This window comes from Schistocerca americana, chromosome X (assembly GCF_021461395.2).
Source record: "Schistocerca americana isolate TAMUIC-IGC-003095 chromosome X, iqSchAmer2.1, whole genome shotgun sequence".
In the NCBI taxonomy this organism is placed as follows: Eukaryota; Metazoa; Arthropoda; class Insecta; order Orthoptera; family Acrididae; genus Schistocerca; species Schistocerca americana.
Window position 1 is genome coordinate 817,712,613 of NC_060130.1, and position 1,153,433 is coordinate 818,866,045.

General features: G+C 41.8%; 3 protein-coding genes across 15 annotated transcripts; all 3 read right to left on the bottom strand.

The window, feature by feature from the left end:
- Nucleotides 1–77,253: 77,253 nt before the first annotated feature.
- LOC124555503 (bestrophin-2-like) lies at nucleotides 77,254–751,294 on the bottom strand. 12 transcript variants are annotated; one of them, XM_047129429.1, is made up of 12 exons: nucleotides 751,193–751,294; nucleotides 539,202–539,385; nucleotides 375,971–376,105; nucleotides 304,484–304,650; nucleotides 294,313–294,470; nucleotides 294,093–294,170; nucleotides 266,248–266,400; nucleotides 255,175–255,255; nucleotides 212,395–212,546; nucleotides 179,568–179,726; nucleotides 122,114–122,269; nucleotides 77,254–79,374 (listed from the first exon to the last, which is right to left on the bottom strand). In XM_047129429.1, exons 2-12 carry the CDS (start codon nucleotides 539,378–539,380, stop codon nucleotides 77,850–77,852), a joined length of 2,943 nt encoding a protein of 980 aa, XP_046985385.1. In that variant the 5' UTR covers nucleotides 539,381–539,385; nucleotides 751,193–751,294; the 3' UTR covers nucleotides 77,254–77,849. The 12 variants fall into 12 exon arrangements, with proteins under 12 accessions (XP_046985385.1, XP_046985386.1, XP_046985388.1 ...); XM_047129430.1 differs by having other exon boundaries at nucleotides 539,202–539,418; nucleotides 751,193–751,292; XM_047129435.1 differs by having other exon boundaries at nucleotides 79,246–79,374; nucleotides 179,578–179,726.
- A 163,941-nt stretch (nucleotides 751,295–915,235) lies between these two features.
- On the bottom strand, nucleotides 915,236–947,293 carry LOC124554860 (ras-related protein rab7). 2 transcript variants are annotated; one of them, XM_047128528.1, is made up of 5 exons: nucleotides 946,931–947,293; nucleotides 944,102–944,293; nucleotides 933,534–933,752; nucleotides 919,856–920,081; nucleotides 915,236–916,892 (listed from the first exon to the last, which is right to left on the bottom strand). In XM_047128528.1, exons 2-4 carry the CDS (start codon nucleotides 944,279–944,281, stop codon nucleotides 919,860–919,862), a joined length of 621 nt encoding a protein of 206 aa, XP_046984484.1. In that variant the 5' UTR covers nucleotides 944,282–944,293; nucleotides 946,931–947,293; the 3' UTR covers nucleotides 915,236–916,892; nucleotides 919,856–919,859. The 2 variants fall into 2 exon arrangements, with proteins under 2 accessions (XP_046984484.1, XP_046984483.1); XM_047128527.1 differs by having other exon boundaries at nucleotides 915,236–916,895; nucleotides 946,931–947,291.
- Nucleotides 947,294–1,024,714: 77,421 nt separating this feature from the next.
- On the bottom strand, nucleotides 1,024,715–1,032,731 carry LOC124556336 (probable glucan 1,3-beta-glucosidase D). Its single transcript, XM_047130306.1, has 3 exons — nucleotides 1,032,462–1,032,731; nucleotides 1,031,848–1,032,299; nucleotides 1,024,715–1,025,129 (listed from the first exon to the last, which is right to left on the bottom strand). Exons 1-3 carry the CDS (start codon nucleotides 1,032,729–1,032,731, stop codon nucleotides 1,024,715–1,024,717), a joined length of 1,137 nt encoding a protein of 378 aa, XP_046986262.1.
- Nucleotides 1,032,732–1,153,433: the final 120,702 nt, after the last annotated feature.

The window sequence follows — 1,153,433 nt, forward strand, 5'->3', positions numbered from 1 at the left end:
GATTTTCTTTTCTACTTGTGTCCTGATCCCTGTGATGTAATTATTTTCTGTACAGCTAATTGTGTGGCTTTCATATTTGTGAGAATTGAGTGGTTAATTTGTCTGTGTGTTTTTTGTTCTTTTTTTTAGACTGGTAATTAGCATGCATTATAATCTGACTTGGACGTGATGGACCCATCAAGATAACTGTTTACATTCCCTCATGAACACTGCCTTCTTGCTTCACTAATACTAACCCTACAGAATGTTTGTATGTGGTCCATTGCTGATGCGGTGACAATGTAGGAAAGTGTGGGAATGCAATAACTGCAGCGTTGATTCAAAAGATTAATTTTCCTTTATGTAGTATTTATTGAGAGACCATTAATATTTCTTTTCATTATATATATGGCCTAAATTCTTAGCGGAGACATAAATCATCCATTGCAGATATTATGTATGTTGTAAATGTTTGTGAACCTGATACGTTCAACTATTTGACTGAAATATGATAGACGTAATGGATTCTCAGCAGATTGGGTTGGGGGGAAAAAAGTGCAGAACATTTGAAATTCTTCATTTGTAATGAGATAAGTATCTTAAGGGTTTTATGCCATTTCAATGGTTCATAATTAAGAGTTTTGTAACTCTGCTGGTGAAAAATATATTTCAGAACTGATAGGTCCTATAGTCAAGCTCAAATTGGGAAGGGGAAGAACTTTTCCTCACTTGTTCCTTATAGGTGGCTCCTAGGTTGAATCAGCTTCTGTCTAAGTGAATACAGAGGTTAAAAAATAATCAATCTTGTACTTTATCTTCCTTGTTAAATGTTTCATCATTCTGTAAAGAATCAAAGTCTGTCAACACTTGCCTCATAATGCAAGGAAGACATTAGTAAGGGAATATCTTTACTATGGACACAGTATAGTGATGGGATAAAATTAGCTAAGTTTCCCACAGAAAAGAGTCAGAGGGTAAATTATTTAAATGTGATCATCTAATTTTGACAGACAGGAAGATGTCAATGTCACTAACAGTAACTTGAAGGTTCTTGCAGAACATTCTCAGAAGTATTTTACAAAATGATTTTTATGCATATTACTTAGAAGTGAAATTCTTATTTTGATCATGCTGAATACTAAAAAAACTATATTTTTGTTATGATATATTATTCTTCATTTTATCTTAAGATTTGCGCACTAGTTTTTATACTGCGTTGTTTTCCATGTTTATGTTAAGAATTAACATGAAAATATTTTTATGTGAATATATATGTATTGTAATTTTATTCAAAGAAATGTTGTTATATGCATTAACAGATGGTAAAATTGAAATGTCTGCTCATTTTGCCCCTTGTTGTGTTCATTTCTATGTTACTAATATATTGGGAAAAAAAGTGTGAACCAGTTTGCGGACATATCATTCAATTGTTCATATTGAAATGTTCGCCATTGACTCAGTGGTGTAGACAAGATATCAAGCAATGTTGGACTTGAATGGGGTGTAAGCAGAATATGAAATGTTTAAATGTTATGAATGGACACTTACTAGCATGAGTGTACACTTACCATTTACTTAAAGTCTATGTGTGATACTGTTGTGAGATATTTATAAAAGTATTCAGTGATTAATTTAGAAAACATCAATTTGTTTTTGTGCCTGAAGAAACATTTGAGTGTTCATAAACTTTCATTCAATTGTAAAACTTCCATATTTAACATTATATATATATATATTATTTTTCAGTATAATATGCATGTGATTATTGTGGCAATGCTAGTGTTTCATCTGTTGCAGTCATTGTATTAGTAAAAGAAACATAGAATAGTGGTCATATTGTGAAGGGCATTTGCATTGTGAGACATATGAATGTTTTTTTTTAATTGTGCCTTAATGAGGGTACAGAAATTGACACCAGTGCCTTATTAAAAAAAAATCTATGCAATATATTTTATATTCAACAATGTGGTCTGATAGTAACCCACTGCATCAAAACTGTACCATGTAGTTAAAGAAAAACTAATAATTTCTTTATAGACTAACAAATTTAATTTTCTTACATCACAATACCCATGTTAAATATTTTACAGTTGTACTCTTTTTAGCCTTCTTTGCATAGTCATATCCATGAGTAAACCAACCTTGCTTTTAATTTTGTGGTAGTTTAGTTCAAGAAAGCATATTTTCTGCACTATTGGACCATTTTGTGGCAATTTGGTAAAGTATGTAATTGTTAAATGAGTAATATCCATAGCAGCTGAGAAGCAGCTTAAACACAGAAATGATTTTGTCATCGGAGAGTTACCGTGAGTTGATGTCCTTGACACTAGTAGTACTGTGCTAGCTGTAAACATCCATCTTTATTATTTCTAACACACTTAGTGTCACACCAGTAATGAGGCATTTTGAGAAAAAATCTAAAAATTGTGTGCAAACTTTTAATGTGTTCTAATTTTGTCACAGTCACAAAAGTTAATAAAGCTATATTTTGTCCTATAGATTGTGTAAACTGATCAATAAGAAGTTACTCACAAGGGTTTGAATACAGAGTATAATAAATAAATAAAACATTACTAACCATTGCTAAATTCTGTTAGCTAGGAATTGACACTTGAATTTTAGAGGATGAGAATATTTAGGCATTTGTACTCAACCAAGAAACTTGCCTGGCAGCAGTTAATGAAAATGTATATTGAATTTAGAGAGTAGAATTTAGAAAAAAAAAAGAGATTAGGTTTTTATTTTTGTGTGTAGTTCCTCCTGTTGCCAACTACAGTCTTCCATGCCTCTTTTGTCAGTTCTTCGTTAGTGTTGAGAAGGTTTTATGTCTTGTCAATTCGTATACCATGTGGAATAATTTTTTATTTTTGTCAAGAGATGGAACATTATGAATGAAAATAAGAAAATGGCATCCCGAGTGAAATGTGTACATATATGGACAGCTGTGTTTATAAGCTTATTATGAACTTCCTAGACTGAATAATCGTTTCACAGCACAGTTGTATTGGTATATATGTATATATATATGTAATATTCTGGATAATTTTCTCAGTTGTATGGCTACATGTGTAGATGATAATAGACAGTAGCACATGCTTTTGTATGTGTGATAGCTGTTTGGTTTATGAAGAAACTGCTGACAACAAATTTTTTTAAATTTTTTTAAAAAAAAATTTTAAATTTTTTTTTTAAATTTTGTTAATGCATGCACTTTTCAGTTAGCAGGACATATAGTGCATACTCAGTAACAAGTCTCCAACGTATTGAGAAATGGAGACAGCAAAATTTTAATTTCTATAACATTCCAAAAATGCATCAGAAATAATTATGGATTAGAGTGTGGTCTACACTGTTTAAGTTGGCACTATATAATATTTAACTATATCATTTTACACCTTTCACTGCTATCGGTATGGAATACAAGTTATGCTGCCTTCCAGTAAAACTATATTATCACATAACTAGCTTTGTTTTTTCTTTCTATTTTGTGGCCAAAAGTCTTACAATGCTGTAATTATTCCACAAGTCAGATTTATGTGTATAATATTTACCAGCTGAAATGTCATTTCAGAATGCTGCTATTCTGAAATATAACACTGTTACTGCTAAAAGTTTGATATAATAAAATTTTATGACACACTTAAAATATTCTGTGTTAATAACCTCTCGGACTCATTGTGCATACCTGCTCAGTTCTGTCTAATGAAAATTCTTCCAATTTCTTCCTAAATTTCGATTAATTTTCCTCTTTCAGTCATAAGTCATATGTATCATATTGATCAGTATTAACTCATTTCATTATTTCATTAATCATACTGTACTTATCAATGCAGTTTGAAATGTAAGAACACTGAATAAAAAATTAGTTACCTCCAAGATATGTCATGCTAATATCATGTAACACCACACTAGGTTTGATAATGGTCTCAATTTGGCGAGCAAGAAAATTTCTCCAGGTATGCTACGAGGTGCGACAATAGAGTAATGAAACTGACTTTCTTTGCAAAATATGGCAACCCTGCAGGCTCTAGGCCCAATATCTTTGACCTTGGTCTCTAAGCTGCTTCTAGTCCAAGCGGCACATCTATGCAACCGCTCAGTTGTGAGTTGTGCTGTAATACGTTAACACGTGCTTGTGTCACTCGTCACGGAAATGGAACCGCATAATATTGTGCAACAGTATGCCATTTCTTTTTGCGTTAAATTGGGTGAAAACACGATGACAACTTACGGTAAGCTCCAGAAGGCTTTTGGAGAGAAGGTGATGTCAAGAGCTCAAGGTTTTCATTGGCATAAAATGTTTAGTGAAGGCAGAACAAATGTTGAAGATGAAGACCGTAGTCGACAACCATCAACCTCACAGATGGATGTCAACTTGGCCAGGGTGCGTGAACTCGTATGATCTGATCAAAGATTATCCATGAAGATGATTGCAGAAGAACTGAACATCAATTGAGAAATGGTTCTTCTAATAATAACTGAAGATCTTGGTATGAGAAAGATTTGTGCAAAAATGGTCCCCAAAAATCTCACACCACAACAGCGAGAAACACGGAAAAATGTGGCAGCTGATCTGTTAGATCAATCCAGAATCGTTGAGCCGTGCTATCACTGGTGATGAAAGTTTTTTTTTCAGTATGATCCAGAGACAAAACACCAAAGTTCGCAATGGTGCTCAAAGGGATCACCCAGACCAAAAAAAGCTCGCATGTCAAGTCAAAAGTGAAATGCATGCTTGTGTGCTGCTTTGATTTTAAGGGAATTGTTCATAAAGAGTGGGTGCCTCCTGGACAAACAGTTAACCAATATTACTACAAAGAAATTTTAGAAAGACTTCGTAAAAGAGTTCTTCGTGTCTGTGCCAACATTGCTGATTATTGGATTCTGCATCACAATAATGCGCCATCCCATACTGCTCTGCCAGTACAGCAATTTTTAACCTCAAAACAAATTTCACCAGATATCGCTCCATGTGACGTCAAGAGTCAAAACAGTGGTCAAGGGACATCATTTTCAAACAACATATGATGTCTAAAAAGCTGTGACGATGGTCTTTGAGGATATTACAGAAGATGAGTTCCAGAAATGTTACCATCAATGGCAGAAGTGCTGGAAAAAGTGTGTGCAATGAGAAGGGAATTACTTTGAAGGAGATAACACTAAACTTGACTAAAACGGTAAGCAACATTATTTTTTTTTTTTTTTTTTTTTTTTTTTTTTTTTTGCCCCCACATCAATCTCATTACTTTATTGCCGCACCCCATATATCAAACTGCAACCACTCGTTGGATCCCATAGTGTTACAAAACTGCAGGGTGTTGATTGCTTTGTTTCATCCACTATTATAAATAGTCCCAGATATTTTCCGTCTAATTAAGATCAGGTGATTTAGTGGGCCAGTTGAGGTGCAATATTTTTTAGCATTTTGGCACCATCTGTCTTCAAGTGGCATCATGTCATACTTCCTCAAACTCCTCAAGAAAACACCACCACTCAGATTACAGACACTTTTTTTCCAAAACAGAGGCAGGCAGTCATTTGAGCACTTGTATCATGTTCAGTGGATATGCCCCAATCTTGAGGAAGCCTGACTGTGGATTTCTCTCCTTGTTTTCCATGCTCTCCATCAATTTCTTAAAGAATCAGTGGTCATCCTTTGGTATTGATAAGCAGCGACTGTCGCTTAGTTTCTTTTCAGTGTCACAAAACTTTAGCAATAACATTTGACGGAGTGGAAAAATGCTACATCCAGGGGTTGGAGCAGATGTGTGGCATTGGGATGTTGTTTTTGTATCCAGTCTGAAGACTGGTTTGATGAAGCTCTCCATGCTTGTCTGTCCTGTACAAACCTTGTTATCTCTTCATAACTACTGCAACATACACCCATATGAACCTGCTTGCTTTATTCATGTCTCAGTCTCCCCAACGATTTTTCTCCTCCACACTTCCCTCCATTAGTAGGCTGGCAATGCCTTTATGCCCCAGGATGTGTCCTATCAAACAATGGCCTCTTTTAGTCCATTTGTGACACAAATTTCATTTTTCCCAATTTGATTCAGCACCTCCTCAATATTTAATCAATTTACCCAATCAATCGTCAGCATTCATCTGTAGCATCCTAAGAGCTTCCTTTCTCTTCTTGTTTGGACTGTTAATTGTCCATGTTTCACTTCTGTAAGGTTACATTCCAAACAAATACCTTAAATTTATATTTGATGTTAAAAACCTCCTCATTTTCAGAAATGCTTTTCTTACTATTGCCAATGTGCATTTTATATCCTTCGTATTTTGGCCATCGTCAGTTACTTCGCTGCTCAAATAGCAAAACATGCCTACTACCATTAGTGTCTAATTTCCCAATTTTAATCTGATAAGTCTGTTGACCCTAATTCTGATGTTAATTTTGTAATGTCTATTCAACACATTAGTCATTCCATTCAACTGCATTTCTAAGTCCTTTGCTGATTGAGAGAGAGTTACAATGTCATTGGCAAACCTCATGCTTTTTATTTATTGTCCCTGAAATTTAATTACTTTGTAAACGCAAAGCCATTCAATCTAATGTTGAGCTTAAATGAACCCCTATCAGAATTTTGTCCCCCCTTGTTTCTTCAACAGTGAGAAGCAAAGTGAAATGAACCCGTCTTCAAAATACTAGTGGTTGAACCATCTGGATTTTGAGGGAGTATATTTTGTGCCTTCTGGCCCACCCTGAGTCCATATAGACAAGAGCTTTCATGCCTTGTAATTTGCATACAGATGTGTCAGATTATTGAATCATAATAGATGTAGAGGCCTTTGTTGCAGTGTGTATTTGCTCCAGTTATTTTGTCTCTCTTTAAGTCACTATCTTTTTTTTCTCTGGGTCATCCACAAGACTTGTTTCATTGTAATGCCATATACTGTATGTATGAATGCTCTCTGCTATTTTCATGAGATGGTCAAACAACATAGTCATTACTTCTTTATCTGTCGCAGCTCTGGAATAGTTTGTTTCTGGCAGTAGGGTTGAGACAATTCACTCTTAGGCTGATTTAAAAATTATTCTGCCCAGTCACATTCAGCAAAATTGTCCCAAAAACATGGTGCACACATACAACAGTTGTCCAATTATGCCTTAGCAACAAACCTCAGGTCAAACACACTTATGAGGAGTCTGTATGGCAGTGTTTATCAACCTTTTTGAATATGTGACCCCTTTCCAAGTAAAAATATTCTGGCGATCCCCAGAACCATAATAAAAGTATGATAAATGTACCAGATCTGAACGTGAGCAAATTTGTAAGGTGGTTTCAAAACACCTTGTCACTTCTGCATGACATTTATACCATAGCAGATGATCATCATGAAACATACCTTACCAGCCATGCTGTGACTGCTTTCTCCTGCGACCACGACCCCTGAGCAAGGCTTTGTGACCGCCAGGGGGTCGCAACCCACAGGTGGAAAAACACTGCTGTATGGGATACAAGAATTGCAGAGGCTGTAGGACATGTTTCTTCTGTATCACTGAACACTTCCTGCCCACCTACTGTCTTTGACACTCTCCCATTAAGTTTCAGCCATACAGTGTTTGCATGGGTGCCATACCAGTGAAACGGAGAGAAAGGGACTATTATATACACGATTGGTACACAAGTAGTCCTATGATTTGAAAAATTCGACAAACCTGTTGCCTGTTTCTCAAAGAGTGATTTGTTTGAACTTCACGGCATTCGCAGGATTCTCGTGGTGGTGGTGGTGATATACATATCTGTATCAGCAAGTACCCAATCTTGTACGTTGGTAGCTATAATAGCCAGAATTCAGAAAAGAAAACAGGTGTCCCTTTAAATGGTGTCAGTATGTGACGTTGTCACTACAAAATGAAGGAAGAAAGATTAGGATTTAATGTCCCATTAGCAAGATCATTATCGATGGAGTGTAAGCTTGGAATGGTCAAGGATGAGAAAGGAAATCAGCCCCGCCCTTTTAAAGGAACCATCTCAACATTTGCCTGCAGCAGTTTAGAAGAATCACAGAAAACCTGAATCTGGATAGCCAGACATAGAATTGAACTGTCAACCTCCCAAATGTGAATCCACTGTGCCACCTGGCTTGATCCACCCCACAAAATATTGAGTTTATGGAAACATTTCGGAATGTTTGATAAATGTGAACATCAGCTGATTTAGGAGTAAGTTCACAATGAATTACAGTCTGTGAAAACTTACACAGTTGCCTTCAGCAGTTTATGAAGTGAGCTACATGGTGAAAAGTTTGCAATGTGCAACAAAAAACCCCACCAGGTTGACAATTCGTACACATCTGAGTAGCAGCCATGTCCCATAGATTACCAAGTTTCAAGCGAATTTTTGTAGTGCACTAATAACTCTGTTCAAGAGTGCTGACCTCTGAGCTAATTCGAAGAAAGTGTTCGATGAGGGGAAGCAAAAACATGATTTTGACAGTGCAGTGCCACTAGTCACAAAGTAGTACTCATTTATGCTTGCCCTGGCTTCAATTGCTGATACTGCCAGGGATTTTTCCTTGGTGGGAGGACTGGGATGAAGTGCACTCAGCCTCATGATGCCAGTTGGTGAGCTACTTGACCGAGTAGCAGCAGGTCCATATCACAAAAACTGACAATGGCTGGAAGAATAGCGTGCCGAGCCCACACTTCTTCATACTTTATCTTATGATACCATTTGCACAGGATAAGACTGCATTTGTTTGGTACTGATGCTCCCTCCAGAGTCTGTGAACAGAGTTCACGTTTTAAGTAGATTAGAATATAATGGTGTAACAGGAAATGCTGTAAAACGATTCATATTGTATTCTGACACGATACAAAGGATGTCAGTAGGAAAGAGTCATGCTATCAATCATCATCCAGCTTTAAATTAATTACATGTAGTGCGCCACAAGGTTCCATTGTATGGCCCTTATTTTTTCTTATGTATATTGATGATTTTTCATTAACATTACTAAATGTCAAGTTTCTTTTGTTCATTGATGATACAAACATTGCAATAAATAACAAACAAAATATAGTTATTTTTTCTTATGTATATTGATGATTTTTCATTAACATTACTAAATGTCAAGTTTCTTTTGTTCATTGATGATACAAACATTGCAATAAATAACAAACAAAATATAGTTTCAGAAAAATCAACTAGTAAAATTTCCATGGCCATTAATAAATGGTTCTTAACCAATTCATTGTCACATAACTTTGAAAAAACACTATATACAATTCCAGACTTGTAAGAGCCCCCCTTCCTCCCCCTCAAACAGTATATCTTCAGAATCTGATGACAAGCAGAGAGAAGATATTGACAGTGTTAAATTGTTAGGTTTGCAACTTAATAATAAATTCGATTGGGAAGAGCACATTATAGCACTGCTGAAGCTCTTAAATAAATCATTATTTGTAGTGGAGATGCTGTCAGACATAGAAGATTGAAAAATAAAAAGCTACTTTACTTCACTTACTTTAATTCCATAATGTCATATGCGACAATTTTTTAGGGTAATTCCATCGAGCCAATCTAAAATTTTCCATTTCCAAAACTATGTAACACGAATTATTTGTGGTGTGAATGCAAGAGCATTGTGCAGAGACCCATTCACAGAACTTGGAATACTAACTACTGCTTCCTAATATACACGGTCCAGTCACATTAATGTGACAACTGCCTATGTTCAACATCAATGTGCAGTAACCATTCACAGACAGCACTAGCAGTAAAGGGTATATAAAGTATGTTAGGGGACATGGAAAACAATGCAGCTGTTGTCATAATGCGAAAATGGAGCAATTTATATGACTTCCTAAAGGTCAGGTAACTGACTTTTGGGACAAGGGTGGAAGCATTTCTGAAGTGGTTAACTCTGTAAACTGTTCACTTGCAGCCATGGTTAAAATATACAATGCATGACAAAATGGCACTATCCGAAACGTGCACCAAGAGAACTGTGATGCACCATATACCATAGATGACAGGTATGAACAACGGCTGTGGAGATATGCAGGGGTGAATAGATGTGCAACTTTTGAGCAACTGACCGCCCAGATGAACCAAAGGGCTACCAGCCATGTCTCCTCAGTGACCATTAAGTGAAAATTGCTGCATATGGCTGCCCACTGCAGGTGCCTGGCTGATGCACCATACTGATTATTATTCGCCATCGATGCAAGCTGGAATTTGCACTCCATTACCACAACTGGACATCCACTGAGTGGAAACACATGGTCTTTTAGGGTGAATCGCACTTTATGCTCCATTGGACAGATGTCTGGAGGTATGTATGGCATCAAATGTCTGAAAGCAAACACCTTCAACAATCGGAAGGCTCAAGGATGGAAGAGGAAGCATTATGATCTGAATGCTTTTGTGGCATTCCCTCGATGAACTCATTACTCAGGAAGACATAATGTTTCAACACATGTACGCATCTATCCTTACAGATTATGTCCACCCCTGTTTATTATTCCTCGGCACGATGTCATCTATCATCAGGACAATGCAACATGTCGCACAGCTTGCAGTGTACATGTGTGGTTTGATGAATACGAGTATGAGTTTACCATACTCTGCCAGCCATCAAACTCCCTGTATCTAAACTCGACTGCGAATCTGTGAGATCACCTTGATAATGCTGTTCATGCCATGCATTGAAAAGCGAGAAAGCTGGCCATGGCCCTGGAGTCCATGTGGCTCCATATTCCTGTTGGTACCTTCCAGAACCTCTCTGACACTCCTCTTGCACATCTGGCAGCGGTCTGTGCTGTGAAAGGTGGTTATTCAGGCTTATGGCAGGTGGTCACAGTAATGTGACTGGAGAGTGTATTTATTCATTAATGAAATAACACAGAAGTCAGTAGCATAACTAACACCTCATTATGTTGCTAAGGACTTTGAGATTGCAGCAGTTCAAATGAACTTAAATTGCAACTGTGTACCATTTCTGATTGAGAAACTCTGAAGCATTCTACGAAGACAAAAAGTAAGTGCAATGAATTGTGATATAATAATTTGTGGTGATATGAACATTGACATCCTCATTGAAAATAGATAAAAGCACACATTATTATACTTAGTAAAAGCATATAATCAGGAAACAACAGTAGATGTCCCAACTAGTCACACAAACTCATCTAAAGTCTTAGACCAAATAATGATTAAAAAGGATGACTATACTGTCTCAGTACCCACAGTCCAGTGGAGACAAGCCCATAATACTCAGAATGGATAGTAAAGAAACAAAGTCATAAAATATGAAAAATGAGGTGAATATTGTTCAGTGAGGCTAACATAAATCACTTTAATGAATTATTGAGTAACTAACATTAGTCTCATTTGTATCAGACTGTAAATAAGTTCAGTTTATTTTTAGATACTATAGTAATATGTTTTGAATCTGCCTTATCTTTAAGCACAGTATCATCAATATGAGGAATGCAAATAACTGGATTATCAAAGCAATTATATCACATGCCAGTAAAAAAGGATACTGCATGAAACATGTAAGGAAAGAACTCTTCCAACAGGTACACCGAGATACTAAGAAAAATACATTAAGAAAAGTTATTAAATGAGTTAAAAGAATGAACAGTAATAATTATATCTGTAATGCAACAAATAAAGTAAATGCTATGCGAGAACTCATCAGGAAGGAAAAAAGAAATAATGAAAAAAGTGGTAATATTGTTTTGTCACATAATGGTGATATAAGCAGCGACTATATCCAACAATCAAGTTACTAGAATAGTAGAAGATATGATACAGTGAACCAGAAATGAATCTCAGTCCTACAAAAATTCAAAGTTTATTGTTTTGAAGAGGGAATGTCGATATCGAACCTTACATGTCAGTTGTGCAGTGAGCTGGCTTCACTGCCACACCCATGTGCTTTGCTCAGGAAAGAGGCTAGGTGACATTATGGTGATGGGAACTGATAAAATACATGCTTGCCATAAGTGTATTTATTCTGCAGAAGTGAGTAAATGACAAAAATGAAATCTAATGACCCTGTCCGTTAACTGGTGGTCATGATAATGGTGTCTGCATAATAGTTCCACTCAAACAATGATCCTTGTGGGTATACACTTCTCAGTGATGGGCATATTGTCTAACCGTGTGAATGCAGGAGAACAATGGATGCATGCCTGGAACAAAGGTAACTTTCTTCAGAATCCATAGGCTGTCACATATTTCATGACAAAATGAAAATAAATGGAGATCACCAAATAAATTTTCGTGTGCAGTGGTGGGGAACTCACGTTGAGCTGGTCCGTAGCTTGGATAATCAGACTCCAGAATACATGCCTGCATGGTACTGTAGTCCTTGCTCCCATGTGTGCCACAACATTGCCAGAATTTTGGCATAACAGTAAATCTACTCGTCAGTGGATGCTGGGTGTCACATGTTTTCTGCTGACAGTAACAGTCATTCTGCAGTATCGCTAACACACAGATCCCTCCTTGGTGAGCAGAGCTCAGGAGCTGCAAGAAAGCACAGGCTTCTAGCCTTTGGCTGGCTTGTGTGACAGATTTTTGGGTTTTAAGTGCTTCATATTGACTTAGTGTGATGGTGGTGCTCTGGTCACTGGGGATTGGACAATGGCACATGACGTCAGCATGCGGGGCTGGGCAGGTTCACAGTGGACGTATCCCCATGCAGCTGACTAATTTGAGCAGCAGCAGGCAGCACTGGCGGTGAACTCTTCCCTTATAACATGTGGCTGGCCTTAACGGTGAGAGTCATGTGAAATGATGTCCTCTTGAAGGACACTGATGCACTGATAGTTAAAACAAAATAATGTGATAATGCATTCATGAGGTGGCTTGTTCGAAATGACACAGAATAACATAGATGTTCCAGCATTCATGAGTTGCACTGTTTAGAGTTCACTGACACACAGTCACAGAAACACAGTGCAGGATTCAATCCAGCCTTGATGCTTTGACACAGCAAATGCAGAGAGACTACTCAAAGTGTCTATACTTGCGGGAGCATGGTGCCATTGCAACATGAATGCGGATTTTGGAACTGTGATGGACAAGCCTGGCTGCACTGAGGTCAATGTCCAGAGCTTGATGGGAAAGCGAACACAAAAAGTGACAGAGAAGTTGATCCGGCCTCGACATCCGATGTGGTGGAGGCTCCTGGACACAAATCCTAGTCCAGGAGCTGCTATGGAGAAGCAGCTGGTTATACAGTAGTTGGTGTCTGTAGCTCAATTGGAGACAATTTGCTGGTGAAATGGCCTGCTGGAGACAGGATCTCCACAGCAGGTGCCAGCTAAGATGCTACATTGTAATCCATTCAGTGGCTGGGACATGGGTGGGCTGTATCATGCAGCAGGACAGTGTTATGAAGGAACACGGGTGTCTGAGGACGACGCAGTGGCCAGCACATGTGATGTAGTCTGCTGGTGGCTGTGGTGGGGTTCGCCCAGGTGCCTGTGCTGGGCATAGTCTGCATGGCTGTGCCAGCTGGCTGGATGAGATGGGATGGGGCTGAGATGCATGTGGTGCTGCAAGGACAGTTTGTGGGATGCGGCATCACTGGTGGCCGTGGGTGTGCACTCTGTCTGACTGGAGGTGGAGGAAGTGTCATCTGTTGACAGGTATTCTGCTGGTTTGAAGAAATGGATGGGGACTAGAGCACTTAAGACATAAGCCAGCTTGATTCAGTTGAATGGCACCTTGGTCAGCTTGCTGTTGTACTCAGTGTCAAGTGTTCTCTCTCCACAGCTGATGACATAGTGTGGCCCGAAATAGAGTGGCCAAAGTGGTGGCTGTACCATGTCGGTATGTTATATGACACACATACAGTGCTGTATGAACATTTTTCCTGTGCCATGCCATGTTGGTGCATGTGTTCGGATTCTGCCCACTTGTGTGCAGATGTTCTGCCAGTGGTGGGGCTGAGGCATCATGAGGCAGTTAGCCTTCAGCCACCGAGCAGTGTTTCAGCATTGCGCAAGTAGCAGCAAGTGGCTTATTTAGCGTTCATATAAGTGTAGCAGTAAAGCTGAAAATTTGTTTGAGTGTTCTTAGCGCAATTGTTTAGTTAAATCCGTCAAATCATTGTGTAGTTTAGTAATTATCAGGGGCATATTTGCATTTTAATATCTGTGACGTGTAAAGTTACGTAATCGTCTGTCATTTGTTTATTTCTTTCATATAGTTCAAAAAATGGTTCAAATGGCTCTGAGCACTATGGAACTTAACTTCTGAGGTCATCAGTCCCCTAGAACTTAGAACTACTTAAACCTAACTAACCTAAGGACATCACACACATCCATGCCCAAGGCAGGATTCGAACCTGCGACCGTAGCGGTCACGCGGTTCCAGACTGTAGTGCCTGGAACCGCACGGCCACTCCGGCCGGCTTTTCAAATAGTCCTTGTATGTTACCGACAGTACAGTTAGCCTTCTGGCGCTGAGCAGTGTGTCAGCAATGCACAAGTAGCAGCATTACTGCATTTACTTAGGCAGTCTCGTATTTTAATAACCATTTAAATTTTGTGTCGAATTGTTTGGGCTCTCTGAAGATTAGTTCAGACGTTCTTTGCACAACAGTATTTAGCATGGATAGGGACTGACTGCGACTGCTGTGTTTGGATGTGGTCTGAGTTGGCATCCCTTTGCTCCCATCTTCAGGCAGTGTTGGCTTCGGCCACACAGCTTGAGGCTGTTGCCAATGGGCATCACTGTGGGGGTCCGGACGGGGGTATGTTGGGGATGGCCAGCTCGTCCCACGCATCCCCTGATCGGACTACGGCTGTGGCTGCCCAGGATACTGCCCACATTGAGGTTGACCCCTCACCCGTGGTAGAGTGGGAGGTCGTCTCAAGGTGTGGCACGGGGCGAAAGACATTCTGGAGGGCTGAACGGAAGGCCTCTCCAGTTTGTCTGACAAGCCGGTTCCAGGCTCTGTCTCCGGCTGATACTGATCTTCGGCTGGACATGGCTGCTTGTCCTGTTCCAGAGGTTTCCCTCAGTCTGCAAGATCCGGGCGATCGCAGAGGGTGGGCTTACTGGTAGTTGGGAGCTCCAACGTCAGGCGCTGCAAGGGAGGGGAAGAAAACCAATGTGCACTCCGTGTGCATACCGGGGGGAGTCATTCCAAACGTGGATAGGCTCCTTCCAGTTGCCATGAAGGGTACAGGGTGCACCCATCTGCAGGTGGTCGCTCATGTCGGCACCAATGATATGTGTCGCTATGGATTGGACGAAATCCTCTCTGGCTTCCGGCGGCTATCTGATTTGGTGAAGACTGCCAGTCTCACTAGCGGGATGAAAGCAGAGCTCACCATCTGCAGCATCGTTGACAGGACTGACTGTGGACCTTTGGTACAGAGCCGAGTGGAGGGTCTGAATCAGAGGCTGAGACAGTACTGCGACCGTGTGGGCTGCAGATTCCTCGACTTGCGCCATAGGGTGCTGGGGTTTTGGGTTCCACTCGATAGGTCAGGAGTCCACTACACACAGTACGCAGCTACACGGGTAGCTGGGGCTGTGTACCATGGACTGGGTAGTTTTTTTTTTAGGTTGTAGTAGTTTATCCTGCAGTGAAATAGAAGTGGATAGTTCCTGTGAATTATTATGGGTGGTGGTTATACTCAACAAACGAGCTGGGTTAATAATTGGCTCCTTTTACCGACCTCCCGACTCAGCAGCATTAGTGGCAGAACAACTGAGAGAAAATCTGGAATACATTTCACATCAATTTCTTCAGCATGGTATAGTCTTAGGTGGAGATTTCAATTTACCAGATATAGACTGGGACACTCAGATGTTTAGGATGGGTGGTAGGGACAGAGGATCGAGTGACATTATACTGAGTGCACTATCCGAAAATTACCTCGAGCAATTGAACAGAGAACCGACTCGTGGAGATAACATCTTGGACCTACTGATAACAAACAGACCTGAACTTTTCGACTCTGTAAGCGCAGAACAGGGAATCAGTGATCTATCATAAGGCAGTTGCAGCATCTCTGAATATGGAAGCAAATAGAAATATAAAAAAACAAGGAAGGTTTATCTGTTTAGCAAGAGTAATAGGTGGCAGATTTCAGACTACCTAACAGATCAAAAAGAAAATTTCTGTTCTGACCCTGACAATGTTGAGTATTTATGGAAAAAGTTCAGGGCAATCGTAAAATCCGTTTTAGACATGTACATGCCGAGTAAAACTGTAAAACTGTGATGGACAGGAAAAACCCACCGTGGTTCAACAACAAAGTTAGGAAATTACTGCGAAAGCAAAGAGAGCTTCAGTGCAAATTTAAACGCAGCCACAACCTCTCAGACAAACAGAAGCTAAACTATGTCAAAGTTAGCGTAAGGAGGGCTATGCGTGAAGCGTTCAGTGAATTCGAAAGTAAAATTCTATGTACCGACTTGACAGAAAATGCTAGGAAGTTCTCGCCCTACGTTAAATCAGTAAGTGGATCGAAACAGCATATCCAGACACTCTGGGATGATAATGGCATTGAAACAGAGGATGACATGCATAAAGCTGAAATACTAAACACCTTTTTCCAAAGCTGTTTCACAGAGGAAGACCGCACTCCAGTTCTTTCTCTAAATTCTTGTACGAACGGAAAAATAGCTGACATCGAAATAAGTGTCCAAGAAATAGAAAAGAACTGAAATCACTCAACAGAGGAAAGTCCACTGGACCTGACGGGATACCAATTCAATTCTACACAGAGTACGCGAAAGAACTTGCCCCCCTTCTAACAGCCGTGTACCGCAAGTGTCTAGAGGAACGGAAGGTTCCAAATGATTGGAAAAGAGCACAGATAGTTCCAGTTTTCAAGAAGGGTCGTCGAGCAGATGCGCAAAACTATAGGCCTATATCTCTGACATCGATCTGTTGCAGAATTTTAGAACATGTTTTTTGCTCACGTATCATGTCATATCTGGAAACCCAGAATCTACTCTGTAGGAATCAACATGGATTCCGGAAACAGCGATCGTGTGAGACCCAACTCGCTTTATTTGTTAATGAGACCCAGAAAATATTAGATACAGGCTACCAGGTAGATGCCATTTTTCTTGACTTCCGGAAGGTGTTCGATACAGTTCCGCACTGTCGCCTGATAAACAAAATAAGAGCCTATGGAATATCAGACCAGCTGTGTGGCTGGATTGAAGAGATTTTAGCAAACAGAACACAGAATGTTGTTCTCAATGGAGAGACGTCTACAGATGTTAAAGTAACCTCTAGCGTGCCACAGGGGAGTGTTATGGGACCATTGCTTTTCACAATATATATAAATGACCTAGTAGATAGTGTCGGAAGTTGCATGTGGCTTTTCGCGGATGATGCTCTATACAGAGAAGTTGCAGCATTAAAAAATTGCAGCGAAATGCAGGAAGATCTGCAGCGGATAGGCACTTGGTGCAGGGAGTGGCAACTGACCCTTAACATAGACAAATGTAATGTATTGCGAATACACAGAAAGAAGGATCCTTTATTGTATGATTATATGATAGCGGAACAAACACTAGTAGCAGTTACTTCTGTAAAATATCTGGGAGTATGCGTACAGAACGATTTGAAGTGGAATGATCATATAAAATTAATTGTTGGTAAGGCAGGTGCCAGGTTGAGATTCATTGGGAGAGTCCTTAGGAAATGTAGTCCATTAACAAAGGAGGTGGCTTACAAAACACTCGTTCAACCTATAATTGAGTATTGCTCATCATTGTGGGACCCGTAGCAGGTCGGGTTGACGGAGGAGGTACAGAAGATCCAAAGAAGAGTGGCGCGTTTCGTCACAGGGTTATTTGGTAAGCGTGATAGCGTTACAGAGATGTTTAGCAAACTCAAGTGGCAGACTCTGCAAGAGAGACACTCTGCATCTCGGTGTAGCTTGCTGTTCAGGTTTCAAGAAGGTGCATTTCTGGATGAGGTATCGAATATATTGCTTCCCCCTACTTATACCTCCCGAGGAGATCACGAATGTAAAATTAGAGATATTCGAGCGCGCACGGAGCCTTTCCGGCAGTTGTTTTTCCCATGAACCGTACGCGACTGGAACAGGAAAGGGAGGTAATGACAGTGGCATGTAAAGTGCCCTCCACCACACACCGTTGGGTGGCTTGCGGAGTATAAAAATGTAGATGTACTTCCTCCATGAAACTGCGAGGGATGGTGAATGGTTGTCCATAGAACAGATTAGCAGGCAAGATACTGATCTCTTCTTTTGGTGTTATCTGGAAGCTGAATGCTTCCTTCCAGGCGTTGTTGTGGCAAGTTTGGGAGGATTTCAGTGTTTGGTGGAGCTGCTCAACCATGCCATTAAACGCTGGGTTCTAGCTAGTAGTTCTGTGCAACTGCATGCCACACAGTTAGGTGATATGTGTGAAGAGCACACACTCAAACTGGCAGCTGTGTTCTGTTGTGATGTGGCTGGAGCAGTTAAAGCACACCACCCAGGTGTCAATGAGGCAGTGGCGATCCTCTTGGTGGTGATGTTCAGTATGGGCATTGCCTCTGACCTGAAAGTGAAGTGTTCTACCATCATCAACAAGCAATACTTGACATAAGGTGGGGGAAGCGGACCCACGATGTCCATATGACATCAATCCTGGCCAGATGAAACGAGTAGCCATGAGCGACACAATGTGACATTCTGTGTATGTAGTCATAAGCACTGTGCAAGAATTTCTCTGGAAGCGATGATCTGTGTGTGCCCATTGAAATGCCACACAAAATCTTGCAAACAGGACCGGGAATGGGCATTATGTCGAGTAGTAGGCCACCAGAAGTGTCGTGGCAGAGGCTGTCCAATTGTTCGTCACTTTTCTGACCCTGGGCTACATCCTCAAAATTCACAGGAGGAAAGGTAATAGCGCAAGTGTGTGACAAGCAGTCGATATAGTACATATTTTATGGATTATAAGACGCACTTTCTTCTTACAAAAATTGTCTCCAAAATTCAGGTGCATCTTATACTCAAAATTAACATAAAAATGTTCATTGTTTGATTTAAAATTCCTGCCAGTCCTAAAAACGGCAGTATATTCGATGCCGGAGGCAACATTGGATTCAACTGGCAGCAGTAGTGCACCAATGCGACGAACATGGATTAACAAGCTTGCTAACATGATTGCCTCCCACCACGCCATCACAGACCCAGACACTGTCTAGCCTATGGTGCATCATTGCGGTCTATGGTACCAGTGAACTTGCATTGAAAGTGATTTGCAGTATCAGTAAGAGCACAATATTTTTGTTAGTAGCCAGTTTCGTAATGGAAAAAAGTAACGGGTATTCTATGATGCTGGCTATAAATTGAAGGTAATGGCACATGCAGAAGAACATGGAAACAGTGCAACTAAGCGACATTTTGGCTTTCCACCAATGGAAAAAAACCATTCGCATTAGTGGGTTAGTAAACAAGAACTGGAAAAAAATGCGCAACACTAAATGTGCAAATGGAGAACAGAATGCAAAATAGCTTCAAAGGCACTGTCAAAATGGCATTGGGATTAATACAAAAATGATTCAAGTACACACTCATAAGCTAGCACTACAGTGTAACTTAACAGACTTTAAGGATGGAACTGGTTGGTGCAATAGGTCTACGAAGTGTGAACTAAAATTAAAATTTCTCAGAACAGCCAGAAGACTATAAAGAGAAAATAGTATCTTTCGATTGCTTTATTATTCAACATGGAAAGAAAATAAGTGTGAAAGTAACCAAATAGCGAATACGGACGAAACTCCTCTGACATTTGCTGTGCCGAGTAACAGAACTTTTACCATGAAAGGTGCTAAAACTGTAACTATAAAAACAAGTGGTCATGAAAAAATGCATTACACTGTTGTCCTTTCATGTTGTGCTGACTTTATTAAATTTAATCCAATGATCATTTTCAAGTGCAAAACAATGACAAAACCTTCTGAAATAGCTCCAGGTGTTATTCATATGCATGACAAGGGTTGGCGAGTTGAGGCTGGTATGAAATTATGGAATAACAGAGAGTGGGAGAGAAGGAAAGGTGCTTTGTTGAAGAACGGTTCTATTCTTGTGCTAGATCAGTTTAGCAGTCATTAGAAAAATTCTGTGAAAGAGAAACTGAGATAGGGGAATACAGAACTTGCTGTTATTCTGGGAGGACTTACTTCACAAGTGCAACACCTCTTGATATCTCGATAAATAAACCATTTAATGTGTATATGAGAGAGGGATGGCACAAATGGATGATGGATGAAACCCAACATAAATTCATGCTGAAGGGAGGTTTAAAACGACCTACAATCAAACAGGTGTGTCAGTGGATAAAACAGTTGGGCTCTAGAGTGAGAAAGGACATTATTGTTAAATCTTTCAAGAAGTGTGACAAAAGCAGTGCTCTTGATGGCTGTGAAGACTATCTTATATATGAAGAGGACAATGATGATCACAAAGAGGAAGAAGAAGAAACCAATTCATGGGTTTAATCCTGAAGTAAGTGATCTGCCTTCACTGTCCTGCTATCTTCAAAGTTTTTGTCAAATTGATCTGTTGGGAATTTGCAATATCGGCTAGCAGCTTTTAGTGGCTGAGGAAACCCACATTCAAAATTAGCTCATTGACTTCAGCCACAGTGAAGGTCCGCAGGAACGTGCAGCGTAGTTTGAGGTCCAGATTTTGGTGATATGTGCCGTATGTTTTACGGTAGAATTGTTCACATCCATAAGACATCAGCCTGGGACATCAGCCTTGCTCATGGGGATAGTGAGACATCAGAACCAATGTCAACAAGGTATTTGACACTGCCAGCCCATTCTTCCACGAAGATGTGCTTTGAAACAGCACCACAGTGTGGTGCATCTAGGCCCAGTTGCAAGCGTGATACCAGTAAAATGCAGTCGGCTGCTGTTCTGACAGTGGTAGGGAACTGTTAGAATGGCTGGCGTTGCATTGCTGGTCATGCAAGCCCGGTCGCCTGTAGCTGGATCAGCTTCTACTAAGGTGCCTCCTACTACCTGTCAATGTGTGTCCAACGAATTGAGCTGGTGCTGAGTGCTGCCCCCTGGGTGGCCAGATTGTGGACTAGGTGATGTATATCAGCGTCCTCAGTGGGAGATGCAGAAGGCGTGTACTGCCAAGGAGTGAAGGCTGCTGGGGCTGGGGCTTTGCAGGCTGTCACAGCTGCAGTATTGGGCATCGTCACCAGCATGCCATGCACTCAATCAGCCCACTTCACAGTGGTATCCAGTTGCATTTCTGTCTATACTGTAATAACAGCTTGTCCTTGGACTGGAAGGGTGTGCACCCAGATTATGCACAGCAGTGAGTCTGGGACTGTGTCGGACTGTGCCACGTTCCACAGATGGTGCAGGAGCTGAGATGGACACCTGTCACTGCAATCCTGTTGGCACAGCAACTGATAGACCCATTGTTCCTGTGATGATTAAATGCCCTGGATTAATTCCTCCTCCAGTAACTTGTGCAATGACTTCAATGGTGAGGTGGTGACTATGTCCCTCACTTTGGCAGCGTACTTCTGATCGAGATGACAAACAATATGTATGAATTTGGCAAGGTCACAGTTGATGTTATTGCTAAGGAAAACTTTTCAGATTTCCTGAACTGCTTGAATGGGTCATAGAATCAAAAGGGAGGTAGCTCAATCAGCACCCAACCCATGCTTTTCTCACTGCTCCTGCTATAGTAGTATGTATCAGTATGGCAGCACTCTGCGCATGTAAGGTTTCTTGAACTTTCTCTGGGTGGGAAGGTTTGTGCGTGTGGGGCAGACCTGCACCTCTCTCTCCGGCCTCTGATTGTACACTAGCAGCACTTCTAATGTCTTTTGGAGCTCTGCCAAGGTCGATATCTTGCTTTAGACCAAAGTTCTCACAGCAAGGGGAAAACCCAAAAATAATAAAACACAGCAAGAGAGAACACTAAAAAGTTCGCAAGTGAGGCATACACAAGAAACAAGACAAAACTGCTCATACCAAAAATTTGATGATTTGTCCACTTGCAATCCCATATCACACATCAATGAATGTTTATCACCACATGTTACAGTCCAATAATGTCGAGGTCACCAGTGAAGTAGGAACATGTAGGTATCGCCTATTGCATGTCAGTCGTGAACTGGGCTGGCTTTATGTCACACCCATGCACTATGCTCAGGCTACAATGATGGTAAGAAATGAAGTGCATGTTTTTGCTATACGTGTATTTATTCTGCACAAATAAGTAAATGAGCAAATGAAAAAACGAAATCTGATTGCCCTATCCATTAGGCCTACCTGGCGATTATGGTGCTGGTGATTGTACAGTAGTTCCACCCGAACATTGATCCTGGAGTGTATACGCAAGCACATTCCCTGATCACCTGACCACACGAAAACAATGGACATGTGTCCGAAACAAAGTAAACCTTTCTCGCGACCCATAGGCACCATGTACTTCGCAGATGTGAAGAAACGATATGCAAAACGAGCCGAAAGTGCCAAATAAACTTCCGGGCATGTCGATGGGGACTGGCGCGAATTGTGCCCTCCGCCACACACCGCTTGGTGGCTAGCGGAGTATATATGTAGATGTAGATGTAGAGGTGTATGCAAGCTCCTGACCTCTACCGGGATGAGCTATTAATTACACTGTAGTAAGCAATTGCCATATAGTGGCAGAAAGACAGACGAATTACCAGTTCAGGGGTAGCAACTGCAGCATGGTGTCAACCGGCGGCCGAACTTGAAGCCAGTAAATTTTTTTAATGTAAATATAGTATGAGCAAATAATTGTATTAACGTCTGAATATTGTGAAAGACTATCTATACTGTTATGAAATTAACTATGTGGAAAAGTGTTTTTGGGAAGATTGGCTTTAAGCAACATTAGTACATCATAAGGGGAACCCAGTCATTCAAAGTACATTTGTCGTTGTCGCACATATTTTAGCGCAAAGACAACACTTACAGTATGGACACAGTAATGAGAACAGTGATGAGAACAATGTTGCTAGTAGGTGAAATTTAGTGAGCAAGTACCGATGTACCTCGGGCAACATGATTGTTATTGCTACTAGTAACGACTCAGAAAGGCTGTGTTTCGTCGAAAGATAATGTTGGGTTCATTCTCAATTAACGGTGTGGTTTCCACGCTATTATGCAACATGGACAACACATGTTGTAAGCTTTGCTTTTTTGTGATCAACTGCTTGTGATTACGGCAAGTAATACACTGAAGAGTCAAAGAAACTGGTACACCTTCCTAACATCGTGTAGGGCCCATGCGAGCATGCTGAAGTGCCGCAAATTGACGTGGCATAGACTCGACTAATGTCTGAAGTAGAGCTGGAGGAAATTGACACCATGAATCCTGAAGGGCTCTCCATAAATCTGTAAGAGTACAAGGGGTGGAGCTCTCTTCTAAACAACATGTCGCATGGCATCCCAGATATGCTCAATAATGTTTTGTGACTAGTGGAAGTGTTTAAACTAAGAAGAGTGTTCCTGGAGCCACTCTGTAGCAATTCTGGACATGTGGGGTATCGCATTGTCCTGCTAGAATTGCCCAAGTCGGTCGGAATGCACAATGGATATGAATGGATGCAGGTGATCAGACAGGATGCTTACATACATGTTACCTGTCAGAGTCGTATTTAAACTTATCAGGAGTCACATATCACTCCAACTGCACATGCTCCACCCCATTACAGAGCCTCCACAAACTTGAACGGTTCCCTGCTGACATTTAAAGTCCATGGATTCATGAGGTTGTCTCCATACCCATACACATCCATCCGCTCGATACAATTTGAAATGAGACTCGTCCGACCAGGCAACATGCTTCCAGTCTTCAACAGTCCAATGCTGGTGTTGATGGGCCCAGGTGAGGCTTAAAGCTTTGTGTTGTGCCATCATCAAGGGTATGTGAGTGGGCCTTCAGCTCTGAAAGCCCATATCAATGATGTTTCATTGGATGGTTTGCACGCTGACACTTGTTGATGGCTCAGCACTGAAATCTGCAGCAATCTGCAGAATGGTTGCAGTTCTGTCACGTTGAATGATTCTCTTCAGTCCATTGGTACCATTCTTGCAGGATCTTTTTCTGGCTGCAGCAATGTCAGAGATTTGATGTTTCACCAGATTCCTGACATTCTCAGTACAATTGTGAAATGGTTGTACGGGAAAATCCCCACTTCATCACTACCTTCGGAGATCAAGAATCAAGAATTTTATTCACCATAGATCTTTTACAATGACATTGGTTTCGTCATACAGGATGTACTAGTACATACAGAATAATAAAATAAACAAGTGTCAGTACATTATAGAATACATTTCAAGCATGGCAGTGTATCAAATTTCACCAGGATAGCTTCTAAAAGTTAATGCAATAAGCTGTACTATAATCTAATATAATATACTATTGTATTGTTTATTGTATACACTATGTAATTACACACAACACACAATAATATGTTTAACTACAGACAACTTTTAAATGCTAATATCCTCCTCAGGCATCTCAAAGAATTCTTTAATGTCATAGAATGTATCATCTGACAGCCAGCTGTACCACTTAATTAAAAAAAAAAATTATCAATAGACTGAACATGAATTGGTAGTTACTTGAACATTTTGAGTGGGTTAACTTTGTGGGAATTTCCTGTTCTTGCTAATCTGTGGCGTGGTATGCCTAAATTACCCTTAGTCCTGGTGTTGTGTTAATGTATTTCCCCTCTGGCAATGAATTCTGAAATATTATTTTTAATATAGAGTACAGACACATAGAAGTATAAATTTATAATTGTGAGTATTCTGAGTCTGAAAAAAAGAGGACAACAGTGCTCCCAATGACCTCTTTTACATATTATGCATAAGACTTTTTTTTTTTTTTTTTTTGTAATTTCAAGACGTTCTTGATGTGAGGGGAGTGCCCCCATATAACCAGACCATTTGAAATATGTGACTGGAATAACCCAAAGTATGTCACCCTATGGTACTCTAAGCTCACTACCTCCCTTAGTTTCAAGATAAGGTATGCCACCTGAGCTATTTTTTCACATAAGTGATTGACATGTTCCTCCCAATAGAGTTTAGAGTCAATGTGAATACAGAAGAGTTTTATCGACTTATTGCCTACTTCATTTGATGTTCCCATTAAAAGTTGTTGGGCTTTATCACGATTGCACAGGAGCTTATTGGCTGCAAACCAGTCCAGGGCCTTATCAAGTGTTTCTTTTGTTAGTTTATTCAGATCTGAAATGTTCTAATGTGTGGTAAGTAGTGATGTATCGTCAGCATAACACACAACGGGGTGGGCTATGTTTTTAGATAAATCATTGATAGCTACAATGAAGAAGAAGGATCAAAGGATAGACCCTTGTGGTACACCTGTCCTAATTTCCATTACACAAGAATTTTTCATTTCTTACAGAAACGATTTGTTTTCGGTTACTTAAATAAGAATTTATCATAGCTAAAGTGCTCCCTCTCACTCCATAAAATTCTAGTTTCCCCTAGTAGTACATCAACAGGAATGCAATCGAGGGCTTTGCTTAGGTCACATAATACCAGTGACACTATATTATTGTTTTCAAAAGGTGTTAAGGCTTGGTCAATGATTTCCAAGATGACCCCTGTTGTGTTTTTCCCTTTGCAAAAACCAAACTGATTGCTATATAGGATATTTTGTTTTTCAAAGAAGCTACTTACTTGTGTGTGTATCAGCGCCTGAAATATCTTTGAGAATATTGGAACACTGGAGACTGGTATGTAGCTTTGGGTAAGATGTTTGTCCCCTTTTTTAAAAACTGGGACAACTTTTGATACCTTAAGTACATCTGGAAAAACTCCAAATTCTACACATTTATTAAAAATAAAAGCTAATGGTTTGGCGATTGAGTGTATTGTCTTTTTAATTATGTTATTTGATAACCAATAACAGTCCATACTTTTAGAACCTGAAGATTTGGATACAGATTTTATAACATCAGCAGGTGTGACTGCTCTCCATTGAAATACCAGGTTAACAGGCAGTGGTGTTCCAACGAGGTCCATTGCAGATGAATTTGTTGCTTTAATACTGTTACTTATTTCTTTAACTGAGTTTAAAAAGTATTGATTTAATTCCTCATGTTCAAGCAGAGCTGATTCTGTACATTTTGGTGTATTCTTTTGTTTTATTATTTACCATGCTGCCTTGCATTTATTGGGAGCCTTTTCTATATAGTTTTCCACTGCTTGCTTTTTTGCCAGAAGAAATTTAGCTTTGCAGTACTTTTTGCATTTCAGATATGACCTATGAATGTTCACGTACTGTTCTGCTCCTTGGTTAATGGCTTGCTTATGTATCTGGTACAGCATATGCATGTTTCCTCTAATTTCTGCTAGCTCTTCTGTAAACCAGTTTAGCCTTTTCTTTTTCATTTCACTTGGATATCTATTTTTTTTTACTGTTGAACAAGAATGCCATAAATCTGGGTACTTTTTAAAGAAGCTATCAAAGGTATTTTCAGCTTCCTTTTCCAGATTGACAATTATATGTAAAATCCCAATCTGCACTTCCTAATCTGTCAACAAATATACTTACGTATTGTTCCTTTTGTCCTTGTACCATTACTACTTTAGGTTCTTCCGTTTTAACTGGCTGCCTCTTACCGAGTGTAAGGAGTATTGGCTCATGATCTGCAAGTCCACTTCCTGCAAGTCTGACTGTAAAATCTTCCCTATGGAAATTCACAACAATATGGTCTATGCAGGCATTCTTACATGTGGCACAGTTATTTGTACAATAGAGGTCTAATGACCTCAGCATATTCAAAAATGTCCTAGCAACTGGCCTCTGTGTGTTTACTATTTCTATGTTGAAATCACCACATATAGCAATTCTTGTTTCACTCTTCAATATCTTTTAATCTATTAATTCACATTTTTGAATAAACAAATTTAAATCACCATCTGGCAACCTATATAGACTAACTAACACTATATTTTCATTCATTGGTTTTACAGAACTAAACTCCCCATCTAGTTCAGTGGAGTACATAGATACATCAATTCTGGAAAACTTTATTCCTTCTTTGACAAAAATTCCAGCACCACCATTCTTTCTCTGTTTTCTACATATCATGTCTCCCACAACATACCCTTGGGGAAAAAACATATTTACTTGTTCCTGGGTTAACCAGTGCTCAGATACACATATAACATCTACATGCTCAGTGTTACATAAATGTTCTAATTCTAAAATCTTACTTCTAATACATTGGATGTTAACTTGTAGAAAAGTAAGTAGTTTGTCTGTATTCCTCTGAGAGCAATTTGAGTCTATACTTGAAGTTGCAGATTCAGTTAATGTCTTTAATCTGTGTTATGATTGTCACATACCTGTTCATCCACTTGATTACTCACTTTGTTAACTGCTTTCTTCTGTGAAACCACTGCTGATCCCACCAGAAATCCTGATCCCTTGGTTGTGGTTTCTTTCTTCAGGTTGACTTCCATATTCCATCTGTTGGTATACTCACTCCTTGAGCTTGAGTTGGTATTCTTCTTTTTGCAAGTACTTCTGTCTTATTATAGGGTGTCTTCTTTCCTGCCACATCATTTGCTGCTTCTTCTAACTTTTGCACTGATCTCTTGGGTGAATTTATTTCTTGGGTAATTGTCCTCTCCACACAGACAGAATTCACTTTTAAGGATTCTGCTGTTATTTGTGCTGGAGTTGTGTCAGTAACAATTCTCACTGATTCTTTATCTGAGACTGCAGTATCCTTCCATTTAAGTTCTATTGCTGTTTTGTACACTTCCCTGTTTGTTTCCACTGATTCATAAATCCTTGTGGCAATTAGTTCTTTACCAGTTGCATTTAGGTGCTGCCCATGTGCTGTATATAGCTCCTTGTTACTAGGAGTATTAACAAAATAAGCCTTTCACTAATTTTTTTTTTAGTTTTCTGTTTGCGCATTGAATTTCTTGGTTTACACAAGACCATTCAGGCAGGTCATGCCTGTGTAGTACACCAACTACAATCACCTTTGTATTTGTATTTTGTAATGCTGACAAGGCTTTATGTAGTGAACGAATTGCCAAGTTGGTCTCGTTCTTTGCTACGCCATTAGCCCCTGCCTAAATAACTGCAAAATCTTCATTTGTCAGTTTATGCAGGCCATTGCATTTTTTAAATATTACACTAGTGGGGGCACCTGGTTTCACCTTCCCTTCAATATCATATTTATTTGAAGCTAAGTTTAAAATGTTTTTAGATTGCTTTCCTTTTTGAACTTCATTCTGTGTTGTGGTATGCACGCAGTGTTGTGAATCATGTTCTATGTAGGATGCCTCAAATCTATTGTTTTTACACATTTCTTTCTTGGATGATTTTCGCTTCTGTAGTTCGTTTGTTAGTACATGTATAATTGTTTTCGAATACTTAAGTTTCTTTCTTGCTATTGTGCGTTCATTCTTTAACTTTTCGCACACACACGTTTTAACAGGTCTGGTGCTGCGGCCCATCGCTCGTGCCCCGACTATAACATGATAACATCACATTCAAACTCACTTAAATCTTGATAACCTGCCATTGTAGCAGCAGTAACCTAACTTAGTATCTGTGCCAGACACTTGTTGTCTTACATAGACGTTGCCGATTGCAGCATCGTATTCTGCCTGTTTATATATCTCTGTTTTTGAATATGCATCCCTATACCAGTTTCTTTGGTGCTTTAGTGCATGTGTGAACCCAAACTACATAGTACAGCTTTGGAAGAGTGTAGCAGTCTACAGTGAGGCACACAGTAATGCTCACAGAAGTAGCAACAGACTTATGTACTACTTTTAGTTGTGTTTGTGAAAGTGGCAGATGTATCTGAGACGCCATTACATACAGGATAATTAGGCAAAGGATTATTTACAATTGTGCAGCCATGTTTTCTCCAGTTTTCGTATTATTTGTATTAATAAATAATAATTTGTTTCTGAAAGATGAATTAACATCGTCTTGTCATTTCATACAAACTGTGTCTATACTGTTCCTGTGTCATAAGATGTACTACTGTGTATCCAATTTACAGTGCTACTAATGTCTGTCCATGGAATGGAAGAAAGCATGCAATGTTAAACAAGTCAATGCCATAAATTCTGACTAATAAATCTAGCTCTGTCAACATGATCATCTACAACCAGACGGTCTCGCGAGGTGCGGTATACACAACGGCATATCGAAAAATAAACAATACTGATTAATGCCGCATGTCTGGTTCCTGAAGCTCTGTCAACATCTAATGGAGACCATTGTCAAACTGTCAATACTTGACCTCATACTGTATGTATTGACAATACTGACAATATTCTGAGGTCCATCAATACTGATCATAGAATGAAGGCTTACACGGCAGGTGTTGTCTTAACTTAACATTTCTGGGCTGAGGTGCCGTGGTCCGTACATAAGACTCTCCCCTGACGTTTCGCCTTCGACTGCGGAAGGCATCCCCCGAGGACAATCGGCGAACTGCAATGAGAGCAAAAAAAATAGAGATGGGGCCCCTCCACGCCCGCACCAACGTGGTGACCAAACCAAAAGTTCTACTGTCACCTCCGTAAACATGTTAGTTATCTAGTAGGTGGATCACAGGAAGCTGGGCTGTGATGTTGTCCGTGCGTCTGGGTAAGGCTACGCATTAACACGGTCCATCAGGTGATAGATAGTGGACGAAACGAGAGTGAGGGTAGCGATTTGAAGAGCAGAGGGAAAAAAGTGCCATGGCTCGTGCCGTGGGAAGAAAACCTCTGCGACAGTGGGATGGGTAGTAAGAGCAGTAGTGGCTTACTAGCTGCGATAGCTCATGCAAGGTTGGATTTGTTAGTATAGGTATCATGCATCATTACCGTGACAAGCGATGGCGATGTGTCCCAGTTGCTGCAGCTGCTACATTCCTGGAACAATCAAGATCGTCATACAGTAGTGGGAGATCGGCCATAGATCATGTCACTGTGTGGGGGATGTGTGGAGCTTGTTTGCATGCAGTGTACGGTACGGCTTCCCTGTGTGGTGCCAGTTATTCAGCTGGATATCCAGTAAATGCGTCTGATTAACAGGGGTTCGCCTGTGCCGTTATGTTTGCGTATGCTTGGCCATAGATGTTATGTCCTTGCAAGTATGTCTTTTGGTCTTTTATGTTTCCATCTATGGTTGTGGTCGTAGTTCCCCAGATTCAGAATAAACGGGTTCTGCGAATGTCTGGAGTTTCTGTATAGTCTTGTGGTGAGTTTGTGGATTACCTCCGTGAGAGTCTCAAGTCGGTATTCCCGGTGAAGGTCCGCGATGCGTGTGTATCGTGGAGCATTGCTTATGATTTTGAGTACTTTGTTTTGTATGAGCTGCAGACGGCGCAGGCATGTAGGCGCAGCGTATCCCCAGACAGGAGCTGCGTACGTCATCAGGGGTCGGATAAGTGTCATGTACATGGACCTCGACACCCTTCTGTTCAGTGTGCTACGCCTGTTGAGCATAGGATAGAGCTGTTTGAGCCTCGCGCTAGCTCAGTTGGTCATGTGTTGTATGTGGTCCCCCCAGAGTAATTTCCGGTCCAGCCAGACACCGAGGTATTTGACTTTCTCGCGGAAACATATTGGACGTGCATGTAGATTTATTGGTCTGCAGTATCGGTGTTTGCGCAGTTGCTTCGGTCTTCTAGTGAACAGAACGGCTTCGCACTTGTCGACGTTCACTCTAACACGCCATTTCTCCAACCAAGGCTCGGTCACTCTGAGTGCAGTCTGTAGGCGTGACGTAATGTTTGATGGTTTCCAATCTTGCGCAAGGATGGCGGTGTCATCCGCGTAGATTGCCATCATTGTGTTGTGTGTGGTTGGGAGATCGTTTATGTAGAGGTTAAACAGTAGGGACCCTAGGATGCTTCCCTGGGGTACTCCCGCGTGTATACTGTGTCGTGTTGATTGTTTTCCCTGTACGTCAGTGTTGAAGCTCCTGTCTGTGAGGTATGAGTGTATTAGACGCAGCAGCCCGTCGGGGAATCCCGCGTCGCTGAGTTTGCGGATGAGGCCGTTGTGCCATAGACGGTCGAAAGCCTTTTCGATGTCCAGGAACACTGCCCCTGTAGCTTTGTTTATGTTGAAGCCATGTGTTATATGTTCAACGACCCGTAGGAGTTGTTGTGTTGTGGAGTGGTGATTCCTGAAGCCGAATTGCTCCGGTCTCAGGATGTCATTTGTTACGCAGTGCCTAGTGATGCGTTTGAGAATCACCTTCTCAACAACCTTACTGAGCGAGCTCAGAAGGCTGATGGGTCGGTAATTTTGTGGGAGGCTGTGGTCTTTCCCCGGCTTCCTGAACATCAGGACCTTGGCCGTCTTCCAAAAGGCGGGCAAGTGTTGGTGTTTTAGTATGGCATTCGTTATGTGTGTTAGGTACTCAGTTGCTTTATCCGTGAACTCCTGGAGGACACGGTTTTGAATGCCATCATGACCAGGGGCTTTCCTAGCAGCGGAATGCATTATAGCCCAGGAGACTTCGGCTGTGCTAGCATGTCGAATGTCGTCGCGCGATGGTTGGGCTAGAATGAGTGTAACCTCTTGGTCAGTAGCAAGTGTGAATGCTGGATCTGATGGTCTCAAAGGTACCAGCGGTTTACGTACCTTGGGTAAACCATAGAGTCTGGGCGATTAAGCTTCTGATTTAAAGAGCTGCTTCTTGTCGACTGAAGAGCGGAAGGACGCTTTCACCAATTGATTGGTCATTTTTAAAATCCTCGATGTCAGATCCTTCTGAAGTTGTTTGTAATTGTTGGGATACAAAACGTCCATGATTTTTTCATAATAATCTTTACTCTTCAATACGACAGTAGCGTTGCCTTTATCTACCGAAAGCACGATAATGTTCTCATCTGCGTTGATGTCCCTCAGTGTCTTCCTTTGTGCCCGTGATAGATTACTATTAGGTGGCTTACAAGTGCGCAAGATTCTAGCTGTTTCCATTCTTATAATATCAGCGGACTGCTGCGACAGCTGACAGATACCTGCCTCAACATTAGCCACAATATCTTTTGTTGGAACCCTTCGGGGCGTCACTGCAAAATTTCCACCCTTAGCAAGTACTGAAACTTCATCTACAGTCAAGACTTTGTCTGACAGGTTTATAACTGTCCGAGAATTATCCTCTCTTGTGCCTCTTGACGTGATCTTTAGTAAGCTATCGAACTTCCTCTTTTGTCTAACCACCAATATTTCTGCACTTACTTCCATAGTTCTAAATGTAAGGTTGTCAACCTTATTCCAATCGTCACACTGCATGGTATTAATAATGAGAATATGAAGTTGAAATAGCTTACTATTGGTTTCCGCCAGCGTTCACCGCGTCTGGTGAATCGCCTCTCGTAACATTGCTGATTCCATACGGCTGTAAATTCGATGAGCGTGTGCTGAGCGGAACGTCCTCTTCACTTGCAGAAATTTCGGAACATTTGATGTGTCCCTGCAGCGTAACAGGAAAGTGAGCGAACACAGTTGTTGCGCCTTCTTCTTACGTATGCTCTCGAAGCGTCGAACCGCTGCTGACATATCCTCCCCGTAGAGGCGTTTGATCATAGAATGAAGGTTTTCATGGCAGGTGTTGTCATCACTTAACATTTCCGAGCTGAGGTGGCGTGGTCGGTGCATAAGACTCTCGCCAGACGTTTCGCCTTCGACTGCGGAAGGCATCCTCCAAGGACAATCAGCGAACTGCAACGAGAGCACTAGTGAGCGCCGTATATGCGTGGATGTACAGAGAGGCCATTGAGATTGCCAAACACTGCATTAATTTTAGTAAAAAAGATGAAGGCATTAAGCTGGATAAGATATGGATGTCAACATTGCAGCAACAGCGTGCCAATCGATTAGTTTCAATTGAGAAAGTTGGCAATATCAGAGATCATAGCACAGCTGACGTCACGTGATTGACAGCAGCGCCCTCTGAATGGCCTATATATACGGCGCTCACTAGTGCTCTCGTTGCAGTTCGCCGATTGTCCTCGGAGGATGCCTTCCGCAGTCGAAGGCGAAACGTCAGGGAAGAGTCTTATGCACGGACCACGGCATCTCAGCCCGGAAATGTTAAGTGATGTCCATCAATACTGTTCGTCAATGTTTCTGGTCTTGACTATACGTCAACACGCGCCCTAATACAGCCAAAATATTGACAGTTTGACAATATTATTGAACTTATGAGTGTCCCTTAAGCGGTATGTTTGCAGTTTCCGTACAAAGAGCACAGCTGGATGGTGGGGAAAATGTGCACTGAGACGAGAGGGGGCGGCCAGAGTGCCAAAGCGCCGCCCGGCTGCCTAGTTTCCGGTCGGCCCTGATTTTACAGAATAGTACCATAACAACAGACATTGCAACAAAACTTTTTGCATGTATTTTTGATTTTATTAGTAGTGGATGCAGTAGAGTCTATCAGTACGAATCGGCAGCCAAAGAGAAAAATCTATTTGCTGACTATAAAGATAATTCCCAAAGGAAAAGAATTCGCAGCGTGCATATCACTTTCTTTGAAGAATGGCCAAAAAAACTTTTCTGTCTGTAATCAACACAAAGGGTGTTCAGTTAAAACTAATCAATTCTGACCAGTTGAGAAAAAGCTGCAAAGAATTTGCAGAATTTTATCACGAAGACATTAACGCTAATGAGCCCATGACAGAATGTTTTCATTTAAGGCAGTATTCGAAAAATATTCTAAATGAATCTACGGAATTGAGTATTTCAGTCTTACAGTCTCTAATAAAGGCGGATAAAATAGAAGAAAATTTCCTGAACACAGAATTTCCTAGCAGAATAATTCTTTGTCTGATAGTAACCAAATCAATGGAGAGCATTCATTTTCACGATTAAAGAGAATAAAAAAAGAATTATGAACAGCTATGTTACAGGAAATACTTACTAGTTTGTCAGTCATGTGCATAGAAACAGTTGGACTTTGAGGACACAACAGAAGATTTTACACTTCAGAAATCTCAAAAGAAACCATTAACTCCTATGTAAGCCCAATTCGCAAAACAATAATCACTTGCATTTGATTTGCATAATGTGAACTGTAATAACCAGTAAAGTTGATAAACAAATGTACATTCTGATGTGTTCATCAAAATTAACTATTTTTTGTTGCAGTCTCCCATACTGTGTGTGTCAGTCATGTGCATACAAAGTGACATTTCACAAAAACTGGGTGTTCAGGAATAACTGAAGATTTTGCATTTCAGAAATCTTTAGAGAAACCATGAATTTGATTGTAGCTCATGTTTGCAGAATTAATCACTTGTAGTTGACTTTTATAATGCATACCAAAAAAGTCGCTAAACAAATGTACACCATTCTGAGGTTTTAATTATTTTTTTAGGTCCCTATACCTTGTGTGCGCAGTGGCCTCATACTCTGTGTGCCCAGGGTCTCCTGCATGGCTTAAGACAGCCCCGATTGCTGTTGACTGGAATCAGCAAGATCACTTTATTTGGCATCTTCACTAATTTCCTGCCACTCTCCACCAGTTTCTTGTATAAGGTCATTGGCATGGCCATTACTTCTAAACCACTGTCCAGGCACTTCCTGGTCTGTATCCCTTCCGCAGATACTTTTATGAGGGGACACCAGTTCTCTGCTGTATGAGGCATCATGGGGTTATCACAGTACTGGTCAATATAACCCTGTGGTTGTGATCTCCAGTATCAAACGCTACATATGTGATTCTCCCTGCTGGATGAAGCACTCTCTGGGAAACCACATTGTCCCTGGTCACACCTTTTATGTATATTGTATACCTCCACCTTGGGCAAAGCCTGTGTTGGTGTACTTGTTTTGTTTCTGCAGTGCACCAAGTTTTGTAATGTTCAAACTCGATCTTTCACTTCATTCATGAAGTCGACTCCATTCACAATATGCACCTCACATTTTGCCATTGTGGCCCATCAGTGCTCAAAGGAAACACTTGTGGCCTCATCTTTTGCGGCATATGCTCATCAGTTGATTTTATAGTCTCACCCAATTCTTCTTGTACCATGTCAAACAATCTCGAAATCTCAACAAATTGCTCCTTCAACTGTGCCCCGATGAATGAATGGTGCACATGGCCTGGTAAGTGTGAACGCAGAAAACTTCATCACTCCTTGTCCACCATGTTATCATCGAGCACAACATAACATGTGACAAATCATGAGCTGTCATAATTGTGCTGCATACTGCCCTCAGTAAATATTAGTGTTTGCAGTTGCCTGTGCGCAGGGATCCAAAATCTACCCAGGTGCATATTTCATACAGGAATCTTCATATATGCGACTTTCACTGACGGTAACATGATAGCAGGCAGCCTGCTACAGGTCTAGTATCATCACATTACATTTGACCAACCCTTTCCCACATTCCCACATAGATATGTATCTAAGCTTCTTAGGTACGCCTTTGGGGGAATAATCTGATTCTGGTCTAGCCTGGGCAATGTTATACTGATCCCCTGCATTGAGATCATTTCGCCAGCCGGAGTGGCCGAGCGGTTCTAGGCGCCACAGTGTGGAACCGCGCGACCGCTACGGTCGCAGGTACGAATCCTGCCTCGGGCATGGATGTGTCTGATGTCCTTAGGTTAGTTAGGTTTAAGTAGTTCTAAGTTCTAGGGGATGATGACCTCAGAAGTTGAGTCCCATAGTGCTCAGAGCCATTTGAACCATTTTTTTGAGATCATTTCAAGTGAACATGTTGGTGAGATTTGTGTCTCAGGGCTGTTTTCTTGTGGCATTGCTGAAACTTCATGTTCATCTACTGGTATCCTTTATCACGAGTTTTCATGTTATTATTAATTCCCATTAAACGTGAGTGAGTGACTCCTTTTCATGGTCAAAGTGGCTGACAATCTCTACTATTTTCAAGTGGTGGTGACTGTCCCACCTCACCCAGTCTACTTCTGCCCATAATTCTGCAGCTTCTGCCTCTAAATAATGCCTCGATTTTGCGAACTGTTCATCTATTTTGCAGTTATACTGCCTTAACTCAGGTTCCTTTCTTGAAGACACAGTGTGGCTTTTCTGCCTCATTTTTGGGAGTAAGCCAGTCAGGCTCTCAGCTGTCACCTATTTACATCTCCACAACGGAAATTTATATATTTAGCTTTCACTATGTTTTCTTAGTACTTTATGTCCTAATTTGAATGCTTGTTTTTCTGTTTAAGAGGTTTCATCCCGTTCAAAAATGATTCAAATGGCTCTGAGCACTATGGGACTTAACATCTATGGTCATCAGTCCCCTAGAACTTAGAACTACTTAAACATAACTAACCTAAGGACACCACACAACACCCAGTCATCACGAGGCAGAGGAAATCCCTGACCCCGGGAACTCGGGTGCGGGAAGCGAGAACACTACTTCACGACCACGAGCTGCGGACTTTCATCCCGTGTTTTTAGCTGTAAGTGTAAATTTAAGAAGTCTGCAACACAGTTTTCACTTCTTCTGAGCAGATAGCTACACAGCTCATTAAGGTATTTGTGTCCCTAGGTGACATGTCAGGACAGTAGCAAGTTGCATAACTAGGTTTATGTCTGCTTTTAAAGTCTACTTCCTCAGTTAGTCTTGCTGAGATGGGTAGGATGTGTGCATACTGTCTGCAGATGCAGGAGTAGCTGGCGACAGTGTGTGAACAGCTGAATGTGTTTTTGGCTGCGGTCAGTCGTCTTCAGGCTGCTGCCTCGAAGTGTATCGGTGGTGAAGAATCTGGAACGTTACATGTGGCACTTCAGGTGTCACTTGTTTTGCCCACAGTCTCTGCTGCCGAGGCACCACCAAGTGTACCTTGTGTAGTGCATCCGTCCTCACAGGAGGATGAGTGGTGGATGGTAACGTGTTCGCATCATTCAAGACAGAGAGCTAATTCGGATGCTGTCTGTCTGGCCTTGACTATTTGCCTTGTGAGTGAACAGATGGCTATTCCTTCAGCAGGGCCTGAGCAGGTAAATATGGACAGGAGCTCCAACATTTGGTGCATTGCGGAGCCCCTTAGTAAGATAACATTCAAGGCTGGAATGAAAGCTAATGTGCACTTGGTGTGTCTGGTTTGCCATGGGAGGGGGGGGGGGGGGGGGGAGGAGAGTGGGGAAGGGGCCTCATCCGAGATGTGGAGGCAGTTATTGAGCATGCAGGGTGCACTCATCTGCAAGTTGTGCCTCACGTCGGCACCAAGGTCACATGGGTTCTGAGTCTATCCTCAGAGTTCATACAGGTGGATAGCAGAGGAGGTGAAGGCTGCTGACCTCGTGTGTAGGGGGCTAACTGAGTTTGCAATTCGCAACATTGTTCTGAGAGTTGTTGGGGATCTTTGATTTCGAATGGAGTGGAGAGTCTCAACCAAATTCTTCATTGAATCTGTGATGCTCTTGGCTGCAGATGTCCAGACCTTCGTTATCGAGTGGGGAATTATAGGACTTTCCTTAATAGGTCAGGGGTGCATTACAGAAAGGAAGCAGCTACTCAGGTAGCAGAGTACTTGTGGAGGATACATTTCTTTTTTCTAGTCTAGGCGATATTTTGAGGTACTCTGATTAACACTCATCATTTGACATGCGTTCAGAGCAAGGATACTTCAACTGCCAAAATTCTATCAGTAAAATGTCAAAATATTGATAACGAAGTTCCCAAATTTACTGCCCTCTAGGAAAGTTCTCACACTCAAATTATTCTTGGGACTGAGGGCTAGCTGAAACCAAAAGCTTCGTGATATTTAACGAGTCATGGGATGTGTATTGGAAAAACAGATTAAACACCACAGGAGGGGCAGTGTTTATTGCAGTTGACAAAAAAAGTCTCTATTGAGGTCGAAATTGAATGTGACAGTAAAGTTACCTCGTCACGTATAACAGGTTTAGATGAAACCAAGTTATTTGTTGAATGTTTTTACCAGCCACCCGATAGTGCTGTGACGGTTCTAGTCATTCAAATAAAGTCTATGGTCAGTAGTGCGTAAATATTCAGAACATGCAATACTAGTTGGAGTTGAGTTTAACCTATTAAGTATGGACTGGGATGTCTATGGATTAATTGTGGAGGGTACTGACGGTCTTGTAAAGTACTTTTGAACACGTTTTTCAAAAACTGTCTTAAGCAGCTCCTTCAGTAGCCCACATGCAATGGAAATATCTTAGACTTTGCAGCTATGAACAGCCTGGACCCTATTGACGGCGTCAGTGTAGGGATGGGTATTGGTGGGCATGATGTAATCATAGCAACTATAGTTACGAAAGTTAATAAATCATCCCAGAAACCTTGGAGACTGTTTCTGCTAGAAAGAGAAGAAAAGCAGTTGTTAGCGTCTCAATTAGATAATGAACTAACATTATTTAGTTCCTGTATGATGGAGACAGAGGAATTACTGACAAAGTGTAAAAAGACTGTAAATCGTGCTCTGGATACGTGTACGCCTAGTAAGTGGACAGAAAAGACCCACCATGGTCTAACAACGAAAATTGAAAAATGCTGAGGAAGCAAAGGTTGCTACATTCTCCCTGCAAAGGGAACACACACATGACGACAGGCAAAGGTTAGTAGAGATTCGTTTGTCTGTGAAAAGATCTATGTGTGAAGCATACAACGACTACCACTGTCATACCTTAGCAAAATATCTGGCTGAGAACCCGAGAATACTTTGGTCCTATATAAAATCGCTAAGCAGGTTTAAGACTTACATCCAGTCACTCGTTGACCAGTCTGGTGTGATAGTAGAGGGTAGCAAAATTAAAGCCAAAGATTTAAATTTCGGCTTTAAGAAATCGTTCACGTTGGAGATTCATACAAAACCTGACCACCGCACAGAGTCCCGTGTGGACGACATAGTAATAAGCATCTCTGGCATAGAGAAACAACTGAAACAGTTGAAAGCAAATAAATCGGCAGATTCGGATGGAATCCCGATTCGGTTTTGCGAGTACTCTATGGGATTGACCCCTTAGTTAGCTTACATTTATTGCAAATCTCTCGCCCAGTGCAAGGTCCCTAGCTGTTGGAAAAAATCATAGGGGACTCTTGTATACAAAAAGGGTAAATGAACAGATCACCAAAATTACAGACCAGTAACCCTTACATCAGTTTGCTACCATATATTATGAGTCTGAATATAATAAATTTCCCAGAGACCGAAAAGTTTATGTCTAATAATCAAGAGGGTTTGGAAAGCACCACTTGGATGAAAACTCAGCTTGCCCTTTTCTCACATGATTCATACAGAAATGACAGTAGACAAGGGATAGAGACATGCACTTCTACAGATGGTCGTAGTACCGCGTACATAAGGTATAAAAGACCAGTGAATTAGAGGAGCAGTCATTTGTACTTAGGTGATCCATGGAAAAGGTTTCCGATGTGATTATGGCCGCACTACTTGAATTAACAGGCTTTGAACATGGAAAGGCAGATGGAGCTGGACGCATGGGACATTCCACTTCGGAAAACTTTAAGGAAGTGAACATTCCGATACCCACAATGTCAAGAGTGTGCCAAGGATACAAAATTTCAATCATTATCTCTCACCATGGACAATGCAGTGATCGACGGCCTTTACGTTATGAGCGAGAGCTGTGGCGTTTGTGTAGAGTTGTCAGTGCCAACAGACAAACAACATTTTGTGAAATAACAGCAGAAATCAGTATGGTACATACAACGAATGTATCCGTTAGAACAGTGCAGCAAAATTTGGCGTTCATTTCCTGTGGTAGCTAGTGATCGCTGCTAGTGCCTTTGAAACAGCTGGACATTGCCTGTGGCTCCTCTTCTGGGCTCATGATCATATTGGTTGGACCCTAGACGACTGAAAAACCGTGGCCTGGTCAGATAGGCCCCAATATCAATTGAAAAGACCTGATAGCAGGGTTTGAGTGTGCTGCAAACCCCACGAAGCCTTAGACCCTGGTTATCAACAAGGCATTGTGCAAGCTGGTGGTGGCTTCATAATGGGGTGGGCTGTGTTTTCATGGAATGGACTGGGTCCTCTGGTCCAGCTGAGCTGATCATTGACCGGAAATGGTTATATTCGGCTACCTGGAGACCATTTGCAGTCATTCATGGACTGCATGTTCCCAAACAAGGATGAAGTTTTCATGGATAACAATGTCCCATGTTACCAGGCCATTATTGTTTGCAATTGGTTTGAAGAACGTTCTGGACAGTTCCCATAAATGGTTTGGTCACACAGATTGCCTGCCATGAGTCCCATCAAACATTTATGTGACATAACTGAGAGGCCAGTTCGTGCACAAAATCTTGCACAGGTAACACCTTTACAATTATGGACGGCTATAGAGGCAGCATGGCTCAATATTTCTGCAGAGAACTCCCAAAGACTTGTTGAGTCCACATCATGTCGTGTTGCTGCACTATGCTGGGCATGCTAGTGCGACTTGTTCTTGAGGATTGCTCAAGTATTTGGGATCCGCTACAGGTCGGATTAAAGGAAGACACTGAAGCAATCCTCAAGTGGGCTGCTGAATATGTAGCAAGTAGGTTTGGACAACATGCTAGTTTTATGGAGATGCTTCAGGAACTCAAATGGGAATCCCTGGAGGGAAGGCGACACTTTTTCCTAGGAACACTATTGAGAAAATTTAGAGAATAATGATTTGAAACTGACTACAGGATGATTCCACTGTTGTCCACATGCAGTACAGTAGCTTGCGGAGTATGTATGTAGATGTAGTGGCGTGGACTGGGCTCTTTTTTTTTTTTTTTTTTTTTTTTTTTTTTTTTTTTTTTTTTTTTTTTTATTACCAGAGCTCCAAGAGCTAATAGAAAGCACTACTGCTGAAATCGTTTTAGGCACTGAAAGCTGGCTAAAGCCGGAGATAAACTCAGACGAAAATTTGCAAAAAATTTGATCTGACAATGTTCCGAAAGGATGGGCTAAACACAGTTGGTGGTGGCGTGTTTGTTGCTGTTAGAAGTAGTTTATCTTGTCATGAAATTGAAGCAGATAGTTCCTGAGACTTAGTATGGGCAAAAGTCATTCTTGGCAACATAAATAAAATAAAAATTGGATGTTTTCACCGACCTCCCAGTTCAGATGATACAATTTCTGAAATGTTCAAAGAAGGCTTGAGTTTAATTTCAAACATGTACCCGACTCATACAATTATAGTTAATGGTGACTATAATTTACCCTCGATATGTTGGCGAAAAGACATATTTAAATCCTGAGGTACACATAAAACATCATCCTAAATTATGTTAAATGCATTCTATGAAAATTATTTCGAGCAGTTAGTTCATGAGCTCACGCGAATAGTAAATGATTGTGAAAACAACACTTGACCTCTTAACAACAAATAATCCTGAGCTAATAACGAGAATCAAAACGGATACAGGGATTAGTGAACGCAAAGTTATCGTAGCGAGATTGAATATTGTAAACCCCAAATCCTCCAAAAATAAACGAAAAATGTACCTATTCAAAAAAGCAGATAAAAATTCACTTGACGCCTTCCTGAGAGACAATCTCCACTCTTTCCAAATTAACAATGTAAGTGTAAACCAGATGTGCCTTGAATTCAAAGAAATAGTATCAGCAGCAAAAAGTGGTTCAAATGGCTCTAAGCACTATGGGACTTAACATCTGAGGTCATCAGACCCCTAGACTTAGATCTACTTAAACCTAAGTAACCTAAGGACATCACACATATCCATGCCCGAGGCAGGATTCGAACCCGCAGCCGTAGCAGCCACACTGTTCTGGACTGAAGCACCTAGAACCGCTCGGCCACAGCGGCCGGCAGTATCGGCAGCAGATAAGAGACTGATACCAAATAAATTAAGGGGACATGCCCCTGAACAGGCTGCATTTTTAGCATTATCTTCACCCTCATAGTGCAACTGATCTATAAATGAGAGATAGCTCAAAATTATTACATGCAATATGGGTCATTAGTCAAAGCATTTCCCAAAAAATCATTGAGATATTTATTATATTTCGCTACTGACAACAATATTTATAATAGTATAAAAAACGGAACGCTATTTCACTGCGCTACCATTTTCTTTGGAACCACTGACTGCACAGCTTGCAAAAAGAGTCAGAGTACAGACAACATTCACATAAGTGTTTTCTGCCTACAGTTTCCTTCCCTGATGCTCATCTGTGAAAAAGAGAAGTAATTTATTTTACTACAACAAAAATATTTAAAAATGTAGCTCAAATATCACCGACATCATCATTATCATGTTATAAATTTTTCAGGAAATAGTTGGCAAGGGAGGCAGAGGAGGTCATTCTAAATATCTGTACCAATTTTTGTTAGTTAACTTCAGTCATTTAGGAGAAAAGTGTACCTGAATGACAAAAATTCAAGTTTTTGGTAAATCGCGAAAGAAGATATATAGATTTATTAACTTACCACTATGCTCGTTCCAGATATATAGATTTATTAACTAACCACTACGCTCATTCCAGCTGCACACTCCAGTTGTTCTCCTGTTTCCTTATCCTCCTTACTCTTTCTCTTAATTCTTTTCTTTATTCGTGACTCCTTGGTAGCAGCTTCGTCAGCTGTCTCTGCTTCAGTTAGCTGCCACTTATCAATAGCAGATAGAGTTGAAGCCATATTTCTTCTCGTCCGGATGTTCAATTTCTTCATGACATTGATCCTTGAAATTGCACCATCATTTAATGTTATTACTGCATCCATTACACCAATCTTCAGCTCTGTCAGCCCAACAAATACAGTTTTGGGTATTCTCTCCCATATACAGCTGTTGAAGCTTTCATTTGCATTCTGAGAGAGACCATGCGCCGGAGCTCTTTGAATGACGAAGGTCTGGGTAGGTTTAGTATTGTTTGTACTTTTTCAGGGGGCGGTGAAATGCCGTCGGCAGAGACCCAAAAACCAAGAAAACTGACGGCGGGTTGATGTAGTTGGAATTTGTCCTGGTTGGTCTCGATGCCTGATGCCACGAGAGTGTTCATAACAGTTTGCACATGTCGAATGTTGTCCTCGATGGAGGAGCTGAACACAAGAATGTCATCAAGATATGCAAAGCAGAATTTTAGCTCGAATAGCACTTCGTTGATGAAGTGTTGCCAGGTCTGGATTGCGTTTTTCAGAACGAAGGGCATCAATTGAAACTGAAATAACCCGATTGGGGTGGTGATTGCTGTCTTCTCGATGTCTTCAGGAGCCATGGGGATCTGGTGGTAGGCCCGTTTGCAATCAATGACAGAGAACGTGGTCACACCTGCGAGGGAACTGGTAAAGTCGGCAATGTTGGCTATGGGGTAGGTGTCCATAATTGTTTGTGCATTTAGTGAACAGTAGTCTCCGCCCATGCACCAGGACCGTCTTTCTTGGGTGTCGTATGAATGAGCGTAGACCAGCTACTGGCAGAGGGTTCAATGATGCTGGAGCTTAGAAGTTCAGAAATCTGCTTTTTAAGGTCAGAGAGGTGCCCGGGTCAAAGTCGACGTGGTTTACTGGAGATCGGGGGCCTGGTGTGAGGTGACGCTTGTGAACCGTGCTGTTGGTGACGACGGAAATGTTGCTGGCGGCACGGGAAGTGGTATGTTTACAATGTGTGACAGGCGGGGCAGGTGAGTCGTGGTCGTGGTGTTTGGAGCCACTCGGCGGATCCAACGGCAGCCGAGGCGGCGAAGTGTCCCAGGAGTCAACGTGACAAGATGGCCGCCGTCCCGAAGCAGTGGCACCGTGGTCGGGTGAGCTCGGTAGAGCTCGTGAAACGTTAATGAGTCCATTGTCCGAGGGCGCGGCCTGTGGCAGCACGGTCGCGGGCGAAACGCTTGGCGCGAGTGCTCCGTTTGTGTTGTCAGTAGCGGTGGCCGAGGTTCGGTGCCCACAGCAGGTTCAGTTGCAGGAGGGGGGGTGACCGCGGGAAGAGCCAGTGACGTCCCAGTTGCTTGTTTACTGCTTCCCGGGGTGAGCAGAACAGTCGGCACACTACGGCCCCGGCCGCGTCTGGCTGCAGGGCGTTGAGTCTGAACGCGAGACTTGTCAGGTAGGCGGTGGCTGGCGAAATGGAGCAGTGATGCATCTTGTAGCTTGTCAGCAATCGTCATTCTTTGCTCGACAGGTTCAGGAGGCCTTTGAGCCAGAGCAAAGCGGATGTGAGGAGATAGTTTATCTGACCAGATGGCGAGGAGAGGTGAGTCAGAGAATAGATCGACACTGACGAGGGCACGTAGCCATCTCCAGAGCTGGGAAGGTTTGTCGTTGCCTAGTTGCTCAACGTGGAGCACTTGCCGTACTGCTGCCTCAGTTGAGCGTGCAAGCCGACGTAGAACTGTCTCTTTGGTAGAGTGTACCGGGTAGATGAGTTCTGGGCATCGACCAGGTCAGCAATCAAGACCTCCTGGTCGTGCAGGTGGGTGATGAGGCACAGAAACCTGGTTGACTCATCGAGTTTGTAATGGTCGAACACTTCATCCACAATTTTGAACCAGGTTATTGCTCTGTCGGAATTAAACGGCGACAGGGTCGGTAAGCATTGTAGAATGTTCAGAAGAACAGGCTGAGTTGAGTTCTTCATGGCACTGCCTGAATCGAGCTGTTGTTGCTGTAGTATTTCAGGAGAGTGTGCCTCCAGGGGATGTGGCAATGACAGATGTTCAGGTGGTAGCATGAAGGTGACACGTTGTGATTGAGTGCGATCCGTAGCGACGCAGAAGGCCGACGCGGGTGAGACACCATAATGTGTCGAGAATGGTAGCAGAAGCTCGACTGGAGCTGGCGCGTGGGCGACAGGTGAGAAAAAGTTCAAAGTTTTAGTCCACAGAAAGCTTGACGTTTGATCAGACCCAGGGCCACCTGTGTTGCAGGGAGGCTGCGGAGGTGTGGGCTATCCAGAAGCACAGTGTGGGAAATCGGCATAATCGTTGAGTGAGAGGCATCGTGTTGCAGTCCTGGCAGGTGTACATTGCTCGCAACATGATGCATGTCAATCACAAAATCCGGCATTAGGCGTTGGGCCAAAGTCATTGTTCGAATGTTGTGCTGATGTAATACACGCGAAAATAACCGACGCGGAGGCCGCGGACACAGTAAAACGGCGAAAACGGAAGACCTTACAACTCGGGGTCACCGGTGAGGAGGAAGTTCGAGTTGGTTACACCAAACAACACTCCCATTTTACAGTAGTTCATTTATTCACCTCTTTACACAAGCAAGGATTACAAAGAACTGGATGGGGGAACTGTACAAAGATAATGTTTAGCCTAGTTCAAAGATGATACTCAGATTGATACCGGTGTCGGCCTCATTGGCGCCACACACCCATTTTTTTCATTGGCGTCAAACTTAGTTCAGCTCAGTTCGAGTCATCATGAAAATATTATGCCATTGGGATGTCTATAGAGTATTTTAATTTTCACTTTGCCCAGTCCTTCTTTTATCTTGACAATGGTCTATTTTGCAAGTAGCATTTTATCTGGACTTGACCTTTGTTAACTGTCATACAATTACACAGGATCTGTTTTTGAGATTTATTTTGCCCTACCAGATTAATATAGGTTTTCATCACCTTCACATATTGTTTGCTTTGTCCTTTTACGTCCATCGGTTAACTACATTTTCTTTATTCCAGACTTCCATTATCAGAATGACATTCCCTGAATTCCGCCACATTTTAACTTAACTACCGACTTCTTGGATTGATAAACATTTTTATTACAATTGGATAGAGAATGTTGGGTCGTCTCCTGATAGTCACTTGAACTAATTTATAAAATAAACATGACTCCATAATTTTATTATTAATTCTCATGTAGACTTCAACTACATTTTGCTGTAGTTTATACACAGATGTATCCTTGAAAATATGGTTCTATTGCCATGAAACTAGCTGGATTATAAACAAATATTTTCATACAGCTGAAGTGGTGGTTCTCATCATGATATATTGTATTATACGTAATTATTGAAAATGTGTGCTACCATATATATTTAATTTTTAATCGCGTATATCATATCAATGTATCATCAAGATCTTAAATATAAACATTTTGCTAAATAAAGTATTGTGTGCTCAGTTTCTCAAATGTCAGTTGTTGCAGATATGCAGCATACCCAATTATACCTCATCCTTGACCTTATATGCTCTATTACACTTCATTACTGGTTAAAAAATGTTTTTGATTTTCTTTATTCCTTCATTCAGGTAGCAACCGGTCGTAAGTGCAAAGTGGAAAGAATAGAAATATCTTATATCACAGTGCTCTCAATACCACAGTTAGTATGCCACATAACTTGCTTTAAAGAGATAAAGTGATTATAAGATGTAAGATCTACTGCACCACAATGTGAATAATTTTCCTTGTGACACACAAAGGGTGAATGGGAAAGTGTGCTTAGTTTCTCAATAGTAAAGGAAAAGTTTAACAACTTCATACAGATTTTGCAACATTAATTTGCTGGTCGCTTTCCAAAAGAAGCAAAATCCATCACTCAGATAAAGTAATGTGCCTGGATCTCAAAGAGAACTAAAATTTCTTTATGAAAGATTACTACACAAATTCAGTGACATGATGGTAGAGAACAGTGAAATATTTACCTCTTATTACAGAAAATACAAATACCTTCACAATAAATTAATTATCTGGTATTGTAATTATGTACATGATTTTTCATTTTCAGCTGTAGTGGATTATTTACAATAAACTTCATGAGGGAATAAATACACTGTGGATCAATAGTCAGAATGCCTAACTCCTTAAACAGAGGTGTACAAGGTGATTGTGGGTGAGCTCCACATATTATTTTTACAGCATGTTTTTGAGCAATAAAGACTTCCTGTCTCAAAGATTAGTTACCCGGAAAATTATTCCAAATATCAACTTACTGATCTATCTCTCCCTAAGATTTGTAATGATTCTAATAGTAAATGTGACTTAACTAAGTTGTTTTTGCTTCTCTGGTTTAAATTCTCATTAATATGGACTTCTAAAAATTTTGAAGTTTCTTCCCCATTTATTATTTTGTGGTGTAATACCCCTTTCACTTCTTTATTAGATCACAACCAACCAAAAGTAGGCATATTTCTCGATCAATCAATAGTATTCATCATGATAAATTATACATTGCTTCTTAACAAACTTGAACAATATGCATTTTGAAGTATTGCTCACAATTTGTTGAAGTGAGTTGTAGCAGTCATCTTGTCGAAATCAGTAACTCTAAATGAGCCACATCTTACAGGTCAAATACTATCAGCACAAACATCATCGGAGAGTTGTATTCATGTATTTTGATAATGTTGTATCTTGACACTGTCTGTCCAGCTGTGGCTGGTGAACGACATAGAATTGGTAATAAAGTAATAATAATAAAGGTAATATGGTGTCCTCCTGTGCTCTGTGTTTGGCCTGGGCCTCTTTACATAGTTCTTTAATGACCTTCCAAAAAAATGTTCAAATGTGTGTGAAATCTTATGGGACTTAACTGCTAAGGTCATCAGTCCCTAAGCTTACACACTACTTAAATTATCCTAAGGACAAACACACACACCCATGCCCGAGGGCGGACTCGAACCTCCACTGGGACCAGCCGCACAGTCCATGACTGCAGCGCCTTAGACCGCTTAGCTAATCCCGCGCAGCAATGACCATCCAGAAAACATGCCAAAAACTGGTTAATTTTTGTATGCAGATGACACAAATGTATTAATAAGAAGTGCTGACCATGCACTGCAACAAATAGTCCAGGCAGAAAGTTCACTGATAAATACACATAAAACAATCAACAAGATCTTCCACACATGATAAAATGTCACTCCCCCAGATCAGTGAAACATTAAGCTGGAAATTGCATACAGACATATTTCAGAAAAGCTTAGCAAAATCAGTTTTTTACTGTGATCAGTAACAGATACAATCAGAACTTACACAAAGAAGCTGGTGGAGCACATGATATTTCAGTTTCTTATGAATTATAGTGTGATTTTATGGGTAAAAAGACCCGCATCACATCCCATTCTTAAATTATGAGAAGCAGGCAATGAGAATAATGTCATTTGAAAGAAATATGAATATTGTATGCCACTCTCCAAACAGTTAAAAATCCTGCTCCAAGCAAGCCTACACATAGTTATGTTGACATGTGGAGTCTCAGCACAATAACCTCAATCAATAGCCTCTATGACACCGGAAACAAAAGCAACTTACAGATCAACCCACACAATAAAAAATTAAATGACAATAGCGTAAAATGCATGGGAATCGAACTATGTAAATGTCTTCAGCAAACCTCAAATCAGTCAAATCAAGAACAGAAATGAAAGTCAAATTGAAAGAACTATTACATCATTGCTACTAGCCTGTTATGAAATTTCTGTAAATGAAGTTCTAATGCTTTAATCACCTGCTGGCCTGTATGTAACTATTAAGGGTATGTGTATTTTAAATCCAGATGAGTCAGTATGTTCTCACTCTCAGTTATTGGATTCTGTTATTCTGTAATGTTTGTTTATTCTGTGGATAGCAATGTATGTTAACTTCTGTTGTTCTATGAATGACTTATCCCATATCAACCACACAATTATGTACATTAGTGAGCTACAGGATGAATAAAGAATCAGTCAGTCAGGTACGCAGTATTAGGATCAAAGCTATATATTATTAATATGGATATAGTTGCTTTCTAGCTCCATTCTGGCTCTTCTGAAATTTCTAACATTGTCTTTAGCATGTACCACTTGTGTTACTATTTAGTTGGTTTAGCAGATTAAAGTGTTTATCAAAACAGCATCCCAACATGGCAGTGATGTGGAGTAATAGGCCCTTTAATGATACACTTACTAACTAGGTTGGGTGCAACAGAAAAATGCCTTAAAAATTGGCCCCTGTTGTTGGTCCAGTCACATCAGCCACAGCAAACATTGATATTGAATAGAAACTGTCCTCAAATTCCAAAGCCGAAGTTTCCTTACTAGCCTTTTGAAAGGTGAATTGTTCACCACTATGAAGACAGGCACCTTGATATTCCTTTGGTATATGCTCTCTGATCGTGGAATTACACTATTTTCAGGTCCTGTGTCAATTAAGAATAATCAGTTAGTCTTCTTGTCTGTGGCAAAAAGTCTTGCAGAACCAGTGGCATCAGTCACCATTGCATTCAGTTTGTACTCTTAATTGCTGTGAATGATTCTGATGAGTATGTGTGCCTACTGACACTCACTGATTATGTTTGAGTGAGTGTAGGGCCTTGCACACTGCTTTTTTCACTGTCCCAAAACGTTTGTGATACCAGTACTATTTTGTTACCAATTAGCAGCATTCTCCTCCTGTCTGGTCAGTCTCCACTTCAGTTGTGGAACCTCATTGGCTAAGTGCTCAATAGATGGCTCTGTTGCTGTGAGCTGCTTCATGCATGACTCAATGCACCCCACAACATTAATGCTTGACTAGGAGCCTCCATCCATAACCTCCTTTATGGCTACACATAGACCTGTAAAAGGTGACAGAACTACTTTCACATGTTTTGGGAGACTTTTCATCCAAAATATTTTTAAAGATGTGTCTGCCAGAAGTTTGATACCCATCAGCATGTGTAGTGACCAAAGGCTCTGAGATGGGGTTTCACGTGAATACGTCTCACTGTCAATGATTTTCTAGAGGCACGATTCTGGTGTTAACACAAACCACTGGAGGACAGCCTCTTTTAACACTATATAAGACTGCTGGTGCAAAATTTCATCTAACTGTTCAAACACATTTAAGTCCAATTGAGAAATGATTAAAGTAAATTTCTCGAGTCCAACACAAGACAATGTAACCTAAAGAAGGCCCCAACTTGATTAAATCACAACTGTGCTCTTGTAAGGTAAAAGGGAGGCAACTTTATGTTGAAAATCCTGTTGATGTTGCCAAAGGCAGAGGTGGCAGAAACAGCAGCTAGTGGAGAAACAATGTTGCTGACTGTAGGCATGGAGGAGACTTCCGTCTTCATGGCAGTGTGTGTGATGGATTCCATAGTGTTACTCTGAAGATGCCGAAAAGTTAAGCACTGTTCAAAAATGAAATCATCATTTTGGGGACTTTATCACATCCACCCTGAAACATAAACTAGTTGATAATACAGCACTTTATTAGCAGTCTAAAACAGCATTCTTCAGAGCCCAAATCATGGGACATCAACAAACTCACAAGGAACCAAGGAACCTCCAGAACATTCACAAAGATGCATCATTTTAACCTTAGTCATCCCTGATTTAGCTCCCGGCACTTGACTCAATTAATAACTTGGGTCAACCATAAGATTATAAATTTAATGAAATTGTTATATACGGTCTATAGGTATAAATTCTCATACATCAGAAAAACAATATTATTATGATAACATTTTGGCATTCTTAAAAGTGTATCATGGTATTCAGTGTCAGGGTTTGTAACACGTCTTCTTATGTTATTAGGTCTATGTTTTGCTGTTGTTATTGTTAGAAAAATCTTTGTTCAGTCAGTCGTTGAAATTTTGAAATAAAAGTTATTGTGGATGTCGCATAATAAATATTGATTGATTGATTGATTTCTTTATTAATCCATGTAACAATTTACATTGTGTGGATTTCATCATCAAAATCATATACAATACAATATACCTACAATTTATACACATAAAATTAGTATTTACAGACATTTTTGAGGTATCTTACATTAGTTATATATCCTTATGTAATTTTCTTATAGTACTGTACAATTCTGGATTTCATATTATAATTATTTCCTCATGTATTACAATGCAGGCTACTTTAATTACACTACATGTTTTAATTCAGATAGTCCGTTTCCATACATTTTGAGTGCAATCATCCCCCGTGGCCTGGATAAAAAGAATTACAGGTAAATGCATTTATTCATCTTAGAATGTAAATGTGCGGACTTCAAAATTAAATGAAAAGAAAGACTGCATGTTCTGAATGTCATGGTAAATATTTTGAAATTGATGGTAGCGGCTACGAAAGGAAAAAGATGAACACATTCACGTACCTCTATTGTTGAGCAGTGTCGCCATGAAGATCGTTGTCTCCATATAAAGTGTCTGCATAAAATTAAAATAATAGTAATAATTTTACAGAATTTAAGGAGCTGGGACCCATGGTATCACAAAAGACGAATTCGCTCTGCTTCAAAATCACTTTCATTATTTAACCCAATATTATCAGTAAGAAATGGCACAATACGTCTTAACACTAGGACAAGATAACAGCGAAAGGTAACTTATTCTAAAAGTAATAAACAACGAGCATAAAGCTTCGTTTGCTCAGCAAATGCTTTACGCATTAATCTCTGGTAGTTGAACTAGTGTCTATACATTCATAAAACATTTTTTTTATATAATTCCTTTACAGGTTGCATGTAAAGTGAACACTCGTTGCTTGCTTAACCCTTGAGTGGGCCACCGATTTTCATAACATGAGTGGGTGTGCAGCTTCTTTCGTTCACATGTAGAGAATAGCTGGCTAAATGTTACCAAGTGTGGAAAAAAATCACAGTTCAATCTTAGTGTAATAAAACAATGTGCTAAATCACTGTTTAATTAAACAATAATAAAATAAATTTTTGTATCAATCTGTTGCCAGGTTCAATTGTTATCCCACATTAATGACCCACTGGGAGCTTAAAGAGCACTGTTGCATTGGATCCCAACAAAATGCTTATTTGATTACTAATTATCTCATTGACCTCTGCGTCAGTGCGGGATTCTCCTGCTAGCTCTGAATGTGAGGAATTTTCTTTTTTTATTACCATTTGTTACCATAGCTAAATCATTCTCCAATCAATACTGGACAGACTGTATCAGTGTTACAAGATTAAGATTACACAAGCATTATGATATAGGGAAAAATTAGCATAAGTATGCATAATAATACAGAACAAATTTGCATAAGTATAGCATAACACTGGACATATAGAGCAAGAACTTTTTAACAAGTGCAGACTACCTTGTAGCTAGGGCAAGACAGACATGAGCAATCTTCTTAGATATTAATAAACTGTTTCACATGTATTTAGCACTACATTATTTTATCACTACCAGTTTTTTGGTACTAAAAGCCATATCTTCAGGTGAACATATAACTAAAACATTAAAGCTAAAGAGCTCAGAACTTTGTTCCGAACATTCATTGCCTGTCAGAACAAAACACTACTAAAAGGTGGCATGTCATGGAATAAGACAGCTGTATTTAAATACAATATGGTGGATGGTTCTACTTCTCTGGTTTAAATGTAACAGGAAACAGGGTATGTGACCGTGTGCTGTGTCTTACTGTTGGCTATCAGTTTCATATGGCGGTGCATTGTTTAGGTAGCCCAATTTGCTGTTTCATTGTCAAAGAGCTATTTAAACTGTACAGTGGTTTTTGGTGTAGATTTTGTGAAATCTTTCCTTGAAATTTAACTGAGTCCAAGGTCTGCATTTTAGTATTTAATGGTTGAACACTGCAATAGCTACTGTTGGAAAACTGTCACTTGTCATGGAGAGAGGCTTTACAGTTCCTGCACTTTTTAGGTATCCTTTGCCACTGAGGCTACATACCAATATTTGATTTTTTTCTTCACTTATTTTCATTTTGTTTATAACAAACCATTCCTCTGTAGCATCAAACAGAGCATCTACCTCTTCTTGAGCTTTGCTTTTGGGTGCAATGTTGTATCATCTGTGAATTGCAAGAACTGTTCATGAGAGCTTAAATCATTTACACTAGGAATAGGAGGGGGCCCATTACTGGTCCCTGAGACATGCCATATTCCAACTTCCATTGACATGATAGTGCTGCTTGAACTGACACAGTCTGCCTACTTCCATTGACGTGATAGTGCTGCCTGAACTGACACTATCTGCCTACTGTTTTCAAAATAAGACTTGAGGGTTGCCAGAACAGTGCCTCCAACTCCTCATGTATTGAGTATGTTCTTCCTTTGTAGCAAAACAAACCATCTACATCTTTTTGAGCCTATCTGGCATCAATACCTTTTACATACAGAGTTGTGTCATTGTGGATTGCAAGTACTGTGTGTGAGAGCTTAAATCATTTGCATACAATATGAACAGGAGGGGCCCATTACCAATCCCTGAGGCATGCCATATTCCAACTTCCATTGACATGATAGTGCTCCTTCAACTAATTCAATCTGCCTTCTGTTTTCACCATACCGGTAAGATTTGAGGGTTACCAGAACTGTGACTCCAATCTGTACTTATTGTGGGTATTTAGGAGTACCCTATGAGGACCTTACTGAGGTCACAAATTGTCAGTACTACAGATTCTTTTTCCTCAAAACTCTGCCTTATCCTAGTAAATAGATCTAGTGCTGCTGCTGTGGATTTGCCTTTCCAGAAACCACGCTGTGCATCTGTGAAGATTTCATCAATTTCAATGTAATTTTATATTTGCTCTTTCACTTAGAGAAGACTGGAATGATTGAGATTGGTCTGAAGCCTACTACCATGTCTGGGCCACATTTTTACAAGATTCTGCTGTCCATGCAAGATTCAGAAAGACTGGAAATATGCTAGGAGTGAAACACGTATTAATTACCATAGTTACTGGTTTAGCAGTTTCATAGATAATTTTCTTGAGGGCATTGGTAGATAACACAACAGAAGGTTTATAAGATTTTGAAGTCTTTATTATTTCATTTTTTTGTAATTCCCTCCAGTTCATCATGGTGCATCTTTTGTCATTTATTACAGCAGCTGCAGGGTCTATTTTGAGGTCTGGGATTGTACTTATAGTGTTTTCCACAATGCTAATGAAACAACTACTGAAGTCATTTGAATCACACAAGCTTAAGGGAGAGCTGGTTTTCCTCCTGTGTTCATTTCATTTCATTTATTATCAAGTTATACAATATGATACTGGGCAAGTCATTGTGATTTACAATACACATGTTTAAATTATACAAGAATATTTACATTTATTTAGGATTAATAATATCACAGCTGAAAATTCATCTTTCATACATAATACTTAACACAAGTAATTCAATCAGGTTTTTTTTAAGTAAAACTTTTGATTAACATTTCATTCATTCTGTTTTTAATGTTTGGTAACAAATCTTTATGTTTCAAGATATTAATCTATTTTTAGTGTTGTGTATGTGTGTTGAATGTGTATGTCCTGCTTTCTCCTTGTGTTATACAGATGGAGACTCTGGTTAGTTGATAGAAGACTGTTGCTATTTTCTAAGATTTTCCTAACAAATACTATTACTTGTAAGATATATGTACATGGTAGTGGAAGGATGTGAAGTTTCTTAAATAAGGTCTTGCATGAGCTTCTTGAGACAGCATTTTCTACGGCTCTTACAATTCTCTTTTGGCATATAAAACAACTTTTGCTGGCAAATGCATTTCCCCAAAATATTATACCATAACACAGTAAAGATTCTGCTGGGTGAAGTATACATATTTTAGTGTCTCTTTTGATGTGCAACCAGAAAGAATTTTGAGAGTGTAACAAATGATATTCAATGTATTTGTAAGAAATTTTGTAGAGCTTACATCTTCAAGGGTTCTGGTAAACCACTCTATGTCTGGTGTTAGTGGACATTTATTTTGCACTGTGTGTAAGCGCATTGTAACTGTTTTACTATGTTTATTACTAAATTGCTTCCAGAAAACCAGTCTGTAATGTGGATGGTGCCCTTTTTAATCTCATGCAATAATTCTTCTCTGGCCCTTCCTTTTATTATCACATTTGTGGCATTTGCGAATTTTATGTAATTATGGCGTGGACTGTTCAGTTCCAAGTCATTTACAAAGAGTAGAAACAGTATTGGTCCTAGAATGGAACCTTGTGGTACACCGTACTTAATGCTCTGTTGTTTTTCTGAGCAGTAGAACTTTATCTTGATCCCTTCTTGAATAGGAAGCTCAACTACTTGCTGTCTATTTTGGAGCTATGATTTTATCTATCCATAGTTTCTTGTATGAAGGTGTAAAACTGTATAATAAACTGCCACAGAAAATGAAGAAACAGATAACATGTACTGCTTTAGGAAAAATCTTAAATTGTATTTGCAGGAACACTGTTTTTACCCAATATGCGAATTCCTTAGTAAAAATGATTGTAAATAACTTTTGTTTCACAATGTTTAACTATATGTAATGTTTTGAGAAGGAGCAAAAAATATTGTAAATAACTTATATCTCACAATGTTTAACTACATATAAAAACTGTATAAATATTTGAATGTACACAAACGGACAACATCCACCCATTTTACAATGTCTATGGATGGATAAATAAATAAATAAATAGATGAGTAGGCTGGGCCCCTAATACCTACAGATTCAAGTTCCTCAAGCAAGACGTTGTGACTGATGACATCGAATGTTTTAGAGACGTCTATAAATATGGCTGAGATATGCTCTTTGCTGTCTATTGCATTTAAGACTTCACTTAGGAATGCAAAAATAACAGACCCAGTAGATTTAGATTTTCAGAATCCATGTTATTTGTTTGAGAAGTAATTATTTTTTTCTATGAAACTGATTAGTCTTATGTAACAGATTTTTTCAATTATTTTGGAAAAAACAGATATTTGTGAAACAGTCCTGTAGGTTGATACTTCTGTTTTTATTCCTTTCTTAAAAAGAGGTTTTACTTTTGCTGTCTTCATTTTTCTGGGAAGACCCCTTCTGAATAAAGAACAGTTACAGACGTCAACAAATGGCCTGGCTATGATTGGAGCACATTTCTTCAAGAATGTAGTCAGGGATATTTTCAGTCTAACAGAGAATTTGGGTTTCAGTTCTTTGATTATAGCAGGCATTTCCTTTTCATTGGTGGGGTATAGAAAAATAGATTTATTATTTATAGGACATCTGGACTGATTTCTGGGAGTGCACTGTAAATTCTGATTTATAAGACTTTCATCTATCTGTGTAAAGTAGGGATTAAATTTATATGCAATTTTTCAGGTTCAGTTATCACAGCTGAATTCTCTGTTAGGCAGTTAATATTATGGAAATCTGTCTGTTCTGCTGCAGTTTACTTCGTTACAATATTCCATATGGCCTTCATCCTACTGGTTGAATATTTTTTATGTATGTGATTGAATATGATGCTCCTTTAATGAACCTATCATTACTTTTCTTTTTGGCTTCTTCCACAATCTTTCTATAATTTGTTGTTGATTGTAAATATCTGTTGTAAAACATTTTCTTTGCACTGGGGGGATTTGTTTCTGTTTTGTAGTCATCATGTAATAGCAGTAGCATACATTTTATTTTTTTCAGTTCATCAGTGCATTATATTTTTTTCTTTCACACTGTGGTTGTGTTGTGACGTGCTCACAGGGCATTTTTTGGTCTCCTGTGGATAGTTGTAGTGAAATATGGCTTTGATGATCTGGAGAAACTGTTTAAATGCATCAGTCACTGCCATTTGCTGCAATCCAGTCTGTCAGTTTAGTGCAGATACTGCTGTCTGAAAAGCATTTAATGTTTCCTTATTTAGGACCATTTTTGTGACTATTTAATTAGAATGCCGGCTAATAGCGTGTTTACTTTTATCCTTTTTTGTGTATAATTTCATTGTAAATTTTTTCTCTCCTGGCTTGTTTATTTTATATTACTGCTGCTCACTTGGACATATGACAACACAACATAACAGAGTGTTGGCTGAAACAATAATGAAGGAATAGGTATGGACTTGCCTTTGTAGAACAAGTTAAACAATCCAAGACAATATTATTTGTGGTTGGCAAACTTTATACACAGTCATGCCTGCTTGAGGGTTAAGTTCTATTATTGATTTCTAACTATAACATACTGTGTTTATTTTGGTTACACTAAAACTCAATATATTTTTTTGTAATTTAGATTCAGTTTTTTATTGCTAAACAATGTATGTAGTTGGCTTGGAGAATTTTCAGCTTCATTCAGATTCTTCTCCTTGATTAACATATTTATATCTGCAAATAGGATGGATTTCTTGTGAAATCCTCAGTAAGGTAAGAAAAGTAGCAACTCCAGAACACTTCCTTGTGTATGTTGTATTGCATCTTCTTCATGTCTGGGAGGTATTTCATCTGATACTCCTACTTTCTAGTGCCCTGTGATGTTCGCCTACTTTATTTCCTCCTTGATTGTCCTCGGTGTCGACGTACTGCATTGCTATACTGGCAGAAGAATGGAGGGTAGAAGTTCAGCACTGACTACTTTAAATGATGTAGCCAACAGGTGCACATTTGCATTTCACAGTTATTTAGTTTCACTGTTTACAATCCCCCAATATAAAACAGTTATATGGCCAGTTAACTATTGGCAAATTTTTATAAGAATCATTAATAGTTTGCAGACATATGATAGCACTGAGACGGGTGTTACGATTAATCAAGGAAAACCCCCAGTTGGGAAATGGGTCCAAAATTAGTTGGTTACTGTCGAGTTGCAATTTACAATTTCTTTATTGATTACTTCAACCATTAAAAGTCATTTCTTTACCACTTGACCAGGAAAAGATCCAAAAAAAGGTAGCAGGCATGAGTGCCTTTTCAAAACAATTTACTTTACAGTTAACAGCCAAGCCATTTACTTAAAACTGGCTTTGATGAAACATTTGATAACAAATCAAAATTTTCCAAGTAATGAAATTAAAAACTTTACTTTACCGTTAATAGCCAAGCCATTTTACTTAAAACAGACTTTGATAAAGCATTTAATAACAAAATTAAAACTTTCCAAGTAATGAAACAAAAACACCAATTTGCATACAATTTCGCTACCGAACATGTAGGGAGCCACTTCTTTTAAATTTTGGCACAACAAGATATTAAATTACAAGGGCTCGCTAACAGGGAGGCAGAACTAGCATTTTCAAAGGATGCCAAGTAGATTAAAACAATCAGAGTAAAGATACAGTCATTCACCTTTTACAATAACTAACAATTTTAAAGCCACTTAATTTTAGAAAACCCACCAATGAAAGGCAAACTTAACCTTTTTAAACAGTGGCCAAAAACAATCAGAGTAAAATACAACCATTTAACATTTTACAATAACAAACAACTTTAATACCATGTCCTGCCACAAAAATGTCCTAGGATAGAAATAATTAACCGAACAGGTGTAAGGGCAGCCACAATTGTCTCCCAAAGGATGCTCAGGCTAGAAGCGGACTAACGGGCCCACAACGCCTCACATTCAGCAATCACATTGACCTCACGTGAGGCCAGGGGAGGAGGAGGAATCAAATCAGGAACCATAATCCCTGCCCAAAAATGCACTTCCTCCCAGACAGAAGTCAAAAGATCACTATCTATAATTGCACCATCAACAGGGACAGGAAATCCAAACGCAGGAGGCCACAAGGCAGAAAATATAATCTAAAACAATAATACCTGCCCAAAAATACACTTCCTACTGAGCAGTACTAATAAGAAGCGAAAAAGATCACTGTCTATAAATACACCAGCAACAGGGACAGGAAACCCAAATGCAGGAGGCCACAAGGCAGAAAAGATGCTGGTTTCACAAACCAAAATTCTTCAATTAACATCTAAACCTCTAACCAACTTAACTTGCAGTTTATCAGAGAAGCAGCAGGTGAACTCCGATGCAAAGGTTCCTCACACCCGACCATGTCCACATCGCCAGTGTACCCAACTGGGCACAGTCACGCAGCCACGCGCTCTGTCACCAGAGCCCTCGTCTTCTCTGCACCCATGGTGGTGAAATAAGACTCCTCAGGTTAGGCGAATTACTAGTCCATCATTCCCACCTCCGGATGGACAATTTAAAGACACCCGTTGCTGCTCCCACCAAGTAGTCACTCAGAACCACAGCCATGGCCCCTGGGTGTTCACAGCAAGTGCTTACAGCCTTGTCCCGTTAACTCATCGCACACGTCTTGCGCCGTCAGGATAGACCACGCGGCTTCTTGGAACAACAGCCAACTCTCCACCACCACGCCATGCCATGGTCTTATCGTACGATATTCTCTAATTCCCGATTTTAAAAACCGACCGACCGACTCGTCACTGCTAGGCAACCAACCGGCCATCCCCCCCAAAGATCTTATTATCTTACATAAGACTAACAGGAAGCAACAGCTTGAAGATCGATAAGACCAGACACACCGCCAGAGGGGAATCTCAACAGAATCATACCCAGCATAACGATAAATATGAAATAATCAATTAATGATGGAATGGAAGGACTCGGAACAATCTTAACAGCGCGATATATGTTGAGAGCCAACACACGGCTCAAGCATACTGCTACAGTAGTTTGCTGTTGAATGTCTATGAGCAGCAAAAACCTAACCACCCAGTTCTCAGTTCTTGCAGAATAATATGGTATGTATTGAACAGACACTGTAATTGTTTTATGGCCTATATGTATTGCACTTTAAGTTGATGCATTGTTATTGATCTAACCAATATAGGTTCCTCGTCTGAAACTCGGCCATGGACTGACTGTCTCGGGACCAAAAATTGGGCCTTTATATATCATCACAACAATAGGTACTGAAACTACACATTCTATAATGTTCAATTTACATAAATTATAATTAAAACGATACTCAGTAAATTAAATGAATACATAACAAAATTGATTCTTTTTAACAATTTCTTCTACCATGAGGGTTAAGCCGAATTCATTGTTTAAATAATGAAATGAACAGATATATACTTATACAAACAATACTTTTGACAAAACTGGTAATTACTTTGGAATGAATTAAGAGCTGGCTTTGCTAAAATGTTTTTGAATAGAGCCAAATAAATACTTTAAGAATCATAGTTATTCTTTTCCAAATATTTATCATAGTTATACAAATGAAACTTTTGACAAAACTGGTAATTACTATGGAATTAATTAAGAGCTGGCTTTGCTAAAATGTTTTTGAATAGAGCCAAATAAATACTTTAAGAATTGTAGTTATTCTTTTCCAAATGTTTATCATTGTTATACAAATGAAACTTTTGACAAAACTGGTAATTAGTATGGAATTAATTAAGAGCTGCCTTTGCTGAAATGTTTCCGAATACAGCCAAATAAATACTTTAAGAATTGTAGTTATTCTTTTTCCAAATGTTTATCATTATGACAGAATTTATATTTGTTTATAAGTCAACAATAGAATTTAAGCTACAAAACAATTACTGCTTTCACCCTATAACAAAAGGTATTAAATAGGAATAGTCAAAATAAATTAGGAAATTGATGACATACACAGAACTAAGCACAAAATTAGATCTGGTTTTATATTCTTTAAAACTGAATGCCAACCTTTCTCTTTTATGAAAATGTAGATTATACTTACATATGTTAATGATAATTAGTCAAAAATGAAAAAATGAATTTAAGGAGGCAGATAGCAAAACAAGAGGGGATGTAACATGATCCCCTTTTGCTTCGTCACAACCTGTCTCTGAAATAAGATTTAATCAGTTGGTATGCATGACTTCTAGAACCACTTAACTGTAGCTTTTCCATAGAAATCTCACAAATTATTAAATCAAAAGCTGTTTACAGGTCACAGAATGCCCAAATTGTTGTCTCTTCCCAGTTAAGTGCTTTTAGTACATACCAACAAGTTCTTGTGGATTTATTTTTTTTAATCCATGTTGACTTCTAGATGTTATGCTGTGAGCTGTAAAAAACTGTATTTGTTTTGTGTACACTATATATTCAAAGACTTTCACTATCACTGATAAAATTCTCATTGGTCTGTGGTTTTCAGATTCATTTTGATTAGCGTTTTGAATAGTAACAATATCCCTGCAATTTTTAGACTAGCAGGAAACATTCCTTCTGTCATGGATTTGTTAGTCTTGTTGATCAATGGCTTAGCCATAAAGGTAGATGCCAGTTTATTTAATGTATGATAAATACCACATATGTCTCAGATTTTAGTATTTTGCAACCTATTTATTATGCTATTTACTTCTGCCTCATTATTTAGAAATATATAAGTGGAATTTATTAGTGAGCATCTTTTCTCTTTTGAACAATTTATTGCAAGATATAGAAAGACAAACACCATCTAAATTACTTTTTTATTTTATTGGATAATTAGTTATGAGCATAATGTTCATCATACTCACTCAGATCCATTAATTACTAAAAAGGAAAGAAAAGGAGTATAATATGACAAAGAAGTGTGTTAGGACAGTTACTGTTTACAATGTGTATAAATGATGTAGTAGAAAGCATCAGAACCTCTTTAAGACCTTTTGTAGATGATGCAGTTTTCTATAAGAAAGTAACAATACCAGAAGAAAGTATCAGTTTGCAGAATGACCTACAAAGGATTGATGAATGGTACAGACTTTGGAAGTTGACGCTGAATGTAAATAAATGTAACATATTGTGCATACATATGGAAAAGTCCACTACTGCACCATCTTGCTATTGATGACAAATTGTGGGAAAGTATTCAGGAGTAACTATCCAGAGGAACATTAAGTGAAATGACCACATAAAACAAATAGAAGGAAAAGTAGATGCCAAACAGAGAGTCAAAGGAAGAATCTTAAGGAGATGTAACTCATTCATGAAGGAAGGCATTTGTTTGAACAGTTCATTTGTATTGTTCATTGTCTAGAATCCTTATCAGATAGGAATGATAGAAGAGATACACAAGGTCCAACAAAGGATGGCACATTTTGTCACTGGATGGTTTGGCCAGTGCAAGAGAGGTTTGCTATTGAAATTATGAACAAGCACTTTCCAGGAAGATTTGGACAACATACTACTTCCTCTCACAAAGCCAGTTAGTTAGTTTCATGTTCCATGAGTCGTTTTGCGTGATGAATCACAGTGATGTAGAATGAGTCACTTTACATTCATATTGCAAATCGATTTGCATATATGGTTACATCCTGTACATTGCTAAGCTTTTTTTCCAAATAGAGAAAGATGTACAGATGTTTTGAGTTAGTAAGTCTTACCTACCACCTTTTATGCATCACAATACTGGAAATTCTTTTACAGAATAGGAGGAGTTGTCAAGGAGAAACTATCTCAATTTGTTTTCAAATTTTACTTAACCATCTGTCATACATTTTACATCACTGGTTAAATGTTCAAACACTTTTGTTGCAGCACTGTGCACACCATTTTGTGCTGAAGACAACATCAATGTGGAGTAATCAACGTCATTTTTCCCTCTGACATTGTAATTATGTACATCATTGTTCCTTTCGAACTGTGGTGAATTATTTACAACAAATGATATGAATCAATAAATATACTGTGAAGCAGTAGTCAGAACGCCCAACTCCAAAAAGCAGCTGTCTGCAAGACAATCATGGGTGACCACCACATATACTCCTTACAACATGTTTTTGCACAAGGAAGACTTTTCTTAAAGATGATTTATACTAGAACATTATTCCGTATGACACTATTGAATCAAAACAGGCAAAATACATCAGCTTACTGATTTGTCTTTCCTCAAGATCTGCAATGATTCTAAGTGCAAATGTGACAGAACTAAGTTATTTTAGGAATTCCAAAACATGCTTATTCCAATTTAAATTCTCATCTATACAGACACCAAAGAATTTTGAAGTTTCCACCCTATTTATTATTTCCATATCATATGCTACACCTATCAGTGGTATAGTACCCCCAGCCATGCAGAACTGAATATGTTGTCTTGTTTTAAAATTGAGGGTGAGACCATTTACAGAAAACCAGTCAATGATACTTTTAAGAACTATGTTGACCATTTCTCCTGTTTCTGTTTGTATGCTCAGACTGATTACAATATATGTGTCATCTGCAAGAAGAACTGCTTCTGCTTGTTGTATATTGTATTGTATATCATTTACATATGTGGTGCCTAGAAGCCAAGGGGTCCAAATGACTTTTTTGTCAGAATGGAGTTAAGTGCAGAAATGGATAGTAAAAAATCATATCTGTTGACTGGAAAAGAGATCCAAGCTCATATCTTGACAGGTGCTGCTACCTAGCATGGTTCCCCTAAATCAACTCAGGATAGTAGTTAGTCATTTGGAGTGCTAGGGGTCCAAGTTGTCATTTGGATCCCTGCATCACCAAGATAAAGGAGCAAATTGTTTTGTTGTTGATAGGTAATGCGCATTAGTCTCACACGTTTTTAGTCAAATTTATGAGTGTTATTGAAATTTAACAGTTGTTTTTAAAGTGCATTTTGGTGTTTACATTAAAACTATGATTTTTCATTGTTTTGAACCAGTTCATTGTTTTTTAAACTGAAAGAGAATTGTTTAAAACATCAAAAGTTAAAAGTTCATTGCAATATGAGTGACAAATGTGAAGATTCATCTGAGTCAGGTTAGTAACCTTTCTAGATATTTGTTTTTTTTGCTGACTAAAAAATATTTAAAAAACTCTTCTGTTAATATAGTTTGAATTTCTTAGATGCTGCTTTGTTTGGAGATGGACATGACAGGATGCAGATCCCAATTTTGTTACCAGAAGTGATGATGAAACTACAAGTGAAAGCGATGAAAGTGGTACCCCGATACTGAGAGGTTAATATTGCTTTATAGGCCTTTGGTATGAAAAATTCACAACAAAAACATGTTTTACTTTACCAGCATGTTTTGCTTTATTCATATTCCTATTCTAACCTAATGTAACTCCCTGCCTAACTTAAACCAGACTGCTTACTCTAAATGTAACTCACTTTTCTATCCTTCTATTTTCCTTTTTAGTTGGACTACCAGAAGATGAATAGGCTGGGGGTATTATCAAGGATTTACCGGACAATGCAATAGCACCACCAATGCAGCCTGGAAAAAAATGAGTTTGGAGAGCGTGACTCTGGAAGTGAGAAAAAATTAAGAAGTTATGAAACTCCGACAAGTCTTATCGTGACCACAAATCGAAATATCGTGCATCTAAGGAGTTCTGTGAGTACAACTATAAGTGTCATTTTAAGTACAATGAAAATATTCCACAAGAAAAAAGCAAAGTCATATTTGAAGCATATTGGAACCAAGCCGATTGGGAACTACAAATGGACTACATACACAATGCTGTAGAATTGAAGCCTATAGAAGGATGAAAAGAATTAGCTGTAAGTAGAAAAGACATGCTATTTACATATGAGGTGTAGAGCACCATAAATATCAATATTTGTTCAGTGTATAAGTGTGCTATCTTTGAGGAGAGGGCTTTAGGGAGGGTGTTGGCCACTAAAGGCAGTTAGCCTCCGGACTGGTATCTGTGTAGAAGCAAAGTGCTAATAAATCTGTATCTGAGAGAATTCTAGTTGTTTACCTACAACTATATCCTATTCCCTCACTGGTGACCCTGTTTTTTGTGTAATATGCATCCGAGTTACCACCCGAAGGTTATTTACATGCCTACCATGTCGGGTTTCTTCGCGATCGCGAGGGCCGTTGTTCAGCTTCAGACAATGGCCTTTCAGCACTCACCGTCGCCCGAATTTCAGCAACATCTCTCCAGCACTCCTGCCATCGTAGTGGACATGCCGCAAGACTCTTCGGAATCCTTCAGCCTGAACATGCAGTGGAATTCATCAAGTGCCGCCAGTTTCTTCCAACCGCCAACGGTCGCGGACTCTGGCTTTGCCAGCCTAGACTTTTCCACGTGTTCTCCACAGAGTGTTGTTCAGAACATTCCTACTTCTGTGTTGAACACACAATTCAATACAGTTCATGGCATCAAGCGAAGTTTTGCTACTTTGGAAAATCCAGTAGTAAATTCAAACTCAAATCAGTTCCCGCCACGTGTGTAGCCTTCCGCGCCGGCTAGTCAGCAGGTGCTCAATGCTCGTCAAACAGCAAATATCACAACGCGTGTGCATCCTAGTGGACATGTGTGGGATCCTTGTGTTGCTTCTAATCAAGTCAACAATTCTGTGCTGGACAGTAACTACCCAGACATCTACAACCAGCCCCACCACTCACGGTCGAGTGAATACAGTGTGCATAACGGACATTCACCGGTGTACTTAAGTACTTGTGGCTTCTCTCTGAGCTACCACATCAATGAGAATGAACATTGTGACTACGATCCTCACACTGTTCGAGCATCCGTCGCTTCTCAGCCGCCCCCCTGCGTCAAGTGAATTTCGCGATACCCGCATTACAGGACGCCAATAATTCAGACTCGCTATCTTCTGCATGCTCTACTTCCGTCCGAAGAAATAGGTGCACCTCTGCAGTGACTGCAGTGCCGAATCTACCAGACTTCAAACCCACTCACCTGGAGTTCTGGTTTAACCTGGTTTAGCAAACATTCAATGTCTGTGCTTTGGACAACGACGCACGCTTTGCCTGCCTCATGAACCATCTTCACACCACTTCGATTTAATTTATGATCTAGTCAAAGCACCCCCCCCCCCCCCCAGGAGGGAAGTATGCTGTGGCGAAACAGCCCATACTGGAGTGCGTCTCGAACACCAGGAAAGAAAAGGTGCGACAGCTCATCTACGAAGAGCATCTCGGCGACAGGTCTCTCTTCCAGCTGTGGCGGTGCATCCTTCTTCTCGTCGATGAGCAAGTTATGCCTGATGACACACTCACAGAAATCTGGACAGAAAAGCTGCCTTTGCCTGTCCAGACTGCAATCTCTGCGTATGAAGATAGGCCAGTAAATGAATTTTTATATGCCACCGACAGAACATACTCCCCCAGGCAACGTGAGCTGCGTGCACTGCATTCTGGACGTTACTGCACTAAGAAGCTTTCTGACACCACACCCTTGTCTGGTGCTGCTAATAACAAGTTTGTTGAACTAGCCGCCCTGCCTGCACCTTCAACTCCCCGCAACGACAGTGCATCGGCCCCTGTGGAAGACTCTGGGCACATACTCCATCACCTAGCAACTACCAACAGGAGCACAGGCCTGCCCAACCTTACTGTTTCTTCCACACAAGATTCGGGGAGCAAGCTCGCAAATGCCAGTCACCGTGTTCTTACCCAAACTCCAACCACAGGTAGGCTGCAGTGCCACATCCTGCGATGTAAACAATGGGTACCATCCAACGTTGCATTCCATTTCAGACAACAGCAGTAAGTGTGGTCGAGTCTATGTTCACGATTTACAATCAGGTGTACGTTTTCTGGTAGACACTGGCGCAGACATCTCTTTGCTGCTGGTTTGCTTAGCAACCGATAAAGTGCAACCACACAAAACAGTACTTCGTGCTGTGAACTTGTCTACCCTACAGTGTTCGGGTTCTACTCTGTATACAGTGAAACTTTCGCCCTAGTGCAAGCTGGAGTGGACGTTTTTAGTGTCAACAATTGAAGAACCTATTCTCGGAATTGATTTCCTCAAGCACTATCAGTTGTCACTAGATTTTTTGCAAAATACTGTGTTTTACACCCCACTAAACAAACATATTCCTTTCGCTCCGCCGAGTGACAGTTCGGCTAACACCAAACATGTGTGCTGTGCTAAGAAGTGTTTAAACCTATCCTTAGAGCTGCAATCTTGGACAAACAAGTGGCTAGTGGAGTGTGCCAAGTCTTTGAAGTTGCAGATGGAACGTATGGAAATGCTGCTGCATCTCCGCAACATACACCATGAGTTGGCCTCCACACAACAACGCCTCGTAACACTACAAGCAGACGACTCGTTGGCTACAGACAAGGTCAGTCCATGCCAATCTGGTGTTTCCATGCCCACACACGTTAATGACAATGTTGTGAACTCTGTAAACTGTGTCAGCACCCCGTCTTGCAATGACAGTGTGTGCCCAAGTGCTCATGTTCCTCGCGTTCCGAAAGGACAATTAACTTCCCAAGCTCGTGGCAATGAACTACGGCCATCTGCTGTTTGGCCACGCCCACTCGTGGCTACAGCGCTCGTAGCGGCACGGCCCGCTACCAAGAATCAGTATACCAACCTCGCCCATGTTAACATGCGTGTTACCTTTCGAAGCGTACGAGAGGTTGGCACACATGTACTTCCGTGCCCTCAGCACCACAGCTTTGCCCATCTGCCACTGCCTGCTCCGCTTCACGGACATCTGACTATGATGCCATGCCACGTATTAAAGTAGTCACTAATGGCACAGTTCAATGGTTGCGTTTAACCAATGGGCCGCCCATATGGCAACGCCCATGCTGCCTCAAGTCAGAATTTATGAAAATTGCAAAAGAACAATTAGATTATATATTACAAAAGGGAATAATTGAACCTTCTTCTGGTTGCTGGGCTAGTCCTATCCTGTTTGACCAAAAGAAAGATGGTACTTGGCGTATGGTCAGAGACTATAGACATTTAAATGCCCGCACCATCATTGATAAATACCTGGTCGCACACATTGCGGACTTCAATCATGTGCTCGCAGGTGCATAGTACTTCTCTGTTTTGGACTGTAAGCACGCATTTCATCAGATTCCTATGGCTCCAGAGGATATTGAAAAGACTGCCGTAACCACTCCCTTTGAGCTGTTTCAATACAAATTTATGCCATTTGGGTTGAAAAACGCCCCCCAAACGTGGCTGCGTTTCATCAATCAAACATTATCCCATCTAGACTTTTGTTTCATATACATGGACAACATATTGGTTTTTGCTTCTACTTTGGATCAGAGTGAGGAGAGTGTTCAAGTCATGACAGATATTTTAGCAGCCGCTGGTATTGAACTGAACAATAAAAAGACTCAATTGCACCAGTCATCCATCACATTCCTAAGTTATGTTGTGTCATCGGATGTTCTAACACCACCGCAGGACAAGATCAAGCCTGTTCTTGAGATGCCACACCCCCAGACCTATAGGGAATTACGCAGGTTCATCAGAACAGTTAATTATTACCATAAACATTCGCCAGCCGCTTCTGCGGTGCAGGCTCCTCTCACAGATGCTCTCGCTGGCCCACAAACTTCTGACACCCGCCAAGTCCCATGGACACCAGACATGGACAAGGCATTTAACGAACTCAAACAGCTGTTGGCCTTCGCTGCCACTATTGCTCACCCATGCACAGACACCAAAATGTTTATCACTACTGACGCTAGTGATAATGCTGTCGGCGAAGTACTGAGTCAGACATACAATGATGTTATGACCCCCTGCAGTTTTTCTCAAAAAAGCTAAACAACGTGCAGAAGAAGTACTCAGCATTCGACAGAGAATTACTTGCAGTTTACGAGGCCATAAGACACTTCAGAACTGCTGTTGAGGGACAAGATTTCTATGTGCTCACTGATCACAAGCTGTTGGTTCCTGCCATAAAAAATCCTGCGGCTGATCCACCCCCACAATGCTTTCATCACATTGATTACATCTTGCAATTTACAAATGATACTCGCTACATCCTAGGAGTGGACAATGTGGGTGCTGATTTTCTCTCGTGTGTTGGTGCTGTCACAACCTTAATTGACTTAACAGACCTACCTCGGTTGCAATCGGCAGACCCCCATACCATGCAGTTAATTCCGGACCACAGCTCCTCTCTCCAACTGGTACGCTCTACTTTCCCTGGCATATCTGACTTAGTTTGGTGTGATGAATCGACTGGTACATTGCGGCCATTCATTCCTATCCCCCTTCAATGCCAGGTCTTTGACAAATTACACACATTAGCACACCCCGGTGTCAAAGCTTCCAACCATCTGGTATCTGAACGGTTTATCTGGAGAGACATGCGCCGCGACTGTCAGTCTTGGGCCAGGGCATGTGTGTTGTGTCAACAGAACAAAGTTTTGAGGCACACTTCCCCACCTTTTGGCTGTTTGGCCCAACCGCCAGGCTGGTTTCACCATGTTCATGTGGACCTCGTAGGCCCTTTGCCCCCCTCCGAGGGTTTCCGTTACTTGTTTACAGCTATTGACAGGATGACTCAGTGGGCTGAGGCTGTGCCTATTCTGAACATTACCTCTGAGACAGTAAGTCGAGCATTCTTAGATTCGTGGATCTCTAGATTTGACTCACCTGTTTACCTCACCACTGACCAGGGACGACAATTCGAGTCTTCAGTTTTCTCCGACTTATGTAAAATGTGTGGTATTGTCAAAATTCATACTTCCGCATACCACCCACAAAGCAGTGGGCTTGTTGAGCAATGGCATCACACCTTAAAGTCTGCCTTGCATTGCCATGACTCACTATGGACAGAAGCACTGCCCTTCATGCTTCTTGGCCTTCCTGCGACTTTCAAGGAAGACCTCAAGGGTTCCGTAGCCGAGTTTGCGTATGGCCAACCTCGGGTTTTGCCTGGAGAATTAGTCACTCCCACCCCACTTCCATGGCCCTCTGAACTCCTTTCACTTCTTGAGCGAGTGCTCTTGCACTGCAGCAAAATTCAGCCGCCACCTCCGGCTACTAATACACCTCCGCACATGTACGTACCGCACACGCTAGACTCTTGTGAGTACGTGTTTCTCAGAGATGACTCAATCAAAGCCCCACTTCAGTCGCCCTACACAGGTCCTTACAAGGTCGTCAAACGCTCCAAGAATAGCATGGATCTTCTCATAAAAGACTCTGTAACCACGATCTCCCTCAACCGAGTGAAACCAGCTTTCATTGAGCCTCAGGTAAGCCTCCCTGATTCTGCCCCTATTTCTCCCACTCCTGCTTCGAGCGGCCATCCATCTTCTCATACCATACATTTGGGTATTGATTCTCCACAACTTGCTTCTCTGCCGAGCACGGGTCCTTCTCCGCGTTCATCTAATTCGAGTGGCCAATCTTTTCGAGGTTTCATTCCTCATAGCCCTTGCAATCGAACTGCCAACCACTCGGATTCTACCATTGTGTTACCATCTTCATGCGACAGCTCTTTGTCACGCCGTTCAATCCATGCTGGCTCCTCGTCGCCTTCAGTCATGCTCCCTCGTCCGTCAGCTGATCGCCCGAGGTTGTCGCCTGCGCAGTCCAGTGGTCCTGCCACCCCCCCCTTCGCAGATGCTTCCCCCTGCCATGGCTTTCCCACACCTCCCTGCCTCCCTACCATTGCTCGTACAGGTGCCACCCAAGAATTCACAACACATGTACACCCTGATGACATACATAAATTATCTGTTGTCGTAGATGGCGATACGGTGTGTGTGGTACTCACGTGTGATGATGTTGAGGAAGGAAGTGCAGAAACTCGTGCAGTGAACCGCTTTGAATTGAGCACAAGTGCTGCGTATGGCAATTTATGTGCCTTTGTTAGGCCTTCTGGCAAGGTGATTCTCCGCCTGCCTGCTGACGAAGTGCTACACCTTCACTCCAGGACGGGACGTCGTCTTCAGCCACCGGCGTCGCTTGCTGACTTCGCCGTCGACGTACTGGGTTTCACCCCCTGGTCTCCTACCAGTCGACCGCTTCCGCCTGATGTGGAAGAACTGTATGTTACCTTCCTAACTTCTCACCCTCCCATTCACAGGGAGGTACTCCATACTATGCGGGGGGGGGGGGGGGGGGCGAGGGGGGGGGGCTATGTGGTGTAGAGAACCATAAATACCGATATTTGTTCAGTGTATAAGTGTGCTATCTTTGAGGAGAGGACTTTGGGGAAGATGTTGGCCGCTAACGGCAGTTAGTCTCCAGACTGGTATCTGTGTAGAAGCGAAGTGCTAATAAATCTGTATCTGAGAGAGTTCTTGTTGTTTACCTACAACTATATGCTATTTCATCACATACAACCGTAATGGCAACAGAGTTTGCAGAGATTTTTTTGAGAACCCTTGATGTATCAAACAAAAAAGTAAGAAATATTATTCTAAAAAAGAAAGAAAACCCATCAGGTGTGGCTCTGCGAGACAAAAGAGGTAAAATTGAACCTGCAAACAAAATTTCAGCAGAAAGAGTGGCAGTTATTGAAGAACACATTAGTAGCTTCTCTAAGTAACAACTGTCAACAAAATATTCCTTAATTCAGACATGAACCTAACAATTATGTACAAGCTGTACAAAGAGTCACGTGAGGAAAGAGGAATCATGCCTGAGAAAGAAAGCTTCTATGGAAAATTTTCAACACAAAGTTTAATTTGGGTTTTCACAGGCCTCAGACAGATATCTGTGTCACTTGTGATAGGTTCCAAATAAAAATGTTGCATGGCACAGAAGAAGAAAAAAAGTTGGCAACGAAACAAAAAGAATTGCACTTAAGAAAGGCTGAAGCTATAAAAGAATTAAAAGGAAATAGCACCAAAAACAAGGCAAAAGATACAGCATCAATCTGTTTTGACCTTCGAAGAATGATGTCAATGGCTGCAGTTAAAAACTCCAAAGCGTATTATATGTGACAACTGTGACCATATAACTTAAATGTCCATAATCTCAAAGACAGTGCTGGAAACATGTACATGTGGCATGAGCGTCGAGCCAACAGGGGGTGTCAGGAAATATTGAGTTTCCTTCTACAACACATTAAGACCCTACCTAGCTACATCAAACACACTGAGATATTTGCTGACAATTGTAGAGGCTAGAACAAGAGCCACTTGATCTATAAATTTTGGTTGTATGTAGTAAGAAACACAATCATTGAGACAGTCACTCAGCATTGCTTTGTACAAGGCCACTTGTACAATGAATGTGACCGAGACTTTGGGCACATAGAGATCAAAAATAAAAATAAAAAGAAAAGAAAACAACAGAGACCTGTACGTTCTGGATGACTGGGTGAACCTAGTAGTATCAGCAAACGGAAGTTTATTGTAACTAAAATGTAACTTTGTTGATATTGATGCCCTGAACAATTTTTTCCCCGAAAAGGTAAAAGACACCAGAATAATGCAATTTCTTAAATTTAAGAAGAGTACTCCAGGCATGCTACACTACACTACAAGTATTCAGCAGGATACCTAGAGCCATACAGTCAACATAGCCTGAAACAAAACGCCACTGGAAGACTACCTGCAAAGCTCCCAACTCCACAACCAACAACAACAAAGCCTACATTAAAATCACAAAAAGTAAAAGACCTGATTGAGCTGCTCCAGTGTGTACCACCCATCAATCATCCCTTTCATTTGGAGTTAAAAAATGTAGCTACTCAGCCTCAAGCCTAAGCAGCAAATCAGTGTGATGAAAAGGCAGAACAAAGTGATAGAGATGAAGAAGATGAAGGTCTGGACAATGTTCATGGAAATGAAGAGGATGAATGAAAATGAAAATTATTATTTTGTTCTGCCTTTTAGATTGTATGTTTCTTGACTGAACTTTATTTTTTTGTAATACCAATTTTTAATTCTTAAAAATAAAAATAAGTGATTTTCTACTTTCAAAATAATTTCATTATTGACCTACAGTCAGAAGGCAAGGGGTTCAAGTGCAGGTGCACGAGAGATCCAAGTGCAGCGTGCAAAACATGGTGAACTTTCAGTATACAAAAATATGTTTATATATAATTAAAATAATGTTTTAATATGCTTCTGTGATGGACTATATCCTTGAGAAACATGATAATGTAAACAAAACTACCTAACTCCTAACATGACCTACTGGAATTTTTCTGAACTTTAACTTCAGTCTCAGAAACGGACATACGGCTGGGAGAGCGGTATACTAACTGTGGTGTCACCGCCAGACACCTCACTTGCTAGGTGGTAGCTTTTAAATCGGCCGCAGTCCGGTAGTATATGATGGACCCGCATGTCGCCACTGTCAGTAATTGCAGACCGAGCGCCGCCACACGGCAGGTCTAGAGAGACTTACTAGCACTCGCCCCAGTTGTACGGATGACTTAGCTAGCGATGCAACACTGACGAAGCCTCGTTTATTTGCAGGGAAGATAGTTAGAATAGCCTTCAGCTAAGTCAATGGCTACGACCTAGCAAGGCGCCATAGCAATTGATAGTTATCGTATGAAGCATGTCTCATCAAGAACGATGTATACAAATGATGGATTAAAGTTAAGTATTCCAGAAGCTACGCACTTTTCTTTATAGCATTCATTATGTATCCTGTTTCAGACCTCACGCCTTCCTGCGTGAGCTTATAGCGTGCATTTCGGCCTTCTCTAGCTGTATAACACTAACTACATTCCCCTCCATATGCACATCCAGTGATGACTATGGGCTGAGGATGACACAGTGGCCGGTTGGTACCATTGGGCCTTCATAGCCTGTTCAGGAGGAGCTTTAGTTTACTTTTTCAACATATTGCTATGATTTTTCTCTTGAATTCTTTGTTCCTGTGCTTTCTACAATATTTAAAAAATAACTATTAAGTAAATTTGTTTCCTCTACATCTCATAAAATGCCGATGATGAGAAAATGTGAGAAATTAGAGTTAATACGTGGACTTACTGACAATCATTCTTCCCATGTGCCATTTGTGAATGGAACAGGGAAGGGGGGATCAGTTAGTGGTGCCAGAAGTATCCTCTACCACACACCATTAGTGGATTGTAGCGTATGATGTGGATGTAGATGTAGATAGAATTTATAATTTATAACTTTATAGCTTACGATTTACATAGCATTAGTTGCAAGAGGTGAGAAGGTACTTGTAAGATTTTTATAAACATTTATGCAGTAATTATTAAATGAATATGCTACTGCTTCTGAAATACTTTGTAGAACATGTTTCCATATGATTTCTTTGGGATTATTGTTTTTACTATTTACCTGTCCTGTTTCTGAATTTGTGGTCTGACTCAATGTTTTAATCTTGTTTCCTGATTTGCTAATGGCATTTTCAATAGCCAGTTTCTTTGTTCATTTTATTACTTTCCCGTAGATTCTCTCTCTCTATTTTTTTTCTTCTTTTTTTGTATTCCCAGTAGTACTATTTGAAACTTAAGTAGTCTATTTAAGTTTACTGAGTCTTTTTATTCAATATAATGTTAAAAGATTTTATTTAAAGTTACTTATATTATTCTCATTCAGTTGTTGATACTTAATAGTGAGGTTCCCTGGTTTTGCTTTATGGATATTTTTGTTCTTTGAGATCAGACAGATTATTTTCATCTACTTTTACTCTGTTATGTACATTTGTATAATATAATCTATAGATAAAGCACAATTAACAGTGCCTATAATGTGGGCATTGACTGTATTAAGTAAGTTGTGGAAAATTAGTAGTGATTGACCTTCATCTTTCAGTTTTGATTTCATATGGCAGTTAATATTAAAACAGCTACACAGAATTATTATTTTTTGTTTACCACCATATCTGCTCACCTCACTCTCTCAGTAATTATACTCTACTAATATCAGGTAATTGATAAATATTGATGTTTATAAATCATGTACTGTTTATTACTGTATCTGTGGATCCAAATTTAAAGTATTCATCAGTACTTAATTTTACTAGATCAACTCAATTCTTTACCATACTTGTTAACCATTTTTGCAGAGATATATATAGTTATCACCATATCTGTAAACTGACCCACAAAAGTATGATGCTAGTATATAGTTCCATAAATTACTAAGAGAGACTTTCTGTTCCTGAAGCCAATGTTTTGCAAAACATGGAGCTATTGGCCTGTCCTTTATTGTTGGATATTTTTGATGCATGGCCGTCGGTTTATTTCTAGTAGTGCCACAGGTAGTTACCTAAAACAAGGCTCTCGGCTTTTTATTTTCAATGGGAATAAGTTCCTTGTGACGTGGTTATTGTATTTAATTATGTCTGTCATTTGTAAGTTGTCACTTAAACCTGTGTGAATTAAATCTATGCTGTTGCTATTTTACAATGTGTTTAGCATCTTCATCCTAAAAAGATTGTTAACACCATTTAAATGTAAAATTTGTGACCAGTACAGTTTACATCTGTCACACTAATTTTACTGAAATGCTTACATATTTTCTCTAACTGAGCATTTGCTGCATTAATTTCTGTGTTTATCCATGTGGCAGGTCATAACAGTGTGGAATATTGAATAACAGAATGTTTGTGTGTTGACTTAATCAAACACTTATTCAATTCCCAGTAGGCTGTGATAATTTTGTTCTTGCAGACATCATTTACTCTGCCAAAATGCTCATTAAAACCATTCAAAGATAACTTATTGATTTCTGACAGATTTATGTTTTCCAAGTTCACCAGATGATGCTTTTACTTTATTTTCTTACTAAAACAGCGTGCTTTAACAATAAGTTCAATAGCTAAAATTCTTCAGCTGCTAGGTAGATACTAACTTGGTTAAACAGCCAAATATTGTATGAACATAGATGTAAATCTGTCCCTCATTACACTTAGCCTTTAAATTTGGAATATTGTATGCAGTATATGAAATGCCTCATAAACATTAGGCAGGCTGTGAACTACTCAAAATTATTGAAATTGAAAAAAATGTAAATGTCTATAAGATAAAATATACTCAACATTTAACGTTCAAAATATTTTTCTTTTTCTGATGTCTACAGCTGATTTACATTTTTTCCCCCCAGATCACTATTTATTTTTCACACACTATATGCAACAAAAAGTATATTACTCTCATGTAGAAGCCTGTTGTGTGGCTATATCTGCAGATTTATATTTTAGTTATGGTAAATCAATTTAAGTCATTAACAGCTGAAAATCACCTACAAATTTCCTGAATTTGATTATTTTTCTTTTCCATACTGTGGAATTCTGTCATTGCCACATTAGGAATAATGATGATTATTGTAGAGATATATACTGATCAGCCAGAACATTATGACCGCTGACCTACTATCAATATAAACCTATCCAGGTGACAGCAGCATCACCTGGCAAGGAATGACTGCTAATTAGACACATGCATGGTGCAAGTAGTATCAGTGAGCGTGCTGTCCATGTGTGGATACGAAAGATGCGTGATCTATCTGAGTTTTACTGAGGGCAGAGTGTCATGGCCCGGAGTCTCAGCACAAGCATTTCAGAAACTGCATGACTTGTCAGGTCTTCGAAGAGCATTGTGGTGAATGTCTTTAACATGTCGCGATACTAAGGTGAAACCTTGTCCAAATGTCATAGGGTTGTGTGGTCACCCCTCATTACAGATGTTGGACATTGTAGGTTGGGCAGACTGGTAAAACAAGACAGGTGACAAATTGTGGTGGAACAAACATCACATTTTAATGCTGGGCAGAGTAAAAGTGTGTCTGAATGCACAGTGCACTGCACACTCCTAACGATGAGCCTCCGCAGCCGACAACCCATGCATGTGGCAATGTTAACACTATAAAATTAGGAACTATGACTGAAGTGGGCACATGACTGTTGGCACTGGATATTGGTGCAGTGGCAGAGTCTTGCATGGTCTGATGAATCCCAGTACCTTCTTCATCATGCCAATGGAAGGGTGTGAATCTGTCACCTTCCAAGGGAACGGCACCTTGACACTTGTAGTGCAGGATGAGAAAAGCTATGGCGGCTCCATTATGCTCTGGAGAACATTGACATGGGTATCCATGGGTCCAGTGGAGCTTCTGCAAGGCACCATGATGGCCAAGGAGTATCGCATACTGGTTGTAGACCAGGTACACTCATTCATGACCATCACGTTTCCCAACAGTAGGAGCATTTTTCAACAAGATAATGCAACATATCACAAGGCCATGAATCTGATGGAGTGGTAAGGTGAAAACAGTGGTGAGTTCCAATTGATGTGCTAGCATCTCAGCTTGCCAGATCTGAACCTGTTCGAACACATCTGGGATATGATTGAACGTAGCATCAGAATTCATGGCCCTCTTCCCTGAAATTTATGGGAATTAGGTGACTTGTATGTGCAGATGTGGTGCCAATCCCTCCAGTGACCTACCAAGGCCTCACTGCTTTGATGCCATGATGTGTTGCTGTTGTTATCCATGGCAAAGATGGACATACTGGCTGTTTGGTAGACAGTCATAATGTTCTAGTTGATCAGTGTGTGCATACCTGGAAATCTTTCAGACATAGCAATTGTGTAATAGTATTTTTTGTAACATGCATAAATCAGATAATCACTCTTAAAATAGCTTAACAATCACACATAGTTCAAATACTGTCGAATAACAAACAGTTATTTTAAAAATTAGAAGGAATGGCATTAAATGATGCCATACTTTTTTTGTATCTTGATTAACTTTAAAAAAGAGAGAGAGGTATACAAGAGATAAACTGGTAGCATTTTCATTTTGATAGGGTGAACATACTTTCTGGAGAGTAAAGTAGACACATAAATGCAAACTTCATTTCCTTGTGATAAAAGTGTTCTGTAATGTTTCTTTCAATACATGAAAATTATTGTGAAGGAAATCACATAACAGTAAATCCATACTACTGAAAATACTTTTATTTGCAACTGATTGTAAATACCAATTCACAATTCTGCATGGTATGCAACTGGAACATTCCTAGACCACACACACACACACACACACACATATATATATATATATATATATATATATATATATATATATATATATATATATACACACACACACACACACACACACACACACACACACACACACACTGGAAAGAGAAGTCCTTTTTCCACAAATTGAGGAATTTCATTTTGTAGTCTACTTCAATTTCTATTGCCTACCTGTTACAGTTTGCAATAGATATGGTGTTAATTTGCATTAGCTCATTGGCAATGTACCATAAAAATACCAGTTACAACAATGTAAGAATACATTCTCTGAGATGGTGTTATATGTCTAATTAGTAAAATTTTATTGTTGTGTACCCAATCAAACTTAAGAGATTCTGGAAGTAATATGCTATAAAATATCATGTTTGTGTGCCAGGTAAATATTTAAATTACATTTACTATCACAAAGCACAAAAATGTTCACAGAGGAAATTAGCACAGAAAGATTATCCAACGTACAATTTCTTCAACATGTTATCAGTCTTGATCTCTTTTGCTTGTCCTGCCCAAACAGTTTGGACAAGTAGAATGTACAAGTAGTAGACCTCCCAAAACTACAGGATGTAACTTACAATGACTGCTGTAAACATTGAATGGATGTCTGAGAGTCTTGAAGTAAAAAGCCATGTACAAAGTGTACATAAGTAAAAAAATATTTTAACATTATTTAATCATTGTTATGTATCTCCTGGAATCTCCTCATGTGACTTATCAATAACCACTTCTTCCAAGGAAATGTTTGTTGCTTCTCTTCCCAAGAAGCTGCTCGTATATTGTGGTAGAGAACTCTGACTAGATTTGAAATCTTTTAATAGAACTGACCAGTCAGCTGATCTCCAGGATTCTGAATCTTCAGAAACTACAAATGAAGAAGCTGCACTATCTCTTCTACTGACACTACAGTCTTTAGCAGCTGGCCTGATATCACAATCAGATTCAGACACACTTTTATGGAGGCAAGATTCACTATTATTATGTCCTACTGTGGGGCATTTTATCTCATTACTGTGGAGTTGCAACAAAGATGAAAACAAAAAATGACAACTTTGACTTTCTGGAGCTGAAGTAGTTCCAGTTTCGACAGAAGATTTTATTTTATCATTCTCTCTGATATCTGAAAATAATTCACTATTTCTTGAATACAATGTAACATCTGGCAAACTGTAACACTTTCTGTTCACTAGAAATGATTTTCCATTTCTATACTTTCCTTCAAAATCTGAAATTCTCCGAAGGAAACCTGAACAAAATACATGATTCTGATTAGCGGTAGTGTCTATATTTTTACATTCTGAAATGTCATGAGTTGTTTTGATAATACTTGGAACACCCATACATTTAGTGACAGAGTTTCTAATAGAAGATTGCCCTATCTCTTTTATTTCATTTGGCAGTAACTGAAACCCTTGATCATCTTGGCTTGCAATACATTTGGTTGTCACTAATAGATTTGGTGTACTTTTTGTCATTTTTCTGAAATAATTATCCCCACTGCCTTGAAGTAAATTAAATCCTCTTAGCTCATTTGATGAATGAATAAGTTTCCTTTGGCAAAATGTACAATGTTTGCAATGTTTGCAGACCAAATCAAAGCTGGAATCCATCTTTGATTCACTATCTTGACAACTGCTCGAGTAACTATATATTTCAGAGATGTTAGGAACTGTATCCACAGTTCTTCTTCTGGGATTAGATCCTGTTTTTGATCCATCTTTATCTAGCATAGGTTTCCAACGAACACCTTTCTTTTTTGAACCTTCTGAAGAACTTTGTCTTCTTACTGGAATTAATCTTGGACAGCTTTTGATTTTTGGGAGGTGACTTGGAGCCAACTTTTTGCTGAAAATTATGTCACCTATTCCTTCAAAATTAGAAGGGATGGAAGAGTGAAAGTTTTTCTTGGTAGTAGAGCAATGTTCTAATGAAGACTCTGATGCCTGTGACCATAACCTTTGAGATTCAGTTGCAGTGTACTTATTGATGTTGTCAGTTGTTACAACATTTGCAGCACTCGCCATGCATGTGCTACATTCCTCTGATGGTTCCTGATAGTGAAGACTGATGTCAGAGTGTCCCAGAGTTGATGAACTTGGCCAAGACAGCAGTGCTGCAGATGAACTGTGTATTGGCTTGGCAGATTGGCCACTGCTTGAAGTTTGGTGGTGTTTGGTGATGCCCAACGGACTAAAACTGCTGCTACCTCTGGAAAAGACAAAGTTGCAGATCAGTTTATGGCATTCCTTTTAGTGATAAAAAAGTTACAGTGGAGTTAGAATACCTATATAATTTTATGGAGGACAGTGGGAACATCTTAAGAGGTATGTAATACCTCTTTAAGCCACTGAATAATTAACATGCTGAATGTACGTACAAAATAATTAAAAAAGTGACAGTTTCCTTTAATGTAAGTGACATCAATAAAGAGGATTCAAAGTCCAAATTTTGTTTATAGTTGAGTATTTTGCTGAAGGAGAAATTACTGTCTGAATGCATCTGCACAAACTCTAATTTCTCTTATCTTGTCTTCATGGTGTTCACTTGAAATGAATATTGGTGACAGTAGAATAACTCTGCACTCAGTAATAAATGTCTGTTTTCTAAATTCTGTCAACAGTGTTTCACAAAAACATCATCGTCTCCCTCCAGGAATAGCCATTTGAGTCCATGAGGCATTTCCATAATACCCAAGGGTTGATTAAACCTACTGTTGACAAATCTAGCAGCACATGTCTTCCTTTAATCTGACCTGGTGATGGTCTCAAAACCTCAAGCAGTACTCAAGAATGGGTAATGGGTTGCACCAGTGTTCTATACAAGGTCTCCTGTATACATCCACTAAACATTCTTAAAATCTCCCAGTAAACTGAAGCTGATCATTTGCATTTCCTTGCATGCTCATTCCATTTCATATTGCATTGCAACATTATGCTGAGATGTTTAATCAATGCAACTGTGTCAAGCAGCACACCACTAATACTGTCTTTGAACATTATAGAGTTGTTTTTCCCACTCACATTAATTTACATTTTTCTACATTTAGTGCAAGCAGGTATTCATCACACCAAATATAAATTCTATCTAAATCATCCTGTACCTCCTGCTGTCAGTCAGTGACAATAATTTCCCATATACTGCAAAGTCATCAGAAAACAGTCCAGATTACAGCTCTCTGCATCCATCAGCTTATTTATGTACATGGAATGTTATAGACAACCACTTCCCAGATGTACTCATAATGATACCCATGTTGTCATTTAGACAAGGCTGGACACTACCAAGCACATAAAAAAAAGAAAAAAAAAGGCAAGCGACTAGAAAACACTGAGCTACTCATTGACACTAGTTCACTACACACTGGCAGACAAGCAGATGGGAGTATAGATGCTTATGTTACTATACACAAAACCACATGACTGTGGTGCCGCAGTCAATGCTGAGCAACAATACAGAAACTGCAAGCTACAAAGAATGAAAACAATAATAACAAATGAGCCCTGCTGTATTTTATACAAGGATTTGTGCTAAAAAACTTGTAAAATAATATGAACACAAACTACTAGAAAACACAGAGCCTCTCACTGTCACTAGTTCATTGTTCACTGGCAGATAAGCAACTGTACTCCATGTGATCTTAGAAAACTCATGTGCAGCACATTTTTAAATTTTAATGATGTGATAAGAATGCCCACATAAAAGCAAGCCATAGTAAATTTTGTGAGTACAGAAGTCTAAAATCTGCCACTCACAAGCAATCACTGCTCACTACATCTCTTAATTTTCACATGAGGTATTATAACTGAAATATCTCTTTAGAGATGTGGTTGCCATGTTCCTCTCAATGGAATTTGAGCTTTATCAGAATAAAGATTTTGTTTCTGCAAACAGAGATTCCTTAGCAACTTACACAGGAAATGTTATGTTTTTTCTGGACTATATAATAGAAATGAAGAAATAATTATGTTGTTGATACAGAGCTAAAATGTGTCATCAGTGTAACGTATCACAGAATAAGTTAAGATACTGCTACACATTATCCCAGATGAAGAATTATCTACAAACACAGAAGTAATATTATTGCCCATGTTAATGACTCAGAAAGTAATGAGAAAGTTCTGGCTAGCTGTGCGGTCTAACACACTGCTTCCTGAGCAGGAAAGCATGCTGGTCCCTGGCACAAATCCCCCTGGGGGATTTGTGTTGAGGTCTGGTGTGCTGGCCAGCCTGTGGATGGTTTTTAAGGCAGTTTTCCAGCTGCCTCGGTGAATGTGGGCGGGTTCTCCTTATTCCACCTCAGTTACCTGTGTCGGTGAATGCTGCACAAACACTGTCTCCACATATGTGTACGCTGTCATTACTCTACCACAGAAACATTTGGGGTTACACTCGAGTGGTATGAGACTTTCCCGTGGGAAGGGAAGAGGGGGGAGGGGGGCGGTGGTGGGGTGGTTGGACAAAGCCTCTCCATTGTTTCTAGGTTCCCGGTTTCAATACACAATACACACACACACACACAATGAGAAAGTTTAATAAAAAAATTGTATCAATATACAGATATAACTTGACCAAATATGAGAGTAACAACTACATCTTAATGGAGATTACTGTAAACTTGCACACTTTAGAAAGTTCAAAATGCAGTACCATTGAACTATATGGCTGATGGATCACAACTAATCTCTGCTATGTCACGCAACTACCTAAGAATGATACAGTTTAGAGATATGAAATGCAATGAACACATAAGTCTAGTTGTTGAAAACAACTGACAGGTTTTAACTGGCAGGATATTGAGATACGAGAGTTAGAAGTGAAAAGAGGGTGCTTGCAGAATGTATTCGTGACTTATACTAGAACACTGATCCTGTTTGTGAGGTACATATCATGTCATGCAGACATTTTATATTTAATTTTTTATTTATATTTATTTTTATGTGTGGTCATCAAATGGCGTCTTTTGCAAATGTCATGTTGTTACAAAGGTGTAGTACATACCATACTTATGTACAAAGGTTTAATAGATATTTAACTACAAATGTTAATACATAATGTATATACCTTAGATTTTTTCCAGTGAATACATACATTTATTTCTAATAAAAGTTTTTAATTTTGTTTTAAATGAATTCCTAGTAAATACTTTTATTGATTGTGGCAACTTTTTGTATCACATTGAGTCACTGATATATGAACTACGTCTGTTACTTTTATTATTTCTTGGGTTGTGGTTATGTACATCACAGCATTTAGGTGTGTCACCCTGATGGCTTAAAAAAAGCATAGTGAGATATTCATTTTTGATAAGGCCATCAAGACAGGTTTCCCTGTATCCCAGACCATGTTGCAGCCTAACAGCTCCCTGTTGTGGCACTAGTACTCTGTTTGAGTGCACATTACTGACACACTCCTGTATCTCTATCCCATAACTTAAATATGAGAAAATTTTTCTATAGTATACTGTTTTATTACATACAACTTTGGACAGTTAGAAAATCATATACAATGTGCTGCTTATTTTTCTGCTTACATAGTTAACATGGTTTTCCCACTGAAGAGTGTCATTCAGGTGCAGACCAGAACATTTACAGTCTTCGTTGTTTCTGTACAACACAAATATCTCCTACATACCTATGGTATGAGTTGCCTGATTTGAACTCCAGTAACTTTGATTTTGTGGTATTTACTTTTATGCCTTCATTAGTAAACTATTTAGACACTTCAGATATTCCATGTGTTGAAAAATATGTTGTACGCTTCTCGTTGTCACCATAAAACAGGAGAGAGGTGTGCGGATCTGCATCTAGAATTATAGTGCTAGCTGGGGACATAAAACATTTGTTAAAAATGTTACAAAAAATTTTTGGCCTTTTCTGTTAAAGACATCATCTTCACTGTTGACTGCAGAAGACTATTTATTTCACTTCACTATTGCAATTTTGGGCTTCCGGTCATCATCAAGTGGAACTCCAAAATATTTTGCATCAGCACATGTTAGACTTTCAAAATCTTGCAACATGTAGGCTAAACATGTCATCATCAGAGCTAAGCCTTTTCACTATAGGAATACAGTAACATGAAACAAGCGCAAAGCTCTGAACATTGTGAAAGGATCTAAATGTATCAAAACTGTTACCAATATTAACATCCTTAAAACAAATCACTATGAATCGATTTTTAAGCACATTATTCAGATGTGAGTTTGCGTGGGGTAGGTGTGGAGCAGGGGCTGGTGGAGACTGTGGCCAGGAGGATTATGGGATCAAACAATATGTTGCTATAACACTTCACATCTATGGAAGTCAAAGAAACTGATGTTGAAGGATTGAAACGGCAAAGTTTTGAAGCAGTCATTGAAATTGAGCATGTTTTGCCCTTGTTGGTGAAGTATATTCTTGGCAACAATTAGGCAATGGCATTTCACTGGTGTGGACAGCTGGTTGCTGTCATCCTTACGTAAAATGCTTATGCACATTAAAACGAAGCTCGTGTATGATATGATTGCTTTTACAGTCTGTAGCCACAATGAGTTCACTGGTTCTACATTCATATTGTGTGTTCCTGCAACATCATCCTCAAAGACATTAATCATACATTCAAAAACACTCCCTCCTGCTCCCCACTACATTTCTCCCCCAACTTACCCCAAACAATTCATCTCAAAGCTGGAAACATTCTCATTCTTGTTTATGTGCCTTTCAATGACACTACATCTCAGTTATACAGTGAGTTGTTACCTTTCCTTTAAATGCCAGCAGAAAAGTGTATAAGTCCTGAAATGAATTAGACAAACAGAATCATGTAGGAATGTGTTTAAAGAATTTAAAACCCTAACACATCCATGAACAAAAGAATATTTTTTAAAAAGCTGCATCAGGAGCTACCACCACCAAACAATAACATGCCTAAAAGTAGAACAAGTAACCCAGATGATCCCTACAAGAGAGACACATAGAGGGCTGAAGAATATCGATAGATTTTTCATTTAATATTGGGTCTTGAAACTTTGTAAGCAGACTTTCATGTGATAACTGGAGTATACCTTCAAGGGTCAGCTAATTCAAATTTTTTAACATTTCCATGATGAGCTTCTGTGAGCTAAACAAACTTTTAACCACCTTCTTTGTACATGTTCAGTATACCCTCATAATCCTGTTTCATATGGGTCCCACATACTTGAACAGTTTCTAAGCTGGTATGTGCAAGCGATTTTTAAGCAGTCTTCTTTGTATGCTGACTACATGTTCCTAGTACTCTGCCCCGTGAACCAAACTCTGTCACCTACCGTTCCTATGATTGACTCCATGTGATCATTGTGTTTCATATCCCTACAAATTGTAACACCCAGGTATTTATATGTGTCAACTGAGTCAAATTGTGGCTTAATAATCTTATAGGTGATAATATATTATTCCATATAGTGAAGTACACATTTTTAAATTTATAAATATTCAAAACAATTTGACAGTCTTTGCACCACTTTGAAATCTTATGAAGACATGATTGACCATTGATGCTGCTTTCTTCAGATGTTACTTGGTGTAGGTAAGTGCATCATCTGCAAAACATCTGAGGTTACTAATATGAATTATTTAGGAACAAAGGAGATGACTCACAGAAGTGCTGCATTGTTGATAGGTACGCAGTCATAAGGTACTGAGCTTTGCTAGCTATCGAAATGAAATTCCTTTATCAAGCTTGTACACACACACACACACACACACACACACACACACACACACACACACACACACACACACACACACACACATTGGGGGGATGGGGGGGTGGGGGGGGGGGGTGGAGTGAAGGATGTGCTGTAATGATACCTCTGATCTGCGCAGCTCAGAAAAGCTGGTGGTGGGTGGATGTGTTGAGGATCCAGATGGCACAGGTTGTAAAGGAGCCATCGAAATCTCATGTGTTGTGATCTGCTGCATGTTGTATCACTGGGTGGTCCACCTTCATTTTGGCAACAGTATGGCAGTGGCCATTCATTCTAGTTGATAGCTGGTTGGTTGTCAAATCAATGTAAAATGCTGTGCAGTGGTTGCAGGCAGAGATGGTATATAACATGGCTGCTTTCAAAGGTGGCCTGGCCTCTGATGATGTAGGATAAGCCTGTGACAGGAACGGAGTAGATGGTGCTGGGTGGGTGGGTTGGGCAGGTCTTGAATCTTGGTCCCCTGTGGCAGGGGACTGGCAGTGGGAGGCCGCTATTAATACTATATGTGAGTTAATTAACGTACAAAATGACAAAAGGAGTCCAAATACATCCTTGGGTACCACTAAAGTTGCCTGCTAATGATTCCCCCCTTGACCAATTAGGAATTAGAGGTATATCCAATGAGTCATGTGGCCACAAACAAGTGGTTGAAGTGCAATATACTGTCCATAACAAAATCAGCTACTACTATTCAGGATATGAAAAAGTGAAATATGGCATCCCTCAAGGATTGGTATTACGACCCATTCTGTTTCTCCTCCAATTTGCAGATGATATAAGCTTCCTTATTAGTGGGAAAACAGAAGAAGAACTCTCCTATCCAAACAATGAACAGCGTAGAACAGTGGTTCGGCTATAAAAAGCTAATTATAAACAAAGAAAAGACAGCACTGAACTTCTACAATCTAAAAGGAAGGCACCACCCAAACATACAAATAGAACTAAGAGACAGAGTTCTTGGAGGTGTTGACAGCACAAAATTTCTGGGACTCTGGCTCCAGAACAACACATAATGGGAGGTTCATACTGAAAATCTGCAAAGAAAACTAAGCAAAACCTACTACATGATAAGGATCTTAAAATGTTGCTGCAGCAAAGCCAGCCTGTTAAATGTATACTATTCCTATGTGCATTCTGTAATTAAATATGGCATAATATTCTGGGGCAATGCAACAACAAACATTAAACTTTTCAGGGTGCAAAAGAGAATATTAAGAATTATTGAAGGGTAAACAATAGGAAATCATGCAGACCCATATTGAAAAAGACATCAATTCTTCCTTGCATTTTTACCAGGTTTCATAAAACAATATATTGATAGACACTCAGATATCTTATTAAAAATTAAGATATATATGCATACAATACAAGACAAAAATCTGATCTTCATGCGAAACAGGTGAGAACATCATTTAATCAAAAAGGCACTCTACATATTGGGATAAAAATTTAGAATAATCTGCCTAACCATATTAAACCAGTAAGTAAACTCAGTAGCTTTAAGGCTGAACTAAAGGCATATTTAATTGATCATTACTTTTACAGTCTGACAGAGTACCTAGAAACCAAACAACAGAAATAAATATGCATTATGAATATTCTACTTCGCATGTTGTTTCTAATGTTTGTTGTATATGTGATTCTTTGCTAAACTACTCAAGTATCTAGTACTTAGGGATGCAATACAAATTGTATTTTATTTTGTAAAGAGTTAACCATGTCCAATATCCTTGTATATTTTTATACATGTAGGATTAGAAGTACTAAATAAATAAATAAAGCATCCTCCCTATGAAAAGATACTCAATACAGTCACAAATTTCGTTTGATACCCAAATGATCATACTTTCACCAATAAGTGTTCGTGTGTTACCAGCTCAGCTGCTTTATGGAACAAGAAATTCTGCATCTACTTGCATGCATTGATTGATGACTTTCAAGTCAGTATATGAACCTGCACAAGAATTAAGATCAGAAAGAAGATTTACAGTGACATATATGTGTCATTTTTATTAGTTAGTTTTATGTTCCATAGTTTATTTCCACAATGTCTATCAAAAATACATGGAAGAAATTGGTCTGTGGGTTACAGATTCATGACTTCCTTGTGTGCATGGTTTTCTTTTAGGCACACAAGGAATTTTGAATAGTATAGTAGCTCAAATTTAACAAAAATTAACATATTAATATTTGTAACTACCTGTGTTACAAGTGAAACACAAATTTTACAATAAAGTAAACATATTTTGCTACTATATACCTTCTTCACATTATAATGCAATCGAGCCAATAATATTATAAGAAATGTATTATACCAGTGGGTATGGATATGTTCAATTTGATAAGAATAATTTCAATATATTGGAGTGCCAAAGAAACTGGTATAGGCATGTGTATTCAAATACAGAGATATGTGAAGAGGAAGAATATGGCTCTGCAGTCGGCAACACCTATTTAAGACAGGTGTCTGGCACAGTTGTTAGATCAGTTACTGCTGCTACAATGGCAGGTTATCACGATTTAAGTTAGTTTGAATGTGATGTTATAGTCAGTACACTAGTGATGGGACACAGCATCTCTGAGGTAGATTTTCCCGTATGACCATTTCACGAGTGTACTGTGAATGTCAGGAATCTGGTAAAACATCAAATCTCCAACATCACTGCGGCCAGTAAAAGACCCTGCAAGAATGGGACAAATGACAACCAAAGAGAATCATTCAATGTGACAGAAGTGCAATCCTTCTGAAAATTGCTGCAGATTTCAATGCTGGGCCGTCAATAAGTGTCAGTGTGCAAACCATTCAAAGAAACATTATCAATATGGGGTTTCAGAGCCAAAGGACCACATGTGTACCCTTGATGACTGCATGACACAAAGCTTTATGCCTTGCCTAGGCCAATAAACATTGACATTGGACTGTGGATGATTGGAAACATATTGCCTAGTCAGACAAGTCTTGTTTCAAATTATATCAAGCGGATGGACATGTACGGGTATGGAGACAACCCCACGAATCCATGGACCCTGCATGTCAGCAGGGGACTCTTCAAGCTGGTGGAGGCTCTGTAATGGTGTGGGGCACGTACAGTTGGAGTGATATGGACCCCTGATATGTCTAGATATGACTCTGACAGGTGACATGTGACATGTGACATGTAAGTAAGCATCCAGTCTGATCACCTGCATCCATTCATGTCCATTGTGCATTCTGATGGACTTGGGCAATTCCAACAGGACAGTGCGACAGCCCACACATTCAGAATTACTATAGAGTGGCTCCAGGAACACTCTTCTGAGTTTAAACACTTCTGCTGGCCACCAAACTCCCCAGACATGAAGATTATTGAGCATATCTGGGATGCCTTGCAATGTACTTGCATCCAATGTAAACTGGTTGAAATGCCAACAAATGACAGTCATAAATAGGTTCACCACAAGGCTTCTAACATGATAACTTACACACAAATGCAAGTGTTACACTGTGCACCAATTAACACTGTACTCCACCTTCTCCTACTCAAACATTCAGAGCCTTTTACCTTATTCATTAATTCCTGTTCATATCTACATCTACCTATATACTCTGCAAGCCACTGTATGGTGCATGGCAGAGAGTACACTGTAATGCTACTAGTAATTCCTTTCCAGTTACAATCACAAATAGATCAAAGAAAAAAAACTCTTATAAGTCTCCGTACAAGCTTTAATTTCTCTTATCTTATCTTTGTGGTCCCTATGCAAATGGTACAACGGCAGCAGTAGAGTCATTCTGCAGTCAGTTCAAATGCAGATTATTTAAATGTTCTCAATAGCATTTATCAAAAAGAATGTCACTTTCCTTCCAGGGATTCCCATTTGACTTTCCAAAGAATCTCTATAACACTAGCATGTTATTCAAATGAACTGGTGACAAATCAAGCAGCCTGCCTCTGAATTGCTTTGATGTCTTCCACTGATCTGACCTGGTGCAGGTCCCAAACACTTGAACAGTACTCAAAAATGGCTCAAAATAGAGTCCTATATGTGGTCTCCTTTACAGATGAATCACATTTTCCTAAAATTCTCCCTATGAGCCATTATTACAAATCATCATCTCTACTTGTTATAACCTTTAATCACCAATAATTGCGTGGATATTCAAACATACTCACTTAGAAACAATAGCTGGTTACATGATAACAACTCAGTATCTCTTATTCGACTGCCATGCCATGACATGTGGCCGGCGCCGTTCGTAGCTAGGTGGCGCTCCCGCGCTCAGCCGAGTTGCGGAGCGCCTCTATCGCCATTTGCGCATACTGTCGTGGCGGCACTGTTAAATGTCATGGCACTGTCACAACACTTTTCCCCCCTTGAAAAAAACACTCACTTCCTTGGAGACATGGACAGTGCGGAGACATCCATGGCCTCTCGTGAGGCCCCGAGAAGATCCCGCGGAGAGACACGAGAGTATGGTCGAATATGTCCAGGACGGAAGCTCATGCGTGGAACGTGCCTCCTGGATGAGATGGTGGGTGAAAGCTTCGGAGCAGCATCCATAGGTGTCGTGGACCTGGGGGTGTGCTCCAGCGAGATGGGTCCCGGAGAAGGGGGCGTCGCGACTGGGGCCGGTTCCGGCATACTCGGAAGCGGTAGCGACGTCGGCTGCATCAACACATACGGTAGATCGTCAGCAGCAACAGGACTGGCTTCACGGGCTGGTGGAGGCAAAGGAAGGGGCTGTGGCACCAGCATGGCCACCACTCGTGGGCGCATCTGGTTGTAATGGCAAACAACCATGCCGCCGTCCGTACGTATTTCACAAAGCCGGTAGCCGCGAAAAGCCTTGACCACCCCTGGAATCCATTTAGGGCGAGATCCATACCCTCGTGTCCACACGTCGGCGCCCACCGAGTATTTTCCCACACTAGGGGACACAGCACAAGGCCTGACAGGGTGAAGCAGGTGCAGTAGAGTGCGCGGTTGGAGGCCATGCAAGAGTTCAGCAGGGCTGCGATCACCCAGAGGCGTGAAGCTATAAGAACTCAGAAATTGCAGCAGAGCATCATCTGTGGAAAAATCACTAAGGAATTTTTTCATCTGGCTTTTTAAAGTGCAGACAAGGTGCTCGACCTCCCCATTCGATTGTGGATGGAAGGGCGGTGCTGTAACATGATGAATCCCTCGTCCAGTACAAAAATCATGGAAGGCCTGCGAAGAGAACTGAGGGCCATTGTCCATGATGATCGTGGATGGAAGACCTTCTAGCGCAAAGATTTTGGACAAAGCCAGCGTCGTCGCCACAGTGGTCGGCGACGGACATCGAACAACAAACGGAAACTTTGAGAATGCGTCAATCAACAGTAGCCAATAAGTACTAAGGAAGGGGCCGGCAAAGTCAGCGTGCACCCGTTCCCATGGCTGTGCCGGATCAGGCCACGGAGAGGGCATTGTACGAGGTGCAGCCAGTTGTTGAGCACACTGACCACACACAGCAACCATGTGGGCAATGTCCGAATCAATAACGGGCCAATAAACATGCCTGCGGGCCAGGGACTTAGTCCGAGAAATACCCCAATGGCCTTCATGCAACAGTTTGAGAACATCTTTGTGAAGAGGGGCTGGCACCATGACCCGTGGAGATGCACCATCCATGGCCAAAAGAACAACACCATCACAAACAGACAAAGGCGCAAGGCATGGTAGTTGTGAAGGGGATCCAATGCCTGGCCCTTGGTCCTGTCCGGCCAACCCCATTGAACAAAACCAATCACCTGACGCAGGACCGGGTCCCGCACAGTAGCCAACGTGACCTGTGAACCTGTAAGTGTAAAACCCTTGACCGCATGACGTTCTTCCTCATCAATGTGGAAACAGAGTAGTTCATCACGATCGAAAACCGGGTCGGGGCCCATCGGCAATCGCGACAATGCGTCAGCATTGGGATGCTGGGCCATCGGGCGATAGTGAATCTCATAGTGAAAATGAGACAAGTATAAGGCCCAACGTTGCAGGCGGTGAGCTGCCTTATCCGGAAGCGATGCCGATGGGCTGAACAGAGAGACCAGCGGCTTGTGGGCGGTGATGAGGTGAAACTTAGAACCATACAAAAAAACGCTGAACTTTTTTAGAGCATAAATGATAGCGAGCGCCCCCTTTTTGATTTGGGAGTAATGCTGTTGCCCATCATTGAGGGTCTTGGAAGCATAGTCAATGGGTCGTTCCGACCCATCCTCATACCGATGGGTGAGAACAGCCCCTAGGCCATACTGTGACGCGTCAGTCGCCAGAACCAAGTGCTGACCCGGATGGAATGTGGCAAGACAAGGCACCGACTGCAAATGAGCCTTCAGGTGGACAAAAGCCTGCTCACACTCGTCGGACCAACAGAAAGGGACGTTTTTGCATAACAGCTGATGCAGAGGATGAGCTACCGCTGCCGCGGATGGAATGAATTTGTGATAATAAGCAATCTTGCCTAGAAATGCCTGAAGTTCTTTGACCATAGATGGCCGGGGTAGAGCGTTAATGGCCGCAACGTGCTGATGTATAGGACGTATACCCTCAGGGGACAAGTGGAAACCAAGATACACAATGGAGGGTTGGAAGAACTGTGACTTGTCCAGATTGAACCTCAACCCAGCCGAATGCAAAACCTGAAACAGTGAACGCAAATTGTGAAGGTGCTCCTCAGTGGAGGCCCCCGTGACAACAATGTCATCCAGATAGTTTATGCAGCCAGGAACGGAAGCCGTGAGCTGTTCCAAAAACCGCTGAAAAATGGCCAGCGCGCTAGCGATGCCAAATGGTAACCGCTGGTACTGATACAACCCACAAGGATGTTGATGACGAGAAATTCCTTGGAAGAAGCATCCAACGGCAACTGATGTTACGCCTCCGATAATTCAAGTTTGGAAAAGAACTGGCCCCCATCGAGCTTGGTAAATAACTCCTCAGGACGGGGAAGAGGATAAGTGTCAATGAGGCTCTGAGCATTGACGGTGGCTTTAAAATCACCATGCAATCGCAGACTCTCATTTGGTTTAGAAACCACCACGATTGGCCATGCCCATTCGCTGGAGCTAACAGGAAGGAGAATCCCTGAAGCTGTTAACCTGTCTATCACAACCTTGACAGGTGCATGCAACGCCACCAGAATAGGGTGTGCCCAGAAAAACTTTGGGTGAGCTGTAGGTTTAAGAGTAATGTGGGCTTTAAAATCCTTGGCATGACCCAGACCAGCAGAGAACACGGACGAAAATTCAGAACACAATCCATCCAGCTGTTGATACGGAATATCCTCAGATATGAGGTGCACATCATCATCAATGGAGAACCCGAACAACTGGAAAGCATCATAACCGAACAGGTTTTCAGTGCCCGCATGATCCACCACATAAAACGTGAGGGGCCTAACAACAGACTTGTAGGCAGTGGAAGCATCAAACTGGCCAATGATAGGAAATTTCTGTTTATTATAAGTTCTCAGATTTCGTGTAACTGGAGACAAGGGAGGGGAGCCCAACTCCAAATACGTGTGAGAATTAATGAGAGTTACTGCAGAGCCAGTGTCCACTTGCATGCGAATGTCTTTATCCAGAACACGAACAGTAACAAACAACTTATTTGTTTGAGAAAGCACACAGTTAACATCCATGTCCGATGCCTCGTCCTCGTTGACAGGAACATTAGGGGACTGACACGCAAAAGCAATGTGGCCTTTTTTCCTACATGAATTACACGTGGTCCAACGTTTTGGACACGTGGCCCTGTCATGCTGTACGAAAAAACGTGGACAAGAAGGAAGTGCGGGACGAACCTGCTTCTGTGGTTGCTGTTTTCGCTGCTAGCGTTGTGGCCCAACGTGATGTTGTTTACGTGAGTGAACTGCCGCCACATCTTCGTTCTCCTGTGAAACAGGCAAATTGTCCGTGTCAAAAGTTGACTGTACAGTGCCTACATCACACCACTCGTCTATTTGCGCGCCAGCAGCGTGAGACACTTCAAAGGATTGAGCGATGATTAGAACTTCCGACAACGATGGGTTTGGCAGTAGTAGGGCACATTGCCGAACTTCTTTATCAGGAGCAAGCCATAGAATAGCATCCCTAACCATTGAATCAGCATAAGACTCATGATGAGTGTCAACGACGAACTGACATTTCCTACTCAGACCGTGTAGTCCCGCCGCCCAAGCCCGGTAAGATTGATGGCGCTGTTTACGACACCGATAGAACGCCACACAGGTGGCAATGACATGGGTGTTTTTTCGGTAATAGTTAGACAATAAGTCACACATTTCTTGGAAGGACAGAGAGGCAGGTTCCCGCAGAGGGGCTAACTGAGATAGCAGCTGAGAGATCCATGGGGAAATCCAAGATAGAAATAACGACTTACACATAGGAGCGTCGACAGCGCCAAAGGCCAAGAAGTGTTGCCGCAAACACTTCTCATAATCCTCCCAGTCTTCAGCGGCCTCGTCGTAAGGAGGGAATGGAGGCGGAGAAGAGGAAGACAGACGATGAGTAAGCGACATCGACAACGCCTGAATAGCAGCCGTCACCTGTGTTTGTTGTGCCTGAATAGCAGCCGTCAGCTGTGTTTGTTGTTCAATGAGCGCTTGCATAAGCTGTTCCATGTCTGCCCCGTCACAAACACACAAATCCACAACGCAGTGAAAATATGCCATCCTCGTCGCCAAAAAGTGTTATAACCTTTAATCACCAATAATTGTTTGGATATTCAAACACACTCACTTAGAAACAATAACTGGTTACATGATAACAACTCAGTATCTCTTATTCGACTGCCATGTTGTGACATGCGGCTGGCGCCGTTCGTAGCTAGGTGGCACTCCCGCGCTCAGCCGAGTTGTGGAGCGCCTCTATCGCCATTTGCGCGTACTGTTGTGGCGGCACTGTTAAATGTCGTGGCACTGTCACAACACTACTACAACCTTTACATGCTTCCAGAATGAAATTTTCACTCTGCAGCGGAGTGTGTGCTGATTTGAAACTTCCTGGCAGATTGAAACTGTGTGCTGGACCCAGACTCTTACTCAGAATCTGTGTCTTTCGCAGGCAAGTGCTCTACCATCTGAGCTACCCAAGCACGGCTCATGACCCGTCCTCACAACATTACTTCTGCCAGTACCTCATCTCCTCTCGGTCTGGCACACAGTTTTAATCTGCCAGGAAGTTTCTTACATGCTCGTTCCATTTCATATCGCTTTTCAATATCACACTGAAATATTTAATTGACGAGACTGTGTCAAGCAGTAGTAACATTGTATTGAAACATTACTGTTTTATTTTTCCTACTCATCAGCATTAACTTACATTTTTTTACATTTAGAACTGGCTGCCAATTATCACACAAACTAGAAATTTTGTATAAGTCTTCTTTTATCCTCCTAGAGTCACCAATGATGACATCTTCTGAAAAACCACAGCATAATCAGCAAACAGTCACAGGTTGCTGCTTACCCTGTTGGCCAGAACATTAATGTATAAACAAAATAACAGTGGTGCTACCACACTTCCCTTGGGCTATAGAAGTTGTTGATAATATTTGATATGTTATACAGAAATGAACATACAGTGCTTTCCTGAAATTAATAGCGATTCCATTTGGAGAGAAAAATTTATTAATTCTTTGATAATAATTTCTTCTATTACTGCCTGTCTAACTGGATTAATTATTCTGTAGGTTAACTCTCCTTGATGTATGTTAAATGGGCAACATTTACATAATTTGTGAGGTGATTCTACATGTGAAAATCAATCAAAAAATTGCTACAAACATGTGTCCAATTTTCGATCATTACAGAACTGGAGTAGGTTGAAGACTATTTATATCCATGAATGAATATGAAGTCAAGTGTGAATATTACTTATCAAAATGCAGTGTAGGCACTGTGGTGGACAGAGTAATGATTGGACAGGTGACTGATCCATGCTACAAAAGGTATGGGGGTTTTCCAACATACAGTAGCACTATGGCATTGCACTGAGCAACAGCTACAAATGTACCCAGCGTGCAGTCATCGGTGGGACCTTTGAAAAGTTGTGACTCTGTGTGCATGTGGTGCTTGAGTGTTATTTAATTGAGCAAGTCCACTGTGTCCATGAACAACAACATGCCACATATGTTGACCCATGCAGAGTACGCAGACATTGTACTTGTGTATGGGTGTTGTAGTGGCAGTGCTCATTTGGCTGTGACAGAATGCCAGGCACATTTCCCTGTTTGACAAATCCCATGGTGCCATTGTATTTCCCATGGTTTCCAAGACATTACCATCCAGTCAATTCAGGAAAGGGAAGACATTATTGCAGTGGTACAATGGACTCCCACCAGCATTACATGGTGCATTAGCTGTCAGCTCGATATTCCACAAATGCAAGTGTGGTGCATATTACATTCTGAGAGCTTTTACCCATTTGTTGTGCAGACCATGTAACATCTGCACCCAGCTGACTCAGTAATCCTACAACAATTTTGTAAATGGTTGGTTGTGCACAGAGGCATCATGCAATACACTTTATTTACAGATTAGTATTTACTGATATGACTAATTCCATAAAACTGAGGCTTTTTTTAAAGAGTGTTATGATCTGTAGTATTAGATGGTTTGGAGAGATTACAGAAAATATCAGCTAGTGATATCTCTTTATTTAAGGCTTGTAATATTTATGAGTAAACATATAGTTGGCAATCTCTGTCCTGGAAGGAAAATTGTGAGGTACAAAGTAAATTATTGCTACTTTAGTTGTAACCATGAGTACATTATATTTTCCAATACTTTAGAAAAAAAAAGAAATTATTTAGATTTTTCTTCTCATCTTTCTCATATAGAACTTTAACAACTGGATATTTTAATGTGTCTAGAAAAATTCCCTGTGCTAGCGATACATTCCTTCTTCCTTTCATAAAATGTTTTAATCTCTTTACTTGTCCATAATTTATTTATTTTAATGGATGATATGTGTGTGTGTGTGTGTGTGTGTGTGTGTGTGTGTGTGTGTGTGTGTGTGTGTGTCTGTTGTCTATTTTTGATGGCCTTACGGGCTGAAAGCTTTATCTGTGACAGTCTTTTTGTTGTGCTTATCTATGACTCAGCACCTTCACTATATGGTGAGTAGCAACTCCCTTTTTCATAATATTATTTATTTTAATGGAAATTATGGACAATTTTTGAGACAATTGACTCTCAAATATTATTGCAAATGTGTTCTAAATACATTGAGTTTCACATGATTAAATTCTCAAAACTATACAGTGCTACCAGGTGGCTATAATCGAAGTGAAGCTACACATTGAGGTCCAGCATGGTTTGTAATTACCATATGGCAGCAAAACTTGTAGATATTCTAATGCATTAATGAGAAACTGATTTATGCTAGAAAGAAATTGGTTCCAATTTTGACCAACAGGTGCAAATCCAGCACTGTAAATGCACAAGACATATAGAAATATTTCCACATGTAATGGATTAGGAATGGGATGCAGTCAGAAAAGGTCCAAGTGAAAAGACATAATGTTGATTTTATTATTAACCATTGCTTATGCAATTTATTCAATATGAGCACTAGAGGCATTGACAAGGCACTGCATCCATAAAACATCATTATCAACAGTTGCTTGCAGTAGTTCTGGTGAAATCTGAGCAATGTGTTCCTGTACACTGGCGTTCAGATAAGGTAGAGACACAACATGCCCCTGGTGAACACATTCTTTTAGATATCTCCAGAGTCAAAAGACACATGGGTTCATATAAGGTGACCTTGCAGGTGATCTTACTTCTGAAGCAATATGTTTGCAGTAGGTTATTTAAAGCAGATCTTTCACTGGGCCAGCAAAATGAGTGTTACACCACTTTGCATTAAAACAGTGCTTTACACACAGTTGCTCTCTTCCAGAGCAGGGATCACAGGCTGTACAGTGAGGTCTTAATAACATGCAGACATGTGTATGGTACACCTGACAGACCCTCTGGGTGGATTCTCTTCACAGAAGAATGAACTGGGAATAAAGGTGCTTGTGAATCCACTCCACACAGTCACATACAGTGAGTACAAGGGTCTTTGTGCACAACATACATTTTAACAGTGCCCGAAATTGGCAGTTCTGTGTATTCACTGCATCCTGTAGTGTCACTAGCAGCAGATGGTCCTTCTTCTTGATAACCATACTGTTCACTCACTTTATGGCTTATTAATTGACACTGTGGATGTCATACCATCATACAAACAGTATACAATGCCAAATTTGCACCTCGTGGCAACAACTGGAATTAATTTTTTTTCCAGCGTAAATTAGTTCTGTATCAACACATTAACATATCTATCAAGTTTCACTGCCATAAAATAATTACAGCCCATGCTGGACTTCCATGAGTAGCTGCACTTTAATTAAATCTCAAATATATTTTTAGTTTATTTTAGTTATCCAGGATGGTCTGATAGTCCATTAATAATGGGGAAAAACTTTTTTGGACTAAATAATACCCATGAAAAAAATATCACTCAGCACCCTGCTATCTTACAGTAAAAGAGTTAGAAAATTCACTACTAAAATCAGATTTAACAATTAAATAACATTTCTATCTTCTTTTTAGTCAGAATCTTTTAAGAAATCTACATTCCTGTGTTACAGCCAGGTTAACAATCAATCTAAATTTATCATAAATTGCTGAGAGCTGCTTCATTGGGTCCTACAGGCTATTAAATTTATCAGAAATATTCTGCAATATAAATTCACAGCAACATGCTTCTATTTTCTGATGACTGTGAAAACTCATTTTTTTCTATACTCTTGGCTTTTTGTTCAACTTTTACATATGTGCCAAATTCTAGAATGTTGATGCAGACAGTTTGGTGGGATGAAAAAGTGTAGTAACTTGTAAGTATATTCAATTATTATTGTCAGTTTGTCCATCTGAATTTCACTGCAATTACCAAGCAAGGTGGCACAGTGGTTAGACACTGGACTCGCATTTGGGAGGATGACGGTTCAATCCTGCATCCAGCCATCCTGATTTAGGTTTTCCGTGATTTCCCTAAATCACTCCAGTCAAATGCCAGGATCGTTCCTTTGAAAGGGCATGGCCGACCCCCTTCCCCTTCCTTGCCTAAACCAATCAGACTGATGACCTCACTGTCTGGTCTCCTTCCCCAAACAACCCCAACCCTCACTGCAATTAAAGAGCAGTTTTCACCAGATGCATTTTGATTTCATTCATAAAGTATCTTTTGTTGTCACAGGTGTTTCTGCCTATTTGCATTGAATTGCACCCATAGGAGTAAGGGAAATTCTGAGCGGGGTTTGGTTGTGGTGGTGGGTCATGGCAAAGGAGAAGGACATCCACAGCTTAGACAAATAGCGTCAAAAGTCAAATCATTTTACTAGCACCCATGTGACTGCACTCATAGTGTGGTGTCAGTGACTATACGCCTCCACAACATGTGGTGAGGACAGCATGCAGTAGCAATTAACTGACACACACTGTACTGCGATGTTGGCACCCAGGAATGCTGACTCTAGCAACTTATGCAGCAGTGTGTGCCCAATTAGTGTGACACAGCCACTCATGGATGGAGCCAGAAGTGCTGAAGACTGCTGGGTTACTTGCAGGAAATACCAGCCTCCGGGGGTGGATCTTACCTCTGTGAGTGACAGTGCATGGCATTTAGGTGCTTGCATCAGCATGGAAAGGTATGCAGCTGTACCAGTCGGTGTCATTCTGCTGCCCTACAAGGCAGGAGTATGGCCACTGTGGAAGTGGGCCAGGAGGAAGCTCATTAGTGGAGAACTACCAAGTCCAAGAAGGAGGACCTTACAGAAGCAAGTGGCATGGTGGTGGAGGCCCAAGCTTGTGGCAGCTGTGTGCTGTCCCGTATTACTCAGTCACCTAGCATAGTCCGTTAATCCCAAAAGTTTTTGCTGGGCTGCTGATCACTCTGCTAAAATTAGTTGTTATTCATAATGGCTCATGGTCCACCTGATGCTCCAACGTGCTGTTTTCAGCTGCTTGTGGGACTACACATCTGTGGTCTTGTGATGTGGATTGTCTTGGTTCATCCTGCAAGAGCTCTGTCTTATTGCTGCATTCCAACCTTGTGGTACTTGGCCTAGTTATGTTTGTGACATATAAACAGCCTCATTGCTGCAACCAGTATGCCAACACTTCAGCACCCATCAGCTGCCTTCAGTAGCTGTGTCTGAAATGTTAGTACCCACAGTAGCATCCAAAAAATAGTGGTGATGCTACATTACCCCCACCTCTGGATGACTTGGCCCCTGGGTCTCTACCCTAGCTAGGCAGCTTGAACCACAAGGTTCAGAGACTGTGAATTACAGTTTTTAGCTCTCTGGTTCTGATGTTCACCTGATTCTTCCCTTCCAAATAGTAAGTTAAATTTTGCACTCACACATCAACAGACACACAACAGACACACACGAAATTTTTGCAATACAACTCACTACAGCTAGACATGTCTCCATGGAATCTCTCCGTGAGTCCCTTAACATATCTCGCATCTCTCAAGGGCCTCATTCCTCTCTCTTCAGTGTTTTACACATCTTATAGAGTAGTCACATCTCTCAAGGGCCTCATTCCTCTCTCTTCAGTGTTTTACACATCTTATATAGTAGGAAATATAATTTTTATCATTACTCACACTTACATACACAACAATTATTCTTTACTTTGCACTTACAAACTGCAAAAGGACCTGAAATTTCTTCCTGTGTTAATAAATTATCCTTGAAAAAATCACCTTTAACAGTGCATGATCTGACTTCACTAATCTACATCTACATCTACATCTACATCTACATCTACATCCATACTCTGCAAGCCACCTGACGGTGTGTGGCGGAGGGTACCTTGAGTACCTCTATCAGTTCTCCCTTCTAATCCAGTCTCGTATTGTTCGTGGAAAGAAAGATTGTTGGTATGCCTCTGTGTGGGCTCTAATCTCTCTGATTTTATCCTCATGGTCTCTTTGCAAGATATACGTAGGAGGGAGCAATATACTGCTTGACTCCTCAGTGACGGTATTTTCTCGAAACTTCAACAAAAGCCCGTACCGTACTACTGAGCGTCTCTCCTGCAGAGTCTTCCACTGGAGTTTATCTATCATCTCTGTAATGCTTTCATGGTTACTAAATGATCCTGTAACAAAGCATGCTGCTCTTCATTGGATCTTCTCTATCTCTTCTATCAACCCTATCTGGTACGGATCTCACACCTGTGAGCAATATTCAAGCAGTGGGCGAGCAAGTGTACTGCAACCTACTTCCTTTGTTTTCAGACTGCATTTCCTTAGGATTCTTCCAATGAATCTCAGTCTGGCATCTGCTTTACCGGCGATTAATTTTGTATGGTCATTCCATTTTTAATCACTCCTAATGCCTACTCCCAGATAATTTATGGAATTAACTGCTTCCAGTAGCTGACCTGTTATCTTGTAGCTAAATGATAAAGGATCTTTCTTTCTATATATTTGCAGCACATTACACTTGTCTACACTGAGATTCAATTGCCATTCCCTGCACCATGCGTCAATTCGCTGCAAATCCTCCTGCATTTCAGTACAATTTTCCATTGTTACAAACTCTCGATATACTACAGCATCATCCGCAAAAAGCCTCAGTGAACTTCCAATGTTATCGAAAAGGTCATTTATATATATAGTGAATAGCAATGGTCCTACAACACTCCCCTGCAGCACACCTGAAATTACTCTTACTTCAGAGGTGTCCGCCGCTCGTGGTCTCGCGGTTGCGTTCTCGCTTCCCGAGCACGGGGTCCCGGGTTCGATTCCCGGCGGGGTCAGGAATTTTCACCTGCCTCGAGATGACTGGGTGTTTGTGTTGTCCTCATCATTTCATCATCATCCAGGAAAGTGGCGAAATTGGGCTGAGCAAAGCTTGGGAAATTGTACGGGCGCTGATAACCGCGCCGTTGAGCGCCCTACAAACCAAACATCATCATCATCATCATCATCATCTTACTTCAGAAGATTTCTCTCCATTGAGAATGACATGCTGCTTTAAGTTTTCTAGGAACTCTTCAATCCAATCTCACAATTGGTCTGATAGTCCATATGCTCTCACTTTGTTCATTAAACGACTTTGGGGAACTGTATCAAATGCCTTGCAGAAGTCAAGAAACACGGCATCTACTTGGGAACCCATATCTATGGCCCTCTGAATCTCGTGGACGAATTACGTGAGCTGGGTTTCACACGATCGTCTTTTTCGAAACCCATGTTGATTCCTACAGAGCAGATTTCTAGTCTCCAGAAAAGTCATTATACTCGAACATAATACGTGTTCCAAAATTCTACAACTGATCGACTTTAGAGATATAGGTCTATAGTTCTGCACATCTGTTTGACGTCCCTTCTTGAAAACAGGGATGACCTGTGCCCTTTTCCAATCTTTTGGAATGCTACGTTCTTCTAGAGACCTATGGTACACCACTGAAAGAAGGGGGGCAAGTTCCTTCACGTACTCTGTGTAAAATCAAACTGGTATCCCATCAGGTCTACCGGCCTTTCCTCTTTTGAGTGATTTTAATTGTTTTTCTATCCCTCTGTCATCTATTTCGATATCTACCATTTTGTCATCTGTGCAACAATCTAGAGAAGGAACTACAGTGCAGTCTTCCTCTGTGAAACAGCTTTGGAAAAAGACATTTAGTATTTCGGCCTTTAGTCTGTCATCCTCTGTTTCAGTACCATTTTGGTTACAGAGTGTCTGGACATCTTGTTTTGATCCACCTACCGCTTTGACATAAGACCAAAATTTCTTAGGATTTTCTGCCAAATCAGTACATAGAACTTTACTTTCGAATTCACTGAATGCCTCTCGCATAGCCCTCCTCACACTACATTTCGCTTCGTGTAGTTTTTGTCTGTCTGCAAGGCTTTGGCTATGTTTATGTTTGCTTCCATAGCAGTTTTCTAACTTGGTTGTTGTACCATGGTGGCTCTCTTTCATCTCTTACAACCTTGCCTGGCACATACTCATACAATGCATATTGTACGATGGTTTTGAATTTTGTCCACTGCTTCTCAACATTATCTGTACTTGAGATAAAACTTTTGTGTTGAGCCATCAGGTACTCTGAAATCTGCTTTTTGTCACTTTTGCTAAACAGAAAAATCTTCCTACCTTTTTTTACTATTTCTATTTATGGCTGAAATTTCTGATGCTGTAACTGCTTTATGAGCTCTGATTCCCTGTTCTGTGTTAACTGTTTCAAATAGTTTGGGTCTGTTTGTCACCAGAAGGTCTAATATGTTATCGCCATGAGTCAGTTCTCTGTTTAACTGCTCAAGGTAGTTTTCAGATAATGCACTTTAAAAAATTTCACTGGATTCTTTGTCCCTGCCACCCATTATAAACGTTTGAGTCTCCCAATCTATATCTGGTAAATTAAAATCTCCATCCAAAACTATAACATGGTCAGGAAATCTACTCAAATTATTTTCCAAATTTTCCTTCAGGTGTTCTGCCACAACAGCTGCTGAGCCAGGGGGCCTATAGAGACATCCAGTTACCATGTTTGAGCCTGCTTTAACCGTGAACTTCACCCAAATTATTTCACATTTCGGATCTCCACCAATTTCCTTTGATACTATTGCACTTTTTAACACTATTAACACGCCTCCCCCTTCACTGTCCTACCTGTCTCTGCGATACACATTCCAATCTGAGTTTAGAATTTCATTACTGTTTCCATCTGGTTTCAGCCAACTTTCCGTCCCTAGTACTATGTGGGCATTGTGACCATTTATTAATGAGAACAGTTCTGAGACCTTTCTACAGATGCTCCTGCAGTTTACTATTAGCACATTAATATTGTCATTCCCTGGCCTTTTTCCCTGACTTTTCCACTATTTCCCTAAGGGGCTGCATCACCCACTTAACATTAGAGCTCCCAATCACTAATAAACCCCTCCCCATGTGTGCCTGCTCGGATCTTGCTGAAGGAGTGGCCACATGTCCAATCACAGGCAGAGCGAGTGATGTCACATGGCCAGCCTCCACATTGACCCTCTGCCTCATGCAACGGGAATGCCGCTGAACCCATCACTCCCCTTGGGGATAGGGTGGCCCAACCACACCCAGTACCTCAGTACCTGCAAAGATGTCTCGACAGCAGGGACTGTGGGTGAATCATGTGACATCTGGGGTGTACCATGTGATGCACCAGACTCCCCACTGCCGCTACACTCTGAGGCAGCAGCCTGAAGATGGCTGACCATGGCCATCAGCACGTTCAGTTGTTCGTGAACAGTGGTCAGCTCCTCCTGCATCTGTACACCACAGTCACACATCCTATCCATCCTAAGAAATCAACAATTTACTGTAGAGAGTTAAGTAATCAACTTTTAACTAGATTGGTAATTCACTAAAGGCAGCTGATAGCTGACTAAACTGTGGATACTAGACACTATTACTAGTACTCGAAAAATTAAAGCTTCCTAAAAGCAAAAACATGTGGAAAACGAAGTGACAAGTAAGAAAAACAAAGTTAATACTTAAATTTACGTAGCTTGCTGCACAGGAGACGTGAAGCAGACGGCAGTTACAATGACACTGGCAATACTGGCACTACAGCTGACTAAAGGGACTCTCTCTGACTGTATTCAAAACAAACACGAAATCTATGGAACACTATTAGTAGCACTCAAAAATTAAAGCTTCCTAAAAGCTAAAACACATGGAAAAAGAAGTGACAAGTAAGAAAAACACAGTTAATACTTAAATTTACATAGCTTGCTGCAGAGGAGATGTGAAGCAGATGGCAGTTATGACGACACTCTTGTGCTCAGCATCTCTTTGGTCTATCCAGCAATTTTTCAACCTGTTATTTTGAAACACCATTCAGAACTTTGTTCCTATGGCAGCAGTTCTCCTTCTGCTTTTCCAGAAAACATACTCCCAAATCTATCATAACACATGAACCACATATGGTACTACCACTCGCAATACATTGACAGGTGGTCCCAATTAACTCCACCACTGTAGTGCTAAACACGAACTGAATTCCTCTCTAAATGCTCATTTTCCTGGTACCCCCACTCCCCCAAAGCAACTTCCTGGTGCCTAGTCGCACTATATCATACAAATTAAGCCTTAGCAGTTTTGTTCATAGTGTAATTGGCTTTTCCCTTAAGATGGATGAACCTTGTGACTGTACTTCACTGGTGACAGTTTCCTCTAACTTGAATTTTGTTCCTTCAGGTTCCATCATGCATTGCCTGAGGCTAATTTTGGCATGGTGTTTGGGCAGAACACTTACTTTCAGATTTGCCTCTATCCTTCACCTACTTTATGATCATTCCACGCATCAGACTGCAGCTGCATTGTAAACATGTCACAGCACATGTTGGCAGCTTCCTCTACAAGGCTGTGACCTAGTGCTCATACTACTGTAACATTCTGAACCTCAGGCAAACACTCTTCAAAAGATACCACCCTGTCAGTCTGGTCATTAACTTCTCTCTTTCTACATTCACTCTGCTTTTGAGGAAATGTGTCTGTACTATTTCTTCCAAAACATTTATACCACAATTATCAATGTCAACAGCTTCCTGTGAATTCCTATAGTACCTATAATGACATCATCATCTGCAGTCTCACTCAGGACAACACAAAAATTGGTGTCATGTGTATCTCCCTGTATATCTGCCCAGGCTCCATGGCCTCTAAACAACACACATTTTCACCCAGTGGGGTAGGTACTATGCACATGAATCACCCATGTTGCTATCCACAATCTATTCACTTTGATACACTCACTTCATATGGCTCTATAGTTGCTTCAGACTCCACAATTCCACATGATATTGGAAATGATACTACTACATTATTCTCCTTACAGCCAACAATCTTAGTGCCTTGTGCACTGAGCTAACTCAGCACAATGTCATTTCCTTCTTCATTCATTATCTTTATCTTCCCATTCATGAGATTGTCCCACCAGTTATTAAATTCTGGACTATTCCTTACAGGGTTGACAGGTTTAACTACACTGGTGATAGTTGGACATGTTGTGGGAGCATGTAAACTAGACACTGTCTTGTTTCTATCCCTTTTGACTCTCTTTTTTGCCCTCTGGTCTGCCTCCTCCCTTTTTAATTTTTTCTTTCCTTATCTCCTTCTTCCTTTCTTCAAATCTCCTCCACAAATTTTCCTCATACTCAGGAGAATTGTGAAAAGCTGTTTCCTTCTCCATAGCCTGAAGTGCTTCCTGTTTCTTAGAAAATTTTACATTGTCCACTCATAGCTCTTATTTACTTCATCTCTTACAAATTTTCAATACATCCCCTGTGGTAGTCCCCCTGAGGCACTGAACACCCCAACCCTGCTGGTACTGACCATGACATGTCTACCCTTAATCAATTGCACAAGCTTCACCTTCTGAATTGCTGTACATGGTTAACATCTTACACAGGGTTTCCCAGGAGGAATGTTCACCATACAGAGGTATGTCAGGAATGCTCAACTGAAGCAAAAAACTTTGGACATATGCCCTATTTTGTATGGTTTTCCGTGATAGAATGCATTTGATGTACTTTTGTTTTTGGGCTAATGGAATACACATACGTGTTTACCCACCCAAACTCTTTGACATTTTATTCTATCAATGTCCCATGAACTTGTGTATGGCAAACATTACGTGCAGAAAATTTATATCCATTTCACATACACCATGTCCACAATTTTTACATTGGCAAAAATGAGACATGACTTTAATTTTGTCACTGGTTAAATGACAGTCATCATTTGCTTCCATTAATAATACTCACTGATGAAGCCATATTTACACAGAACAGAATCAACAACACACATAATAACAAAATCCAATTGCCACAGTGGAAACCAATTTCCACGTTCATTTTTTGACTGGTGAGACATGGTTGGTGACATGTTGATAAGGCCTGTCATTTTAGAAGAGACAATAACAGGACAGAATTACAAGAATTTTTTTGAAAATTTGTATGTTGAACACCTTGAGGACATTCATTTGGCCATGTGGACTGCAATGTACTTCTCGCAAGATGGAGCCCCTACAAATTTTACCAGACATCTGATGAACATCTCAACCACACCTAACCTAATTGCTGCATTGGTCAATATAGCACAAGTATCAGACCACCAAGATCACCAGTTCTTACTCCATTAGATTTTGGTCTGTAGTGTACAAATGAAAGATGAATATGTGAGACAAACTGCTTGGACACATCATGGATGCTGCTGCCCTCATTAAGGAACATGCAGAGGCACTCAGACAAGAAACACAATATGTTCTCCCAAAAGGGCACAACTACATTGAAGCTAACAGTGGGATGTTAAAAAATTATTGTGAACTGTATAACAGATGTAATGTGACATGTACAATAATGCTTACAGGTGAATGTTTTAAAATACATATTTTTCAGTTGATACTTCATAAAAGAAATGTTGTAATGTTTATTAACTGTTTTACATGTATATGAGTGAAAATCTGGCAATGTATAGAATAACATGGAAAATATATAACAATGTACAGTCGTGGACAAAACGAGCGAGACCCCTCGCCTTTTCGTTATGCTGATCCGCACAGCTTTAAAGTCTGCTACACAGCATAACAGGCAAGGTGATGAAGTGCTACCAACATCCTATGCACAGGAGTGAAATTGAGAAATTATCCAAACTTTGTCAGACTATTTTCAATCATATCTAAGACTATATTAATGCTGATTAGTGTGTTAAACACAATACGTAATTATGAGATATAAATGAAAGAAGAAATGCTAATTAGTATGAACAGTACTAATAAAAATGAATTTCAGCTCATTGAGATAACATAACTGTTTTAGTAAGACAAAGTACCCCAGATCATTATGAATTAGCAAAATATTATGCGCATTCAGCCGCGAAACGGTCTGTGTCAACGTTCAGACCAGTCATACTGGATTACCGTTGAGTAAATTTTCTTTACATAAACAGCCATATCTTTAAATTGAATTCACATAGAAGCTCACTTTTTTACAGCATCAAGGGACCGTATATTGCAGGAAGTGCCATACATATCCGCTTATTATGTCTACCTGTACTCGAGGTAAATGGGTTTTAAGGGTTGGGTAGACAGACAGACAGTCAAGAAAGTGAGACTAGTAAGGTTCCATTTTTCTGATTTAGGTGACTAAATCCTAACAATGAAAATAGCTATGACAGTTACTGAAGATAAAGGCCGCATAAATAATAATTCCCACTACTCTTTATTCGAAATGTTGCAGTCAATACATCAGCATATTAATCGTAGCTACCCTTTCGATCCAAATCATGTTTACAGGAAAGCAAATAAAATCCATTTGCCTATACATGTGGTAATTCAGATCCTAGTATTAATGCCACCACATTTTAGAAGTGCGAGCATTCCCATAGCTTAAGGAACACTTCGGCTAATGAACATTTCCTGGGTGTCGCGAGTCTAATGGAGAATTCGAAACATTATAGAATACATTTTGCAGCTAAGTCGCCGTTTATTTCCTGGGGTGGTGCATAATTATCCTACTAAATTGACTCGCTAATAACAGTATTTTGTATTTCGATAAGCATCCCAAATGATTGTCACATAAGCGGTGACATAAAGGTAGAAAATTCAAGGTTTTATGTCCAGAAAGCTCTATGCGACAGAAACTGCAGATCATTTTGCAAATTTCCTTGCAAAATTGCCAGCTTATTCATGTCTGGGGTAATAATAGAGGGCTATTTGCCTGGGTTGTCTGTTAGGTGTTTGCTACTGCAAGGGAGGTCTGGTTTGTTTTCAGTTCTAATCTCGATGGAGGCAGATAGACTATAAATAAAGCAATTTTAAGAAATTCTCGCACCCCAAATACGTTTTTTGCTACCTTTATTCTGTACTGGCGCCCTGTGGATGTCAATATGAAACTCTTGTAGAATCAAATACTTGTCACTGCCTACATTTCCACTTCTGTCAATAATGGAATTAACTTCAGTGTGGCACTGAATGATTTTTAACTGAATTTAGTTTTGAATTTTCACACATTGCTAATTTTGCACACTTTCATGGTAGGTCAGCAACGGTAATCCAGTATCACTGGTCTGAACGTTGACACAGACCGTTTCGTGGCTGAAAGCACATAATTTTTTGCTAATTCGTAATGATCTGGGGTACTTTGTCTTACTAAAACAGTTCTGTTATCTAGATAAGCTGAAATTCATTTTTATTAGTACAGTTCATACTAATTAGCATTTATTCTTTCATTTATATCTTATAATTACGTATTATGTTTAACACACTAATCAGCATTAATATAGTCTTAGACATGACTGAAAACAGTCTGACAAAGTTCGGATAGTTTTTAAATTTCACGTTTGTGCATAGTATGTTGGTAGCACTTCGTCACCTTGCCTGTTATGCTGTGTAGCAGACTTTAAAGCTGTGTGGATCAGCATAACGAAAAGGCACGGGGTCTTGCTCATTTTGTCCATGACTGTACATTAAATGTGTTCTATATTGTAAATCATTTGGAATAAGGCATATGTCTATATGAAGGTTATAGGTTATTTGCTCCAAATAATCATCCCTGTTATATCCCTGAATGTTGACTATTCCTTCTGGGACACCCTGTATACTCCTAGACAATGAGTCACAACCTTTGCTTGTAGTAACACATACTCAACCACAAATAGCAGTTGTAGGCATTGTCAATCCTACTTCTGACACCAAGTGAAGTGGATCCTGCAGTGTAGGGAAACTCGTGTGGCAGATTGGTTCATGATGGTGGGTCACAGCGAGGGAGTAGGCTGTTGGCACCTTAGATGATAGGTGTCAGAGGCAAAACATTTTATTAACACTCACGTGACTACACTTATAGCATTTCAGTGGAAGTGGTGGACACACTCCCTAACAGCACATGGTGAGGATGGAGCACAATTGCAGTGAGCTGACAGCCACTGGGTGGTGATGTTGGTGCCCAGTAATGCTGACTCCAGTAGCTTATGTAGTGGTGTGCACCCCAATGCCAGCAGCTCTGAGGACTGTCAGGTTGCTCACAGGGGATGCCAGCCATGGTGGTGGAATTTTACCTGTGAGTGGTGGCACTGGTGCCTAGGCTCCTGCACCTGAATGAAAATGTGGGTGGCTGCACCACTCTGATCATATTCTCCTGCCCTCCAGAGCAGGAGTCTGGCCACTGTGAGAGTGGGACAGGGAGCATTCAATTGGTGGAGAAGTATCAAGTTCGAGAAGATGGACTCGGCACTAGCAGATGGTGTGGTGGTGCAGGCCAGAGGTCACGGCAGCCGTACACTGTCTTATATTGCTCAGTCACTTTGCACAGTCCTCTTGACCCCACAGGCACTGCTAAATTGCTGAGACCTTTGCTAAAATGAATGGTTATTTATACTTGTTCACTGTGCACTAGTTGTGCTAATGAGCTGTATCCATTTGCATTCAGAAAAAACAAACATAAATGGCTTGGCTCATCCTGCAAGAGCTCTGTCTTACCACTGCATTGCAATATTGCAGTGTCTGGCCTACTCCACCCCATGATATGTAAACGTACCTCTTGTTGCAACTGGCATGCTGATACCTTAGCAGCTGCTGGTTGCTTTTGACTGCTGCAGCTGAACTGCTAGTTTCCACAGTAATACTCAAACAACAGTGGTGGCCCTTCTGAAGTCCACTGTTTTTCCCATTGCTGATAGTGGAGGTCAAAATCACAAACAACCTGGTTAAAAATTCACTTTTCGCAATTTTGTCGCATTTTTGGACACCCTTTTTTATGCTGTATTCGTGTTTTTTCCACTTCATCCCACTTTTGTAAACTTCACAGCAGAAACAGTACTTTATTTTCACAGTCTCCATGTTTTACAAACTGATTGTAATCCATAAATTTTATCTGTATCTCTTTAAAAACTGAAAAATGCTTGTCAAGTGTTCAGTTTTATTTTCAGTCATGTTGTTGATTTGTATTCATTATTACTTGCATATAATTAAATATGATAGTTACTTCAATTATGCTGCATATTGAAAAAAAATTAATAAACCAGCACCACTTATTTGGTGACATAGGTAATACATGAATACAAATATACAAATCTTCCTAGGCAAGTTGGTGCAGTGAAAAGTTATGTGTAATATTATATGTACAAATTGTTATGGTAATGGGAATTTCAGAATGAAAATATTAAACAACAATCGGGTTAGGCAACCACTCACCTGCACTCATCTGTATTGGAGAAATGTGTGGAACATAGGTGCATGTAACAGGACAGAAAATTTTGCTTCCTTTACAGTCATCATTCTTTATCCTATATATATATATATATATATATATATATATATATATATATATATATATATATATATATATAGGGAGAAGAATGATAACTGTAAAGGAAGCAAAATTTTCTGTCCTGTTACATGCACCTATGTTCCACACATTTCTCCATTACAGGTGAGTGTGTGTGTGTGTGTGTGTGTGTAAAAAAAAAATAATAATATATATATATATATATATATATATATATATAAATAGAGGGAAACATTCCACGCGGGAAAAATATATTTAAAAACATAGATGATGTGACTTACCATACGAAAGTGCTGGCAGGTCGATAGAAACACAAACAAACACATACATACACACAAAATTCTAGCTTTTGCAACCAATGGTTGCTTCATCAGGAAAGAGGGAAGGAGAGGGAAAGACGAAAGGATGTGGGTTTTAAGGGAGAGGGTAAGGAGTCATTCCAATCCCGGGAGCAGAAAGACTTACCTTAGGGGGAAAAAAGGACAGGTATACACTCGCACACACACACATATCCATCCGCACATACACAGACACAAGCAGACATTTGTAAAGGCAAAGAGTTTGGGCAGAGATGTCAGTCGAGGCGGAAGTACAGAGGCAAAGATGTTGTTGAAAGACAGGTGAGGTATGAGCGGCGGCAACTTGAAATTAGCGGAGGTTGAGGCCTGGCGGATAACGAGAAGAGAGGATATACTGAAGGGCAAGTTCCCATCTCCGGAGTTCTGACAGGTTGGTGTTAGTGGGAAGTATCCAGATAACCCGGACGATGTAACACTGTGCCAAGATGTGCTGGCCGTGCACCAAGGCATGTTTAGCCACAGGGTGATCCTCATTACCAACAAACACTGTCTGCCTGTGTCCATTCATGCGAATGGACAGTTTGTTGCTGGTCATTCCCACATAGAAAGCTTCACAGTGTAGGCAGGTCAGTTGGTAAATTACGTGGGTGCTTTCACACGTGGCTCTGCCTTTGATCGTGTACACCTTCCGGGTTACAGGACTGGAGTAGGTGGTGGTGGGAGGGTGCATTGGACAGGTTTTACACTGGGGGCGGTTACAAGGGTAGGAGCCAGAGGGTAAGGAAGGTGGTTTGGGGATTCCATAGGGATGAACTAAGAGGTTACGAAGGTTAGGTGGACGCCGGAAAGACACCCTTGGTGGAGTGGGGAGGATTTCATGAAGGATGGATCTCATTTCAGGGCAGGATTTGAGGAAGTAGTATCCCTGCTGGAGAGCCACATTCAGTGTCTGATCCAGTCCCAGAAAGTATCCTGTCACAATTTGGGCACTTTTGTGGTTTTTCTGTGGGAGGTTCTGGGTTTGAGGGGACAAGGAAGTGGCTCTGGTTATTTGCTTCTGTACCAGGTCGGGAGGGTAGTTGCGGGATGTGAAATCTGTTTTCAGGTTGTTGGTATAATGGTTTAGGGATTCCGGACTGGAGCAGATTCGTTTGCCACGAAGACCTAGGCTGTAGGGAAGGGACCGTTTGATGTGGAATGGGTGGCAGCTGTCGTAATGGAGATACTGTTGCTTGTTGGTGGGTTTGATGTGGACGCACGTGTGAAGCTGGCCATTGGTGTAATGGTTTAGGGATTCCGGACTGGAGCATATTCGTTTGCCACGAAGACCTCTTAGTTCATCCCTATGGAATCCCCAAACCACCTTCCTTACCCTCTGGCTCCTACCCTTGTAACCGCCCCCAGTGTAAAACCTGTCCAATGCACCCTCCCACCACCACCTACTCCAGTCCTGTAACCCAGAAGGTGTACACAATCAAAGGCAGAGCCACATGTGAAAGCACCCATGTGTTTTACCAACTGACCTGCCTACACTGTGAAGCTTTCTATGTGGGAATGACCAGCAACAAACTGTCCATTCGCATGAATGGACACAGGCAGACAGTGTTTGTTGGTAATGAGGATCACCCTGTGGCTAAACATGCCTTGGTGCACGGCCAGCACATCTTGGCACAGTGTTACACCGTCCGGGTTATCTGGATACTTCCCACTAACACCAACCTGTCAGAACTCAGGAGATGGGAACTTGCCCTTCAGTATATCCTCTCTTCTCGTTATCTGCCAGGCCTCGACCTCCACTAATTTCAAGTTGCCGCTGCTCATACCTCACCTGTCTTTCAACAATGTCTTTGCCTCTGTACTTCCGTCTCGACTGACATCTCTGCTCAAACTCTTTGCCTTTACAAATGTCTGATTGTGTCTGTGTATGTGTGGATGGATATGTGTGTGTGTGCGAGTGCCCCCAGGTTGTTGGTGTAATGGTTTAGGGATTCCGGACTGGAGCAGATTCGTTTGCCACGAAGACCTAGGCTGTCCTTTTTTCCCCCTAAGGTAAGTCTTTCCGCTCCCAGGATTGGAATGACTCCTTACCCTCTCCCTTCAAACCCACATCCTTTCGTCTTTCCCTCTCCTTCCCTCTTTCTTGATGAAGCAACCATTGGTTGCGAAAGCTAGAATTTTGTGTGTATGTATGTGTTTGTTTGTGTTTCTATCAACCTGCCAGTGCTTTCGTATGGTAAGTCACATCATCTTTGTTTTTAAATATATACAGACACATTCGTATAAACAGCTTAATGCATCTGCTCTCACCTGCAGCAACACTGACATTTGTGAGTGGTTGCATAGGCTGACAGAAAATACAATTTCACCCCAGTTAGATGAAATGGCAAACTTGTTTAAATCACTTGACCTATATAAAGAAACGTTTTGTTTGCTGTTCTGTAGGTAAGACTTAAACCACTGATATGCTGTTCCATTTATACCATAGAATTGTAATTTCTGTAACATAATGTCATGGTTCACACAATGAAATGCTTTGGAGAAGTCACAGAAAATTCCTATTGGTGACATTTTACTATTTAAAGACTCTATTATGTAGGCAGTGAAATTGTATATTGCTGCCTCAGTGGAACAGCATTTTTGAAATTCGAACTGTGATTTACTAAGTATCCTATTACTGTTGAGATGGATAACCACTCTTGAGTACATTATTTTCTTGAAGATTTTTGAGAATGCTGTAAGCAAGGATACTGGCCAATAATTATTGACATCTGTAGTGTCCCCCTTTTTGTAGAGAGAGGAAAAATACCTTGAGTTAGTGATGCATTACATATGTGATTCAGAACATCAGCTGTAATTGCTCCACATTGTTTTAATATCTTATTAGAGATGTCATCTACTCCACTAGAACATTTATTTTTCAAAGATTTAATAATTTTACCTATTTCACAAGAAGTTGTAATTTGACTAAAATTTTTCAAAACTAGCTCTTCCATGTACTGCCTGGCTTTTTCTTTTGAAATATTTATTCTCACCAATTTTTTCTCCTACACTTAAGAAATGGTTGTTAAATACATTAGCCACTTGTGTACTGCTGGTTAGGATGGTGTCATTCTCTTTAGTAGTAATACTACCTACCCCAATGGTTATTTTTCCTGTCTCCCTTCAAACAACATTCCATATTGATTTTATTTTATTGCTGGAGTTGTTAATTTCTTCTCTAATATACATATTTCTTGATTTCCTTACAAATTTTCTCAGTGTGTTACAATAATTTTTATAGTGTAAAACTACTTCTGGATCTTTACTAGTTCTTGCTGTCTCATACAGTTTTCTTTTTCTTTCTGAAGGCACATTAATACCTGTAGTAATCCAAGGTTTCTTTGAAAAGTGTGTGGTGTTACATTTAGTAATTTTCTTTGAGAAACAATGTTCAAAAAGGGATATAAATTTATCAAGAAATATGTTGCATTTATCATTAGCATTTGGCTCATTATATACTGGGTGTTCAAAAAGTCAGTATAAATTTGAAAACTTAATAAACCACAGAATGATGTAGCTAGAGAGGTAAAAATTGACACACATGCTTGGAAGTATATGGGGTTTTATTAGAAGAAAAAAATAAAATAAAAAAAAATAAAGTTCACAAAACGTCTGACAGATGGTGCTGGACAGCAAAACGTCAGTGACTATGCATGACAATCGTGTATAAAAGGAGGTGTAATGAGAGAGAGAATCAGATGCACCAGCAGTTGCAGCATGATGACGTTACCTGAAAAGGCGCTTTTAGTGAAGCTGTATTATCAGAATGGGGAATGTGCTAGTTCAGCGTTACAATCCTATCACCATAGGAATGGGATTCAAATGGGTAAAGGTCCGTTGACCGTGGCGAGAATGATTTCGAAGTTCGAAGCCACGGGTTGTTTAGATGATAGACCCCGTAGTGGCCGACCGAGCACAAGGCGTAATGCTGCTGAGACAGTTCAGGAAGAAATGGAGACTGTAGTGGGTTCGTCTATGCACGGGGAAGTCAGTGCTCATGCAGTCGCACGTCGCACCGGCATTCCATACACTACTGTTTGGTTGGCACTTAGGCGTACCCTCCAATGCTATCCGTACAAAATCCATCAGCATCGTGAACTGTCACCTGGTGATTTTGTGAAGTGGAGGGCATTTGCGGTGTGGGCGTTTCAAAAGATGGCGGAAGATGACGATTGGTTGAGTAACGTGTTGTGGACCGACGAAGCTCATTTCATGCTCCGAGGGTCTGTCAATGCCCACAACTGCAGAATTTGGGCTACTGAAAATCCTACAACTGTCGTGGAAACTCCACTGCGTGACGAGAAAGTCATGGTATGGGTTGGATTTACCACATCTACCATTATTGGGCCTTTTTTCTTAGAGGAAATGCGTGATTCTGGTTCTGTAGCTGCTACCGTGATGGGTGAGAGGTATGCCGATATGTTACAGAATCGCATCATCCCCAGCCTGACTGATAAACACCTGCTGGAATGTACAATGTTTATGCAGGATGGAGCTCCACCCCTTATTGCTAGATGCGTGAAAGATCTCTTGTGCACATGGTTTGGTGATGATCGTGTGCTCAGCTGCCACTTTCATCATGCTTGGCCTCCCAGGTCCCCAGACCTCAGTCTGTGCGATTACTGGCTTTGGGGTTACCTGAAGTTGCAAGTGTATCGTGATTGACCGACATCTCTAGGGATGCTGAAAGACAACATCCAATGCCAATGCCTCACCATAACTCCGGACATGCTTTACAGAACTGTTCACAACATTATTCCTCGACTACAGCTATTGTTGAGGAATGGTGGTGGACATATTGAGCATTTCATGTAAAGAACATCACCTTTGCTTTGTCTTACTTTGTTATGCTAATTATTGCTATTCTGATCATATGAAGCGCCATCTGTCAGCCATTTTGTGAACTCTTCCCCCCCCCCCTCCCCCCCTCATATAACCCCATGTCATTCCAAGCATGTGTGTCAATATGTAGCTATCTACATCATTCTGTGATTTATTCAGTTTTCAAATTTATACTGACTTTTTGATCACCTGGTACATCTCCTCAATTAACATTTCTTAAACTTCCTCTGAAGTGCTCTATAGATACCGGGTTGAGCAACCTCACACTTTTACTTAATGGTTTCTGAACTGTACACCCTGTTAGGTGTTGTAAGTTAATCAGTTGTGCTTCATGGCCTGACAATCCATTTACCACAGGGAAAGCATGGGTTTGTTTTACATCCTCTTTCTGTACAAATACATTATCTATTACAATGCTACTGTCTTGAGCTATTCATGTGGGGAAATTGACCACTGATTCTATGTTATATGTTGTTAATAGCACTTGTAGTTCACTTTTCCTATCAGAATTTCTTAGAAAGTTTACACTGAAATCACCACAGATTAATAACTTTTTCTTTTTGTCTGACAGAAAGCATAATAGGGAGTCAAACTTTTTTATGAATAGCTCCGAGTCTCCTAATGGAGACCTGTACACTGTTGCTAATATCAATACTACATTGTCTATCTAAAGATCACATGCACAAACCTCAAAGTGCCGATCAACACAAAATTTGCTTACTTCTACAGTTTTGTATTTATACCCTTGTTTTATGAAAATGGCAACTCCTCTTATATCCATCCTAGATCTACAAGTATAAGATGTTAAATTATACCTATTTATACTGACACTATCCATCCACACAGTTACATGGTGTTCAGACAGACAAAGTATATCAATCTCATTTTTATTTTTGAGATCGTCTAAATGCACTAATATCTCATCTACTTTACTTTTTATTCCCCTGATATTTTGATGAAATAAGTTGACACTGCCCTTAGCTTTGTCCCTATTTACTGTACACGAAATTTCTTTTATTCTATTTATCTTGATTGTTGTCTGTCTGGACTTTGGATTTATCCTAAAAACCTGTCTGCCTGGACTCATTAACCACTGGGATCACCCCTTGTGTGACTGACTGTGACCTTTCTTACAGTTTCTGCTGATAGAGAAGCTAATTTATTTTTCCCCTTCCTATTTAGGTGCAGGCCATGTGTAGTGTGTCCCCACCTACCAATAGCATTAACTGGAACAAAACGTATGGAGCATCCTGTTCAGCTCAGTGTTAAAATGCATTACAGCAGTGTTTACCCAGGGCTGATCATGATGCAGAAAGACCTCCACAAACCCCCGTAAGAAGACTGACTCTGGCTGGCCATATGGTGCTACTGAGAGGGAAGATTGTCACATTCATCATATTGCTGTTGTGCATTATACTGCATCTGCAGCAGCAATTTGAGCACCAGTTGGCAACACAGTGATACAATGAACTGTTCCAGATTGGTTACTTCGAGGTCAGCTCTGAGCCAGGCACCTTGTAGCATGCATTCCACTGACACCAAACCACTGCCGTTTGTGACTTCAGCATTGTCAAGCGAGAGTTCATGGGAGGGTGGAGTGGAGACCTGTTGTATTTTCTAATTAAAGCCCATTCTGCCTCAGTGTCAGTGATGGCCATGTATTGGTTAGAAGGAGGCTAGCTGAGCGCCTCCAACCAACCTGACTGTGACCTAGACACACTGGACTTACACCTGGAGTTATGGTCTGGGATACAGTTTTGTATGACGGCAGGAGCACTCTCATGGTTATTCCACACATGCTGACTGCAAATTTATATGGCAGTCTGGTAATCTGACATGTTATGCTGCCATTCATGAACAACATTCCAGAGGGTTTTCCCAACAGGATAACGCTCACCCACATGCCACTGTTGCAACTCAGTATGCTCTATAGAGTGCTGACATGTTGCCTTGGCCTGCTTGATCACCAAATCTGTCCCCAATAAAACACATATGAGATATCACTGGATGAAATCTCCAGCATCATGCAGGACCAGCATTTACTGTCCTTGTACTGACTGACCAAGTGTAACATGTATGGAACTCCATCCCACAAATTGATATCTGGCACCTATATGACACAATACAAGCACATTTGCATGCTTGCATTCAACATTCTGGTGGTTGCACTGGCTAATGATGTACCAGCATTTCAGATTTGCAATTACTTTTCTCGTGCTTACATTAACTTGTGAACTTGCAATGTTAATCACTTAAATATGTTACCTAGACAAGTGTTTTCCAGAAAACACATTACACTACATTAATTATTTCTTTGTGCTGGGGTTTTTCCTATCAGTTGATTCAAGGGTTCTGGAGGAATTCTTTCAGATTACAAAAGTGGTGCTTAAGTTAATATCCTTTCAAGGCTGCTTTGAATTTTATTAGGTCCATCATTATCTTGATTTCTTTTGCCAGTTCACTGTAGATAATTTTGGCATCATGTAATGCTTTTTTTTGGCAAAGACACACTTTTACTTGGTGCATGTGAGATTTTGTTTTTGATCTTGTGTTATGATAACATATCTTTCTCACAGAAGAGGAAGAATTCTCATCCTTTTAAAGAGCCCTGTGCAGGGTTTGATATTTTTGATTACTGTTATGATTCTCACTATCTTTTTTGGATCCTAAAGAGTTTTAGGCAGGATGATGAATTATATGTAAATTGAAGAGGATCACTGCTATCAGCTGCAGCAGGACATTACACGGAATCAGCAGTGATGAGTGAAAATGGGTACCAGACAGGGATTTGACCAGGGATATCCTGCTTATGAAGCAGGTGTGTTAATGACTGTGCCATCTGGGACACAGTGTTATCGCATCAAGTTCAAAAGAACAGTCGCCACACATTCCCATAATTGATACGCCTAGTTGGGTAATGGATCAAACTTCTTCAGTGCAGATGCAGAAATACGTCTGATCTCCCATGGGAATCTCAGAGTAGTGAACAAGAGAAGAATGGACAGGAACTATGAATAGGTGGCATTTGATGGGAATGTGGATTAGCTTTGAGGCATGTTGCGATAGTCCATGCAGTTGCAATAACGCTGTGTCCGGATGGCCAGATGTTAATGCACCTGTCTAGTAAGCAGGAGGTCTCTGGTTCAAATCCCAGTCCAGTACACATTTTCACTCACCAATGCTGATTCTGCAAAATGTCCCACTGCAGTTGTCAGCTGTGATCCACTTCAATTTACACATAATGTTTCACAACTGTGGATTCTGCATGGTGTCTGCTCTTTTGGACATGTCCAAACAGATGCCATGCAGTCCTATAATTGATACATGCATCTGGGCAATAGATCCACCTTCGTCAGTGTGGATGCACAAATATATCTGACCTCCTGTGGGAATCTCAGAGTAGTGAACAGGAGTAAAATGGACAGGGACTGCAGATAGGTGTCACTCGGTGGGAATCTGGGTCAGCCATGAGGTAGTCTGCACAGTTGCAATAATGCTGTGTCCTGGGTGACAAAGTATTTAACACATACATACATACATACACATAGGTTAACCCTTGTTCCACAAATCATGAATACAACATTTCGTAATGATGTGCAATGTGTCACTTTAATATAAGTTTTCTCCTGCAACTGCAGGAGAGCTTCTGTAATGTTTGGAAGTTAGGAGACGAGGTACTGGCAGATGTAAAGCTGTGAGGACAGGACATCAATTGTGCTCAGGTAGCTCAGTTGGTAGAGCACTTGCCCATGAAAGACAATGGTCCCCAGTTCGAGTCTTGGTCCGGCACACAGTTTTAAACTGCCAGGTAGTTTCAGCATAGCTATTGTAAAACTGCTGCTATTCAGTCTCACAGTATGTTGTGCAAGAAAAAAATGTAATTCATACTTTTAACTGATGAAATAAGCTGTAAATGTACAATATTTAATCAAATTTGTAATTATTAACTGTATACAGGGTGGTGCTCAAAATGTGTTACCAATTGTTTCTTTCACAATTTACGACGCACATTAGATATACCGCTGGGATCTCTACAGTAGTACCAGCAGAGCTTGGAAAAACAAATGAGTTATGAAATGATGTGTAATTCATGATGCTGCTGCTAGGAGACTAGTAAGCAGCAATGGCTGACAATGGAAGACTGACAACACAGCAACGATCGGCAATTGTGTTACTTTTTCATGAAGCGAAAAGCCTTGTTGTGACCCAGAGGCCTTTTCGACAACAGTTTAACACACGATGGGTCCCTTGCAAGAAGACCATCCACAGGTTGTATGATAAATTTGTACAGGAAGGAACAGTATTGGAAGCGAAGCGACCTCGGCCTAAGCCTGTTTGTTTGTCAGAGAACATTGAAGCGGTACGAGTTGCTGTACAGAGAAGTCCCAGGAAATGGTGTAGAAAGGCAGCAGTGCAACTGGGAATATCCAGATGCTCTGTTCAACGCATTCTTATAAGTTACCTCCGTATGTACCCATACAAGATGACCTGTGCACAGAAGCTCACTGAAGAACACAAGCAGCAGAGACTACTGTTTGCTCAGTGGGCAGAGGATAGGGAAGAAACTCTCAACAACATTTGGTTTTCAGACGAGGTGCATTTTCATTTAGACAGTGTGGTTAACAAACAAAATGTGCGCTTTTGGGCCGCTGAAAACCCACAAGTGCTTCATGAACAACAACATCATGCTCCGAGGATTACAGCGTGGGCAGCAATTTCCAGTCACGTACTTATTGGACACTTTTTCTTTGAAGAAACTGTGAACAGTGAGCGTTATTTGAGCATGTTTTGTAATAGCTTCATTCCACAGCTTCTTGCTACTGCCTTGCCCTCCAACATGCAGTGGTTCATGCAAGATGGAGCAAGGCCACATACTGCAAACACTGTGTTGGAGTTTTTACATGAGCATTTTGACATGCGGATCATTTCACTCAGGTTTCCAGGTCACTTCAATGACAGACAAAATTGGCCCCCGAATAGTCCAGACCTCAATCCATGTGACTTTTTTCTTTGAGGGTACCTAAAGGAAAAAAATTTCCCGAAACGTCCACGTGATTTAATGGAGCTCAGAAGACTTATTCTTCAAGCTTGCAGTGAAATTATGGAAGACATGTGCCGTAGGGTAATCACTAACTTCAGTGTTCATTTAAAGGAAGTTAGGAAATGAAATGATGGACATATATTGAGCATGTGCTGAGTGAGAACAAATCTCCATGGATGGCTCTTCATTGTAGTATATGTTCCATTCGGATTGTATTGACAATAAAGTTTATATTCAAAAACAAAATGGTAACACATTTCATGTGCCACCCTGTAGATTCAATTTGACATAAAAACCTATATGACATACATTCAATGGTTGTAAAATAAACAGCAAAAAAGGTTTTCTGCTCAATGTCTTTTGTATAATATATGTACTGGAAACGAAATTTATGTGTACAAATAAATAAATTAATTAATAGCACATTGCACTTAATCCTTTAAATACACTCTATGCCATCTTAGGTTGTCTTGGAACAAGATCCACAGAAATTTTGTACTGGATATACTTTTAATGTCTGTGCCTCACAACTGAATGTTTACGTCCTCTTCACTATTCTCTTGATGTTTTGGAGATACAATGTTACTGTTTTATTTATATTTATTAGCTTCTTAGGGGTGAGCAAGTTTACAATACTACGAAGTGTTTCTGATAGTGTTTTCTGAAACATTTCTGCCAGTGTACCAATGATTAAGGTGATTGTGTTACCTCTGAATCAAATAGTCTTGTACAGAGTTTGTAAAATGTTAGATCACTTACATAAATTAAAAATAGACTGTTCCCCAGTGCTAATCTTTTTGGAACACCATACTTACCCTCTCTGTAATCCAAATAGCAACTGGTTAATTTATTATTTCCATGAAACTGTATTTCTACTATTTCTTTGTGGCTAGTAAGATATGATCTCAGGAAGTCATTAGGAGCACTCCTGATGCTGTCACTATCACATTTCTGCAGCAGTAGGTTATGGTCTATAATATCAAAGACCTTGGATAGGGCAAGGCTTGTACTATCAAGTTTTTGGATTACTTTGTGAAGAAATTCGAATATTACATTTTCTGTATAAACAGACACTACACTGGGCTGTGAATAAAATGTTGCATTTCTCTACAAAAGCTAACGCTCTCTTTTGGATTTGTTTTCAAGTAAATAGGATTCAAACATTTCTCACAATTGACAAGCATAAATAAAGACACTGGGATCTCCAAAAATTAGAAAATACATTATAAATTATCAGTCAGTTCTTCTGACATTTACCTGACTACTACAGTTATTATTTCATAAAATTTGCTCTCAGTTTCAAAAGGACACTAAGATACTCAAACATCACTTTCGGTGCCTGCTACAGAACCTTTCTTCAGCTCATAGCAAAGCATGCTATTTGATGACATGCTTAGTATTACAATATATATGAAAGATGATAAACATATTTTCAAAATATTTTTCCTTAAAAAGTGCATTGTAAAATTTAACTAATATATCCACAATTGATGAGAAGCAATCATATTTGTGTTTCATCTTCACAACTATTGCTTCAGAAGCATATATCAAAGCTAAACACTCAGTAGTATTATTAAGTGTTCACATTCATTGTCGAAACAGTACAGTGTTACTTATTACTACATTATTAAGAGAATTATTTGACTGCATTGGTGAAGCAAATTATTACCTCACTGTCTGTGCAGCTCCTTTTGATGAACTGTTTGTGACGTTTTTGAGTGCTGAGATATCAGTCTCCAAATGTTTACCAGGTGAGTTGTCACCCTCATGTTCAACAACATTTTCAGGCAATTTAAGATTCCCTTTCGAAGTCTGGCCAGGCAACCTGAAATAATAATGAATATTTAAATCTAGTTTAACGAAAGAAACTGCTAAGCACCTCTTGTCATGTTCTGCATAAACCAAAAAAGATAGTTACCTGCACAATTAGATTTGAAAGCATATATTATGTTGACATGAACTTATTCTTTAAAGTATATAATATTTACATTATGTAAAATTGTTAGCTGTATCACTATAAAAGCAAACATGCCTCATTTTAAAAGCAATAACACACAAATGATGATATAATCAAGCAGGTATTTGGTAAATAGGGTGCTTGCATGGAATTAAAGGATTGTTTCCACAACTGCTAAATTATTCTGTTTATCTATAATAATAAGTTTGATGCAATTATGTCAGTGACTAAAATTACTGAAGATAAAAACTGTAGATTTCTATACTCCATATTTCACTAACATATGGGATAATCACAACTTAAAGATAAATGATTAGTTTTACAGAACTGTACATGAACTCTGACTCTGATTATTCAGTATGATCAGCAGCTCCCATTTGCTACAATCAGGGACTGTAAATATTGTGGCAGGGAGTCAAAGGAAACCTGAATGTCCCCGCCACATGGCTTGTATGCATAGCCACAAGGCATTAACAGTATTTGCTGGAGGTTCTTGTTGACCAAGCTAGCAACCATCTGTATCACAGGTGTATTCGATAGGTGACAACAAGGAAAACATACAGATTAAAGACAGAGATTCAGCAATTATTCCTCGTAAAATGCTTCCACGTTCCTTGGCACATGTGTCTACTGAAATATGGTACTGGGAGTTGCCTCAAGGAGGGACTGTACCATAGGCTCTAACATTTACCTAATGCAGAGACTACTTGCTATTCACATTATCCTCTTTACAGAGTGTTACAAAATGATACTGACAAATTTTGAGGGCTTGTAGAAAGTGTCATGAGAAGAAAATTTAGGGCAACAGGTGGAACATCTCACTATAGACCAGTGTTGTATGTTATTCAGTGATCACAACTGGTTGCCACAGTAACCAGTGCAGAAGATAGAGCTAGCTGCTATGTAGACAAGCCTTGTCTCCTATGAATGCAATGCTCTAATTTCTTGGTGGATGATGGTTTCAGACACAGGTTTCCACCCACAGTTTATTTTTCTCCTGGAATCCTTTAAAATTTCCAACGTTTACTGGTATATACAGGATGAAAGAGAAAGAAACAAATGGTGCAAAAATAACAGGGGCTAGCTTTTGCCTATGCAGCAGCTATCACTATCTACTCTGCTGGGGTTTGCTGCAATCAGTTGCTTTCAATAAATAATGGCACGGTTTTAAAGAAGTCAGTGCTTTTATTTAATTTTAAAGAAAGGAAATGTGAATGCAAAGAAAAGAGTACGAAACACAAGAGTATTCACTGTGGTAGACAACAGAAAACATATTGCAAGGAGGGGGCATAACTATTTATTCTGCTGTTACAAGAAATGAAATGGAATTAGAAAATGTGTTCAAAATGTCTGCTTCCAGCTTTGTTGCATGTCTGACATCTGCATACCAATGCCTGATGGCCTTACTCAAATACACTGGGTATGGTGTGAACATCTTCACATGTTGCATGTATCCTTGCAATTAAGTTTTCCACTGGATCCACTGAGGTTTCATACACCACATTCTTCAGATGACATCATGAGAAAGCATTCAGCAGGTTGAGGTCAGGTGACCATGGTGGCCAAGTTATAGGGCCACCTCGACCAATCCAGCAGTCTTCAAATGTATGTCTGATCTGAGCAGCTAGACTGAAGTGTGTGGATGCTCTATCATGCTGGAACCACATATGTTGCTAGACTGCGTGCATTCTTATGATTTTTTCAGTTTTTTAATATTTGACACTAGCCTATCATAGAACCCAACACAATTCTTACACTTAATACACATATAACAAAAATTCACATTAATTTGATTATATATGTAATTATTATCATTCAGATACAGATTTTTGGGTAGTCTGTGTTTAGCTTGGTACTTCTGAAGGTTGCTTGATTGCACAATTGAGAGTGTTGTTGACATACTTAATTTCCAATTCTGATGTTGTATGCATGTTTGGAAACTTCACTGCAGTGATAATTTGTTGAATCATACACTATATACCCTAGCTTTTTTAACATATTTTTCTTCAAGAATTGTAATGAGTTCACCAGTGAAAAAGAAATGCTACAAGTAACAGCAGTACAGGGAAGTCTACTTACAGAAACAGGAAGATACTTTCACATGGGTTATACCTGGTTTAACTTCCAATAAACATGCTTTTTGTACATTGTGCATGAAAGAATTCAGCATTTTGCATGATGGGCAGTCTGATCTCAAGCAACATGCCCAGTACAAAGGACACCAGTTAGAGGAGAAAACAAGTAGTAAAACCAAGAAGGTGTCTAAATATTTTGTGAACAGTAAGAAATATGAAGCCAAAGTTGTCACAGCCTGTGAATTAGAACTTTTTTATCACACAGTCAAACATGACTTATGGGAGTTTGAATTGCAGCAATAAATTTATGTCATGTATATCTGCAGATTCAGAAACAGGTGTAAAACTTTCCTGTGGGAATACAAAGGCAGAAATGTTAGTGAAAAACATATTAGCACCTGATTTTGTTAATATTCTAAAATCTCCTGAAAGTAGTAACTATTTCTCAGTAGCAACAAATGCTTCCAATTGAGGCAACAAAAAAATATCCCCAATTTGTACAAGCTACTTTGAATCATTTGTAAGCATACAGAACAAACTGTTGATATTGAGTGAATAGCCTGATGAACCTTCAAACACAGTGGCAAAGTTAATTGTTGTTAGTTTGGGAACCATTCATTAAATATCAACAATTTAACATCATGTAGTGCCGCTAATGCTGATGTAGGTTCTTGCAGCAAACAATCTGTATATCAATTGATACTTTCTAAGAATCCCAACCTGCAGAAAGATAGTTGTTCAAACCACATTGCTCATAATGTAATGAAGCATGCCATGGAAGACCTGGAAATGGATGAAGATTTTGTTAATATTTTAAAATCTCCTGAAAGTAGTAACTATTTCTCAGTAGAAACAAATGCTTCCAATTGAGGCAACAAAAAGATGTTCCCACTTTGCACATGTCTCTGTGTCAGCTAAAAGGTGTGAGCAACTGAAATCATTTTTGAATTTATGGATTTTGAGTGGTCTGAGAGAGTAAGGCATGTGCCCACAAGATGGCTCTCCTTAACTCCTGTAATTAAGAGATTGATTGAGTATTGGCCAGCTATAAACAGTATTGATGCCTGTCAAAACATTTTGCATTAGTATTTTTAGCTAATGACACAGAGGAAGGAATTTTTCCTGAGATATATTTGCATTCTGAGTCAAATATACAAGATCAAATGCAATCAGTATCAAAATGCCTGAAAAAAAGGGAGCTAAGTGTTATTGAATCACATAACTCCCTGTGCATGATCTATAAGAAGATCACACAAAAAAAAGAGTGATAAATTCTATGAGAGTAAAACCAAGAAATAAATGAGAAGGATTTCCTCCACATCTCTTAATAAGATTTTGCATGAACCTGATTGTTTCTATGACACATTGTTGCAATATCTTGAAACCTATTATGACCTCTCAGCTAATAATAAGTATGCAAAGTTGAAACCTCTTTCTTTGAATGGAGAAATACAAAATTGTGACTTTGAACTTGCAATGGAAATACTCATTCTACAAGTTAAAGTCAACCTGGATCAGCTATATGAAGAATTTTGTGAGGTGAAAGATAACATTACTGACTGTATCACTAAGGATGGTGATGTTGCATATAAGTGGGTGAAATTCCTCTCACTAGTGCTTCAACACAAAGTGATAAATATCACTCAGCTCATATGCATTATCTTAGCGTACTAGGTTTAAGTACATTTGTGCAATGAGTGTTTTGGATGATGAAGAACAAGTGGAAAGTTGTTCACAAGAACTCATAAAATCAGAGCTTCAAATTTGAATAAATTTTGATATGTCTCACAAAGACTTGTTTGATCTACTACAGAATGAAAGTAAATTCCTAGATAAAATTAAATCAGATACAAAATACCACAATGTTATGAAGCAATAGGGTTCAAGATGTAAATGTGAGTGATTTTTTAAATCAAAAATGGTACTTAATAAAAATATGAGTGCGTGAGTCATTAAAAAATATTTTCATGAAAAATCTTCCTTTCTTTGTGAAGAAAGTGGTAAGCCTAATGTCAATGGAGTGCATGTGACATCTCCAGTTATTCCAACAGCACTTCTCCAATGAAAACTGCTTAGCTATCGCCTATGTGTCAGAGAGTAAGTGTTTAAACTCCTTTGAAACCACCTACTTCATCCAGATGCTGATGAATAACTGCAAAACTAGAGTGTTGTGGCTGATGCAGATTTTGATTTCTTTGCCCAAAGACACATAAAGATATGTGCCCACTTCCTCTTGCCTCACCATATACAAAATGCATATCACACTGCGCAGACCTAGTGAAGTTCTCTATGATGCAGCACAACTGCATGAGGCAAACTAGGAATGAGCACTGTGTTTCTACCACCTATATTTGTCTTTCCTCTCTGCTGCCACTGCTGTCAGGGAGTCTCTACAGTGTTATTGTGACAGGTGTGGACATGTTCAATGCCATCTAATGTTCAGAATGTTGTCAGATCTATTGCAAGATGTTTCATCTGCTGTCTCTCAGTGTACAACATCATGTTTTCGGCCAAATGTGTCCTAGTGGCAGGTGCCAGAACCTATAACTTTCATGCTCTTTATCAGCACTGGATGAAGTTTCCAGACATGGCTTCCTATCCTCAATTTGTCCCTCAAGATACGCTTTACAACCCCATGAAGTTTGTTGATATCATTTTGTAATGTGCCGTATGTAGGAGTGTCTACATCTCACGTTTTATACAGTGATGTCCCAACCATCATATTTGGAATTTATGCATTGTCATTCAGCAGTTCAAGCTGTCAGAGTGTGGTCACCATAGCAGCGCCTCACACACATGAAGTCAGACTGTAGGACAGATTGCATCCTGTAACATCTGCATTTTGCCATTCAACCCACCAGTGACGATGTACACATGCCCACTGCAGTTTGAAAGATTTGTAACTTCTGGAGAAGCAAAGCAAATGTAATGGCACATTTACTAGTTCTCTACCCTGTAGCAGACAGCAATGGAACCTCAATACAGATAGAACCACAAGTTGACAGTCTTGTTTGTAGGCAGGTCCACAACCTTGATACAGTTTTTGCAAGACAACGTTGTCCACTGTAGGCTGTAAAATTTTTCTGCTATTGGCCAATTTTGACCGTGAAGTCATTATCAAACATATACACAGGCTATGTGCCATGTAATTTAATCTATCAGTCCACATGTGGAACCACACATTAACATTAGCATGGTCTGTATCAAACAGGAATGAAAAGATTGTTCAGCATGTCGAAGAACAACATACAATACAGTTTAGAGATGAACTTGACATCCATTCACTGAAGAACCACATTTTAACATAGGTAAATCCTATCTTATACACTCATTACATCCATAAGCAGACTGCTTACGGATGTAATGAGTGTATATGTTGACTGCTTATGAATGTAATAGGTGTGTAAGCTAAGGTTAATATGTGATTTTTTTTTTTTATTATTTTTTTTTTTCCCCAATGAATGGATGTCAAATTCATCCCTAAGCAGTAGTGTACTTGGTTCTTTCACATATTTTACAGTCTATCTGTTCATATTCAATATAGATCGTGTCAATGTTGGTGTGTGGTTCCACATCTGTATGACAGATTAATTTACATTAACTTCCTTAGGCACATTGCACAGACATACTATGTATGTGTTTGATAATGACTTCACTGTCAAAATTGGCCAATAGCAGCAAATAAATGAAAAATTGTACAGCCTACAATGAACAATGTTTCTTTTGAAGAAGAACCACAAGTGCTGGAGTGTATCTAGCCGATACCATGGATTAATCTGTATGTTCTGCTGCTGTCAACTGAAGAAGATAGCGGTCATCTCATGCTATGATAAAATTGCATTGCCAAGTACCAGTCTTTGTTAGCTATGACCCTCTTCTATCCATTGGTTCCACACAAGCTTCACTGTCATAGGAGCAGGTCCTGTACAATCCAAAATTTCATGACATTTACTAGAGCAAAATCAATCTATCCTGCTGAGATGCTGACAAGAAATACTGATACTTTCTTTCATGTTTCCACTTCATTTGACAGTGCTTCACCACCTGAGTTTGGTATAAAACTGACTTTGTTTATGATAGATGATATTGTGTGACTTATGGCATATCTCTGTGCTCTTAATCTTTCTGCTAGACTGTTATACGCATTCTCCAAGGTTGGGTGGATTTAGGTCAGTCTTTCTAGGTGTTGCAGTTTTTACAGATGTTAGCGTACCAAGGTCCTGAAAGCTTTAAGGAAATGATAAAATTTTGACACATGAGTCTTACTGTTGAAGGCTAAACTGTTGAAGGCTAATAGCTTACCTATATCCTTTGTGATGTATGAAGATATATTCTTGAACTTCATAAGAATATCATTAGCAAGAAGATTCTACAACATTAATACATCACAGACAAAATCAAACACTGGGAAAACCAGGATGGAATGTAACAATATTATGAAAAGGGTAGTTGCTACTCCCCCATGTAATGGAGATGCTGAGTCACAGGTAGGCACAACCAAAAGAAAGACTGTCAGAAAGTGAGCTTTCAGTCAACAAGGCCTTTGTCAGAAATGGAGAACATACACATGCACATGCTCATGCAGTCTCTAAGTCTGACCCCAATGGCCAGAGACTGTGGTCGTGTGTGTGTGAGTTGCATTTTGTGTAAGTGTGTGTATGTTATCTGATTCTGACAAAGGCCCCTTTGTGTGAAAGCTCACTTTCTGACAGTCTTCCTTTTTGTTGTGCCTATCTTTCTTTTGTTGTACCTAACTGCCACTCAGCATCTCTGCTATATGGTGAGTAGCCACTATCCTTATCATACTATTGTTAATATGGCACAGACATTTACAATAATAAAAAATCTTCAGTATCTTTGTCCTTGTTAATCAAACTATATCAGCTATATGTGAGATACAAGTATTTTTAGATACTTGAATTATGAAACATCATATCAACATTGTATATGGTGTGAGAATATGATGAAATTTAAAACAGGCTTCTGAAAACAAAGAAATATTTATTATAAATTTTAATAGTCTACATCAAAATAAAGTGCAATAGAAACTAGATAACCAGGTTTGGCTGACCAACAACCATCTTCAGTTCTAGGAAACAAACAGGAAACAGCCTCTCAATGTGGTAACGATAAAGAAAAACCTCCAAAAGATTTTTAAAACATTATATTTTCAGAAACATTGTAATATTAAATAAAATAAAATAACATACCATACTTTCACTGTAATTGGTACCTTAGATGCCAAACAGTGTTAGCCAGTACAAAATTAATACTATGAGTTGTTGTTGTTGTTGTTGTGGTCTTCAGTCCTGAGACTGGTTTGATGCAGCTCTCCATGCTACTGTATCCTGTGCAAGCTTCTTCATCTCCCAGTAACTTCTGCAACCTACATCTTTCTGAATCTGCTTAGTGTATTCATCTCTTGGTCTCCCTCTACGATTTTTACCCTCCACGCTGCCCTCCAAAACTAAACTGGTGACCCCTTGATGCCTCAGAACATGTCCTACCAAGCGATCCCTTCTTCTAGTCAAGTTGTGCCACAAACTTCTCTTCTCCCCAATCCTATTCAATACCTCCTCATTAGTTATGTGATCTACCCATCTAATCTTCAGCATCCTTCTGTAGCACAACATTTCAAAAGCTTCTATTCTCTTCTTGTCCAAACTATTTATCGTCCATGTTTCACTTCCATACATGGCTACACTCCATACAAATACTTTCAGAAACGACTTCCTGACACTTAAATCTATACGCGATGTTAACAAATTTCTCTTCTTCAGAAATGCTTTCCTTGCCATTGCCAGTCTACATTTTATACCCTCTCTACTTCGACCATCATCAGTTATTTTGCTCCCCCAAATAGCAAAACTCCTTTACTACTTTAAGTGTCTCCTTTCCTAATCTAATTTCCTCAGCACCACCCGACTTAATTCGACTACATTCCATTATCCTCGTTTTGCTTTTGTTGATGTTCATCTTATATCCTCCTTTCAGGACACTATCCATTCCGTTCAGCTGCTCTTCCAAGTCCTTTGCTGTCTCTGACAGAATTACAATGTCATCGACGAACCTCAAAGTTTTTATTTCTTCTCCATGGATTTTAGTACCTACTCCGAACTTTTCTTTTGTTTCCTTCACTGCTTGCTCAATATACAGATTGAATAACATTGGAGAGAGGCTACAACCCTGTCTCACCCCTTTCCCAACCACTGCTTCCCTTTCATGTCCCTTGACTCTTATAACTGCCACCTGGTTTCTGTACAAATTGTAAATAGCCTTTCACTCCCTGTATTTTACCCCTACCACCTTCAGAATTTGAAAGAGAGTATTCCAGTCAACATTGTCAAAAGCTTTCTCTAAGTCTACAAATGCTAGAAACATAGGTTTGCCTTTTCTTAATCTCTCTTCTAAGATAAGTCATAGGGTCAGTATTGCCTCACGTGTTCCAATATTTCTACGGAATCCAAACTGATCTTCCCCGAGGTTGGCTTCTACTAGTTTTTCCATTCGTCTGTAAAGAATTCGCGTTAGTATTTTGCAGCCGTGACTTATTAAACTGATAGTTCGGTAATTTTTGCATCTGTCAACACCTGCTTTCTTTGGGATTGGAATTACTATATTCCTCTTGAAGTCTGAGGGTATTTCGCCTGTCTCATAAATCTTGCTTACCAGATGGTAGAGTTTTGTCAGGACTGGCTCTCCCAAGGCTGTCAGTAGTTCTAATGGAATGTTGTCTACTCCCGGGGCCTTGTTTCAACTTAGGTTTTTCAGTGCTTTGTCAAACTCTTCACGCAATATCATATCTCCCCCTTCATCTTCATCTACATCCTCTTCCATTTCCATAACATTGTCCTCAAGTACATTGCCCTTGTATAGACCCTCTATATACTCCTTCCACCTTTCTACTTTCCCTTCTTTGCTTAGAACTGGGTTTCCATCTGAGCTCTTGATATTCATGCAAGTGGTTCTCCTTTCTCCAAAGGTCTCTTTAATTTTCCTGTAGGCAGTATCTATCTTACCCCTCATGAGATAAGTCTCTACATCCTTACATTTGTCCTCTAGCCATCCCTGCTTAGCCATTTTGCACTTCCTGTCGATCTCATTTTTCAGACGTTTGTATTCCTTTTTGCCTGCTTCATTTACTGCATTTTTATATTTTCTCCTTTCATCAATTAAGTTCAATATTTCTTCTGTTACCCAAGGATTTCTAGCAGCCCTCGTCTTTTTACCTACTTTATCCTCTGCTGCCTTCAGTGTTTCATCCCTCAAAGCTACCCATTATTCTTCTACTGTATTTCTTTCCCCCATTCGTGTCAGTTGATCCCTTATGCTTTCCATGAAACTCTGTACAACTTCTGGTTTAGTCAGTTTATCCAGGTCCAATCTCCTTAAACTCCCACCTTTTTTCAGTTTCTTCAGTTTTAATCTACAGTTCATAACCAATAGATTATGGTCAGAGTCCACATCTGCCCCTGGAAATGTCTTACAATTTAAAACCTGGTTCCTAAATCTCTGTCTTACCATTATATAATCTATCTGAAACCTGTCAGTATCTCCAGGTTTCTTCCATGTATACAACCTTCTTTTATGATTCTTGAACCAAGTGTTAGCTATGATTAAGTTGTGCTCTGTGCGAAATTCTACCAGGTGGCTTCCTCTTTCATTTCTTCCCCCCAGTCCATGTTCACCTACTACGTTTCCTTCTCTCCCTTTTCCTATTACCGAATTCCAGCCACCCATGACTATTAAATTTTCGTCTCCCTTCACTATCTGAATAATTTCTTTTATCTCATCATACATTTCTTCAATTTCTTCATCATCTGCAGAGCTAGTTGGCATATAAACTTGTACTACTGTAGTAAGCGTGGGCTTCATATCTATCTTGGCCACAATAATGCGTTCACTATGCTGTTTGTAGTAGCTTACCCGCACTCTTATTTTTTAATTCATTATTAAACCTACTCCTGCATTACCCCTATTTGATTTTGTATTTATAACCCTGTATTCACCTGATCAAAAGTCTTGTTCCTCCTGCCACTGAACTTCACTAATTCCCACTATATCTAACTTCAACCTATCCATTTCCCTTTTTAAATTTTCTAACCTACCTGCCCGATTAAGGGATCTGACATTCCACGCTCCGATCCGTAGAAAGCCTGTTTTCTTTCTCCTGATAACGATGTTCCCTTGAGTAGTCCCCACCCGGAGATCCAAATGGGGGACTATTTTACCTCCGGAATATTTTACCCAAGAGGACGCCATCATCATTTAACCATACAGTAAAGCTGCATGCTATGAGTAACTTGCTAAATTTTCAAAATATTACCAGAGCATGTCTGGTAGTGTACAGAAATGGAATATGACTGATTGCTGCATGTGTTTGCCCACCACCATCATGATTTGCCAGCTACAGTCAACAGGTTGTGCACAAGGATATACATTTATAAATTTAAGAACCAAACAGAAAGAACTATCATCATGAAAACACTTTAAAAGTAATGGGCCTAATTAAAAAATTGTACATAAAATACTTAAAAGCTGTGTCAGGACTATATTGGGACAGGCATGAGTTTCAGCTCAGATGGCAACCACCTACAATATATAAAAGGCAAGAGCATATCACAGGGTAATACCAAGAAATATGATAATTATATCTTAAATAAATGAAAACAAATAATGGCAGTGCTTCATATAATATGGGAATTGGTATCAGTTTCCAGAGGTCAACCACCATACCTGCTCAACAACATCCTTCAAGAATGCTTAGCAAAGCTGATGTCATAACATGAGTGCAGCAAACGGGGAAGACAGCAACTCTGCATTGGCAGTTTTCCATCTAGAACACATCCAAAAATTGGATTTTCCTACCCATTGCTACATTAATAACATTAAAAACACAATGCTTCCATTATTTAAAGTATTTAAAATCACTGGAGAAGACTGAAATTTTTACAAAAAGGAAGTGTCTCCCTACCTATCCTGAAAGAGGCACACAGGCTCAGTCAGAACTATTGTTTTAATATTGCACAACACAGGTTCAGTCAGAACTATTGTTTTAATATTGCAAGTGCAAGTATGTTCTGCTATCCTACCAACATAGAGAGTACTCACCCTGGTGAGTTCTTTAGAAAATATGGACTGCTCTGAATTGACATATAATATTCTTCAGCTACTAAAAGGTGCAAAATTTAGCTGCCCTACACAGGTCAACAGGGTGTATAGATATAGTTAACTATACTATACTGTTAAAGTGAATTAACTTTATCAAATCTGGCTGTAACTACCAAATGAAGAAAAATCCTTGCATTAAAACGGGTTTTTTTTTTTTTTTTTTTATACACACATTTGCTTCAAAGTCTGTTCTAATATACAGTTCCAGAAATGAAAGAATGAAAACAAACACACATATATGTGGTGTTCGTCCTTTTGGACATGTCTGAAAGAACACACACCCCTTTGATCCTAGAGGCAGGATGAATCAAGACACACAAAGGAATTAATGGCATTATTTGCTAGTGGGCATTGATTTAAATCAATGGGGAAATTTGAAATTTTGTAATGGACTGGGGTTTGGACCCAGGTCTCCTGTTTACTAGGCAGATGTGCTGACCATTACATCATCCAGACACAGTGGCCATCAACTGCATGGCCTAAATTAGAATGCCTCCTGTGAGAGCCAAATTCACAACTTACCACACACTACTGATGTAGTGCCATTTTCCCATGATCCTCATTACTCATGGCATTTTGTCTATTTCCATAAGAATTTGAGTGTGGTATGCCTCTGTGTGTGGTGTGCATCTGTACTGAAGTGATCATTGGCCATCCTCACCTTAATTATATATGTGGTGTCTGTTCTTTTGGACATGTCCAGAAGAACAGACACCACATACATAATTAGGTGAGGACGGCCAATGATCACTTCAGTTAGATGCACACAATGCTCAAACTCTTATGGGAATTGGAAAAATGTGGAAAGTAATGAGGATAATGGGCAAGGGACACTACATAAGCTGTGTGTACATAAGCTGAGAATATGGGTCTGACAGGAGGCATGCTAGAGTAGTCCGTGCACTTGCAATGGTCACTGTGACTGGATGGTGCAGTAGTCAGAATGTCTGCCTAATAAGCATGACAAGCAGGTTCAAATATGGTCCAGCACAAATTTTCAACTTTCCCCATTGATTTAAAGCAGTGACCACTGGTAGCTAATATAATTAATTCCTTTGTGTCTTGATTAATAATAGCTGCAGGATCAAAATGTTGTCTGACAGCCAACGATCACTTCAGTGCAGATGCACAACATTCTCGAACTCTTATGGGAATTGGCAAACTGCTGCAAGTAATGAGTATAATGTGCAAGGGGCACTAAATCAGTAGTATGTGGATAAGATGAGAATTTGGGTCTCATAGGAGGTTTGCGAGAGTAATCTGTGCAGCTATGATGATCGGAGAACCGGATTTGAATCCTGATCTGGCATAAGATTTCAGATTTCCTCATTGGTTTAAATCAGTGTCTACTGGCAGCCAGTGCATGTAATTCCTTTGTGTCTTGAAAATAAACATTGTTTTCAATGAGCCTTTCTCACTTACAATACTCTCCCTCTCTCTATCAGCCAGTTTAAGGTTTTTAACTCAGACCTGGTATGGAAACAACTGTTCATCAGTTAGTAAATGGTTTGTCAAAGACATATGGTATTCAACAGTATCAAATGCTCACTCAAATATTTTACAGATCACCTTCGGATTTCAAAAATTCCTGGTTATAACTGCACATTGCACCATACGGAATTACAATGGTGAGCCATAATATTCGGACCACCTGCTTAATAGGTTGTTTGTCCATCTTTGGAACAAAATACATCACTGATTCTGTGCATACGTGTTGATGGGGTCTGATAGCAATCCAGATGGATTCCATAGGAATTTGGTCATCGAGATATCACCATGAATTCACTATAATGTTCCCCAAACCAATGTAGCATGGTTCTGACTCTGAGACAAGAACAATTATACTGCTGAAAGATGACATCATCGGGGAAGGCATCAAGCATGAAGGGGTGTAGATGGTTTGCAGCTACCAGTGTGTGTTCAATTACTACCACAGGTCCCATGCAGGTGGAGGAGAATCTCTCCCATAGCATAATCTCTCCCATAGCATAATATTGCTCTCATCAGCCTTTGACTGTAGTGCACTGAAAGTTTCAAGCCACTGTTTACCTCAATGATGGCATTTGTGGAGATGACAATTACCCGAGTGTAGCAAAAATTCACCCGAAGAGCTGACATGTTTCCAGTGATCTATGGTCAAATCCCGATGGTTCATGCCAACTGCAGTCATAACTGATGGTGCTGTTGGGTCAGCATGTGAACACATTGGGGTGGTCTGCTGTGGATCTCCATGTTAAACAATGTATGATGAATGGTGTGCTCCAAAACTATTGCACGTGCACCAACATTGTGCACTTTCAACAGAGATGCCACAGTTCACCATCTATCCTACTTTACAGTGCAGAAAGCCTCCAAAGCCCATCTTTGTTAACAGTAATGGATGTCCAACCACTTAGTGCCTCATGGCAGTTTCACTGTCCTTCTACCAGTTTCTGTAGATTCTCATGACAATAGCAGATGAAAATTCAACCAGCTCCATGGTTTTCAATATACTCATTCATAGGCTCTGTATAATAATATTCTGCCCTTTGTCAAAGTTGCTTATCTCAGTGGATTTCCCCAATTGCAGTCCATATCTTTGCTAGTGCGGTCCCTGTCTGTGTCTGCTCTACTTACATACTTTTGTTACCACATCACGTGCCCAAAGTGCCACCAGGCGGCATCAAACATTGAAGTGGGCAGTGGTCATAATGTTTTGCTTGTCAGTGTATACCTTGAATAAGAAATGCACAAATCTCTCAAAAAATTCAAAATTTTCATTGGCATCATGCATGAATGATCATGTACGTTTACCAAAAAATCAAATTCTCTGCCAAATCACTATTACTCCATTCTAATGAAAATCCATAGAACTCTGGGCTATAAGACATCTCATCACAAGAGCTGACCACAGACTCCTGACTCATGCCTAAAATTCCTCTCCCAGTACCACACTGTGCAAAATATCATTTATCTAATGGGATGCATAACAAAGTAGTCAACAATAACAATAATGGAAATCCCTGGATCTAGCAATATATAAAATAATGGAAAGGCAACCACTCACATAGAGCTGATCAATGGATGGAGTCCAGTAACACATAACAGAAAACAGCATTCACACTAGTTTTGAACCACTAGCTCTTTTTCCATCAATAGTTCACATATTGACACAGACAGCCACACAGACATCAAATGCACACTGGCCAAGACAAGACTAGTCATTGATACTCAATTATTAAAAGCAGTTGCCTGTGATGATGGAGTTGGGGAGGTCACAGGGAAGGGTTCAAGGAGGTGGTGGTCAAAAAGATGTAGGTCTTTGGACAGATGACTTAATGGTAGGACATCAAGGCAAAAAAGTATGGAGGATGAAACAAGAGATGTACGAAGACTGGGGCACTCAGGGGAGGAGGAGTGAAAGAGGATAGAAAGGTGAAGATGAAGAGGGAGAAAGGGAGGGGACAGAGAAAGGAGATGGGTTGAAAAGAGGGATAGGGGTGAGAGGTGATGGAGAGGGAAGAGTGGAAAAGAGAGAATGCCCACATGGGGAGGGGAGAGAAAGAATTGTGGGGGAGGGCAGTGCATGATCTTGTTGGAGAAGTAGTGGTATGAATGGGAGATAGAAGGACAAAGCCAGGTGAGGCAGAGGGAACATGTTAGTGAAGGTTAGGCCAGGGGATTGCAAGAGTGCAGGATGTGTTGGAGAGACAAATCCCATTTGCGTAGTTCAACACATGTTTCTCTGAATTACATGGATACGAATTGTCTCTCCAATACATCCTGCACCCTTGCCATCCCCCTGCCCTAAACCTGCCTTCAACGTGTTCTTGTTGCCTCACCTTGCCACCCCTTCTCTCTTCTGTCCATACTACCCCTTCTCCAACCAGATCATGCACTAACTTCTCCCACCACTTTTCCTCTTCCACCCCTTCCCCATGCGGGGGTCATTCTTCTTCCTCTCCCTCCTTCCATCCCTCCCTCCCTCTCTCCCCCTCTCCCCCCACTCTCTCTCTCTCTCTCTCTCTCTCTCTCTCTCTCTCTCTCTCTCACTCTCTCTCTCTCTCCCCCTCACCTCCACCGATTTTTTGGTCTCTCTCTCTTCTCTGTTCCCTCTCATTCTCTCTCTTCATCTTCACCTCTCTATCCTCTTTCACTCCTGCCCAACATCTCTTGTTGGACCCTCTGTACTTTTTTCATTTTGTTGTGGGGCACCAAAGTCATTTGTCCAAAGACCTGCATCCTTCACTGGCCCCTACCCACCACCATCAACTCAGGCAACAACTTTCAATAATCAAGTGCCAATAATTAGTCTTGCCTTGGCCATGGGAGTGTGCATTGGCTGTCTGTGTGGCTGTATGTGTAAAAGCATGTATTACTGCTGGAAAAACAGCTAGTGCTCAAAAGCTAGTGTGAATGCTGTTTTCTGGTATATTTTTCTGTGCTCCATGTATAGATTCACTATAGGTCAGTGGTGCTTTCCCTCATTTTACAGAAAGAAGTCAATCACCTTCATATTTCGGTCACTTAATACGGTACTCTCCCTCTTTGGATCACTCCGCATTCAGATATCACTTTACATGAAATTACAAAATAATACATCAACAAAATGCAAATATACACAGTTTAACTCCATCCTTCATCAACTGATGGACTGAAGTAAGTTTTACTTCTCAAAACTCCCAATACTGGCTGCTTTACAGCTATCATTGTCCCCCATGTATGTTACTCACATCAAGGCTCGACAATGTGATTTACATGCTCACACATACTTAGCTATTCACAGTTTCAGTCAATAATTTTTTTCATATATGTCATATTCATTCACTTATTCATTCAGATAATATTTTCCAGGAACAGTCAGGTGTTGTTTACTCCACAATTTAAAAACGAAACAGTAGTTGACATTATTCAGTTTTTTTTCTACAAAAAAACATATGAACATGTCAGGAAGTTATTTCTCAAGAAAAGTCATAAATACAGTGTTTAAGCTGTCTGTAAAAATGAACTGCTGAGTTGCAGACAGGAACAATGAGACACTGTTACACATTATAGGTTCCAGCCAAAGTCTTCTTCAGCACAGTAAAGAAAACACACATAGATTCACACAAGCAAGTACACCTCATGAATGCTTGGCTGCTACCACACGCAGCTCTGACCAGTTGGAGCTGTCAGTGGTACTGGTCAAGTGTTCATGAGGTGTGCTTGCTCTTGTGAATCTTGTTCAAGGAAATAAATCATGTTAAGATTATTTATTTCTGACTAACTAACAGTTTCATTACATACTTGAACACCAACATATAAAAGATAGAGAAGAAAAAAATAATCTTAACAGGTTATGGGCACAGACTACATATGACAAGCCATGAAGTGTTTATTTTCACTCACCCGTGAATTTATAACAAATAACCTTAACAAATCATAACTGTGTTTCCTCTCCTCTGTTATGGTGGTGCCTGGTTCTGTGTTGTGAATTTCTTTGTTCCTAAGAGTTTCTTTTGTTTTTCATGTTTTTGTTTGAAGTTTTCATGTTGCTAGTAGCCATCTTTGAGATATTAAATGAAGATCAGTATTACTAAAAGTGTTGTGTTCTTGCTATAAAATTATATCCTAAGTTCATCCACAACAAGTTATGGTCCCATGTTTGAACACTTCAGGCTCTGAGAATTATAGTATTTGTTCATGAGACTATTTTTCTGTTTGCTAGGATTTCGTGAGACTGCAAAACTTTTGGAATGACAGACACAGTGCTTCAGTTGAGTGATGATATTAGTCGTACAAACATTTGCAAACTGTCAAGTGAAGATCAGTGGGAAACATGGAATTGGCAGATTCAACTTTGTTTAAAGGAAGGTTCTCTTTATTTGATTATAGATGGTACACATATGTCCATCATTATTGGAAGGAGAAGAACCATCCAACGCACATCAGCTCAGGCTACGGGACAATGCTTGGGCAGCTTGTATCATTGGAATGGCACTTGATGAGGAACCTGCTATTCATGTAAGAAAGAAGACTGATGTAAAAGAAATTTGGGATACCCATATGTCAGTATATGAACAACCTTCATTGCAGCGACTATATACATTGTACGATTGTTTCTTTGAAATGACAAAAGATGATTTCACATCTATAACAAAAAACACATCGCTACTTGCAAACATTTTCCATGAATTGTGCAGTGACCTGAACAAAATTAATCCAAATGCAACTTTGCACCTTTTGCTGCTCCACCATCATATTTTCAAAACATTAGGACCAAAATATCAGTTTTACAGGTCAACCTAGTATCATGTTCCTAAAGCTGAGCAAATGACACAGCTTCCAATGGAGAATTTGCGTTCAATTGAGAATTCGCGAGCTACACAGGCAGCTGCTGCTTTCTACACAAAATCGAAAACAGAAGAAATTTGCAACAGAGGGGAGTAAGTCAAAGAAGAAAGAAAGTCATATGTGTCTGCATTGGAAGAAAGCTGGACTTATTACCGCAAACTGCCAAAAGCACATGGCTGCAAAAGAAGCAAAAATGACAGCTAACAACAATAATAATTCGAGTTCCAGTCTAAAAGTGAGCAACAAACCAAATAAATTTCTAGCCACTAGCTTGTTGTCTCATGTTAATTTTGATAGTCCAGATCCTTGGATTTCGGACTCTGGCACGACACATCATATTTCACCAAATAAATGGCATTTCGCTACATTTGAAATGTTTCCAACTCCAACATGTGTGTGCAGACAGCTGGCAAAGAAGTTATTTTTGTACATGGGACTGGCAGTATTGATATTGAAATATTGATAAACAAAAGGTGGACACCTGCTTTGCTTGAAAAGGACTGGTATGTACCTGATGTCAGACACTAACTTTTCTCTGTCCGTCAAGCTACACAACGTGGATATAATGTGACTTATGATAATAAAGGTGTTGTCATTTGGCAACATAGTGAAATAGTCGCAACAGGAAGACTATTTAGCTCAGTATACATTATGAACCTGTGTGTTTGTCCTCCCAGAATCACAAGTAATGATTAATTTAGCAACTTCAGAAGAACAACTACAGTGTTGGCATGAGAGGAGAGGAAAAACCTGAAGAAGACAAGGCAAATGTGTGGGGTTTCTGACACTTGCTGGACCACCAACAGCCAAGATAGCAAGAATATTAAAGAAGCACGAAATAACGACCACCTTTCACGCACAGAAAAAAGTCAAAGATATACTTGGCTCAACCAAAGACCAACTGGGGTTGCTGACGCCGGGCACTTACAGCATTGAGTGTGAATGTGGGATGGAATATATTGAGCAGACACAACAATGTATCTCCAAGTGCTGTACTGAACACATCAAGAACGTATGACTAGAACAGTCAAACAAGTCCGTGGTAGCAGAACATAGCATTATTGAGGGACACACAGACGAATTCGAAAAAACGAAAAAGCTGCACAGCGCCAATGGTTTCTGGGACTTGATCTTCAAAGAGGCAGTGGTGATATGTCTGCACAACAATTTAGTAAACAAGGATAGCAGTTTGAAGCTCAGTGCAACGTCGAAACCCACAATTGAAAAAATACATCAGGAACGCTCCGATCTTAAGGCAGCAGCATCCGCAGACAGATTGGATAGCCACCGAGTCTCGACACTGGTCCACCACTCCCCCCCCCTCCCTCCCAACTACTGACACGGTAGCCCCTTCCAGAGGAACATGATTGGCCAGCCTACAGTAGCGGACGGCAGCCAAGCAGCTATATAGATATGCAGAACACTGCATCCTGACACTTCGCCAGAAGGTGTTAGGTACAAAACTCATTGAAATGTTGCAACAAGACAACACCAGCACTCGACTGATTACTCAAGAAGAATTCATCAGTGGAATACACCAAGAAAGACTGCAGTCGCAAATATCACACCTCTACGAGGAGGATGTCCAGGGTAACTACAAGATGCTGCAGAATCTACAAATCAAGAAGAGAAAGCTGCTCAGCAGACTAGCCTTCTTGCTGGGGTGTTGGGATGAGGAAGTGATGCTGCAGTTTACAAACTTGTGGCATCCTGTCAACACGGTGAGGACAAAATGCATATTATGACGGGCTGGTTCAGCCTTAGTACAGGAACACATACATGTTACCAGAATGGAACTCGACAAGAATGCCAAGACTTTGCTCACTCACCACCTGTACCTAGCTTCCACTCTCCCATCACACACCTGGAAATGGCTGGACAGGAACTGGTATGCCAGCAGTGAGCTCCAAAAGAAGAAAGCCACTAACAAACAGTGCCAGAAGCTCCTCAGACTTCCGGGCAGATGTCAACAGGAGGAGAAAGCCAGCAATATTCTACATCTAAATCTTCATCCATAATCTACAAGCCACCTGATGGTGTGTGGCGGAGGGTTCTTTGAGTACCTCTATCGGTTCTCCCTTCTATTCCAGTCTTGTATTGTTCGTGGAAAGAAAGATTGTCAGTATGCCTCTGTGTGGGCTCTAATCTCTCTGATTTTATCCTCATGGTCTCTTCGTGAGATATACGTAGAAGGGAGCAATATACTGCTTCACTCCTCAGTGAAGATAAGTTCTCGAAACTTCAACAAAAGCCAGTACTGAGCTATAGAGCGTCTCTCCTGCAGAGTCTTCCACTGAAGTTTATCTATCATTTCCACAACACTTTCGCGATTACTAAATGATCCTGTAATGAAGCATGCTGCTCTCCGTTGGATCTTCTCTATCTCTTCTATCAACCCTATCTGGTCCGCATCCCACACTGGTGAGCAATATTCAAGCAGTGGGTGAACAAGTGTACTGTAACCTACTTCCTTTGTTTTTGGATTGCATTTCCTTAGGATTCTTCCAATGAATCTCAGTCTGGCATCTGCTTTCACTGACGATCAACTTTATATGATCATTCCATTTTAAATCACTCCTAATGCCTACACCCAGATAATTTATGGAATTAACTGCTTCCAGTTGCTGACCTGCTATATTGTAGCTAAATGATAAAGGATCTTTCTTTCTATGTATTCACAGCACATTACACTTGTCTACATTGAGATTCAATTGCCATTCCCTGCACCATGCGCCAATTTATTGCAGATCCTCCTGAATTTCAGTACAATTTTCCATTGTTACAACCTCACATTACACTACAGCATCATCTGTAAAAAGCCTCAGTGAACTTCCAATTATATCCACAAGGTCATTTACATATATTGCGAATAGCAACGGTCCTACTACCCTGCGGCACACCTGAAATCACTCTTAAGACCATCATCAACCTGACATTTGGTGAACCAACAATCTCCATGCTGTCAAAAGGCCTGAACTATGCTCCGACTCCAAGAACGTTCCCAAAACATGACATCATCTGCAGCGTCGAGCAAGCCATAATTGGACTCCCACTGAGAGCAGCCGAGGAAGTGAGGAGGGAGACCAGCAAGCAAGAATGCCAAAGAACAACATTACGGCAGAAGAGCGCAAGGCACTGTTGAACCTTCGCGATGACAGGGGTATAGTGGTCTTAGCATCATACAAAGGGAATGCAACAGTCCTACTGAAGTCAGAAGATTAATGGCAGAAGATCAACACCTTACTACAAGATCCAGCATACAAAGAAGTGGGGAAAGACGCAACTGCTTCTGTTACACGTAAGACCATCGATCTTCTCAATAGCTCAGGACTTAACAGAAACACCATCAGGAAGCTTTACCCGAAGGCACCGGCTCCACTGTGACCGAATGGCCTCCTGAAGATCCATAAGGAGAATGTCCCACTACATCCTATATCGAACACCATAAATTCTCTGATGTATAGTGTAGTGAAGCACCTAGCACAGCTGTTAAAACCACTCATGGGTCACTGCCCTTACCATGTCAAGAACTCAACCAAATTTGTTAAGGTACTCCAAGGGTTATGCCTGGATGAGAAGGATCTACCAGTCAGCTTTGATGTCACTTCTCTTTTCACCTGGGTGCCACTGGATGATTCCTTAGCCCTACTTGAAGATCACTTCAATGAGGACACACTCAGACTCTTTTGTTTTGTGTTAACCACAATGTACTTCAAATTTGGTGGGAAATTCTATGAACAAAATGTTCAAACGTGTGTGAAATCTTATGGGACTTAACTGCTAAGGTCATCAGTCCCTAATAGAGATGGGTAGTTCGCGAACAAACAGGTGCAATGGAACGGTTCACCAAGATGAACAAAAGGACCAAGGAACATATTCCAAGGAACGATCGATTCATAGTTCACTTTGGTTGCAGCGGTCTACTTATAGTTCCCGGAAATGAAGAACGATCGGTCCATAGTTCACTAGTTCACTGCGGTCGCAGCGGTCACTTCGGCAGTTCTCGTTCCAGCCTTGATCGCATGCTCGTCTCAGTCTCGGTCTCCCTTGGCTGCACTCGTCATTCTTCACATGACCACTTGTCTCAGTTCCACTGCTGACTCCTCCTAGTTAGTTCAGTATCCAGTTGTTCATTTCGTTCACTGCGCTTGCCTATTTCAGATGTGTACCAAACTGTTCATGCACTTGGTTCTGGCTATTTAGCGCCCACGACCAGTAATCAAAAAGTATTTTATAGTTACATAAATTACATATAAATTATGTTGTATGTAATAGGTATGTCTTTTCAGGTAACAAAAGGGCATATCAGCTCACTTCATTATATCGATGAACAGCAGAAGACATACTAATAACAAGGCAAGTTTTTTTTCGTTATTCGTATATTATTTGGTTTCATCAACTTGATATAGCAGCTAACTTTCAATAATTTTCTTAATTTTTAGTGTAATAAAATTCATATAAAACGATTTTCGTGTATCTTTCATATACAAAACATTACATTTAGGAAGGCTCTAATTATTTTTAAGTTTGGTTGTTTCCCATTTGCATTACCTGCTAGTTTAGTCTCTTTGAAAAAAAAAAGAAAAGAAAAAAGGGTTGTGGGTCATTTTGGCTCAGTAGGAAAAGCGGTGCCCCTTTATTTGAAAAGACATAGATTGTCATAAAATTGTATTTACTTATTATCTCAAAAACATTTGTTCAGAAGAAGCTTTCAAACCAAAAACTTTATTACTGTGAACTTTATTATTATTATTATTATTGCTGCATTAACTTTAATAATGCAACATAAAAACCTAATTTTTACTAAGTGTGTGATGCAAGTATGAGAAAACCACATTTCATTTTACATTCCATAAAGTCTACTTCACCTACGAACTCAGAGACAATGTGAAGTACATATAGGGTGTAAACGATTATTGTTTACAACGTAGCATAGCTATGTAGTGGAAGTTGAAATGAAGAATTTTATACAAGACGCTTGTGGTCTATAAAGTTGGGAAACAGCCACCAACAGGTTTACAAGACTACATGAGCTATAGCTCATGTGTATCACATGGGATTTTCATGTTCTCTTCCCCAGCTCTCTACACATCAGCATCGATTGTTCCGCAATTGTTGCTTGCATTAGCTTGTTATTTCTTCACTGTCTAATTATTACATGTTTGTCTGTTTGTTGTATCTGTTTGTAACGGGCAACACATTATCCATAATTGGCGAGTAGTCTGTACTCGATGCCGGTTTTCCGTGCGCCACCCTATATTATTTCCCTGCAATCAGCCACACAAGGCTACAGTTGGCTAAATGAGAGGTTCTACGGAATCACTGAAATTTCTTCTAAAAGTGTGTGAGAATTCTGTAATGCATAAAAACTCTGTATTCCAGGGGGGGGGGGGGGGGGGCAAGTGCCCCCTCCTGGTGCCCTCCATCCTTCAGTCACCCACACTACTAGTTTTCAGTTTTTCATAAGAACCATGTACCGAGCGTAAAAGAACAGTGAACGAGTAAAAATGAATGGTTCCCAAAAAAGTATGATCAGCAGTGAACTAGTTACCAAGGATGAATGAGTTTGCCCACCTCTAGTCCCTAAGCTTACACACTACTTAACCTAAATTATCCTAAGGACAAACACATACACCCATGCCCGAGGGAGGGCTCGAACCTCTGCCGGGACCAGTCACACAGTCCATGACTGCAGCACCTTAGACCGCTCGGCTAATCCTGCGCGGCTTTCTATGAACAAACAAATGGTGTTGCCATGCGTTCCCCCCTGGCCACAGGTATTGCCAACTTGTACAAGGAGCACTTTGAAGACGTGGGACTGAACATCACCCACCATAAACCAAAGGTGTTCTACCAATACCTAGACGACACTGTTGTAGTGTGGCCCCATTGCAAGGAAAAACTACAGGAGTCCCTACGCCATCTCAATGGCATACATTACGTATAAGAGAATGGCTGCTTTCCTTTCTTGGATCTTTCAACCACGAAAAATCTGGATGATACATTGGGACACTCGGTCTACAGGAAGAAGACACACATGGACTTATATCTCAATGCTTGGAGCTGCCACCATCCAGCACAATGTAACTCAGTACTGAACACCTTAGTGCAAATAGGCAGGTTGATCTGTGACAGCAAGAGTTTGCCGCATGAGTTAGCACATCTGCGGGAATCCTTCTGTAAGAATGGCTACACCGAGACACAAATAAGACATGCCTTGCATGCAGACAAGAGGTGGGAGGAGAAACCAGAAGAAGACAAAGCAAAACATGTGGCATTTCTGCCGTTTTATGGACCACAAACAGCCAAGAGTGCAAGAATATTAAATTAGCATGAAATAACAACCATATTTCATGCACCGAAAAAAGTCAAAGATATACTTGGGGTTGTAGACACAGGGCATTTACAGTACTGAGTGCGAATGTGGGACAGAATATACTGGGCAGACACAATGATATATCTCCCGGCACTGTACTGAACACTTCAGGAATGTACGACTAGGACAGACAAACAAGTTCGCAGTAGCAGAAGACAGCATTATCGAGGGACACACCTTTGAATTCGAAAAAACAAAGAAGCTGTGCAGTGCCAATGGTTTCTGGGACTCAATCTTCAAAGAGGCACTGGGGATACGTCTGCACAACAATTTAGTAAACAGGGATAGCAGTTTGCAGTTCGGTGCAGCATGGAATCCCACAATTGACAAAATACGTCAGGAACACTCCGATCTGAAGGCAGTGGCGTCTGCAGACAGATTGGATAGCCACCAGGTCTTGATGCTGGTCCGAGAAGAATTCATCACCATGAGAGACTCGGTCATCAAGATAAACATCAGGTACAAGATGTGCTCTCTCATTTCAGTATATCAGTTAAGTCCCATGATAGGACATCATTTTGTGATGGATGTGTTCTTGGGAAATCCCACTGAAAATCATTTAGCCATCGCAGAGATTGTCCACAAACTGTCGGTGAGTTGGTCAATGCAGACATTAATGGACCCATGTCTATTGACTCTATAAATGGTTTTCATTACTACGTGATTTTCAAAGATGATTTTTCTTGTTTTGTTTAGATATATTTCATGGGAAGTAAATCTGAAGTGACTAACAATTTGAAAATATTTTTGAAGGAGTATGATGCTATTGGTCATAAGGTAAAAGTATTTCAGACTTACGGTGGAGGAGAGTTTAATTGTAACGTGGTAGTTGCTGTCCTACAAGACCGTGGTGCTGAGTTTCGTCTTACGTGTCCAGACAGTCCTGAGCAAAATGGTGTTGCTGAACAAGCAAATCAACATATAGTTGAATTAACCCTCTCAATGTTAACGTCTAGCAAGTTACCTAAATCATTTTGGGCTCATGTAAGTGACAGCCGCTTTTCTACTCAGTCGTACTGGAAAGTCAAGTACTGATGGTAAAACACCTTTCTAATTGTGGACAGGCAAAGTTTTTTAACAGTTTGAACTACACTCCTGGAAATGGAAAAAAGAACACATTGACACCGGTGTGTCAGACCCACCATACTTGCTCCGGACACTGCGAGAGGGCTGTACAAGCAATGATCACACGCACGGCACAGCGGACACATCAGGAACCGCGGTGTTGGCTGTCGAATGGCGCTAGCTGCGCAGCATTTGTGCACCGCCACCGTCAGTGTCAGCCAGTTTGCCGTGGCATACGGAGCTCCATCGCAGTCTTTAACACTGGTAGCATGCTGCCACAGCGTGGACGTGAACCGTATGTGCAGTTGACGGACTTTGAGCGAGGGCGTATAGTGGGCATGCGGGAGGCCGGGTGGACGTACCGCCGAATTGCTCAACACGTGGGGCGTGAGGTCTCCACAGTACATCGATGTTGTCGCCAGTGGTCGGCGGAAGGTGCACGTGCCCGTCGACCTGGGACCGGACCGCAGCGACGCACGGATTCACGCCAAGACCGTAGGATCCTACGCAGTGCCGTAGGGGACCGCACCGCCACTTCCCAGCAAATTAGGGACACTGTTGCTCCTGGGGTATCGGCGAGGACCATTCGCAACCGTCTCCATGAAGCTGGGCTACGGTCCCGCACACCATTAGGCTGTCTTCCGCTCACGCCCCAACATCTTGCAGCCCGCCTCCAGTGGTGTCGCGACAGGCGTGAATGGAGGGACGAATGGAGACGTGTCGTCTTCAGCGATGAGAGTCGCTTCTGCCTTGGTGCCAATGATGGTCGTATGTGTGTTTGGCGCCGTGCAGGTGAGCGCCACAATCAGGACTGCATACGACCGAGGCACGCAGGGCCAACACCCGGCATCATGCTGTGGGGAGCGATCTCCTACACTGGCCGTACACCGCTGGTGATCGTCGAGGGGACACTGAATAGTGCACGGTACATCCAAACCATCATCGAACCCATCGTTCTACCATTCCTAGACCGGCAAGGGAACTTGCTGTTCCAACAGGACAATGCACGTCCGGATGTATCCCGTGCCACCCAACGTGCTCTAGAAGGTGTAAGTCAACTACCCTGGCCAGCAAGATCTCCGGATCTGTCCCCCATTGAGCATGTTTGGGACTGGATGAAGCATCGTCTCACGCGGTCTGCAAGTCCAGCACGAACGCTGGTCCAACTGAGGCGCCAGGTGGAAATGGCATGGCAAGCCGTTCCACAGGACTACATTCAGCATCTCTACGATCGTCTCCATGGGAGAATAGCAGCCTGCATTGCTGCGAAAGGTGGCTATACACTGTACTAGTGCCGACATTGTGCATGCTCTGTTGCCTGTGTCTATGTGCCTGTGGTTCTGTCAGTGTGATCAGGTGATGTATCTGGCCCCAGGAATGTGTCAATAAAGTTTCCCCTTCCTGGGACAATGAATTCACGGTGTTCTTATTTCAATTTCCAGGAGTGTATATACAAAGTTTTGGATCAAAATGCTATGTTCATTTGCCAAAGAAATTTCGTTCTATGTTTGATGAAAAGGCTATACCTGATCATTTCATTGGCTGCGTGAATGACAAAGATGGTTACTAAGTGTGGATTCCATCAAAAGATCGTTTGATGAAATCAAGCAATGTTGATTTTCAACCAGAAAAGCTATGTATGACTGGAAATTTGATTGAATTGGAATTTAATTCCGTACCTGAAGAAACAGAAGAGAAAAGTGAATCTACTGTTGATCAGATTGAAACTAGTGACCAAGAATATTTGAATGAGTTACCAAATCAACATCCAGTTCGTGAAATACATCCCCCCAGGAAAATTTGGTGACTACGACTTAGGATACCACCCTCATCGCTCTCAAGAAGCAAATGCATTAGTTTGCCTCACAAAAGCAATCTATGAAGAGCTTGCACCAACAAACTTCAATGAAACTATGGAAGGTAGTAATTCCCGTGAATGGTTTAATGCAATGAAAGAAGAAATGAAATCATTTGAAGAAAATTATACTTGGGACTTGGTAGAACTGCGTAAAGGAAAACGTGTTGTCAATGATCGATGGGTGATTCTTATTAAATATACACCTGATGGATCAATTGATCGATACCATGCTTGCTTGGTTGTGCACAGTACATTTCAATTGCCAGACTGGATCATGATGAAACGTTTAGTCTAGTTGCTCATTATGATGCTATTCGTGCTGTAATAGCGATTGCAGCTGAAGAAAATTTGAAACTTGCTCAGTTTGACGTTAGAACTGCATTTGTATATGGTGACTAGGATACAGAAATATACTTGGCTCAACCAGAAGGTTTTGATGATGGGTCAGGTTGTGTTTGTCGACTCAAGAAATCATTGTGTGGACTTAATCACATCGTTGCTGGAATAATAAGTTTCATTCATTGATCACAAAAAATGGCTTTATTAGTTCAACAGGAGATATTTGCATTTACATTTGACAAAGCAAAACAGAAAAAATTGCTGATTGCTATTTATGCCGATGATGGACTTATCATAGGAACAACTGAAAGTGCGGTGAATTCATTTTTAGACATGTTAAAGTCTGAATCCAAAATAACAGTGGGATCCTTAGACTCATTTTTAGGTATGCAAATAGAGCAATGAGACTCTGGCTTGTTTATTTCACAGTGAGCAATGCACAGAAATTCTACATCATTTTAACATGGCTGATTCAAAACCATTAAAAACTCCATGTGATAATGAACAATTAGACACTGAATATGGCAATGTTCTTGACAACAACGTTCCTTATTGTTCAGCTGTGGGATCATTAATGTACATGGCATGCTTGATTCATCCAGATCGTGCTTATGCTGTTTCAAAAGTTTCTTGATCTATGGCTAAACCCAATTCTTCTGATTGGAACGCTGTAAAATGTATTTTCGGATGTCTTTGTGGTTCTTCAGACTTAGGTCTCTTCTGTACTTCATATTGCGGTAAACTTTGTGCCTGTGCTGATGCTGACTTTGCTGGCAACACTAAAACAAGACGATCAACAAATGGTTTTGTTTCAATGATTGGTGATACGGCTGTATCGTGGACATCTCAACTGCAGAAATCAGTTGCACTATCCACCACTGAAGTGAAATTCATTGCTGCAAGTGAAGGAGCCAAGGAGTTAGTATGGCTCAGCAGACTACTGTTGGAGATCAGTGGGAAAAGAAACATTGACAATGGAAGTACCATTAAATTAGTGAAAAACACAGAGTTCCACAAACGTTCTAAGCACATACAAGTATGGTATTACTTTGTGCATGAACTCTATCAATATGGAGATATCAATGTAGAATATGTGTGTTCTGAAAATCAACTTGGTGACATGTTTACAAAGCCATTAAAATCAAACACATTTAAAGCAATGTGTACCAAGATAGCACTCTGTAACGAATGTGTTTTGGCCACTTATTAATTTTTTAAAGTTGTTCAGTGAACCACAGTTTGATTTGGAAAGCTATTATGTGTACCAGTCTTTTTGTTGTTCCTGTCTGCAACTCAATGGGTCATCTTTGCAGTGAGTAGCAATCTATCCTTGTTGATATTCCAACCTAGAGTCTCAAATGTTTCACAGCAATGTATGTAATATTTGCTCACTGTTCAGAGCATGCATGTAGTTTGAAGAGCTGGCTGATTCACATGAAAACATATGTTACTCTCAGTGTGAGAAAGTAATTTCTGGGGTCATGATGCATTGTGTGTGGCTAGAAAGCTTCTATCATATTCCCTATGGCTGATGTAAATTGCTACAACTCAGGCATATTTGATGATATACTTTGTAGTAGAATCTTTGTGTTTTTAATCTTATTAATATGCCAGTAGATGGAAAAATCCAAGTTGTGGGTGTGTTCTACATGTAAGACTGTCAACAAAGAGTTGCCACATTCATCATGAGCTGCTGCACTCAAACTGTAACATTGACTTTGCATGCAAGAAGCTGGTGCCAGAGTACAGTGGTTGACTTCTGGTAACTGATATCAGTTTTAGTATATGTTGCACATGTTGCTAGGTGCAATCTGATCTTTGATCATTAATAAGAATTTTTGCAGCTTAGTTCACATGCTGAAATATTTTTATTTTATCAATGACTAGTTTTGACAAAGTATAGCTGTCATCTTCAGACCTTCTGCAAATAATATTACTGTGCACAAATTGCACAACCATAACAAGAGCACACTCCATTTATAAAGCAAAGGTGTCATGTTGGCTTGTCAAATACATAAAATAGGGTAAATAAAAAGTCAATAGTGGCAACAGTGTGCCCTGGTGTGGAGGCAAGTTGATCCATGAAGCCATAATAGGTGCAGCCCATCAGGAAAGAAAGCATTTATTTGTTTTCATTCATTTAAAGTGTAGCAACTTTATTTCTTGATATTACCGTGTGTAATGCAAGTGCCTTTTATACCTTTTATGTAACTATCATCTGAAAATCGAAGTTTGTGTAATTTTTATATTTATATTGGGATTATGATTTTTCTGTACAATTTTGTTGACTCTATAACTTCATAAGTGTTACAATGATACTTCTTCCTGTTGGGTTTATAAATTTGTTGATGTATGTCTTTATGTACAGCCTATTGACCATAACTGGCAAAACATGATGGTGGTGGGATGTACATGCTGCAATCATTCTTCTTCTGGTTCTGTACACCATCAGAAATGGTGTGGTTGCATTCTGAATGTTTTAACAAGCTACTCATAGTAACAATTTTCTGATGGTTAACACTGTTTGATGTCTCAGACACCAATTACTGTGAAGATATGGTACATTGTTTTATTGTATTTAATGTTTCAATATTTCTTAAAATTTAATATTTTAAAAACTTTTTCAAGTTTGTACTTATTGTTATCAAACTGAAACACTATTTTTATTTTTGTTTCCTAGATGTGAAGGTCAACTGAAACCAGTTACTTAGTTACTACTGGGTTGTACTGCAATCAAGGCTACTAAAATATGCTGTGAGGCAAAAGATTATTGTTTCCTAGCTAATAGCATGTTGGTCCATCTTTGGGATGTAATACAGCAGTAATTCTGCATGACATGGATTCAAAAAGTCCTTGATAAGTTTCTAGAGGTATGTAGAACCAAATGTCCATGCATGGTACACAATTTATCTACTATATTTGGGCCACATGTTTGTGGACACAGAGCTGACACCAAAAAACATCTACATCTACACCATACTCCACAAGCCACCTAACAGTGTGTGTTGGAGGGTACTTCTGGTACCAGTAGCTACTCCCCCTTCCCTGTTCCACTCACAAACAGCATGTAGGAAGAATGACTGTCAGTAAAGCCTCTGTTAGAGCTCTAATGTCTCAATTTTTGTACAATCATGTTTATTTTGTGAGATGTTTGTGGGAGGAAATACTATGTCATCTGACACTTCCTGGAAGGTGCTCTCTTGAAATTTTAATAATAAACCTCTGTGTGATTTACAAAACCTCTCTTGTAATGTCTGCCACTGGAGTATGTTGAGCACTTCTGTAACACTCTCACACATACAAATAATCCTGTGATGAAACATGGTGCTCTTCATTGGATTTTATCTATCTCTTCTATCAGCCATATCTTGTAAGTATCCCAGATTTATAAACAATACTCAAAAATCTGTCAAACAAGTGCCTTTTAAGCCACTTCCTCCCTGGATGAGATATACTCCCTTAAGATTATTCCTATGAATCTCAGTCTGGCATGTGTTTTTCCTACTATTTGTTTTATATGGTCATTGCACTTAAGGTCACTCTGGATAGTTACTCCTAAACATTTTATGGTAGATACTGTTTCCAGAAATTTGTCATCAATAGTATAGTTGTACAGTAGTGGATTTCTTTTCCATTTTATGTGTAATATGTCACATTTATTTTTATTTATGGTCAACTGCCAGAGCTTGCTCCATTCAACAATCCTCTGTATGTCATTCTGCGAGGTAACTGTCTTCTGGCATTGCTACTTTCTTTAGACAAACACATTATCTGTGAACAGTATTGAACAGCTTCTGATGCTTTCTGCTAGACCATTTACACACACGGTAAACACACAACAGTCCTATCACACTTCTTGGGGTGTAACTGAAGTTACCTTTACTTTGGTTGATTTTGTTCCATTAAGAGCAATGTGTTGAGTTACATTTGCAAGGAAGTCTTGAATCCAGACACAGTCCTTGTCTGATACTTGGTAAGCTCATTTTTTTTCCACTAAATGGCAGTGCAGGACGTTGTCAAATGCCTTCCCAAAGTCGGGGAACGTAGCGTCAACCTGAGCATTATTGTCTGCAAGTCTATGGATCTCATGGAGATACAGAGTTAGCTGAGTTTTGCAAAATCTCTGTATGCAGAATCCATGTTTATTTTTATAGAAGAGATTTTTGGTCTCCAAAAACGTCATAATTCTTGGCATGAAACATGTTCCATAATTAACCAACTGAATGACAACAATATAGGTCTGTAATTATGAGCATCTGTCCTATGACCCTTCTTGAAAATGGGAATGACCTGCATCTTTTTGCGCTCACTAGATACCATTTGTTGCTCCAATGATCTACAATAAACTTCTGCTAGAAGGGGAGTAAGTTCTTTCGCATAATATTTGTAGAATCTTAAGGGTACCTCATTGGGTCCAGATGCCTTTTCACTACTAAATGATTTTAGATGCTTTTCTATTCCATGATATCACAGTATCCACCATTGTGATATTCATACAATGATTGAAATGAGAGACCATGTTATGATCTCCCACACTGAAACAATTTCAGGAGACTGAATTCAGTATTTCAGTCTTCTCTCTGTTATCTTCTGTTTTGGTGCCAGTTGGTCACTGAGTGAAAGAACAGAGGATTTCAAACTGTTTTCTGATTTTATGTAAGACCAAAACCTCTTAGAGTTTTCATTCAGATTGATGGACAAAGTTTTATTTTAAAATTCATTGAATGCTTCTCTCTTTGCTCTTCTTATGCTCATTTTCTCAGTTTTTGCTTGTCAGCTAGGTTTTGACTTATCTTTATTCTGTAATGAAGCTCTCTTAGTTTACATAGCAGTTTTATAACACAGCTATTAAGCCATGGAAGTTCTTTTTTACCCTTTAAGATCTTGCTCGGAACATACTTACCTAAGACATATTGAACATTGCTTGTGAATTGTTTCCATTTGGACTCCACATCTTCACCCTCAGCACCAAATATTTGATGTTGGCTACTCAGATACTCTGTTGTTTGTATCCTGCCACTCTTGCTAAGCAAAATTATTTTCCTACCTCTCCCAACTATCCTTATAAAAGCCATAGTCATAGTTGCTGTCGCAGCCATATGATCACTGATACCTTCCTCTTAATTAACTGATTCAATAACTTGCTAGGAGGTCTAAAATTTTACTTTCATAAGTTGTTTCTTCAATTATATGCTCACAGTAATTTTTGGGCAAGACATTAAGAATAATTTCAGATGAATCCCTGCTTCTGGCACTAGTTTTGATAGTATGACTCTCCCAACCTGGCAAGCTGAAGTCACCCCTTATGACAAAGGCATGATTAGGAAAATTACTAACAATATTCTGCAACTTCTTTGTGAAGCACTCTACCACTACAGCTCCTGACTTAGCAGTCCAATTATCATTTTTGACTCACCTTTGATGCTTATCTTCACTCAGATTAATTCACACTTGGAATCCATGATAACCTCATTAGATATTATTGGATTCTTTCCTATGATAAATATGCTGCCACCATTGGTGACTAATTCATGACAGAGATACCAGTCTGAACTTGCTATTCACAATTTTGTGACTATTCACTACAAGTTTCAACTAACTTTCTGTTCCTAATACTATCTGGGCATTATAAATTTCAAGAAGTGATACTAATTCTGGAATCTTTCCTTGGATGCTCCAGCAGTTTACTAATACTATATTAATCATATATATATCCAATCTGTGAGGATGAAAATTCTGTGATAACGCTGTGGCTGATGTAACTTCAATTTTGGCAAGCAATTCATCTCTGATCCCAAGGGGAGATTTTTGGTGTGTTATACTAGTACCTAGTTCTTGCCTGTAGTGCATGTCTGACTTACTGAGGGGAACTGTGTAATTCTGCACCCAATAGTAGAGGTCACGAAATTCACATCTGATGCCATCGCAGAGTTGTCTGAGCCTCTGGTTTAGATCTTCCTCTTTGCTCCAGAGTAAATGACCATGATAAACCCTGGGTATGATGCTACAAATAGTCAACTTAGCCTGCACCCCACATGTGTTGCTAGTTGCCTTGACCAAATCAGCCATCTACCAAACTAAATTGAGAATAGCCTCAGAACCCAAGCTGCAGTCATTGTTGGTGCTGACATGTGCCATTAATTGAAGCTTGTGCACTTGATAGCCACTGGCAGAGCTTCTGCCATGTCACAGGTGAGATGCCATGGCTAAACATACCAAGTGCACACTGGCAGTCTACTGCACCCTGTGCGCTATTTCTCTGTGGAGCTCCATTACCCACCTAATGTTGGAGCTCCCAATGACTAGCTTACCCACCTTCTGCCCTTGTCTAGACTAGGCACAAAAATCGCTGATGGCCCAATGGGAGAGGCATCTGATGCTGGCACAGAAGTAATATCAACATGTAGCATCTTGTACCTATTACTAAGGTGTAAGGAGCCAGCTGTCAGTCCATTCCTTCTTTTTCTTTCCACCTAGTGACATGTGAACCCACCACCGTCCATCAATCACTCTCAAGTGAAGATGAAGTGTTCAAATTTTGTGTATCAGAAGAGACAGAGACAACCAGGTCATCAAGGGATTCCAATAGCACCAAGGCTGTTGCATGTCTCATCACTGATGCCCTGCAGCTTTGAGCAGCAGCCAGCCTCTAGCTAGTTATGGACAGCAGCAAATTCTCCCTGTATCCACTCACAACAAGAACAGTCCTTAACTATATCATACAAGGTAAAATAAAACTGAATGAGGTTTCAAAAATACAAAAAAAGCAGTGAGGAGTAACTCAGGAAGTACAAATAGCCACCAACAAGAGAGAAAATTTACCCAACAGCGGCGCTACTTAGGTTGGAACATATGCAAAATCTAAACGAGGTGAATAAATAAACTACACCATAAGATCACAACATCTGTTGCTTCTTAACACAGAAATAAAACTACCTACTGGAAGTAGATGGATCAACAGTTACTTTCTAATAGAAACTCTGCTTACACAAAAGCTACTGCAGGAAGTAACTATGCTGATTCGAAAGCACAGGTTTAAGCTATAGGCTGTGTACTAACATGAGATTTAAGTCTGGAGTGATAATGTGGCTCTTTAGGCTGCAGTCACCTCACACAGATGTGCTCTTTATTTATGCAAAAGAAAATGTTTAGAGTAAGTTAGTAAACTCTATACTACACAGTAGAATGCACACAATCAACTTCTTTGTGGAAATAAATCACAAACACAAAGTAAACTAAATTATTGTTTATCAGACAAACTGGTACAGCTCAGGCACATTGTCTCTGCCCCACAACTGCAGCTATACTGAGTGTACAAATACTGTATCCAGTGGTCATGAGATTTAAACAGAGTCATGTGATGTGGCACTTCAAGATGTGGTCATCTCACACAGCTACATACTAAAATTTATGCAAAAGAAAAAACTTAGACTATGTTAGTAATCACTAGTCTACACAGTTAAAAAAAATGCATAGAATTCACTTCCTCGTGGTAATACATGAGAAACACAAACTAAGCTAAATTAGTATTTATCAGACATACTGGCACAGCTCAGGCACATTGCTTCTGCTCTGCAACTGTGGCTACACCATAACATACCAGATGTGTTCCATCAGGTTCAGATCAGGCAAATTTTAAATGTCAAGACATAAATGTGCATTCAGTACATTAGATAGCTTCCTACAAGTATCTGTGATGCTTAGTAGCATCTGTACCTGGTCCCTGTTTTCATATATAAATCCAAGGTCTATGATTTGTATCCAATACAAATAATATTGAATATAATAAAGAATAGGGATACGTCAAAAAGGACAAATAAGAAATGAGTACCAAATTAGTACATCTGTTAAGTACCTATCATCATTAACTATTATCACCTATTAATTACTATTGCATCATCATTCAAAGTACACAGGTATTGTTTTTATACTTGATTTGATTCTTTGTCATATATTAGTCAAGGAGTTATATAATTGTCTGATAAACTGATGGCTATTTATCATTTATTGTTTAGTATTTCTGCAATAATGTAGAAATACCACTGTCTGACATCTTTCTTCAACAGTGCTGGAAAACTGTACCACTATTTACGTTCTATATGTTCTTAGTATTGTTTTTGTCTTGGCACAGTTTTGAAAAATGTTTTTTGCACTATGTTGCACTGTACAGAGCAATGCTGATGTTATACTAAATAGTATTAATCAATGGCAGCTGCAGTTGTTGAGGGCCTTCCTTGCTTCATTTCTTGCCGTAAAGTTTTGAGTGAGGGGAGATAAGTAGCAGCAACTGACAAATTTGGTTTTAGATCAAACTGACTTCGATGGTTTGGCTGTAAAAGTGTCAGTGATGGTGAAATGTTAACAATATAGAACTTAGGTTTCAGTTAATAAAGAAAATATTGAGTAGCTTAATTATAAATAATGATTCTGATGATCAAAATTTTGCATAAAAAAGAATTATGTAGTGTATCTCAGTGGCTCAGCAGTAAAGTGTCAGACTGTGTATTCACAGGACTTTGGTTCAACCATGCATTGGTAATAAGATTTTTAACCATTATGTCCATCTTCTCTCATCTCTGGCAATGATTATTAATGTAAAAAATGCTGAGTTGCACTGTGGTTCGTAACCACATTAAACTGTATGTCCCCTCATAACTGATTAGGAAAGTCAGTTCAAAGGTCAGAGGAAGTCAAAGCCATACAATGAAGCCAAATGCATACCATTTTTAATAGGACCATGCCTAATAAATCACTGTGGTGTTCAAACAAATCTTTTGGTAGATGACAGCTGTACTTTATAGTAGACAATGTTGAGATAATTTAACATATAATTTAATATATCCTAGCAACAATTCATACCCATTTCACTCTAAAATGTACTCCTACGAGCTGTGGTTTATGCATTGTGATGTAGTGGTTAGCATGACTGGCTGGTATGCTGTAGGCTGCCAATTTGAGACCGAACACTAGAAATTACTGGTTATTTAGCATTTATCATTTCTGGGAGGCTCTCAAAATATTGTATGTTTGTAATGTTCATATAATCTGGAATATCCGATGTTAGTATAAAGAGCAGCATTGTGGAATATTGGATGCTTGTATAAATTGCAGCATCCCCAGTCAGTAGATCAGTTCTCTTCTGGCTCCACATTGACATTCATAATAAATGTGCTTTCAGTGCTGAATGCTCTGTTTCATTCATGACCATTCCCAAAGAGCTAACATGTGCTCAGTGGAACATCTTTGAGCTGAGTTAGAACATTACTTCACGTCGGATCCCAGCATCCAACATTATTTTCTCTTAGCCTCTTGAGGAAGAATGGGATGACATTCCTCCAGAGACATTTACACATCTCACTGAAAGTGTTTCCGTCAGAGTTCAAGCTATCAAAAAGGCAAAGGGTGAACAGACCCAAAACTAATATCCACTCACAGGTGTCTGGATACTTATGATCTGGTAGTGTATGATGATGCAACTATTACTAAAACAATGATCCCTCAAACTATGAGTAAGAGCTTCAAGTAAAGCTAGAAGGAGGGACTCCAATACATTACTGAACATGTTAAGGGAATTAAAAATAAGCAAGTGTTATGAAAATAGTCTAAAAGGATTATGACAGAAAAATACACACAATAGGAAAGAATATCAATAACATAGGTAAATTCAAAACGTCTAATGCATTTATTTGTGTTTAGATGAATATTACATTTCAGTCAGCTCATTAACGGTGTTGTCTTATAATTTTCATATTTCATTCACTGAAATCACACCTAGATGTGGTATAAGATAATCAATTCTCCAGAACTTCATCCAGGATATGTGTAATGATATTATAATATAGGGCTACTATTTTTCATACGTAAAATTTTTCATATGCAAAATTTTATCATCCGCCCAGTACTCTCCACTGGAAATATTCACATAGAGCCCACATTTGAGGTATATATAAATTGGAAAATGAATCAGATTCAGTGGTCCTCCATGTATTCAGCAACATAAGTTGTTTTTTGATTCCATAGTCATTTATCTCTACATTTGTCGAAATTGTGTCCTTGCAGTGATCAAAATGAGGTACTGTAGAATGCTCTGCTTTAGTGAAACAACTTAAAAATTGCCATTTCCTGCACCATGCGCCAATTTATTGCAGATCCTCCTGAATTTCAGTACAATTTTCCATTGTTGCAACCTCTCATTATACTACAGCATCATCTGTAAAAAGCCTCAGTGAACTTCCAATTATATCCACAAGGTCATTTACGTATATTGTGAATAGCAACGGTCCTACTCCCCTGCGGCACACCTGAAATCACTCTTAAGACCGTCATCAACCTGACATTGGGTGAGCCAACAATCTCCATGCTGTCAAAAGGCCTGAACTATGCTCCGACTCCAAGAACGTTCCCAAAACATGACATCATCTGCAGCGTCGAGCAAGCCATAATTGGACTCCCACTGAGAGCAGCTGAGGAAGTGAGGAGGGAGACCAGCAAGCAAGAATGCCAAAGAACAACATTACGGCAGAAGAGCGCAAGGCACTGTTGAACCTTCGCGATGACAGGGGTATAGTGGTCTTAGCATCATACAAAGGGAATGCAACAGTCCTACTGAAGTCAGAAGATTAATGGCAGAAGATCAACACCTTACTACAAGATCCAGCATACAAAGAAGTGGGGAAAGACACAACTGCTTCTGTTACACGTAAGACCATCGATCTTCTCAATAGCTCAGGACTTAACAGAAACACCATCAGGAAGCTTTACCCGAAGGCACCGGCTCCACTGTGACCGTATGGCCTCCTGAAGATCCATAAGGAGAATGTCCCACTACATCCTATATCGAACACCATAAATTCTCTGATGTATAGTGTAGTGAAGCACCTAGCACAGCTGTTAAAACCACTCATGGGTCACTGCCCTTACCATGTCAAGAACTCAACCAAATTTGTTAAGGTACTCCAAGGGTTATGCCTGGATGAGAAGGATCTACCAGTCAGCTTTGATGTCACTTCTCTTTTCACCTGGGTGCCACTGGATGATTCCTTAGCCCAACTTGAAGATCACTTCAATGAGGACACACTCAGACTCTTTTGTTTTGTGTTAACCACAACGTACTTCAAATGTGGTGGGAAATTCTATGAACAAAATGTTCAAACGTGTGTGAAATCTTATGGGACTTAACTGCTAAGGTCATCAGTACCTAATAGAGATGGGTAGTTTGCGAACAAACAGGTGCAATGGAACGGTTCACCAAGATGAACGAAAGGACCAAGGAACATATTCCAAGGAACGATCGGTTCATAGTTCACTTCGGTTGCGGCGGTCTACTTATAGTTCCTGGGAATGAAGAACGATCAGTTCATAGTTCACTAGTTCACTGCGGTCGCAGCGGTCACTTCGGCAGTTCTCGTTCCATCCTTGGTCACATGCTCGGCTCAGTCTCGGTCACCCTCGGCTGCACTCGTCATTCTTCACATGACCACTTGTCTCAGTTCCACTGCCGACTCCTCCTAGTTAGTTCAGTATCCAGTTGTTCATTTCGTTCACTGCGCTTGCCTATTTCAGATGTGTACCAAACTGTTCATGAACTTGGTTCTGGCTATTTAGCGCCCACGACTAGAAATCAAAAAGTATTTTATAGTTACATAAATTACATATAAATTATGTTGTATGTAATAGGTATGTCTTTTCAGGTAACAAAAGGGCATATCAGCTCACTTCATTATATCGATGAACAGCAGAAGACATACTAATAACAAGGCAAGTTTTTTTCGTTATTCGTATATTTTTTGGTTTCATCAACTAGATTTAGCAGCTAACTTTCAATAATTTTCTTAATTTTTAGTGTAATAAAATTCATATAAAACGATTTTCGTGTATCTTTCATATACAAAACATTACATTTAGGAAGGCTCTAATTATTTTTAAGTTTGGTTGTTTCCTATTTGCATTACCTGGTAGTTTAGTTTCTTTGCAAAAAAAAAAAAAGAAAAGAAAAAAGGGTTGTGGGTCATTTTGGCTCAGTAGGAAAAGTGGTGCCTCTTTATTTGAAAAGACACAGATTGTCATGAAATTGTATTTACTTATTATCTCAAAAACATTTGTTCAGAAGAAGCTTTCAAACCAAAAACTTTATTACTGCGAACTTTATTATTATTATTATTATTGCTGCATTAACTTTAATAATGCAACATAAAAACCTAATTTTTACTAAGTGTGTGATGCAAGTATGAGAAAACCACATTTTATTTTACATTCCATAAAGTCTACTTCACCTACGAACTCAGAGACAATGTGAAGTACATATAGGGTGTAAACGATTATTGTTTACAACGTAGCATAGCTATGTAGTGGAAGTTGAAATGAAGAATTTTATACAAGACGCTTGTGGTCTATAAAGTTGGGAAACAGCCACCAACAGGTTTACAAGACTACATGAGCTATAGCTCATGTGTATCACATGGGATTTTCATGTTCTCTTCCCCAGCTCTCTACACATCAGCATCGATTGTTCCGCAATTGTTGCTTGCATTAGCTTGTTATTTCTTCACTGTCTAATTATTACATGTTTGTCTGTTTGTTGTATCTGTTTGTAACGGGCAACACATTATCCATAATTGGCGAGTAGTCTGTACTCGATGCCGGTTTTCCGTGCGCCACCCTATATTATTTCCCTGCAATCAGCCACACAAGGCTACAGTTGGCTAAATGAGAGGTTCTACGGAATCACTGAAATTTCTTCTAAAAGTGTGTGAGAATTCTGTAATGCATAAAAACTCTGTATTCCAGGGGGGGGGGGGGGGGGGGGCAAGTGCCCCCTCCTGGTGCCCTCCATCCTTCAGTCACCCACACTACTAGTTTTCAGTTTTTCATAAGAACCATATACCGAGCGTAAAAGAACAGTGAACGAGTAAAAATGAATGGTTCCCAAAAAAGTATGATCAGCAGTGAACTAGTTACCAAGGATGAATGAGTTTGCCCACCTCTAGTCCCTAAGCTTACACACTACTTAACCTAAATTATCCTAAGGACAAACACATACACCCATGCCCGAGGGAGGGCTCAAACCTCTGCCGGGACCAGTCACACAGTCCATGACTGCAGCACCTTAGACCGCTCGGCTAATCCTGCGCGGCTTTCTATGAACAAACAAATGGTGTTGCCATGCGTTCCCCCCTGGCCACAGGTATTGCCAACTTGTACAAGGAGCACTTTGAAGACGTGGGACTGAACACCACCAACCATAAACCAAAGGTGTTCTACCAATACCTAGACGACACTGTTGTAGTGTGGCCCCATCGTAAGGAAAAACTACAGGAGTTCCTATGCCATCTCAATGGCATACTTTAGGTATAAGAGAATGGCTGCTATCCTTTCTTGGATCTTTCAACCAAGAAAAATCTGGACGATACTTTGGGACACTCGGTCTACAGGAAGAAGACACACACGGACTTATATCTCAATGCTTGGAGCTGCCACCATCCAGCACAATGTAACTCAGTACTGAACACCTTAGTGCAAATAGGCAGGTTGATCTGTAACAGCAAGAGTTTGCCGCATGAGTTAGCACATCTGCGGGAATCCTTCTGTAAGAATGGCTACACCGAGACACAAATAAGACATGCCTTGCATGCAGACAAGAGGTGGGAGGAGAAATCAGAAGAAGACAAAGCAAAACGTGTGGCGTTTCTGCCGTTTTCTGGACCGCCAACAGCCAAGAGTGCAAGAATAATAAATTAACATGAAATAACGACTATCTTTCATGCACCGAAAAAAGTCAAAGATATACTTGGCTCAACCAAAGACCAACTGGGGTTGCAGACACAGGGCATTTACAGTACTGAGTGCGAATGTGGGACAGAATATCCTGGGCAGACACAATGATATATCTCCCAGCACTGTACTGAACACTTCAGGAACATACGACTAGGACAGACAAACAAGTTTGCAGTAGCAGAAGATAGCATTATTGAGGGACACACCTTCGAGTTCGAAAAAACAAAGAAGCTGTGCAGTGCCAACGGTTTCTGGGACTCAATCTTCAAAGAGGCACTGGGGATACGTCTGCACAACAATTTAGTAAACAGGGATAGCAGCTTGCAGTTCAGTGCAGCATGGAATCCCACAATTGACAAAATACGTCAGGAACACTCTGATCTGAAGGCAGTGGCGTCTGCAGACAGATTGGATAGCCACCAGGTCTTGATGCTGGTCCGAGAAGAATTCATCACCATGAGAGACTCGGTCATCAAGATAAACATCAGGTACAAGATGTGCTCTCTCGTTTCAGTAAAATCAGTGAGTGCCATGATAGGACATCATTTTGTGATGGATGTGTTCTTGGGAAATCCCACTGAAAATCATTTAGCCATCGCAGAGATTGTCCACAAACTGTCAGTGAGTTGATCAACGCAGACATTAATGGACCCATGTCTATTGACTCTATAAATGGTTTTCATTACTACGTGATTTTCAAAGATGATTTTTCTTGTTTTGTTTAGATATATTTCATGGGAAGTAAATCTGAAGTGACTAACAATTTGAAAATATTTTTGAAGGAGTATGATGCTATTGGTCATAAGGTAAAAGTATTTCAGACTTACGGTGGAGGAGAGTTTAATTGTAACGTGGTAGCTGCTGTCCTACAAGACCATGGTGCTGAGTTTCGTCTTACGTGTCCAGACACTCCTGAGCAAAATGGTGTTGCTGAACAAGCAAATCAACATATAGTTGAATTAACCCTCTCAATGTTAACTTCTAGCAAGTTACCTAAACCATTTTGGGCTTATGTAAGTGACAGCCGCTTTGCTACTCAGTCGTACTGGAAAGTCAAGTACTGATGGTAAAACACCTTTCTAATTGTGGACAGGCAAAGTTTTTTAACAGTTTGAACTACACTCCTGGAAATGGAAAAAAGAACACATTGACACCGGTGTGTCAGACCCACCATACTTGCTCCGGACACTGCGAGAGGGCTGTACAAGCAATGATCACACGCACGGCACAGCGGACACATCAGGAACCGCGGTGTTGGCTATCGAATGGCGCTAGCTGCGCAGCATTTGTGCACCGCCACCGTCAGTGTCAGCCAGTTTGCCGTGGCATACGGAGCTCCATCGCAGTCTTTAACACTGGTAGCATGCTGCCACAGCGTGGACGTGAACCGTATGTGCAGTTGACGGACTTTGAGCGAGGGCGTATAGTGGGCATGCGGGAGGCCGGGTGGACGTACCGCCGAATTGCTCAACACGTGGGGCGTGAGGTCTCCACAGTACATCGATGTTGTCGCCAGTGGTCGGCGGAAGGTGCACGTGCCCGTCGACCTGGGACCGGACCGCAGCGACGCACGGATTCACGCCAAGACCGTAGGATCCTACGCAGTGCCGTAGGGGACCGCACCGCCACTTCCCAGCAAATTAGGGACACTGTTGCTCCTGGGGTATCGGCGAGGACCATTCGCAACCGTCTCCATGAAGCTGGGCTACGGTCCCGCACACCATTAGGCTGTCTTCCGCTCACGCCCCAACATCTTGCAGCCCGCCTCCAGTGGTGTCGCGACAGGCGTGAATGGAGGGACGAATGGAGACGTGTCGTCTTCAGCGATGAGAGTCGCTTCTGCCTTGGTGCCAATGATGGTCGTATGTGTGTTTGGCGCCGTGCAGGTGAGCGCCACAATCAGGACTGCATACGACCGAGGCACGCAGGGCCAACACCCGGCATCATGCTGTGGGGAGCGATCTCCTACACTGGCCGTACACCGCTGGTGATCGTCGAGGGGACACTGAATAGTGCACGGTACATCCAAACCATCATCGAACCCATCGTTCTACCATTCCTAGACCGGCAAGGGAACTTGCTGTTCCAACAGGACAATGCACGTCCGGATGTATCCCGTGCCACCCAACGTGCTCTAGAAGGTGTAAGTCAACTACCCTGGCCAGCAAGATCTCCGGATCTGTCCCCCATTGAGCATGTTTGGGACTGGATGAAGCATCGTCTCACGCGGTCTGCAAGTCCAGCACGAACGCTGGTCCAACTGAGGCGCCAGGTGGAAATGGCATGGCAAGCCGTTCCACAGGACTACATTCAGCATCTCTACGATCGTCTCCATGGGAGAATAGCAGCCTGCATTGCTGCGAAAGGTGGCTATACACTGTACTAGTGCCGACATTGTGCATGCTCTGTTGCCTGTGTCTATGTGCCTGTGGTTCTGTCAGTGTGATCAGGTGATGTATCTGGCCCCAGGAATGTGTCAATAAAGTTTCCCCTTCCTGGGACAATGAATTCACGGTGTTCTTATTTCAATTTCCAGGAGTGTATATACAAAGTTTTGGATCAAAATGCTATGTTCATTTGCCAAAGAAATTTCGTTCTATGTTTGATGAAAAGGCTATACCTGATCATTTCATTGGCTGCGTGAATGACAAAGATGGTTACTAAGTGTGGATTCCATCAAAAGATCGTTTGATGAAATCAAGCAATGTTGATTTTCAACCAGAAAAGCTATGTATGACTGGAAATTTGATTGAATTGGAATTTAATTCCGTACCTGAAGAAACAGAAGAGAAAAGTGAATCTACTGTTGATCAGATTGAAACTAGTGACCAAGAATATTTGAATGAGTTACCAAATCAACATCCAGTTCGTGAAATACGTCCCCCCAGGAAAATTTGGTGACTACGACTTAGGATACCACCCTCATCGCTCTCAAGAAGCAAATGCATTAGTTTGCCTCACAAAAGCAATCTATGAAGAGCTTGCACCAACAAACTTCAATGAAACTATGGAAGGTAGTAATTCCCGTGAATGGTTTAATGCAATGAAAGAAGAAATGAAATCATTTGAAGAAAATTATACTTGGGACTTGGTAGAACTGCGTAAAGGAAAACGTGTTGTCAATGATCGATGGGTGATTCTTATTAAATATACACCTGATGGATCAATTGATCGATACCATGCTTGCTTGGTTGTGCACAGTACATTTCAATTGCCAGACTGGATCATGATGAAACGTTTAGTCTAGTTGCTCATTATGATGCTATTCGTGCTGTAATAGCGATTGCAGCTGAAGAAAATTTGAAACTTGCTCAGTTTGACGTTAGAACTGCATTTGTATATGGTGACTAGGATACAGAAATATACTTGGCTCAACCAGAAGGTTTTGATGATGGGTCAGGTTGTGTTTGTCGACTCAAGAAATCATTGTGTGGACTTAATCACATCGTTGCTGGAATAATAAGTTTCATTCATTGATCACAAAAAATGGCTTTATTAGTTCAACAGGAGATATTTGCATTTACATTTGACAAAGCAAAACAGAAAAAATTGCTGATTGCTATTTATGCCGATGATGGACTTATCATAGGAACAACTGAAAGTGCGGTGAATTCATTTTTAGACATGTTAAAGTCTGAATCCAAAATAACAGTGGGATCCTTAGACTCATTTTTAGGTATGCAAATAGAGCAATGAGACTCTGGCTTGTTTATTTCACAGTGAGCAATGCACAGAAATTCTACATCATTTTAACATGGCTGATTCAAAACCATTAAAAACTCCATGTGATAATGAACAATTAGACACTGAATATGGCAATGTTCTTGACAACAACGTTCCTTATTGTTCAGCTGTGGGATCATTAATGTACATGGCATGCTTGATTCATCCAGATCGTGCTTATGCTGTTTCAAAAGTTTCTTGATCTATGGCTAAACCCAATTCTTCTGATTGGAACGCTGTAAAATGTATTTTCGGATGTCTTTGTGGTTCTTCAGACTTAGGTCTCTTCTGTACTTCATATTGCGGTAAACTTTGTGCCTGTGCTGATGCTGACTTTGCTGGCAACACTAAAACAAGACGATCAACAAATGGTTTTGTTTCAATGATTGGTGATACGGCTGTATCGTGGACATCTCAACTGCAGAAATCAGTTGCACTATCCACCACTGAAGTGAAATTCATTGCTGCAAGTGAAGGAGCCAAGGAGTTAGTATGGCTCAGCAGACTACTGTTGGAGATCAGTGGGAAAAGAAACATTGACAATGGAAGTATCATTAAATTAGTGAAAAACACAGAGTTCCACAAACGTTCTAAGCACATACAAGTATGGTATTACTTTGTGCATGAACTCTATCAATATGGAGATATCAATGTAGAATATGTGTGTTCTGAAAATCAACTTGGTGACATGTTTACAAAGCCATTAAAATCAAACACATTTAAAGCAATGTGTACCAAGATAGCACTCTGTAACGAATGTGTTTTGGCCACTTATTAATTTTTTAAAGTTGTTCAGTGAACCACAGTTTGATTTGGAAAGCTATTATGTGTACCAGTCTTTTTGTTGTTCCTGTCTGCAACTCAATGGGTCATCTTTGCAGTGAGTAGCAATCTATCCTTGTTGATATTCCAACCTAGAGTCTCAAATGTTTCACAGCAATGTATGTAATATTTGCTCACTGTTCAGAGCATGCATGTAGTTTGAAGAGCTGGCTGATTCACATGAAAACATATGTTACTCTCAGTGTGAGAAAGTAATTTCTGGGGTCATGATGCATTGTGTGTGGCTAGAAAGCTTCTATCATATTCCCTATGGCTGATGTAAATTGCTACAACTCAGGCATATTTGATGATATACTTTGTAGTAGAATCTTTGTGTTTTTAATCTTATTAACATGCCAGTAGATAGAAAAATCCAAGTTGTGGGTGTGTTCTACATGTAAGACTGTCAACAAAGAGTTGCCACATTCATCATGAGCTGCTGCACTCAAAGTGTAACATTGACTTTGCATGCAAGAAGCTGGTGCCAGAGTACAGTGGTTGACTTCTGGTAACTGATATCGGTTTTAGTATATGTTGCACATGTTGCTAGGTGCAATCTGATCTTTGATCATTAATAAGAATTTTTGCAGCTAAGTTCACATGCTGAAATATTTTTATTTTATCAATGACTAGTTTTGACAAAGTATAGCTGTCATCTTCAGACCTTCTGCAAATAATATTACTGTGCACAAATTGCACAACCATAACAAGAGCACACTCCATTTATAAAGCAAAGGTGTCATGTTGGCTTGTCAAATACATAAAATAGGGTAAATAAAAAGTCAATAGTGGCAACAGTGTGCCCTGGTGTGGAGGCAAGTTGATCCATGAAGCCATAATAGGTGCAGCCCATCAGGAAAGAAAGCATTTATTTGTTTTCATTCATTTAAAGTGTAGCAACTTTATTTCTTGATATTACCGTGTGTAATGCAAGTGCCTTTTATACCTTTTATGTAACTATCATCTGAAAATCGAAGTTTGTGTAATTTTTATATTTATATTGGGATTATGATTTTTCTGTACAATTTTGTTGACTCTATAACTTCATAAGTGTTACAATGATACTTCTTCCTGTTGGGTTTATAAATTTGTTGATGTATGTCTTTATGTACAGCCTATTGACCATAACTGGCAAAACATGATGGTGGTGGGATGTACATGCTGCAATCATTCTTCTTCTGGTTCTGTACACCATCAGAAATGGTGTGGTTGCATTCTGAATGTTTTAACAAGCTACTCATAGTAACAATTTTCTGATGGTTAACACTGTTTGATGTCTCAGACACCAATTACTGTGAAGATATGGTACATTGTTTTATTGTATTTAATGTTTCAATATTTCTTAAAATTTAATATTTTAAAAACTTTTTCAAGTTTGTACTTATTGTTATCAAACTGAAACACTATTTTTATTTTTGTTTCCTAGATGTGAAGGTCAACTGAAACCAGTTACTTAGTTACTACTGGGTTGTACTGCAATCAAGGCTACTAAAATATGCTGTGAGGCAAAAGATTATTGTTTCCTAGCTAATAGCATGTTGGTCCATCTTTGGGATGTAATACAGCAGTAATTCTGCATGACATGGATTCAAAAAGTCCTTGATAAGTTTCTAGAGGTATGTAGAACCAAATGTCCATGCATGGTACACAATTTATCTACTATATTTGGGCCACATGTTTGTGGACACAGAGCTGACACCAAAAAACATCTACATCTACACCATACTCCACAAGCCACCTAACAGTGTGTGTTGGAGGGTACTTCTGGTACCAGTAGCTACTCCCCCTTCCCTGTTCCACTCACAAACAGCATGTAGGAAGAATGACTGTCAGTAAAGCCTCTGTTAGAGCTCTAATGTCTCAATTTTTGTACAATCATGTTTATTTTGTGAGATGTTTGTGGGAGGAAATACTATGTCATCTGACACTTCCTGGAAGGTGCTCTCTTGAAATTTTAATAATAAACCTCTGTGTGATTTACAAAACCTCTCTTGTAATGTCTGCCACTGGAGTATGTTGAGCACTTCTGTAACACTCTCACACATACAAATAATCCTGTGATGAAACATGGTGCTCTTCATTGGATTTTATCTATCTCTTCTATCAGTCATATCTTGTAAGCATCCCAGATTGATAAACAATATTCAAAAATCTGTCAAACAAGTGCCTTTTAAGCCACTTCCTCCCTGGATGAGATATACTCCCTTAAGATTATTCCTATGAATCTCAGTCTGGCATGTGTTTTTCCTACTATTTGTTTTATATGGTCATTGCACTTAAGGTCACTCTGGGTAGTTACTCCTAAACATTTTATGGTAGATATTGTTTCCAGAAATTTGTCATCAATAGTATAGTTGTACAGTAGTGGATTTCTTTTCCTTTTTATGTGTAATATGTTACATTTATTTTTATTTATGGTCAACTGCCAGAGCTTGCACCATTCAACAATCCTCTGCATGTCATTCTGCGAGGTAACTATCTTCTGGCATTTCTACTTTCTTCAGACAACGACATTATCTGTGAACAGTATTGAACAGCTTCTGATGCTTTCTGCTACACCATTTACACACACGGTAAACACACAACAGTCCTATCACACTTCTTGGGGTGTAACTGAAATTACCTTTACTTTGGTTGATTTTGTTCCATTAAGAGCAATGTGTTGAGTTACATTTGCAAGGAAGTCTTGAATCCAGACACAGTCCTTGTCTGATACTTGGTAAGCTCATATTTTTTCCACTAAATGGCAGTGCAGGACGTGGTCAAATGCCTTCCCAAAGTCGGGGAAGGTAGCGTTAACCTGAGCATTATTGTCTGCAAGTCTATGGATCTCATGGAGATACAGAGTTAGCTGAGTTTTGCAAAATCTCTGTATGCAGAATCCATGTTTATTTTTATAGAAGAGATTTTTGGTCTCCAAAAACGTCATAATTCTTGGCATAAAACATGTTCCATAATTAACCAACTGAATGACAACAATATAGGTCTGTAATTATGAGCATCTGTCCTATGACCCTTCTTGAAAATGGGAATGACCTGCATCTTTTTGCGCTCACTAGATACCATTTGTTGCTCCAATGATCTACAATAAACTTCTGCTAGAAGGGGAGTAAGTTCTTTCGCATAATATTTGTAGAATCTTAAGGGTACCTCATTGGGTCCAGATGCCTTTTCACTACTAAATGATTTTAGATGCTTTTCTATTCCATGATATCACAGTATCCACCATTGTGATATTCATACAATGATTGAAATGAGAGACCATGTTATGATCTCCCACACTGAAACAATTTCAGGAGACTGAATTCAGTATTTCAGTCTTCTCTCTGTTATCTTCTGTTTTGGTGCCAGTTGGTCACTGAGTGAAAGAACAGAGGATTTCAAACTGTTTTCTGATTTTATGTAAGACCAAAACCTCTTAGAGTTTTCATTCAGATTGATGGACAAAGTTTTATTTTAAAATTCATTGAATGCTTCTCTCTTTGCTCTTCTTATGCTCATTTTCTCAGTTTTTGCTTGTCAGCTAGGTTTTGACTTATCTTTATTCTGTAATGAAGCTCTCTTAGTTTACATAGCAGTTTTATAACACAGCTATTAAGCCATGGAAGTTCTTTTTTACCCTTTAAGATCTTGCTCGGAACATACTTACCTAAGACATATTGAACATTGCTTGTGAATTGTTTCCATTTGGACTCCACATCTTCACCCTCAGCACCAAATATTTGATGTTGGCTACTCAGATACTCTGTTGTTTGTATCCTGCCACTCTTGCTAAGCAAAATTATTTTCCTACCTCTCCCAACTATCCTTATAAAAGCCATAGTCATAGTTGCTGTCGCAGCCATTTGATCACTGATACCTTCCTCTTAATTAACTGATTCAATAACTTGCTAGGAGGTCTAAAATTTTACTTTCATAAGTTGTTTCTTCAATTATATGCTCACAGTAATTTTTGGGCAAGACATTAAGAATAATTTCAGATGAATCCCTGCTTCTGGCACTAGTTTTGATAGTATGACTCTCCCAACCTGGCAAGCTGAAGTCACCTCTTATGACAAAGGCATGATTAGGAAAATTACTAACAATATTCTGCAACTTCTTTGTGAAGCACTCTACCACTACAGCTCCTGACTTAGCAGTCCAATTATCATTTTTGACTCACCTTTGATGCTTATCTTCACTCAGATTAATTCACACTTGGAATCCATGATAACCTCATTAGATATTATTGGATTCTTTCCTATGATAAATATGCTGCCACCATTGGTGACTAATTCATGACAGAGATACCAGTCTGAACTTGCTATTCACAATTTTGTGACTATTCACTACAAGTTTCAACTAACTTTCTGTTCCTAATACTATCTGGGCATTATAAATTTCAAGAAGTGATACTAATTCTGGAATCTTTCCTTGGATGCTCCAGCAGTTTACTAATACTATATTAATCATATATATATCCAATCTGTGAGGATGAAAATTCTGTGATAACGCTGTGGCTGATGTAACTTCAATTTTGGCAAGCAATTCATCTCTGATCCCAAGGGGAGATTTTTGGTGTGTTATACTAGTACCTAGTTCTTGCCTGTAGTGCATGTCTGACTTACTGAGGGGAACTGTGTAATTCTGCACCCAATAGTAGAGGTCACGAAATTCACATCTGATGCCATCGCAGAGTTGTCTGAGCCTCTGGTTTAGATCTTCCTCTTTGCTCCAGAGTAAATGACCATGATAAACCCTGGGTATGATGCTACAAATAGTCAACTTAGCCTGCACCCCACATGTGTTGCTAGTTGCCTTGACCAAATCAGCCATCTACCAAACTAAATTGAGAATAGCCTCAGAACCCAAGCTGCAGTCATTGTTGGTGCTGACATGTGCCATTAATTGAAGCTTGTGCACTTGATAGCCACTGGCAGAGCTTCTGCCATGTCACAGGTGAGATGCCATGGCTAAACATACCAAGTGCACACTGGCAGTCTACTGCACCCTGTGCGCTATTTCTCTGTGGAGCTCCATTACCCACCTAATGTTGGAGCTCCCAATGACTAGCTTACCCACCTTCTGCCCTTGTCTAGACTAGGCACAAAAATCACTGATGGCCCAATGGGAGAGGCATCTGATGCTGGCACAGAAGTAATATCAACATGTAGCATCTTGTACCTATTACTAAGGTGTAAGGAGCCAGCTGTCAGTCCATTCCTTCTTTTTCTTTCCACCTAGTGACATGTGAACCCACCACTGTCCATCAATCACTCTCAAGTGAAGATGAAGTGTTCAAATTTTGTGTATCAGAAGAGACAGAGACAACCAGGTCATCAAGGGATTCCAATAGCACCAAGGCTGTTGCATGTCTCATCACTGATGCCCTGCAGCTTTGAGCAGCAGCCAGCCTCTAGCTGGTTATGGACAGCAGCAAATTCTCCCTGTATCCACTCACAACAAGAACAGTCCTTAACTATATCATACAAGGTAAAATAAAACTGAATGAGGTTTCAAAAATACAAAAAAAGCAGTGAGGAGTAACTCAGGAAGTACAAATAGCCACCAACAAGAGAGAAAATTTACCCAACAGCGGCGCTACTTAGGTTGGAACATATGCAAAATCTAAACGAGGTGAATAAATAAACTACACCATAAGATCACAACATCTGTTGGTTCTTAACACAGAAATAAAACTACCTACTGGAAGTAGATGGATCAACAGTTACTTTCTAATAGAAACTCTGCTTACACAAAAGCTACTGCAGGAAGTAACTATGCTGATTCGAAAGCACAAGTTTAAGCTATAGGCTGTGTACTAACATGAGATTTAAGTCTGGAGTGATAATGTGGCTCTTTAGGCTGCAGTCACCTCACACAGATGTGCTCTTTATTTATGCAAAAGAAAATGTTTAGAGTAAGTTAGTAAACTCTATACTACACAGTAGAATGCACACAATCAACTTCTTTGTGGAAATAAATCACAAACACAAAGTAAACTAAATTATTGTTTATCAGACAAACTGGTACAGCTCAGGCACATTGTCTCTGCCCCACAACTGCAGCTATACTGAGTGTACAGATACTGTATCCAGTGGTCATGAGATTTAAACAGAGTCATGTGATGTGGCACTTCAAGATGTGGTCATCTCACACAGCTACATACTAAAATTTATGCAAAAGAAAAAACTTAGACTATGTTAGTAATCACTAGTCTACACAGTTAAAAAAAATGCATAGAATTCACTTCCTCGTGGTAATACATGAGAAACACAAACTAAGCTAAATTAGTATTTATCAGACATACTGGCACAGCTCAGGCACATTGCTTCTGCTCTGCAACTGTGGCTACACCATAACATACCAGATGTGTTCCATCAGGTTCAGATCAGGCAAATTTTAAATGTCAAGACATAAATGTGCATTCAGTATATTAGATAGCTTCCTACAAGTATCTGTGATGCTTAGTAGCATCTGTACCTGGTCCCTGTTTTCATATATAAATCCAAGGTCTATGATTTGTATCCAATACAAATAATATTGAATATAATAAAGAATAGGGATACGTCAAAAAGGACAAATAAGAAATGAGTACCAAATTAGTACATCTGTTAAGTACCTATCATCATTAACTATTATCACCTATTAATTACTATTGCATCATCATTCAAAGTACACAGGTATTGTTTTTATACTTGATTTGATTCTTTGTCATATATTAGTCAAGGAGTTATATAATTGTCTGATAAACTGATGGCTATTTATCATTTATTGTTTAGTATTTCTGCAATAATGTAGAAATACCGCTGTCTGACATCTTTCTTCAACAGTGCTGGAAAACTGTACCACTATTTACGTTCTATATGTTCTTAGTATTGTTTTTGTCTTGGCACAGTTTTGAAAAATGTTTTTTGCACTATGTTGCACTGTACAGAGCAATGCTGATGTTATACTAAACAGTATTAATCAATGGCAGCTGCAGTTGTTGAGGGCCTTCCTTGCTTCATTTCTTGCCGTAAAGTTTTGAGTGAGGGGAGATAAGTAGCAGCAACTGACAAATTTGGTTTTAGATCAAACTGACTTCGATGGTTTGGCCGTAAAAGTGTCAGTGATGGTGAAATGTTAACAATATAAAACTTAGATTTCAGTTAATAAAGAAAATATTGAGTAGCTTAATTATAAATAATGATTCTGATGATCAAAATTTTACATAAAAAAGAATTATGTAGTGTATCTCAGTGGCTCAGCAGTAAAGTGTCAGACTGTGTATTCACAGGACTTTGGTTCAACCATGCATTGGTAATAAGATTTTTAACCATTATGTCCATCTTCTCTCATCTCTGGCAATGATTATTAATGTAAAAAATGCTGAGTTGCACTGTGGTTCATAACCACATTAAACTGTATGTCCCCTCATAACTGATTAGGAAAGTCAGTTCAAAGGTCAGAGGAAGTCAAAGCCATACAATGAAGCCAAATGCGTACCATTTTTAATAGGACCATGCCTAATAAATCACTGTGGTGTTCAAACAAATCTTTTGCTAGAATAGAATTCTCCCCAATTCTATTCAATACCTCCTCATTAGTTATGTGATCTACCCATCTAATCTTCAGCATTCTTCTGTAGCACGACATTTTGAAAGCTTCTATTCTCTTCTTGTCTAAACTATTTATCATCCACGTTTCACTTCCATACATGGCTACACTCCACACAAATACTTTCAGAAATGACTTCCTGACACTTAAATGTATACTCGATGTTAACAAATTTCTCTTGTTTAGAAATGCTTTCCTCGCCATTGCCAGTCTACATTTTATATCCTCTCTACTTCGACCATCATCAGTTATTTTGCTCCTCAAATAGCAAAACACCCTAATCTAATTCCCTCAGCATCACCCGGGTTAACTCTACTACATTCCATTATCCTCGTTTTGCTTTTGTTGATGTTCATCTTATATCCTCCTTCCAAGACACTGTCCATTCCATTCAACTGTTCTATATACTCCTTCCACCTTTCTGCTTTCCCTTCTTTGCTTAGAACTGGATTTCCATCTGAGCTCTTGTTATTCATACAAGTGGTTCTCCTTTCTCCAAAGGTCTCTTTAATTTTCCTGTAGGCAGTATCTATCTTAGCCCTAGTTAGATAAGCCTCTACATCCTTACATTTGTCCTCTAGCCATGCCTGCTTAGCCATTTTGCACTTCTTGTCGATTTCATTTTTGAGACGTTTGTATTCCTTTTTGCCTGCTTCATTTACTGCATTTTTATATTTTCTCCTTTCATCAATTAAGTTCAATATTTCTTCTGTTACCCAAGGATTTCTAGCAGCCCTCGTCTTTTTACCTACTTTATCCTCTGCTGCCTTCAGTGTTTCATCCCTCAAAGCTACCCATTATTCTTCTACTGTATTTCTTTCCCCCATTCGTGTCAGTTGATCCATTATGCTCTCCCTGAAACTCTGTACAACTTCTGGTTTAGTCAGTTTATCCAGGTCCAATCTCCTTAAATTCCCACCTTTTTGCAGTTTCTTCAGTTTTAATCTACAGTTCATAACCAATAAATTGTGGTCAGAGTCCACATCTGCCTCTGGAAGTGTCTTACAATTTAAAACCTGGTTCCTAAATCTCTGTCTTACCATTATATAATCTATCAGAAACCTGTCAGTATCTTCAGGCTTCTTCCATGTATACAACCTTCTTTCATGATTCTTGAACCAAGTTTTAGCTACGATTAAGTTATGCTCTGTACAAAATTGTACCAGGTGGCTTCCTCTTTCATTTCTTACCCCCAATCCATATTCACCTACTACGTTTTCTTCTCTTCCTTTTCCTACTGTCAAATTCCAGTCACCCATGACTATTAAATTTTCGTCTCCCTTCACTATCTGAATAATTTCTTTTATGTCATCATACATTTCTTCAATTTCTTCATCATCTGCAGAGCTAGTTGGCATATAAACTTGTACCACTGTAGTAGGTGTGGGCTTCATGTCTATCTTGGCCACTATAATGCATTCACTATGCTGTTTGTGGTAGCTTACCCGCACTCTTACTTTTTTATTCATTATTAAACCTACTCCTGCATTACCTCTATTTGGTTTTGTATTTATAACCCTGTATTCACCTGACCAAAAGTCTTGTTCCTCCTGCCACCAAACTTCGCTAACTCCCACTATATCTAACTTTAACCTATCCATTTCCCTTTTTAAATTTTCTAACTTACCTGCCTGATTAAGGGATCTGACATTCCACACTCCAATCCGTAGAACGCCAGTTTTCTTTCTCCTGGTAACGACGTCCTCTTGAGTAGTCCCCGCCCGGAGATCCAAATGGAAGACTATTTTACCTCCGGAATATTTTACCCAAGAGGACGCCATCATCATTTAACCATACAGTAAGCTGCATGCCCTTGGGAAAAATTACAGCTGTAGTTTCCCCTTGCTTTCAGCCGTTCGCAGTACCAGCACAGCAAGGCCGTTTTGGTTAGTGTTACAAGGCCAGATCAGTCAGTCATCCAGACTGTTGCCCCTGCAACTACTGAAAAGGCTGCTGCCTCTCTTCAGGAACCACACGTTTGTCTGGCCTCTCAACAGATACCCCTCCGTTGTGGTTGCACCTATTGCACCTACGGTACGGCTATCTATATTGCTGAGGCACGCAAGCCTCCCCACCAACAGCAAGGTCTATGGTTCATGGGAGGGGGGGGGGGGGGGTAATCTTAGGAACTAAAAAAATACTGTTTTAGCAAAAAAAGATTTTGCATGGAATTCACTGAATACTTCTTCATAACTGTTTCATGCTTATTAGTGCTTTTTTCAGATTTTATTTCTTACCAGTTCTTTTGCTTTGTTAAATCTGTACTGAAATTCTCTTTGAATTTGTAGTAAGTTCCAAACTTTGCTTCCCCTTCCAAACTTCACTACTGCAACATGGATGATTATTACCATCCATTTGTATATTGCATTGTACAAAACCATCTAATGTATGGTGTAAGATACATTATCTGAGTAATTAAACAGAACTGATGAGAGGATTATTTAGGAAAGAATTCTATGAGGAATATTTTTTACGTAAGGTCCAGTTGTGAATGAGAATGACAATGATGCATATTCACCACAGTGCATTGTGTGTTTGCTACACACTATCTGCAGCTATCATCTTCCTGTGTGCTGAGCTGTTGAAATTTATAATGTTTAAGTAAACTAAGTCACCCTCTGAATGTGAGATAGTTTTGCAATTTGATTCTTGAGTACAAGAATATCTGGTGTGCCATACTGTAGCAGTGTTGCCTACAAGCAACGTTGCCTGCTGTCATGCACTGTGATGCTGCTCCATGACAATGCAGGACCACATGTTGCTGCTCAAACATAAGGTCAAATCACATAGTTTGGAGGGGAGTAATTGGATCATCCACCTTACAGGCCAAATCTTGCACCAGAAATTGTCACTTGTTTTGATACTTAAAGGGGTTCCTTGCTGTTCAACAGTTCAAAATGACAAAGGAGTGAAGACTGCAGCCACAAACTGGGTTTCTTCACAGGTGGCAGATTTCTCTGATGTCACAATTCAAAAACTTATTGAGCAGTGTGACAAATGTTTGAACAGCTATGGAAATTATGTAGAAAGTTAGATAAATATGTCATTAGGTTAGGATTAGTTCTGTAAGGCAACAGGAACAAACAGAGAATGGTTATTAACTGTAAAGGGGACTCAGTTATAGAAAAATGCTCAAGAGTGAGGAATTGTTGTGCAGCCATATGTCTACCTCAAATATTCATATGGAACCTAGTGTGGGGAGAAGTTATGTCTGGTAGAGTCAGGATATGAAATGTTATTACCAGTTTAGACTTTTGTGGTAAAATATTGTCTTTTCAGAGCAGATATGTGTGATTTTCATGACAGTATTTTTGTTTTAGTATTAGCAAACCAACTGTTGTGCCTCTTCAAAGTTAAGTAATCTAGCACAAATGTGAATTATTATTCATTGGAAACAGTATATTAGACTGACAAGCTATTAATCATCTGGAGGAATTGCTGGTCAAAGAAACAGATTGGTGAGATTTATTTATGTAGGAAAATAATGTGTTGTTTCCATTGAAGCTGTAGGGTTTTATTTTGATATGACTTTCAGACCTTCATGTCTTGGAATGGCCATCCTGATACTTTTTCTTTCCTGAAATTGTGAAGGATATTGGAAAAGGCCATTTGGAGATTAAACAGACAGTGTAAGAATTGTATGTTTCAGAAGCAGTGGTCGGATCTTAGAAATCTCAGTGTTGTTGCAGCTTACCTATCTGTAAAAGATGACATTTGCCATGAATTCTCATTTTGTGTACCTGTCGATGAGTTTGGTGAGTGTTCCCCTTGCTCCTAAATTATTTAGCTACATTCTACCAGAACTTTCCTTAATATACATTCACCACTACTATAAAGAATTTCTGAGAAGTAATAGCTATAATAATAATAATAATAATAATAATAATAATAATAATAATAATAAAATGATTAACTTACAGACTCAATTTTATAATGGTTACAAATAAGATTCACACTAGCAATCCACAATATATAACAGATTTTCTAATGATTTATAAAAAAGTAATATCCATGCAGCTGGATTATGGAAGGAGAGTGGGGAAAACAGGATGGGAAAGGCTGCGGAAATCTTACCGCCAGATACCTGCTGCTGGTGATGTGGTTGGTGTATTTAATCCACTCGCACTGGATGATGTGTGCAGATTTTGAAGAGAGGCTCTTGTTATAGATGCACGATCTTCATCTTCTTCAATTATTTCAGGTAGGAACATCATATGTTTCTCCTCTGGCACCCTTTGAACATAGCATCACAAGAAAATTAGCAGGGTATATTAATTGCCAAAATTATCACAATAATTTATAAAATGAGACTTAAAATATGGTATTCAAAAGAATAATTATGTAGTGTTGCAGAATAGGCTATCATGTTAATAAATTTTCAGATGAAGATGGATTTCATTAGATTAAATAAAATGGTAACATACTTCCTGTGCAGTTATGAGGATATGTACTGAAGATATTATATGGAAAGAAATGGATTAAGTGCTACAGAATGGCATGACTTTGGCTTGGAGGAGGAGGAGGAGATTAGTGTTTAACGTCCCGTCGACAACGAGATCATTAGAGACGGAGCGCAAGCTCGGGTAAGGGAAGGATGGGGAAGGAAATCGACCGTGCCCTTTCAAAGGAACCATCCCAGCACTTGCCTGCAGTGATTTAGGGAAATCACAGAAAACCTAAATCAGGATGGCCGGAGACGGGATTGAACCGTCGTCCTCCCGAATGCGAGTCCAGTGTGCTAACCACTGCGCCACCTCGCTCGGTTTTGGCTTGGACATAGCAGACTTATTCTGCTTAGCCATTGTTTGTTCCAGTTGTCAGATCCATTTTGTTAAAGTACACGTCAATCAAAATTTAAAGAGCAATTATTTTTCCTTATCATAAACGGATGTAAGGAAACAAAAACAATTGTTCATTTCTAGAGGCACTGTTCAAAAATGTTATTTTTCATTTCTGAAAGGAGTTCCATTAATCTAGTCAGAAATGAATTGCTAGAATATGACGTGATTCATATTTACAAGTTAGAATTACAATGATCTAACTGAAATGATGTGAAGTGGAAACTTATGAGTAGTTATGACAATATTTACCTTATTTAAACATCAAAATATTGTAATTATGAAATGTATTTTATGTTTCATTTGCTCACACTACTTATGAGAAGTAGGAGCAGCGAATAAGTCAACCTCTCTGATGTTCAATGAATACAGATTGTTGGAATGTGGCTTCTATATCCCAGTGTAGGCCTACAAAGACAGCTAACGTGTAAAGTTCTTTAGGGCAACAGCACCTAGTGTCATGACAATGACCATAGTTAATGGTAACACCCGATCAAAGAGGATAATGACATACAAAATTAGCTATAAATAACCAGGATGATCAAACCTTGCAAAGGATTGTCTTAAACAGAGAAACACACATAAACAAAAAGTTTAGTAAATCACAGACTATATTTTACATCTACATCTACATGATCACTCTGCAATTCACACTTAAATACCTGGCACAGGAATCATGGAACAACTTTCAAATGATTTCTTGAATGTTCTATCCTCAAATAGGATGTGGGAAAAATGAAAAGCTAAATATTTCCACATGGCTCTGATTTCATTTATTTTATTGTGACAGTCATTCCTCCCTATGCAGTTGGAAATGAAAAACCATTTTGGTATTTAGAGCAGAAAGGCAATGATTGAAATTTCAATTTTCCAATGTCATCTCCCAATCTTGTCTCACAAAGATCCCATATCATACAGCAGATAATGATGGACAAGTATAGCGTAGGCAATCTCTTTAACAGACCTGTTGAATCTTGCAAATATTCTTCTAATAAAACACAGTCTTTCGTTTGCATCCATCACAACATTTTCTATGTGTTGTTTCCAGTTTAAGTTGTTCCTAATTGTAATGATTAAGTATTTAGTTGACTATAAACCCTTTAAATTTGTGTTATGCCTTGTGTAGCAGAAATTTGGTGGAATTTTTAGTACCTACTTACATGAGATCCTCACAATTTTTAGTACTTTAGGGCCAACTGGCAGTTTTTACACGATGCAGTTATCTTGTCTAAATCATTTTTCAATTTGTTTTGACTTTATGATGACTTTATAAGATGGTAAACAACAGCATTATTGCCTCCTAAGCCATTTATATACCCCTGTTCCATGTACTGTAATTATGAATATTTGCACGAACATCTTTATTAACTTTGTGATCCTCTATACTATCCATTATAAATATAGTTGTCAAACACAGTGATCACATTTAATAAATTATAATTTATGAAGTAATTTGTAGAAGTTTGACATTCACTTATTGCAGCAATTATTTTAATGGCTCTCTCCTGAAGCATGACTCTGTGCAGCTTGTCAAATGATAACTTGGTAATGATACCATTTGTGTGATCTGAGGCTGAAATATAAAACAATTTTTTTTCTAAGACAGTATGCTTAGTCTATGTGAACAATTAATAGCTTATATGTTTTCAACACATCTTTCTCAGAAGATATTAACAGAAAGATAATGAAGAAACATTATTTGGTTGTTGAAATATTATTTCAAAATTGAAATTTCCAATTTGTGTGTAACAAGACAGCAGGATCCTGACTGGTAGCATTTTCAAAGACAGCGCTCAGACTGAAAAAAATAATATTTACTTATTGTTAATCTACTGTCTAATCATTATGCACAACTAAACAAATTAACAGTGTTCATACAAAACAGTGAGACTTCTTGTTGAGTCTGAGATACCTTATTTCAAGAATAAGTTAAAATTAATGAAATGGGATGAGGTATGCATGAAAAAAGATGTTCATGTGAAATACAATATAATTCATAATGAATTTATGTCAATATTTGACAGTAACTTTTCCAGAACATGTACTGAAAGAAAACCATGAATAACAAAAAGGAATTAAAATATAATGTAAAAGGAAAAATAGGAATGTACATAAAACTAAAACAAATAAAGATCATGTAATATGTGAAATTCACAAAAAACTCTTTTTTATTCTAAGGAAAGTTACTAAAAGAGTCACAAATATGCACATATGAAGGACTGAACAATAATGATAAAATAATTAAATCAATGTGAGATGTGTGATAGCGCCACTGGCCAGTGCACAAGAGACTATCACAATTACACTGAATGACAATTTTGTGACTAATGATTCAGAAGTTTCAAGTATTTTACTAATCACTTTCTATGTTTAGCCTTAATGGCAGGACCAAGTAATTCATTTGAAGAAGCAAAGGAATACACTTTGAAAATTTATTCCACAAAACTTTAAGAAATTAGAAGTATCACCAACATCCTGCACTCAAAATATTAGAATGATAAAAGTTCTCAAAAAAAGTTATGATAATTATGGTGTTGATGTTATTTCAACCAGAATTATGAAGAGTTGTTCTTAATTAATAAATCAGGTCTTTAGTAATATATGGCATGAATCACTTGCAGAGGGAATTTCTCCAGAGACATTGAAATGTTTCCATGTTAAGCCTCTTTATAAGAAAGGCAATACAAAAGATCTAAATAATTATCACTCATTTTCATTTCTGATATCTTTTTTACAAAACTTTCAAGGAAGTAAGCCACCTGTACTGATACTTGAACATAGAGCACACATGAATATAAACTGTTGACTTAATGTGTTACAGCTCAAATTTAAGGAGAGCTGCTTATCAGTTGAGGAAGGCATTACACACATTTACTCACCAAATATTACAAGCCTTAAACAACAAATGTCACCAGGTGGTATTTTTGTGATCTGGACCAAGACACTCTCTCAGAAAACCTCAAGTTTTATGAGGTTGATAGTTTTACAGAAAACTGATTTGATTTATATTCAACTAAAATAATCTGCAACAATATGCTGAACAATTCAAACAATGCTGGGAGCAGAGAATATTTTAGTGGCTGGGAAGAATACATGTAGGGAATCACTAAAGGCTTAGTTTTGTGTTAACTTTTATTTAAAGCTGAGTTATTAATTTTCAGATGACAAAAGCATTATAATTAATTATACTGGAGAGAAAGTAACACCAGAATTTGTTAACAATGTTTTTCAAACAATTAGTAAGTCGTTCTCTCAAAATCTATACTAGATTAATTTTGAAAAAAAGGTCACAATATATCCAATTCTATACAACAAACACAATGACACTACAAATTAATATTCCACATGAACAGGAGTCAGTTGATAAGGAGCAATGTTCAAAAATTTGGAAGCACATTTAAGTGAATACCTGAACTGGAGGAAACATATTACTGGGCTGCTCAAACAAGTAAGTTCGGCAACTTTTGCTCTTTATGTAACTGCTAGTTTAGGAAACATAAATCAACACATCTTGCATATTTCCACTCATTAATGTCTTATAATTTTATGGTGTAATGTATCTCTCAGAAGTAATGTATTGATTGTATTACTCAAAAAGAATTTATTGGTTGCACAAAAGTTTGTGGTGACAATATTATAGGGTGTTCACACACAATCTTCTTGTAGGCACATTTTCAAGGCTCTAGTAATTTGAACCTCTCATTCATAATATGTATTTTCACAAGTGAAATTTATCATAAATAATCCATCACAATTTGAGAAGAATAATGAGGTCAACAGTTAGAGAACTAGAATGAAAAAATGGCAGTTATTATTCATTACTGAAGCTGTCAGTGGCTCACATTTGGATATGCAGATATTAATGTCTGTTTATTTATTTACACGTCTAGTTCCATAGGACCAAATTGAGGAGCAAATCTCCAAGGTCATGGAACATGTCAATACATGAAGTTACGACGTAAAAGTAATAACTGATGAAAAATAAAATGTTTATGGCCCCAAAAAACGTCAAGCCATTAGTTTAAGTAAACGCAATCAACAATATAACATAAGAACCAGCTTGGTTTTTCAAGGAACTTCTCAACAGAATAGGAGTGACCCATGAGGAAACTCTTCAGTTTCAATTTGAAAGCACATGGATTACTGCTAAGATTTTTGAATTCTTGTCATAGCTTATTAAAAATGGATGCAACAGTATACTGCACAACTTTCTGTACAAGAGTTAAGGAAGTCCTCCGAAATGCAGGTTGGGATTCTGCTGAGTAGTAATTGAGTGAAAGCTGCTAATTTTTGGGAATAAGCTGAAATTGTTAGCAAGAAACAACAGTTAACAGTATATATATTGAGGGCCCAATGTCAAAATACCCAGACTAGTGAACAGGGATTGACAAAAGGTTTGCAAACTTACACCATTTATTGCCTGAAATGTCCATTTCTGAGCCAAATATATCCTTTTAGAATGGGATGAGTTACTCCAAAATATAATACCATACAACATAATTGAATGAAAATAAGCAAAGTAGACTAATTTTTACGTTGAACGATCACTTATTTCAGATACTGTTCATATGGTAAAAATGGCACCATAAAGACTTTGAACAAGATCTTGAATGTAGGCTTTCCACGACAGTATACCATCTATCTGAACAACCTAGAAATTTGAACTGTACAGTTTCACTAATCATACACTCATTCTGTGAAATTAAAATGTCAGGTTTTGTTCAATTGTGTGTTACAAACTGCAAAAACTGAATCTTACTGTGATTTAGTGTTTGTTTTCTACAAGATATGAACTTATGTCATGAACTGTACTATTTGAAACTGAACCAGTGTGGTACACAACATCCTTTACCACCAAGCTAGTATCATCAGCAAACAGAAATATTTTAGAATTACTGGTAATATTACACTGATCCCTGGGGCGCCCCTCACTTGACTGTACCCCACTCAGACCCCACATCACAGCCATTCTCAACATTGTGAATAATGATCTTTTGCTGTCTGTTGCTAAAGTAAGGGGTGAACTAATTGTGAGCTACTCACTGTATTCTGTAATGGTCCAACTTCTGGAGCAATATTTCATGATCAACGCAATCAAGCACCTTAGTGGGATTCCCTGTGAAATCTGACAAACAATTTTCTGTTCCTGATGTTATTACTATCCTTTGCTTTCACTCTGTTAAATATTATTTGATCTATTTTTAAGCACTGCTGTTAATTTTGTATCTTTCCAATTTATGGAATAGAAGGGCATGACTTACACAGTCAAAACCTCTGTAAGGTCACAGAAAATGCTTGTGAATTTTTTAACTTGTAAAACATAAGCAAATTTTCTCAACAAATTTGTTTATAGCATGTATTGTACTCTTGGCTTTCTTGAAGCCAAATTCAATGTGAGATGGCAACCTATTTCGGGTCTTTCTCCTCATGTTTACTCAATTTGTTTACTGAATTTGCATATGAGGTTCTCTTGCTTCATGTATTTTATGATTTGGTTTTTATTTGTGGACTTTTCACCTGTATGTGCCAGATTACATGAGCAGTCAGGGGATTGCATGTAACAATGTAGGTAACCTACCCCTATGTACCTAATCTAACATTTCATTTCTGTAGTAGCTTCTCCCTTAAATGAATCTGGCCCCAACCCATGCAATTCTTTTCTGCTTGGGTGAAAACAGGTGAAACTTTTGCATTCCTTGGAAGAGCTTCCAGTCACTCAGACTGCAGGTCTCACACCAGCTGACCAAATGGGCTTTTCAGTGAGCCTTTGAGGTATTATCCTCTTGGTTCAGCTTCTGCAGACAAAAAGTGAGAGAATGGAAGACTGGTGTCCTGTAGAGTAGAACAGGAAACCATTAGTGTAAAGGGGTGAGAACTTTGCTTGTTAGTAAACTTTGGGTGGAGTCCTCAGCTCTCCGCTTGCCATTATCCTTCTGTGTGTGGTCTTCAGACAAATTTCTGTAACAAAATATATAGTCACTGCAAATTTCCAAATTTTGCCCTAGCCATGGGAGTGCTGTGTGAAGCCTAACAAAATTTCCAGAATATCTGACAAACAAGTCTGGATGGAGGAATGATGCAACACTCTGTTCCTTTTCTCACATATACGTATCTCATTAATGGCTACATCTTTAATTTTATAGTGAGAGCTAGTGCACAGAATTATAGAACACTCATTGGAAGAGCACTTATGCTCTTTCTGGGATGGATAGAAAAGACTATGCTAGGTGCCATTCTTAGTCTTAAGGAAAGCTATGAAAATGGAGATTGGCATTTGTATTCTAGTTTGAGCTTCTACTAGGTGATTTTTCTCTGGCCTCTATGCTCATATGTGTTTTTCTTGACTTCAATATCCTACCAGGTCTTTGAAGTTTCACTTTGGGACTTACTCACATCTGCTTCCAGTAATCAGGAGGATGATGAGATCCACAATTTGCAGTCACTTCACATTGGCTCAGCCCAGCAACAATTCAGTACACAAAGACTTACCTAGAGCCTCCTTGATGGCAGTCACAGTAAGACTGCATTTGCAATGTGCACTCTCTACTTCAGAAATCAGAAAAGAGGACGTCATTCCTGGTTTCTGCTTTCAATCTTCCTATCTTAATCTATGTGCTTCATGCACTGGTATGAAAGTTTTTCTGCAATCTAGTTCTTGCTTCAAATGGATCTTTTCTGTCAACACTCATGTTTTTTGTTTCATTATTGAGTTAATTCATTGGAGCTCTCCTGCCTGATGAAGTTTCTTTCTGATTCTTTCTTTATTCACTGATCTGTTGTGTTCTCTTTTGGGTTCACACTCCTTTCTTTGTGTAGTTACATAGTTTTGCAATCATGGTTGAAAATTTAATTGATGTCCTTCATATGTCTGGGCATCACCTCAATTATAGTGACCCTAAAAGCCATTCATTTTCGTATTTCTATTATGATTATTTAAATTCGTTCTCAAATTGTTTTATAACCCCAATGTTTATGTGTCCCAAGTAATTTCACACACTGTTTGTACAAACATTATTTTACCAATTCAAATTCTGCCATTCAGCAAGCATTAAAGTAAATTATCCATCTATGCACAGGTCCTTCAACCATAAGCAATAGGCAGGACCCCTGATGCGTTCAGAACTTATTGAATGTATGAAGTGTCTGTTCCCTTGGACATGTCGAAAAACACACACACGCACACACACACACACACACACACACACACACACACACACACACACGCACAGAGAGAGAGAGAGAGAGAGAGAGAGAGAGAGAGAGAGAGAGTAAATGTACCTTCAAGTGTGAAATCCCAAAGAGAGTGCAGCTTGTGTTCCTGACAGTTGACTAAGCTGATCAGCTGACCAATGACATAGTTGCGTTCAGAGTGGTATCAGAAACACCTCACAGAAGTTGTGTGAAGAAATCTGGTGTTTCTGAAGAGAAACAGGTAAGAATCACTTTTCAGATTTCTTGATGTAGTTCTGGTACTCTGTTGCATAAGTTATACACGGAATACACAAGCAATAATCTTTAGTTCTTGATTGCATTTTGAAAGGCTGGCTTGCAATCTACCATACAGCATCCAGATGTTTTGCAAATGTGTGTGCAACAATTTGTTGACTTCTCTTGGAATCATTGTTTCTGTACAAAAGTTCGCACATATAATGTTCCCAAAGAGTGCATGCATTCTCACTAGGATTGAATGGTTGGCTGATTTGGGGGAGGGGGAACAAACAGAGAGTTCATCATACCCATCAGATTAGGGGAGGATAGAGAAGGAAGTGGGTCATGCCCTTTCAAAGGAGCCATCCTCGCATTTGCTTGAAGTGATCTAGGAACTCATGGAAATCCTAAATCAGGATGGCCGGACGTGGGTTTGAACCATCCTCCTCTTGAATCCGAGTGCAGTGTGCTAATGACTGTTCCACCTCATTCAGTTTCTCTTTAGGGCACAACTGCAGATTTGTACCTCTTGAGTGTACTGTTGAGTCTGATGGATAGGTTTTGTTTCTGAATGACTTCAAATTAAGTTCAAAAATTGGACACAAAGCCCAAATAAACTGAAGGCCTTCTCAGCGAGGCTAGACAATGAATTGAAAATGGAGAAAACAAAGAAAGGTTGCCACTGCTCTTGGTCAAAGGTTCTGCCTTAAGGAAAAGACTAAAAGCTGTGAGGTGAGAACATAGATTTTGGCATTTCCAGAAGACTGGATCCAGTTCATTAAGTGTGGAAGATGGTGGCACAAAGAGTTTTCTTCATTTGAGGGTGCTATTGCATTCATTTGTGAACTTTTGCTAAATGGGTACTCTTTGAGTACGTTTTGCATACTCTTAAGTGCAGGTGAACGAAAGAATGTGCATTTCCTGTTTTTTGTATTTTTGAAAATTTTAATAAAAGTATTACCTCTTTGCTGCTGTAGTTTTCTGAGTATGTAAATTTTGTGTTAATAAATATAAACCTAAAATGATTTTGTTTTCCTATTGATAATAACCCAGATATTTACGGTTATTCCTTAACTGTGCATTCTTAGGTATGGTTCCCGCAAGTGTTATGGTCTTCAGTTCAAAGACTGGTTTGTTGTAGGTCACCATGCTACTCTATCCTGTGCAAACCTCTTCATCTCCAAGTAATTACTGCAACCTTCATCCTTCTGAATCTGCTTAGTGTATTTACCTCTTGGTTTCCCTCTATGATTTTCACTGTACATGCTCCCCCAATACTAAACTGGTGCACCACATTTCAAAATCTTCTAGTATCTTCTTGTCTAAACTGTTAATATATTCAAGGCCAATGATCTCTTCAGTGCAGATGCACACCAAACTGGAACACTTATAGGAACTGACAAACTGCCATGAGTAACGAGTATAATGAGCAAGGTGCACTACATTAGTAGTTTATGTATAAGTTGAGAATTTGGGTATGACAGGAGGCATGCTAGGGTAGTCCATGGAGTTGCAGTGACCACCGTGTCAAGAGCACTTAGTCATCAGAGCATATGCCTAGTAAGCATAAGACCCAGGTGCGAATCCTGGTACAGCACAAATTTTCAATTTTCCCCATTGATTTCAGTCAATGCCTACTTGCAGCCAATGTCTATAATTCCTTTGTATCTTATCAAATAATGTTTTCTAAGGTGTGTGGAGGCTCATTTTTCAAGTTGCGTATTAGTGCCATGAGGCTAATGTATCATTTTGTAAGATCTGGGGTGACAGATTCAGCATCAAGCTAATCTGCATACCCACAGAGCAAAGGTACTGGGAGATGAAGAAACTTGCACAGGATAGAGTAGCATGGAGAGCTGCATCAAACCAGTCTCAGGACTGAAGACCACAAGAACAACAACATAACTAAGCTAATCATTTGATTAGAATACAGGAGACATGTAAAAATATGGTTTATACAATTTCACTGATATAAAACTATGGTTAATAAGATGATTTGAACATTAATGTTTAATGAAAAGATAACTTCAAATATTTACATAATAAGACAATTAATAAACTACATGCTGCTCAAATATTCAGTTCATCGTTCATGTATTCTTCAACTGTGTAGTAGCATCACTGAAGTAGTGTATTGTGCAGCTTTCTTTTCAGTGAATAGACACTCATGCTCATAAATTAAGGATAATGCTGATACATGGCGAAACAACGCTCTTGTGGGTGGTTTGTAGGTTTAAATCGCCTTGGGGTATGACAATGCAGTGCATCTGACCTGTGGTCATCGCACAGTGTTGCTGGCAGCAGTCCACATACGCAGAGGTGTGTTGGTGCATGTCAGATTACGGTACAGTGAGTAAGTGTGCAGACGTTTTCAGATGTGCTAATGGTGACTGTGTGTTGAAAATGGCTCAAAGAACACATATTGATTACGTTATGATGAGTAGAATACTAGGGTGACTGGAGGCTGGTCAAACACAGCAGGTTGTAGCACAGGCCCTCCGTGTGCCACAAAGTGTGATCTCAAGATTATGGCAACAATTCCAGCAGACAGGAAACATGTCCAGGTGCTACATTATGGTATGTCCACAGTGTACAACACCACAAGACGACTGATATCTCACCATCAGTGCCCACAGATGGCTACGGAGTACTGCAGGTAGCCTTGCTTGGGACCTTACTGCATCCACTGGAACAGTTGTCTCCAGACTCAGAGTCTACAGATGACTGAACAGACATGGATTATTCATCTGGAGACCTGCAAGTTGCATTCCACTGTCCAATGACCTCTGGTCACAGGAGAGGCTGTAAAGCCTGGGGTCAAGAACACAGTACATGGTCATTGGAACAGTGGTCCCAGGTTATGTTCATGGACGAGTCCAGGTATAGTTTGAACAGTGATTCTCGCCGGGTTTTCACTTGGCGTGAACCAGGAACCAGATACCAACCCCTTAATGTCATTGAAAGGAACCTGTTTGCAGGTCGTGGTTTGATGGTGTGGGGTGGGATTATGATTGGTGCACATACACCCCTGCATGTCTTTGACAGAGGAACTGTAACAGGTCAGGTGTATTGGGACGTCATTTTGCGCCAGTATGTCCCCCTTTTCAGGGGTGCAGTTGGTCCCAACTTCCTCCTGATGGATGATAACGCACGGCCCCACCAAGCTGCCATCATGGAGCAGTACCTTGAAACAGGATATATCAGGTGAATGGAGTAGCCTGCCTGTTCTCCGGAGCTAAACCCCATCGAGCACGTCTGGGATGCACTTGGTTGACGTATTGCTGCACATCTTCAAACCCCTGCGACACTTTAGGAGCTCCGACAGGTACTTGTGCAAGAATGGGAGGCTATACCCCAGCAGCTGCTCGACCACCTGATCCAGAGTATGCCAACCAGTTGTGTGGCCTGTGTACATGTGCATGGTCACCGTATGCCATATTGACGTCAGGGTACGTGCACAGGAAACAGGGGCATTTTGTAGCACATGCGTTTTGGGATGGTTTTCTCAGCTTATCACCAATACTGTGGACTTACAGATCTATGTCGTGCATGTTCCCTATGTGCCTATGCTATTAGTGCCATGTTGTGTGGCACCACATTCTGCAATTACCCTTAAGATATGAGCATGCATGTAGGTTCGTACTCAGAATGTTCTGTCGTAAATTTTCAGTCCCATATACTGGAAAGTTTGAGCATATAATTTTAAATCATGAGCAGGCAGCATAAACCTTCCTTTATTTACTGTATTTTAAGTGTGATCAAAGCAGTCCTCCTAGCATAATTCTAAATTGTTGTGTAAAAAAATTATAATATACATATGTAGGGAGGGCACTGTTAATAATTTCAGATTTTTAAATAATGGGTGACATTATTTTCTTGGATGTACAGTACACATCTTTCTAATAATTCTTTTCTGTAATTTCAGTATGCATATTAACTTGCTCGAATTTTCCCAAAAATGATACCATATCTTATAACTGACTGGAAGTTGCTATGGTATGCAATTGTCCTTGTGTCCATATCAATGGCATTAGCTAATATTTGCATTGCAAATGCAAAGCTACATAGTTTGTTTAATAGATATTCAACATGTGTATTTCAATTTAAATTCTTGTCTAGATTGAATCCTAAAAGTTTCACAGAATGCACTTCTTCTAGATTTTGATTTCTGTGATTTATTTTAATTTCCTGGGATGTTGGCTGTTTTGTTCTGAACTGGACCACATGGGTTTTTGGGGTGTTTAGGGTTAATCCACTGATATGAAGCCAAGTTTCTAAATGATCTATTGCATTGATGATGGTAATAGGAATAGTTTCTGGCTCCTGTTCTTCAAATAATACAGTCATGTCAACGGCAAATAAGACTGATGGGGCATTTATATTGATTTATAGGTCATTAATGTAGAATAGAAACAAAATAGGTCCTAGAATAGAACCTTGAGGGACACATTGTATTACTGCCTTTCATTTGGAAAAGTAATTTGCTGCATTTATAGCGACAAGCACTCTTTGTTTCCTATTGCATAGATATAAAGTAAGCCACTGTAAAGCAGTACCCCTAATTCTGTACTTGGCAAGTTTGTGGATAAGAAGTGCATGATTTACTGAGTCAAAAGCATTTGTGAGATCACAAAAATACTCTTATATCTTTCAATAAAATTTTGAATCTGGATGGCAGCAGCTTTTTTGAATACTTTTGAGAGGACTGGGAGAAGAGATATTGGATGATAATTTCGCATATCCTCTGTTGGCCCTTTTTTGAACAGTGGCTTTACTTCTGCATACTTTAGCACCTCTGGGAAACCTACATGTTTAAAAGACTGGTTTATTATTAAAGATAGGTGGTGTCCTATTATTTTATTTTTGATCTTTTGTGGGTATCCCATCTAAACATGAAGAATTTTTGTTTTTCAATGTTGATATAATGTTTTCTACCTCTGTCGCTGACACCGCTTTAAATTTTGTGAAACATTTTGACATTTGACCAAGTCCAAAGGGATGTACTTTGTTGTCATAATCTGCAACACTGACATCTGTTTTGGTACATTAATGAAGGATTAATTGAAGTATTCTGAAATTTGAGCTGGATTCACAATAGCCTTATCTTCAATCTTGATTTTATAGATTTCATGACTAGATGCTTTAATACCTAATTCAGATTTCACAACTGACCACACTGTCTTTTATTTATTCTCATGTCTTAAAATTAAACTATTATTTGCCATTTCCTTTGCTGCCTTGACAACTTTCTTAAATGTAATTTTGTATCGTCTAACATATTCAACAAAGTCGGTATTTTTATTATATCATAGTTCATTTGTAGCTGCTTTTTCTTAGCGCTGGAGATTTTTATACCTTTGGTGATCCATTTCAATTTTTTGTTGCTTTATTAAAACAAGTTTTAGGTGGAAACATTTGATTGAAATCATTTAAAAAACTATTTAAGACTGCTTCAAAATTTGCAGTTTTTGAAGTACTTTTGTCGAAGTGCCATTCTGTCTCAATCACCCTGTCCTGAAATGAGATCATGTTTTCCTGATTTAAGTTTAATTTTACATAGACATTTTTACACAGAACTCCATTACTTGATCTCGCCAACTCAGTGAATGGCGTTGAATGATCAGAAATCTTTTAATCTAAAAAAAAATTATGTACATCGTCAAAAACATAATTCATTAAAATATTGTCAGTACATGTTGCTGACTGAACATTTTCCCTCATCCATTCTGAAAAATTCAGTTTGAAACTATTTTTTATTAAGTCAGTGAATTTTGATGCATCACCATTTTCACTCAACACATTGATATTGAAATCAGCAGCAATTACAGTTTTCTTTACTTATGTGTTCTAGCAAAAACTGAAATTTACATTGGAAATGCTCAGTTGTGACTGTCTCTGGGATTCTGTAAATTGAGATTATAACAACATTTAGGTTCCTTAATTCGACACAGCAATCTTCAAAAATACACTCTTCATTTATACAGTTAAAGTCACTTCTTACATGGTAATCTAAATGTGAATGAATAAATATGCATGAACCTCCACATAACTTACTTTTCCTACAAAAGGTGGTAGCTACCTTAAAGTTTCCAATTCTACTTAAGATTTTTATTGTACCTTCTCTAAGCCAGTGTTCATTTAAACAAATTACTTGAACATTTTTAAACTCAGACAAAAAATTTCAAGCTTGTCTATTTTAGATCTTTTGTCACCAGAGTAGTAAGCATTTAATCTATTTACATTAGAGTGCATGATATGTGCACACTCAATTCTATTTATAATTTTAAGTTTACTATTGGTTGGAAGTCGTTTAGGTTCTTTAACATCCCCATCAGCACCTTTTAGTTACCCTTGTTTCTTATGATATGACAAGTATCAGCAAGCATTTTGCTAAGTGTTAAGATGTAAGTCATCTTTCCCCACACACTTATTACTCAAGAAATTATTGGGATCTATAAATACAGCTCCTAACCTTGCAATGCTCTTTGCTACAAGAATTTATTCTTGCTATGTACATTTTGCTCACTGACCTTCTGTATATTTTGCTGCTTATTACAATCCTATAAGATTTGTAGAGGTGTCTTGACATTCAGATCATGTTTCTTGTCTCAATGACAATTTCTTCCTCACTGCTGCTTCAAAGGGAATTCGACCCCACATGTAGGAAAACAGCTTTATAGATCTGGCTGGATTTGTCTCTTGAAGTTTCTTCTGAGCTTGATAAGTTATTCAGATATTTCTTCATTTGCTGAAACTTGATTCCTGGATGAACATCAATTTTTATGTCTGACACTTTGATGTTTTTCAGCATACTATAACCAGTAATGAGGAACTCTTCTTTGGGAGGATTCATTTCACTACTGTGCTGTTTCTGTACTCTTTCACTGTATGTATGTCACTTTTGTCCATTTATATTTATTCCCTGTTTTAAAGTCTTCAGTTTGTTCCAAATGTGTTTCACATTCTTTTGAGGATTGTGGAAGTGTATCACTCCACCCATTTTTGCAACTTTGTCTATTATTAATATTTCGCTCATTTCGTTGTGTATGCTCCACAGCCTGCACTGCCACATTAAGAAAGGCTGCGACAGTGGCTGGTGTGATGATAGTTGGTGATGCTCCAGATGTCATTTCACTATCTGTGTCGATACTATTCTCAGTTACAAATGAGCCCATTACCTAACTCCAGGTATGTGATCCGGCTGCGTGATCATGCAGGGCTGACTGAACAGTGTTCACATCTTATCAGGTGTTACTTATTTGGAGTCATTGAGATACTGTATGGAACCTAGTATGTCGTGCAAACATGGAATCAATCGGTTCAGGAAAGCCAGTCATGGGATCCCGCCTAATGAAACCAGCAGTATTGTGGTACAATAAACCATAGTCTCAATAGGTCCCAGTCCTGCCAATGTTGAATTTTGATGTGCCAGATACAATTCTCAAAGCATTACACAGTCTTTGCACCCACAAACAACATTCTAATACAATTTCTGAATGAGAATCCCAGTACACAATTTCATTTCTACTTATGATGTAGACGATGATACTGCTATCTACTTTGTGTGTTGAACTGAAATGCTAACAATTTACATATCTGAGAATCTAGAACTCTTTACAGCAGTTTAATTTGTTGCAGCCATTGTAAATGTGTTAACAGCCATCAGTGTAGATTTAGAAAAAAAGGTTCTTGTAATCGTGACTGGAATACACTTTTCGGAATATGCAGAACATCAGGAATAAAATACGAGGATGGAATGGTTGTCAACAATTTGTATAGAGACCACACTGTCTATTACTACTACGCTATTGACAAATTGTAATTGAGAAGGGAGTATAGCCCAGTATACTATTCAGTCTGTCCATTGATCAAGCAGTGAAAGAAATAAGGAAGCAATCTTGGAAGGAAACTGAAGGGAGATGAAATAAGACATTATGTTTGCTGATGACATTTTCATTCTGTCACACTCAGTAAAAACCTCAGATCACTTTAATGGAATAAAGGTTATAACATTAACATAAATAAATGTATGAAATAAGGGTAAAATAAAGTGTAGTCAAATTAACACAGGTGTCACTGAGCATAACTGGATTAGGAAATCAGATGATAAAATTATTAGATGGGTTTTGCTATTTGGGTGGCAGAATAATTGATGATGAATAAAGTAAAGATGATCTGAAATGTAGACTGGCAGTAGTAAGAAAAGCATTCTTCAAAAAGCCAAATATGTTACCATTAAATATAAATTTAATTCTGAGTAAGTCCTTAATGAGGGTATTTTTTATAGCAAGGGCATATGAATATAATGATCTAGTAGAAAGTCTCAGAAAGCCCTTAAGACTGTTTACAGATAATGCAGTTGCCTATACAAAAAGTAGCAACACCAGACAACAGTAATGATTTGCAGAATGACCTGCAAAGGTTTGATAAATGGTGCAGACCCTGAGCATAAATAAATGTAACATATTACTCTTACCACAGGCACCAACTCCATGGGGCTTGATGGGGCTCGAGCCCCTCTCAAAAATTTGTTTGGGGGGGGGGGGGGGGGGGGGATGGGGGGAGGGTGGAGTGACCCAGTAATTTAAGAAAATTATTGGTTGTATTATCCTTTGTAAAATCATCACAAAATTATGTTGGAATTTTTTATTTTCCTTGTTTAATGATAGTCACCTTTTAAAATACATTATGTAATGAGTTAAAACAAATACTTATAATGGTAGTAAGTAGGTTAACTGAAAATGAGTGGTGCGAATCATGATAGCGTTACTGTGCTGTGGGCACACTTAGAATTTGTCCCAGTGTGCGAGCCTTTGGGTAAAGTTTGGTGCCAGCGGGCCAGCGCTGCAGCCACAGTGACATCAAAAGGACTGGGGCAGAAGTGCCTGGAGCCTTCCACCTCACATTGTCTTGACACTTTCAGACATTACGATGCTGCGGCTAATATAAAGCCCACCCTGCTGCTGCAGTCATTCAGTGTGGATAGATTCGTTCAGTGCATGCTGCAGACATGTTTAGTGTTCTGACTTTAGTGTCTAGTGGACTATTTTATATGACTATATTTTATTTGTTTACTTTAGTCTCTTAATGTATTGTGAATTGAGTTTGCAATGGATAAATTTATTACCAAAAAGGTGTGCTTGGAATTTGATGATACTGCAAGTCAACCTCCAACAATTATTGTGTCATCAATTGCTTCGTTGTCTTCAGATGAGAACCATTCACAGCCGAAACCTGGACAATCCGGTAGGGGAAGATCATTTCAGAAGTCTTGGTTGATCAAATATACATGGCTAGAATATGAAGCCACTACCGAAAAAGTTTTTTGCAAAACCTGCAAAGAGGCAGATGCTAGAAATCTATTACAACTTTCTAAATGGAAAAAGGCTTTGGAAAAATTGTATCTTCATCAAAATACATTTATGCATAAAGAAAGTATTCTGAAACTAAATTCTATCACTAACTGAAGTGTGGCCTCCCAATTGAATGAACAATTAGATAGTGATATGAAGAAAGGCCGTTTAGCTCGATACAATTTTTACTACCTTGCAATTTCTATGCCCAAAAGGACTAGCAATTAGAGGGCACAAAGATGTAACCTCAATTTTTTTTTCAACTGTTGGAACTCCAAAAGAATGACATATTTGAGTTTAAAGATTGGTAAGGGCATTCGGGGTATAAGCGGATGTCCCATGATATTCAAAACAGTATCATTTATCTACTAGGAAAGTCTGTGTTGAGAAAGGTATTGGCTTCAATCAAGAAGACTGAACATTTTTCTATTATGGTTGATGATACAAGAGATTCTTTGATTCACGAACAAGTGTCATTTTGTATTCGTCCTGTCGATGATTCCTTTATCATCAACAAAGACTTTATTGGCTTCTACAAGATCCCCAACACTGAATCACAAACTCTGTTTAGTATTTTCAAAGAAGTTTTTGCTCATCTTGATTTGTCAATGGATAACTTAAGAGGACAGTGCTATGATGGTGCCTCAAATATGAGAGGTAAGTTCAAAGGACTAAAAAAGTTTGTTTTGGATATACAACCAAAAGGACATCATGTGCACTGCACTGCTAACAGTTAAGACTTGGCAGTTGTAGACAGTCTTCGCCATCTTACATCTATGAGGGATATTATGGCTTTAGCCAAGGATGTAATAAACACTGTAAGGGAATCCAACAAAAGGATGGGACTTTTCAGAAGCATATGCTGTGAGAGCGCCAACGACCAAGCTGATCTATGACCCCTTTGCCTGATTTGATGGACTATGTGAGCTTCTAGTATATTGAGAATATTGAAAAACTTTGAAGAACTTCTTGAGTTTTTTGAAACATTTTCTGCAGAGGACAAAACAGAGGCAGGTTACAAAAGTGCAGGCTACCTTGAGTCAATGTTACAATTCAAGACTTGTTTTTTTTATGTCTTTATTGCCATGCAATGAACCCAGTAGCGAATGTCAATGAAAAAACTCAATGCCCTCATCTAAGTGTTGCTGACCTGGAAGAAATACTCGTATGAGGGCTTGATTTGCATATTGAATGGAAGGCATGATAGTTTCGAACACTTTTGGGAATTGTGTTTAAAAGAAAAACTTTCACAAGTTGGTGATCCTTCACTTCCTCAGAATTGAAGTATACCAAGGAAGTATGAAAACAATGAAGCCAGCTCACCACACACTTTCAAAACCCCTAAGGAATATTACAAAGATATTCACATTGAAGTTTGTGAAATGGTGCAATCTTGCATTACTGAGCGGTTAGCTTCAACTGGACTCACACAGGTCATTGCAGTTGAACAAGAGTGCTTGCTTTTAGTAAACAGAGGTGAAACAAATTTGGAAAAATCAACTGAGTTTTTCAAAAATGACCTAGACATTGAGGGACTGCACTTACACTTAAATATGTTACCCGATATTGCTAATAAAAAACAACTGGTCTTAAAAAATATGTGTGATGTAAGAAAGTGCATTACACAAGAGCCTGCAGTTGGAGAAATGTTATGTGAAGTAGTGAAGTGCATTAAGCTTCTCCACGTAGTTCCAATCATGACAGCAACAGCAGAATGGTCAATTAGTGACCTTAGACATCTGAAGTCGTATCTCTGATCAACAATGGGACAGAAGCAATTGAACAACTTGGCTGTTCTTCATGCCCACCAAGATGTTTTGGATGAATTGGATATCTGACCAGTCATCAACGACTTCATATTCAGTTATCCAGTCAGACGGTCAACAATTGCACCTTTCTAAAGACACTAGCCCTAATAATCGCATTTAGAGCAATATTAAAAACCTTTATAAAATAGAGAATTGAATACTTACATAACATTAAATTTTCAGTTTTTAAATATTAATACTAGTTTAGTATTGTTTGCACAAGGTGACAGTGCTAATTACACTCCTGGAAATGGAAAAAAGAACACATTGACACCGGTGTGTCAGACCCACCATACTTGCTCCGGACACTGCGAGAGGGCTGTACAAGCAATGATCACACGCACGGCACAGCGGACACACCAGGAACCGCGGTGTTGGCCGTCGAATGGCGCTAGCTGCGCAGCATTTGTGCACCGCCGCCGTCAGTGTCAGCCAGTTTGCCGTGGCATACGGAGCTCCATCGCAGTCTTTAACACTGGTAGCATGCCACGACAGCGTGGACGTGAACCGTATGTGCAGTTGACGGACTTTGAGCGAGGGCGTATAGTGGGCATGCGGGAGGCCGGGTGGACGTACCGCCGAATTGCTCAACACGTGGGGCGTGAGATCTCCACAGTACATCGATGTTGTCGCCAGTGGTCGGCGGAAGGTGCACGTGCCCGTCGACCTGGGACCGGACCGCAGCGACGCACGGATGCACGCCAAGACCGTAGGATCCTACGCAGTGCCGTAGGGGACCGCACCGCCACTTCCCAGCAAATTAGGGACACTGTGGCTCTTGGGGTATCGGCGAGGACCATTCGCAACCGTCTCCATGAAGCTGGGCTACGGTCCCGCACACCGTTAGGCCGTCTTCCGCTCACGCCCCAACATCGTGCAGCCCGCCTCCAGTGGTGTCGCGACAGGCGTGAATGGAGGGACGAATGGAGACGTGTCGTCTTCAGCGATGAGAGTCGCTTCTGCCTTGGTGCCAATGATGGTCGTATGCGTGTTTGGCGCCGTGCAGGTGAGCGCCACAATCAGGACTGCATACGACCGAGGCACACAGGGCCAACACCCGGCATCATGGTGTGGGGAGCGATCTCCTACACTGGCCGTACACCACTGGTGATCGTCGAGGGGACACTGAATAGGGCACGGTACATCCAAACCGTCATCGAACCCATCGTTCTACCATTCCTAGACCGGCAAGGGAACTTGCTGTTCCAACAGGACAATGCACGTCCGCATGTATCCCGTGCCACCTAACGTGCTCTAGAAGGTGTAAGTCAACTACCCTGGCCAGCAAGATCTCCGGATCTGTCCCCCATTGAGCATGTTTGGGACTGGATGAAGCATCGTCTCACGCGGTCTGCACGTCCAGCACGAACGCTGGTCCAACTGAGGCGCCAGGTGGAAATGGCATGGCAAGCCGTTCCACAGGACTACATCCAGCATCTCTACGATCGTCTCCATGGGAGAATAGCAGCCTGCATTGCTGCGAAAGGTGGATATACACTGTACTAGTGCCGACATTGTGCATGCTCTGTTGCCTGTGTCTATGTGCCTGTGGTTCTGTCAGTGTGATCATGTGATGTATCTGACCCCAGGAATGTGTCAATAAAGTCTCCCCTTCCTGGGACAATGAATTCACGGTGTTCTTATTTCAATTTGCAGGAGTGTATTTTGAACTAGACCATCACTGTGCCTAGTTTCATGAACAAGTTAATTTCCTCTTATTGTACAGTAATGGGGGATAATATGGCCATACAGCAGCTTTGCTGGCAATGAAAATATCAGCTATGGAAAAAAAATGGATGGGATGTGAAAAGCAAAAAGAAAAGTCAATATATTTATAGACTCATCTTTCCCTGATAAAGAGAAGGCAGCATTCAGCAGTATCAGATGGTTTAAATTACTTGGTTACATAATTGCATATAATTACTGTACATGACTTTGCACTTAAGTAAATAATGTAGGTTGTGCTTGTAATGAGTCCTTGGATCATTGAAATAGAAGTTATGTGAAAATGAGAACTTCCAAGTAGTTCGTAATTTAAATTTAAACCACACAGCAGAAATTATATGTTGCGCTGGTATACTTCAATCAAAACATTTCATAGTAGAATTAAGTTATAAAGATGTTTAGAACATCTGCAAAGTAAGTCATTATTTTATTATGAAGACACCATTCAATTTCGATCTTTGTAGTGCCAGACAGGTATCTGTATGTCTCATATTTCGAGCAAAGACATCATTAAATGAAGGGAAAGGGGTGAAGCTGTGCCAAAAATGGAGTTATTCCTAATTATGTGATCTGATAGCATGTCATAAATTAGTACTGATTTTAATTTTCTGTGCTTAAGAATAAAATTATGTATTAAATGCAGAGTGAAACTAGTGTAATGCAAAATGGACATGAAAGTACTTGTTTTGTGTTCATAGTTCTGTTGCATAGTGTTTTGTTTTTTTAATTGCAACGAATTATAAAATTATGTGGTGATAAATGTTTGCAAAATTATATAATGTATTTAGGTTTAAGTATTTAAATCTTACAAAATTGTAAACAAATTGTGGCCATGTTTAGGAATTATTTTGATTAATGTTGTGTCTTGTGACCTGACTCAGGACTGGGGATTTGAGTGGGAGAATTAGGTCTTTTGTCCATTGTCCATTGTTGTGGTAAGTTTGGAGCAGCAAAGTGCTGAGGGTGTAAGCATGGACACCAGTGTATACGAATAAACTATGAAGGAACAAAGTGAAAGTGTGTAGGTGAGAGGCAATAAACCATGTGTTCAAACTGCACTGATTATTATTTATCCAGACCTGGATTTATTTGTGAACTTAAAAATGCATGGCCACAAAGTTAGAAGTGTTTCTTTTTTAAATATATAAGTTTCAATCTGAACCTGTATGGTGTACCTCATTTTCACAAGGTTGTGGTATAGACAATTGTGTATTCAGTTCACTACTGTTCAAAGGCTAGCCAATATATGACTCAGTATTAGGGGTGCAAATGCAACCATTCACTACCAACCCCCTCAGCAGATGAGCCACGTGTAAAAAATAGGCAGTGAATGAGCCCAAGTACAGTTGCTTTATAACATTCTGGACCGCATGTCAGATACTATTATAATGAATCAGATCATGTATTGGACAGTACAGTACTGTTTGGAGTGTACCAGGTACTACATTGACACTTTGCATGCTCAAATATTGGAAACAGCATCTGTAGATGAAGGATTACACACTGGAATACTATCTTAGATATGTATACTCATATACAATGTCAACCTCTGCTCATATAATTTTATAATGTCCTGTTTATATTGGTAAAGAAAATAAATTTTTCTGATGAAAGATAATTACCACTGTGTTTGTGATACATATGCCTTCTTCTTCTTCTTTTCATTATCATTCACCCCACCATTGATGGACTCTACTCCGATCAAATCTTGGCAAATATATTTCATGTTAGTTCACAGCCAGATACACTTCCCAGTCATCAGTTACGTAAGGGAGGATTTGATTCACATCTGGCTCCCAGAATATTTCCCCAAATCCATCTCCATCCTCACCCCCCATGACTCCCCATATAGCCACCTTTAGCATACTTCCAAAAATCCATAAAACCATCACTTCTGGACACCCCAGTGTAGATGTTTACAGTGTTCCCACTGAAAGAATCTCCACTCTTGTTGAAGAACACCTCCAACCACCTGCTCATTGCCTAACTGCTCATGTTAAAGATACAAACCACTTTCTTCATCAACAGTTGATCATTCCACCCCATTATATTCAGGATCCCTACTTGTAACTGTTGATGTGACCTTCTAATAAACCAATATCCCTGATGTCCATGAAATTGCTGCTATTGAACACTAACTTTTATAATGTCCTTCTGGCTCCAAACTGCAACCTCATCTGTTAATAATATAATACATAGAGACTGTGAAAAGAAAGAAGATCATATAATAGACTGCAAAACTTCGGAAGACTTGAGCACAACAAATAATGCTTTTACTGTATATATACTTGCCGACAGTTTCGGAAAAAGACTGGCAGAAACCCTATATAACTCAGGATGCAGTGTTACTCGCGTAATAAAACCTGATGCTCCACTGAAAAAGATCATCAATAACTGTGAAAATCTGAGTATCAAGATAAAGAAAAATGATTGTGTTCTAATCCTAGGGGGCGGAGTAGACGTCTGCTGCAATGATGTATTATCAGCAAGACGAGCACTAAGAGAGACGCTCGAAAAGCTCAAAAATGCACATGTGATGGTAACCAGCATTCCATATGATTTTTTAAAGAAATCTTGTGTTAACAAAGAAATAAAAAAAACTAACAGACTGAGTCCCAAAATAACAAAGTGCTACCCAAATTCAACATTTGTCCAGCTAGATTTCAGAAAACAACATTTCATAAACAGTGGAGATCTCCTAAATAGAGCAGGACAACTGTATGTCTGTGCTCAAATTATGAAAACAATAAATAATCTCAATGATCAACACAAACTGACTGGTATCCTCACCATAGCAGTAACTGAGCAAATGGAAATTTGCAAGGAAACATCTAAGATGAGTGAGATACCTAACATACCAGTACCAGTATCTGAAGGAGTGGTAGAATATGGGGTACCAGCAGATGTGTCAGGAACATCTAGCAGAGTTGAAGAGGAAACAATTTCTTCAGATGAGAAAGCCTACGAACCTAGTGTAAACTCATGTGCACCTGAAACCTCCAAGGATCAAGTTGTCAGCACATTCGACACACTTAATGCCTCATGCTCACCTGTAACTAGGACTGCAACCACACCAACAGCCAAGAACCATTCTAAACTCATCAGCTGCTCTGCAGACATCTCAAAGGAAGAGCCTCAAGATAAGAAGAGCTGCTGTGCATAGTGACTATTTTTTATGGGATCTTCACAATTCGAAGAAGAAAAGGCAGAATCTTTACAGTGTCAGCAACAAGAAAGTACAAAGGTAAATAGTGCAGCAAATCCACTACATGAAACTTTAACAGTTGTATACCAAAATGTGCAGGGACTAGAAAGTAAATTAGCTGAAATAGAAGTTCTATTAACTGACTATCTAAAAGACATTAACATACTATGCATAAGTGAGCACTGGGTAAAAGAAATGCAAGCGTCTAGCATAATTATTCCAAATTTTGAAATGATTAGCAAATTTTGTAGAATCAGCCATAAAGGGGGTGGGACATGTATTTATGTTAGGACAGGGGTAGAATCAAAAGAACTTAACCCTTGAGGGATACTGAATGAACTTAAACATAATGTAATTATTCTTGGTGATTTTAATGTTAACTTTAAGAATGATTGTAGTAAACAACAGCAACTGTGCAATCTGTTTTTGTGTCATAATATGATGGCAACTGTAAATGAAGTTACCAGATGTGGAAATATGTCTGAAATTATAATAGATCAAGTATTTATAAACAAGGACAAGTGTGAATATAACACTAAAGTAATTGACCATGGTTTCTCGGATCACAAGGGTATAAAATTGAGTTTCAATGTCACACCTTACAAGGACCCTGTTATCAATAACAATTACAGAGAAAGGAGATTTATAAATGATGACAGCATAAGAATTTTTAATTACATTCTGGAAAATAACAACTGGGGTAGTGAATCAAGAGGTGATGTCAACACAAAGTTTGACTCATTCCTTGAAAGCTACAAACACTGCTTCGATGTTGCCTTTCCTATAAAAAGAGTCAAAACTAAACATAAAACCAAAACATGGGTTACACAGGGGATTAGAAAGTCATCAGACACTCTCAGAAAGTTAAATAAATCAGCCAGGAAGAATGTAGCACTGAAACCACATGTGAAATGTTATAGAAGCCTGTACAAGAAAGTAATAATTGCAGCTAAGAAGCTTGATAATGATTCATATATTGAGAAAGGTAACAACAAAATGAAGTCAACTTGGGAGATAATAAATAAAAATATTGGTGGACACAAAAGAAAAGATAACAGCTTTATCATTAAAAGTGGGGGTAAAACTGTTAAGGACCGACTTCAGATTGCCAACATACTTAACAAACATTTCAGAAATATAGCCATAAATTTAATTAAAACTAAATGCAATTCCAATAGCAAGGTAAAAATCCCCATGAATAACATGACAATGTTCCTTTATCCAGTAACTGAATCAGAGGTACTAAATGCTATAAATAAGTTAAAAAATAAAAGTCATGTGGGTGTGATGAGATTCCTGAGAAAGTCATTAAGCAAAGTGGAAGAAAAATAGCCTCACATCTCACTGAAATTATAAATGAATCTTTTAAGACAGGGGTGTTTCCATCAAAAATAAAATGTCAACTATAAAGCCACTTTACAAGAATGGTGATAAACATGATGTTAGTAACTTTAGGCCTTTATCAATGCCATCAGGTTTCTCAAAAATAATAGAAAGGATAATGTATCATAGACTATACAAATTTCTTATTACGAATAGAATATTGGTTAATGCGCAAAATGGTTTCCGTAAAGATAAATCAACTGAAACAGCTATCTTCAATTTTTTGCAACTTGTTCTAAATTCCATAAATAGAAAGGAATTAAATTGTGGATTGTTTTTAGACTTATCAAAGGCCTTTGATGTCATCGACCATAAGTTACTGCTTAGGAAGTTATATGCCTATGGGATACGTGGAGTTGCCTACAAATGGTTTGAATCATATCTGTCAGACAGGTATCAGAGGGTGGAGATAAGCCATGCAGATAGGACATATTCATCAAGATTCGAGAGAGTTTTGTACGTAGTACCCCAGGGATCTGTATTAGGGCAATTACTGTTTTTAATATTTATCAATGACCTACCAAGTCAACTATCTGAAGTAGAAGCAGTACTGTTTGCTGACAATACAAGTTTGCTTGTTAAAGCAAATAGTGAAGCTGACTTACAGGAAAAAGTCACATTAGCAACAGATGAACCAGACAGATGGTTTAATGAAAACAGACTCATTGTGAATGGTTTAATGAAAACAGACTCATTGTGAATGCCAAAAAAAAAAAAAAGAAAAAAAAAGAAGAAAAACGTGGATCAACTTCAGACATATTACAAATAAAATAAAAGCTAACCTTACAGTAGAACTGGGTAAGTGTAAGATTGAACAAGCATCATACACTAAATTCTTGGGAGTATGGTTTGATGAACACTTAAGATGGGAAAAGCATGTAATATCATTGAACAAAAAATTAAGTCAAACATGTTATATACTTAGAATGCTTAAAAGCTCATGTAATATTAAAACAGTGTTATGTGTTTATTTCTCATTCATGCACAGTTTATTAAGATATGGTGTACAGTTTTGGGGGAACAACAGTCTAACAAAACATTCATTTAGACTACAAAAGAAGGCAGTCAGAATAATAAAAGGTATAGGATATAGAGACTCTTGTAGGCATGTTTTCAAAGAGTTAAAAATCATGACACTACTATCCTTATACATATATGAAAGCATATGTTTCTTAAAAGAACACGAGGAATTTTCTACATTAAACAGAGAATTTTACAACTACAAAACGGGGAATAGGAATGATTTCCACAGAGGAATTCATAAAACAGCTATGTATCACAAAAGTGTACTATACCAACCCAAAATCCTCTACGGTGCTCTCCCCAAAGAACTAAAAATAATACCAAAACTGTGCATATTTAAAAGAGAATTAAGAAAGATGCAAAGTGGGGTGTGATCCTGAAAAAGTAGAAAATGAGTGTGTGATCTTAATAGGTGGCTCAAACAACGTTGCCTGCAACGAAGGGAATGATGTCATACAGTCGCTCAGGAAGAAAATATCGGCGCTTCATCAGTATAAGGTATTTGTTGTGAACATTCCAGAGAGACATGACTTAATTCCACAGTCCTGTGTAAATGAGGCTATCTCACAAACGAACTCTAAGTTAGCAAAGTTGTGTAAGCGTTTTAAAAATACTTGTGTTGAAGATATAAGCAGTTTTGGACGAGAATTATTTACAAGACATGGTATGCACCTGAACAGATCAGGAAAAAAAGCATTAGGTACCCTTTTAAAAACAAAAATATTGGAAGAAGTCCACAAATGTACCCCAAAGTTGGAACCAATGGCACTTAAATGGCTCCAGCCATCAAGTCAGACTTGGCTTCAAACTCAAATGTTTCAGGAAATTGTTAGTAATGAACATACTGTGTCTGTAGCTACAGATAATTTTTTAGGCAAAAGTTTACATCTGTCTCTAATTCCAAAGAAATGACGATTTTTCACCAAAATGTGGGAGGACTTGGTAATAAAGTAAATGACATTACTGTTCTGTTAGAGGAACCACAAGGAATAAAAGATACCGATGTATTATGTTTTAGTGAACATCATGTGAAAGATATTGAAAGGTTACAGCTAAGTGGTTACTGTCAGGCAGTGCATTACTCTAGAACCATCATGGAAAAAGGTGGAGTGGTAATTTATTTAAAAAACAACATATCTTACAATGCATTAGATTTAAAGAGCCATTGTATAGAGCAACAAATTGAAGTATGTGGTGTTGAGATTACTGTAAATGACTTCACGGCTGTAGTGTTAGCACTGTATAGATCTCCCTCAGGGAATTTGAATGTATTTCTTAAGCACTTAGATTCTTTATTATCCATACTGTACTCAAAGTCCAAGGACTTGATAATTACTGGTGACTTTAATGTTGATTTCCTAAATGAGAGCAATAGTAAAGCTGATTTAGTACATTTAATGGAGTCTTATAATCTGATGGCAATAGTAGATTTCCCAACCAGGGTTACTGTTAACAGTAAAAGTCTGATAGATAATATATTTATAGATAAGTCTAAATGCAATGAGATCACTGTGCAGCCAATCCTTGGCCTTTCTGATCATGGTGGTCAATTTCTTAGGCTCAATTACATCAGTGTGTGCAACAGTTCCGAGCATTCTTGGAAATCTTTTAGGATAATAAATGAACAGGGCCTTAAAAAATTCAATGATAGCCTAAAAGAGATAGATTGGAGCCCACTTTATAGGGAAACAGATGTAAACAAAAAGTACAATTCATATTTAAATGAATTCATGTCTGTATTTGAGTCCATCTTTCCCAAAAAAGTAGTTAGAAATAGTCATATAGGCAATGCCAAGAAGTCTTGGATCACTACAGGGATAATAACATCTTGTAGAACAAAGAGGATGTTATACAGTTCTCTCAGGACTTGTAATGATTCAAAGAAATGACAACACTACAAACTTTACTGTAGCATTCTCAAGAAGGTTATAAATAAATCTAAAAGTATGTGCATAAAATCAGAAATTGAAAGCTCAGAAAATAAAATTAAAACTATATGGAATGTAATAAAGAGGGAAACTGGCAAGACAACAGGGAACATGTCTCAGGTAGAGATTAAAACAGGGGACAGTATCATAAAGAAACCTGAGTTGGTTGCAGAAATATTTAATAACCACTTTTTGAGAGCAACAGAGAAGACAGGCTGTAATGGTTCTATGGAAGAATCATTGTCCCTCCTACAGAAAGCTATTAGCAACAGAATCCCACAGTTATCCTTACCTCCAGTTACTGTAAGCGAAGTCATAAGAGTAATTAGATCATTAAAAAATAAAAATTCTGCTGGTGTGGACAATATTTCTAGTAAAATACTGAAACACTGTTATAAATTTGTTAGTCCCGTCTTATGCAACATATACAATGCATCCCTACAAGATGGGATTGTCCCTGACAGACTTAAGTTGGCTGTAGTGATTCCTCTCTTTAAAAAAGGTGATAGAAGCATTGTTACAAACTATCACCCAATATCCCTATTAACTACCTTCTCGAAAATTCTAGAAAAACTCATGCACAGGAGGATTGTAGACCATCTCAACTTCCACAGTATCTTAAGCAAAAATCAGTTTGGTTTTCGTGCCGGTCTTTGTACTGAACAGGCAATATTCTCTTTCAGCAACCAAGTTTTGGAAGCCATTAACAAAAAAATGTCTCCAGTGGGTATTTTTTGTGATCTTACGAAAGCCTTTGACTGTGTAAAACACCAAATTCTTTGGAAAAAGGCAGAATACTATGGTTTAGGTGGTACTGTTGGCTTGTGACTACAATCATATCTACAGGATCGGAAGCAGACTGTAATGCTAAATGGCTCTTCTGGAGAACCTGCCTCGTCTGAATGGGGCACGATAACATGTGGTGTGCCTCAAGGCTCCGTTTTGGGCCCACTGCTTTTTCTCATCTTTATTAATGATCTTCCTCTTTGTTCTGAGACAAACAGCAAATTTACCCTGTTTGCCGATCATACCACAATTCTAATTGACGATTTGATTGATAATGATCTTGAACAAACTACAAATACTGTTTTTAAGGACATCTTAAATTGGTTCTCCTCAAATGGTCTCTCACTCAATGCAGATAAAACTCATTATATGAGGTTCCATACATCACAAAGTAATCCCAATGAAATTAACATAAAATGTAGAGATCAACCAATACAGAAAGTTGAAGATACAAAATTCCTGGGTGCTTACATAGACAGTAAATGTAATTGGTCAGTTCACATTCTTCATCTATGTAAAAAACTTAGCCCGGCAACATTTGCATTACGGGTAATTTCTTCAGTGGCTGTAGTTGACACTATTAAGGTTGCCTACTTTGGCTACTTCCACTCATTGATGTCATATGCTATCATATTCTGGGGGAACCAACCACTTGCAAAAAAAGTTTTCACCATCCAAAAAAAAGCAATCAGAATAATGTGTGGGGTCCATCAAAGACACTCTTGCAGGCACTTGTTTCGGAAGATTGGTATCCTAACAACTGCCTCACAGTATATTTTTTCCTTGCTGACCTTTGTGTGCAAAAATTATTCCATCTACCAAGACAACAGTAAATTCCATGGTTATAACACCAGAAACAAAGACAATCTACGTTTCGAAGTGAAACGTCTCACTCTGGTACAAAAAGGAGTTTACTACTCCAGCATTAAGGTGTTCAATGCTCTACCACTACATATCAAATGTGTTCATACAGAACTGCCAAAATTTAAACAAGTTCTCAAAGATTACCTGACAGAGAAATCTTATTATACTGTGGATGAATATCTGAAAGAAAATGTATACCATCACTAAACTTATTGTGTCTAGAAGTAGTTCAATTGATTCTATTGTGCATTTGGGCATTAGCACACTTTTTGTAACAACAGATTGGCTGTACATGTATTTACCCTTGTAGGCCTAATATCTGATTTAACTTTGTGCTCTTATCTTTAACCTTTATTTGAAACTCCTTTTCCTGTTAAATGGTTGTTATGTTATCTAGCTGACATTGTATCTGTTACTGTATTTATAGTATGTCTTACTTAAAATATGTACAATTTGCCATTGAATTGCCCTTGTATTTATTGTAAGTTTAAATTGAAACCTGTACAATTTGACACGTTCCATATCCTTGTGATTGACTCACTAACTGGATCTACGGAACAAGAAATAAATAAATAAATAACTAATAAATGAGCAATAGTTTTTACAGTATTGAACAGTTTATGAATTATTGACAATAAAAGTGCAGTTAATATTTCCCTGACATGATAAACATGTGTAATTGCTCACATTTAAATACTTGCTGTTTCTATGAAATTGTGAAACAGTGTTAATGTAATCTTTGATGTGAGAATCACTAGCTTTTTTTTTGTATGTTGTTATCCTACTTGTATATTTTTATGTTAATGGTCTTATAGTTCTATTAAAATTGTAATGTCTAAGTGACAAGTAAATTCGATTATAAATTTTCATGTATGTGTATTTTAAATTGTAATGTTTATTGACAAGTGCTATGTCATTTTGATGATGTACTACAAGGACACTAATAAATTGAATTGAATTGAATTGAATTCCTCATACATTGAACCAATTTCATCCTCACGTATAACTACATCTCTTTTGAGAGGGAGATATACAAACAAATCTGCAACACTGTCATGGGCATTCATAGCTCCTTCCTATGCCCATCTTTTCTAAATTATTTATGTTTTACCAGAACTTTCCATACCATATTAACTTAGGGAGTAAATCAGTCTAAAAGACACTCAGAGTATATTGCACTGGCTTATTCTTGGTAGTGTAAAACATCAGAATATCGAAGAAACAATGTGGATCTGAAGGCCTGATAGCTATGAAGCACCTTCAGGATGATCTCAATCTAAGCTGGGTGGCCTCATCATTATCCCCCTCCCTTTTTTCCCCTTTTTCCTTCCACAACCAGAGATGTAAATTAGTCACAGAAGGCAACAGCAAATCCAGTTTAGACAATCTGTAAATTAACATTGTAGCATTCTTGTTTTCCAAATATTTTCAATGGGCATAAAAAATTATATAGATGATGTTTTCATAAAGCATTACTATATTCAATATGGGATGGAAAAAAGATGATTTGGATTTAACATCCCATTGGTGGAGAGGTCCATATGGGCACACAAGATGAGATTTGACAAGGATGGCTTTGTTGATCATGTTGTTTTCAATGGTATTATCCTAGCATTCACCTTGGGCAACTTAGGGGGGGAAGAAATTAAATCTTTATTTGGTTGAATCAATCTATGGTGTTGCTCAATATCTTATCAAGAGGCTTCTCATGCATTGCTCAGGTTTTATATATATCTCTTAAAATTGTCATTTTATGTATACAATGTATACAATTACATTAACAGACTTTCGCATAAGATATGAAACATTTATTTCATCAGTAATTTCATATTAAGATTATTCATTAAGTTTTGGGTGAATTAAAGTACTACTGTTGTTGTATAATAAAAATTTAATTTGTTGTTTAACTTATACTTGGCACAGTTATTAATTAAAATGAGTTTTCTTGATTTTTGAATACAGTGGTGGGCCTTTGAGAGAAGAAAGTCGAGTTGCCCAACTGTGTTTACAGCCTGTTAAGTAAATGAACTTAATTGTTATTGGAATTAAGCCATAATTGGTTAGGAAACAATCTATTTTTCATTACTCCAATTCCAAAATTTACGTAGTCTCTGAGGAAAGGGGTTTGTGTTACATATTTCCAAAACTTGCTTCAGATGTTGTAATCATTGCTTTGCTGTTTGCACAGCTCTTCATTAGCAGTTAAAGTAGCAGTGGTATCACTGATACAGTCTGAAACTTGTAACTGTCAAATAATAAGCATACAGTACTTTTAATCACTAAATGACAAATGACTACATTGAAAACTACCATACCATGTATTTGAAACATTACTCAACAAATATCATAAACAACAGGAGTTAAGCTGAAAAAAGTATGAATATTACAAACTGAGTGAGTAGCAAAGTATTAATTTATGGTAATGTATTGATTTACTATTACATAACTAATAAATGCTAAAAGATAATTTCAACTTAAGTATGAAAATGTTACATCCTTGACACATTTCATTCTAAAATTTTAACAGTATTATCTATGCCATTACTGCTATTTTACTTACTGCATGTTGTGAACAGATCCACGATATGTCTTTTTCTTGTATGCTACAGAAGCCTCGGTGTAAGGCAGTATCAAGTCCACCTGATCAAAATACATATCTTTCACTAGTGGTGGAGATTTAGCCATTAATGTGTCCACTCCAAGATATGAAACCTGTGGACAATGTGTAGAGCTGAACACAGACACTGCAAAAAGAAGATTCTCATTTACAATAATACAATGAATGAATTGCTTCCTTCAGTATGTATTTAAAATATGCATTCATATTTTTAAGTTTGTACACACACTGAAGACTAAACATACGGTCAGTACTGAAAGCTTCATTTCAAATTCATAATTAGATTTTTGCAAAGGAAAAAAAATGTTGTGCTGTCTCTAAAACATTTATTTCTAGAAGTAACACCTAGTAATTTCCAAGCATTCTGTTTTTGTAACCATATTTTGAAACTGGAAGTGCTAACTGTGGAATGTACATTCAGTGACTGAACTGACACAGAACTGATCTTTCCATTTGAAGATGGTATCCAGCAACTTCCAGTGCCATGAATTTAATGTAGTTCTATCGAATAACTGTCCATGGATGCATAAATATTTTGACAGGAAAGTCACTACACTTATTGTCTTGTGTCTGCAGTATATGATAGAGAAATAACATAATGATTTAGTTATAATTTGGCACAGTGGATAGGCCTTGAAAAACTGAACACAGATCAGTCGAGAAAACAGGAAGGAGTTGTGTGGAACTATGAAAAAATAAGCAAAATATACAAACTGAGTAGTTCATGGGCAACATAGGCAACATCAAGGTTGATGAGGGCACAGGAGTGCCGTGGTCCCGTGGTTAGCGTGAGCAGCTGCGGAGCGAGAAGTCCTTGGTTCAAGTCTTCCCTCCAGAAAAAAAGTTTAAATTTTTATTTTCATACAATTGTCAGAGTTCAGGCACTCACACATAATCAATTTCACTCTCAAAAATTCCAGGACATGTTCAGATTTGCTTGGACATATGCAGGATTTGACAGTCTACACACAGAAAAATTTGAAAATGTTAAAAACATATGTTTTGACAGAGCACAGAGAAAACTGTGCAACTGTGAAACTGCTGCATTCATTTGTTGCAGTTTATGTGGCACACTCTTATGTTTTCATCACTTTTTTGGGAGTGATTATCACATCCACAAGAAAACGTAAATCGGGCAAGGTAGAAGAATCTTTTTCCCATTCGCCAAGTGTGCAAGTTAGGTGGGTCGACAACATATTCCTGTCATGTGTCGCACATGCTGTCACCAGTTTCATATAGAATATATTAGACATGTTTTCCTGGATCAAATGTTTTCGGTTCCCATTGGAGAGGCATGTCCTTTCATCTACTAATCGCACAGTTTTTTGGTGCGGTCGCGAAACACAGACACTAAACTTATTACAGTGAACAGAGATGTCAATGAACGAACGGACAGATCATAACTTTGCAAAAATGAAGAAAGTAAACTTTTCAATCGAGGGTAGACTTGAACCCAGGACCTCTCGCTCCACAGCTGCTCACGCTATCCACGGCACCAAGGTGCTCCTGTGCCCTCATCAACCTTTATGTTGCCTATGAACTACTCAGTTTGTATATTTTGCTTATTTTTTCATAGTTCCACACAACTTCTTCCTGGTTTCTCGACTGATCTGTGTTCAGTTTTTCAAGGCCTATCCACTGTGCCAAATTATAACTAAATCTGAGGGGGGTGCCATGGGGAGGTTCCCTTGTTAGTTGGATAGCCAAATGATCAAGTAGTGTTATTAACTGTTAATAAAATTTTACTTGATATAATTTCACTGTCCTTGTTGGTGACTTGAACTAATATAAAACTCTTGACTTTTCATCTGGTTAAGATCACTGAAGTAATGTGACATTTTGATGCGTGTCACTCCCATCATGCTCTGGTGAGGTATTGAAACAGTGACTTGGTCATTTTTATACAGGTGAGGTGGTGGGATGGTCCACCCCACTTTTATGCCACAGTGTGGGTGGAAGTAGGGATGAAACTGCACTTGAGTCCCAGTGTGGTCAGTTTGGCTCCATCCCATCTGAATGCCTCTAGCTGGCAGTGAGCATGGGCTTATTGTATGCCTTTGAATACCATCAGAAAATATCCATGCTGCTGCTAGATCCAGCATGCAAGGAAGTCATCAAGGTTGTGAAATTAGCTGTAATAAAGAAGAGTACTGCTCTTATGAGGAGCTCAGACTTGTCACCAGAAATGATGAAACAACTACAACCGAAAGTGCCAGCACCTCCTCGCTTATAGGGGCTTCCAAAATTACATAAGGAAGAAGTGCCCTATGCACAATGGTAAACACCATCATATAGAATGGCTAAATATTTGGCAGAATTACTGAAGTCCTTAGTAAACACTGTGTCCATTATGTGGAGAACTTATATGAGATAACAAAATTGTTGAAACATGTCCAACATGACTAAGGCCACCTCTGCTGGAGAGTTATAATCTAATGTCACTATTCAGCTAAATGACTCTTAGAGACCTTCTGGAATTCCTGGAGCAACAGTTTGAGCCACAAATGGTTAGACATTTTCAATGCACTCTGACGACCACGTAAGATCATTGCAATGGAATTTCTTACAAGCGAGTGGATACTGTGGCTTCAGGTCCCCCATAGAACCAAAAATAGTCAATATATGTTTATGCACAATTTTCAGAAAATTTCTATTGCTACTGCAGATCTCAAACCTAACTGTTTTTATAGATGAATATATGACATCATCACAGTGTAGCCACATTGTAAGGAAGCCCCTGATAAATTTCTTGGACACACAAACTTGAATTGTGAGGATATAAAATTTGTCATAAAAGTATGGAAAGATTGGTTTCCTCCATTCCTTGATATTGTCTATGAAAGAAGCTAGATGGTTCATTAAGTGACTCTGAATAGAGGAATCTGACATAAGCAGATCTGTATTTGTGTGATCTTAGGATCTCCTTGTGGGCCACAGATTGTACTGTTCTTGGGTGTGATTTTAGTTGGCTGAGCACTGGTTGCAAGTTCTGTGGCCACTGTCTACATTGATTAGCCCATCAGCCACTCATATTTTGACAGCCACCTTCAGAACACAGTCATAAAATGATAAGAACTGTCTTAACACTTATGTTTCTACATATTTCGTTGAGTTCCCTGTAGCCATGTTATGTACTACAGGTGCAGATTTTGTTGGATACTTAATTTCACTGTGTTTTCTGTGTTCCTTGCATCTTTCTTCAGCTGTCTGCACAGACTGGTCAAAGAATGCCTTGCCGCATTTACATAGAATATGGTAAACACCCAAATTACAGAGCCCCATGTCATATTTCACTGTACCTAATTGGCACATTTTCTGGAGGTGGATGGAAAATGCATTTGACATTATGTCAATTCTACCAAGTTTGTTCAATAATTCACCATCGTATGGCAGATATGCAATTGTCTTATCCTCCTCATTGTGTTTTATTTGCTGGTCACATAACTTCTGCCTGAAGTCTTGTGCTACGTGCATTTCATTTCAACACATCTTTAATGTGGTTGAGTTTCCTTCATAGGCTTTATTCATTGAATACTGCATGGGCCCTGTGTACTAGTGTATGTAGCACACCCTCATGCTTTGAAGGATGATAGCAGCTGGCAGTGTGGGGATACAAACCAATGTAGATGGTTTTCCCTTTAAACACTGTTGAAATAACCATTTCAGACAGCAAGATGGAGTTACCACAACTGTCCAAAATCGATCCATACTTGCAGCCCGCACCACCGATGGTGCTGCAAGTGGCCACTATGAGATTAATGCCAGGCAATCATTGTATTACATAGTGGGATCCTGTGGATGAGCCTGATATAAGTGGGGGCTCTGCCGAGGAACAGCAGTTCTCTTTGGTGCTCTGTGTGATCTGCATATTATGCTGGCTGCCTTGTAATAACAATTACCAGCTCAGACCTGGAATGCTCTTAGACTGTTTGATTCTGTACATCTGGTTAACTGTTTGTCTATCCAGTAAATATGGAATAAAGAGTGTTAGTAAGTGTAAAAATAAACAACTGTGTCCCAAAGTGCTGTCTGTTTTGTGCTTGACTAAGATGTCCAAAAAGAGGAGTTCAACATTCTCTCCCATCTCTAAGATAAATTTAATTCTGAGGTGCAGAGAACTCAGATGTTGAAGAACCGCCTGAAGTTTTTCACTTCCACGTGGCCACCCCACAAATGTGTGATCAATATATCTGAAAGAGGGCGTAGGTTTCAATACAGCTGCTGGCAACACAATCCATTTGTTCATAATAGTCACTATTCAAGAGAAAGAATGTTGTCAGGACAAATTTGAAGAGATTAGTCACTGTCAGGTTGAATTTCTCCCTGATCAACTTGAGGGAACAAAGGCGTAGTTCTGGTGCTGAAATTTATTGACATAGGGGCTTAATACTGCCATTTTGATTTTTTTGTATTTCTAGCTGGGACATAGGTGTGCCCATGTTGCTCACAATTGGACATAGAGGAATATCTTGTTTGTGAATCTTTGCTATGCTGTTGATATTTCATGGTGCTACGTCTCATTGTTGAAGCTTTTGATGATTTCCCTCTGTTGGTCATGTCTCCCTTCAGTTTTCTGTATGTTGGATCCTCAAGTGGGTTGTACATTTTGTGGTTGTACACTGACAGGGGAAGTAGTATAGTGGCATTTCTTTAGTCAGTGCCCCACAAAGAATCAGGTAAGAGTAGAGAATCTATCTCTAAGTGGACTATGAGAACTTGTTAGATGTTTTGTCCAGTCACTGATGTTTGTTCTGGGTCCTTTCCATTACTATTACCAAACTAGATCATCTTGTGATCTGGTCAATAGCCATGGATTTTACATGATGGGCAATCCTCATGAGTGTTGGTATTGTACTACAGTCATGGTATCTCACTGAGAAGGTGAGAGAGCTGAGTAGATACCCTTTTGTGTCGCAAAACTTATCCAACTTATCCAACATAGAGGAATCAGATGTGTGCTATTAAGGATTCCCAGTGAATGAATTGTACTGTTCTTGGCCATCCAGCTGGGTGCAGTTGTCTTCATAATACAATATTTTGACTTCCTACCTTGCTGTGTTCTCCATGTCATATGTGTAGAATGAGTGTCATCACTACCTGCAGCCACCTTTATACTGGGATTGCTCCACAGCCCTTCCCCCACTACCCAGTCACATACTGCGTCAGGTGGGGTGGTGGGCGGGAGTGGATCACCCAAATCTGAGTGTGAAGCACAGTCTGTCAGTGAATGCGCAAGTGGCTCTCAGCTGATGCTGTCATTTTAGTTGGCCAAGTGCAGTGTCCTAAGCTTTAGTTGTGGTGTAGCCACTGTCTCTGTTGATCGGCAAATCAACCACTCATATTTCAACAACCTTCTTCAGAACAAAATCACAAAATGATGAGGTCAATCTTAAAACCCACATTTCTTCAATACTTAATTGAGTTCACAGTAGCCATGCATTGTTTTGCAACCACAGATTTTGTTAGTTGCTTAAATTCGTTGTGTCTTCTGTGTTTCTTGCATCAGAATATGTGGTTGCAAAACGTTGCATGGTTTAAGGGGACTTCATGAAGTATGAAGAAAGGAAGTGTTAAGACAAACCTTGTCATTTTGGGACTGTGTTCTAAAGGGGGCTATCGAAATACAAGTGGCAGATGGGCTGATAAATAGCGACAGTGGCTGCAGCCTAAGCAAAGATTGGTACCTAGTGCTCAGCCAACTAAAATCACTTCTGCATCCAGTGGGGGCTACAAAAATAATGGGGGATCAGGATTCAGACCCAGATTTCAGCAATTCCATCTTCCCACCACTCTACCCAATGCAGTGTGTGAGCGGCTATTGGGCTATTGGGGGAAGGGGTGGGGAGCAATTACCATATAAAGGAGGCAGGATGTAGCAAAGACCCTCATTCTACAGGCATCACCTGAAGAAGACAGCAAGGTATGATGTCAAAATATCACACTATAAAGACAGTTGCACCCGGCCTGACAACTGAGAACAGCACAAAATAGTTGATCTGCTCATAAAGCTTAAGATCACACATCAGATTCTACTATGGAGAGGAGATTTAGCAGAGAAGTGTCTTCTCAGCTCTCTCACTCTCCTAATGAGTTGCTGTCCTATAGGACAATACCAACATTTGTGAGGATCACCTATCAAATAAAAACTGTGTGCTGCTCATTGGATCACAAGAACAGCTTGTCTGGCAGTAGTATGGGGAAAGATCTGATATATATGTAGGTAACTGGACCTAACATCTAAGGAATTATTCACACTCCACTTAGAGATGGCTTTTCTACTGTTGCATAATTCTTTGGAGTGCATTGATGCTGTCTTTGGGGCTCAGGCGGGCAGATTTTGATGCAGTGCTGCTTCCAAACAAGCCTTCAAGTTTGAATGCCTGACCAAAGGAGAGTAACAGCCCCAACAAGAGCAGAAATGGACCACAATAAACCTCATATGGAAATAGATTGATAACATAGCAAAATCAGCTCCGGAAAAGGGACTCAACTTCGCACCAACACTGGCCACTATACTAGTTACTTATTTCATCACTGCTATATAACAAGTAATTTCCACCCTCCACAGTGAGATGTCAGGAAACATATGCATTCACTAGAACCATTCCACTGGTTATGAATATCATGAAAGAGGAAAGAACTAGGGAATGATCCTGAAATAGTTATTCTATCAGCAGGTGAAGGAAATGCCACTGTACTAATTCTCCTGTCAGAGTACAACCACAAAATGGAGAGCCTACTGGATAATCCAGCATACAGAAAGGTGAAGGGGGACCCAACCAACAGATTATAGGTGAAGAACATTGAGCTTCTACAGCAGTCCCTTCTGGAGGTAATTGTCAGGAAGCTTTGACCACGAGCTACAGCACCATCAAGGCTGAACAAGAAGTTCCTCTACATCCAATTATGAGCAACATAGATGCACCTACAGACCAGTTGGAAAACACATCTAATGGCAGTGTTAAGCCCCTATGTCAGTAAATGTCTGCACCACATCAGGAACTCCTCAGTAAATTTCATTCAACAGTTACAAGAACTATGCCTTTATGGCCAGGACCTTGTGGTGAGCTTTTATGTGGTCTCCCTCATCACCAGAGCATGACTTGCTGATTCCCTCAAGTTACTCAAGCAGATTCAACCCAAGAAAAACTAATCTTTCTCTTCAATGGTGACTATGATGAACAAATGGATGGCACCACCTTGGGGAGCCCTCTGTCACCAATTCTGACAAGCTTTTTTTTATGGAAGATTCCAAATAGTAAGCTCTGAAAATAGCTGCATGGAAACTATTCAGATATGTTGATGACTCATTTTTGGTGTGGCCACACGGGAGTGAAAAACTGCAAGAGTTTCTCAAACACCTGACCTCTTTGCACCTCAGTATTAAATTCACCATGCAGGTGGAAGAGAATGTCGAACTCCCCTTTTTTCTCTCTGGCCATCATAGTTAAGCACAAAATGGACAGTGCTGTGGGACACAGTGTGTACAGGAAAATCACCTACACTGATTTGTAGCTCCATGCTGCCAGCTGCCATCATACTTTACTGCCAGAGGGTTTGCTGTGTAGACTGGTACATGGGGCCCATGCAGTATTGGATGAAGAAAGCCTACCAAGGGACCCAGCACTCAGCCAACTAAAATCACAGGGTTGCTTGAGTGCCACTTTCATGTGCAACAGGGCTACAAAAGCACTGAGGGACTGAGGTTCTTGACCAGCTTTCAGCTATCACATCCTTCCACCCATCCACCTCATGCAGTGTGAAATGAGTAGTGGGTTAGGGAGTGGAGAACAATCACTATTTTAAGGTGGCAGTATGCAGTGAAGATGCTCATTCTACAGATATCACTTGAAGAAGACACCAAGGTATTCCATCAAAATATTGTGTTACAAAGATGACTGCACCTGTCTGGACACCCAAGACAGTACAAAAAGATCTGTATTAACACACATCTAGTTACTGCCACCCAATCCAATATGGCGTGGCCTTGAGAACTATTATTCAAAGGGATAGGGCATAAATGTCCACAAAAAAATTCCAGAAAATTGTAACACTTGAGGGAGGTGTTATGAAAAAATGACTACAATGATACACAGATTACAAATTTCCAACAAACTGTAACACTTGAGGGAGATGTTATGAAGGAATGACTACAATGATACACAGATTATGAAGGCAATGTAAACAGCATGCAGGGTTGAAATAATACAGGAACACAGAAGGAAACTGGTGTTTCTGCTATGTGTAGGACTTCTGACAGTCAAGACTGGAATTATTTTGAAGAAATATAACATTAAAAAGATTTTCTAAGCACTGCAAGAGATTGGAGATTGAGTTGGCTTGGTGAAGGAGCAAGTGGGACTGTGCACAACATAGAACACTATTCAGTGTAAATGATGGCTGCAGTATATCAGGTAGACACAACACTGTACTCTACAGCATTTCTCAAAGCACATCACGTATATATGCTTCATGCAGCAAGCAAATTTGAAGGTGGTGGGGGACAGTTTGGAAGATAATTGTAGGTTGATTATGATCTGGGTACAGTGCTGTGCAAGATCAGAGGATTTTGGGACAGTATAATAGAGGAAATCATCAAAATTGAGACTAATTGTGGCCTCAGCCAGATATGGGGACTACTAATGGACTTCTGGTTACAACATGGTATTGGTCACAACATGCTTCAAGCACTCATAGCTGAGAGACATCCAGATAGCATGTGACCTGAAGCTTGACTAACTATGCCAGGACTTGAATGTGGTCCTTCCACACATCCATCTCCCCTGCGGCACTACCAGAGGGGAGGCCAGCCCACAGCATGGCTTATTGAAAAGGACAAACATGTTACTTCATCACTGTACCAGAAGTTGATGGGACTGACACCCACTCAAATGTCATGCCATTCTTATGAACTCCTTCACCTGGAAACCCAAGAACTTTTTATTGGTAAAATATTACTAACTGCTTGCAATGTATAGAATTCCTGTAGCTCTTACTATAGAAAAAATGCTTCATTATCTTTCTTGATAATAGAGGATAGTTATTACATCACACTTATTTGTATAATATGAATTAACAATACATCTCAAATAGCAGAAATTGCATTTAACTTCATTAAGAAAAAACAAAATAATGTACAGGAAGTTCTCGTTGAGAATTATGAATTATTCAAGAACAAAGGAGATGTCTCATCAAAAGGCAGAAGTGCCACATCATCAGTAGATACACAAACGAAAGATACAGAGCTTAGGTAGCTTTTGGAATGCACTTCCTTTTTCAAGCTTGTAGGAAAAAAAAATGCACACCACAAACACATTCACTCATATGCACAAACCTGTATCCCTACAGTGTGGTCAGTCAACCGCTAGATCTTTACTGGCCCACAGTGAGTGTACTGGGGTGAGGTGGGGATGTGGGGTGGGTAAGGGATGGTGACTGTTGAGAGGGAGGGGGAAGGGGGGTGAGGAGGAACATCTAGTGGCTTGTGGGAGAGTGGGGTGTCCACTGTGAGCTAGCTAGGGATGCAGGTAGAGGGATCAGGTGGCAGACAGCTGGGCACATGATTTCATAGACTAAGGTATGAGATAAAAGCACACAGCTAGTTACACAGCTCAGAAAAGCTGGTGGTGGTGGGCAGGGTCCAGATGAAATATGTTGTGAAGCAGCAATTGAAATCTCGAATGTTGTGCTCTGCTGCATGTTGTGCCACTGGCTGGTCCACTTGTTTTTGGAAACAGTTTGGCAGTGAAGATTCATTGTAGTTAACACCTGGCTGGTTGTCATACCAATGTACAACACAGTGCAGTGGTTGCAGCAGAGCTGGTATATAACATGGCTGCTTTCAGAGGTGGCCCAGCATCTGATGAGGCAGGATAAGTCTGTGATGGGACTGGAGTAGGTTGTGGTGGTGGTGTTTGGGTGGATTGGGCAGGTCTTGCATCTGGGGCTTCCTCAGGGGTACAATACCTGTGGCAGGGAATTTGAGGAGGGGTGGGGGTTCATGGAATAGGAATGGACTAGGATGCTGTGGAGGTTGGGTGGACAGCAGAACACCACTTAGGGAGGGGTTGGATATATCTTGGGCAGGATATCCCCCATTCTGGGGACACGGTGATAGGTAATCAAAGCCCTGATGAAGGACGTGTTGCCTGGGGTGATACTGGGTGACAAGAGGAAGGCACTTCTTTGTGTTTGGTTCTTGGGATGGGGATGAATGTGAAGATTGTGTTTGTGTGCATGTATGTGTGTGTGTGTGTGTGTGTGTGTGTGTGTGTGTGTGTGTGTGTGTGTGTGTGTGTGCGTGCGTGCACGGGCATACATGTGTGTGAGTGTGCGGGAGAGGATATGGCATGGGATATCTGTTTCTGAATTATGTCTGGAGGATATTGCCTGTCTGCAAAGGCCTTTGTGAAGCTGCAGCATATTGGGTGATGGAGTTCTCATCACTGAAGATGCATCTCCCATGGTTGGCCAGGATGTATGGGGGAGATTATTTGTTGTGAAAAGGGTGGTAGCTGTCAAAGTGCAGGTAATGTTGATGATTGGTGGGTTTGAGGTGGACCGAGATGTGGATGGAGCCATCTGAGAGGAGGAAACCAATGTCTGGAAAGGTTGCATGGTGGGTAGAGAAGGACCAAGTGAAGTGGATGGGACAGAAGGTGTTGAGGTTGTGGAGGAATGAGGATAAGGTGTCCTGACCCTGGGTCAAAATTATAAAGATGCCATTGATAAACATGAATCAAACCAGGGATTTGGGGTTTTGGGAAGATATGAATGTTCACTCTAGGTGGCCCATGAAGACGTTGACATGGGAGGATGCCATGGGGGTCACATAGCTGTGCCATGAATTTGTATACCTTCACTTTGAATGTGAAGTAGTTATGGGATAGGATGTAGTTCGTTAGGTGTATGAGGAATGAAGTGGTGGGTCTGGGATGTGCAAGGCATTGGGAGAGGTTGTGTTCAATCACTGAAGGCAACGGGCATGAGGGATATTGGTGTATAGGAAGGCCACATCAGCAGTGATGAAGTGGTGGGGATGGTGGAGAGCCGGGGCAGTTGGTGGTTGTTATCTTTAATGTGGGAAGCTAGGTTTTGGACAGTTGGTTGTAGACATTGATCACATGTTATATCACTGCTCAGTGTTTTACATTGGTATGACAACCAACCCACCGTCAACTAGAATGAATGCCCACCACCAAATTGTTTCCATCATGCAGCAGAGCACAACATGTGAGATTTCAATTGCTGATTCACAATCCGTGCCATCTGGAGCATCTCCACCACCTGCTTTTCTGAGCTGTATAACTACCTGTGCTTTTATCTAATGCCCTAGTCTATGAAATCATGTGCCCAGCAATCTGCCAACTGCCCCCCTCTACCTGCATCCATAGAGGACTCCCCACTCTCCCATAGGCCTCTAGATTCATCACTTCCACCTCGTCCCTGCTTCCCAGTGGTCTCCATCCCTCACCCCACCCCATCCCACACCTCCACGTCACCCTAGTGCACTCACCATGGGCCAGGAACGAGCTGGCAGTTAACTAAGCACAATGTAGGGAGACAGATGTGTGCATGTGAGTGTGTGTGTGTGTGTGTGTGTGTGTGTGTGTGTGTGTGTGTGTGTGTTTGCGTTTGTGTGCATGTTTTTGCTACAAGCTTGAAAAAGGAAGCGCATTCCAAAAGCTAGCCAGGCTCTGTACCATCTGTTTGTGCGCCTATTGGCGACGCAGCACTTCTGCTTTTTGGTGAGTCATCTCCTTCATTTGTGTATAATAAGGAAAGACAAGGATATTTTTAGACTAGAATACAATGAATTACTAAAAGTATAAGGCAATTTCTCATCCTTATTACGCTAAAGAGAACAAATATACTCACAATTTACTTGTCCTATTTTATACCTACAACCGTCATAATGAAATTTAAACATAAAAAACCATAGTCAAAAATTGTTAGTCACAATGCTTTAGACATTGAACTTTTCCTAAATATTGAACTGTATTCTATTGGTATTCTGAGTCTTACCGAACACTGTTGCAGACAGTTCAGATTGTTTCATGTGCAGCTCAAGGCTACACATTAACAAATAATTCATGTAGAAATAGTTATAAAAATGCAAAAAATGCAAAAAAATGCATATCAAACAAATATATACATATTTTTTGTATAAAATAGAGCATTACAGACACCAGAAACGTTGAAAAAGTCTATTTTTTGCATTTTATTTCCTGCTTCCCACTTTTGTGAAGTATTAGTTGTAGATACTTTTTAACTGATTTTTTTTTTTTTATACATCAGGATTTTCTCAGTTGTTCTGTTTCAGATCTTTAATTTCAATGTCAATCTCGTCTTCTTAGTATATGAATAAAAATATGTTTTCTTAAAATTGTCTAGATTTGTTTTCTAACTTGAACATTTTGTTGGATGTTTTCTTAAGTCAGTCATATGAAGATATAATTTCAGATGATTAGGATAATCCACAATCATTTTAATAACATAAAAATATGTACTTACTTTGCACTAATGAAATCATGTTTGCTTTTCAGTGTCAGTGTAATCTTTGTACATATATATCTAGCAAAAATAGCTTTCATTCATTATGGATATAATAAATTTACATCCCACGTGAAATTTAGTTCTTGGGGAACGCAATGCCTCCAAATTAGTCAACTCATTTACATAACTAAATAATATTTTTGGAATCCCTGCCTTCCACCACCATGAATAAATTTATGTTGATGACAATGAAAAAGAGGATTAAAATATAGTTTTATGCAAAAAGGGAGTAATACAAAATAGTTATACATGAGAGAGTCATTGTGCAAGTTGTATCACATTTATATCTAAAGGTTTCATGACATTTATTCACAGTGGAATTGGTAAGATGATCTGATGAGCAGCCAAAATGAGTGTAATAATCATCAAAATGGGAGACTTGAAGGGTATGCTGGACAGTCTACTGGAGTGATACCTCCAACCAGTGTTCAGCAATCAAAACTTAGATTAAAATGAATCCAGCACAACTTTCAAAGCATTAACAATAATCAGAATTACTTGAATACCACTGCATGGATTGATAACCCTAATATTTTAGTTGTAAGTGAACACTGGTATAAAAATGAACTAATCAGTATATGTTACCCACTCTCCATGATCTTTTATTCTGTTTTGAGCAGAAGAGAGAAAGATGGTGATGGGCTATCAATCTTTGATGCAAGAGGTAGTAACTATAATATAATAGATGTAAGTACTTTCTGCATAGGGGGTATAACAGAAACAGCAGCAGTTAAATACAAGTGGGAGAAGGGGAACTTAAAGTAATTATTAAAAGTCTATACAGACTTCTTTGGTAGCATAGATATTTTCTTTGAAATTATTAATGACCTGCTTGTTGATCTAGACAGTAAACACATCTATACAAGTGGCAGGAGATACAAACATTGACAGGCTGTCTACTGACTCCAACTTGAAAAAACTGACGTTAATGGATTCCTGACACATGAGCTCACTAGTGAGGACAATAACAGCAAACCATGCATTGACAACATTATTAATAACATGTCTCACTTTACGTCAACACATCAATTCTCAATCTTGGCATTTCTGAACACAATGCTGCTCAGGTACTGACAGAAGCTGAGAATCACCATGTCAACAGCAAAACGAAAAAAAAGTCACAAGAAGAACCACTCATGATAAAAATGTGAAGATCTCAACAGTATGCTGAAAAGATTACAATGGTATGAAAATAGCTGCATTACTTTCTGTGAATTTGCATCAGACTTTTATTATTGCTTCAAAGCCTTATGCCCAGAAATGACCTTTCCAGTAAATGACTGCCAAAAATACAAAAAAGTAATAGGATAAATCATTAAGTGAAAACATCCAATGTGCAATTCTAAAGGATGGCAATAATGTTAGACTGAAGCTACAATTGAAGAACTATTATAATTATTAAAAAGATCTACAGTTAGAAACTAGAAGTAAATATGTAGCCATGATGGTAAGAAACTTTATCAGCAGTGGCATAGCTGCTAGGAAAGTTATAAGAAGCTTTAGGGATTGTAAGGACAAATCAATCAGTGATCTTACCATCAACTATAAATGAAGTATCATCAAATTCCAATATCAAATTGCAAATGTTTTTAACGAGTAATTCTGTTGTGAGAGAAAACCTATCAATGAGCACTACAGTAATCCCCAGTACGGATATAAGGGCATTCCAGTTAACCACAGTGTGGACTTGGCTCCAGCTAACAGAAGTAGATAAAATACATAATAAGGCCACTAACAAAGTCCTGGATTTTCTGTTGCTTATTAATATCACAAAAAGATTCAAAATCAGCAGGCTATGATGGGTTGTCTATCAGAAAATTAAAAAGGTGCATAGACAACCTGGCTGATGCCATGGTCACAATAGTAAATGATGTAATTGCATCAGGCGTATTTTTTTCCAATCAGAAGTGTTCCTGTGATTGGAAAATAGTGCAAGTTACTCCGATTTTCAAGAAGCGCAGTTAAACAAATGCAAAAAACTATACGTCTTTACTCTGGCATAGGATTGTTGTAGAATTTATAACGTATTATATGCTTGTGTATTATGATGTTTCTGGAGGCCAAAAATTTCATCTGTATGAATCAATATAGGATCAAAAAACAACGATAATCTGCAACTCAGCTCATTCTGTTCATCCATAGGAGCCAGAAGACAGTAGATACAGGCACCCAGGTAGATGCTGCATTCCTTAGCTTTTGGCAGATGTTTAATGTAGTTCAATACTGCTGCATAGTGAATGAAATATGTATATATGGAACATCAGACCAACTATATGACTCGATTGAAGAGTTTCTATAAAACAGAACACAGTCTGTCACTCTGAACGAAGTCTTTAGATATAAAAATAGCATCAGGTATGTTCAAAGGGAGTGTTATAGATGATTACTTATCACAACATACATAGACACACACACAGTATATATAAATGGCCTAGTAGATAACATAGGAAGTTCCACGAGGCTTCTTGTGGATGATGCTGTAGTATACGGAGAAGTCACAATACAAAATTGTACTGAAATACAAGAAGACCTGCCAAGGATCATCTCTTGGTCCACAGAGCGGCAGTTATCTCTCAACATAAATAAATGTAACATATTGTTGAACAGAATGACAGAAAGACCCTTTACTGTATGATTACACAACTGCAGAATGGTAATGGAAGCAGTTACTTCCATAAAATATCTGCAAGTGATATGTAATTCATTAGCAAAGGAAGTAGCTAATAAAACACTTGTTGGATTAGTACTTGAACATTGCTCATCAGTCCGGGATCTGCACCAGCTGGAACTGATAGAGGCCATAGAGACAATTCAAAGAAGAGCAGCACCCTAAATTATAGGATCATTTGGTAAGCATGAAATTATCATGGAGATGCTCAGTCAACTCCAATGACAGATACTGCAAGGGGGCATTCTGCATCATGGTATAGTCTACTACTAAAATTCCAAGGCTGCATATTCATAGAAGAGCCAACAACATATTTCTTGCCCATGTATATATTTCACAAAAATCGCATGAAAATAAAATCAGAGAAATCTGAGTGCACACAGAGGCTTACTGGCATTGTTCTCCCCCTGAACCATTTGTGACTGGAACAGTAAAAGGGGAAGTGAAGTAGTATACAAAGTACCCTCCAGCACACACCATAAGGTGGCTTGTTAAGTAAGAGTGTAGATGTAGTAGGTAGTTTCTAAAACAATCTAAAAATGGCACAAGGGAATAAATAAAAAATAAAAAATTATCAAACCATTTCAATCTTACCAGTACCGCATCTTCTAAGGTAATTGAGAAATTTATTTACACCAGACTGATGACATTTCTGAGTCAACACAATCTAACATCTGATAATCAGAACATAAATTGAAAAAAGACAACTTCAGTATCTGCAAAACTGTTAATGCATGAAATAATAACTGCCATAGAGAATAAGAGGTCTGTTACTGGGGTGTTCCTTGATTTTTTTGGACCTTACACCATCTTGTAAAATCTACATCTATGTTATTTCTGTATCTAGTTTCATGCATTACTGGGGTGTTCCTTGATTTTTTTGGACCTTACACCATCTTGTAAAATCTACATCTATGTTATTTCTGTATCTAGTTTCATGCAAATGGACATCTGTTCTGCAAGATAGTGTTTGTATTTGATTTTTTGTAGAGAAGACATGTTTTAATGTGAAGGGAAGGTACAGTCAAGATGCTGAGGTCTTTAAAATGCTTTCTACATGATTCTTGGTTTGTAATGCCTGTAATTGCTCTTATGGGTTTCTTCTGCCACATGAACACTGTCTGAGCACCATGAGAGTTTCCCCATAGTTTTATTGCATACTGGAGTTGACACTGAAAGAAGGCAAAGTAAGAAGTTAAAAGTTGTTGTTTGCTAACTAATTTTTTTTAAATTTCTTTAACAAGAAGACTACTCTTGATAGTTTGGTACATAACTGTTCGGTATGGCAGTTCCAAGTCAGTGTAGGGTCCAGGTGGATCCCAAGAAGACTTACAGAGTCATATTCATTTAATTTTTCGTTAAGCTTGTGCAGGTAGAAAAACATAGTCTCTGTTTCGCTATTCTTTAGGATTAGCATGTTGCCGTGGAGCCATATCACAGCCTTTTCAAAACTAGCTTTTGTTTTTTGTTTCACCTCCTCCAATTTGTGGCCCACAGTAATCAGGGTAGTGTCATCGGCTTACATTATTGGCTTGTCACGCAAGAAAGTAGGGAAGTTATTCATGTATATTAAGAAAAGGAATGGCCCTAGCATTGAGCCTTGTGGCACACCTCTAACTACTGGCAGGTCATTTGATTGACAGTTACTTACCATGACAACTTGAGTTCTGTTAGTCAAATATGATCCAATCAGTGTCAGTTCATTATCCTTGATACCATAGCACTCCAGCTTATTTATGAGTATTTCATCTGACACAGTATCAAATGCTTTACTCAGATCTAGTAGTAAGACACACGCATAGGAATTGTTTTCAAAGCCATTAAGAATGTCTGTTACAAGAGGTTCTACTACATTTACTGTAGACAAACCTGGCCTAAATCTAAAGAGTGATGAGGAGATAAGATTATGATCATCAAAAGAGTTGCAAAGTTGTAATTTAATATAACATTCTATTACCTTTGATACTCTAGGTATGAGATATATTGGGCGATAACTTTCAGGTTTGTTTTTTCCCCTTTTTTATAAATAGGGACAACAATAGTGACGTCATATATCAGCAACAGGAAACAATTTGTGTTGCTGAAAACAAACAGTTGGTAATTCAAATCCAAAGTTAGTGATATCAAACACAGAGTGCCTCAAGGTACCATGTTGGGATCCCTTCTTGCCTTAATTTATGTTAATGACAGAAAGTACTGTTTTTCTAAATTTCAAGAAAAAAAATTTTTCGCATGTGATACAACAACTGTGTGCAAAAACAAAGCTAATGACAGTCTGGAGGTGCCACACACTAGTATTACCATGAAACGGACAAATATTTCAATGAATGCTGTCAAAATGTTAGCGCATCAAAGCCTCCAGTAATGGAATTTAACACCAGGAAACAGGTAGAATTTAGTATGAAATTATCCATAGGAAATGATGTTGTAAAAAAAGGAATCATTATCCAGGACAACCTCAAATGGCACATGAATATAGGTTCCTTAGCCTTCACGCTGTCTAAAAAAATTGTTATCATCATGATTAACAAATACTGTGAAGATATCTCAACTATGCAGTAGAAGTATGGAGTTCAATAACACAGAATACCCTAACCACATTACTAACACTTCAGAAAAAGCTGTCAGAATTATTTGGGGTGCAAACACAGATAATTATGTCAGAATCTGTTTCCAAAATTAAGTGTGCTTACAATGATAGGTATATACTTATTAAAGTGGATTTAGTGCAACACCCCAGATTAGCATGTCTCCTGTCACTGTTGAAGAAATGAAGAAGATAATAAGGACCATGAAAAACAAAAACTCAACTGGTATTGATGGTAAGTAACCAATTATTGTCCTATTTCACTCTTAACTTGTTTCTCCAAGATTCTCAAGAAACTTGTACACAGAAGGATTCTTGAACATATTAGTAAATACAATATTCTCAATAAAAGTCAATTCGTTTCCAGAAAAACATCTCAACAGAAGATGCAATATATTCTTTCACCAATGCAATTCTTGAATCAATCAATAATAAAATGTCTCCAACTGGAATTTTTGGTGACCTTTCTAAGGCGTTTGGTTGAGTGGACCATGAGATTTTTCTGAGAAAGGCAGAATTTTATGGCTTAACTGGAGAAGCAGGGATGTGGCTTGCCTCCAATTTAAAGGATCGGAAACAGAAAGTCATGGTAAACGACATTAATGGGGAATTAGTGTCCTCTTTTTGGGGCACAATAAACTGTGGAGTCCCACAGGGCTCTATTCTGGGTCCTCTACTTTTCCTTATTTTCATACTTGACCTTCCAATGTGTACAAGGGCTAAGGTAAAATTTACTTTATTTGCCGATGACACGATGATTCTGGTAGACAATTCAACAAATACTAATCTTGAGATCACTGTAAATGCAATTTTTCAGGAGACCTTTAACTGGTTTACCTCTAATGGACTATCGCTAAATTTTGTAAAAACTCAATTGATTCAATTCCATATAAGCCAAAATATTGAAGGTGAGATTAATGTTAAATACAATGATGGGTATTTAGCAAGAATGGAGTCAACAAAGTTCCTGGATCTACTTGTTAATAGCAATCTAAACTGGTCCTTACACATTTCTTACCTATATAAAAAACTAAGCTCAGCAATTTACGCTATTCATGCAATTGCTTCCTTCAGTGACTTTAATACTTTGAAGCTGCATATTTTGGTTATTTTCATGCCCTGATGGCCTATGGAATTATATTCTGGGGAAACCAGCAAAAAGCAAACAAAATCCTCATAGCCCAGAAAAGAGTCATTAGGATTCTGTGTGGTGTCAATTACAGACATTCCTGCAGGAAACTCACAACAGTATCTCAGTACATTTTCTCTCTCATGTGTTTCTTGTGTAAAAACCACTCCCTTTTTCAAATGAACAGCATGTATTATAACTACGACACTAAAGTAAAAAATGATCTACATCTTGAACAAAAGAATCTAAGTATGGTACAAAAAGGAGTACACTACTCTTGCATAAAAATATTTAATGCTCTCCCTCAGGCAATAAAAATGTCAGTTACTGATCAACCTACTTTTAAAGATCAACTTAAACAATATCTTCTCAGTAAAACCATTTTCTCACTGGACGAATTTATGTATGAGAATATGTGAATTGATTTTGATCTATTGTAAGTCTGTTCAATGTAATTTGTGACTTTTTACAAAAAACATTATAACTACGACACTAAAGTAAAAAATGATCTACATCTTGAACAAAAGAATCTAAGTATGGTACAAAAAGGAGTACACTACTCTTGCATAAAAATATTTAATACACAAGAAACACATGAGAGAGAAAATGTACTGAGATACTGTTGTGAGTTTCCTGCAGGAATGTCTGTAATTGACACCACACAGAATCCTAATGACTCTTTTCTGGGCTATGAGGATTTTGTTTGCTTTTTGCTGGTTTCCCCAGAATATAATTCCATAGGCCATCAGGGCATGAAAATAACCAAAATATGCAGCTTCAAAGTATTAAAGTCACTGAAGGAAGCAATTGCATGAATAGCGTAAATTGCTGAGCTTAGTTTTTTATATAGGTAAGAAATGTGTAAGGACCAGTTTAGATTGCTATTAACAAGTAGATCCAGGAACTTTGTTGACTCCATTCTTGCTAAATACCCATCATTGTATTTAACATTAATCTCACCTTCAATATTTTGGCTTATATGGAATTGAATCAATTGAGTTTTTACAAAATTTAGCGAATGAAATAAATAAATAAAATAAAATAAAATAATCTGCATAATGTCATGAAACTGCTTTATTTCTAGGAGTGGTATCTTATTATTCAATATTGAATAATAATAATAATAATTATTATTATTATATGAATTATCCCCCTACAAGGTTATATTTAGGTACTAACAAATGATCAACACTGGCATCTCAAACACCTTAACTTTGCTATGCAAGTGAGGGCTATTCTGCCAGTTCTTCTTGTGGTCATGGTTTCCTTGTGGCATATGTCTAAAGAAATAGTTTTAAAATGTCACAAATGGATACAAATGCGGACAGCAAACTTTGCCAAAGTTAATCCTCTAGACAGGTCAAGAAAGTGAACTGACCAATTTAGGTTATCATTAATGTGCAATCCTATGAATTTTGAAGGTTTTACTCTCAAAATTTCTTTTATCTCCAAGATTTATATTCAAATATTCCTGCATTTTTGGTATTGAGTGTCACTGAATAAACTGTGTCTTGTTGACAGTGAACCAGTCTAGAATCTATCTAAAAGTAGCAGTAATAGGAACTGGTTGTTGTTTTGTCATTGCTGTGGTGTTCTCTAAACTGAAGTTGGCTATCTTCATTATTATAATGATAATATTGTCAGCAAGTAGAATAAAACATGAACTTGTTTGTCCTGGTACCACAGCCACAGTAAATGTTTTCCAAATTAGAGTAATATGTTTTTTGGGTTGTAATCAATGGAAAGTAATTTACAAAAATCAGAAATAGGGAAAGGCAAAGCACATAACTCTGCAGATTCTAGGAGCTGGTTAACAATTGTAAATATAGTATATTTAGTTGAAATCTCTTTTTTGAGTCCTAACTGACTTTTGTTAACCCACTGATACTGACATGAAAGATGAGGCAGCCATGCTTTGGGTGCTGCATTGTTGCACCACTCACCATGAACTAGACATTATTTACTACCTCTTGTTTTCAAGATTCCAGCAAGGGCCAGGCTGGAATATTTTTCTTATTGCATAGATACTTCTTCCGACTGGCGTGCGACAGGTGTGCAACAGGGATCAATATTGGGTCTGCTCTTCTGTGTATGACTGAACTGCCATTATAGGCTATCTACAGGAAGCAGAAGTTGTTCTCTTTGCTCATGATGGAAGCATTATAACCAAGCCTAATGGAGAAGCTTCAGTACTTAAATGTGTAAATAATGCACAATACTCCATGTGAAATTCTGTCCTGCAGGAGACATGACAACACTATCTGAAGTAATGCATGAGGGTAAATCAATAAATAAAATAGAAAATTATAACTTAATAGGTTTCTGTAAGGATAAGAACATGAACTGGACACAGTATGTTGCAGAATTACTCAAAATCAAAGCTCTGTGTCTTTTGCATTAGACAATATCAGATTTGGGAGAGGAAACTGTCAAAAATTTGACTTACTTTTCGTATTTTTGTTCACTAATATGTTATGGCGTCATATTCTGTGATAAACTATCATCAAGAAAGAAAGTGTTTGTTGCAGAGAAGTATTTAATAAGGATAATATAGGGGGTCCAGTCTACAAACTCTTGCAGACTGCTCTTTGAGCAGTTGGCTGTACTGCCAACTGTCTCACAGTGCATTCATTCCCTTAGGGTATTTGTTGCCAAAAATAAATCACAGTTTGGAAACAATAGTACAATTCATAAATATAAGGAAAAATGAGTTACACTGCACACCACATTATATTCTTATCTGATCTGGGCTTACTCTATCCTTCAATAACACATAGTGTGGCACAGAAAGGAGTGAGGTACTCAGCCTTAAATCAGTGATACAGTACCCAGTGACAAAAAAACTAACTCCAAGCAAAAACTGATATCATATTCGCTTGAAAACTCCTACTTCATACACTCCTGGAAATGGAAAAAAGAACACATTGACACCGGTGTGTCAGACCCACCATACTTGCTCCGGACACTGCGAGAGGGCTGTACAAGCAATGATCACACGCACGGCACAGCGGACACACCAGGAACCGCGGTGTTGGCCGTCGAATGGCGCTAGCTGCACAGCATTTGTGCACCGCCGCCGTCAGTGTCAGCCAGTTTGCCGTGGCATACGGAGCTCCATTGCAGTCTTTAACACTGGTAGCATGCCGCGACAGCGTGGACGTGAACCGTATGTGCAGTTGACGGACTTTGAGTGAGGGCGTATAGTGGGCATGCGGGTGGCCGGGTGGACGTACCGCCGAATTGCTCAACACGTGGGGCGTGAGGTCTCCACAGTACATCGATGTTGTCGCCAGTGGTCGGCGGAAGGTGCACGTGCCCGTCAACCTGGGACCGGACCGCAGCGATGCACGGATGCACGCCAAGACCGTAGGATCCTACGCAGTGCCGTAGGGGACCGCACCGCCACTTCCCAGCAAATTAGGGACACTGTTGCTCCTGGGGTATCGGCGAAGACCATTCGCAACCGTCTCCATGAAGCTGGGCTACGGTCCCGCACACCGTTAGGCCGTCTTCCGCTCACGCCCCAACATCGTGCAGCCCGCCTCCAGTGGTGTCGCGACAGGCGTGAATGGAGGGATGAATGGAGACGTGTCGTCTTCAGCGATGAGAGTCGCTTCTGCCTTGGTGCCAATGATGGTCGTATGCGTGTTTGGCGCCGTGCAGGTGAGCGCCACAATCAGGACTGCATACGACCGAGGCACACAGGGCCAACACCCGGCATCATGGTGTGGGGAGCGATCTCCTACACTGGCCGTACACCACTGGTGATCGTCGAGGGGACACTGAATAGTGCACGGTACATCCAAACCGTCATCGAACCCATCGTTCTACCATTCCAAGACCGGCAAGGGAACTTGCTGTTCCAACAGGACAATGCACGTCTGCATGTATCCCGTGCCACCCAACGTGCTCTAGAAGGTGTAAGTCAACTACCCTGGCCAGCAAGATCTCCAGATCTGTCCCCCATTGAGCATGTTTGGGACTGGATGAAGCGTCGTCTAACGCGGTCTGCACGTCCAGCACGAACGCTGGTCCAACTGAGGCGCCAGGTGGAAATGGCATGGCAAGCCATTCCACAGGACTACATCCAGCATCTCTACGATCGTCTCCATGGGAGAATAGCAGCCTGCATTGCTGCGAAAGGTGGATATACACTGTACTAGTGCCGACATTGTGCATGCTCTGTTGCCTGTGTCTATGTGCCTGTGGTTCTGTCAGTGTGATCATGTGATGTATCTGACCCCAGGAATGTGTCAATAAAGTTTCCCCTTCCTGGGACAATGAATTCATTGTGTTCTTATTTCAATTTCCAGGAGTGTAGAAGAACTTCTGAATGTGTAATAGTATAATAGACCAGATGTGGCTTAAATTCAAAGAAATAGTGTCAAAGGCATTTGAGAGATACATATCAGATAAATTAATGAGAGATGGTACTGATCCCCCATTGTACACAAAACATGTCAGATCACTGTTGCAGAAGGAACGAAAAATGCATGCCAAATTTAAAAGAATACAAAACCTCCAAGGTTGGTGATTTTTTGCTAAAGCTAAAACATAGTGTGGACTTCAATATAAGATGTTTTTAATCACTTCCACAATGAAACTCTGTCCTGAAATCTGACAGAAAATCCAGAGAGATCCTAGTTGTGTGTAAAGTACAGATATGATCAATACACTCACTGCACAATACTGATGACAATATTACTGATGATAGCACCTTCACCAAATAAGACAAAGTAAATGTTCTAGAATTCTAAGGAAGTTCAGCTGCCAACATAAGTAAACCTAGAAGTAGATATCCTCATTGTGGTGAAGCAACTTAAATCAATTAATAAAGGCAAGGCCTTCTGTCCAGAGTGAGTACCAGTCAGATTCCTTTCAGAGTGTGCTGGTACAATAGCTCCATACTTAGCAATCACTTATGTCCATTCACTCAACAGAAGATCCATATGTTAAGACTGGAAATTTGCACAGGTCACACCAGTACTCAAGAAAGGAAATATGAGTAATTTGTTGAATTACTTACCCATATCACTAATGTTGATTTACCATAAGATTTTTGAACATATATATTATGATTATGATACATGCAAATAAGTAAATGAAACCATTTGAGGTGTAATATTTTCATGATTTCTCATAATGCAATACTTAACAAAGTTATTTACCACTGATAACTTGTTAGCAGATCATTTTGAAGTGCAGAAATGCCATTTCATTCTTAAGAATAATATTTATTTGAAACACAAGCTGTTGAATGTACAAGAAAGAAAAAAAATGTGGTGAGAAGCCATTGATAGTGACAATATTGGAACGACAGGTAAACTGTGAACAATGCATTGAAATAGCAGCAAATGACAAAATCTGGTGAGAGACCACTAGTAATGCTGCTATTAAAGTGCTACAAAAGTCAACCCCAGCTCAGTGATAAACAAGCATGAGTCTCAAAAGCAGTTGAGCACACCATGCACATGTGAGGCACAAACAGCTCCAGACACAACCCTACCAAGGCTAATTATCCTAACTGTTGCATCCTCCCCTTGCTAGAATTACTACTCCTGCATGAATCCAGTCATTCATACTTTTCTTTTTCTGCAAACTCATAATGAGGATACACTCACACAGTACTAGAGAATAAAGACATATTTCAGAGACTTACTAAATGCGCATAATCACAGGACTTATGATACACGTACTTCAGACATTACACTACTAACACCACTAACTTCAAGTATTGGAAAAGACTCCATTCACTTACTGGCATTAATTCCACATACATTACTTGCTGTTAATGCCACTGCCAACTGAGTGGTCCCAGCAGCATCCCTCCAGTGTGGCCTTACTCTCTCTTCTGTTCTGTGATTTTGTGTGATGAACATTGCATGTTATTGGGCTCATCCTGGGCTGATATTCTTCTGTTAATGTTCCCATGTGGCTGTGTAACTCTGGTTCTCTATCACTGCCTTTATACTTCTTGTGTATTTGGTAGTCACAATAAAGAACTGTAGACACTACAGTTTTTGACAATGCGGTTGTATCAGTCTGCACATGTTCTGTGAGTACAATGGATTTGGCACTGGTTCAGTTGTTGCAACAACAGTAGCAGCAGCTTACTCAGCAGCAACAGCAATTTGAACACCAAAAACAGAAGTTTGAACAATGACAATGGCAGTTTGAACAATGACAGTACCAGTTACACTTGCTTCGTCAGTTGGTTACAGCATCACAAGATACCACAGTCCGTCAGCTACTGTCCTCTGCATGCCCACCCACTCCGCTGGCATTTAAACCATTCCAAGAGGTTAAAGAAGATTGGGACTCATGTGTGTGATGTCTGCAGTAGGGCTTCACAGCATTTCACATAGAGGACCCATCTTTACAAAATTCTTTTTTCTTGTCTTGAACTGAGGCTGCAATTTTTCATATTCTTTGGCACTTTGCTGTTCACAGGATCGAGCAGCATTGTTATTTTCTGCAATTTGTGGGTTCCTCAGCATTTGTTATCTAAAGTAAATCCACATTGTGCCTTTCCATATGGAGTTTCATCAGAGACAAAAGAAACCAGGACAGTCCTATCAAGCATGGGTAGTTGACCTCTGGACTTTAAGTAAGAAGTGCAGATTTATATGGTCAGACAAGATGGCTACCTAGTGATGCCTTCCTCTTTAACTAGCTTGAAAATAAGTAATTTGTGAGAGAAAAAAGTGAACATTCAGTTTAAGAAATGTAAAAGTGTTTTCATTACTACCAGCGCAGTTTCAATGGCAATGGAGTTTGCATCTTTTGTGTAATGAAATGGTGCAGCCAGCTGCAAAAGGAAGAACATAAAAAATTTGTTTTTTTGTTTTTTAATTACTGTAAACAGCTTGTGAAATTTCTTCAGCTTCTAATATTTACATCACAAATGAAAAGTGTGGACAAACATATTAATGAAAATGAAGATGCATGCAGATGCACCACAGTCAAGATATGTGAAGTGCAGTAATAGCGGGACGAGAAAACAATTTTAGCATTACACTTCAAATCTAATCCATACTACATGTCACATGAGAAAATATGGTCAGGATTGAGGTCATTACAACAGGATACATAAAAGACTGCTTTTGGGGGAATGAAACTGAAAATGAGAATATAAATTGAATAAAGGAAGAAATATTATATCTGAAATCTTTAATTACCAGCCTGAGTAGTGACTTGAAAGTTTTGGAAGAATATTTTTGTCATATGAACTATTATAGGCACTGCCAGGGTCCTGTAAAATACAAAACAACACCATATTAGAAAATGAGGAGTTCCATGGCAAGTATGCCAGTCTGAAACAGACAGAACATCTGCTTGGAAGAAACGATGAAATTTGATTTTCAGACAGCATTCAATCTATGAAGGCGTACTGAAACTCAAATGCGTGAATTTTCTTAGACAATATGAAAAAAGCTTCTACGCAAAAAAGGACATAATTTTACTAACAAGGGAACCTCCCCATCGCACCCTCCTCAGATTTAATTATAAGTTGGCACAGTGGATAGGCCTTGATAAACTGAATACAGATCAATCGAGAAAACAGGAAGAAGTTATGTGGAACGATGAAAAAATAAGCAAAATATACAAACTGAGTAGTCCATGCGCAACATATGCAACATCAAGGAGAATGTGAGCTCAGGAGCACCGTGGTCCTGTGGTTAGCGTGAGCAGATGCGGAACGAGAGGTCCTTGGTTCAAGTCCTCCTTCGAGTAAAAGCTTTGATTTTTTATTTACAGTTTATGTCACAAACTCTTATGTTTTCGTCACTTTTTTGGGAGTGATTATCACATCCACAAGAAAACCTAAATCGGGCAAGGTAGAAGAATCTTTTTACCCATTCGCCAAGTGTACAAGTTAGGTGGGTCGACAACATATTCCTGTCATGTGAAGCACGTGCCGTCACCTGTGTCATATAGAATATATCAGACGTGTTTTCCTGTGGAGGAATCGGTTGACCTATGACATTGCGATCAAATGTTTTCAGTTCCCATGGAAGAGGCACGTCCTTTTGTCTACTAATCGCACGGTTTTGCAGTGCGGTCACAAAACACAGACACTAAACTTATTACAGTGAACAGAAACGTCAATGAATGAACGGACAGATCATAACTTTGCGAAAATAAAGAAAGTAAACTTTTCACTCTAGGGAAGATATGAACCAAGGACCTCTCGGTCCACAGCTGCTCACGCTAACCACGGGACCACGGCGCTCCTATGCTTAGATTATCCTTGATGTTGCCTATCTTGTGCATGGACTACTCAGTTTGTATATTTTGCTTATTTTTTCATAGTTCCACACAACTTCTTCCTGTTTTCTTGATTGATCTGAGTTCAGTTTTTCAAGGCCTATCCACTGTGCCAACTTATAACTAAATCTGAGGGGGGTGCGATGGGGAGGTTCCCTTGTAAGTGACAGCCATGGTACTGGTAGGAAGTGCATAAGGCTTCTGAATAACATTCTACAAAATAATTAGACTATAACTTCATTTCTAAAACCATGTACACATTATTTCAAAATTACGGTATATGTTAATTAAAAGACCAAATATCACAGAAAGAATGACAGTGTAGTGGTGATTTCTGGAACAAACAACAGCTACAATGAAGGGAAATCGCACCTATTTTGTAAACCTATTAATGAAGTAATACAAAACACAGTTCAGGTGAAATTAATATTCTGTACAATCCCACACAGATGTGACATTCCAAGCAAACACCACTCTATTTATAAATTAAACAGCCAAATAATAATAATAATAATAGGGTAAACCAACCACTACCAGAATTTCCAGTAGCGACATCCAGCATGAAATTAACCTTGCAGCTACGGAAGAATATAGGTCCATTTAATATAACTGCTTGGGCTGTTCCATTCCCTCCAAGAATATAGGTCCATTTAATATAACTGCTTGGGCTGTTCCATTCCCTCCAAGTTTATCATTACTAACTTTTCTACATGAGTGTGTATACAAAGTAAATGGCATATTACTATACACATAACTAGGTCTACTTTGCGTCTTTGGGTCGATATCACAATGTCAGGTCTTGTAGGCGATAACATCTCAATCGGCGGAAGATTCAAGTCCAGCAAGGGAGGCATTTTCACAATGAACAATGTGGAGAAAAATTTCGTTTTAACCTTCTACTTATGATTCTAGATAACATCAGATGACATGCACTTTTGATAAGCCAATTCATCTGTCTTCGAAGTTTTGAGGATTACCTTACCGAAGAGTATATAATAATTAAGTAGAAGTGTTAAAGTGTGAGCCATGATTTGTTGACTGATAATGAAGTTTTGTCTGTTTCAGAAGAAGAAAGGTCAGTTATTTCTATATTTGCAATTTTTATGTAAATGAACGTCAATCATTTGATGAAAGAAGACCCTAGAACTGATGGAAAAAGTCAGATCAACAGTGACCAGATAATATCAACAATGATGGACTGGATGATTTGAAAGGGGACATTACAGCTATGATGAAGGATATCAGAAAAGATATATACAAACTATCAGTGAATTATTATTATTACTATTATTATTAGTATTTTTAACTTGTGTGATAGCTAGGAAAATGTATAGAGATGAGGGTAGTGGTGTAGATGTGAAAGCTATAGGACCCAGCTGAGTCATGTTAGCATCAAGTGAAAGTGTAGAAAGCAAAGAAACAGTCAATATGCAAAGATATTGTTGTTGTTGTGGTCTTCAGTCCAGAGACTGGTTTGATGCAGCTCTCCATGCTACTCTATCCTGTGCAAGCTTCTTCATCTCCCAGTACCTACTGCAACTTACATCGTACTGAATCAGTTTAGTGTATTCACCTCTTGGTCTCCCTCTACAATATTTACACTCTGCACTGCCCTCCAATACTAAATTGGTGATCCCTTGATGCCTTTAGAATATGACCTACCAAGCGATCCCTTCTTCTAGTCAAGTTGTGCCACAAATTTCTCTTCTCCCCAATTCTATTCAATACCTCCTCATCAGTTATGTGATCTACTCATCTAATCTTCAGCATTCTTCTGCAGTACAACATTTTGAAAGCTTCTATTCTCTTTTTGTCTAAACTATTTACTGTCCACATTTCACATCCATACAAAAACTTTCAGAAAAGACTTCCTGACACTTAAATCTGTACTCAATGTTAACAAATTTCTCTTCTTCGGAAACGCTTTCCTTGCCATTGCCAGTCTAGATATTATGCAGTTGATTTTGGAAACACTGAATAGAAATAAAAACAGACAACAATAGCAAATTTAGTGCAGTCAATGATCACTTAATGGGAATACAAACTGAAAACAATGATAAAATGGACAGGGTACAATACCAAATAGACCAACCTAGTAATCAGGTTTCGGAGCTAAAAAATGGGTTGTCAGATGGATTAAAAAGTGTTAATGAAAAAGTTGATGTCTTAGTAAATAAATTTATTGCTTTGGAAAATGAGTTAGTTGCACAATCTTCACAACAGGAGAAGCATGTTAACTATGCCAAAGTTCAACAGAAGGCTGTAGAGGAAAAAAATGGAACAAAACTTTAGTAGATTAGATCAAAAAATTTTAAATGTTGAATGCTATTTAATTCAAAAGTTCTAGATCAAAAAATTTCAGTAGTGCAAGAAAACTGTATTCACAAAATTCATTATTCAAACAATGGTATTGTATGTTTCAACATTCCAATGAAAAGTTTTCCTTCAGACAATTTACATCGAGTGGTTTTTCTACACCACTGTAGAGATAGTTTTGTGTCAGGCATGAGTGCTGACTAAAAGATTAAATTTGTTAAAAGATGTATTGAAGGCGAAGCTCTGTCTTGGGTAAATCTATATTTAAGTCAGTGGAACACATATCAAAGTTTTGAAAAAAGTTTTTTTAATACATTTTGGTCAGAAGCTGAATAAGGGAGAATTAAAAGTGAATTTTTGAATGGGCCAAATTATAGGGATAGGGACAGTACTCTGAAAGAGTTCTGTAAGAATCAGCTTAAGAAATTAACTCATCTTGACAAACCATTTGATGAAACGATTCTGATTGATGTACTCAAAAGGAGATTACCAGAGAGATTGCAGTGCGATTTAGTAGACGGACCTGACAAATGCCTTGAATAACTTTTACGATATGTTGCCAGGCTAGACAGAGCAGTAGAAAGAAACATGTACCATAACAATCAATATTATAGAAATCACAGTGGTAACAACTACAGAAACAGAGATAATGGTAATTTTTATTAGGGTCAGAATAACAATAGAGACAGAAATTTTGAACGTCAGCAGAATAGCAATAATGGTAATAACCATGGGCAATTTAATAAAAGAAATAATCATAGAGGTGGCCATTCAGGAAACAGCGGCCGCCTCAATGAAGGTCCACAATTTTGGGGTGAGGAAACACAACAAGTACAGGACCCCAATATACACTTGCGTTTAGACAATAATGACAGTATTAATAATGTAGCACAGGTACCTGAAGTTGATCAGAAGGAACATCAGATTTCCCAATTATGTTTTGATCAAAAGTTTTGGAATATTATGTTTAATTATAATGATGTAGAAACTAACCACAAACCAGAATGTGAGTGTAATGAAAATTTTGATGTAATGTGTACTAATGATTTCTTCTCTTGGTCAGAAAACAGTGTTATTGATGTGTGGAAAACAGGTGATAACTGTATTGGATCTGAATTAGGTGGTATTTTTGATGTAGATTTGAATGAGAGCTTTGAAATGACAGGTTGGTAAGTCTGAGACTGGTGGCTTATTGCAAATGATTGTGGGTGAGCTATGTGACTTTGATGGTGATGAGACTTGTGTTGTTAATGATGTTACTGATGAAGTAATTTTGGAAGATTATGATAATGATGATGGTGCTAATGATGATGAGTATCAGGTATTTGTGGAGCTTGATAGTAATGAAGTTACAGAGTTATTTGTGAATACAGGTAAGGTAAGTGATATACGTAATGATGTAAGTGAGAGTCATGGAATATCAAAGCAGTTTTTTCATTTAATGTCATGCAGAGTAATGATCCAAACAGTAAAGGTGAGTAATCTGTAAGCCTAGGGAATAAAGCTGAAAACTTTTTGAAATTTATTTGGAACCAAATTGATGATAATGTAGATAAATGTGCATTCTGGAGTAAGTTAGCAGAAGTTAGTCAAAATTTGTATCCATATTGGTGGAATGAAGTGAAAGATGATCTAAGTATAAAATATAGTTTTGACAGTAATATATTTTGTGTTCCTTCTATAATAAATAATATTAGTTGTGCTATGGAATGCATTCAATCTATTCAATTTTTACCTGAAAACACGTGTAACCAAAGTAATGCAATGCTGAAATTGAAAATGATCTTTTACATGAAGTGTATAATAACAGAGATGATGATTTAGATTTTGTATGTCCTTACATTAAGAATAAGATTAATCAGTGGGGAGGGGACTGTTTGACTGATACAGGTAGAGTGATTTGTGCTATATCTGAAAAATTTAGAAGCAAGATTAAGTATTGTAAGAATTTTGTGGAAATGCCTGTCGTATGTGTAAAGATAAGAGGAGCTACAGGTAAGCAAAGGCAATTGCATTCTTAGAAAAAATAAAATTATTTCTTCTGTTCATTATGGTTTACAAGAAAATAAAACCACAGCTGATGCAATATATGAATTTCTTGACATTACTCTACACCTCGTTGACAAGAAATGCCCAGCTATAGGTTTCTTTATTGAACTCACTAAAGGTTTCGACATGGTAAATCTCAACACACTTTCGGCAAAAATTGGATTCTTTCAGGGAAAGGGGAACCTCCCATAGCTGGCTCAGCAAATACATCGAAGACCAACCATGGTATGTTCATATAAATAAAGTCAATCAGTCAAGAATTCTAAATGGTGTGGACTCATCTACACAAGACATAACAAATGGAAAATCCAGGAATAAATGTAGCAATATTATAAGAACGAAAGTTGCTACTCACCTTGTAACAGATATGCTAAGTCGCAGATAAGGCACAACAAAATACTCTCACAGTTAAAGCTTTCTCCCATTAAGGCCTTCGTCAACAATACACACACACACACACACACACACACACACACACACACACACACACACACACACACATTTGCATGTAACTCATGAAAATGCAATATACACACACAACTGCAGTCTCAGGCAACTGAAACCACACTGTGAGCAACAGCACCAGTGCATTGATGGAAGTAGGGACCAGGTGGGGTAAGGAAGAGGCTGGGGCAGGGAGGGGGAGGGATAGTATGGTGGGGGTGGTGGGCAGTGAAGTGCTGCAGGGTAGACAGAGTGCAGGGGAGAGGTTGGGAGCCACAAGCGCAAGTCAGAAAGGCTGGTGTTGGTAGGATGGATCTGTATGGCACAGGCTGTGCAGCAGTCGCTGAAATGAAGGGTAGCATGTTTGGTAGCATGTTCAGCGACAATGTGGTCCACTTTTCTCTTGACCACAGTTTGACAGTAGCCATTCATGCTGACAAACAGCTTATTGGTTGTCATGCCTGCACAGAATGCAGCACAGCAGTTGCAGCTTAGCTTGTAGATCGCATGACTGGTTTCACAGGCAGCCCTGCCTTTGAAGGGATAGGTGATGTTAGTGACCGCACTGGAGTAGGTGATGGTGGGAGGATGTGTGGGACATGTCTTTCATCTAGGCCTATTACAGGGGACTGAGTCCTGAGGTAAGGGATTGGGAGCAGGGGTTGTGTAATGATGGACAAGTATATTGTGTAGGTTCAGTGGACAATGGAATACAGCTGTGGGAGGAGTGGGTAGGATGGTGGTCAGGACATTTCTCATTTCAGGTAATTGAAACCCTAGCTGAGAATGTAATTCGATTGCTCCGGTCCTGGGTGGTACTGAGTTATGAGGGGAATAATCGTCTGTGGCTGCGGCTGGACGGTGGGACTTTTGGAGGTGGTGGAAGACCAGAAAGATAAGGTATGGGAGATTTGTTTTTGTATAAGGTTTGGAGGATAATTATGGTCAGCAAAGGCTTCAGTGAGACACTCAGTATATTTTGAGAGGGACTGCTCATCACTGCAGATGCGATGACCGTGGGTGGCTAGGCTGTACAGAAGGGATTTCTTGGCATGGAATGGGTGGCAGCTGTCAAAGTGGAGGTATTGCTAGTGGTTAATAGGTTTGATATGGATGAGGGTACTGATGTAACCATCTTTGAGGTGGAGATCAACATTTAGGAAGGTGGCTTGTTGGATTGAGTAGGACCAAGTGAAGCAGATGGGGGAGAAGTTGTTGAGGTTCTGGAGGAATATGGATAGGGTGTCCTCACCTTCAATACAGATAGCAAAGATGTCATTAATGAATCTGAACCAAGTGAGGAGTATACAATTCTGCATTTTTAGGAAGCATTCTTCTAGATGGCCCATGAATAGGTTGGCATAGAATGGTGCCATGCGGGTGCCCATAGCAGTACCCTGGATTTGTTTGTAGATAGTGCCTTGAAAGCAGAAGTAATGGTGGGTGCAGATATAGTTGGTCATGGTGAATAGGAAGGAGGTTGTTGGTTTGGAATCCATTGGGCATTGGGAAAGGTAGTGTTCAATAGTGGTAAGGCCATGGGTATTAGGAATGTTAGTGTACAGGGAGTTGGCGTCAATAATGACGAGCAGGGCATCATGTGGTAAAAGGACAGGAACTGTGGAGAGACAGTGGAGGAAATGGTTGCTATCTTTTATATAGGAGGATAGTTTCTGGGTAATAGGTTGAAGGTGTTGGTCTGTGAGAGCATAGATTCTCTCAGTGCGGGCACAGTAACTGGCCACAATGGGGCATCCTGGGTGGTTAGATTTATGGACTTTAGGAAGCATGTAGAAGGTAGGAGGTGAATAGAGAGATGGACTCCAGGGAGAGGTTCTGGGATGGGACTAAGGATTTGAGTAGTGACTGGAGATCCTGCTGGATTACTGGAATGGGGTCACTGTGTCAAGGTTTGTAGGTGGAAGTATCTGACAGCTGGTGGAGTCTTTCTGCCATGTAATCCTAGCAGTTTAAAACAGCAGTGGTGGAGTCTTTGTCTGCAGGTAGGATTACAAGGTAAGGATCAGTTTTTAGATGGCAGACTGCAGTTCTTTCTGCGGATGTAAGGTTACTTTGTATGTTGAGGGGCGTGGGGAATGATGGTGAGGCAACGTTCGAGGTTAAGAAATTCCGGAAAGTAAACAGTGGGTGGTTTTGATGGCAGTGGGGGTGGATCATAGTTGGATGGAGGAGTGAAATGAGGTAGGCAAGTTGTAAAATTGGTCTTTGGTTGAGTCTGAAAGGCAGGGTTGATGGCGAAAAAGTGTTTCCACTGTCAGGACCAGGAGAATGAGATAAGGACTTTAATAAGTCCTGCATGATTAAATTTGGGAGTGGGAAAAAAGGTGAGGCCTTTGGAAAGGACTGATGTTTCTGTGGGGATAAGGCTTCTGGCAGAAAGGATCATGACTGTATTGTAGGGTCATTTAGGTTCTGGATTCTGTGTGGTGGTGAGAGGGAGTTTTGGAGGGTGGGGTAAATGTAGTAGATCTGTGAGACAGGGTTTGTCAGCTATGAAGGGATGGGGATGAGGGGGAGGTTTGGAGGTTGTTGAAGAGGTAGTGGGCAGTGGTACTCCAAGGTGGGAATAGGAAGTGGGCAGGGTGGAGAGCTTTCTGAGTTGATGCTGTGCATGTTCCTGCTGGGCAAAGGTTTCAATGTGTGTTATGGGTTCCAGGAATTTGGGATTGCATAGCAGGAGAATTTTGTGGATGGAGAGAAGGTACTGCAAAGATCAACTGAATTACATTATCCACCAGGGTGCCAATTAGCTCTCATTGTGCTCTGCAATGAGAAATATCCTGCCCACTATCTTACCCCCCCACAATGGTATTCTACCGTCAACTGAACTTACACAATATACTTGTCCATCCTTACACAGCCCCTACTCCCAATCCCTCACCTCCTTGCTCATGCCCCTGTAATAGTCCTAGATGCAAGACCTGTCCCATACATCCTCCCACCACCACCTACTCCAGTTTGGTCACTAACATCACCTAGCACACCAAAGGCAGGGCTACCTGTGAAATCAGTCATGTGATATACATGCTAAGCTGCAAACACTGTGCTGCATTCTGTGTAGGCATGACAACCAACAAGCTGTCTGTCTGCAGGAATGGCCATCGACAGACTGTGGCCAAGAAACAAGGGGAACTTACCCTGCAATATATCCTACATTGGTGTAGCCCTCCTGGCCTCAACCTATGTTAGTCACTGTCCTCCCCCATCCAGCCCCTTCCCTGTTCCAATTCCAGCACTACACAGCCGCCATTCCACCACCACACCCAGTCTTTTTAATTCTCTCCTTTTCCGCTACTTCCCCTCCCCCCTTCCCTCCCCACCTCTTCCCAGCACTCTGTCTAACCTGTAGCACTTCACTATCCACCAACCCCACCATACAATCCCTCCCCATGCCTGCCCCCCCCCCCCCCTCCTCACCCCTACCCATCTGCCACTCCAATTATGTACTGGTGCTGCTGCTCACAGTGTGGTGTCAGTTGCCTGAGAGTGCAGTTGTGTGTGTGAGTTGCATTTGTGTGAGTGTGTGTGTATGTGTGTCCATTGTTGACGAAGCCCTTAATGGCCAAAAGCTTCAATTGTGAGAGTCCTTTTGTTGTGCCTATCTGTAACTCAGCATCTCCTATATGTGTTGAGTAGCAGCTAACCTTCAGGTACAGCCTTCAGCAATCTCATTTGCCTCTCTAGTTAAACCTGAACCAGCACGCTTTCTGGTGCACCCAGTGACTCCTCAAGATGAATCCCTCCTAAATTCAGGCAATAATTTTAGGACAAAACACCTATAACTTCCTTCAGTCTGGACAATGAGATTTTATGCTAAAGAGGATAGCATATTGGAACTGAATGATATTTTAACCTTGGACATAGCAGTGCAATTCAAGTAAAACTGGAGAAAATATTTAGTTGGTATTTGATATGAATGCCTATTCTGCAAGCCAGAGATCTCTCTTCAGTTACCTCTTTCCAAAAGTAAAAAGAAAAAAAAAGCATTTTGCCTGAAGTATAGAGAATAATAGGTAGATAGATTTACTCAGATATAGATTTACTCAGGTGTGGTTAAGCGCCATCAGTTTATCTGCATAATCACAAGATTGTTTTCATACTAGTTCTGGTCAAAAACATTACTCAAACAAAATTCTGAACTCTTCTGGTCTCTTAATAAGGCCAAATGTAAATAATCTCTACAACCAGTCAAAAAATTGAGAAATATTTCCTGAAAATATTTCTGAAGTCTGGAGATACCAAATTGCTAAATTTGGGAGAGGAGCAAGACAAGTTGTTGTATGTGTCATAAATTATTCAATGGGTGGAACAACTAACATTCTTGGCTGAGGTAGGGGGTATAGTGCGGTGTGGACATAGGAGCGGAAAGGTTGTGGGACACACACACACACACACATACACACACACACACACACACACACACACACACAAAAAGAGAGAGGGAATAGGGTGGGAAATAACATAAGTGTATGAAACATTTAAGTGGCTGCAGCAAAGTAACTGGCACCTACACAGGAAGTTAAGAGCACTGCAAGAAGACCATTAGGAAAAACACTGTGAAAACTGTATAACAGGATGAAGTAAAACTCTACTCAGGATCAACCTGCTACCCAATTGCAGAGCATGCTGCTCAGCATAATTTGGTGAAATTCAGTGGCTTCACAACTTGTGCTACTTGGATGTTTACCTTACCTCAACACCACATTATTTCAATTGTACATTCGAGAACTGTTCCTGAAACATATCATTTGTTAACACAATCTCCTTTGCCTGAATCTCTGCTGATTTTCATCCCCTGTTTGTCCATATCCCTCTTCTGGTCCCACTCTACTCATCACTCTCACACCAACTTCCTAATCAGCAGATGGTCTGTTTCATGATTTCCCCCATACTGTTTTCTCTGTGTTTCTCCTAGCAGTCCTCTGCCTTTGATCTCCCTAACTCTGATCTGAATGGTTGAAAAAATTACTGAGTTTATGTGAGTTTATGTACACACACACACACACACACACACACACACACACACACACACATATATATATATATATATATATATATATATATATATATATATATATATACACTCCTGGAAATTGAAATAAGAACACCGTGAATTCATTGTCCCAGGAAGGGGAAACTTTATTGACACATTCCTGGGGTCAGATACATCACATGATCACACTGACAGAACCACAGGCACATAGACACAGGCAACAGAGCATGCACAATGTCGGCACTAGTACAGTGTATATCCACCCTTCGCAGCAATGCAGGCTGCTATTCTCCCATGGAGATGATCGTAGAGATGCTGGATGTAGTTCTGTGGAACGGCTTGCCATGCCATTTCCACCTGGCGCCTCAGTTGGACCAGCGTTCGTGCTGGACGTGCAGACCGCGTGAGACGACGCTTCATCCAGTCCCAAACATGCTCAATGGGGGACAGATCCGGAGATCTTGCTGGCCAGGGTAGTTGACTTACACCTTCTAGAGCACGTTGGGTGGCACGGGATACATGTGGACGTGCATTGTCCTGTTGGAACAGCAAGTTCCCTTGCCGGTCTAGGAATGGTAGAACGATGGGTTCGATGACGGTTTGGATGTACCATGCACTATTCAGTGTCCCCTCGACGATCACAAGTGGTGTACGGCCAGTGTAGGAGATCGCTCCCCACACCATGATGCCGGGTGTTGGCCCTGTGTGCCTCGGTCGTATGCAGTCCTGATTGTGGCGCTCACCTGCACGGCGCCAAACACGCATACGACCATCATTGGCACCAAGGCAGAAGCGACTCTCATCGCTGAAGACGACATGTCTCCATTCGTCCCTCTATTCACGCCTGTCGCGACACCACTGGAGGCGGGCTGCACGATGTTGGGGCGTGAGCGGAAGACGGCCTAATGGTGTGCGGGATCGTAGCCCAGCTTCATGGAGACGGTTGCGAATGGTCATCGCCGATACCCCAGGAGCAACAGTGTCCCTAATTTGCTGGGAAGTGGTGGTGCGGTCCCCTACGGCACTGCGTAGGATCCTACGGTCTTGGCGTGCATCCGTGCGTCGCTGCGGTCCGGTCCCAGGTCGACGGGCACGTGCACCTTCCGCCGACCACTCTCGACAACATCGATGTACTGTGGAGACCTCACGCCCCACGTGTTGAGCAATTCGGCGGTACGTCCACCCGGCCTCCCGCATGCCCACTATACGCCCTCGCTCAAAGTCCGTCAACTGCACATACGGTTCACGTCCATGCTGTCGCGGCATGCTACCAGTGTTAAAGACTGTGATGGAGCTCTGTATGCCACGGCAAACTGGCTGACACTGACGGCGGCGATGCACAAATGCTGCGCAGCTAACGCCATTCGACGGCCAACACCGCGGTTCCTGGTGTGTCCGCTGTGCCGTGCGTGTGATCATTGCTTGTACAGCCCTCTCGCAGTGTCCGGAGCAAGTATGGTGGGTCTGACACACCAGTGTCAATGTGTTCTTTTTTCCATTTCCAGGAGTGTGTGTGTGTGTGTATATTTATATGAGATATGGATATAATAGAGGGAAACATTCCACGTGGGAAAAATATATCTAAAAACAAAGATGATGTGACTTACCAAACAAAAGCGCTGGCAGGTTGATAGACACACAAACTGTGTCTATCGACCTGCCAGTGCTTTCGTTTGGTAAATCACATCATCTTTGTTTATATATATGAGGTTTCTGTAAATGAACCGTTTCTGATATTCATATTTGCTTTAGTTTGTGCACCAAGATGTGAAAATTTAAAAAAAGCTCTTGTACTATACATGAAGTGTTCACAGGTTGTCAGCTGAGTAGTGTCATCATATTGTAGCAACGTTTCGATGGAATGCGTCTCCATCATCTTCACCTGAAGATGATGGAGACGCATTCCATCGAAACGTTGCCACGAGATGACGATGCTACTTGGCTGACAACCCATGAAGACTTCATATATGAAATTCACCAAGAAAGCCTGCACTAACATATAACCCTTGCACTATACCTCATCACTTGAGCTTTATATTGTTGCCTCATAGTGAATATCATACGCCTATGACTTTAAATTGTCATTGAATAGAAGCAGATGAAATGAAAATGTTACCTTATATGATGTGTCTAACTTAAAGTTTAGTCTATGTTTCTAATAAAATCTACTTTTGAAGTATCTCATGCCTGCAACTTGAACATTCATCAAGTGTCTGCATGCTTCTTTTGTTTACATTACAAATTATGTTGCTAATGGCTGGGACAGTGTAACAACATAAAACATACGCATTCAGTACATTAAAATGAATTAGCTTTCAAAACATTATTTTAGTGGTATCACAACTATGTGTGACTCATTTTAGTGTATCATATGAACTTGCTATTGGCTCACTAACACACTGAGCTTAGGCTGGTTGTCTCTGAAGTTTTTTTTCCATTTTTGACACTTCATTTAATAAAGCACTGGGTTCAACAATCATTTCTTAAATATGGCATCCACAAGAAACACAGAAATGCGAAGATATACAGAATTTGGGATTGTCCTCTGATATATTCATTCATGTGTGAACAATAGCTGACAAAATCACCAAATTTTGTTAGTTTGATGAACTTTACAGAGATGAATAGGAACGTGCTTTTACCACTGACTCCAGTGTTTTCGTTTATTTTTCATTGCTTGATGAAAAAGTAGAAAAATTTTTAAAAAATCTCTAGTCCAACAAAAAAGTGTGAACTAGTCTAGCAATAAAAAAAGCAGTATATACACTAGTGAGCAGAAACATTAAGCCCACCTGTGTAAAGGCTTGTTTGCCTGTTGGTTGGATGGTTGATTTGAGGAAGGGGACCAAACACGGAGGCCATCAGTTCCATTGGATTAGGGAAGGAGGGGGAAGGAAGTCAGCCATGTACTTTCAAAGGAACCATCCTGGCATTTGCCTGAAGCAATTTAGGGAAATCATGGAAAACCTAAATCAGAATGGCCAGATGTGGATCTGAACCATCATGCTCCTAAATGCGAGTCCAGTGTGCTAACCACTGCACAACCTCACATGGTTTGTTTATGTATCTTCGGAATGAAATACATCACTGATTCTGCATATCAGGGATCCAACAATTTGTTGTTAGGTTTTTGGAGGTATGTGACATTAGATGGCTATGCACAGATCATGCAATTCACATAAATAATGAACAACTGATGCATGTATGTGGTGATGGTGCCCGATAACAACACTGATAGGGTCTGTAGGATTTACATCAGGCAAATTTGGTCACCAAGACATCAATGTGAGCTCACTATAATGCTCCTCAAACCACTGCAGCAAAGTTATGGCTCGAAGGCACGGAAAACAACATCTGGGAAGGCATCAAGCATGAAGGTATTTAGGTGGTTCACAGCTGTCAGTATGTCTTCAGTTACTACCACAGGTGCCATGAAAGTGCAGGAGAATGTCTCCCATAGCATAATACTGCTCTCACCAGCCTGTGTCTGTCATGAGCTGCATGTTTCAAGCTGCTGTTCATCTTGATGACGGCATTTGTGGAGATGACCATTGACCTAGTATAGCAAAAATGTGAGTCACCGAAAAGGCTGACGCATTTCCACTGATTGATGGTCAAATTTCAATTGTCCCATGTCCATTGCAATCATAATTGATGATGTTGTTGGGTCAACATGTGAACAATTCGGGTTGGTCTGCTGTGGAGCTCCATATTCAACAATCTACAATAACTACGTGCTCTGAAAATCCAGCATTGTGCTCTTTGAGCAGAGATGCCACAGATCATCATCTATCCTACTTTACAGAGCAGACAAGCCTCTGAACTGCATGTTCTGTGAAGAGCTGTGAACATCCAACCATTTAGTACCTAGTGGTAGTTTCACTGTCCTTCTACCTCTTTCTGTAGATATTCACAATGTAGCACTTAAACGCTCTACCAGCTTCACTGTTTTTGAGATACTCATTCACAGGGTTTGCATAATAATAATCTGCCCCTTGTCAAAGTCACATATCTCAATGGATTTCCCCATTTGTAGCCCATATCTTAGCTAGGGTAACCCCTGTCCATGTCTGCTCCACTTACATACTTTTGCTACAGCTTAATATGCCTGTTATACCACCAGATGGCATCCATTGTCACAGTGGGCAGTGGTCATAATTTGTTGGCTGATCTGTGTAAAAGGGCAAATGAAAAGAGTACTGGAAACTGGGTATATTATTTTTATTTACTACAGCTCCATAAATAGAGGTACGTGAAGGTCTTTTTAAAAAAGTGAGAAAAGGAAGATTAGTATTTAAACATAAATGAAATGAAATATGAAGTAGTAAGAATCATTTATAATGTTACAATAACAGAAAACCTACCATAGAATAAATAATGGCAAAAAATAACAAGAGGCCAGATTTAATAAGATCAGGAAGCTTTTAGTCCACAAAGGAACAGCATGTGTATAGAGTTTAACATTTAATAAGTTTTATCATATGACCAAAGTTAGGCATATCAATAGTGTTCTGGTATTGTTAATACTTGTTTGTTTTATTTACACATGTTGTGACCAGTTAAAAATTCAGTACAAGAAGTGGGCGATAATAGTATCTACAAGAAAGTTGTATTAACAGGCAAGAACTGACAAGTGGATGCTGTCACATACTAGTTTCCAGGCAAAATCATACCTGGAATTATTGGAACAGTTGTTGATGTAAGCCTTTAGCATGTTATATGATAGTGGAATATGAGGAAAATAAAACTAAAATGATGTACTTTGCAACGGGAAGAAACATAGTTGTATATGACTACAATATCAACAAGTCACAATTGGAATCAGTTAACTCACACAATAGATGGGAGTAACAGTCCGTAGGTACACTGAATGGAATGATCACATAGCTAAAGCAGATGGCAGACTGTGGTTCATTGGTAGGACACTGAGGAAATGCAGTCTATCTACAAAGGAGATTACTTGCAATGCCAATGTTGCTAGAATATTGCTTAAGTGTGTGGGACCTATATCATACAGGACTAAAACAGTGTATTGAAAGTATATGAAGAAGGGCAGCACATTGTGGTCACAGGTTTGTTAGGCTCATGGGAGAGTGTTATGGAGATGCTGTAAAATCTAAACTGGTGTACACTTTAAGAGATATGTGAACAATTCTGTGAAAGCCAACTTACAAACTTTCAAAAAACAGCTCAGGTGAGGGAGCTAGGAATATACAACAAACACCTTTGTAGCCCTTCCATAGGAATCTTGAAGACAAAATTAGACTAATAGCAGAGAGCACTAAGGTCTTAAGGCAATCATTCTTCTCAAGCTCCATATGCTAATGGAATGGGAAGTGGCATGCTAAATGTCTCAGTAGTAAGTACCCACCGCCATGCATTTAAGAGTGGTTTGTAGAGTATAGGTGTAGATGAAGTGTGACAATATTCAGATAGCATTTGATAAATACATGGTATTTCATGACTTTTTTATCAGATGCCATTTATTGATAGATGCTTCCATGAGTAAAAAAGAAAAATTGTAGACACTATCATTTGTTTTATCAAGGTTCTGCACAGATATTGCATCTCATAAAAACAAAAATTAGTAACCAACACAGTTATGACAGTGCCAAATGAAAGACAAATACCAAGACACTTTATAATTAGAAATGCGTAGTTTTGGTACTAGAGAGAAATAAGATGCACAGTACCTTTGTGTGTCGATCAATAAGCCAATTTAATTCAAAATCTTCATCATCATCACCAAAGGGATTTATCAGCTGCTCTGCAACCTAGAATTGGTCAATTTACAAAAGTTGATAGCTAATCATATATAATGACAATTATTATTGTGTATAAGAAAATTTTGGAGAATTAAGTGGTGAAAAAGATAGATAGATAGATAGATAGATAGGTAGATTTGAAGTGGTGCAAGGATGACTGGTAGCATCTTAGAGCACTGTACTTGGATTACCTAAAGTTATGAATACTGTAAGAAGGTACTCCATGATGACACACAGGGTTTACGCTCATGGTAAAATTTCTGAACAGAACAGTGCAAGCAGACATTGTCACCTTTGGAAGCCCTCTGTCTGCTGTAACATCCAACTATTTTAACATATAATTAGCTGTGCCCAGCTTGCATTGCAATGCCTCTTTCTCTTTCTAAGTATATACACACATACAAAGCAGAGACAATTACAGTGTAAAAAATATATGAAAGACAATGACTGTTGTGCTTGAAATTAAATTTAAAAAAGTTTTTGCAAGTGCTTTGGGATATACAATATTTTTGGTTTTCCTGTTTTCTGAAAAAAACAAATAAATGTGTGGCTGACCCATCTGTGAGGATTCATACAGGGTTAGATTAGGTTCATATAAAAGATTACTCTCTAGCATCTTACTCATGCAGAACTAGACTGACAGAAAAAAACTGCAACACCAAAAAATAATTGATGTAGTGTAATCAAATTTTGAGAATACATTTGCCTATGTAATGTATTTAAGTGATTAAAATTGAGGAATTGTGGTTAACATAAGCGTGAAACTAATGCAAATGTGAAATACTGGTATATTAATAATCAGTGTAACTGCCAGAATGTTGTACGCATTTTGGTGTAGAGGTGCTGGATGTCAGTTTGTGGAATGGAGTTCCATGACTGTTGCACTTGATTGGTCAATATAGGGGCAGTCATCATTTGATGATATCCAATATGTACTCGATTGGAGACAGATCTGGGGATTGAGCAGGCCAAAGCAAAAAGTCAACACTCTGTAGAGCACATTGGGTTATGACAGCGGTATGTGGGAAAGCGAGATCCTGTTGGAAAACACCCCCTGGAATGCTGTTCACGGATGGCAGCACAACAGGTTGAATCACCAGACTGATGTGTAAATTTGCAGACAGGATGTGTGGGGTAACCATAAAAGTGCTCCTGCTGTCATACAAAATTACACTCCAGACCATAACTCAAGGTTTAGGTCCAGTATGCCTAGCACACAAACAGATTGGTTGCAGGGTCTCAACTGGGCTCCTTATAACCAACACACAGCCATCACTGGCACCAAGGCAGAACCAGCGTTCATTGGAAAACCCAACAGACCTCCCCCCTGCCCTCCAATGAGCTCTTACTTGACATCACTGAAGTCATAAATGGCAGTGGCTTAGTGTCAGTGGAACACATGGCCTTGAAGTAACCACTTTATAACAGTTCTTTGTGTCACTGTGGTACCAACTGCTGCTCAAATTGCTGCTGCAGAAGAAGTATGATGTGCCAGAGCCATATACCAAACATGATGGTCTTCTCTCTTGGTAGTGTGTGTGGTCATCCAGAGCCTGGTCTTTTTGTGACCGTAGATTTTCATGACCACCACTGCCAGCATCCATGCACAGTGGCTACATTTCTGTTAAGTCTCTCTGGAATATCACAGAAGGAACATCCAGCTTCTTGTAGCCATATTTTACAGACTTATTCAAACTCAGTGAGGTGCTGATAATGATATCTTTGTTATCTTAAAGACGCTATTGTCTACCATTGACTCACCATATCCAGTCTCAAAGGTAACTCTTATGCGACTGGTGCAAAATTTGAACAGACAACATCTTTCAGACGTAGAAACACACCTACCAACTTTCATTTATGTCACACAACTCCTTCTTGGTGTTTCAGTTTTTTGTCAGTGTAAGATGGGAAATGGAGGAGTTGTTACATATCTCAAGGAAAAAAATATTCAAATAAGTATAATTTGTAGTGATCTGCACACAGCAATGTGTGCTTGTGTAGTAATACTGGAAAATGGTTCACTTTTAATTGTAACTGATAAAGATCAGCACAGGGAAATTTTCAGCTGTTTATTAGGAATCTGGATTCCTTACTATACTATCTGTTACACATCAGCAAGCAGTTAATAGTCTGTGGTGACTTCAGTGTAGATTTTTTAAAAGCATTCTGATAGGGAAAATGAACAGGAAATCCTGTTTGGATCCCACAATTTGATTTCAGTAATTATCTTTCCAACATGGCTGGATAAAAACAATAGGAACCTAACTGGTAATGTTTTTTTTGGTGAAGCTCAAAGCAAGAAAATAACTGTTCACCCAGTAACAAATGAGTTCTCTGATTGTGATGCACAGCTAGTTAGGATAGATAACATAGGGCCTTACAGTATGGATACTCCTCAGTGGAAATCAATTAGAATAATTAATGACCACAAGACAGATGTTTTTAAGGATAATTTACAGGAGATGATCTGGGATGAAATTTATAAAGAGCCAAATGCTGGAATAAAATTTAACCTACTCCACAATAAATTCATATCACTATTTGCAAACAGCTTTCTGCATAAGCTAATCAGAAAGGACATTAAACAGCCATGTAAAAAACCAATGGGTCATTAGAGGGATTAAAGTATCTTGTGAAAAGAAAAGGGAAATATGTATTTGTTGGCCAGAACAAATAAAGATCCTACAGAAACCACACACTATAGAAGCTACTCAAAATTATGGAGAAAAGTTATTAAAAATCAAAGAACATGCACACAATGTCAGAAATCAGTAACTCTGACAACAAACTTAGGGCTATATAGAATATAGTGAAATGAGAGACATGACAGTGAGCCACAGAAGAGGATACCATCACTGTTGAAATGAATGGAAGGCCTATAAACAATCTATTCAATGATTACTTCTTAAATATGGTAGAAAGTATACGGACAAACATATGAAGAGAAAAATCATAACAGTATGTTGAAAAAGTAACTCTCATAAAATTCAGTCATGTGAGTGTATCACCAACTTCTCCTTTTGAAATTAAGAAAGTCATATATTCTCTCAAAAATAAAAGCTCATCTGGTTTTGATGGTGTTTCCAATAAAGTAATAAAGATTTGTTCCCATATAATAAGGCCTGCCTTATTTGAAATACATAATATGTCACTAACTCAAGGCATTTTTCCAGAGAAACTGAAACATGCCATTGTCAAACAAACCCCTACTTAAGAAAGGTGATAGGAGATATACCAATAACTACTGACCTGTTTCACTGCTGATATTATTTTCTAAAATATTTGAGAAGGTGGTGTATTCTACAACAGTATTTCAATATAGTAACAGTAATATTCTCAGCAAATGATAGTTTGGGTTTCAGAAGAGTTGCTCTACTCAGAATGTCATTTGCATGTTCAGTTACCAAATTTTACAAGCATTAAATAATAAACCAGTGCTTGTTGGAATTTTCTGTGGGGTTGATGGTACAGTCAACCAATGGATAATGTAATATCTAACCAAACTTTTGCAGGAAGTTTTACTTAGTAATTCAGTTATTGTAGTCTGGGGACATTATACTGACTGGGGAAACTTCACAATGTGGTTTTCCAAGGCTCAATCTTAGGTCCACTCTGGTTTCTCACGTATGTAAACAATCATCCATCTAATACAATATAATCAGAATTAGTTCTTCCTGTACGTTACACTAGTATTCTAATCAATCCAAGCAAACATACAGCAACAGAAGAAATGGGAAACAATATTCTTAAGAGTATCAAAGATTTGTTTTTGGCAAACTGCCTCACCCTTAATTTTAAAAAGACACAACGTATCAGTTCTGAAAATCTAGGTACTACACCAATTGCAAGTGTAACACATGGTGAGAAAATAATAAATAGGGTAGAAACTTCAAATTTTTTGGTGTCCATATTGATGAGAATTTAAACTGTAAAAACACATTTTGGAACTCTTGAAACAACTTAGTTCAAACACATTAGTCCTTAGAATCACTGCAAATCTTGGGGAGAGACAAATCAGAAAGTTGACATATTTTACATATTTTCGTTCAATAATGTCATATTGAATAATGTTCTGGGGTAACTCATCTTTAAGAAAGAGTCATCATTACTCAAAAATGTGCTGTAAGAATAATATGTGGTGTTCACCCATGATCATCTTGGAGACGTATGTTTAATGAATTGGGCATTCTGACCACTGCTTCACAGCATATTTATTCCCACATGTTCAAAAGGAACAATGACATACATAAATGCAATATCAAAAGGAAAAATTGCTAAAAAAACTGAAAAAGTTTCTCCATGAGTACTTCTTATATTCTCTAGAAGAATTTCTATTATTGCAATGTGTGAAAGGTGGTGGGTACAAAATACTAACTTGCTTCTGAATATTTAATTTTTTTTAAAATCTTATAAATGTTCAGCATGTAGCCATATTTAAAAATCAATTTGTAATGTGAATATAAAATGACTCATTCCACACAATTGATCTGTGGAACATGAAATCAACTAACTAACTAACTGACTGACTGACTATGTGGAAAGGCATATATTTTCCAGATTTAATCCACACACTTGATGCAATTTGCCTGAAGCTTCATCTGATGCGCATATGTTGCATGTATTTCATGTATATTTAACATATTTCACACATGTTTATACACATATTTCATCCATATCTCTAGCAAATTTTGTCCTGTGGTGTAATTTAAATCCTGAGGAAATTTGTGAGTCTACCAGTAACTGATTGTTGTTTCGAGAAAGTGACTTTCACTGGCAATGTTCTGATTCTCTGCTCCACTGTTTTACACTGTGCTACTTTAGGGAGGATGTTAAATTTGTCTATGGTATTGAGCCATGTGGCATGACTGTTGCTTCTGAAACATGCTGGCAACATTATTGGATTGCTGCAATGCTCATTCTCAAGGTGTGGTCTATGCACTAAGCAGTTCAAATAAGAGACAGGCTGTGTTTAGTAATTTTATAGTATTCCAGACAATTAACTGCCAAAATGAAATAACAACAATTTTTTTGGACGTTTCTACATGTCTCATCCACACCCAAATCCTAATATTAGTAAGGGTATCTTATTATCACATTATTTTTATGCAAATAATGAGTCATGTATATGCCAAATCTGGTTGAAATTGCTTCATATGTTCCTGAGTTATGCTTTCATGCCATCCCTTTTCGCCACAAAACCTCAGCTATAGGGGTGCTAGGGTGGTCATGCTGTCACAGTAAATATTTCCAGATAGCTAGTGATATATGTGCCAATTTTTGGTAGAAATTCCTTCAGGCCTTATAGAGATATGTCAATGTGTCACTGTATTTGCACCCCACTCCTACCCCCAACTCTAGGGGTGAAATGTCTGTGTAATTGCCACCAATAATTCTAGTGACCCCAAAAACTATGGACTTGACACTAATATTGGTCATTATCGAATATTTTTACATGTCATGTCTTCTCACCCCCTCAACAAAAGGATATTATGAGCAAAAAAATTTTATACAAATAGCCATGCATACACAAAATTTGATTGAAACTGTTCCAGATGTTCCTGAGTTAAGTTTCTATGTTACCCCTTTCCATCCCCATCCCTACAGTTGGTATGTGGTTTTACCTTCTCGGAAACTTTTGCAGGCATGTGTGCAACAACTAACCAAAGTTTCATCTCAGTCAGATGAATGGTGTAGTAATGCATAGAACATGAACAAATAAATATTCATTTTTACATATTAGCATCTGAAGTGAAAGCACTACAGTCAGAAGTCTTAAAACCCTCCTTCTGGCAGTGCATGGTTAATACAATTGTACTGTGTCCTTATGATATACAAACATTACTTGTTTCATGAGCATCTAAATTCACTCCATTCAAAAATTCATTTTATGGTGCAGGCAGAAAAACATGGCACATTACCCATCATGGACATTTTGGTAGGAAGGAAAGCTGCTGGAACATATTGTGTATTGTAAACCAGCTCAAAATATCTATATTTTGAAGCTTAGAGTTATAACTAGCTTTCATGGCATGTTGGTACAATGTACACTTATTTCAGATAACACATGTTGTTTCCAATCTTGACAACCTGTTGCGTGAGCTTTAGCATCTGTGGTTGATTTTCCAATAGAACTGGTACTCAGAGAAACAATTTCATCTTGTATTTTGGCCAAGTCTAGTCTGGTTCTGGAAAAGTTATAAAGAAATGGGGGAATCCTTTATTGTCACCATAGCCGGCTGTCATTCTTGATGAATAGGAAGAATACTCAACATACACAACATTATCTGTCTTTTTCCACCTACAAAAACTGAGGATTTTCCTGGAATCTCTCATAGGAAATCTTGGCTTTGAGAATGAAACAAGCACTGCCAGACATTAAATTTATGACACCCTGAAGATGATATATAACAAATGTCAAATTAACACAATGTATACTGTATGCTTGGAAATGCAAATAATTGGCATTCCAGGGTAATTGTGCAAAGTAGGTAGGTGTAACCCCAGCTACATTCTGTATATAAAGAAAGATTACACTGTGGATTTCTCATTCAGAAATCATATTCGAATGTCAATGATCATGTTATGTCTTGTACGAGATGGAGAAAGGTCTCCCCACACATCTGAGAATTTGACAGTGGTAAGACTGTGGACTATTAGTAGTACAGTTTATTGTTCCACAATACTGCTGTTCCCGTCTGTCAGGATCTCATGACTGTTATGTGAATATGTAATTGACAGATTTGGGAGACCCACCTTGGGACTCATTGCCACGTCAGATATCAGATGAAAAATGCCCAAGAGGATGGAGATATTGTGTAGTCAAAAGTGTGAGATTGTGTACAGCCTAATTGTGCCTCAAGTTAGGAAATGGTTTCATTTGCCTCAAAACAAGTATTCACATGGGCAGTCCATACGCTGACATCTGGAATCCCACAGACTGTCAGTACATTGACTGTCACAGCCGTTTCCCTCAAAGCAGTGACAGAGTGAGGCCCATTGACAGTGGCGCACCCACAGACCACACTGGATGTAGGAAATGCTACCGTGTCACCTTTTCAGAAGGTGAGTTCCAGTTCCAAGTATACAATCTTGCCTGATGTATCCACATGTGGAGGCTCCAAGGAGAACACACGTTGCTGTACTGCAGCTGTCACCATCATACAGACCTAGTTTTATAGTGATGCGGTCACATTTGGTGCATGTAGCCAGTAAACTGGACATCAGATACTACACTTCTTATGTGTTAAGGCTGACAGCTGACAACTGACAGCTGTGCCACGTCTTTGAGGTCTCCATGTCATTATGTTTCAACAAGTTAACCTGATGTGCCTATGCTGTTCTGACCTAACTCCAACACAATGGGTGTTTGTTGCCCCAACCAGGATGTTATCCAGATCACTCCCTCACTGAAAACGTCTGCTCATGGGCTGCCGAGACACTTGTGTGCCACCAGCCAATATAGTTATGGGGTCTTGCATAGAGCTGAATCAGTATGAAATGATGTATACATATATGTCATCCAAGGTCCGGTTCACTCTGTGACCAGTCAGGTTAACGCCATCATTGCTACCCAGGTAGTTATTCTGTGTAGAAAATTTTACCCTCCATATACCCTCAAATTGACTACATATTTGATCCTGTATTCTTCCTACTATGCTGTATAGGCACAATAAGTAAAACTTCATTATTTGCTATTCTTTCTGATATTGGAATTTTAATGGCTGGCAGTGTACAATATTCTGTGGCAGTGTGGCAAGACATCTCACACACAGTAAAAGACTGTTGCAATAAGCTACCCTTCATATGCATAAAAGGCATGTGGTCCAGATGGCAAAGATCGAGGAACTTCTTCTTCTCCTGATGTATGGGGTCAATGTTCATTATTGCTATCTCTTGCATATTTGGTCTGACATTTCTGGCTGCCATACACTGATGTATCTCTTCTCTTGCTATCTGGAGAAAGTGAGAAGTGAGGTCATGACAGTTCTACAACTTCCAAAGGGACCACATTTAGAATTCAATTGTACTTCTTTAATCTGATTCTTTTTCTATCATGTGTCCTCAATGTGCTGGAATTGCTTGACAAACTTTTTGTTGTTGTGTCATTCTTTACCAGAAGAGCTTGGTACAAGTGGTCTGTGTGTCCTTTTATCAGATGTGAGACTTTTGTCAGCTTCTGTCATATTCAGATTTACTATGTCGCAAAGGACCAAAACATCCTCTTTGTACAAGTGCATCATTTCACCATGACAATGAGTGCTGTTCTTCAGTGCTTCCTCTGCTAAACACATGTGATATTTGTTGTCACCAAATGTTTTGTTTAATATGTCCTCAAATTTTTTCCAGGTTTTGAGTTTCTCTTCACTGTTTTTGAACCACTGCTGGGCTGCACCATCTGAGTAAAAGTACACATTTGACAAACACATATTTTCAGCCATTTTGTTGGGCCATGACCAGCATTTCACATAAACACCAATGGATGCCTAATGTGCAGTTGACTTACTACTTGTTTGAAATATATTCGTCTGCCGAGTATATGGACTGTGGAAATAATGAAGTGCTTGTATTCCTGTTCCTGTCCATGCCTAATTGGAGCCATAGTGTATAATCTTAATTTCCATCAAAGAGAAAGGTTGGTTCTCAGTTTTAAAGAATATAACACCAGATCTAATTTTGCAATTAGTTTTATGTATGTAATTGATTTTCTAATTTATTTTAACTTGTCCTAGTTAGTATCTTTTGTTATAGGGTGAAATCAGTAATTGTTTCATAAGTTAAATTCTGTCGTTGACTTATAAAGAAATATAAATTCTGTAGTAATTTGGAGGAACAACTAATAGTATTCTTAAAGGATTTATTTGGCTCTATTTGAAAACATGTTAGCAAAGCCATCCTTAGTTAATTCAAAAGTAATTAACAGTTTTGTCAACAGTATTGTTTGCATAATGATATCTGTTAATTTCATCATGTAAACAAATAATTCAGCCTAACCCTTGCAGTAGAAGAAACTGTTAAAAAGAAGGAATTTTTTGATGTATTCCTTTAATTTAATGAGTTAAGTGTTAATTGTAATTTTTGTAAATTAAACATCACACAATGTGTAGTCTCAGTGCCTATTATTGTGCTGATATATAAGGGGCCGATTTTTGGTCTTGAGACAGTCAGTCCATGGACGATTTTCAGACAAGGAACCTGTGCTGGTTAGAACAACAACAGTGCATCAACTTAACCATGAAATAAGTGTGATAAAATAATGGCAGCCTCTGTTAAATTTATTTGAAAGATTGTGAACTGTGTGGTTAGGTTGTTCCTGCTCATAGATAGTCAACAGAAAAGTATTGTAGCAATATGTCGATGTCTGCCTGCTAACTATTAATGAGTTAAACAATAGTGCACTGGCCATATGGCTGTGTATTATTGGGGAAGGGGGGGGGGGGGGGGGTGTGAACAGTGAAAGTAAAGAACTGTTAAACACTAATGTGCACCTGTCGGCTACATCATTTAAAGTAGTCAGTGTTGATCTTCCACACCCCCCCCCCCCCCCCCCCCCCCACATTTTTCAGCCAGTGTAGCAATGTGGTATGTCAATATTGAGGACAATCAATGAAGAAATAAAACAGGCAAAAATCACAATCACCTCTGCTGAAATTTCTGCACAACATTTTACATAGGTATAACCACCACCCAGCTGTCCACACAAATGAATAGCCACTGCCAAACTGTGGTCAAGAAGAAACTTGACCATCCAGCAGCAGAACATGTTGCTGAGTAGAACATGGTATATTTCAATGGCTACTTCAATATCTGTACCATTTGTTTACTTCCCCACAACACTAGCTCTTCTGAACTATGTAGACAAGAGTTGTTCTTGTATCACATCCTTCATTCATTTAATCCTTCTGGTCACAATCTCTGCTGGGTCCCAGCACAACACCAACATCAAACCTGCTCAGGGTCCCTAACTTCATTCACATCCTGCATCAACACCCTCTTTCCCAAAACAGAAATGAAACTGAGGATGAGCTTAACATAACTTCAGACCACGTAATAAATGAAGTGAAATGATTAAGCTACATTAGAAGCCAAATAATGCATGGCAGATGAAGCAAGGAGGACAAATACACAAACTAGCTCAGGACAAGAAAGTGCTTTTGCCAAAATAAGTTCACTAGTATCAAACAAGGATCTTAATTTGAGAAAGAAATTTCTGAAAATGTATATCTTGAGAACAGAATGGCATATAACAGCATCACAGACTGTAGGAAGGTGGGAAGATAAGAGAACTGAAGTATGTTACAGAACGCACAAAATGTTACAGAATGATGCTAAAAATTAATTGCTGTGACAAGGTAAGAAATGATGTGGTTCTCCATTAAATTGTTAGAGGCTGGGTTATGCAGAAAATATACGAAGGGACAAGGTGATAGGACATGCGTTGAAACATCAGGGAATAATTTTTACAGTACCCAAGAGAGCAGTAGAGAGCCAAAATTGCAGAGAAATCCAGAGATTGCAAAATGTGCAGCAATCAGCTGCAAAAGCAGTCTGTGGTAATGATTTATTTAATAAGTTTAGCATGAGAAGAAAGCAGGAAATCAAAATTTTATATATCATTGTTCATGAAGATCGGATTTTATGATGAGCAGGCAAATGTATTCTCAAGGTCCAAATGGAGATGTAATACACATTTCATTTTGACCACATATGTGATAGTCACCAATGAGATAATGAACATCCACAATTAACATGCATTTCTGTAATAATAATAATAATAATAATAATAATAATAAAAGCTAATGTAGTTCAGCACACTTGTAATTTTTCTTATCTCTGTACTGGTAAAACCTACAGACTGCATCATTAGCTCATGCTGAAGATAATTTATTTTTTTAAATTCCAGTGTTTCAGTTTTTTCCAATTGTGAAAAATTTATGAATGTTCTTTTAAATAAAACTTTACAGTAACATAACAAAATTCTAAATCTGAAGTATCATACATCACCTTTAACAGACCCATGAAGAAGAAAAACTGTAGTATGGTGAACACTGGAATATAAATGTCAATTTCCATTTGTAAGGGCTTCTTTGCATCACCAACATATTGCCTCCCAACCAAGGCCGCAAGGAAAAATGAATATGTGGCAATAGTGACAACCTGACACATAAATAATAAAATAACAATTAATAGGATTCTTTAATGCCTTGTCCACATCATGCATTTTATGTTCTACAAACATGTCATGTCAGAGCTGGAAGGAACAGCAATTAATTAAATTTCATTTTCTTGGGAAATATAAAATATTAACTTAGAGATTAAACACACATGAAAAAAATGAATTCATTAATGATAGTTCATAAAATCAAAGAAAGGCCGTTACTCCACTTCATTCAAAGTCTGCTTTGCCCAAAGACAACTGCTATTTGCATACAATTATGCAAGAACTATTGAAATGATATATATATAGAAATGATAAATGTTGCATTTTATTGAGGCTAATAATAAAGATCAGTTTCAGATGAACTGCAGCTTACACATTTACCATACACATTATAAAAATATTTTTCATGTAAGCTTTGAATCTTTATCTAGTATACACTACAGAGTTCTATAAATTGGTACATGGAACTATAACAGTAAGCAGATACAAAGCAGGAAATTACAGATATATTCAGATGCAATAAAAATTAAAAACACATTCTTAGCTGGTCCTCCTCCAAATTACTTGTATTCAATGATTTAAGATTCTTGTTAATAAAATGACAAGTAAAAATGTTGATCATACATAGGCCTCTGTTCTAATAGCATGTAGACAACTAATGGTGTAGTAAAATAAATATAAAGTTAATAGTAGATTATAAACCATTATCTATTTAATCCAATTTAAAAGGCAGCAGTTTTTTTAAAGTACTGATTTTTCCTGCCCCATTTACTGTTTTAATTTCAGCTTGTGTAAGGCCTAATGGTACATAGTACCTCAGTGATAGTTAATTGTTACTACTGTGCACATAATTAGTTTGACTCTTGCTTCATTTTATTAATGTACACCTTGACACATTCCACATCCATGAAGGTTCCCTTTTGTGAGGGTATCTGAAGAAAATGATGAATGAGTCAGTATTGATAATTTTGGAAACAGTTAGGCACAACAAGTGCTGTATTATTGTAAGAGGAACAGAGGTGAGCAAGTGTGTTGAGGCTTAACACAGTTCACTTCTACCAGCATCGTGCCATCATAATGTGCCCATGCTTAATATGCAAAGGATTGCACCATAGTCTAAGAGTGACATTAAAAATTAATATAACTTTTCCAAAATTTCTCAGTGTATGCTTAAGTATATTAATGCTAACATTGTAAAGTCTCAGAATGATCAAATGAATATGTTAGGCAAAATATATAGTCTTAGGTAAAAAAAGTGGTGCTGAATAATAGAACTAAAAAGCTAAAAACTGATCAGTATATGCAAAAGAATGTCACAATTAAATGTTACAAGTCTCAACTGGATCAGAGCAATATTTTATTGGAATTTTTATGAAAAATTGAAGCTACTAAATATTAGACTCATATAGCTGAAAATTTGTGTGTAGCCTCACGTTCATGTAATAACATTAAATATGTGACACCAATAAGCTACCTCTATCAGTTTTCATGTTATCTACCAAAAAACCAAATTTGGAATGAAACTACATTTATTCATGGTAGATTAAGTAACCTATGTATTTCTAATAGAAAGTTTTAATTTCAGTACTTGATTACATTCATGCAATAATACAGCTGCACCAAGTTTCAAGACTGTACTGTATATAACAATGACTACAAGGAATCTTAATGTGGCAATTTAGAGGTCAAGTTCTACTGTCTGTCCCATTCTAAAAATTCTATCCTGAAAGTTTAAAAGCAGTTGAGTTAAAAATTTTTCACGAACTAAAGCAACTCAACTCTATCTTTATAAAAAATTAAGAAGATTGTAAATTGTTAATTTATAGATCTATTAATTAATACATAATCAAGAAAGGTGCCATTTAGATACTGCTACCTGAACTTAGGGTGGTTGATAGCATATATTCCATTTGGCAGTCCACTGTGCCCCTGTATAAATACAACCAGAGAGGCACCACATCAGTGAAAAGACAATGAAGGCCCTAAACCTAGACGAGGTCATCTATCCACTATTCAGTAGCAAAAATATGAAAATAAAAATGAAGAAAATCCTCTACAAAACAGCTGTGCTGCCCACCATGACCTATGAATGTTCATGATAGGCAGCTGCATACCATACAAGAAGATATGAACTACAGGTGGTGCAGAACAAAGTGGTCAATTGGAAATGGACATACTTGATTACAATCAGGATACTAACAACAAAAATGTTCCACAACATAGATAATGTAAGAGACAGCTGCCAGCATCTAACAGAAGTAGGCACCCAAAAACCTAAAACTCATCATGAACAGAAAGTCTCTCCCTCCATTACTGAAGAACCATCACAATAATAGACATGAAAACTTAGGACAATTTTACCCATTATTCCTCAGTCTAAAGCAAAAACCCACAACTGAAACTAGGACAAAATAAATGCACCACAATGACACTGGATATATCACACATTCGATTAGGCAATAAACATTTTGTTAGAGTACAAAAATTGTCAGGAAAGTTCCGGAGCAGCAGCCAGACTACTCAGATATGTCTCACCTATAGAAACAAAACTAAACCAGCACTACCACCACCGAGTTAAATGCCCAGCATTGGAGACAACCTAGTTATGACGACAGCCACTGCAAAAAGAAGACCACTTAAGAAAGGTGCAACAAAACAAAGCCTTCTCACAATGCACAGTATCCCACCAAGGATGGCGGATTGCCGAACACTACAACATAGAATCCTGACCCCCAAAGTTTAAAGTAAATAAATGGTACCACCACAGGACCACCTAACCAGAAAGTGGGAAGAGACACCGTACACCAAGATATCAATCTGTTTGTGTCAGTTAAATGCCTGTGTGAACAGTGCCTCAGATGACATCAGAGCTGGGCAGACTTGAATGCATTTTCGGTAAAAGTAGGAAGTGATCTTGCAAGGCCACATACCATCCTGGACCAATTAGACTTCATGGAAGTAACTGTTAGTGTGCTACCCATCATGTTGACAAAACCAGTTTCCAATTTTAAGGTGAGCAGTTAACTTCTGGTGATTAGAAGTCAGGGTGATGGACTATTTTATTTGGAACTTCCAATAGAGATCGCCTCTGAGCCATTAATAGTATTGTTTCAGATAAAGATATTATTATTATTATTATTATTATTATTATTATTATTATTAAGGATACTATTATACGTTGTGGATGTGAACTTTTACAGAATATATCAGTTAAAACCCTGAACTTTTATTTACAGTCATAGTTCCTGATCCTACTGAGTAAATAGCAAGTAAGAACATTTTATTTGAGTGAGGGCAAAGGGTAACATGGACTTGCAGGCTGGAAATTATGGACAGTAAGTTCTCCATCACTTCTTGACCACAAAAAAAAAAAAACTGTTTTCAGGCTTTTGTAAACAGTAAAGCATGCACAAACAATTTAAGTGTCTTTCCATAAAGAGCTAATAATATAACAACCATTTGATTAAGTACTCACAACAGATCACTCAGGAAAGTAAATATTTACACCCAGACAAAAATACACAGTTATATTATCAATTTATACAGCTGCCTGAGTAAAATACTGTGAGGTAGTAGGGAACAAGGTTTGCAGTTAGAAGTATGTCAAATATTTCTTTAAAGAATTTGGTCAAGAAACAAATTTTATATGACTGTTGTGACAGAATTAATCGATAAGTAAGGAAAAATCACTGAAAGAGCGAAGTATATAATATATTTTGTATTTTTTTCTGTCTTCTCACCTTTTGTGTCACTTCTATGCAGTTGATTCTCGGTATTGTCTCGTTTTATGCATTTGAAAATGAGCAATAATAAATTGTGATATTTTACTATTAGCAGATACATACTGTTTCTACTGTGGATTACTTTTCTCACAAATGGTGGCACACTGAAAGCTATGGACGATGAGAAGCATGTCAAGTGTGAAATTACAACACCAGTTCCAACAGATGCAGTCTCACTGGAATACTTACTGAATGATTCAGACAGTGAGACTACTAATCCTGTTCTTCAAGACAGTGCTGTTCATCAAGATCAACAGACACCTACAGACCTCAAATATTCTGCTGGTTAGCTACAATGAGTCTTCCACACCAGATAGCAAAATCATAATTCTGCCATATATGCTGCAAAAGCCAGACTTGTGGTTTAAAATACTGGAAGTTTCATTTATTGCCTATGATGTATGTGACAACATTGTGCTTTGGATAATGAGATTGACATTACTCATGACACACGTGCTTTGTGTAAATATGAGCAACTGAAAGACCAAATGCTTCACCATGTTCAGAAATTGAGATACATGCGTAATCAACAAGTGTTACATAGTGAGGTTATTCTTGATAGTGTTACCTTCAAACACAAAATACAGAAACTGAAGTTTTGGATGCAGCACTATGACTGCATATTTTTTGTATGTGCACCCTATAATTAGTTATGGCATATCCTTCTGGGGATCAACAGAGCAGAACAGACAAACAATATATAAGTCGCAAAAAAGGGCTGTAAGAATCAGAATGAAAAGTAGCAATAGATCCCACTGCACAGAGTTATTCAAATCTTTGGGTATATTGACAGTTCCATGTGAATACATTTTGAAGACAGCAATATACATAAAAAAACACATTGACCAATTCCCTATAAACAGTTCCATACATGCACATGCAACCAGACACAGATAACACCTACACCTCTACAGGAAAAGGAAATCAAAAACTCAAAATAGCATGTTATATAATGGAATTAAATTGTACAACATTTTTTCACAATAGATCAAAGACATAAGTGAAATAGATCATGACAGGAAATTGCTAAAAAAATATCTCTTGGAAAAGTTTTTTTTTTACTGTAAAGGATTACTTGGAATGATGTAAATATATAGTTATATGTAAAAATTATCAACTGTGTTATTAAGTGCTTTAACAATGTATCTTTAGGTTACAATATTCATGAATTGTGATTGTGATAATTATAAATTTGTGTACCTATTGTATATACTTATGTTGACAACATCCATACAATCCTTATTGTCTATGGATGGATAAATAAATAAATAAAATGACATGTATGGTTTAATCAGCTGCCTTTTGCAGTTCTAACTGCTGTGAGTTCTAGTTACAGGGATGACTTGTCTTTGCAACTAAACATGTAATGCATCAACCCTAAACATACATATACATATACCTGCTTGTATTTATTTTTTCCTTGTTTTTTCTTTATGAAAGTTTTTGCACAAAATGTTTAATGTAATTTTCAAGTCATGTAATGGTTGTAAAGTTGTATTTTAATTGTGTTTAGTTTTTACTTACACCTGTAGCAATAGAAATGTATAGAAATATGCCAAAGAAATTAATATTTTAAAACATTATATACAATCACATCCTGGTTAAGATTGACATCTATGGACCTCTCATATGGCAAAGAATTTTGGCTTGGAGGGCATGCCAGTTTAGTGCACACACCACAACATTTGAAGAACGGCAGCCTATCGAGCCAGAACATTTAGTCAGTAGCAGTTTGTCTCTTATGGTATTAGTATGGAGCTAGAAGTGAACAATTTTCAGTTTGTCATGGTCCTTGTATGGAATGAGCCATACGTGTAGAGTGGAAGACTGAGCAGTGCTCTGTGATAATAAATTTGAGTATAACATTAGTTTGTAATAGGTTTCATATGAGCGTAGGACATGGCTGTTTTGTGATGTGAACCAAGGAGAATATTGGAGCAGATGAACTGTTGAAGCCTTCTGGATTAAATACAAATTAATAGACTCAAACACAGGCTTAGGAAGCTCTGTGGGGAACTTAAATAATAAAATTGGGTCTATTGGAAGAGTGAACTGCAAAATTTGGGACTGTGAAGCAGAATCACCTTACAAGAACTGACACTGTTGAGACAGGACTGACGGATGAGATTGGCACAGGGAATTAATTGTCAGGAATGAGGAGATGAGGCAGGCTCTATCAGATGAAGAAAAAGATTAAAAGATCAGAGCCAGTGATGATAAAATTAAAACTTTGTTGATAGGTGAATTGAAAAGCACAGCAGGTAATCTAAGAAAAGGGATGGAACAGCAGTCTGCTGTGAATAATGTTGTAATTTAACAGTTTAATAATTGGTTAAGTACCCTAAAATTATGCAGTGTTTCTAGCAATTTTGTGTGGTCTGTAATTGAGGAACCTAGTGGTAAAATGTTTTTAGGTGAGAGTAGGTACCATGCTGTGAATTTTCTTACAGTTTGAGAAGACTGTTCATTCCTAGTATATCTGACGAATGTAACGTTAACTTTGTGAAGGGATTGCTAGAAGACTCTGTCCATACATAGGCAAGTCAAAGTTCGAAGCAGTTTACTTCAAATGATGTATTTGAAAAATTGTTTTCAAAAAGATATTGGAGCCTAGCTAAGCACAGTAGGTTGCAGAATGATTTTATGAATGGCCCAATGGAGGTTGTGGTGTCACCGCCAGACACCACACTTGCTAGGTGGTAGCCTTTAAATTGGCCGCTGTCCGTTAGTATACGTCGGACCCGCATGTCGCCACTATCAGTGATTGCAGACTGAGCGCTGCCACACGGCAGGTCTAGAGAGACTTCCTAGCACTCGCCCCAGTTGTACAGCCGACCTTGCTAGCGATGGTTCACTGACAAAATACGCTCTCATTTGCCGAGACGATAGTTAGCACAGCCTTCAGCTACGTCATTTGCTACGACCTAGCAAGGCGCCATTACCAGTTACTATTGATGCTGTAAAACATGTACCATCAAGAGCGATGTTCACCATTTATGGATTAAAGTTAAGTATTCCACTGCTACATCCTTTTTTGCGACAGTCTAATTTCCTTCTCCTGTTCCAGACCTCACGCCAGCCTGCGTGAGCTAAAACGCGTGCCTTTCAGCTTCCTCTCAAACCCGGGTTGGCTCTCTTGCCAATCCACAACATTTGGCGACGAGGCCACGCCACATTCGTAACTATACTGCCCTGATTTACTTGTGTACTGGCTTCGCCACAATCTCCAGATGTACTGTTCGTATTTTATCGCTTACAGAATCAGCAGACGCAGGCCTTACTGGATGCCCTTGGACAGCTCGTCCAGGGTCAACGTGCAATGCAAAACGATGCGGCAGCCGCCGCTCCACCGCTAAAGCAGCCACAAAACGCAGTTGCACCACCTTTTCGTCCTTTTGATGCTGCACTGGAAAGCTGGACGGAGTGGTCACGCCAGTTTGGATTCCATCTCGCCGCCTACAGAATTCAAGGTAATGAGCGGCAGCTTTTTCTCCTTTCCTCCATTGGGGTGCAAACGTACCATGTGATAGTCAAATTATTTCCCCAACGCGACATCGCAACTCTGTCCTACGACGAAATTTTATCTGCATTAGATGTATATTTCAAAGAATCAGTCAATGTAGTTGCCAAACGGTATACCTTCTTTCATATAAAACGTACGGCCCGTCAGACTAATCGAGAGTGGGTTGCAACTTTGCAAGGCCTTACTAGGGATTGTGCTTCTGAGTGTCACTGTGGACTCCGTTATTCAGATACTATGGTACGTGATGCAATTGCACAGAATGTTTCTGATGTTTGTATAAGGGAACAGATTTTGAAACTAGTCAATACCTCCCTTCAACAAGTGATGGACATATTGGATCTGCAGGACTCACTTGACTTTGCTCAGGAATCATTTGAAACTTCGCCACCCATGTGTCAGGTTAACCGGCCCGCCAGGCGAGCTGTACGGAACAGTAAACAGTCCTCGCGCCCGGCCGCGCCAAAGCTGCCTGGCTCTCAGCCACGTGTACCATGCCGGCAAGCAAATGCAGTGCTAAAATCATGCCCACGGTGTGCTACTAGACATTCGCATGAGAATTGCCCGTCATGCCAAGCTCTTTGCTTTTTCTGTAATAAAAAAGGACATATTCAAAGTGTTTGCCAGAAAAAGCTCAGATCGGAAGCTCAAAACCATTCCAGGCCCTTTGCTTCACGCCGGAATCGGAATGGAAACAAGGATACTCAGGCCCACGACACTTCGCCCATGGAAATTCATATAGTTCATGCCACTCCGCTCAGTGCCACTCTCTCTAACAGTGACTGTGTTCGTCCCACACATAGTGTGTGTCGACATCGCTGGAACTCTAGTCAAGTCGCAAGTGATTTTGTACCAGTGTCAGTTCACGTTGCACGAGACAGTCGCTCTTTTCATCAGCAGGACAATAAACTTTTTGTGGACTTGGACATTAATGGCACAGTGATACCATTCCAGCTCGATACCGGAGCTGCAGTTTCACTGATCAATCAAGACACGTACAAACAGCTGGGCACACCTCCGTTGTGTGCCGCAAATGTTAGGCTTACTAGCTATTCTGGTCAGCATATCCCTGTGTTAGGACAGAGCAGCCTTCTTGCAACATACAAAACTTGTGTCATTTTACGTCCTTCGTTCTTCTGCTGCAGTGAACTTGTTTGGTTTCGATTTATTTCAGTTGTTTAACTTGTCTATAGCAAATCAGGTCCTATCAGTGAACCAGACTGTGCCTTCAGATAGTGTTTCTCGTCTATGTGAAGAATTTGCAGACAGTTTTGCACCGTGCCTCGGTTGCGCTACGAACTATAAAGCACATTAGGAACTGAAAGTAAACGCACAACCGAAATTTTTCAGAGCGCGCAATGTTCCCCACGCATTGCGTGATGAGGTTGCAAAAACGTTACACGTTTTGGAATCACAAGGTGTAATTGAACGTGTGCAGGCTTCTCTCTGGGCATCACCCTTAGTAATTTTGCAAAAACCTACCGGAAAATTGAGACTTTGTGTGGACTTCAAGGCAACAGTGAATCCACAACTAGTGACTGCAACTTTTCCTTTACCCCACCCGGAAGATCTTTTTGACAAACTGTGCCTGGGTAAATATTTTTTGAAGTTGGACCTCGCAGATGCGTACTTGCAAATACCGGTGGACGAAGAATGCCCGCGCGTTTTGGTGGTTAACAAGCATCTTGGTTTCTATCGATTCAAACGACTGCCGTTCGGGTGTGCATCCGCCCCTGCATTGTTTCAGCAATATCTACAAACTGTTTGTGCGTCGGTCCCTACTGCAGCAAACTATCTGGACGATATTGTGATCTCCGGACAGTCGGAAGAAGAACATTTAGCCAATCTCAGAACATTATTTCAGGTCTTGCGACAAAATGGTCTTCGCTTGTGGAAGGACAAATGTGTGTTTTTTGCTCGTGACTTACCCTATCTGGGACATGTACTCAATGCCCAAGGCATACATCCCAGTCCAGAGCACCTCCGTGCCATACAAGACTTGCCTTCGCCGCAGAATTTGAAGCAGCTACAGAGTGTGCTGGGAAAAATTAATTATTATAACCGTTATATCCCAAACGCCTCTTCTATTTCAGCTCCGCTTGATCGCTTACGCCGTAATGGTGTTCCGTTTGTCTGGACGACGGAATGCGAACGCGCCTTTCGCCAGTTGAAATCGGCGTTGATTTCCAATACTTGCCTTACGCCATTCGATCCCCGGAAGCCCCTTTTGTTGATGGTGGATGCATCGGATTTCGGGATCGGTGCTGTGCTTGCGCACAAAGATGGTTTGCACGATCGCCCTATTGCCTTTGCGTCCAAATTGCTTTCGTCTGCGCAAAGAAATTATTCTCAGATCGAGAAAGAAGCATTGGCTCTTGTATTTGGCGTTACAAAGTTTAATGATTTCTTGTATGGTCGTCACTTTACCATCATCACAGACCACAAACCTTTGACATCACTTTTTCATCCGACCAAGCCTGCACCTCCACATACAGTGCAGAAATTCATTCGCTAGTCTATTTTCCTCTCGCAGTACCGCTACGATATCTTGTATCGGTCCACTGCTAAGCACGGAAACGCCGATGCGTTGTCCCGTTTGCCTGTTGCTGAGGATAGAGCATTCGATTCCTCCGAACTTGCTTGCATGTTCATTGATTCGGAAACCGATGACGTGGTTGAATCGTTTCCGATTGATTTTCGTCGTGTAGCTACAGCCACAGCTGCCGTCCCTGTCCTTGCTACCGTTCTGCATTTTGTTGCTACGCAATGGCCCTTGTCAAAGTCACAGATCGTGGATCCGTTGGTTCGCCGATTTTTTGCTCACAAGGAGAGACTTTATGTACGACGTGGTGTTTTGCTGTTGCGTTCTGATAATGATCAGTCCAGGGTCGTGGTCCCACGTTCGTTACAGTCCTCTGTCTTACAGCTTCTCCACCAAGGACATTGGGGTATAGTGAGAACGAAACAACTTGCTCGTCAGCACTGTACTTGGTTCGGAATCGATGCCGCGATTACGAATATGTGCTCTTCTTGCATGATGTGTGCCGAACAACAATCAGCACCACCGCGGAAATTCTTTGCATGGCCAAAAGCCACTTCCCCTTGGCAACGCTTACACATCGATTTTGCTGGTCCATTCTGGAATGCTCGATGGTTGGTTGTGGTAGATTCATTCAGTAATTTTCCTTTTGTTGTCCGGATGTCTTCCACGACGTCATCTGCCACCATCCAAGCGTTATCTGCTATCTTTTGCATTGAAGGTCTTCCACAGACTATTGTTTCCGACAATGGCCCACAATTCATGTCCGCAGAATTTCAGCCATTCTGCAAGGCCAATGGTATTCAACATCTGACGTCCGCGCCGTTTTCGCCACAGTCAAACGGTGCCGCTGAACGATTGGTCAGGACTTTCAAGTCACAGATGTTGAAGTTGAAAAAGTCGCATTCTCGGGAGGACGCGTTATTGCTCTTTTTGTCATCGTATCGCTCTCAGCCCCGAGATGGTCGCTCACCGGCTGAGTTGCTCCACGGCCGCCCTCATCGCACCTTGATGTCTTTGCTACATCCGCCGCATCAGGTTCCTGTGCAGTGGCAGACACCTGCTTTTGCCCCAGGCGACGTTGTCTACTACCGCAACTATCGAGGTTCATGGCGTTGGCTCGAAGGGCGCATTCTTCGCTGGCTCGGCGGCGCTATGTATCTGGTTTTGGGGGCCTCTGGTGAGTCGGCATCTCAATCAGCTGCGCCTCTGTCGTCGCACGGGATCTGCCGCTCCCCGTCTGCTTTCAGCGACAGTGCCGTCTGGTCAGCGCCCTGGGGACCCATCTACTGGCTCGCCTCAGCCCCAGGTGTTACCGACGCTGCCTTGCATTTTGCCCCATGGCGACGCGCCGCCGCCGCCGCCGCCTGTTCTCCCGCCGGCGACGCCTGCAGTGGACGCGTCGCTGCAACCGCCGGGCGCCTCCCTGGGTCACGCGCCACCGATCGCATCCCATGACCAGTTGTCCTCCGCCATGGAACTCTTGCCCGCTCCGGACCATATGTCTTCTTCGCCCGTCGGGTGCCCCGGCCCGATGAAGGTCGGCCCTTCGGCCCCTCCTGTTTCTCTAGGGGCGCATACACCGCATGTTGGCGTGCACCCTGGAGCAGGTTTTCAGGCGTTTCCTAGCTCCCCTCGGTCCGAATGGCAGGGTGCGGGTGGCACAGCCTCGCCTGTTGTTAGGCTCCCCACCTCGTCGCATACGTCAACATGGGGTCCTCCCCACGGCGGGCGGAAGCCTTATGCCACAACCGTCCGCTGACTTGCGGGGGAGGAATGTGGTGTCACCTCCAGACACCACATTTGCTAGGTGGTAGCCTTAAAATCGGCCGCGGTCCGTTAGTATACGTCGGACCCGCGTGTCGCCACTATCAGTGATTGCAGACTGAGCGCCGCCACACGGCAGGTCTAGAGAGACTTCCTAGCACTCGCCCCAGTTGTACAGCCGACTTTGCTAGAGATGGTTCGCTGACAAAATACACTCTCATTTGCCGAGACGATAGTTAGCACAGCCTTCAGCTACGTCATTTGCTACGACCTAGTAAGGCGCCATTACCAGTTACTATTGATGCTGTAAAACATGTACCGTCAAGAGCGATGTTCACAATTTATGGATTAAAGTGAAGTATTCCACAGCTACGTCCTTTTTTGCGACAGTCTAATTTCCTTGTCCTGTTCCAGACCTCACGCCAGTCTGCGTGAGCTAAAATGCGTATCTTTCGGCTTCCTCTCAAACCCGGGTTGGCTCTCTTGCCAATCCTCAAGAGAGGTACTTACTGAAATTGCCACTTTATGAAGGAGGTTGCCAGAAAGACTGCAGTGGGAGTTGATAAATTGTGCTACTGATGCCATTAAAAAATTTTTAGATTTCATTGAAAGAATGGATCAGATAATGTGCTACAATCCAAATTATTGGGGGAATAACTGAGGAAGCAATCAGAGGAATCATAATGAGGATAGGAATAATAGGGATTGGGGTGGTAACTACATTACTGGCCATTAACATTGCTACACCATGAAGATGAGGTGCTACAGACGCAAAATTTAACTGACAGGAAGAAGATGCTGTGATATGCAAATTATTAGCTTTTCAGAGCATTCACACAAGGTTGGTGCCTGTGGTGACACCTACAACATGCTGACACGAGGAAAGTTTCCAACCGATTTCTCATACACAAACAGCAGTTGACCGGCATTGCCTGGTGAAACGTTGTTGTGATGCCTCATGTAAGGGGGAGAAATGCGTACCATCATGTTTACAACTTTGATAAAGGTTGGATTGTAGCCTATCGCGATTGCAGTTTATCGTATCACAACATTGCTGCTCGTGTCGGTCAAGATCCAATGACTGTTAGCAGAATATGGAATTGGTGGGTTCAGGAGGGTAATACGGAATGCCGTGCTGGATCCCAATGGCCTCGTATCACTAGCAGTCAAGATTACAGGCATTTTATCTGAATGGCTGTAATGGATCGAGCGGCCACATCTCGATCCCTGAGTCAACAGATGGGGACGTTTGCAAGACAACAACCATCTGCACGAACAGTTCGATGACGTTTGTAGCAGCATGGACTATCAGCTCAGAGACCACGGCTGTGGTTACCCTTGATGCTGCATCACAGATAGGAGCGCCTGCGATGGTGTACTCAGTGACAAACCTGCAAGTGGCACAAATGGCAAAACGTCATTTTTTTGGGTGAATCCAGGTTCTGTTTACAGCATCATGATGGTTGCATCTGTGTTTGGTGACATCACGGTGAACGCACATTGGAAGCATGTATTTGTCATCACCATACTGGTGTATCACCCAGTGTGATGGTATGGGGAGCCATTGGTTACACGTCTCGGTCACCTCTTGTTCGCATTGACGGCACTTTGAACAGTGGACATTACATTTCAGATGTGTTACGACCCGTGGCTCTACCCTTCATTTGATCCCTGTAAAACCCTACATTTCAGCAGGATAATGCACGACTACATGTTCCAGGTCCTGTACGGGACTTTCTGGATACAGAAAACATTTGACTGCTGCCCTGGCCAGCACATTCTCCAGATCTCTCACCAACTGAAAACGTGTGGTCAATAGTGGCCGAACAACTGGCTCATCACAATATGCCAGTCACTACTCTTGATGAACTGTGGTATCGTGTTGAAGCTGCATGGGCAGCTATACCTGTACACACCATCCAAGCTCTGTATGACTCAATGCCCAGGCATATCGAGGCCATTATTATGGCCAGAGGTGGTTATTCTGGGTACTGATTTCTCAGGATCTATGCACCCAAATTGCGTGAAAATGTAATCACATGTCAGTTCTAGTATAATGTATTGGTCCAATGAATACCCATTTATCATCTGCATTTCTTCTTGGTGTAGCAATTTTAATGGCCAGTAGTGTAATAGGATCAAAGTAGAGATAGTAACCTGGATGAGAACTGAGGAGAGAACGAGGGGAGGCTGAATGGTGAAAATGGGAACCAAAGGGGTTCATGGGGAATAATCACAGAAATGAACCAAGACCAGTGCAAAAAAATGGAACTAGGAGGGGGGTACAGAATATTAGAGCAAACAGGGGCAGATTTGAGAAAACTAATAGTCGTTTCAAATAAGGTCCAGTTTGGAACAGGAAATAATACAAGAAATAGGACCAACAGACAGGAATATAATTATAGGCAAAACAGCAGAGGTTTTTCAGGAGTAATAATAACAGTAATATAAGTAAAGAGACAAGGGAAGAAAGAATTTGTGGAAAGGATGCAGTTTTTGGGTAATTAAAGTTTGTTTGAAGGTTGGTCTATGCAGCATGACAAGAGGAATGCAAATAGGAGAAAATTTGGTAGAGAATCAAGGAGTCAGAAGGGAGAAAGTAACATTGAGGGTTTATTTTATGAAGAAGTTGACAGTGTTGTGAGTGTTGAAAAAAATTATATTGGTCTGACATCTGTTTTTAATGAATCAGGACCAGCTGTACAAAATGAGAAGATGAATGTGATGTTGAAAATGAGTGTGTGATTGGTAACAGAAATAATATTGATTTGGGTGCAACTGAATAAGTTTCAGTGGAAGTCAATGTTGATAGTATAGAGGCATAGTGCCTTTGTGGATGGAGATAATGATGTGGAGGCAATAGAACCTGGATCTAGTGTTTTTGTAGGTGGGGATATACCAGGGGGTACGTAATCCAGTAATATGGGTGAGGTTAACTGTAAAAAGGCAGAAATTCCTGAGTGAAATGAGTTTTGTGAGCTGGTTGTAGAACCTGTCTCTACTACTTCTGTGGAGGGTGTTTGTGGTTTGAAAAATATGGTGTGGAAGTAAGGGGGGATTCTTTCCCATGACACCAGTTTCTCAGGACTCCACAGGTGAGAATTGGTACTAGAACATGTCCTTGGTTCTTGCCACGCACCTGGCCTTAATTTACATTGATATCTTCAGTCTCAGCATTTTTTTCATGATAACAATTCCTTGCTTCACTCCCATTTAGGATTCTACGTCTTCATTTTCTGACCTGTCTATTTTTTGGCCAGCCGTGCTGGCCGAGCGGTTCTAGGTGCTACAGTCTGGAACCGCGCGACTGCTGCGGTCGCAGGTTCGAATCCTGCCTCAGGCATGGATGTGTGTGATGTCCTTAGGTTAGTTAGGTTTAAGTAGTTCTAAGTTCTAGGGGACTGATGACCACAGCAATTAAGTCCTATAGTGTTCAGAGCCATTTGAACAATTTTTTTTTCTATTTTTTGCTGTCCCCCTCCCGCCTCTATCACATACAACGCACTTAGCTTTTTGTTCATACTAACTCATGTATGATGTATTAGCAGTAATCTCTGTCTTGCATATTACCCTTATATACCCTACAAGATCTGACAACAGCACTAAACATGAACAACACTAATGTACTGTGGTGGTCATTCTTCTGGTCACAGAGAACTGCGAATCTGAATATTCGCATATCCACCAATGGTGTGTATGCGTATCAAATTACATTGACATTATGTAACAGAGCAAGCTGGGATCATCCACTTGTTCTTACACCATTCCTGACTGTAATACATACATGGTCCAGTAACATTAATGTGACAAACACCTATGTTGGATGTCAGTGTGCAATAACCACTCACAGACAGCAGGTGGCAGCACTTGCAGTGGAGAGGATATGTGGTGTGTCAGGGAATCATGGAAAACAGTGCACTCCTTGTTGTAATGCAGAAATAGAATGATTTATCTGACATAAAAAAGGCATGGTGTTTGGCTTTCAGGCCATGGGTGGAAGTATTTCTGAAATGGCTAAGTCTGTAAACTGTTCATGTGCCACTATTGTTAAAGTATACCATGCATGGCAGAAAGGTGCTATCCAAAACTGGCACTGAGGCAACTGTGGTGTACCACAGGCTATAGATGATGTGTGAACAACAGCTATGGAGATATGTATGGGAGAACAGACATGCAACTGTAGAGCAACTAACTGTCCAGCTAGACCAAGGGCCTACCAATAGTGTCACCTCGATTACTGCTCAGTGAATGTTGTTGCATATTGGCCTCACAGCAGGTGCCTAGTTCTTGCGCCCATTCTAACTGCTGTTCATCAATGACAAAGGCTAAAAATGACATGTCAATATCATAACTGGGCGTCCACTAAGTGGCAACAGGTGGCCTTTTCAGATGAGTCACATATTATGCTCCATTGGACAGATGGCCATTGGTGTGTATGGTGTGAAACATCTGAAAGCAAACACCCTTCATACATTTATGGTCTAGGACATTTTTTGCTGATATTCCCTTATCTCATCATTGTGGCAGGCACAATGGATCAACACAAGTATGTGCGTATGCTTGTGCACCGTGTCCACCCCTACAGGCACTTTGTTTTTCTTTGGCATGTTGGCATCTATAGAAAGGACAATGCAACATGTCACACAGCTTGCAGTGTACATCCATGGTTCAAGGAGCACTAGGATGAGTTTACTGTACTCCCCTGGCCACCAGGCTCCCTGGATTTAAGCCACATTGAGAATCTGTGGGACCACCTCAATCAGGATGTTTGGGCCGTGGATCCTCTACTGAAAAACCTAGCACTGCTGGCCATGGCGCCAGAGCAATCCTGGCTCCACATTCTTTCCAGTACCTTCAAAATCCTCACTGTCTCCCTTCCTGCATGCCTCACTGTGGTCCACACAGCAAAAGATGGTAATTCAGGTTTCTGACATGTGGTCACATGAATGTGACTGGACACTGTACATATATAGTAATTCTGGTCTCCTCTGTGGATAACTCCAATTTCAACATGTGTAGAATAGCTCTTAATATTGAAACTGAGAGACAAATGAGGTTCCATTTTAACCTAGATGGGTTGCATATCAGCAAGCTAGGTAAGAAGATTTTTTCCAGGTCTGTGCAAATAATGAAATATATGACAAAGCTCAGTCAACACAGAAAGATCACAAATCCTAACTCCATGAAAAGAATCAAAACACTGCAATTAATAAATCTGAACAATGCAATCTTGATGAAAAGAGAGGAAAAATTAAGAAAAGAGGCATATCTCAAGAGGTGCCATGCAAGAAGCCAAGAAAACCCTTTTTTAGGCAAAACCTAAAGTGGGTAATTGGTAATGTGAAAACCAGTATAAAGGATCTACCAATCATCCATCAGAATATTCAGTCCCTAAGATGTAAGCTTGTAAGTGTAGTAGTATGGTTCAGTGATGGTGTTAGCACATTAGTGGTGTGATTTACTGAACACTGGCTTCATGAACAAGAAACAACTCTGGACAACCTACAGAACTATTCAATAGCATCACACTTTTGTAGGTCAGATCATAGAAATGGTGGCAGCTGTATACATGTGAAAAAAATGGCTTACAAACTTGATAAAGACTAGGGTTGATCTCATAAAATTCAGTGCTGAAAAAAGTTATGAGTGTCCAACACATGAAATTGTAATTGAAAATACAAAATATATCATAATCAATGTTTACCATTCACCTGACAGAAGTCCCAAGTCCTTTTTAAGAAAACTGGATACTGTGTTAAAATAGGCTAGCAATTGCAAAAGACAAAGCAAAATTGTACAATTTGGTGACTTTAACATTGATTATAGTAAGATATGTAAACTGGAAGAGGATCTATACTCACTTCTGACTTAATACAATTTACATAACACAGTCTATGACTATACTACACTGAAGCACCAAAGAAACTGGTACAGACATGTATATTGAAATACATAGATATGTAAACAGGCAGAATATGGCGCTGCAGTCGTCAATGCCAATGTAAGACAACAAGTGTCTGGTGCAGCTGTAGATCAGTTACTGTTGCTACAATGACAGGTTATCAAGATTAAAGTGAATTTGAACTTGGTGTTACAGTCAGTGCACAGGCAATGGGACACAGCACCTCTGACGTAGCGATGAAGTGGGGATTTTTCCACATGACCATTTCACAGATGTATTGTAAATATCAGGAATTTGGTAAAACATCAAATCTTTAAAAAGATCCTGCAAGAACAGGGCCAATGACGACTGAAGAGAATCATTCAGTGTGACAGAAGTGCAACCCTTCTGCAAATTGCTGTAGATTTCAATGCTGGGCCATCAACAAATATCAGCGTGCAAACTATTCAACAAAACATCACTGATATGAGTTTTTGGAGCCAAAAGCCCAATCGTGTATCCTTGATCACTGCACAACACAAAGATTTATGCCTCACCTTTGCCCATTGTAGAGGACCAGGGGTTATTTTTAGGAAATATGGTGCAAAATTGTGATTTAGTGTGTTTCAGTGTGCGATGCGCCAGCCTCACGGCAGACGGCGGACAAAGGCTGGCCAGCATGTTATGCAGGTGACACAGTTTTGGAACGAGCGTTGGTATGTGTGTACATGCGCAGCCTGCCATCAACAGCCAGAATGCAGCATTATTATGCAGGCATTAGCCAACTCATCGAGAACCTTCTAATAAACACGTTACCGCGTAACCGGTGGATTCAGCAGTGGCCTGCACTATTTAACGGCATCAGATGTGGGCGTTGGCATTTGGTTCGACTGATTAGGTGTTTGGTCGCTGTCACATCATCGTCATCAGTGTCGCTGTCCCCGAGGACTGGCTGGTGGAGGGCGTTGCTCACTGCTGCACTGGTGACTCCCGGCGTCATCACGAGCCGTCGCGTCTGCAGGGTGTGAGCTGGGCGGGGCCTCGTGCTGCTAACATCCTACCGACTGCGCAGCCACTGACCGAGCACGGCGTCACGTTCCCCGGGCTGTGTGCATCAGCATGTCTCCACCACAACACGAGTGGTGGGGCTGAGCTACCGGAAAATGTATTGACAGAACCGACAATAAAGAGGAAGATTGCTAAAAACAGCCACCTGTTCCAGAGGTTGCCCCTCAGTCTGCAAGATCCCGGCGGTCGCAGAGGGTGGGCTTACTGGTAGTTGGGAGCTCCAACGTCAGGCGCATAATGGGGTCCCTTAGGGATATGGCAGCAAGAGAGGGGAAGAAAACCAATGTGCACTCCGTGTGCGTACTGGGGGAAGTCATTCCAGATGTGGAAAGGGTCCTTCCGGATGCCATGAAGGGTACAGGGTGCACCCATCTGCAGGTGGTCGGTCATGTCGGCACCAATGATGTGTGTCGCTATGGATCGGAGGAAATCTTCTCTGGCTTCCGGCGGCTATCTGATTTGGTGAAGACTACCAGTCTCGCTAGCAGGATGAAAGCAGAGCTCACCCTCTGCAGCATCGTTGACAGGACTGACTACGGACCTTTTGTACAGAGCCGAGTGGAGGGTCTGAATCAGAGGCTGAGACGGTTCGGCGACCGTGTGGGCTGCAGATTCCTCGACTTGCGCCATAGGGTGGTGGGGTTTCGGGTTCCGCTGGATAGGTCAGGAGTCCACTACACGCAGCAAGTGGCTACACAGGTAGCAGGGGTTGTGTGGCATGGACTAGGGCGGTTTTGTAGGTTAGATGGCCTTGGGCAAGTACAGAAAGGGCATCAGCCTCAACGGGTGCGGGGCAAAGTCAGGACATGCAGGGACCAAGCAGCAATCGGTATTATAATTGTAAACTGTTGAAGCTGCATTGGTAAAGTACCAGAACTTGAAGCGCTGATAGAAAGCGCCAAAGCTGAAATCGATATAGGTACAGAAAGCTGGCTGAAGCCAGAGATAAATTCTGCCGAAATTTTTACAAAGGCACAGACAGTGTTTAGAAAGGATAGACTGCATGCAACTGGTGGTGGCGTGTTTGTCGCTGTTAGTAATAGTTTATCCTGTAGTGAAGTAGAAGTGGATAGTTCTTGTGAATTATTATGGGTGGAGGTGACACTCAACAACTGAGCTAGGTTAATAATTGGCTCCTTTTACCGACCTCCTGACTCAGCAGCATTAGTGGCAGAACAACTGAGAGAAAATTTGGAATACATTTCACAGAAATTATCTCAGCATGTTATAGTCTTAGGCGGAGATTTCAATTTACCAGATATAGTCTGGGACACTCAGATGTTTAGGATGGGTGGTAGGGACAGAGCATCGAGTGACATTATACTGAGTGCACTATCTGAAAATTACCTCGAGCAATTAAACAGAGAACAGACTCGTGGAGATAACATCTTGGACCTACTGATAACAAACAGACCCGAACTTTTCGACTCTGTAAGTGCAGAACGGGGAATCAGTGATCATAAAGCCGTTGCAGCATCCCTGAATATGGAAGTTAATAGGAATATAAAAAAAGGGAGGAAGGTTTATCTGTTTAGCAAGAGTAATAGAAGGCAGATTTCAGACTACCTAACAGATCAAAACGAAAATTTCTGTTCCGACACTGACAATGTTTAGTGTTTATGGAAAAAGTTCAAGGCAATCATAAAATGCGTTTTAGTCAGGTACGTGCTGAGTAAAACTGTGAGGGATGGGAAAAACCCACCGTAGTTTAACAACAAAGTTAGGAAACTACTGCGAAAGCAAAGAGAGCTTCACTCCAAGTTTAAATGCAGCCAAAACCTTTCAGACAAACAGAAGCTAAACGATGTTGAAGTTAGCGTAAGGAGGGCTATGTGTGAAGCATTCAGTGAATTCGAAAGTAAAATTCTATGTACCAACTTGACAGAAAATCCTAGGAAGTTCTGGTCTTATGTTAAATCAGTAAGTGGCTAGAAACAGCATATCCAGACACTCCGGGATGATGATGGAATTGAAACAGAGCGTAAAGCTGAAATACTAAACACCTTTTTCCAAAGCTGTTTCACAGAGGAAGACCACACTGCAGTTCCTTCTCTAAATCCTCGCAAAAACGAAAAAATGGCTGACATCGAAATAAGTGTCCAAGGAATAGAAAAGCAACTGGAATCACTCAACAGAGGAAAGTCCACTGGACCTGACGGGATACCAATTCGATTCTACACAGAGTACACGTAAGAACTTGCCCCCCTTCTAACAGCTGTGTGCCGCAAGTCTCTAGAGGAAGGGAAGGTTCCAAATGATTGGAAAAGAGCACAGGTAGTCCCAGTCTTCAAGAAGGGTCGTCGAGCAGATGCGCAAAACTATAGACCTATATCTCTGACGTCAATCTGTTGTAGAATTTTAGAACATGTATTTTGCTCGCGTATCATGTTGTTTTTGGAAACCCAGAATCTACTCTGTAGGAATCAACATGGATTCCGGAAACAGCGATCGTGTGAGACCCAACTCGCTTTATTTGTTCATGAGACCCAGAAAATATTAGATACATGCCATTTTCCTTGACTTCTGGAGGGCGTTCAATACAGTTCCACACTGTTGCCTCATAAACAAAGTAAGAGCCTACGGAATATCAGACCAGCTGTGTGGCTCGATTGAAGAGTTTTTAGCAAACAGAACACAGCATGTTGTTATCAATGGAGAGACGTCTACATACGATAAAGTAACCTCTGGCGTGCCACAGGGAAGTGTTATGGGACCATTGCTTTTCACAATATATATAAATGACCTAGTAGATAGTGTCGGAAGTTCCATGCGGCTTTTTGCGGATGATGCTGTAGTATACAGAGAAGTTGCAGCGTTAGAAAATTGTAGCAAAATGCAGGAAGATCTGCAGCGGATATGCACTTGGTGCAGGGAGTGGCAACTGACCCTTAACATAGACAAATGTAATGTATTGCGAATACATAGAAAGAAGGATTATATGATAGTGGAACAAACACTGCTAGCAGTTACTTCTGTAAAATATCTAGGAATATGCGTGCGGAACGATTTGAAGTGGAATGATCATATAAAATTTATTGTTGGTAAGGCGGGTACCAGGTTGAGATTCATTGGGAGAGTGCTTAGAAAATGTAGTCCATCAACAAAGGAGGTGGCTTACAAAACACTCGTTCGACCTATACTTGGGTATTGCTCATCAGTGTGGGATCCGTACCAGATCGGGTTGATGGGGGAGTTAGAGAAGATCCAAAGAAGAGCGGCGCGTTTTGTCACATGGTTATTTGGTAACCGTGATAGCGTTACGGAGATGTTTAGCAAACTCAAGTGGCAGACTCTGCAAGAGAGGCGCTCTGCATCACGGTGTAGCTTGCTCGCCAGGTTTCGAGAGGGTGCGTTTCTGGATGAGGTATCGAATATATTGCTTCCCCCTACTTATACCTCCCGAGGAGATCACGAATGTAAAATTAGAGAGATTCGAGCACGCACGGAGGCTTTCAGACAGTCGTTCTTCCCGTGAACCATATGCGACTGGAACAGAAAAGGGAGGTAATGACAGTGGCACGTAAAGTGCCCTCCGCCACACACCGTTGGATGGCTTACAGAGTATAAATGTAGATGTAGATGTACCCAGCCATGCCCTACAACCCAGACCACGTCTACATCTACATCTACATTGATACTCCGCAAGCCACCCAACGGTGTGTGGCGGAGGGCACTTTACGTGCCACTGTCATTACCTCCCCTTCCTGTTCCAGTCGCGTATGGTTCGCAGGAAGAATGACTGTCTGAAAGCCTCCGTGTGCGCTCTAATCTATCTAATTTTACATTCGTGATCTCCTCGGGAGGTATAAGTAGGGGGAAGCAATATATTCGATACCTCATCGTCAGCCGCTCCTGTCATCCTATTACACCATTAACACAGACATTGGACTGTTGATGACAGGAAACATGTTGCCTGGTCAGATGATTCTCATTTCAAATTGTATAGAGCAGATGGACATGTACAGGTATGGAGACAATGTCATGATTCCATGGACCCTGCATGTCAGCAGGGGACTGCTCAAGCTTGTGGAGGCTCTGTAATGGTGTGGGGTGTGTGCAGTTGGAGCAATGTGGGATCCCTGATATGTATAGATATGACTGTGATAGGTGACACATATGTAAGCATCCTGTCTGATCACATGCATCCACTCTTGTCCATTGTGCATTCCGACAGACTTGGGCAATTCCAGCAGAACAATGTAATTCACCACACATTCAGAACTGCTACAGAGTGGCTCCAGAAACATTCTTCTGATTTTGAACACTTCTGCTGGCCACCAAACTCCCCAGACATGAACATTATTGAACATATCTGGAATGCCTTGCAACATGCTGCTCCAAAGATCTGAACTGCTCGTACTCTTATGCATTTATGGACAGCCCTGCAGGATTGTGTCAATTCCCTCCAGCACTAATTCAGATATCAGCCGAGTCCATGCCACATTGTACTGTGGCATTTCTGTGTGCTCAGGGGGCCCCTACATGATGTTAGGCACGTGTACCAGTTTCTTTGACTCTTCAGTGTAGAATTACTACAAACAGTGCTTCTATTATAGATTATATTGTCACCAGCAGACAGGCAGAGAACTATAAAGCAACAGTCACTGAAAACTATCTATCTGATGACAAGAGACAAGTAACCTCAGTAGAACAAAGTTTGAAGCCCAAGAATCTCTATATTAAATGCCAAGAAGTGCATTACAGTAACATAAGTACCTTCAGTCACAATCTGGATAAAGAAAGCTGGGCTGAAATTCAAAGTGACACAGGAAATGCATACAGTTTGGCTTCTTCATAACCAAATATTGTGAAGGTATTACGGAGGCTTCCATATCAAAAATACATGTGTAACAAGTAAAGTAAGACAAAACAAATAGATTACAAGGGAAACCAGGATTTCAAGCAAAAGGCTTAAAGTAATGCACAGAATCATTAAATATAAAACTAATTGCTCACATTTAAAATGGCACTACAAGGAATATAAAAAAAAATCTACACCAAAGTAAAAAATATGTCAGGAAAATGGATGTTAAGCAGGATATAAAAAACTGAGACAGCAAGGAAAACACAGTGTGAATGATCATAAATACAGATATAGGAAAGACAATGTATAAAAATAATAGCTCCAAGGAAATCAGATGGGAAAATTCACTACAGAGAAACCCAGAAATTATAGCTGAAGGATTTAATGACTACTTCATAAATGTATGCAGAAATCTGACAATGGATATGTCAAATCCAATAACAAAGGCTATGAATACTTTAATAGAAAAAAATTCACTATGAAATTCTATATACCTGTTTCCAAGAACTGAAGAAGAAATACCAGAATCATAAATAATTTGAAAAACACAAAGACCTAGGGAAAGGAAGAGAAGAGAGAAGGAAGAGGGGCAGAAAAGGGGGAAGAGGAGAGTGGTGGGAGGGGGAGTGAGAGGGGAAGAGAGAGAGAGAGAGAGAGAGAAAGATAATGTTCACTTTGGGAGGGGAGAGGAAGAGGAGGATGGAGAAAGTGGTGCATGATCTGTATGGAGAATCGATTATTACATTTTTGATACTCTCCTACAAGAGACAGAAATCAGTGGACATGACATAATGAGGAGCAAAGACTCAAATCTGTATAATAATGCAAACAATCCTGTTGGAGAATCATCCACAACTGAGCATTATACCAGAGGTCGAAAATACCACTTCAGTTGTAAATTTCTTTTATTATCACGACCAGTTTCAGTCTCTCATAAGCCCATCCTCAGGTGTCATACTGGAAATAGAAAGATAATTTTTGCACATCACAACACATAAAAAAAAAACAAAAAAATTCATAAAAAAGTTTTAAGAATCTTTTAAAAACATTTCAAAACCGCTGCTCGGGCTAGGTACTGTGGAAGCTATGTGAATGCAAAAGTGACACCAGACAGTACCACAGATGACTATGTGGGTAGGGAAATATATAAATAACACCAGGACACTTACAATGTGTTGTGACCCCAGAGTGCCACGTTTGTCATGTACTAGGTGTGGTGTGCTACTTATGAGTGCAGAACAGAGAGTAGCAGAAGCAAATGAGGAAGCAAATTGGTGAAACAGAGTGGTAAAAGTGCTGCCATCTATTGATGGAGAGAAGAACGAGGGGCCATTAGCCCAGCTGTTCACAATTTGAATTAGTGGTTTGCACTTAAAACGAAGAAAAAAAAAAATAAATAAAAAACAAAAAAAACAAAAACATAAAAAATACATGAGGAGCTGCTTCAAAAACGAAAAGTTTCAAATCTGCTCTCACCAACCACCTGAAGGATTATAACTACTCCATTTCAAATATAAACACAAATTGCAACAGTCTACATATTCAATGTAAGGGCCCTGTTTTTAACATTTTATAAGAAATAGAAATCATCTGCAGCATTTTCCATGATCCGTCTGGCACTTTGAATGAGCAAACTGCACTTAAGAATGCAGTCCTGCTGAATAACTTTTGTAGTTTGAAGCAGCGTCCAGCCTCAATGCATGTTTCCTATAGTGAGGTCCACAAGGTCCACCTAGTTCATTTTACATAGCTGTAAAATTGACCCCTCTTTATGAAAGTTTGCATGTTTTTCGTTTTATCTATGACTATGGCACATTATAGTACTGTGGCATTATCTGTGCCCTCACTAATTAAAAAATTTACCTGTCTTTCATTATGTAAAATGCCTCTCGGGTCTTATCTCATGTAAGCCTCGATTTGTTGTCGACTGGTGGCTAGCAGGTTTTAAAGTGACCTCACTTTTAATGTGTCCTTTTAGTGCTATTGCTGCTAGCTGTCAATTGGCCTATTACTTTCTGACAGCTTAGACTGTAAGGTTTCACTACTTTTCCTGTTGATCAGTAATGAGAGCTTGTAAATTGGAGTGGCACATGCGTATGGTTTTTTTTAACTGATGACTGTGGTGGGTTGTTCCATGATGCCACTATATATCCCCACTAAATTCCAAACTTGTTTGAACTTGTTTTTCACTCATGTAAAAGAAAAGTTTCATTATGTTTTACAGTTTATATAATAATCTTATACCACAGCTTTCATTCAGTTTTTACCACATCACTGTAACGACCTGTTCCATAAGCTCCTTTACTATGCCAATGCAGTTTTAACTTATGTCACATATTTTTTCTTCATTTTAAATGTAAACCACTAATTCAAATTTTGAATGGCTGTGCTAGTGGCCCTGCATTCTTCTCTCTGTCAGTAGATGGCAGCACTTTTGCCACTCTGATTTTCCAATTTGCTTCCTCGTTCAATTCCAATTCTCCCTGTTCTGTACTCATAGGGAGCACACTGCATCTAGTACATGTCCAGGGCAGTGCTAGAGGGCCACAACACAGTGTAAGTGTCCTGCTGTTATTTGTATATTTCCCTACCCAGGCAGCGATCCGTAGTACTGTCTGGTGTCACTTTTACATTGACATAGGTTTCACAGCACCTAGCCCGACCGGTGGTTTTGAAATGTTTTTGAAAAGTTTTTTTAAACTTTTTTACGAAATTTTTTGTTTTTATATGTGTTGCGACATGTAAAAAATTATCTACCACTTCTTGATATTTCCAGTGCAACATCTGAGGATAGGCTTATGAGATCCCGAAACTGGTTGTGATAATAAAAGAAATTTACAACTGAAGCATTATTTTCAACTTCTGGCTGTATAATAATGGAATGGTGCATAAAATAAGGAAAAGGTTGATACTCAGTTCTTGAAAGCAGTTGCCTGAGCTGATGGAGGTGAGGAGGAGGTAGGGAAGATGCAAGGAGCGGTAGCAGGGAAGAGGCAGGTCTTTTGAGATATGGATCCGTGGCTGCATAACAAGATGAAAGGTAGGTTTGTTGGGCAGCAGAACACTCCCCACATTCCTCAAAGTACGTTCTGCCACTCACCCAATCTACAGAATATCCTTATCTACCCCTGTTCCAATCCTGCAACCCCCGAGTCTTTCCATTGTGGTTGGCCAAGGAGCAACACCTGTCCCATACACCCAGCACACCTCCTCCAACTGCAGTCCAGTCATGGATGTTATCTACCTAATAAAGGGTAGGGCCACATGAAAAAGCAACCATGTCATATATCAGCTGTGCTGCAATTACTGCATTCAGTGCGAGCATGACACTTAACCAACTGTCTGTTCCCTACTGCCAAATTGTGGCAAACCACAAACTTGACCAGCCAGTTGTCAAACATGTTGTATATCCCAACACAAATGTCTTCAACAGTTGCTTCAGTATGCAGGCCATGTGGATACTCACTTCCAGCACAAGTTTATCTGCACTATGCAGATGGGAATTGTCTCTCTTGACTCTCACAATTGCCATGGGCTATGTCCACATAACTCCATCTCCATCCAAATCAGGATCAGGTACTGCTTTCTTCTACCCCTTGCCCTCCCTCTCATTTCCTACAACTCTTTCTGGTACATCCTCTCTACTCTTCTCATCTTGTTGTGTGGTCTTGGAGTCTGTCCAAAGACCTCTCTCCTGCTACCCCTACTTACATTCATCTGTCTTCCCCACCCCTATCAGCTCAGGGAACTGCTTTCAACAATTTAGTATCAATAATCAGTCTTGTGTGCGATTGTGTGTGTGTGTGTGTGTGTGTGTGTGTGTGTGTGTGTGTGTGTGAATGTGCTTACTTCAGGTAGAAAAAGAGATGTGATGTGTTATTTGCTCTGCACATGGGCCTGCTGTAGGTGAATGGTTACCTTTCTCTTATTTTACATACCAATCTATTGTTAGACAGACTTGATCCCACTCCTCATGATATCATGTCCACTAATTTTGGTCTCCTGTAGGTGAATATCAGAAACATAATAATGGATTTTGAGTTTTGTTACTATGTTTTTCTATAAATACTTGTTGTATTGGACAATGCTTATTGAGACTCAGCAATAAGAGAACAAAGATTTTAAAGACAGTATTTTCTTCACTGAGAAAGATAGATATTGCCATTTTTAAATCTGAACAAGAAGATGAAAAGATTAATCATAGTTAAAAAAGAAACTTATGTGAAAGTTATATTTTGTGAACACATTCAGATATATGCTACAGCTGCTGAAAAACTAACAGCTATGAATAAAATAATCAAATAAAGATTCTTAAATATTATCTTACTTGTGTGTAAACAAGTGGTATGCTGACCCAATCATAACTCCATAGAAGCCCACATTTAGAGCGGAAATCATTGAACTCCTGAAACAATGATAGTTGTGAGAGAGTTTGATTATCTAATAATAATACTATTAGAGCATTTTAGTATCCTGTGATAAGAAGAGAATTACTTAAAATATGTAAACAATTTATTTAATGGGATGTTAAAATACCTATCAGTTACCTCCATTATTATTTTAAGACCCTGAGCATCATTTATCCTGCCAGTTCTCCTTGTTTCCTTCAACAGGCTAATAAACCAGGTACATGGTATCCAATATGTATTAAACTCAACACTTGGAACTGACTGATACATTTCCAGCTCAACAGGTGTCATGAAACCTGCAAAAACATTATAGCTTTAGGTGTGAGATGACAATAATGTTGATAAGCAAGATGCAGATGATGAAAAAATTTCATTTATTTTAGAGAATACAGTAGCAGTAATTAGTTATCTACATAAGATAATCAGACAACTAAGGACAGCAAGGTCTGGGAATGTGTAGCTAACAAATTGCTAGGAACTGCCTGTTTAGTGGATCAGATGGAGTACTGTGAATGTACGGGAGCTGAGATCCTTGTCAAGTTATATAGATTATGAAAGTTTGATTTTGGGTGAAACAGAAATATAACATAGTAAATTTAAAAATGAAACAGAGAAAATGAGGGCAAGACCTACTGAGAAAGGAAGGAATAGTGAATATTTATAATTACAGTAATTACTTATTCAGTGAAATTATAGTTAATAATCAAAGAAACAATGAAGTTCTTAAATGCTCACTACAGCATAAAATTTGTCATGGAACATATCTAAATGACCAAGCAAGGAGCATCTATAATAGTGAGAGTAAACAGAGATAGCTCCATTGATACATAAAGTGGACATTTCTTTCTTTTTGATAGCTGAATCAATACTGACTGCATCAAAATACTGGAGGAGTTGCACACTAATGAACTGGTTTGTTGCTAAATGTTCAGATACACTCCAAGGACACTGTAAAGGTCTGTAAAAATGTCATGTGGGTGGCTGCAAGAACACAAAACGTACCACATACAATAAAAAGCTTGGAAATTAAATATAGTATCACCAATTACTGCACTAAATGTAAGATGACAATAGCAAGCAGGGAAAAAAATCACAGTCATTCATTATTAAGCAAAAACTTTAAATGTTTACTGAAGAAATGATGTCTTCAATATAGAAGATGGGAAAACTTACATAAACAAAACATTAAATTAACAGAATTTAAAGCAGTATTGTTGCTCTACACATGCATGAAAATGGCTTTTGTAAAACCATGTTCATATATCTTGTGATTAATTTGTGATAACACATGAATTCTGAAAATTAGATTTGAAAGTGATATTATAGCAACACCAGGTTATGATGTTCAATTTTTTATTTTTAAATGCAGAAAAATCAGATGTAGATATACCAGACTACCAAGACAACACAAATTTCATAATCTTGGAATACAACAAGAACACGCATTTTAAACAATTTGATACAATCACCCATAGATAATAAGGCAATGAAATATTGTCTTCAGTCTTCACAGATGAATGTAAGTACTTTTAGAAGCTCCCATCGGGGAAGATCAGTTTGGATTTTGTAGAAATGTTGGAACATGTGAGGCAATACTGATTCTACAACTTATCTTAGAAGATAGATTAAGAAAAGGCAAACTTACATTTCTAGCATTTGTAGAGTCAGAGAAAGCTTTTGACAATGTTGACTGGAATACTCTCTTTCAAATTCTGAAGGTGGCAGGGGTCAAATACAGGGAGCAGAAGACTGTTTACAATTTGTATAGAAACCAGATGGTAGTTATGAGTTGAGGGGCATGAAAGGGAAGCAGTGGTTGAGAAGGGTGTGCGACAGGGTTGGAGCCTATCTCCGATGTTATTAAATCTGTATATTGAGCAAGCAGAAAAGGAAACAAAAGAAAAATTTGGAGTAGGAGTTAAAATCCATGGAGAAGAAATAAAAACCTTGAGGTTTGCCAATGACATTGTAATTCTGGCAGAGACAGCAATGGACTTGGAAGAGCAGTTGAACAGAAAGGACACTGTCTTGGAAGTAGGAAATAAGATGAACATCAACAAAAGCAAAACGAGGATAATGGAATGTAGTTGATTTAAATCACGTGATGTTGAGGGAATTAGATTAGGAAATGAGACATTATGATGCCACGGCTATATAAAGCCCACCCCGCTGACACATTCATTCTGTGTGGATAGTTTTGTTCAGTGCATGCTGCAGATGTGTTTTGTGTTCTGACTTTAGTGTCTAGTGGACTATTTTATATGACTTTATTTTATTCATTTACTTCAGTATCTTAGTGTATTGTGAATTAAGTTTACAATGGATAAATATGTTACCAAAAATGGGTGATTGTAAGTTGCTGATATTGTAAGTCAACCCCAGTAACTATAGCGTTATCAATTGATTCCTCATCTTCAGGCAAGAACTGTTCACAGCTGAAACCTGGATAATCCAATAAGGGAAGATCATTTCAGAAGTCTTGGTTGGTCAAATATACATGGCTAGAATCTGAAGCATCTACCAAAAAAGTTTTTTGCAGAACCTGCAAAGAGGCAGATGCTAAAATCAATTACAATTTTCTTCAAAAAAAGAAGATGCATTTACTTCTGTAGGGTTTTCTGACTGGAAAAAGGCTTTGGAAAAATTCTGTCTTCATGAAAATATGATCACACATAAAGAAGGTGTTCTGAAATTAAATTCTATCACTAACCGAAGTGTGGCCTCCCAATTGAATGAACAGTTAGATAGTGATATGAAGAAAGGCTGTTTAGCTCTTGACACAATGTTTACTACTGTGCAATTTCTATGCTGACAAGGACTAGCAATTAGAGAGCATGAAGATGTAAACTTAAATTTTTTTCAACTGTTGGAACTCTGAAAGAATGACATACCTGAGTTTAAAGATTCGTTAGGGTGTTCGGGGTATAAGTGGACATCCCATGATATTCAAAATGAGATCATTGATCTACTAGGAAAGTTTGTGTTGAGAATGGTATTGGCTTCAATCAAGAAGACTGAACATTTTTCTATTATGGTTGATGAAACAAGTGATTCTTCGATTCACGAACAAGTGTCATTTTGTATTTGTACTGTCAATGATTCCTTAATCATCAACAAAAACTTTATTGTCTTCTACGAGATCCCCAACACTGAATCACAAACTCTGTTTAGTATTTTAAAAGATAATGGATACCTTAAGAGCACAGTGCTATGATTATGCCTCGAATATGAGAGGTAAGCACAAAGGACTAAAAAAGTTAGTTTTGGATATACAACCAAAATCAAGTTATGTGCACGGCACTGCTCATAGTTTAGACTTGGCAGTTGTAGACAGTCTCCACCATCTTATGTCTATGAGGGATATTACGGCTTTAGCCAAGGACTTAACAAACACCATAAGGGAATCCAACAAAGACGCATACGCTGTGAGAACGCCAATGACCAAGCTGGTCTACAACTCCTTTGCCTGACTCGATGGACTATGTGAGCTTCTTGTATATTGAGAATATTGAAAAACTTTGAAGAACTTCTAGAGTTTTTGAAATATTTTCTGCAGAGGACAAAACAGAGGCAGGTTACAAATGTGCAGGCTACCTTGAGGCAATGTTACAATTCAAGACTTATTTCTTTTTATGTCTTTATTGCCACACAGTGAATGCAGTTGAGGATGTCAATGAAAAAATTCAATGCCCTCATCTAAGAATTGCTGATCTGGAAAAAATATATGAGGGCTTGATATGTATATTGAATGGAAAGCGTGATATTTTTGAACACTTTTAGGGATCCTTGGGATTGAAGTATACCAAAGAAGTATGAAAACAACGAAGCCAGCTCACCGCACACTTTCAAACCCCCAAAGGAATAATACAAAGCTATTTACATTGAAGTTTGTGAAATGGTGCAATCTTGCATTACTGAGCAGTTTGCTTCAACTGCACTCACACAGGTCATTGTAGTTGAACAAGAGTGCTTGCATTTAATAAACAGAGGTGAAACAAATTTGGAAAAATCAACTGAGTTTTTCCAAAAAGACCTAGAGATTGAGAGACTGCACTTACACTAGAATATGTTACCCGATATCGCTATTAAAAAACAACTGGTCTTAAAAAACATGCATGATATAAGAAAGTACATTACACAAGAGCCTGCAGTTGCAGAAATGCTATGTGAAGTAGTGAAGTGCAATCAGCTTCTCCAAATAGGTCCAATCACAACAGCAACAGCAGAATGATCATGTAGAACACTTAGATGTCTGAAGTCATATCTCTGATCAACAATGGGATGGAAGTAATTGAACAACTTAGCTGTTCTTCTTGCCCACCGAGATGTTTTGGATGAATTGGATATCTGACCAGTCATCAACAACTTCATATTCAGTAATCCACTCAAATGGTTGACATTTGTACGTATCTTTCTTAAGACACTCAAGCCCTAATAATGGCATTTAGAGCAATATTAAAAATCTTTATTAAATACAGAATTAAACACATACATAATGTTAAATTTTCAGTTTTGAAATATTAGTACTATTTATTACTATATTACTATAGTACTGTATTAGTTAATTTCACATACTTAAATATTTTTAGGGTGTAAGTCCCATTTAAAACCCGCTACTTACATACTTTTTGACAAAGGCATATTGTATTAAATTTATTAACTGTATTAAGGTATTAACTTTGAGATATTGTTTTTATGTAATGTACCCTGAGCCTTATTCAAAGTAAGCTTAAATTAGTTATTTCACTTTTTAATCAAAGTGCTATTACTGTGCAACAGCAATATTTGATGTTTTATTCTTTTAATGATACTTTAGGATTTATTTAAATATGATTTCAGTCTCTTCAGAGCTATACATTCATTGCTCTGTAATTGTCTATAAGCATGATTATTACTGTAAATTAAATTAGATTTTTACGAAAATACTGTGCATGTTTATGTTTTGTTTCCTTTCTCAAAGCCAAAAATGTGTCAGGCTTGTTGAATTATCTAGAGTCCAGTTTTTGGGGTTCTAATGTTGATCATGTGACTCTAAAATGCTTTAAAAACTTTAAAAATCGCCATTTTTCATCTAAAATTCAGAAACTTTCCCAGGGCAAGAGCCCCGGTATGCCCCCCCCCCACAATATTTTTTGTAAGTCAGTACCCCTGCTTGATACCCCATATGATTGTACTTTTGACAATAAGCATAGGTGTCATACTGAATCAAATGTTTCTCAGAAATTAAGAAATACTGCAAGTACTTGACTGCCGTAATCTGAGCTTTCAGTGTGCCATGTGAGAAAAATGATGGTTGGGTTTTACATGATTGATGTTTCTGAAATCCATGTTGGTTGGCATGGAGGAGGCCATTCTGTTGCAGATACCTCACTGTGTTTGAGGTCAAAACAAGTTCTAAGATTCTACAACAAATCAATGTCAGGGATACTAGAAAGTAGTTTTGTGGATCATTTCTTCTACCCTTCTTGCAGATGTGTGTGACCTGCACTTTTTTTCAAGAACTAAGCATGTTTTTTTGTTTGAGGGATCTATGATAAGATTATAATTAGAAGAGGGGCTAACTCAGCTGAAAATTCAGTACAGAATCTGATAGGGATTCCATCTGGCCTTGGAGCTTTGTTCAGTTTTAATTATTCCAGCTGTTTCTCAACACCACTGACACTAATAGTTTTTCACTCATATTTTCAGTGGTATGAGGATAAAATTGGGGCAATCACGGGTTTTCCTTTGTAAAGGAACATTTTAAAGCAGAGTTAAGCATTTCAGCATTCACCACTCTGCTAACTTTGTACATTTCTCAGCCACTTGTGGCTCCAAGATATGGATGCTATGATCAGTTTTGATGTAGTCTCCCTCTTTACAAGTGGTCCACTTTCGACTACTTGAAATTAATAATGAAAAAGTGTTGCAGTACTCTTTGGGCACATTCTGACGTCAGCTTATTTTCTATTTGATGGAAAATATTATGAACAGGCTGATGATGTGGTGATGGGTAGTCATTATTTCCTATCATTGCAAAACATATAAATGGAACACTTTGAAGTAAAGTCACTAAATTCTGGTATGGCACAATCAATGTGTTTCTATGTGGACCATACATGTGTGGTAAAGCAACATGGAGTAGAAAATCTTGAAGAGATCTTGGTACATTTACACTCCAGCCATTTCAGTATCAAACTGAGTGGGTGTTGCCGTCAAAATTAAGAACATTTGAGAAAAAGGCTGGGATTGAAACAGAGAAAGAGAAGCCAAAAACCACTTATCTACCTTATTTGAGAAGGTTGGTAGACTATTATGGAAACACGACATGCAGTGTATTTCATTCCCATCAATTAACAAGATAATAATTTTCCTTTTTAATGGTAAAGACGATCCAGACTTCTGAAAGCTGTAAGTGTATTGCCTTTCATGAGAAAGTGGAATGTCTCACCTAGGGCTGACTATCAGAACAGGACAACAAATCCTCATTCATTATACAGGATGGTAATATTATAAAAGAACCAAAATCATTATGTAACTTCTTTAATAAATATTTAATATCACCAACAGGAAACCCAACATATACTTTAGAAATGTACCAAGAGATACCAAATCACACCCCTCAAGCAGTGAGTTTTAAATTTGATAAGGTTAAAGAAAATGAAATAAGCAAGACACTCTTCACATTAAAGAACAAATACTAAGCTTGATGGGATGGTAAGTTGAGTGTAGTAGCTAAAAAATGCATAAAATAAATAGTGAAATCACTAACATACCTCATAAACTATAGAATCAGAATCAGAAGAATCAGAATTTTTACTGTCCCATAATATACAGAGTTAAATCACAAGTTTTAATGTACAGAGGACTCTTCAATACTCCAATAGTATTAAAGAAAGCATTTATCCTAGAAGTCTAAAAATGAGCATTGTTAAACCAGTGCATAAGAAGGGGAATACAAAAAAGGTTTCAAACTACTGCCAAATATAATTTATCCCTACCTTTTGTAAGGTTTTTGATATGGTGTTGCTTTCTCAGCCCTCTGTTTATTTTACAAAGAACAAATTGTTAATAGGAACACAGTACAACTTTCAGAAAAATCAGTGTACAACTACTGCAGTTGCTGAATTTCTCCATAAAGTGTACACTGTTATAGACCAAGATATGAAGTCATCAGGCAAATTCATAGATCTTTCCAAAGCCTTCAACTCAATCAACCATGGGTTGCTCATCAAGAAATTGAAGGCTTAAAACATCAACAACTCATCTATATAATTACTTACTACTTATTTGACAAATCACAAACAGTGTACTGAACTTTCATGTAAAGTAGATAATAAGATAATAGATTTCCAGTCTTCTAGAGATACAGTAATCCTGGGGGTACTGTAGGGATCAATCCCTGGTCCCTTTCTCTTCTTGGTTTATAGCAGTGAGATGACACAACCCTTCAACTCACATCTAATAACCTGTGTTGATGACACTGCCCTCTTATTTTATGATAAAGACTTTGAGATATTACACCCAGCTGCAAATAAGGATGGGATGGAAGTAACCACATGTTTTCTACATCAGGGTCTAAACATTAACATCAGTAAATCCCTGCTACTAACATTTAAAACAACTGGTTTTCATGAGGCTAAAATAAACAATATTTGTGGTATTACATCAGCAGAAACAGATAACATTTAATTTATTGGTGTGCAAGTGGACAAAAATCTCTGTTGAGTAAACCACGTTACTTCTGAACATGAAAAAATCAGCAGTAACTTGTATCTGATAAATCAGCTCTCAAAAATATTCCCAAGTCAAACACTAAAATTTGTTTACTAAGGAACAGTTTATCCATTTCTTAATTATAGTACTGAACTGTCAGGTTGTGTTATAGACTTGCACCTAAATAAAATATTAGTATTGCAAAAAAGGGCCATTAGGTTAATGCATGGACTAAAGCCGCAGCGTCGTGTCATGAAATCTTTGTCCAACATAAATATTTAACAGTATAATTCTTGTATTTTTATAAACTTATTATAATATTTCTGAATAGTAAAAACAAAGTAAATCAGTGCAGTGATACACTTAATTATAACACTAGAAGTAAGGGTAACTATTTCAAGCAGAGGGCAAAACTAAAAATTATTGACAATAGTCCTTATACACTCCTGGAAATTGAAATAAGAACACCGTGAATTCATTGTCCCAGGAAGGGGAAACTTTATTGACACATTCCTGGGGTCAGATACATCACATGATCACACTGACAGAACCACAGGCACATAGACACAGGCAACAGAGCATGCACAATGTCGGCACTAGTACAGTGTATATCCACCCTTCGCAGCAATGCAGGCTGCTATTCTCCCATGGAGATGATCGTAGAGATGCTGGATGTAGTCCTGTGGAACGGCTTGCCATGCCATTTCCACCTGGCGCCTCAGTTGGACCAGCGTTCGTGCTGGACGTGCAGACCACGTGAGACGACGCTTCATCCAGTCCCAAACATGCTCAATGGGGGACAGATCCAGAGATCTTGCTGGCCAGGGTAGTTGACTTACACCTTCTAGAGCACGTTGGGTGGCACGGGATACATGCGGACGTGCATTGCTGGTCTAGGAATGGTAGAACGATGGGTTCGATGACGGTTTGGATGTACCGTGCACTATTCAGTGTCCCCTCGACGATCACCAGTGGTGTACGGCCAGTGTAGGAGATCGCTCCCCACACCATGATGCCGGGTGTTGGCCCTGTGTGCCTCGGTTGTATGCAGTCCTGATTGTGGCGCTCACCTGCACGGCGCCAAACACGCATACGACCATCATTGGCACCAAGGCAGAAGCGACTCTCATAGCTGAAGACGACACGTCTCCATTCGTCCCTCCATTCACGCCTGTCGCGACACCACTGGAGGCGGGCTGCACGATGTTGGGGCGTGAGCGGAAGACGGCCTAACGGTGTGCGGGACCGTAGCCCAGCTTCATGGAGACGGTTGCGAATGGTCCTCGCCGATACCCCAGGAGCAACAGTGTCCCTAATTTGCTGGGAAGTGGCGGTGCGGTCCCCTACGGCACTGCGTAGGATCCTACGGTCTTGGCGTGCATCTGTGCGTCGCTGCGGTCCGGTCCCAGGTCGACGGGCACGTGCACCTTCCGCCGACCACTGGCAACAACATCAATGTACTGTGGAGACCTCACGCCCCACGTGTTGAGCAATTCGGCGGTACGCCCACCCGGCCTCCCGCATGCCCACTATACGCCCTCGCTCAAAGTCCGTCAACTGCACATACGGTTCACGTCCACGCTGTCGCGGCATGCTACCAGTGTTAAAGACTGCGATGGAGCTCCGTATGCCACGGCAAACTGGCTGACACTGACGGCGGCGGTGCACAAATGCTGCGCAGCTAGCGCCATTCGACGGCCAACACCGCGGTTCCTGGTGTGTCCGCTGTGCCGTGCATGTGATCATTGCTTGTACAGCCCTCTCGCAGTGTCCGGAGCAAGTATGGTGGGTCTGACACACCGGTGTCAATGTGTTCTTTTTTCCATTTCCAGGAGTGTATTAATGGGCGGATATAGTTCAACAAGCTGCCACACGCTTTGAAAACTTGTGAGCCACAGCTGTTCCACATGGATTTAAAAGCCTTCTTAGTAAATAAACGTTTATTTTCACTCAGTGAATTCTAACTTACTTGCCCTCCATTGTAACATGTAATATAAGTAGGATATTCAGATGAATGTATGTACCACTGTATGTAGTGTTATCTACATTAATCTACTCATACTATGTATGACATTTGCAAAAATCATTATCTTGATAGTCTAACACAAAAAATATAAATAAATAAATAAAGAATGCTTTCTATTAAACTTTTGTGTGACCTGTAACAGAATACTACAATATCTGTAAGATAGAAAGTAGGTAATCATATCAATGGTAGACTCCATCCAGAATAGTAGTAAGTTATGAGACATACTGGCCATTACTTCCCTTCATGAGAGGAAATGTCTAATAAAAGCAAAAATTTGAAACTATTAGTTCCTTCCTTGAGTCGGAGAGAGGGATGGTTAAAAAGGAACGGCAGGTACCCCGACCTCTTAATAACAGGGGCTCACTTGTAGTAAGGTCTAGGATAGTGCTGTCACTTCTACTTTTATAAGACTCTGCTGACAGTACTAAGCATTTTGCCTCCTAAAGCTAAGCAGTGGGCTGCAATTCTACCTCACAAAGTAGGTAATCATTAAGTTGTATATGTTCAGAAGTAGATGTTCATTAAAATTTAACAAAACTCTCATGAAATATGTCTTTAAGCTGTGTATTTAGGATATAAATTTACCTGATTCTACCACATGTTCAAGAGTAGGAAACCTTCTTTTCACTGCAGAGCTTATTGATCGCAGTACCAGAATCAAAGTGAGATTTAAATACCTCATCAAGGTTCTCCTTACCATTCGACCTTGTTCATCATTTCCATTAACATAGAGAGCAATGGAATGCATAATCCTGAAAAGAAGTAATCACATTGTGAACATATTTAGTCACCCTAGAGAAATAAAATAATAATTTCATTCTAATGAAGTGATTTTAATGACAGAAAATATCAAATTATGTTATACAGTAACCATACAACAGTACTTTACTGTGTACAAAAGTGCAGTAGCTCAGCTATTGATATTAATCTATAATATTACAATTAATAAATTTATAGTGTATGTCATAGACTGTATGAGCAACTGACTAAGCACACAATTTTTCCTTCAAACATATATAGGACTGCCTTAAACAAGATAAGAAGCTTATTAAGTCATAGGTTTTTAATGACACTCACTTTTTTTGAGTCTGAAACAAAACCTGGTTTAAAAATCTTGAATTCATGGGGCTCCACAACTTTCAGATATATATTAAAAGATATATTCTATACACTGTGAGCTGCATTACGAATTTTTATTTGCCTAACCTGGTTTCCCGGCTTATAACCCATCATCAGTGGCATTTTATGCACTCCTTTAGCAGTGACATGCTTGTCAGTTAGTAAAACATGAGTTACATGTTTACTCTATGTAATTTTACAAAATTAAATTCATCTGTATTTTCTGTAGTTCCAATGACTGCATCTACAACATACATTCTTACCTTCTAGGACACAGTTTTTAATAATATGGCTGTACCATCAACAACAGTAACATTTAATTTCAATGTTTGTAATTAGTTTTTATTGCTATGTTTCTCACAATAACCAATGTTCCTGATTTGTTAGTTCAGTGAATTTACCAAGAGTTACATCAACACTGTTACATTATTTGTGCATGTCCTTCATTATTACAGGGGGTATCAGCAATTTTGATAGTTAATTTAAATTTTTTTTTCCAACTAATGTTTTTGCTCTCACTACTCATGTACTGACTCTTGTGGCTTACATGCTAATTAGAGGCATCACATCAGGAAAGGGTGTTTGTACCCACAAAATATGTTGAATAACAAGTTGCCACATGCAGTGTCTGAATGACCAATGGGGAGTATGGAAGAAAATCGTATGTTGATTGTGGGACATGCTGGAGTGTTGGATGACAGTTGGATTCTCTCTCTGACTCTGGCTCTCAGTGAGGCATGATATCTTTCCCCTCTTCTCTCACTTGAATGTTGTTGAACTTTGTTCTGTGACCAAATGAGACCTGCCATGACCATCCTAACTGGCTGGTGGTCTGTTCTGTGACTCCAGGGTGTGCCAGATTCTACACCAAACCACTGAATACAATGGAAAATGTTTTAAAACTTAATTTACACTTGAACCACTCCCTCTGGATACCTGCACTCCACAAAATCTTGAAATTACCACTCTACCCCAGTACAAATGGGTGTTAGAATTGTGACCCACAACCTTTCAGTCTGTAAGGGAGGCAGTAATTATTGTGGCAATATGTGCCAGGTACCAGACACCAAACCTAGTTGAGTCAAGCTGGCAGCCAAGCCATGCCATGCAAGCACCATTTTCCCAAGCCATTACTGCTTACATCAGCAGATTCTAGTGTGCTTGGTTGCTGATGACAATGGGCCTGCTGGCAGATTCTGGTTCATACAGCTCATCCTCTATACCACTGAAGCAGCCTGCCTCACCTCAACACTGCATGCCATCTTGACTTTTTGCAGCCTACCATCATGATATCCACTGGCTGCTGTGAAGAACCTCTGTTTGTTCTACATCTACATCTACATGATTACTCTGCAACTCACATTTAAGTGCTTGGCAGAGGGTTCATCGAACCACAATCATACTATCTCTCTACCATTTCACTCCCGAACAGCGCATGGGAAAAACGAACACCTAAACCTTTCTGTTCGAGCTCTGATTTCTCTTATTTTATTTTTATGATCATTCCTACCTATGTAGGTTGGGCTCAACAAAATATTTTCGCATTTGGAAGAGAAAGTTGGTGACTGAAATTTCGTAAATAGATCTCGCCACGACGAAAAACGTCTTTGCTTTAATGACTTCCATCCCAACTCGCGTATCATATCTGCCACACTCTCTCCCCTATTATGTGATAATACAAAACGAGCTGCCCTTTTATGCACCCTTTCGATGTCCTCTGTCAATCCCACCTGGTAAGGAAACCCACACTGCACAGCAATATTCTAACAGAGGACGAATGAGTGTAGTGGAAGCTGTCTCTTTAGTGGACTTGTTGCATTTTCTAAGCATCCTGCCAATGAAATGCAACCTTTGGCTTGCCTTCCCCACAATATTATCTACGTGGTCTTTTCAACTGAAGTTGTTCGTAATTTTAACACCCAGGTACCTAGTTGAATTGACAGCCTTGAGAATTGTACTATTTATCAAGTAATGGAATTCCAATGGATTTCTTTTGGATCTCATGTGGATGACCTCCCACTTTTCGTTATTTAGTGTCAACTGCCACGTGCTACACCATACAGCAATCTTTTCTAAATCGCTTTGCAACTGATACTGGTCTTCGGATGACCTTACTAGACGGTAAATTACAGCATCATCTGTGAACAACCTAAGAGAACTGCTCAGATTGTCACCCAGGTCATTTATATAGATCAGGAACAGCAGAGGTCCCAGGATGCTTCCCTGGGGAAAACCTGATATCCCTTCAGTTTTACTCGATGATTTGCCGTCTATTACTATGAACTGCGACCTTCCTGACAGGACATCACGAATCCACTCGCACAACTGAGACGATACCCCATAGGCCCGAAGCTTTATTAGAAGTCGCTTGTGAGGAACAGTGTCAAAAGCTTTCTGGAAATCTAGAAATATGGAATCAACTTGAGATCCCCTGTCGATAGCGGCCATTACTTTGTGCGAATAAAGAGCTAGCTGCGTTGCACAACAATGATGTTTTCTGAAACCGTGCTGATTACATATCAATAGATCGTTCCCTTCGAGGTGATTCATAATGTTTGAATAAAGTATACGCTCCAAAACCCTACTGCAAACTGACGTCAATGATATAGGTCTGTGGTTCAATGGATTACTCCTACTACCCTTCTTAAACACTGGTGTGACCTGCACAATTTTCCAATCTGTAGGTACAGATCTATCGGTGAGCTAGCGGTTGTATATAATTGCTAAGTAGGGAGCTATTGTATCAGCGTAATATGAAAGGAACCTAATCGGTATACAATCTGGACCTGAAGACTTGCCCGTATCAAGCGATTTGAGTTGCTTCGCAACCCCTAAGGTATCTCCTTCTAAGAAACTCATGCTAGGAGCTGTGCGTGTTTCAAATTCTGGAATATTCCATTCGTCTTCCCTCGTGAAGGAATTTCGGAAAACTGTGTTCAATAACTCCGCTTTAGCGGCACAGTCGTCGGTAACAGCACAATCGGCACTGCGCAGCGAAGGTACTGACTGCGTCTTGCCGCTTGTGTACTTTACATACGACCAGAATTTCTTCAGATTTTCTACCAAATTTCGAGACAATGTTTTGTTGTGGAACCTATTAAAGGCATCTCGCATTGAAGTCTGTGCCAAATTTCGCGCATCTGTAAATTTTAGCCAATCTTCGGGATTTCGCGTTCTTCTGAACTTTGCATGCTTTTTCCGTTACCTCTGCAACAGCGTTCGGACCTGTTTTGTGTACCATGGGGGATCAGTTCCATCTCTTACCAATTTATGGGGTATGACTCTCTCAATTGCTGTTGCTACTATTTCTTTAATTTGAGCCACATCTCATCTACATTTGCATACTCAGTTCGGAAGGAATGGAGATTTTCTCTTAGGAAGGCTTCTAGTGACACTTTATCCACTTTTTTTACATAAAATTATTTTGCGTTTGTTTCTGGTGGATTTGGAAGAAACGGTATTGAGCCTAGCTACAATGACCTTGTGATCACTAATCCCTGTATCAGTCATGATACATGCAGTATTAGCTCTGGATTGTTTGTGGCTAAGAGGTCAAGTGTGTTTTCGCAACCATTTACTATTTGCATGGGTTCGTGGACTAACTGCTCGAAATAATTTTCAGAGAAAGCATTTAGGACAACCTCGGAAGATGTTTTCTGCCTACCACCGGTTTTGAACAATGATTTTTGCCAACATATCGAGGGAAAGTTGAAGTCCCGACCAACTATAACCATATGAGTGGGATATTTATTTGATATGAGACTCAAATTTTCTCTGAACTGTTCGGCAACTAAATCATCGGAGTTGGGGGGTCGGTAGAAGGAGCCAATTATTAACTTAGTTCGGCTGTTAATACGAGAGCTATCCACAAAGTACATTAAGTTTTGGAATTAAAAATAAATAAAGTATTGGAAATTTTTTTTATTATATACAGATGAAAGTCACACTTAAATACTACTTTTATACATAGTTGCCATTTAAATTAAGGCACTTATCATAGCGATGGACGAGGTCGGAAATTCCTTTGTCGTAAAATTCGGCCCCCTGCACCTTCAACCACGTGGTTACCTCTTCTTGAAGCTGTGGGTCATCATCAAAATGCTGCATAGCCAACCACTTCTTCATTGCTGGGAATAAGTGGAAGTCGCTCGGTGCCAGGTCGGGACTGTACGGCGGATACGGAAACAACTCCCACTTGAAAGATTCGAGAACTTCACGAGTGGCATTTGCCGTGTGGGCCCGGGTGTTGTCGTGAATCAGCAAGATCTTTGAGCCCAACTTTTCCCTGCGCTTGTTTTGTATTGCTCTTCTGAGGTTGTGCAGAGTTTGGCAATACCTTTGAGAGTTTATTTTAGTGCCTCTTTCCAGGAAACCCACAAAAATCACACCTTTTCTGTCCCAAAAGAGGTAACCCCTATTTTCAGGTGCTCAATCTGGGCGAATATTCTTTGCTCATCTGTAATGCTTTTGATTCATTATAAGTAAATTTTGTATTGATCTTGAACAGATAAAATACCCTCTACAAGCTTCCAGGTGGAGTGTAGCATGGAGGCAAGTGGTAGTGATTCATGCAAAGCTTTTCAAGAGCAGATAATGGCTCTTACCCTTTAAAATCTGTTATTAAACAAACAGATAAAAAAAGAGCTGTCATTTGCTCAAAAATAAACTCAAATGTTCAGGTAACACTTGTTGATTCTATGAGCCATGCTGATGGACCTCTTCACGCATCACAACCCAGTACAGTTAACAGTTTTGTTGCAGGTACTTTCATCCCTTCCTTTTTGTGGAAGGCATTTGAGAATGTTGTCACATTGTTGCAGAATGTTTGTGATCTCAATCAAATGTGTCTATGACCAGAGAGATTTAAGTTAAACATTGCATGTCTAAAGTTGAAGGAGATGTAAGAAACTAAGTAGAATCAGTTAAGTATCTGCAAAATGCCAGCAGTTTTGATGTGTTGGCAAAGGGGTAATCTGACCTATACTCTGACAATAAGAGTGTAGAGACAAGACCTAAAGACTTATTTCTCAGGGGGATAAAGTCACAGATTGGAAGAAAGATAAAGATGGCTTCACCTTCATCTCTAAAAGATGCTGTGTTTCTTGCACTGCTGAGAAACAAGACTAATAATTAAGTCTCAATTTTTCTCATGACAATGATTTTTACCACATGTTCATGTAAGAAAAAAATTGCACACCTTGCAAGTGCTTGGGTCATATTGCCAATAAGTGTCATGCCCTTTGTTGCACTTAATGTCATGAGATCAGTCACTTCAGTGTCGAATGTGCGTGGTATAAAAATAGGCCATACCCAGTGCATGCAGGATTCAGGAGAAACATAAGTAATGGAAGATCTGGAATGGGAAATGGGATGAGAGCCAGTGTTGTCACTATGCCAACTCCCCATTAAAGTCTGTCAACCCAGTACATTTTGTAGGTTAATGGATATGGAAAATGTGATTGTGAGAGGCAACATTAAAAGGTCAGTTAATATTTTAATGGATACAGGAGCTTAGGTGAGTTTCTACTTCTACCGACTGATATAAGCAGGCACTGAAGCTGCCTCTCACTCACATCATAGAACTGGGGGCAGAAACTATGAATCCCTTGGGAACATGCAGTATTGATCTGAAGACTGATACACAGAAATATGATTTTGATATAAAGGTGCTTAGAAAAAGGGATTGTAGATTGTATTTTATTGGTCCTGTTGTTTACATAGCAGCTTATGCATAAGACATTGGACAAGTCAAGTTATAACAGGAATCTGATGTCCTGGTAATGATTTCCTGCACTATTTTTATTGAGTCATTAACTTTCCATTTCAAATTGTCCAATACGGTGATACAGTGTATCAATTTTGCGGCAACACCACTAGAAACTCATGGAAAAAAAGCCTATTCTATAATTCTACACTACACCAAGTTGTGTTGAAGGTCAGTGCCCCTGAAACTCTCTGTGGTGTAATGGGGACAGTTTTCTGGGTAACAACTGCAATCCAAGAAATTACAGAAATTATCTTTCTAGTTGAACTGGTCATCCAAAATGAAGTTTTGGATTGCCTCCAGTGTTAATCATAAGAAACCTTTATAAAGACAAAAACATAAATGGAGAAATATGCACACCAGTTTGATTAGATAGCTTCACAACATTGGACTTTATAGTCATACGTAGAACAGTACTGGCCAGTGTACAAGATATAGCAGCAGTACATACTGAGCTTTTTTAGACCACAAATATGAAACTATGATATCAGAGAATGTTCTCAATTTGAGAAATGCATGCAATCATGTCACCCCTTAGAAACCAGTTGAAAGAATTGTGTGGCTGTCTGAGGAAATACAGCATTTATTCAACATAGACAAAATCCTAACAACAAATGTGTAGCTGATAGTTCAGAAACCTTAGCACATTCCCTACCATTTGCAGGTGGTTGTAGACAAAAGCTCTCAACAACTACTATATATGGAGTAATTCAGCATTCCTCAAGCCTCTGGGTCTCAATTATCATTATCACAATTAAAAGGAAACATTAATTATGAGAAAACTATGTGTAGACATGTGGTTGGCAAACAGCATAACCAACATCCAATACAACCTGCTCCCTTACATCGATGAAACACTTATCTGACAGGTAAATTGCAAATGTTTCACCACCCTAGATGTGAAGTAAGGTTATCACCAATTCCAATAATGCCTCAGGACAGGCTGATGATGGCATCTGTTATATCTTATAGACTATATGAGTTACTCAGGATGCCTTTTGGTTTAAAAAATGACCCCCACTACGTTTCATCAGTTTGACGATTCATTACTGCAAGGCTCAAAAGTTGAAGCCCAACACATGCTTAGTATGTGTTGATGATATTGTCTTTTCATGGACACTCAGAGAACATGACCAATGGTTAAGAATCATATCATTATATTTACAAGGTGCCAACTTAAACTTAAAACTGGAACAGTGTTCATTTGTGGAATCTTAGGTACAATACTTGGTCCAACAGGTATACAACTACATGCACATCTCTTTGAAGAAGTTAACAGTTTTCCAGCACTAAAAAATGTGAAAGAACTACAACTATTTCTAGTCCTCCCAGTTATTACCATAGATATGTGCAGGGTTAAACCACTATCACAAATCCATTAACTGTTGTTGTTGTGTTGTTGTGGTCCTCAGTCCTGAGACTGGTTTGATGCAGCTCTCCATGCAACTCTATCCTGTGCAAGCTTCTTCATCTCCCAGTACCTACTGCAGCCTACATCCTTCTGAATCTGCTTAGTGTATTCATCTCTTGGTCTCCCTCTATGATTTTTACCCTCCACGCTGCCCTCCAATACTAAATTGGTGATCCCTTGATGCCTCAGAACATGTACTACTAGCCGATCCCTTCTTCTGGTCAAATGCCACAAACTTCTCTTCTCCCCAATCCTATTCAATACTTGCTCATTAGTTATATGATCTACCCATCTAATCTTCAGCATTCTTCTGTAGCACCACATTTAGAAAGCTTCTATTCTCTTCTTGTCCAAACTATTTATCATCCATGTTTCGCTTCCATACATGGCTACACTCCATACAAATATTTTCAGAAATGACTTCCTGGCACTTAAATCTATACTCGATGTTAACAAATTTCTCTTTTTCAGAAACGCTTTCCTTGCCATTGCCAGTCTACATTTTATATACTCTCTACTTCGACCATCATCAGTTATTTTGCTCCCCAAATAGCAAAACTCCTTTACTACTTTAAGTGTCTCATTTCCTAATCTAATTCCCTCAGCATCACCTGACTTAATTCAGCTACATTCCATTATCCTCGTTTTGCTTTTGTTGATGTTCATCTTATATACTCCTCTCAAGACACTGTCCATTCCATTCAACTGCTCTTCCAAGTCCTTTGCTGTCTCTGACAGAATCACAATGTCATCGGCGAACCTCAAAGTTTTTATTTCTTCTCCATGGATTTTAATACCTACTCCAAATTTTTCTTTTGTTTCCTTCACTGCTTGCTCAGTATACAAATTGAATAACATCAGGGAGAGGCTACAACCCTGTTTTACTCCCGTCCCAACCACTGCTTCCCTTTCATGTCCCTCGACTCTTATAACTGCCATCTGGTTTCTGTACAAATTGTAAATAGCCTTTCGCTCCCTGTATTTTACCCTTGCCACCTTTAGAATTTGAAAGAGAGTATTCCAGTCAACATTGTCAAAAGCTTTCTCTAAGTCTATAAATGCTAGAAACGTAGGTTTGCCTTTCCTTAATCTTTCTTCTAAGATAAGTCGTACGGTCAGTATTGCCTCACGTGTTCCAGTATTTCTATGGAAGCCAAACTGATCTTCCCCGAGGTCAGCTTCTACTAGCTTTTCCATTCGCCTATGAAGAATTTGTGTTCGTATTTTGCAGCTGTGGCTTATTAAACTGATTGTTCGGTAATTTTCACATCTGTCAACACCTGCTTTCTTTGGGATTTTCATCTTCATCTACATCCTCTTCCATTTCCATAATATTGTCCTCAAGTACATCACCCTTCTATAGACCCTCTATATACTCCTTCCATCTTTCTGCTTTCCCTTCTTTGCTTAGAACTGGGTTTCCATCTGAGCTCTTGATGTTCATACAAGTGGTTCTCCTTTCTCCAAAGGTCTCTTTAATTTTCCTGTAGGCAGTATCTATCTGACCCCTAGTGAGATAAGCCTCTGCATCCTTACATTTGCCCTCTAGCCATCCTTGCTTAGCCATTTTGCTCTTCCTGTCGATCTCATTTTTCAGACGTTTGTATTCCTTTTTGCCTGCTTCATTTACTGCATTTTTATATTTTCTCCTTTCATCAATTAAATTCAATATTTCTTCTGTTACCCAAGGATTTCTACTAGCCCTCGTCTTTTTACCTACTTGATCCTCTGCTGCCTTCACTACTTCATCCCTCAAAGCTACCCATTCTTCTTCTACTGTATTTCTTTCCCCCATTCCTGTCAATTGTTCCCTTATGCTCTCCCTGAAACTCTGTACAACCTCTGGTTCTTTCAGTTTATCCAGGTCCCATCTCCTTAAATTCCCACCTTTTTGCAGTTTCTTCAGTTTTAATCTACAGGTCATAACCAATAGATTGTGGTCAGAGTCCACAGCTGCCCCTGGAAATGTCTTACAATTTAAAACCTGGTTCATAAATCTCTGTTTTACCATTATATAATCTATCTGATACCTTTTAGTATCTCCAGGGTTCTTCCATGTATACAACCTTCTTTCATGATTCTTAAACCAAGTGTTAGCTATTATTAAGTTGTGCTCTGTGCAAAATTCTACCAGGCAACTTCCTCTTTCATTTCTTAGCCCCAATCCATATCCACCTACTACGTTTCCTTCTCTCCCTTTTCCTACACTTGAATTCCAGTCACCCATGACTATTAAATTTTCATTTCCCTTCACTACCTGAATAATTTCTTTTATCTCGTCATACATTTCTTCAATTTCTTCGTCATCTGCAGAGCTAGTTGGCATATAAACTTGTACTTGTATTGCTTCGTATCTATCTTGGCCACAATAATGTGTTCACTATGCTGTTTGTAGTAGCTTAATCCATTAACTAAATTATTAAAAAAACAGGATTACATTTCAGTTGGGTCACACAATGTGAAGCAATAATGAAACAAATTAACGATGTCCTGATAAACCCCCCCCCCCCCCCCCCCCCCTATTAATTTACCTGGACTTCGAAAAATGATTTATACTTGATGTTAGTGACTATGCCATTACTTGTGTCTTAAGTCAGGAGCAAGATGGTGTAGAGAATCCAAATGCTTATGCATACCATCAGCTGAACAAAGCAGAAATTAATTACATTACAACTGAGAAAGAGCTGTTGGCTCGGTTATTTGGTGCGAATTACTTCAAGTGCTACCTTTACAGTGGAAGTGTCACAGTAGTCACTGATTATGCTGACTTATAGTGGCTACTAAATTTAAAATATCTGAGTGGTCAAATAATGCAATGAGCCTTGAGGTTGAGTGAATATGATTATGAGGTCTGCCAGAATTCCATAAAATTGCACCAAAGTGCCAATGCACTGATTGTGAGCTGAAAATGTCATGTATTAGAAGCAGATGAGGTAGTTATTGCTGAACTATTGGAGGCACAGGAACAAGATGAAGAATGCCAACAATTTGCCTCTCTTAAGGATTTTGATTCGAAAATGGTATTTTATAATGCAAAATGCAGCAAGGAAACCAGCTAGTAATACTGAAAGTGTTCCAGTGCTGTATTATCACACAATATGATGAAAATGTGTGAACTTCTATGAATGGAAAGTGGACAACAGATCCAGAGTAACAACAAGATACTGGTGGAAGAGTCAGTAGTGCAGTATGGAATATTACATTCACACTTGCATTTGTTGCACAGTGAGCACAACAGACTACACTCTGAATTTCACTGTGGACACTATCTCAGATCGCTGTACTCTTTGAAACAGCAGCTTTGGGCATCCTAGGACAGTTTACACAAATACAGCAGGAAAATGAGTGTATGTTATTGACAGCTGATCACTTCTCATCCTATGTTATCTCTACTCATCCCTGAGATGATAGCAGAGATGGTAGCAGAACCTTTTTTGTTTTTACACATTTGGTTTTATCACTAAAAATTTTGATGCAATAGTTATAGACCAAGAGATACTGCCACCAACCATGATTCCTGTTGCCCCTCCATGAGCTGAACACAGTATCACCCAATGCCTTGATGTAAAACGGTCCCCCTCCAGATGCATTGCATTCTAAACACCTATATGGATTATAGTGAAGAGACTGAGTTTTGTTTTCTAAAAATAACCCTCCAGCAAGTCCAGAATTAATGGAGAACAATACATTCAATAGCACAGTTCTTTCAATAATAAAAAGACCATATACGTATCTGCTCATTCTGCCATTCTACATTTTAGCAATGGTGAGCAGCTGTGATCAGCCCCCATGCCACCATCCAATTAGTTTTGTCCACTTTTATTTGTTCTCACCATATTGCCACACCACTGACACTATTCCAGTTTCCTTTCCTTCTGCCTTGACCAGGACTGAATCTATAATCTTTCTCACAGTTACATATTGAAGCATTGTGTTTCCCTTCATTTCTAGTTCTTCCAGTAAAAGTTCCTCAGCTCTGCTGTTAGAAGTGGGCCTTTTTGTCTCCCCTAAACTTGACAGGTGATATTGCTCCAACCTATAACCCCTGAATTCCATTCTCTAATATCTGTCTGTCCCTTATGAATTCCTGGTTTCAGTTATAATCAAGGCCTGTGATTTATAGAGAAACCACTATGAAATGATCAGGTAATCATGTCCTTTCAGATCCTAGATCCTCTCATACCAATTTCTATTTTTACTTCCCTTCTTTAAACCACAGTCAATGTTATCTGCACAAGCCCATCAAGTTAGCATGCTATATGCAGCACATGGGCCACACACACACGCCCGAGGTTAAGGACCCAGTACCACACCTACACCCCCCCCCACCCCCACCCCCCCCACCCCCTGCAGGTGGTAGCCTAAAATTTTTACATGAGGAGTATAACCCTCTCCTTGCTAGTCATCCTGGCTGCCATTGCACTGTTGTGAGGTACTGCCAGCAGCTTATCAGCATGTGCCAGCTCGATGACTTCAATTTAAATCCCATGGGGGTTCAGTGCACCATGGAATTGTGTATTATTGACCTCTATCAACAAAGCAACACACACAACTGTGATTCAGCTCCCTTCCTCTTCATTGTTTCCTGTATTCCTGCTAGGATGAGTTGCAGGATTTTTTTTTACATAAATGAGGATATAGGAAATGATTTCATTCATCCCCTCTCATGGTTTAACTTGAACAACACCCATAATCTACTTCACAACTCTGAAGTTCACATCTGAGTGCTTGGCAGAGGGTTCACAGAAGCTCTTTCACACTATTTGTCAACTTTTCCATACTCAAATAGTACATGGGAAATGGGAGTCAACAAAATATTTTCGCATTTGGCGGAGAAAGATGATGACTCAGATTTTGCGAAAAGATTTTGCTACAATGAAAAACTCCTTTGTTTTAATGATTACCATCCCAACTCATTTATCATTTATGGGGCTCTCTCTCATCTGTTTTGCCATGATACAAAGTGAGCTGTCCATCTAAGAACTTTCTCAACGTCCTCCATCAATCCGATCTGGTAAGGATCCCATACTGTGCATCAGTAGGCCTGTATTCTATGAGAGGATGGACAAGAATAGTGTAGGCAGCCTCTTTAGTAGATTTACTGCCAATAAAACACAGTTTTTGGTTTGCCTTCCCACAACAATTTCTATGTGATGCTTCCAACTTATGTTGTTTGTATTTGTAATTCCTAGGTATTTGCTTGAATCAGCAGTCTTTAAATTTGTGTTATTGAAACTGAAACTGAAATTTAATGGATTCTTTTCAGTAGATGCCTTTTATCGTTCAGGGTCAACTGCCACATTTTGCACCATGCAAATAACTTGTCTAAATCATTTTTTAATCTGTACTGATGATCTGATGGCTTTAATAGATAGTAAATGACAGCATCATCTGCAAACAATCCAAGGGGGCTATTCACATTGTCTCCCAAATTGTATACATAGATTAGAAATGGCAGAGAGGATACAACACTTCCTTGGGGGCATGCTAGATATCATTTCTGTTTCACTTCACAACTTCCCATCATTTACTACATACTGTGTCCTTTCTGACAGGAAATCATAAATCCAGTCACACAACTGAGATGATATCCTATAGGCAGGCAATTTCATTAGAAGGTGCTCATGAGTAATGATAACAACACCATTTTGGAAACCTATAAATATGGAATCAACTTGATATCTTGTGTCAGTAGCACTCATTACTTCCTGCTAACCAAGGGCCAATTGTGTTCTGGTATGCATAATAAATAAACTATCAGAAATTTGTGTTGCTAATTTAAAAATTTTTTCATACTTAAATTATCAGTCTCAGTACTCACATGGCCAAGTAGAAGCATTACATCAGCAGAACATCTTACAAAATACACTTTCTGATAAGCCTCCTAATGCTACATCTGAGTGACCAATGTGGAGCATATGAGGAAAATTATGTGTTGATTGCCAGACATGCCTGGAGCATGAGATGACAGATGGACATTCTCTCTGGCTCTGGCCCTTAGAAAAGCATGATGTCTTCCCTTTATTCTTTCTAATCATTGTTCTTGAAGATCGTTCTTCTACAAAATGACACCTGCCATTACAACCTGACTGGTGAGTGGTCTGTTCTGTGCCCCAGAAAACATGGTATAGTACATTGAATCACTGAATACAGCGGAAAATGTCTTAAAACTTAATTTTTCATTTAAAACACACCCTTTGTATGCTCATTTATATCCTGTTATTAACAGAGTGAGCCAATGCATCAAAAGATTGTGCAGGTTGCTTCATATAGTAAAATTATTGATGAGTATTGCCAGGCAACTGTCATTTTTCCTTTGCAGCACACTGAAGGAACCAAATACTTCCAGTAATAAGTGACAAAGAGAACATTAAGGAAACATTAAGGAGACACATTTTAAAACAAAATTCATTTTTAGGGAAACCAATAATTAAAGCATTCACCAGTATAAAACACTTAAAAAGATGATTTATGTTAATGTAAATCAGTCAGCTATGATGTGAGTACTACAACTTACTACAGGTCATTTGGTGATGTTATGTAGCCCCCTGTAAGAGAGTAAAAATCATATTGAACTCTAGGACAAAAAGAGTTCACTTGGAATGAACATAACTTCTACTTAATGATGCGCTTAATTTAACACTTTCCAGTCCTACGCACTGTAATTATACAAATTTGCAAATGTCTGCTTATGATATACAAAGGAGTCAAAATTACTAGGTGAAGTTATTTTAGTGAACTTTTTTCATCACAACTGTATACTACAATTTATTCTCAGTGCAGAAGTAAACAGATTTAGAAAATTTTGAAAAAAAAATATGTTTTTGAATCAAAAACCAATTTTTTATCAATGTCAAGAAATAAATAACTTCAGAAATATGTTTTTCTGCTTTCACTAAATGAAATAATTTTTCTTTGTGTAATATAGTCTGAAAAAAATTGGAATAAACAAGCCTACTTGATGTTCTTCAGGCTAACAGGTCTCTTTCATCTCTTTTTCTGGTTGGTTCAGCTCCTTTTCTGAACAAATAAAGTATCATTAACTCAGGAGATATATGCGCTCCAGACAGTGACTCTAAAGTGTAAAAAATCAGTAAAATATCATAAAACTATGTGAATAATATTAGGTATAGTGGTGTTCTTGAAGCACTGAATCTATCTACAGTGAGAAGGCCCCTGTGTTTATGACAGACAACTGACTTATTCTGTTCAGATAAAGTGTTTAACACACATGTGCTACTTACATAAAGTAAAATATTTCCAATAAACTATCATACAATGAGGGAAATCCTTGTAAAATCTGCTGATGATTTTAAATTGAGAAAACGCATGTAGTGATTATATGATCAGACAGTGTCTTGTTGTTGTTAAATATATTAAACAGCACATGAGAAACACAAGAAATGGAGTATCCAAAGCAGATAAAACCTGAGAAACAAAATTCCAGAACTCCATAAAATCAGTTAGTGGTCTTAATTTTCCATTCAAACTGTGACAGATAAAAATGTCACATAGATCTTGGTTAGAAAGAATTATTATGCCATTAGGTAACATGGAAAAGACCTTTGGCAATATGTATTAATAAAAACTTCATTTCAAACTCCTTTGTAGATTTCTTCTGGAAACTCATTTGGAATTAGCTGTAAGAAAACAGGAAATCCATAGTTACCAGAGAACTGTAGAGCAAATTTGTATACCAGAATCATGTACAAAATTAAACCACAAATCACAAGCTAAAAACAAAACAATCAGAAAGCTGGTGCACTACATGCGGCTAGTAACACACATAATGCCAACCTGTTAGATACATTAAGTCATGCAAACTACTTGAAAGTCAGATATGACAATTCATTTCATAGAGAAGTAGAAGGTGTGCAAACCATATTAAATATAGCATTTGATGACTGAATACCTACAGATGGTTCTCCCTCATGAGTTTTTAGATTACAAATTTGCCAAACTTAATAGATTTGAAATCAGTTGTTTGTAATAAATATAAGGCACCAGGAGAAAAATAATTAAGTGTGAGATAGAATAAATGTTTTAGTACATTACACAAGTAGCACACGCATTTAATTCAATTCAATTCAATTCAATTTATTAACGTCCTTGTAGTACATCATCAAAATGATATAGGACTTGTCAATAATTATTTATTAAATGTAATAGAAAGCATAGGGACAAACAGAGCAAGAACAAAAGCACAGCAGTATGTTGAAAATGTTTTCTCATCAAATTGAGTCAAATGAATGCATCACCAAATTCTACTTCTGAAATTAAGACAATTATACATTCTCTCAAAAATAAAAGCTCATGTGGTTTTGATGGTGTTCCCTATAGAGTACTAAAGTTTTTTCCCTTGTAATAAGCCCAGTCTTATCCAAAACATGTAACACATTACTAATTCATGGCACTTTTCCAGACAGACTGAAATATACAATTCTTACACCCCCTACAAGAAAGGTGATGAGAGAGATGTCAATAAATATTCACTCCTGAGATCTGTTTGCAAAATTTTGAGAAGGTGATTTATTGTAGAATAGTATGTCACCTGAGCAACAACAACATCCTCAGCAAAGCACAGTTTGGGTTTCAGGAGAGTCGCTCTACTAAGCATGCCATTTGTACATTCACTCAACAAATTTTACGAACATTAAATAATAAAATAGCACTGGCTGGTATTTTCTGCGGCCTCTCTAAAGAATTTGACAGTGTAAATCACAGTGTTCTCCTAGATAAATGGATGTCTTGTGAGACTCATGGTACAGCCAACTAACGGATAATGTCATATCCAACCAAAAGAATGCAAAACGTTGTACTTAGTAATTCAAGCAGTATAGTCCAGGGACATAATTCTGACTTGGGAGGAATCACATATAAGGCTCCCCAAGGTTCAGTCTTAGGTCCACTACTGCTCCTCATACATGCACACAGTATTCTGTTTAATATACAGCAAGCAGAATAAGTTCTTTCTGCAGATGACACTAGTATTATAATCAATCCAAGAATATGTACAGAAACAGAAGAAACGATAAATACAATTCTTGAGAGTATCATTGAATGGTTTTCTGCAAATGGTAAAAAAGTGCTGGTGCTGGTGCTCCCGTATGATCATCTTATAGATATATTCAATTCAATTCAGTTTGTTTGTATATTTAAAGAGTTGGGCATTCCGACTACTGCTTTGCAGTATATTTATTCCCTCATACAATTTGTTGTAAATAATCCACTGCAGTTTGAAAGGAACAATGATGTACATAACTGCAAAACCAAAAGGAAAAATGACATTCATTAATCAACAATAAGGTTAATCAAAATATCCACAGGTGTACTGCCGGTCTACAGTGTCCAACGGGCTCAATATTTCGGCAATCATACATGTCGCCATCATCAGGTGAACTGACGGACTGAGCTCCTGTGAACGTACCGGCATGGAGATCCATACGCTTTGGCTTTTCAGAGGGAACTGGGTTTGGTCATGGCGGCGGCCGATTTAAATATCCTCCGCCCGCGGCATGCTCCTTCCTCCGTACGCGCCACTGTTGCGCTGTGGAACAGATTGCGATGGCATCTGAGATGACGTTGGTGTGATGGCTCTGTCCGCTGTGGTCGTCACAATTTCACTGTGGAAGGAGCGCGCCGCGGGCGGAGGGTATTTAAATCGGCCGACGCCGTGACCGAACCCAGTTCCCTCTGAGCAGCCATAGAGTACGGATCTCCGTGCTGGTTCGTTCACAGGAGCTCAGTCCGTCAGTTCACCTAATGATGGCGACATGTATGATCGCCGAAATATTGTGCCCGTTGGACACTGTAGACCGGCAGTACACCCGTGGATATTTTGATTATCAAATGCGCCGGGCGAAACTCAAGAATCACAACAATAAGGTTGTCTTTAGCACAAAAAGGGGTGCACAATGCTGCAAAAATTTTTTTGATCACTTGCCCAGTGATATAAAATATGTGACAGACGGGAAAATAAAATTCAAAAACCAACATAGAAAATTTCTCCTTGACAATCCCTTCTGTTCCACAGGAGAATTTATATTACTGTGACGTGAAAAAGGTGGTGGGTAGGAATTACTAAACCACATATGTATATCTTTTTTTTCTTTTTTAATACCAAAAAATACAAAAAACTTAGAAATATTCAGAATGTAAAATGGTTCAAATGGCTCTGAGCACTATGGGACTTAACTTCTGTGGTCATCAGTCCCCTAGAACTTAGAACTACTTAAACCTAACTAACCTAAGGACATCACACACATCCATGCCCCAGGCAGGATTCGAACCTGCGACCGTATCAGTGCCCCGGTTCCGGACTGCGCACTTAGAACCACTAGACCACCGCGGTATTCAGAATGTACCCATACATACAAATTAATTTGTGATGTGAATATAAAAGGCTAATTTCACAACATTGCAATCTATCATACCAAACGATCAATGGAACATGTAAATAACTAAGTAGAGAAAGCATGCACATTGAATAATATAGGTCTCTTGAGTAATATGTGAAAGCTGGGCTATGAGGAATGACTGATTGGAATAATTGGTCATGAAAATTCTTCTGGGCTGTTGACCACATTGTCAATATATAAAAAACTGTCCGACATTTCAGTCACTATTGCAAGTGGGCTTCCTCAGGGCTTTGTTTTGAGCTGACTGCTGAATGAGAGCGACTTTAGATCTTGTATAGTAGTGGAGGAAACTGTTTCTATAATTTGATAGGATATTTGAAATATGAGGAGGGGTGTTAGGTATTCTTTATTGGTATTATCATTTGTGTGATCCTGTGAAACCTCCTGGTTTAAGTGTGAAGGGTGGACTTCTTCTGCATAGGATGATGATGGGAGGAGGTCTGGAGGTACCTGCTTGTGCTGGTGGTTCTTCTGTATACTCTGTGGCCAAGTTTACCATCAGGCTTTCCATAAACATCCAATTTGAGGAAAGACAGCACCCCATTCTTTTCAATCTCCATAGTAAATTGTATTTTACTATGTTGTTGATTGAGATATTGGTGGAACTTGGGTAGTATTGGAGCCAGCAATTAGGGCATAAATGTGCAGATTGACATGATTTTGTTGGTATTAATAGATGGTGAAAGCATACTTGAGGTAGCATTCAGTCTATAAAGCTTGAAGGATCCTGATCTAAAACTAAATAGAATAAAATACATTTTGCATTGTGTTTTGTGGATATGTATGAGGGCAAGGTGAAAATTTCCTGTTCTGCCACACAGATGATATTGATTTATATGAAGTTTCACCTTCATGGAAACACCAAGGAAGTACTGTGCAATCAACACATAAAGTGTGTGAAATAACTGATACCATGGGCATATCAAAATAAAGAGCATGGCATATTTCATATGAAGAATTAACTATGAGAATGTTTTGTTTAGGGTAGGTGCTGAATTTTTTGAATGTATATGTACGGCAAATATGAAAGTGTATTTCTCAGTACAATTAAGAGCATTTTGAGAAGACTTCAACTGATTTTGTGGACTTATTTGTTACCATGCGTTCATTGCATCACATAAAAAATAAAACAGCAATCAGAGCAGTAAATGGTACTGTTGTTCTAGCATCAAAAAATGTTTAATTTATTTTATATATTAGAAAGATTAACAATGGTGTTTTCTGGAATAAAAAATATATTCTACGGACTGACTTTCCTGCAAAGGGTAAAACAATAGCTGATGAGTACTATGATGATTTTATGGACCAAATGGAAAAACTACATTAGAAGAGGCCTGGATTGCAAAATAAAATGCTAAATCTTATTCTTCAGACCAATAGACACTTCTATGAAAATGGGACATGTGAGAGATTTGAATTATGAACTGTTTGTTATATCCAGTTAATTTGGCACAATCTGACTACCATGCATTCACATATTCACATACATTTGTAATGGTAAATGTTTTGAGTCCAGTAAAGCTGCCAGTCTTTCATTGCCAGGACATTTAAGACACCTTCCCTCTCTATAATGAAATCAGTATGAGTGTCAGTCTGAAACTTCCAAGAAATTGATGCAAACTGCTACTTTTCTGAAAGTACACATCCTCAAATTATGTCCACCTGTGAATTTCACAAAACTACATAATGAGGTATGCAACAAGAGTTTTGGAAGGTTTTACAGGAATGTCCCATAAATGGATAAAAATTGTTCTGAAAAACCAAAATGATGCTTGCAAATGGTTTCTTTTGCTTTCAGTAAGAGAAAGATGCGGTATGGTGTCTGGTACTGGATGCAAGGCTGATGCAAAACTATCATACTAACTGAATTTTGGATTTCTCAATAAATGATTGTGTTGTCTATGTCATGTCTAGAATACACCAGATTACTAATCTGGAGTTGATGTCCAATCTCTTTTTACTACTATTATTCACTTAAAACAAAGAAATGGTAGACCACATTTTTGTTCATTTTTCTTGTTATATACAAACAATGTTCCATCATCAAGTCAAAAAGCAGAAATAGTTCTATTTGTTGATGGTATAAATATTATATACAATTCTAACAGAGCAACTTCAACACTAGAAAATGCAAATAAAATTATCTTAAAAATGAACTGTCACTGAACTTAACTAAAACATGACATGTGCAGATCAGTAGTGTACAGTGTCTGTCTGCACCATTAGAAATAATGCACAAGGGTGAATCAATAAATGAAACAGAATATTCTACATTCTTATGTGTTTATACTGACAAAATTCTGGACTGGAAGCCACATGTTACAGATCTTCTTAAATGTCTAAGCTTTGTAGCTTTTGTGTTAGGGATAATATCAGATTTTGGAGATGAAAATGACCAACATGTTGACTTACTTTTCATATTTTATCCACTAATGTCTTATGACATCACATTCAGAGGTAACTTGTCAAAGACCATGGAGGAAGAAAGCGAGTATACTAAGGATAATATGAGGCATCCATCCTATAACCTTTTGTAAATATCTTTTTAAACAGCTGGGCATATTGACAACAGACTTGTAATGAGTTTACTCCCATGTGAAATTTGTTATCAACTAATACCACAATTTGAAAACACTAGTGACATTCATAAATCACTACAAGACAAAAAAAAAATGCACCCTGAAGCAATTGTCCAAATAGGACAGAAATCGGTAGTCATGATGTATGTGTACAAGCAAACAATTTTCAAAAAAATTTATTTTTATTTTTTCAAGAGAAAGAGCTTTACAAACTGAGCAAGTTAATGAAGCATTGGTCCATCTCTGGCCCTGAAGCAAGCAGTTATTCACCTTGGCATTGATCAACAAGTTGTTGGATGTCATTCTGATGGATATTGTGCCAAATTCAGTTGAGCTAGTGGGCTAGATTGTCAAAATCCTGAACTGGTTAGAGGGTCATGCCCATAATGCTCCAAAATTCTCAATTGGGGCGAGATCTGCCAACCATGCTGGCCAAGCTAGGGATTAGCAAGCATGAAGACAAGCAGTCAGAACTCTTTCCATGTGTGGCCGTCCATTATCTTGATGAAACATAGTCTTAGGATGGCTTGCCACATGGGGTAACAAAACAGCACTCCTGGCTGTCAGGCCACATGGTGGATGACAGTCAGGTTGGTATCCCACAGCTGTTCAGGGCATCTGTAGACACATCTTTGCAGGACATCAGGGCTCAGTTCAAAGTGGGACTCATCACTGAAGAAAATTTCACTCCAACCAGTGAGATTCTGGGCTGAAGACATGTCTGTGGATGCCACATATAGCGGTAGGCTACCAGTCTGGCTGACACCTACCATATGGCCTGGCAACAAGGAGTGATTGTCTGAGATGCTTTTTTTTTTCAGAGCAAGACCTCTTTGGTTGTCATCTGTAGCAGTATGTTGACCATGATTTAAGATGCCAATTGAACAGAATTTGGAACAATATCACTAAAGAGCACATCTAACAACCCTGTCAACCAATGCCAAGCAAAATAACAGCTTCCATGATGGACCAATGCATTACTGACTCGCTCAGCTTGTGAAACTCTTTCTCTTGGATAAATCATCCAATTTTTCTGAAATTGTAACAGAACAGAACAGAATTTATAGTGTCTTGAAAATAGATTACTCATCAAGTGCCATGAAATGTGGTCAGATTAAATCAAGCTATGATGAGACAATGAGACACTAAAAGTAATAGATGAGTTTTGCTATTTGAGCAGCAAAGGAAATGGCAATGGCTGAACTAGCGAGGATATGAAATGCAGACTAACAATTGCAAAAAAAGAATTTCTGCAAAAGAGGAATTTGTTAAAGCCAAATACAAATTTAAGTGTTAGAAAGTCTTTTCTGAAGGTATCTGCCTGTCTTAGGGCCTTGTATTGAAGAAAAATGTGGATGATAATAAGTTCAGATAAGAGAACACAAACCTTTGAGTCATGTTTCAACAGAAGAATGCTGAAGATTAGATGAGTTGACTGAATAATTATTCAAAGGTATAACAAACCACGAATATAGGGTTCCTAAGTCAATCAAAATTTCTGATTCCATCCTGAGTTAACAAAAGTTTGCAGTTCTATTAGTTTTTTTTGTCAATGTTTATTCTGAAAGCCTTATTTCAGAAAATGAAGAGTCCAGAAGACAATTTCTTTTGGTTGAAGACTTCAAGAAGTTGCTCAGTGCATTATTAACAGTCCTGTTTTCACTACATTCAAATAAGTGTTTGGTCAATTATTCCATTTTTTATAAAAGTACTATGATTCTACAGCATATGACTTTCTTATATATCTAGGATATAGTTGGGATAATGGAAATAGGATGATAATTGTTTATATCATGACTGACCCCCTTGTTGAAGATTTGAATTACCTTTGAGGTCTTTAATACTTCTGGGAAATGTCCTCTGCTTGTTAAACTATTGATCATATTATATTGCAGTGCAATAGTCTCTACATATATATTCTTTAAATCCACATGAATCTGATGATTTTATGGCTCTTGTGGTTATCAGTACCTCTTTCTCAGTTACTGGTGTCATAAAAATTGTCCTGTCTGATAATGGGAACATGCTGCAATAACATTCTGTAAAGATGTAGAAAAATTGGAACACTGTAGATTATACTGTAAAATTTTGAAGAAACTAATAAAGAAATCAAAATCCCTTTATTATGAGAAGTAAATAGATAATTCCAATAACAAAATAAAAACAATTTGGAGCATTGTAAAAACAGAAATGAGAAGAGACACAACAAGCAAAGAAGATGTAAATAAAATCAGATATGAAGTTACCCTAGTAGATAACCCCAAAACAGTGGATGAGATTTTTAATAAACACTTCCTATCAGTAACTCAACAGATTGGTTGCAAGCCCAATGTTGATGAAGCTGTAACTCTATGTCAAGCAGTGTATTCAAACACAATTTCAGAAATGCACCTTAATCGCGTCACTGTAGAAGAAATTAAAAAAATCATCATGTCTCTAAAAAGTACAAACTCTGCAGGGGTTGATAATATATCTAGTAATTTATTGAAATATTCTTGTGTGTGGATAAGGGACATTCTCTGTCATATTTTCAATGCTTCCCTTCAGAAAGGTGTTGTTTCCAGTAGACTTAAGTATGCCATTGTGAACCCCCTGTACAAAAAGGGCGGTAAAGCTGAACTAACTAACTATCGACCTATCTCTTTGCTGACAGCTTTCTCGAAAATTCTAGAAAAGCTAATACATGTAAGAATTACTGATCATCTCATGAAGAATGGAGTTCTCAGGAAGAGCTGATTTGGCTTTCAATAGGTCCGTTCAACAGAAGACGCAGTCTATGCACTTGCAAATGAAGTCCTAGAAACCCTTAATGAAAAAATGCTAGCATTTGGTGTCTTCTGTGATTTATCCAAAGCATTTGACTGTGTTCATCACCAGACTCTCTTGCAAAAAGCAAAATTAGTAGGAATAAGTGGTGTTGCAGGCAATTGGCTACAGTCGTACCTCCAAGACAGAAAACAAAAAGTTGTCTTGAATAGCTCGGGTGGAGTATGTGACACTTCCTCAAATTCTGAATGGAGTTCCATTACATGTGGAGTGCCTCAGGGCTCAATTCTTGGGCCACTATTATTCCTGATTCTTATAAATGACCTGCCATCATGTACAAGCCTGCCATGTAAATTTACATTATTTGCTGATGATACCACAATTTTTATGAGCAGTAGAACAGACAACAATCTTGAGGAACTCATTAATCACATACTCTCAGATGTGGTTAATTGGCTCAAGGTGAATGGTCTCTCATTAAATTTCCAATAAGACCAGCTTTATTCAATTCTGTACAAAAACAGAAAAAGAGAGAGAGATAAGTATGACATGTGGTAATCAACCAATAGTAAGAATGGAAACAACTAAATTTCTTGGAGTGCACATTGACAAGAAAATGAGCTGGTCTTCACATATTATTGATCTCTGTAAGAGGCTTAGCTCTGCTACCTATGCTTTACGGGTTGTCACTACATGTGTTGAACCTAACACTGCAAAAGTGGCATACTATGGCTATTTTCATTCTCTCATTGAGTACGGAATTAATTTTTGGGGCAACCAGTCATTGTCAAGTAAAGTGTTTATTGCACAGAAGTGAGCTTTAAGAATTATAAGTGGATTGCGCCCAAGAGACTCATGTAGAAATAGTTTTCGTAAACTTAAAATATACACAACTATATGCCAATATATTTTATCTCTTGTGTTTTGTTTGTAAAAATATAGAGATATTTCAACCAAACAGTAATTATCATGAGCATAACACACGGAGGAAGAATGACATACACAGCGAGCTCAGAAATTTGAGCTTGGCACAAAAGGGTGTCCATTACACTGGAGCAAAACTCTTCAATGCTCTTCCTCCCGAAATAAAGACAGAGATTCATAACAAGAGTAAGTTTATGAAAGCACTAAAAATATTTCTGCTAGAAAAAGCTTTTTACAGTCTAGATGAATTTTTAACTAAATAAATTGTAATATTTTAATATTATATAATACAAGTTGACATAATGCCATTAAGAATGTTATTTAACCTGAACTCTGTATCTGTGTGTGCTCTGTATCTGTTTTCTGTAGTGTTTTAATGATTCTAAGAAAATATGTATTTTCTTTTTCTGTATTGCTGGTCAAAGAATTTACTGTATAAATTTTTATATAATTATGTACTCAAATTTCTGTATATGCTATAAGATTATCAGGTTGTATTTGTAAAAAACTGAGTCATTCCACGTCCTTGTGTATCCAACACAGTTGGACCTATGGAACATGAAATAAATCAAATCAAATCAAAATCAAATAGATTTGTGTGGTACTGCTGGCATAATGATTCCTGACATTAGATTATCAGTAATCTTTGAAAATGAAAGTTAAAATGTTCACTAATCTGTTTTGCATCAGAGATTTTTATTCCATTCAGCTGGAGATATTCAGGTGAGTCCCATCTGGCTTTGGTTCCTATGAAAAAATCTGGTGTTTTGAGATCTGTTTTGAATTGGCTGTGGCCTTCTAGAAGAATCTTTTATACTTTTTCAAGTATCTTTGGAAGTTTGGAACACTGTCTGTCTTACTTACTATGCATAGTTTTTTTCTTGGTTACACAGGAAGTAATTATTCCCTTGGTGACCCATCATTTGGGAATGGCTTTCCTGGATTTTTTCAAGAGGGGAAAGGCAATTTTAAAATAATGTCACTGTTTATCAATGAATATTTTTGTTTTCATTTCAGTTTCATCCTCAATATAAACATTTTCCCATTTTCTCAGGTCTCATGCTTTAGCAGGTGGTTAATTAACATTAAGCTGTTGGTAACCTTAATATCTCTTCTGTAAGTGATAGTTGATAACATAGGTTTATTTACACCCATTTGTTTAAGCTTAAATCAAAGTCTCTCATGGTTCAAAAGGCCACTGAGTAAGTTTTGTAAACTGAGTACTGATAGAGAATTAGTGTTTATAAATATAGAATCTATTGACATGCTGGATGTGACTGTTATTGAAAAAAAAACATCTCAAATGACTAGAGATAGGAAGTTCATATTCACAGGACACGTACATGAGAATGTTCTGCAGAAATGTTTAGCATTTGAACCACGCAGGCCCACTGATCCTAGGTCAACATCGAAATCGTGGCATGACACCACCTACTGGTAAAATGTGCCTGCAGCTATTGTTGTCACTATAAATGGAAAGTAATGCTTCAGTGTGACTTGAGCAGATATGCAGGATGCCTAGCAGATGCATACACAAACTGCAGTGTCAAACCAGAGAGTTTGAAAGAGGGCAAATTTTTGGTATGAGAGAACTTGGTGTCAGACTGAAGGTCACAGCAGCAGCAGCAGCAACAACAACAACATATATTGTAGAAAGTAATATGTTTATGATCCACCAATGGTTGAAAGAAGGGCCAAAGTTCATGAATGGAATTAATTACCAGTTATCTGAGAATGAGAGTGTCTCAGTGAGTGAAGGTACCTGTGAAGAGACAAGTCCAAAGTGAATATGGAATTCAGTAGTTCAGTAAGTTAAGTATTTATAAATTTACACACAAATCTATTTGAAATTACAATGTCAAAAGGATCTATTACACATTCAGAGCTGATAGTTTTACATATATTTTGGTTACCTAAGCTACATGGAAAAGAGCAGGCAACAGACATCTCATGATACTCATGCTGAATGCTTTTTACCTCTATGCTAAAACATTGGTTTCTAACACAATAGCATTAAATTCAGGCTATTTTAGACCAGTATGTTTTAACTGAAAACCATTCAAAAAATAACCCTTGTGTTTGACTTGTAGGTGTCAGATATACAAAATCGCTCTCAGGAGGTTTCTGGATGAAAAGATGAAATGATGAGTCTGACTATACCAACTTTAAAAACAATTCAAATGGCTTGGCATGGATCATTGTTAAATTCAAAACTGGAATTGTGGAGTGAATGGTCAAAGAACACTTTAATCAAGTCATTGTGTATCAAATCCTTGATTTTGTTCAAGATACTCTGACAGAAGACCAACCTACAGGGAATTAAATTAAACAGGCTATCGCCATATGTTTATAAAAGAGACCCTATTACAGAATAAACTTGTTTAGAAGAAAATATCATTTTCTCATCATACTTTCCTCTCAGATGGTGCATACAGTAGCTTTATAGATTGTATTAATTATATTGATACAGCAGTATTAATAATTAAGTTAAAAGTCATAAAGTCATTGGTTAATCAGATACTTATGCATAATGTTCTTCAGAAAAAAAGATTTTTATGCAGTTTTTGTTCAAATTAGGAGCCAAGGACACTTTCCCCCTTTCACTATTGAGGCTAAATTTCACACAATTCATTTTTTTGTAGTAAAAACCAAACTTCACAAAGAAGTGTCACCCCAGTATACACCCTTTTTGGTGATTCTGTTCATCGATTGGTAATCAGTGCAGAAAGGCCATGTGCCATTATTCTTTCTCACAAGGAAGACAGTGAGGACCAATGACTCAGAGCATCTTCTCTACTTTCTATACATCCTTCTGTTTGTGACATTCTGTATGAGCAATGACTAATGGATGATGGTCCCCATTGTTGGTACCATGTTTCACATCCAGCCATCAGGTCCATAGCTCCATTCCAGACTTGAATGCATCCAAAAATTGATGATGGATGGTCAATTTCCTTTCTCAGTCAAGCTGGGTAGTAGATTTCTCTAGTACGCTGTTGTTATTGTTAGCATAGTTTAATTTTCCATTGATGGATCTGAGTTCGCCTTGATAGACAGATTTGGCAGTCCCTTTACACTTAATATAGTGACGAATTATGGCTGTTCATGACAAATGGTAACTCAGAGCTCTCCTTGTCCACATTTAATGGCTATGATCATTGCTGACATGTAGGGACTGGCAAGAAAACATGGCTCACTGCAGGAATAAAAATATCTTGCAAAACAAAGAGGATCATATATTGTGCTCTCAGTACTTGCAATGACCCAAAGATATAGGAGCACTGTAAACCTTACTGTAACACCCTAAAAAAAGGTAATACATAAATCTAAGAGTATGCACATAAAATCTGAAATTGAGATACCACAAAACAAAATAAAAACCATTTGGAATGTGATAAAGAGGGAAACTGGCAGAAAAATGGGGAACACAAAACACATAGGAATTGAATGAGGTGACAGTGCTGTAAAGAAACCTAAAGCAGTTGCAGAAATATTAAACAAACATTTTTGACAGTATCAGAGAAAGCTGGCCGTAAAGTTTCGGTGGATGAAGCGATGGCTCTTCTACAGACAGGTACTGGCAAACAGAACACCACAGATATCTCTATCTCATGTTTCAGTAAATGAGATTGAAAGAGTAATTAAGTCAATTAAAAATAAAAATAAAAACCTGTCTGGGTAGACAATATTTCTAGTAAAATATTGAAATATTATAAGTCCAGTGTCAAGTAACATATTCAGTTCATCTTTGCAAGAGGGAATTATCTCTCCTAGACTGGTTGTGGTGGTACCACTGTTTAAAAAAGGTGACAAAAGTAATGACACAATTATTAACCCTTCTTCCTTTTAACTATATTTTAAAAAATTTTTTGAAAAAATCATGAACAGAATGATTTTCAGTCATCTAAACTTCCACAATATCCTCAACAAAAATCAGTTTGGGTTTCAGTCTGATCTTTCTACAGAACAAGCAATATTCTTTTTTAAAAACCAAGTTTTGTTAGCCATCAACAGAAAAATGTCACCAATAGGCATTGTTTTGTGATCACTTGGAAGCCTTTTGAAAAAGCCAGAGTATTATGCTTTAGTAGGTGGTGTTAATTTGTGGCTTCTGTCATATCTAAAGAATCAAAAGCAGACTGTAATGTAGAATGACCTATCTGGAGAACATGCTTCACTTGAGTGGGGCACATGAAGTTGCAGTGTGTGCCACAAGACTCTAATTTAGGTCAAGTGCTATTTCTTATTTTCATTAATGACTTCCCACTTGGTTCTGATACAAAGAGTAAATTTACCCTTTTTGCTGATGATACCACACTCTTCACTGATGAACTGTCAGAAAATAGTCTTGAACAAATTGTGAACAAAGTTTTCACTGAAATGTTAAACTGGTTTTCTTCAAATGGTACCTCATTCAATGCAGATAAAACCCATAACATGAAATCCAATACACCACAAAAATCCTTGAAGGAATTAACTTAAAGTGTAGAGGTCAACCGACACAGGAAGTTGAGGATAAAAAATTCGTGGGTGCTTATGTAGACAGTAAATATAATTGGTCAATCCACATTCTTCAGCTTTTTAAAAGACATAGATTACCACTTTTGCACTGCAGGTTATCTTTTTAGTGGTTGAAGCAGATACCAATAATTCCTACTTTGACTTCTTTCATTCATTAATGTCATATGCTTTACATTCTGGAGGAACCAACCTCTCGAAAATAAATAAATTCACTGTGCAAAAGAAGCCATTAGAATAATGAGTGGTGTCCACCATAGGTATTCTTGCAGGTATCTGATTCAAAGGATGGGGATCCATACCACTGCATCACAATACATTTCTTCCTTGCTGATTATTGTCTGTAATAACTTTTCTCTGTACAAAGACAACACTAAATGTCACAAATATAACACAAGAACCAAAAACAGTTTGCATATTGAACTAAAAAGTCTTAATCTGGTTCAGTATAAATTTATTACTTCAGCATTAAGCTGTTTAATGCAGTCCCATCAAATATTAAATATCTTCATAAACAATTACCCAAATTCTCAAAGTGTACCTAATAAAAAAGTCTTTTTACAAGATTGATGAACTTCAGGGAAAAAATGAATGTCACTGCTAAACTTACAATTATTTTAGAATTAGATTTTATTAATTTTATGTCAGGATATCTATTTTAAAGATGGGTACAATGCACTGACCAGCCAGAACATTATGACCACTGACCCACTATTGATATAAGCCTGTCCAGATGATAGTAGCATCACCTGGTGAGGAATGACTGCTAGTCAGACACACATATGGTGCACGTAGTATCAGTGAGTGTGCATTCTGTTTGTAGAATAGGAAAGGCGCATGACCCATTTGAGTTTGACCAAGGGCAGATTGCAATGGCTTGGAGGCTTGGCATGAGCTTTTGGGAACTGCATGACTTGTCAGGTGTTCAAGAAGTGTTTCCATAAGTGTCTTCAAGAAGTGATGAAACCAAGGTGAAATCACATTCAGAAGTCATGGGTTTTGGGGGCCACCCCTCATTACAGATGTTGGCTGTCGTAGGCTGGGCAGACTGGTAAAACAGGACAGGCAGCAAACTGTGACAGAACTAACTTCAGAATTTAATGCTGTGCAAAGTACAAATGCATCTGAAAACATGGTGCACTAAACACTCCTAATGATGGCCTCCACAGCCTACAACCCACACATTTGGCAATGTTAAACCATGACATCAGCAACTACTACTGAAATGGGCATGTGACCATCAATCCTAGACTTTGGTCCAGTGGCAGAACATTGCATGATCTGATAAATCATGATGGCTTCTTCATCATGCCAGTGGAAGGAACAAGTCTATTGTCTTCCAGGGGAACAGCTCTTTGACACCAGTACTGCAGGATGGAGACAAGCTGGCAGCAGCTCCATTATGCTCTGGAAAACAGTCACATGGGCATCCAAGGGTCCAGTGGAGCTTGTGCAAAGCACTATGATGGACAAGGAATATCATACACTGGTTGCGGATCACGTACACCCCTTCTTGACAATCATGTTTCCCAACAGCAGTGGCATTTCTCAACAAGATAATGCGCCATTCCACAAGGCCAGCAGCATGATGGAGTGGTTCAAGGAACACAGTGGGGAGTTCCAATTGATGTGCTGGTCCTGAACTCACCAGATCTGAACGCCACTGAACATTTCTGGGATGTGATTGAACATGGTGTCAGAGCACTTGCCTGCGAAAGGCAAAGGTCCCGAGTTCGAGTCTTGGTCTGGCGCACAGTTTTAATCTGTCAGGAAGTTTCATCATCATGTGAATTTGCTGAAGTAGCTGTGCCAATTTGGATCAAAAATTTTCCACGGCCTATGACTGCTTGTGATTCCTGTGAAAAGTTCCATGTAAGGATAACATTATGGCTGCATTGATAAAACAATAAATTTGAATAGCTCTTTTATGTAACTGATAGTTGTTTTTGTAACACAGTTTCCCTTAGCTGAATGCATTTTATATTTGCAATATTCAGCACAATGGCCTCTCAGTGTCAGATCATAATATTCTTCAGCTGTTGATGATAAGAATTGATACAACAGAAAATGATGCTTGGACAGACTGGTCATCAAGGATGATGTCAATGTCATTTCCTGACATCTTAGTGACAGTAATTCTAGAATTTTCATTTGTTGTGGTTTCACCTCCATAGACTGTTGCTCATTAATTTTACTTATTTCAATATGGGCAAGTGACTGGAACCTCTGCATAGCAATGTAGAGTGCCTACAGCATGTTGGTTCTACTGATAGGCTTTGTTCTTCAGGCTGCCTGCAGCCATCTTCCTTTCTTTAGACTAGCATACAACATACCCAGGGTGTCTATAATGGAAACATACTAGTTTATTGTCCTCCATTTTCCAAATGTCTCTTTTTCTGCTTACGGATTGAACCGGTGAAGGAGTCAAATGTATCTGTGTCCTCAAGAATATCAGGTGCTGTCTGATTGTAGCCACATATGCCCAGAGTTTCTGACTGCATTTCTCATTGTTGATCTCCCTTGTAGAGATCAGTTAATATCTTCTTGAGTTGGCGATGGAGTCTTCTACTGTGGTTCCATCCTTCAAAAGAATAACTTGATAGACATGCTGTCCCACTCCATTCGTTAAGTTTGACACTTTGTTGGGTTTCATCATATCCAAGTTCACTACATGAGATAGTGCCAAAACGCTTAATATATACAAAAGTGTCATCTCCCTCTGACATGAGGCTCTGTTCTTCAAATTTCTTTGGCTACAAGGATCTGCTGCTGGTTGACACCAAATGTTTGTCAATTTCTGCCCATGACTGTCACAGCCCTTTAGCTTTTCATTATTGTTCTGTCAATTATTGTACCATCCAAGTAAAAGTAGATCTTGGCAAGGCACATCTTGTCATCACATCTGTTGTGTACAGCAAGACAACTGAATCCAATTACTCATTTCATTGGATCCTGGCCAGCAAAAAAGGGGGTAAAAATCATCATATGCATTGGTCTGATGGTTGAGCATAGCTCCAGGTCTCCCAGGGCCAGAACTGCAGTGAAACTCATTCCATCTACGCCTGCCCCCTCTAATATTGCAGATGAGTTCACACTAAATTTTGTTGTATTGTACACTTTCTCTTCAGAAACGTAAAACACTGTTGACAGTTTTATTATAGCTAGCTAAAAATGAGATAATGATATATTTAGCTTAAGCTCACATTGCAGATAATCCAGAGTGATGCACTCTATGAGGATATGAGACATTGTTAGGGGTGCTCCACACATACAATATGAGGGTCCTCTTGTCGGAAGACGATTTCATGTTCAAGTCTAGTATGGCTGATACGTAAGTAAAATATATAGATGAACTGTTTTCAAGAGGCTCAGAGTGAAGCTTGATTCTCCTTAATAGTCCCTTTTTAATTTGTCACAATTTGTTGGGGAGCAAGGCAGTTTTGTGAGTAGTATTGTTCTATTGCCTGTAGTCCACTCAAGGAATCACTGCATATGAGAAAGTCTGGTTTCTGATGTGCTGTATAGCTTTGGATATGGCTGTTGGTACTGCAGTGAATACAGTGCACATTCACACACACACACACACACACACACACACACACACACACACACACACACACACACACACACTGGAGAGTGATGCTCATGTCCACCAGTGTACATATATGTATAGCCAACACAATCACTGATGAGGTGTCCTAGCATTTGATGTTTTATTTTGTTGGGTCTTGAGGGAGTTCAAAAATGGTTCAAATGGCTCTGACCACTCTGGGACTTATCATCTGAGGCCATCAGTCCCCTAGAACGTAGAACTACTTAAACCTAACTAACCTAAGGACATCACACACATCCATGCCCGAGGCAGGATTCGAACCTGCGAGCGTAGCGGTCGCTCAGTTCCAGACTGCAGCACCTAGAACCGCACTGCCACCATGGCCAGTTCTTGAGGGAGTATGAGAACATAAAGCTAAAGTGCTGTTGAGCATTCCTTTCACTAAAATGGAAATCATAAGTTTATAGGTGTTAAGAGCAGAACGATGAAGTGTCGCATTCTACCACACATTAGAAATTTTCAAGAGAAGGGAGCGATTGTTGGAACCATACATTGCTGCAAAAGTGTGATGTTGAAGTTCAGAAAATTCTGGGGGTCAGTGTCAGTGTCTGCACTGGCAGAGATACCAGAGTTTCTCGCAGGCATACAGTGGGCACAAATACAGTGTAAATGAGCCAGTACTTGAGAGGATGGGGTGTGTATCTTCACAGAAAACACATATTGTTCCTAATATTCCTTTCTTTATTAAAAATATTACTTTTCTTTAGAAACATTTGAACAAAATTAAGTCATTCATTAATGAGTGGTGTTTATGACATTTGAGTGCTCCTATACATTTTCTAATCATTTCTCTCATCTCTTGAAGCCACCATGTTACACATTTCCACTAGAGAGGAGCCAAAAAGAAGGGGATTGTGGTGTCTGCAGTGTGTATGATCACAGCAGTAGCATATTGTACCAACCCATCAATTATGTTCTCCTGGTGCACACTGAAGTGCACTTTGGAGGTGTTAGCTTACCATTCAGCTTACCTAAGAGTCCAGCATAGCACAAATTTTTTATTGCTCAACTCGGGAGGAATAGTACAATAGGGAAGTAGTTGCTATCACAGACCTCCCCACGAATGTTCCATTCAGTTACAGGAGCCCTTCACAATGCTTGACAATTCCTGTCTGTCAGTACATTAGGTCTGACTGGTCTTGGTTTAGCTGCATTTGTTCTTTTGCTTTTCCACTTCACAATCATATCACCAACAGTTGGCTTATTCAGCTTTAGAAGTGCTGAAATGTCCCAGATGGATTTATTACTCAGGTAACTAGTCCATGTTCAAAACCACTGAGCTTTCATGATCAACCCATTCTGCTGCACTAAAATTTATTATAGCTCCTGTGTTTAGCAAGCAGAGATCAAATTCAGAGAGCTGTCTTTGTAATGATTGACCTCTTGTTCATCTTAGTGATGCTGCTCACAAGAGACTTTGAGGGTTAAAATCACCCAATACATAATCTAAAAGATGAGGATAGTTGTTCCATAAGATCTGCTGTCTCTTGGTAAGTGATTCTCTGTCAGGAGGAGGTCAGTGTTATGTGTTGTTATTCTGACAAACAGTTGGACATAGATGGCTACTGCTTCTAGTGTGGTGTGAAGCAGCATTTATTCAGATGCTCTCTTGCTACTTCCTCAGTTTTTGCGAAAGCCACAGTAACTTCTTGCACATCTGGACAACTTCAACACTTATACTGAACACACACAGTGGGGTAAATGACCTTCAGTGGACAGAGCTCTCCTAGATTGTGATAATAATAATTATAGTTCTATTGAAGTACTTTTGAAAAATGGGATTTCAAAGGCAGCAAAAGTGTGAGAGGGTATTATTAATTTGCTGGTTATTCCTGCATCTCCTGTGAGACAATATGCTATTTGGTTGAAAGTACATGGATACTCCTTTGTAAATGTGGAACTGACCATCACATGTCACAAGAGGTGGACCCAACTGTATATAAAGAGGCTGGAATTATTGTGGGGTTAGTAGAGAAGCAGAAACAGCAGAATGGGTTGATCATGAGAGCTCAGTGACTTTGAACATGGACTAGTCACCTGAGTAATAAATCCATCTGGGACATTTCAGCACTTCTTAAGCTAAATAAGCCAACTGTTGGTGATATGATTGTGAAGTAGAAAAGCAAAAGAACAACCAAAGCTAAACTAAGACTAGTCAGATGTCATGTACTGACACACAGGAACCATCAAACATTGTGGAAGGCAACCATAAAAAATTGCATAAACCTACTGAAAGGAATCACTCTTTAATGCCAAAGTGTTAAAGGTAGACCAACTAGCACAATAGCCATGTGTAGTGACTTACAAATAATGGATTAAAATGGTTGAGAAACTCCTCATACACCACACATTTCTGTAGTCAATGATAAGCGATAATTAATGTAATGTAAAACTCAACAACACTGAACTGTGGATGACTATAAATGAGTTATTTGGAGTGATGAATTACATTATGTCATTTGGCAATCTAATGGAAGAGTTTGGGTTTGGCAAATTCTCAGAGAATGTTAACTGCCATCATGCTTAGTGCCAACAGTGAGTACAGAGGAAGTTGTGTTACAGTATGGGAGTGTGTTTCATGGTTAGGGTGTAGTCCCCTTATTGCACTTAAGAAAACGCTAAATGTGGAAGGATATGAATACATTATAAAGCATTGTTTATTGTCTACACAAGAGCACCAGTTTCGAGATGGTGATAGCTCGTATCAGCAAAGTCAATGCACCCTGTCGTAAAGCAACATACGTGAGGCAATTGTTTGTGGACAATAATGCTTCTGAAATGAATGGCCTACCATGAATCTTGACATGAACCCAATGAAACAGCTTTGGCATGAGTTGCAATGTTGACTTTGCCCAAGACCACTGTGTCCAACATTACTACCTTCTCTGGTTTCAACTCTTGATGAAGGAAGGGCTGCCGTTCCTTTGCAGACATTTGGACATCTCACTGGCAGTGGCCCCAGAAGAAGTCAAGGCACCAGAAAACCAAACTGGCTGGCACACCCCATCTTAATGTTCACTACTAGGCATCTGGATACTATGAAACAGATAGTGTTCATAGGTTCATCTGCATACGGAGAGGAAGGGAGTGGATTAGTTACTTCTGTCAGATCAAATTTTGGTTTATGTTACTTTTTCCATTTCTTTTTATCCCTATGAGATTTTGGTTCTTGGATTTTTTCAGTTTTAAATTCATGGTAACAATGCTGTTCTGTAACCTGATGCCTGGGGCTTTTTCAGCCACTGGCTGATATTAGGCTGCAGATCTGTTTTGTTTTGGGAGGACACCTTGGTTATTTGCCCCCCTCTGGTTATGGAAGAGGAAGTCAGGATTTCTCTGGCCACATCAATATGGAGGTTGGTTGTTGGTTGTTTCTCCATGGGATGAGTAGTCTGAGTTTATTATACAGCTAAGACGAATGGTACTGTATCATCTGATAGATTAGATAAAGTGGTTTCAAAACTAGTTTCCATGTTCAGAATGTGGATTCACTCATACTTCCTTCTGGCTTCAAAACAGGGTAGTCGATCAAATGTTTTAGTATGTTCTGGTAAGTTGCTGTATTTGATAAACAAGTAAGTATTAGAACCTTCCATAAATCAGAACTGTTAATTTGTAAATAATTGCAAGACAGGGAATCAAACTAATGGCTCAAGTATTCCCAACCAGCTAATGCAACCACTACAAAATTACATAAAAAGTACAGCATGCAGGAATATTATTCTTTGAATGTATGTTGTTGTGACAGACAGATCTGTAGCTTAGTTTGAGGTCTAGGTTAGTTCAGAAGATGATGATTTAGTCATGACTTAGCAAGGCCAACAGATATGAGTACAAAATCTGGTTGTGGTGACCTACTGTTCTGTAAAAAGTACTAAGTTCTAGATTAGAGTGAGAGGTGACAGTTTGATTATGAGTTGAAGAAGCCAATAAATGTAACATCAGGAGAATAAATTTTTTTATATCTCATATTTTAGGCATACTGGTTTTCAATGAGTTACATATGTGCACATTTTTGAACAATTAGTTGGCTAAAGTGGACAAGTGACACTGGCAGATTCCATATGTCCTCATTATGTTTTGCTTTTGCCAACACCACCATCCTTTACAGGTTATTGTGTGGCTAGCTGTTGCTGGTGCTGATATCAGTCTTGATTCTGTAGAAATCTCGCCATCCCATCCCACAAGAGCCATCGGTCTTATTCTTCAGCTGTGGACTTTCCTTTGGGTTGATGTAACTGTACGCCCAATGACCCACTACACCAGATTCTTGCCCATAATTTATGGGATGTCATTTACCTGGTCATGATTTTGCCATGAATCCTGACATCCACTTGGCACGTCCTGTAAAAGTGGTACACCACCTTTCCCCTTGGCCTTCATGGGTAAGGGTTTAGGTTTGATGACCGGTCCAGCACAGAGTTTTAATCTGTCAGGAAGTTTCACAAAAATGCACACACCACTGCAGAGTGGAAAATTCATTCTGGGAACACAAACAATATTTACACATGAGAAAAATTATGCATAATTTGTAGTCATGGTAACAAAATTAAAAGTAAAGAAATTCCAGCCTTTAATAAGAATGGTATTGTAATTTGTTTCCATAGCTATGAGAGAGTAGTTACAGGAACTTGCAATATCAGCAAGAATTGTAATCTACAGGCTTTATAAAACAAAATGCTTGCGTGGAAAATAGTTCGTTAACAATGAAGTGTTCAGCTAAATTTGGTTATTGCCAGGAGAACCTCAAAACTATGAAAATAGTCAGCTGCTGGTATTTGAACCAAAATCTTTCCTAGTAGATTAGTTAGAAACAACATTAATGAAAGTATATTGTTAACCATTAAAATTGCAACACTGTGCAGGTGTCACAGAACACATGTCAAATTGGGACAAAATGTATAAGATGTTTGGATATGCAAATGATTGCATTTCAGTGCACCTGCAAAAGTAGGTGAAATACAAAGTGAAACATTATGCAGTAGGTTTCTCATTCAGAAATTAAATTTGCAAATTGTAAGATCTGTAAGAAGATCATGTTATGGCTAGTATAAGGAGGAGTGACATCTACCAGCAACTGTTGATTTGGACCCTATGATTTTCATGCAAATGTGGGATCCATGGGTTCAGAAGGCCATACTCAACACAATGTGGGATCTGAATGGCCACATGTGACAAGTGTCTAAAAGGAGAGATATTGTTTGCTCAGCCATGTAAGATGAAAACACCCACATCAGATATTTGAGTCAGAAAATGGACTTCTTTGTAGCTTTACAAGTATCCACATGTAGAGTGGTACAACATTTGAAGTGCTGTACAACTGCAGCACTGTGTCCACTGTTGTGGCTTCCCTATATACAGCAGTGCAGAGACATGACAACACTGGATAAAGGAACAGTAGAATGTCATCATTTAAAATGACTCTCAGTTGTACATACAGCATTACAGTGCCTTTTTCTGTGTGCAGAGGCTCAGGGGTGAACAAATGCTAGCAGAAAACATTCATTATCACTGTACAGCTGCAGCATCTTGAGTAGTGCTATGGGTGGTGTCAAGTACGTGAGTCAGTCACCTCTGGTTTCAATAGCAATTGCATTTTTGGTGTTAAGAGCAGTGGCTGTGTCCTATCTTCAAGGTTTCTGTGGCATTGTCTTCCAGCATGATAATGCAAACTGCATGTAGCTTGTGCCATACTGACTTATTTCGATAGAAAGTGTGTGCAACTTTTTTCTGCCCAGTACATTCTCCACATATTTTACTCAGTGAAAACACCAGGTCACAGGTTGTTGACAGACTGACTTATGACCACTCACCAGCCACTATGATTGATGAACTCTACCATGGAGCTGAAGCAGCAAGGAATGACATAAAAACATTTATCAATAAGGCTCAGTCAGATTCGATGTTCAACTGGGTCAGGGCCATTGTTGATGTCAGAGGTGACTTATTGTACTAAATCTCACACTCTGTATGTCTCTGAGTCAATAACAGATTTAATCATGTAATCTTTTTCCTATATTTAAATGTATAACAAATAAAATTTGGTTGTTTACTATCCTGCCTGGTGTGGCAGTTTTAATGGGCAGCAGCGTAGTTAGCAGGAGCAGCAGTATCTCCATCACTAGTGGATGAGTCACTAGTTTCTGCAGGAGAAGCAGTATCAACATCCTCAATGTTAGTAGTAATATAAACATCCTCATAATCAGCAGTGACAACAGTAATACCAGAAAAAGAGGAGGAGAATGCTGTACTGGAAGTAACAATCTGTAGTGTAGTAACCAGGTGAAACACACAGCTCCATTATAACCAGAAGGATTTTTTAGTAAAAGATCCAAAGATAATGAAGTTACCAAGACGTAAAGCATTAGCTCAACAGCCCTCAAACATATTAGAGTATGACAAATAGAGAGCCAGTAACCATAAGCTGAATTTGGATATACAGACAATTGGTGCATCTGACTCAGTGAATACTGGTGCAAGGGAACTGATTGAATATATAGCTTTAAATTAATATGAACTAGCATGCTAATATAGCAGAACATCCTTTAAATGTGAGTCTCGTACGTTTACTGAAAGAAAGGTACATATTTAAAGTTAAGAATCATTTAATTCATTGAATAAAGAAAAAATATTTTGAGCTACCAGCACTAGACATGAAACAGCAATATACTCTCAGAGCATTGTTTGTGTTGTGTATATACAAGTCTCTTGCTGCTGAAATCATCTTTTGAAACTAATCCAGATTATTGTGAGGTACCAGGAAATAGGCCAAGTTGACAAAATGAAGAGACCAATATCATACTCATTTCCTAATATTTTATATAGTTTCAGACTTGTAATTCATGATACATTGATACTGAAGAATCATTGGAATCTAGACTACTGCAGAAACCACACTACTTTTAATTCAAGAGTAAACGTTTCAGGAGGTAAACTTTTCAGTAGTGGTTTTTTCAACAAATGTATACATAATATTTCGTAATGAAAGGTGTCATCCTATTTGTCATTCTTTGAATACAAAAAAAAAGAAAAAAAGAAAAAAAAACAGGAATAAATAGATTCTACCTGTGTCTAGTAGCTTTGGTTTTCTTTTAGACTTTGTAAGAAATACAGTCTGAAAAATTTGAAATCATTCAAAACAAACAATACCTTATTTGAAAGTTAACTAGAGAGAATTTATTATGATTTACCTCATATTCACTTTGTTGATTACAGTTCAGCAGGAAACTTCAATAAAATTAATATATGTAAAGAAATCTACTTGAAAGTAAGAAGGAAAACAAAATTAGAGATTCTGGAAGGTTCCATCTTCAATCAAAACTTAATTTCAGAAAGCAAAACTGCATTTTTGGCTACATTTAAAATGTTACTCACAAATATACACTGAAGTACCAAAGAAACTGGTATAGGCACGCGTATTCAAACAGGTAGAATAAGGCACTGCGGTCGGCAATACCTATATACAACAATATGTGTCTGACACACGTGATAGGTCAGTTACTGCTGCTGCAATGGCAGGTTATCAAGATGTAAGTGAGTTTGAACTTGGTGTTATAGTCGGCGCACGAGTTATGGGACGCAGCATCTCCAATGTAGTAATGAAATGGGACTTTTCCCATATGACTATTTCACAAATATACTGTGAATATCAAAAAATCCAGTAAAACATCAAATCTCTGACATCACTGTGGCGAAAGAGAGATCCTGCAAGAACGGGACCAATGATGACTGAAGAGAATCGTTCAACATGACTGAATTGCAACCCTTCAACAGTTTCCTGCACATTTCAATTCTTGGCCATCAACAAGTGTCAGCATGTGAACTATTCAACAAAACATTGCCAAATGGGCATTCAGAGCCAAAGGCTCACTCGTGTACTCTTAATGACTGCATGACACAAAGATTTACACCTTGCCTTGGCTCATCTACACTGACATTGGACTGTTGATTGGAAACATGTTGTCTGGTAGGACAAGTCTCATTTCAAATTGTATTGAGTGGATGGACATGTATGGATATGGAGACAACCTCATGGATCCATGGACCCTGCATGTCAGCAGAGGTCTGTTCAAGCTGGTGGAGGCTCTGTACTGGTGTGGAGCATGTACAGTTGGAGCATTATTGGGCCCCTGATAGATATAGATACAACTGTGATAGATGACACATATGTAAGCTTCCTCTCTGATCACCTGCATCCATTCGTGTCCCTTGTGCATTTCAACAGACTTGCGCAATTCCAGCAGAACAATGCAATGCCCCCCACATTCAGAATTGCTACAGAGTGGCTCCAGGAACATTCTTCTAACTCTGAACACTTCCACTGGCCACCAAACTCCCCAGACATGAACATTATCAAGCATTTCAGAGATTCCTTGCAACATACTGTTCAGAAGAAATCTCCACCCCCTCATACTCTTCTGGATTTATGGACAGTCCTGCAGTTTTCATTGTGTCAGTTCCCTCCAGCACTACTTCAGACATTAGTTGAGACCATGCGACATTGTGTTGTGACACTTCTGTGTGCTTGTGGTGGCCCTACACAATATTAGGCAGGTATACCAGTTTCTTTGGTTCTTTATTGAGTATACATTCACTACAAATTATTTTTGTTTTGAAAATTGTCTGTAGTTCTAGAGGATTGTTTTCACTGAACTTCCATGTCCAAAAGGGAGGAGGCTATTCAAGTCCAGAAGGCACACCAATACTACCTCAACTGTCTCATAAGTGTCAAACATACGTTTCCTTCATCACACCTGTTGCAATTTTTATTGAAATTTCAAATGTGCAACATGAATGTCAGTTGTTTTAAACACTGTGTACTCTCGCTGACCTCTTTTGTTACAAGCTACTATGGTGAGGAAGAAATATTTAGTCCTATGTTGTATAGTGAAAATTAAGTATTTTGTTAGGTGCTTTCTGAAAATGTTATCATATGAAGAAATAATAAATGGAGTTTTGGCAAACAGTGTCTTAATTTCATGAATAATGACCAAAAATTAACATGACTGGGCCTACAGGAGAATTTTGAGTTTTCATTAATGCAGATAAGTACCAAAACTTATCACATTATAGCAGTCTCTTTTCAATTAGTTTATTTGTGTGCTAAAATAGCTGTAAATAATGCCAAACAGCATAAACAGTTTTAGATAAATGTATCAGATTTGGGGAGTTGGGATGTTGTTATTGGTTTTCTGAGCCAGGAGTTCATGTCTTGGATGTAAACTGGAAAGGTACAGAGACATTATACCATGAACAATATATCTGTGCCTAAATTAAATATCTTTATTTGTGAAGATCTTCACTAATGTCAAATTAGATCACTGTGCATGTTTATGGCATATCACCATCAATTACCTATGTTTCAAGAGTAACAAAGCATCCAGAAATAATTATTGATCAGATACTAACAGGATAGAGGGAGGGAATCTATGATGTAGCTGTTAAACCATTTTTGTTACTAGGCTATTTTGACTGAATTGTGGAATTACAAGACTCTGCAGAAGAGCAAAATAAAACTGACATTTACTGAACTGAAAATCATAGGAACATGTGAATAAGAACACAGTAACACACATCAATAAGAAATTTGACACTCAGTTTTATGTCATTAATAAATAAATATTTGAAGAGAAGTCTCATCTACTTCAGTTGCACATTCCATTGAAGTAACTCATTAAAGCAATTTGATGACTAAAGGAATCAGAAATTCTGCTCTGATTTTAAAGCACCTCAATTCCACTATACACAATCATGGGATTCAGCAACCTCCAGTTTCATCTGACTTACAAAATGATGGATGGGAAGGTGTTATTTGTTTCAAAGAGACTTCACCACATAAAAATGGTGGAGAATTCTGAGAATAGATGTAAAATAATAATCAGTATTAGAAATAAATAAAATGCACTGAGATGAAATGAATGGAACACTGGGGATGAAATCAATGAATATGAAATGATATGAAATTACACTGAAGAGCCAAAGAAAGTGGTACACCTGTCTAATATCATGTAGGGCCCCCATGAGTACACAGAAGTGCTGCAACATTATGCGGCATGGACTTGGCTAATGTCTGAAGAAGTGCTGCAGGGAATTGATGCAATGAATCCTGCAGGGCTGTCCATAATCCCATAAGAGTGTGAGAGGAAGGAGATCTCTTGTGACCAGCACGTTGCAAGGCGAATCAGATATGCTCAATAATGTTCATGTCTAGGAAATTTGGTGGCCAGCAGAAGTGTTTAAACTCAGAAGAGTGTTCCTGGAGCCACTCTGTAGCAATTCTCTACATGTGGTGTGTCAAATTGTCATGCTGGAATTGCCCAGGTCCATCCGAATGCACAATGGACTTGAATGGATGCAGGTGATCAGAGAGGATTCTGACGTATGTGTCACCTGTCAGAGTCACATCCAGATGTATCAGGAAACCCATATCACCCCAACTGCATGTGCCCCACACCATTACATAGCCTTCATCAGCTTGAAAAGACCCCAGCTGATATGAAGGGTCCATGGATTCATGAGGTTATCTCCATACCTGTACACATCCATCCATTCATTACAATTTGAAACGAGACTCGTCCAACCAGTTCAATGTTGGTGTTGACAAGTCCAGGCAAGGTGTAAAGCTTTGTGTTGTGCAAATGTTCAAAGGTACATGAGTGGACCTTCAGCTCCAAAAGCCCATATTGATGATGTTTCATTGAATGGTTCACATGGTGACACCTGATGGCCCAGCATTGTAATGTGCATACAAAGGAAACTTAAATTGTTGATGGAATGATTATGGATTAAGGTAATTAACAGATTCTGGAGCAGTGTTTAATATTGAACCTCACAAGAAATGAGACAGACTAACATAAAAAGAAACCTATAGACTTATCAGCCTCCTGTCAGTAATGTTCAAAAGATTCACAGAGTGATAAACATTGAGGTCACAAAAGTCATGGGATAGCAATATGCACTTATACAGATGGTGGTAGTATTACATACACGTGGTGTAAAAGGTCAGTGGATTGGAAGAGATGTCATTTGAATTCATGTGATTCATGTGAAAAGGTTTCCAACATGATTGTGGCTACACTATGGGAATTAATAGACTCTGAACACAGAATGGTAGCTGGCAATAAATACCTGGGACATTCCATTTCAGAATTCATTAGGAAATTCAATATTTTGAGGTCCGTAGCATCAAGTGTGTGCCAGGAATACCACATTTCAGAAATTACTTCTCACCACGGATAACATAGTGGCTGATGGCCTTCACTTAATGACCAAGAGCAGCAGCATTTTTACAGAGTTGTCAGTGCTTTCAGACAAGCAACACAAAATCTACAGAAATAAATGTGGGATGTATGATGAACAGAACATACCCATTTAGATAGTGTGGCAAAATCTGCCATTACTCAGCTATGGTAGGAGATGAGCGACACAAGTGCCTTTGTTAACAGCACAAATCTCCTACAGCACCTCTCCTGTGTTTGTGACCATACTGGTTGGACCATAGATGACTGGGAAACTGAGGCCTGGTTGTATGAGTCCTGATTTCAGTTGGTAAGAGCTGGTGGTAGGGTTTGAATGTGGCACACACACTGTGAAGCCATGGACCCAAATTGTAAACAAAGCTCTGTGGAAGCTGGTGGTGGCTCCGTAACTGTGTGGGCTGTGTTTACATGGAATGGGCTGGGTCTTGTGGTCCAGCTGGTCTAATCATTGGCTAGAAATGGTTATGTTCAACTACTTGGAGACCATTTGCAGCCATTTGTGGACTTCATGTTCTCAAACAATGGCAAAAATTTTATTGGCGATAAAGCAGCATGCCACTGGACCACAATAGTTTACAATTGTTTTGAAGAACATTCTGGAAAATTTGAGCGAATAATTTGGCCACCCAGATCACCCAACATGAATCCCATCAAACATTTATGGGAGATAATCAGAAGTTCAGTCTGCAGACAAAATTGTGCACCAGCAATGCTTTCACAATTATGGAAGGCTATAGAGGGAGCCTGGATCAATATTTTTACAGGGGACTTCCAACAACTTATTGTGTCCATGCCACATCAAGTTGCTGCACTGCACTGTGAAAAAATATTAAGAGATATCCCATGATTTTTGTAAGCTCAGAGTAAATTTAGTAAAGAAAGTTCTGTGAATAATTTAAAAATATAGGAGACAACTCACTAAATAGTGGAATCAGAGATTGTTGAGAGGCACACACAGGAGAGAATGGAAACCCAGCTAGCACTCAAGCTTATTTCAAGGTGGATATTGAGTTTAGGTTCAGTTGAAAATTCAAGATTGAAAAGTCATCCTGTTACACAGCTTATTTCAAGGTGGATATTGAGTTTAGGTTCAGTTGAAAATTCAAGATGGAAAAATCAACCTGTTACTCAGTTTACATCAAGCTGTAAAAATTTAGCTTGAATTAAAATAATTTTCCCAAGCTTGAAATAAACTGTAATTTCCCTGGAAGGCTGTACAGCAGATGCGCGCGCAGCATAGCTTCCATAGATGTCCACGGGAAGCACCACAAGTGTTTATAAGCCTTGCACTGACTCTGCTAGGTTTACGGCCATTTTACTTTTGTGACGCACGTTAATGATTGTTGTCTGTTGTGAAGTTTGTTTTATACTGGAAAATAGTTTGGAAAGTGTGTGGCGTCCCCTGCCTTACTGCTACACTGGGTCTGAAGAAGATATATAGTGTATTACAGGTATGTTGGTGCATTTTTCTCTAGTGGTATGTTAATATTACAAATGTTAAATATAATTACGTAACATAAAGAAATATCATATTCTTTTATGTAGAAAAATTGAGCCTGGATGAAAGTGAAATGGATTACCAGCTAAGAATACATATTACAAGTTGTTCAGCACCAATAAATTAAAACTTAATGTTATTTTACCTTTTTAAAATCTCGCCTTTTTATATATATCGCCCTATTACATTTGTTTACTTGTAAGTACTCACGTGTGTCATGCCATGAATGAATAATCGTGAAGTGTGAAAAGTGTCTTTGCGAATACAAATAGTAATGACATGGTGAACGGGAAAAAGTGCTCAAGAACCAGTCACTACATAGGCGTCAGTCTTTTTTATTTACGTAGCTTTGACTGCTCTTCATCTGCTCTTAATTTTGTTGTTCCCTAGGTGAAATAATACTGCAAGGCCTACAGGTACTTTTTAATTTTATTGTTATTTGTAATGTGGCTGAAATCTAAAAAAAGGCAATATTAAAATATGACAAGGAGAACATTTTTTGTTCTTTTACATTTCAGTTCCACTGAACTGGTAATTTCTTAAATTCATTTCGATTTCATCTTTTATTTCATTCTGATTCAGTTTTACTCACCAAAAAATAATTGTGGATAGAATAAAATGTCTACATTTTTCTAAGCCGTAGTTTCCTTATGAGCTTACAGTATGAGGTGTATATGATTTCAAGTAATTGTTTCTTTATAATTCAGTTTAAATGGCCCTGAAACTGTTAGAAATAGTGATGTGTGGCTTCTTCATGAAGTCATCGCAAAATTACCCAAATATCATCTTTACTTTAAAAACTTCAAACAAAAAGTTATTTCAAATTACTTCAAAAACTCTTTGGAATGAAGTCACCAGAAGCAGCTGCTTACTCAATGACGTTTATACTAGTTAATGATTTTTACTGCATCAGTGAGTTTGAAGTTATTTTGCTAATCTGTGGCATAAATTATATTTAGGTTGATCAGTTTAAACTTTTTACATTTTTTATGTTTAGGTATGGCTAACATTTTCTTTTACCTTTTACAGGATCATTATACCGGCAGAAGTCAGCGATATTTGATCCTGCTCTGGTCTGTGTGCTGGGGCAGAATAATTAAATTTTAAAATAAAACAATTTTAAACACTTTGAAAATAAAAAAAATTAAACATACATGTCTTGATAATTTTTTTCACGCCATTTCCATTCTGGTATTTATTTAATTAATTAGGTTCAATAAATTCAGATTAATAATTATGTGGCTTAAAACAAGCTGTAAATACCAGGCTGTATTCCACGTGTGTAGATACAGCTGGAGCCAAACTTGATAAGTCAAGCTTGAAATATAGCTTGAACTCTGCCAACTTTGAAGTTTGTTTCAAGCTTGAATCCAACTAACAGGCCTGAATATTACAGCTTTGATCAAGCTTATATACTTGAACTTTACATCTGGAAACAAGTTTGAAACCGGCTTACTGTGCTATCTGGGAACTCTTTGAAAGCTTTCAGAGGAAATCTTTTGATGAGCTAGATACAACACACACACACACACACACACACACACACAAGTACCTACAGTGAGCCAGCTGCACTCACAGTGCCAGGGTTGCAGTTTGACAGATGAACTGGGGAGAGGGTTGTGTCAAGTGGGGTGGGTAGGCAGGGAAAGAGGCAGGAAGCATGAGGAGGTATTCAGGTGGGTTGCTATTAGCTGAGAAGGAAGCAACAGCCACGGGTGGTAGGTAGGCATGTGTGTGTGTGTGTGTGTGTGTGTGTGTGTGTGTGTGTGTGTGTGTGTACTTTAGCCTCAGTATATCTCCTTCACTCCTAAATTATTAAGAATATTTACTGAAATTATCATGATTCACATGGAAAAATGGAATTTAATCAAAGCAACAAGCTGCCTTTTAAAGTCTACAAAGAAAAATAAACCATTTGCAAGTCATGAACAAAATTCTTTGATGGAATAATTACATTTTATCAGCACAGTGATGAATTCAAAACTGAAAGAGGAGTTAAGGAAGGTGATTCCATGTCACCAACTCTATTCTCTACCTTTCTGGAATAGATTTTCAAGTCCTTAAACTTCTTAAATGAAGAAGTAATACATGTAAACCACCTTCTTTTTCTACATGACATTATATTGTTTCCTTCCAGTGCAGATAAACTTCAAAAATTAATAAAAATCTTAATAGCATAAATTTTAAAGCAAGCCTGAAGGTTGTGGATTTATTGTCTATCAAGGCAAATCAGTTATATGATTGTGTGGTGCTGTTCTTTTGGACATGTCCTAGAGAACAGGCACCACACTTTCATATAACTGATTCACCTCAATGGACAATGAATCCACAACCGTCAGTGTGGATGCACAATACTGTTCGACTTCCGATGGGAATCTAAAATTATCAAGTGTGGAGGACATGGGCAGGGACTGCAGATGGGTGGTGCTAGGTGGGAGTGTGTTTCAGCCAGAGAGTGTGTCAATATTGTCAATGCAATTGTGATAAACACTGTGTATGGATGTTGCAGTGTTTAATGGAACTGCCTATTAAGCAGGAGTACCCAGGTGGGAGTACCAGTTCAGCACACATTTTCACTCATCACCACTTATTCCGCATAAAGTCATAATGCAGCTGATGTCATCAGTATCTTCCCTCTCCTGTTCTTCCTCCCCCTCCACCTTCTGTTTATGTAATTAAATTAGTGCCTATTTACAGAAATAAATGGAAATCTTGTAAGACAGCATGATAGAGGGAAACAAGTAGGAAACGGAATAAACAAAACTACCATTGTTGCACTTGACAAAGTGAAAAAGGTGTTAATGGTTGCCAGTAAGCTAAAACCAAAGTTCTTATTTGTGATTAATAACGCCCCTGATTGTATTGTAATGAGGTGTGCAGCAAAAATAGTGAAACCCACTGTTGACACCTGAAATACTTTCTTTTCTTTCATAATATTACTTGAAAAACTGAAGGTGGTGAAAGTGAGACCCCTGTTCAAGAAAGGAGATAAGACATCTTCAGAACTTTAGACTGGTATTGCTGTTCTCTGTGTTCTCTAAAATTTAAAAAACAAATTCTACAAAAGAAAAATAATGGTTTTCTAGTTTTCAGTATGTTTATGAGAAATGTAAGCCAACAGACGGTGATATCTTTGGTTTCATAAATGAAAATTTATGTTATGATCTATGAGATATCACTAAAAACTTGGAACTTCTAGGTATACATGGAATAGCACAAAAATGATTAAAGTCTTTGCTTCAAATAGGAAACTAATAGAAGACAATGCAGAAGAAGGAAATATGATTTACCCCAGGGTTCAGCCCTGTTATTACTTTTCATAAGTGATTAAGAATCATCCAGTCCATTGCAAAAATATAATAAATTTACAGTTGATACAAATCTACTAATTAGACAGAAGATTGCAGATGAGCCACAGATGTAATAGAGGTTTGTGTATCACAGACTGCAGAGTGGTTCTCCAAAAACAGCCAGATAATAAATTCAGAATAAATAGTTGTAGTGCATTTACATGCCTCATGAAGAAAATACCAACAAACTCCGCAAACAACTCTATCTAGAAAGAAACTAGAAACTGTGTATGGTAGTAAATTCTTAAGTTGTGGGTACAAGATAATTTAAAATGGGATGAATGCATTGACTATGGTATGTAAACAATATATTGAGTATCACATATTATAGCATCAAAATTATAATGGGATGAAGAACCCTTTAGGTTATGCAAAATTGTGTGCTGTGAACAGTTGGTATCACTATTAAGATCGAGTATGATTTTTCAGGAAAACTGTTCTGCAAATAGAAGATGCCTTATATCACACGAAAATGGTTATTAGAGCCACTGAAAATACACCTTTTAGAAATGGAAATGGAAATGAGTGTTTGGCGTCATTGCCCGGGAGACCCCTTGCGGGGCAACCTTTTAGAAATGAATATAAGGCACTATTTAAAAAACTGCAGTACCTTACACTGCCTTGCTTATGCAGGGTGACTCTTCTAAGAACTGTCAGGTGCATTTCCTCTGGTGTTTCAGCACATGTTTGTAATTTTGTTTTTGCACTGCAAGCAAATTCAGTTCATCACATATTGCATTTGATGCCCAGTGTCAATGAAATCTAAATGTATTAACAGGGACAATAAAATACAAAGTGCAAATCCTCCAGCAGCGAGATAGCAGTGCTGCTGCATGATCATAGCAGTCAGTGCAGGTCACAGCTGTGCTAAGATGCTGCTTGAGTACTTGTTACCTTCATGTTTTACTACACCTGTTATAGACGATGACAAAATAAATATTGCACTAGACTAAGTTTGGAGTGATCTATCAAATGGGCATGTATAATTCAGCTTTAGAAATCATTTTATTTATAATGGGAAACAAACTGGCACTTTCTGTCAACACTGGGCATCACATGAAATATGTGATGACCAGTGTTGGTTTGGAATGATCCAGATGCACTTTGAAAGAACAAAATTGCAAACATCTGCAGAAACACCAGACAAAAATCAAGCAAATTGTACCATTGAAAGAAGGGATAAAGCTCTACATCAAACTGCCTAACAGCATTAAATCAATACAAAATATCACATGCTGTAAAACAACTCTTAAAATGTATTTTCTGGTCGAATGCCATGACAGCATAGATGAATTTGTTATTGATACTGATATTTTAAATATTTTTAAATATTTCTTGTTACCAAAAGTACATTTTTCCCTTGTGATATTGGTATGTTAGTTCTAAAGAAGTAACATCAAGTATTCCCTACTCATTAACAAAATACACTGTTATTAGGCATAGCAAATAATATACTGTACAACATTTGTGAAGTGTTTGACTTTGTGTAAACATGTATTCATAAATTTATGAGAAAACTTCTACCCCTTATATCAATTAACTTGTCCTATATTTTCAGTGCACACATGTACATAAAAGAAAGCAGAACAACTAAAGTATCACACTATCCTAAACTAAGTCTTCATAGCACAAAAGTGTACTCATTCTCAGTCATCTAGTAGCTGACTGGTTAAGAAGTTTGGCTGCTAGAACCACAGAATACCAGTACATATTTTCTCTCATGAAATTTGTTACAAGTAATCGCTTAGATTCATAATGAATAACAACATTCATAATTACAATACGAAAAGAAAAAATGATCTTCTTTAATCTTCATTAAAACTGACTTTAGCTCAAAACAGAGCAAATAATGCTGTTATCAAAATCTGTGGTCAGTTACTCGCTGGTATTAATATCTGGCAGATTTATTTATTGTTTATTTATTGTATTTTTTTTTTTTTGCATGGAGATACCAACTGGTGTCTTTTGCAAACGCCATAGCATTTTTTTACAAGTTAATTACAGTCATATATACATATGTGATTACATATACATGATACAAATGTACCATTGTACCTAGTAAGGCACAATATTGGGTGTTACATCATATCTATTTTTATATATATATATATATAAAAATAGATATGTTACATCATATCTATATATAGATATGTTACATCATATCTATTTTTATATATATATATAAAAATAGATATGATGTAACACCCAATATTGTGCCTTACTAGGTACAATGGTACATTTGTATCATGTATATGTAATCACATATGTATATATGACTGTAATTAACTTGTAAAAAAATGCTATGGCGTTTGCAAAAGACACCAGTTGGTATCTCCATGCAAAAAAAAAAAAAAAAAAAAATACAATAAATAAACAATAAATAAATCTGCCAGATATTAATATATATATAATTTTAGTTTAATATTAATAGTCACTTAAACAATATAAACACTTGTCAATCAAGAAATATTTCAGTTTCACTTTGAATAAGTTCCCTTTGTGGCACCTTATAGAGCTCGGTAATCTGTTGTACCATATTTGACCACTAATGCATGGACTATGGTCCGTTGTTTTTAATTTCGTTCTTTGTCTGTAGTAGCAGTCTTTATTTCTTGTATTATAGGCATGCGTATCAGAGCACTTTGTTGCTTTGTTTTGATGTGTCACAAGAAATATAATTAATTTGTAAAGATACAGTGAGTAGACTGTGAGGTGTTTATGATGAACAAAGATTTCCCTGCATGAATCTCTATACCCTAATCCATGGATAATTCTGATTGCTCTTTTCTGTAGGGTTAATATTCTGTTCATATGTATGTCGGCAGCACAACCCCATATCTCTATCCCGTAATTAATCTGTGCAAAAATGGTTCCATAGTAAATTGTTTTTAATGTCTGATGTGGGACTACTTTTGATAACTGGCTGATTAGATGTAATGAACTGCTGATTTTATTGCATAAAAATTTGATATGGTTTACCCATCTTAGATTTTCATCTAGGTGAATACCTAGAAATCTGCAGCCTTCTGTGTCCACTACTTCAATTCCACCTATGTCACTGATAGAGGTTTGGTGTGAGTTTGTAAGTTTAAATGGCAATAACTGAGATTTACTGATATTAACTTTCAAACCTTGATCTTGGAAATAAGTAGTTATTTGACGTAGGCCCTCAGTTGCTACCAACGTTAACTCATCATTTTGTTTACCAAGAAATAACAGTGAGGTATCGTCTGCATAGGTTACCAATTGGGAGTTGAAAGGTTGCCCTGTATCATTTATGTACACTAGGAAAAGGAAAGGGCCCAAAATTGAGCCCTGGGGTACACCTTGTGTGACTGTCTCATATTTGGACTGGAAATTAATGATCTGATTATTGATTTTGTAAGTCAGCTTTGTACACTGCTTGTGGTTAAATAAATATGTAGCCAGCAATTGCATGGATGCAGCATTTACATTGTATGACTCAAAAATGGTTCAAATGGCTCTGAGCACTATGGGACTTAACATCTGAGGTCATCAGTCCCCTAGAACTTAGAACTACTTAAACCTAACTAACCTAAGGACATCACCCACATCCATGCCCGAGGCAGGATTCGAACCTGCGACCGTAGCAGTCACGCGGTTCTGGACTGAAGCGCCCTAACCGCACGGCCACCGCGGCCGGCTGTATGACTCAAGTTTACTTAAAAGTAACTCATGGTTTACCGAGTCAAAGGCTTTAGTGAGGTCTAGAAATATGCCAGCTGTTTGCATTCCTTGATCAAGGGCACCATACGTTTTGTGAAGAAATTCCGTAATTGCTGTGATAGTACTATGATCCTTTCGGAATCCATGTTGTGTGTCTGTTAGGAACTTATTTTTCAAGAAATAGTCACTAAGTTGTGTCAGGAGCACAACTTCAAATACTTTGCTGAAGATAGGTATTAATGATATGGGCCTGAAATTTGAAGCCTCTTCCTTGGATCCTTTTTTATGCACTGGTTTAACTGTGCTCCATTTCAATACATTTGGAAATGTATGTTCTCTAATACTGCAGTTTACCAGGTGGGTGATTATTTTAACTAATTCCTTATTACATTTTTTAAACACGATACTACTCAAACCATCCCATCCAGATGAGTACTTATTCTTTAGGTTATTTATTATCCTGCCTATTTCTTTTTCACTTACTTGTTTGAATTCAAAAGGTGGCTCTTCAAAGGGGCAGAGCTTTACCTCACTACTCACAATTGTGTTATTAACTGGACTAACAGCTGCAGATATAAAGTATTTATTGAAAACATTGCCGACTTTATTAGGATCTTTAATTGTGTTTCCTTCATGTCTTATATTTACAATTTCAGTTTCTGGCTTCGGTGTGGCTTTGTGAAATTGATTTACAATTCTCCATGAGGTCTTGGCTATATTGTCTGACTGAGCTACTTCACTGCTGTATATCTGTTTTCTTAGGTTTGAAAGCTCTTTCTTAAAGATTTTCTTGGCTTCATTGTGCTTGGTCTTAAAAACCTGCAGGTTTGTTGACTTGTGTAACACATCCAGGTCCTGGATGTTTTGCCTGAGTTTTATCATATTTGCTGGAAGTATCAGTCTGTTGGTTTTTGCACTTTGGTTATGGGTGACACTCTTTGTATTTTTTTAACAGGGCAGCATCTGTCAAAGTGTCTTAGCATAGTATCATAGAATTTGGCCCATTTGTTTTCAGATCCTTCAGTGTGGTAAACCAGATCCCAGTCCTCTATAGCTAATTTATTTCTTAGGGCAAGGATGTTACCCTCTTTTAGGATTCTTTTATTTGCGGTAACTTTTGTCATTTTTGGGATGCTTGTGTTTACATGGATAAGCTTAATTTGAAAGTAAACTGGAAAAGCCCCTTCTGGGCAACTATCTTCCTATTCCATACAAGAATTTTTATTTAGAAACTTGTAGGTTATTTTGTGTAAAAGTATTACATGCTTACTTGTTTTGTTTACATAAACATGTTTTCTATTATGTGAATGCATCTGTAAATGGTCAATAAGCAGCCTTATTAAAAAAAAATCATACCCACCACCTTTTACATACTACAGTAAGACAAATTCTTCTTCATAGCAGAAGAAATTGTCGAGGAGAAACGTTTTCAGTTTACTTTCAAATTTCACTTTGCTCCCTGACAGAAATTTTAAATCAGTGGGTAAGAGATCAAAAATTTTGGTTGCAGCATTGTGCATCCCTTTTTGTTCTAAACTATCTAAGACTCACATGATGCAGTTCAAAACCAAACAGTCAAAATGTCAGCAGATTGAGAGTGTACACAACAACCAAGTTATAGAAGAAGTTGATTCAGTTAAATTCTTAGGTTTAAATGTAGATAAAAACTTGAGCTGGTAGGCACACATTCAATACCTGGCAAACAAACTGAGCATCTTTGCATTTGCAATGTAAATATTATCAACTGCAACTGACATGGCCACACAAAAAGTAGCATATACAAGCTACTTCGAATCCATTATTAGATATGGTATTGTTTTTTTTTTTTTTTTTTTTTTTTTTTTTTTTTTTGTGGTAACTCAACAAACATAGTTCGGATATTCAAAATACAGAAAAAAATCATTCAAAATATGTGCACTGCAAATCATAAAGAACCATGTCGACCATTATTTAGAAAACTTAAAATATTAACTCTGCCAACCTTATACATATGTGAAATTATTATATTTTTGTACACTAGAGATGAATAATTTGAAGTAAACCATTTTGCCCATTCACATGATACTAGAAACAAAGAAAATTATATGCTCCCCACCCACTGCCTCAGACTGTATGCCGAGGGACCTCAATACATAGGAATGAAAATTTGTAATGAATTAAAAGAGAAGAAGTTGATGCAGATGAATTCAGGTTCACTTAAAAGGATGCTATATGAGGTACTGACACTGAAGTGTTATTATTCAGTGGATGAATTCATGAAGGGCAAACTGGAAACTTTTAGCTGGATACAATATGTATATCCTTATGGTGTTATTATTTATTGTAGTGCTATTATTTATTAATGTAAAAATCATTGTAATTGTATTATAAATTTGTGACATGTCTCCCGTACGCAAACCAAATGGATTGCAAATATACGTCACGAGATGAATAAAACACAATCCAATGAAAAAAGGCAACATTAATGTGATGTAACGAATGCCATTTCCTCCTCCGGTATTGTAATTATATACATCATTGGTCCATTTGAACTACAGTGGATTATTTACAGAAAACTTCATGAAGGAAAACATATACTGTGAAGCAGAAATCAAAATGCCCAACTCCTTAGACAGATGTCCACAAGATGATCATGTATGAGCAGCTTGCTCAACTCACTGCTTGAATGGCTCGCAGCAGTATTAATCCATGGCTGGTCATGGTGCTGCAGGACCTCCATAAAACTCATATTTGTGTCTGTAGTGCTATTCCCATTTAATCCACATCACCCCTAATGATGTAATTTCTGTTCATAGTCAGTTTATTCCCAGTTCCACCTACTGTAATAACCTAATCCTCTTTGTCAAAACTTTTGCGCAAATTCCATCCATATATCCTATGCCACCTGGCTCAGACTAGCAGTTTGTTTCACAGAACTTGTGACCTGGTACTCTGTTCTTAATTTGTCCATCTGGCCTTCAGCCCTGCAATGGCTATTACCTACCTTCCTATTCTCTCCTGATAATGACCTGAACTTAGTTTCTTTGCTAGATATCTGCTGCGCCTTACTGTGACCTACAGCTGGATGAGGCTCTCCCCCTCTCCCTCCTTCATGTAACAAGTCCAATTTATTCAACACTATAAGCTGAAATATAGATTACAAAGTTCAAGAGGTATTTCCCTTTTGCTCATTGCTTGTTACCTATTCCCAGTTCCCACAATCTTTTCCCCTTTTCAACATATCTAGACCAGGTCTCATGTGTTGTAATGGAGCCTGAAGAGGAAAAATCCTTGTCTTTTTTGCAGAATCTACTCTTGCATGGCAGTACCTCACCAGTTTCCCCATTCCATTCCTCACTACAGTAACCACAGTGAAACTCCAACCCACAATCTTTTATTTATTTATTCATTCACTTATCCCTTGATTGCTGTTTTGAGTGATTCTGGATATGTCAGTATACATTTACAATTACAGCTACAGGGTAAATTACCATTTGAGCACATAGATTGCTTTACACTATACTTATACAATACATGAATACATAGAAAAAAAACTGATAGAATGCTCCAGGGCATACGTCATGTGCAGCAACTTACTACATATCACAAAACACATTTACTCAATTCAAAGAAAGAATCTCATTGACAAGTTACAGTGGTCAGTTTGATGCTGACAATAATCATTCAAGTGAAATTTTGAATACAAAAATGTTTGGCATTGTATGGGTAATAATCATACATAACTTAAAAATCTCATAATTTCTGAGCAGACACTGACATGGAGCAGCAAAATCTCATGGTAAAATGAAAACTGTTACTAATGATCTGGACTACACACATCAGGAAATGGTTTCTTGCAATGTCTATAGCAACTGATCTCTTTGTTTTCAGGATCAATGTAGGTAATTGACCTTAACACACAAATTACTAAAAGCTATTCACAGAAAATTATTGTTCAGTGGATAGCATCCATCAAATTGCTCAGTTATTAATAATTCCTAGTCCATAAATCTGTAAAATTGTCATTGCCCTGTGCACACATTTAAGGACCTACTTAATACAGCAGGTGCACCTGTTTGTTACCATGTCACCTCTTTACCAACTGATGCAAGATTTAAAATGAAATTTGCACCACTAGTTCTGTTTAGTGGACTCTGATTATCAGATGCTCCTTGCACATAATCAAATGGTTCAAGTGGCTCTGAGTACTATGGGACTTAACATCTTAGGTCATCAGTCCCCTAGAACGTAGAACTACTTAAACCTAACTAACCTAAAGACATCACACACATCCATTCCCGAGGTAGGATTCGAACCTGTGACTGTAGCAGTCACGCGGTTCCGGACTGCAGCACCTAGAACTGCATGGCCACCACGGCCGGCCCTTGCACATAATTCTTAGTTCTTTTTGAACATTTTTTCTGCTCACATGAAATCACTTAGAGCCTTTCGTTTATCTACTGCCAGTCTCCATGGGCAAATGCTGGGTGCCATTACGCTGCTATACATTATCAAGCTGACTTACCCACTCATTGTCTTCTGACTTGAACCTAAAATGATCACACAGCAAGCCACTAAATGTCTGATATCACACAAATGAACTTATTTTACTGTCACTAACAAAACTTGGGAGAGTGTGCCCATCATGTGCATTGCTAGGAATCTCTGCAGGAAGTGCCACAGAGAAGGATGCCTGCTGCCACATGGCTTTTTGGGAAAAACCTCATGCCCTAATGTTTTGCAAAGAGATAAGGGTAAAATATAATACTGCTTGATGCTAGACATGGTCTGCGTTTCTCTGTGCATTAGTTGATGTGTCATTTGCTTGTTGCTAGCCCCTCTGTCATGGCAGACCGATGGCGCCTGTGAAAATGGATTTGCACATCATCACAGTTTCAAGTTTACTTTTCACTGATTCTCAGGATATTGCATTATCAGTGCAAATGCTTTCAAATTATGTTTAACTTGACTCAAAATATTCCTTAAGACTATTTCTAAGTACTCTCTTAGTTTTCTTTTCAAAACTGGTAGTGTATAATATTTTTTAAACTTGCTTGGTAGTCTGATATGTAATAAGCAACCTACTTTAGTAGTCTTTATCAGCCACTTGTACTCACAAGCTGTTGATGTTGTAGTCATCTTTGACTCTTGTGCTATAATTGTGTGGTTCTCTGTTTAGTATTGGTGTACAGTTTAATATGAGATACATGCTAGTTTCAAATATGTACACAGAGGGTACTGTCAAAATTTTATATTCATTGAATTCTATTTTACAGGACTCTTTTTGTGATAGTCTTTCAATATAAAGAATATTTTTTGACAGTTTCATCAGCTTGTTCATATGAAGATTTGTTGCCCTACCCCACATTATTATACAGCATGATAAATGTGGATGAGAAAGTGCAAAAATTACATCTTAAACAATGTATCAACATCCACTGTGTGGGACATTTTCTTCATCGAAAATACATTGCTGCTTATATTTGAGCAAATTTTCCATACAATTTTACCAAGTCAAAAATGTGTCTATTTTCAGTCCCAGGAACTTCTGCTTCAGAGCGTCCGTAAGTCTTATATTTAGTTGCCCTTCATTTACTGTTCTCTTTGCAAAAATTTTAATGTAAGTTTTTATCTATTCCTTTATATATAGATTGTTTTCAGTTAAATATTCATTTGCTTCTTCTATATCCATGTTCTTGTTTCTAAATCATTTAGTGAGTTACTACTTACAATGATAAATGTATCATTTCTTTTACTGCTGCTACAGTGTCATTCACTTACAATATAAATGTTGGTAGACTAAGTATTGAGCCTTGTGCTACCCCATACTTTACCACTTCAAAATCAGAGCAACAGGTTTCCACTATATTATTTACACTGTATCTTAATTCTACCCTTTTTTCTCTGTTTTCTACAAATTATTTTATTAGACTGGTTGCATTCGCACTGATACCATATATACGCTGTTTATCGAACGGAGCCGTATGGCATATACTGTTGATGGATTTTGAGAGATCAACAAGTACGCTACAGACTTTCTTCTGTTCCTCCAGAGTTCAGATTATGTGTGTCATGAAACTTTACACTGCTATATTTGTGGAATTCCCTTTCTTAAATCCATACTGTGCTTCATCCAGAGTATTTTGTTTCCCTATGAATTTTATAACTGTTTTTTTAATAGCAGTTTCTACAATTTTTGATAATGTGTGTGTAAATGTTATAGGTCCAGGAACCCCCTTGTCACTGTCTTTATAAATTAGCAATATTTTACTCTTTTTGAGACATTTTGGGAGCAGTCCCAGCTCCATTACTGAGTCCACTACTTCCAGTGGAATGATACTCTTTTTAGTTAATGGTTCATTTTGTTTCATTAGCTTCTGAACTATATGTATATAATACTGGTTCAAAGTGGATGGCACTTCTCATGGAAGAGTGGAATGGATGGACAAACTCTACTTAAATTAGTGGAAAGAAGAAAAGAACAATTAAATGGGATTCTCTAAGCTTACTGCAACAAAACATAAACAACATTATGAATACATACCAACTTTATAATATTTTTGTATTTTCTGAAATAATACTTAAAGAAATGTGAAATGTTTAATAGTAATCTCAAAACAAACACTAATACATCTAGTGAATGAGTAATCTGTACTAAAGTAAATGTTACTACAATCTCAATATTGCAGTGATAGGTCAGAATTATGGACACATGAATACTGTAGCTGCTACGTAAACAGTGACAGTTTTTGAGACACAAGACAAACATTCTGAGCACCAATGGCAGCAGAAGCTCATTTTTAAGGAAGCATCTGAATGGCATGTGAGGTGTGTTTCCAATTTTTCTTTCTTTGCTTTCTTCTTCTCCTTCTCTGTTTTTACATAATAGGTCTTTTTACTAAGAAATCAAAGCAATTAGTATGGAACATCAATGCTTATCCTATACATTGATAAGGAATGTCATTTATGTGTGATTATTTTACAAATTTAACTCATGTGAATGTTGTGACAGCGCCCATTTTGAAAATTATTTAATTTATTTATTGATTCATTTTCATCTACAGCTGCAAAAGGTGCAAGAGACATTTGGACTGTACGTTAATATTAACAATTTTATATATAATTATACCTTTGCACATAATAACACAAATCACTATATCAGTTAATGACGAATACTTACATAAGTGTTGTTATGCTATACACAGAAAGATAATATACAAATGATCTTCTATATGAGACTACATTGGGTTAACACAGAAAAACTTACTTTTATAGATACTCATTTACTGTGTAAAAACAGTGATGAACCAAGTACGACTTCAATTTAGATTTGAAGTGACCAATGTTTTGCATGTGTATAATAGTATCTGGTAAGGTGCTGTACAGTTTGATATTAGGATGGATAAGACTGTTTCAAAATAACCTTGTATTGGCACTTTGAACATGTAAATCCAGTGTTTTGTATCACAGCTGTGTACTGTGTGATTTTGAGTGATGAGTCGTCTTTTTGTTTGTAAGTTTTGTTTTAAATACATTATATTTTCAAGTACATATATACAAGGAAGAGGCAGGATCATCTTTTTTGAAACAATTGGCTACAGTGGCATTTGTAGAATTTTCTCAGAACATAACCCCATACCAGAGGTGAGATTGTATGGCTGCATAATATACACACTAAAGAGTGTTGTAGCTGGTACAATTTTTTTATGTACACAACACAAAACAAGAAACAGTTAATTTTTTTCTTCATTTGCTCAATATATGCTTTCCATTTCATGTTGTCTTGTAGGTGAAGTCCAAGAAATTTGGTACAGGGTGTTTTGGTAATTGTCTGCCCATATAGCTCTAGATTGGGTGACATAAGATTTTTTGTTTGTGCTATGTGTATATCAATAGCTACAGTTTTTCCAGTGTTTATTATTAAGTCATTGTTATCAAAGTAAGATGTTAGCCTGTCAGTGGCTTCTCTTATGTTTTTTTACAAGGCTTTCTCATGAGTTTCCTGTAATCAGAATGTTTGTATCATCAGCAAATTGAAATATTTTACTGCGGTCATTGCTTATATTTAGGTCATTTACATAGAGTAAGAACAGAACAGGACCCATTACTGATCCTCGTGGCACATCATATTTAACAGTCAGTAGCTTGTAACTATATTTCCTAATGACATTATTCCTTTCCTGATCTGTTTCCACATATTGTTCCCTGTTCTTAAGATAAGAGCTGAGCCAGTTGTTAGCTGTTCTTCTTATGCCAATATTTTCTTTCTTGTGCAGCAATTTGTCATGATTTATGGCGTCAGATGCCTTTGACAAATTTAAAACTATGCCCATGGTAAGTTATTTGCTGTCTAAAGCTAACAGCACCTCAAATAGAAAGGAGTGAACTGCTGATTCATTTGAGCAGTTTGCTCTAAATCCATGTTGAGATTCTGACAGTATTCCATTATCCTCTAAGAAGTCTGTTAGTCTCTTATTGAAGAGAGTTTCTAATAATTTTTAGCAAACAGAAAAAAGTGCCAGTGGTCTGTAGTTGGAAACATCATCTTTGTTTCCTTTCTTGTACAATGGCTTTACTCTTGGCAGTTTCAAACATGAAGGATAAGTTCCTGTAGCAAAAGATAGGTTACATATGTGAGTTAAGGGCTCAGTAATCAGGTTAATAATGAAATCAGGTATATCATCTACTCCTGCAGAGTGTTTCATTTTGAGAGTTTTTATTGTAACCTGTACTTCTTCTACATTTGTTGGGTACAAGAACAATGATTTGCTTGAGACTTTTTTCCCTGTTTGTGAATACTGTTTTCTATTGGAGGTCTGTTTCAATAGTTTCTCTGTTACTTTTATAAAATAGTTATTAAACATATTAGCTACTCCCTACAGGTTGTTAATGTTTTCCAAGCCAGTCTTTAGTACAACATTATCAACTCTATTTTTGTCAGATTGGGTTTCTTTCTCCACAAATTGCCAGATTGCTTTGGTTCTGTTTGAAGCATTTTCTATGTATTTGTCATTGTCTCATGTCTTTCTCTCCTTTATTACATTATTTAAGGTAGGTTTATATTTTTTTAAGTAACTATCAAATTCCGTAGTTGTGTTGTAACTTCTTGCAGTGTAGTGTAGGTACTGTTTTCTAGCACAAGATTTCCTAGGAATCCACTTGTTGCATTTACAGATTTGGTTGTTTTGGCTTTCAATGGAAAGGCAAGATCAAAATAATATTTGAATATATTCATGAATGTCTATAATTTATCAGAAATATTTTCTGTACTACACACTAGCTGCCATGATTCTTGTTGGAGGTAATTCTGGAATGTTTGTACTGCAGCATTATTGAAAGTTCTGCCCATGTGTGTAGTCTTCCTCATATAACTATAGGATAGGAATTAGTGTTTACACAAAAGCTTATAGCCTGTGCATGATGGTCTGCAGTCCAGCTTTAATTAAAACTGCTTTATATTTTGTTTTGGAGCTAATTATTATTTGGTCTATAGTAGTACCAGAATGATTCATTTCACGTGTAGCGAAGTGGATAGTAATTGTTTTGGTTGGCAGGAGAGCCAACACCGTGTTACTAGAGGAGGCCAAAAGGCACGCGTTTTAGCTCACGCAGGCTGGCGTGAGGTCTGGAACAGGACAAGGAAATAGAATTTAGAAAAAAGGACGTAGCTGGTGGAATACTTAACTTTAATCCATTAATGATGAACGTCGGTCTGGACGGTACATGATTCACAATATCAATAGTAACTGATAATGTCGCCTTGCTAGGTCATAGCAAATGACGTAGCTGAAGGCTATGCTAAACTATCATCTCGGCAAATGAGAGCGTATTTTGTCAGTGAACCATCGCTAGCAAAGTCGGTTGTACAAATGGGGCGAGTGCTAGAAAGTCTCTCTAGACCTGCCGTGTGGCGGCGATCGGTCTGCAATCACTGATAGTGGCGACACGCGGGTCTTACTTATACTAACGGACCGCGGCCGATTTAAAGGCTACCACCTAGCAAGTGTGGTGTCTGGCGGTGACACCACAGTAATCACCACTTTGGTCATTCTTCTTGTGTTGTTGAAGCTGATGTGGTTTCTGTTGTTGCTGCAAGGACTGCTACTGGAGGTGTTGTTGATAACTGCAATATTTACCCTAATTTGGTCTTGTGGCCTTTTGGGAATAAAAAAATCTTGCAGATGACGTTGTCGCCTTACATTTCTTCTCACTGGAATTACTGGAGTTCCTCCTGTTGCTGTGGTGGTGATAGTTGATGTTGGTGTTTTTACTGCTGTTGTAGGTGTGACTTTTACTCTTGTAGGTGATGCTGGTAAACTGTCAGTTAGTGGTGGATTTTCAATTGCTACTGCTGTTGGTATTGGTTTTGTTGAGGTTTGATTTGGCACAGAAGTTGGAGTGGACATTTCCATGTCTGCAGAGGTGCTTGCTGTTCTCGGTGCTTCAGTGTCTATTTCCTCTTCATTTTCTCGTGTGGGCATTATTTTACAAATCTTTTGGCAGATGATTCTCTTGCCTTTGCCATTCATGTGCTGACCAAGCTTACTGTAACAGTCCCTCTCTAAATAATCAACATTTATATAAAACACATCATATGTTTTTCTTATTTCAGTGAACAATTGATTTGCTTTCTGTATTTCTGTGTTTAGGCATGATGTAGGGATTAAATCATACCTTTGTGGAATTCTTACAACCATCACATGCATCTTTCCCCTGAGTTTTAGTAATGATACTAGGCTATATGTCACTCTACTCAGGTCATTTTTATGGACAAAATTCCCTCCTGCTATGATTATGTGTCACTGTTTTTCTTCCCATATGTTTTTTGCTGTTTCCCACATTGGTGCTCTCGATTTCACGTATGCACAGGCTTGCAGTTCATGTTCATTATATAAAATTTTTGTCATGCCTCATCCATGCTGATCAGAATATGCAAATATTTCGTTTTTATCAGTATTTGTAAACACATTTTTACCCTCTAACATAGTCTTGTTGAATGTACAGGGCTATTACAAATGATTGAAGCGATTTCATAAATTCACTGTAGCTCCATTCATTGACATATGGTCACAACACACTACAGATACGTAGAAAAACTGATAAAGTTTTGTCCAGCTGAAGCTGCACTTCAGGTTTCTGCCACCAGAGCGCTCGAGAGCGCAGTGAGACAAAATGGCGACAGCAGCCGAGAAAGCGTATGTCGTGCTTGAAATGCACTCACATCAGTCAGTCATAACAGTGCAACGACACTTCAGGACGAAGTTCAACAAAGATACACCAACTGCTAACTCCATTCGGCGATGGTATGTGCAGTTTAAAGCTTCTGGATGCCTCTGTAAGGGGAAATCAACGGGTCGGCCTGCAGTGAGCAAAGAAACGGTTGAACGCGTGCGGGCAACTTTCACGCGTAGCCCGCGGAAGTCGACAAATAAAGCAAGCAGGGAGCTAAACGTACCACAGCCGATGGTTTGGAAAATCTTACGGAAAAGGCTAAAGCAGAAGCCTTACCGTTTACAATTGCTACAAGCCCTGACACCCGATGACAAAGTCAAACGCTTTGAATTTTCGGCGCGGTTGCAACAGCTCATGGAAGAGGATGCGTTCAGTGCGAAACTTGTTTTCAGTGATGAAGGAACATTTTTTCTTAATGGTGAAGTGAACAGACACAATGTGCAAATCTGGGTGGTAGAGAGTCCTCACGCATTCTTGCAGCAAATTCGCAATTCGCCAAAAGTTAACGTGTTTTGTGCAATCTCACGGTTTAAAGTTTACGGCCCATTTTTCTTCTGCGAAAAAAACATTACAGGACACGTGTATCTGGACATGCTGGAAAATTGGCTCATGCCACAACTGGAGACTGACAGCGCTGACTTCATCTTTCAACAGGATGGTGCTCCACCGCACTTGCATCATGATCTTCAGCATTTCTTAAACAGGAGATTGGAAAACCGATGGATCGGTCGTGGTGGAGATCATGATCAGCAATTCATGTCATGGCCTCCACGCTCTCCCGACTTAACCCCATGCGATTTCTTTCTGTGGGGCTATGTGAAAGATTCAGTGTTTAAACCTCCTCTACCAAGAAACGTGCCAGAACTGTGAGCTCGCATCAACAATGCTTTCGAACTCATTGATGGGGACATGCTGCGCCGAGTGTGGGAGGAACTTGATTATCGGCTTGATGTCTGCCGAATCACTAAAGGGGCACATATCGAACATTTGTGAATGCCTAAAAAATCTTTTTGAGTTTTTGTATGTGTGTGCAAAGCATTGTGAAAATATCTCAAATAATAAAGTTATTGTAGAGCTGTGAAATCGCTTCAATCATTTGTAATAACCCTGTATATTGATTTCTTTTACAGGTGAACTTGATTTGGTCTGTATGTTGTTGTTTTTTAATGAAGTTTGATTGCAGTCTCTCTTGTTTACAGTTAAGTTGCACGAATACAGCTTTTCAGCGTCTGGTGATGTGTTTCTATTTATACTATTTTTCTCCACCTTTTGTTTCCAGTCTTCTTTCAACATCGTCAGAGGCTGGAATCTGTTTGTTAATTCTAAATTAAAACTTGAATTATAAGGTTTCACATGATTTGTACTTTTAGGGTTTGTGTAATCATCAGTTTCCATTCTTTCCCCAAAGAAAAAATTGTCACTGAGATGTGTCATTTGCAATTCAATGTGGCAAGTGTATTTCATAATTATATAAATATCTTTTGATTCTACTGCATTCATAAGAATTTTGCATTCATAAAAAACATAATTTTATTTAAATCTGTTCCTGAACCTTTTAAATATTCTGGAAGGAGTACTGTTTTATATGTATCATGAACTTCACACAAAAGACATCACTTCAGTTCAGTCACTTTGGTACTGTCACTTCTTGTAAGTTTTTAGACTGCTGATATACTGTGCATTTAGTCTTTGTTTCAATATCATACGAAAGTGGGTGTTGTGAATCGCCGATCTTTCAAAGCGCGTCTTCTACATGCGGCGCTGTCTGCCAGCCATGCAGCAGCAGCGCCACCTAAGCGGCCAGCCAGCCAGCGGCCGCTAGACTTGAAGACAGTTATGATTTGACTGTTAAAGTGTACACACGTCTTACTCTGTTTACTTGATCTGTGACTATGTATTGCATCTTCCTTGAAATATATTTGTTCAATTTGAAGTTATAACAATTGTCAACGAGATAGTGATTTTTCTTTTCCACCGTTGACCCACTTGTTTCCATGGCTACTTCAGAGCAACTATTGTAAGGTCTCATAGAACTGCAAACGCTTCTCAGAAATGTGATTCGTGATTTCGTTACGGCATCAAATGCGGGGCGTCTCTCATCGCTGTCTCTACCTACTTTTCCTCCTTACGACGAGACGGCGGAAGACTGGTCTGACTACGAAAAACGTCTTCAACAGCACTTCTTGGTATTTCATGTCGCAGACGAACAAACATGTAAGTCTCTGTTCCTTTCGTGGATTTCACCTCAAATGTATCGGTTGTTGTCACAATTGGCTCCTTTGAAAGATCCTGCATCTTTGTCCTTTGCTGAAATGTGCTCACTTCTATCCGTCTATTTTTAAAAGCGAATGCATGTGGTAGTCTCTCGTGCTGCCTTTTATCATTGTCAAAAACAACCGAATCAATCCCATTGCACTTGGGCTGCTGAACTTCACGGCCTCAGTAGAAAGTGTCAATTTGTTACTGAAGTTCACAAAGAATCCTACGCCGATCCCATGGTACGGGATGCTATTATCCGATCGGCACCCGACAAAGAAGTTATGCAACGTGTCCTTCAGTTGGTAAATCCAACTCTAGATGAAGTCCTATCCATCGCTCAGTCTTTTGAAATTTCTCGCGCCGCTCGAGAGGCATGGGGTGACGTCGGGGAAATACAACCTCTGTGCGATGTTGACGAAGCGTGTGGCGTGTGGCTCCTACGTGCAGCCTCGGCCTAACCGTAAACAAACCTCTAAGAAACTGCAGCAAAACCCACAGCAACTTCCTTCATGTCTGCCGTGTTTTACGAAATATTCACGAGAAAGATTGTCCACAACGTTGGGCCATGTGTCACAAATGCAAAAAAAGAGGGTCATGTGTCATCCGTTTGCAAATCTGACCGCATACATGATGTTCATGAACATGACGCTGATTCTGATTCTGTGTTGTCTGTCAATTGTACTTCTTCCCTTTCAGGGAAGTTATTCCTCACTGTCCAAATACTTGGTCGAGATGTTCGCATGCAGGTGGATACTGCTTCTGCTACCACTACCATCAATTCCCAGACGTATCTTCAGTTGGGTTCTCCAATCCTGTCACCTGTCACTCGGCAATTACGGACTTACAATAAACAGAAGATTTCTCTGTTGGGACAATTTGATGCTGAGGTATCTTACAAATCTGTCGTTTGCACTATTCCCATATTTATGGTCGACCATAGTATCGTGGAGAATCTTTTTGGTTTCGATGCCTTTCGTGTTTTTGGGTTCTCCATAGGTGACTCTGTCAATATCGTCTCTGATGCTATTCCTTATGCTCAATTGGATTCCTTGTTGATGACATTTTTGTCCCTTTTTTTCTCCTGGGTTAGGCCGTGCAACCGACTTTGAAGCTCATATCATGCTCAAACCCACTGCTCCGCCTAAGTTTTTTCGGGCTCGGCCCATTCCTGTGGCCCTTTGTGATCAGGTCAAATGGGAGCTGGGTCATCTCACTGCTTCAGGGGTGTTTCTTCCTGTCACTTCCAGTGAGTGGTCCTCTCCTGTCGTTGTTGTTGCTAAGCCAAATGGTGATATTCGTCTCTGTGGCAATTTCAAAGCCACTGTAAATGCTCAATGCCTTATCAGCACTAACCCTATGCCTCGACCTGAAGAATTATTCACTAAAGTTGCTGGAGGCCAGTATTTTTCTAAACTTGACCTGTCAGAAGCTTATCATCAACTTCCTCTCGACGCTGCTTCCCAGCAGTTTCTGGTCCTTAACACGCCTTACGGCCTCTATCAATACCAACGATTGCCATTTGGGGTTGACAGCGCACCTGCTCTCTTTCACTGATTCTTGGAACAATTATTGCTCACTGTCCCTGGGTGTATAAATTACGAGGACGACATTGTTGCCACTGGCTCCACCACTGACGAATATCTTCAAAATCTCCGCACACTTTTTCATGTCTTACAGACTGCCGGGCTTAAGTGTAATCTTCAGAAATCAAAATTTTTTCAGGCATCTATCACGTACTTGGGGTTTCAACTCTCTCGGGATGGTATTCGTCCACTTCAGCAAACTGTCACTGCGATCGATGCCCTTCCTTGCCCTACATCTGTTAAGGAACTGCAGGCCTTCTTGGGGAAAATAGCATACTATCACAAGTTATGACCGTCTGCTGCTTTGGTGGCTCAGCCATTGCATCACCTGTTGCATAAAAACGTGCCTTTTCACTGGTCCGCATCATGCGATGCGGCTTTCCAGAAATTGAAGACTATGCTGAAACAGGCCCCATGCCTGGCTACTTATCGACCTGGCCAACATCTTGTTCTTGCCATGGACGCCTCTCAATATGAGGTCGGTGCAGTCCTTGCGTACTGTTTTTCTGACGGTTCTGAACAACCCATTGATTATGCCTCCAAAAGGTTCACAGATGCCCAACAAAAGTATTCTCAAATTGAAAAAGAAGCTTTGGCCATTATTTATGCTCTTCATAAGTTTGGCGTTTTTCTCTATGGATCCAAATTTCATGTTGCTACAGATCACAAACCACTTTTTTCCTTGTTTCATCCATCAACGTCACTTCCCGACAAGGCTGCACACCGCGTCCAGCATTGGGCTCTTTACTTGTCTTGTTTCAATTAGGAGATTCATTTCCGGCCGACGGCTCAACATACGAATGGTGATGCACTGTCTCGCCTTCCCATGGGTCCTGATCTGTCATTCGATATGGACAAACTTTTGTGTTTCCACCTGGATGTTACCAAGCAGCGGGTTTTGGATGGGTTCCCCATCATTGGGGACCGGCTGGCGGCTGCTACGGCTCCTGACCCAACCCTCTCCCGGGTTTTATGCTGTATTCAGAAGGGTTGGCCAGATCGTCCATCTGCTAAGACTTCTGATCCATTGCGGAACTACTACGCTTTGCGTTACCGCCTCACAGCTAGGGATGGTGTTATCTTCCTTTCCACCGACAATGCTTCGCCACGTGTTGTGGTACCTGCGTCTTTGCGTGCTTCGGTCTTGCGCCTCCTTCACTAAGGGCACTGGGGTGTCTCTCGCACAAAATCTCTGGGCGCTGTCATGTGTACTGGCCCGGCATCGACTCTGAAATTGCACACATGGTCGCTACCTGCGGCCCTTGTGCATCACAGGCCGCCGCCCTGAAGTCATCTTTGTCACTGTGGCCTTCACCTGAGAAGCCCTGGGAGCGTATTCATGCTGACTTTGCGGGACATTTTTTACATACTTATTGGCTTCTCGTTATTGACGCCTACTGTAACTTTCCTTTCATTGTCCGTTGCATGTCGCCTACCACCATGGCAACCACCAATGCAGTAGCTCGCATTTTCTCTTTGGAAGGCCTTCCCTCTACTCTTGTTACTGATAATGGTCCGCAATTTGCCTCTTCCGATTTTGCAGATTTTTGTGCCCGTCACGGCGTCATGCACGTCACGGCCCCTTTGTTCCATCCACAGTGAAACGGTGAGGCTGAACGACTAGTCTGCACATTTGAGGCTCAGATGAGGAAAGTCCTGACTTCTTCTGCTGATGATGCACTTCTCCACTTTCTGGCTTCTTACCGTATAACCCCCATGGGCGACCACAGCCCGGCTGAGCTCTTACATGGCCGACAGCCCCGCACACTACTTCATTTTCTGCGGCCTTCCACCTCACGGCCGCGGGTGCCTTCGCTTGGCCGGTTCACTGTCGATGACCTTGTATGGGTACGGGGATATGGCAGGTGGTCAAAATGGAGTCCTGGCCACATCTTACGACACCGTGGCCAATGCCTGTATCAAATCCAGACGGACACGGGTATTGCAGTGCATCATTCGGACTAGCTTCGGCCGCGTGTGCTGACAACGCCTGTTCCGGATGCCGCCACACCACCTTCAGCTCTACCTGATGCTCGGGATCTTGGATTCTCTCATTACTCACAACGCAGTCCTCTCGCCATCATCTCGGTGCCAGCACAAGAACTGACGCCACCAGGAGACGTGCCCATGCAGGAACCAGATGACCATCATCTGTCGGAGCAACTCTACTCGCCTCCTTCTCCTACGGACGCGGACACATCGCCCATGTCTTCTGTTATAACAACCGGACTTGCCGCAGTGGGCAGATTGGTGCATGGGGCCGCATCAGATTCGACCCCCACGTCTCCTGTCATCTCGACCCGTTATCATCGGGGACACTTCCATCCGTATGGGAAGCCTCCTCCTTGAGACTTTACAGCCAGTCAAACAACACCTATGGATGTTAGCAATCTACAGGTCACCTCAATAAAGTCCTGTGCAAAAAATTCAAAGGGGGGAAAAGTGTTGTGACTCACCGATCTTTCAAAGTGCTGCCGCGCAGTTACGCTCGTCTTCTACATGCGGCGCTGTCTGCCAGCCATGCAGCAGCAGCGCCACCTAAGGGGCCAGCCAGCCAGCAGCTGCTAGACTTGGACTCAGTTATGATTTGACTGTTAAAGTGTACACACGTCTTACTCTGTTTACTTGATCTGTGACTATGTATTGCGTCTTCCTTGAAATATATTTGTTCAACTTGAAGTTATAACAGTGTGTATGAAAATATTTCTGACTTGCATTAAAACCATTATGGTGCAATGTCATATATGAAGTTTGTGATGAGTGAACATACAAATAAAGAGTGTTGAATCTAAAAAGACAGCATTATACTTCAGTCTCATCATTAAAAAAAATAAACAACCTATATTTTTATTATCAGGACTTTCAATGGAAGCAAGCCCCTAGATGCAGATGCCATATATGAGGACATGCTGAAATGTAATGTCTCTGAATTTTTTATTGAAAACAGCTTATACCTTCTAAAATAAAACAAATGTTAATAACATTCTACATCTTTATTTTTCTTGTGCCTACATATTTATTCCCAACATACCCATCCTGGCCACGAACACATTTCTCCCAATCATTAACCAGTTTGTTGATGCTGTCACTGAAGAATAATTGACTGTGTTGATGGAGCCACAATCTCACCTCAGCTTGTGTGACATCAGTATCAAAGTGATGTCTCCAAAGGTGTTCTTTAAGTTTGGAAAACAGATGAGAATTTGATGGGGTCAAGTTGTACCTGTATGGAGAATGATTGATGACAGTGAATCCAAGGCGTCAGATTGCTGCAGATGTCACAAGGCTCATGTGTGATCTGAAATTATCATGCTGAAGGAGAGGGTGCTGCATGTGTGGATGAACTCTTGAAATTTGGAGCTCGATTACAGCATGCTGCATCTCATTCATCGACAGTTATGTTACACACCACAATATTAAAGCCTGCAACTCAGAGTACTCTAGTGGCAGAGGGCTGCAAATATGCAGACATGAATAACAAAGATAGAATGTTAATAATGCTTGTTTTATTTAAAAAGCTTTAAGAGTTTTCATATAAAAATTTGGAGGCATTTCTTTTCAGAATGCCCTCGTACAAGATAAGTAGTAGTAAAACTTACTTCCTTAGAATAATAAAACATATATAGCAGAAAAAGTAACTGGCACTAAAATTGCATGAATAAATTAATTTTATGCCTAAGTGGGAGTTTATAAAATGGCCATATCATTTGGTTAACGTGTTAATGAAACAGGATGCTTCACATAACATGCATCTGGATTATACTTACATCAAAACAAAATATAAAACTACACATTTACTTGAGTCTCTTTCTCTCTGATTCTGTCAAAATATCTGTATACATTCACTTGAGGATATGGCAACCTAAATTCAAGTAACAATCACTTTCCAATACCAATAATTTTTAATATTGTTGTGTGAGATTAGGTTATACTGTTAATAAAATCAAGTTACTATCACATGCAGCTTTAATTGATTAAATTGATTAAAAGAAAAACTAGTGTCATTTTTCATGATTTTGTCAAATGGGTACCTTTTAGTAAATTATTATATTTGGTGTGGGAATCAATTTTTGTTAGCAGTTACACCCATACACCAAATACGACTTTATCGTACTTGTCGGGCCACGGTATTGCCATATACTGCTGCCACCATCTCCCAGCCACATATGCGACGTAGAAGCCCAGTACAAATGACAGTGGAATCAGATTTATGAATGTGTCACAGTAAATAACCATCTTCTCAAATACTCTGTAACACATAGAAACAAAACATATATATTACTCACATTTACCTGATATTATAATAAAATTTGTTAAAAGAAATATCAGGTACATCCTAATTTAAAATGTGTGAAAATTAATTAACATTTAATATGTACTCATTACCCATCACTTATAAATACCTGCTGGACTAGTCTCTGGACAATTTGCACAATCAACCAGTGACAAACTGAATGAACATGGATGTCAAGGTAGAAGCAGTACCCACTGTTCAAGTTAGACTTACTGCATAATCAAAGTGACAGTTTTGCAGGAGGTATTCTGCTAAAAATAATGCTAGGACAGTGTGGCAGATATGTCATTTGAATAACCCTCAAAATATAGCTGAGCCAAGAGAGATAAATTCCTACATTTGAAATGTGATTGAAAATGCTACCTAATGGCTGCATAAATTTTAAAAATTAACAATAGGACAGAGGGATACTAATTAATGCATTCATGTTATTGTTTTTACTCTATTCTTGAAAATGGAAGCATGATGGTGCTGTGACAAATTTAAGCACAGTATATCTGAAAGATGATATTCTATGCCATGAAATTACAAACATAGAGCCACATATGCCATTTGTTTGAAAAATTCTTACCAAAAAGAACTTCAGTCATTATTCTAAATTCATTCATTCAGTTTTTGTGCTTTCCCATTTCGTCAGACAAATGTACAAGATTCCTAACAGATGTATTAGTTCACAAATCTGCTTTTGGGTTGAAAATCAGATATTCTTATGCTGCACCCACACAACAACTTGTGGTAACTGTACACTTCCTTGTTAAATGTTTGCTTGTAGTCATGCGTATTTGATTTTGTCACTTTCTCAACCAAAGGATCTGTTCTCGGAGGCCCTAGTTCCTTTATGGCTAACATTTCCTGGTAATTTACTTTTCTGTTCCCAGAATGAGATTTTCACTCTGCAGCAGAGTGTGGACTTCCTAGCAGGTTAAAGCTGTGTGCTGGATCGAGACTTGAACTCGGGACCTTTGCCTTTTACAGGCAAATGCTCTACCGACTGAGCTACCCAAGCATGACTTGTGACCCATCCTCACATCTTTACTTTTCTGTTAGTATTTAAAACAAATTCAATATAGTTCATGTTTACACAGTACACAACAGCTGGTTCCTACACAGTAAACTACCAACTCCAAACACAAAGTGTTGTTTATGGAAATGATTAAACTCAAGTAGTAATGTCTACCAACATAGTCACTTGACTAGAATACAAATGAAGTGCTGAGATCCATAAGGCCCTAAAGTACATTGCTGTTGATCTCATATTTCAGCAAAAATATCAGAGAAACCAGTGACACAACTTTTCAAGAATTTGCATATATACAATGTGGGCCTAAAGCATAGACAACAAAAAGATCAACAGATTTTAGAAGCATGAATAAATGCTACAATCTCATAATTGATGGTGATGTGCTTTAGGTTATTATGATTCTCAGCGCCTCAGATGGATTACTGTATGATAAAATTCACAACTTAATATACTATAACTCATTCAGGAACCCACAATATAGGTTTACTGTCAGTTCAGCTTTAACATACACTGATATCTGGTCTAATTTGACTATAGTATGTAGTGAGAGAATTAGCATATCTATAAGGGGAACTCCCTATTGCCACTCCATCAGGTTTAGTGTAAACATGGCACAGTGGATAGCCTGTCAAAAACTGAACACAGATCAAGGCTGAAAACAGGAAGAAGGTGTACTAAACTGCGATAAAAATAAAAATAGAAACAGTGATCAGTCCAAGAACAAGAAGTGTAATAAAGAGCAGCCTCGTGCAGCAATGGTGTGTGGGTGAGAGGATATGGTGTTTGATAGCTCAATGGGTGACACATATTCAAAACTCCCTTATGCCATTTTGTGTTGTTGTTTCTTTTTCCTTTCTTTTTTTTTCACAACAGTATGAACTGTCTGTCTGGTCATCGAAATGTTTGTTCTCTTGGCAGCTGTCCCAGTATACGTAGGTTATAGTATATAAGTCATGTGGTAAGAATACATTACCGTCACAAGTAAATGTGATGAATAGTGAGAGCAGGTGAGATACCAGACAGATGTCTCACAGAAATGAAAACAATAAATACACAGATGTGAACTATGTTACAACAAAGGAATTCAAGAGTCAAGACTTCTAAAATGGAATACAACTTCAAAAACGCTAAAAACATATGTTTTGACAGAGCACAGAGAAACTGTGTGACTGTGAAATTGTTGCATTCATTTGTTGCAGCTTACATGACAAACTTATGTTTTCATCATTTCGTTGGGGGTTATCACATTCATATGAACGCCTATATTTGGCAAAGATGCCTATCTGACTGAGTTAACAGCCATACAAATTAGGTTTATCGATAAGAGATTCTTATCATATGACACACATACTGTCACTAGTGACATGCATGACACACCAGACATGTTTTGCAATGGAGGATCTGGCTGACTTGTCACCTACTTATCAAATGTCTGCGGTTAACATTCAAAAGTCACTTCCTTTCAGCTGCTAATAGAGTAGTTGTGCAGAATCAACTGTCATTATAGGTCCCTACCTTATACCTCACCATTGCAAATGGACGTTACACCATGACATGGAGACAAATTTGAAAGAAGTGAACAGTGAAAAAAGAAAAAAAAATTGACAAATGAGGTTTGAATACAGCTTGCCCACATAGCAGTGGAACACCCTAACCACTTAACTACTATGTCACTGCTGTTCTGGCTGCTCTATATTGCACTTATTGTTCTTGGCTTATTCACTGTATCTATTTGCCTTTTTTCACAGTCTATTACACATTTGTCCTGTTTTCATGCTTGGTCTACATTCAGTATTTGACAGGCTGTCCACTGGGTCCTCTTACCATCAAATCTGAGAGGGTGCAATGGGGAGTTTCCCTTGTGAGATGTGTGCTACCATGTATCATGATTTATGCTGACCAAACAGGGATAAAAGTCAGCCCCAGTGTGCTACCATTTGGTGACACTGACATAAACTTCTCGTTGAGTTGCAAGGGCCAGCTGTGCACATCTTGAACCATGTGCATTGTTTGTTAAATCCATATGTATTTCACCCATAAGGCAATTACACCAGGTGAGTTGCGCATGCACAAAAGCACAACTGAAGGTGTGCTGATGACCCTGTGCCAAGTTTCACAGAATCTAGAGGGGCAGTAGTGTGGTAGATTTAAGTATCTTTCAGACTGCATCATCTATGTTAAATTTAACAGAATTCAAAGAAAAATAACCAATAAATATGCAAGGTGTCCAAGGTTAGGGTGTTCACATGCACTTGTGCTCTTCCACAGCAGCCACCACTGTGCATACATACCACCAAAGAGTGCTAAATTGACATGACCTTACCGCCTGCAACTCTGACTGGCTGTGTGTCTTTTTAAGCAGTCACACTCAAAGCTCCATCCCTTACTAAGTGAGTCTATAGATGCGTATCAACATTAGTGTGGGAGATTACAGAGAGAAATTAATCAAGATAGCATAATGCTACTAAACATTACTGCATGTCACTGACTTACCAGATTATATCAGTATTCAAGAATATTTGTTACTATCAGGAACCTTACTCTCACTGTGTATAACTTAGCACAAGTAAAGTACCGAAATTACTTCAAAGTTATGTATATTTCAAATATTAAATAATAAATATTGTAAATGAACTTGTTAATGCATTATCTTTTTGTAGATGCCTGACTGTCTTTATGGGCAATTTCTGCTACCAACACACCAGACATCCATTAGTGACACAGATAGAAGTTAAACCCATGTGTGCTAAGCACTTGCTCCTGCCTTTTGCTGAGAAGGTTTGCCACAAAAAATTGTTTTGGACAATGATCCACAATTTTCTTCATTGGAATTTCAACAGTTTTCTCTTCTCAATCACAGGATAATCTGAACATTTCTATTGCACTTTCAGGCTCTGATGTCCACACTTCATGCTTTCCACTCGAGGGAGTATGGATTGTTATTTTTTCCAAGCCTCTACTGCACTATGCCTGCTCATGATCCTTCACTATTAGAACTCTTATGTGATCATTGCCAACATGCTCTGCTGCCTCTCTTTCACCATCACCTCTCTGTTTCCAATGCTAACTTCATAACAAAGTTCCCCACAGAGAATAAAGTTTTGTATTGTGTCTATAACAAGCCTCACAACTGAGAATATGGGGTCATCACTCAGACATCTACCTGTGCTTCTTATATAATTCATGGTGCTTTGGGCACCTATAAACTGCACTAAAACCAACTGCATTTCCATGATCATAGTGATCCTGCAGCAGATTTTCATTTTTCAGACATGCTGTCTGCAACCCAATCTGTTGCCCCTGAGCAGTCCTTGTCAGGGCATGACGTGTGAGTGCATGAGTCTTCCAATGATTCTGCCACAGAAATCAACCCCTGCCCACCTATGCCATTACTGCCACCTCTACAAGCACTGCTGCTGCACTCATCACAATTCTCAGTGATGGTGGTCATTGTCATTGACCCTCCATCAGCTGTACGGCCTTCTTTGTCCTCAGCAGAGGCAATGCTGCATCCATGTGTGGTATTGGATGGGCATCATACCTTCTGCTTTTCATCAGATGTTCCTGGTGGTTCACAAGACTAATGTCTAGATGCAGGTTGGTTGGTGCCACCTTCCATCATGCCACAACTAATATCATCAACGGCACTACAGCACAGATCTCCCCTTTATCATTGTCTACACCATTAATATGTGATGATGGTGCAACATTTTGCGATGGGGTGGGATGGGGGGATGAGGGTGGGGGAGGAATGCGGTAACCACAGTGTTTCTGTAAAACACAGCTGGCACCTTGCAAGTCTCACACAACTACACATGTGATGACAGCCCGCATCTCATGGTCGTGCGGTAGCGTTCTCGCTTCCCACGCCCGGGTTCCCGGGTTCGATTCCCGGCGGGGTCAGGGATTTTCTCTGCCTCGTGATGGCTGGGTGTTGTGTGCTGTCCTTAGGTTAGTTAGGTTTAAGTAGTTCTAAGTTCTAGGGGACTGATCACCATAGATGTTAAGTCCCATAGTGCTCAGAGCCATTTGAACCATTTTTTTGTGATGACAAATTTAAGTTTCCCTCCAGTGCACTGGTGGCAACCTCACCTTTCCATCAATCACTGTCTCTGATGGGGTGTGCCACTCATATGTGCCACCAGAGGATGCTATATCACATCACCTCACTGCCTGTGACTGAGTGTCCAGCATGTCTTTTTAAGCAGCCACTCTCAGAGCTCTGCCCCGCTTCAGTGAATCCAAAGACTTATATCAGGATTACAGTGGTATCGAAGACTGCAGTGAGAAATTACATCGAAATTGCACGGCACCACTAAGCATTACAACAGGTCAGTGACTTACTGGACTGTATCAGCATTCAAGACTATTTGTTACAATCAAGAACTTTACTTTTGTTGCGTATAACCCAACACCAGTAAAGGATCTATTATATTTCAAAGTTAAGTATATCATAGTTACATTGTGTACATATTGTAAATAAACTTATTAATGTGTCATCATTTTGTAGATGCGTGATTGTCTTTATTATATCTTCATCAATATCACACTCCAGAAGCCACTTAATGATGTGTGATGGAGGGTACATCTGGTGCCAATAACTGATTCCCCTTTTCCTCTCCCACTTACAAATGATACATGGAAAGAATGATCATTCGTAAGTCACTGTATTAGCTCTAATTTCTTCAATTTTGTACTTCTGGTCATTTTGTGAGATATGTGTGGGAGGCAATAACATGTTGTCTGACTGTTCTCAGAAAGGGCTCACTCGAAATTTTGATAGGAAACCTTTCAGTGATGGACAACACCTCTCTTGTGATATCTGGCACTGGAGTTTGTTGAGTATTCTTTAATGCTCTCACACAGCTTAAATGAATCTGCTTGGTGCTGGATCTTCTCTCCCTCTTCTATCAGTCCTACCTGGTAAGAATCCCAGACAAATGGACAGTTTTCAAGAACTGGCTGAACAAGTGCCTTATAAGCCACTTCCTTCATGGATGAGTTACATTTCTTCCTATGAATCTCAATGTGGCATCTGCTTTTCCTACTATTTGTTTTACGTGGTCATTCCACTTAAGGGTGATCTGGATAGTTACTTCCATATATTTTATGGTAAATACTGTTTCCAGCAATTTGTCATCAATTGTGTAGTTATACAGTAGTGGATTTCTCTTCCTGAGTAAGCACAATATGTTACATTTATTTATATTCGGGGTCAACGGCAAGAGACTGCACCATTCATGAAACCTCTGTAGGTCGTTCTGTAAGCTGATACTGTCATCTGACGTTTCTACTTTCTTATACACAGCCACATTATCTGTTAAAATTCTCAAGGAGCTTCCATTGTTTTCTACTAGGTCATTTGTATACAACTGCAGAAAAAATGGTATACCCTTTTAGAGGTTTCTAAGTCACTCACGATTTATGTGGTGTACATGAAATGATTACATTTATACACTCCTGCAAATTGAAATAAGAACACCGTGAATTCATTGTCCCAGGAAGGGGAAACTTTATTGACACATTTCTGGGGTCAGATACATCACATGATCACACTGACAGAACCACAGGCACGTAGACACAGGCAACAGAGCATGCACAATGTCGGCACTAGTACAGTGTATATCCACCTTTCGCAGCAATGCAGGCTGCTATTCTCCCATGGAGACGATCGTAGAGATGCTGGATGTAGTCCTGTGGAACGGCTTGCCATGCCATTTCCACCTGGCGCCTCAGTTGGACCAGCGTTCGTGCTGGACGTGCAGACCGCGTGAGACGACGCTTCATCCAGTCCCAAACATGCTCAATGGGGGACAGATCTGGAGATCTTGCTGGCCAGGGTAGTTGACTTACACCTTCTAGAGCACGTTGGGTGGCACGGGATACATGCGGACGTGCATTGTCCTGTTGGAACAGCAAGTTCCCTTGCCGGTCTAGGAATGGTAGAACGATGGGTTCGATGACGGTTTGGATGTACCGTGCACTATTCAGTGTCCCCTCGACGATCACCAGTGGTGTACGGCCAGTGTAGGAGATCGCTCCCCACACCATGATGCCGGGTGTTGGCCCTGTGTGCCTCGGTCGTATGCAGTCCTGATTGTGGCGCTCACCTGCACGGCGCCAAACACGCATACGACCATCATTGGCACCAAGGCAGAAGCGACTCTCATCGCTGAAGACGACACGTCTCCATTCGTCCCTCCATTCACGTCTGTCGCGACACCACTGGAGGCGGGCTGCACGATGTTGGGGCGTGAGCGAAAGACGGCCTAACGGTGTGCGGGACCGTAGCCCAGCTTCATGGAGACGATTGCGAATGGTCCTCGCCGATACCCCTGGAGCAACAGTGTCCCTAATTTGCTGGGAAGTGGCGGTGCGGTCCCCTACGGCACTGCGTAGGATCCTACGGTCTTGGCGTGCATCCGTGCGTCGCTGCGGTCCGGTCCCAGGTCGACGGGCACGTGCACCTTCCGCCGACCACTGGCGACAACATCGATATACTGTGGAGACCTCACGCCCCACGTGTTGAGCAATTCGGCGGTACGTCCACCCGGCCTCCCGCATGCCCACTATACGCCCTCGCTCAAAGGCCGTCAACTGCACATACGGTTCACGTCCACGCTGTCGCGGCATGCTACCAGTGTTAAAGACTGCGATGGAGCTCCGTATGCCACGGCAAACTGGCTGACACTGACGGCGGCGGTGCACAAATGCTGCGCAGCTAGCGCCATTCGACGGCCAACACCGCGGTTCCTGGTGTGTCCGCTGTGCCGTGCGTGTGATCATTGCTTGTACAGCCCTCTCGCAGTGTCCGGAGCAAGTATGGTGGGTCTGACACACCGGTGTCAATGTGTTCTTTTTTCCATTTCCAGGAGTGTAGATCAATAGCACAAGTGGTTCTGAGGAACCAGGTGTCAATCCATGCTGAAACATCCATATTCATATATGGTGCAGCCTCCACAGGCAGCAGTGCAGGCACTGTCTCTGCATCCAGTCAATTGTGCAGATGGTGAATACTGTTCTCGGATATTGAATGCCACACATGCTCGACCTGTTCATGTAGATCTGTAAGAGTTATTGGTTGATGAGTTGCACAAGCCTAGCATATGCTACATTTACTTGATTGGAGACAATTCCACAGTGTGTGCTGACCACAGAAGTTGCTGTATGTCTTGCAGAGCAGGATGAGTCTCATGGGCAGTGCGCCAGTACAAAGCATCACCTTTCTGTTGTAAGAATGGGAAAAGAATGGGTCTAACAACATTCTGCGTGTACTGGGCACTGGTTAGCACCGCCCCCCCCCCCCTCCCCCCAGAAACATCTACATCTACATCTACATGATTACTCTGCAATTCACATTTAAGTGCTTGGCACAGGGTCCATCGAACCACAATCATATTATCTCTCTACCATTCCACTCCCGAACAGCGCGCGGGAAAAACGAACACTTAAACCTTTCAGATCGAGCTTTGATTTCTCTTATTTTATTTTGATGATCATTCCTACCTATTTAGGTTGCGCTCAACAAAATATTTTCGCATTCGGAAGAGAAAGTTGGTGGCTGAAATTTCGTAAATACATCTCGCCGCAACGAAAAACGTCTTTGCTTTAATGACTTCCATCCCAACTCGCGTATCATATCTGCCACACTCTCTCCCCTATTACGTGATAATACAAAAAGAACTGCCCTATTTTGAAACCTTTCGATGTCCTCCGTCAATCCCACCTGCTAAGGATCCCACACCGCGCAGCAATATTCTAACAGAGGACGAACGAGTGTAGTGTAAGCTGTCTCTTTAGTGGACTTGCATCTTCTAAGTGTCCTGCCAATGAAACGCTACCTTTGGTTCGCCTTCCCCACAATATTATCTATGTGGTCTTTCCAACTGAAGTTGTTCGTAGTTTTTACACCCAGGAACTTAGTTGAACTGACAGCCTTGAGAAATGTACCATTTATCGAGTAATAGAATTCCAACAGATTTCTTTTGCAACTCATGTGGATCACCTCACACTTTTCGTTATTTAGCGTCAGCTGCCACCTGCCACACCATACAGCAATCTTTTCTAAATCGCTTTGCAACTGATACTGGTCTTCAGATGACCTTACTAGACGGTAAATTACAGCATAATCTGCGAACAACCTAAGAGAACTGCTCAGATTGTCACCCAGGTCATTTATATAGATCAGGAACAGCAGAGGTCCCAGGACGCTGCCCTGGTGAACACCTGATATCACTTCAGTTTTACTCGATGATTTGCCGTCTATTACTACGAACTGCGACCTTCCTGACAGGAAATCACGAATCCAGTCGCACAACTGAGACGATACCCCGTAGGCCCCCAGCTTGATTAGAAGTCGCTTGTGAGGAACGGTGTCAAAAGCTTTCCGGAAATCTAGAAATACGGAATCAACTTGAAATCTCCTGTCGATAGCGGCCATTACTTCGTGCGAATAAAGAGTTAGCTGCGTTGCACAAGAACGATGTTTTCTGAAACCATGCTGATTACGTATCAATAGATCGTTCCCTACGAGGTGATTCATAATCGGTATACAATCTGGACCTGAAGACTCGCCCGTATCAAGCGATTTGAGTTGCTTCGCAACCCCTAAGGTATCTACTTCTAAGAAACTCATGCTAGGAGCTGTGCGTGTTTCAAATTCTGGAATATTCCATTCGTCTTCCCTCGTGAAGGAATTTCGGAAAACTGCGTTCAATAACTCCGCTTTAGCGGCACAGTCGTCGGTAACAGTACCATCGGCACTGCGCAGCGAAGGTATTGACTGCGTCTTGCCGCTTGTGTACTTTACATACGACCAGAATTTCTTCGGATTTTCTACCAAATTTCGAGACAGTGTTTCGTTGTGGAACCTATTAAAGGCATCTCACATTGAAGTCCGTGCCAAATTTCGCGCGTCTGTAAATTTTAGCCAAACTTCGGGATTTCGCGTTCTTCCGAACTTCGCATGCTTTTTCCGTTGCCTCTGCAACAGCGTTCGGACCTGTTTTGTATACCATGGGGGATCAGTTCCATCTCTTACCAATTTATGAGGTATGACTCTCTCAATTGCTGTTGCTACTAATCTTTGAATTTGAGCCACATCTCGTCTACATTTGCATAGTCAGTTCGGAAGGAATGGAGATTGTCTCTTAGGAAGGCTTCTAGTGACACTTTATCCGCTTTTTTAAATAAAATTATTTTGCGTTTGTTTCTGGTGGATTTGGAAGAAACGGTATTGAGCCTAGATACAACGACCTTGTGATCACTAATCCCTGTATCATTCATGATGCTCTCTATTAGCTCTGGATTGTTTGTGGCTAAGAGGTCAGGTGTGTTTTCGCAACCATTTACAATTCGCGTGGGTTCGTGGACTAACTGCTCGAAATAATTTTCGGGGAAAGCATTTAGGACAATCTCGGAAGATGTTTTCTGCCTACCACCGGTTTTGAACAAGTATTTTTGCCAACATATCAAGGGAAGATTGAAGTCCCCACCAACTATAACCGTATGAGTGGGGTATTTATTTGTTACAAGGTGAATGAGAGTTGTAGCTTCTCACATTTCAGAACCTAAGGCCTGGGGTGGTGCCAGTGCTTCTTGGATGAATTCACTCTATGGGACAGTGTTCACCACACCTACATCATATGCACAGACAATCATCACTTGCATACAGAAAGAAGCTACTTTCATCGCTGAAGACTGCGGTGTGCCATTCCATCTTCCAAGTGATACTCTGATGACACCAGTCAAGCCATGCGGATCAATGATGTGGCATGAGTGGAAGATGGACTAGAGATGCTCTTGCCCATAGTCCCACTGCTAATTACTAGTTCGCGATAGTTCGTGTTGATACATCTGGGCTCACAAGACTGTATTATCTGCCACTGCAGACCTTACAATACTATGATCTTTAGATTAGATTAGATTAGATTTACTTTCATTTCAATTGATCCGTAGTGAGGAGGTCCTCCAGGATGTAGAACATGTCAGAAAAACAATAATACATGAAAAACATTTACAACTAAATTAAATAAGCTAATGTACCTTCCACAGGTCTCAAGTGGAATGACCGTATTCTTCTTCTTCTTTTTCTTCTTATTTTTTAATGAACACTATATGAAAGGATTATTTTACACCACTCATTTACTAAGATCGCATTAATGCACTGAATTTAAAATCTAAAAAAAAAGTTTTTTTATAAGGTAATAAACATGTAATAGAACTACTACAATACCTATTTACAATGAAAACACAAAACACACACACACACGCACACGCGCGCGCGCGCGCGCGCGCACACACACAAATCAGTTGGTTCTACTGAGAAATTCATCAATGGAGTAGAAGGAGTTGGCCACCAATAAATCCTTTAGTCTTCTCCTAAACTGAATTTCATTGATTGTTAAGCTTTTTATGGCTGCTGGCAAGCTATTGAAAATGTGTGTTCCTGGACAATGCACACATTTTTGTACAAGAGTAAGTGACTTAAATCCTTGTGAAGATTATTCTTATTTCTAGTATTGATTCCCTGAACTGAGCTGGTAGTTTGAAAAAGTGATATATTTTTAATGACAATTTTCATTAAGGAATAAGTATATTGGGAAGCAGTAGTTAGTGTCCCTAGTTCCCTAAACAGGCCTCTGCAGGATGTTCTTGAGTTTACACCACACATAACTCTAATTGTACATTTTTGGGCCCAGAAAACTTAAGCTTGCCTTGATGAATTACCCCAGAAAATAATCCCATATGACATTATGGAGTGAAAGTAAACATTATCATATCCCCTATGTCTGATAGACTTTGCATCGCAAATAGAGATTTGTTCAGACATTTCAGCAGTTCTGTGGTGTTCTCCTCCCAGTTGCATTTATTATTAAGCTGTAATTCCAAGAATTTAACACTGTCCACGTCTTCTATCTGCTTGTCACCGTATGTCAGGCATATGCTTGTGGGACACCCCTTACACGTTATGAGTTGCATGTAGTGTGTTTTTTCAAAATTTAATGACAAAGAATTGGCTAGGAACCAGTGATTAATGTCCAAAAATATTTTATTAGATGATCCCCCCCATGAACCATGGACCTTGCCGTTGGTGGGGAGGCTTGCGTGCCTCAGCGATACAGATGGCCGTACCGTAGGTGCAACCACAACGGAGGGGCATCTGTTGAGAGGCCAGACAAACACGTGGTTCCTGAAGAGCGGCAGCAGCCTTTTCAGTAGTTGCAAGGGCAACAGTCTGGATGATTGACTGATCTGGCCTTGTAACATTAACCAAAACGGCCTTGCTGTGCTGGTACTGCGGTGGGCTGAAAGCAAGGGGAAACTACAGCCGTAATTTTTCCCGAGGACATGCAGCTTTACTGTACGATTAAATGATGATGGCGTCCTCTTGGGTAAAATATTCCGGAGGTAAAATAGTCCCCCATTCGGATCTCCGGGTGGGGACTACTCAAGAGGACGTCGTTATCAGGAGAAAGAAAACTGGCGTTCTACGGATCGGAGCATGGAATGTCAGATCCCTTAATCGGGCAGGTAGGTTAGAAAATTTAAAAAGGGAAATGGATAGGTTAAAGTTAGATGTAGTGGGAATTAGTGAAGTTCGGTGGCAAGAGGAACAAGACTTTTGGTCAGGTGATTGCAGGGTTATAAATACAAAATCAAATAGGGGTAATACAGGAGTAGGTTTAATAATGAATAAAAAAATAGGAGTGCGAGTTAGCTACTACAAACAGCATAGTGAACGCATTATTGTGGCCAAGATAGACACAAAGCCCATGCCTACTACAGTAGTACAAGTTTATATGCCAACTAGCTTTGCAGTTGATGCAGAAATAGATGAAATGTATGACGAGATAAAAGAAATTATTCAGGTAGTGAAGGGAGACGAAAATTTAATAGTCATAGGTGACTGGAATTCGTCAGTAGGAAAAGGAAGAGAAGGAAACATAGTAGGTGAATATGGATTGGGGGGAAGAAATGAAAGAGGAAGCCGCCTTGTAGAATTTTGCACAGAGCATAACTTAATTATAGCTAACACTTGGTTCAAGAATCATAAAAGAAGGTTGTATACCTGTAAGAATCCTGGAGATACTAAAAGGTATCAGATAGATTATATAATGGTAAGACAGAGATTTAGGAACCAGGTTTTAAATTGTAAGACATTTTCAGGGGCAGATGTGGATTCTGACCACAATCTACTGGTTATGAACTGCAGATTGAAACTGAAGAAACTGCACAGAGGTGTGAACTTAAGGAGATGGGACCTGGATAAGCTGAAAGAACCAGAGGTTGTAGAGAGTTTCAGGGAGAGCATAAGGGAACAATTGACAGGAATGGGGGAAGGAAATACAGTAGAAGAAGAGTGGGTAGCTCTGAGGGATGAAGTAGTGAAGGCAGCAGACGATCAAGTAGGTAAAAAGACGAGGGCTAATAGAAGTCCTTGGGTAACAGAAGAAATATTGAATTTAATTGATGAAAGGAGAAAATATAAAAATGCAGTAAATGAAGCAGGCAAAAAGGAATACAAACGTCTCAAAAATGAGATCGACAGGAAGTGCAAAATGGCTAAGCAGGGATGGCTAGAGGACAAATGTAAGGATGTAGAGGCTTGTCTCACTAGGGATAAGATAGATACTGCCTACAGGAAAATTAAAGAGACCTATGGAGAGAAGAGAACCACTTGTATGAATATCAAGAGCTCAGATCGCAACCCAGTTCTAAGCAAAGAAGGGAAGGCAGAAAGGTGGAAGGAGTATATAGAGGGTTTATACAAGGGCGATGTTCTTGAGGACAATATTATGGAAATGGAAGAGGATGTAGATGAAGACGAAATGGGAGATAAGATACTGCGTGAAGAGTTTGACAGAGCACTGAAAGACCTGAGTCGAAACAAGGCCCCGGGAGTAGACAACATTCCATTAGAACTACTGATGGCCTTGGGAGAGCCAGTCCTGACAAAACTCTACCAACTGGTGGGCAAGATGTACAAAACAGGCGAAATACCCTCAGACTTCAAGAAGAATATAATAATTCCAATCCCAAAGAAAGCAGGTGTTGACATATGTGAAAATTACCGAACTATCAGTTTAATAAGTCACAGCTGCAAAATACTAACGCGAATTCTTTACAGACGAATGGAAAAACTGGTAGAAGCGGACCTCGGGGAAGATCAGTTTGGATTCCGTAGAAATGTTGGAACACGTGAGGCAATACTAGCCTTACGACTTACCTTAGAAGAAAGATTAAGAAAAGGCAAACCTACGTTTCTAGCATTTGTAGACTTAGAGAAAGCTTTTGACAATGTTAACTGGAATACTCTCTTTCAAATTCTGAAGGTGGCAGGGGTAAAATACAGGGAGCGAAAGGCTATTTACAATTTGTACAGAAACCAGATGGCAGTTATAAGAGTCGAGGGGCATGAAAGGGAAGCAGGGGTTGGGAAAGGAGTAAGACAGGGTTGTAGCCTCTCCCCGATGTTATTCAATCTGTATATTGAGCAAGCAGTAAAGGAAACAAAAGAAAAATTCGGAGAAGGTATTAAAATTCATGGAGAAGAAGTAAAAACTTTGAGGTTCGCCGATGACATTGTAATTCTGTCAGAGACAGCAAAGGACTTGGAAGAGTAGTTGAACGGAATGGATAGTGTCTTGAAAGGAGGATATAAGATGAACATCAACAAAAGCAAAACGAGGATGATGGAATGTAGTCAAATTAAATCGGGTGATCCTGAGGAAATTAGATTAGGAAATGAGACACTTAAAGTAGTAAAGGAGTTTTGCTATTTAGGGAGTAAAATAACTGATGATGGTCGAAGTAGAGAGGATATAAAATGTAGACTGGCAATGGCAAGGAAATCGTTTCTGAAGAAGAAAAATTTGTTAACATCGAGTATAGATTTCAGTGTCAGGAAGTCGTTCCTGAAAGTATTTGTATGGAGTGTAGCCATGTATGGAAGTGAAACATGGACGATAAATAGTTTGAACAAGAAGAGAATAGAAGCTTTCGAAATGTGGTGCTACAGAAGAATGCTGAAGATTAGATGGGTAGATCACATAACTAATGAGGAGGTATTGAATAGAATTGGGGAGAAGAGAAATCTGGGGCACAACTTGACTAGGAGAAGGGATCGGTTGGTAGGACATGTTTTGAGGCATCAAGGGATCACAAATTTAGCATTGAAGGGCAGCGTGGAGGGTAAAAATCGTAGAGAGAGACCAAGAGATGAATACACTAAGCAGATTCAGAAGGATGTAGGTTGCAGTAAGTACTGGGAGATGAAGAAGCTTGCACAGGATAGAGTAGCATGGAGAGCTGCATCAAACCAGTCTCAGGACTGAAGACCACAACAACAACAACAACAGATGATCTTTCTAAGACTACACTTGATTTGCTATATATTGCAATATTTGTATCACTGTCAAACAAAACAAACTTGGCATCTGGTAATGTTACTGATGAAAGGTCATTGATGTACACAAGAAAAAGTAAGGGCCCTAAGATGGAACCTTGTGGGACCCTACACGTAATTAGTTCCCAGTTGGATCATGCCTGATAGTTTTATACATGTCTCTTTCCTTATAACACCCTTTGTTTCCTGCCAGAGATATATGAATGAGCCATTTTGCAGCATTTCCTGTTACACTACAATATTCTAATTTAGTTAAAAGGATATTGTGATTTACACAGTCAAATGCCTCTGACAGATCACAAAATATCCCAGTTGCCTGCAATTTTTTGTCTAATGAATAAGTACATTTTCACTGTAAGTGTAGATAGCCTGCTCAACATCAGAACCCTTTAGAAATCTGAACTGCGACATTAACAGTATGTTATTTGTGATAAGATGGTTATACAGCTGATTGTACATTACCCTTTCCAAAATTTTTGAGAATGCTGGCAAAAGTGATGCTATTTATTTATCTCCCTTCTTAAATAGTGGCTTAACCTCAGCATATTTCAACCACTCAGGAAATATTCCACTGATAAATGACTGGTTATGCAGATAGTTTAGTATGTTACTCAACTCAGAGTCACATTCTTTAATTAACTTTGTTAATATGTCATTATACCCACTTGGTGTTTTTGATTTTAAAGATTTTATGATGGACATTAGCTCTATCGGGGTAGTGATGGTCAAATTCATATTATGGAAGTTACTTGAAATGTCTGGTCTGAGGTATCCCATGGCAACATCTACAGAACCTGACAACCCCATATTTTCAGTAACAGTTATAAATGTTTGTTGAAAAGTTCTGCAACACTATACACATCTGTCACCAATTTATCATTTACTCTTAATGCGATTTGCCCATCTTCATGTCTGGTTCTACCGGTCTCCTCCTTCACTATATCCCATATTGTCTATTTTGTTATCTGGTATGACTATCTTTTCCTTGTAATATATTTGCTGTAATGCCCATATTACAATCTTTAATATTTTGCAGTATCTCTTGTAATCTGCTATAACATCAACATCAGAACTGTTTCAGATTGATAGATACAGTTTTCTTTTTGTTTTACAAGATACCTCTATTCCCTGAGTAATCCATTGCTTCTTAGTAGACTTTGCTCTAACCTTGGTTAGTTTTGGGGGAACCAGTGTTCACTTTATTAGCAAAGGTATTATATTTTTCATTCATGCCATGAGGACTGTAAACATTACTTCAGTGAATGTCACTGAGGAGTGTCCTAAAATAATCACTTTTTTTGCTTATTGGTTACCATCTTGAGTTCAGATTTAACAGATTTTACATTCTGTTCAGTATTAACATTTAACAGAAGGAACTGCATGTCATGGTCTGAGAGGCCATTGACTATTGGTTTTGTAATATAGTATTGTCCATTGGACTTTTCTATAAATATATTATCAATGGCTGTTTTTGAGCAATTGGCTACCCTAGTTGGGAACGTTACAGTGGGAATTAAGTTGAATGATAGTGTTACTAACTCAAATACATTCTCAACCACTAATTCTTTGGTTTTGGTTGTTAAATGGGCCAGTACAGCTTCAAGGTGGCTTATGAACAGATTAAAGTTACCTGCAGGTGCTTGATGTAAACTTAATATTATGAAGGATTTTTTATGAAATTCTACTTCCGTTCCACATGCTTCCATATGCTATTCTAGGCAAAATTTATGAATGTCTATGTTATTAAATTTATGACAGTTCCTGATTAATGTGGCAACTCCTCCTTTTCTCCATTTATGCTTTACAAAAGTGAGATGTTAAGCCAAAGCCTGTAACACTTAAAAGTACTATACCAGTGGTCACATGATGTTCAGAGAGGCAGATTATGTCAGCTGGGTTTGAGGACTCTAATTCATTTATGCAAGTAATTAATTCACTAATTTTCTTTCTCAGTCCTCGAATATTTTGATACAATAAAGATAGCTGACATTTCACATTGACTGAGTTAAAACTGGGTAGAGCTGAAATTTCTGCTGATTGTTGAAAGTTCTTAACCAACAGCTGTTTATGTTGATTTAATATGCTAGAATTATGTTTTTTTTTGTTTCTTTCTCAAAGTGAAGGTATGTCTCAATCCTAACCTCTCTTAAAACTTGGTTTCTTTCTGTCTTCCCTACCCCAACATCCTCATGGGTGTCAGTGCTGTATGGACATCTGGAACCTTGTCTATGGGCGTGAGAATCTTCATGTGACCACTGATACCAGCATCATTGCACAACTGATGCAGCACGTCCAACTTGTTTGGCAATTTTCTGAAAAGACCATTCTGCCACTCCGAAGGCCACAATTGGACCTCTTTCAAACTTGCTCACTTAGCTATAGGTAGCACAAGTGCATATCCGTGGCACGGTTGCCTACTTGCTTCACACATAAGCACCACACTGTGACTTCTGGCTGTGAGCATTCCCTGCTAAAGATTCCTCTTGACGGACGATTTTAAAACCATTATCAGTACACCTACTATCCGCCAGGTGGCATAGGCTGACATTGGATCAAAACTGACGTTGTATTTTCAGGTGTACCAACTTTTTTTCCGGCAGTATGTGCTGTGTCTGAAAAAGACACAGCCAGGGCAAAAACACCACAGGTGCAAAGATGCGAGATGGTGCCAGTGCCATACAGACTCGCCCCTTGCGTGAGGTCCCCCTGACTGAGGATGAAGATATCGACTTCACCCCGGCCAAATGCCAGCCGAGTACAATACGCCAATGACCAGACGACAATGGACAGAAGCCTTCTCGGAAAGCAGAAGGGCACATCTCGCTTCCTTGGTTATAGATCATCGTCCAGGGATGACTTAGACAGGGAACGTCGTTTAGTGAACTCTTAGAAGTGAACAGACAGTTGTAAATTGCGTTTGCTATCTACTGTGAACTTTACCAACGATTATTTGCACTTAGACATTGAGGGCCTTTTTTGTGTGATATTTCATGCAGTGTTGCATATTTTATCATTCAACAAGTCACAAAGACAAGTAAACCTTTTTAACTAATTTGTGTGACTTTGTTGCTAATTTGTTGGAGTGTTGTAGACCTTTCTTTCTCCTATGCTGTTGCCTGACCCTTGGGATAGCTGTGTAATAGTGACAGGGAGAAATTGTCTTAGCGGTGTACTGCACCAGAAGCCGATTCACGAACTCACAAACTCGGTCTACCGTAACAACAGTGGCAACTCGGTCTCCAGTCGCAATACCGACGAGGGTTACAAAACTGGTGACGAGGTGGCGGCTTCCCAAGCCTGAAGTAGTGGCAATAATGGCTGGCGTGACCTTTGCTACAAATTTGAAGTGTTCTTATTTGCCTTGTTTCTCCTAATCCAACATTACTTCTGTTCGTCTTGTGTTTTAATGGTTATTTTACGAGTTACATTCTTGTTTTCTTTGCTTTTTAGTTTACTCTTTCATATATGTGTATTTTATTGATTGAAAATAATAAGTAAGTAATTATTATCATACAAGATCTTTATAGTAATGATTGACTGAAAAGAGCTGTTTAAAACAAAACATTTTTGTACCATGCACATCAAATGAATGAAATTTCTTTGTATAATATACACGACAGAGAGCACAATATAAAACAAAATTCAGCAGCATTTCAAATTGTCACATGTGATCCTCTAAATATTCTGATTTGTATCAGGCATATTTCAGTAAAATGGTAAGCCTTGGAGAAGAAAACTGATTATGTACTAATGTGTGCTGCTTGATTATATTGTTTCTCAAGTGAGGACTTACATCATAATGCACTCAATGAAAAAACATAGAAAACGACGCACCACGAACGAATTACCCAAACGGGATGGAAATCGGTAGATGTGAGGTACATGTATGGACAAATAAATGATTACAATTTCATAAAAACTGGATGGTGTATTCAAGAGAAAGAGTCTCACAAATTGAGGAAGTCACTAATGCATTGGTCCATCTCTGATCCTTATGCAACCAGTTATTCGGCACGGCATTGATTGATAAAGTTGATTGCTGCCCTCCTGAGGGATATCGTATCAAATTATGCCCAATTTTTGGGATAGATCGTCAAAATCGCGAGCTGGTTGGACGGCCCTGTTGCTAATGCTCCAAACATTCTCAATTGGGAAACGATCTGGCGACATTGCCGGCAAAGTTAGGGTTTGACAAGCACGAAGACAAGCAGTAGAAACCCTCGCAGTGTGTGTGGATGGGCAATATATTGCTGAAATATAAGCCCAGGATGGCTTCAAGAAAAAGAAGCGTACAATATCGTCGACATACTGATGTACTGTAAGGGTGCCGTGGATGACAGTCAAAGAGGTCCTGCCATGAAATGAAATGACACCACAGACTATTACTCCTGGCTGTCGGGTCATATAGCGGATGATAGTCAGGTTGGTATCCCACCACTGTCTGGGACGTCTCCAGACACATCTTTGCTGGTCTTCGGGACTCAGTCCAAAGTGGGGCTCACGACTGAAGACAATTCTACTCCAGACAATGAGATTCCAGGCCTCTACCTCCTCGTCTTAGAAGCATCAGGCTCTGAACTGTACTCTGGTATGTGTTTTACTATTTAATAATGATTTTTTGTTAATAAGACTGTATGGGTAAATCCAACTGTTCACAGACGTGTAATAAAAACAATTTTAGCGCGTTTTTAGTGATACAGTGTCCACTGGGTGCTTCAGCCAGTGACATGCTGGTAGCTTTATCAAAGAGCTTCCTGTGATTAGAGACATGTCGCTAGGGTGTGAATGCTGCTCGGCTACTGTTTCATTTAAAGGTCACTATGTGGTGTTCCTATTCTAAGTGTTGCAGTCACAGACAGTGGGCTAGGGGAGGAATTTCTTGACCATTCATTCTATCGACGCGCACATGCAACGCAGATTCTCAGATTCATAGGATGACTTCCCACAGTTACTTGGAGCCAATGAGTTGGGTGTTCCCTTGGACTAGCAAGAGAGTTGTTGAACAGCCGAGGTCTGGTCATTATTCCCAGGGCTGGCTGCAGGCTTGCAGTGTTGATGTCAGCCCACGTAGTACATTCCTGTGGCAGTGCTGAAAGAGATGTGTAGTATTTTATCATAAATATTGTACCAGTATTAGGTATGTGTATCCCATTTCTTTTCCAGCAGTCATCGTTTGTGTCTTGCTCGCAGTTTGAATCCACATGATGATGGGTTAATTGCAACTGAGTCTTTGGAGTAATGGTTTATTGGCAGAAGATGTGCGAGCTTTGCAGCACTCTAAGCTTGCATTTTATAGTATAGGAAGGGAGGTGTTATGGCCTCTGTGAGTCCATGGCTTTGTGTAAAGCATGGATGGTATTATTTCGTATACATTATGCATGGTACTATTTTTGCAGAACTGTTGTCTTTTCTCAGTCTCGTTTGTGTGCGGTGACGGCATAAGTGTATATTTTGGATTTTTTTCCACGTCTATTTATGAGTCTTATAGCATCACCATAAACTATTAATATTACAGAGTTTATTTGTATAGATATCATATTCTGGTAAGTTAGTGTTAATGCCTTGGCTTAAAACCATACACACACACACACACACACACACACACACACACACACATATATATATATATATATATATATATATATATATATATATATATATATATAGTCACTCATTATTAATGAACAGGTGAGTTTTGGTAGCAATACTTTTTTAGATGCTGTAGTGTGTTAGCTATCTGATGTGTGTCTCTGGAGTTCAGTTGGTCAGTCGAAATTATGTTAATAGCGATGGCCATACTTGGATTTTTCTCTAGTTAATATACGAGACTTGTAGTAATATCTCATATGCTAATAGTACTGCAGGATTTATTTATAATTGTGTTTCTTCATTCCATCTGAGAGTGCAGCCCCCTTGAAAATAGGGTCGTCCAAGCAAATTTCAAAAGCGTGATGGTAGGGGAGTAGAGGAAATTTGTTTCTCATTGGTCCAGAGGGAGAGGAGGGGTGAGGGAAGTGCTTGGCACTTAAACAGTTAGCAACATTTATCTGAATAGTCGTCAGGGAGACCAGTTAGCTGTGGTGGGATGTCTCTTCCCTGAAAGATTGAGCACCTTTTGTGTCAGCCACCAGTTCAAAGATGGTTATGCCTATAACTATACAACTTTCTTGACCATTTCTGGCTCAGTGTACATGGCTGTGCTATATACATCAGACTTCGACGGAGACTACCTTGCAGGCTACTTGAATGGTTATTTAATATACTGCTCATCTCACTACATGTGTATTTTTTTGTAGTGCTGTGCTGTATCTTTGGTTGGAAGAATCAGAATTTTGCTATGATATCATTAATTCCACAAATATGATATTGAGCTTCTTGTAATACCCCCTAGTCCAATTGTCGTGCAACTGTTTACATATCGAGGTGCAGCATTTCTGCAAGGTTTTCCCCCCAGGCTAACCTCACAGAGGAAATGGATACACACAATTCACCAAGATGCAAAACATTTAATAACTCCCAAGAAACATATTTAGAAACAACAGTGTCATGGTCCCTAGATGTGCATTTTGTAGTGCTGTGCCACAGACACAACATATTTGATTGGAAGCATTAGAATTTTACTATGATGTCACACAGTCTAGTAATGTCATGGCGACTTAGCAAGGGTTTGTCTATGACAGTGTGGTATTTCTTATACTTACAATATTATTGATTAGGAAATGGTAGCGCTTATAAAAATGGCTCTGAGCACTATGGGACTTAACATCTGTGGTCATCAGTCCCTAGAACTTAGAACTACTTAAACCTAACTAACCTAAGGACATCACACACATCCATGCCCGAGGCAGGATTCGAACCTGCGACCGTAGCAGTCGCGCGGTTCCAGACTGAGCACCTAGAACCGCTAGACCACCGCGGCCGGCGGTAGCGCTTATAGAATTTTGCTATGACGCGTTATTTCTACCAATGTGTCTGTTTATAGCACATACACTATGGCATCACACACACACTAGTAATGAAGTGATGGGTAGCAGTGATACAAAAATCCAGTGATGCTGCATTGTGATTGGCTGAGCACTCTGACTCCTGGTAAGAAGCTACATATTATTTTTAGTAGGTAGTCTGATAGGACAAGGGTTGTGACTGAAACAATTCTGCAGGAAAAACCACTTCAGTTTAATCATTGTTGGAATTTAGGTACATTTCATAGCAGCAGCGCAAAATTCGGAAAAGAGCTGACATCTATAGGCCATGAACTCGGCTTGTATGGTGATCAGGCCAATACACTAAATCACCCACGTAGGAATTCCCTCTGTGAGCTCACTCACAACAGTCTTTGCAGGGTCTACAGTTACACACATTGACCAGGGGAGGTACAGACATTGATACACCTCTCCGTTTGGCACAGGGTAACAATATTTTTGCTCAAGTAGTCTACAAACTCATAGCAAGCAACTCTTACATATGACTGCCAATGGCACAATCTCTCTGTAGCAATCGATATTGCACAATACATATCATCTAATTTCACAACACTTGAATATTTTAAGTATATGCTTGTGTCCCTTAATTCTAACATGGCCTTGGTGTGCATATCAACTATTGAAACTTTATCTACAACCTAACATATGAACATCAGTTGGTTTATGGGATGTATCATTGTATTATATTGTATTGTATGTAAACTGGGGATCCAGAAACGATGCAGCCGCAGTAGCTCACAACCCCATGATGACTACTGCAGACCACTTCACCCCTCCGCCGCCCCACACCGAACCCAGGGTTATTGTGCAGTTCGGCCCCTGGTGCCCCCCCCCCTCCAGGGAACGTCTCACACCAGACGAGTGTAACCCCTATGTTTGCATGGTAGAGTAATGGTGGTGTACGCATACGTGGAGAACTTGTTTGCGCAGCAATCACCGACATAGTGTAACTGAGGCAGAATAAGGGGAACCATCCAGCATTCGCCGAGGCAGATGGAAAACTGCCTAAAAACCATCCACAGACTGGTCAGTTCACTGGACCTCGACACAAATCCACCAGGCGGATTCGTGCCGGGGACCAGGTGCTCCTTCCCGCCCGGAAAGCCATGCGTTAGACCGCACGGCCAACCCGGCGGGCTGGGATGTATCATACTCATCCATCATCTTATTATTTATATAACGCATCACATTACATAAATATTAACACTTGTACCATGAGTATTGAACTCTGCTACCAACACGTTGAAAATGCTCAACTACCGTAACCACAGAGAAGTCATCGTCTAGTGATAGACCTACATTTATTTGTTTAGATCCACATGCAGTAAAGATATATGTGCTTGTGAACAGTAGTGCTCTCGATGGGGAACTTTCATTTGGCTCTGTGAGTTGTGGCAACTCCCACAGCTGCTGGAGCACTGGTATGCTATAACTGAACGATGGTGGCTACTGTAGCAGTGGTACAGTACAACTGAACGTCACCAGATCAACAGTGCAAGTTCTGTCTTTTGTCTTCGTGATAAATAAGAGGAAGCATTCTTCCGTGAATTTTGTTTTCTTCTTCTTCTCCTTCTTCTTCTTTATCGTCGCCTTGTCCCACGTCACGTAGGGTCGGCGCTGCTCTTCTGGATCCTTCTCCTCCATAGCACTCTATCCATTGCCTCTTCCTTCTTCCATCCTTTCTCCCTTAGGTCCCCGGATACCTTATCCTTCCACCTCATCTTCAGTCTTCCTCTCCTTCTCGCTCCTTCAATCTTTATATTTTCAACTCTGTTTCCGATATACTCTTCCCCTTTTCTCTGTAAGTGTCTGTACCATCTTAGTCTTCTCTCTTGTATCTTTGTCCTGCTAATTTTCATCCCTCTTTCTTCTAGTGCCTTCCTCCAATCCTCCAGCTTGTCCTCAAGTCTGTCGATGATCTGCTCACAAAGAACCACATCACCCGCAAACATCATATTCCACGGCACTTCCTTCTTCTCATCTTTCACCAGCACATCCATAATCAGGTCAAAGAGGTAGGGACTAAGCGCAGACCCTTGATGTAACCCTACTTTTACTGGAAACTCCTTTGTCATGCCCACACTACTTCTCACCTGTGTCATTGCTCCTCTGTACATTTCCTTCACTAACCTCACATACTTCTCTGGCACACACTGCTCTCTCATGCTTCTCCATATTTCGTCCCTTGGGACTCTGTCATATGCTTTCTCCAAATCAATGAAAGCCATATGTAGATTGGCTTGTAGCTCTCCATGTCTCTCAACTATCCGCCTTAAAGCATGTATTGCATCAGTCATTCCTCTTCCAGGCATGAACCCAAACTGTTCTTCACACACCACAGTCTCCTTGCATAATCTTGTTTCTTTAACTCTTTCCCAAATTTTCATTGTGTGTGCAATCAGTTTAATACCTCTATAGTTACTGCAGTCCTGCACATCACCTATCCCCTTAAATATTGGGATCAGTACACTAGTTCTGCACTCATCTGGCATCTCCTCCTGTCGCCAAATCTTCTTCATTAAATCCCAAAAGAGCTCAATTCCCTTTTTACCGAGACACTTCCATACCACAATGAGGGTCTGGTCTGGGCCAACTCCCTTCCCATTTTTCATCTTTTCAACTGCCCATTCGACTTCATCTCCACTTATATCAATCGTTAATCCTTCATTTGCCTCTCCTTCCTCAGTTTTCACTCTTACATTTTCTTCACTCAGAAATTTCTCAAAATAATTCCACCACCTTTGAATTATTTTTCCATGGTCATGCAGAATTATTCCTGTTTCATCTTTCATTTGTTTTATTGCTGTTAGATCCTTAGAAGCTTTATCTCTTGATTTGCCTATTCGTATCAGTTGTCTCATATCCTGATTTTTCTGTAGTTGCTCGTATGCCTCCCTTACAGATTCAGCTATAGCTTTAGCCACGGCTCGTTTTGCCTCCTTCTTTGCACTTTTGTATGCTTGCCCATCCTCAGCACTTCCGGACATATCCCTCTTCCGCTTAGCGTCTTTCTTTTCCTTCACAACCTTCTGCACCTCTTCATTCCACCACCATGCTTCCTTATCTTTTGGCACCCCTCTCCCAGATCTTAACCCAAACTCTTCCTCCCCGGTCTTCCTTATAACAGCACTATTTATTTTCCACCACTCCTGCACCGTCTCTGCCAATTTTACCTTTCCCAGTACTTTTTCACTAAACTCCTCTCTCAAATTTTTATCCTTTAGTCTCCACCACTTAATTTTCCTTTCACATTGATTTATGTGCCTCTGTCTTTTACATACTTTCATCTTCCAATCCGCTACAATCAACTTATGTTGTGTTGCTATTCCTTCACCGTATATGACCTTAGTATTTCGCACCTCCCCACTATTTTTACTTCTACATAATATGTAATCAATTTGGCTTTTATTTTCGCCACTCCTGTATGTTGTTAGTTTTTCTCTTTTTCTTTGGAAGTAGGTATTCGTAATCACTAGATCAAAAGCCACTGCAAACTCCACTATCTTTTTTCCTTCCTCATTTCTCTCACCATACCCCCATCCTCCATGCCACCTCTCTTCCCCACCTTTCCTTCCGCCAACATGACCATTTAGATCCCCTCCGACTATCACTCTTTCATTCTCTTGTATTCCGACCATTACTCCATCCAAATCTCTCCAAAATTTTTCCTTCTCGTCCTCCGAAAATCCCGCTTAGGGTGCATAGGCTATCAGCACTGTTACCATTTCTTCGCCAAACATCATCTTAACATACATGATCCTATCATTTACTCTGCTGACTTCACATACCTCTTCCGTGAATTTTGTGTGACTATAAATAAATGGACTGACATCTTAATTTACTTCTACATCTATACGCACACATCACAAGTCAGCATACTGTGCATGGCGGAGTGTCCTCTGTACCATTACTGGTCATTTCCTTCCCTATTCCACTCACAGATAGAGCGATGGAGAAAAAGTCTATCTATATGCCCCCATACGAGCGCAAATTTCTCGTAGCTTATATTCATGGTCCGTACGCGAAATGCATATTTGCAGCAGTAGAATCCTTCTGCATTCATCTTCAAGTGTCGGTTCTCAGTAAAGTTCCTCAAAAAGAACATAGCATTACCCCTAGGGATTCCCATTTGAGCCGCGCTCGTGGTCGTGCGGTAGCGTTCTCGCTTCCCACGCCCGGGTTCCGGGCTCGATTCCCGGCGGGGTCAGGGATTTTCTCTGCCTCGTGATGGCTGGGTGTTGTGTGATGTCCTTAGGTTAGTTAGGTTTAAGTAGTTCTAAGTTCTAGGGGACTGATGACCATAGATGTTAAGTCCCATAGTGCTCAGAGCCATTTTTTTGATTCCCATTTGAGTTCTAGAAGCATCCTGCCTCGTGATGACTGGGTGTTGTGTGATGTCCTTAGGTTAGTTAGGTTTCAGTAGTTCTAAGTTCTAGGGGACTGATGACCATGGCTGTTAAGTCCCATAGTGCTCAGAGCCATTTTTTTCTAGAAGCATCCGCCGACTAGTTTGGCGGGAGCCAGTAGGAACACTTCTACAAAGCTGTATTCCAACAGAAACCTAGTACTGCAGATTCATACACGTTAGATATTGGGCAGTCAGCAGATAGGAATTCTCCTATTTTCCTATTTCTCACCAGGTTAGCCTTTCCGGGACGTGTCGAAAACACATCTCAGAATGTTTCGGATTGCTGGAGGGATGAGGGGAAGCATATTATTCAATATCTTCGTATTTACCTCAGCGACACTAAGCGCCCAGTCTTTCTGACAAGGATAAGACAATTTTTGCGAGTCTGGAATCACTAACAGCTGTCCGGCGTGGCGAGCCGTGGCTTGTCGGCTGGGAATGGTACAGCCCTGCCAAGTAGGCGGAGGTTCGCGACGCTGTGGTGGCGATGGCAGTTGTTCACATACGACTCAGTGGAGGCAGTAGGGATGCGGGCAGAGGTGTCACGGGCATAGAGAAGGGAGTGAAACATCCTACTGCCCGCGCTGACGGACAAATGTCAGCAGTACACCAGAAAGCTAAGTGACTTACTTCCACCAGCATGACAAGGTAACCGAGAGACTGAACCCACTTAGCGTTGCATATCTTCAGTTATTATACGACGGTTACCAGCCATTTTGGTATCAGTTGAAGTGATTCCCTAGCCTGTGGAAAACTTCAGAGACGTCACGGCAGCGTCTGTAATGGTTACTTGGCGAGTGCCATCCGACTGCAGGAAAAAAATTGCTCATCATGCAAAGTCTCATGATCAATGTAATTAATTATTCAATCAATTTGATATCAGTGAAACTCCGCCGGGCGGGTGGAAGCGAGGTAGAGACTAACACAGATAAAATTAGCGAGTTGGAGTGGTAATCAGGCGTTTCATCTTTGCAGCGATATCTTATAATTGAATTTCAATCTCCCACCTACACAGGGAGGGACGTCATCCTAATAAAATCGCCTGTATTACCACATTTACAAAGTGATACGTAGTATAAACCTGATATTTGCAACTCCTCTGTGGTACTACCTTAAGAGACGTCGTACATGAGGAGTCATTTGGTTACTTTAAAAGAATTCTAAAGTGAGCAGTCATCCTGTGGCAGAGGTGGAGCATGCTTTCAGCACTCAGTAATGAGCTAAAAATGAGTTTAATATTCCAGAACTGTGATGAATAACGTTGCAGATATTAAGCTGATAAGAACTGTATTTTCTTCATGATGAGAGGATACTTAGAGGAAATATAGCCAAAGCTTTAACGTTTTACAGGATTTTCACAACACGTAACGATACTTTAGCGATTTGAAAACACGTGAGTGGTCAGAATTCTTTTGTCTTCGAAAATAGCTCTTATAAAAGGGAGTAATCTACATTTCATGTAAGAGATTCAGGTGTATTGAAAAAATAATAGCTCCGTTTCGGATTGAGTAAAGTGGATTTCTTAAACTGGGGAGTCTATTTTGAGGGAATAATTACAGTTACAACTGTATGTCCAAGTAGTGCCTGTTTGTCTAACATTGTGCCAAGGCCAGAGACAGGAATTATCACGGAAGGTCGGCGGATGGGAAGCAGCGGCTTAAACCTGTCACGAGCAGCAGTTACAAAGAAAAGTTCTCGCTGGTCGGCTCTTCAGGTACACTAAGATAGATGGCGCTGAACTAGACTGGAAGTGATTGGTCAGTTTTTTCGTCTTGAGATGGCGTGTTCAAGTAAGATAATGAGCACTACATTTGTAAAAAATATCGTATGGTGCATTTCCCATGTTTCTATTGGCTAGGATGCCACTGGCGACTCGTAGATGGGTACCAGGTGACACAGAAAATGGCAAACATTTCCACAATCCAATAAGACTAGAAGTGATGAAGGAAAGAAATTGCACTCATGGTAATTGAAACCTTAGGACTTTGCCATTTACGAAACGTTGGTGGCATTTATCATTTTTTAAAAATTACGTCCTTTAGATGGCGTCCTCCTGCGCGAATGCATTCGTGAAATCTGCTGTTGAGATTTCTCATTGATCACTGCAACATCTCAGCTTGGATACTGTGAATTGCATCCCGAATTCTCTGTTTTAACTCATCCGGTGTTCTTGGTCGAGTCGAGTAGACTTTACTTTGAGGTAGCCGCACAAGAAAAAATCACTAATGGATAAATCTGGCGACCTAGGGGGCCAGGGAATGTTACCGAATCGTGAGATCACACGGTTGCCAAACAATTCTCTCACATATGCCATTGACTTGAGTGCAGTGTGTGATGTCGCTCCGTCCTGTTGAAACCACGCTTCTTGAACTTTTGTTGTTCAATGCGGGTGTAACGAAAGATCGTAACATCTCGACGTAACGATCAGCATTGACAGTAATTATATGTCCCTGTTCATCTGCGAAGAAATACGGTCCTATAACCCCATGTGATGAAACACCACACCATACTATCACTTTACTAGCGTGTAAAGGGCGCTCATGAACGTCATTAGGATTTGTGTTTGCCCAGTAATGGTAGTTCTCTTTATTCACATAACCTGTGAGATGAAAATGTGCCTCATCTGACATCCACAACTTGTTTATGAATTCATTGTCATTGTTTATTTTTGTTATCATTTGTTGACAGAATCCTAATCGTAACCGGTAATCGTTTTCCTTCAATTTTTGCACTATCTGTAGTGTGTACGGATGAAATTTTAAATCAAGATTTTGAATTCTGCAAACACTCTCCCGGGACATCCCAACCTCTGCTGCTTACTTACGAATTGAACGCCGAGGGCTCTGTAAGACAGAGTCGCGTACAACATAAATGTTCGCTGGAGAACGCACACTTCTTGGTCGTCCTGTTGGTTTCTTCTTGAGGGCAGATCCAGTCTCTTCAAAATTTTTAATCCAACATTGTATCCCGTGTTTCGACGGAACGTCAAATTATAAAAACGTCGAAACTTCCTCTGCACCGCTACAAAACTCTCATTGTTTTTATAAAACATTTTTATGGCTAGCGCATGCTGTTCTCCGTTCCACTGATCCATGATTACTGAAATGACAGACTGTTTACTAGCTGTCACGAACTCGCAGTGCTGCCACCTGCCCATGGCTGCCACTACTAATTTCAAACATTCCCGTTATTCTGTGTCAGCCTGTATAAGAGTGTTTCATTCTCCAATGATGTTACTACTGGAATCCTATACATAGGCGCTGGAATTTAGAGCCTCGTCCTACTACTAGTATCAATCGGCTAGTGTTAATCCTACAAATAATTTGCTTGTTGCTACGCTTTATACAGTATAGAATGGTAGGGGTAAGTCTTCTACCCTATCCTGTCCAACCCTATCTTATCCTATGCTTTGCGTTTGTTTTTCTGTGTGGTTTATTGTGCCTTTGAGACCTCATCCTTGTGTGTGCTGGTTTATTGTCAGCTGATTCTGCCTTCGAGACTTGTTCTGTGTGTGTGCCTGCTCATCGTCACTGTCGCCACCTTCATCTCGCTGCTTGTCTCGTCGCTATTCAACCACAGCCGCCGGCCGGTGTGGCCGAGCGGGTCTAGGCGCTTCAGTCTGGAACCGCGCGACCGCTACGGTCGCAGGTTCGAATGCTGCCTCGGGCATGGATGTGTGTGATGTCCTTAGGTTAGTTAGGTTTAAGTAGTTCTAAGTTCTAGGGGACTGATGACCTCAGATGTTAAGTCCCATAGTGCTCAGAGCCATTTGAGCCAACCACAGCCGCTGCTGCTGCGGCTGCTGCCTACGCTATCGTCGCCATCGCTACTGTCGCCGCCACCGACTTTGTGACCTGTCCATCAACTATTAACTTCATTGCCACCATGCCTTCTCCAACTACTACCACTGTTTACACCTGTCCCTCCCAATCCCCTACTACCATCACTTGGAGCAGTTCTACCTGCCATCAGGCCTGTCCCCTTTTCCAGTCCCCTCCTCTCCAGGCACGCTATCCTCTGTAGCACCCTCTTCAGACTAGCACAAGCACCAGCATCACCCAGTACAGCAGCAACACCGGAACTGCCACCAACGCACGTTGATCCACTGACACGATCACCGTCGACTCAGCCAGACGTTTCCACAACAGGTTCTTGGGCTGTGGTACCATGTTCATCCAAACCTCCTTCCAAGCAACCCCCTGTTGTGCCGACCACACTCTCCTTATCTACACCCAGTCTGCAGCCTGTGGTCTAGTGGCTAGCGTTGCAGCTTCTGGATCACAGGGTCCCGGGTTCGATTCCTGGCTGGGTTTTGCTCATCATTTAAGCATCATCATTCGTGACAATGGCTAGATAAGAGTGTGTAAAAAACTGGACTGTGAAAAAATTTGGGACTTTGTACGGGTGCTAATAATCGCCCAGTTGAGCGCCCCACAAACCAGACATCATCATCATTACCTGCACCCAGACAGAAGACTGTCAAATGCATCAGCACTTCTGCTGCTCTCACCCCCGACTCCTAAACAAACGGAAAGCCCAGACTTCATGGACTGCCTGGCCATTTCGTCTGCCACTACATCTACAGAACAGCATACCTCCCTCCTCTCCCATCCTGACTCTAACTTCCTTAAATCCAAAACCCTCCTTCTCGAAATCGGAAAATATATCCCCTCCTTACCCATCAATCAGATCATCTCTCAAAGAGACTCTATCCTCATTAAATCACCTGGTAAAGAATTCTATGTCAAACTCCTCCAGAAGATCCTCTGTGTCACTTTCAGTCCCTATGCACACATTACACCCAGATCAAGCAACCACAACCTCCTCACCGTCCCAACTACCCTCACCACTGTGATCAGAGGGAGACTATAATGGAGGAGGTGGAGTCTGAGCTCAAGTCTCATCCTGAACTCGAAGTTTTGAAGGCGCTTCATATCTTTGACGATTCTGTCTCAACCTTCAAAGTGCGAGCTTTAACAGAGTATCAGATAGATTGCTCTACCAAGGATCCGATAAAGTTGAAATGCCTACTGAGGAGGATAAAATCTTGAAGTTTAAGAATTTCCTCCGCAAGGAGCGGGTACCCTTTGGTGTATACGCCGACTCTGAATGCCTTCTCACTCCTGTACGAGGTGCCTTCAAGTTCTAAGGCCTCCGATTTTTTTTCTCCGGACTGGAAAGAGATAGAAACATGCGCATTGTTTTAAAATGAGGCCGCGTTCATTGTCAATACGTCCCAGAGATGGAAGCACCGTACGGCAGATGGAATTTTACCGCCAGCGGCGAGAATGAGAACTGTTTTGAATACTTAAAATGGCGACGTTTTCCTTACTTGAACAGCGTGCAATCATTCGTTTTCTGAATTTGTGTGGTGTGAAACAAATTGAAATTCATCGACAGTTGAAGGAGACATGTGGTGATGGAGTTATGGATGTGCCGAAAGTGCGTTCGTGGGTGCAACAGTTTAATGAAGGCAGAACATCGTGTGACAACAAACCGAAACAAACTCGGGCTCGCACAAGCCGGTCTGACGACATGATCGAGAAAGTGGAGAGAATTGTTTTGGGGGATCGCCGAATGACTGTTGAACAGATCGCCTCCAGAGTTGGCATTTCTGTGGGTTCTGTGCACACAATCCTGCATGACGACCTGAAAATGCGAAAAGTGTCATCCAGGTGGGTGCCACGAATGCTGACAGACGACCACATGGCTGCCCGTATGGCATGTTGCCAAGCAAAGTTGACGTGCAACAACAGCATGAATGGGGCTTTCTTTTCGTCGATTGTGACAATGGATGAGACGTGGATGCTATTTTTCAATCCAGAAACAAAGCGCCAGTCAGTTCAATGGAAGCACACAGATTCACCGCCACCAAAAAAATTTCAGGTAACCGCCAGCGCTGAAAAAATTATGGTGTCCATGTTCTGGGACAGCGAGGGCGTAATCCTTACCCATTGCGTTCCAAAGGGCACTACGGGAACAGGTGCATCCTACGAAAATGTTTTGAAGAACAAATTCCTTCCTGCACTGCAACAAAAACGTCTGGGAAGGGCTGCGTGTGTGCTGTTTCACCAAGACAACGCACCCGCACATCGAGCTAACGTTACGCAACAGTTTCTTCGTGATAACAACTTTGAAGTGATTCCTCATGCTCCCTACTCACCTGACCTGGCTCCTAGTGACGTTTGGCTTTTTCCAACAATGAAAGACACTCTCCGTGGCCGCACATTCACCAGCCGTGCTGCTATTGCCTCAGCGATTTTCCAGTGGTCAAAACAGACTCCTAAAGAAGCCTTCGCCGCTGCCATGGAATCATGGCGTCAGCGTTGTAGAAAAATGTGTACGTCTGCAGGGCGATCACGTCGAGAAGTAACGCCAGTTTCATCGATTTCGGGTGAGTAGTTAATTAGAAAAATAATCGGAGGCCTTAGAACTTGAATGCACCTTGTAGTAGGCCTCTCGTCCCTCGTAGAACGGCGCATATTTTTTTCAACCACTTATCAAGCTGCATGCTCGTACGATTCAAGTTTTAATCTTTTCGATTTGTACATTGGGGAGAAACCTGAGAATTGGTTGCTCTCTGACCCTGAAAAACTTGCAAGGAAGGTTCACTCTATTTATGATAACATCGTTCCTATGACTGAAATCCAGGAGGATAAATTACTATACAAGAATGCAGTTGATTGTTATATTCGTGACCAGCCGCTGAAGCAGAAATACCCCATAAGGATCATTGCCATCTAATTGGCAAATTCCACAGTGCTGCACAAAATGCATGCAATTGAAACTACCAACTTCTGGAACACAGGCCAGTTTTAATTCACATTTTAATCGGGTATGACACGATTCTCTGAGATTCATCCAGGCACAACTACAGAAAATTGATGAAACGATACATCAGAGGGACTTACGTATCACTTATTGTATTGTATTGTATGTTAACCGGGGACCTAGAAACGACGGAGAGGCTCCGTCCCCGCCACAGTCGCAGTGGTCCACAAGCCCACGACGACTACCACAATCCACTTCACCCCTTCGCCGCCCCACACCGAACTCAGGGTTATCGTGCGGTTCGGCCCCCGGTGGACCCCCAGGGAACGTCTCACACCAGATGAGTGTAACCCCTATGTTTGCGTGGTAGAGTAATGGTGGTGTACGCGTACGTGGAGAACTTGTTTGCGCAACAATCGCCGACATATTGTAACTGAGGCGGGATAAGGGCAGACAGCCCGCATTCGCCGAAGCAGATGGAAAACCGCCTAAAAACCATTCGCAGACTGGCCGGTTCACCGGACCTCAACACAAATCCGCCGGGCGGATTCGTGCCGGGGACCAGGCGCCCCTTCCCGCCCGGAAAGCCGTGCGTTAGACCGCACGGTCAACCGGGCGGGCTACGTATCACTTCAGTTGAATTTTCTTAAGATGATGCTAAGTTTCAGCTCGCAACGAAGAAAGGGATTTTCCCAAACGAACATCTGGATTCGTGGAAGGAAATCAACAAAACTACACTGCCTTATATAAAAGCATTCCCCAGCAAACTTTCAGACAGTGCCATATCAGCTGTGGAGCATGGTCATGCGGTGAGTGTGTGGCAAGAGTTCGACATGTTTAATTTAAAGGGAGATGTGGAACTTAACATGGAAAGGCTGCAGCAGCCGGCCGAGACATACGCTGCAACAGGAAGTAAGTGATTTTGTGAATTATACGAGTTCCTAACAAGGGGCTAATTTTATAATGTCATCTGTGTGCTTCAGTAGTTTAGTTTCTTTAGTTACTGTGTGTTAATTTAATATCTAATAGCCACAATTCTCGCGTTTTCGTTTGTGCCGGAAAGTAAACCCATCTTCTGACATATTACAAGTACCTAATCAGGGGGTAATTATTTTGTTTCACCTGAGTTCTTCGATTGTTAAGTATTTGAATCTCTGCATATTAATCTGCGTTTCCGTCAGTGTCTACAGTGGAGTTCTGCAGCACATACCGATAGTCCGTTTATCTGGATAATTTAGTTTTCCACGGTCTTTAGTATGGACAGGGACTGTGATTGTTGTGTGCGGATGCCAGCCGAGTTGGTGGCCCTTCGCTTTCAGTTCCAGGTTGCGATGGCTTCAGTTACACAGCTTGAGGCTGCAGTGGATGGGCACTACTGTTGTGGCCGGCCGTGAGGATCCAACAAATGTCCAGCACGTTCGAGTTCGTTTCCGGTACAGGGATCCTTACTTCAAATTAATACATTTATCGACCTCCATCGTCCCAGAAAGTCTGTAACATCATCACGGAAACATCCCGTGTGTACGTACATTTACAGACGCCCGCACCTATAACTTTAACGCTCTGTAGTCTCGTTGGATGACGTTTCCGACCACCCTGTATAAAGGATTGCACCATGATGTTAGAATGAAATTAAAAATTAAAATAACGTTTCCAAACTTCGTCAGGATATGCCTCGTGTATTAATGTTACACTGTAAGGTCTCAGAATGATCAAATGAATGTGCTGGGCAAAATATATGAGCTTAAGAAAAAGTGGCGCTGAATAATAACACTAAAAGTTGGTCACAACAGGCAAAAGTATATCACAATTAAAAATTACAAGTCTCAAGTTGATCAGAGCAGTATTTGGCCAACATCAGCATATTTATGAAAAATTGAAGGCGCTAAATTTTAGACTCAGAAAGATTAAGATTACCATGTAGCCTCAGTTTGAGATAAAAATATTAACAATGTGACACCAATAACCTATCTCTATTAGTTTTCAAATTATTTACTAAAAACCAAATCTGGAACGAAAATGTCCCTATTCACGATAGATTAAGTATCATCTGTATTTATAATAGAAAGTTCTAATTATAGCACTCGATTACATTCAGGCAATAATACAGCTGTACCAAGTTTCAAGACTGAATCGTAAATGATAATGATTACAAGCAACCTTAAAGGGACAACCTTAAAGAGAGTGAGATCATGTTCTACTGTCGGTTGCGTTCTAAAAATTATATCTGCCAAGCCTTAATGCAATCGTGTTAAAACTTTCTCAGATACTAAACTAAACTTAACTCTATTGATATAAAACTAAGAAAATTGTAAATTGTTAAACGGCAGAGATCTTAATTAATACGTGTCCCAGAAAGGGGCCGTTTAGATACTGCTACCTTTGTCTAGGGCGGTTGATAGCAGAAGTCCCGTTTGGCGGTCCGCTGGGCCCATGTATAAATACGACCAGAGGCAGTGAGAAGCGACACTTCGCACCAGCACATCAGTCTGTCCGCGTCAATCAAACGGCTGCGTGCGCTGTGCCTCAGATGACGTCTGAGCCGGCCAGCTGCCAAAGACGATTCGGTTAAAGTAGGAGGTGAACTCGCGAGGACTGTACACCGTCCTGGATCGCATACATTTCACGGAAGTAACTGTTTCTATGCCGCCCACAATGTTAACAAAACCGCGTGGCAAGTGTCGAAACTATTTGCCTCTTTTAAGGCGAGGGATTAAATTTGGTGATTAAAAGTCAGGTTGATAGACCAATTTTTTGCAACTTCCCACAGAGGCCACCTCTGAACTGTTAATAATGCTGTTTCCGATAGGGTTGGTTCAAATGGCTCTGAGCACTATGGGACTCAACTGCTGTGGTCATAAGTCCCCTAGAACTTAGAACTATAACCTAACTAACCTAAGGACAGCGCACAACACCCAGCCATCACGAGGCAGAGAAAATCCCTGACCCCGCCGGGAATCGAACCCGGGAACCCGGGCGTGGGAAGCGAGAACGCTACCGCACGACCACGAGATGCGGGCTTCCGATAGGGATATTATTGTTATTATTAGGGATATTATTATATTTTGTGCGTGTGAGCTTCTACTGAATGTATCAATCAGTTCAAACTCAAAACTTTTATCTATAGTCATATTCCCTGATATCACTGAGAAAATAACAGGTAGGAACATTTTCTTTCAGTAAGTACAAAGAGTAAGGTGGACTTGTGGACTGAAAATTATGGTCAGTATGTTCACCATCGTTTCTGGCTGACTAAAAATAGTTTCCAGGCTCTTGTAAACGGAGAAGGTAAAACACGCAGACAGCTTAAGTCTCTTTTCATAGCGACGTAACAGATTTTTGGATTGTTTGGGGGAAGAGACCAAACAGCGAGGTCATCGGTCTCATCGGATTAGGGAAGGAAGTCGGCCGTGACCATCCCAGCATTTGCCTGGAGCGAATTAGGGAAATCACGGAAAACCTAAATCAGGATGGCCGGACGCGGGATTGAACCGTCGTCCTCCCGAATACGAGTCCAGTGTGCTACCACTGCGCCACCTCGCTCGGTCTGTAGTAGAAGTAATGACAATTTTGATTATTTTCTCGCTGCCCTAAAAGCGAAATAACTTAAAAGTTCATTTCTTCGTAGGAATTTCGATGTGAGGCAAGACAGGAGGAATGATCATCAGCCATACTGATCAGAGTCGCACAATATCCCGTTACTCTCTATTTTGTTGCAGTTAACACATATCTAGTGAAACACGCTTCCAGAAGAAAGCAGGTGCTGACTGGTGTGAATCTTATCGAACTATCAGTTTAATAAGTCATGGTTGCAAAATTCTAAAACAAATTCCTTATAGAAGAATGGGAGAAAATGGTAAAAACCAACCTAGGGGATGCTCAGTTTGGATTTTGGCGAAATATAGGCAGTACTGACCCTTCCATTTATATTAGGAGATAGGTTGAGGAAAGGCAAAACTACGTTCATAGCATTTGTAGACTTAGAGGAAGCTTTTGACAGTGTTGACTGGAGTACTTTCTTTGAAATTGTGAAGGTGTTACCTCAAATACAGAGAGCGAAAGTCTATGCAAAATTTGTACACAAACCAGACGGCAGTTACAAGAGTCGAGGGGCATAAAAGCGAAGCAGTGGTTGACAAGGCAGTGAGACAGGGCATAGCCCATCCCCGATGTTATTCGGTCTGTTCACTAAGCAAGCGGTAAAGGAAACAAAAAACACTGTGTCAGGAATTAAAAATCAGGGAGTAGAAATAAAAACTTCGAAGTTTGCCGATGGAATTTTAATTCTGTCAGAGACAGCAAAGGACTTGGAAGAGCAGTTGAACGGATTGGCCAGTGTCTTGAAAGAAGGATACGAGATGAATAACAACAAAAGCGAAACAAAGATAATGGAATGTGGTCAAATTGTATCAGGTGATGCTGAGGGATTTAGATTAAGAAAAAGAGACACTTAAGTAGTAGACGAGTTTCGTTATTTGGCCAGCAAAATAGCTGATGATGGCTGAAGTAGATAGGATATAAAATGTAGACTGGCAATGGAAAGAAAAGCGTTTCTAAAGAAGAGATCAAATGTTGGCGAGCTGATGATGAAGCAAATATGCTATTTGACCGCAGGTGTCCGATTTTTACCGAATGCAGACTGGAGAGAAACTGTTTGAGCTAATGCACTTTAGAGTGTTTAACAGAATAATAAGTGCAATGGGAATCACACTCGCAAATATGAAAATATCTCATCTGACTTTAAATTTCCTGTCAGAAATCGCTTTAAATGAAAGCTCTGTGTCTTACCTTCAAAAACAAGCAGCTGATTTTGATGCCAGTTATAGCGGAGCCATTGACACAGCGCAGCTAGTTAAAGTAATAGCTGATTTGAAGTTCTACGTGAAGGAGTAGATTAAGGGCATTGAAACGTATTCCCATTGGGATAGTTTGATAGTTTTACAAAGTATGGGTTAAAAGTCGCTTATTCCAAAAGTCGAAATATCTTTGTAAGGAGCTGCAGTATTTTGGGTGAAAGCAGACTGGAAACTCTGACATCTTGCCAACAGGATACAACACAGCTGTAAAACTTGACTTCAGTGACTTCATGAGTTTTCTGCGCAGAAGGCAAAGAAATGTAAAGTAAAACTGTAACAGTTCTTGAAAGGAATTTGTCTCAACTCTTAATCAGGTCCCTTTCCATCTACTACTAATTAGTAATGTATGTCCTATTGATAATTTATAAAAGTCAAATAAAATCTGTTCTTTGTTATTATATTATTATTACTACACTGAAGCGCTAAAGAAACTGGTATAGGCATGCGTATTAAAATATGTAAACAGGCAGAATACGGCGCTGCGGTCGCCAACGCCTATGTAAGACAAGTTTCTGGCGCAGGTTATTAAGATGTAAGTGAGTTTGAACGTAGTGATAGTCGGCGCACAAGCGATGGGACACAGCATCTCCGAGGTAGCGATAAAGTGGGATTTTCTCGTACGACCATTTCACGATTGTACCGTGAATATAAGGAATCCGGTAAAACATCAAATCTCGGACATCACTACAAGCGGAAAAGGATCCTGCAAGAACGAGATCAACGGCGACTGAAGAGAATCATTCAAAATGACGGAAGTGCAACCCTTCGGCATACTGCTGCAGATTTCAATGCTGGGCCATCATAAAGTGCCAGTGCGTGAACCATTCAACAAAATATCATTGATATGGGCTTTCGGAGCCGAAGGCCCACTCATGTACCGTTGATGACTGCACGACACAAAGCTTTACGCCTCTCCTGGGCCCGTCAACACTGACATTAGACTGCTGATGACTGGAAATATGTTGCCTGGACGGACGAATCTCGTTTCAGATTTCATCGAGCGGATGGACGTGTACGGGTATGGACACGGTCTTATGAATCCATGGACCCTGCATGTCAGCAGGAGACTGTTCAAGCTGGAGGAGGCTCTGTAATGGTGTGGGGCGTGTGCAGATGGAGTGGTGTGGGACCTCTGATACGTTTAGATACGACTCTAACAGGTGACACACACGTAAGCATCTTGTTTGATCACCTGCATCTGTTCATGTCCAGTGTGCATTCCGACGGACTTGGGCAATTCCAGCAGGACAATGCGACTCTCCACAGATCGACTTCCGCTAGCCACCAAACTCTCCAGACATGAACATAATTGAGCATGTCTGGGATGACTTGCAACAAGCTGTTCATAAGAGCTCTGCACCCCCCGTACTCTTACGGAATTGTGGACAGCCCTGCAGGATTCGAGGTGTCAATTCCGTCCAGCAATACTTCAGACATTAGTGGAGTCCATGCCACGTCGTGTTGTAGCACTTCTGCGTTCTCGCGGAGGCCCTACACGGTATTAGACAGGCATACCAATTTCTTCGGCTCTTGAGTGTATTATTTGTACGTGGATCCTATTTGTTCACGCAATGCTTATTATCTCCGTAGTTTTTTTTTCAGTCCACTAGCTTAGTAGATTCCAGTCTACTACTTCCACTGCTTCAGCCTGGGCTTTCTTGAAGGCCGTTTTAACTTCTTTGAGCTATGGTATAAATTTTAATATTTCGATGTTTGCCATAATCTTGTGTGTAAGAGTAATTGTTGGGAGTCCTTGAACATGTCCACAAAATTTAAAACCTCGTTTTCTACTATCTGTTGCCAGGTTTGACAATTTCTCAGTTGCTTTACAGGATTTCAAACTCTATCGGTCCTCCTTTTTGTCTACGCCAAGAATTTTCCGTATAATTCTTCGTTCTTCTTTCAGAATGCTATATGGATCGCCTTTTCTGTTGATGATTAAAGTTTAGCCCACGTATAGAGATTCAGAACTGGTCTCCGTGTTGTAATGCCAGATCTCTTTGCGTGTTTATGTCCACTTTAGTTTGCAGATGTCATTCATTCTCCCGTACGCTCACGTGAGTTTTTGTAATTGAACTCACAGTGCTTCCTTTAATACCGTCGTTTTTTCTGTGATCTCACCGACATTGTCTGACGATTTTGATTTACCATACTTCGCGTTTGATTTCTGAATGTTGTATTTATTGCAAATGAACTCAGCTGTCTTTATTAAGCCGGCCGCAGTGGTCTCGCGGTTGAGGCGCTCAGTCCGGAACCGCGCGACTGCTACGGTCGCAGGTTCGAATCCTGCCTCGGGCATGGATGTGTGTGATGTCCTTAGGTTAGTTAGGTTTAAGTAGTTCTAAGTTCTAGGGGGCTGATGACCACAGAAGTTAAGTCCCATAGTGCTCAGAGCCATTTGAACCATTTGATTTTTTGTCTTTATTAAGGAAAAGGAAATTGTATGCCAGCCTTTTCAGCGCATTCTTTCAAGACTTCTATCTCACTACTCTGATTTCACTGCCCGCTGGTATCGCTGAATCGGATGCGAAGACTAAGCGCCAGATATTAATGCCATCTCTGTTCGAAGCAGAGTAGGTTTCCTGAGAATTTGATTTTTTAATTCTTTTTCCCATTCCATGAGGACTTTATCTAAGATGAGATTGAAGGTGAATGGTATCAGTCCACGAGCACTTGTTTTAATTTCAAAAGGGTCAGATATTTGGACGTCGTGTTCTTAAGTATTCGGTTAATTTGGGTCTAGTCCATGCCGTTCGATAGTGATGCAGCTTAGAGAAGTATCGAAATATAGGGCCTCAAATTTTGGAAATTTGAGGTAAGGTCTTATGGGACCAAACTGCTTATCCACTACTTAATCTAACTTAAATTAAGTTACGCTAAGGACAACACACACACCCATGCCCGAGGGAGGACTCGAACCTCCGACGGGGAAAGCCGCGTGGACCGTGACAAGGCGCCCGAGACCGCGCTTGGCAACCTCGCACGGCTATAGGGCCGATTCAGGGCCCTAGCAACACAAGGAACAGCTTCGAACGACAAGCTAAATGGCGCATCAGAGGCATCAGGGCCGCTAGAACTGTAAGGTTTCTTTTATGTGAATGCATGGCGTCTGTTCTTTCGATATGTCCGAAAGGACAGACACAACGTGGGATCCACAACTGTGATACATATTATGCAAATGGAAGGTGGAGGAGGGAGAAAGGAAAGGAAACAGAACGAACTAATGGTGTTAGCTGCATCAGGTCTTCAGGCGGAATCAGTAGCGATGAGTGAAACTGTGTGCCAGACTGAGACTGTATCTCGGGATCTCCTTCTTACTACGCACTTTCGTTAACCGCTGTGCGACCCGGACAGTGTTTATCGCAAAGGCGTGGACTATCTCGGCATGTTCCCTGGCCGAACCGCAGTCCCACCTAGAAATGCGTACTCGCACTGAAAGTTGTCGATTCATTGCCCATGGAGGCAAATCGATTATACGAATGTGTGGTGTCTGTTCTCTCAGTCATGTCCGAAAAAACAGACACCACCTATGATCTGCAGCTGTGATACGTTATACGAATGCACTGGGTGAGGGTGTGCTTCACACAGGGAGCATGCCTATTTAATCAGTGCATTTACGACGAACACTGTGCTCGGGTGGCACAGTGGTTAATACGACTAGCAAATAAGAAGGATAGACAGTGAATCTACAACCTTCAGTTCAGATACACGTTTACGTTCGACCTCCAGCAGGAAACAAAAAATTGTGAGCGTTGAGGACGGACTGTGGAAAGGTGGCGCTAGGTTGGAGTAGGGTTTGGCCAGGGGGCATACCGAGTCAGTCCGCATATTTGCGATAAACACTGTTTCCGGGTTTCCCAGTAGTTAACACAACTGTGTAGTAAGCAGGAGATCCCCGGTCTGAGTCCCAGGCTGGCACACATTATCACTCGTCGCCACTGCATCCGCACGAAGTCCCGATGCATCTGATGTCATTAATTCCTCCCCCTACCTTTTCTTTCTCCCCCCTCCGCCTACAATTTACCTGATATGTACATTTCTAACCGGGACGTACCGTAGTCAGTGGCGAGCACTTAGGGCGCTAAAGTGTGACGGGCGCCAGGCCCGCCAAAGTGCGAGATTTGTATGCAGATGCGGATCACAATTAGTGGCGAAAACTGAAACTCGTGAAAAGTGTATAAGGGAAAACGTGGTGAAGAGCACGCGGGGATGGTAGAGGACGCCAAATGATAAGGCGATTGTGTGCAAAAATGTTCTACAACTGTCCCTACAAGTTGTTACAATTTTTCAAACAGAGTTTACCGTGCTGCATTCTCAAACATAAATTCTATTGTGTGTATCCACGGATTTTCCCACTGAACATGCTGTAAAAGTCAAACGTGTTGTGTTCCCTAAAGTTATTTTTAATAATTTAATATTGTTCTACCGTGTGTGCTCCTCTTTGTGTGTCTGATTAATGTTGACACCTGCTTTCCGATCTCGAAAAAGTGTTGTTTAGTCTGGGATAATTTTTTACTGTTTTATTACTGGAAGGCTCTCTTCCGTTCTTCCAAAGCGTCTTCACATATTTAGTCCCACGAGGACTCTTTAGTGTTCTACTTCTGCCGGTTAGCTTTTTGCCTTTCTGTATAACCTTGGTTTGGTGCTCTTCTTAGGTGACGGTCATTTCTTTCTTCCATTCCTCTGTTATATTAGTTTTTTGGATCCTTTTTGTGTCAATTTTCTGCTCTTGCAGATTGCTCTTTTGGGTCAAGATAGTGCTCCGGGTTGACGTTTCGCACCTCCGCGATTTTGTACATAGTGAACTTCTTTCTGAGAAAAGTATGTGATAGCAAAGTGTTTGATATCATACCCATCTAGCAAATGTATGGGTCACCAACAGGTCTTTCGCTTTCAACAATATTTCCTCAGGAAGGTCGACGCGATTTTCAGATTTATTTGTTGACGGAACGCAATGAATCCGGCCCGTTCCGAGTGCTGAATTTAATAGCTGGGAAGTTGATAATGGGTTTTTGGTATTACTTTATTTTTTCCAAGTTGTGCACTGACGTCACCTAGTGGGATTCTTATATCGGTTCTTAATTATACATCATACTAAGACCAATGTAGAGTAGCTCTATAAACAATACAATATAGTTTTACTTTAATTTTTTTAGAAAGTTTATACTACCAGTGATTTATTTACTACAACAATATATTTAATTTCTTGTGTAATATTTCATATAAATACAGTTCACTTAAGTACAGTGACGGAAAAAATCGCAATACCAAAAGTAATTAACGCAGAGAAATGAAATTTCTGGAACACATTTGTCTAGCTAACATGTTTAAGTTCTTAACATTGCTAGATCATAGGTTAATGCGTGAGATATGCCACTGGAAATGTGAAGCTATGGTATATGAATAACTGGTGTAACACCAGAATGTTGAATGCAAGCATGCAAAGATGCATGCACTGCATTGTAAAGCTGCTGGATTTCAGTTTGTGGGACAGAGTTCCATGCCTGTTGCACTTGGTCCGTCAGTACAAGGACGGTTAATGCTGTTTGTGGATGATGGTGCAGTTGTTGCCCGGTGATGTCCCATATGTGTTACATTGGAGACAAATATGGTGATCGAGCAGGCCAAGGCAACTTGTCGACACTCTGTAGAGCATGTTGGGTTACAACAGTGGTATATGGGCGAGCGTTATCCTGTTGGAAAACACCCCCTGGAATGCTGTTCATGAGTGACAGAACAAAATGTTGAATCGCCAGGCTAATGTGCAAATTTGCAGTCAAGGTGCTTGGGATAACCAAGAGAGGGCTCTTACTGCCATACGAAATTGCACGCCATACCATAACTCCAGGTATAGGTTGGTTGGTTTGGGGGATTAAAGGGACCAGACTACTACGGTCATCGGTCCCTGCAAGTATAGGCTCACTGTGTCCAACACACAGACAAGTTGGTTGCAGGCCCTCGACTAACATCCTTCTAATCAACACACGGCCATCACTGGCACCGAGGCAGAACCAGCTTTCGTCAAAAAACACAACAGACCTCCACTCTGCCCTTCAATTAGCTCTCACGTGACACCACTGAAGTCGCAAATGGTGGTGGTTTGGAGTTAGTCTGGCTCGGAGGTGTCCTTGAACTAGCCGATTTGTAACGGTTAGTGGTGTCACTGTGATGTCAACTGCCACTTGAATTGCTGCTGCAGATGCAGTACGATGCGCCAGAGCCATACATCGATGACGATGGTCTTCCCTCTCGGTAGTGCCACGTGGCCGTCCAGAGCCCGGTCTTATTGCGATGGCGCATTCTCGTGACCTCCGCAGCCAGCAGTCGTGTAGAGTTGCTGCATTCCTGCCAAGTATTTTTGCTATATCGCAGAAGGAACTGCAGCTTCTCGTGGCCCTATTACACGACCTTATTCAAACTCAGTGAGGTGATGATAGTGACGTCTTTGTGGCCTGAAAGACATTCTTGACTACACTTCAGCCCACCACGCCCAATCTCAAAAGTACCTAACGCTCATGACCGTTACTGCGTCTATTTAAAGCAACCCTAATTTGCATCCTCATAGTGGCGCTATTAGCTCCGTTCTTACGCGGCTGGCGTGCAACTTGAATAGGCATAACCTTTCAGATGTAGAAACATGTCTACCAACTTCCATTTATTTCGCACAACTCCTTGTTGTTGTGATTTTCACCTGTCAGTGTGTTATTTCTGAATTATAAAAATAGTTTAATATAGGTAAGAAAAATGCAGAAATGTAGTTTTACAGGAGACGCAGGATCACCTCAATAAGGCTCTCAGTAGCCCCTACTAGCAGAGACGAATGATACAGGACACAGACTGGAGGCAGAGACATGTATATATAAGAATGTAAGGAAGATGGAATGGAGGTAGGCAGGTGATAAAGCTAGCGAGTGAATGCTACGTGGACTAAAGAAGTTATTTGCTGGATTCCAAGAGAGAAGAAGAGAGCAAGACAATGACCTAATGGAAGGTGGCTATTTTCAGAAGTTGAAGAAACTGGCTGAAGTGATGATATTGGGAATTCTACTTAATAAGCATGGAGTGGAATAATTTTCATAGATTTCGTTCTGAAAAGCGTTTCTTGGTATGCATGGAGTTAGTTCGCGCGAGAAACAGCGCGTCTCTCTTTGAGTGTTTGACAATTAAGGTTTTTCAGCATTTGTGTTACAATTTTCTGGACTGAAAGAAATTTTTTGCGGTTATTTTCAATAAAAGGGAAGCCTTCTTTAATCGTCAAACGCAAATGTTTTATTAACTCCAAAGTACATACATAACACAGAACGAAATCTCGCAGTCAGTGAATGTTTATATATGCTCTTTAACTTCATAAGGCTGCATTTTGAATTCTAATGTCTAACACCCCCCACCGGAATTCAAACCCATTTTGTTAACATAATTCAAATATTTTTCGTACGTTGTTTCCCTAGTCAAACAGTCAGCCACCATGTGACACCTTTTAAGAAACACGAACTCGATTCCTCTACTTGTAAGATTTTCCCCGACGAAGTGCAGACGGGTATCTGTATGTTTTGTCATTGGTGATGGTGGTAAGTTCCTATGGGACCGAACTGCTGAGGTCATCGGTCCCTGGGCTAACACACTACTTAATCTAACTTAAACTAACTTACACTAAGGACAAAACACACACCCATGCCCGAGGGAGGACTCGAACCTCCGACGGGGGAAGCCACGCGAACCGTGGCAAGGCTCCCTAGACCGCGAGGCTACGCCGCGCGGCGTTTTGTCATTGGATGGTAGCAGTCTGTACATGCCAGCTTTGTTGCGCTTCGTGTTTCTCAGTGTGTGACAAGAGCATTATTTTCTCCTTGATCGCGTTCAGTTGTAGCTGTCGAAGTCACAGAACTTCCTGAACTACCGATGCCGTCGCCATGTAGTCTGTTTCCGTCGTAGACAGCACTACAGTACTCTGTTTGCACATACTGCCTTCCTGGAACAGAGAAACATACCCTGTACGGGAGTTCCTGTCTACAAAGCGGATTCACGTACAGGATCAGAAGGCACGGGCGTCGTGGCGGCAGCTTAAGAGGGCGGCATTTTTTGCACTGTCATTGTTTTAACGTTTAACGGTTTTATTTAACATCACAATTCGGTAAAGTAATCCAAAGTACCCAATTGATCAGTTGTCGTGTTCAACATAAAAAGTTTTGTGCTAATGTGCCGTGTGGTACGACTGGATACTGTTTGATTAAAAACTTATTTCCTTTTGAATTGTTGTGTCTTTAACATGAATAAGAGTGACAAAAATAAACGTGAAAAATTAAGTGGGGCGGCATTTCAAAGGAAGCAAAAGCGAGAACGAGAAAACAATGTTCTAAAAACGCGACTAGACAAATTTTTCACAAAAAACCTCTCACTAGCACGGCAGGATGCCGACTGAGCGGCGAAATGCCATGACAACACCAAGATGGCCGGGCTAACCCCGCCCCTAATGGACACAAACGAAAACGTAATGTACTTTGTGGATAGCCCTCGTATTACGAAAAGAAATAACCCTGTTAACGATGATCCTGCGGAATGAGATATTAATGAATCAACAATCGACATTCTTTTACAGCTTGGCATTAATCATATTTGTAAAGGCGATTGTTCTAAATCGCGAAGGTCAATAGGCAATAAAACCAGATATTAGAACAAAAATTTATTTTATCGTACTCTTTTAAATGGTGAGTAAACTTTGCGTGATTACTTAGTATACTGCTGTAGCAGCGGTGCTATTTTTTGTGTACCATGTAAATTGCTCGGGGGTAAGACTGCGATTGGTCCTATTGGTATTTCAGATTGGAGAAATATTTCTAATATTTTATCTTAACATGAAATTTCAACACAAAACTTTTGAGCTATCAGCTTTTACAAAAGAAAAAAAAATCGTTTGGGACGGTAGAAAACCATTTCGAGTCAAATATTGAGACAGAAGAAACGTACTGGCGCAGTCTGTTGAAAGGGTGTTTGCAGTCGTGAAGAACCTAACAACTCGTCGACTTCCCACACATGGACACGTTGAAAAATCTCAATCATTACGTAACGGTCAATTTACGATGTCTCTTGAACTTATAGCCGAGTTCAATCCTTTTCTCGCAGAGCACACTGAACGATATGGGAATCCGGGGCGGGGACCCGAAATAATAGAGCTGCTTCCTGAGCGAAACAGAACAAATATTTCTCTTTAATAGTAGATTCTAATGCAGACATTTCACATATTGATCAATTGTCTTTAGTATTAAGATACGTGAACGAGAAAGGTGAGTCTGTCGAACGTTTTCCTCTGTTTTTTCGAAACCCGGAACACAATTCTGAAAATCTAGCTGAGGCCGTACTGGAAGTCCTGTCTAGAAATTCCATCGATATTACTGACTATGGAGGCCAGTCATATGATAACGCAAGCAACTTGTCAGAAGCGTACACTGGTTTGCGCGCATATATTGAAGCACGAAATCAGAAAACGCATTACATGCCTTGTGCAGCACATTCGTTAAATTTACTCGGTACTAGCGCTGCAAGCTGTTGTCAGGAAGCATGTTCATTTTTCAATTTAGCGCAAAGCATTTATGATTTTTTTCTCTGGTTCTGCACAACGCTAGGATCAACTTCATTTCATGATACCAGGAAGCAAAACAGTTAAAAGTTTATTAAAAACACGTTGGTCAGCAAGAGAGGAAGCGTGTGTAAGTCTAAATGAAAACTCGGAGAGAGTTTTCAGTATCCTCACACATGTTACCAATAATACCTCTGAGAAACCACCTGCGTAATATGAGGCTTCAGCTTTACTGAATCAACTCAGTAGACTAGAAACAGGAGTCATGATGACAGTTTGGAAGGAAATGCTCCAGAGATTTAATAGTGAAAACGTGCAATTGAAAAGTGTAAATATTTACACTACTGGCCATTAAAATTGCTACACCACGAAGATGACGTACCGGCCAGTGTGGCCGAGCGGTTCTAGGCTCTTCAGTCTGGAACCGTGAGACCGCTAGGGTCGCAGGTTCGAATCCTGCCTCGGGCATGGATGTGTGTGATGTCCTTACGTTAGTCAGGTTTAAGTAGTTCTAAGTTCTAGGGGACTGATGACTTCAGATGTTAACTCCCATAGTGCCGTTTGAAACTTTTTTTTTTTTTGAAGATGACGTGCTACAGACCCGAAATTTAAGCGACAGGAAGAAGATGCTGTGATATGCATATGATTAGCTTTTCAGAGCATTCACACATGCTTGGCGCCGGTGGCGACACCTACAACGTGGTGACATGAGGAAAGTTTCCAACCGATTTCTCATACACAAACAGCAGCTGACCGGCGTTGCCTGGTGAAACGTTGTTTTGATGCCTCGTGTAAGGAGGAGAAATGCGTACCATCACGTTTCCGACTTTGATAAAGGTCGGATTGTAGCCTATCGCGATTGTGGTTTATCGTATCGCGACATTGCTGCTCGCGTTGGTCGAGATCCAATGACCGTGAGCGAAATATGGGATCGGTGGGTTCAGGAGGGTAATACGGAATGCCGTGCTGGATTCCAACGGCCTCGTATCCCTAGCAGTCGAGATGACAGGCATCTTATCCGCATGGCTTTAAATGATCGTGCAGCCACGTCTCGATCCCTGAGTCAACAGATGGGGACGTTTGTAAGACAACAACCATCTGCACGAGCAGTTCGACGAAGTTTGCAGCAGCATGGACAATCAGGTCGGAGACCATGGCTGCGGTTACCCTTGACGCTGCATCACAGACAGGAGCGCCTGTGATGGTGTACTCAACGACGAACCTGGGTGCACGAATGGCAAAACGTCATTGTTTCGGATGAATCCAGGTTCTGTTTACAGCATTGTGATGGTCGCATCCGTGTTTGACGACATCGCGGTGAACGCACATTGGAAGCGTGTATTCGTCATCGCCATACTGGTGTATCACCCGGCCTGATGGTATGGGATGCCATTGGTTACACGTCTCGATCACCTCTTGTTCGCATTGATGGTACTTTGAACAGTGAACGTTACATTTCGGATGTGTTACGACCCGTGGCTCTGCCCTTCATTCGATCCCTACGAAACCCTACATTTCAGCAAGATAATGTACGATCGCATGTTGCAAGTCCTGTACGGGCCTTTCTGGATACAGAAAATGTTCGACTGCTGCCAGGGCCAGCATATTCTCCAGATCTCTCACCAATTGAAAACATCTGGTCAATGGAGGCCAAGCAACTGGCTCGTCACAATACGCCAGTCACTACTCTTGATGAACTGTGGTATCGTGTTGAAGCTGCATGGGCAGCTGTACCTGTACATTCCATTCACGCTCTGTTTGACTCAATGCCCAAGCGTATCAAGGCCGTTATTACGGCCTGAGGTGGTTGTTCTGGGTACTGATTTCTCAGGATCTATGCACCCAAATTGCGTGAAAATGTAATCACATGTCAGTTCTAGTATAATATATTTGTCCAATGAATACCCGTTTATCATCTGCATTTCTTCTTGGTGTAGCAATTTTAATGACCAGAAGTGTACTTATTTTTTATTTACACGTCAAGTTCCGTAGGACCAAATTGAGGAGCAAATCTTCAGGGTCATGGAACGTGTCAGTACATTAAATTACAACATAAAAGTAATAACAGGTAAAAATAAATGTTTATGAACCCGACAAAAGTCAGTCAATAAGTTTAAGTAAATGCAATTAACAATACAATAAGAGTCAGCTTAATTTTTCAACGAACTCCTCGACAGAATAGAAGGACTGACCCATGAGGAAGCTCTTCAGTTTAGATTTGAAAGCGCGTGGATTACTGCTATGATTTTTGAATTCGAGTGGTAGCTTATTGAAAATGGATGTAGCAGTATACTGCACACCTTTTTGCACAAGAGTTAAGGAAGTCCGATCCAAATGCAGGTTTCATTTCTGCCGAGTATTAACCGAGAAAAAGCTGCTTATTCTTGGGAATAAGCTGATATTGTTAACAAGAAATGACAGTAAGGAATATATATATCGAGAGACCAATGTCAAAATACCCAGACTCGTGAACAGGGGTCGACAAGATGTTCGTGAACTTACACCACTTATTACCCGAACCGCCCGCTTCTAAGCCAAAAATATCCTTTTAGAATGGGAAGAGTTACCCCAAAATATAATACCATACGACATAAGCGAATGAAAATAAGCAAAGTAGACTAATTTTCGTGTGGAACGATCACTCACTTCAGATGCCGTTCCAGTAGTAATAATGGCTGTATTAAGTCTTTGAACAAGATCCTGAACGTGGGCTTTCCAGGACAGTTTAATATCTATCCGAACACCCAGAAATTTGAACTGTTCAGTTTCACTAATCATATGCCCGTTCTGTGAAATTAAAACGTCAGGTTTTGTTGAATTGTGTGTTAGAAACTGTAAAAACTAGGTCTTACTGTGATTTAGCGTTAGTTTATTTTCTACAAGCCATGAACTTAGGTCATGTACTGCACTATTTGAAACCGAGCCAATGTTGCACACAACATCCTTTACTATCAAGCTAGTGTCATCAGCAAACAGAAATATTTTAAAGTTACCCCGTAATACTAGAGGGCATATCATCTACATAAATAAGGAACAGGAGTGGCCCCAACACTGATCCCTGGGGCACCTCCCACTTGACAGTACTCCACTCAGACCCCTCATCACAGCCGTTATCGTCATTGTGAATAATCGCCTTTTGCTGTCTGTTGCTAGTGCAAGAGGTGAACCAATTGTGAGCTACTCCCCGTATTCCGTAATGGTCCAACTTCTAGAGCAATATTTTGTGATCAACACAATCAAATTCCTTAGTTAAATCAAAAAATGTGCCAAGCGTTCGAAACATTTTGTTTAGCCGATCCAGTACTTCACAGATAAAAGAGAATATAACATTTTCAGTTGTTAAACGACTTCTGAAGCCGACATAATGCATGAACTACAAGAATCACTTGTAGGTTTTATTAACTCTATTCGTGGCATGTTGACTGCTATGAAAATAAATCCATAGAAGATATGACTGATACGGACTACGAAAGTATCTGTAAAAGTTCAAGGATTGAAAACTTCATGTTGATGAAAATGGGACACTGAAGAAGTTCTGAATGGTTGGGAGAAATTTAGAATCGAAACATTTTTTCCAGTACTCGACAACTTGTATGCTGGATTAGTGAGGAGGAATGACAGTTATAAAACACTGTTAGACTCCTTCATAGGTTTCAGTAAACTTAAGAGTAGTTCACCATAAGTTATTTCAGAACGCACAGCAGACCTCCAAGCGTCATATGAAACTTCTTCCCCAAGCGAATGTGAACTTTTCATGGCATTTTTGAAGTCTTCTGAGATTAATGATCTGCCAGCCGAAACAATTAAATTTCAACGAAAGAAGCGATTACAGTCCAAGTTTCCGAATGTTGCCATAGCTCTTAGAATGTTTCTGTGTGCAGCACTTACAAATTGTTCAGGATAACTCTCGTTTTCGGCTCTTAAAAGGGTGAAATGATACCTACGGTCTGCCTTGTCTGAGGAGAGATTGAACGCCTCGTCCATTCTTCACATCGCAGCTGACCTCCTAACTGACGACCGTCTCAGCTATGAAGATTGATAAGCGAATTTGCTGCCACCAAAGCCAGACGCAAACTTTGCTGACTGGTGAGTTATTATTTATTTTCTCATATTAGTTTTAAAAATTTCAGCTTATAATGTGATTTTTGATAAGCTGTTTTGAGCACATTCATTGTGATTTAAAACATATTTTTGGAGGGGTGCATATATTACATTGTACCTAGGGGCGCCACTGCCGATCTTTATACCAGTCCTCATCGGCATCGCAATTTCTGTGGATCCTTGGTCCCCTGAAGGCATCTGAGAACTCGTTTCACACCGAGGCAGTATCGGTTCAAAATGGTTCAAATGGCTCTGAGCACTATGGGACTTAACATCTTAGGTCATCAGTCCCCTAGAACTTAGAACTACTTAAACCTAACTAACCTAAGGACATCACACACATCCATGCCCGAGGCAGGATTCGAACCTGAGACCGTAGCAGCCCCGCGGTTCCGGACTGCAGCGCTAGAACCGCACGACCACCGCGGCCGGCGCAGTATCGGTTCTGTGGGTCTAAGCAGAATTAACTTATTCTGTTAACAGAATATGAAATATCCGTTCTTGTAACCTGTGCAAGATATAGCAGACATCCTATCGCTTATCTGTACAGTATATTGTCTCTTCTGTCAGTAGAATTTTTATCGTTTGCATCCGCTTCGATGCAGTCTGACATTCGAAAAATATCCAATACATGACTGGTGTACTACCTCTGATTGAGCTTAATCTACATCTACATCTACATCTATATCATTACTCTGCTATTCACAATAAAGTGCCTGGCAGAGAGTTCAATGAACCACGTTCAAGCTGTGTCTCTACCGTTCCACTCTCGAACGGCACGCGGGAAAAATGAGCACTTAAATTTTTCTGTGTGAGTCCTGATTTCTCTTATTTTATCGTGATGATCATTTCTCCCTATGTAGGGGGGGTGCCAACAGAATGTTTTCGCAATCGGAGGAGAAAACTGGTGATTGAAATTTCATGAGAAAATCCCGTCGCAACGAAAAACGCCTTTGTTTAAATTATTGCCACTCCAATTCACGTATCGTGTCTGTGTCACTATCTCCCCTATTTCGCGACAATGGAAAACGAGCTGCACTTCTTTGTACTTTTTCGGTGTTATCCGTCAGTCCCACCTGATGTGGATCCCACACCTCACAGTAATACTCCAGAATAGGGTGGACAAGCGTGGTGTAAGCAGTCTCTTTAGTAGACCTGTTGCACCTTCTAAGTGTTTTGCCAATGAATCGCAGGCTTTGGTTTGCTCTACCCACAATATTATTTATGTGATCGTTCCAATTTAGGTTATTTGTAATTCTAATCTCTAAGTATTTAGTTGAATTTACAGCTTTCAGATCTGTGTGACTTATCGCGTGATCGAAATTTAGCTCATTTCTTTTAGTACTCACGTGAATACCTTCACACTTTTCCTTATTCAGGGTCAATTGCCACTTATCGCACCATACAGATATCTTATCTAAATTATTTTGCGAGTTGTTTTGATCATCTGATGACTTTACAAAACGGTAAATGACAGTATCATCTGCAAACATTCTAAGACGGCTACTCAAATTGTCTCCTATGCCATTAATATAGCTCAGGAAATATAGAGGGTCTATAACACTTCCTTGGGGAACGCCGGATATTGTTTCTGTTTAACTCGATGACTTTCGGTCTATTAATACGAACTGTGACCTTTCTGACAGGAAATCACGAATCCAGTCGCACAACTGAGGCGTTACTCCGTAAGCACGCAGTTTGGTTAGAAGACGCTTGTGAGGGACGAGTCGAAAGCCTTCTGGAAATCTAAAAATATGGAATCAATTTGACATCCCCTGTCGATAGCATTTATTACTTTATGAGTATAACGAGATAGTTGTGTTTCACAAGGACGATATTTTCTGAAACCGTGCTGACTATATGTCAATAAATCGTTTTCTTCGAGGTACTTCATAATGTTCGAGTACAGTATATGTTCCAAAACCCTACTACAAATCGACGTTAGTGATATAGGCCTGTTTCATGTTTCCTGCATATTTTCGTGCCAACACATCGCTTCACTTCACCAATATCTTTAATGCAAAATTTTTCTTGTACACTCTAAGGAGAAAAAAAGGAAAGCTAACACACCACGAATGAATTATCCGATGGGACGCGGAAAGCAGTAGATGTACACGCACAGACATACGAATGATAACAATTTCAGAAAAACGGAATGATTTAATCAAGAGAAAGAGCTTGGCAAACTTGCCAAGTCAGAAACGTGTGCATCCATCTCTGGCCCTTATGCAAGAAGTTATTCGGCTTGGCATTGACTGATAGAGTTGTTCGATGTCCTCTTGAGAGATATCGTGCCAAACTCTGTCCAATTGGTGCGTTACAGATCAAAACGAAAATTTCTGTTCCGACACTGACAATGTTGAGTGTTTATGGAAAAAGTTCAAGGCAATCGTAAAATGCGTTTTAGACAGGTACGTGCCGAGTAAAACTGTGAGGGACGGGAAAAACCCACCGTGGTACAACAACAAAGTTAGGAAACTACTGCGAAAGCAAAGAGAGCTCCACTCCAAGTTTAAACGCAGCCAAAACCTCTCAGACAAACAGAAGCTAAACGATGTCAAAGTTAGCGTAAGGAGGGCTATGCGTGAAGCGTTCATTGAATTCGAAAGTAAAATTCTATGTACCGGCTTGACAGAAAATCCTAGGAAGTTCTGGTCTTACGTTAAATCAGTAAGTGGCTCGAAACAGCATATCCAGACACTACGGGATGATGATGGCATTGAAACAGAGGATGACACGCGTAAAGCTGAAATACTAAACACCTTTTTCCAAAGCTGTTTCACAGAGGAAGACCGCACTGCAGTTCCTTCTCTAAATCTTCGCACAAACGAAAAAATGGCTGACATCGAAATAAGTGTCCAAGGAATAGAAAAGCAACTGGAATCACTCAATAGAGGAAAGTCCACTGGACCTGACGGGATACCAATTCGATTCTACACAGAGTACGCGAAAGAACTTGCCCCCCTTCTAACAGCCGTGTACCGCAAGTCTCTAGAGGAACGGAGGATTCCAAATGATTGGAGAAGAGCACAGATAGTCCCAGTCTTCAAGAAGGGTCGTCGAGCAGATGCGCAAAACTATAGACCTATATCTCTTACGTCGATCTCTTGTAGAATTTTAGAACATGTTTTTTGCTCGCGTATCATGTCATTTCTGGAAACCCAGAATCTACTATGTAGGAATCAACATGGATTCCGGAAACAGCGATCGTGTGAGACCCAACTCGCTTTATTTGTTCATGAGACCCAGAAAATATTAGATACAGGCTCCCAGGTAGATGCAATTTTTCTTGACTTCCGGAAGGCGTTCGATACAGTTCCGCACTGTCGCCTGATAAACAAAGTAAGAGCCTACGAAATATCAGACCAGCTGTGTGGCTGGATTGAAGAGTTTTTAGCAAACAGAACACAGCATGTTGTTATCAATGGAGAGACGTCTACAGACGTTAAAGTAACCTCTGGCGTGCCACAGGGGAGTGTTATGGGACCATTGCTTTTCACAATAAATATAAATGACTTAGTAGACAGTGTCGGAAGTTCCATGCGGCTTTTCGCGGATGATGCTGTAGTATACAGAGAAGTTGCAGCATTAGAAAATTGTAGCGAAATGCAGGAAGATCTGCAGCGGATAGGCACTTGGTGCAGGGAGTGGCAACTGACCCTTAACATAGACAAATGTAATGTATTGCGAATACATAGAAAGAAGGATCCTTTATTGTATGATTATATGATAGCGGAACAAACACTGGTAGCAGTTACTTCTGTAAAATATCTGGGAGTATGCGTGCGGAACGATTTGAAGTGGAATGATCATATAAAATTAATTGTTGGTAAGGCGGGTACCAGGTTGAGATTCATTGGGAGAGTGCTTAGAAAATGTAGTCCATCAACAAAGGAGGTGGCTTACAAAACACTCGTTCGACCTATACTTGAGTATTGCTCATCAGTGTGGGATCCGTACCAGATCGGTCTGACGGAGGAGATAGAGAAGATCCAAAGAAGAGCGGCGCGTTTTGTCACAGGGTTCTTTGGTAACCGTGATAGCGTTACGGAGATGTTTAATAAACTCAAGTGGCAGACTCTGCAAGAGAGGCGCTCTGCATCGCGGTGTAGCTTGCTCGCCAGGTTTCGAGAGGGTGCGTTTCTGGATGAGGTATCGAATATATTGCTTCCCCCTACTTATACCTACCGAGGAGATCACGAATGTAAAATTAGAGAGATTAGAGCGCGCACGGAGGCTTTCAGACAGTCGTTCTTCCCGCGAACCATACGCGACTGGAACAGGAAAGGGAGGTAATGACAGTGGCACGTAAAGCGCCCTCCGCCACACACCGTTGGGTGGCTTGCGGAGTATCAATGTAGACGTAGATGTAGATGTAATACATCGTCAAAATCCCGAGATGGTTGGGCAGCCCTGCCCATGATGCTACAAACGTTTTCAGTTGGGGAGAGATCCAGCGACCTTGCTGTCAAACGTAGGGTTTAGCAAGCTCGAAGACAAGCAGTAGAAACTCTCGCCGTGTACAGGCGGGCGTTATCTTGCTGAAATATAAGCCCAGGATGGCTTGCCATCAAGGGGAAAAAAACAGGTAGTATAATATCGTTGACGTACCGCTGTGCTGTAAGAGTACCGCGGATGACAACCAAAGGGGTCCCGCTATGAAAAGAAATGCCACCCAGACCATCACTCCTGTATGACGGGCGACAGTCAGGAAGGTATCCCACCTCAATCCGGGGCGTCTCCAGACACGTATCCAGCCTGGAATCTCATTGACTGGAGTAGATTTGACATAACTAATAAGTTCCGCTTCGAACTCAGCCCGGATGGCCAGCGACGACGCCCCGGATACCAACCTTCTGAGTGCAACTGTGGTAGTGACGTACAAATTCCCGTATCAGTGTCCCTTTACAGAAATGCACTTATTGCATCCACCTGATCCACGTCTAGGTTGTGCTTCTGTAGCCAAAGGAAATAGATAGCGAACCGAAGTGTATCTTACAACTGTGAGTAGACATCATAATTAACACCTTTTCTCTGAACTCATCCTTTAACCACTAATGTTGCCTTCTACCAAATTATTTCTCCCGTCTCATTTGTCTTCGTTTTTAATACCGACCTGCAAGGTAAAACACCTTTTCTTGGGGAAGATACGTGAGGCAATATTGACCCTACGACTTATTTTAGAAGCTAGATTAAGGAAAGGCAAACCTATGTTTCTAGCATTTGTAGACTTAGAGAAAGCTTTTGACAATGTTGACTGGAATACTCTCTCTCAAATTCTGAAGGTGTCAGGGGTAAAATACAGTGAGCGAAAGGCTATTTGCAATTTGTACAGGAACCAGATGGCAGTTATAAGAGTCCAGGGGCATGAAAGGGAAGCAGTGGTTGGGAAGGGACTGAGACAGGGTTGTAGCCTCTCCCCGATGTTATTCAATCTGTATATTGAGCAAGCAGTAATGGAAACAAAAGAAAGATTCGGAGTAGGAATTAAAATCCATGGAGAAGAAATAAAAACTTTGAGGTTCGCCGATGACATTGTAATTCTGTCAGACACAGCAAAGGATCTGGAAGAGAAGTTGAACGGAATGGACAGTGTCTTGAAAGGAGGATATAAGATGAACATCAACAAAAGCTAAACGAGGGTAATGGAATGTAGTCGAATTAAGTCGGGTGATGCTGAGGGAATTAGATTACGAAATGAGACACTTAAAGTAGTAAAGGAGTTTTGCTATTTGGGGAGCAAAATAACTGATGATGGTCGAAGTAGAGAGGATATAAAATGTAGACTGGCAATGGCAAGGAAAGCGTTTCTGAAGAAGAGAAATTTGTTAAGATCGAGTATAGATTTGAGTGTCAGGAAGTCGTTCCTGAAAGTATTTGTATGGAGTGTAGCCATGTATGGAAGTGAAACATGGACGATAAATAGCTTAGACAAGAAGAAAATAGAAGCTTTCGAAATGTGGTGCCACAGAAGAATGCTGAAGATTAGATGGGTGGATGACATAACTAATGAGGAGGTATTGAATAGGATTGGGGAGAAGAGCAGTTTGTGGCACGACTTGACTGGAAGAAGGGATCGGTGGGTAGGACATGTTCTGAGGCATCAAGGGATCACGAGTTTAGTATTGGAGGGCAGCGTGGAGGGTAAAAATCGTAGAGGGAGACCAAGAGATGAATACACTAAGCAGATTCAGCAGGATGTAGGCTGCAGTAGGTACTGGGAGATGAAGAAGCTTGCACAGGATAGAGTAGCATGGAGATCTGCATCAAACCAGTCTCAGGACTGCAGACCACAACAGCAACATGTACCAATGACCATGTTTCATTTTTTATCAGGGAGCTATATTCTTCATCCATCGTTTTCTTCCGCTGATCACCGTAAGCAGATGATACATCTTCTTTTACATTATGAGTATCATTCAGACGTGGTACTGGACAAAGTAAACCACGGTCGTCTTATGATTTCTCTCTGTACCGAATAATGTCTTTTCTTGGACCTAAGCTGTAATCTTGTATCGAAGTACAACCTTCTCCCATGCAGGCAACATCACCATCATTTTTATCTGAATGACATTCAACATCATTGGTCATACTCATCGTGAAAGTACCATCGTGTAGAATTACTGTTTGCGTTTGTTCTATGTTCTCTTCTGATTTCTTCTGTTTAATTTTTTCAGACGGTACAATGCTTCTCTCAGGTTAACAGCGTTACCATATAATATCACAGTTTACAGCATTCTGTAAAATTACCACCCTTCTACTCTTAATTATGTATATATCAATATCAACCAGACGATACCCAATGTTAGACTCACAATAGCCAACAAATACGAGCTTTCTGGACTTGGATTCTCAGTTTCGTGTTTGTCCTTACGAATTAAAATCATAACTTCTGACCAGAAAATGCGCGTATGTGATTAATCAGATATACTGTCTGACCTTACTTCCAAAGACGTGCTTCGATGAATCTTTTCGGCAGGTGATTTATTGGTAACGTAAGGAGCTGTCATTTTGCCTCTGCCCAGAGCTGTTTAGGTACACCAGAATCACAAGACACTCACTTTGGTCTTTCTACCAGTGTTCTGTTTATGCTCTCGGCAATCCCATTCTGCTGAGGAGAGTAAGGAGTAATCGTCTGATGCTTAATGCCATTTTTGTTCAAGAATTTTTCGAAATCTTTGTTATAGTACCCCTTAACGTTATCTGAGCGTATTGTTTTTATTTTAGTCTCCAGTTCATTTTCTACTATTTTTTTGTAAGCCTTGGAAGCTACCAGTACACTGAGTTTGCCTTTTAGAAAATACACATGCACATTTCTGGAATTATCATCTATGAAAGTAATGAAAAATTTCATACTCGCCAGTGATGCAGTTTCTATGAGACCACATATGTATGTGTGAATCAACTGTAATGGTTGTGAAGCTCTTGAATGAGCATTATTGAATGACAGTCTGGTTTGCTTCGTTTCGAGAAATGTGCATGTGACAGGTTCTTTACTGCTAGCAGAAGACCAACTTAAACCCTTCGTACATCTGATAGTCTATTAACTTAGTTAAAATTCAAATGTATCATGCACCAGTTTCGTGGAAGAATCGAATTTAAATTATCAGGACACGTTAGATTAGCGTTTACTTCTCTGCATGTGTTTAGAAAATACAGATTCTTTATCAATGTTGCCAATCACACAAACGTTTCCTCCCTGTTGTATATATCGCACACGTCATGCCTAAAATTTACTTAGTTTCCGTTTTTGGCTCTTGCGCTAACTGAGAAAAGATTTGTGCATTGGCTTCAGGTGACAGTTAGCAGTACATAATAATATACTTGGAAAAATGCTTGACACAATGTTGTCATGTCATACTTCTTATTACGACCTTTCCCTGCCACTGGACACCCTCCAGGTAAGAAAGAATACTATCACAACATCACATGTCATGCAAATCTTCACTTATGAAGAACAACTTAAGCATAGTCAAAATGTGTAAAACAATGATCATAAGTTTGCAGTAATAAGGCAGAGTGGTTCAGTCTATGGAAAGCGATAAACTTGCTGTCCAGAACTATCTAGGAGTAGTACCGCACCCCGGAATGGAGGCAACTCAAATTTCGTTGAACAATCTTCGAAAGTCAAATCTTGTGATCAGTACCTCGTGACTCACGATAGGCAGTCATCCTTTTACAAGCGCATAAAGTGCTTATTCTGTCGCAAACAAGGCCACAAGGCAGAAGTTCCTGTAGAGAATCAACGGCGCAACGTCAAGCACTCTACTTCCAACGGCGGTGCCGAAAATATGACGAATTGGTTTGATTCTAGTGTTGATAATTTTGAAAATAATATGTACAGGATTCTTTTTGAAGGTGATGAAGCAGTACTAGCGACTGTTGAACTCAATGGACACGTAAATCAATTTCAACTTGACCCTGATTCCTCTAAAACTTTCATGAACAGTACTACATACGCATTAATTGACGCCACGCAATTGTTCATATTTCAAGGGACAGTAACGAGTTATAATGATCACAGAATTAAATTCAAAGGCAGTTGTATTTTAGACGTCAATTATAAAAATAAAATAGTGTAGGCTCCGCTGCCAAACTCATGTGATTGGATTTTTTCCTAGCGCTGCGTTTCTCGGTTCAAGATTCGGCAGCCACATCCAGGTCACAGACGTCAGTGTGAACTATGCACTGCCGTACTCTCATTCGTTGGCTCCACCTCCAATACACCAGACCTCACATCGAGAAAAACTGGCTCATTCTTGTGGATATCCACACAGGCTACACTTACATCGTGAGGATCAACAGGACAGGGACGTCTCAAACGGTCCGGCCACTGAAACATTTTTCCGCTGTGGAGTGTCTTTCCCTCGATTTCGTGACGGGCAATGAAACCCAGTTTGCGAGTCGAGAGTTTGAGTCTTCATGCACGGCCTGTGGAATCCAGCCCCTATGCAGTGGGCCGTTTCATCGTGAATCGAATAGGGTCGCTGAACATTTAATTCAGATATTCAAGTAGCGAATGAAAAAGCTCGTGAATGTTTACACATTGGAGGGCATTTTACTAACTTTTCCCTCTTCTTATAAAAGCGCTCCACACAAACATCGGATTCGGAAACAGAAAAGAGCAACTCGCAGTCGGTGCTAAGATGTCGTGTGCAGTGGATCTGAAAGGAAAAAGGGAATGGTTTCCAGGGACAGTGGCTTGTTGTCTGGGCAATATAGTGTACCTCGTACTGACAGCAGACAGAGACACACGCTGGAAACACGTCAATGGACTCCGACCACGTGTCGAGATGGTTCTTTCTTCCAGAAATTATAGTTCTCTTTCAGTTACAGGTGCCAGCGATGCATCTTCCCCGGAGGGAGAAGGGGGAGCTACAACGCCGCAACAGCCTACCAACCCCGACGCCCTGTCATCACCTGATCTGCAAAGCCCAGCAGTATCAGCGAGGAGACAGACTACGAACAACGATAGCGACTGAAGAAAGAGGGGGGGGGGGGTGATGTTGTAGCCTACACTTCTACCCTTGCAGGGTAGGCCTCCCTTCCATCATAGCGGCGTTTGAGGTAGCGAGATCAGAAGCAGCGTGAGTTCCGGTGGATGTTCATCTGGACTGCTTTGCTACGTCAGTCACACGCAATTGAAGACATCATTCCGCTTGGAGGGCCAACGGGCAAGGAGCGTGTGATCTCCAGCAGTGGCAACCGGTCACAGGTATTAGGCATAGCAGTCCGTGCGGCGATATAAAGCGCGGCCTCAGTCTGCAAGACAGTCTTTGATGGGCAGTCCTCAGTAATCAGTCTTCAGTCCTCAGTCTTCAGCGATCTCAGTCTACAGTGAACAGTCAGCTGGCTTCAACTCAGTCCCTCGGAAAAGATCGTCTGGAGTTAGCAACTGCCATACTGGAACACCCCTCACAGTCTGAAAGGACTGGAACCACCACAGCCCATAGCGCAGCGACATGCCTACGGACTTGGTCTCTGGGCATGTGTCTACTACTGGAAGTGACTACCAGTTATGGAACTCGGTTCTCAGTCTGTACATCTCAAATGTTCAACTAGAGTTTGATGTTAAGGTAGTAGTGAATTATAGTAAACAAGTGTTCTTGTACCTGGTCTAATTTATTTGGCACAATCGTTGGAGTCCAAACACATCTGTAGTTCGATCAATAGTGTGACCCTTATATATACATGAGATGGATGTACGTATGTTTGTTTGTTTGTTTGTGTGAGTGTGAGTGTGTGTGTGTGTGTGTGTGTGTGTGTGTGTGTGTGTTGTGTTTGTATGGTCGACATCTCCTCCTAAACCACTGGACAGATTTCAATCGAATTTGGTACACATATACCTTATTGTCAGGCAACAATCGCTGTGAGGGTGGAACCACCTACGTACCAAAAGGGTGGAGTGGAAGTTAAAGACAAGCGTAGACCATGAAGCGTGAAAGCCTAAAATTTATTCCATGATGCAATAATTTACCAACAGCCGTATGTATTGTAGAAATTTATTTTATGAACTTCTTATGTGCTACCAGTTTCGGCATTACATTAATGTCATCTTCAGGCCCCACAAGTCATAGTTGTAAAATCGCTATACACGGAAGGAGCCATATAACTGGGTCCGTTAATCCAATCTCAATGCAACAGCTCTTGGTCGCCTGGCCACAAAGAGCTGTTGCATAACGAATTGATTCACGGATCCAGTTACATGGCTCCTTACGTGATAGCGATTTTACGACTATGACGTGTGGGGCCTGAAGATGACATTAATGTTATGCCGAAACTGGTAGCACATAAGAAGTTCATAAAATAAATTTCTACAATACATACGGCTGTTGGTAAATTATTGCATCAAGAAATACATGCCAGCCGTTGTCCCACAGTCCATAATGGATCAACAAAGATTAAAATTTATTCATCCAGTATCTGAGAATGAGAGTACTTAGTGACTTGCAACAGATTTTATACAAAATTTCAAACCTTTACGAAATTTTTCTTGCTGCCAACCCTACAGAATGATGAAAGGAAAAATGTTTATCGTCTACCACATTTCCGCTCTTCATGCAGTAAAAGTACTGGATGAGGCATGATGTTATAATATAAATTTAGACAACCTTGCTAATGGAGTGCAGCGATCTGGTGCAATATTTAGGCTACAATCAACACTCGAGATAGCAATAATATTTGTTTATTTACCGGTTTCGGCTTATGTTTAAGCCATCTTCATTATTTTTAGCCCCGTATGGCTGGTGCTGACGGCTCCTTGATTTACCACAATCGTACATGTCACGAGAAAAGCGACCACCCGCCAGCACCACCCATACGGGGCCAAAAAGTCTGAAGATAATTTAACAAAACCCGAAACCTGTTCATAAATATTAGTGCCATCTCGACTGTTGATTGTATCCTAAATGACGTTATAATTTATCACTTCTTTACTAATAACTGTATCCGCAACACATTTTACAGAACGTATGCATAAGTACCACCGAATGTAAGTGCAACATTATATCATTGGACGATACGTAGTGCTGGAGATATGATGTTATAATTAATGAGATGTGTGAAAAACTGCCGCATCATGCATGACGTTTAAATTTATTGCTTCTTTGCTACTGACCCTCTTAACAGTAAATTTCGTACACTGTATCCACATATACCGCTGAATGTACCTACAAAATTTTGTCATTGTACAACACATAGTTCAGGAGATATGACGCCATAAATATTAAACACAAGGCCAGACGCTGCGTGGTGCAAGTAAGAACCTACGTCATGTAATTCCAGGGGAAGTTTTATTTCGGCAACCGCGTATATACACATCAGCATCGCGTTTGTATTCGTCACTTAGTGTAGCAGTCATTTGCAATGACATTGTAGCCGGAAAAAATGGGAAAATTTCTAAACTAACTTTCTTACTTAGTGCTGTTTAAATGTCTGTCACGTTCTCAGTAACATTCTAATGTCATGGTGTGGAAAAGCAATTTTAAAATTTATTTCGTCTGTGTCCATTGGTGTGTGTTCAGGGCATCATAAAGTCTATCATCATAATCATTCAGTGTACTGAATGCTTAGTGTTGTGACCTCATTTCTTCTTACATGTCTTCAATAACTGAAATTTTGACAAGACGCTCCAACCACAGGGCTCTTCAGCTACTCTAAATATAACGCGAAGAGGTAGGCCGTTTACCGGCTTCACTTGACTCAGTCATCTACTTGCTGCTCTTCCTCATTGTCTTCTGCCTTTGATCTTGCCCTCCAAGATGATCTTTTCTAAATTATGTTTTCTCTGTTGAAAATGTGCCCTAGGAACTGGAAGTAGCTTTGACTTACACGGGAACCTTTCGTGATACTAAGTTCTTGTATAATGGAAGCGCCGGTCCTTCTTTCTGTCCCTGGTGCACGTAACATCTTCCTCCAACGCCACATCTCAAAGGCATCAGTTTGGCTTTTGCCATTGACTTTCATGGTACAAGTCTTGCAGCCGTACGAGAATCAAAGGAACACCAATGATTCCGCCAAGCGCATCTTCAATGTTTTGGATTTTGCCCGGTTCTGCCAGGTTTAAATGAGTCTAAGCATTGCGGCTGGGGTAGTGATGATTCATCGTTTCATGTTTTTTTCACTATTTAATATGTCATTGATCAGAGTTCCTAGACATACATAAAAATTCACTACTTTCACACCGAAAATATGGCTGATATTAGGTGTAGCACTAACAGATAACATAATATAAATATTACCATGACTTTTTGCGATATGTATGTTCCCTCTGAAATTTACAAACATACACATGCAGTAATTATGTCCGTACAGATATAGATACCGCAGTCACTAGACTGGCGATTCAATTTTGAAGAACGTCGTCTTTTATAAAAAAAATAACTGGTGTCATTATAATCTGCTGTCCGCCCCGATAGCCGAGTGGTCAGCGTGACGGATTGCCGTCTTGCGGGCCCCGGCTGGGTCAGGGATTTTCTCCGCTAAGGGACTGGGTGTTGTTCTGTCTTCATCATCATTTCATCCCCATCCGGCGCGTAGGTCTCCCAATGTGGCGTCGAATATAATAACACCCGCATCAAGGTAGCCGGACCTGCCCCACAAGGGGTTCCCAGCCAATGGCGCCAAATTCTCATTTCCATTTTTTCCCATTATAATCTGCTTATGAGTCTGCAATTAGACTCTTGCAATCATCAGCTACGGCGTATAAAATGAAGGTACGCGTGGAAGTTACAAGCAACGGCCGGCCGGAGTGGCCGAGAGGTTCTAGGCGCTTCAGTCTGGAACCGCGTGACCGCTATGGTCGCAGGTTCGAATCCTGCCTCGGGCATGGATGTTTGTGATGTCCGCAGGTTAGTTAGGTTTAAGTAGTTCTAAGTCCTAGGGGACTGATGACCTCAGAAGTAAAGTCCCATAGTGCTCAGAGCTATTTGAACCATTTTACAAGCAACGGACTTATATTTACAAAAACCTCATTAAAATGCTGAACGTGGTGAAGTGTGAGGCATCAAACTCATGCTGTCATTTTCGTTGCGTACTGAATGCACACAGGCACCATTGTTCATCGTAGACTACAGGAACAGAGCGTGTTTTATGGTTTGATCTATAGGTTAAAGCACTCCTAAACTGCATGAGAGGATTTTGCAAGCCTCTTTAAAAACTACCCAGCAGCGGCGATCCGACTTCCACTTAATTTTTGGTGTCAACATTAGCCACATTACTTTCATAAGCCATTGAATCAAAAACAATTATCCTAGTAGGCATGACGACGGCGGCAACGTATCGTGGCATGGGCTTAACGAGACAACTGTGGTTTTGGGGATACAATATCATTCAACCACACCACGTACAGCGAGATTAGTACTTAATGGCCTACCTTTTGATGTTCGCGTATTATCACCTATCTGGATATCAAAAATCTCCGTTGTAGGAATGAAAATGGATTCCGGAAAACCACGTAAAACCCATTTCATTCTGACAGTCACCGAAACCGGATACCGGCGCCAAAGCTGATGACGTATTCTTCGATTTCAGGATGGCATTCGATACAATTTCGCACTGTCGCCTAATGCGTGTACAGACTCGCTTTGTGAATGGATTGAAGAGTTTCTTGCAAAAACAACTCAGCATGTCACCTTTCATAAAACGAAGCATTTAGACGGATAATTAGTTTCTGGCTTGTCCCAAGGGAATGTTTTGGGACCATTACTGTATACAACATATGCTAATGACACAAAGGATAACGTCACAAGCTCCATGAGACTGTTCGCGCTGCATCCAGCAACGACATATCGCACTCAAAAACAATTTTCGAACACTCAGACTGGCTACACCGAAGAACGTTCTGTTTTGATGCGGGATAGTACAGGATTCCATGTCCCGCTAATAGGAAAACCATTATCTCTCTTAACCAAATTGTCTACCAACCTAATTTCAATTGCCTCATTATAAACACTGTTCCAAAAATCGTCAGTATTGGTAACTATCACAGTCTCGTCAAATTTCATCCCGTGTCCCTCGTTTGAGCTACATTCTGCTACCGCCGATTTCTCCGCCTGTTTGAGCCTCGTATGACGGCGATGTTCCACGCACCTGCCTTCAACTGTGCGAATCGTACGGCCGATGTAAGCCTTCCCACACTGGCAAGGAATTTTATATATCCCAGGCTTTCTAAGCCCCAAATCATGTTTCATAAAGTCGAATAGTGCCCTAATCTTGCAAGGTGGACGGAATACACTTCTAATGTAAAAACTTCTAAAAATTCTTCCAGCCTTCAACGATATACCCTCTGCATAAGGAATAAAGGCCACAGATCTATGCTCCTCTCTATGCACCTCTGTGGATGGTCCAAACTGTTTAGCCCGACGAACCTGCTTCTCAGAGTATCTACATTTCTTAAACATAGCCATCAAATTTGCAAGTTTCTCGGTTAAACGGTCCACGTCATAAATGGCATATACTCTAAGTACCAGTGTCCTACGAACACCACTGCGATGGTATGGTGGATGGCAACTCCTTGCATGCAGGACGACGAATTGCTCCCTTGGCATCAATTTTCGGGGGGATTCAGCAGCAGCAGCTTTCTCCTGAAGATAGCGGACAGCTGGATCGCCGAAAGATTGAATCAAATTGACTTTAAGATCCGGCAGCAAACATAAGGAGACTTTAAATTGTTATTCACTTAAGACGTTGTCTTTAGTCAAGTAACTCATAATTTGTTTTTTGTAATTGATTCCGTTAATTTTGAGAATTAGAGGTATAACTTTCGCCTTTATTAAGTACTCTGGAAATTTCCTTGATGTGAAGGATTCGTTTATTATGTTTATTAAGGGAGCTTGTATACTCTCTATGCATTAAAAAATTTGTTTGCGTGGAGATCCTCCTCAGAAAGCAAAGAAATACTTGTTTTGTAACTAAAACCGCCTTTTCCTGCTGCCGTTTAATTTATTTTTCCCAGGCGCGTTTCGCTTTTTTCTTGTTTTAAGGCAACATGAGTGGGATGATTTGCTGTGATCTGCGTTTCCTCTCGCCTGGTCTGAAGGTCCCATTGCCACTTTATTACCGACATATAAGCACAGTTTTGAGTTCCGAACTTTTTCACACTGCTCACCATGTTTCTCCTTCTTTTCTGTGGTGTACTATTGTCCTTTTGCCACTCGATATAACTATTTCTTCGGACACTGTGCTTTTAACAACGTAAATAGTGCAACCTTATTACGTGTTTCCTCCTCTTTGGTGTGTTTACCTACTTGTTGCCAACCTAACGAAGTACGAGTAAATGTTCAAAACCAACTTCTATTCATGATGTTTATATCCTGTGTGTTTATGAGAGAGAGATTGAACTGAAGTGTGTGTATATGTATTTTTGAGTGTGCGTGTGTGTGGGGGGGGGGGGGGGGGGGCGGAGGGTTGGTGATTTGAATTGCATGGTGTTGAAAATGAATGTACTAGCTGTTAGCGAGTGGCTGAAAGCTTTGATGACAGCTGATTTGACTTTTCGTTTCAATGTTCTGTGGAGGGGTTCGGGGATAAGTGAGTGTAAATATGTTGGGTGATCCTATTATTACATTCGATGGTATTATTATATTAATCCTCTTTGGGCTTGTGGTAAGCACACCGCTCTCTCAGCCGTATGTCAGTTTCCGAGACTGGATCCGCTACTTCTCAATCAAGTAGCTCCTCAGTTTGCCTCACAGGGGCTGATGCACCCTGCTTGCCAACAGCGCTTGGCAGACCGGATGGTCACCCAGCCAAGTGCTAGCCCTGCCCGACAACGCTTGACTTCGGTGATTTGACGGGAACCGGTGTTACCACTGCGGCAAGGCCGTTGGCTGTCTGACGTTATGGTAACAAATTAATTCAAGTACCTCCATTTTTTAAGCAATTTCATGGCTGCCTCTAACACAGTTAGGGGCATGGCCCCCACAGAAAGTATAACGTACTATTACCACTTACCAAAAGGCCCATGTAATATAGGGGAAGTGGTGGTAATGTGAAACAGGATTGTAATATGAAACACCGTAGTATTTTGAGACTAATAATGCCATCTGGCGACAGTTTCTGTTATCACAATCGTAATGTTCTGTTTCCTCCGCTAGAGGCAGCAGAGATCAGTTCTCATTGTTTATAGCCGTGAGTTCTTTTCCAATCTCCAGAAGTATTTGCAAGGCTAGATTCAAATATATTTTGTGCTACCTCTATTTACAAGTTAGCATACTGTTTTTACTTTATGACTCAGTAATAGAATTTAACCTACAAATGATAATTTTATTTACTTGAAATTGTTTATTGAAAGTCTAGTTTCACTGGTTAGTTTTGAAAATGGCGTTGGTGTAAATACGAAACACGCTGTTCCATATTACAACCACTCTTTTGTTTTGTAGGTGTCACCCTGCCAAGACTGAGCTTATGGCCCGAAAAAAGGGGAATGCGACAGAAATGGTGCCCTGAAGACATGATTCAAGCAATAATAGCTTGTCAGGGATAAAACTAAAACTATAAATTAAGCAATAAGCTGTTTCAATATAGCAAACGCCATACTCTTTAGAAAGGTGGCTAGAAACGGTAGAGATTTATATACTGTGACATATGAAAAATTAGGTAGAAAACCTGTCCTTCCCCAAGAAATTGAAAAGGACTTTGTTTAGTATTGCCTATTGATGGAAAAGAAGCCTTATGGACTCACTCGTAATGATGTGAGGCGAATGGCTTATCAGTTGGCAGTAAGAAATGGAATCATAAATCTGTTCACTGACTTTATGGCTGGAAGCGCATGGTTCGATCACTTCATGAACAGACACAAGGATCAGCTTTCAGTACGAAAGCTTGAAGGGACATTACTTGCTCTAGCCGCCGGTTTTAACCGAGAGAGTGTCATGAAATTTTTTGATCTTCTCAAAACTGAATACACGAAACATAGTTATCCTTCGAACCGGATCTTCCATGTTGACGAGTCTCGTCTTAGTCTAGTGCAAAACAAAAATTCCACATCTAATTGGTATGAAGGGAAGAAAACAGATAGGAACCCTCACTGCTGCAGAAGGAAAGTCTAGTGATGATCACAGCCTGCATGATTGCAGGTGGAAACTTCGGATGATGATCTTTCCACGGACCAATTGGACAGACAGATTGATGAAAGTATCACCTCCTGGAAGAATTGGAAAATGTCATCCTTGAGACTGGGTACAGCCCTAACTATTCACCGAATGGTTTACCCACTTCATTAAACATACGAAACCTACAGCTGAACCCCAGTCTTGCTCATATTGGACATTGTTCTCACACCTGGAATATAGACGTCACAATAAAAGCAAAAGATAATCATGTGACCATTCTCTGCTTGCCACCTCATACTACACACAGACTACAGCCTCTCGATAGAACTTTCATGGGCCCCCTAAAGACATACTACAGTGAAGAGATTAGGCAGGCACTAAGAACAGGTGGTATGGACACACATGATATTGCGGAGAAGTCCAAAGTAGTGCAATAGTAGTCATGGATACAAATGTACCGGCATTTATCCACTAAACAGCGGTGTTTTCAAAGAAGCTGATTTCACTGCAGCTGAACATGAAGCAGAACAGGTTGCTTACTCTGGTAAAGCACTTAGTGATGATGAAGATGATGACCTACAAACTTCTGGAATTGATACCAGAGGCGCTTTGAAGGAAGGCAGCGGGGGGTGGAAGGAAGAGCAGACGGCAAGCCCATCATCTGTAGGCTATTTCATGCCAAAACACATGTTTCTAGTCCCAAGTTCAAAAAAGAAGACATCAGGCAGAGGTCGGAAAGTGCTTTCGGCTACTGTCCTAACCAATTCGGCCTATAAAAACTCATTAAAGTATTCCAAGGACAACAAACAAATTGAATTGATTCTGCAGAAGAAACAGCCATCCACACAGGTATCTCCTAACGGAGGTCACCAAGATGAACCAGGAACCAGCAAAGAGTCAAACAGACCTACAAGAGAGAATACTGTTGACACTGGGAATCGAAGACTGTTTCCAACAACAAAAATAAATGCGGACGAAAGTTCTAGCAAGGAAGAGAAAATAGAACTATCTTGTGTAGTTCAAACCTGATGGAATCTGCTGGGAAAGAAGTTCCTGAAAATTATGATCCAGACTGTATGTTTTGTGGTGAGGCATTTAGAAAGTCAAAATCTGGAGAGCTTTGGGTATAATGTGCCATGTTTCAGGAATAGGCTTATATGTTGTGCAGTGGGTGTGAGACTGAAGTGTTCATTTGCGAGTTTTGTTCATGAAGAGCTATAAATTGTGAATCGTAATTGTTATTTATAGCTAATAAAAACAATTTTACTACAAATTTGGACTGTAAATTGTGAATTTTTTCCATCTGACGTCAAAATACAATTTTATAGTTTCATTAATATAAATGTAAATGAGATAGAGACCAAACGCACATCTATACATTGGTAGAAAAATCGAGCCACTTAACACAGAATTAAAGGGACTGGAAAATCTTATCAAGATAGTAGCTAGAAAAGGTGAGCTATTGAATTACAAAATTAAAGAAGTCACCACAAGACTAGTGAATATGGTCAGCTTTACCCACACAATACATATGGAATTTGCATCTCATCACCAGAAGTAGTCTCTGATATATATATATATATATATATATATATATATATATATATATATATATATATATATATATATATGCATGCTACCTCAAAAATAGTTTAGTATACGACAGCATGTTGACAAAACGTAAAATTATCAAAATGTGAAAGGTTATTCTATGGAAATTACGATTGCTAGAATGAGGACAGCTGGGGTGGAACCGTCTCTATCAAGAAGTTTAAACCAGCAAAGTTTTAAAAGGTTCAAATGGCTCTGAGCACTATGCGACTTAGTTTCTAAGGTCATCAGTCGCCTAGAACTTAGAACTAATTAAACCTAACCAACCTAAGGACATCACACACATCCATGCCCAAGGCAGGATTCGGACCTGCGACCGTAGCGGTCGCTCAGTTCCAGGCTGCAGCGCCTAGAAGCGCACGGCCACTCCGGCCGGCCTTAAAAGGCTCTCACAGAATACAGATAGAGGAAGATACAAAACGACTTAGACAAAAATTGCAGTTGGTGTGATGAATGGCAGCTAGCCCTAAATGTGGAAAAATGTAAGTTAATGCGTATAAGTTGTGTGATAAAACTTGTAACATTCACATACCCTATTACTAGTGCCCTACTTGACACAGTCATTTTAATATTTGGGCGTAATGCTGCAAAGCGATATGAAGCGCCTAGAACCGCTCGGCCACCGCGGCCGGCCCGTACGGTAGATTGCAGGATATTTATGTAGATGCACATGTAGATGTAGAGGCAGAAGAACATAACGAGAAGAAGAAGAAGAAGAGCAGAAAGGAGAAGAAGGATGTGCTGTTATTACCGATTTGATTATCCGTCACAGTGACAGTGAGCGAGACAGAACATACGGGGTCTGTAAAAATAAACCCTATACGCTGAGTAAGCACTCTGTACATTTAACTGAGTACGCAATATAAGGATTTTAGAGAACATCTGGTTTGTTGAATTTAAAATTCTTAAAAACTTCGAACAGAGGCAATTATTCACCAAAAGAGATAAAAGCGCATGGTGAAATATTACATATTACATGACTAATGCACATGGGTAACACAAAACCAAGAGCAGACAAATGAAAGGCTCAAGAAGTGATACCAGAAGTGTATTATTAGAGCTGCAATAGCTGCTGCACATAGTGGGTGAAGGCAGTGACATTCAGGATAAAAAATTGAACACTTTACCTCTGGAGTATATAAACTACAATCAGCTGAATGACACCATAGAATGACTATCACTACTCACAGAATCGGCCACACCACGGAACACAGCCCACACAAATGAAACCATATCAGGCACTTCAGAGCTTTGGGAAAGACATATCATTGAGTAATTATGGAGACAGTCATTCATGAGTTCCACAAAACTGTGTGCAAAACGTCCCCTCACAGACACATCATAATACAAGGTCTAGATTATCTATGGCAGGCCAGTTTCGAAGTTATGAAACAATATTCACATTCAAATAAAGATGTCAGATATATTTTAATGTTCATAGATATGTATTTTAAATATGACTGGGCTCTGCCCTTTAAGGCAAAGAAAGGAGTGGCAGTTGCACAGGTGTTTGAACAATTGCTGCAGACAAGGACAAATCGATGTCATGATAATCTTCAAACTGATTACAGAGGCGAATTTTCCAATAGACATTTCAATTCAGTAATGGAACGTTTTGGAATAAACCACAGCTGATATTCTCCTACAGTAAAGCGAATATAGTGGTACATTTGAACAGGATGATAAAAAACCGTATGTGGATGAAATTTAATCTCTGTTTGTCATACAAGTGGCTAGATATTCTCCCACAGATAACTGAGCAGTATCTAACTAGGCATTATACGGTTAAGGTAAGACCTGTTGTTGCACCTGAGAATGGACTTTCAAATACTGCGTACAGTCGTATTAAATTGGTGGGTCTGTGCAAGTGGAAATTCAATGCAGGTGGTTAGGAGCATATTTAGAAATAAAAAATGCATTTGAGAACTCCTACCTCAGTAGGACGGAGATATTCACAGCTTACAAAGTGCAATTCAAAAACCTGAGAACTTACATATTAAGGGACGTCAAAGGTGAAGAAATTCCCGGAAGGTTTTGCACATAGGATTCACAGGAAAGCTCTAAACCAGACATATTTCCCATAGAATGTGTTATAAGACACTGAAGGAACAAAGCTTCAGTTAAGTTGCTAGGCTTCCCATCAAGGAAAAACAGCCGGGTGAATGACCATGATTTGGTACAAAAGCAGGACACATAAAACCTAACCCATATACATATACAATAGGTTGACTTGAGTGCTAGCAAGCATATCAGCGGTGATGGTGTTATTTTTGATAAGCTACCAGTAGAACTGCATATTCTTGAATACAACAACTGTAGGCCTAGACTGAAGCTGAGGAAGCATCTAGCTCATAACGATAAGGGAATTAATATACTGGACTATGCCTGTAAGTAGCATGATGTTGCTTAGACTACAAATAAAGATCGTCACATTGCAGAGCGAACATTAGCTGATAAAGCCAAACGAATACGATGGAGAAAGTTCATAGGCTCAGAAAACTGTATTGGACTATTTGTAGTTGATAAATCAACGTAACCAAAATCAGATTTTGTGCTGGAATTAATTTTAAGCAAATTATGAACACAGCTCATCATACAGTACAGAAAAAATCTGCAGTGTGTTTAAAAAATCTGAATCCAGACATCGTTGGCGGCAGCTAAAAGAGACCTGAAACAGAAAGAAGTAGGAAGAGGGAAAAGTCGAGTTCAAACGTCTAGGGTTCTACCAACACCTAAAATTTTAGGAGGAATCATCCCATTTCTAATTCTAACACTTGCAGGACTATCAACAGTTGGTTCTTTGGCTGGAGGATCCGCCGCCATAGCTCAAACAGTGAAGAACACACAAAATACAGAGGAGCAACTATAGGTGATCAAAAGGCACAATAGGACAATGGAGGTCATCACAAATGGTAAAGGACTATATTCAAAACTGTACAAGAAACGGCTTGGGCTGTTCATAGAAAAGAAGGTTAGAGCAGTATTACTGGGCAGACTGCTTACAAATACAGATCTGCATAAATTCGTCAGAAAACTCATGGAGTGTTTATGCAGAATACATTGCCAAAAAGGATGTGGAAATCCAGAGAATGTATTCTTGTCAATTCTGATGTTGCATGAGCATACGACACTCACTGATTTGCATATATTAAATAAAGCGAAATACCGTCTACTATTTTGACTTGTAGGGTGATTTACGATCACTTGAATAATTGCACCAACACTTTATCGACAAGAACCAGTCGTTCTACAAGACGCTACCAAGACTGCGATTGATATCTCTGTGGTCACTTCTGTCTAATGTTTCTCCTGTGGCTTGCATAAAAACAAGCAGCATCCGAATCACTTCATCATTTCAGGTTTAGATGCGACGTCATATACTCTTACTTTAATAGAAAATCTGTTGATATTAAGAGTGGATTACTTTCCCATTATAGATCTACGCAAGGCGAAGTACAGTGTTGCATTGATCGATCTGGAAAAATATAACAGCATATATAATATCAGCTTTCCATCTATAGGAAAGGTTAAAGTTGTGGAAATACCTCCTGGTTCATATGAAATCGACGATTTGAATGTGTATCTAAAACATATTTTCCAAGGCTATGAGTTATGTACAAACTTTAATACATCTAAGGCACAAGTAAAACAACATATTTTATCTATGAAGTTTCAGTACGATCACTACTAATTTTCTTGAGGAGTCAAGTGTTGAATAATAATGCAGATAAAATTTATGCGTTGAATTAACAAGGGATATTCTACTTGTCATTACGGTCCATCTTGAGTGTAACATCACTACGAATAATTCATACCTTAACGATAGATTACTTCACACTGATCAGCCAGAACATGATGGCCACCTACGTAATAGCCAGTATGTCTAACTCTGGCACGGATAACAGTGCCGACGTATAGTGGCACAGAAGCAATGAAGCCTAAGTAGGTCGCTGGAGGGAGCTGGCACCACACCAACACACACAAGTCACCTAATTACTGTAAATTTCGGGGAGGGAGCGATGGGCTCTGATGTGTTTGATCGGGTTCAGATCTGGCGAGTTTAGGGGCCAGGACATCTACTGGAACTCGCCACTGTTTTCCTCTAACCACCCCATCACACTCCTGACCATGTAAGATGGCGCATTATCTTGTTAACAATACCGCTGACATCGGGAAACATGATCATCATGATGGTGTGTATATAGTCTGCAACCAATGTACCATACCCCTGCTTTGAACGAGCTCCATTGGAGCCATTGATGCCCACGTCAATGTTCCCCAGAGTACACGGTTATTACAAATGATTGAAGCGATTTCACAGGTATACAATAACTTTATTATTTGAGATATTTTCACAATGCTTTGCACACACATACAAAAACTCAAAAAGTTTTTTTAGGCATTCACAAATGTTCGATATGTACCCCTTTAGTGATTCGGCAGACATCAAGCCGATAATCAAGTTCCTCCCACACTCGGCACAGCATGTCCCCATCAATGAGTTCGAAAGCATCGTCGATGCGAGCTCGCAGTTCTGGCACGTTTCTTGGTAGAGGAGGTTTAAACACTGAATCTTTCACATAACCCCACAGAAAGAAATCGCATGGGGTTAAGTCGGGAGAGCGTGGAGGCCATGACATGAATTGTTGATCATGATCTCCACCACGACCGATCCATCGGTTTTCCAATCTCCTGTTTAAGAAATGCTTCTGCTTTAGCCTTTTCCGTAAGATTTTCCAAACCGTCGGCTGTGGTACGTTTAGCTCCCTGCTTGCTTTATTCGTCGACTTCCGCGGCTACGCGTGAAACTTGCCCGCACGCGTTCAACCGTTTCTTCGCTCACTGCAGGCCGACCCGTTGATTTCCCCTTACAGAGGCATCCAGAAGCTTTAAACTGCGCATACCATCGCCGAATGGAGTTAGCAGTTGGTGGATCTTTGTTGAACTTCGTCCTGAAGTGTCGTTGCAATGTTATGACTGACTGATGTGAGTGCACTTCAAGCACGACATACGCTTTCTCGGCTCCTGTCGCCATGTTGTCTCACTGCGCTCTCGAGCGCTCTGGCGGCAGAAACCTGAAGTGCGGCTTCAGCCGAACAAAACTTTATGAGTTTTTCTACGTATCTGTAGTGTGTCGTGACCATATGTCAATGAATGGAGCTACAGTGAATTTATGAAATCGCTTCAATCTTTTGTAATAGCCCTGTATAACTGAGTCACCACCAGATTGTCTCTGACCCACAGTACAGGTGTCAAGGAGCTGTTCTCGTGGAAGACGACGGATTCGTATCCTCCCATTGGCATGATGAAGAAGGTATCGGAATTCATCAGACCATGCAACGCTCTGCAGCTGCGCCAACGTCCAGAGCCGATGGTTATGTGCCCATTTCAGTCGTAGTTGCCGATGTTGTGGTGTTAACATTGCCTCAGGCATGGGTCGTCGGCTGCGGAGGCCCATCGTTAGGAGTGTTCGGTCCATTGTGTGTTCACACACACTTGTACTCTGCCCAGCATTAAAGTCTGAAGTTAGTTCTGCCACAGATCGCCCCCTATCCTGTTTTACTAGTCTGCACAGCCTATGACGTTCGACATCTGTAAAAAGGGGCGGCCGCCCAACCCCATGACAACTGGATGTGGTTTCACCTTATGTTGAAGTAACTCACCACAGAACTCTTCGAACACCCGACAGTCGTGTAGCTTCCAAATTGTTCGTGCTGAGCCTTCTAGCCACCACAATCGTCCCTCTGTCAAACTCAGACAGATCGCGTGCCTTCCTCATTCTACAGGTGGACATCACACGCAGTGATATTACACGTACAATGTGTGTGTGTGAGTAGCAGTCATTCCTCGTCGAGTAACACTGCTATCTCCTGGACGGATTTATACCGACAGTAGGTTGGTGGTCATTATGTCCTGGCTGATCAGTGTATAAACTGTGGATTTTTTCCCTACAGTGGGCCAAGTTACAAAATTGTTTAAGTGCCTAGCAATCCAATTACCTTTCAATGACTGTTCAGCCATTAGACCATCTCTAACTGAATATTATAGATCAGAACGAGAATCTACTCGATTTTCATAATGTTGAGATTATAGTGTCCCTTCACCCAAAGCAGCAACATGGGCATAAAGTATAAACACAGTGCACGCAGCAGTCAGAAGGCAACTTCGCAATGGAAGAAAAATGCGATAAGCATGAGATTTGCGAGTTTCTTAAATCGATAGGATTGAAGCCCTACCGGCCGGAGTGGCCGTGTGGTTCTAGGCGCTACTGTCTGGAACCGAGCGACCGCTACGTCGCAGGATCGAATCCTGCCTCGGGCATGGATGTGTCTGATGTCCTTAGGTTAGTTAGGTTTAATTAGTTCTAAATTCTAGGCGACTCATGACCTCAGAATTTAAGTCGCATAGTGCTCAGAGCCATTTGATTGAAGCCTCGCAATGATTGGCGTTAGATACACTAGGATGTGCTATAAAGCCATGCCTCCGAATTTTTATGAAAAAGCTTGTAAAGCTTTTTAAACAAAACAACCGTTATTAACATTCTACTACATCTTTATTCTTCATGGCTACATATTTATTTATCAACATAGTCACCCTGGTGATGAACACATTTCTTGCAACGAGAGACTTGTTTGTTGATACAGTCACTGTAGACTTTGTTGGCAGTGCCACAACCTCACCTCTGCTTGCACCATTTCATCACTATCAAAGTGAAGTCTTTGAAGGTGTTCTTTAACGTATAGAATATGATCAATGACAGTGAAATCAAGGCAGCAAACTGTTGCAGATGTCGCAGTGCATATTTGGACGAACTCTTCGAATTTATGCTCTCAGTTTTCTCAATTACAGCATGCTGTTTCTCATACACCGACATAGTTACATTACACACCACCACGTTACACACTACACGTCGGAGTCCTCCAGTGGCAGAGGGCTGCAAACGTGTAGACATGATGAAAAAAATGTAGAATATTAATAATATTTGAATTATTTATAAAGCTTTGAGGGTCTTCACATAAAAAAATTCGGAGGAATTACTTTTCAGCACGCAGTCAGTATGACGATCGAATCATTTCTCAGGAATATTTCTACCTCAAACATTTTGTTTTGAGGGACTTTAATAATAACAACGAGAAAGAAATCTCATTCAGCATTAAGATGAGTTGATACTTCCAAGCAACAGTTTCCTGTAGTTGAAGGGAAGATTTATGGCCACAAATAAGGATGGAAGCAGTCCACCACCAACATCATAGTGGCTTACACGTAATGGTTTTGCCTTTCAAGAAATGAGATACGAATTTAATGGTATTGAACTCACCACAGAGGATATTCAGGAACCACATCGACCCTCAAAACGTACATCTCCGCAACAACGTTGGATCTGAATGCGTTACATAATGCAGGATTGTTCATATATGGATAGACAGACAGCCGCTGTGATGCCTGTATCGTGCTCGGAATGTCAATGGGCTTCTTCGAGGACAATAAACACATTATTATACACGCCAAAGAGGAATTGATTCTAGTTCGATGTACTGTGGGTAATAACTCACAGATTCAAGGAATGCCAGATGATGAGAATAAAATTGGGCTTACAGCTCGACTGGGAAAAGAGCAATGTCAATCTACTGTATTGGATGTACACAAGGTTTCGCTGTTCTTACTGTGGTGGCGATAAATTTGGATGCATGCTCTGTCCTAAGAAGTTTATGGTATTGGCATCCACGGTTAATATACTGCTCGAAGCAAAACAATGCAGTGAAATCTGGAACTACAGATTAACATACTGGATTTGAGTTACTACAAAACTTCCATCCATGCACCGCAGCTTATGCATTATTGCTACATATTCGTCATGGAAACTACTCCCCTCTTACAGGAATCGTACAAAGAGTAGTATAGATACAGAGTTATTGGAACTTTCTTCATATTCTACATGACCCACAACTCTCGGTTGCAAATAATGGATATTGTCTTTTATAAGCCTTACATGGTAAGTATTTAGGCCACATGAACTGGCAGACATCCACTGCTCCAGCAAGTGCTCAGATAACGTGCCTCATGCCACCAAGTGCTTCTCTAGTTCAAACTGGTGTGCAAGGCGTGTCAGCTCCCTGCCAAATGTAGAAAGGCGGTATCTGAAAAATTAAGTGCACTTGTGACTCATTTATATCAAAGTCGACGATGATGCACACAGCTGGTGATATACAGGAAGATGGAACATGGATACCAAAGGCGATGAGACTACTGGGCTATAAATATAGTATTCCCGCTCTTCAGTAATGGATCAAATGGCTCTGAGCACTATGCGACTGAACTTCTGAGGTCATCAGTCGCCTAGAACTTAGAACTAATTAACCCTAACTAACCTAAGGACATCACACACATCCATGCCCGAGGCAGGATTCGAACCTGAGACCGTAGCGGTCACTCGGTTCTATACTGTTGCGCCCAGAACCGCACGGCCACTCCGGCCGGCCGCTCTTCAGTAATCAGACGATGGCTTCCCTCATAGTTGATTTGCAGGAACGTGATTGTGATCTGAATACTATATGTGAATGGGATGAAAGTATTCTGTCGCAGTTTTCTACCCAGGGTCCCGGGGGTTTTGGTCAGATCGTGGAGAATCAGATACATAAGTAGTAATACTTCTTCTTCTACAGATAATTTTACACTTGCATCCATCACTTACGATGTGTTTCTTTTTTCCTACAGGCACTTGATGGGAACGTAGCAATGGATGAAGATGTTGAACTGGACTAGAAAATGTGAGAATATACATAAAACATGGCAAATGATGCTGATGATGATGAGTGGTTAAAATCACTTATTGGACATGGAACACAATGTGTCAGAAATTATTATTATTTACTGGAGGATGCATCTTTGCACGCTTGTGTGTGTGTGTGTGTGTGTGTGTGTGTGTGTGCACATGTGCACGTAGTATTTATCAGTCTCGATTCTTTGTTTGCAGAACAGTTAGAACCCTCCAGAGTTGGGTTTACAAAACTGTAGCAGGAAGCTTTGTGCTATAGTGCAAATGGGCCCATCTAGCATACATCCACCAACACTACGAGCAGGCCCAACAACACCAAAGGTGGGCCCATGTATGATGATGCGTTTGCTGACACCGCAGCCTGGTCTGTCGCACAGCCTTCGACAACATCCTGGTTCTAGCAGTAGCAGTCAGCAAGCCCACTCTGTTATAGAGCACCAGGTAAATCACGCAGCCATACTGGATTACTCAGTGGTTCCTGGTGGCTTCAGGGATAGGATCTTGCAAACTCTGATTAACAACATTATTGCAGGCTCTCGAGATCCTACTACCTTCCTTCATGCTTGCTGGGAGTTTTGGAAAGGGAACTCCAAGAAATTGTCAATTACCAGCGGAATCGCGCCATTAGGTGCAAATCAGTTCTGCACTGTGAGCTGACACACGCTCCCAAAGAAAGTAGTAATGCTGTGGAGAAAATTTGGGGCACTGATGCCATGATATCATAGGGAGAGTCAATTGCAGAGTGATATGGAACAATTAACGGGGGTGAGAAATGAATTTCGGATGATCACTTTTGGCTTATGACAGAAATAACTAGGAAAATGCAGTGGATAAAGGTACGCACAAAACAGCTAATATCTGTGAGCATTTTAGCTCCAATGGCAGCTCATTCCCTGCCAAAATTCAGGTTCTATCAAAATTCGAGAGGCAGAACACTGATTATTCAGGTCACATTTGTGGCCTGGAGACGAAAAAAAAAAAAAAAGCCAGGACATGATGATGAAGAGCACACTGTGAAGAAAGAAGTAAAGTATAAAGAAGTCAGACCTATCCACTTTTCCAAAATAGCTGATCGTGTCCCAAACGCTAAATTTGAGTGCTTACTACACCGTCCAGTCACATTAATGTGACCACTGCCTATGATAGACATCAGCATGCAATAACCACTCATAGATGGCAGGTGGCAGCACTAGCAGCAGGGGGGTATATAAAGCATGTCGCCGGCCAGTGTGGCCGAGCAGTTCTAGGCGCTTCTGTCTGAAACCGCGCGACCACTACGGTCGCAGGTTCGAATCCTGCCTCGGGCATGGATGTGTGTGATGTCCTTAGGTTAGTTAGGTTTAAGTAGTTGTAAGTTCTAGGGGACCGATGACCTCAGATGTCAAGTCCCATAGTGCTCAGAGCCATCTAAAGCATGTCAAGGAATGCAGAAAACACTGCAGTCGTTGTTGTAATGTGGAAATGGAGCGATTTATCTGATAACTAAAAGAGCATGTTTATTGGTATTCATGCCATTGGTTCAAATGTTGAAATGTGGGTGAAATCTTATGGGACTTAACTGCTAAGGTCATCAGTCCCTAAGCTTACACACTACTTACCCTAAATTAACTTAAGGACAAACACACACACCCATGCCCGAGAGAGGACTCGAACCCCCGCCGACATCAGCCGCACAGTCCATGACTGCAGCTTTCCAAAATTGTCGGGTTGGGGGGTGGGGGGGTGGGGGGCCTGTGGTGCAAAGAAATGGTTCAAATGGCTCTGAGCACTATGGGACTTAGCTTCTGAGGTCATCAGTTCCCTAGAACGTAGAACTACTTAAACCTAACTAACCTAAGGACATCACACACATCCATGCCCCAGGCAGGATTCGAACCTGCGACCGTAGCGGTCGCGCGGTTCCAGACTATAGCGCCTAGAACCGCTCGGCCTCTCCGGCCGGCGGGTGTGATGCACGTTGAGCCATAGATAACAGAGGTGAATGATGGCTGCAGAGATGTGTATGGGTGAACAGACATGCAACTGTTGAGCAACTGACCACTCAGATGAATCAAGGGGCTACCTACAATGTGTCATCAGTGACCATTCAGCGAACATCTCTGCTTATGGGCCTCCGCAGCAGGTTCCTGGTTCATGTGTCCATGCTGACTGTTGTTCATTGGCGAAAAAGGCCGGAATCTGCAAGCCAATACCGTAACTAGACTTCTACTGAATGGTGACCGGTGGCCTTTCCAAATGAATCACGCCTTATGTTCCATCACACAGATGGCCGTTGGAACGTACGGGCTTCTAACAATCGTTGGGGGAGGGGGGGGGGTTCCAGGCCAACGAGGGAGCCTCATGGTGTGGGAATGTTTTGTGGCATTTCCTGGGGGATCATGAACAAGGGGATCTTTCCTTACAAATACCTGGATTCGATGGAGAAACTACACGAAAACACATTGCTTGATATAACCACATTTATCAGGAAACTCGCAGGTAGTGCCATAATGGATGTGGAGTATAGGCTCGTCTCGATTGTTCGTCAGGTGTTCAGCATCTCTCATTTAGAGCAGTATGCTAAATTGTACATGGAGACAGACGTTTTTCATAAGTTATGGAGCATATGCCTGAGCACAGAAACTCTGGATGATACCTCCTACTACACTGTGCCAGGGCTTACTTGGGACACAATGTTGAAGCAGACATGTATCAACATTGAGCTTAATATTTTATCCACCTTCAGCAAATATAGTTGTATTTATCAAAATAATATTGTTGACACTCGCAAATAATGCCATAGTCATAAACTTCTCAAGGAGTTTACTAAGTGCCTGAAACCGGTTAAGTAAATAAAATTTATTTCATGCAGCTAGTTGCGGATTATTTAGACAAATATAACGTTAATCTGTTGACCAGTGTTGAATAGCTGCTTTTTCTTTTTTTAATGCAGGATTCGCAGAGACTTTGCCAGTGCATGCCTAGGTACGTCAGGGCAAATAACTCGCCTATGAGTGAGGATCTAACGATCTTACGTATGATTTTGAAATCACATACTTTTGTTTGGTTTTCTACATTTTACACGTAAATGGACAGTTCGCATAATTTTACGAATGTAAGATTCAGCTCTCTATTTCATTAGCAAGTATATTTCCACATAAAACTAAATTCCAGGGTTTAAATTTGCACATAATTGTTCCACTCGATGGATACAGAAAGAAAGTTTGTAAAACTGCCATTCAGTACTGGGATGTACATTTTTCTTATCACCACTCAGGGCACACTTGATTTTAAGTAATACTTGGAGTATTTTATTGGAGAAACAGACAACTCCTATCACAAGTGTCCTGAAATTCTTCCTCAGAATGATGTTCTTGTTCGATAGTGGAGCTGTAATCACTGGCTATTGAAAATCGTCGTCTTTTCTTCTATTTCTTTATCTATATCACTGACACCTTCTTCCATCCACCGGGTAACAATTTCATCAAACTCGGATACGTTAAAACTGTTACTTTCCTGTGGACACTTCTGTATTATACAGTACTGTAGTGAAGAAACCAGGTGGTGGTGGTAAGTTCCTATGGGACCAAACAGCTGAGGTCATCGGTACCCAGGCTTTTTTTTTCTTTTTGTCATCAGTCTTCTGACTGGTTTGATGCAGCCTGCCATGAATTCCTCTCCTATGCTAACCTCTTCATCTCAGAGTAGCACTTGCAACCTACATCCTCAATAATTTGCTGAATTTGTTCCAATCTCTGTCTTCCTCTACAGTTTTAGCCTTCTACAGCTCCCTCTAGCACCATGGAAGTCATTCCCTCATGTCTTAACAGATGTCCATTCTTCCTGTCCCTTCTCCTTATCAGTGTTTCCCTTTCCTCTTCGATTCTGCGCAGAACCTCCTCATTCCTTACTTTATCAGTCCACCTAATTTTCAACATTCGTCTGTAGCACCACATCTCAAATACTTCGATTCTCTTCTGTTCTGGTTTTCCAACAGCCCATGTTTCATATCCATAGAATGCTGTGCTCCAAACGTACGTTCTCAGAAATTTCTTCCTCACATCAAGACCTATGTTTCATACTAATAGACTTCTCTTGGCCAGGAATGTGGATTTTGTCAGTGCTATTCTGCTTTTGATGTCCTCCTTGCTCCGTCCGTCATTGATTATTTTGCTGCCTAGGTAGCAGAATTCATTTACTTTGTGATAATCAATCCTGATGTTAAGTTTCTCGCTGTTCTCATTTCTACTACTTCTCATTACCTTCCTCTTCCTCCGATTTACTCTCAGTCCATACTCTGTAGTCATTAGGCAGTTCACTCCGTTCAGAAGATCATGTAATTCTTCTTCACTTTCACTCAAGATAGGCCGGCCGCTGTGGCCGAGCGGTTCTATGCGTTTCAGTCTGGAACTGCGCGACCGCTACGGTCGCAGGTTCGAATCCTGCCTCGGGCATCGATGTGTGTGATGTCCCTAGGTTAGTCAGGTTTAAGTAGTTGTAAGTTCTAGGGGACTGATGACGTCAGATGTTAAGTCCCATAGTGTTCAGTGCCATTTGAACCATTTGAACTCAAGATAGCAATGTCATCAGCGAATCGTATCAATGATATCCTTTTAATTTGTGTTTTAATTCCACTCCTGAACCTTTCTTTTATTTCCATCATTGCTTCCTTGATGTACAGATTGAACAGTAGGGGCGAAAGGCTACCTCCTTGTCTTACACCCTTTTTAATACGAGCGCTTCGTTCTTGGTCGTCCACTCTTATTATTCCCTCTTGGTTGTCGTACATATTATATATGAACCGTCTCTCCCTGTAGCTTACCCCTACTTTTTTCAGAATTGCGAACATCTTGCACCATCTTACATTGTCGAACGCTTTTTCCAGGTCGACAAATCCTATGAACGTGTCTTGATTTTTCTTAAGTCTTGCTTCCATTATTAACCGCAATGTCAGAATTGTCTCTCTCGTGCCTTTACCTTTTTAAAGCCAAACTGATCGTCATCTAGCGCATCCTCAATTTTCTTTTCCATTCTTTTGTATATTATTCTTGTAAGCAACTTGGATGCATGGGCTATTAAGCTGATTGTGCGATAATTCTCGCACTTGTCAGCTCTTGCCGACTTCAGAACTGTGTGGATGATGCTTTTTCGAAAGTCAGATGGTATGTCGCCAGACTCATACATTCTACACACCAACGTGAATAGTCGTTTTGTTGTCACTTCCCCCAATTATTTTAGAATTTCTGGTAGAATGTTATCTATCCCCTCTATCTTATTCGATCTTAAGTCCTCCAAAGCTCTTTTAAATTCTGATTCTAATACTGGATCCCCTATCTCTTCTAAATCGGCTCCTGTTTCTTCTTCTATCACATTAGTCAAATCTTCCCCTCATAGAGGCTTTCAATGTATTCTTTCCACCTATCCACTCTCTCCTCCGCAGTGGAATTCCCGTTGCATTCTTAATGTTATCGCCCTTGCTTTTAATGTCGCCGAAGGTTGTTTTGAATTTCCTGTATGCTGAGTCTGTCCTTCCGACAATCATTTCTTTTCCGATGTCTTCACATTTTTCCTACAGCCATTTCGTCTTAGCTTTCCTGCACTTCCTATTTATTTCATTCCTCAGCGACGTGTATTTCTGTATTCCTGAGTTTCCCCGAACATTTTTGCACTTCCTCCTTTCATCGATCAATTGAAGTATTTCTTCTGTTACCCATGGTTTCTTCGCAGTTACCTTCTTTGTACCTATGTTTTCCTTCCCAACTTCTGTCATGACCCTTTTTAGAGATGTCCATACCTCGTCAACTGTACTGCCTATTGAGCTATTCCTTATTGGTGTATATATAGCCTTAGAGAACTTGGACCGTATCTCGTCATTCCTTAGTACTTCCATATCCCACTTCTTTGCGTATTGATTCTTCCTGACTAATGTCTTAAACTTCAGCCTCCTCTTCATCACTACTATATTGTGATCTGAGTCTATATTTTCTGCTGGGTACACCTTACAATCCAGCATCTGATTTCGGAATATCTGCCGACCATGATGAAATCTATCTGAAATCTTCCCATATCACCCGGTCTTTTGCAAGTATACCTCCTCCTCTTGTGATTTTTTAAACTGAGTATTCGATATTGCTAGCTAAAACTTGCTACATAACTCAATTAGTATTTCTCCTCTCTCATCCCTTGTCCCAAGCCCATATTCTCCTGTAACCTTCTACTCCTTCCCCTACAACTACATTTCAGTCCCCCATGACTATTAGATTTTCATCCACCTTTACAGACTTTATTACCCTCTCAATATCCTCACACATTTTCTCTATCTCTTCATCTTCAGCTTGCGATGTCGGCTTGTATACTTGAACTATCGTTGTCGGTTTGCTGTCGATTCTGATAAGAACAACCCTATCACTGAACTGTTCAGAATAACACACTCTCTGCCCTACCTTCCTATTCATAAGGAATCCTACTCCCGTAATACCATTTTCTGCTGCTGTTGATATTACCCTATACTCATCTGGCCAGAAATCCTTGTCTTCTTTCCACTTCACTTCATGACCCCCACTGTATCTAGATTGAGCCTTTCCATTTCCCTTTTCAGATTTTCTAGTTTCTCTACCATGTTCATGCTTCTGACATTCCACTTCCAGGCTCGTAGAACTTTATCCCTTCGTTGATTATTCAATCTTTTTCTCATGGTAACCTCCCCCTTGGCAGTCCCCTCCCAGAGATCCGAATGAGGGACTATTCCGGAATCTTTTCCCAATGGAGAGACAATCATGACATTTTTCAATTACAAGCCACATGTCCTGTGGATACACGTTATATGTCTGTAATGCAGTGGTTTTCCATTGCCTTCTGCATCCCCATGCCGTTGATCATTGCTAATTCTTCAGCCCTTAGGGGCAGTTTCCCAACCCTAGGACAAGAGAGTGCCCTGAACCTCTGTCCGCTCCTCCACCCTCTTTGACAAGGCCGTTGGACTGAGGGAGACTTCTTATGCCGGTAGTCTTCGGCTACCAATGCTGATTATTAATCAAAATTTAAGCAGCGGCGGGATTCGAACCCGGGACCGAAGACTTTCAGATTTTTTTTTTTTTTTTTTTTTTTTTGGTTCGGTATTGTTCGTTGCGTTTGGTTTGGTTTGATCGTTGATTTCTTTTACTCAGTTTTTTATTACAGAGGACGAGGAACCCCTAAACCACGGGTGCAAGTACTTAGGCTTACGTACTACTAAACTGAACTTAAACTAACTTACGCTAAGGACAACACACACACCCATGCGCGAGTGAGGTCTAGAACCTCCGACGGGTGGAGCTGCGCGGTCCGTAGCAAGTCATCTTAGACCTCACGGCTACCCGCGCGGCAAGAAGTCAGGTACGTAGTTCTCGAGGAGGAGGAGATTAGCGTTTAACGTCCCGTCGACAACGAGGTCATAAGAGATGGAGCCCAAACTCGGATTAGGGAAGGATGAGGAAGGAAATCGGCGTGTCCTTTCAAAGGAACCATCCTGACATTTGCCTGAAGCGAATTGGGGAAATCACGGAAAACCTAAATCTGGATGGCCGGACGCGGGTTTGAACCGTCGTCCTCGCGAATGCGAGTTCAGTGTGCTAACCGCTGCGTCACCTCGCTCGGTACTTAATTCTCGAGATGCGGTCTAGGAAACCCTAAAGTCTGTCAGTAACATGTGTCAACACCAAACAAAGAAAGTAATAACGCAGCCGACACTAAAACATTGTAGAGTTGGCAGTTGAAGGAGGCTAGGCGGCTACAGAAACATTCCGCCACAACTGACCTTGAAGAGTGAGTTCGAAAATTTTCGCGTGGTCTGAGATATCACATCTCGTGAGTTAAGGGTTAATAGTTGAATATTGATTACTGCCAGCCACGAAGTTCGAGGTGAGTGCTGAGACGCATCTGTCTAGTCACTGGGACAGATGCTGTGCCTGCTGCGAAGTGCGCGCAGCTGCTGTGTGGCACTTGGTGGCGATGGCCATTACTGTGTGACAGCCCAGCCTTTGCGGGAATTATTTGTCGTGTGGGCTGGCGGATGGAGGTGCAGGGCTGAGGGTTTGTCAGGGGTTAGCTATCAGCTGGAGGACACGGGGCCCACGGTGGCACCACTGTGGCGGTAGGTCTGGGTACTTTTCAGTCGACGCGAGGGCTGCTTAATGGGACCCTGGCAACAACGGCGATGCTGGAGGTTTGTGAGTAAACACTGACTCTCTCATCTAATTGATACGATTCGGATGGGGTGGGACAATAAGAACAAATTTTTGTAGTTTCTTTATTTGCATATATTAATTTTACACTCGTTGTGTAGAGCAATATTTTCCAAACAGTTACTTTCTAAATGCCTGAATTCAGCTTGTATAGTATTGACTCCAACAGATACTCCAATGTACACATGATACATGGATTCAGCTTCAATGGACTTAATTTGTATGGAGTCCACATTTATACACTTTCGCTCTGGGGGAGTACATGTATTTATACACTGCTGTTCAAATGGTTCAAATGGCTCTGAGCACTATGGGACTTAACATCTTAGGTCATCAGTCCCCTAGAACTTAGAACTACTTAAACCTAACTAACCTAAGGACATCACACACATTCATGCCCGAGGCAGGATTCGAACCTGCGACCGTAGCGGTCACGCGGTTGCAGACTGAAGCGCCCAGAACCGCACGGCCACCGCGGCCGGCTACACTGCTGTAATTGCTTCATATTTACACTGCTCTCACACAAATACTCTACAAAATCATAGTAACTTCAATTATGTTTGAAACTGAAATTTATTCTTGAGTACCAGACATGTTTCCCTATTCATGCTACGCATCTTCAGTAGTCTATAATACATATAAAATTATTTAATTATACATACTCTGATGTGAGATTTTTCAATGATTCCTTGGCAGTTTGTTTAGATCTATCTATTTCTACTTAAAATTAAATGTTTGTATTTTTTATATACATTCAGTTTTGTGTCTAGTTAATACAGACACTTGTTGTTCTATACGTGCTGAAGGCACATATTCTTGAAGTAAATGTTTCTTTACACATAACCTATAACGTAAAAAACTGCACATGCTTGTACTGCTCTTGGTCACATATATTAGAGCTGACTGTGGGATCCTGGGACAGTGGAGTGGGGGATTTGGGGTGAGGATGGAGGAAGGGGGGCGGTGAGCCACTGTCTCTCTCTCTGTCCCTCTCTTTCTCCCTCGTGTGTGTGTGTTCTCAAATTGAATATTTGAAGTTGGTCCGCCATCATTTTTATCTTTATCTTGAAGTTGCACATTAACGATATTTAACTTTTCGGTGGTGTCTGCGGGGAAACCAAAATCCTGCAGCCAAATCGGATCCTCGGTAGTATTAGCCTCATTCCTTCAAAAAATTCTACAAAAGCAGGAAGCAGATATTTAAAATGTTGTAAAACTCTGCTTCTACGAAACTAACGAACGTCTCTATGAAGTAGCAGAACATACTGGGTTTTAGCTTCCTTACATTTTATATCCATATAGCAGAATCGAATGGGTAATCCTTTTCAATTCCTGCATGGACGGTTTGTAGTTCCATTTCTTAGCAACTCATACGCTTGTGTACCACAGTAAACACACGCATTTGTTCTTTACCTGCTAAAGAAGTAACCGGTTTCCCATTCTGAACGAAAATGATAAGTTCTTTGGTTTTTAGTCGAACACGCCTTCATTAGAACAATTCTAACTTTGCATCAATGCGTAAGTCACAACATTGAAAGTTAGCAAATATGTGATGTAAGCACGGAAAACGTAATGTGCACGGCCTCACGCATATGCAGTCAACTACACTCCTGGAAATGGAAAAAAAGAACACATTGACACCGGTGTGTCAGACCCACCATACTTGCTCCGGACACTGCGAGAGGGCTGTACAAGCAATGATCACATGCAAGGCACAGCGGACACACCAGGAACCGCGGTGTTGGCCGTCGAATGGCGCTAGCTGCGCAGCATTTGTGCACCGCCGCCGTCAGTGTCAGCCAGTATGCCGTGGCATACGGAGCTCCATCGCAGTCTTTAACACTGGTAGCATGCCGCGACAGCGTGGACGTGAACCGTATGTGCAGTTGACGGACTTTGAGCGAGGGCGTATAGTGGGCATGCGGGAGGCCGGGTGGACGTACCGCCGAATTGCTCAACACGTGGGGCGTGAGGTCTCCACAGTACATCGATGTTGTCGCCAGTGGTCGGCGGAAGGTGCACGTGCCCGTCGACCTGGGACCGGACCGCAGCGACGCACGGATGCACGCCAAGACCGTAGGATCCTACGCAGTGCCGTAGGGGACCGCACCGCCACTTCCCAGCAAATTAGGGACACTGTTGCTCCTGGGGTATCGGCGAGGACCATTCGCAACCGTCTCCATGAAGCTGGGCTACGGTCCTGCACACCGTTAGGCCGTCTTCCGCTCACGCCCCAACATCGTGCAGCCCGCCTCCAGTGGTGTCGCGACAGGCGTGAATGGAGGGACGAATGGAGACGTGTCGTCTTCAGCGATGAGAGTCGCTTCTGCCTTGGTGCCAATGATGGTCGTATGCGTGTTTGGCGCCGTGCAGGTGAGCGCCACAATCAGGACTGCATACGACCGAGGCACACAGGGCCAACACCCGGCATCATGGTGTGGGGAGCGATCTCCTACACTGGCCGTACACCACTGGTGATCGTCGAGGGGACACTGAATAGTGCACGGTACATCCAAACCGTCATCGAACCCATCGTTCTACCATTCCTAGACCGGCAAGGGAACTTGCTGTTCCAACAGGATAATGCACGTCCGCATGTATCCCGTGCCACCCAACGTGCTCTAGAAGGTGTAAGTCAACTACCCTGGCCAGCAAGATCTCCGGATCTGTCCCCCATTGAGCATGTTTGGGACTGGATGAAGCGTCGTCTCACGCGGTCTACACGTCCATCACGAACGCTGGTCCAACTGAGGCGCCAGGTGGAAATGGCATGGCAAGCCGTTCCACAGGACTACATCCAGCATCTCTACGATCGTCTCCATGGGAGAATAGCAGCCTGCATTGCTGCGAAAGGTGGATATACACTGTACTAGTGCCGACATTGTGCATGCTCTGTTGCCTGTGTCTATGTGCCTGTGGTTCTGTCAGTGTGATCATGTGATGTATCTGACCCCAGGAATGTGTCAATAAAGTTTACCCTTCCTGGGACAATGAATTCACGGTGTTCTTATTTCAATTTCCAGGAGTGTATGAGGATGACAACGTAATATCCTTGACTGAGAAACGCAGTTGCGCGGGATAAACAAGCAGCTGTTGTCGTGAGCGTGGTGTGAGCACACACGTCACTGGAACAGTCCAGGCTTGCCACACGGAGCGTTACCGCGATCTCCCAAAAAATCAGCTCGTGATCGACCGTCTGCCGATCCCTACACTAGATCACTTATACACTACTGGCCATTAAAAATGCTACACCAAGAAGAAATGCAGATGATAAACGGGTATTCATTGGACAAATATATTATACTAGAACTGACATGTGACTACATTTTCACCCAATTTGGGTGCATAGATCCTGAGAAATCAGTACCCAGAACAACCATCTCTGGCCGTAATAACGGCCTTGATACGCCTGGGCATTGAGTCAAACACAGCTTGGATGGCGTGTACAGATACAGCTGCCCATGCAGCTTCAACACAATACCACAGTTCATCAAGAGTAGTGACTGGCGTATTGTGACGAACCAGTTGCTCGGCCACCATTGATCAGACGTTTTCAATTGGTGAGAGATCTGGAGAATGTGCTGACTAGGGCAGCAGTCGAACATTTTCTGTATCCAGGAAGGCCCGTACCGGACCTGCAATATGCAGTCGTGCATTATCCTGATGAAATGTAGGGTTTCGCAGGCATCGAATGAAGGGTAGAGCCGCGGGTCGTAACACATCTGAAATGTAACGTCCACTGTTCAAAGTGCCGTCAATGCGAACAAGAGGTGACCGAGACGATGACGAATGCACGCTCCCAATGTGCGTTCACCACGATGTCGCCAAACACGGATGCGACCATCATGATGCTGTAAACAGAACCTGGATTCATCTGAAAAAATGACGTTTTGTCATTCGTGCATCCAGTTTCGTCGTTGAATACACCATCACAGGCGCTCCTGCCTGTGATGCAGCGTCAAGGGTATCCGCAGCCATGGTCTCCGAGCTGATAGTCCATGCTGCTGCAAACGTCGTCGAACTGTTCGTGCAGATGGTTGTTGTCTTGCAAACGTCCCCATCTGTTGACTCAGAGATCGAGACGTGGCTGCACGATCCGTTACAGTCATGCGGATAAGATGCCTGTCATCTCGACTGCTAGTGATACGAGGCCGTTGGGATCCGGCACGGCGTTCCGTATTACCCTCTTGAGCCCACCGATTCCATATTCTGCTAACAGTCATTTGATCTCGACCAACGCGAGCAGCAATGTCGCGGTACGATAAACCGCAATCGCGATAGGCTACAATGCGACCTTTTGATGGTACGCATTTCCCCTCCTTACACGAGGCATCACAACAAAGTTTCACCAGGCAACGCCGGTCAACTGCTGTTTGTGTATGAGAAATCGGTTGGAAACTTTCCTCATGTCAGCACGTTGTAGGTGTCGCCACCGACGCCAACTTTGTGTGAATGCTCTGAAAAGCTAATCACTTGCATATCACAGCATCTTCTTCCTGTCGGTAAAATTTCTCGTCTGTAGCACGTCATCTTCGTGGTGTAGCAATTTTAATGGCCATTAGTGTAAACAGTGTAAGCAATAGGGATTTCATAGCAGCTCACGGTGTAAATCCGAAGTTACTTTTACATCTGTCGATTTCGTACAGTTGAGAACAATGTGGTCAGTTCAGTCTGACAGGAAGTCCTGAATGTTGTCAGAAGTCCGCTCCAATACTTATTAATTTCGTATTTTGTTCACTAAAATACACTGCGGAACTGGATCGAGTGGTTTCCGAAGACTGATGTTAAAGGACTGCACATTCCATAGCATAAGCGGTACAGAATCGTCCAGGTATCCAACAAGCCAGTTTTTCGACCTTAGCTTTCCTACTTCGTGTCCGCCAGGCGTTGAGCCTGGAAATGTATGTGAAGCAGGGAGAGTGTCCGCAATGGTCGAGTGAGAAGGCACAAAGAAGCGGTTTGACGAGCGCGCGGCCAGGGCCAACAGCCTTCGCCCTCGGACACGGTCGCCGTGCTGTGGCTGTCTGGCGTGTATAAATAGGGGCCGCCGTCTGTCGCCACAGCCTCTTCTCTATACTCGTACACTCACGCCTGCGTACGCACACCTACGACAAAGCCACGGAATGCAGCCGTCGTCGTCATAGACATCGTCGTCCTCTACGCAGGAAAATGTTGGCCTCTAGCAAACCTCTCCAACGCTCTGAGAAGTTGTCGTTTTCTTTTAACCTTATTACCACCTCACTTATTCGATTACAATTGTAATAACGACCAGAGTAAATAACAGAAACTTTTTCACCCTACAGATGCGAAAGAGTCAACAAACTATTTTAGACAATAATCTACGCAATTTCGATCGTCGAATATCCGTGGCTGTAGATTCAATCACTTGCAGAGGCGGATTTACATTTAGCCCCGCTAGGCAAGAGTCTAGGGGCGGCAGCTTTAGAGGGCAGCATATTTTTGGACTGTATTTATTTTAACATTTAACGATTTTATTCGTAACACAGTTCTGTCAAATAATCCAGGCTAGTCGATTGATCACTGTCGTGTTTAAAGTAAAAAGCTTTGTGCTCATGTGCCATTTGGTACGATTTCATACTGGATACTTTTTATTTACAAACTTATTTTCTTTTGTGTTGGTGGACTGTCACGTTCAAAGTAAAAAGCTTTTTGTGCTCGTGTGCCTTTGGCACGATTTTGAACTGGATACTTTTTATTTACAAACTTATTTTTGTTTGTGTTGGTGTTAGTATGAATGGTTCAAATGGCTCTGAGCACTATGGGACTTAACATCTATGGTCATCAGTCCCCTAGAACTTAGAACTACTTAAACCTAACTAACCTAAGGACAGCACACAACACCCAGCCATCACGAGGCAGAGAAAATCCCTGACCCCGCCGGGAATCGAACCCGGGAACCCGGGCGTGGGAAGCGAGAACGCTACCACACGACCACGAGATGCGGGCGTGTTAGTATTGGTGTTTCGTAAGTCACTTTAACATCAATAAGAGTAACAAAAATAAACACGCAAAATTAAGTGCGGTAATATTTCGGAAACTAGCGAAGGAGAAGCGAGAACGAAAAGCTAATGTTCCCAAAATGCTTGGCAGAGAAGACAATTTTCTCACAAAGAATTTTGCTGGTTCGATTTCGAGTTCAGTTAGTACCGATGATAGCTTTACCACTACAGCTGTAGCGAACGAAGTAAATGCGAACAAACCATAGTTAAAACTGAAGAAAAACGATTTGTTCATAAATTCGAGTCTCACAAAAACCTAAGTGTCGAATCAGATATTTCGAAAAGAAACTAGGACCTAGTCACGATTTTGTCAAGGGGAGGGATGCCATTTGTTAAAGAGGACCTTAAAAATACTCATGGTTATATTTATTCTGAAAACAAATTTATTTACAACTTAATTTCATGAACATAATTTGCTTCTGGGATTCTTTCACACAAAATAAAAATAAAATGAAACAAGAAAAATAGGTTGAAGGGTCCTGTTGGATTCCTTTCATGTTAATTTCTTAAATCTGTTGTCATTTACGGCATAAATTCCTCTTCTAAATTCACTGTGGTGTTTCTGACTATCTGGGAGGAGACTGAGCAGTGAAACGTGTTATTTTTACACATGAACAAGAACGATCTGTCACACTACTACACTTTAAAACACAGTTTATATGTAATTCATGTCACACAGTCTCATACGGAACGTACATCCGCTTTCTTTTATATACTGTATATGATAAGATACTGTCATCCCCCTTCCCTTCTGTGTGAGAGGATGAATGAGCAAATGTATTTCTAGTTGCATGCTTGATGGTAGCAGACAAACCTGTCTGCTAGAGAACAGTAGGATCAACGTCGGAACAGGTAGCTACGCTTTCTAAAAGCAGAGAGGTTTCTATTCTTAGTATGGTCCTGTCCGTCCCTTGTCATGTTGGTATAGGAAGCTGCCTCTCTGGTCACTTCCGTTTGTATCGGTTAAGCACGCTCGGTAGCGGCCCAGGTCAGTCTGTCCGCGGCGAGCATCTGAAGTGGTAAGATCTCCGGCTAAGCGCGTGTCTGCTAAGTCCGTAGGACAATGGATTCCTTAAGTTCAGCCTAACTGAAAATTTAATCACCTTTATTTCAGGTTTAGCTCTAAAATATCTAATGTTATCTTAAATTGCAACGCAGTGTAATTCGAGTGTGAAGTTCAGAATATATTCCGGTAGTTGCTTTGTCACTACTTTGTGAGTAAAGTGGAACCACGTGTTCATCAGTAACTCTAACTAAGATCATCAATCTTAAATGCGAATGTGCGTGAGATTATAACGTCTCGTCTTGATAATATTTTTCAATATAGCAACTTTTCTTTATGTTCAACCAACGTGGGGTGTACTTTGTGAGACCAGTACCACGTGCTTATACAGTTGTTTGACCCATCAGGTTAATAGTAAGACGATAAAAACCAGTTCGAGGTTTTTCTTTTGTAAATTGCTTTTCGATCTAATTTATTTTAATTATCAAAATTATTGTGGAGTTACACTCTTTGTGTAAACCAAGTTGACCACGTGAAGCATGTGGTGTAATCATCAAAGTAGCTCTCAGCTATTCTTTTCGGGAAGATTTCACAGAGAGTTAGTATGAATTTAGTATACCAGTGTGTGGTAATTACATGACGGACAGGATTGCGCTACGAACGTAACTTCTTTGGGTGAATATTGAATCGGTTGGTTGTGGTTAATTTCCTCTTGCATATGTTTCAACGTTCTTTGTGTGTTATTTTATGAATGCAGCGTTGTATGCAGTCTTCCAATCTTGGCTCCATATTTGATGTGTTCCGTAAAATTACAATCTCACATTTTCACAATCCTAAATAACGCACCACTTTAGTTATGAATCAAGTTTAATATGCTGAAATTTCAATGATCAATGTTAAAATAAATTTCCAAATATAAACTGATTTATTTGTTTTTATTTAAATTCTCTTTTATATATATATATATATATATATATATATATATATATATATATATATATATATATATATATCACCGGTTGTCGTATGACTATTAAAAGATTATAATTAATGTTAGTCTGGTTGGAAATTTGGTTAGCTAGACTGGATACCTGGTGAGACAGATGCGCAGTAATGCAAGGTTAACTTCCTCAGATAGCTCACAGCTTTTAACCCGCTTTTATTGTCTATCAGCACCGTTTTCATAACAAATTAAAGCAACAACATTACAAGGTTATAACGCATATATTAACTTCACTTTATTGCCAAACGAATTAGAACTCTAGGAGTAGAGTACTGCCTTTTTGTTAACAAAAAACAGCTCAGTCTTCTAATATAAGGTTCACTATTGCAGATGAGAAGAATCTTACCATTTGGTTGAATAACATACAATGTTAAAGGGTTCAACCTCTTTCGATAATAGCTATCTTTCTCCCACTACAATCTTGTATTTAAATTTCCAACTTACTTGAAATCAAGTCAAAATTCCTTCAGCATGTCGAAGCATCCCATGTTCCTTGATTCAGTCCCAAATGATGTATCTTTCACTTCATTAAAATTCTTCAATTTTATTAAGTTCTCAAGATTTTCTTTTTAAATTATTACTGCAACAGTCAACTTGAAACCATAGCAACCAAATTTTATTTATAAAACAAGACTGTATACACCAATACTATGGGCTACAGTTTTGGAATCTTAAAATTTATTTCAACTAGAATTGTAATTTATGCGACGTCACAAACGAGTTTGTGTTTATCCATGACAATACGGTTATACAGTCTTTGATGCTAATAAACTCGTCAGTGATTTACAACATACGTTATCACTTATACGACGTTTATTTACAATTAAGTTAGAGTTGTGACTATTGATTCAGTGTTCCAATGATCTTAGGAGTAAGACATTCCACAGTAGAACATTTTTCTTGCAGCAAAACTTGAAAAGACGGTATATCGCCTTTCCACAAGGGAACTATCTTCATGCACAAATACATCGTCCAAAATGACGATTGCTACGTGCCTTCAAATGTAAACATCGCTGAACTAAGAATATTGTCGAAATCTTACGCAAACCAACATTAAAAGTAAATACTGTCTGCCCGAGAAATGAATATCTATTTCGCAACTCAAAAAAAATACTGCTACAAAAGTAATTAAAACATTATTTTTTATGTAATTGTTTCTACAACTTAAAAACATCACAGTTTGAAGATAACCGCCGAAGATCTGGAAGCATTATGCGGACACAGCAGTTTTAGGTGGAGAGTTTGTTATGTAAGATATCGGTAGAGGTGGGGCCTGAACTACCACTGCCAACCGCAGCAAACAGCTACGCTGTAGCCTCTGCCAAACGCTTTGTGTACTTCAACTTGCTTTGAGTTTTAGATTGCTTGTTTTCTTTTTCTTATTTTGAAATGAGTGAATAGACTAATCCCAGTACATAAAGGGATACGGATGTGACTCTCACCACAACAAAAGGAATCAGCAAATCAGCAATCCCTGTGACTATTATGTCAGTTCTGCTTTCGCGGACGTAGAATGGTAGCCCTGAGAGTGAGAGGCGGGGCTTATTCCCCTGCACCACTCCTCTCCCCTGAGACAGTTATGATTCTCGTTTCATTACGGTCGCGGTCGAGTGCCGCCATATCCTGTCCGTATAAAACAGGGTGAACATAAAGTCTAGGAACACTTTCAATTATTTATTGCACAATAACTAAACATTGTACAGATGTAATACATATTGCATTTTGAAGAGAAACTCTGAAAGTTTTTTTTATAAACATTAAATATGCGAACCATGAGTGACCCGGCAGACATCAATACGGTAATCGAATCCACGCCATAGCCGTCCCGGTATCGTATCGTCGACTGTGGCAGTCACTTCCCGTATCCTCTCCCGGAGATCTGCTACATCACGTGGTAGAGGCCGTACATACACCAGATCTTGAATGTGTCACAACAGAAAAAAATCACACGGAGTGAGAACTGGTGATCTGGGAGGCCATTTCATTAAATAGCTATCCCCTTCTGTAGCACGGCTGATCCATCGATGTGGCAGCTCCGTGTTCAGGTACCCACGAACTTCACGATGAAAATGGGGTGGAGCCACATCCTGCTGAAAGATGAACGGAGAGTCCAATTCCATTGGAGGCATCAGACATTGCTGCAACATGTCCAAGTAGGAATATCCAGTGACAGTGCTCTCGGCGAAGAAGAATGGCTCGTACAATTTTCTACGTGCCAAGGCACAAAAAAACATTTACCTTTGGGGAATCGTACTCAAATTCAATGTATTCGTATGGATGCTTTGTACCCGAGATTCGATAATTATGTCTGTTCACTTTCCCATTAATGTGAAAATTGGCTTCGTCGCTAAAAATTAAGCGATCAACAATGCCATCCCCATTCTGATTCAATTGTTGCAACTGAGAACAAAACTCAAAACGCGTGTCTTTGTAGTCGTCATTGAGCTTCTGCGCTAGCTCCAGTTTGAATGGTTTCATGGACAACTTCTGTCACAGGACTTTCCACACTGTCATTGGAACCCTTTCGAGTTTACGGGATGCACGACGCACCAATTATAATAATGTTACGGGAGCGTAAATGGGTTATGGATTAAAGGGTAAAGGGGAGGGGGAGCGAGGGCGGGGATTCTGGACGCACTCGGCTCTGACGAATTCGAGCAACTCTTGAATACATCTTTTAGAAAAGAACAAACTATAGAATGTGTTGTCACCATATATCCCATCCACTCTCCATAAACCCTTCCCAATAATACCGTATCGGAACTGATTTTCATAACTGAGAACCACCTGTGTGACCAGATTGTGTGATATTTTGCCATTTGGGCTAGTAATGATAGAATTTCGAGCAAATTTTTTTAAATGATTGCAACCATCACCGTTTGGGCGATATTTTTGTTGATAAATGCGATTTTTGGGCGATGAAGGCAAATCCAAGCGAAATACTGAAATATTGCTCCCCCAGAGTTGTACCAGCCTCCAAATAAGGACCCAGTGCTAACATGGAATTGCTATAGATAGGTAATTAGGCTATTATAGTAGCAAAAAATGGCTCTTAGCACTATGGGACTTAACTTCTGAGGTCATCAGTCCCCTAGAACTTAGAACTACTTAAACCTAACTAACCTAAGGACATCACACACATCCATGCCCGAGGCAGGATTCGAACCTGCGACCGTAGCGGTCACGCGGTTGCAGACTGAAACTCCCAGAACCGCACAGCCACACCGCCTGGCTATTATAGTGGCACATACATATTTTTAACTTACCATAATGCTAGAGGAAAAGTCAAAACTGGTTTTTCTCTTCTTTCTTGTTACCATCTTACCTATAATTAGGAACTATTGCAAACTATTGCAACAGCACACAAAACAAAGGCAATAAACGGCAGCACTTACATTAAACTCAACTGTGTGTAAGTACGAACTGAACTGATTTACAAAACAACAACAGAGCTCAAGTATGGCCAACAATGTGCAGTAGTTGCTCTTGGCTAAACTATATGGGAGCGAGAGCTGTAGTCAACAAGGCCACTGATAGATTTAAATTATCGGAAGTACTACAGGCAGCGCGATCCCCTTTTCGTCGTATGACTGAAAAATCCAAATTTCTTTCAGTTTCACTAGACAGAAACTAGGTCGTTTGTAATTTCATAGGTGATGGGAGTCCCGACCCCCAGGACCACCCCTTTGGCTATGTCCTTGAAAGAAATAAGCTCGTTAGTGCTGATCCTGCGGAATGGTGTGTTAAAGAATCAACAATCAATATTATTTTATACCGTGGCATTAATCGGAATTGTAAAGGTGGTGTTTCTAATCCACGAAGGTCAAAAAGCAGTAAACGTGATATCTGAACAAAAATTTATTTCAATGGTGAATCAACTTTGCTTAATTACGTAGCACACTCCTGTAGCACCGGTGCTATCGTTTGTGTACCATGTAAATTGTTCGGAGGTGTCCGTCTGCTTAGCTGGGTGATAATGTGCTCGCCTCACGTGTAAGCGGGGCCGGGTTCGATTTCCGGCGGGGTTGGAGGTTTGCTCCGCTCGGGGAGTGCGTTTTGTGTTGTCTTCATCATCATTTCATCCTCATCACCGGGGCACAAGTGCCCATGTGGCGTCGAATGAAATAAGACTTGCACTTGGCGGCCGAACTTCCCCGAATCGGGGCCTCCCGGCCAACGATGCCATACGCTCATTTAAATTTGTTTGCTGCTATTGGTATTTCAGATTGGAGAAATGTTTCTAATATTTTATCTTATCATGAAAATTCACTTGAACACAAAAATTTGGAATTATTACTTTTTACAAGGAAAAAATCACTGGAACGGTAGAAACCCATTTCAAGTCATATGCTGATACAGAAGAAAAATACTGGTGCAATCTGTTGAAAAGGTGTTTGCAGTAGTGAAGAAGCTAACAAGTCGTGGGCTTCCCATACGTGGACATCAATTACATAAAAATTTATGATGTCTCTTGAAGTTATAGCCGAGTTCGATCTTTTTCTCGCAGAGCACATTTAACGATATGGAAATCGAAGGCTTGAACAGACAAGTTATCTATTTTCAACAATTTCTATTAAGAGCTGCGCTCTGAACGAATAAAAAGTATTGTCATAAGTGATATCAAACAGACCTAATATTTCTCTCTGATAGTAGATTCTACTAAGGATAACTCCCATATTGATAAATTATCTTTCGTATTAAGATATATGAACGAGAATGGTGAGCCTGTTGAACGTTTCCTTCTGTTTTTACCAGTCTCGGAACACAAGTCTGAAAACCTAGCTGAGGCCATACTGACAGTCCTGTCTACAAATTCCATCGATATTCCTGACTGTGGAGGCCAGTCATAAGATAACGCCAGAAACTTGTCAGAAGCCTACTCTGATTTGTACGCACATATTGAAGCACGAAATCCGAAAGTGCATTATTTGCGTAGTGCAGCACATTCTTTGAATTTAGTCCAGGAAGCATATTCATTTTTTTGTCCGCAGCCCGTGGTCGTGCGGTAGCGTTCTCGCTTCCCACGCCCGGGTTCCCGGGTTCGATTGCCGGCGGGGTCAGGGATTTTCTCTGCCTCGTGATGACTGGGTGTTGTGTGCTGTCCTTAGGTTAGTTAGGTTTAAGTAGTTCTAAGTTCTAGGGGACTGATGACCATAGATGTTAAGTCTCATAGTGCTCAGAGCCATTTTGCAAAATGTTTATAATTTTTTCTCTCGTTCTATACAACTCTAGGGTCAACTTCTTTAGTTCGTGAAACCAGGAAGCAAAACAGTTGAAAGTTTATCAAAAATACATTATTCAGCTGGAGAGGAAGCGTGTGTAGGACCGAAAGAAAATTGGGAGAGCGTTATGAAAGTCCTCACACACGTTAAAAATAATACCTGTGAGAAATCACTTGTGCGAAATGAAGCTTCAGCTTTACTGAATTACCTCAGTAGACTAAAACACTATTCATGATGAAAGTTTGTAAGGATATGGTTCAAAGATTTAATAGTGAAAACGTGAAATTGCAAAGCGTAAATATTGATACTAAAATAGTGCATCAATTATATAAATCACTTGTAGGGTTTATAGCTCAATTCATGCCATGTTCGACAGTTATGAAAATAAATCCATAGAGAGTATGACTGATGCGGACTACGATTTGTAATCGTACCCTTCCACAAATCACCATTAAATTTCTCTGCCTCTGCATAAGTTTCAAAGCTACGCGAGGCGTAAGATATACAAAAGAAAAACTTTTTACTTATCCTAATTTTCTTTTGTTGTTGCCTGCAGTTATTGCGTGGTGCGGCTGAAATTTTCATTTATAACGTTGTCGGTTCTTGATGACTAAATAACTATGACCATTTGCCTGTATTATTCTTGAATTTTTTTCTTTGTCACATTTTTCCAAATCACCCCGTCTTTTCAGTTTCCACTTTTATCACACCACAAATTACTTTATTAATGACACAATCAAAAACACGTCTGGCTCCATCAGAGGCCTGCCCACTACGCCTAACATTCTGCGATGCTCACAATATTCCAAAGAGTTTACAAAACAAAAGAACTTACAAACTTTCTTGACAAAAGAAGAATCTTCTAGTTATATCATTATTTTATAAATGAGACCAGAAATAAATTTAATAATTCACGTTAGATTGTGCAGTTAATAATATGAATTTTAAGTATGCCTGATATTTCGTAATTTCAAATATTTCTACAAGAAGAATAATTTAAACTGTATCGATTGTAAGAACTTTAGTACTTTTCATACTTTTGATCCTGAAATATAATACATCGTGCACAGAATCAAATGAAATTCTTCCAGTGAAACAGCCGAGATGTTCACCTATATCAGATTCGTGATTAATCCTGATATCGGCTACTTCTATATAAAAAGGTAATGTTAGAGGAAGGTGTCTCATTACAGATTACACCTATAAAATATCAGGGAAATGCAAACTTCATGTTGATGAAGAAGCGGACACTGCAGTTCTGACTGATAGGCAGAAATTTATAATCGAAATATTTTTTCCAGTACTCGACAACTTGTTCGCTGAATTACTGAGGAGGAAATACAGTTATAAAACACTGTTCGACTCCTTCATAGTTTTCAGTAAACTTAAGGGTAGTTCACCAGATATTATTTCTGAACGCGCAGCAGAACTCCAAGCGTCATAAGAAACTAATTTACAATCTTCCTTCCCAACTGGATGTGTACATTTCGCGGTACTTTTGAAATCTTGTGAGATCAGTGATGTATCAGTTGCAGTGAGTAAATTTCTGCGAAAGGAGCGGCTACAATCCATTGTTGTTAGAATGTTTCTGTGTAAAGCACTTACAAATTATTCAGCAGAGCTCTCGGCTCTTAAAAGGATGAAATCATACCTACGTTCTGCCTTGTCTGGCGAGAGACTGAACGCCTAATCCATTCTTCACATCGAAGCTGGACTTCCTAACATAACCGTCTCAATTATGAAGCTGAAATTACCGAGTTTGCTGCTGCCATCAAAGCCAGATGTAAACTTTCCTGACTGGTAAGTTTTGTTTATTTCTTCATATTAGTTTTAAAATTTTTTCGTTATAATGTGATTTTTGATTAGCTGCTTAGAGCACATTCATTGTGATTTAAAGCTGTAAAGTTATTATGTAAAAGCCCGCATCTCGTGGTCGTGCGGTAGCGTTCTTGCTTCCCACGCCCGGGTTCCCGGGTTCGATTCCCGGCGGGGTCAGGGATTTTCTCTGCCTCGTGATGGCTGGGTGTTGTGTGCTGTCCTTAGGTTAGTTAGGTTTAATTAGTTCTAAGTTCTAGGGGACTGATGACCATAGATGTTAAGTCCCATAGTGCTCAGAGCCATTTGAACCATTTTTTTATTATGTAAAACATATTTTTGGAGGGGCGGTGTGCCCAGGGGAGCAAAAATTAGAAATCCGCGACTGATCATTAGAAAAAATTCGGCAACAGCCACTGTAACTTAATTTATGCCAATTTCCCATATCTTTAGTTGGGACAATACTGTTATACATGCAACGTTATTGTGTTTTTGTACATTCACCGTTATTGTGTTTATGTAGACTACATTTTGATTGCTCCTGCTGCGGTGTGATATGTAAAAATTTCCTTAGCTACGACGTTTTTCTAAATCGTGTATTTACTTAAATCTAAGAAAGTAACTGCCTTCAGAAGCAGTTTCCGAAGATATAAGAAAATCTGGTGATTAGTTATAATTTCCGACATTAAAAAATGCGAGAGTCAATAACATAGTGAAGCTGAGCTGGAACAGTATACCAGTGTATATAAAAGTGTGCAGGGTATGTGCGGAAAGCCGAAACAAAGAGCTACAGGATAAAGAATCAGCGTGCACCTAACAGCAAATTAAACGTAAACATATGACTTACAGAAACGTGGTAGCTAACTAAATTCTTATATCCCACACGGCAGATGCAGTATTCAAATTCTGTCGACATAAACACAATAACAACCAATATACAACCGTAATGCGCAAATTAAAAATACGTGAACACCTTCAACCCGTCTTGGCATTAATAAAGTTGTAGAAAAAGCCGCTACTTCTGTTTTTTAAAAATGGTTTTGTTACTAAAATTCTGTCTTCTGTAAGTAGTGCTCCTCAGCTTGTATGAGTTAAAACATTACGTCTACCACTAAAGCCTTATTTACCTTTACTAAGGTTTATTCACATAACAACTGTGGTCGTAAATTCAGTTTCGTTTCTTAACTAATATTTCGGTTGCGAAACTTGCAGCGATCTTCCTTGTGAAACAGGGGCTATCGCTGTTGTCCAGCTGTCGACCACTTACACTGTACATCAGTGACAAAGCGCAAGATTCAAAACTGCACATAAAATGCAGAGACGTTAGTGATCCGATTCAAAGATGTTAACAGTTCGACATTCTGTTATAGAGGCCATGATGTCTTTCAACAGGATGTAGCACGATGATTTCGGTTGGCACTTGCCGATCTGGACTGACTAGACTGCCCTGCCTATGTATAGGGAACTCTTCTGAGGAGAAAAGGGATTATCTTTGGAACAGGGAGACTTTGAATGGAGGAAGATAGGTGATTTTGAGGAGGGAGGACGGATGCACGGAGACGGAACGGAAATTTGTGGTAAGTTCCTATGAGACCAAACTGCTGAGGTCATCGGTCCCTAGGCTCACACACTAAGTAATTTAACTTAAGCTAACTTACGCTAAGGACAATACACACACCCATGCCCGAGGGAGGACTCGTACCTCCGACGGGGGTAGCCGTGCTAACCGTGGCAAGCCGCCTCAGACCACGCGGCTACCCCACGCGACGGAACGAACCTGGGGTTGTGTGGAAAGGGGCGCCATGCAGCCGCTAGATTAATGGAAAGTTTGCAAAAGGTACTGTCATTCGCCAATATTATTGGCTCATCTTCTTGGTAGAACATTAACCTATGCTGCGTCGGTATTATATTGCTCATCCTTGTGTTCAAGGTCTTGCAGTCTGTGTATTATGTAACCTTTGACTCAGAGACTAAATGGATGCTCGAATGTGTTGTGCTAAGAGGTATCTTGAAGAGTTGTTTGTCACTAATTGCGGAATTAGTTTATGTACATTTGTCTCTGCTTGTTTACTTATCACCCTGATAAGTGCTGCTGATGGTGACTGTGGTAACAAGTGGCTGCAGTTGCACAATTTCGGCGTTTGCTATCAATATTTGGTGGACCATCGGACAGATGTAAATGGAGGAAGTTGGGAATGGATACAGAGAAATATGTTACCGCGTATATGTGGAATCTGCGTGTAAAGAGAATTTTATAAATTAAGGTTGCGACTGATAAGCATGCCTAGAAGATTAAGGTGAGGGTATTTGAAAATTTTGATATGGAATGTATCTTGCGGGCTGATTTTTTTGCCAAGCTGGTAATGGTGCACTAGGTCAGAACAACAGTTTTATTTTAAATTTAGACCTCGGGAGCAGTTCAAGTTTCGTAAGCACGGTCTGTTAGGAGCTGTGGTAGTAACCGATGACAAATATTACAGGGGAAAAAGTAGTGCAGGAAACTCAGACGCGTTGGAGACACAGCTGGCTCACCTAGATGGTTTCCTTAGGGAGAAAACCAAAAGCGTATGCATGGAGTTTCCTGATGTCTTGAAGAAGGCTCTGGGGCTGTCCAGTTTGGTTGAATATCGTGTTGAGTTACCTAATGAGATCCCTGTCAAGAAGGCGCCATACAGGTTATCACCTATCACCTAGGACGAAAATACTGAAAGACCAGGTAGAAACGCTGCTGAATAAAAGCGTCATCTGACCACCAAAATCACCTGATGCTACTCCCATATTGGTGGTACCCAAGCCTAATGAAGTGTATCGTCTGATAGTAGATTATCATGATTTCAATAAGAAAGTGACACTGAGATCGGTGCCATTACTGGACTTGTACTCCTGCTTTAGGTGATTTAAGGCGAGAGGCACCCACATGCCTTGCTCATACTGTGGCATCAAGCAGTCAGGCCTGAAAGATGAGTGGTCTGCCAAGCGAGTGGATTCATTCTTAATTTATCGAGTAACATGAACTCTCGTACTCACAATTTAAGTTACAAGTTATCCTCCTATATGATTAATACGCAACGGAAACACGCATCTGACTATCAGTAATTTACAGAACTCTGACTGTACACTAGGCACTGGCAATACCACATTTTCTTTTTGTCTTTTATTTAACGGCTTTTGTCAACACGTGGCCACCGCACTGGATATGAATGGCGCACACATTATAAATTCGGGACATTATGGCAACATACAATTCGAAGGAAAAATCCACCAATCTTTTTCTTTTCACTACCTTATTTATTCCGATAAATTCTCTAACCTAAACACACAAATTCTACAACCTACAACAAAAACACATGAGAAATTCCGCCCAGTGGGCATGGCTTTACAATGGGTGAATCTCTATATTATGGTCTCGTAATTATTTTAACGCTACTGTGCACTTTCTGGATAGGATGGTGGATCTTTTATTATACCTCACACTTCGACTCTCACAATCATCACCACGAAACTTTCCTCCAGACCGAGCGGTACCGAAGGAACAAGCATAACCCACTAATCTTTTGAAACTATCTCGCTACTCTCCCATGCAAACCACACATACCCAAATTACATGACATACACCACACTACAACATGAAATACTACACAGAGAATGGTCACAACATTATCACTTTCAGCTTTCCCACTTCAATTAATATTTATCCCAGTTCCACACGACACTGCCCCACTTCGTAATTTACTTTCCTACTGTGAACTCTGGAGATATATGCACGTCTTCCTGTGCAATGCAAGTCAAGTGGCGTTGCTGGATAGACGGCCGACTCACCTTGATTCTCTCTCAGAGTTTAAATCTAGCGTCACACGGAATCATATCATGCAAAGTAATATTAAGAACGTCACACACACGAGTCCTCAACTGATACCATGGCCGAGTACTTCTCTTTATCCTTTGTCTCATACACAGATTGAGACTCACACAGTACTCACCACGTGGAAGTACTCGTCTCTAATTTCAAGTCCTGCACACGCCATTTCTTAAATATTTCAACTTATGGTACACACGCTATTTCTCAAATATTTCAACTTATTGTACACACGCTAGTAATTCAGCTTAACTTAAGCACACGGAAGTATTTCAACTTATTGCTACACGTGGTTTCATTGTGACCGTTGGTCACTTCCGAAGATTACTACAATCCCTTTAATATTACCTGCCTGACATTTAATTCTCCCCACAAAAGTTCCTGAAATAGAGAAATTATTATTTCAAACTACTCTTAAATATTCCACATGCATACCATGTCTCCACTCTTTCGTCATTACGGAGCACAACTAAAACAGGTCTTAATAGCACAAGATCCAGCGGCAGAGTGCCGAGACATGGCCGTTCTCTAGGTCCTCTCCCATCTCTGTCGAGGTGGGGGAAGCACCTTGCTATCGTATTGGTCAGCCACATTTCAGGCGCTCAAAGCTCTGGTAAATTTCATCTCTTTGGTCCCACCAAAGGTGGCCAAAGGATCGACTCAAAGATGATCATATATTCACATTCACTATCTGCGGTTAGCAGACGACCATACATTCATTCATTTCACAGATCTCACCAAACTGGATGTAGGGATTTATTTTGTGGGAGTGCACATGTGATCAATTAAAGAAATAAATTGTCATTCTTTCCCACACTGGTATCCGGCTTCACTGTATTAATTGAAATTGAGTTAATTTTACAAAAAAAATATGTTGTTCTGACAAAAATAATGAAGTATGTTGTACCTATTTTCAATGTTGGGCGGTACTGTACCCTTTCAAAGGAAGTGAAAGTGCTTACAACCTTAAATTTGAATCAGGTATATAAGTAAGATTTGAGGCCAGTCACCACATTCAGCACGGATTGGAACCTGTTCAAATTCAATTGTGTGCCTTTTGGATGAGGAACGGCAGCTGCTGTCCTATGTGCACTGACTTCTCTGACATCAAATTTACATATGTGTATCATTATCGTGATAGTCTGGTGATATAGACTAGTTCCACTTACGAGCATATCCAACATCTGAGGGCAAACGTTTAAGATGGGCAGGGCTCACCGTTAACCGATGGAAGTTGGTGGTTGTCTGCTCCTCTATGATATTTTTAGGGCATGTGGTGTAGGGTGAGTGAATGTGGATCGATCCAGAGCAGATACAAGTGATTAAGCAGTTCCCTCAGCCACTCAATGTTAATAAATGGCTAGGTTTATTGCCGCAGGTGATTTATTGAGATAGTTTGTCTGGGTGCTTTCGAGGAAGTCTCCTTTTTGGCTCTGAAGGAAGCCTTACAATCAGCTCCAGTGATACCTTACCGGATTTTAATGCCGACTTCATATTAGAAATGGACGCCTTGGTCCTAGGAATAAGAATGGTTTTATTACAAGACCAAGAAGCCGGAATGTGAGGTATTGCATGTGACTCACGTGCGTTAAATCTGTTTGAAACGAGATCTTCCATTTACGAACTATAGTCGAGACGACGTAAGAATGTCCCTGACAGCTCGCAGTACTGTTGCCACCAGTCAACTGCGAGGCAATAACGGCTGCAGACAGAAACAGTAGCCGTCTACAGAGCCGTGACAATACTGAGGTGTTGTCATAGAGACGTTTACGAAATTGCGTTATGTTACTGGTTGAGTCAGCCGCGTGAAGCTGCTGCGCCCAGCCCACTGCAAATGTCAGGGATTCAACTATAGAGGCGCTAGCAGTCTTGTTTAGAACTGAACAATTTAAATTTTATCTCGAACACTGGCATTTCACCATGGAGACTGACAATGTGGCCCTCAGTTGGGTGCTAGCTCGACCAAGGAAAACAGGACGTATTTGCCAGACGGCTACATGAATTTTAGCTTTCATAGTCGTCGTGATTAATTTTAAGGGAACTGAAAATGTGGTCGCTGATGAGCTGAGTCGGATGATCGGTGATGATGAGGAGAGCAATGACCGTCAAAGGGAAGAAAACGATTCGACTTATCTAGTAAATTCTACACTTACTCAGGTACCACACCTATCCCGAGACATAGCTGAATTCCAAGATGAGACAGGCAGATCACGGAGATTAAAGGAAGGTGTAACACCTATTTTCGATCTATTTTGTATCTGTATCGATATTTCTATTTCAATTTGTAGTGTTGCTTGTGTAGACTGTTGTAGCTAGCATGGAAATTCTTTGAGTTATGTGAACTTTTGAACGATGTTGTTTAAATAATGTTTGTGGATTTAAATAACTACTGGAATGATTGTTATACGTATAATGTACAGTAAATGACTTGGTCCATAGTTAGGGAACGTAGGGTTGAACGTAAAAGATGTGGGGAAGCCTCGCAGCTACGGAAGTAGCCTGGCGGAGAGGAAAAGATGTGGCTGGCTCGAAAGTGGCAACTCGTCCTTTGTGACGGGAGAGGACTCTGTGCTGAGCACTGTTGTGGTTAACATCTCGCTAGCAGCAGCGGATCATTGTGGCTCATATTCTTGGAGTTATGAGGCCAGAAGAGCTTAAAAGCAGTACTTATAGCCCTCGGATACTGCATTTGGTGATACTATTATCATGGCATGGTTTTGACCCTATAAAAACATAATTCCGACGCCAAGAAGATCGGTAACGGGGCGAGGCCAATAGTACTGCCATGACTGCATCGCCGCCATGTTAGCAGCCACTGCAAATTGCGCCACCACTGCCACCAGCTTTCCAGTAAACTATTTATATTTAGCACTCTGTAAATGGACCAGGTATTTATGAAATTTGGTTGATTTTAATAATAATCGTGGTGTTGCTAAAAACTTTATCTTATGCCAGTGATTATCCCAAATCATAAACATGGACAGGAATCCTATACTAGTGAATTTAATTCCGAGTGTCCAAATTTGTTATGGAAAGACTTGTTCGGCAGCTGTAAAAATAGTTGTGATTTCTTACTAATGTGTGGAGTTATAGTGTTAAAAGTTCAGTTTTATAGTTTGTGAATACTCCTTTTCCAGAGCAATTTTAAATCAATCTGCAGTTATTTTCTTAAACAATTTGCCTTACTTGAAAAACTGCCTGAAAAGAGTAAAGTTAATCTTTAATTGTTGCATTTATGAATTTTTGTCAGGATTACGAAGTTTTATCAGTGTTTATTTCATGAGAAAGTGTTTGATCTTGAATTTAATGTTGTGCTGGCATTTGCACAGCCAACTATATTTTGAGCAGGTTAAAAGACTGCTTATCAAAACACATTTGTTATAGTTTGTTGTGCTTTACATTATTAATAATGAAGCGAAGCAAAGGCTCCTTCAAAGCCAGTGTAGTTAGATTTGCATTCTGTTTAATTGCTTCAAACCGAACTTAGAGCAGAAATATTTACTCCGCTAGCTATTCTAATGCAAGTTGTTTAATGCACAAGCATAGAGACCCTATACTAAGCATTGATGTTACAGAGTATGATCATTAACAGACTCCCCGATTTAAATCAGAATCATTTCACGTTCTTTCCTGTTTAGTATTACTACTACTTTCACGTGTGTTGGTAATTGGTTCTATTACTGTTGCATCTAGTTCATTTAAGGTACATGTTGTGGAGGGGTATGTGTTACTGTTTACTATCTCATTGGCCATTTGTTTGTCTGACGTACTAGTTAGTAGCACATTTATCTGCAAGATTAGGTTACTGTGTTGTATTGTGAACATATATAAGGAAAGAGTTTAGTGTGTGTGTGTGTGTGTGTCAAGTAGGGTTAGGTTAGCCTTAGCACTGTCGTCTGCTGTATTATATTGCTTGCCACAAAAATGCCTAATTAGGTTGGCAACCGATAATAATATTTAATGTAACAACTTGATTTTGTACTGGGAGAACGTCTGTTCCCTCACCCACTTGTTTACTGTTAGTTATGCTCTGTTGGAGTGTTTCGGAAACGAATCCCAGTTTGACCGTTCTGTTTCCATTAGGTCATCTCACAGTCACAACTTTTCAAAAATTCCTCGCCGAGGTATAACGTTAGCATCTATTGTCGTTTAAAGTGGTTGGTGTTACCGTTACAAAAGCCCATCAAGGGAAAGTATCCTGTAAGAGATAGTTTGCTATGAGACACGGAGTAGAGGGGAACTGAAGGTCATCGTACACAGAGAGTTGATCCCATTATTATTCAAGTTATAAGGTAACGGGGGAGTTGTGGCGCCCTGAAAATTTTCTAAGTTCGGAGCTGGCGTGACCGCAGGGGCCGCTCGGCAAGCTGGGGCTCGTCACCAACCGCGTGGTGCCGAACATTAGCCAGAGCAAGAGGGGTAGCCCCACCGCGTGGTCCAGGCCGACCGCGTGGCTGGGAATTCCATGTTGACGCTGTGTCGAGGAATGGGCCTTGTGTCGGTGAAGGAGATCTGTATGCCGTGAGTGCCAAAGATGGCTGACTTTGTGAAACCATAATGGCAGACATTTCACCGTCCATGTAGAAATTAATAATAGCCAGAGGAATCATGATACCTTAAAAAGAAACATGTACATTACCATTATTTGCACGACGATTCTGATGGTGTAATCAGATTTTCAATGTCTTTATTAGTTTAAAGCTTAGTATCTGACTAAATTATGCTAGTAACACTCAGCAACGAATTTTCCAAAATCTAAACAGTTCATCCGATTTTGTCGATTGACGTGTTTTTGGAAAACTATTAGTGTAACTCTAAATTGGAATGAATTACAGGCATGTAACTTGAATAGTACATGAGTTATTGGAGGTCAAAGTGGCCAATTATTATTGATCGCGTCAGGCCATAAGTACTCCACAGTTACACAAAAAACGGTAGCAGCATGCTTATAAATATATTTATTCGTGTATGTCTTTGTTTATACCCGATATATACTATTCATGAAGAAATTAGTTAAATATTTACTGTGTTTTAGAAAGCACAGAGGCATTAGGCTACTGGCCTACTTTTGTTTCTGTTCCTTTGATATATGTTTATTTAATCTGTTTATATATTAATTTCAAGTTATTTAAATGTGAATTCAGTATTTTTTATGTGTTTCAATAAATTTGCGAGTGCGCATTGACTTGGAGGCATGGCGAGAGCATTCTAGCCAATCACAGCGCTCGTTACAACAGTACGCGACTACCGAAGTCAATGGAGAGACTGGATGGAAGGGAGGACGGAGCGACGGCCGGCCGGCAGGACACGGGGAGTGCTGGACGGGAAGGCGAAATACTTGGGAGAGTGGTGAGCAGTTTGCGCGTGGTCGCGGGAGCGCCGACTTGTGCACTTGTGAGATTTCCATGGCTTCTGCAGTGATGACGTAGTATGCGTTTAGAAGTGAACATCCCGCGAGCTATGTTGTTGATCAAAACTAATTACGTGAACTAGGAATCTATTGTTTTCCTGTCATTCAACTTACATTTTATTTAATTGCTGGTCCATCGCCACCAATAAGTATTTTACAGTAATAAATGGCATTCTTAAAGGTTCTTCTGCTATCGTACTCATCATTTAAAGTCGTTAAAATAGTACTTGCAGATTTTATTTAATTGCAATCTTTCGTTTATAAATTTCTATGTTAAATTCAAAATTCGCAATTGCCGAGTGATAGGAACTTTCGACCATTCAGTTCATGTGTATATTCATATTGTATACTGCAGACTCAGCAGTATTTGGCTTGTAAAGGGGCAACTACATATCCCAGCCCCTAGACAACGAAACCAGCCAAAATTTTTAATATTTCAACTCTGAGTCTGAGGGTACGTAGTTGAGGGCCACCTTTAAATTTTTTGAAAGCCCGCAAAGTACTTCCATGAGTCTCTGGTTGTGGGTCATCTAGTAGATTTTAAAACTATAGAAAAAATTAGAAAACAGTTTATATGGCCAGGTACTGACAGAGATACGAAACAGAGTAAGGCTCCAGCTCTCAGCCGATACACGTCTACAAAACTGCAAAGTCAGTGTTTATTTTTTTCTGTGTTTTCCACGTAGTAAATTTATTAAATTTCGTGCGTCTTTCTCTTTTTAAGACGTTTTATCTCGCGTTTTGTGAGTGTAATTCATTCAGTCTGTAGCGCAGTGATTATTCATTTGTTTTGTTTTGAAAGCAACCGTCCGTTCGTTTAGTAAGTCAGTAAGCAAGGCTCCAGCTCTCAACTGATACACGTCTACAGAGCGGCAAGTTAAGTGTTTACCTTTTCCTGTGTTTTAAACGTAGTATATTTACTAAATTTCGTGCACGCTTCTCTGTTTAAAAGGTTTAATCTCGCGTTTTTGTAAGTGTAAATTCATTCAGTCTGTAGCGCAATAGTTGCTCACTGGGCAGCCAGCTACAAAGCTCATTAACGCTTCAGCGTCCATTGGTGACACGTCAGGAGGGTAGCAAGTTGCATATTGAGGATCGTCTGCTTTTATAGTTCCCGTCTTCAGTTAGTCCTGCTATGATGGCTAGGATGCGTGCATGCTGTGTGCAGACGCAGGAGGAGCTGGCCGCAGCTAGCGAACAGTTGAATGCGCTTTTGGCTACGGTCAGTCACCTTCAGGCTGCTGCCTCGGGGTGTAGCTGTGGCGGAGAATCTGGCGCGTTGCACGGAACGACTCTGGTGTCACTTGTTTTGCCCACGGGCTCTGCTTCCGAGGCACCTCCTAGTCCACCCGACGCAGTGGTGAGTGGATGGGGAAACGCGTTCTCGTCGCTCGAGGCGGAGGGCCAATGTGGAGACAGGTCGCCGGGCCTCGCCCATTCAGCCTGTGAGTGGACAGGTGGCCGCTCCTTCAGCAGGATCTTAGAAGGCACACGGAAGGAGGGATTTACTAGTTATTGGCAGCTTCAATGTTAGGCGCGTTATGGAGCCTCTTAGGCAGACAGGGTTCAGTGCTGGAAAGAAAGCCAGTGTGCTCTCGGTATGTCCGCTAGGGGGCCTCATCCGAGATGTGGCGGCAGCCTTGCTTGTGGCTATCGAGCGTGCAGGGTGCAGTCTTCTGCATGTTGTGGTTCACGTCGTCATTAATGATGCCTGTCGCATGGGATCTCAGGTGATCCTCAGTTCGTACAGGCGGCTGGGGAAAGTGGTGAAGACTGCTGGCCTCACGCGCGGGATAAAAGCAGAGCTCGCAATTTTCAGCAATGTTCCCAGAGTTTATCAGGGTCCTTTGGTTTGGAGCCGAGTGGAGGCTTCGTCTACTCTGCGATGGTCTTGGTTGGAGATTTCTAGACCTGCGTTATCGTGTGGGGATTTGTAGGACTCACCTTGATAGGTCTGGGGTGCACTACACAAGGAAAGCAGCTACTCGGGTAGCAGAGTACTTGTAGAGTACACATGAGGAGTTTTTAGGCTAGGCGGTAGTTTGAGGTGCTCTGATGAATACTCGCCAGTCGATATGCAGCAAGGGAAGTCAAACGGCGTCCAGAATAAAGACACTTCGAATATCTCAATTTCATCAGTAAACTGTCGAGGTATTCGTAATAAAGTTCCAGAATTTACTGCCCTCCAGGGAAGTTCTCGCGCTCAAAATATTCTTGGGACCGAGAGCTGGCTGAAAACCGAAGTGGATAGCTTTGAGATATTTAGCGAGTCGTGGAACGTATATCGGAAAGGCAGGTTAGAGGCCATATGAGAGGGAGTGTTTATTGCAAATGGTTCAAATGGCTCTAAGCACTGTGGGACTTAACATCTGAGGTCACCAGTCCCCTAGACTTATAACTACTTAAACCTAACTAACCTAAGGACATCACACACATCCATGCCCGAGGCAGGATTCGAACCTGCGACCGTAGCAGTCGCGCGGTTCCGAACTGAAGCGCCTAGAACCGCTCGGCCACGGCGACCGGCTGTTCATTGCAGTTGACATAAATATTGTCTCTGTGAGGTCGAAGTTGAGTGTACCAGTGAAGTCATCTGCTCGCGTATAACAGTGTAGGTGAAACAAAGTTAATCGTTGAATGTTTTTACTACCCACCCGATTCTGCTGTGACAGTTCTAGAGTAATTCGAAGAACTACGGTCAATAGCGCGTAAATATCCAAATCATGCAATACTGCTTGGAGCCGACTTTAAGCTGCTGAGTATAGACTGGGGTGTCCATGGATTCATTGTGGGGTGTACAGACAGACAGCCATGCAAAATACTTTTGAACATGTTTTCTGAAAATTATGTTGAGCAGCTAGCTCGGTAGTACACACGCAATGGAAATATTTGGGAACTTGTAGCTACAGATAAGCCAGACCTTATCGACAATGTCAGTGTAGGAACGGGGATTAGCGTTCACGATGTCATTATAGAGACTATGATTACGGAAGTTATTAAATCAGTCAAGAAGGCTTCTGCTAGATAGAGCAGATAAACTGTTATTAACATTTGACTTAGACTATGAATTATCATCGCTTAGTTCCAGTCAGATGGATGTAGAGGAATTATGGGCAAAGTTTAAGTAGATTGTAAATCATGGTCTGGAGAGTTATGTGCCTAGTAAGTGGATAAAGGATGGAAAAGACCCACCATGGTTTAATAACTAAATCCGGCGGATGCTGAGGAGACAGAGGCTGTTGCACTCTATTCAAAAGGGAACGCATAAATGACGGCAAGCGAAGGTCAGTAGAGATTCGTGCCTCTGTGAGAATATCTATGGGCGAAGCGTACAACTACCACCGTGACACCGTAGCAAAAATTCTCGCAGGGAATCCTACAAAATTCTGGTCGTATGTAAAACAGCTAAGTTGGTCTGAGGCTTACATTTTAGGAAAGAGTGGTTCACCTATAAAGGAGACGTATATGGGACGCTGGTGTGACCTATTCTTGATTACTGCTCGAGTGTTTGGGATCCGCGCCAGGTCGGATTGAAGGAAGACACCGAAGCAGCTCAGAGGCAGGCTGTTAAATTTGTTACCGGCAGGTTCGAACAACATGTAAGTGTTACGGAGATGTCTTAGGAACTCAAATGGCAATCCATGGGGGGAAGGCGACGATCTTTTCGAGAAACATTATTGAGAATCTTTAGAGAACCTGCATCTGAAGCTGATTGCCGAACGATTCTCCTGCAGCCAACATACACTGCGCGTAAGGACCACGAAGATAAGATATTAAATAATAGAGTTCATACCGAGACATAAATACACTCGTTTTTCCCTTACACTGGAACAGGAAAGGAAATGACAAGTAGTGGCACAGTGCGCCCTCCGCCACGCACCGTACTGCAGCTTTCGGAGTATCTATGTAGATGTAAAGTAGCTAGTTGCGAGGGTTGCGTCGTCAGAACACCTCATAAGAACAGAACGACAGGGTATCTTGCGACGAAAACCGAGAATAGGCGCTTACAAAGAATGTATATTGATTTCAGAGGAACGTTGACCAGCTCCAAGGCGGCAAATAAGTTCATCCTTGTTTGTTTAGATGCATTTGCTAGGTTCGTTTGGTTATTGCTGACCACTGGCACAACCACGTAGGTCGTACAGCAAAAATTACGAAGTGCACTCTTGGAAACAAAAACCGCAGCACCAAAAAATTAATAATGTTTTAACGTTACGCGCATGTAGGCGAGCGATTTGGCCATCTCGAATTGGTAGAAGGTAAGGTGAACTTGCGTGTGGGGGCCTGCGGCTCAGGCCGCAGTGTGGTGTCACCGCCAGACACCACACTTGCTAGGTGGTAGCCTTTAAATCGGCCGCGGTCCGTTAGTATACGTCGGACCCGCGTGTCGCCACTATCAGTGCGCCACACGGCAGGTCTAGAGAGTCTTCCTAGCACTCGCCCCAGTTGTACAACCGACTTTGCTAGCGATGGTTCACTGACAAAATACGCTCTCATTTGCCGAGACGATAGTTAGCATAGCCTTCAGCTACGTCATTTGCTACGACCTAGCAAGGCGCCATTACCGGTTACTATTGATACTGTGAATAATGTACCGTCCAGAGCGACGTTCACCATTAATGGATTAAAGTTAAGTATTCCAACAGCTACGTCCTTTTTTTCTAAAGTCTAATTTACTTGTCCTGTTCCAGACCTCACGCCAGCCTGCGTGAGCTAAAACGCGTGCCTTTCGGCTTCCTCTAGTAACACGGTGTTGGCTCTCCTGCCAACCACAACACGCAGCGTGGCCGCCTCAGCCAAAGTGCCGCAGCTGGGCAAGCCACAGCAACCGGTACAGCCAGCAGCAGCGTCACCAGAAATGGATAAATCACAAAGCCAGGAATTTGGACGCCTATTGCTAGCATGGCGTTTGTGTAGGAGATGTACCAAAAGAAGCGGAGCATCAGACAAACTGAAGCAGCTCTTTGAGAATCTGTAATAATTTACAGTTAAGTATTAAAGCATATCAGAATACATCTGCAGCCTCAGAAAAATGAGGCGCATACAATGAATCAGTAATGTTTCAGTATCGTTAACACTACAGAAGTAAATATTTCATTACAAATATACATCGTCACAATGAACCACTGCATTAAGAACTTTTAAATGCTTCACGCTATTTCAACATACGGTATTTCAGGTGATAGCATTGTAATATAGCTACCATCTCTGAATGCTACATATCTGTATCTATTTTATTTATTGTTTTATTACGTTTTTATATCTTTTCATTACACAAACGACTGTCAGAACATCATATTCTCCACAATTACACAGAAAATGAACACATCATGAATGCCTCATGTGTTGTCATACTTACGTATTTATTTGATGAAATGTTTACTAGGGGACTGATGACCATAGATGTTAAGTCCCATAGTGCTCAGAGCCAGAGCCAGAAATGTTTACTATTTAGCCAGTAAACTTTACTGAAATTTTACTTACAGTTGATAATACGAAATCATGGTTATAGCCCGCATCTCGTGGTCGTGCGGTAGCGTTCTCGCTTCCCACGCCCGGGTTCCCGGGTTCGATTCCCGGCGGGGTCAGGGATTTTCTCTGCCTCGTGATGGCTGGGTGTTGTGTGCTGTCCTTAGGTTAGTTAGGTTTAAGTAGTTCTAAGTTCTAGGGGACTGATGACCATAGATGTTAAGTCCCATAGTGCTCAGAGCCATTTGAACCATGGTTATATGAAGTGGTCAGTCGCATCTGCTAGCTGACAACAACATTGTAAAGAGTGCCAAAAGACGCTTCTGATAAGCAGGCCTAAATAATTGTTCAAACAATATTTAGCGACAGTCTGTTGTTATTTATCATGAACACAGTTGTGCAAGGATACTGGATTATTTTTTGATAAACAAACCTTTCTTTATATTTATTGTGAATGGTCTGAGTTTGAGGAAATGTTTATAACAATTCGTTATTTAAATATTGTTTTAACGTATTAGTTTAATCCAGAAAGTGGTCACGTTGAGTCAAATCATGCCTGCAGTACGTAAAACAATGAACGTTTGGTAAGGACGGCTTCCAGGCAATGGGAAAGCAAGTCAGTAGCAGAACACTACGAGAGTCAAGTGGAGGCGGATTTTTCGAGGGAAGACACCTTATGTCGAGTGCTAGAAGAAGGCAGATCTACCTATACTAACGTGTGTGATTCAGATGTATAGGTACTTGATTCTGCGCAGTGAATGGCTGCTACAATACTCTAACTTTTGAAGGGACTTTATATTTCGAGAGGTCTTAATGTGCTCTTTAGTAGGACTCTTAACTTTATCTACTTATATCATGGATCTGAAGACAGAGTAATAGTTATTAATCTTTGTATCGCGTGTGTTAATTTGTAAATTATCGTATTGAACTCTGAACTGTTTTGAGCTGGTGAATATTTCGTGTACTCTGATTACGGAATGAACTTAGTTTTTGTGTATATTTCATGACTATTTAGCTTGGGTATTTTTGCTACCATTCTCGAAATGCTTTCAATGTTACTTTGCTGCACTTGATAACGGTATTATCTGTCTGTATTTTAGAATGAGATTTTCATTCTGCAGCGGTGTGTGCGCTGATGTGAAACTTTCTGGCAGATTAAAACTGTGTGCCGGACCGAGACTCGAACTCGGGACTTTTGCCTTTCGCGGGCAAGTGCTCTACGGGACGTGAGTCGTGCTTGGGTAGCCCAGATGGTAGAGCACAGCTCAGATGGTAGAGCACTTGCCCGCGAAAGGCAAAGGTCCCGAGTTCGAGTCTCGGTCTGGCACACTGTTTTAATCCGCCGGAAAGTTTCATATCAGCGCACACTCCGCTGCAGAGTGAAAATCCCATTCTGGAAACATCCCCCAGGCTGTGGCTAAGCCATGTCTCCACAATATCCTTTCCTCCAGGAGTGCTAGTTCTACAAGGAGACGAGGTACTGGCAGAAGTGAAGCTGAGGGGACGCGGTGTGAGTCGTGCTTGGGTAACTCAGATGCCCGCGAAAGACAAAGGTTCCGAGTTCGAGTCTCGGTCCGGCACACAATTTTAATCTTCCAGGAAGTTTCATGTCTGTATTTTAATTAAATATCGTAGGACCACTTCCCGTTTAAGATGCCCTGCCTTGACTAAGCAGTATTCAACATAATTCTTCGTCGTTTACATCAGTTACAGACGTTAGAATAGGACTTTTATAATTATATTATTAATTTAATTTGTGTCCTCCATTTCCGAGTATCACAGCTGCAGGTTACTATTGACAGCTAATTAGCTGCAGGGCATGAAAGCAGACGTGCGAAGCTCAAGCCTATGACTACATGGAGCTATTCTTTTTAAACAGAGCCGTGAATAGTCCATGTACCTAAAGTACGAGTAACTGCAGGTAAAGCCACAATTGGTTTGCTAGTAAAGGATGCTGTTTAAAAGAGGAACTACTCAAGCAGCAACCTCTAGGTGCTGTCATAATTGGGGTTTGCTCGTCGTGGATATGAATTTAATCCATTTAGAATTGCAACTGTCATTCTAATACTTTACCATATTCTGTGGATCCAGGTCCCAAACCTATTACAAGATAGGTAGTTCGAGTGGGGGCTCCGAGCATAAGATTTTGCAGCAGTTAACTGCATGAGAATCGGTTGTAAAAGTTAACTGTGGGGAAGTTAGTTGCGGAACTTCAAGAAAGAAGAAGAAGGCTATACAGAAGCGTATTGAATTCGAGTCTGCAGTGGCTAGCAGCAGCGAAGATTGATGACGGGAATGGGTAGCGCGGGCCAACTGCGGCGACTTCGTTCATCAGCGTTAGCATCGGCATTGGCAGCATCTACACGTTCGGCACCAGCAGCACAGCAGAAGGAACCAGCATGACCGACGAGTTAAGTACTTGTGCCGATAGTGTCAATACGTGTGAACCCGCAGGGCTACCGTCAGTGAGTGAGCTTACAGCGATTCAGCAATCACCTAGCATGTGTAGTTCAGACAATTTTAGTGGGCCAATTAGTCCAAAACGTGCACGTGGTGATGTTGATAGGGACGACATTAGTGGGGCAGATAGTGTAAAATCACAGAGGGGAAGCAAGCTTTCATACGCTACATCGACACAATTAATGAAAATTTTGCTGGAAATGCAGTTGAGTATGGGGGCGCTGGTTACAGAGCTAAGTTCCGTAAAAACAGAACTATGTTCAGTGGCTATATAGAAGGTGTAGAAGGTGTAGGGAAGCAGCTTACTCACGCCGTATAAAATTCACATCAGTCTTCCCATTGTGTGCTAGCCTAGTCCGCTGTAACTAGCTCTGACGTCATAAATGTTGCGCAATACTTTAAAAATCAAGTAAATAACCTGAAACGGTTCTAGCATGTCAGGAGTAATACTAAATCAATATGTGTTGAATGTCAGTTCAATAACTTTAACCATTTTCGAAATTTGGACGTTTTTCTGTAAAAATCATTGGCGCAACAGAAAAGAGCTACAAACTTAAAAATCTATATTTATATTCCTTTTGCATAATAATTTAGTAGAAACAGTATTCTGGACCTCACAAATTAAAATTTTAGTTGAAATTCATGATTTTCTGGTTTTTGTCCAAAAAAATTAAGGAAGCAAGATAGTTTAAGTAGCGAATAAATAAGGCTAGGATGTTTAAGTTTAAGTAGAAGGGAGATCCGCTATAATCATAAAGATGTGAGAAGTTTCAACTGAATAACTATAAAACTATAGCGATAGCGTATCTCCAAAGGGCAAGTTCAGAGCTCGTCTACTGCGTGTAGTGTAATTAAATTAATTCTCTCGCCCAAAATATTTGACTTAGCCACGTCAGACTTTTATTATGATTACTTACCTGTGTGCTGATTGCACATTTAAATTGAGAGCTTCATAGACCATCAGCAAAGGAAGCGATGATTTATTCAATAACTTAAAGTGGTGCATTACTAGCCTAGCGGCTAGTCGGGAGAACGGAATTGATCAGGCGTTCCCTTAGCCGTCCGCACCGCGGCTTTATACAGGGCTATTACAAATGATTGAAGCGATTCCATAAATTCACTGTAGCTCCATTCATTGACATATGGTCACGACACACTACAGATACGTAGAAAAACTCATAAAGTTTTGTTCGGCTGAAGCCGCACTTCAGGTTTCTGCCGCCAGAGCGCTCGAGAGCGCATTGAGACAAAATGGCGACGGGAGCCGAGAAAGCGTATGTCGTGCTTGAAATGCACTCACATCAGTCAGTCATAACAGTGCAACGACACTTCAGGACGAAGTTCAACAAAGATCCACCAACTGCTAACTCCATTCGGCGATGGTATGCGCAGTTTAAAGCTTCTGGATGCCTCTGTAAGGGGAAATCAAAGGGGCGGCCTGCAGTGAGCGAAGAAACGGTTGAACGCGTGCGGGCAAGTTTCACGCGTAGCCCGCGGAAGTCGACGAATAAAGCAAGCAGGGAGCTAAACGTACCACAGCCGACGGTTTGGAAAATCTTACGGAAAAGGCTAAAGCAGAAGCCTTACCGTTTACAATTGCTAGAAGCCCTGACACCCGATGACAAAGTCAAACGCTTTGAATTTTCGGCGCGGTTGCAACAGCTCATGGAAGAGGATGCGTTCAGTGCGAAACTTGTTTTCAGTGATGAAGCAACATTTTTTCTTAATGGTGAAGTGAACAGACACAATGTGCGAATCTGGGCGGTAGAGAATCCTCACACATTCGTGCAGCAAATTCGCAATTCACCAAAAGTTAACGTGTTTTGTGCAATCTCATGGTTTAAAGTTTACGGCCCCTTTTTCTTCTGCGAAAAAAACGTTACAGCACACGTGTATCTGGACATGCTGGAAAATTGGCTCATGCCACAACTGGAGACCGACAGCGCTGGCTTCATCTTTCAACAGGATGGTGCTCCACCGCACTTCCATCATGATGTTCGGCATTTCTTAAACAGGAGATTGGAAAACCGATGGATCGGTTGTGGTGGAGATCACGATCAGCAATTCATGTCATGGCCTCCACGCTCTCCCGACTTAACCCCATGCGATTTCTTTGTGTGGGGTTATGTGAAATATTCAGTGTTTAAACCTCCTCTACCAAGAAACGTGCCAGAACTGCGAGCTCGCATCAACGATGCTTTCGAACTCATTGATGGGGACATGCTGCGCCGAGTGTGGGAGGAACTTGATTATCGGCTTGATGTCTGCCGAATCACTAAAGGGGCACATATTGAACATTTGTGAATGCCTAAAAAAACTTTTTGAGTTTTTGTATGTGTGTGTAAAGCATTGTGAAAATATCTCAAATAATAAAGTTATTGTAGAGCTGTGAAATCGCTTCAATCATTTGTAATAACCCTGTATATAAGAACGCTGCGCGAGAGAAAAAGGCCCCAGTTCTCTCCAGACGCTGAATAGCACACCACCTGTGCCGGGAGTAGCATCGCGTCGGTATCATTGCTATAAACAGCCTCGGATGCCGTAATAAGTTACTCGGGATACGCATAACCATGAAATCGTTTTCGAGTGAAGTGTTAGTTCTGGGATGACTTTAATGATCTATCTTCAGTTTGCGTATGTCGTATTTTCACGTGCCACCGCGGGACAGACATTCTACCATTATTTAGCGTGGCGTTTGATGAGCATTTTCATCAAATTATGGCGAGCATTCACTTAAACATTTAATTTGAACAGTTATAGTTGCATCAGCGCATTAGACTCTGAACTGCTCTGGTAGTTGGATTGTGTGGATTCTTTTTGGTCTGTGACTTTCAGAATATAGTGAACATTTTAGAGAGAATCGTTTTTGATTATGAATCCCAGACAATCTCCTAATTCCTCAGAGCTATGAGCTGTAGCTATAAATGTATTTCTCAGAGGAAGTGGGCACTAGGAATTCTAACTACAGGCTTCACGTTTTGCTAATCACTTTCTGGTTGCCAATATTGTAGTTAGAGAACCAGTGTTGAGAACGGCAAACCACAGCAATAAATAAATAATAGGAACATTTTTATAACAATAATTCCACCCTCCGTACCACATATCGTGTTAATCGGCCGGGAAATGCATCTTTTCTACATTACACTCTACATTTAAATAACAACATTAATTCCACCCGCCGCCCCACATATGGTGCATATCGGCCGGGAAAAACAAAACATTAAACATTTTATATTAACAATTATTCCACCCGCTGCCCCACAAAGGGATGGTTGATTCAGAGTTTTAAGTTACAAGGCCAGACGTGGGAGGTTGGCCTGGTTAACAACAGAGTCGATACAGTAGAAAAAGATTAAGGCGACAAGCTGGAAAAGATACAGGATGAGCTGAAAGGTCATGTTAAAAATCGTATGCTGAAGCAAAGTACGCTTGAGGAAGTGACCACTAAATCGGTTAACAATTTATCAGATAGAGTAGTAGAATGTAAAATGGAGGTGCTTGAAAATAGAGAACATTTTGAATTGGGGTTAAATAAAGAACCTGTCCAGCGTGAACAGCAGATTAAAGATGTACGGGCAGAATTAAATTCTTTAGCAGCAAATCAGGCTACTACTGTGATAGGTGTCCCGTGCGTTAATTCAGGAACGACAAAGTGTTTTGCAAATGATGGAAAAAACAATCTAGTTGATTTTATTGCCACATGTAAGCACGGTTTTGTGAGAGGAATGTCGGTAGAGGCAAAAATTAAGTTCGTTAAAAGAGATCTTGAGTGTAATGCACAGCCATGGGCAAATTTAGTGAGTGCTTTATTTACTACCTATGAAGTGTCTGAGAGTTAAATGATAATGAAATCGAAACCCTTAGCTGCCGACAGGTGTTGTTGATATACATCAATGTGCACAGCTGAAAATGTGTGTCCCGACCGGGACTCGAACCCGGGATCTCCTGCTTACATGGCAGACGTTCGATCCATCTGAACCACCGAGGGCATAGGGGATAGTGCGACTGTAGGGACTTATCCCTTGCACGCTTCCCGTGAGACCCACATTCCCAACTGTCCACAATCTACATTCGTAGTGTTCCTAATAGATATTTGCCCATTCACTCATTACTCGCGCCAGACTAAGCTGACGTGTCCCGTAAGAGTTCGGGAAACGCGTGCGCATTCGCACAGAAGAAGGTCAATGGCAGTGTAGCCTTTAACTATATGAAGATGGTATCTGTTGCCGAAAGAACAGACACAATTGATGACCGTGCAGCTCCTCTACAATGAAATGATAATGAAATCGAAACTCTTAGCTGCTGACAGGTGTTGTTGATATACATCAGTGGAAACAGCTGAAAATGTGTGTCCCGACCGGGACTCGAACGCGGGATCTCCTGTTTACATGGCAGACGCTATATCCAGCTGAGCCACCGAGGGCACAGAGGATAGTGCGACTGCAGGGACTTATCCCTTGCACGCTTCCCGTGAGACCTACTTTCCCAACTGTCCACAATGTACATTCGTAGTGTTCCTAATAGCCGGCCGCGGTGGTCTCGCGGTTCTAGGCGCTCAGTCCGGAACCGTGGGACTGCTACGGTCGCAGGTTCGAATCCTGCCTCGGGCATGGATGTGTGTGATGTCCTTAGGTTAGTTAGGTTTAAGTAGTTCTAAGTTCTAGGGGACTGATGACCACAGATGTTAAGTCCCATAGTGCTCAGAGCCATTTGAACCATTTTTTTAGTGTTCCTAATAGATATTTGCCCATTCACTCATTACTCGCGCCAGACTAAGCTGACGTGTCCCGTAAGAGTTCGGGAAACGCGTGCGCATTCGCACAGAAGAAGGTCAATGGTCGGGTAGCCTTTAACTATATGAAGATGGTATCTGTTTCCGAAAGAACCGATCTGGACACACATTTTCAGCTGTCCCCATTGATGTATATCAACAACACCTGTCAGCAGCTAAGGGTTTCGATTTCATTATCATTTTGTTGTAGAGAAGCTGCACGGTCATCAATGGTATCTGTTCTTTCGGGAACAGATACCATCTTCATATGTCTGAGAGTTGTTTCTTGAACAAATTCTGGAGCAAATGAAACAATTGCGACTTCAGAATGAGTTCCTAAGCGGTTCAAGTTTCAGACTCGGGAGTGGGTTGAAGCACGATTTCTGAGTACGTGAACTGGCTAAATTGATGCTGGGAGTGTTGACGGAAATTACGACGCTCAAGAGAGGACTATCGGAATTTTTACAACGGGATCTTGTCCACAGCCCGACAAGTTCATTGGCGAGTTTTTAGACAGAGACTTGAATAGGCGTTAAAATTCAAGCCACATGATGAGAACAGTAGATTAGGGAAATGGGTACCAGAATGGGAATCATAATGACCATAAAAGAAGTAATTAATCACCATAATAATAACTTTCAAATGGGAATTCACGCAACGGAAATAAAGACAGGGAACGTAGATTTGAGGCGCAGGGTCCTCACGAAAAGCATCGCCAGAATACGAGGTCGGGAAATTAGTGATCCCCGAATCTCAAGTCCGGAGATGGCGAAATAAACCGGCGCTGAAAAGAATACGTTATTTTAAAAAATCTGTAGGTTTCCAAAATTCGGTAAATAAACTTCAAATGTTGGAGATGGATGTTATAAGAAATAAAAATAAACTGGGGAATAATTCTAAACAGTGCAGCCATAAAGAGGGCGCAAGGAGTATTGCTAAACGTATAAAGAAGTTTGATAGTGATATGTGGCTGAGAAATTTATTTTGTGAAAGATAAGGAAATGATGGGATGAATGTACGTTTGGAGCAGAATTCTGTTATCTGAAGAGAGGCTGAGGGGGATCTGAATTTGGTGGAGGTGGAACGTATGACGAATTCTGATGAGACACTAGTCCGTAGCAACAATTATAGTAATGTGGGTGAAAGTAATGTACATAATTTTGTATGTCAGGAGGTAGATGAATCAATCTGTGAAGGTGGCGAAGCTGTAGTCTTGTCAGAAAGAATAAATTCTGTGATATATCGTCGGAAGTATGTGAAGGTATTTGTGAAGGCGGCGCGGCAATAGTCTCGTCAGCTGGTGATGAACTGTATCGGCTGAAGTTAGTGATTTATTGTTAAAGGGTGATGTTTTATGTGCTGAAGCTGCGAACGTTGAAGATACTGGTTTGGATCTCTCGGAGGAATGAATTTGTGTATTTATTTCTGTTGATGGAGTGATTGGTTGGTTGATCTGGGGGGTGGGGGGGGGTGGAGAGGGGGGGGGGGGACACAAAACAGTGAGGTCATTGATCCCATCGGAGTAGGGAAGGATGAGGAAGAAAATCGGCCGTGTCCTTTCAAAGGAACCATCCCGGCATTTGCCTGAAGCGATTTAGGGAAATCATGGGAAACCTAAATCAGAATGGCTGGACGTGGGCTTAAACCGTCGTCCTCCCGAATGCGAGTCCAGTGTGCTAACCACTGCGCGACTTCCTCGGTGTTGATGGAGTGAACCGATGGCTCTTGCTGAAAGCGTGAATGAAGAGTGGATGTGAAAGGATGAATGTGAAAGTAATGTGTTAGATGGTAGATCAGAATCCAAAGTGATGGATAAATCTGAGAGTAGAGAAAATGTGACGGAGACACACTGCTATCCGAATTGGCGGAACTCGAGTGTTTTGTGGATTCTAACATGGAGCGATGCAGTAACGGCAATTTATATGGTGTATCGGCAGAGGTTGACGGAGTTATTGGTGGTGATTTCTATAATGAATCTACGGATATAGTGGATGTATTAAGTAATGAAGAGTGTGGGTTATCGGCGGATGTTAATGGAGTTAATTGTGATAAAGTTTGTTGTGAATAGGCGGAGATAGGTAAGGTTTTGTTTAAGGGACACGAAGTTTTAACATGTGTGGTTAATTTTGTGAACGTTCCAGCTACTGATGTCGTTACTTCAGACGGACGAAACAGAATATTTGATGCTTGCGAATATGATGATACGAAAGATTTTGAGGGATTCAAAGCCTACTGTGATTTAGAAGTGGATCGGGAGAATGTAGAGGTGGATAATGGGAAAAGTATTTGTTTAGGAGATGATGTTAGTACTGAATGATATGGAATGGAAGAAAATGACAACTCTGTAAATGATTGGAAATAGTATGGGAAAATATTGACGTCTTTACTGATTCACTGGTGGGCACGGGAGAAATATAAAGTAGCAAGAGGTCTTGAAGGGAGGAAAGACGAAACCGGGGCGAATGAAGCGTATAATGAAATGTTTGATGGTGATAATAAAATTGAGGGTTGGTCTGAAATTATAATGAGTACAATAAACTTGGAGGAGAAAGGAAGGGGCGATGAAACTGATCATTTGAGAGCTCATTGTTTAGAGAGCGGTGAAATTAAAAATATGCAGCCTGAAACTTCCAGGCGCATTAAAACTGTGAGCCGGACCGAAACTCAAACTCGGGACCTTTGCCTTTCGCGGGCAAGTGCTCTGCCATTTGAGCTACCCAAGCACGACTCACGGCCCGTCCTCACAGCTTTACTTCTGCCAGTATCTCGTCTCCTACCTTCCAAACTTAACAGAAGCTCTCCTGCGAACCTTGCAGAACTAGCACTCCTGAAAGAAAGGATATTGTGGAGACATGGCTTAGACATACCCTGGGGGATGTTTCCAGAATGAGAAACAGTTTTAATCTGCCAGGAAGTTTCATATCAGCGCACACTCCGCTACAGAGTGAAAATCTCATTCTGGATACATACTCCAGGCTGTGGCTAAGCCATGTCTCCGCAATATCCTTTCTTTCAGGAGTGCTAGTTCTGCAAGGTTCGCAGGAGAGCTTCTGTTAAGTTTGGAAGGTTGGAGACGAGGTACTGGCAGAAGTAAAGCTGTGAGGACGGGCCGTTTGAGTCGTGCTTGGGTAGCTCAGATGGCAGAGCACTTGCCCGCGAAAGGCAAAGGTCCCCATCGTCGCGCAAGTCGCCGAAGTGGCGTCAAATCAAAAGACTTGCACCCGGCGAACGGTCTACCCGACGGGAGGCCCTAGTCACCTGACATTTACATTTTAGTTTCGTTCCTTGTACAAGGAAAGATGCGATCGCATAATGCAATGCTAGTGTTGCTTCTTAGAATACATGCAGTGTGTCAATGTTTTAAGGTGTCCTAAATGCATGAATGAATATTTTGAACAAACGTTCCATGTCTCCTGTGATTTTACGCACACGACTCGAATTGGTCACATAATGGCAGATTACAGAAAATTACTCCGGCAGGACATGTACTGTCGGCTCAGTATTTTAAATTTTTATGACCTTTTTATTTTTAGTGGACCAAGTTAGTGGTAAATTTACATGGCATATGTACTGTCATTTCAGTATTTTAATGTCTTATATACTTTTTATTTTAATTTTTAGTGGACTGTGTTACTGGCTAATGTACACTCCTGGAAATTGAAATAAGAACACCGTGAATTCATTGTCCCAGGAAGGGGAAACTTTATTGACACATTCCTGGGGTCAGATACATCACATGATCACACTGACAGAACCACAGGCACATAGACACAGGCAACAGAGCATGCACAATGTCGGCACTAGTACAGTGTATATCCACCTTTCGCAGCAATGCAGGCTGCTATTCTCCCATGGAGACGATCGTAGAGATGCTGGATGTAGTCCTGTGGAACGGCTTGCCATGCCATTTCCACCTGGCGCCTCAGTTGGACCAGCGTTCGTGCTGGACGTGCAGACCGCGTGAGACGACGCTTCATCCAGTCCCAAACATGCTCAATGGGGGACAGATCCGGAGATCTTGCTGGCCAGGGTAGTTGACTTACACCTTCTAGAGCACGTTGGGTGGCACGGGATACATGCGGACGTGCATTGTCCTGTTGGAACAGCAAGTTCCCTTGCCGGTCTAGGAATGGTAGAACGATGGGTTCGATGACGGTTTGGATGTACCGTGCACTATTCAGTGTCCCCTCGACGATCACCAGTGGTGTACGGCCAGTGTAGGAGATCGCTCCCCACACCATGATGCCGGGTGTTGGCCCTGTGTGCCTCGGTCGTATGCAGTCCTGATTGTGGCGCTCACCTGCACGGCGCCAAACACGCATACGACCATCATTGGCACCAAGGCAGAAGCGACTCTCATCGCTGAAGACGACACGTCTCCATTCTTCCCTCCATTCACGCCTGTCACGACACCACTGGTGGCGGGCTGCACGATGTTGGGGCGTGAGCGGAAGACGGCCTAACGGTGCGCGGGACCGTAGCCCAGCTTCATGGAGACGGTTGCGAATGGTCCTCGCCGATACCCCAGGAGCAACAGTGTCCCTAATTTGCTGGGAAGTGGCGGTGCGGTCCCCTACGGCACTGCGTAGGATCCTACGGTCTTGGCGTGCATCCGTGCGTCGCTGCGGTCCGGTCCCAGGTCGACGGGCACGTGCACCTTCCGCCGACCACTGGCGACAACATCGATGTACTGTGGAGACCTCACGCCCCACGTGTTGAGCAATTCGGCGGTACGTCCACCCGGCCTCCCGCATGCCCACTATACGCCCTTGCTCAAAGTCCGTCAACTGCACATACGGTTCACGTCCACACTGTCGCGGCATGCTACCAGTGTTAAAGACTGCGATGGAGCTCCGTATGCCACGGCAAACTGGCTGACACTGACGGCGGCGGTGCACAAATGCTGCGCAGCTAGCGCCATTCGACGGCCAACACCGCGGTTCCTGGTGTGTCCGCTGTGCCGTGCGCGTGATCATTGCTTGTACAGCCCTCTCGCAGTGTCCGGAGCAAGTATGGTGGGTCTGACACACCGGTGTCAATGTGTTCTTTTTTCCATTTCCAGGAGTGTACATGTCGTATGGTCATATGGCGGCATATTAGGGTAATGTGAGCATAACTTTAATATACTTTATTATTTGATGACGTAGCTCATCGTTAATTTCAGCGCATTGTTTACGATACAGTACCTGTCATGTCTTACTCATCTGCGCAAGAGAATCTGAATGTTTTCTATCAACTGACTATCCAAGAACTTGGACGTGGGTCACCTTATGAATAGGATGCTGCGACCTGTTAAGCAGGTGGCGTTAACATACAGCTGACATTTATTGCGTAAGACCAGTGTCCCTTTCTCATGAGCGACATCTACAAAAACGGCTCGAAGCACTATGGGACTTAACATCTGAGGTCAGCGGTCCCCTAGACTTAGAACTACTTAAACCTAACCAACCTAAGGACATCACACATATCCATGCCCGAGGCAGGGTTCGAACCTGCTACCGTAGCAGCAGCGCGGTTCCGGACTGAAGAGCCTAGAACCGCTCGGCCACAGCGGCCGCCGGCCGGAGTTGCCTAGCGGTTCTAGGCGCTACAGTCTGGACCCGCGTGACCGCTACGGTCGCAGGTTCGAATCCTGCCTCGGGCATGGATGTGTGTGATGTCCTTAGTTTAGTTAGGTTTAAGTAGTTCTAAGTTCTAGGGGACTGATGACCTCAGAAGTTAAGTCCCATAGTGCTCAGAACCATTTGAACCATTTTTTGAGTAAAATGCATTTAAAGTTTGACAAGTATTTATCATATAAAAAAGGGACAAAGCTTGAAACTCACGGGATATCACGATGCCTGGTCCTTAATAACTACTGCCCCAGCCGCTTTGTGCTACTTTGACCTGAAAAGCCCTCATTTCCGTCCTCAGAGCACTTTTCATCGCTGAACGCATCGCGTTGGCGTCTCTGTCTTCAAATAATCGGCGCATTTCATCGTCGATTTTGATCTGAAGGCATCTGCTACATGCTTAATGCGGTATGGCCGACATCGAATAGACATACGGCCAAATTTGAAGCAATGTTGAGAATTTCGCTTCAGCTGGATGCTATTTTTGGAGCGTATCTCCAAATGAGACTATTGAAACTTTCATTCACGTTTTGAGTAAAACCACCCTAAAACGGTCCAGCAAATCAGGTTTACTCAAATCTGTATAAAGAGGTGTGATGGCATCGACAAAGACTTGCGGTAACCTGTTCTCTAACGCCGAGGCATGCAGTGCACGCTCAGCTTCAACTCTCACAGAACTGTTAGTTTTTGGATTTCCCGCATGATATTTTGGGGACTAGTTCTTTAATTAATGTACATTATAATACGGCAACAAAAAAATTTTTCAGTTTTCTTTCGACTGTCACCCTGCCATTTCCCCTTAATACATCGATATCGCAAAGAGCAGCAGGACTAATCCTCTTGTTTTGATAAAACATTATTACGAGTAACGTCCTGCTCACTTTGTCCAGACCTGTCTGCAACTGTAATGCACACTGACGCTAGAGGCAGAGACTGGATGTCTGGCCACGCCCATTCACTCTGTCAGTGGACAGGTGTTCGTTCTTTCAGCGGGGTCCAAGCAAGCATTCCAATGTTAAGGGAAATTGCGTTCAGGGATGGAAAGAATTCCAATGTCCACGGCCTTATCCTATACAGGGTGTTACAAAAAGGTACGGCCAAACTTTCAGGAAACATTCCTCACACACAAATAAAGAAAAGATGTTATGTGGACATGTGTCCGGAAACGCTTAATTTCCGTGTTAGAGCTCATTTTAGTTTCGTCAGTATGTACTGTACTTCCTCGATTCACCGCCATGATTTCATACGGGATACTCCACCTGTGATGCTAGAACATGTGCCTTTACAAGCACGACTCAACATGTGGTTGATGCACGATGGAGCTCCTGCACATTTCAGTCGAAGTGTTCGTACGCTTCTCAACAACAGATTCGGTGGCCGATGGATTGGTAGAGGCGGACCAATTCCATGGCCTCCACGCACTCCTGACCTCAACCCTCTTGACTTTCATTTATGGGGGCATTAGAAAGCTCTTGTCTACGCAACCCCGGTACCAAATGTAGAGACTCTTCGTGCTCGTATTGTGGACGCCTGTGATACAATACGCCATTCTCCAGGGCTGCATCAGCGCATCAGGGACTCCATGCGACGGAGGGTGGATGCATGTATCCTCGCTAACGGAGGACATTTTGAACATTTCCTGTAACAAACTGTTTGAAGTCACGCTGGTACGTTCTGTTGCTGTGTGTTTCCATTCCATGATTAATGTGATTTGAAGAGAAATAATAAAATGAGCTCTAACATGGAAAGTAAGCGTTTCCGGACACATGTCCACATAACATATTTTCTTTCTTTGTGTGTGGGGAATGTTTCCTGAAAGTTTGGCCGTACCTTTTTGTAACACCCTGTATATGGGGGTGGCCCTGCCTGTGGCAATCGCAGGTGCAGGATGCAGCAGTCAAAGTTGTAACTAGTGTCAGCATCGATGACACCCGTCGTTCAGGTCCTGAAGCCATCCTCAGTTCCTACTGGTAGCGAGCAGAAATGGTGAAGACTGCTGGTCTCGCTCGCAGGGTGCAAGCAGAGCTCATAACTTGCAGCAATCTACCCACAGTCGATAGGGGTCTTTGGTTTTGAACCGACTGGAGGGCCTCATCCAGAGACTCTAACGATTCTGTGACGGTCGAGGTTGCAGATTTCTAGATCTGCGTTACGGACTGAAGAATTCTAGGACGCTCCTTGATGGGTTAGGGGTGCACTACGCAAAGGAAGCATATACTCGTGTAGCAGAGCATTTGTGAACTGGACATGGAGGTTTTTTAAGGCTAGATGGTAGTTTGAGGGCCTCTGCTGAACGCTCGCCCGTCAATACGCAGATAGCGAAATGCGATCGTGTACGAAGTAGAGTATCTTCGACTGTCAAAATTTTAACAGGAACTTGTCAAAGTATTCGTAATAAAGCTCCTGAACTTACTACCCTCCAAGATAGTTGTCACACTCCAATAATTCCTGGAACCCAGAACTGACTGGAATCTGAAGTAGAAAGCTCCGAAATACACACATCAAAAAAAGTTTTGCATCACTTCAGTCCCGAGAGTTTCGGAACCTGTACAGAAAATTGGAAGAGAGATCAACATAAACATCATTTTCGCCCTTTTTATTGCTCATGAAAACCACACATTGCATGTTGTACCACCATACAGTGAGACCTTCAGAGGTGGTGGTCCAGATTAATGTACACACCGGTACCTCTAATACCCACTAGCAAGTCCTCTTGCATTGATGCATTCCTGTATTCGTCGTGGCATACAATCCACAAGTTCATCAAGGCACTGTTGGTCCACATTGTCCCACTCCTCAACGGCAATGCGGCGTAGATCCCTCAGAGTGGTTGGTGGGTCACGTCGTCCATAAACAGCCCTTTTCAATCTATCCCAGGCATGTTAGATAGGGTTCACGTATGGAGAACATGCTGGCCACTCTAGTCGAGTGATGTCGTTATCCTGAAGCAAGTCATTCACAAAATGTGCACGATGGAGGCGTGAATTGTCCATGAAGACGAATGCCTCGCCAATGTGCTGCCGATATGGATGCACTATCGGTCGGAGGATGGGATTCACGTATCGTACAGCCGTTACTGCGCCTTCCATGACCACCAGCGGCGTACGTCGACCCCACATAATGCCACCTCAAAACAGCAGGGAACCTCCACTCGCTGGACAGTGTGTCTAAGGCGTTCAGCATGACCGGGTTGCCTCCAAACACGTCCCCGACGATTGTCTGGTTGAAGTCATATGCGACACTCATCGGTGAAGAGAACGTGATGCCAATCCTGAGCGGTCCATTCGGCATGTTCTTATGCCCATCTGTACTGCGCTGCATGACGTTGTGGTTGCAAAGATGGACCTCGCCATGGACGTCGGGAGTGAATTTGCGCATCATGTAGCCTATTGCGCACAGTTTGAGTCTTAACACGATGTCCTGCGGCTGCACGAAAAGCATTATTCAAGATGGTGGCGTTGGTTTCAGGGTTCCTCCGAGCCATAATCCGTAGGTAGCGGTCATCAACTGCAGTAGTAGCCCTTGGGCGGCCTGAGCGAGGCATTTTCTCCGCCATGTGCAAACAACATCGCTTTGGTTCACTCCCAGACGCCTGGACATTTTCTGTGTTGAGAGTCCTCCCTGGCACAAAGTAACAATGTGGGCGCAATAGAGCTGCACTGTCAACAATCTAAGCATTGTTGAACTACAGACAACACGAGCCGTGTACCTTCTTCCTGGTGGAATGACTGGAAGTGATCGGCTGTCGGACCACCTTCGTCTAATATGCGCTGCTCAAGCATGGTTGTTTACATCTTCGGGTGGGTTTAGTGACGTCTCTGAACAGTCAAAGAGATTGTGTCTGTGATACAATATTCACAGTCAACGTCTATTTTCAGGAGTTCTGGGAACCGTTATGATGCAAAACTTTTTTTGATGTATGTATATAGCGAGGCTTGGAACGTATATCGAAAAGACAGACTAGACGCACAGGAAGGGGAGGGGGGGAGGGTGAGGGAAGGTGTTAATTGCTATCGAACAAAACATTTTATCTATCGAGGTCGAAATTGGGTCTGACTGTGAAGTTATCTGTACACAAGTCTGCTACTGAAGTAATATATTGAATATTTTTATTGGCCATATGAATCCGCGGTAAGAGTTGAGGAACCATTCAAGAGAAATCTACGCTCAGTAGCGCAAAAGTACACATATAATTCAGTATTAGTTTTTGGTCATTTTACTGTACCGAGTATAGGCTGGGGCGTCGCTGGATTCATTGCAGGTGGTATGGAGAGACAGTCTTGCGAAGTACTTTTGTATATGTTTTCCGAAAACTACCTTGAACAACTAGTTAGACAACCCACAAGGAATGGAAATATTTAAGACCTTGTAGGTACAAACAGGCCTGACCTTATCGATAGTGTCAATATAGAGACAGGAACTAGTCATCATGATGTGATCATAGCGACGATGGTTGTTAAAGTTAATAAATACGACAAGAAGCCTAGGAGGGCTCCATTATGACGGACGTAGAGGAATTACGGGCAAAGTATAAATTGATTGTAAATTGCACTCTGGAGACGCATGTGCCAAAAAGTGTATTAAGGATTGAAAAAAACCCACCATGATTTAATGATCAGATTCCGAAAATGCCCTGGAAACTGACATTTTCGCACTCTCGGTTCAAAAGCGAATGCACAATTGTTGACAGGCAATAGTTGGTAGAAATTCGTGCGTCCGTAAGAACATCAATGCGCGAAGCATGCAACTTCCACCGTCATACCTTAGCGAAAGATCTTGCTAAGAACTCGAGAAAATTCTGATCATTCGCAAAATCACTAAATAAATCAAAGACTTCTATCCAGTCACTAGTCGATCACTCTGGGCTGCTAATAGAAGACATCAAAAGGAACGCTGAAGTTTTAAATTTCATGTTGAAGAAATCATTCACGCTGGCCATACCGTCGTTTTGCTGTCGTACAGCCTCCCTCATGGAGGACACAGAAACAGGCATCGGTGGCGTACAGAGGTAACTGAAAGATTTGAAAACAAATAAGTCACCAGGTCCAGATGGAATCCCAAGTCGGTTTTACAGACTACTCTACGGCATTGGCTCCTTACTTAGCTTGCATTTGTTGCGAATCTCTCGTTCTGCGCAAGGTCCCAAGAGAATTGAAAAAAGCGCAGGTGACTCTTGTATATAAGAAAGATAAAAGAACGGATCAGCTAAATTATCGTCCAGTATCCTTAACATCGGTTTGCTGCAGAATTCTTGAACGCAATCGGAATTCTAATATAACATATGTCCTCGAGTTAGAAAAGCTTCTGTCCACAAGTCAGCACGGACTTAGAAAGCGTAGCTCGTGCGAAACTCGGCTTGTCATTAAATTCCATATCCCAGGATTTCCAGAAAGCGTTTGACACGATCCCTCACCCCATACTGCTGATAAATGTACGGTATGAGTGGTTTGAAGACATTTTAAGTAACAGAACGCAGTACGTTGTCCTCGATGACTAGTTTTCATCAGAGACAAGGTTATGGTCAGAAGTTCCCCAGGGAAGTGTGATAGGACCGCTCTTATTCTGTATATACATAAATGATCTGACGGACAGAGTGAGCAACAATTTTCAGCTGTTTGCTGATGATGCTGTGGTGTACGGGAAGATGTCGTCGTTGAGTGACTGTAGGAGTATATAAGATGACTTAGACAGAATTTATGGTTGGTGTGATTAGTGGCAACTAACTCTAAATGCAGAAAATTGTATATGTAGGAAAAACAATCCTTTAACGTTCGAATACAGAATTAACAGGGTGCCACCTAACACAGTCATCTAGATTAAATATCTAGGCATGACTTTGCAAAGCGATATGAAATGGAATGAGCACATCAGATTGGTTGTAGGGAAAGCGAATTGTCTACTTCGTTTTATTGGGATAATTTTGGGGAACTGCTGTTCATCTATAAAGGAGGTGGCGTATATGTCGCTAGCGCGACCCATTCTTGAGTTCTGTTCGAGTGTTTTGGATCCCAACCAGGCATTGAAACAATTCAGGGGCGTGGTGCTAGATTTGTCATAGGTAGGTTCGATCAGCGTTCAAGTACTACAGAGGTACTTCGTGAATTCGTATGGGAATACCTAGAAGGAAGATGACGCTCTTTCCGCGAGGAACTATTGCGGAAATTTAGCGAACCTGAATTTGAGGCCGATTGCAGAAAGATTCTACTGCCATCAACATATATTTCGGGTAACGACAACGAAGATAAGGGACGATAAATTAGGGTTCGTACGGAGGCTTTTAGACAGAAGTTTCTGCCTTGCTCTATTTGCGAGTGGAACAGGGTAGGAAATGACTAGTAGCAGTACGTGGTACCCTCCACCATACAACCTAAGTGGCTTCTCGAGTGTATAATGAATATTAATTTTTTTCCGTTTAGCGGTGTACATTTATAAGCGAATGGGATCCATGTGATATGGACAGAGCAATACAGGTAGTGACGGAGGGTATGATTTCGAAATTGCTGCAACCATTTATCGAAGTCTAAGGAATACCTTGAAGAGGAGAATTAGGAAGAAAAATCTACGGGCTATTAACAACAAGAGCGCAGTTGGAGGGTTTCAGTCATTTTTACCTCGAAATAAGGAAAGGAAGATCATGATCCGCTGCTGTTGTTGAAGATATGATTTTTCAACGCAGCAATCAAGGATCTGCGATGCGCAGCATTTCAACTGTCCGAGAGAAATACTCTTCCCCATAATTTTAATAAAGAGACAGGGCGCTCGGGGTAGCCGCGCGGTCTAGGGGTTTATCTCACGGTTCGCGCGGTTCCCCACCTTCGGAGGTTCGAGTGCTCCCTCGGGCATGAATGTGAGTGTTGTCCTTAGCGTAAGTTAGGTTAAGTTAGATTAAGTAGTGTGTAAGCTTAGGGACCGATGACCTCAGCAATTTAGTCCCATAAGATCTTACCAAAAATTTCCAAATAAAGAGACCAAAATGCTCCTACAAGTGTGGGCTACTGGTTTCCGGAAAAGATTTTCAGTATTTTGTGCCTTATGGTGGCTTAATAGCCGAAAACTGTCCTGTGAAATAAATAATAAATACTGTAGAGTATAGCACCTGTGTCGTATCTGTCTTCATTCATTAAGTGTAAAATATTCTGCCTAGAACCGACAGAACAACCAATCGATGGAGTTTTCGCAATATGTTACTTTTATTTACGTTCAGTGTCATGTCAGGGAATGCGCCATTCCATCAGTCCTCTGCAGGTCATTCTGCAAATTGATAGTGTCTTCTGGTGTTGCTGTAGTCTTATGGACAAGCGCATCATCTGCGCACAGCCTTAGAGACCATCAGACGCTTACTACTAGCTCATTTATATACATTGTAAACAGTAACCGTCCTATCACACTTCCTTATGGTACTCCGGGAATTACCTTTCCATCTGTCGATTTGATTCCGTTTAGAGCGACGTTTGTGGAATCCATGTTGATTTTTATAGAGGAGATTTTCATTCTTCAAAAACTTCATAATATATGAGCATAAAAAATGACCTGTAATTCTACAACAGATGGACGTCAGCGATACAGACCTATAATTATGTCCATCTGTCCTATGAACCTCCTGAAAACGGGAATGACCTGTGCTTTTTTTCCCAATCGCTATGTACCCTTCGTTGTTACAGCAACCTACGATATATTTCTGCTATAAGGGGAACAAGTTCTTTCGTCTTATCTTACAGGTATCTCATCTAGTCATGATGCCTTTCCACTGCTAAGCGACTGTAGTTGTTATCCACAGAAAGTAACTGAGGATGGCGTCAGAACCCAAGTGGCAAGCATCATTCTTGTCGACATGTGACACTATTTGTTGCCGGGTTTGTTCTCGATAGCCGCCAGCAGAGCTGCCTCTACCACGTCTCGCACCGGACCCCGCCAACAGCCGGCCGGGGTGGCCGTGCGGTTCTAGGCGCTACAGTCTGGAACCGCGTGACCGCTACGGTCGCAGGTTCGAATCCTGCCTCGGGCATGGACGTGTGTGATGTCCTTAGATTAGTTAGGTTTAAGTAGTTCTAAGTTCTAGGGGACTGATGACCTTAGAAGTTAAGTCCCATAGTGCTCAGAGCCATTTGAAACATTTGAACCCCGCCGAAAAACATATTGAGTGCACTCTGACATTGTTGCTCACCCCGCATGTTATTTCCCTGAGAGGCTCCATTAGCCGCGTAGCGTTGGAGCTCCGAATCACTAGCATACCCATCCCTTGCACTCGTCTGGCCTGAGCAGGAAACTCCTACAGGAGAGGCATCCCGTGCTACCTCAGAAGTATTGTCAACACGAAGTAGCTCCTCGTACCCATTGCCAAGGCGTAAGGAGCCATCCGTGCGGCCTGTTACCTCTTTCGCCTGCTGCCCAGTGACGCACCACTGCCCTCCACTTACTCTCGAGTGACTTAAAACCGGCCAGACGTTGCGTATCAGAAGATGGAGCGACAACCTGGTCACCAGGGCATCGCAACGACATCGACGGTGTTGCAGGTCTCGACACTGGAGCCCTGATGTCGCCGCAGCTTTGAGCAGTAGACAGAAGACATTGTAGGCTACAGCTATTTACGGACAGCAGCTAATTGTCCTTGCGTCCGTTCACAAAAAGCACAGTCCATACCTATATCGTACTGTGTGTGTGTGTGTGTAAAAAAAAAAAAAAAAAAAAAAAACAAAACTGAGTAATATCTCAAGCAGTGAGGAGTAACTGCGGAAGCACAAACAGGCTCCCGCAAAAGAGAGAATTACCCGACTTTGGCGTTACTGAGGTTGGAATGTACGACAAGTATAAACGAGAGGAATAAACAGACACTAAAATCCGTTGTGGAGAGCTGTCACTACACCCTAAGACTGCAAGATCAAATCAAAAATAAATTTTTCGACTGAAAATATTTGTATCAACAGTTACTTTTTACTAGAAACTCCGCTAATACAAAGGTTGCTGCAGGAAATAAATACACTACGGCGATCGTCTCACACAGAGATGAACTAAAATTTACTCAAAAAGAACTTAAGAGCAAGTTAGTAAACGCTAGTCTACGCAGTAAAATAAACAGGTAAAATTCACTTTCTCTAGGAAGTACGTGCCAAACAGAAACTAAACTAAATTAGTGTCTATGACACACAGACTGGTACGGCTACAGGCGTCCTCTGTGCTCCACGACTCCAGTTACACTCCAATGGCAAACGCAACAGGATTGTTGGTTTGGGGGAGGGGACCAAACAGCGAGGTCATCGGTCCCATCGGTTTAGGGAAGGAATGGGGATGTAGTCGGCGGTGCCCTTCCGAAGGAACCATTCCGGCATTTGCCGGAAGCGATTTAGGGAAATCACGGAAAACCTATATCAGGATGACCAGACGCAGGTATGAACCGTCGTCCCCCCGAATGCGAGTCCAGTGTGCTAACCACTGCGCCACCTCGCCCGGTAGGCCCAACACGAATGGGGTTATTCATTGTAGAAAATTTTACCGTTAAGCTCCCGAGATCACAACGTGCAAGAAGAGACAGCAACATACTACTTCCCCTCGCAAACACCTCTCGAAATTAGCATGATGGTGAAATCAGTGAAATTATTACTCATCTGGGGAGTGGGGGGAGGGGGGGGGGGGAGGGGTGCTTACAGTCGTTCTTCCGGCGGACCATTTGTGAGTAGAAGAGAAAAGGGGGAAAAGAAATTGCTACTTTAAGCGCCATCCGCCACTCGTTAAGCTGGCTTACACAGATTAGCTGCAAATGAGCTAGTGAGGCCGCACCATCACACAAGGCATGGCATTAGTGACGTCCGCTAAGGAAGCGGTGAGCATGAAAGAACAGTGGATAATTAGCTGGAAACGAAAATGATTTATCATCATTCTGAGAAGACAGTATGAAATATTAGTATTTACGTACGAAAATAATTGATGACATCATGTATACATGTTAAATAAAGCTCCTTGCAGACGGAGAAATAAGTAAATTTGGAGTATAAAAATGTCTTTTCAATTGATAATCAAATTCTGTAGTCATAAGGAAATTTCTAGTGTACTCGAAAGAGAGAGAGCGTACTGCCGATCCTAGCGCACGGCCGTAAAATGCGCAAAATCATTCGAGAGTCGCTGGGTTGGCAATATAAATAAGCACGTTGGATTAACGTCAACCAACAGGACGACAAATAAAAGTGTAAGAGAAAAGAATGACACGAGTTGAGATAGTCATAGCGAGTGTTATAAAACTGAAATGCAGGTTATAAGGACATAAATTTTGCGTCCAGTGAGTACTGGAACTTATCTACTGGACAAACTACTAGTAATCCCAGGTTCAGTATCGACTGGGAACAGACACTTCCTTTTGTTCCAGTCCGTCCAGGTCCACTCAGCCTCCTACCCTCCTAGTACTGCGGCGAAATAAGTTTGTACTCTTGCTACACTCAGGCCAGTAGGCCAGTGTCGGACTTCCGCCCTTAAGTACGGGAACTCATTCTCAGGTCAATAGCAGTCTCTATGAGCGTGATTAGTGGTGGATGGTGGTGTTCTGGAGATCCAGCTCAGTTGCCGCTGAACTTTTATGGAGACTAGATCTCGCTCGTGGTAAACGTGCGTTTAGTTGTCACGTCGAGAGTCAACAAGCGAATCTTCGATTAAAGTAGTGTCATCTAATGTTGTGTTAAACCGAAAAAAAAATCATCAACGGAGATAAGTTTCTCGAAGCTTATATGGACCCTGGAAGCACGTTTTGGGGAGATCAAGGTGGTTCCACAGGCTTCAACGGAGCGTCTGAACGACTTTCCGGTTTCCGACTACCAGGGGGCGCATTAAAAGCGGGAAAAGCGCTTGCAGTTGTGAATTCATGCAGGAACATTAAACAGCTGTAAATACATCTCGAATAATTCCATTGAACTCAATAGCCACTTGGACTTCAGCACTGCAATGTCTTTTTGCATACTATTGCAGTTTTATATGTTTGATTAATCATGTGCTACGGCACTCAAAGGCGTTACCAGTTAGGTCTACGTAAGATGAGCCAATGGTGACTGAAATCCACGCTCTTGAGGTCTGCATCTTGGATTCCACGTTTATTTATTTATTTATCGTGGAAATATTAGTGCCATTAAGTCCTCTCTTCCATCTCACCCGATATTCTAGAGAATTTGCATTACATCCATTACGAACCATGAGATATAAGAGGTCTTACTTTGAATATGGAATTGAACACGTGGAAATTATTGTCGCATAAATAGTGAAGTAACAGTTACATTGGAAAATACCACAGTTTATGTTCGGATGTGTAAGCCACAAAAAATATAAAGGTAAGTTGCAGGCGAGTACTCGCAGTAATAAATTGTAGGATCACGTCGACGGACGTGTGGGAAGAGGTGGAACAGCGAGAGAAACGTGATAGAATTATGTGTTCAAATGTGTGTGAAATCGTATGGGACTTAACTGCTAAGGTCATCAGTCCCTAAGCTTACACACTACTTAGCCTAAATTATCCTAAGGACAAACACACACACCCATGCCCGAGGGAGGACTCGAACATCCGCCGGGACCAGCCGCACAGTCCATGTTTGCGGCTAATCCCGCGCGGCAACTTGATAGAAATGCGAGTTATGAAGCCAGGTGAAGATTGACTGACAAACGACAAGAGAACTAATTCAAATTGCGACAAAATTTGAGCATTTTACAGGGACTAGTGAGAATTTACATCAGTTTATTAGGGAAAAATTATGAATATACGACTATATCGTTTCGCGACGATATATACTGATAAAATGTTCTTGGGCTTCCAGCCGCGTCCAGTGGTTTAAAACCCATGACCTTTCGGCCATTGTCAAGTGGTGACTCGAATGATTGATGCTGCCGCCCTTATATAGCCGCGCTGTCTTCAGTGACGTCACTGGTGCTCGCTCCAGCGCCATATATGGTAATGTTTTGATTGCGCGCTTGCCGTGCCCGCTTCAGCTCTCAGATCGCCGGGTTCCAAGCTGTGCTTAGCTGCAGGCCGCCGTATTTATTGAGGGTCTCGATCGCTTTTCTAACACTGTTCCTAAAACTGGGAGTCAACGTAGTAGCAGACGCCTCGGCAAATACAATTCAGTGTCCGTTTTCTAAAGCACGTTCCGCCACCGCTGATTTCTCAGGATACCGTAGGTGAAAACATCTCTCGTGTTCCACACGGTGCTGTTCAATCGTACGTACAGTCTGTCTGAAAAAATGGTTCAATTGGCTCTGAGCACTGTGGGACTTAACTGCTGTGGTCATCAGTCCCCTAGAACTTAGAACTACTTAAACCTAACTAACCTAAGGACATCACACACATCCATGCCCGAGGCAGGATTCGAACCTGCGACCGTGACGGTCGCACGGTTCCAGGCTGTAGCGCCTAGAACCGCTCGACCACTCCGGCCGGCAGTCTGTCTGATATAGAGCTGTCCACACCCACACGGTATTTTATATAGGCGTACTCCTGGTGTTCTGAGTCCAACATCGTCTTTCACGTGCCTCATTACCTGTCGAATCTTAGCCTGTGCCCTAAAAAGCGTATCGATTTTATGGTTCTTTAGAAGCCGGTTGATCTTTCCTGTTATTGCGCCACATGACACCGGCTAAAATTCGACAGCCAGTGAGGCTTGCGAAAGGCAATGCTGGACTCAGCACACCAGGAGTACGCCTATATAAAATACCGTGTGGGTCTGAACAGTTCTACATCAGACAGACTGTACTTACTATTGAACAACATCGTATGGAACACGAGAGATGCATTCGCCTACGTTATACTGAGAAATGAGCTGCAGCGGAACGTGCTTTAGAAAACGGTCACCGTATTGCATTTGCCGAGACATCTGTTATTACGCGGACTACTAGTTTTTGGGAAAGTGTTATAAAAGAAGCAATCGAGTTAAAAATTTCTGACAGCACCCTCAGCAGAGGTGGCGGCACAGCTTGAAACTCGGCCATCGGAAAGTTGAAGCGGGCACGGCAAGCGTGCAATGAAAACATTGCGATATATGGCGCTGAAGAGAGCACCAGTGACGTCACTGGGCGGCAGCAGCAATCATTCGACGTCACCACTTGACAATGGCCGAAAGGTCGTGGGTTTTACACCACTGGGCGCGGCTGGAAGCCCGAGAAAATTTCATCAAAAATTATGAGGTAACAACAAGAAGTACACTTCTAAGTAGAATCATCTGGGAACCTTTTAGTGGATATTAATGTGGGTTATGTACACCCTCCGATTTTATGACGGCTTGATCTCTCCTGGGGACATTTTAAATGTGTGCCAATGTCTGTGTAGAGATTGCAACCCATTCTCCCTCGAGAGCCGAAGCCAGAGAATGTAGTGATAACATGTGTTGTGGTTTGAGCGAAGTCGACGTACTTCCCCTGTTCTCTGCTGTCGTGACTACACGCGATGGCAGGCCACGTTCTCCAGGCAGTCGTCAAATCCAAACCTTTCCATCGGACTGCCACAAGGTAGAGGCTGATCCGTCACTCCAGTTCACTCGTTTTCAGTCATGCCCTGTGCTCTGTCCAGTGGAGTCGCCCTTTTCGCCCTTCACACCACCTCAAGTCACTCAGCTTTGACTACAGAAAAGTGTGTGGCTTATGAGGCGCTGCTCGACTGCCGTACCCCATTCCTTGTAACTCCCCTCACACAGTTCTTGTGTCCCCTTGACCGTCACCTGATCTGGACCCCCCATCTCCGGACGATCCAAGCCAAGGCACGCTCCCGACTCCACCTCCTCAAGCTCCTTTCTGGCCACACATGGGGTCTGGACCCCTCCACAATCCTCCACAGCTATAATTCCTTCATCTGCCCCATTCTCTGTTATGCCCATCCCGCCTGGATCTCCACCCTTCCTACCTTCTACAAGTCTCTTCAAATCCTGGAACGCCATGTGCTCTGCCTTGCCTATCGCATCTGCCTCCCATCTCCCACATGGATCCTCTACAACTTAATCCCTTTCCCACACCTCCTCCTCTTCTTTGAACGGATACGAATCCTTTAAACCTCCTGTAAACTTGATCCCCCTCACCCTCTTGTCTCTCGCATCCATTCCCACCCCCATCCGCTGCCGCGCCTGTGCACCTGCATCCCACCCACTCTCCATCTTACCACACTCCATACCCTTGCCCAAGGTGGCTTCCGCCAACTTCCCCTCCCGGAAGATGCCCTCGTCTCCTCTGTCTACCCCTCCTACCAGATTTAATCCTCCCCTTCCGCCTCCTGTGTTTTTTCTCCAGGGCACCCTATTTCTCTTCTCTCCTTCCTCACTTCCTCCCTCCTCTCTCCCTCTCCTCCCCTATCCACGGACTTCCACCCCCCCCATACCCTCTCCCCCCTCCCTCCCATCTTCTCTCCACCAGGCATCTTTCCCCCCCTCCCCCTACCCACCTGTATTTCCCTGTGGCAGTTTCCTCCCCTTTTTTTTCGTGCAACAGTGTGTTTATAGTGCACCAAAGATCGCTATCATTGTGTTAGTGTTTCTCTTTGTCTTAGTGCAACGGTGTTTCTTCGTCAGTGCTCCTACGTTCGCGTGTTCAACTGTCTGTCTACGATTGTGCACTGAGCTGAACTTCGCTGTGCGACCAGTGCCTTCATTTCTCTTTCATTTGTCTGTCTCCTGTTTTTATCCTACTTGTGCATCTGTTTTATGTTCAAAAATGTTCAAATGTGTGTGAAATCTTATGGGACTTAACTGCTAATGTCATCAGTCCCTAAGCTTACACACTACTTAACCTAAATTATCGTAAGGACAAACACACACACCCATGCCCAAGGGAGGACTCGAACCTCCTCCGGGACCAGCCGCACAGTCCATGACTGCAGCGCCCGAGACCGCTCAGCTAATCCCGAGCGGCTGTTTTTATGTCTTCATGTTTCTTGTATGTTTTCTTCTGTGGCCGAAGAGCGGTGTGGATAGGCCGCTGCCGGCCTACCTTTTGTAAAGGTTTAAAATAACAATAAAGAAAATGCGTTAGCTGGGTTGGTGGAAGCACCTTGGAACGCACGAGTCATTCCTCCCGCTGATTTCATGCGATTTTTTACAACCATCCTCCGCAATACTCGAACGTTCATGTCCGTCAGTATATGAGGTCTGCCTGATCTTGGAGGAGGAAAAGGAGAAGGAGGAGGAGGAGATTATAGTTTAACGGCCCGTCGATAACGAGATTGTTAGAGATGGAATAAATTTCCTTTCCTTCACATCGATGGTCACAAATTTCTCTGCCATCAGACTACCGGTTTCGGTCTATAATGACCATCTTCAGATCTGTAGCATATTAGGACATGTTTTTATAAAACAGATCTGAAGATGGTCATTATAGACCGAAACCGGTAGTCTGATCACAAAAAAAAAAAAAAAATTGTGACCATAGACGTGAAGTAAAGGAAAGTTATTCTATATTCAGGTCACTGTTCTTTTTGCGACCCTGTCGCAGTTTGTGACATTAGAGATGGAACACAAGTTCGAATTAGGGAGGGATGGAGAAGGAAAGCGGCCGTGTTGTTTCGAAGCAACTATCCCGGCATTTGCCTTAAGCGATTTTGGGAAATCAGGGAAAACCTGAATCAGGATGGTCGGATGCGGGTTTGAATCGTCGTCCTCTCGATAGCGAGTCCAGTACTCTAACCACTGCGCTACCACTCTCGGTCTGGTCTCGGGTTAGCTGTGGTTGATCCTCTGTGTTTCCACTTCACAGTCACATTATCATCATTCGACTCCGTCAGCTTTTGAAGGGTTGAAATGTCCCTAACAAATCTATTACTCAGATGCCGTGCAATGACTGGTACACTCTCCAAATCACTGAACTCTTATGACCAACCCGTTGTGGTGCTACTGTTTCTCTGCTGACAACTTACTGTTCCCCGCCTGACGTGTCTGCATCTCGCGACATTTGCAGTAAGCTCCGCGTGACATACGAGTGACCGTATATCTTTGGTCACAGAGTGTAGATTAGCTTTACCTTAAAACAATACTGTACTGCACGTGCAGTGTGGGATAGCTTGTTCCACGGGCAGGCAGCAGCAATGGAGAAGGCGTTTTATTTTACAAATGGGAAAACATATTTAAGAGCCGTTGAATTAGACATAGCGTATACTACTCACCTAACTTGCACGACCGCATCCGTCCAAACTGCGGATATGAATCACTGACACATTGAAATAGAAAGATGTTGCAGTTATAACCAACACAAGCATTCGTTGTTAGATCTAACCATTTAGAGTTTTCAGTACTCGTGCAGTTGTGGAGATTCAGCAGAATGAATTTACTTTTCACATACTGTATACATATTTTCTGCCCAACTGATATGCTCGTCCAGAGCTACAGCCCAGTTCTTCACCGTTTTCTTACACAGCGTTGGGATACCGTCCAGAAGAGCAGTGGACGATCGTTCGTGGATTTCTGGACTAATTAATTTTTGGTGGGACACTGAAGTTAATTCGGAGTTCTTTGCATTTAGTTTTAATCCTCGGTTTGGCGTCGTTCAGAAAACTGAAGACAAACATTGCATCCCAGGGCTCTGTAGTTGTTAGACCGTAGAGCGTATTCTCCAGTATTTTGTCCAGATGTATCACACAGTGAGCTCTAAAGCAGGGCAGGTACACAGAACGAGTGTGACAATACACTAAGTGGATTGAGGTGGGGAGCTGAGATGGCAGCACCGTGAGCGCGCTGTGACAAGGCTGGCTTGCCGCCAGTATAAAGAGAAATGAACGAGAACCACAAGAGGTGCCAAAGCGTGTCGTGGGTAACAGAACCCAGCTCTCAACCGAAATGCAATAAGCGTACAAGAAAATTCCGTGAAGCGAATATTCAACAGCGAAATACAGATTAGGCACATTCTTCGCAACATTCTTCGAGAATTTCGACTACTGTATTAACCTAATTGCACGGAACCTACTTGCGAGGCTGTGACATACTGAGAGAAGACAGAAAAGGCTCGCTTTTGAAATACGCGTACAATTTTTTCCTTGAAGCTGTCGCTGTGGGTAGACTAGCTAATCCGGTCGAAATAATTATTATTCCGCTTTACCGGAAATTGGCCGCCTCCGTGGCTGAATGGTCAGTGCGGCTAATTTCCTCGTGGAGGATCCGGATTCGACTGCTGGTACTGGCAGGGATTTTTCCTCGGTGAGAGGCCTATTGTGGACCTACTTGATCGAGTAGTAGCGTTCCATGGTCAAGAAACCCGACAACGACCGCGAGGGGGGTGTGCTGATCACATGCCTCTCTATAACGTATGCAACGACGCCACTGACAGAGGATGACACGGCGCTCGGTCGTACCCTTCTGCTCCGTCTAGGACCACAACGCATCAGCTGCTGTTTAAGTAGCACAGTACAAGACGAAGTGTGGTCTGCCCCAGGAAGCAATGGTACAACCTAAGAAGTCGCTTCACTCTGCTTATTATTTCCACAGCGAGACGCAATTTATATCTGGCCCGGTGTTGTCGAGTCGTGACAGATTGCATTTCCTTCTATACTCTTTGAATTACAGTCGAGTGAGTAGTAGAAGGTACCATATAATACGGAAACTTCTCGTCCTATTCACCTATTTACAGGTACAAAAATAACTGTACTGTATGCCATAGCAATGTCGTCTGCGCTGTCTCTATAGACTGGTACGTAGGAGGCTGCAGAATATTCGTAGTTCAGCTTAGGGACTGATGACCTTAGCAGTTAAGTCCCATAAGATTTCACACACATTTGAACATTTGAATATTCGTAGTTTCTGCATGAAAGTTGGTTATAAAATTTTGGAAGGAAGTTCTCGGAAGAAAGTGTGTGTGAATTCCTAAGGGATCAAACTGCTGAGGTCATCGGTCCCTAGCCTTACACACTACTTAAACTACCTTAAACTTACGCTAAGGACAACACACACACACACACACACACACACACACACACACACACACGCCCGATGGAGGTCTCGAACCTCCGGCGGGAGGGGCCGCGCATTTCGTGACATGGCGCCTCTAACAGCGGGGCCACTCCGCGCTGCTCTCTCAACATGTACAGTGTTTATCTCTGCTTATCTGCTAGTTAAGATTTTTCAACATTTTTGTTACACAGTCTCGCTTATCATACAAGCATGTTTCCCTTAGCATCGTCCCTAATTGTATACACTCGGTGTTCTCCGACAGCTGACCTGACATAGGTCCGATACACTAGCACAGCATTCAATTGTGCTGTAAAAGCGTTTTTTGTGCAACCTCTTTTGCAGACAGACCACAGCTTTCCAGTATCCCAGGGATGAATCGTAGCCCCCTATTCGTATTTACTTTATCTACAAGCGAGTGGTGGTAGTACTTCATACAGGGTGGGCAAAATGACTCGCCTGGCAAATATTTGCCGGCCGTTGTGGCCGAGCGGTTCTAGGTGCTTCAGTCTGAAACCGCGCGACCGCAGGTTCGAATCCTGCCTAGGGCATGGATGTGTGTGATGTCCTTAGGTTAGTTAGGTTTAGGTAGTTCTAGGGGACTGATGACCTCAGATGTTAAGTCCCATAGCGCTCAGAGCCATTTGAGCATTTGATAAATATTTTGTGAGCTTTAAAAAAAAAATGGTTCAAATGGAGGAGGAGGATATTAGTGTTTAACGTCCCGTCGACAACGAGGTCATTAGAGACGGAGCGCAAGCTCGTGTTAGGGAAGGATGGGGAAGGAAATCGGCCGTGCCCTTTCAAAGGAACCATCCTGGCATTTGCCTGAAGCGATTTAGGGAAATCACGGAAAACCTAAATCAGGATGGCTGGAGACGGGATTGAACCGTCGTCCTCCCGAATGCGAGTCCAGTGGGTTCAAATGGCTCTGAGCACTATCGGGCTCAACATCTGAGGTCATCAGTCCCCTAGAACTTAGAACTACTTAAACCTAACTAACCTAGGGACATCACACACATCCATGCTCAAGGCATGATTCGAACCTGCGACCGTAGCGGTCGCGCGGTTCCGGACTGAAGCACCTAGAACCGCTCGGTCACACCGGCCGGCGTGCACTTTAAGACAGGCAACTCAGCTTAAATCATTCACGGGTGGGACAGGTGAAGTAAGCTGCTCTGCTTATCTTAAGTTGCACGATATATCTCCCGGACCAGTCTTATTTTGCTCACCCTATATATCTACACGCCGTTACTCCAAAGTTGGCCTATTTGTATCACTTTACTGACTGATTGAGACTGTTTAATCCTGGGGTCAAATGATAAGATAACTTACATGAAAAGCTAGCTCGTCTGCCTACGTAGTGTCTCTGGTTGGTACGTGGAGAACCCAGGTTTGAGTCCCGGTACTGCCAGGGAGTTTTTCCTGGTAGGACTACTGGAATAGGGTGCACTTAGCCCTGTGAGGGCAACTGAGGGAAAGTAGCGGCTCCAGGGTCAAAAAAGCCGACAATGGCCGGAAGAGGTGTGCTGACAACACACGCCACGCAACCGATAACGCCATTGGCAGAGGACGACACGATGGTCGGTCGGTCACGAGTGGATGATCAGTGCCAGAACGCGTAGCTTTGCTTCCTTTGGAGGAGGATGAAATTTGCACCAAACTGACATTTTGTCTAGATATTGCTGGATACTACTGCAAACTTTAATGGGCAAAATTTACTGAGAGGTAACTGCATGAAGTGCGAAATACCTGAGACTGCAACTGAAGAGCCGGCCGAAGTGGCCGTGCGGTTAAAGGCGCTGCAGTCTGGAACCGCAAGACCGCTACGGTCGCAGGTTCGAATCCTGCCTCGGGCATGGATGTTTGTGATGTCCTTAGGTTAGTTAGGTTTAACTAGTTCTAAGTTCTAGGGGACTAATGACCTCAGCAGTTGAGTCCCATAGTGCTCAGAGCCATTTTTTTGCAACTGAAGATACTCACCAAATCAGTAACATGTGTGTCTTTAAACGACTCTCCATCCAGGATAACGTGCTGCGCCCAACCTTCCAGGCAATTTCGACTCAGTCGTAAACCTGGTTAAATATCTCATATTACAGTACTTTTTTTTAGAAGGCATCCATGTGGCACCGAAAATCTAGAGACCCCGAATCTGTAATATCATTGCCATAGATACTACTACAACGCCGCGCCAATACAAGGTTGGCAGCCCGTCGTCTGCCGAGCACAGCGCACTCTAGCGGGCTGTGCAGCTCGACGGAACTGGAGTGTGCCTCGTTCACTTCTTAACTAGGTTTCAACCTAGGCAGACGCACTTTCATAATCGGCCCTCAGCCAGTTCTGTAATGTTTGCATTGATTCTCTGAGGAGGGCCCATCAGGCTTAGTCCCTGAGAATATGTTGTATTAGTTCATGGTATTCCATGTTACGTGCTTGTCAGTTCATAGCCGCAGCTGCAGTCCTACAAACTACTGAAGATAAGTAATTTAATAGTACTATGTGTTTCTTGAATAATAATCCTTCTCTCCAACAGTGTGCCGTACCGCATATTATTGCAACCTGGATTCCTTCACCTCCTATGTATTTGCGTTTAGTAACGAGCTGAAAACACCCACGCGTTTTGTGCTTCTAAACAGTGAGACACAATGGAATCGACATCGTTTCGGCATTGAGGATATATCGTGTGAAGAGAACTCGTGTTCAGTGCCTCGTGACCGACGTTTTTGCGACCAATACCAATTTTCATGGAGAAAGTTATTTTATTCCATGTAGCTTATAAAGTTTTGAAGTCATGGTATGTTCTACGATTTTGCTACGAATAGATGTGGGCATTGCAGGAGGGTAGTTCTGTGGATCAGCTGCAGTTCCTTTTCGTCATGGGTCGGTGTGACCTGTACTCTTCCATTTATCGTCTCGTGGGAAGGAAATTCTTTACCAAATCCGGAACAGAGTTCGACATGGACTCCGTTGATGATAAGAGCCTGACTGAGTTTTAGTTCTGTAAGCTGCTTTACACTTCAATTCATGATTACAATGCCACTATTATTCGCAGCGGTACGGCTATTGATTGATGGAAACATTCCTGATACTTATATTCCATTGTGAAGAAAAATTTGAAGACAGAAGTCTGCTTGGAGTAATTACCAGAGGTGAGTGGTCCTCAACCTCTACTCCATGTATCTCAGATCCGTAAGATTTTAGTGAGGTTTCCCGTTAATGCAGATACACATAAGAAAGATATTATCACTTTTAAGCTGAGTTTCGATAAGTTTTTGATTTGTGACCATGTCAACTGGCGATCATTGTAGCTTGCAATACGTTATGAGAAATATGTATCTTGAATGTCTTTCTCGAACGTTCAGACGTTTGGTTTGTGTCACCAGTTTTGCCAACAAGCCACATCGAACATAATCCCTACCCTATTCTCGAGAAGTGAAACAGAAAAGGTACTGGGGATGCCGAAGAAGAAAAGAGGAAGAAAGGAAGATTATAGTTTAACGATCCGTCGAAAATGAGGTCATTAGAGATGGAACAATAGCTCACATTACGGAAGGATATGGAAGGAAATCGGTTGTGGCCTCTTCGTAGGAACCATCACTGCATTTGCCTTAAGTGATTTAGGAAAATCACGAAAAACCTAAATTTGGAAGACCGGACAGGGGTATGAACCGTCGTTCTCCCAATGCGCCACTTCGCTCGGTGGCGTGGTGGCACAGAGGCTGACCTCAGACTGCATTGGAGTTAGAGGAATTAACTGTTATGATAGAATTGAGAAACGAAATGTTAGTTATGATAAAGACATTACAACTACGAGAACGATGTTTCTCAAACGGAAACTAAAATTCATTCATTAATCTCCACATTGTTGCTTGCATATACAAAACTCACATTGTTAGACATCAAGCTCGACATTTCCACGATTTACGACAAAGTTTCTTTGAATATTCCCCAAAACCCATCTCAGATAAAAATTTTATTAGAGATTCATTTTCTGTCGATGTTAGTCAAATGCAATAATTTAATTCCGTTTAAGCGGACAGTTTTAGAAAATTTTCTACAGATGTAGTTACGTAAAATTTTCAAGGAACGGAATATTCTGAATTTTTGGTCTTCTTTACTTGATGATCATACTGATTTAGCGAAGATGGCAGGGAAGAAAACGACATCACTTACCACAAGTGACTTCTGTTAAAAACCGCACTCTGCGCCAATGTACGCTAAAAATAAACACAGAAATAGACTAAAGCGTACAGGAATTCGTCGTGGTGTTAACAGGCTCTTAATGAGATTAATGGTCGCGCTAACTGCCTTAAAATTTGTCTTGCAATTGTATTGTTCCTAAAGTAACTATGTTTTTTAATTAAGAGACATATTACAAATAAATAAATAAGTATCGTTAATGACGTTCATCTGTTGGATAGTTAGTTAGCCTCATGTTCTATGGATCATTCTCCACAATAAAACTTAATGATATGGAAAAAGCCATTTTACATTCTCATTGTAAATTAATTTGTAAATATAGTTACGTGCTGAATATTTGCAAATTTCTTTATTTTTTATTTTTTTATTTAGTTTATTTATTCATTAATTTTTTTAAACATACAGATGTGAGTTAGTAATTCCTACCTACCACCTTTTACCCGTTACAACAATAGACATTCTTCTGCGGAAAAGAAAGAGCTGTCAAAGAAAAACTTTTTCAGCGTCTTTTCAATTTTTACTTTGCTGTCGGTGAGACATTTTATAGCCTAGGGTAAGTCATCAGAAATTTTAGTCGCAGAATTGTGCACCCCTTTTGTGCCAAAAACAATCTTAATGTGAAGTAATGAATGTGATTTTTCTTATGGTATTATAATTATATACATTACTGATTCTTTTGAAGTGCAGTGGATTATTTACAACAAACTTCATTATAGAATAAATATACTGTGAAGCAGTGGTCAGAATGCTCTACTCATTAATCAGATGGCTACAAGATGATCGTGGATGAGCACCACATATTATTCTGACAGCACATTTTTGAGCAATGAAGACTTTCTTTCTTAAATATGAGTTACCCTAGAACATTATTCCATATGACGGTAATGAATGAAAATATGCAAAATATGTCAACTTACTGATTTGTCTCTCCCCAAGATTTGCAATGATTCTAAGTGGAAACGTTGCAGATCTAAGTTGTTTTAAGAGTTCCAGAATGTGCTTCTTACAGTTTAAATTCTCATAAATGTGGAGACCTAATATTATGAAGTTAACACCCTATTTACCACTCCCTCACCATGTGTTCCATTTCTTATTTATTTATTTAATCCAGACTTTGTCTGGGATGCTGCCTCCCTGTTTGATTTCATACTACTTCGCGCTTTCCTATCCATATTATAGAATGTTGTCATGAGTAACTTAACAATATATCGTACTGGTATAATTAAAGCGGTATGATTTTTTTTAAGGTTTTCCTGTACTAGCTGTCATTAAATTTGGAATTAAATGGCTTCCGCTTTTAAATAAAAGTCCTTATGAGGTCAGTCCGCGACTGGGAGCTGACCTCTCAAAGTACGGAAAAAAGCAAATGAGCAAATAAGCAAATGGAAATGTCTATCACTGTAACATGTCCGCAAAATTGTACTCGTTTATCACCAGCGGTCTGTTTGAAACACGAATTTTTGCTTATAGTTCTCACCGAGATGAACATAAAAGTGAGGTAAAATTTTGTTCTAGGGGCGATAGATCGTTTCACAAATCAAGTTAGTTTCGTGAATGAGCTGTGTGATTGGTATTAACATAGAGAGTAGCTGCCGCTGTTGAGCAGGAGAGATTAGCGCTTAACCTCTCGTCGATCTCGAGGTCATTACAGGATGAGAGGATGAATTCTGATTGGTGTGTTCGTACTTAGCCTTGTTCGTATACAAAGATCGGCAACGTAAACTTTTCTTCAGTTCGCTTCACTAACAGCTACAAGACAGACAGAAAATGGATTCCTGAATCTCGTCGTTTTGAAGAGTGGGCCAAGAAGACAAAGAAGAAAACGTGGCTACCGGCACCTTGAATGTAATACCTCCATACTACATACACTACTGGCCATTAAAATTGCTACACCACGAAGACGACGTGCTACAGATGTGAAATTTAACCGACAGGGAGAAGATGCTGTGATATAGAAATGATTAGCTTTTCAGAGCATTCACACAAGGTTGGCGCCGCTGGCGACGCCTACAACGTGCTGCCATGAGGAAAGTTTCCAATCGATTTCTCATACACAAACAGCAGTTGACCGGCGTTGCCTGGAAAACGTTGTTGTGATGCCTCGTGTAAGGAGAAGAAATGCATACCATCAAGTTTCCGACTTTGATAAAGGTCGGATTGTAGCCTATCACGATTGTGGTTAATCGTATCGCGACATTGCTCCTCGCCTTGGTCGAGATCCAATGACTGTTAGCAGAATATGGAATCGGTGGGTTCAGGAGGGTAATACGGAACGCCGTGCTGGATCCCAACGGCCCCGTATCACTAGCAGTCGACATGACAGGCATCTTATCCGCATGGCTGTAACGGATCGTGCAGCCACGTCTCGATCCCTGAGTCAACAGATGGGGACGTTTGCAAGACAACAACCACCCGCACGAACAGTTCGACGACGTTTGCAGCAGCATGTTCAAAAATGTTCAAATCTGTGTGAAATCTTATGGGACTTAACGGCTAAGGTCATCAGTCCATAAGCTTACACACTCCCTTAACCTAAATTATCCTAAGGACAAACACACACACCCATGCCCGAGGGAGGACTCGAACCTCCGCTGGGACCAGTAGCATAGTCCATGACTGCAGCGTCCGAGACCGCTCGGTTAATACCGCGCGGCTCGGCAGCATGGACTCAGCTCGGAGACCATGGCTGCGGTTACCTTTGACGCTCCATCACAGACAGAAGCGCCTGCGATGGTGTACTCAACGACGAACCTGGGTGCACGAATGGCAAAACGTCATTTTTTCGGATGAATCCAGGTTCTGTTTACAGCACCATGATGGTCGCATCCGTGTTTGGCGACATCGCGGTGAACGCACATTGGAAGCGTGTATTCGTCATCGCCATACTGGCGTATCACCTGGCGTGATGGTATGGGGTGCTATTGGTTACCCGTCTCGGCCACCTCTTGTTCGCATTGACTGCACTTTGAACAGTGGACGTTACATTTCAGATGTGTTACGACCCGTGGCTGTACCCTTCATTCGATCGCTGCGAAACCCTACATTTCAGCAGGATAATGCACGACCGCATGTTGCAGGTCCTGTACGGGCCTTTCTGGATACAGAAAATGTTCGACCGCTGCCCTGGCCAGCACATTCTCCAGATCTCTCACCGATTGAATATCTGGTCAATGCTGACCGAGCAACTGGATCGTCACAATACGCCAGTCACTACTCTTGATGAACTGTGGTATCGTGTTGAAGCTGCATCGGCAGCTGCAACTGTACACGCCATCCAAGCTCTGTTTGACTCAATGCCCAGGCGTACTGGGTACTGATTTATCAGGATCTATGCTCCCAAATTGCGTGAAAATGTAATCACATGTCAGTTCTAGTATAATATATCTGTCCAATGAATACCCGTTTATCATCTGCATTTCTTTTTGGTGTAGGAATTTTAATGGCCAATAGTTTACTTTCATCTCAACTATGTGACGTATATTTATTGTGATAAAAACTTTTCTGAAGCGATTCATAAATACAAGAGAGTCAGTTAGCCAAAATGGTGAATTAAGAGACTGAAAGAACATTTGCACATACAAGTGTTTGGTCGGTTGTTTCTGTCACTGTCTATTGCAAACATAAAAAAGCGACGTAACCAGTCACTGACTTAAATTTTTTATTCGCAACGTGTGTCGGTGCATTTTTTCTGCATAATTAGGTGGATGGTTAGGTTTGTAGCTCAGGTGTTATCACGAGCAACCAACGATGTTGAAATATGTAGAATGTTTTAAATTTATGCCTTCGATCGCGCAATGCTTTTGGTTGATTAGTAGGAAAAAATTGCTTGGAACTGATGTGCACAAGTAAGAAATATGTGGCCGAGTCCGTCACAGAAATGAAAGAGCCCTTGATAATCTGTTCTATCTGTCTTCAAACAAACTCCTCCCCCCCCCCCTCCATCCGCCAGACGCTGGTTAGAATCGAGGATAACCTGAGAACCCAGTCAGTAGACAGTTGTTGACGTCGCCCTTGTTTGGCACTTCCATATTTCGTATGACGTCATCCATTTCTTAAGGTACAGTTTAGTTTGGTTCATTTGCAGATACCGTCGGTCTTGTCGATGATATCTTTCTATAGAGTGAAACAAGTCAACAGGTTCACAGATATATTACATAACTGTAGTGAAATTTTGGCTACATGCTGTCCATTGAAATGACCGGATTTTGCATTAATCTCAATCTAAAATTAAACTTAGTGACCGCAAGCAACTCACATGGCTGCATACGTTGGCCATTTCTGTGGAACAGAAAATTTAAGTTGTGTATAATGGAAATAATTATTGTTCCGAGAACTAAATTTATGAATTTGAGTGATTGATAGCCACAAAATTCACGACTTAATAGGTGTATTGTGAGACTGTTGTTAGTATGCCTAGGATTTTAAATGGTGGACTACGTGAGGGTTACGGATTTACACCATCTAATACCTTAATAGTCAAAGTATTCATTACACAGAAACATGTTAAATGTGGAACTGTGTCAAAATACTACTGGATGTGATATTTATGAATGGGAAGGAAGTAAGGAAGCCTACACTTTAACATGCTTACAGAGGCTGATAACTCTTCTCGTATCATCAGCGAGTAGCACTATTCCTGTTTGATCGGCCGCAGAAATAAGAGCAAACTCAGTATTGAACTTCGTCGATCATCAGTATTTACTTGTTTCCCGTCAGAAGTAGTGTCCTCATGCAAACCACCTGGAGTGTTTGATATGACTCTCTGCTGTCTGTCAGTTATGTGTGAAATTAACCAGTTATTGTTCGTTGAAAACCACAGAATTTAAATTTCTCTAATAGGATGTTGTAATGTGTAGAGTCAAATGTCTTCGACAGATCGCAAAAATTTCCAGTGGATAATAGTTTGACTTTTAAATATTTCAATACTTTGTGAGTAAAATTGTGGATGGTCGAAAGATTCTTCTAAAATCCAAATTATTACTGACTGAGAATATTATATTTGCTGATTTGTTCAACTATTTTTAAGTGAATCGCTTTATATAGAAAGTAAGTAGTAATATCTACGCGATAAAGATACTGACAGTACAGGAGTATTCATCCAAATTTCATAGGTTGCTCCATGTCCCACGTAGCTTCCACTAACTAACGTAAGTCATACCCCACGTGCACGCCCGCATTCTGTTGAAGGAGCAGCCGCAGCCACCGCAGTAGAGGAAAGAGGTGCTTGCACATGCTGATTTCCTGTCACGTGGCCAGGTGTCCAGATTCATTCTGCGGTAAACCCGATTCGGCACTCTCCCCGAGGAAAGCGAGCTACGATTGATTCGAGCGAAGTCGAAGACGTTCCAACACGAGATTTCAACCCACACATTTTCTATTACGTCCGCCGGTTTAGCTGGGCGGTCACGTGCTCTCCTCCCATACAAGCGGGCCCGGGTTCGATTCCCTGTCGGGTTGGAGACTTTTCTCCGTTGGGGGACTGGGTGTTGTGTTGTCCTCATCATCATTTCATCCTCATCACCGTCGCGTAAGTCGCCCAATGTGGCGTCGACTGAAATCAGACTTGCACTCGCCGGCCGAACTTCCCCGGATGGGGCCTCCCGGCCAATGATGACATACACTCATTTCATTTCATTTTTTTCTGTTATCCGTAAGTACTGCACCCCAACGAAAGAACTTAAAATCCGTTAATCATAACAGACCGACTTCCAGCTCGACCACATCATTCCGCATCCCAGTATAGGATTCCCAATTCATGTCCAACTTCTTCTGTAGTCATCAGTCCGAGGATTGGTTGGCAGCAGCTAAGTTCGCAGCAGATCTCCACTCTTCACGTCTTTCCAATTTCCTCTTAATTTCTCAATGGATCTTCCGTGACACATCCTTTTTACTCTGAGCTTGAACCATCAAAAACTCCAACGAGTAAACTAGCACAGAAACTAAGTAAGATCGCGTAACTTGCCACTGGTTGGATCAAATGCTACAACTATGGAATTACAGTAGAGGAAAGAGAGTGACTTCCAATGCTGAAGTCAATTCACAATGGCAATCCGTTCCTCTCCCTGATTAACCTCGATATTCCACAAACTGTAAATTTTCGGAACATATTGCTTTGAAAGACTAACGAAGCTTATCCACGAGCCGCGCGGGATTAGCCGAGCGGTCTGTGGCGCTGCAGTCATGGACTGTGCGGCTGATCCTCCATCGGGCATGGGTGTGTTTGTCCTTAGGATAATTTAGGTTAAGTAGTGTGTAAGCTTAGGGACTGATGACCTTAGCAGTTAAGTCCCATAAGATTTCACACACATTTGAACTTATCCGCGATAATGGTGGCTGAAATTCGCGGCAGTGGATTAAACGACTTTAACAAAAACACCGGTTATACGCTTTTTATATAAATTTATTCATGTCAAGACGCGTTTCGGGTTTTCACCCACCTTCAGTTGGCGTAATACACTACTGGCCATTAAAATTGCTGCACCATGAAGATGACGTGCTACAGACGCGAAATATAACCGACAGGAAGAAGATGCTGTGATATGCAAATGATTAGTTTTTCAGAGGATTCACACAAGGTTGGCACCAGTGGCGACACGCACAACGTGCTGATATGAGGAAAGTTTCTAACAGATTTCTCATACACAAACAGCAGTTGACCGGCGTTGCCTGGTGAAACGTTGTTGTGACGCCTCGTGTAAGGAGGCGAAATGCGTACCATCACGTTTCCGACTTTGATAAAGGTCGGATTGTGGCCTATCGCGATTGCGGTTTATCGTATCGCGACATTGCTGCTCGCCTTGGTCGAGATCCAATGACTGTTAGCAGAATATGGAATCGGTGGGTTCAGGAGGGTAATACGGAACGCCGTGCTGGATCCCAACGGCCTCGTATCACTAGCAGTCGAGATGACAGGCATCTTATCCGCATGGCTGTAACGGATTGTGCAGCCACGTCTCGATCCCTGAGTCAACAGATGGAGACGTTTGCAAGACAACAACCATCTGCACGAACAGTTCGACGTCATTTGTAGCAGCATGGACTATCAGCTCGGAGAGCGTGGCTGCGGTTACCCTTGACACTGCATCACAGACAGGAGCGCCTGTGATGGTGTACTCAACGACGAACCTGGGTGCACGAATGGCAAAACGTCATTTTTTGGAATGAATCCAGGTTCTGTTTACAGCATCATGATGGTCGCAACCGTGTTAGACGACATCGCGGTGAATGCACACTGGAAGCGTGTATTCGTCATCACCATACTGGCGTATCACCCGGCGTGATGGTATGGGGGTGCCATTGGTTACACGTCTCGGTCACCTCTTGTTTGCATTGACGGCACTTTGAACAGTGGATGTTACATTTCAGATGTGTTACGACCCGTGGCTGTACCCTTCATTCGATCCCTGCAAATCCTACATTTCAGCAGGATAATGCACGACCGCATGATGCAGATCCTGTACGAGCCTTTCTGGATACATAAAATGTTCGACTGCTGCCCTGGCCAGCACATTCTCCAGATCTCTCACCAACTGAAAACGTCTGGTCAATGGTGGCCGAGCAACTGGCTCGTCGCAATACGCCAGTCACTACTCTTGATGAACTGTGGTATTGTGTTGAAGCTGCATGGGCAGCTGTACCTGTACAAGCCATCCAAGCTCTGTTTGACTCAATGCCCAGGAGTATCAAGGCCGTTATTACGGCCAGAGGTGGTTGTTCTGGGTACTGATTTTTCAGGATCTATGCACCCAAATTGCATTAAAATTTAATCACATGTCAGTTCTAGTATGATGTATTTATCCAATGAATACCTGTTTATCATCTGCATTTCTTCTTGGTGTAGCAACTTTAATGGCCAGTAGTGTATATATGTCTCTTCATTAATACTGCGATTTTGTGGACTGCATTTTGATCGCTGCAACTGCCTTTTGTTCTGTAACTCGTAGCTATTTGTTTCACATTTGTGTGCATGATAAACGTACTTTCAATGACGTTACCGTCTCGGACGGCGAGATGGAGCTATCACAACTGTCCGAAATCGGTCCAGACTTTCCGCCCTTACCGCTGATGGCGCTGCGAGCTGCGAATGGTCGCCACAAGACAAACGCCACACCCTCTAGGTGATCGCCGCCTAACCTGCCAGGATCCTGTGGCCGAGAAGACAACTACCGCCTCTGACCCGGACTGTTTTTGGACTATGTTATTCTGTACTTCTTGTTCACCGTTTGTCAACCCAGTGAATACGGAATAAAGAGTGTTAGTAAACCTAAACCTTAACATTTAGGTTTATTCGTATACTGTTGCAGCACAGCCTTCGCTACATCCCATGTCACGATCAACAATGGCTGCGAGCTAACTTTCAGTAAGTTGTTAGGTTTTTATGTGAATAAAAAATAACTGGATGCTCATTTCTCACCATTGGTTCGTTACCTCGAAGCACTCTGTTTCATATCAACTACGAGGGTGAGTCAAATAAAAACCTTAAATTTGTAATAACAAATCAAAATTTCGCGCCATTATCCTGTAAGTTGGCAAGCGTGCTACAAACAGCGTGCAAAAACGCCTGTAGGTGGCAGCCTAGTGTAGATGCACGCATACTGTCGCAGTATCAGTATAAAGATGGTTGCCCCACTTGCGACTTGCACCAGGGAAGAACAGCCTTTTGTTATTCGGTTTTTTCGTAGTGAAGGTGTGAAACCTATTGAAATTCATCGACGAAAGAAGGTACAGTACGGTGATGCATGTTTGTCACATCAGGACGCCTACGAATGGAGTAGGAAGTTCGCAAATGGTGTGACTTCAGTGGAAGATGCTCCTCGTCCAGGCCAGGCACAACGAGTTGTGACTCCACAGAACACTGCAGCAGTTGAAGCCAAAAAACAAAAAACAAAACAAAAAAACGCCGAGTGACACTGAATGACATTGCAGCATGTTTACAGATTAGTCATGGGTCAGCACCCACATTGTGCATGATGTGATCCAGTTTCACGAAGTGTCTGCAAGATGGGTGCCACGGCAGCTGACTCCTGAAATGAGAGAACCACGTGTTGATGCTTGTGAAGAACTTCTTCGGCGCTTTGAACGAGAAGGTGATGGCTTCCTTGCAAGAATCATTACTGGGGACTAAACCTGGGTTCACTTCCATTCTGAGTGTCTTCCGCATCCACCATACTCACCAGACCTTGCCCCAAGTGATTTCCATATGTTTGGACCACTCAAAGACGCAATGGGAGGAACGAAGTTCCGTTCTGATGAAGAGGTACGCCACGCGGTGCATGAGTGGTTGTGCGGACTACTAAAAGAATTTTTTCTAAAGGAATTTATGCACTTTGTAAGCGCTGAAGGACTTGCATTGAGGGTGGGGGAGATTATGTTGAAAAGTGATACAGCTTTGTACTATTTCTTCACAATAAATAATATTTTAAAAAATATTTAAGGTTTTCATTTGACTCACCCTCGTACATCTGTATCTCTCTATAAACCGTGGACCTCGCCGAGGTGCGCTGGCTTTCGTGGCTCGAAGATACAGAGAGCCGAATAGTAGGCGCAACCACAACGAAACTGTATCTGTGAAATGGCCAGATAAACATGTGGTTCCTGAAAAGGGGCAGCAATCCTTTCAGTAGTTGCAGGGGCAACAGTCTGGATGATTGACTGGTCTTAACCAAAGTTTCGTTACTGCGTCGATTTTGCGAACGAATGAAAACGACGGGAAACTGCAACTGTTATATCCCCCTAGGACTTGAAGCTATACTATACGGTTTAATGTCGATGGCAACCTCTCGGAGAAAATATTCCGGAGAACAAATAGCCCCCGTTCGCCTTTTCTGGCGGGGGCTACTCGGGAGCATGCGATAATCGAGAAAAACAAAACTGTCGTCCGATAGGCTTGCGAGGAGGCGAAGAGAGCTTTGTCAAACCAGTCTTCGAACTGAAGACCACCCCTACCACAACAACAACAAAAACATCTGTACAATTTTGAACCCAAATGTATTGGGCACTCTGTATAGTGGTGGCCCAAAGCTATTGTTAGATGTAAAGAATTAAGAAAGAAGGGAGAAGTGCGTACTCACGTTCTCTGGTCCTTGGTGAAGGCGTTCCGATAGAGCGCACTCAGCAGTCCGAAGGAGACGACGAAGAGCAGCAGCTCGCGGTAGATGAGTTTGTAGAGGCTGCCGCGCCACATGAAGAGCAGGCGCGTGAATCCGCCGCTCGTCGACGACGCCACCTCATACTGGTAGCTCACCGTCATCTCACCTGCACAGCACCACGCCCACTCAGAGTCGCCTCCTACCGACATGAAGCCAAATTTGTGTCTGTGTTAAGGGTTTCTCCGTAGAGAGAACCGCGCGGGGTAGCCGTGCCGTCTTAGGCACCTTGCAACGGCTCGCGCGGATACCCCCGTCGGAGGTTCGAGTCCTCCCTCGGGCATGGGTGTGTGGGGTGTCGTTAGCACAAGTTAGTTTAAGTTAGATTACGTAGTGTGTAAGCCTAGGGACCGATGACCTTAGCAGTTTGGTCCCATAGGAACTTACCACAAAATTTCAAAAATTTCTGTAGGGCGAACTCAGCGTGTTATCTCGGATGCAGTATCATCGATAGATAGACACTTCAGGTGCGCCCCAGGAAAGTGTCGCAGGTTCGAGTCCTGCCTTTGGCATGGATGTGTGATGGCAGGTTAGTCAGGTTTAAGTAGTTCTAAGTCTAGGGGACTGATGACCTCAGATGTTAAGTCCCATAGTGCTCGGAGCCATTTGATTTTGTTCTTGTTGTATGTTAAGACCTGGCACACAATATTAGCAGTAACGTCAAACTTTTTTTTATCTGTAACTAAGTACCACCAGAAAAATGCAGTACAAATTTATGTTTACATCTTCATAAGATTTCAGAGTCGTGCGAAGATTTTCAACTTGCTTTAATTGTTCCTAAATGTAAGACTGTGCACTCCACAAAACGAAAAAAATGCACTGTTCTACCACTATAAAATCACTGAGTAGCAACTGCTGTCGGTGGACTCATACAAATACCTGGCAGTAACTGTTTATGGAGATACGAAACGTAACGATCACGAAGGCTCATTTGTAGGTAAAGCAGGTGGCCGACACCCATTATTGGTTCAAAAAATGGTTCAAATGGCTCTGAGCACTATGGGACTCAACTGCTGAGGTCATAAGTCCCCTAGAACTTAGAACTACTTAAACCTAACTAACCTAAGGACAACACACACATCCATGCCCGAGGCAGGATTCGAACCTGCGACCGTAGCGGTCGCGCGTTTCCAGACTGTAGCGCCAGAACCGCTCGGCCACCAGCAGCCGGCCATTATTGGTAAGATGCTGCGAAAATGCAAGCTGTCTACAAAGGAGACTTCTCACAAAACACCCTGGCGACCCATACTCGAATATTGCTCAAGAATATTGAACTATACAAAGAAGATCACCACGTGTGGTGACAAGTTCGTTTCACCCGTGGTAGACGCTACAGAATATCATGTGCCAGCTGACTCAACACAGACGCTAAGTATCGGACGAAAGTCTTCTTAAAAAGTTTCAAGAACCAGCATTGAGTAAGGAATGTAGGAATATACTGCAACTCCCACTACTGCAGCCGTAGAATCGCCAAAGGCGTTCGGGCAGTCATTCTTCCCGCGCTACATACTGTGGTTAGTGGTATAATGGGAATTACCCGCTGTCTCGCAATTCACAGTGCGTTGTAGATTACGGATGTAATCTATATATATAAAACAAAGTCGGGTTTGTTACAACACTTATAACTCGAGATCTGCTGGACCAATTTTCATGGTTTTTGATTTGTTGGATTTTTCTCCGCCCCGAATAGCAGAATACATCTTAAAAATAATGAAAAATTGACGAATACTTGAAAAATGCGTTATTTTCCCTAAAAGTTCTTTAGTTTTGGAGCTGTCAAATTTTTTTGTCAAAATCTGTAAGTAATCTACACTCCTGGAAATGGAAAAAAGAACACATTGACACCGGTGTGTCAGACCCACCATACTTGCTCCGGACACTGCGAGAGGGCTGTACAAGCAATGATCACACGCACGGCACAGCGGACACACCAGGAACCGCGGTGTTGGCCGTCGAATGGCGCTAGCTGCGCAGCATTTGTGCACCGCCGCCTATACTCAGCAGCTTACAGTCGGCTCCAACCAGTATTGCATGATTTGGATATTTACGCGCTATTGACCGTAGTTCTTCGAATTACTCTAGAACTGTCACAGCAGAATCGGGTGGGTAGTAAAAACATTCACCGATTAACTTTGTTTCACCTACACTGTTATACGCGAGCAGATGACTTCACTGGTACACTCAACTTCGATCTCACAGAGACAATATTTTTGTCAACTGCAATGAACAGACGGTCGCTGTGGCATACGGAGCTCCATCGCAGTCTTTAACACTGGTAGCATGCCGCGACAGCGTGGACGTGAACCGTATGTGCAGTTGACGGACTTTGAGCGAGGGCGTATAGTAGGCATGCGGGAGGCCTGGTGGACGTACCGCCGAATTGCTCAACACGTGGGGCGTGAGGTCTCCACAGTACATCGATGTTGTCGCCAGTGGTCGGCGGAAGGTGCACGTGCCCGTCGACCTGGGACCGGACCGCAGCGACGCACGGATGCACGCCAAGACCGTAGGATCCTACGCAGTGCCGTAGGGGACCGCATCGCCACTTCCCAGCAAATTAGGGACACTGTTGCTTCTGGGGTATCGGCGAGGACCATTCGCAACCGTCTCCATGAAGCTGGGCTACGGTCCCGCACACCGTTAGGCCGTCTTCCGCTCACGCCCCAACATCGTGCAGCCCGCCTCCAGTGGTGTCGCGACAGGCGTGAATGGAGGGACGAATGGAGACGTGTCGTCTTCAGCGATGAGAGTCGCTTCTGCCTTGGTGCCAATTATGGTCGTATGCATGTTTGGCGCCGTGCAGGTGAGCGCCACAATCAGGACTGCGTACGACAGAGGCACACAGGGCCAACACCCGGCATCATGGTGTGGGGAGCGATCTCCTACACTGGCCGTACACCACTGGTGATCGTCGAGGGGACACTGAATAGTGCACGGTACATCCAAACCGTGATCGAACCCATCGTTCTACCATTCCTAGACCGGCAAGGGAACTTGCTGTTCCAACAGGACAATGCACGTCCGCATGTATCCCGTGCCACCCAACGTGCTCTAGAAGGTGTAAGTCAACTACCCTGGCCAGCAAGATCTCCGGATCTGTCCCCCATTGAGCATGTTTGGGACTGAATGAAGCGTCGTCTCACGCGGTCTGCACGTCCAGCACGAACGCTGGTCCAACTGAGGCGCCAGGTGGAAATGGCATGGCAAGCCGTTCCACAGGACTACATCCAGCATCTCTACGATCGTCTCCATGGGAGAATAGCAGCCTGCATTGCTGCGAAAGGTGGATATACACTGTACTAGTGCCGACATAGTGCATGCTCTGTTGCCTGTGTCTATGTGCCTGTGGTTCTGTCAGTGTGATCATGTGATGTATCTGACCCCAGGAATGTGTCAATAAAGTTTCCCCTTCCTGGGACAATGAATTCACGGTGTTCTTATTTCAGTTTCCAGGAGTGTATATATATAAAAGAAAGTCATGTTAGTTACACTATTTATAACTCAAGAACGGCTGCACCGATTTGGCTCAAAGTCTGTGGAGAGGTAGCTTAGAACCAGGAGACGGACATAGGATACTTTTTATCCCCTTAGAGCGCTATAAAACGTGGCATAACAAAAACGCATCTGGCATGGAATAACAAAACGCAAATGTCAGCTAAACGTCACTATAAAACGTGGTATAACAAAAACGCATCTGAAATGGAATAACAAAACGAAAATGACAGCTAAATGTCTATGGTTAAGTATCAGTCTATATCATTAATTAAAAATTTAAAGAAATAATTTGTATTTTCTTTGAATCATCATTAACAATGTAGCGACCAAGACGATCGAATATTTCTCGACAAAGCCGTAATGCAAGAAGGATACAAAAAAAACACTGCTAATGAAAGGACTGAAGAAGACCAACAAATTGCCCGTGAAGAGCGCCGCGTTAGTATGGCTCGACTTCATGCTTCTCAATCACAAGAGTAAAGTGACACAGCCCGTGAAACGGTTCGGTTAGCAATGCAAAATCGTCGAGCGAACAACAGAGATCAGCATGCAGATAATTTTTTGTAAAATTTGCCTCATCGAAAGACAAACGTATCAACAAAGTATCCCCAAACATCATTACTAACTACAAAAGTAATGAATGGTTGAGTGAGTGAGCTATTTTGGCGGCTAAGAATAAAGATGTAGATGACCAAAACTACATATTTCAGAATGAGATCATTGGTAAAATGCATTCATTCAAATCTATTGATTGTGTAACAAATGAAGATGAAGCCACCAACTATCCAACTGAATTTTTAAACACCTTGGATGTGCCTGGCTTACCTCCGCACAATTTACACCTAAAAGTTGGCTCCGTAGTAATCATTCTTCGAAACATAAACCAACCAAAACTGTGCAACGGTACGCGTTTGGTGGTAAGTAAACTGATGAACAATGTTATTTACGCGACGATACTCAAAGGAGAATTCGAAGGTGAGGAAGTTCTTATTCCGAGGATCCCGATGATCCCAACCGATATGCCGTTTAAGTTCAAAAGACCAATTTCCGATCCGTTTTGCATTCGCCATGACCATTAAGAAATCACAAGGCCAATCCTTGAAAGTTTGTGGTTTAAATCTGGAATATCCATGTTTTTCACATGGTCAATTATATGTGGCATGTTCACGGGTTGGAAGACCGTCTGCGTTGTTTGTTCTTGCGCCTGATGATAAAACAGAAAATGTTGTGTATCACAAGGTACTTAATTGAAGAGTGGAAGCTATGTACCAAAAAACGTAAAGAATCATTAAAATACTTAACTTTTTTATTTGTATTTCCTAATAAAAAATTGAAGTTAACATTCAAAATCTGATTATTTATTGGCTTTAAGGCGGAACAGAGTTCACTGGGTCAGCTAGTTGTAGATATAGCACTACGGGATAAAGGCCCAAGTCATTGCCGATTCAAAAAAAGGCGTCGGACGGTTTTACATAATTGTAAGCTTACATCACTGACACTAATAAGTTGCAAAATCATGCAAAAAGTTTTTTGGCAACTGTTACGTCCAGTTTGGGGAAAAAAACTCGCCATACGGATTCCGTAAACGAAGTCTTCTGAGACTAAGCTCTCTCTGTTCATCATTAGATCCAACACGCAGTAGATAAAGTCACCGTTGTTAATGCCATATTCCCCGACTTCCCGGAGGCGCTCGATACAATTTCCTATTGTAACGGCAGCAGTATTGGCCAAAATGCGTGAAACTGTTGAGGCCAATACTGCCGAAATTACAGCGCTAAAAATGTCTGCGTCTGAATATGAGAAAAAGGCACGAGAGTTGGAAGTCAAACTATCTGCCGCAACTGACGAACTAGAACAGTACCAAAGGCGAAATAGTCTACGACTGTTTGGAGTAGTAGAAAATAAGGAAGAAGACACGGACAACCTGCTTATACAGGTTGCGCGTGAAAAATTAGGCGTTGAAGTGACCAAGGCAGACATTGACAGGAGCCATCGGGTGGGACGAAAATTACCAGGTGCCACCAAACCTCGTCCAATAATAATTAAATTTGTCTCGTACCGAAAAAGGGCAGAGATCTTTACCCAGAAGAAGAAGTTAGCAAGGACAGGGCTTACAATAAGGGAAGATCTGACACACGAACGGCTAAAGATTTTAAACAGTGCCATATCCCATTTCGGTCTTCAGAATGTGTGGACTCTGGATGGCAGAGTAATCATTAAGACAGCAGCTGGAAAGAAGACAGTCACAAACATGACAGAACTGAATAGTATTAAGTGAAGCTACTCGAGCCAAAAGTGCAAACTTAACACCATTTCCAATTGTAACAGCCCCAATACTCAGATATAGTCTTGTAATTTTATTAATTTTTTAATTATACCCATATTTGTACCTTCAACTAATTGTTTTTGTAACTGTATTAACTTTTCACTATTTTTTGGTGTCTGTAGCTCTAACCATTACTTAATTTTAGTTACTGCTAATTCTTTTTTCATTTTCTCAGTTTATTCTCTTCCATTCTGAAATAGTTCTATTGCAATTATTAGTCTGTCCTTTAGTTCATTAATCACCCATCTCTTCGGTTTAAATTGTTCATAACAAAAATCTCTGTCAGTATCACTTTAGCAAATTTCAATCTAATTGTAGCTTCCTACGATAATCACTACCAGTATCACTTTAGTAAATTTCAATTTAATTCTAGCTTCCTACGATAATCTATTAATTACTAAGCTTACTTCTCTCTGCTGGCAGCATCGGCCTCTTAAATCACTCCTATCTCCCTTATTTCCACCCTAAGCTGTTTCAAATACGCTAATTACATTTCTCCTCGTACGACAGAGGATACACAGTGACACACAGCCGTCACTATTTTGGTCATATTCTCCTTGCACAGAATACCACTAATCCATTTTCTATACTCCCGCAACCTCAGGAAATCTTTAGCAGGTGCCTTTCTTTCGGCACTCGCGGTGTCACAAACAGGGCGTGCAAAATCTCGGACACCCCTGTGTTATGTCACTTGGCGGAAGCAGCGGCCAGTGCCCCTCGCGGCAGGTAGTGCCTAACAAAGGGACAAACCAGTCTGCCACCCTACTCCAGGCTGCTCGGCAGAACGTGTCAGAGCTTTTAGCAGCTCACTGCAACATCCAGTCTTTACCTGCGCATTACGAAGAACTTAGCCTCCTCTTCAACCAACTAAACTACCACGTAATCCTCTTATCCGAAACGTGGTTGAAACCACACATATCCTCTGCATCTTTTCATCTCCCAGGGTACACATTTCTTAGAGCAGACAGATCAAAAAAGCGAGGTGGCGGGGTCGGCGCGTATATACGAACAGATCTCAAAGCGAAAGTCTTATGTACGTCAAATCCTGCTGAAGAAAAAGAGGCTGAATTCATGTTCATTGAAATAAATATACAAAGTCGGAAATTCTTGACTGGCGTCGTGTACAAGCCGCCAAAAATAAGCTCAATGAGTTCCTTCCAGTCGGAGTTACATTCACTTCAGTGTCAATACGAACATGTCATCGTAATGGGTGACTTGAACATAGACCTGCTAAGAGACACTCCCTCCGCAATAAACCTAAGAAGACTGTTTAGTTGCAATAGCATGAACATTCTTCCATTACAACCTACACACCATACGGCGCACAGTCATACTCTTAATAGACGTAATCGCAACGAAACAGACTGACAAAGTAAGAGATGTTGGTCAAACATCGGCCCCTGGCCTCTCAGCACATGATGTAATATTCCTGGCCTACTCTGTGCAGCCCCCAAGGATCAAATCGCGTTACATAACTTGTAGGAACATGAAACGTATTGACCTTGACGCTCTAACAGCCGATTGCTCAGAAATCTCATGGCATCAAATAATCAGAAAACCCACAATCGACGGCAAAATTAATGAACTTGGTGATAAACTCACTGCCCTCTATGACAAACATGCACCTGTGCGCACAATCCGTGTAAGAAAATCTCCTGCTCCATGGCTGACAGCTGAATTACGTCAAATGATGACTAATAGGGATGCTGCCCACAGGCGTTTCAAGGCAGATCCGAAACCCGAGCGTTTCGAAGAATATAGAAACAATGCATTCGCAATGCTAAAATCAGGCACGCTCGCTCCCTTGTATGCAGCGATCTGACGCCCACGACTCTATGGAAGAATCTCCGTAGCTTGGGGGTAGGAAAGGCAAAATCGGAAACTACTTTTCATGTGTCAGCTAACGAATTAAATGAATTCTTCTCTGCACCTCTGAATACCAGCACAGCTGATAATTACCATCCACAAGAATCCCCAAACAGGATAACTAACAACGATACCTTCCATCTAAAACATGTAACAACAAATACGGCAAGAAAAGCAATAATGAGAATCTCTTCTGATGCAATAGGCAACGACAGTATCGGCATAACCATGATTAAGAATGTTGCCGATATCTTAGTACCTGTCTTAACTGACATATTTAATTTTTCCCTCGTGAACGGAATATATCCTACTGCATGGAAAAGAAGCCTAATTCGACCCATCCCTAAGATCGAAAACCCGCAACTGCCTAGTGATTACCGACCAATTAGCATACTGCCTGCTGTTTCCAAAGCACTTGAATATATTGTTCATGACCAAATCACTGAACACTTGCATGAATTCAGCCTATATGACAAATTTCAATCCGGTTTCCGTAAACATCACAGCACAATCACTACTCTAATTAAAGTAACTGATGACCTGAAATATGCCATCGACAATCGAAAGGCAACAATATTGACGCTACTGGACTTCAGCAAAGCTTTTGACACTGTTAACTTTGACATATTGCTCAGAAAAATGCAACAGCTTAATTTCTCTGATAGTGCAATGAGATGGTTTGAAAGCTACTTAAAAGACAGACAGCAATGTGTTGTCTGCGTAAATGAAAAATCTTCCTGGAAACATGTTTCCTCGGGAGTGCCACAAGGATCAGTCTTAGGACCACTTTTGTTTTCTTTATATGTCAACGATATTTCGTCGGTTCTGTCCTCCTGTAAATATCATTTCTATGCCGACGACCTCCAGCTGTACCTAAGCGTCAGACCTGAAGATGTAAACACTGCAATCGCTCAGATGAATGATGATCTGTCTTCAGTAGTGAGATGGGCGAAAAACCCGGGGCTTAAACTAAATGCAAAAAAGACGCAAGTAATCTTAATAGCCCATCAGAAATTAATAAGTTCAGATTTCCGCGAACGGCTACCTCCTATTCTGCTCGACGGTACTCCAATACCATATCAGAAAACAGTGAAGAACTTGGGTGTAACTTTGGATGAGCATCTCAACTGGGCGGAGAATACAGTCGCAGTGTGCCGAAAGAAGTCTGCTTGTCTCTATGCTCTCAAAAAGTTTCGGAACATATTCCCACAGGACTCGAAACGCCAGCTCGTGCAAGCACTCGTTCTACCGAACCTCCACTATTGTGATGTGATTCAACAAGGCATGAGTAGTGAAAACAAAAGACGGCTAGAGCTAACCATGAATGCCTGTGTGCGTTACACCTGAAACATTCGCCGATATGATCATGTTAGTGCTTCATACTCCGAGCTAGGGTGGCTGCGGCCGGACAAATTGCGTGACTACCACACTCTATGTCTACTCCACCGACTCCTCATCGCGCAAGCACCCCAGTACCTTGCTTCAGAGATTAAAAACCTGTCATGTCATCATAATCGAAACACGAGGTCACTCTTATTTGGTATCCTAACTGTGCCCACTCACAAAACAAAAACTTTTGCAAACTCCTTCTCAGTTGCCGCTGTCCGCCTCTGGAACAAACTGCCCCTTACCTTGCGCAAAATTCGATCTCCTGCTGCTTTTAAGAAGAAGTTGAAGCATTTCCTACTATCATCCTCACAAAGTTCTCCACAAAATTAATGTACAAGGACAATCCCCTCATCTGTCAAATAGCAAAGCTAGCGTCTCCTATCTTGCTCCTGAGATGCCTTCCTCTTCATCTTTCTCTATTAGCCACGCAATCTTCTTTTCCTTTATATTTCCTTAATTATGTTTCATCATGTCTCTATTCTTCTCCTCCCTTCACCATGAGTCTCCCTCATACTCCCTGCTGCCGGCACTCCTATCTAAAATCTGTCTCTTCAATAATGTCTAATTATAACAGTACTTGTGACCTAAGAATATAAACTCTATATGTATGTATTTTTCCAGGTGTACCTTTCAAATTGTTTATTTCACTTTTTGTACTAGATGTAGTTTAACATGCCTACTAAAACACATGAATGTAAAATAAGTAGAATGCCTGGTTAGATGTAAGAGAGGGCCTGATGGCCCTAATCTTGCCAGGTTAAATAAATAAATAAATAAATAAATATTGTGACTTGGTGAATAAAGCACGAGTTTACGGAGCATTGGGGCAGATTTTTGATTATATTTAGCACTTTTTAATCGACAGGAAAAAACACGTCGCTTTTAATCGTCAGATCTAAATTTGAGAATACAACAAGCGACTGTTAGAGCCGATGCAATGGTGCCGTTCTATATAGCAACGATTCAACTCTAGAAAACGGAAGCGACATGCAGGATGACCTGCATAGGGCGGCCGTTTGGTGTGAAGATTGACAAGTACCCTCAACGCTAATAAGAACTATGTAGTGTGCATAAATAGACAGAAAGAAGTATTACTATTACTTAACAACATTGACCATATTCGACCTGTTGTGCAACGGTAAGACGGAGTAACATCTGAACTATTACGAAACTGAAAAGTTACGCTTTCTCTGCGTTTTCAGATAAATTAAAATGGTTCAAATGGCTCTGAGCGCTATGGGACTTAACAAAAATGGTTCAAATGGCTCTGAGTACTATGGGACTTAACATCTGAGGTCATCAGTCCCCTAGAACTTAGAACTACTTAAACCTAACCAACCTAAGGACATCACACACATCCATGTCCGAGCCAAGATTCCAACCTACGACCGTAGCAGTCGTGCGGTTCCAGACTGAAGCGCCTAGAACCACTCGGCGACTCTGGCCGGCGGGACTTAACATCTGAGGTCATCAGTTCCCTAGAACTTAGAACTACTTAAACCTAACTAACCTAAGGACATCACACACATCCATGCCCGAGGCAGGATTCGAACCTGCGACCGTTGCGGTCGCGCGGTTCCAGACTGAAGCGCCTAGAACCACCCTGCCACACCGGCTGGCGATAAACTAAAAGCCGACCAACTAACAGGACATGTCGTATGCGAAAAAAAGGCAACAAACAGAAATTATTTTAAAGTAAAAAGAATAAACAAACCACCAATGATGGTGGCATTTTGCTGGAGCTAGTTTGGGAAAATAAATAAACAAAAAGTATTCGTATCAAGGGTGGCTTACAATCTCATATTGAGTAGTATGATACTTGTAAAAGCTTCTGCTACATGCGATAATGATGGAAGTTGAAGAAATGAGTTAAAATTTCTGCGACAGCCAGGAGCTGAAACTGCATCTCCTTGCTTCCCACTCAGGCATGCTGGCCATCATACCACCTTAGCAGTTTAGATAACTCACCTGTACAGACTACTCTTGTCCAATTTCCCCCCCACTCCCCGCCCTTCCCCCCCCCCCCCCCCCCCCCCACACACACACAAACTTCAGTTCACGTCCTCAACTTGTTGTGTTACTTAAACTGTACTGTTGCTGTGGTATAATGACTAACACCCTTGTCTAGTAAGCGAGGAGTCTTTGGTTCAAGCCCGGGCTGTGGAATAAATTTCTAATCATTTCTTCAGCTACCGTCATTATCATAGGTTACGTTGAGATTCATACACACATCAAAAAAAGTTTTGCATCACCCCGGTTCCCAGAACTCCTGAAGACAGACGTTGACTGTGGATATTACATCACAGGCACAGTCCCCTTGAATCTTCAGAGATGTCACTAAACCCGCCCAAAGATGTAAACAACCATGCATGAGCAGCGCCTATTAGACGGACGGGGTCCGACAGCCGATCAGTTCCAGTCATTCCACCAGGAAGGAGATACACGGCGCGTGTTGTCTGCAGCCCAGCCATGTCTAGATGGCACCCGCATTATTACTTTGTGCCAGGAAAGGCTCTCAACAAGGACAGTGTCCAAGCGTCTCGGAGTGAACCAAAGAGACGTTGTTCGGACATGAAGGAAATACAGAGAGACAGGAACTGTTGATGACATGCCTCGCTCAGGCCGCCCAAGAGCTACTACTGCAGTGGATAACCGCTACCTACGGATTATGGCTCGGAGGAACCCTGACACCAACGCTACCATGTTGAATATTGCTTTTCGTGCAGCCACAGGACGTCGTGTTACCACTAAAACTGTGCGCAGTAGGCTACATGATGCGCAAATTCACTCCCGACGTCCATGGCGAGGTCCATCTTTGCAACCACAACGTCATGCAGCGCAGTACAGATGGGCATAAGAACATGCCGAATGGACCGCTCAGGATTGGCATCACGTTCTCTTCACCGATGAGTGTCGCATGTGACTTCAACCAGACAATCGTCGGAGACGTGTTTGGAGGCAACCCGGTCATGCTGAACGCCTTAGACACACTGTCCAGCGAGTGGAGGTTCCCTGCTGTTTTGAGGTGCCATTATGTGGGGTCGACGTACGCCGCTGGTGGTCATGGAAGGCGCAGTAACGGCTGTACGATACGTGAATGCCATCCTCCGACCGATAGTGCATCCATATCGGCAGCACATTGGCGAGGCATTCGTCTTCATGGACAATTCACGCCTCCATCATGCACATCTTGTGAATGGCTTGCTTCAGGATAACGACATCACTCGATTAGAGTGGCCAGCATGTTCTCCATACATTAACCCTATCTAACATGCCTGGGATAGATTGAAAAGGGCTGTTTATGGACGACGTGACCCACCAACCACTCTGAGGGATTCATGCCGCATCGCCGTTGGGGAGTGGGACAATCTGAACCAACAGTGCCTTGATGAACTTGTGGTTAGTACGCCACGACGAATAGAGGCATGCATCAATGCAAGAGGACGTTCTACTGGGTATTAGAGGTACTGGTGTGTACAGCAGTCTGGACCACCACCTCTGAAGGTCTCGTTGTATGGTGGTACAACATGCAATGTGTGGTTCTGATGAGCAATAAAAAGGGCGGAAAGGGTGTTTATCTTGATCTCTATTCCAATTTTCTGTACAGTTTCCGGAACTCTCGGAGCCGAGGTGATGCAAAACTTTTTTTGATGTGTGCATATTTCAAGAAAAAATTAATTGTGTGAATTCTTTCGCTATATGTCACAGCAATAAACTCTTCCTGTATTTGTAATCACGTCAATATGCGAGAGTCACACGTTGTACCCTCGTTGGGGTTAGTTGTACTCCACTGAGAATGGGCAATGTTGTAAGCACTCGAAAGTGTCCTAGTATAGTAGGGTGATATCACGCACGTGAGCTCTGCTTTGGTTTTTCTTTCGCTGGGTCGTAAATCCGTCCAGCGAGCTGAACTAGCTTAGTAAACAAAAATAGGATAGATAAAGGCTTCACCAACGACTGTTTGTATTGAGTAGCACCATGCTGTCAATACTAAGCTTACTATTTGGCTCACTGGGTAGCTTAGAACTTACATGTAATTGTAGAAGCAACATTCAATACACTGTGCTACAATTTTCTCACCATTTCCTATTCAGTGAACTCGTTTTCTATTGCACGTTTGGTTTTCCGCACCGTCAGCTTTCAAGTAGGGGTCTATCAGAAAGCTTTGTAGCTTAGCCATCATGCTCGGACGATATCAGCTCGTGTGTGTGTTCTGGACTCGTAGGTTCAAATGATTCAAATGACTCTGAGCACTATGGGACTTAACATGTGTGGTCATCAGTCCCCTAGAACTTAGAACTATTTAAACCTAACTAACCTAAGGACATCACACACATCCATGCCCGAGGCAGGATTCGAACCTGCGACCGTAGCAGCCGCGCGGTTCCATACTGCGCGCTCATAGGACAGAGTGGAGGGGTGCAGTGGATCGTACAATTCAGGCTATTTTGGTAAGATGGGCATTAGGCCGTTGTTTACGGAATGTATCTGCGCCTAACGTTTCGGCTCCTAACGCTGGAGGCATCCTCAGCGGTTATAAAAACGAAGCTAATTTTCAGACAACGAGGAGCTCAGCAAGCTGAAGTGTTTAAATGAAACGGCGCAACACGCGGGTCGTGACGTTTTGCTTCAATGTGCAGAAAGCCCAGAGAAATTCAAAATTCAAAACTAGCTTTAACAGAAAAGAAGACGCACTTCAAATGAATTCACAATTGCGAATAAGGACTACCGTCAGCTGTAGGACGGAATGACGACAGTGAAAATCTGTGTCGGACCGGGACTGGAACTCGTATTTCCATCTTATCGCGAGTTGTCCCCTCACCATTTGGCGATCCGTGCACGACTCACGGCTAGACCCAGACTTCCATAAGTCGTTAACCATGCGTCTACGACCTGTACTCGTACATCCATTACCTATATTCCCGTAAAGGTCAGACGTTATACTTGAAAGTCGCTTGCCTGGTATCGCCAGATAAATACGATATTGCAGTGCCTGTGTTATTCTGTTACGATGCAAAGTTCCTTTGCGCATGCAGAATAACACAGGCATTGCAATATCATATAAATGCTCAATATGTCCACCGTTATTTGTCACCTACACCTGTAGTCGAGGGACAGTGTTGTGAACAGCACTGCACAGCATATCTAGGCATGGCGAAAAACTGCCGTCTGATGTTGTCTTTTGGCATCCGTAATGAAGTAGGACGATCGCGGTAGACTGCGACTTCAGGTAACCCCACAACCAATAATCAAACGGATTGAGGTCTGGGGACCTGGGAGGTTAAGCAGGACGGACGTCGCGACTCAGCGCGCGATCCTCAACAAACGATGTGCGCAACGTATCTTCCACATTGTAGTAATATTGGGTGAAGTGCCATCCTCCATGCCGACAAAGACCTCCCGGCAGGTCTTTGTCAGCCAAGCTAGGGACGATCTGACTCCCTCTCTTACTAAGCTCATTTTTGTACACGATTATCATGCTATGTCCCTGATTTGTTGCTGTCCAGCGTCATCTGTTGGCCAGTTTTCGTGTTCGTTTTTGGTTCCACCGAAACCCCATGTCATTTTGGGCACGTGCGTCAGTTTTTACCTATCTACCTATACTATTTCGTGAATTAGTACATTTTCAAATGTTAACGGACTTGTAGGTCACCCTGGACACTGTTCTGCAAAACTGAAGGGCAAAAGGAACTTTCAAATGATGTCTCACTGCCAGGTAATATAGCTCAAAGAAACTTGGAACATAGATAGAAAGTACTGCTACATTGCGGTACAAAAGATAACCGAAAGAAGTACACAATGAGACGAATGGAAGTGGTGCGGTCAGTACAGCAAGGCAACGCTATGCCTCCCAACACCATAACACCTGTGCCACCAAAACCATAATGTTCGATAATGTTCCTGGGTTCATTATGTATTTCGACCGCTCGTCATATGGGGGTAAGTCCAACATTGTCGAACGTAATCATTTTCGTGGTTCAGGTGTTACAGTGCGATGAGGAATAATGTTAATGCTGCATGGGCGTAATAATCCTCCCCCCCCCCCCCTCCAAATCACTGAATCGACGTTATAGTGACACTTTACTCTCTTCCCCTGTGCATCTCTTCAGGTTCGCTTTCGACTCTGACCTTTCTTTCAGTGGGCAACCGTATCAAGCACTGCCGGTGGAGGAACGCTTGAAACGAGGCGATATCGGCGAATGGAATGGTCAGCCTATTAACCCGACTTAAATCTCATGGAGCACGTGTGGCATGCTCTGGGGAGACGTATTCTACATATTTACATATGTACTCCGCTAGCCACCAAGCGGTGTGTAGCGGAGGGCACAATTCGCGCAAAAGTCATATTTCAACCCCCCCTCCCCTCCCCCCCACCGTTATTCCGTTCGCGGATCGCGCGGGGGAAAAACGACTGTCTGAACGCCGCAGTACGAGCTCTAATTTCCCTTATCTTGATCATTACGCGATTTGAAAGTTGGTGGTAATAACATTTTCTCTACATCCTCGGTGAAGATCAGATTTCGGAATTTAGTGAGCAGCCCCTTTCGTTTAGCGCGTCGTCTATCTGTAAGTGTGTCCCACTTCAAACTTTCTATGAGATTTGTAACGCTCTCGCGATGGCTAAATGTACCAGTCACGAATCTTGCCGCTCTTCTTTGGACCTTCTCAATCTCTTAAATCAGACCCAACTGGTAGGGGTCCCATACAGACGAACAATATTCTAAGACTGGACGAACTAACGTATTGTAAGCTATTTCCTTTGTTGAAGGACTGCATCGCTTCAGGATTCTACCAACAAACCGCAATCTAGAGTTCGCCTTTCCCCGTTACTTGTCTGATCATTCCATTTGAGATCATTTCGAATAGTCACACCCAGATACTTGACGGATGTTAACGGTTCCAAAGACTGGGCATTTATTTTGTACTCGTACATTAATAGGGATTTTCGCCTTGTTATACGCAGTTGGGTACACTTACTAATATTGAGAGACAACGGCCAGTCATTACACCAAGCATTTATTTTCTGCAAATTCTCATTGATTTGTTCACAACTTTCGTGTGATACTACTTTCCTGTAGGCTACAGCATCATCGGCAAACAGTCTAATGCCGCTGTCAATACCATCAACCTGTCCGCAGCTCGTGGTCGTGCGGTAGCGTTCTCGCTTCCCGCGCCCGGGTTCCCGGGTTCGATTCCCGGCGGGGTCAGGGATTTTCTCTGCCTTGTGATGACTGGGTGTTGTGTGATGTCCTTAGGTTGGTTAGTTAGGTTTAAGTAGTTCTAAGTTCTAGGGGACTGATGACCATAGATGTTAAGTCCCATAGTGCTTAGAGCCATTTGAACCAGCCAAATACCATCAACTAGATCGTTTATGTAAATCGTAAAAGGCAGCGAAGCTATTACGCTGCCCTGGGGCACACCTGAATTTACGCTTTCTGTTGAAGTAGCCCCGTTCAGAACGACTGTTCTGTTCTATTAGAAAACTTTCTATCCAACCGCATATGTCATCGGATAGACCGTAAGCGCGCACTTTTTGGAGCAAGCGACAGTGCGGAACTGAGTCGAACGCCTTTCGAAAGTCGAGAAATATGGCATCAACCTAGGAGTCGGTATCTAAAGCCTGTTGTATATCATGCACAAAGAGGGCCAGCTGTGTCTCGCATGACCGCTGTTTCCTAAAACTGTGCTGGTTTCTGCAGGTGAGTTTCTCAGAGTCTGGAAAGGTCATTATGTCTGAACACAAAATATGTTCCATGATTCTACAACAAATCGATGTCAGTGAAATTGGCCGGTAATTATGTGCATCCGATTTTCTACCCTTTTTATAGATTGCTATGACCTGCGCCTTCTTCCAGTCCCGTGGAACTTTCCGCCGTTCCAATGACTTCTGATAGATGACGGATAAGAATGGTGCTATATTTGTAGCATAGTCAACATAAAATCTTACGGGGATACCGTCTGGGCCAGATGCCTTCCTGACGTCTAAGGATCTTAACTGTTTTACAATCCCAGATACACTAAACACTATGTCAGCCACACTTGTGTTTGTTCGATAATTGAAAGGGGAAATGGTGCTGCAGTCCTCTACCGTAAACGAGTTTCTGAAAGCTAGGTTCAGAATTTTGGGCCTTCTGTTTATCATAATCAGTTACATTACCCGTACTGTCAGCAAGAGAAGGTATTGAATTAATTGTAGCGTTCATAGATTTTACGTTACGACCGAAATTTTTTGGGGTTATTTTTAGAATCTGTAGATAAAATATTGTTTTCAAATTCGTTAAAAGAATTTCTGACAGCTGCTTTCATTTCGCATAATTTCTATTTGTCAGCGAGGCAGTGACAACGTTTAAAGCGACTGTGCAAAATTCTTTGCTTTCTCAGCAACTTCCTAATATGTTTGTTGTACAAAGGTGGATACTTTCAAATGGTTCAAATGGCTCTGAGCACTATGGGAATCAACTTCTGAGGTCATCAGTCCCCTAGACATAGAACTACTGAAACTAACTAACCTAAGGACATCACACATATCCATGCCCGAGGCAGGATTCGAACCTGCGACCGTAGCGGTCTCGCGGTTCCAGACCGCAGCGCCTAGAACCGCACGGCCACTTCAGCCGGCGTGGATAGTTTCCCTCCCCTATATTTTTGCTAGGTACATTGTAGCCCGTCAAGAAGCACCAACTACAATCCAGCAATTGTCAACCGCATTGATGGAGGAATGGAACGCCCTACCACAAGAACTCCTTGTGACCAGCGTGGAAACAAGTTGCAGAGCATGCGTTGCCGTCTGTGATGAAAACACACCCAATTAATAACTGTGTCCCACTGTTTGTAATGTTCACGGAACCATCGTAAATCGCGGTAACTTCGGTGGAATTATTGTCTTTGAATAAAAATGTCATATCTGTTGGTCCCACTACGTATTTCTTTCAGTTCCCTTCTGTACTGTGCTGTAGTATACTGTGCTATACTGTAGTAGTTGTTTCCATATACGGTACAAGTTTCATCGAGGTGTGTTACTTGGTAATGATATCTCATTCGAAAATTACTTTCGTTCGTAAATTTAGCACACCAGTGTATTTGAAACGTACTGGCCTTCCATTCCAGAGTAGCAGAATTGATTTCCTTCCGTCTATTCAGATTTATATCTTAATTTTCCCCACAACTCCCTAGGAGAACTCCGGGATCTTGCCTTAGAATATGCTTTGGCCGATTTTCAAACTGATCCTTGCCCAGCATTAGCTTCTGCCTGATGGGAGGGTAAGCGGACTTCTCCGACTATATTCTCCGAAAGACTTGCGGCTGCACCAGCGTTGTGCTTGAAGTCAGTTCGCCGCCTGCCCTGCTTTACAGAGCGGGAAAGCCTCCGATCTCCACATTCTGTGATGAGGCGTGGACTTCTATTCCAACGTCCTGTCGCCTACACCGATCTTTAACCACCCTCCATAAATGCTGTCGACAGTGGAACACGAGCAGACGACCAAGTCTGCCGTTTCCGCTATGTCCCAGGCACCGGGCCATTACCATCGACTCTTCATAACTGTCGTTTATGTCAGTGGATTTCCTCGTTTGCGGTTCTTATCGTCAAAGGAATATTTACTTAGAAACGCAAACGTCACTCTTTCTGCGGAGGTATGATCATAGTTTATTTATTTATTTTTCAGAAGGCTTCAGCAACGAGTTACAATTTTTTTTAAACTAAAACGTTGTTTCTGTTCTGTCGTGTAGCTTTAGTGTACAAATGTAAATCAAATATAAAACAATTTTAATTACCTCTGAGAGAATGCCATACCTGCTCTGATACGCTCTCACGAATCCTGCATTTTGTTTTGCTGTAATGTGAAGTGAGCCGCCGAATCCGTGAAAAAGCTTACTTGAGATGCCAGACCTTTTTCCGTGTATGTGGTAGCGGTAACTGGAGCCTTACTAGACCCAACACGTATCAGGTACGCAGTTAAGGTATCACCAAATAAGATTCACGTAATAGAGTAGAGATTAACTTTTGCTACATTAAAACTTTAATAATCACCCATTCACTCAGCAGAAAGTGCTCTAAAACTACTCTAATGCATCATCTCAGATAATGGGGACGCGCAGTCTGTAAGCGCGCAGTCTGACGGAAGATATATAGCCTCGAGTCTTTTTTGACGTCTCTAACTAACGCAGATACTGTGACTTTTGGCCATCTCGGTGTGTTTAAAACAAGGTAACGGTACAGACGATGAGTTATTGCACGAGGTCGACTTTTTCTGTAGTGCCATTGGGTGTTTCCTCGCTTCTTGAATATTCTGAACAATTGTAAAAAAAAAAAAAAAACTGTCGATTACGTTCTACTTCTGGCCCACTGCATACGGATTGTTGCCATCTTCCAATCTGACAATGATCTGGTCGTGTATAACGTCATCCAACAGTGTTGTCTATTCCATCCTGTTCACCTACGACACTAGAACTACGATTTAAAAGAAGGCATGTGCTGACAGGGGTGAACATTACAGTACCATCAGGTAAAAAAGTCGTGGTCGCAAAATACTGACACGAACTACTTAAAGAAGAATGGAAAACTCGTATGAGCGGACCTCGGGGAAGATAAGATTGAGTTCTGGAACACGCCAGGCCATACTGAATCTACGACTCATCTTAGAAGATGGAATGAAGAAAGGCAAACCTATATTTGTTTTAAATTTAGATTTAGAGAAAACTTCTGACAAGTTGATTGGAGTACACTCTTCGAAATTCTGAATGTAGCAGGGAGTGGAACGTTATCTAAATTTGTAGAGAAACAAGACGACAGTCATAAGCGTTGAAGGAAATGGAAGGGAAGCAGTAGTTGAGAACAGAGTGAGGCAGAGTCGTAGCCTCTCCCTGATGTTATTTAATATGTACAATGAGCAGGAGTAACCAAAACCAAGGAGAAATTTGAAAAGAGAATTAACGTTGAAGGAGAAGAAATTAAAACTTTGAGATTTGTCGATGACATTGTGTTTGTGCCATACACGGCAAAGGACTTAGATGAACAGTTGTATGGAATTTATAATATACTGGAATAATGTTGAGAGAGGAACAGGAACAGGAACAGGGACAGGGTACCCTTCGCCACGCACCGTACGGTGGCTTGCGGTGTATCTATGTGAATGCAGGTATAGATGAACATAACAAAAGCAAAACAAGGGTAATGGAATACAGTCGAATCAAGTCAGAGGTTGCTGAGGGCACTAGATTAGAAATGGCTCTGAGCACTATGGGACTTAACATCTATGGTCATCAGTCCCCTAGAACTTAGAACTACTGAAACCTAACTAACCTAAGGACATCACACAACACCCAGTCATCACGAGGCAGAGAAAATCCCTGACCCCGCCGGGAATCGAACCCGGGACCCCGTGCTCGGGAAGCGAGAACGCTACCGCAGGACCACGAGCTGCGGACCTAGATTAGAAAATGAGACACTAAAAGAAGTAGCAATTTATGCATAATATGCAACCAGCCGGTTTTTTTAAAAAAATTTTATACAATTTAGAGTACCGTTAACCAGTTTTCGAGCCACTGCGAGATCATGATGAGATGGAGGTACTACAGGAACATCCCCTTGACCATGTGCAACTAGACTGTATGGTCGTGGTGATTGTTCTGTCTCGTGGTGTCCTTAACAAATTCATTCTAATTATGTACATTTTTCAAGCACACACACACACACACACACACACACACACACACACACACACACAGTACGTAGCTGCGCACACACAATATTTACCTACACTTGGTTTACACTCGAGTGAGTGTGAAACCAATTGTAGCAAAATACTTTGTGTGCAATAATAATAATACAAGATCTGCTCGACATCAGCTTCAATAATATATTTGAACTCTGAAGAGAAATCAGCACTAACCATAGATAAAGGTATTTCGAAATGAGTTTTGTGGGAGAATCCGGGAACAGCAAGAGCGCATTTATTACAGATAATCCCCAGAGCACATCGGTAGAGACCGTGGCGGTTGTACAGCCTTATTACTTAACAAATATTTCCTCTGTGCCAGTTACGTCAATTTTTTTATTTCTTATCTTAGAAATGTGGGCAACTGTTTGCGGTTTATTTTTAAATATATTAGTAAAATAGCCATGTCTTCTCGTATTTTGTTCGTGTGTATTTCATATCTCATTAAAAGCAAACGTAAATCAGTTCTCTTTCGTTCGCAGCGAAAGGTAGAGAGGCCAGCCATTGTCTAGAAGAGTTAAAAATACCCACCATTTTCACGTCTAAATTCGATCGACCTCGTAAAGTGTGACCGGTACAGGCTCTCATGTGGTTTCGAGTCGTGGGATCTGTTTTCCTTGGGAACAAAAACAGCCCCTTGTTGACGCCGAAAACAAGATTCGTGCTGAGGCGAAGGAAGAAATGAAATACACGGTCGCGGTCAGTTGAACGCAGAAAGTTTTTACACTTCTACGAATTCTCTCAGTTCTTGGGTTATCAGTTACTGTTGTTACTACAAAAGTGTTTTGATTATGACGTCTGTGGTATGAATGTATTTGATTAAAGCTATTTTGGCAACAGGTGACATGTTGAAAGTGAGCGTGGCTGTGTGGTAAGATAAAAACACTGAAATAAAAACTACCAACCATGTATTACGTTTTCAGATCATTTAATTGTCCATCGCCATTACCGTTCTTCAATAAACTGTTATCTTCAGGTGGCTGCCACACATTTATGAAAAAGATAAATCATTTCTAACCAACCAGTAAACCCCCGATTCTTTAAAGAATCGAACTCCCGCGTATAAAACAGCTTGAAACGTCTAATTATATATGATTTAATGCGTCAATTATTTGCTTAAAGCGTGTAAGCGAGAGGAAGTTTAGGAAAGGTTTGAAATTATGCTTAAAGTTTGTTAGTAGTCGCTGCGTGGTCTCATTATTAAACACTGGATGAATATAAACTCGGTAACACGCGCTGCATTTCAGACATAAGCTAGTTTATCACACAGCTCAATGTTTACTGCGTCATGTCTCCTAAACTATATGTCATACAGCCATATACTTTTGCAGGTACATTTAAAGATACATGTAGATACCGTCTGTAAAATATGTTACCAGTAGAACTAGTAGTAAAGAAGTAATAAATTAAAACGTCACGCGTGATTTCCAAGTTTTACTGGACCCAATTTCAAGCAACCGTTTGTTTTTCACGCATCAAAATTTTTATGACTTCATATCTTCTAAACTAAGAGTCGTAAAATGATATGATTATTCAGGTACATTCAGTGGTATATGTGAATACTGTCTGAAAACTGTGTTGCGAGTACCATTAGTGTTAAAGAAGTAATTCACTTAAAACGTCATGTGTCGTGCTGAAGTGCCACTGCACGAGCAGCGGAGACATAGTAAGCGATAAACTTTTTTCCTTTAACCATTTTGTGAGAAGGAAGAGGGTCTAAGGGATAAAAAGTTTAGAAAATGTTTTACGGTGTGTAAAGTTCTTTGGAATTCACTAACTGCCCTCATTCTCAGATTCTGGACGAATAAAATCCGGGCATTTGCGAACCTCCACTTACGTTGCCTCGAGACAAACACAGTTTTTAACCGTAATACTTGTCTTATAGTGTTAAACTTTTAACATAAGAGTCTACCTCTAAAGGAGTAGGTTACGACGATATTTTTAATTTTTAAATTAGTTCAACAACTACGCGGAATACTGAAATAAAATTTTTGTAGCTCTTGGAAGCCTTGACAGGTTACCTGCTAGCGGATCTGGGTGTCGTGCCTCCGATACGAAACACAGCGTGATTCCGCCCTACAATGAGAAACAATTTTCATAACAAAAATAGAGTACGCATATATTATTTTGTAATGCTCGTTTTGGTTGTATGTAGCCTTGTTAATAATATTGATTTACTATTTGGCTACTTGTATGTGACAACTCACAAACAAAGGGTGCAGGTTTGCTCTGTAGCGTATCTTAGCACCTGCTGCGGTTCATATTCGGACCCACATACTTGGTGTCATTGTAATGTTCATTTCTTGATCTGCATGTTGTGCTTCGCTTAACATAATAGTTTACAAAATGCATAGCACCACGCTGTCTGTGATAATGACATTTATCCTGTTACAGGTTTCGATCTTAAACCGTCTTCAACGGCAGAAAAATTGTCGCAGATTTATCACATGTCATACATATTGTGACATACGTTACTACTGAAAACCATAACTGCGAATAAAAATGGAAAATCGTAGCAAGATTTTGTCAGTGGGCCATCGCATTGTGATCTTGCAACGATTTTTCATTTTTATTGGCACTTATGGTTTTCGGTAGTATCGTATGTCAAAGCATGTATGGCATGTGATAAATATGGGATAATTTTTCTGCCGTTGAAGATGGTTTAAGACCGAAACGGGTAGGAGAATAAAAATCATGATCAGAGACATTTTGTAAAATTCTTACATGCTGTTGACCAGCGCCTAAACAAAATATAACATTTTAATCGAAAAATTGTGTGATTGGGCTGCTGTGAGCCGAAAATACAATGAAATGGAATTCAGCATCACATACTGTCGCTATAACACTACGTATTTACCTCAGGATTCGCAAGACCTCAGTCAATTTCAGTCTAAGGACATCAGTCACACATTTACTCTAGAGTACTTGCGCAAGAGTGTTTTGTTTATAATTTTTACTACAATTGTTCTTACTGTAGGTCACCGTGAGATTAAGTAGTACAAAAAAGATTAGTGACGCTTTCTCCTGCTCACAAATACACTGCAGCCATTTAAAGATGAGCTGTCTCAGACAAAATGGCTCTGAGCACTCTGGGACTTAACATCTGAGATCATCAGTCCCCTAGAACTTAGAACTACTTAAACCTAACTAACCTAAAGATATCACACACATCCATGCCCCAGGCAGGATTCGAACCTGCGACCGTAGCGGTCACGCGGTTCCAGACTGTAGCGCCTAGAACCGCTTTTTTGTTGTTGTTGTTGTTGATCGTTGTGTTTGGTCGTTGCGGACGCCACATGACATCCGTTCAAGTTCGTTTGTTGATCCTTCAACTCAGTTTTTTTATTACACAGGCCAACCGGCTCTCTGATCGAGCACGCTGAGCTACCATGCCGGCGAACCGCTCGGCCACATCGGCCGGCTGTCTCAGACAACAGCCGGTCATAACATGACGATGGAAGATTAGATTATTCAAATTTCGCACCAATTTAGTGGCTCTTGACAGTTTTTGAGATTCCTGATCTTTGACTGGATCTGCGGGACTGTAGTTTCTATATTCTTTTGTGTGATCGAATGTAGTTTTACAAGAAGGGCTGGCTGTACAACTAACAGGCACGAAGAACACCTATGAAGTGAAGGGAGCATGGGTTTGTACAGTCATTTGAAACTATGGAAACCTTGACCGATATGTAACTGAACGGCATATGTAGTCTGATTGGAACGCTGGGCAGTTAACAAATGCTGCCCAACGTAAACTTACCGCGCTTAACAAGTGTTCCACAAAACATATGGAAGCTGCAAAGTGGTAAACTGTTGTGTTCGCTATCCATCCAATCCTGATTCAGTCGTCTGGCAGCGCCATCGGCACACAGTTAATGGACTGACTCATCGTATAAATCTCAAATCATATCTTCTAAATTATTTACTGTCTTTCTATCTGCATTTACTCACTTGAAGCATTGTAAAAAACTTTTTATTTGAGCAAAATCTGATTTAAAATAACCATCTTCAGAGCAATCACATGCTTTACATAACATATTTAAAGCTTCTTACTTCGATTGTGGATTCTGAAGATAGGTATTGTGTAGCCGAAAACGGTAATGTTGTTTGAAGGACCTCGCGACCGAGGCAATTAAATAAAAAACCTTTCATTTTTCGTGATCGGTACTAAAACCGTAGCTCGCTTGGCTATTTCCCCATTGGTACTATAACGTCCTCTCATATTTAAATAAACACCAATTTTCACGTATACGATTACCGTTAAGTACCTTAAGGACTTGAGATACTCTAAACTCCTAAGTATAAACGGCCTTAAACTTTATTGTATGTACTTCTGAAAATATGGAACCTATGCGATTGGCTGACAAGAGACACCAAACCTACCCCACAGTCTGTACGAATATGGACCCCATTTTGCTTCGTTTCCAAGCTGTCATTCTGTAAAGATGATTCGAGTAATGATTTTCTTTACTCTAGGTTCCATTGTTGTTGTTGTTGTTGTGGTCTTCAGTCCTGAGACTGGTTTGATGCAGCTCTCCATGCTACTCTATCCTGTGCAAGCTTTTTCATCTCCCAGTGCCTACTGCAACCTACATCCTTCTGAATCTGCTTAGTGTATTCATCTCTTGGTCTCCCTCTACGATTTTTACCCTCCACGCTGCCCTCCAATACTAAATTGGTGATCCCTTGATGCCTCAGAACATGTCCTACCAACCGATCCCTTCTTCTGGTCAAGTTGTGCCACAAACTTCTCTTCTCCCCAATCCCATTCATTACTTCCTCATTAGTTATGTGATCTACCCATCTAATCTTCAGCATTCTTCTGTAGCACCACATTTCGAAAGCTTCTATTCTCTTCTTGTCCAAACTATTTATCGTCCATGTTTCACTTCCATACATGGCTACACTCCATACGAATACTTTCAGAAATGACTTCCTGACACTTAAATCAATACTGGATGTTAACAAATTTCTCTTCTTCAGAAACGCTTTCCTTGCCATTGCCAGCCTACATTTTATATCCTCTCTACTTCGACCATCATCAGTTATTTTGCTCCCCAAATAGCAAAACTCCTTTACTACTTTAAGTGCCTCATTTCCTAATCTAATTCCCTCAGCATCACCCGACTTAATTAGACTACATTCCATTATCCTTGTTTTGCTTTTGTTGATGTTCATCTTATATCCTCCTTTCAAGACACTGTCCATTCCATTCAACTGCTCTTCCAAGTCCTTTGCTGTCTCTGACAGAATTACAATGTCATCGGCGAACCTCAAAGTTTTTATTTCTTCTCCATGAATTTTAATACCTACTCCGAATTTTTCTTTTGTTTCCTTTACTGCTTGCTCAATATACAGATTGAACAACATCGGGGAGAGGCTACAACTCTGTCTTACTCCCTTCCCAACCACTGCTTCCCTTTCATACCCCTCGACTTTTATAACTGCCATTTGGTTTCTGTACAAATTGTAAATAGCCTTTCGCTCCCTGTATTTTACCCCTGCCACCTTTAGAATTTGAAAGAGAGTATTCCAGTCAACATTGTCAAAAGCTTTCTCTAATTCTACAAATGATAGAAATGTAGGTTTGCCTTTCCTTAATCTTTCTTCTAAGATAAGTCGTAAGGTCAGTATTGCCTCACGTGTTCCAGTGTTTCTACGGAATGCAAACTGATCTTCCCCGAGGTTGGCTTCTACTAGTTTTTCCATTCGTCTGTAAAGAATTCGTGTTAGTATTTTGCAGCTGTGACTTATTAAGCTGATAGTTCGGTAATTTTCACATCTGTCAACACCTGCTTTCTTTGGGATTGGAATTATTATATTCTTCTTGAAGTCTGAGGGTACTTCGCCTGTCTCATACATCTTGCTCACCAGATGGTGGAGTTTTGTCAGGACTGGCTCTCCCACGGCCGTCAGTAGTTCCAATGGAATATTGTCTACTCCGGGGGCCTTGTTTCGACTCAGGTCTTTCAGTGCTCTGTCAAACTCTTCACGCAGTATCATATCTCCCATTTCATCTTCATCTACATCCTCTTCCATTTCCATAATATTGTCCTCAAGTACATCGCCCTTGTATAGACCCTCTATATACTCCTTCCACCTTTCTGCTTTCCCTTCTTTGCTTAGAACTGGGTTCCATAGCCGGTAAGAATTTGTTGAAGGTTAAAACTATGGTTTCGTAAGAGCTTAAAACTTTTCGTCAAAATCACAAATTTATTGACATTCCCTATAGGCGTGTTTCGGCTCTTACGCTATCGCTACTTGAAAATACATGTGCATGAACACCATTTCTGCACTGACCATTCATTTTCCAATTCGGCTCGTGTACGCTGCAACGGACGCATCAGCACGCGCACATGATGGGAAATGCGTCGAAGGGCAATTTCTATACTGACAGTCTAAACCTTCTCCTGCATTATTAACCGCCCTCTGGCTCATTGGGCGCTGGTTTTCCATCCAGACGAATACAATGCAGAAGGGGTGAAGCGATTAGCAAATACCTTGTCCAGCAGTGTATCAATAGAGTGCAGTTATTAACGAGTTGATAAATGAACAACATAAAAGACAAGTCAAATTAAGTGTTAATATTAATGTTGATACATATGGCTGGCTCTGAGCACTATGCGACTTAACATCTGAGGTCATCAGTCGCCTAGAACTTAGAACTAATTAAACCTAACTAACCTAAGGACATCACACACATCCATGCCCGAGGCAGGATTCGAACCTGCGACCGTAGCGGTCACGCGGTTCCAGACTGAAGCGCCTTTAACCGCACGGCCACACCGGCCGGCATGTTGATACATATACATGGATGATCGTAAGAAAATGCAGTATGACGTAAGACACACTTTCCACTTGCCTTACTCAATGACAACCCTTCTTAAGGTAATAATCAACTGCACTGTATTCGTTAAGTAAAACTATGTATCCGTTTCAGTTTTCAGTGGGATATTGGACCTGTTTAAACGACTGGAAAGCAAATGTGATTTTCTGGCTTCTGCAAAAAGCTCAGCAGTCAGCATGACATTAGCAGTTGTCATTATAGTCTATATCGCTACTAGGCGAAAATAGCTGCGATTACGTAAGCCAACAACACTCATTTTGCCTGTAGATTTTCTCTTCTGCCACAGAACGAAACTTTTCCTTTCGAGATGGACTATAGGAGAGGAAGTATCTTCAGAGTACATAAATTCAGCAGTGAGAACTGTATTCACAACAACTTGCCAAGCGTTACTAGATCTGTCAACCTTCTCTATGTTCACTTGTGATGCTCGCAACAGGTAATGAAATCACTGCAGTTATGGCAGTACGGTTGTAATACGATCCAGATAGTTTACTGTAACAGCAGAGCTGCAAATGTTCCGTGACTAAAAGTAAATTGCCCGCTCTCCACACTAGATTAACACGGACGATTTATTGACCTCTTCACGGACATACACAGTGCTGGGACAGTTTTCTGGTGCGTTCTACAAACAATCTGCCCTCTGGCTCATTGGATGCTGGTTTTCCGTCCAGACGAATAGAATACAGAAGAGGTGAAGCGTTTAGCAAATACCTTGTACAGAAATGCATCAGTAAAGTGCGGTTAAGCATAGGAAAGAACTTTCGTACCATTTATAATAATTCCTGGTCCTGTATTCGTTGCAGTACGAATGTGAGAGAATACAGTCAGCTCTTTATGCGAACTGACCACTGGCGCTGCAGAGGACAACTGTGGCTTTCACACGCGTCTCTTAGAGCGTCTTCGAACTATTTCCGACCTTATATCCAACTTGAATTAGCCAGATTATTAACAGATAGTTATGTTATTGATGGTAGCATATCTGGGAACTTCTATTGGTAACAGCATCAGGTAATTCTTTTCGCAATTCCGTCTCTAATGAACTTGCCGTTGATGGGGCGCTAAATCATAATCTACCTTCTTTTGAGTATATTTTATATCGCGGGCAACCACGTGTGTAAGAATGCGTTCTTTTTAAACAGAACTGCAGCAGCTGTTGAATATCCTGAATTAGGGCAAGAGGTTTCGCAACCTAAAGTTGCATCATAGGGCACATCTGATTAGAAAAAACAAATTGTAGGACAAATTAAAATTTTTGGCAGGAGGTGCAGTGAAATCAATATGCAACTTAAGTGATATTTAGACAGCAAATACACCACGAAATGGATAACAACCCTAAAGGGAATCGGGCTCCCAACAAGCAGAATACTGTACTGCTTGCCTCGTGGAGCAGAACTTGTGCGATAAACTTTCGTGAAAATGAACTTTATTTACCACGAAAAAACTTCGTTACGAGTTATAAAGTGTCAAAAACTGATAATGACGAACTTTTTTTACAAAAACATTAATTAATTGTGTCATGACCTACAAAGAACTGTTATATGGGAAACTAATATCTATGGTCTTAGAACAAATGCTCTAATAATCAAAATATCCACGGGTATGCTGCCGGTCTATAGTGTCCAACGGGCACAATATTTCGGCGATCAAACATGTCGCCATCATCAGGTGAACTGACGGACTGAGCTCCTGTGAACGTGCCGGCACGGAGATCCGTACGCTATGGCTGCTCAGAGGGAACTGGGTTCGGTCGCGGCGGCGGCCGATTTAAATACCCTCCGCCCGCGGCGCGCTCCCTCCGCCGTCCGCGCCCAGCGCCACGGTCGCGCGGTGGAACAGATTGCGACGGCGTCTGAGATGACGTCGGTGTGATGGCTCAGTCCGCCGTGGTCGTCACAACTATACGCCTGCTCGATTTACTCTTGATTAACCCGATCGCTGGTTCCCAAGCCTTGCTAAGATTATAGCCACAGTCACGGTTTATGAGGTCGTCATTGGTGCGAATTTCGATGGCCTCTCTAACAACGCTGTCCCAGTATCTCGACGTCTGTACCAGAATCCTCGTGCGGTCATACTCCATGGCGTGATTTTCCGACAAACAATGTTCAGCGACCGCCGACTTGCTCGGATACATCAGTCGAGCGTGCCTCTGGTGTTCACGGCATCGATCCTCGACGGTACGCATCGTCTGACCAATATACGACTTGCCACATTGACACGGAATCTGGTACACGCCGGCCTTCCTCAAACCGAGGTCATCTTTGGCGCTCCCCACCAGTGCACGAGTTTTATTTGGAGGACAAAACACAGTTCCGACCCAGTGTTTCTTCAGAATGCGGGCGATTTTTCCCGAGAGTGCGCCTGTGTATGGAATAAATGCAGTGCCTACCTCCTCCCTCGTGACTTCATCCATCTCAACAGGTTGTGCTGCAGTGGTTGGGCGGAGAGCACGTTGAATCTGCCACTCTGAGTACCCGTTTTTTCGAAATACAGTTCTCAGATGTTCCAATTCCTGGGGTAGACTCTCGGCGTCAGAGATAGTGCGCGCCCTATGTACTAGAGTTTTAAGTACCCCATTCCTCTGTGAAGGGTTGTGGCAGCTGTCTGCATGCAAATACAGATCAGTGTGCGTAGCCTTCCGATACACCCCATGACCTAGGGTGCCGTCAGCCCTTCTCTTGACCAAGACGTCAAGGAAAGGTAATTTACCCTCCGTTTCAGTCTCCATAGTGAATTTGATGTTGGGGTGTATGGAGTTTAGATGTGTAAGGAAGTCAAGGAGTTTATCCATACCATGTGGCCAGATGACGAACGTGTCGTCAACGTAACGGAAAAAGCAAGTAGGTTTCCATACGGATGACGACAGGGCTTCCTCCTCGAAGTTCTCCATGTACAAATTCGCTACCACCGGTGAGAGTGGGCTACCCATGGCGACTCCCTCCGTTTGTTCGTAGTATTCTCCATTAAAAAGAAAATACGTGGAAGTCAAGACATGCCTAAAAAGTTCAGTGGTCTTCTCGTCAAACTTCTGACTAATCAATTCTAGTGACTCTCGCAGGGGTACCCTCGTAAACAAGGAAACGACGTCAAAACTCACCATGATATCTGACTCATCCAACCTGAAGCTATCAAGGCGTTTAACAAAATCCACGGAATTACGGATGTGATGAGGGCATTTACCCACATAAGGACTTAATATTCCCGTCAGGTATTTGGCCAACAAATATGTAGGTGCCCTGATGTTGCTGACAATGGGGCGTAATGGTACCCCCTCTTTGTGAACCTTCGGGAGTCCATATAGTCTAGGTGGTACCGGACCTTGGGGTAACAATATCTTAGCGTCACCCTCCGGTAAATCTGCGTCCTTCAGAAGCGCCCTCGTCTTGTTCTCCACCTTCTTTGTAGGGTCAACGCTGATCTTCCGGTAGGAATCGTCATTTAGCAGGCTCTGCATCTTATCAGTGTAGTCCTTATGGGAGACAACAACTGTAGCATTGCCTTTGTCAGCCGGTAAGACAACAATTTCAGAGCGCTCCCTCAGATCACGAATGGCCTCCCTCTCTTTACTGCTGATATTTGACTTCATCGGCTTGGATTTCGTCAACGCACGACAAGTTTCACGACGTATTTCCTCGGCTGATTCTGGCGGAAGTCGAGCTGCAACCTGTTCAACAGCACTAACAATTTCTGCGACCGGAGTGAACTTGGGGGTGGGAGCGAAGTTGAGACCTTTCTGCAAAACCGAGACCGCATCATCACTCAACACCATGCCACTCAAATTGATGACAGTCTTGCACGGAACCTGCAGGGATGGTTTGTCAAGGAGACGTGAGAACTTAGCTGTTTGACGTCCCGTAGCCTTCTTATGGGCGGAATCAGCTGACACCCAGGTGATACCATCAATCCAATCCCAGGAACAAGAAGTGAACTTACTAGCCAGTTGCAAATGTAGTTTGAGTAATTCCTGTGAGATAAACTCAAGGCTCCGGCGGGTGAATTGCACTCTCTCACGTACCAATGCGTGGCTGGCTCGTTTCTTGATTCTCTTAGCTGCTGCAGAATCGATGTGATGCATAACCTTAGCGAAATTTGGAACAACATTCTCGGAACGACATCTCTTTAGAAAGGCAAGAGTACTTAGCAAACGACATCTACGGTGTCGCAACTTTTCAAATTTCTTCATGCTGCGATACATCTCCTCCCCGTAAAGGTGTATGATGTGATTCTTGAGTTTCTCCCGGCGTATTTGATAATCAAAATATCCACGGGTATGCTGCCGGTCTATAGTGTCCAACGGGCACAATATTTCGGCGATCAAACATGTCGCCATCATCAGGTGAACTGACGGACTGAGCTCCTGTGAACGTGCCGGCACAACCTGTTGAGATGGATGAAGTCACGAGGGAGGAGGTAGGCACTGCATTTATTCCATACACAGGCGCACTCTCGGGAAAAATCGCCCGCATTCTGAAGAAACACCGGGTCGGAACTGTGTTTTGTCCTCCAAATAAAACTCGTGCACTGGTGGGGAGCGCCAAAGATGACCTCGGTTTGAGGAAGGCCGGCGTGTACCAGATTCCGTGTCAATGTGGCAAGTCGTATATTGGTCAGACGATGCGTACCGTCGAGGATCGATGCCGTGAACACCAGAGGCACACTCGACTGATGTATCCGAGCAAGTCGGCGGTCGCTGAACATTGTTTGTCGGAAAATCACGCCATGGAGTATGACCGCACGAGGATTCTGGTACAGACGTCGAGATACTGGGACAGCGTTGTTAGAGAGGCCATCGAAATTCGCACCAATGACGACCTCATAAACCGTGACTGTGGCTATAATCTTAGCAAGGCTTGGGAACCAGCGATCGGGTTAATCAAGAGTAAATCGAGCAGGCGTATAGTTGTGACGACCACGGCGGACTGAGCCATCACACCGACGTCATCTCAGACGCCGTCGCAATCTGTTCCACCGCGCGACCGTGGCGCTGGGCGCGGACGGCGGAGGGAGCGCGCCGCGGGCGGAGGGTATTTAAATCGGCCGCCGCCGCGACCGAACCCAGTTCCCTCTGAGCAGCCATAGCGTACGGATCTCCGTGCCGGCACGTTCACAGGAGCTCAGTCCGTCAGTTCACCTGATGATGGCGACATGTTTGATCGCCGAAATATTGTGCCCGTTGGACACTATAGACCGGCAGCATACCCGTGGATATTTTGATTATCAAATACGCCGGGAGAAACTCAAGAATCAAATGCTCTAATGATTTTTTTTGTTCTTACTTCTTCTTCTTTCTCGATTTATGATGTATCTTGAGCGTGCTGGAGGCCAGACGTGATTGCTGTAAGAGTAATTTGGTAATTTCAAACAATAGATGAAATTTTACCTAATTTTGTACTCTCTTATTGTAGTATTTACTAAAACCACAAGCCTACGCTTTAAGAAGTGTCTGTGAGTATTTTAAATAACGCGCGAGAAGCACAGATGCTATTCATATTGTTGTCGGCCATCTTAAGAGCGATAACGTTATTTCACTATATTTCTGAACTGATTAATAAATTTCAACTCAGACTTGTTTTTTAAAAAATAATGCTAATAATACTTATTCAAAGTGGATAAGTATTTTGCTTAATTTCTAGGAATTTTGCATGAAAACATCGTGATTGTGTGTGCTGATAGAATCTGTGGCAAAGACGATGTTTTATCAATACTTAAAGAAAGCAATTTTCATCGAGAGAAGATTCAAATATTGCGAGATGGTACATAAAGATTTTCATGCTAGGACTTAACCTATGATAGCTGGATATTTTATTAGAGAACTATATTTGGTATTTAATAAAAAGATAGCTCTGAGAGCTTACTAGCCGGAACTTACTGCTCTACCCACCGAAGACAGTTTAATACCGTGTGGTGTAGTTTGTGCGTGTAGGTGAGATGTATTTTCTGATAAAACAGAAGAACAATTCAAGAAAAATTGTTCAAATGTCTCTAAGCATTATGGGACTTAACATCTGAGGTCATCAGTCCCCTAGGCTTTGAAATACTTAAACTTAAATAACCTAAGGACATCACACACATCCATGCCCGAGGCAGGATTCGAAACTGCGACCGTAGCAGCAGCGCGGTTCCGGACTGAAGTGCCCAGAACCGCTCGGTCACAGCGGCCAGGATGAACAATTTATAGAATCTTACCACCAACGAGAATTGCTATTACTTACATGCATGCTGCTTCAGTTTGCAGGCAGTATCAGAGGTAAAACTAGCTACCTGTATGTTAATACATTCAACATCCTCGCAGTTTGCTTTCAGTGTATATTATGAAAGTTTCACATAATACACTCCTGGAAATGGAAAAAAGAACACATTGACACCGGTGTGTCAGACCCACCATACTTGCTCCGGACACTGCGAGAGGGCTGTACAAGCAATGATCACACGCACGGCACAGCGGACACACCAGGAACCGCGGTGTTGGCCGTCGAATGGCGCTAGCTGCGCAGCATTTGTGCACCGCCGCCGTCAGTGTCAGCCAGTTTGCCGTGGCATACGGAGATCCATCGCAGTCTTTAACACTGGTAGCATGCCGCGACAGCGTGGACGTGAACCGTATGTGCAGTTGACGGACTTTGAGCGAGGGCGTATAGTGGGCATGCGGGAGGCCGAGTGGACGTACCGCCGAATTGCACAACACGTGGGGCGTGAGGTCTCCACAGTACATCGATGTTGTCGCCAGTGGTCGGCGGAAGGTGCACGTGCCCGTCGACCTGGGACCGGACCGCAGCGACGCACGGATGCACGCCAAGACCGTAGGATCCTACGCAGTGCCGTAGGGGACCGCACCGCCACTTCCCAGCAAATTAGGGACACTGTTGCTCCTGGGGTATCGGCGAGGACATTCGCAACCGTCTCCATGAAGCTAGGCTACGGTCCCGCACACCGTTAGGCCGTCTTCCGCTCACGCCCCAACATCGTGCAGCCCGCCTCCAGTGGTGTCGCGACAGGCGTGAATGGAGGGACGAATGGAGACGTGTCGTCTTCAGCGATGAGAGTCGCTTCTGCCTTGGTGCCAATGATGGTCGTATGCGTGTTTGGCGCAGTGCAGGTGAGCGCCACAATCAGGACTGCATACGACCGAGGCACACAGGGCCAACACCCGGCATCATGGTGTGGAGAGCGATCTCCTACGCTGGCCGTACACCACTGGTGATCGTCGAGGGGACACTGAATAGTGCACGGTACATCCAAACCGTCATCGAACCCATCGTTCTACCATTCCTAGACCGGCAAGGGAACTTGCTGTTCCAACAGGACAATGCACGTCCGCATGTATCCCGTGCCACCCAACGTGCTCTAGAAGGTGTAAGTCAACTACCCTGGCCAACAAGATCTCCGGATCTGTCCCCATTGAGCATGTTTGGGACTGGATGAAGCGTCGTCTCACGCGGTCTGCACGTCCAGCACGAACGCTGGTCCAACTGAGGCGCCAGGTGGAAATGGCATGGCAAGCCGTTCCACAGGACTACATCCAGCATCTCTACGATCGTCTCCATGGGAGAATAGCAGCCTGCATTGCTGCGAAAGGTGGATATACACTGTACTAGTGCCGACATTGTGCATGCTCTTTTGCCTGTGTCTATGTGCCTGGGGTTCTGTCAGTGTGATCATGTGATGTATCTGACCCCAGGAATGTGTCAATAAAGTTTCCCCTTCCTGGGACAATGAATTCACGGTGTTCTTATTTCAATTTCCAGGAGTGTATATTACGCAAATAAAATTAAACTTGGCCCACATGCGAAGATTTCCTGTATACAAACAAACTTTATCAGATTCGTACGGAACATTTCACAGCGTATGCATGTCTTTACAACACACCAATACAATAACACGATTCATGCAGACAGACATTCTACACGCCACGTCACGGTACACACCACAATACAGTCGTATCATTTACAGCGAAACGTAGAGATTATTGGACGCCCCCATCACTTTCAGTCAAGTTGTATGAAAACGTCTTTAAAAGGACCGGTAGTCAGAATACAAGTGGCAGAACGAAGGAGACTGTAATCGTGGAGCGTAATTAGGTAAAAGTATGTCAACCGTACCAAAGAATGGATAAAACTCGTAAAAGATGGTTGTATCATGCCCACCATGAGGAAAATAACCTTATTATCGTGTGGGGCCATGAAACGGACGGTCCTGTAAAAGTACTTAATCGTATAAACTGTAGTGAAATACATGCCACATAGCCGGCCGCGGTGGTCTAGCGGTTCTAGGCGTTCAGTCCGGAACCGCGCGACTGCTACGGTCGCAGGTTCGAATCCTGCTTCGGGCATGGGTGTGTGTGATGTCCTTAGGTTAGTTAGGTTTAAGTAGTTCTAAGTTCTAGGGGACTGATGACCACAGATGTTAAGTCCCATAGTGCTCAGAGCCATTTGAACCATTTTTACACGCCACATAATGAAAATAAGACGAGCAGAGAATAAAAAGAGTGGCAAGGAGAACAAAATAAATAGAAGGATAAAAAATCCTGGGTGTTACCGTATGTACGCGACGTAGTCTGTCACGGAGATAACCGTCACGGGCGGATGCCAGATGAGTATTGAGTGCACGGACCAGTCTCAAGCTGACAGGGAAGGGCGAAGCAGATCCGGAAACAGGCGGCGTGGCAAAATGTAACAGTCAATAATAAAAACTGACTAACATTGTTGAGACTCGCCCTCACATTCATGATGACGTATTGAAAAAATAAAACATACGAAATATGATAAGTGAAATACGATAAGTGAAATATGATAAGTTAAAAAGGCCAAAAAGCAAAGAAGACAATACATAAAATTAGCAAGTACATTGCGGTGTCTTAGCTCCGTTTGACTGTTGACTGTATACAGCAGGTGGCGGTTCCAACACTTAACTATGACCTTTATTCTGGCGATGGAAAAATTTTCAATTGTTTTAATAGACTCGTAATTGGTGCGCATTTTAACGAAGGTGTATATTTAGTGCTGATTTCGAGTTCGTCAAATTTTAGCGCACACGAAACCTGATCACAAAATTCCTACCGGTCTGACCAACGTATTTCACGGGCCAGTTATCGCACCTTATGCAATATTCTCAGTAGTTGAATATTCAGGGTTTGTGACATTCTCCTCGCGCTTATACTTATCTACGACATTATTAGGAATGAAGTAAGCTGGTTTTATGTTTTTTTTTCTTTTAACGTGTCACTAATCTAATCGGAAATATTGCCCAAATACGGAATTCTGTGACACATCATCCGCAATAACGTGTTCACTATTAGTCAATGTAGTTGTACGACGGCTATGACTATGTGGCCTTAGTTTTTTAAATACTATTGCAAATATTATTTACAAATTTAGTCATATCCGTTGCTGTGCGCTGTGTGTTGGATCAGGCTGTATTATTTGCCAAAACCCTTCTTTGACATGGGAAACTGATGCATCGTATAGACAAGAGGTCTAAAAGCGGTCATTTTATGTGCTGAGGAATGGTTAGATGTGCTGAGGGATGGTTAAATGTGCTGTGGATGACGAGATCCGACATGGCAGTCTTTCTGTATACAGGGTGTCCATAATAAAAGTTCCAGTTTCTAAACGCTGTAGAAAGAGAGCCATTGCTCAGAATGACGTCAAATTTGAGGAGCATGTTCCGCGGCGCACGGCTTTTCCTTAGCTTGCAGCCGAGGCGCCAAACATGACTGTCTCCTTGAAGGATCGTGTGCTGCTGGTAAAGCTCTTTTACAAGAACAGTGACGGTCCACCAGCAGCCCTGCAGATGTTCCGGAGACTCAAGGGTCCAAAGGTTCCTAAGGGTGTGGAGAAAATGATTACAAAATTGGAAAAGACAGGTTCTATTGAAGTACAATGAATTATCAGCCGTCATTTCTCTACAGCCAGGCCGTCAAGATCACCTGATCTTATTCCGTGTGACTTCTGGCTGTGGAGTTATCTGAAAAATATGTGTGCTCCAATTGCGAACAGAGCTGAACTGAAGGCACGCACTGCGCAACGCATTTATGAACGTGGTTCCGAAGACACTCAGATCTGTTGTGGAACATACTGTTTCTCGATTTCAACTTGTGGCAGAAAACTGTGGACAGCACATTGAACCCGTAATAAAATGAAACATCCACAGCCGTCGTTTAGATGTTATTTTATTATACTGCGACAAGTTTCGGTGACTCAATACACTATCTCCAGGACTTAACTGATGCTGGGAGGCGTTTCATTTTATTACGTAAGAGAACGGCCGAAATCCCGTAGACCACCAATCACAAGGGTGGACATGAAAAAAGGGCATAAAGAGAATGTCTTGCGCCAGTCTCACGATAGTTGGAAATCGTCATTTTTCTTTTTTCTGCGGTTTTTGGCCTAGGACATTTAAAAACCGATGTCAGTTTGCTTGTTACACAGTTTCTGGTCTCAGAACAGTTAAAAAGGATTTTCGCCATCCCTGTGGTACGACCTTGTCGTTTTCGATGGACTTACCTAATTAACAGTGCCAAAAATGTTGACTGCCGAACATGTGCAGTCATGCGCATTGAACAGTATGGATGTGTAATATGCAACTCGAGCCATAACCGTCGTATTGCGATTCATTTTCATTTGTAGCCGACCCCGTGTACTTTAAGACGCTTACACCGCCATCTATTGGTTTTTCTTTTCTTTTCATGACGTTTCCCCCTGCGTCAGTAATATGCTGTTCAAATTTAACTTCATCCTGAGCATTAGTTCCTTTACTACACCGTTATGAAACTGGAACTTTAATTATGGAACCTGTACATTCAGCGGCATATATGGACGCTGTCTGCGAAATGTGTTGCGAAAAGAAGTATTAGCGAAGAAGTAATTAATTTAAACGTCATGCATAATGCACCAGGTTTTCACTCATTTCAGTGCTTATGACGTCATATCTCCTGAACAATATGACGTACAGTGATATAATTTTGCAGACACATTCAGTGGTATATGTGAATACTGTCTGCAAAATACCGTTAGTAGTAAAGAAGTAATACCTGAAGCGGCAATTTTACTGCACGTACAGCGAAAATGTGCTAACCAATAAACTTTTTTCCTTCCATCATATAATGGGGATTGTCAGCGACAAAAAGTTTCGTAAAGATTTCAAATTACGTGTAAAGGTTGTTGCAAGTCACTAAATGTTCTCAATCAGAAATACTGTATGAATAAATACTGGATACTCGCGCATCGAGGACTAACATGTACTTTATATTCCCGTTCTAGGACTTTATGCCACGTAACCCGTTCTGACTCGCGTAATTCCCATCTCTTTCTATGTTACGACTGACATATATTTATGTGGAGGTTCAGAGAAGAATAAAAGTCATCAGGTTGTATTCATCATCGCCATACGGGCACAGCACGTGGCGTTATGGTATTATTGGTGCATACTTGGTCACCACTGGCTTTCACTGTCAGTAATTTACGGGCGCTGGCTGTGCCTTATCTTCGGGGTCTCAACCCTCTTCAACACGATAACGCAAGACCACATGTTGCCCTCAGTATCGTGACTTATCTTTTACGGCTCAAATCACCGTACGGTTACCCAGATTTAGCTTTATTTGTGATTTATCTAAGTCGCCTAAGGCAAATACCGGGATGGTTTCCTTGAAAAGGGCACGGCCGATTTCCTTCCCTGACCTTCGTTAATTAGATCTTGCGTTCGACTCTAATGACTTCGTTGTCTACGGGACGTTAATCACTAATCTTCCTTCCGCCCTTCCTTTTGATTTACAAAGAGCGATTGACACGCATCACTCGCTAGCCAGTACGATTGCTGAAGTGTGGAGTTGAGCTGAAGCAGTGTGGGATGACTGCCAATCTTTGCCATCCAAACTCAGTTCAACGCAGTGCCCTGCTGGGTTATGGTGGCAGGATGTCTCACCCTGTGTATCACCAAATCATCCTCAATAATTTAATCACAAGTTCTTCTTACTATACTGTATACATAACGTAAGTAAAATTTCGTTATTTGCTATCCTCGCTGGTGTTGCAATTTTAATATCCAGGAGTGTAGGTGAAACTAAACACATTCCAAGTAATATGCGGCACACTTAAATTCTGTAACATTCTGCTCATAAATCCTATGGAATAAGAGGAATTTTGCAGAAAATTTTTTCTAATTTTCCCTCCAATTTTATTGCTGCAATGTGTCAGGCTTTTAATCGCAGATAAGTGACGTGCATCTGTGATATGTATTTTTCTCGATACAGCTGAGGATGGTTTGCACTAACAAACATCCGATTTAAATAATAGCCGACGAAGTACATATTGAGCGTTTTCACCGGTAGTCTATCTAAATGTTGTCTTCCGCTTTTCTAATTTGCGACTGAGAAGTGTTAAGTTTCAGAGGCAATTGCTCTTGGCCAGAGTAAAAGTTGAGCAGTCGACACGTCAGCGTTCGCGACGAAATTCCTCGCCGCGCAAGTATATTTAGCTGGCGATTTCTGAAGACTCTGTCGTTGTCATTCAGAGCGCGCGAGTATTCGCGACCGGTGCTCTGGGCTTTTAGATATTAATAACCGCCGCGCACGTGTTCTCGCCTCGGGTCCCGTTGCCCGTTTCGCACATGATTGATTGCTCGCTTCGTTTTTTGTCCCGTGTATTATTAATTCTCCCTCGATTTCTCGCAGCTACTTCCACACGGCGAGGTTAAGGCGCAGGGCTCGTATTTGTGGTTAATCGCTCTCTCCTGGTATCTTGATTTAGGTTTTCTGCGTTTACTGTAAATTCCTTAAGGTAAATGCTAGAAAAGTTCCTTCAACTCGGCTGCAGATGAATTTAGTTACCATGTTTGTGTACAGAACTCATAACGTAAGAGTTTAGCGGATGAAACAAAGTCAAAAGCTTTCTCAGTTTTTCAGTTTTGAGAGAGACATCGGACTACTAGATCTTCAGTATGTACTTCCATAAATGGAGGTTATGACCAAACTCAAATAAAATAGACGTTGCACGTTTTCATAGATAGGCACATAGAGTCCTCGATGCCTATTTTGAGGGGGACAAACTTCTTCACAATACCTTGGGACCCCATACGGCAGGAGCACTTGATTCGAACATCTGCTAAGCTCAGAAGCAGAAATAATATCCTAAATAAACTCTATGGCACTAGTTGGGGATCGTCAGCAGACACTCTTCGAGTATCAGCACTCGTATTGGTACACTCAACAGCGGAGTGTTGTGCATCTATCTGGCTTACTAGTCCGCATGTGAAAAAGTTAGACATACAACTTAACGAATCCATACGCATTCTTAGCGGGCCAATACAATCTATCCCCACACACTGGTTACTTACCGTGACTCACATTCTGACTCCTGATATCAGGCGATAAAGTGTGGATCAAGCAGCCCCTCCTCCCACTCACTTTTATAACTGGGAGGTATTCACTCTGCCCCTGGGAGGATAGGGAGAGGATCAGGCTACGTGACAAAATACATAAAGTCAAGTCACTTCATTTCTGTTTAACTTTAAATGCGAACATTTTATTGACATGAAATGAAACATCAAGTATACTGTTACCAGTCACTGTTTATTTATCTCTACGACGCGTTTCAAAGGTTTAAACCTCCATCTTATGGTGGATTTACATTTGTTAATATGACATTTGTGTGTGTGTTGTGTTACGATTTTTTGGAGGAACGTGTGGCACTATCTACTGGAGAAACAAAACACTATTTCAGAACATGGTTTTGGATTTCTTTTGACAAAACATTAAACATGTATCTAACGGTAAACATAAAATAAGTAAAATAAAGTACCTCCAGTGGTCAGAGGTTCCTTCCACTTCTGTTTGTTAAACGTGAACCATATTAGACATATTAGGGAAAACGTAGCGACAAAATATAATCCTGCGAGCACGTTGACGATGGGCGAGATATCTGCCGGAGTTCCCAGGTGTGCGATGTCACTATAAGACTCGTAAATAGATATGGAGTGTACACAAACGTCCCCGCCACCAAAATGAGAGCCAGCAATGGTCACAGTGCAGCAAAAATAAGCCATTCCTACATACAAAGTCATAGACCCACAGAGATCACAGCACCTCTTACGCTATAAGATAAAATGCGATCTTAGAGAGCTGCAGAGGTCGCGCACCGTCTATTGCCAAGAGTATTCTCCTAAGATCAACTGCAGTTAACCCACCATCAACGAAATTCAAATTTCGAACAACACACGCACAATCACTGCTGGAAGACAGTGCTGCACATATCTGATAACAGTTGAATAGTCACCACTTCTTCCCAATTCCTGCAACTCTGTAAGCTTCCAGGTAGCTCAGAGGTACTGTCCGCATATATGAAACGGCTAGCCACAGGTAAGAATAGTAGATACCTCAATGTGCGGTCACTGGCTAACAGAAACTGCCGTAAAACGTTCTTTGCAAACAGATAAATGGGGGGAATCACTGACCAGTGGCTTTAGCACTAGCAGGAACGGTCAAGAACCCCCCCCCCCCCTCCTTGTAATGTCCTGCTGCCGATCTGCGACCGTTAAAACGAAACAAAAGCCGAGGAGCGACCAGCCCACAGCCCACACACTGCCCAACAGTGGAAGACGTCACCTGATAAGACACATACATGTACTCTATACAATCATCAGTTGTAAAGTGTTGGACGTTATGATTTTACCACGAATCGACGTCACTCTTTGTCCTAATGTACCGTTAAAGCTGCTACAGAGCCCAATCTACGACATCGTCGTTGATGACGAACCATTAAACAGCTAATATTGAAGCCAAGTTCAGAGCCGATGCGGCCGAGAGAAGAAGGCTGTAGGTAGGATATCACTAAAGCTTTTTTTCTTCATTCTCTTGCAAGGTGACAAATACGAAAAAACATCTGGAAATGCCCAAAATCCTTTCATGTAACGTTTTCCCCTTATAGCAAATGGCTCTGAGCACTATGGGACTTAACTTCTGAGGTCATCAGTCCCCTAGAGCTTAGAACTACTCAAACCTAACCAACCTAAGGACATCACACACATCCATGCCCGAGGCAGGATTCGAACCTGCGACCATAGCGGTCGCGCGGTTCCAGACTGAAGCGCCTAGAACCGCTCGGCCACACTGGCCGGCGTGGATAATACTCTTAACTCTTGTCTCAATAGAAGTATTGAAGATCCGTATTACTGACATCGATTCGCAGTTGTATATTGGAATATGTACTTTGTTCTAACAGTATCAAATACCTCGAAAAAATGATCTACTGACATACCCGGCACAGATTAAAAAAGAAATCGTTGTTGTGAAACACAACTGGCTCTTTATCCACACAAAATAATGAGTACTATCGACGGGTGGTCTTACGTTGACTCCATATTTCTGGGTTTCCAGAAGGTTTTTGACACCATTGCTCACAAGCGGCTTCTAATGAAATTGTCTGCCTAGACCCTCTGTCGTTGTTAATCTGTACCTAAAATATTTAGGTGATTATCTGAGCAGTCCTCTTAGATTTTTTGCAGATAATGCCGCCGTTTGCGGTCAAGTAATCATCAGAATAGCAAAAGGAACTGCAAAATGATTTACACAAGTTTTCTGAGGGTTGCGAAAATGGTAACTAACCCCAACCAGTATAAATTATAAGGACTTCCACATAAGTAAAAAAAGAAATCTATGAAATTGCGATTACACTATAAATTACACAAAATTAAAAGCTCTTGCTTCAACTTAATTTCTATAGATTATAAATACGAACAATTCCAGTTCGAATCACCACACAGAAAATGTTGGAAGGAAAGCGAACCAAGATTGCGTATTATTGTTAGAACACACAGGTCATAAAAGATACAACAAATGTACCAAGGGGACTACACTACGCATGTCTGTCTTGTTCTGGAGTACAGCTGCGCGGCATGGGATTATTAGCAGACAGGATTAACGGAGACCATCGAAAAAGGTCGATGAAGGCCAGCTCATCTTCTGTTAACACGAAATAAGTGAGACATTGTCACGAATGTGAGGAGTCAGATGGGAGGCATTCATGAAAAAGACATTTTTTGATGCGGCAAGATATTTTCACGAAATTTCAATCACCGACTTTCTACTCCGAACGCGAAAATCTTCTGTTGACTCCCATCTGCATCGAAATGAAATAAGAGAAATCGTAGCTTGTACGAAAAGATACAGACGCGGAACGATTGAGAAATAGTCTGAAAGGTGTTCTTTGCACTCTCTGTCAAGCACTTAAGTGTGACGAAGTTTGGTTTGTAGGACATCCGCAACTGAGAGACATGATAAAAAGATTGACATCTGCTTCAGTTGTAATAATTATTTGTTCAATCCACGACCGGTTTCGCAATATTGTAATCTCATCTTCAAGTGTATTTAAACTGAAATACACAGTACGAGAGTAGAAGGAAATATGATGTAACATATTTTGAAAAACCAGAAGAGCAGACTAATGAAACAAGGCGACCCATTTATTGCATTTGGTCACGCATAACATGCGGTCGGGCCAGTCAGTGCAAAAATGCCTGTTGCTTAAAAAGTGTCATAAAAATGTCAGCTGTTATTGTCGACAAGGGAGGGTCCATAGAAACACCGTCAGACTGTTCGTAAAATTCTCTTCTATATTTAAAATAGCTCGATCGGAGTCAAAATTTATTCAAGTAACATGGAATATTTTGAGCTACAAGGATAAGGTAATGGCCGGCCGGTGTGGCCGTGCGGTTCTAGGCGCTTCAGTCTGGAACCGCGTGACCGCTGCGGCCGCAGGTTCGAATCCTGCCTCGGGCATGGATGTGTATGTTGTCATTAGGTTAGTTAGCTTTAAGTAGTTCTAAGTTCTAGGGGACTGATGAGCAGAGATGTTAAGTCCCATAGTGCTCAGAGCCATTTGAACCATTTTTTTGTTTTTGGATAAGGTAATGCACCTATAAAGCATTCCTGTTGGATCCGCTATGTGGAAGAGGCATTTGTTATATGGCCACGCAGCGAAGAAGAGTTTCATGGGGCCCTCTATTTCTTTAGCAGGATTCAGTCCAAAATCAGCTTTACCTTGGAGGTCGAGAGTGATGTCGTTCACCCGTTCTTAGATGTGTCGGTATACAGAAGATCTGATAACACTCTAAGAAACAGAGAGTATAGAAGGCGTACTCAAACAAAGAGGTATTTAGATGCCACTTCGCACCACTACCCAGACCAGGAGCAAGCAGTGCTGAACACTGTATCAGCGATGACAACAACTTGGAATCGGAATTGGATTTATTAAAGAATGCAGTGAAGGCCAATGGCCATGACAGGTTGTCCGTAGACAGGGCTTTTAAGTGAAACATTATTTATGTTAATAGGAATGACGAGGAACCACCTTCTCACTCTGTTTAGCTACCCTTTCTTTCTGAGGTCAATGACTGCATAAGAAGGGTTCAACGGGAAAATGGTATTCAGGCATCCTTCTTCAGCAAAAACAAAATAAAAGCCTTTTTTCGACGTTCAAAGGGTGCACCTGATTACCGACAGTGCGAACATCCACGAGACGACTTTTGTCTACGGCAGTGTTGGCGAAACGGGAAGGATTGTCAAAGAATGTATTAGGGAAAACGAACGTCACATGCGGGTAAAACAATATGTGGAATCTGCGGTATTGAAATATGACGAGAACTTTGCCTTGACATTTATTTCAATAATATACATTCGCTGTCTAAGGAAACTCACATTTATAGAAGAAAATTCCGAGACGCTATTGAAATTTCAATCGGGAGAATCCCTGAAATTTTTTTTATACAGGAAGAAAACAGCGAAAGAAATACAGTTTCAAAATTTTAGCTTCTAATACACATTGCAACTATTTTTAAAAAATTCTAAGTTCTAGGGGACTGATGACCATAGATGTTAAGTCCCATAGTGCTCAGAGCCATTTTTTTGCCTTCGCACACCTTCCAGAGTTTCGCAGTAATGTGGACTCCAGTTAATATTTTAAACCTTGGCCGGCCGTGTGGCCGAGCGGTTCTAGGCGCTACAGTCTGGAACTGCGCAACTGCTACGGTCGCAGGTTTGAATCCTGTCTCGAGCATGGATGTGTGTGATGTTCTTAGGTTAGTTAGGTTTAAGTAGTTCTAAGTTCTAGGTGACTGCTGACCTTACAAGTTAAGTCCCATAGTGCTCAGAGCCATTTGAACCATTTTTTGAAACCTTGAAAATATGAAGTATGAAGATAGTGGTGTGTAATCGAAATCACCTACTCCTCCTGCAGACCTACATATGTGTTATTTATTAGTTAATTTCTTGGACGTTCATTCGAATGGTGTCGACATTTCGTTACAAATCATAGAAACATTAGAGACGATAAACAACTCGGACGAGGCCATGAATTGTGATTCGAACGCTGATTGATGAGTTAATTGAAGTCCAGAGCAAAAACTGATTACCTTTCAAGCCCAAAGGAAACGTGTGCAGCAATAGCTTTCAGTGACAAAGGAAAAGCTGCAAATTTTTGGTTAAATGGAAAGGGAAAGAAAACATTTAAATTTAAGCAATGTGCAAAGCCGGTTTCACTTCGTAAAATCTCAACATGAATTAAATAAATGGAGGACAGATTTACACGAAGTATGTGCCAGAATGAAACTCGCGGAAATGTGAAAGAAAAACTATTTGAAAGAGTTAGAGTTGCTCGTGGCAGTCAGTGCAACATTACTGAGGGAGATGCGCGATACCGGGTGCTCAAAAGTACAGGTGAGATGAAAGTTCTTGGTTTCCAGCTTTGTTCGACCTTGTCAAACAGATTCAGGGAATTATACGGAAAAGGAAGTCGCAACGTTACCAAGTCTGCATCAAGTAAATGTGTAGAGGAAACGTCATTAATAGGAAATACTACAGAGAAGTCCGCAGCTGGCGTGAATACGAAGCTTATCGTTTTCCCCCTAAACATAGTGTATAAAGCCAATCAGTCAGGTGCCGTGCAAGAACTGCATGCAAACCGCACTTTATCATTTCGAAAGAAAATACGACAGAGTAGCTGGTGCAGTTGATGAATGCTGTTATGCATTAATATACAACAGTGCCGGAATAAGTACCAGTGGATTACTGTTTTCGCAGCTGTATATCTGTCTTCAGAACACCAATGAAAACTAGCACAAAAAATTAAAAGAAAGTAAGGTTTACTTGCAAAAATCTTGTAATCTTCACAGCAAATTCTGGAAAAAGGGGAGAGAATAACTGTCAGTGTTACATCCGAAACGTCCTCTTACCATACGCAGAAAATAGTTCATTGCTTTTGTTGGACTCTTTGCCTGGACATAACAGCACCTCTGTCTTAATGAGGACGACATATTTGTTTTCCTCGTCCAATAGACACTTCGCAATTTTGTGACGATTACAGGGGATAAATGAGGAACTGTTTCATTCTTAGTAAAATACACATTGTTCAAAACTTATCGTAAGAAATGTACTAGAGGAACTGTTATAAAATACTTAATGCTAACAAATTAAAGCCCCGATTGATGGAAGTCGTTTGTACTGTAGCATCATACACTACATTGAATTTCTTTCCTCTGCTAGTCACGTATACAAAAATTACATCTTCTAAAGTTTAGCTGTTGGTATGAACTGCAAGTTATTCAAAAAAATTAATGACTTGGGATATGTTCTGTATGGTTTAAGTGCTTAAAACTCGCGTGTGTGCAATTTGGAGTTAGCGCTACACTCCGCTACGTTCTCTGTGACGGCTGCGTCTGCTAATTTGCCGATAGCGTGCTAGGCAGGAAGGCTGTACAAACTGGCACTATAAGCGGTTCTTCGTGTGGCAAAAGTGAGCAGCTTTAACATAAAAAAAAGAATACTTGCAGTGCGCCTTTCCTATGTGACCATTCCCTTGTAAGAACGCAGGTAATCGCAGTAGAAAGGACGGCTACCGGCTTCCGACTTCGCGGCTCCCCGCCATCAAGGAAGTGAACATACGCGGCCGTATTGTGCTAATATACATAGAACGCCTGCGGACAATGATACTTCTGATAAACAATCCCCCTCTCTTGCTGTCCCCATCTCACTTCTATTCAATGACGGTAGCCCACCAATAGCGCCAGGAGGAATTTTAACCAATAACTGTTCTCCAGCACAAGTGTGGGGGAAGAAATCCCTTTCTATCGAATGATGATGGACCGCCAATGGTAGCTACAAGATTTTCAGACAGTAACCTCATTTATTCAGCATTAGCACGCGAACACTTCAATTACTATCCAATGACGATGGCCCACCAGTGGTAGCCAGAGCATTTTAGCCAATAATGCGACTTCTCCAGCATAAGCGTGGGAAGAAGCTCACCTTTATAAGAGAACACGACAATGGTTTGTGACAATGTTCAGTCAACCGTGGACACCACAAGATTCTGAAGGCGATCACAGTATACGTGTCGAAAAGTCTATTGTTCAGAATAAATATGACGCAGCCTAACAATCCAAAAGAATTTACGTTTAGATAATTGTTATTCGAGCTAGATTGTGGAACAGTGATACCGTTTCCAGTATGTACCTAGCGCAGGGATCATGAAAATCAAGAGATTAAGCCTTCTGTACAACCGTGTTTCCAGAGGCATGGTTAGGTTAGGTTAGTGGTGTTTAACGTCCCGTCGACAACGAGGTCATTAGAGACGGAGCGCAAGCTCGGGTTAGGGAAGGATGGGGAAGGATATCGGCCGTGCCCTTTCAAAGGAACCATCCCGGCATTTGCCTGAAACGATTTAGGGAAATCACGGAAAACCTAAATCAGGATGGCTGGAGACGGGATTGAACCGTCGTCCTCCCGAATGCGAGTCCAGTGTGCTAACCACTGCGCCACCTCGCTCGGTCAGAGGCATGGCAATGGGCATTCAAAGATAATATAGCATTCTTATTGAGCGAGATAAGGTCTGATATGCATACTCATGGGTTCGAGTCTACCTCGCGAAAAACCGCATGCTGGTGGGTCCTCTTCTCTAATAAGGTATTTGTTGGTCACTGGGCAATAACCATTATTATAAACCCATTACAGTCAAATTCAGTACACGATTAGCAAATCGTATAATAAGGCATTGGTAAGCCACTTCCATCCCGTATTAGCAATGTTTGTATACTGCTGCTCATTATGTCATGTACCAAAGATGGAGAAATAACTTTAGCAACGCTAAACTAAATTTCTGTAACATTCCAAATATGTCTCATAAAATACCCTAATATCTAATGGGTTACAACTGTTAAAATCTTTTCCGAAGAAGAATTGTTCTTTCAAATTACAAAATTTAGCTTCTGTTTGATATTATCTGCCTATACATTTGGTATGTCTCGAATGCAAAGTTAGACAGCAGGTACTGCACTACAAAGATGGTCTCGTTTCGGGGATGTCTTGTTTCGAAACTCTAAATGGCAAATTTGATACATTATTCCTATAATTTTATTGAAATACATCATGTGATTACCGTAATAGCCACAAAGAAACGCGCCTAGTGTAAAGCTAGAAACAATGTGAGAAGATCGTCTTCGGAATTAAACGTCTGTCCACTGAACGTTTGCCCTGTCCTGTACTTAGTAGTAAAAGTGGAGTGAGTAATTTAAATTCCCAAATTGGCTCTTTACATTATTTTGCTTTCTGGCATCATTCAACTGATAAAATTTTAGTTTTTGTCAGCACAGTTATTGTGAATACATACAGATTATTCGAAAATAGTTTAAAACTCACTTCTTCCTCAGCAGATCTTGTAGTTATGCACTTTTAATTAATGACTGCGATAACTGTTCGTTTTTTTTTCGTAAATAACCGTACATACGCGATCTGCTCCCTTTAATCAAATGCAGGTCTGAATAAACTAGTTGCATCAGTGCAGAAAGGCAAAGATGGTAATTAAGAGCAGCGAATATATTATGAAAGGAGTGATATAACTAAATCTGTGAAAATGTTGAGGCAGAGTGCTTCCACAGTTGCAAGTATTAAGTAAAAAACTTTTCAAATGTGTGTGAATTTCTAAGGGACTAAACCGCTGAGGTCATCGGTCCCTTACACACTAACGTAAACTAACTTCCGCTAAGAACAACACACACACACACACACACACACACACACACACACACACGCATGGCCGAGAGAGGACTCGAACCTCCGGCGGGAGGAGCCGCGCGATCCGTGACATGGCGTCCCTAACCGCGCGGCCACTCATGCGACAAGTATTAAGTGAGTGAGCATTGTACAGCCTTGAATGCGGAAATATTTGGTCTGTCACACTATAATGTAGAATAATGAAATGTAGAACTGTGGAACATGTTTTAGGCTCATAAATTATGATACTGTTGGAGAACGAAAATATTCTCTGTAAAAATCAACACGGATTCCTCAATCAGAGATCTTGCGAAACTCAGCTCGCTCTGTTCCTTCATGGAATCCATAGCGCTGAAGACATCGACGCTCAGGTTGAAGCCTTGTTTCTGGACTTCATATAGGCATTTGACACTGTTCTACACTGTCGATTAGTGAAAAAAATTCCAGTTTATCGAGCATCGGACCAAACTTGCTACTAAATTCAAGACTTCCTTGCAGGTAGAACTCAACACGTCGCTCTTAATTGAATAAAATCGACAGAAGTAAAGGTAATTCTTGTAGCACCTCAAGGAAGTGTGATAGTACCGTTACTGTTTACAAATGATCTATTAGAAGGCGTTGGAAGCTCTTTAAAGTTGTTTAAAGACGACGCTGCTGTCTATAAGTAACTACCGTAAAATATCTAGGAGTATCCATCAACAGCGATGTTAAGTGGAATGATCACACAAAACAAATAGTAGGAAAATAATATGCGAGACTCAGATTCACATGAAAACTCTTAAGAAAATGTAGTTCATCCACTAAGGAAGTGGCTTAGAAGTTGCTTGCTCTACCGAATCTTGAGTACTGTTCAGTAATGTGGGTAACATACTAGGTAGGACTGACAGAAAGGAAGGAAGGAAGATTGGGTTTAACGTCCCGTCGATCTCGAGGTATTAGAGATGGAGCACAAGCCGGGGTTAGGGAAGGATGTGGAAGGAAATCGGCCGTGCCCTTTCAAAGGAATCCTCCCGGCATTTGCCTGCAACGATTTAGGGAAATCACGGAGAACCTAAATCTGGATGGCCGGACGCGTGTTTGAACCGTCGTCCTCCCAAATGCGAGTCCAGTGTGCTAACCACTACGCTACCTCTCTCGGTAGGAGTGACAAAAGAGATAGACAAGGTGCAACGACGAACAACGCTTTTTGTCACGGGATCGTTTAGTCCACCTGACAGCGTTACAGAGATGTTCAACCAACTCCAGTGGTAGACTCTACGAGAGAGGCTTTGTGCATCACGGAGAGGTTTGCTGTTGAACTTTCAGAGAGTCCTTTTCGGGAAGAGTAGGACAACATTCTACTTCCTCCCACATACATCTTTCATAGTGACCACAATGAGAAAATTCGAGAAATTAGAGCTAACACAGGGGCTTACCGACAGTCCTTCTTCCCACGCGCCATTCGCGAATGGAAGAGGTAAGGGGGGTGGGGATCAGTTAGTGGTACCAGAAGTACCCACCGACACATACCTTCAGGTGGCTGTAGATGCAGATGTAATATCAGTGTTTCCATACGTAAAAATGCAGCCGGAGCTGAAAACAGCCTCTAACATCGTTGTACAATAAGATACACAGGCATGCATTTCGTTCCAAAGCCACGATGTACTGGGACTGAAATTGGTGACCGCGCAAAAACGGGCACTACTTTAAGAAAAACATGTTGTGGAACACAACTTTCTCACTTTGCCTGGGATCGTGGATTCAGTCACATAGGGTTGTAACTGAAGTTCAATTTCAGGAAAAGATTCGCATGATTCCGCAGTTCCTTCGCGGTGATTACCAGATAATTTTGACTGGAAAGCGAACGCCGAGATAAGATTTCTCTCGACTGCTCCAGATGCGGTTCACTTACACGCAAAGAGTTCTGCCTGAAAGCATAGATCTGCACTTGAACATTCTATCACATGATTAACTTAAATGTGGGCTATCATATCAATAGCAAGCCAGAATGTTGATATTTCATTATATTTCCATTATATTTCCTATGCTGTGCATAGGAAATGAGCTACACATGACAAGAACAACAACAGCGAGAGCAACAGTGATAACGAAAGTGAGTATTGCAGTAACCTCAACCCCATTAAAATTTTCATAAGTACATTTCTCACAATATAAATTTGCTGCTAGATGGGAATAATGACACGCAAAGACAACAGGGATGGCAGGGAAAAAAGTAGAGTGAAAATGAAGCACAAGTTATTTGGTCTGGAAAAGAGTCATTAGAAAAATGTGAAAGAGGAAAATAATGGCGACGGAAAAAAAGGAAGGAGACAAGTGGTTAGTGATGAAGCAAGCTGGTAGAGTGTTGACGATGGTAAAGAATGCCTGGTTCGTTGTTGGACAAGAAGAGGATAGAGGCAGTATACCGGCAGGGAAGCTATGCCTGTAATAACACGATAAGTTTGAGTTCCTCTTAAAAGAAACGTGCTTTTGGATCACACGCAGGTCTCCTGGCAGTTTTTTCTACAGATGTAAGGCTGAAATGTATCCGATCACGTACATTGTAACAGGGCAAAAGAAGGACAAATACGATCAAACAACTGGATATTATACTCGTTGTACGCAAGAGCTCATGTCTAGTTCGAGTCGTCTAGGGTTTTCGTGATTTGTGCTGTGTTGAACTAGTAACAATGTGACACGTCTTTATTACTGAAGTAACTTTTGTTTTATGCCATTTTGTCGAAAATTAACATGGTGAGAGCGTGGTTGTGTGAAAATACAGGCTGATTCTTAGAATAGAGTAAAAATGGATACCAGCCACTGTAAGCAATGTGTTATTACAATTCACTGCTAGGTTTTTTTACAAATAAAATTGTCAGTTTTTCTAGCATCGTTCTTTTTCTGTACGGCAGAATCACCTCAATGAAGTTTCGCCGTAAGTAGCGAACACCAAATGTACAACATGAAGTAATTTTAAATGCGACAAGCCGTCAGAGGGATCTTAGCGGTTAGAGACCAGTAAAGACGCAATTTCTTTTCGTAATAAATAGCGTAGTTAGCTGTAGATGGTGTCTATTTTTACTTGATTGTAAGAATGAACCTAAGATTTTGTTTTATTTCACCTGAAAATATGTATTTCATCTTTGGATTTCGGTAAAGGCAGGAGAAAAATCGACTATCTGTAATACAGCAATAGGTCACCAACATTTAACTGCTAGTAACAAGAATGTAGTAAAGAAAGGGAGAAAAGCAACGGACCAAGGAGTGAGCCCAGAGAAACTCCTGAGTTCCGTCCCACAGTTGCTATAGTTCCCTGACATCTGATGAACGACATGAGTATACAGTTTGAAAAATTAAACTGTTTCTTTTTTCATCAGGACGACACTGGAGAGACGAAAGTGTTAAAATGGTAGCATCGCGTCTGTGCACGGCTTGTATGAGATCGTAGGTCACTTTAATGGAGTAATTGTGTTATCGGTCTAAACATCGGCAGTTTAGTTGCTTTAGTAGTTTACAACGACGCAGACCAGTACCAAGAATTATTTTATCCAAAAATGACCGTCTTATCTCACAGTGGGATAAATGAATTAACACATTTGGCGATTACTTTTGAAATAACAAACAGTTTACTTACTTCTTCTATTGGTCTCATTTTCATCTGACAGCTCTTTATGGTTACGGGATTATCGATTGATTTACCTTTTACTTGGCTGGTGTGCACAACAACGGGCGATACAGCTATGCCGAATATAAGAACAGCGCTCCAAATAGTTCACCAGCAAGGAAAGGACAGAGCAGTTAACACATTCGATACGTGATCGAGAGCAGCGGGTTTGAAATCACCGATCGACCATGCAGATTACCGTTTGAGTACTCGTTAAGGTCAGTGCTGGGGTGGATCATTTAAAAAGGATACAGCTGATTTCCTCCAAATTAGTCAAGTGCGATGTTTGTTTAATCAGTGTGTAGTAACATGGACAGTAAAACAAGAAGAATAACGTAGTCCTTCAATAGTGGCAAGACCGCTACGGTCGCAGGTTCGAATCCTGCCTCGGGCATGGATGTTTGTGATGTCCTTAGGTTAGTTAGGTTTAAGTAGTTCTAAGTTCTAGGGGACTATTGACCTCAGCAGTTGAGTCCCATGGTGCTCAGAGCCATTTGAACCTTCAATAGTGAGCGAGCAGCAATGCATGGTGGCAGCAATGAGCGCGAGCCATGGCGAGGGTTGTCATCCCCTGTACGCTACTTGGGTCTCCGGCACTAAACGGCTGCACTGGGGCAAAGCGAGTCACAAACAACCGACGTGTGGCAAGTTTGAATGCTGTACGTTCAGAACGTCTTAACTTCGTGACATCAGAATTATGGCCCACATTATCGTGCAGGATCAATTACTGGGGATAATACACTGACGGCTGGAGTGGCCGAGCGGTTCTAGGCGCTGCAGTCTGGAACCGAGTGACCGCTACGGTCACAGGTTCGGATTCTGCCTCGGGCATGGATGTGTGTGATGTCCTTAAGTTAGTTAGGTTTAAGTAGTTCTAAGTTCTAGGGGACTGATGACCTTAGAAGTTAAGTCCCAAAGTGCTCAGAGCCATTTGAAACATTTTGATAATACACTACTGGCCATTAAAGTTGCCACACCAAGAAGAAATGCAGATGATAAACGGGTATTCATTGGACATATATATTATACTACAACTGACATGTGATTACATTTTCACGCAGTTTGGGTGTATAGATCCTGAGAAATCAGTACCCAGAACAACCACCTCTGGCCGTAATAACGGCCTTGATAAGTCAAACAGAGCTTGAATGGCCTGTACAGGTACAGCTGCCCACGCAGCTTCAACACGATACCACAGTTCATCAAGAGTAGTGACTGGCGTATTGTGACGAGTCAGTTGCTCGGCCACCATTGACCAGACGTTTTCAATTGGTGAGAGATCTGGAGAATGTGCTGGCCAGGGCACCAGTCGAACATTTTCTGTATCCAGAAAGACCCGTACAGGACCTGCAACATGCGGTCGTGCATTATCCTGCTGAAATGTAGGGTTTCGCAGGGATCGAATGAAGGGTAGAGGCACGGGTCGTAACACATCTGAAGTGTAACGTCGACTGTTCAAAGTGCCGTCAATGCGAACAAAAGGTGACCGAGACATATAACCACTGGCACCCCATACCATCACGCCTGGTGATACTCCAGTATGGCGATTACGAATACCCGCTTCCAATGTGCGTTCACCGCGATGTCGCCAAACACGGATGCGACCATCATGGTGCTGTAAACAGAAACTGGATTCATCCGAAACAATGACGTTTTGCATTCGTGCACTCAGGTTCGTCGTTGAGTACACCATCGCAGGCGCTCTTGGCTGTGATGCAGCGTCAAGGGTAACCGCAGCCATGGTCTCCGAGCTGATAGTCCCTGCTGCTGCAAACGTTGTCGAGCTGTTCGTGCAGATGGTTGTTGTCTTGCAAACGGCCCGATCTGTTGACTCAGAGATCGAGACGTGGCTGCACGATCCGTTACAGCCATGCGGATAATATGCCTGTCATCTCGACTGCTAGTGATACGAGGCCTTTGGGATCCAGCACGGCGTTCCGTATTACCCTCCTGAACCCACCGATTCCATATTCTGCTAACAGTCATTGGATCTCGACCAACGCGTGCAGCAATGTCGCGATACGATAAACCGCAATCGCGATAGGCTACAATCCTCTTTATCAAAGTCGTAAACGTGATGGTACGCATTTCTCCTCCTTACACGAGGCATCACAATAACGTTTCACCAGGCAACGCCGGTCAACTCCTGTTTGTGTATGAGAAATCGGTTGGAAACTTCCCTCATGTCAGCACGTTGTAGGTGTCGTCACCGGCGCCAACGTTGTGTGAATGCTCTGAAAAGCTAATCATTTGCATATCACAGCATCTTCTTCCTGTCGGTTAAATTTCACATCTGTAGCACGTCATATTCGTGGTGTAGCAATTTTAATGGCCATTATTGTATGTAGCAAGTGGGCAACTATCTCCTTAAAATACGAGGATTAGTTGGTGACGTTTCCTTGTTAGCTTTAGCCAGAATATATTCTTTCGAGTGTTGTATCTAAACTTTAATTTATGGTTTTTTTGTTGCTGTAATAAAAGAGTGAACATTAACATTGTACTAATCATTTGGTAGTGGTGTTTCAGACACCGCACTATTGAACAGTGGTGCAACTGAAGAGGAATTTACACCTACACAGCACTCGCATTCGAACAGAAATTTTGACCCAACAAGAGCAGTTACCATCGTTAATAGAAGTCGACATACATTATAGGCAGTCGGCATGGAATTTAAAACCTCCTCAAAATCGCAATCGTCGAAGGACTGTGCCGACCAAGTATTTTAAATCTTTGATGGTACGCGATGCGGTGTATTATTCTATGGTATACTGAACAAGAGTTTTGTATTTGACGAAGTCAGTGGTCGTAGTGGGCATTGATACCATTATAATACGAACTCAGGAACTTTATGTGCCACTTACTATTGAAACTTTTCATTTGTATTCTGTATCGTTGAGTTTGTCTAGGGAGTCTGGCTGAGAAAATTGAGCCGGCCGAAGTGGCCGTGCGGTTAAAGGCGCTGCAGTCTGGAACCGCAAGACCGCTACGGTCGCAGGTTCGAATCCTGCCTCGGGCATGGATGTTTGTGATGTCCTTAGGTTAGTTAGGTTTAACTAGTTCTAAGTTCTAGGGGACTAATGACCTCAGCAGTTGAGTCCCATAGTGCTCAGAGCCATTTGAACCATTAGCCATTTGAGAAAATTGACCTCACAATAAAAATCTTATACCTCTTATGAATGGGACCAACGCCAAGAGCAAGTCAGGCGGTCGCCGCCGACGTTCCACCCACTCGAGGTGCTGAACGAAACTTCGTCCAGCTAAATCGCCAGACTGTAGCAACGCTTCACGGGACACAGGGCAACAGCTGACGTTACCAAACGTGCTTTCTTATTATTCAAAGCTGTTGATCATATCTACGTGCTGGTGCAACAGGTGTTTCTAGATAAAAACCAATGTGTGTTACGTTATACAGAAGTGAGGGATAGAATGACTGAATATTCTGAAAGTAAGAGCCTAGTGGCGGCGACACACCACTAGCGATTGTAAATTCAAATGTGAATCTGAGGACTGTAATGTTTCCCATGCCGACACAGCGGTCAGGGAGATGCTTGTCGAACATGCACCAGACGGAGGACTGCGGATTTAAGTTATCTTCTCAAATAAACTCACCCTGGAACAATATTTCTCTTCTATTCAGGCGTCTCAACAAACACACAGAGCGGGCTCTCATTCACGGAGGAACCAAAATTTTCAAGACGAAATTTCATAGTGGCGACAAATCTTTCAGTCGTAAGGGTGGACACAGCGACAAAACCGGCCAAACTGCCGGGGTAGTTCCACCCCACCCTTAAAGCTAAATCTTGTGTGTGTGTGGGTGAAATCTTATAGGACTTAACTGTTAAGGTCATCAGTCCCTAAGCTTACACACTACCTAACCTAAATTATCCTAAGGACAAACACACACACCCATGCCCGAGGGAGGACTCGAACCTCCGCCGGGACCAGCCGCACAGTCCGTGACTGCAGCGCTCTAGACCGCTCGGCTAATCCCGCGCGGCCTAAATCTTGTGCTCAGTGCTTCGTTACTCATGATTCATGATAGTGTTACTACAAAAACTTGAAGTGTTAACATTGTCGAAAAAAGGGGCTAAACTCAGAGGTTTGTCTGCAGAAGCAACGTCACACTGTTAAGTAATCTAGTTTCATGGGTGATACTGAACATATGTATGATGACTTCGAAAATAGTGTTTATAGCACTATTTCTGAAAGTACTAAAGGGACTTTTGTTGATGGAGGACTCAAACGTGACATTTCAAGTTAATGCAAGTTCTTCTACAACTATTATCACCACTGCGTCTTAGTAATTTATTAGTTCTCCATAAGTGACCAAATTTCAATGCACTCTGACGAATTACAGTGATTAACCGATCCAAATCAAAGGTCGTTGTATTGTGATTGCCTGATTAAAAAAAAATCAGATTGCAGACAGTGCTGCCATGCCACAGATAAGACTGTGGAATGTAAACAGAGCCATATGCCAGGTATCACGCCACACCACTCATGTCTTCCTTTCCTTTGCCTAAGACAATGGAACCTTCGAGTCGACTCCATCTAGGTTACACCAAACCACTTCTGGACGCAAACTGGCTTATTTTTGTGGACGTTCGCACGAGTCATCATTACGTCACCAGGCTGGATCTGCACCCTGAAATAGGTCTTAGCAGTGGAAAGCCTCCCAAAAGCTATGGTTACATGTAATGACACCCAGACTACTGCTTAAGAATCTGAGTCTCTCCAATTGGCTCATGGGATTCAGCACCTCTGCAGCACAGCAAATCTCTACCCATAAGAACGTATCTCCTGATGCTGCACACACAGTAGATGAGGACTCTCCTGTCCCTCACTGCATCTTGTCTTGGAGGAAGCACAATTGCCAGTGGGTTTGGAAGCAAAGGAAGTCATCCTGAAGTTGATGCCAGTATCTCCTATTCCAAGTTACGGAATGGAAAGAATGAATGGTGTCGTGGACCGGTGGTCTCTTTCGAGGGCGACATGATGTATGTCATACTGATGGCAGAAAGGGACACTTGACGCAAACATGTGGATCAGCTCCAGCTGTGAGTTACTTTTTCTCCTTACGGAAATTATAGCCCTGCTTCACTTTCAAGAGAAGACAGAACTTTAGCCCAAGAAGGGGAAGGGCAGCCGCAGAACCGCAGCAGCCTACAAGTGCCGATGCCCTGGCAGTACCAGAACCGACGGATTCAGAGCCCAGCAGCGATGGCGCGGAGACCAGGATGGAGGTGACCTTTGACCAAAACCCACAGTAGCAATCGAAGAAGAAGTAGACGCTTTGCCTCCCTCCCTTGGGGAAAAGGGGGGAGGGGAGATGATGTGTCCCTACACCGACATTGCCAGGTAGTCCATCGTCCTGTCAGTGGTGGAGTGTGGGCTCGGTCTACATCGCGGCGAAACCAGAGTTGGGAGTATCTCTGCGGCCTTCAACAGAGACCGCTAGCGGCGGCTGTACTACTTTGCACGTCTCTGTTACGAACACCAGTCGGGCAGAGGAACGACATCACTACCCGAGAAGCCGACGAGCGGACAAGTCGTATCACATGGCAGGTATTTAACTCTTACCTGCCTGTTGGCAGCAACCTCGTCGCAAATGGCAATCTACAGTCTCCATCAAGAGTCTGGGGTCCACAGCTACAACAGCTACCACAGCCACGACCCATCGGTGACGTCGGTAACTGATTTAGCTCTGCTCTGTGTTTACTTCTGGAAAGTGACTATGTTGTGTATTTGACGTAGTCTCAGCTAGGACATGTTCTTACTAGTGTTATCCATGAAATTGAAGTTACCGTTGTGTGTTCTAATAAGAATTTTCATTAATATAGTACTAATGATTTGATATTGGTGTTTGACACACTGCTACTGAACCGATACGATAGTTTTTTTTTTTAGTAATCCTTCGATCAAAAGCATAAAGTATCTAATGTATTCATGCACAGTGATTCAAGGCGGAAAGATTACACATAGCTAGTTGTGGGGGTGGCAGCCGCAAGACACATCAATGGAGAAATTCTAAGGGAATTTAATTCCTACAAGAAGAGAGTTGGTTAAAACTTCTGATCAGAAAGATTCTTGAGTATTACTCGCTAGTCTGAGGCCCAGCGTGCAGTTTTATGTGCCTCTGTGGGTAATGGTCTTTTGCGAGATCCATATCCCAGGTGTTCATTGCATTTCTATCCGAAACTGGCTCAGATGGGCCAGAATCCACTGACAACAGCAAATTCGTGACGGGCTGGAAACCGACTGTCATTGACAAAGCGTGACATTTGTCTCCAGTCCCCATCTTACGATCATTATTCGCCCGCATCTCGTGGTCGTGCGGTAGTGTTCTCGCTTCCCACGCCCGGGTTCCCGGGTTCGATTCCCGGCGGGGTCAGGGATTTTCTCTGCCTCGTGATGGCTGGGTGTTGTGTGATGTCCTTAGGTTAGTTAGGTTTAAGTAGTTCTAAGTTCTAGGGGACTGATGACCATAGAAGTTAAGTCCCATAGTGCTCAGAGCCATTTGAACCATTTTTTTTTTGATCATTATTCGTACTCCTTGTGACATGGGCCGAGTGGTACATCATTTCTTGTAGACCTATCTACATCTATATCTACGTGATTACTCTGCTATTCACAATAAACTGCCTGGGAGAGGATTCAATGAACTACCTTCAAGCTGTCTCTCTACCGTTCCACTCTCGAATGGCACGCTGGAAAAACGAGCACATAAATTTTTCTGTGCGAGCCCTGATTTCTCTTATTTTATCGTGATGATCATTTCTCCATATGTAGGTGGGTGGCAACAGAATGTTTTCGCAATCGGAGGAGAAAACTGGTGATTGAAATTTCATCAGAAGATACCGTCGCAACGAAAAACGCCTTTGTTTTAATGATTGCCACTCCAATTCACGTATCATGTCTGTGACACTATCTACCCTATTTCGCGATAATACAAAACGAGCTGCCCTTCTTAGTACTTTTTCGATGTCATCCGTCAGTCCCACCTGATGTGGATCCCACACCGCACAGTAATACTCCAGAATAGGGCGGACAATCGTGGTGTAAGCAGTCCCTTTAGTAGACCTGTTGCACCAGCTAAGTGTTCTGCCAATGAATCGCAGTCTTTGGTTTGCTCTACCCACAATATTATCTATGTGCTCTTTCCAATTTAGATTATTTGTAATTGTAATCCCTAAGTATTTAGTTGAATTTACAGCCTTCAGATTTGTGTGACTTATCGCGTAATCGAAATTTAGCTGATTTCTTTTAGTACTCATGTGACCCTTATTCAGGGTCAATTGCCACTTTTCGCACCATACAGATATCTTATCTAAATAAGTTTGCAAGCCGTTTCGATCATCTGATGACTTTACAAGACGGTAAATGACAGCATCATCTGCAAACAACCTAAGACGGCTACTCAGATTGTCTCGTATGTCGTTAATATAGGAACAATGTTGTTGTTGTTGTTGTGGTCTTCAGTAATGAGACTGGTTTGATGCAGCTCTCCATGCTACTCTATCCTGTGCAAGCTTTTTCATCTCCCAGTACCTACTGCAACCTACATCCTTCTGAATCTGCTTAGTGTATTCATCTCTTGGTCTCCCTCTACGATTTTTACCCTCCACGCTGCCCTCCAATACTAAATTGGTGCTCCCTTGACGTCTCAGAACATGTCCTACCAACCGATCCCTCCTTCTGGTCAAGTTGTGCCACAAACTTCTCTTCTCCCCAATCCTATTCAATACTTCCTCATTAGTTATGTGATCTACCCATCTAATCTTCAACATTATTCTGTAGCACCACATTTCGACAGCTTCTATTCTCTTCTTGTCCAAACTATTTATCGTCCATGTTTCACTTCCATACATGGCTACACTCCATACAAATACTTTCAGAAATGAGTTCCTGACACTTAAATCTATACTCGATGTTAACAAATTTCTCTTCTTCAGAAACGCTTTCCTTGCCATTGCCAGTCTACATTTTATATCCTCTCTACTTCGACCATCATCAGTTATTTTGCTCCCAAAATAGCAAAACTCCTTTACTACTTTAAGTGTCTCATTTCCTAATCTAATTCCCTCAGCATCACCCGACTTAATTCGACTACATTCCATTATACTTGTTTTGCTTTTGTTGATGTTCATCTTATATCCTCCTTTCAAGACACTGTCCATTCCATTCAACTGCTCTTCCAAGTCCTTTGCTGTCTCTGACAGAATTACAATGTCATCGGCGAACCTCAAAGTTTTTATTTCTTCTCCATGAATTTTACTACCTACTCCGAACTTTTCTTTTATTTCCTTTACTGCTTGCTCAATATACAGATTGAACAACATCGGGGAGAGGCTACAACCCTGTCTTACTCCCTTCCCAACCACTGCTTCCCTTTCATGTCCCTCGACTCTTATAACTGCCATCTGGTTTCTGTACAAATTGTAAATAGCCTTTCGCTCCCTGTATTTTACCCCTGACACCTTCAGAATTTGAAAGAGAGTATTCCAGTCAACATTGTCAAAAGCTTTCTCTAAGTCTACAAATGCTAGAAACGTAGGTTTGCCTTTCCTTAATCTTTCTAAGATAAGTCGTAAGGTCAGTATTGCCTCACGTGTTCCAGTGTTTCTACGGAATGCAAACTGATCTATCCCGAGGTTGGCTTCTACTAGTTTTTCCATTCGTCTGTAAAGAATTCGTGTTAGTATTTTGCAGCGAACTCGGTAATTTTCACATCTGTCAACACCTGCTTTCTTTGGGATTGGAATTATTATATTCTTCTTGAAGTCTGAGGGTATTTCGCCTGTTTCATACATCTTGCTCACCAGATGGTAGAGTTTTGTCAGGACTGGCTCTCCCAAGGCCATCAGTAGTTCCAATGGAATGTTGTCTACTCCGGGGGCCTTGTTTCGACTCAGGTCTTTCAGTGCTCTGTCAAACTCTTCACGCAGTATCATATCTCCCATTTCATCTTCATCTACATCCTCTTCCATTTCCATTATATTGTCCTCAAGTACATCGCCCTTGTATAGACCCTCTATATACTCCTTCCACCTTTCTGCTTTCCCTTCTTTGCTTAGAACTGGGTTTCCATCTGAGCTCTTGATATTCATACAAGTCGTTCTCTTATCTCCGAAGGTCTCTTTAATTTTCCTGTAGGCAGTATCTATCTTACCCCTAGTGAGATAGGCCTCTACATCCTTACATTTGTCCTCTAGCCATCCCTGCTTAGCCATTTTGCACTTCCTGTCGATCTCATTTTTGAGACGTTTGTATTCCTTTTTGCCTGCTTCATTTACTGCATTTTTATATTTTCTCCTTTCATCAATTAAATTCAATATTTCTTCTGTTACCCAAGGACTTCTACTAGCCCTCGTCTTTTTACCTACTTGATCCTCTGCTGCCTTCGCTACTTCATCCCTCAAAGCTACCCATTCTTCTTCTACTGTATTTCTTTCCCCCATTCCTGTCAATTGTTACCTTATGCTCTCCCTCAAGCTCTGTACAACCTCTGGTTCTTTCAGTTTATCCAGGTCCCATCTCCTTAAATTCCCACCTTTTTGCAGTTTCTTCAGTTTTAATCTACAGGTCATAACCAATAGATTGTGGTCAGAGTCCACATCTGCCCCTGGAAATGTCTTACAATTTAAAACCTGGTTCCTAAATCTCTGTCTTACCATTATATAATCTATCTGATACCTTTTAGTATCTCCAGGGTTCTTCCATGTTCTTCAGGAACAATAGAGGGCCTATAACACTTCCTTGGGGAACGCCGGATATTACTTCTGTTTTACTCGATGACTTTCCGTCTGTTACTATGAACTGTGACCTTTCTGAAAGGAAATCACGAATCCAGTCGCACAACTGAGGCGATACTCCGTAGGCACGCAGTTTGGTTAGAAGACGCTTGTGAGGAACGGTGTCGAAAGCCTTCTGGAAATCTAAAAATGTGGAATCAATTTGACTTCCCCTGTCGATAGCACTTATTGCTTCATGAGTATAGTGGATAGTGCGCGTTGTTAAACCAACTACTCAGGCAACTTCATTCACAATGTGGTCCAAATACGAGAGCTCATTCCTGCCATTCTGTCACGTCTCTACTTCGACCCATCTTACTGCTATGGACCCGTACAACCGATTGACAGGTGAACACCACTTCTCTGCTATGACTGGAGTGTCACATGACCGCCTGGTACCAGTTCTACACCAGGCACTGCATTACAAAGCTATGAGCATTCTCATTACCCGCCTCCATAGCTAAGGTGCTGGCGTGGAAGCTAAGCCATAGGTTGTTAAAGCAGGACTGTGCGGTGGCGCTCGACTCTGAGGTAAACCGGTTTTTAAGCCCGATGGTAGGTGGAATTTTCGCTGACAGTATCTGGCCAGCAAAGTCGAATGGAGGTGATGGCGTAAGGTTCCTGTCTATCAGTCATTGAGCCAATCTCCTGTATTAAATTCCAGCTCTCTCCGTGAGGGCAAGTTAAGCTCTGCTTCCTCCTCGGCGCTGAACGAGAGTAAGACGCTACGTGGCGGCAGCAGTTTTCACTTCCTCCCTTCTCTCATCATCATTACACAACGCGAACATAGCACTACACTATACACGTGTCCAATACACTTACCCAAGCTCTATAAATACACATTCGACATATTCTCAGCTACGGCTGTTTTTGCTGTCTTCAATCCTAAAACTGGTTTGAGCCAGCTCTGCACTCTATCTGCGCAAGCCTCTCCATATCTGAATAGCTGCTGCAATCTACATCCATATGAGTCTCCGTACTGTATTCATCCCTTGGTCTCTCTCTACAATTTCCCCCCCCCCCCCCCTCCGTCACACACACTTCCTTCCAATACTGATGATCGCTTGATGTTTCGGAATATATACCCTCGCCCCAATTTCTATTATCTGCTTCCTCATTAGTTATGTGATCATCCCATCTAATCTTCAGCATTCTTCTGTAGCATCACATTTCAAAAGCTTCTGTTCTCATCTTGTCTGAACTGCTTATTGCCCATTTTACACTTCCAAGCAAGGCTACACTCCAGACTAATACCTTCAGAAAAGACTTCGTAACTTTTAAATTTATAGTTATTTTACAATGTCTGTTCCTTCAGACGTTGATGCATGTCTGAGATAACAAATACCGCGAAATAAGCATTAAAATCTTAGACGGGCAAAACGACAATAATAATGTTGAACATTTAGTTTCATTCTCCCTACTACGGAGTTATAAGTTATGTTGCGAGCATAAGGGGATGTAGACAGCGTGGCACCTGGTGGCTCGGAGAGTGTACATGGATAGCCGAAATGGTTAAGGCGAGGGCTCGCGAGACGCGGGCATTCCCGCAGCTCGTGGTCGTGTGGTAGCGTTCTCGCTTCCCGCGCCCGGGTTCCCGGGTTCGATTCCCGGCGGGGTCAGGGATTTTCTCTGCCTCGTCATGACTGGTTGTTGTGTGCTGTCCTTAGGTTAGTTAGGGTTAAGTAGTTCTAAGTTCTAGGGGACTGATGATCATAGATGTTAAGTCCCATAGTGCTCAGAGCCATTTGAACCATTTTTTTTGATACGCGGGAAATCCGGGTGCGAGTCCCTATACGGCACATATTTTCATGTGTCAATGATACGTAGTACACCTATTCCTAATAGATCTGATATCGAATAATTAGAAATCAAAGAATAAGTTTAATACTTTTTAAATTTATATTGTATGTTAATAAATTTTTCTCCTACAGAAACGCATTTCTTGCCATTGCCAATCTAGATTTTATATTCCCTTTACTACGGCCTTAGTCAGCTACTTTACTGCCCACGTAACAAAACTCTTCTGTTACTTTTAGTGTGTCATTCCCTAATCTAATTCCCTCAGCATCGCCTGATGTAATCCACCTAAGTTCTGTCACCATTGCTTTGGTTTTGTTGATATTCATTTTATATCCTCCCAAAACACTGTCTATTCCGATCAGCTGCTCTTCCAACTCCTTCGCGGTCTCTGGCAGAATTACAGTATCATCGGCAAACGTCAAAGTTTACTTCTTCTTCCTGGACTTTAACTCCTTCCCCAAATATTTATTTGGTTTCCTTTACTGCTTGCTCAACGTGCAGATTGAATACCATCTGGAATAGACTACAATCTTATCTCACTGCCTTCTCAACCACTGCATTCCTTTCATGCACTTCGACTCTCATAACTGCTGCCTGAGGTCTGTATAAGTTCTAAATAACGCTTAGGACCCTGTATTTTATGCTTCGTACCTTCAGAACTGCAAAGAGTGCTTTCTGGTCAACGTAGTCAACATTTTCAAAAGTATTCTCTAAATCTACAAATTTGTAAACGTAGGTTTGCTTTTCCTTAATCTATCTTCTAAGGTAAGTCGTAAAGTCAGTGTTGCTTCGCGCGGTCGCGCGGCGTAGCCGCGCAGTCTCAGGCGCCTTGTAACGGTTCACGCGGCTGCCCCCGTCGTAGGTTCGAGTCCTCCCTCAGGCATAGACGTGTGTGTTGTCCATAACGTAAGTTAAAGTTAGATTAAGTAGTGTGTAACCCTAGGGACCGATGACCTCAGCAGTTTGGCCCCATAGGAACTTACCACAAATTTCCAAATTTGCTTCGCGTGATCCTACACTTCTCCGGAATCCAAACTAATCTCCCCTGAGGTAGGTTTCTACCATTTTTTTCCACTCTTCTGTAAATAATTTGTACTACTATTTTTCAGCCATGACTAATGAAACTGATAGTGCCACAATATTCACGCCTGTCAGCACCTGCTTTCTTTGGAACTGGAAGTATTACATACTCTTCGAAGTCTGAAGATATTTGACCTATCTCATACATATTATACACCAGGTGGAATCCTTTAGTTATGGCTGACTCTCCCAAGTATATCAGCAATTCTGACGGCAAGTCATCTACTCCATGGGCCTTGTTTCGGCAAAGATCTTTCAATGTTCTCTCAAATTCTTCTCGCAGTATCGTATCTACCATCTCATCTCCATCCACTTCACCTTCCCTTTATATAATGCAGCCTTGAAGTTCATTCCCTCCGAATAAATTCTCTATATATTCCTTCCAGCTTTCAGCTTTCCCTTTTTTGCTTAGTACTGGTTTTCCATCTAAGCACTTAATATTCACACAGCCGCGTATCTTTCCTTCAAAGACCTCTTTAATTTCCCTGCAGGCGGTACCTATCTTTTCCCCAGTCATACGAGCTTCTATAAACTTGCACTGGTCCTCTAGCCATTTCCGCTTAGGCATTTTGCATTTTTTCCTCATTTAATTTTTAGAAGTTTGTATTGCCTTTCACCTGTATCCTTTGGTGCATTTTCATACTTCTTCTTTCATCAGTTAAATTCAGTATCTCCTGTGATACGCAAACATTTCTACTACGCCTTGGATTTTTACCTATTTGATCCTCACCTGGTTTGACTGTTTCATCTCTCAAAGCTACTCATTCATCTTCTACTTTATTCCACTCTCCTATTTCAGTCAATCGTTACCTCATAGTCCTTATGTAACTGGTAACAATCTCTGGTTCTTTCAATTTATCCAGGCCCTTCTACTTAATTTCTTACCTTTTTCCAGTTTCTTAAGTTTTAATCTATAGTTCATAAAAAATAAATTGTGATCAGGGTAAACATCTGTCCCTGATAAATTTAAAACCTGTTTCCGAAATATCTGTCTAACCATATTACAACAAATCTGTAAGCTTCCAGGGTCTCCAGATGCCGTCCGCATATACAACAAACTTGACGATTCTTAAATTAAGTGTTAGCGATGATGAAATTATGCTCTCTGCAAAATTCTTCGAGGGTGGTTCTTCTTTCACTATTTCCCCCAGTCCAAATTCTCCAACCATTTTTACTTCTCTTCCTTATCGTATTCCAGTCCCCCCCCCCCCCCCCCCAATCCCAATCAAATATTCCTCTCTCTTAACTATATGAATAATTTCTTTTATCTCATAATACATTCTTTAAATCTCTTCATTATCTGTGTTGGTAGATGGCATAAGGGCCTTTAATAGTGTGGCGAGTGTTGGCTTCGTGTCTATCTTGGCTATGATAATGCATTCACTTTGCTGTTTATAGTGGCCTATTGGCATTTCTATTTTCTTATTCATTATTAGACTTACTCCTGCATTACTGTTAATCAGTTATGTGTTTATAACCCAGTACTTACTTCCAGAAACCCTGTTCTTCCGCCGGCCGTTATGGCCGAGCGGTTCTAGGCACTTCAGTCCGGAACCGCGCTGACCGCTGCTGCTACAGTCGCAGGTTCGAATCCTGCCTCGGGCATGGATGTGTGTGATGTCCTTAGGTTAGTTAGGTTTAAGTAGTTCTAAGTCTAGGGGACTGATGTCTCAGATGTTAAGTCCCATAGTACTTAGAGCCATTTGAACCTGTTCTTCCTGCCACCGAACTACACTAACACTCACTATACAGGGTGTCCCAGCTATCTTGTCCACCCAAAATACCTCTGGAACAATAACAGCTATTGGAAAACGACTTTCACCGGTATCAATGTAGGGCTGGGGCCCATGAATGTACATATTTGGAAACATTCTAAAACGAAAGCATATGTGTTTTTTAACACAAACTTATGTTTTTTAAATGGACCTCCTATATTTTTTCTTCAGCAATCCATAGCATGACAAAGCACATACACAGTGGCGTTGATTGCATCGCAATATTCCCATTACATCCCGAGATATTGAGATGCGAAGTTGACGCTTGAAACACCCGACATGCGCTGCTAGCGCACGTCCTGAGGCTCAGGCGTGAACCCCATGCTGCCCGTAATCGCGATGTGATTGACATGTGTAATCACACCTCCATACTTATCAAGAGGTCCGAAACGAATAATACGGTCTCCTGCCATCAACTCTCATAAGCACATAATGGTTTCCCTCTTGCACGTTTTACGTATCTACGTACACAACATGAACCAGTACCGATCGGTGTACACCCGTCAGGTTGTCATATTTATCCTGCACATCCAAAATAAGGTTTATCTAATGCGTTATATGACCCATTGTGCCTGTCGCGCAGGGCCTGGCTATACCTAGTCAAGTGTCCAACGTAGTTCCCACTACTGCCACAGTTACCACTTCGCCTTGTTTATGATTTGCGACCCATGCAAACTCCTTTACTCCACCACCCTCCGAGCATCCCATTTGTTGTTGCTTTGGCGTGCAGTACACCGCTTGCCAGTGTAGTCGTGCATCAGAGTAATCTAGTGACGGCACGGAGGTAGCACACATTGTGAATAAACGTTGTGTTGTAGAACTTATACTGTGCAGTATAATGTACACACATGAAGATATGGTAGAAATGCTGCTGATCTATGGAGAATGTACGTTGACGGGAAATACGTTATGAGATTGCTTGTTTGTTGATAGTACTGTTAGCGAACATAATGATTATTAAGTTAATATGTCTGTTTTCTACCCTACTCTACATACCTGTACTGTACCCTGTTGTAGGTGGACGAAATGCTGTTCAGGCAGAACGACTGTACAGAAGACAATTCCTTGACAAGCCATCGCCTTCGCGCCGGATGTTTGGTCGTCTCACATCTCGTCTACGTGAAACGGGAAGCTTAAATCCAAGACCTCGACATCGTCCTAGAACACGCACAGATGAACGTGCTGAAGTTGCTGTGCTCGCTACCATAGCTGTGAATCCTCAAATCAGCACACGTCAAACTGAACGTGAAGTTGGTGTGTCGAAATCAAGTGCACAGCGTATTCTTAAACGTCATAAATTTCATCCTTACCATGTTCATTTACACCAGGATCTTCATGGAAATGACTTCCGCAATAGGGTAACATTTTGTCGGTGGGCTCAGCAAAAACTTCTGACTAATCCAAATTTTTTTTGTTCTCTTTACTGGCGAGGCATCATTCTCCAACAAAGGAATTGTCAATATGAGGAATATGTATTATTGGTCCGCAGACAATCCAAAATGGCTCCGTTAGGTAGAGCATCAACGTCCGTGGAAAGTTAATGTTTGGTGTGGGATTATTGGAGATACCATTATCCGACCTTTCTTTATAAATGGCATCCAAAATGGCAGACAATACTCCAGATTTATACGACACAATCTTCCTGTTCTCTTGGACACAGTACCTCTGAACCGGAGAATGGTCATGTGGTATCAGCATGACGGATGCCCTGCACATAACGCCTTACGAGCACGACGACTTCTGAACCGTAAGTTCCCTGGTAGGTGGATTGGACGAGGTGGCCCAGTTAGGTGGTCTGCCCGATCTCCGGACCTTACAGCACTGGATTATTTTCTTTGGGGAGCAGTGAAGGATGCTGTTTACCAACATGAACCAACAACACCAGAGGACATGAATCAACGCATTATTGATGCTTGTACAGCCATCAAAGAGGAAACAGTAGCACGAAGTAGGGCATCCTTCATCCGCAGAGTGACCCTATGTATGCAAGCCAATGGACATCACTTTGAGCATGAGATGTGAACGCTATGTTTAGTATGTAGTGCTGGTATCACAGTGGAAGTTTCTACAAAGGGCCATTTTACCCAGTGATGTTAAGAAACATTTGTTTGCAAAAATTTGTCATTTAACGCATTAGATAAACATAACATTGATAATTATGTGATAATAAAACTAATTGGTTAAACATGTTTACATTCATCTTCTATGTCCTATCTGAACTTCCCAAATCAAAACATTTTTACCTAAACAACGGTAAAACTTTTAGTCCACTTGCTCGTTTCACTAAAACCATTAATACGAATTTTACTATTACGAGTGAACAATTAACTGTTACTTGCGCTAGATCTACAGTAAAGTAAAGTTTTAACGTTGAACGGCATTACCTTTTTAGTAACGGATTAACGATAAGCAGAACCGCAACACCCCTAGCCTATGGGATAAATACCTTCTGGAATGTACGACGTTAACGCAGGATGGTAGCAGGCCGTATTATTCGTTTCGGACCTCTTGATAAGTATGGAAGTGTGATTACGCATGTCAATCACATCGCGATTACGGGCAGCATGGGGTTCACGCCTGAGCCTCAGGACGTGCACTAGCAGCGCATGTCGGGTGTTTCAAGCGTCAACTTCGCGTCTTAATATCTCGGGATGTAATGGGAATATTGCGATGCAATCAACGCCATTGTGTATGCGCTTTGTCATGCTATGGATTGCTGAAGAAAAAACATAGGAGGTCCATTTAAAAAAGAAGTTTGTGTTAAAAAACACATATGCTTTCGTTTTAGAATGTTTCCAAATATGTACATTCATGGGCCCCAGCCCTACATTGATACCGGTGAAAGTCGTTTTCCAATAGCTGTTATTGTTCCAGAGATATTTCGGGTGGACAATATAGCTGGGACACCCTGTATATAACTTCAACTTACCCACTTGCCTTTTTTAATTTTCTAATTTACCTACACGATTAACGCTCTATTACTCTGCGCCCCGACCTGTGGAATGCCAATTTTGTTTTTCCTGATGATGACGTCCTCTTGAGTTCTCCCGCCCAGAGAGATGAATTTTGAACTATTTTACCTGCGAAATTTTTACCCAAGAGGGTGCCATCACCATTTCGCTGGTCATCGGGGCTCAGTTCGAAACGGAACTCATCACTGAATGCAAATATATTGCAGTCAATGAGTTTCCAGACCGAAGAGGTTTCTGACTCTCGTCCGCCATACGGACCGACTACCAGGAGTTATGGTCTACCATGTCATTTCTTTTCGTAGAAGGACGGACCCTTTTGGGTGTCATCCGTGGCACCCTAACAGAACGGCGGTAGCCGACGATTATCTACAGCTACACCCCGTTTTATTGTCCTTCATGGCAAGCAATACTGGGCTTACGTTTCAGTAAGATAATGTTCGCATGCACACACGGAGAATGTCTACTACTTGTCTTCGTGCTTCATACCTTGACCAGCAAGATCGCCGCATCTCTCCCCAATCGAGGGCGTTTGGAGCATTATGGGCAAGTCTTTGCATCCATCTCAGGCTTTTGACGATATAACGCGCCAATCGGAGAGGATTTGGCACGACATTTCTCAGGAGTCAATCAATGTCAAGCCGAATAACTACTTGCATAAGGGCCAGAGGTTGACCAATGCGTTATTGACTTGCTCGATTTGTGAAGCTCTTTCTCTTGAATAAATCATCGAGTTTTTCTGAAATTGTAATCATTTGTTTGTCTACGGTAATTATCGAAGCAGACGAAACGAATTAAAATCTGTGCTGTAGCCAGGATTCGAACTTATGTCTCCTTACTTGCTAGGCACAAATACTAACCATTACACCACCGCAATACGACGGTCTGTATTGCTCCACGAACTGCCTAAGCTTAGTACCCTCCCCCAACACAAACTTCAATTCATTTTTCCCTTACATATTGTCACTACTGCCAGGGTTCTCCGATATTGGCAAGCACCCCAGTATTGGACGTAATGGGACGTCCTTGTACCATTGGTGATCTTATATATCTTATAATTAAATGTTTCCCTGAGGCATTTAAGTCTCTTTTTATTATCTACGATAATGATCGAAGCAGACGTCCAGTGCTGGGGTACTTGCCAATATCGGAGCGCCCTGGCAGTAGTGACAATTTGTAAGGGAAAAATGAATTGAAGTTTGTGTTGGGGAGGGTACTCAGCTTAGATAGTTCTTGCAGCACTGTTGACAATTGTACTGCGGTGGTGTAATGGTTAGCATTTCTGTCTAGCAAGCAAGAAGACACGGCTTCGAGTCGCGGTTGCGGCACGAATTTAAAAAACTCATTTCGTCTGCTTCGATCATTATCGTAGATAATAAGAAGAAACGTTCAATTACAAGATTTCTTTGTCTCTTTCTGTACATCGTATCTACCAATTCCCGTCTCATACGGATAATTCATTCGTGGTGATTCCTTTTTTTTTCCTTAGAATATGCTACCGCACTCTTTTTCGAATGTACCTTGTTTAAATTTCAACAGTAAAACACTCTGCGCTGCTCAGTGTCTCTCATGTAGCGTCTTCCACTGGAGTTTGTTGAGCATCTGCGCCGAATAAACGATCCCATAGAGAACCGTCCAGCTCTTCGTTGGCACTTCTCTAGCTCTTCTATTAATCCTACTTGGTAATGGTCCCAGGCTGATGAACAATACTAAAAAATTGGGCGAATTATTTATGCACAATACGCTACATTTATTTACGTTCGTGGTCAACTGTCAGTCGCTGGAAAAATCGTCGAGCCTATGGAGGTCGTCCTGCACTTCACTACAGCATTCTCAATTTGAACTTTACTATTGACAACAGCATCGTCCGCTAATAACCTCATGCAGCTTGAAAACTTTATCCACTGGATCAGTAATATAAATTTCAATCTATAACGGTCCTGTAACGCTTCCTTATAGTATTTCCGAAGTTACCTTAAAATCTGTTGTTTTTGTTACATTAGAAATGGTTTTGTGTGCTCTACGTGCAAGGAAGTCTCGAATTTAATCATAAATTTGGTTCGATACTGGGTAAGCTCGTATTTTGTGTACTAAACGGTAGTGGGAACTACATCGAAAGCCTTCCGGAAGTCAAGATACACGGTATCAACCTAGGCACCTTTATCGACGGAGTCTTGGATCTCATAGATGTACAGAGCGAGCTGTGTTTCGCAAGATCTTGGTTTGAGGAATCATTATCGATTTTTGTAGAGAAAATTTGGCGTCCACAAAAAGTGTCGTATGCGTGAGTGTAATACATGTTCTATAATTTTTCTATGGATAGACGTGAGCAGTATATACCCGCAACTATGCACATGTGATTAGATTAGATTAGATTAGTACTTGTTCCATAGATGATGAATACGACACTTCGTAATGATGTGGAACGTGTCAGGTTAATAAAAGGTGTCTATACAAGATATTACATTAGACAAAATATTACATGACACTAAATATTTTGAATTTCTTTTGTGGGGTTGGGAAATTACCCACTTACTATATCCAAAAATTCATCTAATGAGTAGAAGGAGTTGCCATTAAGCAATTCTTTTAATTTCTTTTTAAATGCTATATGTCTATCTGTCAGACTTTTGATGCTATTAGGTAAGTGACCAAAGACTTTTGTGGCAGCGTAATTTACCCCCTTCTGAGCCAAAGTTAGATTTAACCTTGAGTGGTGAAGATCATCCCTTCTCCTAGTGTTGTAGCCATGTACACTGCTATTACTTTTGATTTCGTTCGGATTGTTAATAACAAATTTCATAAGTGAATTAAGTGTGCCCGACAACAACCCGCAAAAACGAGAATGGTCTGCGCTTTTCTCCAGTCGGTCTGTACTCTTCGTTAGGCCAGTGATCTACGATGAAAAATGGCTTCGCAGTGTATTTATTGCTTTGCACAATCGGTAAATGGATTAGTTAGAGTAAACAATGGACCACACATTGTAGGTATATCCTGAGGCGAACAAAAGTATTCAGACACTGGGAGTAATTAGAGAAGTAAACCTTAAATGCGTTTTTAACTCAAAACATATATATTTTATTACTTACAAATGTGTTCTGAGGCATCAAGGGATCACCAATTTAGTATTGGAGGGCAGCGTGGAGGGTAAAAATCGTAGAGGGAGACCAAGAGATGAATACACTAAGCAGATTCAGAAGGATGTAGGTTGCAGTAGGTACTGGGAGATGAAGAGGCTTGCACAGGATAGAGTAGCATGGAGAGCTGCATCAAACCAGTCTCAGGACTGAAGACCACAACAACAACAGCAACAAATGTGTAATACATATATCAGTCCGAACATGCGCAGAACAACAAGTAACAAAACACGCCTTATGTAAAAAAAAATCCAAATATACAATGCGTTAAAGTATTCAGCAGTCAGTACTTGGTAATGTGTCCCTTTCTCTGTATGACAGCCCTCAGTCTTTATGGCATGGAGTAAACGATTTTTTCCTTACATCCGAACCGATATTCACCCATTATTCTTCTATTAATGCACGCAAATGTGTCAAACTGCTTACATGTCGTTTGTGTAGTCTCGTTTTCATTCCAGATGTTTTCGAAGAGATTGGGGTCCGCAGACTGCTGTGGGGTAATGAGGCGATGATGCGTTTTGTATAGGATCCACTGTTTGACGGTTTCCGCCGTATGCTTAGGATCATTGTCTTGTTGGTAAGAGAAGTCACCTCCAAGATCCAACTTCGGAGCAGTTTTCGTCAGGTTTTGTTTGAGTATATCGAGATAGACAAATTTGTCCATAGTGCCTTCAATAAAGACAAGCTCGCCAACATCTTTGGAAGACATGCATCACCGCACCATCACACTGCCCCTCCATGTTTGATGGCTATTTGCATGTTTTTCGGCTCCCATTCTGTTTTTCTTTGACGCCACACTAAACTGCGACCATCCACGTGGCTCAAAATAAATTTGCATTCATCACTACACAGAATCTTGTCGCAAAAGGTCGCATCCTTGCCAACAAATTCTTCTGATGGAACCATCCGCTTTTTTGCGTTACACTTACTGACGAACGGTTTGCGCCTTGGCACTCGGGCATTGTACCCAGCCAGCACTGTTCAGGCATCTGCCCAATGTCCTACCTCTAACTTCGGTACCAACGCCTTCCGCCACTTTTGCCGCTATAAAAAATGGTTCAAATGGCTCTGAGCACTATGGGACTCAACTGCTGTGGTCATAAGTCCCCTAGAACTTAGAACTACTTAAACCTAACTAACCTAAGGACAGCACGCAACACCCAGCCATCACGAGGCAGAGAAAATCCCTGACCCCGCCGGGAATCGAACCCGGGAACCCGGGCGTGGGAAGCGAGAACGCTACCGCACGACCACGAGATGCGGGCTTTGCCGCTATAGCAGGGTTCGTTGTCCGCAGGTCGTTTTTCACCATTCGAACTCTCTTCCTCTTGTCTCTGTTAGTGAGTTTCTGAGGACGCCCCTGTTGTGGACGATTGAACTGAGTTTTTTCTTCTTTCCATGTCTGGACGATACTAAATATAGTTTTTCGGCGTCGGTTGACGACCTTACCTATTTGTGAGTATGATTTTCCCTCACTATGCAGCAGCACAGTAAACCTTCGCTCTTACATTGTCGTTTCCCTACCTTTACGGGGCATGGCGCTACGTTGGCCTGTTTTGATGAGATCTGTGCTTTCCTGTAGTACAAGACAGTTGTATTGCGTACACTGACTGCTTGCTGCCGCCGAGTTGTGCCTTCAGACTGCGGTTACCTTGTCTAGCGGGGCGGTGTCTGATACTTTTGTCCCGCGTGAAACATACCTCTGTGATAATAAAGCAGAAATAATCGTTCCTGGTAGAGGGCATGGTCACATTCGCATAGTCGAAATGTTAAAATGTGTGTGAATTCCTAAGGGACCAAACCGCTTAGGTCATCGGTCCCTAGACTTACACACTACGTAAACTAACTTACGGTAAGAACAACACACACACCCATGCCCCAGGGAGGACTCGAACCTCCGGCCATGTGACCTGCGTCTGAATACTTTTGTAGGCCTCTGTATATCAGAAACAGGTGAAGTTTCTTCGGCTCGGTTGTTGAGTCCGGCGTTGAAAAGGGCTCTCTGTTCTCGGTGTCCGAGTTGCTGGCTGAGCTGGTGGCGGCTGCGGCGCTTCCCTGTGTTTTTCCGGAAGGCGCCGCATCTGATGAGCATCTCGCCGTCCGCCACTTGGCAGCTCGCCATCTGGGATCCTCGGGAATGAAAGAAACGAGGTGTCCGAAAATTTATTTACTACGACGAAAGAAACGTTGACACCACAGTAGGCCGTAATTTACACTGAAGCGCCAAAGAAATTGGTATAGGCATGCGTATTCAAATACAGAGATAAATGAACAGGCAGAATACGGCACTGCGCTCGGCAACGCCTATCTTAAGACAACAAGTGTCTGGCGCAGTTGTTAGACCCGTTACTTCGGCTACAATGGTAGGTTATCAAGATTTAAGTGAGTCTGTAAATGGTGTAAAAGACGGCGTACGAGCGATGGGTCACAGCATCTCAGAGGTAGCGATGAATTGGGGATTTTCTCGTACAACCATTTCACGAGTGTACCGTGAATATCAGGAATCAGGTAAAACATCAAATCTACGACATCGCAGAGGTCGGAAAAAGATCCTGTAAGAACGGGACCAACGACAACTGAAGAGAACCGTTCAACGTGACACAAGTGCAACCCTTCCGAAAATTGCTGCAGAATTCAATGCTGGGCTATCAACGAGTGTCAGCGTACGAACCATCCAACGAAACATTATCGATATGGGCTTTCGGAGGCGAAGGCCGACTCGTGTACCCTAGATGATTGCACGAGACAAAGCCTTACGCCTCGCCTAGGCCCGTCAACACCAAAATTGGACTGTTGATCACAGAAAACATGTTGCCTGGTCGGACGAGTCTCGTTTCAAATTGTATCGAGCGGATGTACGTGTACGGGTATCGAGACAGCCTCATGAATCCATGGACCCTGCATGTAAGCAGAGGACTATTCCAGCTGGTGGAGGTTCTGTAAAGATGTGGGCGTGTGCAGTTGGAGTGATATGGAACGGCTGAAATGTCTAGGTGCGACTCTGACAGGTGACACGTATGCCTGTCTGATCACCCGCACCCATTCACGTCCCATGTGCATTCTGATGGACTTGGGCAACTCCAGCAGGACAATGCGGCACCCCACACATCCAGAATTGCTACAGAGTGGCTACAGGAACACTGTTCCGAATTTAAACACCTCCGCTGCCCATCAGATTCCCAAGACATGAACATTATTGAGCATATCTGGGATGCCTTTCAACGTGCTGTCCAGAAGAGATCTCCGCCCCGTCGTACTCTTACGGATTTATGGACAGCACTGCAGGATTCATAGTGTCAATTCCCTCCAGCACTACTTCAGACATTAGTCGAGTCCATGCTACGTCGTATTGCGGCACTTCTGCGTGCTCATGGAGGCCCTGCACGATATCAGGCAGGTGTTCCAGTTTCTTTGGCTCTTCAGTGTAGTTCCAACAGTGCTCAAATTTTCTCAAAAAGCTGTCAGTGTTGATGGTGGGCTTGTTCGTTTCAAATGGAAACAACCTGATTTGTTCTCCAGAAGAGGACCAACTCACAAACTAACATCCACCCGCAAACACGAATAAAATCGAATACCCGGCTCTACTCAGTAACAGCAACACTACCAGTAGTACCTCAAGACAGCATCGGCAAGAGCCAGAGTGGACATTCTACAAGTGATCGCAGTCCATGTGAACAGTGAGCTATTCCACGTACTAACTTCATGCTACAGGTAAGTATTATAAAGTTTCTATTAATAAATTACTGTAAATTGTGTTAATCTGCGATACTATCATTTTGCTGTAGCTGTTGGCAAGCGAGCCACCTTATAACAACAAATACTATCTGTGGTAAGGGTTTCTCGTCGTACCTCATTAGTGTGATTGACGCCAAGCACATTTTGTGAATACAACAGAACCAATTTAAATAAATAGGTGACTGGGACTAGAATCGCTGGTTTCAGATTCTTGCGAATGTTGTGTAACCGCGATCATTGTTTTGATGCCCACCGCTGGATAAAGGTCTCCTGCATAGTACTCTAGTGCCAGCTATCCACCTTTCATTAGAACGTCGTCTCTGTCTTTTCATTTCACTTTAAATCCAGAAAAAGCTTCCTTGCCGAATTTACCATCAATTAGCTTGCATACATGTCCCGGTCACCTTCATTTCCTTTTTTATTACGGTCTTAATTACACCTTACACCCCAGGCTGTTATCTGATCCTTTTGTTTTCCGATATCTACTAGTAATACTCAACATTAATCTCTCCATTTTCGTTGAATGGTCTTTGCACTAAAAATCAGGTCACAATTAATAATACACGCTGATTATAACCCTCCTTTGTGAGACGTATCTTCATATTATTTGTGGTGTCACCGCCAGACACCACACTTGCTAGGTGGTAGCTTTTAAATCGGCCGCGGTCCATTAGTATACGTCGGACCCGCGTGTCGCCACTGTCAGTGACTGCAGACCGAGCGCCGCCACACGGCAGGTCTAGAGAGACTTACTAGCACTCGCCCCAGTTGTACAGCCGACTTAGCCAGAGATGGATCACTGACAACTACGCTCTCATTTGCCGAGACGATAGTTAGCATAGCCTTCAGCTACGTCATTTTCTACGACCTAGCAAGGCGCCATAGCATTTGATATTATTTTATATTGTGATTATAATATGTACCGTCAAGAGAGATGTTCTACAATTGTGGATTAAAGTTAAGTATTACATCAACTACGTACTTTATTTGCTACTATTAATTCCTTTAACTGTTCCAGACCTCACGCCAATCTGCGTGAGCTTAACGCGTGCCTTTCGGCTTCCTCTCATTGTGACTTGGCTGTCTTGCCAAGTCACAACATTATTTTTGTTGGTTTATATTCTCTTATTACTCATAAAGGCACTGTCAGATAATGTCAGTTCCATCTCAACTTTTTTGGACGTATTTAATTGAATATGAGTATCAGACTCAAACGGATTATTGCTGTGTAACCGTACCGCAGGTGATTTGATCTCTAGTCTCATCTAATGAAATTTTCAGACACGATGAATGAGCAATTGTATTTGTTTCATATGTTAACTGGTTATCAGCTCCCATGGCCGTAATCAGAGGTCTGAAGAGAGACGATGCATGGTGGTATAAAACGTCGGATAACAGTTATTACCGCTGAATGGTGAGTTTATTAACATGCAGAGCATTATCTTTGATGATGCAACGACAGGAGTAAAGCAATCAATGAATTAAACGATCATAGGAACACAGGTGAAAAACTGTACAGTACACTACTGGCCATTAAAATTGCTACACCAAGAAGAAATGCAGATGATAAACGGGTATTACTTGGACAACTATATTAAACTAGAACTGCCATTTGATTACATTTTCACGCAATTTTGGTGCATAGATCCTGAGAAATCAGTACCCAGAACAACCACCTCTGGCCGTCATAACGGCCTTGATACGCCTGGGCATTGAGTCAAACAGAGCTTGGATGGCGTGTACAGGTACAGCTGCCCATGCAGCTTCAACACGATACCACAGTTCATCAAGAGTAGTGACTGGCGTATTGTGACGAGCCAATTGGTCGGCCACCATTGACCACACACTTTCGATTGGTGAGAGATCTGGAGAATGTGCTGGCCAGGGCACCAGTCGAACATTTTCTGTATCCAGAAAGGCCCGTACAGGACCTGCAACATGCGGTCGTGCATTATCCTGCTGAAATGTAGGGTTTCGCAGGGATCGAATGAAGGGTAGAGCCACGGGTCGTAACACATCTGAAACGTAACGTCCACTGTTCAAAGTGCCGTCAATGCGAACAAAAGGTGACCGAGACGTGTAACCAATGGCACCCCATACCATCACGCCGGGTGATACGCCAGTATGACGATGACGAATACACGCTTCCAATGCACGTTCACCGAAATGTCGTCAAACACGGTTGCGGCCATCATGATGCTGTAAACAGAACCTGGATTCATCCGAAGAAAAAGACGTTTTGCCATTCGAGCTCCCAGGTTCGTCGTTGAGTACAGCATCGCAGGCGCTCCTGTCTGTGATGCAGCGTCAAGGGTAACCGCAGGCATGGTCTCCGAGCTGATAGTCCATGCTGCCTGAAACGTCGTCGAACTGTTCGTGCAGAAGGTTGTTGTCTTGCAAACGACCCCATCTGTTGACTCAGGGATCGAGACGTGGCTGCACGATCCGTTACAGCCACGCGGATAAGATGCCTGTCATCTTGACTGCTAGTGATACGAGGCCGTTTGGCTGCAGCACAGCGTTCCGTATTACCCTCCTAAACCCACCGATTCCATATTCTGCTAACAGTCATTGGATCTCGACCAACGCGAGCAGCAATGTCGCGATACGATAAACCGCAATAGCGATAGGCTACAATCCGACCTTTATCAAAGTTGGAAACATGATGGTACGCATTTCTCCTCCTTACACGAGGCATCACAACAACGTTTCACCAGGCAACGCCGGTCAACTGCTGTTTGTGTATGAGAAATCGGTTGGAAACTTTCCTCATGTCAGCACGTTGTAGGTGTCGCCACCGGCGCCAACCTTGTGTGAATGCTCTGAAAAGCTGTCATTTGTATATCACAGCATCTTCTTCCTGTCGGTTAAATTTCATATCTGTAGCACGTCATCTTCGTGGTGTAGCAATTTTAATGTCCAGTAGTGTATATTATCTGTGGCAGCTAAACAATTTAGCAGACATCCTATCGCCCCCTAATGGCCATAGCTTACTGGGAGGGCGCATTTGTAAGGTACCGTGTGGTGTAGCAGTAGGTAATTCGATATATCTTTAAGAGTCAGTAACGCGTGTTGTCTGCCCACACATATTACAAAAATGGATGTACGTATATACAGTATCTATGTAAGTATGTATGTATGTATTCCACAACTCCTCCTAAACCACAAAACCGATTTCAACCAAAGTTGGTACTCATACCACCTCCTCTTTCCCCGTCCCTCTGTCCATCTCAACATTCACCTCCTTTCTGTATACCTCCTCCTCCCCCTCTCTCTGTTCATCTACTCCTCCCCCCCCCCCATCCTGTTCATCTCCTAATCTTTCATTTCCCTCTATATCTCCTTCGCTCCCCTCTCTCTGTCCATCTCCTCCTCCTCCCTCTCTCTCTCCCTCTCTCTGTCTCTCTCTCTGTTCACCTCCTCCTCCCTCTCTCTGCGTATCTGTTCCTTGCCCTGTCTTTGTTCATCTTGTCCTCCTTCCTTTCTCTGTCATTCTCTTCCTCTCCCCTCTCTCTGCCCATCTCCTTGCTCCACCTACCTCCTATCTGTGTCCATGTCCTTCCCTCTCACTCTCTGCCCATCTCCTTCTCTCCCTTTCTCTCCACGTTATCACTCTAACCCCAGTAGAACGCTGGTGATTCTTATTCCCATAGCATTTCTTTCCAGTTCGTAACTAATATGTGTACCAAATTTCGCTGAAGTCGTTCCGGGGGTTTAGGGTGAATTTTTCACTTGTGGTCTTGCCCGCGTACATACATCTCAAATATATTTGACATATATTTAACATATTTCGCACGCAACTATACATTTATTTCTCCTGTATCTGTAGTAAATCTCGCCCTCCACTTTCATTTTCACACAGTTTAATGTTTATGATGTATCTCTTGAACTACGTGCTGTAAAACGATACAATTTTGGAAGTACATCCAGTGGTAAATGTGGCCACTGTCTGCGAAATTTGTTGTGAATAGAGTTATTAGTAACAAAGTAATAAATTAGAACATCTTATATGATGCCGCAGTTTTTCGCGCAACTCAGTGTCTGACGTCATATCTCCTAATATATGTTTCGTACAACGATACATTTTTGTAGGTACATTCAGCGACGTATCTGAATGAAAAGCGTGTCGCGAATACAGTTAGTAGTAAAGGAGTAACAAATTAAAACGCCATGCTTCACGAGGCAGTTTTACTGCATGAACAGCGAAATTCTTTTCATCATTTTGTGGGGGCTGTCAGCGTGAAAAATTTTCGCTAAAGTTTGAAATTATGTGCAAAGTTTTATACGAATCACTAAGTGCTCTTATCCTAAAATACTAGATGAATAAAGTACTGCTATTCACGCGTCGTGCGCTACAATGTTTTCCACCCCACCGCCATCCCTTAGGCACAGGTAGAAGGTTCTTACACCAACAGCGATGATTTCCAGACAGAAAATGATATACGTACCAAGTTTTCTTGGTTCAAATGGCTCTAAGCACTACGGGACTTAACATCTGAGGTCATCAGTCCCCTAGACGTAGAATTACTTAAACCAAACTAACCTAAGGGCATAACACACATCCATGCCCGAGACAGGATTCGAACCTGTGACCGTAGCAGCAGCGCGGTTCCGGACTGAAGCGCCTAGAACCGCTCGGCCACAGTGGCCGGTTTCAAGTTTTCTTGAAATAGATTCAGCGGTTTAGGAGGAGTATGGAACGAACATACATATATACACGTATAGATATATCCGTTCTTATAATATGTATAGATACACCGTCATATTTTACTTACTTAGCATTTGTAGATATGGAAACAGCTTTCGATAAAGTTAACAGAGCAAAACTTTGGGGCGTAATAAACTCCTTAAGAAGTATATAAGAAAACACAATGCTCACGTTAGATATTAAAAGAGAGCTGCGATCACTTTCGTCACCGTCAGGGGGCCAGGAATTACTGCGTGAATGGCAAGCCAAATTTGAAACTGGTATTAAAACAGAGAGGATGGCACTGAACTGTGTTTTATGTGCAGATGACACAATTTTAACGGAGAATGACCGTCAAAGAGGAGTTTACCTTCCAACCACAATACCCAAAGACTGAAATACGGCTATATCCATAACGAAAACTAAAATAAAGAAAAAAGGCTTTTGTAGGACGGGACCCGATAAGGAAAAAATTTTGGTGAGCAGTATGGAATATGTTAATAGAAAAGATCAGGTGTGAGATGTGCTATCACATCCGAGTATGACAAAGATGTAAACAAGGAAGTAGCAAAATATGGAACAGGTACTTCAAGAACGAGACTTAAAAATAACACGAATAAAGTTACATAAAGTAATGGCCGTCCCCATATTACTCTACGGAAGTCATTCACAAATTGCAAGAAAGTAACATACAGGCAGCTGAAACAAGATTATTTTACGGCTGTGAAAGGCTGTAACAGAAAAATAGTTACATTACGATGGAACTAGACGTATTTAAACTTAAAAGAAACAAAACCGAAGGTAACAGAAATGGAACTTCTCATCAGACTGAACTGTGCCAGACCGCCGAAGAAGAGTAGTTTTCAAAACTCCTCTGCAAACTTTCGGAGAAAAAAGTAAAATGTAACTCGAAATCTTAAAAATTGCAAGGAATTCTAGAAATGACAACGTACGTTTCACAGGGAATACTGATTGAGGGCTACCCAAGTGGCTGCGCTTTCGGCCTCACCGGCTGCAGAGAAGATCTCAATCAGGAAGAAGGAGCCATTCATAGCCTAACCATACTTGCCGTCAAAAATCAGTCTGAAAGCGTTCGTTAGAGCACAGCTAGAAACAGTAAACCACAAGAAGTCGAGTAAGGCAAGACAGAAAAGGAACAAGTTAAACTTAAAAAAAAAATAGGAGGGAAAACTGAAAGAAACGACCAGACAACACGTTTCCAGTCATCAACAGTCCAGTGTCCGTGTTGACGGGCCCAGGCGAGGCGTAAAGCTTTGTGTCAAGTGGCTCTGAGCACTATGGGACTTAACATCTGAGGCCATCAGTCCCCTAGACTTAGAACTACTTAAACCTAACTAACCTAAGGACATCACACACATCCATGCCCGAGGCAGGATTCGAACCTGTGACCGTAGCAGCAGCGCGGTTCTGGACTGAAGCGCCTAGAAACGCTCGGCCACAGCGGCCGGCAAAGCTTTGCGTCGCGCAGTCATCAAGGGTACACGAGCGGGCCTTCGGCTCCAAAAGCCCATATCGGTGACGTTTCGTTGAATGGTTCGCATGCTGGCATTTGTTGATGGCCCAGCATTGACATCTGCAGCAATTTACGGAAGGGTTGCACTTGTGTGACGTTGAACGATTCTCGCCAGTCGTCATTAGTCCCGTTCTTGCAAGATCTTTCTCCGGCCGCAGCGTTGTCGGACAATTGATGTTTTTCCAGATTTCTGATATTCACGGTACACTCGTGAAATGGTTGTACGGGAAAATCTCCGCTTCATCGCTATCTCGGAGATGCAGTGTCCCACGAGTCGGGAGCCGGCTACAACACCACATTAAAACTCACTTAAATCTTGATAATCTGTCATTGTAGCAGCATTAACCGATGTAACAACTGCGCCCAACACTTATTGTCTTATATTGTTATTATTATTATTATTATTATTAGTGTTCGTAATAGTATTATTAGTACTAGTATTAAGTATTGATGTAGTCCATTTTTACTATCATTTACTATCATTTTTGCTATAATTAAAATCGTAGGCGTACCTGGCACGTTACAAGTGAACTTGGCGGCAAGTTATATTGGTGGTGTGGGTTGAGGGGCGACGGCGGCCGAGAGGAGGGGTAGGAGGCGAGGGGGGGGGGCGGGGGGAAAGAACTATCTGTGACCGCCGTCCACAGAACGGAACCGTAGATTACCCTCCCCCCTCCCCCCCCCCCCTTCCGTTCCTACATGCATCTCTCGAAATGACGATGACAAGAAAATCAGTGGTCGTGTGGAGACTTCCCGCCACATATCGCAAAATGGCTTGCGGGGTGCAGATGCTGACGCACCACACTCCAGCCTGAATGAAGTTGTGCCAGAAATATTTCAAATTTTATATGAAGTTTATGATTATGTACGTGATGTCGACCTTTGTCTTGCTACGCCTGTAGAACACACCATGGGGTCAATACGTTGCTCAACATCCACGTTGCGTGCACGCAAACAGGAGAAGCGCGTGCTTCTGAAACTCAGTAAAGACTGCTGTCAGACAATCAAGGGAGGAGAAACTGGTGGGACTGTAAAAAAGGAGGGAAACAGGCTGGCCGCCTGCCAGGGAAGTGACGCCGCGCCGTCTAACCAGACAGCAGCAGAGGGAGGAGTCGAATGAAATCAATGTTCTCTATCTAGCTGTTATACATCACTTTGTTGTACTGTCTGAAGCAGATAAACAAAACTGTTTGAGAGAATGGCAAAAAGGACTAGATCTAAAATTTCTACTGGAATAACTAACTGACCCAAATATCAAAGGTGCTCCAAAATACATAACCATAGGAATAGGTAAAATAGAGAAACAACGATTTTTTAATAGCTGTGAGGCCATCATTTAAAAAAAATGGAAAAGAAAGAGCGACAAAACAAGAAATAATTAGCAGTTTGGTATGAAGATATGTGTCTAGTTTATGTAATAACATCTATGCTGGACGACAAAGGACATGAAAAATCAGTTGATCGGGTCAGACAGTGTGTTGAAAAGAGGTTGTAAGAGTAAAATAAGACTAATGGAATCCCGCCGAAACAGTGATACTAAGGGAATTGTATTCGGAAATTAGACCCTAAAAGTAGTAGATGACTTTTGCTTTGGACGGAAAAATGAGTAACAGTGGCTGGATGAGAGAACGGATGAAAGGGAGATCGGCAACAGCGAGAAAAACGTGTGTGAAAAAGACAAATTTTTTAGCATCGATAGTAAGTTTAAGAGTTAGGAAGATTTTTCTGAAGGTATTTATCTGGAGTGTAACATTCTATGGACAACAGTTTAAGAAGAGAATATAACGTTATGAAACGGGTGAGTCGAATAACTAATGAGGAGGTACTGGATCGAATTGGGGAGAAAGAGATTTATGGCGTGACTTGGTTCAAGTGAGCGATAGATTAATAGGGGACATCTTGATGCATCAAAAGATTGTCAATTTATAACGAAGGCAAGCGAGAAGAGGGGATATTAATTGTTAAGTGAGAGCCAAGTTCAGTACAGTAAGCATGTTACAGTAGTTGTGCAGACATGATTAGGCTTTCATAGGAGAGACTAGCATCAAGAGTTGCATCGAACTCGTCTCCGGACTGAAGACGACGAAGGCGACAACAACAATAACAACAGCAACAACCACGGATAAATATGAAATATTATGGATGCAAAATAAAAAGTATACAGGGTCATGGAAGACATCTGTAGAAAGTATGATGGCAGGTCAACGAATCTATTCCAGTATTTTTGGAAAGAATCGATAGCAGCTTTGATCATGGAAAAAAGCGATCGAGAAAGAAACGGTATTAAAAGTTTTGAAATAACGACGAGAAATTCCAAATAATAAAATAATATGTTTCGGTTTCCCACACACACAAAAATTTGTGTAGTACAGACGAAATAGTGTGAACTACTAAATGGGAAGAAGGTAAAACTAAATAGTATTGTATATGCAGACAAGAGGGAAGGAAGAAGAAGAATCGACGTTGGAACGTATTCGTTGCCAAACAATACAGAAATTAATAAAAAATATATAGCTTCAGATAGAGATGTTTTCACTCAGAGGCAACAAGTTTAAACATACGTAAACTTACATAAAATCTCCCTAGCACGTTATGGACGTGAGACTTATGAGCGTGTCAAAAGCTGCTACTCTATTTAATTTTCAATCGTTATATATTCCTCAGGCATATTAATTTGACTGCTCGTGTTTCCCGTTTCCTCTTACGAAGTCGTTCACCTTGTTACAGTAATTTCCAATACAACGTCTCACGGTAAATATTGTTTAAAACGGCGTGTGCACTTTTCTTAAGGATTGCCTAATTGAAAATGGTGTTCTGTTATGCCAAAATCTCAGTGGTTACTCCCTTGTCGTTACCCGGAAGGGGTTTTACTTTTCCATTCGTTGTAATCGACGCCTAGGTGCACTTTGCTTATCTTTTCACTGCTTCTATACTTGGTATTCCTGCAGGCAACCTTCTTTTCACTCTTTCTCTTCCACTCTCCTCTGTGAATTGAAGCAATTGGTCTGCGTGGAGCGTTTATTATGTTATTGACGAACAACCATATTAGTTGTTTCACTTCTCAAGGCCTTTACTTTTTCTACATTTCTTTCACGATACGAAACTGTGTGTAGTTTGCAAATTTCCTTGGTGTTGACCTCAGTCCTACGCTCCCCAGTATCTAGAATGGGCTCTGACTTTCATTTGATTCTCTTCATCACCCTTTCCATCGCTTTCCATATTAACTTCGCCTTCCTTCTCCGTCCTAATTCTCGTCCTGGTTTACAGTTCCATGCTAGTCATAGAAGTGTCTTACTTTAGTTTCTTATACCAGCATTTCTCGTCTGTTTGAAAACGTATTCCCTTTGGGCCTTCACGGTCCTTTACTGTCGCTTTCTCGCTGAATTCCATTTATCTCTATCTTAAACATCTTCTAGGAAGGAAGGATGACTAGAGTTTAAAGTCCCGTCGACAGCGTGATCACTACAGCCAGAGCTTGAGCTCAGATTACGGAAGGATGGGGAAGTAATTCAGCCGTGCCCTTTTCAGGTGAACAATCCCAGCATTCGTCTGGAGCGAGTTAGGGAAATCACGAAAAACCTAAACTTGGATGGCAGGCGAGGATTTGAACAGTTGTCCTCCGAAATCTGAATTCAGTGTGATAACTACTACACCACCTCGCATGGTTATTCATGCTCTGGGTTTACGTGCTTTCTTGACCAATGTCGTCTGCTTCTTTATTTTAACACTTCTGGAACAGTTGCCTGACTGTCTCTTTTTGACTATTCTTCCCATTTCCTTCTGGGTATTTGACATTATTCGCCGTTTGTCTGCCTTTAGAAGTCGGACTGCATCAATTTCATTTCGCTTGAGTCTGGGCAAAATATCGTTGTTTTCTTTGTTTCTGTTTACTACGCTTTCCATTTCATTTAAATTTAATTTACTTACGATTAAAGTGTTTTTGAAGTACATTGGGAGCTCTGGTTATAATCAGTTAATGTAAAAGCAGGTGTTCCTCGTTCTTATCTCTGTACCACACCATCTCACTGGACTTCTTCTTCTTTTTCTTCACACCAAAAAACAATAAAATCTTTCTTTCTTTCGTTGTACACCTTCTCTGTCAGGATACTGCCGCTAAGAATAGAAATGAGGTTATGTAATTGTTACCTCGTCACAAATTTTTTTTTGCAGTAGCTGTTTTAAGATTAAAGCATCAGTTTGGCTATCCCAAAATAAAATTACATGTCAAAATTTAGAGATGACGTAGGTGAGACTCTTGGAACAATGAAATATGTACGCCAGTGACGCAGATTTTCACGGCTTGTCCAGTGCCACATCTGCCAAAAGTTAGTCGTGTCGTAGCAGCTGCTTCGTCTTGAGCTGCCACCGTGCAAGACATCTTCGAGTGGCAGCCGTTTCATTTCAGCACGGAGGAAGTCCGTCAGTGACGCCAGCAACATGGAGGTAGCAGAAAGACCTCTATGTAGACATCCAAGGCAAGAATTCTATTTAGGTCAGAGCGTGACACCTCTTGGTAACTATCGTGTTCGAGAAAATCCAGTCTCACTCGAAACAAAAAATCGCTGCATTTTAAATAACATCGCTTAACGTAGAAATTTTCTGTAGCTATACCAAAATTCCTTTAAAGGGATCGAAATGACATACATCGACCCAAGCATGTGGCGATGAGGATTGCTCATAGGCTACAATTTCAGGCAACGGTAATGGTCTTTGCCATGATTCTGAAATGTGTTGCAGGATGTGAGACCCAAAATGCAAAATTACGAAGACTATTTTTATTTTCAATCTCCGATCGGTCACGAAATGGAAACAGCAGTAAAAATAAAAAATGTTTTATTTGCGACATTTAGCTACATCTTCGAGCTATTTCCCTACAAAGTCGCCACTCCGTGATGAACATTTGTCATGGCATGGTATCGACAGGCCAACACACTCGTCGTAGAAGGTGGCCGCCTGTTACTTCCACCAATTCCCTACGCTGGTCTGCAGTTTGTTCAAAATGGTTCAAATGGCTCCGAGCACTATAGGACATAACTGCTGTGGTCATCAGTCCCCTAGAACTTAGAACTGCTTAAACCTAACTAACCTAAGGACATCACACACATCCATGCCCGAGGCAGGATTCGAACCTGCGACCGTAGCGGTTGCGCGGTTCCAGACTGTAGCGCCTAGAACCGCTCGGCCACTCCGGCAGGCTGCATTTTGTTATTTGTGCAGAAATGCTGTCCTCATAGCTAACGGTTCATGTCAGCGAAGAGATGAAAATCAGAGGGAGCCAACTCCAAGCTGTATGGTGGTGATGAAACACTTCCCATCGAAAAAGGTGTAGGAGCTCTTGGTTGCACCTGCAGTATTCGGCCGAGAAGAGAACACGTGGCATTCACGTTATGTAGGCTGTATGAAATCAGGCGAAATCCGTCACCAGGATTTCACCCTTCAGGGAAACACTATTTTCTTGGTATCTCTACGCGGTCTCTGTGCAATCAGAACTGAAAAGTAGGCATGACGCTATAGACACGCATACTAGAGACACGGTTCAAAACATCTGTGGCGAGCTTCACCAGAGATTCGCGACCGATCGGAGGTTGCAAATAAGCGTTCGTTAGAAATTGATTAATGAATAGTTAACCTATTACTAGACGGTTTCACATATGCCATACATAAGAAAGTCTGGGACAATAGTAAATGAAGTTCGTGTGTGGAAAATGATGGGAAGTTCTGGCACGTTGGTTGAGGAACTGGACTATCATTTGGGAGGAGCAATGTTCAGATTTCGCCTGGACTTATGTATTTAGGTTTTACTTACTTTCACTACACCACTTGTGGAGAATAACTAGATAATTCCCTTGGAAGGACCACAACACATTTTGTACCCCATGCAATCCCAATCAGTTCTCGTCCTCTGTCATCAATGGTCTTGTTGTCAACAGATCGTTATACACTGATCATCTTCTATTTCTTTTGAAAGTGCAGTGTAAGTGCGATTCTTCTTCTTTTCCTAATATACACTCCTGGAAATTGAAATAAGAACACCGTGAATTCATTGTCCCAGGAAGGGGAAACTTTATTGACACATTCCTGGGGTCAGATACATCACATGATCACACTGACAGAACCACAGGTACATAGACACAGGCAACAGAGCATGCACAATGTCGGCACTAGTCAGTGTATATCCACCTTTCGCAGCAATGCAGGCTGCTATTCTCCCATGGAGACGATCGTAGAGATGCTGGATGTAGTCCTGTGGATCGGCTTGCCATGCCATTTCCACCTGGCGCCTCAGTTGGACCAGCGTTCGTGCTGGACGTGCAGACCGCGTGAGACGACGCTTCATCCAGTCCCAAACATGCTCAATGGGGGACAGATCCGGAGATCTTGCTGGCCAGGGTAGTTGACTTACACCTTCTAGAGCACGTTGGGTGGCACGGGATACATGCGGACGTGCATTGTCCTGTTGGAACAGCAAGTTCCCTTGCCGGTCTAGGAATGGTAGAGCGATGGGTTCGATGACGGTTTGGATGTACCGTGCACTATTCAGTGTCCCCTCGACGATCACCAGTGGTGTACGGCCAGAGTAGGAGATCGCTCCCCACACCATGATGCCGGGTGTTGGCCCTGTGTGCCTCGGTCGTATGCAGTCCTGATTGTGGCGCTCACCTACACGGCGCAAACACGCATACGACCATCATTGGAGCAAGGCAGAAGCGACTCTCATCGCTGAAGACGACACGTCTCCATTCGTCCCTCCATTCACGCCTGTCGCGACACCACTGAAGGCGGGCTGCACGATGTTGGGGCGTGAGCGGAAGACGGCCTAACGGTGTGCGGGACCGTAGCCCAGCTTCATGGAGACGGTTGCGAATGGTCCTCGCCGATACCCCAGGAGCAACAGTGTCCCTGGGACAGTGGCGGTGCGGTCCCATACGGCACTGCGTAGGATCCTACGGTCTTGGCGTGCATCCGTGCGTCGCTGCGGTCCGGTCCCAGGTCGACGGGCACGTGCACCTTCCGCCGACCACTGGCGACAACATCGATGTACTGTGGAGACCTCACGCCCCACGTGTTGAGCAATTCGGCGGTACGTCCACCCGGCCTCCCGCATGCCCACTATACGCCCTCGCTCAAAGTCCGTCAACTGCACATACGGTTCACGTCCACGCTGTCGCGGCATGCTACCAGTGTTAAAGACTGCGATGGAGCTCCGTATGCCACGGCAAACTGGCTGACACTGACGGCGGCGGTGCACAAATGCTGCGGAGCAAGCGCCATTCGACGGCCAACACCGCGGTTCCTGGTGTGTCCGCTGTGCCGTGCGTGTGATCATTGCTTGTACAGCCCTCTCGCAGTGTCCGGAGCAAGTATGGTGGGTCTGACACACCGGTGTCAATGTGTTCTTTTTTCCATTTCCAGGAGTGTATTTGTCCCACATCGGCTCAGAGTCTGCGTTTTTATTAACGGATAGCCACAGTTAATTTAAGAGGTGACTGGATGCCATTCCTGTCGCTACCCTCTTATCTCCTCCCCCCTCCCCCCTCCCCCCCCCCCCCCCAAGTAAGAGATATGTGTATCCCAACTGTCTCCGTTTCTGAAAATTTTCTAAATGTTTGCGATTCGTGTAATTCAGGCGGCACTTTGGTAAAAGACCGATATTCATCTGCTGAGGTGTCGAAAACCGCCTAAGCACATCGAGGCTGGCCGGCACACCCACCGTCGGTGTTAATCGGCCGGGGGGATTCGAGCGGGAGCCAGCGCACCACCCCAAGCCGGAAGCGGCGCTTTAAAACGAATGACTATCTGGGCGAGTCAGTGGAAGTGCGATTCTCATAAGAAAAAAGAAACGGACAGTGAAAAATGTAAAACAAAGGTAACTAATTCTCTCTGAAAAAATTTTATTAAATTAAAAGCGAAACGCAGCTTGCTTGAAAATTATTTCACCATACAAAATATTAGTCACCCTCTTGAATAGAGTGGTCGTTGTAGAGCGGTATAGTTGGTGTGGAACACTCATCCTCGACCGCTGCCGTAAGTCACGACACTGAAGTGATGTAGATCTGCCAGTTGGTTGTATACCGTAAGCGCAGTAACATGGTACGACGTGGAGACGTGACAGGATGGCAGAAAAAATGGTTCAAATGGCTCTGATCACTATGGGACCGAACATCTGAGGTCATCAATCCCTTAGAACTTAGAAATACTTAAACCTAACTAACCTAAGGACATCACACACATCCATGCCCGAGGCAGGATTCGAACCTGCAACGGTAGCGGTCGCGTGGTTCCAGACTGAAGCGCCAAGAACCGCTCGGCCACAGCGGCCTGCAATGGCAGAAAAGAGTTATCGTGTTTGGTCGTGTCCATTACTACAGCGTGTTGCTGTATCAAGGTGGAGTGTTCAACATGGCAACAAGGAATTATATTGCGGACGCCGTCATCTAACCGTAAGAACAGAGAAAGACGGGAGCCGAGTGTCACGCCTTGTCGCTTTCATGTTCGAAGGAATTAATGCTGTCTGTCAATGTAGATCTATCTCAATCACATACATGTGGAATTAGAATTATATTAATACCGTCAGCTGCTCACGGGCGATGATATATATCAATGGGGACAGGTGAAAATGTGTGCCCCGACCGGGACTCGAACGCGGGATTTCCTGCTTACATGGCAGACGCTCTATCCATCTGAACCACCGAGGGCACAGAGGATAGTGCGACTGCAGGGACTATCTCGCGCACGCCTCCCGCGAGACTCACATTCTCACCTTCTATATCCACACACTACGTCTGTAGTGTCCCACCCCAACACACTCATTACTCGTGGAAGACATGCTTTCCAAGTCGGGTAAGAGTTCAGGGAATATTTGTGCATCCGCACAGAAGAAGAAGGTCATGGCCGGTATTGCCAGAACTATATATGTATATGGATATGGAGTCTGAGTCTGTTCTTTCGGACATGTCCGAACAGACACCATATCCATATACATACATACATGTGGCGTCTGTTCTGTCGAACATTTCTGAAAGGACATAGACCACATTCATATACAGGGTGGTAAATCTGAAGTTTCGGATGAGATTATCTCGGAAACTATACATCGGGTAAAAATAGTGGGTAAGACAAGTTCGTAAGCTCAAAGGGGGACATCAAATGATACTACACGTAACCTCCAGCCCCGCCCTCTTGGGTGGGTCGGAGGGCAACTTTTAAATCTTAAATGGAAACACTCATTTTTAATTGCAGATTCCGATTCTCCATAAAAAAAGTAATCAAGTTTTGCCTGAAACATTTTTTAAACCGTTGACAGATTGCGCTGAAATCGAGAAAAAAGTAAAATTGGGGAAGAGCTCTGATTTAAGCCTATTTAGAATTATCCGAGAAAGACGCATCAAATCGATAAAAATGTGCACCAATTCTTTCGTTACGCCAAATTAAGCTATTTTTGTACGAAATGTACTCTATCCTACTTTTAGCGTTTCCCAGGAACAACGACATGGGCGTAGTAGAATGATGTCCCCATGGGGTGCTTCCTTAGTGTGAGTCCCCTTGCCTCTCATATGTTGGGGCGCTTCATTAGTGTGAGTCGCCTTGCCTCTCACAATTTGGGGTGCTTAATTAATGAAATTAGCCACGAAGAAATTGTTTAAAATTATCCCCATTTGCTTCAATGCATAAAGTCCATCGTCTGCAAAAGTTGTCCACAGTTTTGAGCAGCACATCCCATGGTATGGCTGCACACGCTCTTCTAATGCGTTCCTCCATGCCGTTTCTGGTTGTGGGCTGTCTTTCATAAACAATATTTTTTTTAAAATAACCTCACAAGAAAAAATCAGGAGATGTTAGATCTGGTGAACGTGGAGGCCACTGAATTGGTCCGCCGCGTCCTATCCACCAACCATGGGACCGTAAATTTAAAACGTTCCTCACCTTTTTAACGTAATGGGGAGCTGCTCCGTCCTGTTGGAACCACATTCGTTGCCTAGTTTCTAAATCAACATCTTCCATTATCTCCAACAAATCATCGCGGAGAAGTTTTAAATAAGATTCCCCAGTAACATTTCCGTCAAAAAATACGGTCCTATTAAATAACCGTTTAAAATTCCACACCAGACGATTAACGACCATTTGTGTTGATTGTTCAAATGGTTCAAATGTCTCTGAGCACTATGTACCTTAACATCTGAGGTCATCAGTCGCCTAGAACTTAGAACTAATTAAACCTAACTAACCTAAGGACATCACACACATCCATGCCCGCGGCAGGATTCGAACCTGCGACCGTAGCGGCCGCTCGGTCCCAGACTGTAGTGCCTAGAACCGCACGGCCACTCCAGCCGGCGCCTTGATTGTCAACGGGTCTGTGCCAGTGTGGATTGACAGGGGACCAATAATGACAATCATAACGATTTAATTCGCCATTGTTTTTTAATGTGGCTTCATTGGTGAGCATAACGTATCTCTCTACTCATTGTCACCTCTTATCATTGCCAAGGATCATTGGCAAAAATGCATGCGTATTTGCTTATCTTTTGGCGTTAATGCCCGTTTCAGTGTGATATAACTCAAATGATATTTATGTGCCTTCAAAATCCTTGATTTCGGTATTTCAGTTTGTCTCTGAATCGCTCGACTACTAGTTTCGGGATCCAGTTGAACACAGGTGAGAACGGTAAGGGTACGAGCGTCATTCGCGATGACGATGTGGACGATGCATGTATCCATTTCGAGCTCGTTGAGTGCAATTTCGATTAATGTTTTCACTTAGATGTTGTCTGTTCGGGAAACGATCCGCATACACTTGCGCAGCTGCAGCGTAATTGGCATTCACCTAAAGTTAACATCATATCAACAATCTCCGTAGGACGATAGTGAGCCATGTTTTGCTAAAGAATAATTTACTTCCGTCAGTTGATGTTTAAGGTTCACAATCTGAAAGTGAAGTAACGTCTGATCGCATTGCAATGACCTTTATACTGAGCCACAGTTCTCAGTTTGGCCACCGTAGCGCCACAGTCGGGTGAGTAATGCGATTGTGAAGAGTTCCCTAACGAGATTTTAATACCATTCCGCCTCCCTGCATCAAAAACTGTGGCGGGTAGGATACGTTTTGTGAAAAAAATTGACGTAATGAAAGAATTGGTGCACATTTTGTATCGGTTTGAATCGTCCTTCTCGGATCATTCTAAATAAATCGGAGTTTTCCCAATAATTTTTCTCGATTTCAGCGCCATCTGTCAATAGTTTAAAAACATGTTTCAGACAAAACTTGATTACTTTTTATGGAGAATCCGAAGCTGCAATAAAAAATGGGGGTATGCATTTAAGATTTAAAAGTTGCCCCCCACCCCACCCAAAGGGGCGGGGGCTGGGGGTCACGTGTAGTATCATTTGATGTCCCCCTTTGAGCTTACGAACTTGTCTTACCCACTATTTTTACCCGGTGTATAGTTTTCGAGAAAATCTCATCCGAAACATCACATGGACCACCCTGTATAACTAGGGCGAGACGGCCCGATGATCCCTTTAGCGCTGATGTACAAACACGCCCTAACTGTTACGGGAATCAGCGAATCGCTGTAAGTATTGAGGATAATGGACAGAGGCAGTATGTTAGTAGTGCGTGCATAAGTTGAAAATATGAGTCGGCCGTGAGCCGTGTCTGGATGGCCGAGGTGATGGGGAGATCTTTCGCGAAGAACAGAAATTTTCAACTTTTCTCACTGATATATTTCAATGCCCACTAGCAGCTAATGTCATTTTTTACTTTCGATCACCATCTCAACCAGCTTTCGAGAAACATTGCGAAAGGAACTGCATCGAACGAAAATTCGTAGACGTGTACCTGCGAAACGCCGTTGCTCACAGGACCATATATCGCTGCACATCATCGAGGGGGCTGAACAGCACTTGACTGCAAACGTGTAGTGTGCTCCGATGAATCGTGATTATGACTCTTTTCAAATAACGTAATGCTTCAAGTGCACTGACGTGCCAATGGCCGTTTTACCCGCAGTGTGTGGTCCTGATGTTTTCGGGGTGTTTTTCGTACCATGACTTGGGCCTACATATTCAAGTTACCGTCAATATTAACTAACATGTTAATATCGGCATCCTCGGTGACCAAAAGTTGTCGTCAAGATGAGTACACTACTGGCCATTAAAATTGCTACACCACGAAGATGACGTGCTACAGATGCGAAATTTAGCCGACAGGAAGAAGATGCTGTGATATGCAAATGATAGCTTTTCAGAGCATTCTCACAAGGTGGGCGCCCGTGGCGACACCTACAACGTGCTGACACGAGGAAAGTTTCCAAACGATTTCTCATAAACAGCAGTTGACCGGCGTTGCCTGGTGAAACGTTGTTGTGATGCCTCGTGTAAGGAGGAGAAATGCGTACCATCACGTTTCCGACTTTGATAAAGGTCAGATTGTAGCCTATCGCGAATGCGGTTTATCGTATCGTGACATTGCTGCTCGCGTTGGTCGAGATCCAATGACTGTTAGCAGAATATGGAATCGGTGGGTTCAGGAGGGTAATACGGAACACCGTGCTGGATCCCAACGGCATTTTATCCGCATGGCTGTATCGGATCGTGCAGCCACGTCTCGATCCCTGAGTCAACAGATGGGGACGTTTGCAAGACAACAACCATCTGCACGAACAGTTCGACGGCGGTTGCAGCAGCATGGACTATCAGGTCGGAGATCGTGGCTGCGGTTACCCTTGACGCTGCATCGCAGACAAGAGCGCCTACGATGGTGTACTCAACGACGAACCTGGGTGCACGAATGGCAAAACGTCATTTTTTCAGATGAATCCAGGTTCTGTTTACAGCATCGTGATGGTCACATCCGTGTTTGGCGACATCGCGGTGAACGCACATTGAAAGCGTGTACCCGTCATCGCCATACTGGCGTATCGCCTGGCGTGATGGTATGGGGTGCCATTGGTTACACGTCTCGGTCACATCTTGTTCGCGTTGAAGGCCCTTTGAACATTTCAGATGTGTTACGACCCGTGCCTCTACCCTTCATTCGATTCCTGCGAAACCCTACATTTTAGCAGAATAATGCACGACCGCATGTTGCAGGTCCTGTACGGGCCTTTCTGGATACAGAAAATGTTCGACTGCTGCCCTGGCCTGCACATTCTCCAGATGATCTCACCAATTGAAAACGTCTGTTCAATGGTGGACGAGCAACTGGCTCGTCACAATACGCCAGTCACTACTCTTGATGAACTGTGGTATCGTGTTGAAGGTGCATGGGCAGCTATACCTGTACACGCCTTTAAAGCTCTGTTAGACTCAATGCCCATGCGTATCAACGCCGTTATTACGGCCAGAGGTGGTTGTTCTGGTACTGATTTCTCAGGATCTATGCATCCAAATTGCATGAAAATGTGATCACATGTCAGTTGTATAATATATTTGTCCAACGAATACTCGTTTATCATCTGTATTTCTTCTTGGTGTAGCAATTTTAATGGACAGTAGTGTATAGCGGGCCGGTGTGGCCGTGCGGTTCTAGGCGCTTCAGTCTGGAACCGCGTGACTGCTATGGTCGCAGGTTCGAATCCTGCCTCGGGCATGGATGTGTGTGATGTCCTTAGGTTAGTTAGGTTGAAGTAGTTCTAAGAGCCATTTGAACCATTTGAACCAAGTAGTGTATATAACGGACATTGCCGTCTTCCAACATGACAATAGCCACGTTTAAAAGAATACACACATACGATACTGGTTTGACGAACGCCCACACCTCGACTGGCTCGCTAAATCACCCTAATCTTTACGTAAAAAAAAGGTTCAATTGGCTCTAAGCACTATGGGACATAACATCTGAGGTCATCAATCCTCTAGACTTAGGATTACTTAAACCTAACTAATCTATGCCCGAGGCAGGATTCGAACCTGTGACCGTAGCAGCAGCGCGGCTCCGGAGTAAAGCGCCTAGAATCGCTCGGCCACAGCGGCCTGCCTCCAATCTTTATCCTACGCAAAATGTCTGCGATTATTTGGAATAGCGGGTGAAACGCAGCATTCTAAATCTCTGTAATTTTGTAGTTTTACAGAATCTAATAATATCCCTCTGAATATTCCACATCTGAAGAAACTTGAAGACTATCTTCCACAACGAATTGTGTGCATTTCCAATGCTACAGAGTGTGATTAGCTTCTTGTCTCCTGGGGGCGATGATTTTCTTGTCCTGTGTACTTAGCTAGAGTGCAGCACGTAAAAGATAATTTTTGCAGTTATCAGTACAGTAAATTTAAGAGTTCTGACTGATAAACTCATATCAAAGCTCTTTTTATATACAGGATGTCCGAAAACTTTAGGATCAACATTTTGCAGTAGCAAAGGATTCTACAGCACACAATGACATATGAAACTGATGACTAGTAATAAATGTGTCATTTTTATTAATATGAACAAGTTATACCTTGCAGCAACAAACTTAGCTCCATAGCAACCTTTCAAAATAACGTCCAAGAGGCTCAGAGTGAGAATTACAAAATAGTAACTGAATAGAACTGACTCTCTTGTTCAAAATCGTCTGACCCCTTGTTTGCAAGCGTTCTTCATAGTAGAGATATAACCTCGCTCTACCTAGTCTCTCTGCGTTGTATCATTCGATGTTTTCATTTCGCAGGCGAGTTGGCGGCTGACTGTTGACGAAGCTTCTTCTGCACGACCCACCACCGTCTCCCCAAGCTGTTCTGTGCCAACAATTCTTGTTTCAGATCTTTATTTAACTCTGTGTGGCTCGATCGAGACGTTTTCTCGTAATTTTCGGCCGATAGCGATACATTGATTTCTGTTAGGGTGATGCATGTCGCACAATTTCTCTATACACGTTTGTTCTGCTTCGCTATCTACGAAGCTCACGTCTACAGCTTCCTGTAGCGAGTAATGCTAAGTTTTCTAAAAGCATTCGCAACCTATAGATACTGATAAGCTCCACCGCGGGCACATGACAGAAGTGTCGACGCGGTATTAATTGTTTGTTATGAAGCACACGCAATTTACAAACGCGTAACTTAGAAACGTTGATCTTTGAAGAGCCCTCACTGCTTGAAATATTAATTTGAGACCATTGGCTTCTTACTTGAATACACACGGTTGACCTCTTCTCCAGTCCGGTTAATTTTGACCACAAAGGTTTGAGAAACCAAGTATACTGTAAAGCTTTTTAATGAAAACTTCGCTAGCCGCCATAATGCGGTAAGTAAAGCTTATTTTATATATTTTTTAAGAGAATGGAACATTAGAATCGTATTTGGATAACTTGAAATGTCTGTAATACACGAACTGATAGTGGTGTAGCTACGTGTATTGTCTTTCAACAGACGAAACTGATTTGACAAAGATCATGGTGTGGTACACTGTCGTATTTCATGTCTTGTTACTCTTCGCACTTGAGGTAAATTTTTATTCGCTTTATGTTAAACTATGTCCATCTAAGTACCACGTTTGCAAGATGACAAACAGGGGATCTTTTAGAGTGCGTGGATTACATTATGTGTAAATAACTTGGCAACGTACGGGGGGTTTATTGTATAATTATCGATATATCGAAAAATATCTATTGTTAGTCTTAGTCGACCTTGAGTTGCTATCTGACTTACGTTGGCTCTGTTTAAACGCGCGGTTATGCCCCCAGTATCATTTGCATCGAAATTATCATGACACTCTAATTATTAAACAAAAATATGGTTATTGCTAGCTACGAAATCAATAATGCGGTGATTAGCATATTTTCCAATTTAAGATTTATTTAGAACAGGATGAACAATATTTCTAGCATAACATGACAATACAATACACTCGCTAACCTAAATGGCCTATCATTGGCACAATGTATCCTCTTTTCCTAACTACTTAAGTCAACACTGAACCCGCAAGTGACTCTATTGCAGTTCTGCCTGAACGGACACAGACTCAGAGAGCACCAGTCAAAGAGCTAGCGGAATACGAACTCATTTAGAATTGCAGTGCCCTACTTTGGCTGATGATTGCTAAGATCACCGTCATTCTCCGTGATGATTACGACGGTCGGCCTAGCCAACGTCGTGATGCCATCTTTCCCGTGAGCGAGCTTGGCTTTATTCTCCAAAGTGGACGTGGTTTGCGCCCGTAAACTCCTGTACGTAAGTGTTCAATTGCGGAGTCCATCACTAGTCAATACTCAAGCTACTTGCACATATGCCAAGAGTAGTTGGTCGACTCAAGTGCGCGGCAGCAAAGGTACGCTTCAGATTGCATATGAACACCACAAGTTAGTACAAATCTGTTTCTCTCCTCAGAGGAACAGATAATGCTACGTGTGTGGAGTCGTATGCTCTAAACTATTCAGACTTGGAGAGTAACCACTCGACTCAATGCCGGTAAGTTCTCCAACCTACTTCTCTCCACGCTCTCTAAGCAGGGCAGCCAGACACCGCGACTGCTCTCCTCCACAGCCGTCCCCAGAGTCCACCTTCAGAGTTTTTGCAAACCTGGCCGTTCTTCGCCGCATGGATCCGAGCGCGTTGGTAGCCAATCACGACACAGACTTCCATGTATCCGTGCGCGTTTGTACCCAACCACGACACAGAATTCTCCCGCGGTTACTGTTGCCGCCAAACTTTTAACACGTATCTCTACGCGCTCTGCGCCAATCCCGTCACAGTCTGCCGCAAATTTTCCACTGTGGCGCGAAATCGTCTTTCTCTCTTTCGCAGCTCCTTCTCGCTTCTTGTTGTGATGGCCCATCCTCTCCGAACGTCTTTAGTGGTCTGAAGTGCCAGCCGACAAAGGGGTCCGGCCACGGCCATCCCGTTGGTTTGACATGATATAAACACCTTCCTTAGGGGTTCCGGCCGTGTTCCAGCCTCTGAGCCCATCTCTTTAGTCTGACATGACACACACAACTTCCTTTTCTGTGTCGATTCTCTCCTACCGGTGGGCCAATTATCAATTATTATTCGGTGTATTAGTACTGATTTAGCGTCATGTAAGGTGCAAAATCTGCTACCTTACAACTTTTATTTTTGCCCATAATTTCGTATAATTTACTTAACTCCGTATGTTTACAGCAGCGTCTAGCTGCACATGGTAAACAATGTAAAGTTCCGAGAAATATCGTTTGATGATGAGTCAATAGTGGCTCGTGAGCTGAGTAATGTGACACTCAAAAATTTTAATAACTTGATAAAGCGACTGGTTACAGATTAAGATCATCAGTCACGTTGTTTGTCATCCAAAGTGTATAAGATAAATTTTCTTATTTTTCTCCTGAAGAATCTAGAAGTAAAATAGTAAATTAATGATAAACAATGGTGGAGTATTATCCTGGAACATAAGACCAATCGTACGTACCGAGACTATGTACAAATTTATATCGAGAAATGTTATCAAAGAAGAGAAGAAATCTATGACACAACTACTCTATTTGAGTATGAGTGATTGGTGTTGGTCAAGAGCGGCATTCGGTTTGCATGTGCTCATGTGCTCCCTACGCAGAGGCCGAGTATGCCCAGCTGCGGTGGGTGTGTTGGTGGTCAGCACCAACGGCCGGCCTAGACATGTGTTCAAACGAAACGGACATGGCGTCGGGTCCGCCGTCCATGCGCACAAAGGCATTATTTATATGCTTCACATCTGCACATGTGCAGCGCAAGCTATTGTAAATACAAAGGAGAACAAGGAAATAAAAGAGCAGGTGAATACTATTCTGTTAGTATGCAGATATGGTTTGCAATGAACTTGTGTGGGAAGATACAGGACAGAGAAGATTTATCTAACTAAATTAAGTAAATGATTAATAACTTTTGTAATATGTATTGTACAGAAGAGTTCAAGCCATTTCTACCTGCTCGATACAATTTGAAACGATACTCATCCGACCAGGCAACACGTTTCCAATCATCAACAGTCCAGTGTCGGTGTTGACGGGCCCAGGTGAGGCGTAAAGCTTTGTGTCGTGCAGTCATCAAGGGTACACGAGTGGGCCTTCGGCTCGAAAAGCCCATATCGATGATGTTTCGTTGAATGGTTCGCACGCGGGCACTTGTTGATGGCCCAGCATTGAGATCTGCAGCAATTTGCGGAAGGGTTGCACTTCTGTCACGTTAAACAATTCTCTTCAGTCGTCGTTGATCCCGTTCTTGCAGGATCTTTTTCCGGCGGCAGCGATGTCGGAGATTTGATGTTTTACCGGATTCCTGGTATTCACGGTACACTCGTGAAACGGTCGTACGGAAAAATCCCCACTTCATCGCCCCCTTGGAGATGGTATCTCCCATCGCTCGTGCGCCGTCTGTAACATCACGTTCAAACTCACTTAAATCTTGATAACCTACCATTGTAGAAGCAGTAACCGATCTGAAAACTGCGCCAGGCACTTGTTGCCTTTCATAGGCGTTGCCGATCACAGCACCGTATTCTGCCTGTTTACATATCTCTGTATTTGAATACGCATGGCCATTCCAGTCTCTTTGGCGCTTCAGTGCGTGTTCGTGATTGTGTTTTTCAACCGATTCTTCGCTAATTTGTCTAGTTTCACTCGTAACTTAAAAAATATTAAAGCTACATTAAGTCTGAGTACGATAATGGAAAGAACATGAAAATTCCTAAAAAAAAGTGGTGGCATGTTCATTTCTATTGTAATAATTCATGGCACAGAGATTATGCACTGATTTTCATGACTGAAACAAATCTTCGCATTTGTTGAAGATTAAATTACTCGCTAACTACTGAACGTGAAATTAAGTGTGAAGTATCAGTTTTGTTCAGAATCTTAGCGTGCAGCTAATGGCGAGTTCAGATTTTTGATATCATGTATATGTAACAAGTTGTAAATCAGGCTGGTGTGGTCTCTTCTTGCGTACTACTCGAGTGTTTGGCATTCCCGCCAGGTCGGATTAAATTAAGATATCGAAGTAATTCAAAAATGTTCTGTTAGATATGTTACCTATAGATTCGATCAATTCGTGAATCCTACAGAGATGGTTCATGAACTCAAATGGGAATTTCTGAAGCAAAGACGACGTTGCTTTTGCGGAACAATATTGAGAAAATTGAAGAAGTGGCATTTGAAGCTCACTACAGAACGATTCTACTGCCACCAACGTACATTTCGCGTAAGTACTATGAAGATAAGAGAAATTAGGGATTGTACGGAGGCCTACGAGTATAGACAGTCGTTTTCCCCTCGGCGGGTGGAACAGGAAAGGAAAAGACTAGTAGTGGTACAAGTTACCCGCCGCCATGCATCATACGGTGGCTTGTGGCGTAACATGAGGATGTAACACGAACTCATGGAGTGACGTGGATGCAGGAAGTTTCCGGGCAGGGGCGAGCTGAGGCATCCACAGGGCGGCGTCCATCTTCCTCTTTGGGTTGGTGGACCCGTGCTGATCTGCGCGGTGATCCTGCAGTACGTTTTTTTTTTTTTTTTTTTTTTTTTTTTTTTTTTTTTTTTTTGTTTTTTTTTTTTTTTTTTTTTTTTTTTTGCTGTGATAGAAATTCTTCGCGTCGTCGAGATTTCGTATGAAATCACTGGGAACTTTGCGTTATTCAGCTGAGGTCAGGCCTCTTTTTTTATTTCTTCTGGCTGTTCAGCAGATCTAGTCATCTGTGTGTGAAGTCGATTTGATCTCTGAATGACTTGCACCTTCCACTTTGCCAGTGTGGGACTTTGAATATTTTCTGATACTAATCGACACTTAGACTTAATACATTCTACGTCGATTTGACTCCTATTAACTCGTATTTTATTTAGTGTGGAGTTAAACATTAGTTAAGTTTAGTTGTGAATGCCACCTGCGCTTTCCAGCTACTTTATTTATTTAATTTTTATAATGATTGCTCCAACCACTATATTTGGGGCTTGACATATTTCAGTTCACTTAACCACATAGTAGCTTGTTACCAACCTACGAATTATTGCATGAATTTACGGACAAAACACTACGTTAGTTCAACTCAAACAATTGTAGTTGGGAGACGTTATTTAACACTGAATGCAGCTGTGTTGAACCTAGCAATTATTTGTTTATTTGATTAAATCATCAGAGTCCGCAGCTCGTGGTCGTGCGGTAGCGTTCTCGCTTCCCACGCCCGGGTTCCCGGGTTCGATTCCCGGCGGGGTCAGGGGTTTTCTCTGCCTCGTGATGACTGGGTGTTGTGTGATGTCCTTAGGTTAGTTAGGTTTAAGTAGTTCTAAGTTCTAGGGGACTGATGACCATAGATGTTAAGTCCCATAGTGCTCAGAGCCATTTGAACCATTTGAATTTTAAATCATCAGAGGCAAGTTTATTAGTGTAGTTTTATTTAAAAAACGGTCAATAATGAGGTAAATACTGTATCATCCCCAGAATACAAAACGAGATGTTACATCAGAGTCGTTTCAGGCGAGTATTGTTGTTGCAAGGGATCTGTCAGAAACTACTGGTACAGTCGTAAATCACCGACATCTATATTCTCCAGCTCCCCGTAAAGTATGTAACAGTGGATATTTTTCGTTATAACATATTGTAACGTTTGCTGTTGGAATGGTATGTAGAAAAAATGACTGATTGTCTAGAAGGAAGATTAGGATTTAACAGTCAAGTCGACGACTATGTCTTTACAAATTGTCTATAAGTTAGGACAAGACAAATACGAGGCAGGAAATCAGTTGTGGACTGTTAAAATGAACTTTCCCAGCAATCGCCTTTTATGATTCAGGAAAACCATGGCAAACTTAAATATCGATAACCGGACGGGGATTTGAACACCGTGCTCTTTGGAATGCTAAACCATTATGTTCATCATTGTCTCTCATCGCTCAATAACTGCCCATAAACATCTTCGCGAGCTGTTTTGAATTTCACGTTTCACAACGAGTAATTGTGAAGAGCACTGCAGAATAACGTATATTTTGGTACGGAATGAGTTCTTGGAATGTTTCAAGAAAATTTTCGCAAGATATGAGACGTCAAACATCGTGTCAAGGGTTCTTCCTGTAAGACTTCGTTCCTGCCCGCATCTGCAGGCTTGTCTCTGCGCTACCGTGGATGCGAGTGACAGTTTCCAGCATCCGATGGTAAAGAGGGGCGCGGGTTCTCAGCCGGGAGGTGGTGGTTCAGGCAGTCTGCGATCCTTCTGTGTGGGTTGTGGACACAAACGTTAAAAAGCCCTGACGGCAAGCAGCTCTTTGCTGAAGAGTGTGAAGGGAGGGATAGCGTAAGTTAATTTAAGTTAGATTAAGTAGTTTGTAAACCTAGGGACCCATGACCTCAGCAGGTTGGTCACATAGGAACTTGTCACAGGTTTTCAAATTTCTTAAATAAAAGGTTGATTTGGTGATTAATTAAAATAAAGACACACATGAATGGTAAATGAATGTCGCACACGAATATAAAAACAGATAGACAGTGGCATAAAGAAAAACGGAGAGACCGATGTGTTGACTGATTAAAATACACTCCTGGAAATGGAAAAAAGAACACATTGACACCGGTGTGTCAGACCCACCATACTTGCTCCGGACACTGCGAGAGGGCTGTACAAGCAATGATCACACGCACGGCACAGCGGACACACCAGGAACCGCGGTGTTGGCCGTCGAATGGCGCTAGCTGCTCAGCATTTGTGCACCGCCGCCGTCAGTGTCAGCCAGTTTGCCGTGGCATACGGAGCTCCATCGCAGTCTTTAACACTGGTAGCATGCCGCGACAGCGTGGACGTGAACCGTATGTGCAGTTGACGGACTTTGAGCGAGGGCGTATAGTGGGCATGCGGGAGGCCGGGTGGACGTACCGCCGAATTGCTCAACACGTGGGGCGTGAGGTCTCCACAGTACATCGATGTTGTCGCCAGTGGTCGGCGGAAGGTGCACGTGCCCGTCGACCTGGGACCGGACCGCAGCGACGCACGGATGCACGCCAAGACCGTAGGATCCTACGCAGTGCCGTAGGGGACCGCACCGCCACTTCCCAGCAAATTAGGGACACTGTTGCTCCTGGGGTATCGGCGAGGACCATTCGCAACCCTCTCCATGAAGCTGGGCTACGGTCCCGCACACCGTTAGGCCGTCTTCCGCTCACGCCCCAACATCGTGCAGCCCGCCTCCAGTGGTGTCGCGACAGGCGTGAATGGAGGGACGAATGGAGACGTGTCGTCTTCAGCGATGAGAGTCGCTTCTGCCTTGGTGCCAATGATGGTCGTATGCGTGTTTGGCGCCGTGCAGGTGAGCGCCACAATCAGGACTGCATACGACCGAGGCACACAGGGCCAACACCCGGCATCATGGTGTGGGGAGCGATCTCCTACACTGGCCGTACACCACTGGTGATCGTCGAGGGGACACTGAATAGTGCACGGTACATCCAAACCGTCATCGAACCCATCGTTCTACCATTCCTAGACCGGCAAGGGAACTTGCTGTTCCAACAGGACAATGCACGTCCGCATGTATCCCGTGCCACCCAACGTGCTCTAGAAGGTGTAAGTCAACTACCCTGGCCAGCAAGATCTCCGGATCTGTCCCCCATTGAGCATATTTGAGACTGGATGAAGCGTCGTCTCACGCGGTCTGCACGTCCAGCACGAACGCTGGTCCAACTGAGGCGCCAGGTGGAAATGGCATTGCAAGCCGTTCCACAGGACTACATCCAGCATCTCTACGATCGTCTCCATGGGAGAATAGCAGCCTGCATTGCTGCGGAAGGTGGATATACACTGTACTAGTGCCGACATTGTGCATGCTCTGTTGCCTGTGTCTATGTGCCTGTGGTTCTGTCAGTGTGATCATGTGATGTATCTGACCCCAGGAATGTGTCAATAAAGTTTCCCCTTCCTGGGACAATGAATTCACGGTGTTCATATTTCAATTTCCAGGAGTGTAGATACATAGATGAGTGATGAGATGAGTGGATGTAGACTGCCAGTAAGAAGGGTAGCAGGGAAACGTAGCATTTAGAGGTAGTGCGAAGGAGGAGGTTTGTTTGGAGGAGGGATACGGTTCCGAACCAAGACGTAGGAAGTGGGTGGAGAGGACTGGAGGGAAAGGAGCCATATCAAGGGATGGGTTGTAGGGAACTCCCAGATCTGATAGGACTTGGAGGGTGTGTAGGTGTAATGTTGGGGGAAAGTTGTGGTAGAGGCACGGCAGAGTGCCAGGTGCATTGAGTAGGAGGGAAACCAGCGAGCGGTAGTGTCGTGTTTACAGGTAAGGAAGGATATTCGGAAGTGTTCAAGATGGAAGAGTAGGCTGGGGAAATTTATAAGTTGGTACAGGATGCAGGATGCGGATCCGAAAGGCTAGGCAGAGTGCATGGCGTTCGAGGACCTGTAGGGAGTGATTAAAATGAGGGAGGAGCGGAAGTCAACGCCACACCGGCATAACGGAGCATGGGTCGGATCACGGCTTTATAGGTGTGGAGGATCGTGGAAGGGTACAGTACCCATGTTCGCCAGTTAGTAGTTTTAGTAAGTTTAGTGTATTGTGGGTTTTCTGTTGAATGGTTAGTAGCTGGGGCTTCCATGTTAAGATTGTGGGGCTTAAAAGAGTTCTCGTGTATGGGTGTGATATCACTGTCCATCACTCCCGATTTCGTAAGAGTACAGTGCGCCTCCTGTCGGCGAGTAGCGTTTGGGAGTTGACGTAGTAGGAAATACATAAGCCTGGGACGTGAAAGGGTTGAGGGAGAGGGTAATCAGAACAAATGAAAGGAAGAGAAGTCTCCGTGGCGCTGCAGTACCTCAGGAAGTGCGCGATACTGATGACAAGCTACTTTGTTCAAATATTTCACAAAGTAGACGCGACAAGCTGCAGCATACCAAAGTAAAAATTATACAGAATGGAAGCTAGAAGCTTTTTGTATATATTCCTTATCAAAGTGATATGGACCTGATAGAAGATTCATGGGCATATAGTTCTCATGTTCAAAAAATGGTTCAAATGGCTCTGAGCACTATGGGACTCAACTGCTGAGGTCATTAGTCCCCTAGAACTTAGAACTAGTTAAACCTAACTAACCTAAGGACATCACAAACATCCATGCCCGAGGCAGGATTCGAACCTGCGACCGTAGCGGTCTTGCGGTTCCAGACTGCAGCGCCTTTAACCGCACGGCCACTTCGGCCGGCAGTTCTCATGTTCCCTGGTCCCTTTCTTGTTACAACAATTCAGTATCGGACTTTCACACAAATATACTGTGATAACTAGGCAAGTTTTGCTTTCACCACTTCTACACAGCTTTATTGTTTCCACTTTCCGACTAGCGTTCCCAGAAGATTTCCCTCTTTCCATGTACCGAACGGTTTTCTCTACTTCTTCTGGGAGTACTCCCAAAATTCTTATTCCCACAGTCTGTTATCTGAGTATTCCTTTCCTTATGTGCACAGCGCAGAATTTTGAAGAACGCTTGAAAAATACGTAGCATGACCTTCGTGTTCGTTGTAACAGTGTCATCTAACATCCTGACTGGTATGATATGGTGTCAACCCAGCGTAAGTGCTTGTTTCATGGATATACAACAGCAAATTCAAAAGTCCAAAACATTAATTTCATTGAATAATTGGATACCCCTTTCGACGCTTCATTGGACCGATGAGTACTACTAGGCTTTCCCATGTACAAACGTGATTGTCAGCATGGTGAGCTCAAGAAGTCCGCGTTGGACATGCAACGATTCGCATTATGTGAGACAACGGCCGACAGCAGTCCGCAGGACAATGCAGCTTGGGTGTGATGATCGGTAGAAGTGTGCAATGGTTTATCTTGAGCTGAGTAACGGCCGAGAAGATCGGACTGGGTAGTCGCAAATCGTTCACACCGTGAGCATTGCATGCTTAGGTGCAACGGTGAAAGATCGATCGGTATGTATCTCAGAAAGCTATTTTCCTGCTGCTCTGCACACGTTGAAACGGTGTTTACGATATCTTTCACGATTTCTCAGGGAATCTATAGGTTCCATGTCGGTGGATGCCCAAGTAGGATGATGTGCGCAAAACGCACATTACAGCAGGAATAGAAATCACATTCCGCAAACAAAAACAAGAAAAAAAGAACAACAAAAACATGAACACTAAATCTGTCTTATTGATTGGAAATAACAAAGGTTGAAATACGAGACGCGTATTTAGCTACACAACAAACATCGACGTATGAAAGTTGAAAAGTTGCTCAATAATGAAACATGTGCGAATAAGAAACGAGCAGGAAATCAGTACCACGGACGAAAATTCCAACGAAATGTTCTCGTCGTTCTCACTGTGATGTAATAGGTAAAACGCATTTCAGTAGCAAAAGGTGACAGAGTATTTATTGTCTTAAGAAGACTGAAAACTTTTGACAGTTCTCTGGGTTTAAGAAGAGCAGGGTAAATGTTCCGTACCTCCCTGACGTGTTTAGATGTTCGAAGGTGTGACCAGTGTTGGCAACACAACGTAGGTTTTCAGGTGTGGGGATTTCATTAGAATTCCTCACTCTGGAAACACACTACTTTTTGTAGCTAAGCATCAGCGTCCCGTCGACTGCGATGTCATTAGAGACGGATCATTTGTTCTGGCAGAGGTTGGTGCAGATGGAGCTGAAGTCAGTCGTAAGAGCCACTCCGCTGATCGCCACGATTCATCCGGGAAACAACACGGGTAGCGGGGGCTGTGTGGCGTGGACTGGACGGTTTTTTAGGTTAGAAGGCCTCGGGAAAGTACGGGGCGGGCTGCAATCTCAAAGGGTGCATGGCAAATACAGGACGTGCTTGGATCAAGGCACAGTCGGAATTGTAGTAGTAAATTGTTGTAGTTGTGCTGGGAAAGTCCCTGAGCTTCAAGCGCTAATAGAAAGCACAGAAGCTGAAATCGTTATAGGTACAGAAAGCTGGCTAAAGCCTGAAATAAGTTCTGTAGAAATTTTTACTAAGTCTCAGACGGTGTTCAGGAAAGCTAGATTAGGCAGAATTGGTGGTGGAGTGTTTGTGTCTGTCAGTAGCGGTTTATCTCGTAGTGAAGTCGAAGTAGATACCCCGTGCGAATTGGTATGGGTGGAGGTTATACTTAACAGCCGAACTAAGTTAATAATTGGCTCCTTCTACCGACCCCCCGACTCCGATGATATAGTTGCTGAACAGTTCAGAGAAAATTTGAGTCTTGTAACAAATAAATACCCCACTCATACGGTTATAGTTGGGGGGACTTCAACCTTCCCTCGATATGTTGGCAAAAATACTTGTTCAAAACCGGTGGTAGGCAGAAAACATCTTCCGAGATTGTCCTAAATGCATTCTCCGAAAATTATTTCGAGCAGGTAGTCCACGAACCCACGCGAATTGTAAATGGTTGCGAAAACACACTTGACCTCTTAGCCACAAACAATCCAGAGCTAATAGAGAGCATCATGACTGACACAGGGATTAGTGATCACAAGGTCGTTGTAGCTAGGCTCAATACCGTTTCTTCCAAAGCCACCAGAAACAAACGCAAAACAATTTTATTTAAAAAAGCGGATAAAGTGTCACTAGAAGCCTTCCTAAGAGACAATCTCCATTCCTTCCGAACTGACTATGCAAATGTAGACGAGACGTGGCTCAAATTCAAAGATATAGTAGCAACAGCAATCGAGAGAGTCATACCTCATAAATTAGTAAGAGATGGAACTGATCCCCCATGGTACACAAAACAGGTCCGAACGCTGTTGCAGAGGCAACGGAAAAAGCATGCGAAGTTCAGAAGAACGCGAAATCTCGAAGATTGGCTAAAATTTACAGACGCGCGAAATTTGGCACGGACTTCAATGCGAGATGCCTTTAATAGGTTCCACAACGAAACATTGTCTAGAAATTTGGTAGAAAATCCGAAGAAAGTCTGGTCGTATGTAAAGTACACGAGCGGCAAGACGCAGTCAATACCTTCGCTGCGCATTGCCGATGGTACTGTTACCGACGACTGTGCCGCTAAAGCGGAGTTCTTGAACGCAGTTTTCCGAAATTCTTTCACCAGGGAAGACGAATGGAATATTCCAGAATTTGAAACACGAACAGCTGCTAGCATGAGTTTCTTAGAAGTAGATACCTTAGGGGTTGCGAAGCAACTCAACTCGCTTGATACGGGCAAGTCTTCAGGTCCAGATTGTATACCGATTAGGTTCCTTTCAGATTACGCTGATACAATAGCTCCCTACTTAGCAATCATATACAACCGCTCGCTCACCGATAGATCTGTACCTACAGATCGGAAAATTGCGCAGGTCGCACCAGCGTTTAAGAAGGGTATTAGGAGTAATCCATCGAACTACAGACCTATATCATTGACGTCGGTTTGCAGTCGGGTTTTGGAGCATATACTGTATTCAAACATTATGAATCACCTCGAAGGGAACGATCTATTGATATGTAATCAGCATGGTTTCAGAAAACATCGTTCTTGTGCAACGCAGCTAGCTCTTTATTCGCACGAAGTAATGGCCGCTATCGACAGGGGATTTCAAGTTGATTCCGTATTTCTGGATTTCCGGAAAGCTTTTGACACCGTTCCTCACAAGCGACTTCCAATCAAGCTGCGGGCCTATGGGGTATCGTCTTAGTTGTGCGACTAGATTCGTGATTTCCTGTCAGGAAGGTCGCAGTTCGGAGTAATAGACGGCAAATCATCGAGTAAAACTGAAATGATAACAGGTGTTCCCCAGGGAAGCGTCCTGGGACCTCTGCTGTGCCTGATCTATATAAATGACCTGGGTGACAATCTGAGCAGTTCTCTTAGGTTGTTCGCAGATGATGCTGTAATTTACCGTCTAGTAAGGTCATCCGAAGACCAGTATCAGTTGCAAAGCGATTTTGAAAAGATTGCTGTATGGTGTGGCAGGTGGCAGTTGACGCTAAATAACGAAAAGTGTCAGGTGATCCACATGAGTTCCAAAAGAAATCCGTTGGAATTAGATTACTCGATAAATAGTACAATTCTCAAGGCTGTCAATTCAACTGAGTACCTGGGTGTTAAAATTACGAACAACTTCAGTTGGAAAGACCACATAGATAATATTGTGGGGAAGGCGAGCCAAAGGTTGTGTTTCATTGGCAGGACACTTAGAAGATGCAACAAGTCCACTAAAGAGACAGCTTACACTACACTCGTTCGCCCTCTGTTAGAATATTGCTGCGCGGTGTGGGATCCTTACCAGGTGGGATTGACGGAGGACATCGAAAGAGTGCAAAAAAGGGCAGCTCGTTTTGTATTATCACGTAATAGGGGAGAGAGTGTGGCAGATATGATTCGCGAGTTGGGATGGAAGTCATTAAAGCAAAGACGTTTTTCGTCGCGGCGAGGTGTGTTTACGAAATTTCAGTCACCAACTTTCTCTTCCGAATGCGAAAATATTTTGTTGAGCCCAACCTACATAGGTAGGAATGATCATCAAAATAAAATAAGAGAAACCAGAGCTCGAACAGAAAGGTTTAGGTGTTCGTTTTTCCCGCGCGCTGTTCGGGAGTGGAAAGGTAGAGAGATAGTATGATTGTGGTTCGATGAACCCTCTGCCAAGCACTTAAATGTGAATTGCAGAGTAATCATGTAGATGTAGATGTAGAACACAAACCTTCCAGCTGACAGCTTAGAGCGATTCTTCCAGCCACACATACCCATTACTTCGTCTTTGCTTCAGTTTTTCTTTGAAATGTTCATCATCATCACGAATTCAAAAATACTAGACGTACTTTTATTATGGCTTGGCGCAACTACTCGAGTCTCCCAGAAAAATAATATCATTCAATCAAAACGAGTCCTAGAATCTGACACAGAGGGTTTTCCCACATGAGAGCAAGTATATGGTAGTACATTCAATGATTAAATCTTCGTAGACTAATCTATAGCTCTATTCTACTGTTGAGGGACAACTGCATAGTGTTAGATCGGACCATGATATACGAGGGGAAGTCAAAAAGGAAAATGCCTTTTGGGGAAAGGAATATTTATTCTAACGATACAAAACTGAAACATACATCATTTTTCTACATAATTTCCCTGCTCTTCAATGCACTTTGTCCAATGTTTCACAAGTTTTTTGATTCCGTCGGAAAAAAAGTTTTTTGGTTGCACCTGTAACCAGTTTCGCTCCGCATCAATGACTTCTGCGTCGGTTGCTAATCTTCTTCCTCTGAGCGCTTCCTTCAATGGTCCAAACATATGAAAATTGCTTGGAGCGAAGTCTGGACTGCATGGCGGGTGTTCCAGCAATTCGAGTCCCAACTTCTTTCTTGTTTCGGCAGTCCGTGTGGCAGAATGTGGCCGAGAGTTACCTTGCTGCAGGGTGACAGTTTTTCGCGACGCTTGGATCTGGTTGCAAGTTTCAATTTAGTTCGCAACACATCACAATAGTTCTCACAGATCACGCTTTCGATTCTTGCGGTGAACACCTTCCATGTCCCAGAATAGCGTTACCATAATCTTACAAAATGATGGTTGACTTTAAAATTTCTTAGCTGTGGTTATGATGGGTGTTTCCAAACCATGCTAGCAGTCTTACTTTCCGGTTCATGATAATTCATCCACGTTTCGTCTACGGTAACGATTTGCTGTGGTGGTAAGTTCCTATGGGACCAACTGCTTAGGTCACCGGTCCCTAGGCTTACACACTACATAATCTCACTTTAACTTACGTTAAGGACAACACTCACACCCATGCCGGAGGGAGGACTCGAGCCGGCCGCGGTGGTCTAGCGGTTCTAGGCGCTCAGTCCGGAACCGCGCGACTGCTACGGTCGCAGGTTCGAATCCTGCCTCGGGCATGGATGTGTGTGATGTCCTTAGGTTAGTTAGGTTTAATTAGTTCTAAGTTCTAGGGGACTGATGACCACAGATGTTTAGTCCCATAGTGCTCAGAGCCATTTGAACCATTTTTGGAGGACTCGAACCTCCGATGAGGGAGCCGCACGAACCGTGGCAAGGTGTCGAGACCGCGCGGCTACCCCGCCCGGCAACAGTTTGCTTTAAAAACCCATCTCCCTTGCGATGATAACAGGCTAAATGTTTATGAGAGCTGTCCATCCTTTCCTCCTTATGCTGAGCTGACAGTTCTTTCGGTCCCACCCTGGACACACTTTCCGAAAATTTAGCATGTCGTGTAAGACAGAATACGCTGAACCCTTACTGATATATAAAGTATTGGCTATTTCGTCCACTATTATTCGTCTGTTTTCTATCACCATACCCTCAACGACTTCCAGGTTGTCTTCAGTTGTTGATGTCGATGGCCTGCCCGATCTTTCCTCGTCACAAAGAGAAGTTCTTCCCTGTTTGATGCGCTCTGTCCATTCGTAGATTGGCCTTCGCGATAAACAGCTGTCACCATATTGCGCTTACATTTGACGAATTATTTCCGCAGGCTTAACATCTTCCGCAAACGAACAGCTAATCACTGCCCTCATTTTTTCCTCGGTGCAGATCGACAATGGAGCTGCCATGTTTCACAGTCTGCTACAGCACAACGAATAATGCAGGACTAAGAGTATATAGAATTGTTGCAGACGATTATACTTCAGCCCTGGATAGTAGATGTGTTACCAAGCCCTACGGCGAGAAATTGCAAAAATCCCTTTACCTTTTGACTTCCCCTCGTGCAAACACCAATATTGCATAAAACTAAGGCAGTCGTATCCCATTGGCATTAACAAAAAGGTTAGATATGTGCAGCACACCCAGTGCAAATATTGACACCGTAAATATTTTTGTTTGCGGTCCGCTGGGTAGAGTTATGAATAAAATCTAAAGAACAGTCTTAAGTAATTGAATATCGTCACTTTCGTGTAACTTACGCGATGTAAGCAGCGCACGCCAGGAAAGTATCTGGAGATTTGAATGTGTTCCATACTGAAATGGTGTTTTTAGTGACATCTCATGGCAATGATGGGAGCACATCGTAATGTAAGTTCAAAAATGGCTCTGAGCACTATGGGACTCAACTTCTGAGGTCATCAGTCCCCTAGAACTTAGAACTACTTAAACATAACTAACCTAAGGACACGTAATGTAAGTAACATGTTTACAACCAAAGCAGATATTGTATGCAAATCGTGGGTGTGTGTGAGTGACTCAATATGCATCGCATGCTGGCTGAAATGACACAAATAGAGGAAAAAAATGAGAAAAATAACGCATGATCTACCTGTTCAGCTCGTGTTACAGCACTCCTCTCGTGAATTTAGTACACACTGGATGCATTTCTGATGCTCAGTGCCGCAATTTTTTGTCGCAGATTCTCTATGGCAGACCTCTCCGCCATGCCACGCAGACAATCGTCCCTATAACTACACTCCTGGAAATGGAAAAAAGAACACATTGACACCGGTGTGTCAGACCCACCATACTTGCTCCGGACACTGCGAGAGGGCTGTACAAGCAATGATCACACGCACGGCACAGCGGACACACCAGGAACCTCGGTGTTGGCCGTCGAATGGCGCTAGCTGCGCAGCATTTGTGCACCGCCGCCGTCAGTGTCAGCCAGTTTGCCGTGGCATACGGAGCTCCATCGCAGTCTTTAACACTGGTAGCATGCCGCGACAGCGTGGACGTGAACCGTATGTGCAGTTGACGGACTTTGAGCGAGGGCGTATAGTGGGCATGCGGGAGGCCGGGTGGACGTACCGCCGAATTGCTCAACACGTGGGGCGTGAGGTCTCCACAGTACATCGATGTTGTCGCCAGTGGTCGGCGGAAGGTGCACGTGCCCGTCGACCTGGGACCGGACCGCAGCGACGCACGGATGCACGCCAAGACCGTAGGATCCTACGCAGTGCCGTAGGGGACCGCACCGCCACTTCCCAGCAAATTTAGGGACACTGTTGCTCCTGGGGTATCGACGAGGACCATTCGCAACCGTCTCCATGAAGCTGGGCTACGGTCCCGCGCACCGTCAGGCCGTCTTCCGCTCACGCCCCAACATCGTGCAGCCCGCCTCCAGTGGTGTCGCGACAGGCGTGAATGGAGGGACGAATGGAGACGTGTCGTCTTCAGCGATGAGAGTCGCTTCTGCCTTGGTGCCAATGATGGTCGTATGCGTGTTTGGCGCCGTGCAGGTGAGCGCCACAATCAGGACTGCATACGACCGAGGCACACAGGGCCAACACCCGGCATCATGGTGTGGGGAGCGATCTCCTACACTGGCCGTACACCACTGGTGATCGTCGAGGGGACACTGAATAGTGCACGGTACATCCAAACCGTCATCGAACCCATCGTTCTACCATTCCTAGACCGGAAAGGTAACTTGCTGTTCCAACAGGACAATGCACGTCCGCATGTATCCCGTGCCACCCAACGTGCTCTAGAAGGTGTAAGTCAACTACCATGGCCAGCAAGATCTCCGGATCTGTCCCCCATTGAGCATGTTTGGGACTGGATGAAGCGTCGTCTCACGCGGTCTGCACGTCCAGCACGAACGCTGGTCCAATTGAGGCGCCAGGTGGAAATGGCATGGCAAGCCGTTCCACAGGACTACATCCAGCATCTCTACGATCGTCTCCATGGGAGAATAGCAGCCTGCATTGCTGCGAAAGGTGGATATACACTGTACTAGTGCCAACATTGTGCATGCTCTGTTGCCTGTGTCTATGTGCCTGTGGTTCTGTCAGTGTGATCATGTGATGTATCTGACCCCAGGAATGTGTCAATAAAGTTTCCCCTTCCTGGGACAATGAATTCACGGTGTTCTTATTTCAATTTCCAGGAGTGTATGTTTGATTCAAAGAAATAAGAAAACTGAAAGTTGAGTCGCCTGTTGTAGTGCTAAAAGAACGTTCAGTATGTAAACGAAGCAAAGTTGCTGAAACAGTTATCGGAAAACTTTTTACTTGCAGTATAAAAAATAGAAGACCTCATTTTTGGATTCGTATGTTTTTCCCGTATGCAGCTGTTATTAAACGGTTTCAAACAAACTGTTGGTTACAAATTTTTGATTCGTTCAAACTGTAAGTCTCACATCACAGCCTGATGATGATGTGGTTATCTTTTCGTTATTTGTCATATTTATTACGATGCTTCAAAGTTTAGAAGCTCGCTGCCCACTATTTGAAGAATTTGCACAGAATTAAGATTGCGAATTGAGATTGATGAGCTGAAGGACGCAGAAATTGGCAATCTGAAATTGACATCATATTTCGAAATTCCTCTGTCAACCACTTGTAGATGAATTTCGAAATCTTCTGTATTCCTATTCAAGAAGATCGTTCTCGTGACTTTAAGAACTTTAAAAGCACTATACCTCTTTCGCGTCAGAGGAGATTCGTTTACCAGTCTTCTGTATAATTTAAAAGTGTACAAAGAAATAATATATGAAAACGTTATGGTTCTTGTACACTGGCGTCAGCACGTATTGTTGGTACATGACAGGAAGAGTCGTTCCACGCAGAGCTGTGCGTCCAAGGAGTTCTGCCATTCATCGCTAGATGGCAGTGGCATCGTTTCCAGTACGGCGGTTCACTACCTTTTCATAGTTCAGCAAATTTGCCATGAAATCTTTACATCTTATATACACAAACATTACCCACAAATCAGTTTACATATTAATAAAAACACATCGATATCACTGCAATAGTTCCTGAGACTAACTGGGAATAAGAGAGCGTGCTGAAAAGCAATGCTTCCCAAATTTTTATTCTGTCCTCAGTATCAGTTGAGGTATTACATTTCATGGATATTTGGTCGACGCTTCCGTTTCGATTTCTACTTCACCATTTACGACCGTCCTATCCACCTCACTCCTATCCTCACCCTCGACTGCCACCTCACGTGGACCCCCCCATCTCCTTACCATCCAACACAAAGCACACAGCAGACTCTGCCTCCTGAAACTCCTGTCCGGCCAGACATGAGGTCTGCATCCTTCCACCATCCTTCACTCCTACAAATCCTTGACTGCCCCATCCTTTGTTATGCTAGTGTTGCTTGGATTTCCGCCCCTCCCAGGTTCTATAAAGCCCTCCAAATCCTCGAACACCATGCACTCTGCCTCGCCTTCTGCATCCACCTTCCATCCCTCACACACATCCTCTACGACCTCATCCCCTTCCCCCACCTTCTCCTTTTCCTTGAACACATCCGGACCCTGTATATTGTCTGCCGCCTCGATCCCCCTCACCTCCTGGTGTCTCCCTTCTTCTCCACCCCTAGCCCATTGCTGCACCTTTGCCATTGTGTCCCACCCTCTCTCCATCTCCACACCCCCCACCTCCTTTCCCAATGCAACTTCCAGCATCTACCCCTCCTGGATGATGAGCTTCGCCCTGATGTCTACCCTTCCTACCAACTCTAACCCCACCTTCCTCATGCCTCCTTCTCAGGGCTCCCTCTCATCCCCTTCCCTTCTCCTGAGTGGCTTTCCCCTCCTACGCCCCCTCCCTCTCCTGTGCTCCCCTTCAGTGTCTCTGCACTCCCTCCTGCCTTGTCTTCCCTCTTCATCTCCCACCCCACCTGTCTTCTACCTCTTGGTGCACCCTCTGATGCCCCTACTCTTTTCATCCCACCCCCTCTCCTGCTGCACCTTGCTCTCCCCTCCTTTTCCATCCTCCCAGGCCTCTCCTTTGGCAGGTCCCCCCTGGCAGTTTTATTCTTCGTCGTGTGTGCTTCATCTCTCCAATTACGTAATAAGTTTATTGTACGTATAAAAAGAAACATGTCTTTTAGGCCACTGATGATGTTTCCCAAATAAATGAGGCGAAACGCATGTGGCAACAAACAAACTGCCTTCATTTAGTTGCATAGACGATACATACCTCCACGAATTAAAATGAAACTGGAGCTGTATCAAGATATTAAGGACACTCATGGCCCAATACGATAATTTTCCTGTAGTACTAAAGGATTTCATAAGACAGGTTGCAATGACGCATTATGCTGAGAAAACAGGAAGCATCCAGAAAAAAATTACATGGTCTGACATGAAAGACTGTTGAGAGAAGAAAGAAGGACTCGTCTTATGACACTCAGTAAGAGAAAAAAGAATTGGTAGCAATGTGTCAGAGGTACATAAAATAGTTGATAACTATTTCAACAGTCAGTAGTTTAAATTAAAATTTTTCTGGGTCTTTAAAGCGTCAGGTAACACATCTCCATGTGTGTTGTTTGTTGTTCGACTCACATGATTGCCAACAAATAGTGCAATTCATTCTTTTGCTTTTGGAAGCACTCGCACTACTAAATGACAAGTTGAGGAGAACAGATATATTACTCGATGTAACAGAATTTAAGTGGAGCAGACACGTACGGAGGATCACCCTAGCGAAGACATGGGCTGCAAGTGGAGAAATCCATTGAGATAAACTATTTTGACAAAGGGCAGATTATTATTACGCAGAGCTTGTGAACGAGTATCTCGGAAACGATGAAGCTAGTCGAAAGTTCACGTGCTATTCTCGTGAGCGTCTACGGGAAGAGGTAGAAGGACAGTGAAAGTACCACTAGCAGCCAAATGGTTGGACGTCCATGAAACTTCACAGAACGGTGAGTTCGGAGGCTTATCTACCCTGTAAAGTAGGATAGATGGTGACCTGTGGCATCCCTGCCTAAAGAGCACAATGCTGGTGCACGCACATTTGCGACATCGACATCGTCAGTTACGATTGCAATGAGCACGAGACCATTGAGTTTCGACAGTCTATCAATGCAAACGCGTCGGCTCTTTGGGTGAATCACATTTTTTCTACTCTATGTCGCTGGTCGTCTCCACAAACGCCGTCACAGAGATGAACGGCGGCTCGAAACGTGCAGCGTACAACGGACGCAGGCTGGTAGGAGTAGTGTTATCCTATGGGAGACATTCTCCTGCCCTTGCATGGGACCTGTGGTAGTGAACGAAGACACGCTGACAGCTGCGAACCACCTGCATGCGCTCAGTCCGGAGCCGCGCGACTGCTACGGTCGCAGGTTCGAATCCTGCCTCGGGCATGGATGTGTGTGATGTCCTTAGGTTAGTTAGGTTTAAGTAGTTCTAAGTTCTCGGGGACTGATGACCGTAGATGTTAAGTCCCATAGTGCTCAGAGCCATTTGAACCATTTTCTTCCCCAATGGCGATATCATCTTTTAGCAGTAAAATTAGTGTAATTGTCCGTGTCTCGGAGACAGAACCGTTCTATACTGGTTTTAGGAGTATTGTAGTGAACTCACGTTGATGTGTCCGCAACCGAATTCGCCTGATATAAGTCCCATGGAACCCATCTCGTTCACAATCGGCTATCATCACCATGTAAGGAAATCAGCGTCCGGTTATTTACGCGAAGTACATGATCTGTGCGTGGACATCTGCTGCCACATACATCCATAAACCTACTAAGAAACTATCGGACTCCTGATACGCAGAATAACTGACGTATTTGGTTCCAAAGACCGACAAACCAGATATTAAGCATATATATAAAAGGTGAAAAGTATTTAAACCGACAAACTCTGGGAGGTTGTAGGGGACATCAAAACAAATATTTTTCCCTAATGTCATTTTTTCCTATGAGGATTATTTAAACCGGTGGAGGCCGTATTACACTCTTCAGTTGTTAGAGACCGTATTACGATCTTCAGTTGTTGGAGGGCGTATTACGCTCTTCAGTTGTAGGCAAATGCTGTCCACCAGTGTAGTAGTGCATTGTCTCTGTTCACTAATGGAGCGATACAGCTGGAGTGAGTACACTGACATGGTTGGTGCGTACTACGTAGCGCACCACAACGGACGAGCTGCACAGCGGGTTTATCAACAACAATATCCTAATCGCCGTATCCTGCATCATACGACCTTTGCTGCTGTGTACCAATGTCTGCGTGAGACCGGGTCATTTAGGAGATTACCTGGACAGGGACGCCGTCACACGGTAAGAACGCTGCAATTTGAGGAAGCTGTCTTGCAGCATGTGGAGCGGGAGCCTTCAATCAGCACTCGTGCAATTGTACGTAACGGACGAATCGGACGAATGTAATAACAGTCCTTCGAGAGCAGTTGTTACGTCCATTTCACTTACAGCGTGTCCACGACCTGGAACCAGTTGATTATCCACCCAGAGCACAGTTTTCGCAGTGGTACCTAGAACAGTGTGAAATGCATCCTACATTTCCATCCTCTGTGTTGTTTACCGACGAAGCAACGTTCGGGCGTGATGGAGTCTTCAACATGCACAATTCGCATGTTTGGGGCGAGGGTAACCCACATGCCACAGTTACTAGGGCTCATCAAGTGCGGTTCTTCGTTAATGTGTGGGTCGGTGTTGTTGGGGACTGTTTAATTGGGCCGTATCTGCTACCTAGGCCATTAAATGGCAGGTACTATTACAATTTTCTCGCCAGAGCATTGCCAAAATTGCTGGAAGACGTCCCGCTCCCTACAAGACAAGGCATGTGGTTCCAACATGACGGGACGCCGGCACATTTCAGTCGTCGTGTGCGTCGATTCCTGGACCGACGGTTCCCAGAAACGTGGATTGGCAGAGGTGGTCCTGTACCATGGCCTGCTCGATCCCCAGATATGTCCCCTCTGGACTTTTTTGTGTGGGGAGAGCTGCGCAACCTTGTTTACGCAGCCCCTGTTGCATCAGAAGAGGATCTGGTTGCCTGGATAGTAGCAGCAGCAGGAACAATTCAGGGTACTTCTGGGGTTTTTGCCCGTGTCAGACAGAACGTGATCCGACGGTGTAACCTTTGTTTACGTGTCAATGAGGCATTTTTGAAAATCTACTGTAATTGAAACTGGGTTGTGTTAATGTGTTGTCTCTTGGTCATAAAAAATGGAAAAGTGTTCGTTGGTTTAATTAATTTGCCGCCAGAGTAATCTTCCTCTACCGGTTTAAATACTCCTCATAGGAAAAAATGACATTAGGGAAAGTGGCTCAGATGGATAGAGCGTCTGCCATGTAAAAAGGAGATCCCGGTTTCGAGTCCCGGCTGGGGCACACATTTTCAACTGTCCCCGTTGACTTATATCAACGCCTGTATGTAACTAGGGGTATTCATTTCATTGTTATTTCAGATATTCAGCAGGTGGTCATAACGTTTTGGTTCATCGGTGTATAGTCTTTAATGCAGAGGGCTTGTAAAAGCGACACTTTAGTATCGCAAGTGGTTCAGTCAGTGAAGTTGAACATTTTCAATTTATATGACAGAAGACGGGTTGAAACTCTTTCTGGTAAGTTTCACACAGAAACTCAGGAACTAGATATTGCTGTTTTCACTCTCACAATTTTCTCCACCACCATTGACACTGAAATTAGAGTTCCTTTTTAATTTTCTTAGTTTTCATCTTATGATATCTCATGGTATCCTATTCTGAGGTAGCTCTGTGGACTCCCTTGCGACTCCCTAGAGAATACACAATGGATTTTTTCCGAATTTTCACCGCCAAACTAAGTGTGGGAAATGTAAGAATGGGGTATCAAGTATCAAGCTGATCAGCATGAGGATTTAGTGATTTGATGTAACACTGAAATGCTCAAGGAACAACTGCTGCTAGCAGTTTAAATTGTGTAAATGAAGTGTGAAAAATATGAAATCACAACACAACTTGAAATTTCTCCACTATATGATCTTAATAATAGCAGAATACTAATCTATATTTAACTATACTGTTGTGCAGCAGAATAGTTTTATTGTAAATGTTTAAATATTTTAAAAGTCCTGACAGGCAAGCTGAGAACAGAGAAAGTTATCCCCGTGCCAGTGTGCCAATCGGTATGTCACGAAGGCTTGCCGCCAGTGTAACAGACGTCAGGGCAAGAGTCAAGCATTGCCACACAACCTCAGACTGTGACAGGCAGAAATGCAAACGTTGCCGTACTACATGACAACGCACTGTGAGGGAATACTATCTAACTTCAACGCCCAAGCACCAGTGAAAAACCAAAATTTTGCGGAAAGATCCGAGCTCGGCGACTCGGAATAGTCACTGAATTACCACAGCGAGGCAGAGTGCTGACGGGACTGATAAACGAGGGCAAATGCGCTTTTACACCTAGAGTCACAAAGTCAAAATGGTTCAAATGGCTCTGAGCACTATGGGACTTAACATCTGTGGTCATCAGTCCCCTAGAACTTAGAACTACTTAAACCTAACTAACCTAAGGACATCACACACATCCATGCCCGAGGCAGGATTCGATCCTGCGACCGTAGCGGTCACGCGGTTCCAGACTGAAGCGCCTAGAACCGCACGGCCACATCGGCCGGCTCACCAAGTCATAGGCATGGGCTCAACTCTTCAAGTAACAAGGCTTTCGTGGCTCAAAGGCATATACAATAGTGCTTCTATTCTGTCAGTGTTGCTAGAGCCAGAGAGAATGACAGTCTATTGAGTTTCAGTGAAATCATGACACGCTGATCGATGATGATCTGCTTGCTGACTTCAATGCTGGTATGCAGCCAGTTTCACACCAAAGCCACGGTCTGCTGTTGCTGTGTACTGGGTCATCACAGATGAAGAGACTAGTGTGTGGCCAGCCTTCATCTACTACAGGTCGTCGTGGATGATCTGCAGGCTGCCATTTCTTCACTGACCAAGCGGGGTGAGTTCGTGCAGACTCTTGGCCGACTCGCATCTGCTGCAGTCTCCGTCTATCCGAGGTGGATGACCGGGGTCTACTCTTCACAACAACTAACAGCCTTAACCACAGTTGGTAATTTCCACTTGAGAGCGTGATGGGTTGCCTTCGAGAGCACTGACGAGGGAGTTACACCGTATCGTGAAACGCTTGGCAGGCGACACCTCCTTGTCCGTCCCTTCGCCCCCACTACCACAGCACGTGGCTTTGACTACGACCGGCGGGGCGACAACATGACCCACTCGTAAGGCATGAACACTTCTTTAGGCACTTCACGCCAGTCCGCCGACTGCGCTGAAGACATATACTCGTACAACTGTGCACACTTTGCACGATAAACATATGTTATTGCAGATATCGATGAGTCACTGGCTCCTCTGGGGGGGACCACTCACCCACATTCAGCTCTCAGCCTCCTGGTCACAACGTGACCCCAGTTCTCCAGGTCGCAACACTGGAGTCAGAATTGGTGGTCACTTCGATTTCGGTGGTAGTGAAGCTACCTCTACGGCGTCGACCATCTTCTGCCAGTAGCAGCACAGTGTTTTATGGTGACTGATTTTTTTCTTCATTTATTGATTTGGGGGAGGAGACCAAACAGCGAGGTTATCAGTCCCATCGGATTAGGGAAGGCTGGGGAAGGAAGTCAGCTGTGCTCTTTCAAAGGAACCATCCAAGCATTTGCTTGGAACGATTTAGGGAAATCACGGAAAACCTAAATCAGGATGGCCGGACGCGGGTTTTTTAACGTCGTCCTCCTGAATACGAATTCAGTGTGCTATCCACTGCGCCATCTCGCTCGGTCCTTTTTCTTTGCTCAAGACCTTTTCAGTATATATGAATACCTGTTCTGGGCCATGGAAAATTGCAGAGACATCAGTAGCACCCTTAAAGTGTCATTTTTAAAACCATAAGAGCCCGTGGATTTGTCATTTTTTAGATGGAATACGAGTGTTAGCGAAACTTACTTAACACCAGTTCGGTGTAAGTTTTGTAACCTGTCAAGGCATGAGCTGCCTTGCACCAAGGTTGTGTCATTCACGTGTAGTACCAACATACGATATGAGTATTTGGCACAGAAATATTCTGAGTCCCGCTGGGTGATGATACGGCAAAAATGTTAGCGTGTAATTACTGTTTATGTGTCAGATTTCCAGTTTACCTATTTTTTGTTGTCCTTGTCACCGGCAGCGGGAAATAACGCAAAATGCTAGACACACGTTCAGCTATAGGGGGTGAGACTGTTGCCACTTTGACTGAGCATGTACTATCATGCGCAAAAATATCCGAACGACCTGAATTGTGATCCGACGGATTTGTTTGCAACAAACATAACGTAGCTGTGTAGCGGTACAGACGTTCGACTATACAAAATGGATACCATGAGAGACCACTAGACAACACTGTTCTTCAAGGCAATCAGTGCGATGTAACATCACACCATGATACTGCAAACACTAGAAAAACACGTAATTAGTGATGAGTTAGTCCCTAACGCTTGTGCAGGTTACAATGATTTCCAAAAGTGTTAGCATCTCATTACAATCTGAAACAACTAACTATGGCACATAAACTATGTAGCAATCCTTAAACAAAGTAAATGTTTGCATGAACAAGATATTCTGAGACAATGTCTGCACTAATAAAGGTCTATGACAGTTCGAAGTATTTTTCCTCTGTATAAGGTTTTCCCGCACCTGCTAAATGCCCCAGTGGCGATTGGTTTTTGCATAAACTGGTCGTTAAAGGAACTAGTTAAAGAAAACGCCATAAACAGCGGTAAACGCTCTTTAGAAACCGCAATATTAATGGAGTATAATCAGTAACGTCACTGTACTACTTATTCATGAAGAATTATTTGCCGCCGGCCAGGGTGGACGAGCGGTTCTAGGCGCTACAGTCTGCCTCGGCCATGGATGTGTGTGATGTCCTTAGGTTAATTAGGTTTAAGTAGTTCTAAGTTCTAGGGGACTGATGACCTCAGAAGTTAAGTCCCATAGTGCTCAGAGCCATTTGAACCATTTTTTTTAATTATTTGCCCACATGTTTGAACTATAAATGACATGACGAAATTTTTTGTTCTGGATCTGGACAGAAACCTAGCAGACATAGCGACTACTAACTAAAATTCACTTTCGCTCCTGCCCGGGACTTGATCAAGGCAACGATCATCAATGGTGACTAGCCGTAAAGAGACGTGAATTATAAAGGTTTTCAAATGGCTCTGAGCACTATGGAACTTAACATCTGAGGTCATCAATCCCCTAGAACTTAGAACTACTTAAACCTAACTAACCTAAGGACATCACACGCATCGATGCCCGAGGCATTATTCGAACCTGCGACCGTAGCGGTCGCGCGTTTCCAGACTGAAGCGGCGAGAACCGCTCGGCCACATCACCAGTATTAGTTAACACATCTGAACCTGAAACGAAATGACGAAATTAATTCCCTGTTAACTAACCACGAAAGACGTTTAATATACTCTCCTTCACAAGTAACCAGGTATGCATGTGCTGAAAATTGGAATGCTATGATTTAAAACGTTGTGACGGGATTTTCTACCCAGCAGGTTATTGGATTGTTAACTAAGTAAAATCAGATGTTAGAAATCGAATTTATTTAACAACAGCGAGCTGCATCAATATGAGATGAGGGTACAATTTGTTTTGCTTGCCCGGGAATCAAACCCGGCACTTACTGTCGTTGTTTCCCATCCATAAATAGACGTTAAGTATCAACTGCTTGCTCACCAGTAGTGAGATGCTCGCATGTTTCACCAGAAATAACGGTACCTATCGTTATTGTTGACTATTCATGAACAGACATTAAATATACAAATTATTTTTCGGTAGTAGGTCAGTGTGCACACGCTAGGGTGTAAAATGAAATTATGAATATGTTTGTGCTGGACCAGGATTACAACCCAGATACGCTCCATTCCTAGAGATTCGAATTCGAATTGCAGTCGAGGACCAAAAATTTCAACGTCTCAAGTTCAAATTAAATGCGAACACTGTGAACGAAATAAACATTCCTAAAATAAATAAAATAAACTTTTTAGGGCTAGTTTACTGGCTACAGAGTTTGCGCCTTCGGCGGCTGCCGCCTTTGTTGTGGCGCCATTTCAACAGGCTCTGACGTTGTTGGTAGTGAAGGGATATTGTGTTTAATGCGGATTCTGAACCACTGTGCGACCTAACGTTCTGGACTTGTCGTTACCATAGGGGAATTAGATCTCTTCGTGAATGTTAAAAATGGGCACCATTAGTGAGAATCGAACCTATACCCCGCAATTATCGAACTACGATCAACCCAGCAGACCACTGCAATTTACACTTGGCAACGTCCTGATTGTGTTGTGTCCGACGATGCGCCTAGAAGTTGTGAAAAAATCCAGCTCTCGATTAACTGGTAAATTACCTGCTAGTTTCTAATGCGGGTATTATTCTAATCTCATGACTGCGTGATATAAGGACCTTTCTAGTCTTCATAGCTCCGATTTGATGCCAATATGTAATTCTTTCTGTGACAACTAATGTTTTAGTTCGAGAAATACAACTGCAGCGTGTGAGGTTACCAGATAATTCGATGATTACTGTCATGACTGCTATTATTATCTTCATTATGCTGCTACTACACATGTGATTGAAGGAAAGGTATATGCTCTTTGATCATTTTTAGAACCATCTGCCCAAATATAGTAATTACGTAGTTCCTTCCATATATAGGAAATACTTTTCTATTTAATATAGCAAATCTCCAATTCTTCGTTAATCACATTAAAATTAAATTAATTGCTGAGACCTTTATTTGAGAGCAGAAATCGTGTTGCTTTTCTTTATTTATTTGCGCTTAGCAACGATGCTCGTAAAATGCGAAATCTAGAGGTAAATCACTATTCAAAACGCAGGGATGTTGATGTCTGCCGTTAAATGTGAAGTGTATACTTTACAGAGGACTTGGTCAGACTGTTGTGAATCATATGGGAGTTACATTGCTGCTGATTAATATCTCCCTCAATTTTGTGTGTCGTGTTTAATAAACTACCGAAAAGACCATACGCAGTATGCAATATAGTAATAAAAATTGATTACAACTTATCACGATAAAAGTACAAAAAAGTCTGCCTTCTTAAGGCAAAATACCCCAAATCATTACGAATTAGCAAGAGAAAGTTAAAAACATTCAGTGCCACACTTCAGTCAATATTATTGACAGAAGCAGGAAAAAAGGGATTAACATGTGTGCAATTCTGTAAATGTTGTGTCTATGCATCCACGGACTAGAGAATAGAGGTAATGATATGATGGCGGAGAGGTTTTCATTCGATGTCTTTACTGATTGTTGATCTGCCTTCGAGATTCTATTTTACAGAGGAGGAAAACGTATTGTCACCACCAGTATTTGAACTGACAGCAAGCGCAGTGCGCAATTTCGTGTCCAAACCCTTTACCCTTACGTTAGCAGCCATCTGCAACAGGCCGTCCCTCGTTGTCGCCTCAATCGTAGATTCGTCAGCTAAACAGCGCCGTAAATCGCGAAACCAACTGCAGTTTCTGTTGAAACGAGTTTCCTGGAATCAAAATTATTCATTTGATACTTTCTATATCATCCTCTAAGCGAGAATAACTCAGGATTTTTAATGAGAATGATAAGATATTAGTGAGTGAATTTAGAAGGAAACTTCAGCACCAATCCAGGAAGTAATTCGAAGGACACATTGCTGTCAAATGTATGCTGCAATGTTGCCAATTCTCCATTAGACTGGTGACAGGCAGAAGACGCCTGCTAACGCGGAAAGTCTCTTCAGCTTGTAACCATAGGACAAGCTCGCGCATCACAGACGTGACTGCGCCGGCGTTGGCGCTAGCGCCGGTTGCTACCACTGTGACGGGGACCTGAATTAACAAACGTAAAGGCCAATTAGCTACCGATTGCAACTTGAAAATCAGATATAAATACCGGGGGAATAATTTACGGGGCCCTTCTTTTAAGAAGCTGTCGTAGCAATTTTTGTTATTATGTCTTATAGGAACTGGAAACTAAAAAAAATTATTCTCCAGAAGCGATTAGGTTCTGTAGTACCACCTGACGCCGTTAACAGAATGAGTAAATAATATTCTTTTCGCTATTAAATACGTGAAAATAATTTTTTTTACGTAGGATTTGTTTGGCACTACTGCTGACACATAACAAAACAGATGAAACCACAACATGGCACTGATTACGAAACGCGAACATCAACAAAGACATTTCATAAACTGTGATTAACACATTATTTCATCTACATATATACTTCACAAGCTACATTAAGGTGTGTGATACAGAGCACTATATACATCACTACAGCGCCGGCCGGAGTGGCCGTGCGGTTCTAGGCGCTGCAGTCTGGAGCCGAGCGATCGCTACCATCGCAGGTTCGAATCCTGCCTCGGGCATGGATGTGTGTGATGTCCTTAGGTTAGTTAGTTTTAATTAGTTCTAAGTTCTAGGCGACTGATGACCTCAGAAGTTAAGTCGCATAGTGCTCAGAGCCACACCACTATCATTTCCCCACTTTTTTTTACTTCAGGCGCGAATATTTCTTAGGAAGAACGATTGTTAGTAAACCTCTGTGTGCGCAAGAATCTCTCCAATTTTATCCCCATGGTCTTTCCGCGTGATGTCAGTAGGAGGAATCCATATATTAGCTGACTATTCATGTGTCGTAAGCTCTCGGTATTATACAGCTGTGCATATCGCTCTAGGCAATGCTACAAACAGAAGGTGTGGACACGTGCGAAAAGTAGTCCCCAGCTCAGAAGTTCATGTGTGCTGTAAGGTGGGCTCATGCTCTCACACTGGCACAGAATTTCACCAAAATTCTGTACAACAACACGGTGAACGTTTCACACGATGCGAAGGTCGTCACAGCCCCTCTTAGCCACTTTTCACCCCTTCTTTTGAGATCTCTGCAATGGAGGTCAGGACCGTGACACTGAGCATTGAAATCATGCGATTTTCTTATGGGTGACGAAGGAAAACATATCAGCCACACTGCCGCTCAGAGCCGACACGAGAAAGCCTCAGGAGGTGGCATAAATAGCGTCCATGAAACCACCCCTTTCGCTGGGCCGTTGATGCCCACACATTTAGCTGCTGAAAACACTTCCCAGTGCGATGAGCAACAGGAAGATGTTCTTGTCCACCTGTGACACTGCTGAGACACTCGGACGTTCCAAACCTATTCTAAGGGCATTGTGGTGCTGCATCTCTATTAGACGCAGTCGCACCACTTTTAAGTGTAACGCGAGCGAAATTTTTGCTCTCATGTAGAGGTAGGAACCACTATGGACCGTTGAAACCCTTTCGACGAAATCTGATCGTGATTCGGTGCGGCAAAGGGCACTCATGCTTTTCCAGCCCTACTGTTCCCACCCTCCTATATTGTGATCACGCGGTAGTGCAACAAGTGCGTGAATAAAACGGCAAAGGGTCCTTGGCAGACTCCCGCATCTCCACAGTATATGCGGTGTCACACACGCACCTTTGATGAGCTCGTAAGAAACGTACCTTAAGAAATTTCGACATGAAATCAGTCTGGTGGCTGCTCTAATGCCTGAGGGTTAGGCAACCCTTTCACACGCCTTACGTGGCTTTGCCCCCCCTTCAGGCGCTAGAGTAACCACCAGGCTGAATAGGTGTAGAAGTTTCTGTTAAGTACCAGGTGATCAAAAAGTCAGTATAAATTTGAAAACTGAATAAATCACGGAATAATGTAGATAGGGAAGTACAAATTGACACACATGCTTGGAATGACATGGGGTTTTATTAGAACCAAAAAAATACAAAAGTTCAAAAAATGTCCGACAAATGGCGCTTCATCTGATCAGAATAGCAATAATTTGCTTTGTCTTACTTTGTTATGCTAAGATGATGTTCATTACAGGAAATGCTCAATATGTCCACCATCACTCCTCAACAATAGCTGTAGTCGAGGAATAATGTTGTGAACAGCACTGTAAGGCATGTCCGGAGTTATGGTGAGGCATTGGCGTTGGATGTTGTCTTTCAGCATCCCTAGAGATGTCGGTCGATCACGATACACTTGCGACTTCAGGTAACCCCAAAGCCAATAATCGCACGGACTGAGGTCTGGGGACCTGGGAGGGCAAGCATGACGAAAGTGGCGGCTGAGCACACGATCATCACCAAACGACGCGCGCAAGAGGTCTTTCACGCGTCTAGCAATATGGTGTGGAGCGCCATCCTGCATAAACATCGCACGTTCCAGTAGGTGTTTATCAGCCAGGCTGGGGATGATGCGATTCTGTAACATATCGGCGTACCTCTCACCCGTCACGGTAGTAGTTTTGCTGTCCAGCGCCATCTGTCGGACATTTTGTGAAATTTGTTTTTTTTTTCTAATAAAACCCCATATCATTCCAAGGATGTGTGTCAATTTTTACCTCTCTATCTACATTATTCAGCGGTTTATTAAGTTTTCAAATTTAAACTGACTTTTTGATCACCCAGTATATGTGTTATGTGCTCAACACAGCCGTTCACGGGGGTCGAGCGGTTCTAGGCGCTTCAGTCCGGAACCGTGCGACCGCTGCGGTCTCAGGTTCGAATCCTGCCTCGGGCATGGATGTGTGTGATGTCCTTAGGTTAGTTAGGATTAAGTAGTTCTAAGTTCTAGGGGCCTGATGACCTCAGATTTTAAGTCCCATAGTGCTCAGAGCCATTTGAACCATTTTTGCTCAACATAGGTGCCTGGGTAGCACAGACGATGTGGACAAGTGTGCAGGTCTTGACGGGCCCTTTGCCGTTTTATGCACACACATGTTGCACTCCCACACGATCATGCCACAGGAGGGTGGAAAGCAGGAAGGCTGTGAAAGCATAAGTACTCTTTGCTGCTTCAGATCACTTCTAAATTTCGTCGAATGGCTTTGAACGGACCCTAGAAGGGCAAGAAAACGGGGCATAGAATATCGTCGACATACCGCTGGGGTGCTGTAAGGGTGCCGTGGATGTCAACCGACGGGGCCCTGCTATAAAAATAAATAGCACCGCAGACCGTCACCTCTGGTTGAAGGAATGTTTGAAGGGCCACAGTCGGGCTGGTGTCCCACCGATGACTGGGTCGTCTGCAGACATATCTTCGGTCTGGAATCTAACTGGCTGAAGCAGAATTGTCTTCAGTGATGAGTTCCACTTGGAACTGAGCGTCTATGACCAATGGTGAGGTGTCTGGAGACGCCTCGGACAGTAATGGGATACCAACATGACAGTCGCCCGCCTTATGGCCCGAAAACCAGGAGTGACGATCTGGGGTACCGAATCACTTCACAGCGGGACCCCTTTGGTTGCCATGCGCACAGTTCCCTTACAGCACAGCAGTACGTCGACGATATTCTACGTCCTGTTTTGTTGCTCTTCATGGCAAGCCACGTCTCTTACGAGTAAGATACGAGGAATGTTGTTGGCAAGGGTTTTTTTGATTCATGACAATGCGAGGCCACTTCCATCAGCACGAACACAACAAGAACTTCAGCGTCTTAAGTGGGGAATTTTTAGACATCCTACTTACAGCCCTGACATGCCACCAAGTGATTTTCACTTATTCCCGAACCGGAAGGAAGTTTTGGGTGGAAAACAGCAAAGGATGAAGGCCTCAAACAATCAGTGACGTCGTGGCTCAGATTTTTGGCCATAGAGGAGTACAACATGCAAACAGAAAAATTGCTTCACTTTACAGTAAATATCTTGTCAGCTATGGGGACTTCATTGAAAGATAAAGTAAGGTATTGTAACTTTGTAAATAAAGTTTTGCATTCATATCTTTCTTCTTTATTTGGTTCTGCCAAAACATTATTTACATTATGGACGACCAAGGGTAGTCCAGAAAGAATATATTACACCCTGTATATACTGTATATATATTTTGTGTCCACTCATCTACACTTCAACACCTGAACTGCTGCCTGTGAGAATATAAGCGTTAATGGCTTGCTCTTGGGTGGGGTTGTTTGTGGAAACAGACCAAACAGCTTGGTCATCGATCTCATCGGATTTGGGAAGGATGGGGAAGGAAGTCGGCCGTGCCCTTTCAAAGGAACCATCCCAGCATTTGTCAGGAGCGATCTAGGGGAATCACGGAAAACCTAAATCAGGATGGCCGGACGCGGGATTGAACCGTCGTCCTCCCGAATGCGAGTCCAGTGTGCTTGCTCTTGCCATATGTACCTGGAAGCACTAGCCATACTAAAAACATACTGCTCCTAATCGAAATAATTATTAGTCTCCAAATGAAGTAAATACTGATGTAATATTGTTCAGTACACCATCCTCAGTCACCAATAAAAACATCTGCACGTATGGGTAAGTCACGTAAGACGTAACACCCCTTTTATTTCGTGAACAGTTACACATACAGAAATGCGGTTTTCGGCAAATGTTAGAGCGTCGAGGGGCACGTATGTTTTTGTGTGTTTAATGTTTTTATCGCTGTTATTGACGAAGATATCGAAGCAAGTACGTTTTCTTAAATGGAACCGTATAATTTTTATAACTGCATTCGATAAGTCTTGAGAAAACAGTTACAGTGCTATAGCGTTTATTAACGTTGACATTGAAACCTGTCGTAAAAATATTCGAGAAATGTCCTAAAATTTGCGGGCATAGTGGCCGGAATGAGCATTAGGGGCGAGAACAGGGCTAAGCAGGCGTCTAAGACCACGCTGGATAGTTGTATACCTTAAGGTAGGACTGCGCTACGAGAATAAAGCTTTATTTCCCCTTGAACCAACTTTCGACCTAGATGCAGGTTCAACTGCGAATGTTGTATATGGAAACACGACATAGGCTAAAATCTAGCGTATCACAAACGGCTTAGGAAAGCTATTTCACATTTGTGTATCTTCCTATATTTACGTGAGCTGAAACAGAGAAGTCAACTGTTCATTCTTCAAAAATAAAGAGGTCTTACAAAAAGCAACTGTATTAAATATCTAAACATTAGAAAGAAGATCTGATCTATCGTTTCTGTAAGTGGCTGTTTTCTTCGTAGAGGTAAAATACGTGCTGTTGGTCAACTGTCCCTACCTACACTGCTATAAATTACATCATATGGAATACATTCCTTGAACTGAACATTTTATTAAAAATACTTTGATACCACCTGCACACCGCAAGATAAATATTCTTAACGAGAGTCGTCTCATGCTGAACTTAAGCGCGTAACGACAGTGTTTCCAGCGTGAAATACACGCTGTCGACTTGATTGACATTGGAATGCCGTTTCGTACACACGTATATGAAATAAACAATTTACTAACAAAGATTTGATAACCACCCAAACCACATCACAAACATTTTTTCTCCCAAAAAAATAACTTTACACTCTATTTAAGCATGTGTTCAAACTGTTGACTATGGACTGAAATGCACATTTGAAATCGCCGTTTGAAAGAACGATGAACAGATGTAATTACACTGGACGATATGGTAGAGCATGCGCTGGCCATTCGACGACACATATCGTCTGGCGTATTTGGTGCTTCCTCACAAACTGCATCTTTGGAAGATCCCCAAAGAAATAAATCAAGAGGAGTCAAATCCGGGTACCTCTTCTAGAAAAACCAGCAGATGATTTGTCGAAAAGTGTGCCTACGAATGTCCATTTAGAGCTCTTGAGATGAAGTAAGGTCCCACAATGCACACACAACAAGAAAAGTTTTGCATCACCCCGGTTCCCAGAACTCCTGAAGACAGATGTTGACTGTGGATATTGTATCACAGACACAGTCCCTTTGCCTGTCCAGAGATGTCACTAAACCCGCCCAAAGATGTAAACAACCATGCATGAGCAGCGCCTATTAGACGGAGAGGGTCCGACAGCCGATCAGTTCAAGTCATTCCACCAGGAAAGAGGTACACGACTCGTGTTGTCTGTAGTTCAACCATGCCTAGACGGTCAGTACAGCGGTTCCGTCGTGTCCACATATATTTTGTGCCAGGTAGGGCCCTGAACAAGGGAAGTATCCAAGCGTCTCGGAGTGAACAAAAGCAACGTTGTTCGGACATGGAGGAGATACAGAGAAACAGGAACTGTTGATGACATGCCTCGCTCAGACCGCCCGAGGGCTAATATTGCAGTGGATGACCGCTACCTACGGATTATGGCTCGGAGGCACCCTGACAGCAACGCCACCATGTTGAATAATGCTTTTCTGCAGCCACAGAAAGTCGTGTTACTACTCAAACTGTGCGCAATAGGCTGCATGATGCGCAACTTCACTCCCGACGTCCACGACAGCATGCAGCGCGGTACAGATGGGCCCAACAACATGCCGAATGGACCGCGCAGGATTGGCATCACGTTCTCTTCACCGATAAGTGTCGCATATGCATTCAACCAGACAATCGTCGGAGACTTGTTTGGATGCAACCTGGTCAGGTTGAACGCCTTAGACACACTGTCCAGCGAGTGCAGCAAGGTGGAGGTTCCCTGATGTTTTGGGGTGGCTTATGTGGGGCCGACGTACCCCGCTGGTGGTCTTGGAAGGCGAAGTAACGGCCCCACGATACGTGAATGCCATCCTCCAACCGATAGTGCAACCATATCGGCAGCATATTGGCGAGGCATTCGTCTTCATGAACGACAATTCGCGCCCTCACCGTGCACATCTTGTGAATGACTTCCTTCAGGATAACGACATCGACTAGAGTGGCCAGCATGTTCTCCAGACATGAACCCATCGAACATGCCAGGGATAGATTGAAAAGGGCTATTTATGGATGACGTGACCCACCAACCACTCTGAGGGATCTACGCCGAATCGACGTTGAGGAGGACATTCTGGACCAACAGTGCCTTGATGAACTTGTGGATAGTATGCCACGACGAATACAGGGATGCATCAATGCAAGAAGACGTGCTACTGGGTATCGCTGTGTACGCTAATCTGGATCACCACATCTGAAGGTCTCGCTGTATGGTGGTACAATATGCAATATTAGGTTTTCATGAGCAATAAAAAGGGCGGAAATCATGTTTATGTTGATCTCTCTTCCAATTCTTTTTACAGCTTCCGGATTCTCGGAGCCGAGGTGATGCAACACTTTTTTTGATATGTTCAACTACCTATGACGCCGCACCATACTTTTACGCTAGACGGCCGTTGATGTTGCATCTAACGAAGCCAGTGTGGATTTTCGTCTGCCCAGTACTGCATGCGGTGTAAATTTACATTAGAGTGGTTAGTAAATGTTTCTTCATCGGTAAAGAGCACACGCTGGAAAAACTTACGGTCGTCTCTCAGTTGCTGAAGGGAAAACCAACAAATTTCTGTATGACATTCGAAATCACGGTCGCCGGGTGCCTGATGTAGTGACAGATGATAGGGATGAAAATTCTGTCGATGCAGGATGCGAACTACACTCGTGTGGCTGATTCCACATTCCTCGGCAATATGTCTCTTACCACTGGGAGGATTCATTATCGTCGTAGCTAGAACAGCTTCTCCGTGTTCTCCGTCAGTTGCAGTCTTCTTTCTTGTCCTCTTTCTGACGTTCAAGCACCCTCTTCTCACTAGCGTCTTCATAATTCTTGCAATTGCCTATCGCGTCGGACATTAGCGATCCGTATAGATAGTCCTGTAACGCAGTACTGTTTTCACGGCATTTCCTTTTACATTCATCATATAAAAGTAGTATACCCAACTCCTCATTAGTGTACATGTCTGCACGTAAATAATATTGAAGCACAGAAGAGCGGCCTGCAGTGTAGACAAGTAAACAAGCAAATGTGTTGACATTCCGACACTGCGTAGCACGATAGCTGTGCTTGGCGGTTTTTGCACCGCTCAGGAGCCGGCACGGTAGCTCAGCGTGTTTGGTCAGAGGGTTTAGCTACCCTCTGTAATAAAAAAACTGAGTGAACAGATCAACGAACAACCTGAACGGGTGTCATCGGACGTCCGCCACGAACAAATACAACGAACAATACCGAACAAAATGAAATAAAAATAAAAATTTAAAAAAGGCTGATTACGGCCACCGTGCTCTCAAAATCTAGGACATTTCTCAAATTTTTTACGACACTTTTCAACGTCTACATTAACAAACGCTACGCCACAATAATTGTCGTCTCAACAGTTATCGAATGTAGTTATAAAAAGTACACGGCTCCATTTAGGATAACGTATTTGCTTCAATGTCTCCGTTAATAACAGCGATAAAAACATTAACCACACAAAAACATACGTGCCCCTCGACGCTCTAACATTTGCAGAAAACCGCATTTCTATATATGTAACCGTTCACGAAATCTTTATGTAAATACAGATATATTTTCGACAAATGCTGCCTTGTCACTTACAATTGTTCCACTTGTATCTGTTAAGTCAACAGCAAATAATTTTCTTTATGTTTTTACAGTGATCACCAGCAATATAAACATATTCATGAATGTATAAACACCTGAGGATGGGCACAAGCCCGAAACCGGTCGTGTGACGGATAAATAATCTTTCATTGTGACTGGTAGAGGAAATTTGTCTACACTCACTCATCTGTTTGTAGGAAGCACGAATGGGTCTCCGTAGCATTCGTGCCTGCTTGCTTCACACGTTTGCGCCACATTGGGCCTTCTAGCTGTGAGTGTTCCCTATTAAAGGGTAGACACAGATGGCGCTCTGGTAGCATGCCACTACGCTATCTGTTGAAACCATTATCAGTATATCTGCTAACTCCCACGTGGCATGGGATCAAAACTGTCGTCGTATTTCCAGGTGTACTACTTTTTTCCGGTAGTATATACACTGCAGATAGCTGCAAAGATTTAAAAAGTGTCAAACATAAGATTACTCATACAGTGGATATTTTATGCTGTTTTCTGTAGTGCTTTATCAAAGTTTTAATTACTTTCCCACAAATTATAGTATATGTGGCTGCTTGCACCTGAAGAAGAGTAAAAGTAAAAATAAAAAGTAAAAGTAAAAATACCTTGAGTGGCATACCTTTTCCAGTGTTACTGCTATGGCACTAAGAGAAAAATACCCATCAGTAGATAGAAACCGAAGGCAAGATCGTATTTACAAACCGAAAACTCTGCTATAGCTACAGCAAATCAAGTAGCTAGTTACGAAAGGTAAGGTGTTTAGAAAGGTTGTGCCTTCAAAGCGTTAGCCATTCGAGAATAACCTCTGTCGCATCCAAGTGCCGTCGCGAATAACGGGCAATGTTCCAAGCGTCGTTCTAACAAAAGAGCCCAGAAAAACATGCCGTCTGCGGTACCGGTACAGCGATACAGGCCATATTTACGCGCCACCAGAAGTAGCTGCGGTACTAATACACTCGCTTCCGCTTCCATTGCTCATAAATGAGTGTTTCAGAGTGTTATCATCGCGCAGCGTACTGCTAAAAAGCTATTTGCGTAGATAACCAAAAGAGCAACATTTGAGGTTAACGTCCCGTCGACGATGAGGTCATTAGTGACGAAGGACAATCACGTATAGGACAAGTATGTGAAACGAAATCAGTCGTTTTCTTTTGAAACTTACCAGCCCAGCATTTGCCTTAAAGAACTTGGGAAAAACACGAGAAACCTAAATCTCTCTACACGGTGCTAGTACGGTACCTTAATCACTACGTCACGTCTCCTTTACCGTACTGAAATCTCCATTTCATCGCGAAACTGGTTTTAGTATGCCTATGAAGCCCTAGAAGATGAAGCGGGAAAGATTACTTCCGAGATAGTGTTGTCTACCTCATGTATAAATTCAGAGACATTGGATATCAACACATATGTAGCACACACCGCTTTATCGGATACTGATATTGATCACCAAAGACCTGCTTGTGTCGCGTAGCGGGCCGCACCTCGACTCGCGAGCTAGGCAAGTGAACCAGACTCCGATCGAATCGGCGCTGTCGATTAACGGCCGTGGATGGCGCACTGGCCTGCGTACGATTTTTAGGCGGTTTTCCCACCCTCGTTTAGGCAAATGCTGGGCTGATCCCTAATATCTGCCTCAGGAAATACCTTACACAAACAGTTGAAACACGATGACACACTAAGTATAATTGTATAGGTTGTTCTAGAAACAGTGCTCAGTATTTCAGATGACGGTAGTAATAAATGACACGCTCTTATCAGCGTGTCTAATTCTTCATAGCTGCAGATTTACACCTGTGTGAATTTTATGGATAAATGAAACCACACAAAACAATTATAAGTAGACCACCATTTTGTTGAAACAGTTACCGTTTGATAATGCTAGCCACACTTATTTCCGTGCTCGCCGAGAAAAACTGGCGGGAAAGTTTCGCGACTCACTGTTAATTCAATTTTCCTTCACTGATCGTACACCCTTTAGCATTTTCTGTGTTTCATTCAGTGGCCTGTTATTTTATTTCCCAAAATATAACCATACTTAAAACATTTAATACTGAAAATATCTCCATCGCCTTCTGTTGTTATTCAACTTTTACGAAAAAAGCACTTTCCATAACATACACATATAATCCATCTCTTGTATTAAATGTTTTCTCCGTAGACTTTACTTTTCATCTATGCCCACAGACATAAATCCTTTGCACTAACGTTGGCAGATCTTAGTGGCCAACGTGAAACTCTTACAAGTACTGAAGGTTGTAACGAGAACTGTTCGTTGTTTGAATTCAATATTTCCTTTCAAATTTTGTTAACCCATTTACAAAACAACAGTTCAATACACAGACTAAATAACTGGAATAAGTTCAATCCAATAGTAGGGAAGCAGCCTACTCACGCCGTAGTAAATTCACATCAGTCTTTCCATTGTGTGCCAGCCAGTCCGCTGTAACTAGCTCTGACGCCATAAATGTTGCGCAATACTTTAAAAATCAAGTAAATAACCTAAAACGGTTCTAGCATGTCAGGAGTAATACTAAATTAATATGTGTTGAATATCAGTTCAATAACTTTAACCATTTTCGAAATTTGGACGTTTTTCTGTAAAAATCATTGGCGCAACAGAAAAGAGCTAGAGACTTAAAAATTTATAATTAGATTCCTTTTTCATAATTATTTAATAGAAACAGTCTTCTGGATCTCACAAATTAAGATTTTTGTTGAAATTCATGATTTTCTGGTTTTTGTCTTAAAAATTAAGGAAGCAAGATAGATTAAGTAGGCTAATTAATAAGGCTAGGATGTTTATATTTAAGTAGAATGGAGATCCACTATAATCATAAAGATGTGAAAAATTTCGATTGAATAACTACAAAACTATAGCGATAGCGTATCTCCAAAGGGCAGGTTCAGAGCTCGTCTACTGCGTATAGTGTAATTAAATTAATTCTCTCGCCCAAAATATTTTACTTAGCCACGTCAGACATTTATTATGATTACTTACCTGTGTGCTGAATGCACATTTAAATTGAGAGCTTCATCGGCCATCAGCAAAAGAAGCTATGATTTATTCGGTAACATAATGTGGTGCGTTACTAGTCCAGCGGCTAGTCGGGAGAGCCGATTTGATCAGGCGTTCCCTTAACCGTCCGCACCGCGGCTTTATATATAAGAACGCTGCGCGAGGAAGGAAGGCCCCAGTTCTCTCCAGACGCTGAATAGCACGCCATCTGTGTCGGGAGTCGCGTCGCGTCGGTATCATTGCTACAAACAGCCTCCGATGCCGTATTAGGTTGCTCGGGATACGCGTACCATGATATCATTTTCGAGTGAAGTGTTAATTCTGGGATGACTTTAATTATCGATCTTCAGTTTGCGTATTGTCGTATTTCCACGTGCCGCCGCGGGACAATGTTAATTCTGGGATGACTTTAATTATCGATCTTCAGTTTGCGTATTGTCGTATTTTCACGTGCCGCCGCGGGACAAACATTCTACCATTATTTAGCGTGGCGTTTGATGAACCTAATCATCAAATTATGGCGAGCATTCATTTAAACATTTAATTTGGACATTTATAGTTGCATCAGCGCATTAGACTCTGAACTGCTCTGTTAGTTAGATTGTGTGGATTCTTTTGTTTTCATCTGTGACTTTCAGAAAACAGAACGTTTTTTTTTCACGACCGTTTTTGATTATAAATCCCAGACAATCTCCTAATTCCTCAGAGCTATAAGCTGTAACTATAAGTGTATTCTCAGATGAAGTGGGCACTAGGAATTCTAATTACAGGCTTCACGTTTTGCTAATCACTTTCTGGTTGCCAATATTGTAGTTAGAGAGCCAGTGTTCAGAACGGCGAAAGACAGCATAAATAACATTCTAAATAATAGGAACATTTAACAACAATAATTCGACCCGCCGCCGCACATATGGTTAATCGGCCAGGAAATGCAGTGTTTCTACATTCAAACATTAATATAATAATTAATTCTACCCGCCGCCCCACACAATTAAAACTTAAAAGCACATATTTTGCTCCAAAAAAGTCCGAGTTATTCATGAACACACATTTTCAGTAACTTGTCAGTAACAATCGGATTTATTGCCCCATATTAATGAAATGCTTAACATACTAGAACTATATTATAACTACCTATGAATGCTTGTGTACATTATTTCTGCAACATCAGGCTTTTTGACCATTTCAGTTCCTCATACTTCCAGTTACCATGGTTCTGACCAAATGAATTACGTGACTACCAGACACTATGTCTATTCGTCGCCTTCCCAGTGTGCATGCAGTCAGTACATCGCGTCACAGACGAAGCAAATATCATCTTATCGTAATCGCAATACAAGACCCCACTTATCTTGTGACCCAGCTGTACCCACCCATCACACAAAACATTCTCCTATTGCTGTTGTCTACCTCTGAATAAGCTATCCTACACTCTATGCACAGTTCAATTCCCTGTTGCCAAGATGAAGCACTTCCTTCCCCCATTCTTATGATTTTTTCTTAAAAATCGATATCTATCATGGTAGCTCCCAGTCAAGTAGTGAAAATACGTTCATGTGTTCCATTCACGGTACTTTCTCAATTATCTTTCTGTCCCTTTGATTTATTTGTCCCCTCTCTCTTCATGACTTGTGTTTTAACACTTCCCCACGTTCGTCTCTCTCCTTTTGTCACTCTGGCCCTTTTCTCACGTCATTTGCTGCTTCAGTTGGTAGTACAATATGTACATAGCTGAAAATTATCTCTATAATTCTACTATTTTTAAGATATAAAGACCTTGTATTTTTTTCTTTATTGTGATTTCATTCCCCTGCCCCATATGGGCAGGGGAGGGCTGTCAGCGGCACAATCCGCCGCTCTTCAGCCGAGTGACATGACAACTAAAACAAGAAGAGAATGTTGCATACATAAGGCGATAAAAAAGGGGAACATAAAACAGAGTAAGGGGAGAGAATGGAGGCAAATACCTTGTCTTTGTTTTTGTTCATATAAATTGAAGTCGCCTGTTCACTTCTGTTTGTAAATATAGACTAATCTCAGGAACTGCTGTAGCGATTTTTATACGGTTTTGACTAACAGATACACTGATTCACAAGGAAGGTTTGTGTACATAATTCATAAATATTTCTTAGAATTGGTCTGAATTATGATGAATTAAAGTTCATAGCTAATGTGTAAACGATACCATTGCCACCTATCGAACAGCTGTCACAACTCAAGAGAGCAGCAGTTGTGAACAAAATTGTATCTGGTGTGGTGGTCTAGTGTATGTGTGTGTGTGTGTGTGTGTGTGTGCAAACCGAATGGATCGGATCACTTTACTTCACTCTGCGTTTTTAACCTAGCATTCTCGTCTCAGTTATGTGGAGATTTGCCAGAAACGAAATGTGACCCAGATTTGGTTCAAATGGCTCTGAGCACTATGGGACTTAACATCTGTGGTCATCAGTCCCCTAGACCTTAGAACTACTTAAACTTAACTAACCCAAGACCATCACACTCATCCATGCCCAAGGCAGGCTTCGAACCTGCGACCGTAGCAGTCGCGCGGTTCCTGACTGAGCGCCTAGAGACCCAGATTTCACGTTATGCTGTAGTTCTCCTTTACCCCTGTTATATAACTGATTAGGGACTTCCAAGACCTCGAAGTGACATCCAGTTAACTGTAATCGTTCCTGAACTAGTAGATAGCGAAAAAACATGTGAATCCAAAACTGTGGTTTTCCATTTTACATGCATGAAGTAAAACGTATTCCGAATATCTACTTCAGCATTTGATACAGCTTTACTTCGATTATATACAGAAAGTTTTGCAGTTGCGTAGCAGATGACTCGACTTTCAGCTTTCTGCTTTCTTTGAGTCACACATAGATGTAAACACTAACCTTTGCGTGGTGGACAAAACATTCTGCCATAAAGGGACAGCGACGAAAAATTGCAGCAATGAATCTCAACAATGAATGTGTGCATTCTAAGCTTTACAACAGGAGTGCCATCACGGATTACACAGCTACATCAATACATCAAGGGTTTTTTTTTCTTTTTTTCATTTTATTTTCTTTGCGGCCTTTGAATATGATCCAGTCTTCAGTACATGACATGCTACAAGTCTTCTCTACATATATACATTGAAGTACTGATAGTAATTTTATTCGTCCACAGAGCTCTTTTACAAGGGTATTGGACACGTCTCGCTATTAAAATTTAAGAACAACAAAAATAGATTAATTTACATATTTCCAGGATTACGGGTATTCTGTTGTGACCTTATTGTACGAACCATCCCGACATTTGCCAGTAATAATTTAGGGAAACCGCAGAAAACCTAAATCAGTATGGCTGGATAGAGACTGGAGGTCTACCCTCCAGAATGGAAGGCATTCTGTTTAAAACAGTGCTACCTCATTCGGTTTTCCCCTAGTGTACAATACTATTTTCCAAATAAGTTGTTTAGTAAAGATAAAGTCTAATATTACGCTGTACATTCATTTCTCACTTCCCTTGCTGACACTACCCAGACTACGTACACGCTGTTTGGTAACCCCACACTGACTATAAACTGATGTCAGAACCATTTTACGCCCTGCAGCTTCCCATTTGCTAACCTGAAAAACTGAGTCAGCATTCCTCTACAACGAGTGAGAAGCTAAATTCAGAAAGAGGGTAAGGTGTTAATATTATACATTACATAGTTTTGGGAGTACATTTTTCCATTGATGGAATGTGAAAGTGTTATGTAGAATGTTAGATGCTTTATTATCGTTATTATTATTTGTGGTAAATTTTTTACCAAACCGCTACGCTATGTTATCTAAGCTATCCTTCAATGTACATAATGTTTGACTTTTCAGGTACTTCTTAACTGCCTTCTAAGTAAGTTTGTTGTAGCAATTTCTTTAATATCCTTTAGTAATTTATTGTATCGTCTTGTTCCTCGGTAGAAAATACTGTTTTGAGTTTTATGTTTATTCTTTCTTGGTAAATGAAAGTTCAGCGTAGACTTTGTTCCATGGTCATGGACAGAGTTGATTTTACAGTAATTATCAATGTAATTTTTATGTGTGCAACTAATTGTGAAAGGTATTCACATGGTGCAGTTAAAATAACAGTGTTTTAAGCCGACCCTAACAATGAGCTCGACTACTGTTTCTGGTTATTAATCTAATAACCATTTTCTGAAGTGTAAAAGCTGTGTTCGTATTTTATGCATTTGCTCTTTAGGAAAGAATGCCATAGCTAAGAACTGAGTGTACGTCTGAATAGCATGTCCCTAAAAGACAACGGCTGTTACATACTGATGACAGGGCACTAAGCGCACAACATGCTGCTGATATTCTGTTTGCAGGTATTTTTGTGTGTTCACACCACTTCAACTGAGAATCAATATTCATTCCTGAAATTTTGCATTTGTTACATAGTATGTAGCTGCACCATTTACATTTAATTTAACAATGTCATTTTGCCCCTTCGAACTGAAATTCGTGACATTCGTTTTCCTTACTTTCAGTGTAATTTTATCGTTTATCGACGAATTTTAAACTTCCTTGAGGGTCTTATGTGCTTTCTCTACAAGATGTCCTCTTGTTTTCGTGGTGACTATAATATTGATGTGATCAGTAAAGAGAATTTTCGCCCACAATTAACATTACTGGGAATGTTATTGATGCGTGTTGGGAACGGTACTGGTCCTAAAACGCTACCCCGCAGAACCCGTATATTAACGTATTTTGGCTGTGATTAGTATTTTGCTTAAACTTTAGACTTATTTGAAGTATGTGTTATCTTTACTCTTTTGTACAGTATCCGCTGCGTATGATCGGAGCCAGTCGTAAGCTACCGCTCTTATTCCTACTGCTTTTGGCATTTGTAGGAGAATCTTACGGTCAGCAGTATCAAAAGCCTTACAAAGATCTAAAAATATGCCTGTCCCACATTCATCTTTATCAAGAGCATCAAGTGCCACTTTTGTGAATTCTACTATTGCTGACCCTGTATTTCTGCCATTTCGGAAATCTTCACTCAGAAGATTGTATTTATTCAAGTAATTTATTGATTTGTTTTTCATAACGGATGTCATTATTTTTTATAATGGTGACAGCAGGGATATGGGGCGGTAATTTTCAATGTCTTCTACATTACCATTCTTTAGTAATTTGCCTGTTTTAAACAGTCGGAAATTTCCCTGATGTGAAAGATCTGTTTATTATGTTTGTTAAGAGAATTGGTATATTTTCTATGCGTTATTCCAGCACACACACTGGTACTTCACCAGATCCTACTGGATTTTTATTTTTTTTAGTTTTTGTATAATTTTACTGATTTCATGTTCTGTAGTTGATGACAATAATATTTTACTTAATGCATAATTATTTATAGGTGTTATATTTATTTTGTGCAATTTTTGCAGGAACTTCTCTGCAATACATGAAAAACGCTCACTTAAATGGTTTGATAGGTTGTGTGGATCATTTATTACTTTATCTCCCTCCATTATCTGTTTATTATTATGCCTTTCTTTGTCTCTCCCGGTTACCTTTTTTATTCATTACCAGACTGCTTTGCTATTATCCTCTGCATTGTATATTCTTCTGTTATCGAATGACTTTTTGCGGCTGTCAGTACCTTCCTATAAATCTTTTTGTACCTATGGTAGAAATTTAAGAACTCTGGCTCATTATGACTAATTTTCATGAAACAGAGGTATTTAAGAATTTGAGTGGACTTCTTAGTACCTGCTGTTATCGATTATTTGGTTTTCTGAGACATTGCTACGCATGTCAAAATGCCTTTCCAAAGTTTAATTTAAATAATGTTGAAAATTTAGAGTATTTCCCATTTGAATTGGTTTCTCTATACACTTCATCCCAGCTTTTGTTTGCTAGTTGTTTTGAAAAACCTTGTATTTTGATGTCTGATCAATGCCTTTTGTAAGACTGCACTTTAATGAACTTTTCCATACCCGATTTTACTGTTGTTATTTGGCAGAAATTGTCCGATATCCCAATATCCTTTATGACTACATCGCTCTTATCCCTGTCAATTTTTGTGGCTACATGATCAGTTATTGCTGCAGTCACTGTAGTAACCGTTGTTGCACTATTGACAAATAGCGACATGCCAACTCTGAAGCTCATTTATGAGGATGCTACTAGTACCATTTATGATGTTTGTGTTTATGTCTCCACTCAAATTTATGTTGACATTTGTACATGAGACCTTATCTAGAACTCCTGAAGTACCCTCCTCGCTTCTTTTTTTATATTCCAGCTAGTCTTAAAAACTACTGTAGGGATTTGATACGGTTTTTATTAATAGGTAGACTGAATTACGAGGGAGGTTTTTATGTACAATTCATCAACATTTCGTTGTAAATTGGCGGAGCTATGAACAAGTAGTTAACCATCTCTGTGAAAATTATGCCATTTCCATCTAGGAATGAATGACAAAACACCTAGGACCGCCGGCCGGAGTGGCCGAGTGGTTCTAGGCGCTACAGTCTGGAACCGCGCGACCGCTACGGTTGCAGGTTCGAATCCTGTCTCGGGCATGGATGTGTGCGATGTCCTTAGGTTAGTTAGGTTTAAGTAGTTCTAAGTTCGAGGGGCTGATGACCTCAGAAGTTAAGCCCCATAGTGCTCAGAGCCATTTTACCCATTTGAACACCTAGGACCCACAGCTCTTCACGTCATGAATATTCGTTTCATGTTCCGACAATAGGTGCTCAGTGCGCACGCGCTCAACACATTCAGATATTATTTCTTTGTACACGTTTAAATTATGCAGAATAATGGTAAACGAATCTACACTGACGAGAAAGCAATTTAGGATTAAAGATCATAAAGATATGGACACGATATTTTTGAATGGGATTCAAAAATTTCCTGTGGATGAGTACGGAAGATTTCGAAATTCTTCTATAGATGTTTGAGTGACACAGTCGCAATTCGCACTCTTAATTAATTGCAAATTCTTCAAACAATGGGCAGTGAGTCCCTCAACCTCGAAGCATCGGAATAAATATTACGAATAACGAAAAAATAACCACTTCATCATCAGGCTGTGATGTGAGACTTACAGTTTGAAATAATAAAAAAAATACGTAACCAATAGTTACCACGAAATCATTTTATAAAAACTGGATAACGAAAAAATGTGTGATTCGAAAAATGGTGTTTTATTATGTACGCTACAAGTAAAACGTTTTGCGAAAAGTTACTTCAGCAACAATACTTCGTTTCAACGGTGGCAAGACGAGACTCCACAGCCTGTAGGCGGATTAAGATTGAAATCAATGGAGAAATACGGCTACCTAGGCGCCTACTCCACCACATGGAATGAATTAGAACTTGATTTAAATGAAAAAATACAAGCAGTAGAAAAATGCTTCTTCAGTTTCGGAAAATTCCCTGATCCAAGGCCGTGTAATCAAAACAAAAATAGAACATAAAACAGCATTATTTGCCCAACTGTTTCCTAACGTCCGGAAAGGTGAACAGACAAGCGAAGTGGTTAGAAAGAATGTTAGGTATCGTCAAAAGAAGAATGCCGAGGAGCTCACGCAGAACTGTTAAGGATGGAGACGAACAGAGTAACCGGACGAAGAGAAGTTTACGATATTCTGGGTCCACATCAAGTTGCGAAAGTAATTGTGAAATGTAAGCGGATACAGCGAACTAGTCATGTAACTTGGATATAAGAAAATATTTCCTCCTGGAGTGTAATTCATGGAAAATTCATCCTTTGAGACTGCGTTGCCAGGATGAACTCGGAAATGATCTAACGCTGCTGGGTGACTCGAAGAGAGGCGCACTACACTGAACAGGTCCAAAAAAATGTATTAATCTCGGCATGTAGTGTTCAGAGTCTGCAGACTTTGAAATATGACGATGATGGAAAGAAGGTCGTTCAGAAAAAATTAAGGTACTGATATCTGTAACATCCTCACGAAGTTCATTAGGAAACCGTCTACGATATATTGCAGGAAGAGAACCCCCACAGCAATGCGAATGAAAGGTACTTTGTCAGCATATGCAACGTGTGTAACGAAATGTGGAAGAGTATTAAACACTTTTATTACCTCAGGCGATTACCTTTTAAACACAGGATCATTTTAATCAGTCGGTAGCGTTAGTCATCTGTTTTACACTCATGTCTGGGCATCGGAGCTTTGTACATCAACTATAACCAGTATTATTTCCACTAATATTCCGCCAGAACAACGTTATTACAACACAATACCTCCACGAACCGAGTACGAATCAAGGTGCCGTCAGCAGCCAGACACTCGTTTGTTTATAAGAGATTGATTCAACAATTTAAGAACGTGCAGACGAGCTCTCTATTTCCGCCGAAACATTTACACTGTGCTAGTATTTGATCGCAATATGTTGATCTCCACTGTTGCCAGTAACTATGTTAGCCATTTCGGTCTGTTTGAATGAAGTCGACACGTACGATAGGGGAGGAGATGCATGCTGCAATACTTATAACTTTTCAATATGTTCCTGTCTTTAATAAATACAAACTGGGTACTACTTTACCTCAGAATGAACAGTATAAAGCATAATGTTCGACATTTGGAAACTAACTCGTGCGGAGGACCAAAAAATGATTTTCTATTCTAAAGCATGTGAGCAAGTTGGGAAATACTGCAAGACTCCAACAAAGAGGTACATATAGTAATAAGTGGTAATTTGAAGAAATTTTATTATTATTGTTGTATCCTGTCTACTCGTTAAATATGGAGCGCCTAGAAAATTAATTTCATATTAATTATTATTTTCATCATTACGGGCGATTTTTATTGCTTGTACTTAATAAATATTGTAATTAGGTGGTTTCTTGCCTTCTCTGGTTCCTGTCGCCCTGTTCCATTCTTATTTTATTTTTCTTAACTCTCTTTCTTACTTCTCTACGCCGCTTTCTTTTGAAATCTTGGTAATAATTATGTAATATAAAGCGGCTTTGTGAGTGTCAGCTGTGCAGTAATTTATCTTTAAAATAACAAACCTACATCATTTATTGTGTGTAAACCATACTAACACACTACAGAAAAAAATAGTACGCCTGGAAAAACTTCTTGGATTTAGATCCGACGACAGGATATGCCTCCTAGGATATAGTAAATGTACTGATAATGGTTACAACATCGACCACCAAAAGATAGTGTAGTTGGTTGGTTGGTTGTTTGGGGGAAGAGACCAAACAGCGAGGTCATCGGTCTCATCGGATTAGGGAAGGATGGGGAAGGAAGTCGGCCGTGCCCTTTCAAAGGAACCATCCCGGCATTTGCCTGGAGAGATTTAGGGAAATCACGGAAAACCTAAATCAGGATGGCCGGACGCGGGATTGAACCGTCGTCCTTCCGAATGCGAGTCCAGTGTGCTAACCACTGCGCCACCTCGCTCGGTGATAGTGTAGTTGCCTAGCTACCAGGGCGCCATCTGTGTCTACGCATTAATAAGGAGCGACTGCAGCCAGAAGGCTCAGTGTGGTGCAAACGTGTGAAGCAAACAGGCAACTACGCAACGGAGACGCACTCGTGCTACCTGCAGCCAACTGAGCGAATTTGAAAGGAGACAAATGTGGCCTTCTGAGCGGCAGGATGGTCCTTTTCAAAGAATTTCCACACAAGTTTGACGCGCTGCGTCATTTGTTCAGCGATATTATAGTATCAGTGGTCACGTGAACACTCTCACACCCGCAAACGAGGTTCCCAACGTCCACGAAAGACAGACACCCGGAAGGATCATCGTATTGTAAGGGAGCAGTGGCAGATCGTAAATCTGCCACAGCACACATAAGAGGGCTTGTGAACATAAATGAGTCAACGCGAACTGTTGTAACCAGTTATCAGCTGTGGGACTACTGGCACGCACACTCTTCCACTCACGACACGGCATCGACGTGCACGGGGCGACTGGCGCCATCAGAGGATCACTTGAAAGACGGAATGCCGCACCGTGGTCTTCAGCAAAGAAAGCAGATTTTGCCTGCACGCAAATGCCGGTCGTTTACTCATACGATGCAGACCTGGTGAGTGCTGTCTCGCAGATTGTATTCGTCCAAGACACACTGGTCCCACCCAGGCCTTATGGTCGCGATTGCGATAAGCTACAACTCTCGCTCACCTTCGGTGTTTCTGGAGGGGACACTAATCAGCGCTCGGTCCCTGCAGAATGTTGTTAGACCCATATATGTTTTTGGATAGGGTCCGCCTTTATCAAAACACAATTTTGTTTTCTAACCCAAACATGTTTCGCTGCAGTTGCAGCATCTTCAATGGGCTTTTATTTTATGGCTGTTAAAGATACAGAATGTCCTTTGCTGTTTGTATACATGACACTATTAGTTTTTAAATCGTAATTACAGATATTTGAAAAAACACATAAAATTATGAAGTCATACCTTTTTCCCACATGGTGTGGTTTTTCTGATGTATCGTGTTTCTACAGTGACTGTTTTGTTCCACAGTTTGTCATCTGCAACCACTTACACCTTCAAGCAGATAAATTGTTTAAGCCAAAATTACGATTTGAAAATTGTTGTTTCTATGCCTGAAATTAATTAATTCTATGTGTGTGTGTGTGTGTGTGTGTGTGTGTGTGTGTGTGTGTGTGTGTGTCTACATTATGTTTCACTTACGTTTTCTTTTTCCTCATCTTCATCACTGTCAAACAATATATATTGAGCTGTCACTGACACTGTCACTGTTTCACTGCTTACCAGCTGTAAAAACAAACATGGCGGACAGTGAAACAGTTGAAGGTGTAAAAACTAGATGGCTGATGGTAGAGCAGTTGAAGGTGATCCTGGCGGTTGTTCTGAATCTATCAGGGGTGTCTGTACATTTTCTGTGGTTGTTAGACCCGTTCTTTTGCCGATCTTGAAACAGGAAGGTGATATGTTTCTTGCCCACACACTGCCTGTGTAACTCAACGTGCTCTCCAAGACGTGTGGTAATCTCCCTGCCCAGTACAATCTCCGGACTTGTCTCCAATGGAGCACGTGAGGGATATGATGAGACGAAAAGTGACTCGTGCGATTCATCAGCCAACAACTACGTGGCCATGTCGAGCAGACGTGGCACACCGTGCCCCAGGACAATATTCGTCATTTGTACGATCGACTGGATGCGAAAGTCAGCGCCTCCATTGCCGCCTATGGAGCCTACACCACATACTAAGATGGGTGTTTCAGCATGGGTCGATACCTGGTTCCTTAGAACCCCCTTGTGGTGTTGATTTGTAAATGTAATCATTTCATGTACTCTGTATGCACTGTGGCAACAATAAATCTTGAATGAATTGGAAACATCTAAAAGGGTTTACTAATTTTTTTACGGCAATGTATTATAAAGTAACTTTGTCTGATACGTTTTCGCAGCTAAACCGCTGAAGCGATTTTAGTAAAATTTGGTATGGAGATAGCTTGAATCGTGAAGAAGAACATACGCTACTCAACAAAATATATTTAAAAAAATGGGCTCCAAAGACGGTGAAGTGGGGAATGAACATCTTTTTTTTTACATCTGTGAACATGAACCATGTTCAAAAATTATTAAATTAGTTGTATGAGGTAGACGCTGAATAACGTATAGCTACTCAGTAGCACAATGCACAGATGCGCACTCCTGCCCGCGCCCCTCTACACGCACTACTAGGCAGTGACACTTGGCGCGAAGGCGAGACCAAAACCGTTGTTTATTGATCTGTATTAAGATCGTGCAATAAATAATTTACAAGAAATCATTTTTTGTAGTTTTTAATAGATTTAACTAAGATTCAACTAACGGAAATGTAATAGAAGCAAATTCGTTATGTGTCCATATCACGACACTACACATATTTGTACATACACACATATATATTTTTTTTCTTTTATAGAGTTTCGACTCCCCCGAAAGGGGCGGGCTGGCAGCAGCTTAGTACGCCGCTCTTCAGCCTACAGATTTTTAAAGCAGAAGAAGAAGATAATAAACAATAAAAGCAGGCGATAAAAACGGTGACTTAAATTGTAAAACGGAGGAAAATTGTGGAAGTTAAAACAGAAAACAAAGCGATGGCGATGCTAATAAAATACACAGGTAGCAGACAGGGAAAATAGTAGACAGACAATTAAAAAAAACACGACGACAGTCTGGTTTCTGTTCGCAAGAGATATAAAAATCACCCCCAGCGACAGTATGATTTCTGTTCGCAACACTTCGACAAAGACGTACAACACTTCACTCTCTCTCTCTATATATATATTCGTTTTGTCGGTTCCGACTCTTCGTGACCCCATGAACCAAATCACGCCACTTTTTCCTGTCTTGCACTTTCTCCCGTAGACCTTCCAGGTTGGAACACATTGCTTCTGTAATGCCATCGATCCATCACATCCTCTGACGTCTTCTTCTTCTAGTTCCTTCAATCTTCCCCAGCATTAATGTTTTTTCCAGCGAGGCATGCCTTCGCGTTGTGTATCCAAAGTAGGTCAGCTTTTGTTTTAACATTAGACCTTCCAGGGAGAAATCTGGTTTTATTTGCTCCAATATTGGTCTGTTGGTTCTCTTTGCAGTCCATGGAACTCTAAGAAGTTTCCTCCAACACCACAATTCGAAGCAGTCAATTCTTCGCCGTTAAGCCTTTCTAAATGGTCCAGGTCTCACATCCATAAATCACAACTGGAAAGACCATAGCCCTCACAATACGGATCTTTGTTGCTAGTGTTATATCTCTGGACTTTATAACTTTGTCAAGGTTTGACATCGCCTGTCTACCGAACAACAGGCGTCTCCGGATTCCATGGCTGCAGTCGCTATCAGCAGAGATCTGGGAACCGAGATAACTGAATGTGGTCACTACCTCCATGGTTTCTCCTGCTATATCCCACGAATTGGTAGGTGTAGTTGCCATAATTTTCGTTTTCTTTACATTCAGCCTAAGACCGGCCTTTTCACTTTCGCCTTTCACCTTCGGCAGGAGTGTTCTCAATTCTTCTTCACTTTCTGCCAACAGGATCGTATCATCCGCGTACCTGAGGTTGTTTACATCTATTCCAACTATTTTAATTCCTGTTTCTCCTTCATCTAGCCTCGCATTCAAAATGGCTCTGAGCACTATGGGACTTAACTTCTAAGGTCATCAGTCCCCTAGAACTTAGAACTACTTAAACCTTACTAACCTAAGGACGTCACACACATCCATGCCCGAGGCAGGATTCGAACCTGCGACCGTAGCGATCGCGCGGCTCCAGACTGTAGCGCCTAGAACCGCTCGGCCACCCCGGCCGGCTAGCCTCACATTCCTCATAACATGTTCTGCATACATATTGAATGAATACGGTGACAGTATGCAGCCTTGCCGGACCCCTTTCTGAATCTTTATCAATTTCGTTGTTCCATACATAGTTTTCACCGTGGCTTCTTGGTCGAGGTATAAACTCCGTATCAGATGAATGAGGTGATCTGGTACACCCATGTTTTTCAGTACGTTCCATAATTTGTTGTGATCGACGCAGTCAAAGGCTTTGGCGTAGTCAATAAAGCAGAGGTACACATGTCTCTGGAATTCTCCTGCTTTTTCCATAATCCACCGAATGTTAGCAATTTGATCTCTAGTTCCTCTTCCTTTCCTAAATCCAGCTTGTTGTTCTAGTAGCTCTCGATCTAGATATTGGCGAAGTCTATTTTGTAAGATTTTCAACATGACTTTGTAAGCATGCATGTGAGATAAGTGCGATTGTTCGGTAATCTGAGCATTCTTTAGAACTTACCACTCACTTAAAACACTGCACTAAAAAGTTGGCACGAAGATGACACACCACAGCCAAGGGCAGATGGGGGGGGGGGGGAGACCTGGACAGATGAGGGGAAAAAAAGAAGGGGGAAGGAGCGAAAAAACGAAGTGGGGGGAAGGAGCCGACGGAGTGAGAGGACATAACCGTGGGGCAGGGGGGGGGGGGGGGGGCAGACGCGTGAGGGAATGTAAAAGGACTCGGGGGAGAGAATACACACATGCATATCTACATCACTATATACCCATATACTAATAAATTACTAGCTTACTTACTCACCATCACTCAGCGTAACAAAACTACTGGCACGTGAGTGCAGCCATAGGTAACCGTTACCAACAATACGATGGCGTGCCGGAAAGTAATGCCTCCGAAATTTTGTGTAAAAACTCTTAAAGCTCTCTAAATAAAACTAATGTTACTAACGTTCTACAGATTTATTCCTGACATCTACATGATTGCAGCCTCTGCCACTAGAGTGCTCCGAATTGTAGCGTGTAACATGGCGGGGTGAAACGTAACTACACTCCTGGAAATGGAAAAAAGAACACATTGACACCGGTGTGTCAGACCCACCATACTTGCTCCGGACATTGCGAGAGGGCTGTACAAGCAATGATCACACGCACGGCACAGCGGACACACCAGGAACCGCGGCGTTGGCCGTCGAATGGCGCTAGCTGCGCAGCATTTGTGCACCGCCGCCGTCAGTGTCAGCCAGTTTGCCGTGGCATACGGAGCTCCATCGCAGTCTTTAACACTGGTAGCATGCCGCGACAGCGTGGACGTGAACCGTATGTGCAGTTGACGGACTTTGAGCGGGGGCGTATAGTGGGCATGCGGGAGGCCGGGTGGACGTACCGCCGAATTGCTCAACACGTGGGGCGTGAGGTCTCCACAGTACATCGATGTTGTCGCCAGTGGTCGGCGGAAGGTGCACGTGCCCGTCGACCTGGGACCGGACCGCAGCGACGCACGGATGCACGCCAAGACCGTAGGATCCTACGCAGTGCCGTAGGGGACCGCACCGCCACTTCCCAGCAAATTAGGGACACTGTTGCTCCTGGGGTATCGGCGAGGACCATTCGCAACCGTCTCCATGAAGCTGGGCTACGATCCCGCACACCATTAGGCCGTCTTCCGCTCACGCCCCAACATCGTGCAGCCCGCTTCCAGTGGTGTCGCGACAGGCGTGAATGGAGGGACGAATGGAGACGTGTCGTCTTCAGCGATGAGAGTCGCTTCTGCCTTGGTGCCAATGATGGTCGTATGCGTGTTTGGCGCCGTGCAGGTGAGCGCCACAATCAGGACTGCATACGACCGAGGCACACAGGGCCAACACCCGGCATCATGGTGTGGGGAGCGATCTCCTACACTGGCCGTACACCACTGGTGATCGTCGAGGGGACACTGAATAGTGCACGGTACATCCAAACCGTCATCGAACCCATCGTTCTACCATTCCTAGACCGGCAAGGGAACTTGCTGTTCCAACAGGACAATGCACGTCCGCATGTATCCCGTGCCACCCAACGTGCTCTAGAAGGTGTAAGTCAACTACCCTGGCCAGCAAGATCTCCGGATCTGTCCCCCATTGAGCATGTTTGGGACTGGATGTAGCGTCGTCTCACGCGGTCTGCACGTCCAGCACGAACGCTGGTCCAACTGAGGCGCCAGGTGGAAATGGCATGGCAAGCCGTTCCACAGGACTATACCAGCATCTCTACGATCGTCTCCATGGGAGAATAGCAGCCTGCATTGCTGCGAAAGGTGGATATACACTGTACTAGTGCCGACATTGTGCATGCTCTGTTGCCTGTGTCTATGTGCCTGTGGTTCTGTCAGTGTGATCATGTGATGTATCTGACCCCAGGAATGTGTCAATAAAGTTTCCCCTTCCTTGGACAATGAATTCACGGTGTTCTTATTTCAATTTCCAGGAGTGTATGTCGGTGTGTGAGAAACGGCGTGCTGTAATCGAGTTCAGAAATCGAAGAGTTCGTCCACACATGGAGCACCCTCTTCTTCAGTGCGCAAATGCCAGATCACACACGAGCGCTGTGACATTTGCAACAATCCGACAAGGGGGTTCACCGACGTCGATCATCTTCCATACAGTACCGACTTGGCCCCGTCAGGTTTCCACATGTTTCCAAAACTTAAAGAGCAGCTTTGATAGTTATGAAGCGGCTCCATAGACATAATCAAACATTATACAGTTAACAGTACCAACAAACTGATCTCTCGTTGGGTGAAATGTGTTCGTCGTCAAGGTTTATACGGCGAGAGGCAAATATGCAGACATCAAGAATAAAGATGTAGAATATTAATAACGTTTATTTTATTTAAAAAAACTTCAAGTGTTTTCACATAATAATTCGGAGGTAATACTTTTCAGCACGGTCTCGTAATAATTCATAGTAATAATAACTGTACTTACATTTCTCTTCTGTCGGTGTTTTTAGTTTCTTTTAAGTTGTATTATTAAAAATGAGAGAATAGAAAGTTAAGTAAAATAGATCAGTAATCCGTGAATTAAGGTGTAATAGCACCATATCCAAATATAGTGGATTGTCTGCTATAAATTTTAACACCGGATTCAAAGAAAACAAAAGAGCATTTAAGATTTAATTTATCCACTTCATATACGCTGAAGAGCCAAAAAAACTGGTACACCTGCCTAATATCGTGTAGGGACCCCGCCAGCACGCGGAAGTGCCGCAACACGACGTGGCATGGACTCGAGTAATGTCTGACGTAGTGCTGGGGGAAACTGACACCATGAATCCTACTGAGGACATAAATCCATGAGAGTACGAGGGGTTGGAGATCTCTTCTGAACAGCACGTTTCAAGGCATCCCAGATATGCTCAATAATGTTTCTGTCTGCGGAGTTTGGTGGTCATAGGAACTGTTTAAACTCAGAAATGTGTCCCTGGAACCACTCTGTAGCAATTCTGGGTTACATTGTCCTGATGGAATATCAGAAGTTCGTCAGAACGCACAACGGACATGAATGGATGCAGGTGCTCAGGCAGGATTCTTAGGTACAAGTCACCTGTCAGAGTCGTATCTAGACGTATCAGGGTCCCATATCACTCCAACTGCATACGCCCCACACCATTACAGAGCCTCCACCAGTTAGAACATTCCCCTGCTGACAAACAGGGTCCGGATTCATGAGGTTGTCTCCACCCCCTTACACGTCCATCCGCTTGATACAATATAAAATGAGACTCGTCCAACCAGGCAACATGTTTCCAGTCACCAACAGTCCAATGACGGTGTTGACAGGGCCAGGCCAAGCGTAAAGTTTTTTGTCGTCAGTCATCTAGGGTACACGAGTTGACCTTAGGCCCCGAAAGCCCATATTCATGATGTTTCACTGAGTGGTTCGCACTCTGACACTTGTTGATGGCCCAGCATTGAAATCTCCAGGAATTTTCGGTAGGCTTGCACTTCTGTAACGTTGAATATTTCTCTTCAGTCGTCGTTGGTCCCGTTCTTGCAGGATCTTTTTACAGCCCCAGCGATGTCATAGGTTTGATGTTTTACCGGATTCCTGATATTCACATGAAATAATAGTACGGGAAAATCCCCACTTCATCGCTGCCTCGAAAATACTGTGTCCTGTCGCTCGTGGGTCGACTATAACACAATCGTTCAGACTCACTTAACTCTTGATAACCTACCATTGTAGCAACAGTAACTGATCTAACAACTGCGACAGGCACTTGTTGTCTTATATAGGTGTTGCCGACTGCAGCGCCGTATTCTGCCTATTTACATATCTCTGAATTTGAATAAGCATTCCTATACCAGTTTATTTGGCGCTTCAGTATATGTAGAACGTGTAAGACAAGAAAACCACCATCACACTGGGATGTAAATAGACAAGTCAGTCTGATGTCATAATAGCGAAAGAAAGGAAATGCTCACTCAACAGAAAGAGTATTTAATGCAGAAAGATACAGAGGAAAATGAAAATGTGGTCAATGACCAAAAAGGTGCTAGCAGAAGGACAATACTCTCACAAGTTCACAACTCGGCATAGTAAATAAATAAAACAGCAAACAGAGTACGGCAAAATACTACCTAAACAGTGGTTCGCGAGCGCGTGCGTGCGGGTGATCTGGTTCACACGTGTGTGTGTGTGTAAAAGGAAATAACCACTCATTTAACCAACTAGCATGGTCAAGTGCAACGCCAAGAAGAATGTACCAGCACGGATACGAGCAGGAAATGCAAAATTGTGATATGCAGTCAACAAGAAACTTATATTGTGTTTCATCTAGTGCTTACATAAGAACTAATGGACACACGTAAAGCAGAGCAGACATAAAACTAAATGCTAAACACAATCCTTTAATTGTGAGTAGTGTAAATATAAAGATAACATAAATGTGCGGCCAGGAAGCATCACATATATCACAATGAAATATTTACAGATAAAAAATTACCTATATTATTTCTTTGCAGACCACTGAAAATGCCTAATGTGTCTACACGGGAAGTTTTTGGAAAAAAAATAATAAAAGCTCAGTAGGAAACAACAGATAATATTTATTCTTATAAGGATAAACATAACTGACGTAGCAAACGAAGAAGAATTGCAACAAATATTAGTTATATAATTTTCATAATGGCCGTGATATATCATAGTCTCTAGGTGGGGGAGTAACGAAGTAAATAAGTAATAATAATGATGTACATGAAATGTATTCGCAGTTACGCATACGCACAAGCATCAGATGTACGAGGGAATGACAACAGTGAAAATCTGTGGCGGACTCGGACTCGAACTCGGATTTCCCGCTTTCGCCAGTGATCGCCTTAACTGCTTTGGCCGCCTGTGCACCACTCACGGGTACCCCAGGCTTCCATATGTCGTCGACTCGCTTTTTTAGGATTTGCCAGATTTTATTTTACTATTGAACTCTGTGGCTGGAGGTCTTCCGGAAGCCACAGTTGTCAAGGTAAGCTGAGTGGGAGGAGGTTATCTGTGGATTATGTATATTTTGTCCTGTGTCATATCGAATTTCAGCTGTTTGTTCTGTGGTGTCACCGCCAGACACCACACTTGCTAGGTGGTAGTTTTAAATCGGCCGCGGTCCATTAGTACATGTCGGACCCGCGTGTCGCCACAGTCAGGGATCGCAGACCGAGCGCCACCACAAGGCAGGTCTCGAGAGACTGACTAGCACTCGCCCCAGTTGTACGGACGACGTAGCTAGCGATGCACACTGTCGAAGCCTCGCTCATTTGCAGAGCAGATAGTTAGAATAGCCTTCAGATAAGTCAATGGCTACGACCTAGCAAGGCGCCTGTAGCCTTACTTAGCTTGTATCTAAAGAGTCTCACTTGTCTCATCAAGAGCGATGTACCACAAGGATGGATTAAAGTTAAGTATTCCAGAAGCTACGTACTTTTCTTTATAGCATTCATTACTTATCCTGTTTCAGACGTCACGCCCATCTGCGTGAGCTTAGCGCGTGCCTTTCGGCTTCCTCTCATTGTTTCTAGGCTGTCTTGTCTAGACACAACATGTTCATCACATTGTGGAAGGCGGAATTTGGGGACTACGGGGCGGCGGGTAAAACTTTATTCTGTGTGGTTTCTTAGTTCACAAGTTGAAATCTTCGGTAGTAGTGTGCGAGTATTGGATACCACAGCCTTTTACAGGCTCAAAATTATTTGTGCGAACAGCTAGAAAGCAATGGAGATGTTCTGTTCATAGTTTTCAGTCTACAAATTCGCTACTCAGCTTGCCGAAACTGAAATTATATATTATAACTTTCTAAGAATAATGCAGAGGAGTCAGGAACAAAACGAGAAGTAAAAGTTTACTGTTATTTAGCCGATCAGTATATTGTGTCTAAATTTCATACACACAAATATCAGTTCCGAAAAGCATTAAAGCTTGCCTTAATGTACCCAGCACTTGACACAGTTCTGAGACGATTTCTGCTCCAAATTACTTAAAGTTAATTGCTCGTCTTGAAAATGGACAAGAATCTCAGACACTTGCGACGCGGTTTTTGATAATACAGCGGACGGCACACAAAAGGAAACACCGAGATCGAAACACGGGCTATCCAGATAAATTCTTAATCCATGTAATTTCACTCTTACACACTTTTCCAAGATATAGCGTATTGGGAAACTCTCGTTACAAATTTCTAGGACTTGTTTACGGGAGTGATTACATAATATTTTGAATAGGAACCCATGTCCGGAAACATACCGTTTCCTTTCTACGACGTTTCCAATTCTGATGTGTAACGCATCCACGTCCGCTGAGGGAAGAATAAAAGTCTCATTATTGCTCAAATGGCTCTGAGCTGTATGGGACTTAACATCTGAGGTCATAAGTCCCCTAGAACTTAGAACTACTTAAACCTAACTAACCTAAGGACATCACACACATCCATGCCCGAGGCAGGATTCGAACCTGCGACCGTAGCGGCCGTGCGGTTCCAGGCTGTAGCGCCTAGAACCGCTCGGCCACCCCGGCCGGTCCATTATTGCTCGTCCTGGTACGCAATAGGGTAGACATGATGACGCGTGCTTCGTCAGACGGTGGCCTGATGCCACTTAACGTCTGCCTTGCTGCGGGACCTATTCTATGCCTGTGGATCTTCGATACAGTAAACATGGTTCGGTACACGTTTTTGGAATACGCAGACACGCTCCTTCTGTATGTTGAAGCTCGAGGCAAGCGAAGGGCTGCTAGTCGCCTCTATCACGAACGTTTTCCGCAACGTAGCACGCCATCGCACAAACTTTTTGCCCAAAATACGCAGCGACCACGAGAAACAGACACCTTCACCGTGAAGAGGCAAGGGTATGTACTCCACGGCAACGCCGCACGCCCGAATTTGAAGATGTACTGCATCGCATTGAAGAGAACCCATCAACGAGTACTCGCACAGCTGTACATGCAATGGGTATTAGTCAAATTATCGCCCTGAACCTTCTGCGTGAACAACAATTACATCCGAACCACTTGCAAAGGGTACACGCTATGAATCCACAACACGATGTCTACTGCACGTGGTTCCTGCGGCACTGCACCGGCACAGCCCAGTTTCTTAGTTGAGCTCTATTCACAGATGAATATGAGTTTACTAGAGATTGTGTTCTGAATTCGCGAAACAGCCGTGTCTGAGCAGACGAAAACCCTCGTGCCACGCATCTTAAGGGATTTCAGCACCTGGTTGGTATTAAGGTGTGGGCAGGTATTCTGGATAGCTATGCGATTGGGCCATACGTCCTTCCACTCCAACCAGCTGGTTTTGGTATACTTGATCTTCCTGCGAAACTTATTATATCCGTTCTTGGAAGCGGTGCAAGTGAACGTCCGTCAGAAAATGTGGTTTCAGAATGACAGTGCAACACCTCGTTTCTCCCGGGAGGTTCGAAGACATGCCAACATACGATGTGGTGAAAGATGCATAGGCCGAGATGGTCTTACCCCGTGGCAGCCACAATCGCCAGATTTAACTCCCATGAACTACGTCTCGTGGGGTAGTATGCGAAGTTAAATTTACGATAATCCTGTAGAGACAGAGAAAGACCTGATAGCACGAGTTCTGCCCACTGCACTGGAAACTGAAGATACACCAGGTGGGCCGGACGGGCTGGCCGAGCGGTTCTAGGCGCTACAGTCTGGAACCGCGCGACTGCTACGGTCGCAGCTTCGAATCCTGCCTCGGGCATGGATGTGTGTGATGTCCTTAGGTTAGTTAGGTTTAAGTAGTTCTAAGTTCTAGAGGACTGATGATCTCAGAAGTTAAGTCCCATAGTGCTCAGAGCTATTTGAACCATACACCAGATGGGATTGAGAGTGTCTACCAGAACGTGCTACATAGATCCAATGTTTGTAACAACGTTGGTGGTCACCACATCGTTCCGCTGTTGTAATGCATCATTACTAATCCTTATGTGCAGTATGCTGGGTTCTGATTTGTTTTGGAATAACGTAAACACATAATGTTTAAAGTTTTAATACAAACAAATATACTTATCAATGGATGTTTCGTTATGTTTCCTTCCGAATTTTTACCTAATAATTTTACTGCGTTACTCCTGATTCAATACCTCACGCCGAAGTGGATGAGTTAAACATCTGAATTGAAACCCTCGTACAACGGAAACGGTATTTTGCCGGACGTGGGTTCCTAATCAAAATATTATGTTGGTTGGTTGATTTGAGGGAAGGGCCCAAACAGCGAGGTCGTCGTTCGTAATGTTTTGCACTCACACCCCTTTATAAGTCCTAGAATTTTGTAATGGGAATTTCCGAACACCCTGTATAAAAGATGTATCATTCGACCGGAATACACTAACGTCTGTCATTATTAGAGCCATCCGAGGCTAAAGCGGCCACTTTCGAGGACAAAATCTGAGCGTATCACCTTTCTGTGTGACTGACATTGATCGAATAACCTGTCAGATGCAGGAACCTCGTTCTTTGTACAGGGTGCCCTTTTTAACTTGCGACAACTAAATCTTGATAACGACGCAACGTACAAAAAAAATGTTCTAGATGAAAAGTTCAAAAATGGTTCAAATGGCTCTGAGCACTATGGGACTTAACTGCTGAGGTCATCAGTCCCCTAGAACTTAGAACTACTTAAACCTAACTAACCTAAGGACATCACACACATCCATGCCCGAGGCAGGATTCGAACCTGCGACCGCAGTGGTAGCGCGGTTCCAGACTGTAGCGCCTAGAACCGCTCGGCCACTCCGGTCGGCGATGAAAAGTTAATATTAGTAAAGGGGCCATCTATCTGTACTAGAATTGGCCATTTCCGAACAACCCCTCCTTCGTGGGCGGGGTCAACTTCGTATTTTCAAATGGGACCTCCCATTTTCATTACATATTCGGATTCTACGCCAAAAAAAAAAAAAAACGTATGGTTTACTCATACTATTGTTTTTCATTCGTTGTATATGGGGCTTCAATAAACAAATACCAAGTATGCCCGTTTCTGAAATTAAGAACCGACGCATTTGATTCAACGTTTTATTTGTGATGTAAATGCAAACGTCTGTGTTACTTGAGTGTCACAACTGCTATTGTACAATACAAATAATATGGCTAGACATTGACATTACTGGCAAACAAGCTACTTGTATGACAACGCAGTTTTTTGTACTCTACTGGGTTGATTTTGATGGGTCAGCAAACCATCGGAATGCTTTACTTCGGTGGCTGCCCTTGAATCCCACCATCAAGGGGACTGATTTCTAAGGTCGTAACTCACGTGCGCGCCACTACGGAGCTGCCTGCGGGCCGCAAACCACAATCATTGTAATAAGATAAAATCTCCACAAAGTCATAGTGACAGGCGCACTTGCCATAGATACTAACTGAAATCAAGCACCTCAAAGGTGAGAGGCATGGGTACTCACCTAAATCAAGCATACCAATGGTGAGAGGCAGAAATCAAGCATTATAGTAGGGACGGGAAACGATTACATCCACTTCGCTCTTCCTGGATCACACTTATCGTAGTTTCTAACCAGAAATTGAGACGGCTAACCGTATCGTACTGTACAATCAAATCTGCAACACTAAAGTAAATTTCGAACATAAATATCAACTCTTAGAATACAAAGGTTTTCATTTACATCATAAATGAAATGTAGAATGAGCTTCGTCGGTTCTTAATTGCAAAACTAGACATACTTGGTATTTCTCGATTATAGCATTTACCTAAAGAAGTGTGAATAAATGCCTAAAGACACGGGACCGATGACCGTAGCAGTCTGGTCCCTTTAATCCCCCAAACCAACCAACCTAAAGACGCAGTAAGGCTGACCCATATACAAACCCATGGTCGTTAATATGCCGTGTAGTTGTGATCAGTGTCTAAATATAGCACCCAGTTAGCACCCTTTATGACTACAGAATTATTTATATAGTTGTTAGTTGAAGATTAACAACGATCTCAAATTATCACTAAGTAAATCTGTACTTTATTCATGTTCTGTAAAATCCTTACCCCAGTAACTCTTAAATTTTGGACTTCAGAATTTTTCAAATGGAACCGAAGGTAGATGGTGGCCCCTGAAGTGCCTCTGTTCTAATTCTGTGCCTTTTTAAAATTGTGATATTAACCTGAAACTTGGTACAGTTTCATCGTTACATGCAATAAATATAATGTTGTCATCTTGGCTTTGTAGCTTAATAACAAAGGTTAACAAATTCTAGTTAAAATTGGTTTCTTATTAATAATTCAGAAAGTAGATGAGACAGCCTTATGAAAATTTCCACTGTGTGTTTTTATGATAAATTGAATCTAATTCAAGAAGTAGAACTCTGTAACTTTCACATTAATACATATAATTTCTAAAAAAGTGGAAAAATTCGAAAAGTGAAAGAGGTAGCTTCATGGAAACTTCTACCATCTGTTCTAATATTAAGCTGCATCTAATTCGAAGTAGAAATTTGTAACTTTAATATTACAAGCCTCTTAAAAGTTTACAAAAGTTGGACTTCTGAAGTAACCAATTAGTGAACATTGTGAGACTCACAATATTTGACTTCTTCACACTCTTGCATAATTTGACCAAGTTTTGAAACAATATTTAAGTATTTAATTTTATTAAGTATGTGGTGCAATCTCTTTGTTAGTGGGTCAAGACATACGTTTGGCTCTGTTGTCTCGACCTTGGCCGACTGATCAGGGAAAATCAAATCTTCAGTCTCCTCTCAGAGCTTGCTTGCTTTTCAACAGGACCATCCGAGCATTTACCTAAAGAAGTGTGGATAAATGCCTAAAGATGCAGTAAGGCTGACCCATATACAAACCAATGGTCGTTAATATGCCGTGTAGTTGTGATCAGTGTCTAGCTCACCTCTTTTTCTCAAAACCTTATGCACTGCACATTATTCTATACGAGCAGGTCACTATGTACAAGTGTTCTGCTTAAAATTTGTCAAAAATTAGGCCACGGCTTTTTAAAAGGGAGCAGATAGGTCTCACTCTGGCTATTACTTGGGAAACTTTGCATTCTAAGAATACAAAAATAATTAATTAACTAATATTTGAATATCACATTTGCAATGCATCTTAAACTGATTTCACAGTTACATTAACAAATAAGATTGGTAGGAGGGCAGTAGTCAATCTGGGCAGAAAATCGCTAACATCAGCATTAGCGCCGGCCGGTGTGGCCGAGCGGTTCTAGAAGCTACAGTCTGGAACCACACGACCGCTACGGTCGCAGGTTCGAATCCTTCCTCGGACATGGATGTGTGTGATGTCCTTAGGTTGGTTAGGTTTAAGTAGTGCTAAGTTCTAGGGGACTGATGACCTCAGAAGTTAAGTCCCATAGTGCTCAGAGCCATTTAAACCATTTTTTCAGCATCAGCACTCCTGGAATTCTGACATCATCACCTCTGAACAATCACACCAAGGTTATGACATTATCACGTCACAGCCCTGTAAAGGCCAATCCCCCCAACACACCTCACGCTCCCACCACACCGCAGAACAAGGACCGCTGGCAATTAATAAAGAACCACGCCACGCTCGGTCATAACAAACAGCGTCTCACATCGTAGCCTGCCACCGAGCAGTACCTATAAACATACCAGTTCTCCAGTTCTGAATTCAGTTTGTCATTGGGATCGATGGCATTTATACTGAAACACTTTATTCAGTGATTATTACAGTGTAGCAATATCTATGTATCAGATGTTCCAGCACTTTTCGTGAGCACGCTGCTTGCTGTTCCTGAAATGACAGCATCCAACTTACCATGACCTGCCACTGTTGGCACTTCTCATTGGTCATTTACTACATTGCTGGTGATGAAACTCAGAGTATTCTGTCATCAGTGCACACTGTGGTGCTTGTTGCACTAACATCATCATCACTGCTGAATAAGAGGACCACTTGCTAGCGCTACTCCTGATCGAACTTGCAAGCATTTCCAGGTACCGACAGCCTACCTGTCTGATGGGGCCAGGATCATCCAGTTACATGGCTTCTGACAGTGCAGTACATTCCGATGGAACATCGCGGGTCACCATCATCTGGAGCAGGATCGAGGACACTCTAACCCATTGTGAGCTCATACTCTCACACCACTGATTCGCCTACCAGATGGCGGCATGCCAGACTTCAGCTGAATTGCTGGAGCAACGATCTTGCTATCAGAAGCACTGAGCCGACAGTAAGAGTCAGCGGAATTTCTCCATGTCCCTGGCATGATGCATCAGCTGAGTGATGAGGAGAGACAGAACTGTAAATCTGAATGATAAATAATAACTGGCTAACCATGTTTTATTAGTGCCAAAAGATGATTTACAGAATACCAACATCATCCTGATAACATTAAGGCATCTCTGCTCAGTACCCCTACAATCCATATGGACTGCAATGAGAGCTGGAGTTAAAAAGAATGACGAGATGAGCTACTTTGACATTGCAGTGCATGTGATATTATAGCATATTCTGCAAGAATGTCTGTAAATATTAGCATATGATACTTTGCCATTATGATGCGAGTGTGTGTGTATGTTTGAATTCCACAAAGAAAATCAATCCTGTAGGTGAATTGCGTGGGACTGAACCTAAAAATGGTAGCCAGTATTAGTACAATTAATGTCTTTTGTATCTATCATCAAAATGTTGGACGTTTTCTGTAAGAACTCGACAAATGTAGAGACTATGCAACTCATTTGCATTAAATATTTTGGTACTGTGAATAAGCATCAGCAGTCACGTATGTTAGAGTATTTGTTCAGTGTAATATACCTACAAATGCATTTCTAATGAGACATGATTGCCAAAAGAATTAAGTAAGTACTTTTGCATGCCCTAGGTTGCCAGGACGAACATTCTGTCATGTGCCATGTGTAAATGAGTCCCTATGCTACTACACAAGTGCTATATTAAAGCAGTAGGAGATTAATTTTTTTAGCACAAAGCAGTCTTGCAATATTATGTAGAAGGTATGAAGAAAAAACAACCATTCTGTCAAACAATAACTACTATTTGCCTACCTATGGTTATAATTATTTAACGATAAAATCGAGACACTGTTGTATCAAGTCTGACAGCATATGGTTGATCTATTCTGTAGGCTAAGGTTTGATTACAGTATTTACCCCCCACACACAAATAAGATTTGTACTACTGCATTGCATGTGCCCTGAACATAGTGTTAGCATGTCCACATGTCGCTCTTGTCAAGAGTGACCATCTATAAAAAGTGGTGGAATAGACCAAAATGCAAGCGTAAGAACAATTGGTAGAATTAGCTGTCTAACGTTAAGATAACACAGATCCTTTTGAGTAATAGTGTGGCTACCTTTGACAAGATTAGGGAAACCGTCTCCACTGTAATATGCTCTAGAAAGAAAGACAAACTTTTACTACCCACCAAACAGTCGATGCATTTTCCGTAAGTACTACGAAGCATGACCACTGCCTATCTTTTACATCCTTGCACATTAAGGCGACACTTAAAGCAAAAAAAGTTCCATGGATGTGCAGCAACATTTCCCCAGCCACATGACTCAACCAGCGAATGCAAATAACAAAAAAAAAAAAAAAAAAAAAAAATGGTTCAAATGGCTCTGAGCACTATGGGACTTAACTTCTAACGTCATCAGTCCCCTAGAACTTAGAACTACTTAAACCTAACTAACCTAAGGACATCACACACATCCATGCCCGAGGCAGGATTCGAACCTGCGACCGTAGCGGTCATGCGGTTACAGACTGTAGCGCCTTTAACCGCTTGGCCACCCCGGCCGGCTGCAAATAACACACTTTGTTGACATCATGATCATCTCGCCCACCAAAACTGTCAGCTGAGCTACCAACTGTAAGTGGCTATCACGACGGGTAGGAAAAACGTCATCTTATAATTCATTTTTTTCCCTCAAGATTGTGGAACAATGTACAACCTGCATCCATGTGTTTGTCACCACCACATCTCGACACATACCTATAAATTATAGAGAAACTATACAGTGCCAAGATGTCATCCAGTTGGTCAGCTCTTTACTGAGTGCATTTAGCGAGAGCCTACGTCCCCCCGTGTGTCTTAACTCACCAGTCGCGCTATATGAACACAGAGATGTCACTAACTTTGACAATACATGGCTGCCACGGTTCTTGACAGAGTGTCCCCTCGTTCCAATTTAGTGATATGCAAATCACATAAACTATAAATATTGGGACATTTATACGAGAACTAAATGTATTACTCGAATCGGGAAGCCTTTGATGCACTGCCTCCTGAAACACAATGCACTCGCAGAACATATGTGAACACCGCACAGGTGTCGTTCTTGGTTACACAGCCTGGCGGCTTGGCTAGAATGCATTTCCCGTGCCACCCCACACGTAGCCAGTAGTCAATAAACAGCGGACCTCTTCCAACTGTATGTCTGTGTAAACAATAGACTGCGAGCGTTGCTCCTTTAAATCAAAGTCAGAAGTCGCAGCTCCGTGTACAGAGATGCTGCATTCATAGTGCCAGCTCAACCACCTAATGTGAACAGCAGAGTAGTAGTTCACAGTATGCTGTTGTGATGGCTCCGCATCACAGTCCACATAAAACATAAAGAATTTGTGACAAGTGTGCAGGATTAGCTAGTGTTTAAATCTGATAGTTATTTAGATATATGTAAACACTGGACTGGTGTACTATCTCCACAGTGAAATGGACTTCCATAATATATTCTCCTGGTAATTATACCCCCATCTACCAATTCAACGTGGTATATGTCCGAGGCTGATGAATAAATCGCACATTTGACACATAACACACTACGAAAATCCGAAATGTGTTATGTAGGTGATAGATAATTGTAGTTTGAACTGGATACGAAGGGTAATTGTGGGTATTTTGCGACTACATATTGACATAAGTGTAGCGTGATGGAACTATGACAGATTTGCAAATATAATGTTGCCTGTTGTAGCACTAGATCACTAAGCTAACAGATCGAAAAACGATGTAACGGTCATGTGACGAATTTAACACATAATTCGTCAAGTCTGCTTGACACATGGACATCTTTAGGTATCCATACCTTTGCCAGCAAGACGTTCAAGTATCAAGAAATTTATGGCTATTCTTTGCATTCCTGTTACTAGATTTATTCATAAAATAAGCAAACAAAACCGCTCGGAAGGTAGTGCTTTTGCCATCCATAGTAATCGCAAATAATAAACACCTTTCTCAGTATCATCATTCTACCCAGTCTTGACTCTATAGCAGCTATTTGGCCCTAATAAAGTAGCTGACGAATTTATTTCCACGTAGACGAACCGCGAGCTCTACATGGAAATTCTGCAATGAATAGCGTTTACCAACTCGCTCCAGCCATTAACAAACGTTCCATTCAAAGCTGACAGTCTTGTACAGAATGCACATACCCTATTGAACACGTAATGTAATTTTCTTACAATGAATAGACAACATCAATAAAGAGAATGTAGTGTCAGAGAATCGTACATTAACATTTATCACCACTTTTGTGGAATAGGCTATGACATCACATATGCTAAAATGTCAAAGTATCTCACCTAGCCATCTATTTTTAACCCTGCCTCTTACGGCATCTCACATGGATGATTGGTTCAGCAGTCATTAATGCACAGCACTCAATTATTTTTAATGTAAAGGTACGTCTGGATGAACGGACGTATTTACATATCTGTGAATACTTTTTTTGTGTTACATCTGCATTATAACTTATGCTACCAATCTCACCGATTTACGATCTGTCATCCTACCAAATAGCTAATTCTATAGCTTGTTTTGCCAATTTCCTGTTTGGTGTCCCACCAAACTTTCATATTTAAATCAGTTTACACATTTCCAGCTTTAGTGTCACACCAGTTTGCCAATTATACAGCCACTTTACCAATTTCTGGATTGGGCATCGTATCAAATTGCTAATTTTACGCTCAGTTTTTTACCAATTTCGAAACTTGGTGTCCTACTAATCTACCGGTTGTACAACCAATACTACCAATTTGTAGTATGAATTTGGAGTAGGAATTAAAAACCATGGAGAAGAAACAAAATATCTGAGGTTCGCCGATGACATTTTAATTTTGTCACAGACAGCAAAGGACCTGGAAGAGCAACTGAATGGAATGGACAATGCCTTGATAGGAGGGTATAAGATGAACATCAACACAAGCAAAACGATGATAATGGAATGTAGTCGAGTTAACTCGGGTGATGCTGAGGGAATTAGATTAGTAAAGTAGTAAATGAGTTTTGCTATTTTGGGAGCAACATAATTGATGATGGTCGAAGTAGAGAGGATAAAAAATGTAGACTGACAATGACAAGGAAAGCGTTTCTGAAGAAGAGAAATTTGTTAACATCGAGTATAGATTTAAGCGTCAGGAAGTTATTTCTGAAAGTATTTGTATGGAGTGTAGCCATGTATGGAAGTGAAACGTGGACGATAAATAGTTTGGACAAGAAGATTATAGAAGCTTTTGAAATGTGATGCTACAGAAGAATGCTGAAGATTAGATGGCTAGATCACATAACTAATGATGAGGTATTGAATAAAATTGGGGAGAAGAGAAATTTGTGACACAACTTGACTAGAAGAAATGGTTCAAATGGCTCTGAGCACTATGGGACTCAACTGCCGTGGTCATAAGTCCCCTAGAACTTAGAACTACTTAAACCTAACTAACCTAAGGACAGCACACAACACCCAGCCATCACGAGGCAGAGAAAATCCCTGACCCCGCCGGGAATCGAACCCGGGAACCCGGGCGTGGGAAGCGAGAACGCTACCTCACGACCACGAGATGCGGGCGTGACTAGAAGAAGGGATCGGTTGGTAGGACATGTTCTGAGGGATCAAAGGATCACCAATTTAGTACTGGAGGGCAGCGTGGAGGGTAAAAATTGTAGAGGGAGACCAAGAAATGAATACACTAAGCAGATTCAGAAGGATGTAGGTTGCAGTAGGTACTGGGAGATGAAGAAGCTTGCACAGAATAGAGTAGCATGGAGAGTTGCATCAAACCAGTCTCCGGACTGAAGACCACAAGAACAAACAACTACAAATGTATAAATGCGATTCAGCTGACTGCCTCAAGACTCCTCTGCCAATAGTGTGTGTGGTGTTATTGGTTGACTGGGCTGAAAATAAATAAAGTTTTGTAGGACATATTTATTCATCATCAATTTAAAACTGACAGTTTGAAAAGTCTCTGCTGGATTCCTTTCATGTTAATTTCTTAAATCTGTTGTCATTTACTGCATAAATTCCTCTTCTAAATTTACTGTGGTGTTTCTGACTATCTAGGAGGAGACTGAGCAGTGAAACGTGTTACTTTTACACATAAACAAGAACGATCTGTCACACTACTACACTTTAAAACACAGTTTATATGTAATTCATGTCACACAGTCTCATACGGAACCTACATCCGCTTTCTTTTATATACTGTACATGATGAGATACTGTCATCCCCCTTCCCTTGTGTGAGAGAGGATGAATGAGCAAATGTATTTCTAGTTGCATGCTTGAGGGTAGCAGACAAGCCTGTCTGCTAGAGAACAGTAGGATCAACGTCGGAACAGGTAGCTACGCTTTCTAAAAGCAGAGAGGTTTCTATTCTTAGTATGGTCCTGTCCGTCCCTTGTCATGTTGGTATAGGAAGCTGCCTCTCTGGCCACTTCCGTTTGTATTTGTGAGCCACCCTCAGGAAGGGACCACGTCAGTCTGTCCGTGGCGAGCGTCTGAAGTGGTAAGATCTCCGGCTAAGCGCGTGTCTGCTAAGTCCGTAGGACAATGGATTTCTTAAGTTCAGCCTAACTGAAAATTTAATCACCTTTATTTCAGATTTAGCTCTAAAATATATAATGTTATCTTAAATTGCAACGCAGTGTAATTCGAGTGTGAAGTTCAGAATATATTCCGGTAGTTGCTTTGTCACTACTTTGTGAGTAAAGTGGAACCACGTGTTGATCAGTAACTCTAACTAGCATCATCAATCTTCAATGCGAATGTGCGTGAGATTATAAAGTCTCGTCTTGACAATATTTTTCAATATAGCAACTTTTCTTTATGTTCAACCCACGTGGGGTGTACTTTGTGAGACCAGTACCACGTGCTTATACAATTGTTTGACCCATCAGGTTAATAGTAAGACGATAGTAACCAGTTCGAGGTTTTTCTTTTGTAAATTGCTTTTCGATCTAATTTATTTTAATTATCAAAATTATTGTGGAGTTACACGCTTTGTGTAAACCAAGTTGACCACGTGTGGCATGTGGTGTAATCATCAAAGTAGCCCTCAGCTATTCTTTTCGGGAAGATTTCACAGAGAGATAGTATGAATTTAGTATACCAGTGTGTGGTAATTACATGACGGACAGGATTGTACTACGAACGTAACTTCTTTGGGTGAAAACTGAATCGGTTGGTTGTGGTTAATTTCCTCTTGCATATGTGTCAACGTTCTTCGTGTGTTATTTTATGAATGCAGTGTTGTATGCAGTATCCCAATCTTGGCTCCATATTTAATGTGTTCCGTAAGATTAGAAACTCACATTTTCACAGTCCTAAACAAGGCACCAGTTATGAATCTAGTTTCATTTGCTGAAATTTTAAATGTTAAAATAAATGTCCAAATATAAACTGATTTATTTCTTTTTATTTAAATTTTCTTTTATATATATATATCAAAGGTTGTTGTATGACTAGTAAAAGATTATAATTAATGTTAGTCTGGTTGGGAATTTGGTAAGCTGGACTGGATACCTGGTGAAACAGTTGCGCAGTAATGCAAGGTTAACTTCCCCAGACAGCTCACAGCTTTTAACCCGCTTTTACTATCTTGAATATCAGCACCGCTTACACCTCACATTAAGCGACAACATTACAAATTTCTGTAATAACCGCTCGTTGCCATGCTATATACATTCTGACTGCTTGGCAGTCTAAATAAACTGTCATGTCTTGAAGTAAAAGGCTACTGCAGTGGCTCAGGCAATACCACGTCATGGAACACGTCAGTGGTCTGGTCTGGCAGTCCTGTCAGCTTTGGGTTATGGGGTCTTTGGGCTGTGAATGCCTGCTGCTGCAGCTGTCCCACTTGCCAACACAATGACAACAGATCCAGCTGTTTGGGAAGACATCTTGTGGTCAGTGGTTGCTGCTGCTGAGGCAATAGTATCTCGCAGAACACATCTGTGTCCCTGTCTGACAATTCAGCCAGTAATAGATCTGGAGGCTGTAACTATAACAACAAAACCTAAGTATAAACACATGAAATATATAAAGCATACATATTATATCATAACGTTTTTAATTTATCACGCCGGCCGCGGTGGTCTCTCGGTTCTAAGCGCTCAGTCCGGAACTGCACGACCGCTACGATCGCAGGTTCGAATCCTGCCTCGGGCATGGATGTGTGTGATGTCCTTAGGTTAGTTAGGTTTAAGTAGTTCTAAGTTCTAGGGGACTGATGACCACAGATGTTAAGTCCCATAGTGCTCAGAGCCATTTGAACCATTTTTTTTAAATTTATCACAACAGGTCAGTGCATCTGTGAAAGTTCGCGAGCAGTATTTCATAAATACTTCCTGTCAGACTTCTTCTCTCCGACTGCTGGCTGCTGCTGGCCGCATTCCATAATGGAAAAAGTACAGACAGCAAATGATGGCACTTATGCAAAAGATTAATACAAATAAAAATTTGCTCGAGGGGTGTGCGGCTGAACTTACACACCACTGGCTGAAACGTCAAAACCCCAGCGCAATTGCCTGTGAGTATGATGACGTCGCATAGCGTCATTGACCTGTTTATACTGAGAACAACAGCTCGTCGTAAACTGTTAGTATGTGTGCAAGTTAATTAGAGCACTCCCATGACACACAGGTTGTGGGGGTGTGGGGGCAGTAGGTGAGGGGTGTGGGTTGTGCGGTGTGCGAAATTAGTTTGACTTTCACAGGGCATCGACATGATGACGCTATGAACCTCAGTGCGACGGTCGGGTAGTGACGATGTCAAAAATGGTTCAAATGGCTCTGAGCACTATGGGACTTAACATCTATGGTCATCAGTCCAGTAGAACTTAGAACTACTTAAAACCTAACTAACCTAAGGACAGCACACAACACCCCGTCGTCACGAGGCAGAGAAAATCCCTGACCCCACCGGGAATCGAACCCGGGAACCCGTGCGCAGGAAGCGAGAACGCTACCGCACGACCACGAGCTGCGGACTGACGATGTCAGAATTCCAAGAACGCTGACGCTGATATTAGCGATTTTCTGCCCAGAAGGCCCACTGAATGAAATACTACTTAACATGATATATATTCACATTATCACATATGGACTCCGTCGTTTTATGTCTGTCACGAGACAATGTCCTGCTACAGCCCTAAAAAATCTACGTCTGTAGCTGTATTTTGCTCTGTAGCTGCTATTTTGCTTTTCCTTTCTCTAGAAGTTGGTGAGGCGGAAGAACGAATGCCTGTGAACCACCATTCTCCACAAAAACCAAGATTTATTTCGTTGTACTGAAATGGTGTTTTGAAATGTGTATTTATAGGGCTGCGTATTTTGAAAGCACTTAAACGCTCTTGGAATATCTTTCACAGTCATTTACTAGAAAATGCTGAATATACCTGTGGCTTAATATGGCGTTGGTCCGAAAATATATATTTATGTTTTCACCTGAGTAGCATTTACATGTACAACAAGTGGATTGGGAGTCTTCCTTTTTCTGAGCTTCTATATGCGAGGGGAAAAAGGGACGAAACTCTAGATTTAAACATCACGTTGACGTCGAATTCCATATAATCGAAGAACTAGAGCTGCTAAAAAAAGAATTTGAGTCATATTAAACAATAGCCTTTTAAAAGAAATCATCACGGCATTCGGCTATAATAATTTAAAATTTGGGTCACCGAACGTGCAAAAACTACAGATTAATCATGTAAATTCTTTTCCTATCTAAGGCGACACGAACATGTACTGAGGATGTGATACCAAAAAACTCAAAGGTGATATGATTTCATGTCCGTCAATGTGGCTGATCAGAATACCTCGTACCTACGCTGTACTTTCTGCCCCTTCAGAATCTTTTCAAGCGCGATTGACTGAAAATCGTGACAGCACGACATTCCGCATCCGTTTCATTTGTGGAAACATAATTTTCCTCTTGCACTCTATTGCTACCTTCTCGCAGAAAACCTCAGTAAAGGTGGCAAACACTACATTGTAATAAAATTTTACAGTCTGCAATCATGAAGCCCACTTTTGCAACACGTAATCCAGAAAATGCAGATTTTCCCCTAACTTTTAATGTTGTAAACATTGTTTCCATTTTTACTGATGTGCCCTTATTTAGAGTCCCCTCTTGTGGTTCAAATGCCGGCCGCTGTGGGCGAGCGGTTCAAGCCGCTTCCGTCTGGAACCGTGCGACCGCTACGGTCGCAGGTTCGAATCCTGCCTCGGGCACGGATGTGTGTGATGTCTTCAGGTAGGTTAGGTTTAAGTAGTTCTAAGTTCTAGGGGACTTATGACCTCAGATGTTAAGTCCCATAGCGGTCAGAGCCATTTTGTGGTTCAAATGGCTCCAAGCACTATGGGACTTAACATCTGAGGTCATCAATCGATATTTGCCTTGACAAATGTGATGAACCACTCAAATACCACATTTGCGTTGTAGCCTATCAGATAAGTTGTCTTTAAAACGATCCGCGTCTGAGTGATTTCCTTGTGTCTCTAGCTAGCACGCTTATTAGTAAACGACATAAACAGGTTACATTGACATAATAATAAAGTTGTCCTTAACCAGAAGGCTTTTTGAAATAATATAACGCTTCGCCAATCCTCGTCCTATTGGGCTGGTACATTGTTGCCTTCCATCTTTTAACTTATTTCCTCAGCCAGTTATAAAGACACCTACAGTTGAACGTTGACTTCTAACCATAATTTCGTATGTACAAGTCATTGTCAGAGGTGAAAGAAGCGAGATTGGGCAGAAAAAGGTGCTAGGTCCTACTGAGAACTGAACCCCAAATCTTTTGAAGTATAGTGTTAGATTACCCGTTTTAGCCACTGATCTCCACCTTTTTGTTATGTTACCTGGGCATAAAATATTATCGTTTCACTGTGCAAGTATAATCCATACGTTGCTGTGAAATAATACAAAGTACGTCAAAACTATCTGTCCATTGGTTACACGTGCTACGAACGGCGCCATTTGACAACAGTTTAAACGGATAGGGGCTTAGTACTCCACTTTCCCAACCCTTAATGGCGAGTTTCCCAAACCAATGCCGCTAATTCTCATTCAAGCAGCTTTTCAGTTGTCCTCGTATGACTACGTGTCCCCTGTTCCAATCCTCCCACCGAGGAAAAATGTATTCCACGTATGTGACTCTGTCGTGAGTCTTCCACTTGCAAGTCATAATCGACTACCGTTCATCCACAAGAGCGGAGCCGGCCGCTGTGACAGAGCGGTTCTAGGTGCATCAGTCCGGAACGGTCGCAGCTTCGAATCCTGCCTCGGGCATGGTTGTGTGTGATGTCCTTAGGTTAGTTATGTTTAAGTAGTTCTAAGTTCTAGGGGACTGATGACCTCAGCAGTTAAGTCCCATAGTGCTCAGAACCATTTGAACAATTTTTTTTTGTCCACTTTTAACAGACCAACCTGTGTCCCGCAACGTAGAAGGAAATGGACTCTGTGACAATTTACTGCCTACTATAACGAACAAAGGTGTCAATACGTAAAGAAAAAGTAAACGAGTCATGGAACGTCCTGTTCACACACTTCTTTTATTCAATTGTTGATATGACGCAAACATTTGGGCTGATATTTATGGCAGCTATGCCACGTTGTATTAGACCTATTCACATGTATCCGAGAGAATTCCCTACACCAGAGAATTTACGTAAGCTATATACAAATGACCTCAGCACCTTTTCTGGCGTCAAACAGAGTCTCTCTCTGTGTCCAGTTGCCTTCACCCCAATAACAGGAAACGTGATGCGACGTATTAAACATAGAAAACGGTACAAAATTTTAGAAAATAATAAAATAAAATTTCAGTATTGACTTAACTGAAGAAATAGCTGTTTTAAGAGGCATAAAAGAGAACTTACAGCTCTCAAACAACATCTAATCGAAGCCTCAGAGAAACTGGTTTTCAGTTAAATGTGAAAAAAAGAGAATATTTTGTGCCCACCCGTACTCCCAAACAGACTAACTGAAAGTCCAAACAATCATAGCTTTGTAACATCTCGTACACTATGTCGACGCTAAAGAAAGGAGACGCCTTATAGGTACTGCTGAGGAACTATTTACCATGGCGTATAAATACGCTAATGTTTTTCATCCCCTAATTGTGTCCTTAATGTGTGAAAAATTTCATCGAAATTGATCGTCCGAGTGGCAGTGGTAAAATGTAGCTACAGCGTCTTTGCCCCTCCAGCAATATAGTTCAAATGGCTCTGAGCACTATGGGACTTAACATCTGTGGTCATCAGTCCCCTAGAACTTAGAACTAATTAAACCTAACCAACCTAAGGACATCACACACATCCATGCCCGAGGCAGGATTCGAACCTGCGACCGTAGCAATATAGTGAAAGAGATCTGAAGCAAAATTTAGAAAATAAAGACAATTAGGGTTTTTTGTTCCGTCAATATAGACGCAGCAGAAACTCGGGTTAGGAAAGGAAGCAGAAGGAATCGGCTGTGCTCATCCCAGCATTCGTCTTAAGAGATTTACGGAAATTGCGGTAAACACAAGTCGGTATTTGAACCGCCATTCTCCCGGATTTGTCTCCATTGTCTTAGCCACTGCACTAACTCGCTTGTTACGAAATATGCGAGACGGATACTGAAATTTTGTGTACTTAGCAAATGATGCTTTATTACTGGTGGGCCGCGCGGGATTAGCCGAGCGGTCTGGGGCGCGGCAGTCATGGAGTGTGCGGTTGGTCCTGGCGGAGGTTCGAGTCCTCCCTCGGGCATGGGCGTGTGTGTATATCCTTAGGATAATTTAGGTTAAGCAGTGTGTAAGCTTAGGGACTGATGACCTGAGCAATTACGTCCCATAAGATTTCACACACATTACACATTACATTACTGGTGGACTGCTTTTAAATAGGACCCATAGGAGTCCAAAATACGTCTACATTGGTTTCTTCCACAGTTCAAAACATTTCTACCCGTTTTCCCGTGTGACTGTGCCATTTTAGCCTTCTGGTGGAGTATAAGAAAACGCCTGCAGTAAACAGCGCGCCAGCTGCCTGGGAGGCGATCGATTTTGATAGAACTCGTCACAGCATAAAGACACACTTAAAATTAGAAAAAGAAGTTGCGTATTGATACGCCATCACAAGGAGATAACTAGTAACGGAAGCTGTCTCGTAAACGTAAAGAAAAACATCTTAACAAATTGCTGCTGTGTTGCTTTCATTCGTCATGACGCATTTCCGAAAATAAACTCCATCTTCAGATGGACCGTGGAACTCCATAGCGTGAGTTACTTTGATGTTTCTCCTCAACAAAAGAAACTATTAAATATATTTGGAGATACTAAAAGGTTTTCTCTATGCTTTTGGAAAACAAGGTATTTATAAAAAATGCTTACCAATCGAGGCGCATCATTGGCACGGGAGTAATCGCGACAACAACTCGCATACGTCGTGGCATCGAATCAAAGAGCCGTTGGAGACGGTCCTGGGATATCGCCTGTCAAGTTGCCGCGATCCAAGTCCAGCGTTCGGTGGTAGCTCCCTAGCGCACCGCGTCCTATACAGTCACACACATTTTTATGGTCACTTTACAATGCGAAACTACGACTCACAGCTCACGCGTCAGGTGATGCCTGCTGCAGCAGAAGCCTCGTGCAATGTTCCTAAACCCCCGTAGAGACTTGTAGAAGAAGCAAAGGGCCCTTGTCAGACGATAGTCTTAATATTATATACATTCGTAAGAAACTATTACAATAACAATGGCCGAAGCTACCAGCTGTTATAATCGTGGAAAAAGTAATACCGAGTGAACAATTCGATACGTAAATTTTCGGTTTTTCTTTAGCGTTGCAAATATTTACCACATTAGTTAGCTGACTGTGAATGTAATAATTAGCAGAGGCACAGAAATTTATTAACAGGAATTGCTGCTGTGAGAGAATGCAGGTCCATCTCAACCAGTTTGCGAGTGAACATCGTGACATCGTGAAGGGAATTGCATGGAATAAACACTCGGAGAGAGGTGCCCCAAATAAGGCAGAAACTGGACATTAGCTAGACGCGCGTAGTCTGGTCTAACGAGCCGTAATATTCACACAATGCGAGGCATGAGGTATTTCTGTGATGTTTCGGCGCGTTTTTCTTACCATGAATCGGGTATATTCCTACAGGTTTATTTCAACATTCTCGGTATCCAAGTATTGAACTTTCTTCTGCTGTGGTCACTCAAATCTTCCAAGATGGATACGTAGTTTTCACAGGGCTGCACGCAAACCCTCCTGGTTTAACGAACTCTCTGGCTCTCTATCGCCCCTCGAGTGCATCTTATGTTAACATAATAGAAAATTTCTGGGACTATTTGAACAGAAAGCGTAATGAAGCAGTCAACATACTCGCAATCTGTTTTCTCTACTGGATCTAATCATTAATGACTGGCTTCTACTGGATATGGCGTACTTGAAGAAACCTCTGGAGTCTTTTCCTCGCCGACCTGAGGCGCTTATCAAGCTCGAGGCTGCGATGTCCGGCGTGCAGCAAGTGAAACTCCCAGATTCTAAGTAAAGAGAATGAGGACGGAAGCTCACGCTTGAATGTCACATTGACAACTAGACCGTTAGAGACGGATCACAAGATCGGATTGGACAGCGATGGGGAAGGAATTCGGCCACGTCCTTTTCCAATGAATCGAAGTGGGAGCATCATTTTCCTTGAACGACTTACCGAAATCACAGATGCCAGGCGGGGATCTGAACCACCGCTCTCCTGAGCGCCAGTCCAGAGTGCCTTAGTCACTGTGCCTATTTGCTCGATTAAAAGTGAAAGGGCCTTCGAGGATGTAGGATAATTTCATAATTTTGAACACATTTTAATTTACAAACCGATACAAAATGTGATACGCACACACACACACACACACACACACACACACACACACACAGGCACGAGCGCGCCCGCGTGTGCCTTCGTGTGTGTGTGTGTGTGTGTGTGTGTGTGTGTGTGTGTGTTTTCTTCGAGGTGTTGGAAAGATGACATCGCAGTACCTGTGGCGCCTATAGGCCTTAATGAAGAAGACTGGAACGACCCCAAATGACGGAAATTGAAATACTAGAGGCGGCGGCACCAGTAGAAAACTTGTTGATATACAAGGTGGTCCATTGATAGTGACCGGGCAAATCTCTCACGAAATAAGCATCAAACGAAGAAACTAATAAGAACGAAAGTCGTCTAGCTTGAAGGGGGAAACCAGATGGCGCTATGGTTGGCTCGCTAGATGGCGCTGCCATAGGGCAAACGGATATCAACTGCGTTTTTTAAAAATAGGAACCCACATTTTTATTACATATTCATGTAGTACGTAAAGAAATATGAATGTTTTAGTTGGACCACTTTTTTCGCTTTGTGATAGATGGCGTTGTAATAGTCGCAAACGTGTAAGTTCGTGGTATCACGCAACATTCCTCCAGTGCGGACGGTATTTGCTTCGTGATACATTACCCGTGTTAAAATGGACCGTTTACCAATTGCGGAAAAGGTCGATATCGTGTTTATGTACAGCTATTGTGATCAAAATGCCCAACGGGCGTGTGCTATGTATGCTGCTCGGTATCCTGGACGACATCATCCAAGTGTCCGGACAGATCGCCGGATAGTTACGTTATTTAAGGAAACAGGAAGTGTTCAGCCACGTGTGAAACTTCATCCACGACCTGCAACAAATGATGATGCCCAAGTTGGTGTTTTAGCTGCTGTCGCGGCTAATCCGCACATCAGTAGCAGACAAATTGCTCGAGAATCGGGAATCTCTAAAACGTCGGTGTTGAGAATGCTACATCAACATCGATTGCACCCGTACCATATTTCTATGCAACAGGAATTGTTGCATGGCGAGATTATGAACGTTGTGTACAGTTCTGCCACTGGGCACAAGAGAAATTATGGGACGATGACAGATTTTTTGCACGCGCTGTATTTAGCGACGAAGCGTCATTCAGCAACAGCGGTAAGGTAAACCGGCATAATATGCACTATTGGGCAACGGAAAATCCACGATGGCCGCGACAAGTGGAACATCAGCGACCTTGACGGATTAATGTCTGGTGCGGCATTATAGGAGGAAGGATAATTGTCCCCCATTTTATCGATGGCAATCTAAGTGGTGCAATGTATGCTGATTTCCTACGTAATGTTCTACCGATGTTACTACGAGATGTTTCACTGCATGACAGAATGGCGATGTACTTCCAACATGATGGATGTCCGGCAAATAGCTAGCTTGCAGTTGAAGCGTTATTGAATAGCATATTTCATGACAGGTGGATTGGTTGTCGAAGCACCATACCATGGCCCGCAGGTTCACCGGATTTGACGTCCCCGGATTTCTTTCTGTGGGGAAAGTTGAAGGATATTTGCTGTCGTGATCCACCGACAACGCCTGACAACGTGCGTCAGCGCATTGTCAATGCATGTGCGAACATTACGGAAGGCGAACTACTCACTGTTGAGAGGAATGACGTTACACGTATTGTCAAATGCATTGAGGTTGACGGACATCATTTTGAGAATTTATTGCCTCAATGGGGCATTTACAGGTAATCACGCTGTAACAGCATGCGTTCTCAGAAATGATAAGTTCCCAAAGGTAAATGTATCACATTGGAACAACCGAAATAAAATGTTCAAACGTACCTACGTTCTGTATTTTAATTTAAAACACCTACCTGTTACCAACTGTTCCTCTAAAATTTGAGCCATATGTTTGTGACTATTACAGAGCCATCTATCACAAAGCGAAAAAAGTGGTCCAACTAAAACATTCATATTTCTTTACGTACTACACGAATATGTAATAAAAAATGGGGGTTCCTATTTAAGAAAACGCAGTTGATATCCGTTTGACCTATGGCAGCGCCATCTAGCGGGCCAACCATAGCACCATCTGGTTTCCCCCTTCAAGCTATACAAGTTTCGTTCTTTGTAGTTTTTTCGTTTGACGCTTGTTTCGTGAGATATTTGGCCCGGTCACGATCAATGGACCACCCTGTATATAAATCCTTTGGGATCGTTCCAGTCTTTTTCATTAAGGCCTATAGCCACCATTGGTCCTGTGACGTCATCTTTCCAACATGTCGAAGGTCTGCTACTCTTTTTTCTTTAATGTGGAGTCGATTGTCATATTCGTTTTGGCCATCTTGTGTCTGGCATATGTTGTAAGTGACTGTACCAGAGTATGCGCTTCCTTACTATGCAGTCTAGAAAACTACGGGGTGTTCAAAAAGTCTCTCCGCAGTGCCGTATGATTGTCAGCTGCGCGTGCCGTATGACTGTTCGCCTGCCTGGATTTTTCAAAGAAACAATAAACGCACAACGATACTGCAGTGATATTCTGTAGCCGGCCGCGGTGGTCTCGCGGTTCTAGGCGCGCAGTCTGGAACCGCGCGACTGCCACGGTCGCAGGTTCGAATCCTGCCTCGGGCATGGATGTGTGTGATGTCCTTAGGTTAGTTAGGTTTAAGTAGTTCTAAGTCCTAGGGGACTGATGACCACAGCTGTTAAGTCCCATAGTGCTCCGAGCCATTTGAACCATTTTTTAAAATATATTCCGTATCCATTCATAGGAGAACTTGTGTTACGTGAAATACTCAACGATTATTTTCAACAAGATGGTGCAAACGCGGATACAGATCGCGTTTCATTGTCGCTGCTTGCTGATGTTTTTGGTGAGAGCATACTTTCACAGGGAGTTTGGCCTCCACGATCGTCTGACCTAACACTACCTGCCATTTTCTTCTAGGGTACAGTGAAAGCAACTGTCTATAAAAAACATCCAAAACCAATCGATGAATTGAAAAGTGCAATATCTACTTTCACTGCTTCTGTTGTCCGCCTCCGGTAGCTGAGTGGTCAGCGCGTCAGAATGTCAATCCTAAGGGTCCGGGTTGGATTCCCGGCTGGGTCGGAGATTTTCTCCGCTCAGGGACTGGGTGTTGTGTTGTCCTAATCATCATCATTTCATCCCCATCGGCGCGCAAGTCGCCGAAGTGGCGTCAAATCGAAAGATTTGCGCCCGACGAACGGTCTACCCGGCGGGAGGCCCTAATCACACGAAAAAAACAGAAACTGCTTCTGTTACAGAAGAAATGTCACAGCTTGTGTTTGGAAACACGAGTAGATGAAATGAATTGCGTATTCAACAACAGGGGGGACACTTTCAACATTTAATGTGAAAATTTGTAAGTAAAAATGAATATTCAATAAATTAATAACTTGTATTTCACTGAGTTTCATTTCGGTATATTCACTGCGGCATACGGCACGTGCGGCTAACAATCATATAGCACTGCGGAGAGACTTTTTGAACACCCCGTACATACTAAACCGCATAAATAGTTATTGTTCAAAAATGGTTCAAATGGCTCTGAGCACTATGGGACTCAACTGCTGTGGTCATAAGTCCCCTAGAACTTAGAACTACTTAAACCTAACTAACCTAAGGACAGCACACAACACCCAGCCATCACGAGGCAGAGAAAATCCCTGACCCCGCCGGGAATCGAACCCGGGAACCCGGGCGTGGGAAGCAAGAACGCTACCGCACGACCACGAGATGCGGGCAATAGTTATTGTTGTACAGCAACGCTTTCTTCCTTAGCGCGACTTCTTTGAAATTCGACATTATGGGTCTACGGCGACAGACGTGCGTTCGTCATGCCTTGTATACCTAGCGCAGGATAAGGGAAGCGTTTGCAGGCATCTGGATTCTTCCACTCGAGAAGAAAGTGCACGTTTTGTCGCTGCCGAAAAGCCGATTTCATTGATGGAGGTGAACTTTCCCTGGCGTTGGGAGCAGTCTGAAATTCAGCGAGCTACCCGGCCAGAAGAGTAACCCCTTGTTCACGCTGTCCGTAACCACTGGGCTGTGATCATTCCAGATGGTCAGCATACATTAGTCCTGTAGACGAAGGAAAATTAGAGGAATAAATTCGTCCAGCTGCAAACTGCTGTACATTGTAATTACTTTCCGTGAATTCGGCTGTGAGTAACAGTCGTTTCTCCGAGGCCCAGGTCGTGGCGCACGCGTCGGTTTGCGAAACGTCAGCGCAGATTACATCAGCAGCTGCAGCAGCGGCAGCGGCAGCGCTGGTAGCAGCTGACACAACCGGCCACAGGGGCATCGGCTTCGGCGGCGTGTGACGTCGGCGACTGCAGAAACAGCAGACGCGTCAGCAACGACGGCCTCTGTATCTGAATAGCAACAAGTAAAATAGCAACACGGCCGCGAAACGGCATCCAACCGGCTTGTGACTTATTTGAGCCCTGCGTGTTCTGTTTTTGCGCTACAGCCTAATAGACTAGGAACTGACTGTTTTTTAAAAAAACAGAGCTGATATTTCTTTTTGTTAAAAATTAAACTCCTCCAGCTGTACTTAAGATTTTATATTTATTTTGCTACTAGTTTCGACGTTGCGTCAACGCCATCTTCAGGCCCTATATAACAACACCACACATAAAAAAAAACAATGTGAGATATCAGTAGTCTGTAAGCTAGTGTACAAAATAAATATAATATAAACATATTATGTATAGGAAGAATTCTTTAAAAGTAGTTACATTTCGTTCATTTTCACTAAGATGCAATTTACCTTGACGTTAACAGTTTTTATGGGTCAAACAAGTACAAGTGATGTTAAATATACACTGTTATTTCCGTTATAGATCAATACCAGACATTAGAATAAAAATGAGGGTATATATAAGTTTAGGTGACATGCCATTACTGTTAGAGATAATAACATAGGCATAAAACAGTACTAAAATTGTGTTAAAAACGAACAATACTATCCTAAAACTCTTCTTTGTGTGTACAGTTTAACTAACAGGTAGGAAAATATGCGTTGGCAATCAGACATATATAAGGTATGATTCCATTGTTTATAATTCATTGACATATATTAAAAGGTAGTCAATGGTGTAAAATAAACGCATATGAGGCAATTCATTGACTCATATGCATTTATTTTACACCACTGACTACCTTTTAATGTATTAACTGGCTTCCGTACCATTCTTCCAGTTCCTCCTCACTTGTGTTTTCGTATCGTTATAAATGTTGCTGTTTCAGTAACCTGTCTCACTTTGTTACTTTATAGTGATGACGAAACAGTGTTATGCAAACATAAACCCTTTCCACCTTTCCCACCATTCACTATTTATAAACAATGGAATCAAACCTTATATATGTCTGATTGGCAATGCATATTTTCCTTCCTGTTAGTTAAACTGTACACACAAAGAAGAGTTTTAGGTTATTATTGTTCGTTTTTAGCACAATTTTAGTACTGTTTTATGCGTATATTGTTATCTCTAAGAGTCATGGCATGTCACCTAGACTTACATATACCCCCATTTTTATTATAATATCTGGCATTGATCTACAACGGTTGAACGGCCGGCCGAAGTGGCCGTGCGCTTCTAGGCGCTGCAGTCGGAACCGCGAGACCGCTACGGTCGCAGGTTCGAATCCTGCCTCGGGCATGGATGTGTGTGATGTCCTTAGGTTAGTTAGGTTTAACTAGTTCTAAGTTCTAGGGGACTAATGACCTCAGAAGTTGAGTCCCATAGTGCTCAGGGCCATTTGAACCATTTGAACGGTTGAACGAAATGTAACTACTTTCAAAGAATTCTTCCTATACATAATATGTTTATAATATATTTATTTTGTACACAAGCTTATAGACTACTGATGTCTCACATTGTTTGTTTTATGTATGGTGCTGTTATATAGGGCATGAAGATGGCAAAATAAATATAAAATCTTAAGTACAGGTGGAGGAGTTTATTTTTAACAAAAATTATACGATCTGTGTCCCACCTTCATCCAATTTAAATATGGTTGTACGAAGAACTGATATTGGCTCTCAACATGTCACACTGTGAAGAACTTGGGTCACGCGCGTTGGGTCCCCTGCACTGTCCTCGTATCCACGTAAGACCGTGGAGACTGGAGAAAAGTACTTGGTCCCTGCTGGTGGCAGTGGATCACCAAAGTCAGTAATCGCGGTTACTTTAGAAGGAAAACAGGTGACAGCACACCGAGCGGCAGAAAAACAGGTGCTATAAACCAAAGTACCTCTGCCGAAATGGCATCGTCGGCAACACATTCAAATGCGTCGACTGCAGGAAAAATCGCCGTGGTCGACGGTATTCTGTCTGAACTTCAGAACGAACTGATGCATAAGACAACCAAACACATACACCAGAAACAGTGAAAAACAAAATTTTGGCGCTCATCATCACTCAAGCAAAATTAGAATGTCAGAATGAGGAGTTAAGTAAAGAAAATCAGCGTTTAGTCCCTACGTACAAAATTAGCTAACATCAATGCATCAGATGGGCTGGAACGAATACAGCGTCTGGAATCAGAAATAACAGGTCTCAAAGCAGAAAATCAAAGATTAAGAACAGAAAGTAAGTCAACTCCACTCTCTCCTGCGACAGTTGTTGCCACTGACACAGCTTCAAAACCAAAGAACACAACAGAGGAGAGCATACAGCAGACCAAATGGAAAGAAGCGACTGTTCTCTTTGTTCAAATCGGAAAACAATCGAGGCGCCAAGGCCATTCGTGAAACATTCGATGAAACAATCACGACAAAATAAAAATAAAAGCAATCAGATCCACAATAAACACAGTCGTTATAGAAACGGAAACACAAGCAAATAAAAGGAAAATCATAGTAGAGACAGACCCACTAAAAGATATTAGATCTGAAGAGCCGAGAAAATTCCGACCTCTCCTTGCAAAAGGGTTTAAATGGCTCTGAGCACTATGGGACTTAACATCAGTGGTGATCAGTCCCCTAGAACTTAGAACTACTTAAACCTAACTAACCTAAGGACATCACACACATCCATGCCCGAGGCAGGATTCGAACCTGCGACCGTAGCAGTCGCGCGGTCTCTCCTTACAGTGGATCAGGTCGCCACTACTCTAATTGATCAGGACTTCCTGGAGGAAGTACATGGAATCAACTTAAGCGAAAACATCTTTAAGGAAGAGCTCTACGAGAAAGTTAATACACGGTTCAGAATAGAGCCAGAAGGTAAACGAACAGTTAATAATTTCTTGGAAGTCAGACCAAGGGTTCGTCTTCTGTTGCTGCAAAGGGAAGAGTCTATATTCAGTTGGAGTTCCTATACATCAAAGATTTTGTGGCTGTTCAGCGATGCTTCAATTGCTGGAGCCTAGGTCACCCGCTAAAACGATTCGATAAAGAACCAGTCTATGGAAAATGTGCGAAGCCAGGCCACAAGAAGTCAGAATGTCGAGAGGATTATAGAAACAGGATATATGATAAGGCAGAGTGATCCGATTGTCCTACCTACAAGCAGTTATATGAAAAGCAAACAGAGTCCACCGAGTATGACATTCCGACAACGTTCAGTAACACAGATTACAGCTACAGCGGTCAGACATTAACCCACTGCTTAAACACAGGCATAGATATGCAAAGAAACACTACATGCAGGCGCAAACATATGTCTCCATCAACTAAAACGAGAAGTTGACGGGGTGCGGTCGCCTGGCGGCAACACGTTATAGAACAATTAAGAGACCTAGAAACGAACGACATTTCATCGCTGAAAACATGTGCCATAGTACAGCCAAGATATTTTAACATAATTAACATCACCGATCACGCAGACGACATGTGTATGCAGGGAACCATTGACTGGCTCTATGCACTATGGGACTTAACATCTATGGTCATCAGTCCCCTAGAACTTAGAACTACTTAAACCTAACTAACCTAAGGACATCACACAACACCCAGCCATCACGAGGCAGAGAAAATCCCTGACCCCGCCGGGAATCGAACCCCGGAACCCGGGCGTGGGAAGCGAGAACGCTACCGCACGACCACGAGCTGCGGGCAGGGAACCATTGACTACCACGCAGCAAGGCAATTAAAACACGATATGTTCCAGTGGGTGTTCTTCCAGACCGAACATCTGCTACGAGTGGAGGAGCTGTAAGTGGAGGTTTTCCAGCAATGTAGCGGGAATGTAATAAAACAATCAAAAAGCATACACGAGAAGATGCCCTAGAGCACTTCAGTGATACCCATACGTATGGATCTCACGACACCGAGAAACAAAGAACTGATAGACATGTCGATACACCAGTACAAGAAGCAAAAAAAGATAAATACCTGTAAACAGTTCACTAGGTCAAAACACATAATTAAAATTACATTTAAAATATGACTATAGCAAATGCAAATTATACATAATGCCTATACGGTTCACATATGGTGGTACACGTACAGCGCAGATACACAAGGAAATAGCTACAAAGACAACACTCAGTTGCCATATAACCCGTTCTAGACAAACAGTATTCCAATAACATAGATAGCGGAAGCGTAATGCAAAATACAAATAATGTACCTCATAACCCGGTTACAAATACTTCATCCACTCAAAATTCCCACTGTAAGCTAACAACAGAGGAAGGCAAAAGTCGGGATGTGCCACAAGACACAGACAGAAACCCCAAACAGCACAAGAACGATGTAACTGATTGTGATTATCTAGACAGTCTAGAAGTAGGTTAGAAAATATGGAAATTTTTCAGACTGCTCAACGTTTGGTGATATGCCTCAATCACCCGGAAGGGGAAAAAATATGTTTGCCGACAACGGAGCAGACAGACAGAATGATAATTAGGCCAGAGAACCTTCTATTGCGGAAAGATGAAGATCTTGTGGTACTTCCGGCTGACAAGGGAAATGCCACGGTTGTTCTTAATACTACTGAATACTGAATGTCACACCGATCTAGGTGGCGCAATGGTTAGCACACTCGACTCGCATTCGGGAAGATAATGGTTCAAATCCGCGTCCAGCCATCCTGATTTAGGTCTTCCGTGATTTCCTTAAATCACTTCAAGCAAATGACGGGATGGTTCCTTTGAAACGGCCCGGCCGACATTCTTCTCCATTCTTCGCTATCCGATGGGACCGATGACCTCGCTGTTTGGTCCCTTCCTCCGAATCAACCATCTAACCAACTGAATATCACAGCAGAGTGGCATCTTTGTTGGAGGACGGCACGTACAAATGCCTACATCGGGAACCAACTTTGTTCTACAGCAGAAAAAAAGTGAAACTGCTGAAGAATTCTGGTCTGCCAGAGGATGTCGTGAAAAATCTTAGGCCCGCGCTCCTATACATCTCGGGCTGTACGGATTACTGAAAGTATTCCATTGAGCCCAATTGTTTGCACTATTGGTTTTCCTATTTACAGGCTAACCAAATATTTAACTAAGTTAATGACTCCGATGTTGGCCACTGCGAGCATCACATCAAAATCTCACAGGTGCACACTGAGAAAATTAAACAGATTAGAGTTGTCCCAAACGATATTTTAGTCAGCGTGGATATGGTTTCACTATTTACAAAAGTTCCCGTCGAGGACACATTGAAACTGTTGGTAGAACATTTTCCTCCGGAAACGATAAAGTTCTGACATATTATGATGAGCACCTACTTTTTGTATAGTGATAAATTTTATGAACTGAAGGACGGAAATGGCTATGGGTTCTCCGTTGTCCTCACCAGCAGCCAACTTTTTAATGGGACATTTTGAGGAGCGTGCCTTAAATTTGACTCCCTTTCGTCCATCTTCATTTTATCGCTATGTGGACGACACGTTTATATTCTGGTCAAACGACGTAGTAGGTGTTGAGCATTTCCTTGAACATATGAACAGCATGCACAATCCAGTTCACTGTAGAGACTGGGAAAGAAGGAAGGCTGCCAGTTTTACATGATATGGTACAACGAAAGTAGAATGGACGCCTCTGTCGCTCAGTGTAACGCAAGCCGATGCACAATCATTTATATCTTAGCGCTCGCAGTTTTCATCACCCAGTTCAAAAGAGGGCAGTTTTAAATTCATTGGTACACGGAGCAAAAACTATTTCTGACGAGGAGCACTTGAATTCTGAAGTTAATCATCTGAAATATGTGTTCTGAAAGAACGGGTATGGCTCACGTGATAAGAAGTTGAGCGTTCACCAAGTAAAGAAAACGTCAAAATGTTGCAAAATCGTGTGATGCGCCACCGACCGTATTCCTCCCTTTCTGCGACGCTATATCCAGCCCATATCTAACACCAGGACAGCGGAGTTTTGGGAAGGCGAGGTATAAGACGTATTTTCTGACCTAAGAAAATAAAAGAGGTGCTACGCCCTTTTACGGACGGTTTGGAAGTCAGGTTCAAATGGCTCAAATGGCTCTGAGCACCATGGGACTTGACTGCTGAGGTCATCGATCCCCTAGAACTTAGAACTACTTAAACCTAAGTAACCTAAGGACATCACACACGTCCATGCCCGAGGCAGGATTCGAACCTGCGACCGTAGTGGTCGCGCGGTTCCAGACTGTAGCGCCTAGAATCGCTCGGCCACCCCGGCCGGCTATGCATGTAACGACACAGTACAGAGCTACATCGCATCCACGCCACAACAGAAAACAAAGTGGCCTCCATGGCATGCAATGCACGCGTCCACACGTCGCATCAAGGATTGCCGCATTCTTTCGCACGTTCTGGCCTCTCTCCGGAGAGCGGGACAGGAGCCGTGATCACGCTATTGAACGATCTGCACATCAGGAAGCTGTTCAGCATACACAACTCTTTTAGACGCCCGCAGAAGTAAAAATCCACGAGGTATAAGTCCGGTGATCTTGCAGGCCATGCTACAGGTCCTCCGCACCCCATCCAACGTGCGGGGAAAACGTCGTTGAGCTGCTGACGAACTGTATTGTGGATGTGGGATGGTGCTCCGTCATGAAGAAACGACATAACCCGTCGTACTACCAGATTCACATTCTCAAACAGCCCAGGTAGAATATTCCCCAGGAAGTCCAGATACGTCCCTCCGTCGAGGCGTTGTGAAATAATCACTGGTGCGCGTCATCATACAACTTGCAACACAAGAGCAACACACGGCACGTAGTCTAGGATCTTTCATTCGTCAGCGCCATCTACCGTGGCAGTGATGCATTTACGGACACATGTTAATAGGACTTTTTTCCTCCATTTCCAGCTAGGAATATGACCCTGCAGCTTGTCTGTTTTTTAATGTTCACTCTGCATATTTTCATAAGAGAACTTGGATCGAATTATTATTACAAATAATTGACATTTCACTAGATTTTTCCAAATGACAAACTGTTTATTGTTAAAAGCAAATTCGAATATCTGGTGTAACAGTCACATCGATCGTCTCATTGTGATGCGGCGTGAAACAGTTTGTGCACAAAGATATTTGACACATGACACATAGCAATAACGTGCAGCAAATTCCCGCTGTAATCTATCGCGGGACTCATATATCCAAATGGCAGTGAAATGGTTACTGGGTATCGCAGATACTTGAGTAGTATTGAGGAATGGGTCGTACAAGCGTTCTGCTTGTGGCGTTCTTTATATATGTTCTAAGCCTTCGCAGAATTTCCTCAATAAAACATATCGACCATTTGGCTTCCCTGGAGCAGATATTACGTGGCCGTTCCCGTTCGTGTCGCTTGGATAATTGATCTACGTCAATTAGAAGGGAACATTCCCTAGTGTAAATAAACGATCTTGATGAAACCTGGCAGATGTGTAAAGGGGTCAAAATAATGCAATACGTATTATTTTGTTTTTGCCCAGTTTCACTTTCAAGGAGTGAAACGAACTCCGAAAGGTAATTTGGCTTATTAGGATTAGAGGGAACATCTCCGAATCCGTGATATATAAAAAATATGTTTGATGTAAAAGCTGAAACGTAATTAACGTTCTTAAAAACTACATAACCAGCTTTTGTAATAATCTGAAATTTTGCAACATACTGCACCACCATTAATTAATTCTGAAAAAGAGAACTTACTACATAAATGAAAAAAACTTTCACGCTACACCCATCCATATGTAATATAGCTGGTTTCGATTCGAGCTTACCCAGTGTAGGACCAGATTTGCGAAAGTATTCAGGACTTCCTTGCAGATAGAATACAACACTTTGCTGTTAACGGAACAAAATCGAAAGGTAATTTCCGGAGTAACGCAAGGAAGTGTGATAGGACCCTTACTGTTTATGGTCTATACAAATGACCTAGTAGAAAGCGTCGGAGGCTCTTTAAGACTGATGATGCGATTGCCTATAAGGAAGTAGTAAGGCCAGGAGACAGTATCGATTTGCAGAATGACCTACAGAAGAATGTTGAATGGTGCAGCCTCCGGCAGTTGACTCTGAACGTAAATAAATCTAAAGTATTGCGCCTACATCGGAAAAGAAATCCACTACTGTACAACTACACTACTGATGACAAATTGCTGGAGCCGCTAGGAACTGTAAAGTATCTAGGAGAAATTATCCTAAGCGACCTTAAGTGAAATGACCACATAAAACAAATAGTGGGTGAAGCAGAAGCCAGACTGTGATTCAAAAGAAGTATCTTGAGGAAATGTAACTCATCCACGAAAGAAGTGGTTTACAGGGCGCTTTTTCGACCTATTATCGAGTATTGTTAATCAATCTGGTACCCTTCCCAGTTAGGACTGATAGACGAATTGTGGCGCGTTTCGTCACGAAATCGTTTAGTCGACATGAGAAAGTTAATGGTTCAAATGGCTCTGAGCACTATGGGACTTAACATCTGTGGTCATTAGTCCCTAGAACTTAGAACTACTTAAACCTAACTAACCTAAGGACATCACACACATCCATGCCCGAGGCAGGATTCGAACCTGCGACCGTAGCGGTCACGCGGTTCCAGACTGTAGCGCCTAGAACCGCACGGCCACACTGGCCGGCTGAGAAAGTTACAGAGACCCTCAACGATCTCCGGTGGTAGACGCTGCAAGAAAGGCGTTGTGCATCACGGAGAGGTTTATTGCAGAGTCGGACAACGTATTACTTCATCCCACATACATCTCGCGAAATGATCACGATGAAAAAATTCGAAAAATTGGAGATTATACAGAGGCTTACCGACAATCATTCTTACGACGCGCCATTCATGAATGGAAGAGGGAAGGAGGGATCAGCTAGTGGCACCAGAACACTCCACCACAGAGCGAAAGTGGCTCGCGGAGTACTGATGTAGATGTAAATAATAATCAGTTACGTATTCTTTTCGATTAATTAAATACACGTATGTGAAACAGTACACTAAAAAGCAAAAACAAAAATAACAAAAATATGAATTTAAAACGTTAAAAAGAAATTTAAAATATAAAACGATCATAAAACTCCGCCAGTCTGGGTCCTAAAGGTTCCAAGTTTGCCTGTTACAAGTCAGGATAAACTTCGGTACGACGGAGCTGGCGACAGAGGCAGCCTCTTGTCCAAGGCTAAAGTGGACACAGGGCACGACGGTTCCACATGTTAGCGGCGATACACCAACAGCGTCTGTTCCACATGTTCTTGGCGGCTGAACCAGTAATATACCAGACTAACAACCCGATCTTATTTTGGGAATTCAAGGATGGCCCTATATTTCCTACTGCATACAGTTTACAACTTCAGATCGCAAAACCAAAAGTTCGCACAATGGATGCACCATCCCTGCTAGCAACTCTGATGAGGAATCCACCATCACATCTTATAATGCATTGACACCTAGGGTTCTGGGGAGTCAGCATTTGCGGTGAAGAGCTGGACTGAAAATCCTTCTGAGCTGAAGTTCAAAAAGAAGCACTGCTATGGAATATCAAATGTAAATTCTCTTCTGAAAATCCGGAAACACAAGGAATTGAAATTATTTCTACAGAAGGACAATATACAAATCTTAACAGCGCAGAAAACGAGATTCTTAGATGAGAATGTAGTTGGCACACAACTTTACAGAATTTGCAAAGGGAAACCAGCAGTAATAATAATGGAAAGCACACCAATGTTTGGAACAGCATTTTGTGTAAACAAAAGAACTGCAGATAGTATAACAGAATTTTCGTCGGAAGAAGAAAGACTGTGTACGTTAACAATAAAGAACAAGAATAAAAACTGGTAGTATGAATTAACAAACGTCTTCAGTCAACACTTTTCGTGCATTTCGTGCATTTCGAACCCTGTGGGTCCATCATTAGGTGTAATTCGGCTTAAAACATGCTTTATTTTTTCTCTTGAATGAGGTGAAATGCGTATCCCTGTCATGAAAACTTCAAAACCCGTTTTTAAGAACACTTAATTGCTTTCAGGCTCTACCACTTCGAAAAATCAGTCATTTTACAACATATGCTGGAAACGAAACACGTCATCAACAATCTAGAAAACAATTTGATAGTATTACATAATTAAGCCAATGGTAAGACCCTAAATCTGCTACAACAACTGGAGATATACCTCCACAAAATCATAAAACCAGAATCTATGTTAAATGAACAAACAGATTTCACAAGACACAGTTATTTCATTAATTTTAAAGACCTATTGTAAAGTTGTTTCCTGTATATGTCATTTGTTTAATTATTATATCTTTAGCATTACGAATAAATTCATCTTTGATCACGCCATGTACAAAAACATCTGTGCAGTGTTTACAAACATGTGTATGCAAATGTGCCTCTTGAATGAAGTGATGCGTACAGAAACGATGGAGAAAAGAATGTATGCTGCTGCTCAAACGTTAAAAACGCTTTTCTTGGGTTATCTGGTAAGTTTACACTGTTCATCTCTTCCAATATTTTGCACTTATTTTCCGCGTTTGACTTACGAGATTCACAACCTAACACCAAACCTTTTCATGACAAGAATATGCATTTCACCTCATTCAAGAGAAAGAATAAAGCATGTATTAAGATAAATTACACCTGATGATGGACCCACAGGGTTCGAAATGCATCGCGTACTTAATAAAACACGAAAAGTTGTGATGAAGGCGTTTGTTAATTCACACTTCCAGTGTACTGAATACAGTCACGTCTGAAGCTGCGAAATGTGGATAAAATTAAAAATAATAAAAGATATACGCTTATAAACTGTCATGCACCTATAAATGACGATAAAAGAAGAAATCTGCAGAAGGTAAATCAGTTTTGGGAACTTTTAGAGTTCTAAATATCAAACATACCAAAACACAGCTTTAAAATACTTCCCGGTGACTTCAACATGCAGGTTGAGCAGGAAAGGAAATTTAGGAATGTTATAGGCGCATATCCAGTACACTTCAGAACAAACAGACTTATCAATATGCGTAAAATGTTCTAGTTAAAACTGATGTCCATATACATTCGCAAAGTGCCAAGAAAAGCCAAAACTTGGATATCTCCAAACCCAAACCTAGGAGAATTTCAACTGGATCACATAGCCATCTCTAAAAGACATATCATGGAAGTTATGAACTTTAAAATAATCAGAAATTGGGAATTTGATTGAGATCATTATCTCTCTGAGACTGAAGTACTGTTCCTCCCCAGTGAAAAAAAAGAAAAAAACTACAACGAAGAAAGTAAACAGATAAAACTCCACTACAGCTAATATTACAATAGAAAATATAGAAAAATCTAGAAAAGAAATTTAGACAACAAAGCAAGGTGAATAGCATGAACTCCAGGTACAAATTACTAAAGCTGTAGGAAAAATTTTAGGCCTGGCCAATAATAAAAGGAAGACATAGTGGAATGAAAAATGTGAAGAAGCACTAGAACAAAGTTCAGAAATGTCGAAAATGGAGATGTTTAAAAAAAGAACAACGTTTAGAAAAATTCCGAAAACAAAGAAAAGAAACGCTAAAAAATCTGAAAAATCAATAGAACATTTGAAAAAAAAACTCAGCGCATAGATATAAAAGAAAATTTTACCAAAAATAGTACTATAAATCTTTACCAGACTTATAAACACGTACTTAAATCGTACAAAGCAGTAGCTATTTGTTTCAAAGATGAAAATGGAAAAATATGATTCAATAGTAAAGAAAACAGAGACGTACTGGCAACATTTTTTGACAGGCTCTTCAACTGACCAGTTCCTACAGTTAGATTGGAATTTCCAGGAATATCAAAGTCTGAGGGAAGACTTCCCATCAACAAAACAAGAAATTCATGACGTCACCAAATCACTCAAAAACAACAAGCCAATGGTGAAGACTCCAGTGCAACAGAGTTATTAAAATGGTTCTAACCAAAGATTGTAAATGATCTACAACTGCTTTCTGAAAAAATATGGAAAACTGAAAAGATTCTAGAAGATAGGAAAATAGCGTTAATACACCCGCTGCACAAAAAGGGAGGCAAAGTAAATGTCAACAATTACAGAGTAGTGTCCCTTCTCGCAGTGACATACAAGACACTATCAAAAATTCTCCTGGACAGAGTGGTAGCAACTGTAGACAACGAATTGGGAGAATATCAGGTAGGCTTAACGAACAAACATATAACACATTCATTTATTGATTTCAAGGATACATTTGGTTCGGTACACAGAAAGACAATAGATAAAATCATTACATATTTTTGTGTTACAGTAAAACTCTAACAAACACAATATCTAGAATTGAATTTATGAGATAACTCTCTCGGAAATTTCAAATAAAAGCTGGTGTTATACAAGAGGATGGTTTATCACCTTTACCGTTTCATTCCGTTCTAGAAAAAAAATTGTAAGGATCTGGAAATTGGAACTTAAGAATCACAAAATTGAACCAATAATTCTAGGGAGGAAAACAAATGGAATCAAGGCCTCGCTTTTGCAATACTTTCAGAAAATCTGACAAACAAAGTTATTCAAATAAATCTTCTGGAAGAAATATCAAATAGAACTGGTCTCAAAATTTCAGCTGAATAAAGAAAACAAAATTCATGACAAACATAAAAAATGGACCAAAATTGATAGAAACACAAATAGGTAAAATAGAGAGAGTACGTAAATTCAAATGTCTTAGGGAATCTATACAACAGCATGGACTAGCAAAATTTGTAGTACATTTAAGAGCTAACAAAATGGAGAGAGCATATGGTTTGACAAAGAATATTTACAACAAGAAATGCTTAGGCGGAAAAACCAAACTAAAACATTATACCACAGTGGTGCGACCAGAATGTTTATATGCATGTGAATGCCTAACAATGAACTATAAGCTGGACGGAATAGAGCTACTTAAAAGACGGATGGTTGGAAAAATAACGTGTGCAATACAAACTGCAGATCGGTGGAAAGTGACAAATACTGAGGAGATCTACGAAAATGCACACAAAATATCAGAAGTAATGGGGAAAAGAAAATTAATCATTTTTGGACACCTCCACCCTATGAATGAGAACAGGCTCAAGAAAGAAACAGTCCTGCATTTCTGGTAGAAGGAATGGACAACAGCATGGATTACAGAAATAAGGAAAGATATAGAAAGAAACAAAATCAAAGAATCGGAAATAGCAGACAGAAATCTTGTCAAGAACAAAATACAAAATTTAGAAGGCCTTCAATGCAGAAGAAATAAGAAATCGGTAACAACATGGACAGAACAAAGGAAAAGACAACATATGGAGAAGACAGAGTACTGGAAAAATTGAAGTCGTTACGTGATCCTAGTTGGTCAACAAGGAAAAAAAAAAAAAATAAAAGAACGGACATTTAGATAATTTAATTTAATATTTTGAAAATATTCCGACAGCAAGCTGTGTAGATTATATTTTCCAAAAATGACGTTTCCGAAACTAGGTTCAACCTACACGGATGAATGTGGCGTGAAAGCTTCTTTAATTTGTGTAGTAACAAACGGTCCAGAATTAATAAATGATGGTGGGATAGTTTTCAGAATTTCAAATTATTACAAAAGTTGATCGCACAGTTTTCGAGAACGTTAATTACGCCTCAACCTTTACATAAAGCACATATTTTTTATGTCATGGTAGCAAAGATATTCCCTCTGAACCTTATATGCCAAATTCCCTTATGGAGTGTGTTTTACCACGTAAAAGTGAAATTGGGCAAAAACCAAATAATAAGTACTGCATTGTGTTGATCTCTCTACATACCCGCCAGGTTCCATGAAGATCATTTGTTTACAGCTGGGAATGTTCTGATGTAAGTCATCAGGGACCATACTTACCATAAAATTCTTTTTCCCAGGGATCATCTGTAGGTGCAGCCCCGCTGTCAATTTTGTATTACATAAATCCAACCGCTGCTTGTAAAGATAGTGGGCTGGTTTGTTCATTAGTGAAATTTGCATACGAACCGTTAGCCTCGGCCTCAATTACTTCTGAAGAAAGAAAAAAGCATATCCTGGTCGTTTTTGTGCAGAATTCCATTCTTTCCAAAACCAGTTTTACGAAGAACATGATTTCCCTAATTGTTTCTTCGCGCGAGTGTGGCAACTTCCTATGCGCCTTTGAACGGTAGCTATGAGCCGAAATTTTTTTTATAACGTCTACGTTGCTTATGTCAATAAAGAAACCCTGAGGATTTACATCACTCTTTATATTTTTTGAACTAAAATAGCCCCGTAAAATACCGTTTTTCGAACTGTGAAGAAAGTAGCAATAAAATACAGAGGAGTGAACATTACTATTTATTCTACTGTTAAGAAATCAAATAAAATTAGAGAAGCCGTTCAAAACATCGCAGCACGCCTGACATCTGGCTACCAATGGCTGATCCGCTCGCACATAGCTACCAGGAACGGTGCGAACATCTTTACACGCTGCATGCATCCTTGCAACTAAGTCTTCTGCAGACTCCACAAGGGTTTCGTACACCACATTATTCAGACGAACCCACAAGAAAAAATCTAGTGGGCTGAGGTCAGGAGGCCAAGTTACAGGGCCATCTCGACCAGTCTATCGATCTCCAAATATCTGTCCAATCTGGTTTGTGGCAGCTCGATTGAAGTGTGTGGGTGCTTCATCTTGCTGGAACCACGTAAGTAAACCGACTGCAAGTGTTACCTACCAGTAATATCGGCAGCATTTCTCGAACGAACGTTGCATAGCTATTGTGAACAAGACAATACGGCTGCGTGGTGCATAGCTGCAAATACCACTGCCTGAACTCCTCACACGAAGAAATATATTGGGCCGTCACCGCATATGCCTTCTGAAAATGTAATGGAAGCCTTCCGTCCTCATGTATCACCATCCAAACCGCTATGTGGTTGCTTTGATGTGTGTGCCGTAGGGCTACAGCTTATAGATGGGTCCGCGTCAAATATCTCTAATACATACTCTACAATTCGTAGTGTGCATTTGCTTCGCATACAACCTCCACCGTTTTGACGTCTGAAACCAGCAGTTTCACCAAGATACTGATGAGTAGGCAGAAACATAGAATGGCGTAGCTCATGCCTATTTTGATGTCTTTGCCGGTAGACATGCAAAGCTGTGTGCCTATTTACTTTCGCCTCATCATGAACGACATGCATATTGTGCTGCTCGGACCAAGTGAAGTTCTCCATGATGCGGTACAACAGCACGAGACAAACTACGAATGAGTGCTGTGTTTCTACCATGTTTGTTTGTTTTTTCCGTCTGCTGTCACTGCTGTTAGCGGGGTTTACTGTGTTGCTGTGACAGGCGGTGAAACGTCCAGGGCCATCTAAAACCAGATACTGTCAGATACATTGCGAGATTTTCTACCTACGGTCTGTAAAGTGCAAGATCATGTTTGCTGCCGAATGGCCTAGCGCTGGCTCCTATTACGTGGACGCTTTGCAGCGTCGTTGGATGACATTTCCGGACATAGATTCCTGTTCTCAATTTGTTCCTCAAGACACTCTCTACAACCCCTCAAAGTTTGTCGCCATCGTTCTGTAACGCCACGTATGTCTGATAAAGTAACTAATGTCACCCAGTGTATGTGTGTTCGGGCATGGATGTGTGTGATGTCCTTAGGTTAGTTAGGTTTAAGTAGTTCTAAGTTCTAGGGGACTGTTGACCGCAGATGTTAAGTCCCGTAGTGCTCAGAGCCATTTGAACCATTTTTTTGTGCCCAGTTCCCCCCCTCCCCCCTTTTTTCCTCTTGCCAACTCCTGTTCTCCAACGGCACACAGTACAAAGTTGGGCATCAATTTTCTATGATTATGTGGACGAAACACGGGCATCAGATCAAATGCCTTGGTTTACAATTACATTTAACTTTCTTCCTAGTATTGAAATAGATAAGAGTGCAAATATGGTTCCATTACAACCTTGTGGTCCTAGTATCATGTCTTTGAGGTTTCTAATACAACTGGGAAAAACTGTTTGCCGCATTTCTTTATGTAGCAGGTAGACAGTAAACTAAAGACAAATTTTAGAGAATTAGGCAAAGCAAACTGTCTTAGATATATTACCTTGAACCGCTAAATTTCAATTTTATAAACAGAAGCGCCATTTCTATCAGCACTCTGACTCCCGCGCTAAAACGTACAAAAAATGTTTAGTTAGTGTAACAAACAGCTTGAGGCAGGATACATCTGTGACTGTTGACATTGAATTCACAGTAGATGTCACTATGTTTCTGACGTAGCGCTTAGCGCGGGTTTAGGAAAATAAATCTAGGGCTTTCAATACGACAAACCACTTCTTTTCATATTGTAGTCTGTCGATGCTCTCATCCGCCCACAATGTCCTGGACGACTGAGATGATGAAGGAGCCATATGTCATGCTCTTTCAGACAAACGGAGATCTTCACCATGAACTATTTCTGTGTAAGAAATTTAACGATAAAGTAAGTGCGCGATTCTTACTACTTACTATGGACTGGCTGTACCCATCCCAGTGGGCGCACTGATTTTGTAGTCGAATAAGTTACTAAAACTGATCACTACAAAGCTCAACAATCAAACGGCATATCGATGTTTATATAAAAGGGACTAATACGATTTATACTAGAGTTTTAAATTCTGTGATGCGAGATAAGAGCTTGCAGAACGACACCATTGTTTTTGTAGAACAGAACGTAGAATATTAACAACAGTTCAAAAATGAAGACCCTACACAAGCAGTGATACCATATATCAAATAGCAAGTGACGTAAGCCCCCTGCACACAAAAAAGAAAGAATAGTAGGGAAACAACTACAATAGGACGAAACAGAGTAAGTAGCAACACCTTCTACAGACAAAACTACTTCTGGAAAAAATGAATTTAAATACCAAAGAATCAAGTTTACCCACCCATAAGACAGATTATCACAGTGCTGCAAACGGAAAGAAAATTTAAAACAGTAGAGCAGCTTCGAGTATAAGTTTTGAAGGTTGTGCCATTGCTGTAAGGCAGGAGCAGGGACTGAGCATCGGCCTTTCGCAAGCCAGATAAGGTAATAAGAACATTCCAAGACCACAGATACAAAAACTGTTACCTTCAGGAACGGGAAGGGAACACTGAATGAAAGCTCATAATGTAAGCCAGCCTTTGGTTAGAAGTAAAATTTATTGAAGTACAGGCGACTCATTAAACTGTTCAGACGCAGCTGAAGTTTGTTTCCCGTAATAATGCTAAGTAACGTTGGACCATGTTACATGGCGTTGTCCGTAAGCTAAACAATTTTAACTGGTAAATAAACTGTGATAAGCGTAGAAGTTGGATATTTAAGCACCGTTACACAGAAAAATGGGTACGAACGATGAAAAATACCAGCATCCTAACGAAAGAAAGACTGTTTTGTGTATTATTTCTATAGTAGGAATGGTACCTTTTACAACCTCGTTACAGAACTCAGGGAATGTTATACTGAGACTACTCGCTCCAGTTATTTTCGCTAGCTACTGATTTGATAAATTTTTTTCCGAACCCCCTTCTATTGCATTACAGTTGTTCACAATGCAGTGATATTATTGGGGAAGCATTTTAAACAAAGCACTCCGTCTTCAGGCCACGAGTGGCCCACCGGGAGCATTCGACCACCATGTCATCCTCCGTGGAGGATGCGGATAGGAGGGTCAAATGGTTCAAATGGCTCTGAGCACTACGGGACTCAACTGCTGAGGTCATTAGTCCCCTAGAACTTAGAACTAGTTAAACCTAACTAACCTAAGGACATCACAAACATCCATGCCCGAGGCAGGATTCGAACCTGCGACCGTAGCGGTCTTGCGGTTCCAGACTGCAGCGCCTTTAACCGCACGGCCACTTCGGCCGGCCGGATAGGAGGGGCGTGGGGTCAGCACACTGCTCTCCCGATCTTTATGATGGTATTCTTGGCCGAAGCCGCTACTATTCTGTCGAGTAACTCCTCAATTGGCATCACGAGACTGAGTGCACCCCGAAAAATGGCAACAGCACATGGCGGCCTGGATGGTCATCCATCCAAGTGCCGACAACGCCCGACAACTCTTAACTTCGGTGATCTATCGGGAACCGGTGTATCCACTGCTGCAAGGCCGTTGCTATTTTAAATAAAACAAACTTTATTAATATTTTACATTTTTATTCTTCATGTATACATATTTATTTCTCAACATAGTCCCCTTGGTGACGAACACATTTCTCCCAACGCGATACCACAGTGCTGATCCGTCACTGTAGAACGTTTGGCTTTGTTGACGCAGCCACAACCTCATATCTGCTTGCATCGCTTCATCACTGTCAACGAGAAGTGTTCAAAGTTGTTCTTTAAGTTTTGGAAACAGATGAAAATCGGATGGAGGCAAGTCGGGACTGTATGGAGTTTGATCGGTAGCAGTGAACCCAAGGCGTCGGACTGTTGTAGATGTTGCAGCGCTTGCGTGTCATCTAGCATAGCCGGCCGAAGTGGCCGTGCGGTTAAAGGCGCTGCAGTCTGGAACCGCAAGACCGCTACGGTCGCAGGTTCGAATCCTGCCTCGGGCATGGATGTTTGTGATATCCTTAGGTTAGTTAGGTTTAACTAGTTCTAAGTTCTAGGGGACTAATGACCTCAGAAGTTGAGTCCCATAGTGCTCCGAGCCATTTTTTCATCTAGCATTGTCGTGCTGATGAGAGGGTGCTCCATGTGTGGACGAACCCTTCGAATTCGTGCTTTCAGTTTTCTGAGGGCGCGCAGTACATTGCAGAGTTTATGGTGGTGTCTTTAGGCGTCAATCGCAAATGCGCCACACCTTGAACATCACAGAACGCTCTGCGTGACTTTGCCTGCTGATGGCACCTTCTTGAACTTTTGTGGCGTCGATGATATTTTGTGGTCGAACTCCATTCATGTTCTCTTGTTTTCGAATTCAAAATGATGAACCCAGCTTTCACAACCTGTCAGATTGTTGTTAATGAATCAGTAACCCTTACGTTCAAAACGCAAAAGTAATTGTTGGCAGATGTCCACTCTTCTCTGAGTTTTGGGGCACTTACTGTACACACAGTTTTCAGTACCGCGGTTCTGCAGTAATGGCCTATATACGCTCTCGTGATACGCCAAACTTACCTGAGAGCTGTGTCTGTATTGTCCGATGATTTTCTCGGTTGAGTTTATCAACCCCATTTCGATGGGTCCTGTCGGTTGCCGGTCGCGGTCGTCCACTCCGAGCTCTGCCACACACTTTAACTTCATTACCAGCATGATCAACCAAAGGCGCACATTACTGATGTCGATACTATCATCATCGTTCACAGCTTTCATTCTCCGAAGGATTTAAATTCGGCATGTTACACGCTGCAATTCGGTGATATTCCTTGTCAGCACGCCCTCGTACTTTCGAGTCAAAATTTGAATTGCAGCATTCACTATAAAATTATTTTCAGTGCTTTTGCTTCACAATGGTAATTTACATGTTTTTGTGGGTTGTATATCTGAACTACAGCATCTATAGAACGCCGATATCTGACAAAATTGTTTAATGACAGTCGTGGCTCGGAAAGAAATTACTTATTTTTCTCGCATTTCTCTGCTCATATGTATTCCAGACCTTGTGGTGAACCAAATTTAAATTAGTATATGAGGCATTTTACACATTTGATAAAATGACTTATTAGTCGATAGAAAAAATAACTGGTTGTGATAATGGTAGTGATGAATGAAGTATGCACTGGTATAATGGCATTTTTTTTTAAAAACAAGTTTCACAGAATCTAAATCTGAAAACTGGTTTTACTGTGATCTAAACATTTATCAGTTCAATCAGACATTATTCAAATGTCTGCCAAGGCGTTTTTCACCTTGTAACTTATCATTACAAGTTTGGAAAAGAATATTGACTATTATTATTATGCTATATTTCACTTCATGAGAGTATAAGCGTTAACTCGTATGTGGATTGAAAATTTTGACGTACCACAGCGAGGATGAGAATACAGACGACATATCTGAATTAGAAAATACTCTGAAAAACATAGTCCAAAGTCCAATAAGACGAGCCCTTGTAGGGAAGGGGCTATCAGCTGTGTATGCACACTGGTATTTGGCTAAATCATCTGTTGAGAGAATTGTTTCATGATAAAAGCAAGAATTTTAACTGAATTTGCATAAAAATAGCTATGAAAGGCTTTTAAGTAGCTGTTGAGATTTCAGTATTTAGTTATTATGCCACATTTCCTGCTTTCATGACCATAAATTATCTATGTATTTATTGACTGCTAAAAGTAACCCAGAAAAATTGGTAAGATGCTGTGCAATAAAAACTCCTACACTTCGACTTTTGTTGATATCAATGTATTTATGCCTAAAGAATCTCTGCAACATTTACATTCGTTGCATCAGTGAATGAAAGGTACATGGTAAAAGTATTGTAGTCCACTTCGTAAAAATAGATATTTATTTCACACTTCACCAGTTAAATAATCCATACGCATCGTATACTGATTTTTCAATCAAACTAATGACGTATATTTTACTTAGGGTACAGTTTTGTATTTTGTGGTTTGGTTCAGTGTGTGCAGTGAATAGAGAAAGATTTTTAAAAATCAGCATATTTTATGAAACCAAGTCTTGTTTTCTTGTTTCTCCTTAACTTACAAGTCATTGATAATTACATAATGTAAATTATGTGTAATTAAAAAAGGAATAAAAATGATAATGTGGTATTTGACATGTAGCTACTGAAAAATGCTAGGACAGTTGTCTAATTTAAAAATATATGCAAATGTTTCCAAAACTGTTTTATGTGTCTAAAAATATGAACTCTACCAAAAATTTTTAAAGTGTAATCGGTGAGATTTTCCCTTATGGCTGTCATAAAATTTTATTTGCTGCAATTACAATTTCTACTAACTGTTATTATCAAGTATACATAAGAGGTGCTGTAATAAACACTGATAATGTAAAATATCTACATGGATTCAGCCATACACATCATTTATAATTAACAGTTTGTGACAGTGATAACTTGTCGAAACTGAAACTGCAACCAATTAAAATTTATTGACAGCCGTTAGCTGAAATGATTATGTTCAAATGTTATATGACGACTGTTGACAGATTTCCCATCAAAATAGTTGTTAAAATTATTGTGATCAGTACCATATTGTATTCTATGTCTGTGTTTTTATTTAGCATGTAATTAAGTTGTGTAATTTTATGTCTGAAAATATCTCTATTTTTGGAATGTCCCGTTTACAGGTTATATGTTGTGCATAATGCAAATGCACCGTCACTGGAAGAATCCCAAGGAAATTCAATTCACCCACGGGGAAAGTAGCTTGCAATTCCTCGTTCAACCGTTTCTTCAGTACTGCTCATCAATCTGGAAAAATTACCGTTTAAGGGTAACAGAGGAGATAGGGAAGATGCGAAGAAGATCGATGCATTTCGTGATGGGTTTCTTTTAGCAAGCACAACAGCATCATGATGACGTTATTCAAACTCCAATGGTAACGGCTACAGAACAGGCATTGTGCGTGACGGGAAAGGTTTACAGTTAAAATTCAGACATATTATGTTCCGAGAAGCGTCAGGGTACGAATTACTTCATTCCACGTGTATGTCTCGAAATTACCATGAAAGAATAATCATAAAAATTTGACATCATATAGAGTCTTACTGTCAGTCGTTCTTCCGACGCATCATTCACTGGTGAAATAAGAAAAGGGTCAAAGCACAATGGTAGCAGAAGCAGCCTCCGCCACGCACCAACAGCTAATTTCTGAGTAAATACGCTGTTGTAGATTTTAAGATAACGGCAGAAAGCATTGAGAAGCAAATACAAACAGTTTCTGGACTTTTGTTGATAAAATAAATGAAACTTGGAAAATAAACAGTATAGATAAGATGCGAACAGAAGCTCTCGAAATAGTACAATACTGAGGAGTAGACGAGTAGTTCGGATAACTAATGAATTAGTACTAAAAAAAACCGGGGAGGAAAGAAATTAGTGATACAACTTCACTAACAGACAGGACAGGTTGATGGGACACATCCTACGGCAACAAGGGATATCTAATGCGGCAATGAAAGGAGGTGTAGGTATTAAAAATCGAAAAGGGAGAAAAATTTTTGTCTACTGTGAGCAAGTTCGAGTGGATATAGGTTGTAGTGGATGTATAGAAATAAAGAGATCTGTACAGGCAAGCCAGGATGGAGAGCAGCATCAAACCAGTCTTAGAACTGAAGACTATGGCAGCAACGTATCATTTACTGAGTGAAACCACCATGGATTCGGAAGAAAAAAAAATTCACATCGTAGATCGTAGTTCTCTGCATTGTTGTTTGGTTACCTGTTACAAAGATAATAAATTCGAGAATCACAATAAATGCCAATTCCTATATACAGGGGCGAAAGGCTATTTACACTTTGTAAAAAAAAATGGCTCTGAGCACTATGGGACTGAACATCTATGGTCATCAGTCCCCTAGAACTTAGAACTACTTAAACCTAACTAACCTAAGGACAGCACACAACACCCAGCCATCACGAGGCAGAGAAAATCCCTGACCCCGCCGGGAATCGAACCCGGGAACCCGGGCGTGGGAAGCGAGAACGCTACCGCACGACCACGAGATGCGGGCTACACTTTGTACAGAAACCAGACGGTAGTTATAAGTGTTGAGGGACATGAAAGGAAAGCAGTGGTTGAGAAGGGAGTGAGGCAGGGTTGTACCCTATCCCCAATGTAATTCAATTTGTACAAGGAAAAAGCAGTAAAGGAAACTAAAGAAAACTTTAGAGAAGGAATTTAAGATCAGGGAGAAGAAATAAAAACTTTGAGGCTTGTCGATGACATTGTAACAACGGTCAGAGACAGAAAAGAGCTTGGAAGAGCGGTTAAACGGAATGGATAATGTTTTGAAAGGAGGATATAAGATGAACAACAACAAAACAAGAATAATTGAATGTGGTCCAATTAAATCAGCTGATGCTGAGAGAATCAGATTAGAAAACGAGACAATTAAAGTAATAGATCAGTTTTGTTATTTGGGCAGCGCAGTAACTGATGATGTCCGAAGGAAACAGGATATAAAACGTAGACACGCAATGGCAAGAAAAGAGTTTCTGAAGAAGAGAAATTTGTTAACATCAAATGTAGATTTAAGTATTCGGAAGTCTTTTCTGAAAGTATTTGTGTGGAGTGTAGCCAAGTATGGAAGTGGAACATGGGTGATAAACAGTTTAGTCAAAAAGAGATTAGAAGCTTTCGAAATGTGGTAAGTAACGAGGAAGTATTAAAGTAGAGTAAAGAGCATTTATTAAGCTAATGTTATCCTGTGGAACCCAGTGGCTGTACATAAATAAAATATAGATCCAGATAGCTGCCACCAGTTACCTATGTAACATTTCTTTATTATCATTAACTAGTTTTCAGGTTCATCTTCACATGATGAATGCTAAAGTCATATATTTAATTTTTGAGCGTGATGCTGCGTTGCATATTCAACCTCTAGCACCCAGTACCACGCTAGAAACGTGAATACGTAAGATTTACATGCATCGCCTGAAGATGAAACTGAACGTGCTCGGAAACTAGTAAACGAAAATACAGAAAGATATTTCCAAGTTGACTGGTTACAGCTCTCTACATATATCTATGTATCAAAGAATATTTACTCTCGTATTCGAATATTTAAAGAATGCCGTTTGAGTGGATCATAAAATTACTTGGTGCATTTGAAAATTAGACGTATATGGTAAAGTTTTGTTTGCTGTACATTTTCGACAATAAAAGGCCATAGAGGGGGATTACACTGTAAAACAGGGGTGTCAAACACGAGGCCCATCGGTTGCATGGGACCCAAAGGAAGTATCAGTGCGGCCCTAGAGATGAGCATCAATCACACAATCGGTAAAAAATTAATAAACTTCCGTTTATTAAAGTTATGATATATTGATTACTTCCAATTTGAAATTCCCGCGACACGACACACGCTACTTGATCTACACCATCCCTCTCTTTCTCTTTTTATTTTTGGTCAGCGGTTGTTGTTAGGGTCTCTCCCGCCAGAGGTTCGAGTCCTCCTTCGGGCATGGGTGTGTGTGTGTGTGTGTGTGTGTGTGTGTGTGTGTGTGTGTGTGTGTGTGTGTGTGTTGTTCTTAGCTTAAGTTAGTTTAAGTAGTAAGACTAGGGACCGATGACCTCAGCAGTTTGGTCCCTTAGGAATTCACACACATTTGAACATTTTGTTGTTTGGGTTAAGTATATTATGTGCGGCCCAAAAATACTCGTCTTCCAATGTGGCCCTGGTCAGCTAAAAGGCTGGACACCTCTGCTGTAAAATACGCAGAAAGAAGGCTTCCAGTTTATCAATGTCTTCACAGCTTCATAGCTTCCTGAGTTTAAAGTAAATGGCATTCTGAATTCTACTCCTTACCTCGCCATTTTCAGTATTTTCGTTAAGCTCAAAGGCTCAATGTAGGGTTTTTTTTATTCGTTTCGAAATATCTCATACTGTGCCTACACTATTCAAATGAGCTAGTTCTACGTCTCCGAAGACCTTGACGTCAGTGGTAATTTAAACGCTAGCCTTCCTTCTTTTTATTCCGTTTGAACAGAGAGGGATCATAGGTTCGGCGAAGCCTGGAAAGTTCTGCTGTCGAGAGATTGTTTGCATTCAAATCTGTAACACAGTTTTTTCACCAAGCGTGCAATAATACGTATTAACAATAGCTTTCCACTGTGAGTGATTAGTAGCGGAGGTTGCAACTAATGTCCCGGTCTTCATGGCATCCATTTACTTGCCGATGAGTTGACAGAGTAATTTTACTATTTAGTGAGGAAGAAGCAGTAGTCTGCGTCTAGTCTACACCCATAACGGCAATGGCTGTTGTATTGCTATGACTATGAAGTAGCAGAGTTTTGCGAGTTGATTAGTATTTGGAGTTGCAAGAAGATCACATTGCACGTCGTCCGAGAATAGTGTAAAAGCTTTGGGTGCGAGCAAATAATGTGAGGAGGGACCTGTAAAAAAAAATGTGGGAGGAGGGGCACTCAGTTACACCGACTGTTGTCAGTTTCTCAGCAATATTTTCTATTAAAATTAACTGCTACAAAAATTAGTAATTCATTAATCAGCCATTTGACAACTTTTAATCACCAAATGACAAAACTAATGATTCTGTGGGGTTGATTTATTACTCAGTGACAGTAAACAAAGTAGACCATACAGTAACAACAGTAATTTCAGATGCTCTGTATGCAATAGTGCCGTAAATGGTTTCATGTGGTTCGGATATCCTTTGATTTGTAACTGTCAGTACACAAAATAAACCTCAGACTGAATTTTACTTTTGACATTAAATATTTTGAAGATCCGTAATCTGTCTTTAAGAGCGCGAATTTTTAATCATCCTTTTTACTACATAATCTATATTTGGAGCGTCTAATGGTACTGACACTTATTACAATGGCCAAACTTAATATCAAGTATTATTATCATTCAAAAGAACCATTCCCCCACTTTCTCCTTAAACTGTTCTTCAAAATTCATTTACTCCAAGTAAAACTATATTCTCATTTATTAATGTTAGATATCGTTTGGTTGAAGTTTATTAAGGTTGAACGGCTGTTAAATTACTGTCACACAATCATTGTATCACTTACTAACGCTCAATAATGATTTAAATTTAGGACAATTACGTCTCGGGTCAAGTAGTATATAATACAAGACCACTGCGGACAAAACTATAGCTAACAGAACATTAGAAGCAAATTCCTACACAGACGCACATATTTACATTTAGCTTTAAAATATTCTCACTTATCGCAGTTATTACTATGAAGTGGATGGAATATAAAATAAACAGAAGCTGAAATATTTTGTTGGTAGGTTATTAAAAAATCATCCATTCGCTGCCCATATTGAGATCTGGTTCGTATCAATTTACACATGAAACCAGACGATATACAAAATACTTATACCTTTCCCTACCATATACGTACTGTGGTAATTTTATGTTGTTCAGTAAGCTTATTGTGTTATTATGTCGTTTCCACACCCGCTCGATAAATAAGAATTACAAAACAGAAGATAAACAGTTGAATCAATATTACGCATGTAATTTAGCTTAAAGATTATTTCATTTACAGTTGATGAAAGTGACACAGTAATCATGTCCCTTATATTAGCAACGTGTTTCTAATTCCAAAAACTTAATATGTCACTCTACTATTTTCACAGATGCAAACAAAAGTAAATTGCACAAGTGAATTTTTATGTGCAAATACATGAACACAAATGTGGATCGAGAATGCCATGGCCGGGCTCTTAAGAAATTATCGTCAGCCAATGAAGCACCCATTTGATCCAGTTTTGTGCAGGTGAAATTACGTACGTCGAATTATTTAGTAGTAAAATATGAAATGTAGCAGTACGTATTCATTAAAATGTTCCCATAAAAGTGTTTTTGCGTTTACAAATTTCCCTGAAACGAGAAAAGTATAAGTCAGGAAAACACTTCAGAACGTTATCCACATCGGCAAAAATTTGCCTAATCGACACTGAATGAACCGTTTTACCCATGGCGATATCAACCGATTTCGCTGTACTGTTCTGTCTGTTAGAACAGGTTATCGGTTATTAACTAACGATCTGCCACACGAAAAAACCGCTTAATTTTTGGTATTTGTATAGTTCCCTTTTCCATCACCATTTTGATAGACAATTAGTGCTTTAGCATATTAAAACACAATATATGACCATCTTCCTCTCTGATACCGCTGGTACATCAGATTTTTAGCTTTACTGCAGCTTTTCTAAATTACACACACAAACACACATACATGCACGTGGGGCAGAGGGTCTGGTTATTCGTATTTGGTATTAGTCTACTGGTCTATGGTCTGGGTACGTCTGTTCACAGACTCTCAATGTCGTGATGTAGTTGTTTTTAACCGTTTCTGAGCACGTGCACAGTCATTATTGGTTTCTGAAACTAACTGCAGCTGCGGGTCTGGAAGGTGTTCACAGAGATTCATTTTTATATGTAAGCAAATAAAGTGAAACCTTGGGAAACGCATTTTGCGGAAATAAATTTAATTCTTCTTTGTCAGTCATGGAATGTTCGCAGTAAAGAGTGCATCTGTATTATTTTCAACTGACGATAAATGCTACTGTTATCAGTCAAATTTTAATGATAAATTTATCGTGTCGAGCATGATGTATTTCGAGAGATAATTCTCATTCCCAAGTGCTTCAATTTCAACAGTTAGTGTCTTCACTCAAGTAACATTCTGAATGTTATACAAAATCTCAGTTTCGTTATAGTCTCAGTACAATAAAACCACATAAGGCAGATTATTAAGTATAAGACACAGACACGTAATTTTTATTTCTGCAGTAAGCTGACGCTTCATGGAACACATTAAAGAAAGTATTCATTCACCCACCAACATTTCACTGCGTATACTTCGATGGTCAGACAACAGGTAACCAATCCTCGATTACCACGCCAGTGGTGGGTCGAATTAGAGGCTCAGGGAGTGAAAAATGCAACACTTTTTACGATTCGTCCTTCAGGTGAGGCCAATAAGCTCGACACCACACTCCACGTTGCTCGAAGGGCCCACGCCGATGGACGGTTTGTGCAGCTTCTTTCACTCTATTGCCTTCATTAACACAAAACACGACTCTGAACTCCAGATATATTCGACGTCGTCACCTAAGCGAAGAAGTTCGTCTTAAAACACGATACACTCTTGTCACTGACTCGAAGAGTGATATATCCGATTTTGGCGCCTGAATCCTATAGGACTTGGCAGAAGCGACACGAATCGCGCATATATTTTTAGTAATAAAAGAGTGAAGGTAAAGATAGGAGAAGTAGGCAGAGGGTGGGTACTCACCAGGTGCCGGCGGTCGGCGGCGCGCGTGCAGACGGGCAGAGTAGCTGGCGCGGGGGCGCGAGACCTGTGCTGGCGCGCGCGGGCTGCCGCCACTGGCGACTGCCTCTGGCGCCCATGTCTGCACTGGGCGCGGCTGCGCATTGCCGCGGACCCCTGCCAGCGCCGCGCCACACAAATGAACACAAATATACCCGAGGTCACGCTACGGCAGGTGTACGGCGCGTCGCGCCCATTGTCTACCGCCGCTCCGAAAAATGTGAGAAATGCGCCACCACTCCTCCAGTGTCCCGCTTCCTCTGCCTCTGCAGCGCTTTTGCAGAAACTGCCCGATCGGGCCTGGCCCGCTCCCGTCAGCACCGGTCTGCCGAGATAGTGTCCCTGTACGTCTATATCTACGGCGGGTACTCGCGGAATCTTTGTTTTCACCGAGGAAAAAATCGAGCTGCGACCGTGCAATGACGGTATTGTGAGACCTTAACTTTTCCCGGCGAATCGAATGTTCAAATAACTTACGGGTTTGCTGCCGGGTGACGTCGTCGAACACCGCCGATATTTCGACAGGAGCACACCCTGCCATTCTCAAGGCACAAATGCAAGGAAGAAAAAATGTACAAGCAAATTTAATAGCTCGGTTCACAGAGGAGAAACAAGGAAGGCACCACACACAGAACAAGTGTCAACGCAACCATAGAGTAAATATCTCTGCCGGCCGGAGTGGCCGAGCGGTTCTAGGCGCTACAGTCTGGAACCGCGCGACCGCTACGGTCGCAGGTTCGAATCCTGCCTCGGGCATGGACGTGTGTGATGTCCTTAGGTTAGTTAGGTTTAAATAGTTCTAAGTTCTAGGGGACTGATGATCTCAGAAGTTAAGTCCCATAGTGCTCAGAGCCATTTGAACCACTTTTTTTTTTAATATCTCTGGAGTGAGCAATCACATGCGCAGAACAGATTTCGTGTTGTCAACTTACATTGCCGGCCTGGTCACGTGATCTCGGGACGGCGCGTGTTTGTCCGTATAGAGGCCTGTATATTTAGAATGTCACTACATCCCTAATACAGACGGATTCTTTTCGTACGTGTCATGCATTATTTATATATGTTGCACAGACATTTTAACAGTATCCATTTGATTACGGGAATAAACCAGCTACGTAACTTTTAAAGGCAAGTGATATTGCATTCTGCTTCTTTGCAATAGGTGTCACAGCTCAGATGCACTCGATTTTTGGTAATTTCCGGTGTGATACGGTACTTTATAGTATTACAGAGCCTGACGTACATTTTTGCAGTGAAAGTCTAACAAAACGACTTGACAGTACGCCAGTACTTTTGCAAGTGTCCGCAAAACACCGAATTTGCCACATATTAGCAATTATATCTCTGCTAATTCGTCCTTTTTTCTGCTATTTCTGTGCATTTATTGTCTCGTTTTTACGATCTAAAGCACAATTTTTCTTATTGGTGACACTTTGAAGCATTTATTTAACGCATTTTACGTACTTGCTTCCAGCTTATTAAAAAAATAGTAGACTGAGTAATCTATATACACAATCGACAAGTCACTCATAAATGCATTGTTGTGTTGTTGTTGTGGTCTTCAGTCCTGAGACTGGTTTGATGCAGCTCTCCATGCTACTCTATCCTGTGCAAGCTTCTTCATCTCCCAGTACCTACTGCAACCTACATCCTTCTGAATCTGCTTAGTGTATTGATCTCTTGGTCTCCCTCTACGATTTTTACCCTCCACGCTGCCCTCCAATGCTAAATTTGTGATCCCTTGATGCCTCAAAACATGTCCTACCAACCGATCCCTTCTTCTAGTCAAGGTGTGCCACAACTTTCTCTTCTCCCCAATCCTATTCAATACCTCCTCATTAGTTACGTGATCTACCCACCTTATCTTCAGCATTCTTCTGTAGCACCACATTTCGAAAGCTTCTACTCTCTTCTTGTCCAAACTGGTTATCGTCCATGTTTCACTTCCATACATGGCTACACTCCATACAAATACTTTCAGAAAAGACTTCCTGACACTTAAATCTATACTCGATGTTAACAAATTTCTCTTCTTCAGAAACGATTTCCTTGCCATTGCCAGTCTACATTTTATATCCTCTCTACTTCGACCATCATCAGTTATTTTACTCCCTAAATAGCAAAACTCCTTTACTACTTTAAGTGTCTCATTTCCTAATCTAATCCCCTCAGCATCACCCGATTTAATTTGACTACATTCCATTATCCTCGTTTTGCTTTTGTTGATGTTCATCTTATATCCTCCTTTCAAGACACTGTCCATTCCGTTCAACTGCTCTTCCAAGTCCTTTGCTGTCTCTGACAGAATTACAATGTCATCGGCGAACCTTAGTTTTTATTTCTTCTCCATGGACTTTAATACCTACTCCGAATTCTTCTTTTGTTTCCTTTACTGCTTGCTCAATATACAGATTCGTTAATGCATGGATGATAGTATTTGCTGAAACAACTAACCATTCCCTCTCCTGTTCCACTTGCAAATTTACGTGAGGAAGCGATTGCTTGTAAGCTTTTGTACGAGCCGTAATATCTATTATATAGTCATAAAATCGTAGAAAAATAGGTCTACAGAATCAAGCCTTAATTATAATGCGTCTCGAAATTTTTAAACATATACAGTGTCTCTTACTAATATGATAACTATAATTAGAGCTATATGGTATGTACCCATGAAAAGTTACTATCTACATCTACATCTACATTTATACTCCGCAAGCCACCCAACGGTGTGTGGCGGAGGGCACTTTACGTGCCACTGTCATTACCTCCCTTTCCTGTTCCAGTCGCGTATGGTTCGCGGGAAGAACGACTGTCTGAAAGCCTCCGTGCGCGCTCTAATCTCTCTAATTTTACATTCGTGATCTCCTCGAGAGGTATAAGTAGGGGGAAGCAATATATTCGATACCTCATCCAGAAACGCACCCTCTCGAAACCTGTCGAGCAATCTACACCGCGATGCAGAGCGCCTCTGTTGCAGAGTCTGCCACTTGAGTTTATTAAACATCTCCGTAACGCTATCACGGTTACCAAATAACCCTGTGACGAAACACGCCGCTCCTCTTTGGATCTTCTCTATCTCCTCCGTCAAACCGATCTGGTACGGATCCCACACTGATGAGCAATACTCAAGTATAGGCCGAACGAGTGTTTTGTAAGCCACCTCCTTTGTTGATGGACTACATTTTCTAAGCACTCTCCCAATGAATCTCAACCTGGTACCCGCCTTACCAACAATTAATTTTATATGATCATTCCACTTCAAATCGTTCCGCACGCATACTCCCAGATATTTTACAGAAGTAACTGCTACCAGTGTTTGTTCCGCTACCATATAATCATACAATAAAGGATCCTTCTTTCTATGTATTCGCAATACATTACATTTGTCTAGGTTAAGGGACAGTTGCCACTCCCTGCACCAAGTGCCTATCCGCTGCAGATCTTCCTGCATTTCGCTACAATTTTCTAATGCTTCAACTTCTCTGTATACTACAGCATCATCCGCGAAAAGCCGCATGTAACTTCCGACACTATCAACTAGGTCATTTATATATATTGTGAAAAGCAATGGTCCCATAACACTCCCCTGTGGCACGCCAGAGGTTACTTTAACGTCTGTAGACGTCTCTCCATTGATAACAACATGCTGTGTTGTGTTTGCTAAAAACTCTTCAATCCAGCCACACAGCTGGTCTGATATTCCGTAGGCTCTTACTTTGTTTATCAGGCGACAGTGCGGAACTGTATCGAACGCCTTCCGGAAGTCAAGAAAAATAGCATCTACCTGGGAGCCTGTATCTAATATTTTCTGGGTCTCATGAACAAATAAAGCGAGTTGGGTTTCACACGATCGCTGTTTCCGGAATCCATGTTGATTCCTACATAGTAGATTCTGGGTTTCCAAAAACGACATGATACTCGAGCAAAAAACATGTTCTAAAATTCTACAACAGATCGACGTCATAGATATAGGTCTATAGTTTTGCGCATCTGCTCGACGACCCTTCTTGAAGACTGGGACTACCTGTGCTCTTTTACAATCATTTGGAACTCTCCGTTCCTCGAGAGACTTGCGGTACACGGCTGTTAGAAGGGGGGCAACTTCTTTCGCGTACTCTGTGTAGAATCGAATTGGTATCCCGTCAGGTCCAGTGGACTTTCCTCTATTGAGTGATTCCAGTTGCTTTTCTATTCCTTGGACACTTATTTCGATGTCAGCCATTTTTTCGTTTGTGCGAGGATTTAGAGAAGGAACTGCAGTGCGGTCTTCCTCTGTGAAACAGCTTTCCTTTCACATATTTTTCTTTGCATCCGTAGCAACAACAGTAATTCACGATCGTTTTTACACTATCAACAAACGGTGAAAACACAACAAAAACTCTTGATATCATAAACTTCAAACGCTGCGGAAAGCACACAGGCACAGCGAAGTCCCGAAAACACGTGACAGTCCTGGTTTAATGTTGACAACATGCGCAGAACGCAATGCTCACTCCAGACATATTTACTCTATGAACACAACCAAAGATAACCAACATCATAGTGTGGTTCCAACGTTTGCTAAGGTTGTGCATCATATTAATTCTCCTGCCGCCAATCGCATCAAGCAACGTGCTGGTTTAGCTCTTGTTCGTGAAAGGACCCACTATACTCGCCGTCAATTAGATTATGTTTCTAAGGAATTATTTCAGTTTCATTTAATGATGGCGTCTAATGTTTCTGAATTTTCTTAGGATTGGGTGGGCGGTGCCTCTTGGTCGCAGTCTGGCAATTTCAATCTGTAACTGCTCGTCATTCGGCGAAATTTGAACGTTTCCTTGGCTCAGTGTCTAATTCTAATTCTCGACGTTCTGTGGTCAATCTCACCGAGAAAACGTTTGACGACGCAGCTTTGTCTGTGCTGGGGAATGGTTTGAACTTCGCACCGACGCCTAAGAGTTTGCCAGTCGTTGATTTTATTAGTTCTATCGAACAGGCTGTTCCGAGGCTGCGGAAGAGGTTAGGAGGGAAGCTTGTCGTGTGTTGACTGGGGCCGGTCCACCCAAGTGTAACATTACAGCGGCTGAGGCGGCTGTTTTACGTTCACTTAGAATGGATCCTGATATTGTTATTTTACCTGCGGACAAGGGTAACGCCACCGTTTTGTGGAACAAGCACGATTACATTCAAAAGATGCAGTGTCTACTTTCTGATTCGGCGTATCGCAAAATCGGTGCTGACTCTACTAAGAGTGTTGAGAGAAAGACAAATAACCTCCTGAAGAAAAGTTCTTTGTCACAGGAGACTATCAAAAGTCTTAATTCTTACTGTGTCGTACCGCCTAGATTATATGGCCTCCCTAAGGTCCATAAAGAGGCTGTCCCGTTGAGGCCTATTGTTTCTAATATTGGTGCTCCGACATATCGTGTAGCTAAACATCTTGCTAGTTTGTTGAGCCCACTAGTAGGTAGGTGTGAACACCACATTAAGAACTCTGCAGATTTCTTACGTCGATTGCAGGGATTGCGTTTGAATGACTCTGATATTTTAGTCAGTTTTGATGTGGTTTCTCTTTTCACTCGCGTTCCTCTCTCTGTTTCGTTGCAGCTAATTGAGGTTAAGTTTGGTGTCGAGTTAGCAAATTTGTTTCGACATGTGTGACTTCCACTTACTTTTTATTCAATGGTTAGTACTACGAACAGACAGATGGAGCTGCAATGGGAAGCCCGCTGTCACCTATTGTGGCCAATTTGTTTATGGAGGACTTCGAGGAACGTGCATTGGAGTCAGCGACCTTGAAACCTGCGTGTTTTTCAGATATGTAGACGATACTTTTGTTGTATGGCTTCATGGTAATGAGAATTTAAACCGGTTTTTGGAACATCTGAATTCAATCCACCCGAATATTCAGTTCACTATGGAGGTGGAAAAGAATGGATGCCTTCCCTTCCTTGATGTGTTGGTCAAAAGGAAGACTGATTGTACGTTGGGACATTCTGTTTATAGGAAGCCCACCCACACTGACTTGTATCTGCGAGCTGATAGTTGTCACCATCCAGCTCAGCGTCAAGTAGTACTTCGCACCTTGGTTCACAGGGCCCACGTTATCTGAGACCCTGAAAGTTTGGCAGCTGAGCTAGCACGTCTTGAAGTCACCTTTCGTCAGAATGGTTATAGTGAGAGGCATATCAGACGTGCGTTGCCCCATCAGCCTTCTGTGCAACGGGTGAGTGACGATAGCAACGAAGTGGCACCTGAGTCTACGGCCTTTTTGCCTTACGCAGGAAGCATTTCCAACAGGATTGGCCGTATTTTGCGGAAATATGATGTGAAATGTCTTTTTCGACCACCTTCTAAGGTTAAGGCCTTGTTGGCGTCCGTAAAAGATGATCTTGGTTTGCGTAAGGCTGGGGTCTATCGTATTCCTTGCAGTTGTGGCATGTCATATATTGGTCAGACAATCAGGACTGTGGAAGACCGGTGCATTGAACATAAGCGTCACACATGCTTACAACAGCCGCGCAAATCCGCTATTGCAGAACATTGCCTCGACACCGGTCATCCTATGGAACACAACAACACGGAGATTCTGGCTTGCACGTCCAGCTATTCGGATAGTGTTATCAAGGAAGCTGTTGAAATCAGACTATCAAGCAACCTTATTAACAGAGATGGTGGATTTTGTTTAAATGCTGCTTGGAATCCGGCTCTGTCTCTCATCAAAAAACAGAGGGACAGAACTAGTGCTACCTCACCTGTTGATTAATAGTAACTATCGATATTCTGATGTTGGTTATCTTTGGTTGTGTTGACACTTGTTCTGTGTGCGGTGTCTTCCTTGTTTCTCCTCTGTGAACCGAGGTATTAAATTTGCTTGCATATTTTTTCTTCCTTGCATTTGTGCCTTGAGAATGGCAGGGTGTGCTCCTGTCGAAATATCAGCGGTGTTCGACGACGTCACCCGGCAGCAAACCACTAAGTTATTTGAATGACGATATTATTCGTATTCACTCTTCAAAGCAACTCATTTTTGGCAACGTCGGATGGAAAAAGGCACAGGTCATCCCCGTTTTCAAGAATGGACGTCGAACAGATGTGCAGAACTATAGAGCTATATCTCTAACGTCGATCAGTTGTAGAATTTTGGAACACTTATTATATTCGAGTATAATGACTTTTCTGGAGACTAGAAATCTACTCTGTAGGAATCAGCATGGGTTTCGAAAAAGACGATCGTGTGAAACCCAGCTCGCGCAATTCGTCCACGAGACTCAGAGGGCCATAGACACGGGTTCCCAGGTAGATGCCGTGTTTCTTGACTTCCGCAAGGCGTTCGATACAGTTCCCCTCAGTCGTTTAATGAACAAAGTAAGAGCATACTGACTATCAGACCAATTGTGTGATTGGATTGAAGAGTTCCTAGATAACAGAACGCAGCATGTCATTCTCAATGGAGAGAAGTCTTCCGAAGTAAGAGTGATTTCAGGTGTGCCGCAGGGGAGTGTCGTAGGACCGTTGCTTTTCACAATATACATAAATGACCTTGCGGATCACATGGGAAGTCACTGAGGCTTTTTGCAGATGATGCTGTGGTATATCGAGAGGTTGTAACAATGGAAAATTATACTGAAATGCAGGAGGATCTGCAGCGAATTGACGCATGGTGCAGGGAATGGCAATTGAATCTCAATGTAGACAAGTGTAATGCGCTGCGAATACATAGAAAGAAAGATCCCTTATCATTTAGCTACAATATAGCAGGTCAGCAACTCGAAGCAGTTAATTCCACAAATTATCTGGGAGTATGCATTAGGAGTGATTTAAAATGGAATGATCATATAAAGTTGATCGTCGGTAAAGCAGATGCCAGACTGAGATTCATTGGAAGAATCCTAAGGAAATGCAATCCGAAAACAAAGGAAGTAGGTTACACTACGTTTGGTCGCCCACTGCTTCAATACTGCTCAGTAGTGTGTGATCCGTACCAGATAGGGTTGATAGAAAAGATAGAGAAGATCCAACGGAGAGCAGCGCGCTTCGTTACAGGATCATTTACTAATAGCGAAAGCGTTACGGAGATGATAGATAAACTCCAGAGGAAGACTCTGCAGGGGAGACGCTCAGTAGCTCGGTACGGGCTTTTGTTGAAGTTTCGAGAACATACCTTCACCGAGGAGTCAAGCAGGATATTGCTCCCTCCGACGCATATCTCGCGAAGAGACCATGAGGATAAAATCAGAGAGATTAGAGCCCACACAGAGGCATACCGACAATCCTTCTTTCCACGAACAATACGAGACTGGAATAGAAGGGCGAACCGATAGAGGTACTCAAGGTACCCTCCGCCACACACCGTCAGGTGACTTGCGGAGTACGGATGTAGATGTAGATGTAGATGTAGATGTAGACTTGACGGAGGTCAAATGGCTCTGAGCACTATGGGACTTAACATCGGAGGTCATCAGTCCCCTAGAACTCGGAACTACTTAAACCTAACTAACCTAAGGACATCGGACACATCCATGCCCGAGGCAGGATTCGAACCTGCGACCGTAGCAGTCGCATGGTTCAGGACTGAAGCGCCTAGAATTGGTCGGCCACCGCGGCCGTCGACGGAGGTCCACATTTAGGCTGTATGGAAAAAGTTTCACCTTGAAAATCTCCTCCTCGTCGTTCTCGAAATGCCAGACACTCAGTGTGTAGGGCAGGCAGACGAATCTACAGCTGAGCTTATTACAGAATCGACGAAATCTCTGGTTTAGGATTTCCACTCGACCCACACCAGAGGACCCTGATTAATCCTCATAACAATGAGTCAAATCGACAGTCGTGCTGAGATCGACAGCGCCTTCTCTCAGATCCTCTGTGACATGTCGTCGGTTCCGATGTGAGCGACAATCTGTATCTGACTTCTGACGGTGATCTCTGCCGCTTCCGGGGTGGCCTGTTCCATATGGCGGGCGATTACTTATGGGATAAGTATCGACTGCAACTTTCGCTTCGTTTTCCTCCCGTAATGCCCTTTCCGGAAATGGACCCATCACTCGCCTGAGTTTGTATTTGTGTGTAACTAACGGCCACTTCTTTCTCCTCTGTGGGTGCCCAGACCTCGAAACAGCAGAGACCACTGCTGTAGTAAGAGAGTTAAGTCCTGCTTTTACTACCTTATCATGAGAGAGAGGCAATGCCTGAGGTCTCAGTCCCAGAGTAAGGTTCTCTGTGGACCGTGACGACAATTGGAGAAACTGGCGAGCTCCGTAGAGTGTTCACATCAGGAGGTCACCTCGTTACTCCACCGCTGACGATACACGCAGTGACCATACGGTGCCGGTCGACAGTTGCCGACACGGCATCCAGCCGTTCAGCGACAGTAGGCAACTTGGCCATCGGGATCCGACAGACCACACTATTCCTAGCCATAGCTACCACGTAGCTACATGCGAACCTAGTTGTGGCAAAGATAAAACCGTATAAATATTTAAAAACTAAACACAGTCAAAAAATAGCTTCTGTTTACGTCCACGCAAAAGCAAGTGAAAAGCTAAATTAAGTGCTAGGAAAAAGCTGCATCTGGTCTCATTTGGTAATTTGGTAATGACTCATTTGGTAATTAGTGCTGATACTGAGAGATACGACACACTGGTAAGGCAATCGACTTCCATCCCAAGGAAGACGGTTCAAATCCTCAACCGGCGATACATATCTGAGGTACCATTGTCGTTTAAGACATGACAGATTGCTTCGTTTAAAAATACCACCAGCTCAAATGCGCGTCTTTCCATCCTGAGTCAGGGTTTCCATGATGTCCCCAAATCGCTCGAGGCAGATGCCAGGATGGTTCCTTTGAAAGGGCACGGAGGATTTACATTCTCATTCTTGAAACATTCCGAACTTGTTCTCCATCCTTATTGACCTCGATGTCGATGGGACGTTAAACCCTAATCTCCCTTCCTTCTTTTCCAACCCGACTCTGTACACCGTGACTAATGACCTTATCTTTGATGACAAGTTAATCCAAGATCTTCTCCTTTTTATAGGAGATTATTAACAATTTTTGAGTTCGTTTTTCCATTGCCTACTTTGGTTCCTAAGTTAGTAATATGTAACTTGACACTAATTTTAGAGCCGGCCGCGGTGGTCTCGCGGTGGTCTCGCGGTTCTAGGCGCGCAGTCCGGAACCGTGCGACTGCTGCAGTCGCAGGTTCGAATCCTGCCTCGGGCATGGATGTGTGTGATGTCCTTAGGTTAGTTAGGTTTAAGTAGTTCTAAGTTCTAGGGGACTGATGACCACGGCAGTTGAGTCCCATAGTGCTCAGAGCCATTTGAGCCAACTAATCTTAGCGACAGTGGAAGCAGTAACATTTTAACATAATTCTTCGGTTATTGGGATGGATCCTGCGGTAGATTTCGCAGTTACTATTTATTGATTCGTCTTTCTGGTAGCTAGGCGTGTTTCGAGTAACGTCTCACAATATGATGTTCTGTGTACGACGGTTAAGTCACAAGAAGAACAAATTTCCCCCAGCAAATGTTAGCACTGGTACTGGACTCATTTTTACTGAGACTGCAGTCCGTCTGAGAATCGCATCCAGATCTTAACGCATCAGGAAGAATTGCACTTTTCTGTAAGCTGTACTGACATGATGTCTTCACTGCAAGTACCTTTTGTCCCAGCGCAGCGTCAGGCGAGGTGTAGGTTCTCGACCACGTGCTGTTGTCTCAATGTATTGTTGCTATGCGGTTCAAAATGGCTCTGAGCACTATGGGACACAACTGCTGAGGTCATTAGTCCCCTAGAACTTAGAACTAGTTAAACCTAACTAACCTAAGGACATCACAAACATCCATGCCCGAGGCAGGATTCGAACCTGCGACCGTAGCGGTCTTGCGGTTCCAGACTGCAGCGCCTTTAACCGCACGGCCACTTCGGCCGGCGTTGCTATGGGGGTCAGATAGACTGTAAAGTGACTTAGTCGCAATTTCTCAAGGGATACCAGTTACTTTATTCATGATATTGGCGGTGGTGAAAATAACAAATCCTTTATTACAAAGCCGCATGCTCACAACGATCAACGATCTATAATCTTCTTGCCGGGTAATCAACAAATGCTTAAAAGAACATCTTCCACACACAATAAACAGTAAATAACTTTCCCAATAATTTCGCTCCCACACGCAACCTCTCTGCTGTGGGAAAGGCACCCTCCCTACGACCGACTTACTGCTTGCAGGGCGAGCACACCCCGTCTAACACACCGCCAGCGCATCACATTCGTCAAACCCGATAACAAACGAAGTGGTACGGTTGTTAATTTGTTGTTCTATCACATTGAAGTTATACTTAGATCATTGTATTAGGTACATCGTAATGAGTATATTGATGAGAGACTTTTTACCCTTTTACAAATTTTCTTTCCACACCTATTTAAATTAATAAACGATATTGAAGTTCTCGGTTTTGGAGCACAAACCATACCCCGGCGGCCAATGAGGGCGGAGCATTCTACACTGATTTCCCATCAGCTAAAATCAGGAGGCCAGCGATCTGTAATACCGTCTGCAAAACAACAAATGGCAACTTTCCTTGGTCACGAACACTGATCAGTGCTTTTGTGCGTCATTAGTTGCCTGCTATAACACGTAATGTGCTTTGGATGACAATAAAGCAAGTTATAAATGTTACATACATTTATCTCACTACGTATTCTGCTGCAGGCGTTGTTTCTTAAAAAGACTTACGCGTGTTGATTACACATAAGATAAAAAAATTTCAGTCCTCAACTGTTCTCCTAGGCACATGTTCTTGTGAAGATGAAATTATCATTTGCTACGGGTTCCAGTCAACTCATAGACCACCACGAAAAGTTCTTCATGACGTTTCATGCAACATCGTAGAAATCTGGGACAATGCGCACAGTATGTTAATCGATAAAAATATATAGGCCAAATATCAACCTTGAAAAGTTGTCGCACTGGTGTGTTTCTAACCATCCATTCGTCAGCAGAAAACCATTTCATTAACAAGCGTGCACAGGTGTTCTCACAATTAGCAGTTGAACTCGTTAGATACTGTGTGGCAAAGTGAACCCTTTGGCATTTGCGATAATGTCTGAATGGTTTAGTTTTATTTATTTACAAGCTGACCAACCAGGCATTGCCCATGTATTCATTTTGCCAATCTTCTATTACAACCGAAACTGCGTTTCCTGTGTAATATCGAAAAAATTTCATTTACGTGTATTTATGACAACACCTACGAAATTATTAAAAAGTCGCACAAAGAAATATGCATAATGATGAGCCAAAACACCTGCTTAATAGCTTGTTTGTCCGTCTTTGGAACGAAATACATCACTGAATCTGCGTGTCAACGATCCGACAGTTTCTTGGTAGGTTTGTGGAGGAAAGTGGCGTTAGATGTCTATGCAGAGGTCATGTAATTCAGGTAAATAATGGGCCGCTGATATGTGTACGCATTGATGGCGCCCGATAGCGACCCAGAATGGTTCCATAGGATTTACATCAGGCGAATTTGGTCGCCGATACGTCAACGTCAGTTCAGTTCACTATAACGCTCTTCAAACCACTGTAGCACGGTTCTGCCTCCGAGACAAAGACAATTATACTGCTGAAAGATGACATCGCTGTCGGGGAAGACATCAAGCATGAAGGTGTACAGGTGCTTTGCAGCTGTAAGTGTGCCTCGATTATTACCACAGGTGGCATCCAAACGCAGGAGAATGTGTCTCGTAGCAGAATACTGCTCCCACCAACCTGTGTCCGTGTTGTGCTGCACGTTTCGAACCGCCGTTCACCCCGATGACAGCGTTTGTGGAGACGATCATCGACCTAGTGTAGTGTGTGAGTCACCCGAAGAGCCGATACGTTTCCATTGATCGACGGCCGAATCCCGATGGTCCCGCGTCCACTGCAATCGTAATTAATGTTGTCGTTGGTTCATCATGTATACACAGTCCGCAGCTCGTGGTATAGTGACTAGCGTTGGATCACGGGGTCCCAAGTTCGATTCCTGGCCGGGTTGAGGATTTTCTCTGTCTGGAGACTGGGTGTTTGTGTTGTCCTCATCATTTCATTATCATTCGTGAAAGTGGCTATATTGTACTGTATACAGATTGGTAATTTGCACGGGCTCTGATGAACAAACATCATTATCACCATGTGACTTCCATGTTCAGCAATGGTGTGCTCCGAAACACTTGTGTGTGCACCAGCGTTGTGCTCTTTCGGCAGAGATGCCACAGATCACCCTCTATCCTACAGAGCAGGCAAGCCACCGAACCGCACGTTCTATAAAGAGTCATAGACGCCCAACCATTTAGAGGGTAGTGATAGTTTCATTGTCCTACTACCTATTTCCACAGATGATCAGGACAGTGGCGCGTGATCATTCGACCAGCTTCACCGTTTTCGAGATATTCGCTCACAGGATCTGCCTAATAATAATAATCTACCCTTTGTCAAAGTCACTTATCGCAATAGATTTCCCCATTTGTAGGCCGTATCTTCGCTAGGGTGGTCCATGTCTGCTCAGATTACATGCTTTTGTTACCTCGTCACGTGCCTGCGACGCCACCAGGTCGCATCCAACGTCGCATTGGGCAGTGATCATAATTATTTGGCTTATCATTGTGTAAGTACAGTATCCAAATTAAGAAACATAGTGTGCAAAATACAGATTGTTTGTAATGTTTACTTAACTCCTGCAGTAGACTCAGTGTGAGATGACCCCAGACAGTTTCTCTACGCTAGGTGAGCTGCTTTGCGTGTCTGCAACACGATTCTGTAAATGTATCTATGGCAGCTCCTCTTCATAGATCTATAGACGGCTTTTGTTCTCGCCCATAGCCGTTTGCGCTTCACAGCTGGAAGCTGTCAAAAGCACTGCCGGGTATCAGGGATTTCCTTAAGTTGACTTGGCTGTATGAGTGTCTTAGCAGGATAGAATAAATGTATTAAAACTTCATGCATGATGCGGCATTTTTTCATGTATCTCAGTGATTATGACGTTATATATTTCGAACAATGTGATGTGCAATGATGTATTTGTGTAGGTACATTCAGCGGTATATGTAGATAGTGCCAGCGAAATATGTTGCGAATAGAGCTTGTAGCAAGGAAGTAATAAATTTAAACGTCATGCATGATGCAACAGTTTTTCACACATCTCGGTGTCTATGATGTCACATCTCCTGAACTATGTGTGGTACCATGATATATATTTATTTATTCATCCATCTTTAAGCAATTACATGCAATCGATATCGTCACGAGCAATGTACAAGAGATTTTATAACGCATGATTAACATGTTAAGAAACATACTTACATACGCTGAGGTACTATACATACACTGGTGTCCAAAATTAAAGCAACAAACCGCTATTTCTCTGTCCCGTGTCTAATCCATGATATAATCATACAAACTGTCAATCAGATATCTGTACTGTCGTGTTCTGAGCGGAAGATGGCATTCCAGTCAACGGATAACCATGTCAACGATGACGTCAGGGTACCTATGAAACGAGGTAGTGTTTGCCTGGTAGCCCCACGTCCACAAGCGCTGTGTACACAGTCACAGACAGTGCAATATGGCACAGAGAAGATGCCTACCATACTCTCTGCGGTGGAGGGCCATAGAAAGAAAGGAAGCAGGACAGTCGCAAACTGGTGTGGCCTGATGGCTTTGTGTGAATCGTCATGTTGTTTCTCGGATGTGGTGACAGTTTATAGAGACAGAAATTGTATCTCGAAGGGCCCACCACGTGTGACTTCAGAAGAGAGGACCGACATTTGGTTGTAAGGGCAAGACAGTACCTCCTTAGTACTGCACGGCAACTGGCAGGTGAGCTCACAGCATCCACTGAACGTGTTGTATCAAGGCAAACAGTGTGGGTTGGTTGGGTTGGGTTGTTTGGGGGAAGAGAAAAAACAGAGAGGTCATCGGATTAGGGAAGGGCGGGGAAGGAAGTCGGCCGTGCCCTTTCAAAGGGACCATCCCGGCATTTGCCTGGAGCGATTTAGGGAAATCACGAAAAACATAAATCAAGACGGCCGGACGCGGGATTGAACCGTCGTCCTCCCGAATGCGAGGCCAGTGTGCTAACCACTCGGTCAAACAGTGTGCAGAAGGCTTCGGCAGAATGGCCTTTATAGTCGGAGACCTGCTGTATGTCTGACGCGTTGAAGGGAACGCCTAAAGTAGAGTCATCAACATGCCACTTGGATGGTCGAACAGTGGGCCAATATTGTTTTCGCAGATGAGTTCCGATTTAGTCTGGAGAGTGCTTCTGGATGGCTTCGCATCTGGAGGGAACTTGGAACACGATTTCGGGACCCAAACATTGTGGAAAGAGACCGAAATCGAGGAGGATCCCTAATTGTGCAGATAGGGATTATGTTTACCACACGAACTCCTCCTCGTGGAATTGTACGGGCGAATCGGCAAGATTTAACTGCTGTTAGGTATCGTGGCGAAATCTTGGGACCTCATCTGCGGTTATTGCGAGGTGCAGTGGGCCCAGACGTTGTATTGATGACGGGAATGTTCGACCTCATACAATGTTAATGTTTTCTTGGAAACGGAAGATATTGCACGCATTGTGTGGTCTGCTTGCTCTCCTGATTTGAATCCCATAGAGCATGTCTGGGATGCACTAAGGAAACGGCTTGCATCATGACAGCATCCGCCAACCACTCTCCAAGACTGCGAGCAACTATGCAGGAAGAATGTGCGTAACTGCCTCAAATGAGACTGATGATATCGTTCACAGCATGCCCCGTCGTTTTCAGGCCTGTATTGCTGCCAGAGGTGGTCACACCCTATACTGAGCACATTAACCAGTAGTCGGAATGTGTGTAACCGAGCGAGGTGGCGCAGTGGTAGGACACTGGACTCGCATTCGGGAGGACGACGGTTCAGTCCCGCGTCCGGCCATCCTGATTTAGGTTTTCCGTGATTTCCCTAGATCACTCCAGGCAAATGCCGGGATGGTTCCTTTGAAAGGGCACGGCCGACTTCCTTCCCCACCCTTCCCTAATCCGAGCTTGTGCTCCGTCTCTAATGACCTCGTTGTCGACGGGACGTTACACGCCAATATCCTCCTCCTCCTCGGAATGTGTGTCCAAAACCCGGTATGTTGGAAAAAACAGAGAACATCTTTGTCTACCGACATGTATGTTGCAGCTGTTTGCGTCCTGTATTCATTACATCGTTTCTGCTTTACTGTCACCTGCTTATACTGTTTTCTGGCAAAATAAACGCAACCTTGCAAGATTTCCATTTGTTGCTTCTAATTTGGACACCAGTGTAATTAAAGTACACATAATAAAAGAACATACACGATAAAGCAACACAAGTGATACATAAAAAATTCTGCAGATAGTTAATGGTTAAATATGGAACTAACATTGTTCGGTCACTAAGTTTCACGTAATAAAAGAATAGAGATCATATATAAAAATTTCCATTGTGCTTATTAGTAAAATGTAAGATGAACATTACTTAGTTACTTGCATATTCATTATATACATAAGACAAGATACAAGAGGGGCGGGGGGGGGGGGGGCAAAAAAGTGCCGCAAGAAGGTGAAAATAAACAGTATTATGAGTTACTCATATTTAGTAAATGAAGTCTACTTTTGAAGAGTTTTAAAATCCTTTAAGGGTGTAAAAAGTTTTCTCTTTCAGCCATTTTTGGGTCTTATTTTTGAATATATTAACAAAGGCAGCATATGCCTGCACAGGTTATGTGTTGAAGAACTTTAATCCTATGTATTCGTAACTGCCTTGTGTTCTTTTAAGTCTAGTTGTAGGTATGTATATCGTTAATTCTTGACGAGTATTACGATTGTGAAGGACTTCCTAGGGTTATAACTATCCGGGTTTTCTTTTATATAAAAAAAAGGGCTCTATATAAAAAGAAATGGGACTGTCATTATCTGTAATTCTTTGAAATAAGACCTAAATTATATATTACTTTATTTATCCCAGAGACAATAAGACCTAAATTATATGTTACTTTATTTGTCCCAGAGTCGTTCCTAGTGGCTTTCTTCTGTCAAATAAAAAATCTTCCTGGCCCATGGAGAAATACTCCATAGAATAAAGCCATAGCTTAGATGGCAATGAAAGAAGGCACAATACGCGTTAATCAGTAGTTTTTCAGGAACAGCTGTGTATAATTGTTTCAGTAGATAGATAACTCATGAAACCTTTCAAGACATATAGTATATGTGATTCTCTCAAGTTACTTTTGTATCTAGGTATATGCCAAGGAGTTTGGTAGAAGTTGACTCAACATCAAAATTGGATAAGCTGAGAGAAATATTTAGTGTTTTCATAGTTAATAGCTAAGACGTTGGCTTCAAACCACTTAATGGATAATCTGAGGAAATCTTTACCTCGCTCCTTCAGTTTATTTATGTCCGTCCCAGCACTGCATAAAGTGCATATTGTGTGGCATGTTTCTGGGCAGGCCATTTATAAATACTGTGCATATTGTGTGGCACGTTTCTGGGCAGGCCATTTATAAATACTGTAAATGGTTGTGATCCAAGCACTGATCCATGGGGAATACCTCTAGTAACATTCAGAAACTGTGACTTTTGACCATTCTAGCTTACAATTTGTTTCCTGTTACTGAGATAGGATTTAATGAGGGAGAGTTCCAGGTTCAAAAATGGTTCCAATGGCTCTGAGCACTATGGGACTTAACATCTATGGTCATCAGTCCCCTAGAACTTAGAACTACTTAAACCTAACTAACCTAAGGACAGCACACAACACCCTGTCATCACGAGGCAGAGAAAATCTCTGACCCCGTCGGGAATCGAACCCGGGAACCCGGGCGTGGGAAGCGAGAGCGCTACCTTTTTTTTTTTTTTTTTTTTTTTTTTTTTTTTTTTTTTTTTTTTTTTTTTTTTAAATTAGGGCCTCCCTTCTCCCCTCACAGCTCTTCGAAACGCTCACCTTGTTTTGCCTTCTTCGGCTAGCTTCTTTGCTTTTGTCGTTTTTATTATTATTATTATTATTAAGAGTCCATTCTTGTACCAACTTTTTTTTTGCTTTTTTATTTTATGCACTTTTTATGTTTTTGATGCCAAATCTTCATTTTCCTTACTTTTTGCGAGTGCTCGGCCACTTTTTCTTTTTTGTATTTTTTTATTTTATTTTATTTATTTTATTATTATTATTTTTTTTATTTCGGCTTCTTATTTTTGTTTTTCTTTTCTGTAAGCTGGATGCCTAAATGACCTTAGCTAAATGAGAATGAATATTTCTTCTTAATATTAATTAAAGGTAATGAATCTTCCTCTTGCTAATGGAAAGACAAGTATATTAAAATAAACTGAAACGTGAAGTCTCTCATCTTCATAAGGAAAACATAAAATCTTGCATCCCCTTGAAAAACGTTTTTTAGAACTTATAAGTTCTTTGCGTATGGCATAAGATGATTTAAAAAAATGAAATACATAAAATTTCATGTCTAATTTCTTCATGAGGATGTAGTCCGGTGCGTCTTGACACGGACTTGATTTCTTTTCTGTAGTGTCTCGTGAAAGGATCGAAGACATTCCGGTTACAGTTATCTGTAATCGTGCAAGGCTGAAATCTCTGAAATGCGTACCAATCTTACTCTGTTATTGTTCTCTGTATAATTTTATTCCATGATTCTATTTAGGAAGCATGCGTAATTTTTTTTGTAGTCTTTTGTCCGCATGAGATGATGGTGCTGAGTCGTTAGATACACCCAGTAATCTTCTTTGCTTTTATTTTCTGCCTTCAAGATATAGTGCACTGTGTGCCCTTTTAGCCAGTTAACAGCATTTCTTTTCGTATTAGGATATGGCACTGCGTCTGGAGTCAGAAAATTTACGGCGGTGAAAACGGTTGGAGATGTTCTGTTAACGGTCGCTAATTTCTGCTTAACTATATGCCGTATGTCTCTTACTCTTTCACACACGAATCGGTGTTCTTCAGTGTCAAGAAGGTTGCATGACGCGCACAAGGGCGAATTTGTGAGATGTATAGCATGCAATTTGAAATTAGTTGATATTTTCCTGTTGACTGCATTATACCAAGTTGCTTTCACCTTAGAGGGTAAGTTCCGATCGTGGATATTTTTCCAAATTGCAGACCAGTCCTTGTTGGGGTATTTTCTTTCCTTAGCTTCCATCAAATATGTATAGATGTCCTTTACTCTCTTCAACTGCTGTTCTGAGAGCCTCGAGGAGATATAACTGCACTCAACGAGAAAAGTTTTTAGGTGACAAAGACCAGCTGGTATATGCTTCACATCTACTGGCGGCTGCAAGCTTGCTGGAGCAATTACATTCAGCAAGTGGGCCGTTAAGCTGTCGGGCATCTGTTTCCATTGCTTGCACATTCGACACACATATAACACTCGTGACCTGTAACTGACATCAACAAGGTTTAAACCTCCTTTCCTTGTTGAGAGTGTTAGTGTATTAAACTTCACTTTGAAAATGTTGCCTTGGCATACAAAGCTTCCTATCGCGGATAAAATTCTTCTGGCAGTTTCTAATGGCATCGGAAAAGCTTGGACAACATAGTTAAGTTTGGATGTTATATACACATTTACTAGTTTGGTTTTATGTATCTCGTCCAGTTGCCTCATACTGTTTCCTTGTACAGATGCTCGTATGCTTGCAAGTAGTTTTTTTTATAATTGACGGCAATAGTGTGTTGGATGTTGCTCTTAAATTCAATACCCAAACATTTCAATGTGGATACTTCCGTCAATTGTCCCCGATTTTGCATGCATATTCCTCTGCCTAGGTTCATGATGCCTGACTTCCTTTTATTTAGTTTGGCGCCAGAAGCAAGTTCATATGTGTGTACAATCTGAAGCGCTTTCGCCACTTCATCTTCATTTATAACCAGGACGCTCACATCATCTGCGTAGGCGTTGCACACTATTTTCTTGCCGTTGATACACAATCCTTGCAGGTGATGCGTGAGTGTCGCGAGAAGAGGTTCTTTTGCTATTGCGAAAACGGCCATTGACATTGGGCAACCTTGACGTACGGATCCAGTCAATTCAATCTCTCTACTTAGCTGTCCGTTTATCATTATTCGTGCTACACTGTTTTTCAGAATTTGTTGAATAATCCTCACGAATCGTGGTGGGAATCCCATTACTTCCATGATACCAAGGAGATACTTATGATCTACTCTGTCAAACGCCTTCTCGAAGTCTAATGATACTAAAGCACATTTTATTCGGCATACATTTGCGGTTGCTATTATATCCCTATATTCGCATATATTCTGATAGATGTTTCTGTCTTTGCCTACACATGTTTGGTACGTGCCAGTTACAGAGTTAATAACCATTTTTATTCTTCTTACTAATACGCGGGCCATAATTTTGTAATCACTGTTGAGTAATGTTACTGGGCGAAGGTTTTCAATTGCTTTGCTAAGTGAGTTTTTAGGAATTAGAACTATGATCCCTTCAAAAAATTCTTTGGGAGCGGCAACAGTGCCATTCATGATTTCGTTGTACATACACTCCTGGAAATGGAAAAAAGAACACATTGACACCGGTGTGTCAGACCCACCATACTTGCTCCGGACACTGCGAGAGGGCTGTACAAGCAATGATCACACGCACGGCACAGCGGACACACCAGGAACCGCGGTGTTGGCCGTCGAATGGCGCTAGCTGCGCAGCATTTGTGCACCGCCGCCGTCAGTGTCAGCCAGTTTGCCGTGGCATACGGAGCTCCATCGCAGTCTTTAACACTGGTAGCATGCCGCGACAGCGTGGACGTGAACCGTATGTGCAGTTGACGGACTTTGAGCGAGGGCGTATAGTGGGCATGCGGGAGGCCGGGTGGACGTACCGCCGAATTGCTCAACACGTGGGGCGTGAGGTCTCCACAGTACATCGATGTTGTCGCCAGTGGTCGGCGGAAGGTGCACGTGCCCGTCGACCTGGGACCGGACCGCAGCGACGCACGGATGCACGCCAAGACCGTAGGATCCTACGCAGTGCCGTAGGGGACCGCACCGCCACTTCCCAGCAAATTAGGGACACTGTTGCTCCTGGGGTATCGGCGAGGACCATTCGCAACCGTCTCCATGAAGCTGGGCTACGGTCCCGCACACCGTTAGGCCGTTCAAATGGTTCAAATGGCTCTGAGCACTATGCGACTTAACTTCTAAGGTCATCAGTCGCCTAGAACTTAGAACTAGTTAAACCTAACTAACCTAAGGACATCACAAACATCCATGCCCGAGGCAGGATTCGAACCTGCGACCGTAGCGGTCTTGCGGTTCCAGACTGCAGCGCCTTTAACCGCACGGCCACTTCGGCCGGCGTTAGGCCGTCTTCCGCTCACGCCCCAACATCGTGCAGCCCGCCTCCAGTGGTGTCGCGACAGGCGTGAATGGAGGGACGAATGGAGACGTGTCGTCTTCAGCGATGAGAGTCGCTTCTGCCTTGGTGCCAATGATGGTCGTATGCGTGTTTGGCGCCGTGCAGGTGAGCGCCACAATCAGGACTGCATACGACCGAGGCACACAGGGCCAACACCCGGCATCATGGTGTGGGGAGCGATCTCCTACACTGGCCGTACACCACTGGTGATCGTCGAGGGGACACTGAATAGTGCACGGTACATCCAAACCGTCATCGAACCCATCGTTCTACCATTCCTAGACCGGCAAGGGAACTTGCTGTTCCAACAGGACAATGCACGTCCGCATGTATCCCGTGCCACCCAACGTGCTCTAGAAGGTGTAGGTCAACTACCCTGGCCAGCAAGATCTCCGGATCTGTCCCCCATTGAGCATGTTTGGGACTGGATGAAGCGTCGTCTCACACGGTCTGCACGTCCAGCACGAACGCTGGTCCAACTGAGGCGCCAGGTGGAAATGGCATGGCAAGCCGTTCCACAGGACTACATCCAGCATCTCTACGATCGTCTCCATGGGAGAATAGCAGCCTGCATTGCTGCGAAAGGTGGATATACACTGTACTAGTGCCGACATTGTGCATGCTCTGTTGCCTGTGTCTATGTGCCTGTGGTTCTGTCAGTGTGATCATGTGATGTATCTGACCCCAGGAATGTGTCAATAAAGTTTCCCCTTCCTGGGACAATGAATTCACGGTGTTCTTATTTCAATTTCCAGGAGTGTACATAGCAACTTGCTTTTCATTTGTGACCAGAAAACTTGGTAGAATTCCACGGGGATACCATCAGGTCCTGGAGACTTATTTTTAGGACTCTGTGCTATTGCGTCTTTCAATTCGTCCTCTTCTATTGCAGCCGTGAAATTTTCTGCTTGCTCTGTACTAATTCGTCCTGATACGTTTCTAACAAGATCACGCCGCGCCTCGTCGACAGTAGGTTTGGTGGACATCATATCTGAGATATATTTATGAACAGCGTTTCGAATTTCATGCTGTTTTGTGTGCCTGGTCCCATCAGGTATCTTAACTTCTGTCAGTATTTTTCTGTTTCCTCTCTTATTCTCACGCATGACATGGTACATAGCTGTTTCTTCCCCTTCTACAATGTTGTGTATTCTCGCTCTGACTTTAAAACCTTCTGACTGTCGCCGCTTCAGTGCTAAAAGTTTTGCTTTAACTTTCTGAATCCGGCTAAAGTTCTCCATTAGTCGTGTGTCCAAGGTGTACAGGTCTCTAAGGCAGCTAAAATAAAATTCAGTCGTCTTTTTAATCCAGAAACTTTTCTGTCGTGAGTAATCGATCAGCATTCTTCGTAGTTTAGGCTTCGCACATTGTAACCACCAAGCTATGGCACAACTGTATAGCGGGAATCGTTTCTCGCATTCTTGCCACACATTAGTAAATGCTACGCGACATTCCTCATCTTGTAGATGTGTAATGTTGAGTTTCCATATGCCCCTCGCTCGGTAAGTCTCTTGTTTTTGCAAATTTACTGTGGTGATGTATGCGGCGTGGTCAGAAAACATAGTGGACCAGACCTCAGACTGGAGTACATGGTTCTTAAGGTTGGACGAGGCGTAAATTCTGTCTAGCCTGCTTGCTGAGTGACTGGTAAAATATGTGAAACCGGCCTGTGCGCCATGGGTATGTTCCCAGGTATCGGTTAACTGCATCTGGTGGACCATTCTTTCCAGTTCTAAGGACTTGTTGAAATTCGGTGTCTGGTCTTTCGGGCTAAGTACAGAATTAAAATCCCCGGCTAGGATTATATCATCTTGACGTGTACTGAAGAGATGAACGATTTCACTTTTAAAAACATCCGCTCTAGCACGCCTGTTATTGTTGCCTGACGGTGCAGAAACGTTGATGATGCGGGCATTATTAACAGTCACTGCAACCCCTCTGCTGTTTTCAAGTTTTGCTATTTGTGTGACACGGATGCCTTCTTTCGTGAGAATTGCGGTTCCCAGCTCTGCACCGATACCGGGGTTTATTATGGCGTTGTATCCACGTATGTTTTCTAATTTAATATCTGTTACTTCCTGTAACAGTAGTATATCAACGTCAGCTGCGTATAGAAAGTCTTTCAGATTTTGTAAATGCAGGGAGGAGCGTATCTTATTAATGTTCAACGTAGCGATTTTGTAGGCTTGTGCTGCGTTCATATTGTCCTACTCATTACCGAAGTCAATATTCGTCATACGAAGTGCTGTCGGTGGAAAATCCTTTTTCACATGTATGTTCCGGCAAAGATGTATCCATCGTGTTCAGTTGATCTCTTGGGGCAGGAGTCTGTTCCGTTCCTCCAGTTTCATTCAATTCTTCATATTGATTCATTTCATCCGATTCATCAGCCCAGGTTTTGTGTTGATTAGCTTTCGATGTCTCTTTTTCTGCATTTCTAGTATCAGGGAAAACCTTGTCTGCATCGAACTTTGCTAGCAGCTTCAACCTCTCGTGTGACGAATGGTTTGTTGACATGATGCATGGTGTATTTGATTTGGCTTGCAAGGGGTCAGGTGCCTGCATACTCAGAACCGGATTACTATGTTGTTCTTCATGCAGTTTGTTGCTAATCTGCTTTGCTTTTTCTCGCAATGGCGATGCCAGTTGTTCAGCGCCCTTATGAGCTAGTCTCCTCTTTTTATGTTTCCTTGGAGGACTGACTCTTGGGGAGGTTTCATAGTTTTCCATTACCTCTTGGGTTTCTTGCGCTCGGTCCTGTTCGCTGGCAAGTGATGGGTTGGTTTCCTTGTGGTTTTCTGGAGACTGCTCATTCTGAAGGACTATAACCGGTTCAGGAGTTTGTTCTATTTGAAGAGAGATATTTGGTTCTTTTTCTTGACTCTTTGGCTGTGTTGTCACCGTCGAGTCGCTAACTTCCATTATCACTTCATTGTCGCGAGCTGCATCATCCTGAGTAGCGTCCCGAGTAGGGTCAGGAGCGTCACGCGTATGGAGTTGTCCTGCGCCTGCCGCTACGTAAGTTAAAGGCAATGTTGACATGGCTGGGGGTCTCACTGCTTCGCCCGCGGGTAGCTGGGCCACTCGGCGTTGTATACACTGCGAGCGGACATGGCCTGTACCGCCGCAAGACGCGCAGGTTCTTGGCTGCCCATCCTATGTTACTATAGCCCGATAACCACAAACATTTATATACGAGGGTATGTGCTTGTGTAAATCAACTCGCAGTTGCCTGATACCGTTCAAGACGGGGAACTTGTGAGCAGGAGACCACTTTTCTGCAAAATTGCTAATTACTCTCCCATAAGGAGCTATCACGGAATTGATCTGCTCAGCGGTGATTTCAAATGGTAGCTCAAAGATACGGACACTCCTTAATCCAAAGCCAGCATGCGTAACACGAACTTCACTAACATTGCCATCGTGATGTTTGAACTTAAACGTTCCGCCACAAGATTCAACAATTTTGTCACACAATTACGTGTTTTTAAGCTTGACATACACAATGCTACTCACAATTGAAGGGTGAATACCTATGATATCCTCAAACGAAATTTTCACAACTTCCTCTAAACATGTCTCAATTTCGAACGAATTTGGTCTCTGCCCTTTCTGGTCAAAAACAAATTTCAATGCGTCTCTTCTATTAGGCTGATCCATCTCTCCCTCTAATATGAATTCATCAAGAGTCTCAAATAACGCAGCTAACTACTGCAACAGGCGCTTGACTTACCGAGCGGAGTGCAGCAGACCGCAGCGCACAGCACACGCCGGAGGTCCGCACACCACGGCCGCCAAAAGCCGACTGTACCGCACGACCACGAGCTGCAGACAGAGTTCCACGTCCCTAATGCCATAACACCGTAGGTTCTCCAGTAATATTCTGCAGTTTTCAGAATCAAATGCCTTGCTCAAGTCCACTAGTGTGGCTTCAGCAGTTAATGTGGATTCGAAAGAGTGTTTAAGAATATATGCAACATTTTTGACAGTTTTAACTATTGATAACTGGGACATAAGACCATACTGAGAGTTACTCAATATACAGGGTGCATCAAAAAGAATCATCCGATTTGGCACGTCTATATTTCTGAAACTAATAAACATATAAAGTGAATTTTGGTTTTGTGATGAATGAGAAACTCAAAAAAAATTTTTTTCGTATATTTTCATAGGTGTTCAACATGCCCCCCATGAGACGCACGGTATATGTCAATGCTGTATTCAAATTGTTCCTACACTGCAGCGAGTATGTCTCGAGTTACAGCTTCCACAGCTGCTCTTATGCGATGTCTCAGTTCTTTCATTGTTGTTGGTAATGGAGGCACATAAAGAGAGTCTTTTCTAAGCCCCCACAAGAAAAAAATCACATTTAGTCAGGTCTGGTAACCTTGAAGGTGCAGGCTTTCAAATACGAAACTACGTACCCTCAGACTCAGTGTTGAAATATTAAAAGTTTTGGCTGGTTTCGTTGTCTAGGGGCTGGGATACGTAGTTGTCGCATTACAGGCCAAATACTGTTGAGTCTACAGTATACGATAAGAATACACACATGAATCGAATGGTCGAAGGTTTCTATCACTCGGCACTTGCGAATTATGAATGTAACATATAAATTTATAAATTAAAGTTTGAAATTAAATAAAATCTGCAGGTACTATCTTAACGACTTCAAATGATGAGTACGATAGTAGAAGTACCTCTGAGAATGCTGTATAGTTCTGCAAAACACTTATTGGTGTCGATGGTCCAGCAATTAAATAAAATATAAGTTGAATAACAGGGAAACAATAGATTCCTACAGCAAGTAATTAGTTATGAACAACAACACAGCTCGCGAGATATTCGCTTCTAAACGCACACTATGTCTTCACTGTAGAAGCCACGGAAATCTCACAAGTGCGCAAGTCGGCACTCCAAAGTATTTCGATCTGCCGTGACCACGCGCAAACCGCTCCACACTCTCCAAGTCTCTTTCCGGCGACTCTGCCCGTCGCACCATTGCGTCCAGCACTTGGCGTGTCCTGTCCCCCGAACTCGCTTCCATCCTGTCTTCCCATTCACGAGCGCTGTGATTGGCTAGAGCGCTCGCGCCATCTCTTCAAACCAACGCACCCACACAAACATAATGAAACACATTCGAAATACTGGATTTACATTTAAATAACTTGAAATTAAATAAATATTCCTACAGCTGGACTATAAACACGCTTTAACACACATTATTAAATACCTAAACAAATTAAATAATCATATATCAAAGGAATAGCAACAAAAGGTAGGCCAGTAGCCTAATATCTCCGTGCTTTCTAAAACACAGTAAATATTTAACCAATTTCTTCATGAATAGTATATATCGGATATAAACAAAGACATAGATGAATAAATATATTTATAAGCATGCTGTTACCGTTTTTTCGTATAACTGTGGAGTACTTACGGTCGGACGCGATCGATAGTAATCGGTCACTTTGACCTCCAATAACTCATGTACTATTCAAGTTACATGCCTGTAATTTATACCATTTCAGGTTTACACTAACAGTTTTCTAAAGACACGTCGATCGAAGAAATGGGATGAAGCGTTTATATTTTGGAAATTCGTTGCTGGGTGTTACTTGTATAATTTACTGTCAGATACTAAGCCTTAAACTAACAAACGTATTGAAAATCTGATTACACCATCATAATCGTCGTGCAAATAATAGTAACGTACATGTTTCTTCTTGTGGTATCATGATTCATCTGGCTACTGTTAATTTCTATATGAACTGTAAAATTTCTGCCATTAAAGTTTAACGAAGTCCGCCATCTTTGGCCCTCCCGGCGCACAGCGTCACCGAGGAATTCCCAGCCACGTGCTCGATGGGCCACGGGGTCCGGCCGTCGTGCGGCATCACGCGCTTGCTAACGAGCCGCGCCTTGCCGAGCGGCCAGAGCGGTGGCCGCCAACTCTGAACTTAAAATATTTTCAGGGCGCCACGACTCGCCCGTTACCTCACAAAGGCCAGTAATGTAAGGCTGAATCATTTGGTCCAGTGCGATCGATCGATCGTTCAGTCATCCTTTGATTTAAAAATTTCTGCAGATGCCAGTGTGGCAGTGCCCCATCATGTTTGTAAATGAAGTCGTTCGAATCAGTCTCCAACTGTGAGAAAAGAAAGCTCTCAAGCATATCGAGATATGTGCTTCCTGTAGCAGTGTTCTTGGCAAAGAAAAATGGACCACACCCCTTTTGCCATGAAACTGCACAAAACAAATTGAATTTTGGAAAGTCCCTCTCGTGTTGTACAACTTTATGTGGTTCCTCCGTACCCCATATTCTCACATTATAGCGATTCACCTTTCCTATTAAATGGAATGTTGCCTCGTCACTAAACCCTAAATGTGGAAGAAAACTGTCATCCTCCATCTTGCCAAGAACGAAATTGCAAAAAAATGGTTCAAATGGCTCTGAGCACTATGGGACTTAACTACTGAGGTCATCAGTCCACTAGAACTTAGAACTACTTAAACCTAACTAACCTAAGGACATCACACACATCCATGCCCGAGGCAGGATTCGAACCTGCGACCGTAGCGGTCACGCGGTTCCAAACTGACGCGCTTAGAACCGCACGGCCACACCGGCCGGCAACGAAATTGCAGAACTCTATACATTGTTGTTTGTCACCTTCACGAAGAGCTTGCAGTAGCTGGATTTTGTAAGGTTTCATGTGTAAAAATTGATGCAATATACGCCAGACGGACATCGGGAGCATGTTGAGCTATCGAGCTACACGGCGAATGGGTGAATGGATTTTTGCGGACGACCTTGTGAAACTATGGTGGATGCGTTTGCTGTCTGTGTCAGACACTCGGGGATGGCCCAGCGATTTCCCTTTACACAAACAACGTCTTTTTTCGGAATTTTTCATGTCATCGTTTAATGCTCTGTGCTGTAGGAGGATCTACACCATAGATAGTACGAAAGTCATGCTGAACAGTTATTACTGGCCCGCACAGTGCAAAATGTATAACACCAAACGCTTTCTGGTGTCCCGACACCATCTTTACTAGAACTGAAGCGGGCACTCACTGCTACTACCTAGCGGGAACCATGTAATACTCGAGAGTTTTCTGTTTCCACCAGTACATTGTTCACGCACATACACTCCTGGAAATGGAAAAAAGAACACATTGACACTGGTGTGTCAGACCCACCATACTTGCTCCTGACACTGCGAGAGGGCTGTACAAGCAATGATCACACGCACGGCACAGCGGACACACCAGGAACCGCGGCGTTGGCCGTCGAATGGCGCTAGCTGCGCAGCATTTGTGCACCGCCGCCGTCAGTGTCAGCCAGTTTGCCGTGGCATACGGAGCTCCATCGCAGTCTTTAACACTGGTAGCATGCCGCGACAGCGTGGACGTGAACCGTATGTGCAGTTGACGGACTTTGAGCGAGGGCGTATAGTGGGCATGCGGGAGGCCGGGTGGACGTACCGCCGAATTGCTCAACACGTGGGGCGTGAGGTCTCCACAGTACATCGATGTTGTCGCCAGTGGTCGGCGGAAGGTGCACGTGCCCGTCGACCTGGGACCGGACCGCAGCGACGCACGGATGCACGCCAAGACCGTAGGATCCTACGCAGTGCCGTAGGGGACCGCACCGCCACTTCCCAGCAAATTAGGGACACTGTTGCTCCTGGGGTATCGGCGAGGACCATTCGCAACCGTCTCCATGAAGCTGGGCTACGGTCCCGCACACCGTTAGGCCGTCTTCCGCTCACGCCCCAACATCGTGCAGCCCGCCTCCAGTGGTGTCGCGACAGGCGTGAATGGAGGGACGAATGGAGACGTGTCGCCTTCAGCGATGAGAGTCGCTTCTGCCTTGGTGCCAATGATGGTCGTATGCGTGTTTGGCGCCGTGCAGGTGAGCGCCACAATCAGGACTGCATACGACCGAGGCACACAGGGCCAACACCCGGCATCATGGTGTGGGGAGCGATCTCCTACACTGGCCGTACACCACTGGTGATCGTCGAGGGGACACTGAATAGTGCACGGTACATCCAAACCGTCATCGAACCCATAGTTCTACCGTTCCTAGACCGGCAAGGGAACATGCTGTTCCAACAGGACAATGCACGTCCGCATGTATCCCGTGCCACCCAACGTGCTCTAGAAGGTGTAAGTCAACTACCCTGGCCAGCAAGATCTCCGGATCTGTCCCCCATTGAGCATGTTTGGGACTGGATGAAGCGTCGTCTCACGCGGTCTGCACGTCCAGCACGAACGCCTGTCCAACTGAGGCGCCAGGTGGAAATGGCATGGCAAGCCGTTCCACAGGACTACATCCAGCATCTCTACGATCGTCTCCATGGGAGAATAGCAGCCTGCATTGCTGCGAAAGGTGGATATACACTGTACTAGTGCCGACATTGTGCATGCTCTGTTGCCTGTGTCTATGTGCCTGTGGTTCTGTCAGTGTGATCATGTGATGTATCTGACCCCAGGAATGTGTCAATAAAGTTTCCCCTTCCTGGGACAATGAATTCACGGTGTTCTTATTTCAATTTCCAGGAGCGTATTTCAAATAATATAACAATTATGAGTTTTTTTTAGTTGGATGATTCTGTTTGATGCATCCTGCACTGTTTTTTGACAAATGTTTACAGATTTGTTTTTGTGTACAATACTCAATTATTTTTGAGAAAATAGGTACCAGAGATATTGGACGATAATTTTTAGTGCAGGATTTATCACCGTTTTTGTGTAATGGGATGACAACTGACTATTTTAGACATTCTGAAAAATACCACTAACAAACATCCACTTTATGTGTGTGTAGAAAGTGAGTTATACGAAGTCTACTCTTTTTTTATCACAGAATTTGAAAGGTCATAAATATCTTCTGATTTGGAGCTATTTAATTTTTCTTCTGATTTAGTTACATCACATACTTGCTCTTTGCTACAATTTCATGTTGGCACAGTGGCACAGCACCAGCAAATTTTAAAAAAGACTGGTTTGTAAAAGCAGGTTGTGAATTAGGTTTCACTTCAGGTTTCAACCTCTTATTGGAAGAAGGTGAGGAATTAGGGTTTCCAGCATTGAAAAAAAAAGAAGTTGAATTCATTTGAGCTGACATTAACATCATTCGTAACTTTTACACGACGCCTGTCAACACCAACACTTTTTACATTCTCATGGCAGTTGAAAACCATTAATCTTAGCATCTTTAAACATGGTGTGAACCACTTATGTATAGTTGTTTGTCCATGTGTGCTTGCTTGTTTGCTTGATATAGTTTTGTTTCGTTTGGTGTCCATTGGACAGAAAGTGTTGAAAAATTTTAATAGAGTACTAATAAACCTGCTACAAGCCTGCTCAACATAGCGCGAAGCATATATTACATCAATCCAGTTTTGTATCTTAAGCTTCTCCCTGAAGCTATTTATACTTTTATCATTTCATAACTTGACACATTGAGTTGGTTCACGATCTCCCTTTGGTTCATTAATTGCTAGATTTCCCCATACTCCTTTGCGACCTGTCAAATAGTCAACATTAAGCAGCCCCAGTTCAAAATTTTCTTTGTGAGCATTTGTAAAAATACTGTCAAGACAAAATATAATTACACTACTGGCCGTTAAAATTGCTACACCAAGAAGAAATGCAGATGACAAACAGGTATTCATTGGACAAATATATTATACTATAACTGACATCTGATTACATTTTCACGCAATTTGGATGCATAGATTCTGAGAAATCAGTACCCAGAACAACCACCTCTGGCCGTAATAACGGCCTCGATACGCATGGGCATTGAGTCAAACAGAGCTTGGATGGCGTGTACAGGTAAAGCTGCCCATGCAGCTTCAACACGATACCACAGTTCTTCAAGAGTAGTGACTAGCGTATTGTGACGAGCCAGCTGCTCGGCCACCATTGACCAGACGTTTTCAATTGGTGAGAGATCTGGAGAATGTGCTTGCTAGGGCAGCAGCCGAACATTTTCTGTATCCAGAAAGGCCCGTACAGGACCTGCAACATGCGGTCGTGTATTATTGTTATGTACATAGTTCCACGTAGTCAGCGCATACACAACTTTCCCACTAGAGCGCGCCCCGCTAAGCACAACAGCGCAGGCGCAGCGCTTGTCCGTCTCCGCACTACGAGATGGCGCTGTCTTAGAGACAGACCAAACTCTGCTTCCGCCGATCCGCGTATTAATATGTAACGCAACCAATGAGATTGCTGCTAACGTAGAACCTTTTCTCCTCGCGGATCACACTCGCGCAGTGATACCTGAACGCTCGAGCTATTATAATGAGTGTATAGACCTCCGATTAGTCAGTCTGGAATCAGTCTGCATTAGTCTGCATTAGTCTGTAGTCAAGTTTCAGTCTTCGCCTAATAAGATTATCATATTCCTGTCCATAGCCATGAAGAGGAATGTATAGACATTTTGTCAAGTATCAGAGATATGTGAGAATAAGATTAACGTACCAAGACCAAAGGAACTCCAGATTGTCAATTGTAAATAGCACCCAGAACCAAGTTAAGTTATTTTATGCTTGTTATTGTTTTAATAAATGTATGTGAAAATTAATCAATTTCTCTTTAATGTTGGTCACTATCAATCTGCTACTCTGAGCGTGCAAGTGGCATTTCTATCGTCTGACCTAATGGCAGAAGATAAACACGCCAGGATAAGACCACGAGACATGTTGCTGACACTCGCCTACTTCGCTAGAGCGACAGGTCAAATAATCTGATGGTGTGTGTACCGAAGGTCTTACAGTACGCACACCACAATTATCCTGCTGAGATGTAGGGTTTCGCAGGGATCGAATGAAGGGTAGAGCCATGGCTCGTAACACATCTGAAGTGTAACGTCCACTATTCAAAGTGCCGTCAATGCGAACAAGAGGTGACCGAGACATGTAACCAATGGCACCCCATACCATCACGCCGGGTGATATACCAGTATGGCGATGACGAATACACGCTTCCAATGTGCGTTCACCACGATGTCGCCAAACACGGGTGCGACCATCATGATGCTACAAACAGAACCTGGATTCATCCGAAAAAATGACGTTTTGCCATTCGTGCACCCAGGTTCGTCGTTCAGTACACCATCGCAGGCGCTCCTGTCTGTCATGCAGCTTCAAGGGTAACCGCAGCCATGGTCTCCGAGCTGATAGTCCATGCTGCTGCAAACGTCGTCGAACTGTTCGTGCAGATGGTTGTTGTCTTGCAAACGTCCCCATCTGTTGACTCAGGGATCGAGACGTGGCTGCACGATCCGTTACAGCCATGCGGATAAGATGCGTCATCTCGACTGCTAGTGATACGAGGCCGTTGGGATCCAGCACGGCGTTCCGTATTACCCTCCTGAACCCACCGATTCCATATTCTGCTAACAATCATTGGATCTCGACCAACGCGAGCAGCAACGTCGCGATAAGATAAACCGCAATGGCGATAGGCTACAATCCGACCTTTATCAAAGTTGGAAACGTGATGGTACACATTTCTCCTCCTTACACGAGGCATCACAACAACGTTTCACCAGGCAACGCCGGTCAACTGCTGTTTGTGTATGAGAAATCGGTTGGAAACTTTCCTCATGTCAATACGTTGTAGGTGTCGCCACTGGCGCCAACCTTGTGTGAATGCTCTGAAAAGCTGACCATTTGCATATCACAGCATCTTCTTCCTATCGGTTAAATTTCGCGTCTCTAGCGCGTCATCTTCGTGGTGTAGCAATTTTAATGGCCAGTAGTGTATGTAAGTGCAAGTGCTGGTTTGCAGATATGATGATACTGACTGTAGTGCGCCAGGCAAGGGGGGCAGTGAGTGGTGACAGCAGGCCATGGGGACTGAGGAAACTCTGTTAAAAGTTACAAAGAGCCATTTTTATCTTGATACGCGGCTTATGTGGACAGGCATACCTCTCCTTGTTGATCCTGGCTGGAGCTGTTGTAGGAGTGGCTCCTGCCGGCTTCTGCCTGGCTGTGCTGCTGACCTGGTGTCTTGTGCTGCTGACGCCAGCAGCATCTGTAGGCCATGGACATTGGCGTCAGCGATGTGTGTTGTGCAGTGGTGTCGTCCCGCTCAGTAGACATCCCCTCGGCTGCACGTTTGGTCATGGTGTCAGTATGAGGAGACTACTGCACCTCGAGTATAATCTGCTGCCCTTGGACAGAAGTCAACTGGGTGGGGCCCAGTCCCACCAGGAACTTAGCATCGGAGTCAGCTGGCGCAGATGGCAGATCGACAAGAGTGTCCTGTGAAGGAATTATGCGGATGGCAGGTGCATCGCAGTCTCAAACCCACGGCTTCAGTTGGCGGAGCCGATTCGCTTACTGTCTGGTGTTATTTTGTTGTCATGATTGTACTGCTGGCTCCTGGCATGATGAGTGATCCCGGCCTTCAGATACAGACTAATTTATATGCCTCTGGTGCCCATTTGTTTCACTAAAATCCGGCACCTAGTCATGTTGCCACAACAAGACTCACACTGGTCCAGTGACACTGCTTCCCTTGCCACACGGCTATTGTTGCGCAGTGCCTTTTGGCACTGAGTCCGACAGTTCTCAATGCGCAACCCTCTAGCGTGTCTGTTACTGTGACCCACATGTTGCCACATGATGGCTACGGACCTGCAGCTGTCAACACAATACTCTATGGCGCTTATGTGCTACTTCTCCTTATCTTTGTTAAACCATAAAATTTTTTTGACCAAAGACCAGGTTGTGGCGCTACACTGCCCTCCGCCACAGAGAAGAGCTGTCCCTCCAGTCTTGCCCTGTCCTGGATCTCTATTCGAGTTACTTCTACCCTTAATTCACAAAAAAAGTATCCAACATCAAATTGGCTATTCTCAAGTACTACACAAATTATTGTGTTAATTTCTGGCTCCGTAAACCCATATTTCATCTCTCGATAAGTGTATCCGGTTTCTGGTAACTTGATTAGCCCTAGGTTGGCCTTCCAAATGGCTCACTGTTTTAAGTGCATGAGAGCTAGGCAGAGCAAAATTAGAGTCACTTCGGTGCTAGGAATTGGTGTTATTCTAGGTAATGGTCATTCTTACAGTTATCTGACTTCAACCAATCTGCTACTGTTCCAAATGTTGCAACAATCGCTCTGCAGTGGTCTGCCTCTCCTGTTTTATTATCGTGGTGCTTAGCAAATGGTCCAAGCGAGGTTTCCAGGTGTTGTTAAAGAAGGTAAAGTTTGGCTTGGACAACATGTTTAGAGGTGCCGGCACAGTATCTCAGCATGTTCGGTCAGAGAGCTGGTTGACATCTATAATAAAAAAAAAAAAAACTGAGTGAAAGGCTCAATAAACGAACTTGACCGGATGTCATGTGACGTCCACAACGACCAAACACAACGATCAACCACAACAAAAAAAAAAGGGTAACTCCCGTCATAGTAGCTGGGAAATGTAATTCCCAAACTACGGCGTGTAGTGATGTTGATCAACAGCCCTCTAGCTCGTAATTCTAAACGTCTCGCCCCCATGAGTTTTCACTGCTCATATCAGCTAGCAACGGTGACTACTCCATTGTACATGAGTACATCCAATGTAAACTTGCTTTTTGAAAATATGGTTCCAGTTTGTTCATGTCCTTTTAGCAGAGATATCCCTCTGTTTTACTTCTGCTAACATCACCAGAACATTGCGTGATTGCCCGCTGCTGGCACATTCACCGATATGTACAGTCCATTGTTACACCTACTATAGCACCATGATAGTAGAACGGCAATTTATGGGTGCAATTCTGGCGGTAATTCTCCTTGTACCTTCATCAGTCCTCTTAAACACTGCTCTCTTGACAGCAAGACAGGACCTCACTGTTCATGTAGCACATGATGAATGGCTTCCCGTGAGCCCATTAACTTCACCCTGAATCCCAGATACTGTCCCCGAATGACTGCAAAAGTCTCGTCAACGCCAGTCTTGCACCCAGTACATGCATTCGGGGTTGTACTGCTTCAAAATCCTGGTCAGACTGCTATTCACAACTTCCTCTGTCAGCTTCCAGAACAGGTGTGTGTTGTTTAACGTGCAGGTCTACAAGTTCGTGATCTGCGTAGAATGCCGCTCCACAATGTCAATATTTGGCGACGCTAACCTCTTTGTGGTCTCTGTGGTTTCGTTCAACTTCCTTATATCACTCGCATCTGCCATCCCAAAGATTGTAACGTTAAGCTGATGTAGGCAAGCGATTAGGCAGCCTAGAATTGGTACCAATTTTCTACTTTGAGTTATTTGTATGTAATTGCAGAAACTTTTCGGTAACTTGTAATAATGTGAAATACGTCTTATCAAAGCTTGAGATTCGTAAAGTTCTAATTTCAGAAGATTGCCGTTAAGAATTTGAACATATTCATTTCTTATTAGCCCAGTAAATAGTCGTTTGGTACTATTAAAAACCGAAAGAAGCAATCATCTCAACTTATCTTGTTAGTGCCCAAATACGTTAGTAAAGACAAGTAAAGCTGTGGCGGACAAGAAGGTCTGTTTGACCAGCGCAGTCCTGTACCAGGTATGTACTGGAGGTGGTATGCGCTCGACTGCTTTACCCACCCTTTTACGAGGGACTACACTTTAACGTGAACTCCCAAACACAGTGTAAGATATTGACCAATAATTACGAAATTGATTTATTAGTTGCACTACATGTCATATGCAGTTTACGTTATTTCACGCAAGAAATAAACATCACGACACCTGAAATAGTACATCCGTATACCTGTGAGCACTCGCTTTCTAACAAGCGCAAAAGGCAAATATTTCTTTGCTCACTGTACACTAATCGCGCGAACATCTCTGAGCAGGCATCAACATATTATTTTCAGCTTCTTCAACTTTGGCATATTTCCGTTCATAAGGTGAGGGAATGCTAGAATTTGTCTTTCAGATGTCAGTAGGAGTATGAGGAATGGAAATTACCATATCACTCTGAATGAACCCATCCCAGTATTTACTCGAAGTGAACCACGGAAAACCTGGATGTCAACTGCCGGACATAGATTTGAAGATCACTCTTCTGCTCTTGCCGAATTAGCCGGCCTTTGTGGCCCAGTGGTTGTAGGCGTTTCAGTCTGGAACCGCGCGCCTGCTACGGTCGCAGGTTCGAATTCTGCCTCGGAAATGGATGTGTGTGATGTTCGTACGTTAGTTAGGTTTAAATACACTCCTGGAAATGGAAAAAAGAACACATTGACATCGGTGTGTCAGACCCACCATACTTGCTCCGGACACTGCGAGAGGGCTGTACAAGCAATGATCACACGCACGGCACAGCGGACACACCAGGAACCGCGGTGTTGGCCGTCGAATGGCGCTAGCTGCGCAGCATTTGTGCACCGCCGCCGTCAGTGTCAGCCAGTTTGCCGTGGCATACGGAGCTCCATCGCAGTCTTCAACACTGGTAGCATGCCGCGACAGCGTGGACGTGAACCGTATGTGCAGTTGACGGGCTTTGAGCGAGGGCGTATAGTGGGCATGCGGGAGGCCGGGTGGACGTACCGCCGAATTGCTCAACAGGTGGGGCGTGAGGTCTCCACAGTACATCGATGTTGTCGCCAGTGGTCGGCGGAAGGTGCACGTGCCCGTCGACCTGGGACCGACCCGCAGCGACGCACGGATGCACGCCAAGACCGTAGGATCCTACGCAGTGCCGTAGGGGACCGCACCGCCACTTCCCAGCAAATTAGGGACACTGTTGCTCCTGGGGTATCGGCGAGGACCATTCGCAACCGTCTCCATGAAGCTGGGCTACGGTCCCGCACACCGTTAGGCCGTCTTCCGCTCACGCCCCAACATCGTGCAGCCCGCCTCCAGTGGTGTCGCGACAGGCGTGAATGGAGGGACGAATGGAGACGTGTCGTCTTCAGCGATGAGAGTCGCTTCTGCCTTGGTGCCAATGATAGTCGTATGCGTGTTTGGCGCCGTGCAGGTGAGCGCCACAATCAGGACTGCATACGACCGAGGCACACAGGGCCAACACCCGGCATCATGGTGTGGGGAGCAATCTCCTACACTGGCCGTACACCACTGGTGATCGTCGAGGGGACACTGAATAGTGCACGGTACATCCAAACCGTCATCGAACCCATCGTTCTACCATTCCTAGACCGGCAAGGGAACTTGCTGTTCCAACAGGACAATGCACGTCCGCATGTATCCCGTGCCACCCAACGTGCTCTAGAAGGTGTAAGTCAACTACCCTGGCCAGCAAGATCTCCGGATCTGTCCCCCATTGAGCATGTTTGGGACTGGATGAAGCGTCGTCTCACGCGGTCTGCACGTCCAGCACGAACGCTGGTCCAACTGAGGCGCCAGGTAGAAATGGCATGGCAAGCCGTTCCACAGGACTACATCCAGCATCTCTATGATCGTCTCCATGGGAGAATAGCAGCCTGCATTGCTGCGAAAGGTGGATATACACTGTACTAGTGCCGACATTGTGCATGCTTTGTTGCCTGTGTCTATGTGCCTGTGGTTCTGTCAGTGTGATCATGTGATGTATCTGACCCCAGGAATGTGTCAATAAAGTTTCCCCTTCCTGGGACAATCAATTCACGGTGTTCTTATTTCAATTTCCAGGAGTGTAGTTCTAAGTTCTAGGGGACTGATGCCTTCAGATGTTAAGTCCCATATTGCTCAGAGCTGCTACACAAAGATCAACAAAAAAAAAAAAAAAAAAAAAAAGGGAGTTTTGTCTGGCCAGTACAGCTGTGGCTGTACCATTTTTTTCTTGCCGAATTCGCGTCAAGTTCCACACAGAGAGTTATTTTCTAAGCATACTTTTTTGTGTTCTCCTTCTGCACATGCAGGTGGACAAAGAGAACAGTCTATTGAATTAGCACATTCAGTCAAATAACATAACTCTTTATTTAATGCTGAAATACACCTGTGTTTCATAGCTCTCCGCTGCTGAGACTGACGAGAACACACGTGGAATTACTGATACAAATATAACAGACGATTTCCCAAGCAAACAAATAAGCATCTGAAGACATTTAGCTGCATAATATGACAAGTGTACAGATCTCGTACTCTAAATGTTCTAAATGCAGTTACTACAAACACTGTCCGTTAGATACAACTAAAGACTCTAAATATACAGGTCTGACGTAAGCTCGGCCGAACGATGACGCAACGAATCCGAGGACTTCTAACTGTATTTCAGTGCAACCGAAGACAGAATTTTGGGCCTTCCCTTCCGTCTCAAGCCTCACCCGGATTGGCGCCGCCAGTGACGCTGCGTTGGCAATACAGGGTGGTCCATTGATCGTGACCGGGCCAAATATCTCACGAAATAAGCGTCAAACGAAAAAACTACAAAGAACGATACTTGACTGGCTTGAAGGGGGTAACCAGATGGCGCTATGGTTGGCCCGCTAGATGGCGCTGCCATAGGTCAAACGGATAACTACGTTATTTTAAATAGGAACCCCCATTTTTTATTACATATTCGTGTAGTACGTAAAGAAATATGAATGTTTCAGTTGGACCACATTTTTCGCTTTGTGATAGATGGCGTTGTAATAGTCACAAACATATGGCTCACAATTTTAGGCGAACAGTTGGTAACAGGTAGGTTTTTTAAATTAAAATACAGAACGTAGGTACGTTTGAACATTTTATTTCGGTTCTTCCAATGTGATACATGTACCTTTGTGAAGTTATCATTTCTGAGAACGCATGCTGTTACAACGTGATTACCTGTAAATACCACATTAATGCACTAAGCCGGCCGGAGTGGCCGAGCGGTTCTAGGCGCTTCAGTCCGGAACCGCGCTACTGCTACGGTCGCAGGTTCGAATCCTGCCTCGGGCATGGATGTGTGTGATGTCCTTAGGTTAGTAAGGTTTAAGTACTTCTAAGTTCTAGGGGACTGATGACTTCAGATGTTAAGTCCCATAGTGCTCAGAGCCATTTTTGAATGCACTAAATGCTCAAAATAATGTCCGTCAACCTCAATGCATTTGGCAATACGTGTAACGACATTCCTCTCAACAGCGAGTAGTTCGCCTTCCGTAATGTTCGCACATGCATTGACAATGCGCTGACGCATGTTATCAGGCGTTGTCGGTGGATCACGATAGCAAATATCCTTCATCATTCCCACAGAAAGAAATCCGGGGACGTCAGATTCGGTGAACGTGCGGGCCATGGTATGGTGCTTCGACGACCAATCCACCTGTCATGAAATATGCTATTCAATACCGCTTCAACAGCACGCGAGCTATGTGCCGGACATCCGTCACGTTGAATGTACATCGCTATTCTGTCATGCAGTGAAACATCTTGTAGTAACATCGGTAGAACATTACGTAGTAAATCAGCATACATTGGACCATTTAGACTGCCATCAACAAAATGTGGGCCAATTATCCTTCCTCCCATAATGCCGCACCATACATTAACCCGCCAAGGTCAAAAATAGTTCAAATGGTTCTGAGCACTATGGGACTTAACATCTGTGGTCATCAGTCCCCTAGAACTTAGAACTAATTAAACCTAACTAACCTAAGGACATCACACACATCCATGCCCGAGGCAGGATTCGAACCTGCGACCGTAGCAGTCGCGCGGTTCCGGACTGAGCGCCTAGAACCGCTAGACCACCGCGGCCGGCCCGCCAAGGTCGCTGATGTTCCACTTGTCTCAGCCATCGTGGATTTTCCGTTGCCCAGTAGTGCATATTATGCCGGTTTACGTTACCGCTGTTGGTGAATGACGCTTCGTCGCTAAAGAAAACGCGTGCAAAAAATTTGTATCGTCCCATAATTTCCCTTGCGCCCAGTGGCAGAACTGTACACGACGTTCAAAGTAGTCGCCATGCATAGAAATATGGTACGGGTGTAATCGATGTTGGTGTAGCATTCTCAACACCGACGTTTCTGAGATTCCCGATTCTCGCGCAATTTGTCTGCTACTGATGTGCGGGTTAGCCGCGACAGCGGCTAAAACAACTACTTAGGCGTCATCATTTGTTGCAGGTTGTGGTTGACGTTTCACATGAGGCTGAAAACTTCCTGTTTCCTTAAATAACGTAACTATCCGGCGATCTGTCCGGACACTTGGATGATGTCGTCCAGGATACCGAGCAGCACACATAGCACACGGCCGTTGGGCATTTTGATCACAATAACCATACATCAACACGATATCGACCTTTTCCGCAATTGGTAAACGGTCCATTTTAGCACGGGTAATGTATCACGAAGCAAATACCGTCCGCACTGGCGGAATGTTACGTGATACCACGTACGTACACGTTTGTGACTATTACAGAGCCATCTATCACAACGCGAAAAAAGTGGTCCAACTAAAACATTCACATTCCCTTACGTACTACACGAATATTTAATAAAAAATGGGGGTTCCTATTTTTAAAAAAAACGCAGTTGATATCCGTTTGCCCTATGGCAGCGCCATCTAGCGCGCCAACCATAGCGCCATCTGGTTTCCCCCTTCGAGTTAGACGAGTTTCGTTCTTTGTACTTTTTTCGTTTGACGCTTATTTCGTGAGATATTTGGCCCGGTAACTATCAATGGACCACCCTGTATATGTTGACTACTGGTGTGAATTTATCGATGATCGATCATATTGCACTTTTAATCTTCGTGTGTTTTTGGCCAAATTTTGAAAAATGTAGCGAGGATTCCTTACCTGTGAGCCGATGTGCCGGGTTCACAGCTAAGTATCTCTACCACACACTGTGTTAATCAGACGGCCAACTGCTACCCGTGCGAAAGCATTTGTCACATCGATGTGCTTGTTCTCGTAAACGCTGTTTCCCGCGTTAGAAGATTTGTCCGTTTCCGATATGGCAGAGCAATGTAAAGCCTTTTACGGAAATAAACGACGGAAACGAGCCCACATGATGAGGCTTCCGCTTCGTCATCGCAACAACAAAAATAAATACCAAATGAGCAGCAACCAGTCGCAAGATCATGTTTTCTTTATTTACTTTCGCAAATCGATTTCAACTGATTAACAGCCATCATCAGTGCTTGCAACGTGTATGCTCCCTGAGTAATAACACTGTCTTAAACACACGTCAATGTTTGACGTTTGACGTCTGTTTAGCCAGCCGAAGTGGCCGTGCGGTTAAAGGCGCTGCAGTCTGGAACCGCAAGACCGCTACGGTCGCAGGTTCGAATCCTGCCTCGGGCATGGATGTTTGTGATGTCCTTAGGTTAGTTAGGTTTAACTAGTTCTAAGTCTTAGGGGACTAATGACCTCAGCAGTTGAGTCCCATAGTGCTCAGAGCCATTTGAACCATTTTTTTGACGTCTGTTTAAGACAGTATTATAACTCAGGGAACACACATGTTGAAAGCACCGATGATGGCTGTTAATCAGTTGAAATCGATTTGCGAAAGTAATTAAAGAAAACATGATCTTGCGACTGGTTGCTGCTCATTTGGTAATTTTATGGTTTACGGTCGCTGCACAACTTGGGAACCATATGGAGCCCCCCATTCAGAACAAAAATAATGGAATCCACGTAGACTCTTTTCTATGCAGCGTGTCTCATTTATCTTGATCACGCCAAATACCTTTTTGTACAGAAGCAAAACTAAAAATGCGAGAAAACGTTGTTTAGATACCTGGCGTACATTAATCATGATGACTGCCTTTCTTGTAACTTCACAAAAATAACTTTGGCTGTACTCTACTAGTCCACAGTGCACGTAACTGGGAAACATTAATCGTCTACTTGCTGGAGTTGACAGTATCCAAAAGATAAGAAAATCAACAACAATCACTTGAGACATGAGACAGCGTAACTTGAAAAACTATTCCCATCTGTGGGTATAATAATTTCGTGGAGCTCAACAATTTAGCGAAAGTCTTTCAACTGGGCGCCATTTGGGTAACTGCCCATTACAATTATCCGGGCTGTTATGCCGTGGTCGGTTGATGAATTTTGTCTCAATTCCCAACGTTTCGTCTCCGACTGCGGGAGACATCTTCAAGGGGGTCCGTAGGTCGATGAAAGGTCCAACACACCCACTGGCTCGCTACTGACTGCCGCTAAATTCCGTGTCCGCGCGTTCCCGCGCCGCGGTGTGACGTCACGTGTTTTGAAAACGTCAGTGCAATTGGCCGCTGTCCGTCGGCGTCGATCGTCGTTGCCATCACCCAGTAGTGGACGGGTGGTACACATCTTCTTTAACACCGGCATCCATATACCGTTTAATTTGACGCCCTCCTCCTTTCGGTTGAAATTATTTGGGTGTTTAGCGATTTCGATTGCCTCCCTGTAGAGCCTTTCGTAGTATCCGCTTGTGGCCGCTAGTACTTGCGTCTCCTCGAAACGAATATTGTGGTTCCCTGGCTGGAAAGCATGCTCCGCAACAGCTGATCGCTCCGTTTCTCCTCTTCTACAATTTCCCTTGTGCTCTTCCAAACGTTTAGAAACAGATCTTTTAGTTGTACCCACATAAACATCACCACAGCTGCATGGGATCCTATACACTCCAGCTTTTTCCAAAGGTTTGCGAGCGTCCTTGGCAGGCTTAAGGTATTCATGTATCTTCCTGGTGGGCTTGTAAATTACGGTAATATTCCGCTTCGTCAAGGTCCTCCCTATTCTTTCCGTTACATTTTTAACAAACGCCAGGAAAACCTTAGATTTTGCAGTAGCCTGTACGTCAGTATGATTTCTGCGTGGCTGCCTCAACGCACGTTTTATTTCGGCGGACGAATATCCGTTCTTCATTAGTGCATTGTGGAGATGTTCCATCTCAGCGTCGAGCAACTCAGGTTCACAAATATTTCTAGCTCTGTCCGCTAACGTCTTGATAACACCCCGCTTCTGTTGCGGGTGTTGGTTCGAATCCCGGTGCAAATAACGGTCCGTGTGCGTGGGTTTGCGGTATACTGAGTGGCCCAAACTACCATTTTCGTTTCTAAAATCAAGCACATCGAGGAAATGTAATTTGCCGTCTACCCCCTCCTCCATTGTAAACTGAATTCTCGAGTTTATGCTGTTTAGATGTTCGTGGAAATGTAATTTGCCGTCTACCTCCTCCTCCATTGTAAACTGAATTCTCGAGTTTATGCTGTTTAGATGTTCGTGGAACCGGCTTAGTTCCTCCCTACCATGTCTCCACAGCACAAACGTGTCATCCACGTATCGGAACCACACATTTGGTTTTTTGCTGGCAGTACCTAAGGCCTGTTCTTCGAATTTCCCCATAAAGAAGTTTGCAATTACGGGACTTAGGGGGTTTCCCATAGCCACGCCATCCGTTTGCTCATAAAACTGTTCATTCCACTTGAAGTATGTGGTCGTCAAACAACACTTAAACAGTTCTGAAATATCGGCAGGAAAAATTCGATCCAGCTGTTCCAATACATCATTAAGTGGAACCATGGTAAACAGCGATACCACATCGACGTTGGGAATTGAGACAAAATTCATCAACCGACCACGGCATAACAGCCCGGATAATTGTAATGGACATGATATTTCCGGCCGTGAAAGTCTACATTTTAGTATTTGGGCAACTGGTGCGTCCTTAAGCTAGTCGTGCGGTTGAAGGCGCTGCAGTCTGGAGCTACGCTACGCTACGGTCGCAGGTTCGAATCCTGCCTCGGGCATGGATGTGTGTGATATCCTTAGGTTAGTTAGGTTTAATTAGTTCTAAGTTCTAGGCGACTGATGACCTCAGAAGTTAAGTCGCATAGTGCCCAGAGCCATTTGAACTAACCTAGTCTAGTAATCGTACTGGGGAAAGAGGACGTACAGCTCATCGTCGAATCCCAACCAGGTGTCGCTCCTGACGAATCGTCATATCATTCAGACGTGAAGGCTGGCTTCAAGACAGAATGAAAAATTTCCATGATTCATTCGGAATTCGATTCCGCGATCTCTCTGTTGAAGCGCAGGAAACTAGTTCCTTATGCTGATGGACACAATTTACAATGTGATGCAATTTACTAAATGTGCTGTGAAATACAAAAGTCTCATTAAATAATTATTATTAGTTTCTCGTCCCCCCTGGTATATGCCATATCCATTTAGCAAAATACTACTGGTCATGGAGTGCAATTCACGATTCATTTTCTTTTTTTTCCGAGGGCATTGAACGTATATAATTTCGCTGCGTAATCGCTCCCAGTCTACAGCGAGAAGTACTTGGGTAAATGCCAGTTTTACGGGAGCGTAAACAAGTGCAGTTATCATGTGATACACAGCCAATGTAAGTCGGGGACGTGGATCGATGAAGCTTACAAATAAAGGATGAGCGAAATATATTCGCAATCTGCGAATACGACTATACACCGTGTGTACAAATAATGAGTGACAGATGAAAATTTGTTCCCCACGAAGACTGGAATCGGATTTCCCGCATCATACGACCAGTCGCCTTAACCACTTTGGCCACTCATTCACACTTTCCAGACTCACCCAAACTTCCATATGTCACAGTATGTTTGTTCCATGATCACACGTATTGCTGTGACTCCCGCACAGAAAAGAAATTGTTATTCTCGTCTTTTGTCTTGTCGTGGCATGCAATATAGGTAGGAAATGTATGCATTATTCAGTGTTGGGTTGGGGTTGTTTTGGGGGAAGAGACCAAACAGCGAGGTCATCGGTCTCATCGGATTAGGGAACGACGGGGAAGGAAGTCGTCCGTGCCCTTTCAAAGGAACCATCCCGGCATTTGCCTGAAGCGATTTACGGAAATCACGGAAAACGTAAATCAGGATCGCCGGACGCGAGATTGAACCGTCGTCCTCCCGAATGCGTGTCCATCCTGCGCCACCTCGCTCGATCGTTATTCAGTGTCTGTGTAGTCTACTGCAGTGTCCTTCAAACATGCTTGACATTATATCGACATTGCTACCCTGTAAATAAAGAATGCTATAATTAATAGCAACGAAAGATCAAGGACAGTGACATTAATTTGCACAATTCTGTGCCATATCCAGCATTAGGAACACCACAGCTTTCTAAATCTTAGGCTGTGAAGGTTTTCGTATAGTAGATCTAATTTCGTCTTGTCGAAGATGTCACTGTTGTCTATCAGGACATACTAAAAAAAGTGCGGTAATATTATCTTGTCAGAAATTAACAAAATATCAGCCTAGTTCAGATATGAGCCACTTTTTAAAATGTAAATATTTAACGTTGTACACTTCACAAAACCCATTGGCGTGGCTTTGCTTACACGAATAGTTATACCACTTGTGCCTCAGCCACGTTACATATGTATCAGGTAGCTATATCCAAACTAATAGAATACCTAGAGCGCTTGAGCCACACTATTTAGCGCTGCTTGGGGTACCATTCTGTAGTATTAGGTGCCATGCTTTATTTAGTCAACCTGTGGGGCAGTTAGTGTATGAGTTTTCAAGGAATGTAAGTGTTAAGTATTAAATACGATATGCCTCTCGTGCTCTCTGCATACAGCAGCACACAGGGAAACAACGAAACTACGAAATTTTCTTATTTTGAACAATAGATTTAGACCACCCCGCCACGAACCTTGGACCTTGCAGAGGTGTGATGGTTTCCGGCCTTCAACGATACAGTTAGCCGTTAGGTAAGTGCAACCACAGCGGAAGGGTATCTGTGGAGAGGGCAGATTAACCCGTGGTTCCTGAAGAAGCGCAGCAGCCTTTTCAATAGCTCCACGGGGAAACAATCTGGATGATTGACTGATCTCGCCTTTTAACATCAACCCTTTTGGTTGCCGTGCTGATACTGCGAACGGCTGAAGGCAAGGGAAACTACAGCCGTAATTTTTCCCGAGGGCATACAGCTCGATGATATTGTGTCCCCTTCAAAACGACTGGCTACAAATTTGATTTCTTGCTGTTCTGTCATGTTGTCAGATATGATGCCCTCAAACGGACGAATGAAAGCAGCAGGATGTATTCTACCTTCAATAGAAAAGTTATGAAATTTGTAAACATTGGAATTGGTTCAAATGGTTCAAATGGCTCTGAGCACTATGGGAGTTAACTTCTAAGGTCATCAGTCCCCTAGAACTTAGAACTACTTAAACCTAACCTAAGGACAGCACACACATCCATGCCCGAGGAGGATTCGAACCTGCGACCGTAGCGGTCGCGCGGTTCCAGAATGTAGCGCTTACAACCGCTCGGCCACCCCGGTCGGCAAACATTGTCATTACTGACCACTTCATTAATATGAACAACACCCTTACGTTTTCTATTTCTCTCAAACGACCCTGAATCGTATTTGTATTACCATTACAAACAGGTTCTATTCGTGATACTTTACGGCTAAGAGCTGCATTTTCGCCCTTTAAATCTACGACCTGTTTGTTTTGCGTATCACGGGTATCTATGCAAGTTTTGTTTATTTTACACTGATCATTACTTAATTTATTGACCTCATCCCTAACTGACAATACACACATATCTTGAGCTTGCATGAGATCATTTATTTTCGCTACTACATCATCAATCGTATGATTAACCTCTTGCTTACATTTATCTAATTTTTGATCCCATTCTTTACTCTCATGTTCCATGCTTTCCTCACAAGCCCCTGTCCTAGCTTCATGAGAATCAGCCCTGGTCTTTAAATGTTTGAACTTACGATTAATTTTTGCTATCTCCTCGTTTGTTGCTTCTACTTTACCAGCATGTAGTTTTTGCCCTTTCTTTAATTCATTTGAATCCTTTTTTATTTTTTATAGCCCTGTTCTATCTTTTCTTCTAGCCCTATTTTTAATTATTTTTTCCCCTGTTCTATCTTTTCTTCTAGCCTTATTTTTAATTCTTTTTTTTTCGTGTTCTATCTTTTCTTCTAGCCCAGACACTAACTCCATTAATGTTTCAACCATACTTTTATTATTATCTTGTGCAGGCAATGTATCAACTGATGCAGTTCAATGGTTGAGTCTACTTGTTCTATTTGTTGATTGATTAGCAATGGTGGTGTGGGAGTCAGTACTTCTGACATCACCATTCACCTTATTTAACTTATCATTAATATTCATGTCATCTACATCAGAATCCACCTCTCCAGCTTCACTACTGCTACTCTTTGAAATTATGTTTTCTTGGAAAACTTCAGTTTCTACATCGGATGACTCTGGTAAATAGCTATCACCCATTTGATTTTCTACACTTTCCTCTTTACTTATATTACTAATTTCATCTGGTGTGCCCTGTAATTGGCTTGCCTCTTCAGTTTCATTACCCTGAGGCTGCACTGCCTCTCTAGTTCTAAGACTGTACGGCGTTCCGCTTTCCCTTACATTTCGTTATTGATGAGATGGCTCTGAGCACTATGGGACCCAAACTCTCAGGTCGTCAGTCCCCTAGAACTTAGAACTACTTAAACCTAACTAACCTAAGGACATCACACACATCCATGCCCGAGGCAGGATTCGAACCTGCGATTGTAGCGGTCGCGCAGTTCCAGACTGTAGCGCCTAGAACCGCTCGGCCACTCCGGCCGGCTACATTTCGTTATTAAAGAAATTATTACGAAACAATAATCTTACAAATCCCTGTGGTTGTCAATACTAGCTTCTTCTCGCTAGCAGTAAAGTAATTAGCGTACGCGTTACCTTCTTCTCCTGCGCGATGTTGCTGTTCACCGCATTAGTTTTGGCGTGTTGGGTGTTTTCAGCTGCCGTAGTCGACCACAAACTCGTATCTCTGACGTTGGACTGCAGCTGATGGAGGCGACAGGTGTTGCTTCAAAGTCATTCGCCTCACCTGCTGTACGCTGCTCTGCTAACTACTCCCTGAAGCGTTGTTTCTCGTAGCGGTGAAATAAAATTTAATCTGGACGGCGCACCACTTATAACTTTACACTTCGATTTGCGTTTTCGCGTTTTCACTTTCAACTACGCGACGCTGATTAATTAGCGGCATTTATAGATTTTGCTGCCTAACATTCCAAAGAAACTTACAAAAGTTCAAACAGGATATAATCACACAGTGTCGTTCTTTTATCTTTATCACTGTTCATACAAAATTGATTCTGGCGTTTTATGACAATCATTACAGTCCACTGTTCTCACTATGATTTTCACGTCTTACCCAGTCCACAGTTCTCGTTAACGGATAGTAGCCTCTTCTTTAAATAGACGTTCCCCACCAGGGATTCCATGTATAAACTATGCGTGCTCTTTGGAAGTCAGATCTGGAAGCTGGAGAGATCTGGAAAGACTGAATAAGAGGCTCTAACAGTTCTTTCCACCAACCTGTCGTCTTCTAAAGGTGTGTCCCCAGCGCAGAAGACAGCTCGTCGGTCGTGGGATTTTCTTCGACGGAGGCTGCTATGCTGTCAGCTTGAACCTCTTATTGTGCTTTTTATGGGATGCCACTTGCCCAGGGTAGTCTCCGTATCTACAGCGGGAAAGGTCTGTAGTACTGACCATGACGGTAGGCGACACTTCTCATTACTCTATCCTGTTTTGTTATGTTTTAAATCACACATTTTACACTGTCTTTTATTAATTGTAAGGTGACTATTCTGACAACTTCCGATATAGTGTACGACATGTACATTCCTCCTGAACGACCAAAGCAGAGTTACGCGTCCGTCCCACTAGAACGCCCCAAACAGTGTGACTAGCGCAGCCGAAGTACTTCGTCTCCCAGGTCGGGTCCGAAGCACTTCTATTGCAATATCGTTGCCCTTGTGTTTCTCAGAACTAGTGAAATTTAATAAACAAAAGCGATAGACTCATATGGTAACCATGAGGGAATGTCATACTCAAAATTAGGATAAATACAATGAAATGTATATAAGTAAGTAATAAGAGATGTTAGGTGTTTTGGCGCCTAACACCCGAATGTGCTGACGAATCAGAAGCAAGTTCAGTACAATTGGCGGACTCTCCCACGGGACTGTTAGGTACTGTACCACCTGTTGCTTGTACCTCACTCCACTTTTGTACCATATGCTACTTCGCGTGTATCAAGCTGCACCAAGGCAAGCTTCTAGCAAAATAAAAAATGGCGGCCACAGCCAGGAATATCACACACGGGCTCAGGCGAGGCGTAAAGCTTTGTGTCGTGCAGTCTCCAAGGGTATAGGGATGGGCCTTCGGCTCCGAAAGCCCATATCGATGATGTTTCGTTGAATGGTTCGCACGCTGACACTTGTTGATGGCCCTACATTGAAATCTGCACCAGTTTGTGGAATGGTTGCACTTCTGTCACTTTTAACGATCCTATTCACTCGTTCTTGCAGGATCTTTTTCCGGCTGCAGCGATGTCGGAGATGTTATATTTTACCGGATTCCTGTTATTGACGGTACACTCGTGAAATGGCCGTACGAGAAAATCCCCACTTCACCGCTACCTCAGAGATGCTGTGTACCATCGCTCGTGCGCCAACTATAACATCATACTCAAAGTTACTTAAATCTTGATAACCTACCATTGTAGCAGCAGTAACCGAGCTAACAACTACGTCAGCCACTTGTTGTCTTATATAGGCGTTGCCGACCGCAGCGCCGTATTCTGCCTGTTTACATATCTCTATATTTGAATACGCATTACTGTACCAGTTTCTTTGGCGCTTCAGTGTATATGTCCTCGTTAACAGGCTCCATAAAATATTGTATAATCCTCAAGATCGACTTCCACCGTATATGGAGACGTAGAAAAAGCTTTTATAGATGTTGACTGGACTACAATCTTCGCAGTTGGATGGCAGCAGAGGTAAAATACGGGGAGCGTAATATATTATATACAACTTGTACAGAAAGCAGACTAGAGCTATAAGAGTCGAAGGGCGTGAACGGGAGGACGCAGTTGACTATTGAGTGAGAGAGGGTTGTAGTGTTTCCCCAACATTATTCATCGAAGGACCAAGGAGAAGAGGAAGACCGAGACTGAGATGGAAGGACATGGTAGCAGGGGACCTACGGGAGAAAGGGTGGCTCAGAGAAGAAGCACTGGATAGGCATTTATGGAAGAGAAGGATCCAGCAAAGCAACGCCGACCCCACATGATGAGGCTGAGATGATGATGATGATGATGATGATTCAATCTGTATGTTTAGAAAGCTGTGAAGAAAACGAAGGAGAAATTTGGAAAGAGAATTGTAGTTCAGGGATAAGAAATAAAATTTTTTAGATTATCCGATGCCATTATAATTCTCCCAGAGTCAACAAAAGATTTGGAAGAGTAGTTGAAGGGGATGGAGAGCCCCTGAAGAGAGATTGTAAACTGAACATTAACAAAAGTAAAACAAGGGTAATGGAATGCCGACGAATTATATCAGGTGATGTTGACGAAAAAGCTTACAATGCGACACTAAAAATAGTCGATGATTTTTTCTGTTTAGGCAACAAAAGAACTGCTGAGCGCCGAAGGTGACGGGTTATAAAAAAGCAGACTGACAATAACAAGAAAATTATTTCCGAAAAAAGGTAAATTTGTTAACCAACATCTAGTACAAATTTAAGTTTTAGGAAGTATTTACAGAAAGCATTTATCTGTAGTGTAGCCTTGTATGGAAGTGAAGCGTGGACGATAAGCAGTACCGACCAGAGGAGAATAGACGCTTCTGAAATTTGATGTCGTAGATGAATGTTAAATATTAGATGAGTAGATGGAATAAGTAATGATGAGGTATTGCATCGGATGTGGGAAAACATAAATTTATCGTACAATCAGACTAAAAGACGAAATTGTTTGATTGGACACAACCTGAGGCGACAACGAAATGTCAGTTTTGTAATAGATGGAAATGTGGAGGGTAAAATTTGTAGAGGGAGACGAAGGCTTGAAATGTAGGTTGCGATCGTTATACAGAGACGAAGAGGCTTGAACAGAATAGACTAGCATGTAGTGCTGCACCAAATCAATCTTCGGACAGAAGACGACAACAGCAACAACTGTAACTCATTACTCCTAAATATGTTCTCATAATCTACATTCCTGGCAACTTGCCTGAGGAACATGTATCTTCCCAGCTTTTTATGTACGTATATTTATCATCTTACAAGTCTATGGTTATTTGCAATTCGAAAGTAATTTAGGGCCTTGACAGTATATAGGGTTTCCTTGTAGTTTGATTATTTGGAATCAGTTTAACTTCTAATTCTATGCGTTCCTGATCACTCCATCTTGTACTTATTTTCCGTCCAAAATTCGTGCTAAGGACGAACATGTTTCGCTGCTGGGAATTTCTACTAATGTGTGACCTGTGATTTCTGGTCCAAAGCGATTCTGACTACGAACTTAAATGGATAAAAGTAGCCATTTTGGATAGACTTACAAGAGAATGGTCCAGTCCGACATGTCGAAACTTACCCCGAAATTTTTCGCACAGAACGAATACATCGAAAGAAATGGACGGTTAATTTTTTAATGATAAATTTACTTGTTTTTGCCGCACGGAGAAACGCTTAAAACGGCTGTTTGTGGAGCCTTTCCTGCAAAAAATGGTTCAAATGGCTCTGAGCACTATGGGACTTAACATCTGAGGTCATCAGTCCCCTAGACCTAGAACTACTTAAACATAACTAACCTAAGGACATCACACACATCCATACCTGAGGTAGGATTCGAACCTGCGACCGTAGCAGCAGCGCAGTTCCGGACTGAAGCGCCTAGAACCGCTCGGGCACAAGGGCCGGCACCCTTCCTGCCTACAGCCAGAAGGTTCTAATAAACAGGCGCAGCCGTGACAAGAGGACGTAGCGCTAAGTCCAAAGTGGATATTCTACATTACTGGGAAACTCTGGAACCTGCAAGGAGACAGATGCTATTAGCGAGCACATACGAAGAAAACACGAAGAAAATTAATTCAGTTTTATGTCTATTGTCAACACTTAGCGATACCGCGAAGGCAACTGCTAATTATTATGGATATTAAATGTGTTGTAAATTCGAGCGAATAGCGACTGTGAACAATTGTTTCAGAGAAACTATCAAAGAAAACTCAAATTCACCTTACAAATTACGAACATGTTGTGTCAGGGATCCGCTTACCGCCGTGTAGACAACCAAGGCTATTGGCCTTCCGTGTTTTGCATGCACTGTCTACTGAAGCTCTGGTTGGGATGTACATTTCTCCACCTGCCTGACGAGCTCCGAATTTGGAAATTTTCAATATTTTTCTTAAAACTCTTGCAATGTCCCTTGGCAGGTAAAATTTAGACATTGTGTTTGTTTCAGTGCATTCTTACAGTAGGAAAAATATCAGGGCAGGATTGGATATTCCCTTGTTAAATCAATAATAGAATGTTTCTTCCAGATTTACACCCATCACGCACAGAATCTTTGCAGAAACTAAAAGTGATCCACACTTCTGAGAAAAGTGAATCACTCAGAAGTGTGAGTCGCTTCGCCTTATAACAAAGACGTAGCCAAGCTGAGCACTGGCTGTGCACAAACAAAATGATTGAATTTATTTATTCAGATCTGAGTGCCAAGTCGTCTGGAGTTCTGTGGATTTTAATCGATTATTAGCGATACGCGCTACCCTAAAGAGAAAACTGCACAACGGAATTTTAATTAGTGAGCTCCATAACAACCGATCAGGGCCTACACTTTGCTAAATTTATTAAGTAATTTTCACAGACAGGGTACAAGACGCTAACGATTCCAGTGCATGGATAAATGTGCCGCGGTGCACTATGGAACGAATTTTAATGAACTAAGCAGCTGCATTATTAACATTTATTTCACAAATGAAACGTACTCCCGAGACTATATTTACGTGGAACACACATACAGGCGAATAATACGAACGTACCGATCATCTTCCAGTAAAAGGACGAGTGGGATAGGGGAGCGCAACATGAACGCGCAATTACTCACACACAAAGTTTCGAAAGCAAAATGCACCGCTTTCCACTACTAACTGAGACATCAAAGCCGGCTCGTGACTCACAGCAAAAAGAACGATGGTAATCAATTGGGCAAACGTTCGCATGAACTGCTTCATAACTGAAACTTCCTGCCAGATTAAAACTGTGTGCCGGACCGAGACTCGAAAGTTGTGAGGATGGGGTGTGAGTCGTGCTTGGGTAGCTCAGTGATGGAGCCAATTACGCGTGACAAAGTCCACGATGCAATCAAAAAAGGCGCTCCGAATAAGTCACCTGGTGTCGACGGATTGCCGATAGAATTTTATCGCGCTTTCCTCACACTAATGGCGTCACGGTGGACAACGATGTTTCATGAACTGCTGTCGATGGGGAACGCCGTACCGCCGTCCTTCGTTACGGTAATTATTATACCCATCCACAAACCGACACCAGGTGTGACGACAGCACATTACCGTCCCCGGACTCTGCTTAACGCAGACTATAAAATTTTTACACGCCTACTGGCAACGCGATGCCGCAAGGTCCTGCCTAGCTTTCTATCCCCGGAACAGACAACTCCGGGCGCCTCAGTTAATATACAAACGGCCACATGAGAGTGTAGTGTTGACAGATTGCCAACACTACGCACATTATTTAAGGGAGGCGGCCATAAAGCAAGCAGGCGGACTTGATGGTCTGAAACAGGATACTTCATAAATGCGATAAAGAAAAGTAGGTAGCTGCTGGAATACTTAACTTTAATCTATCCTTGTTGTATACATCGTTCTTGATGAGACATTTCATACGATAACTATCAAACTATGTAAGGCTGATGGCGCCTTGCTAGGTCGTAGCCATGGACTTAGCTGAAGGCTATTCTAACTATCTCTCGGCAAATGAGAGAAAGGCTTCGTCAGTGTAGTCGCTAGCAAAGTCGTCGTACAACTGGGGCGAGTGCTAGTCCGTATCTCGAGACCTGCCTTGTGGTGGCGCTCGGTCTGCGATCACACAGTGGCGACACGCGGGTCCGACATGTACTAAATGGACCGCGGCCGATTTAAAGCTACCACCTAGCAAGTGTGGTGTCTGGCGGTGACACCACATTCCTCCCCCGCAAATCGGCGAACGGTCGTGTGATAAGGCTTCCGCCCGCCGTGGGGAGGACCCCATGTTGACGTTTGCGATGAGGTGGGGAGCCTAACAACAGGCGAGGCTGTGCCACCCGCACCCGGCCATTCGGTCCGAGGGGAGCTAGGAAACGCCTGAAAACCTAGTCCAGGGTGCACGTCAACATGCGGTGTATGCGCCCGTAAAGAGACAGGAGGTGCCGAAGAGTCGACCTCCATTGCGTCGGGGTACCCGACGCGCGAAGACGGCATGTGGTCCGGAGCGGGCAAGAGTTCCATGGCGGAGGACAGCTGGTCACGGGAAGCGATCGGCGGCGCGTGACCCAGGGAGGCGCTTGGCGGCTGCAGCGAAGCGTCGAATGCGGGCGGCGCCGGCGGGAGAACAGGCGGCGGCGGCGGCGGCTGCGGCGGCGCGTCGCCATGGGGCAAAATGGAAGGCATCGTCGGTAACACCTGGGGATGAGGCGAGCCAGTAGATGGGTCCCCAGGGCGCTGACCGGACGGCACCGTCGGTGAAAGCAGACGGGGAGCGGCAGAACCTGTGCGACGACAGAGGCGCAGCTGATTGCGATGCCGACACACCTCACCAGAGGCCCCCAAAACCAAATACATCGCGCGGCCGAGGCAGCGAAGAATGTGCCCTGCGAGCCAACGCCGTGAACCTCGATAGTTGCGATAAAATACAACGTCGCCTGGAGCAAAAGCAGGAGTCTGCCGCTGCACAGGAACCTGATGCGGCGGATGCAGCAAAGACATCAAGGTTCGATGAGGGCGACCGTGGAGCAACTCAGCCGGCGAGCGACCATCTCGGGGCTGAGAGCGATACGATGACAAAAAGAGCAACAACGCGTCCTCCCGAGAATGCGACTCTTTCAACTTCAACATCTGTGAGTTGAAAGTCCGGACCAATCGTTCAGCGGCACCGTTTGACTGAGGCGAAAACGGCGCGGATGTCAGATGTTGAATACCATTGGCCTGGCAGAATGACAAATTCTGCGGACATGAACGCTTGGATGGTGGCGGAGGACGTCGTGGAAGACATCCGGACAACAAAAGGAAAATTACTGAAGGCATCTACCAGAACCAACCATCTAGCATTCCAGAATGGACCAGCAAAATCGATGTGCAAGCGTTGCCAAGGGGAAGTGGCTTTTGGCCATGCACAGACTTTCCGCGGCGGTGCGGATTGTTGTTCGGCACACGCCATGCAAGAAGAACACATATTCGTAATCGCAGCATCGATTCCGAACCAAGTACAGTGCTGACGAGCAAGTTGTTTCGTTCGCACTATACCCCAATGTCCTTGGTGAAGAAGCCGTAAGACAGAGGACTGTAACGAACGTGGGACCACGACTCTGGACTGATCATTATCAGAACGCAACAACAAAACACCACGTCGAACAAAAAGTCTCTCCTTGTGAGCAAAAAATCGGCGAACCAACGGATCCTCGATCCGAGACTTTGACAAAGGCCATTGCGTAGCAACAAAACGCAAAACGGTAGCAAGGACAGGGTCAGCAGCTGTGACTGTAGCTACACGACGAAAATCAATCGGAAACGAGTCGACCACTTCATCGGTTTCCGAATCAATGAACATGCAAGCAAGGTCGGAAGAATCGAATGCTCGATCCTCAGCAACAGGCAAACGGGACAACGCATCGGCGTTTCCGTGCTTAGCAGTGGACCGATACAAGACATCGTAGCGGTACTGCGAGAGGAAAATAGACCAGCGAATGAATTTCTGCGCTGTACGCGGAGGTACAGGCTTGTTCGGATGAAAAAGCGATGTCAAAGTTTTGTGGTCTGTGATGATGGTAAAGTGATGACCATACAAGAAATCATGAAACTGAGTAACACCAAATATGAGAGCCAAAGCTTCTTTCTCTATCTGGGAGTAATTTCTTTGCGCAGACGAGAGCAATTTTGACGCAAAGGCAATAGGGCGATCATGCAAGCCAACTTTGTGTGCAAGCACAGCACCGATCCCGAAATCCGATGCATCTGCCATCAACAAAAGGGGTTTCTGGGGATCGAATGGCGTAAGGCAAGTATTTGAAAGCAACGCCGATTTCAACTGGCGAAAGGCGCGTTCGCATTCCGTCGTCCAGACGAACGGAACACCTGTACGGCGTAAGCGATGAAGCGGAGCTGAAATGGAAGAGGCATTGCGCACATTCACTCACACCTTGTGATTCGAAATCGGGTAATGTTCTTGCGACCTCATGACGCAATGCGTGGGGAACATTGCGCGCTCCGCAAAATTTCGGTTGCGCGTTGCCTTTCAGTTCCAAATGTGCTTCATAGTTCTTAGCGCAACCTAAGCCCGGTGCAAAAATGTCTGCAAATTCTTCATATAGACTAGAAACACTGTCTGAAGGCACAGTCTGATTCACTGATAGGACCTGATTTGCTATAGACATGTTAAACAACTGAAATAAATCTAAACCAAACAAGTTCACTGCAGTAGAAGAACGAAGAACGTAAAATGACACAAGTTTTGTTTGTCCCTTGTATGTTGCAAGAAGGCTGCACAGTCCTAACACTGGGATCGGCTGTCCTGAATATATTTTTAACTGAACATTTGCGGCACGCAACGGAGGTTTGCCCAGTTGTTTGTACGTGTCGTGATTGAGCAATGAAACCGCAGTTCCGGTATCGAGCTGGAATGGTATGACCTTGCCATTAAAGTCCAAATCTACAAAAAGTTTATTGTCCTGCTGACGACAAGAGCGACCGTCTCGTGCAATTTGAACAGACACTGGTACAGAATCACTTGTTAATTGACGTGATTTCCGGCGACGTCGACGCACACTTTGTGTGGGACGAACACAGTCACTGTTAGAAATAGTGGCACTGGGCGGAGTGGAATTAACTACATGAATGTCCCTGGGCGAAGGTTCACGAGCCTGAGTATTCGTGGTTCGATTCCGGCGCGAAGCAAAGGGCCTGGAATTGTTGTGATTGTCTGATCTGAGCTTTTTCTGGCAAACACTTTGAACATGTCCTTTCTTATTACAGAAAAAGCAAATAGCTTGGCGTGACGGGCAATGTTCTCGAGAATGTCTAGTAGCACACCGCGGGCATGATTTCACTGCATTTGTGTGCTGGCGCGGCACACCTGGTTTAGAGCGCGGCGGCAGCTGCGCGGAAGTGTGCGAGGGCAGTTTACCGGGCCGCGCAGCGCGCCCGGCGGGCCGGTTTATGTGACACACGGCCGGCGAAGTTTCAAATGAGTCCTGAGCACAGTCAAGCGTGTCTTGTCTATGTAATATGTCTATCACTTGCTGAAGGGAGGGATTAACTAGTTTCAAAATCTGTTCCCGTATGCGAACATCAGAAACGTTCTGTGCAATTGCATCACGTACCATTGTATCTGAATAAGGGAGTCCACATTCACACTCAAAAGCACAATCTCTTGTAAGGCCTTGCAATGTTGCAACCCACTCCCTATTAGTCTGACCGGCCGTACGTTTTGTACGAAAGAAAGTATACCTTTTTGCAACTACATTAACTGTTTCTTTGAAATAGGTGTCCAATGCCGACAAAATTTCTTCGTAGGACAGAGTTGCTACGTCGCGTCGGGGAAATAATTTCACTATCACACGGTACGTTTGCACCCCTACACACGACAATAAATGAGGCTGCCGCTCGTTACCTTGAATTCTGTAGGTGGCGAGATGAAATCCAAATTGGCGGGACCACTCGGTCCACGATTCTTGCGCCGCATCAAAATTGCGAAACGGCGGTGCAACTGCATGTTGTGGCTGCGGTAGCGGTGAAGCGGCGGCTGCCGCATCGGTTTGAATGGCACGTTGACCCTGGACGAGCTGTCCAAGGGCATCCAATAACGCCTGCGTCTGCTGATTCTGCAAGCGATAAAATTCGGACAGTACATCTGGAGATTGTGGCGAAGCCATGACACAAGTAAATGTAAGCAATTAGAAAGAACAAGACCCTTTCCGTTAAATTGTCGCCAACTGTTGTGCCGTAACAAGACAGCTACGCCACACTGAAGTAGCCGAAAGGCACGCGTAATCTCAAGTAGGCTAGATAGAGGTCTGAAACAGGATACTTCATAAATGCGATAAAGAAAAGTAGGTAGCTGCTGGAATACTTAACTTTAATCTATCCTTGTTGTATACATCATTCTTGATGAGACATTTCATACGATAACTATCAAACTATGTAAGGCTAATGGCTCCTTGCTAGGTCGTAGCCATGGACTTAGCTGAAGGCTATTCTAACTATCTCTCGGCAAATGAGAGAAAGGCTTCGTCAGTGTAGTCGCTAGCAAAGTCGTCGTACAACTGGGGCGAGTGCTAGTCCGTATCTCGAGACCTGCCTTGTGGTGGCACTCGGTCTGCGATCACACGCGGGTCCGACATGTACTAAATGGACCGCGGCCGATTTAAAGCTACCACCTAGCAAGTGTGGTGTCTGGCGGTGACACCACAGAGAGTGTCGCGATTTAATTGCACTGGCAGCAGCGTGCAGACTCCGCACCACAGTGATGGCCATTGATTTTGACAGCGCATTCGACAAAGTGCGGCATCTTTTTCTGTTCTCAGTGATGAACCGCATTGGTTTTCCACCAGCCTTTATCGATGTTATCCGGCGTCTGTACGGCACCGCCGAATCGCTGATTCAGGTTAACGGCCGTGTGGCGGGACCAGTGGCGATCCGGCGTTCCGTACGGCAAGGCTGCCCACTTTCGACCCTACTCTATGCCATAAGCCTGGAGCCACTCATCGGGAGTCTGACGAGCCACCTTTCTGGTCTCACCTTGCGAAAGCACAGTTTTCGATGTTGTGCGTACGCGGACGACCTCCTCCTCTTGATCCGCTCACGGAGTGAAACCCACACGGTACTTGATTTGATATCAACGTACGGCACTGCAACGGGCAGTAACATGAATGTGGCTAAATCCGCGGCGATGCCCATTGGACGCGGCCTCTCACACGACGACTTAGCACCTCTCCCGTGTGTACAAAAACTACGATATCTTGGTATCATTTTCACCTCCACCGTGCGCCGCTCCGCTGCCATCAATTTTCGGCGTGCACTCCAAACTATCCGCACGACGGTGCGACAAAATCTTCTCCGACGACTCGATTCTTTACATCGTGTCCAATACCTCAATCAACATGTGGCGTCCAGAGTGATCCACATCGCACAGGTCCTCCCGCTGGCATCAACAATTGGACGCAGCCTCCAGGCTGCCTTCGGATACTTTCTTACGGCCGGTACGCTCTTTAAGGTCCGCTACGACACGCTCACCCTTCCCCCGCGAGCGGGAGGCCTCGGCCTTGTCAATGTGTGACTCCGAGCGGCGTCCTTGTCCATGACCACCAAGCACAAGCAGTGGCACGGGGGCACCTCCCTTACGCGCAGCTTGCTGGAAACTCTTGTGCCCGCGACCATAACACCACCAGTACCAGTCGGACACATCAAGCATCATCTGACGCACATTTCTGATTTCATCGTCGACTTCAGTTATGCTCACACACACTTACCGACCACGCGTTCTCCTCGACCTAAAGATTTTTACACCCCACTGCTTTGTTCCATATCCAGCAACAATGTTGAACTGAGACATCCGTCCAAGCGGTGACCCACGGTTTGGCGTCATATCCACCAGCCTTTTCTTCCCTCCAACGTCCGGGTAACATGGTACCAAGTCGCAAATGAAAAATTCGCCACAAATCATCGTCTTCACGCCATCAGACTAACGGACTCTCCACTTTGTTCCATTTGCCACCTCGTAGATGACGATGTCTATCAACTGACTTGTGCTGCCACCAGTGACGTCTGGAAACTAGCCCGACAGTTCGTTGCCTGTTACCTCCGCGTTCCGCCGGACTCGATTGACACCTGGGCTTTTATCCATCCTGAGAATACTCATTTCCCCGCCACTAAAAGTCATGCGATTGTATGGGTCAAGGGATGGACTATATCACCTACATGTACAACGGTGGCGACAAATCACGCCTTGATTTCTGGCAGTACTTACAAACTGCCCACAGTGAAGTCTAACACCGACCACGCTACCGCGCCTTCTTCGCCAATTACCTACATGCCATCTTTACGTCACCCCCGCTCAGTTGGATGGTGCCACACGCCGACAGCACTCCCTCCCCCCCCCCCCCCTCCCCTGCTGACATCTGAGACTCCACGCGCTACTTTCTATACTGTAACCCACAGTGGAGTAGGCGCATGGCTACGCGCCTCCTTTCTTTTATGCGCGATACCAGAACACACTGGTTTTTCCCTCACTCCACTGTATATTGCTTCCCACCTCTTAGCTTACATCAGTATTATTATTCTTTTTTTTTCTACGCCTTGTTCATAAAAAAAAATTGCTCGCCTTTTACGAGTATAATGTCTTGTGTTATTTTCGCCGGAAGGATGGCATTTCTGTTGTATTTAAGTTTGTACCAATAAAGATCTTGTGTTCATTTACCCTGTTCCTGGTAAAAAAATCATAATAATAATAAATAAAGTTGGTAGAGCACTTGCCCGTGAAAGGCAGAGGTCCCGAGTTCGAGTCTCGGTCCGGCACACAGTTTTAATCTCCCAGGAAGTTTCATATCAGCGCACACTCCGCTGCAGAGTGAAAATCTCATTCTGCTTCATAACTGATCAAACACCGAATTCGATTCCACCTCAATTTACGTAAAACCGATTATGAAATCTATCGCGTGAATTGCGCACTGCTCCTAACGATGGAGATTCATATATCATGATGTATCATTGTATACAGTACACATATCAGTTTTTGGCAGCTAAACGCATCATGATTTAATTTTTCTGTGTAAACCAATGTAAATATTCTATGTGAGTCTTCTGTGTATGTCGGCGTATGTGTGATGAACATGATTGGGTTTAAATTGTAACACATTTAAATTGTAACACATCATGTACTGGAAGCTGGCTGAGTGGAATATATCCTAGAGCCACAAAAAAGAAAGATAAACTCGAGGAGAAGGAGAAAAACATTAGTGTTTAACGTCCCGTCGGCAAGAGATCATTAGAGACGGAGCAGAAGCTCCGATGAGGGAAGGATTGAGAAGGAAATCGGCCGTGCGCTTTCAAAGGAATCATCCCGACATTTGCCTGAAGCGATTTAGGAAAATTGCAGAGAAATCTGAATGGCCAGACGCGGGTTGAACAGTCATCCTCCTGAATGCGATTCCAGTGTGCCAACCACCGCCTTACTTCGCTCGGTAACCAAACTCGAAATCGATCGAATTCCCATCCAAAAATCGCAACTTATTTGATCACGGAGTAGCGTCTGCTTGCTGCTGCTGTTCTCGACCACGTCCCGGTAAATTCTTTTGAACTTCCTCGCCTCTGCATACAGAGAGCGACATAGTATGGTGGGGGCATTCTGGTTAATGTCCAGACTGCTTCTTTTAGAAAGAGCAGACATTTCCCCCAATCAGAAGACAGGAAAAGAAACACCCACTTCTCTCGGCCTAAAATTTTCAATTTCATTCAACAGCTGAATTTTTGAAGACGGCGTCCCACTTAGCAGATGCGAAACGGCCAACCACGCGGCCCCACGCCCAGGGACGCGCGCCCGCCTCTCGAGAAATAGTGTTGCGCCGACTTGACGTCACCGGAACTGACTTCGAAAATAACGTTCAGTGCATTCCCAGGCTGATACTGCAAAGCTAAACAAAGGGCCTCTAACTTAATTTGCTTAGTTACATGCATATGTTTCCAAGACCACATTCATTCAAAATGAACGGGCATCGATGTTTGGAACAGGGGTAACAGGTACACGCTGTACTGACTGTCTCTTCTAATTAAGGGGAGAATAAAGACGCACAAACTCTGGTTCCCAACGTGATCCTCCACCTTGGCACGGAGAATATGAGCATGAAATACACTAAGAAATCCAGACAGAGGAAAGGTACTTTGCCGATCTTGATAAAGCGAAACCACCAAAATCATATGAGGGGTTCAATGACTGACACCTTTCAAAACTTTAACAGTTTACAAGCACGTACCTCAAACGTGTTGGTCAGTCAAGTTACAAATCGCCTGAGGTATTCATTTCCGAAAATTGGTCCCCAACAGGAAAATTCCCAGTTTAGAATACTCTACCGCTTATATAAATTTGATCCTGACGGTTTCGGACTCCATTTGTACCATAGTGAGGCCTATTCTATTATACGAACAGCAGACATCGGAGGAGTACAGAGGCACAGTCTAAGATCGTAACAGGTTGGTATAGCCTATTACGAAGAGTAAAAAAGTTATATAGGGAACGAAATGGGAGTCTATGGAATACACCCGAAATCCTTTAGGGGGAAATTGGAGAAGTAATGCTTGAGTTAGTCTGTACAACAGTTCTACCGCTTCAAATCTCATTGAAACTGAAGAAGCAGTGGCAAACATTAGTACAAAGCACTTAAGCCTTCTGCGATCAGTATTCGATGACATGCGCTACCAGTGTCTGCAGGGAGAACATGCTATGAATCGAATTGGTTCCAAGTCTTCTTCCTTCGAGTATATAATAGCAAATATATGTGTCCATCGGAAATCGTCCAAAAAATGATAACTCGCTGACGTTGGATAAAGTTATACCTGCTTAGATGATATCTAGACCTTCCATCCAGAACATGATCTACGAAAACTCCTTGTCCTCCGACGCCAGGAAAGTAAAACTAATCCGATAACACCCTGCAAAGAGGTATATAGGCTGTTATTCTCTCCACACTCACACAGTGGATGGAAACTGTAATTGTCAAAAGCGATGCTGTATATAGCGAACTGTGGAAGACACTGCCGAATGATTAAATTCACGTAATGGCTTTTAATTTTTGACATCTGTGTGTGCACATCATTACAACAGCAGAATGACCCAAGTAAGAAACTGCAATTGTAAATAAACAGTACAGTCAAAGGCGACAACAGAATGTCATTTAAAAACTTCGATATGACTGTTTACTTGAAACAAGAGAAATTATTCACAGTTATCTGTCCTTTGATGCCCATTTTGTTAAGGTGTACCAACAATAAGTAGTGCGTCTACTCTACAAACATGATGAGGGGATTCTATAGCACTTACTGTACAGTTAGACATTCGTATGAGTAGAGGTTAATAAAACCCAACAACAAGATACAAAATTATTTCCATAAAACCATCGTCCAGGTTAGTTTGGAAATCTGTGCTATAGTGCGAAGACGTAATTACCAGCCCCGTCGGACATTTGATAATGATTTAGGGGTACACCTTCATTTCTTGTAGCTGTGTCCCTGGTTAATATTTATCAATTTATATGACTCTGTTATACGTATCACTTAAACTTTCGTAAACTAGCGATGAAAGGAATCGATTATATCAACAGACGTGTCAAGCTGTTCTAATATTAACAGAAATACACTCTTTAAAAAAATAATAATTTAATTATATAGATTCTTGACTCAGGCTGAAAATGGAATACTATGAACTTAATTTAGCAAATCGCTTGATGGTATTAATTTAGTCATCCTCTTAAGACAATAAACATAAAAATCTTTCAAACATTCACTTCAGCAAGACGTTTCTTGTAATGGTGATTTTAAGCAGCAGATATGTAATTTGTATGAGTTAAAACGTTTTTTACATGCTTCAACTTAATTTATTTAATAAAACAGACACGTTCTGCCTTCATTAACAAAGTATCATCAGTAAATGTCCTGTAATGTTACATTATATTTGTTTACAGATGTTGATTTTAGATTCAGACCACTTCACATTCAATTTTTAAAATAAAATTCAATGTACTTACAGTTACAAGTGTGTCTCATTTCTTGACCACTGTATTGCTTTCATTCATGTGGCAACAAGCGGACAGTCCCAATTTTTCGATATTAACATGATCCGGTATTAACATGCTCAATTCGAAATTTCCAGGTTTCACTAAATTATTTGCATATGGTAAATTAAAGCACCATCTATAGTTCATTACCTCTTTCTTTGTTGCAAGGTTGTTCAAAGTTCAGAGTATTACATTACATTAGTCCTACTCCATGGATCACGTGGAGAGTGTGTCAGAGACGAGGAAAGAAATCAGATATGTACATTTTATTCAGTTTAACTGCAATACTTTAAAATAACTTAACATCACTGAAGACTACTGTCTTAGTAAGCTGAGCTCCCCCAAACATGACTCCATAACTAATCAGTGAATGGAAATATGCAAAATAAGCAAGTTTCTTCATTTTTAAATCACCTGTAGCAGTATATGTGCGTATTGCAAACATCACTGAAGTATAGCGCTGAATTAATTCTAGGTAGCGAGTTTTCCAGTTAGGGTTGTGATGGATTTAGTCCTAAAAACGTAAGATTTTCTACTTCTTATATATCATCGTTTGAGAAACCTTTTCTTATAGCTTGTGTAATTCTATGAAAATTAATGGACTATATATTGATTCTTCTCAAATTTCAACGATAATCCATTTGCCATGAACTATCTGTTAATGTTTTCGGATACCAGCCACCTTTTCAGTAAGGGGACTGGTACCACTTTTTATTCCCATACTTGTATCATTTGCAGAAAGGCTAAACTTTCCCTCTTCTGAAATTGATAGTGGAAGGTAACTCATGTGTGTGAGAAACCACTGTGATCCAAAATTAAACACGGTGGAACAACATATCTGGCAGCTTCAAATTCTGAGTACCTATTACAGTGTGGTTGATAGGGAACTGATACTACTTTGTGTCGTTCATGTGAGATAAGAACCGTGAATCTGTTGTTTATGCAATTTCATAATAATTTAACTTTGACATTACCATATCATGCTTCACACCTTAAAGGACTCCGCTATATCACAAAATATATCATCAGCCAAAAGAAAATATAGCCTCTTCATTTGACAGCCGGTTTTGGAATCCAAACTCCTTGCTACAAATTATGTTTTCCTAAGTGTTTGTAAATTATATTTTCAGTTTTTGAACTCTTTCAGACATGAATTTTTTCTGCACGAAGAAACATTTTTCCTTATGTGATGATGCTCTTAGGTAATTTTTTAATTATTTTAGATGCAACATTTATACAATAATATGTACCAGTTTTCAAATATGCTTTGTATACTTGGCTTCATTTCGTGGATTAAGATAACTAGTATGAAGTATTCTCTATTGTAATAAATAGTAAAAGGATCATTCAATAATTATTATGCAAAATAATTATAACAATATTCGATTATACCGTGGAATATAGCGAACCAACCACATACATATATTCTGGTGGTCATTAGCTGTTGTGCACTGCTACATTGGCTTGCTGATACTTTCATGGTGATGCTCAACGGTTATCAACTCTTGAGCATGATGATAAGTTTGAACATTCAAAAATGTGTACCTCACGTTTTCATTGAGAAAAAGTGCTTCTGTTCCAGCTAAGGCACATTAAAATTTAGTGTATACAGCTGTAGCCAGAGGGCCTGAAAGGGTTGAATATTAGTAGTAATGAGCTCGGTTTAAGTCTCTCTGGTGTAGTACCAATGTGACAACATTCATTACATAAATAACTCAAGTAACATACTAATAAATTCAGCAAAACAACATCTCATTATTTCATTATAACCACTTTTACATTTATTTTTAACTGAAAACTTCTTTTGGAAGTTTGAGATGAAGTTGAATTGTACCAAACGTCTTTTGGAACTCTTTTCTTAAGGAAACTGCTAAATAAATTTCCAGTCCTAAATTATCCGTTAATGACAAAAAGTTATTAAAAGTTCCTGCAATTTTGTGGCTATCTTTGATCCGTTCATTATTTACCTTTAAAGAAATTTCTTAATTTTTTCATTCATTTTACATGTCTCACTTTGTACTACAGTCTGAATAGTTCTTATCTCGTTGCTGAAGGATCATTTTTTTAACACCACGCCTTTGGATGCTCTGATAACTTTATATAGAACTTTAGAGTACGATTTGTACGGTGATTTAACCCTGTCATCGTCCCTGTCTCTTCATGTCAAGCCCGCTTTTAGTTTTTCATGGTATTATGACTCCATTGAAACCCAGGGTGTAGGTGCATTTAGTCTGGTCAAGACAAACAAATTTCACAGTAGCTTATGACTATGTTGCAGTATATGTTGTGCTACTGTTCAAACCTTTCTTGTCTCAATGTCAAAAACTCTTCCTTAATTTGTCAATTCGTATTTCACTTATAACCCTTGTTGTATCACAAATATTTTTATCTGTATCACGTACTCTGATAATTGTTAATCAAAATATCCACGGGTATGCTGCCGGTCTATAGTGTCCAACGGGGACACTATAGACCGGCAGCATACCCGTGGATATTTTGATTATCAAATACGCCGGGAGAAACTCAAGAATCACTGATAATTGTTAGCAACTGGCCATTGTGGCCCGAGAGACTGTGAGCTATGAGAATTACATTATATCTCAATTGTCTTTACGCATCTTGCTGGTTGACATAACTCTTGCTGCAACCTATATAATGTATGGAAGGGCAAGGCAATAAAGTTGAAAGTCGTCTGTCAGTAAATGTCATTCATATCATTTATTTTTACGCAAGTTGTTAGTTGCTGATCAGCTTGCAAAGACTGTAGGTGATGTGACAGTAGTTGAGGTGGTCAATAAGCACAATCACACATTGACAAAAATGTAACGCACTAATAAGTTTGCCGGCCGAAGTGGCCGTGCGGTTAAAGGCGCTGCAGTCTGGAACCGCAGGACCGCTACGGTCGCAGGTTCGAATCCTGCCTCGGGCATGGATGTTTGTGATGCCCTTAGGTTAGTTAGGTTTAACTAGTTCTAAGTTCTAGGGGACTAATGACCTCAGCAGTTGAGTCCCATAGTGCTCAGAGCCATTTGAACCATTTGAACTAATAAGTTTATTTACAATATGTACATGTAATAATTGAGATATATGTAACGTTGAAGAGCCCTCCTGTGGTTCTGAGTTATATACAATGCAAGAAATGCTCTTGATAATTAGAAATAGGCTTTACTGTTAATACACTCTGATACTGCACTGACACGCAGTACAGTTTAGCTGCGTAGTGCTACGAAAGTGTATTGTCCTCACTGCAGTCTTCCGTACTAAGTCTGATATGAATGACGCTGTTGTCGCCTGAGTGGGTTTATATCGGTAGTAGGTCGGTGGTCATAATATTCTGGCTGATCAGTGCACACTAAGGTGACAAAAGTCATGGAATATCTCCCAGTATCGTGTCGGTCCTCGTTTTGACTGGTCTAGTGCAGCAACTCGACGTGCCATGGAGTCTAAAAAGTCGTTGGAAGTCCTCTGCAGAAATATTCACCCCTACTGTCTCCATAGCCATCAAAAATCGAAAAATTGTTGCCTGTGCAGGATTTTGTGCACAAACCGACCTCTCGATTATGTCCATAAATGTTCGATGGGATCCATGTAGGGCGATCGGGGTGGCCAAATGATTCTCTCGAATTGTCCAGAATGTACTTCAGATCAACTGCGAACAATTGTGAGGTGGTGTCTGGGAACATGAAGTCTATGAATGCCTGAAAATGGTCTCCAAGTAGCCGAATATAATCATTTCCAGTCAATGATAGGTTCAGTTGGACCAAAGAACCCATTCCATTCCATGTAAACACAACCCACACCATTATGGTGCCAGCACTAGCTTGCACAGTGCCTTGGTGACAACGTGGGTCCATGATGTCACGAAGTCCCGTCACGCTCGAGCCCTACCATTAGTTCTTACCAACTAACATCTGGGCTCATATGACCAGATCACAGTTTTCCAGTCGCTTAGGGTCCAACGGATATGGTCACGAGCCCAGGAGAGGCGCTGTAGGCGCTGTCGTGCTGTTTGCAAAGGCACTCACGTCGGCCGTCTGCTGCCATACCCAATTAACGCCATATTTCGATGCACTGTCCTAACGGATACGTTCGTCGTATGTCGCACTCTCATTTCAGCGGTTATTTCACGCAGTGTTGCTAGTCTGCTAGCAGTGTCAACCGCTGCTCCCGGTCGTTAAGTGAAGGCCGCCAGCCACTGCTTTGTCTGTGGTGTGAGGCAAAGCTTGAAATTTGGTATTCTCAGCACCCTCTTGACACTTGCGAGCTTTCAAAAAGAAAAATGAAATGATGTGGTGGCCGTCAAGTACGTAAACTCAGATTCAAAGTTGAAATATTAACAGCTTTGGCTGGTTTCGTTGTCTAGAGGCTGGGATACGTAGTTGCCACATTACAAGCCAAATACTGCTGAGTTTACAGTATAACATATGAATATACACATGAATCGAATGTTCAAAGGTTCCTATCACTTGCAAATTGCGAATGTAACGTAGAACTTTATAAATGAAAGAGTGCAATTAAATAAAAGCTGCAGGTACTATCTTAACGATTTTAAATGATGAGTACGATAGTAGAAGTACTTTTGAGAATGCGGTATATTTATGCAAAACACTTATTGGCGCCGATGGTCCAGCAGTTAAATAAAATATAACTTGAATAACAGGGAAACAATAGATTCCCACTGCACGTAATTAGTTATGAATGACAACATAGCTCACGAGATATTCACTTCCAAACGCCTACTATGTCTTCACTGCAAAAACCACAGAAATCTCACAAGTTCACAAGCCGGCACTCCGAAGTATTTCTATCACTCACGACCACGCGAAAACCGCTCCACACTCTAGAAGTCTCTGCCGCGAACATGCGTCCGTCGCACCGTCGGGTCCAGCCCTCTCTCCGTGTCCTCTGCGACCCGTACCCTTCTCCTGTGTCCTCTCAGGAAACGATGCCCCTCCCCCACCTCCATATGTCTCTCCACGCGTCCTTTTTGGAAACGATCACTGTGACTGGCTAGAGCGCTCCCACCCTGTCTCCAAGCCAATGCATATTCACAAACGTAATGAAACACTTTCGAAATGCTGAATTTACATTTAAATAACTTGAAATTAAATAAATATTCCTACGGCTGGACCATAAACAAGCTCTAACACACATTATTAAATACATAAACTAATTAAATAGACATATATCAAAGGAATAGCAAGTAAAAGTAGGCCAGTAGCCTAACGTCTCTGTGCTTTCTAAAACACAGTAAATAATTGATCAATTTCTTCATGAATAGCAAATGTCGGATATAAACAAAGCCATAGATGAACAAATATATTTATAATCATGGTGCTACCGTTTTTTCGTGTAACTGTGGAGTACTTCTGGCCTGACGCGACCGATAGTAATCAGCCACTTTGACCTCCAATAACTCATGTACTACTCTAGTTGCATGCCTGTAATTCATACCAATTTAGGTTTACACTAATAGCTTTCTAAAAACACGTCGATCGACGAAATCGGATGAAATGTTTACATTTTGGAAATTCGTTGCTGGGTGTAACTTGCATAATTTACCGTCAGATACTAAACTTTAAACTAGTAAAGGCATTGAAAATATGATTGCACCGTCAGAATAGTTGTGCAAATAATAGTAATGTACATGTTTCTTTTTGAGGTATCATGATTCATCTGGCTACTATTAATTTCTATACGAACTGTGAAATGTCTGCCATTAAGGTTTCACAAAGTCTGCCATCTTTGGCACTCCCAGCGTGTCTCCTTCATCGACGCAACGTCACCATGGAATTCCCAGCCACGCGGCTGGACCACGAGCTGGGGCTACCCCCCATGTTCAGCTAAAGTTTGAAACCACGTGGTTGCTGCCGGCTCGCGGCCCTGCCAGAGGCTCCAGCGCGGCCACACCAACTCCGAACTTTGAAACCTCTAGGGCGCCACAACTCGCCCGTTACCTCACACACTATAGATCTCGGAATATTGAATTCTCTAACGATTTTGCGAAATGGAATGTCCCACATGACTAGCTCCAACTACCATACCGTATTCAATACCTGTTACTAATTCTCTGTGTATGGCCATAATTACGTCGGAAACCTTTGCACATGACTCACCTGAGTACAAATGATAGTGCTACCAATGCACTGTTCTTTTATACCTTGTGTACATGATATAAATTCTCTGTTTTATTAAACCAGATATTGTTAAAACGTTTAATACTGTTGATGGGTGCAGTAGCTGTCAGTAATGTGATACATGAGTATGTCATATCTGTACTGACGTGACCTATGTAAATGTGCTTCATACAGCATTTGTCTTATCCCGTTTGAAAGCGAAAATGAGATTTGTATTGTCATGAATCAATTGTTTAGGTATTTTCGAATATGCCTGCAAAATATAAAATACATCCTTATTTTTATGTCTCCCAAAGAAAAAAATATTTTTTTATCTGATTCTACTTCTCACATGGAACGTGGCCAAATATGAACACTGAGTTTGGTTTTTTCCTTCATCAGATGGTGGTACTGATATGTAACCATTACATTATTTAAATGTTATTCTTTCAGTTTCCATCGCTATTTCTTTTAATATACGATATTTAGACTGGAAAAGTGCTTTGTAGAATCTATATATGTATTCAAAGTTGAGCCATTCTATATTGGTTAATAATGTCATAAGAGGATTTGTTTTTCCACAGGCTGAAGGGACTATATTAATTGAACATAATTATGTTATCAGGTAAGAAGGGACCAGTTCTGTTCAAATTATTTTTCATAGTACTATCAAATGACTAGTCAGTTACAGTAAGTTCTTTGTGGAATGGATGGTTTGTCCACGTCGACATTTTGCAGCATAGGTTGTTTTATTACTTTCGAAGTCTTCTACATATAGTAGAACAGATATACTGCTCTAAATAAGATCTCGATTCAGTTGTAGTGTCTTGTATGTATGGCGTCCCTTACGAATGCACAACATTTAACATATTGTTTAGATATAGAATCGCCATTGGCTTGAAAATCACAGTGGGCAAGTTCTGTGATGTTTGACAATAACTTTTCGTATATATTACTTACACATGGCTGCCAGATAGCACCCAGGTTCATAGCTTTTTGAACAGCAAGACTACAGTACATCAGATTTTGAAAAGTATTTTTCTCCACGTGAATACTTAATTATTGTGAACCAGTTTTATACAGTGTGGGAAGTCGCCGCTGCTCACTGTATGATTTTCCAAATTGAGTGTAAGAACTCCCATATTCTGAGTAAACATTTCAGATATTGTGGTGAAATTTCTGTAACTTTTCCAACTTCAACGTAATGTTAATTACTGTTAATTTAATGCCACTTTACTTTTAAAGTATTACAGGTTTACGAACACAATCACAGGCTTAAAACTATAATTTCAAGATAACATTGTAATCTCTTGTTTCATATCAGTGTTGCCTGCATTATGTGTAGTAGTGTAGAGTGGACGTTCCGAATCATTACTGTTTAAACAATATCTAGTGGGTCGAGTAGAGCTGGTTCAACGTGACGATCTGCACCCGTTGTCAACGTATATCCACAACATTACGTGTAATAATAACAATGTTACTTATAAAATCAATGTTTTACAGTCATATAAATATGAGGGTAGATTGTATATATCACTTATGACTCTGACGGGCAGCTCTCTCCATGTTAACGGTTTAACGTATAATGTTCTACTGACGATGTTTGTTGTTTGTCATAGTGATAGACGTGTTGTAATTATTTTATAAAGCAACATTTGGTGAGCTCAGTGTCAAACATTTTCTCTGGCCTTAAGACACACAAGACGTTCTGCCAGTGCTGTGTAAAAACAGTTTCTAAATTGGTGTTCGAACCGTCAACCCTTAATTTAATCATGCAGGTAAACGCGACGACCATTAATGAGAGCTACTAGTTTCACTCCCACCAAATAGGCGGAATGTAGTGAACAGTTTTCTATAAAACGTTGAAACCTGAGAATGTGTCACTAAAAGGCAGCAACGAGTATTCCCACTGTGTCATCACCCGTGATAGTTTCGACAGGACACTGAAAACTGGGAGTGTGTTACTAAGATAGCAACTGAAATTCACATTGTGAATTTCTGCATGATATCGCGTTTCATGCAAAATGTCATGGCTTCACGTACTATTAAGAAAATGCAGCTTGTAGAACACTGCATGGTTATTCATAATTTGAATAAAAGGGAGTATGCATATCGTGTTGCATGTATCGGTCCATTGGAAAAGACAGTGTGTGGTAGGGTTAGATTTAATAGGTGTTTTGAAGAGGTTCGGAAAATCTCAGCGCATGTATCAGAAAGTCTCACTGTTGTAATATATCGATGCTCTCAGAACCTCGAAGTCGTGGCTTTAACGAAATACACGTTGTTACACGCACGCAGTCACTGAAGCTTATAGCACTTAGCACAAGTGCATACACCTCATACAAAATTAGTAATGAGAAATTACGTGCCTAAGACTCTAGAAATTAAGATCTGTCGTGAAAATAAATGCAAATTAAGTTATTTACATATGCAGGGATTTGAACTGAAGACTTTGGGGCTATAATGCTTAGAAAGTCTTTAGTTGAACCTAAGGCCTGGAAGGCAGGGGACCTGGCTGTAGGCTGCTTGAACCTACGGCCTTAGGAGTAGAAATTTGGGGGACAGGGTGCCTGGAAGGTAGGGGGCAAAGATTAGGGCTTGGGCCCTCGAACCTAAGGCCTGTGGGCTATGAAGCTTAGAGCACTTCGCACAACTGCTTACACTAAGAGTTGTTGTGAAATTTGGATTAAATTACATGAGAATTAAAATATTTGCACATGCCAGGGGTCGAACTCCATCTGGCTCCAGCGATAAGTGTTCTTGTGAAATAGTTTGTGACGTCATATGCTCTTGAGTGCTCTTCGCACACTTGTGCTATTAGATTGCATAACACTTAAAATTTTGTATTTGTGGGGGTCTACAGCCTCCAGATGCTCAATAAACGTAAACATGATCCGTAGTAGGCTGTAACATTATAGCCTACTAAGGACCATGTTAACGTTTATTATGCATAACGGTTGTTACGGCAGTGAAGGGCAATGGATTAAATGCGAAAGTGGTCATAGGAATTAGGATTTGACCTTGAGGAGTGGCTGTGTGCCCAATCCCACCATGCTGACTTACATTACATCCTAAAGAGAAAACGGTGCAACAGAATTCTAATTATTGAACTCCAGAACGACAGAACGGGGATGACACTTTCCGAACACATTAAGTAATTTTCTGTCATATGGTAGGCACAGGACGCTAAACATTACAGGTCATGGGAGCATAGGCTGGTGTGCACAGTGAGGAAGAGTTTTATGAACTAAATGGCTGCGTTATTAACAATTATTTCACACACGGAGCATACTCCTGAGATTACATTTAAATGGAACGCACATAAAAATACTAAACTTACGCTTCAATACAAGCAAATAGTACTAACTAACGGATCATTTGTTTGCAGAAGGACGAGTGGGATAAGGAAGCACAACATGGACGTGGAGTTACTCATGCACAAAGAATCTAAAGCAAAATTCACGACTGTCCACTACTAATTGAAGCGTCAAAGCCAGCTCGTGACTCATGCCGAAAAGAACCGTGGTAATCAACTGGGCATACGTTACATGAAGTGCTTCTTAACCAATCAAACAACAAATTCAGTTCCATCTCAGTTTACGTACAAGCGATTCCGAAATCGTCAGTCGCGGGAATTCCACACTACAATGTTAGAGAGAAAACTAACTCAAAATTTATCTACTTCCCATTCAAAAATCATTACTTACTTGATCACGGAGCAGCGATTGCTTGCTGCGGCTGCTCTTATTCACGTCCCAGTGAATTATCCCTAAAACTCGAATTTCCTCACCTCGGCATACTGATAGCGACAAAATTTGTTGACGACATATTGACCAGTCCCCGGATTGCTTCTCTTAGAAAGAGCAGGCGTTTCCTCCAGTCAGCAGGCAGGAGGAAAAACATCCGCTTCTCTCGTCCTAAAATTTTCCAGTCTGTTCAACGACTCAAATTCTGAAGACGGTCTCCCAACTCTCGGATACGAAACGGCACCACGCCTAGGGAGGCTGAACAGCATCTAGCGACTCTGTAGCGCCGACGTAACGCCACCGGAGCTGGCTTCAAAGGTAACGTTCAACAGTCTTCCCAGGCTCCTACTGTACAGCTAAACCAAGAGCCTGCACCGGAATTTGCCTTGCTGCATACATTTGTTGAGACGCTCACATTCATTCAAAATAAAAGAGCATCCATTTTTGGGACGGTTGGTAATAGGTTCATGTTTTTCTGCCTGTCTTTAGTAATTAAGGTGATCTACGTCCCTGGCACGGAAAATATGAGCATGAAAGACACTAGCAAATTCAGGCAGAGAAAAGATATTCTCCCGAACTAATAAGGCAAAACCACCAGAATTATATGAGAGGCGGAGTGACTACCACCTTCCGAGGTGACAGCGTAGTTAAGTTACAAGTGTGGTATCTTGCCCACTCGTGTAATATAGGGTGCCTAGGAAGCTGTTTTCTCGGATAGCTAGACAACATGCAAGCAAAAAATACTTAACTTTGAAGCAACTGGCGACATGCAAATAACCAGTGTCCTTCGATGTACAATTTCCACGCAAGCAATTTATATAGGGTACAAGTCTCAGCTAAACAGTTAGGATGACGGCTCGTCTTCTAGTTCCACTCTTCTAGTGCATCTTCTAGTGTGGGTCTTCTACTGCCGCCGAGGCTCGCTGGAGCTGCGCTTATATTCTCTTCGGATAGAGGCCGCTACTGTCGTGTTGTGGTCCTAGTCAGCGTATTATTGGCTGCCGTCGTCTCACAGCCTTCTTGCGGTTACGTTGCATGCCGACCTGCTGGTGCTCGATGTTACGCCGGAACAACAAGTTGGTATTTAAGCTTGAGATACTAAAGCATCTGATGGCTTCATGTGTGCCTTGGCTGTTATAATACGTTTACTATGCTGTTCATAGTAGCTAACAGCGTTCCTATTTTTTTTAGCCATTTTAGAACTACTCTTTCATTACACCTACTTGATTCTGTATCTATAACCCTGAATCCGCCTGACTAAAAGTCCTGTTCATCCTGCCACCTCACTTTAATAATTCTCACTGTATTTAGCTTGAGCCGATTCGCTTGTCTGTAACCTACGTACATGATTAAAGGATCTAACATTCCAAGCCTTGATCATAGAATGCCATTTTTGTTTTCCCTGGTGACAGCGTTGTCCCAAGTAGTCCCCATCTGGGTATCCGAATGCGCACTATTTTATCTCTACACTACTGGCCATTAAAATTGCTACACCAAGAAGAAATGCAGATGATAAACGGGTATTCATTGGACAAATATATTATACTAGAACTGATATGTGATTACATTTTCACGCAGTTTCAGCACATAGATCCTGAGAAATCAGTACCCAGAACAACCACCTCTGGCCGTCATAACGGCCTTGATACGCCTGGGCATTGAGTCAAACAGAGCTTGGATGCCGTGTACAGGTACAGCTGCCGATGCAGCTTCAACACGATACCACAGATCATCAAGAGTAGTGACTGGCGTATTGTGACGAGCCAGTTGCTCGGCCACCATTGACCAGACGTTTTCAATTGGTGAGAGATCTGGAGAATGTGCTGGCCAGGGCAGCAGTCGAACATTTTCTGTATCCAGAAAGTCCCGTACAGGACCTGCAACGTGCAGTCGTGCATTATCCTGCTGAAATGTAGGTTTTCGCAGGGATCGATTGAAAGGTAGAGCCACGGGTCGTAACACATCTGAAATGTAACGTCCACTGTTCAAAGTGCCGTCAATGCGAACAAGAGGTGACCGAGACGTGTAACCAATTGCACCCCATACCATCACGCCTGGTGATACGCCAGTATGGCGATGACTAATACACGCTTCCAATGTGCGTTCACCGCGATGTCGCCAAACACGGATGCGACCAGCATATTGCTGTAAACAGAACCTGGATTCACCCGAAAAAATTACGTTTTGCCATTCGTTCACCCAGGTTCGTCGTTGAGTACACCATCGCAGCGTCAAGGGTAACAGCAGCCATGGTCTCCGAGCTGATCGTCCATGCTGCTGCAAACGTCGTCGAACTGTTCGTGCAGATGGTTGTTGTCTTGCAGACTCAGGGATCGAGACGTGGCTGCACGATCCGTTACAGCCATGCGGATAAGATGCCTGTCATCTCGACTGTCAATGGAAAAATGGAAAACGTTACGTTCGAAACATATTTGTGCTAACGAGGACAATATGACTTCGAAATTAGAGAGGAACTCGTAATACGATATTCTTAATTATCTCGTAAATGGCTCGGACATGTTACACGGTATACTGGAAACATTTCCCGCCTGTTATCATATACTTTCACCTATGTCAGTATTAATTATGGTATACTGTATTCTCAGAAAGGACAGCAAATAACGAAATTTTACTCTTTGTTCCTATTCAGTATAGCAGCAAGAAAGTATGATAAAAATATGGTCCATTTTGGGTATACAGCGTACGAAATTAGGCATACCCAAGGGGGGGGGGGGGCTATAGCCCCACCCCCTCCCTCAATGGAGTATCACACTAATCATATTACACTGGATAAAACGACTTCAGAAATCAGCGAATATATTACTCCAACAGATTCAATCATTTTTTAAATAATTATCTAGCAGTATGTGTTTTAAACACATTTTAACAAAAGAATAAGAGTGTAAAATAGCTTGCCTTCTAATTCCAATAAATATCATTTAATTTACAATAGGCGTCTTATTATTTATTAAAACACATTTTTTTACCCTGAACTCCAAAACAGTTACCAAAGACTACTTTAAGCAACACTAAATTTTATCAATTTGTCGGTAGAGGACCCAAACTCTCCTTTTATTGAAAGATATTCCATTCCCCTAAACCCCCTCCCCCCCCCATTAGCCCCCCCTTGACCGACTTCTAGAATCGCCCCCGCACCCACCTGCAACCTCTGTCAGCAACAATGCTTCTAACCGGGCTTGGCACCGATTCGAACTGAGCTTGGGTGACAGATACGGGAATGCAATTCCGTGCTGCTTTAGCTCTATGACAGAGCTCATGAAGCTGGGGTGACAGTCTTTTGCAACCCACGGCCAGCCGTTTTACTGGTGTCACAGAGATGTAGAACGTGCTCGCTGGGACTACAGTCTAACTGTCTACGTATCGTCGTAGGTCATGACAATGCAGGCACTGTGCAGTTCGTGTTACCTTTTTCAAAAATAACGTGACTAAGACCTCCTAGATAGGGCTCACCTAACGACCTTAACGCGTCACGAACATAATGCCCACTGTCCAAATTATAAATTATCGGCTATGAACCAGAGGTGATCGTCTTATGTACCTTCCTGCCGTTAAGCTAGATTGTGCTCCCACATGATCGTGAATGCCATCTGGCGACTTTCGTTTCCCTCGAAACCTCCTGGCAAGGTTATTTCTTTCTTGATACTATGTGGAGAACCAGGACTCGTGATTAAAAAGACAACGTGGTGCCACCCTTATGTTCAATGCTGTAGGCAGCAACACTTGCTTCATTCCGCTATCTGCTGGAAGTCGCAACAACGGTGACCACAATGACACACCATGTTGCTTCAGACGACGTCACACTGTTACGCTCGACTTGCTGAAAAACAGCTCGTAAGGCATGTGCCGTGGTTAAACGATCCTGCACAGCCCAGTGAACAATATGTCTGTCAGGCGCTGGTCACATGCACTGCTGAGACCCTGCATGGCGCCGAGTATAGCCCTCCTGAACCCAACAATTCCATATCTGTACAACAGACGTGAGATCACGATCAACGACAGCAGCATTATTGTGGAACTATAAATCGTATTATCCATCCATAGACAAGGACCCTGCTGCTATCTAATGTATGGAGTGCTGGTAGACGTATTTCCTTACACGACGTATAACATTACCTTTTCACAAAGCATCAACCCTCACATCCAACTTCTTAATGAGAAACCCACTATACCCACTGGTATAGGCATGTGTATTCGAATACAGAGATATGTAAACAGGCAGAATACGGCGGAGCGGTCGGCAACGCCTATATAAGACAACAAATGTCTGGCGCAGTTGTTCGATCGGTTACTGCTGCCACACTGGCAAGTTATCAAGATTTAAGTGAGTTTGAACTTGGTGTTATAGTCGGCGCACTAGCGATGGGATACAACATCTCCGAGGTAGCAATTAAGTCGGGATTTTCCCGTACGACCATTTCACGAGTATACCGTGAATATCGGGAATCCGCTAAAACAGCAAATCCCTGATATCGCTGACGCCGGAAAAAGATCGACGACGAGTGAAGAGAATCGTTCAACGTGACAGAAGTGCAACCCCTCCGACAACTGCTGCTGGTCCACCAAAAAGTGTCAGTGTGTGAACCATTCAATGAAACGTCACCGATATGGGCATTCGGAGCCGAATGCCCACTCTTGTACCCTTGATGACTGCATGACACAAAGCTTTACGCCTCGTCTGGGCCCATCAGCACCGACATTGGACTGTTTATGACTGGAAACATGTTGCCTGGTCAGACGGGTCTCGTTTCAAATTGTATCGAGCGGATGGACGTGTACGAGTATGGAGACAACTTAATGAAACCACGAACCCTGTGTGTCAGCAGGGACTGTTCAAGATGGTGGAGGCTCTATAATGGTGTGGGGCGTGTGCAGTTGGAGTGATACAGGGCTCCTGATACGTCTAGATACGACTCTGACAGGTGATATGTACGTAAGCCTATGATCACCTGCATCCATTCATGTCCATTGTGCGTTCCGACGGACTTGTGCAATTCCGGCAGGATAATGCGACACTCCAAATATCCAGAATTGGTGCAGAGTGGCTCCAGGAACACTCTTCTGAGTTTAAACACTTCCGCTGGCCAGCAAATTCCACAGACAAGAACATTATTGAGCATGTGTGGGATGTCTTGCAAAATGTTGTTCAGAAGATATCTCCACCCCGTCGTACTCTTACAGGTTTAGGGACAGCCCTGCAGGATTTATGGCGTCAGTTCCCTCCAGCACTACGTCAGACATTAGTCGAGTCCTTTCACATCGAGTTGCGGTACTTCTGAGTGCTCTCGGGGGACCTACACGGTATTAGGCTGGTGTAACAGTTTCTTTGGCTCTTCAGTGTAAATCGCGTTACTCCTACCTACTTCTTGCAGTTGTTCTGAAATAATGTGGTACAATTCATGCCCATTTGACGTTTGTTCCATGCTGCCTTCGTGATGAATGGCCAGCAGTGTATAAATTCCCGTAGTAGATATGGAACGACAGTAGAAGACGGAGCGAGCGTGGCACAGGCTAACACTAGAACAGTTTATATTTACTATCCATCACTAAAAGCACTGCAGCTAAATTCGGGCAGGCGACGATGGATGGACCTTTCCCTGCAACAGACTATGAAGTCTACCTGCCGGAGACCAAAGACTGGCACCCCTTTGACATGTGAGCCGCCACACGTGGCGCTGTCTCCTTCTTCGTGTCGGTGTCTCTCAGAGGCAGTACTCGCAGTTTTGTCCAACATCCACAGCTTTTAAATCGAAAGTTACGTAATTTACCCAACATTCTTGAAACAGTAGTAAAAAAAATTGCTACTTTTAACTTTTCTTTTCTAATACCTGTTTGACTGTTTGATTCAGTAGGCTCGTTAACAGCGTGTCGAGTAAAACAAGAATTACTTGCTGATGTAAAATTTACATCATTTGTAGGGAATGAAAAAACAATGCTAACACAACTTTTTGGACTCTTTTTACCTACACTAGTTTCTTCTTCTGTTATCATTATTATTATTTGTTGTTGTTGTTATTGCTTTTTTTAATCGTTATGACCCGCTATCGAGCGCATTTGAACTTATATCACTGACGTAGTTTACCCAAAATCTCTTCATCTTGGCACTGTGATTCCCCTTACTTTCTTCTGTCAATATTCCCTTAGATGTAACACTTGGTTTAGCATTGAACTGATGCCGCTCAGTTAAAGTTTTGAGTGTAGCTCTGTCCTGTAGAATTTTGTTTGTATTGCCTGTTTCCTGAAGATCATTTTTAATTTCAAGCATCCAATTATTTTTACCTTCATTGAAAGAACAAGGTAGAGAATCCTTCTGGTCGGAGTATTATCATTCATTCTGAGAATGTGATTGTGGCCATAAAATTTCAGTCTTCTTTCCATGAAATTGTCCGAGAGTTTCTCCAAATTTTGATACAACTCGTTAGACTTCGTCTCATCCAGATTACCTAAACACGTACCGGACCAATAATTTTGCTATTTTTTCCTGTCTCCTTTTTCTATATCTTTAGTTAATGACCTATCTCCAATGATTACATTATTTCACAGATGTAGCGCTACAGCTTTGACCACTGTGATGAAATGTTTTAATGTTAGATTACGATGTATTGATTTCTTATAGTACCTTTTTAACGTAATTCTATGAGCTTTATATAGCTTGAAGATTCTGTCGTTGTTTGCTTCACGATTTAATCCAGAGGGTTGGGTGATTTCTATTAGGTACTTAAATTTGGATACTTGAGATATTTTAGATACTTTGCTAATCTGTCTAAACACGGGTTGTTCATTCAGGTATCGAGGAGAACCTTCCATGCATTAGCTTTTTTTCATAAGAAATTTTCAATATATATTTAACTGTTATTTCATGCAGTTTTTCAGTAGAATTAATCGCCTTTTTGTTGTTTTAAAAGCTCACAAGATCGCCTACATATGCTAAATACCGTAAATGAATTTGAGCTTCTCGTAGTCTGCTAAAGGTTACTCCTTTTATTTCTTTCTGTCGGGTCCTAATTACTTTTCTCAATACAAGACTGAATAGTAAGGGGGATAGTCAGTCTTCCTGTCGGACCCCTGTTTTTATACGAACAGGTTCTGTCGCTTCGCCTTGGAATTTAACTTTTGAGCCGGCAGTAATTTATGTATCTCTAGTCAACTATCTTGTCTTTCTATCCACTTTAAACTCTTGCAGTATATTAAACAGTGTACATCTGTCTATTGAATCACATTCTTTTATTTGACGTCTACATAATGATCACCATTCACCAGCCCTACGGATTTGTAAGACCGTCATTAGATTGAGAATTTGTTCCGCACAGGATCTACCTTACCTAAAACCTGCTTGATATTCGCCAATTCAAGGGCCCGTTTGTGCTTCGAGCTTTTTAAGTGTGACATTTGGAAGAATTTCTAAACAACTGGCATCAACGGCATTCCTCTGTAGTTATCTATATCAGTATTATCCCCTTTCTTGTGTAGTGAGTAGACTACGGCACAGCCAGTGCCCATTTAAGGCACAAGCGACACCGGCCCTGGGCGCAGTGCCATTCTCAAATTTTTAAATTTTCAACATGAAGCTTTTATCACACCACCGATTTTCCACAGTGCTGCTACATCCCATTTTCCCCTGGTGCTTTATTGTTTTAAATTTCATTTATTGTTTTGTCAGCTTCTCCTATCGACGAGGGTCCTGATTCTGTGTTTGGTTTAGGTTTTTCAAGTGTGAATTCGACTGTAAGAGATTCACAATTTTAAAGAGTTTTAAAGTAGTTCACAGTTCTCTTTATCATTTTTTCCCGAGTCCCAATTGGTCTTCTAAAACAAAGGCTGGGTGTCTGACATGTTGACATTACTTCTCTAAAAAGTCTATAGAAATTCCGCGTGTTATTTTCTTTAAACTCATGTTCTATTTCTGCTTTTATAGATCGAATGGTGCTTGTAGTCTGTTTCTAAACTGCAGTGAATTCATATTACTTTTGTGAGGTTTTATGGGAATTTCAGTCTTTTCAGGCTTTAATTCTTGCTCTATAGGCTTGTCACACATATTATTCAACGCGTATGTTTATTATTAATATTATAAGAGTAAACACAGCAAATGAGATCACTCTGCTAGGACTGCGTGACGTATTGGCGGTTAAAAATGTAAATGTCATGTGACTAGGACCTCTCGTCGGGTAGACCGTTCGCCGGGTGCAAGTCTTTCGATTTGACGCCATTTCGGCGACTTGCGCGTCGATGGGGATGAAATGATGATGATTAGGACAACACAACACCCAGTCCCTGAGTGGAGAAAATCTCCAACCCAGCCGGGAATAATTCGTGCAGATACCAGTAGCTTTTTGTAGTTGCTAGAAGGATGTTTTATCAGTGCCAGCGGTTTTTAAATGCTCACTGGTATGTTTTGGCACTGCACCAAGAACGCCGAGAAGCACTAGAACCACTTTCAGTGGTTCACGCCCGAGCCGCTGCAGTGCCATTTTCAAGTCCTCTTAGCTGGCAAGTTCTTCACGTTGTTTCTCGTCAGTTCAGTTGTTACCTGGGATAGCAGTGTCAATAATCCAGACACTTTGTTCTACGCTATTGTGGTGTATGATGTATGATATATAAAATAATGAAGATAAAATTAAAGAGATTCGGGTCCACACCGAGTCTTACCGGCAGTCTTTCTTCCGGCCAAATGTTCGCAACTGGAACAGGAATGAGGGAAAGTGACAGTTGGTCACACAGTACCCTAAGCCAGACACCGCGAGGTGGCTTGCAGAGTATAGAGGAGATGTAGATGTATTATTTTCCGGTATTCGATCTGTCTGCAGTCAGAAATGTCACAGTAATTTGGTGTGTTCGATGTCGGCAACTTTTTCTGGGTTGTGGTTTCACCGGTAATATACCCCTGATGGATGGTATTGGCAGAAGTTACAGTGTAGCATTCGCGCTCCATCATTGTACCGCTGCTTGTAATTAGTCTTTTTGCAAAAGGTCTTATTATTGTTAACAGTGTTATTACTATCTTGCTTCTGAACATCTGTGGAGCAACTAAGGCATCACTATCCAACTGGTCTCCATTTATTTCCTCATTTTCCAATAGCTCTTCGTTATTCCAATTTGTGATTTCCTCCTTGTTTTCGTCTTGCAATTGTGGCTTTCTTGGATCCGTAGTTTTAATTTATTTATGACAATTAGTTAAGTGAGCGTAAGTGAGCATAGAACCTAACTCGTAAGAGCGTACCCAGATCTGAGGGAGTCGGAGAGGGCCACAAATCAAATTGTTTTCCCATTGAATGGGAAAATAATTTGAGGTTACACGACCAGTGGTTAAGCGCGAACAGATTACTAGTCGTACCCATTACATGACCGACCTTTCCTCCAAATGAAGCTAAATTGCTACGTGATACGACTGCCTTAGTGGCTAGGCACGATGCGACTATGGTTTGTGAAGATTATAACATTTTACTCTTTCACAATATTATTAGTACTGTCGCAGAAAAAAAACACGTTTAACATTAAAACGTCCTGTCATCCGGAGACAGGTGTAACACTACTCAACGTGCAAACTCCTTCTAAACGTGGCCTCCTGTTGGAATTATCGAATCACTACTTTCTCTAAAAAATTCTATAAAAGTTATTCCCAAAGTAGATTCTAAATCTTACATTTCCCAAGGTAACGTTACGCCCTTTACAGGAATTTTAAAAGTTTATTTGACCATGTAGTGTATGTCTAATGGATACAATCAGCAGACTATTATTTCTTATTCTGAAGGGATTCCAGAATGGATAAATAATACAGGTAATCAGGGATCGAACCAGTAACCTTTTTGTCCCAGGCCTTATCAGCACGAAGTTACCTTCATTGGGTTATTCTGAAGAGTAATTGTAATTTGCTATTTTGTATATACTTTACTATACTTAGACAGCAGAACCAGTTTCTCTCGTACAGCACAACAACAAACTTTCATTCTTACTTCGTCAGCTCCAGAGGAATTACACTACATCACCCAGATACATTAACACTCTCTATTCCTTGTGTTGATAGTATTATTCAACTGCAGGCAAAGAAAAATCGGCCATGAGCGGTCACTATTACTGAGGTTTCAAGAAGCAGTTATTATTCTGAGTTAGTTAAGCAAAATTGCAGTGCTATGATACAAACAGAGTGTTAAAACACATACTTTGAAATTATCGTTCTTTCACTATGAACCATCTCAGAAAGTGACCAATTAGTGGCCCTTAAACTGCACTTTGTCTGAGAGTTGTAAAAATTTTCAACTGTTATGAAATCTCCACTAAACACTATTCAAAAAATAAGACAAATCGAACTGATTAACTTCTATTTTGACTGCAGCGCTTAATTTAAGCAGCTAAATCTTTTATACAACAGTATAGTATCTTTTACTGTAACCACTTTTATTTATTTATTTATTTATTGTTCCGTGGGACCAAATTAAGGAGAAGTTTCCATGGTTTCCATGGTCATGGAACGAGTCAATACATGAAATTATGACACGGTAGTAGAAACAGATAAAATGAAATATAAGAAACATATTCAGGCAACAAGTCGTAAATTTAAATAAAGAAAATCAACAATGTAACACTGGAATTTGCTTAATTTTTCACCTCTTCCAGGAGCTCCTCGACAGAATAGAAGTGAGCCTCGAGGAAACTCTTCAGTTTAGACTTAAAATTGTTTGGGCTACTGCTAAGATTTTTGAGTTCTTGTGGTAGCTTATTGAAAATGGATGCAGCACAATACTGCACTCGTTTCTGCACATGAGTCAAGGAAGTGCATTCCACTTTCAATTTCCAATAATTTCATCATACCACTTTGCTTTATATGATCAGAATTGCAGTTATTTATCAAAATAGCAATATATCTTATCTTTAGATAAATAATTTTCTTTCGCGCTGTTGTTTTGTTAAGCAGATCTTTCCTTTCATTTCATAACTAACACTTGGAGTTCAGCAAAGTTTTAACTTTCAGAAAACTTTAAATTTCATGTTCCACAAACAACATTTACTGATTATATAAAAAAAATTTCAAAATAGTTTACTAGATTAAGTTTGCAAAGTTACAGTTCTTTACAATTTTAGGAAACTAGGAGTCATTTTTCCTTGGATAGGACCCTGTCTAAATATATGTCTTAGGAAAATACGATTTGTATGACAGCTAGCTCTACATAACCTTCCCAATTCTCTGACATAGTGTACCACAGGATCACTAGATTGGTGGTAAGCTGATATGTGAGTTAATTTTACCTCATATTTCTCTATGCCCTCTGACCATAGTATAACAATAAACTGAGCTCCATTATCCGATAGCACTGGTTTTGGTGTTCATATTTCATTAAAGTATTCTAACATTTTATTAAACACTGTTTTATTCTAACTTTAATGATGGAATACAATTCTATAATTTTTGAAAATACCTCCAAAATTATATGGGATTGCCGCCGGATCATGTTGACTTCTTGCCACAATATTTCGGCTGGCAACCGTTCAGCCATCTTCAGGTGTCCGCCATTGGAAACTGCTAGTTCACGGTGTCTTCTTTATAGCAACAATTGAAGTGAAGACGCATGTGCATCGGCGGCCGTCACAGGAGCGTCTTTTATCGATGTCGGAGCCCTCTGCAAATACTGTCCCAACTGTGGCGCACCTTTACGCATGTGGCTGCGCGCCACAGATGGAACAGTATTTGCAGAGGGCGTGGACTTCGATAGAGGATGCTCCTGTGACGGCCGCCAATACGCATATGGTTTGCTATAAAGCCGACACCGTGAACTAGCAGTCACCAGAGGCGGACAACTGAAGATGACTGAACGGTTACCAGACGAAATATTGTGGCAAAAAGTCAACATGATCCTGGTGCAGTCCGGAAACCTCATAGAATATTCAGTACTCCGGGAAAATTTCAAGAATCACGCCCCAGAATTACTTATATGTAAGTCAAATTACCCAAAACTTTGGGATGAGATCAATAAGTCTACTGATACTAACCCAAAGTTATCATTTGGTCTTAAACCCTGCATAGTGCCTCTGTTAGTGTTGTTAGTTACCTTAGTTCTTTGGCAATTACCACAAGATTTCAGCTGTTCAGACACTTTTTTCAGAGCGTTATTACACGTCCTGACAACAGTTGCTACTTTCTCATTACACTTTTTTAGTCCACAATGTCCGCAGGCTAGATAAAAATAATCTGTAAGTTCTCCTTCAAACTGAGAAGGTTAGCAAACTAGCCATTCCTCACTACCATTCCATCCTCCTGTACAGCACACCTTTAAAAACTTTATAATACTTGTGTTCGAAATGTTCATACGTGTGTGAATACCTAATGGACCAAACTGCTGAGGTCATCAGTCCCTAGACTTACACAGTACTTAAACTAACTTATACGAGGGCTATCCGCAAAGTACGTTACATTTTTGTTTGTGTCCGTTAGGGGCGGGGCTAGCGCGGCCATCTTGGTGTCATGGCATTCCGCCGCTCAGTCGGCATCCTGCCTTGCTAGTGAGAGGTTTGTGCTGTACTCCGTTGAGTTACTGTGACAGTTTGAAATGTCAGCGTTAATTGAAAATGCCGCGAAGTGTGAAGTGCGTGCTGTAATAAGGTTTCTGACTGCAAAAAACTGTACACCGATACAAAGCTACCGACAGCTTTGTGAAGTGTATGGGGACAACACAATCACTGAAGGAGGAGTGCGTCAATGGGTCATAAAATTTAAAAATGGACCAACTAACGTTCACGACGAAGAGCGAAGTGGAAGACCCAGCATAGTGACTGCCGAACTTGTCGAAAACGTCGATGCTGCGGTCCGTGAAAACCGTAATTTCACAATAACGGAACTCTCTATGAGTTTTCCACAAATTTCACGAAGTTTGTTGCACGAAATCATTACCCAAAAGCTTGGTTACCACAAGTTTTGTGCAAGATGGATACCAAAAATCTTGACAGAGATTCACAAAAATCAGCGAATGGCTGCAGCATTAACGTTTTTGGACGCGTACGAGAAAGATGGCGACTCATTACTCGATCGCATCATTACTGGTGACGAAACATGGGTTAAGCATGTGAAATGCGAGACAAAATTGCAGTCAATGCAGTGGGGGCACACAAATTCCCCCCAAAAACCCAAGAAATGCATGCAGACAATGTCGGCAAGGAAGGTGATGGCGACTGTCTTTTGGGGCAGAAAAGGTGTGATTTTTGTGGATTTCCTGGAAAGAGGCACTACAATAAACTCTCAAAGGTATTGCCAAACTCTGCACAACCTCAGAAGAGCAATACAAAACAAGCTCATGGGAAAGTTGGGCTCAAAAATCTTGCTGATTCACGACAACGCCCGGGCCCACACGGTAAATGCCACTCGTGAAGTTCTCGAATCTTTTAAGTGGGAGTTGTTTCCTCATCCGCCGTACGGTCCCGACCTGGCACCGAGCGACTTCCACTTATTCCCAGCAATGAAGAAGTGGTTGGCTATGCAGCGTTTTGATGACGACGCACAGCTTCAAGAAGAGGTAACCACGTGGTTGAAGGCGCAGGCGGCCGAATTTACGACGAAGGAATTTCCAAGCTTGTCCATTGCTACGATAAGTGCCTTAATTTAAATGGCAACTATGTAGAAAAGTAGTATTTAAGTGTGGCTTTCATCTGTATATGATTAAAAAAATTCCAATACATTATTTATTTTTGATTCCAAAACGTAATGCACTTTGTGGATAGCCCTTGTACTAAGAACAACATACACACACCCATATCAGAGGGAGGGGCCGCACAATCAGACAAATGGCTCCTCTAACCGCGGGGCCACTCCGCGCGGCAGTAGGCCTACTTGGGTATTTCAGAACAGTCTGAACCATCAAATTTAACTGTAATAAATTTCCAAACATCATCTTCATTCTGAAACATTCTTACGTTACTACAAATGTTATCCATACTGTTGCTATCTGGTACATCTTTTAAATAAAACATGATAAAAGTTCCTTCTTCATTATGTTCCTGGATAAGTTGATTTTTGTCTTCTGGGGGCTTAGAAAGTGCATCTGCAAAGTGGTTCTCTGTGCCCCTTATCTAATGTATTTCGTAATCAAACTGTTGGAGATATAAAGCCCAATGGTATAACCTTTGGCATAGTAGTCCAGAATCCTTGAATATCGTAACTGCTTTAAGAAATGTATGTATTATTACCTAGTGACCCCATAAATAACTGAGAATTTTTTTCAGTCCCCCAATTATGGGTAACGTAGAAATCATACAATTTCATTCATACTTCGTTAATTCTTTGTGGATTATTACTCCTAGCTTTTATATATCTTCCAAGATTTCAACCACTGCTCCATAATTAATGCTATCACTACTCATAGGAAACGCAAAAGGAAATCTGGATGATGAAGAATGTTGTTTGTTAACAATTCTCGCTTTATTTCTTTAAAATCCTGTTGATATCCAGTAGTTGAAATAAATACACTGTTTTTTCTCAGTAAATGGTTTAAAGATAGACTGTTGAACGCTTGCCCTTTTACGAACTTTCTATAAAATCTACATAATCCAAGGACAGCTTTTTAAATGTTTCTTATTTTTCGGAGTAGGACACTTTCCAGTGGCTTTAAGTCTCTCAGAGACCTTTTGTGTTCCACGTGTCGTAATGATATGGCCTAAGAATTTCATTTCTTTCCTCACTAATCCACACTTTTTAAATTTCAAAGTCATTCCCCCTTTTTGTAGAGCAATAAACACTTGATCTAAAAATTCGCAATGTTCTTCCCATTGCTGCATAGTGGTTAATGGATCGTCTATGTAAATTGTGAGTTTTGTACTTAAAGTTCTTCCTAAAACTCAATTTAATGCACATACAAACATTGTAACTGACATATTTAAACCGAGCAGTACTACTTTGTAATGATAACACTTTCCAGCAATGAGAAAAGCGGTATATTTTCTAGATTGAGCATCAAGGGCGATTTGCCAGGACCTGGCTGTCAGATTCAGAATGGTCAAATATCTGACATTATAGAATCATTGCAACACTTCATCCAATGATTCTGTCCAATCTACTTCTCTTTTCACAGTTTTGTTCTGGCGTCAATGACTATTCTCACTCCTCCATCCTTCTTGCTTACAATAATCAGGTGATTACAGTATTCACTGATACTACATTCTGTGACTCTCCATTCAATTATTTTGTCAGTTTCTTCATGAACAGCTTGTTTTTTCGCCAACAGTACCGAATATGGACAAAGAAAAAAAGGCTCATGTGGTAGTATTTCCATGTGGTATTCAAAATTCTTTACCCTTCCAGGTTTACCTGAAAAGACTCTATAGTTTTGTTCAAGGATTTGTAACAGTTCATCTCTCTGAACTGATTCTAAATAGGGTATTTCATTCTTTAAGCGTTCCACCCAAGCTTTCAATGCTTCTAATGTGGTAACCTTCAAATACTTCAGATAATCCGTCACTATCTACACCTATATCTAACACCATAAAGGTAAATTCCTGTCATAGGCTCTCTTCTACTTCTTAAAAATCTACATTCATAGTTCCTTCTTTCGGCTGATAATTTTGTTGGAACAATTAATGATTACTTTCTGTTTATGTAACCAATAAATACCATGAATTATTTCGGTGCTTGATTGTGAAAGCACTAAGGAATCATGTGTAAATGTTTGATCTTTTTTTTTTAATTTCAATAACACTTGCGTTACATTAAGTTTACTTCTTTTGCCTGTAGTTCCTATAATCCTGACTACTTGAACAGTCATAGTCACTAATCCTGGTTTGAATTTTATAAGCCATAACACTTACGGTCGATCTTTGTAAAGATATTTTTAAACAGAAAATTATGTATGCATCAAGGACAATTGTGTTACAAGATGATGATTACTTTTTGAGGAATGTAGCTGCCCTAATTGCCCCCCTTCCCATCGGACTTGGGCGTACTTGACTTCTCTTCGCTAATGCAGATATCTCCAAGTCTTCTATATCTGAGAGTACCTATCTATCCCTGGCCTAGATTTGATTCTTGACGACTTTCAAAAGTGTTCAAATGTATGTTATTTCTTAAGGGACCAAACTGCTCAGGTCATCGGTCCCTAGACTTACACACTACTTAAACTAACTTAAGCTAAGAACAACACACATACCCATGCCCGAGGGAGGACTCGAACCTCCGACGGAAGGGGCCGCGCAATTCGTTACATGGCGCCTCAAACAGTGCGGCCACTCCGCGCTGCTCAACGACTTTCTTTAATTATTTTCTGTTTCTCGAGATGTTACCGAAAAAATACATTCTGCAGGACATTAGCGAAAATTAGCAGATAAGACTTGCATGCTCATACGGCTTATTCTTCCTACTTCAGGAATAAAATTATTTAATAAGAGCTTCCATTTACATGTGCCAGTTTCCATGAGCATCACAACATTTGCGATTATCTGAAAGTTTTCCCCGTAAAATCAACTATATAGGTTGTCATCTGAGGTTAACGCAGCTGAGTCTTATAAGCTAACATACGCACATAGATTTTTCCAAGAAGAAAAATATTTCGCGACTGGTTGCTGTTTCTTCAAGAATTCAGCGGAATGTTAACCATAGTTCATTTTAAATTTATTTTCGTATTCACATTCACTAAAGTCTATACCAGAAAACAGAAAGTAAAACCTATGTGTAAAGGTTTTCACTATATTGCGTTTTGAAGCTCTCAGATACTGAAGAGAAGGCACTTTTCGTTGTTTGAATCAGTTTAAAACAAGATAAAGAGTACACATAAACTAAAGCGAAAATAACCTTTCTGCTTTTGGCACGTATCTCAGAGACAATAAACAGTCCACAGTAAATATAAATAGAAATCTCATAATTGTGCGTAACGCCTCCAAAAGGACAATTAGCATATTCCAGAAGAAATACAAATTTACATTGATGCGACTAAGCACACAGAACAAATACTAAAATAAAAATCAGAACTGTGGAGCCAAAAAATTGTACAAAATCTAAATATCACCTTAAGCAGCAAACAAAATACGCTCCATTCTATATTAATCGCCAAATACAGGACTAAAAACGATTCAAAGGACCCTTCTACAGCGAAAATCCCATGGTAATGGCGTGAAAATAGTAGTAACATGAAAGGTAGAGAGCTGGGACATTTTTATCTAAATTACGATCTTGACCCCTGACCCCCGATAAGATTAAACCTTGATTAATTGGTCTCTAATTTGTCTGTTATGTAATAGCGCTCTCTGTCTGCTCTCCTCTTACTTCTTCCCTCTTTGCCCCCTCTCTCCCTCTTCCCTTTCCGCTTTGTGTTTCGGAGAGGTCCAATAGCGTTCGAGTATCTCTGTCTTTCGACCAATGACGCTCCTGAGCCCAGAATCCTGGTGGGGTAGCAGTTCATACTGCTGACTTGTTGGACGGCACCAGCGCCGGTCGTCGTATAGCACCATCAGTAGCAATAGCCACATAAATTCGTAAAATTCCAAAAATAGTCAGTTTGAGCAACAGCAAGCAGCAATTAAGTATTATTTGTGAAATTTATTGGTGATATTGTTGCTATTATAATTGTTTATTATTGTTTCAGATTGATATTATTGCTGTTATAATTGTTTCTCAGCAGTGTTGCTTCCAGCAGCAGCAGCAGCACGACGTTAGAGCATGGAGCATCGGCAATATAGTCGAGCCAGTTACGAGTTGCATTGCCTGCAGTTAACTTTCTTGCCAGCACGCAGTGGTAGGCAGGTAGTTGAAAATACACTACTGGCCATTAAAAGAAGATGCTGTGATATGCAAATGATTAGCTTTTCAGAGCATTCACACAAGGTTGGCGCTGGTGGCGACACCTACAACGTGCTGACATGAAGAAAGTTTCCAGCCGATTTCTCATACACAAACAGCAGTTGACCGGTGCTGCCTGGTGAAACGTTGTTGTGATGCCTCGTGTAAGGAGGAGAAATGCGTACCATCACGTTTCCGACTTTGATAAAGGTCGGATTGTAGCCTATCGCGATTGCGGTTTGTCGTATCGCGTTGGTCGAGATCCAATGACTGTTAGCAGAATATGGAATCGGTGGGTTTAGGAGGGTAATACGGAACGCCGTGCTGGATCCCAATGGCCTCGTATCACTGGCAGTCTAGATGACAGCCATCTTATCCGCATGGCTGTAACGGATCGTGCAGCCACGTCTCGATCCCTGAGTCAACAGATGGGGACGTTTGCAAGACAACAACTATCTGCACGAACAGTTCGACGGCGTTTGCAGCAGCACGGACTGTCAGCTCGGAGACCATGGCTGCGGTTACCCTTGACGCTGCATCACAGACAGGAGCGCCTGCGATGGTGTACTCAACGACGAATCTGGGTACACGAATGGCAAAACGTCATTTTTCGGATGAATCCAGGTTCTGTTTACAGCATCATGCTGGTTGCATCCGTGTTTGGCGACATCGCGGTGAACGCACATTGGAAGCGTGTATTCGCCATCGCCATACTGGCGTATCACCCGGCGTATGGCATGCAGTGCCATTGGTTACACGTCTCGGTCACTTCTTGTTCGCATTGACGGCGCTTTGAACAGTGGACGTTGCATTTCAGATTTGTTACGACCCGTGGCTCTACCCTTCATTCGATCCCTGCGAAACCCTACGTTTCAGCAGCATAATGCACGACCGCATGTTGCAGGTCCTGTACGGGCCTTTCTGGATACAGAAAATGTTCGACTGCTGCCCTGGCCAGCACATTCTCCAGATCTCTCACCAATTGAAAACGTTTGGTCAATGGTGGCCGAGCAACTGGCTCGTCAGAATACGCCAGTCACTACTCTAGATGAACTGTGGTATCGTGTTGAAGCTGCATGGGCAGCTGTACCTGTACACGCCATCCAAGCTCTGTTTGACTCAATGCCCAGGCGTATCAAGGCGGTTATTACGGCCAGAGATGGTTGTTCTGGATACTGATTTCTCAGGATCTATGCACCCAAATTGCGTGAAAATGTAATCACATGTCAGTTCTAGTATAATATATTTGTCCAATGAATACCCGTTCATCATCTGCATTTCTTCTTGGTGTAGCAATTTTAATGGCCAATAGTGTATTATCGTCTGTCGGTTGTGATGTGGTACCTGTGGTGTGGGCAAGTAGTTGAAAAAGAAAATAGTACTTCCCTACCTTTGATGATGCACCAGTGGTGTGGACATCTAGTTGTAAATTAATTAATTAATATTTCTGTACCTGTCATGAGCGGCAACGCCAACACACACAGTGCTGTAGGTCGACAAAAAATCATAAGCGTGTGGGATAATAACGCAATGCGAATGCTGCATTATTGTTACTATTATTTGGTGTTCTCCACTGCAGTTGTGTGTCAGTTTCGAGTGAAGCTGCAGACCGTTCGACAATACTATGGTAACAGGCACGAATTACAAGCATTAATTGCTGTTACGCTCCAGCTAAAAGGACAGTCTGGAGCATGGCGGCATGTGGGGGTGGGGGGGATCAGACTGTGTTTGGCTATAACAAATTTGGTCCCTCAAGAACTATTACGCCATTCAAGGCGTAGGTAGATATGTAAGCAAATTCCACAATTTTTATCCATATTTTCCATCGGCAAGCTAGCTGAACAGAGACTGCCACCCCAAAGTAACGTCACTTGAGGTCTATTAGATTAGTTGAGGTACCAGCAGAGACCACACCCATGCAGATCCAGCTGCTCGATAATACAGTGGCACTAGCCATGAGTAACTAGCGGTAATGGCTTTCACACTCTACCTAAAAGGACACTCTGGAGCAGGACGGTGCGGCTATAAGATATTGCGTCACTTGAATTCTACCACGTGATTCGAGGCACCAGCAGATAAGTAAATACTCTCACAATCTTTACCCATATTTTACAACGTCATGATTCTCTCAGTAAATCACAGTGCAAGATTTACACTCCTGGAAATGGAAAAAAGAACACATTGACACCGGTGTCAGACCCACCATACTTGCTCCGGACACTGCGAGAGGGCTGTACAAGCAATGATCACACGCACGGCACAGCGGACACACCAGGAACCGCGGTGTTGGCCGTCGAATGGCGCTAGCTGCGCAGCATTTGTGCACCGCCGCCGTCAGTGTCAGCCAGTTTGCCGTGGCATACGGAGCTCCATCGCAGTCTTTAACACTGGTAGCATGCCGCGACAGCGTGGACGTGAACCGTATGTGCAGTTGACGGACTTTGAGCGAGGGCGTATAGTGGGCATGCGGGAGGCCGGGTGGACGTACCGCCGAATTGCTCAACACGTGGGGCGTGAGGTCTCCACAGTACATCGATGTTGTCGCCAGTGGTCGGCGGAAGGTGCACGTGCCCGTCGACCTGGGACCGGACCGCAGCGACGCACGGATGCACGCCAAGACCGTAGGATCCTACGCAGTGCCGTAGGGGACCGCACCGCCACTTCCCAGCAAATTAGGGACACTGTTGCTCCTGGGGTATCGGCGAGGACCATTCGCAACCGTCTCCATGAAGCTGGGCTACGGTCCCGCACACCGTTAGGCCGTCTTCCGCTCACGCCCCAACATCGGGCAGCCCGCCTCCAGTGGTGTCGCGACAGGCGTGAATGGAGGGACGAATGGAGACGTGTCGTCTTCAGCGATGAGAGTCGCTTCTGCCTTGGTGGCAATGATGGTCGTATGCGTGTTTGGCGCCGTGCAGGTGAGCGCCACAATCAGGACTGCATACGACCGAGGCACACAGGGCCAACACCCGGCATCATGGTGTGGGGAGCGATCTCCTACACTGGCCGTACACCACTGGTGATCGTCGAGGGGACACTGAATAGTGCACGGTACATCCAAACCGTCATCGAACCCATCGTTCTACCATTCCTAGACCGGCAAGGGAACTTGCTGTTCCAACAGGACAATGCACGTCCGCATGTATCCCGTGCCACCAAACGTGCTCTAGAAGGTGTAAGTCAACTACCCTGGCCAGCAAGATCTCCGGATCTGTCCCCCATTGAGCATGTTTGGGACTGGATGAAGCGTCGTCTCACGCGGTCTGCACGTCCAGCACGAACGCTGGTCCAACTGAGGCGCCAGGTGGAAATGGCATGGCAAGCCGTTCCACAGGACTACATCCAGCATCTCTACGATCGTCTCCATGGGAGAATAGCAGCCTGCATTGCTGCGAGAGGTGGATATACACTGTACTAGTGCCGACATTGTGCATGCTCTGTTGCCTGTGTCTATGTGCCTGTGGTTCCGTCAGTGTGATCATGTGATGTATCTGACCCCAGGAATGTGTCAATAAAGTTTCCCCTTCCTGGGACAATGAATTCACGGTGTTCTTATTTCAATTTCCAGGAGTGTATTTATCATTACTCTAATACAAACAACACCGATATACTCGAAGCACAGCATGGCAAGATAATACACACTACCCATGTTTTCCCTGCATTATTCGTCACAGAAACACATCACCCGTCGGACCTCATTCTATTTCTACCTGCGTAGTTCTGACTGTCGCATCATACCTGGTTCTGTGAACCACTACGTATCTCCCCAGCCATAGCACTGACGCTTCATTTAAAAACAAAATACTTCTGAGGCGACTCTGTCAACAGGTTAGGCTAAGAAAAGATTTTTGCTGCTGCAGTCTCCACCTGGAAACAAGGAGCACAGTCTCGCAGAACAATACGCACTTACTATGTTCTCCTCAGATCATACATCACAGAATCAACGTTACGCGACAGGTCGTCTGCCCCGCCATAGCTGTAGGCACACCACTATGGTTCCCATGTCATAGTATTGGACATGAGACTCATTTTATTTAAACAACATATGTGCGTCTTGCCCTCACCAGCTGCCTGCAAGGAGAGAGATAACTGAGGCTGCTTGCTGGCTCGGGCGAAGATCCCTGGCACACGCGGATCACTCGCGTGCCGGGGCCGGTCCGCAAGCAAGCAGGGCAGCCCGCTTCCCACGCTAAGGAAAGAAGCGAGCAGTGGACTCAGTATCGCAAAGAGGCCCTAACTCTAGAGCAAAATGAAGCATTAATAACATATTACTGCCGCTAGGCATCAGTCTTACTGATTTGAAAATTTGCGTATCATTGTAACACATCCGTTTCTCAGTTATAATCACAGGCCACAGAGGCTTCTTGTTGACCATCCTGTGATTCAATGACGAATAAAGTACCTCTCCTTCAGTAATCCGGAACATCTCAGGCTGTCGTATGAAGACTTTTAAAAAGGATCTGTCTAATAAGTGTTTTCTGTAATCCACTTCTGTCCTACATAACGAAGTGCATTCCTGCAAGCGAAACTGTATCCATAATATGCTTCACAAATCTACATTAGGTCTTCTCGTATCTTCGCTATGCCAAATACTTGATGGAACCACAGTCCACGTTGAATTTATTTTCTCTCAATAGTGTTTCGTGATAAATACATCTTCTTTTTTCCCTCATATGCATGACCATCGTTATTAACGTAATTTCGTATCATTCGTAGCATTCCGAGACACACGCCGTCACCACAATACTTGCTATGAAATCTTATCCGCGCATTAATAATAGTGACAAACATGGCATATATATGTATGGTTTCAACGGCAGAAAGCCAAAACATTACTATTAACCCACCACAACACGATACTTACGCAAATAAAATCGACAATATTATTAGTTTGCAGCGATGGTATAAGACTAGTAAATACGAGGTGCATTCAAGTTCTAAGGCCTCCGATTTTTTTTCTAATTAACTACTCACCCGAAATCGATGAAACTGGCGTTACTTCTCGACGTAATCGGCTTGCAGACGCACACAATTTTCACAACGCTGACGCCATGATTCCATGGCAGCGGCGAAGGCTTCTTTAGGAGCCTGTTTTGACCACTGGAAAATCGCTGAGGCAATAGCAGCACGGCTGGTGAATGTGCGGCCACAGAGAGTGTCTTTCATTGTTGGAAGAAGACAAAAGTCACTAGGAGCCAGGTCTGGTGAGTAGGGAGCATGAGGAATCACTTCAAAGTTGTTATCACGAAGAAACTGTTGCGTAACGTTAGCTCCATGTGCGGGTGCGTTGTCTTGGTGAAACAGCACAGGCGCAGCCCTTCCCGGACGTTTTTGTTGCAGTGCAGGAAGGAATTTGATTTTCAAAACATTTTCGTAGGATGCACCTGTTACCGTAGTGCCCTTTGGAACGCAATGGCTAAGGATTACGCCCTCGCTGTCCCACAACATGGACACCATCATTTTTTCAGCACTGGCGGTTACCCGAAATTTTTTTGGTGGCGGTGAATCTGTGTGCTTCCATTGAGCTGACTGGCGCTTTGTTTCTGGATTGAAAAATGGCATCCACGTCTCAGCCATTGTCACAACCGACGAAAAGAAAGTCCCATTCATGCTGTCGTTGCGCGTCAACATTGTTTGGCAACATGCCACACGGGCAGCCATGTGGTCGTCTGTCAGCATTCGTGGCACCCACCTGGATGACACTTTTCGCATTTTCAGGTCGTCATGCAGGATTGTGTGCACAGAACCCACAGAAATGCCAACTCTGGAGGCGATCTGTTCAACAGTCATTCGGCGATCCCCCAAAACAATTCTCTCCACTTTCTCGATCATGTCGTCAGACCGGATTGTGTGAGCCCGAGGTTGTTTCGGTTTGTTGTCACACGATGTTCTGCCTTCATTAAACTGTCGCACCCACGAACGCACTTTCGACACATTCATAACTCCATCACTACATGTCTCCTTCAACTGTCGATGAATTTCAATTGGTTTCACACCACGCAAATTCAGAAAACGAATGATTGCACACTGTTCAAGTGAGGAAAACGTCGCCATTTTAAGTATTTAAAACAGTTCTCATTTTCGCCGCTGGCGGTAAAATTCCATCTGCCATATGGTGCTGCCATCTCTGGGACGTATTAACAATGAACGCGGCCTCATTTTAAAACAATGCGCATGTCTCTATCTCTTTCCAGTCCGGAGAAAAAAAATTGGAGGCCTTAGAACTTGAATGCACCTCGTACAATCCTGCATAGACGCTGATTGTAGGCAAGAACAGAAGTACGTGAATAGGAAGACATGTAACTCCCACAATATTAAGCGAATGGCTGCTTGCCAGCTTACAACCTAGCAGAACTCTCTTCCTGAGAACAGAAAGGACTGTGGAAATTTAAGATACGCCTCTAAGCAGTATTCAAAATGTTCGGAAGAGATACTGTGAGTTTGTAACTCAAAAGAGTGCCCACATATTAGTTCCTTAGTGTATAAAAGGAGACTTCACACAACCAATCTGTCTTCTGCAGTGGTGGGAAGTATCAATTTGGATTCCCCCAAAGCGCTAAACATCCCTCAGCTACTAGGTAGGAGGAGAAAGAAGACAAGACCAATGGCCGACTGCTTTCGTTTCTGGTTATTACTGGGCAATCTTGCTACTAACAAAAACAAAGTTCTGCAAAGTTCTTTATTAATGTTAGAGACCCGATTTATATCATGTAAGTACATCTGTTCCTTATATCAGGGTGAATATAAACTCTGGAGGAATTCGACGTAGCAAGTGCCCAGGCAGACTAAGGTTATGATAATAACTGTCAGGCATTAAACCTTAATTTAACGCTCAGTCTTCAACCGATAGTGTTGAGACACCGTGCACAGTCACGGTGGGACATGACCCTGAGTCATAGACACGTTATCCACGCCATCAGTTTTAAACTCTGAGAACGTGGTTCTGTTGCTAAGTGCACGTCATCGAGGCCGTAAAATTTTTAGGAAACAACGTAACCATCCATTTAAAAGCTGCTCCAAAAGGTGTGGAGCTTTATAAACAGATATTTCGTGTATCCTTTAATGTAGTACACGCTCTCGATTCCACTGATTTCGGCCGGTACTCCAATACGTGACCAGTCTCCATTGCTCCTATTGCAGTTTCATATATTCTGTACTCCCTAATCATAGTCAGATATGTCCGCCCCCGGCAGCTGGATGGTCAGTGTGACGGATTGTCAATCCTCTGGACCCGGGTTCGATTCCCGGCTGAGTCGGGGAATTTTCTCCGGCCAGAGACTTGGTGTTGTGCTGTCCCATCGTCATCCTATCATCCTCATCGACTGCAGGTCGCCGAAGTGGCGTCAAATTGAAAGACCGGCACCCAGCGAACGGCCTGCCCGAGGGGGCCCTAGCCACACTATTAAATAAATAAATAATATCTACGTACGCTGTATTTGAAGCGCTATGTAAACCGCGCCTGCACGTCTGTAATAACTGCCGCTTTTTCCTGTTGCAGTTTATATTCATCCTTTACGGCATTTATTGTCCGCCTGCTTAGCTGGGTGGTAACTTGTTTGCCTCCCATGCACTGGGCCCGGGTTCGATTCCTGGGTGGGTTGGGGATTTTCTCCGCTCGTGGACTGGGTGTTGTGTTGTCCTCATCATCAGGTGCATGTCACCCAATGTAGCGCCGACTGAAATAAGACTTGTACTTGGCGGCCGAACCCGAATAGGACCTCCTGGCCAACAATGCCATACGATCATTTCATTTCACGGCATTTATTCTAGACATATACTCCAGCTTTTGCACATGTAACACATTAACTCGAGGAATAACATTGTTTGGGGTTACCAGTCCTAATTCGGCGTTGTCTACATTTGGTGGTACTGTAGATGGAGGTCTGCAAATGGGGCGTTTCGCTCGCTCAAACTCGCTCGAGCCCACAGCGCGCGGACATGACTTGCCCGAGTACGAACACTCGAAGCGGGCAGACCGTGGTCGAACGATGCGCCGTCGGATGTACAGGGAAGAGGCCACCCAGTCTGACGCGCTCGTCACGCTGCTGTAGCGACCGTCATACACTGAAGCGCCAAAGAAACTGGTATAGGCATGCGTACTCTAATACAGAGATACGTAAACAGGCAGAATACGGCGTTGCGGTCGGCAACGCCTATATAAGACAACAAGTGTCTGGCACAGTGTTTCCCCCATCCCCCTCCCCTCTTTTTCCCTCTTCTCCGACCTCCAGTCCCTCGGCAGGTCCCTACCAGCGGTTTTTATTCTTTGTGAATGTTCCGTCATTTCCAGTGGTTTTGTTTTTTAAGTGTCTCGCTCTATGTGATTTTGTGGCCGACTTTTAACTTGTATTTGAATCCTGCGATTTTAAGTGCGCAGCGAATTGCCAGCTGTGTTCTTTTAACTTTATGTCGACTTTTTAATTGTCCCCTCTGTGCATTTCCCCGTATTAGTGTATATTTTAAATCCCATCATCTTCATTTGCTGTGTTTCTTATGTCCCCCTTTTCAAAAATGGTTCAAATGGCTCTGAGCACATCTGAGGTCATCAGTCCCCTAGAACTTAGAACTACTTAAACCTAACTAACCTAAGGTCATAACACACATCGTACGTAATAATCATGTCTGATCACCTACATCCGTTCATGTCCATTGTGCATTCCGACGGACTTGGACAATTCCAGCAGGACAATGCGACACCCCACACGTCCAGAAGTGCTACACAGTGGCTCCAGGAACACTCTCCTGATGTTAAACACTTCCACTGTCCACCAAACACCCCAGACATGAACGTTATTGGGCATACCTGGGATGCCTTGCAACGTGCTGTGCAAAAGAGATCTCTACGCCCTCGTGCTCTTACATATTTATGGACAGGCTTGCAGGATTCATGGTGTCAGTTCCCTCCAGCACTACCTCAGACATTAGTCGATTCCATGCCACGTCGTGCTGCGGCACTTTTGGGTGCTCTCGGGGGCCATACACGATTTTAGGCATGTGTACCAGCTTCTTTGGCCCTTCACTGTAGTAGCAGCTCTGTGTGTCTGCCGCCTGGTGTCACTTCTTACATACTCCCACCAGCTGACGGACCTATCACTTTAGTTATGCTGTAGACGTATATTCCAGGGCGGTAGTGTCTAATAGCGACACCATTATGATCCATAAGAGGAAATAGCTTTATGTAGTAACGAAAATTTGGAAACGATTTGGAGTTTCACTGGAAAACTATGCAACTACCAACATTCGTCGGTCTCATAATGAAAAATCACATTGCTGTTTTTTGTAACACCATCTGCTTTATCGATTCAACTGTATGTATGTGTACTTGACAACCTAACAAATTAGAAATCTAACAAGAACGAAATTGTCTCCAAATTATTCCCTTTTGGTGTAATTACAATGAATCGACTCGTTCCGGATCAATTTTGCTTCGTCCATTCGAAATAACGTCCCAAATCGCAGTGAAGTTGTTTCTTTTGCTATTCACATTTGAGGCTGGGCTACAAAACATTGTTCTTGTTAAATTTGGTGTGGGAAAGAGACTACGGTTACGCTTTCACCCCTCAAGCGGATCTTCGTCTTCACGACTACCCATTCTGGTTGAACTGAGTGAGACGTGGCCCACAATCTAGTCATTCCGAAAAAAGAGACTTCATTTTTTGGCTGCTTTGTGTGGCTGACATTCTCTCAACAAAAATAAATAAATATTTTTGGCTATTACGTCCACGCTTTAATTTGGTTCTAGCTTATCAGTAACTGATATATGATCACACATTTGACGCACGATATTTAACGTCTCATCTCTATCAGAAGCAGATATCGTTCCCTAAATTCGGAAGGGTGACCTCAGAACTGTTACTATCCTGTGCAGCGTCGGAATTTCGACTCTCATTTGCGAGACTGAGGCAGCGATGTTTCAGTACTCGTAGTATCGACAGTTAATAGATGATTATACCACCTTTGTACTGTGCTGCCAAAATACCGTTGACACTAAAACCAGCGTTTTGCAAACGAGCACAGTTTCCATTTGCTGGACAGGCGGTGTGCTGCAGTAATCTAAACGTGTGTACCTCTGTATCTCTGGGCCCTATATTACAATGGCTTTTCAATTTATCCATCCATAATAAAACAAACTGAATTGTTGGAAAAATGTCACCTTCCAGCATTCGTATTGCATGTTTGAATGGCTCTAAAATGTCACAAATTTTTTCGCAGTGTTTTTGGCGTAACCAGTAAGTTTTTCAGAGACGCCTGTCTCCGGAGGCAGTTTCATGATTTTGTAGTACTGCCTTACTACATAGTGTAGCATTCTAAACAAAGCGTTCCACTTACGCTCCGTTTCTTGCTTCAAGCATGTCTATATCGAATTCACGTCACCAGTTTTCTTCGTGAAACGGGCTCGATCTTTAGCAGCACAAGTCGTTGGATAAACCACTCCAAGCCCATTTATCAAAACACGTGTAATGCATGCATAATGCTGAAGGGATTCCAGTACCTTTCATATATTGGTGCCTTGATCAGTGGCAAATCTTATTAAAATTCTAAGGATTTACCCCTAACAATCCGAATAATGTTTCCTCAATGTAGTTCTTAATAAATTCGGCATCTTTTTTTTTTTCTTCTGAGAAAAATGAGTTGTCACCAATACCGTAGTGCCTAATCTTGCTAAGCAAAGTGCTCAGAAATAGACAGGTAACACACTTTCCGATATGTATCGGTCCATATACCCACTGTACATCATGCATTCACGACTATGGCCTCGATTTCGCTGGACGTCATACTCGCTCGAATTTCATCGGCTTTTATTTCACTGTTTCGTGCTACTATCACAAGATGAGGCAAAATGTTGGAAACGTCTAAATGTCCCAGTTCTGAACCGACATTTACAACCTCCTGACACAAAGAAAGAAATCCTACACGTAATGTTAATGCAAATGGACAGTGGCATCTGGCACACATTTCTACACACCTTCTCAATTACTGTAGCTTTCACTGAAACTGCTATTGCTTCAGAACATAAACTTTGTGGTGTTCTGCAGATATGTGCCTTCAGATGTGTGGTAGCGGATCTGTAAGACAGGAGGGCAGAGCACTTGCTCCGTAAAGTACATGTAGCTAACATCCCCGTAAGTCACCAATGAAAATCTGTTCCAAACATTGTTTCAACCACTGTCTTTCGCACTCAGGACATGTTATTTCGAATCAAATTTCGCTTTCACTACCTCCTTCATCCCAAGTTCAGGCGCCATAATCCTACTTGGGTAACTATAGCAGATGGCCTGGCAATTCGGGAGTGCGACGGTCGAACGAGAGTCGTGGAAGTCGAGTGCAGTTGCCCTCTCAGTCCAAAGCGGTCGTATTGACATCTGACGGACTTAACGTGAAACTACATGCACCGAGCAATTCCAGCGAGCTTAAACGTCAGATGCAGACCTATTGTAGAGAGCAATGTCCTGAATTGAGAAATATGTGTTTCTCCAGCTTTCATATAGTGCTTCTGTGTAATACTTATATGGTCTTTGTTGGAGTCGGTGTTAAGAATCTCCACGTAGTTTGCATGTAAATAATTAAAGTGAATGCAAACAGAACAGAATTTATAAGCTTTCCTCCATCTTAAGAGAGTCTGGACGGTTTATTTTGTACACCTGTCAGTTTTCAGGTATTCTTATTTTCCCTCCAGAACGTTACTGAGCGCCATACGGCAAATGTTAGTAGTAGTGCAACCATCATTTTTGCGCATTTTGTTAATAGCAGGTTGCATAATTTGAAGGCAAGCAAACACTTAGGGGCAAACTTGACTGATTTATGACCCCCTTCACTTATCTTATTGTTCAGCTAAGAGGTTTTTCATGTAACCCCTCCCCTTCTCCTTAACCTGATTTACGACCCCCTTGGAGATAGTCTGTCCTTTTGAGAAACCCCCTCCCCCACCTCTCCATTTCTCATCCCTTTGGGAAATCCATTCGAAGATACACCTTTGGTATCAAAATTAATTGACTGATTAATTAAATCTATAAATTTCCTATCCCCCCCTCTGCTAAATCCTGAAGCCCCCCTCTCCTCCTCCATCTGGAAATTGGTGGGAAAAAGATTCAGTGTGTGCTCACAATACCAAATTCAGATCAATGTAAATTACATAGCAATTGTTATACTGTTTATTTATAAAATTCAGTTCACAAGGCTTGGATCTTTCTTTTATCTGGTGGGAAAAGCTCATTATTGTCTGCTGTTTTGGAAGATGCAGGTCTTGTAAAATATATCGAAAAGAAGTAATTAAATAAATATTTTTTCCGATCATGCAAGGAATACCGTCACGAAATCGACATCAACATAACTCGTAATTACACTGTTAAAAATCTTCTAATCACATCTTTGCACCAACTGCAGGGTAGACGTGACAGGACCTAGGCCAGCTGGGACAATGTGTCTTTGCATGCCCATGCACCAGTCACTTTGTTGGGCTGCACCACACGGCGGTGTCCAAATCAGCCGAGAGGCTGCACTACACCTGCTCGGGCCTGTGACTACTGTCGGCTGCTGCACTGCTCTGTGAAAGACCACCAGCTCTCTTACAGTATTAGCACACCTCGAATGGCTACTTCCTTTTACATACTACACTTGGGGGAATTCCAACCAACCAGTCCAAACCAGCAGGTCGTGGTGTCTCAGAATACTGTATTCATTTTTTTGTGACCATCTAGTAGCCAGATCACTCCATAGCCATGGTCCTCTTTGTTTGCAGTGGCATCCTTTGCCACCTCAACTGCCTACATTGTGTTTGTGCATGTGTGAACCAACCCTTCCAAACCTGACGACCAAGGTATCCCCGAATGCTGCATTCTGATTGTTTCCCACCAAATTAGTGGGCAGACCTTGAGTCCATATAAACCCTACCCCCTCCACCCACGGCCTCATTCTGTTCTTGTTTGCAGTTGCATAGGCTTGGTTTGATTCCCCTCTCATGTGTTAGTAGTCTGTTTCCTTTGTCATCGTCTTCTCTGCACCAACATGAAGCATTCTGCAGCGGCATCAGGCAATAGCAGCAGCAGTGCCAGTGGCGGTAAACGTCCAATGCAATAGGAATTACCTGGTAAGTTAATATTCAAATCAGCAACTGTAACTTTTTCTTCCACTAATAATTTCATAATAGCTATATTAGATACATTTCATCTAATTGTTTATTCATAAATCCGCCAAATTGTGAACAAGCTGGAGGCAGATAGGTTGCAATGGCAGCAACAATGTCATAAGTAGTATATATATTCTCCTTCACATAAGTAGTATCATGCTGTTATTTAGTGGTCAGTCAGTGAGTCTTTAATGTTGTACATGATTTAGAAAATCAAATTCGATAACTGTAACTTTTCACCAAGAATTTAGCAGTGTTGAAAACATACTGTCTTATTGTTTCAGCATATTTTCAGTATATAATTGGTGAGCAGGCTGCTGAAAGCCAATAACAGCACAGCATCAGCAATGTAAGTAGTACATGTACTCTTCTTCTTCATAGTACTGTGTATATATAATACGTTGCTGTTTGATAAAAATTTCACCATATACACTCCTGGAAATTGAAATAAGAACATCGTGAATTCATTGTCCCAGGAAGGGAAAACTTTATTGACACATTCCTGGGGTCAGATACATCACATGATCACACTGACAGAACCACAGGCACATAGACACAGGCAACAGAGCATGCACAATGTCGGCACTAGTACAGTGTATATCCACCTTTCGCAGCAATGCAGGCTGCTATTCTCCCATGGAGACGATCGTAGAGATGCTGGATGTAGTCCTGTGGAACGGCTTGCCATGCCATTTCCACCTGGCGCCTCAGTTGGACCAGCGTTCGTGCTGGACGTGCAGACCGCGTGAGACGACGCTTCATCCAGTCCCAAACATGCTCAATGGGGGACAGATCCGGAGATCTTGCTGGCCAGGGTAGTTGACTTACACCTTCTAGAGCACGTTGGGTGGCACGGGATACATGCGGACGTGCATTGTCCTGTTGGAACAGCAAGTTCCCTTGCCGGTCTAGGAATGGTAGAACGATGGGTTCGATGACGGTTTGGATGTACCGTGCACTATTCAGTGTCCCCTCGACGATCACCAGTGGTGTACGGCCAGTGTAGGAGATCGCTCCCCACACCATGATGCCGGGTGTTGGCCCTGTGTGCCTCGGTCGTATGCAGTCCTGATTGTGGCGCTCACCTGCACGGCGCCAAACACGCATACGACCATCATTGCCACCAAGGCAGAAGCGACTCTCATCGCTGAAGACGACACGTCTCCATTCGTCCCTTCATTCACGCCTGTCGCGACACCACTGGAGGCGGGCTGCACGATGTTGGGGCGTGAGCGGAAGACGGCCTAACGGTGTGCGGGACCGTAGCCCAGCTTCATGGAGACGGTTGCGAATGGTCCTCGCCGATACCCCAGGAGCAACAGTGTCCCTAATTTGCTGGGAAGTGGCGGTGCGGTCCCCTACGGCACTGCGTAGGATCCTACGGTCTTGGCGTGCATGCGTGAGTCGCTGCGGTCCGGTCCCAGGTCGACGGGCACGTGCACCTTCCGCCGACCACTGGCGACAACATCGATGTACTGTGGAGACCTCACGCCCCACGTGTTGAGCAATTCGGCGGTACGTCCACCCGGCCTCCCGCATGCCCACTATACGCCCTCGCTCAAAGTCCGTCAACTGCACATACGGTTCACGTCCACGCTGTCGCGGCATGCTACCAGTGTTAAAGACTGCGATGGAGCTCCGTATGCCACGGCAAACTGGCTGACACTGACGGCGGCGGTGCACAAATGCTGCGCAGCTAGCGCCATTCGACGGCCAACACCGCGGTTCCTGGTGTGTCCGCTGTGCCGTGCGTGTGATCATTGCTTGTACAGCCCTCTCGCAGTGTCCGGAGCAAGTATGGTGGGTCTGACACACCGGTGTCAATGTGTTCTTTTTTCCATTTCCAGGAGTGTATGTAATATGGTGAATATTCTTTGTCATTGTTGTTGTAGACAATTTCCTGACAGGAGAAGAGGAACAGGGAGGGGTGTGTGTCGAGGATAAGCAGGAGCCATCGCCGATCTCCTGTAAGTGCGTATTCTAAAAAATTTTTTTTTCTCATAGTTTTTTGCGTATGTATATGTTTTTATTATTAAAAAATTTGTCTGTGTTTTTAGGTGATATCATTGAGAGGGATAGATGGCTCTTCCCCAATTCAGTTGAGAACAAAATGCCACAGTGGGTGGAGGAGATGGAAACAAACCTTCGCTGCCTTAAAGATGTGTTGGATGACCTGAGAGAGATGCCAAGGAGCCACAGCGAAATAGGTAATTTATATACATGTAGTCATTCTGCTTACAAATAATAATAATCTGTATTCTTTCTGTGCTTTGAACAACAGCAGTTGGTGATATCTGGAAGTTGTACTTAATTTTACTTATTCTCTCTCTCTTCTATAGTGGGTGCACCAGAGGAACAATTCCTGCAATACGTTTTGGCGCAGGTACTGGGGGCGGCGAAGCCTGCTTCGACAAAGCAGGGCCCGGTGAGGCATGTATCGCAGGCAAGGGCGCCGCTAGTCGCAGTGCAGGAAGCCACCGCCACTGCTGCCAACATCACTACTGCTCCCGCTGCCACCCCTGCACAACTCTGGCATCCATGGGCCACCATTTCTCTGGCAAGTGGGTATGGGCTGCAGCATTAGCAGCTGCTGCTGCCAGGCTACTCGCACTCGCCCAGTACAGCAGCGTCTCCTCCTGTTCCTCCTCCACCATCTCGTTCTCGCCGATCTCGCAAGGTGCGGCACATATCCCTCAGCTCCATTCTGCGTCGTCATCGCCGTCAACTGGTTGTAGTTATAGAATTAATAATAGCAACAATCCTGTGGCTAGCGGCAATTCCCTCTCTCATCCTTTTAGTCAAGGACATCAGATCAATGGTACCATTCTGCAGTTAGAATACTCGGTGATTGTGGACATCTTTGAGGAGTGAATCGTGTTCACTAGAATTGAGAATCTGGCAGGACAGTACCACAACCCTGTTTGATTTTCATATCATGTCCTCTTAACGTGGAAATGGACATCCTCAAGGTTGTCAATAATCCTTATGCCATTAAATGTGGTGCAGTGCTGTGTATTGAACTGTCGCACCCTCCTTGCCAAAGTTGCCTCTGGCGTTGAAGAGACAAATCTTCATTATCTTTGTGGAGGGGGTGATGTCATGATAATGCGGAGCGCATCAGTCACCAAGTGGTTTCGTGAATCCACCATGAGAGTTACACTGGCCCAGTTTTCCGAGATGGAAGTTAGGGAGTCAGCTAAAGCACTTAGCCAAATACTAGTCCTGGACATCCATATACATGTCTGTGGTCCACTAAATGGAGGATCTAGCTATATAAAGGTACCTAACGATATAGATGATAAGAAGGCATGCATTAATGTCATAAATCAGAAGGATCAGGCGTGTTTTGCACCAATCTCACTGAACTCGATAAACTTTCATGGGAGGTTGATAAGCTTTACAGCAACATTGTTCCCATGACCAGATCGAAGGAGAATGAGCATTTGTAAAATAATGTGGGTGACTGTCATATTTGTGGGCTGCCATTAGAAAGAAAAGTGGGAACTCCTCGTAGGATCAACTGTCAGCTTACAGGGAAGTTCCATGGTGCAGGCCACACCACATTCAATTTGAATACCATTTACCATGGCACATACCCGTTTTCTTCCATAATTTAAGATGGTATGACACTCACTTTCTTGTTGAGCGCGTGACTGATTTCGAGTTGGGGAAAAATCAGGTTTGTGTCCTGCCTGAGAGCGTCAATAAATATATTTAATTCTCCAAACGATTGATGCCAACAATTATGCTTCACCTCCTTGACTCACTACGTTTTACACAAGCATCACTCCAGAAACTTGTGAAACTCTACCTTCAGAGGATATGCACATCACTCGATCTTCATTTCCTGAAGATGAAAATTTTCCACTTGTGACTAGAAAGGCCGTTTTTCCATAGGAGTATCTGGATAGTTTGCGAAAACCTAACGAAACCAGGCTACCTGACATAACTGTATTCTCCAGCAACCTCACAGGCAATACCTTATCGCATATAGAGTATAAGCAAGCTGTGAATGTCTGGTGGGAATTCAACATCTCCACTTTAGGAGAGTATACACAGCTTTACATGGGCACAGACATGTGCTTGCTTGCGGACGTTTTCGAGAAAATCCAGAGTCCATGCATGACCACACATTCTCTGGATTCCATCTTCTATTACATAGCACCTGGGTTGTTTTGGGACGTTATGCTCAAGAAAGCGAAGACAGTATCGAACTATTCACCGATCCCGACATGCTTCTTTTGTTTGAACAAGGAGTCAGTGGGGGACTTTGCCAATGAGTCCATAGGCACACCAAGGCCAATTACCAATGAATGGGTGACAGGTTCATCGCATCCCTTGATTCGAGTTACATCATGTACCTGGATGTAAATAACTCATATGGGCGTGTCATGCAACAATCTCAGCCAATTGGTTAGTTTCGAAGGGCGTCTGTAGACGAATGCTAGGGATTTGGTGGAAAAATCAAGGGGGGCTTGGTGGCTGATACTGATGTGTGGTATGTGGTGGAGGCAGAATTCACATAGCCTATTAGTCTGCATGCTGTGCACGCCAGTTTGCCTCTGCATCCAGAACAACTAGTACCGTTAGGAGGCTCTACCCCAACACTGATGACAACGCTGGGAAATAAGCGGAGAGATATTATTCATTATAGCAGTCTCCAGCAGTGTCTCAGCTTGGGGATGGAGCTGGTTAGAATCAATCGGACTATCTCCCTCAAGCAGTCCCCCTGGTTGAAGCAGTGTATGGATTTGCATATGAGACAGAGAGCTTCTGCGAACGATTTTTATAAATTAATGAATAATCCAGTTTTCAGCATAACAATGAAGGACTTGAGGGAACGGTGTGAAATTTTGATTAGAACCAAATTGGATGCGTGTTATGGCGAAAGAAAACGCACTGCCGCACCAAATTTTAAGCAGGTCAGCATATTCAATGACAACTTCGTTGCTTTGGAGATGGCGAAGACTGCAGTAGAGATTACAAAGCCAATTTGTGTGGGGATGTGTATACTAGACTTATCCAAACACTACATCTACCACTTTCATTATGAGTTTGCGAAAATTCGTTTCACAGATCCAAAGATACTTTATATAGATACAGATAGCTTCATCTATTGGGTGAAGAACTGAAATCTGTATGAAGTAATGGGGTACCATGGTAATGAATCTGACATGTCCTCATACACAGTCGATACTTCTTATGGTATTGTTCCACAGAAAAGAAGATTGCTGGCCATATGAAAGACGAGGCGAATGGATTGCCAGTTAGGGAGTTTGTAGGTTTGCAATCAAAAATGTATGCGTATCGCACATTGTGAAACGGAACTTGTTGTACCATTCCAATGTTTTGTTAAATTTCTAGCATGCAGAAATTATTAGCAAGAATTTCTTCTCTTGTAGGTAATACCTCAGCTGGTGTCCAAATGGAGAGAATGGACTAAACAGTGTTATTTATTGAATTTTTTTCTGTTGTGTACCACGTTTCCCATTTACGTTTGCTTTGTGTGGCCTGGACAGTATAAATGAGGGAGTGTGTGAACTAGCAGAAAGCTTTATGCAGAGATTGTGTCACTTCATGAATGGTCGTCCTGTGATAGGGTAGTACCAACCACCAAGCGTGAACAAGTTTAGCAGAGACCAAGTTTGCAGGTCAGGGCAAAGATGACACGTAGGCGCACGAACTGGCTCTGTCAGGCTGGCGCGCCACCCCCTCCACGTTTGTAAGCGGAACGGTTAGGCGAATTCGGTTGGAAGAGCACTTGATCCTCGGCATCGGTGCGGTACAGATGCAGAAGTTGGAGTTCTGCACTTTGCAGTAGTATGATGTAAGGTATTCGAATGTTTCAAAACCGCTGCTGATTAAGGTCAGGATGTTGGAAGCAGGTGTAACATTACCGGCAAACCCCCATAAGGGAATTTATTTCACTATTTGCTTTAAATTTCTGTAAGAACTTTGGGTTAGTTCTGCACTTTACAGTAGTATGAGACAATAAATTCCAATCATGTATAGAACTGCCAATAGTTTTCCTCAAACCTGTCATCAGTAATTTAAAGCCATAGTCAAATTTCAAACAGCTCAAATGCCCCAGTACAGAAAATTAGAAATTAATTAATCTTCCCTAAGAGATGAGAGACAAATGAATCCCATTAGCTATTACATGTTTGATCTAATCAACAAATATTGAAAGATCAGATGCCCCTTAATAAGCTCTGTTTAGGTGCTTTCTGTAGCGGCTTTTATAGATGAGTTATCCATTGCCTTTATAATTTGGTGGGTTAATTAAACCACCTTGTTGAAGCATTAACACCCCAGTATTAAGTCTCGGGCCTATTGTTTCGTGAACCACACGAATTTTGAGCCAAAGCTACAGAGGGCAACTTGCATAAGATCTGGACTCGTTAAGTAACGGTAATCCTCCCACTGGGTAGTGTTCTGCTAATACTTAACCCAACACACACTCTGAGGGTTTCATTGCAATTGGAAGGTGCCACCCAGAGGCCGGCTAGTGGTGTGTGTCGGAAGGCATTGAGAGCCTCTCTAAGACTATTTGCACTGCCTGTACAGCAGTGTTCGTGGTGCTGCGCTGCAGGCGCTGCATATGGTAGAGCAAACTAGTAAAACTGATATTTGATCAAGAGAATATGAGGTGTACATTGCGTTGCAGTCTAAAATCGGCCTGGCGCCTCATGACGATGTAAATATTTATGTGTACTGTGTACACACATCTATACATACAGGTTGGTCCATTGATCGGGACCGGGTCAAATATCTCATGAAATAAGCGTCAAGTGAAAAAACTACAAAGAACGAAACTTGTCTAGCTTGAAGGGGGAAACCAGATGGCGCTATGGCTGGCCCACTAGATGGCGCTGCCATAGGTCAAACAGATATCAACAGCGTTTTTTTAAAATAGGAACCCACATTTTTATTGCATATTCGTGTAGTACGTAAAGAAATATGAATGTTTTAGTTGGACCACTTTTTTTGCTTTGTGACAGATGGCGCTGTAATAGTCACAAACGTATAAGTACGTGGTATCACGTAACATTCCGCCAGTGCGGACTGTGTTTGCTTCGTGATACATTACCCATGTTAAAATGGCCCGTTTACCAATTGCGGAAAAGGTCAATATCGTATGGGCACACAGTGTCGCAGCTGGTGTGGCTCCTGGCTCATCTGCCCTGTGGTCAGTGTGGAGACATCATAGGAAGATTTGTAACAGTGTAATTAAGTGCACTGAGTTATGCTTACTTCGATTTTGTGATGGTATTCCTTGCACAATCAGAAAAAAGCGATCTATTTAATTACTTCTTTTCGACATTTTTTACAAGACCTGCATCTTCCGAAACAGCATAGAATGATGAGCTTTTCTCACTAAATAAACAATATATCGTTTGCTATTTAATTGACATAGATTTGAATTTTGTTTCAGGAGATCCTTCCTCTCCAGTATAGACTGAGTCTTTTTCCTGCCAATTTCCAGGTGGGGGGGGGGAGGAGGGTGTGGGGGATTTATCAGAGGGAGAGGGGTTCATTAATTTATCTATTTAATTAAATAATCAATTAATTTGATATCAAAGGTGTACTTATATTTTTGAGGGGATTTCCCAGAGGGGTGGAGGAGGTGAAGGGGACGGAGGGGAGAGATGGTGGGTTTCTCAGAGAGATGGATTATCCACAGGGGTCATAAATCAATGAACAGAACAATAGTTTAAAGGGAGGAGGAAGGGGAGGGGTTACATGAAAAGCTACCTAGCAGAAATGTAGCTTAAAGGGAGGGGGCCATAAATCAGTCAGGTTTGCCCCTGAATGTATGCACCCTGCACTAACAAAATGCATCAGAACTAAGGTTGTCCTACTACTTCTGTAAGGCATTCGTTAACTGACACCACATGGAAGCAATTGGCTCAAAGTACATTGCAAATACTGTTTGCTAGAGTTTCATACACTTAAACAGTCTTGTACAGGGTACAGCATATAGTCCATTCTGCAGCTGTATATTGTAGCCTCCAGTTAAATAACATCATGTTCTTTTTAGCCAAAGAGGAGATAAAAGTTTCTCTAAATCGAACGCTTATAAAATGTATCAGGTTGCTACCCACAATTTTATTCACCAGTGGACATATGATTTGACATATAAATTTGCTATACACCTTTACTCTACAGTTGGAGCTTAACCAAGTTTCGCAACTGTCTAACCATTGTCCACAATCACTGTGCTGTTTCCCTGGGAGGCCTCTTCCATGCAGAAAACGTGGTCTGATATTAGGCAGCCCGCATCTGCATTTTGTTAAAAAAGTCCATCAAAATTTTGAGTTATGCCCAATTCAAATGGTATTATCCATCAATAAGTAGCTGCTGCTGCAACACTCCAGACAGCTCTTCCAGTAGAATGTCTATTTTAGTGTCAGCTAATTCCACTTTATATATGTAGCCAAAGGATTTCTATATTTCTCCAAAATATTTTCCAGTGCTTCCTTGCCAGTTATTCCCAAAATTCCTCTTGCTGTCACTTTGTCAGTCGCACGTAGGGGAAAATGTGGCTTTGCCTTGACACCATATCTCACAGTGACGTAAATGATAGTTAACTGACAATCCCTCTCTAAATGCTCCTGACACTCCACTTGATCAAAGTTTTATCAAGCAAGCATAATGTTGAAACTTCCTGGCTGATTAAAACTGTATGTTGGACCGAGACTCGAACTCGGGACCTTTGCCTTTCGTGGACATAGTTTTAATCTGCCAGGAAGTTTCATATCAGTGCACACTCTGTTGCAGAGTGAAAATTTCATTCTGGAAGGATAATGTTATCATAAAACAGTTCTTTAATGTGTGTAAGCATTTTTAAATTCTTCTTGCTAAGGAGTGGACCATTTTTAGCGGAATTTATGTTGTCAGTGTTAGTAACAAGATTTTCCAGTATAACCACAAACCAAAGCGGTCGTCTGTCAGTCTTGTCTTCCCTCTCCTCCTCCCTAATAGCTGAGGGGTGTTTATAACTTTAGAGGAATTCATCTTGATACTTTCGACTACCACAGAATACAGATGGGTTGTAGCTGTCAAGCTTCCTTTTATACTCTAAAGAACTAATATGCTGGCACTCTGATGACTTACCAACTCACATCGTCTGTTCTGTACATTGTCAATACTGATTGGTGGTTTCTAATACATTTACACAGTCCATCCTGTTCCCAGGAATAAGGATCTATTAGATTGTAAGCTGTTAGCCAAAGATTAACGTAATACTGTGGAAGTTACACGTCTTTCTGTTCTGCCTGGGAGCGTTGGCAGATCTCATCCACAATCAGCATTCTTGCAGGATTGCATTTACGAATCTTATAGCATCATCGAAAACTAATAACATTGTCGGAATTATATGTGTAAATATCATGTTGTGGTTGGTTAACAGGAATGTCTTGCCTTTTCCCCTATTAAAACATACATGTATATGCGATGTTACTCATTATTATTAATGTGCAGGTATGTTTACAAAACAAATACTGTAGTGTCCATTGTTTGTGTTTCGAATTCTATGGATCATTAGAAATTACGTTAATAACGATAGTCATACTCAGATGTGACGAAAGAAAAGACTCTGTATTTATCACAAAATACTAGTGATAGAAACTATATTCAACATGGACTGTGATACCATTATGTCGTCACCATCATATATCTGGCGCAGCAATCATACGAGAGATTCACGGCGATGTATTGTTGAATCAGTAAAGCATATTCTCGATTCAGAATCGCTTGCAGTAGTACACTTAGCTATATAGGTCGTTATTGGCTTACAAAAAGCACCTGTAGTGGCAGCTTCTGACATCGAGTGTAACAGTAACACAAAATGTAGCGGGATGAGGCAGAAGGCGCCATATTAAGACGCGTCTGAGCTTTCCAAGTGATTTACTCTTTCCAACTACAGTGTCGCACACCAGGTTCCGCAATGCTGAGGACGCCACTTCACTGTCTGTGAAATGGCTTGGTGCGGAATGGCTACCTCAGCAACCCGTGCAACACCTCACTGTGTGTCAGTCTTGTATGGCCACAGAGTTGCGTCGGCATCAGGATGCGCTGACAGCCAACTCAGTGGCCTTTGCCTCTGCCGTCTAGCGCCGCCTACTGCAAGGCGACCCGCAGCATGCTCCCTTGCCAGCGTGGCTAAGAAAACAGTGACAACGAGTGCCTGCAATCGAGCAGCTGAATCTGCTGCCCTCGCCCTGGATGTCTCCACTGCATGTTGGGAGCCAAGATGACTACTCATGGCAGCGAGCTGTGGAGTGGCCCACTACTGGCTGGCTACAGATCCCACGTCAGCCACAGAGGGTCGAACCAGCGACTCACCGTGGATTGGAATGCTGGCGCCCCATCTGCTGCTGTGTGTAGCCGCTGGTGTGACACGCCCTGCCGTCCAGTAGAGCTGCCACACTTGAATGCTTTCTTAGTGAACTGACACCTATTTATACGTGGCTGTGCGCCTCTGTTTTGTTAAATGCGCTGCTCTGTGTCATGTACTCATAACACTTAGGTTGGCCATTGGGCCCCTTCTGCATTTGACTTGCGCCATGCAGACTGCTGCTTGTACTTTTTCCAGCAGTTCTATGCCCCTGTGGCCTCTATTTTGCTTCGCAACTGCTGGTGAGCGTAACTCACTGTAAACAGGCCCGCACCTGGCTGTAACTCTTGTGCTCAGAAATATTGCACCGAAACTGACTTTTCCTACCCCAAACGGTAGTGCCGCTACATTATTCCCCCTATGGGGAAGACCCGGTCCTGGGTCGACCTTTAACTAACCCTTAACCTGTTTAGGTCGGAACTTATGACATATTTCCTTACTTTTAGAAAACATAAATGTGGCCTAGTGCCCCTTAAAACACATGACATGAAACCAAACGTAAAAATTCTTTACTGGACGACCACAGCTCGATCAACCCCTTACCTACTCGTCTCATGCCCTCAGTATCCAATCCACTGGGACTTGGACTGCCGTTTGTTCCCTCTTGGAATTGGCTCTCCACCTGATCAGAATGAAAACAACATATAAAAAAAATTAAGGCTGCGAAGACACTTGGCACAGAAGTGCTCAAAATGATTGTTATTTGCCATTGCCTTTCCCTGCATTGAGCGACATGCTGCACAAGCTGTTCAGCTGATATGCGCCCCTCTTGCTCTAAAATGGACTGGTTTACAGATCTCAACAGACGTGGCTCCAGAGTTTGATTTATCAAGGTCAGATTCTGCCTTGGCAAAAAATGTAAAGTGATTTCTGCCCAGTACAATTGTGGCCGCATAACATTCTATTGTGTGTTTCCTGGAATTGATGCTGTCAGATGGAAGGTTGGTCCTATTATGTTACATGCAGTTCCACTGATCAAAATTCCGCTCCCCTCGAGCCCTATACATTTCGCTTCTGCCAATACTCCCCTCTCAAAACAACTTTCTACTACTACCAAATTCTCGTAGGTGGAGAAGATCCAATGCATCCCGACCTGTTGCAAGCTCAATTTTGGCTCCACGATGTCTCTTGGACAGTGTATTCATTTCCCCCTACCTAAAACTAAAGGAGAAAATATAAAAATGCAGTAAATGAAGCAGGAAAAAAGGAATACAAACGTATCAAAAATGAGATCGACAGGAAGTGTAAAATGGCTAAGCAGGGATGGCTAGAGGACAAATGTAAGGATGTAGAGGATGTCTCACTAGGGGTAGGATAGATACTGCCTACAGGAGAATTAAAGAGACCTTTGGAGAGAAGACAACCACTTTTTATGAATATCAAGAGCTCAGATGGCAACCCAGTTCTAAGCAAAGAAGGGAAGCCAGAAAGGTGGAAGGAATATATAGAGGGTTTATACAAGGGCGATGTACTTGAGGACAATATTATGGAAATGGAAGAGGATGTAGATGAAGACGAAATGGGAGATAAGATACTGCGTGAAGAGTTTGACAGAGCACTGAAAGACCTGAGTCGAAACAAGGCCCCGGGAGTAGACAACATTCCATTAGAACTACTGATGGCCTTGGGAGAGCCAGTCATGACAAAACTCTACCATCTGGTGAGCAAGATGTATGAAACAGGCGAAATACCCTCAGATTTCAAGAAGAATATAATAATTCCAATCCCAAAGAAAGCAGGTGTTGACAGATGTGAAAATTACCGAACTATCAGTTTATTAAGTCACAGCTGCAAAATACTAACGCGAATTCTTTACAGACGAATGGAAACACTGGTAGAAACGGACCTCAGGGAAGATCAGTTTGGATTCCGTAGAAATGTTGGAACACGTGAGGCACTACTAACCTTACGACTTATCTTAGAAGCTAGAATAAGAAAAGGCAAACCTACGTTTCTAGCATTTGTAGACTTAGAGAAAGCTTTCTTAAAATGGCAGGGGTAAAATACATGGAGCGAAAGGCTATTTACAATTTGTACAGAAACCAGATGGCAGTTATAAGAGTCGAGGGGCATGAAAGGGAAGCAGTGGTTGGGAAAGGAGTGAGACAGGGTTGTAGCCTCTCCCCGATGTTATTCAATCTGTATATTGAGCGAGCAGTAAAGGAAACAAAAGAAAAATTCGGTGTAGGTATTAAAATTCATGGAAAAGAAGTAAAAACTTTGAGGTTCGCCGATGACATTGTAATTCTTTCAGAGACAGCAAAGGACTTGGAAGAGCAGTTGAACGGAATGGACAGTGTCTTGAAAGGAGGATATAAGATGAACATCAACAAAAGCAAAACGAGGATAATGGAATGTAGTCAAATTAAATCGGGTGATGCTGAGGGAATTAGATTAGGAAATGAGACACTTAAAGTAGTAAAGGAGTTTTGCTATTTAGGGAGTAAAATAACTGATGATGGTCGAAGTAGAGAGGATATAAAATGTAGACTGGCAATGGCAAGGAAATCGTTTCTGAAGAAGAGAAATTGGTCAACATCGAGTATAGATTTAAGTGTAAGGAAGTCGTTTCTGAAAGTATTTGTATGGAGTGTAGCCATATATGGAAGTGAAACATGGACGGTAACTAGTTTGGACAAGAAGAGAATAGAAGCTTTCGAAATATGGTGCTACAGAAGAATGCTGAAGATAAGGTGGGTAGATCACGTAACTAATGAGGAGGAATTGAATAGGATTGGGGAGAAGAGAAGTTTGTGGCACAACTTGACTAGAGGAAGGGATCGGTTGGTAGGACATGTTTTGAGGCATCAAGGGATCCCAAATTTAGCATTGGAGGGCAGCGTGGAGGGTAAAAATCGTAGAGGGAGACCAAGAGATGAATACACTAAGCAGATTCAGAAGGATGTAGGTTGCAGTAGGTACTGGGAGATGAAGAAGCTTGCACAGGATAGAGTAGCATGGAGAGCTGCATCAAACCAGTCTCAGGACTGAAGACAACAACAACAACAACAATGTCTCTTGGACAGTGTATCCATTTCCCCCTACCTAAAACTAACTGCACCGTGCACGTGTCCGGATTGGTGCTTACTATCCTGGCTGGACCTTCCCTCTATGGCAGCTTTGTAATTCCTCCCTTGTCATCTCGGCGTACCGGTTGCTAACTGCCGAGATCAGCAATACCTCCTCAGTTTTTACTTCTACAAACTTGCTCAATGCTCCTCTTTCGGTGACCCTTCCTCCCTCTTCAAAAAGACTGCTGTCCGTAGCAGGCTCACAATACTCGAAAACACATACAACATCTGAAAATACAATGCCTAATTAATCTACAAAAACTCAATGATACATAACAAGAAAACAAAAAAGAACTACAAATACTCTACTACTTTCTGGATCGCAAAGCATACAGTACTTCATGCTGCACTCTATCTTCCAGGTTTTCTCTGTTCTTAGCACCTCTCTTCACTCTCGCTTTCTTGCTCTTTCTTCCTGTGACACGCCTGGAATCACATTTGGGCAACCCTTAAATGGCTATAAGCACCCGATGGTTACTATCGTTGTTCTAGTTGGCAGCTGAAGCTTAACATTAACTGGGGATATGGTTTCAACTACTTGGTATGGCCCTTGATGCCTCGTGAGGAACTTCTTCATTTTCCTTTTTTGCATAAAGGGGCTGGACAGCGTTACCCTTTTCCCCACTCTATACTGGAGTAAACTTCCTTTCCACTTCACTGCGTCTTCCTGCCTTTCCAAAGCCTTCGTATTCGCCTTTTCTACCTGTTTCCAAACATCCAGAATTGTTCTCACGAATTGATGTACAGATTCACCGGTCCTTCCTTTCCGTAGCTTAACTAAATCAAATGGTGGTGGCATTTTCCGTCCAAACACAACCTCATATGGAGACAAACCGGTATTTGTATGGATTTTTGCATTATATGCACATACAATACACTTCAAATACTCATCACACTGACGGAGATAGGAATCCACAGAAAAACTCAGCATCTTCCTGATTGTTCTGTGTACCCGTTCTGTCCTTCCATTGGCCTGTGTATGCAATGCGCTCATCCTCAACTTCTTTACGTTCAACAATTTACACAGTTCCTTCGTTAAATCCGACATGAAGGTGGTCCCTTGGTCAGTAATTATTGTCTCCAGTACACCAAACTTCAGAATCCAGTTGCTTACTAATGCTAGCGCGACCATTGCTGCCTGCTGATTTGGCATTGTCACCATCTCCACATACCTCGAAAAATGGTCTACTTTTGTCAGAACGAATCTGTTCCCAGATGGTGTTTGCCTGAAAGGTTCTAAGACATCAATCCCCAACACAGAGAATGGACAAATCGCTTCCGGCAATCGTTGTAACTATACCTGTTTCCGACTCAAATCTGCTCTCTGCGCACATGGTATACTATTCTTGACATACTGATCCACATCTACTTTCCTACCTCTCCACTAATACCTCTCTGCCACTCTCCTATTCGTCGCTCTACACCCGCCATGACCAGATAACACATGATCATGTGCTTCCTTTAAAACCTCATCTCTCAGTTTCGCTGTCACTACTACCCTTGACCCTAACTAAATTCCGTGCACAGAAGACCATCGTACATGTTAAATTGTGGCTGTGGCTAATACAATTTAGAATCGTTGTCTGCGTCCTATAATTCTTGCCATGTCGCTAGGTCATAACCTATGACTTCTACTTTTGACACCTTCCTACTTAGTGCAGCCACATTACTGTGCTTATTCCCAGGCTTGTGCACCACCTCGTAGTCGAATTCACTAAGCCTCACAGCCTATCTAGTGAGTCTAGTGGATGGATCCTTCAACCCCAACAACCACTCCAAAGCAGCATGATCTGTCACCACCCAAAATCTTCTCCCATATAAATAACATTTCAAATATGTGATTCCATAGATAACGCTAAGCATCTCCCTCTCTGTTGTTGAGTAATTCCTCTCTGCTGCATTCAACTGCTTAGATGCATAGGATGCATAGGATGTTCTTTCCCATCAATTTCCTTACTAAGAAACACCCTAATGCTTGATTCGATGCATCGGATGCTAGTATAAACTTCTTTTCAAAATTTGGAAACACAAGAATCAGACTTGGTGTTGACACTTCTTTCAGTTTGTCAAACGCTTTCTGACACACTTCTGTCCACTCAAATTTCACACCCTTCTGTAACAATCGCGTCAACGGCTGTGCTAAATTTGCAAAACCCTTCACAAACTTTCGACAGAAATTGCAAATTCAGATGAATGACTGCACTTCCTTTACTGTTTTCGGTTCCCGAAAATCCCTTACAGCCTGTACCAACCACGGATCTGTTCGCACTCCGTCCTTACTGATAATACGACCCAAATATTTTACTTCTTCTAATGCAAAATGCCAATTCTCCAGGCTCAGCGTCAAACGAGCTGCTCTTTAACTTCATAAAGACTTCCCTTAGCCGCTGAATATGTTGCTCCACACTGATTGAAAACACTATAATGTCGTCCAAATAGACAAGACACTGTCGTGATTTCAAACCCCTCAAGACACTGTCTAGCAACCTCTGAAACGTTGCCGGAGCGTTTTTCAAACCGAATGGCATTCTGATGTACTGGTAATGGCCTCCAGGAGTAGAGAAAGCAGTTTTTGGACTATCATCCGGAGCCACCTCTAACTGATGATAACCACTTGTCAAATCCATCGTAGAAAAGTACTGGCACTGTCCTAAGTGATCCAAAGTCTCCGATATGTTTGGAATGGGGTATGCGTCCGTTACTGTCTTATTACTGAGGTATCGGTAGTCACTACAGAACCTGTATTTCTTATTAACAGAATCTTCCATCGGTTCTTGGTATAACAACATTATAATAAATGAAAAAATGTCTGAAGATGGCCTTGTAAGCCGAAGACCGGTTAACAATAAAAGTAATATTGTAGAACAAAAGCAAACTGTATTTCTTAGTTCCATCCATAGATTTTTTAGCACAATGACAGTGCCTGATCCCCAGCAGCTATTACTCATACTCTATAATACCGTCCTCAAGCTGCTGATCAATGAAATCCCCCACAATCGGCTGCAAATACTTCAGTATTCTGTATGGTTTATGGTAAACAGATGCTTCATTCCCTGTTAGTATCCTATGTTGAAGTAATGGAGTTGCTGGCAACGGCCCTTGCACAAAAAACAAATCCTTAAATTCCCACAATAATTCTTCCATATGCTCTTTTTCTCCTCCTTTCAAATGCTTAATTTTGTCATGCAATGAAGTTCTATCGGCAGTTAGTGGTTGATCGCTTCGCCTACCTCTCGAACACCAGTCTTAGTCATCTGGCACATCCAAATTTGCTACTAAAATTCCTTTTCTCAAATTCGCGTCAACAGCGCAAAATTATCCACGTTCACGGGAACTACTCGCCCGTCGTTCACCACCTGTACGCGTACAACACTACGTTTCATAATACAACCCAATGGACCCAAAACTTCATTATCCTGCAATGGTTCAATAGCACATACTGTATCCACAGACAGATTCGACTTCACATTTACCCAAAGCAACTTCCCAGTGCCACCAGACACACACTCATGCAAATTAAGCCTTAATGCTGATGTTTGCACTTCTATTGGTTTGTTCATTACGTTGAACGCCCCTCGTGACAGCTCTACATCGACAACAGTTTCCCCTAGCTGAACTAACATTCCACCAGGTTCCACAGTTCGTTGTCCAAGGTCAATTTTAGCATGATGTTAAAGTAAGAAATCTACTTCTAGAATCATGTTGTACCCCTCGCTTACCCATGGTACTACCTCCATGCATCCATCAAATTGGACTTTCTCTATGCGAAAGTCAACTGTCACTGACCCCAAAGGTGTAACCTCCTTATCCCCCACTCCATGAACCATATAACATGGTGGCTCTATCTTCCTTCGTGCCATTAAACTCTTAGTAGCTACTGACACTTGCGCCCCTGTGTCCAACAAAATCTTAAACCTTATAGTTCCTATGGATCTTACCACTGAACATTCTACCTCTGCATACGTATTTGCAGCACTGAAATTAACCAGGAGCTCCCTTAGGCGTGTCTTGGGCTCCCTCTGCCCTTTAACGATTGTCCACCTCTACTAACTCCATTTCTCCATCCTCCACGCTGCTGATTTCCACTCCTTCCTCTGTTCCTCGGTGACTGGATACATTGCCTCTGCACATGTCCCGTACGACGACACATAACATTTTGCCATCTGTAAACACTGTTTGTCTATCATGAACCCCCGTTGCCATGTCTGTTTCCTCACATTGGATCGCCAGCTGAATGGCCGAATACAAATCTTTTGGAGTCCGTTCACGCACTTTCCGCGATATATGCGCCGGTAACCCCCTTACAAATACATCAAATGCCCTTTGCTCGGCCTCCTGCAACAGAACACCATTCGCTTCATCGCTCTGACCCATCTCGTAAGTTTAGTCGTTAATTTCTCTTATTCTGTCACCAAATTTCTCTACCGTCTCCCCCCGTCTCTTTGTCATTGTACTCAACCTCTCCCTCAAGTACAGAACGCTATTCTGTTTCTTGTACCTCTGTAAAAGCCCCTCCTTCAACTGCTTAAACTGTCCCATCTTCCTTAAGGCCTCAGAACACCTTACATATGTCTTCGCTTCACCTGTTAATCTAAGCCGGCCGAAGTGGCCAAGCGGTTCTAGGCGCTACAGTCTGGATCCGCGCGACCACTATGGTCGCAGGTTCGATTCCTGCCTCGGGCATGGATGTGTGTGATGTCCTCAGGTTAGTTAGGTTTAAGTAGTTCTAAGTTCTAGGGGACTGATGACCTCAGAAGTTAAGTCCCGTAGTGCTCAGAGCCATTTGAACCATTTGTTAATCTAATCTTGGCTGTATGTAACAACTGTTCATCAGACCAACCATTCATCACATCTGAAGTTTCCAAGTCCTTCACAAACGAACGCACATCCTCAGATGCCTTGCCAGAAAACGGAATAATCAAACTCACGGCGTTCTAGGCAATGACGACTGATCCGATGCGGTTTCCCACTCACTTCTAGATGTTAATTCACTCCTCAACTGCATATTGTCTGCTGTCAATTGTGCTACCTTTTCCAACAAAATCCGTACCGCTTCTGATTCCAACACACCTCGCGTACCTGACTCTGCCGTTGTGTTGCTTTTGTTCCCCATTAATCCCGAAACAAAACAATTAAGTACAAATATAACCCAACTTCCTACACTTCAGTATCATCACACTCAGTAACATCATACTCAAACCAAGACAAAAGTAATTAAATACCACTAAAACAAAATAATAAATCTTACTGCCCCAAATACACTAACACTTACTCTGACAACAAAAAATTATGTCCACGCAAAACATCTACAATGGCCTTCTATGAACCGTACTCAAAAACACAAAAAGAAAGAAAATGTCCGACACTCAAAAGAAAACTGGTCAAAACTAACCACATCTTGTGACTGTAATGCAGGTGGTGGGCTCGAACGTTGTACTGTACAGATGACGACCGTTATTCCGACAACAAATGTTGTGGCATCTTCTGACACGAAATGTAACAGCAACTCCAAATGTAACAGCAACTCCAAATGTAGCGTGATGAGATAGACGGCGCCGTATTAAGACTCGTCCGAGCTTTCCAACTGATTTATTCTTTCCAATTACAGTGCCGCGTTCCCCTTGGTCTGTGTCACTGGGTCCCACAATGCTGAGAACACCACTTCACTGTCTGTGAAACGGCTTGGCGCTGAATGGCTGCCTCAGCGACCTGTGCAACGCCTTCCTGTGTGTCGGTCTTGTGTGGCCGCAGAGTTGCATCGGCATCAGGATGCGCCGACAGCCGACTCAGCGGCCTTCGCCTCTGCCGCCTAGCGCCGCCCACTGCAAGGCGACCAGTGGCGCGCTTCCTAGCCAGTCTGGCTAAGAACACGACGACAACGAGTGCCTGCAATCCAGCAGCTGAATCTGCTGCCCTCGCCCTGGATGTCTCCAGTGCATGTTTGGAGCCGAGACGACTGCCCGTGGTAGCGAGCCGTGGAGTGGCCCACTACTGGCTGGCTACAGACCCCATGTCAGCCACAGAGGGTCGAACCAGCGACTCGCCGTGGATTGGAATGCTGGCGCCCCATCTGCTGCTGTGTGTAGCCGGTGGTGTGACACGTTCTGCCATCCAGGAGAGTTGCCACACTTGAATGCTTTCTTAGTGAACTGGCACCTATTTATATGTGGCTGTGCGCCTCTGTTTTGCTAAATGCGCCGCTCGTGTACTCATAACACTTAGGTTGGCCAGTGGGCCCCTTCTGCATTTGACTTGCGCCATGTAGACTGCTGCTTGTACTTTTTCCAGCAGTTCTATGCCCCTGTGGCCTCTATTTTACTTCGCAACTGGTGGTGAGCGTAACTCACTGTAAACAGGCCCGTGTCTGGCTGTACTGTATGCAAATTGCATTTCCAAATCAGTAAGACAGACGTCTGGTGGCGGTAATACGTTATTAATGCTTCATTTTTCTCGAGAATTTTGAACCTCTTTGTAATACTGATCTCACTGCTCGCTGATTTTCTTAACGAGGGAGCGGACTGCCACGCTGTTTGTGGCCTGGCTCCGGACACGCGGGTGACCCTAGGTTATGCACGGGATCTTCTGCCCGAGCCGGCCAGAAGCCTCATTTCTCGTCGACTGATCGCTGGTGACTGCAAAACACACATATTTTGTTTAAATGAAATCAGTCTCCTACCCTGTGCTCTTGTATGCGAGACATAGTGCATGCCTACGGCTGCTGTTCAGCACGCGGCGCTGGGCAAAGTGGCTTATTCGACCTGAAGGGTAATGCTTTCCTGTCACGTATAATCCAGGGAGAATGTATCAAGTCCGTTTTTTTATGTTGTGCTTCTTGTTTAACGGTATTTTTTGTTGTTTAAATAATGATAAATAAATCCCGCATTGTGATTGGGTTAGATGATGACGACGCTGGAAAACATAGATAACAAAATTGTGAGAGCACTTACTTATCTGCTGGTGCCTCGAATCACGTAATTTGTTATAGCCACACAGTCTGATCCTCCCCCTACACCACCCTCTTCCAAAGTGTCCTTTTAGGTAGAGTGTAATAGCTATTACCGCTAGTATTTCGTAGTATTCATATTGTCGAAAGATTGGATCTAACTGTGTGTGGTCTGTGCTGGTGCCTCGAATTATGTAATAGAACTTAAGTGATGTGACTTTGGCGTTTCAGTTTTTGCTCTGCTAACTTGCCCATGGAAAACAGTCTAAAATTTGTGCCTTGAATGACATAATAGAACTCGAGTGACGTAATTTGCTGTAGACACGGCGTCTTACCCTATCTCACTTCAGCTGTTCTGCTCCAGAGTAACCCTCTAAGTAGAGTGTAACAGCTATTACTGCTAGTAATCCGTGGCTGCAGCCACAGTATTGTTGAATGGTCTGCAGCTTCACACGAAACTGACACACAATTACAGTGGAGAACATCAAATGATACTAATAATAGCAACAATAATAATAATGCAGCACTCGCATTGTGTTATTATCACACAATTATAATTTTTCTGTCTACAGCACTGTGTGTATCGGCATTGCTGCTCATGACAGGTACGGAAATATTAAGTATTCATTTTAAAACTAGCTGTCTACGCCAGCGGTGCATCATCAAAGGTAGGGAAATATTAATTCTTCTTTCATTTGTCCACTCACACCACTGTGAACACATCAAGACCTACACACGGTAATATTTTCAACTATCTGCCTACGCCACTGTGTGCTGGCCCAAAAAGTTAACAGGCGGCAGTGCAACTCATTACTGGCTCGGCTATAGTACCGATGCTCCATGCTCTAATTTCGTGTTGCTGCTGCTGCTGGAAACAACACTGCTGAGAAACAATTACAATAGCAACAATATCAATTTGAAACAGTGATAAAAATTATAATAGCAACTATATCGCCAATGTATTTGACAAATGCTTACTGGCTGCTCGCTGCTGCACAAAATGACATTCTCGAAATTTTGTGAATTAATGTGGGCATTGTTACTGATGACTCTATACAACGTCTGGCACTGGTTCCGTCCAGCCAGTCAATAGTACGAACTGCTGCAGGAGCTGTATTGGCCGAAAGACACCTATACTCAAAAGCTATTGGACCTCCCCAAAACATCAAGCGAGGGGAGGAGGGACGAGGAAAGAGGGAGGGAGTGAGAGGACAGTTTACAGATAGTGGTATCATGTAAGAGATTAATTAATTAAGTTGTAATCTTAGTAGGAATCAGGGGTCAAGGTCGCAAATTAGATTAAAATATTCCAGCTCTCTCCCTGTCCTATAACTTAACGCTGTCGTACGTGGCCTCCTGTGAAATGCAATTGAAATAATATGTCTATTATTAAATAACTTCAGAAAGAAAATGAACATTTATTTTATAAATGTAATGTGCTGGAACAATGTGTCTGACAACGAAAAAAGTCGTTAATGTTCATACAGTCTCTGAGTACCTGAATATTTCAGATATTATGTAAGACTCTGTGATAAAATTCCTTACATCAACATCTGTCAGATTTACGATAATACTTTGAAAAATATGACACGCTGAAGAAAATAATATACTATGCTCATTCATTGACTTACTGCAGTATGGTATATGTCCTGCTGTAGCCCTCAATGGTTCACAACTCCACAACAGGCCACAGCAGTTCACCAATGCCACCGACACCCCACACTGAACCCAGGGTTATTGTGTGGTTCAGCCCCTAGTGGACACCCCCCCTCCCCGGGAATTGTCTCATACTAGAAGAGTGTAACCTCAAATGTTGATGTGGTAGAGTAATTATGGTGTGCCGGCCACTGTGGCCGAGTGGTTCTAAGTGCCTCAGTCCAGAACCACACTGTTGCTATGGTTGCAGGTTCGAACCCTGCCTTGGATATGGACGTGTGTGATGTCCTTAGGTTAGTTAGACTTAAGTAGTTCTAAGTGTTGGGGACTGATGACCTTAGATGTTAAGTTCCATAGTGCCTAGAGCCATTTGAACAAAAGTAAATTAAATTAAAAATTTCAATTTTTATGTCTACTATCGTTCCTAAAATGTTTCAGAAATGTATATCAGCATGAAGTTAACACTTTTATAAATTTTTTAAGTTTTTCATTGATTTATACAGAATCAAATATTAATAATTAATAATTTTCAATAAGTAATGTATGTTGTGCATCGTAAGTGAGATTTTTCTTTCCATACATTATTATATAAGTAAGTGTATCATCTGGAATTTTATCATTAAAAGTTGCACAAAATTTCATATTTGTTTTTTGTGTAGATATAACCTTTTTTTCTATGCATCATATTCATTACATAAATCGGATAATTAGTTATAAAACTAAATGGATTAATTCCAATATCTGATTTTAGAAAAGTAATTCTTTTAAAAATAAGAAATGCATCATATGATTTTCGAAAATTATTTTGTGGATTAATATTCCACATTTCTTCATTTTTGCTATTTTTTAAATATATATTCTGTAGTTTAACATAAATAAATGATGATGAATCAACTAATTGATTATTTTTATGATTTGTCTGAAATACATCGAAAACTAAATGTGGCAAATTAAATTCTATAGAATTCTAGCAATTTGTTATATCTAGTTCAAAATTATTTTTTCCAGGTAATCCAACAACTTCTTCTGTTTGAAGTACATAAAAAGAAATAGGAATTTTAGGATTCTTAAAAATATTTTCATGTTGTTCAAGTTCATAATGTGGTTCATATTGAACAACAGGGACACAAATTGCCATAGATTCTATACCTATTTTTCCTTCTTTAAGAAGTGTATCTTCTATTTCAACACCAGAATTATTTTTATCAAACCAATGTAAAACTGTATCTCCAGAAAATTAACTATGAGTAAAATCTACAGTTAAGTTTCCTTCAAATATAATTACTTAATAATATTTAAAAAATCCACCAAGCATTAACAAAGGATAAAGTACTTTTTTTGCTATTTATTTTTCCTGTATTAAGAATATGTCTCTCTAAACTTACTTTATCAGTAACAGATGAAGTTAGAAGTAGTAAAACTGTTGATAAAATAAAAGGATGTTCAATTCCAAATAATATATTATTTCATCTTTCTTGTTATCGAGTCTAACAATTTATTTACACGGTTATCAATTAATTTTTTACTTGATTTTCCCCCAAAAGTTGGATAATCTAATTCCCAATAATACTAAAATTCATGTATACTTGTGCATGATTTGGATGAAGCCAACCATTACCAATGTTTGAGTTTCTGTATCTTTGTTAGGAACATTTAAATTATTTTTAGTTTTTTCATTAACAGGAAATGAAGAAAACTGATAACTTTCAATTTTATTCATTATTATTTTAGCAATAACTCATCCATTAAGGAAAAAATTATTTATGATATTTTTAAAACAACTGTTACAGTAGCACAATTAAAGTCAATTAAATTACTATATTCATTGGTAATACTAACTTCTAAATCTTGAACTGTATTAAAAATAGGATCATTTATAGGATAATTTGGTTCATAAATTATTGGTCCACCAAATTCTGCATTATGTTTAAATGAAGCAAAAATATTAGTTTCTTTATGAAAATGATCATTATGTTTTGTATACATTCCATCAGCAAGATTAAAATTTATACTAATCAACTCAAAAGGAATTATTTTATGAACGTTTTAGCTACAGCTTTTTCATTAGCTTGATCAATTTGATTATTAAAACCAAGTACGCTTCCAACACTATCTTCTTTATCCATATACAATTTTACATCACTTTCAATAACAATTCTGTTTAAAATTTCATCTTAAAATGAATAAATTTTTTTTATTTTTAAACTACATTGAGCTACAGTAATTTCTATTGTTTCTCTAACACAATAAAATTTATTATATTTTGTTGTTATATTTGGTGTTAAAAAGTTGAATAAAAACCAACTAATGAAACATTAGTGTAATTATCACGTATTAGAACAGTTAATCATTTTCTAAGTATAGCAGATTTATCACTAAGTCGAAATAATCTACTCATTTACTACTGAAAAAAATATCCATAAATGAAAAACCTATTAATAATGAAAAAATTATTAATAAATGAAAAAATATTAATAAATGAAAAAAATTATTAATAAATGAACAAATCAGATTGGGAACCTAAATTAAGAATTCCAGAAATTGAGCTAAAAACAATTATAGAGAAATTTTACCAAATTGTATAAGATGTGCAATAATTGGTCCAAGTGGTTGGTGAAAATCAACATTAATGATTGACAACTATAATTTAGCTACAGGATGGTTAAATTGGAATAAAATTAAAGATCTGAATCTTTATTCAAAAAGTTTAGAACTACCAAAATATCCAAATATATAAAACAATGTAAGAAAATTGCAGATAAAATGAATAAACAAATTGTTAGACGAATGTGAAGATAATTCAGTTGTTGTATTTGATGATTTTATTCTAGAAAATCAATATATTGTTAGAAATTACTTTACTAGTGGTAGACATAAAGGTATAGATTGCTTTTATTTAGCTCAATCTATTTCAAAAATATCAAAACACTTAGCTTGAGACAATTTTAATTTTAATTTTTTTTAGACAAGATGATTCAAATTTAAATCATATTTATCATAAGTTACTTGGTGGAGATTTAAAGTTTAGTAATTTTCAGGAATTGTGTAGTAAATGTTGGAATGATGAATTTGGCTTTTTAACAATAGATATGTCTAGAAAACCAAAGAAAGGTAAGTTTAGAAATAAAATACAACATTTCTTAACAATGTAAACATTAACATTAACTTTAACAATAAACATAAAGATAACTATTAAATAAAAACATAAACATAACAATTAAATATAAACAGAAACATAATTAATGTTTTTTTTCTTTAATAAACGTTTGCAAAGTGTTGTGTACATATTTCTGCATAGTCAGCGTGTACACTACGAGATGGCGTTGCCGTAGAGACGGACCAAATTCTGCTTCCGCAATCCACGTATTAATATGTAACGCACCCAATGAGATTGCTGCTAAACTAGAACCTTTCTCCTCGTGAATCACAGTCACGTAGTGATACTTGAATGCGCGAGGTATTACAATGAGTGTACAGACCTTCGATTAGTCAGTCTGCATTTGTCTACACCAGTCTGTACCAGTCTGCATTAGTCTGTACCAGTCTATAGTCAACTTTCAGTCTGCACCTAATACGATTATCATATTCCTGTACATAGCCATGAAGATAAATGTATAGACACTTTGTCAAGTATCAGAGATATGTGAGAATAAGATTAACGTACCAAGACCAAAGGAACTTCAGATTGTCAATTGTAAACAGCATCCAGAATCAAGTTACGTAATGTCTATGTTATTTATTATTTTGATAAATGTGTGTGAAAATTAATCAAGTTCTGTTTAAAGTCGGTCACCGTCAATCTGCTACTCTAAGCAAGCAAGTGGCATTTCTATCGTCTGACCTAACGGCAGAGGATAAACACACCACTACAAGACCACGAGACATATTGCTGACACTCGCTTAGTTCGTTAGAGTGACAAGTCAAATAATCTGATGGTGTGTGTACCGGAGGTCTTACAGTACCCACACCACACAAAGTATGATGAAAAAGTTGTTAAACAAGCTAAACAAAAAAAACAGAAAGCAGCAGAACTAGAAGAACAATTTAAACTTTGGAAAATACAACCAAGATCGGAATATGAGTAATATAAAAAGGAAGTTCAACCTGTAACTGATGCTACTGAAAAAGTAAAACAAGGTATTGAAGGTTTAGATGATAATGTTTTAAAAGCTATTGAAGAAAATAGAGATGTTGAAAAACAAATGATTCCATATCCAGATATATCACCAATTAACAAATTAACAGATTGGTCTGATGTTATTCCTGGAAAATATTATTATACATTAAGTGAAACTGAAATTAAAGACACATTTAACAAATACGAAGAAGAAAAGGAAAGTAAAAAGGTAAATTAAACTAAAAAGATGAATATTAGTGAAATAATGTTAAAATATATAAATTATATTGAAGATAAAGTATTTGGTTTAAAACCTGTTGGTATGTTTAAAAATGTTGGTAATTTACCTGTAGAATTTAATGGTGTTAATTAACACTTGGTTAAAAAATATATCAATGTACAGATAGATTAACGAGACTTTTGACTGAAAACCAAATTACTACAGATGATTTAAATAAAAAGTTTGAGGGTGTAGATTTATCAAATTACGCAGATATATTATTAAATTCTGGAGAAACCTCTTCTGATAATAATCCAAATAAAAGAAGCTCAGTTAGAGGTAATACATATAAAGATTTAACGAAAACAATTGTTGAAGATTATTTTCCAAACATAAGAAGAACTATAAATGATTCAGACATTAGTTTTCCTCAAAAAATTGGTGAAGGTTTAGTTAAAAAATATGCAGATAAGTCAATTGAAAATGTGTGGTTAAATGGTGTTAGACAATTATTTGACAGATTAGCAGTTATTCATGGTGAAGGATTAGCTGGAAATAAAAATTATCATAGTTAAAAAATTTGTATTGCACAATTGTTAATAAATAAATCTAGTAATTTTATAATTGATAATCTTAAAGGAATTCCATATTTAATTAGATTTTAAATAATCTTCCATATACATTTTGGAAAAGTGATAAATATGGAAAAAATTGGTAAAAACTTTAACTAACAAATTGCCATATGAAATGCATTTTCTGGCCCAAGTACAAAATTAGAAGAAAAGTCAACTAAAGGTGAAAACGTATAAATCCATTAGATGAAGCTTGTAAAAAACATGATACTGCTTGTAGAGATAATAAAGATTAAATAAAGACATATAGCTGTTAAAGAACTTTAGTTAGCTGCAAAGAGAATGAACATACGCAAATGACGCTAATGTGGTGAAAAGTTACAGCAGTTAGAGGAATAATGTATGGAAAAAGAAAATTGGGAATGGGAATTAATGTTAATATTGTTGAAAACGGTAGACGATTATAAAAATCTTTATAAATTTTTAAACTATATAAAAAATCTTTATAAATATTTAAACTATATAAAAATCGTTATAAACTTTTAAACTAATTCAAAAATCTTTATACATTTTTAACTACATAAATTTTTAAATTACATAAAAAATCTTTATAAATTTTTAACTGTTCAAATCATTAACCTTACAATGGATTATACTTTGCTACCTAGTGGCAAAAGTAAACCAAAATCAATGAAATTGAAGTTAATAATGAACAAGTAATTGCAATTGAACCATTTTTAAGTGAACCACAAAAACATAAGAAAGATAAGAAAACTGATGGAAATTTACTTATAACGTTAGTAGTCCTATTGTTAAAAAAATTATTGAATATTTAAAAGAAGAGAAAGATGGTAAAGGATTAACACAATATGAAGGTAGATGTTTACCATTATTATTAGCTGAATTGCCATATGTAGCAACAAATGATTCATTACCTGGAGGATGTAAAGCAATTGCAAATGCTTTATTAAACAAAAAGAAAAATGATAACGAATTAGAAAAACAAAATAATAACAATTTGTAGATGGAAAAAACTTGGTATTGGAATAAAGACAACAAAATAATGTCAAAAAGTCTTCCCAGTACTTCTTCATTTTCTCGACAACTGCTCGTGTCTGCTCATATGTCCACACTCTTTTGGGTCGAGGTTTTGGCTCATCTTCTTCATAGTTTGCGTTTTCTATAAGTAGCCTAAAGTGATTCCTGTCACGTATTATTTCTTCTGTAACACCTATTTTGTTGGTGTCTTTCTTTACTGCTTCTATCCATCCTGCAGTTTTTTTCAGCTTACTAAGGTAATTAAAAATTTTCTTTGTAATCTGCGTTTCTTCCATTCTTCTTAAATGTCCATAAAATTTTAGCCATCTCTTCCTCATTGTATCTGTGACCTTTTCTGTGTTTTTGTATAGGTCTTCATTTCTGCTTTTAATCCACCTATTTTCCTTGTTTTTCTCAGGACCTAGAATTTTTCTTAGTATTTTTCTCTCTCTTTTTTCTAGTTCTTTAATTCATCTTTCTTATTCAATGTTAAGCACTCTGATTCATACGTTGCTTTTGTCCTAATAACTGAATTATTATGTGTAATCTTCGCTTGTATGAATATTGATTCCTTATTGTAGTAGTTTCGTGTTAATTTATATGCAAATTCTAACTTTTTTATTCTTTGTTTATTTATTGTGTTATCCAGTACATTGTCTTGGATCCACTCCCCAGGTATTTCAATCTATCAACTCTTTTAATTTTTCCATACTTTGTTTTCATAAACTTTTCTGTATTATGTTTGTGTTCTATGTACTCGGTTTTTTCATAGGATATTTTTAGCCCAGTATTTTCAGCAATCTCTTCTAACAGATCAAGGATAACTGTTGTGTCTGTTCAGTTTTCAGTTATCAATGCCATATCATCTGCGGAGGCTAAACATTTCACTTCAAATTTGTTCTTTCCTTGGCCCATGCTTATAACCTTTGTGCCTCTGTTTTTTAATGTGCTTTCCCATGTTTTTACTATTTTATCTAAAACAAAGTTTGTTGAACTCCTGTTTTGATTTTGAATGGTTCAGAAATTTCGCCTTGAAACTTAATTGTTGATGTTGTACTGGTGAGCATTTGTTCAACAAGTCATCTGGTGTTTTTATCTATCCCTGATTCATTAAGTATCTGGAATAGTGATCATCTGTCAACTGAGTCGTAGGCCTTCTTGAAGTCTACTGTATTTTTATTCTGTATAACTCTCACTCTCAAAATTGTTTTTAATTAAGAATCTGTTCTGCACATGATCTACGTTTACTAAATCCTGCTTGATAATCTCCTATATTAGGTTCTTGTTTGGTCCTCTATTGTATTGAAAAGTGCATTAGGAAGTATTCTGTATGTCACTGGTCACAAGGATATGCCTCTGTAGTTGTTGCTGTCTGTTTTATCTCCTTTCTTATGGAGAGGGTGGATCAATGCTTGTTTTCAGTCATTGGGTATCATTCCTTTTGTCCAAATGTCTTTCATTACTTCGCGAATTTTCTGCCATGCGGATCAGCCCCCCAGTTTCCACATTTCTGCTACTATCCCATCCTCACCTGGTGCATTGTTATTCTTCAATGCTTTGATAATCTTTTCTATTTCTTCTACTGTAGGTGGCTCTGATGGTGGATTTTCATGTTGTGGTTTTTGAAATTATAACCTGTCATTAGGCTCCTCACAATTTAATAGATTTTCGAAGTATTCAGCTAAAATTTGGCAGTTCTCTTTATTGCTTAAAACCATTTTTCCATTTTTATCTTTAAAATGTAAACTACTTGACTGGAATCCTGTTAAAACCTCTCTGAAAGTATTATAGAAATCTTTAGTGTTGCTCCTTTTATAGTCTGAATCCATTTCTCCTAATCTGTCTTTGACATATTTTCTTTTCACTGATCTGGTGATTATTGCTGTCTTTTCCTTTCTTCTTTACACTCTTCCCAATATTCGTGTTTCTTATTACTGTTCCACTTTTTCCCTGCCTTTAGTCGATTCATCACACAGCTCATTCCACCATCTGTGTTTTGGTATTCTTTATGGCTGTCCCATGTCTTTAACTGACTCTAGTATTGTTTCTTTAATTTCTTCCCAATTATCCATTTTTCGTCTGTTTAGTATATGACAGAATTGGTCCTGATTTTGCATGAGAAATTTAGTGTTTACTCTTGGAAATCTTCTTGGTTTTGCTTTAGTTTTGTTCAGTTGGAACATGGTCTTTATTTCTGTCAGATAATGGTCTGAGTCTCCCTTCTTCACTCTGACATACAAGGTTTCCTTGTAGTTGCGAGTTGTTATTGCCACATAGTCCAAATGATATTTACCTTGATTTGGATTAAGTGATACCCACGTTTTTTTTCTTTCTTGCAAGTTTCCTGAAACATCTCGGCGTTAGTTTTAGATTAAACTGTTTACAAAAATTATGAATTTATATACATATATATATATATATAAATGAAATAGATAAATTCACATTTAGTTCTTAAACACGTTCATATTTATTGTCCAGAGTGAAAAAAATTTACAGAAACACGAAATTCACACAGAATAACAACTAAAAATGGAAAACAAAGATTTGAATGTATTTCTACAATTTGCAAATCTAAAAAAGCAGATTCATCAAAAAAATTTTGTAGATGGTGGAGGTTTAAATAATATTCATGAAAATAATATTCATGAAAATATAATTAATAAACTGCATAAACGCATTAGAAAGAATTTTAAAGAAGAAATGTTGTTTCCTTTAATATAGATGATATATGGCAAGCTCATCTAATTGAAATCCTGGTTATTCAAAACGAATTTCGTAAACAAACAAAGGTTATAAATATTTAATAACAGTAATGGTTTTTTTTCAAAATATGCATTTATTGTTCCTATTAAAGATAAAAAAGCTAAAAAAATTGTAGATGCTTATCAAAACATTTTAATAGTATGAAAACCAAATAATTCGCAAACAGATAATGGTAAGGAATTTTATAACAAAGAATTTAAAGATTTAATGAAGAGATATAACATTAATCATCATTCAACTTTTTCAGAATTAAAGGCATCTGTTGTTGTAAAACTTAACAGTACACTTAAAGAAAAAATGTGGAAGAAATTTGCTTTACAAGAAAATTATACATGGTTAAATTTAGGTAAAAATCTAATTCATGAATACAATAATAGAAAACATTCTACAATAAAAGTGATACCAATAGAAGTTAGTGATATAAATTTAAAAATAAGTAACATTATACTTAATGAAATAGCTGAATTTAAAAAAGGTGATAAATTTAGAATTAGTAAACTTAAAAATCTTTTTGAAGAAGGTTATACAGCTAATAGGTTAATAGAAATCTTTGAAATTGAGAATGTTAATTATTCTAATCCAATTACATATAAATTAAAAGGTATAAAAGGAAAGTTTTATGAACAATAACTAAAGAAAACTAAGTATCAATATTTATACTTAGATGAAAAAGCTTTAAGAAAGAACGGTAATAAATTTTATGTTAAATGGTTAGGTTTTAATAATTCACATAACAGTTGGATAAATAAAGATAAAGTATATTTATAAAGAACTAGTTGACTATATAGTTTAACAATCTATTAGTTTTTAAACAATTAGATTTTACAAGAATTAGTATAGTATTAACTTTAACAATCAATTAGTTTTTAAATAAGTATCAGCTATTTCCATCAAATTTTGAATTTGAACATCTTGTGAGTATTTAATTAGTCTTTTACTTGAATTTAATTGTTTATTGTAATTCTATGATCTTTTATTTTAATTATTTCACTCTTTATTTTATTCGATGCTTATAGATTTTGTATACAAAAAATTTTGTCTTTTCTTTGACTTTTGTAAAAAGTTTCCATTTACATAGAAGAATTTTATATGTAAAAAAATTTTATTAATTTTATACAGAAATAATTCTATTAATTTTATATATAAAAATTTTATTACATTTTCAATAGCTTATAATGACCTTATAGTAATGTATTACTTTTATTTTCCAATACATATCTATTACTATCATGAGGACTTAGTGCTTTTTGTTTACTTGAACTATATATATCATGTTTTTCACTTTTAATTAAATTAATTTTTATATATTGTTCTATATTCTTAAACAAACAATATTTATAATATTCTAAAATTATTTTGTTTTTAACAACACATTTTTAACTCCTATATTAGTACCAACTTTATAAGCACACATTTTTGCTCTTACACCACATAGTTCTTCAACCACTTTTCCACTACAAACATCTTTCATTTTACCATCCACTTATTTTGTTGTATTTGTGGAACATTATATTAATATCCTCCCTCAAGAACCATGGACCTTGCCATTGGTGGGGAGGCTTGCGTGCCTCAGTGATACAGATAGTCGTACCTTACGTGCAACCACAACAGAGGGGTATCTGTTGAGAGCCCAGACAAACATGTGGCTCCTGAAGAGGGGCAGCAGCCTTTTCAGTAGTTGCAGGGGCAACAGTCTGGATGATTAACTGATCTGGCCTTGGAACTCTAACCAAAACGGCCTTGCTGTGCTGGTACTGCGAACGGCTGAAAGCAACGGGAAACTACAGCCGTAATTTTTCCCGAGGGCATACATTTTTACTGTATGGTCAAATGGTGGTGGCGTCCTCTTGGGTAAAATATTCCAGAGGTAAAATAGTCCCCCATTCGGATCTTTGGGCAGGGACTACTCAGGAGGATGTCGTTATCAGGAGAAAGAAAACTGTTGTTCTACGAATTAGAGCGTGGAATGTCAGATCCCTTAATAGAGCACATAGGTTAGAAAATTTAAAAAGGGAAAGGAATAGGTTAAAGTTAGATATAGTTGGAATTAGTGAAGTTCTGTGGCAGGAGGAACAAGACTTTTGGTCAGGTGAATACAGGGTTACAAATACAAAATCAAATAGGGGTACTGCAGGAGTCAGTTTCATAATGAATAAAAAAATAGGAGTGCGGGTAAACTACTACAAACAGCATAGTCAACACATTATTGTGACCAAGATAGACATGAAGCCCACGCCTACTACAGTAGTACAAGTTTATATGCCAACTAGCTCTGCAGATTACGAAGAAATTGAAGACATGTATGATGAAATAAAAGAAATTATTCAGATAGTGAAGGGAGACGAAAATTTAATAGTAATTGGTGACTGGAATTCGTTAGTGGGAAAAGGGAGAGAAGGAAACGTTGTAGGTGAATATGGATTGGCGCTAAGAAATGAATAAGGAAGCCGCCTAATAGAATTTTGCACAGAGCACTACTTAATCATAGCTAACACTTGGTTCAAGACTCATAGAATAAGGTTGTATACATGGAAGAAGCCTGGAGATACTGACAGGCTTCCGATAGATTATATAATGGTAAGACATGTGAGCTCTAAACACAATCTATTGGTTATGAAATGTACATTAAAACTGAAGAAACTGCAAAAAGGTGGGAATTTAAGGAGATGGGACCTGGATAAACTGAAAGACCCAGAGGGTGTACAGAGTTTCAGGGAGAGCATAAGGGAACAATTGACAGGAATGTGGGAAAGAAATACAGTAGAAGAAGAATGGGTAGCTTTGAGAGATGAAGTGGTGAAGGCAGCAGAGGATCTAGGAGGTAAAAAGACGAAGGCTAGTAGAAATCCTTGGGTAACAGAAGAAATATTGAATTTAACTGATGAAAGGAGAAAATATAAAAACGCAGTAAATGCAGGCAAATAGGAATACAAACATCTCAAAAATGAGATCGACATGAAGTACAAAATGGCTAAGCAGGGATGGCTAGAGGACAAATGTAAGGATGTAGATGCTTATCTCACTAGGGGTAAGATAGATACTGCCTACAGGAAAATCAAAGAGACCTTTTGAGAAAAAAGAACCACTTGCATGAATGTCAAGAGCTCAGATGGAAACCCATTTCTAAGCAAGGAAGGGAAAGCAGAAAGGTGGAAGGAGTATATAGAGGATCTATACAAGGGCAATGTACTTGAGGACATTATGGAAATGGAAGAGGATGTAGATGAAAATGAAATGGGAGATACGATACTGCGTAAAGAGTGTGACAGAGCTCTGAAAGACCTGAGTCGAAACAAGGCCCTGGGATTCCATTAGAACTACTGACAGCCTTGGGAGAGCAAGTACTGACAAAACTCTACCATCTGGTGAGGAAGATGTATGAGACAGGCGAAATACCCACAGACTTCAAGAAGAATATAATAATTCCAATCCCAAAGAAAGCAGGTGCTGACAGATGTGAAAATTACCGAACTATCAGTTTGATAAGTCGCGGATGCAAAATACTAACGCGAATTCTTTACTGGCGAATGGAAAAACTGGTAGAAGCTGACCTCAGGGAAGATCAGTTTGGATTCCATAGAAATATTGGAACATGTGAGGCAATACTGACCCTATGACTTATCTTAGAAGCTAGATTAAGGAAAGGGAAACCTACGTTTCTAGCATTTGTACACTTAGAGAAAGCTTTTGACAATGTTGACTGGAATACTCTCTTTCAAATTCTGAAGGTGTCAGGGGTAAAATACAGGGAGCGAAAGGCTATTTACAATTTGTACAGAAACCAGATGGCAGTTATAAGAGTCGAGGGGCATGAAAGGGAAGCAGTGATTGGGAAGGGAGTGAGACAGGGTTGTAGCCTATCCCCAATGTTATTCAATCTGTATATTGAGCGAGCAGTAAAGGAAACAAAAGAAAAATTCGGTGTAGGTATTAAAATTCATGGAAAAGAAGTAAAAACTTTGAGGTTCGCCGATGACATTGTAATTCTGTCAGAGACAGCAAAGGACTTGGAAGAGCAGTTGAACGGAATGGACAGTGTCTTGAAAGGAGGATATAAGATGAACATCAACAAAAGCAAAACGAGGATAATAGAATGTAGTCAAATTAAATCGGGTGATGCTGAGGGAATTAGATTAGGAAATGAGACACTTAAAGTAGTAAAGGAGTTTTGCTATTTAGGGAGTAAAATAACTGATGATGGTCGAAGTAGAGAGGATATAAAATGTAGACTGGCAATGGCAAGGAAATCGTTTCTGAAGAAGAGAAATTTGTTAACATTCAGTGTAGATTTAAGTGTCAGGAAGTCGTTTCTGAAAGTATTTGTATGGTGCGTAGCCGTGTATGGAAGTCAAAGATGGACAATAACTAGTTTCGACTAGAAGAGAATAGAAGCTTTCGAAAAGTGGTGCTACAGAAGAATGCAGAACATTAGATGGGTAGATCATATCACTAATGAGGAGGTATTGAATAGGACTGGGGAGAAGAGACGTTTGTGGCACAACTTGACTAGAAGAAGGGATTGGTTGGTAGGACATGTTCTGAGGCGTCAGGGGATCACCAATTTAGTATTGGAGGGCAGTGTGGAGGGTAAAAATCGTAGAGGGAGACCAAGAGATGAATACACTAAACAGATTCAGAAGGCTGTAGGTTGCAGTAGGTACTGGGAGATGGAGAAGCTTGCACAGGATAGAGTAGCATGCATCAAACCAGTCTCAGGACTGAAGACCACAACAACAACAATATATAATATCTTGTGGACAATCACTTGAATCAAAATAATCAATGACTGATATTTATCTTCATACAAAAATTCAGTTCTAGATTATAGCTATAGCTGTCTGTATGTTGATTACATAATTCATTTTTTTCTCCATATTTAGGTTTCATAACTATATAGTAAAAATCATACATTAATTCTTTAGATAAATCAAGTATATTTAATCCAACATAAATAAGCTTATCAAACGCGAATTTAGTTATATATATATGAATAGTAACAAGATTAACATTAAATATGGTTCTAGATTTAATATTTGGTTTAGCTACAAGTTTATCACATATTTTACTATTTGAAACAAATTTTATATCTTGTCTGTTTCTTACATTCTCCATTGTTTTACCAAATACAGAATTATTCATTAGTTCATAGAAATGTTTTTCAGAATCGTTTGTAGCTTTAGTTCTTAAGTGTTTGTTTATATCTATATACCTCTTTAACCAATTACTTTGTTTAAATTTTTAAACGTTATGTATTTTTGTAAGATGTATTCCTAGATATAATTATTGTTTAATATTTCTGTGATGTACTACATATTTACGTTTTTCATCTAAAGTGATTATTAATTTACTTTCATTTGTACCTGGAACAACATTTGATTCAGGAGCCAACGGCAAATCTTTATTCAAAGCATCTAATTTTTTTTGATATTTTAAATCTACTTAAAATGTATAACCAATTTCACAATTGTTTGAAATTTCATTTATTTTTTTACAATTAAAATTATTTGGTTCATCCCATTTAGATGGACTGTATGGTAAATATTAGTTTATAACATACCCATATAAGAGTTTAGCATCTAGATATATATTATATAATTTGATATTTCTTGATTATTAAAATCTTTTAAATATTTATTATTTCCTTTTACATATATATTACAACATTGTGAAATTCCCTCCTCTTATTCCTTTTTCAACCATTAAAACCATATCATAATCATACAATAATACAAGTTTTTGTTCAGTAATTTTTTACTTTCCATCCCAAGATTAACCTGGTGCTGTATAATACCAAATGGATCTAAATTATATGTTTTATACATGTTTTTCTAAAATTTTCTAAAATATATTTTAATGATAGTACATCATTTTTATGATACAAATCATGATTTTTATATTGAATTGTTCCCACACTAATTTTGGATGTTCATCTTCATAATCTTATATGACAATCATTTAATTCACTGTAAAATTTTTTGTTTGTTGGTAATTGTGATTCTTCAATTTTTTCTAATTACTAATTTATATAATTCTTGAGAAAAATGCTTTTTAATATTTTTAATTGATTTTTCTTTTAATTTGATGAATGTTTCTCAAGTGAAGAAACCATAAATCTAAATGAATCCACAAATCTGATTTTAAAATTTTTCGATATTTACCAAAATTAATATATTTATTTAATGTCTTTATTTCCTATTAGTTCTATTTTTTTATTATCAAAACCACGTCCTCTTACAAAAAGATAAGTATCATTACGAGATAAATTTTGTAAATAAAGAGTAGAAAAGCAGGTTGTTTTAGTTTTAAATTACAGTTATTGCATAACAGGGCAATACAGTTTCCAGTTAGATGATCATCATGATGAAATTCTTTTATTATTTTGTATAACAAAATTTACGCAATGAACATAATTTAAAATTAATGTGTATTTTGGTTTCTTCAAATGTAAGTGGTTTCATTTCTTCAGTTTCAGAATAAATTTTTCCATTTTTTCAACTTCCTGTTTTATACATTCAATAAATTTGTATGGAAAATTGGTCCTCTATAAACAAGAGGATCTATACAATTTCCATATATGTATTTTATATAAAGAAACACCCACGTGGTGCATGTTTTTGATATTTCATTTTATATGAATTTCCTTAATTTGGTTTACAAGTATCCATATTTAAAAGTAAACGTTCATAATCAGCACAAATAGCTAATGGAACTTTTTTCATATATTCATAATTTTTAAAATATACACATTCTCCTTCCATATCAACTTTTAATAGTTTTATAGTTATACAATTTGGTGTATGATTATCTAATTTTTCTTTTGTATTAAAATGCAGCAAACATAAATCACAAATGAATTTTACTTTTCATGTATATTGATTTGACTTGCTACAAGTGTAGATAAATTTTTATATAACAATGTGAATTATTATCTTTCTTGAATAAAGTAGATTTATATGTTTTTCCTTTTTAGATTTTGTAATTTTAATTGATACACTTGATATAATTGATCATCATCAAATGAATAAACATTAATAGTTACCTTAATTATATTTGCTATTTCTGAAATATGATAAACTAATACAGGAAATTCTATATTATCAAGTTTTTTATCAAGATCGAGGCCAATATTTTAATATTTTGTTATTCTTTCAGCATCTTTATCTACAGGAAATAGAGCTGTTTTTATAGACCTTAAAAATTTTTTTCTTCATTATTTTTAACATTAATACAAGCTTTTTTATTTTTAATTTTATCTGGTAAATCAAAATAAGGTGATCCTTTTAGTGGAATATATTTATAAATTGCTAGTTACTAACCAATAATTCTATTTTATGTCCATCCTGATCCTTGTGCTTCAAAATTAGATATTTTTTCTAAAATTATTCTTTTACCTTGTTTAAATTTTTTTGTAAAATATTTTTCTGTCGAAATAGTATAGTTTAGTGTTTGTTGTTCAAATTCTTGACCTTTTTCCTCTATTTCATTTGTTTTTAGTTTATATTCACAATACAAATTAAAATTTATCTTTAAACCATAACGTGCTATCAAATAGCCTTCAACAATTTTTAAAAAAATTTTCTACTACAGTTATAAATGATTAGGATCAAGTATATTTATACTATTTTAAAAATTTATAGTTTGTAATCTGTTTTCAAATGCTTTTTCAACTAAGTAATATTTAATTATATTTCTATCTCAAATATATTTGTAGAAAATGGAAATAATTTTTTAATGGTTATCTTCTTTAGTTAGAAAAACATTCTAAATACAAGTATATGCTAACTTCACATTTGTTACTTTTAACAATATTTCTTTGATTTTCATTTACTTCTGGTAAATAAATTTTAAAAATATTTTCATAATTTTCATTTACTTCAGTTACATTATTTTTAATAATTTTCACTTACTTCAGCGACAGCTGTAGCAGTCTTAGAACTACGTGCAGGTGTATAATTTTTAACAGTAATTGTTTCATTTTCACTTACTTCAAGTGTATTATTACCAGAACTAATTGAATGTTTTCTATTAACAATTGGATGATTTTTAATAAGAAATCGAATTAAATCTGGTTTTTGTGAATTTGATTCTCCTCGTAAATTATTTATTCTACAAAACTCAAAAAGTGCTTTAACTTTTAATTTTTGTAGTTGTAATTCAGTAGCAACGTATGTTTCCATTTTGCTCCTTTATTTAAAGACAAAAAAATTCACTAGATTTCTAAAAATATTTATTTTAACAACATGATAATTACTTAATAGATGGATTTGGATTATTATTTAATAGATAATTAATTAAAAACAGAAATAGTTTATTATTTAGTTTAACAATTAGTTATTAAACAATTAGTTTTTAAAAGATTTAGTTTACTATTTAGTTTAACAATTAATTAGTTTTTAAACAATTAGTTTTTTAAAATAATTAATATACTATTTAGTTTAACAATCAATTAGTCTACTATTTAGTTTAAAAATCTATTAGTTTTAATCATTTACTTAATTAATCATAAAGGATTATTATTTAATAAATAATAAATCATGAAGTTAAAGCTACTGATAAAAAAGTTCTGCATAACTGCAGACACTCTGCTGGAGAGTAAAGATTAATTCTGACTCAGAGAGCAGTTGAAATATTTCTATACGTAAATAAAAAGCTTGCAACCAGCTCACAGACCAACTACTTCTTTCTCCATGTACTCTGTTTGAGCATCCTGCACATTCACTCCACCAACATGACCACCGGTGCACCAATTCCTTGTTTGCTCCCCATGATACTAATGAATTGTCTTAAAAATGGATTTAAAACAGCTTTTCAAGACCTTAAACAATTGCATAGTTTGGTCATAGTTTACGGTGGAAACATACAGGTACAAGGGTTGCCAGAAAGTAAATATACTAATGTATAGATGTTTTTGAAGCACTAATTTTTGTCATTTCATAGAACAGATCATACTGCTGGTGGTCTATTTTCCCTGCTGAAGACTTTGGCATCTTTGAGGTCGTGAGCAACTAGATGGACACTGGCTTATCATCATATCATTCTGTGGTTAGTTAGTTACTTTCATGCTCCATGGATCATTTTGCATGATAAATCATCATTAGGGGAACAAGTCATTTTACATTGATATTGAAAATTAATTTGTACATCTATTTGTACTCTTCTTCCCCCCCCCCCCCCCCCTCCGAAATGAAAACAAGATATACAGATTTAATCAGCAAGTCCTACCCACAACCTTTTACACATTACAAACATGGAATTTCTTTTATAGAATAGAAGGAGAAACTTTTTCAATTTATTTTCAAATTTTACGTTGCTGTCTGTTAGACATTTTATATACTGTATAAGTGGTCAAAAATTTTTGTTGCAGCATTGTGCACCCCATTCTTTGCTAAAGACAACCTTAGTGTAGAGTAATGAATGTCATTTTTTCTTCTAGCATTATAATTATGTACCTCATTGTTCCTTTTGAACTGTAGCAGATTATTTACAACAAACTTCATGAGGGGATAAATATACTGTGAAGCAGTACTCAGAATGCCCAACTTCTTAAACAGATGTCCACAAGATGATTGTAGGTGAGCGCCACATATTATTCTTACAGCATGATTTTGGGCAATGAAGATCTTCTTTCTTAAAGATGAGTTACCCCCCGAATGTTATACCATATGACATTACTGAATGAAAATAAGCAAACTACGTCAACTTACTGATATCTCTCTCCCCAAAATCTGCTATAATTCTAAGTGCAAATGTGGCTGAACTAAGTTCTTTTAGGGGTTCCAAAATGTGTTTCTTCCAATTTAAATTCTCATCAATATGGACACATAAGAATTTAGAAGTTACCACTCTATGTATTATTTTATCACCATGTGTTACACTTATAACTGATGCAGTACCCCTAGAGATACAGAACTGAATGTGAAGTGTCTTTGTGAAATTCAGGCTGAGAACATTTGCAGAAAACCAGTCAATGGTACTTTTGAGAACTCTGTTCACCATTTCTTCCATTTCTGTACGTACAGTGGGAGTGATTACAATATTGATGTCAACTGCAAAAAGAACCAATTCTGCATGTTGTACATTAGATGGTAGATCATTTACATGTATGATAAACATTAATGGACCTAAGACTTCTGGGAACCCCATATGTGATTTCTCCCCAGTCAGAATTATGTCCCAGGATCCTGTTGGTTGAATTACTACTAAGTGCAACTTCCTGCATTCTTTTGGTTAGATATGACATAATCCATTGGTTGGCTATACTATTAATCCCATAAAAATTCAGTTTATCTAGGAGTATACTATGATTCACACAATCAAATGCCTTGAATAGGCCGCAGAAAATACCTACCAGTGCTATTTTGTTATTTAACAGTTGTAAAATCTGGGGTGTGAACGTGTAAATGGCATTCGCAGTAGAGCAACCCTTCTGAAACCAAACTGTGATTTGCTGAGGATGTTATTGTTGCCAAGGTGAGATACTACTCTAGAATAATCACCTTCTCAAAAATTTTGGAAAATGATATCAGCAGTAAAATAGGTCAGTAGTTACAGACATCTCTCTAATTACCTTTCTTAAAGAGGAGTTTAACAATAACATATTTTAGTCCCTCTGGAAAAATGCCTTGAGTTAGTGATGCATTACATATTTCAGACAATACCAGACTTATTATATGGGAACAAATCTTTAGTACTCTATTGGAAAGACCATCAAAATCAGAAGAGCTTTTATTCTTGAGAGAATGTATGATCCTCTTAATTTCAGAAATCGAAGTTGGTGGTACATTCATATGATGTAATTTTATGAGAGTGACTTCTTCTACATATTGCTGTGATCTTCCTCTTGAACTGTTGGTCCTTATGCTTTCTACTATGTTTGAGAAATGATTATTAAATACATTTGCTACCTGCGACTTGTCATTTATAACCCTTCCATTCAATTCAATAGTAATGTTATCTTCTTCTGTGGTTGGTTGTCCTGTCTCTTGCTTCATTATATTCCATATTGCCTTAACTCTGTTGCCAGATGTACTGATTTCTGACATTATATGCATGTTTCTTGAATTTTTAATAACATTTCTTAGTAATTTTGAGTAGTTTTTGTAGTGCGCAACTACTCCAGGCTCTCTACTTGGTCTTGCCGAAAGATATGTTTCCCTTTTCCTTTCACAAGATACTTTAATCCTCTTAGTGATCCATGGTTTTTTACATGGTTGTTTAATGTCCCTTCTGATTAGCTTATGTGGAAAGCTATTTTCAAATACTGATATGAATTTGTCATGGAATTGATTAAATTTTTTTATTGGTATTTGGATCTTTATAACTTTCTTCCTGGGTTGTTTCTTGTAAACTACTCTTAAAAACCTTTATCCTGTAGTTACTAATGATTCAGACTGACTTCCACTGAGGTTTATCCACACTGTAAGGCACTACGTCATTTATCCTGTCTAACAGTGCATCATGATCACAGAGAGCATATGCTACTGGGTAAACAGTTACTTCCTTGCTTTTTGCCTCATCAAAGAAAACATTATCAATTAGGGATCTACTGTCTTTATTCACCAGTGATGAAAAGTTAACTACTGAGAGCAAATTGTAGGATTCAAATGAGGTTTTCAGATTATTGTTCCTATCAGAATCCATTTGAATATCTACATTGAGGTCACCACAGACCATTAACAGCTTGCTGATGTCTGACAGACAGAACAGTAAGGAATTCAGGTTCCTCATAAATAATTCAAAATTTCCCACTGGGGATCTACAGGGTGTTACAAAAAGGTATGGCCAAACTTTCAGGAAACATTCCTCACACACAAAGAAAAAAATATATGTTATGTGGACATGTGTCCGGAAATGCTTACTTTCCATGTTAGAGCTCATTTTATTACTTCTCTTCAAATCACATTAATCATGGAATGGAAACACACAGCAATAGAACGTACCAGCGTGACTTCAAACAGTTTGTTACAGGAAATGTTCAAAATGTCCTCCGTTAGCGAGGATACATGCATCCACCCTCCGTCGCATGGAGTCCCTGATGCACTGATGCAGCCCTGGAGAATGGCGTATTGTATCACAGCTGTCCACAATACGAGCACGAAGAGTCTCTACATTTGGTACCGGGGTTGCGTTGCCCCCATAAATGAAAGTCAAGAGGGTTGAGGTCAGGAGAGCGTGGAGGCCATGGAATTGGTCCGCCTCTACCAATCCATCAGTCACCGAATCTGTTGTTGAGAAGCGTACGAACAAATGGTTCAAATGACTCTGAGCACTATGGGACTTAACAGCGGAGGTCATCAGTCCCATAGAACTTAGAACTACTTAAACCTAACTAACCTAAGGACATCACACACATCCATGCCCAAGGCAGGATTCGAACCTGCGACCATAGCGGTCACGCAGTTCAAAACTGAAGCACCTAGAACCGCACGGCCACTCCAGCCGGCAGCGTACAAACACTTCCACTGAAATGTGCAGGAGCTCCATCGTGCAAGAACCACATGTTGTGTCGTACTTGTAAAGGCATATGTTCTAGCAGCACAGGTAGAGTATCCAATATGAATTGTGATAACGTGCTCCACTGAGCGTAGGTGGAAGAATATGGGGCCCAATCAAGACATCACCAACAATGCCTGCCCAAACGTTCACAGAAAATCTGTGTTGATGACATGATTGCACAATTGCGTGCGGGTTCTCGTCAGCCCACACATGTTGGTTGTGAAAATTTACAATTTGATCACGTTGGAATGGAGACTCATCCGTAAAGAGAACATTTGCACTGAAATGAGGATTGACACATTGTTGGATGAACCATTCGCAGAAGTGTACCCGTGGAGGCCAATCAGCTGCTGATAGTGCCTGCACATGCTGTACATGGTGCAGAAACAACTGGTTCTCCCGTAGCACACTCCATACAGTGACGTGGTCAACGTTACCTTGTACAGCAGCAACTTCTCTGACGCTGACATTAGGGTTATCATCAACTGCACGAAGAATTGCCTCGTCCATTGCAGGTGTCCTTGTCGTTCTAGGTCTTCCCCAGTCGCGAGTCATAGGCTGGAATGTTCTGTGCTCCCTAAGACGCTGATCAATTGCTTCGAACGTCTTCCTGTCGGGACACTTTCGTTCTGGAAATCTGTCTCGATACAAACGTACCGCGCCACGGCTATTGCCCCGTGCTAATCGATACATCAAATGGGCATCTGCCAACTCCGCATTTGTAAACATTGCACTGACTGCAAAACCACGTTCGTGATGAACACTAACCTGTTGATGCTACTTACTGATGTGCTTGATGCTAGTACTGTAGAACAATGAGTCGCATGTCAATACAAGCACCAAAGTCAACATTACCTTCCTCCAATTGGGCCAACTGGCGGTGAATCGAGGAAGTACAGTACATACTGACGAAACTAAAATGAGCTCTAACATGGAAATTAAGCATTTCTGGTCACATGTCCACATACCATCTTTTCTTTATTTGTGTGTGAGGAATGTTTCCTGAAAGTTTGGCCGTACCTTTTTGTAACACCCTGTATATACAGTTACAATTAAAGTTGAACTGTTTTTCAGCATTAATTCACAGGCACACACTTCTATGTGCTGATCACTACAGAATCTACTTGTGTCAATTCTTTTGAACTTGTGTTTTGTCTTAATATATGCAACAACTCCTCCTTTTCCCATATTGGTTCTTCATGACTAAGCTGCTAGACTACAATCTTTTATATGTAACTTATCTAATCCTATGGTTATGTGGTGCTCAGACAGGCACAAGATGTCTATCTTTTCCTCTAAATTTTGCAAGCAGGCAAGAAGCTCTTCTACCTTATTACTCAGTCCTCTAATATTTTGGTGGAATAAGCTAACCTTACTTTTCTGTGCATTCTCGTGGGGCAGACATGAATCCTTTCACACAGAAAACAGACTCCCCTTCTTGTAATTGGTCCTTCCCCCTCATAACCTGACATTATTAAACTCAATGAGATGAAGAAATGAACATAGGTGACATACCAGTGAGGGAATATGGAATAGTTGTAGGTAAACAACTAGAATTCTCTCATATACAGATTTATTCACACTTAGCTTCTACACAGATACAAGTCCGGAGGCTAACTGCCGTTAGCGTCCAACATCCTGCCCAAAGCCCTCTCCTCAAAGATAGCACACTTACGCACTGAACAAATATCGATATTTATGGCGCTCTACGCCACATAGCCCCCCCCCCCCCCCGCACAGTATGGAGTACGTCCATGTGAATGGGGAGGGTGAGAAGTTAGGAAGGCAACATACAGTTCTTCTCCGTCAGGCGGAAGCGGTCGACTGGTAGGAGACCGGGGGGTGAAACCCGGTATGTCGATGGCGAAGTCAGCAAGCGACGCCGGCGGATGAAGACGACGTCCCGTCCTGGAGTGGAGGTGTAGCACTTCATCAGCCGGCAGGCGGAGAATCACCTTGCCAGAAGGCCTAACAAAGGCACGCAAATTGCCACACGCAGCACTTCTGCTCAATTTGAAGTGGCGCACCACACAAGATTCTGCACTTCCTCCCTCAACATTGTCACATGCGAGTACCACACACACCGTATCGCCATCTACGACAACAGATAAATTATGTATGTCATCAGGGTGTACATGTGTTGTGAATTCTTGGGTGACACCTGTATGAGCAAGGGTAAGGAGGCAGGGAGGTGTGGGAAAGCCATGGCAGGGGGAAGCATCTGCTAAGAGGGAGGTGGCAGGTGCACTGGACTGCGCAGGAGACAACCTCGGGCGATCAGCTGACAGACGAGGGAGCGTGACTGAAGGCACCGAGGAACCAGCGTGGATTGAACGGCGTGACAAAAAGCTGTCACACGAAAATGGTAACACAATGGTAGAATCCGAGTGGTTGGCAGTTCGACTGTGAGGGCTGTGAGGAGTGAAGCCCCGAAAAGATTGGCCACTCGAATTAGATGAACGCGGAGAAGGAGCAGTGCTCGGCAGAGAAGCACGCTGTGGACAATCAATACCCAAATGCATGGTATGGGAAGATGGATGGCCGCTCGAAGCAGGAGTGGGAGAAATAGGGGCAGAATCAGGGTGGTTCACCTGAGGCTCAATGAAAGCTGGTTTCACTCGGTTGAGTGAGACCGTGGTTACAGAGTCTTTTATGAGGAGACCCATGTTATTCTCAGAGCGTTTGACGACCTTGTAAGGACCTGTGTAGGGCGACTGAAGTGGGGCTTTGACTGAGTCATCTCTGAGAAACACGTACTCACAAGAGTCTAGCGTGCGCGGTACGTACACGTGCGGAGGTGTACGAGCAGCCGGAGGTGGCAGCTGAATTTTGCTGCAGTGCAAGTGCACCCGCTCGAGAAGTGAAGGAAGTTCAGAGGGCTGTGGAAGTGGGGTGGGAGTGACTAATTCTCCAGGCAAAACCAGAGGTTGGCCATAAACAAACTCGGCTACGGAACCCTTGAAGTCTTCCTTGAAAGTCGCACGAAGGCCAAGAAGCACCAAGGGCAGTGCCTCTGTCCATAGTGAGTCATGGCAACGCAGGGGCGACTTTAAGGTGCAATGCCATCGCTCGACAGGCCCATTGCTTTGGAAGTGGTAGGCAGAACTATGAATTTTGACAATACCACACATTTTACATAAGTCAGAGAAAACTGAAGACTCGAATTGTCGCCCCTGGTCAGTGGTGAGGTAAACCGGTGAGCCAAATCTAGAGATCCACGAATCTAAGAATGCTCGACTTACTGTCTCAGAGGTAATGTTCGGAATAGGCACAGCCTCAGCCCACCGAGTCATCCTGTCAATAGCTATAAACAAGTAACGGAAACCCTCAGAGGGGGGCAAAGAGCCTATGAGGCTGACATGAACATGGTGAAACCAGCCTGGCAGTTGGGCAAAACAGCCAAGGGGTGGGGAAGTGTGCCTGGAAACTTTGTTCTGTTGACACAACATTCATGGCCTTGCCCAAGACTGACAGTCGCGGCACATGTCTCTCCAGACAAACCTTGCTAATGTGTGTAGTTTGTCAAAGACCTGGCGTTGAAGGGGCTTAGGAATGAATGGCCGCAACGTACCAGTTGATTCATCACACCACACCAAGTCAGATATGCCAGGGAAAGTAGAGCGTACCGGTTGGAGAGAGGAGCTGTGGTCCGAAATTAACTGCATGGTATCGGGGTCTGCCGATTGCAACCGAGGTAGGTCCGTAAAGTCAATTAAGGTTGTGACAGCACCAACACGTGAGAGAAAATCAGCAACCACATTGTCCGCTCCTCGGATGTAGCGAATGTCATTTGTAAATTGCAAGATGTAATCGATGTGACGAAAGTGTCGTGGGGGCGGATCAGCCGCAGGATTTTTTTATGGCAGGAACCAACGGCTTGTGATCAGTGAGCACATAGAAATCTCGTCCCTCAACATCAGTTCTGAAGTGTCTTATGGCCTCGTAAACTGCAAGTAATTCTCTGTCGAATGCTGAGTATTTCTTCTGCACATTGTTTAGCTTTTTTAAGAAAAACTGCAGGGGGGTCGTAACATCGTTGTATGTCTGACTCAGTACAGCGCCGATAGCATTGTCACTAGCGTCAGTAGTGATAAACATTGTGGCGTCCGCACGTGGGTGAGCAATAGTGACAGCAGAGGCCAACAGCTGTTTGAGTTCGTTAAATCCTTTGTCCATGTCTGGTGTCCATGGTACCTGGCGGGTGCCAGAAGTTTGTGGGCCAGCGAGAGCATCTGTGAGAGGAGCCTGCACTGCAGAAGCGGCTGGCAAATGTTTTTGTTAATAATTAACTGTTCCAATGAACCTGTGTAATTCCTTATAGGTCTGAGGGCGTAGCATCTCGAGAACAGGCTTGATCTTGTCCTGCGGTGGTGTCAAACCGTCCAATGACACAACATAGCTTAGGAATGTGACAGATGACTGGTGCAATTGAGACTTTTTATAGTTCAGTTCAATATCAGCGGCTGCTAAAATATCTGTCACGACTTGAACACTCTCCTCACTCTGATCCAAAGTAGAAGCAAAAACCAATATGTTGTCCATGTATATGAAACAAAAGTCTAGATGGGATAATGTTTGATTGATGAAATGCAGCCATGTTTGGGGGGCGTTTTTCAACCCAAATGGCATAAATTTGTATTGAAACAGCCCAGAGGGAGTGGTTATGGCAGTCTTTTCAATATCCTCTCGAGCCATAGGAATCTGATGAAATGCGTGCTTACAGTCCAAAACAGAGAAGTACTTTGCACCTGTGAGCACATGATTGAAGTCCGCAATGTGTGCGACCAGGTATTTATCAATGATGGTGCGGGAATTTAAATGCCTATAGTCTCTGACCATACGACAAGTACCATCTTTCTTTTGGTCAAACAGGATAGGACTAGCCCAGCAACCGGATGAAGGTTCAATTATTCCCTTTTGTAATAGATCATCCAATTGTTCTTTTGCAATTTTCATAAATTCCGGCTTGAGGCGGCGTGGGCGTTGCGATATGGGCGGCCCATTGGTTAGACGTAACCGATGAACTGTGCCATTAGTGACCACTGCAATACGTGGCGCGGCACGACAGTCAGATGTTCGTGAAGCGGAGCAGGCAGTGGTGGACGGGCAAAGCTGTGGCGCTGAGGGCACGGAAGTACAGGTGTGCCAACCGCTCGTAGGCTGCGTAAAGGCCGCACACGTTTTAACATGGGCGAGGTTGGTACACTGGTTCTTGGTAGCGGGCCGTGCCGCACGAGCGGTGTAGGCACGAGTGGGCGTGGCCGAACAGCAGATGGCCGTAGTTCATTGCCACAAGCTTGGCAAGTTAATTGTCCATTCAGAATGCAAGGAGCATAAGCACTCGGGCATACACTATCATTACAAAAGGGGGTGCTGACACAGTTTACAGAGTTCACAACATTGTCGTTAAAGTGCGCGGCACGGGAACACCAGATTGGCACAGACTGACCTTGTCTGTAGCCGACAAGTCGTCTGCTTGTAGTGCCACGAGGTGTTGTGTGGAGGCCGACTCGTGGTGTATGTTGCGGAGATGCAGCAGCATTTCCGTACGTTCCATCTGCAACTTCGAAGACTTGGCGCACTCCACTAGCCACTTGTTTGTCCAAGATTGCAGCTCCAAGGATAGGTTTACACACTTCTTAGCACAGCACACGTTTGGTGTTAGCCGAACTGTCACTTGGTGGAGCGAAAGGAATATGTTTGTTAAGGTGGGGTAAAACACAGTATTTTGCACAAAATCTAGCGACAACTGATAGTGCTTGAGGAAATCAATTACGAGAATAGGTTCTTCAATTGTTGACACTAGAAACGTCCACTACAGCTTGCACTTGGGCGAAAGTTTCACTGTATACAAAGTGGAACCCGAACACTGTAGGGTAGACAAGTTCACTGCACGAAGTACTGTTTTGTGTGGTTGCACTTTATTGGTTGCTAGGCGAACTGGCAGCAAAGAGACGTCTGCGCCAGTGTCTACCAGAAAACATACACCTGATCGTAAATCGCAAACATTGACTCGACCACACTTACTGTTGTTGTCCGAAACAGAGTGCAACGTGGGATGGTGCCCGTTGTTTACATCGCAGGAGGTGGCACCGTAGCCTACCTACGGTTGGAGTTTGGGTAAGAACACAGTGACTGGCATTTGCGAGCTTGCTCCCCGAATCTCGCGTGGAAGAAACAGTAAGGTTGGGTGGGCCTGTGCTCCTGTGGGTAGTTGCTAGGTGAAGGAGTATGTGCCCCAGAGTCTTCCACAGAGGCCGATGCACTGTCGTTGTGGGGAGTTGAAGGTGCAGGCAGGGCGGCTAGTTTAACAAACTTGTTATTAGCAGCACCATACAAGGGCGTGGCGCCAGAAAGCGTCTTAGTGCGGTCACGTCCAGAATGCAGTGCACGGAGCTCACGTTGCCTGGCGGAGTATGCTCTGTCGGCGGCGCGTAAACGTTCATTTACTGGCCTATCTTCATACGCAGAGATTGCAGTCTGGACAGGCAAAGGCAGCTTTTCAGTCCAGATTTCTGCGAGCGTGTCATCAGGCATAACTTGCTCATCGACGAGAAGACGGATGCACCGCCACAACTGGGACGGAGACCTGTCGCCGAGACGCTCTTTGTAGATGAGCTGTCGCACATTTTCTCTCCTGTTTTTAGAGACGCGCTCCAGTATCGTATATTTCGCCACAGCATACTTCCCTGCTAGGGGGGGTGCTTTGACCAGATCATAAATTAAATCGACGCGGTTGTGAAGATGGTTCATGAGGCAGGCGAAGCGTGCGTCGTCGTCCAAAGCACAGACATTGAATGTTTGCTCAACCAGGTTAAACCAGAACTCCGGGTGAGCGGGTTTGAAGTCTGGTAGTTTCGGCAGATTCGGCACTGCAGTCACTGTGGAGGTGCGCCTATTACTTCGGACGGAAGTAGAGCATGCAGAAGATATCGAGTTCGAATTATTGGCATCCCGTAATGCGGGAATCACGAAATTCACTTGACGCCGGGGGGGGGGGGGGGGGGGGAGGCGGCTGAGAAGCGACGGATACTCGAACACTGTGAGGATCGTAGTCAAAATGTGCATTCTCATTGACGTGGTAGCTCAGAGAGAAGCCACAAGTACTTAAGTATGCCGGTGAATGTCCGTTATGCACACAGTATTCACTCGGCCGTGAGTGGTGGGGCTGGTTGTAGATGTCGGAGTAATTACTGTCCAGCACAGAATTGTTGACTTGATTAGAAGCAACACAAGGATCCCACACACGTCCACTAGGATGCACACTCGGTGTGATATTTGCTTTTAGGCGAGCATTGAACACCTTTCGACTAGCCGGCGCTTAAGGATACACATGTGGCGGGAACCAATTCAAGTTTGAATTTACTACTGGATTTTCCAAAGTAGCAAAACCTCACTCGACGCCACGAACTGTATTGAACTGTGCATTCGACACAGGAGTAGGAATGTTCTGACCAACACTCTGTGGAGAACACGTGGGAAGGTCTAGGCTAACAAAGCCAGAGTCCACGACCATTGGTGGTTGGAAGAAACTGGCGGCACTCGATGAATTCCACTGCATGTTCTGGCTGAAGGATTCCGAAGATTCTTGCGGCATGTCCACTACGATGGCAGGAGTGCTGGAGAGATGTTGCTGAAATGCGGGCAGTGGTGAGTGCTGAAAGGCCATTGTCTGGAGCTGAACAAAGGCCCTTGTGATCGCGGAGAAACCTGACGCGGTAGGCGCGTAAATAACCTTCGGGCAGTAACTCGGACGCGTATTACACAAAAAACGGGGTCACCAGTGAGGGAATATGGAATAGTTGTAGGTAAACAACTAGAATTCTCTCAGATACAGATTTATTCACACTTAGCTTCTACATAGATACAAGTCCGGAGGCTAACTGCCGTTAGCGTCCAACATCCTGCCCAAAGCCCTCTCCTCCAAGATAGCACACTTACGCACTGAACAAATATTGATATTTATGGGGCTCTACGCCACACCAGGTTCACCTCATGTATATCTAAGGCTCAACACAACTCTCATTCCAAGGGAAAGAAATCAGAGTCTTCCTGACCTGTAATTTGTTCTGCATACATCTACAAATGCAAAATAAACCCTGTCTTACAGTCATGTAAGTGCCAGACTTTATAACCATGTTTTACTTTCTTTACAAACATAGACTGCTCAATGATGATCAGCCTTTGATGTGTATTGTAGTGTCATCAGCCATAGCACTTGGCAGATCGTACACTTCACTGAAACAAATACTGAGCTGGGTCTTTGCTTGCAGAGATGATGATAGCAAACTTTGTGTCTGGGAACAGGCTTCATATTTTCACAACGCAAATTCACTACAAGCATACTGATTCTTGTCCCTCAAGAACTCTAATAAAGCAGTCACACCTAGAAGGTTGAAAACTAACATGGTCTCAACTCAAGCAAAAGATGGATTTCCATAAAGATGTGAGCAGCAATAAATGCTTTATTTCCTCTGTAGTGGTTCATATCGAATCATGAAAGTTTCTAACACCTTTCGTCTAATGCATTTTTCTCTTTCTTGTGTTGCATAGAGGTTTATTTGGTCATGGGTAGATTTGTAGATAGAAAGTAAATCACTTTTTTGTCTTCAGGAGTCAGGTGGAGAAATCAGTAGCATTTTGCTCAGAGACACCACCAAATCCTTCGAAGTATTTTGTATTAGTCTGTTATTTGGTGCCTAAAAATTCAGTTTTTCTCTTTATTGTCACATGTAAATTGTGTAATTGCAAGTTCTGGAATTCTGTTTTGATTTGCAAGAGCCAAGGTTAAGGGAGACATTTCTCACCCTTATCACATTGTTTCATCCATTTGTATGTACTTGAAACATTTGTATGTTGTGTGTGTTTTTGTGAAATATTTTATTTCTCATGATGAGAAACTGTGCAGCAGACACCTCATTTTGTAGGTGCATTGTGACTATTGTCAGATTTAAAGCCAACAATTCACATTACATTATGTTGTAAATTGATAATATATACTTCAGAACCTATTTTTCAGAACACATAATGAGTAAACAAGTCAGCATTTCCTGAATTTCTTCTCCTTGCTTGCTTTATAAATGGCATGAATGACAAAAGAAGAGATTTTCAGCTATCTACTTTTCTGACACTGAGGAGTTTGCTGACAAAATCAATGAAGAGGCAGCATAACAACTTTGTACACTTGATGACTCAAGAGCCAATAATAGCAATGGTAAGACAACACTAGTCAGTTAGTTGGTTGCGTGTTCCATTGATCAATCGCATGGTACAGTAGCTGTTATGATGTGGAACGTGTCAAGCGCACAAGCAATGCTCATATGAAAACAGATTTTTAAAGATGAATGTTTCTATTATTTACCCATTCCCTTAAATGGCAGAAAATGCCTATACTATATTTATAGATTCATTTATTCCTATTCAAGAATTCATCTATGGTATAGAAGGAGTTGTCAAGGAGATATGATTTCAATTTATTTTTGAAGCTATTACTGCTGTCTGTCAGACATTTTATTTCATCTGGAAGTTTGTCGAAAATTTTTATAGCAACATATTTTACCCCTTTCTGTGCCAATGATAGGTTGAGTAAGGGATAGTGTAAGTCTTTCTTTTCTCTGATATTATAATCATGAATGTCACTTGTTTTATAACAGTGAACAGTTTACCAGAATCTAGACTGCAAGAGAAAGTGCCTGAAAGGATTTGGGTGGAAGATGAAACATGAAATAACTCTAAATGCAACTGAGTGTTATATAAAGTGAAAATCTGCATTTTTAGGCGCCGAGTAACAGACTTGATTGCTTGAAGTAGTTACTAAACCCAACAAAAGAGAAAACATCATTTTTCTTCCAAAACTAAAACAACAATGCAATAAAAAGTTTTTTATTACTTTGCAAATAATGCCAACACTCCAAATGAAACTGCATTCTCAGATCCTTCTTCACACATCTCAACTCAGTCTTTGGCAGTGACAGTTACAACAAAAATACAGGCAACAACCTGAAGGTAGTGTACATACTGAATTATATAAGACAACAAACAGTATCCATACTCTATGATTACAATGCTGCAAAATAATTTGAAAAATTGCACCAATATAAAACCAAATGTCTCAGCCATCTACTAATCGAAGCTGTAACTGTTTTACATGGAAAGCCTCTGTTGGGTATTATAAACTTAAGCCAGTACTTTCACCAATCCCAAAAATACTTCTAGAACTCAATTTTCGAGATAGCTTTTAGTTGTCTAAGGTGTGTATTTTTAATCTACACTCATCGAACAATGTTGTTTAAGGTTTAACTTTTGGAACAAACGGTGTTTAGAAATACTTGTTAATCCAATATGTTTCCTCAGGCATGACTGAGCCGTAATTTCAATGTCATATCCATAAACCCCTATTTCATCACCTGTTATAATTTTTCAGAAGTTCTGCATCTTTGTTGACTACATTTTGAGACTCCTGAGCAACTTGCATTCACCATTGTTTATGTTCAAAATTCAACAATTATGAGACAAATTTTGCTGTTACATTCCGTACCCAAAACATCAGCAGCAACATCCCCCAAATGTGATTTGGTGGCTGTTCGTTATTATTTCTTTAGCTTTCCCACAGTTTCCTCAGTGATATGCTGGACTGTCCAGGATGCTCATCACCTTCACAGCCTTCTTCAAAAAGCTTATACCACTCATAAATAGTAGTTTCACTGAAAGCAGAGTCGGCAAAATCATTATTTGATATTTCTAAAAATGTTGTTGCACTTCTTTAAGTTCTTAGAGCACAATTAGAGTTGTAAAACTACTGTATGCTAGCACAGACTATCATAAACAAACGGACTACAGTAGCTTTAGTCAGTTGATATTGTAACCACATTATCTGTACACTGGGTCTGTTGAATAGCAATCAGGTGTTATCTCTATTTGATCACTTTGTTTGCATATGTGATCAGGGTCTTATTTTATTTCCCTAGAAACCAGGAGAAGTGAATTGTTTTGTATACATAAAAGTGCACAAGCTATGCAATCAACTAATTACTATTACCTACAAAATGCAATTTATATTTGTAAGGCTATAAAATACAGAATGGACTAACACTGAATGATAGACGATTCTCATTATTTATGAAACTAATAAGAAAAACAAGGGCAGTTGTCAGCTACCAGTTTCTCTCTCACACATGTTCATTTATGTTTTTTCCCTGCCAATGCTACCAGTAATCCTATCATTTACTGTGTCATTTATGTGCTGTATCAAAATTATTGAAATATAGTTCTGGTAGAGTGCAACTCTAAGCACAATTTGTATTATATTCTCTGATCATTTTTATCGCCAACACTACTAAAGTACTTGTAAGCTCAACAGCTGACAACAGACTAAATATCTGATATGGCTAACACTGTAGAGACCCCCGACACAACGTGAATATACAAATCGGAGTAATAAAACATACAAAATCCCCATTACTTTTTGAACACACCTCATACAGTGCTAAAGTAAGGACTCTCTCTTGCTTGAGAGTCCTGGGACAGATGTACAGACTCTCATGAATCTCAGACAGTGAATAATGCTGCACTGTTGAGCACATAGGCATATCACACATGCTATTAGTAACACACTCTAGAAACATCAGTTGAACTTACTGAAACCATCACATTTTCTGTTTATATACTGACAAACAAAACATTGAGATAACATAGAAAAAAAGTTATTTTAAAATTAAAAGTGACGGAACAAAGACAGTTTAGATGGTTCTAAAAAACTAGTGTTTTTCACTCAAATCTATCTGCTGATATTTTGTCTACTATAAATCTTCCATTTCTTACTACTTAGCCCTCTTCACACATGATTAGTAGATGTCATTCACACATATACATTAGGCTTTTTTCCCTATAGTATGGGGAACAGATTTTTCATTCAGCACTAGTTTATTTTATTGGAAACTTTTGAAACACCATTGTAACTTGGGCGCCATCAATACATACAAACAATGTGTGATAGGTAAGTAATGTGCAACTCCCACCCCAAGTCTTTTAATAACTCCATTTCAGCAGTCTGCATGTCAATTTCACTGTTCATCAAATCAGACTTTTGCATAAGTAATCAGCCACTTGCAGCTACTCTACAGACATGTACATACTAATGTGTAAATCGTCTCATTATGTTACTATGTATCAAGTGGTGGGGTAATTCCTCATGCATTACATACTGTTACAGACCTGTCTCTTGGGTTGTACACAGGGAATAGCATGCCAAACCATATGCATCAACCTACTCCCTCAATGGGCAAGTTGTGTAAGCCTCGGGTTTTTTGTGTGCTGTATGATTCTAATATGAGAAGTGATCTTCCAGTGGCGTGATTTATGAGAACAGCATTACAAAGTTATCAAGCTGCTAAATTTCCTGAATGAGCATTTTACACATGGGTAGTGTGTGAATGAAACAGTCCACATTACTTCATGCATTTCACTGTTGGTATTTCACACTCCACTTCATTGATATTGACACTGAATACCATTTTACACGTTCAAAGTTTTGATCTGGCAATATTAGATGAAGCAACTGCATTTAAGCAATCTATACACAGCTTTACCTGCAGAAAGTACTAAAGCTTTAGCACGTGTACTCTCATTTCCCACCATTACTTCATTACAGCAACACTTCTAAAAGTCCGATCCGTATCTGATATCTTATTGCTGCTTGGTTTACATTACAGTCATTATCCACACTTAACATGTGCCGAGAAGAGTTCCAAGTCATAACAGCCATCTCATTTTATCACTAATCAACTGTGATGTTTAACAGGCATCAAGTATGACTATTCAGACTTTTTTCCCCAGTACATCATCAAAATCTGCTTGGAGAGGACATTTCAACTGAGGCACACTTTAACCTCTTACATGAAGTACTCTATTCTGTGAACAAACTTACAGAAATTATTGGAAGGATAGATGGCTACTCACCATAAAGACGACACACAGTTGCAGACAAGCACAAGAAGAAGACTGATACACATAAGCCCTTAAGTTAAAACATCCACCAGAAAATATGAACACACTCATTCATGCAAGTGAAGTGTGCTTGCTTGTGTGAATGCACATGTGTATGCATTTCTCTCTTCTAATAAAGGCTTTTGCCAAAAGCTTAATGTGTAACAGTCATCATTGTGCCCGACTGCAACTGAATGTGTCATTTTTACAGATTATACCAATGTATCCTTTCCACAACTGATATTCCAACCTGGACTTTGAATTTTTTGATAATAAATTCCATGGAAACAAGCCTTCAGTGTAACAGCCATCATTTCCAGTTGACTGGGAACTGGAATATTCGTTTGAGAAATGGAGTAATGGACTTCTGCAAGAAGACCCAGAATTTTCTGTTGTATCAACAGTTGAACACTGACACAAAATGAATCTATCTTACATGGCCCAACACAATCACATGAAATTGATGGCGTTGTTCGAGTAGTTCTAGACCATAGTTACAAACAATATGGTAATAACCATTAATTCAGATCCCTCCCCCCGTCCCTTCAAAGTTCAGTTTTAAATCCTGAGGTTTCTGGTTGCAGTTTGTGATGTCGGGCCATGAAGTACCTGGTACTTCTAGTAGATGTGACGTTCAGAGATTCTTTCTTAAATCTCTAGTCATTCTTTACAATATGTGATAATGACTGCAAAAGTACCTAAGTTAGTCAGATTTGTTGCACATTGTATGTGTGCACACTTAGACTGCATATTGTATACATTTGACACCTATGAGTAATTATGAGCTGTTTTGTAGCTGAATGGGTTGTTTTTGAGACTGGCAATTTAAGGATCTACATTTAGAAAGCCTTTTTAACATTTTCTATTTACTTTTGTTTAAATTCTATATTTATCAAGTGGAAATTAGAATAAAGAATCATTGAATCATAATGAAAATATATTATTAATGTGTCGTGTGAAACAAAATCTGATAGGCATATGAAATGACCTATCATTAGTAATATTCCACAATGAATTTCACTTTTACATCATTTCACGTATCAAATTTAAATTCATTTCTTATGACCCTTAATTGAAAGTAGGTTTATTTTCATTACAAAATTATGAGTAAATATTTCTTTGTAATTTCCACTTGACAAGTGGTACATAATTTAAATAAATGTAAAAAAAGATTTAAGTGGATTTGGAAGGAGGACTGTTTGAAACCAAACATTCAGCTACAGGCACCTACCTAACAGCCACTAAGATTCTCTTTTCAGAGGCAACTTTTCAAATTTTCCTTTTTTTTTTTAAACATGTGCCCAACTGCTTTAGGAAATTGATATCTGGGTACAGACTGAAATCCTTTAAACATACACAAAGAAAAAAAAAAAATCAGAAAAAGAGCAGTCCTTATGGTCCCTTGTCAGATAAAAGCTCACAGGTGTGAAATCTATACAACCTGCTGTGACCAGAGAGCAAACACACAATGCACAACAAATCTGACAAATACACTGCAGTTATTTTCACAAGTCTAACAGAGTCACCAATTTTTATCAAAGAAATGTAAAAACATTTCTTACTTCAGCATCTAGTTTATGCCTTTTAACAACAATATGCACACACTGCAGCAGGAAATCGTCTAGCTAGACCAATTCTCATGTTGGGCTTCAAATTTGCATATTCACATAACTAAATTTTCCAAGACAATTCTTTGCCACAAAGAAAATATGCTACAAACTGGGCGTTGTCTTCAGTCAAATAGACTGGTTTAAGCTGTTAAACATCTCCCTCCAAACAAACTGTATTGTGAATAGTACACTATGAAATTGACACGTTAATCATGAAAACAGATACAAATGCATACCGCCAAAGTGTAGAGTGATACTTTATTCAGTATTAATATTAATAAGAAATGCAAATCATAAAATGAAGCATGAAAAGCAATCATGAAAAAACCTGAAAGTACTACTAACACCTTATGGGAACTTAAGAACAGCTAAGTGCATATTTTAGCATCTTCACTTTCCGACATATCACAGGAATTCTAAAATGGAAACAGGTTGCTAAAATTATATAAGAAAGTTGAGAATTTTTAAGAAGCTCAATTCATTTTGTTCTTGCACGCATCACTTTATAGTTCAACATAGCTATAGTAATAAGTTATGACCTACTCTGTAAATGTTCAATATGCCTCAGTTGGCACACTCATATGCATACCCACAATCCAGCAGCATCCCCTCAGGTGTCAGTTTTCTAGTATGTTATGCCTGCCTACTTATCTGAATGCATTCAGTTTTATTTAGCCGGAGATTTTTAACACAAATATATCTGTGTGCTCTGGCTGGTTACAGTCATCTCCAGTTATGGAATGCAAACAATTACAGTTTCTCACATAAATGTACCAAGGTAACTTAAAATCCCATGAACACCAGAATAATTGTAATACCTGGCACTATCAACATCGCAAAAAACAAACCACCGTATTTTCCTCAGTTGCCTTTAAACAGTTGTTTTAAATCAACCACAATGAGGGACTGGAATGTTGCACTACTTTGTGACATTGAGACCACCAAACTGCATTTTAACAACTTTTGCAAGTAAAATGTCACTTTCTCAGTACATTAGCAAATGAGTATCTTGACAGAAAGATCAAGACATCGAGTAGAAAACCTTAACCGCAGTGTAGGTTCCAGCTCCCATCAAATAGAAAATTTTCCCTTTCAATTTAACTATTACAATGTGAGCCCAGCACTCACTACTACAGCAAATCAACCACTCAGTTTAACAGTAAGTAACAAAAACACAGGGGAAATTTTCACCATTGCATACTGTAGCTGCTAAAGAAATGAAAGCGCTTTAACAACGCAGCAAGGCTCAAAACATTTATTGCTAATTACAAAAAAATTACATCATCTTATTCTATGAGAAGATATGACTTCTAGACATAAAACATTTCAAAAACTGGTTCTGCAAACAGAGATGTAAACCATCCAGACATGTTAGGCTCCTATAAAATCTTAGAATTAAGCGAACCTGTTACAGATATTTTTCAGAAAATTTATCTCCGACTTAATCCAAAACAAATCTCAGTTTTCTCTGTAATACATCCCAGCTTACATACTAGCATCTTTTGTAGGAACTGTAATAAACCTATAAACATGATACTACTAAAAAAAGTTGACTTGGGACGAAATTAACTTTATTTCTTAACACATTAAGAATTTGCGGCAGCCTATAAAATTACTTGCTCTTTTCTGTACATGTGATGGTAAAAAACACTATGGCCGTACCTGATAACACTGCAGTTTTTCTCACTTAGCAGACAGATGGAATCTGGGGTCAGGTTTGACAAACTTTCAAATTTTTTAGATATTAAAGCCAATGACTTTTTACAAAAATAGTTTTATATAATTAATGAATTAATACAGTTGACAAACTCACCTCTAAATCCTATACTCAGAAGTTCACAACATAATTGTCATACTGCAGTAGCTTCACATTTACAATTTATCAAACAAGTTTCAAAAATAAAGTCAATAAAAAGGTTACACAATTTTAAATGAATTTATGAAATTTAAAAAGATTTTCAGTCAATAATTATGAACATTAACACTTTAAGATACAAGAGGTAAATTGTGATGCTTTTGCAGAATTGTGTAAATCTTAAGAATACATAAATTTCACTTAAAACAATCATCACACAATGCCCTGTCTTCCATACAGTTTTTTTACACGGCTGCCTAAAAATGACAAATCCCTTAAATTTAACAATAAGATACAAAACACACAGCCAACATAATAATATATAGTTATATGTATATATATGAGATTTGGCATTGGTTGATAATACACTTCTAAGCTTTAAATAAGTCAATACCTAACATCTCTGTATTACTGGTGTACAGAAGTGTACCAGTATATCAATAACAAATGTCTAGTCTATAACAGCGTAATTCCAATGTCTACAGCAGGAAGTGGTCAGATGTTATGCTTTATAAATAACTTGCTATAGATGTCTTAAAGGGTAATATATGTTTCACAATCTTATGCATCATCATGCAAACTTCTGACTTGTTACCTTTCATTCCACAATATAGACCATTTCACAGAAAACTCTTGATAAATTTCAAGAAAGGAAATTTCTACTGTTAAGCTCTGGGATACATTTAACATACACAAGTTGACAGTTTATTTCTCCATACCCATCCTCATCAGAACATAAATATGTATTTAACAATAGAGAATGAATATGAAGGATTTTTTGACAGTTTACTTCCACTGACAGTGACTGTAGAATTTTACACATCGATTTTTAATGTCCGTGCAAGAACAGACCTGATTAAATAGAGTGATCTACACATACACTGCCTACAAGAGGCAATTTAACATGAATGGAAACAACAGATACAACAAATTCTGAAAGTTACATCAGTAACAATTATTTGTGTCACATACATTAATACAAGACGCTGCCCTTCATCCACTGCCTCTCATCTTTTGAAATTACGGATGGTCTGTGATTGCTCCTGCTAAAGAAGAAAACAATGAAATTCCACTGTAAATATATATTGGTTTTCACATATGCATACATATACATTGGACCCAATTACTTGACTGTAAGAGATGCTTGATATGAAATATAGCAAACAGGAAAGAATGAAAGAGTGCCTACTGACAAATTCCACTAATTCATGTCCGTGTACTTACTGGGCAACCAAAATTCATTGCAATATTTCACACACTACTAACTTCCACTTTTTCCCAGGCCATCAGACATGTGCTCCAATCAATATGAAATAGCACAGTGGCTGGGTAACACACATATATATATTAGTGTCTTTCATAGGTGACTGTCTACAGCTGTTCGATAACTGAAAAAGCTGTACAGCTGATGGCAGAAATATGCTTTTTTCTATTTTTACAAATGTTACATTGCACTATTTTGTGTAGTATCATTTCATCCCTAAGAGCCATGTATAGTTACACTATAAAGTACAAGAAACTGGTGGAAACAGTGAATTATCTCAAGCTTAGCAACACATTACAATTTCACAATAATTTTCTTACTCCCCCACATTTAGCATGTTTCCGTGCTAGCTTTGGCAAAATGTTGATTTGTGAAAATTAACATGTAAATATGATAACGGGAAGCCCTGTAAGAATGTAAGTAACACCAGTTGTTCTGACATACATAGCTGACAGCTATCCTTACAAACCATCCCTCATTACCATAATCCTTCCAGCCTTTAACCCCCTGCCCCACATCAGCCTCCTCCCTGTCCCAGAAATAACTTCATCCCGCATCCACACCCCCTTCTCCAGTCTCCACTTCTTTGTTTTGTCACCCCCTCCCAGCCCCACTCCTTCACTTCATCTCCATCATTTGTGCACACCTGCATCAAGAGATTCATCTAATGTGTCAAAGATAAGCAGGTGTTAGAGTGCTATACTCTTTCCTAGAATTTTCAAGAGCTGTTGAAATAAGAAGTTATTCTATTTGGAAATAAAGCACAATGTACTCCCAACTATTTCAGGAAATGTGGGGAGAAGATGCATGAGTAACCAAGGAACATGAATAATCTAGGTATTTTCCAAGTGTATTTAAGACTGTCTACTGGGCAGGTAGTCGTGGCAGTGTCACCAGCCAAGATCTGCATGCCCTCAGGTGCAGCTTGGGACAATCTTCTCCCACTGCCTGTATAGCTAAGTTTCTGCTGCTGCCCTTAGCAGCCAACAAATTGCACTGTCAGTCCCCATGTGTGCACAACATATATGGCTTTTATGCACAAATAATCCACAAACCAGATAATCAGCACACAAACTGGAGTACACTTATTTAATTTTACACTATGCAAGAAATATTAGTACTTTAATACATAATTATTTATGCACAATTAATTTCAATGTAAAAATCTGCAATCTATTAGCAGCACTCGCATTACACAGTCACATCACATAAATTATGTAATCTATTACATCACTGGCTTACCAGCCATGTTATAGAGTGAGATTAGTGAAAAACTGTATGCTGAAACACTGCTCATTATTTTCTCCTTGTGTGAAGATTAGCACCAGAGTAGTAGAAAAAAGCACAATGATGCACACACACAGAATAGGCAGAAGCCTCTTACAACTAATTTTGCTTTGCCAAGGCATAAAGAGCAGAGTGGTACGAAGATGTAGTGCAACTTGCAGGAGACTCCAGATCATTGTTACTCCTCTCTTTGGCTTTAAAAGTCTATTGTTTGGCAAGGCAGTAGCATTAATATAACTTAGTTTCCAACTGTTTTCACACTGTCTTAATATCCCCTTTTCTTTATGACCAATAGCAAATACTCTAGTACACAGTCTGTGATAACCACGTCCATTGTTATTGTTACCACACAATTTCAACATATGTATTCCTGGTGCAGGTTGACATTAATAAAATAATGAAACCACACATGGAAACAACATACACTGCCCCTGTGGCACTGCCAAATAACTAAGCGAAAAGTTGAGGCAGAACCAGCAGTCACACCTCCCCGTAACTTCAGCACTTGCTCCAAGGTCAAACGAGAGGCACAGACGTGAGAGGATGTTTACAACATGTCATTAAACATGTGCGTCTAAAATATGAACGGTCTTCAACTTTCTTAGAGCCCACAAACCCTGGCCAGCCCTAAAAATGAATAGTAAAAAACAGGACTGCCTGCACTAATCTCGGGCATTATGTATGCATACATTGCCTAACTCCACCAACACTCCATTGCCTCTCCACCACATGAACAGACTGAACAATGAAATGTAAATATGGTTCGTCACTAATATTTTTACCGTACACTGGTGTAGAAAAAGCTGACAGAATGGAACAGTATGTTTAAAAAAATTTGGACTGAATGTAAACAACAAGACTTCACAAATAATCATTCACGCGGAAGGAACAAGCTGAAAACACTTATTTGGAAGGGATAACATTATAATCAGTTTCCCTGTTTCAAGTATATCTGAAGACCAACTTCAGCCAATTACACCATTAATAGGAAATACTCAACAGGGCACAGATGGTATTTTTATAATAGTCAGAAACTGAGACCGCGAAGTATCACAAAATCAATACTTACCATGTCCAACACATACTTTGTGCCAATTCTCACTCATGGCTTAAAGATGTATATCCCACTGAAGATATACTAAAGCAGAATTCAAGTGGCACATGAGATTCTTAAGAACTATGAACCTAACTGAATGTCCAAGGCAGAAGACCACACAAAAGACCCACAATCTGCTGGACAGGCACAGTGAAATTAGACAGGGAGGAGTGAGGATTCTAGTGGGAAGGCATTCAGGAACAAGTGATCTACAAGAACACTTACACCATACCCAGGAAACAAGCTAGGGAATAATAATGAAACAAGTTTCATACCCGCGATGTGTGTGTGTGTGTGTGTGTGTGTGTGTGTGTGTGTGTGTGAGTGGGTGAGTGGGTGAATATGAAATTACTATTTACCATCTTAACATGCACAGGCATCAGGGCGTGCTCCTTTTTGTTCTCCGGTAAGCTTTATCTGATCAGGGAATTCACTATAGAGCTCAACTTCACTCTCCTGCGCCAATGCATTCTTTGCGATGGTCTGGAATGCCTGCTCCACATTGATGGCTTCTTTAGCTGACGTTTCAAAGTATGGGATATTGTTCTTACTTTGACACCACTGGCTGGCACGTTTCACTGAAACCTATGGAAAGAAAATTTTTTAAATCTGACAGGAAACTTTACACATGATAATGGAACAAAGTAACAGCTGAAACTGCTCGATTACCAACGTAAAACTACTATGTAATAAAAGTAAATTATTAATTCTTACTTGTCTACAGAAGCCAAGACCACTAGTTGTCAGCCCTACGCCATCAAGAGTTGCTTTTGTTTATAAATTAAAGCTGAGTGAAAATTTAAAGTTATTTCACTAATTTTAAAATAATTTACATTTTTAGAAGCACCTCCTGTTCCCATAAAACTTACAGATCACGTCAATTAAGCACTGTACGCCTGGCGATATTTTACACCAGAAAATCACACAAATACCAGTTTCCGGCAGATGGAACAGCATTGGCACTGTGTGCAAAACACAGTACTCACAATAATTTCAATATGCAATGTATATTCTTTGGCTAGAAGTTTGCTCATTAAGCCATATGGCTCTTACTAGATTCTTTTCATATCTTTTCCAGCTCAAAAATAATTTTTTTTTTAGATCTTTACTCTTCGCGTATGTTGGTTGGTTTGTTGGTTGGTTTGTTTGAAAAAAGAGGGGGCGGGGGGGAGAGGGGAAGAGACCAAACTGCGAGGTCATTGGTCCCTTCTTCCCAATAAAACAATTATCCAAAGGAAAGAAGAAGACAGAGGAGAAAGGAAAAACTGGAAGAATGACAAGAGGACAAAAAACACTGCACTGAACAAAACAGGACAAGAAAACCAGAGATGCAATAAACAGGGAGAGGAGCTTAAAAACAAGAAAGCACATGACCATGGCTGGCTTACAATGAGTATCAAAAAGGAGAAGCCAACCACACCAACACATTAAAATCTCCTCCCTAAAAGCCCTCGGGTGGAGGATGCAAAGGGACGAAGTTCATGCACTGAAACTCCGATCAAATGATAAAACCCAACCTCACAAATAAAACACAGAACTAAAGCTGCTATTGGAGACATTGTCACCGAACACCAAAGGTAGGTTGCTAGGAAAGTTACAAGTTCGTCACAGGGCAGGTAAAAGTGGCCAGTCCAGGAAGAGGTGGAAGACTGTCACTTGGGAGCCACAGCGACACTGTGGTGGGTCCTCATAACGGAGGAGGTAACCATGTCCGAGCCATGTATGGCCAATGCAGAGTCAACAGAGGACAACTGATTCCCTGCAAGAAGTCCACAGGGAAGACTTCCACACACTCGCAGTCTCCTTTATGATACACAGTTTGTTGTGCGTATCGTTATACCACTCCAGCTCCCAAAACCAAAAAACCTTGCGGCATAAGAAACGCAGGTCTGTTCCAGCGATGCCCATCTTCAGAATCGGTTTCTGCGTAACCTGTTTGGCCAGCCTGTCAGCAAGTTCGTTGCCTGGGATTCCGACATGTCCTTTGGTCCACACAAACACCACTGAACAACTGGACTGTTCCAGGGTGGAGATGGACTCCTGGATGTTCACTACCAAAGGATGGCGAGGGTAGCACTGGTCGAGAGCTTGTAATCTGCTCAGGGAGTCTTAACAGAGAAGAAATGACTCACCAGAACAGGAACGGATGTACTGAAGTGCATGAGATACAGTCACAAGCTCTGCAGTGGGTACACTGCAGCCAGCAAGCAAGGAATGCTGTTCAATATGGTCTCTGTGGACTTATGCAAAGCCAATATTACCATCAGCCATCAAGTTGTCAGTGTGAACTACTTCAGAGCCCCTGAACATGTCAACAATTGAGAGGAAGTGACAGAGTGGCAGGGTTAACTAAGTCCTTAGGACCATGCAAAAGGTCCAGATGAAGCTTCAGCCGAGGTGTACACCATGGAGGTGTACGTGAATGCACCTCAAGTGGAAGTGGTAAAGGGAACGACTCCAGTTTGGAGAGACGGGATGGCACACTAACTGCAATCGTGAGCCCTGACCTGGGACACCAATGCAGGAGATCAACTGTAACTGGTGAGCAATTGTGCACATTGGATCCGCAATGGAGGGACTCCACCCGGATACTGGTCACAAAACTCACTCTAAAAGCTCCCGTTGCTAGTCTAACGCCACAGAGGTGCACTGGGTTGAGGAAATTAAACACAGAGTGCCGCCGATCCATAAATCAGAGTCCTACAGTCAAGGTGGGATTGAACAAGGGCTTTGTAGAGATGCAGCAGCGTAGAGCTATCTGCACCACAGTTGGTGTTGCTCAGGCAGCAGAGAGCATTGAGGTGCTGCCAGCACTCCCACTTATACTGACAAAGGTGAGGTAGCAAAGTCAATCAGGCATCGAAAACCAGTCCTAAGAATCGATATGTCTCCACTACAATGAGTGGATCGTCATTAAGATAAAGTTCAGGTTTGGGATGAACGGTATGACGCTGACAAGTGCACGACACACTGTTTTGTGGCTGAAAACTGAAGGCCATGGGCTACAGCCCATGACTATGCCGTCTGGATGGCTCCTTGTAGGCACCTAACAGCAACTTCAGTACTGGAGGAGCAATACGAAATGCGTAACTCATCCGCATACAAATAAGGGGAGACAGACTGCCCTACGGCTGCTGCTAGGCCACTGATGGCCACTAAAAATAGACACTCAATACAGAACCCTGCAGAACGCCATTCTCCTGAATACGGAGTGTACTATGGGAGGCACCAACTGGGACACGGAAAGTACGGAGCGAGAGGAAGTTTTGGATAAAAATTGGGAGGAGGCCTCCAGAGACCCAACTCAATGTAGCAAGGGTACGATACCAGGTCATGTCTTAAGACAAAAGACAGCAACCAGGTGCTGACATCTGGAAAAAGGCTGTTCGGATGGCAGACTATGGCGACCCCGGCAGAAGCCGCCCTGACCTGGAGCTAGTAGGCCACATTACTCCAGGACCCAACCCAACTGCCGACACCATCCGTTTCAGCAACATACAGAGAACATTTGTGACCGATGGGCTGATATCCACATCACGTGGATTTTTACCGAGTTTTAGCACCAGAATGATGGTGCTCTCCCGCCATTGCAATGGAAAGATGCTATCGCAGAAGATAACTAGGAGAGATCGCGTGTAGTCAGACAAGAGATGTTTAATCATATGGCTGTGGATCCCATCTGGCCCAGGAGTTGTGTCAGGGCAATGTGCAAGGGCACTGAGGAGCTCCCACTCACAGAGTGGCAAAATGGGGCATTATTTGGTTCACTGTGGTATGTAGTGAAGAAGAGGACTTTCCATCTGCCGTTTGAGGGTGCAAAAGGCTGCGGGGAAGTTCTGACGCAGAGGCTCAGGCATAGTGCTTGGCGAAGTGATTGGCAATCACATTTGTGTCGGTAGAGAGCACGTCACTGATGTTAATACCAGGGACACCTGTTGGGGTCTGGTACTCTAAAAGACGTCTGATCATCATCCAGACTTCGGAAGGTTACCTATGGCACCCAATAGTCGATACATACCTCTCCCAATACTCCCTGTTTCCATCATTATATAAGCAGGAGAATGCAGGCACAAAGCCACTTAAAGGCTATTAGGAGCTTATGTCACTGGAGAGCTCACCAACACTAATTGCCTCAGTGACTTCCAGCAACCACCAATGGAATGTCTGGCTGGGGGCACCCTAGAGAACGAGGGACCGTGTTTTCCGCCACAGAAATCGTTGTAGTGACCTGCTCAATCACCACCTCAATGGCACCACGTGGGGGACATTCAATGGTGACAGCAGAGGCAAAGGCTACATAGTCTGCCTTGTTTAAAGCCCATCTGGGTAGGCGTCTGTGGGCGCAATGCTAAGAGTGACAGGAAGATGGGGAAGTGGTCACTACCACACAGGTCGCCATGTGCTCTAGTGGATAGATGGGGGAAGGCCTGGGTGCAAATTCATAAATCAATGGCCGAGTAAGTACCATGAGCCTAACTGAAATGTGTGGCGGCCCCAGTATTAAGAGGCAGAGGTCGATTTGGGACAGTAAATTTTCAACAACTCTGCCACAGACAGTATGCATGGTACTACCCACAAGGTAGTATGGGCATTGTAATCTCCCAGAAGTAGAAAGGTTTAGGGAGTTGTTGAATCAGTGCAGCCAATACGTTGAGGGGTGCCACACCATCTGGAGTGAGTTATATGCTGCTGACAGTTATTTCCTGTGTCATCTGTATCCTGACATCCAGAGATCCAAGAGGAGTCTGAAGGGGACACAGTTCAGGATATACAAGCAAACTCCACTTCACACCATTATATTTGCTACAGTTACTGTAATATCACTTGTAGCTATGAAGGGCAGGGGTGCGCATTGCCAGGAACCAGGTGTTCTGGATGGCAACGCAGACAGCAGGTGTAAAGCTTGACAGTTCCCATAGCTCAACCAGGTGGTGGAAAAAACCGCCGCAGTTCCACTGGAGGATGAGGTGAGCGTGAGACTGGGATGGTATGAAACTCAAAGAGGTAGTCCACACCTCAGGGTCACCTGCTGCCACAGAGTTACTTCCTGAATAGGCTACATCCATTGTGTTCAAGGGTCTGGTGAGATATAGGACCTCAGCAGATGCCAGAATCTTCACCTCATCCTCAGACTCAAGAGCTTTTAGGCAGCAGTGGTGCGGGTGCTACCACAATTCCCTTGGTCTTGGGGAGGGGTCTTCTTTCTGGATTTCTCTCGCTGATCCTTTGGTTTCTCAGCTGGGAGGGCTTCACTGATTCAGTATCTGGGACTGAATGATCCTGAAGCCCTATGACTAGCTGCATTTGGGCACTTCAGCCACTAGCGGGTGTAATCTTCCTCACTAGCAGAAACCTGGAAAGGCATTAATCCAAGGGTCCCCTGCCTAGTGATAGGAGCCCAAGAACACTTCCGCTTCTCCGGCTGAGAAGTGGGGAATGGTGTCCTCGATGGTTGGTGGGACAGTGCTCCCAAGGTAGGTACCCTCCAGCATCAAGAGGGCAGGAGAGCTGACGAACTCTCAGACCTTATGGGGCTACAACTGTTCAGGTAGCGGCGGCATATGAGGTCACAGCTACAGGATGTAGGCGCTCAAATTTACTCTTGGGTTCAGTGTAGGTCAGTCGGTCCATGGTCTTTACTCCATGCTTTTCGTTTCTCGCTGTAAAATCCTGCCGTCTGGTGAGCAAGGGGAATGATGCTCTTGACACAGATGGGAGGCAGGGCACATGGAGTATTGGGATGAGATGGACGACCACAATCTCGACATGAGGGGCTGGAAGTACAGCGGATGACATATGGCCGAACTTCCAGCACTTGCACTTAAAGCACCACATTTGGGGAGGGATATATGGTTCGACATCACAGCGATAGACCATCACCTTGACCTTATCGGCCAATGTGTCACACTCTAAGGCCAACATGACGGCACCAGTGGCAACATGATTATCTCTGACCCTGATGGATGAGCCTGACGAAATGAGTTTGTCACTGCAAGTCGGTGCACAGTTCGTCAGACTGCAAAAGAAGGTCCCTGTGGAATATAATACCCTGGACCATATTTAAGCTCTTATGAGGCATGATGCTAATGGAAACATCTCCAGTTTGTCACAATCGTGTAACGCCCATGACTGGGCAGAGTGTGCCATTTTTATCAAGACTGACCCTGACCGCGTTTTAGACAAGCCCTCTTACCTCCCCAAACTTGTCCTCTAAATACTCTACAAAAAAAACGAGGCTTCATCAAGACATAGGAGTCCCCATCAGCTCTCCTACATACAAGGTACCAGGACAAATAAGTTTCTCTGCCATCCTTAGCCTGGCGTTCCTCCCATGGTATGGCCAAGGAGGGGAACGATTTAGGATTATACTTCCTTGCATTGTACTGAGACTGAACACTTTGAGACTGCTGGTGTTTGATCACCAGCAAGTGATGACATGGTACACTTCATCACATGCCATCCGCCCTGATGCCACCCACTCTGACCAGAGGCCCTCCCAAGGGCACCATCCAGCCACAGCAAAGGCCACCTGGCAGGATGGCCATTGCCGAGGCACAGGCATCAGCAGAGTGATCCCTTTGTAGTCAGGGGGGGCTACAACCAACAGGGTACATGACTGCCCCAGCACAATGGACTGACTACCATGGTGGAAATGAGGTACAAGGAATTCCATGGTCCTCATCAGTGCAGAAAATGACACTGTGTAGTAGATGGAGGAAAATGCACCCAGGAAGGTGTCCTTGCTCATAAGATGGAGAATGAGTGGGACTGCAATCCCACAAGAAAGTAGGCTACAGATCTCAATGCACGATGGACATAATGCACATGAGGCAGATGATGCACCATGTAAGGCACCCTTTCCCAATTGGCTTGCTCTTCAGGAATATTTTGAAAAATGGAGCTCAAACCCTACAGGGGATCATCACATAAAGGCCAAAAGGTGTGACTCCTTTTAGTCGCATCTTACGACAGGCAGGAATACCTCGGACCTATACTAATCCCCGGGCCTGCAGGGGGGACGTATGAGGGCAATCGAGAATGTAACATCTGTTATGCTATAAATAAAATACAAGAACAGTTAAAGCCAATTTATTGGAAAACCATGAATTTATACGTCGATATTACTTCTCTCAAAAGTCGGTTCTGAATTAAGCTTTCATCGTCTCTTATTGAATAATTACCTTTGCATGAAATTCTGCTGCCTGACATTGCAGACAGCCCATGACAGTATCTTTATGGTTTTCTTTGAAGTATTGGAAACCAAGTCATTCTTGAGCATGGTGTTGAAATCACTTCCAATGTTATCTACTTTAAATAATGCAACAACTTTTGTATTATGCTAGGCAGAGTGTGGCTAAAAACTAATCGAAACATGCAATACCAGTAGTCAAAAACCTTTTTGAATTTCTTTTCTCAGTATTTGACTGAAAAGCAGTTTTGGAACCACGAGCACTAAACATGCTTGGTCACAATATGGCAGAAACAGGCCAGGAAATCTGCAGAAAGTTGTCTCATAATTAACCCTTTGACCGCTATGGACAAGTTAACTCTTCAAGCTCCACTGATCCTCAAGTGCTGAGGATGTGAGTAAATGCAGTTTTTGGGTATTCCTTGAGCACTATTGACATTTCCGAGGGTATTTCTGTTATGTCACTACAACTACAAGAAACTTAAAAAATATATAGTTCTGCAAAGCAGCAAAACTTAGACTGCAAAAGTCATCGTAATGAAGAACTAAACCAACGATGTGCTAGCAGATGGCATTTCCTGATAACGCAAAAAGCAAATTACGAAAGTAACAACTAACAATTTGCTAACTAACTTCTTCAATTCAGAAAACAAATCAAACTACAAACATCTCTATCTGTAAATAGACTGTGGAGAAGGAAAGATAGGATATGAAAGGAGAAGATCACTGCTGTCAACTGCATTGAGACATTACATGGAACCAGCAATGATGAGTGAAGGTGTGAACCGGACCACAATTCGAACCCAGGATCTCTTCCTCACTAGACAGGTGCATTAAGCACTGCACCATCCAGGACACAGCATTACCACAACTGTGTTGACTACCTCAGCACACTTCACAGCTGATTCACATAGCCATCAAGGGCCACCTATCTGCAGTCCCTGTCCATATCTTAAATGTTTGCTCTCCGAGATTCCCACAGGAGGTCAGACATATTCATACATCTGCACTGAACAAGGTGAATCCACTGTCCAGCTAGCCCAATCAAATTATACGAATATGTGGTATCTGTTCTTTTCAACATGTCCCACACCACACAGTCACACGATGTACTATATAATAAATATCTTTAATTACAGCCAACTGATGAGTGTACTTCAATAAAGCGAAACTCAACTAGTGAGAAAAACATGTTTTTTCTTTTTAGTTTTAACGACAAAACAAATATTCCCAGGAATCTTAAATCAACTATGGACAATATGGCCACACAAATGAAGCTATTTACGAGGTGCATTCAAGTTCTAAGGCCTCCGATTTTTTTTTCTCTCTGGACTGGAAAGAGATAGAAACATGCGCATTGTTTTTAAAATGAGGCCGCGTTCATTGTCAATACGTCCCAGAGATGGCAGCACCGTACGGCAGATGGAATTTTACCACCAGCGGCGAGAATGAGAACTGTTTTAAATACTTAAAATGGTGACGTTTTCCTTACTTGAACAGCGTGCAATCATTCGTTTTCTGAATCTGCGTGGTGTGAAACCAATTGAAATTAATCAACAGTTGAAGGAGACGTGGTGATGGCGTTATGGATGTGTCGAAAGTGCGTTCGTGGGTGGACAGTTTAATGAAGGCAGAACATCGTGTGACAACAAACCAAAACAACCTCGGGCTCGCACAAGCCAGTCTGACGACATGATCGAGAAAGTGGAAAGAATTGTTTTGGGGGATCACCTCCAGAGGTGGCATTTCTGTGGGTTCTGTGCACACAATCCTGCATGACGACCTGAAAATGCGGAAAGTGTCATCCAAATGGGTGCCACGAATGCTGGCGGACGACCACATGGCTGCCCGTGTGGCATGTTGCCAAGCAATGTTGACGCGCAATGGCAGCATGAATGGGACTTTCTTTTCGTTGGTTGTGACAATGGATGAGACATGGATGCCATTTTTCAATCCAGAAACAAAGTGCCAGTCAGCTCAATGGAAGCACACAGATTCACCGCCACCAAAAAAATTTCGGGTAACCGCCAGTGCTGAAAAAATGGTGTCCATGTTCTGGGACAGCAAGGGTGTAATCCTTACCCATTGCGTTCCAAGGGCACTACGGTAACAGGTGCATCCTACGAAAATGTTTTTAAGAACAAATTCCTTCCTGCACTGCAACAAAAACGTCCGGGAAGGGCTGCGCCTGTGCTGTTTCACCAAGACAACGTACCCGCACATCAAGCTAACGTTACGCAACAGTTTCTTCGTGATAACTTTGAAGTGATTCCTCATGCTCCCTACTCACCTGACCTCGCTCCTAGTGACTTGGCTTTTTCCAACAATGAAAGACACTCCATGGCTGCACATTCACCAGCCGTGCTGCTATTGCCTCAGCGATTTTCCAGTGGTCAAAACAGACTCCTAAAGAAGCCTTCGCCACTGCCATGGAATCATGGCGTCAGCGTTGTGAAAAATGTGTACGTCTGCAGGGCGATTACGTCGAGAAGTAATGCCAGTTTCATCGATTTCGGGTGAGTAGTTAATTAGAAAAAAAATAGGAGGCCTTAGAACTTGAACGCACCTCATAAGTGTTTCCATGTCATGTTCCATCAACCATCTCACTTCTGCTGGCAAGCTACTTCCTTATCTCTGAACAAAAATGTTTCGAGTATTTATCAAATGACCTACATGCCCCCCGAGTGCTTTCATTTGCAAAAAAAAAGTTTTTTGATATGTTAAACTGTTTATGAAACAATATGACCACGATTCCCAATGCACAGGGATGGAAATGGGTATGCCACACCTGACTGCTGGGTATGAAAACTAGTAACTTGACCTTCCACTTAAGGAAACACCGCAACTAGTCATTTCTGGCCTGTATGTAGTACGAATTTCATTATGAATGTCAACATCTTTCAGATACTTGCCCCTACAAACTATTATAGAAAGTATTTCACATTGGGCCGTATTTTCACTTTTAATACTCATTTAGAACAGCTAGTGCAGGTAAGTGACAAGCAATCCTATCACAGCTTTAAGCACATCAGTGACTAATTCCATCCACCCCCCTTTCCCCTCCCCCCCACCAACCTCCCAAACCAAACACTTCCTGCATTAAACCAGGACACTTCCTGAACAACCCTCAACATGCAATGAGACCATTACTGACTAGCAATGTTAATCACAAAAACAGTCCAATGAAAACGGTGGAATGTGATGCATTACACAGTAATTATTCCCAGTGCTACATCAGAATCAGTATGCCCAACATAAATTGCTATTTAGAGACTGGAGCAGCCACAATGTTCTTGCAACCAGGACCAGTTTTGTTCGTTCTTTACATGAATTTAACATCTGAGCACTCTTTGCAAATGAAATGGCTCTGAGCACTATGGAACTTAACATCTATGGTCATCAGTCCCCTAGAACTTAGAACTACTTAAACCTAACTAACCTGAGGACATCACACAACACCCAGTCATCACGAGGCAGAGAAAATCCCTGACCCCGCCGGGAATCGAACCCGGGAACCCGGGTGCTGGAAGCGAGATCTTTGCAAATGGCTCTGAGCACTATGGGACTTAACATCAATGGTCATCAGTCCCCTCTTTGCAAATGAGATCTGTATCCTGCTGTGCAGCAGGAATGACCATGCACTCCAAGAGGTTGTAACTGAAGGTACAGGTTAGTTAGTAGACCGATTTGACAGAACCTGACAGACACCACAAAGGGAATCACCTTCCTGAACTTTCATCGAAAAACGAAAAAAAAAATTATATCCGATACGAAAATATGTGTGTGTGAAATATAACCCCCTCCCCACATAAGAATTTTTAGGCCTGTAGATCCCAGGCTTAAATATGGCTTACACACAGCAGTAACACACACACAAAGTAAACTGAATAAAATGTTCTCCATGTTCCACATCCTTTCAGACTGCAAAAGCCCAGGGTGTTTGCACAGTCTCAGTGTAGAATCATGTCCAGTGCAGAATCCCCACAGACCCTCCCCTCACTCAGAACAGAGTAATGAATGCTGGAGGAACAACTGAGGACTGCAGATGTCTCTTCCAAAAATCTACCATTTTTACCTCTTGGCAGTCTACATGTTAAAACTGGGTTAATTCTGTAAAATTTAACAACATTGCAAAATTGAAAAATGTTGTGTCAATGATCATGATTCAAGGAAGGAAATTAAACTGTTTAAAGAATGTGTACCTGTATCTAAAAATTCACTATTTAACTAAAGCACTAAATTACACAACAGTGTAATCAGCAACAAAAATATGATGCCTCTGCCTTTTACAGAAACTGGAAATCCTTAATGTTAAACTAATATTCCTGAAGTTAGTTTTAGTATGTACCTATGATAATCCGATAGTTTTTGTGTATGCGTGATTGGGAGGAGGAACCAAAAAAACAACACTTATGAACAATACCTACAGAAAATGATCTGTAATTTCTGAGCACATCACCTCATATCAGCAGCCACATCACACTATTATGACACACACTATGTTGTATGAGGGACAGCCACAGCCATAAGCAGACATATTTAACAATAATCACTTAGCTGCTCTTTTCAATAATGTAACCACTGGTTTGTAGCTTAGAAGTAACATGTGAGGTATGTTATATCTCAAGTTTAATAATATATCTAACCTGAGGATATGTCTTCTGAACTACAATACCAGTCTTTAAATCATTTACAAGAGCAGCCAAGCAGTTATGCAAGATATGTATGACTTGTCCAATCTCTCAGTGTGTGTTTTGTGCACCATCATGTGCGTATCTTCCACACGAATTATTTGAAGGACAAAACTGAAAACAATTTACTCCAAAAAACAAATTATTTAAGGTCATATACAACGAAAATAATGAGTACAAGGGCAAACTCTACATACCAGCATAGATGCAGATAAGAAGCAATGAAGATAATAGTTCGGTGAACTGCTGACAGTACAAGAACAGCATTCACAGGTCTGCCTACAAGAACACACCAAGGAAAAACCATACTTATTCAGGAAAAACAGTAAGAACTTAAATCTGGATGACTATTGGGAATACAACACCACATCCTCATGAACGAAGTCCAGAAGCCTTAATAAAATCTTGCTCCGCTGGCTAATTATGTAGAGATGTGAGAAAACATATGCACAACAGAAGAATACATGTAAAGACATGTCTTAAAGACATTGGCTGTATTGTACAGAGGAAACTGGTGGGTGCAGGTAGGACATACGAAAGGAGAAAAGGAAAGAAAAATTAGTGATCTAAAATCTAAATTAAGTACACTCTAAGCTTGAAGCTGCTAAAAGTTGAGATGGGACAGGTGTGGGTTGTTTTAAGGGGTGGGTAGGTGCATGGGGCAGATTTCACACCTGTCTCAAGTAATCTCTTATGGAACCAGGGGTTGCAACCAGGGACAATATGGAGATTAAGCAGTGCATTTGTGGATTAAAATTACATCTGCGTCAAGGTTATTGCTCAAATCAGGACAACAAATGCTATCAAATACACTGCTAATGGTATTTGTGGATAGAAATGGTTTAACGAAGGTCATAGGAATACGAAATGGTTGGGAGGAGGGGAAGGGATTTATACATGAAAAAGGTGGAGATTTTACTAGCTATCGGTTTGTGTGTCAACATGTTTGGCTTCCCTGGATAGAGTATTTTTCACTCTACATGGCGTGGCTGTGAAGAATGCAGGCTTTGCAAGAAGGAACTTTGGTTTGAGAAGATATTACATTTATTTGTTGGAAATTTTAGCTTCTCAATCACAGGATCAGCATCATGATTTGGCAAATTTAAGGTTCTAAACAAAATTGACTGAGCCAACATTATGAAGTAATCTAATGTGGACCATTATCAGAGTTGCAAATGAGTACACACTACTGAACCTTAAGTGTTTATGCATCAAACTTTCAAAACAAAACTTCAGTACAGATATGATCTCCATATAAGTTATACGGATTAAATACCATCTTGCAACTGATTAAGACCAAACATTTCTCTATTTTTGAAGCAACTTCAGGTATTTTGTTTGTTACACCATTCTTCACATTCACCTCCACATATGTGGTACATTTTAGCACACAGCATGATATCCATGTTTAAAGTCAAGATTTTCCATTGGTGTATTGTGCAATGGCAATCACTTTTCCTCCCAATACTATTTGAACAGCTGCACAGCAGTTCACTAACCATGGATCCTCCTGAAGCACAAACTTCTCCAAATTGTGCAGATGGAAATTGTCCACATCGCATCTTCCAGTCTTACCCTACACCTGTCCCAAACACTGTCCTTTTTCACTGTTTTGTAAATTACCTTTTTCTTCCTTTCAATCAACAGTTGTGTGTTTATTTTTTCCACTCCCACTGCTCAACAGCTGCTGCTTTCTTTCCAGGTCATACATTCCCCTTCCACTGAGTAACAAAGGCTCTGACCTCATTTGCCTGAGGGATCTTATTACTCTGACCCTACAGCCTACCCTCACCCTGTCAACTACTACTAACAATTTGATATCTTCCTTTACCACCTAATTCCTGCTTTACCATCTCATCAGACCACTGCTGTGTCCATTACGCACATTCCAAAATAGTAATCAAACATACCCTCAATCATTAAACTATAGAATTTGTCCTTGTCTTTTCCCCGAACAGCGATCTCATGTTCCTTATAGAATCAACATTTTTTTCAATCATCTGAGAGGATACAAAAGCGCTTCAACTGAACTACTTCCTACTTGATTCTTACCAAAAAGAAATCACAAACTACTGTATGTACAGTTGTTACTTGAAGAATAATTTTATGAGAAAACAAAAATCTTACTTATACAAATTACGGAACTTATCCACTCACCGCTCGGTTCTCAAGATCCACTTTGTTTCCTAGCACCACAAATGGAAAATTTTCTGGGTCTCTTGGTGATGCTTGGATCAGGAATTCATCTCTCCAACCTTCTAGAGACTTGAATGTATTCGGAGCCGATACATCAAATACCAAGACACAGCAGTCAGCACCACGGTAAAAGGCAACACCCAATGACTGAAACCTTTCTTGTCCAGCTGTGTCCCAAATCTATTACACAAAAGTTCACTTCAGTACTGTACACTTGCAGTTGAACTGTAAGATTTATCATTTAAGTATATTCATTAATGATGTTAGTATCTGTGGACATTTATTTAATGACTGAATTTACTATATTCAAAGGAACATTTAAACAGTAACCACAGCATGAATGTCACTGATGTAAATGGAGCAATTACTTCTACTTTTAGAACCACAAGTTAAGCTACCTTTTATTCAATGACAAATTTTCTTTGACATTTAACTTTTTACTCATTCTTTACATTTTCCCCGACATTCGTACCTCCCTGGACGAAGTGCCCAACAGCTGACATACAGACTCATAACTGTGTTTCACTATTTAGCATAAGCCTTTTTACTTTTGTGTAACTTAACATTCATATAAATGTTACTATATCCCAAGTTTAAATTACTGTATGCTTTTAATTAAACTAGGACTACACAGGATCAGCTAAGCCAGCTGCAACACACCAAAAAGAACCCGACATGAGAAGCAAAAATGAAGTTTGAACAAATTTAACATGACAGTCATTGGCTACAAGATTTTGTTACTTGTCAACTATTGGGGGGTTATAATTAAAATGTAGCTATTCACAGACGTCCAGTGTGGGTTGTAATTATTGTATTGCAAATGTGGTAATGCAGAACTAACTTATGGTGGAAAACTTAGTTCCAATTTTTGTAAACAGGTGCAAATCTGTCACCACACAGATTATCATCAACTTCTCTGGAGCTTTTATTGAACAAGTTGTGTAAGTGACAGTTAATAATAAAATCAACATTATGTCCTGAAACTTCCTGGCAGATTAAAACTAAGCCATGTATCCACAATATCCTTTCTTTCAGGAGTGCTAGTTCTGCAAGGTTTGCAGGAGAGCTTCTGTAAAGTTTGGAAGGTAGGAGACGAGGTACTGGTGGAAGTAAAGCTGTGAGGATGGGACGTGAGTTGTGCTTGGGTGCTCAGTTGGTAGAGCACTTGCCCGCAAAAGGCAAAGGTCCAGAGTTCGAGTCTCAGTCCGGCACACAGTTTTAATCTGCCAGGAAGTTTCATATCAGTGCACACTCCGCTGCAGAGTGAAAATTTCATTCTGGGAACATTATGCCCTACTCACCATTTTGACCATTCCTGCCCACAACGTGTTCTAATATGGAACATATGGAAACATTTCTGTACACTTTTCTTTAAAGCTTTGTATAGGGAAAGCACGGCCAACTTGTCAGTGTCCACCATTTTGGGCCCACTGTGCTGCTGGTGATACATTGAGTTCTGTAGCATATTTAGCCGTGTACATCAAAGAAGTGCACTCAGCTGTCTAATACACTGCTAAAACTGATCAGTGGCTTCAAATGGAAGATGTCTGATATTTAGCTTAAATTTGTTGAGATTTTTTTGTTGCTAAACTAGTCAAAGCATTTGCTGTGGCGAGCATGAAACAGTTTTTGCCCTGATATTCTTTATTAACAGCAAAAGCAGATTTCGCAGTTCTTGTTGCAATATGGAGTTTAACACCTGTTTTCATAATTAGTGTTAAATTTATCCTGCGTATTAGTCATCAGGACAAAAGGGAATGAATATTAGTACACAACTGCAAGAAAAAATCCATCGCGAATTTAAAGCTGTATATCGACTCAGTACTACAAAAATTTGCCCAATGTCTCTTGTTATATAAAATAAAGCACTAGATTCAAATATATATGTGCGGTACCTTAGTAAATAGAATTGATAAACATGCCTATATGATTATGCACACTTTACATTTTTGTCACATTTATACCATAAAATTTTGTCTGCAAATTTTTCTATGACATGAGGAGAATGATTACTAAAGTACAACAGAATACCATATTTTTAAAGTTGTGTTTGAATAAAACCAGGACTACAATCTAAAGTAGGATGTCGGAAACAATAACTGTATTTCTGTTAATATACTGTAGGAAAGGGGCCAAGGTGTAACAGCAACAGCAGCAGCAGCAGCAGCAGCAGTATCCTGGTAATGTTAATGATTACTGAGTGAAAGCTTGTCTGTCCAGTACTTGCCCAGTGCAAAATTTTTTTTTGTATGTTAAATTGTGTGGAAAAAAGCACAATTTATTATTGTGAGCATCACAAATATAAGTTTAAACCATACTGTGCAGTCAACCAGGTCAAATTTTTTACCACTCATAACTTTTTACAGTATCACTATTTTTCATTTTGTGCACTAAACTGGCAGTTTTATCTCTAAGATTTATATTTTGTAATTAAATTAAATTACCATCCTATTAGCTCTTCTGACTTTTTTGCTGTTCAAATGGATTAGAAATTAAGTAACAGAAATATAAAAAGTAGAAAGACCAAACACCAGAAATGAATAAAATAAAATGAATGGTTAAGTCGTGTTTGTGCAACTTTTCCCACTACGACCAATATTCTCCTTGTTACACCTTGCCCTTCGGAAAGTATTCTGTACAGTTTTCCTCCCTTTTACCTCTAAATGAACAGCCTGAAGTACAACACTGTGGCATTATTCTACTTAAAACTCCAAAGATAAGCAACTCCTCCTATGCTTCACATGTAATGCTTGGGCCCACAATGGCTTCTAATCTCATGTGACAGGGTTTCGGCCAATCCTCAACTGCGGACAGTGGCAAACACAGGGGAAAGGATGGCCATACTTTCCTTTATACAGGGCTTTACCTTCCTTGCACTCTCAGCACCAGATTTGCACCTGGTGGCCAAGATTTCAACTAATTTTTCTGGCATATCTGGTTCCGTACAGTATTTACGAAGATAGACTGCCATACAATAACTACTGTCCATGCTGGACCTCTGAGCAGCTGCATATTCATTATAACCAGCCAGTACTGTATCTTAAAGAGTCTTTAGTCACAGCATTATCTAATGACAGTAAAACTTAACAGGAGGTGGTCAGGTCTACTAAATAGTTGTTGGGGCAGAGAAACAGAGGTGAGTGAGGGAGTAAATAGTACAAAAAAGCCCTCCATGCTATTAGCAGAATATTGTGTTTCAAATTTACTGAAAATGTATTCAGTGTGTGCATTCTGTATGTTTGGTGCCTACAACCTGGCACTATATTCATTTCATAACTCTTCATCTTACATTAAGCCACCCAAAATGAACAGCAGCTTTTAACACTTCACTTCTTCAATTAGCAACAATCCTAAAATAGGCTGTACACCCTACCCTTCCTAAGACTAGTCAGAGCAATACATTTAAGCAGTGGGATGAAGGGATGTTGAGAAGCCAATTTATGTTTAAAGCACATTCACAGCTTTACTTTATCAAACTGTCAAAGCATCACCAAATCTAAGAGTGACAAACAGATCTTTAATTTTTTAGTCCAGCACTCATGCAGCAGTCACACCACACTTGTAAAATAACATCTAATTCCTCCACAATTTATGGTTATGCAGTTAAGAGTCACTGAGGTCATCTTTTGTGTTACCACTATTACTTAAGGCTGCGAAGGTGATCTTGTCATTTAACAATTAATTCTTCAGTTACTTTCAATGTTGTTTTCAACTTCTCATTGCTGTGCTTGTTCTTACAAAGTATTTTATTTTTTCAATTTTCTATAACTAATCCCTTTAAAAGAATTCTTTCTTTTGGAAGCAGGGTTTGTGTGGCAGTTGTGGGACAACTGACAGGAGACTGGGAAATTTCTGGTGAATGTATTAATGGCAATGTTTAATTCTGCTAATGGTTGGCAGACAGACACTGCAAATATGTATCACATCACTGCACACTCCTCCCCCTACCTATGTGAGAGTGGAATGTGGGTGGGTTTGAATGTGGAAAGGAAACTTGACAGTATGAATTACAACAATGTCAATGTAACATACATGTTAGATTGTTTCTGAGCTAAAAAACTAACAGCTTAACTCCCTTACGTCTCTCCCATCTCCCCCCCCCCCCCCCCACTACACCCCAACCACCACATATAATTCTCTCTTACAATACCGGGATGAAAATTTATGAGCTACTACAGTTGGGATTTCATTCAGAGCACTGTTTCACTGTTGAGATCTGACAGTTTCACTAATACTTAAGGGGAGGTGGGGGGAGAGAGGACGTCAAACGGCCCGACTTGGGGCAGGAGAGGCACCACACGACATTTTAATTTTCAGTGTCTACACTTTCACAAATAAATTCATAGAACTTTGTCAGCATCACCAGGAAGAATTCAGGATTCACACTCATAGCAGTGGAAGTTCAAGAAAATAAACTAATTTTTTTCACATGTGAAATTTCATCATTTTTGCACTTACTATTGGCTGCATTTGTTGCTATAGATACATTTTTCTTCAATTAAGAGAGACCCATCTATTAATTTTGCACAGCATACAGACCATACTTATAGGCATATGAAACTAGACTATTATTTATCTAAAATTGAATGAGCTGTTAAAATTTAAACAGCATGTTTAGGAAAAACTCAAATTTTACACACAATTATCTCAATTTTTACCACAGTTTTTAATAGATTTGGAAAATTCTACCATCAAAGAATCTTACTTGTGAAGAAAAGTGTACCTATACCAAAAAATGCAACCAATAGTAAGCAAAAAACAATGAAATTTCTCATGGAAAAAATGGTTAGTTATATTTTGCACTTCCATTGCTGTGAGTGTGGATGCTGAATCCTTCCTGGTTCATGCTGGCAAGGTTTTATGAATTTGAACAAATGTAGACAGTGGAAATTAAAATGTCCTGTAGTGCCTCCCTCCCTCCTCCCCACCCCCTCCCCTTAACACACATTCAATATAAAGTTGGGGTAGCAGACAAAAGTGAAAATTTGGTGCATTATGAGATTGTTACAACATCCAAGTACTCTACATTTGTGTATTGCTACACACACACACACACACACACACACACACACACACACACACACACACACACTACACTTATATTTTGTTGATAAAAATAAGCCGACATTAGAAAAACTTCCATCCTCACCCATTATTTAATAGTACCTCAATCTGCAACTTTTAGCACCTTCACCTTCTCATTTGTCACTTAGGCAAATGTTAAAAGTTGTGCAATGAACAAAACCCTGAAGACACTGAACTCTATCCTATGAAAAATCTATTTTTGCTTGTAAGCAGACTGTACATTACATTCAGCACACCAGGCTTTTTCCCCATAAAACTAAAACTCAACATTTACAGTGTTACTGCTAACATAATTTTAATCAATTCAGTGAATCATGAGTCACTATGTGTTATGCCCATTTGAGACATTTCCTATCAAATGATGAATAGTTATGTTACTTACAACAATATATCCCTGTCATTCACTCCTGGGGAGTTACCCTATGTGTATCTTGACATTAACTTTTCATGAAAATTTCAGCTATTTAACAAATTCAAGCAATTCTTGTAACTGTAGGCCAGTACTTCTTCCAGGCACAGACACATTTCTGGAAGCATATGCTACAACCAATATTAAATTACACCCCAGTCTACATGTGGTAATGTGTAATGCACCTACTAACCACCAAAAACTGCTATCCATTTTAAGTTCATGTTCACCAAAAAATCCATTTCTCTGAATCCTAGATTAAATTTTTAAGTTACCAACTGTACCTTTGAATTCATTGCTACTGAAAATTCAATGCTGTCAGCATATTTAGTTCCACAGACTACATCTGTCTAATTTTAAAATGCAGATTCCTTACCTCGAAAAAATTTTTAATTGCGGACTTACCCATTGGCAAACCCACATAACACAAAAAAGTGGATCACAATACATACTAGGAACACCAATATGTCCTATTCTTTATCACTGAACCATAGCACCGATTTTTTGTGGCAAAATGGAATTACACTTTGAAATGAAATTCTCTCCATATACTAATAACCTCAAGATGGAAACTTATGAATGCAGGAAAATGATGCACGTGAACTATATAATGAATCATTTACCCAGCAAAATGTCAAAAGTGGCAGGAAAATAAAGGTGACTGTGTGTATGAATGGTAAATGAATGAACCTACAAAATTACAGACCAATATCTCAGTTTGAATATTATATATTTCCTTGAGATGGAAAACCTGTCTACAGATCACCACAGTTTTAGAAAGCATCGCTCACGCGAAACTCAGCTTGCCCTTTTCTCACACGATATCCTGCAAACCATGAAGGGCAATAGGTTGATTCCACATTCCTAGATTTCTGAAAAGCATTGACACTGTACCTCACTGCAGATTTAACAAAACATATAAGCATATGGAATAGGTTCCCAGATATGTGACTGGCTGTAAGGCTTAACTAATAAAACGCAGGATACTATCCTTGACAGTGAGTGTTCAGAGACCAGGTTTGTGTCTTGAGTGCCCCAGGTAAGTGTGATAGAACAGCTGTTATTCTCTGTATGCATAAATGATCTGACAGACAGGGTTAGTAGCAATCTGTGGCTGTTTCCTGATGACACTAGTGTACGTAATGGTGTCATTTAGTGAGTTTAGGAGGATGCTAAGATGACTTGTGCAAAATTTCTAATTTATGTAATGAATGGCTGCCAGCTCTAAGTGTAGTAATTTATCAGTGAAGGTGGCCAGATACGTAACACTAGGGTGACCCATTCTGTTACCAGAGTTTATTTTACATTCATTACAAATGTACGAACTAAAAGCAGATGGAGAAAAATACTAGGACTTTCCAAAATCTTTGATGGCTACTTCAACATGGTATGTGTGATAAAATAACTTCTCATTCTGAAAATCTGAGGACCAGGAAAATTAATTACACCACTATGTCCCCTAACTACCACTACTGTAAAACCATTATCATGGGAAAAGTACCATTAACATCTAAACTAAAATTCAAATTAAATCCTATAAACACAGAGACTATCAAGAATAGCAAGAGCAGCAACAGACACCCAAGAAATTGGATTACAGGAAGACATTGAAGCAATTCAGAAGAAAAGATTTGTTACCAATAGGTTTGATCAACACACAATTTTTTACAGGCATGTTTTGGGAACTCAAATCAGAACCCTGGAGGTAAGGTAGCGTTCTTTTCAAGGCATTTTATTGAGAAAATTTAGAGAACTGTTATTTGAAGCTGACAGAACTGTTCTACTGTCACCAAATGTAGATTTCACATAAGAACTACAAAGATAATTCAGGGTTCATACAGAGGCATATACATTGTCTTTTTTCCCTCATTCTATTTGTGAGCAGAACAGGAAAGGAAATTAGTAGTAATTGTACAAGTAACTTCCATCACACTGTATGGTGGCTGGTGGAGTACATATGTAGATACATAAGCAAGCAGAATTTAATCTGCCAGTGGCATATGATAGCATAGTTTTACCTGTAATTTTGAAAACCAGGACTATTCTGTTCCAAATGTGTAATCCTTACACATAAAAACTTATGGTAACATCCAGAATTTTTTGTCCAGCATTTACATTAATCATCTTTGCACGACTTGCTTTTCTTTTTAATGTAAAAATAGTAACTGTTACAATGTAGTTATTACCAACTACCACCCATGCAAACATTTCACTTTGATCCACAATTCTCTTATCTGCAACAGACCCATTGTTGATGGCAGTATTTAGCTAGACCTAACTACTGCAAGCAGTTATGTTTCTATCAAATTCAAATATCTTCATACGATAAAGCATAGTCACTGCACTAGTAATGGACCATCATTTTAAAATATTTATGAACTATGACACCACTTAAATCTGTATTACAAATATGCCCAAAACTTTCCATATAAATATGGTCCACAATGGCATAAATGATGTGTCATTTACAGGCTTCCTTTGTAAGCACCATAGTTCCAATATACCACTCAAATAACTACATGATGCTTACTTCTTAAGTACACCAAATATGAACAGTTGCACATTTTTTTCCACAACATGCTTTTAGAAATCCACTAAATGACTGCTGAAAACAAGCCCTCCCCCCTCCCCCCAATAAAATATTGATTACTCAGAACTGCATGATTTCTGAGTAAGTTTGTTTAAATTTACATTCTTAATACTAACTTCACCATCTCACTTACAGTGTTTTACTCTTTTCACATATCATCAATATTATAACTTTCTCTGTTAGATTCCTTAAGTTTGGAAAAAAACCATGTGTTACCCTGTTGCCACTTGAGCTCATATTTTACAACAGAAATACTAAGATCAAGTGCATGTAATGTCAATAGGCATTAACAGGCTCCACACTGTGGCAGGAATACATTTCAGTTTTCCATATGAACAGATTTCATAATGTGTGTCCCACAGTTAAGGAGCATCTCTTACAAGAATATATTCAAAATGCATTACACTGCAGTCTGTAGACATTCATTTTGTCAGTACTGTTTACATTATCATTCCTGTAATGTTCTTCCTGTGACTACATCTCAAACTAACATTTACTGTGGATCCACAATAACCATATGCATTACAATGCAGAAAATCACTGCATTAGGATTCAAACCCAATTCTTAAAAATTCATCTTAAACATTTAACTTACACACACACACACAAGAGAGAGAGAGAGAGAGAGAGAGAGAGAGAGAGAGAGAGAGAGAGACTGAATCATGTTTACATGTTTAGACACTATGTGAGACACCAGCCTCCCCCTCCCACCACCCAGGATTCACTTCTGGAACACACTGTGGGGAGTTTAGATGTCTACTAAGAAAAGGACACAGAACAAAGTCTGCAATTACTAAGGGTAACATCTTAAGTGTGTTCCAGGAAATATCAGAACTTTATTGACCAATATCAACTCTTTCCTACAGACAGCTCATTTACAGCTGCACTACCAGACAATGGAGGTACTACCATCATACTTTAAACATATTACACATATCTTACCAAACCCAGTGATGAAGACACCATTACACTTTCTCACAATGCACAATTGAGACTACAGACTACAATCCCAGGGTCCATGGTTTTATCTATTGCAGTCACAAGCATTTTTCTCAAGCCCTTAAGACACTTTCACTCTATGTAGGCAGCAGAAGTTGCAAAGCAGTTGGGAAGTCATGTTAAGCTGCACAGCTGATTAACTTAATTACTTAAGTTGGGTGATAGGAATATGAATGGTAAATGACTGGTCCTTCAAACAATCTTAGGATTTATGTCAACAAATGACATTCATTCATGGAGGTAGCACTAAAAGCAGAATGATAGATGGATGGAAGGAAGAAAGAAAGAAAGAAAGAAAGAAAGAAAGAAAGAGTCAGAGATCCATTCCAGTAATATGGGCATTACATGTTGAAATGCAGTTCTCTCATTGCACTCAAATAACATTATTGGCCTTTTACTTCATTTCCCAAAACATTTATTTGCCTAATCACCTCTCACTTTTCTCCTATAACACTGATGTGTCCCCTTTTAGCTCCAAATAAAGAAGAACAAAGTCTCATTCATATCATTACAAACTAGTGCAGTTGGAAGTCAACGGCAAAGTAAATTGGCACTACCTTACTATATAGACATATATACAGCAAGAACCTGGACAAAATGTAAGTGACATCTAAACAAATTGCAAAGCTCTATACCTAGGAAACATCCCCCTCCCCAATGCAAGATGGAGGTTGTCACTTGGATAACCAGTTTAATACTGGAATATGTATCACTCTACACTTCCATGCTGATATTTTAGCACTGGTTACACATGTCACAAATGGTTCTCTAAAGAAGGCCTACCTGTGCCCTAGGCATAATGTAACAATTCTGTTGCAAGTTTTGTTTTTGTAACTACGTATAGTATGGGTCTACTATCAGCTTAGCCCTGTTAGTAACAGTTATCACATAGTTGAAGTATTTTTCTTAAGGAAAATAATTTCTAGCATAAGGTAAGGTAAATATGTCAAGTAATGGATACTTTAGTACAGTTTAGTATCATGTCTGCATAATGTGTATTTTGAATCTTATCTCAAATTATGCTCAACTTTTACCTTGACTGCCATGATTAATTTTCATTTCTTCCCACATTTCATTCTTAGATGTTCACTTCATGAACTACCATATACCTCAAATTATGTAACATGGTGTATCATTAATATAGTAGTTCTTTCATTAAGAGCAAGTTAGTAGAATTTATGATCCTACAAATGTAACAGCAGGCAAACTTCAATGGATGCCTCACATGCATTACATAAGCAACTATGCATGAAGAACCATACTCCATTGTAGCCTCTAAAAATTCTCATTTAAAATGCTTAACTTTTAAATTAATGCAAAAATACTAATACCTGTTATGTTTGGTTATTTGCTTTACATTTGGTGTAACCTATTATTAGAATATTACAGCACACAACACTGAAGTCATAAAATTTACATTAGCACTATTATATGAAAATTCTTTACCTGCATAGTCACTATTCGATCATCCACTAGGACTTCTTTTGTCAGGAAATCTGCTCCTATTGTTGCTTTATACTGATTGGAAAATTTTTTATTGACATACTGGTTCATCAATGAAGTCTTTCCTACACCCGAATCTCCTAGGATTATGACTTTCAGGAGTACCTTCTTCCTGGATGCCATGGTGCTACCGGCCTGAAATGGAGAAGCAGCTCTAGTATCTGAACAAACTCTTATTTGAAACAGTTTCCACAGACAACTCATCTTAATTTTTGGAAGTGCAGAAACACTTTCAGCTCACAACATCCAGAAAACTAACAGATGCATAAGAATTACACCACTTGCATTTTTCATTCCATGTTACTTTTCAACATGGAGAGACTGCATATACCATCTGAGCTGTAATACTGCTATCGTGTTCAATGTATAGAAACAGCTTCACTAACATATCAACAAGTGCACACAGTGTAATATCAACACCAAGACTGAAGATACTTCACACTGCATTTATTCAGCTGCACACAAATGTTACTGCAAAAGGTATTGATATAGGCTAATATCACTGCTCACAACAGATCACAGTAAGTTGAAAATCCTAGAGAACAACCTACTGACAGCAGCATATAAAGTAAATGTTGATATTGTTAGCTGAAAACATTTTATAAGACTAACAGCTATAAGATTTAGAATAAGGCCTTTTAATTAAGGTCACACAGAAAGGTAGACGAGTTTAAAATTCTACACCTTTTATCACTTTTGAAAAAACCTTTGAGTGAGCAGATAAGAAGCAATTATCAACACAAAGCCACAGTTTGTAGTCAAACAGTAGCCTTTTTCCAAGACTAAGTTTTGTATCGATATCATAAAAGAATAAATTTTTACAATAAGATGGGACATTAAGTCAATCAAACAAAATTACCTGTCCACTTTTTGTACTTATCAATTAATTCACAAAAATGACATCCACAGTGCATTGCAACTGAAATTAGTTGATAAGAAATATAACAAAGATATACTTAAATAATGGTTTACAAAGCAGTATAGGGAATTAGAGCAAAGATTTGAACTTATGAGCAGCTATTAGGATCATCACTCTTCCACTCCCTGCAATATGATAAGATATATTTAAAGAACAGCATACAAAACAATGTCATTATGTAAGGTTATGTTCTAAAATGTGGGAAGTCACCGCACTCTAAAGTAAAATTTACAGATAGCAGGAAAATATATGATCAGAGAGGGAGGTGATCTCCAATCTAGAGCCTAGGCAATTCTACCAACTTCTCGCAGTTCACTGATATACAGAAAGTTTTACTAGCCTTTGGTGCTCAAAATGTGGATGTGTACGGTTTCCAATGTAAAAACATCGTGTTACAACTAAAAGCTAGCAGATTGACAGTTCTGCCAGTCACATTTTACAAGGGTCTACATGCACCTGCAGAACAGGCAACAGCAAGCATGACATTGCAGAACTAGAACTGGCTGCCTTCTGGCCCTACCACTTGTTGAACCTTCAGAAAGTTTATCTGAAGTATAATATCAGTCTACATTCCATTAATACTTGTTCCATAGATAAGGACATTTTGTAATGATGGGGAACGTGTCAGTTTAACAAAGGGTTTAATTATAGAGAACTTTCTCTTCAGTTACCACTTCATATCTAACAACTGATCTGCTGAGGAGGAGTCCTCATTCAAAAATTCTTTTGTTTTTAATTTCACAAAATAGACGTTAACTATATAAGGAAAGATGACAAAACATCTGTACAATATGAATGGGTGACCAAATCACCCTTACTTGTCACTCAAAACCAGATTCAGTTCCAAATATGATTATGTCAACATTCCCCTCCGAAGTAGGATACGAGATATGAAGGAAAAATGAAATGCACTACCAGGACCTAAAGTTTATGATCTGAATGTGATACGTTACCAAAAAACTATAAACACTATGTTGCAGGAAGACAAGGCTGATTTGCTGTTTAGTTGTGAACATATTTACGAAAGGTATACAGACATTGTAACTGTCACTTTGATTCACAGCAAAAATGATTATCTTTTATGACGCAACTTCGTGCTTTGACACATTAGTACGTCACTTTTTGTATACAAGATGCTATTAATTCCAAACTTTCCGTTGTAAGGAACTCCCAACTCTCATTGCTCTGGTCCGAGGAAGCGCTGCTATAGTGTGATAGGTTAAGTAGGATCTTTCACAAATTTGTTGTGCTCTAAATCATCTTACGACGAGCACCGCTTCAAACAAAGGCTATGTCACTCTTAAAAGGAACAAGATATTGCGAAACCACTCTACGTAAGTCGGCTCGCTTAACAAAGGAGCACTGCACTTTAGTTCTTTTTATAACAAAGGCCATTTAAAAAGGCAATCATATGTTTCCGTGAAAGGCCTGTACAAAAATTCTCAGTAATGAATTTTGGTAATCAAGTTTACAGAAATAATGAGCAGAAATAACCTTGAACTTTTAACGCAGATGTGCAAGTGAGCAGCAAGAATAATCATTTCCTTTACTTACCTCATATTCTCGCCTTAGAACTGCTAGCAAAAATAATCGCGATGTGACGCACAGATTTTTTTTCTCCGTATAATTGTTTTACGGTTAACAACATAGGTACACAATTTCGGGTACAGCAGTTTCTAACTACAAAAAAATTTTACGCTTTCAATCAGGGAGTAAACAGGAATCCTTGGGCAAGAGTCTTTTTTTGACAAATACCAATGACAGTTGTAATACAGCATGGACAACGATCGAAGTATTACGCCTACGTGTGGAACGTCAGATCCATTCGCACACGATTTAACAAAAGTACTTACCTACAGACAGCAGTGACAAATATAAACTTCAAGTATAACAGCCCAGACAGCAAAGGCCAAGAGAATACCACACCGCAAGAAACTATTGTCCCACTCGACCTGGGTTTGACAGCTAACAACTACCACTTCCACAAATCATCAACTTTCCCTCTCAGAGAGAAAATGGCGTATGCCTCGAATCACGGGTTATCATACGTCATCGATATACTAAACCCGGAAACACGAAGATTATTGTTTTGCGGAAGCAGTGTTGGAACATCTACACAACATTCTGCGTTGTTCACGTACAAAATACAGGAAATATAGCGAAAATTATAGATGCACCCTGAAACTAAACACTAAAAACGTACAAGCAACTCAGTAACACTTGGTACCAACCTGCAGATACAAATTATTTCAACTATTAATTTTAAAAAATATTGAAATAAAGACACATGCCTTTTTTTTTCAATATATCACACATACATACAAATTTCTTGCCAAAATTGATTCCAATTCTGGTAAGTACGCGGAAAATAACAAAAGATCGATAGACTATCGACCTAAGAAAAATAAATATGGAATAAAGGCTATGTAATCGGAGTGCTAACCTGCTGTTATGGAGCGTTAACTTCTATAATACTTTAATTTTATGTAAAAAGAAGTTAAGTCCGGATGTTTATTAGGCACTCTCAAGTAACTGTGTGCATGTTTGCAACTGAAGCACCAACTTCTCAAAAATGAAATCAGGCACTGAATTTAGTCTTAAAGTTTCTGATAACTGCACAAATGCTGCCAAGGGGCTGCAGGATTTTCCGGAATTCCTAGAGTATATTAAGGTGCTGTGAGGCACAGTGTTCTTTCGTCCATCTGCCGTCGAATTATTTCCAGTATTTCCGCTTCTCCCCAACACATGATAAGTACCGTAGCAAAGCCTGTAATGATCAGTGCTCTAGTTTATACGTATATGCATCAAAATTCTGTGACTCTGCTGATCCAACATACCTCAGGAGTATTTGAGGATAGACTGATTCGTTTTTTATCAGCATAGTTGTAGTTGATGAACAACAGTTACCTTCACAATGTAACGTTCGGGACAGTGTCATTGAAATATACAGTTAAGGTTTGCAAGTGAATGTAGAGAATGAACTTAGGAGAGAGCTTGATTTTCTCATAAAATGCGAAAAACGTTTGAAAATTTGGAAAGAAGAGTGAGTAATTCTTCAAAATCTAGTCAACATGAGTTCTCCAGTGTCAGACTAAAAAAAACAGTGCACGACCTATAACAAAAACCGCAAAACTTACTATAGAATTAAGTAATACGTTTGATGTGCTTGAAAGTAACACAGAAAAGGAAGAATAGTTGAAATGTACCAAGATCCATACGGACAGTTCCTTGATCAACGCGAAATTGAGTTTGCAAAGCAAAACAAATAGTCCTATTTGTAAACAAAGCAAAAAATACACGCTGGTAAATACATATGAAACCTTTATTCTCGCAGACGGCCTATGGAAGAAGTATAGCTGAAATTATGAGTACTAATAAAACAGTATTCAACGTGACAGGCATGACCAAACCAGGAGGTCCATTACGTGAAGTTTTAAACAGCAGCAAAAAACCTCTGACGAGTGGTAGAGCATGTGCGATAATTGGAGGTGCCAACGACATATACCACAATGAAACCAGACGTGCTATGAAACTTTTAAAGGAAGTAATCTGCAAAGTGCCTGAAGTTAAATTTTTCGTTGTCTGTATTCCTCTATAATTCCTGATGACTGCACAAATGCTACCAAGGGGTTGCAGGATTTTCCGGAATTCCTAGAGTCTATTAAGGTTCTGTGAGGCAGAGTGTTCTTTAATCTATCTGCCATCATGATATCATGGAAAAGTCGCGCGTGAATACTGAGATTATTACTGCCAACAGACTTTTTGCCAAGATATGTAGTGGTTATCCTAATGCTACATATGTAAGGATAAATAGTGACTGCACAGAGGTCACAGAAATATGAAAGGGAAGGAAGCTGTCAGTGCTGAAATGTTGAATACCATCAAAGACTGTAAAGTAGTGCAACATACTATCACACTGCGTGATAAAGAACTTACTACAATATCAGCATTAGTAGAATCAGAAAGGCCCAATGCCCTTCAATCATCGGTAACAATAGATGAATCTTCTACATTAAATGAAGTAAAACAATCTGTGCCTGCATCTCAAGTGTCTCCCAGTACAACAGCCACAACAGACAACTCATCAGTGGTGTCAAAATCATCAATAACACCTGAACCATATCCATCAGCAGCAGACTTATCACTCTCTCCAGCAGCTTGAACAGCAAGCCTAGCATCAGTGTCTAGTCCAGCAATCAGAATAACAGATCCGAGATCACGGTACAAACTGCCACACAGGCATCATCCACAGCAGCAGCCAAATCAAAATCATCAGTTATCAGCTTCAACTGCAGCACAAACATCGTTTGAAACTCCAGTGGCATCTAAAGTTCAAGGTTTTGGTGAAACTACAGCTTCAGCAAAAGTTCCAGCACCCACCAAAAACTCAGGTGCAATAATGGATGCAACATAAAAAATGGCAGCACCTCCGGGCTCCTTGGGTAAGAAATATGAGGAGCAGGAAACGTGTAATTCTTAAGGATTTTTGGTACCCAGCCTCAACAATGAACAGCTGGTAACATCGGATGGCATAAGTACGAACCCCTCTCAAGCAATTTTTAATCATTTAAAAATAATGACCTCAATATACAGTGTATTAAAAATAAAATATTAAAACTTGAGATCACAGCCAGTGAAACTAGTATAGACTATATTTGTGTTCAAGAACATTGGTGCAAGAGTTATGAACTAGCAAACATAAGTATTTCTCCATATGATTTAGTCGGTATTGCAGGAAGGAAACAAGATGAGGTGTTTGCACTTATGTAAAACGTCGAGTAAAAGTTAAAAATTTGTCTCTAGCTGAATCTATGAGTTAAGAAAAACATTCTGATGTTGCAACAATATAGATGAATAAGTAAAAGAGTAAATTAATAGTAATGTAAGTGCACAGATCCTGAAATTTTTAGAAATAACTTAAAGGCATAGCTCAACATATTACATGATAAAAAAAACATCAAAACTTATAAGTGGAGACCTTAATGTCAACTTGTTAACTGAAAGGGCATCTACAGATCAATTCCTGCATGTTCTACATAGCTTCAACTTGTATCTGCTTGTAACTAGTCCTACAACAGTAACATACTCTCCAGAAAGTCTCATAGATAATTTCTTCACAAATATAGGAACTATAGATACAGATGTAATTGATATTGACCAAGGAATATCCAGTCACAATGCACTAATCCTTAAAAATCTCACAACCACAAAACTTGTCAGAACAAACTCATACAGGCATTTACATACTAATTCCTGGATTATGACAGATATTAGAAATTCCTCCAGGACAATGAAAATAGTTAACTTTAAAATGGAAAGTTGTACTGACCCCAAGTTTAAAGAACATGCAATAAACTATATATATTTTAAGGTAATTACAAAAGCAAAACTACTAAGTAATGTTAGATTAATAAGAAAATCAGGCAATAAATCAAGAACTACTTTGGAAATAGTGAAAAGGGAAACAGGTAAGAACCTCATGGATCAGGAAATAGTACTCAAAAATAGTGAAAATATTGAATTAAAAGATGAAACTCTGGCAAATTGCATTAACAACTATTTTTAAGTGTACCTGTGTCATTAAGCAAAAATTTACCAAACATGAGAAATTAACAGCTTCAAAATTAGACAGTAGTATGATCAAATGGAAATGAAGTATTGAAAGTGAAAAAGAGTCTAAAACCAAAAATTTCTGCAGGTGTGTATGAAGTGCCTGTGTTACTAATTAAAAAGTTGCCCAACAAATAATAAAGCACCTGGTACATATTGCCAATTTGTCAAACAGAGGTTGGAAATCTCGAAGTTTAGACCTCTGTTTAAAAAATGAGATCCATATAAGATAAAAAATTGTAGACCAATTTCCCTTCTCCAGTATTTTCCAAAATTTTAGAGACATTAATGAAAATCAAACTCATAAATTACTTATATGCATACAAACTTCTGAACTGCAATCAACATGGCTTCCATTCAGGCCACAGCACACAATCAGCCCCCCGTGCCTCTACCAAAGAGATTGTCAGGAATCTTGACAATAAAAAATGTTTAGTGGGAATGAACTTAGATTTATCGAAAATTTTGTTAAACAAGTGGAGGCAACAGGAGTAAGAAGAGTTGTTTGCAAATGTTTTGAATCTTAGCTTCAAGACAGAACTCAGGTTGTAGAAATCATCTCAGATTATAATATCCTGAAAAACAAGTGGATTTCAGATGCAAAAGAAGTGATAACAGGCGTCTGGCAGGGCATTGTTGTTGGTCCCTTATTGTTCTTGCTTTATATAAATGACATAAAGAATCCAAATATTGCTATCAAAATTATGTTGTTCATAGATGGCACAAGTATAATCATAAGTGACGATAAAAATCATTATCCACCACAACTAACAAAGCGATGAAACATATACAACAGTGGTTTAATTCAAACGAGTTAGGACATAACTTAAGTAAAACAAACTACATACAGTATGGCAAAGCAACCCAAGGAAATGATGTCCAGTTAAAACTAAGTGACACAGAGGTAGAAAATGTGCAATCCACAAAGTTTCTGGTCATGCACATTGATAAAAACTTAAGCTGGAAACACCATGTGAAGTATTTATCACAGAGGCTCATTTCGGCATGTTTTACATTGAGAATAATATCTAGGGTATGCAGCATACAGTGAGCTAGATTAGTGTATTTTGCTTTCAGTCTTTTGTGTCTTATGGTATAGTGTTCTGGGGTAAAACTAAATCATGTTTAATAGATAGCTTCAAACTACAGAAAAGAGCTATTCGAATTATAGCACACAATCCTACAAGAACGCACTGTAGGCCCCTCTTCAGACAGTTAAAAATACTCACAATACTGTCACAAATGCATATGAAAAGTATTCTACTGTTGCGGCCACATGTAGTAAGCATTGCTTCACGCAGTGGAGAATGGCAAAACAGACACACGCCGGCGACCAAGGCGTTGCGAAGTAGGCAGGCACAGATAGCCTTGCTGACAGCAGCAGTGTACCAACAGACTGACACAAGGACGCATACAGACCGAGCGCCGAGCGAAGCCTGGAGGGTGCTGAGTGAGGGGAAGTGAGGCCAGCACGCTAAGTTACACTGCAATAAACTGCGGGAGTAATAACAAAAAGCTACCACCGAGTGTAAAAAACGTCCTCCTGTCGGATATAAATAGTGGAGCGCAGGTAGCAAGTTCGTATCTGAGGACGGACGTGGTCCGTGTCCGAATGTTCAATCTTCGTAGGTGACGATTCTGGAAGTCTGTTCCAGCCTGCAGGAGTCATCCCTTCGCCGCCAAATGTCAACTTCAGCTCTGGAGGTCGGCCCGAGTTCAGTCGGCACTATGGCTGACTAACTACAGCGAGAACTTTCAGCAGGACCGGCCGCAGCGCGGTCTTGGTCACAGGCGCCGCCGGGGACTGACGCCCCGACTTCACGGCAACTCGGCCCCACGGCGTGTGGTTCGTCCATGACGGGATCTCGGGGACTTCGCGACTGACGGCTTCCCAGCGGCCGGTGCAGCCGAGTACATCTCAACCACAGGGCATCCTGGCTTCAGCAGAGCACTGGTGGCCTGAGGCTCCCGAGTGCGATCACCGGCACGCGTTGTGCGCGTTGTCGGAGAATCTACACAGCAGCAGCCAGGCGGAGGGATCCGCAGGGCTGGGCAGCAACGACGAGGGATAAATTGTAAAGAAAGTTCAATAAATAATTGTAAAACTCCACGCCGCCTCAGTCTTTGGCGCAGCCACTGTGTCTGCTGCTAACAAGAGGTACAGATTCCGTAACAAGTGATGTCAGTTGCACCCACGCCACCGCTTTCACTAGCACTGTGCGGAGCAACCGAGAAACACAGAATAGGGTGAGTCCAGCAACCGCCTTCTCTCTATGTTTTCTGTGTAGCTAGACATGTCAAGGGTAACGTTAAGGGATGTGAGAGTGTCATTTAAAAGGCCTAGCAGCCCTGTAGACTTATCGCAGTTTCGTGGGAATGATAGTCACGTTAACTTAGTATCATCTAAATGTGTAGTGTGTGGATTAACAGGTCACTGCGCTCCTTGCAGTAAATTTGTATCAAGTACTTGCGATGTGTGTGGCTTCTATGGTCATGTAATGGGGCAATGTGGTAAGTCTAGATGGCTTGCCATTAGACGTGCTAAGAATTAACATGCTTCTGGGTAATAAAATTTTATTTTTGTGAGGTGAGGTATACCACACGGGAAATGCCAGAGACACGTGCAACCGGGACAAGTAACGCCGTAGTCGCATTGACAGAGCAAGTTAAGAAACTGATTGAAGAAAATAAGTTGCAAAAGCAGCACACACAGAGGACGGAGCAACAACTGTTGCAAAATACTCAATCAGGCTTTGGAAGCGACAGTGTAGAATGCAAGGGTACTGTCTTTTCCGGTGTGGCAGACTGTTCAGCGGCTAATCTGACACCTTTCTTCTCGGGTGAAACATCAGACGATGTGAATGTTTTCATTGGTGACGTACGTAGTACGGCCAGACTGTGTGGCTGGTCGGATGAAATGTGTTTGCAAATGGCGAGGTTACAATTAGTAGGTGATGCAAAGACTTATGTGGCATACCACGAAAGGTTAAAGGATGCTACTACATTCACAGAGTTGGCTGATGGATTATTGCAAAAGCTTAGGAAACAAAATAGTGCCAGATTTTTTAGAGAAAAATTGGGGAGGATGATGCAAAAAACTTGTGAAACAGTAGAAGAATTTTCAGACAGAATTAGGAGAACGAATGCGCACACGTATGAGTTAACACAAGATGCGAGTGCAAATGAAGTTCTATTGAGAAAAGCAGAGAATAGAGCCTTAGACGCATTTTTGCGAGGGGTCTCGCCGGATTTTTCCCTCCGGATATGGATGGGAAATCCAAGTGACTTAGCTGCAGCATTGCGCGTAGCTACACATTTGCAGGAAGTGGATAGCGCCGCTAGCAGTCGCAATGACAAGAAAATTATTTCGTCTTCCAAAGAGTGTTACTGTTGTGGGTAGCAAGGACATTTTAAGGGACAATGTCAGGAACCGCAGTGTTTCAATTGTCAGAAAATTGGGCATTAGGCACGGCAGTGTAGAGCCAAGAAACGGGTTAATGATACAGCAGGTAAAAAACTGTTAAACGAAAAAGGGAGTGTTCCTGTCGTCGGGAGGCATTCCCAGTAAAAAGAGGTATTCAGAGAGTGCACGAAGAGGCGAATTGTAGTTTGATGGTTTGGATAAAAGATAAGTGGTGAAGAGGTTTAGTTGGTACTGGAGCGCATGTATCAATTGTCAGTGTGCACCTCGTGGGCAAGATAGGATTGGAAGCTCCGAGATACAGATTGCGCGCAGTAGGTGATAAAAAATTAGATGCACTAGGGACAGCATAGCTCAAGTTTAAGATAGAGAACGCGTGGTTTCTATCTTACGATTTTCGTCTCTAATTGCATGCGGTGAAAAGTTGCTATTCCTTCACACGCGGACTTCCCACGCAGCGTCTCTCGTCACCCGGGTGGTCCGGTGACAGGCGGGCTCTCCTGATCTGGGAAGGGTTAAGCCGACGGGTGTGAGGAAGTCGAGTGAATGCTTTGCAGACGCCGACATTGTCAAAAGACATGCCCGGAGGGGTTTGCAGTAGCGGCTGGGCTAGAGGTTCCGTTACTTCGCAGAATCTTAGCGAAAACACTTTCTGGCAGGCTACCAGCGAGGCGTGGGACTGACTTGTGTACCCAGGCAGTTGTGGTGGGAAAATTCCCGCGCTTTCTGCAAAATAGTAACTGTGATTGGCTGGCTCAGGGCATAGCTCCGTGACGTAGCAAAATCAGCGCAGAAATTGGCGCCAAGAATCTCCATTGGTGGAATGGTAGTGCTCCGGCAATGGAGTGGAATTTTCCGCCGGTTTTCGAGTTGCTGATTGGAACGTTTAACCACGGCCACTGTTGTGGGAGCGGGAATGTTGTGTGTTCGGCCTGTTCGGGTGCTCTAGGGAGTCGGCTCTCGCCTTTCGGTCGAGGACGTCGAAGCAACCAGCCATCGCCTCCGGTACGCCAGATCGTGTTCTGGCAGTTAAGAAGACAGTTTGGTAATGTATGTCCGCAGCACCGGCAGATAGGGATTTTCCTAGGTGATAATCAGAGCTCAGCAGAGTGCGCCTGTTCGTCTTTTTCTAACTTTGTTCTGTCTTGAGTAGCAGCAATTAATGTTAGGTTAGCTGTGTGTCTCTCTTAAGATTTGAGTGGCAAGGAATTGGCTCCACATACCACTTCGTCATAAACCTCACAATCTAGTTTAGGGACAACTTCACCTTCACAGCGTTTGTTTGTGTATCCAATTTGAGCCAATTTGATGTATTATAAATGTTTCATGTGTTTTTGTTTATTATTTTGTGTTTAGTCTTAATAAATCATATTGTTATTTTGGACAGAACTTTCATTCTGTTAATCGGTAGAGCAACCCATCATTTCTCACTACGTTAATGAAACCTTCCTTTATTTAACTTATTTATCAAATTAAATTATTGCAGGTGCCAAACTCTTTTCTACTCCACTTGCAGGGTTGATTATAGTCAGTTCGCGTATATTTTTTAATCCTTGTGCAACAGCAAAAGTCGGAGTTAGAATAGGGGGGGCTTAGAGCATCATTTACATGTGTAGATTCTAGAATTTAGTGTTAAATACACTGCTAGCCCCGGCACCTCGAATAAAATGGCGACCCTTAGCCTCGGATCTTTCCTGTGAATCGCTGATAAGCAAGTATCATTAGTAGTAGGGACACTCAGAATTTTTTTTGTTTAATTTTTTTATTGATTAATACCCAAGTTTTTTCCTGGTAGTTCCGCGTTTAGTTTTAAGTAGCGGCGCATGATTACAGTTTTTGTTTTCAGTGTATATATTCTTTTGTTCATTGTTTTTGTGTTCCTTTGATGGTGTGTCCGTATCACATCACACTTTGTCGGGTTTGTGTGCGGTTTCTGTACCACAACAAATCGTGCGTATAATTACAGCGTTGGAGAGGCGTTGTTGAAATTTTATGTCTATGTGTAAAAATACAGGGAGTAGATTATTTTTATTGTGTATTTTAGATAAATTTTGTTTCTCGTGAATGATCACGAGAAGTAAGGCACGACTATTAGTGAGCAAAGCTAAAACAAAAGTGGATACTATAATGGATAAGAGGCACGTTACTGACGGGGATAGGTTAGGAGATGAGATGGGCACATTTTTAGTAGGACAGGACGACAGGGTTATTGATGAGGACGGTGATTTGGACGCGATCTTAGAGCAACGTCGCGGCCATGATTATGATAGTGAGGTAGAGGATGAAACAGAGACAGGCACACAAGTCGAGACGGTAGCAGAAGTTTATAATCAAACGAACGAGAGCAGACAGGGGCTAACTCGGCCACGTCAGAGCTCTAGCGCCCAGGTGTCCAGAGTTACATCTCCCACGTTTGAAGAGGATCAAAAAGATGACGTAAACCCAATACTGAGCTTCCTACGATCAATGAAGGAAGAAGCTGACGAACAGCGTAAGAGGGAGAAGGAAGAAGAGGAGAAACAACGTAAGAAGGAGAAGGAAGAAGCTGACGAACAGCGTAAGTAGGACACTCAGGAAATAATTTCGCATATAGGAGAAATTCGAGGGGAATTACTAACAATAAAGAAAGAATGTGGAGAAGTAAAACAAATGTCAATGGCTGCACAAAAAGTAGCAGGCCTGGCCAAAACGGCAGCAATAGGGGCCATGAAAGTCGCGGAAGCAACTTCTAAACTCGCAGGGCGCTTGCGACGTACAACACAATCCCACTCAAAATCCCTAGCATTCTTAAAAACTCAAGGTAATATCGCGGTTGCGAACACCACGAAACGAATGGAAGAAGTAGAGAGTCGGATAGCAAAACTAGAGCAAAACGGGCACACGAGCACTGCGCGTTCGGATACCAATGATGGAACACACAGAATTGTGTCTCCGAGGAAAAGCCCTCCGTGCTCTAGCCCAATGACCGAGTGCGGAACTAACAATGCACACGCAGAAACAGCGAGTAATAGCTCCAATAATTATAGCCCACTTAGGAGAGTGAATTCTGAGTGCCACTTCCACTGTGATACAGAGGTAGCACATCACAGTTATCAGCAAGATAGAACAGGACACTCAGCAGACGTGCAAGTATCGCGGAAACGAGTGACAACACCAGTGCGAGGATCAGACAGGATTTTGATCACAATCACTTCCTGTCGATACTAAAATTCCAGAAGTTCAAAGAAAATGGAGGGTCGATGCATCCGAAGAGCTGGGTGATGCAGTTTACAAATTCATTACCGGCATCATGGCCAACCCAGGCGACATTAGAATTCATGTGTGGACACATCGAAGGCCAAGCCGCGGAAAAGATGCGGGGTGTGGCAGTGACGTGTCGGACTTATCAGGAATTTGTTGGTGCATTCCTGCGGACCTACTGGTCAAAGGAAACGCAAGACAGGATTAAAGAGGAAATAATATTTTGTCCTGAACTGGAAGTGTCTGGGCATAGGAGCGCAACCAAATTTCTTGATGATTTACTCAAGAAGAATCAATTTTTAGATAGTCCATATAGCAACGGAGAAATCATTAAATTTTGCTTTTCCAAATTGCCAGTTAGGTACCAACAGACACTTGTCGGGAAGTGTGGATCTGACATAGAAGCATTCAAGAGTCTATTGCGCGAACTCGAAGTAGTCTTTGATAAACATGACGCAAAGGACAGGAAGAAGGGGCAAAGTAACAAATACCACGGGCCAGGAAGGGAAGACGACAACAGATTGCATAATCGCACTGGTCAGTTAGGAAACCAGGGTTACGGAAGTCAAGGTTACGCTATTCAAGGTTATGGAAACCAAAGACACGGAAACGAGAACGTCAGGGAGCAGGGTCAATCTAGACAAAGAATCTGGGATAGGAGGAATAACGAACGGCAAAGCGACCGTAATTGGAGAGAGCGAAACCAAGGACAACAGTGGAACCAGGAGATTGAAACTAGACCCGCAAATCCTAACGCACGTCAGAGGAGGGGGAGCTTAACAAGGGATTGACACCAGACTATTGCGAACACAGGCCGCCGGAATTTCGCACGTAATCTCGGACCTGGCCAACTACGGATGATACATTACGAAGATTTATCAGAAATCCTGCTCGAGGAACATAAAGCAACTCCTCGACAAGATCGGCAGCCTCTTATCACAGTAGCAATAACTGAAAAGAGTATGAATGCGATAATAGATAGTGGAAGCTACATAACAGCAATATCTGAGGCAGCATACAAGAGGTGCTCTCAGGAGATGGACTGGCCTGTTCTATCGGTTAAGAAAACCAAAATAAAAGGGGCATTAGGGGGTAAATGTACGGAGGTCACCCAACAAACAAGACTGGAATTCTCCTGCCAAGGACACAAAATAGAGTCTAACTTCTGTATCGTGCCAAATCTGGCGATAGACATGATAATAGGAACGGACTTCCCAAATGAACATGAAGCGATAGTTGATCTAGGACGAGGTGAAGTGGTTTGGAGGAAAGGGAATCCCGTCCACATTAAGTTCGACGACCAGCTGATCCCAGCTCAACTACCGTCTAACTGTGTACGGATAAACTATGCGTGTCTGAAAGACAGAAAGGAAGAACAGGTCGACGTTGCGGGTAGGGGAGAGGACACGGATGAGAATGAAGTCGGAATAATGGGAGAAATAAAGGAGAAAATAGGAGAAAAAGTGGAAGCAATAAACAATATAAGGTGCGACCACCGCAAAGAACTTCATAAATTACTAGTAGAACATATGGAGGTCTTCCTTCCCAAGACAGGATCAATAAAGAACTTCCAATATGAATTTCGTGTACGTCCGCACAACCAGTTTCGTGTGCCACCCTATCCAATCCCCTTGGCATATCGACAGAAAGTAGCAGCTGAAATTACGCGAATGCTGAGTGAAGGAATAATAGAACCTACGGCTTCAGCCTATAATAACCCGTTAAGAGTAGTCGAGAAGGCAGATGGTAGTATTCGTTTAGTCTTGGACTCGCGACAAATTAATACCATAATAGAACCCGAAACAGACAGACCGGAACGATTAGAGGAACTCTTACAAAACTTCCATGGAATATCAATCTTCTCATCAGTTGATCTAAAATCGAGTTTCTGGCAGATCGAGCTCCATCCAAATTGCAGACAGTACACAGTCTTTTTAGCATTTGGAAGATGTTACCGGTTTCGTCGTCTCCCATTTGGTTTGAACATTTCGTCTGCCGCATTCATTCGGGGGCTGGACGGCATACTAAGCGATAATTTGAAACGTCATGTCACCAGCTATGTGGACGATTTGCTGATCGCGGGGAAATCTTGGGGAGAGCACAATGCGGTCCTCGGTGAACTCCTTGCGACATTCAAGGAATACGGAGTGACTATCAATATCGAAAAATCGAATTTTGGGACGTCCTCTGTCAAAATTTCTAGGACATATCATCACGGGTGAGGGCATTGCGCGAAATCCCGAAAAGATCGAAGCGATTGAAAAGTTTCCCATTCCTACGACAAAGAAGCAGTTAAGGGGGTTCTTGGGGATCATAAATTTTTACACCCGCTTTATACATGTCAAAACTCAGAGCAGTCCTAGGTTGCATCAACTTACAGGAAAGAAGATTCCTTGGGAATGGGATGAGGCGGCCGAATCCGAATGGAAAGCATTAAAATTCGCATTATTACAAGCACCCATCCTATCACACCCTAATTTAGCAGAAGAGCTTTGCATAGTAACGGACAGTTCATACTCAGGTCTGGGTGTCATGGTGTTGCAAGACTATGTACATGAAGGAAACAGGGTGTGGAAGACAATTGCGTTTGGTAGCAGAGTACTAGCCAAGAGTGAGAGGAATTTCTCAGTAACCGAGTTAGAGGCGCTGGCTATTGTGTGGGCGTTTGAAAAATTCAGATACCTTCTGTTTGGTCGCAAGACGAGGGTCTACACAGACCACAAGGCACTCGAGTTCTTGATGATTGCAAAGCTTAAACACAGACGGCTCATTAGGTGGGCATCATATATGCAGGAGTACAACTTTTCGATAGAATATATCCCCGGCAGTCAGAACATTATTGCAGACGCCTTATCACGGTCACCGATCGGATTTGAGCACAACATGGAAGAAGATCTGGAGGAAAATCACTACTGCCTTTTCTATATGCAGAAAGTAGCCTTTGAAAATTTTATTACCTGTAGTATGCAGGACATCAAGAAGGAGCAAGACAAGGACCCTGCCCTAGTGTTATTGAAACAGAAATGGATAGACAGAAGACACGCCACCATCAGGCAGTTCTACCTCTTGCGGAAAGGCATAATTTTCCACTGAAATTATGCCAATGACACTGAATGGGGGGTATGCATCCCTGAACACCTAATAAACAAGGTTATATGGCATACTCACCTCAGCTATGGACACTTCGGACCACGCAAGTGCAATCTCAAGCTAAGGACCATGTGTTTCTTTCGAAACATGGAGCCCTCTCAGGGGACACCGCCTTATAGTAGGCACCTTCAGTGCCGGGCGGGAGGGTTTGCGTGCTTCGGTGAAGTCGAGAGCTATGCCGGCGGTAGCATAGCTACTGGCAGGGTCTCCCAAGCCGGACTGGTCCCGACAGAGGAGCCAGACAAAGTGTGTCCCACAACATAGGGCAGGGAGGGCTCTAGAGGCGTAGTGAAGCCAGCTTCCCTAGAGGAGTAAACCTCATACAAATCCTGGTCCTCCAGGTTGGGGGTTGAGCATGGGGCTAATAACCCCATACTGTAAAAAAAAGAATATTACGGAAATTCAACAGAAGCCTCGGAAACTGGATGGAAAGCATGTATCACGACCCCGGCAAAGGAAATGGATAAAGGATCTAACAGTAGCATTATGGAATGTGAGGACAATGCTTCAGCCTGGAAAGATTTAAGAAATAGCCAATGAAATTTTAAAATTCAAATATGATATTGTAGGGCTACAGGAAATAAGATGGCAGGGGAATGGGCAGATAGATAAACCTGAGTACTCATTGGTATATAGTGGACCAGAAGAAAGAACAGGCCAACTTGGAACAGGGTTTATAATAACTAGGGAAGTTAGGAAAAGCCTTCTGGAATTTGAACCCATAAATGAAAGGATGTGCAGACTCAGACTAAAAGGTAAATTTAGGAATATATCAATAGTTAATGCACATGCACCAACAGAGGAAAAAGAGGATATAATTAAAGAACAGTTCTACGAAGACTTGGAAAAAGTATACGGTGCAGTACCTAAATATGACCTGATGCTAGTAATAGGAGATTTTAATCCAAAAATAGGGAGGAATGAACATCTGTATGGAGTTTCTGGAAAATATTCACTACATGAAGAAAACAATGAGAATGGAGACTTATTATGCCAATTCGCAGCAAGGAATAATATGATTATTAAAAGTACCTGCTTTCCACATAAAAGGATCCATCTGGGAACTTGGAAGTCTGCAGCCAGTGGAGTAGTCAATCAGATTGATCATATTTTAGTGATTGCACGCCACTCCACGTCAGTTACGGATGTACGGAGCTGCAGAGGACGAAACTGTGATTCAGACCACTTTCTGATAAAATCAGTCTTGAGAGAGAAACTGTCACTAACAAATGGCAACAGAATGGGAAAGATGATGAAATGGAATACAGACAAACTGAACATCCCTGATGAAGTAAAAAAATACCAAGCAACACTAAGCAGAAAGTTGAGCAATGAAGAGACCACAGTAGGAGTAAATGGAAGGTGGAACAGGTTTGAACAAGCCATTAAGGATGCTGCAGAGGAAATAATAGGCATAAGAAGGAATAGAAGAACCCAGGAGTGGTTTGATGAAGATTGCAGGTCAGCAATAGAGGAAAAGAATAGGGCAAGAACAAAAATGCTACAGAGAGAAACCAGAAATAATGTGGAACAATATAGAGAATTAAGGAGAAGAGCTAACAGACTGTGCAAGAGAAAGAAAAGAGAGTGGAATAAGATGAAATTTCAAGAACTAGAAGAACTAAAGGAACAGAGTGAAATAAGAAAGTTCTATCATGCCATAGGCAAAATGAAGAATAGATTCCAACCAAAAACAATGGCCTGTTCCAGTAAAGATGGGAAAATGATAAGGGAGGAAGAACAGATAGTGGGAAGATGGGCAGAATATTTCAAAGATACACTAAGCACCAGCCTAGAAGATGAAGAGACAGCTGCACAGGAGGGAAGAGTGGAGCTGGAAGTAGACAATGAAACCAATGAGGCAAGAAAACCAACACTACAAGAGGTCTCCCAGGCTGTGCACAAGTCAAAAAACAATCGAGCCCCTGGGGAAGACAGCATAATTGCTGAATTAATAAAAACTGGTGGTGAGGCTGTAATAAAGGAACTGCACACATTAATATCAGATATATGGGAAACAGAAACTATGCCAGATAATTGGAAAATTGGAATAATAGTCCCCATTTATAAGAAAGGGGACAGAACAGCATGTGAAAACTATAGAGGTGTAACACTCCTAAGTACAGCTTATAAGATCTTCACAAGTATATTAAACGAAAGGATACGGAAGTGTGCAGAAGGCATACTAGGGGAACATCAGTGTGGCTTTCGACCGGGCAGAGGAACAACTGATCAAATATTTGTGATAAGGCAAATGATGGAAAAGTTCTATGAATATGATATAGATCTGCATTTCTTATTCATCGATTTCAAACAAGCCTTTGACAGCATAAATCGGCAAGAACTATACAGAGTACTGAAAGAAGTTGGTATATGTGCTAAATTAATAAGACTAATCAGAATGACAATGACAGAGACAAGAGCAAAAGTAAAGGTCCTTAGCAGAACAAGTGAAAGCTTTGACTTTAATAAAGGTGTGAAGCAAGGGGATAATCTCTCCACTGTCCTATTCAACATTGCCCTGCATAGTGCAGTAAATAAAATCAACAAAAGAGGCACCATATTTATGAAAACTAGCCAGATATGTGCATACGCTGATGACATTGCTATAGTAGGAAGAAATACCAATACACTCCTAGAAACATACCGGGCAATGGAAACAGAAGCCTTAAACATTGGCCTCATAGTAAATGTAAACAAAACAAAATATATGGTAATGTCACAATCTGAGGCCAGAAGAACCCCTAAAAACCTAAACATCAATGGGAAATGCTTCAATGGAGTGTCCTCTTTTAACTATTTGGGAGCCCTAATAACAAATGATAACAGTATTGGAAAGGCTATAAGGGAAAGAATACAAGCAAGAAACAGAGCTTACTTTGCAAATATGCAGCTTTTCAAAAGTAGCCTTGTTACATGAAAAACTAAATTGCTAATATATAATTCCCTAGTCCGCCCAGTTATCACATACGGCTCACAGGTATGGACGTTGACAGAACACGATAAAAATGCTCTAAGAAGCATTGAGCGGAAAATACTACGCAAAATCTATGGGCCAATAAGTGAGGAAGAAGGCTGGAGAATACGCTACAATGCTGAATTACAGGAGTTAATACAAGGCAGAGACATAGTAAAATTTGTTAAATCACAGCAAATACGATGGCTAGGACACTTGGAGAGAATGGCAGAGGATAGAATTCCAAAGAAAATGATGAAAGGTATGATCCATTCAGTTAGGCGAAAAGGGAGACCTAGAAGAAGATGGATCGATGAGGTAATAATGGATATCAGCAATATGGGAGTCCGGGGGTGGAAAAGAGCAGCAAATAACCGAGAAGTGTGGAGGAAGATTGTTGAAGAAGCCAAGGCTCACCAAGGGCTGTAGAGCTACTGAAGAAGAAGATATCCCCGGCAGTCAGAACAGTATTGCAGACGCCTTATCACGGTCACCGGTCGGATTTGAGCATAACGTGGAAGAAGATCTGGAGGAAAATCACTACTGCCTTTTCTATATGCAGAAAGTAGCCTTTGAAAATTTTATTACCTGTAGTATGCAGGACATCAAGAAGGAGCAAGACAAGGACCCTGCCCTAGTGTTATTGAAACAGAAATGGATAGACAGAAGACACGCCACCATCAGGCAGTTCTACCTCTCGCGGAAAGGCATAATTTTCCACCGAAATTATGCCAATGACACTGAATGGGGGGTATGCATCCCTGAACACCTAATAAACAAGGTTATATGGCATACTCACCTCAGCTATGGACACTTCGGACCACGCAAGTGCAATCTGAAGCTAAGGACCATGTGTTTCTTTCGAAACATGGAGCGTCGAATACGGAGGGTACTGTCGGTGTGTAAAGACTGCCAAAAGGCTAAGCACACCACTGTGAGCATGCAGGCACCATTATACCCAATCGTACCGACCAAATTAAGACAATTAGCAGCAACAGATTTGATGGGACCTTTGCCAAGAACAAGAAGAGGATATACGTACGTATTAGTGTTTGTTGAACTAACGTCCAAATACGTTACCTTTACGCCACTGAAGAGGGCGACAGGACGAACTGTATCACGAGCCCTAATCTGGGATTTCCTACCACAGGTTGGTCATGTGAGTAAAATTATTTCTGATAATGGGCCACAGTTTAAGTCAAAAACATGGAAGGAGACGTTGCGTGGATGTAAAATTAATCCCATTTTTATATCTTCACACCATCCGAGCTCGAATGCTGCAGAACGGGTTATTAAGGAACTCGGAAACTTGTGCCGGTTGTACTGTAACAAACAGCACACGACATGGGACGTTTTCCTTAAAGACTTCCAGGAGGCGATCAATGAGGCACCCCATGGGATAACAAAATTGGCACCCATTACATTACTGAAAAACCGGATTCCTAAGGACTTGATAACCGAGGTCGTAAACTTCCCACCAAGGGCGCGAACGCAGCACCAAGCCATAGTGGATTTGGCTCTCAAGAGGATACGGGCTGCAGCAGAGGTCAGGAAGAGACGTGCCGACAGGGGAGCTCGTCTACGACACTTCCAAATTGGACAAAAGGTGCTCGTTAAGTCTTTCCGACTTTCGAACAAACAAAAAATCAAATGCCAAAAATTCTATTCTGTTTACAACGGCCCGTACCGTATAAGGAGAGCAGCTCACCACAATGCTTATGAATTGGAGACGCTGAAAGGAAAAAAGTCCATAGGACTCCACCACATCTCTCACATAAAGGAGTTCGTGGAATAGTAGTAGTGTAAGTGGTGTACATAGTAGAATGGGCAAATACATGAACCTTGCTACAGTAGTAGTGTAAGTGGTGTACATAGTAGAATAGGCAAATATATGAACCTTTCTTCGGGGAACAATAATCGTTGCATTAATAGATTAAGATTGTTAAAGTATTAACACGCTGCGTTTTCTCGCATAAGAATTTACTGCTGTTAACTTTTTTGTCTACGTTCGGGATCTCCTCTGTCGTTGCGATAAGAGGCACTACCTTTCCATGAGCAATGTTTTTGTCCTTTCCTATCTGGTGTCCATGTTAAGGGATAAAGATGAGTGACGAGATGTCGCACAAAGGGGCGCATACAAGAACGTGCTCTTAGAAGCGTTCTGAGAAGTCGTGATACGCTCCATAGCGGCCACAACCAGTTCGTGAGACGTTAATACCAATGCTTGCAGGCACGCGTCAGTGCACTGCAAGATTGTGGTATATTGCGTGATTTCGAGGATGAATATGGGCAGTATAGTTTTTTGCAGAGCTGCGCCAGCATCGTTGTCTTGCAAGTCGGGGTGAACCTGTGAGCGTTTGACTCCAATGGTGCCCTAGACGAGAGAAATGCGGGCATAAAGCCTACCATGCCAATGTGCTGGTTGGGGATTTAGCGTGCTGCTCGTGACTGTCACAGATGAATAACCAGGGACTTATACTTGGATATTCGTGACATACTGTGTAGCTGGCGTGTGTTGGGCGACTGAATCCTCAACAGGAACCAGTCCTGGCTTGGTCGTATTACATTGCCTCTGGAAAGGTGTGCTTTGATCGCGAATACTGCATAACATAGAAAAAGAAGTTGCAACTATAAATTTATTGTCTTGTATAGCCATGGCTAACCCAGTCTCTGGAGTTTCAGTGAGGCGTAGTGAGAACTCGGAGGCCATGTCGTACGGCGCGCACATCACTGTCGTCAATAGCGGCGAGCAGCGAGACATCTCAGCGTAACAGGGATTATGTAAGAATGTTGTATAAAAAAAATAAAAAATAAAAAAATTATAATAATTATAGAGAGAGTACCATATACTAGGATAAATTAAACTTTAGGATTTTACAATAACTAGATCCTTAATGTTGTGGCGGTTTTCTACCACAAGTGTTTGGCGCGCGCCTGTTGAGATGCTATTTTTCAGGTCACCAAACCACAGACCAGAGATGGAGGAACGACGGGCGAGCAAAAGTAGCATAGTTGCATGTTCTTTAGAGCACAGTAAAACTTAGACCTGCATAACAACATAATTGAATTAAAAGACATAGAATGTAGATCGTTGGCAAATGGTAGTTAATTCTTGAGCATGTCTACTGTTGATCTATATAATTAATAGTAATATTAGTGAGGGCCCGCACATTTATTTCTTCATCCAATATAGCGTCACACACCATGTAAAATAGTGAGATCGGTCTCTACACAAATATCAAGATAAATTATTTCCATGATTTTGTTATGATAGCTACAGATAAATAACTATAAAATTAAAATTAGAGTGTCTGAAATGACAGACCATCAATGTATCGTTATGTAAATTTATTATAACATAGAAGGTCATAGGGAAAAGTTAGGTATAAGATTTTTGTAAGAATTGTGCAGATGACGGGTATCGTGGGAATGCAGAGGCCATCCGGAGCAAAAGCAAGAGGTCATCGGCTACCTGCAAGAAGAGAGCGTCAGCGCGCCACCTGACGTGAAGGGCGCGAGAGCATCCGGTCCTACAAGCTGACAGTCACCGGGCCATATACCTGAGGGATTAGGCGGCAGACAATCCTCGCCGGGCCACAAGCGAAAGTGAGGCTGGCCGTTGACACTGACACGCGACCCACACGCGACAGCCTGCTAGCTCTCCGAATGCGGCAGCCGTTTGGAGGGATTCCCTGCGGCAGACCACGTTGTCGTGAGTACATGAAGAAGGTCACATATCGTGTCAGAACCTGCGCCTCATGTGCCTCAGGACAGAAAGGGACGCTATATACTCACCTGTTTGGGTTTTTACAACTCACTAGCATTGGCCGATCTGCATACACAAAACAGTATCGTGCCACACACTCTAACAAATGAATGGTCTCATTTCTAACTTCTCCTCTCTCTTAGAGAGCAGGTGTAGCAATCGTCGCTCCTAGTTCGATCCTGTATAGATGACCTCACACACTTGTGGAGTCACTCCACATGCCATCATCCCTCGTCGGACTGCAATATTGGGAAACGTAAAAGTATTGTCCAGCGAGAGAAGAGACCTAGACTAGTGATGTATCCCAAGAAGTAGACCTCAGAGACAATTAATCGACGTGAGGTGAGCCTATCACTGTGTCTTCCTACCGTACTGCCGTCATCATATGCGTGGGTCTTGGTCCAATCTCAACAGACTACTGCAGATGCTCCAGCATACCCTATTGCCGTTGCAACAACGTAGCAACAACACCCGACGTTTAGCCCTATGTGATGTCAGTACTGTGGAATTTGTGAAGTGCTTCGAATATTTCTAACAATGTGATTTAGTGCCTCATTCTCAGCACAGTTGTGAACATTGTGCAATGAGCACGCACAACTTGATGCCCCACGAACCTCGTTTTTTTCTTTCTTTTCTTTCTTAAATTTTTCTCTAGTGTTGTTTTTGTAATGTATGTTATACCTTGTATGTGTTTGTGTTTTACACTTTAATTCTTATTACAAATTACTGCATTGCTCTCCACACCATGTTTTTTTTGTATTTTGTATTTATTGTTGTGTGTATTCAAACAGTGTGCCTGAAGTCCCCATAAACTGAAGCAGATACCACCACTGTCATTGTGAATGGACCATCAGTTCAGGGAACATTTTGTAAAGGTTATTCTTGGTGCAGGGAGACAGAATGAATTGGAGGTTGTAATTAGATTCTGAAAGCTCACAAAAAGAGATTGTTAACTTAAACAGTACCATGTGTGAGTGCGTTCATGTTAGTTTAATGATTCAAATTGTTGTAACATCTTGGACATTTAATTGCGGAGCACTCCAACTCTGATTGTAAAGAATAAACTGCTCCATATTTGGCTCACATGCCCGGGCCATATTTAGAGTGTGAATGTCTGTGTGAATCGGTGTTTGGAAGGGGCTCCCTGGGTATGGATGTGTGATGTGAGTGTTAGTGTTCCATATTAAGAAGGTGAAGTTGGCTACACCATAAATAATCCTCCCTCTATGAGCTGCATTTTTCAGTTGCAGTGATTTTTTTTAATGAGTGCGGCATGTGGAGTCAGTTTGTAAGATTGTTCTTGGGCGATTGACTCACTACCTTGCTCCTAAGTGAGCCAACCGCTCACCAATTACAATCTAAAATGGCGTAGGGGCTATGAGAGGTGGCATGAGCCCCCTCTCATATATCTATCTTACGATTTTCGTCTCTAATTGCATGCGGTGAAAAGTTGCTATTCCTTCACACGCAGACTTCCCACGCAGCGTCTCTCATTACCCGGGTGGTCCGGTGACAGGCGGGCTCTCCTGATCTGGAAAGGGTTAAGCCGACGGGTGTGAGGAAGTCGAGTGAATGCTTTGCATACGCCGACATTGTCAAAAGACACGCCCGGAGGGGTCTGAAGTAGCGGCTGGGCTAGAGGTTCCGTTACTTCGCAGAATCTTAGCGAAAACACTTTCTGGCGGGATACCAGCGAGGCGCGGGAATGACTTGTGTACCCAGGCAGTTGTGGCGGGAAAATTCCCGCGCTTTCTGCAAAATAGTAACTGTGATTGGCTGGCTCAGGGCATAGCTCCGTGACGTAGCAAAATCAGCGCAGAAATTGGCGCCAAGAATCTCCATTGGTGGAATGATAGTGCTCCGGCAATGGAGTGGAATTTTCCGCCGGTTTTCGAGTTGCTGATTGGAACGTTTAACCACGGCCACTGTCATGGGGGCGGGAATATTGTGTGTTCGGCCTGTACGGGTGCTCTAGGGAGTCGGCTCTCGTCTCTCGGTCGAGGACGTCGAAGCAACCAGCCATCGCCTCCGGTACGCCAGATCGTGTTCTGGCAGTTAAGAAGACAGTTTGGTAATGTATGTCCGCAGCACCGGCAGATAGGGATTTTCCTAGGTGATAATCAGAGCTCAGCAGAGTGCGCCTGTTCGTCTTTTTCTAACTTTGTTCTGTCTTGAGTAGCAGCAATTAATGTTGGGTTAGCTGTGTGTCTCTCTTAAGATTTGAGTGGCAAGGAATTGGCTCCACATACCACTTCGTCATAAACCTCACAATCTAGTTTAGGGACAACTTCACCTTCACAGCGTTTGTTTGTGTATCCAATTTGAGCCAATTTGATGTATTATAAATGTTTCATGTGTTTTTGTTTATTATTTTGTGTTTAGTCTTAATAAATCATATTGTTATTTTGGACAGACTTTCATTCTGTTAATCGGTAGAGCAACCCATCATTTCTCACTACGTTAATGAAACCTTCCTTTATTTAACTTATTTATCAAATTAAATTATTGCAGGTGCCAAACTCTTTTCTACTCCACTTGCAGGGTTGATTACAGTCAGTTCGCGTATATTTTTTAATCCTTGTGCAACAGCAAAAGTCGGAGTTAGAATAGGGGGGGGCTTAGAGCATCATTTACATGTGTAGATTCTAGAATTTAGTGTTAAATACACTGCTAGCCCCGGCACCTCGCAAGGTACAGGGAAGTTGATCTGGGTACCGGTGGATGTCGATGTGCCACAGCAGTGGTTATTCTTGGTAGAGCCACTACCGAGTAATGAGGTTTTAGACGAAAAGCATTGCTTTATTCGTAGGAGTGTATCACGAGTAACGGACATAAATGGCCAGTTTATGGTTCTGGTGAGTTTAGATAACTGCGGGCGGGATGATGTTGATCTGCCGACGGGATTAGTAATAGCCACAGTAGAGTTGATGGATGAAGAGGACATCGATAGTTCGAGGCTAGACTATGATGTAAAGCAGACCGTCAGCACGTCTGCACTTCGTGACAAGGAAAATCATTTGAGAGGAAATGATCGTTCGGGTATGGAAGCATTATTACTAAAGTATAAAGCATTGTTTGAAACACAGGGTACGTTACCTGCTACACCGATAACACAGCATCGTATTCCGACAGGGAATCACGCTCCTGTGTATCGTAAGCCATACAGACTACCGAAACAATTACAACCAGTAGCAGAGCAATTAATAGAGCAACAACTGGAAGATGGGATAATCCAGCACAGTAATAGTCCTTGGTCTAGTAGCGTGGTCCTAGTTCCGAAGAAGACACCGGACGGGTCGAAAAAATTTCGCTTTTGTTGCGATTACAGACATTTGAATGAACAGACAGTGGCGGATGTATATCCGATTCCGAATATCACAGAAACGTTAGACAAACTAGGGCAGTGTTAATGTTTCTCCACTATGGATTTGCGAAGCGGTTGTCACCAGATTGAAGCATGTCCGGAGGACAGACCAAAAACAGCATTTACGACGCATTGTGGTCACTTCGAGTATAAAGGAATGCAGTTTGGACTAAAAAACACTCCGGGAACATTTCAGAGGTTGTTGGATGGTGTCCTTCGCGGGTTGAAACCGAAAAAATGCGTGCTGTATCTGGATGACATTATAGTTTTTTCAAGAGATATAGAGCGGCATGTGGAACGCTTAGAGGAGGTATTTAAAAGATTAGAAGCAGCACGGCTACCATTAAGTTTGGACAAATGCCATTTTGCGCAAGCACAAGTAAATTATCTCGTGCATGTTATCAGTCAGTACGAGATTTTCTGGTTCCGCAAACGGTTAAACAACTGCAATCGTATATTGGTCTTGCGAGCTATTATCAAAAATTCGTACAGGGGTTCGCAGAAATAGCGAGGCCACTTAATAAGTTGCTAAGAAAAGGTGTTACCTTCCAGTGGGCGTCAGAGTGCGAGAAAGCATTTCAGGAGTTGAAACGGATACTGACACCAGATCCAGTTTTGTAGTTTCCAGACTTTTCGAAGGAGTTAATACTACAATGTGACTCGTCTAATCACGCTCTTGGGGTTGTACTTGGGCAAGATATTGATGGCAAAGAACATCTGATTGCGTTCGCGTCTCGTCAACTTAGCAAGGCAGAACAAAATTACTCCACGACGGAGAAAGAATTGTTAGCAGTAATATACGGGATTTCGTACTTTCGATGTTATCTGTACGATAGAAGGTTTAAGGTTGTGACGGATCATTCAGCTCTGAAATGGTTATTAGGTCTGAAAGACCCAGCGAATAGGCTAGTGAGATCGGCGCTGAAACTCAGTGAGTTCGATTATGAGGTAATACACAAGCCAGGTGTGAAACATGCCAGTGCTGACGCATTGAGCAGGAAAGTGGCAGTATTGCAAGTAGCAGGGGTGACTGAAGATGAGTGGAAAAGGGCACAAGCCGTGGATAGTGATTGCCAATTGTTCAGAAAGCAACCGCAGTTCGTAGTACAGGACGGGTTACTTTGCAGGTCGACGAAATGCGGCCCGCGCGTCGTCGTACCAGCAGCGTTAAGATCTGAAGTTTTGCAACAGGTGCATGACCATTTTGTTTCAGAACATGGCGGGAGAAGAGCTACGCATAGGCGGATGGCGGAGAAGTTTTGGCGGAGGACACGACGTCAAGACATGAACGAGTACGTCAGGAATTGTGTGCCATGCGCACAGCGAGCGGACTTGAGTCATCAAAAGATTCAGCTTCAAAGGTTACCAGAGGCAGACAGATCTTTCCAACAAATCGGAATTGATGTATTAGGCCCATTAAATAGGAGTGCAGCAGGGAATAAATATGTGTGTAACAGTGATTGACCACTTTTCTAGGTATTTAGTCATGGTCGCATTACCAGATCAGAAAGCAAGTATGGTGGCACAAGCTTTAGTTAATAATTGGTTACTCAGGTACGGGATACCTCAGGCCTTAATCTCGGATCAAGGTACTGATTTCAAGTCTGATCTGATGAAGCAACTGGGTAAGTTACTGAATGTAAAGAAACTACGGACTAGTCCATTCCATCCGCAAGCAAACGGACGGACTGAGAGAGTGCATCGCACGATCGCTAATATGTTGAGTCACTATGTAAATAGTCAACACACCGACTGGGATGTGTACTTGCAATTCGTAACCAGTGCATATAATAGTAAGGTACATACGTCGACACGATTGTCGCTGTACGAAGTGGTGTATGGGCAGAAGATGCCATCACCTTTTGACATGATTCGTCCAAGGCTGGGAGCGGAGGGGGAGCATGTAAGGCAATTTGCGAAAACCAGTAAGGAAGTATGGCAGAGAGTTAAACGAGCTAACACGAAAGCGTTGGAATGACAAGAACGGATGGGAGGTACAACGAGGAAGTTGCCACAGTACAGAGTAGGTCAATGGGTGCTGCTAGCTAATCCGTATGTTCCAAAAGGGAGAACCAAGAAGTTCACAAACAAGTTCAAGGGAAATGACATCACCTGTCAATATAAAATTACAATTGTCTACCAAGACAACGGTGGTTCACGTTAGTAGAGTTAAGCCGTTCCAGGGGGTAGTAGATCCGTGTATATGAACTTCTCCTTCTGGCAGAAAGCGAAAAGAAGCGCCAGAAGCAGACCTTAAACCGGGTATTAAGTATAAGTTGCGTTCGAGGAACGTGCAGTTAGCAGTAATTATCATGTATGTATTATTTTTGTGGAAATGACATCACCTGTCAATGTAAAATTACAATTGTCTACCAAGACAACGGTGGTTCACGTTAGTAGAGTTAAGCCGTTCCAGGGGGTAGTAGATCCGTGTATATGAACTTCTCCTTCTGGCAGAAAGCGAAAAGAAGCGCCAGAAGCAGACCTTAAACCGGGTATTAAGTATAAGTTGCGTTCGAGGAACGTGCAGTTAGCAGTAATTATCATGTATGTATTATTTTTGTGGAAATGACATCACCTGTCAATGTAAAATTACAATTGTCTACCAAGACAACGGTGGTTCACGTTAGTAGAGTTAAGCCGTTCCAGGGGGTAGTAGATCCGTGTATATGAACTTCTCCTTCTGGCAGAAAGCGAAAAGAAGCGCCAGAAGCAGACCTTAAACCGGGTATTAAGTATAAGTTGCGTTCGAGGAACGTGCAGTTAGCAGTAATTATCATGTATGTATTATTTTTGTGGAAATGACATCACCTGTCAATGTAAAATTACAATTGTCTACCAAGACAACGGTGGTTCACGTTAGTAGAGTTAAGCCGTTCCAGGGGGTAGTAGATCCGTGTATATGAACTTCTCCTTCTGGCAGAAAGCGAAAAGAAGCGCCAGAAGCAGACCTTAAACCGGGTATTAAGTATAAGTTGCGTTCGAGGAACGTGCAGTTAGCAGTAATTATCATGTATGTATTATTTTTGTGGAAATGACATCACCTGTCAATGTAAAATTACAATTGTCTACCAAGACAACGGTGGTTCACGTTAGTAGAGTTAAGCCGTTCCAGGGGGTAGTAGATCCGTGTATATGAACTTCTCCTTCTGGCAGAAAGCGAAAAGAAGCGCCAGAAGCAGACCTTAAACCGGGTATTAAGTATAAGTTGCGTTCGAGGAACGTGCAGTTAGCAGTAATTATCATGTATGTATTATTTTTGTGGAAATGACATCACCTGTCAATGTAAAATTACAATTGTCTACCAAGACAACGGTGGTTCACGTTAGTAGAGTTAAGCCGTTCCAGGGGGTAGTAGATCCGTGTATATGAACTTCTCCTTCTGGCAGAAAGCGAAACGAAGCGCCAGAAGCAGACCTTAAACCGGGTATTAAGTATAAGTTGCGTTCGAGGAACGTGCAGTTAGCAGTAATTATCATGTATGTATTATTTTTGTGGAAATGACATCACCTGTCAATGTAAAATTACAATTGTCTACCAAGACAACGGTGGTTCACGTTAGTAGAGTTAAGCCGTTCCAGGGGGTAGTAGATCCGTGTATATGAACTTCTCCTTCTGGCAGAAAGCGAAAAGAAGCGCCAGAAGCAGACCTTAAACCGGGTATTAAGTATAAGTTGCGTTCGAGGAACGTGCAGTTAGCAGTAATTATCATGTATGTATTATTTTTGTGGAAATGACATCACCTGTCAATGTAAAATTACAATTGTCTACCAAGACAACGGTGGTTCACGTTAGTAGAGTTAAGCCGTTCCAGGGGGTAGTAGATCCGTGTATATGAACTTCTCCTTCTGGCAGAAAGCGAAAAGAAGCGCCAGAAGCAGACCTTAAACCGGGTATTAAGTATAAGTTGCGTTCGAGGAACGTGCAGTTAGCAGTAATTATCATGTATGTATTATTTTTGTGGAAATGACATCACCTGTCAATGTAAAATTACAATTGTCTACCAAGACAACGGTGGTTCACGTTAGTAGAGTTAAGCCGTTCCAGGGGGTAGTAGATCCGTGTATATGAACTTCTCCTTCTGGCAGAAAGCGAAAAGAAGCGCCAGAAGCAGACCTTAAACCGGGTATTAAGTATAAGTTGCGTTCGAGGAACGTGCAGTTAGCAGTAATTATCATGTATGTATTATTTTTGTGGAAATGACATCACCTGTCAATGTAAAATTACAATTGTCTACCAAGACAACGGTGGTTCACGTTAGTAGAGTTAAGCCGTTCCAGGGGGTAGTAGATCCGTGTATATGAACTTCTCCTTCTGGCAGAAAGCGAAAAGAAGCGCCAGAAGCAGACCTTAAACCGGGTATTAAGTATAAGTTGCGTTCGAGGAACGTGCAGTTAGCAGTAATTATCATGTATGTATTATTTTTGTGGAAATGACATCACCTGTCAATGTAAAATTACAATTGTCTACCAAGACAACGGTGGTTCACGTTAGTAGAGTTAAGCCGTTCCAGGGGGTAGTAGATCCGTGTATATGAACTTCTCCTTCTGGCAGAAAGCGAAAAGAAGCGCCAGAAGCAGACCTTAAACCGGGTATTAAGTATAAGTTGCGTTCGAGGAACGTGCAGTTAGCAGTAATTATCATGTATGTATTATTTTTGTGGAAATGACATCACCTGTCAATGTAAAATTACAATTGTCTACCAAGACAACGGTGGTTCACGTTAGTAGAGTTAAGCCGTTCCAGGGGGTAGTAGATCCGTGTATATGAACTTCTCCTTCTGGCAGAAAGCGAAAAGAAGCGCCAGAAGCAGACCTTAAACCGGGTATTAAGTATAAGTTGCGTTCGAGGAACGTGCAGTTAGCAGTAATTATCATGTATGTATTATTTTTGTGGAAATGACATCACCTGTCAATGAAAAATTACAATTGTCTACCAAGACAACGGTGGTTCACGTTAGTAGAGTTAAGCCGTTCCAGGGGGTAGTAGATCCGTGTATATGAACTTCTCCTTCTGGCAGAAAGCGAAAAGAAGCGCCAGAAGCAGACCTTAAACCGGGTATTAAGTATAAGTTGCGTTCGAGGAACGTGCAGTTAGCAGTAATTATCATGTATGTATTATTTTTGTGGAAATGACATCACCTGTCAATGTAAAATTACAATTGTCTACCAAGACAACGGTGGTTCACGTTAGTAGAGTTAAGCCGTTCCAGGGGGTAGTAGATCCGTGTATATGAACTTCTCCTTCTGGCAGAAAGCGAAAAGAAGCGCCAGAAGCAGACCTTAAACCGGGTATTAAGTATAAGTTGCGTTCGAGGAACGTGCAGTTAGCAGTAATTATCATGTATGTATTATTTTTGTGGAAATGACATCACCTGTCAATGTAAAATTACAATTGTCTACCAAGACAACGGTGGTTCACGTTAGTAGAGTTAAGCCGTTCCAGGGGGTAGTAGATCCGTGTATATGAACTTCTCCTTCTGGCAGAAAGCGAAAAGAAGCGCCAGAAGCAGACCTTAAACCGGGTATTAAGTATAAGTTGCGTTCGAGGAACGTGCAGTTAGCAGTAATTATCATGTATGTATTATTTTTGTGGAAATGACATCACCTGTCAATGTAAAATTACAATTGTCTACCAAGACAACGGTGGTTCACGTTAGTAGAGTTAAGCCGTTCCAGGGGGTAGTAGATCCGTGTATATGAACTTCTCCTTCTGGCAGAAAGCGAAAAGAAGCGCCAGAAGCAGACCTTAAACTGGGTACTAAGTATAAGTTGCGTTCGAGGGATGTGTAGTTAGCAGTAATTATCATGTGTGTATTATTTTTGTGCACGGACTAGGGTTATTTTATTGGTATTAAGGGGTAGTGATGGGAGCTTTTTCTTTCTCTCTCCATTCTGTAGGTGACGCAGGATGAGGTACAAGTGGATAGTATGGGGCGTAGTCCTCTGGCAGCTGACACAAGCTGGCCAGGTACAGGATATGCCGTTGCGAATTGGGGTGTTTTTCGGGAAACAACCGGATGTGGTCCTCACAAGTCACAAGTGGACGCTTCGGCTGGCACTCAACATCCTGCAGGTGAGGAACGAGATGCGGCAGCTACAGGAGGTGGTATCGAGTGTGGAAACGGTTGCATCTAAGAACGGAATATTACGGGACGTGCAAGAAGAGTACTAGGCTTTGGATAGGTCATGTAAGGAAATAATGGAACAACTGCTCCAAGTCGTGAGCATGATTCCAGGGAGGAGAAAGAGAGTAAAGAGGGATTGGTTGAATGCAGGTGGGAAGCTGCTGAAAACAATTTTTAGAACAGCGGATAGAGACGATATTGAGGCTTTGAACAATTCTTTAACAGTTATTTGCGACAGGGAAAGCATAGGGAAGTTAGTGAATATACACACAACAGAGATACGGGGATTAGGTACAGAGTTGTTGAATGTGACACGCATGGTGCGTGGGATGGCTGCAGGGTTACGAGCATATATAGAAAAAAACACAGAAATTATTGAATACGGATCTGTAACAGGTAAAAATGCGATTGGATATAGTGGAAAGGAAGCTGGAAATGGCTAAATTGCTGCGGGAACTGGTTAACAGCATTGGTGATGCACGAGCGAGGATGGATGAATTGCAAGAGACAGTACACCACGCATTGCACGAGCAGGCGAGTGTGACGTTGATGTCACCAGAAAAATTCAGACGGAGTCTGAAGCAGGCAGAGGGAGAGTTTCCAGAGGGGGTAGAGCACGTAGTGCTGATAATTGATGCGAGTGTGTCGCTTTTTTATCGTATGTCTAGGATTAAGGTAACAACGAATCTAGTTAAGATGTATATAGAGATTAGATTTCCAGTAACTAGTGTGGGGAGACAGTATCACTGTTACACAGTGCATCCTTATCTGGTCAGATGGGAGCACATGGGGAAGGGCGTGCCGTTCAGGACACAGGAAGTTTTATTACTTTCTAAGTAGGGGGATACTCATGCTACTATGTCGAGTTTAGAGTTGAGTAGATGTCTAACAGAGTCAGTTTCCACTTGTCCATCACAGGTTGTTTTCACGGGCAAAGGGTCGTGTGAGATCCAGCAGAAGCTTCAGAGTGTCGGAGAATAATAGTGAAGCACCCTACGCCACATTTTCAGCAAGTTGGGAGGCATTGGTTGTATTCAGTATTCTCTACGGAGAGGGTATCAGCCAAGTGTTATGACAATGGGAATTGGACAGCAACCACGGAGATGGAATTATGGAGCAGTGGTTTGCTAATCAACGGGACAAATTGTGAAATAGTAGGGGGTCGTTTCAGCTTACCAGCAACAGTCACAGAAGTAACCAAGGTTACAGATACTCATCTGACGTGCTGGCCAGGAGGAAATTTGACATATATTAACAACACCTTGGATGCTACACTATTGCAAACGATAGATACACTAGTAGATTCAGAGGAATGTCAAATTTCAATGCAGCCATTATTAAGGCATGTGGAGGAGTACGATACCAGGCAGAAACATAGCATAGTTACCATTGGTATTTCAACCAGTACTATTACCGTGTTGATTGTATTTATCGGTGTAGTATATGTCTTATTAAAACGGAGGATTAAGCATGTTAATGCAAGACCGCTCCATGAGATTCCTGTAGAATGGATTACCAGTAGGTCATGAGTCAGGGCAACCTGGATGTGTATAGGGAAGAGTTAGAATATAGGATAGAACTAGAGTTAACGTATAGGATAAATTCGGGGACGAATTTAATTTTTAGGAGGAGGCAGTGCTGCGGCCACATGTAGTAGGCATTGCTTCACGCAGTGGAGACTGGCAAAACAGACGCACGCCGGCGACCGAGGCATTGCGAAGTAGGCATGCACAGATAGCCTTGCTGACAGCAGCAGTGTACCAACAGACTGATGCACGGACACACACAGACCGAGCGCCGAGCGAAGCCTGGATAGTTCTTAGTAAGGGGAAGTGAGGCCAGCACGCTAAGTTACACTGCAATATACTGCGGGAGTAATAACAAAAAGCTACCATCGATGGTAAAAAACATCCTCCTGTTAGATATGAATAGTGGAGCGCAGGCAGCAACAGACGGAAGAACATACAAGTAGTTCGGATCTGAGGACGGACGTGGTCCGTGTCCGAATGTTCAATCTTCGTAGGTGACGATTCCGGAAGTCTGTTCCAGCCTGCAGGAGTCATCCCTTCGCCGCCAAATGTCAACTTCAGCTCTGGAGGTCGGCCCGAGTTCAGTCGGCACTATGGCTGACTAACTACAGCGAGAACTTTCAGCAGGACCGGCCGCAGCGCGGTCTTGGTCACAGGCGCCGCCGGGGACTGACGCCCGGACTTCACGGCAACTCGGCCCCACGGCCTGTGGTTCGTCCATGACGGGACCTCGCGGACATCGCGACTGACGGCTTCCCAGTCGCCGGTGCAGCCGAGTTCATCTCAACCACAGGGCATCTTGGCTTCAGCGGAGCACAGGTGGCCTGAGGCTCCCGAGTGCGATCAGCGGCGCGCGTTGCGCGCATTGTCGGAGAATCTACACGGCAGCAGCCAGGCGGAGGGATCCGCAGGGCTGGGCAGCGACGAAGGGGGAGAAATTGTAAAGAAAGTTCAATAAATAATTGTAAAACTCCACGCCGCCTCAGTCCTTGGCGCAGCCACTGTGTCTGCTGCTAAGAAGTGGTGCAGAAGTCATAACACTACATACAAGAACACACCTGAACAGCTTATGTACCAATGAGGACTGCCACAATTATAATACAATTGTAAAAATTTACATGTAGAAAGAGAAAGGATAATGTAAACCCAAATGCATGTATGTTATTTTGGAATAAAACATTACAATGCTCTGCCAGTGTACATGAAGTAAATAGCAGATGAAGTAAAATCTGAGACTGAGATTAAATATTATTTATTTGAATGAGCAGGAGATCCCGGGTTCAAATCCCAGTCTGGTACGCATTTTCTCTCATCGCTGCTGATTCTGCTTAATGTGCCGCTGCAGCTGATAGCAGTAATCCCCCTTCAATTTACATAAAAATTGCCTTTTAAGCAAAAGTTTCTATGGCATAGATGAGTACTTCGAATGTATGTAAAATTATTGTCTTAACATTTATGTACCTGTTCATGACAAATATTGTACCCCCAAAAATGCATTGAAAATAGCTATTTAAGTGATATTCACTCATGTTTGTGTGACATATACTTTGCATTTTAATTACAGTTGTGACAATTCCTACATCATGTAAATGATTTACAGGAAGATAATGAAATTAAGTGAAAATTATATTAAGTGTAGCACTTCCTTTAGGTCTGAGAGTCTTATGTTGCACATTCTCGTTATATGTTGCTCTTAAATCAGTCTAGCTAAAACCAAATTGCTTACTTGTCTAGTAGGCTCGATTTGTGGATAGCTACATCAAATCTTAATAGTGGAAGAAATAAACAGTGGAGCATTCAGCTCGAAAGGAGAAGAGAAGTTGTGGCATACAGCTCCCTATTCACTGATGGACTAAAAGGGGGCAGAGGAGCGGCCCACCCCAGGTCTCTGGTGGTGGGGGACCTCCAAATCACGAGAATCTCGAGATTTGAAGCCGCCTCTCTACCCCAGGACAAGACAGTCTTTAATCCAATCCCAAACAAGGCCAAAATATGTTCAGTAAATAGAGGGAGTTCGGAGTTATAGGTTCATTATGTACGCAAAATATATAGATGGGTACCATTTTTCATATTATCAGGCTGTAGCCATTGTTCTTGGATATGTTCGGAATGTATAGAACTTTTTGTAAAACATTGCATAGCATTCAAAAGCTGTAGAATGATAAGCAGGTGTCTGCTATATGCAGTTATTCCACATGAAACATTTTTTATATCTATTCCATCTACACAGGTGTACTATAAGTGCAGTTTCAAACTACACATAGAAATTAATGATGACACCAAGAAATGGAGAAATATTTTTCATCGCCTTTTAGATATTACACTATTTTTAGCCCAGCAAAACCGTGCTATCCACAGTCATTGTAAAGACGGTAATCAGAAAACAGAGACAGTTTATTAGAATTGGCGCAACTGGTGGAGGAAGATGATCCAGTATTGAAAGAGCATTGTTTAGGACTCCAAGAGTCTGCTAGAGTGAAAAGCGGCACAAACTGATTTTATTTTTATTTTGTGTGAACATGTTGAGGAAAAAAAATTATTGCATATATTAAAAAGGCTAAATATTGCCGATTAATTTTTGATAGCACTCCTGATGAAAGCAGAACTGATGAAATGAGTCGATTAATTATATATGTCCATATATAATAGAAGACAACATCAAGGAAGTTCAAGAACCCTTTTTAGGCTTTGTTATGTTGGGAAAGGCAACGGCCTTGCCGCAGTGGATACATCGGTTCCCGTGAGATCACCGAAGTTAAGCGCTGTTAGGCGTAGCCGGCACTTGGATGGGTGACCATCCAACCGCGATGTGCTGTTGCCATTTTTCGGGGTGCACTCAGCCTGGTGATGCCAATTGAGGAGCTACTCGACCGAATAGTAGCGGCCTCGGTCAAGAATACTATCATAACGGCCAGGAGAGCGGTGTGCTGATCCCATGCCCCTCCTATCTGCATCCTCCTCTGAGGATGACACGGCGGTCGGATGGTCCCGGTAGGCCACTCGTGGCCTGAATACGGAGTGCTTTATGTTGGGAAAGACTGCAGAGGGTATGTCAAAAGCATGGGCATCACCAGCACTAAATACTGAAAAAAGTTGAAAAAATTAGAATATAATACCACTTTTTGGAGCATAGTGCATGCCTCAGACCATATATTTCATTGCCAATTAAAACTCTTAGAGGGTGCCAGTTTAAGTCGGTTGCAATTACCACGTGTCAAAATAAAAAAGACTTATACATTTTTAAATGCTGCATTTGTTTGTATAGTGTCCTGCGGTCGGCAGGAAAGAACTAACTATCAAGGTTGGACACACTGTATTTAAATAAAACGCCATATTGGCCTGCACTAATTTCCAAACTCAAGAAGAACAATAATTCTTGTGGTGGAAAAAGCCAGAATAAAGTTACAAGACAATGAAAAGAAATAATAACAACCAAAATACAACGCTAAACAATTCCAAAGTGGCGTTACACCCAACAAGATACAAATTTCTGCGAAAGACTACGGCGAGTGTCTTCTGGGCTAGAGCTGGCATAGGTATTGGGCGGAGCTGTCCTAGTTGTAGGTACACACTGCCTGTCTGACTCTGCTGCCTTGCTTATAACACTGATTCTACGGAGTGGTACACTTAAGTCACGTTAGTTCCAATTGGTGGATCTCCGTCACACGGCTTTTCGCGAAGTAGTGCCATGTTTATACGGAAAGTTTGTTGATGTTTACATTCACTGGCGATGTTTGAATATGAGCTCTTGAAGGGAGGTCGGAAGCGCACCTGTTGTGCGGGCCCTCTAACTGATAAGGGACTGCCGCGAGTGTTTGATCATTAAAGCCTAATGAAGAAAGTGAAAACAATTGCAGAAAATATGTATTTTGTAGTTTAAAGTACAGACCTATGCTTTTAAAAGATGGAGAAGGCTAGAAAGTTAATACTATACAAGAAGACCCTCCAAAACGTCACCTTGCATAGTTTTTTTTCACTGAGTAACATGGGCAAAGCTGCAACGAGGAAATTGCTAGTTTATTAGTAATATAATTTTTTTTGTAGGAAAGAATCAAGGAAAACTAATGTGTATTGAGCATAAGAGGCCACATGCTATATTTAGATCAGTTTAAAAACCAGTTCATAAATTACTATAAACTAGTTGTCTACTTCACTGTAGTGGTAAAACTGGAGCAAAATCTGAAAAAGGAATTGAACCACATCATACTTTCGGATGACTCCTGGTTCTGAATTTTTAGTGTTGTACCCTTCTTCTCTAATATACAGGTATTTTCTCAAAAACAAATGTAATTGTGGTAACAAGCTGGATAAATCACAATTACATGATTATTCTATAACAAGGCACCTGAGCCCACGGATCCCCTGTCCCAAAATACTCGAAAATATCAGTGAACAACAACAAAAATTTTGTCTGTGGAGTGAAGATACTACCACGTGATGGTGACGATCCCTGACGTTGCATTGACGTCGAGCGTGAATTGTCTTCCATTAATTATGGATGCCCAACTCGATAGCAGACAACTATCTACAGACACGAGATTTAGCGGTCGTAACGTGTAAATACAGATGACCATTCGCGACGAGTATGCACTAGTACAGGTGTATCACCAGGGGCACTGCAGTAAACTTATTCGCCACCAGTAGACGATCGAGACAAGAAGGTCCTTGGTGTAAAAGGTACTTGAGGTTGCTGGATCTGTTATACTTTGGGAGTATGTCAATAATATAGTGTACATTACTGCAATTGCTTCCAGGTGAGCAGACTGCTCAAATCAGCACTGGCATGCAAAAAATATAAACAAAGTTTAAATGATTGAAGAAATATAACAGCATCAACCCTATTATTGGATTTACTGCGTTTCATCTCTGCACTAATATTTTAATACTGGAGGAAAAATTGGCAATGTCTTTAAAACAAGTTTTAACATTCATATGTACGAAGACGCAAATTATGGTGAATTTTATGTATTTCATGGACCTGCTCTAAAAAGTGAAGTACCTAGCTCAAACAATTAAAACGGAATAAAAATTATTTTAAAATACGGATATATGACATTTGTTCGAACCAAGATTGTTATTTATCTGTAAAACTTTGGATTTGTGAGCAGTTGAGGTATGAAAGTTAACTAATCTAAAATCTAGAGAAGCACACGTTGCTAGAGAAACAATACCGTATAAGAGGCAATTATGACTAACAGTTTCATGGGAAATTATTTGACAAAAGGCTCAGCATTTGCTCCAATCAGTATTGTAATACTTACTGAGTCATTTTTCCCAAAATACAAGTTTCTGTGTTGTCATAAGTTTTTCTATTAATCAGCATCAGAGTGCGAATGTTGAGAGTGAATAAACCGACTAAAACACAGTGTAATGTAACAGTATTCACACTATACAAGGGCAATATATGGACATATTACTTCATACTGGGTGTGTCTGCTCTGCAGTAGTCGAGTATGAAAAACCACAGTGATAACAGTATCCAGATTTTTGCCATGTGCTGTTCCATTCTAGTGAGCTCTAATCACTTCACTGGAATTTAATATTTGCATTCCGATGACATTTAAGAGAATAACGCAGTGCAACAACGAAAATTCCATTTTGGGAAATGTGACTGTAAGTTTTAAACATATTAAAATATATTGTTTTAAGCCATTTTTTTCAATTATTATGTCACTTATGAAAGGGAAGCAGTGGTTGGGAAGGGAGTGAGACAGGGTTGTAACCTGTCCCCGATGTTATTCAATCTGTATATTGAGCAAGCAGTGAAGGAAACAAAAGAAAAATTCGGAGTAGGTATTAAAATCCATGGAGAAGAAATAAAAACATTGAGGTTCGCCGATGACATTGTAATTCTGTCAGAGACAGCAAAGGACTTGGAAGAGCAGTTGAACGGAATGGACAGTGTCTTGAAAGGAGGATATAAAATGAACATCAACAAAAGTAAAACGAGGATAATGGAATGTAGTCGAATAAAGTCGGGTGATGCTGAGGGAATTAGATTAGGAAATGAGACACTTAAAGTAGTAAAGGAGTTTTGCTATTTGGGGAGCAAAATAACTGATGATGGTCGAAGTAGAGAGGATATAAAATGTAGACTGGCAATGGCAAGGAAAGCGTTTCTGAAGAAGAGAAATTTGTTAACATCGAGTATAGATTTAAGTGTCAGGAAGTCGTTTCTGAAAGTATTTGTATGGAGTGTAGCCATGTATGGAAGTGAAACATGGACGATAAATAGTTTGGACAAGAAGAGAATAGAAGCTTTTGAAATGTGGTGCTACAGAAGAATGCTGAAGATTAGATGGGTAGATCACATAACTAATGAGGAGGTATTGAATAGGACTAGGGAGAAGAGAAATTTGTGGCACAACTTGACTAGTAGAAGGGATCGGTTGGTAGGACATGTTCTGAGGCACCAAGGGATCACCAATTTAGTAGTGGAGGGCACCGTGGAGGGTAAAAATCGTAGAGGGAGACCAAGAGATGAATACACTAAGCAGATTCAGAAGGATTTAGGTTGCAGTAGTTACTGGGAGATGAAGCAGCTTGCACAGGATAGAGTAGCATGGAGAGCTGCATCAAACCAGTCTCAGGACTGAAGACCACAACAACAACAACATGTCACTTATGACTGTCGTGAATCTGCTGGTCTGTCAAAGATGATTATTTCTCCAGCAGCTTCTGCTTCTGTAGTGTTGAGATTGATGAATCTAAAAATAGCAATTTTAGGAATATGTAAACAGCCATATCTCTGCATTTTAAAAACATTTTTAATCGGCTTTGGCCGTTCGAGCTGGTGTACTTCCCTTGCAAGAATGAAATTGCGTGTACGGGGCAATGTAATTAACCATACTTTCCTGGTTGACTGAATTCTACATAATGATGTAGACAGTTTTTGTAGTTACATAGTAAGATTTAATATCTCCGCTAAGCCTGCTCTCCAGCATTTAATGCTGTGGAGATAATGCAGCATCAAGTTAGTAAATATTATGTTAAAAAGAAGACATGTTAAGAGGTTATGGTAGACTTTTTGAATACGTGCTGTAAGTTCATCATAAAGCAGCTATAGAAAAATATACGGTATTTGTGCAGTTGTTGTTATTCATCTTTATAAGTTTTCATTCAAGTAACTGAAAAAAATAAGCTAAAAATGTGTATGTGAGCAATTGTCTTTCAGAGTTTCGTGGTGAGAACTGACTGTGCTGAGAGGAAGCGGGAGAAAAATTTCAGGTAGAGATCCAGGCTCCGGTCTTACGGTCGGTTGCCACTTGGTGAGTTATCAAGGTTCACAGTTAAATAAAGGAAAATTCGTTTCTAACCGGTACGAACTCCGCAGTTAAGAAAAGGTCAAAAAACGATCCACTAACCCCATTGCCCAAATTCTGCAGCTTCCTCCTCTGGTAGCTTATATACAAGTATATTTCGCCAGACGAGTTCTCAGCGCAGAGAATGACAAACGCATACGAAAATTTTCATTCTCGTTGTAACTCTTCGTTTGAATCAGCTCACCCCATCACTTATATTTTTGTCAGTAAGTTGCCAAGAACACAATCAGACACTCAAATTCGGTTAACAGTGTCGACTCATGTTGCATATCAAAAACTGATAAAAATTAAAGATGTGTATTAATCGGGAAGAAAACTGCACAGTGGCAAAGTGGTGAAATGGACAGATTACACTTAAAGAAGTATGTTTCGTTCAAAGCTTAAATGTTATAGTTAGATTAGAAGTATGCTATACGATGGAAAGTACTTCAGCACCCGTATGTAATGCGGAAATGACGACTAGATACCACGGGAGGCGCACCTGTCAGTAAAAACGAGGGCTGGAGTATTTTGCTGTCAGTGCAGAAGCAGCAACTGCAAATTTTTTGATCGGGTGAGTTTAGTGGCTTCAAAAGAAGAAAGGAAGGTTAGTCGCGGAGCAGAATCTCACATTAGGGGAGGGTGACAAAAGAAATCGGTCGCACGCTTTTCTTAGGAACCAACGAGACAGTTGGGTTAAGCGATTTAAGGAAATCACTAAAAACCTATGGTAAATCTGGATGGTCTGAAACCGTCGTCCTTCCAAGATGAGTCCAGCATGCTTACTACTGCGCTATGTCCCTCGATCAGTGATTTAGGACGTGGACCAGACGCTGGATGTCACCTCAATAAACAAATCGATCAAGGACATTTCAGTCCTTCTATGGCTGCCGAAGGTGATTGATGTCTATGAGACTGTGAAGTGAAAACGTGAAGGAACAACCAAGGTCAGGCAGATCTCACTGCCAGAAGGCCCCCGTCGAACATTGCGGAGGATGGCTGTAGAATACCGCATAAAATCTCGCTATGCCTTGTGGCAGTCCGATGGAACGGTTTGGGCAATTCCTGCACAACTTTACCTGCCATCACGTGTAGTGCCAACAGCGAAGAACAGAGGTGGTGGGCTTACGTTATGTGGTTAGAGTGTGATCTCCTTATTGTAACGGACACTGTCGTAAAGCAGCATCTGTGAGGCAGTGGCTTGTGGACAATAACATTCTTAAAATGGACTGACCATCCCAGAGTTCCGACAAGAACCCAATGGAACACCTTTGGGGGGAATTGGAGCGTTGACTTCGTTTCAGAGACCAGCGTCCAACATCGCAACCTTCTCTAGTTTCAGCTCTTGAGGAAGAATGTGTGCCATTCCTCCGCAGATATTCAGATACCACATTGAAAGTGTCCGCAGCAGAGTTCAAGCTGTCCTAAAGGCGAAGGGTCATTTCTATAATACGTGTTCGGATACCTCTGATTAGATAGTGTAGATGAAGACTACGAGCTCGGTCCGGGGGAAGTTTGACAAATGAAATCAGCGATTTGGTTTTCAAAGGAACCCTTTCACTATTTGCCTTTATAGTTTTGTGGAAACCATGAAAACCTAAGTACAGTTGTTCGCCCTGGTCTTGGAGCTTCGAGTCCTTCCGAACGCGAGGTCAGAATCTTAATCATTGCGCCTTCTCGCTGACTTTCACCAGGTGGAACTAACATGTAATTTTCATTCTCGTTGTAACTCTTCGTCTGAATCAGCTCACCGTATCACTTATATTTTTGTCAGTAAGTTGCCAAGAACACAATCAGACACTCAAATTCGGCTAATAGTGTCGGCTCGTGTTGCATATCAAAAACTGATAAAAATTAAAGATGTGTATTAATCGAGAAGAAAACTGCACAGTGGCAAAGTGGTGAAATGGACAGATTACACTTAAAGAAGTATGTTTCGTTCAAAGCTTAAATGTTATAGTTAGATTAGAAGTATTTAGTCATAAGCTACTGGATTGAGCCACCGTAAATTGGTATTAAGATCAGTGTACATTTACAGTACATATAGATATCTGTATGCAGTGTAAATGCACATTACACGTTTTTGACATCTTCAGAAGTGCCATTTTGACTTTGTTGTGTTGATTTGAAAATGGGTTTCGGCCCGAAACTAGTCATCGAATGAAAAATAAAATATTTGTAACTTGGACTGGTCTTTCGTTGAATTGACATCAGTTTGTTGTATATTTTAACTGTGCGGTATTTTATTTGCTACATGCTGATGTTACCAGTCAATTTTTAATGGCAGGGAACATCAGCATGTTGTATGTCTTAATTGCGTGGTATTTTATTTGTTACATCACGATGTTCCCAACCAGTTTTTATGATAATTCAACTCAACAGTACTATGTGACTCCCAGTGTTGTAAAACGCATGTACCTCTAATAATGTTAAAAGATTCGATAATGGCAGTGTAGATCGGTCGAAACCGATAATAGTACTAAAAAAGAATTAGTAACGATCTTGGCAAACTTTCAGATCGGCCCCAACGACTGACGCCATGTCAAACATATTTCTGTAGCCAAAGTATGGTGTAAAGAGCGACGTCATTAGGCAGTGGACGACTGGAAAAAAGTGATTTAGAGCGATAAGTCAAGCTGTACCCTATGGAAATCGAATGGAAAGGCGAATTCCTAGGGAGTCTTATCTGCCGTCATGCATAGTCCCAACAGTGAAGTAAAGTGGAGATGGTGTTACGGTAAGAGGTATTTCTCCTAGTTAGGGTATAGTCCCCTTATTGCGGTTAAGAACACATTAAATGCTAAGGGATATAAACACATTTTACTGCAATGCATAATGTGTACAGCACAGGAACAGTTCGGAAACGGTGAGTGTATCAGCACGATAATGCGTAGAGCAACATCTGTAAGGCAATGATTTGTGAACAGTAACATGCCTGAAATGGACTGACCTGACCAGGACCCAACGGAACACCTTTGGGTTGAGTTAGAACACCGACTTCACTCCATACTCCAGTGTCCAACATCACTACCTTCTCTGGTTTGGGCCCTTGAGAAAGAATGAACTGCCATTCTTCCAGAGACATTGAGATATCTCAGCGAAAGTGTCCCCACCAGAGATCAAGCCGTCATAAAGGTGAGAAGTGGACAATGTCCTGCAATAGTGGTCCACATACTTCCGATCAGATAGTCGAAATTTGACATGATCTTAACTTTATAAGTAAAACAAAAAGTCTGCATACTGAGTCCAAAATAAAAACAACACTAACGTGATGTACCGAGCTAACTCGCTGCACCATTTTTGTCACCTGCATGTTAGGCAAAAACAATACGGTACCATTTTGAAAAATACGCATATTTGTAGGAAAGAAAGCATCTGCTCGCTACACCTTTCGATAACATGCTAAGGATCAGCACAACTGCCACTGCTGCCACTACTGATCAGCCGAGGGTTCTTCCTTTACCCTAGTGGCTTGTGATGTCATTCCCATGACGTCAAACAAGCGCTATGTTGGAAATACAATGTTCCTCATGAATAAAATTGTGTATGATGTAAATATAAGTTACGTGGATGGCTAATTATGCAGATAATTCAGTGCATCCAAATCGTATAGCGAGTATCTCACAAATTGCAGGTTCTTTCTGCATTCAAATCGTCATTATAATATACTACTGGCCATTAAAATTGCTACACCACGAAGATGACGTGCTACAGACGCGAAGTTTAACCGACAAGAAGAAGATGCTGTGATACGCAAATGATTAGCTTTTCAGAGCATTCACACAAGGTTGGCGCACGTGGCGACACCTACGTGCTGACACGAGGAAAGTTTCCAACCGATTTCTCATACACAAACAGCAGTTGACCGGAGTTGCCTGGTGAAACGTTATTGTGATGCCTCGTGAAAGGAGGAGAAATGCGTACCATCACGTTTCCGACTTTGATAAAGGTCGGATTGTAGCTTATAGCGATTGCGGTTTATCGTATAGCGACATTGCTGCTGGCGTTGTCGAGATCCAATGACTGTTAGCGGAATATGGAATCGGTGGGTTCAGGAGGGTAATACCAAACGCCGTGCTGGATCCCAACGACCTCTTACCACTAGCAGTCGAGATGATAGGCATTTTATACGCATGGCTGTAACGGCTCGTGCAGCCACGTCTCGATCCCTGAGTCAACAGATGGGGATGTTTGCAAGACAACAACCATCTGCACGAACAGTTCGACGACGTTTGCAGCAGCATGGACTATCAGCTCGGAGACCATGGCTGCGGTTACCCTGGACGCTGCATCACAGACAAGAGTGCCTGCGATGGTGTACTCAACGACCAACCTGGGTGCACGAATGGCTAAACGTCATTTTTTCGGATGAATACAGGTTCTGTTTACAGCGTCATGATGGTCGCATCCGTGTTTGGCGACATTGAGGTGAACGCACATTGGAAGCGTGTATTCGTCATCGCCATACTGGCGTATCCCACGGCGTGATGGTATGGGCTGCCATTGGTTACACGTCTCGGTCACCTCTTGTTCGCATTGACAGCACTTTGAACAGTGGACGTTGCATTTCAGATGTGTTACGACCCGTGGCACTACCCTTGATTCGATCCCTGCGAAACCCTACATTTCAGCAGGATAATGCACGACCGCATGTTACAGGTCCTGTACGGGCCTTTTTGGATACAGAAAATGTTCGACTGCTGCCCTGGCCAGCACATTCTCCAGATCTCTCACCAATTGAAAACGTCTGGTCAATGGTGGCCGAGCAACTGGCTCGTCACAATACGCCAGTCACTACTCTCGATGAACTGTGGTATCGTGTTGAAGCTGCATGGGCAGCTGTACCTGTACACGCCGTCCAAGCTCTGTTTGACTCAATGCCCAGGCGTATCAAGGTCGTTATTACGGCCAGACGTGGTTGTTCTGGTACTGATTTCTCAGGATCTATGCACCCAAATTGCGTGAAAATGTAATCACATGTCAGTTGTAGTATAATATATTTGTCCAATGAATACCCGTTTATCATCTTTTTCTTCTTGGTGTAGCAATTTTAATGGCCAGTGGTGTATATTGACAGAACCGGGTTGAAAGGGGCGGAAGAGTGAAAAACATAGAAAACAACCACCACTAGAAAAATGTTAAAATACAAATTAAAGTGAATGTCACTGTGATGTATGCAAGACAATTACGTTTTATCAGAGGATTAGGAAACTGAAATATCGTGTGTTGTCCAGGCAAATATTGCGTGACTTATTGATGTGTCTTTATCAAAGTGTCGCTTAATTAACAGCGACTAAAAAAATGGTCTTTCCAATAAAACTAGTTATCAGAATCGAGGTATTTTGACCACATGCTTCGACTAAGATACCTCCATTGCTTCAAACGCTTTTCTAAAAAAAACTGTCAAAATTAAGTTGAGCAGTGCTGTAACAGACTGTAGGAATAGTTCGTCGAAGCTACCCCACCAAGATGTATTACGTCACTGTGAATAAGTAGTGATTGTGACTTCCAAAACATGTTAGTAAGGCTAGGGATAATTTCTAAAAGAGAAACTAAAGTTATACCCGCTCAAAGGAACCTAATAAAGGAAACACAAATAAAAAGATCCATATGGAAAGGGACTGATAATTTCAGGAAGTTATAAGTAGTGGCAAAAACTGTCCGTTATATTGTATAACGGCAGCTTCTATGACGTATAACTTCAGATTACAGTATTACAAAGAAATTTTCATCTGAAACAGTCGACTGATAATTATGTAAAGAGCTGTGAGTTCGATAGAATTATATCTCACCAGTAATTACGCTCTTTTCTAACGTTCAGAAAAGTACGCATGATTATATAGCAAACACTCGCAGTTTTAAGAATCCTCCCCAACAGTCATAGATGGATAATTATAAACGGCGTATTTTCCAAGTCAATGTTGAAGGGGTTTCTCTGGAGAAACTATTTCTGTACTCGTCAAGGCATCTATTTGACTGTGATAGTTGTTATATCAGACATTTAAAATCAATGGAATACATTCAGTATCGATATACATTTAATATAGACTCTAGATTTTCTTCAGTAAAAACGTATGGGTTGAGAAGGCATGTTGGATGGAGAAGCCATGTCTGATGTATAATGTTACACAACCATATTTTCCAAAATCGTCCCATAAGTGATATAAAATCAAAAGTAAAGAACTAAAATAATCGGAATAGTTAATTCTCACTGATAAATGTGATGTATATCTACATCTACATGGTTACTCTGCAATTCACACTTAACTGCCTGGCAGACGGTTCATCGAACCATTTTCATACTACTTCTGTACTATTCCAGCCTCGAATGGTCCGTGGGAAAAAGGAACACCTAAATCTTTCTGCTCGCTCGAGCTCTGATTTCTCTCATTTTATTATCATGATAAAGGAACACCTAAATCTTTCTGCTCGCTCGAGCTCTGATTTCTCTCATTTTATTATGATGATCGTGTCTCCCTACGTAGGTGGGTGTCAACAAAATATTTTCGCATTCGGAAGAGAAAGTTCGTGACTGAAATTTCGTAAATAGATTTCGCCGCAAAGAAAACCGCGTTTGTTTTAGTGACTGCCACCCCCACTCGCGTATCATATCAGTGACACTCTCACCCCTATTGCGCGATAACACGAAACGAGCTGCCCTTCTTTGCACCTTTTCGATGTCCTCCGTCAATCCTACCTGGTAAGGATCCCACACCACGCACCAATATTCCAGCAGAGGTAGGACAAGTGTAGCGTAAGCTATCTCTTGGTAGTGGGTTTGTCGCATCTTCTAAGTGTTCTGCTAACAAAGCGCACTCTTTGTCTCGCTTCCTCTACAATATTATCTATGTGGTCTTTCCAATTTAAGATGCTAGTAATTGTACATCCTAGGTATTTAGTCGAATTGACAGTCCTTAGATTTGTGCGATTTATCGTATACCCAAAATTTATCAGTATTGGTACCAGTGCTTAACTAACGTAGATTTGCATGCTGCACCTAAATAAGAGGCCACTATATGAAAGCATTTTGCACAGTATTGTGAACGACTGGACACACAGCTGGTCACACTAGCTGGCAGAGGGACGTCCCCAGGAGAATTAGCAGAAGGGATTTGCTGAACCGAAGGGGGGGGGGGGGGGGGAAGGGGGGTGGAGCTTTGAAGAACCGCTGTGGGAGCCGGACGCCAGAAGTCAGAATGCAGATACCATCGCCTGTAGTCCCAGGCCACCAGCGTCTGTTTGTAATCACATGGCATGGGTATGTGTGTCTGTCCTTAGGATAATTTAGGTTAAGTAGTGTGTAAGCTTAGGGACTGATGACCTTAACAGTTAAGTCCCATAAGATTTCACACACAATTGAACATTTTTTTTAAAAAATGATGCGACTGAGGGAACTAAAAAAAATGTTGTGATGGGGTACTTTGAACAGAACTGATTCTGATTATGAAAAGAGCATACGGAAATGCTTGGTGGTTGACGACGCTTGGGAAGTTAAACGAAAGAGGTAACATGCTTTTTGGCAAAGACCTGGAAGGACGCTTTTGTCAGCAGAAATGGAGAAAGCAGGGTTTTTTCGAAATACATATATGAGAACTGAAAGTGGAGTGAGGAACGGTGAAGTGAAATCATGGGATGATGGTCCAAATGGCTCTGAGCACTATGCGACTTAACTACTGAGGTCATCAGTCGCCTAGAACTTAGAACTAATTAAACCTAACTAACCTAACGACATCACACACATCCATGCCCGAGGCAGGATTCGAACCTGCGACCGTAGCGGTCGCTCGGTTCCAGACTGCAGCGCCTAGAACCGCACGGCCACTCCGGCCGGCCCATGGGATGATGCCTCCAAGCTCAGGCACTAGAAAACCAAATGTTTGATGCAATGGAAGAGCCGTCAAGATTGAGTAACATAAATAATTTAGGAGTTAGAAACTGAAACTCAGCTGTGCTAGGGAGGTCCACTCTCATTGGCCAGAGACAGAACAGGACACAGTTTTTCAGCACCAAGTGTTAGGTAGTTTGTAACTGGCTAATTACCCGGCATGATAGTCAGAGGAGGGGACCAGTTTCTTTTAAGACACCTTTTCACTGGTCGGCACTCGGAATATCCATGGTTCACCCAGTCGTAATAATATGAAGAATGAAAAATATTAATACACGAGTGTTCATTTTAGGAAGCAGATGGCACAGAATCACTTCTATGCCAGTATTCTTTTCCATCAGACACCGGCTGCACCCCAGAAGCCGACCATCTCTGCTACCAGGAGCCTCTTCTAGCAGATGAGCTGGAGACTTAGAAATTTGCTCGCTCACTTGGACTTAGCTACAGATGCAAATTGTTCATATGAAACAAATGAGTGATTTTGCAGCCACTTCAGCCTCCATCTGCAGGTTAACATGGTGAGATCCAGCAAGGTGAACTGTAGGGACATTCAAGCTATTTTTACTCAATTCCAGTAATTTCAAGCTTCATTTTAAAGATTTGCTTGCTGTTTTACGATCAATATGCTTTCAACTATGGCCATAGATGCACAGACATACCTTTTTATAGCGCTATCCGCCATTTAAAATTAACGTTGCGGCAATCACCGTATGACTTAGTGAATTTGTTTTCATGTTTATTAGAATCAGACACTATGTCCTCTAACCGCGCTTGCCAAGGCATTCGATTAGCACTGTGAACGTGTGTGAATACATTTATCACTCACTATGATGTAATAAACTAAATTAATTGTGATTCTTATTCAATTTCATAGATAACGAAATTCTTGTTAATTATTTTGGAGGGCAACGATTTAATTACGTCAGATGGACAGGACCACTTTTTATAACTCTAGTTAACCTAACCATATGTGCCCTTATAATATGACGATTTCTGTTCAGAATTCAGTTTTCTGTGAATTTCTGATGTTGCTGTCCGATCCACGAAAATGTGCAATTTTAACTTAAATTTTGAAGGATCAGCGTTTTACATCTCAAAAATAATTAAATTCGTAAAATTAAAACACAGTTTTTAAGGTGCTGGCTCATAACCATTTACGTATTTCTTTCAGTAAGGTGATGTTTGTATGTCTCCATCACTGTCGAGCTGAATAGTAATCGTTGAACTTTTGGAGGGGTTTCTACTTCTCTTTCGTGTCTTATATTTATATATATTGTTTGTTAGACAGGAAATTTAGCAGTAAATTAGTAGTCATGTCGAGACATCCAGTATTCAAAGTATCTTTAGAAACAGGGGAGACAGAGATAGATTTGAAAGAGTCCAGGGGAAATACACATGGGGCAGGAGATGATTTGAACCGTTGCCGTTGGTGGGGAGACTTGCATGCCTCATCGATACAGATAGCCGTACCGTAGGTGCAACCACAACGGAGGGGTATCTGTTGAGAGGCCAGACAAACGTGTGGTTCCTGAAGAGGGGCAGCAGCCTTTTCAGTAGTTGTAGGGGCAACAGTTTGGATGATTGACTGATCTGGTCTTGTAACACTAACCAAAACGGCCTTACTGTGCTTGTACTGCGAACGGCTGAAAGCAAGGGGAAACTACAGCCAGAATTTTTACCGAGGGCATGCAGATTTACTGTATGGTTAAATGATGATGGCGTCCTCTTAGATAAAATATTCCGGAGATAAAATAGTCCCCCATTCGGATCTTCCGGTGGGGACTACTCAGGAGACATCGTTATCAGGAGAAAGAAAACTGGCGTTCTACGGATCGGAGTGTGGAATGCCAGATTTCTTAATAGGGCAGGTAGGTTAGAAAATTTAAAAAGGGAAATGGATAGGTTAAAGTTAGATATAGTGGGAATTAGTGAAGTTCGGTGGCAGGAGGAACAAGACTTTTGGTCAGGTGAATACAGGGTTATAAATACAAAATCAAATAGAGGTAATGCAGGAGTAGGTTTAATAACGAATAAAAAAACAGGATTGCGGGTAAGCTACTACAAACAGCATCGTGAACGCATTATTGTGGCCAAGATAGACACGAAGCCCCCGCCTACCTTGTATTGTATTGTATTGTATTGTATGTTAACCGGGGACCTAGAAACGACGGGGAGGCTCCGTCCCCGCCGCAGCCGCAGTGGTCCACAACCCCACGACGACTACCGCAGTCCACTTCACCCCTCCGCCGCCCCACACCGAACCCAGGGTTACTGTGCGGTTCGGTCCCCGGTGGACCCTCCCCAGGGAACGTCTCACACCAGACGAGTGTAGCCCCTATGTTTGCGTGGTAGAGTAATGGTGGTGTCCGCGTACGTGGAGAACTTGTTTGCGCAGCAGTCGCTGACACAGTGTAACCGAGGCGGAATAGGGGAACCAGCCCGCATTCGCCGAGGAAGATGGAAAACCGCCTAAAAACCATCCACAGACTGGCCAGTTCACCGGACCTCGACACAAATCCGCCGGGCGGATTCGTGCCGGGGACCAGGCGCTCCTTGCCGCCTGGAAAGCCGTGCGTTAGACCGTACGGCCAACCGGGTGACACGCCTACCTTAGTAGTACAAGTTTCTATGCCACCTAGCTCCGCAGATGACGAAGAGATTGATGAAATGTATGATGAGATAAAAGAAATTATTCAGATAGTGAAGGGAGACGAAAATTTAATAGTCATGGGTTACTGGAATTCGATAGTAGGAAGAGAAGGAACCGTAGTAGGTGAATATGGAATTGGGGGGGGGGGGGGGTAAGGAATGAAAGAGGAAGCCGCCTGGTAGAATTTTGCACAGAGCATAAGAGGTCAGCCGGCCGAAGTGGCCGCGCGGTTAAAGGCGCTGCAGTCTGGAACCGCAAGACCGCTACGGTCGCAGGTTCGAATCCTGCCTCGGGCATGGATGTTTGTGATGTCCTTAGGTTAGTTAGGTTTAACTAGTTCTAAGTTCTAGGGGACTAATGACCTCAGCAGTTGAGTCCCATAGTGTTCAGAGCCATTTGAACCATAAGAGGTCAGCGTGGAGGGTAAAAATCGTAGAGGGAGACCAAGATATGAATACACTAAGCAGATTCAGAAAGATGTAGGTTGCAGTAGGTACTGGGAGATGAAGAAGCTTGCACACAATAGAGTAGCATGGAGAGCTGCATCAAACCAGTCTCTGGACTGAAGACCACTACAACAACAGTGTGCATAGTGGAATTTAATACGACATAGGGCACCGTGCAACCAGTCGGTACCTACGGCATGTTCTATTTCCAAACGGTATAAATATGTATCACTCGACTGTGCAGACTGGCCATGGTTAGCTCGTAGAAGGAAGTAATAAGTGGCATATTTAGCTGAAGAAACGTGTGTGAATGCAATCAGTAAATTTAAAACAAGTCTTAGATCAGTAAATCAGGAGATAAGAATAATAATCACCAGACAAGTACAACTGGAGATAAGAATAATTATCACTAGACAAGTACAAGAGAGCGACAGTAACGACCAATTTAGGAAGCATCGGGGAAATCATTTCGTTGTTAGCATATTTAATGTATTTTGCGATATTAAGTGGCAATTTGGGCATCACGATCGAAGGTTTTGTAGCTCTACTCTTCATTTACCTAATTTACGAAGGTTGTAATTGTCTCATTCGCTGTCGAATATTGAGTGAATCTTGGAACTTAGCTGATTTAGTTGATTTTCATGACTGAGAACGGAACCGTGTGACACGGAGGAGCAACGGAAGTGCATTTTTCAGACATTGGTTTTTCTCAAGTTTTAAATGATGCGACTGAGAGAACTAAAAAAAAAAAAAAGGTTGTGATGGGGTACTTTGAACAGAACTGATACTGATTATGAAAAGAGCATACCGAAATGCGTGTTGGTTGACGACGCTTGGGAGGTTTAACGAAAATAGGCCGTTCAACTGGTTAAAATAAGTGAACACGAGGAAGAATTCATAACATGTGAAGGGAGTGCAGAAAAGATCTGAAATGAGGAGCAAAATAACGAATGAATTTTATAAGAATGGGAAACAACATGTAAATTGGAAACTATAACTGAAACAGGTGACCTTGATGTAAGGCACCATAGAGTAGAAATACAATTCACGCAAGAAATTGAACAGGATGTAGACTCCCGTGAGCTGTGGGTTGGTGTGTTATGGAACGACATAAAGATGAAAATAGGACGGGATTAGGTGCTGAATAAAAAAGGCATGGTAAAAGTAGGACGAATGGAAAAAGGCAGTTCAGATCTTTACCAATAGCAGAGACACCAAAGAGTATAACATACGAGGGGCCATTGCAGAACGAAACAAACTGTAAAATGAGCTCACAGGATTGATTTGTCTGCCCTTCCAGAAAAGAATAGCAAAAAGATAGACATGGAAGACGATACAGTAACTGCACGAGCAGGAGAGGTTTCTGAAATTATCGGACGAGAAAACGCAGCAAGAGATGATGCAATTCAGGAGATAGCGCAACCCACGATAGGATACGATTTAAGAAGTGTTTTTATAGACCATTTTAAAAAGCAAGAAAGAATAATGACTGACTCAGTCAATTTAGAGATATGTTGCCTTTATCATGACCCGACAAGTATAAGATCCGCTTCACGTATGACTTTTGCATGGAAAAGCAACGAGTGCAGATGCACTAACGAATATAAAACCTATGATGACTTTCAACAAGCATCCCATACAAACCATCTGAAGATCAACAAATACGTGAAGAAAATGCCACCCCATCTCCAGCAAGACTTCTCGTTGGCTGGGAGGATTACGTCGGATATTAAAGAATTTGCACTATCACATGAGTTGCAATCAAGCTGCTGTCACATTAGAGCGAAGATATAAAGAACACAGGAACGAATGTCGGTCAACAAACGTAGGAAGAATGTGTGTACTTCGAAGAGAAACAACTAATAAGCGGCATATGAACACTGATAGGATGAGAGAGAGCGAAATATAACGTTAAGGTTGCATGTTGAGAATTGTAAATACAGCTTAGGAATATACAAATTAATGTGTTACTGTTTTAAAGTGAACAAAATAGGAAAAGAGTAGTGGGTGTCGAAGCTGATATAAAGAGACGATGCAGAGCTGCTAATTGAAGACTTTGAGTTAAGAAGCGATGAGAAGGATCTAGTGCCCACAGTGGGCCAGACTTGTAAATATTTTAGAGACAAAGTTTGAGATAATTTCTGTGCTAGGATTACTTAGGGTTATGTAAATAGTATGGTATCATGGTCGTGATTTGTGTTTTCTATGTATATCTGTGTCTCTGTCTCTTGTTTCCGGGAATCACTTCTTCTTGTTTTCCTTTAATTAATGTAATTACAGATAACATGTCATAAGTGAAATGAGGAGCTCAGTAAATGTTGGGAAATCAGGAAACAGTGTCACGAAGAGAAAGGTATGAGACCATCCATGAGTCATGGGACAGCATATTTTCCTCCATAGGAATTTTGCTGACGTCACCATCAGCACTTTCTTATTGGCATCAGCACTTTCTTATCTTCAAGGTCATTTTTGCGTCATTGTCTTGTGAAGGTCACCCTCACCTCCGCTCCTATTCCCCCATCCCTGTTGCATCTGCCCCCAGGCCACTGCCCCTATGCCCCTTTTCCTCATGATGTAGGCCAATATTCACGGTATGAGTGGGACTATACATGCAGCATGATGGGCCTCATAGAGATGTAGGTGATGGATGAGTATGACACATCTCATGCTCTGACTGACATTCACATGTCTGCTTGTAAAGTGGTAGACATCTATGGTGAGGCAATACTAGAATTAGCCTCATGGGATGTGAACAATCTAAAACTATCAAGTATAGTTAAACTTAAAGATATTTGTTGTGCATTATCAGTGGAAACATATAGATTGTGTCATTGGTGTCCTATGTATGTAGGGTGTACTATGAATTTATTGAGTGCTTGCACAATGACAGAGTAACTGCAGACCAAGTGGAGTAATGCATGGATGCCTTTATTTCCCCTGTTCCCCTGCAAAAAAGTGTTTAAGTGTTGAGCCTGAAACTATAGAACCTATGAAGACTGAATTTACTAGAGGAATACCCATGAATATAATTGCACCTGTAGGCCTAAATATGATTGAGGCCAGATTCGGGGCATATAGAAAACAATTATTTCAACAGTGTGGTAAAACTGAGTGATTGTGTATTTGTATGTGTGCGTCTGTAAATTAAAAAACATGTTACACAAAAAAATTGTTCATATTTGCTTCCACCCTACTGCAAAATTAATGGTGAAAAAATCAGAGTCTTTTATAAATAGCAATACTGATATAGAAAAATTAACTTATGGTTTATTATTAGCACAAATACACTTTATTTCTTCAAAAAAGAGATTGTTGCATATGTGCTGAGATACATTGTGTTAAGAGAGGAGGAAAATAGATTCATATCCTATATTTAGAAGTCTAACAGAAGCTGATGGCTGTGATGCATAACACTATACTCGTATGAAACTAGCAGATATACATCACACTAATACTAAGACAGGAGGAGGGGAATGATTTTATATACAATGTAGACATATCAGCAACTGAGCAACTTTTCTGGATTTTTTTTGTATGCAGTATTTACAGTATATAGGGAGTAGTAGCAGCAGGTAAAGAACCACACATATATACAAGCACACATTGCTGTAGCAGCCCCTTATTTAGAGAGGCCGCACAACCAACATGCAAGACGGGTTGCCGACCACCTTTCAACAGCGTGGAAACTAATATCGCCAGTGGACAGAAACAATAACAGACTTCCAAAATAAACACGGAACTACTTCGCCAGACAACATATGACAGTGTTCCACTAATCAGAACTCATATGACTTGTTGTGACATAGCACGACAGCCAAGTCACAACGAGAGGAAGCTGAAAGGCACGCGTTAAGCCCACGCAGATTGGCGTGAGGTCTGGAACAGTTAAAAGGAAATGAGAACTTAGAAAATGGACGCAGTTGCTGTAATACTTAACTTTAATCCACATTTGTAGAACATCTCTCGTTACGGTACATGCTTCATAATATGATTATCAATTGAATACGGCGCTTTGCTAGGTCGTAGCAAATGTAGCTGAAGGCTGTGCTAACTATCGTCTCAGCAAATGAGAGCGTCTTTGTCAGTGAACCATTGCTATGAACGTCTGCTGTACAACTGGGGCGAGTGCTAGTAAGTCTCTCTAGACCTGCCGTGTGGTGGCGCTCGGTCTGCCATCACTGACAGTGGCGACACGCGGGTCCGGCGTATACTAATGGACCGCGGCCGATTTAAAGGCTACCACCTAGCAAGTGTGGTGCCTGGTGGTGACACCACATTCCTCCCCCGCAAATCGGCGTACGGTTGTGTTATAAGGCTTCCGCCCGCCGTGGGGAGGACCCCATGCTGACGTATGCGACGAGGTGGGGAGCCTAACAACAGGTGAGGCCGTGCCACCCGCACCCGGCCATTCGGTCCGAGGGGAGCTAGGAAACGCCTGAAAACCTAGTCCAGGGTGCACGTCAACATGCGGTGTATGCGCCCGTAGAGAGACAGGAGGGGCCGAAGGGTCGACCTCCATCGCGTCGGGATACCCGACGGGCGTAGACGACATGTGGTCCGGAGCGGGCAAGAGTTCCATGTCGGAGGATAGCTGGTCACGGGAAGCGATCGGCAGCGCGTGACCCAGGGAGGCGCCTGGCGGTTGCAGCGAAGCGTCCACTGCGGGCGTCGCCGGCGGGAGAACAGGCGGCGGCGGCGGCGGCGGCGGCGGCGGCGGCGGCGGCGCGTCGCCATGTGGCAAAATGGAAGGCAGCGTCGGTACACCTGGGGATGAGGCGAGCCAGTAGATGGGTCCCTAGGGCGCTGACCGGACGGCTCCGTCGCTGAAAGCAGACGGGGAGCGGCAGAACCCGTGCGACGACAGAGGCGCAGCTGATTGAGATGCCGACGCACCTCACCAGTGGCCCCCAAAACCAGATGCATAGCGCGGCCGAGGCAGCGAAGAATGCGCCCTGCGAGCCAACGCCATGAACCTCGATAGTTGCGATAGTATACTACGTCGCCTGGAGCAAAAGCGGGTGGCTGCCGCTGCACAGTAACCTGATGCGGCGGATGCAGCAAAGACATCAAGGTTCGATGAGGACGACCGTGGAGCAACTCAGCCGGCGAGCGACCATCTCGGGGCTGAGAGCAATACGAAGACAAAAAGAGCAACAACGCGTCCTCCCGAGAACGCGACTCTTTCAACTTCAACATCTGTGACTTGAAAGACCGGACCAATCGTTCAGCGGCACCGTTAGACTGAGGCGAAAACGGCGCGGATGTCAGATGTTGAATACCATTGGCCTTGCAGAATGACTGAAATTCTGCGGACATGAATTGTGGGCCATTGTCGGAAACAATAGTCTGTGGAAGACCTTCAATACAAAAGATAGCAGATAACGCTTGGATGGTGGCAGAGGACGTCGTGGAAGACATCCGGACAACAAAAGGAAAATTACTGAATGAATCGACCACAACCAACCATCGAGCATTCCAGAATGGACCGGCAAAATCGATGTGTAAGCGTTGCCACGGGGAAGTGGCTTTTGGCCATGCAAAGAATTTCCGCGGTGGTGCTGATTGTTGTTCGGCACACGCCATGCAAGAAGAGCACATATGCGTAATCGCAGCATCGATTCCGAACCAAGTACAGTGCTGACGAGCAAGTTGTTTCGTTCGCACTATACCCCAATGTCCTTGGTGGAGAAGCCGTAAGACAGAGGACTGTAACGAACGTGGGACCACGAGCCTGGACTGATCATTATCAGAACGCAACAGCAAAACACCAAGTCGAACAAAAAGTCTCTCCTTGTGAGCAAAAAATCTGCGAACCAACGGATCCTCGATCCGTGTTTTCGACAAGGGCCATTGCGTAGCAACAAAACGCAAAACGGTAGCAAGGACAGGGTCAGCAGCTGTGGCTGTAGCTACACGACGAAAATCAATCGGAAACGATTCGACCACGTCATCGGTTTCCACATCAATGAACATGGAAGCAAGTTCGGAAGAATCGAATGCTCGAACCTCAGCAACAGGCAAACGGGACAACGCATCGGCGTTTCCGTGCTTATCAGTGGACCGATACAAGATATCGTAGCGGTACTGCGAGAGGAAAATAGACCAGCGAATGAATTTCTGCGCTGTACGTGGAGGTACAGGCTTGGTCGGATGAAAAAGCGATGTTAAAGGTTTGTGGTCTGTGATGATGGTAAAGTGACGACCGTACAAGAAATCTTGAAACTTAGTAACACCAAATACGAGAGCCAAGGATTCTTTCTCCATCTGTGAATAATTTCTTTGCGCAGACAAGAGCAATTTGGACGCAAAAGCAATAGGGTGATCATGCGAGCCATCTTTGTGCGCAAGCACAGCACCGATCCCGAAATCCGATGCATCTACCATCAACAAAAGGGGTTTCTGGGGATCGAATGGCGTAAGGCAAGTATTGGAAAGCAACGCCGATTTCAACTGGCGAAAGGCGCGTTCGCATTCCGTCGTCCAGATGAACGGAACACCTTTACGGCGTAAGCGATGAAGCGGAGCTGAAATGGAAGAGGCATGGGGAATATATCGGTTGTAATAATTAATGTTACCCAGCACACTCTGTAGCTGCTTCAAATTCTGCGGCGAAGCGCGTCTTGTATGGCCCGGAGGTGCTCTGGACTAGGATGTATGCCTTGGGCACTGAGTATATGTCCCACATATGGTAAATCACGAGCAAAAAACACACATTTGTTCTTCCGCAAGCGAAGACCATTTTGTCGCAAGACCTGAAATAATGTTCTGAGATTGGCTAAATGTTCTTCTTCCGTCTTTCCGGAGATCACAATATCGTCCAGATAGTTTGCTGCTGTAGGGACCGACGCACAAACAGTTTGTAGATATTGCTGAAACAATGCAGGGGCGGATGCACACCCGAATGGCAGTCGTTTGAATCGTTACAAACCAAGATGCGTGTTAACCACCAAAACGTGCTGGGATTCTTCGTCCACCGGTATTTGCAAGTACGCATCTGCTAGGTCCAACTTCGAAAAATATTTACCCGGGCACAGTTTGTCAAAAAGATCTTCCGGGTGGGGTAAAGGAAAAGTTGCAATCACTAGTTGTGGATTCACTGTTGCCTTGAAGTCCACACAAAGTCTCAATTTTTCAGAAGGTTTTGGCAAAATTACTAAGGGTGAGGCCCAGAGAGAAGCCTGCACACGTTCAATCACACCTTGTGATTCTAAATTGTTTAATGTTCTTGCGACCTCATCACGCAATGCGTGAGGAACATTGCGCGCTTGGAAAAATTTCGGTTGCGCGTTGACTTTCAGTTCCAAATGTGCTGCATAGTTCTTAGCGCAACCTAGGCCCGGTGCAAAAATGTCTGCAAATTCCTCACATAGACTAGAAACACTGGCTGAAGGCACAGTCTTGTTTACTGATAGGACCTGATTGACTATAGACAAGTTAAACAACTGAAATAAATCTAAACCAAACAAGTTCACTGCAGAAGAAGAACGAAGTACGTAAAATGACACAAGTTTTGTTTGTCCCTTGTATGTTGCAAGAAGGCTGCACTGTCCTAACACAGGGATATTCTGACTGGAATAACTATTTGCGGCACACAACGGAGGTGTGCCCAGTTGTTTGTACGTGTCTTTATTGATCAATGAAACTGCAGCTCCGGTATCGAGCTGGAATGGGATCACGTTGCCATGAATGTCCAAGTCTACAAAAAGTTTATTGTCCTGCTGACGACAAGAGCGACTGTCTCGCGCAATTTGAACTGACACTGGAACAGAAGCACTCTCGACTTGACGGGATTTCCGTCGACGTCGACGCACACATTTTGTGTGATGCACACAGTCACTTTTAGAGAGAGTGGCACTGGGTGGAGTGGAATTAACTACATGAATTTCCAAGGGCGAAAATTCGCGAGCCTGAGTATTCTTGGGTCGATTCCGGCGCGAAGCAAAGGGCCTGGAATGGTTTTTAGTGTCCGATCTGAGCTTTTTCTGGCAAACACTCTGAACATGTCCTTTTTTATTACAGAAAAAGCAAATAGCTTGGCGTGACGGGCAATTCTCACGCGAATGTCTGGTTGCACACTGCGGACATGATTGTAGCACTGCATTTGCTTGCTGCCGCGGGACACGTGGTTGAGAGCTTGGCGGCAGCTGCGCGGACGAGCGCGAGGGCTGTTTACTGTTCCGTGCAGCTCGCCCGGCGGGCCGGTTAACGTGACACACAGCTGGCGAAGTTTCAAATGATTCCTGAGCAAAGTCAAGTGTGTCTTGCCTATCCAATATGTCTATCACTTGTCGAAGGGAGGGATTGACTAGTTTCAAAATTTGCTCCCGTATAGGAACATCAGAAACGTTCTGTGCAATTGCATCACGCACTATAGTATCTGAATAAGGGAGTCCTCATTCACACTCAAAAGCACAATCCCTAGTAAGGCCTTGCAAAGTTGCAACCCACTCCCGATTAGTTTGACCGGCCGTACGTTTTGTACGAAAGAACGTATACCGTTTTGCAACTACATTGACTGATTCCTTGAAATATGCATCTAATGCAGACAAAATTTCTTCGTAGGACAGAGTTGTTACGTCGCGGCGGGGAAATAATTTCACTATCACACGGTACGTCTGCACCCCTACACACGCCAATAAGTGAGGCTGCCGCTCGTTACCTTGAGATCTGTAGGCGGCGAGATGGAATCCAAATTGACGTGACCACTCCTTCCAGCTTTCCAGTGCCGCATCGAAATGACGAAAAGGTGGTGCAACTGCGTGTTGTGGCTGCGGTAGCGGTGGAGCGGCGGCTGCCGCATCGTTTTGCATTGCACGTTGACCCTGGACGAGCTGTCCAACGGCATCCAATAAGGCCTGCGTCTGCTGATTCTGCAAGCGATAAAATTCGGACAGTAGATCTGGAGATTGTGGCGAAGCCATGACAAGTAAATTAGAGCAATACAACCGTTAAATCGTCGTCGCCAAATACGATGTGACTTAGCACGACAGCCAAGTCACAACGAGAGGAAGCTGAAAGGCACGCGTTAAGCTCACGCAGATTGGCGTGAGGTCTGGAACAGTTAAAAGGAAATGAGAACTTAGGAAATGGACGCAGTTGCTGTAATACTTAACTTTAATCCACATTTGTAGAACATCTCTCGTTACGGTACATGCTTCATAATATTAATTATCAATTGAATACGGCGCCTTGCTAGGTCGTAGCAAATGTAGCTGAAGGCTATGCTAACTATCGTCTCGGCAAATGAGAGCGTCTTTGTCAGTGAACCATTGCTATGAACGTCGGCTGTACAACTGGGGCGAGTGCTAGTAAGTCTCTCTAGACCTGCCATGTGGTGGCGCTCGGTCTGCCATCACTGACAGTGGCGACACGCGGGTCCGGCGTATACTAATGGACCGCGGCCGATTTAAAGGCTACCACCTAGCAAGTGTGGTGTCTGGTGGTGACACCACATGACTCATGTAGCACTCTGCCGACCTGGCTTTATAAGCACGCCTAGACCGTCAGACTGGCTGCCGCGCCTGTATTTCCATGTCCCACGCGGTCTCCATCTCTTCACCCTCCTTACTCTCTCCCAAGGTGGCTTCCGCCAGCTCCCCCTCCCTGATGATGCCCCCCTCCCCTCCATATACCCCTCCTACCAACATCGATCCTCCCTCTTTCTTCCTGTGTTTGTTCCTTTGGGCACCCTCCCTCCCTCCTCCATTTCTCCCCACTCCTCCCCTGGGCTTCCCCTCCCCTGTCCCTCTACTCCTCCTCCCATCTCCTCAGCCATTGGCATCTTTGTTCTCCCCTCACCCTTCTTCCCCTCTTGGCAGGTCCCCGGACTCGCACACGCTACGTGGACTTTCGCGCGCCGGAGATCATCGCCATCAGTGTCTCGTGTGTGCTGTCGTGTTTGGTGTTCAGTGTTCACCGTCGCACTCCATCGTTCACCTGTGCCATCGCCGTCTTCAGTGTTTGTGTGTCGTGCCAACAGTTTGCAGTGTGGATTGTCGTCGAGTGTGAACGGCTGCGTGTTTGTTTTTGTGTGTCTCCTGTTTTATTGCCCACCGGTCTGTAACTTTCGTGTATTCTTACTGTTTTTTCTCATTGTGTATTCTATGGCTGAAGAGCAGCGTAGAATGCTGCTGACAGCCTGCCTGTTGTACAGGTTTTAAAATAACAATAAAGAAAAAAAACCGTCAGACTGGCAGCGTTTACCAACCGCTAGGAACAGCTCCGGCCAATACTTACGCCGGCCTCTAGCATTGTACTAACTCGCCGTAGCATTGTAGGAGCACGTCGTATTTTGTAGAGTAGATTTTCGTCACTATTTTCTTACACTGTCTTGTTTCCTTATCTGGTTTGCCATCGCAAGTATTGTGGGTTTTTTTCTGTTTGCTGTTGCATTTAGCACTTAGTGTACGCCTAGAAGGCGTTTTCCTTTAATTATAATAAAGTGTGTTAAAATTGACTGTTAGTTCCTTCCTGCTGACCGCAGGACACTACAGTTACTGGAGACGAGGATAAAACTTCCATTTTCGAACGGAATGGCCTCCTCCGAGGAGCTTCTTCAGTCCTTGGTGGAAAGTCTACAGCAGATTCAGGCAACGCTCACGCTTTCACAAATTCGCTCTCACTCCCCAGCGTTGCAAGAGGTAGCTCATGGAGTTGATTCCATCGCAGGTAAATTGTACACTTTGCACGTGGCTCCACTGACGTTTCCGGCTTTCGATAGGTCTGTCAAACCATGGTCAAATTATGTCGAACGGCTGGAACATTTACTGGCACATGAGATCCACGACGAAAATCGAAGTCGGGCTCTTTTTTATCAACAGTCCGTCTACAGGTGTATCGTTTAATTCAGCAGTTGTACCCTGAGCAGTCCCCTCGAGATCTCTCATTTACTTACATTGTTTTTCTTTTCTTTTTAATATGGGACTTAACTGCTGAGGTCATCAGTCCCTAAGCTTACACACTACTTAACCTAAATTATCCTAAAGACAAACACACACACACCCATGCCCGAGGGAGGACTCGAACCTCCACCGGGATCAGCCACACAGTTTACTCACATTAAGGGCTGCCTTTTTGATTACTCTGACGCACAAATACACGTCATGTCAGCCCATCAGACTTCCTTTTCTTGTCGAAAGTTCCCAGGTCAGACTTATCTGGAATGGATTACGACTCTGCAGGGTCTATCTCGTGATTGTAAATACCGGTGCGCCAACGTTGCCTGCAAGCTGTCTTATGCCTCTTCGTTGATTCGCGACATGGTGGTGTTTCACGCCCCAGACGAGTGTCTTTGGTCTGATATTTTGAAGTTACAGGACACGTCCCTCGAAACCTGTCTGCCGGTCATTCGTGCTTTTGAACAGTCTCACCGGCTACAACCTCTGCGTCTTGATCCAACTGTTTTCGCTGCTCGCCAGTTGCCTAGCGCCGAGCGGGAGCCACGTCGATCTGTTGGTCCACTCTGTGACAGGAAGCCTTTCACCCAGCTTCTATGCTGTCCAGACTGTTTCTGGACTCACCAACGGTCGGAGTGCCCCCACTGGCCAGCAAGATGTACGGCTTGCAGCCGAGCGATCCATATCGAAGTGGTGTGTCAGGTTTCGCAGAAACATCGAGTAGATGCCACGCTTCCTGCGGATGCACAGGCTCCTCACGAATCGTCACCTCAAGACCTGGATGCCAAGTATTCTCCATCACTCCACAGTCGGGTGCCCGTTTTCTCCTTACCTTGAAGGTCGCGCATATTCCGGTGGTCTTCCGATCTGACACGGCATCATCCATTCCTATTGTGGATGGTGCCACATACCGACGTTTGGGCTCACTGACTTTATCCCCGTACACTTCCGCCTTGAGTAGTTTACGTAATCACACTATATCAGTGGACGGGGTTTTTTCCACACAAATCTCTTACAACAGTCGTTCCTTCGCCGCTCAGTTTTTGGTGGTCGGATCCCATGGCACTATTAGCCTTCTCGGTATGGACATTTTTGGTCATCTGGGCTTATCAGTGCAGGTACAGGCAGTGTCTCATTCCCTCATCGGATACCCTCCTTGGCCCATTGCCCAGCAAATACAAAACGTTGTTCGCATCCTCCACGCTAACGGTGAAGGGCTTCACCGCGCATGTTCAGCTTCTCCCTCTGCTGTTCCTCGTTTTTTTTAAGGCCCGCCTGGTCCCCTTCGCTCTCCGAAACAGGCTGCATTTAGAACTTTGCCGCTTACAAGACGAAGGCATCCTTTGTCCCGTCACGCACAGTCGCTGGGCAACGCCTATCGTGATAGTCGAGAAGCCGAACGGTGCTTTACGCATCTGTGGCGATTTTAAGGTCATGGTAAATTCTCAGTCCATCATAGATGCCTATCCTGTCCAATCGGTGGATGGCATACTCACACGTCTTGCGGGCTCGACCATTTTTCGCCAAAATTGATTTACGGAATGCTTATTTGCAGCTGCCATTTGATGAGGAATCGCAGCAGATCCTAGTCATCAATACCTTGTGTGACCTTTTCCGGTACAACAGCCTCCAGTTTGACATTTCCAGCACCCCCTCCATTTTCCAACATTATTTGGAACGCCTCACAAGCGAGGTGCCCACGATAGCCAATTATCTGGACGATGTCATCGTCGGTGGCTCGTCTGTGGTGTACGACGCGGACAAGCTGGATAGGCTGTTTCAGGTTTTTTCCGAGGCTAACCTGCGTTGCTGGAAAGAAAACAGTGACTTATCCGTGTGAGAGGTCAGCTATCTAAGGGTTCGCAACTGATTCCCGCGGCCTACAAGGGTCTAAGGAGTATCTCGAGGTGATTCAAAACCTGCCTCCTCCCAGTAACGTGAAGCAACTGCAGTCTGTCCTCGGTAAAATCAACTATTATCGGCGTTTTATCCCCACACCACCGGTTGCGCAAGGGTGTGCGTTGGGTTTAGGACACGGTGTATGAGCAGGCTTTCACACGTCTCAAGTCAGCCCCCTCCTGCTGTCCTTGTCTGGCCGCTTACGATCCTTCCTTGCCCCTCATCGTCGCTGCTGATGCCTCGGACTATGGCCTTGGTGTGGTCCTCTCGCAAGTGGTCGACAGCGTTGAGAGGCCAGTGGCTTTCGCATCTAATAAATTGACCGACGCTCAAACCAAATATAGGCAAATTGAAAAGGAAGGTTTGGTGCTGGTTTTTGCCCTGACGAAATTCTACGATTTCGTGTATGATCTTTATTTCACGCTGCAGACCGAACACAAACCTTTGATTTCTTTGTTTCACCCAGGTGCTGCAGTGCCCACCTAGACTTCGCGCCGCCTCCAGCGCTGGGAGCTCTTCCTGGTGGCGCTCGACTTGATATTGTCTACCGCACCTCTGAATGGCACGCAGATTTTCTGTCCCTTCTGTCTGCTGGGAAGGACCATGAATTTGACGTGTGCTCCTTGGTTTGTTTCCATGTGGAACCAGACATGGACACAGCTCTGGATGTGTTTCCATTGGATGCCAATGCGATTCGGCAAGCCACCGCTGAGTATCTGACACGGCAAGCTCTCTGCCGCCAAATCGCTGTGGGTTGACCGACCAGCTATCATAGCATCCATGATGCAGAGGTCCAGCATTTTTGGGATCGTCGGCACAGTCTCTTTTTCTGCAGTGGCGTCATCCTTTTGCATAGTGATTGTGATGTCCCACGGTGGTCATACCACAGACATCGCGCTGCTACGTCCTCGACCTCCTCCACACAGGCCATTCTGGCATCGCCCTCACCAAACAGTTGGCCGGCCAACACCTTAACTGGCGTAGTTTGGATAAATAATTGCCTCCTTCGTGTCAGCCTGCACCACGCGCCAAACACATCTGGCAGCACCCCCAAACCAGTATTTTTCGTGGCTAGATGCAGCTGCTTCATGGTAATGTCTCTATTTGAATTTCTCAGGGCGGTTTCTTGGTTCCCAGTGGCTCATACCGATCGACTCCAGGTTGGGATACCCTTATGTCTACTTCATGATGAACACCACTTCTGCTGAGACTGTAAAAATTCTGCAGCGCCTCTTTGCTGTCGATGGACTCCCCAAAACAATTTTTATGGATAACGGTCCACAGTTTACATCAATCGAGTTTAAGCAACTCTGTATTGCCAATGCAATTTCCCTCATTCATACCGCCCCATTTCACCATGTGTCAAACGGCCGAGCAGAATGTTTTGTGTAGACATTCAAGACCCAACTCGATAAGTTACTGAGCCATCACCTGCACGACCAGGCTGTGCTTCGTTTTTTCGGCTACATACCACGCCGCCCCCCATGACGGTAAAAGTCCAGCGTAGATACTTTATGGTCGACCATTCAACTCTCCATTATCTATCCTAGTTGCTGAGGCTTCTCACCCTCCCGCCCGCACGCCGGCGCACTCCTTTCGGGTTGGGCATGAGGTCTGGCGCGGACCTTCTCTCATCCATCATCACTGAGCCGTGTGGCCGGGCGATGGCGTCTCTCCAGTGGGCCGACGGTTCCGCCGTCCGCCGGCACCTCAACCAGCTTTGCCCCATGTGGTGGACAATGACGCCCTGGGGGGAGCTGCCACTGCCAGTACTCCCTGTAAAAGAAAGGCTGTCGAAGTAGTGCGTGACGTCACAAGATGGCTGCACATATAGTCCCTTCTTCAACGGTTTCACGGAACAGTGAAAGTCTGCAAGATCCGGGCAGTTGCAGAGGGTGGGCTTACTGGTAGTTGGGAGCTCCAACGTCAGGCGCGTAATGGGGCCCCTTAGGGAAATGGCAGCAAGAGAGGGGAAGAAAACCAATGTGCACTCCGTGTGCATACCGGGGGGAGTCATTCCAGATGTGGAAAGGGTCCTTCCGGATGCCATGAAGGGTACAGGGTGCACCCATCTGCAGGTGGTCGCTCATGTCGGCACCAATGATGTGTGTCGCTATGGATCGGAGGAAATCCTCTCTGGCTTCCGGCGGCTATCTGATTTGGTGAAGACTGCCAGTCTCGCTAGCGGGATGAAAGCAGAGCTCACCATCTGCAGCATCGCCGACAGGACTGACTGCGGACCTTTGGTACAGAGCCGAGTGGAGGGTCTGAATCAGAGGCTGAGACGGTTCTGCGACCGTGTGGGCTGCAGATTCCTCGACTTGCGCCATAGGGTGGTGGGGTTTCGGGTTCCGCTGGATAGGTCAGGAGTCCACTACACGCAACAAGCGGCTACACGGGTAGCAGGGGTTGTGTGGCGTGGGCTGGGCGGTTTTTTAGGTTAGATGGCCTTGGGCAAGTACAGAAAGGGCAACAGCCTCAACGGGTGCGGGGCAAAGTCAGGACATGCGGGGACCAAGCAGCAATCGGTATTGTAATTGTCAACTGTCGAAGCTGCGTTAGTAAAGTACCGGAACTTCAAGCGCTGATAGAAAGCACCGAAGCTGAAATCGTTATAGGTACAGAAAGCTGGTTTAAGCCAGAGATAAATTCTGCCAAAATTTTTACAAAGGTACAGACGGTGTTTAGAAAGGATAGAGTGCATGCAACCGGTGGTGGAGTGTTCGTCGCTGTTAGTAGTAGTTTATCCTGTAGTGAAGTAGAAGTGGATAGTTCCTGTGAATTATTATGGGTGGAGGTTACACTAAACAACCGAACTAGGTTAATAATTGGCTCCTTTTACTGACCTCCCGACTCAGCAGCATTAGTGGCAGGACAACTGAGAGAAAATTTGGAATACATTTCACATAAATTTTCTCAGCATGTTATAGTCTTAGGTGGAGATTTCAATTTACCAGATATAGACTGGGACACTCAGATGTTTAGGACGGGTGGTAGGGACAGAGCATCGAGTGACATTATACTGAGTGCACTATCCGAAAATTACCTCGAGCAATTAAACAGAGAACCGACTCGTGGAGATAACATCTTGGACCTACTGATAACAAACAGACCCGAACTTTTCGACTCTGTATGTACAGAACAGGGAATCAGTGATCATAAGGCCGTTGCAGCATCCCTGAATATGGAAGTTAATAGGAATATAAAAAGAGGGAGGAAGGTTTATCTGTTTAGCAAGAGTAATAGAAGGCAGATTTCAGACTACCTAACAGATCAAAACGAAAATTTCTGTTCCGACACTGACAATGTTGAGTGTTTATGGAAAAAGTTCAAGGCAATCGTAAAATGCGTTTTAGACAGGTACGTGCCGAGTAAAACTGTGAGGGACGGGAAAAACCCACCGTGGTACAACAACAAAGTTAGGAAACTACTGCGAAAGCAAAGAGAGCTCCACTCCAAGTTTAAACGCAGCCAAAACCTCTCAGACAAACAGAAGCTAAACGATGTCAAAGTTAGCGTAAGGAGGGCTGTGCGTGAAGCGTTCATTGAATTCGAAAGTAAAATTCTATGTACCGACTTGACAGAAAATCCTAGGAAGTTCTGGTCTTACGTTAAATCAGTAAGTGGCTCGAAACAGCATATCCAGACACTACGGGATGATGATGGCATTGAAACAGAGGATGACACGCGTAAAGCTGAAATACTAAACACCTTTTTCCAAAGCTGTTTCGCAGAGGAAGACCGCACTGCAGTTCCTTCTCTAAATCCTCGCAAAAACGAAAAAATGGCTGACATCGAAATAAGTGTCCAAGGAATAGAAAAGCAACTGGAAACACTCAATAGAGGAAAGTCCACTGGACCTGATGGGATACCAATTCGATTCTACACAGAGTACGCGAAAGAACTTGCCCTCCTTCTAACAGCCGTGTACCGCAAGTCTCTAGAGGAACGGAGGGTTCCAAATGATTGGAAAAGAGCACAGGTAGTCCCAGTCTTCAAGAAGGGTCGTCGAGCAGATGCGCAAAACTATAGACCTATATCTCTGACGTCGAGCTCTTGTAGAATTTTAGAACATGTTTTTTGGTCGCGTATCATGTTATTTCTGGAAACCCAGAATCTACTGTGTAGGAATCAACATGGATTCCGGAAACAGCGATCGTGTGAGACCCAACTCGCTTTATTTGTTCATGAGACCCAGAAAATATTAGATACAGGCTCCCAGGTAGATGCTATTTTTCTTGACTTCCGGAAGGCGTTCGATACAGTTCCGCACTGTCGCCTGATAAACAAAGTAAGAGCCTACGGAATATCAGACCAGCTGTGTGGCTGGATTGAAGAGTTTTTAGCAAACAGAACACAGCATGTTGTTATCAATGGAGAGACGTCTACAGACATTAAAGTAACTTCTGGCGTGCCACAGGGGAGTGTTATGGGACCATTGCTTTTCACAATATATATAAATGTCCTAGTAGATAGTGTCGGAAGTTCCATGCGGCTTTTCGCGGATGATGCTGTAGTATACAGAGAAGTTGCAGCATTAGAAAATTGTAGCGAAATGCAGGAAGATCTGCAGCGGATAGGCACTTGGTGCAGGGAGTGGCAACTGACCCTTAACATAGACAAATGTAATGTATTGCGAATACATAGAAAGAAGGATCCTTTATTGTATGATTATATGATAGCGGAACAAACACTGGTAGCAGTTACTTCTGTAAAATATCTGGGAGTATGCGTGCGGAACGATTTGAAGTGGAATGATCATATAAAATTAATTGTTGGTAAGGCGGGTACCAGGTTGAGATTCATTGGGAGAGTGCTTAGAAAATGTAGTCCATCAACAAAGGAGGTGGCTTACAAAACACTCGTTCGACCTATACTTGAGTATTGCTCATCAGTGTGGGATCCGTACCAGATCGGTCTGACGGAGGAGATAGAGAAGATCCAAAGAAGAGCGGCGCGTTTCGTCACAGGGTTATTTGGTAACCGTGATAGCGTTACGGAGATGTTTAATAAACTCAAGTGGCAGACTCTGCAAGAGAGGCGCTCTGCATCGCGGTGTAGCTTGCTCGCCAGGTTTCGAGAGGGTGCGTTTCTGGATGAGGTATCGAATATATTGCTTCCCCCTACTTATACCTCCCGAGGAGATCACGAATGTAAAATTAGAGAGATTAGAGCGCGCACGGAGGCTTTCAGACAGTCGTTCTTCCCGCGAACCATACGCGACTGGAACAGGAAAGGGAGGTAATGACAGTGGCACGTAAAGTGCCTTCCGCCACACACCGTTTGGTGGCTTGCGGAGTATCAATGTAGATGTAGATGAACAGTGCTTGTGAATAGTCGTGCGGCGTGTTTCGCGTCAGTTTACTATTACAGTGAATGGTGTTCCTGCATTAGCGTACGTGATTTGGTTGTTTAGTTTCTTTGCACTAAACTGGTGATCTGCTTTTCTCGCCTGTGAAAATTTCGTTGCCTGCAAAATGCCGTATCGTTGCTCTGTGCCGAATTGTAGAGGAAATTACAATGGTGGACCAAAAGTAACCGTGTTTAAATTTCCGGAGGATGAAGCAATGAGGAAGAAATGGTTGTCAAGTATGCGCAGAGATAACGTTACTCTTTCTTCAAGTTCAAGAATGAGTATTTGGTTTGTTATTTCATAAAAGAGGTTAAGTGTGCTAACAAAGAATAGGCACTGAAGCAGTAAGGAAGGTCAGCGACATTTTGACTGACGTATCAAATCTTAACTGCATAAGTGCCGAAGAAAACAGTGTTTCGTTTTCTTGCCCTGGCAGTTCTACAGTTTAGCTGGTTTAGGTTATATGAATTCTGTATTCTGGAAGTTCAACCAGTATAGCCGAGCACAGTCATACTTAAGTAGTTAAATATCTCAGTATATCTTTATACTTACTGTTTTTACTGTTTGTTGTTAGGAATAAAACTCGGTTTATGATTAAGTACATCCACTTAAGATACAGGCAACTTTCGATGTATTCTGGTTCTAGTATTTAGTTCTGTTTCTTTCTGCTGTAAAAGTCTTTAAGAAGTTGTCTGTTCAAAAACAAGGAATGTGGTATACCCATAAATTGAAAATGAAGTAAAAACAGTGTCTCAGTCGCTAGTTATTAATAAATTATTGGTGGGAATTTGAATTCAATGCAAGGAATGTTATTATCAGTGAATATAGTAGGCTTTCGACTTTACAATGAACAAATAAATATTTAACTTTAAAACCATAGACAGAAAAAATGAAAGAGTACATGAATGGATTAATAGGCTATCACAAAATGCAAAGGGAGAAACTGTGAAAACATGTAAAAAATAAAAAAAATACTTGTGTATTTTACAAATTCTTATTTTCTGGTCTGGGAATTCAGATACATGCCAGTGGCTTACACAGCTGTCTTATACATACACAGCTAAAGTACCGCGTGATCAAAAAGTCGGTATAAATTTGAAAACTTAATAACCCACAAAATGTCCGACAGATGGCGCTGGACAGCAAAACGTCAGTGACTACGCATGACAATCGTGTATAAAAGGAGCTGTAATGAGAGAGAGAATCATATTTGAGGGTTGGATTCCCTCACTTCCTCATCGAGGACTCGCACTGCCTGGGCTACTCTCAGGGTGTATCTTCGACGTGGAAGAGCCCCAACTGTGCCTGTCGTGTTGTTGCCCGTCTGCAGGCCGTCACTGCTGCCTGCCGCCGCCGCCGTCGTCTGGTCACCGGCTTCCGGTACTTGCCGCCGCCGCCGCCGCTGCCGCCGCCGCCGCCGCCACCTGGTCGCCGTCTCTCGGTGCTCGCCGCTTCTTCTGCCGCCGCCACCGCTGCCGCCGTTTCTCGGTGCTCGCCGCTTCTTCTGCCGCCGTCTCTCGGTGTTCGCTGCTTCTTCTGCCCCCACCTCCGCTGCCGCAATCTCTCGGTGCTCACCGGTTCTTCTGCCGCCGTCTCTCGGTGCTCGCTGCTTCTTCTGCCGCCGCCTCCGCCGCCGCCGTCTCTCGGTGCTCGCTGCTTCTGCCACAACCGCCACTGCCGCTGCCGCCATCTCTCGGTGCTCGCCGCTTCTTCTGCCGCTGCCGCCGTCATTCGGCGCTCGCCGCTTCTTCTGCCGCTGCCACCGTCTCTCGGTGCTCGCCGCTTCTTCTGCCGCCGCCGCTGCCACCGTCTCTCGGTGCTCGCCGCTTCTTCTGCCGCCGCCGCTGCTGCCGTCTCTCGGTGCTCGACGCTTCTTCTGCCGCCGCCGCTGCCGCCGACTCTCGGTGCTCGCCGCTTCTTCTGCCGCTCCCACAGCTGCTGCCGTCTCTAGGTGCTTGCCGCTTCTTCTGCCGTCGCCGCTAACGTCGTCTCTCGGTGCTCGCCTTTTCTTCTGCTGCCGCCGCCGCTCCCGCCGTCTCTAGGTGCTCGCCGCTTCGTGTGCCGCCGCCGCCGCTTCCGCCGTCTCTCGGTGCTTGCCACTTCTTCTGCCGCCGCTGCTGCCGCCGTCTCTCGGTGCTCGCCGCTTCTTCTGCCGACGCCACTGATGCCGCCGTCTCTCGGTGCTCGCCGCTGCTTCTGCTGCCGCCGTCTCTTGGTGCTCGCCGCTTCTTCTGCCGCCGCCGCCGCTGCCGCCGTCTCTCGGTGCTCGCCGCTTGTTCTGCAACCGCCGCCTGGCGTGAGGTCGGAAGCTTGGCAGCGGGTTCGGCGCGGCCCCGCCCGTTGCCGGCGCGCCGTAAGGCACGGAATCTCGCACTGGGGCGTATCGCTTCTAGTCGGGCGTGCCGCGGCAGTCTTCACAAGGGGAAGTGATGCGTCTCTCATAGCCTCTTCTTCCCAAGTGGCTCTTTCCGCCTTCCTGTGGTGCCAGACGTTAAGCTCGAAATTTTGCCTAGCGACAAAAGGGAGAGCTGCGACCCAACCCGATATGAAAGCGAAGGGTGCATGGCACAGGGGGAGCTGTGTCAAGGGACCGAATGCCGGCCGCGGTGTTCTAGCGGTTCTAGGCGCTCAGTCCAGAACCGTGCGACTGCTACAGTCGCAGGTTCGAATCCTGCCTAGGGCATGGATGCGTGTGTTGTCCTTAGGTTAGTTAGGTTGAAGTAGTTCTAAGTTTTAGGGGACTGATGACCACAGATGTTAAGTCCCATAGTGCTCAGAGCCATTTGATTTGAAGGACCGAACATCTGTCCCTTCTGTTCGCAGGGCACAGACAAACAGGTGCTCTGCATGCCGGTGACTTCGTTTGTCGGCGTGGGATCGCGGCGCGAGGCGACAAGGGTGCTTCGCCGCGCCCCTGAGTAACCAGGGCATGTTCTGCCAAACCCAGGAGGTGGTGACATCGCCTGGGCCAGGTTATATGGGTCCAGACCGCCGAACGACTGGGGGACCGACCCGCCACCTGAGTAGGAGTGGGTCCTTGGCCGAGAGGTGGAAACTCGGGCAAGTAGCCGGCGAAGGACGAGGGGTGCATCCGCATCTCCGGAGTGCGGGGTGCACTTGCCGAGGAGCGTTGCGTGAAATCGTCGATGACGGGGCCACCGAGGGGAACCAGTGCGCTGGCAACGGCGTGTTGAACCCAGCAGCTTGGGAGTGCCCTTGACCTAGGGGCGAGGTCAGTGGGCGAGCTGCAGCAGTCCCCACCAGAGATTATATCGTGGTACCTTGTTACCATAATTGTGGCGACCTGGACCACATTCTGAGCCACTGCACCAGGGGGTCGGCTTGCTCCAGGTGCGGCGAGAGTGGACACAACCGTAAAAAATGTAAAGCAACAGGGGTCTGCATTCCGTGTAAAAATCGCGGGAAAAAATCCTGTGGTGCCACAGGAAGGAACTGCCCCACTTACCGGATGCTAGAACAACGCCTCATTTCTAGAATTGACTACGGCTTAGCAGGGCTCAGTTAACAGGATGCTTAAACGCAAGTCCCCAAGTAAAAGGAGGAGGGATGCTGTGAGGGCTAATAGATTTAGGGAATTTTTAAGGTCGCTTTTGGGCACCATAAATATTACGACAGTAGAGAAAGAAATTCAAACACATCCCTTTATGGTGGACAGATGTATGCAAACTGATTTCCCGGAAAATAACACAGCTCCCCCTTCCCCAAACCGGGGAGAAAGGCCGAATAAAGATCTACAACGGCAGAAGCATCCTGCGGTGGTGGCGGCCTCCCTGGCCCCTACCCAAGACCCTAAACATACTGAACGACAGTCACTCCAAGAAAGTACAGTCACTAGCACCAGTGCAAACCAAACCGTGGCAGAAACCCCAGTAATCAGGCTACCGCCTGTAGAACCAGTTAGGGTGTATCCTAACGTTGAATATACAATGCAATTGGCAAGATAGGAGCAGCCGACTATTCTGACCACTGCCTTACATCATGTGGTCCGGGTAGGACATTAGAATGGAAGAAAGGTCACCTTCTCGGTAATGGAGGCTGTAGATAGAATACAATTAATGTCAGTGAACCTTCCCACAGACTTTGGAGCCCTGCAAGACTTACTCAAGAAAGTGTTAGAGCGACGTGGGGAGAAATTTGACCTTGACGCTATCTACATTCAATCAGTCCTAGCTCACGGTCGAACTGCCTTTGATTGGAGCAAGACTTGGCCTGACAATAGAATGCATACTTACTTCCCATAATGACTAAACTAACTGTTGGACAACTAAACACGCATAACAGTAGACTTGTGATGCAGGAGCTCCGAAGGGAGGTGGAGGAGAGGAGGCTTGACGTACTCTGCCTACAGGAGCCGTACTCTCAAGCTGGGAAACTTTCATTTGCAGCCGCTACATGGCAAATAGCTAGTAGTGGGGATGCCCCCAAAGCGGCAATTGTCATTACAAGCCAGTCTCTACGTGAAACAACACTAGCACAATATTCCACCAGTCACTGCAACGTCGTGGAGATACAGGCTCCCATGGGAATTATAACCTTTATAAATATGTATTTCCAATATGGAGACAATATTGAACAACATCTGGATCACCTAACAAGAGTAGCCACGGCGTTGCGGGGACGGAAACTGGTTATAACAGCCGACATAAATGCAAAATTCCCCCTATGGTACAGTGGCACAAGAGATGAAAATGGCGAAAAAGTGGAGGATATGATTATGGCTTTACAACTTGTGGTTGCAAATAGACCTGGCAACCCTCCCACCTATGCGGCGGCAGGGGGCCTCGGCACCAATATAGATGTAATGCTAGTTACACCAAATACTGCCAACATCATCCAGAACAGGGAAGTTAAAGAGAACGCTACAACAAGTGACCATAATCTTATTATGTTTAGCCTAGGAAATAGAGGGCGCCACTGGGCCATGGGGTGGGAGTTGCAACTGAACTGAGCTGAGAGAGCTGACTGGGAGAGACTAGCGAGAGAGTGCGACATTCCTCCATTGCCAAAAGGTGACGCACAACAGGACCTGGACATAGACAAGCGGGCCAAAGAACTGGTGGGCGCAGTTACCAGAGTGGTAAAGGCAGCTGTTCCAACCAGGAGGAGGGCCATGGCAGCCTCCCCATCACCATGGTCAGCTCAACTTAAGGAAATGCGTCAGTCTGTCAGAAGGCTGAGGAGGCACTACCAACGCAGTATCGTCTGGTGGGAAAAGCAAAGATGGTTACAGCAATACCGGGAGGCAAAAGAGAAATTTCAAGAAGAGCTAAAAGAAGTCAGAATACGCAGTTGGGAAATATTTGTGCTGGACCAGTTGGCCTTGGACCCATGGGGAGTACCCTACAAATTAGTTAGGGAAAAGATCCGATCCCCAATGATGCTATCAACGGTCAGGCATGGGATGACGGAGTCCTGGCAGGAGACTGCCGAGGTCCTTCTCCGATCCCTGTTGCCTGATGACGATGAGGCAAGCGACATGGAAGGCCAGTCAAACTACGAAATGAAGATCCGGACAGAATAGCTAATGACAGGGCAGTCTATCGCTTCACTGAAGACGTGGCTGGCCACATCAAAGCACTAAAACAGAGAAAGCCCCCGGCCCAGACGGCATTGTGGCGGAGGTGGTGCAGTTCCTGGCACCCCAACTGGTGGCGCCACTAGCCCAGCTATACAATGAGTGCCTAAGACAGGAAAAATTCCCGAAAATCTGGAAAGAGGCAAACGTTGTGATCATTAAAAAGGGACCCAACAAGGACCCAGTGGATGTTAAGTCCTATAGACCGATCTGCCTACTGGACATCTTTGGGAAATTACTTGAGAAATTGCTAGCTGACAGACTGACTGTACACCGAGTGCTGTGCGGGATGAGTGGCAGGCAGTTCGGCTTCAGGCCGGGGCGATCGGCAACCGATGTGATCGCTCTGGCGGCTGAGGTCTGCGGCTCTACCCCATACAAGTACGTTGTTGGCATCATGGTTGACATCAGTGGCGCCTTTGACGACCTGTGGTGTCCTTCGCTCTTCTCCTGCTTGCGGGAGAAGGAGTGTCCAGGGTCGCTATATGGTTGCCTGAGGAGCTATTGTGAAGGGCGGTAGGTCTGGCTATCATCCCCTAGCGGCAGAGTAGGAAAACTATAACTGAGGGATGTCCCCAGGGTTCCATCTTAGGTCCCCTGTTCTGGGACATCCATATGGAACCGCTTTTAGATAGTTTGCAGCAGAGTGAAGAAGTGCTAGAGGTGATAGCCTACGCAGATGACCTCCTTCTGCTGGTCGGCGGCCGAAGCCGCGAAGACATCGAGCCAAAAATAGACAGAGCTATGACCAAATTACAACTGTGGTGTACAAATACTAAAATGATGATCTCACCAACAAAATCAATGTACTTATTGCTGAAGGGACAGCTAGTAAGGAACCCTACAGTCAGAATCGGGGGCTAACCAGTTATAAGACGACAAGAGACTCACTACTTGAGCGTCATCATCGATGAAAGGTGGAACTTTGGAAGGCACATTGAGTCCGTAACCCAAAAAGCACTACAAGTACTTAACAACCTTATTTTCATGGGCCACAAACGATTTCACCTTCCACCACACCTAATCAAGCTGTATCACAATAGTATATTAACGTCAATAGTTGGTTACGGATCGGGAGTCTGGGCACATAGGCTCACGAGGGTGGTGTCTGCCATGGCAGTGAGAAGAGTACAGAGAAACATGCTATTAAGGTCTATAGGGGCGTACAGAACATCCCCAGGAAGTGCACTACTAATAATAATGGGGCTCTGTCCTTTAGATATAAAAATACGGGAGCAAGCAGCATGGTATTGGGTTAAGAAGGGGAACAACACGAAAATAGAGAATTTCTTGGGAACACTGGTGAGGGACAAGGGAGAAATATGCAGAAGGGATGAGGTCTTATTGCAGCAGTCTTGGGAAACTGAAGAAACTGGCAGAAGAACCTTTGGGTTCCTGCCAAATGTAAAAGAAAGGTTAGGGATGAAGTACTTCGAGCCAACGAGGGGTCTAACACACTTTCTCACTCGTTATGGGCCCTACCCGACATACTTGTGTCGGTTTGGGAAAAAGGTTACACCCGAGTGTGACTGTGGCGCTTTGGAGTGCACACACGACCATGTGGTTTACAAGTGCCCCCTTTTCGATGATGTAGCTATGATACTAAGACAACAGCTTCCACATAACAATACATATGACCTATTAAGACACCGCCAAACGAGGTATCACGGAATGTACTGACAGAACTTGTCCAATTACCCTGATCCTATACCGCCTGTGCGTGGACAGGTCGACTTTTCAGTTGCATTCCGCCACGTGCAGGACTAGGGGGACCGGGGTACACTAACCTAGACCAAAAGCACCGGAATTGACGTAGGTTAGTACAGTAGTTGTAGCTTTAGATATAGATATTAAGTTAGGAACCTGCAGCGACAAACAATCTTGGCCTGCCCAGTGTCAGGGGCACGCTCATCGGGATTAGCTCGATGAGCAGGGCCTAAAGTAGTAGGTTTATATCTACGCAGACCCTCCTGTAACGCTGCAGGCAGTTAGGAATTAAAAAGTAGCTAAGAAAACTAACAATTAGCTAGTAGTGTAGATCAATAACTGTAGTCTCCCTATTACCCTGTATTGTATCCTGTCTGTAGCTCGCAATAATAAACATAGTACCACTGAAATAACAATAAAAATAGCTGACGAATATATAACATTGTAGTATTATTATGACCCACTAATCATTAAGGTGGTGGGTTCCTTTGGATAAATATCATAGATGTTGCAATAAAGATTTTGTTTTTCTCGGTGCTCTTCTTCTGCCACCGCCACCGCTGCTGCCGTCTCCCAGTGCTCTCCGTTTCTTCTGCCGCCGTCGCCGCTGCCGTTGTCTCTCGTTGCTCGCCGCTTCTTGTGCCGCCGCTGCCGCTGCCGCCGTCTCTTGGTGCTCGCCGCTTCTTGTGCCGCCGCTGCTGCTGCCGCCGTCTCTCAGTGATCGACGCTTCTTCTGCCGCCGACGCCGCTGCCGCCGTCATTCGCTGCTCGCTGGTTCTTCTGCCGCCGCCACTGCCGCCGTCTCTCGGTGCTCGCCGCTTCTTCTGCCGCCGTCTCTCAGTGCTCGCCGATTCTTCTGCCGCCGTTTCTCGGTGCTCACCGCTTCTTTTGCCGCCGCCGCTTTCGCCGTCTCTCGGTGGTCGCCTTTTCTTCTGCCGCCGCCGCTACTGCCGCCGTCTCGCGGTGTTCGCCGCTTCTTGTGCTCCGCCGCCGCTGCCGCCATCTCTCGGTAGTCGCCACTTCTTGTGCCGCCGCCGCCGCTGCCGCCGTCTCTCGGTGATCGCCGCTTCTTCTGCCGCCGCAGCCACTGCCGCCGCTGCCTCCATCTCTCGGTGCTCACCGCTTCTTCTGCCGCCGCCGCTGCCACCGTCTCTCGGTGCTCGTCGCTTCTTCTCCCGCCGCCGCCGCTGCCGCTGCCGCCGTCTCTCGGTGCTGGCCGCTTCTTGTGTCGCCGCCGCTGCCGCCGTCTCTCGGTGTTCGCCGCTTCTTCTGCCACCGACGCCGCTGCCGCCGTCATTCGGCACTCGATGCTTCTTCTGCCGCTGCCGCCGCCTCTCGGTGCTCGCCGCTTCTTCTGCCGCCACCGCTGCCGCCGTCTCTCGTTGCTCGACGCTTCTTCTGCCGCCGCCGCCTCTGCCGCCGTCTCTCGTTGCTCGACGCTTCTTCTGCCGCCGCCGCCTCTGCCGCCGTCTCTCGGTGCTCGCCGCTTCTTGTGCCGCCGTCTCTCGGTGCTCACCGCTTCTTCTGCCGCCGCCGCTGCTGTCGTCTCTCGATGCTCGCCGCTTCTTGTGCCGCCGCTGCCGCTGCCGCTGCCGCCGTCTCTCGGTGCTCGCCGCTTCTTCTGCCGCCGCCGCAGCTGTCGCCATCTCTCGGTTCTTGCCGCTTCTTCTGTCACCTCCGCTGACGCCGTCTCTCGGTGGTCGCCGTTTCTTCTGCAACCGCCGCCACTGCCGCCGTCTCCCAGTGCTGTCCACTTCTTCTGCCGCCGCGGCCGCGGCCGTCGTCTCTCAGTGCTCGCAGCTTCTTGTGCCGCCGCTGCCGCTGCCGCCGTCTCTTGGTGCTCGCCGCTTCTTGTGCCGCCGCTGCTGCTGCCGCCGTCTCTCAGTGATCGACGCTTCTTCTGCCGCCGACGCCGCTGCCGCCGTCATTCGCTGCTCGCTGGTTCTTCTGCCGCCGCCACTGCCGCCGTCTCTCGGTGCTCGCCGCTTCTTCTGCCGCCGTCTCTCAGTGCTCGCCGATTCTTCTGCCGCCGTTTCTCGGTGCTCACCGCTTCTTTTGCCGCCGCCGCTTTCGCCGTCTCTCAGTGGTCGCCTTTTCTGCTGCCGCCGCCGCTACTGCCGCCGTCTCGCGGTGTTCGCCGCTTCTTGTGCTCCGCCACCGCTTCCGCCGTCTCTCGGTGCTCGCCGCTTCTTCTGCCACCGCCGCTACCGCTGTCTCTCGGTGTTCGCCACTTCTTCTGCCGCCGCCACCGCTGCCACAGTCTCTCGGTGCTCGCTGCTTTTTCTGCCGCCGTCTCTCAGTGCTCGCCACTTCTTCTGTCGCCGTCTCTCGGTTCTCGCCGCTTCTTCTGCAACCGCCGCCACTGCCGCCGTCTCCCGGTGCTCGCCGCTTCTTCTGCCGCCGACGCCGCTGCCGCCGTCATTCGGTGCTCGCCGGTTCTTCTGCCGCCGCCACAGCCACCGTCTCTCGGTGCTCGACGCTGCTTCTGCCACCGCCGCCACTGCCTCCGTCTCTCTGTGCTCTCCGCTTCACCTGCTGCCGCCGCCACAACTGCCATCTCTCGGTGCTCGCCGGCCGCCACCGCTGCCGCCATCTCTCGGTGCTCGGCGCTTCTTCTGCCGTCGTCTCTCAGTGCTCGCCATTTCTAGTGCCGCCGTCTCTCTGTGCTCGCCACTTCTTCTGCCGCCGTCTCTCAGAGCTCGCCGCTTCTTCTGCCGCCGTCTCTCGGTGTTCGCCACTCCTTCAGTCGCCGCCGCCGCTGCCGCCGCTGCCACCGTCTCTCGGTGCTCGCCGCTTCTTCTGCAACTGCCGCCACTGCCGCCGTCTCCCGGTGCTTGCCGCTTCTTCTGCCGCCGACGCCGCTGCCGCCGTCTTTCGGTGCTCGCCGGTTCTTCTGCCACCGCCACTGCCACCTTCTCTCGGTGCTCGACACTTCTTCTGCCACCGCCGCCGCTGCCTCCGTCTCTCTGTGCTCGCCGCTTCACCTGCTGCCGCCGCCACTGCCGCCATCTCTCGGTGCTCGGCGCTTCTTCTGCCGCCGCCACCGCTGCCGCCGTCTTTCGGTGCTCGCCGCTTCTTGTGCCGCCGTCTCTCGGTGCTCGCCTCATCTTGTGCCGCCGCCACCGCTGCCGCCTTCTCTCGGTGATCGCCGCTTCTTCTGCAACCACCGCCGTAATTGAGGACCTCTGTGATACTCTGTACCAACAGAATCTAGATGATATGCACATGGAGACTTTCATGAAAGATTTTAGATTAAGATTCAGGACAGGACCGAGGGACCGAGATGTAGTCCACCATGTGGCGGAGGTCTCAGGGGCTCTCTGGAAGAGATTAACAGCAATGGGCAAGGTATACATTGGCTTTCATGCCATAAATGTTAAAGATTTGTTGGTGGTACCTCGTTGCCACAACTGTGCAGACATTGACCACATACATAAATATTGTACCAGGATGCCGGCTTGCTCCAGGTGTGGTTCTGAAGATCATCTCAGAAAAAATTGCAGCAAAACAAGCATCTGTGTGCCATGTACACGAAGAGGAAAAAAGTCCTGTGGGGCATCTGGCAGAAAATGCCCAACCTACAAGATGTTAGAACAGCGACTAATAGCCAGAACTGATTATGGCTGACACAGGAAACCAAATTGGGATAGCTAAGAAAAGGAAATCCCCCAGCAAACAAAAAAGGGACGCCGAAAGAGCGCGCAAATTCAAAGATTTCTTAAATCGAGTCCAGAACATCAAGAAACAAGAAATAACCTTGAGGAGTAGAAGCACCAAACAGAACCAGAGGAAGAAGTAGAAGAACAAAAAACCCCCATAGAAGATATAACCACACAGGCCGAACCCGTAAACAATGACCCTCAAGTTGTCACCTCCACACTCAACCCTGAAGCGGCAAACTTTGTCGCCCGATCGGCAACAACAATGCAACTCACACCAACACCAAGCACCCATACGTTAACTCAGGACCCAATATCTCAAGACACAAACACCACAATCCCCACACAAAACGATACCACCAAAGCAATCCTACAAGACAGCTCTGTTACAAGCACTACACAACTTGACACAACAACATCAAAACCCATGGGAGTAGACCCTAGGAGAATCTACCCAAACCTAGAATTTGCTATGCAGCTCACCCACCTGGAGCAGCCGGCCATCCTCACCACAGCACTTCGGCACGTCGTACGTGTAGGGCATAAATATGGAAGAAGAGTCACCTTCTCAACAATGGAGGCTGTTGACAGAATACAACTGAGGTCAATGAACCTCCTCACCGAATTCGGAGCCCTGCGTGACTTGCTCAAAAAGGTGTTTGAAAGGAGAGGGGAAAGTTTCGAGCTAAACGAAATATATGCACAGTCTGTCTTGGCCAATGGGCGAATAGCGTCAAACTGGAACAAACCATGGCCCGAATGTAATTTCCATACATACACTCCTGGAAATTGAAATAAGAACACCGTGAATTCATTGTCCCAGGAAGGGGAAACTTTATTGACACATTGCTGGGGTCAGATACATCACATGATCACACTGACAGAACCACAGGCACATAGACACAGGCAACAGAGCATGCACAAAGTCGGCACTAGTACAGTGTATATCCACCTTTCGCAGCAATGCAGGCTGCTATTCTCCCATGGAGACGATCGTAGAGATGCTGGATGTAGTCCTGTGGAACGGCTTGCCATGCCATTTCCACCTGGCGCCTCAGTTAGACCAGCGTTCATGCTGGACGTGCAGACCGCGTGAGACGACGCTTCATCCAGTCCCAAACATGCTCAATGGGGGACAGATCCGGAGATCTTGCTGGCCAGGGTAGTTGACTTACACCTTCTAGAGCACGTTGGGTGGCACGGGATACATGCGGACGTGCATTGTCCTGTTGGAACAGCAAGTTCCCTTGCCGGTCTAGGAATGGTAGAACGATGGGTTCGATGACGGTTTGGATGTACCATGCACTATTCAGTGTCCCCTCGACGATCACCAGTGGTGTACGGCCAGTGTAGGAGATCGCTCCCCACACCATGATGCCGGGTGTTGGCCCTGTGTGCCTCGGTCGTATGCAGTCCTGATTGTGGCGCTCACCTGCACGGTGCCAAACACGCATACGACCATCATTGGCACCAAGGCAGAAGCGACTCTCATCGCTGAAGACGACACGTCTCCATTCGTCCCTCCATTCACGCCTGTCGCGACACCACTGGAGGCGGGCTGCACGATGTTGGGGCGTGAGCGGAAGACGGCCTAACGGTGTGCGGGATCGTAGCCCAGCTTCATGGAGACGGTTGCGAATGGTCCTCGCCGATACCCCAGGAGCAACAGTGTCCCTAATTTGCTGGGAAGTGGCGGTGCGGTCCCCTACGGCACTGCGTAGGATCCTACGGTCTTGGCGTGCATCCGTGCGTCGCTGCGGTCCGGTCCCAGGTCGACGGGCACGTGCACCTTCCGCCGACCACTGGCGACAACATCGATGTACTGTGGAGACCTCACGCCCCACGTGTTGAGCAATTCGGCGGTACGTCCACCCGGCCTCCCGCGTGCCCACTATACGCCCTCGCTCAAAGTCCGTCAACTGCACATACGGTTCACGTCCACGCTGTCGCGGCATGCTACCAGTGTTAAAGACTGCGATGGAGCTCCGTATGCCACGGCAAACTGGCTGACACTGACGGCGGCGGTGCACAAATGCAGCGCAGCTAGCGCCATTCGACGGCCAACACCGCGGTTCCTGGTGTGTCCGCTGTGCCGTGCGTGTGATCATTGCTTGTACAGCCCTCTCGCAGTGTCTGGAGCAAGTATGGCGGGTCTGACACACCGGTGTCAATGTGTTCTTTTTTCCATTTCCAGGAGTGTACTTTTCCATAATGTCACCAAAGGTTGTTATCGGACAAATTAACACTCACAATAGTCGCCTTGTCATGCAGGAGCTACGAAGGATAGTGGAGGAGCTAAGACTGGACGTAATCTGTCTGCAGGAACCATATTCTCGAGCTGGGCAAATCCCCTTCATGTAAGCCTCCTGGCAAGTCATCTCCACCGGGGAAGAACCCCAAGCAGTCATGATGATTACAAATAAAGGGCTGAGAGCAACAACAATAACGCAGCTATCGAACAGCCACTGTAACGTCGTGGAATTACAGACGCCCCTTGGTTTGGTTTTCATAGTAAATATGTATTTCCAGTATGGAGGGAACTTTGAGGACCACCTAGATCATCTCGCGGAAACGACCACGGCGTTACAAGGCAAGAAAGTAATCATCACGGCAGATATGAATGCGAAATCCCCCCTATGGTACAGCGGCACCAGAGATGCAAATGGTGGAAAGGCTGAGGAATTTATCATGGCCCAACAGCTGGTCATGGCCAATAAACCAGGAAATCCCCCCACCTATATAGGTGGAGATGGATTAGGGACCAACATTGATGTCACCCTGGCCACATCTAACATCAGTAGCAATATCCATAAATGGATAGTTAAAGATCAGGTCACCACAAGCGACCACAATCTGATCATCTTTCAACTTAGTCAGGAAGGGTGCCGCTGGGATCTGGGGTGGGAAACACAGTACAACTTCAAGAAAACTAACTGGGAACGCCTGGCTCGAGAGTGTAGTATTCCTCCATTGCCTGAGGGTGACCCGGACGTGGATAGGTACGCCGAGGAACTGGTAGGATCAGTGGTTAGGGCGATAAAGGCCGCTGTTCCGACTAGGAGAAGGGCCGTAGCGGCCTCCCCATCGCCATGGACTGCCGACCTTGAACGTCTGCGCCAGTCTGTCCGACGGGCGAGGAGGTACTACCAGCGAAGTGCCGTCTGGCCGGAAAAACAATACTGGTTGCAGCAATACAGAGAAGTAAAGGAAGCCTTTCAGGAAGAGTTAAAACAGGTTAGAATGAAAAGCTGGGAGGACTACGTATTAAGACAACTGGAAACTGACCCGTGGGGAGTTCCCTACGCGGTCCTCTCTACTCTCAGAGAGGCTGGAAGAACAACAGAGTCCTGGCGGGAGACCGCCGAGGTCCTCCTGAGGACTCTACTTCCAGATGACGACGAAAATGAAGAAACAGAGACCCAACAGCAAATCCGTAGGGTAGATCAGCAGGAGTACACAAATAACACCTGGGTGTACCCTTTCTCTGAGGAAGAAATTGCTGCACATATAAAATCACTAAAAAAGGGGAAAGCACCAGGGCCAGATGGTATAGTAGCGGAGGTGGTACAGTTCCTCGCCCCACAGCTAACAGTACCTCTCACAGGTTTATACAACGAATGTCTTAGGAATGGCAAATTCCCAAAGATCTGGAAGAGAGCAAACATGGTTATCATCAAGAAGGGCAAGGACAAAGATCCCATGGAGCCAAAGTCCTACAAGTCAATATGTCTCCTAGACATCATGGGGAAACTGTTAGAGAAGCTGTTGGCTGACAGACTGACCGCACACAGGACTTTGTGTGGGATGAGCGACAGGCAGTTCGGCTTTCGGCCAGGGCGATCGGCGTCTGACGCAATCGCCCTGGCGGCTGAGGTCTGTGGCTCTGCCCCATACAAATACGTGATCGGCATCATGGTGGACATCAGTGGCGCCTTCGACAACCTGTGGTGGCCCTCGCTCTTCTCCCGCTTGCGTGAGAAGGAGTGCCCAGGGCCCCTCTATGGCTGTCTCTGGAGCTATTGTATGGACAGGGAGGTCTGGCTATCATCGCCTAGCGACAAAATAAGTAAAACCATTACGAAGGGGTGTCCCCAGGGCTCCGTACTGGGGCCACTCTTTTGGGACGTAAATATAGAACCGCTGTTAGAAAAACTACAACTCAGCGAGGACATGCTAGACGTGATAGTCTACGCTGACGACCTCCTCCTGTTGGTCGGCGGCCGTAGCCACGAAGAACTCGATCCTAAAGTAGAAAGAGCAATCAATATACTAGCTGAATGGTGTCAACAAGCTAAAATGAAAATTGCACCAAATAAATCAACATACCTTCTTCTAAAAGGCAGTCTGGTCAGGAATCCCACCGTAAGAATTGATGGAACACAAGTTCTTCGGCGCCACGAAGCGCGATACCTAGGAGTAATTACTGATGAAAAATGGAGCTATACATCTCATATCGAAACCATTACATTACGCGCCATAGAAACCCTGAATAACCTCGTCAATATCGGTCACAAAAGATTTCACCAGCCACCCGCTCTCATAAAATTATATCATAACAGCATCCTGTCATCAGTAGTAGGGTATGCATGTGGGGTCTGGGCTCACAGGCTCATGAGGGTGATGGCTGCCATGGCCATGAGAAGGGTGCAAAGAAATAAGATAATGCGGTCTGTAGGTGCCTACAGAACAACTCCTGGGGGGGCTCTATTGGTGCTAATGGGTTTATGCCCGTTAGACATAAAGATAAGGGAACAGGCCGCATGGTACTGGGTCACTAAGGGGAAAATAGATAAGACAAGGGACATTTTTGGGGTTCAGGTAGGAGATAAACCTGCCATTAAGAGAAGGGGGGAAGAGCTATGGCAAACATCATGGGAGAATGAAGAAGCTGGCAGAAGGGTCTTTCAGCTACTGCCAAACATCAAAGAGCGACTTGGGGTGACCCACTTCGAGCCTAGCAGGGGACTATTGCACTTTCTCATGGGACATAGACCATACCCGACATATCTTTGTCGGTTTGGGAAAAGGGCTACACCAGCGTGCGACTGTGGCGTTCTAGACGGAACACCTGAGCACATCATCTATGACTGCCCGTTATACGATGATGTGGCGCATGACCTGCGAGCGCAATTACCCGATTATGACACTTATGCCCTGCTGCGACGTGCCGATACCTTCAGTATTCTCAATACACTGGCAAACGAGGTATCACAGAAGATATTGCGAGAATTCTTAAGAACACGAGACAGATGAATTGAACCCGGAATAGACTGAGATGTACTTGCCATACCGCCGGGTGCGGAGCTGGCCAGTCTGCCCTGACTGGAATCCGCCGCGCTACTGGACCAGGCCAGCGAGTGCATCACCCCACAGGCTACAACAACTGCACTCTACTTAGACAGTACCAATTAAATTAGTAGTAGAAGTAGATTAGAACACTAACAATACTAACAAGTAGGGACTGCAGCGACAACACAGATTTGGCCAGCCCAGTGCCAGGGGCACGCTCACATGGGTTTAGCTCAGTGAGCAGGCCTTAAACAGTAGGTTTGTAACACCAACTGGCACACTTGTAATCGCTGCAGAATACATTAGATAAGTAGAATAGCCAATAGATCAACCTTGTCCATAAGTTAGCCAGTTGCAATAGTGAAATGTAGAATTTGCTGCATTCTAGTAGTATAACAAATAGACCCACTAATCATTGAGGTGGTAGGTTACTGATGTATTTCACGTAGTTGTAATGTAATGTGTTAATAAACATGTTTTTTAAAAAAAAAAAAAAAACACCGCCGTAATCGCCGTCTCTCGGTGCTCGCCGCTTCATCTGCTGCTGCTGCCGCTGCCGCCATCTCTCGGTGCTCGCCGCTTCTTCTGCCGCCGCCACTGCTGCCGCCGTCTTTCGGTGCTCGCCGCTTCTTCTGCCGTAGTCTCTCGGTGCTTGCCGCTTCTTGTGCCGCCATCTATTGGTGGTCGTCGCTTCTTCTTCCGCCGTCTCTCAGTGATCGCTGCTTCTTCTGCCACCGCCACCGCTGCCGCCGTCTCTCAGTGCTCCCCGCTTCTTCTGCCGCCGTCTCTCTGTGCTCGCCACTTTTTCTGCCGCCGTCTCTCAGTGCTCACCGCTTCTTCTGCCGCCGTCTCTCTGTGCTCGCCACTTTTTCTGCCGCCGTCTCTCAGTGCTCACCGCTTCTTCTGCCGCCGTCTCTCAGTGCTCACCGCTTCTTCTGCCGCCGTCTCTCGGTGCTCTCCGCTTCTTCTGCTGCCGCCGCCGCTGCCGCCGTCTCTCGGAGGTCGCCGCTTCTTCTGCCGCCGCCGCCGCTGCTGCCGTCTCTCGGTGTGCGCCGCTTCTTCTGCCACCGCCGCTGCCACCGTCTCTCGGTGCTCATCGCTTCTTCTGCCACCGCCGCTGCCGCCGTCTCTCGGTGGTCGCCTTTGCTCTGCCGCCGCCGCCGCTTGCGCCGTCTCTCGGTGCTCGCCGATTCTTGTGCTGCCGCCACCGCTTCCGCTGTCTCTCGGTGCTCGCCGCTTCTTCTGCCACCGCCGCTGCCGCTGTGTCTCGGTGATCGCCACTTCTTCAGTCGCCGCCGCCGCTGCCGCCGCGCTCGTTGCTCGCCGCTTCTACTGCAACCGCCGCCACTGCCGCCGTCTCCCGGTGCTCGCCGCTTCTTCTGCCGCCGACGCCGCTGCCGCCGTCATTCGGTGCCCGCCGGTTCTTCTGCCGCCGCCACTGCCACCGTCTCTCATTGCTCGACGCTTCTTCTGCCACCGCCGCTGCTGCCTCCATCTCTCTGTGCTCCCCGCTTCTTCTGCCGCCGTCTCTCAGTGCTCACCGCTTCTTCTGCCGCCGTCTCTCGGTGCTCTCCGCTTCTTCTGCTGCCGCCGCCGCTGTCGCCGTCTCTCGGAGGTCGCCGCTTCTTCTGCCGCCACCGCCACTGCCACCGTGTCTCGGTGCTCGCCGCTTCATCTGCTGCTGCTGCCGCTGCCGCCGTCTCTCGGTGCTCGCCGCTTCTTCTGCCGCCACCATCGCTGCCGCCATCTTTCGGTGCTCGCCGCTTCTTCTGGCGTAGTCTCTCGGTGCTCGCCACTTCTTGTGCCGCCATCTATTGGTGGTCGCCGCTTCTTTTACCGCCGTCTCTCAGTGATCGCTGCTTCTTCTGCCACCGCCGCCGCTGCCGCCGTCTCTCGGTGCTCTCCCCTTCTTCTGCCACCGCCGCCGCTGCCGCCGTCCTTCCGTGCTCGCCGCTTCTTCTGCCGACGCCGCCGCTTTTGCCGTATCTCGGTTATCTTCGTTTATTCTGCCACCGCCGCCGCCGCCGCTGCCACCGTCTCTCGGTGCTCGCCGCTTCTTCTTGCGCCATCTCTCGGTGCCCGCCCATTCTTCTGCCACTGCCGCCGCTGCCGCCGTCTCTCGGTGCTCACCGCTTCTTCTCCCGCCGCTGCCGCTGCCGCCGTATCTCGGTGCTCGCCGCTTCTTCTGCCACCGCCGCCGCTGCCGCCATCTCTCGGTGCTCGCCGCTTGTTCTGCCGCCGCCGCTGCCGCCGTCTCGCGGTGCTCGCCGCTTCTTCTGCCACCGCCGTTGCCGCCGTCTCTCAGTGTTCGCTGCTGCCTGTAATCACGGACGCCCCAACTACCACCATCATCTTCACCTCCCCTTCACCTGCCCCACTGTAACATCGTGGAGTACTTCCTCTGGGGTTATCCCATCTCATCCACCTCCCCTACTCACAATCTCCTCCCCATCTATCTCCTCTCAATCACTGTATTCCCACCTGTATGTCACTCCTGCTCCTACCCCTGGTACTCCACCTGCCTCTGCCCCTGCTTCCACCCTCCTTCCTGCTCCTGTCGCCCACCGAGACGAATTTCCCTTCCTCCCCCCTGCAACTACCACTGCTTCCCCCGCCCGAGTCACCGCCCACCGCGCCATAGTCGCCGCAACAGAGCGCCCTACCCTCTCATCCAGTGCTACTGCCTCACAGGTTGGCCCTGCCTCCCACGACTCCCCATCCATCCAGTCCCTCATCCCTGCTCCCAGGCAACACCTGCCAAAAAATCTTCCTAATGGCCCAGATGCGACCTCTGCTCTACTCCCTCATCCAAAAAGTCACTGCCCACCCCACCTCCTGCTGACCCCACTATGGTTACCACGCTACCTCCCTCCTCTCCAGCCCCCTCCCTGTATACCTTTGTCCTAGCCAACCCTGATACGAAATTCCTGGATGTCCCCAACCTCACCCTTTAAATCCGGAAGTACATCCCCAGTACACGCATCAACCAACTTATCCCTCGCAGGGACTCTGTTCTCATCAAGTCTCCCTCTCCATCCTTCCATACTGATCTCCTCCGGTGCCTTCCCAGCATCACCTTTGGGCCCCACACATCCCTCACCCTATTCCTTACATCCTCCTCTCCTTGTCAGCCCCAACCACCTCGTCATCCACTGACCCTCACCACTGTCATCACAAAACTCTGCCCTGTGGTCACGGAGGCTGACGTGTAGGCGGAACTGAACACCCACCCCGCCCTGGAAGTCCGCTCCGCCTGCCGTATTTACAACTCCTCTGGCCCTACTTTCCTCATGCGTATATTTACAGAGTCCACCTCCTCCATCGACCACCTCCTCACGCAGGGAGCCCTGATTTTCAACCACCGCCACCCTGTTGACCCGTCCTGTTCCCCTCCTCAATTCTATTGCTGCCAGTGCTGTCTTCTATACAACGACCACCTCACCCAAATCTGTAAGAACCCACCCACCTGGCCCCATTGTAAAGCCTCCCACTTCCTTAAACAGTGTCCCAACCTCGCCTCCCCCTGTCCTGCAACACCTGCAATGAACCTCACCCCACCTATTCCTCCAAATGTAAAGCCAAGCCCCCTCCCACCAACCCTGAACTCACTGTCCCCATTCGCCCCATCGACCCACCCATCCACCCTAACAATTCCCTCCGCCCTCCCCCTACAGCAGAAGACGTCATCCGGTTCCTCACCATCGTCCTGCAGAACATCCACCCCTTCCAGCGCCCCCACACACTTCAGCAGATTTCCCTTGCTGCCCGTTCTGTTTTCCACTTAAACGCCTACACCACCTACTCCCACAACCAAGCCCACTTTACCTTCACCCGCCTCGACACCCTCGTTTAAGCCCCTCTCTCCCCTTTCTGCACCCTTCCCACCTCCCACCTCCTGGCACGTCTACAGTATCGTCTTCTCTACCTCAACATTCGCTCCCTCCCTGCAAACAAATACCTCTTTATACATACCCTCTCCCACCACCAGGTTGACTCCTTCGTCCTTAATGAAACCTTCCTCCAACCCCACCATGTTATCTGCACCTCCCCTTATCTCCTTCACCACACTGAAAATCCCCTTCCCCTAGCCCAAGGTGGGGTCACTATAGGCCACCTCAGGCATCTCCCTGTCCGGCCACAACCCCTCCTCAATGACCCAACTGAACACCTTCTCCTCAGCCTATTTTTTCCCTCCCTCATCATCACCTGTGCCATTATCTATATCCGCCCCACAGCTCCTCTCCCCTTTGACTTCATTACCCATGTTGACCGTACCTTCTCCACCTATATGATCGCCGCTGACCTCAACTTCCACAGCCGTGACCCTGCCACCCTTCGGCCGTGGCATCAGTTCCTTGCCACCCTCCACAGCACACCCATCCTGAAAGTAACTCCACCCCCAATGTTATACTCGCTTCCCCCAACCTCCTTGGTCGTATCGCCGTTGATGCCCTCGATCCCGTTGGTAGTGACCATCTCCCTGTCCTTCTCACCATCTCCTCTACCCGTCCCGCCACTGCAGCCACCTGCCCAGCTGCCCCTCCAAAGTCTGTCCATGACTACCACCATGCCAATTGGGCTGCCTACCAGGAATCCATTGCCTTACAGTTCGAAAGCCACCCTATCACCTTTCACCACCCTGATGACATCACCCATGCCTCTTCCTTCCTTCAGAAGACCATCACTGACGCTGTGGAGGCTCATGTCCCTACCAAACTCATCCACCCTCACCGCCCTACACTTCCTCCACAGGCTGTCCTTCTGCGTGAATCCCGCAGGCTCTACCGCTCCTTCCTCTGCACTCGTGACCGGGAGACTCTTACCTGCCACCGGCAATTACAGCGACATATCCGGAACCTCCTTACAGCAAAGAAACGCCGGGACTGGCGCCAGACATGCACACACCTCAACTCCACCCTCCCTGTCAACTCCTCCAAGTACTGGTCAGCCTTCCACCGCCTTACTGGTAGCCATACCACCCTGCATTACCCCATCCTACATGACGATTGACCCTTTCCTGACAACCTCAGTAAGGCTAACCATTTTGCTTCCCACCTATCCGAGGTCTTCTCCATTCCTGATTATCCCCATGTTGATTACTCCCTTTTCCCCACTGTCCTTGACTGCACTGACACCTCTGTCCCCCCACTCGCCCCTAGCTTCCAGCACTTGGATCGGTTCAGACATCAACACTCCCATCACCACACAAGACATCACACTCGTCCTCCGCTCCAAACGCAACACTGTCCCTAGTCATGATGGCGTCACCTACCAACACCTCAAGGAATCCCCTCCATCCTTCCTGTCTGTCCTTGCTACCCTGTACAATGTCGCCCTCTCCACTGGATTTTATCCCATCCTGTGGAAGACCTCCTGTGTCCTGCTGTTCCCTAAACCTAACAAACCCCCCTCTGATACCTCTTCCTATCATCCAATCTGCCTCACCTCCGTGTTCAGTAAGGTCTTCAAGGCCATCCTCTCTCGCTGTATTCACCGCCACCTTAACCAGCACTGCCTCCTTCCTCTTACCCAATGTGGCTTCCGGCCTTCCTTCTCCATTGACGAACAGCTCCTTAACCTTACCAATCTTCTTTCCCTCCAACTTAACTCCTGTCTCTCCGCTATCTTTGTTTCCCTTGATCTCCAGAACGTCTATGACCGTGTCTGGCATCCCGGGCTCCTCTTCAAACTCCAGACCTATGCTCTCCCCATCAACTTTGTCCGTCCCGTTGCTTCCTTCCTCTCCCATCGTCCCTCCTATGGGACTATCCACAATTCCAACTCCCGTACTTTCTATCCCTCCGCCGGCGTGCCCCAAGGTTCTGTCCTTTCCCCTCTCCTCTATCTCCTGTACACTGCTGATATGCCCAAACCTCCCCCTCCTGTTCATCTTCTCCAGTTCGCTGATGACACCGCCATCCTAGCCCTTTATCCTACCCTTCAATTGTCCCAACGTACCCTCCAAACCCACCTTGACCAATTCACCGCTTGGTGCAACCAGTGGTTCATCCGTGTTAATCCCTCCAAGACCCAGGCGATCATCATAGGCCGCACCACCTGCTCCTTCTGCCTCTATGATTTCTACCTCACGATTTATGGCCATCCTATCCACCTCACTCCTACCCACAAATACCTTGGCCTCACACTCGACCGCCACCTCACCTGGACACCCCCTCTCCTTACCATCCAAAACAAAGCTCACAACCGCCTCCGCCTCCTGAAACTCCTGTCCGGCCGGACGTGGGGTCTGCATCCTTCCACCATCCTCCACACCTACAAATCCTTGATCCGCCCCATCCTCTGTTATGCCAGTGTAGCTTGGATTTCCGCCCCTCCCCGGTTCTATAAAGCCCTCCAAATCCTCGAACACCATGCGCTCAGCCTCGCCTTCCGCATCCGCCTTCCGTTACCATGCACATCCTCTACGACCTCATCCCCTTCCCCCACCTTCTCTTTTTCCTTGAACACGTCTGCACACTATATATTGTCTGCCGCCTTGATCCCCCTAACCCCCTGGTGTCTCCCTTCCTTTCCACTCCCAACCAGTTGCCACGCCTTTACCGTTGTGTCCCACCCTCTCTCTATCTCCACACCCTCCATCTCCTTTCCAACGCAACTTCCACTGTCTACCACTCCCGGATGATGAGCTTCGCCCTGACATCTACCCTTACTGCCAACTCTAGCCCCATCTTCCTGCCTCGTCCTCAGGGCTCCCTCTCCTCCGTCTCCCTCCTCCTGAGCGGCTTCCCCCTCCTACTCCGCCTCCATCTGTTGTGCCTCCTTTCAGTGTCTCTGCGCTCCCTCCTGCCCTGTCTTCCCTCTTCATCTCCCGCCCCACGTGTCTCCTGCCTCTTCGTGTACCCACTGATGCCCCTCCTCTCTTCATCCTGCCGCTTCCCCTGCTGCCCCATGCTCTCCCCTCCTTTTCCACCCTCTCTGCCCTTTCCCTCAGCAGGTCCCGCCTGGCAGTTTTATTCTTCATCATGTGTGCTCCAAGTGGGTTTTAAGTGTGTTGTTCCGGAGTGCTTTTACTACTGTGGCCGACTTTTAACGTGTGCATGTCCATTCAGTGTCTTCTCTGAGTTTTGAAGACTCGCTAACTGTGTTTTTTTAACTTTCTGGTGACTTTTAACTATCCTCCATGAACGTCTCCATGTTAGTCTATTTTTTACCTCCATTTTCTCCCATTATTCTGTTTTAAGTTCCCCTTTCTCGCCTTATGTATGTAACATTTTATTCTTATTTTAAGTTGTTATGTCACTCGGCTGAAGAGCGGCGGATTGTGCCGCTGACAGCCCTCCCCTACCCATATGGGGCAGGGGAATGAAATCACAATAAAGAAAAAAAAAAGAGAATCAGATGCGCCAGCAGTCGTAGCATGTTGACGTTACCTGAAAAGGCACTTTTAGTGAAGCTGTATTATCAGAATGGGGAATGTGCTAGTTCAGTGTTACGATCCTATCGCCATAGGAAGGGGATTAGAATGGGTAAAGGTCCGTTGACAAATGCAGATGTGGCGAGAATGATTTCGAAGTTCGAAGCCACGGGTTGTTTAGACGATAGACCCCATAGTGGCCGACCGAGCACAAGGTGCAATGTTGCTGAGACAGTTCAGGAAGAAATGGAGACTGTAGCGGGTTCGTCTATGCACGGGGAAGTCAGCGCCCGTGCAGTCACACGTCTCACCGGCATTCCATACACTCCTCTTTGGTTGGCACTTAGGCGTACCCTCCGATGCTATCCGTCAAAATCCATCGGCATCATGAACTGTTACCTGGCGATTTAGTGAAGTGGAGGGCATTTGCGGTGTGGGCGTTTCAAAAAATGGTGGAAGATGACGATTGGTTGAGTAATGTGTTGTGGACCGACGAAGCTCATTTCACGCTCTGAGGGTCTGTCAACGCCCACAACTGCAGAATTTGGGCTACCCAAAATCCTAGAACTGTCGTGAAAACTCCATTGCACGACGAGAAAGTCACGGTATGGGTTGGATTTACCACATCTACCGTTATCGGGCCTTTTTTCTTCGAGGAAATGCGTGATTCTGATTTTGTAACTGCTACCGTGACGGGTGAGAGGTACGCCGATATGTTACAGAATCGCATCATCCCCAGCCTGGCTGACAAACATCTGCTGGAATGTACGATGTTTATGCAGGATGCCGCTCCACCCCATATTGCTAGACGCGTAAAAGATCTCTTGACTTCCGTCATGCTTGGCATCACAGGTCCCCAGATCTCAGTCCGTGCGATTATTGGCTTTGGGGTTACCTGAAGTCGCAATGTATCGTGATCGACCGACATCTGTAGGGATGCTGATAGACAACATCCGACGCCAATGCCTCGCCATAACTCCAGACATTCTTTACAGTGCTGTTCACAACATTATTCCTCGACTACAGAATGATGGTGGACATATTGAGCATTTAGTGTAAAGAACATCATCTTTGCTTTGTCTTACTTTGTTATGCTAATTATTGCTATTCTGATCAGATGAAGCGCCATCTGTCGGACATTTTTCAAAACTTTTGTATTCTTTTGGTTCTAGTAAAACCCCATGTCATTCGAAGCATGTGTGTCAATTTTTACCTCTCTGTCTACATTATTCCGTGATTCATTCAGTTTTCAAATTTATACTGACTTTTTGATCACCCAGTACTTGAAAGCCATTGTGTGCTCATGTTCAGCCTAATAGGTAGCACATAACTGGCAATGTATTAGTTCATTATATTGTCAGTTTTTATGTAAGTCATGAACTGATATATCGACTAGGGAACAGCAGCTGAAATACAAAAGCAAAATGGTGTCTATCTCATAAAAAGCACTACCACTTACAAGGGAACGTCCCCATCGCACCCCCCTCAGATTTAGTTTTAAGTTGGCACAGTGGATAGGCATTGAAAAACTGAACACAGATCAATCGAGAAAACAGGACGAAGTTGTGTGGAACTATTAAAAAAATAAGCAAAATATACGAACTGAGTAGTCTGTGCGCAAGATAGACAACATCTAGAACAGTGCGAGCTCAGGAGCGCTATGGTCCCGTGGTTAGCGTGAGCAGCTACAGAATGAGAGATTCTTGATTCAAGTCTTCCCTCGAGTGAAAAGTTTAGTTTCTTTATTTTCGCAAAGTTATGATCTGTCCGTTTGTTCATTGACCTCTCTGTTCACTGTAATAAGTTTAGTGTCTGTGTTTTGGGACCGCAACGCAAAACCGTGCGGTTAGTAGACGAGGGGACGTGCCTCTCAAATGGGAACCGAAAACATTTGATCGCAAGGTCATAGATCAACCGATTCCTCCACAGGAAAACACGTCTGATATATTCTATACGACACTGGTGACGGCATGTGCGTCACATGACAGGAATGTGTTGTGGACGCACCTAACTTGTACACTTGGTTCAAAATGGTTCAAATGGCTCTGAGCACTATGCGACTTAACTTCTGAGGTCATCAGTCGCCTAGAACTTAGAACTAATTAAACCTAACTAACCTAAGGACATCAAACACATTCATGCCCGAGGCAGGATTCGAACCTGCGACCGTAGCGGTCGCTCGGCTCCAGACTGCAGCGCCCAGAACCGCACGGCCACTCCGGCCGGCTGTACACTTGGTGATTGGGTAAAAAGATTCTTCTACCTTGCCCGATTTAGGTTTTCTTGTGGATGTGATAATCACTCTCAAAAAAAGTGATGAAAACATAAGAGTTTGTCACATAAACTGCAACAAATGAATGCAACAGTTTCACAGTCGCACAGTTTTCCTTGTGCTCTGTCAAAACATATGTTTTTAACGCTTTCAAATTTTTCCGTGTGTAGACCGTCAAATCCTGCATATGTCCAAGCATATATATGAACATGCCCTGGAATTTTGGAGAGCTAAGTTGGTTATGTGTGAGTGCCTGAACTTTGATAGTTGTCTGAAAATAAAAAATTAAACTTCTCACTCGAGGGAAGACTTGAACCGACGACCTCTCGTTCCGCAGTTATTCACGCTAACCGCGGGACCACGGCGGTCCTGAGCTCAGAACATCCTTGATGTTGCTTATATTACGCATGGACTACTAAGTTTGTATATTTTGCTTATTTTATTCATAGTTCTACACAACTTCTTCTTGCTTTCTTGATTGATCTGTGTTCAGTTTTTCAAGGCCTATCCACTGTACCACCTTATAACTGAATCTGAGGGGGATGCGATGGGGAGGTTTCCTTGTTAGTATTTCATAGTTCTGCAGGATACACAGTCTGAGAATTACTTTGAATTATTCTGTTACTGTTTCACAGTTGCTTCTATGGATCACACCTGTGTGAGTTTGGTGTCGTCATGCTTTCTTGTATCCGAGTGTGTGTGTGTGTGTGTGTGTGTGTGTGTGTGTGTGTGTGTGTGTGTGTGTGTTTATGGGGGGGGGGGGGGGCGGAGGGGGGCAATAGAGCAAGAGATGGAACAAAAATCCCACCCCTCTAGGGAATATATGAGCTTCAAGGCTAAATTATAAAAAAAAAATATCACTGTTATTGAATTATTCTACAAACATTAGTCAATGTTTGTAATTATTGATGGGGCAAGTACTTTCTTCATTTCACCATCTGTTGAAGAGCTTGTTGCCATGACATGTGACTGCATGTGTTTTGATATTGTAGTGTTACTGTTTTATAGAGTTACTGTGCCATGGCCACATTTATCACTTGAGTATTCCTCTGCATTTTAGTTCGGAGTCAATTTGTATTTTAGAACTAGAAACTAACTTTATATGCATAAATTGTTTTCACACTGTTAAAATTGTCATCATATTCATTTGTAGGCACCTTTTTCATTTTTTATTCATTTTTAATTACAGGTATGTCATGTTCACTTCCACAAGGATGACGTTATTTGGGAAACACAAATTGTGAATGAAAGGACTGGTCAGTTATTAAGAGCCCCCCCCCCCCCCTTCGAAAACTACGTTTGAGACCAGATGCAGTTCCATCACTACTCCCAAACTGTCCTTCCTACCTTTCAAAGGAAGAAAGCAGACGTGAAGGGCCAGAGGAGAAAAAGTAGAGGCTTGAAAATGAGCAGTTAGCTGCAGCGTTACAATATAGTTTAGCGTCACAGAAGGACTATGAAAACACTTTCAGCTTCAGTTCTTTAGAAGAGTTGATGTTGCTTACGAAAGAAGTGGAATTGGCCAATGAGTGGAGCGTGTTCGAAAAACACAGTGATTTTGTGTGTTTTTTGAAGATAACAAGAAAACCAGCACCATTAATCATACGTTCTGTCGTTATAGATAGTAATATAAATGTTTCGTTGTTTAAGAAAGATGTACAATTTAAGACATTAGGAAAAAGATCTTTTCCTGTAATTGTAACCAATATCCATGAAATTGTCAGTATACTGCAGGAGTTTTCTGAGACAGATTGGGGCACTCATAAACTTCTATATACAGTATTGTAGGGATAGTGAAAGACAGGCTAGGAGTGCTGAAAGACAGTATACAGGAGAATGAAAAGGAGATGGTAGACTTTATATATGAACAAGTTAGTCTCATAAATGTCAAGAAACTTAATCATAGGTTTAGTTCTACATTTATGATAGTGTGTTGTTTGCTATTTTCAATTTCGTCTCATGCTTACAATTTTTTACATAGCAGTTCATTAATGAAAATGCCTCATCCAAGCACTCTCCGTAGGATCTGCAGCAAATTTAATGTGAATCCATCTCGTGAAAGGCTTGGAGGAAGTAATTTCCTGTCCTATGCAAGACAGAAATATCAATACTTGAATAGCGATGATGTTGATTGAGTGTAGATGAAATTCATCTAAATTCTTATTTGGAATATAAAGGAGGTAGCGTTTTTAGCATGTCATATAACTCAGAACATGTTGCAAATTCAGCGTTTGTATTTATGTTGCAGAGTGTCCAGTCTGTGTACAGGGATGTTGTTCACATTTTACCAGTGAAAACAATTTCATCTAATGCATTATATGATGTGCTACTGTCCATAATAAATGTCCCTGAACTAATAGACTGCAGGGTTTTTTGTGTGGTAACTGACAACAACAAAATCAATAGCAAAACCATGTCCATGTTTTCTGTGGATAAAGCTGTTAATATAGTTTTTAAACATCCAGCTGATCCTAATCACCTACTTTTATTTTTAATTGATGCCATACACATTGTTAAATGCATAAAAAATGTGTGGTTGAACCAAAAAAAATGATGGTAAAGATATGTTTTATCCTCAGTTTCCAGTTAGAAAAGAAGTGGAAGAAAATAAGTTTATGTAGCTTCTTTTAAAGCGCTGAAACAGATTTATGACATAGATTCCAGTTCTTTAGTAAAATATTGTCACACATTTTCTCTCAAATAGCTTTGCCCTACATCGTTAGAAAAACAGAGCGTGAAACTAGTGTTGCAGATATTCAATGGACATGTGTCAGAGCGCCTTGAGGTAGCTAGTGATAAATTTGATTTGAGACATGCACCATCAACAGCAGAATACATTCGAATAATAACAAAATGGTTTGATGTCATGAATGTGAAATCAGTGTTTAAGGGAAACACAAACAGAATCCTTATATGAATCCGTTGACAACTGATAGTGTTTCTATGCAATTTTTGCCAGATTTTCTAGACTGGCTTGACGTGTGGAAAGCAAAGGGTCTGTCGAGTGGGTTTCTCACAAAAGAAACGTTTTTTGCTATTCAGCATACAACATATGCCATTGTAGAAATTGATCGATGTTCTACTAAAGAGCTAAGTATGAGCTGTGTACTGACAGCCGAGCTTCAAACAGATATGCTTGAGCGGCGTTTGGGAAAGTATAGACAGCTTGCAGGTTCCAAATACAATGTTTAAGTGATGCAAGTCTATGAATCAGAAAAGAAGATTCGAATTCAAAGTGTAATGCCTTTAGTGTTATGCTCTCCTTCCTGTGGCAATATCACAGTAGGGACCATAAAATTTTTATGTTTTCTGATTTTGAAGAAACAGACACATTAGACATAGAAGTCAGTGTAACTGTAGACGATGTTCTTTCAGTGAAAGATACTGCAACGTCTTTAACTTTCATTGCAGGCTGCTGTGCTCATGCAGTGATTAAGAAGCATATGTGAGAGTTGCCTTAATTAAATTGTGATTGAAAAGGAGTTGCCAATAAACGAACATTTAAATTGATACAAAGAATTGACCATGGAGGACTAAAATATCCATCAGACACTATTTTAAATATGATTGTCTACACTTACATTGTCGTCAGCAAACTTCTCAAAGAACATGAAAGAGATTTTCTTGCCTGTACGAATCAATGTGCTATTGCCTGTGCAGTAGCACTTGCTACTCTTCAAGAAAATGACTTTTTATTATTTGATGGGCTATGCTGCAATGGACATTCATCCCAGGCAATAATGAAAAGTGTTGTTTGGGTTGGTGTCAACATATTTTTAAATAACTACTGTAAAAAGGTTAATGGAAAAAAATTTCAAAAAGCACTCATCGAAAACTGCAAACTCTTATGACATAATTTTGAAATCTTTATCTTACATTCTTTTTAAATCATTAATACAAAACCTATCATCAGTAATATTGCCACAACAACAAACGCCTCTTAAGCTGAACTAATTAGGTTAATGTGAAACTAGTCAAGCAACTTACCAAATTGCAACTTATGGCTGAGAGTTCATATAAATATTTTAATATACAGTTGCCTACAGCTATCAATGGTGATAGCCTAACCTGAAATTTTTATCACAGAAATTAATCTTTATATTAAAGAATTTTACACTAATTCTTTCTCAGTTGAAGTTTGGGTGGTGAATGATACACACAGGTGGGAGGGGAGGGGTGTGGCAGGCAGTGAGAACCAATAGTAATCTTTTTGTAGTATGTGAAACCTAAAAATCATTTCACTTGGTTTTCCAAGTATGACTTAAACCACTTCTTTGCTGCACACTTTATTCATAGTATTTATAATTTGTGTAATAAAGCTATGTGGCTCAACATGCCACATACCTTTGACAAAGCCAAGACAATGCCATTTTGATCACCTTCCTTTATTATTTTCAGAACAACTTACACAAACTGTGCTATAGCAGACTGTTTTGCAAACAAGGTTAATTTGTTTTCTTCTTCTAGAAATGTAAGACAAGAGAAAAATTGCTCTATAGTTTTCTACATTCTCTGCAACACTTTTCTGTGTATACTGAAGTTATTACTTTAGTTTGTGATATATGTAAGAAATCTGCCAATTTGTAGCGATCCCTTAATTGTTACCATTGAAAAAGCTACTATAGTATTTATGCATTCTTTAAGTAGACAAACTTCGATTTCCCATAGTGGTTGTGGTGTTCCTCTGGCTTCTACTAATGTCATTGTTATGAGTGCAGATGTGCATGCTGTGACAATTGCCTCTCTTTTCTTATGGGTTTACTACTTTCTCTGCAGCTGTTATAACTGTTGTTCTCTCAATATTTTCTTCTGTAGATCGTATTTGAATATATTTTACTACCATTAAAAACGGAGAAGCTGGAAGGGAGGGCTTTGCAGTACTTTCATGGTTTTATTTGTGTATGATCATTGGTAGGTCTCCTCATCTAATAATAATGCAATTGTGGAAGAGCTCTCACTTCTATTACAAGCACTATTGAGTGCTTCTAATCCTCAGGTTGACTAATTACTGAGCTCTTTAAATAGATGCATGCTCTGTGCCATAAACTGCCTTCTTGCTTGCTCATCTTCGCTGAGAAGGAAAACATCTGAGGTGGACTGTCAGGTACGCCCTCCTGTTGGCTTTTTGAATATATTTGTTTATAAAAGAATATTCAAAAAGCTTAAGTCAATCACAATTGCTTTTCACACAGCTGATCTAATTAATGTGTCCAGATCCAACTTGTGCATTACTGATCATATTCCAGCACCACTTGAAACATTTTTGGTACATAAAATACACTTACAGATGGTAATTACTTGCAATTTAAAGGGTGAACTAATATAATGTCTATATGCATTGCCATTTTTCTATTATAGTGCTTTCATATGCATTCTTCCTACACAAAACTTTACGGTGCAGTGTTTTGTTTGCATTGTGTTAGTGTCCCCATTACTTAAAGACCTTCCATTACTATCCTGGAGATTATAAAATAGCAATTTATTAATTAATATTGTTCAAAATTTATCATTATTGTTCCTAAAATTATGAAACTTCTGTCTCAAGAATGTTTGGACTTAGTGTCTATAAGTCTTAATTATTTTGTACCTACATAGTATTCGTGCTGTACATCTATAATTTTCTATTGTGCACCACTATAATCTAAAATTTTTCTCATTCCATGTGTTAGTGGTTATTGACAACGAGAGTATACGGAAGATGAATAAAAGAAATAAATAAATTCATTCATACACAGAATTTTTCTTCTTTCATTTGCATTCATTTACATTAACATGGTCAGTAGATGCAACTTGTGTTCCACTTCTAAACAATTAATCCGTTTCTAATAGTTTACCAGTATATATATTATGGAATGATGATCTGTTAATATATTGCAACTAAACAGAGCTGAACCATCGCCCCCACCCCTTTCTCCCAACTTATGGAAGGATGAAGTATCTAAGTCACTGGTCAGTGCAGCCCAAATGTGATGCTAAATGTAGGTAAGTGTTCATTCTTTACAATTATTTCATCACAGGTCACATCACTTGATAAAACTTCTCAACAGATGAAATGAAAGCTTACTTCATAGTTGAAATTTATTTATGTGTAATTCATGCAAACAGTTTTTTTTCAAAAGTATATATTTCGTAGTACAGAAATATTCTTTCTTCAAAGGTATTCAGTTTAGAGAAGGGAAATTCTAACCTGGCAATCTGTATTTTGAGACCTCACATAATTTGAATACATAACTGAAGTGTGCGAGAGCATACGAGAATCTTTCGCAGGTGGCTTTCAATAAAAAAAATTTGTCATTAAAAATCCTCTTACACAGGAACTCCAAAACGGAAGAATGGTGAAAGGTGGTCAGCCATAAAACATAAATATATACCGTTGCAGACGTTTAGGTTGGCCTTTTAGAGTTTTACACTTTGTACTAAAGCACTTACAGTTTAGGAATGGTATTGGAAGAGAGCACACTGGCGGCAAACACTTTTAGTTTGTATAGCTGACGAACTTTGAACGGCTACCCAGACTGTCATCAAACAAGTCATGACAATCCTCATTAAAGCAACTTTAAAATAAACTACAATGAAATGGATCCATTCATTTGGGAGTTTTGATGCCCCAGATAGTGGAAGTTATTACAGCCACTTTTTACTTCGGGGCTAAAAGATATGCAGAAATAAGTTACAGAAAAAAGTACTGGGTGATTTAAGAAAGAAAATCTTGTAATTCATGAGAGAGGTATGTCAGATTTCTTTACGAATTTTCGTCGTCCCTTTACAGTCTATTGCTGTGGCCAAACGGACTGCGAGCACCGGCACCAGACGCTGTGCGTGACGTCACTGAGCGGGCGCGCAGGCTTTCCTCCATAGGGGGTGCTGCCACTGCTTATCATCGGCCGCCCTATGATGGAACCTCCACTTCTACCTCAGCCTCTGTCTCCGCCGCCAGCTGCCTGTGCTGCGTCGCCGCCCCCCGTCCCTGCTCTCCACAAACCCATGGACGTCGACCAGGACTCCCCTGCTGCTATTGGCGTTTGTGGTGCTGTGCATTTTTTTCCCAGGGGAAGAAATATCGTAGGAGCCCCTTATTTACACGGCCCACACAACCAACATGCAACATGGGTTGCCGACCCCCCTTCAGGAGTGCGTAGAGAAACATCACCAGCGGACAGAAGCAGTAACAGACTTTCCAAAAAAACACAGAACTACTTCGCCAGACAACATGTGGCAGTGCTTCACCAATCGGAACTCTTATGACTCATGTAGCACTCTGCCGATGTAGCTTTATAAGCACGCCTAAACCGTCAGACCAGCAGTGTTTACCAACAACTAGGAACAGCGCCAGCCAGTACTTAGGCCGGCCCTAACATAGTATTCACTCGCCTTAGCATTGTAGTAGCACGTTATATTTTGTAGAGTATAATTTCGTCAGTATTTTCTTCCATTGTTTTGTTTCCTTATCTAGTTTGCCACCTTAAGACTTGTGGTTTTTTTTCTGTTAGTTGTTGCGTTTAACACTTAGTGTTGCGAAGAAGGCGTTTTTCTTTCATTATATTAAAGTGTGTTCAAATTGACAGTTAGTTCTTTCCTGCCGACTGCAGGACACTACACACATAGTGTAAATAGTACACACAACGATATTCAATTAGCAAGCAACATATTGTGCAGACATGTACATACACACACACACACACACACACACACGTAAAACTGTGCCAGATGCCTCATGTATCTATACCACATACAAATACAATCACTGAAGCAAGTAGTGTGAGAAAGGGAGTGTCCTAATGCCATGTGATAGATACAGCAATTGTTGTCATGGCACTAAAGACTTTTAGTTGCAGAGCAATATGCACCTCTTGGCCTCATGACCGAATGATTACTTGCTGCGCCATGCAAACAGACGCATCATCACTGAGCAGATACTCCTTGCAATCTTCAGACACGGGAACCTGTGAGATGTTCTGATACACACACTTAGCCTGTCTCTGGATGGCATCTGCATCTACATGGTATGTTTACATCTTTGATGTGAGTCCTACAAACTCCACAGCCTTTGAGCCATTTGTCTCTCTTTTCATCTGGCTGATAACCTTCTTGTTCAAGTGTTATGCCGTTAGGATTATTGGCTACATATCCAAACATGTAGAATTCCTCAGCATTGTGCATAATTGCTTCTTAAGGATTGTAGCGTTTCACCCACTACGGCCAGGATTCCTAGCGGTTTCTTTTAGTATTGTCACTGCCTGTCAAAACATGTATCATGCACTTTAACGTAATAAACTAAATTAATTGTGATAATTGTTAAATGTGGTAGATAACGAATTCCTTGTTAATTATTTTGGAGGGTAACGATTTAATTATGTCAGATCAACAGGGCCACTTTTAATATATCCAATTAACCTAACTACTTACAATAAAGCTATTTACTTAACGTTTTCTCCCAATCTGTGGGAGATATCTGAAGAGTTAAATCAGTGACTGCATCGAAAGCTCAAGATTCCCTGAATTTATAGGTATGCAACATTTTGTCAGGTGACGCCGAATGCGTGCTTATCTCTGGTAGGTGATATAATTCTTCATTCTACAACAGAATATTACACCAGTGTCATGTACTTTCTCATTCGTAATAAATAACAGTTACTCACTTTGGGCAAATTTACTGAACTCCTTCAACTTTTCTGTTAAAATTATCACGGCCTTTACAAATTGCTGCTCTTTTGAGAACCCACCCAGATTTTCGTTTTTGTATTGCTTACTGAAAACCTTCTTTCTTTTGTGTCTAAGGGAGGTCGAACAATAAATACAGTTCACTGAATATTTTCTATGTAATATAATTTTTTAAGCTCTTAATCTCTCACAGAAGAATAGTAAACAGAACTATTTATACAATGCAACTCAAAAATAGTCTTAGTTCATTACAGAAATAAGAGATGAGGTTTCTAGTAAAAAGGATCAAAACTGAATGTGTTGGGTTGATACAAGATTTTCAACAATGTGGAATTCTATTGATTCCCTACGATTTGTGGCTACCTCTTCACATAACTATCTCGATTTTTACCCTCAGGAAGTGGGAAAATATTCAACACCTGCAGTCACATTTGTATGGGATACCAATATGCACATATACAGAAGGTGTTGCTGTCATCTACACAACGTATAAAAGAGCAGTCCGTTGACGGAGCTGTCATTTGTACTCAGATGCTCCATATAAAAAGGCTTGGTCCATAACAGGAATTAACAGACTTTGAACGCAGAATGGTAGCTGGAGCTATACGCATGGGACATTCCATTTCGGAAATCGTTAGGTCCGCAGGGTATAGAGTGTACCGAGAATACCAAATTTCAGACATTACCTCTCACCACGGACAATGCAATGGCTGACAGTCTTCACTTAACGACAGAGACAAGCGGCGTTTTCGTAGAGTTGTCAGTGCTGACACACAAGCAACACTGCGTGAAATAACTGTAGAAATCAATATGGGGCGTACGAGGAACGTATCCGACAGGTTAGTGCGGCGAAATGTGGCGTTAAAGGGCTACGATTGCAGACGACAGACATAAGTATTTTTGCTAGGCACATCGCCTGCAGTGCCTCTCCTGGGCTCGTGACTTTGTCAGTTGGATTTAAGGCTACTGCAAAACCGTGACCTCGTCAGATGAGCCCCGCTCTCAGTTGGTAAGATATGATGGTAGGATTCGAGTGTGGCGCAGGTCCCATGAATCCATGGACCTATGTTGTCAACAAGGCACTGTGCAAGCTGGTTGTGGCCCCATAATGGTGTCGGCTGGGTCTTCTCGTCTAACTGAAGCGATAATTGACTGGAAATGGTTTTGTTCCGCTATACGCAGACTGTTTGCAGCCATTCCATGATGGAATTTTTGTGGATGAGAATGCGCCATCTCACCAGGCCACAACTGTTCATGGTTGATTTGAAGAACATTCTGACTGGGAATCAGATTGTGACGTCAGATGACATACCAGTGACCTCAGTAATTTTTAGTGGCAAGCCACTCTATTGGGGGAGTGACTTTTGCCAATCTTGTGGAAGGATACTGTGTGCAAGATTTTGATCACGCTACTGACGTGGAAAAAACTAAAACTTGCTACTTGCAGCTGGTAGCCTACCAGAACGGACTGTATTATTGATGCACTGTCACATTATTGCAAAGCCCACAAACTCGCATTTTTCCACACTATGCTTAACCAACTGATAAATCAATTCAGAAGGGAATAAAAAATTTAAAATATGTAGCCCAACTAAACGTGGATTTTATGAGGCGGAAACTATTTAAAATCAATCATTAACTGAAACTGAAATTCAGGAGGATAATACAGTGGGAATAGTGGGAAGTCCATTACGCAATCTACGAAAATAATGGTAGGAAACAAAGCAGGAATTGATAGCGCGAGAAACATGGGAATATGGCAGATAAAGGGCGCAAAAAGTCAGAACACGCCATTAGGAGAAAAAACAGTAGAGACGGAAATGAAGGTTAAACAGAAGGTGATAGTACAGTGACAGAAACACCAATAAGAAGAGTAGATCAGGATGTATTAACAAACAGATCATGGATTTCATGAAGGAAACTTTTAAAGAACTGCAGTCATCAGTGGCAACGGTGACCTCAAAGGAGTAATTTAAAAAACTAGAGGAAAGTTGGAAACGCATGAACAAACAATTAACAGCTTAGTAGTAACATGGAAAAAGGACATAAACAAACAGTAGAAAAAGCAGAAGAGGAACAATCGGCAGTGAATAAGGTATTAAAGCGGCGGGTGAATTTGCAAAAGGCCAGTCCAAAAGGAAAAAATTATCATCATACCATAATAACTCAGGGTAACAGTTTTTTACTAACGTTAGTAGTTCCTATTCTTGTCACATTAGGTTCTTCGTCTGAGCTGTCATTTCTGTCGGCCCTAATAGGGAGTACCTTTACTTCATATTTTGTGTAGTCATCGTGAACTTCAATAATTCGTAAACAATAATTTGTATCTACTTCTTATGGGCTGCTGACAAAGGTATGTTCTGCTGGCGATATGTTAGTCATGAATGCTTCGGTAACAACGCTGAGGATTTCATCTTTTTCGATTCTCCTCACTGCAATCATATTTCTTTTCTTAGTATTAATCTCAATCTTATTGGCAGCTCGTGTACTTCGTGCAGCGCCTTTTTCCCCAGTGTCTACCACCACTTTACTAGCTGCTGCTCCCAAACTTAGCGCAGTGCTAAATACCTCAATTTCCTCCTTGCTATCAGACCATGTCCTACTCTCAATATCACTTTTTCCCCTCTCACTATCACCTAACCTTTTGGTCGAATAGTTCCTTTTGAAATCCTCCCACTAGCATTGCTTTAGCACTTGGTGCAGATCACTGCATCATTTTTACACATTTTATCGTAATTTAAAATGTCATCGGCGCTTTCTTCCTCGCCTACCAACATGTTCACGTTTTTTCTTGCCCATATGTTATCTGCCTAAGCGGTTTCATTACGTTCTGCTGTGACGCTCTCATTCTGTCCTCCTGCCGTAACTACAGCTTCCATAGGGACAGCTGATCAGTGTGATGTATCCGTCGCTGACGAGCACTCTGTCCACACTCTAGTACACATTTCATCACCTGCCTGCTGTGATTCGTCAAATCGGTCGCTTCGCTTGCAGCGTCTTGCGATGTTTCACAGTCACTCTCTCATGTACTAAACTCATTATGTCTATGCTGGTATTGTTTCTTATGTTTGGACTTGAAAATCTAACCATCATAGTTTGACCAGCAGCATCCACAGTCTTCAGCTTACCGTGTGGTTGCCTTCGTGGTAATATCACGGTGTAGATCCTGTACCATGAGTGGTGAAGCACCTCGACCTCTTCCCCTACCTAGTTGAACCACATTAATGCGATACCTATCGCTGTCATTTTGTTTGTTGTCATTGTGATTAACCCTTTTGTTATTATTCCAGCAATAATCACGATTGCTTTGCCACTGGTATTCATCCTATACTCTTTCTAGAAACGTAGAAAAGGTTTTATGATTGTATTCTAGTTATCTCTTCCATTCCTCTGGCAGCTTTTTCCATAGCTCCCAAATTATCGCAGATTCAGATCGTCTGCTTCTTAAGCGTGTCAGTTTTCAAATTTCAAGCCTCTGCCTTTATTATTATACAGTCTGGACATTATGAATTCACGTCATAAACAATCTTGCCTTTGTTCTGATCAGTTTCCTCAGTAAACTTTTGTTTGAATTCTTTAAACGTCATCTGATCAGTGTTCACATTTAGTCCCCATGTCAACTGCTGCTGTGCAGATAACTACGTTAATCTTTGCCATTCTGTCAAATATTCAGGAAAAATCTTCCTCAATGTTACAGAAAATCTAATCGGTGCCAGCCAGTGTGACTTTTGGCAGGACCTAGCCCTTTTCCACCCTCTAATACTTCGTTACGAGATATCCTAGCATTGGCACAACTGGCCATGTCTCTTATTTTCTTTTCAATGTCACAGTTCTTACCTTGAACTTGTGAAGTATTTTGGTTACACTTCTGTTCGCAAATATTTACCTGTTTGCTAATTTATTTCTCAGAATCAACCATTGTCTTTCTCAAATGTGACACTTCATTTCTACATTCGCCAACAATTTCGGTTTTCAGATGGAAGAACGTTTCGTCCACCTTCGTTACTGCTGAAGTTTCTACCATTTCTCGTACCTTTATGATTTATAAATAGATCCTTTCGTTGATATCATTGATCAGCCCTGCATACTGGTCACATCGTTATTAATGGTATTTATTTGAAGTTTCATATCTTTGATTGCAGTACTTAAAACACCTACACTTCGTCTACTTTTTCGATCTGTTCTCTAATCTTTACTCTCTGTGTTTTCATTAGATTATGGAGGCTACTAATACCACCTGAACATGTTTTCAGTTATTCTCAAAACCACTAACTTGTGTTCTGAGTTGATTAATGAGACAATTAATTTGACTGTAAATGCTGCTATCTTGTGCTTTAATGTATGTAGATAAAATTATTAACATATCATTCACGCTCAAAGGTCTTTCACTGTCTTGCTCTACCATATCTTTACGTTTTGATCCTACACCATGTTTCTCAATTGGTTATTTCTCTATTTGTGGTGAACTGAATATATCAACCAATTCATTCGCAAAACCACTACCTTCCACATAATCTTTCTCATTTGTTCTATCCTGTAGTGTCTGTTTTGTGATGGGCTCACCAGCTGAATCTGACCACAGAAAGAGTTTGGCATGTTGACTACTGCTTCACTGTATATTTGTTCCCTCATGAGGTTAGTTGTAAATAATACACTGCAGTTCGAAGGAATAATGATACAAATAGTTACACTATCAGAAGGAAAAATAACTAACATTACTCCACATTAAGGTTGATTTTAGAGTAAAAATTGACGCATATTGCTGCAACTAAAATTTTTCATTATTTTCCTAATAGTAGTATATAAATGAGAGTTCGGCGCCAATGAGCATACTGAATTAAAAATTCCAGGATACAAACCAAGATTCTAATTTCTCAGTACCCCCACCAAAAATTTATCTATAAACACAAAACCAAATTTTCATTTACTTAAAAAAATAAATTATTCAATTAAATTTTAGTATTTACAAATTAAAATAACAAATCTAAAATTCATTCGAATTCAATAACATGAATAGGATGATCTTTACTGTTTTTTACCTCAATACATAAAATGAAATTCTAAAATTGCCTCTAATTTATCATGGTTGTTTGTAAAGATTTTACTATAATGTTCTGGAAGAGTGATTTTAAATTTATTATCTAAAAGAAATATAAATTTTTCACCATATTTAGTTGGTAAAATTTCAGTTTTTGTAATGACATAAGATTCATGGTTTTTAAGCTCTAATAATTAAGTCAACACATCTGCACTATAATTATGAAGTTCACTTAATAGATTTTCAGTGTTACCATCATGTTCGTTTTGTTTTGAGTAAATAGAAGAAATTTAAGAAATTAAAAAATTAAATTTTTCAAAAGTTATAATTTTTGAAAATGTGAAGTTTTCAGTTATTATCTTCTCTAATTTTATGAAAATATTTCAAAGGAAACTGAGAACATGAAGTTAATACTTCTTTAATTTTTTCTAATTTTTTGATTCATTTCTGCAATTAAAAATTTTCATTAAACGCCTGCATTGTGAGTTATAAATTACATACTTTTTACCATACTTAATAACATATGCAATTGTATTATCATGTAAATTTTCATTAAAGGAAGCTTATAATTTCATTGTTTTTTTTGAGTAGTTACAGCATTCAATCTTCTAGACATACTTGTAATGTAGATAGAATAATTTTGAATAAAATTGAATGTACTTACGTTTATATCGTTATTTAGTTGAGTTATTCTTTTAAAATCGCTAAAAGCATCATATGATTTTAAGAATTATTTGTTAGGTCAAGATGTAGTAATTCTTGAGGGAAAACTTCATTTATTTCATTTTTATATAGATATTTTGAAATTTAACATGAAGAAATAAAGAAGAATAATTTAACTGACTATTTTTTAGTTTCGATAACAACGAAAATAAAATAAGGCATATAAAATTTGGCAGAACTATAATAAATAGTAATATCTGCTTCAAAATGTCTGTTTCCATGTAAACTACCAAGTTCAGTTGTTTGTAGTTCAAAAAAAGAAAATGAAATTTTTGGGTTTTTCAGTCTTTCTTGTTCTAGTTCAAGTGAATATTCTAGTTCATATTTAACAATAGGAAAACGAATTTATATACTTTTCAGAACAATTTTACCCTTCCTTTCGAAGTTTACTATTATCATTGTCAGTAATCCAATGGAGATAAGAATCTTCTTGAATTTTCTCGAACTCGAAGTAAAAATTATGTTTAACTCACCTTCTCACATAGGTTCTTTATAATCATTAAAATTGACCAAATAATCCTAATGGATAAAGTACTTAATTTTGTTTGGTATTGATTTTACCACTGTTAAGAAAATGTGCTTCCATTTTTAATTCATTTGAAAGGGATGAAGTTAATCGAATAAGTGTTGAGGAAGAAAGAAATAGATGTTCTACTCCAGACAAAATATTGTTTCATTTTTTAACTGCAATAACGTAAAACAATTTTAATACATAATCATTATTTAGTTTAACATTCCATTTACCATCATAAGCTGAAAAATCAGTTCCATCTTTGTGAATAATTTTGTTAATTTTAATAAATGTCAATTAAGGTTGTGAGCAATTTCGATCAATCCAACCATCCTCAATTTTAATATTAGTTTGGTTTTCTTCTTAGGAAGAGCTAAATTTAAGTTTCCTTATTAACGGGATATGAGTAAAATTGGTAACTCTCGATTTGATTCACATTTTATTAAGGGAAAATTCATTAATTCATTTCTAAAACAACTGTTACTTAAGTACCATTAAAGTCAACCAAATAATGATTTTGTTTAGTTATAGTTATTTCCAAATTCTGAATAGTATTAAAAATTGGAATATTTATAGGTTGATTTGGTTCTTAAATTACTGGGCCACCAAATCCAGCATTAGGTTTAAATGAAGCAATAACATTAGTTTCTCTAAGAAAATGATCATGATGATTTACAAACATTCCATCACTTATATTAAAATATATATTTGTTATTTCAAATGTAATAATTTTAGGACCACTTTTGGTAACAGTTTTTCCATTAGCTTCAGTTACTTGATTATTAAATCCTAACACTTGCACAGTTCTATCACCTCTATCTATAAATAATTTAACATCACTTTCAATAACAACACTATTTAAAAAATCGTCTGCTTCAATATGAATATTAGGGTTTTTCGATTGAATGAAACTACATACACCACCAGGAGTTTCTGTCGTTACTATGGAAGTATTTTCTTTATTATTTTTGATAAACCTGATATTTCTGCATCGCAGTAACGTTTATTATTTTTTTATGTAAAATTTGGAGTACAAAATTCAATAAAACCATTTAGTGCAACACTTTTATAAATTTCGCTTATTGGAACAGTTAATACCTTGTTCAGAACAGATGATTTATCAGTCAATTGAAATAATCTACTCATTTACATTATTAAAAATTACCTAAATAAATGAGAGAATAGCAACCAAATATAAGATCTCCAGAGAAAAAATTAAAAAATAAACACGGTATACTTTTACCTAATTCTTATCAATGTGCAATCATAAGACCAAGTGGTTGTGGAAAAACAATGGTGGTGATTGGAAATGATATTCTTCCACCAGGCTGGTTAAACTGGAAGAAAGAAATCATTTTTATATTTATTGTAGGAGTTTAGATCCACAAGAATATCAAAATTTATAGAAAGACATCAAAATTGAAGATAAAATTAATGAAAGAATTGTTAAATTTACTGAAAATAATAACGAAATTATTCCGTTAATTGAAAGTAAGGGTAATACAGCTGTAGTTTTTGATGATTTCGGTCTTGGAAATTAAGACAGAGTTAGAGAATATTTTGTTAGAGGTAGAGATAAAGGAACAGGTCGTTTTTATTTACATCTAACATATACAAGAAAATAAAACAATTAGTTACAGATAATTTTAATTTATTACATATTTTTAGATATGATGGTACAAATTTAATTCAAATTTATCATGAATTTGTTGGTGGATATTTATAGTTTGGTGAATTTAGAGAAATAAATAGTAAATGTTGGAATTAAGATTAATTTGGTTTTCTTGCGATAGATATGAGAAGAAACACCGCTAACTGTAAATATAGAGAAAAGTTAAATAATTTTTAAATGCTGAACCTAAAAATTTTTAACATAAACAACAATGAACATACAAAACGTTTAACATAAGCATTGAACATTCCTTGCTCGGTCTTCACATTTCACTTTTTCCATCCTTCTCCAAATCCACATCTCTAGAGCCTCCAGTCTTTTTTCATCTTCCTTCCTCAATGTCCAGGTCTCCGCCCCATTAAGTGCAATGCTGCAGATAAAACATTTGGCCAGTCTTTTAGTCAGATCTTTGTTTAGTGGTCTGCAAAGTAATTTCTGTTTCCTCTTGAACCCTTCTTTTACTATTGCAATTCATTTCCTAATTTCTGTTGAGGAATAAATGTCATCCATATTACACTTCCCACGTAATTGAAGTTATTCGCTTGCTCTATTTACCATCCCCCTCTTTTCGTATGGCATTTTCTCCCCTTTCCTCCAATTACCATATTTTTCACTTTCTTATTGTTAATCTTCATTCCATGTTTTTCGAATTTTGCATGTGGATCATGTGACACTTGTTCCATCTCTCTTGTGTTCTCTGCCATAACAACCACATTGTCTGCAAATCTTATACATTCCACTCTCTGATCCCATATACAAACACCTCTCCTTCCATTAAAACTTTCATTAATAATTTCCTCCAGATAGATATTGAACAGTGTTGGTGATAAACAACAACCTTGTATTACACCTCTTCCCAGTTCAATTTCTTCACTCATCGAACCTCCTGTTCTTACTCTTGCTCTCTGGTTCAAATATAAATTTTTAATTAGCAGTCAACTACATGTTTCCTTAGCATTTCCATCAGTTTGTCCCATCTGACAGTCAAAAGACTTCCCCATGTACCTCTCCTCTATCACTCTAAGTAGCCCAATGGCATCTCTGGTTCCCACCCGTTACCTAAAACCAAATTGTTCGTCTCCTATTACACATTTGAGCTTTCCATCTGTCGAATTTCCTCAGCAAGACTTTGGCTACATGCGATATCAGACTCACTGTTCTATGTTCCTCCCACTTCTTGCTCTTTTTTTCTTTTCTATAGGTATTAAGATACTTTCTGTAAAGTCCTTTGGCTATTTTCCCGTCATTTACATTTGATTACACAATTCAATGATCTCACTTTATCCTTTTTCCTCCAATGACTCTAACAGTTCCGCTGGAACCTCATCAGTTCCCAATGCCTTTCCATTTTTCATCTCCTTCATAGATGCTTCAGTCTCACTAGTTAGTATTGCATTTCCTTTGTCATCATCTGCAACTTCACCTTATTTTGCCCAAGCCCTTCTTCGCTTGGTCAGCTGTCTGCAACTTATAGCCTTGCTATATATTCTTCCCACCTTCCCATTATTTCTTGGGGTTCACTCACCAATTTACCATCTGCTGCCTCTCCTTCCTTTAGTCCATTGTTGCTTCTCTTTTCCCTGAATGTAAAATCCAATTCTTCTTTGTACATCAAATCATGTTTTCCTTCTTTCCCTACATTCTCTATCTTGTCACACTTTTCTGTCAGCCATTTCTCCTTTGTTTTTTCTGTCTCCCTTCCTAATTCATTATTTAACCTCCGGTAGTTGCCCTTCCCTTTTTCTGTGTTTACAGTTTTCCTTTTCGTATGTTTTTGGTTAGGGTCCGCCTTTAGCAAAACACAATTTTGTTTTTTAACCCAAACATGTTTCACTGCAGTTTCAGCATCTTCAGTTGGCTTTTATTTTTCAACTGTTAAAGATAACGAGTGTACTTTGCTGTTTGTATACATGTAGCTATTAGTTTTTAAATCTTAATTACAGATATTTGAGTTTCTACAGTGCCGTTTTGTTCCACAGTTTGTCATCTGTGACCACTTACACCTTAAAGTAGATAAATTGCTTAAGCCAAAATTACGATTTAAAAACTTGTTATTTCTATGCCTGAAATTATTTAATTCTATGTGTGTGTGTGTGTGTGTGTGTGTGTGTGTGTGTGTGTGTGTGTGTGTGTGTGTGTCTATTTACATGATGTTTCACTTCCATTTTCTTTATATTCATCTTCATCACTGTCAAACACTATATATTGAGTTGCCACTGTCACTGTCATTGTTTCACTGCTTACCACCTGTAAAAACTAATATGGCAGGCAGCGGAACAGTTGAAGGTGTAAAAACAAGATGGCTGGCAGTGGTTCAGTTGAAGGTATTCCTGGTGGTTGTTCTGAATCTTTCAGAGGTATGATATTTTTTAGGATTTTGTTTGTGTGTGTGTGTGAAAAGGGAGAAAGAGAGTGAATGTAACAGTAGGTTTTAGGATTTTTATGCGTGCGTGGGGGGGGGGGCTGAGAACTCAATAGGTTGGTCTTGTCTAATAATTCTTTGAGGGCAGAGAACAGAGTGCCATTGCAGAGAGCTGTGTATGCATTTATTACTTGTTTGCCTTCCACTATGGCTTTTTGTATCTGATGATTTTCTTGAATTATTAGTTTTTGTTGCTGGCTGTTGCTGCATTTGAGAATTTTCAAATCTGTAGTGATGTTTGTTGGGTTATGTTTTTGTCCATGAGGTGTTCAGCAAATGTGGAATAACAGCTGTTACTTTTTAATACTCTTCTGTGTTCTGTGTATCTGGCATTAGAGTTTCTGCTTGTCTGCCCTATATAAACTGCTTTGCAGTCCTGGTATTTTAGTTGGTAAATACCAGATGTGTTGTGCTTGTCCGCGCTTGTGCTGGTTGTCCTCAGTTTTCTCTTTGTTGAGTTGTCTGTCGTGTAATCTATTTATACCCCTTGTTTTTTGAGTATGTTGGCTATTCTGTGGCCGTCTGGCGTGGCAGTGCGGTTCTAGGCGCTGCAGTCTGGACGTGAGCGACCGCTACGCTCGCAGGTTCGAATCCTGCCTCGGGCATGGATGTGTGTGGTGTCCTTAGGTTACTTAGGTTTAATTAGTTCTACGTTCTAGGCGACTGATGACCTCAAATGTTAAGTCGCATAGTGCTCAGAGCCGTTTGAACCATTTGAACCTATTCTGTGGACTGCTTTGTTGTTGTAGGTGAGAGTGAACCAGCTGTTGCTCATTGTGGGTGTTTCCTGTTCATGTGTGCTCATGAGTGGGTCCTGTATGTTTGTGAGTTGATGAGGAGGCTTTTGTTTTGTGTCCTGGGTGCCCTTTTTAATTTTGCTTTAATTTTGTGGTTCAGTTTATCTATAGTGTTTTTGTCATATCCATTCTCTACTGATATTTGTCTGATTGTCTGCAATTCATTCTTGTAGTTGTTTTCAGTGAGTGGGGTTTTGTTCAGTTTGTGTAGCATATATTGGAAGCTGACTAGTTTGTGTGTAATCGGATGATGAGAGTCTTTGTGAATGGCTGTGCTGGTGGTGGTCACTTTCTTGAATATAGAGAATTGGTGTTGGTTGTTGTGTCTGTATATTGTGAGGTCAAGAAAGTTTAACCTTTTGCCATGTTCTGTTTCTTTGGTGAATTTTATTTTTGAATGTACTTTGTTTATATCACTGTGGATTTGTTGGATGCGACTTGGTGTTTCATCTCTAAGGCATATGATGTCATCTACATAATGGTACCAATGCATTATTAGTTATTGTTTGGGTCTTATTAATATTTCGAATATTTTATTTTCAATGTGATTGAGAAAAAGGTAGGCTAGGAGTCCACTGACTGGTGACGCCATTGGAAGCCCGTCTTCTTCTGAGTAGAACTGATTGTCAAATGAGAAATAGCTTTGCTCTGTGGTTAGTTTCAGAATGCTAGATACTTCTTTTACGTGGGGTTTGGGAATTTTGGCTTGTTCTTCTAATTGTTGTTTGATGATGTTAATGGTTTCTGTGGTGGGGATATTGGTGTACTTGGACGTGATGTCAAATTATGTGAGTGTGGTTGTTGTGGGTATGTTGATGTCTTTGATTTTTTGTATCAGATCTTCAATGTTGTGTATGCTTCTGTTATTTGTGTGTATGTAATGTTTCTGTAAGTATGTGTGCGTATCTCTGGCTAAGTTGTATGTGGGTGCACTTCTGAAATTGACTACAGGACGTATCAGAACGCCATCCTTGTGGAGCATTGCTGTTCAGTGTGGATGCTTGGGGGTTCTTTTGTTTCAACCATTTCGCTTTCTGATTTTTGAATATGTGTGAGATATTTTTTAGGAGTGTTAGTATGTTTTTCTGGTATTGTTGTGTTGTGTCACTGGTTAACTTTGTAATGTTGTTGTCTTCGAGAAATTTTAAGGGTTTTCCTTGTATTGATCCTGTTTTATTATTATCATGGTGCTGCCATTGTCTGATCTCGTAATTGTCTTTAGGTTTGTCTTTTATTTTTATGGAGGTTTTCTTCTTCTCAGTTTTTGTTCTTTTTATTTTTGTTTTTCTTTATTATACGTCTTATTTCTTCTGCGGCTAATTATCTTGTCAGACCTGCATTGAAGATTGAGTTATTGTTTCTTTCTTGTTGTTTTATGATGTACTCACTTTCTCTGATAAGATTTTCTACTGTCTTGTTTGTGATGTGTGTGTTGACATTGTATTTTGGGCCTTTTTCTAGAAAATTTATTTCTTGGTTGGTTAGCTGTATGTCAGTAAGGTTTCCAGACGTTTGTGCAATGTGTGGTTCACTTGATATCTATTTTTATGTGCAAAAGCTTTGTTTTGTTTCAATAGAGTGTTTAGTTTTTGTTGTTGTTTATTTCATTTCGATTTTATTTGTGTTTCTCTGTTTTGTTTGACTGTATTCACGATATCATCAAATAATTCAGAGATTTTAATGTGATTTCCCAGTTCCAGGTGAATTTTGAATAGTTCAACATTGAGTTCCTGCTTTTTTATATGTAGGTTTCTAATTTCTTGCTTCAGCCACCCAATTTCAGCTTTGTGTGTGGCATGTCGAGCTCCAGGTGACATACTGTTTACGTTTTGATGTATATAGTTAGGTGTTATATTATGTGAAAGACAAATTCTATTGAATTTTTTATTTTAAATTGTTTGGTTTAACCTTGCTGTAGTTTTCCAGAATTTGTTGTAGAGCTTGCTTTGAAATGCATGGTAGGACGTCGAAATTATCATATTGGGGTTGAAACTCTTTCTTTCTGTGTTTGCTGTAACAATACGTATGTTTTGGATATGGTCTGCCTTTAGGAAAACACTGTAATGTTGTTGCATTAATTTGTTCTGAAAGCGGTGCTGATATTCAAGATCAAAAAAGGGGGTTAAAAGCTGTGAGCTATCTGAGGAAGTTACCCTTGCATTACTGCGCAACTGTTTCACCAGGTATCCAGTCTAGCTTACCAAATTCCCAGCCAGACTAACATTAATTATAATCTTTTAGTACTCATCTTACAATAACCAGTGATATATATATATAAAAGACAATTTAAATAAAAAGAAATAAATCAGTTTATATTCGGACATTTATTTTAACATTGATCATTGTTCCATTAAAATTTCGGCATATCAAACTTGATTCATAACTAAACTGGTGCCTTATTTAGGATTGTGTAAATGTGAGTTTGTAATCTTATGGAACACATCAAATAGGGAGCCAAGATTGGGAGACTGCATACAACACTGCATTGATAAAATAACACACGAAGAACGGTGAAACATATGCAAGAGGAAATTAACCACAACCAACCGATTCAATTTTCACACAAAGAAGCTACGTTCATACCGCAACCCTGTCCGTGATGAAATTACCACACACTGGTATACTAAATTCATACTAACTCTCTGTGAAATCTTCCCCAAAAGAATAGCTGAGGGCTACTTTGATGCTTACACAACATGCTTCACGTGGTCTATCGTCTTACTATTAACCTGATGGGTCAAACAATTGTATAAGCACATGGCACTGGTCTCACAAAGTACACCCCACGTGGGTTGAACATAAAGAAAAGTTGCTATATTGAAAAATATTGTCAAGACGAGACGTTATAATCTCATGCACATTCGCATTTAAGATTGATGATCTTAGTTAGAGTTACTGATCAACACGTGGTTCCACTTTACTCACAATGTAGTGACAAAGCAACTACTGGAAGATATTGTGAACTTCTCACTCGAATTACACTGCATTGCAATTTAAGATAACATTAGGTATTTTAGAGCTAAACCTGAAATAAAGGTGATTAAGTTTTCAGTTAGGCTGAACTTAAGAAATCCATTGTCCTACGGACTTAGCAGACACGCACTTAGCTGGAGATCTTACCACTTCAGATGCTCGCCGCGGACAGACTGCCCTGGGTCCCTACGGAGGGTGCTTAACAGATACAAATGGAAGTGACCAGAGAGGCAGCTTCCTATACCAACATGACAATGGACGGACAGGACCATACTAAGAATAGAAACCTCTCTGCTTTTAGAAAGCATAGCTACCTGTTCCGACGTTGTTCCTACTGTTCTCTAGCAGACAGGCTTGTCTGCTACCATCAAGTATGCAACTAGAAATACATTTGCTCATTCATCCTCTCACACAGAAGGGAAGGGGGATGACAGTATCTTATCATATACAGTATATAAAAGAAAGCAGATGTAGGTTCCGTATGAGACTGTGTAACATGAATTACATATAAACTGGGTTTTATGGTGTACTAGTGTGACAGATCGTTCTTGTTCGTGTGTAAAAATAACACGTTTCACTGCTCAGTCTCCTCCCAGATAGTCAGAAACACCACAGTAAATTTAGAAGAGGAATTTGTGCCGTATATGACAACAGATTTAAGAAATTAACATGAAAGGAATCCAACAGAGACCTTTCATAACCCCAACGCCCTGGGAAAAGACTGTGCAGGGAATTTTCTGGCCATGCTAGGACATTCTCAAGCAGGCTTGTCACACCCAACTTAAACCAAAATGTAAAGAAAAGGCAAAAGGTCACCAGCTGCTTGCTAAAACACAATAATTTCAACACATCTTTAGAATCTACCAATTTCAAAGAGAAAAAAACAATCTGTGACACCTATTTAAAAGATAGTGTAGACCTAATTCGGTCAGCAAGTAAAAACAATGGTTCCTGTGTCATTAATATGAAAACAATGTCTGGTTGTTACCCTTATGGAGTTCACCAGTATTTGCTCATTGCAAGAGCCAACTGATCATAGAAAAATTTATGACTGTTTATTAACAAGTAAAATTTATGAAAATAGCAAAGGTGCCACAGCAATTAAAAAAACATGAAAATAACATCACTATTATAAAGCAGAACATGACAATGGACAATCCGCAAAAGCAAAATAAAGATGAGAGAAAAAACATGTTTTACAAAGTGGTTATCGCAAAAAAGTTCTATATCTTATAAAACTAATAATTTGTAGAATTAAAATAACTTTGTGGCACTAATTTAATCACTCTACTATATTTCAGTTAATTAGCAAACAATGTTCACTGTGTTATTATGCTCAAACTACAATTAATTATGTGATTGTTACCCTTAAGGGGCTCCTCACTATAAATATGCCCCATGCAAAGGCTAATCGATCACAGTCCAATGAGCATGAGTAGCTATCTGACTGATAAACGGAGCAATGCCACAGGAATGAATTTACGAAACAAAATATCACAAATCTAATACAACACACAAAAACAAACATTGAGAAATAAAACAGCTCTGAAAGTACAGTAGTCAACGTCTAAAAAAAAACACCTGCAAAATACAAGAGTCAGTCTAATAAAAGAAAAACACCAATAAATCGAACCCCTGCAAAATACGTGATCAAAGTTTCTCTGAGAGAACACATGTATATGCATTGGACTAAGAACCCCGTAATAACTGTTCACTGGCACACTCAGTAGTTCCACTGTTCCGAGGAACAGTATAAGAGGGGGGGGGGGGGGGCGTTCGTCGCCGCAGCTGTCAGTAGGGATTTTTGTCCATCTGTTGTGTGCAATCCCCCGAGATCTCTGCCCTCTGATTAAGTTTCTCTTGGGGGCCCGTGTCACGTGCATCTCGATTTGGTTCCGTGTTTGTGTTGTCAAATTCGTGGGGTATCCCCGTTTGACACGCCAGGTTGACATTCCTGGGCGAGGATGACGCTTAATGGCTCTTCTTCGTGCCACCCTTAGCTACCAGAGAACATCGAACCTTGATTTACTGCCGCTTGACAGTGGGCATCCGCCAGGAAATGTTGATAGGCGTCGCTGAAGTCTGCCAGTTCCTCTGGACAGTATGTGTCAAAAGGCTCCACGCCCCTTGTGTTGTTACATTCTTGAGTTATCCTCAATTGGCTCGCCCGTTTGATATTCCTGGACAAGGATGACACTTAGTGGCTCTTCTCTGTGCCACTCTTAGCAACCAGAGAACACCGAACCGTGATTTACTGTCGCTTGACAATGGGCTTCCGCCAAGAAATGTTGATAGTCGTCGTTGACGTCTGTAAGTTTCTCTGGACAGTACCTGTCAAAAGGCTCCACGCCCCTTTATCCCCTGTCTTCTGTCGTTTCACCGCGGCCGTCTCGTCACGGTCGCGTGCATGTGGTGCGTTGCCAGCAGATGGATTTCCGCGCGGTGGATCGCTCGGCTATCTCAGGTCATCGCCTCCACGAAGGGTCGCACTGGTGCGGCCGGCCATTAGCTCCGGGTGCAAGGGAAAGTGTTTGCCGCCTACCCTTCTTTCGCTGTCGACCGCGCTCCCGAAGTGGCCCGGTTGACTGTGTGTCCTGCTGGGAAACCCGCCTGTTTACAACTAGTCCTCCTCCACGCTGCTCCCGCTGTCTCGTAAGAGTTTAGCCGGTTCGTTTTCACGTTCTCAACTGCAATCACAGGAATTGTTCATCATAGTTATGTGATTACAAAATGTCATACATGATACCAATTAGTACTGTCTTTCACAATTTTTAAGAACAAAAGTGAGACTTAATTTTTTTAAAAATAAAAAAGTTAGGTGAATCGACAATATAAAAATAAAAGTTAAATGACTTGAAAATATAAAAAATAAAAGTGAAATGAATTGACAGTATAAAAATAAAAATTAAATTAACTGACAATATAATAACTAAATCCACATCACTAATGTGGTTCACTTGCGTTTTAATAAATCAAATGCTAGTTATTAATTCACTAAAATGAATAGGACTATGCCTTGTGCAAGTATAGGTCAGGGCAGCATAGGGTTCACATGTTATTTACACACACACACATGCACACCTGTTGTCTATCCGACAAACTAACTACCCATAAACATGTATTACTCAAAATTCCACTTCAATCCACTACTAGTTAATCCAACAAGCTACTTCAATGCTACTTCAACACAGTGTTTATACCACTACAATATTGTTCTAATTCGTCCTCTTCTTGACGCTCGTGGCATATGTCTAGTCACATGATAAGTATGGAGAAACTTTCCTTAAACATACATAGTAAAAAGAACAATGGTTATTTGCACGCCAAAACATTTATACCAGTTGACACACCTGATAAGAGACTCGCAATTATACGTTTATCGTACTCATATGTTTATACGTAAAACAGTAAGACAATTTCATCTAAAATTACGTTATCACAAGAATTAATCACGCAGATGACTTTGAGAAGGGTAAAAATATTTTCGTCCTACAGGTTATATTACATTTTCTTACCCTTTTTGCTCCAATTTCGTTCCTTCTTTAAGTTACCTTTCGCTTCCAAATCAGTTATTTCGCCTGTGGTGGTTATTCTGGATTCATTTCTCATGAATGGAAAAATTGTGGTCTCCTCTATTCTGTAAAACAGTTTCATCTTAACATCCTATTGAACTTACAGCTGACACAAAAGATCCGAATCCTCCTGTAGTTTAAATGACAAATGTTTTACTTCATCCTAACTCCATTAAACCAAGCTTTCCTTCGGTCTCATAATCAAAATTATTTAATCTTCCTCTACCTTCAAGAGGGAAATTTCTTAAGTTCAAATCATATAGGCTGCAGTGCATCCCGCACCAGCGAAAACAGTAAGCTTTAATGCTCACAGCATTAGCAAAACACATAAACGTCACTTTTCTAGGACAAGTATTAAAGGTGAATAATTTTTCAGGCTCTGGCTCAACATCAATCAAGACTACAATAAGGATCCATATTTCTGTTCCATTCTCCATTTGCTGGAAAACTGCTCGTCATTTGACTACCACAATAATATTTCAGGGCCACGTTAATTACACAAACCAAAATTCTTCTTTCACCCTGAAGGGAATCAATCTACTTACGAAATCCACAGGCAGAGCTTTATGTACTCAGCTATAAAGCACATAGAAGACATATATCATCAATATTAACATATCATCGCATATTGGGAAGCCAATGGTTAAACAATCATATTATTGCATCCTGTTTTCAAGATTCTAAACTTACTCATTCCTTTCTCAGAGTTCTCCTATTTTAAAATATTCATACAGCACGCATACTATAGTAAGAGATCCTCATTTATACTGACAGATATAGAATAGTAATACACAGATAGTAGCACTGAAAGCAGAAAATCGGAAACAAGGCTACTAACAGCTGCGGACCTGGGTTTGCCAGGCCCATAATACCCACAGATCGGATATTCCCATGACTTTGCAATAATTCAATACAGATCTTGCTTCTCTCAGGAGCGACTCTTTTCAATTTACACAAAAAAACCATAAACAGCATTTCACTCATTCACAAAGAAACCTTTTATCTTCACATTTGAACCAACCTAAACCCTAATTGCACAAGGAAAGAAAAAAAACAGAAAACATCACTTCAATCAGTCACATAGAAACATCTATATCATTATTTTTACCAACATATTATTGAAAATGCCTATGTTACAAATGTAAACTAATCAATTCTTTCTCCTCACCGTCCTCGCTACTCCTCACTGTCCTCTCTGTGGTGTCACCGCCAGACACCACACTTGCTAGGTGGTAGCCTTTAAATCGGCCGCGGTCCGTTAGTATACGTCGGACCCGCGTGTCGCCACTGTCAGTGATTGCAGACCGACCGCCGCCACACGGCAGGTCTAGAGAGACTTCCTAGCACTCGCCCCAGTTGTACAGCCGACGTTGCTAGCAATGGTTCACTGAAAAATTACGCTCTCATTTGCCGAGACGATAGTTAGCATAGCCTTCAGCTACATCATTTGCTACGACCTAGCAAGGCGCCATTATCATTTGCTATTTATCTTGTGATGCATGTACCATCAGACCGATGTTCAGCAATTATGGATTAAAGTTAAGTATTCCAGCAGCTACGTATTATTTTTACTAGACTCAACTCCTTTAACTGTTCCAGACCTCACGCCAGCCTGCGTGAGCTAAAACGCGTGCCTTTCGGCTACCGATCATAGTGGCTTGGCTGTCTTGCCAAGTCACAACAAATTGGCGACGAGAATTTTGCGTTCGCATTGATTTACATGTATCATGGCTTCGCCACAATCTCCAGATGTACTGTCCGAATTTTATCGCTTGCAGAATCAGCAGACACAGGCCTTATTGGATGCCCTTGGACAGCTCGTCCAGGGTCAATGTGCACTGCAAAACGATGCGACAGCCGCCGCTTCACCGCTACCGCAGCCACAACACGCAGTTGCACCACCTTTTCGTCCTTTTGATGCGGCACTGGAAAGCTGGACGGAGTGGTCACGCCAATTTGGATTCATCTCGCCGCCTACAGAATTCAAGGTAATGAGCAGCAGCCTTTTCTCCTTTCCACCTTAGGCGTCCAAACGTACCGTGTGATAGTCCAATTGTTTCCCCGACGCGACGTAGCAACTCTGTCCTACGAAGAAATTTTGTCTGCATTAGATGCATATTTCAAAGACTCAGTCAATGTAGTTGCCAAACGGTATACCTTCTTTCGTACAAAACGTACGGCAGGTCAAACTAATAGGGAGTGGGTTGCAACCTTGCAAGGCCTTACTAGGGTTTGCGCTTTTGAATGTGAATGTGGACTCCCTTATTCAGATACTATGGTGCGTGATGCAATTGCACAGAATGTTTCTGATGTTCGTATAAGGGAACAGATTTTTAAACTAGTCACTCCCTCCCTTCAACAAGTGATGGACATATTGGATCGACAGGACACACGTGACTTTGCTCAAGAATCATTTGCAACTTCGCCACCTGTGAGTCACGTTAACTGGCCCGCCAGGCGAGCTGCACTGAACAGTAAACAGTCCTCGCGCCCGGCCGCACCAAAGCCACATGGCTCTCAGCCACGTGTCCCGCATCGGCTAACAAATGCAGTGAAATCATGCCCGCGGTGTGCTACTAGACATTCGCGTGAGAATTGCCCGTCACGCCAGGCTATTTGCTTTTTCTGTAATAAAAAAGGACATGTTCAAAGTGTTTGCCAGAAAAAGCTCAGATCGGACACTCACAACCATTCCAGGCCCTTTGCTTTGCGCCGGAATCGAACCAAGTATTCTCAGGCAAGCGACACGTCACCCATGAAAATTCATGTAGTTCATGCCCCTCCTCCCAGTGCCACTCTCTCTAACAGTGACTGTGTTCATCCCACAAAAAGTGTATGTCGACGTCGACGGAAATCCCGTCACGTCGCAAGTGATTCTGTACCAGTGTCAGTTCACATTGCACGAGACAGTCGCTCTTGTCGTCAGCAGGACAATAAACTTTTTGTGGACTTGGACATTAACGGTAAAGTGATACCGTTCCAGCATGATACCGGAGCTGCAGTTTCACTACTCAATCACGACACGTACAAACAGCTGGGAACACCTCCGTTGCGCGCCGCCAATGTTAAGCTAACTAGTTATTCCGGACAGGCGATCCCTGTATTCGGACAGTGCAGCCTTCTTGCAACATACAAGCGACAAACAAAACTTGTGTCATTTTACGTCCTTCGTTCTTCTTCTGCAGTGAACTTGTTTGGTTTAGATTTATTTCAGTTGTTTAACTTGTCTGTAGTAAATCAGGTCGTATCAGTGAACCAGACTGTGCCTTCAGCCAGTGTTTCTCGTCTATGTGAAGAATTTGCAGGCATTTTTGCACCGGGCCTCGGTTGCGCGAAGAACTTTAAAGCACATTTGGAACTGAAAGTAAATGCGCAACCGAAATTTTTCAGAGCGCGCAATGTTCCCCACGCATTGCGTGATGAGGTCGCAAAATAACATTACACGCTTTGGAATCACAAGGTGTAATTGAACGTGTGCAGGCTTCTCTCTGGGCATCACCCTTAGTAATTTTGCCAAAACCTTCGGGACAATTGAGACTTTGTGTGGACTTCAAGGCAACAGTGAATCCACAACTAGTGATTGCAACTTTTCCTTTACCCCGCCCGGAAGATCTTTTTGACAAACTGTGCCCGGGTAAATATTTTTCGAAGTTGGACCTAGCAGATGCGTACTTGCAAATACCGGTGGACGAAGAATCCCAGCGCGTTTTGGTGGTTAACACGCATCTTGGTTTGTAACGATTCAAACGACTGCCATTCGGGTGTGCATCCGCCCCTGCATTGTTTCAGCAATATCTACAAACTGTTTGTGCGTCGGTCCCTACAGCAGCAAACTATCTGGACGATATTGTGATCTCCGGAAAGACGGAAGAAGAACATTTAGCCAATCTCAGAACATTATTTCAGGTCTTGCGACAAAATGGTCTTCGCTTGCGGAAGAACAAATGTGTGTTTTTTGCTCGTGATTTACCATATATGGGACATGTACTCAGTGCCCAAGGCATACATCCTAGTCCAGAGCACCTCCGGGCCATACAAGACGCGCTTCGCCGCAGAATTTGAAGCAGCTACAGAGTGTGCTGGGTAAAATTAATTATTACAACCGATATATTCCCCATGCCTCTTCCATTTCAGCTCCGCTTCATCGATACGCCGTAAAGGTGTTCCGTTCGTCTGGACGACGGAATGCGAACGCGCCTTTCGCCAGTTGAAACCGGCGTTGCTTTCCAATACTTGCCTTACGCCATTCGATCCCCGGAAGCCCCTTTTGTTGATGGTGGATGCATCGGATTTCGGGATCGGTGCTGTGCTTGCGCACAAAGATGGATCCCACGATCGCCCTATTGCCGTTGCGTCGAAATTGCTCTCGTCTGCGCGAAGAAATTATTCACAGATCGAGAAAGAAGCATTGGCTCTCGTATTTGGTGTTACAATGTTTCATGATTTCTTGTATGGTCGTCCCTTTACCATAATCACAGACTACAAACCTTTGACCTCCACGTACAGCGCAGAAACTCATTTGCTGGTCTACACTCCTGGAAATGGAAAAAAGAACACATTGACACCGGTGTGTCAGACCCACCATACTTGCTCCGGACACTGCGAGAGGGCTGTACAAGCAATGATCACACGCACGGCACAGCGGACACACCAGGAACCGCGGTGTTGGCCGTCGAATGGCGCTAGCTGCGCAGCATTTGTGCACCGCCGCCGTCAGTGTCAGCCAGTTTGCCGTGGCATACGGAGCTCCATCGCAGTCTTTAACACTGGTAGCGTGCCGCGACAGCGTGGACGTGAACCGTATGTGCAGTTGACGGACTTTGAGCGAGGGCGTATAGTGGGCATGCGGGAGGCCGGGTGGACGTACCGCCGAATTGCTCAACACGTGGGGCGTGAGGTCTCCACAGTACATCGATGTTGTCGCCAGTGGTCGGCGGAAGGTGCACGTGCCCGTCGACCTGGGACCGGACCGCAGCGACGCACGGATGCACGCCAAGACCGTAGGATCCTACGCAGTGCCGTAGGGGACCGCACCGCCACTTCCCAGCAAATTAGGGACACTGTTGCTCCCGGGGTATCGGCGAGGACCATTCGCAACCGTCTCCATGAAGCTGGGCTACGGTCCCGCACACCGTTAGGCCGCCTTCCGGTCACGCCCCAACATCGTGCAGCCCACCTCCAGTGGTGTCGCGACAGGCGTGAATGGAGGGACGAATGGAGACGTGTCGTCTTCAGCGATGAGAGTCGCTTCTGCCTTGGTGCCAATGATGGTCGTATGTGTGTTTGGCGCCGTGCAGGTGAGCGCCACAATCAGGACTGCATACGACCGAGGCACACAGGGCCAACACCCGGCATCATGGTGTGGGGAGCGATCTCCTACACTGGCCGTACACCAGTGGTGATCGTCGAGGGGACACTGAATAGTGCACGGTACATCCAAACCGTCATCGAACCCATCGTTCTACCATTCCTAGACCGGCAAGGGAACTTGCTGTTCCAACAGGACAATGCACGTCCGCATGTATCCCGTGCCACCCAACGTGCTCTAGAAGGTGTAAGTCAACTACCCTGGCCAGCAAGATCTCCGGATCTGTCCCCCATTGAGCATGTTTGGGACTGGATGAAGCGTCGTCTCACGCGGTCTGCACGTCCAGCACGAACGCTGGTCCAACTGAGGCGCCAGGTGGAAATGGCATGGCAAGCCGTTCCACAGGACTACATCCAGCATCTCTACGATCGTCTCCATGGGAGAATAGCAGCCTGCATTGCTGCGAAAGGTGGATATACACTGTACTAGTGCCGACATTGTGCATGCTCTGTTGCCTGTGTCTATGTGCCTGTGGTTCTGTCAGTGTGATCATGTGATGTATCTGACCCCAGCAATGTGTCAATAAAGTTTCCCCTTCCTGGGACAATGAATTCACGGTGTTCTTATTTCAATTTCCAGGAGTGTATTTTCCTCTCGCAGTACTGCTACGATATCTTGTATGGGTCCACTGCTAAGCACGGAAACGCCGATGCGTTGTCCCGTTTGCCTGTTGCTGAGGATAGAGCATTCGATTCCTCCAAACTTGCTTGCATGTTCATTGATTCGGAAACCGATGACGTGGTCGAATCGTTTCCGATTGATTTTCGTCGTGTAGTTACAGCCACAGCTGCCGACCCTGTCCTTGCTACCGTTCTGCGTATTGTTGCTACGCAATGGCCCTTGTCAAAGTCACGGATCGGGGACCCGTTGGTTCGCCGATTTTTTGCTCACAGGGAGAGACTTTTTGTACGACGTGGTGTTTTGATGTTGCGTTCTGATAATGATCAGTCCAGGGTCGTGGTCCCACGTTCGTTACAGTCCTCTGTCTTACAGCTTCTCCACCAAGGACATTGGGGTATAGTGAGAACGAAACAACTTGCTCGTCAGCACTGTACTTGGTTCGGAATTGATGGCGCGATTACGAATATGTGCTCTTCTTGCATGGTGTGTGCCAAACAACAATCAGCACCACTGCGGAAATTCTTTGCATGGCCAAAAGCCACTTCCCCTTGGCAACGCTTACACATCGATTTTGCTGGTCCATTCTGGAATGCTCGATGGTTGGTTGTGGTAGATTCATTCAGTAATTTTCCTTTTGTTGTCGGGATGTCTTCCACGACGTCATCTGCCACCATCCAAGCGCTATCTGCTATCTTTTACATTGAAGGTCTTCCACAGACTATTGTTTCCAACAATGGCCCACAATTCATGTCCACAGAATTTCAGTCATTCTGCAAGGCCAATGGTATTCAACATCTGACGTCCGCGCCGTTTTCGCCACAGTCAAACGGTGCCGCTGAACGATTGGTCAGGACTTTCAAGTCACAGATGTTGAAGTTGAAAGAGTCGCATTCTCGGGAGGACGCGTTATTGCTCTTTTTGTCCTCGTATCGCTCTCAACCCCGAGATGGTCGCTCGCCAGCTGAGTTGCTCCACGGTCGCCCTCATCGAACCTTGATGTGTTTGCTACATCCACCGCATCAGGTTCCTGTGCAGCGGCAGACACCTGCTTTTGCCCCAGGCGACGTTGTCTACTATCGCCACTATCGAGGTTCACGGCGTTGGCTCCAAGGGCGCATTCTTCGCTGCCTCGGCCGCGCTATGTATCTGGTTTTGGGGGCCTCTGGTGAGGTGCGTCGACATCTCAATCAGCTGCGCCTCTGTCGTCGCACGGGATTTGCCGCTCGCCGTCTGCTTTCAACGACGGTGCCGTCCGGTCAGCGCCCTGGGGACCCATCTACTGGCTCGCCTCGGCCCCAGGTGTACCGACGCTGCCTTCCATTTTGCCCCATGGCGGTTCTCCCGCCGGCGACGCCCGCAGTGGACACGTCGCTACAACCGCCGGGCGCCTCCCTGGGTCACGCGCCGCCGATCGCTTCCCGTGACCAGTTGTCCTCCGACATGGAGCTCTTGCCCGCTCCGGACCGTATGTCGTCTTCGCCCGTCGGGTGCCCCGGCCCGATGGAGGTCGACCCTTCGGCCCCTCTTGTCTCTCGGCAGGCGCATACACCGCATGTTGGTGTGCACCCTGGAGCAGGTTTTCAGGCGTTTCCTATCTCCTCGCGGTCCGAATGGCAGGGTGCGGGTGGCACAGCCTCGCCTGTTGTTAGGCTCCCAACCTCGTCGCATACGTCAACATGGGGTCCTCCCCACGGCGGGCAGAAGCCTTATGCCACAACCGTACGCCGATTTGCGGGGGAGGAATGTGGTGTCACCGCCAGACACCACACTTGCTAGGTGGTAGCCTTTAAATCGGCCGCGGTCCGTTAGTATACGTCGGACCCCCGTGTCGGCACTATCAGTGATTGCAGACCGAGCGCCGCCACACGGCAGGTCTATTCCTAGCACTCGCCCCAGTTGTACAACCGACTTTGCTAGCGATGGTTCACTGACAAAATACGCTCTCATTTGCCGAGACGATAGTTAGCATAGCCTAATCTTCAGCTACGTCATTTGCTACGACCTAGCTAGTCGCCATTACCAGTTACTATTGATACTGTGAATAATGTACCGTCCAGAGCGACGTTCACCATTAATGGATTAAAGTTAAGTATTCCACCACCTACGTCCTTTTTTTCTAAAGTCTAATTTCATTGTCCTGTTCCAGACCTCACGCCAGTCTGCGTGAGCTAAAACGCGTGCCTTTCGGCTTCCTCTAGTAACACGGTTTTGGCGCTCCTGGGAACCACAACACGCAGCGTGGCCGCCTCAGCCAAAGTACCGCAGCTGGGCAAACCACAGCAACCGGTACAGCCAGCAGCAGCGTCAACAGAAATGGATAAATCGCAAAGCCAGGAATTTGGACGCCTATTGCTAGCATGGCGTTTGTGTTACTGATTTGTTTGAGTGATTGGGATGCTAAGTGCTATACCACCTACTGCACTCCTCTGACTTAAACCCTCGTAAGTTCAACTCATTTTCTAAACTGAAGGAAGCACCTCACGGAATTCGCTTGAAACACGGTTCTATTTTGCACGAGCTGTAAATAAATAGTTGCCACTATTAAAGTTACAACCCTGGTAATTTTCGAATATCAAAGGAAATGAAATGCCCAAGTACGCCATACTGGCACCTTGAGTGATGCTGACTTTTGAATTATTCTCAGAGGTGGCACACCTTAGCACCGTTGAACTGGTACACTACTCAGTTATAAAGGCAGCCACAAGTAGATGGTTAATTAGTTACACGTTACATAGGTCACTGGCACTATTTCTATCGTAATGAGGTTAGTTTAATGAATATCTATACGGTCAATTTTTTTTGATTCGGCTGCATGATGGCCATGTACAGCTTACGAGATAGCATATTGATTTAAATTTAATAAAGCTGAACATATTAATTAATGTCACTAGTCATGTTACAAGTGCAACACAGGCTAACTAAAAAGTAAATATGTTATTCAACTGGACTACGCGAAAACCGAAAACATGCTACCAATGTTTAATTAAACAGTTGTCTGTGGATTGGAAAGAGTTGTCCAGAAGAAATTATTTGAGATACGATTTTAAATTTGATTTTCTACCTCTCAGGCGTTTTATGTTCTTGGGGAAATGATCAAAAATTGTGGTAACTGGATATTTAAGTCCCCATGGACGTCTTTAGTAATGAGTAAAGAAAGTCGTTTCTTCTTCTAGTTCTGTAACTGCGGAGGCGGCCGTTGTGGCCGAGCGGTTCCAGGCACTTCAGTCGGGAACCGCGCGACCGCTACGGTCGCAGGCTCGAATCCTGCCTCGGGCATGGAAGTGTGTGATGTCCTTAGCTTAGTTAGGTTTAAGTAGTTCTAAGTTCTAGGGGACTGATGACCTCAGATATTAAGTCTCATAGTGCTCAGAGCCATTTGTACCATTTTTTTGTAACTTCGGAAATATCTGTTCCTCTCAGATTAGGATACAGTGTTTACGACGAAATTCATTAACCAATAAATGCATTGTTCAGGTGCGGTTAGAGAGTGCTTTCTAGTAGGTCCATCTCTCATCTGCTGATGAACTGGCCATTTTTTTTTTCGTTTTCAGAACAGTCATAAGAATTTTGGCTTTCTATGAGTGCCATAAATTATTCCAGCCAAACGTTTGAATAAACTAGCAGCTGATCCTTCCACCCAGCTGAATTATCATCGGTCTCGTTGTCTATTTCAAATTTCTTTTATTTACGGACTGTGATGTATAACTATAGAAAATACCGTTACATATCCAGAGCCTTTCAAACGAAATAATAGGAATACAAAACAATTGAACCGAAAATTATTGAAACGTAATTAACGACAATAATGATTAATATTTAATGTTAAAAATCTGCCTTATGTTACAAAGCTTAATAACAGCCAGAGAATGGCTAGGTGTCGGCCCTGGCACGTCTCCAAAAAGCGTGCTTGGATTAATTATGGAAAACGATGCCTGTATAATTAGAAAACATTCTTGAATAATTTTGCATGTACATTTTTTCCTGCTTTCCGATTCACTTCATCGGGTTAAAACTACTATAACCTGAATCGTAGATTCGTGAACAGCATTTTCCTTCTTCATAATTCTTTTCGGTGATCTACAAATACCAATTTTTGGAATAGTACTTAAAGATTTGCTCGCTTTATGTAAGTTAGATGCTCTGTGTTGTACTCTCTGTATGGATGTTCTTCGCTTTAATAATTATATTTGTTATATATTTCATTAGCGAGTAGATGCACTGTAACGTCATTACAAAATTCCTCAGCTTCTTAAACAAAGACCTACTTGAGATTTGTGAATTACACTCATTTCTCTGCCAATAGTACATTGAAACATGAAGCAGGAAAGAAGGAATGGAACGTAAGTTAGTATTTACAAATTAAAAACACATTGATGGTCCAAAACGTAGCGCAGCAATTCTGTAAAATTAGCATGAACCCGATACGCAACGAGCAGTGTCGCTACCTGAATTGACTCGCACGGCCAAGCTGTTAAACTGTTACAGGAAACATCTTTTACTAGGTGAATAACATGAAGTTAAGTAGTGAGCTCGAGGCATGGATGTGCGCTACATTGCAACATCCCGTTTTCAGCGAAAAGCTTCGGGGTTGCACTCTTGGTTGGTGCGTGATGCGTTGTCGGGCTTGCCTGCAGCGTAGCCACGGGCAGGACGTCGAGTTCAGACGTACTTGACCGCCATACAACTTAGCAGTTCCTAGATGATAATGCACATGACAGACACTGCCATACAGGGAATGAGTTACACTTTATCTCGTCGATAAAGTAACTGGCGAAAATAAATCGTGAAACAGAAAACGGGTATTCCCCTTCGACATATTATCAGCAGATAAGGGATGACCTGGCATTAAACACAGAAGCCAGCAGTCACGACTGAACGTGTGTCTTCCTTAGCAACTCATGCGCTCAATTCGTTATCCATTTGTTTCCTTCGCGATGTTCCGGCACAAAATTACTTTTATGTCTTGAGTTACAGAGGTAACAGCGTTGTGTATTACTTCTCGCAGAGAGTTTGGTTTATGGATGTATAATGGTGATGACAGTAACGTTGGTAACGCTGAAATATATTCGTAGTAATATCACAAACACCCCTACAAATTACCGAATCACACGTGACTGTTGGTGTTGTGTAATTTCCTCTGACAACTGTTTTGATGCATTCACCATGCTAGTCTATCCTGTTCAAGTCTATTCATCTATAACTACTGCAGCCCACAACTACTCGAACTTGCTTTCTCAAGTCAAGACTTAGTTTTCTTCTACAGTTTTTACACCCCAACACCTATACATAAACACATACCTCTCTCCTTTATCGAATTACCTATACCTCAGAAAGTGGCTTATCAACCGATCACTTCGTTTAGTTAAGTTGTGGCCTAAATTCCTTCTATCCCCATCTCTATTCAGTATCTCTTCATTAGTCTTTCGATCTACCGACTCTATTTTCAGCATTCGCCTGCAGCATCACGTTTCCAAAGCTTTTATTTTCTTCTTATTTGAACTGTCCATGTTTTGCGTCTGTATAAGGGTACTCTCAACAAAATACTTTCAGAAAATATTTTCGTAACACTTAAATTGACGCTAGATGGTTAACAATTTCTGTTTTTTTTATTATTTAATTGCCAGACTAAATTTTATATCCTCTTTACATCGTTCATCCTCTGTTATTTTTCTCCCCAAATAACAAAACTCGTATTGTACTTCCAGTATCTCGTTTCCTAATCTAATTCCCTTAACATCATCTCCTTTAATTCGAATGGAGTCCAATGCCTCTGTCGATTTACGACCTATAACTTCTTGCCAAGATACTATCCACTTCGGTTAAATGCCATTCCAAGTGCTGTCTTTGGCACAGTTACAATGGTGGAAAACTTTGATGTATTAATTTCCTCTACTTGATCTACAGCCCCCTTTGCAAAATTTTCCCTTGTTTTCTTTAATATTTAGCCTATGTACTCACTGAACAGCATGAGGAATAGCCTGCAATCCTGTCCCTACTACCTTCTCAATTACTGTTTCCTTTTCATGTCTTCGACCCTTATAACAGCAATATTGTTTTCATACAGGATGGAAAGAAAATGACTCTGAGCACTATGGGACTTAACATCTGAGGTCATCAGTCCCCTAGAACTTAGAACTACTTAAACCTAACTAACCTAAGGACAACACACACATCCATGCCCGAGGCAGGATTCGAACTTGCGACCGTAGCAGTCCCGCGGTTCCGGACTGAAGCACCTAGAACCGCTCGACCACCGCGGCCGGCAGAATGGAAAGACACAGTCTTCAAAACTTGTAAGGGTGCTGCATATTAATGTGATTTTACCTGAAGTTACTTGAACCTTAAGTAATGCACGGCTCTGTTAAACATGGATGGTGGCTCGATGAAATCGTAGCCTCGAGTCGTACACGCCTGCTTTCATGCCCAGCAGCTAACTCGCAGAAAATAATAACCTGTAGCTGAGATCCTGCAGTCAAATAGTCTGTGAACTGGCTCGAATTGCAAATTAATAAACTAATCAGAAATATTAAATAAAAGATAAATGACTAATTAGTAAAAAGGTCTTTATTCTAACGTATGAAATCGATGTAAACGACACCAGAGCATTATGTTGGTTAATGTTTGCTAAAGAAAGAAATCTCAAATAAACGGAATGTAGTCCAACGATTATCAGTTATAATACACACAGAAAGATAACCTTATTAAAATGCAATAAATTTACGTTAAGTAAGTAACAAGAATGGTAACACAATTCCCAAGCTAAATAATCATTCAAGATGTGCAAAGAAAAAGCTCATTTAGTGATCACAATACACGAAATATTCACCAGTTCAAAATAGTTCAGAACTCAGCTTGACGATTTATCCATCAACACACGAGAGATAACGAGTAGGAACTCCTATTCTGTCTAATTTCAGTTCCATGATGCAACCAGGAAAGTTAAAGTTCTGCCGTAGAGCACATTTAGACCTTGCGAAAGTCCCTTCAAAAGTTAAAGTTTTCTAGCGGCCGTTCACCGCTCAGTCTCTCGCCCAGACAACCGAATATCATACGTAACATCAGGCAGAATATCAATATTAATCAAATAGTTAGGCAAGTATGACAAGACATGAGGTACACATGATGCATTCAGTTGCTGTGTTATTGTGAGGATACAATATTCTCACAAAAATTTGCATAATAAAAACGATGTAACAAAGTAATAGACAAATAAATAAATTTGACACGGATGTGTATCTTTCCGGGATTATAGCTAGAGTAGTGAAGAAGTCTGCGTGGCGAGTAAGACTGCACAACTCTTCCATCGCAGTTTTAATAATCCAGCAGTTGGGTACTCTGCAGGGCACCAACTAGCCTCTGTGGCTGATTAATTGTTGCTGTAGTTTGGTTGTTGTCCTTGTGTTAAAGACTGCACAATGCAGTAAGAATTGTTTTGCGGTATTTTCATATAAAATTTTGTGTTGCGGAAATAAGTTATAACGCAAGCAATAGTGGATTTATGCATTTTAACTTTGTTTCATTGTGTACTACTATGTATTGTCAGTCTTGTGATATGGTAACACATTAACATTCCTACGAAGCGTTTCCATGTGCAGGAGAAAACTGCAGTATCGTACTGCGGGGCAAGTTTGCTCGTCGCAGATGGGGTAACGCTGCGCAGTGCAAAATCTTAGCCCTTGGGTTATAATTATCAACTTTTTCATTGATATGAAACTAGAAATTTTTATAAACGTAACAAGTGGATATTATACACCGATAGTAGTCTTCAAAGAGTCTGTTTTCCATTTTAGCATCTACCAAAGGAAAACCGAATGGAAGCCCTGCACTCCAGAAATGCTTTAAGCAGCAAAAGAGGGCTTCAAAAATGGGAAGTGTAAACGACAAGTAGCGAGGGAGCTTGGAATAAGTGAATCTGCCCTCAGGAATCCCCATTGAAGTGTAGTTTTATTTTTTTATTTTAACTTTTAGGTACTGTTGCCTATCGAAAGATAAAATTAATACTCCTACTCCTACTTTTTTCAGGGTTTTGGGATAAAGAAAATGGGAAGATCTGGAAGAACTTTTAGTGATGAGCAGGGACTGGAACTCGCTGAACACTGCAGATCACTGGACAGATGTTTTTATGGTATGACACTGAAAGATTTCAAATACTAATTCATGACTACTCTAAGAGGAATAATATAAAAACAAAATTATACAAAAAAATTAAGATGCCCGGAAAGGACTGGGCTTATGGTTTCTTGCAGAGACAAGACCTTAGGCTTTGGATCCCACAGAAATCTAGCCTCGGACGGATGATGGACTTCAACAAACAACGAACGAACACTTCATTGATAATCTTTCGACGCTAGTAGAGAGAGATATATTTGAATCTCATCACATATTTATCATAGATCAGTCGGGGATTACAACTTTTCCTAACAAAGTTCCGAAAGTGATTGTAACATGTGGCAAAATTGCATCCGGAGAAAGACATCAGTTGATAACGGTTGTATGTTGTATGGGAGATGGGGAGAGTTACATCCCTCCAGGAATAACATTTCGACGGAAAAGGATGAAGGAGCGTTTGAGAAATGGTACATCTCCTGGGTCACTTACGATGTGTATGGACATTGGGTACATAAGCTCAGATCTATATGTCACACCGCTGCAAGATTTTGAGACACACATGCAGCCAACCGAAGAAAATCCTGTCTTGTTAATTTTGGACAATCGCTCGTCACATTTGAGTCTGAATGACAGCTTTTATTGCGTAAAATTCATGTGCTTACCACTCCTCCACACAGCAGCCACAAACTGTAGCTACTGGACCGCTACTTTTTCAAGCCGCTGCAGGACTTTTATTCACAATCATGCGACCAGTGGCTTATTAAGCACCCTGGATATATAATAATGGAAGAATTTGTTTCTGAATTGTTTGCAAACGCTTATCAAAGGACCGCATCAATGACGAACACGACAAAGAAGTTCAAGAGATGCGGCATTTATCCAGTCAATCTTCACATAATTACAGAGGAAGATTTCCTGCCTTCGACCATTACAGATCTAAGTGAAAACTTAATGATGTATCTGCAATTGAAGCTGGATCTCTCCAGAGCCAAAGTTCATAGATACCTATAACAGAACCACAACCAGGACCAAGTACCTACGATTCCCCAAAACAAATAATGCCTTTGCCAAGAAGAAAAGATTGCTTAAAAAGACAGACGAAAGGGAAGAGGTTAGAAATAGGATCTGGAACCTCATTCAAGAAGCATATGGAATCCCAATCAACAGAACAAGAAATAAAGAAATCAAAGAGGAAACTATTTGATTCTGATCAAGCAAACAAGAAGAAAGCGAAGCAAATCTTAAATACGTCGACGGAAAATACATAACCTTTTGACTGTCGAGGCTATACTGAAAAGTACAATAACCCACAAACAGAACACAGCATTCAGTGTCTAAAGTGCGAGGAGTGGTGGCATGAATCCCGTTCTTGTTATGAAGGTTGTGAGCACCTCATTTTTGATCTCTGTTAAACAGCTTTTCCTCCGATTAGAATATTTTGCAGGTTTTTTTCACAGGTCCCAGAACTGTTCATTAAATCCTCTCTTGTATCAACAGTAAGGATTATATGCTGAGAAACAAGGCATATTATGTTAATGTACGCTATAAAGTAAATAAAGAAGAAGAACTGAGTGAAACATTTGTTTTTCTCATTTGATAATAATGCACAAAATTAACCCCACTAGGAACACACTCTTGCCACATAGTCGGGTAAGTCTACACGATTGCATTAACTTTTTTACTCAGTGCAAATTACAGTTTAAATTATACGTGCGACTTCCAGACTCTGTTGTATAATGGGCAAAGGTCAGACGAAATGCCAGTTAAAATATAATTGTAATTTGTGAAGATTCCCTCAGTATAACTCTAATTAAACCTTAAGTGTACAATCTTGCCCCACTTTACTCTATAATGGAGTGCTATTATCCGAGACATCGTGTGTTAAAATTGCACAAAGTGTATACAAGTTGTTAATTTTGAAATTCATTGTGAAAATGTTTAGTCACTGTAAAATGCACTTACGTAGATTTTAAATTATTGAAAGTATTATTGTTTCATTGCATGCAACTCATTTTTCTGAGATCACGGATGTATTCACATTTGCTTTATTATGTAAATGTGATTATTGAATTTCTAAGACCAGACGTTGAAAATACCGCTTCAGTTGTAAAGTTCTGTTATTATCACACGACCGGTTTCGGGATTTTAAAAGCCCACCTTCAGGTGTCGTAACTTGGTGCTGGTACCCCCGGGCGCCGCGGTGGAATTGTACGATGCGCGGTGTGCTACCTATGAGCGCAGAACAGGACTACTCAAGTAGGTTTGTAGGATCTATGAGAGTGGAAACATTCCATCACACATCCAGAAAAATATCATCCACACAATCCTGAAGGCAGAAATAAGAACTAGAACAATTGCAAGATGAGCTTAAAAGCCCATGTGTCAAAGTTGCAGACAGTAGTAATATACTGTAATAAGAATGGAAAACAAAATTCAGCAATTCAAAAAAAAAAAAAAAAAAAAAAAAAAACAACAACCAAACAGCTTGACCCTAGGCAAAGTAAGTGCACTGGAGAGATATTTATGAGATTGCATTTGATATAAAAAGTAAGACTTGAGGATCCATTTTCCTTAGTCAGCCTATAATATAAGCGATTGTGATAACAAAAGAACTTTATAACTGAAGCGGTATTTTCAACCTGTGGTATGCTCAGTTGCGGATGTTCCTCCAACAGGATTGTTTGTGAATTTCTAAGAGTTGTAAGTAACCATATTTCATACTGTCTTACATTCCGCCATTTCTGGTGCATCTTCTGCACCATAGCGATGTCAGCAACCGCCATCCACATGCTCCGGGATTTAGCCATTTCTGGCCGCACACGGCTCATCTTTGTACCTAGACTAACCTGTATAGGTCGCTACGTCTGGGCCAGCCATATTTCATCAATAGCTACATGGAAACGATTATGAGAAGTGAGTTAATTTCTGTACATGAGCATTAAGACAGGATACTCCAGGTGTATCATGTATCTTGTTTAGTGATGAAGCCACATTTACCAATCATGGCCAGATAAATGTCTGAAACATGCACTATTGGTCTGTTGACAACCCCTGTTTGCTTCGTCAGAGGGAACTCAGTGTCCATGGAGTGAAAACATGTGGAGTGAGATAGTGAACCATCAACTCATTGGCCTGTTTTTCATACACGGAACACAATACACACAAATATCGCAGCCTCCTAACAGATCATCTTCCACAGACGCTAGAAGACTCTTCTCTACAGACTAGGGGAAGCCTGTGGTATCAATATGATGGGCATCCAGCCCATAGTGCACTAAGTACTACAGCATGTCTTCACGAATTATTTCCAAATCGTTGGATTGGATGCAGAGGAGGTGTACCCCGGATTTGTCGCCTACAGATTTTTTTTTCCATGGGGAAAGCTGAGAGATGCTGTCTACAAGGGCATGCTGACTACACCCAATGATATGCAACGACGTATTACTGCAGCCTGCTCAGATATCTCCCTGAAATGCTAGCACTAGTGCAGTAGTCATTCCATACCAGAGAGGAAGCTTATATTGCCGCTGCTAGTGGTCATTTTGAACACAACCTGCGATGGTCAGTTGGCTCGTTACTGGTCCGAATCCACATACCTCGTGTACGCACTTATGTTGTTCTTTAGTGTGTGCTACCATAGGTATTGTACAACTGACGGTGTGGGAACTTTTCAAAATGTGATATCTCGTATACGACTCGCAATAGACTCCTACAGCAAACACCACTGACATTCTAATTTACTATACTTTTAGTTTGTTAATATCAATAGCCGTTGTTACATTTAAAACAGTTTATATTTGCGCAAAAATACACTTTGTAAGTATTATTACAATCTGTTGATTGGCTACAATACGAGCCCCTGACTACCAATCCATTATGAGAAAACTGCACATCAATAGCACTTCCCGTTTCCGTAATATTTGCGGTGCAAGTTTTAGGTGATTCAGTCTAGATATTTACAGAAATTTCCGTGTCACTTAGTCTTTTAATAGAAATTTTTAGCGCTGTTGCACTCTTTTGATACCACTTTTTCGCTCTGACCATTTCATTGCTGCAATTCGCTATTAAAACTTTTTTTTACACAGCACGCAGTTGATGTTCTGGCACCGATATTTAGACAGTTTGCATTCCAGTCACCTTGGCTACAATGCGAGCCCCTGACTACCAATCCATTATGTGAAAACTGCACATCAATAGCACTTTCCATTTCCGCAATATTGCTGGAACTCATGACTCAGTTAGCCACGTACTGCGCCGAAACGCATCAATCCGCAGCTATTGTCCTTCAGTGTTGAACGACGTTAGCTGTCTAAATACGACTGTGGTGCAGTTAGCATATGGCCTCCGAAAACCCCATGGACCAGGCACATCAGGCAGATAGTTTGAGAGAAATGCATGATACTTTCGTGCAGTCAACCGGTCAGCCAACGTGTAGGGGCCCAAACACCTGTCGCCCAATATACCGGCCCAGACGTTGATACCAAAGCAAACTTGACAGCGACGGTCGTGGCTGACGTGCGGGTTAACCTCACACCAATGGCGGGCATTGTGCATATTGAAGACACCCTCACGAGTGAATGCTGCTTCATCCGACCATATTTACAGTGTTCGCTAAGTCATCGTTGGCTTCCTCTTGTTGTTGGAACCATTCACAGAACAGCATGCGCTGATGGCGACCTGCAGAATGCAGGTGTTGCATAAAAGGACAATGATAAGGATGCAGCCCATGGTAGTGCAGCACGTTAACGACCTTGCGATGCGAGACACGCAGCTGTCTAGCTACACTACGTTTACTTCGCTGAGGCTCTTGGTGGATAACATCGGACGTTCACTGAGGCTTTTTGCGGATGATGCTGTAATATATCGAGAGGTTGTAAATGTGGTGTCACCGCCAGACACCACACTTGCTAGGTGGTAGCTTTAAATCGGCCGCGGTCCATTATTACGTGTCGCCACTGTCAGTGATCGCAGACGGAGCGCCACCACAAGGCAGGTCTCGAAAAACGGAATAGCACTCGCCCCGGTTGTACGGACGACTTTGCTAGCGACTACACTGACGAAGCCTCGCTCCTTTGCCGAGCAGATAGTTAGAATAGCCTTCAGCTAAGTCCATGGCTACGACCTAGCAAGGAGCCATTAGCCTTACATAGTAATTGATACTTATCGTATAAAGCATGTCTCATCAAGAACGATGTATACAACAAGGATGGATTAAAGTTAAGTATTCCAAAAGCTACGTACTTTTCTTTATAGCATGCATTACGTATCCTGTTTCAGACCTCACGCCATCCTTCGTGTGTTTATAGCGTGCATTGCGGTCCCCTCAAATCACACTGTGTTGGCACTTCTGTCGACACATCAGTAACAATGGAAAACTGTACTGAAGTGCAGAAGGATCTGCAACGAATTGACGGATGGTGCAGGGAATGGCAATTGAATCTCAATGTAGGCAAGTGTAATGTGCTGCGAATACATAGAAAGAAAGATCCTTTATCATTTAGCTACAATATAGCAGGTCAGCAAATAGAAGCAGTTACTTCCATAAATTATTTGGAAGTAGGCATTAGGAGTGATTTAAAATGGAATGAACGTATAAAATTAATCATCGGTAAAGCAGGTGCCCGACTGAGATTCATTGGAAGAATCCTAAGGAAATGCAGTCCGAAAACAAAGGAAGTAGGTTACAGTACACTTGTTCGCCCACTGCTAGAATACTGCTCACCGGTGTGGGATCCGTACCAGACAGAGTTGATAGAAGAGATAGAGAAGATCCAACGGAGAGCAGCGCGCTTCGTTGCAGGATCATTTAGTAATCGCAAAAGCGTTACGGAGATGATAGATAAACTCCAGTGGAAGACTCTGCAAGAGAGACGCTCAGTAGCTCGGTACGGGATTTTGTTGAAGTTTCGAGAACATACCTTCACCGAGGAGTCAAGCAGTATATTGCTCCCTCCTACGTACATCTCGCGAAGAGACCATGAGGATAAAATCAGAGAGATTAGAGCCCAGACAGAGGCATACCGACAATCTTTCTTTCCACGAACAATACGAGACTGGAATAGAAGGCAGAACCGATAGAGGTATACAAGGTACCCTCCGCCACACCGTCAGGTGGCTTGCGGAGTATGGATGTAGATGTAGATGTAGATGTAGATGTAGATGACCTCCAGAATAGCTTCATCAGTAGCTGGAGTACGGCGAGTCTGTGGAAGACCTCTGACACGCGATTGTGGATGAAGAAAACCTCACTCCCGAAGCTGCAGCTCCATATGACGAAACACATATTCATGTGGATGGTGTCGACGAGGATATTTAGCAGCATATTCACGAGTTGGAACACCAACCTGGTTATTAGATGCACCAAGGAACAGAAACATATCCACATATTTATCGTTTGTGCATGCCAAACGTCTGCTACACTGGTTTAGAAATTTACAATGAGAAAATTCGATACGGGTACGCATGTACATTGGAGTGTGTCACAGGCGCGTTACTCCATTCGCAACTATTCCCTGTCTGGTGGACAGAGCATGCAGTATAAACGCGTCGTCATTCCTGCACGTTGTTGCACCTAACATGCATTACCCCTCTGACAGATATTGTTCTGGATAATCCATCGCCGCGCGCGATTAGCCGAGCGGTCTAAGGCGCTACAGTCATGGACTGTGCGGCTGGTCCCGGCGGAGGTTCGAGTCCTCCTTCGGGCATGGGTGTGTATGTTTGTCGTTAGGATACTTAAGGTTAAGTAGTGTGTAGGCTTAGGGATTGATGACCTTAGCAGGTAAGTTCCATAAGATTTCACACGCATTTGAACATTTGATGATTCATCCCGACACCGCTAATTGTGAAATGTTCAGTTTCCAATTACACTGTTTCCCTAACGGTAATAGATATGATGTTTCCACAATCCCATCGATAATAACAATAATAATAATAATAATAATAATAATGCTTTGGCATATTTACCGAACAACATGCAGTTACCAGACTCAGTGTTGAAAGGCATAATTAATGGTAATAATAATGCATTGGCATACGTACTGAACAGCATGTGGTTACCAGACTCAAGTGTTGAAAGGCATAATTAATGGGACCATGGTGATAACACATGCAAACAGTAACTGAGTTTGGATATTATTTTCAAAGCATGTTGCTAGTCCTACTGGCCCTAACGAAATGTAATGGTCCTCAAAGAGGTAAGAATAATAGTTGGTATTAGTCTATGGGGACCATTGGAGGCGGGTACAAAGAAAACAGGTTTCGCATCTAGTAGATGAAGTGGTACGAATAAATTCACGTCCACGACGTGGAAAGGGCTTCTTTCAAAGCTGACCAATCTTTTATTCCTACGATTATAGTATGTAAGTGTAAATGTTTACCAGAGAACCTGCTGCAATCGCTGTTGACGATTAAGATGCCAGATACCGTACCACCTGGACTGCATTTGCTAAGTAGAAAACATATACCTGAACTCGGGATCGAACCTTCGACCTCCTGCGTGCTAACCCAATACTGTACCTGCTGCACCAAAGGAACAGCATAGGAACTACGAGATGGCAGAGGTAGTTACCATACATTTAGTTGCAGTGTTGCCAGATTGCCATTCTTTAACGTCCTTTTTCTGCCCGATGTACTCATCGGACGAAATTTTGTGACAGGCTTTTCTTGTCGCTGACACGTGAGGAGTCGCACTGCGAAGCCCGAGTGAGCGAATTTCGCCTCACCCCGTATATAAAAGTGGCAAAATGTGTTCACTCATTACAGTTTTCCTGCTTCGTTCTCATATAATGGCGTAGATATTTTATTATCGTTCGATCCTCCTTTCAAGTGCTTTGTTCGTTTGAGGATGATATGTAGAAGATTGATTTGATCCTGAATTTCCTTTGATACCGTTCCTCACAAGAGACTATTAATCAACTTGCTTGCATACGAAGTATCGTCTCAGTTGTGTGAGTGGATTCGTGATTTCCTCTCAGAGAGGTCACAATTCGTAGTGATAGACGGTAAATCACCGAGTAGAACAGAAGTGATATCTGGTGTTGCGCTAGGTAGTGTCACAGGCCCTCTGCTGTTCCTGATTTACGTAAATGACTTAGGTGATAATTTGAGCAGCACCCTTAGATTGTTTGCAGATGACACTCTAATTTACCGTCTATTAAAATCTTCAGACGATCTATTCCAATTACAAAATGATCTAGAGAGATTTCTGTATGGTGCGAAAAGTGGCAATTGGCAGTAAACAAAGAAATGTGCGAGGTCATTCACATGGATGCTAAAGGAAATTTGATAAATTTTGGGTATACGAAAAATCACACAAGTCTAAGGGCTGCCAATTCAACTAAATACCTAGGAATTACAGTTACGAGCAACTTAAATTGGAAAGACCACATAGATAATATTTTGGGAAGGCGAAACAAAGACTGCGCTTAGAAGATGCGACAAACTCATTAAAGAGACTGCTTACATTACACTTGTCCGTCCTCTGCTGGAATATTGGTGCGCGGTGTGGGATCCTTACCAGGTAGGATTGACGGAGGACATCGAAAAAGTGCAAAGAAGGGCAGCTTGTTTCGTGTTATCACGCAATAGGGGTGAGAGTGTCACTGATATTATACGCAAGTTGGGGTGGCAATCACTGAAACAAAGGCGGTTTTCTTTGCGGCGAGATCTATTTACGAAATTTCAATCACCAACTTTCTTTTCCGAATCCGAAAATATTTTGTCGACACCCACCTACGGAGGGAGAAATGATCATCATAATAAAATAAGGGAAATCAAAGCTCGAACGGAAAGATTTAGGTGTTCCTTTTTCCCACGCGCCTTTCGAGAGTGGAATGGTAGAGTAGTAGTACGAAAATGGTTCGATGAACCCTCTGCCAGGCACTTAAGTGTGAATTGCAGAGTAACCATGTAGATGTAGATGTAGATCTTGGCGAGGGATCGATTATATGCGCAAACCATTTCAAGGATCTCTGATCAGTACCTACAATGAATCTTCTTCCGTAGTGCTTCACTGTCCATACTATGGCTTAGAGCTCTCGCTCGATCATACTTTGTCCCCTCTCGTCTCGGTTCAGCTTTCTGGATCCAAAGGCTGCTGGAAAATCCTGCCACACTTCTGCTTGGCTCAATAAGGTACGGATCGACTGCTTGTTACAGTCCGTTGTAATTATGAACTGTTTCGTAAAATCAGGATACTGTAAGATAGGGGGGCTTATTACTTTCTCTTTTAATTCCCTGAAAGCTGCTTCCTGCTGAATCGACCGCTCTTAGTTTGCTCCTTTCATCAATGACTCATGTAACGGTTTCGCTATCTGACTAAAGGTCTTAATAAAACGACGATAACATGACACGCATCCTAGAAAGCTCTGTTAATAGCTTCGTGGTGCTGGGTCTTGAATACTCCTTTATCACGCTCACTTTCTGTGGGTCGGGTTTTAATCCTTCTGTCGGTAGTATGTGCCATAGGTGTGTTATTTGTTTCCGTAGGAACTTTTACTTGTCAACCCGCAATTTTAAACTGTTCAGTCGGAAACTCTCAAACGCTTCTCCAACTCCAGCATTATGCTCTTCTACGTAGATCCGATTACGATCACATCGTCTATAAATACAAACATTATGTGCCCCTAAACTCCGGTTAGTACTGTGTTCATCAGTCTCTGTAAAGTGAATCCAATATCTGTTAACCACATTGGTAATCTTGTGTATTCGTAATGTCATTCTGGGGTAAAGAAGACTGTTTTCTCCCTATAGCCCTCATTAAACAGTATCTGGTGGTAACCTTTTGCACAGTCTAAAGTGGTGAAGAACTTGGCTTTTCCTAAACTATATAAAATCTCATCAATACCAGGTAGCGGAAACGCAGTGCTAAAACAAATGTCATTCAGTCTCCGATAATGGGCATCCATACTTCACTTTCACTTTCCGAAAGCATCTATCTTTTCCGGAATCATTCATAACGGAAAATTCCATCCAGTTGCTTGACGTAATGATAACCTCTCTTAACATCACCTCACAGAAGACTTCCTTCTGAGCCTCTGGTAGTCGATATTGCTGAGTAATTATTGCTTTCCCTTGTGGTTCTGGTTCCAAATTAATTTCACACTTCACGGTGTCAGTGTACATTAATTTATCGCCGGGTGGGTGAAATACATCGTGATATACAATACACGATTCAATAATCGAAGTCTTTTCTTCTTTGTTTAAGCGATCCAGTCGCACCATTTACTATAATCTGCTAATTCGCGACCTTGACTCTCAGTCAACTGCAACTACAGTAGGTATGTGGCGTTCCTCGCCTTGTCAGGCACTGTTTCTATCTTTACTTTGCGACATTCCAATATCAATTCTTCTTCCGTGGTATTCAAAACACTCGTGAGTCATGTGCCTCTCCGCACGGTCACCGAGGCTGCAGGCAAATACAAGCCCATTTGAAAATGCTTCTTCTCAACTAATCCGTCGGTCAGATATGTGTTCTGCATTTTAATACTTAAAATCTTTTCTTCTCGTGGGCCTATTCTTATAACGTCACTCAGGCTCTCCCTCCTTTCCATGTGCTTCTCGTCTCTCTTCCTTGTTTCCCTTAGATGCAGCATCTTATCGCTTTTTATCTCTTCTGGTTCCTCGCTTTGGAGGTCTCTCTTTTCTCTCGGCTCTAAATATGATCCTGCCTGAATCCCTGCTGATATCTCTGCTGTCACATTTGTCCTCGGGATCCGTTTGTCTCTGTGTGGTTCCCTCCCGGACCACAAGATTCGGCGGTTCGGCTCCTATTACGTCTGTAACCGTACTGATCTGCCCTTGACCCATAGCGTCTTCAGTGCGTATTCTATGACTACCGTAAGACTCTCGCAGAAGTCTTCGCCTAAAATTCCTTCATAAAAGCAAAACAAATACTTTTCAAACAGGCCTTGCAGGCCCTATGTTACTGACCAGCCGTCGTGTCATCCTCAGCCCTTAGGCGTCACCAGATGCGGATACGGAGGGCACACCGCTCTCCCGGCAGTTGTCAGTTTTCGTGACAGATGCCGCTACTTCTCATTCAAGTATCTCCTCAATTAACCTCAAAATGGCTGAGTGCACCTCGCTTGCCAACAATACTTGTCAGACCCTGATGGTGGCGCATCGTAGTGCTAGCCAAATCCGACAGTCCTTAACTTCGATGATCTGACGGGAACCGGTGTTACCACTGCAGCAAGGCCGTTGGCCTTCATACGGGATGTCTAACTCGTCGTCCACTATTTGAAACGTCTGTTCCACACACACACATAATCATCTATCCTCCATCTTAACATGACGGCTCTGCACATCTACATAACTTCTCTAGTGGATGCTCTAAGTTTTGTTCTTTCGTCAGCGTTACTGCAAGCCATACTTCTGAATGCTAATTCCGTTATTACGCTCACCTCGGGAACACTATCTACAGTAAAACCTGTGGTTACTGCGCTTTGTTGGGCGCATATTATATTTAGAGGACCATTCCCGGCTTTGCAGTCTACTGAGTACAACTTTCATTCTCCAGTTTCAAAGTCCTCGTGTTCGCTAGCCTAAGATCGGCATTACATTGACGAGTAGTTGTTGTTGTGGTCTTCAGTCCAGAGACTGGTTTGATGCAGCCCTCCATGCTACTCTATCCTGTGCAGGCCTCTTCATCTCCGAATAACTACTGTAACATACATGCCTCTGAATCTGGTTACTGTATTCATCACTTGGTCTCCCTCTACGATTTTTACCCTCCATACTTCCCTCCAGTACTAAATTTGGTGATCCCTTGATGCCTCAGAACGTGTTCTAGCAACCAATCCCTTCTTCTAGTCAGGTTGTGTCACAAATTGCTCTACTCCCCGATTCTATTCAGTACCTTTTCATTAGTTACAAGACCCGGCCATCTAGTCTTCAGCATTCTTCTGTAGCACCACATTTCTAAAGCTTCAATTCTCTTCTTGTCCAAACTATTTATCGTCCATGTTTCACTTCCATACGTGGCTACACTCCATAAAAATACTTCAGAAAAGATTTTTTGACACTTAAGTCTATACTCGATGTTAACAAATTTCTCTTCTCCAGAAACGCTTTCCTTGCCATTTCCAGTCTACGTTTTATATCCTCTCTACTTCGAACATCATCAGTTATTTTACTCCCCAAATAGCAAAACTGATTTACTACTTTAAGTGTCTCATTTTTAAATCTAATTCGCTCAGCATCACCTGATTTAATTCGACTACATTCCATTATCCTCGTTTTGCTTTTGTTGATGGTCATCTTATATCCTCCTTTCAAGACACTGTCCATTCCGTTCAGCTGCTATTACGGGTTCTTTGCTGTCTGTGACAGAATTAGCAATGTCGTCGGCAAACCTCAAACTTTTTATTTCTTCTCCATTGCTTTTAATACCTGCTACAAATTTTTCATTTGTTTCCTTTACTGCTCGCTCAATATACAGATTGAATAACATCGGGGATAGGCTGTAACCATGTTTCACTCCCTTCTCAACCACTGTTTTCCTTTCGTGTCCCTCGACTCTTATAACTGCCACCTGGTTGTTGTACAAATTGTAAATAGCCTTTCACTCTCTGTGTTTTACCGCTGCCACCTTTATACACTACGTGCCATTAAAACTGCTACACCAAGAAGAAATGCAGATGATAAACGGGTATTCATTGGACGCATATATTATACTAGAACTGACATGTGATTACATTTTCACGCTATTTGGGTGCATAGATCCTGAGAAATCAGTACCCAGAACAACCACCTCTGGCCGTAATAACGGCCTTGATACGCCTGAGCATTGAGTCAAACAGAGCTTGGATGGCGTGTACAGGTACAGCTGCGCATGCAGCTTCAACACAATACCACAGTTCATCAAGAGTAGTGACTGGCGTATTGCGACGAGCCAGTTGCTCGGCCACCATTGTCCAGACGCTTTCAATTGGTGAGAGATTTGAAGAATGTGCCGGCCAGGGCAGTAGTCGAACATTTTCTGTATCCAGAAAGGCCCGTACAGGACTGCAACATGCGGCCGCGCATTATCCTGCTGAAATGTAGGGTCTCGCCGGGATCGAAGGTAGAGCCACGGGTCGTAACACATCTGAAATGTAACATCCACTGTTCAAAGTGCCGTCAATGCGGACAAGAGGTGATCGAGCCGTGTAACCAATGGCACCCCATACCATCACGCCGGGTGATACGCCAGTATGGCGATGACGAATATACGCTTCCAATGTGCGTTCACTGCAATTTCGCCAAACACGGATGCGACCATCATAATGCTGTAAACAGAACCTGGATTCGTCCGAAAAAATGACGTTTTGCCATTCGTACAACCAGGTTCGTCGTTGAGTACACCATCGCAGGCGCTCCTGTCTGTGATGCAGCGTCAAGGGTAACCGCAGCCATGGTCTCTGAGCTGATGGTCCATGCTGCTGCAAACGTCGTCGAAGTGTTCGTGCAGATGGTTGTTGTCTTGCAAACGTCCCCATCTGTTGACTCAGGGATCGAGACGTGGCTGCACGATCCGTTACAGCCATGCGGATAAGATGCCTTTCATCTCAACTGCTAGTGATACGAGGCCGTTGAGATCCAGCACGACGTTCCGTATTACCCTCCGGAACCTACCGATTCCATATTCTGCTGACAGTCATTGGATCTCGACCAACGCGAGCAGCAATGTCGCGATACGATAAACCGCAATCGCGATAGGCTACAAACCGACCTTTATCAAAGTCGGAAACGTGATGGTACGCATTTCTCCTCCTTACACGAGGCATCACAACAATGTTTCACCAGGCAACGTCGGTCAACTGCTGTTTATGTATGAGAAATCAGTTGGAAACTTTCCTCATGTCAGCACGTTATAGGTGTCACCACCGGCGTCAACCTTGTGTGAATGCTCTGAAAAGCTAATCATTTGCATATCACAGCGTCTTCTTCCTGCCGGTTAAATTTCACGTCTGTAGCACGTCATCTTCGTGATGTAGCAATTTTAATGGCCAGTAGTGTATATCCCGAGACAACTGGACGCAGTTTTGAATGCCACCTGGTTTCCCATATCGTATTAAGTATGGTACTGTTTTGTGTGTTTTGTAGTGCACAATTTTGTCCAAACTCTGTAGACTATACAACCAACTCACACTGATCTGCCAGAATATTATGACCATTTACCTAATAGCCTGTATGTCCACTTTTGGCACGGATAACAGCGGCGACATGTCGTGGCATGGAAGGAATGAGGTCTTGCTATGTCGTTGGAGGGAGTTGGCACCACATTTGCACTCAGAAGTCCCTAATTCCTGCAAATTCCGGAGAGAGGGACGATGAGCTCAGACGTCACATTCATTCACATCCCAGATGTGTTCGATCGGGTTCAGATCTGGCGAGTTGGGTGGGGGTGGGCGCAGCACATCAACTGGGACTCGTCACTGTGTTCCTCAAACTACTCTGCCACACTACTTGTCTTGTGACATGTTGGAACATCTCGTGGTGTAGCAATTTTAATGGTCAGTAGTATAGATGTCGTAACCCAATGAAGTGTTTAAAAGTTGTTAATTCTAAAGTTCGTTATGATAATATTTGTCACTGTAAAATATAAACTTTCGTAGTTTTAAAAATGTTGAAAATATTATTGCATCATTTTTCTGTGATAGTAGATGTTCAGATTTGCTTTTTTATGGAAGTGTGATTTATTATTGAATTTTTAAGAGTTTTAAGTACCCATATGTCAGTCTGCCTAGCACTCCGCCATTTCTGGTGCATATGCTGCACCTCAGCTGTGCGAGCAGCCGCCGCTCGCATACTCCCTGCTCTGGGATTTATCTATTTTCGGTGACGTGCTGCTCGCCTTTGTACCTGCTCGCTTCGGCTGGGCCAGCCGCCATGCTCTCTGGGCCCTGGGCCCAGCAGCTAGCACACATTCGCACAAACTACTTCATCTTACTTCATACTAACTCCACACGACCGAACAAGTCACCTACATACGCGTAACTTTACAGTAGTTTGTGCCGAGAAATAATTGTTAATAAAAAAGTTCGACACCTTGCGCCGTTTCCTGGTTAATTAGCACTGAAATCAGCCAAGTTGTGCGCCCAGATTCGTGCAGCCCGCCAGAGAAAGGGTCACCAAACGTGTTCTTCGTTTTGTTTCCTAAAACCGAACAAGAGAATGATGCAAAAATTGGGCATGAGAAGGTAGAAAGGATCGAACCAGAGCTAAAGGCTAAGCAGTCTCGTGAGCTATCATCTACCCTACGAGAACAACTGGCACTAATTTTATCAGGTGTGCCGCTTGAATTTGGTGGACAATGGCCTGACTTCAGTGTTAATAAACTCGTAAATAGCGCAACGTACCCAATTTCTTTAGGACAGTTTTTTCTCAGCACAACCTACCCTGCAACACTCAAGATTCTCAGACTATTTCTTACTACCATGTATGTGTTGTAGATAACCTTCTGCTCTCTGGATGTTATACTTGCTACCTTCATCGAATGGAGTCTGCAGATACCTTACTTTGGAGAATTCGTCATTTGATATGAAGGCATTGCCAGGGTACACACACCCTTTAGTGGAGGAATGAATGTTTCACTGACAACTTAGAAAGTTTGCTTTGAATGTTTTGTAGAGGTCTCGTAGCTACTGCTGTGAAGGCCGAGTTGTTACGGTGGGCCAAGTTTGTGAGTTGGTGAAACGGCTTCTGCTGCAGTACACAGCTAAGACAATTTCTCCCTGTCACCATTACACAGCTATGCCCAGGGTCAGGTACCAGGATAGGAGACCGAAGGCTCTGCAGCACTCCAACAAATTAGTAACAAAGTCACACAAATGAGTTAAAAGATTTACTTATCTTTTGTGACTAGTTGAATGACTAAGTGTGCAATGCTGCGTGTAATATAACACAAAAAAAGCCCTCTATGGCTAAGTGCAAATGATCGTAGGTGAACTTCACAGTACATAGCAAATGCAGTTTACAACAACTTGTAAGTTGGCAGATTAAATGAATGTCAATTTCGCACCTTACATGAGAGATTTTGTACATTGTAACAGGAAGGTGAATATGTCACCTGACATACTTTGGCGAAAACGAGCATATTTACCTATTAAAATGTACAGTATGCAATGCATAGGGATGACACTCAGTCAACGGTGTTAACAGACCGAACACAAATCCTGCGTGTCAATGAGCAAGAGGTGTAAAAAGCTGCTGGAGGAAACATTTTAGTTTGGGAGCAGATGCGAGTTGCGACGTCACGGCCCGAGTACAATGGAACGCTCTTAAAGCGTCCTGTGGCGAGGGACAACGAACGTGCTGGGTGACTCATCGAAGAGGGCAGGTAGCGGGCCAACAGCATGCTACAGAGAGGATCTTTAGAAAACTGCGTTGGGGAATTTCCAGATGGATACAAACAGACCAGTGATGCAGTCGATCACGTGAACTGAGCGTGGTATGCTTATGATGGCGCGTGTAACTTCTAGGCGTCTGGAGCGGGTACAAAACGTCCGATTGGCAGACATGAACTAGGAAGGAGTAGAGTGTCGAAATTTCGATGCAGTTTGATAGTAGACCCCTTGTGATTGGCAGACATAGTTTCCACAAGATGAGAGGAACACTCCTATTGGTCGGAAAATGCCGTGACGTGAAGTATGAAAGGACCCAGGTGGGGGACAGTTTTGCTATGGGAGACGCAAGACCGAAAATTTCGGGGACTCTCCTCTGAACCAGCGTCAATTGCAGAACGGGGCGCATCACGCTCTGTATGACGCAAAGGAGGAATTCTGTGTGAACACTGCATTCACTATGGCTGACATTCAGCTAGATTTTAGCTGTAGCACCGGAGAAACGAAACAGCCATGTGGTTAATTGTTCTTGCGAGAACTGAGAGGGCATTGTAACATGCACGCTGCTTCACCCATGCACGTGCATATCGCCATATTTCAAGACTAGAGGTCAGTGCATATTTTCTCGCCTAACAAGAAACATAGGACAGTTTCTGTTGATAAAATCAGCAAAGATTTTGATTAGCTTTTCTGTGACCTTCAGAGGACGAGAGCAGACATGCAGCTGACAGCTCATCGCAGCTAACAAGGAGACGGCACGAGCGTGGGGTCGGGGATTTGTCCGAAATTTTGTGTGGTGAAAGAGGACCCCTAACACGTCACGTGGTTAAAATATTAGGACGCACTACCCCGCAAATCCCGAGAAAAATCGATCCAAAGTTTCTTAGGTGCCTTATGAGTATAAAATGTAAGTCCATTGGCGTGCCGCTGTCTGGCCTAGATGTTTGGTGCTCGGACTCTTATGCCAGAGGTATTGGGTTCTATTCCTCCTCTGGCACCTTTTTTTTCTTCTGTTTCATTTTCTTTTGTTATTCCACCAATTATTCAGAAAGTTTCCCTAACCTGCATTATCTTTAACAAATTAGTTACATTATTGAATAAAAATTATTTTTTTTTTTTGTCCAACAACACAATTCATGGCGGTGGATTTTCCATTTTTCGTTGTAAAGTATATAAGGAGAATCATTGGGTTTTTAATCAAAATAACAAATTCGATTGGGAAACATTCAATTTTTATACATATAATAATTATAAACAAGAACTGCAGTGGTAATTATTGTAAAAACAAACAAAGCAATAATTTTTGCGACATTTTGCACAATATATAAAAGCGGATGTTTTACAATCACAGGGCGTTTGCAATAAATCTGTTGAAAAATATGCCCCATTAACATTTACGAAAATGTTTTGATTTTCTGATAATTTTGAGGCAATCCAGGCATACTGAATCATGTCTCGGAATATTGGTGACGATAACTGATGGTGAATTATAGAATGAATTTTTATGGAGTCTTCCCAGAAATTAATTTCACTATTCTCCTGTAACAATGCGTTCCAATTTTGCAAGCAACAGAAGAGAAAAAAGTGCCAGAGGAGAAATAGAACCCGAGACCTCTGGCGTAAACGTCCGACCGCTAACCATGTTGGCCAGACGGCGGCTCAGCAATGGTCTAACATTTTATACTCATAAGGCACCTAAGAAACTTTGGATCGATTTTTCTCGGGATTTTCCAAGTAGTGCGTCCTAATATTTTAACCATGTGAGGTGTTAGGGGTTCTCTTTAATCACACAAAATATCGGAAAAATCCCAGACCCCACGGTCGTGCCGTCTCCTTGTAAGATAAATACCGCTAGCAGAGGCGTAAACTTGTTGGTTCACCAGCTTGCGTCCACTGTGAACTCGAACAACCTTGAGTAATCTTTCGCTCAGCTTGTCACAAAAACTAACCATCCTCCATAGACTTGACTGTCCTCCTAAATAATACCGAACTTAGAACCGGAATCGGATGATTTGTCGTAATATTGGCCAACTTCACTATGTAGTAGTACAAATAATTTTGTAGAAAACCTTCTGGTTAAAACTTGATATTGTTATGTTCAGAGTTATTCGATTAAACAGGACGAAATGCTTTATCTTGACAACTGTCTTAACATTGTCAAGTTACAACCTATGTAAATTCGTGTACTTCTGTGACAATAATCTTGAATTAAAACAATTTGTGTACAGATGTAACTCTTCAGGCTTTCCCGGCGAGATCTTGACATGTGGAGTAATCGGGTCTACTGCCGGATGTTTGTGTCGCTCTGGCACAATATTTCGGCCACGTAACTCGTTGCCTTCTTCAAGTGCTACCTGAGACTGCCGTGTTGGAATAAAGGATGGGGCCCCTCCACGCCCACACCAACGTGGTGACCAAACCAAAAGTTCTACTGTCACCTCCGTAAACATGTTAGTTTTTGAATCAGGCGTCACAGGATGCGGGTTGTGATGTTATCCATGCGTCTGGGTAAGACTACTCATTAACATGGTCCATCAGGAGATAGAAGTGGTCGAAAACGATCGAAGGGTAGCGGTTGTAAGAGCAGAGGAAAAAAAGTGCCAAGGCCAGCGCCAAGGGAAAAAAAAACTCTGCGACAGTAGGACGGGTAGTAAGGGCAGTAGCGGCTTGCTAGCTGCGACAGAGCATGCAAGGTGAGGTAAGGTTAGCGTGAGGTATCGTGCATCGTTACCTATGTGCTGCGTGTTCGTTAGCTGGGTCAGTCCGGGTGCTGCGGCTGGGCTGGCTTGTAGTCTCCTGGGCCGGCCGCAGTGGCTTCCTCCCTGTAACATAAGAGTTCGGCACGGCAACTCATGCGTTGCTGTTAGGCCCTCTGCTGCGCCTTGTCGTCGGTGACTTGGTGCAGCTTCATCAGGCTGGTGCAGAACGGCAGCGATCGGCTACCGTTCAGCGTCCTCCTCTACTGCACGCCGCAGCCCTTCCGTAATGTAGCTTCCATGAGCTCCGCTTGTTCGGAGAGCTGCGTCAGTTCAGCGTCGGAGGAAGTATTACCGTTCGCTCGCGCTTGTGCGATGAAGGCTGCCCTTTTGGCTTCTCGATCCCTTGCGGGGCCCGCTCCCGCAGCAGTCGGCGTTGCCACTGGTTCAGCTGGGGCGGCGGTTTTCTTCTTTGCACCTTTCGCCTGCGGTACTGCTGGGGCAACCGCTGGGACAGGCGCGGGAACGTCCTTCTGCGAGGTCGCAGGAGTGTTCGCAGGTACTGCTGCGCTGGGGCCTTGGGCGAAGACTGCACGCAGTTGCCTCAAGGCCTCCTCCTTCTCTGCAGCCACGGCGGCTGCGAAGGCAGCCCTCTCTGCCGCAATGACGGCTTTGAGGGCTGCAGTGGCCTCCTTCACGGCGGTGCCGAGTTCGAGGTCACGTATCTTCTCGGGAGCGCGGGCTGCGTCCTGGCCGCCCGTTTCCGAGTGGCCGCCTCGCCGCCCTCGGCACGGTTGCGGCTTGAGAAAGCCGCACAACCGCGCCAACTGGCGACGTGCGGGCCGCCACACCGGACACAAGTCGGCAGAACGTTGCTGCCGCGGTCGCAGGCGCGGCTGTCGTGCTCCCCTGAGCACTTGACGCACCGCGCCGCGTTGCGGCAATACTTCGCAACATGGCCCTCGCCCTGGCACCTGAAGCACTGGGGCTGGGGGTACATGGCGGTCGGGAGAGCCTCTGTCGAAGCCCAGCAGCTTCCGCAAGTCGAAGATGTCGCTCCCGCCGTCGACCGTCTGCACGGTCACGGCATAGAGCGGCACCCTCTTCCTGTTGGTCCGGTTGTGCAACCTTGCGGTTGCATTACCAAACCCGGCTCGCAGCAGCCCTTCCCGGACCGCTGCCTCATCACAGCACGAAGGTAGCCCCCTGAGGAGTGCCTTGGTCGTCTTCAACCTTCCTACGGAAGGTGCCGTCACACGCCCGGGCGGCGCGTCGACGATGTGGTCGGCCACTGCGACCTTGATCGCCGTGTGGTCGGCCACGTTTGCAGCACGAACGCAGATCAGCGAGTCTGTATCGACAGACTCGTAGACCACCTCGTTCCGAGCGCAATTCGTCATGGTGTCGAACAGCGCTGTCCACCCGCCGTTGCACTTGACGTACAAAGGGGGGACAGGCCGCGACTCGTCTTCTCGGGAGTTCCTTGCATGGTCTGCAGACTCAGTGAGTTGCACAACCGAAGGACCCTTCGTAGCGGCAGGTTTCCTCTGCGCACCCTTCTTTCCCATGCTGCGAGGCGCGGAACACGACAACCTGCACGCGTTGTAAAAACAACACACGACAATTTGCTCTCCGCGGCGCCCACAGCACAGAGACCTGTTCATGAGCTCTCAACGGCCGAGTAAGCGTAGCGCGCAACGGCAGCGATGCGCTCGCCTCGCTAGCTCAGGCCGCGCCATGTTGGAGGATCTTGTCCAGTATTTATGCCCAGAGGGCGCTGGGTGTTCTCTTTGCCGTCCGCGCCCACCTTGCGCTGCTTGTAAGGTGTTGTCTCTTCCCCGGTGTTCCCTCGGACGTCCGCACCCGACTTGGGCGCCATCTGTGGCAGCTCTCTGAGGCCTGTCCTGTGTCGGGCGTTCCGTTCGCGGTCCGCACCCACCAGGTGCTGCTCCTGAGGTTTTTCCCCCTCCCTGGTGCTCCCACGGACGTCCGCGCCCGGCTCGTCCACCATCTGTGGTCGTGGCAGTTGTCTGGGGCTGGACCCGTATGTGGCGTTCCGTTCGTGGCCCGCGCCCGCTTGGCGCTGCTCCCGACGTGTTGGCACTTCCCTGGTGCTCCGATGGACGTCCGCGCCCGCCTAGTCCACCATCTGCAGTTGTGGCAGCTGTCTGAGGACCATCTCGCCTCGGGGGCTCTGTTTGCAGTCCGCGCCCGCCTGGCGCTGCTTGTAAGGTGTTGTTTCTTCCCCGGTGTTCCCTCGGACGTCCGCGCCCGACTTGGTCTCCATCTGTGGCAGCTCTCTGAGACCTGTCCTTTGTTGGGCGCTCCATTCGCGGTCCGCGCCCACCTGGTGCTGATCCTGCGGTGTTGGCACTTCCCTGGTGCTCCGACGGTCGTCCGTGCTCGGCTCGTCCATCATCTGTGGTCGTGGCGGCTGCCAGAGGCTCGTCCTGCATCGGGAGTTGCATTCGCGGTCCGCACCCGCCTGGCGCTACTCCTGCAGTGTTACTACTTCTTGAGGAGTTTGTTGGTTCATTTCGTTGAGCCCTGATAAGCTCCAGAGCTGGACTCCACGCCGAGCTGAGCTGGTAACCGCTGTCTCGGTTTATTAGGTTGTCTGTGACCTTGATCTCGATGGCCTCCTTTATGACACTGTCCCAAAATCTTGGCGTCTGTGTCACAATTTTGGTATTGTTATAGTCCATTGAGTGGCCGAGCTCCAGACAGTGCTCCGCTATGGCAGATTTTGTTGCCTGTCCGAGTCTGATGTGCCTCTGGTGTTCTTTGCACCTGACGTCCAACGTCCTGGTTGCCTGGCCAATGTATAACTTTCCACACTGGCACAGGATGTTGTAAATGCCTGGTTTACGTAGCCCCAGGTCGTCCTCCACACTCCCTAGCATGGTCCCAATTTTGGAGGGTGGACAGAAGATACTCTTTATATCATATTTTGAAAGAATTCTGCTGATCTTTGCAGAAATAGGTCCAGCATATGGCAGGTATGCCACCTTCTTCGCCTCCTCTGGCTCCTCTTGTGTACCCTGTGGTTGACTGGTAGTATATAGTGCCCTTTGGATGTCTGTGGAGGAGTATCCATTTCTGCTGAACACCAGCTGTAGATGTTCTATCTCTGTGGCCGGACTTTCCGTATATGACAGAGCTCGAGCCCTGTGAACTAATGTTTTCAAGACTCCATTCTTCTGTGCCGGGTGGTGGCAGCTACTGGCTTGAAGGTATAAGTCAATGTGGGTGGGCTTACGATACACACTGTGCCCCAGAGTGCCATCTGCCTTCCTCTTGACCAGGACATCCAGGAATGAGAGTTGTCCATCCTTCTCTAGCTCCATAGTAAATTTTATACTTGGGTGGCGCGAATGTTCCAAAAAGTCATCTAGCTTCTCCCTACCATGTGGCCAAATGACAAAAGTGTCATCAACATACCTAAGAAAGCACTTGGGTTGGTAAGTGGCTGATGCAAGTGCCTCCTCTTCATACCTTTCCATGAAAAGGTTGACTACCATTGGTGATAAAGGGCTGCCCATTGCCACTCCTTCCGTTTGCTCATAAAATTGACCCCCATAAAGAAAATATGTTGAGGTCAGTACATGCTTGAACAGGTCGAGCAGGGCACCATCGAACTTCTCTCCAATGATATTGAGCGAATCGGTGAGTGGCACTCATGTGAAGAGCAACACCACATCGAAACTGACCATGATATCACAGTCCACAATGTGTAGCTGCCTTAGCCGTTGTAGGAAGTCCTCCGAGTTCCGAATGTGGTGTGCACATTTGCCCACATATGGTGCCAATATCTTCTCCAGGTATTGTGCGGTGAGGTATATTGCTGCGCCGATGTTACTGATAATAGGTCGAAGAGGGACCCCCTCCTTATGGACTTAGGGGAGTCCATAGAGTCTGGGTGGTACAGGTGCTTTGGGATAAAGCTTCTTGGTGACCTGTTCAGGTAGACCTGTCTCCTTCAGCAACTTCCGGGTCTTCTTGTCCACCTTGTCAGTGGGGTCACCATCTAGTGGTTTGTAAGCAGTGTCATCCAGAAGTTGTTACCAACACCGCAGGATCAGTGCCAGGCGGGCATGGACCGTGAATGGAGCGCCCAACAAAGGAAAGGCCTCAGAGAGCTGCCACAGATGGAGACCAAGTCGGGTGCAGACGTCCGAGGGATCACCGGGGAAGAAACAACACCTTACAAGCAGCGCCAGGCGGGTGCGGATGGCAAAGAGAACACCCAACGCACTCTGGGCATAAATACTGGACAAGATCCTCCAACACAGCAGTCTCAGGTAGCACCTGAAGAAGGCAACGAGTTACGTGGCCGAAATATTGTGCCAGAGCGACACAAACATCCATCAGTAGACCCGATTACTCCATATGTCAAGATCTCGCCGGGAAAGCCTGAAGAGTTGCATCAGAAGACTCTACGGGGAGGAGATGTACCTTAATATCAAGAAGCTGGATAAGCTTCGACAGAGGAAGGGGAGGATGCTGAGTTCTCTCAGTTTCCTTCTGAGATGCCGAGAGGGGGATATAGTTCCTGTTTTTGCCAGGTTCAAGCATCATGTTAACACCAGAATGGCGAACAGAATCAAACACCGAGCCAGCCTCGCGCTGGTAAGAGAAAGAGTGCATGACATGCGCCACCGCCTAGACGTCACGTCCAGGGATTTGCTGTATCTCCCCCTTTCCATAGCGGCCACCCTAACCCGTGAAGACTGGGACCAGATTGATGGTGCCTCCTGCTCCTTGGCGGAATTCACCATGAGGAAATCAACAGCATGTCAACAGGCCAAGTTTGAGCGCCTTAACAAGAACGTACAACAGAATGGGGACACACGGACAGTGGTCAACCTGAGCGACAAGCAGCTCGATGAGACCACCTCAAAAGCACTCAGCAAGGGCCTCAACTTTGCAGTGACTCCCAGAAGCGCACCTGTTGCAGCCTTCATCAGTTAAGTTGAGCGAGTCGTCAACACGCTACCTTCCAACGTGTCTGAAGAGATCCTCAGGGAGACCTGCAGGGTGCTCACCTGGATGAAGCCCCCCAAATCCAACATCTCGAGCCAGGAGAGGGTGGCACTCAGGCAGCTATGGGAGGATGACAGCATTGTAGTTCTGCCAGCTGATAAGGGTAACTCCACGGTCATCTTAAACAAGTTGGAGTATGATAGGAAGGTGCAACAACTTCTGGAATAAACTGCTTACAAGCCACTAGATGGTGACCCCACTGACAAGGTGGACAAGAAGACCCGGAAGTTGCTGAAGGAGACAGGTCTACCTGAACAGGTCACCAAGAAGCTTTATCCCAAAGCACCTGTACCACCCAGACTCTATGGACTCGCCAAGGTCCATAAGGAGAGGGTCCCTCTTCGACCTATTGTCAGAAACATCGGCGCAGCGACATACCTCACTGCACAATACCCGGAGAAGATATTGGCACCATATGTGGGCAAATGTGCACACCACATTCGGAACTCGGAGGACTTCCTACAACGGCTAAGGCAGCTACACATCGTGGACTCTGACATCATGGTCAGTTTCGATGTGGTGTCGCTCTTCACACGAGTGCCACTCACCCACTCACCGATTCACTCAATATCATTGGAGAGAAGTTCGATGGTGCCCCGCTCGACCTGTTCAAGCATGTACTGACCTCAATATATTTTCTTTATGGGGGTCAATTTTATGAGCAAACGGAAGGAGTGGCAATGGGCAGCCCTTTATCACCAATGGTAGTCAACCTTTTCATGGAAAGGTACGAAGAGGAGGCACTTGCATCAGCCACTTACCAACCCAAGTGCTTTCTTAGGTATATTGATGACACTTTAATCGTATGGCCCCATGGTAGGGAGAAGCTAGATGACTTTTTGGAACATCTAAATTCACGCCACCCAAGTATAAAATTTACTATGGAGCTAGAGAAGGATGGACAACTCTCATTCCTGGATGTCCTGGTCAAGAGGAAGGCAGATGGCACTCTGGGGCACAGTGTGTATCGTAAGCCCACCCACACTGACTTATACCTTCAAGCCAGTAGCTGCCACCACCCGGCACAGAAGAATGGAGTCTTGAAAACATTAGTTCACAGGGCTCGAGCTCTGTCAGATACGGAAAGTCCGGCCACAGAGATAGAACATCTACAGCTGGTGTTCAGCAGAAATGGATACTCCTCCACAGACATCCAAAGGGCACTTTGTACTACCAGTCAACCACAGGGTACACAAGAGGAGCCAGAGGAGGCGAAGAAGGTGGCATACCTGCCATATGCTGGACCTATTTCTGCAAAGATCAACAGAATTCTTTCAAAATATGATATAAAGAGTATCTTCTGTCCACCCTCCAAAATTGGGACCATGCTAGGGAGTGTGGAGGACGATCTGGGGCTACGTAAACCAGACATTTACAACATCCTGTGCCAGTGTGGAAAGTCATACATTGGCCAGACAACCAGGACGTTGGACGTCAGGTGCAAAGAACACCAGAGGCACATCAGACTCGGACAGGCAACAAAATCTGCCATAGCGGAGCACTGTCTGGAGCTCGGCCACTCAATGGACTATAACAATACCAAAATTGTGACACAGACGCCAAGATTTTGGGACAGTGTCATAAAGGAGGCCATCGAGATCAAGGTCACAGACAACCTAATAATCCGAGACAGCGGTTACCAGCTCAGCTCGGCGTGGAGTACAGCTCTGGAGCTTATCAGGGCTCAACGAAATGAACCAACAAACTTCTCAAGAAGTAGTAACACTGCAGGAGTAGCGCCAGGCGGGTACGGACCGCGAATGCAACTCCCGACGCAGGACGAGCCTTTGACAGCCGCCACGACCGCAGATGATGGACGAGCCGAGCACGGACGACCGTCGGAGCACCAGGGAAGTGCCAACACTGCAGGATCAGCGCCAGGCGGGCGCGGACTGCGAATGGAGCACCCAACAAAGGACAGGCCTCAGAGAACTGCCACACATGGCAAGAAACAACACCTTACAAGCAGCGCCAGGCGGGCGCGGACCGCGAACAGAGCCCCCGAGGCGAGATGGGCCTCAGACAGCTGCCACAACTGCAGATGGTGCACTAGGCGGGCGCGGACGTCCATCGGAGCACCAGGGAAGTGCCAACACGTCGGGAGCAGCGCCAAGCGGGAGCGGACCACGAACGGAACGCCACATGCGGTTCCGGCCCCAGACAACTGCGACGACCACAGATGGTGGACGAGCCGAGCGCGGACGTCCGTGGGAGCACCAGGGAGGGGGAAAAACCTCAGGAGCAGCACCTGGTGGGCGCGGACCGCGAACGGAACGCCCGACACAGGACAGGCCTCAGAGAGCTGCCACAGATGGCGCCCAAGTCGGGTGCGGACGTCCGAGGGAACACCGGGGAAGAGACAACACCTTACAAGCAGCGCCAGGCGGGCGCGGACGGCAAAGAGAACACCCAGCACCCTCTGGGCATAAATACTGGACAAGATCCTCCAACACAGCAGTCTCAGGTAGCACCTGAAGAAGGCAACGAGTTACGTGGCCGAAATATTGTGCCAGAGCGACACAAACATCCGGCAGTAGACCCGATTACTCCACGTGTCAATTTGTGTACAGCTAAACACCGTTGTTCTCTGTCATAGAATAAGGGTCCACTCGTAACTCCAATTATTTATTCTATAGACGCTAACGCGCTCACAGGGTGTTTTTTGCTGATGTGTCACGATAGAGAAAAGGAGTGGAGTGTCAGAAGCTGTCTGTTCATTTCTAAGAGTCACTAAACGACGTTCCCTATCTAAGTTAGCCCTGGATGATGATCTATAACCAAGTGGACGAGAGCTGCTCTTCTGTCTTCCGAGTAGGTTTCTATCCGTTGTCGTCCGGTTATTGGCGGATTGTATTCGGCCGGCAACTGCCCGAGGTGATGTCGATATCTTCGTCCCCAGCGCCGTACATGGCGCTGGTGGAACTCACGCAAATAGCCAGTCTCTATGCACGGGCACCAGCTCACATCTTTGCGCCTGTGGTCCTTTTCCCCTGGCTGTGTCTTGTCCGGACGACACTGCAGAGTGGGCACACTCTGAATTCATATTGTGAGGCTCTGCACCAATTATGACGCGGTTTTAAGCATATGTCAAGATAAATCTGCCACAACTACAAAAGTATCTATGTGTGAATTAGTTTAAATATGTATCTTTCTCTTTCTGTCTTTTCATAGTCTAGGACTGCAGGTCCACAGGTTCATTGCTTCGGAATTATTGATTCAAGTTAATGGGTAGTGACTCATTAACTACAAAACTTCGATTCTAGATAATGAATCTTACCTATTTAATCTGTACACAACTAAACACACGTCACTATGCTAAACAATAACAGACACACATGCATTTCGTACTGCTACTCAACGCCAGCTAACTTTCTATCTGGAGCGGTTCTTCTGAAAAAAAAAAAAAAAGAAAAATGCAAAGTCAAAAGATTGTTTAAATAATTTTCGTTTCTAAGGTTTCACACATTAAGGGATACTCTAAAATTTTAAATAGTGTCACTTGGAGATTGCGAAATAACTGTTTTTAATTATTTCATTGAACTGACATTTTCAATAAGAAGACGATTTGTATGACATTAAAAACTATAAATACCTCATTTTGTCCCAAAATTTAAAAGTGACTGATAACATATTGATTCAAGTCATTTGTTTTGATTGAGTGTGCAAAGGTTATTTCTGTAATCAAAATTTTTCTTTGGTGAATGTTAATGAAATAATTAATGATTTGATGTGACTGATTTAATTAATTGGTATTGATTTAAAAATCTTTTTGCTTGGAATCAATAGCCTGTGTCGTCTGAAAGAGTTATCTAATAAAAATTGAGCGAAATGTGGACAAGACGATCAATGTGTCACAGTTACATTCAGTCACGTCGTACTATCAGGGAATAACAACGCTTGGGGATATGAAGTAGATGGCACTGTGATATACTACTGTTGAATTTCCGCTCTTTTTGGACATCTGAGATCGATAGCAGGCCCAATAAATTGCTTCAGATGGAAAGCTGTTGGTTTGTTCATTATAATATAAATTTTCACTGCTCTGATTTAAGACAACAGACAACTTTGGCTACTACATAAAATATGCATAGAATTATCCGTCCCTTTCTCATATTAATCATTTTACTAATATTTACTGAGTCAAGTTTCATTGTGTCATTCAAGTTTTCGTTTTTGATTTACTTTTTAGTTATTATGTTAAAAGCAACTTCGCCCTGTTTATGCCTAGTGTATAATACTGACATAGAATGAAATTTTCACTCTGCAGCGGAGTGTGCACTGATATGAAACTTCCCGGTAGATTAAAACTGTGTGCCGGACCGACACTCGAAAAAATGGTTCAAATGGCTCTGAGCACTATGGGACTTAACATCTGAGGTCATCAGTCCCCTAGAACTTAGAACTACTTAAATCTAACTAACCTAAGGACATCACACACATCCATGCCCGAGGCAGGATTCGAACCTGCGACCGTAGCGGTCGCGTGGTTCCAGACTGAAGCGCCTATAACCGCACGACCGGACCGACACTCGAACTTGGGATATTTACCTTTCACGGACAAGTGCTCTGCCATCTGAGCTACACAAGGTCGACTTACGCCTATTCCTCACAGCTTTACTTCCGCCAGTACCTCGTCTCCTACCTGCCAAACTTCACAGAAGCTCTCCTGCGAACCTTGCAATATCCTTTCTTCCAGAAGTGCTAGTCTTGCAAGGTTCGCAGGAGAGCTTCTGCGAAGTTTGGAAGGTAGGAGCCGAGGTACTGGCGGAAGTTAAGCTGTGAGCACTAGCCGTGAGTCGTGCTGCGGTAGCTCAGTTGGCAGAGCGCTTGCTTTCGAAAGGCAAAGGTCCTGATTTCGAATGTCGAATGTCAGTCCGGCACACAGTTTTAATCTGTCAGGAACTTTCAACATTGATTTGTTTATTCGTTCTTCGAAATAAGTTATTTCATAATGTAAAATAATACTGCTTCGATGTTCGCTCATTTCACAACACCAATTAATGCACACATTATACGCTCTGTTTCATAATGTAAGACGCTGGAGTTCCACAGTTCATTTATACTCGTACGTCAATACTAGCCACTACATACACGACACATTCCTCCTGTAAATGTAAGAGGAAGAAACATGCTACAATAAAATGCATCCTCGTCCTACGTCTAGGAATGATTCGTGGAGTACAGGTACAGATGTAGAAAGAAGAGATTATCAGCGTGTTTGGGAGAGCTTGTAGCTGCTTCCAGGAGAGGCGCGCTGCCTGCCGGCGGTACGTGGTGTCCTAGACAATGAAATAAATAGAGCATTTACAATTCTACGTCCTGTCTAAGCCGAAATCGAGGTCATTGCAAGCCGGTCCATGCCTGGAATGAGAAATAATGGAGAAGGAAATCGTATGTGACCTAATTTGGGGAACCAACCTGGAATTCGCTTCAAGAGACATTAAAAAAGAAATGAGGATTTGAATGTTTCTCCAGTTTAGTGTGTTAATCACTGTGTCAGTTGGCTTTCGCTGGACACCAGCTTAGCCGGGCCATAAGATGATACAATTCTTTTGCATGTGAACATAAAAGAATGAAAAGCATCCGTATGAAGTGACACCAAGGCGTACGTTTCTTTTCTCTGTGGAAGATCGTGTTCTTAGGAGTCCAGTAAGCAGACAACGCTTGAGTCATATCAGTGACTTGGAGCACATGTGTCAGCAATCTGTGACGCCTGCGGTACTCGTCGTCTTCAGTCGATGAGTCACAAAGGCGGAAGCAAGAACTCCAGCACGCTGCCATTATATCATCTTGCACTAGTTGTAATAATACAGGCGAAACATCAGTCATGAGTGACACTGGCAAGTTGAATTTAGTCTACAATACATTTGCAATTTTAAAATTCATTTCACAAAATTTCATCAACTGCGGCTGACTAGGTAAAAATAGATACTTACGATTCAGCAGTTTCTTGCTACTGCTTCCACGGATCTCTTAGATGTTCACACAGACTGAACCCAGTCATAGAGCACACGACATGTCCCACTGTCACTACAATATAAAACATAATTAAGATACTGTAGAGAAATGCCTCCACAGACTCGATAAGACACGTTTTGTTTCAGACAGAGAGGAATACTATCGGTATTAGTTAGAAAGAGTATTATTATTCATCGCCGAGCGTAGGAGAAACAAGTTACTGTAATATTAATTAACTGCAGGAACTTCTATGGAAAGGTCACAGAACGAACCTATTAAAGGTAACAATGTCCGCTTATTACTAGAGACAGAGACCAGGTTGGTGGGTTGGTTGATTTGGGGGAAGAGACCAAACAGCGAGGTCATCGGATTAGAGAAGGAAGTCGGCCGTGCCCTTTCAAAGGAACGATCCCAGCATTTGCCTGAAGCGATTTAGGGAAATCACAGAAAAACTAAATCAGGATGGCCGGATGTGGGTCTGAACCGTCGTCCACCCGAATGCGACTCCAGTGTGCTAACCACTGCACCACCTCGCTCGGTCAGAAACCTCGCTGAAACCAGATGTTAATAGCAAAACAATTGGGATCGGAATGTATATGACAAAGATAGGTTGATCGCCGATGGTGGTGACGTGTTTATACCAGTAAAAACAGTTTGATGAAGATAAGTGTTTAAGGTGGATTAAACACGGGCATCGGACGGTTTCGTAGACCGCCCGCCTCAGGAGCAGTAGAGCGAAACATATGAGGGGAAACTTGGTAACGTTATAGTACTAGGTGGAGATTTCAACTTACCAACTATAGACTGGGAGATAAAAGTAATCAAGGCGTGTAGTAGGGATAGGGAATCGAGTGAAATCGTTCTAAATGACTTATCTGAAAATAATCTCGAACGGCCAATCGTAGAATCAACCCGCGAAAATAACATATTAGGTCTCCTGGTCACCAACGGACTCAGTGTACATCAGGGAATGAGTGATCAGAAGGCCATTACGGCACCGCTGAACACGCCTGTAGAATGGAATATAAGGAAACGTTGGAAGATATTTCTACTTAGCAAGAGTTACAAGAAACAGATTTAAAATTACATGAAAATTTCATCTCCAGCACGGACACCGATGAGTATCAATGAACAAAGTTCAGGAGCATTGTATAATATGCCATACACAGGTACGTATCGAGCAGTTATGAGGGATGGGAAAGGCCTGTTGTGCTTCGACAGTCATGCTAGAAATCTTCTCCGAAAGCAGAGAGAGCTTCACTGCAAATTTAACCACAGCCTCACAGATAAAAAAAAAATTGAATGAAACTGAATTTAGGCAAGAAAAGCCATGCGTGAAGCGTTCAACGAATACGAAAGCAAAATTCTATCTACCGACTTGACAGAAAATCCTAAGAAATTTTGCTCTCTTTTTAAATTAGTGGACTGATCGATCGTCTACATCCATTCACTGTGTGACAATAGTGACGTCGACACGGAGGATGGCATAGAGAAGGCCGAAATACTAAATGCTTTCTTTCAAAATTGTTCCTCTGAGGAAGGTCGTACTAAGGTTCTTTCTTTAGATCTTCGCACGAACGTCAGATTGACAGATTTGGAAGTAAATGAAAACGGGACAGAAAATCAACTGAAAGAGTTCAGCCGAGGAAAGACCATTGGACACCTTTGCGACTGTGCTTATAGCACGTGAAATAAATGCTCCTCTCCTAACAGTAGTGTACCGTTGGTCGCTGGAGGAGCGAACGTTCCCAGTAATTTGAAAAAAGCGTAGGTCATTCTCGTTTTGAAGAAGCTCGTCGAACAGACGCTCAAAACTATAGGCCTATGTTGATGACGTCAGCATGTTGTAGAATTTTGGAACATGTTTTATTCTCGCATGTTAGGTCATTTTTCTGGAGACGAGAAAGCTACTGTGTAGGAATCGACATGGTTACCTCAAACAACACTCTTGTGAATCCCAGCTCTCTGTATTCGCCCACGAAACCCATAGTACCCATAGACGACCAGGTTGACGCCGCGTTTCTTGACTACCACTAGATCGGTACTCTCAACTCATGAACAAAACACGAGCGTACCGAATATCAGACCAGCTGTGTGATGAGTGGACTGAAGAATTCTAAGCATAGAGCACATAGCTAGTCGTTCATAACGGAGAGATATTTTCAGACGAAAAATTAACTTCAGGCGTACCTCAGAGTAGTTTTAAATGACTGTTAATTTTCACAATATATGTAAATGACCTAGTGGATGATATTGGAAGTAGGTTCGATGAGGAGTTTCGTGGATGATGCTATTGTATACAGAAGTGCAACGCTAGAAAATTTTAGCGAATAGGAATAGCAGGAAGTCCTGTAGAGGATCGACACTTGCTGCAGAGATTCCAAGTTCACCCCCACCATTAACGAATATAACGTACTTCACATAAAAATCTAGGAGTATCCATTATTGTATCATTACACGGCTGCAGAACAATCTCTCGAAGCAGTCACATCCATAGAATACCTAGGGGAATGCGTACTGAGCGATTTATAGTGTAACGACCCCATAAAACTAATCCCAGGTAGATGCGACACTGACTTTCGTTCGAAGAATCCTCAGGAAAGTGTAGTCCATCGACAAAGGATGTAGCTTTCGCAACCATCTTTCGCTGTATGTCTGCATATTTCTCGTCAGTCTGGGATCTGTTCCAGATAGGATTGATAGAGGAAATAGGAAAGATCCAAAGAAGAGGAGCGCGTTTCGTTACAGCTTCATTTAGCAAGCGGTATAGTGTCACAGTGACGGTCAGCCACCTTCAATGGTAAACGCAGCAACACAAGCGTCCTACGTCACGCTTACTCTAAAAATTCCGAGAGCATACTACTCTGAAAGTGTCAACCATTATATTGCGTACTCCTGTCTATATCTCGGGAAAAAATAATGAACGTAAAACAGAAAGATTCGAGCTCACACGGAAACTTACAAACAATCGTTCTTCTTGCGAATCATTCGCTCCCGCAAAAGAAAGGGGAGTGGGAGGGGTGGGGGGACAGTAGTGCACGAAATACCCTCCCCCACACACCATAAGGTGGCTTGTGGAATATGGATGTAGATGCAGATATTTTATCGGGATTACCATAAATCTCCGAAACTCTTCCAAAACACACACTAACGTTGATGAAAATCCAAATCCAAGATGGTTACACGTGATCTAAACGTTATGTACACCATAAAATATAGCATGACGCTATACAAATGATCAAAGTTGCAGAGATATACGGTGATCCGTGAATATGAGAATTCTGGTTGGATTAAGCCGAGCCCCTACCCCCTCCCCCCCCTCGTTTCACTACATGTTACAAACAAAGACTGTAGATAATAGTCCTACACTACATCCGGCGTACCCATGGCCATGGATCCCGTGGAAAACTGTCCCTGGCATGTGGAAACAAGTGAAGATGCACTCTTTAGTTATGTTCAATAAATTCAAATGAATCAACATTATGAAATATTATTGTGTTACACAGCTACTATTAACTATAATATCATAAGGTATTACCTGTGAGAGCTTAAGTGAAGATACTCTTCAATGGAATAAATGAAGTTACTCAATAGAATGTCCTTTAATTCAGCCTTAAAATTCATCACAGGCTGAGGTGACGTAGGTCATGGGATAGCGATATATACAAATACAGATGGCTGTTGTATCTCGTACACAAGCTATAAAAGGGCAGTGCATTAGTGGAGCAGTCATTTGTACTCATGTGAAAAGGTTTCCAGCGCGATTATGGCCGCACAACGGGAATTAGCAGATTCCGAATGCGGAATGGTAGTCCATTTTGTAAAGCGTTAGGGAATTCAGTGTTCCAAGATCCACAGTGTCAAGAGTGTGCCGAGAATAACACATTTCAGGTATTACCTCTCACCAAGGGCAACACAGCGGCCGACGACCTTCAGTTAACGACTGAGAGCAACGGCGTTTACGTAGAGTCACTTCTAACAGACAAGCAACACTGCTTGAAATAACCGCAGAAATCAATGCGAGACGTACGACGAACGTATCCGTTAGGACAGCGCGGCGAAATCTGGCGTTAATGGGCTATGGCAGCAGACGACCGACACGAATGCCTTTACTAACAGAATGACGCCGACTGCAACGGTCATATCGGTTGGACCCTAGACAACTGCAAAACCGTGGTCTAATCAGAAGACTCTCGATTTCAGTTAGTAAGAGCTGATGGTACGGTTCGAGTGTTACGCAGACCCTACGTAACTATGGACCCAAGTTGTCAACGAGGCACTGTGCAAAGATGGTGGTGGCTCCACAATGGAGTAGGCTGTGTTTACATGGAATAGACTGGGTCCTATGGTCCAACTGAACCGATCATTGACTGGAAATGTGTGCTACTGCTTGGAGACCATTTTCAACCATTCATGTACTTTACATTCACAAACAACGACGGAATTTTTGTGAATGGCAATGCACCATGTCACTGGACCGCAATTGTTCGCGACTGGTTTGAAGAACACTCCGGACAGTTCGAGCGAATGACTTGGCAACCCATCGAACGTTTATGGTACATAATCGAGAGGTCAGTTGGTGCACAAAATTCTGCACCGGCAACACTTTCGCAATTATGGACGGCTGTAGAGACAGCATGGCTCAATATTTATGCAGGGGATTACCAACGACTTGCTGAGCCCATACCACGTCGAGTTTCTGCGCTACGCCGGGAAAAAAGGAGATCTGACACCATATTAGGAGACATCCCATGACTTTTGTCACCGCAGTGCATACCCGCATCGGAGTTGCCCTACACTGCATATACGCTGCAGCAACGTCCTGAACCGGGAACTTTTTGATAGCCCCTTATAAGAAATTTAACGTGGTCTGGCAGGTTTTTGAATACATGTGAACCAATGTTTCTGTCTCCTTTGTGGACTAGTGTCAAGTCGTTGAATTCTTGGATCCATGCTTTGCACTATTTTTTGAGAAAAGAGAAATTTCGGCAACAACATATGATGTTGAGGAATAAGACACGTCTTGTGAAACAGTTGTTCGTATACCAAGTCTCCTGGAGGGGTCTCTACAGGATGCTCTAGAAAGAACACCAGACAGAATTCTTATACTACGAGTCCATTCTTACAAGAAAGGAAAAACAGCATGCAGCCACTGTTAACAACGCTATTTATTAAGAACAAATAGCGCCATTACCGGTTTCGAGCCAACAGGTTCGTCTTCAGACAGCCGTTCAAATTTAAGATTTCGTCATGATGTACGTGTGATGTTTGCTGCTTGTGGAGAAGAATTCTTGCTGTGATGGTCCAATAAATAGAAAAGACGATGTAAAACAGCATTCTAATGAATTATAACATACAACAGCTTCCTTAATGAAACGAAATAATCAATAGTATCTACAGCCGGAAGTCCTCACCTGGGGAAGTCCGGCCGCTGTGTTACAGGTCTTTTCACTTGTCGCCACATTGGGTGACTTGCATGTCAGTCATGATGAAAACAGAACACCTAGTCCCCGAGCGGAGAAAAACCTCCGCCGCGGCCGGGAATCGAACACGGGCCTACTGCAATGACCGTCACACGCGCTGATCACTGAGCTAAGGACAACTGTTTCCCTAGGTAAGAACTAAATCAATCATCTAAACGTGTCAATCGTCGAAAGCGGTAATAGCAAGGAAAATCAATGGTTTGACGAAACTGTAATTTGCCGTCATTTATCTTCTCCACGTTATATGAGGAGCTTATTTCAATAGTGGTACAAGTCCATTACCTCCACTTTTCTGTCTATAATGCTTCTGAAATTAATGATCCTAACAAACAGAAAGAAAGGTTCATCTCTAGCAAGAAGCCATATACTTGAATATTTCTGGTATCTCAACTGCAGATTTTTCAGCGTTCATTTAACTTTAGGACCCTAATAATAAGTAAGAGGAGTATTTTCCAGCAAACACGGGCCTAGTAATACTAGGCCCCGTGTTCCATTGCACCGTCAGAAAGCGGAAGTCCTTATCAGCGCTCATTAAAAACCGGAAGTTAATTTTCTGGAATTATTGCGTATCAGGAGTGTAATCTCCATAAGAATAACATTGGCGGAAGTGAGTTTTCCAGCAACACAGGATAAGTAATAACACTGGACGGTGAAAATTTCTAAGTCCGAATCAAGGTCACGCGCTCTCAAAATGAACAAAAATGAACATGTACCACTATTGAAATAAGCCCTTCGTATGGAACAGGAAAGTTACAGTAGCAGCCTCAAACATATATACCACTGAAACTTCGACTACTTTCTGAACAACTAGAAAACACGTTTTCGAATTTGGCAGCTCCACATGCGCACTTACAAGATGTTCAAGCTGCCATCTGGAGTAGCTAAAAATTGCTGAACTAATTAGAAAAAAACATCAGCTGCGTATCTGTAGACTGTAGTGCCCTTTAGTAGTAAAACGATAGACGCCTTTTATATATGCTCCTGTGGCTGAGAGAGTTGAATATCCGCTGCCTGCGCCATATTGAGATAACTAACTGAAGTAACAGCAGAGATCTTTTGTGGAAGAAACAACGAGGTATTTAACGGTGTATTTTCAAACAAATAGAGAACATAGTGGCTTCGTAGAAGACATTAATCTGCTTAATCAAATCAGATCTCCCCCAGATTCTCGCGATTTAAATGGCGAAGAAAGATAGTATAAACTTTGCGATTAACTGTTAAAAGCAACAAATGATATCACAACATTTCGATATCAGTTGAAAAAATACAGAACTGAATGTTCGCGGAAGAAAGAGACTTAAGAAATGGCATATTATATACTCCTGCTGAATTCGTACATAACTTTCGTTTATGGAAAAATACTGCTTCGACGAGCCAATTGTCCGCAGCTGTTTGTTCTGGCTGTCAGTGCGGCCCGTCCTTTACTGTAAATCTGTGTGTTATTAACTCCATTGGCCAATCCGGTTACAGTCAAGGACCTTCGAGAAGTATTTCCTCTCGTGCGTTGCGCAAGCTTCCACGAAGGACAACAACTTCTTCGGATCCAGAGAACTGGAAGCATTTAGCGTACTACTGCACGTGGTTGTTACTAGCAAGCAGTGCTAAAATGATTTTAATGCGATACTGTTTATGTTCGTGCTGCAATTTCCCGGCGTGCTCGGGTTACTCTTCAATATAAAACGATGCAGCTGCTGCTACGGTGTCGTGTGAGGTATTGGTCTCGCCAATTGGAAGAGTGAGGTTCAAAATCTCTGTTTTGCCATTATGATTTAGGTTCTCCGTGGTTTCGGAAAATAACTGCTGTGAAACAAATGCTCACTTAAACGTTCTATCCCCGCTTTCTTCTCCCACCCTCTTTTAAACAAGCTAGTGTCACGTCACGAATGACCTAACAGTCGATGACACGTTGAACTCCAAACTTCCTTTTGTTTGACATAAAGAGACAGGAGAGCAATAGTTTCAGTTAAGAGGTCGTAGCTTGTTAAGCAGTCTTCTTCACCGCAGTCTACTTCCACCGTTGTGTGAAGCCTTTCGACTAATCCGTTGGAATTCGATTACTCGATAAATAGTACAATTCTCAAGGCTGTCAATTCAACTAAGCACCTGGGTGTTAAAATTACGAACAACTTCAGTTGGAAAGACCACATAGATAATATTGTGGGGAAGGCGAGCCAAAGGTTGCGTTTCATTGGCAGGACACTTAGAAGATGCAACAAGTCCACTAAAGAGACAGCTTACACTACACTCGTTCGTCCTCTGTTAGAATATTGCTGCGCGGTGTGGGATACTTACCAGGTGGGATTGACGGAGGACATCGAAAGGGTGTAAAAAAGGGCAGCTCGCTTTGTATTATCACGTAATAGGGGAGAGAGTGTGGCAGATATGATACGCGAGTTGGGATGGAAGTCATTAAAGCAAAGACGTTTTTCGTCGCGGTGAGATCTATTTACGAAATTTCAGTCACCAACTTTCTCTTCCGAATACGAAAATATTTTGTTGAGCCCAACCTACATAAGTAGGAATGATCTTCAAAATAAAATAAGAGAAATCAGAGCTCGAACAGAAAGGTTTAGGTGTTCGCTTTTCCCGCGCGCTGTTCGGGAGTGGAATGGTAGAGAGAGAGTATGATTGTGGTTCGATGAACCCTCTGCCAAGCACTTAAATGTGAATTGCAGAGTAATCACGTAGATGTAGATGTAGATGTAATCACTTGTTTCCACGGAGGTTGTTAACTTAAACATGATCACGTACACGCATTTGGAACCTTTTTCCATAAACCAGTTGCGATACTCTAGAAGTTAGCACACAGTTCCAGATCCAACATTTGTGTCTAACCCTACATCTGCGTGCCTTTCAGCTTTAGCTTCTTTCTAACATACTTTTCACAAAAAGTTTCAATGCAAACATTAATGAGCGTTATATCAGTGAACTCATATTTTCAAGAGCTTTGGAAATCCGTTAAAAAGTATCTCGTGCCAATTAGGAAACCATATTTGCTTAAATATTGTGATTCTTACAAAAATTGAGAGTATTACACATATTATAAAACTGCATGGCAATCTTCGTAATATCTTTTGCCTGAAGTCTGGTTTCGATAACCCGAACCGTTCACCAAATAAAAGCAGTGTTACATAATACGAGATTCGTACTGAATATAGCGAGAGATGATTAAATTCAGAGATGTGCAATTTGAAACATTCCCGGCGTACTCAGTGCTCCATAAAATTTCTAGAAAACTGCCGGATGTCTAAAAGCTTGCTGTCGCGATATTACTCGTCAGAGTCTTCTTACCATCTTAAGTATAGTGTAAAGTGAAGAAAATTGCTTGAGTTCTACGTTATGTTTTACTGGCGTGTGCGTGGTGATCTCACAAATTGTTGTGCAAGCCTTGTTTGGGCGCATGCGCTTTCTGTATCAGTTGGTGGGTAGAAACGCAATGTACTGTAATAGCGGATGTGTTGGTTTGATAGTGGCCTTATATCGTGTCGGATCTCCTTTTGCCCGGAGTAGTGCAGTAACTCGACGTCATATGAACTCAAAAAGTCCCCTTCAGAAATACTGAGCCATGCTGTCTCTACAGGGTGTTACAAAAACGTACGGCCAAACTTTCAGGAAACATTCTTCACACACAAATAAAGAAAAGATGTTATGTGGACATGTGTTCGGAAACGCTTAGTTTCCATGTTAGAGCTTATTTTAGTCTCGTCAGTACGTACTGTACTTCCTCGATTCACCGCCAGTTGGCCCAATTGAAGGAAGGTAATGTTGACTTCGGTGCTTGTGTTGACATGCGACTCATTGCTCTAAAGTACTAGCATCAACAGATTAGTGTTCATCACGAACGTGGTTTTGCAGTCAGTGCAATGTTTACAAATGCAGAGTTGGCAGATGCCCATTTGATGTATGGATTAGCACGGGGCAATGGCCGTGGCGCGGTACGTTTGTATCGAGACAGATTTCCAGAACGAAGGTGTCCCGACAGGAAGCCGTTCGAAGCAATTGATCGGCGTCTTAGGGAGCACGGAACATTCCAGCCTATGACTCGCGACTGGGGAAGACCTAGAACGACGAGGACACCTGCAATGGACGAGACAATTCTTCGTGCAGTTCATGATAATCCTAATGTCAGCGTCAGAGAAGTTGCTGCTGTGCAAATGTTCTCTTTACGGATGAGGCTTCATTCCAACGTGATCAAATTGTAAATTTTCACAATCAACATGTGTGGGCTGACGAGAATCCGCAAGCAATTGTGCAATCACGTCATCAACACAGATTTTCTGTGAACATTTGGGCAGGCATTGTTGATGATGTCTTGATTGGGCCCCATGTTCTTCCACCTACGATCAATGGAGCACGTTATCATGATTTCATACGGGATACTCTACCTATGCTGCTAGAACATGTGCCTTCACAAGTACGACACAACATGTGGTTCATGCACGATGGTGCTCCTGCACATTTCAGTCGAAGTGTTCATACGCTTCTCAACAACAGATTCGGTGACCGATGGATTGGTAGAGGCGAACCAATTGCATGGCCTCCACGCTCTCCCTACCTCAACCCTCTTGACTTTCATTTATGGGGTCATTTGAAAGCTCTTGTCTACGCAACCCCGGTACACAATGTAGAGACTCTTCGAGCTCGTATTGTGGACGGCTGTGATACGATGCGCCATTCTCCAGGGCTGCATCAGCGCATCAGGGATTCCATGCAACGGAGGCTGAATGCATGTATCCTCGCTAACGGAGGACATTTAGAACATATCCTGTAACAAAGTGCTTGAAGTCACGCTGGTACGTTCTGTTGCTGTGTGTTTCCATTCCATGATTAATGTGATTTGAAGAGAAGTAATAAAATGAGCTCTAACATGGAAAGTAAGCGTTTCCGGACACATGTCCACATAACATATTTCCTTTCTTTGTGTGTGAGGAATGTTTCCTGAAAGTTTGGCCGTATCTTTTTGTAACACCCTGTATGGCCGTCCATAACTGCGAAAGTGTTCCAGTGCAGGACTTCATTCACGAACTGACCTCTCCATTATGTCCCAAAAATGTTCGACAGGATTCATGTCGGGCAATCTGCGTAGCCAATTCATTCGGACGAACCAGAATGTTCCCCATACCAATCGCGAACAATTGTGCTCCGGTGATATGGCGCACTGTATTCATAGCATGAATGGCTGCAAATCGTCTGCAGATAATCGAACGTAACCATTTCTTGTCAATCATCGATTCAGCTGGACCTGAGTACCAAGTTCATTCCATGTCATCGCATCTCACACCGTTATGGAGCCACCACCAGCTTGCACAGTGCGTTGTTGACAACTTGGTCCATGGCTTCGTGGGGTCTGCACCACACTCTAACCCTGCCGTCAGCTCTTAACAACTGCAATCGAGACTCATCTGACCAGGTCACGGTTTTCCAGTCGTCTAGGGTCCAACTGATATGGTCACGAGCTCAGGAGAGGCGCTGCAGTACATGTCGTGCAGTTAGCAAAAACATTCACAGCAGTCATCTGCTGCCATCGCGCATTAACGTTAAATTTCGCCACGCTGTCCTAATGGATACGTTCATCATACGTCACACATTGTTTTCTGCGGTTGTTTCACGCAGTGTTGCTCGTATTTTAGTACTGATAACTCTACACAAACGCCGCTGCTTTTGATGGTTAAATAGAGGCCGTCGGCCACTGTGTTGTCCGTGGCGAAAGGTACCGCCTGAAATGTGATGGTGGTGGAGGTAAGTTCCTATGGGACCAAACTGCTGTGGTCATCGGTCCCTAGGCTTACACACTACTTAATCTCACTTAACGGGAGACGGAAGGCAAGTGAGCTTCAAAAATTTGATTTTTAGATTTTTAGCATGTTTTAAATGCCTCGTCTTTCCTGCGTGAAACAGTTTTTGTTTTATATAAATACAACAAGTTTTTCGTGAGATATGATGGTTTTCCTGACGCTCTCTCCAACCTGGCATTTAAATGCCACGCCCTCCTTTTTGCACCTGCAGAGATAATGCACAGCATTTAATTAAATGAAATGAAATGCAACCCATATTTAGAGACCTTTGTAAAGATACCTTGGTGAAGAAATGTCTTCATGGGAAAACCCAAAATTTAAATGAATGTGTGAATTCTGTCATTTGGAACCGGTTACCGAAAACTGTATTTGTTCAGCTTACAACCGTCAAATTTGGTGTTTATGATGCTATTTTATGCTTCAAAAAAATGATTCAAATGGCTCTGAGCACTATGGGATTTAACATCTGTGGTCATCAGTCCCCTAGAACTTAGAACTACTTAAACCTAACTAACCTAAGGACATCACACACATCCATGCCCGAGGCAGGATTCGAACCTGCGACCATAGCGGTCACGCGGTTCCAGGCTGGACCGCCTAGAACCGCACGGCCATTTTCTGCTTCAATGATGGCGTAATTAGAAAACTGGATGTTTTGGAATTATTGGGTATATAATCTAGTGGAAATACTACAAAATCCTTGGTGCAAATAGGTAAAGAGACAATCCGCAAAGCAGATATTGCTAATTTAAAATGCACAAAAGAAGCCACACAGAAAAGAAGAGGGACCAAGAGAAGAAAAGAAGATCAGTATGATTCAGATGATGCTCAGTATGGTGCAGGAAAATTTTAGTGGTAAGTAATTCTCATCAATAACTATACTGGAATCACAATATTAAACTTTAAATGGGTTTTTCTCAAAACTACTTTTTTTTGCTTTCAGGTACCATTATTCGATAAACAAATGGTGTTATAAACATGAAATATGGTCAATTTGTACTGCAGATGGTAATAAGTTATTACAAGTAAATAGAGAACCACCAAACAATCAGAAACTGTTTTATAATAATTAATGTACAAAAAAGTTAAATTTTACTAGTGAAAGACAAATTTTTTTTCTTCAAAACCGTTACATGTATTATGTTCATTTTACTTGTAAATTGAGGTATATATGTTATATATATGGAGTAAAAATTTCATTGTTTTCTCACTTATAGCTCTTTTGAAAAGTGTACCTATTCAAAGGGTAAAATAGCATTGGCTGAATAGGGATAAAAATTGCCTTTCTTCTCCCATTAAACTAATTTACGCTAAGGACAACATACACACCCATGCCCGAGGGAGGACTCGAACCTCCGATGGGTGGAGCTCTGAAATATGGTATACTCGGTACAATAGTGACACTGTGGATCTCAGAATACTGAATTCCCTAACAATTTCCGAAATAGAATGTCCCATGCGTCTAGCCCCAGTTACCAATCCGCATTCAAAGTCTGTTAATTCTCGTCGTACGGTCATAATCACGTTGGAAACCTTTTCACATGAGTCACCTGAGTATAAATGACAGCTCCGCGAATGCACTGCCCTTTTATAGCTTGCATACGCGATATTACCGCCATCTGTATACGTGCATACCGCTATTCCCTGACTGTAGTCGCATCATTGTATGTGTCCTGTGCTACTAAAGAGTGAGTGAGGCTTATCTACAAAATACTTGCAACAATCACATATAAACCAGTAAACTTGTGTTACACTAAATCATCTTTGACAACATACTTTCCTCCTTTAAACCAGCAAGTCTCCGATTCTAAAACATCGCTTTACAAGGGCCAAAAGAAAATGAAAATTGTGGTGCATCCATTTTGGCGCTGCAACACCACAGGAATCAGTGGAAATACATATGTTGCAAGATATAAGCGATAGATTCTATGGTTTTCTAGCAGGATACCACATGGCATCATTTCGTTAGCAAATCCCATTCTCTACGTAGTCGATTGTTTTCTGTTAGTTAAAAGAGCAAGAATTAGATTAGATTATATTTGATTAGTTTTTCGTTCCATAGATCCATGCTGAGGAGATCCTCGTGGATGTGGAACATGTCAATATTTTTTTTAAGCTGAAATAACAATACTAATAGTATGAATATATACATCATTTGTTTCTATTAAAAAATTCGTCAATGGAGTAGAAGGAGTAGGCCGCTAGTAAGTCTCTCAGGATCCTTTTAAACTGATCTTTATTTGTAACTAATTTTTTTATGTTTGCTGACAAATTATTGAAGATGAATGTTCCTGAGTAGTGGACCCTTTTTTGAACTAAAGTGCTTTTAAGTCCTTGTGCAGATCATTTTTGTTCCTGGTATTGTATGTATGAACTGAACTGTTTGTTGGAAAAAGAGGTATATTATTTAGGACAAATTTCATTATGGAGTAAATATACTGAGAGATGTCGAAAACAAGAACGTGCATTACGCAGGATGCTCAGGTCACCACCATCGACGTAGTAAGTGCATAAGTTCGAGAAAAGGTTGCGCAGCAACTTGGAGTGTTTCACTCATGCACGGACACGGCCCTCGCGAGAAACTTAATGGACATTTGACATTTTTCCCGAAATTTTATAGACCAAAATTTAGATGTATTTACGTTTTGATGAAGTGCGCTGTTTTAAATTTGTGTACACTAACAGCCTGTTGCCAACCTTTGCATCATGATGATACTTGTGTAGATTTCAGTGGATATTAATTAAATTGTTATCGGGTAGCACTTCCTTATAGACAACTGCGACATTTGAGAAAATGCCTGAGGTGGCAGCGACACTAATCACCGATCATCGATATATAATTATGAATAGCAGTGGTCTTTTAACACTTTCGTAAGGCAAAATTGAAATTATTTTGGTGTCTGTGGCTGACTTGCCCTCTAGATTAAACGTTCTGATTTCTGCTGTCAAGAAGTCGTCAAATCAATCGCAAACCCAGCTATGTGTTCCGTTTGCATCTGTGTTCTTCGACAGGTGTCGGAGTTGTATGGAATCTAAAGCTTTTCAAAATCAAGAATTACTGAAAGACTCGGATAGCTTTGCCCATGCCTTTCAGGATATCAACCCGAGGAGTACAAGGTGGGTTTCGTATAGCACCTGATACTATGCTGATTGTCATTCAGACTTTCATTTTGTTCTGTGTAAGTCATACTGTTGGAAATCAAAATATGCTTTAGACTTCTACTGGTGAGAGAAGGAAGGAGGGAAGATTAGGATTTAACGTGCCATCGACTACGAGGTTGTACGAGACGGATCATATGCTAGAATCGGGGAAGGATATAAAAGAAAATTGGTCATGTCCTTTTCAGAGGAATAGTTTCGGCATTTATCTCAAACAGTTTAGGGAAAACAGAAAATCCAAATCTGGATGACCGAATGGGCACTTAAAGTGTTGTCTTCCCGAATACGAGCCCAGTGCCTTACCACTACCTCACCCCGCCTGCTGCTAGTCGTGGAGGTGAGTTATATTGGACATATATGCCATCGAGCACTGCTACCTTCTTTTTACTACGTTTTTATTAGGTCTCTTTCTTGCTTCTCTGTCTGTTCGGTACAAATTGTGCAATGGACTTTAAAATAACTTCCTGATGAGTTAGGGGCTTGAAATTTGAAACATAGCTCAGATCTGGATAACAATGCAATATTCACTCGCTGAATTGACTGGTGTGTGGCAGAGGGAATTCTTTTTTATTACTTACTAGAGATTTGATACTTACAGCATAGCTCAGAGCTGGATGACAATGCAGCATTAACTCGCTTTCTTGTCGGATGTGTGGCGGAGAATGCCTTGTGTATCATTGCCATTTTCCCTTTCTCCTGTTAGTCGCGAAGATTCACAGGAAGAACAACTGCTAGTAAGCCTCCATGTGAGCTCGAATCTCTGTGATTTTTATCTTCGCGGTCTTTTCACAAGATATACGTGTGAGGAACCAACATATTGGTTGAGTCAGGTGAAGAAAAACCGAAATAAACCTGAAATTTACCACATGTCTCTCTTGTAATCTCACCACAACGTTTGAAATCGATTGAAAAATTTCACACATATAAGACTAACAGAGCAGAAATTAATTATTTAAATAAAAAGAATTTTTAATGTGCTACATTTTTAAATCGGACTAAAAAGTGTGAAATAATTTTTCTCGTAGCCCCAAACAGATTTCTCTCCCCACCGATATAGTCACGCAAATTTATGACTGTGAATTTAAAATAGCTATGGAAATAGTTGTACGATTTAAAACACAAAACGTGGTTTGCTTGCAATATATAATTGATGCATGAATAATTCATCTCTCTGTTATTATCTACTGCATGCGACCGACGTTTTTGGTTTGAAATCTTACAAGTACTTTCATAGCTATTAAAAATTCACAGTCATAAATTTTCAGGACAATCTGTATGTGGTTAGGAAACTATACGATCTAGGAGAAGTTATATTATAATTTTAAGTCAGATTTAAAAACGTGATATATTAAAAAAATTGGTTTTATTTAAATAATTATTCTGGGCCTGTATTCTCCTCCTGTTGGTTGGATCATTTCTCTGATTATGTGATACGTTACAAAGAACGTTAAGTGTGGAGCTAATTCAATTGCATATTATGTACAGAACTTCACAGAAACTCTCTCGAGGCACGGAGAGTTCTTGAGATATAACATTTTCAACTGATTTCCTACGGTAAGAGGACTAATAGCCACTAGGTGCTCCAGTAAAAGCGTGATCATTTTAAACTGTAAATGATTGCTTTACATTTATCATTTAGATATGGGGAACATCTGGATTGTAAGGCAAGTCAAATGAGATTCGGACATAAATATTCAGCCAATCAAAGATGTGTTAGCTTTTCGCCTTTGGAAAAAAAAGTTTGTGAGACAAGTGAAATGCGGTAAAAGTATACATATGGTTCATTAAGAAAAAGAAAAAAGATCCGGAGGCTGTAAAATGAAAAACACTAAAGGGATCGTAGTGCCATTACCCACGGAAAAAAGGGTGGCCCCTATAAGAGTTCTAAGGCCTCAGACTCACCGCTAGAGGGAGATGAGCGCTCAAGTTCGTGAAACAGAGTGAACACGTGCACGTGTCGAACATCCGCTGCACTCAGTCGTGCTGAAAACAGAGAAATGAAAGCTTCAAGCGAACAGCGGAGGGAGTATGTGGAACGGAAATTCATTAAAGTACGGCTCAAGTGCGCAGAGCGCTCTGCATCTCCTTTACAATTCCAAAGCTCAGTCCGACCTCTGGGGCAATCGCTGCCACCGTAACTCACCTGTCAACACTAATCAGGGCATCCCCCAACTGGACAACCGTACCGGTAACTCTGTGTGACGTTCCAGTTCGTGCCTCATCGGCCAACGATATCTGTCCTCCCTCAAATCTCTTGTGCCACGTCTTGATCCTTGCGACGGATATGCCGTGCCCTTCGTTCACTCGTGTAATTTTTCAATGAAATTCCGTTCACCGCACCTTTCAGCTGTAAGGAAACGATCTACACCCCTTTGCTGTCCTTTTGAAGCCTGAATATCTCTGTTTTGAGCACGACCGAGTGTAGTGTGTAACCTCCCCCCTCACTTATCGACCTTAATGACAGTGAAAAATTAAACCGCGTGTACCTAATGGAAATTTGGGAAAAGCAATCGTCACCGAAGTTAATCTATCGGTAAAGAGGGAGGAAAGGGTTACATCTAAATGAAAGGAAAAATGCAAATGAAACTGGTGGAAATTAATTTTGAAAAGGGGTAAAGATAATAAAGAAAGTAAATGTGCGGCCGTTACGTTAACAATTAACTAGCGGTAATTAGATATTTGAGATTTGGGGGAAATCACGGTCGCCAGTCCTAAGGACAATTACTATAGTAACTGAAAAAGAAAGGTTATTACACATATAATTAACACTAGAAGCGTGGCAACTGAAGGTTGACACGTGTAGTGTGAAAACTGAAAGTTTGTCAGAAGTAATAAATTTCGCTACACTCTGACTTAATTTAGCAAAAGAATTAATAAAACCGGAAAATCGAAAGTTAATTTAGTGACTGAAGTTAATAGTGAGCTTTCTTTCTGAAGCACATCGAAATCCAGTAAAATACGGTTAGTCTTGGACTACCTCAACAATCATTTCAAAAGCAACTTGACTCTACGCAATTTAGAAACAAGAGATTTAACTTTGAACTTGAATTAAATGATTCTGAACTATTAACAATAGTAAAATTTAGTACGTACCAAGCTGAGCTGCAGTCACAGGTAAGCTAAAATATGCTAACAAAACTCGCACTCTAAATTTGTGCTCGTGTAACCTAAATATTGTAGCCAGCTACAGAACTTTGAAATTAAAGCAGTGAAATCTAATTATATTATTTTAATGCTGGCGTTTGAATTTCAACGACACTCGGGTTCATTTCGGAAAAGGAAGGGACCCTGCTTGGCAATGCAATTGGGACAATGAGCAACAAAGGTTCATGCTAAGTTGCTGTAATTTTGCGAGGCAAATGGAACAATTTGAAAAGCTGAGGTCTGCCATACAGTTCTGAAACTTTACGTGCTTTTAGTCTTCCTTGTTGGTTGATTGAAGGTTTGAAGCCGTCGATCGAGGAGGTGGCGACAGTCACTCATTGTCGGCCGTCGCTGTTGCAGAAGCTGGATGTTGGCGCGCCTTCTTCTCGACACGGTCACCAGGCGAAACGGGCTCTTGATGTGCGCCAGCTAATGCTTCCCGTCCGCGACACCATGTCAGAAACTATCATCGCGAGTCGAGCGCAATTACATGCTGCCAAACCCCGAAAGCGCGGCAACTCGCGGGAGCGTCACACAACACCTGCTCCACTCGCTACTCCCGCCAGACTCCCACTGTTCTGCCCGCGCTCCACGCGGCAGAGTTAACACTGCCAAAGATCCTACACACTTTGATTCGTCACACGACCTATCGACGTAATCGTTCGATAGCAGTTTTCCCTAGGCAAGACCCAGCGTAAAAATACAAATAATATTTACGAAACAAACCAATTATACATCGACATGAGTGCATAAATATATATATACAAACAGTAAAACAATTACAATATATAAAGAGACAGAAATGTCATATCTTGAGGTAACAAAACAAGGAAAAAAAATAATAGTACAATAGATGGAAATAGGAGGATATGCATTTCCGGCGTTACACGTGCCCCACATTGTCTGAGGATGTTCGTGTAACGTAAACAGACTCAGAAAATGTCCCAAAAAGAAACAGCGGAAATGCATATGCTCAAAACATCAACAAAATTTAGCATTCGTCTAATTAAGCATAAATCAATTTTTAGACCGTAATAATTGAGTGGAGACACTCCTAATCTTATTCCACTCTGTCATCTTGATCAAAATAAAACAGGTTGACAATATATTAAAATTCATAGAAAACACAGAAAATGGTTTAGCTATTCTAAAAATCTAAATTCCTAGCAGTATCAGGAAATGGAATACTATTTACAAAATTAATCAGATTACATGGTCATAGAAAACAGGTATATTAAAATACGCAAATAAATAATTAAGTAGATTACACATTTTATATAACCTTTTCATAATTAATATTCTCGTCACGAGAATCTACTTAACGCTAAACAAGAAAATAATATTCAGTAGATCGAATAAAACATAAATATTGACAGCAGAATTCTTTCAGCTGTCCAGGAAGAAAAACAATTCCGCCTTCCGTACTCGCGAGTACAAAGAATGCCGACAGCGGCCCAAGAGCCAACAGCGGCACAAGAGCCGACAGCGGCACAAGAGCCGACAGCGGCTCGCCTCGCCAGTTTTGTTGCGCCCGCGTGTGCGGCACGCTTGATCTCACTCGCCCTTGTGACGGCGTTTCCAGAACGTCCGTTTCACTGAATTCTTTAGGAAAAACACTCCCGAGTAATCTCAAGGAGTCCCTTAATACTATCACAGTGGATAACTCAACACTGTCCATCATCACACGCATGTACTAGCCTGAAACTTAAAACAGCGTCTAAGTACATCGGCAATGACTAGTAAATCACATATTTATGAAATCTTACAGCTATTTACAAAATCATATTTACATTCCTTAATCTACTGTGACTCAGCTGAAAAACTAGCAGCTTGGATTTTTCAGTTGATTAGATCATGATTAAACTGATTAAAATTAAATTGATTAATCAAAACGCGCTTTAGTGTCATGACGACGTATGCGAGCATCGGCTTTTAGCTTCATTACTTCTCGCAAACGATCCTTTTTCACACCAATATTAATGTCAATCCGTGGAGGGAATTTGATTATCTCTTCCACTAAACTTGTACTTCTGTCACCCAACAGGATTTCCTCTGGAGAAAATCCCGTAGATTCATGTCTCAAGGTGTTCATAATTCTCTCAAATACTGCTACATATTTGCCCCATGCCCTATGCTTGTGATGGCAATAGGTACGGGAAAGTCGGCCTCGTCTTTGTTCGTGTGTTACGTTTGACACACCGTCTACAATACTTTCCAATTCACTTTCTACATTATTGTCAATGCCGAGATTCTTCACATTACAGTAGTTCAGATTCATACCTACGTCAACACCATCCGGCCAGTTAACAGTGTGTATAGGCGGGTATTGCCTATGCACACCGTCTCCTGCCTCGTCAAAACTAACTACTATTGTTTTATCTTGGGACGTACATGTCAACGTTTTGCTTTCGCAGTTAATCACTGCACGGTACTTTAATAGCCAATCTAACCCGATAATTACTTCCGTAGTTAAGTCTGGCACGACGACAAACTCTTGTTCAAATCGTGTCCCACATATCTCGAAGTTGACAAAAATCTGTTTTGTGACCGGTTTGCTGGCCTTCCCAGTAGCACCGATAATTTTCACTCCTGTTACTGGCATAACTACGATGCCAGGTCTGTCTTTCAGTAACTCAAATATTTTCCCAGATACAGCACTCAATTCTGCACCGGTGTCAATCAACACATTTAGTTGTAGGTCGTGCATATTAACAGACACTACTATCTGTCTACACTTGTCCTCGACGGTTTCTTTATTTTCCCACAGTAAATCCTCGTCTATATCCAGGTCATTCCAGAAAAAACCATCCGGCTTTGATCCTAAATCCGGTTTATCTGGCGGCTTTTTCAGCCTCTGTTCACATACAGTTTTAATTTCAACACGTTTGTCCTGAGGCTTAGTCTCTAGCTTCGCCTCCAATACCGAAACCTTTTCCTGTAACTCGTCAACTAGTGAGTGTTGCTTTGCTATCAATTCACTAATTGTCACCTTCGTTGATTCCTCTTTAATCAGATTGATCTCATCTGCCAATCTACCTGGAGGAATGTGCCCAGTCGCATCTGAAATTACATCCTCTGGATCTGCGCAACCCACACTGCTACCGTCTGACCGCATAACGTCAGCTCTAACCTCATACACGCTGAAATCTATGTGCTTTTCTACCAATTGTGTCCGGCTATCACTAAAATTTTCGTAATCTTTCCCCTTAATACTCTCGCAATGTTTAAACTGGAGGTTTGCGTCGGATGGGTCGGCTACTTCTACCACTATAACTTTCGGTAAAGTCTGCCGGTTAGGGCCAGAACTTTCCGTTACTCCTTCAACATCTAACTCCTGCGGGACGAAACACGACGAATCTTGCTCGTGCTCCCCATTAACATCAACTATTTCTGGTAAAGTCTGCCGGTTAGGGCCAGAACTTTCAATCACTTCACAAATACTATCTTCCTGTGGGACGAGACGCGGCAAATACTGCACGCGCTCCCCATAAACACTTCTCCCATACAGACCCCTATAATCTCTTAGTTCGTCGTATAAGCGACCGAACTGCCTTAACCAGACCTCATCCCTCTCTGCATCCCCTCGCTCGATGACGGACGTTTTATCCGACATCTGATCTTCTCTCAACAATTGCGAATCATTCTTAAACTCAATCTCCAGTTCCGCTGTGGGTATTACAGCTGGCACCTTATAATCGATTTCCGGAACACTACTTAAATTGTTCTCACAGACAGTGAATGTACCTTCTACTGCCGTGTATACAGCTGATCTACTACTTGTGGGCGCACTCCTTTCTCTTAACACTGGCACACTCTCCCGCCGTTGATTATTCCATACGGAATTTTCATAACGACGACACCTGAGTTTTCTACTGTTATTGGGCCGCCAAAATTTCTCCACGCCCGGTCGGCCCCTCACCGGCGCGGCTAATGGTTTCCCTGTCTCGTCCCAGCAGATACAGTCCCCGGATGCTGCTGAGGCGGCTGATCACACCCTCTGGCGTTATTACTATTCTGTGAAGCCCGTATCACGTTAGTATGATACTGGTTTCCGTCATTCCTGTTATTATTTGCATTGTACCGATTGTTATTACGGTCCGAACCATTATTGTTATTGCTGCCATGGATGCGGTATGCATTATTCCCGTGGTTATCGTTGTTGTGGTTGCTGTGGTACCCGTTGTTGTTACCACGGCCTCTGCCACTGTCGCGATTATTGCGCCAATTGTCCTCGTCCTCCACTCTTTCCAGGAAATCATTGATTGTCCTGTAATTGCTTCCTACGTATCGTTTTGTATCATCTGGAAGCTTCTTGTAGAGTTCCCAGACTATTTCGGATTCCGAGCGGCGGTCACGCAAATATTCCAACTTGCGGATCCAGCCCTCACAAAACTCCTTCATCGAACCGCGCGAATTCGCATCGAAAGGCCTCGATACGACAAATTCGCGCCAGACACTTTGCTGTTTTTGCTCTGACCAGTATTCAGCCAGAAACAAATTTTTAAATTCGTCAAAAGTCAGGTTCGTAATGTTGAGGTTTAAGCCCCAACGCTTGGCATCACCAGCCAACACATCAATAATCGCATTAATTTTTCTCTCATCAGTCCATGATCTGGGTAAAACTCTTTCACAATTTTTAATGAAATCCGTCGGGTGTATACCGCCTTTTTTCAAGGGGTCGAACCGCTCCTCTTTCGTCAACAACTCCGAACTATGTGCACAGATTGGCACATAGCTCTGTTTTTCGTCAAGTTTCCTTTCTAATTCCGACACCCTCGTAATCACTTGGCAAGTGGTTGTCGCAAGCGTTTCCACTTCCCTCTTTTTCTCTTCGCAGGTATTAGCCTGCTTCGTCACTTTGGTATCTACTTCGGATACTAAAGCCTTTAAAGTTTCCACCTTCTTTTGATCCTCTTTTTTCACTAATTGAATTTGTTCCGTCACCTTATTCCCGATGATCGGAGCAACTGATTCTCCTACACTTTTCTCGATTCTGCTAATTTCAGAATTAAAACGAGTATTTATGCTCGCAATTTCCGCCTGAACGCCTATCATTTCCTGTTTAAGATTACCGATTTCGGTATTAATTACAACAATATCTTCTTTGATTTTATCAACTTTTGTGTTAACAACTCCAACATTGTTGTTAACAACGTTAATAGCTTTGTTCTGATTGTCTAGCATCCGTTCAAATTTTTCAGACTGAGCTTCTTGCTTGACCGATTGACTCTTGATTTCGTTAATCAAAACGTTCAATAAATCAGTTAAATTCCCGGAAACTACCGGTTTTACTTCCGTAGCGGCTTCCTCTTTAATTGTCCCCCCGTATTCGTCATCAAGGGATTCAGATTTGATTTTCACTTCTGATTCCGAAACATTTTCTGAAGTTTGGAATTCCATTTCTGCTCTTTGTTGCGTTTCGCCGGTCGCGTCTTTCATGCTAGCAGCCTGCCCCTGAACAATGGGTACCGCGGTGCGCGTTTCCCACTGTTCGACCGATTGTTCCGTATCCAAGTCTACCAAATTTTGGCAATTGTTGCCTTCACTCATTTTAATAATTTTCAATATAACTGCCAAATCTCAACTCTAATTAGGATTCCTCACACGAATATTCTCGCTGACGTATCGACCATTTCGTAACCAGTACTTTGTTACGAGATTTGCACAATGCAAAATTCGTGTCCAGAACAACCTCAAATTTGAAGATTGTCCTGTCACCAGGTCGCCACGTGTAACCTCCCCCCTCACTTATCGACCTTAATGACAGTGAAAAATTAAACCGCGTGTACCTAATGGAAATTTGGGAAAAGCAATCGTCACCGAAGTTAATCTATCGGTAAAGAGGGAGGAAAGGGTTACATCTAAATGAAAGGAAAAATGCAAATGAAACTGGTGGAAATTAATTTTGAAAAGGGGTAAAGATAATAAAGAAAGTAAATGTGCGGCCGTTACGTTAACAATTAACTAGCGGTAATTAGATATTTGAGATTTGGGGGAAATCACGGTCGCCAGTCCTAAGGACAATTACTATAGTAACTGAAAAAGAAAGGTTATTACACATATAATTAACACTAGAAGCGTGGCAACTGAAGGTTGACACGTGTAGTGTGAAAACTGAAAGTTTGTCAGAAGTAATAAATTTCGCTACACTCTGACTTAATTTAGCAAAAGAATTAATAAAACCGGAAAATCGAAAGTTAATTTAGTGACTGAAGTTAATAGTGAGCTTTCTTTCTGAAGCACATCGAAATCCAGTAAAATACGGTTAGTCTTGGACTACCTCAACAATCATTTCAAAAGCAACTTGACTCTACGCAATTTAGAAACAAGAGATTTAACTTTGAACTTGAATTAAATGATTCTGAACTATTAACAATAGTAAAATTTAGTACGTACCAAGCTGAGCTGCAGTCACAGGTAAGCTAAAATATGCTAACAAAACTCGCACTCTAAATTTGTGCTCGTGTAACCTAAATATTGTAGCCAGCTACAGAACTTTGAAATTAAAGCAGTGAAATCTAATTATATTATTTTAATGCTGGCGTTTGAATTTCAACGACACTCGGGTTCATTTCGGAAAAGGAAGGGACCCTGCTTGGCAATGCAATTGGGACAATGAGCAACAAAGGTTCATGCTAAGTTGCTGTAATTTTGCGAGGCAAATGGAACAATTTGAAAAGCTGAGGTCTGCCATACAGTTCTGAAACTTTACGTGCTTTTAGTCTTCCTTGTTGGTTGATTGAAGGTTTGAAGCCGTCGATCGAGGAGGTGGCGACAGTCACTCATTGTCGGCCGTCGCTGTTGCAGAAGCTGGATGTTGGCGCGCCTTCTTCTCGACACGGTCACCAGGCGAAACGGGCTCTTGATGTGCGCCAGCTAATGCTTCCCGTCCGCGACACCATGTCAGAAACTATCATCGCGAGTCGAGCGCAATTACATGCTGCCAAACCCCGAAAGCGCGGCAACTCGCGGGAGCGTCACACAACACCTGCTCCACTCGCTACTCCCGCCAGACTCCCACTGTTCTGCCCGCGCTCCACGCGGCAGAGTTAACACTGCCAAAGATCCTACACACTTTGATTCGTCACACGACCTATCGACGTAATCGTTCGATAGCAGTTTTCCCTAGGCAAGACCCAGCGTAAAAATACAAATAATATTTACGAAACAAACCAATTATACATCGACATGAGTGCATAAATATATATATACAAACAGTAAAACAATTACAATATATAAAGAGACAGAAATGTCATATCTTGAGGTAACAAAACAAGGAAAAAAAATAATAGTACAATAGATGGAAATAGGAGGATATGCATTTCCGGCGTTACAAGTGGACGGTCAACGCGTGCGCCTGCTCGCTCTGAACTTCCAGTGGCGAGTACGGAGCCTCACAAGGGAACCTCCCCATCGCACCCCCTCAGATTTAGTTATAAGTTGGCACAGGGATAGGCCTTGAAAAACTGAACACAGATCAATCGAGAAAACAGGAAGAAGTTGTGTGGAACTATGAAAAAAATAAGCAAAATATACAAACTGAGTAGTCCATGTGCAAGGTACGCAACACCAAGGAGAGTGTCAGCGTAAGAGCGCCGTGGTCCCGTGGTTAGCGTGAGCAGCTGCAGAACGAGAGGTCCTTGGTTCAAATCTTCTCTCGAGTGAAAAGTTTAATTTTTTATTTTCAGGTAATTATCAAAGTTCAGGCACTCACACATAATCAACTTCGCTCTCCAAAATCCCAGGACATGTTCAGATTTGCTTATACATATGCAGGATTTGACGGTCTACGCACGGAAACACTTGAAAACGTAAAAAACATATGTTTTGACAGAGCACAGGGAAAACTGTGCGACTGTGAAGCTGTTGCATTCATTTGTTGCAGTTTATGTGACAAACTCTTCTGTTTTCATCACTTTTTTGGGAGTGATTATCACATCCTCAAGAAAACCTAAATCGGGCAAGGTAGAAGAATCTTTTTATCGATTCGCCAAGTGTGCAAGTTAGGTGGGTCGACAACATATTCCTGTCATGTGACGCACATGCCCTCACCAGTGTCGTAAATAATATATCAGACGTGTTTTCCTGTGGAGGAATCGGTTGACCTATGACCTTGCGATCAAATGTTTTCGGTTGCTATTGGAGAGGCGCGTCCCTTCGTCTACTAATCGCACGGTTTTGCGGTGCGGTCGCAAAACACAGACACTAAACTTATTACAGTGAACAGAGACGTCAATGAATGAACGGACAGATCGTAACTTTGCGAAAATGAAGAAAGTATAATTTTCGCTCGAGGGAGGACTCGAACCAAGGAGGTCTCGTTGCGTAGTTTCTCACTCTAACCACGGGACCACGGCGCTCCTCAGCACACGTTGTCCTTGATGTTACATATCTTGCACATGGACTACTCAGTTTGTATATTTTGTTTATTTTTTCATAGTTCCACACAACTTCTTCCTGTTTTCTCGATTGATCTGTGTTTAGTTTTTCAAGGCCTATCCACTGTGTCAATTTATAACTAAATCTGAGGGGGGTGCGATGGGGAGGTTCCCTTGTCAGCACTCTTGCGGGCGCCACACCTTTTTCCGTAGGCAATGACTTTACGATGCCTTCAGCGATTATCATTTAACGGCATCCGGCTCATTTCTTTTTGAATGACCCTAATATGTAGATAATCGAAGATGTGTTTGTGGTTCACCTAATGCCAGAACGGGTAAAGTGCTGTCACCACAGCATCTCTGCACATGCGTGTGATAAGCGACAGACATAATTTCTTCCGCGAATCCGCAGTGTCGGGCCGGAAGGCGATAATGTATCCAGTTTCGCATAGCAGATATCCACCCCTCTTACCTAGCAATACCCTCGATGCAGAAAGGCTGTATGAGGAACCCCCTACAAACGCCATCCATCAAATCTAGTGATTACATCTGTTGCTGGAAAACTGCTTCGTCGCAAGCGCAGAAAGAGCTACTCGGTAACATGAGGACAATTTGTATTCTCACCTCTGAAGAGGAGATGATAGACCTGTCGAAGCAGACTTACTGCATTACGGCGTCGTATTACACGTGTAACCAGTATCGCAAGGAGGAAGAAAACTAGGGCTTAACGTCCCGTCGACTATGAGATCACAATCAGACTGGAAGGAAATTGGCGTTGTCTTTCTCAGATGAATCAAATCTATATCTGCCTTAATTTTGGAATTTGGAAATTTGTGGTAAGGTTCCATGGGACTACATTGCTGAGGTCACAGGTCCGTAGGCTTACACACTAATTAAACTAACTTACATTAAGAACAACACGTACACCATGCCCCAGGGAGGACTCGAACCTCCGACGGGGGGAGCCGCGAACCGTTTCAAGGCGCCCCAGACCGCACGGCTACCCCTCGCGGCTTAATTTAGAGAAACGATGAAAATCGAAATCCTGGAAAAGTGACGGGGATTTGAAGCATATTCCTTCCCAGTGAGATTCTGTTCGTAAGCACGCTATACTATTCATAGCACAGACTGGTTCAGAAATATTCAGCCGATTTCATAAGACTATATTTTCTACATGACTGAAGAGAGAAACTTGGTGTGACTTTTAACTTACCCATAGAAATTTAAAGTTTTGCCTGGCGCTAGTTGTTAAGTTGTGGATATGGACGTCCCTAGTGCCGTTCGCCACTCCCTCATTCATTACTCAATGTCGATAACTCAGCACCAAAAAGCGTTTTCGTCCTCTCATTTCAACAGGTACAACTTAGTTGATGCGGTGTGATTTTTATCAAGAACACGACCTGAACGATAGAATGGGTGCAAGGGGCGTACGGATCTCCACTGGCCTCCAAGATCGCCTGATCTCATCGTGCATGATTTTTTTTTTATTTATGTGAAAGACAGTGACTATGTCCCTCCACTTCTAATAGCTTTGGCTGAAATGCGACGCCGCATACAACAGCAATGAATACAGTAAATCAGACAAGCTTGCAGGTTGGCTGTCATCGCTCTTTATAGTTCTATGCGTAAGAATTCATTCCAAGATTCTATCTTCTTTCATGTAGAAGATACAGTCTTGTGAAATCGGATGTATCTTTTTGAAACACCCTGTGTTATTGCTGCAGTGAGGACGAGCAGCGAAACAAAACAAGCAAAGCTCCACGTTCTGACTCTGGTGGGCCAATCGGGACCGACCGACGAACGTGTCAACCTCGACCAAATGCAACATGAGGATATGGTATGTGTGTGTGTGAGTGGGGGGGGGGGGGGGGGCATGATGTCAGCACATCGCTCTCCCAGCTATTGTTGCTGCCTTCACGTTGGAGCCGCTACCTATTACTCAAGTTGCTCCTCAGTTGTCCGCAGCTCGTGGTCGTGCGGTAGCGTTCTCGCTTCCCGCGCCCGGGTTCCCGAGTTCGATTTCCGGCGGGGTCAGGGATTTTCTCTGCCTCGTGAAGACTGGCTGTTGCGTGATGTCCTGAGGTTAGTTAGGTATAGGTAGTTCTAAGTTCTAGGCGGACTGATGACCATAGATGTTAAGTCCCATAGTGCTCAGAGAGCTCCTCAGTTTACATGACGAGGCTGAGTGCACTCTGGTCCAGTTGTCCCACCAAGAGAAAGTCTCTGTTAGTAGCAGGAATCGAATCCGGGTCCTCTGCGTAACAACCAAACACGCTGACCATTGGGCAACGAGTGAGAGTGGCCGACTTATACACTACTGGCCATTAAAATTGCTTCACCAAGAAGAAATGCAGATGATAAACGGGTATTCATTGGACAAATATATTATACTAGAACTGACATGTGATTACATTTTCACGCAATTTGGGTGCACACATCCTGAGAAATCAGTACCCAGAACAACCACCTCTGGCCGTAATAACGGCCTTGATACGCCTGGGCATTGAGTCAAACAGAGCATGAATGGCGTGTACAGGTACAGCTGCCCATGTAGATTCAACACGATACCACAGTTCATCAAGAGTAGTGACTGGCGTATTGTGACGAGCCAATTGCTCGGCCACCATTGACCAGACGTTTTCAATTGGTGAGAGATCTGGAGAATGTGCTGACCAGGACAGTAGTCGAACATTTTCTGTATCCAGAAAGGCCCGTACAGGACCTGCAACATGAGGTCGTGCATTATCCTGCTGAAATGTAGGGTTTCGCAGGAATCGAATGAAGGGTACAGCCACGGGTCGTAACACAACTGAAATGTAACGTCCACTGTTCAAAGTGCCGTCAATGCGAACAAGAGGTGACTGAGACGTGTAACCAGTGGCACCCCATACCATCACGCCGGGTGATACGCCAGTATGGCGATGACGAATACACGCTTCCAGTGTGCGTTCACCGCGATGTCGCAAAACACGGATGCGACCATCATGATGCTGCAAACAGAACCTAGATTCATCCGAAAAAATGACGTTTTGCCATTCGTGCACCCAGGTTCGCAATTGAGTACACCATCGCAGGCGCTCCTGTCTGTGATTCAACGTCAAGGGTGACCGCAGCCATGGTCTCCGAGCTGATAGTCCATGCTGCTGCAAACGCCGTCGAACTGTTCGTGGAGATGGTTGTTGTCTTGCAAACGTCCCCATCTGTTGAATCAGGGATCGAGTCGTGGCTGCACGATCCGTTACAGCCATGCGGATAAGATGCCTGTCATCTCGACTGCTACTGATACGAGGCCGTTGGGATCCAGCACGGCGTTCCGTATTACCCTTCAGAACCCACCGATTCCATATTCTGCTAACAGTCATTGGATCTCGACCAACGCGAGCAGCAATGTCGCGATACGATAAACCGCAATCGCGATAGGCTAAAATCCGATCTTTATCAAAGTCGGAAACGTGATGGTGCGCATTTCTCCTCCTTACACGAGGCATCACAACAATGTTTCACCAGGCGACGCCGGTCAACTGCTGTTTGTGTATGAGAAATCGGATGGAAACTTTCCTCATGTCAGCACGTTGTAGGTGTCGCCACCGGCGCCAACCTTGTGTGAATGCTCTGAAAAGCTAATCATTTGCATATCACAGCATCTTCTTCCTGTCGGTTAAATTTCGCGTCTGTAGCACGTCATCTTCGTGGTGTAGCAATTTTAATGGCCAGTAGTGTATTTAGGGCATTCACGAGATCGGTTGAATCCAAACTTGTGTAGCTGTAACTACACAAACCGTGTGCAGCTACTTGAAGCGGAAAAAAAATTGAATGTACATTGTAGTTAAGAAGTATGGGCATGGATATATTATATTTTACAAGCGAAACGTGAACTTCAGTACTAATAACGTGTTGCAAGTACTAACAATAAGCTGTGTTGCAAACGTTTACGTGAGATCCGGAGATGAGCATTATTAGTTGAACTAAAACGACTTAGATTGGTCAGTCAAGTAATATTCAGTAATATTCCATCTGTGAGAATAATAGCAAAGATGGCGAGCTATGGACTCGTGATGACAGTGTGTGATAGACTCATAGTATCAAGCGGTCCCGTCTAAAGATTTTTTAAGTTGTGAAGAGTGCAGTGCCCTTTGTTTTCAGAAGATTTGTGCAGTACTTGTCAGAACTTAGTGACAATCATTCGCACGAGTGGATCCCATCCAGTGTCGGGCAGCTAATTACAGCAACACCGACTTAAAGGAAGGCCTCGGCGCTTGTTCGTGACGTCACGTCAGCTAGGCACGGCGAACGCTAGGTCTGTTGCTGGCATACTCATAATGGTGGTGTCTCCCTCCCTGACACAGGAAAATGTGAAACTATTGGCGGTAGTTGACCAACACACATTGTTCTGAGAGATTAATTGTGCAGTTCATTACACTTCTTAACAAATAGTGAACTCCTGAACTTAAATTTCCACCTGTTTTAAGGATTGACATACAAAAACAACTTCATGGTCCAGCAGCAACAGAATTCGTGCTTCTTTACCTTATTTGTAAATCTGAGGACGTTACGTTTGTACTGGGTTGCCTTTACAAGAAACTGTGAACATATTAGTGCTCTTCTTTAGGTATCTTGGTTGACTACGGGGTGAGGAGCACTGAATGCTAATGAAACATCTTGCGATTGCACACGTTGGGGCAGGGGGTGGAGGACAGAAGAAGAGGCAAAAGAGAGATACTTGTTTCATCAAATAAAATTTTTTTATCTTATAAAGTTTCTCCTTTCAGTTGCAAGAGGGGAATATTTATCTTTTCTAATGTGCATGTTTAAAAAAGTTTAAGCTGAGCAGTACTTTCGATGTATGAAGCTATTTTGTTTCCTGTTTAGATTTCCTTTCGTTGAAAACGACTGTAATCTAATGACTGGCAACAGTTGGACATTTACACATGTAAATTAGTTCACATTTCCGATGACGATGTCAAACGAAAATAAATAAATAAAAGAAACGGGTTCATTGTAAGGGGGTTGGGGTAAGTTGCAATAACAAAATGGATCAAGTAATTATAGTTTCTTGAATGTAAAATTTCCGAAGCTTGCAATGGGGTAAAGCATCTTCTCATATTGATCTACGTTTGTTTCGACAGATTCAGTAATACAGAACTACGATCTTCATTTGTAGCTTTACGATAGTAAGAAAATCTTTCATCTAAATAAAACTGCAGAATCCAAAACAATACCAAACATTTTGTCCAAAAATAAGAGATTTATAGTGATAAGCACGCCCAGGCGTTTCTGCCTGCAACAGGCCTGGCGTTGGCCGTGCCTAGCTGACGTGACGTCACCAACAAGCGCCTAGGCCTTCCTTTGAGTCGGTGTTGATTACAGGCGCTGGAGAACATTATAGACGCAGGAGAAGCGGGGTAGCAGAACGGTGACGTAACCAATGGCTCACAGGTTCGTGAAATTGGAACCGGTTGACAGCCTGTTCTGAATCGCTTATTTACGTAACAGGACGCCACGTGCCTATTAAACTCGGACTGCCGTATCGAGAACGGTTGTGGCCAGATTTTGTGCAGACCTATAGCCTCTCCCTCTGCAGCCCGAATGTTTTGACACGTTGTCTCAACAACTGCGTAGGCGTGGATCTGAGGGGGAGGGGTCGTCTCGGTCACGAACTATTCCATCCCCCTCCTCTAAAGAACAATTTAGTTAAAAGTTATATACTCCTACATAAACAATTTCCACATGTTTCAGCTGAGTTTTGGAGACTAAAATAGGATGAAAATTATGCCTCGGAAATAGCAAGGATTCTAGGGAGTACAAACAATGCTTAAGAAAGAGTGCTTTTTATTTGCTTGCGTGACGGCTCGTTCACCTGAATTAGCTAGACGCCACATGCTTCAGAACTTTCCAGTCGGGAAGAAGAGCCCACCGTGCCTGCTGTCAACAGATAGAAACACTAAACCACAGGAAGCTGAGACAGAAACGAAAAGACCCTCCAGTGACCAAAAATAACAGAAATACCATTCCCGAACTTATGTGGGACCAAAAATAACAGAAATGCCATTCCCGAATAAAGGCGGGCACAACCCAAGGAAACAGCGTAGCCATAGTCTGCACACGTGTGTTGACAATTACAGTGCTAAGTCAAGTGCTGATGATGGTGAATGCACACTTCGATTTTATACCGTCTAAATTACTACTTTGTCAAAATTATGACAATTTATTATTACTATAGTTCTTAAATAAATTGCACGACACATGTCCTTCTAAAATTTTCAGACAAATAATTTTCAAACCCTGTAATTATCTGAAATACATTGTCTTTGAAACGAAGACAATTTATTGCGCATTGATATAACTAAATTATTAAACTTATATGGAAATACTGTATGTATTTTTTGCGGGTAAACAATTTATTATTATTACAAAAAAATGGTTCAAATGGCTCTGAGCACTATGGAACTTAACTTCTGATGTCATCAGTCCCCTAGAACTTAGAACTACTTAAACCTGACTAACCTAAGGAGATAACACACATCCATGTCCGAGGCAGGATTCGAACCTGCGACCGTAGCGGTCGCGCTGTTCCAGACTGTAGCGCCTAGAGCCGCTGGGCCAACAAGGCCGGCATAATTATTACATAAACCGTTTATAAATATGCAGTTATTATTATGAAAATCGTAGGCATCTGTGGCACGCTAAAAGCCTGGGTGACTGCGAGTTATTTTCGAAGAAATGGGCAATAATAAACTTTTCCCTTCGAAAACAGGACCCTATCGTGCCACCGCGTCGGTATCAGTAGCGCATAGCAAGTGCTTCACCCCCATGCCATATCCATGCACTGCGTATAGGAGCTCCGTGTCTGTGATTGCTGTAACAATGCACAGAGTGGCGTAATGTTGGTCAAATAGCGGTTTATCTGTAGGCAGATATTTCGCACCATTTCACAGGAGTCTCCGACATCTAGTTCCTCATAAAGCGCGAGAATTTCAAACAGGCAGATCGAGTTGACAGTCTTCTGTTTTCATGAGATGTTTTTGATACATGTACATACATATTTTTATAAATTTTCGATTTTAAGTCCTTCAGAGAGGTCAGTTGTATAGAGAATTAGAAATGACTCCTAAGATCCACCACTATGTTTTGAACACAAGAGAATAGAATGTCCAAATTCGTAATAGTGAATTCTGAATAAATCTTGCTTGGTGTTTAATATGATTTATGCAGATTATGTTATCTACAATACAGAAACTGCCAGAATGCTAGAAGAGTATGGAAGGTCCGTTCATTGTGACTGAGTAATTTTATTAATTTTTACGTGGTGAACAGGAGAAAAATACTTCAACAGCACGCAAAAAGAGCAAATAAGTTACAAAATACTAATACATATTCTGTTTCGTACTAGAAAACAACTTATTCTGAACAAGTAACTGAGGGATTGTTCTGCCGCCTAATCGGAGTGGTTTCTTCCTCTGCAGACATTGGATTCCTTCCACGTGATGTGTGACAGTTGTGTCTAAGAATATCTGCTGTGTGTGTGTGTAATGCGTGAGTGGTGATATATTTGTATTATATGACGATTAAGGGAGGGGGAGGGTGGGAACATATCGACAAGTAGCCTATTACTCTCGAAGAGCATCAAATTGGGCAGCCATGAACAGTCCTACACGTCCTCACCTCTCGAGCCACTGGGGACAGGTTTAAAATGAATCCAGGACGTTAGCACAAAGTACTGTGTTCAGGAATTATAACCCATCACACCTTCTCTCGTTGCTGGCCAAATACTAACTGGTGAAATTTTGTTCTATTCTAGGATCCGTGCTGGTTACCTCAAATGGAGCCTCACTGGGCAGGCGTGAGTTACCGACCTCCATTATGGAGACGGGTGTATTGAAAAACAGTTTTACTCTTACTAAAATCGAATTAACTCATAAATACCCGGACGGAGCCCACTACTGAGTACTTCCCAGCCTACAGAAAAAACTAAGGCACATAGCTGCTGTGACAGACTAATGATGGTTCCCACCGGATACACACAAGCTTCAGCCACAGGCCGGCTGGTGTGGCCGAGCGGTTCTAGACGCTTCAGTCTAGAAGACAAGATACTATGAAAGTAGTCAAGAAACTGGTACACCTGCCGGAAAACCTGCAGGGCTGTCCATAAATCCGTAAGATTACGACGGGGTGGAGATCTCTTCCGAACAGCATGTTGCAAAGCATCCTAGATATGCTCAATAATGTTCATGTCAGGGGAATTTGGGGGCCAGCGGAAGAGTTTAAACTCAGAAGAGTGTTCCTGGAGCCACTTTGTAGCAATTCTGGACGTGTGGGATGGCGCATTGTCCTGCTGGAATTGCCCACAATGGACATGAATGGATGCAGGTGACCAGACAGGATGCTTACGTACGTGTCACCTGTCAGAGTCATACACTCCTGGAAATGGAAAAAAGAACACATTGACACCGGTGTGTCAGACCCACCATACTTGCTCCGGACACTGCGAGAGGGCTGTACAAGCAATGATCACACGCACGGCACAGCGGACACACCAGGAACCGCGGTGTTGGCCGTCAAATGGCACTAGCTGCGCAGCATTTGTGCACCGCCGCCGTCAGTGTCAGCCAGTTTGCCGTGGCATACGGAGCTCCATCGCAGTCTTTAACACTGGTAGCATGCCGCGACAGCGTGGACGTGAACCGTATGTGCAGTTGACGGACTTTGAGAGAGGGCGTATAGTGGACATGCGGGAGGCCGGGTGGACGTACCGCCGAATTGCTCAACACGTGGGGCGTGAGGTCTCCACAGTACATCGATGTTGTCGCCGGTGGTCGGCGGAATGTGCACGTGCCCGTCGACCTGGGACCGGACCGCAGCGACGCACGGATGCACGCCAAGACCGTAGGATCCTACGCAGTGCCGTAGGGGACCGCACCGCCACTTCCCAGCAAATTAGGGACACTGTTGCTCCTGGGGTATCGGCGAGGACCATTCGCAACCGTCTCCATGAAGCTGGGCTACGGTCCCGCACACCGTTAGGCCGTCTTCCGCTCACGCCCCAACATCGTGCAGCCCGCCTCCAGTGGTGTCGCGACAGGCGTGAATGGAGGGACGAATGGAGACGTGTCGTCTTCAGCGATGAGAGTCGCTTCTGCCTTGGTGCCAATGATGGTCGTATGCGTGTTTGGTGCCGTGCAGGTGAGCGCCACAATCAGGACTGCATACGACCGAGGCACACAGGGCCAACACCCGGCATCATGGTGTGGGGAGCGATCTCCTACACTGGCCGTACACCACTGGTGATCGTCGAGGGGACACTGAATAGTGCACGGTACATCCAAACCGTCATCGAACCCATCGTTCTACCATTCCTAGACCGGCAAGGGAACTTGCTGTTCCAACAGGACAATGCACGTCCGCATGTATCCCGTGCCACCCAACGTGCTCTAGAAGGTGTAAGTCAACTACCCTGGCCAGCAAGATCTCCGGATCTGTCCACCATTGAGCATGTTTGGGACTGGATGAAGCGTCGTCTCACGCGGTCTGCACGCCCAGCACGAACGCTGGTCCAACTGAGGCGCCAGGTGGAAATGGCATGGCAAGCCGTTCCACAGGACTACATCCAGCATCTCTACGATCGTCTCCATGGGAGAATGGCAGCCTGCATTGCTGCGAAAGGTGGATATACACTGTACTAGTGCCGACATTGTGCATGCTCTGTTGCCTGTGTCTATGTGCCTGTGGTTCTGTCAGTGTGATCATGTGATGTATCTGACCCCAGAAATGTGTCAATAAAGTTTCCCCTTCCTGGGACAATGAATTCACGGTGTTCTTATTTCAATTTCCAGGAGTGTATTTAGACGTATCAGGGGTCCCATATCACTCCAACTGCACACGCCCCACAGCATTGCAGAGCCTCCACCAGCTTCAACAGTCCCCTGCTGACATGCAGGGTCCATGGATTCATGAAGTTGTCTCCATACCTGTACACGTCCATCAGCTCGATACAATTTGAAACGAGACTCGTCCGACCAGGCAAGATGTTTCCAGTCATCAACAGTCCAATGTCGGAGTTGACGGGCCCAGACGAGGCGTAAAACTTTGTGTTGTGCAGTTATCAAGGGTGCACGAGTGGGTCTTCGGCTCCGAAAGTCCATATCGATGACGTTTCGTTGAATGGTTCGCACGCTGACACTTGTTGATGGTCCAGCATTAAAACCTGCAGCAATCTACGGAAGGATTGCACTTCCGTCACGTTGAACGAGTCTCTTCAGTCGTCGTCGGTCTCGTTCTTGCAACATCTTTTTTCCGGTCGCAGCGACGTCGGAGATTTGATGTTTTACCGAATTCCTGATATTCACGGTACACTCGTGAAATGGTCGTACGGGAAAATGCCTACTTCATAGCTATCTCGGAGATGCTGTGTCCCATCACTCATGCGCCGACTATAACAATACGTTCAAACTTACTTAATTCTTGATAACCCGCTATTGTAGCAACAGTAACCGATCTAACAGTTGCACGAGACACTTGCTGTCTTATATGGGCGTTTACGACCGCAGCGCCGTATTCTACCTGTTTACATATCCCTGTATTTGAATACACATGCCTATAGCAGTTTCTTTGGAGCTTCGGTGCTTATGACGTCATACCAAAGTGCGCAAAATGTTAGTCGAGGGACTCCAATGCTCTCAGGCAATTTTTGCTCTACATTAAAGAACACGACGTTATTATAGGACTACCACATTTGATTTGGCACTGTACGCATATGTAAGCCTCATTGGTAACGTATCTTTAGAATGCCAGCTGAGCAGTGTATTATTTTTTGTGAACGTTGAGATAAGGTGTAATACGGCGTAAATATGCTAACGAATGGCATGTATTCAAACACCTACACAGTCGGGACTGCATCATTTCCTTAGCACAGCCCCAGCCTCGGCGTGCACTTGTTTCTTCGCAGACATTGCGAGGCGTCCTTTGAACTTGGGAGAGACGCCGTCGGCGTGTGACAACCTCGTCGTGTGTCATATGAACACGCACTGGAACGGCATCTGACAGCCATGCTTATTCCACTTTACGTTGCATCCAGAGAAACATAACCGATAACTGCTGCTACAACTATATAGGATCAAAATTAACGTGAGACCCTTGCATTCTCCCTCTGATATTCGCATAATCGAGATGCATTGTACTATAAAATGTGTAACGGATGGCGTATATTCAAACACCTCATACTGAGACGATGTGTAATATGGTGTATGACGTGTAAATACACTGCCTTGAATCCAGGACCTTTAGAGGTCTGTAGTGAGAAGACTAACATGGAACGCTATCAGCAGGGATCACCCAAACTGTCACGCGGGGTAGCCGCGCGGTCTCGGGTGCCTTGCCACGGTTCGCGATGCTCCCCCTCGTCGGAGGTTCGAGTCCTCCCTCGCGCATGGCTGTGTGTGTTGTCCTTAGCGTAAGTTCGTTTAAGTATTGTGTAAGCATAGTGACCGATGACTTCAGCAGTTTGGCCGCATAGGAACTTGCCACCACTACCACCACCACCCAAACAGCAGAAGAAGACTGAAAGTAAGTATTTGTGTTACAGGACTATTCTACACCACAGTGCAGCGATATACTTCGACTGTTCTCAGAAACTGAGTTCCGGATATCACCATCGTCGACACCACTCCTCAGACTGCTACCATACCACACCTCACCTGCTAAAGTGATGTTATTCTGTATAACGTACAATTTACAGTAAATGTGTAACGTTTACTTGTAGGTTCATCCTCAGGTCGAAGGTTCAACAATGTGGTGACAAGTGAAAACATAACGTTTTTACGCAACGTATGACTTATGTTCAACAGTCGAACATCTCCTGTGTGCTATTAGACTGAGCATCTCGGGTGATATGGGTATGTGTATGGAATGTTTTAGGAAATATATGGTATATTATTTATTGATTTACGACGTCTTTTAATATCTTTGTAATTATGCAAATGTTTGTCAGAACATTGTATTCTCCACATTTACACACCAAATGAACACGGCATCAGTACCTCATACTTTGTCATACTTGTCTTTTTCTTTAATGAAGTGTATACTATTTTATTTTATTTATTTATTTATTTAACCTGATCAGATTAGGGCCATCAGGCCGTCTCTTACATCGGACCAGTGTTCCACACATGCAGCATTTCACACATCAGAGTTACATCATGAACATAGTTTAAATGAGAAAATTAGCTTACTCTAGTGACAATATCAATAAAGACTAGTGACTAAGACCTAATAAAGTAAGTGCTGGCAGTATTTTTACATCAGGTGCTATACATACAGATTATGGTGAAAGCAATAATAATAACAGTAAAAAAAATCAAATAATAATGACCAACATGAGAAATATTGGCAATAGTAATGAAGGTTTGTGCAGATGTACATTAATATCTTGGTGTGTAAAGTAGATGTTTACTAGTATAGCGAGTTTTGGGTAAGGGAGATTTAAGGAGGGGGAAAGAGGGAAGTAATGTTGTGAAGTGCACTCATGTACAGAGGAAGGCATTACTGTTGCTTAAGTAGATACGTCATTAATTGTTTTCTGAAGCTGGTCATGTTTTTAAGTTCTCTAACATAACTCAGGCGCGTAATGGGGTCCCTTAGGGAAATGGCAGCAAGAGCGGGGAAGAAAACCAATGTGCACTCCGTGTGCATACCGGGGGGAGTCATTCCAGATGTGGAAAGGGTCCTTACGGATGCCATGAAGGGTACAGGGTGCACCCATCTGCAGGTGGTTCCTCATGTCGGCACCAATGATGTGTGTCGCTATGGATCGGAGGAAATCCTCTCTGGCTTCCGGCGGCTATCTGATTTGGTGAAGACTGCCAGTCTCGCTAGCGGGATGAAAGCAGAGCTCACCATCTGCAGCATCGTCGACAGGACTGACTGCGGACCTTTGGTACAGAGCCGAGTGGAGGGTCTGAATCAGAGGCTGAGACGGTTCTGCGACCGTGTGGGCTGCAGATTCCTCGACTTGCGCCATAGGGTGGTGGGGTTTCGGGTTCCGCTGGATAGGTCAGGAGTCCACTACACGCAACATGCGGCTACACGGGTAGCGGGGGTTGTGTGGCGTGGGCTGGGCGGTTTTTTAGGTTAGATGGCCTTGGGCAAGTACAGAAAGGGCAACAGCCTCAACGGGTGCGGGGCAAAGTCAGGACATGCGGGGACCAAGCAGCATTCGGTATTGTAATTGTCAACTGTCGAAGCTGCGTTGGTAAAGTACCGGAACTTCAAGCGCTGATAGAAAGCACCGAAGCTGAAATCGTTATAGGTACAGAAAGCTGGCTTAAGCCAGAGATAAATTCTGCCGAAATTTTTACAAAGGTACAGACGGTGTTTAGAAAGGATAGATTGCATGCAACCGGTGGTGGAGTGTTCGTCGCTGTTAGTAGTAGTTTATCCTGTAGTGAAGTAGAAGTGGATAGTTCCTGTGAATTATTATGGGTGGAGGTTACACTAAACAACCGAACTAGGTTAATAATTGGCTCCTTTTACCGACCTCCCGACTCAGCAGCATTAGTGGCAGAACAACTGAGAGAAAATTTGGAATACATTTCACATAAATTTTCTCAGCATGTTATAGTCTTAGGTGGAGATTTCAATTTACCAGATATAGACTGGGACACTCAGATGTTTAGGACGGGTGGTAGGGACAGAGCATTGAGTGACATTATACTGAGTGCACTATCCGAAAATTACCTCGAGCAATTAAACAGAGAACCGACTCGTGGAGATAACATCTTGGATCTACTGATAACAAACAGACCCGAACTTTTCGACTCTGTATGTACAGAACAGGGAATCAGTGATCATAAGGCCGTTGCAGCATCCCTGAATATGGAAGTTAATAGGAATATAAAAAAAGGGAGGAAGGTTTATCTGTTTAGCAAGAGTAATAGAAGGCAGATTTCAGACTACCTAACAGATCAAAACGAAAATTTCTGTTCCGACACTGACAATGTTGAGTGTTTATGGAAAAAGTTCAAGGCAATCGTAAAATGCGTTTTAGACAGGTACGTGCCGAGTAAAACTGTGAGGGACTGGAAAAACCCACCGTGGTACAACAACAAAGTTAGGAAACTACTGCGAAAGCAAAGAGAGCTTCACTCTAAGTTTAAACGCAGCCAAAACCTCTCAGGCAAACAGAAGCTAAACGATGTCAAAGTTAGCGTAAGGAGGGCTATGCGTGAAGCGTTCATTGAATTCGAAAGTGAAATTCTATGTACCGACTTGACAGAAAATCCTAGGAAGTTCTGGTCTTACGTTAAATCAGTAAGTGGCTCGAAACAGCACATCCAGACACTCCGGGATGATGATGGCATTGAAACAGAGGATGACACGCGTAAAGCTGAAATACTAAACATCTTTTTCCAAAGCTGTTTCACAGAGGAAGACCACATTGCAGTTCCTTCTCTAAATCCTCGCACAAACGAAAAAAATGGCTGACATCGAAATAAGTGTCCAAGGAATAGAAAAGCAACTGGAATCACTCAATAGAGGAAAGTCCACTGGACCTGACGGGATACCAATTCGATTCTACACAGAGTACGCGAAAGAACTTGCCCCCCTTCTAACAGCCGTGTACCGCAAGTCTGTAGAGGAACGGAGGGTTCCAAATGATTGGAAAAGAGCACAGATAGTCCCAGTCTTCAAGAAGGGTCGTCGAGCAGATGCGCAAAACTATAGACCTACATCTCTTACGTCGATCTCTTGTAGAATTTTAGAACATGTTTTTTTGCTCGCGTATCATGTCATTTCTGGAAACCCAGAATCTACTTTGTAGGAATCAACATGGATTCCGGAAACAGCGATCGTGTGAGACCCAACTCGCCTTATTTGTTCATGAGACCCAGAAAATATTAGATACAGGCTCCCAGGTAGATGCTATTTTTCTTGACTTCCGGAAGGCGTTCGATACAGTTCCGCACTGTCGCCTGATAAACAAAGTAAGAGCCTACGGAATATCAGACCAGCTGTGTGGCTGGATTGAAGAGTTTTTAGCAAACAGAACACAGCATGTTGTCATCAATGGAGAGACGTCTACAGACGTTAAAGTAACCTCTGGCGTGCCACAGGGGAGTGTTATGGGACCATTGCTTTTCACAATATGTATAAATGACTTAGTAGATAGTGTCGGAAGTTCCATGCGGCTTTTCGCGGATGATGCTGTAGTATACAGAGAAGTTGCAGCATTAGAAAATTGTAGCGAAATGCAGTAAGATCTGCAGCGGATAGGCACTTGGTGCAGGGAGTGGCAACTGACCCTTAACATAGACAAATGTAATGTATTGCGAATACATAGAAAGAAGGATCCTTTATTGTATGATTATATGATAGCGGAACAAACACAGGTAGCAGTTACTTCTGTAAAATATCTGGGAGTATGCGTGCGGAACGATTTGAAGTGGAATGATCACATAAAATTAATTGTTGGTAAGGCGGGTACCAGGTTGAGATTCATTGGGAGAGTGCTTAGAAAATGTAGTCCATCAACAAAGGAGGTGGCTTACAAAACACTCGTTCGACCTATACTTGAGTATTGCTCATCAGTGTGGGATCCGTACCAGATCGGTCTGACGGAGGAGATAGAGAAGATCCAAAGAAGAGCGGCGCGTTTCGTCACAGGGTTATTTGGTAACCGTGATAGCGTTACGGAGATGTTTAATAAACTCAAGTGGCAGACTCTGCAAGAGAGGCGCTCTGCATCGCGGTGTAGCTTGCTCGCCAGGTTTCGAGAGGGTGCGTTTCTGGATGAGGTATCGAATATATTGCTTCCCCCTACTTATACCTCCCGAGGAGATCACGAATGTAAAATTAGAGAGATTAGAGCGCGCACGGAGGCTTTCAGACAGTCGTTCTTCCCGCGAACCATACGCGACTGGAACAGGAAAGGGAGGTAATGACAGTGGCACGTAAAGTGCCCTCCGCCACACACCGTTGGGTGGCTTGCGGAGTATCAATGTAGATGTAGATGTAGAACGAGGGAGGTTATTCCAGAGTCTGGTTCCCGCAACTGAAGGTGACTGAGCGATGCAGTGGAACGGAGAGGATTTTATTATAATGGGAACGTGTGTTTCTGTCATGCTGTTCCGACATGAGCGTTAGGAACGAGGAGAGATATGAGGGACAGTATACATTTATAAGGCAGTAGATGAGACAGAGTGTATGGAAATCTCTGCGTTTGTCTGCAAGCAGCCAGGACAATTTTGCATATGCTGGTGAAATGTGATCAAAAAGTCGAACGTCACAGATATATCGGTCGCAGACATTCGTGACCAGTTCTAGACGTCGGGAATTTTCCTGAGAGAGGCTTTGTAGGATAATATCGCTGTAGTCAATGATTGGGAGTATAAGCGTTTGTACTAATTTCTTTTTCAGATCGAAAG

Bases quoted from the DNA above. Each gene is read 5' to 3' on its own strand.
- LOC124555503 (XM_047129429.1), bottom strand. From the start codon at position 539,380: ATGACGGTGAGCTACCAGTATGAGGTGGCGTCGTCGACGAGCGGCGGA. The intron at 376,106-539,201 runs GTGAGTACGCAC...TATGTGTTACAG, and splicing joins TTCACCAAGGACCAGAGAAC to AGTATTTGAGAAGATGGTTA. The intron at 304,651-375,970 runs GTACGATAAAGT...ACTTCTTTTCAG, and splicing joins GCAATACCGTGGCCCGACAA to GATTATGCATTCCATTGCTC.
- LOC124554860 (XM_047128528.1), bottom strand. From the start codon at position 944,281: ATGGCATCCAGGAAGAAGGTACTCCTGAAAGTCATAATCCTAGGAGAT. The intron at 933,753-944,101 runs GTAAAGAATTTT...TTTGTGTAATAG, and splicing joins ATCGAATAGTGACTATGCAG to ATTTGGGACACAGCTGGACA. The intron at 920,082-933,533 runs GTGAGTGGATAA...TTCTTTCCATAG, and splicing joins TGGATCTTGAGAACCGAGCG to GTTTCAGTGAAACGTGCCAG.
- LOC124556336 (XM_047130306.1), bottom strand. From the start codon at position 1,032,731: ATGGCGGCACAAGAAGTGGCGAGCACCGAGAGACTACGCCAGAAGAAG. The intron at 1,032,300-1,032,461 runs GTGAGCACTGAG...CGTCGGCGGCAG, and splicing joins AGACGGCGGCAGAAGAAGCG to AAGAAGCGGCGAGCACCGGG. The intron at 1,025,130-1,031,847 runs GTGAGCACTGAG...CGGTGGTTGCAG, and splicing joins AGACGGCGGCAGAAGAAGCG to AAGAAGCGGCGATCACCGAG.